Genomic DNA, 1,096,041 nt, shown 5'->3' on the forward strand with positions numbered 1-1,096,041 from the left:
AAGATGCTGCCATGCTTCCTGTACAGCTTGTGGAAACATAAGCCAATCAAACCTCTTTTTAAAAATAAATTACCCATGGCCAGGTTTAGTGACTTATGTCTGTAATCTCAGCACTTTGGGAGGCCGAGGCAGATCACTTGAGGTCAGGAGTTTGAGACCAGCCAGGCCACCATCGTGAAACCCTGTCTCTACTAAAAATACCAAAAAGCTTAGCTGGGCATGGTGGTGCATGTTTGTAATTCTAGCTACTTGGGAGGCTGAGGTGGGAGGATTGCTTGAACCCAGGAGGTGGAGGTTTCAGTGAGCCAAGATCACACCATTACACTCCAGCCTGGATGACAGAGTGAGACTCATCTCAAAATAAATAAATAAATATATAAATAAATAAAATAAATTACCCAGTCTCAGGAATTTCTTTACAGAAGTGTGAGAATGGACTAATACACCAGCCCACTCTCTCTCCACAGACTCTTCATAAAACAGTGCCCAATTCTATAGGTTTTTATTGTGCTTCACAATTTGAAACTCCTGCCCCAGAGCTGATAGAGAATAACTCTTCATCACTCTGACATTCAGAGTCTATCCCAAAACTCCAGAGCAGGGCTTCCCTAAGAAACTCCCTCTTTAACATTGTCCATAACAGAAGAGTATACATTCTTCAAAAATACCCAACTGGTTTGGTCCTGTATTTCTCAAACAGTTCTTTCATTTATTCATTAAAGCTTAATTGATAGATTCCAGTTCTGGCCAAGATTAAGTAGCTGCATTTCTTACTAGTTCTGCCTCTTACAAATAAAAAATTTCAGACATAACACAATAAACAGAAGAAGACTGTCAGAGGCGGATGGAAAAAAGTGAGCTGCCCTAGAACCTCAGGGCTTGAGGAACAACATAGTGGGGAGCTCCTTAGGTTTTCTTTTTGCCTCTAATCTTTCCTGAACTTCAGGGTGTTGGAGAAACCTGTAACGTGGGATCACCAATAGGCAGAGACAAAAGAAGCGCCAAGAAAATGACATCTTTAGCCAAGGACTGGGAAAACAGCAACTTAATAGAACAGAAAACTTTTTGATAACACCTGGCTTGCTTCAACCAAATATCAAAAGAAAAAAAATGACCAATTTGTGGTGACAGATGTATAAAGTGCAAGAGTGAATGAAAAGAGATGAGACTGAAGGTATGGGTAGAGTCTATGTGTTTGCAGGACCTTGAGTACTAGATAGAGCACCAAGACTATTTGGACTCCACGTTTTGGATTTAGGGAAACTACAGACATGGCTTAAGTGACTAACAACAGGTTCAGATTTGATTTTTAGGTGGATCACCCCAAGTGTTATAGGGAGGCAATTGCAGTTCCGAGAGATTGTGAAATCTTCCATTTGGCCTAGAACATTGGACTTGTGGGAGAAAGGAAAGACTTCAGAAATTTAAGGGCTTGGTAATTGCATGTTGGAGATAGTGGTAGAGATAAAACAAAGAGTTCAGAATGACTTGTAGCAGCCAAGTTAGTGAGGAAGAATCCACAATGACAAAGTAGGAGTGTTTGGACCACTAGGAAAGAATCTGAAGGATTCATGAGGTCAGACTGCAGTTGAGGCCTGAAAAGGACCATTTGATTCTTATAAACGTGAGCCACTTCCACCACCAGCCCTCAAGAAGCAGAGAGGAACCCAGAGGGTTGAGAATAAGTATAGTGTTCATTGAGCTCCTTTCATCTGAGTTGAGTTGACCGAGTGGCAGGAAATTCATGGATGATATGGCTAAACTGTAAACAGCTGTGTCAATCTAAAATATGACTGAAAATTTTTTGAGACTCTTTCCATTGAGAGATGTGGTCCATGTTTCCTCACCTTGAATCTGAGAAGATCCATGACTAGCTAGACCAATCAAGCATGGTGCTATGTGAAGTGGTGCTATGTGCTTTCTGAGGCTAGGTCATAAAAGGTCATGCCCAGTTTTCTTGGGACATGAACTGCCACGTAAACTATCTGACTACTTTGAGATACCCAGGATGAAGAGTCCATGTGAAGACTCTCTAGTCAACAGTTGTAGCTGAGTTCAGCCTTCCAGCCATCCCCACCAAGGTACAGATGTGACTGAAGCCATTTTGGACCCTCCAGACTAGCCCACTGAGTCCCACTGAATGGCATCAGTGGATGCCACAAGGAGCAAAAAACTCACTATTATGACCCAAATTATATCCTCCCCAAAATTCATATGTCGAAATCCTAGCCCCTATCACTTCATAATGTGACTATTTGGAGACAGAGCTTTAAAGAGGTCATTAAGGTAAAATTAGGTCATATGGGTGGGCCCAAATCCAATATGACTGGTGTCCTTGTAAGAAGAGGAGGTTAGGACACAGACACACACAGAGGGCATGTGGAGACACATGGAAAAGTGGCACCTACAAGCCAAGGAGAGAGGCCTCAGAAGACATCAACCCTGCTGCCAACTTGGTCTTGGACTTCTGGCCTCCAGAACTATAAGAAAAAATATTTCTGTTGTTTATGTTACTTTACTTTGTAATCTGTAGTACTTTGTTATGCAGCCCTAGCAAACTAACACACTCACCCAGCTGAGAACTTGTCACTCACAGGAATTCTGAAAGATAATAAAAAATAAAATGTTTACTGTGTTAAGTCACTATATTTTTGGGTAGTTTGTTCCAGAGATAGGAGTGGGAACAAGTTTGGAACTCTGAAGTTTCTCTTGCCCTATGGATCTAGTTTTCCATCACCTTGTTGGTTTAGAATGGACTGCAGTGGGCAAACTCGAATAATTGATACCACTCAACAGAGAAGATGGGGTGAAAAACCAGAGCCCACACTTAGGGTTTTTGTGGTACTTGAGAACCAGAATTTTTTAAACAGGTTTTAAAATATTTTCTCATTAGTTTGAAAAAAACACTGGAAAAAAACTGTGCATATGATGCATTTTATATAGCTATTTTGTGGATATGCCATTTGGTCAGAGGGGATTCCTTGGGAGAGAGAATTGTGGTACCAGATTGCAGGCCGAGGGCCCTGTCTGACCTAGATTCTGATTTTCTAGAAGAGTGATTATAGCTCTGGAGGCAGGGGTTAGGTCTCATGGCCTTCACTAGGAAGCACTTTTCTTAGCCGTGGGGGATATCACATTACAGCTAATTACAGGCTGTCTGCTAAGATTTTCCTAATTACTTCATTTGCATTAGTCTTATTTTCCTAAGGAGCCTATAAGCTTTCTGGAAGCATCTTGAGGATAGGGACACACTTCTCTGAGGTTTTCTACTCCAGACAGAGCCCACCTCAGTATAAGACACCCTGAAGACATCAGATAGTACAGACAGGCAGTAGAACATGAGACACGAGGAAAATGGGTTCTGGAGTCAGCCTAAGTGGGTTCAAATCCAAATTTTGCCTCTCACTAGCTCTGTCACCTAGAGCAAGTTGTCTAACCTTTCCAAACCCATTTCCTCATCTGCAAAATGGGAATATTCATAGTATGTGCTTTACAAAGCACTTGGAACTGTGCCTGTTACCTAGCAATTGCTCAATTCACATTAGTAACTGGTCATGTTAACTAATTTTTTTTAGGTTGACTTAGCTCTAAAAGTTAAAGGGCTCCTACATACTCACTACTGTCAGGTTTGGGATTTGCATGTGGGGAGGGGGACAGGGAGGCGGGTAGGCAGATGCTGCTGGAGTTAAAGAACCTGGGCTTTGGAGGGACCTAAATCCCAGCTCCTCTTTGTATAGGTTGGGTGCGTTTGCATTAGCCCCTGCCGTTGACACAGGGCCAGGTGATGAGGATTTTCAAGGTATTGCTGTCACTCTTTCTCTCTCCATCTCTCTCCTCTCCCCTGACAGGTGGACAAATCCCAGGGGAACAACTGGCTCCCAGACCTGTCCAGCTGTTCTGTCAGACCTGGAGACCCCTGCTGAAGCCAGAGAGACTAAGGATCCACTCCACCATAGCAGGGACTTTGAGAAATTAAAAAAGAGCAAGTTAATTAGAAAATGCTTAATTAGAAAACCAGTTCCCTAGAAAAAAGGGAATTAACTGAAAAATAGGCCTTAATCAGGAAAGTGTGGGCACAAGAATCCAGTGCTGGAACTGACTTGCGCTGGCGTGTGAGAGACAGTCGTGCACATCTCTTCCCAAGCTCAGCAGCATCAGGTTGGCAGCTTGAAAGCGGCCACAGTGGGAGTGTTTACACCACTAACATTCACTAATGTTTCAAGCCAGGAATTTTTCTCAGTGATTCGGTCTTTAAATATTTACTTGGACACCTAGTCAGAGGACCCCTGTATCTCTGGTGCTGCCTACGTAGTAGGTCTAGAAACTTGTAGTGGAAACTTGACCCTGCACTTTCTTTTCTTTTTTTTTTTAAGATGGAATTTCACTGTTGTTGCCCAGGCTGGAGTGCAATGGTGTGGTCTCGGCTCACTGCAACCTCTGCTGCCCGGGTTCAAGTGATTCTCCTGCCTCAGCCTTCCAAGTAGCTGGGATTACAGGCACTCGCCACTGTGCCTGGCTAATTTTTGTGTTTTTAGTAGAGGGGTTTCACCATGTTGGCCAGACTGGTCTTGAACTCCTGACCTCAGGTGATCCACCTGCCTCAGCCTCCTAAAGTGCTGGGATTACAGGCGTGAGCCACCGCGCCTGGCCTGACCCTGCAATTTCTTGATTCCTTCAAAGCTAACGTCCCCAAAGTAATTTGCATGATATGAATCATTGGGATGCATAAAGATGATTCCTCATTTTTTATTTAACAATTTTTTAACCAAATATTTTATTTTTTCTAGTCTTAGTTTTTGTTTTATAATATATAGAGTATATTACAGCCATATATGTACATATCTCATATAAATATACATATTTGACAAGTCTGTTTAATTTTTTTAACTTATGAAATGTGAACTAAAAAAAGATATGGAGATCATTGTTTTAGGGTAAAAGAAAAGAGAATTAGTTCTAAGAAATTCAGACTGGATAATTCAGGGGTTGTGTGTGTGTGTGAGAGAGAGAGAGAGAGAGAAGGGGGTGGGTATTGGAAGTGAGAGGTGAAGATAAGAGGTAGAAAAGGTGGTTGTTTTGCTATTTTAGGCTGGGATATTTTATTTTATTGTTTTTTATCGGCGGGGGTGGTATTTTACTTGCTATGCAAGAAGGGAGGTGGGTCAGTGTAGTGATCAAGCCAGGAGCACAGGCTGTTGCTTGAAGATCTTGGAAGGAGAATCCTTGCAGATGCGGGTTAGCAACTAATAATCTCCTGGAGGGCTTGTTACAATGTTGATCACTGGGCCCCTCTTCACAGAGATTCACATTCAGTAAGTAGGTCCGAGATGGGGCCTGAGAATTTGCCCCGCATTTTTTTTCAGGCTCCATTAAAAATTATTATTGTATTAATAAGACTTAAAATCACAGTCAATTTGCTATATGTTGCTAAACGTTTATTTCCAATTTCCGTACTTGTCTTCCTGTAGACTAGTAACAGACAGCTTGGGTACTGGCACTGGTTCATGACTCCACTTGGAGTAGAAATGGTGTAAAGTTCACAGATGACAATGATGTGGTGTTCCTTAGATAAGTAATCACTCACTTCTCTGGATGTCTCTATGATTTTTGTCTATATTGTTTTTTATTTCTAAACAAATTGACATAAAATAACTCCAGATGGTAGCGAAGGGAGAACTAACAAATTCTCAAATGATGTGATGCTGCTGATTCCGGCCCAAACTTTGAAAACCAGTGATTCAAAGAAAAGTTTAAAGATAAAAGAGACTTTGCTGATGGCAAGCCTTGAGACTCAGAGGCTGGAACAGAGAGAATTTGGAGTAGTAGAGAGCTGGGAGGGTGAGAAATTGGGTCAGATTAGAGCCATAAAAGAAGAGGGGTCTAGGTGTTGAGCATTGACCGAAGGGGCTTGTACTTTTGGTGCTGGTTCACATAAACACAAAGAAATAGAGGCTATGCTGGGCTTAGCCCTGCAGATTGTAGTGGTGAGGCAGGAGGTGGTTTGGGTTAGTAGAAGGGAGCGGGTAATGTCTTATTAAGAGCCAAACAGAGCCCTGGAGGTCACATCTGTATTTTGACTCCTCTTTCCCCCTTGTAGAATTCTACAAGCTCTCAGTTACTCATACCTCACATCATGCCTCACTTTCCTTTCTGAAGACTTTTCCCAGATTCTCTGGAAGGGTAACTTCAATTCTGTAAGGCAAAGTTTCTGTTTTCAGACAGGGTAATTGTGGAACCAGATCCTGACGCTTCCCCTTGCCCTCTAGCTGCCCCATAAGAGTCATGGTCTCCTTAACCACTTTGATAGGAGGATCAAATATTTGTGCTTACCACTTGTCTCTGCCTGACCAAGATTGCAAGCTGTGGACATGATCTCCTTCTGGACTAGGGAGAAAGTTACAAGTCTTTTACTGAAATTTTGTCGTGGCTTCCCTTGAGCCACAACACCATTTACATCCACTTTTTTTTTGTAATATGTTTTCAAACATTCAGTCTAGGCATGACTGAATGTCCCATCATGTTTCTGAGGTGTTGTCTAGGAGCACGTGAGTCTGAATATGTGGATTAACACTGCCATCACGACTCTACACAGGGATTGGCTGCATGCCAATGGTTGTTACTACCTCAACATTTACTTTTATATTATTTAGATATATCTGCTTGCTCTGAGATTAGACATCCTTGCTTCATCCACAAAACTACCTCTTTCTCTGTTTACCTGATACAAATGACTATCCTATAAATATGCCTTTGCTTTTCTGTACCTGTCATTCACTCTTACAGATTTCTTTCTATTTTATATTATTTTTGTTTAAGTATATAACAGCTAGCTAGATCATAAACTCCATAAGTAAACTTTCTTCTTTATATCAACCATAATGCCTAGCATAGCAGTTGTGCAAAGGAAGTTCTCAGTGTTTGTTGATTGATTGACACGAAGAAATGTGTTAGGGCTGTTAAATTTGTTATGACAGAGAATCAAGCAGACTTAGCTCAGACTAGTAACTGTCTATCCAGTATAAGGAATTTGGCTAAATACTGAAAAGCTCCTTTAACTATTATGACATTTTAAATTAATTATATATTTCCAACTGTATTTTCCAGTTGTGCGTATAATTATTGTTATGCTACAGTATTTATACTTAAATGTTTAGTGGTTTATGTAAGTGACTGAAATTAGTAGTGTTTTACAGCCAAATCAAATTCATCTTTAATTGTTGTCTTCTCACAACCTTACCATTGGCAATTCCTTTGATGCAATGTGCAGTTTAATTATAATCACCCTATATCATGTGAGATGCATTAAATGGCAGAGGCCTTGAATTTAACCCTGAAACAGGCAGGAATTTCCTTTTCAGGGGCTCTTCCTCCTGAGCCCTGAGTCCTTGTGCTCTACCACCATGGCTGTGCATCCCACCTGGTGTTCTCTCTCCCTCTTTTTAATTTTTAATTTTTACGGGTACATAGTGGGTGTATATATTTACAGGGTACATGAGATATTTTGATACAGGCATACAATGTATAATAATCACATCAGGGTAAATGAGGTGTGCATCACCTTGAGCATTTATCCTTTCTTTGTGTTACAAACAATTCAGTTATACTCTTTGTTATTTTTAAATGTACAATAAATTGTTGACTATAGTCACTCTGTTGTGCTATCAAATATTAGATCTTATTCATTCTATCTAATTATATTTTTGTACCCATTAACCATGCCCATTTCCTCCCCTGATCTGCAGCTACCCTTCCCAGCCTCTGGTAACCATCATTCTACTCTCTGTCTTCATAAATTCAACTGTTTTAATTTTTAGCTCCCACAAATAAGTGAGAACATGGAAAGTTTGTCTTTCTGTGCCTGGCTTGTTTCATTTAATGTAATGACTTTCAGTTACATCCATGTTGTTGCAAATGACAGAATCTCATTATTATATTTTTTAATGGCTGAATTGTACCCATTATATATGTACCACATTTTCTTTCCTTTTTTTTTATTTTTATTTTTTGGCAGGGTGTTTCTCTCTCACCCAGGCTGGAGTGCAGTGGTGTGATAAAGGACTACTGCAGCCTTGACCTCCTGGGCTCAGGTGTTCCTCCACCTCAGCCTCTTGAGTAGATGGGACTAGAGGTGCATACGACCATGGCCAGCTAATTTGAAGAGACAGGGTCGTGCTATGTTGCCAGGGCTAGTCTTGAACTCCTGGGCTCAAGTGATCCCCTAGCCTTAGCCCCACATTTGTTTTATCCATCTGTCTGTTGATAGACACTAAGGTTGCTTCCAAATCTTGGCTATTGTGAATAGTGCTGCAATAAACATGGGAGTGCAAATATCTCTTTGACATCCTGATCTCCTTTCTTTTGAGTATAACCTAGCAGTGGGATTGCTGGATCATATGAAAGTTCTATTTTCGGTTTTTAAAAATCTCCAAACCATTCTCCATAGTGGTTATACTAATTAAAATTTTTTTTTTTTTTTTTTTTTTTTTGAGACGGAGTCTCGTGCTGTTGCCCAGGCTGGAGTGCAGTGGCACAATCTCGGCTCACTGCAAGCCCCGCCTCCTGGGTTCAGGCCATTCTCCTGCCTCAGCCTCCCAAGTAGCTGGGACTACAGGCGCCCGCCACCACGCCCGGCTAATTTTTTGTATTTTTAGTAGAGACGGGGTTTCACTGTGTTAGCCACGATGGTCTCGATCTCCTGACCTTGTGATCCGCCCACCTCTGCCTCCCAAAGTGCTGGGATTACAGGCGTGAGCCACTGCACCCGGCCTAATTAAAAAATTTTTAAAAATATTGTGGGTACATAGTAGGTGTATATATTTGTGGGTTATATAAGATATTTGATACAGGCATGCAGTGCATGATAATCACATCAGGGTAAATGGGTATCCATCACTTCAACGATTATTTTTTGTATTACCAACAATCCAATTATATTCTTTCGGTTATTTTAAAATGTACAATTAAATTATTTTTGACTATAGTTACCCTGTTGTGCTAGCAAATACTAGGTTTTATTCATTCTTTCTATTTTTTTGGTACCCATTAACCATTCCCACTTCCCTCTCACACCCTCACTACTCTTCCCAGCCTCTGGTAACCATCTTTGTGCTATTTCCATGAGTTCAATTGTTTTAATTTTTAGCTCTCACAAATAAGTCAGAACATGCGATGTTTGTCTTTCTGTGCCTGGCTTATTTCACTTAACATAATGATCCATCCATGTTGTTCCATCCATGTTCTTGCAAATGACAAGATATCATCCTTTTTTGTGGCCGAATATTACTCCATTGTGTATATGTACCATATTTTATTTATCCACTCATCTGTTGATGGATACTTAGGTTACTTCTAAATCTTGGCTATGATGAATAGTGCTGCACTAAACATGGAAGTGCAGATATCTTTTTGATACACTAATTTCCTTTTTGTTGGGTATATAACTAGCAGTGGGATTGCTGTATTGTATGGTAGCTCTATTTTTAATTTTTTGAGGAACCGCCAAACTGTTCTCCATAGTTGGGAGAACAGTGTATGAGGGTTTCCTGCCAACAGTGTATGAGGGTTTCCTTTTCTCCACATCCTCCCTGGGATTTATTATTGTCTAACTTTTGAATGAAAGCCATTTTAAATGGGGTGAGATGATATCTCATTGCAGTTTTGAATTGCATTTCTTTGATGCTCAGTGATGTTGAGCACTTTTCATATACTTGTTTGCCATTTGTATGTCTTATTTTGGGAAATGTCTATTCAGAACTCTTGCCCTGAGATTATTAGATTTTTTATAAAATTGAATTTTTAAATTAGATTATTAGATTTTTTTCCCCTATAGAGTGGTTTGAGCTCCTTATGAATTCTGGTTATTAATCCTTTGTCAGATGGATAGTTTGCAAATATTTTCTCTCATTCTGTGGATTGTCTCTTCACTTTGTTGATTGTTTCCTTTTCTGTGCAGCAGCTTTTTAACTTGATGTGATCCCATTTGTCCATTTTTGCTTGGGTTGCGTGTGCTTGTGGGTTATTACTCAAGAAATCTTTGCCCACACCAATTTCCTGGAGAGTTTCTCCAATATCTTCTTCTCTCTCTCTCTCTTTTTTTTTGACCAGCTACTGCACAGACCATGCCAACCCTGACTCATGGCTGATGGCCTCCCCAATGTTTTCTTTTAGTAGTTTCATAGTTTTAGGTCTTAGGTTTAAGTCTTTCATCCATTTTGATTTTATTATTGTGTATGGCAAGAGATAGGGGTCTAGATTCATTCTTTTGCATATGGATATCCAGTTTTCCCATCCCATTTATTGAAGAGACTGTTCTTTCTGCAATATATGTTCTTGGCACCTTTGTTGAAAATGAGTTCATTTGCTTTTACACCGTTGGTGGGACTATAAACTAGTTCAACCATTGTGGAAGACAGTGTGGTGATTCCTCAAGGATGTAGAACTAGAAATACCATTTGACCCAGCCATCCCATTACTGGGCATATACCCAAAGGATTATAAATCATGCTGCTATAAAGACACACACACACATATGTTTATTGCAGCACTATTCACAATAGCAAAGACTTGGAACCAACCCAGATGTCCATCAATGATAGACTGGATTAAAAAAATGTGGCATATATACATCATGGAATACTATGCGGCCATAAAAGTGATGAGTTCATGTCCTTTGTAGGGACATGGATGAAGCTGGAAACCATCATTCCAAGCAAAGTATTGCAAGGACAGAAAACCAAACACCACATGTTCTCACTCATAGATGGGAATTGAACAATGAGAACACTTGGACACAGGGAGGGGAACATCACACACTGGGGCCTGTCGTGAGGTGGGGGGATGGGGGAGGGATAGCATTGGGAGATATACTTAATATAAATGACAAGTTGACAGGTGCAGCACACCAACATGGCACATGTATACATATGTAACAAACCTGCATGTTGTGCACATGTACCCTAGAACTTAAAGTATAATAATCAAAAAAAAAAAAAAAAAAGAAAATGAGTTCATTGTAGGTGTATGGATTTGTTTTTGGGTTATCTTTTCTCTTCCATTGGTTTATGTGTCTGTTTTTATGCCATTGCCATGCTGTTTTGGTTACTATAGCTCTGTAGTATAATTTGATATCAGGTAATGAGATTCCTCCAGTTTCGTTCCTTTTGCTCAGGATGGCTCTGGTTATTCTGGGTCTTTTGTGGTTCCATATAAATTTTATGATTTTTTTCTATTTCTGCAAAGAATGTCATTGGTATTTTGATAGAGATTGGTATTTTGTATCTGTAGATTGCTTTGGATAATATGAACATTTTAACAATATTGATTCTTCCATTCCATGAACATAGAATATATTTCCTTTCTTTGTGTCTTCTTCAATTTTTTCATCAATGTTTTATAACATTCATTGAAGAGATCTTTCACTTATTTGATAAAGTTAATTCCTGGGTATTTCATTTTATTTGTAGCTATTGTAAATGGGATTACTTTCTTGATTTCTTTTTCATATTGTTTGCAGTTGGGACATAGAAATACTACTGATTTTTCTTTTCTTTTCTTTTCTTTTTTTTGAGACGGTCTTACTCTGTCACCCAGGTTGGAGTGCAGTGATGTGATCTTGGCTCGCTGCAACCTCCACATCCCAGGTTCAAGCAATTCTTCTGCCTCAGGAAGATGGAGTTGCTCTGGTTCAAATGTCTCTTACATTTCTCTCCTCCCTTATATAAGAGAACTATAATCCTAAGGGTTGTAGGTAGTTGAAGACCCAGCTTCTATAACTTCTTCAGGCTAATTAGGGGTGATGATATTCCTGCCTAACTATTGGGTATCTTGCATTCAGGGTTCAGAGTAGCTCAGTCAGAAAGTGTTGATATGGCAAGGGCCATTCATAACTCTTGAGTTCCAACAAAATGTGATATTGAAAGATTAATAAGTATTTAAGAAAATGTTGAGTAAACTTATTCTGTATGCCTACACAAAGAGTACAACAGCAATATATTCCACAACCATAAAGCAAAATTATTTCAAGTAAACTAAATAAGAAGGTTTTCCATGAACTAGGCAACTGTTGGAACCAAGGTGATATGGGGTTGCTAGCTGATTCCAACATGTGCCAAGAATTAAATATTGATCCAGAGTTTTTACATTACCCATTCCTCTTGTTTCTTCTGAGCAGCAGCCAGAGATCACTGGTTGGTTCATAGAAATAAGCAGGGTTAGTATAAATTGCAGAAAAAAAACCCTTAAAAACAACTAATGAGACTAGAATCGAATAACAAGTGCAGTGTTTGAAATACATATTTTTTGTCTCTCCAGTTTCCCATTTGTACTAAAGACAATCATAATAGGACCGATTTATTTGTAAAAATAAGTTTTAGTCTTATACTTGGCCTGATTATTTGTATAAAGTGCCTCAAGAATAATTATTTTTCATTTTATTTTTTATGTATTTTATTATTTATTTATTATTGATATAGGCTTTTAAATTGGCTTTGATGGAACTTTGCTCCATAAAAGGAATCTTAGATAAGACTTTTTTTTAAAGCTGAGCCCAATCATGGGTTTGTGCCATCAAATACATATGAGTTGGGTAAATTCCTCTCCTCCTGAGGTACCAATATAACTTGGGGCTCCTGGGCTGTCAGAAAGTGATATTCTTTACTTACCATGGTCAGGAACCCTGTACAGGGACTGTGTAGACAAGGTATGAGGCCAGTTTTCTCAAGGGGCTTTTATTGGATCTATAAGTCAAGTTTGATTCCTTAAAAGAAAGCACATCATTCCAGTCAAAGCCTTGGTAAAATAACCAGTTTCTTCAATTGTGTCCTGTTAAAAATCAAAACAGATTCTTATTGCACTTATGCAATACTCACAAATAGTCTCCAAATCCTGGAGAAATCAGGTAGAGAGAAAAAAATATCCTCCAAATTTTGTCCATGAGAGTATACTTTACTCAATTGTTAAAAGCTGTAAATAGCTGAAATGTTTCCTTGACTATGAAAAACAAAGGATCAGCAACATTTTAAGCAAAAAGTTAAAAAAAATTACTTCAGTCTTCTATTAGTTCAGTCCATGCAGTTAACTCCTGTTCTGCTTGATGTTTATGAACATTCCAGCTCTCTATGAGAGTTTTGAAAGTTTTTCCTCTATTCTAACATCATAATCTCCAAAGTTATCAGAAATCTGCATTCAAGAGCACCTGTCAAAGTCATATATCTTATTAAAAGCCACCTTTCAAAGAGGATTCCAACAAGACAACAATTGTCTGTGGATGACAAAATGTTTTAGTTAGGACAGCCACTATTAAAGCCACAATTGACTAGGAAATTTTGGTTCCTTCTGTGGCATACAACAATTTTACATACAATTATAATTATTAATAATATACACTAAATCATATCAGAATTATAGGAGTTTCCCATAATTTTGGAACACATACCAATAACATATTTATATGAATATGGCCCAAAGAAAGCAAAACAGCATTTTATATTTGACAATGCTTTCTGTATGATTTTTATACCAAATAAGCCAAATTTCATCTTTACATTAGTGTACCATTACTGTTAAACCCAATTCATAATAAAATTTTGTAGACAAATCTATCCAATCTTTATCAGTTTGACCATAAGGTAAGATTCTTATGAACATTTTATAGTCCTTTACAAATTTTTGTTAAAGAGCAGATCAGTGTTCTAAGCAAAACCCATTGTGCTTTTATTCCAATGTTCAATTTACAGAAAAACTGCATATTACCCCTTTAACTTTAGCCAATATGTTCACACATATAATTTCTTTTGCAATTAATGTTTTTAATAAACCTTCCACTACTTGTTCAAACCTTTAGATTTTCCCTATCTCACTTAAAACAATCCTTTAACCCTTTAATCTAGGCAAAAAAGTCCACCCTCCTATGACTTTTTATAGGATTTTACCCAAAACATATTTCATTTTTATTACACACTTTGCATGAAAAACTAGTTTTATTTCCCAAAGATTACTTAAGTCATGTGAACTAAAAGGCATTACACTTTTTACTTTTCTGACAAAATATTTGATTTAAGCTCTTATCATTTTTAAAGCAATTAATCAAAGCTCTTTCATATCACATACACAAAACATATAAATACACAGACAGATAAAAGACTCATTCCCTAAGTCAGGAACTAAACCCTGAGCCCAGGCTGCCATTGGATGGTGGAGACCAAGAGAAAGTACTGCCGGGTGGTTACAAGGTCAAGCTCCCAACGACATGAAATAAGATGAGAGGGAAACTTTATCCAGTTTTTTTTTTTTTGAGAACCTGCAGCAAAGTTTATAACTGAACAGTTTGCTGGGCCATCTTGAAGAGCAGGCTTATGGGGTCCTAAGCCCACATTCTATCCTGAAGTACCCCTGCCCATTATAGAACACAGAAAGACACACAAAGCACACCAAATTGGCTACAACTTAAGACTAGCCTCATGAATTCTTGTCCCCATTAATTAAAACTTTGCAAAATATAGTGATGTTTACCATTTCCACAACCAGTTTGCACGTGCGCGCGCGCACACATGCACGGGGCGGGGGGGGGGGCGGAGAGAGAGAGAGAGAGAGAGAGAGAGAGAAAGCATTGCCTGAGGCAGGATGGGGAAGGTGAAGAGCTCAGGGAGGCCAGAGAAAGACCCACCCATTGCAGTGACATTGTATTCAAAGTTCAGGCAGCCACTTGTCGGTTGCGAATGGATCTTTTCTGGCAGTCTGATCAGCTCTCAAGTTTCCCCCTTTAGGGAGGAAGAAGCTCCCCATGTCCCTCAGTGCTGTACATGCCTAATCCTGTCACCCATAGCTGTCAGCAAAGAATACAAGGCAGATTAATCCAAAGAGAATAACAGTTAACATCCTGTGGTGTCAAAGCCATTCTTGGCAGAGAGGGACTTTACTGAGAGAGGCCTCTAACCCCCTAAATCTTAGGAAGGACCCTAACCTTCCTAAGTTGGTCCTTGAACCCTAGTTTAATCAAGTGTTCTTGCCTTTTATTAAGGACCTTTAACCCTCTCTGTCTTAGAAGAGAAATCCAATCCCATATTTTACCTGGGTGAATGCACCCCATTTACTACTCAAAGTCAGCCAACCAGTGCTGCAGTCTATTTCCTTTGGGTCAGAGGTCTCCTCAGTATCATCCCTCAGTAACATCGACAAAAAGATGTTACTGGAAAGGGGTCCTGATCCAGACCCTGAGAGAAGGTTCTTGGATCTTGTGCAAGAAATAATTCAGGGCAAGCCCACAGAGTAAAGTGAGAGCAAGTTTATGAAGAAAGTAAAGGGTCTGGGCACAGTGGCTCACACCTGTAATCCCAGCACTTTGGGAGTCCAAGGAGGGTGGATCGCTCGAGGCCAGGAGTTTGAGACCAGCCTGGCCAACATAGTGAAACCCTGTCTCTACTAAAAATACAGAAATTAGCTGGGCATGGTGGCACACACCTGTAATCCCGCTAATTGGGAGGCTAAGCCAGGAGAATCACTTGAACCTGGGAGGTGGAGGTTGCAGTGAGCAGAGATAGTGCCACTGTACCTCTAGCCTGGGCCACAGACGGAGACTTCATCTCAAAAAAAGACCAAAAGAATGGCTACTCCATAGGCAGAGAAGCCTGATCTTTATTATTTCTTTTCTTCTGCTAATTTTGGGTTTGCCTCACTTTGAAGCTTTTCTGCTTTTTCTATGTAGGCACTTCTTGCTGTAAACTTTGCTCTTAGTACTGCTTTCACTATGTCTAATAGGTTTTGGTGTGTTGTGTTTCCATTTTCATTTGTTTCAATAAATTTTCCAATTTTCTTCTTAATTTCTTCATTGACCCGCTGGTCATTCAAGAACATACTGTTTAATTTCCATGTGTTTTTATAGTTTCCAAAATCTCTTTTGTAATTGATTTCTACTTTTATTACACTGTGGTCAGAGAAGAATGCTTGATATTACTTCAATTGTTTTGAAATTTTTAAGACTTGTTTTGTGGTCTAATATGTGGTCTTTCCTTGAGAATGATCCATGTGCTGAGGAGAAGAATGTGTATTCTGCAGCCATTGGATGAAATGTTCTGTGGATATTTATTAGGTCCATTTGGTCTGCACTTCAGATTAAGTTATCTGTTTATTTGTTAATTTTCTGTCTGGATAATCTGTCCAATTCTAAAATTGGAATGTTGAAATCTCCAGCCATTCTTTTTTTTTTTTTGAGATGGAGTTTTGCTCTTGTTGTCCAGACTGGAGTGCAATGGCACAATCTTGGCTCACTGCAACCTCTGCCTCCTAGGTTCAAGAGATTCTCTTGCCTCAGCCTGCTGAGTAGCTGGGATTACAGGCGTGTGCCACCACACCCAGCTAATTTTTTGTATTTTTAGTAGAGAAGGGGTTTCACCATGTTGGCCAGTCTGGTCTCAAAGTCCTGGCCTCAGGTGACCCACCTGCCTTGGCCTCCCAAAGTGCTGGGATTACAAGCATGAGCCACCACACCCAGCTAGCTATTCTTTTTCTTTTTATTGGGGTTTATCTCTCTTTTTAGCTCTAATAATATTTGCTTTATATATCTGGGTGCTCCAGATGTTAGGTGCATATATATTTACAATTGTTATCTTCTTGCTGAATTGACTCCTTTATTATTATTTAATGACTTTCTTTGTCCCCTTTCATAGTTTTTGTCTTGAAATCTATTTTGTCTGATATAAAGACAGCTACTCCTGCTCTTTTTTTAGTTTCCATTAACATTGAATATCTTCCTATCCCTTTATTTTCAGTCTATGTGTATCTTTATAGGTGAAGTGCATTTCTTGTAGGCAACAGATTATTGGGTCTTTTTAATTTTTTTTTTAATTTTTATTTTTTTTTTAGTTTTTTTTTTTGAGATGGAGTCTCGCTATGTTGCCCAGGCTGGAGTGCAGTGGTGCGATCTCGGCTCACTGCAAGCTCCACCTCCTGGGTTCATGCCATTCTCCTGCCTCAGCCTCCCATGTAGCTGGGACTACAGGTGCCTGCCACCATGCCTGGCTAACTTTTTTGTACTTTTAGTAGAGACGGGGTTTTACTGTGTTAGCCAGGATGGTCTTGATCACCTGACCTCGTGATCCACCTGTCTCGGCCTCCCAAAGTGCTAGGATTACAGGCGTGAGCCACCACGCCCAGCCTATTGGGTCTTTTTTTAAAAACAATCTGTTTAGCCACTCTGTCTTTTGATTGGAGAGTTTAGTCCATTTACATTCAATGTTATTTTTGATAAGTAAGAACTTACTCCTGACATTTTGTTATTTGTTTTATGGTCTTCTCTTCCCTTTTTTCCTTCCTTCCTGTCCTCCTCTTAGTGAAAATGATTTTATCTGGTTGTATGTTTTCATTTTTTCCTTTATATTTTTTGTGTATCTGTTGTATGTTTTTTTTGATTTGAGGTTACCATGAGGCTTGCAAATAATATCTTATAACTCATTATTTTATTTTTTTATTTCAATAGATTTTGGGGAACAGGTGGTGGTGTCTGGTTACATTGATGAATTCTTTAGTGGTGATTGCTGAGATTTTGGTGCACCCATCACCCAAGCAGTGTACACTGCACCCAATGTGTAGCCTTTTATCCCTTACCCTCTCCCACCTGGATTCCTCCCAAGTCCCCAAAGTTCATTGTATCATTCTTATGCCTTTGTGTCCTCATAGCTTAGCTCCCACTTACAAGTGAGAACATATGATGTTTGGTTTTCAGTTCCTGAGTTACTTCACTTAGAATAATGATCTCCAACTCCATATCCAGGTTGCTGCAAATGTCATTATTTTATTCCCTTTTATGGATGAGTAGTATTTCATTACCTACTACTCATTACCTGAGGGGTATTTGGGCTGGTTCCATATTTTTGCAATTGTGAATTATGCCACTATAAACATATGTGTGCAAGTGTCTTTTTCGTGTAATGACTTCTTTTCCTCTGGGTAGATACCCAGGAGTGGAATTCCTGGATCAAATGGTAAATCTACTTGTAGTTCTTTAAGGAATCTCCATGTCATTTTCCATAGTGGTTGTACTAGTTTACATTCCCACCAGCAGTGTAAACATGTTCCCTTTTCACCACATCCATGCCAACATCAATTATCTTTTGATTTTTTAAAATTATGGCCATTCTTGCAGGAGTAAGGTGGTATCACATTGTGGTTTTGATTTGCATTTCCCTGTTAACTAGTGATGTGGAGCATTTCTTATGTTTGTTGGCCATTTGTATATCTTCTTTTGAGAATTGTCTATTTGTGTCCTTAGCTCCCTTTTTGATAGGATTATTTGTTTTTTCCTTGCTGATTTGTTTGAGCTCCTTGTAGACTCTGGATATTTGTCCTTTGTTGGATGCATAATTTGCAAATATTTTCTCCCACTCTGTGGTTGTCTGTTTGCTGATTATTTCTTTTGCTGTGCAGAAGCTTTTTAGTTTAATTAAGTCACAATTATTTATCTTCGTTTCTGTTGCATTTGCTTTTGGGTTCTTGGTCATGAACTCTTTGCCTAAACCAATGTCTAGAAGAGTTTTTCTGATGTTATCTTCTATAGTTTTTAAATTTCGGGTCTTAAATTTAAGTCTTTGATCCATCTTGAATTGATTTTTGTATAAGGTGAGAGATAGGGATCCAGTTTCATTCTTCTACATGTGTCTTACCAATTATCCTGGCACCATTTGCTGAATAGGATGTTCTTTCCCCACTTCATGTTTTTGTTTGCTTTGTTGAAGATCGGTTGCTGTAAGCATTTGGCTTTATTTCTGGATTCTCTCTTTTGTTCCGTTGGTCTATGTGCCTATTTTTATACCAGTACCACACTATTTTGGTGATTATAGCGTTGTAGTATAGTTTGAAGTCAGCTAACGAGATGCCTCCAGATTTGTTCTTTTTGCTTTGTCTTGCTTTGGCTATGTGGACCCTTTTTTGGTTCCGTATATATTTTAGGATTTTTTTCTAGTTCTTTGAAGAATGATGGTAGTATTTTGATGAGAATTGCATTGATTTTTGCAGATTGCTTTTGGCAGTATGGTCATTTTTACAATATCTATTCCACCCATTGATGAGCATGGGATGTGTTTCCATTTGTTTGTGTCATCTATGATTTCTTTGAGCAATGTTTTGTAGTTTTCCTTGTAGAGGTCTTTCAACTCCTTGGTTAGGTATATTCCTAAGTATTTAATTTTTTCTGGCAGCTATTGTAAAAGGGGTTGAGTTCTTGATTTGATTCTTAGCTTGGTTGCTGTTGGTGTATAGCAGTGCTACTGATTTGTGTACATTGATTTTATATTGTGAAACTTTACTGAATTCACTTATCAGATCCAGGAGCTTTTTGGAGAAGTCTTTAAGATTTTCTAGGTATATGATTACATCATTGGCAAACAGCAACAGTTTGACTTCCCCTTTACCAATCTGGATGCCCTTTATTTCTTTGTCTTATCTGATTGCTCTGGTTAGGACTTCCAGTACTATGTTGAATAGAAGTGCTGAAAGGGGGCATCCTTGTCTTGTTCCAGTTCTCAGGGGGAATGCTTTCAACTTTTCCCTGATCAGTATAATGTTGGTTTTCCATTTGTCATAGACGGCTTTTATTATTTTAAGGTATGTCCCTTTTATGCCAATTTTGCCGAGGGTGATAATCATAAAGGAATGCTGGATTTTGGCAATTGGTTTTTCTGCATCAGTTGAAATGATCATATGATTTTTGTTTTTAATTCTGTTTATGTGGCATATCACATTTACTGATTTGCATATGTTAAACAATCTCTGCATCCCTTGTATGAAATCAACTTCATCATGGTGGATTTTCTTTTTGATAATGCTGTTGGATTTGGTTAGCTGGTATTCTGTTGGGGATTTTTGCATCTATGTTCATCACGGATATGTTTCTGTAGTTTTCTTTTTTTGTTATGTCCCTATTCTATGATTAAATCACAGAATGATTTAGGGAGGATTCCCTCTTTATCTTTTGGAATAGTTCCAGTAGGATTGGTACCACTTCTTTTTTGAAAGTCTGATAGTATTCAGCTGTGAATCCATCCAGTCCTAGACTTTTTTTGGTGGGAATTTTTAAATTACCATTTCAGTCTTGTCTTGCTGCTCATTATTATTAGTCTGTTTGGAGTTTCTATTTTTTTCCTGGTTTAATCTAAGAAGATTGTATATTTCCAGCAATTTATCCATCTCCTCTAGGTATTCTAGTTTGCACACCTAAAGGTGTTCATGGTAGCCTTGAATGATGTTTGGATTTTTTTTTTTTTTTTTGAGATGGAGTCTCGCTCTGTCACCCAGGCTGGAGTGCAGTGGCATGATCTTAGCTCACTGCAAGCTCCACCTCCCAGGTTCACGCCATTATCCTGCCTCAGCCTCCTGAGTAGCTGGGACTACAGGCACCCACCACCACGCCTGGCTAATTTGTTTTTGTATTTTTTAGTAGAGACGGGGTTTCACCATGTTAGCCCAATTGTCTCGATCACCTGACCTCGTGATCCGCCCGCCTCAGCCTCCCAAAGTGCTGGGATTACAAGCATGAGCCACCGTGCCTGGCCATGATCTTTGGATTTCTGTGCTATTAGTTGTAATATCTCCCATTTCATTTCTAAGTGAGCTTATTTGGATCTTCTATCTTCTTTTCTTGGTTAATCTCACTAATGAGCTATAAATTTTGTTTATCTTTTCAAAGAATCAACTTTTTGTTTCATTTATCTTTTGTATTTTTGTTGTTGTTTCAATTTCATTTAGTTCCGCTCTGATCTTAGTTATTTCTTTTCTTCTGCTGGGTTTGGGTTTGGTTTGTTCTTGTTTCTCTAGATCCTTGAGGTGTGACTGTAGGTTGTCTATTTGTGTTCTTTCAGACTTTTTGATGTGGGCATTTAATGCTATAAACTTTCCTCTTAGCACTTCTTTTGCTGTATCCCAGAGGTTTTGATAGGATGCATCACTATTATCATTCAGTTCAAAGAATTTTTTAGTTTTCATTTTGATTTCATTGTTGACCCAGAGATCATTCAGGAGCAGCTTATTTAATTTCCATGTATTTGCATGATCTTGAGGGTTCCTTTTTGAGTCAATTTCCAATTTTAGTCCACTGTGGTCTGAGAGAGTACTTAATATCATTTCATTTTTTAAAATTCATTGAGACTTGTTTTGTGGCCTATCATATGGTCTATTTTGGAGAATGTTCCATGTGCTGATAAAGAGAATGTATATTCTGCAGTTGTTGTATAGAATGTTCTGTAAGTATCTGTTAAGTCCATTTGTTCTAGGGTATAGTTTAAGTCCATTGTTTCTTTGTTGACTTTCTATCTTGATGACCTGTCTAGTGCTGTCTATGGAATACTGAAGTCCTCCACTATTATTGTGCTGCCATCTATCTCATTTCTCAGGTCTAGTAGTAATTGTTTTATAAATTTGGGAGCTCCAGTGTTAGGTGCATATATATTTAGGATTGTGATATTTTCCTGTCAGATGAGTCCTTTTATCATTATATAATATAATAATATATAATATGATAATAATGTCTTTTTTAACTGTTATTGCTTTAAAGTCTGTTTTGTCTAATGTAAGAATAGGCACCCCTGCTCAGTTTGGTGTCCATTTGCATGGAATATCTTTTTCCACCCCTTTACCTTAAGTTTATGTGAGTCCTTATGTGTTAGGTGAGTCTCTTAAAGACAGCAGATACTTGGTTGGTGAATTCTTGCCCATTCTGCAATTGTGTATCTTTTAAGTGGAGCATTTAGGCCATTTACATTCAACATTAGTATTGACATGTGAGATATTAATGCTATTCTATTCATCATGCTAGTTGTCTGAATACCTTAGGTTTTTAAAATTGTATTATTGGGTTATAGGGCCTATAACATTTATGTTTTAAGGAGGTTCTATTTTGGTGTAGTTTGAGGTTTTGTTTCAAGATTTAGAACGCCTTTTAGCAGTTCTTATAGTGCTGGCACAGTAGTGGTGAACTGTCAGCATTTGTTTGTCTTAAAAAGACTTTATCTTTCCTTCATTTATAGAGCTTAGTTTTGCTGGATACAAAATTCTTGGCTGATAATTTGTTTGCTTAAGGAGGCTAAAGATAGGACCCCAATCCCTGCTAGCCTGTAGGGTTTCTACTGAGAAATCTGCTGTTAATCTGATAGGTTTTCCTTTATAAGTTACCTGACAGTTTTGCCTTACAGCTCTTAAGATTCTTTCCTTTGGCTTGACTTTAGATAACCTGATGGCTATTTGCCTAGGTGATTATCTTTTTGCAATGAATTTCCCAGGTGTTCTTTGAGCTTCTAGTATTTGGATGTCTAGATCTCTAGCAAGGCCAGGGAAGTTTTCTTTGATTATTCCCTCAAATAACTTTTCCAAACTTTTAGATTTATCTTCTTCCTCAGGAACAGCAATTATTCTTAGGTTTGGTCATTTAACATACTCCCAAACTTCTTGGAAGCATTATTTATTTATTTATTTATTTACTTATTTGGTCTTTGTCAGATTGGGTTAATTTGAAGGCTTCATTTTCAAGCTCCAAAGTTCTTTCTTCTACTTGCTAAATTCTATTGCTGAAACTTTCCAGTGTATTTTGCATTTCTCTAAGTGTGTCTTTCCTTTCCAGAAGTTGTGATTGTTTTTTATGATCATATCTATTTATCTGGAGATTTTTTCATCCATATCCTGCATTATTTTTTAAATTTCTTGAAATTGCTTTTCACCTTTCTTTGGTGCCTTCTTGAGTAGCTTAATAATCAACCTTCTGAATTTTTTTTTTTTTCTGGGAATTCAGAGATGTTTTCGTGGTTTGGCTCCATTGCTGGTTAGCTAGTGTGATCTTCTGGGGGTGTTGTAGAACCTTGTTTTGTCATATTACCAAAAGTGTTTTTTCTGGTTTCTTCTCAGTTGGGCAGACTGTATCACAGGGAAGATCTGGGACTCCAGGGCTGCTGTTCAGATTCTTTTTTCCCATGGGGTGATTCCTTGATATGGTGTTCTCCCCCTTGCCCTAGGGATAGGGCTTCCTGAGAGCTTTACTGCAGTGATTGTTATTGCTTTTCTGGGTCTAGCCATCCAGTGGAGCTACCAGGCTCTAGGCTGGTACTGGGGAGTGTCTGTAAAGAGTCCTGTGATGTTATTCATCTTCAGGTCTCTCAGCCATGGATACCAGTACCTGCTTTGGTGGAGGCACCTGGGGAGTGAAGTGGACTCTGTGAGAGTCCATGGCTATAGTTTTGTTTAGTGCACTTGTTTTCTCAAATGTTGATTACACTAGCAATGAAGTTGTCATGTGGACAGACTCAAGACCTCTGATTAGTCAGGATATTACAATAGTGGAATTAGCTGTTGTTTTCTGCTTCCTTGGAACAGGGTTGTTCTGTTATGAGTTGCTGTAATGGCTTAAGTTGATTGACCTCCAACCAGGAAGCAGCATTTTCAAGACAGCATCAACTGCAGTAGTATACTAGTAGTAGTATACAAGTAATATAATAGTAGTATACAAGATTGCCCTAAGGTCACCTGGATAAGTATTCAGATTTCTCAGGCAATGGGTTGGACCATAGAGCTCCTATAGCTTATGTCTTTCGTCTTTGGCTACCAGGGCAGGTAGAGAAAACCTATCAGGTAGGGGCAGGATTAGACTTGTCTGAGCTCAGGCTCTCCTTGGGTGGGGCTTGCTGTGGGCACTGTGGGGGATAGGGGAGAAGTTCTCAGGCCAATGGAGCTATGATCCAATGGCGATTATGGCTGCCTCTGCTGCTTCATACACGTTGCCAGGGAAATCAGGGAAAGCCAGCTGTGACAGGTGATATGGTTTGGCTCTGTGTCTCCACCCATATCTCATCCTGAATTGTACTCCCATAATTCTCTCATGTAGTGGGAGGGACCCACTGGGAGATAATTAGGATCATGGGAGTAGTTCCCCCATATAGTTCTCATGGTAGTGAATAAGTCTCACGTGATCTGACAGTTTTATCAGGGGTTTCCACTTTTGCATCTTCTTAATTTTTTACTCTTGCTGCTGCCATGTAAGAAGTGCCTTTTGCCTCCCACCATGATGCTGAGGCCTCCCCAGCCATGTGGAACTGTAAGTCCAATTAAACCTCTTTTTCTTCCCAGTGTTGGGTATATCTTTATCAGCAGTGTGAAAACAGGCTAATACAACCAGCCTCACCCAGCTCCCACGCAGCCAGCAAGGTCAGTCTGACTTCTGCCAGCTCTCCCAACAGCCAACAGAGCTGAATTTATATCCAGGCTTCTGGTTCATAGGGTTGAGGTCCCACCTCAGTCTACAACCCTCCCCACTGAGAAAGAAAGCAGGGCTTTCAGGTCTTGCCCTTCCCTGCCTGCTGCAGCTTCTGTGCTTACATCTGTACTTCTTGTTCACTCTCTTGCTCCAACTTTTTTGCCCAGGAAAATTCATGCTCGGTCAAAATTATTACAAAGTTCCTTTGGAAGCCTCCTTTTCCCTGTGATCCTTCCCCAATTCCACTGGCTGCCCTCCCCGAGGACCCCTATGAGATAAAATCAGAAATGGCTTCCCTGAGGACTGGGAGTGCCTACAGGGCTGTTCCTGCTGCTACTTCTACTTTTATATTTCGCTTGGCTCTCTAAATTTGTTTAAGCTCTAGGTAAGGTTAAATCCTTCTCCTGTGATCTGGATTTTCAGGTTCCCCAGTGAGGATGTGTGTTCAGAGGCAGGACTTCCTCCTTCACACTTTTGGAACTGACAGACTTTTGGCTGTCTCATGGAGTTTGCAGTGGAAAACCACTTCTTTCAAAGGGTCTATGAATTCTTTTGGTTTTCCTGGTATGTTCCTGCAGTGGTTCTTGGAGCAAAAGTTCACAGTATGAGTTTTCACATGCTGTTCTGTCCATCTGAGTGGGAGCTGCAAGTTAGTCCTGCCTCCTATCTGCCATTTTTTTTCTGAGAGTTTCACTTTTACTGCTCTAACCTATTATTTTAAACTCATGATAACACTTTGTTTATGTTTATTTATGACATTGCATAAACAAGCAAGAAAAAACTAATAAAACCTCTACACTTCAATTTCATCCTCTCACTTTTTAATTTTTTATTGTTTCTATTTTTATCTTATTGTACTACGTCTTAAAAAGTTGTAGTTATTATTTTTGATTGACTTTTCATTTTACTACTCAAGATATGAGTAATTTATATACCACAATTACAGTGTTATAATATTATATATTTTTCTGTGTATTTACTATTAGCAGTGAGTTTTGTATCTTCAGATGATTTCTTATTCCTCATTAACATCCTTTTCTTTCAGATTGAAGAACTCTCTTTAGCATTTCTTGTAGAACAGGTCTAGTGTTAATAAAATTTTTCAGCTTTTGCTTGGGATGGGCGGATTACGAGGTCAGGAGATTGAGACCATCCTGGGTAACACGGTGAAACCCCGTCTCAACTAAAAAATACAAAAAATTAGCCAGGCGTGCTGGCAGGCACCTGTAGTCCCAGCTACTCAGGAGGCTGAGGCAGGAGAATGGTCTGAACCTGGGAGGTGGAGTTCGCAGTGAGCCAAGATCGTGCCACTGCACTCGAGCCTGGGTGACAGAGCAAGACTCCGTCTCAAAAAAACCAAAACCAAAACAAAACAAAACAAAAATCAGATCTCGTGAGACTTATTCACTATCACAAGAAAAATGTGATACACACAAGAAAGACAGCACAGCACAAGAAAGACAATGCCCCATGATTCAATTACCTCTTACTTGTTCCCTCTTACAACATGTGGGAATTCAAGATGAGATTTGGCGGGGGACACAGCCATACCATATCATTTGAGTTAAATCTGCTTGGTGTTCTAGAACCTTTTTGTACTTTAATATTGATATGTTTCTCTAGGTTTGGGAAGTTCTCTGTTATTATCCCTTTGAATAAAATTTCTATCCCTATCTCTCTCTCTACCTACTCTTTAAGGCCAATCACTCTTAGATTTGCCCTTCTGAGGCTATCTTATAGATCTTGTAGGCATGCTTCATCCTTTTTTATTCTTTTTTCTTTCATCTCCTCTGTGTATTTTCAAATAGCCTGTCTTCAAGCTCACTAATTCTTTCTTCTGCTTGATTCATTCTGTTCATAAGAGACTCTGATGCATCCTTCAGTATGTCAATTGCATTTTTCAACTTAGGAATTGCTGTTTGATTCTTTTTAATTATTTCAATCTCTTTGTTAAATTTATCTGATAGTATTCTGCATTCTTTCTCTGTGTTATCTTAAATTCCATTGAGTTTCCTCAAAACAGCTATTTTAAGTTCTCTGTGACATATCTCTGCCTCTCCATAATTGGTCACTGGTGTCTTATTTAGTTCATTTGGTGAGGTCATTTTCCTGGATGGTCTTGATGCTTGTGGATGTTCAGTAGTGCCTGGGCATTGAAAGTCAGGTATTTATTGTAGTCTTTGCAGTCTAGGTTTGTTTGCACCTTTGTTTCTTGGGAAGGCTTTCCAGGTATTCAAAGGGACTTGGGTATTGTGATCTACATTTTGGTCACTGCAGCTGTATCTGCATTAGGAGGCACCCCAAGCCCAGTAATGCTGTGGCTCTTGCAGACTCAGAGGTATTGCCTTGGTGGTCTTGGATAAGATCCAGAAGAATTATCTGGATTATCAGGCAGAGACTCTTGTCCTTTTCCCTTACTTTCTCCTGAACAAATGAAATCTCTCTCTCTCTGTGCTGAGCTTCCTGGAGCTGGGGGTGGGGTGACACAAGTGCCCCTCTGGACACCTCCACTGGTACTGCTCTGTGTCAGACCTAAAGCCAGCACAGCACTGCATCTTGCTCAAGGCCCATGTTAACTACTGTCTGGCTACTGCCTGTGTTCACTCAAGGCTCTACAGTCAGCAGGCAGTGAATCCAGCTAGGCTTGTGTTTTTCCTTTCAAAGCAGCAAGTTTCTCCTGGTCCCAGATTCAGAGATGCCGTTTGGGATCTAGGGCCTGGAGTCGGAAACCTTAGGAATCTATCTAGTGCTCTATTCTACTTCATCTGAGCTGGCATCCAAGCTGCAAGCCAAATTCCTTCCCAGTCTTCTCTCCCCTTTCTGCAAGCAGAGGATTCTGTTCCCATGGCCCCCATGGCCCTAGGCCCACAGCAAGTACTAGCACTGATGTTCATTCAAGGCCCAAGGATCCTTCAGTCAGTTTGCGGTGAATGTTGCCAGCCCTGAGACTCCCCCTTCGGGGCAGTGGGCTCCCTTCTGGCTCAAGCCTGGTCTAGAAATGCTTTCCAAGAGCCAAGGCCTGGAATTGGGGACTCTAAGAGCCTGCTTGTTGCTCTACCTGACTGTGGCTGAGTTTGTACCTAAGCTGCAAGACAAAGTCCCTTTTACTCTTTCCTCTTCTTTTCTCAAGCAGAAAGATTCTCTTCCCATAGGCACCACAGCTGCAAATTTGCTGAGTCACACCTGAAGCCAGCATGACACAGAGTCTCACCCAAGGCCCACAGTGAGTACTGCCTGGGTACTGTTACTGATTATTCAGGGCCCAAGGGCTCTTTATTCAGCAGGTGATGAATCTTGTCAGGACTGGGCTCTTCCTTTCAAGGCAGCAGGTTCTCTTCTGGCACAGGATGTGTCTAGAAATGTCATCCAGAAGCTGGGGCCTGGAAGCACAGTGCCCTATCCTACTGTGGTTGAGTTGGCATCCAAGTTGCAAGCCAAAGTCCCCTTTACTCTTCCCTCTCCTGTCCTCAAGTAGAGGGGAAGAAGTCTCTACTGCAGCTGTGAGCTGCGCTGCCTGGGGTTGGGGGAGGAATGGCACAAGCACTCCCTTGGCCACTTCAGCTGGTATCTTACTAGGTCATGTGCCCCCACCAAATCCACTGACTCTGAGTCCAGCACAGCACAAATAGCTGCTCAGGAATTTTAGTACTTGTGGCCTAGACTGCCTTTCTAGTTCATTTAAGACCCCAGAGGACTTTTGCCCACAGTGGCGAGGCATGCCAGAACTCAGTTTCAAACCATTGGGATGGACGATTCCCCTCTGGCTAGAATTGGTCTAAATGCTCCCTCTATGGGCACCAGTTGAGTTTTCCCCTGTGTTGCTTTCCACTGTGACAGGCAGCACTGAATTCCAATGCAAAGTCTCACAATCTCTGCACTCCTTCCACAAAGCACCAAGATTCTCTCTGCATCATGCGATGGCTGTTGGGGGATGGTGAAGGGGTGCCATTGGCAATTCAAGACTTCTTTCCTATCCTCTTTAGTGCGTCTTTAGAAATATGAAGTTAAAACAAAGTACTTCGACTGCTTATCTGATTTTTGGTTCTATGAAAGTGGTGTTTGTATGGATAGTTGTTGAATTTGGTGTTCCTGTAGGAAGGACACTGGTGGAGGCTTCTGTTCAGCCATCTTGCTCTGCCCCCTCCTCCTGGTACTCTTTCTCTTTCAGCTGCACTTGAACATCTCCTTTCTTTTCATTTTGACTTTTTACTACAAGTTTTGAAAAGTAGAAGATAGAGAATTATACCCATATTACTATCACCTAAACTTAACAATTTTTTGCCATATTTTCTCCATTTTTAAGAGTTTAAAAATTATAGACATTTCACACCAAAACACTTCAGTAGAAATCTCTAAAAAAATTGTCCTACATAACCACAATATTATTATCACACTGTATTAGTTTGCTAGGGGTTGCCATAACAAAATACCACAGACTGGGTTGCTTAAACAACAAAAATTTATTTTCTCACAGCTCTGGAGACTGGAAGTTCAAGATCAAGGTGTTGGCAGGTTTGGTTTCTTCAAGGAGGCCTTTCTCTTTGGCTTCAGAGGATCAACTTTTTGCTTTGTCCTTATGTGGTTTCCCCTCCATCTTTGTGTCTCTGTGTCCAAGTTTTCTCTACTATAAAGACTCTAGTCAGTGTGATTTAGGACTCACCCTAAAGACTTCATTTTACTGTAATCACCTTCTTGGAGGCTGTATCTTGAAATATAGTCACATTCTGATGTACTGGAAGTTAAGATTTCAACATTTGAATTTTGGAGAGATAAAACTCAGTCCATAACACACACACTTAATAAAACTAACAGTAGTTTACTAATATAATTTAATACTGAATCTCTAGTTGCTTTTTTACAATTGTCCACCAAATCTCTTTGTTCAAACTAAGAGCCAAACAAGAACCATAAATTGCATTTGGCCGTCATGTCTTCTAAATTTATTTAAATATAGAATAATCCCCCTCCCTTCTTTTTTCTCATGAATTGTTTTATTAAAGTGATTGCTCCACATTTTGCATTTTTCTTTTTGCTTAATGGAGGGTAATTTAACAGGATCTATCCGCTGTACTGAGTTTTCTATAAACTAGAAGTTATGCCTAAAGGCCTGATTAGATTCTGGTTAAACATTTTAGGCAAGAACGTTTCATAGATGATACTGTACATTTCCCCTTGGGTCCCATTTGATGGCATAGTGTGTCTAGTTGTCCCCATTTAAGTGTTTAGATTGGTCCCTGGTATAAAGTGGTGACAGCTTGTTTTCCCCTTGAGCAATTCCATTTTTTCTCTTGTGACCAGCAGGCAATCTGTGGGGGCTGCTTTAGCCCTTGGAACATCTGCTTTGCCATCAGGTTTTACCTAATGGTTTATGATCCTTAACTAAATCAACTATTTCATTACGGTTTACAAATTTATTTTACATTTATTATCTGAAATTATTCTGCAGAGAAGCACTTTCCCTCATCGACTGGGCTATTTAGTTACCTTTAAATAGAATTCCAACTGGAAAGACAGGATAAATTATTTTTACCTTCAATTTCCAATTTTCAGAAAATAAAGTTGGCAAAATATCACTTCCAATGATGACATATGAAATTTGTTTTGTTTGTAGTTTCTATTTTTTTGTGTCATTTAGATATTTATGGCCTTTAATATATTCTTATTGCCATTTTTTTCATACTCAAATTGGCCCAGTGGTTGGCCAATTGTGATCCCTTCAAATTGATTTGTCTTTTTAACATAATCCCATCGATCTTTACAAGTTCTCCTATTTCCTACAAGAGTGAGTATTCCAGGCTGGCTTTGTATATTCTTTGCCCCACACCTGGGGTGAGTTATTTCTCTAAGAAGCCTTAGTTTCTTAAATGTGGAATATTTAGAAACCATAATCTAGCTCTAGGGATACCCACTGCTACTCGAATATTACTTTTATTTTTGGCTCTTTCAATGGGCAGAGTTAGACAGTACAGGCATACCTTGGAGATATTGCAAGTGTGGTTCCAGACCACTGCAATAAAGTGAATATTGCAATAAAGGGAGTTACACAATTTTTTCGTTTCATAGTGTATATAAAAGTTATGTACACTATACTGTAGTGTATTAAGTGTGCAATAGCATTATTTCTAGAAAACAATAAACATACCTTAATTGAAAATACTTCATTGCTAAAAAATACTAATGATTATCTGAGCCTTCAGCGAGTAGTTATCTTTTTGCTGGTGGAGGGCTTTGCCTCCATGTTTATAGCTGCTAACTGATCAAGGTGGTAGTTGCTGAAGTTTGGGTGGCTATTACAATTTCTTAAAATAAGATAGCAATGAAGTTTGCCACATCAATTGACTTCTCCTTTCACAAGAGATTTCTCTGTAGCATGTGATGCTATTTGATAGCATTTTATCCACAGTACTACTTCTTTCAAAATTGGAGTCAATCCTCTCAAATGCTGCTGCTGCTTTATCAAGTTTATGTAAGGTTCTAAATCTTTGTTGTCATCTGAACAATGTTCACAGGATCTTCACCAGGAGTAGATGTCATCTCAAGAAACCACTTTCCTTGATCATTCATATGAAGCAACTCCTCATCCATTCAAGTTTGATCATGAGATTGCCAAAAATTAGTCACACCTGTGGAGTCCACTTCTAATTCTAGTTCTCTTCTTATTTTCACAATATCTTCAGTTACTTCCTCCACTGAAGGCCTGTATTCCTTAAAGTCATCCATGAGTGTTGAAATCAACTTCTTCCAAAATCCTGTTAATGTTGATATTTTGACCTCCTCTTATAAATCATGAATGTTCCTAATGGCAATAAAGGGAGTTATGCAATTTCCTATTGTATACAATTGCCATTAGGAACATGCAACATTCCTAATGGCAATAAAGGGAGTTATACAATTTTTTGGTTTCCTAGTGTACATAAGAGTTATTTTTACACTATACCATAATGTATTAAGTGTGCAATAGCATTATGTCTAAAAATAATGATGAGTCCTTTCCATAAGGTTTTCAATTTACTTTGTCCAGGTCTATGAGAGGAATCATGATCTACGGTAGCTATAGCCTTATGAAATATATTTCCTAAATAATAAGACTTGAAAATTGCTCCTTGATCTAGGGCTGCAGAATGGATGGTGTGTTAGCAGGCATGAAAACAACATTAATTTCCTTGTATATCTCTATTAGTTCTTTTGAGTGACCAGGTGCATTGTCAGTGAACAATAACATTTTGAAAGGAATCTCTTTTTCTGAGCAGTAGATCTCAACACTGAGTTTAAAATATACAGTAAACCACGCTGTAAACAGATGTGCTGTCATCCAGGCTTTGTTTTCCATTTATAGAGCTCAGGCAGAGTAGATTTAGCATAATTCTTAAGGGTCCTAGGATTTTCAGAATGTTAAATGAACATTAGCTTCCACTTAAAGTCATCAGCTGCATTAGCCCCTAATAAGAGAGTCAGCCTGTCCTTTGAAGTTGAAGCCAAGTATTGACTTCTCTTTAGCTCTGAAAGTCCTAGATGGCACCTTCTTCCAACATAAGGCTATTGTGTCTACATTGAAAATCTGTTATTTTGTGTACCCACCTTCAATGTTCTTAGCTAAATCTTCCAGATAACTTGCTGCAGTTTCTACATCAGCACTTGCAGCTTTACCTTGTACTTTTATGTTATGGGACAGCTTTTTTCCTTAAGCCTTATGAACCCAATCTCTGCTGGCTTCAAATATTTCTTCTGAAGTTTCCTACCTCTCTCAGCCTTGATAGAATTGAAGAGAGTAAGCACCTTACTCTAGATTAGGCTTTGGCTTAAGGGAGTGTTGTGGCTTGTTTGATCAGCTAGCTATTCAGACCACTAAAACTTTCTCCATAGTAACTATAAGACTGTTTCACTTTGTTATCATTTGTATGTTAATTCACTAGAATAACACTTTTAATTTCCTTCAAGAAATTTTCCTTTGCATTCACAACTTGGCTAACTGGTACAAGAGGCCAGGCTTTCGGCTTATCTTAACTTTCAATGTGCCTTCTTCACTAAGCTTAATCATATCTAACTTTCGATTTAACGTGAGAGATGCGTGGCCCTTCTTTTCACTTGAACATTTAGAGGCCACTGTAGGGTTATTAATTGACCTAATCTCAATATTGTTGTGCCTCAGGGAATAGGGAGGCTTGAGGAGAGGGAGAGAGATGGGGAAATGGCCAGTTGGTGAAGCAGTCAGAACACACAATTTTATTAATTTTGCTATCTTATATGGGCCTGGTTTGTGGCACCCCAAAACAATCAGAATAGTAATGTCAAAGATCACCAATTACAGATAACCTTAACAGATACAATAATAATGGAAAAGTTTGAAATATTGTGAAAATTACCAAAATTTGACACAGAGACATGAAGTGAGCACACGCTGTTGGAAAAATGGTGCTGATTAACTTCCTCTATGCAGGGTGGCCACAAACTTTCCATTTGTAAAAAACGCAGTATCTACAAAGTGCAATAAAGTGAAGAGCAATAAAATGAGATATGCTTGTCTATGTATTCTTTAAAATCATGACTTTGTAATGATAGTTCAAATTCAAATTTAACATTACAGAGAGTTTTACTTAATTATTTGAGTTTATATTTCTAAATATCTATTTTCTTTCAAGCTGAAAATCTTGATTTCTAACAATATAATTATTTATTTGTTGTATTATTTCAAAATAACAATACAACTGAATGAATTGATTATATATATTTTTATTTTTTATCCTAGATTATAGCCCACCAAAGAAGTACACAGTGCTAAGTTTCAAACTCAGTTGACATAATTATTTTTTTCCTGTATGATTGTTATTAATTTTATAGATGATTAATTTCTTTTTTCCTTTAATTTTAGGAATGGCTTTTCCTTTTTTATGCTATACATACACACTCACATATGCCTCTGTCCATTTTGACTGCTATAACAAAATATCTTAGGTTGGGTAATTTATAAACAACAGAATTCTATTGCTCATGGTTTTGGAGGTTGTCAAGTCCAAGATCAAGCCACCAGCAGATTCAGTGCCTGATGCGAGCTGGTTCTTCATGGATTGTGTCTTTTAGCTGTGTTTTCACATGGTGGAAGGGGCTAACAAGATCCTTGAGGTTTCTTTAATAAGGGCACTAATTCTATTCATGAGGGCTCTACCCTCATTGTTAAATCATTTTCCCAAAGGCCACAACTCTTAATATTGGCACATTGGGAATTAGATTTCAACATATGAATTTTGGAGGAAGTCATTCAGACCATACCAATATGTATTTTTTTAAAATATGTAAAAGCATCACATGTTTTAGAAGTTAAAAGCTATAATTAAGAAGTTTTTGTTCCTTCCCAGTCATCTCTCTCCTCACCTGCTTGCCTTTTACCTAAATGTAACCAATTATTAGAATTAATTTCTGGTTAATTCGTACAGTTTTTCTTATTACAAATATAGGTAAATTTGTAGTCATAGTCTTACACTCCTTTACTCTTTCCCACAAAGGTAGCATACTATACACATGTTTCAGCATCTTGCTATTTCACCTAACAATATCCTCTAGGGATCATTTCATACAAATGCATTGAGATCATCCTCATTATTTTTATGGATACCTAATTCTCCATCATGTGGCGGTACCACAGTTTATTGAACATTCCTCTATTGGCGAACATTTGAGCCGTTTCCTTTTTTTTTTCTAGTACAAATATGCCTCATGAATAACTTTGTGCATGTGTCATGTTGCATTGGTACAGTTATATCTTTAGATTTCTAGAAGTGGGATTTCTGGCCAAATAATAAACACAGCTGCGATCTTGATAGATATTGACATACTCTCCTCCAAGGGGGTTGTATCATTTTGCATTCCTAACAACAATATATGGCAGTACTTGTTTATCTGCAGCCTTACCAATAGAATATATTGTTAAAATTTTGATTTTTGCCTGTTTGGTGGGGAGGTATCACGGTGTAGTCTTGATGCTCGTCTCTCTATGACTGAAGTTGATGAGTTTTCCATTTGTTTAAGGAATATTTGTATTTCGTTTTCTATGAACTCTCAGTTCAGGTTTTTGGATATGTTCAGAATTGTTGGTCTTTTTCTTCTTGATTTCTAGGAACTATTTATGTTAAAGAGCTTAATCATTTGGCTGTGAAATAAGTTCCAAATAATCTTTTTAGTTTGTCACTTGTCTTTTGACATTTACAACGTTATATGAACGCAAAAGCCTTTTTAAAAAACTTCATGTAATCAAATTCATCACAAAATTTTATCTATTGATTCCAGATTTTTAGTGAAGTTAAAAGACTCTCTAGTTTCAGATTTTAAAGGAATTCACTTGTGTCATATTTTCTTTTAGTATTTGTAGAATTTCACTTAAACACATAAAGGACAGCTGACTCAAATTTTCTTCTTATGGTTTTTGTGCATTTCTTATTAAACTTATTCCTAAGTATTCTGTCTTTTTTTTTTTTTGCTGTGATTATAGATGGAGGTTGTCTTTCAAAACACTTTCTGATTAATTATTGCTGTGAATATAGAAAGACTGTTCATGTGTATGAATTTTATATCTTGTTAATTTTCAGAATTCTTTTATTGTTTATGATATTTTCCCCATTGATTCCTTTGGGTTTTCCACACATATATAATCATCTATAGCTAGAAATAATTTTATCTCTTTATTTACAATTCTTATACCTCTAAATGCTTCTCTTACTTAATAAAATTGGCTAATATTTCCAGTAAGTTGTTAACCAGTCACAGTAATAATGGGTACCGTTTCCTGACTTTAGTAGGAATACCTCTAGCATTTCTCCATCAAAACAGATGCTAGTTTGGGGCTAATTTTACATGTGTGTGTGTACAATTGTGTGAAAAAATAATTTACAGATTCTTCTTTTACTGAATTTAAAAATCGGTCAGGCCAGGCACTGTGGCTCACGCCTGTAATCCCAGCACTTTGGGAGGCTGAGGCGGGTGGAGTTTGAGACCAGCCTGACCAATATGGTGAAACCCCATCTCTACTAAATACAAAAAATTAGCTGGGTGTGGTGGTGCATGCCTGTACTTGGGAGGTTGAGGCAGGAGAATCGCTTGAACCCGGGAGGTGGGAGTTGCAGTGAGCCAAGACTGTGCCATTGTATTCCAGCCTGGGCAACAAGAGAGAAACTCCATCAAAAAAAAAAAATAGGTCACGGGGATTGATTTTGTCAGATTGCTTATCAGAATCAAAGGAAATGATTATAGGCTTTGAAAAATATAGACCTTATATTTATTATTAGTGGATTTTGCAATATTGAATCATTCTTGCTACCCTGGAATAAACCCTACCTGGTGATTATGTATTTTGTTTAATATATTATTGGACTCTGCGTAACAATATTTAGAATTTTTTCCTCAGTATATGGAAGTGAGATTCAAATCTGGTGTTCTTTAATTGTGTGCAATCTTAATCACTTTTATATCAGTTTTGAATTCATATCATAAAACTAATTAAGAAGGCTTTCTTTGTGTTCTATGTCTGTGTATTTTAAGTAACATTGAAATTATCTGCTCTTCAGAAGTTTGTTGTAGTCTCTTTGTGAAATCTTCTAGGTATGGCATTCTTTTTGCTGGGGGCAGGAGGAGTTCTTGATGCTTGAGGGAGTCTTGAAATGATATGTTCACGTATACTTCTATCCCAGTCCTAGTTGTCTTTGATGACTGAAGGCTCTAGGTAGGAGGAAGAAGGAAGGAAGTGTCCAGGGGTAGAGGCTACCTTTCCCAAGGCAGATGGGGCTGGGATGGATTGATAGTATAAAGGATTGGGAGTAACAATGATTCTTTGCTTGACCAAACTTTGTCAGCAAAGTTTGTCCTGAACCTTCTCCTAGGCCCATCCATGCACTTCCTTGTAAAATCCATTTTTTAGCCAAGAACAAGGATAAATCAGTTTCGCAAGAACCCCTATCCCCCTATATCTGATCACCCTTGATATCTTATCAGGTTTCTCATCCTCCACCATTTCTCGGTTCATGTCTGATCTACCCTGGCCTGTCTTTAGCAAGAATCCTATTAGGTCAGTTTAGCCAGAATCTTCCTTACCCGTGATGTTCCCTCTTAGCACTTTTCCATCCACTGACCCCCACTCTGCTTCTTGGTGATAAAGTCCCATTGCCCATGCTGTATTCACAGTTGAGCCCAGTCTCTTCCCCACTGCAAAATCCCATTGCCTTGGTCTCTATACCTATTGTGATGGTCCTGAATAAAGGCTGCCTTACCTTTAACAAGAAGTGTCAATGACACTTAACAAGTATCATTGCTTTAACAAGTGTCATGCCTAATTTTTCTAATTATACAATAGTTTAATCCCATCTAGGACAGAGGAGGGGAAGGAGGGAAGCAATGTGGGTGGGTAGGAGGGCTGTGAAGAGAGGCGGCAGGAGAGGCCTAAGCTGAGAGGATCAGCTGCCTCTTCCCAAAGATTTTTCTTCTGACTCTGCATTCCAACCTATCCTAGGGGTCTGTGTCCTATTTTCACAGCTGGAAAGAAGAAAGAAATTTCCCATAGTCTGTTGAACTTCTTGGCAGCCTTGGAGGATAGAGGAGATAGATCCTCAGAGCCACCTCACGGGAGGGAGCTTTGACAAACAGAAGTCAGCGGTCCCACCCCCAAGTTCTCCTCATTTGTATTTGCCAGTGTCAGCCAAGTCCCATGGCTTGTTCATAAGCCTCAGATCATGGGCAGTCCTTTCGCATGGAGTCTGGTTTTCTGAGGCAGCTCTCTCCACAAGTGGCTTTGGAACTCCATTACTCAGGCCGCCCCACTGTGAGGAAGCTTGGCTAAGGCTGTGAGACAGCTGGGGGTGATGGGACAAAGGGCGGGCCTTTCCTGGTGCCTGGGGCGGCCAGGTCCCCTTGTCTCCCCTGTTTCAGGGCTCTGGTGCTTCCTCGCCCTTCTCTCCTTAAGTCTAAGGCAGGAGGCAGGGCCTTCTCTCTCCCCGCCATAATACAACCTGCCACCAGGAGGCGCTGTTCTACAGGGCGGAGAGTGGGGACCTTGGCGGAGAGCGCACGACCCCCTGCTGCTGCAGGATGTTGCCCTTGATTCGAGGCAGAGACAGGAGGCATCAGACAGCTGTGACAGCCATGGAGCTCCCCTACCACTTCTGAGCCAGAGGGAAGACTTTGGAGAAGCAGAAGCCCAAAGACACTGCTGGGAGATTGGTCTGTGCTCTGGGAGAACCCTAGGTTGTGTTTCCCATGTACAGGCCACCGGTCTTGTGGAAGGTACCACCACTCCCAGCCCCGCTTGGCTGAGGGCTGCGGGCCACAGGTTTTCAGGACCATGCCTGTGGTTGGAGGCTGTGGACTCAAGTGCGGCGGGCCCGGGACTTTCACAGGGTGCAGGGCGGGCTAGGGGAAGGCCCAGCTGTGAACTGATAAGGGGGTTTTACAGTCTAGGCCAGCACTTCTTCCCCTTTCACAGGCAAACGTGGCATTCTTTTTCAGCACCTGTACTCACCCAGCTGCATCAAGGCGGACCAGACTTGTCCAATTCACAGCCCCAAAAGTCAGGGGAGAATAAAGCACAGTGGCTGATTTTAGCATTTTTAAAATAGAAATGTGAGTCAGCACCCGATGGGCCTCACAGATCCCTGCTATGCCATGGGGGCTGCTGACTGGCCTTAAAAGCTTAGGGTGGCCCAGGGAGCTCTCAGAGCAGGCCTGCTTCTCACAGCTGAGCCGCTCAGTGCTGGGGGCTGGTGTTGAGTGGGTGGGAACAGCCAGGTTCCCCGTGGAGTCTGTGCAGGAGGCTCTGGAGGGTCTGGGGTAGATTCCCTGGGGAGAGACTTCTGTCATTTGCTTTCCTCCAAGGCAGCCTCAGGGTCTAGCTGGCAAGTGGTCACTTTCCTGCGGAAACATGCTATCCTTCTGTTCTATCAGATAAGGAGGGCAGAATGAAGAGGTTGGGTGGAACCCTGGCCTTGGAGTCTGGAGACTAGGATTTTACTCTTGACAAAGCACATTATATAGATAGGGATATTGTCCTCCAATTTTCCTTTCACTTCCTTAATTAATATTGTTATCAATGCTATTACTGATGTATTGAACCCCTGCCATCTTCCAGGCACTGTGCTGAACACTTCACCAACACCAGTGCATTAAATCCTCACAACCCTATGAAAGAGGTACTCTTATTCCTATAAGCACATGGGGAAACTGAGCCTTCAGGAGGTTGAGAAAGTTTTCCAAGGTCACCAAACAGGATGACTTTGGACCCAGTCTGTTAATCATCCCCCTCGAGAGCACCATTGATCAAAATGGACTTGACCATGTTCCTCTTTGGACTGGTTACTCAGCAAAAAACAGACAAATTATTTAACAATTGTTTAAAACCAACTCTAAGTTTCTTTGGATATCTCATTATATAAGACAGGTCTCACCTCTTTGGCTCCCATCCAGCAGCCCCACTATGGAAACACAGGCTGTAAATTTTTATAGCCCAAATCCTAGTATCCACCACTTTCTGTGCTCTAGTCCCACTAGCTGCTCTTGGCCCTGCCACTCCTGGCTCCCCGGCCTTAGTGAGTTTGGGAAACATCCCTCCAGTTCAACCTCGGCACCTTCCCTTGGACACACATTAGGTATTATTTCTCCTTCAGCTGAAGGCTTTGTAGCTATTCAAAGGCAAGGCATCTCTTGATGTGAGCCTTGAAGGACAGGTTGCATTGGGTAGGCAGAGAGAAGCTGGTAAGGCTTATATTGTCTAAGGGTCTGGAGGTGGGGTGTAAGGGGTATACAAGTCATAGAGTTGGGAATAGGAAGAACCCAGAGAGGGAGGAGAAGACTGGCCTGAGATGGAAGACCTCACAAGGGAGAAGGAGGGTAGGAGCCTGGATGGTGTGAAATGCTAGAGGTGCATGGCTGGAATGGAGGGGGCGGGGCACCAGGCTTCAGATGCTTCTGGGTGCAGATGCAGATTTTCAGGATGTACAAAACATGGAGCATCCCCAAGGTAACTGTGTTGAGAGCCTGCGAGGCAGGTGAATGTGGATCCTCTACCCCCTCTCCTGACTGAGTTCACCAAGGAACAAGCTTTGTAAACTATTTGAGGGTAGGGGCTGTGATTATTTACCCTCATATCTTCAGAGCCTGGTGTTGAGGTTGGTGCGTTGTAGGCACTCAGGGACTTTCAAATGAATGAAGGGAGGGAAGGAGGAAAGAAGGATGGGTCCATAGTAGGACCTGGTGATGGGCTGGGAGCTCCAGGCAAATGTCAACCAATCCCTCTCCTGGGTCAGCTCCCAGGGGCTCACCCTTCTTTGCATTTCCAGCTCTCATGAGGTCATTGTGCACAGGAAAGCTCTCTCCTCTAATCTCCTCTGATCTTACTGCACCAGAGAAATTAAGCCAGAATTCAACAAAGTCTCAGTCCAGATAAACAAGACAAAAGAAATAAGATTCAGGAGAAGATCTCCTTCAAGGGAAAGTTGCTGTGTTTGTCCAAGACCTTTGTCCCATCCATGTATCATCCCCCAAGTAAACACTTCTTGTTCACCTGTTCATTAGATTTCAAGTGCAGTCTCTGGCCTGTAAGTCCCTACAATGATAAGTTTCTCTTATTGCACATTCTTCATCAGGAGGATGCCAGAAGAGCTCAGGAACTGTTGTTCCTCATCAGTAGCAGATTCTTCAGAATCTTGGGCACTGCACAGATGCCCTTGAGCTCTTTGAATAAAGGCTGATTTTTAGAAAATACATTAAGACAGAACTTAAAAGCAATAGATTGACTAATTATAATCCAAAGATGAGTGTGCCTCTAACCACAATTTTCATTTATTTTTAAGTGTTTCCTTCATGGCCTTTCCTGTGACTCGCCCTATGCAGTTTGTGTATTTGTTGACGACTTTATGTGTTTTTAACATGGTTTTTGCCAAACTTGGTTTTTCCGAGACCGTCTTTTCTCAGAGGCTCGGTTTTACCGTCCTATCTGCAGTCGGCTACTTTCGGTGGCAGAAGAGGCCACATCTGCTTCCTGTAGGCCCTCTGGGCAGAAGCATGCGGTGGTGTCTCCTCCTGATCTGGGCCCAGGGGCTGAGGCAGGCTCCCTTCGCCTCAGGTAAGGCCTGAAACCCAGCAGAGCAGCAGGGAGGAAAAACAAGGCTAAGCTTGGTGTGGAGACTTGGGTGCTTGTGTAGGGAAGACTCCAAGAGCATGCCACAGCTGCTGGAGAGAAATTGCAACTTTTAGAGTCCTGTGTACTGTTATGTAAGAAAGGACAATCTCTGAGAATGAGGTGTGGTTCTGTTTTTGGTGGCAGATGAAGTGCTTTGCAGACTTTCGGGGTTGGAGGAGCCTGACTGGCCGGCACAAGAAGGAGCAGGAGAAGAATAAGGGCTGGGCAGGAGGCACTGCCAGTTTGCTTTTAGAAGCTCATTCCTGCTCCAGCTTCTTTTCTGTTGCCTTTCAGGAACTTTCCAGGAAAACATTATAAGTTCTCTGTGAATTGAAAATGTCTTTTTTACAGATTCCAGAGATTCTACCACTAGAGACTGATTTTTTTGTTGTATTTATTTCTTCTATAGTAAAAATCGGAGTCAAATATTTCTGAGGGAGGGGAACACAAATATTTAGAAACCGTGGTATAAATTAGTTTTTATGTTGCTTTCTGAACTATCTGAGGATGGAGATGTGCCCAGGGTTGCTGGGGACAGGTTAAGTGCTGAGAGGGTGGTTATGCCTGGGAGAAGCAGGGTTTCCTGCTAAGCTTCCTTTCCTATTGGATTTCTTGGCTTTCTTGAAGGTTTTTTCAGGCACTGCAAATGACAGTCAACCAAACAGCAAGGTTTTATTTCAAAGGATAATGCATCCAGCACAGAACTAGGCCACAGGAAGAAACATAAAAACAAAACAAAATAAAAACAGAAGAGGTGGTGTCAGCTGACAAGGGCTTATATTCTAAGTGGGTAGACAAAATAGGCCTACGAAAATAACAAGCTGGCCATGAAGCTATACAGCAGAATATGCGAGGGGGCAACGTGCTAAGTTGTGTAGTCATAAGCCAGGCTTTTAGTAAGGTGCTAATTATATAATACAGGCAGTGAATGTGAAAGGAAAAGGGAGATTGAGATGGGCTGGGGTCTTCTAGGAGGTGGGGAGGGAGTGCAGCCTTGACAAGCCTCCCTGTGGGTGGGGTGTAAAGAGGGGCAGAAGTTAGCTCTGGAAGCACAGGGCAGTGGGCGGGGAGGAGATGGGCTGGGCTGGGCTGGGCTGGAGTAGAGATGTGTGGAGAAGGGTGAGAAGACTGGAAAGACAACCTGAGTGGGGGACTGGGAGCCTTGAATAACAGGCATGGAGAGGAGCATCTCTTGAAATGGAAGAAACAGGAAATAATTACAGCCTCTATGGAGGAGCAACAGGATGGACTGGAGAAACTATCATTCCAAAACCCAGTTGGGGCCTCAAAGCCCCTTAGAATTTTTCTAGGAAGATTGAAGGCCAGCTGCTGATCCAGGACTCACATGTGCTTTGTCCTCTTCCCTAGGAATGATGACAGGCACAATAGAAACAACGGGGAACATTTCTGCAGAGAAAGGTGGCTCTATCATCTTACAATGTCACCTCTCCTCCACCACGGCACAAGTGACCCAGGTCAACTGGGAGCAGCAGGACCAGCTTCTGGCCATTTGTAATGCTGACTTGGGGTGGCACATCTCCCCATCCTTCAAGGATCGAGTGGCCCCAGGCCCTGGCCTGGGCCTCACCCTCCAGTCACTGACCGTGAACGATACAGGGGAGTACTTCTGCATCTATCACACCTACCCTGATGGGACTTACACAGGGAGAATCTTCCTGGAGGTCCTAGAAAGCTCAGGTATTCCTGCTGGAGCAAGTTGGTGGATAAACCTCTCCCTCTAGCTTAGAAAATACAATCCCGAAACTGCACAGCAGGGCTTCTCAATTTGGGATCATATTTGAATCACCTGAGGAGATTTTAAATCATACTGATGCCGAGGCCTCACCCAGACCAATTCAATCAGAATCCCTAATAGCAGAGCTAAACAGGGGTAGGATCTAAAAGCATTTCCAGGTGATTCTAATGGGCAGCCAATACTGAGAACCACTGTTCTTATGCAAGAAGCACATCTTACCTATATTTCCTAGAAGACCAGTTGATGAGGTCATATGTAAAAGTTCCCATTTATTGGTTTAGTATAATTGTGCAAATTAGAATTAACCCCTAAGTGTATAAAGATTAGATCTGGTTAAACACAAAGCACAGCCTGTGCTAAGTTTAATTGTACAATAATTTACATTTGTGTGGTACTTCCAAGTTTCCAAAATGCCCTCATATTCATTATCCACCTGCACATTTAAACCAATTCCCAGAGGTTAGAAAAGGATTCTTATCTTATCTGAGAGACAGTATAGCGGCATGGTTAAAAGCTCAGATTCTGACACCGGACAGTCTGGGTGCAAATCCTGGCTCTGCTGTTGCCCTCAGACAGGATTTCTTAGCTTCTCTGTGTATCAGTTTTCTCATCTGTGAAAGGAGGATGAATATAAGACCTTATGCGATGCTAATGTAGGATTAAATTCCCTACTACAAGAAAATGTCCTTAGAACAATGCCTGGAACATGGTAAGTGCTGTATAAGTGTTAACTATTAGTATGATTCCCATTTGTTTGATGGAGGCGGAAACTGGGGCTTGGAGTTGCTCAGAGTGATAGAGCTGATTTTAACACAGATGTTTTTGTTCTACTAAACTGCATCCTCAGAACTCCTATTACTGCTATCAGTTATGTTGGAGATTAAGTTATATGGTCGCAAAATGTGTGTAAACTGAGAAGATAAAAGATTACCTTAAAGTTTCCTTTCAAATGTTACTTCTTTTTTCTTTTTGAGACGGCGTTTCGCTCTTGTCGCCCAGGCTGGAGTGCAATGGCGCAATCTCAGCTCACTGCAACTTCCGCCTCCTGAGTTCAAGCGATTCTCTCCTGCCTCAGCCTCCCGAGTAGCTGGGATTACAGGCATGTGCCGTCACACCCGGCTAATTTTGTATTTTTAGTAGAGATGGGGTTTCTTCACGTTGGTCAGGCTGGTCTCAAACTCCCAACCTCCAGTGATCTGCCCGCCTTGGCCTCCCAAAGTGTTACTTCTTAACTGATTTCACATAGGCCAAAGACCGGTTAAGAGCCGAGGCTCTGGAATTGCACTGTCTGGGGTTGACTATTGGAGTTGACCCCACGAAATCTGGCTAAATTATGTACTTTTTTTCTCAGTTTTCTTGTCGATAAAATGTGGCAAATAATTTCATGAGTTGATACAAGTAAGGTCTTACAACAGTGCTAGACAGGTAATAAGCTTAACTTAATAAGGGCTAGTTTTTATGCTATTTATTGGTTCATGGTTAGAGGAGGCCTGGGACAATAAGCAGGGCAGGGGACCTAGATTCTGGCAAAGTAACCAAGTGATGGCCTTGACCATTCTGGGCTCTTTACCCCACTGTCATATGCCAGAGGACCCATCGCCAGACGGCAGGACCGGGAACAGGGAGGGAGTTCATCAGGCAGAAGGCCCCTGTGGAGTGGTGGTCCCAGCAAGTGAAGACCACATGGGAGCTATGTCTGGTTGCTAATCTCCAGGCCAGGCCATTCATGGATCGGTGGTCCTGACATGCACGCTCCTCCCCAAGGCCACAGTGGCATGGCTATTTCCCAGCCTGAACCTGGGAAAATGAAGGTGCAAGTTTCTTCTCTGTGGCTCATGGACCCTTGGGGAGAGAGATCAGAAGATGTTCTATTGGACCCCTGTGCAGCCTCCTCACAAAGCCTGTATGTTTCCACCCTTTTGCCATTGCAGACTCCAGGGAACACCATTGGTCACTTGGCTTTTCCCTCTTGTTTCCCAAGCGGTCAGTTGCTTACGTGGAATGCTAACTCTCCTTGATTACTTGCATTAGCGCCAACCCTGGCTTCTTTTTGAACATAATCTCAAACCTTAGTCCAAGTCCCTATCCTAATACTATCTGTAATATTTAAGCTATTCCTAACCTTAATGCTAAAATTGTACTTAACCCCAAAGTTAACCTGGTTAATAGGCAGAAGTTTTAAGTAACCCTTATACAGAGTCCGCCCCTTCCCCACCCTGCATGTAGTGATGTCGTGCTTACTCAGGGCTGTTTCTGTTGCAAAGACCTTGATATCTTTGTTCTATGACCATAACTGTGAATGGAGACATTGATGCTTTTATTTCAAACCAAAAATTCCGAATGAAATTGATATATCTAATATCCCAAGTTCCACTCTGGTCCCAGTTGTATCTGGAACTTATCCTTAAACCTAACCAAACTCATTATCATAATCTTCCCCAAACCTCAACATGCTTTTCACTCCATCTATCTTCATCTGTCCCCAAGGTGTAAGAGAACCCAGGCCTAACCTTGTCTCCAATCTGGCTCTGTCCCCAAACTGATCATATATCCTTTCCTGGTTTTATGGATAGTCCTCTGCAGCCCCTCTTACCTGCTGCAGTGTGTTCTCTATGACCCCTTTGCTTTCCATCTGCCCTCTTTCCTCCAGAGCTAACTGTATGGCTATGGCTAACCAGGCCAACTGTGACTGAGTCCATCAAGGCAAGAGGAACATGTTCTGGGGAATTTGAATTGTGCAGGCACCACCCTTGTCTTATTATGGATTGGATTCCTAAGCCACCTTTTAGCAACCCAGACCCTTAGTTAGAGGGATGAGATGTGAGGCTTCTGCCACATCCTTTGAAGACTCCCCTGGATACCTGAGCCCTGCCCGAGCTCCTGGGGAGCCTGGAAACCCACCTACAGCGCAGCATGCATGGGGGTGATGGTGTTCTTTTTCTCACATTCTTCTTGGGTCAGATCTTACTCATCTCTTCAAAACTCCCCTTTTGCATCTTCTTGCTTCCACTTACATGTTATCTCTTAATGAAATTCACTAGTTCATGATTTCACTTATGTCACAAATATTTACTGAGCATTCACTGTATGTCAGATGCTGAGAAAACAGCAAAGGATAAGAGTCCAGAGCCTCACGCCCTCCAGGGTTTCACAGCCTAGCTGGAAATAAGTGTTATAGGCTTAAGAGAAAAGGTTACATGCTTTTTTTCATTTTTGTAATTTAATGTTAACTTTATTTTAATTTTGAATTAAATATTTTTATTGATATGATTTCATATTTGAAGTTCAATAAAAGAAAATATTCACTTTCTGAGTTTTTTTCTGGAACTACTATTTGTTTCATTTCATGATTACCAAAAATGATTTTGTCAAACAGAAGAAAGGAATGTTAAAATGACCTGCTCTGGTGTCAAATATACAAGGTACACCACTGCTCAAAAAATCAGTCATCGATTTCATGATGGGCCAGATGGATACTCTGCTGTTCAAAGTGTTGGGCTTAAAGGCTCCAGTCCCATGGTTACACAAAGGGCTTGGCCAATCCTCCCCTCTCTGCCCTGGGGAAATCAGCTTCACTTCTGCCTTCTGCCTCTCATCTCTGTTTTGTCCTCCCTCTAGTGGCTGAGCACAGTGCCAGGTTCCAGATTCCATTGCTTGGAGCCACGGCCACGACGCTGGTGGTCATCTGCATAGCAGTCATCGTGGTGGTCGTGTTGGCTAGAAAGGTAATGGCTCTGGCTGCACATCGCAGTCATGGGCACCCCCACCTCTGCCACCCTGGTCCTTTCAGGTTCTCTTTCCACCCAGAGAGAGACCCAGATGTGATCTTTCCGAGTGCTCTTTGTGCCTTTTTCCTGGCATTTTTTTCTGCCTATTAGTGCAGTTATTTATGCTCTTCCCTTGTCTCTCTGGTAGGGAGGGACCCCTGGACAGCTGGACCTGTTTCCTACCCATCTTGCTGTCATTTGTAACTCCTGGTTTCTGCTTATCCCTTAAGCCACTGCTCTGAGAGTTTAATTTATCTATGATGATTTTGATGCCTCGTGGGCATCTATATATGCTAGAGCTTTCTGCACATTAGCTCTTTTGATTATTACAACTCGCTGGTAGTGCTAGGCTACCCAGCATGTCTGTAGAATGATAAATAAACACTCCAAAAATGTAGGGTTAGGCCAGGAGCTGTGGCTTACACCTCAGGAGCCACAGATATGGCTGGTGCTATTGTGAAGGTCAGTGATCTGTAATATTTTCATTTATGTGTTGGCTATCACAATAGACATAATTCCACCCACTCGGGAGACTGTGGCAGGAGGATCACTTGACTCTAGGAGTTCAAGGCTGCAGTGAGCTATGACTGCACTCCAGCGTGGGCAACAGAGCAAGACTCTACGTCTAAAAAAAAAAAAAAAAAATTGATGGTAAAGTGGACATGGCAAGATCAGCAGGTTGTAAATCCTCTGTTCAGCTTAAGAGCTTATGTGGCTGAAAGAGTCATGAATGGGGAATTGAAAGATCTAGTTTCTAGTTTTGGCACTGAGTGTATGCTTTTAGGAAAGTTACTTAATCTTTCAAGGTCTTCATTTCCTTATATATAAAATGGGGATTTGTCTTAGTCTAGTTTCTGCTGCTGTAACAATACAATTATTGGGAAATTTATAAAGAAAAGAAGTTTATTTGGCTCATGGTTCTGGAGGCTGGGAAGTCCAGGAGCATGGTGCATTTGGCAAGGTTCATCCCGCGGCAGAAGGCATCATGTGATGAGTGCGTGCATGTGAGCGAGAGAGAGAAATGAGGCCAAACTCATCCTTTTAATTAGGAACTTACTCCCATGATACCTAACCCACTCCTGAGATAATGGCGTTAATCCCTTCATGAGGGCAGATCTTCATGGCCTAATCACCTCTTAAAAGCATTACCACTTAATACTATTACAATGGTAATTAAGTTTCCAACACATGGCCTTTTGGGGGACACATTAAAACCATAGCCGTATTATAATTCGGCTTGCTCTGTATCATAGAGTTGTGATGAACAAGTGGCATATTTCATGTAAAATCTTTATAAATAATGAGGAATTATATCAGTGAAATTTATGTCATCAGCTACCGGTATTGATTGGGAGGAGTGAAAGAATTTCCACTCCTTGTTTTGTCTGATCTCTTGGGCCCTTTAAGTCAGCTCAGCCCAGGTCACCTTAATTCAAGTCACCACATAAATATTTTGGGAAACACAAGTTTGTAATTTCTACCTTTACCCCAGACCCTCCGCCTGACATCCTAACCCACTTTTCCTCCAACTCTAATTCCATTCAATTAACAACTCAATTCTGCAGCCTGGTTGAACTGCAGTGGCTGAGATATGGCTGGTGCTGTTGGGAAAGTCAATGATCTATAATATTTTCATTTATGTGTTGGCTATCACAATAGACATAATGAGGAAATGAACCCTCTATGGGAAGGTGAGGACAGGAGAAATGATTGAATAGAGGGGGGAGGTGAAGAAGATGAAAGTTGATCTCTTAGCTGGGAAGGGAGCTGTTATGGTCGTTGGTGAACAGGTTCTCTGCTGTTAGCAGTGTCCTGATGGTCTGGAATAAAAGAATCAAAGGCTCTTTAGAAGGAGCTGAACAACTTTTCCTGTTAAGGATTCAAGACTGGTTAATTTTCATTCTGGGCACCTGGACTAACTTTGGTCATCTGGAGGGTAGAGAAAGAGAAAAAGGTGAAGAGACCTATTGAGTCCTATTGCTCCCTTTCTACAGTGTTTGATTCCTCAGCCCTCTCTGACATTTCCACTGCTTCCTGTGTAGTGCAGGTCCTCTCTGCATCTTTCCTGTGCTTTGGCTATAGTTGTCAGTCTTCTGTCTCTCTCTCCTTGCTCAAAGCATTTTATACTTGCATTATTCAGGGTTCCAGCAGGGAACATGTAGTACTCAAACTGGGTTGTTTGAAGACAGTTTAATAATAGGATTTCCAGAAGTCTAGTAGGATGTAAGGACACCACAAGGAGGAGTAGCAAGGTGTTGTAACCGTTCCTAGTTCTTCAAAGGGTAGGGGAGGGGCTAATTATTGGAGCCTGGAAGGAGAGAGTTATGTGGAGGGGTCTCCTTCAGAAGTGCTGTAGTCTTTGCTGGAGGGTCACAACCAGTCCAAGGCCACCCTGCAGAAAGAACAAAGGGAACTACATACCCTCATCTCATTCCTCTCTCCATTCCCTTACTGTTGCTTTGCACTGGCTGACCTCAAACTTAGGTTGGAGGATAAGGGGACTTATTGATGTAGTACATTTAGTACAGTCTTCATAGGGCACAAAATAGGGTGGAGAAGGTTAGAGAGTAGAGCCAAGAGGCAAATGGCTGGTATCCATACAAGTAGTGCTCATAGACATGAACACTGGACAAATGATCTTGACTTTCCATGGGGTTGGCTGGCTTCAGCCTTCTCTCTTGTAGTCTTGACCTCTTTTGATTATGTATGTAAGCAATACCCTTCTTGGCTGCCCAGCTATATTTCTCCTGGGCACACCGTGCTCTATTAACCATTTTAATATCCCCACAGATCAGGCTTTCTTGGCTCCCATTGAAGTAATTACATCCATTTTGTTTCTCAAGTGCTGCTATCTGTTCTGTACTATTTTGGGATCTCCTCAGCCTCATTGCTACTAGGGATCCAGTTCTGTAAAAGCATCTCCTATTTTAGCCCTAGCCTATAGAGGAGAGATACCACCAAACTTCTCAATGATGCTGGAGCTCCCCTAGCACATTCTTTTCCAGCTTAGTAAAAGGGATATTCTTTTTCTTTTTCCTTTTTCCCCTTTATTGTTGCTATTATCTTAAGGGATGTTCTCTGGATCTTCCCTAGAAGAGCCAATATAATCAGCTATTGGATTTTGGAAATTATTCAGTACAGGGATTGGCAAAATTTCTCTGTAAAGAGACAGATAGTATATCTTTTTGGGTTTGTAGGTCATATGGTCTCTGTTGCAAGAATTCAACTCTGCCATTGTAGTGTGAAAGTGCTATAGATTATATATAAATGAATGACTATGAATGACTCTGTTCCAACAAACCTATATTTATAAACACTAAAATGTTAATTTCATATAATTTTTATGTGTAATAAAATATTTGTTTTTCATTCTATAAATTTTTATTTTTTAATTTTTTATATATTTTTTATTTCAATAGGTTTTTGGGGAATAAGTCCTTTAGTGGTGATTTCTGAGATTTTGGTGCACCCATCACCCGAACAGTGTACACTGTACCCAGTGTGTAGTCCTTTATCCCTCACCCCTCTCCCACTCTTTCCCCTGAGTCCCCAAAGTCCATTAGTCCCTTGTATCATTCTTACGCCTTTGCGTCCTCATAGCTTAGCTCCCACTTCTGAGTGAGAACATACAATGTTTGGTTTTTCATTCCCAAGTTACTTCACTTATAGTAGTGGTTTCCAATTCCAACCAGGCTGCTGCAAATGCCATTATTTTGTTCCTTTTTATGGCTGAGTAGTATTTCATGGTGTATATATATATATATATATATATACACATACATACATACATATATACACATACACACATACATACACACACACACACACACACACACTACAATTTCTTTATCCACTCATTGATTGATGGGCATTTGGGCTGGTTCCATATTTTTGCAATTGCAAATTGTGCTGCTTTTTGTATAATGACTTCTTTTCCTCTGGATAGATAACCAGTAGTGGGATTACTGGATTAAATGGTAGTTCTACTTTTAGTTCTTTAAGGAATCTCCACACTGTTTTCCATAGTCGTACTAGTTTACATTACCACAAGCAGTGTAAAAGTGTTCCCCTTTCAGTACATCCATGCCAACATCTGTTTTTTTTTATTTTTTGATTAAGGCCATTCTTACAAGAGTAAGGTGGTATTGCGTTTTGATTTTCATTTCCCTGATAATTAGTGATGTTGAGCATTTTTTCGTATGTTTGTTGGCCATTTGTATATCCTTTTCTGAGAATTGTCTGTTTATGTCCTTAGCCCACTTTTTGATGGGATTTTTTTTTCAGCTGATTTGTTTGAGTTCCTTGTAGATTCTGGATATTAGTCCTTTATTGGATATATAGTTTACAAATATTTTTTCCCACTCTGTGGGCTGTTTACTCTGCTGATTATTTCTTTTGCTGTGCAGAAGACATTACTTTTTAAAACTCTTTTTGTTTTTAAAAAAACACTTAAAATATAAAAGCCATCTTTAGTTCAAGGGCTGTAAAAAACCAGCAGTGGGTCATATTTGACCCACAAAACTCAGTTTGCCATTTCTGATTTAGTAGGTTTATTCCAGCATTCTTGCTTCTCTGAGCATTTTGTTTCCCTTTTCCATAGTTTGCCTAAGCAGTGTTGTCATCTCTATTGACAGCAGTATAACAGAATCATCCCCTGGGGCCCTTGTGAGGGTGTTAAATATTGAGTGTTCCAATATTGACACATTATCCCTCATCCAATCTCATGTTCTACCCCCCACCACAATCCATCACCTTCAGAATTCATGCCTAGGCATCTTCTCCCAGTCCCTGCCAGTAGATGTTAGCCAGGTCCTTTATTATATAACCTTTCTATTCTCTTAGCAGACCCAGCACTTCCTCCATTAGCATGGGCTGATTGGCTCTCAAATGCATCTTTCCAGAGATCCTCATTCCAAGTTTCAGGAGACTCCTCCTCTACTATCAAGATGCTAGCTTTGGCATAGAAAATTTACCTAGGCTTAGAATCTGCCTTCTTTAAAGTCCTGTCCCTCTTATAATTAGCTTATGTACCTGGTCTTCAGCTGTGGATAGATGAGTGTCTTTTAAGTGCTGCCAAGGAGGAGCTTTAACTCTCACACTTTGAGTTGCTGATAGATCTGAGGCTGTCATTTTCTCACTTCAGTCCATCGGTGCAATTTAGCAAAAGTCAATTTTGAGTCCTAATAGTAACTATTTACCCTATACTATTGACCCAATTCCAGAGTTCTAACACTATTTACCCTATACATCTCAAATGTTACAGTCAGTGCACCAGCTCATAGCTCCCATCCATCTGTGTCCCATCTCATTTCACCACCAGTCATGGGGTTTGTGTTGCCATCTAGCAGGTGAGTGATCCCATTCCACAATCCTGTTCTTACAGGCTGCCTTCTAGGACTATTCCCAGCAGCAACTGTTTTAGATCAGGTCCCCGGAAATAGAGCCTGACATGCAAATTTTGGTGAGAGTGACTTATTGGGACAGCTCTCAGATGAAAAGTGGTGAAGGAAGCAGTATAGGGAGGGCTAAGGGAAGAAAGCTCAGCATGGATATGGTCTCAGCTGGAGACTTGGCTGAAGCAAGAATTGTACAGAGTTGGTTGAACCTTTAGGCAGGGAGCTGGCGTTTTGGAAATCCACCTAGGTCAGTCATTACTTCTGGCTGCTCACCAGGGAGGGCCCAAGAGCAATTCTCCAGAGAAGGGGCTGCTGTGAGCTCACAGTGTACACTCCCAGCTTCTGGAAAATGGGAATGCTGGTCAGGTAGAGAGATCTGAGCAGGAGCTGTACATATGGATCTCCGGAGGGACAGAACCAATAGGAGATATAGACGGATGGATGGATGGATGGATTGATAGATAGATAGATAGATAGATAGATAGATAGATAGATAGATAGATAGATGAGGAGGGATTTGTTAGGGGAATTTGTTCATGTGATTGTAAAGGCTGAGAAGTCGCACCACAGGCTGTCTGCAAGCTGGAGACCTTGGGATGCTGGTAGCATGGCTCAGTTCAAGTCCAACAGCCTCAGAACCACTGAGGCTGTTGGTGTAATTCTCAGTCCAAGGCTAAGGGCCTGAAAACCTAGGGTCAGGAGCACTGGTTTAAGTCCTGGAGTCTGAAAGCCAGGGAGCTTGGTGTCCTGATGTCCAAGGACAGGAGAAGAGTGTGTCCCAACTCCAAAGAGAGAAAGTATAATTTTGCCTCTCTTCTGTTTCGGGAAAGGCAGGCCTCCAGGTGACTGGATAGTGCCTGGCTACATTTAGAGTGTATCTTACCCACTCACTTCACTCAGACTGACATGCCAATCTCCTTTGGAAACACCCTCACAGACACACCCAAAATGGGCTTTCCTAGCTCTCTCAGGTCCCTTAATCCAGTTAAGCTGATACCTAAAATTAGCTATGACAGGCGCAACAGCATTCACTACAGACCTTGAGAGCCCATAGACTGTTATTTAGGAGCATGTTCTTTGGAATCAGACAGTCCTAGGTTTGGGTCCCAACTCAACCACTTGAGTAGCTGTACCACCTAACTTTGATGAACCTCAGTTTTCTCATCTGTAAAATGCCGATAATTATGGCATTGCCTTCATAAGGTCATGAGAAAACTTCAGTCAAATAATAATTAATGTAAGGTACTTAGCATTTTTCCTAGCATGTAAGCTGGAAAGGTGAGTGGGACCATCACAAGAGATGTTTTTGAGATCATCACAAGGGATGTTTTGGGGATCATCACAGTTTCTTGTGAGGAATGTAGTGAAATTATGGATTTTCTTCTTGGGCAAAATTTTCTATACAATTTACAAATCCCCTGAAATCCAGCTGTGCATCTCAGGTTAAGCACCCTCCTATATACAGTGGAGCCATTGAAGAGTTTTAGGCGGAAATATGGACTGACACAACTTTTGTTTTTGAAAATCACTGTGCTGGTGACTATGTGGAGTTGGACTAGAAGTAAGAGGGAGTCCAGAGACAGTGAGGATGAAGCCCAGGTGTGAGAGAAGACATGGATATAGAGATGGAAAAGAGGGAGTAGATTTCAGAATTGCCTAGAATTAAAATTGGATGAAGTTTTACAGATAAATCGAGTTGAACATTAGCCTCCAGATTTCTGATCAGCTGGTGCCATAAACCAGGGCAGTGAATATAGGGGCAGGAGTGGTTTGTTGGGGCGGGAATGTGATGGTTTGTTTTGAGACAAGTTGAGTCTGAGCTTGCCGTGGGTCATCAGGTGATGATGCCCAGTGGACAGGTGGACACCTGCATCTGGAGCTCAGGGCAGAAGCCTGTGCTAGTTTAGATAGAGATTTGGGCATCTTCAGAGGACAGATGGTGGTTGTAGATATAAGAAAGTAGATGCTCATGAAATCACTCAGAGAACACGTTTAGCATGAGAGAAAGCAGAGAGCAGAACCCTGGGGAACCCTACAGTTTGGGGAGCTGATGTGCAAAGAGAAAAGGGGCAGGCCTGGCTGAAGACGAAGGTAGGGGTTCAAAGGAGGAGAAGAGAATCAGGAGAGAGTGATGCCAAAGGAGCCAGAGAAAGAGAACATTTCAGAAAGGAAGAGGTCAACAGAGTCAAGTGCAGTAAAGAGTACAAGAAAATAGAGAATGGAAAGCTGCCTCACTAAGCTTAGTGAACAGGAAGTAACAAGGTGTGTGGCACGTGGTCTCTGTAGTAAGTGCAGTTTCCGTGGACTAGTTAGCATTTCAATCTAGCTGTAACGCGGTTGAGAAATTAAGGGCTAAGGAACTGGTGTTGGTAAGAACACAAGTTTGCCGGTGTGCATGTGTGTAAGAAAGGAAGACAGAGATCACGATAACTCTCAATATATGTCATATTGGGGAGTAACTGTTGAATAACATCCCCACATACTCACTTTGTAGTTTGTTTGTTTTTAGAAGAAAGCCCTCAGAATCCATTCTGTGGAAGGCGACCTCAGGAGAAAATCAGCTGGACAGGAGGAATGGAGCCCCACTGCTCCCTCACCCCCAGGAAGCTGTGTCCAGGCAGAAGCTGCACCTGCTGGGCTCTGTGGAGAGCAGCGGGGAGAGGACTGTGCCGAGCTGCATGACTACTTCAATGTCCTGAGTTACAGAAGCCTGGGTAACTGCAGCTTCTTCACAGAGACTGGTTAGCAACTAGAGGCATCTTCTGGAAGATATACTTTTGTCTTTGCTATTATAGATGAATATATAAGCAACTGTACTCTCCATCAGTGCTGCGTGTGTGTGTGTGTGTGTGTGTGTGTGTTTGTGTGTGCTCAGCTGAGTGAATAAATGTCATCCTCTTCTCCATCTTCATTTCTTTGGCCTTTTCGTTCTATTCCATTTTGCATTATGGCAGGCCTAGGGTGAGTAACGTGGATCTTGATCATAAATGCAAAATTAAAAAATATCTTGACCTGGTGTTAAATCTGGCAGTTTAAGCAGATCCTATGTCTCTGAGAGACACATTCCTCATAATGGCCAGCATTTTGGGCTACAAGGTTTTGTGGTTGATGATGAGGACGGCATGACTGCAGAGCCATCCTCATCTCATTTTTTCACGTCATTTTCAGTAACATTCACTCATTCAAAGGCAGGTTATAAATAAGTCCTGGTATCAGCCTCTATGGGGAGATTTGAGAGTGACTAAATCTTGGTATCTGCCCTCAAGAACCTACAGTTAACTGGGGAGACAATGTTGTCATGAAAAGGCATTATAGTAAGGAGAGAAGGAGACACACACAGGCCTTCAGGAAGAGACTACAGTTTGGGGTGAGGTAGTTGGCATAGGCTTATCTGTGATGAAGTGGCCTGGGAGCACCAAGGGGATGTTGAGGCTAGTCTGGGAGGAGCAGGAGTTTTGTCTAGGGAACTTGTAGGAACTTCTTGGAACTGAAAGTCCCACAAAGAAGGCCCTGGCACCAAGGGAATCAACCAACTTCAGATTTTATTCTCTGGGCAGGCATTTCAAGTTTCCTTTTGCTGTGACGTACTCGTCCATTAGACAGCCTGATACAGGCCTCTAGGCTTTTCCGGCCGTGTGTGCTGGGGAAGCCCCAGGAAACGCACATGCCCACACAGGGAGCCAAGTCTTAGCATTTGGGCCTTGATCTACCTTTTCTGCATCAATACACTCTTGAGCCTTTGAAAAAAGAACGTTTCCCACTAAAAAGAAAATGTGCATTTTTAAAATAGGGACTCTTCCTAGGGGAAAAAGGGGGTGATAGAGGGTTTAAAAAATAAACACCTTCAAACTAACTTCTTCGAACCCTTTTATTCACTCCCTGACATCTTTGTGCTGGGGTTGGGGTAACTGAACTGCTTATTTCTGTTTAATTGCATTCAGGCTGGATCTTAGAAGACTTTTATCCCTCCACCATCTCTTTCAGAGGAATGAGCGGGGAGGTTGGATTTACTGGTGACTGATTTTCTTTCATGGGCCAAGGAACTGAAAGAGAATGTGAAGCAAGGCTGTGTCTTGCCCATGGTTAAAAATAAAGCATTGCCCCGCTTCCTAAGACTTAGACTGGGGTTGACAATTGTTTTAGCAACAAGACAATTCAACTATTTCTCCTAGGATTTTTATTATTATTATTTTTTCACTTTTCTACCAAATGGGTTACATAGTTAGGAAGAAGGAACTGAAATCTGTCCAGAACTCCAAGTCCTTTGGAAGAAAGATAGATGAATGTAAAAATGTTGTTGTTTGCTGTGGCAGTTTACAGCATTTTTCTTGCAAAATTAGTGCAAATCTGTTGGAAATAGAACACAATTCACAAATTGGAAGTGAACTAAAATGTAATGACGAAAAGGGAGTAGTGTTTTGATTTGGAGGAGGTGTATATTCGGCAGAGGTTGGACTGAGGGTTGGGTGTTATTTAACGTAATTATGGTAATTGGGAAACATTTATAAACACTATTGGGATGGTGATAAAATACAAAAGGGCCTATAGATGTTAGAAATGGGTCAGGTTACTGAAATGGGATTCAATTTGAAAAAAAATTTTTTTAAATAGAACTCACTGAACTAGATTCTCCTCTGAGAACCAGAGAAGACCATATCATAGCTGGATTCCTGGAGACATGCACTATCCACCACGTAGCCACTTTCCACATGTGGCCATCAACCACTTAAGATGGGGTTAGTTTAAATCAAGATGTGCTGTTATAATTGGTATAAGTATAAAATCACACTAGATTCTGGAGATTTCATATGAGTAATAAGAATACTATTTCAGTAGTTTTGGTATAGTGTGTGTCAAAAATGATAATATTTTGGATGTATTGGGTGAAATAAAATATTAACATTAGTTTCATGTTTCTTGTTATCTTTTTAACGTGGCTACTGGAAAGCCTAAAATTGCATATGTGGCTCTCATATTTCTATGCGACTGTGCTGCTCTAGTAGCTAAACCCAAGCCAAGCTGATACCCAGGGAGGGTGTCTATCTATGTCTATTGGTCTCCATTTCTTTTTCTTTCAAAATAGTGTTTGAGGAAGACTTTCCCGCTTATGAGGTCTTTTGGGAAATATGTAGGGAAGTATCACAGAGAAGAGTGAGGAAGGGGAACACTCAGTGCTGACAGGAAGCGATGCCAGGCTTTTCTGGGTCCCCTCGTGGATTCCCTAACAGGAGGAGCGAATAGACAAATCTATGAATGAGCATTCAAGGAGGAATACATTACTGATTCCCTGACCACATTCTAAGCCTGGTTGTACAAGTCTGATCTATAATCCTGAGAATTACACTAGACAAATGTGAGAAACTTTGAGTCATGGAGCTTTGAGATAGATGGTCTTCATGAGTGAACAGGACCTCACTATGCAATTTTATTTCATGCCTTTTCCCTTCTCACCCCTGTGAGCCCCAGAAATGAGTCGTCATACACTCAGGTTCATTCAGATTCCATCAGTGCTGAGCTGGACAGGCAGGGAGGCTGGCTGGGTGTGAGGTCCACCAATGACAGCATTCTGGTGGGCACACCCCACCCCGCAGAGAGGGGGCAATGGGCAGTGTGGCTGTCATTTGTGGGGTGTGAGTTTTTTTTAGTCTCCTGATTCTTTCAGGTGCTGCTTCATGGCTGTAACTGGTAGTTTCCCACACCTACTCCAAGTTACACCTGTCAAGAGGTACAGGGGAGCTTTTTGTGTGGCAAGAGCCTGAGCTTTCTGGAAGTCACAACGATATACTCAATGTTTGAGGTAATTTATTTGCATAAGGTAGTGTAAGACAATGCTATCCAATAGAACTTTCTGCAATTATGGGAATCCTCTATGTCTGTCCCATCCAGTATGGTAGCCACTAGCTGCATGTGGCTGTTGAGCGCTTGAAATTTGGCTAATGTGACAAAGAAACTAAATTTTAAATTTTATTTCATTGTAATTAACAAATTTAAATGTAAATAGCAACATGTGACTGGTGGCTAGTATATTGGACATCCCAATTCTAGTAATTGCCTTGCATATAGAGAAAACACAGACAGCTGTATTTATAGGACATTGGATGGCTCACCAGTTGTTATGCATTTGAAATGGCTACCACCAGGAAGAAATTTGAAGGTTCTCCTCTATTATCCTGTATCCATCCTCTGATCGAGACAAACCATGAGGTCAAAGCAGGCTGTACATTTATTTATTTCAGGTTTTTTCCAAAAAGAAATCTGAGGTAGCTAAGTGGTCCAGTTCACGTAAATAGGGCCAAAATTGTCAAGAAATTTGCAACTCAGGGGTTATGCAGAAACAGACTTTCATCACAGGACTTACCATGGACTATATTCATTCTGACTTCATGTAGGCTGTGAAGAGCACCTTCTCTGGGTCTAAAACTCTGATGGACTTCACAGAGATCAAAAAAGAAGTAATTATGGAGTGTAGTGGACAGGGAATTGAGAATCTTGGTCCAAGTGCTGAGCTCTGCAATTAGTTTCATGACTTTGGATAAGCCACTTAACCTATCAAAGACTCATAAATATTTCCTCATTTATAAAATGGTAATATTACTATCTTTCTAAGATTCTTAAGAAGATGAGGCAGGAATGTGGCTGACTGCTTTGTGAGCTGCAAGATGCTGGGTTAATATTATTGTGTTCTGCTCCAGGAGCATGTGCACCAGGTAATGCTAATGATACCACGGAAGTTTTCATGGAGGCAACAAAACTGGCTGGGAGCAACTGAGGTATCTGAAATTATCTATCAATGTTCTTAAACACTGAGATATAAGGAAAGCTAAGAGTTGCAGATACAGCCTTGGGGTCCACAAGTTCTCTGCAAGCATTTAAACATTGTGTGTTTTAAGTGAAATGATAATCTTTAAAGAAGTCTTCTGTATCTGGATATTGATAGCCTTCTTATAACAGAGTGTTGTCATTGGTTTTAGCCTCTGTTTGTGTTTATACATATAAACTTGATTATAATCAAGTTTGTTTAAAGGCACAGAAGCTTAATTTATAAATGATTCATTTACTCCCAGATGGGTGGAGCAGTGGAAGACTTTGCAGTAGTTGAACTAATAGGAAAGTGAAGCGATAATTGCTTTACTTTGCACACTGTAGTGTAGGGATGTTGTATTCAGAAGGATGTGTGCAGTACACTTAACTTTGTGAGCCATGACTTAGATTCAGCAAAGCATCATTCTATGCACTCCTTGTTATTGCAGACATTACTAATTTTATAGTTTTACTTGTACTTAATTAGTAACTTTATTTTTATAATTCTACAAGGGATATAAGCATAGTAAGTTCACTTGTTGTTATGTTTGAGCCTATTAAGAATGTCTATAATAAAATAATTATGCATATTACGAATTTATTACTAGATATTAGAATAAAATTATTTTATTATTATCCTCTCCCATTGAGGAGGTCTGTGAAAGTATTTTTTTTCCCTTCATATCAGCATATACATTCTCAAGTTTGAGAATAATGGTATGGTATAAATATTATTGGATTTCAGAAAACCTGACCTCGGGCACTAGTTTATTGTTTTTTATTGGAAAAACACATATTTCTGAACCTCTGTTTTTATAAATTAGTGCAATCATAGCTACATCACAGTATTTACAGTATAACTGTGAAGATGAAGGATATTAAGGAGAAACTTTGTAAACTGTGAAGTACCATATGAATAGTGTATGTGTCATTTACAATTATTACAGCCTGTATATAAATTGCACCACAATGTTTTTAACAGGTACAGAAGAAAACTTTGTGTGGATAGTGCAAAGAGAGATCCAAGACTTTGGGTGAAGCTGGCTGGCATTGTTAAGATGTTGGTTCACAGAAATGATATAGGGACAAATTATGCATCATGAAAATATTTTCTTCCTCTTTATACCTCTAGAATATCAATCAGGTTGACTTAGAAGTTCAGCAATTGAGTTGCAAGAAGTAAATATTTAAATTCATAGAGGTAATGTTGAAATCTCAGGAATTTATTGACATCCTTTCAGTCTAGAGGTCTCTTGATGACTCTCCCCATCCCAAGCTCACACCTGGATATTTTTGTGCTCCTCACACTGGTGGAAATGTCTATCCACACTCAGCTTCTCCAACTCAAAGCTTAGTGTTTTTGTGAGCCCCCAAACTAGACCGCTTATTCTTTGGACCCTTTCTTGACTCACTCTAGCCATTATCAACTTCCTGTTAGTTTAGAAACTCCCTTGGCATTGAGAGTCTGAATGGCACAATCTAGCTCTTGATTTTATACAAACCTCTCTTCATGTCTAGTTGTTAGATTTTAAGCCTTCTCATGGCTGAAATAATTTCCTCTCTTTTATTCATACATTGCACAGTGCTGACTGAAATACAGAAGACATTGTGAATTTCATTTGTGTTGACTTCACCAAGGACAAACAAGATATAAGTTTTCTTCACCATATTAGCACTTTCTGTAAGAATGATGAGATCAGAGAGCTCTTTATGGCCAGGGTCACTATAAGAAAGAATCTATGGGCCAAATAGGAGTCCTTTATGAGTCTCCAAAGTCATTAAAGAGGGGCATGTTTTGTGCCATGAGCTTTCCTTTTTTGCATATGGAGCTGAGAAACCCAAAAGTTAAAAAGGAGACTCAGTGATAGATTCATGGATAACAGAGATGGGCAGAAACAAGAATAGGTGGGCATAATGTTATAATATGGGATTGATTATATCCACAGCAGGCAGACTGTGATTTGCATGTGGAAAAGGAAAAAATGTGAATCAATTTATAGAGCAATAAGTGATCCTTGTCATTTTTGAGGTTTGAATATGTATAGGACAATACACCAATTTGCTTTATATTTCCTCAAAGTGACTTCAACATCACCAATCCTGTCTGTAGTTCCTACTTTTTGTATTGAGAGGACTAATATACTCAGAATTTTTCTGGCCTTGTAGGTAGAGTCCTCAGTTTGGATAAATAATCTCAGATTAGACACAGAATACAATGTGTGAAAGAATGTGGAAAACTGCCTAAAACAGAAACTACAGTATAAAGAAGACACAAAAGGAAACCAAGAGAAGAGTTTTTTTTTTTTTAATTATTCCTTCATATTCAAACTTCACAAACAGTGTGAACTTGTACAATACCTCGGAAAGTGAAACTTACAAAAAAAGTGCTGGTAACATTTAAAAAAAAAAAACAACAAAAACCCCAAAAAACAAACATCATTCTTAGCAACATCAATTACTCTTCCACACAAAACAGAAACCTTGTAAAATTTATTTTCGTATTTTTAAGGCGTAATACTTCCGTATAAAGTATATGCAAGAGATAAAACTTCACAGTATTCCAAAATGTCACAATAATAATAATAATATAATAGTATAATGAAGCGCTACAGTTAATTTTTCTTTTTTTGAATGTTTTTTTCCTGTTTAAATAACAAATACAAGTCACAGGTAAATATACGTGAGAAAAATACGAGGCTAATATTAAATGGCAGGTAAGGATACTGTCACTGTAAGAAAAAACTGGCAGGATGTGTGTATTTAGTCTATATTTTAAAGCACTTGATAGAAAAGGCGTATGCAAGGTTTTTCCAAACAATTTTTCTGTTTGTTTGTTTGATAACTGACAAAAATGTAAGAGTATAATGAGAAAAAAAAAGGAACAAACTCCCTCTCAAAACTATTGACCTGCTCATCCCAAACCATGTATATGTTGATGGATGGATGTGTGTTTTTGTGGATCTATGGATTTATACCGTGCACAGAGTGATACAAGCAGTGTTCCATGCCCACCTGCAAAGATTGGAGGGTATAACACTGTAGTCATTCAGCCCAGGTTCCTCTTAGGAAATTAACCTTTCAATTTAAAGCTCTCTTTCCTTGCCTCTCCCTCTTTCCAAACTCTTCCTCAATTCCCAGGTCTTTGTTCTGAAAAGACAATCTGGTTAGAAAAGTTGCCCTCCACTCATAATTCACTGGGAAATGGAAACTGCATAAACAGTGACACACAGACACTGAAAACACCACTTGAACGAATGAATGAATGGATATGTATGTGTGTGTGCGTGTGTGTATTTTAGGTCTAAATATACAGTGTGTGTGTGTGTGTGTGTGTGTGTGTGCGTACACAGTAGCAATTGCAAAAAAGGGACCATATTCCTTTCCATACTAAGATACAATGTGATAAGAAACATTTCTGTGCAGGGAAAAAGGTTTCTTCGAATCTTATCACAACACTGCGGCGGGAAAATCAGGAAATGGGTTCACCTTTCAGCAGTCACCCCAGTAAACTTCATTGAGAACATACATGCCCAGATATCTCTTCTGTGCACATGTGTATGTTAACAGCTAGCCATTCAGCCAACAGGTAACAGAAAGACAGCAGATAGCAAACACATCAATAAGGTGCTCAAAGAAAAAAGTGGCACCCACTTCTCAAATGGATGGCCACGTTAAGGTGCTTCAAAAAAGTTTTTTTTTTTTTTTTTTTTTTTTTCAGTTTTTATTTCAAACATTAAGAGAGTACTGATTTTCACATGGTAGTTCTGAGTCAGGCCAAGGGTTTTGAGGTTTCTGACATCTTTCACTGAAAAGGGCTTTCACTGTAGTAGTTTTGTTCAGTTTGTTGTGGGTCACTTGAGTTTAGAAATGTTTTTCATAGCCAGAAACTGAAATCAAATCAACATGACTAAAAGAAATAACTGATGAAATGGTATAGAACATTACTGCATTTGCATCGGATCAAGATGGTTTCGCCCATTTTTCCTTTTTCACTAACACTGTTCCTTTTTTTCCTTGTTACAATCCATTCTTTATGAACATACAGAAATGACCAAAGTCACTGCAAGTAGCTGTTTTTATTTTTTGTGATCTGTTGCAAGAGTCCAACCTTGTTTCCTCTGCTGCTGTTTGTGTAGCATCTGGTTTTGTAATGAGCATCTGGATTTGTAATGAGCATCTGATTTTGTTATGTGCATGTGTGTATATATGCACATATACACACCTATACATGTATAATATATACACTATATATATGTGGATACATATAGGAAGTGTGTATACATTTATACATAATATAGTGTATATCGTTTTAACTGGAGATAAACTGAACTGGGTTCAGACACTAGCACATGCTTAACTTTCCCCTGCTCCCTCTGTATATTTTAAACAGTCTGGAGCTTTAATTTATTTTTTAAAGTGCATTTTCAATGCAGAAAAACTGTAATCCACTGATTCCTTGGAAAACACTTTTGATGAGAAAAATCTGACATTTCTCAGCCCCAAGCAAGAGAAACCTGGGTTTGGTCGTGCTGGGGGCTGACGTGGCAGTGCCAGGCTTGTGCCTGAGTGATTAATGGACATTCTGGACTCTGGGCACCTTAGCAGCAGCAGCAGCACCTTTATGAGAAGGTAGAGATAGAAAAGGAAGAAGGAAGGAAAGCTCAGATGAGGAAGAATGAAGTATTGTGTTTACGTATCAAAATTGCTAACTTTGACTATAATGGACTTGTGCAGTTCCTGTTGGCCTCGGCTAAGAGATGCCATCTAGTCCCGTCTCCACCAACTGACACCAAACTCCCCATGGCCCCTGCATGCTCAAACATCACCCATATGTCCCCACGTCTAAGGCTGACTTCTGTGTCAGCTTCTTGTGGGTATGTGAGTGCCAGCATCAAGTAGGAATAAGGCACCAGATAAATCAAAATGTTACAAAAAGATGCAAACCCCATTTCAAAGAGCCTCTCCCATTGCTCCATTAAAATATTGCATGTGATACCATTCGTTTGTGTGTACCTAAAGTGTGTCAAATACAGTCTCTGAAAGGAACTCGAGGCCCTTCAGCACCAGAGATCTTCAGGAATGCACCTTTTTTCTAAACACACCCACACCCCCCCAACCCCCCATGCCCACCCCACACCCAAAGCAAAAGCACCAAATTGGGAGAACAAGGCTGCTTGCCATTGCTCACCTCATTTTTGAAAAAATCAAAGAAGTCTATGAAATAGAATGTTCAGGAAATGCTCTGAAATCAAATGGATTTAGGCTGTTATGTACATGGTTACTCAATGCTTTAAATGTCCAAAGAGTGTCATGAAGGGGTTGAAATGTTTGTGTTCAATGTTGAGGGTGAATGTGTTAAACAAAAGTACTTCTCAAACGATGCCCAAATCTTCCACTAACACATAAACCTCCCCTATCACTTTTTAAAAAAATTGTAAAGAGGAAGAGGTTCATCTAACTATAAAAGGAAAAGATGAAGGCACGTGATATTATTCGGTCCCACAATCCTTAAGAAAAACGGTATTTTGCAAGTTTGTGTGTGTGTGTGCTCGCATACATGAAATGCGAGTCCAAGAGGCCATTGGGGCAGTAGTCCAAGGGAAGCTGGAAAAGGGGAACAAGAGAGAGTTTTTAGACAGAAGAAAGGAGAAAGGAAGAAACAGAGGCCTCTCTTCAGCTTTCTATCATTGACAGTCTCAAGATTCGGCTGCTTTGGAGTCCAGAAAGGAATTTGTTTGTCTTGGTCTGGAAAGTGCCCCAGTTAAATATCTCCAGTTCATCATGGTACAGCTTTTGGTGTTTCCCTTTTCCCTTCCCTCCAGCCAAATGATTTTTTTAAAAAATCACAGTTTTTAAAAATTATTTTTTCAATGTTGAAAAAATATGGAAAAGCTATTGAACAGCCTTAGGGCACTGCCTCTCCATCTTCACAGTGAGCAGATGGATGGACAATCCACAGAGTCAAAGAGGAGGTGGGCAAGATCCCTTGTGCTCAGTGGTCCCTTGCCCCACCTTCCTGAGGGCTGGGGGGCCTTCACACCACCCACAGCCATTTCCCTCCTTTGGGTCCCTGCCCCCCTGCTCCCATCCATGGAATGTGGGCTGCTGAGAAAGGCAGAGCCATGCTAGAGAACGATGATAACAGTAACAGGAGGGTCTCAGAAGCAGAGGGTGAAGGAGACGGGAGGCGTGCTCTCCTCAGGCAGTGTTAGCAGTGTGCTCTCTTGGCAGCCTCATCTCAGGATGGGAAAGTGTGGTTGCCCACTGAGAGGGTGAAGTCCCACTCACATTTTACTTCGTGAGACCTCAACTCTCAGGCTCACCACCTTTATGCCTCTCTTTGCATCAGGTTGGCCCCCAGTCCCTAAGAAGGCAATGATTTGAGATAGAGAGGCAGAGCCCGGCTGTGTCATACAAAAAAGGGCAACGCACAGCAGGATTTCAGAAACAAATTTAACTTTGGTTTTCCAACTTTTTCAAACCATAAAAATTAAAGCAGGGCTTCGGTGGCTTTGATCATCTGACAGCTGTTAATATTTTTCTCATTTGGCAAGGCTAAGGCGGGGGGTAGGGGGAAGAGAAAAGGGGTTTCCCATAATTGGTTGAAGACACAGGGTGGTAAAATGCTTCCACACTTAAACTCACAGTCCAGTGTTTTTGACATTTCATAAATAGCTTTTTTTTCTCTAAAAAAAGAATAAAACAAGAACAATCCCTTTACTTACTCATCTGAAACAAAATAAACAGCAGTGGGTACAAACTTCTTCTTGTAACAATTACAAAAAACAACAATATAATCCCAACTTTTAACACGCATCTTGAATCAGTTATTTTTTTTTTAACCTCAAAACTGCAGCATATCCTTAAGGGCAAACTTTTCGATTAGTTTTTTTCTTTTTTTTTTTTTAAATAATGTCTTCACCAAAAAAACAGTCTTGTACCAATAAAATGCATTCAAAAATAGAAAATATTACACAACAAAAATATGTATCCTTCCTTTCCAAAAAAGATTCTTCACAAAAAAATGTAGAAAAAATTCCAACAATTTTTTTCCTCTCCTAAACATTAACTTTCAGTCTAGGGCACAATTATTTATTGATTTAAATGTCTGTTTTTGCATAAAACATGGAAGATGCAAAACATTTACTGTATTAGGATTGTGAAGTTACATCCACTCCCACCCCTGCTCTAAAACAAAACAAAACCAGAAAAAAACCAGCAAACATTAAACAAATGATAGAGTCAGTTGGCTAGGAAAAATACCGCTGTTCTTCCCTTTACTGTGCATTTGTATGGGTAAACGGGCCAGTTTGGTATTGGGGAATGTTGAAGAAGGGAGATCAGGTTTCAAGATTGGATTCAAGAGCTTCTTTAGCATATGCTGATACCAATGAGTCACTGACAGTCCCCAGGTTGTACAACTATCCATTGCAAATCCTCATGAGAAGAGAAACACATGAGGTAGCACATGGGAAGTCAGAGGACTGAAGCGTGTCCATGTGTGTACTGTACACATACATCTCGACAAACCACTTTCTCAAGCATATACATATATATATAAGCATATACATATATATATGCATATACATATAAGCATATACATATATATATGCATATACATATAAGCATATACATATATATATACACACACACAAATTTGTTACACAGCAAATTTGTTTTTAAATATTTTTTCTCAAAAGGGAGCTCAAGCATAAGTTAAAAGGTAATGTGGAAATCCAGTGGTATGCGAAGGCTGGGATTGTTTCCTCCATACTTTCTTCCACATTTAACCTGTTTGGGCATTAATTGCAATAATGACAAGATCTCTGCTCTCAGAGGAATGCTCTGTTTTCTCCACCCCCACTGAACTACCAGGTTCCTTTTATATTTTCAGCGTTGTAGTTTAAACTATGTATTTTTCTTACTTGATGATATTAATCTTTCATGTGGGATGTAATTTGTATGTGTACTCAGTACAAATATATTTTTTTCATAGCTTTTTTTCCCTGTTGCTTATTTGCTGGTTTTTTCCCTCATGGTTTTGCTTTGTTTTGTTTCTGATTTTTTAAACAGTGAAATGTGTCCAATTTTATTTCCAGTGCATTAAACAAATTTTAAATTAAAAGAAGAAATAAACGTTTCCCCCCATCTTTCTAAAGGAAATGACTAACAAAAGTACAATACAATAGAATCAGGCATTGCCAAGAATAGCATGATGTGCAACCTCAATTACATCAAAGAAAACAAATAGACAAACAAGAATTATAGAACACAAGCATGAAGGAGCCAAGATTACGTAATTCCAACTATGGTATGATTGGCAAGCACTGGTTAAAAAACAGGTAAGGCTACTCTTAGATTTCTAACTCAACATAGTTAACCACTGCTCTTCTGTCTTTTCCTTCAACTTTTAATCTTTTACTCCCTAGTTCTTTATATCTTTAAAATGAACAAATTTGTTTTTATATTTTTGGTCTACAGTAGAATTACATATTAATAATATAATAAAAAGATATTTCATTAACAGGTTGGTACTGCATCCATGTGGGGACAATAGAAAAAAAGTACTCAAATAGACATAGCAAATGGACTCTATTCTTATAAAAATAACCACAAATATAAAGAAATTATAATCAGGGCAACAGATTAAAATGAAAAGGGGTATAGAAAGATATATTTGAGATAACAGAAACTCCTGACAAGCTATGCCCTAGAAATGCAGCCTCCAAACCTTGCCCATGATTTCCACCTTTCCATAGCCTCACTTCAAGTTCAAATGGAAATGAAAACAAAATAAAGTGAACAGGTGGTTGAGCCAGCCAAAGCCTCCAAGTTATGTTAGGTGGACAGTAAGACCAGGTGGACAGCATTTGAGAAATTGGCTGGACACAGGGGAGCTGCTACTGGTATTTGTATTTAATTTGGAGGAATTTCCAGCCCACTGATAAAGAGAGAAACCAAGGAACCAAGTGACTTTTCTAGTAACATATAATATATGAGATGAAATATAATTCTGTTAGAGAGGACATGGTGGTGAGATGGGAAAGAAAAGAGAAGAGAAACAGGCAGACTTCGGGCACCATCTCCCTTTGTTTTCTACAATGCATTGGTTTCCTTCTGTTGCAGAGCATTCTTTAGGATTAGCTACAGACCCCAATGTCCTCTGAGTAAATATATGTCAGCTCAGCTCCTGACATGATATCCATGCTTATTGGCCTCCTGCAGGGCTGGGTGGTTCTGGAGGGTGCCTCCCCTGCTACCACTGCCCACTGGCCCTTGCCTTCAGTAAGGCAGAGAAGGTGTGCAAAGTTTCAATGGCAGGGGCTCTTTACATTAACTATACCTAACTGATGACTAATTCACACAGATGGTTCCATATGGAAACAAAAAATAAAGAAAAAGAACTGGTAAGAGTTGAGCTCGGTAGCCAACTAGTGTGAAGTTTTCTTCCAGGAAAAAAAAAAAAAGAAGAAAAAGAAATGGTATCTGTCAGAAAATACTGCTTTTGGTTTCTTTTAACTTTGAGCTGTCCTTGGTTTTTCTCTCAGTCAGTTGCTCCAGTTTAAAGGAGAGTTTAGAATCTAGTGCAAATATCATCAAATCACAGCATTCCAGAGCAATATCCTGTCCCTTCATCCTAAGTGGATACTATCCCTTCAAACCTCCTCAGAAGACTGGAGGCAATGGTACAGAAAAGTGTAACTGAATAAATTATTAATCTAGTACTCACTACGACAAAAAAGGCACTATCACAACAGATCAGCCTCCAAGCATTTTCCTTGCCATGGGCATGGGCGTTTCAACCACTCCAGCAATCACAACAAAATCCAGACTGTGGCTTTTTCAATACTTGAATTCATTGGCCAGTTGTCTGACTCTCCCACCGGTCACTGCTCTTGGCTCTGGCCATACAGAACCCTGATCTGCACTGCGTACATGCTGCCCTATGTTTCACCAGTGACCTTTGTTTGGTTCTAAATGATTTAGCTCACTCTCTTCCATGGAAGTTTCTTTCTCTCCATCAGTCTCCAGGTCATGACTCTATTAAAGATCATTTACAGTGTCAAGTAGTGTTGTTTATTTTTTTTTCTATTTTTTAAACCTCTGATCAAATCCAAAGTCATAAAGATAGTTCAGTACGTCCTCTGATGACAAGGTCTCCTGTAAATACCATTGTGAACAGAAGGAAAACCAAAGTGTAATCCCTTGACCACCTAAGCATATCCCTTGAGCCCGTTGTAGTACTTTTTTCTGGGAGCAAGGAAATTGGGCTCTGAAGATTAAAATCTTTGGTGACAGAACTGGAGTGGATATGCAAATTTCAAGGAAGAAGTTTCCCAAAGCCTCAAGAGAAGTATCCTAGGACAGTTAATGTGAATATATTTTAAAAAGTCAATCATTTCTTTCTATAGCTTTGGTTTGGTGCAGTCAATGTCCTCTTAGTGATTACCCAATACCTATTTCTAAGTACCTGTTAAAAGATCTGGATTTAGTTTCTTACTTAAAACAGATAATGCTTTGAGTGCTTAAGGAATTTCTTATGCTAGTTTGGATGGCTCTAAATGGAGTTTTTCTGACTAACAAGGCTGACAACTTTCTGAACAATATTTAAACTTGGAATAGTAGACTTGGACGGATAGTAAAGAAGAGAGAGAAAAAGACAGGTTATCAAGGTTGTAATCTTAGGGAAGGGGCCTCAATTGAGAGTTTTCCAAATTGATGCCCCACATGTGATAGTGTTCAGAGAAATTCAACATTAGCCATTTATATGGGTTATGATCCTTTCCTACTGTGCCAGAACCTTCAAAACTGCCACTTTGAATTCTGGAAAAGTCCTTCAGCATCTTTACTCTTGTGTTATTATTTCCCACACAACCTATTGCTTATCCTGTGATGAAAGATTCTTTATTAACAGTTACTAAAGAGCTGTCAAACTCTGATTACTTCTAAGATTAAAAAATAATAAAAATAAATTTAACAAAGAAAAGTTGGGGAAAAAACCAATTTCAAAACTAAACGTTTAGGCACTATTAAGGTCTTCTGCTTAGTAAGGATAGTCTATGATGGAGCAGCTAGTATGTTCTAATCCATCCTCCAATCCTTCCTCCAATGTCCAAGTTGGCCTAGCTGTTTCAAAATAAACCTTTCACTTCACTGGTTTTCAGTGTTTATTGCACTGTTCCCTATCTGTCATCTTAAAGGACTTTACCACATGCATGGCCTTCCTCTTTGGTTAGCCTGATCTAGGTTTCACCCAGGGATGGAGAAGCATAATCAGGCTGAAAGGGTAATTCCAATATGGACAAGGCTATGTGTTTTTGAAAAGAGCACATCCTACTGCCCTCTGCCACACTAAAATGTGCACAAGCAAGGGGCTTTGTGGAGTAGGCCAAGGCAAAGACTTCTACATCATATCAATTGGCTTCTTCACTGTTAAAACTCTTACTGAGAGCTCAGTCGGAAACAAGATTGGGTAAACTTTTTCTTAAAGGTTGTTAAGTTGCTGTACTAACTCAGCTTCTTTACAATAAGAAAACAGATCCTATCAGCATGGCGGTTCCTAGGCCTGATCAAGAGTTGACAGAGATTCCACAGATTCTCACCAGCCCTGCTAAGATCAAGCATGATGAAAATAACTCTGCATTTTAGTGATGCTCCTACTTCCACAATTTGCCTTTTTCTTTCCCATACATAACACACTCTCTCCCAGCACAAGTAAGTACATTTCAGTAGTGCAATGCAGTGCAGTCATATTTAGTGCAAAAAAAAGCCCTATTATAACCCAAAGCTCAACTCTAAACAGCTCTTACAAAGGTTACCAGTGCTACAAAAGTGGGAAATTCAGTCTATCTCACACTTAATGTGAGTCATCTCTTTTGTTGCTCCTGTTTGTTTCAGCTCAAAGTAGAGAAACTAGCATGCACCTATGTATTTTCTGTAAAACATTAAGCCAATAGGCAGAAAATAAAAAGTAGTCGAGTTAAAGTCAAGGGTATTATTTAGAAGAGGAAAACAGCTATTTAATGTAAAGGTCAGTAGTGGTTTTTACTTAATAGTTTTCATCATGTCAGATGGCTCTGATGCTAAGGGGAATGGGTTCAGAAAAAGATAAAGCTTTCCTGTTTCTTGAAACACGGTCCTAAATTTAACAGTGCTGGGCTTTTATTTTTGAATAGTGCAATCAGCTATTCCTCAAGGGCTACAGGCAGCAGCCACCTAACATAACATAAATAGGTACACTAGGAGCACTCACTTTTCTACATTGATCACTTTTTCCCTCACCTCATTAGTCTCCTATTCTTTTTTTTTTCTGACTACACATAAATACAGATATACATACACATACACAGAAATTCTCAAGGCCCCTCTCAGAATGATCAATTGAAAATTGGTACAAATAGCTCAGTGACACACTCACACTGAAGTACAATTATTAAATATAAAAGTGAATTATTACAGCAAAATTAAGAGTCTGCATTGTACCTCTTCTTGTGTTATTCCATAAGAAGAAAAAACATTCATAGTAGGATTTCTTAAGGAGCTTACTTCTTTCTAAAGATTAGTCTAGAATTAGTTTGGGATATGGCAATATTGAGTGAATTTGGAAAAATTATTTGTATTTGATCATCCTCAGGAATCTGTCTCTTCAGTTTGTCTGGGTCTTCACCCTCCAAAGGTAAGTCTGCTTGTCTGCTCATACCCACACATGCATGCTGTAAGTCTCAAGAGAATCAAAGTGTAGTTTAAAAAAAATGACGAGTTCATGTCCTTTGTAGGGACATGGATGAAATTGGAAATCATCATTCTCAGTAAACTATCGCAAGAACAAAAAACCAAACACCGCATATTCTCACTCATAGGTGGGAATTGAACAATGAGAACACATGGACACAGGAAGGGGAACATCACACTCTGGGGATGGTTGTGGGGTTGGGGGAGACGGGAGGGACAGCTTTAGGAGATATACCTAATGCTAAATGATGAGTTAATGGGTGCAGCACACCAGCATGGCACATGTATACATATGTAACTAACCTGCACATTGTGCACACGTACCCTAAAACTTAAAGTATAATAATAATAAAAAAAAAACCATAAGAAAAAATAGGTTGTGGGAACAAAGGAATAAAGCATAGTGGGGTCAGCACACTCAAATTACCTTAAAATATCAAGTTACCATAGATTTTCTCTATCATATCAGCTTCTCACCTTTGTTTGCCATGATGAAGATTACTAAGACACCCCGCTTTCATCTACTCTGAAAACCATAATTCTTTCAACAATAGTGTAGGAACAATTTTAATTAGATATATGCAAATTACCCTTAATTTATATCTCAATAGGCTCCTCAGGAAAACTGAGGTTCAAATCAATGGGCCTAAAGAAGAAGTTTAGCAGCTGAAAATAACTTTGAGAATTTTCTCCTATAAATCTACAGCTGGTTCCAAATTAAAGTTTGTCCCAAGGAGAGCAAGAGCAGAGTAACTAGCCTTTGTTTTCAAAGATTCCCCTAGTTGTGAACATGCATAAAGCACTTTGAACTACAGGAAAATCTTATCTCAAATTTGAACTATTATTTTGTTTTCAGTGATCTCTCTGTACGCTCCTCTTGTGCCCGGACGGCACATTAGGTATAGAAGTCAGGAGTTTCTACCATTTCTCTAGATGTGTTTGGCAGCATGAAGAGAAACCTTTAATCACAAAGAAGTATAGTTACCTTACTAGTTCTTCAAATTGTAATAATGAGAGACAGGCAAGAACAACAAGGGGTGAGTAGTGCTAACTTTCTCCAGTAACCTTGACAACTGGCTTTAGGAATCCAGACCTGTATCAAATTTGGTCCCATCACATTGTCCTGTTCCCTCTCTTTGTTTTTCTCTGTTCACTTAATTGAAATTGCAATTATTTTAAAGATTGAGCCAAGAATGTCAGTTATAGCACAAAAGACAGGTTACAAAAACGTTGTCAGGCTATCTGTTAATTGAGTTGAGTTGAAAACAGTATGCTTTCAAATGAAGTACTACAATTTCCTTTTTTAAAAAAATAGTTTCTAATTTGTTTTTTCCTTCTTTTGTGGTGGAGGGGTATAGATGGGTGAAGTACTGGCAATGCAGTGCCAATCTCCCTCTGTTACTGTTCCCTCTAGTGCCTGGGGCTGGGGTAGGTGCAGGGGTGTGGGGAAGGAGAGAGAAGAAATGGGCAAACAGATGTTTCTCTACTTAAGACTTCATGAACACATACAGCCTCGAAATGGCTAGAAAAGCAACAACTACAAGGATAAAAATCAACAGATCAATTGATTTTGGCATTTTAGCAGCACCCCTTCCTTTTCTTTCCTGGGTATCTTGCAGTAGATATTAATTAGAAATACCCAAATAATTTAATTAAACTAATTTATTCCCAGCCTTATTCCAAAAAGGATTTGAGGAGGCAGTAAGGATTTGTAGTACAAAATGCATGGTCTTCATCTGTAATCAATAAAAAAATCTATTCTTTGGCCCCAGACCTGTTAGTTTAGGTAAATAGGGTTTGTTTCTCAAGGAACAGGTTTTTGTTTTAACTGTTCTATCCTCAAAGTAAAGAGAGAATTTCTCTCTTAAAAGCTTATGAGTGCTATTTGAAATGGAAGATAAGACTTTTGTGGAGGAAAAATTCCTTCATGGTAGGATGGAAGGCTTTTCTTTCTAAGGGGAAAATAATAGAGTAAGGGTGAGCAGTTATTTGACTGTCCATGAACAGTATCAAATTAAGAAATAAAAATCCTTTACTATCTTGAGAAGAAAGAGAGAAAGGGAAACAAATAAATCAACAAACAAACCTTACTAAAATACACATTCCTCCAGTTTCAGATTTCCAAAAAGTAATAATTATGCTTAAATCAAGGTTTATAGATAGCAAACAACTGTTTGAATGTGTGAAAGTATTATCCCTTTGCTCTACCATGTTTCACTTTCTTTGAAGGAATTGCATCTATGCACACTTATCCTGAAGTCCAGTGCAGAAAATAAACTTGTTTGCTACCAGCCTCAATCTCAGAACATTTCCTAAGCTATATTTGTAAATTCTAGAGCTACATATCTGTAAAATAAGATGCAGACTTTCTGAAATGCATTGTGTGTGTGTGTGTGTTGCAGAGGGAGAGGGGAGTGAAGCAAGCTTTTTCATGGAGAAAAGAAGAAAAAAAAATCTTCCTGTCCTCACAAATATATACTATAGTGTTTCTGTCTATTATTTTGATGCATTAGTTACTGTTAGGGCTATTGATGCTCCTGACAGGTGTCAGCCTGGAAAGACAGGAGGCTCATAAGCAATAATAAATTCACACCCTGGAGTCTCTAGAATATCAAACAGGATTTAGACATTAATCTGAGACTAACACAGAGGTTGTGGTGAGAAATTCTGGGTCTTGGGGTTGGAATACTTCTTGGGGAACTAGAAAGAACAGCGTCAAGAAGTCATCCCAGATTGAGGACCAAGTAAGATCTATCAGAACCAGAGCCTCTCCTTCTCCATATTATACTTTAAATGATAGCATTTTAGGATTTAAAAGAGTCTTTCTTCCTTTGGAAGCCAGTGCCTAAGGAGAGGATTACTTTAGATAAAGAGTACTTCAAGAAAAAAAATTACCAGGAGTTAGAATGGACAAAGAAAAAGAAGGATATAGGATTGATTGGGAGAACATTCCAAGTGAAGATCACAGTCCTAAGCAACGTAAATATTGCCTTTAAGAGATGTTGTTTTCCTACTAGATGCATGCCTCATAAAGGTTTTCAAAACTGCTATTTATTTCATTGTTCTCTACGGTGTGAGTTGATGTTATAAACTGGTTTGATTAAGATAAAAGCTGGGTCAAATCTCAAGTCAAATAAAAATACATTTCTGATATTAAATGTTGATTCTTTTTGTCAAAGGGTAAAGCAAGAACTGAAAGCATACCGCCTATGCACTCAAAACCACATAGTACTCTAAATGTCACAGGACTTGTCTTCATTAAAGCTGAGAGGCGATGTGGTATCATGACAAGAATATTGGACCAGAAGTCAGGAAAGATTGTGTTACAAAGTTGTTGTGAATGTGACATTATAAGCATCCTGAAAGGGATACACCCAGAATGGTATCAGTCAGTCTTTTGGGCAATGCTCTGGTGACCAGACAGTTGTAATCCACTGCAGTGAGATCTAGCATGACAACCAAATTATATGGGGAGTATTTAGGTGCTGGGGAGTGCACTGCATGGCTCTTTAGGTATCCATTTAGCTCTGTTATTATTTTATTTAAGCATATATTAAGTTTATGTTCAGGCAATCTCTGGTTGCAAAAACAGACACTTTCAAAACTTTATGGATCTTTTCATCCATTAGTAAGTTACTGCTCAAGGTTCTAAACCAATCAATGATTTTTTTTTCCAAAAGGCAATAAATAAAAAAATTCTTCCTAATTTTTCCTACAATGTGTTCAAGTGGATGTGGCTTTTCTTGTTTGAGAAGAGCTCACTAAGGCTTGAACAGTTATCAAAATTATTTCAAAATGTTACTCTTTTCTTTAGATTCCTATAATCTAAAGTCTGATAAACAAGTAATTTGACTAGTGGAAACAGTCAACATTAATGATTTTTTTTTCTCCGTCAAAAGTGGTTTACTCATATCAAGAACCTGAACACTGTGGTATTTAAAAAAAAAAACAGAAAATATTTTTCTCTTCATTTTTGGCCAAACGTGAAGGTAAGGGGAATTAATGACCTCAGCTAGTACAGTTGACATTTAAAACTGTGACTCAGGTCCTCCCACTCTCAAAAGAATATTGATAACTTTTAAACTCTGAAGCTAAAATGAAGACATGCTTCACTCTGCCTACGAGTCTCAAGTTTATGAACTCACTCACTTTAGTGTTCTTTCATTAAATAAAACTTAAGGATGTTCAGAATGGGGTGGAGAAAGGAAGAGAAACGAACAGTTGGGGGTCACAATTATTAGAGTTTTGGGGGCAGTAATGAAGACGAATAGGTAATTTGAAGTAGTCTTCAAGAGAAACAAGAAATAAAGGGAAAGGGTTAGGAAAAGGAAAGAGGGAAATAATGAAGTTGATATAATTTGGATATTATGTGATCATTAGAGAAGAAACAGCCTCACTAACAGCCAATTCACAATTATGTTTGTCTAGTAGAAATATATCTGCTGGAACACTTTGGAGAACAGATTGGTAATTTTGCCATTACACTAGACATTAGCCCTTTCAAAGCAGACTAAGAGTACGTAGTTCCTTAGTGAATACAAGGCTTCACAACTGGAGAGCATTGCAGGGAGCTTGGCTAAGGTGAAAAGGGACTTGCTGGAGAGGCACAGCAGAATGGGATGGGATTAGAAAACAACAATCTATTAGGAAAGATGAAAGAAAGGAATTCCACCGTGTTCACGCTGAGAAGTCTTCATATTGGACCAGTGTGAGGGGGTCTTTTATACTGAGGTTTTAAAAAGCTGACTTCATTTTGTCCTGAATGTAGAAGTGCAGAAGGACACTAGTTTCAGGCACCCAGGATGGTGGAAAAGTTTATTCAACTGAGGCTTTCCATGCGTTGGGTTGAATAGCTGAGGGAAGCTGAAGAAACTCTTTTATCTGAAAATATGATCTGAAAATATTTATTGTATAGGAAGACAGGATGCCTGATTTCTGAAGTTTTCTTGATGGCCCGACTAAAGAAGAAAGGCACCAAATCCTCACTTTAACAGGTAAATGGAGATCCTCAGGGCTGGATACCCAAGAGCCACAATTTTATGGATTCCTCAGATTTAAAAATGTCTCAGATGGATATTTCCAAATTCTATTTCTATTAGCCTCTGTGGATAAAGAGTTCCTGAAACTCTGGTTTTAGTTTTTTGAAAAAAAAACTCCCAGCTGCCAAGCTGCCTCCAGGGAAAGGTTGAAGACTAGTTAAAATAATTCTAAGCGCACTGAAAAAAGAAAGTGTAAAGAACCAGTATTAAAATGAATGTTTGAGAATACAGTGGGGACAACTAGGTAATTCACTGTCTTACGCTTTTCAGAAGACTGGCCCTTTGAAACGCAGCCTGTTATTGTTGGTCAGATCATGTGGCACTTAAGTAGCCCCTTGATCATATTTTTAAAAGCAAATATAGACAGTGACAGTCCTACAGGGGAAAATCACAGATACATTCATATGCACCTCTTTTGTTCTTCAGATATTGAGTGGGTCAGCTAAACAAGATCACTTTGAATATGAACCTCTTTGTATTAGTCACACCAACAAAAAAGTTTCAAAAAAAGTTTTCACTTTCCTACATTTGCTAAGTCTGAGCTTTAAAAAATTCTAAAATCCTCTAAAGACAATACTGAAGCTGATAATATAAAAAGCAAATTAGAGCACTAATGATTATTACTAAATGCACCAGATTAACTGCAGCAGGTTGGTGATGGGTGATATATGCAAAGACATAATATTTCAATCAACTCATGATCATAGGCAGATTCAAAAGTTAAAATGAATATAATGTAATATATATTTCAATATAGAGTTGTTATATATAATGTGTATGTCCTAGGTTTCAGAAATACTGCAATGTAGTGTATTGTACTTAAGTAAGCATACCTAAATAGTAACTCATATTCTTTCACAAAGTCACTAGTACTGTTAATTAAAAGAAAAAATAAAACCAAAACAACTAACTGTTTTTCCAGTAAAAAGAAATACCTATGGTTACAGTCACAGACTTCTTTTGGATATAGAAAGACAATATACATTTTAAAAAGTAATAACGACAAAAAAGTTGCAACTGTAAGTAGCCTTACTTAACAGGGGAAAGGGAAAAGTCACCAGAATAGAAGAGGAAAGAAAATGTCCTTTGACTTCTGTAAAGCAGAAATAATCTACAAGTCATAAAAAATAACAAACCATCTAGTAAAAGAAGGGCATGGGAGTGAGAAAACTGAATCCTGAATTCCAGGCCACCAAGCCTTCAGAGTCCATTCATTCAGCATATTATACTAGAGTAGCATTCTACTTCAATGTTTGAGATGGGCAAGAGCAATCAATTCCTAGAGATTACCAAAAAATATTCCCCCCAAATAGTCTATTGGTTTGCTAGACATGGTAAACAACCCACTCCTGGAAAGACTTTGGCAAAGGCCACGTTGGTTTCAGGAGACACAGTTTGTGAATTACGATGATATCTTGTGAGTACAGGCAGAATTAGGAAGCTTTAGTTTGAGAATAAAATTTATGTGTGTGTGTGTGAGCACACTGCATTGCATAGAGGAAAGGAGTGAAGACCTTTGAGCTATGGGATGGCTCAGGCCAAAGTTTGTGTGGGCTTTGCCTGCCTGGCATTGGTCCCCACCCCCACCACCTCCAGGAGACCTGGGGAGATGCCCTGGACTGCTGCTCCCTCTTGTCTGCTCACCAGTTGAAGACTTCTGTTATACCTTATTATGGAGGAAAACAGCCTGTCCCTGTGGGTTTGCTGTGGATTCAACAAGCTGCATTTGTTTCTCCCAATTCTGAAACACTACAAAAAGCAACAGAGTGGGCAGGTGACTGCTTCCTGGGAAGGGAGCCACAAGTCTTAAACACAATGGTGGGAAGAGGCAACTGTATCTATGCACAAGGACCTCTGCCTGTGTGTGCTTCATTTGGGGGGCACACACACTTCCAGATGACAATAAGTATATACACAAACACACACATGCACACACATGTCAATGAATCCAATAGAACTGTAGAGTTTGTTAAATGCACTCTACTCCACATAAGCATATTCAAGTTTCTCATGAAAGGGATACATAGAAATTACTGATGGTTGGGCTCCTTCAGAATGCCCTAAAGTCTCATCACAGATACTGATGCACCCAACTAAGGCAACAAAGCATAAGCAGATATGTGAGATATGTCAGACCTTCGACTCCTAACCAGAAGTTCAAAAATGTATCTTGTTGTCACTGGGCAATATGAATGTGAAACAGTTTTGTGCTGAGGGAAGCTCACACTGTGTGTGCACATGTATAAATAATGTATACTCATTTATAGACATTTTGGATAGCAGCGGTGACATACTGGATGGGTTAAGACTCTTTCATTATTAGAATCTACATATAAATTGCAATGATTTTGCTGGGTAATAACAACTGTTGCAACACTAGTAGAAACAGATGCCCCCAAGGTCTTTTTTTTTTTTTCTCTGTTGGATGTATCAAAATCTCATTGAGGCATTCTAAACCAAAGAAATCTCTGAATTTGAAAGAGGGTTAGTAGGGACTTTTATACCCTCATTGGGCATCCCAGAAGCCTGGACTCTCAGGACTGTGCCTAGATTTTGCCTGTGATCTGTAGATTATGCTCTTGCACTGGAGACTTCAAAGTTATGAGTTTGCATTCAAGCAAAGAACCACCAGATAAAAGAGATGTTCTCTAAAACTGAGGAAAAAAAAGTTTAGAGATATACACTGTATAGAGAAAAAGCTTTTTGCTGGGATTATTCTCCTTGTTAAGGAAATGTTTAAAACTAGTACCCCCAGGCACCTGTGATTACATTTTATAGGATTCTATTTAGTAATATGATGTCTGTTTTACATTCAGCCCCAACCTACGTCACTGAAATAGAATAGGAAATAGCAGCCACTATCTGAGAGTAGCCAGTTCTAGGAAAGTTTGGTACCTCCCCAAGAAGTCACTGTTTCCATAGTCCTCAATCACGAATAGGGCTTGTTTTTGTGATAATGTAACTATTAAACAGCAAGAAATGCCTATAACTTCAGAGCCTTCTCATTTCTATATCTTTTATCCTCTTCCCAGGGCTTTCTGATTTAAGGCAATAATGCTATACTATAAGTAGCCTTTTGTGAAAATACCTTAATTGAGGTCACTTAAGATTAGATTTCAGTCTGAAAGTCTACAGTTTATGGAGCAAAAGGTGGAGCCTAAAGAAACCACTAGAATGGCAGGTGTTTTAGTCAGTGGTATGGAAAGATCATGTTTCTTGTTTCAACCCAGGGCATTTTTACCCACCATGCTGTGAGGAGAAAATACATAGTTCTGAAAAAGAATCCACACTATGTAGCCCTAATTTTCTATCTCTTCACTCTAAAAAGGATGGAAACAAGCCCTACTGTTCCATAACCATTCCCGGGGATCTGCTAAGGTACATTGCTGACTACTATAGACTCAGTGTTCAAGGAGAAAAAAAAACTTCAGAGACTTAGAAAAGTCTTTGGAATATTTTGGTCAGGCTGATCGTCCTGATACTCAGTGCCAGAAATGATGCTTTGGATTAGTAGTTTCCACATTCTGAATTTATAGGAACACTGAGTCACCACAGCCTTTTTTCTTGTAAAGGTTTAAGTGATGTCAGAAATAGCAACTCTACACAGAAAGCCCTTGGGAATATGAAAATACTCTCTCAAGAGCAAGGGCTCTTCCATGCCCCTTTTCTGCCTCTATATGTAGCCTGAGCACCAGGGTAGAGATTGCTTTTGAAAGTTTGCCCCATGTAATCTATTTCCTGGGTACTTAAAAGAACAGCCGTTTTCTTCATGAAAACACAAAGAGGGGAAAGAGGCTGCTGCTGTTCCAGTGGGAAGTTATGTCTAGCCCCAGAAGGCCTGGTGGCTGGGTCAGCTCAAGCACTCTCTTCATGCACTGCAGGCTCAGGAGGCATTGGGTTGCTTTGCTTTTTCTATGGAATTAGGGAGCCTATTGAAATTCTAGTGCACCCTTCCTTTTGTTTGTCACCAAGTCACATGGTTCTGCCTTCAGTATCCTATTTTTCTTTTTTTTAAATTTCTTTTTCTGAGGAACAAAATTGGCCATTTAAATAAAGTTCTTTTCTAGTGAGTAAAGAGGTTTCTCAGAGCCAGAAATCACTGAAAAGAGAGTCTGTCGATCCTACCCATGGAAAAGCCCAGAGATTTCTCTAACCACTTCTTGCCAAACTTCCTAGTTTTGTGATTGGATGTTTCTTGGTTTAGCATTGTTGGGTGCTGAATACATTTTGCAATTCTTTTGTTCTCTGCCCTAGAGCTTCCATTACCCTGGACTTCAACTCATTACCAAATTAAAAAATTCTTTTAGAAGATTTCTTTTAAGAGTCAGGTCACAACAGAAAGGGCACCCTCCTGTTCTCCTAAATCTCAAGGGCATCTCAGGTTGTGTCTGCTCTTACGTTGCACCTTCCTTTTGTTCCCTTTTGATGCAGCAGCACACTGGCTATAGCAGAGGCAGACCTGATTTGATTATCTGATACCTTTTCTGCAAAATCATATATCCCCTGCTCCCAGCCCCAACTAATCAAATAACATCTTCTAGAACAACAGAGGAAAGCTCCAGAATGGGTGTATATCCCGTGACTCCTGGTCAGATCTACCTTGCTCCCTGTTTTCCTAGGGGTCACAGGTGTTGGGAGCATTGTGGAGGAGCCTCAACGAGGAAGCGACATAAGGCTTTATTATGTTTTCTCAGGAATCGAAAGGGTTTTATAAGGGGCATACCTCATTTTTGACTTCTGTGCTGAGAGAAAACATTGAGTTTTGGGCGCGGGCAGAGCACAGACAGCTGGTGTGCTTGTGTGAGGGAAGTACACAGCTCAAGGCTTTAGGATTGAATGTGAAACAAACATACCTGGAGGAAAACTTTTCTCTTTTCATTATCAGAATTCACAAATTCTTACTGTTCATGGGTTGAAAAAGAGTATTTTGGGACCTTATAGAATATTTTGGTGATACAAAATAAAACCCTTATGACTTTTAAACACAGCAAACCCAAGTCTTTCTAAGGCCAAGAGCTACTATGATCTCTCAGATGACTAGGAATGAACTGCGGCTAGAATATGAGCAGGAAATTATCCAGCACACTTAATCATGGCACAAATAGATTCAAAGCATTAGGAATTTGGGAAGAGAACGGTCTATAAAACTGTTATTAGGAGCTACAGTTTACCTCTCAATTAAAAGATACAGGAAACCATTTTGATACAGAGATTTTCATTTCAGATTTTTTTTTTTTTTGCTTAGCTTGTTTCTCAGTTGTTCCCCCTGTGTACAGCTGTATCAGATCCATGTGTTCCCATTATTTTCTTTTTTAGGATTATATTTCACACATTTGGGGGCCTTTTTTGTACAAATATTGGCATGTAATAAGGAAAAATTGCCCATGATGCTGAGATAATACCAATGTTTTTAGTGTTAGAAAATATTATTTTTTTATAAACCATATCTAAATATCTTGAGATAAAAATTCCCCTTTGACTTTTTTTCCTTTCCCTTGTTTGGCAAATTCCATTTTAAAATTATAAATTGTTAAAAAATGTCCTTTCCGTACTATTTCTCTCTTCCTTGTACTTATCCTAAGAAGTCTTAAATCTGGAACATTTGCTTTTATCTTATCTATCTGTTTCCTGGCTACTAGAAAGAAATTTTTTTAGCACTCATATCACCCTACCATGATCGTCTAAATGTAAGATGACTGTAGGACTTGAAACAAAAAAAAATTAAAAAGATCCACACTCATTCTCTGATTTTGAAGCAAATGTCTTTCCCTATTTCTAACGATATTTGTGATTGTTTAACTTAAAAGTGAGAATTGACAATCTAAAAGCATCTCTATCCTTTTGAAACAGTTCTAGATTGGTTTATTTCCTAAAATGTGGATCAGTTTGGAAAGTGGCCATTTGATGGGCCAGGAACATAGCAATAAACAACTACCTCTTTGCTCCTCCAGATTAGATCTCCCACTCCAATCCAGCTTCTTCCTCTTTCCACAAAATAATGTGTCAACTATTTTAGAATGTGACATGTTTGGGAAGGATAAACATACAGTAGGAATATGTCTACTACTATGCAAACCTGGCTGGTCCATTTTGTCGTGGACTACAATGATTATATCACCTCATTAAGAATTCTTTAGGGATCCTCCACCTCCTCTCCCACTCCCTTTTTTTTTTAAGAGACACTTCCTTTACAGGGAAAGGATGATAGACTCCTCAGGGTTTCAAGTCACCTGCAGCTTTTTCTCTACATGTTCTACCAAAAGAAAAGGTGGATTCTAACCCAATTGCTTAGCATTTTACATGGCAAATCAGCATTAAGGCAAATGGGTCTCTCTCGGATTTGAGAAACAGAAAGCTACATGTGGCCCATAGTGGCACCTAAGATCAACTTTTCAGGAGGTATTAGTGAAAATTCTTCCGACTTTGCTAAATTTGAACAAAGACACTTTCAAATCTACTGTGAAACAGTTAAAAATATTTTGAAGTGGCTTTTGGCCTTCTTTCATTTATAACATGTATTGAGTGATTTCATGTCATTGTCTTCTAGCTTTAAGAGCTTTTTTCTTAAGGTCAATCTTCTCTTTTCATTTTATAGGTGGAATCACTTGTTTTCCAAAATATCAAAACAATTCCATGACATAGTTCATTAATGCTCCCCCTATTGGTGGTAAGTGGAAATATTAGTCTTACAACACTGCTATTTTAAAAAGCAAAATTAGCAATAGAAAAATGAACTTACTTTATCTCGGAAGCTGTTCCTCACTAACTGTTAAAACAGATCAGTTTTGGACACACAGTTCTTGGTAGGACTCCTCTTAGAAATCACAGTAGGTTATACTCAATAGTCAGTTAACCACCCAAGTTTACATTAAAACTTCTAGCAAAATATCCACTGAATTAAGCACTGTGGGACCAAATCAAACTCACAAACACTTCAGTTACACTAACCTTACAAAGCATCACAAAGAACTTATGAAAAAGATCCAAGTTAACCAAATGTCTAAAATATATGAATAAAACCAATTTAGTCATTACAGAGTTGTTTGTGTTGGAAGATTTTCCCTCGTTTGCTGCACAGTTTTTGTAAATAAAATGCTGACAGGAAAATTAGAAGGAAAATTAAATTAAAATGTAATGTAATTTTGAAACTAAAATACTCTCTCCTTTCTTCTTTTTAAAACTGTAGTTTGGTGTTTTGCTTTGTTTAAAGATTTGCTTTCCCCTAAGTATGTTAAAATATGCCCAGCAATGAAATCACTTTGGGAGTTTCAGCTAGGTTTAAGAATTCCTATATTTGAGCTGGAATCCCTTCAGGACACTGTCTATAATGAAAATGTCTCTATTATAATACCTTGATCAGGACCGAGGAGAGAAATCCCTACTAGGAAGAGAGAGTGGCATCTGGTATGATGCAATAGATTGGTGGTCTTTTGAATGGTGGCTGTTGGCATCTGGGAATTTTTTTGTTAATTTCCCTAAACCCTTTCCAAGAAGCAAGGGTTAATTCGTCATCTAAAGAATGATCATCTTATTTAGCCCTCTTAACCATGGTGGAAACAGTCAGAAGGTGATATTTGAAAGGAAAAAAGTAATTTTGGCATCAATGCATCTTGATCTGTAACAGGCTTCTCATAATGATGCTCTTTGTAGCTGGGAAGGGTGAGGAGCTATGGCAGAGTTTTGTGAACTCCTCTTCCTGGCTGATCACAAAAGAAAAGACCCCGTTTATCAAGACTTCTAGACTACTAGTGTTTCACCAAGAAAAAAAGTAAAGTCAATAGAAATTCTAGAATTGTACGATCTCAGTGAAATTTTGGAGAAGCAAGCAATCTCTTTCTGAAAGATAAAGTCTCTTCCATGAAAAAGAACAGAATTCTAGATGAATCAGTTGAAAAAATTATTCAGTGGGGCAACTTAAGCTTGCTAAAGTCAAAGAACTACATATCAAAATACAAAGCAGCAATTCAAATTACAGCAGGGATGGGCTGGCCACAGAGGCCCTCATCAACCCAGGCAATACTTAAAATAATAAAAATTAAGAAAAATTAAAAAAAATATGAAGAAAATATCCTTCCTCTCTTTCAAATATAACTTTAGTTGCCTTTTATTCTTTCTATCTGGAAGCAGTATCGCTAACCTTAACAGTCTTGACTTACCAAAAAATATATATATGTGTGTGAAATAAAATAAAAGAGAAGGAATTGGTGGCAGTGTATGCAAAACCAAAATGAAAAAAATTACTTTTAACAATTTCACTTTTTTTGTTTTTTTTTTACACAAATACTGTTGTAAATATATTAAAAAAATCAGCATTCTATCTGGTAAACGTCACTTTTGCCCCTCTATAAAATTTTGAATTAAAAAAGCCTCAAGAACTTTTTATTGTTCCCCCCACCCTCCATTTCTCTTTCTTTTTCTCTTCCACAAGAATATATCCTGACACTTTTTTTTTTGCAAAGATTGTTGGAAATAATCCTTCTCTTGTACCTAGAAACATAGGTGCAAATTTCTGATATCTTTGTTTTATCTGCATTCCTGCCTTTCATGAAAGTCCCTCTTGATTGTGCTGAGGCTGTGGCTCAGCGAAGACACTGAATAAATACGATAGCCACTGTTGCTTGTTGCTTGTCCAAGTCTTCCTGGCTTCTGCTGCAAGAGGGGGATATGGAGAAGGTGGGCCAGGGTGTGTGGACCCGGGCAGAATCTGGGGAAGAAGCCTGCCATTCGTCTTTCTTTCCCACACCACCGAACCCACTGCCCTTCCCACCCCCACAGCCCTTTTATGAAATCAGACAACGTGGTAGGTGGAAAACAGCAGGGCCTTTCCTCTGGGTTTTCAACCAGAAGTGATATTCCACAGTTTTAACTGGTTACTGTGAAGTCCAAGCGGCCAGAATTGTGAAAATGTCCACTGAAACACTGCAAGCGGTGTACTTAAAGACAGTAGGCCTTTTAGATTTTGTTATATATTTTTTGTAGTGCTCTTCACAAGTGGAAATTTTTTTTTTTTTTTTACTTTTTTTTTAAAAGATTTTTTTGTAAAGAAGGGTTGTATTTAGAGGCCAGTAGCTAGAGATCCAACCAGTGGACCTCTTGAAGCACTACCAGGCCTTAAGGCCACCATCCGAGGGAGACTGGGAAAACTATTATTCACCCAAGCCTCCGGAAATGTAATGTACCAGCAGGCAAAAAACAGTTCTTCATGTAGTACAAAATGAAACGAAACAAAAACAAAAACAGAAAGTAAAAATGAAACCAAAACATTTCTTAAATTCTAGTGCCATAGCTTTTTTGTTTGTTTGTTTTTTGTTGTTGTTTTGTTTTGTTCATAAGAAAGAGAGAAAGATACTACTTATCCGTCAGACACATGCATCCTCATGTGGTCGTTGAACTGCTCGATTTGGTCAAACTTTGCTGGGCAGACGGAGCAGACATAAGTGGTCCCCTCCGTGCAGGCCACCACGCCTGGGGGGCCAGCGCGGGCACCTGGGGGTGTGCCTGCAGGGGGGGTCCCATTGCTGGCACTGTGCAGGGCCACGTGTCGCTCCAGGAGGGTCTTGTGAGAGAACTTCTTTTTGCAGATGTAGCACTCGTAGGACTTCTCTCCCCGGTGGAGGCGCATGTGCACATTGAGGGAGCTCTTCTGGGTGAAGCGCTTGTTGCAGATACTACACTGGTATGCCCTCACCCCTGTGTGTGTCACCATGTGCTTGATAAGGTAATCCTTTAAGGAGAAGGAGCGCCAACAGATGCTGCATTGGTGGGGCTTCTCACCTGTTGATGTAGGAAGAGACAGCAAGCAGGACAGAGCGAGACATAGCAAGGGATGGAGAATGAAGGACAGAAAAACAAGACAACAAAAAAGAAAAACAAAACAATTAAAAAAATAAAATCTGATTGCTTAATGGATCATCCTTGATTGGAAAAATCCAGGCCCTCCTAGCCTCTCATGTGCAGAGAAATTTTGCTTTATGGTGATGCCAGGACGGTTTTGTTTTCCATTTCCCTATGCCATAAAACGGCTTTCTTGGAAAGCTACCAGATATTCCCCACTAAAAGTCTTCAAGGTCACTCCGTGGAAAAGGGAGGGCTACTTTTGAAGGGGGTCACTTTCAGTGTCCTCATTAGGGGATTTAGTGTTTCCCATTAACATTATCAAACAAATAGAAGAAGTAAGAGAGAAGAAAGATCTTTGGAGACATGGGGTGCTCTAGAATCCTTGAGAACTAAGGATATTCGTCACTATAGCTTGGTTCCTTGGGGAAAGTCCCCACTTCTAGTAGTCTAAGAAATACACCTGTGTGTTGATTGTGAGTTTGGAAAATATTTGCCAACATAGGAATACATTATTTTGAAGAGCTATACTTTCAAGTTTATCTACTTTAGACAGAAATCTTTCTAAAATATAATTTAAGGGTTAATTGCCTGTTCTCTATTGACTGTAGTGAGCTGCAGATTGGCCTCATTGGGTGTAGAGGCTGAGTAGGCGGTGGGCAACATGATGATATCAGACTCAAATGGTCCTATTCAAATCCGGGCACCAACACACTCCACTCCACTCTGACAAATCACCAAATGCCTCTGAGGTATACAATCCTACTTACCTCATTGTGCTGGTGTTGACATAAAATACATATGAAATCACTTTGCAGACCACCAAGAGCAGTGTGGGAATACATGCATGGTATTCTTATTACAAGGATACCTCCCATCCCCATTAAATGCTTCCATATGCTTTTTGAACTCTTGGGTCAATTTTTAAAATAGTTTTCCTGCGTCCTCCTTTGCTCTCAGCCTGTTGGCAGAAACCCTTGTTTCTCCTCAGTTTACTGCTTTGGTTTGGCTTAGAAACCAAATGATCAAGTTTGTTACAAACAGTAAGGTAAGTAGTAATACTCAGTGCATGAGTATTCTTAAAGTCCATGGGTCCGTGGCATCTCTTTAAGATAATTACTTAAAGACTTGTTTTCTTTGTGCTGTTTGTTCTCAGCTCTGCTCCTGACAGGTGAGATGAACTGCGTGTTTGGTCCATCTCTACCGCCTCATTCCTGACTGCCCAGTGTAGGCCCTCACCTCAGAGAAAAAAGTCCTTCTTCCACATACTCTTTTAGGATCCAAACTAAAACCCAAAGCCTCTGAAACTCTTTAGGGTAATATTTCAACATTTGGACTATGCAACAAGGTAAGAAGTCTTTTAAAATTTGAGTTAACTTCCACTTAAAATATATGCCTTGACTGTTTTTCCTTTTTTCCCATTATGAAATAGGAGAGCTTTGATGTATTATGGTAAGAGCAGCAACGAAAACAATCACCACGTATTGAGTGCTTACTATGAAGCAAGGTTGGTATTAAGTGCTGACTATGTAGCAGGGTTGGTATTAAGTGCTGTATGTGCATGATCCATTTTATTAAACTTTCTCTCATCAGGAATTTGTTGTTGTTGTGTTTTCAAACATAAACAGATATGTTTTGAAGCACACTGACCAGACAGTATGATGCATAAGATCACAGGGTTAGAAGATAATTTTACTTTTAGATTAAAACAGGAAAGGTTAGGGAAGCCTCATTGCTAATAATCTCGATTTGCTGAAGACTTCAGTCTATGCATAGTGCTTACATTGGTACCTTTTTTTTTTTGAAGTGAGAGATTCCCTAAGAGAGACAGTCATGCATGTTTTTAGCTGAAACATTTCTGTCAGCTGTAAACATGCCTGGAAGTCAGCTGGTCTTTGCTATCCCCATGCTTTCAGACAATTTATAGAGGCTATGATAGGCTGGCCAACTATCATTTAAAACGTGTCCACCTGTCACCTTTTATGGGAAGCGTGCCTTAAATTCCAGATGGTATTCTGGCTGCTAAGAAGTTGAAACTTCACCTATGTTAAAATGCTCTGCTGTTTGAAACTTTCACCTTCTGCGTGTTTTTCCTCAAGGCAAGGTCACTGATGAAGCCTTTTTCACACTCTTCTAATCTGTCTATAAATTGATTCTTCACAGTTGTCATGTTTCTCTCCATAGCATACATAGGTATGTTGTTTGTGTGCATGTAGTATTGGTTCTACCATTAATTATCCATGTGACCCTGGGCTTTTTAAGTGTTTTCATTTCTCTGGGTTTATTTCATTTTCTGTATGTGAAGAGTTGGACCAGGCACTTGCACATGGTCCTTTGTGGATTTAGTGGTCCTGAGTCCATGGTGGACTGCAATCCCTGAGGACTCTAGTCCTGGCCTTGTCAATGAATGACCCAAGGGCAAGCTACTTAGTCACTGAATGCATTAACAGTCTCACATTTTAAATAAGACAAAGTATCCTGTTCCCTTCCCTGCCACAGAACAATGGTATGTTACTTAATAAAGAGAAATGTTTGCAAAGCACTTGGGAGCTCCTTAAAGGAAGGTGCTCTCTATAATTATTAAGGTGCTGTGATGGTGGAGTGTAGGTATTTCAGAAACTGTCTTACTAAATGGGGCATATTTTCAGATTAGTGAGGTGCTCACAATTTTCACCTCTGTATGAATTTGAAACGCAGTCACTCAGCAGGAATGAATGATTGTGTTTTAAGAAAAATTTTTTTCCCACTATTTTCTTGCATATTACTTACAGCAATCCCAAAATGGCTTTAGACATTATACATAAAATGGATGAGGCCTGTCGATTGTTGCTCTCCAAGTAAAGAAATAAAAAGTGAAGATAAATGGTCAGAGATGGTTTTCCAGGTTTAAGCCTATGGTCAGGAATGGCAAGTCTGATTTGTCAGAAGGAGACACAAAGTAAAAAGTGGATAATTGAATTATAACATCAAGGGGAAGGTCATATAAGTTCCTTCACTTTAAATGATCCATTTTGGGCCTATACAGATGTAGGAGTCAGATATGAATTCCATTTCCTTGGCTGAGTGACTTGGGCATGTCATTTAACCTCTATAAGCCTCAGTTTCCTTATCTATAACTTGAGAATAATATAGTAAGTACCTGTCTCGAAAAGGTGTTTTGAAAATTGAAGAGATAAAGCACTTAGTACAGAGCATGTGGTCATTTTAAGAAAAATTAAACTGTTCCATTCATCACAAAGGAACCAAGGATAAATGAAACCAACTGCGAAATGACTTGCATGGCATATGGAAGTCAATCCTGAATTTTTAAAAAATTATTTCAGATAATCAGTAAAACAAGTGATTATATTGCATATAGTATGTAATTCAGAGTTAAGGGTATAGTCTACTCTCTCAGTTACACATGCGAATGGCAAGAAGTGGTATATGGATAAAATGTCAGCACAGAGCATGGACAGAGGATTTCCTAGGAAACCTGTGACTGAGCAGTGGAGGCACAGAAACCAAACAGCAAGGGAAGAAACTGAGGGGGAGGCAGTGCCCTTTACTGCCTTGCCAAGGGTGTTGGGCGTGGTAAAAGTATACGTTTTTCTCAATTTTTCAATGTCTGCTCATCACCTTCTTCTCATGGACCAGCTCTGACACGAACTCTACCATGACTGAAAAGTGAAAAAAAAAAAAAAAAAAAAAAAGGAAGAAAGATCCTGCTTAGGTTAGAAGATGCAGAGGGTTCCGCCCGAAGCTCACAAAGTTCAAGTAAAAGCCATCCTAATGGGTAAAGACACTCCAATTTTGAATAGGAACCTCTTGCACTGGGGGCTCAGCAAGAACCCACTTATTCTACTGATTTTTTTCCCCTCATTTTAACCAAGGTTTCTCCTGAGCTGTGAAAAGGACAATGAATGCTGTTATCAGGAGATTTTTCAGAAGCACTGTTCCTACCTGACTCTCCTGTCCTCTCTGCCTCCCCATCATCTGCCCTAGTACAATGCCCTCCTCATTCGTGAGTACAGTGACAGGTCAAAAAACCAAGACAGGGTGCTTGATGAGACAGCAGGCAGCAAGGAAGGAGGAGAAAGAGGAGAAGGTGGGTAGCGGAAGGTGGCCACTGGTGAGGAAAGCAGAAGGAATACTTGAAAGTGCAGGTCCTCTGAATGGGGAACATCAAGACACAACCAGAAAATGGGGAAGGTTCCATATTAACAATGGAAGTACATTCAGATGGAATCATACGCAGCTTTTACTGGCTGCAGAGTCTAGTCTCCATCAAGAGACATCTGTTTAAAAGGAGGCCCACATGGCCGGGCGCCATGGCTCGCGCCTGTGATCCCCGTACCTTGGGAGGCTGAGGCAGGTGGATCACCTGAGGTCAGGAGGCCGAGACTGGCCTTACTAACATGGTGAAACCACATCTTTACTAAAAATACAAAAAATTAGCTGGGCGTGGTGGTGGGTACCTGTAATCCCAGGTACTCAGGAGGCTGAGGCAGGAGAATCACTTGAACCCGGGAGGTGGAGGTTGAAGTGAGCAGAGATGGCACCACTGCACTCCAGCCTGGGCGACAGAGTGAGACTCCATCTCAAAAAAAAAATGGGGGGCCCACACACCTGAGATATCAGTGGTGTGATTGCCTGCCAGCCTTTCTGTTCATTCCCTGGGATGTGATCCTGTTGCTAGTTTGGACTGTGAGGCTAAGAGGGACTGCCTATTGGGAACATGCTGCATTCACAAAATATCTGTGGCTTCAGTGACAACTAAGATATTTTAGTTTTAAGCAGAACTTTGGACAGTTTCATCCATGCTACTTGACTTTCCTTAAAATTTTGTGAATAGAGTGGATATTAACATCCCCAGAAAATAGTATCTCCAAGTAGGGAGTTGTACTGACTGACATCTTGAAGGTCATCTAAGAAGTCAGTAACACCTGAGAGTGTAATACTAGCCCAACCAGATTATCTTCCTCTCTGTTGTTAACAATTCCTTGTTCTCTGGATTATGCTGCAAAATGTATGATGCTACTATAACACATATTAATGGCTTTGATAGTTTTACAGCATTCATAATTAAGTGTTTTCACATAAATTACGTTATTCAATTCACAGAGCAATCACGTAAAGTAAGTACTACAGATCTGAAAAACTGAGGCTTAGGTCAGTTATAGAACTTAGCCGAAGTCACTCAGTTAGAAAGTGGTAATATCATGGCCTTCTCACTCCAAGCCTTATACTTGTTACTTTACACCCACTGACTTGATATAATTAATAGTCCAAGCTCCATATGAGGATTAACACATTATCTTCATATGACTATTATGGCCCAATCACCAACATTGTTATGCTACTATTGTTACTATGTCTATTTACATTGAATTCACGGCTGAAATAGCTGACCTTCTCAAAGTAATAAGCAAAATTACCATATGTGCAGAAGATACCAATGGGCTAAAAACAGTCGCCAATGAACGGGCTGTTGATAATATGATTCAGAAAACGCCAAAACATTTATCTCTTGTGGGTAAAAAAAAACACAAAAGTGTGAACACAGATATGTGTACAATATATTCTCTAGCGAATAAAAAAAGAGAAAAAACAAAGAAATTTAAAACTCTTGCTGTGAAAAGAATGTATCTGTGTATAAGTCCCTTGAATTAAATTCTCCTGGAAAGCGTGTTCACATTTTAAAATTTTCTTTTATTTATTTTATTTCAATAGTTTTTGGAGATCAGGTGGTTTTCGGCGAATGTGCGCATTGACCAAATGAATGGGCATATGAAAGTGTGATATACATGTATATATATGTGTGTGAAATGTATGTCTCTGTGTGTGTGTGTTTCTGCTCTCACAGAGTTTACATTCTAAAGGGAAGGTGTAAAGATAATACATGATGATATGAATAATACAAGTCAGTACTGCTAAATACCAGAAGGGATACATTTGCCATGTGACCTATGTAATTTGGAAGACTCAACTTACCTCTTATATGTGAGTGATTAGTTTCTGTGATATAATTTATCCACTACAAAATCAAGCTTTGATCCATAATTTTGATTTACTTTTTCTAAACAGATTCTTATTAGTGGAATTTTAAAAAATGTTATGTAACAAAAGCAACCTGATGCCATTCTTCTAATTACCCAGGCTCACCTCTTTAGGGGATTGATTCTCAACTTCAGCATGAACCAGGGCTTGTTACACAGATTGCTGGGCTCCATCGCCTGAGTTTCTGATTTAGGATGTCTGGGGTGGGGGTGAAGCGTGGGGGAACATAATTTGCATGCTGCTATTGTGGGGATCACACTGCTCCAGGGTTATCTTTGAATCTGCCCTATTGCTTGCTTTCCATATCCACGTTGACACCAAGGCTTATCCTTCTTGTATTCTCTGTCTTTCCCTTTCATTTCCATTCCTTTATTTGACTTCTGCTTTTTTCTCTTGATGGAAGGGGGTAGAGGGGAGCGCTGCTTTCTTCCGTGACAGGACGGTTTGTATTATCTTTGTTTTTTTCTCTCTAATTCTGTTGCTTTCAAACATGCCCTTAACTCTTAGTTTCCTTTCTCACAACTTTTATGAAGCTGCAGTAAGTGAATGAAAGAAACTCCTAGAGATAAGGAAGTCCTCCGTGGTTTGTTTAGCAGTGGATAAAGAGTGGTTAGGTGAGGAATTTTCTTTTACTGTTATAAAAATTGTTAAGGAATAAAAAAATTCTTGTTATGAAGAATATTCAAGAGCAATCTAAGGAGTATAAAATAGTTTCAGTGTTTAAATTCCAAAGAGGAAGGACATATGTCAAGCGTGTATTATTCAGAGACAGGAAATAGAGCAAAGAAACTAAGTGTCTCCTGGGTAGTAGGGGCAAAAAGTAATAATGATGAGGATTTTTTATTTTTCTAATTAAGTAACACTTTGCCTCTTCTGAAAAGCTCTCACATGCATCATACGTTTACATCAAAAGGCAGAAAAAAATCATTTTTATTTTAAACTCAAAGAAATAGAGGGTTGTGACATTAACTGACTTGTTGAAGGACACACAGCCATTTAGAGGAAACAAAACTGGATCCAAATCATCTAATTACAGTACAATCGTCTTTCATTTATGCCTCTACTTTAAATTTTTGGGTTATAATCACTATGAAATATGCTTTACAACTAAAGCTTCCTTGATTCTTAAAGGCAGAGCTTAGCTCCAAAGCCAATATGACGGACTACGTCTTTGTCTCAAACAGATTTTTTTTCTTTTTTGATACAGAGTCCTGCTATGTTGCCCAGGGTGGAGTGCAGTGGTGTGATCTCCGCTCACTGCAGCCTCTGCCGCCTGGGCTCAAGTGACCACTTCAGCCTCCCAAGTAGTTGGAACTATAGGCATGCAGCACCATGCCTGGTTAATTTTTATAGTTTTTGTAGAGCTGGGGTCTTGCCAAATTGTCCAGGCTGGTCTCATACTCCTGGGCTCAAGTGATCCTCCCACCTTTACCTCCCAAAGTGCTGGGATTACAGGCATGAGCCACCATGCCTGGCTCCAAACACTTTCTTTCATGCATGTGGATCATTAACATAGAGCAGTACAAATTTTAATTGGAATCTGAATCTTAGAATTGATTCTCTTCAGTTTTTTTTTTTTTTTTTTTTTTTTTAAGAGATAGGTACCCAGGTTGACCTCGAAACTCCTGGGCTCAAGTGATCTTCCCGCCTCAGCCTCCTGAGTATCTGGGACTATTGGTGTGTACCATCACACACAATTTATCTCTGCAGTTGTTGAAAGCAACTACCATCTATATTAAACTTTGGAGTTACTGAATTGCTAAGACAGTTACTCTGCAGGTCTACTGGTTTGCATAGTAGCTGTGATGGACAGAACTCAAATTTCTTTTTAACTTTGTCAAGCTATTCTTTTTTTTTAGGATTCTTTTTGGTTAGAGTATGGGTGGGAACACAGAGTCCAACTCTACTCTTACAAGTATCCCCGTGCTCTCTAGAATCTTTTTATACTAACATTTGGACTTTTTGCTTTGAATTTTTATGACTTCCACTGGGCTCTTGGAAAGTTTTGAGGCTCCATTTTTTTATGTTTTCTCCAGAAATTGAAAAGAACTTTGTTTGGAAATGCGAGCTACAATGAACTCAGGTCTTGAATTATTTCCACATGTTCCGGCTGTCTTGTTTTTTGAAAATCTAGACCAATTGTTCTAAAACTTTGTTAGGTTAGGGGATCCTTCAGTTAGACAATAGCCTTGAAAGACTGATAGGATTTCCAAACTGCCACTGCCAAATAATTCTGGAATGAAAGGGAAGAGCATTACTTCTTTTAAATTAGGTGCCTGATTGATATAGGCACATTATTATTTTCAGATGGGGCTATATTATACACACCATTACAATAACATTCATAATTTACTGAGGATGTTCACAATTTACTAGAAAACTGAAGTCCACATTTTAAGCATAACTCAGATTTATAAAATGACTCTATCTATAGCTTTTGCATCTATGTCTGAGTGCACAAATCCTTTCTTGGTTTTCTTATATCCAAATCTAGTTCTCTCAGTTAACCACAAAATCCTTCAGTGAATCCACTGGAGAAATGTATTTATACATCATGAAGATACTTTTTGGTAGTACACTGAAAATTTTATGTTGCAAATTTAAAGACTTATTTTATTATGTGATCTAACAGAATGTGTGAATTTTATATCTGATAGGTGTACTTGAAGAGATGTACAGAGGGGAGAGCAGATATGTTTATGGATCCAAGACCAGCAAAGTCAACTTTGGCTAAGGAGATACTTTCACAAATGGTCCTTCCTGCACCCCTCCCCCATGTTCCTTAATTTAATGGCTTATAAATCAGCTATCCGGGGGAGGAAAGGATATAAACTATGTGACAGCACTCTATAAATCATAAGATGCTACAAAACAAAAACATTACTATTTGACTAATTCACCTAATGATGGTGATATCCATACCATATGGAAAATTTCTTGTGATTTACCTCTGGTTATTAGTACATTCACATTTATCCCAAATAAACAAAGTGACTTACAACTACCCAAGTTTCTTCATAAATTCAGTGGTGAGTCACTCTGTTTATTTGCAAGTGTGAATACTGTGATCTTTAAAAACTGATTCTCATAAAAGTACACACATTAATTTACATAATGTCCTGACTTACATCACCCTGCAAAGAAGGCAAAGTTTATCTTAAGCAACGTTCTATTTCAGTTGTACAATTCCATGTTTGATGCCTTGCCTCTATCTGTTGCTTTCCTTCCCTTCAGTCCCCAATCTAAACTTTGCTGTTTTATGTCTTCTCTCTTGGATTCCTACTAGCTGATCTGAGAAACAAGGTTGTTTTGAGAAACTAATTTGTTTTCATGTATCAGAATTCGAGTATGTAACTTTTCCCTGGTAAATTGTCATTTAATAAGGGTATTCTGAGGCCAGGCACAGTGGCTCATGCCTATAATCTCAGAACTTTGGGAGGCTGAGGCAGGCAGATGGCTTGAGCTCAGGAGTTTGAGACCAGCTTAGGCAACATGGTAAAACCCTGTCTCTACAAAAAATAAAAAAGTTAAATGAGCGTGTTGGCATGTGCCTGTAGACCCAGCTACTTGGGAGGCTGAAGTGGGAGAATTGCTTCAGTCTGGGAGGTTGAGGCTGCAGTGAGCCGAGATCATGCTACTGCACTCCAGTCTGGGTGACAGAGTGAGACCCTGCCTCAAAAAAAAAAAAAAAATTTCAAATATAATGATCATCACTGTTGTAGGTATTCTTAGGTCCAAGAGAATCTAGGTGAAATCACAATTGCTTACATGCTCACTTATATGGAGGCACATCCATGGAATGCCCAATTCTATGGGAATTCCATATCTCTGTCCCACTATGGGACTACGAAAAAGGACTGGCTGAGAGGTCAGAAGATCTTAGCTCTGGAATCATAGAATCCAGGGATGAAACACGATCTTGCCCATCTCGATGACTGAATCCTGTGTACAAAATCCCTAAAAATGTTCATCCATTCTCTACTTGAATGTGTCTAATTACATAAACTCACTCCATTTAAAAGCAGTCTATCTGATATTAGAACAGATCTGATTGTTAACAAAATTTTTCTTTTATTTTGTGGAAAGAATCTCCTGATAGCATCCAATCATTGGTTTAGTTCTACCTTTTGAAGCCGAACTATACAAACTGAATGTCTCCTCCTCTTAATGATCTTAATAATAGCTACCACTTATAGAGCACTTATTATGTGCTAGGAAGTACTCTAAAGACTTCACATGTATTAATTTATTCTCAAAACAGCACTATAAGGAAGGCGTATCACGATTATTCTCATTTTATACACAAGGAAACTGAAGTACAGACAAGTTAAGTAATTTTTCCAAGGCGACAAGGTTTAGTAGTGGCTAAGCCTGAATTTACACCCAGGCCATCTGGCTCTAGAGCTCAAGCTCTTCCTGACTACAATATGCTGTCTCTGAAATACAAATACTTGAATATGGCTTATATAATGACCCGAGTCTTCTCTTCTGCAGTCTGGACATCCCTAGGACATCCCTTCTCCATAAAGGGTTCCTGTGATGGTGTCTCTTGGTGGCAGGGTGCTTTGTTCTTATGATGGGAGGAACATAGTTGGGGTTTCTAGAAGAGGCTTGTGGTGGGGTCTGTTTAAAATCTGAAAGATGATCCCAAACCTTCCTTTCTACCTGCTCTCTTACCTTGCCTTCCCACAGCCCCCTCAGCCCCTGCTGCCAGGCCTCCAGGTGGGGCGACACTCACCTGTGTGTACGAACATGTGCTTGACGTAGTTCTGTTTGGCGGTGAAAGTCTTGTTGCAGAGAGTGCACTCATAAGGCTTTTTTTCGCCTTGCCCACTGGCTGTGCTGTGGCCTGCGGATGAGGCCAGGGGCTGTGGCGCTGGCAGCTGTGCAGTAAAGGTCGACAGGCCGGGCTGGGACACTGTCACAAACTGGGTCTGCTGGCCTGCCAGGGGCTGTGGCAGGCTGAAGAGGAAAGGCTTGGGGCCACTGCCCGCGGGCTGGGTAGTGAAGAGGGCTGGCAGGTAGGTGTTGCCAGCTGTGCCAATGACCTGTGTGTTGCTGGTCAAGGTCAGAGGCATCCTCAGGTTGCTGGTGAGGGTTTCTGTCTGGCGTAAGTAGAGCTGGGTACTTGGCAATGGCTGCCCGATGGACGTGTTGACCGAAGGCTGTTGTAGGACGCTCTTGTCGGAGCTGTTGCTGACAGTGATAACAGTGTTGTCCATCTCCACTTCATTGCTTCTCTCCGGAGAGGAAGCACCTGTTTCTAGCTGGTTTGTCTGCGGACCACCCTCGGCGGGGGCTTCTGCAGCCTGCTCGGGTTGGGCGGGTTCAGCCTGGCTGTCCCGCGCCGCCCCAGGCCCAAACTGCTGCTCCACCGAGTCAGGCTCGGTGCCTATGGAGGAGCTGACGCCCGAGTCGAAGCTTTCACCTTTGGGCTCACTCTCCGTGCCCTCGGCCTGGTCTGTGTCTTCCGTGCACTCCTCGGATTCATTGCGTTCTAGGATCTGCACCCTTTGTTGTCCGTAGTAGTCGTAATCGTCCTCCATCTCCTGCTTGATGTGGATGTTGCCCACTAGGGTCTGGATACGCACAGGCCGGGGCTGCTTGCGGCAGTGCGTGGTCTCGGGGGTGGTGGACAGGTAGCGCTCCATCTGCTGCGAGCGCTCATGGATGCGTGTGATCCAGCTGGGATCTTCCATGTGGTGGTCGCGGGGCAGGCCGAGCGCAGTCTCGTGGTGGCTGACCACTGCGCCGCTGTAAAAAGAGCGCTCGCCGCTGCCATTCTGCATGGAGCACGCGTAGAGTGCCGAGTAGATCCTGTCCACGCTGTGCTGTGGGTGGCTCTGCAGGTAGCCCGACTCCGTGTCGCTGCTCTGGCCTGATGTGCCTGACTCGGGAGTGCCTCGCGGCGTGTCCTGGCCCGAGTCCTGGATCCCCGGGAACACATCGCCCACGTTCTGTGACACGATGCGCGTGCACTCGTCGATGACTGTTTTGATCTGCAGGATGCTGGCGGCCGTGAGGATCTGCAGAGCTTCCGACTGCGAGACCCGTAGCACGCCGCTGTACATGAAGTCAATGAGCTTTTGCACTGACTGCACTGACACCACCGACGGGATCTCGATGTCGCTGTAGCCAAGCAGCAGTTTGTCCTGGAAGAAGGGGCTGCCGGCTGCCAGCACGCAGCGGTGTGCGCGCAGCATGCTCCCGTGGATGCGCACCGTTACGTCACAGAAGTGGCCACGGTTGCGCTGCTCGTTGAGGGTCTCGAGCACGGAATTGCTGAAGTTGTGAAGGTTGATGCTGTGAATGCGCTCGGTCATCCCCTTGCAACTGATGTCACCTGCAGCATGTCAACGCAGACACAAAACAGGGCATGGGTCAGATCTAGCTGGCTGCATTCCTAACACCTAGGTTTCAGGTGAGTAATGCTCATGGCTCCTAGAAGCACTGCCCTTACATACGCAAGCGGGGAGATGGATAGGCTGCGGCATACAAGCTGTAGGTACGATGGCCTGAGGGAAAAGGACCTTGAATTTTGCTCCAATTCCGGCCTTAGTGCAGCAGCCATTTTGGGTATCCATATTAACTCCCCAGAGCTTCGGCTGAGGTCGAGTGGCCTAATAACCAGATGGTTTGTTTGCCTGCTATTCCTACAGCTTCAGCAAAGAACTGAAAGGCAAATGGAAGACTTGTTCTTATGGAACACTATACCTCCACTTTATTTTTATTTATGTATTTATTTACTTTGCCTTCACTTTAGACAGGCCTAAGCCCAGATTCTTTGGGAAAGTTTACATTTCCCCCAACTTATCAAAGTCCCTTATTTTATTCATACACAGTGACCATATTCATAGTTAACAAATAAACCCCCTTCCTATTAAGTCATATGGCATATTATCAAAACCCACACCATGTATGCAAAAATTCTTGGAAAATTCAACCCAGACTAAGATGTCTACCAAACAGTCATGATCATGCTTTCCGGATGATGGATGGGCTACAGAAAGCAATCTGCTAGCTAAAGGGGCACTCCATGGCTGCTTTCTGTATCTACTCATTCTTCTTGTCATCTCTGACAACCTGTTTGAGCAGTTTCTAGGGTGGTTGCATGTGATATGGAAGGTTTTCTGAATTTTCTGAGGCTTAATGAAGGAGGAATGTTAAAAAGGTCAGAGATGGCAGTTCTGACCCAGGAGACTAGAGTACATTGGTGATCATATTTATTATGCAAACAGGGCACTTTCAAGAGTGAAAGAGAGCATTGTTAATAATTAGGCCAGGATAGCAGGAGTAAACCAGAAGTGGGATATATGATCTCCTTGGGTAACAGGGTGCTTTATGTACTTGCCACAGGGAAGTATTAAACAGCTCCCAGGAGGAAGGCAACAGCTATGTGGAGGCTGCAGATAGTCTGACTCAGCGCCACCCTATAACGTAGGCTGTTATGACAAGGGATACTATTGATAAGATTTGGATTCAGAATGAGAAAGAAAACAGGTGGCTACAGCAGTAGATCTTAGGGCTTTTCTATTTTTCTAGCTCACCTCTCAGATGGCTCTAGAGAATCCCCCTCCAAATAATTCTTCAATCAGATTCTCCATTCTTGCCTTTACAACTGAACAATCAGCTTGGGAAAGTGAAATAAGTGGGCTTTTAAAACCAAATGGCCCAAGCACTGATTGTTGGCCTGGACCCAAATCTCTCCGTCTTGTGAGAAGCCACCTGAGAGGTAATAGCCTGCAGATAGGAAGAAGTCCTACCTCCTCAAACTCTTTCTGCTCTACCTCGCGATAGAAGACTTGTTCAGGAAACTCTGAGTTCAATGAGCATTTCTACCTTGCTTCACTCAGTCACCCTCAGGTGGTATGAGCTTCACTTAATAAATGTTCAATAATACAATTTGCACTAATTTGTGTAAGAGCATTCTTTCTTGTTCTGACTCTATCAGGTCTGTTATGTGCCTAAAATATTGTATTAGGCTACAGATTCCATCGTTTTTACTTATATAAGACAAGTTCTCTTTGCCAGATTAAATAATTAAGGTGAATCCCCTGTAACCATGTTAACACAAAATATGGCCCAAAGGAAGGCATAAATAACCCAGGAAGGGCTGTTCAGGAACTCAATCAGCAGCAGACCAAATTTCAAGTTCTTGCTGAGTTCACCATACATACATACCATAATAGTAATCACAAGAGAACATTTTTTAGGGGTTACTATTCACCTGCTTTATGTATATGATTTCATTTAATCTTACAGCAACCATGGGGAGCAGATGATATTATTCCCATTTTACAGATGAGGAAACTGAGGTGAGAGAAACTAAGAAACTTGCTCAAGTACACACAGGCAATTGCTGGTACACTGGCATTTAAACCCAGGCAGTCTGGCTCTAGAGTTCACCCTCTTAACTGCTTCATTATATTGCATAGTTTGCCCTTTACTGAGGTCTGGCCCTTAGGGATCCATGGCTCTGTTGTAAAGCTGTGTGAAAGGCTTTGTCCACTACTACCTCCAGCTACTTTTATACCTATCCGTGATTTAGCATGGCTTTCATGTTTTTAGGCTGTGATGCTTTGACATAGCCTCAGTTGTCTAACTTAAAGAACTTATTTTTTTAGATGTCACAGCGCAAGAAGTAAGACAACTAACTAACTGGCACTATGGTTTAGAATTTTCTATATACAATTTTACTATAACTAAGGTCTCTTTCATTTAAGTAAAACAATAAGCAGTAAAACTGGTTGTGTCTGTGATCATCTCTGTATAGGATGGACTTATTACAACATTTTTTTTCTACACAAGTGAAAACACTCTTTAAACACACATTTGCTCATAGCAATGTTACAACAATAACATTAGAGATGTCATATATGACGGTTTTCTTTCAGATAATTCTGGGAAGTAGCTCTATCACAATTATCACAATAATTAGTATCCATGTAGTGTTTGACAGTGTATACAACTTTTTTACATGTAACATCTCATTTATTCCTTACAACAATCCTATATGTGTTTTGGACAGGGTTTTTTTTTTTTTGTTTTTTTTTTTTGACAGAGTCTTGCTCTGTTGCCCAGGCTGGAGTGCAGTGGCACAATCTCAGTTCACTGCAACCTTCAACTCCCGGGTTTAAGCAATTCTTGTGCCTCAGCCTCTTGAGTAGCTGGGATTACAGGCGTAATCACCACACCCGCCACCACACCCGCCTAATTTTTGTATTTTTAGTAGATGGGTTTTCACCATATTGGCCAGGCTGGCCTCAAACTCCTGACCTCAGGTGATCTGCCTGCCTCAGCCTCCCAAAGTGCTGGGATTACAGGCATGAGCCACTGTGCCCAGCCCTTCAGGACAAGTCTTATTATTACTATTTCACATAAGAGAAAGTTGAGGCTCTCAAAATGTCTAAATGACTTGCCCAAAGTTTTGCACAGTAGCATGAGACAGTGTTGGGATTAGAACCTATGCCTCTTAATGCTTTTTCCACTACATAACAGTGGATCACTGAGGAATGAAACTTGAAGTGCCCAAAGATCGAGAGTTATCTTAATTCTCAGCAGAAAAAAAAGAAAGACACTGAAAGTAATGACGAAGTTTGCTTTAGAGATGAGAAATGAACAAACATAATCACACACACACACAATTTCATGAGAAAAGTATAAACTGACCAAACTGGATTGCAAATTTAGTTCACCTAAACAATCAAGTTATCTACTAAATAGTCTGAGTTAAGACTCTTGCGATAATATTGCCACTAACTTCATTAAAAACCACAGAGACAAACCTAAACCGGCACACGTACACAACCTGATCTGACATGCCTGGTTGAATTTTATAGACACAATTCTTAAATATCTCCCTGAGTACACTGGCCCCACGCTGCAGTGAACAGCCGTGAAAAGCTTAATCGTTTTTGCTGATATGAGTACAGATGCGAAGGGGGACCCTGCCTCCCCATTCAAGCATGCCTCATTCCTCCAGCACACAATGCTGAGGCAATTCCTTTCCCAGGCTTTCTTTTATTTTTAACACTAATACAGTGGGAAAAAGTTTCTGCCACAGCAAGGCAAAGTCCAGGCTTTTGTGAGCATGTCCTTTTCATCCAATGGGCATTAATGTATAGATTCCAATGGAATAAATCTGAAATACTCTACTGTAGAAGATTTGTCCCCCATTGAAAACAAATCTTGATTAGATGGTTATTCAGGGAGTGTATAGGAAGGAATGGTGTGAAAATGCTAACTCTATTCTTTCTTAGATTGGCACTGAATAGGCATTTGGGCTATTCAAGAAAACACACACACACACACACACACACACACACACACACACCCCCAAACCCCAACCCTATCAACTGTACAAAACCACAAAACTTTACATAGATTATGTGATCATGTGTATTTGGGGATTCTTCCCCACCCAAAATAAAAAAGGCACAGTGTTATGAACACAAAACTGATGGCAAAATGAAATAGTGATAAAAATAGTTCTCTGTGTTTTAAAATAATAACTTACCTCCTTTTCACTAGAGTAAAAATATAGAGTCAGCCTGTGATGGCATTCCCTCGAAACATGGAAGGAACTGCAGTAATGAAAGTCATCATGTATTCTAAGTGACTGTTCTGCGAGAGCACAACACAGATGGGGCTAAAGCAGGGGTGAGTACCGAAGGGAAAATCTGCCTGTGGGGAATTCGGGATAGAGGGCCTGACTCTCTGTTTTGCAGGAACGTTGCTCTTGCCTGTCCCTTAAGCTGCAGGGGTCCAGGGATAGGACTTAGCATGAGAATAAAAAGCTGCCGGCTCACAAGAGAAAATGAGCAAGAAAGGAAACAGCAGGCAATACAATCTCTTTTAATTAGGTGTGAAATCCAGTTCTTTCTCAATCAGGAGAGCAAAAGGATATATAAAATGAGACTAGTGCAAGGGTAAGATGCTATAGAGGGGGATGGGGATTTGAAGTCTCTGGACTTGGAAGGAAACACCAGCTCTCAAATGAAAACCAATATAAATTTCGGTCCAGTTAATAAGCCTAAGTCAAGTGGCAGGGCCAGAAAGCCCTTGAGCTTTCAATTTGGGGCACCAGATGAGGTTAGTGGGTCCGCACATGAAACAGGGTGCAGCTTGCCAAGTTAGTCACACTAGGAAAGAGCCAGTTATCTCTGGAGAAAGGGGGGATGTATTTGGTGACTGAGCCCCCTTATTCTCCAAACCCCCTGCCTGGGGTAAGACTTCAGTTACATCTACTTTACCTCCTCATATATGCCAAGGGAGTCCTGCTGAATCCCTGCACTAAAGGAGGTATAGTAGTTTCTTGCTAACAGGTTCCATCCACAGCAAATGATTCTGCACCACCCCACTCTCTCTTTCTATCTCATTAGTATCATCACAGTCTCGGGAGGGTGGCTGGGAGCACTGGAGAAATCACACATGCAAGTGGAAGGTGGCAAGCAGACAAGATCTCTTTCTTCTACCCTGGCTCTATATACCTAGCATATCCCAGCTGCTATTACCTCGGTAGTGAGACTGGGGAGGGTCATCAGCCTACGGGAGGGAGAGCTGTACAGTTTTATTTACCCATTCTTGGGTGAAAAGGGGGATGTTTTGGGCCATCTCCTAATGAGGGTTCTCCTCTATCTTCCAGATTGTCTAAGCCCAGGGTGGAGGAACCATCAAGGATTTCAGCATGTTTTTTTAGCCATTGGTAACAGAATTCTTCACATAAAACATACATCAATTGTTGAAATTTGCAGAAATTTGACTTTGAACTTGCAGAAATTTGACTTTCAAACATGTTTGCAGGAATGGCTACCTTCATAGGTTGGGGCTACTTTCATAAGTTGGGGACTAGCTGGATGTGCTTTTTCAGTCACTACTTATTGTTTTATCTAGACAAAGATTAAAAATTACTAACTTGTTTACAGTATTTACAACACCATTCTATTTATGATCCCAATACTGTAACTGGGTATGTCTTTAATATTACCTGAATTATTATTCATTCATAGAACATTTCTAGAGAATACTTAAAAGTATTTAAAGGTCCTTGGTTTTATGTTTGGGTTTTGGGGGGTATGTATAGTTTTTATAAATGGACATGTTTATACTTTTATAGGAATAAGGTCAGTGGCTTTCATCAAAATCTCAAAGGGGTCTGTGTTTTCCCCAAATTGAGAGCTATGGATTGAGATTCAGGCATCCCTCTTTAAAATGCTTGTAACTACTTTCCATAATCAAAGCTTCTAAAACTGATGCAAACTTTGTGATTGCATTACTCTCTAATGCATAAGGTCTGTTGAACTAATATTTTCCATTTACTTAAGTTGAGCTGATACTATTTTGTATGAGAAAGCAAACAATCTTAGCCAAAATGAGAAAAGTTACTTTTCAGAAGAGAAATATTTTTTAAAAAGATTGAAAGGGAAGAGAGAAATGTAGGTAACTACTAATAATAGCAGAAATCTGGATTATGACAGACATATAGTTTACAACTGTTGAAGCTAACCATCATTTAGCAAACTTTGTTTTACTCAGAGTAAGAAGTCCTTTTGACAGTTAAGACAAATCCATAGAAGAATTAGAAAACACCCTTTAACATTTTTTGACTGTTAAAAATTAGATATTGTGGTATAATTTGAATAAAAAATAAATATAAACTCAATATACACATCTAATCAGCCAAAAAAATAGAGTTTACTTGCAAGATCTATAGCACTTCTAATGGGGAGCCTGCCTTTCTTTCTATTTTCCTCCTTCCCTTTCTTCCTTTTTGCTGTTATACCACGAAGTTTTACTAAGTTTGAAGTATGGGGAACAAGGAGGCAAAATTGAGAACTAGAAAAACATTTGCTCTGTGATTTTCAGGCCCGTCCCCAAATCTTGACTTATCTTCCATTCCTGACTTCTTTTTCCTCTCTTCACTCCACCAAAAAATAAGAGCTTTGTACTTTATCTAAGGCTGAGAATAGATTTACATTACTAGTGGGATTTTACAGGTCCAAAGGAGAAAGTAATTCCAGAAAAGTCTTTTTACTTGGCCTCAGAGGTCTCACAGTTTCCCTTGGTTAGCCCAGGTCTTTGGCTTGCCTGATTTTATGTTAAGTCTGCTGTTATCTCTAAGAAAGGATGAGGGCATGCCTGCCCATATTGCAAAACTGTAAATACAACTGACTTATGAATGAAGCTGCTTTTGGGGTCACTTGAATTTTCACCAATTCATTAGTGAAACATTTACTGAGAATATCCCAGTATAAATGGAACCATAAGGATACAAAGGATCTTGAATCTAAATCAATAGAAGAAATTTATCCATAAGGATCTTTGATATTGGAAACATATATTAATTAGTCAACTTCTCCCAGACCTCGGTGCTCAGGAAAAGCTGTGTTTTGCTTTTCTTTGTGGAGCCTTTGAATATCATAACTGATCATGTTTCCCTCTTGGCTCTGTTCACTAGGGAGCTCAGAATAAAAATTTAGGCCCCCTTTTAGCAACTATGTAGGACCTCATGGTATGCTTTTCTATGTAAAATTTTCACCAGCCTCATTATATTATCCATTCTTTATTTTACCTCTACTCTGATTTCTTTTTTTTTGTAGTTATATAGAAATATATTTCCTACATATTTATCCACAATTGAATATTATTTTAAGCCACCTCAAATCCCTTATGAGGTGAGGGCATAATCAATCAATCAACAAGTAATTGAGCATCCACTTTATGAAACCAATTCCAACCATAAGTTAAAACTTCAGTCTTGAGTATTATTACACTATATGCTTTATGAATTTTTTATACTTTGAGCATCTGATTCCAATGAGGTAAACTGTTGAAATTTACTTTACAGTACAGTTTGTGAAAATTAAGTTTCACTCTGTGAATAAAGAATTGGATAGATAATTCCAGACAACATTCTGAAAGACACTTACGCCCTCATTCCAAAGTTGAAATGAAATGAGGGGGAGAAGACCTGCTGGGACTAAGGAAAAAAGTCAATGAAATCTGAGGTTGATGCCTTTAAATCCTCTTATATTGTAAACCTTTTGAGACACCTTTTAGGAGTTTCACTTTTTCTCTCTCTAAAGCGCTTTCCTTACAAATTTAGCTACTGCCCTATTGTAACCTTTTCCTTTGTTCACTAAATCTGGGGAACAAAAATACAGAGATGCTACATCCATGGGTGGTATACAAAAATGAACCAAAGGATCTACTTAGATTCACAAATTTGTGCTGTTTGAACTTGGCTTTGAATAGACCTTGAAGAAGGATCTGTATATTCAATTGTACAGTTAATAAGTTAGGTCTTTTGTTTTGCTTAAGAAGCAATTACAAATTTAAAAATTGAGTATATGAAAACCAGCATCTTCTTACTTGATAATCTGTTCTTGTGGTCTCTACATAATCATATACTTATTTTATAGAAAAAACAGATTTATAAATTCAGTGAGTTCAAAGATTCAGTATAACTCCCAGGTATGGCATTTCTTTAAAGAATATCATCACACACCGATGAATTATAGTTAGGTAAGAAACTGATTTTTTGACTTTGGGAAAACTTTTATCTGGACTTAAATGAGTGAGAAAACAGAACTCAATAGTGTCATTAAAAAAAAAAAGCTTTCTGGCAAAAAATATCATCGAGTTCCCAATTCATAGAACTTCCTTTAGTCCTCTGTTGCTGTGTCTGAAACTGCTTTTGAAGCAGGTCTTCAAATTCATGCTCAAATGTTCTCTTTCCTTGGGTCTTTCTGAAAAATAAAAAAAAGTTGCTTCCAATGAGACCGCTGTTTTTCAAGAGTTATCTCTGTTTGTTGGTAGGAGGGGAATGCAAGATTTTTTTTTTTTTTTTGAGACAGTCTTGCTCTGTCCCCCAGGCTGGAGTGCAGTGGCGTGATCTCCGGCTCACTGCAACCTCTGCCTTCTGGGTTCAAGCGATTCTCCTGCCTCAGCCTCTTAAGTAGCTGGGATTACAAGCGTGCTACCAAGCCCGGCTAATTTTTTTTTTTTTTGTATTTTTAGTAGAGATGGGTTTCACTATGTTGGTCAGGCTGGTCTCGAACTCTTTACCTTGTGATCTGCCTGCCTCGGCCTCCCAAAGTGCTGGGATTACAGGCGTGAGCCACTGTGCCCGGCCGATTTCTCTATGGACTTGAGCCATGATAGATAATTTTACTGAGGAGTAAAGACCTTCTATCCCAAAGCAACAGGGAAAAGCCAAGGAAAAAGGTAAATCTGTTTTGTTGGATGACTGGTTAAAATGGAAGCACTGAGGTGATTTGTGTGGGCTGGGTTAAGAGAGTAGCTGAAATTCATCTGCGCACCTAGGGTGTAGGGCCAGGTACAGGAAATCCTTAAAAAAAAAGAATAGGACCTATGTTCCTTTTTAGCTTATACTGAGATGAAGAATAAGTGCTGTCAAATAGAACACAAAACCTTGGGAGGTTCCAGTAAATAAGTAAAGTAGAAGGCACACTTTATAATTATTTTAATCACAAGTAGGCATTTTATCTTTCTGATATTCTTTATATATTCTTTTGTATAATATTTATTATATTATTTACATATTGTCAACAAAGACATTGAGCTATGGAAGTCTCCTATAGCTATAGCTAACATTCAAATTATCTGATTTCACTTCACTGATTTGGTTGGATTTGATTTTCTCTAAAATAAAATCTCTGTGCTAATCCAAAAGGTTGGCCATTTTGCTTTCCTGTGTGTGGATTACATTCACTTTTACTTCTCTTCTGCTGAATTTTCCGCAGTTCTGAAGTTATTGTGGTTTCTCTCCTCACCAAGTCTTATCATCCCCATGAACCTTACTCAAACTTTTTCCTTTTCTGTGAAGCCTTCTGTGATTACTAGAGTTCTCTTCTCTTGGTTTCCACTGGTTGGTGAGGTAATAAACTGAGACATTCATTTTTGGCTTGTTCTCACTGAATTAGAAAACTTTCTTAATGAGAAGGTATCTCCCCCTTCCTCCACCTGTAGGAAAGAACGGCCAGGTTTTTGTATACTTTATAGGCTCCTTTGCCTCAGGGAGTTGTGGTTTCAGAGCCCATTAAGCCCTAAAGAATAAACCATAAAACAAAGAGTTTTCTTTCCTAATCTCTGTTCTCTAAAATGAATTATTAACCCAGAAGGGGTAAGGAGAGTGAGGCTGATGGATGCTTTGGAGTTAGAGAATTGGATAGCATTACTGGAGAGAAAAACAATCAACTTTCCCTCAAATGGGGAAGGTAGCAAGGTCTCTACTTGCTTACAGCTCCAGTTGGGGTAATTGCTTGGCACACTTCTGGAGGCTGGACATAAAAAGGCACCACTTTGAGAGGAACAGTGATCATCTGGGGGCTGGGCCAATGGTCAACAGCAAGGACCACTGTGGAGGGCATCTGTAAACCCAGCTAGTGCAGTAGTGCTGGCAGTCAGAAGGATGAGGCTCAATGGCATCTTTGTGGGGTAGTCAAGCAATGTCAATGATGGAGACCATCACGGACTAAGGACTTAGATTTAATGAATCTTGTACCAATCTAGGGATGAGAAGGGAGCCCCAAAACTTGTCTGTATTTCTTGCTAATTTGGTGACGGGGCCTCAAGTTTAATTTTCTTTAGAAAAATAAGGGAATTTTTTTGTACCTGAATGTTGAGGAGTGTTGGGGAAGTTCACTTGAACTTCCTATACATGTAGCACCTAAGTTAGTTCTTACCAGTATCTTATTGTTTCTTTTTTCATTTGTGTCTGTCTTATCTCTCTAAGACTCCAAGCCTCCCAAAGGCTAGTATCTTGTCTTGTTATAACCACAACTACAATGACAACTGCAAATATGTAACTGGATCCCTCATTGTGCCCAGCATGCTTCTTTATAATGTGTGGGTTCTATGTGAGTGCTTGTTTGGTCAACTCTTCACTACACTTCACAAACAAGTGGGAACCTCAGGGCGCACATTTACTCTGAGATATGTCTATGTGGTATGGTCCTGAGAGGGCTTTCTTGCCCCTGAAGTTCTGTGTAATGCTCTTCTTCTTGTCCTTTATTTCCCTACCTACCCACGGTTCTATTTTCAATATGAATTTAAAGTCCAAACAATTGTTTTATGTGTTCACTGAGTTGCCCACAAACTCTGCTCATTTATTTATGATTTCTGACACATGCCATGTCGTCTCTATCTCCCTGATTCCATTTCCCCAGAGAGACAGCTCACTGGGTCCCCCTGTCAACAGAGGATTCGGTGGAACCCAAAGCTAAGCCATATTTTGTAATAAAAAATAAGAAGAGATGACCAATCTATGATGTGATAGAAAAATGATCAGGCCAAACTCCGATCACTTTTGCCTGTTAGGGAAGCTAACCTGCTTGTTAACAGATGTTACAGAAATATCTATCAATCAGCATTGATAACAGGGTATTTATATGTACATTAACAGTAGTGTCAAGGACTGTTTAGAATATTTTCTCTTGGTGGCCACTGGGTGTCCTCATTTACAAAGTAAATATGCAATATTTAGTGAAGGTCACTGGAGAGAATAAAAGACACTAGTTTTCTCTTTGGCCCTTCACATACTGGGGATAAATTTATTGCTGAACTCACAACCAGGTTATATACTAGTACAGTTTAAAAACCTTCAGGTCAAACTGTTAAAGTTTATAACCAAGAGTAACTTATTCAGGGTCCAGACATGAATTTAAAAGGCTGTTTCCTCAACAGAAGGGACTGTGATCAGCTATTAGAATGAGCCCTTATTCATCTGAAAATTGGCATGGGATTTTGACTATCTGCCGAGAGAGCCAGCAGAGAGGAGCAGAGAAGGTCTTAATTTATTCTTGAAAGAAAAGAGAACACCAAATATCTCCATGGGATATTTGTTAGATTCTGTTTTTATCTCACCTTTTCTGAAAACTAATTAAAAATAATAATGAGAAGATAAAATATGTCCTTTGCCTAGGAAACCTGAAATAATGTGAAAAACATTACAATGAGCTGGGTCAGTATACTGATTATCAATCATTTCACATTTGAAGACAAAGAATTAAATTATTCCTTTGTGGACCTGTTATCCCACCTGTAAAACAAAGGTGTGTATGCTTCACAGGGATGTCGTAGGGACAAATAGAATATGAGGCACATAAGGTTCCTAGGAAGAGAAACTGTACATGAGATAGATTTAGGGCATTACTAATATTCTAATTGTGGCTGAGTCACAGTTGTGTATGACTTGTTCCTGCTGGAAGACAGGAGTCAAGGCCAGAGCTCACACAGCCAACAAATGTGTACTGATTTGCTGCTCCCCGACACTGAGTCTGACATACTGCTCAGCAATCACTTAGTGCTCCCTAAAGTGGTATTTTGCATTTCTAGGATTGTCATTGTCTCTAAATTTATACTTATATACATCGCTGATGAGGTTCTTCCCTTGCATGGCCAAAAGAATTTCAGCCTTCCTCCAATTCAAGATACAGGCCTACTATTGAATACATAACAGTACATGGCCTTCAAATGTCATGCCTAGCCAATTAGCTAATCCTTTCCCAAAATAAACTTCACTGTAATATTTTTTTTTCACTAGCATACATCCCCAGCTTAATTATTACTCTCTGGCATGTTATTTCAGTACATAAATTATCAATATGCTTTTGTGTCAAAACCAACAATTTGACCAGGCATGGTGGCTCACACCTGTAATCCCAGCACTTTGGGAGGCTGAGGTAGGTGGATCACTTGAGTTTAGGAGTTTGAGACCAGCCTAGCCAACATGGTGAAACCTCGTCTCTTCTAAAAATACAAAATTAGCTGGGCATGGTGGCGCATGCCTATAATTCGAGCGACTCAGGAGGCTGAGGCAGGAGAATCATTTGAACCCTGGAGGCGGAGGTTGCAGTGAGCTGAGATCACGCCACTGCACTCCAGCCTAGGCAACAGAGTGAGACTCTGTCTCAAACAAACAAACAAACAAATAAACAAAAAAACCCCAACAATTGATACAAACAACATCAGGGAAGCTAGGAAGCTCTATGAGCTATTCTCTGCCTTTCAGAGATGTTCAATTGTCTTACTAGCTGAGCTTAACAGCCTTTTCTGTTTTTAAAGGACCACCATGCATGCCTCTAGTACAGCAATCTCTAACACTTAATCAACAGTTAAATCTACAGCAACACACAATAGCCAGGTCACTTTCACCCTGAGATTATACTAAAGGCTCACAATATACTCAGAGTGTATGGAAAAGTGTCTCAATTCTTCTAAAGATCCTTAAATTCCTTGCCTTTATAGTATTATCCAACTCATTAATTAGTAGATTCATTTTTCAACTACTGTAACCCCGAAGATACATATCTGCAGAGCCCTCCTGATTGTATTTTACCCTTGGCCTTTTCTCTTTTTAGTTTCCTCAGTTTGCACCTGTAATTTCACTTTTAGAACTTCTCTAGGCTCGGTGGCTGAACACCACACAGCAGAGGCTTTATCTGATGTGCCGGCGCCTGGTGTGGTCTAAGACACACTGGTGTTTTGTTCTTGAAGTACAGGACTGATGTTCTGAAACCTAGGCTCTAACACAAAGGAGATCATTAGCTCATTTTAAGTGTCTCTTTTCTTCCCTCCCAGCCTCCTCCTACCCACCCCAATACTTCCTTAGTCCTAAGCACTGGCAGCAGATGGCAACCATATTCCAAAGCTGAGTATACATAAAATAGTGCCATGGAGAACAGAGTGGCTTCAAAGTTAGCCTTTCTATTCAAGTGGGATGGCGGGGACTTCTGGAGGAGTGAACTCATCTCTCATTCATTTAATCCTCTATTCATTCAGCCAGGAGTTTGTTTTCCTACACATCCTTCTACTGTCCAGCCAGCTGAGGGAGGGTGGGCATGAAGCAACTCTCTTGAGGGCCCTTCCAGCAGGAGGGCACTAAGATTTCTATGCCAAGCTCTTGTTTCCGTGGGCCAGCTCTGCCTGCTGCTGATCAAATCATGCCATTCCCGTAAGAGGAGCTTGGGAACACAGTGTGTAGGGGGTGGATTTCTCAAGAACTGTCTCCTTGCTAGACTGACAGTCACATGCTGTATTCCCTAGACAAAGATTAGACCCAGGAAAAGGATGAAACAAGGAGGAGGATGTGGGGTTGCAGAAAACTGTGCAGGATGTTACAGTAACGCGAGGTGGGAGTGGGAAAACCTTTCCTTTTTGTTGTTTCAAGGTTTGCTAGAGCTTTTGCCTAATCATCTGTTTGAGCATCTTGAAAATAAGTATCTATTTCCATGGTATCTATCAAAAACAGGCACCAGATTATACTACAAAGTTGACCTGCCATATTGCTATTAGAATTAAAACATGTAGCAGCTTACATTCAAAAGAAAGCTTTTCTATTTCCCCAGCATAAAAAGCAGAGGGTATTTGTGATACACTTTGTTTTGTAGGTCTGCTGAATGAAAAAAATAGTCAGGTAAAAAATTAGTACCTATATTTTCACAAATGGGCAAAATGCTTACAAAGGCAGTACACCATTATTTTAGCTTCATTCTCCCCACAACATTAATTTATTCATTCAACAAACATTTGCTGAGCACCTACTCCTAATTTGTGTAAGCACTTTGCTGGGTGCTAGGGATTCAGCAGTGGACAAGGTAAACAAGATTCTGCCCTGCTGAATTCTGTCACCTGGCCAAAATAAACATTTAACAAGTACGCTGCTAGAATTTTACTTGAGGAAAAGGAATAATTCATCTTACCTAGTATTTCTTCTGAATCTTTCTTAAACATATTTCTTGAAGGTCCAGACTCCTTTAACTAAGAAGTTCTATCTTAAATCTCTCTCTTTCCATTGTTATATTCATTCCTTTCTTGGCTACGATGTGGAGAGTTCAGACTGCAACTGCTATCATTTCTGGGGGGAATGGGGGTGGGAATGTAACCCTGAGAATCCTTGCTTTTCAAACTACACATATATTTTTTCTGTAAATATTGTACCATCTAATTTGCGTCTTTGGATTTTGTTGATTAGCCATCAACATGTGATTTAAGGAATACTGCATATGAGATGCAGAAATCATGACTCAGTAAGTTATTATTTTAAAGCTCTATTTTGGGATTTATACAGACTTGTGTACAGTCTAGTTTGGCTTTCAATCTAATCTGCAACTTTTACTAGGAGGCTTGTAGATCAAGTTCCATACCCATGTGTCTCCGGAATTCTACAGTGAGAAGCAAAAGTGCTCAGGAGTTAAGAGAAGCAAACGTCCGAAATTATCTCCATGCATTACTAAAAACTGTGGGCACCACGGCACGGGGAAAACTTACCAGGTACAATGAGCCAGTGACTGTTACTGAATTTCTTAAGATTACACTTTTCCCAACTACTGCAGACTGCTTCAGAATAGAAGAAGGTAAGTAAGCAGGGTGATTACAAGCAATTCTCCTCGGAAGTGAAACTCATTTACTCTTCTAACTTTACCTGTATTTTAAATTATTTCAGACAACTCTCAAGCCATCAAGCCGACTGACTTTCAAAAAAATAAAAGATGCATTTCTTTACTTGTAAGTATTTGTCTTTGCAAAGGGCTCTCTGATATGGTAGCACAGAAGTTTGCACATTCTAAGGATCTGATGTTTTGCCCTCTTCGGGTATCCCGGCTGGAAGGAGCTATGGTGAAAGGGCACCTAAGGTGAATGGACAGATTGTAGATGGGTGCACATAGGAAAATGTACAGCTCCTACAATGTATTCTGAGGTAAGAGAGCACACAAATCCATTCCCTACAATTTGAAAATCTCTCTTCTTTTTTTATTTTTTAGAGACAGGATCTCACTCTGTCACCCAGGGTAGAATGCAGTGGGATGATCATGGCTCACTGCAGCCTTGACTTCCTGGGCTCAGGTGATCCTCCCACCTCAAATTCCCAAGTAGCTGGACTACAAGTGCACACCACTATGCCCTGCTAACTGTTTTGTAGAGAAGGGGGTTTCACTATGTTGCTGAGGCTGGTCTCAAACTCCTGGGCTCAAGTGATAAATCCACACTGGCCTCCCAAAGTGTTGGGATTACAGGCATGAGCCACCATGCCCAGCGTGAAAATCTCTTATTGACTAGAATGCACTTGAAGACAAAAAGGAACTTAATAGGTTAACACTAGAATGTAATGCTATAATATTAATAACATTCTAACCCTTCCCTATACCAAGAAGACAACATTCAGAGAGATTTGAAACTTCTTTCAGCCCCAGTTTCCTTATCTGTAAATGGGGTGTTTTGTAATAATATTATGCATATTAGTCCTCTTTGATTTTTACAAAACAAAACAAAACAAAACATACAAATGGGGGTATAAAAGAAGGCAAAGAGATAGCGGAGAAACTTCCCAGTCTATTCAGGCCTGAATCCAAGAAAGGACAAGAAGAAGGGCACTGGCTTTTCCTCCAAGTGAAGGAGGTAACTGTCCTACACACAATCTCCTCCCATAGATCTAGGGCTTTTCAGCCTCAGTCATTCTCAGGGGGAAAGGATGGGGACCTGCAACAACTTTCACTTAGGCTGCATCAATTTTAGTTCATATTAATAATTCTCGAACACTTAAAACTGTAGCCGACACTCAAATTCATGGAGTGCTGGCTGTTTTTCTGGTGCTGCTTTAAGGGCTTTACATATAGTGTTCCATCGAATCCTTCTAATAACCCTATGAGATGGATACTATTTTTATTCTCATTATGCAATTATGCACGTGAGGAAATGGAAACATAGGGAGGTTAATTAAAGGCACATAAAATGCATTCATAGGCTGAAGTTCACGTTAAAAAGAGCAAATAACTAGACCATGGGGGTGAGAAAATATTTTCTGAATATTAGAAAACAACACATAGCCCCAGTCTTAGTCCATTATCAACATGTTCAAGAAATAGTTTTAGCAGTCTGTTATCATACCTGCCCCTGCCCTGAAGGCATATCGGAGGGACCCGAGAGGGCATCAGGAGCCATTCTGCATTGGGATGTTCACAGGGACCTCTCCTCATTGCTTCTAAGTTCACTCTTGGGTGCCAGGTTTGAGGGTGCAGATTCTGATTAGGATATGTCCTGGGGAAGTGGCTTTTTCCTTCTTTTAGTTCTCTGACCCTAATGTAACAAAATCTTTAAACCTGTGTCCCAGAACAACATGCAGGAAAGAATATGAACCTCTAAAAGAAAGGCCCAGTCATGGCACCAGTAGAGTCCAAGGCCTCCAGGTCCAGAACTCCTGCTCTGGAGCAGGGCTGGAAGTGGGGGCACGCTTTGCCTGTTTCACTGCCCAATAAAACCAGGCCTGCTTTGCAGTGCCTGTTAGCATGTCAACCCAGGATTACTTAGGCCACTTCAGGAAGCCCAGGATCTAATCACCCATCTGGGACCTTTAGGTCAGGAAGAAAATGGAGTGGGCTAGATTTCTGAGGGTTTTCTAAAAATTGGAAAAAATCCAGTCAAGTGTACATATAAAGACCTACAGTATTTCCCTGAGAAAATGACATGAATCCTTTCCCCTGGGGTTAACTTCTAAAAGTTTTAGTTTAGAATTTGCATGTGTCTTTTCCATTAGACACAGAGTTATCTTTTGTAGTTCAAACTTATATGCACCTTTCTTTCGTTGTCCCCTTTACATCTAAATACCTGGTTAAGATATGAGGCAAAGAGATAATCAGTGATTATATAGGAAAGAACGTGATTACAGTAAAAAATTGAATGACAAAGTTAATTCAGTTATTGCTTCTTGAAATTCTTTGTAGTATTCTACATGCCACACCAGGCTTTTTAAAAAATTCTGTACTCTTTGGTCTAATATCTTGGTATAAAACTGATAACATAACCAAGCTAAAACTAGTGAGGATAAATAAGTAGGAGGAAACTCATTTTGGAAAGGAAAAAACTCCTCAAGGTCAATTTTGACATCAACTATAAATTCATTTGGCCTTGTGAAATTATAAAGACTCATGTTCAACATTGTTCCATGTGGTTGTTTATATAATTTTCAGTAGTGACAAAATAATCTCCTTATTTAGTTTTACAGGTAATTTAATAGTAGAACAAAGTATCTTTTGATTCAGTTGGTTCCAGATCACCATCCTAAGTAGAAGTATATCAGATAACTTTGAGTACAGGTGGGATTGGCCTTTGGAATGTCTTGGACCATCACAGAAAGCAGCATACTTTAAGTAAACAAATTGAAACCCTCCCTACAAATAATGAATTTGAGGATGTCCCATGACAATGAAGGAGGCCTTGAGAGCAACACATAGGTTTGTTATTAGTAATTACAGAGCTACCTGAATTGGGCATACCATGAAGGAAGTACACAGAACGTGGCTTTTAAAGAATTATGCCTTAATTGTCATTTCAAAAACAACAATTGTTTTTAAAAATTGTTTTAAAAATTGTTAAGATAATTTAAATGTTCAAAGTGTATGACACCTATCCTCTGGTTAGTGTTCAGAGATTACTGAGGGTAAGGAACTGAGTTAATATTTGTGAAGTAATAATTCTTGTAAAACATTATTTCTCATAAAAAAGAATAGAAAGCAATGTTGAGAAGAAGTAGAGAAAGAACCAGTATAATATAATTACTGCCTCACTGGGCTTGGGTAATGCCTTCAAATTCCTTTCGCATATATTTACCATTCCAACTGCCCTGTGAAATGGAAGATCTAATTCCTACTCACTTTGCCTATTTAATTGCAGAGTCTCCCTTAACACTGATTTTTCTCAGTCTATAATGGGCTAGGAACTCTTGTATCATAAAAATATTCATTACTCCACTTTTGAGTTACCCATTCATTATTTCTTTTTAAAACATTAAACTTGTACTTTGTAATAGTTGCTTTCCCATTTATCCTATGTTTGCTCCTGAACCCCTCTTTATGGTCTTTTTTGTGACACATCTGATTCTGTTTTCTTGATAACAATCAGGAGGCTAGTAATCCCAAAACCTAAGGTAATCTTTTTCTAGGTCTCTCCCTCGTTGGTGTCTGTGGCACCTGATACTGACTGCTGATCCTTCCTCTCCCTGATGGTCTCTCTGCACTATCCTGGTTTTTCTCCTATCCCTTAGACCCCTCTTTTCTTTTCCTCTATGTATTCATTCTTCATTCTCTTTCTTATCACTCATGTAAATATTTCCCAAGGTTTTGCTTTCCTTTTTTCTCTCAACAAAGACTTCTTTGAAGTTTACTCCCATATTTATGGCTTATAGTGTGGCCTCTTGGCCAAAGTGTTTGCTAGTCCTAATCTCAAGCACTCCTGCTGTGCCCCAGGACCCTGTTTGTAACTCAGTGTTAGTTGTCTCCACTGGGAGCACCTGTGGTAGCTCATACTCAGCACTATATAAAATAGAATTCCATTCGATTCCTTTAAATGTTTTTCATCTTTACTTGATACCTTGGAGTTATCTTTGATAACCGCCTTTGTTGTAACTAACACTCAGCTCCCAGAGCTGTCTACCCTCATCCACAAAATCTGTTGCACCTGGATCCTCCCCATTCCTCCTATTACCTCCCTCTTCACGTCACCAATAGTGTGAAATACTGACAGTGCTGTCTGGACCCTCTCCTTCCTCCAGTTGCTCCTTCTCACATCCAGGCTGCCAAATTACATCTTCCCAAAGTGTTGCTCATGGTAGGCCCTACTTAACACCCTTCCACAGCTCGGCAACAGAGTGCAAACCCCTCATACCTAGTCCTAATGCCTCATTTCCAGTCTTTCAAAAGAGCTCAAATGAAGCCATGTCTAATAAACCTAACTAGATATTACTGTTAACTGGATTAAAATATTCTTTACAAACTTTCTAAATTCTCAGATACTGGTGATGTGAGGATACATATTGTTTTAAGATTCTTGGTGGTGGGGTCTGTTTTTCTCCACCTTTGTGTCCTCACGGAACTCACTGTAGTGACAGACACAAAAGATATATTCTATACATACTTGCTGAGTGAGTGAATCAATGCTCCAGTGGGTCTCTGTGTATGGGGAGATATCTTTAACCACGCTGCATGAAAGTTGTTTGTGAATGTTATTTGATCTTCTCTACAAGACTCTAAGTCTCTGAGCCTAGGGCTCCAGTTTATAAAACTGCATCCTGCACAATACTTAGCCTGTGGTCCTCCACACTGAAAGCATTCACTATATTGATGGATGAATAGTCCTGACTCCTTTCTGTTCAGAGAACATTAAGTTTGTCCAGAAGCAGACTTAGTAACAGGCAGCATAAATGGTGGGAGAAAGGGCAGGGTTCTGTTTCTGACTCCGTCACTCATTATGCTGGGAAACTTTTGTTATGACACTTGTGTTATTTGGGCCTCAGTTTTCTCATGTGTACAATAATGGGTATAGACCAGGTAACCTTTAATCTTGCAGCGCTGATAAAAAGTTACAACTGGTACACATTCGTCAGAGAACAAACGATTCAGAGGCAGAAGAAAAGCAAAAAAGAAAGCAAAAAAAAAAAAAAAAAGGATTCTGCTGATGAAGTAATAAGGTATGTGATTATGGTACCTAGTGTGAGGTGACTGGTGGAAAGATCTGACTTGAAATTTCCTTAAAGCAAGAAGTCCTTAAAGAATCCTCATGCCTGCTCTCAATCAATCCTAAATGATCCAACTCTAAGGGCAGTAGTGCATGTGGCCTCTTTTATTTTAAGTAAGGATGTGAGAAGTCTTGACAGATATGGAGAAGCACTAATTTTATATAATGAAATCTGCCATGAATAGAGGAAGCACACATGAAACTGTCATTAGCAGCTGTAGATAAGAATTAAAGATGTATTCCTGCATGGGATGAGATGGCAAGATGAAGAACAGAACCCTGAAAATCAGCATTGGGCCCTAACAATTACATGTGGATAATCATATCTATGCACTGTTTGGGAGAGCAGTATGACACAGTGTAACTTGAGCCAATGGGCATTGAGACCAGACTTGCCAAGGGACCTGGGAGGATTTCATAAGAGGACAGACTGTTAGAGTCTGGAAGGGCCACAAATCAATGACAAAGTTCCAGCATGACACCTGTAGGTGACTCTGGCTCCATGAATGAACTTTTCTCAACAATTAGTTATTCCGATCCAGGTGTGGTGGCTCATGCCTGTAATCCCAGCACTTTGGGAGGCCGAGGCAGACGGATTGCTTGAGCTCAGGATTCGAGACCAGCCTGGGCAACATGATGAAATCTCGTCTCTAAAAAACAAACAAACAAACAAAACCCCAAAAAACTAGCTGGATGTGGTGGCACAAGTCTATGTTCCCAGCTACTTAGGAGGCTGGGTGGGAGGATTGCTTGAGCCCGGGAGGCAGAGATGGCAGTGAGCTGAGATTGCACCGCTGTACTCCAGCCTGGGCAACAGAGCCAGACCCTGTTTAAACAAAAAAGAAAAATAAAAAGAAAATTTATTTTGTGATTTACTGATCAAAATCATCACTAGGTCCTTCAGAATACTTTGTTTTTTTTTTTTTTTTTTTTCCTGAGATGCAGTCTTGCTCTGTCACTAGGCTAGAGTGCAGTGGTACGATCTCGGCTCACTGCAACCTCCGCCTCCTGGGTTCAAGCGATTCTCCTATCTCAGCCTCCCAAGTAGCTGGGACTAGAGGCACGTGCCACCATGCCCAGCTAATTTTTCTGTTTTTAGTAGAGACAGAGTTTCGCCATTTGGCCAGGATGGTCTCTATTTCTTGACCTCATGATCTGCCCGCCTTGGTCTCCCAAAGTGTGGGGATTACAGGCGTGAGCCACTGTGCCTGGCCCCCTCAGAATACTTTCTTACTTTGACTGGCTGTGTGGAAGGAAGGGCTCTTTTGCCTATTAGAAAATAAGTAGATGTCTTGCTTTATTATATATTTGGAAAGCAAATGTCTCTAAAATGGATATAGGATTCAGCTCAGATGAATTATAACAACAGACAATGTTACCCAAATACAAATCTTCCCATGATTAAAATGAGGCAAAGTATAAGAAGGCCTCAGTGTCTTAACTGAACTGTTCTGTTTTCTGAAAACTCTGCACTCTGTTTGTGCCTCTATGGTTTTGCTTCTTTCTGTTCCTTCTGCCTGGAATGCCATTACTTCTGCCTTCGACTTTACAAATGCCCACTCCTTTATGATCCAGTTTAATGTCATTTTTGGTGTGGAGCTCTTTCCACTGCAAGAGGCTCTTTCCTTGGGGGCTCTGTAGCATTTTGTGCATACTGGAACACTTTAATTCTGCATTTATATTTACCCTGTTATGTTCCAAAGTGTGGAGACGGGGTCTTATTCCTATCTTCATCTCTCATCTTAGCTGAGGACTTGGTGCAGAATGAGGGATCTGTTAACATTTGATCAATGACTGAATTAATGACTAAATGAACGAATGAATAAGAACGACTACCAGAAATTACTGCATTAAGTGACTATGGAAGAAACCCAATTAAATTGGTATTGTAGGGAAATAATAAGTTTTATAAAAAGAGGGCCAATTTAAAAAATAGAGGTAGATTAAGATACAAAGTTTCAAGAACTGTGCTTTTTAAAAATAAGTGTGTCCCCAAATGTACAAAGTGGAAACTCTAGGAAATTAGAGCAAATAAAAAAAACGAACTGGCCTTCCAATGTATAAGTGCTGGACTAAGCACTAAAATCTCTAAATAAAGGGTATAAAAGGTAATGACAAAATTCCAAAGAGATTATATATCAATTAACTAAGAGGCAGAAAGGTGACTTTTTAAAAAGGGAAAGACTATCTTTAATGACATGAAATCCACACTTAACAGATGAGGGGCTTACTTGGCAATGAAATGACAGAAAAACAGTTTAAATGAAAAGATAAATATATAATTCCTTACAGGACACAGAATAAAGCAGAATGCGGAACACTGGGGGCAACGAGAGCACTTAGCTGTACCAAAGACACTCTATTACTGCTTAACTGATATGGAATTTATTAGAAAATTAATAACAAGCCATTGGATAGTAACTGTCTGTGGTTGTTATTCCATTCCATTTTGGCTATATTTTCTCTGCAAATTAGTGTGACCCTAAAATGTTTTCAGGATTGTCCAACTTGTCCTAAATTCCATAAATAAACTCTTTCAGAGGATGCTGTTTTTTGCCATGTCTCTATTACGGTTCTTCACAGATGGACCATTTTTGTCCTTCCAAAGTCTAAGAATAACTCTTTCAGTTATCAAGACATACCAAAATCCAGTTCAGCTGCTCCTGTGGGATTCCAGTTAGTTTAGACACATCTGCTGAGATACATGCATTTGAATCCAAATGAAGCTTTTGTTTGATTATACATTTTGAACATTTATGGAGGTTTTCTGGGGCCAAAATGTTTTTCATTTTTTGGCACACCAAACAGAGATCTTCAGTTATAAACACTGCCTTCTGAGCACCTCCAACAGAAATCCAATCTTTTCATGTGAACAGGTGCCTCAGGAAGTTTTTGGAAGGTTTTACACTGAATCAGCTTTCCGATTGGAAACTTTCTGAACATGTAGTCAAATTTGCCAAAGAGACCTTCAAACTTGCTTGAGCAGTTTTCACTCATACAGACATACATTCACACATAGAGACAGCCCAAGTACAAGCATATCAGAGCCCTGTAAAACTGAAGTATCTTTCTTAAAGGTTAAATATCATATGCAACCAAACTGAACAAAAAGAGATACACAACAGGAGACAGAATGAACAGATAGCACGAGGTTCTTCATTGAGCGTGTCTCCCTTAAAGCCTTACCTAGAGTTGAAGCTATACATCCTTTCAGTAAAGTTTTTTATTTCATCTGGTTTCAAATATATACTCAAGCATTCGCATTTTTAAACATGGCACCATAGAGTATTGCTACTAACTCCTTTCACTCACAAACCCGTTCAAACAGTTATTTTGAAACACTGCCTTCTCTAACATAAATGGGTAAACCAGATTTAAATGTAAAGGAAGAAAAAAAATTACTCTTTAAGTCAGGGGTTCTTTAGCAAAGCCCTCGTCTTACCTGATTCCCTATAAATTTTACTTTCCAGTTTGAATACAGCACAGACTAAAAAGTTGTTATAGAGTAAAAGAACTTTTTAAGCCTTAAGCCTATAAGTTTTTACAGAGTAAAATCACTCCCCCAGTGGGCATGCCTGCAATTCAAGGGGAAATCTGCTTTCAAGTTGTTCTTATGGCCCCGAACCAGATGCTCTAAGGTGGCCAGAAACCTTTGTCTACACCCACTTAGCAGATTTCTGGCTCGTTATCAGGGATTAAAAGGTTTATTCACAGAAATGAATAATTTCCTTCGAAATATCCCTTACCCTATTTACATGCCTGCATATTCCTTCCATTTTGTTTTCCCCCTACAGCTTTACTAAGGGAATTAATTATCTGGAAGAACAGGAACATACAGTAAGTACATCTGAGTTACAGGATGAGACACAGTATGTCATCTATTAGGCCTGACTAAGACCAGCAGCTGATGCTAAATGGGGAGGAACATGCACCAAATGTTTTTTAATCACAAAGTTAGTAATTAATTGCTCTTTAAAATACATTTTATGCTTCTTTCTGTCTGTGTACATGAAATGCACATTTATTACATGCCAAAAATTACAACATTATGGTTTAAATGTGACTGGCACGGAAGTCCGGAAATCAGAGTTAATGTTCCCACAGCAACTTTAATTCTGTCCGTGTGCACATGTAGAGCTATAATAGTCTTCCGTTCCAGGATAATACGTATAGATGGTTTTGGGAGGGAAGCTAAAGACCCATATCCTCAACTGTAGTTACAGGAAAAAAAATCAAAGGATGAAAGCTGTGCTCCTTTCCACATACGTGGATAAAAACAATGTCCCCACACCCAGTGTTGTGTAATCAGGGAATGAAAGAATCTGCTGTGATGCCAGCACTCAAGGGGACAGTTTCTGTTGCTGTGGGAACCTGAAGTTTGCATTTCCTGACTTTGGGGTAATTAAAATGTCAGCCTTAATGTGGCATTAATGGAGTTTGCCATAAAAATCCTCTGTTTTGTTGTCTAAAAAATTGCTTAAAAGTTCAAAATGAGCCAAGTGTACTAAAAATTTTAATCACAGAGACTTGGGCGGGTGAAGCAAATGGTTGGGTGGGGGAGGCCAAGGAAGGTGGATGGCAAGAGTTGGAAAAGGAAGAGCCCACTGGGCTCTGTGAGTGTCCAGCCCCAGCAGAGTGATGCTACCTACAGAGCTAAAGTTAAACCCACCCACACAACAGTTTGGAAATGTGTAAAGGTTCAATGAAAAATAAATAAAAACTGTTCATGCGTAAGTGCATCTTGGCAAGGACACAAAAAATGAGACAGTCTGATGAGGCTGGTGTAAAACATGGGAAGGTAAGTCACCACGGATATCAGCTTCCAACAAAAGAAAGACATCAGAATAGGTGGATCTACAGCAGAAGTAGGGAGGACGGCCATAGGGAGGAAAATCACTTCTTTCAATGGGAGCCTTATTTGGGGGAAAACAAAATGGAAGAAATATGCAAGTAAAAGTTCTGGTCGCGTCTATCACATGTATATGACTGTGATGTGCTACAGCTTGATAGCTGTCAAGAAAGGTTTTTCATATGGAGAGCTTCGTCTGCTTTACTGACTTGGTTTAGTCCTGCTTAAGCATTTAAAGGGAGCACTTGGCTCAGCTCATACTCAGCTTGCTTAGTGGGTAACTGCTCTATCAAACACCTGGGTGTTTTTTACCCTTCAGATTCTATAACTCATCTTAATGCCTTCCATTATTACCATGTGAATTTGCTTACCATTAGATTTTTAGCAATGGTGAAGAGGTGATAAGCTAGGAGGTAATGGGGGAATACTGCTAAAAGGAAATTGTGTTAGTAGGTGCACTGCAAAGCAACATACATTTTAGCAGCAATATTAACCTCATCATCTCACAAAAGAAAGCATATCTCAATTATATTTCTTCTTGTTTTGAATACCACTGGGATCTTTTGCCGAATTTGAAGAGGCTCAGGAGGTTAAATAGCCAGCTGAGAATTTAGGGGGTCAGACTTGTCATCTTTGCTGTAAAACACAGCCTGTGTCCTTCATATGCAAAAAAGACGGTGGCTTACCCACCCATGTTAGTTCATATGCAGAGCTGACTTTTCTTTTGTGGCGATGCTTTATCCATCATGTTTTACAACCCAGTCACCAATATGAGTAGTTGCACATTTTCAAGATGCCTGTTCAGAGCCAGGAATGCCATCTTTGGGCTCAGAACAGAGAATTCCAATAAGAAATGCTCTCACAATGAGAGCAAATCCATAAACACCCCTCAGTACCCAAATGAGTTAACCACAAGCGAGTCTTTCAACTACCTGGGTGTCTATTTTCTCAGTTTTCTCATCTGCAAATTGGGAAGGATCATACTGACAGGAAATGGGCATTAAATCATGACTAAGAATAATTTTGCTAAACACATGACAAATAAAAAGGTGCTATAAAAATTCAGGCACTTGTGAAAGCTTGGAACACCACACACTGGTGGAATGTTTCTGAAGTTAAAGAGACTAACAAGTCAAGGGCACTATTTTTAAATGCCCCAAATCTGTTAGTTCTAAATAGGAACTGAATATTTTACCTTAAAGAAATTAGGCTTTTAAATTAATCTATGGTAAGAATGACATTTGAAAGTAAAAAAAAAAAAAATCCTCTTGAATGCAAGAAGAGCATCCAAAAATTTTAACAGCTTAAAATAAACCTTTTTCCTGTCTTCTCTCAAGCAATCTCCAAATGGACAGATTTCTGTGAATCTTTCCTAAAAACAATTTTCTTCTAAGTGTAGGCTCAAATCAGGACAAACTACAATCCAAATATATTTGGAGAAAAGTATAATCAATTTAAACAACAGGTTGGAACAGAGAAGACTTACACATCTTAATGGCAAAATCAAAGTGACTGTCTAAAAACAGCTGGAGATCAGGTTTCTCCTGGTTTGTTTTTCCAACTGAGCTCACATCCACTGGCTTCCCCAGGGCCACCAAGGAGATGTATGGTGACACCATACTCGCGCTGTTCCTGAAACTTACTTCATGCCAATGCTAAGGCCTGGCCAGAGGATGCTCATGATAAAGCACAATAAGTGAAGCCCAATGCTTTTTCTATTCACAAAACATTCATTTTTGCTGTAACAGAAGATTTCTGGGCTAAGGCAATTCTATGTAATCCATATCCATAAGGTGTGGCAGAAAGCTGGGTAATGAAGACCTGCATGTAGAAACTCCAGGCCCTTCACCACAGGAACAGGCTATTTTCCTGGTGGGAAGGGACAGTGTGCACATGCCTATGGGCACTGTGCCACCCACTCTACTTTCCAATTCCTTCTGTCATTACTATTACACTGAAGACTGCCAGGCAAGAAGGTCCAAGGATGTAACTATTAGGATGGTCCTCAGGACACAGTCCCTGCTTCTGCCCCCTGGTTTCTCTATAGAAGCCTCAACTTCGACTGTTCAAATCACATAGGCTACAGAGATTTGTCTCACGTTACTTCCCTTTTCATTTTCTAGTGATGGCTAGAATATGGTCTTAGCCCAACCTTAAATAGAACAAGTTCTCTTCACCCCAATCCTGCCCCCAGCTCATTCCCTCTCTTTAGAGACTATCATGATGAAGCAAGTAGAGAATGGAATCTCCTGGACCATTCTGTCTCTTGCCTTCTTTGCAGAATTTTACATTTGTTCTGTCAGAAAAATAACAATAAAAGATTTAGAATCTCATTTCCTAATAATTTTTGTCTTCGTGGACAAAATTTTATTTTTGAAATAAAACTTTGCAGGTCTTATGTTACTCATTTTAAAGAATATGCCAGTTATTTGCATGTTACCAGACATCCTTTATGGAGATCAGTTCAGAAGAGTTGTTGGGTATGTTAAGACTAAAAGGAATATTCTTTTGGATTCGACTCCAAAGTTATTTCATTCCTTTCCATTGTCAACACACATGTTTCTTTTTCTCTGAAGTATTGGGTTACATTTCAGAAAAAGAATAAAATCTCCTAAACGTGATTTATCAACTTGCTTAAAATAGAATTAGAAGAAGTGACTCCCAGATTAGTGGGAAGATGGCAAAAATAAACAGCAAAGAAGTGATTTCAATAGCGACGATCTCATTAAGCTGCCCATTTCCAAATTTAGCCCTTAGGCAGTTTTTTTAATTAAAAAATATTTTTAACCTGGATTCTCATTGGCTGTGTGAAGTCTGGGTGGCTTCTGAATTCTTGGAAGCCATTCTCTTTTCTTCTGTAAATTTATGCTATCCTTTAACCACTTCAAAATAAATTAAAAACTGGAAAGACAGAAATTCAGCCAAGCTACATGAGACTCCAATAACTAATGCAAATCTGACTTGTGTTATGTAATTTCAAAATGGATGTTTCCTTGTGTCTAACTGGCCTTCTGAGGTCCACATTTGGTTGTTCAACTGAGTAATTGTGGAAGTGCCGTTATCCAGATCAAGAATAAACGGATACCAGCAACCAAACTTCTTTTTCTGAGTTAGTGTTATGAAAAGAACGTGGTTTATGTAATTAATCAGCCTTTTAAGGCCAAATGGCATGTCACCTGGCTTTTAAATACACTCTAGCTTTGAAAACTTATAGATGTTGGCTGAATGAAAATGGTGGCACATTACTTTTGGCTGCTTTAGAAGACCAAATGCAGAGGGCTTGCTCTGAAAGTAGAAAAGCCAGAACCCAGGGGAGAAGCACTACTCCAAGCACTGCAAAGACACCATCACCTTAGTGGTGTACTCACAATCAGATGACCCGGTGTGAGCGTGAGAGTTTGTCAGTGAATGTGTTGAGTGGATGAGGGCTGGGTCTGGAGACAAAACAGCTTCAAAGTTCAGGCAGGGAAGGCCCGGCTTGGCGCTGGATCCACCCGGCTGAGTAATCTCATTCTCCTCAGATGCCTTCTGGTTTTCAGCTGTCTTGGGTTTCTTCCTGAAAATAAACAAAGGGCCCTTTGAAGGAACTGACTGCATATTTGGGAAAAGGCATTTTTAGAATCTGTTAAAGATAACTTGATTTTTTTTTTTTTCTGAAGGGGGATGGGAGGGAGTCCAGTATGTCCCTTGTTTTAAAACAAGCTGATTCTTGTTTTTTTTCCATCCAGTAATGGCCTAACTGGGAACACATGAAAGCATATGGGCCAAGCAAACAGCACCACATTTGGACTCTGTTGGCTGCATAAAAAGACCCTGTCCCAGAACTTTAGACAGCTTGAGCTACGTATGGCTGACATTATCCAAGAAAGCATCCCTCTTCCCCCCTTAGGAGTTTTAACACGGTCTGGAAAAATACTAGTGGAAGTTTTACCGTTCTAGCATTTGTCAGGAAGCTTAGAGACAGGACTCGTGGAGTAATGGGAGGAGCACTGGACTGGGAGTCAGGAGACTTGAGCTACCGTACTAGCTGTGCCTCTAACTTGCTGTGTGGCCTTGGGCACCTCACTTCACCTCTCTGGGCTTCAGTTTCCTCATCTGTAAAATAAAGGGCTTGGATTAGAAGGCCTTAAAGGTTCCTTCCAACTTTAAATTTCTACTCATGGAATACATTGAGGAACATTCAACTTTCTTGCTCTTATTTAGATTTTATTCTAAATAAAATTTCAAATCACAATTTAAATTTGCAGCCTGTACAGATGAGGGGGTAGTGATGAGAGGTTTCTGTTAGAGTAGCAAGTGAAAAGTGAAAAGAAGAGCTTAGATTCTAGTAGCTAAAGAGGGAAGGTGTCATGCAGAGATTTTTCTGCTCCAACTCTTTACTCATCCTACGCCTAAGATTTTTGATTTGGTGCATCATCCTGGAGTTTAGGGTGTGATTCTGTGTTTGGGACATGAGGAAGAGAAGGGTGAAGGGAATTAGAAAGTAATTGTTACTAATTGTTATATAGGGTCAGGAACAGGAAGTAAAACAGCACAGCTATCAGTCAGCTCAGGTCTCCTGTCCCCAGGACAATGCAACTGATATGAAATTAACAAATACTTAGCTTATACTACACAGACCCTAGACCACAGCCAAACTGGTTTATTAGTAATAGTTCCTGAACATTTCTCCAATTCCCTTGGATTTGTGTCTTTTTCTATCATTATATGGACATGACCAGAAAAAGCATTTATTTTATTTGTAGAAGACTATGTGTGGTACAGAATTTGTTGTAAGTAGATTTGTTTCCATGTTTCCCTTGTTTCTATGAGCATGGTAATGGACTTGTTATGCAGAATATTTTGTATTTAAATTTGTTGTGCTGGGTAGTTAAATCTGCCCTCGCAGAATATGGTGTTATGATTAGTATGCTGTGTTTTCAGTCCAACAGGTTGTGAAATAAAATCTGTTTCTTCAGAGGGCAGGAGGCAGAGATGGCATGGTAAAGATTAGAATAGAGGGGAGGCTTTCAGACATCTTTTTCAGTATGGAGGAAGCCAATACAAGAGAAGCAACAAATTATAAGACCTTATCAATTGATTTTTGAAGGTGACTATGGGAGTAACCCCCAAATCTTGTGTCTACATGGACCCTGAAGGAGCTGGTATTCTGATTTTCAGTTTAAAGATGTAGCCAAGATCAAAGTTGCTAAAGCCCAACTCCTTTATTAAAACCAATGCTTTCTCTAAGGTCCATATCTCTATCACTGTTGTCTACCACCAGGTTGGAAACCTCAGGGTCACTATACACCTTCCTCTGCCTTAAAGCCAATTCATCAGTAAGTTCTTACAGTTCTGCTTCCTTCATATTTTTTCTCACATCTGTGTTTCCATTCCAATTTCACTGCAATCACCTTACCGCTTTTTATCTAGCTGATTGCTTACTAACTGGCTCTCCATCCTCCTTCACTCCTCTATTCCTGTTTCTTTGCATTCACTAAATCTAAGATGACCACATTAGCCTGACACTCAACGTCAGTTCCGTATCTCTTCTAACTTTTCTCATGTGTCCTATATATTGGCCATACTGTACCCTCTGATTTCTTGAATATCCTCCAGAACATCCTGGGAATCTACATTCTGGGCTCTACATCTTTGCTCAAGTTTTGTCTTGCTTTGAATATCCCATTATTTCATCTCTGCCCTGTTGAAATCATACTTATTATCCTTCATACTTATTAAATGGTGTCTTCATCGTGTAACTGTCTTGATTCCTCTCTGCCAGATAGGACTTCACTCCCCACAGTGAATTCCTCCCTAGGTCTTTCTCCGAAATGCCTAAGCTCTTTTTTTTCTTAATCTTATTTCACTCACTCAATTTTATTTCAATAATGGCTATTTATGTGCATATCCCTCTTGTGAGACTGTAAGCTCTCTGAAGGTAAGGAAATGTCTTAGTTATTTTAGTATTCCTAGTGTTCACCTATTCTTTTCTTCTTCCTTCTCTCCTGTCATTCATTCATTTACATATTCATTTTACAAATATTTATGATGTACCCATGATGTGCCAACATGGGCTAAAGAATAAAACAGGACTGGTTCCTTCCCTCCCAGAGTTTACTGCCTTGTCTATACTATTAAGCAGTGTAGCTTAGACAAAGCTGTCATTCAATAACTGATTGTGGACAGAATGAAATGAAGCTGAAATTAAAGTGTATTTTAAGAATGGTCATAGTCTGAATCCCAATTAAGTCTCCTACTTTTTATGCAGCAAGGTAGCAAAACTACCTGACTGGCTGCTTTTGCTTTAAGTCCTTGAGGGGTATTTAGTAAGAGCAGGACTATTTTGCTCAGTAAGGCTAGGCTGGCCCTCACGATTCATTTAAATACAGGGACAAAACAGTAATGACATATGTCACCTAGCAGAAAAAAATGTTTATTTTTGATATTCATAGACAAGGCCTAGGATACTTTCAGATGTGTGCTTCAGAAAATTAAGAAAGCTTTCTTTCAAACATAAGGGCATAGCAAAACCACCAATATATTAGTCTTTTATTTTTAACACTGCAAAAATTATATTGTTCTTCATATCAATGCCCTTGTTTCCTTCCCTAGATTCGCTCGTTTCCTACCTGACATCTTGTATCACACCCTCCTGTTGCCTCAGTGATCACTTTGGGAGAATATTCATAGCACAGAGGCATTGGAGCTACCTCTATAAACAGGAAATGTTAACAACTCAACCTTTTTGGCTCACCCCCTTATTTGTCTTATATCACTTTACTTACCCTTATACCACTGGGCTGTTTCCCAACTGTCCAGATAATAGAGAACTGCTCACCATCCTCAGAAGCAATTCATGTCCTATCTCACCCTCTCTAATGGTTCTTCGGACTCCTTTTTCCGGAGCTGAGAAACCCTAAAACATAGCACCCGTTTATGTCTAGACATGCACAGGTGCTGTGAATTGACCCCATTTTTGCAGTTCATAGTTTATTAGGGAGGAAAGAATAAGCCCTGTCATAATTAGTTGAAAATACATTTTGAGGCTGTATAAAAAGAATTATAAACATGGCACATCTGAGGGCAAGTCGTTTCAAGCCTCTGTGGTGATGCACTATTCCCTGGAGCCTTTAGAGGGCAGCAGCACACTGGCTGACTCCAGCGGATTTCAGAGAGGCAAACTGCCGACCAGAACCTTCCTCCTGGTCACCATGCCAAAGGTTGATTTGCCAGGCTCTGGCCTCTCAGTCTCTTTCTTTTCAGTTCTCATTCTCTCTCTCTCTCTCTCATTCTCTCTCTCTCTCTCTCTCATTTTCTTCTCTCTCTCTCTCTCCACCCCCTTCCTCCTCTCTCTCTCTGTTAAAATTATACACTCTGATGAAGTCGCCCCTCAACCGGAAAATGAAAGCTCCAATGAAAAAGTTAGACAAGCCAACAACAACAAAGAAAGAAACCAGGGAAAAAGGAAAAGGGGGCTGGTGACAGGGAAGGACTTAAGAATAAGAAAAGGGCAGATGTTTCGCAAATATATGCAAAGCAAAACTGGGTGTACCCTGAACACTTCCACAGAGAAACAGACCAATCATTGTGCACTTCCTCCCGCCACACTGGTGGAGCTCTGCATTCAAAAAAAGAAAAAAAAAAAAAAAAAAAGCAAAAAAGCGTGGCCGCAGGCACCCGCCTTTCAACGGTCAGTTCTGACATTCTGACTGAACATCTCTCAATTGTCCGAGGAGAACAAAAACATTTTCATCTCCTCACTGCAAACATTTCTGTTATGAGAAAAGGCTGCTTCAAGAATTGGGAGTGTGTTTTAAGGAGACTGGCGGCCGAGTTAGCCAGCAGAGCCTTCTGGTTTTTAACTCTCATTGTGCTGGCCCCAGCAAGAAGTTTTAGGCTGAAACATAGCAGTGAGTAAGGCTGCGGAGGATGTTGGCTCTTTCCTAACTAGACCATATTGTATGTGGAAAGAAATATGCATTAAAACATATTGATGATATGGTAGGTATTAAGCATGTTAAATGCATGGAAATTAACCAGATCGGCGGCATTTGATATATATATTTCACACTCTTTTGCACATATTGCACACATACAGTGATGGCAATGCTTTCTGCAACATATGGAAAAATAAATATTTTATCTGTGTGAGCTCTTAGCAGTCTCCGGGGTGTTGAGAGGAGAGTGCTCTCTTCTTTCACCCTATCCCAATTTTCCCTCTTCACTGGGCTCCCACCCTCTCTTGCACGTTAATGTGCCTTTTACTTATCAGCTTGGTCCTTTCCTATCTGGTAAGTAATGTGCCCGTTACTTATCAGATAGGAAAAAATTAGTTGGAACCTCCTATTGGCTCATGATAATTTAGACCAGTGATGCCTCCCCCAATCTTACTGGAGTTGTAACCATTTCCCTACTCTTTTCCCCAACAAGACATTAAACAGGCTTAGTATCTGGGCAGGAGAGGAAGGGTAGGTGGTAACAAACCACCCCAATAAGGGTGGTAGCGGAACTGCGCTCCACTACCTATTTTAGCTGTATGTCCTAGGTAGATTACTCCACATCTCTGAGCCTCATTTTCCTTATCTGTAAAATGGGAATAATAATATCTACCACTTAGGGTTATTGTGAGGAACAAATGAGATAAGCCATGTAAAGTGATTTGCCTTGTGCTGGCACATGGTAAGGGCTCAATAATGGTAGTTCCTCTCATAGGGATTGTGAGTTCTGTGACTTTCATCATGTTAGCTTTAAGAAGACATTTCCAGCCCAGGGGTAGTAGCTCATGCCTGTAATCCCAGCACTTTAGGAAGTCAAGGCGGGCGGATCAAGAGGTCAAGTGATCGAGACAATCCTGGCCAACATGGTGAAACCCTGTCTCTACCAAAAATTCAAAAATTAGCTGGGCATGGTGGTGCATGCCTGTAGTCCCAGCTACTCAGGAGGCTGAGGCACGAGAATTGCTTGAACCCGGGAGTGCAGCGTTGCAGTGAGCCGAGATGGCGCCACTGCACTGCAGCCTGGAGCAAGAAAAGAAAAAGAAAAAGAAGACATTTCCCTTCATTTCAGTAATCTGTTTAGAAATCTAGATTTTGGGGAGGGGCAAATGGATTGTTATTGTAGCAAAGGCAGAAACAATGTTAGGACCAGCAATCTCTTCCTCAACACTTTGATCTTGCTGTATACCTCCTGACATCTCCTTTCTGCTCACATGTTTGTCATTGCTGTGGCTACACTACACCATGAGCTCCTTGAAGCTGAGGGTTGAGCAAGCTGCACTTAGCCTATAGAAGCCCATCAAGCCTGGACACTATGGTCTATTCATTGAGACCAACCTATGGGACTCTGGCTTATCGTGTTTTCTTACAATTTATCATTTCTCTACCTGGTCTGATGTCCTCACATCAATTTAAGGTATTTCAGTGATTAAACACATTTTATTTTCTCAATCTTATTTTTTTTAACCTTGGCAGGGCTGATTTATAATTTTTTTTTCAGTATAATTTCCTCTTAACTGTATCAGTCAGGATCCTGGCAAAAATAGATGGCACATGCAAAGTTTTTAGCTAAAGAGGGTTTAATGAAAAAACTGTATTTGGAGCTGCAGATGAGGTTAAGGGACCTCAAGAGAGATAGCACCAGGTACTAGCAATAGTAGAGACTGCCAGGTACTAGCAGTAGTGGAAAGCTTTAAACCATTTAAACTGAAGGGGCAAGTAAAATGGTGATGAATTCTGAGTCCAGTCAGAATTGGAGTTGGGAAGGAGGGCTGAACTAATACATTTCTTGACCTCCCTCTTCTCCCACTTTCACATCTCCTGCTGATGTTTCCTTTTGGCCAAATTCAAAGGGAAGCCCAAGGACAAGAGAGCCTGGGTAATGTAGTCCAGAAGGCCAGTCTTCTGGGTCACACATCAGGGCAAAGAATGGTTCTGGGGTTTTTTTGGGGGTAGAATGGGGTGGCAAGACTAATCAACATATGTGTTCTTCTCTCTTATACTTTCAATTATACTTTCTGGAAGGAAAGACAGAACAAAATAAAATAAGTTCTCTCTTAGCTTCCATGTACCTATTATGTCGAATTGCCATTCACAGAGCAAGAAAAGAGAATGTAAGCTCAGCCGAGCAGGGATTTTTGTTTGTTTTGCTTGCTGCCATATCCCTAGTTCCTAGAACAGTGTCTGGCACATAGTAAATGCTCAGCAAATTTTAAATGACTGAGTAAATATACTCACCTCTGCCATGACAGACTTTATATATATATCATCTCATTGAATTATCACAATAATCTGGTTAAGCAGGCAGGACCACTGAGCATTATTGTGCAGGTGGTATGGGGGGTGGGTAGGTATTAAAATTTAATATGTGCCTCCCCAACCCACTTCCAAGCCTTGTGACTAGGCCCAAAGCATTGTCAACCCATCAGAAGAGACATACTTCTGCAAATGGTTCACATTTTAATTTTTTATCCTCTTTATTGATTTTTGCACCTAGCAAGTTTCTGTTTTATTATTATTATTTCTCTTTTATGCATTAGAAAGCCAAGTTTCTGAATAGCAAAGACTGCAAAGATTATAACCCAATCTGTCCATTCTCTAGGGCCCATGAGAAGGAAAAGCAAGCACTGGCATTCTGCACAGATGAAATACTTCCTACGACAGAAATACATGCTCACTTGTGGACTTCTCTGTAGTTTGTAGGCAACATCAGGTCCTGATTTCTACGTCTGGATCTGGGTTCTCTGTAGCACAGGAAGGTAAGAGCGATAAAAACTCTTTTCCCTCTTAAAGGATATAGAAACTTTTAAACCCATCTGCATCATAGTAAGGCTGTGTTATCTGTATCAGCATAGTTACTCTGTGATGAAGAAAAACTCAGAAAACTATCCAGATGTGGGAATTTCTCGGGTATTCCTTGCACTTGAACTTAAGGATGAATGAAGGTATAGACAAGTAAGTTCCTTGTGTGGGTGTGGACTGAAGAAACTATGTTTGATCTTCTGTCATGTCTTTAGTCCCCAGTACCTTAGTCCTACTAGTACTATAGAACACATTCCCCTCCGGGAAAGGCAGGCCTGTCTATCACCTACACATCAGCCCCCATCAACTATGATTCAGTTGACTGGAAGCATTAAAGGTAAAAAAGCAACACAAAATAAAACAAAACTCTGGCTTCATCCTTTTGGGTTTGATTTATACCAGAATAGCTAAAGACATAGAAATATGAATGTAAATATCCTACCTGAAGCCTAAGAGGGATGTTAATCTCCCAGGTTTAGCATTTTCCAGTAACATAGAAGTCTGTAAAACACCATCCCATTACCTGCCTCATAATATATAGGAAAACTTGTGAATATAACAACTAGTTATTGTTTTAAAATGTGTAATTAAGTTATTTTGCATGCAGAACTTCTAAATAATTCAAATGACTGGCTTTTCTATTGGAAAATAGCATATATTCATCTCTTACTTTAGCAATGATTGATGAATACTTGATATCAATCTTTCATCAGTATTTTCCCATACGTATCATATCTCCTACCCCAAATTATTCCTGTACCTTTCCTTGCAAGGTCTGTACTTCTCCTACATAAATGCCTTGCATGGCGGGAACTAAATCAACTACACAGACCCATACATCCAGAGAGCAGAGGTGAGCTGGATACAGTGGCTTAGAGATGTGGTGGAAGGAGCCCAGAGCTCCAAGGGAAGGGCAGCAAGGAGACAACAGCATGGGTTGCAGCTCAGACAACAGGTAAATAAAACCAAGCAAAGCTGCTGGTCACAGATTTGACCAGGGTGGCAAGAAATGACAAGCTACGGTGAGATTCAACAGTGGCACAGAAGGATGATGAGAAGCAAACAGATTAGGAGGAGCTGCCACCACCGTAGGCAGAGGCACAGATGACCAAGCAGAACAGCACCAGTCCCTGCAAGGTGTGCTCAGATACAGCTCGGCACAGCCATCTGGCCAGGAGGGAATGATACTGCACATGGCGTGCATTGCAGCTGGGAAGTTGAGAACCGCCGTGGGCACCTCAGGACCAAGTCTGGTTACCCTGCTGATCCAAGAAATGAAGCCATCTAAAATTTTGCCTGCTTTTACAGTTTTCTGTGTGTGTGTGTGTGTGTGTGTGTGTGTGTGTGTGTGTGTGTGTATTAAACAAAGTGAACTAAGAAGCCTTTTATTGGAGACATAATGTACTCACAGTAGTTTCAAAATCAATGGTGTCACTCTTCAGGTAAATTACTCCAAGGCTTGGGCCTAGTGCAGATGTTCATTGGGGCAGGGAGCAGAGAGCGGCTGCATCTAGATCAGACAAAAAACAAAAATAAGGTTGTTAAATGAACAGGTGAAGGTGATGGCAATTATTTATTTTGATAGGAAAGAACTTTGGGACTCGAGTGAGAGGTTGGTTGGTTGGTTCTGCATCTTTGCACCAGAGAATGGCGAGGTATGGAAGGGAGAATGGAGAGGATGTTGTCCAGGCTCCATTTTCAGTGCTTTCACCTAACTGCCTGTGCAGCCTGGGACATCAACAGTACCCTGTCAGTGCGGGCGGAGCTGATTTTGTGGTTCTGACTTAGAAGCTGAGTTGTGGGTGAAAGTTGGGGAAGGAAGTAGAAACAGTGTCCTTCAACCTTGCCACAGTTGACTCTTCTAGTATCCTTTTCTTTTTTTTTCATTTATTATATTTATTTATTTTTTATTCACACATAAAAATTGCATATATTTATGGTATAAAACATGATGTTTTGATACATGTATACATTGTGGGATGGCTAAATCAAACTAATTAAAATATGCATTACCGGCTAGGTGTGCTGGCTCATGCCTGTAATCCCAGCACTTCGGGAGGCCGAGGTGGGCAGATCATGAGGTCAGGAGATCGAGACCATCCCAGCCAGCACAGTGAAACCCCGTCTCTACTAAGATACAAAAAATTAGCCAGGTGTGATGGCGCACGCCTGTAGTCCCAGCTACTCGGGAGGCTGAGGCAGGGGAATCGCTTGAACCCGGGAGGCGGAGGTTGCAGTGAGCTGGGATTGCACCACTGCATTCCAGCCTGGCAACAGAGCAAGAGTCCATCTCAAAAAAAAAAAAAAAAAAAAAGAAAAAGAAAAAAAAAGGATTACCTCATGTATTTATCGCTTTTTCACGGTGAGAACACTTAAAATCTACTCTCAGTAATTTTCAATATATACTACATTCTTATTAATGATAGTCACAAGGATGTACAGTACATCTCTGGAGTTATTCCTCCTAACTGAAATTTTGTGTCCTTTGACTGATGTCTCCTCAGCCTCTGGCAGCCACCATTATAATTTTTGCTTCTATAAATTAAGCTTTTATAGATTCCCCATATAAGTGAGGTCATGTGGTATTTGTTTTTCTGTGCCTGGCTTTTCTAGTACAAAAAAAGCATATTTTTTCCCCATATAGCATGGATGACCTCTAGATTCATCCATGTTCTTGCAAATGACAAGATTTCCTTCCTTTTGAAGGCTGAATAGTGTTCCATTGTGTACTTTTACCACATTTCTGATATTCTTGATTCCATTTCAGTCTCTCTCTCTCTCTATTGCTTAGTTCTTAATGTATTCTAGTGACACCCATTGATCTGGGCATGTTCTGAGCATTCCCTCTGTCCTTCACTGCAAAGGCTCCGTTTTCTTCCATAGGCTCTAACCCTGAGGACACTGAATTACCCTATTTTTTCCCCTATACCTCAGTCTGCTATTCTGCATTCTTCACTGGCTTATTTTCTTTCTCCTGTTCTCTAAATGTAGACATTCCTCTAGATTCTCTCCTCACGCTTTGTCTACCCCAGCCCTCCCTGACCTCAACAATCACTTCTCCATGGAGAGCATCCACACTGCTATCTTTAGTTCTAGCTTTTCTACAGAGCTGCACACCCACATTCTAAATAACAGCTGGTTATTGGTTCACTCGTTCCTTTGCCCATTCATTCAGTGTTTATATAGCATCTACGAGGCACTTGGATGAATAAAACAGGGTCTCTAACTTTGAGAAGTTCACATCTCCATGAAATACTACACAGGCTTTTCTAATTCAGAAAGTTTAGAACTTAATTCATTGTCTTTCCTTTAAAATCTGTTCCTTCTCTAGACGTCCCATTTCCTGCCATTGGTATTCTCTTCATCCAGTTATGTGGGCCTACAGCTGGGGAGTCATCTTTAATTCTTCTGTTTTTTTTTTCTTCCTATATCCAATTAGCTACCCGATCCTGTAGATTTTACTCTGATTGTGATTCCTGAATCAATACCTGTTTTCTATACTAACCCCTGTTTCTCCCTTTGCTACCTACCGTGAGGACATCTATGAAAGGCTCCTGACTGGTTTCACTTTTCCAGTTTTTCTTTACCTCTTGTCCACCCTTCACACAAACATTACATTAATTTTTCTAAAGTGTCCCTCTAAACATATCACTTCTTTGCTAACAGTCCTCCTTGCTTATTGGATTAAATTCAGACTTCTCAGTTTGGTATTCAAAGCTGCTACAATGTAGCCCAATCTAGTTTCTCACTCTTATCTCTACACTCCATTCTACACTCCAGCAAAGTCCTACTCTTTCCTGCCATGTTCATGGTATTTCTTCCCTTCTTTCAATGTCTACATGTAGCTTCTTCAAGGGCCATCCAAATGCCACCTCATTTATGAAGCATTTCACAAAGGAGAGTGCCCTTCTTAAATTTTATGAGCATGTTCTGTACTACTCCCTTTGCATATTCTACCAATTCGAACGGTTATTTCTGTAATTTGTCTTCCCTCTTCATAAGCCCTTTGAAAGCTGAGACAATTTTTACTCTGAGTACCCTATAGTGGGCCATGACTTCTTGCATGTTAAGTTTGCACTAGCCTGATAATCTGCTGAACTGAATTGAAAAAGAATAAACACTCTTGCCTTGAGTCATAGAAACGGGGACTAAATTGAAAAGACCTAAAAGCTCATCCACTTCAAACCCCTCATTTTTCAGATGAAGAGATTAAGGGAACTGACTTGCTCAAGGTCACATCCTTGTTAGTGGCTGGGCAAGGATAACAGACATAAAAGGCCACAGACTAATATTTATCAGTGCTTACTTGGCACCAATAGGCCCAACAGATCATCAATAATGACAAGACCAGAGAGAGGGAGGTTGGGGTGTGTAACCTGCAAAAATATATTGTGTTCCAAAATATAACAAACTTGCTTCATTTATTTGCTTCAACAAACTGAACTAATAAATATTTTTTATAGTTAAATATTGTCTAAAAAATGAGGGTGGATTTAAAAACAAGGAAGCAAACTTTTCTAACATTACCAGCAGAAATAATTATGACAATATTGTCAACACCACTGGGGAGGAGGTGCGGATGGTTAACGGGTACAAAAAATAGAAAGAATGAATACGACCTACTATTTCATAGCACAACAGAGTGACTATAGCCAATAATAACTTAATCGTACATTTTAAAATAACTAAAAGAGGGTAATTGGATTGTTTGTAACACAAAAGATAAATGCTTAAGTATACCCCATTCTCCATGGTGTGATTATTTCACATGGCATGCCTATATCAAAACATCTCATGTACCCCAGAAATATATACACCTACTATGTACCCACAAAAATTAAAAACAAATAAGATGTTAAAAATACCACTGGGGTGATAAACTCAGGCTGAAAATAAGAATAAAGAAATTTCTCATGCTTTGGAAAAGCTGTGTGTTCAGCTGGAGTTCTTGGTGAAAACATGCAGTAATTCCATGGTTAAATTCATTACTTTACAGAAACAAACTATTGGCAATCTGCTATTATGCCACATTAACACTTCTTTTTCCACCTAGCTTAGCCTAGTACTCATTCTCTAGGTTTGTTTAAATGTTTACTTGTTTTTCTTTCCTTATATTACTAATTTACTTGTAGAAATGCATAGACAATTGCCTCCGAGTCTGCTCAAATTTTCTTGCCTTGTTCTTTTCTTGTAGTAGAGGAAACATTAGTTGTTTCTCTTCTCTATCCTTATCCTCAAACAGAATCATTTTCTCTCACCCAAAGATGAAAAGCCCAACAAAACATGCTGTGGGGATAATAGTGTTTACCTAGGTGAGGAAAACAGACTTTTCCAGGGAATCTCAGTAATTATTACTTGGCCAGAAAAGCTCAGCTCTTAAATGTTAGCTCCAATACTACAAGACTTCATCTGCATCTCCCAGGTGAGTGCTTGACTCACTGTTACTCACCAGAGGAAAACCTTGGTAGGTAGTATTAATCAAACTCTTTTTGGCCAGTATGGTGAAGCCATGCTATGCATTGAGATATCCATTAAATGGCATCACCCCAGCAGCCACACAAACAGCAAAATGGGCTCAAGAGCTCTTCATTGTTCTTTCTAACCCATCATAAGGCTGGACAGATTATTGACACTTCACCAGATAGAAATTCCTTCTCCTTTTGCCCCCTGGCAACTACATTAAAATCATAAAGGAAATCACTCATCAATAGTACATTGCAGTGAAAAATTATCTGGCAAATTTACAAATCCTTTGTGTAACTATATAAATGTACATTTTAAATATATCTAACATTTGATTTACATTGTGCATTTTATAATTAATACAACCATAATATGTCTGCCCTTTAATTAAATCCTTCTTTCTCAGTCCCACATCCTGCTGCTATAATCTTACTTTCATTTTTGGCAAATTGTCACCTAGCTCCATCTTCTTTCCCCTTTTGCCTTAGTACACACCTAAGCGTCTATTAATCAGAACCACTGCATGGTGTGTCATGTTTTATTGCTTAAAGGGTGGTTACACTCTAAAAAAGAGTCGGTGAGAATGACTTCATGGGGTTTCACATTTATTCTCTTTTAATGACTTTCATATCCAGTGTACTCGGTTTTTAAGTCAAAAGATAATTTTGAGGGGCTGCTGATGCCACAAATTCTCCCTAGAACCTGAAAATCCAGCTGTTGTCTCTGTTTCTTACATCATCACTGTAATAAAGAATCTGCTCTTGGAACCCGGCTGGCAAGTTTCTTGATGGTGTCAGAGGCGAACAGACAGTAGGTCACTTCTCTTCAGCCCATTTCATTGTTGGCGTTTCTGCAGATCTGTCTTGGAAGCCCTTACAGAGAAGAGCTGTTATGAAATACACTGCCACATATCACTGTAAGGAACTTTCTGCAGGTGTCCTAAGTATGGCCTGTCCCATTCCTAGGAAATCACATCAAATCACTCTAAAATTATAGATGGGGAGTTCATGATTAAAGTTTACAAGAAAGGTAATAGTAACAATAACAGCTAGCATTTATTGGATGTCTAAATTTTATCAGGGACTGCACCAGGCATTTTTATAAATGAGTATGTTCTTGTTTAACCCTCATAGCAATTGCCATGGTGTAAGTTTTAGTATACCCATTTTACAGATAAGGAAAAGTGAGACTTAATGGGCTTATGTAACAGGTCGAAGTTTAGAAAGCTACTGGATAGTGAGGCCAGAATCCAAACCCAGATCTCTCTGAGTCTAAATCTGTACTCTTTTCACTATATAACAACTGTTCCAACGCAGCATGGACACGGGACACATTTCTAGTTCCCACTGTGATCACAGCACAAGGAAGATGCTTATTTCCATGATGGTTCAGAGCCACTGGAAAGATCTGGGAGCACAGACTCCAGGAGAAGGAACTATTTCAGAAACTATCAATAAGTATAGTCCCTTCCCTCCTCCTTTCTAATTGCAGATGAGAATGTCTTCTATCAGTCTTCTCAAACTCTAATGAACAAACGAATCACCCAGGGCTTCTGATTCAGCATGTCTGGGGTGGAGCTTGTGATCCTGCATTTCTGACAAGCTCCCAGGTGATGCTGATGCTACTGGTCTGGGACCACAGGTCTTATTTCTGACACTCTCCTTTCTACTAGGGTTGTTTTTGAAGGAGCAGTTCAAGCCAAATAACTTGGCTAACAGTTCACACAGCCAGCTGACTGGCTTCTGATTCTAGGCCAGTTTGTCAGGTCATCAGGCATTACACAGAATTCAAGGAGTTCTTAGCATAGAGCACACTGTCAAAAAATTGTTTTTAGGTCCCCAAGGGTTTTCCCCTCTCTCTGGAAATTGAAAATGATAATGTCTCCAACATGTAAAGTTCCTATTATTTTACATTATTGTTATTTTTAACAATAATTATCTGGTAATAATTCAAATAACACCTTCCCTCTGAGAAATTCAATGAGCTTTACCAACCTTAATTGTCTAACAGCAATTCCCAGGTGAAGATAAAGCTGTCTCAAAGATCATAGTAAATTTAAAATTGTTCCACTTCCCTCGTTTCTTTGCCCCAAATGTAGTGGTGAGTTAGTGGGGACGGGTTACTAATTGGCAAAGGCCCACTATCATAATTTGAGGCACAGCAAATTTCATAAAAAGGATACATCTAAGAAATAATTAGCAGAGAGGTCATTGTGGGGAATACAATGTTAGAAAAAAAAGAAAGAGTTATAAAGTGTAAGATAAGAAAAGAGAAAGCAAAATCAGGACTAGCTGATGACCTCAGATGAGACATTTAACCCCTAGGTGGCTCAGCTTTTCTGTCTGTAAAAAGAGGAGGTTGGTTTTATGATTTTTAAGGTCACTTAAAAGTCTAATAGTCCCCCGAGAAGGAAGATATGGGAATTAAGTAGCTCATCAACCTGTTAAACCATTAAACATGTTAAGGAAGTCTATTTGACTTTTAACTTTTTAACTAATTACCTGAAACAAATTCCCAAGTCTACATCACCAGCCCCACCTCTCTGGAAACTGGTGAGAAAACCATTTAATGAATAAGGCACCAAAGACATCATGGCCAGATAAACTAATCAGGAACACCATCGTCAGCTTACTGATGCTGTGATAACTATTTTACTTTTTAGGTTTTAGTTCCTTAATTAACCACTAGTTAATACCCATGTCCATAAGAAACACCTCTGATGGCTTGAAGACCCCTGGGATGGCCCTGCCAACACAAGGTGGAATCACAATCCCACTGTTTGTCACATTAAATCTATGTTAATTTTCTCCATAGAGACCTCTTGATTCCTCTTTGACAGTTCATAAACTCTGTTAATATAAGTTGCACATCCCATGCCATGAGCCTTAGCATTATCAGATACAGTTGATTCTTGTTTAAAATAAGAGATCTTTTGGATCAGAGTACACGTATACACACACACACACACACACACACACAGTCATGAGTCATGAATTTCTGGTTTCAATGAATCTGGCCTGGTGACGGGAACCTCTCTATTATGTCACTGGATACTGGAACCTTCTTGTCCAGAAAGCCTGCCACAGGTCATGTTAATAAGATCGTTTTAAACTCTGTAGTGAGAATTCTAACATGAGCATGATTTATGACACAGCATTTTATTTGGTATTATCAGAGTTTCCTATACCTTCTTACCTCTTGCAGTGAGTATGTGTTCTGAATTAACCATTATAGTTTGTGGTAAATGGAAAAAAGGTACAGAGAAACATCACAGTGGCATTACTCCAGATAACACACTCTGTCACTGTTCCCAAAGTGAACATCATTTCCCTCTTCCTGCTCCCATCACTTCAATAGTAACTTTGGCTATTATTGACTAAATGCTTACTGTGTGGCAAGCATTGAGCCTTTTCACAGATAACTTTATTTTCTTGCAATTACTCTTTGAAGTTGGGGATTATATTCCCATTTTATAGACAAAGGAGGTGAAACTGATACTCAGGAAAGGTACAGTTATTGGCCATCAGTCATGAAGGCAGAGGGTAGCAAAGCAGAGTTAAGGGCCAGGTTCTAACCACATGTTCTAGGGCTTAACCTACACCAGGCTCACAATCACCAAACCACTGATCTGCCTTCGTTCCACTCCTCTTCATTTGTGGTCCCCACCATTGGCTTAGGCTAGATTCTTCTTCATGGCCCTCTCATGTCTTCTTGAATGTTTCTTGAAATTTCTCAAAACCTTCTACACTTGATTTATGTTTCCCCTCCCTGTATTAATAATTTAATCCAAAAACTCATTAACACTTCTTTTCAACGGACTTTACCACCCCTTTTCTTAGCTCTCATACTCCTTCTAAATTATTCTTTTGAGGCCTCACATTTGACATCAAATCTTCTACACCCAGCTATTGAACTCACTTTCCCAGAAGCCCAAGGAACCTATTGTTTTCAGCTGGTTCATTAGTAGACCAGATGTATTTGTCCAGTTTGATCTTGCCCCATGATCAACCATTTCAACACTGTCCTCAGTAACCATGCAGATTTCCTTTCTTTTCTAACTTTCTATGTGCAGTGCCTCCTTTTACATTCATCAACCGTGAATTCATATCACCATTCTCCATTTGCTCCCACTCTCAGAACAAAAGGCTACACATGCATGCTACCTGGACCTATGCTCCTGCTCACTGTTTCCAGGTACAACCTATGGCAGTTTTTCTTAGTTTGTTCTACTTTGATGAAGTCCCATTCTCCATTCTCTTTTTCAGTTGATGAGCTAGCATCCTACTTTAATAAAAGAATCTACACCATGCAGTGTGGTAAGCTTATTAGCTCTCATCTCCTCTAATATCTCTGAATTTTCATTAATTTATTTCCTCAGGATTTATCTTTTCCCATGTTCCCTTTGTATCTTGAAGGTTATTCTCTCTACTTCTCTTTATCTTCCTTTGGTTTCATGAGGGATACTTTCTCTGTAGCTGATAGCATATCCATTTCTAATAGTACTAGATTAATCATCACAACATACCTTTTTTTTTTGTCCTGCATTCAACTCCTGCCCTTCAAAAATCTTTTCAGATGGTGTATCTTAAAGTGTGTTTCATACTGGAACTTCAAGATGCATCTCAAAAAAAGTTCCTTGGTCAAGTAAGTTTAGGAAACACTGAAAACTATATATTCTATTTTCAAACTTGCAAGTGCACACAGGATATTAAGGTGCTGGAAGCCTAATCTTTGTCCAGGCATACTGGATTACAGACTCCCCCATCCCCCTTTTTAATGGAACACTTATTTAACCTCAGAATATGCTTAGGGAAAAGATGCTTTAAGGAATTTCCCCTGGTTCCAAACTCTTAAGCCTGGGCTCCGAAATTCACTGACTCCCTATCAAATGAGTCCTCTCAGATTTCCTTTCCATCAATACTTCACATGGTCTAAACTAGTTAACTTATAGGGTGTCAGAAAGACTAAGCACATTTCTATCTCTGAGCTACTGTATATACCAGTTTGGCTGCTTGGAATACCTTTATCACCTTTCAAAAAGTCATACAGTACTTTCTTCTCCTTCAGGGTCCATACATGAAAATGTATCCTTTATGAAATTTTCCCTTGTGAAGACTGCCTCAGCTCATAATGTTTTCTGCCACTTTTTAAGTACTTCAATATATGGTTATGGTTTACTGCCTGTTTGCTATATTATTAGCAAGGGTGTAAATCCTCTTGGGTAGGAACCTTGTTTTATACACTACAGAGACCCCAGCATATAGTGTAGCCTTTTGAGCATAGTAGGATGTTATAACCATGTCATCGGTTAACATAAACAGAAATGGATGGCATTAAGACATGATGGTTTAAAAGCCAATTTCTGTAGCTATTGGGATAGTTTAAGATGCTAACAGCCCAGGTGAAATGTTCCATCACAATATTGGGAAGAAACACTACCCGCCATCACTGCCATTGCCCTGCAAATGGTACCATGTGTGTCTAAGGATTTGGATAAAGGCTAGATATAGAAAAGCAAAGGCAACTCCGTTCTTAGGTGAAAATAAGAATTTGCATTAGTTAACACCAAATGGCGATAAGAGTAAAATAATCTAGGAACATCAAGTTATCCATGAAAGGAATCACTGGAACATACCAATGGTAAAACTGTCATTCATAATCATTAAATCATGGTAACTTGATGAAAAGAAAAAGTATATTTTCCTACTTAAGGAAGTCAGGGTAAGTATTATCTAAGGTTCCACTGTGTACTATTGTGCCTGGTATACAGAATGTGTAGCAACTATTTATAGAATGTGCTACTGCCTTCTAGTCACATTCCAAATTCTATCTCTTTGAATCAGTCTGCAGACACATTACATTGGTGAATTCAAGGCAGCTTGGCAACGACTGGCACAACATAAAACCCCAAACAATGAATTCCATCTTTCCCATAAAGCTCTTTTATTGACACAACATACAACAGCGCGGAGCAGGTTGTCTCAGGCTGGTGTGTAATAACTAGATGTTAAGGGGCTCTGAGTTTTTCAGATTAGATCTTATCTGAAGTTGGGACTTAGCAGGTTCCCTAATAGTGAATTTTTAGTGGGCCTAGGACTAGAAGTCTGGTCTCTTGATGCTTAGTCAGGGACTTCTATTATGTGAGAGAAAAAAGTATAGCTTTCTTTCTTAAAACTGCAGGAACAAATGACTTTCATATTTTAGCAGAAGAGAAAATGCATTTTATTAGAGTATAACCTGTGGAGTATTTTGCTACCTTCCTGGATATAAAGTGGTATACAAACAAAAAATTTAATAAAAAGCTATTTTATAAATAAGAATGTTTACTTGTGTTTACCTTAAAATAGGTATAGATTGTATTATGTAACATGTGAAATAGGAGGATAATGGTAAAATTTCATAAATAGAAAATTCTGTGTCAGTCTTCAGTTAAAATTCATAACAGTGTATCAGAGTGTTGGTTATTAGTAGTAATCAATAATAAGTATTTTTTAAATTGGAATTTTTATTGCAGGAGATTATTGGGTAGGTGAAGCCAAATGGCCTAGATGTTTTCCTGTCATGTCAATACTTAAGAATTGTCTTTCCGGGCAATTTACACATTTGAGAGTGAAAATGAAGGGTGGCCTGCCTATTGGGTGTGTAACAGGCCACTGGGGCAAGACTGCTGTTTTCTGAGAGCCATGGGCAGTTTCTGCAATAAAGTATCTGAGTTTCTTCTTCTTGTAGTAAAAATAAATAGTTTATTTTTATGTTCTGAGTGAAGCCTGAGATCTCTGGATCTCTTTGCTGAATTTCACTCTTGGTGGGGGCAGGGAGATACTATTGGCAATGCTTTATATATATTGACTTAGACATGTTAAAGATTATGTGGTACTTTCATGAACACTCTAAAAATGAGTTCTCCCTATCATGAGTTGCATAGATGAGGAGATTGAGGTGGATGGGGTGAAGAGGAAGGAAAGGGCGGTTTAAGCGGGCTAGCTAATGAGTAGTAGAACTTAATCTAAAACCAAGGTTTTCAGCAGAAAATGCTTTTTTCCCCAAAAATGCCATGGTTGCCAACAAGCTTTTTATCAAATCTGGGGCAGAGCACTAGATGGAGAATCAGAAGATCTGCCTTGTCTTCCTGGATCTGGTAAGAACTAGCCGTGTGACATTGGTCAAGTCACTAACTTTTGTGAGTCTTATTGTTCTCACTTATAAAGTCATGAGCAAGGAATCAATGAATGGCATAATACTTGTAAGCTGTGAAATCTCTCTCCTGTAAAATGATATTGACAATAATGTATGCTTTGCCTATCTTATAAAGTTGTGAGGCTAAAATAAGCTGCTCCATGTGGAAGTGCTTTGTATAGTGTGGAGTACTGAATCAATGTCGTCTGGAAGATTTAGGAAAGGGTCCTGAATGTGTGTGGGAACTGACAGCCAGTCCACTTCCATTCAGGTTTTAGGAGAAGCTATAATAAAGCACTGGCAGCAGCTCAAATCCCACTCCATCCTCTCCTCTCCCAGCACGCTGCAGAGAATCACTTGAGGAAAGTTACTTGAGTGGGTGAGCCAAATGCTCAAGTTGCAACCTTTCTGAGTAGAAGCCACAGTGAATCCTGAGCCACAACACAGGTGACAATCACTGTTCCTCCAGATGTGTCTGAAACACTGGGGGACCCTAGGGAAGGAGGTCAGACGTCACTGCTCCTGAGGACCTGTTTTCTCCTGTACACAGCTCCAGCCCACATGATTTCATCTGGCAGCCCCAAGAGACAAAAAAGATCCAGAATTAGCAGGAGCCTCCTCTCCTGATAACCTAAGTGCTCTGATTGAAAGGCAGAGGGTATCAGGAGAATGGCTGTACCGAGTCGGCATTGATTTCTCCAGCCTTTGTCTGTGTCTGGTTTCTGTCTCGTTTGGAGGTGGTTACTGTTACTACAAGCAGCATGAATCATGTCTCTGTTAAAAAACAGAGCTTCAATTGTCTTACATAACCCCTGGTAACTGAACGTCTAATAATAGCAAGCCATTTCCAGGTAGGGAATCTGTCTACCTCCCAGACACACACACACACACACACACACACACACACACACACACACACACACACACACACACACACGATCTGTCTACCTCCCAGACACACACACACACACACACTACTCCCAATGCTTCACAGCAGAGTGAGACAGACAGGGAGGAGACAGAAGGAGAAAGGGGACAGCACAGTTGAATTTTTTGTTTTTTAAAATATATTGAATAATCATGCATCATGGGATCTGATAACCAATATATTTAACTGAGCTAGTTTAATAAACCGCAGAAAACAAGAATTCTTCTTTAAAGTATCTGAAAGAGCAAAGTATCCCAATCCATACCAGACAGACACCTTCTCTAACACTCTTATACTGCATAAAAACCCCAAACCCCCAAAACAGAGTGGGGTGAAAATTTCACTGGATTGTCTGCTAGCTTGTACCAACTAGCTTTAATTTTCAAAGGATTTTTTTTTCTCTTCTTTTTTGCTTGACCAGAGAGTGATATTCCAAAGGTTCTTGGCCGCGATCATTTCATAAAATTCCAGAGAGTGAAAAGCAACTAAAAACATGGCTGCAGTGTTCCACCATGCAGACTATGTAATGTCAGGCACTGTTGCCCGAGCCACTTTCTTTGACGGAGATGACTTTCCATCTGAGGACTTACATTTTTCCCATGAGTACACTCTCTGGCTTGTAAGACATGATGAGGTCTTTTTATACTTGATCCCCACTCAGCTACCCATTAAGGTGGCTACTGAAATAAAAAAAATAATAGGAGAGGCTGAAAAATGACTTTTGAAAAATCACAAAGGTAGGTTTTTCTTTAAACTACCAATTTGTTTGAGAAAAAAATACAAATGCTGGATAGTAAGTTTCAAAGTTTATGGGGAAAAATAATATAAATGTATAACATATATACGTCCATTTCCTCACTGCTTCGCCTTGCCCATGCTAGGAAAAATCACTTAAAGGCTGTATTTTTTGAGTGTGCATTCTCAGAGTGAAGTAGCTGTACATATCATGTAAATTGGACTGGGGAAGGACTTCACAGAAAATTACAGATGGCAATCACATCCTGCCAGTCATTTGGTCTAGAACCAGAGAAGAAAAACTTTCTTTTCTGTTTTGATTGTTCAGTAACACGAAACAGTGGACTAGACTAGTTCAAACCAAAGAATGTCTTAGGGCACACCCACTTTGAGGACCAGCACCTGGCTATTCTACATGCTCTTCAATTGTTTAGGCATATAAAAAGGAGTGATGAGATGGTTATATGTCAAAATGGCTGTTCTCCCTCCAAACAGGATTTGCTTGGCTTATTTGCTTTTGGAGTACTCTCCAAATCCATAAACAAAGGAGTACTGAATTGAAGAAGCAAACAGGAGAAAGAAAAAGGCTAAAAAGGAAAAGAGAGAGGAAGAGGAAGGAAAAATACTAATTTCTCATTATTCCTATCTGCAAATCTGGCTGGGTTTGATAACAAAACTCCTACTACTGTTCTCTAATGGTCTTTGCTGCATGCCATATGGACATGGCTTCTAAAGGGGATGAATTCTAGGTTTTCCTCACAAATATCCAAACACAGAACAGCAGGGATCTTGACGACTAAATCATCCTAACTCACGACAAGGATCACAGAGGTGGAACATGGCTGTTGGGACTAGATTCCTCTGCTTATTTCATGTGCTTTGTGAATTAAATTGTTCTTAGAGTGGGAAAGCTGGTGGACTAAATGTTTTAATAAAAACAGCCATGAGACACAACAGTTTTCTTCACAAAGGCTTTTCCCCCTAGCTACTGTGAATATATTGCTGAATGGTTCCGACTTCTGGAAGGGCAGGAGGTTTGCCTCTTCTCTTTGCCTCAAAAAGCAGGCTTATTTTATGCATCTGGGAGATGATTATACTTACCTGAAATTTCAGGGTACTATGTCAGACAGTTCCTTCACAGTGGTGTGTCTGGCACCTAAGCAAGGACTTGGTGGGCCAGACACATTTAAAATGTAAAAGTGGATGATTATATTATTTTGCATTGTAACGATGAGAGTATTTCTGGATTGTAGCTGACATGTAGATCATCATAACCATATGTGGCACAACAAACCACACAACATTGCATCAGAAGCTTGTAGTTAATATTTTCAAATGATTGATTTTTTTGAAATAGAGAAATGGTGGATGCTTTTTTCGACCTCTTTAAATAACCACTTATTGAATGTCTATTGTCAGTGATGGACTCTTTCTTCACAGAAGGGAGCTGGGCTATGTCAGACTCTCACCATGTTCTTTCTCCTCTAACACGGAACAAAATATCAGTAAAACACCAAGTACAGCTGCTTTTGAACCTAGTAAGAAATCAGTCTGTAGTAATGGGCCATATTGGTAATAATTGGAACTGGTGATATCGATGGCAGTAGGAATAACTGACTTACAAAGGCACAGCAGTTTAGGAACGTCTCAGGGACTCAGAGTGAGTAAATGAGTAAATCTGCTCTCACCTATTTATATGCTCCAACAAATATCTGGAACTCTAGAAACTTCAAGAGTCTAATACGATCAGGCCACGTTTATAGGTATTATAGGATTCATATAAAATAAGGAGGCATACATGTTGATCTAGTGAGCTTCTCCATATTTGTACAACACTCAGGATATGTCTGAGAACACATTTTAATTTTTAGAATCAGTTATAGAATCTGGCAGTTATTATAAAGTAAACTTCACTTCAAAAAAATTAATTGAGAAGCCAGATGATAATCAAGGTATACAAAGCAACATTGGTGGGATAAGTCAAATAATTCTCTAAAATGATTGTGGAGAAACTGAAGAAATTAAGGGCACCTATCTATCATATGGGGTCCCCAGCCACGTTTGTAATCTGTTGTGTGACCTTGGGCAAGTCATGAAACTTCTCCCGAGTCTCATTTCTCTCATCTATAATGTGAGAGTGTTAGATTAGATGGTTTTTAAGATTCTTTCCAGTAATAACATTTGATGATTCTAAAGTAAGAAGAGATGAAAGAGTAATTCCTCTTTCCTCTTGTTTTGGTAAATACTTGCTTTCTTCTGCTCCGTGCCTATGCAGTTTGCAGTGAGTATTAGGTTTCTGGACTCAAGAAGTCAAATAGTAAATACTGAAGCTATTTTTCCTTGTACACATGGACAAATCATAGGGGAATAATCCTTCCTTTCTTTGTATATCAATGTCTCTTCTCAAATCAGACTTATGCCTAAGGTAATCACGATCATTCTGGTACTAATAAAGATTTTTCTTCATCCTTCCCACAAGGCCCTCACCCATGCTCATGAAAGCTTATGTGATTGGGTTATTTCTATATTTATGTCTTGGCTATTTTTTCTCTTTCAACTTGTTTATGAAGTCCCTGGTAAGCATAAAGCTGCAAAAACAAAAACAAACAAATAAAACAAAACAGCTCTGTTTGAATAATTTACTTCAGTTGAAGCAGTATAAGAAAACATCCTAACGCCGAGGGGAAGAAAACAGGTTTTAAAAATACTCTGGTATCTTAGAAAAGACTAAATAAAATCTTATATCAATGATAGTTTCATATGTTATTGTCTTTCATTTTCAGAGAGAATGGTACATATTGGCTTTATAGTCTGGTGTACAGACGTGGCTATTTTTCCCCATAGCTCTCAGGTCAGTGCATCCTCAAAGCCAAGAAGGCCCAGAGCCTGCCGAGCTAGCTTTACATAAACAAAGGAGCTACACAGAAAACCCAATACCCAGAGCTTATATCATATCCTGACTAGGCACTCTGGTTACCCATGACTCGCTCTTTTCCATCTGTGCCCTGATTCTCTGCTGGTTTAATTCCCTTCACCTAGAATGCCCTCAGTTTGCCTCCCTTTACTGCTCAGAATTCCCTCTGGACACAACTCACAACTAGCATAAGCCCCATTTCCAAGAAGCAGCTTAGTTTGACCCAACTTAGTTTGACCCAGCGAAAATTTTCATGGATAGCAAGTGAAAATTAGTCCTTGTGATAACTGGAGTCACTGAGACCACGTATCTAGGAAGCACTCAGAGAATACCAGAGAAAAACTGTCAAGGGTTGCAGTGTCCTCATAGGAGGAAAAAAAGTCCTAGCTTTAAGAACAAGCCCAATATAGAAGCTGTGGTATGTAAGAGAAAAGTTGTAGCCATGTACAGGAGGAATTGTGTTAAAACAGTCTGACTTTTTTTTTTTTTCCCAATAAAGGAGAAGAGATCCTCTGTTTCTTAAAAGAAGTTTAGTCATTGGATATAGCAACATACAGTGTCATAAAGTTTAATTGCATTAATTATGAAGCTAAAATGTCTACATTTTAGTAGAGAGAACATGGGGCATAGCTAAATGGCAAAGACATAGGAATGTGTATACAATTTGAGTTTCACTTCCTCCAAATCTCTCAGTTAGAGGATCCCTTTCAGTCTGACGGTCTTATCATCAACAGCTTCACAAACTGACAACACCTGGCTTGGTTTAAGGGATGGGCCATGATATATCTTGAGAGTAAAAGATGGAATGAAACTCAGAAATGCTGAATGCTTTTATATATGTATACAATTTTATTTACGTGTATATTTATATATCAATATATACAAACATATATATTTGTATGATGTTTGGCAACCTCACTCATGGTATTCCTGTGAAGTAGGCATGTGGTAAACATAATTAGCCCATTAAACAGATGGTAGGGCTCTGGCATATCTCACCATATTCTAAAATGGTGGAGCTGTAAGCAGGGACTAAAGAGAGTGTAGTTTGATACATGGCTAACTGCAAATCTCTGTGAATTGCTACTTTCCTAAAGACAATCTGGGTAGGCTGCATTTGGCTGAGAACTGGGGATAGTTTAGGAAGCTTTAAAAATATACAAAGGGACAACTTTTCACATTCATTCAGATATAGTATCTTCATTTTTACTTACTAGAGGCATTTTTTTTAAAAAACAGCTTTTTATCTTAACTCATCTGTGTTCCAAGCAAACTTCCAAATTGCTGAGCAGATTAAAAAAAAAACCCTACATGCCAAGTAGAAACACTGGGTAAATGTTATTTTTTAAAATTGTCTTAACAAAGTGCACTTTTGGAAAGGATAAAGTTGAAAAGACGTTTGGTACTGTAAACACTTAGCTGTCATTGTAGCACAGTGACCAAATACATCCAAAAGCACATGTAATGAACTTTTATCCGACTGAATTATATGACCATGGCATTGCCACTCTATAGTACAGCAGGCTTTAGAGATCCTGTTATTAAATATTCTAGTCTATTTCTTTATCATTTGAAATCGGATCTAGCAGAAGTGAAAGAGTTACTAAAATTAAGACTTGAATTTACAAGTGTATTTGAACTGGCTTCAGGAAGACATGAAACATCAATACATCTGGAGAATAGAACTTGCAATTGACTGTTCTTTACCATCTGGTCTTAAGAACATTTTCTGCTTGGAAGTTGCATAAGCAATGAAAAAACACACAAACAACTTCCTGTACCATGTTTTTGGTCACTTATAATGACGCATTACAAAGTAAACCAGCTAAATATGAGCAACTGCGCCTTACTCGAGATGACAACATACATTATATAACTAAGATCAATGAAAAAGAACATCTTTATTTTAAGAGACCTGGACTTGAAATATTCAAGAATAAACATCCTTCCTTCTAAGGTGTTCGTACTGAGTAGTTTTGGCTAGACAGGTTTTCAGAGTCACTACTACAAAACAATCCCTGTATTTTTTCAAATTGAAAAAGGATATAAAGAAAGCAAGCTACATTGAGGAATAAAATGTTCTGTATATTTTAAAATGTTTTTTAATGACATAAACTTGCCTTTTTAAGCAATAAAATATATTCTAAACATGTTTTTCAAAGAAAACTTTTACATATCTTTGTTTTCTTAAACACAGTATGTTGATGTAATTTAATTTTTTTCTATGATACAGGGTCATCCTTGTGACTATTCATTGTTCCCGTTTTTCAGTAACACACTTTTCTTACTTGTGGTGAGAACTGGCCTCGTCCCTTGGCTCAGCCTAATGGCCACAGACTGAGCTATAGCCCACTATCCACTGCCATAGCCGACTGGCGTCACTGTCCCAGTTTTTCAGACCCATCTCCTCTAAATCCTCTCTGCTAAATGTATTTTCTAATGTGCTTTGGATTAGAAAATCATATAAATAAGAGCTATGGAGACAATACTGCTTGAATGCAGGGTTTGGTAGGAGATTTGGGGGAAACTCATTTGGACACTTGAAGGTCTTCAGTTACTTCTTTGCTCAGGGTTGTAACTCAGAGATCTGAACTACCAGAAATTGGATTTTGAGGTATTATTGTGTAACACAGAGTGAGACATTTATGCACTTTTATGGCAAGGGTTCTTATTTTAAACCGGGTTGTCCAGAAATCCATTCTTGATTACTTTACTTGATAGGTCTCTGATCCATTATATTTCACTCCCTTGATTTCCTCTGGCAATGTAACTAACATAAAGACAATTGGGAAGTAAAGAAACAGCACATTTTTAGGATAAGGTGAGAGAGTCTTGGTAACTGACTTCATCATAGTGATGGAGGCAAAAATATACAGTCAAGTTAGAAAATTTCCCTGGACTGCTAATGGGAACTCTGGCCTGACTAGACACTGGGAAAACATTAAAAACTGTGAAGCTATTTACATTAATTTTCAGTGTTCAGAGAAGTAACATCGGATCATCTTTTCTCCTTTTCTCCAAAAGGAGAAGTCAGAATAATTCACAATCTGTGATAGGATAGGGATTGTACTGAAATTTACCTTTTTATTGTCTCTGAAGATAGGATTTCTAAACAAACTAATAACCTTAAAACTGTTGGGAGGAAGGATGGTGGAAACCAAATGTAACCTATATGGGTGGGGGGAAACATCTTTAACTACTTTAACATATACACATCTGATAAGTTACTGAAAATTCTTACTTATTTTGAAGTTAGTGCTGAAGAAACTCTACTGTTAAAACTTAGAAATCTCAGTTCAAACTACGTGGAAACATTCCATGATCACGTTTTCAGCTCATTCTAGTCGTCTATCTCCCAGTTTATTTGAACTGATGAAATTTTACAAAATAAACATCTTTAGCTTTCTAGAGTTACGTTTTTACCCATGTAATCTGTTTGTTAATTTTTGTAGCACGCTTATATGATAAAAAATACTATGTAAGTACTGAGTTTGCTTGTTAGGGATTATTTCTGGATACAGAGAGTTTGCAAGAAACTTCAGTTTTACAGCAGCCAAGGTTACTGCAGACTAAAGCAGAAGTTCAGGCATAAACTTGTCTTCTACCAGTTTTCCACAACTTTGCTATTGACAGCATCTGAGGACATGGTTAATGAGTTCTGAAAATCATTCACAACATTGCAATGTTTTAGGAATCTTACAGCTTTGCCGGACCTTTCCACAATCACGAGAGAAAACCTTTGACGAAATTAGAACAAGTCCTCATACCCTCCCTTCCTTTCTTCTAGTGATTTTTTTTTTTTGTATTGGAACAATCGAAAGATTCAATGTTTTTAAATTCCATAGAAGACTAACGATTGAATAATTTTCTCACATCTCTGTTTGCACTTTCGCAGTCTGGTTGCATTGATTTGTGTCTCACAAGTAGACATTTCCTTTGTTGGTCACAAATCAATGCTATAGAACAACCCTGCCAGCACATTCCACCCCCACCCCCAATTTTTTGCAGTTTAAAAACAAAGCACATTTATATACTTTTTCTTTTAAAAATTACTTTCATTGGTTAGTAATACACTAAAAGAAGACAAAGCCTCAGAGTTAAAAATCCCCGGGAGAAGGAGCTCCTCTCTAGCTGGTCTCTGATTCTCTCACACTGCCTGGAGCAGAGAACTGCCTAGTGGGAGAGCAGCGCTCGTCCGCCGTCCGCTCCTGGTGTGCTCTGTTAACCCAATTAAGGTCCTTGCCTTCATACATCACAAAGCTGCCCAAAGCACCACACTGTGATGTCACAGTCAGATATGATTTCATGGCAGGAAAAAACCAAAAAGGCAGAAAAGGTTGAACGTACTCTGCTTTTATTCAAATCTTCTAAGAGGGGGAAAAAGGGAAGACTTTTTTTTTTTTTTCTGAGAGAAAAAGAGCACAAGCTTTCTCACGTGAATGTGAAAACTCAGTTCTGAAGATACCCTGGTGCTTTTACCCCAAGTGGATAAGCATGAATAAAGAAGCACAAAGAAACACTGTCATCAATCAGAATGCTCTTGCCTACACTTAGCTACAGGTGGAAAGCAAGCAGGCACGATTTGATTTACCTAGATTAAAAGAGCAATTTTCTATCTTCTTTTTTTCCTTTTAAAAATAGCCAATCGATTTTGGCCTAGCTATTGCTGACTGTACCAGGTCCATTTTAATACACCACTGATTAAACGGTATGTTCATGGCTGAAGGCACTACAGCAGGAACAAACAGAAGCAGCTGAAGGAAGGGGGTGGGGGACAGGCGAGAGCTCCAAAAAACACTCCACGAAGGCCACAACTACTCGGCACTTCCCCCGTAGACAGTTGATATAGCACATTTTAGGCTTGAACCAGCTGAAATATAATTCTGGGAGTCTGAAGCCTGGAATTCATTTAGCTTTTTAATTCTGACCTTAAGAATAAAAAAAAAAAAAAATCAAAGCTATGTTTTTTAAAAAACACAAATGAGGGAAATATTGTGTCCTAAACTGCAATGACATCTGAAATGAAGATGTGACTCAGAAAGATGCTTCTTATGAAACAGTTGAAATTTCATAAGTTATAGAGAGTTATCTACTGAAAGAGGATCTAGTTGTTTAGAGACTTTGTTTAGTGAAATTGCATGTAAAAGAAACAGAAAGAATGTAAGACTTTTATATAGGGTGACTATATGTTGGGATTCATCAGGCAGCTCTCAGAGGAGAGAGAATATCTCTACTAGTTCTAGAAAATAACCACCTTGATTATTATGAGAAAGTATAACCTTTATCGAAGTCTGTGTGGCAGGAAAAATAAATTAGGGAGGGACTTTCTCAGGCAACTCAGAGAGAGATCCAACATCCAGCAGATGTTTCTTCTGAGAAAGACAAGGTCCATCTAACAGGTGAGACATCAGAGGAACAATGGATGCCAGGACATGGGAAGTGGCTCTGAGAATCAGCGAACTCCATGTTTAAAAAGTCAACCCACTTTTTTTTTCTGTTTGCTTACTGATTCCTTGTTCCCTTCTCTCCTGTTTTCTCTCTCCAATTATCATTTACTTAATTTGAAATTCTGGCCTTAATGGGGACAGAACCGTATCCAGAGGTACTATTAAGATAAGAAAATTCAGGAAGAAAGATTTAATGAGGGGCTTAGGAGTTTTTGGAGGAGGAAAAGGAAATTAGAGAGAAACGAGGGAAAAACTAAGAAATTAAATATCAGCCTCAGCACGGTGGCTGTAGAAGAATAGCTTCTGAGAGACACAGATGGTCTGCATTCTCCAGAACAAAAACAAACAGGAAGTAACAGGGCCAGAGCCCCCTCTCCCCTTCATTTCTCTCTCCAGTGTAAATTGGAAAAAAACTGAAATGTGTTCACATCAAAAAGTTTTCCTTCAAACTCTAGCAAGTGACCACAGTAAAAGAAACAAGAGAGCACTGGTTCCAGCAGGTAAAATGCTGAAAGGATGTCACATCGTGGGGGTGAGGCAGAAATCAGGGATTAAATACATACAGTTTGGAGAAAAATCAGGCTCTATAGCTAACTAATGATGAATGGAGCAGACAGGTGGCAGATTTGAGGTCTGGAGGAGAGGAAGGGCTCCATTTTGAGCCGCCCATTTTCTGGAGGAGGGGTGGGGGCTGCTGTGGAAAATGGCTACTCCCGGGGTGCATAGGGAGACAACGGACTTAGTGGAGGGAAGGGAAGAAATAAACTAGGGAGTCATCCAGGGACACATCGAGTTAGTGAGGGTTCTAGTTTGGATGATAACAAGCTCCTAAAACATGGCTTTGACTCATAAAAAACGTAGCTGGGATGGATGGCTACTTACAGGGTTAAAAGCAAACTGAGAGCTCTTCTATTCCCAAATATGAATGCTGAAGTGCTGCCTAGAACAGCAAACATGTACATGCAAAACATCAAAAATACACAAAGTGGGGGTGCAGAGGAGGTGCAGGAGGCACCAGTCACCTCCTTCCCCACACCCTTCAACTACACAAAGTGGGGGTGCAGAGGAGGTGCAGGATGCACCAGTCACCTCCTTCCCCACACTCTTCAACAGCACAGAGCTCTGGCAGGGTCATCACCAGTAAAACTGGAGTCTTACAAGCCATCCCACAGAGAGAAACCATCCCAGGTCCCCCATGGCTCCAGGCATCAGTGAGGACAGTTTTCATGTTCCAAAACTAATTGGACAGTAAGGAGTGTCTGTAAGAATAAAAGCGGGTGGGAATGGAGGATGGAAATAAAAGGGAAAAAAAGTGTCCTTGTTGAAAGTTTTAAATTACAGGCTCAGTAAAAAACTGGCATTCCACCACATCCGGTCTAGTTACCAAATGGAAAAATAGGGTCATTAACATGTTTATTTGAATTACATTAGTCCTTCTCTTTCATATTTAATTTATTCTGTTAGAAAAAAACACAACGCTCTGCATGCTGGTGAAAGGCAGGAGTGTAATGGATCAGGGAGCTGAAATACAATGATCTTTACCCATTATCTACCCTGCTAAGGCTTTTCAGAACTTACTAGGATCATTCAGGGATTCTTCCCTCAGGAGGGAGGGAAGGGTACAGAAAGATGTAACGTACAGACGCTACTGAATTTGTTAAAATAATATTGAAGCACATTTAAATTAAGGAGTGGAAGGATGATTTTAATATGGAAAGTTTATAAAAAGAAGAAAAGTTTGGGATAAATGACCTCTTCTGAGACGGAATGTCCAGATGCAAGGTTGGTGCTAGGCTTACGGAACATCTCCACATGATATGGAAGTTGTAGAACATTGTGTTATTAGCATTTGGGGTATTAAAAGGCGAAGTCTGCAGGATGATCTCATGAGGCTTGCTGTCATCCACAAGAGGTCAGAGCAACTTCAGTACAAGCAAGTATAATGCAATACATTCAGGGGAAAATGAAAGAAGGTATATTTTTAGGAAGATGTCCAGAAATGACCTGGCTATCTTTGTGGTGGTGACATGGAAAGGACATAAACTTAGTATCATAAGGCCAGTCCCTGCTCTACAACTTACTAACACCATTTGCACAAGTAATTCAATCAGTTTTCCTCATCCATAAAACGGGAACATGAACAGTTACCATAGAGTTGTGAGGATCAATTGAGATAATCTATGTGAAAGTGTTCTATAAAGCACTGTAGAAATGTAAGACATTTATTTTCTGAAGAAGTGGTGTCAAGTGCAGGCCAAGCAGTGTGCCAAATATCCTTAGAAATAGGATTGGAAACAAAGCAGGGAATGCTCTGACAAAGCTGAAGAGGACAAGGATCTCCCGTCTCAGTGTGACTGGGTGTATCGCTCACTCATACCTGAAGGGATTTCTCACCGGGATGCTGACCTTGGGTTCACAGACTGCCTCCACAGTAGGTTGCCACCCACTCATAATGAGTCATTTAAAGTTCAAATCTTACTTCATGCTAGTGATGCTAACATAGAAGCAAGCAGTTTTGGGCTTTTTTTGGTCACAGATTTCTGCTCCCATTGTCAAAATAGTAGCCCCAACCTCTAACTGCAACCTAGGGCAGCCAGCCCAACCTAGACTTGGTTCTGGTCACTTTTAGTGGAACAAATTGGCTCGGAAAACATCGCCTTCTACTTCTTCTTTAGGATCTCCAAAATGAGCAAAAACTTCAGTCTCTAGTTTTTCCTTAAGACAAGTTTCTCCCTTTGCTACAAACGGAATCACATCTTTTTGTTATGATTCTTCCTCTATGGTCCAGTTTGTTGAACATTTTGCCAGCTGTTTCTAAGCTGAACTTTGGCTTAAATACAATTGCAGTCACATTAAGATCATTCTGTTTTGAGCCCAGAGCATAGAGTGTAATTTTGATAGAGGAACGGGAGAGTTAAATTATGATCAGCTCTAGTAAAAGATAACGGCAACCCATGTGTGGGATACTTTCTGGATGAAGTACTTCAAAAAATAAATAAATAAAAAGAATAGGAGAATGTTCAGTATTAATTGAAATAATCATGACATAAGATGAAGATTTCTATTTATAATGATAAAATCCAGGCAAGGATATGGTAAATGTCTATAAAGAAACAAAAGGCCCGGGAAACTGACTATGGATTTCTTTTTCAAATTCTAGTATATGTGAACTGGAAGTCATCTTACTACTTTTCAAAAGAAACAATTTGTGACAAACTAAAGAACTACTTTACACAGTAGGCAATCAACTTATAAAATTCATTAAAGGTCGATGACATAAATAGTATCACAAAGGTTTAGCTAAATTCATGGATAATAAGTCCATAGTGGGTTATTCAGAGAAACTAGGCTATCTGGAGGAAAATAACTCTAATTCTTGAAGTTAGCAACAAGGACAATTGTGTCTTATATAACAGTTTCCTGTCCCTGTGATCAGAAAATGAATGCTGAACTGAAAGGACCATAAGCCTGAACCAGAGGGGCTTTTCTTATAATCACGTGCTTGTAAGAAAGTAGGGACTAACTATAGTGCTGATATTAAGCCTGCTGGGGCCAGAAGGTGCACAAATTATTGAACCTGCAGTCACATATGTCATATTACCTAAGTTGTATTATGCCACTCCTTCTCTGCAGCAACTATTATCATCTCCATATTACGGATGAGAGAAGTAAGGATCAGGGAAGTTCAGAGATGAAAAGTAAATTAACAAAGGTCACACAGCTGGTAAATGGCAGATGTGGGATTTGAATTTAGGATTATCTACTTCTGAAGCTCTGCTACCACACTGCTGCTGTTTTCTGCCCAGTAGCCTGATGTATTAACAGCTTAAGATGACTAATTTAACCTGTTAAAGCGATATGAAGTCTTGCTCTTCATTTCCCTTGATATCTAAACTGTGTGTGCAGTAGCTTCTTGTCATCAAATCATGTGCACATCTATGGCTTTACATTAAAGATGTCTCCAGCTCTCATTAAGAGGGAACAAAAGCAAACAGATCACGAGAAGGCAAAAGGCATGCTGCTATGGATTATTATAGAGTACCTCAGACTATAATGTATATTAACAGAAACTCTTCTCTATCAACTAATCTAAAGACTAATTCTTAGTTTTCCTAATCTAAACTCATGTACTACAATAGAAGTAATATCTAAGAAGTGAATGAATACGATGAATTCCAACAACCTCCTTGCTTTGGTAACTCTAATGGTGAATGGGATATCAAAATGGAAGATGAGAAACACAAGAAATGGCTGGGTTGGGGGAGAAGCACGATGAGGAGAAGAAACATTAGAGAAGAATCCAGAGTTTACTTTCCCAGACTCTAATTTAATCTGAATGAGCTTTGTTTCTCCACATTTTGAAGAAAATTTAAGTTTAGTAACAGGACATTGTGTAATGCAAAAGTGTTGCTAGCTTAAAGGCTGTGATAACATATCTTAGGAGCTCTGTGTCCCTCATAACAAAAGTAACAAACCTTTCAGAATTATTTGTGGCCTTGAAATATAATATAAAATACCTGTATCTTAATTTCTATCCTAGTAAAATGGGAAAAGTTATTTTTATATGAAACAACGAATACATAAAATACTATATATTTACATAAAAATTATATAAAATATATAAAATATAATTATAAAATATAAAATGCTATATGATAGTATATAAAATACTATATGTTTTATATAAAATTATTATATATGTTTACATGTGAATAGGAGCTATTTATGAGTTTTATTAAAAGTCTAGGTAAAAGTAAAGTCATCTATAATCCTTTCTCTGGGGTTCTCTTCCCTTTCCTTTTGTATATTTTTGCTCCCCTCTCTCTGCCGCCTCCCGGCACCCACCCAGGATTTTAACCACAGATGTAATGGGTTTCTGTAACACTGGCAACTCATAGCTTTCACAAATGTTCCCTTGGCTAGGGACCACCCAAATAGTGACCAAACAGTGACTCTCACTGGCTAATGAAAAATCAATGTGGTTTGATATCATTAGGACAAGGTCAAAATAATCCTCTAAGCAGAATTTCCTTACATTCCCTCAACACCAATGTGACAATCTCGCTGCAAACAAGGCATAGGGATGTGGCACTGCTGAACCTGGTAAAGCTATGTCATTGTTAACTGAACTAAAGGAACTATCAGTGCCAAAGAAGAAAGAGAATAAGAGAAAAATGTCAGAAATGACTGTCTAGATTCAGAGAAAAACTTGATGAAGGGGCATATAGGGATGGAAGACATCTTCGACTGATGACCAGCAGCTTTGAACTCTGGTTCTGGCTCTTGATACAAATTTGCTGTGTTGAGTGGTACAAAATCACTACACTGTCTAGGCCTAAATGCCTTCACCTGTAAAGTGTGGGACTCCTTTCAAATCTAAAGTTCTGATTTTGTGTCTTGTTTGGCTGGCTTACTCGGTTAGAACATAGGTTTAATAGGGTTAACATTAGAGATTCAGTTTTCATATAAATCAGATGGCCTTTTATAATACTTTGCACATAGTACTTAATAAATATTTCTTCAATGAATAAATGTCTTGGAATAGAGAAAAACTCTATTTCACAGTCAAGGATTCTAATTTAGGTTTAAATGGAGTGGGGCCAAGAGAGAGCATAGGGCTTGATACCAATGCATCTGAACTCCTGGGCAAAATAACTGAAAACATGGGTCTGACTGACATTGAGACAGTGGTGTCACCATATAGTAGTTGTGCTACAAGAACAATCTTACTATTCAGACTCTGAATCACCTGAGAGTGTTCTTGCCAGTAGCCTCTTCCCAAAAGAGATAACCAATCCTGAGAGAATTCCCTGATTTTAAGATTGCATAAATAGTTCATCAAATCCTTACAACATTCAGTTGGGATATGAAAATCACAGATATTTTTTCCTCTCCACTTTTCACACGGAGAAACAGAAGTCTGCTTCCATTGCAGTCACCCCATCTCCTACAGGGGTGGGAAATGACTTAACCAGTATTACAGATTGAGCCACTACCTCTTTGTAAATACTATAGTTGAGCATAGAATTTGCCCACGTATGGTGCACCCAGTGATTTAGGTGGCAATCACATGCCAGAATTTTGCTTTAGATAATGAGAATCAAGTCATAAAAGAACTTGTGAAAATAAAAATTGAGACAATAATATCAACCACCTGATCATTGTGGTCAGATATATGATAATTTCAATTCCTTAGCAATATTAAAAAAAAAAAACTAAATAGAGGGATTAGAACCTGGAAGATAAAGAATCAAACATTAGAACAAGTAACCTTGGATCATAAATATTCTCTGACATTTTCAATTTGCTTGCAACATACAGGGTTCTCTTTTGTTTTGGTTTTGCTTCCATGAGTATATTGTATCCCCCACTTTCTCCTCTTCTAGAAGCTGGCTAAGTATAGACTCAGACGGTGAAACTCAATCGCAGAGTGCTGACAGAGCTTCTCTTAGGGCCTACAGAACAGATCTACTGAGTCTCACATCACATCACCGAGTCTTGGTCAGCAGCGACAGGTAAACACTAGCTTTATTTTAGCAGCTCAGTTGTAGCTCCATGGGCAGCTGTCCTTACTGCACATAATCAGTCCCTCTTTTCAGGGGGTTATAACTCAACCATCAAAATACCAAAATATGCTCTGGTTTGAAACTTGGTGTATAGAGTCCCAAGCCCAGGAATGAATGTGGTTTACTTCCAAACTTAAGAAAATATTGAGTTTTGTAGGTTATTTATTTACTATTTTCAAATATGTTTGAAGAATCTTTTAAACTCCATAGGAAAATGTACTAAAAAGGACACACCATTTTAATACCTTTGGTGATTCATTCTGAATTTCAGCACACCACTGAAAGAACCAAATGGTGGTGGAAAAAAAGAGTTTGTTTTATTTTCCTACCAAATACAGATATTTTGACCACTTGGATCCTCGTCAGTGTTCAAAATATTAGTGTGTTGTAACATAATAAAATAAAGGCGTTAACTTCTTTGTTTTGTTCTTTTCAGTGATGTGCAGAATGGATTAATGAGTTCTTGTTTCTGGCCCTTGTATAACTCAAAAACTCGTTTCAACTTAAATAAATTAAGTAAGTAATTAGTTCATAATATGGCCTAATCACCTCTGGTATTTTGAAACAAACAAAAACACAAAAATGGCTGTTGCACATTTGCACTTAATTACTTCCACAGAAAATACTCGTGTGGACTTTATTACAGGTGACATAAATTTCAAATCTAAGCTTTATTTGTGATAGAAAGCCTGGGTTATGGTATTGTGTAGACTTCCATGAAGATTCTGTAACCGTCCCTACTATTTTCCTCAAGAAAATGAAACCACAGTCTACGAAACCACATTCTTGCATTCTTAATTGGCAAAAGAAAGTGCTTTATTTCAAAAACTCTGGAGAATAGGTTACTTCCTACAGAGGCTCAAAGGATGTTAATATAAAAGGTAGTATCATTTTTGGAATTTCTGCAGTGTTCAATTTTTGCTCTTGGAGTCTGAACAGTTCTTGTTTGCATACACGTCTATCTGGGAATTGCTCTTAGTGATCAGGACAGCCTTATGGAAATCCTTCCAGATGAATATACTCAATAGAGCAAAAAATCTTGCTCTGTCTTTAATGTAAAGGAAAAAAGGACTTTTAAACAACTGTGTAATTGTGAGTTCTAGCCTTAAAGGAACTTTCTTGGCTTGGATTTCTTCTACCCTCCCCTTCAGATACTTAATAATCAAAGTATATGCCAAGAAACTAATGATGCAAACCAGAGTATTGCACATGAACTTGGATCACTTTCCCATTGTGTAGTGTGTGTAGTGACCAAGATTGGACTCAAAAAGTCGATGATAGAAAATAGACAATGCAACATAATCAAGGTACGCCCACCTTGGATAAATTCACAAACCCATTTCCTATCCTTCATAAATGCATATAGTGATTCTCAGTATAGATTCTGAAACTTCTAGGCTAATCTGACAATCAGCTGTGAAAGGAAGAAGGATCAACCTTGATTAGTAAACTTCCAGGTCATTTGCTTGGCATGAACCCACTGATGTGTTAGCTGCATTCCTCACAATTCTTTAGGTGTTATCTGATGTTACCAAGCATTCCTGATACTCTTTGAATTTCAATACAGAAATCTAAGTACAACTAAACATTTCCCCAAGCTGTGACAGCCTTATGGTTATTATTCATTTTAGAACTGAGACCAACTTTTCTTCTGACATTTGACCTGGGAGAGTTTCTCCTTTAGCTTTCTGAGTCATGCAAATTTATTCAAATTCTGTATTGCAACCCTTGTCAGTTGTGGCCATACATTCACTTAGTGATATCTTACACACAATAGGCTCTCAATAAACATTTGCTTTCCAGAATGAAACTAACCTTATCATAAGAAAAAAATGGAATAGATTTCAATAGAGTTCTAAATGAACTAGAAGAAAGACTAATAGATCTTGAGTATATTAAAAAAAAAAATCAAGCAGTGAGAACAGTTGGGTTTTGATACAGTTTCCCAAGGGAAATAGTAGAAGTTTCATTACTCAGGGCATTTTAAAGTAGAATAGACAAAACACTAGTGGGGTATGTTGAAATAAAATATGCGTAGTCCGTCTGTGAATTAGTGTTTACTTTCAATATAATTATAAGTGAAGCAACACTGTAATGGGAATTTTTCATACACAGGAAAGCTATGGCTACTATGTTTCCACATCGACCATATGTTGCACATATTGGTTGGTGTGGATGTGTATCCCTACTGCCCTCTAGTGGATGAAATGTAAGACCTACCTGATTAACCAGATCTAACAAGCTACTGGTTTGGGGGTATATCAATCTTTAATCATTTAGGGTAGAAAGAAAATAGCTGTGTTGATGCATTTTCCATCAAATTATAAAATTGAAGGGCATTAAAAACAACAGAATCAAAGTCTGTAATTAAGACTGCCATTTAATGTTTGTTCGCACACGGTATTCATTTCTGTGTATCCCTGCCAAAGATCCATTGTGTAATGTTGTCCTCACATGACATTAAAAACACCAGTTCCCTGGAAAATATAAAAAAGAAACCGTGCTGCCTTGAAATACATGGAGTTTACTTTCAGAAACAGAAAATTAATACAGACACAGTAACATAATTTGGAACACAAATAATGGCTACAAGAAACTTGAAAACCAGGACTGCTCCTTAAATTTGAGCAAGCATATTAGCAGTCTATGGGTGTGCTGGCTGGTAGTCAGAAGAGGGCAAGCAAAATGGGTTTCAGAACAGGGAAGCTGATTTGAGAAAGGACTGACTAAACACATAGTAATAGGGCAGGAAAATAACTCTAAACACACATTTGGTACTGTGGGTATATATTTAATGCTATCACATTGAGGCTGCTTTTCAAGTGTAGCACCCAGATGCTGTACTCTCAATGAAGAAAGATAGGGACCTGTACAGTTCTTTGACATTTTGTCATTAAGACACAGGACAAATCTGAAGGCCATTCTCTTTGTATAATTTTAATTATTTTACAGGATTTAGACTTTAATCACTAAGTTTTAGTCTCACACTTAGCATATAAAATAATTCTCCTAAAACACCAAGAGGAAACAATTATACAATCTACGTTGCCAAAACAACTGACATACCAAAGAGAATAAATGAAATCCGAAAGAAGAGAAACATACCGTGTGCATGCTGAGTGCACCAGGGCAATGACCCTTACTATGAATGTGGGAAATAAATTGGCTAAATCTTTAAATATCACATATTGTTAGAAGCTGGTGATATGTGAGTAGATGTACACTTGAGGGGAGGGGAACTGGGTGGGCATGGCCCAGATCGCTCTCTTTGAGTTAGCGACAGTTTTTACAGTACATAATTTGGTAAAAAAGTATTGGTTTAGTAATGAAAGGTAGGTCCCAATGGACTTCTCCTTGTAAACTTAAAAAGAGCAACAGACTTATCTAAATAGAGGTACAAAGCAACATGAAAACTCTCATTACCTGAGTGATCTAGAAGAAAATCTAACTTGATAAATATCCTGGAAGCATTGTTTTCATCTCAACTAGATTTACTGTATAGCAATTAGCATCTCTATAGATAGATATGGGGAAGCCCGGGATCGCTGGGGGTAAGCAGTATGGGCCACAAGGAGGAAATACAGCCAATTTCCTACTTAGCACCACGGACAGAGCTGTCAGCAGAAAGAAACATCCTTGGAGTTATCCTTGGTGTTAAAGAAACACAAAGAAATCAGTGTTGCATTTTAAAGATGCTTCTTATCCCCATTGTGACTGGCAGTCTGGGTTGGAATTATGTTCCAGTGCTTCCCTGTAGGGCACCCATTGGAGCTGAACGAATAAAAAGGTGTCTTGCCCACCTGTGCACATACACGAAGGAAAGGTTGATACAGGAGAATGATGTCTCCTTGACCTTTGTCTGACACTTCTCTGGTTTTTGAAAAATCATAGCACTCTGAAGAATACTATTCAGTCTTTCCCATGTCAGGACAAATCCCTGTGCATTTCAGCCTTAGGGTCTCTAGGGCACAGGGATTTCTCTGGGGCACAACTAGGGAAAGGGAATAAGTAAAGACAACTCTAAAAGGAAGTAAAATGCCTTCTATTCCATCTCATGTTATAGAAGATTGCAAATAAGACCCTCTTCTTCCTCTCAGTTCTGGCCTTTATGGGGTAGAAGTCACTATTAGATTCTATAACTGAATAACAGATTCTGGAAAATTAGAACTATCTCTCTTGCACTTGAGAAACGAGTGGGTCTCCTTTTCTGTCCTGCTGAAGCCAGATACAGACAACTGCAGAGAACCAGTTTTATGAAAGAAAGCACCCTAGCACAAATTATTTCGCATTAAACCACACCATCATTTGCTGAAGACTTGGAGTCAAAGCCTTTCTCATTTGATTGTTAATAAGAAGCTTATATTTCTAAAATAACTTGATTACCAGGGAACTTGTGGGTTTTGGCTTTAATCAATTCTTAGGGCTTTTCCTATCTTTTGTTTCTTAGACCTTTATGTCCACAGGATAGTCTAGAGAGTTGAAATTTACTTTTTGCCAGCTCACTACGCATGTTCACCAAATGGTAAAGTTCTCACTTTAAAGCCCAGCAAGACAAGATGAGCTCTGTCTGCCCAGCAGCCTTTCAGAGGCATTAAGGGTAAGAGAGAAGGTAAGTAATTCACTATGCGTCCCCATTTCTATAATGGGGAAGGACGTCTTGATACATTTACAATACTCCTCTGGGGATATTTCATCAGTTATACCTAAACTCTAATGGACAATAATTGATTTGAACTTTCCACTTAGCACAGAGCTGTAAACAGCTTCACTGCAGACGGCAGCAATGAGCCGACGTTTTGTAAAGTGGAGAGAGATTCAGAAAACTTTTGTACTGGGTCATGCCGTAGCCTAACAGCTTTTGAATCCAGGGAAGAAACAGTTTGTCCTCCTGGTTTTAATAGCTGGGCTAATCGAGTTTCAAGCCTGCAGTAGGTATAGGTTATCTTTTGAAGGCATTCCATTTTAACCCCTCACTATTATGATGGGTTTATAACCTAGTCATAAAAATGTACTCCTGATTTAGACATACATCAGGACACATTCAAAAACATAACTTTCTGAATGTTAATTTCCTGGTGAAGGAAGAAATAAGACATTAAAGTCATTTTAAGACTACAGTTTTTTGTTTTTTTTTTTTAACTCTCCGTGGGTGGTGAGCCTTTCAGGGAAAATATTCCCTCTCCTCCAGTGTCCCTCATCTGGTTGACATCACCCTGTCTCTCCCTCTCCCTCAACATCACTTTGTTTCTGGCTGTATCTTAGTGCAATCTCCCATGGAATGGCCCCAAAGACTAATCTGCTACAAGGCATGAACCAAGCACAAGTATAGCTCTGTTCCACGACTTGCTTTTATAGCCTCCCTCCAGCCCTGTTGAACACACAAGTAGACGAAGTTTAGAAGAATTCTTTCACTATTTAAATCAGCTCTTCTGTCTCACTAAGGCATGATAGAGGGTAAAATGAAGAGAAATGAAAGACGAACTACATTTTACTTAGACCACTACATCATCTGCTCAGTCTATGGCTTTCCTATTTTGTTCCACACTCCTGGAATTCTCACAATGGGATTCAAAGCTCACCTAGAAGCCACTCTTAGACAACAAAGGACACAGTCCCCTTTGGAGTTGTTGCTGCCACTTCTCTTGTGTCAAAGATCTACAAACCTTGTGGCTGTGAAGTAGGACTTTATGAACACACAGCAAGAAAGTATATTTTGTGAATATACTGCAATCGGACATTACCCACCTTACATGAATTTGACATGGAATATGAATTTTCCCTCAATTCAGCTGATAAGATTGTAAGAGTAAAGGCATACCACTGTCAGAAAATAGATTTACCCTGCACCCCCAATTGTAATTCCCTTTCTAGAAATCTACAGACAAAATAGGATATAATCAGACATTTTGTAAGATGTTGTCCAGATTCTGAAATGCACTGAAATCAAACTGAACATAACTTGTTCCACTTGGTCCTGAAAATTACATTCTGTAGCTTCTACACATCAAACTGAGTTCTGGTTTTGATGTGACCACTGATTATTTAGGTAACACTAAGCAAGGTGCTGAACCTTACAGAGCCTCAATTTTTCCATTTCTCATTTGGGGAGAATGACACCTGTGTGTTCTTATTTATTGATTGATGAGACGAAATTATATCAAAAGCTACTGAAAAAAAATGGTGTTATATATATTTTGGGTCAGTTACCTTTACCTTTACAGCAGCATGACCAATGATTGGCAAACTAGTCAAAGTCTACCTCACCCCTCCTGGGTAGAAGGCAACGTGGAAAGGGTATTTTCCATCATTTGGCAGTAAGGGCCTAGCTCTACCCATGTTCTTCCCCAGGCAAGCCCTTTTCTCCCATAATCAAAGGGTAACATTTTAATATTTAATCTTTAAATCAAATATGGCATTCTGAAATTTGATTTAACCAATGTCTAAACTTCACTGAGCTTTCAGTTGAGCCACTAACTCCCTCTTTCACTGTCAAGCTTCCATGGAACACTCTTTAACCACAGAATTTTGTACAATGGTACCTAGTGAGCTCAAATGACTTTCTCACTGATCAACAATTATTAGTCTGTAAGGAGTTTATACTACAGAACATCACTCTGGTGTGTCAGGCTCAGCTCTCATAGACTTAACTAAGCATAAAATGTGCTTTACAAATAAAATGCTTACAAAAGTTAACAAAGAAGTGGATGACTTACATTCACCCTGTGTTTTATATCAACCTTGGAATTCAAAGTTCCATACTTAATGGAAATGGGGAAAGCTTAGCGAGGGTTCAGAGCAAAGGCCAAAGAACCTTCCTTCCTTGTTTACTCAAAATAGTAAAGAGATAATTTGATAATGGTCATTAGTAAGATGATGTGTTAATAGATGTTCCTTACCTATAACTCAGATTAAGCATTTAAAAAGGGGGTTTATGAAGTACGAGGGATTGAGTTTAATTATAAAATTCTTACATACTTCAGGAGATGTTAAATCCTCATATGAAATATTCTGATGCCCCAGTGTAAGTTTTATGAAATACATTCGATCCCTATTTATATGTGACAATTTAGTTAACATGCTACTAGAGGGCAGGACAGGTGAACCAGAAGAGTTCTAGGCTTTGGCTTCTCATAAAAGTTAAAAATGAACTGTAGAGCTTGTCTTGAAATACTCTTTCATAAAATGTATATGTATGATACAATGACTGAGACATCCCACATGCTAAGTTGACTACTGTCATAGGGAACCAACCTCATGTGAACTGTCTGATCCCATTATTGACCAGTCTTTATCAACGCTTGGCAGAGGTCAAGGAAGTAATCTAACACCTATAAAACAAATAAGTGATTTCCTTGTTTGCTTTTGAAAATGCCATTTACTGATTTTATTTTTCTTTACAGTTGTTAGCAGCTGTACACGGTCATATTATAATTGTCACATAACAACCTTAATTCAGGGACACATCTTTTGAAACAATGTATTATTCAGCAACTTTGGGTAAACATGCAATTTAGGAGTGGAAAAGATGCACACAGAGACAAGTAATCATAGATACAAAGCATGGTGAATTTCTGTGCCATGCACTTCACACCCCAACTCATCTCGCAGGGAAACTAGAGAAGGGGCAGAACCATTTCTATTATGATAATTCACAAAGGGAGGCCATATAGATATGCATGCAAAGTCTCTCCCCACCTCTCCATTTACATGCCAGGATTTCAACTCTGCGACACTGAGTCCCTTCATTTAGCCAATTAGTCCTTCCAGCTTCATGTAATTCACGCCAAAAAGAAGGAGAAATAGAAGTGCTGACGTTCACTGCTTTGAAAGTTGCTATTCTAATGCCAAAGCTGCCTCTTGAGCAATTTCCAGAATGTATTAACATGGGAGCAAAGCGCTATTCCTAAAGACAGGGATCACATTATGCAGGGGAGCCCCGTTCAACATGTCACAATTGCACAGAACCTCCATCCCCTGCACGATCTTACAGTTGTAGTTAGCATGGGCTCAAGTTTATGGTCTTTACTTAGGTGAAAGTTAGGAGGTCTTCCTAAAGAAAAGAAGCAATTTAAAAATATCTAGTAAGCAAGGCATGGCACATCCTTTGTACCATGGCATTGACCAAGTCCTTTTACTGTCATTCTGAAGAAAGCTGGTCAAGGTGCAAAGCAAACTGGCCTCTTAGTTTAGGACAGAGTGAAGGATTCTTCAGTTTCTTTCTTTCTTTCTTTCTTTTTTTTTTTTTAAATCAATTAAGTCTAGGTTCAATTTTAATTATTTTAATTTGGCACACATCCCTAGAATTTTCCCTCCATATTAAGGACCAAGTTGAAAACCATTACATAATTGTGTAGCTGTGTATCTGAATGCCCTCTTATGCACGTGATTCTGATACTTAGCAGGCAATAAGGTGTCACTCTGAAATTCGCAAAACCATTAATTCTTCAGCTGACCACCCTGTTTACAGCTGAAGCAGTGATAGAGATTTTAATATCACCTTCTCCCTTACTCTTGGCAATGAATTTACAAAAGCCAGTTTGTGTCAGCCTGGCCCTCTACAAATTTAGCTGTTCTTTGCTTAACTCATGACATTTACAAGAGATAACTGGACAAGTCCCCCACTGAGGCAGCATAGCAGATGCGAAGGGGCACTTAAAGTCCTATTTCTTCTACACGTTGTCTCTGCTTACTTTGACCACGTCTGTCTTCTAGGTCTCCTTTTCCCAATACACAAAATTTGAATACTGGCTGAGACGATCCTGCAGGGTTCCTTCTCGCCCTTTTTTGCTTTTTACTTTTTACTTTTTTACCCTAAAAAGCTCAAAATGACTTTTTTCTCTGTCTTTGGCTTCGCTTCTATAATTTATAATCTTGGCTCAATCTTCTCCCTTCATATATTTCCTCAGTATTTCCTTCTGTGACTCTTAAATATGCTGTCCCTCAAAGAACCATCTTAAGGCCATAGTTTTTTCTTCTTGTACTCATGCATCTGAAGGGTTGATGCACTCATCCATCTTTTCTCATAATCTACCTCTTTTAGTTAGGGTTAACTAAGTTAGTTAACTTAGATAACACTTTCTCTTCAGAATATCTCTAATTAGATGGCTGCTAGCCCCTCAAAACCCAAATAATAAAAAGCATTCTCTCTTTCCTTTTAAATCATTCTGCTATACAAATTCTATATAACCAGTCTAACATATCCAATGCCTCAATCTTCTGCTAAACGTTCATATTTTAATATATTGCTTCTCATATAGAGCCTCTTATCAAATCTAGAAATTTTCTTATGATGATGTTAACTCAAATATACCATTTTTAACTAATATTCTTGGCCAGCTCCTAATCACATTGTACCTAGGATATGAAAATTGCCTCCTCAGCCGGGTGCGGTGGCTCACGCCTGTAATCCCAGCACTTTGGGAGGCCGAGGTGGGTGGATCATGAGGTCAGGAGATCCAGACCATCCTGGCTAACATGGTGAAACCCCGTCTCTAGTAAAAATACAAAAAATTAGCCCGGCGTGGTGGCAGGCGCCTGTAGTCCCAGCTACTTGGGAGGCTGAGGCAGGAGAATGGCATGAACCTGGAGGCGGAGCTTGTAGTGAGCCGAGATCGCGCCACTGCACTCCTGCCTGAGAGACAGAGCAAGACTCCGTCTCAAAACAAAAACAAAAAAACAAAAAAAATTGCCTCCTCACTCCAAACATATTCTCAATAGTTTGACTGTCACAGTTACCTCTTTAGTCCTCCAGTGGCTTTCTACCCTACTTCAGATCAACTGTGAATTCTAGACTCCCAGCACTGAAAGCCCCCTGTAGGTTTGTTTGTTTAACCTGTCAGCATCCGGTGCCACTAAGGCCCACCTTAATCCACACGGCAAGTCGCTTTTGTCTTCTGGCTTCTTTCCACTGAGAATACATCCTCTCCATCTCTGAACTTTTTCCACATAAGCCTGCATCTATGGAATAATCCCTCATGCACTGAAGAACATCTTTCCTTCATTCAAATGATAACTTAAACCTCACTTATGCCAGAGAGATTTCCAAGATGATTACCAGCTAACTGTTAACCCTCTAAAACAAGGTAAGAACCACTCCACCCACCTTCCCACACATTTCAGAAAAAAATTGTATTTTCTTTTTTTATTTTATTTTATTTTATTTTTCCAACTCGCACATGGAAATATATTTTTTGTAGCATTGTTTAAAATAGAGGAAAAATGCAATCAATAAAAGAATGGTTATGTCAATTCTAATATTCCATCCTATAAGACGCTATGTCTCAATTTCTTTTTTTTTGTTGTTTTTTTTGTTTGTTTGTTTTTTTACTTATTGTTATTATACTTTAGGTTTTATGGTACATGTGCGCAATGTGCAGGTTAGTTACATATGTGTACATGTGCCATGCTGGTGCGCTGCACCCACTAACTCATCATCTAGCATTAGGTATATCTCCCAATACTATCCCTCCCCCCTCCCCCCACCCCACAACAGTCCCCAGCGTGTGATGTTCCCCTTCCTGTGTCCATGTGTTCTCATTGTTCAATTCCCACCTATGAGTGAGAATATGCGGTGTTTGGTTTTTTGTTCTTGCGATAGTTTACTGAGAATGATGATTTCCAATTTCATCCATGTCCCTACAAAGGACATGAACTCATCATTTTTTATGGCTGCATAGTATTCCATGGTGTGTATGTGCCACATTTTCTTAATCCAGTCTATCATTGGTATTTTCAATTGTGTATTGTAGTTGTTTATAAATTATTTTGATGGCAGCAAAATGTGGTATTTCATACAGTTTGATTATTATTGCCTTGCAACTTTTAAGTCTTGATTTCAAATTGGTATAAAAAACAAAAATGAAAAAAGTCCTGTTTTGTTACTTTAATATATATAAAGCCATTTAAGTCTCATGCTTTTTGAGAACTGTCAACCACTATGCACATGATAGGTATCACTAAACACACACTTGTCGAATTGAATTGAGGAGGAATCATCTTAAACAGTTTACTCACAGAGGAGGAAGGAATCAGAAGACTATGAACATAAATATTCTATAGCAGCATCTGAGTGTAACAAGAAATAATACCAAAATGAGAGTTTCCCAAATTTCTCTCACCCTCTTGATTGTTTAATATTATATTCATAAAACTATATTTTTAAAAACAGCTTTGATTTTAAAACATTAAATTTACACACCAAGAAGTAGACACTAGCAAAGTCTCATAGTCTGATTTATTTCTCTGTAATATATCTGTCTTGAGAACATCAGCAGGAATACACCAAAGAAATATGTCCCTCACGGGATCAACTATATAAAAAGACAGAACACATCATCAGCACAAAAATCATTATCCATCTAATTTCTCCCATTCTAGATGGCTCCGGTGAGCCCCTTGATCATTACTGACTAGGGTTAAGATAGAGCTTAATGGATTAATTAAGCCAAAGCAGCACTGCAATGCAGACCGAAGAGGAGAAGGTCCTGACACAGATGAGACAACAACTCTGTTCCTCTTTTATTCAAATGTGCAAGACTTGCCCACCCCCAAGTACTACACATTTATACTGTAAATAGTCTCCAAAAATAAGATTTGGTGACTGCTGTCTGGGTCTTCCCCTTAGCACTCACCAACATCTAATACTTGGGTGTTAATCAAAATGTATCGTGTAATAAGAAATTAAATGTTAAGACTTTCTTTTTCTTCAGAAACGTGGAGAATGATTGTTAACAGAAGAAAAGCAATAGAGGCAGAGCACCCGTTTTGGCAATCAAGGAGCACCAGCTAAGGGAGAGGTTATTGTTTGAATGTCAATGTGACTCTGAGAGAGGGCCAGGGACACAGAATATTCACAAAGAGCTGAAAGGAAGAAGTGCCCACAGCCATAAAGTCATGGGGACTGGGGGGCACGTCCAAAGGCATCTGTCGTAATAGAAACCTTGAGACTTGTTCATTTAAAGGGGATTTTGAAATTCAAATGTAAAAAGAGAACAAGATAATCCAAAGGGCACAATTTGGGGCCTTTTTCTTCTCATAAAAAGAAGAGAAAATAGAGAGAATCCCCCATACCCCCCAACAAAGTACTGTACCATATTGGCAGTTTAACTTTTATGAACCAAATCAATATATTAATGACTTAAAAACCACGTTCACAATGGGGACAATCAGACTCTATCAGACACAACATTAAATACATAGGTATTAAAAGAAAAAAATGCAAACTACCAAGAAACACCTCACTCCGGAAATGGTAAGGCTGACGAAAGCAGACTATGTCATTAATATCAAGCACACCAGAAAAGCATCTATGGGGCTAGACTGGGAGGGACAGGCCTCATTTGCACCAAAGAAGAAGTGCCCTGAAGGGGCCCAGAAGTGGGGATCTGGGTAGATTTTAGTCTTTTTCTTTTTTTGGTAGGTGGGGGGAATGACAGAAACCTGGCAGGCTCCTGTGGAGGTCTGGCTGGCCCCACCATATTGAGTCCCAGTGTCTAAGTAAGTAACAGAAATGAAAAGACACCTATCTCAATGGCTGTCCTGAAAGAGTTTTAAAAGCAAGTGCAAGTCCCCAGCCCCTAGTAGAATACAAATAATTTCATTTGTGATTCTTGCATCAGGGAAAAAACTTGTGCTAAGTTCAAACAATAGGATACCTCTCAAAAAGATATGGCTTCTCACTAGAGAGAAAGAATCAAATTCTGGAGTGGGAACTGTTTTTTACCTTAGTGATCTTTTAGTCATTTTGTAAATGAGGAAACTGAGGACTTGCCAATGGTCACAGAAGTTAATTCTGTAGTTGGCAATTCTAGCGGTAATGAATTTACAGATAGATTTGGGGCTATGAGGAATCCAGTGGAATTGGGTCCTTCAAGGCCTTTTATTTAAACAACTATATATATATATATATATATATATACAAAAAAAAAGATACGGGGGGAGAGATCTATAGATATAGATAAGTCTGTATAAAATATATTGCTGGGTAGTAAAAATAGGACCGGTGTTGTAGCATTTTCACTACCATGGTCAAGAAGCCACTGACTAGATTCATTTGTTCAGTGAACAAACATTTACTGAACTCTGTGTGCAAGTATTATAAAGGTAAAAAAGTACGATTAGACATAGTTTGTGCTGTTTCAAAAAGAGTTAACAATATAGTTGTTTTACATCTACCATACAACCTCTTAAATAATCAAGTAGTCAAACTAATTCCTATTGGATTAATACAGATCATAATCATTAATTCTGAATCTTGAGAGAAGGCATAAACTCTGCATTATATTTTAGTTAGACTGGAAATAATCTGGAATGTTTCTGGTACCCTGCATCTAAAGATTGGATTTCAGCTATTCTGTGCATTTGGATGTTTTTTTCCCTTTAGAATCCATTCTAAATTCAATGCCCTAACTTGGTAGCTCAGAAACAGAGCTCTCTAGGCATTGCTGCTCTCCTTCTGCCCAGTCTCTGAGAGGGTATTGAGGTCGAGGATGGGGATGAAATTAGGAATAAGGCAGAGAACGTTGCTAAGTCATGCTTCTTTCAGATCTAACACATTTGTAGTCGGCCCCCTGGCCCTCCGTATCCATGGGTTCTATATCCGAAAATGGAAAATATTTGGAAAAAAAATACCCTCCAATAAAAAATAATGATACAACAATGAAAAATAACACAAACAAAGAAACAGTGCAGTATAACAGCTATTTACATAGACCTTACATTGCATTAGGTATTATAAGTAATTTAGAGATGATTTAAAGTACATGGAAGGATGTGCATGGGTTATATGCAAATACTATCCCATTTTATATTAGGGACTTGAGCATTTGTTGATTTTGGTATCTGTGTGGTGGGTTGGGGTGGGATGGGGTGTCCTGGAACCAGTGCCCTGCTGATTGGATATCAAGGGATGACTATACTTAATCTCCAAGTCATTTCCCTTACAGTTATATTTTAGTATATGGCAAAGCACAATGATTTCCTTTGAGATGAACAAAAATTGAGTAGCTAAAACCTAATGAATACAATTAGTTTAAGTAATCTGGTTATGGAGAAAAATCACTAGTAGTAAGGAAGTGATCATATTACCCAAGCATTTCTCTTAAAAAGAAGAAAGGAGAAAGATTACATGTGAGTGCCTACTACATTTCAGTACTATGCTAGGTTCTTTACACAAATTATCCCATTTAATTCTCATAAACATCTTCCAGAGCAGAGATTGTTTCCATTTCTTCTGTTAAAGAAACTGAGGCACAGCAAGATTGTGTTTTGACCAGACATACAAAGCTAGAAAGTAATTTATGGCACTCATATTTGGATCCAAGTTTGTCCATCTACAAAGCCTATAAGCCTGCTAAGGGAGAAACCCAAAAATGAAACAACAATGAATGCAACTGGCCGTCTTTTTAATGAATATCTACTATATGATGCTAAGTTATGTGCAGAATTAATTCAAATATAAACACACATTTTCTGCCACCTTGATGTTTAAATATACGAGCATGAGCAAACTAACATTTGGATCCACCAAATAGAATATTAATGTAGAAAATTCAAATCACTCATGTATTTTTTTAATTTTAGAAGACAATTTACCTGATGTTGCAAAGTTATCATGCAAAAATTAATGCTAAAAACATAAAAAATACCCCCTAAACTCTTTCAGTGCCAGGAAAACATCATGCACTACTCCTACAAAAACCTGGCACAGTGAATTCCCTGTTAATTGCCAGTAGATAGGGTTTTATCCTTAAAAATATTTAAAGATGAGCACATAGTCTGCTTTATTTTTACTCCAAGGTTGGCATTCTCACTGCCTCTACTTACCTTGTTTTCTGTAAAGTGTGGAAAGGAAAACAAGTGAATTTTTCTCTCATATATGAAGGCCTAGACGTAGGGAAAGGTTGTTTAAATGAAAATATGGAGTTTCTCCTCGTGCTAAGCTGGGGCATTTGGAGAGTCCCCTCCTCCCTATGCCCCTCCATCCACACAAACATACACCCCAGTTCACGTTCTAGTTTCACACGGGATAGGAAAAGAAAACGAAAAACAGAAAAAGTAGGAAAAAGTACAGAAGAAGAAGAAGGAGGAAGGATAGGAAGGGGGTCTAAGGAAGTAGTGTAGTCCTCCAGAGTGCTCCAGAAAGTGAAACAATGAAAAGGGTGAGCCTCAAGAGCAAGGCACCTCCCAGCTCTCCATGGATGGAGAGTCTCTATCAGCTCCAGAACTAAAACCCTCAGTAGGCAGGATGGTGCTAAAAGAAGAAAAACTCTGGAAGGGGGTCAGAGACGGATATTGCAGAGCTTTCTAGCCCCTTCTACATTACGTATAAGAACGATTATTCAAGAAATAATGTAATTTTCCAGAGCATGTTCGAATGCAAGAAAAAGGTGCATTCTAAGATTAAATGTACTATGACGGCTAATGATTCATTATGTTAAAGTTATTTATTATTTACTATTATTTTCTATCTATGACATTGTAGTCTTTCACTGACACTTGATAATCAAGAGTTGACAAAATACCATTTGAACTGCTTTGCTAAAGAACAAAAAAATAAAGAGGGATTAAGGTAGACAGGAAGTGTATCCACCAGCAATAAAAAGGACACATGACTCATATCCCAATATTAATGACAAAAATATCTATAGTGAGATCCTAAAGTTCTGGGTATTTGTCTAATTTTTCCACAATCAGAACCAAAGGTAAAAACAGCATTGACAGCTACTGCAGTTTGGTCTGTTTAACAGACCAAATGCTGGGATTTCAAAGATTCATGGCTGGGATTCCAAAGATTTGTCCATGTTGGAAACAGCATTCACAGTAGCTTTTCGGTCAAGTGACACAAAGAAGTGAAAGGGTAGAAAAGGAAACATTAGCACCAAAAATCTCTAGTCATCTTTTACCACCTTGACATGGGTTAGCTGAAGACCATGGAGAATAACGGATGTGCAGTTATCTCTTTCTTATACAGACAGCAGAGAGAGGGGGGAAAACCACACACTTATATTTTGCTAATGTAAAAGTCCCAGTGGAAACATTAGCACTCAAAGACATTAATGTGGATTTGGGACACTCCTTGAAGGATTTTGATTCCATTAGAAAAAAAAAAAAGACAGTGACAGATATAATCCTGCTTTGATATGTTTAATGCCATTTAAAGAGAAACTGTACCCATTTACCTCAGGCCAGGACACCAAGAGTTCAAAAAGTGAAATATCATTTCTCAGTGCGAAGAAAAAGCTTGGAAAATATTATGTGAAAATTAATTTGGCATGCTTCTTTGAAATTTTAGATTTCTGGGATGAGCAAATGGGTACAGTTTTCTTTTAACTGTTTTTGAACACCATGTGTTGAGAAGAAAACAACAGAATGGCAATTGCTCATCCAAAATGCTAACTTGTGGCATGGCACAGTCAAGATGGCCTGCCACAGCCAAAAAGCAGGTGTGTGCTATGCCTCTCACTTCAGTAGCATGCACGCCACATGTCCCTGCATTCAGCAACCTCTTGCATTTGCTTTTGGAACCTTTCTGAGGGGGACAGTAAACATGACTCAACAGAATGTCTAGCTGAGGAGGGACTGGCTCTCTGAGCCTGCTGTGAGACAGACTTTTTGAGGAAGAACCAAAGGAAAACTGGAATAATGTATTTATTTTGGAATTCTTTGCTATCACTTCCTGTGACCTAACACCAAGGTGACTGGTTCCAGATCATTTTGTGTGGATGAAATTTAGCATCTAATCAGGTCGGAGAGTAATGGTGAAGCTTTTGTGTGACTGGAGAGGACATATTAAATCAGCTACCTCATTTGGACTGAGGTCACGGTTAATGTAGCTGGTACAGATCATACGAACCTAACCTAAAAGCTTAGAGTCATAAACTCCTCACCCCTCAGGTCCATGGATAAGCTTGAAACAGGGTGTACAAAACTATTGGGTGTGCTGGGATGCCAAAACTTCTTCAGTCTGACATTATGAATCTGATATCATGTTGTTCTAGGAATTAAAATAGTTTTACATAGATATAGGTCCTTTTCAACTACACAACAGTCCTATGAGGGAGACGAGGAAACAGAAAAAAAAAAAGATTTTCCTTCTGCCCTGTAAGAAGCCTGATAAAGAGGCCAAGTTAAAAGTCATGACCACGTCAAAGCTCAAGTCAGGAACCACTTGGAATGAAATCCCAGGATATCTGTGCTGTAGGAATAGACAAGGTCTGAAGATAAAGAAGTAGATGAGAATCAAAATTACTATTTTAGAAGACAGAAATGGGACACCTCTACTTTATTCTATACTTTTAATAAATACACCAATAATAATTTATTAAGAACCTACTATGTGCAAATGTCAAGAATGGGGAAGAATGAAACCTATAAGCAATAAACTGGAGAAAAAAACATCCTTAAGCTTTTCTGATGTAACTGAGTGATGTTCTCTGCTTCTGAGTAGAAATTTATGGATTCAGAAAAGGTAATTTCTTTCCAAACACTCACATGCCATTGTTAATTTCACTCATTCAAATCACAACATTTAGTACTATACCTTTTATTTCTGATGGCACATTCTAGGTGTTGAGGGGGATACAACTGTGTGTAAGTACAGTCTCTGTATTTATTAAGCTTACTGTGCAGTGGCAGGAGGAATGAGACATATAAACATGCTCTAGTATAAGACAGTATGTAATCAGTGCCACAGGAGACATACAAATAAGTGCTTTAGCAGTTCGGAAGAAGCAAGTCCTCCTGGCTATAGAACCACCAGTCCATAGACACACTGAAATGACTCAATGCACAGAAAGGAAGGATCTGTACAACTTTAAGTCAACTTACAATTGATGTGCATTAGGGGATTGGAGGGTTATCTAGGCTGTGAGGGGAGGGATGTGCTCACTGTGTCCACAGCTCCTCTCACACTGGGTCACCCCATAATTAATGTTTATCAAAAACATGCATGGATAAAAGTGGAAGTCAATTGAATGATAGACCAGGTCAATGGGTCTGCGTTAGTTCTAGATATTTTAGATGATTATTAACACCCTGCTAGAAGGTGGCATTATAAGAACACCATTTTCTTTCCATACTAGTGTAAAAAGTTCAGTTTTTTACCCATTCCAGAGTGATGGGAAGTAAAATTCAGGGCTTCATCCTTCCAAATGAGGGAAATACTTGGCCTGTGCAAAATGCTCTCGGTACGGGTATCAAAATGTCTTTCAAAACAGCAAAAAATACGTTTCCTGATAGCCCTTAAGGAGTATGAGTTGGAATCCATGTTCTCTAGATGTGACGATGGAGTTCGGGAGAGGCAGGTATGCTAGGATCCATATAAGAAGAAAGGTTCCCATGGTAGTGGGAAATATAATTTGAATGTCCTGGCTTCTAGGTCTGGGTTCTTCCTACAGAAACATCTTTTTCATTTTGTATTCCTCTTGGACACTCTAGTCCTTTACCTCATGACGAGTAGCCTTCTGCAGTTGGGGTGTGTGTGTGTGTGTGTGTGTGTGTGTGTGTGTATCTTTCTAAGAGAGAGGATAGCCTTACCAATGTGCTTTGTAAAGGATTCAAGGTTGTCTGGATCCTCAAATAATGCAATTGAAAAAATACGGTTTCTTTGATTCAACGGTGCTTACATTTGGGCAGCGTTTTCTTTTTCCGTTCTCAAATACAGTATTTGAGACAATCTGCCCACAATAAAAAGGTTTTAGAGCATCAAAAGTGTAGGCGAACCAAATCAGAATTAATCTCTGTGAAAACGGAGACTCAGGTGCATGGAAAAAGTTTAGGAAAAAAATCCAGGTGGGAGGCAATCTCATAGAAAGGTGTCTTGCATCTTTCCTGATTCAAAGTGAGGTGGAGTAGGGCACGTACGGAAGAGGGATGAAGGGTTCTAGCTATTCATATGGTCCTTTGTCTCACCAATGCTCACACAACTTGGGACTGTGTTATCAGGGGGCCATTTGATTTATCATGTAGCCCATGTATCCTATTGTGTGTATGATCCGGAAAGAGATTAATAAAGGGAAGTCTAAGCTTAACTGGGACTAAAATGAGGTGGCAAACAGCCATTCACTCAAACAAGACTGACCAGATTAATCTGTGGAGTATCCAGCAGTGTTTCCTTTTATTATCATATTAAAAGCTGTGCATTTAATTGGAAAATAATTAACTCCTTAAAAAAAAACCTTGCACACCATAGCAGCAAAAGGGAGGAAGATAACAGTGATCACTTCTGAGCACCTGGTACACGTTTGGCACTGTTTTTCTTTATGCATGGATTTCTTTACATATGTTATCTCATTTGATCTTCACAGCAACTATGAATGATTGATATTTTGCCCATTTTTTTTGTATAAGAATCCTAAGGTTCAGAGATGTTACGTGAATATCCTTTGGTCACACAGCTAGTAGGGACTAAGCTGGAATTCAAATTGGAGCAGTAGGACACAAAGCCTGTGCTCCTCACCATGCCTTGCCAGGCCAGACTTCATGTGCTTTTCATGGCATGAAATCAGTGTTGGGGGAATTCTGCCCAGCATCTCTGGTTAGCAGAGTGAATTGCTTTTATCATTTGCCAACATGTCACAGAAAAAAACAAAACAACAAAAAAATTAAAACTCCTGGCTCTAGATTTCCTATCAACCTGAAGTTTGGCTTGGTTACATATTATTTGAATATCTGACAATCTTATAAAAAGTCTAACGAGAATAAAAAAATTCTTCATTTATGCGAGCTCCTATGTTAGCTAAAAATCTCCTATTCCTACATAACAATGTGCCTGGGGAACTCTCTCACTGCCAGAAACTCATCTGAAAATGCTGAAAAGTCAGAATTTGGGGCCTATATACTGACTAATGTTACCAGCTGTGAGTCAGCTTGAACATCAGTAATATGATATTTCCCGCTACAATTTGATTTGGTTAAAATGTGTTTGAAGTTCACCCTTTTATTAACTGGAATTACCACCTCCTGTAACTGGAGGGCCTCTGAGAACAGGCTGCTGGTGCGATCCACCTTCCCACCCGCCATCGGTGCATTTCCTGGCAACATATACTATTAAATTGATAACTACAGAAATAGGTCAAAATGTCTTTTCAATAGTTGCTAATATTTCTCTAATGCTCCATAGCCTCCCTTTGGTTCTTGTGCTAACATTTTTTTTTGATGATCGCAGGAGCAACAACTGTTAAAGCAAAATGACCAGAAGAAAGGAAAGCTGGCTGGGGTGGATGGAGGTGCTCTTAGGAGTTCCCCTATCAGACAGAAAAGCTAGATCTCCCTAGAGGCCCAAAGGCCCCAAACTCAGCTCTGCTGTTGAGTTTGGTGACCTAGAAGAAAACCTGTGTCCCATCTGAGCCTCAATACTCTCATCTGTAAAAAGAGGAGACTCGAGATGACTGATTATTCAAATTTGCAAAATGCCCAGAGTTCACAGGAGGTAGAAGTCCTGACTTATCACAAAACATCTGGGTTTTAAATTTGTTTATAGTACTCTTATAATGTTACCTGTTAGGGCCTTGGCTATCCAAGATAGAAACTTATTTTCATACAAAAAAAGTAATATTGTGTTATATTTTCGTAAGAGAGACTCTTTGCTATCATACTGGGTTTTATTCACTATGTAAACCTATATTCCCTCCCTCTCTTTCCCCCAGGAACAAAGTTTGCTTTTCTGAGTTCACATCACATGTGTGATTACAGCAAAGACAGAAGTTTGAGGCTGTAGCGAGCCATGATTGTGGCACTATACTCCAGCCTGGGTGATTGAGCCAGACTTCAACCCTTAAAAAACAAAAAAGAAAGGGGTGAGGTGGGTATAGCCACATTGGGAACATAGCTGATTCTGAGCCTGCAAGAAGAAAAGTCCCCTTGTTAAAAAAGGTTTTCCAGCACTTCTTCTGAGATGCAAACATACCACGGAGGGGTTAAGCCATTTACGCCTTGATGCTGTAACCACTTCAACTCCAAGAGAGTTATCTCAGTGTAAAGCAGTTTTGAAGTGGAGCTGGAGGGAGGGATAGGGATAATTCTGGAACAGGGGAAGCTGAAGGAAGGAATCAGATTAACTAACACAAGGACCCTAGGCTCTGCTGGCAGAGGAGAAGATGAAGTGGGTGACAAGGACTGAAAAGAACCCAGTCTTTATTGCAGTTTTTGCCCAGGGCCATGTCTGGAGCTGGTGAACCACTAAAAAAATCCCTTGAGAGATGCCATGGTTTATCAAAAATGCCTTTGGCTCTTCTGTTGCTCCATGGTTGTGCTGTTCCTCAACAGGAGGTCAGCAAACTACAGCCTACTTGGTTGAGGTGAGAGTAGCTTAATCTCCTATAATTTAAACTCACAAAGACTATCTCTCCATCAGATCCCTTCTGTTTTCCTTCCTTTCCTAGAGGAGGGAGGAAAAAATGTGTGAAAGTAAGGGCAAAGAAGAAGGAGGAGGAAGAGGTAGAAGAAATTAACCCTTCCTCAGCTTCCAAGTGAGTTAGGCTTTGTGTTAGGTAAGCATCTCTCCAGATCCTTCCAACAGCCCTGAAGATATTATTAGTAATAGGAAGTATTTTATAGGCTTGAAGCGGCTAACTAGAGCTCATGGTGGCCAGTAAGGCTCCTTGTTACACAGCACTCTTTTCTCAGCTCCTATAAAATATTTATTTATATGTAGGTATTTCTTTTTCTTCTCCTCCTCCTTTCACTCATGGGTGCTTGAAAACAGGTTTAGGAGCCAGTCATGTGGAATTTATCTTTCAGGAATGTGGAACACCCCTTGAGTTATCCAAAGCATACCTGACTAGGAGTCAGGAGGCCTACATTTTCTGGATTAAGGCTTGGTCCTAACAAACTGTCAGTGTGGACAGGCCCATACATCTCTGGGATCTGCTCCAGGCCTTACAATTCTGTAATTCACACTCATCAATATAGTGGCAGGCATTAGTGTGTATGTACAAAACTCAGCAAGAAGTAGTCTCTTTAGATGTTACATGTAGACTGAAGTGAGGAACTGCCGCCTGCTAATGCCAGTTGTGTTTTGAGTAAGAAGAATAAAAGGATTGATCTGAGCTGAAAGCAGAAGGGAAGATGAGGGGAAGGCCACAGAACACATAGCTAGCAGTAGCACTGGTGGGGGTCTGAGAGAGGCAGAAGCCCAGGGCCAGAGCTGAGAGATCGGCTTGTTTTTAGCATACATGCATGTGTTTGATCACATGACGGTTGGGAGGTACCTCGGCTAAGATAATCTTAATGTTAGGTGCTCATTTTAAAACCTCAATTTAATGACTGAAGCCTATTTTAATGATCCAATAAAGGCCAAAGCCCTCACTACTATGATACAACTATTTCTCCCTAGTATTCACTCCTTGCCAAAAAAAAAAAGAAAAAAACAAACTTGGCTGAGATAGCTGTAGAGTTTCTGATTACAAAACAAGATCACCTTGATCATAATCATCTCAAGGTGCTTGGAGGGAAGAAGGAGAGATGAGTTCTTCTGAACCACATTATGTGGACAGAAATCTTCGAAGTGTTTAATGGAGGAATTAACTTTTGAGGAATTGAAAAAGGGATTATTTTCAGTAAGAGAAAAAATGACTGATATCTTCAATTGGTATGCTAGGGAAAGATAAATTCTAGGCAAGACCAGCTCTATAATTTGTGGGGCTCAAGGAAAAATAAAAAAGTAGGGCTCCTTATTAAATAATTATTAGGAATTTCAGGACAGCAACAGAAGCACATTAAGCCAGGCATAGGGCCCGTCCAAACATGGGACCTTGTGCAACTGCACAGGTTGTATACCCCATGAAGCTGGCCCTAGTTTTAGTTATTGTTTTTACCAAGGTATTCCAGTCCCTGAGCTACCAAGACCCAAATGGAAAAGCATGCACCACAAGTCTCAAAACTCTCAGTTAACCCTGTCTTCCTATGGTGAGGACACAACTGAATTCTGCAACAAGGATCAGAAAATCCTGGGGTCTGCCAACATATTTGATAGATTGCAACTGCACTGGCTTCTGCGACATTTGTCACAGTCACTAATCCGTGCTTCTGTCACAACCTAAGGATGCCCAGGATATCAATGTCTGGGAATTCAAACATATTTTCTAAAAACACAAATTTATTTAAAAACAACAACAAAACAAGCAGAAGTCACTAAAAAGAAGCTGAGTCCCCTGGATGGAAGTCTGCTCTTAATCTCTTTCTGGCTTTACCTTGAGTAGGTCTTGGGTATATGCACACAGGTTCAGAAGTACAGGTGAATTACCACAATAACTCTTTTCAGTTAGAGAAAAAATAGCAGAAACAGAAGAATCTGGTCATAGCCTAGCAGAAACTCCCTCATTTCACCAACAGTATGCTTGCTCCCTTTCTTATTATGCTAAGTTGAAGCGATGACTTCACTCTCCATGGAAGCTAAGTTTCTCTTTCCTGGATGCTTGGAATGGGCCTGGTGAAAAGCTATTGGAGGGTAACATCATGTCTAAAAAATGTATGTATGTATGAAGAAAGGAGAGATTTAAAGATCTTAGACCGACATCAAAAGAATAACAGCAGTCCAAAGTGAAATGAATGTGGCCTCTTTTCCAATGATCTTAGGGACTTTATATATACTTAGCCTACTTCTTGAGTGGATAGACCAGTAGCAGATGCCTAGGATGTTTGTACAGGTTGAAACTTAATTCTGTCCTTTCTATATATCTTTGTCCCATTAAAGAAAAATATCTAATATAGAGAACCAGTTCACTCCTACAGCCAGAATTATACTTTGACACTAGATCAATTGCTATATCCTTGATTTAGGATTTTTTAAAAGATATCTATTGGCAAAGCTAATCTTTTATTTGGCTTAATAGGTTTGTATTGCTGCTCTGCATAAGGCCATTAGGGTCCATAAGTAGATGGAAATGTGTTTGAATCCCTATAATCATGCTTAGATTTCAAAAGTCTTCCATTTCACAGAGGTGATATAGGCTCAGTCATCATTTTCAAGTGTTTTAACAAATGGTGATTAGCAGAGAAGGTCTTACTTTTTTTTTTTTTTTAAAGTGACTGACCTTCACAATGGATACACACATAAAACTCTGATTCATTTATTTTAAAATCATTTTCCCCTGCTGTAAATAGATAGCTACAATATATACATTAATATATATGTGCACAATCAGCCTTAGCAATACTGCTGTGAAGTAGATGAGGACAGATGGTTTTCTATTTATTTGACAAATACACTATTACACAGATAGGTTAAGCTATTTGTCCTGTAAGAAAGGGTGGAGCTGGGGGAAAAAAAATCCTCCCACATCTGCTCTTATATTATACCACTATGGAATTGGGTATCCTTTATTGTTTTTGAGTGACTTGATCTAAATAATGGGTAATGTAATATTCCTGAAAAAAATTTCACTATTTCTCTCATTCCCTCTTACTTTCTTCTTCTCTCTGCTTCTCCTCTGAGATTATTATAAACTATTGATAAATGTGGTTGCTCTAAATTTACACTTGCTCTTCACAGGCTTTGATGGGTTTCAGCTCCTAAAGAGAGCATAGGGGAGAAAAAAAGCTTATTTCTGAAAGGTAAAAGGATAGATAACGCTGGGACAGTTTATTTGAATTAATGTCACTATAAAGTTGATACTGGTACGAGTGCTGTCTTGGACCCTTCTCTTGCAAGAGCTAGTCCAAAGGCTCTGAAGTGATACCACGGGAAGGAAGAGCTTTTTGGAGGCAGAACCTGCTCATCAACACTCTGCTATTCTCCTGGGATATCAGACAAAAGCCAGAGCTTTCTGTGCACCTTCCTGTTGAACTGCTTTAACTTGGAACTATTCTCTACATTAGGGCTGTCCTCTCTGAGTCCCTGACCTTAGATGGTCTTTCTCTATTTTGGCACATATTTGCATATCACTTACGGTGACATATTTGATAAATAATGGGCCTCACTGTTTTTTGGCCAGGGAAAAACTATTTTGCTATTACTTTTACTCTTTATTATCTCTTTTGTCGATTATTTGTGTGACTAAAAAGATTTCTTGCCTCTTGTCATGCTTCTGGTTACTGTTTCTCAATGTCATCTGGTAAATGCTTAGAAAATACAATTTTATTTTGATAAATTCTAAACAAAACATAATTATGAAGAAAAACCAACAGAGACAAGTATATAATGAATTTTGAAGCTAAATATAATAAATAGTTCTGAATTTTCTGCCACTCTGGCTCACTTAGAATGTAACACTGCTGACAAATTAGTTATTCATACTGTTTTTTAAAAATCAGGGGCAAAATTATAAGTTTCAATTCTCCTGATAGGAGTTATAACCCCTGCAGCATGAAAGCACTTGAGTAATGTTTGCTATGTTAAACTGGCTTCGGTGATTTCTCCTAAAGGAAACTGCACTATCAAAACCTTCATCAAGGCTGCTTCTGTTTAAGACCCACTGCACTATGAATGTCCCTGTACCCGTCAGAACCTTGGCTGGCTGTCATCCCATCAAGCACCTCATCTGCAGTTGCCACTCAGACATGTAAAGCGTGTGTTTGGGGACGACGCGCGGTGGAATGGGAAGGGATACAGAGCTCTGTTGTACCACTACATTTATTGTAAGGAACTACTTACGCGGCAACTGCTTTGCTCTTTTATATTCTAGGCAAGACACTGGTGAATATAATTCATAATGAACATATTCAACATTTTTTCCATCAGTTCAATACATTATTCATAAATATTAGAGACAGAAAGACCTGGAAGATTACTGAGTCCAAACCTCCTTTTTGTAACTCCCTTTCCCCTAACTGTTGATGGTAGCTCAAAAAATCCAAACCAAAACCAAAACAAAAAAAACCACCAACAAAACAAAATAAACCAAACAAACAAATAAAATACAAACACACAAGGAAAGCAACAAATTTACAAATTTTATAAGTAAAGTGAAAAGCTCCAAAGCCCGTGTTTGGTGGGGGTTGCTGGGGGCAGGATTTACACTGATGGAGCTCGCTGAAGACTAGGAGTATGGATGACTGTTTGCTTTGAAGACAGGCCAAGGGAGGGAAATGTCAGTTTCCCCCTTTTAGATAACAATTCAAGGTAAAGCCCAAGAGGCAATATCAAGTTCTTGGCCAAGTGTTAACTATCCATCTCTACAGCCTGTTGTGGACTCAGGACTCAGGCACTCTTCTCTTCATTTAGAACTTGAGATATTAATGCTAATGATAAAAATAAAATGTATAAATGAATAGAGAGTGAAAACTACTAGAGAATGCTCCCTGGGATTATCTGTACTATCAAGATAGGAAAACTTTGCAGATGCTACTGTCTCTCTAGAGGAATAAATGCTTGCATTTTAATATTCTCAGCAGCTGGTTCCTGTTGAATGCCATCAGGATGATTCAGCCACCCACCAGGAACACCAGTAACAGCAAGTGCACACACAGAAATCTGCAAAACTTTCTTCTCTTGATGCCAACACCATTACTCTGGCAAAGTCAAAATCCTTTATTGAATTACCAGTTCTAATAAATGTGACCTTGTTCCCCTCACAAATACCAGCTCATTCTCAAATAAATGGAACTTCTGGCTGATTAAAATGCAACATTCCTTCTGACTTGAGCACACCCTGCTGTCAGTCTCTCCTCTGCCATGTTCATGTGATCTACCTCTTTTTCATTTTCTTGCTATCCACTGAAACCTTGAAGGACTGGTAAGATCCATACATACTCAGAGTCCACTTTGTATGTTGCTCTGCTAACAGCTAAACCCATACATTTAATGTTATATCTCTACCCTTACAGGTCTCAAGTTATTTTATCATTTCCATTTTTTAGACATTTTCTATTTCCACAGAATGTGTTTGTATGTCTGGAAAAACAGAAATGTGTAGCTGAACTGCATTTACCATTGACCTCATTAATACAGAATTACCATGCCATATTCAAGCTAGATAAAAATGCTATACTTGCCCCCTTCTTCAAATTTAGACCAGATTACACACTAAAGGGAAGAAAATGCCAAAGATGACAGCTAGCTATCAAAAAGATCTCACTGTCTCATTTTCAGGTCTCCAAAGTAAAATCTAAGGACATTCAACACAGATTCAGGTGCTCTCAACAGCCATGAAAATATATGGCTGAAGAGGGAATCTATAAATGTAATGAATACACAATTGGCTTATAACAGATGCAACCAAAATTAAATTCGATATCTTGACCTGCTCTCCAAAGTGAAAGTTTCTAGTTTAGGCTACAGACAGAGGTGTAACAAGCTCATTAATCACATGTACCAGAAATATAAGCTGACACTTCTGGGGATGCTGCAAAGAGCAATCTTAAGCAGTTGGGGGTCTGTGGGGAACCTGAAAAATCATGTGGCTCCGACAGTCCACAGCAAGCAACACTATTGCATTTTACAATGTACATGGGTCAGGCACTGGCCATGACCACCACTATTTTAAACTTCCAGGACAGGATTTAAGGATCTTTGTAGGGAAATAATAGGTCCAATATGGACTTTTATAAAAAGATTCAATATATTTTTATTAGGTTCCCGTTACGCAAAAATCATTGTGTTCATTGCATGAGGAGATAATGAATTAAGTCAATCTATGACCTCGAGAAGTATATACATGGGAAAGAATCAGAGGCAGGGGAATATTAATAAGTAATAGTAGCAATAACAATAACAACAATGATGAGTGATAACCTTGTGCTAGTCATTCTGCTAAGCACTTTATATACTACATTTCATGGAATTCTTATAGTATCCCAGGAAGGCAGATGCCGTTTTTCTCTTTACAGACATGGAAAGTGAGGCCCAGTAAAATTAAGTACATTGCCTAAAATTATGTAGACCTGTTCTTTACATTACAAATAAATACATAAATGGCTTGCATATAAAATGAAATATGACAAGGGTCATTAAAAGATACAAAGTGTTGTAGAAATAAAGGAGGCAGAATGTGTTTCTATTTGGGAATACTAGGAGAAAAGGAACAAGGATGGGAAAATGTGGTGTGCACTTAGGAAACAAGGATTGTTCCAGTTTGTAATGTTCATAAACCTGTTGAATCATCAATGTCTCATTAGAACTCATACTTTGATAAGATAGTAAAATATACCAATCTGTACAGGAATATTTCTACAAAGAAATACTTCTTTCCAAAAGATCTTCTGACTATAATTTCTCAAAAGTTTTCTTTTCTTGTTATTTATTTTTTGGTGGGGATAGAGGGAGAAAAAAAAGTGAGATACAAGGCTATGGAGGTCTGGGCAGCAGTGTTAACTCCAGAGTCTCTAGGGAGTACAATGCATTTGGGTGTGTTTTCCTTCATTCCTCAGAATGCCTTATCCTGATCACACATATTTGTCCCTGCCACATCCGAGGTGAGGTTACTGGCATAGAAATAGAAACCCTGAGGGTCTGGTTTCTTCCACTTCTTCAAAGTGGGATATCACTTACTTTTTATTTTTATAAATTAGTTTTAGTGGTCAGCCTTTTGGCATAGGAGTACGTCAAGAAAACGTGAGTTAGAAAACTTGAGTTCTGGTCCCAGTTTTGCCTTGCTCATCTTGAAAACATTTTATCTCTTCTCTGTGTTTAAGTTTTCTTATTGGCAAAATGAGTAGTTTAAGCCTGAATATCATTTCTTAATCTGTTGGACAACCCCCTCACCAAATTTTTTTTGATAAAAATAAAACCTTGTTTTAATGTAGATCCTTCTACTCCTCCCTATTTGAAATTCCTGGTTCACAGAATGCAATATATAGTACCATTAGTCCAAATAATTTTGTAGAGCTTTACTTTCTCTATTTTGTTAAGTTTTTCTTGTAAATTTTGTTTTCCAAATATAAAACATTGTAATATATATGCATTTTCAAATTCTACATGGTCCTCGACCAGATATTCCAATATTCCATTCTGAAGAGTTGGTTAACCCACTCACCCATATTGAGATATCTAAAGCTCCTTCAAGCTCCAAGATATAGTGATTATGATTCTCTGATGCTGACATTTGCTTTGTCGACGCTTAAAGCAGAGCTTTTCAACTTCAAACAATAGCATAACAAGTTGCTATAACAATTACACTTATATAAATCTTTAAGCAGATGTGCATAACAGCTCTTTACATCTACTATCACACTGGACAACCAAAGCTTATGATGTTGTTATAAATCCTTGCAATAGTAAATTCTACAATTAATTATATCCTATAGGAAAAAGTACTGTCCATATTTAGAATTGATTGACTCTTATTTTCCATATCTGTTAATTTTGCACCCAGCTATAGGCTTTAAATAGCTCCCATAACTTTAATCATTAGCCCCCACTCTGTCATGACTTCTATGTCTCACCCTTCTGACCTTGCCCATTGAGTTCACTCTTACTGATGTAATCAAACATGCTTCATTGTAGTTGCATTCGTCACAGTGCTCATTAGAATTATCATCATTCCTACAGCACCTCAGTTCAATGAAATTGTGTGCCTATGCAATTTGTTGTTATTTTAAGTTCTTCAGCTGGAATTTTAAAAATCTAGATGGACAATTTTATTTTATCTGATCAATAAATATATACCCAGTCAAGTGCCTCTGAAAAATTGGTAAGAACATTATTTATTAGAGCAAAATCTTAAGTCTAGAGAGATTTTTGTAAACTTGGACAGCAGCATTTCACTGACCTTGAATCCACAGGTTCAAAATTCATTAGTGTCAAGTTAGTCTTTTAAAGCAATCCATTAAAGCAATAAGTATAAAATATGTATGGTTTATATTTATGTATGTGTTGAATTTAATACATTAGTCAGGAGTCAAGGTATTTTTAAAGAAATATTAAATCTGTTCCACATTGAGCAATTAACTGACTTTCTAACCTAAAATATTCTTTTGCTGTAGTTAAAACCTTTTTTCTTTTCAAAATAAACAGAGTACATAAACTGTAAGGTGGCAATGTAGTTCACTGCGACAATCTATATATTCCTTAATGTTTGTTCTTTTTATGGTCATGGTATGTAGAAACAAATAAATGTATAATAGTTTAAGTCCAGGAATTTTTGCCTGACTAAATTCTAAACACATAGCTTAAATAAAGGGCTGAAAGCCTGGCATCTCACCATTACTGTTTATATGTTATAAGGTTTGCAGTGCCACCTTATAAAATATATAGTTGTTTATTTTCATGTTCAATAAGTAGTGTGGGGTTTCAGACTGAGAATGGATTACAGATTGTTCTCTCCTGGTTATTTTTGGCTTTAAGTATATTGATCATTTTATCATTTTCTTGTTTTAAACTACTTTAAACACAGCACAAATGTTATTCTCATCATGCCAGAAATGGGTTTGGAATTGATTCTGAGTTTCCATCAATTTTACTCTTTGCTCTTTGTGAGAAGTTTTTCACTGCTTAAATTCGAAAGGATAGTTTTGTTTAAAAGATGTCACAGTACAACATTTAGAGAACCTTAGCTGCCCAGAAAAACTCAGATTTTCTGCTTTACAAAAGAATAAAAATCATCGAATTTATTACCCTGCACTTTATTGAAATCAGTGAAGAATATCCACACAAATACAGTTTCACGAACTTCCTCTCTCTCTTTCTTCATGTAAGTGTTTGACAAAAGCATGTATCTTCTGAGAAGCCGGCCTGATTGGTCCAGGTTGGCACCGTTTCAGTGTTTGGCCTACGGCGGCTGCTTAGGAATAATTTCGTCTCATCCTCTCTATTTCCCTGGACTGTATCAAACTCAGACACGTGGTATGCAAAGGAAATCCAAGTCTTTTAAAAATGCTATTTCTTTTGGTACCAAAGCCAAGACCAGTTCTACTTTGGCCAAATGATCTTATCAAGATTTAACAAGAGATATTCAGTAATATCTCCAATCTGTGAGAAGACATTCCACTAAGGAAGATAATTTATTACATACAGTGTACATATATTTCTCCACTTGGTACCAGGAAGAGACATGATCAAACTTATTCTATTGGTACTGAAAACAATGTAATACTGACAAAAATTTTGTGGCAATTATTCATTTCAATTAATTTAAAAAGAAATAAACAAGTAGCTCTTCCCCCATTAAAACAGATACTGGAAATCTATTTTCAGTTATTGCTGAAAATATTTTGGCTTCCACAAAGGCACCTTACTAACACACCTACTTTGCCTTCCACTGGGCTGTCACAATTCAGAACTTGTAACATTTTATTCAGGTTCTCTAGACTAATTAGATGAAACAACTGCATTACAGTATTAAGATGCTTTTGCAGAATCAAATGAAAGGAGATCTGCACAGTTCAGATAGCTTGGAAGATTTGCAATGAATATCACCAAAATCCTGCATGTGCAATATATTTTTCTACATTTACAAATTAGCTAATGAATAAGTGTATTCCACAATAACTGCTAGGATTTAATTTCACACTTATGAATATCAACAAACACAGAGAGAAATTTAGATAGGTAAACTCCATTTCCCTTCCCACCCCACCCTAGTGCTCCCCTGCACTGTTTGCATTTCAGAACAAATGCTTCATGTCTCTCGAAAAGCGCCAGGAAATCTCTTCTCTAGCTATGCAGGCCTCAATTTTATGTGTGTAGTATGACACACCTTAAAAGAGAGAGCCCCACAAACTAGAGTGGGACGTTAATTTAAATACAGACTTAAGGAGAAGAGCTCCATCTACTGAATCAGTTAGATCATAGTGTGTACCCTATAGTTATCCCATTCACTACTTTCAACCACTTAGAGGCTCTGGAGAGAACAGAAAAGTTATAGACCTGAGCAACCATGAAAAACAGCTTTGAATCTAATGCCATTTGGGATATTTCTCAGATACCCTGAGCCCCTTTCCTTTGCCCCTCCAATTTTCAAAGCTTTCCATGTTGCAATATAAAATAAAAATGGATGTTTTGCTATATGAACCATCCCTTGGAAGTAGAAAGTCATTGGTTGTTGAAGGAAATGCCTCAGACAGTTGAAGAGAAAGCTACAGAAAGAAAATCTCTAGGTGGCAGGTTGGGCAGCCTAGGTAAGAAGCGAAAAGAAGAGTAGCCTACTTACTCCTCCTGCCTTGCACCATTGCTGGGGAAGCCTGCAGCCACCCAGGATCAGCTCTTCTGGCCTCTCCCCGGCTGCACAGTATTGTTGTGGCATTGGGAATTTGCTGTGGCTTTGTAAGATTATGGGGATGTGCTTCAGCAAGCCAAAAAAGTCACAAACAAAATTCAAGAGGAAAAAAAAAGTATAAAAACAGCTGATCTTACTGGAGAAGCTCTTGGCATTTTCCTACATATGCCACAATTTTCTTTGGTATTTCCTGGTTCTGTGATCAGAAAAATTATCATATCATATTTATTATTGTTGTTTTTTTCAGGGTTGCTGGTGGTGACGGGTGGTACAGTGAGGGCAAACAGATGGATCAAGGAGAAGCAAAGTAAAGATTACTTCTCCCACTTGTTTGAAAGCTTTCCAAGAGATTGCAGGTTAAAAAATCTCTTCTTCAGAATACTGAAGACATACAGATATCACATATAGGAAAAGATGGCCATACTTTCTCTAGATTGGGAAAGAAAAAAACTTCTAACACAGTAACAGATTCGGAACAAAGCGAATTGTATCAGAAAAAACTTAAACGTTCACATAGCTGCATAAAATTCAGCAGCGTATGAGACTTATAAAAATACTTTATAAATTAAGATAAAATATTTGAATATAAATAGGTGTTAAGTATATCTATAATTGGATGAAAGCAATAGTTCAGTGAATTTTTTATTACAGAAAAATAAAATACAATGAATTAACAAAAGTTTTACAGTAATGCTAACCTTTTCTCTTATAGGTTAAAATAGAATTAATGTAAGTGTAAAGTGGGTTCATGTTTCCCTGTGGGTGTGAATGTATATATATACCTGCACAGGTATTACTGACTGACACTGAAAGGTGATATGTTGCAAAGAAATTCAAACTTTGAGAATTATTTTAAATTGGGTATTTAAAATATCAGCATTAACCTGGCAGGTTTCTTTCTTTTTCTTTCTTTCTTTTTAACACATTTAATTTTCAGGTTCTGTTTTAAAGCACGAAAAGAAAAACAGATTAGAAAAGCATTGCACATCAATAAGTATTTTGTAAAATAATTCATTTGCATTTATTAGAATATTCAGTTCTCAAAAAACGGCTAATTGGATTTTCTTCAAGCCTTTTCAAGACAAGTTCAGTTCTGTGTCAAGGATAACTATGAGAAATTTCACCTCAAAAGGTAATTTGTTTGCGTAGTTATAAAGGTCTGAAAAACAAGATTATCTCCACCATAACTATAACAAAACAGCTAATGAGTAAGTATATTCTGGTAAGAATCGTTAAGAATGGCAAAGCCTGAGAGGGTCATCGCAGACTTGAGAAAGGTAACCAAGTGAGGAAACATCAAACAGAGTTAAAGCAGTCTGAAAAACGGAAAGTGTTAATAATCACTGACAGGAAAGAATATTCTTCGATAGCAATGACAACAACAAAACAAAACAAAACAACTAAAACAACTGGAAATACATATCTCCAGAGGCAAAGTATGACTACTTATTAAGCAAGAGGAGAACCTGCTTCTTTGTCATTCCCTTTGGAAGCCTAGCTTTAAAAAAAAAAAAAAAAAGGTTGCACAAAAGATACATGTGTTCCTTTTCTGGTATTATTACAGGCCCACCTAGATTTAGCTTTCGATTCTAGATGAGATCAGGCATGTTCAGACTAGCACATCTTTGCTCTGTAAGCACAGAGCTGCTATCATTTCACTGGCAAATTCTCGTATCCCCAAATTTATGCACAATAGATACCCTTTAAAATCTGCAAATTTTCTATTTCAGTGAAATATCTGATTGAGTTAATTTTTTTTTCTTAATTTACGCTGCTCGTATTGAGCCGAAAAGTTAAGGCTGGCAACTCCTATAAAAAAGGAAAGTTGAATAGTACTTACCCTAAGTGTAATGTGCAAGCCTTAATGGGGCAATTTACTTTTGCTCTATGATATTTAGAAAGGCGTCCAGGTCTAAACTCAGCTCTCGCCTTTTTCCCTTCTGGAAAACTGAGTAGACTCACAGAAGGTGCCTCTGCGAAAGATCATACAAATCAACAGCCTTACCTGTGGCCATTCAGAAGACTGCACTTTGGTGTGTGTTTAAAACTATGAATAAAGTCAGATACAGCGCATGCTCAGCAGGCAATTTAAAAATATTTATAACGTTGTTGTTTCAAAAACAAATTTCCTCAAACAAAGCAAAACTCACATTTTTTTATCCATGCCAAGTTTAACGTTCTGAGACAAAGCTGTTTTGGAGTTTTCCGCTGAAGGAAAAAAGGCTTTTAAAATTTTTTGTTGAACGAAAAATAGTTCTCTCTTCCCTTTTGGGTACGCTTAAAGGGGTGGAATAAATTTTTCTCCAAGTTTCAACAAAATTCACCTCTGGCTATGATAAGGCATTACAAATTTAAGGTCTGTAAAATATAATTTTAGAGAAACTAACAAGAAACTAAAAACTATGGGTTTAAAGAATGTAATGGTCATCTGAACTTTCAAGGCAGTCTTGCATGTAACTATACAAAAATTATATCCTGATACAAACAGGATATATTATATATAGATAAGAATAATGTGTATACAACCATATGCATACCTAGACAAGTTTTATTTTTCTTTTGCTAACTAAAATCAGAACTCTTTAAAGCTGAAAAAGAAATACAACAAAAATTTAGGAGAAACCCAGTAATAATATCAGCACAATTCATCTGCTTTTCATAGCAAGCATGGAAAAGAAGGCAATCATACCAATTGATTAAATTTTGAGATACATAAAATAAAAATTTGATAAAAGAAGGTTTTTAAAGTATGAATTGCAGTAGAAATGCCTGTTTCGTTCCTGGTTGAAAATTTTTCTCTTCCTTGAATATCCCTAAGCATTCCATTTTACCATCTATCACCAAACCCTGAACAGCTCGCAGATCTCACAGATCTTATTTAAATCTCTTACTTAATTCTTAAGTCTCTGAATGAATTTCAGCTCCTGCTCTACTTTCCAAGGGTGCTCAGCTGGCCTCACAAAAGCTCCACAGACACATCGTTCACTATCTCTGATGCTTTCAAGCTTAACAGAGGGTGCCAAAAAAAAAAAAAAATCAACGATTAAAAAAAGTTTATTAAAGTGAAACTAGGAGTGCAAATTTGAAGAAGTTGCTTCTACTTTTATTTCTCTCTCAACTCAGCACAGGTGTTTCCTAACTTATACTGCTGTGCATGCTGATGAAGGGGAGGGTTAAATTAAGGTGAGGGAGTGGGCCAAGGGCAGACCAACAAGCATGTAGGATCTCCAGCCTCATGTGTTAATGGATGTGTTTAAAAATGGACCCCCCAAAAAGCCTAGAATGAGGTTTCTTTTTGGCAAATAATTAAACCAGTATACTGAAATAATTAAAGCTTTGTCTTTAAATAAAGCATCAGATCAACAGAACAAAAACAAAGATAAAAATTGCACACACATATGCATGCGCGCACACACGCTCTGACACACACAGATACGCAAAACTAGTGGGTGAGGGGAGAAGGAAATTAAATAAAAGAAAACAAACAGAGTCCTAACAGGCCATTCTCCGAAAAGGAATCTAAATAAAAAGTCATATGATATCTGATAGTGCAGGACACGTCGCCAAGAACTGGAGCGGATTGCCTACAGGAAGAAAGGGCCAGTGTATTCCAGCTCAAAGAGCTTTTCTTTCCTCCTCCTCTATTTTTTTTCCCTTTTCTCCTCGACTGTGAATGTGTTACTCTCAGGTCAGATCCACGAAGAATCCCAGAATGACAGCTATCACCTGTCACTGTACTCTTGGCGGCACAACTAGCTGATAGGAGCTGCCTGAGTTGGGATCAAGAAGAGCTAGTGCAGCTTTCAGTAACAGCCTGTTATCCCAGTCCCTCTGCCCCTTTCAAAGACCCCCTTGGTCACATCAAAAACAGACCAAAAAGAAAAAGAAAAAAGAAAAAAAAAGGAGGGGGGGGTACCAAATGAAAAATTAAAAATGCAGGGACAACAGCCCACAGCAACAAAAGAATTCAGGAGGAAAAAATAAAACACAAGCAAAAAGGAAAAAAGCAAAACCAAAACAACTCTTGCCTTCAATATAAAACTTTTTAAAGACTGAGTTTCTCTTATTTGGATGACATTCTTTTTAAAAGTATTTTTCTCCTTAAGCACTATTAAAAGCATTAAAAAATTCTACAAAAATACAGAAAAGTCTGAAAGCAATTCAAGAATATTCCTAAAGAAAACATGTAAGTGTAAGAAGTGAGTTACCCTGGAAAATTCTCGATTTGCCAAAAGTTCCCCTACTTCTAATATCTTTCAGTGAGTTCAAGTGCTAACACTGGCCACCTAGTACTTGTTTTTTATCTGAGGATCATTACTGAGGCAACACATACATAGTAAGGTTTCCCGAAAAGACTCCTTGTTATCAAGTTACTTCAAACATAAGGCACTCACACCTCCCAGCCAGGAGGGTTTTTTGATGAAGCATCACACTCTGCCCTGATACGTATTACACCCTTAAGAAGCAGTTACATAAATGCATTCTATAATTATGGAAAATGTATATATCTATATTTTCCCCTACATTTTCCCTCCCCAGGGATATGAATAGATTTTATTTTCAGTTAATAGAAAAAAAAAAAGAAAAGAGTTTCTGATTCTTGAAACAACTGTTGTAGCTGTTTTCTACTTAGCAAAACAGTTATCTGTAGTTAGGAACGGTACATAATATATATTTAAGGATTTTTGTAGAGCTTGAGAATTGTTCCCCTTGTTTAGTTTTGTGTCTATAATGTACCTTAAAAAGATTTCTAAGTGACAATCAACATATAAATGCATTAAGAGGAGAACTTTTAGAAAGAAAACATTATCTTGGGTTTACAAATCCAGGATATTAGCATAAAGATATAAATGTACAGCATATATAAAAGATAAAATTGTTTACTACATTTTACACATACAGCTCACATCTGATTTCTTTTTTCTTTTGTTGGAGCATTAATTTGAAAATGATAAGCATTCTGAAATGTTTGCTACAACACAAATTCATGGTAAAAATATACATGCATAGGCAAAAATTGAAATGGAGAACACAAAGCTACGTGGCAATCAGAATCGTTGACAAAATCTCCATCTAGACTATATTTTGCTTGAACTAGTGTATCATAGATGGGGCAAGAAATCTCTCTGGAGGTTTTGTCATTTACATAATTAGAAACAAAAATAAAATACAAATATCTGCTCCCTCACTACCTTTTCTTAATAACTGACAAGTGACACAAGTGGTACCTTTTAAACAGATGGATGCAAAAACTTGTGAGATCGAATGAACTGATGTACCCCATTGGTATTTTGGGAACCCAAATTCCATAATTAACTTTTTACCCAAGTGGCAAAAGTAGAAGATGTTCTAGTCACCAAATTGATTATTTGATGGACTTTTGTTCTTTCTTCCACAAGATTTTGGCGACCCAGAAAGGGTAAAGAGATGATAAGAGAAGATGCATCCTGAACAACTTTTATTGTGAGTAGAAAAAAAATAGCATAAAGTGAGCATAAGAACAGTTGGATTTGGAAAGATTAAAAGAGGAGAAAAGAGCAACATATGCAACTTAATTAGTCTTTTTCTTTTTAATTTTTTCATGTACATATATATATATATAGGGATGATGGGGAGAAAAGATAACTGGATTTCTTTTGAATGTCTTTGTGTCTTTATAGAGTGAATGTTCTGTTCCTGTCTCTTTCTTTTTAGGCGAAAAACTAATAAAAATAGAAAAACATATATCAGACATTAAGCTCACTCCCCCCCCCCCCACCCTTCCCTTTGTAAAGAACTCTTTGTTCTCTAGTGAAAATGCTGAAAAATCCCCGGGCAGCTACTCCCTGAAACAAGTGCAAAACACTTAGAGGCTTTTGGGCTGGCTGGGAGCCAGAAACCCTCCCGCTGTCTGGTTAGAAGAGGAAAAAAAGAAGAGAGAGGGAGAGGGAGAGAGGGGAAGAGGGATGGGGGGGGCAGAGAGAGAGGAAGAGAGAGAGGAAGAGAGAGGAAAAGAGAAGGGAGAGAGAGAGAGAGAGAGAGAGAGAGAGAGAGAAATTGGAGCTTCCTTTAATAGACATAGGAAGCAGCGTTTTTTTCTTTCTTTTTTTTCAAAACTGGCGGTCAAGCGTTAAGTAACTCCCGTCTAAATCCACCTGCTAGAAATGAACTTGGGTAACCCCCCAGGGGTGCACAAAGACAGGGAAGACAGTAACATACTCCATACTCTTTCCCACCCCCCGTTGTACTGCTTCCATTCTTTCTGCTCTCATACACAAATGCCCACAGCTTCTCACGCCGCCCCTCTTACCCCCCAACAACAAACACAGCAAAATACATGCTCCCTCGGTCTCCTAAAAAAAAAAAAGGCTTTTCCATCTCGGTTGCGACACAGTGATAAGGGGTAGCGAACATCTCATACCTGGTGTGAATGCTAATCAGTCAGGAGTTCTCCTTTTCCCAAGACAGGGAACTGTTTCCTTCCAAATTTATTAGAACCTCCTCCACTGCCTCTTTGAAAAACCTTCTTTGTCACCCTCTCCCAAGTCCCGATACTTCTTTAAAAAAAAAATGGCTTCGGAGCTCCTTCTATTCTTGATATTGATTCTCTCTCTCTCCCCCCACCCCTCCTCCTCTCTCCTGTCTGTGTCTCTTCTGAGTGGTCTATTGATAAGTCCCTGGAGGCACTGGGTCAGCCTGCCCGTAGGAAACCAGACACAATGCACAAATCTCCGAGTGCCATTCTGCCATCAGCAAGCAGACCACGTTTAGGAGAGAGAGGAAAAAAAAAAACAGTAGAGCAAGAGACAGAGAGAGAGAGAGAGAGAGAGAGAGAGAGAGACACCAACCGAGGGAGGGAGAGAGAGACTGAGAGAGAGGAAGAGAGAGGGGGAAGAGAGAGAGAGAGAGAGAGAGAGAGAGGAGAGACGGAGAGAGAGAGTGTGTGAGAAAAAGACTGATTGGAACAGGAGGGAGAGAGAGAGAAAAGGAGAAGGAGAGAGAGCGCGAGAGGGAGAGCGGCACTGCCAGTCAGGTTAATCATCCCTACTTTAATTAGCTGTTCGGCTTAGACATAAAACAATTGAATTTGAATGATCTGTCAGCAGGCTCGGCTGAACCAAAGGGGAAAAGCGAATATTACAAAAAGACTGTTGGTGTGTTCTGATAAGCAATACTGCTCGTACTGACAAATCCTCAAAGGGGGAACTATTAAAACTTACAACTAAACAAAAAGTGCAAATACAAATGGCACTAGATAGAGGTCTTTAAAAAATGGAGTTTTCTCCCCTAGTTTTATGAACCATAGATATTTATGTGCAGGTGTCATCATATTAGGGGTTTTCGTGTAATGTGTGAAAGTTTATTAATGATGGTCTAGGAGTGTAGCAGACAGATGCTGCAGAGAACAAGACAGGTACAGTCAGATGTTGAATCTAGATCTTGGAGGGAGATGGATGCTGGAAGAAGAGGCACCGTGGCAAGAGATCAGCACAGACAAAGTCAGTGGGCAGATAGGCAGACAGATTTTAGGCACGGCACGATCTCATCTAAAAAGGCAAAAGTTCTGATGCAATATTAGGTACAAAACAATCCATCCATCCTCCTCTCCCGGGTGCACTCCAAGGTACAGTTAAAATGGATTAATCTTTGTGACAAACAGAGCTGGCAAGGCAGACTATGGCAGACACTGAAGGCGATTTGCAGACCCAGAGAATACAGAGCTAGAAAAAGCCCCAGAGATCAATCTCTCCCCCTCCAAATTTGGCAGAGAGGAAACTGAGGCCCAGAGTCGACACTAGACACTAGGACTCCAGGAGCCCACCAGGCCAGTGCTCTTTCCACCACACCAGCTAACCTAGAGTATTCTTTGAAGACCTGGCCCAACAGGTATGAAAATCACCCTTGCCTCCCAAATAAGAAGATTACTCCACCTATATAGTCAGTGCACAAACCTCCAATTTTTCAAAATGTTTAAATAGCCAAATGGAAATATAGTTACATATATAAATACATTTCCACTTTATATATGTATGTGTTTATGTATATATATATACATACAGAGAGAGAGAGAGAGAGACGGAGAGAGAGAGACCATTTTGAATGCTAGGAATAAGGGATTTAAGTCTTTAATTCATTCTTGGAGAAAACCAGAAAAATATAATATTGTAGAGGCCTCGTCTCAGCAAGATATAACTTGTGTCACATTTTCAAGCTAATGAAGGCTAGTGGATTGATCTACAAAGACCTCACCCTGAATTTACAATTCGCTCTATGAACATCATCTGCTATATGTCACCATGTGAGATGTGGTTTTTCTCATACACCTCATTTCTAAAATATAGGCACATTGTGGGTGAAAGAGATTGAGTCTTTCAGCATACTATGTAGTTTTAAAGCACTGATGAGATTTTTCCACCTGGAGAATTAGGTATGCACAACTTTTCCAATATATTTCAATTGAAAATGAGCTACTAAAAAGGGGAAACTATATTTTCCATCCACGAAAGTGATGGTATCTTTTTGGGGACACATATGATCATGTTCAGTAAGGATTCCCTTTTGACAATGGGTAATTGAAGGTCTAGTTTTTAAATGGTGAAAGAGGTGCTTATGAAGAGAACAGTGCCATCAGATGTTACTGAAGAGATTAAGTTTCTTGCCCTAAAACAAGACTCAGGGTGTGTATGAAAGCGAAAACTATCTCTCAGTCATGCTTCAGTAACAACGTTGCTACTTAGGGAGAAAGAAGAAAACCGAAAGAAATGTCAGGCACCTGGGAGCCCACTCAAAGACAAGTAATCTGAGAGAAGTCATAGCCAGAGTAATTTAGTTTATTTGCACAACAACCTCTTTAACAATGGCTGCTATGCCATGCCTAAAACACACGGCCTACAGTTGATTGATTTGGAAAGGGGGAAGGAATCAGTGATTTTGATAATGGCAGATCCTTTGGCAAGCCCCAAAATACCTGATAGGCAAGAGCCCAGAAGAAAGCAGTGGAGTGCTTAGTAAATGTCTGTTGGTGAACTGAGAAAAAAGAACAAGAGCTTTGGAGCAAACACATATTTATATATAACACTGCAAAAGTCACAGCTACTCTGAAAGCCTCAGTTTTCCTTTCTGTAAAAGGTGATGATATTGGTCCCATAGGGTTGTCTGAAGGATGACATGAGCAAACATATATAAAGTACACAGCTAGTCATTACACAGTAGTTATTATGGAGGAAGGTGTGTAAACAAAAGTGTATATTATGGATGTGCTGAGTGTGTTATATTCAAAGCATGTAGGTTCAAGACATGGAAGCATATAGCAAAGCAAGGATCTCTACTAGAAAGGATTGGCAGTAGAGATTATAAAGTTTAGAACTAAATTCCTAAAATCTAAACTTCAAGGATGTTAGGTCATCTGGGGTTGTATTATTTCTTTGTTTCCAGATTTTACTATATTTCCTCGCTCATAATAATAATAATGGCCAACATATTACTAATTGGTTTGCCCTAAGCAGTCTGCTAAGCGCTTTACATTTTAAAATCGTACTTTAGCATCACAAGAATCCTATGAATGAGGTAGTACCAATATCTGCATTTCATAGAAAAGAAAACTGAGGTATAGAAAGATTGTATAACTTGCTCAAGATCACACGCCTAGTAAGTGAGGAGCTGGGAATTAAATCCAGCCAATCTGACTTTAAAGCCTGCATTCTCAGCCATGGTACTAAACTGGCACACAGTAGGTATTCAGTCAATGTGTGTTGAATGAATGAGCAAATCAAAAAAACACTAGAATTTTTATTTCATTGGAGATCAGTAATAATCTGTGCACAACCACTTGAGAGAATCTTGTTTTCGAATTATAGAATCTGTCCTTCTTCTGTAGCTCACTTCAGGTGTAGTCCTTTGTCAGAAACCAGGGTGAGCCATGTCCCTGCACGGTGCTGAAAATGGATGAAGGGAAGATTGCTGACCATGGCCACCCAGGGCATTTAAATATCTGACGGCATTTTCAGCACTTTGAGGGTAGTGTTAGCACAAGGGTTATTAATTGGCTTAATTCCAGTTCGGATAATTACATCGTGTCTCTTTAATTTTCCCCCGACTATGCCATTCTTCACTTCCTGTCACAAATGTGCTCTTTAAAAAAGCATATGAATACACACAAACATATAGTTACATTTAAGGTTTGCATAATCATTTAGGGTGTTTTTTTTTTCTAAATGATCAGTGTATAGCAGCTATGTAATAAATGAATGGACAAAAGAATTAAAGTCATTGTAAAATAAAGATAACTAGTTGAAGCTTGTTGTTTGGCAATGAAATAAACAGATTTTTAAAACATTTCCTTGGTGACAGAATTCCAATCACATTTTTTTCTCATGGGCAGATATTTCCAGAGCTGATGACCCACTCATGATAAGCTGATTTTCTTACACTATGTAGTTTCCAGTATAAAAAAATACCAATGAAAACTCCGGTATTTTGGAGTAGAAAATGAGACTAAGTCCTGAGTGGTAGAGCATACTGAACGTATGGGTTTTCAATGAGTTATTAATCCATTTATTAGCTCTGACTTATTTGGCAGGTTTTTTTTAATCTCCAAACATATCACTAGAATAATCTTCACATTATAGAAGAAAAGGACAACATATCCTAATTTAATAAGCTTAGGAAAGTTTGACAGTTATAAACAGACACAATTCCTTCTCCTTTTTCCAAAGAATTCTTGGCCTTTGAAATACTGTGTCTACATGATACTAAAGAAACACTCCCAGAAAAATACGCTTAAAACATGTACACAAATAGGTAAATGCATCCATGGTAGATCATAGTTTATTAGGCCTTTTTAGTGTACATTTGTATGAATAAGTCATCAAATATAGGGAGTACGGAAAATAAGAGAATAAAGGGTTAATTTATTTACTATGCATGAAGGTTTCTAGATCTTTGCTTCTTCAGCTTTTAGTTCAAAATTCCATGCATATTCTGCACATGATAATAAATGCCATAATTCAACGTATCTCATAATTTGATTTACTTTCAAGCACCCTTTTTCTGGTTCAGCTCTTAAAGCCTTCCTTCTTATAAACTTCCTCCAAATTATTTTTTGTAGTGCTCTGTAAAATATCATTTAAAGTTGGTGTTCATAAGATAACCCTCATGCTATAGAGAGATTTGTATCAAACTAGTCCACATTTCCTTTTGAGAATCAGTGGTCAAGTCCCACGCTCTTATCTGAGAACAAGCCACAATAAATATATAACAGCCCTTTCCCACCTGTTTGACCCCGGTAATAATGATAGCAGTCTCTCAGTGACTGCCCTCTGGTTAGTTACTCATTCCTTAAGACTGAGCTCTTCCAGGACAAGGTCTTTCCATTCTACCTTGTATATTTAATGTATTGTCCAGCATCACACCTGCCATGGTGGTAGATGATCTCCCAGAAAAGCTGGAAGCAACAAATTTTAATTCTCTTCGTTCTTCATGAGTAAATACAAATTTTTCTCTCTGTGTGTCAAGTTTTCAACATGTAAAAGGGGCATACTTTATCCTAAGATTAGTGATTTGATGTTCAGAAAATAATATTGGAGGGTATAGTATTTAAGAATTAGCTAGTGAAAAGCACTTGTTTTGGTTATTTTCATAGTATCGCCACTATTTTTATAGCAAGAAGTACTTAGAAGACACGTTCTAAATTCAAAATTTAAGTGAATTTTGAATTCAAAAGAAAAGTGGACAAGATTTATCCTGAATATTAGAGATAGTAAGCACTTGGTTTTTAAATGCCATTTAGGAACAGCCTGACAGATTTTATACAAGCAGAAGGTATTTAGGAAATTCTCTGGTTCTCTCAGTTTACAGAGAAGAGCTGAGTGGCAGAGACATTTTATCTGACAAGCTTAAGGTAAAAAAACTTGGTAGAAGTGAACTAGTGCTGGAACCCAGTCTGTCTGTCCCTGGTTCCACACTCTTCTCACTCATACTTTGAAAGATGGCTTTTATACTCTTGACTCTAGATCCCCTCTTTTTTGGACATATTTTAGTGAAGGAACTCTTAAATTCTGGTGCTGATAAAGGGGTACAATATTCCTAATGTAGTCTGATAAACATACCACAAAGGAACTATAGTAGACTGAAGAATGGCCCCCCCAAAAGATATCCATGTCCTAATCCCCAGAACCTTTGAATGTTACCTTACGTGGCAAAGGGGTCTTGCAAATATGATTAAATTAAGGCTATTAAAATGAGGAGATTATCCTGGATTTTCTAGGTGGACTCTAACTGTAATCACAAAGGTTCTTATAAGAGAGAGGCAGGAGGATCAGAGTTAGTAGCAGGAGATGTGATGACCGAAACAAGAGGTTGGAGTTATTTGAAGAAGGGGTCATGCACCAAGGAGTGCAGGGTCCTCCAAAAGATAGAAAAGGCAAATAAATGGATTCTCCTTTATAGCCGCTAAAAGGAACCAGCCCTCCCAACACCTTTACTTTAGTACAGTGAAACTGATTTGAGACTTCTGGTTTCAGAACTGTAAGAGAATACATTTGCATTGTTTTAAACCACCAAGCTTGTGGTAATTTGTTATAACAGCCATAGAAAATTAACACAGGGACCATCAGCTACCTTGATCTGGACATAATCTTTCAACACAGTTGAAATATTTCTTAGCTCTTTAAAAAATTATTTTAGCAGATATATTACCTTACTGGTTCAAACTGAGCTTGTGATACAAGAACCCTTACCAGTCTTCAGAAAAATATTGACTAGGATAAGTCAAGGAGGGTCTTTTCTCCTGACACTAAGAGCTTCCTTCTAAGTTGACATAAAGCAATCAATCTAATGATTGTTGGTTAATTGATCATTTGGCTGCAGATCCATCTAATCACATTTGCCCACGTCCTGTCTTATAGTAACTCTTCACTGGTGGTTTGGCAATTGTATCTCCAAGTTAATCTACAACAGTAGTTCTAGTTAGAAGCAAAGAGAAGGGTTTCAGTGTCCATTTCTTGAGTGCCAGAGACCTGAACTCATTCAGAAGTGAGTGCTCTCTTGCTAGACCCCCACCCCACATTTTTTTCTAGGCTTTCTTAACAGAGGTCACAAAAAGGAAGCATGAGGCAGCTTAGGCAAACAAAACAAAACAAAACAAAACAATCTCCTCTCCCCATCTTTTTTTTTTGATTCAGGGTCTTGCTCTGTCACCGAGGCTGGAGTGCACTGGTGTTGTGATCACAGCTCACTGCAACCTCAACTACCTGGGCTCAAGGGATCCTCCAGCCTCAGCATCCCGAGTAGCTCGGTGTGACCACAGGTGTGTGCCACCATGCCAGGCTAATTTTTAAATTTTTGTAGTGATGAGGTTTTGCTATGTTGCTCAGGCTGGTCTCAAACTCCTGGCCTCAAATGATCCTTCCACTTGGGCCTCCTAAAGTGCTGGATTACAAGTGTGAGCCACTGCGCCCAGCCCCTGTTCAAACTTTATTCTAATAAGACTCTTTTGCCTTAGTGTGTCATTGCCATTCAGTTACTGCATACATTCTATAGGATAGTGCTCCTAAAAGAGTAGTCCTTGGGCCAGCAGGATCAGCATTGCCTAGAAACTTGTCAGACACGTAACTTCTTGTGTCTTATTCTAGACCTACTGAATCAGATGCTCAGAGGTGGATGCCTGAGTGTGTATATTTTAACAAGCCCTTTAGGTAATTCTAAAGCCTAGCCGAGAACAATTGTCATAGGACAAATCTGTGAGGCTCATCAAGCCTAATGAAAAAACACGTTGGACTCAGAGTGAGATCACCTGCTGATCTAGGTGTCATGGTGACTCTGTCACTTGCCAGCTGTGTGACTTTAGATTATGTTCTTAGTCTATTTGTCTCCTCATCTGTAAGATGGAAATAATAATAATTAATAATAATAATAAATTGCTTTATGTGAAAAGTTAATGTAGGAGTTAACAAGATCATGCATATGAAAACACTTTACAACCTCAGGGTTATTATTATAGAAGAAACATCAATTTGGATTGCAAGTATCCTAGGACCACATTGTTGGTGATATTGCCTTGATATTTCATATTAACTAGGGCTCCCAGGTAGTAATACTGAAAAAAAGTTCAAGAAGCTCCAGATGTCCAATTCTCCAGGCCAAAATAAAGGCTGGAAGTCTGTAGATGTTTAAAGGATGTGATGCTGAATGGAGGATCTGCTGGCATTATTAGTCTCTAGAAACAAGTGCTAAATTTCTTGATTTGAAAGTCTACCTTTCTATTTATCAGGTAGCAGAATTTAGTGACAGCTTTGAATTCTGTATGCCAGTGAAAGTCTATGGCTTGTGGGATTCAGAACCACACTTCTTTATCAATTTACTAAAACTGACACTCAGTTTTAGTAAAGTGGCCCATGATCTCTTTCATTTCCATACCATATTCTCAAATAAGTAAGAAGCTCCAGGGAGCTCGCTCAACAATTGATTATGGTCACATATTTTTTCAATAGAAAATATATATATCCTGGTAGGTGGGAAGGATGGTCCTGATCAGGACTGAGATCTTTTTAAAGGTTCAAGTCCAAATTCTTAGTAGGTTGAAAGGAACTCAGATGCAACCAGATTAGATACAACTATGATTTTCACGGAAAATCATCAGAATTTTATCCAATTTCTGAGTAATGAAAATTTGCAGTATCTCTTAACAGCTCTATATATGTGGAGAAAACCACCTCATAAGAGAGCTAACCATGTCTTTTCCTTCTTTCATGAAATAATAGTGACGTATGCCTTTTGGCCTGAGGACTCGTCCTTCCTCTGAAGACTAATGTCTGCACATCACCTTTTGGCAACCCCTCTGTGCCTTGCAGGACAGTTGTGTAGCAAATATCCTGTTTGGGTTGCTGTTTCCTCTGAGCCAGTCACACTGGTGCATCAGGAGATGCAGCTGCACCTTTTAAGAGCTCTGTGTCCTTAAGCAAGTCATCTGTCCTTTTCCATTTCATAGATTTTTCATTTGTAAAATATGAATAATATGTGCCTTACCAATCTTACAAATTGTTCTGAAGATCAAAATGGATGATGTATCCAAAATGCTTTGTAAACTAAGAATCTCATTTGGTTGGTGTTACTGATGTTGTTAGTATTTACTCTTTAGCAGGAGAGTAAAGATATATACAGATATATTGGGTATGGTAGCTTGAATATTCTTAGACATCTAAGTTGTATATGCCTCCAAGGTTTCCCCCTGAACTTACATTAATCCCTTTGTCAGGTTACAGCTAAGGTGGTAACTAAGGATGTTAATTTCCTTTAGGTCCCTATAGGATCTCTATTTTGATCATGATTAGTTTATCCATGAAATAGACACTGCTGCAGAATTTACAATGTTTCCATTCTGGCCAACTCAACTTTGAACATATTCCGTAAGTAAGAACAAATTCATTACTATAACACTGAAGAATACATAGCATCCAAAGCTGGTATTGAGGGAATGAAAATATCTTCAAAGGCTATTTCTTGATTGCTTAATATAAAAAATCTGCTTAGAAATGTCCACTAGTTCAACAAGCATTCCTGAAGGAAATCCGTAACAAAGCTACTGTGCATCAACATTTAAAAGAATAGGAACATGTAGTCTACCTCAAAACAAATTATTATTGCTTGAATTGCCCAAACTTTGTTTAAACAAAATTGAATTTCGCCTAAGTTGAATTCATGTGAAGAGCTCATAATGCATTGTTGCTATTTAGATAGTTGTCATAGTATGTGGTACTCAGTAGGTCCTCTAAAATGGAAGGGAAATTAACTATGTGGTATAATTTCAACATAAGTCATTAATATAATTGTGCAAAGAATCTCTCTGAATATATTGAACTGCTATTTGAATCTTTGTGTATAGAATTCTACCTTTTCTGCTATGCATCCTTAACTAGACTATAAGCTCCCTGAGGACAATTCCTGATTTACACATCTCCAAATTTCCCGCTGCCTTCAGTACAGTGGTTTACAAGTAGCGTTTGCTTTCAAACTATCTGCTGTTTAATTATATTCACTTTTTATCGGCTTTTCTTGGGGGGGCAATTTATGCACATAAAGTGTCCATAGATAAACGCATCATTATCACTGAGGTGAAAGTTGTGATTCTTAATTTTTTTCAAAAAACATATGCATTGGGCCACTTATTTTTCCTATGTGACACTTAACCTAATTATAGAAGTGAATAGAAAATCATGATTCTCTTTTAAAAGGCACACTTTACGTGAAACAATTTTAGGAATTCAGCTTATGTGTCAAGTACAGTCATTCTGCACAATGATGGTGATGGGGAGGCTCTATGTACTACGGTTTTGACAGAAAATATTTTAAATTAAAGCAAGCTACCCATAAAATTACATAAACATAAATATGCACTCTCCCACAAACACATTTGCACATCTTTAAACTTAGATGAATGCAAAGAAAAGATATATTCTTTTGTTCTAGTGGAATACAAATGATAAAGACTAATAAATGAATAAATAAAGCTCTAGGTAACCAAATCAATGTCTGTTCAATTCTGGTCAAGGAGGTGAAGGGAGGTTTCCCTTTGAGTCAGAGAACGTAGTGGATAAAAAGGACGTGAATAGCTGGGGGGATTTCCTGAGGCCATTGCAGACCAGCTCACACACTGTTAAGAGGCTCATTTTCATGAGACTTTTGGTTGCATTTGTAACACTTGCTCTAGGTCCCCTAGAGCATTGAGTGCCACATCACAGCACTACAATAACAGGACTAAATGCGAGAAGGTACATTACAAGATTCTTTTTCTTTCAGCTCTGAATATTCAGGAGTTTGTAGATGTTCTCAAGACTGTTTTTTCCCCTTCGTTTTTCCTTCTCCCCCAACCCCCACACACTCCCTTCAAATAGAACTAAGTGGAAAGGACTGTTTTGTCTTTAGGTAAAAACCTAAATTCTTGTACTTAAAAAAAAAAAAAGCCAGTTGTAAAATCTGTAATATAATTAATTATTTCCATAGGTAGGAGATATTTTACTTTTTATAAAACCTGGTCTGACTGGTAAGTTTGTTCTAGATTAAGGATTTAGCTACAGTTTGGTGAGTGTTTGTTCTCTGTTAGGCTTGGTGCATATTAATTGGTACATATTTTAACATTTCACTACTGTATTAAATTATTAATAATTTGAAATAATTAGCTTGTACTGACACCATTTTTCTGAAACAGTACCACCTGTTTCTTCTAAGTTTGGTCCAGAACAAAAGTCTGAAATCTAATTTGTCAAGAAAACAAATGTGTAGTTCAGGAAAAGGATAGGGGCCAGGTGCAGTGGCTCATGCTTGTAATCCCAGCACTTTGGGAGGCCAAGGCGGGTGGATCACCTGAGGTCAGGAATTCGAGACCAGCCTGGCCGACATGATGAAACCCCGTTTCTACTAAAAATACAAAAATTAGCCAGGCATGCTGGCACACGCCTGTAATCCCAGCTACTCAGGAGTCTGAGGCAGGAGAATCACTTGAACCCAGAAGCCGGAGGTTGCAGTGAGCCAAGATCGCACCACTGCACTCCAGCCTGAGTGACAGAGTGAGATTCTGTCTTAAATAAAAAAAAAAAAAAGAAAGAAAGAAAGAAAAGAAAGGGATAGGTATCGCCAAAAGAAGGAGGTCCAATGTCCAATGTTAGGATGATTATGCTCATGACAAGGCCATTTACTCTTTAAAACAAATATAAAAGACAGGTATTCCCTGTGGCGGAGCTGAGCTTTACCTCAGGTCTGTGTGATAAAGTCTCATCTCTTCTCTTATACATCCTCAATCTTCAGACATTTAAGGTCTCTGACTATCCAGGATTTCCTTTGTGACAATAATTAACAAATACATATATGTACATTTGTGTGTGTGCATTATGTTTTAAGCATATATATATAAATATATATATATATTTAAGCATATATATATATGTACAAGAAACTCACATCTGGAGTACCAGAGTCTACAGGCCAGGACTAGATACTTAGATCTCTAGGGAAGTGATCCAAATATCTAGTTGCAGCTATGTAGATTTCAAGAATGCAGTGAGGGGAGAAAGAGTATACTTAATATATAAGTATATATACACTATATATATCCCATATATGTATAACATATGTAACTAATAATAGTTATGTATGTAACTCACTAACACAATGTGCCTAATATTATTGTAAGCACTTCACACCCCCTTACTTTGTTCTCATAACATCTAAGGTAGGCATCATTATTATTATCATCTAGTTTTACAGATGAGACAAGCAAGGCACACAACTAATAAGTGGCGCAGTCCAAGTTCCTGTCTGTGATCCTGTCTTTTTCATGGACCTTTTCCTATCTGTTGCCTCCATGAGAACATATCTGAACTTTGGCCTATTCTTTTTTAAGACTTTGCTCCCTCTTAGGAGATAACAAGTAGCAGAACTCATATGTTACCCAGCCAATAGTGTACTTAGCTTGGGAACAAAAGACTAAATTTGTGGAAATTCCTCACATTTGTACAAGAGAAAGTCCCAAAGCAAGATACTATGGCCTGGAAAATGGAAGAGATAGTTTGGGCAGGTGGATGTTTTGGGTCTCCCAAATCACAACACATGTGCAATGCACAACCATCAATACATAAATCCAATTTAATTCAATATATATTTAATAAGCACCTGCTGTGAGCAAGGGACTCTGCTAGGACCTAAGCTCTAGAAAGTAGCTACAAAGATTAGACGAAATAATCCTAGTATTTAGAACATGGGAGAAAAGAAATACCACATAACTAAAACACGATGCAAATAAGTTAATACCATAAAGGGTTGCTAACAAAATTCTGTAGGTTTCAGTGACTTGAGGAATATCATTTGCTATTCAGTGGTGGACACTGACAAAGTTACCTGAAGCAGGCAGTGTTTGAGATGGACTTTGGAATGTGGGAAAATTCCAACAATTAGAAATTGGAGATATAGGTTTTAGGCAAGGGAAACAGAAAGAGTCAAAGCAAGGGATAGGAAAGCACAAAGTGTGTTTGGGGTCAATTTTATGAGCTTCTAGACTACTCAAAGGATAGCAGTAGGAGTTTGAGATGCTGTGGGTGAAACATGTGGAAATGTCCATTGAACAGCAGGAAACCCACATCTGCAGTACCAGAGTCTACAGGCCAGGACTAGATACTTAGATCTCTAGGGAAGTGATCCAAACATCTAGTTGCAGCTATGTGGATTTCATGAAACTGTCCACAGATTTCAAGAATGCAGTGAGGGGAGAAAGAAAGGCAAACTTATATTTTGTGGGCAGATAAAGGGAGGATGGATGAAAGATCATTCAGATGAACAAGGAGAACCATAAAAACAGACGCTATGGAGTGTAAAGGTGAACAATGCTTCAAACGCTTCAAGAATTAGAGATAGATAGTCAAAACAATCAAATCATAAACAGGATACCTAGGATTCCTGTGAGGAAGAGGTATATTTAAGAGCTAGAGTCTTCATCACTGTACTCAACTTTGAAAGGACTACCTCTTATTGCTTTCTACCCTTTCCCTAAACTCAAGCCATGCATACAATCGCACACATAAACAAACATTATTGTTTTCTAGGAAAAATGTTGGCATTATTAACTCTGAAGCAAACTATATCTGGAAGTTTTTAGAGTAGTTAGCAAGATCCAAACTTTATGGTTTGATTTTAATTCAAAAGATAACTGAATTTTTATATGCAGGTTAATTATTCCTTGGTGGGAATGTGAATTTATTTGTATTTTATTCAGGAAGTATTTTTGAGCATTTCCTAACTGCAAGGTATTGTGCTAAATGCTGGGATCAGAAAAATTTCCATAAATGCTTGGATGGCTTTTATCTGGGAGCACTCCTTCCTATGGTTGGCAAAAAGCTGACGCCTTTGTGATGATGAGTTTCAGTCCTAGCCTCTAAGAGTTTTTGTGATCATGTTATTAAGTGCAATGTTTATGTGTATTTTTTCTGTTCCAAGATTTTTTTTTAAAGTTTTGAATTTTTTTTATGTCATCAAAAGGTGCTTTAGAAGAACAAACTAACTCACAAACTAACTCAAAGCCAACACAGAAACTGGTTCTCTTGCTTTGCCAAAGTGGCAATGTAGCATGTGGGCAAGTAAGAATACTTTTCTCAAGTATTTAAAACAACTACAGAAATCTTATTCTTCATTGTATTCTCTAAAGAATAAAGGTAAGAAGGAAAATCAGCTTTTGATAGAGAATTAGAAAATAGCTTTAGCATATGTTCGAACCATTAGGTCAAAATGGACTAACAAAGCCCTGTAGAAGGGGACCCACAAAAGCTGCCCTTGGGACTTACTTATTCACTTATTTGTTTATATTTTTTGTATATGTATATATTTTTCTGATACTGCTGTGACACATCACTTTAGCTCTTTTTCTATATGTATGAATATTCTTCTCCTACAACATAAGAATCTTGATGTATACATTGTTTAGTAATCTGCATTCATTCTTTCAAGATAAACATTTTTAATCCTACATGGTATTCTATTCTAAGGATATATCAGCATAAAATACAGTTTAAACAATCACCTATTTTTAGACATTTTGGTTGTATTCTGACTTTTATTCTTTTCAATAATTCTTTGTCCAGTATCATTGGGCATAGTCTTTGCAATGCTATTATTTAATGAAAAGAAAATTTTGGAAAGTTTAACAGGTAATACCACAAGCGAGGAAACTTAATACAATGACCACAAGCAATGAATGAAAAGTCAAATGCCTCAAGGAGCCAGGGTGGAAAGCAAATGAGTGAAGTAGGTGGCGCATAAAATATGGGGTGATAGGGACTTTGTCAAACTGGAGAGAACATGGTTTGTCTGAAGCGAGGAGCTGCTACTCAGTTCCAGATATTGGTGCCACGTGTGGATGCAGATCTAATGTTGTCAGATCTCCAATTTTTCAAGAGAAGCAAAAAAAAAAAAAAAAAAAAATCTATTTTTTTTTTGGTGAGAAATCTCTTTAACCTTAAAGGTTGGCTCAAATTATTTTCAATATTCTATGGACCAAACATACATTTAAAAAAATTCTATCTGCTAGCTAGACGCAGCTCATAGGCCACTGATTTGTAACTTTCTAATTAAAGAAAGGGCAAGATGGTGTTTGGAAATATATTTCTAGGTAGAGAGTTAAGCAAATAAAGTTTTACTTCAAGTTTTCCTAGTCACAAGGAATGTAATGTGGAGAAACTGAACCTCAATGTGCAAATCTTGAAAGACAAGTAAATACTGCTCCCCACTTAACACCCATGAAGAATTTAATAGAAGAGGCTTCTAAAATGTTTTTAATTTCCCAAAGAAACATGCTTTAATGATATAAAACTCTAACCCAGTGCACTGTATGATGATATCTAATGATAATTTCCCTTCATTTCCCATCTGAACAAACATTTCCCATTAACATCCACCTGCACTACTTCCTTTCATAAAGAGGAGGTGGTATTTGGCTATGTTCTGGTTCTGATTCATGAGAAATCAGCCCAAGCCCAACATTTCTGTTCTTAACAGATTTTGGTTTTTAAATCTGTAGAACACAATGTTTCCCTGGGCTGAGTTCTAGCATGCCAAGTTTTGGCTGGCCACAGACTTTGACATCTGAGTGAAAAATCTTTCAACAATGGCATTTAAACTGAAGAATCAACAGACCTTTAATTATAACACTGCTTGTAATTCCCTCCCTCTCTTATCATGATGTTCAAATTGCCTCAAATCACTAACTGCATGGACAGCATGTTATTTCATTTGCCATTGGAAATATCATAATTTAAAAACTTGGGGGCTTGAGATTGTGTATTAATTTTTGAAAAATCAGTATTACTTATTCACCATAAATTAAAGAGGCATATGGAACGAAGGTCAAAATTACTGATTCATTAGAAATAAAAAACAAAAACCACTCACCACACCATTTCTCAACTTATCTAAAATGCTCAAGATTTAGATTAAAAACAATATTTCTACTTGGAAATTAAGCATTAAAGATATAGAAATAGGGAGTCTCTTTTTAGTGAGATTTCACTAAATACCTCTGGTATCTCTCCATCAAATGTTAGGTGATCATTTCTTAACAGCTTTTTAAAAATGACACAGTCTCAGATTACCCTATGTTTCCCTTATATAATAACAAAAGATACTTCTATACTACTAAAGTACATTAGGAATCCTTTGAAAGTTTCTGTTTTAGAAACTGATGTTGAAAAAGTACTTAATTTATATTTAACCTGCCTATCTGAATATACTTAGTGGAAAAATTAGGGTTAAAAATGTAAATGTGGAAAATGTTTATTTCCATGTTCTATAGTAGTTAGTTTTTTATTTGCTTTTAAATATAGATCTTGGTTATATGTGGAAGACAGGCATAATTTCCGCTCCTTTTTCATCTTGAAGAGAAACCTGGCTCTCAATTTCCAGGAAATATATTTATTTAGACCTAACAATATGCCAGACTTTTATACATTACTTCTAATCTTCATAATAAGTGTACAAGTTGGGTGTCATTAATGTGTTACTGATAAGGAAATTGAAACTCAGATCAATTTAATAATTTGACCAAGGTGATTCAGTTAGTGTCTTTTTGTCCATGGATTTTAAGTGGTAGAATTTGCATGCAAAGCCAAATATGACTCCAAAGGCTCTGCTTTCTCCTTTAGAAGAAAAAAACACCTTCCTGAAATACTAACATCTTTTCCTTGTGTAATTGACCATCCTTTCTTAATACAATTGGTTATCAGAGCTATCATATTCTTAATTATCAGTATTACCTTACAACTCTAAAATTCATCTTTGTCCAGTGTATAGAATTCACATCCTAAGGTTAGATATAGGAGATGTAAGTCTCTGATTTCCTGGAGCAGACCTGGTTTCAAATCTTGTCTTTTATTATCCCCATAAATATGCATGTATTTATAAAATTATGTCCTAAGTCTTTGTTCAGAAAATATGTAGTGTCTGACATTATTTTGTGTATAAAATGCTGAAAAGATTACATCCGGGAAACTAGTCCTGACCAGCATACAACACTCAAGAAAGGTTCTCCAAGGTAGAACCAAGGGAGAATCCCAATTGAAGTTGCTGAGGGGAGTAAAGATAATAAATAAGATTAACAATAATAACTCCATGCATTGAACTCTTAATATTCTTCATCCTATCTATAGATCATATTTAATTTTTACACTACTCCCATTTTGCATGTGAGAAAACAGAGGCTTAGAGATGGTAAATAACTAGTTCAAGGTCACATGACTAGTGGCATTTTACTCCAGAGCTTCTGCTTTGTCTACTTTGCTAAACTCTCTCCCAGAATATGGGAACAAAATCTAAAGAGGTAAATTCAAAGATCAATATTAAGATGATAAATACAAGATGCAGCCAGGAATCAGGGATTGGAGTGGGAACAGATTAGGAAACAAGGTGGTGGGTCCAGCAGGGTTGCATGGTTGAAGTCAGCAAATGTCTGATATATGGGGGTGTCATGTCACATTGAAAGTACAGCTACATCAGGGAGGCAGAGCTGTCTGAGAGAGAGAATATGTAGAGGGTGACAGATATAGGACTGCTTGGCTGATTTCATGTTTTTCTTTTACAAATGTAAATAAAACATTGTGTGTTGGAGGTCAGAGGGCAAAGGGGATATAACTGAGGGCTCTACTCAAAAAAACATCTCGCTTCACATGTCACTAACTGAATAGGGGAAAGAAACTCAGTTGTCTAATGAGATATTTTTAAAAATATTTATTTCTCCAAGAGGTTTAAACCTCATTCACACCTTGGAGTAAATTACTTTAATAAGGTTACTAGATCACCTAACTGAATGTAACTAAAGTCAAGAAGCTGCAGTTTGAATGGGGAAAGGAAATGGATAACTGTGGAACTGAAGGGTGGGAGAAGGGGATGACAGTGATACAAGCAAGGATAAAAAGGATTTCCTTAGGGGAATAGAAGGGCACCAAAGATAATTTTACGAAAAGACAGTTCAGGGCTAAATAAATGTAAAGTACTAACACCATCATTATCACTAGTTCTACTCTGCACTTATGTCTAGAATTTTGGTAGTAGCCAGTGCACAAACAAAATCACTAAAATTGGTTGCTAATTTCTGATTTACAAGCTGAGCAGAATTCCCTACTTAGAGTAACTCCTCAAAACATACTTGTTGAACAAAATGGGACATCAAAATTTTGCCTGGAAGTTGGAAACTTTCAGATTTTCCAAATTCCAACCTGTTTTTACAGTCTAGGTTAATCCAGTCTAACCTATCAAGTTCATCTAACTGGGTCCTCCCTGGGAAAAGGGAAGAAAGAGGACATAGGAAGTGAATAAAGAATTGATACTTCGGCTGGGCGTGCAGTGGCTCCTGCCTTTAATCTCAGCACTTTGGGAGGCCAAGGCGGGCGCATCACCTGAGGTCAGGTGTTCAAGATCAGCCTGACCAACTTGGTGAAACCCCGACTTTACTAAATATAAAAAATTAGCCGGGCGTGGTGGTGCAGGCCTGTAATCCCAGCTACTTTGGAGGCTGAGGCAGGAGAATCGCTTGAACCTGGGAGGCGGAGGTTGCAGTGAGCCGAGATCGTGCCATTGCACTCCAGCCTGGACAACAAGAGCGAAACTCCGTCTCAAAAGAAAAAAAAAATTGATACCTCAGTGCTCTCCTTCCCTTCTGTGTGGCCCAATACAGCATGCTGTTGACCCTGGGGAAGCTTCAGAATGTATGTTCTAGGAAAGCTGAGGTAATGCTGTAATAACAAGAGCTATGTGAAAGGTAAAGTATGAAATGTATGATGGAAACCAAACCAAAGAGGGTATGTTAAAGATAAGCCCATTAAGGAAATAGCTCACCTGTTGGACTGGAATCTCAACTGGCTCTTTTATTCCACGCTAAACCTGTGCTGAGTCTGCACAGAAGGACTTCTGAAATGCTTATATATACAACCTGACAGGTACAATCAGAAACAGTACAAGGACTGCGTGCCTCAACAAGAATAGCCAGAGCACTGAAATCAATTGCAGAGCACAGACATACTTCAACTGTGGGTATGCAGACAGTCCCCAGGTATGGCTGGTGAACAGCACGCTTTATGTGTGCTATGTCCCAGACTTCCTGGCTTTCTTCCCTTCCGTCCTACCCCTTTGGCACACACTACGTATCTTTCACATTTTATAAAATCACAGGAGATTTCCAAATTATTGTGCCTTTCAAATACTTTAAAAATATATTGTCCTCCTAATATAAAGGAGAGAGGTGGAGTATTTAGCTGATGAACTGAATTTGAAAGTAAGTTTGCATTTTTGATATATTTCCTCCCTTATGAGTGAGTCGTGAAAAATATATATTTTGTCTAAATATTGATAAAGCTTTAGAATATAAGAGCTGGAGTGAACCTAAGAGGTTTTGTAGCCCAGCGATTTCCAACCAAGGGTATGTCTCAGAATCACATAGAGAGGTTTCAGATTCCCAGCCAGGCACAGTGGAATGTGGCTGTAGTCCTGGTGACTGGGAAGGCTGAGGCAGGAGGATCACTGGACCCCCAGAGTTTGAGGCCAGCCTGGGGCAACATGGTGAGACCCCTGTCTCTAAAAAATAAAAAATAAGTAAAAAATACAAATCACAGATTCCTGGGCCTTTTCCTTCCCCTGCCTTCCCCCAGTGATTCTAATTCTATGTCAGTTTTGGCTGCTTGCAGCCAGTTATGGAGACCAGGGATCTTGATCAATCTCTTCATCTATCTGATGAGGAATCTGAGACCCAGAGAAGTAAGAGGTACAGTGATTTCTCTAAGGTTCCACAGTGTATGAGTCCGTTTTCACACTGCTGACAAAGACATACCTAAGATTGGGAAGAAAAAGAGGTTTAATGGACTCACAGTTCCATGTGGCTGGAGAGGCCTCACAATCATGGCAGAAGGCAAGGAGCAGCAAGTCACATCTTACATGGTGGCAGAGAAGAGAGAGCTTATGCAGGGAAACTCCCCTTTTTAAAACCATCAGATCTCTTGAGACTTATTCACTATCATGAGAATAGCACAGGAAAGACAGGCCCCCCTGATTCAATTACCTCCCACTGGGTCCCTCCCACATGTGGGAATTGTGGGAGATACAATTCAAGATGAGGTTTGGATGCGGACACAGCCAAACCATATCACACAGGAATATGTTACAAGTAAAGATAGTCTATGGACACTGTAAAATTGACCCCATTAGCTATATTCCAAACTAGTTCATTATTTTAGAATCTATTTTGTGTGTTTGCATGCATACAGCAATGCTTCACATATCTGCACACCACTTATGTGGCATTCCAAATATGGTTAAGAACAAACAGAAAGTGAAAAAGACCTGCAAGCAGCCAAAATTGATATTAAATAAACCACACATAAATCCTCCAAGTCTTTTTAAAAGCCTCTTCTCTTGCTTCTCTATCCAGTGAGGCATAGGTGGCTCAAAATCTTTATCTCCAAGCCCGGCCCTTCTGCTGCACTGTAGTGTCGTGTCTCCAAAAGCCTAGTGGACCGCTCACAGATACCCAGTTGGCACCTTCACTCAGTGTGTTCAAAATTAAACGTGTGCTTTCCCCTCCCAACCCAGCTCCTGTTTTGCTGCTCTGTTTATGACTCTACCAAGGTTCAAAATCATAGAGATGTGTTTGGTGTCTTCCTCTCCCTTGCTCCCCAAATATAATGGATTAATTCTCCTGCCACGTCTCATAAATCAGTTTGCCATCTCTGTTCATTCCCTCTGCCCCCGCCCTAGTTAGTGCCTTCATTGCCTTTCACCTGGACTATTGTAATAGTCTCCTACCTGATCTTGTGTCCTTTGGTCTCTCCCTACTCCAATCCATTTTATTCACGGTTGCCAGATTAATCTTCCTGAGGCACAGCTCTGATTATGTTACTCTCCTACTAAAAGCTTTCAATAGCTCCCCACTGTCTCCTGAATAAAGTCCAAATTCCTTGCCCTAATAATCAAGTCCTTTCACTTTCTGGTCCCAATATACTTTTACCACTTTATTTCCCACTACTCACCTTCACACATTCCATGCTCAAGTTAAGCTCAATTACTTCTTTGCAGAATCTTTACCCTTTGATTCTTCCATGCTTTTCTCATGATAGAGTAATGTTCTTTCCTTCTATCTCTGTATGCTCAAATCCTCCTTGTTTTTCAAAGCCCAAATCCAGTGTCATCTCTTCTGATGAAGCCCTCAGTTAGCCCTTCTCTGAGCTCCAAGAATACCTTATCTGTACTACTTTTATGGAGCATTTCACTTTTCACTATTAATTCTAGCAAAGTAGACACGTCTCAGCTCTGTTGCTAAATTAAAACTTCTAGGGCAAGACATGTCTTATCTGTGTATCCTCTCCAGTGCCAAGTATACAAGTGCACGACTCACAATATTTGTCAAGTGAATGAGTTCATGCATGTACTTTACACACAATCAAAACATGGTTTTTTGTTTTATTGTCTAAAGAAGATTAGAAATAATGCATCAGAGAAGGAATGAGGATCTTAGTAACTTAATAGCTAAAGAAGTACTTTAACAAAAAGTAACTTAATAGCTAAAGAAGAAAAATAAAAACTATGAAAAGAAGGCTTGAGAACTAAAGATATAGCAGTCAGAGGGTAAAGAAACACAGAAGCAAATAACTTATAGAATAAGGACCAAATGGTTAATTGAGAAGTTTGGAAACCATAAAATAACATTCAAATATGTAGCATTATTTTTATACTTCCACACCCTCATCAATAGAAACAAATTTGAATTGTAGTTCAAGATAACAACTCTGAATCATTTAGAAAAGTTTGAATTATGGTAAGTATATTCTTTTTTTTTGAGATGGAGTCTCACTCTGTGAGGCCAGGTAAATAAGCTGTCTTTATTAATGAAGAGATTCATATTTTTCTGAATATTAGATAAATATTAATTTTTCCCAATTATGTTCATGATATACAATTTAGAAAATATAGGAAAGTAATAAAAAATCTTAAAAATCCTAGATTTCCAAGATTCACAATCTATTATTAAAAAAGGTGTGATTATACCATATGTATTACTATGTATGCTGCCTTTTAACTTAATATATAGTATAAATAGTTCATACTATTTTAGGTTCTTCATAACCATTTACTGGCTCAAAATTCGATCTAATAGATATGTCATACTATACTTAACACAGCACCCTAGAGTTGAACATTTAGCTTATTTCCTCTTTTATAATACAAATATGTCTAACAAGATTTACCATGGGCTGATAACTGTTGAAGCAGAGTGAGGAACTCATGAGAGTTCACTATGATATTCTTTCTACTTTTGTATATGTTTGAAATATCTAGAACAAAAAGGTAAAAAAGCATATTTATGTCCTAATTCATTTGTGTTGCTGTAACAGAATATTATAAACTGGCTAATTTAAAAAGAAAAAATATATTTCTCACAGTTCTGGAGGTTGGGAAGTCTAGTATGAAGGTACTGGCATCTGGTGAGGGCCTTCTTGCTAGATCATCCCATGGTGGAAGGCAGAAGGCAAGAGAGCACAAGAGCCAGAGAGCAAGAAGGAGCCAAACTCACTTTTATAATGAACCCACTCTCATGATAACTAACGCACACACTCCTGCAGTGGTAGCATTAATTCATTCATGAAGGCAGAGCCCTCATGACCGAATCACCTCTTATTAGGCCCCACCTTCCAACACTGTTGCATCAGAGATTAAGTGTCCAACACAAGAACTTTTGGAGACACAGTCAAGCCACAGCCATATGATAAATATCTTGTGCATAATGGCTTTTGTTTACTTGTAATTATTTTCTTAGGTTACAGTTTAGGGCTAGACTGCCTGGATCAAAGTCTTACCCCATCATTACCTAGTTATCTAACTGTGGGCAAGCTGCTGATGCTTTCTCAGCTTCAGTTTTCTCATCTGAAAAATGGGTATAATGGTAACTTATAGGGGCTGTTCTAAGGATCATAAGAGAAGATGTGCGTCTAATCCCTTCCACAGTACCTAGAACACTGTTAGTGTGCAATAAATGTCACCTTGAAAAAGCAAAATACTGGTTGCATAATTATGTGTTGTGCTTATAAAGAAACATCACATATAAACTGAAAAACATACCTGAAATAACATGCTTAAGTGTGCACCATTTCTATCTCCAGGCTAAATGCTTATTTCAAAGATACGACCACTGCTAAAATAATTTAGATCCATAATTACCATTATGAAGCATTTTCTATGTGGTTGATATTGGCCTTACTGGGCTACATGTTTGATGTGTATTATCTCATTTAATCATCACAAGAGTTTTCTGATTACTTTATAGATAAAGAAACTGATGCTTAAAGGTGAATTAATGTGCCCAAAAGGACATAGGGTCTGTTTTTGAACACAGGACTGAACCTCTGGAATTCATCTCTAAGCTACTGAAGATGACCTTTGTTCCCTGCACTCTTTTTTTTTTGAGATGGAGTTTCGCTCTTGTTGCCCAGGCTGTAGTGCAATGGCACGACCTCAGCTCACCGCAACCTCCACCTCCTGGGTTCAAGTGATTCTCCTGCCTCAGCCTCCCGAGTATCTGGGATTACAGGTGCCCACCACCACGTCCGGCTAATTTTGTATTTTTAGTAGAGACGGGGTTTTTCCATGTTGGTCATGCTGGTCTTGAACTCCTGACCTCAGGTGATCCGCCCACCTCAGCCTTCCAAAGTGCTGGGATTACAGGGGTGAGCCACCGTGCCCGGTCCTTACCCTGCACTCTTTTGCATAGACTTCAGTCTTTCTTTCTTTTCTTTTCTTTTCTCTCTCCTTCCTTCCTTCCTTCCTTCCTTCTTTCTCTCTTTCTCTGTCTGTCTCTCTCTCTCTCCCTCCCTCCCTCTCTCTCTCTCTCTCTTTCTTTTTTTAGAGGCAGAGTTTCATTCTTGTTGCCCAGGCTGCAGTGCAATGGCGCGATCTTGGCTCACCGCAACCCCTGCCTCCTGGGTTCATGCGATTCTCCTGAGTAGCTGGGATTACAGGCATGTGCCACCACGGCTGGCTAATTTTGTATTCTTAGTAGAGACAGGGTTTCTCCATGTTGGTCAGGCTGGTCTAGAACTCCTGACCTCAGGTGATCCGCCTGCCTCGGCTTCCCAAAGTGCTGGGATTACAGGCGTGAGCCACCACACCCGGCCTAGACTTCAGTGTTTCTAATCTTTATTCCTCAGAGGCAGATATGAATTTTGGACAAAGTTTTGGTCCAATTTTGGATGTTTAACTGGACCTTTGGGTAAAGTACCTTTCTCCTTCCCATTCACTTTAAACAGTATTATTTATTTAACAAATTTTATTCTAGCAAATAATTTTAGAGAAGAAAAAGTAGTACTCCATAACAAGCTGCCCTTAAAAATGCATATCTCATTCTGAAAAAACTAATAGCTATCATGGTTTTAAACAATAATTTTCCATTGGTTTGATTATCTTATGTCCACTGTGAAACAACAGTTCATTATTAAACAATTCATTATCAAACACACAAACACATATACACATTTAATAACTTTAAAACAGTCCATATTTACATATTTTACTTTAAATATGTAATCTGAAATGTGTATGCATATGTGTATGTGTGAGAGTAAGACACAGACCCCGGAAGTCTGAATTTGGAAAAACCCCGTGAAAGTCTGAAAAAGGTGGTTTTCTACAAACCTTATGAAAAATTAAGTCATGGAAGGTCATAATTTTAAAAAAATAGATACCAAATTAAGTATTTTATTCTGGGTTTAGGGAGGCTTCTCCTGTGCAACATACTTTAGACCAAGGCAGTCAAGAAATACTAAAGGGGATGCTGCAATTCCTCTGCCTCAGATAGTACATTTATGCATCTGTATTATAAAAAATGTGCCAGCTCTAGCAAGCTCACAGTACTGAGCAAAGTGCTATAGTTACAGCTGGCTCTGTTTACTCTTTTTTTTTCTGGTCTGTTCCTCTATGGGGGGGCCACAGTAGGGTGTTTTTTCAGGATGGGGGGAAGAAGGAAGGAGTTTTTGTGAGTTCTATTTTGGATTTTGGTGAATAAGAAAGCAGAGAATTTGCTAGCCTGTTACTCAGTTACACTGAAACATGATGCAAACTGACTCAATTTGGAGCACAGAAGGTGCTGAAAAATTTTTCTAAGGAGGTCTTGAAATATCTAAGTCTGTCTTCAAGGAAGGACTTATAAAAAAAAAATCACCATGTAAATAATAGAAGTATGTTGCTACTTCTCTTAAACCTGACCTCTTAAGTCACTACTCACACTAATATACTCTAAAAGTAGCCAGCATGATATTTCAAAAATTACTTTGTGTCCTTTATCCCCAGTAGAGTATTAAGAGGAAGATGCTTGAGTGTAGACACACACGTGGGTCTTCTTTACAAAGTCACGTCTACATATGTACACTGTTAGGAGTATGGGCTCTAAATGATTGAACAAGCTGTATTTCCATATTTGTATTGTCCAACCTATTTTCTTTTTTCTTATTTTCCTGAATATGTCTGAACATATGTGTTCAGTATAAACATACAATTGTGTGGACGTGTCTATGTGTGTTTCTAATTCCATACTATCTTGAAAATGGCTCAGCGTTCTAGAAATACAGCCACATGATTTGTTTTGTTTTGAAAAACTGCTCAGCAAATGCATGCAGGTCATAATGGCAGGTAACAGACCATTTATTGAAGTGCTGAAACAAATAGAAAACAAAGTCCAGGACACCATCACAGAGCAGTACTTCCCTTGTGAGATACTCTCAGCTAAGTAAGAACTGAGTGAGACAATAATAAAACAAATACCCATAGGCTTTTCAAACAGTAACAACCCGCTCAGGGTTAGCAGCGTTTCTAGACCTTGATGGTACAATGATGTTCTCAACCTTTGCTTTCAGACACTGGATCACTGCTTAAGTAGCCTTTATCTTTTCCCCCTAATTTTTGTTGAAGATGCCCTTGAAATTAGATTATATTTGTTCCTAACAAAGCATATGTATATTGTGGCATCACTCTTAAAAGCAACAATTGGGCTTAGTTTTATGAAAAAAAAAATCCACCAACCTTTCATGCTGAGATTTCTCATGCTAGTTTTCAGCACAGAAGTGATTTTTTTTTTTTTAAGTTGCATAAAGCCTAGCAAGGTTTAAGTTTTCCCAGCAAGGAGAAAGTGTTTTTCAGCTGTTAAATTTTTCAGATGCTTTTTTTGAATTTGGATAAAACTCAAAAACATGTTTGTTTTAAAATGTAAACCTTTTCATGTACAGAGGTTTGCGTATAGAGAAATGCTATTACTATGTTTAAAGATACTTGCTTTTGAAATAAGGAAGTCACATGCATTTAAATATAACAAACTGCATGTTGCTTTATGAATGCCCTATTAAGCCCTAATGTAAATATGATGTTCTGGAGGAGCCCTGATGCACACGTTTGCTGATAGGATCACTTATAACACTGCTAGTGGATGTATTTCCATGTGAGAGCAAAGGGTGGTCAGGTTTGAGCTGAAGAACATCCATATAGTCAGCTAATACACTTTTTAAAGACCTTTTACCTCAGTTGCAACACACTTCTTTGTCCTAAACCTGCTGGATTACTCAACTTGTTGGCTGGACTAAAGCTGACACAATACATATTTCAAGCACAAAAATGATGAGGAACACATAGGGATGTCAGCAAAGAGGCAAAGAGGATGGTAAGTCATCCGAAGGCTGGTCATTTTTGTTTAACAGTTCAATGTCTTTACTGTTTTCCATAATATTATCATTTTCCATTTTGCAAACAATGGAAAGAACAACAATCAGTTTCATTTTTAAAATTATTAGATCATAAAGGACAAGTTTAGGAATATTGTTTCTAGCATACTAATAGATGAAGTTATTTGTAAATCAATAGTCTTATTTCTCTATTTTAAAAAAATAGCAAAATACAGTATTCTGAGGAAAGTTCTGACAGATTGGAGTGTTACAGGATAATCTGAAATCTGTTTCATTATAGAAGTTTGGCCAATATAGAGATAATATATTTTAAATGGCTTAAGTATATATTCTTTGTAGATTGCACATTCTGTAAGATGGTTTGAGTGCCTTGAGATCCAAGTCTTTAGGTCAAGACTGAACTCTAGAAATGGCCCCATCGAATCTACAAAAGGATACATTAAAATAAAAAACAAACCCTCATTTCCTGTAAGCTGCTGATGCTACTCAACAGAGTTGAAACTCAGGTCACACACATCCTACTACTCTAGTGCTGCCCCATTTACTAATCCAAACGAGGATAAACCCTGAGACATCCGTTACGTTTCTACATAAGGAATGTACAAGCTTCTCTTGAAAATCAGTGCATTGGGAGGGATATAGAGAAATAACAGAGGTGAGAATCCCTCCCCGATTTGCTTGCTAAATGCGTATTCATTCCTGAAGATTCAGATCAAATACCACCCGACTGTTAGGCCTTCTCTGAGAAACTGTATTTTGCAGGCAAGTATTGGAACAACTCTATGCGCATCTCCAGTCCCAATGCATCCTTTAAATAATCTGTTTCCTCTCTGTTTCTTGCTGCATTACAGACATCTGTGTTATACATCCATCCTTCCCTAACAGTCAGTGTATTCTTTTAGATGAAGGACTATGTCTCTATGTCCTGCTGAAAGGACAATGGGAAGAGATGGTGCTATTGATGCCCAGAGGCCTGGGTCACCAGAGAAGCTGGAGTCACAGCAGGCTTGTTCAGAGGGAGTAAACCACAAAGGAAATGTGGCTGGTGATGATGATGACGCAAAGAACAGTGGGGGAAATCTCTGGCCTATGCCTTCTACTGACCCTCTTGCCACTCACAAGTGTCTCACAAGCACCAAATCCAACTTGGAATCTAGCTGACATGGGTCAGCCACTGTTGTAGAGCAAGGGAAGGGTGAGGCTTGGGTCTGAGGGTAAACACATCCACGATGTGGGAGCAGGAAGATGTCTTTGCAGGGGGGTGTCTAGGACTATGGACTTAAGATAGCCTCACAGGGTCACCATGCCCCAGCATGACCCAGAAGGGCCCAGAGCAAGGAAGACATGACAAAGGAGCCTGAAGACTTGAGGAGGCCTTGGAGCTGGGACAAGGAAGACACATCAGGGATCTACATGGACAGGAAACTAAAGATGAGGTGGGCTCTCAGACATCTCAGGGAATTTGAGCTCAGAAGACAACATTGAGAAGACCAGACACCATAGTGAGTAGACTGTATGTAACTGCTCTCCACCCTCACTTTCATATTGCATTTGGATGGCACTCCAAGGAAGGGGAGAGGAGACCACCTAGCAGAATGGAGGCCAAATCTGAGTTACCTCATAGATAAGGAAAGAAGGCCTGTCATTTTTAATGGGTCAGTCACTCTTAAATTTTAAGCAAACTGTAGATTTTCTGAATAGGAGAAGATATTATCTTAATCTACACAATTTTGTTGTTGTTTTTTGGCAGGGTTTAAAATATTTTTATTCATGACTCACAGTAGAAACTACATTTTATATTGTGATCCAGTAACTGTTTACACACATACATGGATGTATGTGTGTGTTCTGGAGGTAGAAAGTAACCAATCTGCTCAAATTTTAAATATTAAGATTATTCATAATTCTTTAAGTAGTTTATTATTTGGAAAGTTATAGACCAAGGTCTAGAAATTCAGCAGAACTCTAACCTCTAATCAAGGACTTTTAAAAATTAAGAACAGTACCTGATTTTCTCATTTAATCTTTGAAACGCTAGTGCAATTCATTCTTTGCCTTATTCACTCATAATTATTTATTCATTCTCCAAATATTTATTGAGAGCTTACTCTATGCTTTATACTATAGACCTGCAGCACAAATATAGGCCTATTGCTTCACAGTTGCTTTAGAATTTATGGCAGTACTGGTCAGATGGTTCTTAAAAAGGAAAAGTTTTCAGAGTGAAACAACCTGTTCACAATAATTCCTATCTAGCAGTGAAGAGCCTTGATAGCATCTCTTTTACTTTCTCATTGTGGTTCTAGTTTAATAACACAAGTCTATTTTTACTTTTCATATTTAACTTTAATTAAACATGCTATGAGTGCAATCATGAGATTTTAATAAATTAGACTGTTTGAAAATAATTTTCATATAATGATGTCTTCCTCATATCTTTCATGATACACAAAAAGAATATTTGTACAAATATTTTCTTGCTTCAAATATGCAGAAAACTGACCATTATTTACAGTGATTTTGAAAATAAATGAGTGAAAGCATGCGAACTTAGAAGGAGAGTAAATAAGCAGCACACCATTACCATCTGAGACAGCATGGCTGCTCCCCTCTTGGTGAGGGCAGTATAGGTACAGCAAGCAGAAGACAGATCATAAGTATTTACTACCAGACCTTCTTTAAGTGAATATGTCCCATTCCAGTAGAAAGTATCATATAAGCATATGGCCCGAATCCAATCCAATTATTTACATGGCTCTACCAGTAAATGGTTAACACTGTAGACTAGAAATTCAGAAAATGCAGAAGACTGAACGATATGTAAGTGACTGAGAACATGAGTCTCTCTCCTCATCATGTAGGACATGGGTCGAGGTCATAGACTTAATTGGTAGGAGTTGCTACTTTCGAAGAGTGAAATGCTTTGAGGCTTTTAAGAGAATTTTAAGTTGATTAACTTTTTATTTGGGGGAATTATGATGTGAGCTTTATTAAAATATCACAATTCGGCATTGTTTCATAAACATAATTATAGGCCACCTTTTCAAAAATTGAACTAAGGTTCAAAGGACCTTCTTAGTAACTCTTGTAATTTTTATGGGTACAGTTAGCTGCCTGCATAAAGTCATTCCATTTTCCAAAGCTGCTTACTCTCTGCACAAATGACAAATTGGCACACGCACAATGGCACAGGAAAAGAAGTAACTGCTAAGGTCACGTATGTGAGGACGTTGCAGCCTTTAAGTACTGGAGGCCAAAGGTACCAGAAACATGGGCAGACAGATTAAAATTGTCCCTTCTTATGTTTGTGCATTGTTTCTATATGGAAAATTACATTTTTCTGAGAGTATATGTGTAAATATGCATCTGCTAGTGTTTTGGCAACTCTAAGTTACCTAAATTAGTTTTGATCAACACTGTCGGATTTTTAAACCCACCAACGTAATAAAAGCAAGTTTAAAAAAACACAAACAAACCCTACAGTACATTGTGTGCTCTGCTGTTCCAAGCCTCAGCTTCAAGACAAAAGGAGAGTGAGACTTTGCCATTCGCTAGCTGTTAATAATCAAGAGAAGATCTGCCAGACAAGCTCTTTGAGGGCTCTGTCTGTCTGGACCAGGTATATACTGCAATACACAAAGGGCTTTGCAGGGGGAGAAAAATGAGTGTTCATGGACAATGATGCAGCTTTCTTAATTAAGATTTTCATTACTGATACATACATTAAGTTCTGCAACTGCAAGAGCCAAAGCACTGTCATGTGCAGGTAGATGTCCCTGATTCCATCTTCAGGCAGTAAAGCTAAAACATATTAAATGTGCACCCAGCAAATGTTGTGGGAGCCAGGAGAGCTCCAGAAATATTTCTGTTGGAATGCAGAGAGGCCCCATTATAGGCAGATTTGTAATGCATCTAATAGGCAGGAGAAAAGCTCATATCAATAGAGTGTGTGTGTGTGTGTGCGCGTGTGTGTGTGCGTGAGTGCATGCACGCGCGTGTATGGAAGTGCTTTCAGGCCCCGGACCACAGACAAAGGTAACTGTAGCTGATCTAGAAGTAATCCCTATATAATAATATAATAGCTCAGGCCTTAAAAGGAACTTTGATCTTTTAAATTTGCCAATGCCGATTGTTGAGACAGGAAATAAAGGACTGATTTGGTAGCTTTTGGAAGATGGTAAGGACTCTTGCATACAGCCGGTCCTGACTCTGCCCCTCCTGGGTCACTCAGTCTATTTTCCCTGGATCCACATGCTGGTCTGAAAGTCAATGCAGTCTGCCAAAGGGGTATACTGTTCCCATGAAATAATCCAACTGTGGTATGGAGAAATCTTTTTTTCTTAGACCAAGTTATTTTTCAAAAATACTTTTGTGAAGAAATGAGAGGAAACTAAAACCCTGCACAATCATAGAAATGGATTACTGTCTAGAGTGCATGTTTTTTATTCCATCTTATAAAGCCTAACTCATTTTAGGGTGGCTAGTGCAGTTAAGGTGCAGACATCTCTTGGTTGTTTTTCTGGTGCTTTTACTTGCGTGCTTTCCTGTTTCCAAATCTGCATCCCTATTGGGGGTTACCCACAGAGAGCTGCTGTCTCCTCTCTGAAGAACATCTCCATCTTTTGGTCACTACTTGGGTAGAGATGAGTAACGCTTAATGAAATATTATTTTATTACAACAGTCAAAAATTATGCATTCATTTCTTATTAGATGATATACTCTGAATGTTCACCACCCCCCAATTCATATGTTGAAACTTAATTGCCCATGTGATACTATTAAGAGGTGGAGTCTTTAGGAGGTGATTAAATCATGAGAGCAGAGCGCTCATGAATGGATTTGTGCCCTTATATAAAAGGTGTGAAAGAGCTGTCTTTCTCCCTTTTCCTCTTCCACCCTTTGCCATATGAAGATACAGCAAGAGGTGCCATCTTGGAAGCAGAGAGGCCTTCACCAGATACCAAATTTGCAGGTGCCTCAATCTTGAATTTCCTAGTCTCCATAACTATGAAAAATAAGTTTCTGTTGTTTATAAATTACCCAGTCTCAGGTATTTTGTTATAGCAGCAAAAATGGACTAACACATTAGGTACAAGCATTTATTTGACATTTAAATGTAATCCCTCATTTTCTAAGAAGGAATAAGCCAGAATCCAACATCAAAATGTTTCAAAAGGAATACTTCAAAGTGTTTCAGCTGTAGTTCTTTGTTGATTAAATAAAAAAAAAATCCAAATAATGGTGGTCAATAAGAGAGAGAGTGTGTGTGTGTGTGGGTGTATGAAGTCCTGCGCTAAGATTCAGATCTTTGAAACTGTTTTCCAGAATGTTATCCTACATGTCTAAAACTATTTTTCTAAGTGTGTCAGAGATTTGGGATGGAGTGGTAAACACATAGGTTACTAGGAGGTGGCTTGCCTCTGCACCCATTCTAAATGAGTAATGTTAATGACTGATGATAATATAATGATGAAGAAATTGGTTCTTTTTAAGTAAATAGATAGTGTACAGACACCCTGTCAACAGATAGTGCATGCTTACTGAGGAAGTTAACAGTGTTATGATTCTTCCTAACCTTTACTGAAAGGTACTGTTATAAAACTGGTAGAGGAGTATGTGAAAGCTACTGGTGAAGAACCAATGCAGTGAAGATTATTCAAGCATGGTGGTGATGGATAAAAGCATAGAAAAAAATCCCAGAAAATTATTTTGACTGAAGACTTTTCATTACTTTTCTTATGTGTCCTTGAGTAGCTTATAAGGACTAGGCTGAAGGCTACTATTAAAAGATTTAGGTGTACCTTTCACTCATGTTCTTTCATGAGACACACGGTTCTCTCACTCAAAGTACAAGGTTAATTTTAAATTAGAGATGAGAATTATTCTTTATGTATCAAAAAGCCTAGAAATTTACGAGGGATTACAGGTAGAACCCATTTTAGCCTATCGAAGTGTGAGAGGTAAAGTGACCTGTTTAGATGAATATCTTGAAATGATTCTCTGGAGCATGCCTGATCTGTTCTAAATACCCACACATTAGAAGAAATGAAGAATAATATAGAGACTACAGAAAGAGACCATGTAAAAGAAGAACCCTGATAAAAGAAAAAAACTCTTAATTTTATCACTGCAAAGACTTCTTGTACAAGATGCCTTTGCAAGTGTCCTAGTAGAATGACTCCTTAAACAAGTAGGATGTGTGTATGTGGAAGATATATATATGTATATATAACATTTTAAATCTCCTTCGAACCTCAGCTTCTGAGTATAAACTATGTTACAGAAGCATGTGGATAATATGTGAAGTTTTCTAGAAGCATCATTAAGAAAATGAGACATTTGGCACTCTGAGCCCTAGGTACACTGAGTCAGTGGCATGGTCTCCAAGGGCACTGCTGGCAGCACTAAAGCCTGGCTCATAACCATATGTGCACACCTCAAGAGGTGTTTGACTGTTCAGGTAGAGAATAAGCCATTTCCTAGGCCTGGTTCCTACCATTCTGCTTAGCTTGTAGTTGGCCTGAAGGGACTTCCTAGACTCTAACATGTTTGCCTCTCTTTTGCTTCCTTTCTGGACCCTGTCTAAGGATTTACAACACACATGACTTTCATGTCCACAATTTTCCGCCAAAGAGGGGGAAAAATGCCCCAGAGCATGTCATCCCTTACCATCTGCAAATGAACTTCTGTGGTCAAGGAATGCTCCAATTACCACCCAGAACAGCTTTGTACATCCTGACCCTCAGGAAGACTCGAGGAACTCACTCCCAGAACCCAGATGCTCTCTGTCCCAGAACACAGGGAAGATGCCCTGTCATCACAGTTTGCACAGCAGAGGCGGAGGTGACACTGTTAGTGTGGCATTTCCAATTCTCTAGTGTCTTTCACTTTCCCTGAAGTTGCTGAAAAATATTCCATTTCATTAAGTATGTAGTAATACATATGGGAATCAGAGAGCAGGGAAAGATGGAGGACGTTGATGACATGGCCTCTAGCACTTTATTTATGAGAACATCCAGAAATCTCTATCTACATCTGGTAGAAGAATAACGTCAATCCTGCCCTGGAGACATGGATCAGGCAATGTTGCCAGTGTGTATTTTTCCCTTCCCAATAATTTACTGATTCTGGAGTCTAAGGCAGACCGCTGATGATAATTTTTACATTCATGTGAGTGACCCTGGCCCTTTGAGGGCTGGTGATGCCAAATAAACATAAATGTATGTAACCAGGTGAATACTTACCACCCCCCAACCCAGAAATGTCACAGGTCTCTGGTGGTGCTGTGCTTCCCACAACACTCCCCTCAAGGGCGGTGAGGGTAGGTGTTGCCATCAGAGCATAAGAAGCAGAGCTTGAGGTGGCCTTGGAGGACTTCAGGGAGCACTGCCTTTGCAGTAAAGAATGAGACTAAGCAAACAAACTTGTTAGACGGCTCATTTGTCTTTTCCAATTTTTTATTGTGTTATTCATCCTTTCATCATTGATTTATAGCTATTCTTAAAATATTAGGGATATATCACAAATATTTTTCCTAGTTTAAAAAATGATTTTCTACCATAGTAATTTTTATTTTCATGTAATAAAATTTAAAATATATGTATTTTTTTAAAAGTTTTCAGGCTTTGGTTTTATGCTTGGAAAGTGCATCTCATACCTCCAGTATGAAAATATTCATGTATATGGCAAAAATTATCACTGAAAATTACAGAATTAGTGAGGATGCAGAGAAATGGGCAGTCTCTTTTTTTGTTGGTGAAGATATTAACCAATGCTAGAGGAAAGTTTAGTAATGCATTTTACTTTTGCAGTTCCACTATAATTAATTGATCCTAAGGAAATAATCATGTAAGTGTACAGACATATGTACATATGTATGTGCATATAAAGATAGTTACTGTGGCATTGCTTAGTAAGAAGAAAGTTCCAAATTCCCAACTGTCCATCAATAAGTGATTGAGTCAATAAATTATGTATATACTGAAGTGCAATGTTGTTGTCAAAAGATAATGTAGATCTATATTTATTAACATGGTAAATGACTATTACAATGTTAAGTGAAAAGAGTAGAATACAAAACAGCAAGTAACTTTTCCTTTCATTTTGGAAAGAGAAAGACAAAGAGAAAGAAAAAGAGAAAGATAAACAGGACTGTATGGAAATATAATATTTCCTAAGTTATTAATAGTGATTACCTCTGGGCTGTGAGATTTCAAAGGAATTTAACCTTGCTCTTTATAAATACTATCAATGAAACAAATTCAAGCAAAACTAAATGTATACTTTTAAGAATTAAAAATTAGAACTTTTACTTTTGGGGGAAAAAGAACTTACCTAAAACCTGCAATAAATACTTAAAAATTCCAATATGATTTTCAGTCATTAGCAATTACTAACTAGCTCTCTTAGTAGGGTGACATCAATGTCTGCCTCAAGTTTCCTCCAAGTTTGACAATTTGAGATGTACATCATAGTTCTTCCCTTAAAGAATTTTAAAATATAAAATTTCAAGTAGTGAATATAACCCAAATATTTTTATCTAGGGCATGGTTAGGTAAATTCTGGGGGCTTTATGTGATATTATTCAGATGTTATAGTGATATTTATAAAGAGTTTTTAATTATACCAGGAAGTATTTATTATGTAATATTGAATTAAAATGGGATACAACTGTATACATGCAATGTATGCTCAGGTATGTTAAAATCTAGAGAAGACACTAGAAGGTGATCTAAAAAATTATTAATAGTTGTTTCTGTGTAGTGGAATTATGGATGTTTTCCCCTTACTCTATACTTTCTAAATATTTCACAATAAGTGTGAATTATAGAATCATGAAAAAAGTAAATATTTTAAAAAAGCTGTTTTGCTCGACAGCTGCCGAATTTTACCCCAGATGTATCAGCAATTTAGCTTTTAGTCAAATGACCCTAACATCATTTCCTAAAGGGAATATCACAGAATGGAATGTGCCCAAATAAAGATAAGCCATCATAGCCACCACCTCTTTCTAAGCTATCATTTTGTAATGCTTAAAATAAATCTGAGTAAGGGATCTTTCTTCTGTTGGAAGTTAGAAACTTCCACCTCCTTCAGAACCCTCTCCATATCTTCTCTTGCATTACCAGCACCTGGAATTTATAATTAATCTATAGTACCCCGGTACGTTTCTAGGTCTGGAAGCTGTTTTTGGAGGCTGATGGTGTAGATCACCATTAGGGATGGAGGATTATTTATTCATTTTAAATGGGAGTTCCCTTGAATAACAAACAAGGATGAGCTGCTACATAAGATCTTGTGTAGTTAATATGCTTTCTTCCCCTTCTTATATTTATATTTACTTATTTTTTGATTTTTTGAGACGGAGTCTCACACTGTCGCCTGAGCTGGTGTGCAGTGGCGCGATCTCGGCTTGCTGCAAACTCTGCCTTCTGGGTTCAAGAGATTCTCCTGCCTCACCCTCCCAAGTAGCTAGGATTACAGGCACCTGCCACCATGCCCGGCTAATTTTTTGTATTTTTAGTAGAGATGGGGTTTCACTGTGTTGGCCAGGCTGGTCTTGAACTCTTGACCTCGTGATCTGCCTGCCTCAGCCTCCCAAAGTGTTGGGATTACAGGCGTGAGCCCCCGTGCTCAGCCCGCTTCCTTCCTCTTCTTTGCATCCCTCCCTTCTTTCGTCCCTTGTTCCCTCTCTCACCTGTCTACACTTCCTGTCTCCCTCCCTCTTAAATAAATAGCTTTTCTGCAGCGTTAGATGCCATCTCTTAACATTTAGAGACAATTCACACTATACCAATACCACACTTCAAGTAGATGATCTAATTGTTTCTAAATCATCATATTTTTGCAAAAAGATAATGGGAGAAATCAAAGTTGTCTCTCACATATGTATGATGCATACTAGAGGCTTGGCAATAAGGCAGAGAGTAGATATTTTTTGAGAAAGTAAAAAACAAAACAAAACAAAAAAACAAAACACAAAAACAAACTGGGTATTGTGAGGACAGGGCAGAGGGAAGGAGCAGGCACAAGAAAGAAAAGGAATGACATGGGTCTCCTGGTCCTTGCAAAGGTTATTCAATTGCCTGTTCCTGGTGTTTTGGACCAGATGTCAGCCTACAAACCACCCTGGTCTGTGAGCTATTTGAAGGCATAGATGGTGTCTTACTCACCTCTGTATTTTCTGTACCAAACACAGTGCCTGATACAATATACTCAACAGATGCTTGGAGAATTTAACTAAGCCCTTTCACTGCCCATTCTTACTGGCCTCAGCTAGAACCAAAACAAGAAGCTAAAACTCCTAATGCCACAAATGGTAGGTGAAACCCTATCCTAATTCAAACTCATTTCTTCTGATTTTGCACCTTGGTCCCCAAACTGCTGGAGAAAATCTCATGACAGGGCAGACAGGTATCAACATCAACCCACCAGACTCACCTGCACCTTCCACACTGCCAAGGAGAGTCCTACTGTATTTCTCTGGTCAACTTGCTGTCCCATTTGTCTCAAGAACGATTTCAAATCTCTACTTGCCTTAAATCTCTTCCCTGCTTATTCTTAGCAGGACCTTGCCCCTCAGCGCCCATCACTTGGGAAACCTCTTAACCTTTCAGTACCAAATCTACACCTGGGCTTGCATCTGCTCCTTTCCTTTACTCCTCCTTTCTTACAAAAATAGAAGAGGTGTCCCTCCTTCCATCTCTCCACTTGTACTCAGGATTCCATCTCTCTAGCCTTATCAGTAATCTTATACTGCCAGTCATCCTATGCTCTTCTCTCTTCTGCACATTGGATCTCTCCTCTCTACTGTATTCTTCCCATTAAAATACAAAAAATACTAGTGTTTCCATACTTTTCAAACCTTCTTTTGACCTCACTTCCCCGCTCAAGATATTGCACTAGCTCATTTTCCTTTCCTTCATAGCAAAACTTCTGAGTGGCCCACATTTGCTGTTTCTTCACTTCTCACTCTCTCCTCATTCCATTACAAACACGTTATTGTTTTGACCACGTCAACAAAACAGCTTTTGCTGAGGTCAACAATAAGCTCAAAATTAATATAAGCAATATATATTTGTTAGTCTTTAACCTACTTGATTGCTCAGTAACACGTCACATCACTGACCACTACCTTTGAGGCACTCTCTTGGCTTCTGTGCCTATGTTTTCTGATTTTCCCGCCACCTTCTTGGTGGCTCCTTCTGAGGGTATTTTAAGGCCTCATTTTTTTCTACCAGCGGGTTAAATATTAAGAGCTCTTCAAGTCTCAGTTTAGGCCTTCTTCTCAATCTAACCCGTCCCTAGGCAATGTTATTCATGCCAACAGATTCATTTACCACCATATGTCGATTACCCTGAATTCATATCTCCAGCCTTCATGTTACTTCAGAATTCCAGTTTTATGTATATAAATACCTGTACAATATGCTCACTATGTATCTATCAAAAGTACCTCACACTCAACATCTCAAAAACAGAACTTACAAACTTCTCTCCACTCCAGTCCTCGTTTGGTGTTTCATGTAACTGTGAATGGTATTATCCTTCATACAGTTTGATAAGCCCCAAACCAGGAGTCATTATTGCCACTTCTCTCTTTTATTTCACATAACCAACCATGAAAAAGTCCAGGAATATTTTACTTCTGAATTATCTCTCAGTTCCATCAATTTCCTCCCATTTCCACTGTCAATACTCTAGTCTGCTTCTTATGTGGTCTACTGGAATAGCTCCCTCACTGGTTTCCTCATATCCATTTTTGATCCTTCCAAATTATTTACCAAAGTTAAGCTACCTTGATATATATTTTTAAATTTTTAATTTGAAGATAATTTTAGATTAACATGCAGTTGTAAGAGATAATACAGAGAGATTTGTTATTCTTTTTACCCAGTTTTGCCCAAATGGTAACATCTTATATGACTATAGTACAATATCACAATCAGGAAATTAACATTGGTGCAATCCATCTGCCTTACTCAGGTTTCACCAGTTTTATATGAACATGAGTATGTGGGTGTATATTTAGTTCTGTGCAATTTTATTACATGCATACACTCATGAATACTACCACAGTCAAGCTACAGGACAGTTCCATCAGAAAAGATCCCTTGTGTTATCCTTTTATAGCAACACTTACCTCCATTTCTACCCCAACTCCCTAACTTTGTCATCCACAAGTATGTTCTCAATCCTTACATATTTTTTTTTCATTTCAAGAGTGCTATATAAATAAGAATCATAACAGTACATCATCTTGAGATTAGCTTTTTCACTCAATGTAATACCCTTGTGATTAAAACTAGTTACTGTATGTATCAATAATTTATTCTGCTTAGTGCTGAGAGGTATTCCATGGTATAGATATAACAGTTTGCTTAACCACTGACCCACTGAAGAAAATTTGGGTTGTTTCCAGTTTTGGGCTATTACAAATAAAGCTGCTATGTACATTGGTGTAACATAATGTACAGGTGTTGTACAGTTACGTTTCCATCTCTCTGGGATAAATGCCCCAAAGTTTACCCTTTTAAAAAACAACAGTGATCATGCCACACTCCTTCTTAAGTTTGCTCCTCTACTGTCCTTAGGATAAACACAAACATCCTTAACATGGCCTACCAAGGACCTGTTATCATCAGGCCCTACATATCTCTTCAACCTCAACCTGGGCTGCTAGTCACCTTTTTCTCTCTGTGCAGCTCTCTTCAGGGACTTCATCCATGCTGTTCCCTCTGCCTGGAATCCTCTTCCACCATCCATCCTTACTTTTTGTTTTTAACCTTCAGGTGTCATCTCAAATGTTACTATTTCAGAGAAGCCTCTCCTGAATTTCCAGACTCACTTAAATCTTCTTCTTTTGTTTGCTCTTAGAGCACATGGTACTTTTGTTGTATAGTGGTAAGCACAATTTGTAATTACAAGTTATATTGTGAGACCATTTGCTTAGTATCTGTCTTACATTCCCCAGATTATAAGCTCCAGAAGGAGAGAGACTATGTGAATATTCCTTTATTATATATACCTTTAGCATTTAGTAGACATTCAACTTTGTGTCTAGTAAAATTTGGCTGAGGCTTTTAAGACATAGTCCTGGAGTCAAATTCTATCTCTACCATTTATTACATGTTCTTATAAAATAAATCAAACATGTTAAATCTCAGTTTTCTGATCTGCACAATTAGGATTATAGTAGCATCTACTTAATAGGGTAGTTTTGAAGGTTAAATCAGATAGCCATTAAAAGTATTTAGTCCAGTATCTAAAGCAAGGCAAGCACTCAATAGTTATTTCTTATTGTTATTATTAGTTGAACAAGAAACTAGAGTTTTTGTATTTTTTTTCCTAACTAGGCTTTTGTCCATTATCTTCATTTCTTGCCTGTTCCCCCAGGTTCTGATTCTTGTAACTTTTGAGACTCTGAAAAGGGGTGCTTAGTTTAGATCTTGGATAACCAGTGGGACTACTGGTTCTTACCCCAGGTATATGCTCTCAGACCAGATGAGAGCCTTGTTTAGCCTCATGGCTCTGGTTCCCATTTTCATCTCACTCAGTACTTCCTCCTCTTGTTTTCCAGTCTATGGATGTCAGTGTGGGTAAGAATGCCTCTTCCCTACTCCTAGTTTCCAGATGTTTTCTAAACACTACTTTCCTCTTGTCTCATTCCTTATACTTCCCCATGGAGGCAAAGTATCCCATTGGTGGGACAGCCCTTGGTCTATATTTCTCAGGTAGGTAGAACCGATCTATCCAAATTTGTAAGCACAGGAGTTTAGCCTCTTTGTCCTTCCTTTTCTACTGAGACTATCGGGAGGCAATGACCTGGAAAGTGTTGCTCATATGCAGATCCACATTTTCCTGTGAGAGAGCTTTTGAAAGGTTTGACTGAAGGGAAGAGAGTCAGCAAACCCATTTCCTCTTTACACTAAGCTATGCTCTTCAACCAACCTTTATAAAAATTTTGGTTCCCTAGCTATCAGTTCTTTTGTCTTATTTTTCAATAGGTTTAGAATTCGAGTGGGGAAAAGTGATGCTATTTATGGGCCCCCTGGAAGATTCCAACACTTTGGTATATGATTTTGCTTGGAATATGATTCTGTTTCTCTTCATCTTTTTTACATTTTAGCCAGTTTTCAAGACTCAGCTGAATCAGTTTTACATGAAACTTTCTAGCCTGCAAGGCTCTTTCATGAATGAAACCCTATGGTACTTCCTGGACTGTATCATTCCTTTTGGAACTTAGTCATTTATTATCTTATGTGCATACACAACGCTCAACAATATAACTGCTTTTCCTAACTGAATTTTAAATTCCTTAAGAGCAAGAAAGGGTCATGTACTTATGCTGTATTTATGCTTTAACTATCCAATAAACCTTATTCTTTGTACATAGTATGTTTTTAATAATATCTTACAGCGTGAATGTGGGGGAGGGTGGCCTACTGACCAGGCTTTGATTTGAAGGCCCAAGGTACAATGGAAATGCCTTAGTAGCTGGATAGTTCCTGAAGAGGTTGTCGCAGTGCAGTGGTGAAAGAAAAGGTTACTATGGGCATGTCCCTGAGGTGTGTATCAGTGCAAGTCTGTGTATACACATACACACACACACACACAGAGTCTCTCTCTCTCTTACATATATATGTAAATAGAACTTAATTCTGTCTTGTGCTGTGTTTTCACCTTAGTAATATTTTACTTTATTTCTCTTATTAAAAATACATGGAACTCACCATCTGATAGGTAGAAAGGCTAAGAGAAATGCAACCAGAGGGAGGTAATATTCCTGGCTATAGTCGATTGGTGTTCAGAGTGTTTTGATTCTCTGAATGAGTCAAAAGATTGAAAAAAAATAGCCACTCTTATCACTAGGAAAAGAAATGAGGAGGAAGGGTCCTGAAAATGGTGTCTGAGCAATGAAAGACAGTGAATATTTTAAAGATCACAAAATTTAATTTATTCAACCTAAATGCATAAAAGTACAGGTGGGGACATTATTTATGCAGGTATATGCAAATCACTTTATAAAATAGGCAAAGCCCTTCTGCTTTTTATAAGTTGCCAAGGTGGTTCCTGATATTTTAAAAGCTATGCACCTTTAATGTAATTTCCTAAGAGTTGGAATCCCTCTGTTGAAATCATAGTCATTGTCAGAGCAAGTTTATTTTTTTTTTCCTATCCTCTGGGACATTTACAAGGATCTTATAACCATCACAAAAAGAGTGGTTTCCACAGAGATGTGACTGGAAAAATCCCTTGGAAATTGCTGAGGAGCAAGTCACAGTGTTCAAAGCAGAGAACATAGGCTTTGAAAACATGAACCCATCTGACCTCTTGAATTTAGTACAGTGAATTCCTGAGCTCTGAAACATGGGGCCCGGCTGTGCATGCCATATTGGTGCTATAAGACTGGCAGTAGGTTGGCTGTGGCATGGTCTATTTCAAACTCCTTCACAGTGCCCAGTGTTGCATGTTCCCAGATGACATTTGGTTGGCAGAAGCTGGGCTTCCAAAGCTGGCAGCCTGGAATGCAGCCCACTGTGTTTTGACAAACACATAATTGACCATCTGATCACCAGCCTACGTTCTGCACTCAGGTCACTGGGGGACCTGGGCTTTCAATAGGTCCCTACTCCTCGTCTTGTTCATCTTCCCAAACCTTTCTCCAGAAAGCAATATAGAGAAGGCTTAAACACACCCACGCATATCCTCCCATTTGCAAAAGAGAACATAGTACATGAAACATAAGCTGTTGAAAATTTCCTTTAAATTGTCCTGGCAGCCCAAAGTGAACAAGAGAAAAGCACACTTATGGTGAACTCTAATTCAGAGAGAAGGAATGAATACACTGAATTGTTTCAACACCCGGCTGTGCATAAGTTGCAATTCAGTTCAATGGTTTGGAAATTTTGCTTAGAAAAAGGGAGCAATGAGAAAATGATAGGAAATTGGGGCATTGATTGACTTTAGGGGGGCATTATTTAGAAACTGTTTCATTTTCAGGTGAAAGAAGAGACAAGCAGGACACTGGGAATGTCTTCTCCTTATCTGCCTGCTCCTCCCTCACACCCACTATGGGCAGTAGGAGGCACGTGAGCCTGGTGACCAGGGGGCAGTAGCTCAAAGTGAGGTCATATTCAAATTGAGGTCTTTGCTGAAGATCCCATAAGGATGTATTTTGGTCTGAAATTTGACTCCACACAATGTTTCAGCCTTTCTCCTAGAAGGCAAAGATTATGCAATAGGCCAAGATATGCTGGAATTACACAAAGGTTAATGTCTATTTCAACACTACCAAATAGCCTCTCCCTCCATCCTACCCCTACTGCACAGTTCAGGCCTTTGGCTTTTACCTTTGACCTGGTCTCCCTATTCTGAGCCAGCCTCTCCACTTTCACCAAGTGCTCTTTCTAAAACATACATCTGCTTACAATTCTTCAAAGCCTCCTTGAGCCTGCAGGATCAAGTCCAAACTCCTCTGCATGGCATACAAGGTCCTCCGTATGGCAGGCAAGGTCCCCTGCCTGCTTTCCAGCCCAATCTCATACTACTTTTTCAACCACCATGTTTCAACCACACTGAACTATTCACTCGTCTGAATCTCGTTGCTACTTAACGCCTCCTGATTTTGTAAATGCTCTTACGTTTTTCTTGATTATGATCCCCTTTTGTTTCTGCTCTTTCATATCTACCTGGTAAACTGCAATTTACTCTTCTGACTTTAAGACCCAGCCTGGTCACCTTACTACATGCAAGTGGCCACTCCTTCTTCATTCCTCTTACTACGTCTTGTATATACCTGCATTTCAGTGCCTATCATATGCTATAGTCTTTATTCACTTATTTATCTCCCCTATCAGACTGAGATTTCTAACAAAAGAAAGCATTTCTTATTTATCCCGGAGTTTCCAGAACCAAGCATAGTGACTAGCTTTCCATAAATGTTTGTTGAATGAAAACTAAATAAAGAGCTGTACATGATAATTAATCAAAACGAAGCCAAGTAGTAGTGTTAGCTTTTATAAGCATAGTAGGAGCCCATTAGCAATCTAATGAAGGCGGAAGATCCCAGCAGTAAGGCACTTTCTGATGGGTATGGCAGGGGCTGGTGACTGGCTGGGGTGACAGTAAGAGTGAAGGGATAAATTCTGTGAGGGAGGAAGGTCTTTTTAACAGAGAATGCCACTAAGGCTGTAAATTAACACCCTTTTCAAGACTTAATATTCAGTATTGAAAGACATTGTCCTGAGAATAAATCTGAATCTGAGTTGTAGCGAGACCTAACTTATAAGAACCAGGTTTCCCAAATAAGGTAAGTCTGTGCTACCTGCTTCAAGGTAGCATGGCAGATTATGGAGTGTTCCTCTTTGTTTCTGCTAAACAGTAATGGAATGGAAAATTCTTGGGGGAACATCTGAGAGCTCCTCAGTTCCTATTGAGATCCAGGTCAAATACAGATTGTGATACTGGACTAAATGCACTGCTAAGAGAAGATCGAACAAGCAGAATTCTGTACCTGTTTAGAGAAGGCCATTGAAGAGGCACTTGGAGTCAAAGCACTGGGGAGATAATGTTCTGATCTGTTCTCAAGGGACATTGGACATTTCTTTTCCTTTTGTTGGGCCTCTGGGGCACCACCCTGGAGCCATCAACCATCAACTGTGTCTATGGGGTACTTGAGGACAGTAGGACTGTCATAAGCCCGGTCACCCTGCTGATATGAGGGCAGCTTCAAGATTTGGAACAAGCCAAGCAAACATGAAGCCTGGCCCAGGGATGGCACAAGGTCATGGGTATATGAACGGATTATCTGCTCATTATAGGTCACTCCCCCAGCCTTATGTGTGGTTAAAAAATAGGATATCTCTAGAAGCTATGCAACTGATGGTTGATGTAGCATAGAATCAGATTTGCATTTTCCTATGAGCCAGAGACAGCCTTTCAACTACACTTTCTATCTCAAAAGTCTCCCCCTTGATTCCTAATTGGTGACACAGGTCCCCTGTACTGCTTGTGTCTGAGGCTCGCCCTATAGCACTGACGTCACAATAGCTGAGCCATGCGGGCAGGAGTGCACTGTGCTGACTCATCCCGGTGATGTGAGGATTAATGCCTTGTCTAACACAGAGCTATTATGTGAACTGTTTTTACACAAAAGAACTGTAATAAAAATGATTTGCCAGTCAGAGGACTAGAAATATGCAGTGCTAGGTAACTGAGGGGAGGGCTGTGCAGATATAAAGCGGTAACCATAAGCATGCATATTGACATCCTCCAAAGCATTTACAGACCCACTCTATCAACACTGAAATAGAGAATAACAAGACTTGTCAGGGACAGGTAGGACCCACCCCTGTTGTATAAATGCATTACACACAGCTCCAGTCTTTGGGGAGTTTAATCAGTCTCCTTTCTCTGTCAAATAAACTGTCACGTTACACTTTAGCCTTAGCATCCTTTGGAGGATTCTGCCTCCCTAAATATATTTGCCACTATCTTCTAGGAATGTTAGTGGAAGGCACGCATAAACAAAATAGCCATGGGAACCTCCATTCTGTGCAAATGATTATAATACAAGAAATACCTTGGAGTGAGGAGTCAGTGAAGCAAGATATAATGTTGTGAATAAGCAACAGAGCTCACCAGAGAGTGAGAAGCAGCCAGATGATACCGATAATTATTTATCACATTAGGTGACTATCACTACCTGTAGGATCTTTTGGGTGGTGTCTCTTATAAGTGACTTTGATTATTTGGGTTCATTGGCCTAGAATCTCTTTCAAGCAGTTCAAAATAAAATTTATTTAAACCCATTCAGTGCAGCCTGGTTTGAATTTTAAATAATTAATGTTCTCTTTTTTTCATATAAAATCAAGTGTTTTTTTTTTTCCCCCAAATGCCTTTCCATCTTTTCTAAAAAAGAGTGGTACCTTTATAAACCTTCTAGCACACGTGAATCTGGGATTTCTTTTTTTTCCCCTGTAGACTTCATAATTTTGCACAAAAGTTTAGCCTATTTACTTTACAGTCTTGTACTTCTTAGTAAAGGGATATTAGAAATTTTGTCAATAAATGAAAGCTCTGATCTAGAAGTTAAAATTAAAAACTATTGGACCTAGGGATGGGTACATAACTGAAGAATACATAATTGCCCAATGATTGACAGGGGAGTAAAAGCCCAACTGTTGCTGGTATTTGGCTGAATAATGTAAGCTATACTTTAAAAGAGCAGTGACTTTTGCAAACAGCAGCTGCAGCCAAGTAAAGGGCAGCCTTAATAGAAGTACAGTATCTGGGCCACTGGTATTTTCTGCACCCTCATGGAAAGCAACTTAGTATTACCACCAACAGCATAGACTCCAAACGCAAAAGAAACTAATACGCACTACAGAAGCACTAGAAACCACAACAAAGTCAACTATGAAATATGCCAATGAAGACCACAATTTCCTAAATCCGACACTTTTTTTTTTAAAGGTAAAGAAATCACTTTTACTTACATAAAGAGAAGGGGCAGGTTACAGACTGACGGTCAAAGATCTGAAAATCAAAGAAAAAATAAGGAATTAAAAGCAAACAGATATATGATGCAAAACCGATATATAAATGCAAAATGATATAGTGGGAAGAAAGAAAGCAAATCTAGGCATAGATGGGACTGGTTGTTCCTAAAGGAGCCCATTTTGTCACTTCTAGCTTCAAAACAAAGGAGACCCAGCTTCATAAAAACTTTCTAAAGGTATGACCCCCTGCTATGATGACCAAGACAGTACTTCCCAGCACAAGGAGTGCAAAAACCTTTCTTTGTTAATTTCTTTCTAATCTGTATCATATAGGATTTGGTAGAGCTATGTTACCATTTAACACAATAGCCACTAGTCTATTTAACATTTAATAAAAAGCTAAACATTTAGTTCCTCGGTCTTGCCAGCTGCATTTCAAGTGCTCAATACCCACATGTGGCTGGTGACTGCCTTACTGGATAGCACAGATAGAAAATGTTTCTATTATTGCAGAAACTTCTATTGGGCAGCACTGACTAGAATAGGTAAAAGCTTTACTGTATAGTACATGACCAATTTTAGCTAATTTTGACAAAGATGAGTCAAACCCTGATAAACTTTGTCTCTTTTAAGGTATATTTAGTATGTTTAATGTCCAGAAGTTCCTCTGAACAAATTCAATACATTCGTGTGTTGCTAAGAACTCAGTCCTAAGTTTGCCCTGGACTTGCCTTCTAAAACTGCCTCTACCCCTTCTCACCAGCCTAGAATGTCCCCTCTATGGTGGAAAATAATCTGATAAAGTGATTTTAAACAAAGCTTCTCTCCCACCAAACACATCTCTGTTTGGTGATGAAAATTTCAGATGAAATGATGAAAATTTCAGATTTTGGAGGAGCTGACCCTTACAGTGTTCTTGTTCTATGTTTAAAATCTGATATTTCACTCTTTAAATTACAAGCCAGGCTGGGCACAGTGGCTCATTTCTGTAAATTCCAGCACTTTGGGAGGCCAAGGCAGGTGGATCACTTGAGGTCAGGAGTTCAAGACCAGCCTGGCCAACATGGTGGAACGCTGTTTCTACTAAAACTACAAAAATTAGCCAGGTGTGGTGGCGGGCACCTGTAATCCCAGCTACTTGGGAGGTCAAGGCAGGAGAACTGCTTGAACCCGGGAGGTGGAGGTTGCAGTGAGCCCAGATCACATGACTGCACTCCAGCCTGGGTGACAAGAGCAAGACTCCACCAAAAAAAAAAAAGAAAAAAGAAAAAAAAAAAATCACAGGCCAAAAAAAAACTATTATAGGACTGGTCTGCCCATCATTGTGCTTTGTTTTTTTTTCTTTTTTCTTTTTTTTTTTGAGATGGACTCTCCCTCTGTCACCCAGGCTGGAGTGCAGTGGCACGATCTTGGCTCACTGCAACCTCCGCCTCCTGAGTTTAAGCGATTCTCCTGCTTCAGCCTCCCGAGTAGCTGGGACTACAGGCGTGCACCACCACACTCAGCTACTTTTTGTATTTTTAGTAGAAACGGGGTTTGCCATATTGGCCAGGCTGGTCTTGAACTCCTGAACTCAGGTGATCCACCCACCTTGGCCTCCCAAAGTGCTGGAATTACAAGCGTGAGCCACCGTGCCCGGACCCATCAGTGTTTTGATAGCTGCTCTTAGAAGGATAAAACTGAAGTAGGAGAAGAGCCATGAGAAATTAATAAACCAAAAAAAGATACTGAGAAAACAAAGCAGGTCCCCCTACCTCCAGCCCACTAAAATATATCAAGAATTTAATGCAGGCTGATTCAATCTTGCCTCTCTGACACCATGATTTTAACAACTTCACATAAGGCCTCCAGAAATACGCAAAACAAACTTCACTAAAGGAGATCAAGTAGAAGGACCTTATTAAGTATCTTTGAACTGAAAAGGCTAAAGCAGAAAACCAGCAGTTAAAGACATCGCCCTTCCTGGAAAGTTTTTGGGACAATTGCGCTATTGTAGAGATTTCTTCAAAGAAATGATTTCCCTTTGTGGTCAATGTGAAACCTCGCTCAAGTACATGCAGGTGTACTTGATGCAGGATGGTGACAAGACGAGTTAAGATGAAAATCTCCAGCCTGGATTATTATACATGCTAACACAAGAGAGGTTGGAGATCTCCAATGCTTTCAAATTGTTTCACAAAATTGATGAGTTTAATGAAAATTTTAAGCAAGATAATTAGGTTATGTATGATTCATTGAAAGCACATACAAATTTGAAAAAAATATATATATACATATAAATATAAAAGACTGACTAGTCTGTAAAGATTTTAAAGCTCTAAGTTTTGCTATATTCTAGTCTTCTCTGCAAGCCAGAATATTAGACTATGGCACAGGGGCATATTTTCTTACCATTTTCCTCCCTCCCTCTCTCCTTTCTTCCTTCCCTTCCTCCCTCCCTCCTTTCCTACATTCCTCTCTCTCTATTTCTCTTTCTTTCTTTCCCTCTCCCTTTTTTGAACTTTCTGTCTTTTCTAACCTTTGGGGAGAAGAAGAAAATATTATTAGCAATTTTCTATGAAATATGTTCAATGATCATTTTTCTGTTGCATGTTATAAACCCGATAACTCTCAACAATACTATGCTCTTTTAAAACTATACCTAGTGTTTATGTTCTTATACCTAAGCACATAACTTTTCTAAATTTCAAGGTGCATTTATTCATAAAATTAGTTAAAATTAAATTTTTGATGTGATCAAAAGAGATCAATGTAAGTTGTACCCAAATTGACTAACACATCCAATGTCTGGAATGAAAAACTATCTTTCCTGGATGTCAAATGACACACAGGCTGGCTGTCAATGATAGGAATCCAAAATGGAGAGAAAAATTACAGTGTGTATGTCACAGTCTAAAACAAATTAAAGCCAAGTTAAATGGAAGTTTTATTGGATATAATTGTTGTACTTATATGTTAATATAAAATGATAATATGATCCCAAACTGAATACTATGGCTAAAAATTTAATCTCAGAGTTCTTACACAATTCATAAATGTTCATAGGCATCAGAAGACACCTACTTCTTGACTGAATTATAATCTGCTATGTAATTCTGAGAATATGTATTAATCTACATAGATTTATATTTGCTCAATTCAAATTGTTATTTCATTGATACATGCTCTTTCCACCTAAGTGATGTTCACCTTATATGTCTATAAGTTGTTTTTATCCGAAATGCAAATAATTATCTATAATAGTTTCACAGAGGATTAAAAATATTTGCATTAAGCACACTTGGTTCAAAGCATAAATATATCTAGCAAAGAGTATAAAACTGTAAACCCCAAGTAATTCAGGACGTTAAAACATCAGGGTGGAAGGTGGGGGATGAGCAGAGAGAGGGGGATGACGAGGGGTGAAGTTTAATCTTCGTATTATAATTTCTGAGTGGAAATTATTATATAGTGTCAATCTCCAAGAATCAAAAATGTTATTAATTGTCACTTTAAAGTCAATTCTAGTGTAGTTTACATAAAGTTCTACAGCAGTGGTTTTCAACAGTTTGAAGTGATACCGATCCCTATGAGAATCTCTTTCTCCAGAAAACTTCTCAAAAAACACCAAGTCTCAAGGAACTCCTAGACTCCATGAAGGCCATTCATGAATCCCAGGTTAGGAACCCCTGGCCTAGGCAGAGATGGGAGAAAACCCTCTTTCAATTCCATAGCTACTCACCTCTACAGAGTTTTCATGAAATGCTATAAACTAAAGCCAGCAGCAAAGAAAATGTATAAAAGAGAGTTCTAAGTGGGTAAGCGTATGTGGTTAGAGCCACACAGGCTTCTTTGAAGGCCTGCCAGACTCCCACCTTCCCAGTCCTTTACAATTTCTTTTTTAAAAAAGTCTACAAAGCCTTAGCAACAATGGAGTAGAGGAGTACTGAGCAGAGAGATGATAATGATACTAAGAATCACTATTTACTGAGTCCTTCAGGTACCTTGAGAAATAAATCCTTCTCAAATTTGGATATGAGTATACCCAGGAATGTGAGCAGTGTAACGGGAGTAGAAAAAGCCACAAAATAAATAATAAATACATGGCTGTCTTCCTGGAGGGTCAGTATTCCTTGTGGGCAAGTAATTTAAAGTCTTATTTGCACACGTGTTCATTTACCCAATAACTATTTCTTCGATGTTATACCAAAAAGAAAACAGATACTGTTCTTGTCCTCATGGAACTTCCGGTTGAGTGAAACAAACAAGAATATATTGAGGAGCTGAAAGGAAAATCTGTGTATATATTTTTTGGGTGAAACCTGAGACTTCACTGAAAAGTCTTGTTTGTGGCAGACTACTTCAAGCAATGTCCTGGCAGGCACCCTTAGTATTGGATCACTCACTCTAACTTGAGGATCACCCAAGTGGAAGAGTTTGAGAAGCATGGTTAACAGTGTATCATTTAATCCCCACTACAAGAGAAAATACTGTTACTTCCAATTTACTAGAGAAAAAAGGGAAATTTGAGAAATTAGGAAACTTAGCTCAGATCATACTGCTGCTGGCATCTGAATAAGTGTGTGCCATTCTAAAATCTACATATTTTTAACCACTAAATTACACTACCTTTAGGAGTTACCCACTTTATGTTTCCCCTTGAATCTGGGCTCATTCAGGATTACGCAGGCTAGTTTAAGCTTCTCTTTGGAAGGAGACAGGTTTGGCTTGATTTGCATTCTAAATATTTCACAGTGGTAAGGGAAAGCTATTATTATACCCATTTTATGGTGAGGAAGCTGAACCACTTGCCAGCTGAGGTATCTGGCTGGGTTAAAAACAGAATCTGGGTCGTCAGACTCTCATTCCTCTTGACTAACTCCAAGCCTAGGCACTATTACTGTCCATGGGCTTTTCTGAACATGAGATTCACACTGGGTGATAAAGAGGGAGACAAATTCTGCTAAGAGAAAACAATAATAGTGCAATTTAAAAAAAGGGAAAATAAGTAATCATAACTCACACAAAAATTGGTTACTTTCAGCACTGTGAATAGAAAAGGGAGAGATTATTCATCACAAATGAGTCAGAAAATTAGAATGTGTCACTGCTCTGATGATAGAGCTGAGGAATTTGGATGAACTGAAGTTCGACACTTATCCTTCTAGCTGAAGAGGGTAAATGGTGTGACAACAGGACAGAAATGACCTCTTATTTCCAATCTTAATTCATATTTCCAATCTTTTTTCTTTAACTACTCTGTCTAAAAGTTAGATGGGTTTATATGTTTGTTTTCTATGGGTAGAGATAATGTTTTAACATCCCTTTAACGTTCTAGAAGTATTGCGTTAATTAATTCTTATGTGGGAGTCATTCCAAATAGTAGGATGATGATTTTTACCTTATTGATTTTCCTAATACCTTTCTGGTTTCCAGTGTTTTCAAAGGATGAGGCACTATTAGATTTTTAGATTTATATGTCTCTCAAAATTAAGTGCCTGTCAACTGATATTCCATCTTTACTCTGGATACATGATTTCCTTTATCTGACAGATTCAAAAAATTTGTACTAGATTTAATGACATTTCACGCATACTGAATTTGGGAGTTTTTAATTCTCTATTTTCTATTTGGCAAAAGGTTTACAGGAGAAAGCCAGATGCAAGGGTATTTATATGTGCATACAGAACCTGTGCCATCGCTCTCTAGGTACTTTGGGGTTTCCTGCAGGACAGATTCTTGATGTATTTTCATTCCTTTTGGTCAGGAAGAAGAAGACTATAGATGCCATAAATGGTCATACATATCTTGGGGTCTGCTTTCCAAAACGCATATTATTTTGGATCCATCTCAAGAAGAACAATAAGAGAATGATACTGAGATCTTTTTTTCTTAAGATGCTATGACAACAATCCTAAAAGATGGCCTGCCTTCAAAATTTTGATGATGAAATAAGGTTATAATCAATAAAGAGAGATGATTTTAAAGTTCAGCAATTAGGTCTGGGACTGCTTCTGCGCTTGAGACATTGCCAAGATACAATGCAACACTCCATCCCACCCCATGTGAATCTCCCTGTTCCTTCTTGATTCTTATGGGGATAGGGTCTGACAGACTAGAATGAAATGAAAGCAGTAGTGCTGGGAGGGGTGGCAAGGACCGAATTTGTCTAATACATTTAGGATGGTTTTTTATTGCTGCTAAACTAGACGCAATTCCTTAGCATGATGACATTCAGGAACCCTTTACAATCTGATTCCAAAGAACTTTCTCTTCTATATCTTAAACTACTGAAATTGTAGCTCATAAATTCCAAAGGGATTGATGTACCAGGACCTTTGACTTATAGTAAACTGATCTTAAGGGATGCTGAAAAGGTTTGGCACTGCTATCATGTGGTCTAATCATTTAGACTTGTCACTACCAACTATTTGCTTAAGAGCCTCCAAGACCTTTCACAATCTGGCCCTGGCCCACCTCTCTAATTTTAAGAAAAATTTTCCCACTGCTGCTTCTTTATATACGGTGACAGACTATTTGCTCTTCCCTGAACATGGCCTGGGACATCTATGTCCCTGAGTCAGCTAACAGTTCACACTTGAATCTCCCAAGCCTAGCATAGTGTGTGAAAGACAGCACGACACTCCAGTGTTTGTGGAATAAACGCTGTCCATCTATTTTAGGAGACAGAGATGACAGAAGAAAGTTGTTAAATCAGTAAATAAATAGCACCAGAGAGAGGTCAAGGAAAAGTTAATTTTAGTGCATTTTAGGAGTGGGGGCAAGATGAGCTTGAAGATTAGGAAAACTGATGCTCTTTATTCTTGGGTCTAGCCAATGCTATGAGTCAGTTACTTTTTCGGGAACAAGTTTAAACCTCAAGGTTAAATGAACACAAATGCCCTGTCCATCAGCATATAATGAAAAAGTTGTGGCTATTTCCACATCAGCACAGTGAAATTAAAATATGCAGTGCCTCTCTAAGAGGCATCATATATGACAGAGCTTTTAAAAATAGTCCCCTTTGCCACTCAGGTATAGAAAGAGCTATACAAACAAAAGCAAATGTTTAAAAAACTGAGATAATTTAGCTTAGGGAAGAAAGAGCTGAGGTGTGTCTTTATAGTTTTTTGACTATAAGAAAAGTTGTTACAAAGAGGATAATGATCAGCATTTTTGTCCTAGGCCAAAATGACATTAAAACCGTCCAGTGCAGAATTTAAGACTTAAAGATGAACATTCTAAATATGCAAGTGGTAAATAATCAAATAGATTGCTAAGAGCAGTTCTGAAATTTCTTTCTTCCTGACTCTCTTAAAATAGGAAAAATCTTCATCTATTTTGGATAAAATAAATGCAGCTCTGCCTCCAGTCAGGAGAATGAATTCAATAACTTTTCTAGTCTTGTTTAACTCTGTATGATTCTATAAAATTCCATAAAATGTTAACCCTAAAAATTATACAGAATCACAATACAGTTGAGTAAAATACATTCTACAGTTTAAAAAGAAATAAGCAATACAGATAGTTGGTAAGTTATTAAATTCAAAATAGTAATATATGGTGCTTACGTTTTTTATTCAATTTGCCAAGTGCGTATAACACAAATAAAATTGGGAAAAATGTACTTGAATCTACTAAAGCTTTAACATGGTGATTACCTAGAGTAAAACAGTCTAACAATTAATTCTTTTATGTCCAAGAAATTTGCTGAATATTTCATAAACCTCATATTGAATATGTATATAAACTCAATTTCCAATTAAAGAAAAAGTTTTTTGAAGGTCCAGAAAGTAATATATGAACTCACTATTATTATTTCCTGGACTATCTTCAAAGACAACAGGAGAACCAATAAACAATTCCTTTAAATGACCAAAATGTGCCTCATATGACTAAGAATGTAAATCTAATAACTGACTCACAGATAAGGTCTAACAGGGGTGGCAAGTTACTGGCTTTCTTTGTCTATTTACCTTGTAGCTTTGGAGCTCAGCAGAAGTGTCCATTACATACAGCACAGGGTTAGATGAACAGCTCCAATGACCTTGTCTGAACCAAATTCATTTAAAGCAGTTTGCCACTTTTCCTAAATAGAAGATGAGTCCATTCTATCTATGGCCCAGATTTGGACTGGATCACTGAACTATTGCCCAACTCTTATAAGCAAAGCACTAACATGTACCAATCAACAGGCAAAGGCATCAGGAAGGTAAAAATACACATACATAAGAAACTGGCAGTACATTATAGAAGAAAGCTATATATAAAGATGGACTTTGGCTTTTAAAGCCTTTGAGTGTTATTCGAATCTTGTTAACAAAAACAAAAACAAAATCTTCATTCCAATGTAACTTGTAGAGAAGATCCAGCAAAAAAAATGAATTCAAGAAAGAGAGAGAAAGAAATGTAGTTTTATTTTGCAACCCATTATTTCCATAAGAACATGAATCAAAGAGACAAACTATGCCAATTTCTTCATAGCTGACTTGTTATAGGATATTGTTCTAGTCTTCACTAATGAATTCTTGAGGTTGGTTATTACTGTGATCAGGAGTTGGGAGGATAGAGGTCTAAGACCTTTCAAAAGAAACGTTTTGTTTATTATCACTACAGAAAATAAAGTCAGCATTAAGCTAACTTTGACAACCTAACTAGGATAATGGTTGGTGCATGTAGCCATTGCTTATGCTGCTTCAAAATGAACGGAATGAATGGAACAGCAAAGGTGTCAAGTTAACCAGCAACTTGAATTTTGAAAAGCTGTGGCACAATAAGCTGATAACATAGGTTGTTAGAATTAGCAAAATTTACTCTCTGCTTCTCCCACCTTCTAGTCCTACTTATTTCCACATCCACATTCCTATCACCAGGCAGTTAAAGAAACAGAAACAAATGCGGCTGAGACTGCTTCTTTGGGGATACTCTTAGTGAGCTCTCCATCTCCCCAACCACAACTTGCTCTCAGTTTGCTAAAAATATATTCATTTAATTGTTTTAATGCCTCTACTTAGGGGAATTTGCATTTTCTTAACTGTTGATACAAGATCTAAATTCAGTTTTTTTCACAGGTAATAAGCAAAGTTATTTGGGGAGTGTCTGTGTGTGTGTGTGTGTGTGTGTGTGGTGGTGGTGGTGGTGGTAGCAAATTCTGTCCTAGATGCTTCGAGTTTTCCAAGCATACTGCTAAAAGGGGTCATTTGCTTCCCCACCTCAAGAAGCCAATTGTGCTTATAGTTTTACTTCAAATAAAGATATATACCTATAAATGCACACATCATACACGCACACACACATATTCTTCTTCTCAAAAGTCATAAACATTTGGTGACTCTCTGTATACTCCATGATGTGCTGTTACTACTAAAGTCAGAGTAATTTGGGCAGAAACATAAGAAACCCCAAATGGTTTGCACTGAAATTTTATTAACATATTTGTCAGTGTTTTCCTCATGGATAATCTCCATTGGTTCCTGGCTCCTTGTCAGCATATGCTCCAGGAGCCTCTCACAATATCTTTCTGCCCTAGAAATCCTGGACTGTGAGATTTCCTTGTAAATATCTGAATTCTTGTATTCACCTATTAATGATCCAGGGATCGAGGACGTTTTCTATCTGCTCCTTAACCTCCCACTTCAAGGATTAGAATGTAAACAACCTAGTGGGAACCCTTCAGGCCAAACCACAGCTGAACGAATCTCAGCAGGCAGGGAACCTGCAGCAGTCTGTGAAATACCGTGAAACACAATTACGAAAATATAAAGGATTCACCCATACTTTGGGGAAGAAATTATGTTGTTTCCAAGATGAGACCTCAAAAATAAGGCTAGTATCCTAATTGAGAAAGACATGATTTTAAAAAGTGTCAGCAGAGGTAAATTTTTAAAAGTACCAGATTTGCCAGGTCCTTCTCAAACCATAGATTCATTTTCAGTATATGACAGTGGCCTGAGCCGACACTTCCAGGGAAGTTCATTCGTCTCTGACCAATGAAGCCCAAAGTACTCACTGCATGAAAGGGTTCCTTTCTTGTTTCCAAAGGCAATCAATTTTTGTCCTAGAGTCTGAAGGTTCATGGGCTTTCTTTTAATTTTGTCAGTCTGCCCATGCATGGTTCCTCCTGCATGATTTGGTCCGGAGGAAGTGACCCACCCACAACGCCACAGAGCTAATTAACCCCACACTGAGCTTTTTTTTGTTTGTTTTTTTCTCATTTCACACATCCACTCAATGCTTTAAATGACCCAGCAGCAGCATGATCATATGATTTTTTCCCCCTCAGTGAGGAAAGCATGGTGTTGGGAGGAGCAGGGATATATCTGCCCTAATTCAAAACAGAAGTGTGATCCTAAAACATTATCTAATTGCATTGCATCCAAGGGTGCAAAATACCAAAAAATCCCTGAACGAATCTCTTTCATGTCATTCATTTAACTTCTCGAAGTGTCCATTTGAAGTAGCAAATAATACATAATAAACACTGAGGTAGAGAAGTTTGATCTATACTCAGAATGTTTAAAAAACATCCGATCTTGCAGGGGGTAAAAGACCGAGAGCTCCTTCCCTATCCTGAATAGCTTCAAGAGAAGGGCCTTTTTTCCATTTGAAGGAACAGACTCATGTTTTTCCAGATTTATTTTTTCCAAAGGGAATGCCTTGAAAACTCTAAGATGATCACTGTTTTCTAACTTTTCAAAAAAGAAAAAAAAAAAGTGAACATGATGATGGTGGGTGATTTAATGGAATCAGCTTGTCAACATGATGAAACTGAAAAAAGCTTTTATAGACTCTGTCCACACGCTAAAAAAAAAGCAACCTTTAAAGTTATGTGTACAGTATACAGTGGTTTTTGTCATGGCAAAGAAAAGAAATATAATTATCTTATGCAGTAAATGTAAGGCTCTGCTAAGAATCTCATTGGATAAATCATAGAAATACATCCTGGCCAGATAAATGGAGCCAGACAAGTTCTAGGTCTTGTAAGAAGCTTTCAAAAGAATCATCATATTGTAAGTCTGTCATCTCTGTAAGTGACAAGAAAAATTCTAGGCTATTTCCCTCGGTTCTACTAGTAACATGGCTTCAGAGTTTTAAAGATTTAGACATAAATGGACAAGAAAATGACTTCTTCTGAATAGGCAAACTATCGGATTTCTCTCATTCTTACAAGTAAGTGTAGCAAATTGGTTCACCTTGGAAGGACTTGGTTAGAGATCATATATGTCTTATGTGAACTTTGAACCTCTCTTTCCTTTGCAAAGTGATTTATGCATACACTATTAAATACACAGGAATTCTATAATTCTTAGTTCAGTGAACAGTTAGTACAAGGGAAAATCTATCTAATATTTTAAATTTTTGTTTAGTGTCTTAAATCTTACACTTTGGAACTGGAGACCTTATAGATAGGTTCTATAAGGTCTTCAGTGTGCTGAAAAACTCACTTGCTACAGCTCCCTAAGCTTCTCTTAGGTAAGGCTGCCAACTGGGGTAAATTGATGGATAAAACTGGCTCAATAGGCAAAAAACAAAGGTCCAGTGAAGCACAGTTTATTTTTATTTATACTGGTCAGAAATATCACAGTTAACAAATAGCCTAAATCAAGCTCTTATATCTAGGGCTCCAGCCTTTGGCTGAAGTGTCTCATCTGGTAATTCTGAAAAAAATAGGGTTGTTGTTGTGATTTCAAAGACTCTCCTGCCCATTAGACTTTTTCAGGCTCGCTGATGCTTAGGATTCTAAAGCCTTTACTATGGTCTGTTAGACCAATACAGTATGTCCCTTACTACTTCTCTGACTTCATCTCCTAACATTTTCATGCAAAATTGGTCCAACAGACAATAAAATATGCTTACCTATGGGTGTAGACAGGAATAGGAATGTGAATGGGGATTAAAAGGAACTAATGAATAAAAATTAGTTGCTTTATGTCCTTGTTAAATATCAACTCTTTCATGACAGCCTAATAAAGTTTCTGAACTTATCTTGAGAGTTGGTTAAGATAGGGGAGAATATACAAAGTATTTCCAACACCATGCATTCATTCATTAATTCAACAAATAGTTTTTCCAAGTCTATTATTGATTACTCTGCCAACTGCATTCTACTCCTGCCCTCAAGGACCTTCCACTCTAATGTATGTTTTGGAGAGTTTCTGTCTCTAGTATCACTGACAGGTTATTAGCCCACTTTAGACAAGTTATAAATATAACCACCTGCCTGATGATTCCTCTTCTCATTCTTTATTTGTTTTTATTCATTTGCCCTGTAACATCCATTAACCTTTCATGAATGACTTGACCCTTTGTGAGCTATATTATCAACACAGCTAATTTTTATATAGATAAGAAACCCCTTCTCCACTCCCAACTACCTTTTCTTTCTCAAACAGCCATGAAAATATAAAAGTCTACCCAGAATTAAGTTTTTGAAATGAGTCCTTACAATCTGATCTGAAGCACCATTTTTTTTCTTTTCTTTTTTGAAAGAGGGAATGGAGCCTCAGCCCCTAAGATACATATCTCAAGTTACAGGCAAATTACACACAAGTTACTGGTCTCTCAGACTTAGTACTCACTACTCTCTCGGGTAGAACCATTTCTGCATTGAGCAGAGGACCATAAACTAGCTCAAGTAATCTCAATCTCAGAGAACAGTTAACCAAGTGCATATTTCTGGTCCCTATATTTTCTTATAAGGAGTTACTCTCTCCACTATATTTTGGTATTTTCTGAACCTGGCTACCTTAGGTAAATGTCAGTGGACATGGTAAAAAGAACACTAACTCTTCCTCAATTTGTTAAACTTGTTTTTCCTCCTTATATGCTTTATAAACAAAAATGGGAGAATTTAATGTATGTATAGAGCAGCAAATGTTCTCTCTGTTTCTTTCAGATATTTTTATCTTATATAAACAGTGGTGATGAAATTATAAATACCATTATTCCACCTCTATGTTAATACTCTTATTATCTTGCATCAACAGACGTGAACAAATACGTACATGACACCAATCAATCCCTTTTCTAAAAATGCAGTTTTTGTATTTCTACACAGTGGAGGAAGAATTTAATGAATTCAACATGTAGTTTACCTATTTATATTTTGAATTTTAATAAAGTAAAACCAAATTATCACTTATGTTCTTTCACACTTATATCAGCCATTAACACTCTCCATGCTAGCATGGGGTAGGGGGTGTGTAGAACTAATGGCAATGGGTCCAAGTCCCCTGGGTCAGGTGGTGAGGGGCTTGGCAGGCTGGAGAGGATGTTTAGGTGCTGGGGCAGGATATTTCAACCTGCTTGACAGGTAAGAGATATTTTCTGGCAGTAAAAGGAATACTTTTTATAGAACAAATTGCTAGGGAGGGGTCATTTTGGGGCATTAGGTGAGAGAAATATCAAAACCAAACCTAAAAGCAGTCTAAGGGAACTAGGGAAAAGAAAATTACTACTTTTTCAATCTCCTCACTGGTTTCCCTTATTCCATAGTGTGCCTTCTCCTTCCATCTTCTAGCACTTCATACTCTTTTCTCCTCCATTTCTTCAGGTTTTCTTTCTCCTACCTCTTTATTATAACAAAAAAAGCATTTAGGAAGAATTCTAGGAGACAGGGAGACAAAAAAAAAAAGAATTTAAAGAAGACATAATAACATACTGCATAAATATGTATGTATGTATGTATGTGTTTATGTATGTGTGTATATGTGTATATATAACAGATATTCGATTTACCAAGAAGGATAAACTGGGACTTTTGAGATTTAAAAAATTCATGGTATGTCTAGTCATATTAATCTCCAAACCAGCTGGTTTTTAGCATTGCTAGAGCTATAATAGAATCAGGAGTAGAAGACAAAAGGAAAAAAATAAAATTTTACATAGGATTTATACTTGCAAAGGAAAGAGGACTTATTTAGAGTTGTTTATTGAAATTCCCCCAAAGCTATTTTTTGAACTTATATATTGACAACATCAAGAGAAGGAGCTTAGGAATTCTCATAGGGTTTAGGAACTACTAAACCTTGTATATTATGTTCATCTCAGTCCACTCAAGCAAGTAAAGGATAACTAGAGCATGGTATCTCACAGTGCATAACATGGTTGGTTACTTTGCTAGGCTGACATATGGAGACAGGGCCCATAGGAGCAGGGCTTTTCTTATGAATACCAGAGAGAGACACCCAGGTTCATCTAAATGTATAGGGCATGAGGGATTAGTGGTACAGTGTTATCTGCAAAGTACCTAAAAGTGTTTTCTAAACAAGCACTAACTTCTTAGTGCAGTCTTCTTGGGGATTAAACAAAATCCAATAGTAAGTAATGGGAATACTTTATTTGGTCACTGGGTTGGGGAGGGTTGCTGAGACACATGACAACATTCAATCCATTAAGATAGGAGGAAATGAGGAGAAAGAGAAAACAAAGAAAGGGAGAGCGAGGGCCAAAAAAGAAGAGTGTCACCCCTGTAGACTCTCTAACAGAATAAATCGATAATCTTAAGAAAAGTAAAAGAGCATGCCTAGAGGGAAACCTCAGTACACTTTTGGAATCCAAGGCAAAAAATAAAACAATTTGCCTCTTGTCAAGTTTATTGCCATTGCCCCATGGGAGGTTCCTATTTATTCTGCTCTTACATGCACAGGTATTTCTTCTACTCTTACATTCTTCTCCTAAGGATTAGCATTCTGTGATAATGGTGGTAATGACAGCTGCCTTAAATTAGTGGCAAGTTAGGAATGAAACACTGACCACCAGGCTATGTTCTTGAATCCAGTCTATGATGCCCTGTAATGTGTTCATTCTACTTTCTGCAGTTTCTCTGAGACCTGTGGCATTAAGACTTGTTTTTGTAAGGCCGGGCTCCTTACGGGGACACATATGGCTCCAGAAAACAAGTACTCTACTTTCTCACCCTGACTTTTTGGTTTTCTTGTTTTTTCCTCTTTTCTCCCAGACTATTATTTTCCAGTTTCTTCTCTACCAATCTGGACGCCCATGGTTGTTAACTTTAGAGATACCCACCAGCTCCATCAGTTCCCTCATCTACAGTTCTCAACTGTATTTACCTAGTTCTGGAGCTCAGATGAACCCACATGTGTGTTCTCCTCAGCTTCCAGGCTGCTGATCCTTGCTGGAGAAAAAGCACAAAACTGTACAGCTTGATGCTCCTGCAGAATTATGGTTTCCAGCATAAGTTCGAATTTCAGAATTAGTTTGCAATTTTAAAATTTGCTCCTAGTCAGTTTCCTTTTTCACTCCACAGTTTCATTCATTACTCTATTTAACTGGTTATAACCCATCCCCTACCCTTCACTCTCAGCTAGTAATCTTGCCTCCTTTTACAAAGAGAAAACAGAGGCCATAAAATGGCACTTCCTATCACTCCACCTTTGCCACCAATGAATCCACCTGTAACATTTCAGAGATCTTTCTGCCTAGCACTGATAACCTCATCCAGGATCTTATTATATCAGTTACTTTTCCTTTCTTTTGTATTTTCAATTTTCCTACTGCCTGCCAACATGCTTTAGCTGTCTTCATTTAAAGTAACAACAATAACAATGATAATAAACTAACAAACAACAAACCATCTTTTGCAGACCTTATCTTTCCCTCTTTTGTGCCACCTTCAAGCTTCCTAAGCTCCTGTTTATTCCTCAATCCATTACAATCTGGTTTCTCTAGCTGTGTTTCTAATTAAACAATTTTTTTTTTTTTTTTTTTTTTTTTTTTTTGCCAAAGTCACCAAACACTTCTGAATTGCTAGCTTCCAAAATCCATTCTTCAACCTCATTGTGTTCCTTCTTTTAAAGGTCAGGTTCACTGAGGTATAATTTACATACAATAAAATTCATCCTTGCTATACTCATTTACCATTCAATAAGTTTTGCCTTATATGTTGGAGGCCTGTAAAATGAAGCCCAACCCCCAAGCCCCTTTGCTTCATATACAAATCCCTTTGGCACCTCTCAGCAGTCTTCCCCACATAACCCATTGTCTGGTGACACCACACTACTCAGCATTCAAGGATATATGCCATGTACATTCATGCCCCTTGGACTTTCTTTATGTTTCCTCTCTATAAACATATATGTCTTGGTATAACATAGTAAATGCTATTTAATATTACCACATCAATTTCCATATAGAATCATAAATCTAGATGTTATTTTGAGAGGCTGATGTTTTCCAAATAGAAGTCATCCATCAAAATGTTACTACCTGAAGATCTCTATTATTTTAGTATTATGGGTTGATTATGTTCCCTTAAAATTCGTATGTTGACATTCTGGCCCCCGATTCTTTAGAATATGAATATATGTGTGAATAGGGTCATTGAAGATGTGATTAAGATGAGGTCATGCTGTAGAGTGGGCCTGTAATCCAATATGACTAGTGTACTTATAAAAAGAAGAAACTTAAACACAGACATGCACACAGGGAGAACATCATGTAACGATGATGGCAGAGATTGGGGCTGATGCTTCTATAAGCCAAGGAACACCAAAGATTGCCAGGAAACCACCAGAAGCTGGGTGAGAGTCATGGAACAGATTCTCACAGCCTTAGAAGGAGCCAACCCTGCCGTTACTTTAATCTTGAACATCTAGCTTCTATAACTGTGAGACAAACAATTTCTGTTGTTTAAGCCACTTGGTTTGTGGTATTTTGTTATGAAGCCCCAGAAAACTAATATACTCAGTAAAAAAAAAATCTTCAGTATATTGGAATCAGTTCTTTCACTCATCAGGTACTTACTGAGTGCCTACTATATGCTAGGCACTGCTCTAGGATATTGAATGAATGACTAAGAACTTCATCACGTTACTGCATTTTTTGTTCACTAATGAGTAATCAATCTATCAATCAATATATTAATAGATGAAATGCCTATCATTTATTTTTTCAGCAAATATTTGTTGAGTATCTACTATGTGTCAGACATCATTCTAGGCACAGAGCATGACATTATTGGCAGATCAAGTTCTCCACATTATAGTGTTTAAATTCCAGTAGAGGGAACATACATTAAACAAGAAAACAAGTAAATAAGATATGTAATTTTACTCTGTTTCCGATACTGAGAGTCATAGGCATTTATCCTCTAAATCACTGAACAAAGCTTGGAACTAGATAGCGAACATGTTACTTCACAGTTTACAAAGTAATGAGGAAGACAATGAGGTCTCATACTAGAGGCACGTTAATCCACAGGCAGTGCACAGGCTTAAAGTGTTTGGGAAGGACATCCCAAAAGCTAGGTTTCTTAGTCAGTTCGTTGGTCATTCAACACATATATCTTTCTTTTTTTTTTTTTTGACCAAATTTCTCTCTGTTGCCCAGGCTGGAGTGCTGTGACATGATCTCGGCTCACTGCAACCTCTGCCTCCCGGGTTCAAGCAATTCTCTGCCTCAGCCTCCCTAGTAGCTGGGATTACAGGCACCCGCTACCATGCCCGGCTAATTTTTGTATTTTTAGCAGAGATGGGATTTCACCATCTTGGCCAGGTTGGTCTTGAATTCCTGACCTTGTGATCCACCCGCCTCGGCCTCCCAAAGTGCTGGGATTACAGGTGTGAGCCACTGCACCCAGCCATTCGACACGTATTTCTTAAGCGCTTACTGTATACCAGGCCCTATGCTGAAGATAGTAGAACTGTGGACAGAGCCAACATGGTACTAATACCCACTGAGCTCACATTCTAAGGAGAAAAATCTGCACAACAAATCTCACAGTCCATTCTTTATCATATATCCTCATAAGAATACATAAAGGGGGTTAGGAGATCACCTGGGTCAGAGGACTGGCCCATGAGGGGTTTCCAAGGGGCCTTCCTTGAAGATGTGGTGCCCGGACACTGCTTTAGGGCTGGGGTATGGTATTGGTTTGGGCAGAGTCATGAAGTCTTCGGTTTCTTCTTCCTCATCCCCTTTCAACCATGTACACACATTTCAAATACTTAAAAGCATTCTTCAAATATACTAAGAACACCAAGAACTAAACACAAGAGAAGGACTCTCCAGAGGAAAGGGGCCAAAAATAGAAGAGAAAAAAAACCCCTAATCTCACCATTTGTTTTGAAAACACCCAAAATGATTAAAACATATTATAAACTAAAACATATGAACTAATCACTTGCCAAGTTTCATTTTTAAATCAAAGCCGTTTTGAGGTTCATAAACTGAAAAAAGAATCTTCAAATTTGAACTTGTGTTTTTCTTTTCTTGGCCCTCAGTTGGCTTGAAGCATTTGCTGTTATGCTGTGTGGAGGGAAGGGGAACCTGCTAGTTAGGAACATGTGGCATACATGTACTAGAAGGTAAGCTCCACAAGATCATGACTCTTCACAGTGGTATCTCTGATAAGTAGAAGAGTGCCTGAAAGATAACAGGGGCTCAATAAATACCTGCTGAATGATCAACTAGTGAATATTCTGGGCCCTTTAAGGGATTCTCCAACTCCTCTTTTCTTACCCAAGCTGCATCTTTCTTTAGGCCAGTGGTTCTCAACCTGGGGCTACTTTTTGCCCCCAATCAGGGGATATCTGTATTTTTTGTTGTCACAGAGAAGTTCCTACTGGCATTTAGAGGGTAGATGCCAGGGATGCTGCTAAACATCTTACAGTGCATAGGACAGCCCTGTTCCACAAAGATTTATCTGGCCCCAAAGGTTAACAGGGCCAAAGTTATGAACTCTGATTTACGCCCTTTGTTTCTATTGGGCTGTACCTGGGGGTCAGATCCTCTGCATATTTGGAATGAAGTTCAGTCCTAAAGGAAGCACCCCAGAAAAGCCTCATTGCTTCATCCTCATTCCCTTCAAGACCTAATAGAACTGCCCCCACTCTAAGGCAGGCTCAGAGAGAGCCAATTTTGCCTTTTGTCCTCCCTGGGTCAACAATGCAATTGCTGCGGAAATCATCTGAAAAAGTCTGTCTCTACAATGCAAGTGAATAATTTTTACAGTACATTGGTAATTTCCCTGAGCTTACCTAAGCATATATACTAATTTAGTAAAATCCTCTTGTTTACAAACTAGTCATGTATCTGCAGGAAAAAAAAAATCTCCTCAAGTTCAACCAGTTTATCCATGTCTGCTCAGGATCAGTACATGAATCTAGCTTTATTCATGATAAATAAGATCAACTTCAAGAATTCCATCAAACCCCAATAATGTGCCTTTAGAGAGACTGGGCTTATAGCGTTTCCTCTGCCCTGCATATTAAAATACAGGTATCTGATTCCAGTTTCAATGGGGAAACTTCTGTCGTGCCAGAGGAGGGCATGCGCTGATTTCCCCACTCTGATGGTTGCTCCAGTCATCTTGGTGTTGTGGCATGTTTCCCAGTTACCATAGAGACTGCATACACTAAGAGTGCAGCATTGTGATTGGTGGGAAAGATACATTTTGCAGAAGCTTTTCTGGAGAGATAAAGGTAAGACACAAGAAAGAAAGTGAGACTGCCAATAAAGGGGCAGAGCACAGAGAAGTCCCAAACAACCATACATTCTAGAAAACTGGGACAGCAGAGATTATAACTACTACTATAAAACTACATAAACTGTTCACTCAATGGCTGCCTGTCAGGAAAATTTCAAGTATAGTCAGACAGAACAGACACAAGATATTCTAGAATAAAAAGGTAAACAAGTAAACCTACTGAGGTTATAGGGGCGACAAAAGGGAAATGGCAAGAAAACATTTAAAAATGATTCAACGCTAGAAAAAAAAAGAATCTCAGAGAGCAATAAAATTTAAAGTTACATTTCTGTAGGATGGCTGACTTACAGAGAGGCTGACCTTTGGGGAATTATTTAAATTCTGAGTACCTCTGCTTCCTTCCCTATGAAAAAGAAAAAGAAAAAAGAATAAAGATGGAAATAGAAAGAATAAAGATGACTTCTCTCTCACTGTTTAACAGAGTCTCTTTATATCTCAATCATTTGACATTATATCAGTTGAATATGATGTACGCCCCCCACAAAAATCAGACAAAAACACTTAAAGGGGGTGATAAATAGGGGGACATCATTAACAATGCAAATTGACTCATTCCATAGTTTCTTAGAGTAATGAGTCAACTGACTACGTGATCTCATGTACATAATTTTGTTCGGCATGCAATTTTGAGGTACACAATTACTACAGAAATCAAGGTATACCTGCAATGTAAAGGGTAAATTGTAGGCATTTTAAAGGAAAGCTGGGGATAGGATGTGTGTTGGTTTGAGGGATGAGTGGGAGTGGATTTAAGAGAAAATCAGTCTAGGAAAATATCACATAAGTGTTTGTAAGTTCCTTGATATTCAGGTCTGTATTTTGTAATGCCTTATTAAACATATTTCAGACTAATATGTCCATTGCCTACTGGACATTCATATCTCCCTGTTTTTAAATACCTTTCAAATCTGTATCTTGAGCCATTACTTCTCTCTTGACCTCTAACCCTTTATATCAAATGAATTACTAGACAATTACAATTAGATATTCCAAAAGCATCTTAAATTCAACATGTCAAAGCTGAACTCATCTTTTCCTTCAAACTTTCTCTTCCTCCTATGTTCCCTATGTGAGTAAATATTAATAGTATTACCATTCACCCATCTGCCAAAGTTCCATACCTAGGAATCATGGTTGCTTTTATCTCACTTTCAGATAATCACCCGTGCATATAGATGTGCAATTCTAATAACCAAAGGAGGCCTCTTTTGAATGGAAAGCAATATTTACAGTTAATTGGGTTTTGAACTAATATTAATTTATTAAACTTACACATTTTAAAAGCCTAGTTTTCTTTATACCTTTACCTGTTAAAAACACACAAATATTTTTCTATGTCTTAATATAGCAATTTTTGCATAAAATAAGAAAGATTACTTTCAGAAAGGGTGAGATTACTAGACAAAAAATTTGGGACCTCAAACTATTTCAACTCTCAGTCAGAATGTTAAAAGAATGAGAGTTAGGGTCTGATCTGGGAACACCTTTCAAATGATTCTGCCAAGGTCACCAGTAGACACATTGAATATTTTTATAGTCACTCTGACAATGAGAAATTTTAAGCCCATACCCTATAAAGGAAATTTTACAATCCATGTCCTCTATGTTTAAGTTTCATTCTTATCTAACTCTTTTATAATCACTTTCCACTATATAGCCTGATAAAGGGAGACAGTATTTTGTGTCTCCACTAACCAAGTTTCTTGAATCTAGTGCCCTTTCACTTCATAACGTTTTTCATATTTCTACCTCTCTCATCCCCATTGCACCACATTAGCTCAGAGCATCATTATCTGTCACTTGTAATATTGCAACAGTACATTGTACTATATTTTCTTAAGTTTCTGAGTCTTTGCACATGTCACCACCTGTGTCTAGAACACCCATATTCCCTGAAAAATATTTACTGAATGAAAAAAAAGTTAATAAATGCTTTGGATGTTGCTGCTTTGGGTGCTGAACAGAAATAGTGGCCTATCTAATATTCTGGATAAGCCTGCATAAAGCACTCTTACTTTCAAAATTAATTTTGAAGAATAAGAAAATTTTGCCATGGAGAATCATGGAGCCTATGCCACAATATTATGTTTTGCATTTAATAAAACACCTCCAAACCCAGGGAAGGAATCAGTTATTATTTCTTTCAATTCATACAACAAATATTTACTGAACACTCTCTAAGTGCCAGGCTCTGTACTAGGCACTGAGGATTTCTTAGAGCATAGAACAGGCAAAAAACAAACAAACAAAACCAAAAAAACCTTACAATCATGGGGCTTATATTCCATGGCAAGAGGAAATAAATGTGTAAATAAAATATATATTTTGTCTGAAGGCAGTAGGTGCTATGAACCAAAAGGGGTGGAAGGTTAAATGTTAAGTACAGTGGTTATGAAAGGCCTTACTTAGAAGTGAAAATTGAGCAAAGACCTGAAGATGATAAGCAAACAAGCCTTATCTGGGGAAAACATTTAAGGCGGTCAGAAAAGCAAGTGCAAAGGTGAAATCATGAATGGTAGGTTGGAGGTTAGGAAGGGGTCAATGAAGGTTGAGGGGAGTGAGCTAGGGTGGAGTGCTAAATGAAGACAGAGAGATAATGGGGAAATTGAATATGGAGGGTCTTGTGAACTACTGCAAAGGCTTTTCTTCCAAGTGAGATGTTGAGCCATTAGAGAGTTCTGAGCAGAGAAGTGATGTGGTCTGACTGAAATTACATTACATATATTGCAAAGCATCACTCTGGCTATCATTTTGAGAATAGACTGTAAGTGGTAAGGCCAGAAGCAGGGAAGATAATTAGGAGGCTATTGCAATAATCCGGGTAAGAAATGATAGTTGCTTGGATTAGGGTAGTAGTGGTGATGAGGACGACGAGTGGTAAGATTCTGGATTTATTCTGAAGGTAGAGCTGCAGGATTTGTTCAATGTTTGGGTTTGTGAGAGAAATACAGGTCTGGGAGAGAAATAAATTTTTGATTTGAGCAACCCTAAGGGTGGAGTGTTATTTACCAATATTGGGGAGGCTATGTATTTGCTTGGTAAAATAAGGAATTCCATTTCTGATATGTCAAGTTTGAGATGCTCATTAGACAGACAGTGGAGATGTTGAATAGGCAGCTGAATATGTGAGCCTAGAATTCTGGGTAAAGGCCTGGACTAGAGATACAAGCTTGCACCATAAGCTTGGGTGCAAATATTAAGAGTGAATGGAGCTGAAGAGAAGAGCTTCAAAGATTGAGCTCTAGGGCCCTCTAATGTTTACCTGCTTGCGAAATGAGAATATGCTAGCAAAAGAGACTGAGGAGGAGTAGACTGTGAAGTAGGAAAAAATCAGGAGAGTGTGGTGGACTGAACGCCAACTGAAGAAAGTGTTTTAATGGAGAATGAATAATGGACCATGTAAAACGATTCTGAGACATCAGGAAAGACAAAGACTGCCGATTGGTTAATGGATTTAGCAACATGGAATCATTGGTGACCTTAGCATCAACAGTTTTACTGGACTGGTAGGTGCAAAAGCTAACTAGAGGGGCAAAAGAGAACCAGAGCATAGGATTGGAGAGTGTCTATAGTGATTACAGGCATTTCTTGAGAAGTTTTGCTGTAATGGAAATCAAAGAAATGGGACAAGAGCTGCTAGGGAGTATGGTTTATAAGGATATTTTTAGGATGAGATAAATTACAACGTGTTTGTATACTGATAGGAAAGTTTTGATAGAAAGAGAAAATTTGATAAAACAGAAGAAAGATGTGAGCTTTTTCAGGAGCACTGTTTAAGACAGATTCTAAGGCACAATGAGGGATGGGCTGAGCCAAGGGTACACAGAGTTTATCCACAGTTGCAGGAGAGAAGGCAAAATACATGGGTACAGATAAAGATGGGAGGGTAGGTGTGCTGGACAGCAAGTATTTGTGAAGTTGTCTTTTGATGGTTTCTATTTTTTCAGTGAAGTAGAAAGAAAGGTTCTAAGTTGAGCGTAAGGATGGGGGAGGAGGTGTTAGAAATTTGAGAGAGGGAAAAATATGAAATATTCTTGTACAGATATGGAAGAGTAAATGACAAGGAAACATTATATTTGCTGGGCAGCATTAAGGGCCTCCTTGAAGGATCATGAATTTAAATTGAGAGTCATACATTTGCTTGTGTGTTTTTCTCCAGCCACATTCAGCTGGCACACAGGCATGAAATAGATGGGGAGTTGCATATGATCAGCATAGTTGAGATTTGTCAAGAGAGCAGAGTGAAGCCAGAGAAGGTCAACGGTGTTAAAGGCACATGCAAGGAAATGATTAAAATCATTGTCCATGGAATCTACGCTATGTAACGAAGTGAGCATATGAGAAGCTATGGGTAACATCAATGAATTAGGGGTCCTAGTGGGCTTAAGGAATTGGTGTATTAGGGGTAACAAAGGGATTGAACTACCAAGACATTAGGCTGTGGTTGGAAAATGCAATGCTTGAAATTGAGATTGTGGAATATTGTAATTATTAGTAATTAAAACATCAAAAATGTAGCCACGGGAATGAGTAGCTATGGCAGAGTGGAGAATTGATCATGAGAAGTTCAAGAAATTGAGAGGAGGTATTAGAGGGAGTGTGTATTTACACAGTGAATAACCAATAATTGTAATGGGGTAGAAATGGAAAGAGTGTTAGTGAGTTAGAGGCTAACGTTTTCAAGGAATTAGGAAACTTGCCTGGTAGACAACTGCATCAAGGGGGAGTTATGGGAACACTGAGCTTTTCTACTACCTCCTCAATGTTTCCTTTCTCTCACTTTCCATCTTTCCAGCTTATATACTGGCATTGCAAACTTTAATTTCCTAGACTAGATAGCTACATATCACCTGTGTCTTCCCTTTCTCCTCCCTATCCAAATTATCTCCAAGTCTTAAGAATTTCCAATTTTTTTTTTCCGAGATGGAGTCTCACTCTGTTGCCCAGGCTGGAGTGCAGTCATGCCATCTCGGCTTACTACAACTTCCGCCTCTCGGGTTCAAGCGATTCTCCTGCCACAATCTCCCGAGTAGCTGAGATTACAGGCACGCACCACCACACCCGGCTAATTTTTGTATTTTAGTAGAGACGAGGTTTCACTATGTTGGCCAGGCTGGTCTCGAACTCCTGACCTCAAACAATCCACCTGCCTTGGCCTTCCAAAATGTTGGGATTACAGGCATGAGCCACTGTGCCTGGCCTTTAATTTTGAATACTCTCCACTCTCCCGCTTTGGGGCCATCACTACTCTAGCCTGTCACTCTCTATTTTATCACTCAGATTAATGTTCTTCATGGCACTAACCGCTCTCTAAACTTAACTTGTTCATTTATTTGTTTGCTTTTTTTTTTTGTTGGGGGGGGTGTCTATTTTCCCTCATTAAATATAAATTTCATAAGGGGAAAAGTTTTGTTTAATTTGTGCCTGGAACATAATATGCCCTCAATAAATACTTTCAGGATGAATTAATAAATGCCCCCCATAACATGCTGATGAATGCTTATATTCTTGGGTTCACACAACAGCTTTGCTTTACTATCCTACCAGCTTCTCCCTCCTTTCCTGCTCAAACCATCCATTTCACCAAGTAAAGTCATTTCACTACTCCCCCAAAACACCATGTTCATTTCTATCCAGATGATTTCATCATATTTCTCCCTTGTTTATGTCTATTCTCCACATACCAATTCTTTGAGTCCCAGTTTAGGTCTTACTTCTCGGATGGTTTTTCCATGATTACCATGAGGCCTGCTGATTCCTCCTGCCTCTAAAATCCTGCTATCCCTAATAACATCAGCTGCTTTATATTTTCTAATTGTTTCATGTGGGTTATTCTTACCTTTTCACTTTAAAATAGGTTTATTTTTGGCCTGAGGATCCTGACTTACATCTACAGTATACTCAGTAAAAACTAACATAGTGTAGGGCAGATAACGGGTATTCAAAAAATACTATGGCCTCCTTGGATAGCTTCATAGACTTCCATCTTCCTCAACAAACATTTTCTACCTTTTATCCTGCTGTTAGCTAAATCTAACTATTCTTCCTGCTCTATGATACTGTCTTCGAGACCAGAACCAACTCCTATGTCCACTACACAGAATTCTACACCCTTGCACTGCAATTCCCATAGCTAAATCGTTGTCATTGCCATTATTGTTCCTGGATTCTCTTGGCAATTTTAGTATATTCAAGGCATAGCTGCTAAGATCATCATCTTCCTTGATTGTTTGGATTCTTTATTTTTTTAAATCCCTGCATTTTTTCCATCAAACTTTAAGTGTTCCTGTGGGATTTGTTTTTCTTTGGCTCCATCCTTGGCCTGGTTCTTCTCCACTTTCTTATGTTCGGTCACTCGATTTGCCCTTTGTCTCATTTGAGGGAATCAGCTTTCACACCTTCTTTTAAACTACCTTGCATATTTAGAATATTTTCTCAAATAATATAAAATTTATAATATTTATGAATAAATGACACAATGCCAAGATATTCTGTCTCTTCTTTCAAATAACATCTGAAGATGCACCTGCACTAGTGAGTTCTATATTTAAGATATTGAATAAGTATCATTCACCCATCTGCTTTCATTCTGTCCTGCATTTTTTAGGACCTGCTTCAGAATTGTATTTTGAGGTCTTTTGGACGGGGAACTGTCTGGCATAGTTCACAAACTGGCCTTTGCTCTGTATATTCATGTTCCTTTGACAAATAATAAATAATAATAATAGCCCACTGTGCATTTTTACATTCCACTCATAAATCCCTGGAAAAAGAAAAACTAACAACCAGGGATTATAATAGAAACACAGAAACAAAACTAACCTCTTACCAGTTTTTACTACAGTAACATACACTTCCATAGACCTATATTCTAACAAATAATTACCTATTTAAGTCATTTGTAAATTATTCCTTTGCCAACATTACGTATAATAGCAAATGCCTACGTGGTTTATAGGACAGGGAAAACAACTAGAACATTACAGCTATGTGGGGGATCAGTGCAAAAGCAGCAAAATAAGAGGTTTACTCTGTTGGGTGCACAGTTTGGAAGAATTAGTCTCACAAGTAGAACTACTTGACAGAATATATGCCTGCTCTCCAGCTCCCCCTTCTCCCCCCTCTAGATCTTTTTTCAATAATGGAAGAAGACTCACTTTCTTTTTTCAAATCCAGGTGGGAAGTGTATCATTTTGCGTGAAAAATCTGTTTTTCTTTGAACATAACAAATGGTCTGATTGAAGCTGCTCTATGAAAACGGCAGCGTATCTAACGAGGGGGGTGGGAACTATAGTTTAATGGGTGGAGCATCTCCATATTTAGCTGCAGATGAGCCACATTTAACTTAAAAAAAAAATAAAAATTTAAAAAATAAAAGAAGGCCAAAATGTAATGATTGTCTTGTTACTGCAGTGGCCACTAGATGGCAGGTCCAAAAATCTGATTGGAGCCTCACAGGAGGGCAAATCTTAGGAAGCAGAAGGTTTCTGGCACTCAATCCAGTGTTGGTTCATCAATAAGCCTTGGCAGTTTGCTAAAATATCAGGTGGGTAAGACAATATCCATGTTATTTCACAGGGCTGAAGGGGGCAGGAAGCCCTTTGGTATCTAGGTTTGTAGAGTATTGTCATCACATACACATCCAGATACTGCTACACCTTTGGACTTCTGTCCACAGACATTCTAGGAGCTGGTTTTTATATATGTTCAGCTGTATTCCATTATCTAATGGTCTGTGCAATACTGAGCCATAATCTCAGGAGTGTAAAAGGTAGTTGTCTAATCTGCCTCCATGGAAACAAATGAAGGAGGCTGTCAGGGTAGGGTAAGGGTACATATAGCTGTACTGTATTTAACAACATATAGTTACCAGTAATTGCAACTTCATGTTAAATATGTGTATTTCCTATACTGGAGGCTGACCTTATATTCATGTTAATTGTTTTGAAAGAGAGAATGTTGATATATAAGAGACTTATTATTTAATAGGATAAAATAACTAAGGCCTATGATTAAAAATGAAATGAGTAAATTTAGAACAAATTACTTGTTGTACACAGTAGAGTTTTCATTTTCTTTTACTATGATGGCAGACTTCTAGATGTGGGTCTTATGAGACTATAAAGAAGTCATTCTTGGACCAATTATTCTGAAGATAGATTGTGTCTTTCCCTTCATAATTTTTTTTTTTTTTTGGTTACTAGATTATCCTGATAAAAGTGATTTCACTACATGGACACTGCCTACTTTTCTTTATCTTTTAATTAAAGAACTGACCTTATGATTTTTAAAAGTAGAGAATCACAAGCTCTGAGATAATTTATCATTCTCACTAAAGAAAATGTGCTCTAGTCAAATTTATTTTTGTACAAGAGCTGTGACATGCATTTTGATATACATTTAAGCATCTATGCCAATTAAAATATATAACAATAAAAGCAACAAAAACTCAATTATAGCCACGCAACTCAGTCATCACTCACCTTTTGTTCCCTTTTTCTTTGAAAATTTAGATAGAATAATGGTAAACATGTTGTTTTCATCTATTCTTGCTCTGTATATTTGGACTGTGAAATGTCTACATGAGACACAGGAAGAAGAGGGCACTGGTCTTCAGGATAAAAAACAAAAAAAAATTTTTCCTAAGGAAGAAATATGGGCTATATTGAATTATGATAGAAGATGTTTTAAATCAGTACTGTTTTCCTTTAGTTTGAAGTAAAATTTAAAATGAGATGACTGAAATAATTTACGATAAAATATCATGGTTATTTCTACATATTTAAGGTTTAAAAATGCTCAAACTTATACTTTCCTCATAGAAAGAGCACTGGAATGGGAAACTGAGAGGTCTAGGTCCTATTCTGGCTTTGACAGTGACTCACTGTGTGAGATCCAGAGAGCATGACCTCCCCAGGCTCCTCACTTCTGAAATGGGAGGGTTTTGAGGACAAAGTCTCTCTCTGCTTTAACATTCAATATCCAAGTAAGTAAATTGTTACGTATTGCAGATTTCTTTTTCCTCAGAAATAGACTAATTTCCTCAGATGAAAGAATAATACTGTTAAGAAGCTGATGTTGAAAGCTAACATCTCCCTATCAACATTGTGGGCTCTACCCATGCAGGTGAAGCTAGAACTTGTTCTTCCTTCAATCCCCCCTTTCCCTATTCTGCACCACTCTTCCACACACTCCCCCATTGTCTTTAAGTCTAAATTCTACCTGAGAGGTCCTCTGTGACCCCTAGGTAGTTACTTGCTAATTATTACTAATTATTCAATAACTGTTTTACTTTTCCTCTTGAGCACATAGCTAAGCTCCATTTCCCAGCCTTCTGTGCAGACAGCTATGGCCCTGTGACCAAATTCTGGTGAGTGGGATGTTGGTGGAAGTGACATACGCTGCCCCAGGCCTGGTCCATTAAAAGTTCCTGTGTAATCATTGCTCTCTCTTCACCAGATTTCTGGCTGGATGTCACACCCACAGCAATATTGGGAGCTATGTACTGAAGAGCCTCTGTCAACCTGGGTCCCTGACCAGTCTTTACATGAGCAAGAGAGAAACTCATGTTGAAACGCTGAGATTTGGGAGCGTGCGTATTATAGAAGCTAATGTTACCTTAACTAAGAACGCTCCTAAAGCAGAAATTTGTTCTCCCTCCAAGACATTATGGCTCTTTTACCACATTTTCCACCTTTAATAATTTATTTACTGATATGTAAGCTCCTTGAGGATAGTACATTTGTTTCACTAGTGTCCCCACAGAACTCTAGTTAGTTGAATGAATTCAGAATAGAACATAGCTGGTTTGGAAAGTATAGAAGGTACAGAAGGTAGTAAAAACAGTTTGATTTTTAAAAATTCTAGCTTTGTGTTTTCTCCTATAATATTTAGGTAGAAGGTAGGGATGATGGGTTGGGGTTTTGTTGGTGTGGAAATGTATTGTGACAAACATAGCCTTTTAATATATTTTGTGTACGGCATCCCCAATAAACATGTTTTCCAAATAAAGTGTAAGGTCTTTTTCTAAATGCTGTATGGCTTGCCTTTTTTATATATTTGTGTAAAGAAATTTGTAGTAGTAATTCTCTGACACTGAGTTAAAGGAAGTCCTATTTTTTTTCACAATTATGTGAAAACACAATTATGTGCTGTATAATGACATTTTAGTCTACAATGGACCACATATCTGACTGTGGTCTTGTAAGATTATAAGATAACTGAAAAATTCCTAATGCCTAGTGATGTCATAGCGATCATAACATCATAGCACAATTACTTTTTAAAACATAAATTTAGTGTAGCCTAAATGTACAGTGCTTATAAAGTCTACAGTAGTATACAGTAATGTCCTAGGTGTTCACATTCACTCATCACTCACTCATTCACTCATCACTCACTCATTCACTCACCCAGAGTAACTTCTAGTTCTGCAAGATCCATTCATTGTAAGTGCCCTATAAAGGCATACATTTTTGATCTTTTATGCTGCGTTTGTACTGTACCTTTTCTATGTTTAGATATGTTTAGATACATGAAGACTTACCATTCTCTTATAATTACTTACAGTATCCAGTACAGTAACATGCTGTACAGGTTTGAAGCCTAAAAGCAATAGGCTACATCATATAGCCTAGGTGTGTAGTAAGCTCTATCATCTAGGTTTGTGTAAGTACACTCTATATTGTTCACACAATGATGAAATTGCCTAATGATGCATTTCTCAGAATGTATTCCCTTTGTTGAGCAATGTGTGACTACATTTTGAAAAGTTAAAATAATACTAAAGGGAGGGACAAGTGAAGAGGTAACTTGAGAAATCTAAGAACTAGGTAATTTTTAAAAAGTGCGTTTAGTTACATAGGGTTTTTAACATCATTACCACCTATGAAATTACAGGTATTAACTACTATCTCAAAATGATCACCGCCCTTTTGATACTTTACTCTCAGTGTCATGGCTGACCTCTTTTGAGTCAAGTTTATTGGACATTTTCAGTTTTATTTTTTAGTTCTCCTCATCACTGCCCCTCCCTGAAATACTTCATCCCTGGTTTCCTTAATAATACTGGCCTAATTTCCCTATTCTCTATCTCTAGTTTTCTCTCCTCTTTTGTTTGGCTCCTCTTTCTCATCTATTCTTTAAGTATTAGAATTTCCTAGTGTTCTGCTCTGAGTTTTTCTTTCTCTCATAATTTTTCCTTGAGTCATCTTATCTAGTCTTATGGCTTTACCTAGTAGGTTATTTGTGAGTTATTTCCTCACAAATAACTCCTAACTCTTGATCTTTAGCCCAGACCTTTCTTTGGAGCTTCAAACCCTGTATTGCCTATAGTATCCTGGGCATTTTAAGAAAATCTAAATATTTTGTGCCACCTTAAATTCAAGTCCCAAACCAAAAGCACTCCTTGCCCTTTCAAGTCAAACCTTCTTCCTCCTGTGTTCCAGCTCTTGGTAGATGACATCAATTTAGAAACATTAAACTCTCCTTTTCTTTCTTTCTTGTCCCTTATCTAAATTATCGAATTAAGTTCTAAATCCTGTAGTGTTTTTATAGTCCATTTGAGATTTTAGCCTAAGTTTGAGGACTAGATAAGTGAAGACAGATTAAAAATAAGAATTTTTTTTAACTCAGTGTCAGAGAATTACTACTAGGAATTTCTTTACGCAAATATACAAAAAAGGCAAGACATACAGCATTTAGAAAAAGACTTTCATACCCTTCCATCATACCAGAGTTCCATTATCAGCCTGAAGAGAACCAGGAGAGCTGTCCTGAGAGGGAGCTTTCTCACAATCAGGACTGGTTTGAAACAAAATAGAATCAATGGAAAGAAAGATTTTTGGGGAGGGGAGAGAAGCTTTGCTTGCTGCTGGTCCTTTGGTAACCTCTGCGAAAGAAAAGTTTAAAAAATGACCCTGGCTGGCAAGATGGCCGAATAGGAACAGTTCCCGTCTGCAGCTCCCAGCAAGATCAATCCAGAAGGCGGGTGATTTCTGCATTTCCAACAGAGGTATCTGGCTCATCTCACTGGGACTGGTTAGACAGTGGGTGCAGCCCACAGAGGGCAAGCCAAAGCAGGGTGGGGCATCGCTTCACCCAGGAAGCGCACGGAGTTGGGGAATTCCCTCCCTTAGCCGAGGAAAGCTGCGAGGGACTGTGCCATGAGGTTCAGTGTATTCCAGCCCAGATACCATGGCTTTCTCATGGTCTTCACAACCCGCAGACCAGGAGATTCCCTTGGGTGCCTACACCACCAGGGCCCTGGGTTTCAAGACAAAACTGGGCGGCTGTTTGGGCAGACACTGAGCTAGCTGCAGGAATTATTTTTCATACCCCAGTGGCACCTGGAATGCCAGTGAGACAGAACCGCTCACTCCCCTGGAAAGTCGGCTGAAGCCAGGGAGCCAAGTGGTCTAACTCAGCATATCCCACCCCCATGGAGCCAAGCAAGCTAAGATCCACTGGCTTGAAATTCTCGCTGCCAGCACGGCAGTCTGAAGTTGACCTGGGACGCTCAAGCTTGGTGGAGGGAGGGGCGTCCACCATTACTGAGGCTTGAGTAGGCGGTTTTCCCCTCACAGTGAAAACAAAGCCTCCAGGAAGTTCAAACTGGGTGGAGCCCACCGCAGTGCGGCAAAGCCACTGTAGAAAGACTGCCTCTCTAGATTTCTCCTCTCTGAGCAGGGCATCTCTGAAAGAAATTCAGCAGCCCCAGTCAGGTGCTTATAGATAAAACTCCCATCTCCCTGGGACAGAGCACCTGGGGGAAGGAGTGGCTGTGGGCGCAGTTTCAGCAGACTTAAATGTTCCTGCCTGCCAGCTCTGAAGAGAGCAGCAGATCTCCCATCATAGAGCTCGAGCTCTCCTAAGGGACAGATTGCCTCCTCAAGTGGGTCCCTGACCCCCGTGCCTCCTCACTGGGAGACACCTCCCAGCAGGGGTCAACAGACAGCTCATACAGGAGAGCTCTGGGTGGCATCTGGTGGGTGCCCCTCTGGGATGAAGCTTCCAGAGGAAGGAACAGGTAGCACTGTTTGCTGTTCTGCAGCCTCTGCTGGTGGTACCCAGGCAAACAGGGTATGGAGTGGACGTCCAGCAAACTCCAGCAGACCTGCAGCAGAGACGCCTGACTGTTAGAAGGAAAACTAACAAACAGAAAGGAATAGCATCAACATCAACAAAAAGGATGTCCACACAAAAACCCCATCTGAAGATCACCAGCATCAAAGACCAAAGGTAGATAAATCCATAAAGATGAGGAAAAACCAGCTTAAAAAGGCTGAAAATTCCAAAAACCCAAATGTCGTTTCTCCTCCAAAAAATCACAACTCCTCACCAGCAAGGGAAAAAAACTGGATGGAGAATGAGTTTGACGAATTGACAGAAGTAGGCTTCAGAAGGTGGGTAATAACAAACTCCTCTGAGCTAAAGGAGCATGTTCTAAACCAATGCAAGGAAGCTAAGAAGCTTGAAAAAAGGTTAGAAGAATTGCTAACTAGAATAACCAGTTTAGAGAAGAACATAAATCACCTGATGGAACTGAAAAACATAGCATGAGAAGTTTGTGAAGCATACGCCAAGTACCAAAAGCTGAATGAATCAAGCAGAAGAAAGGATATCAGAGATGAAGATCAACTTAATGCAATAAAGCATGAAGACAAGGTTAGAGAAAAAAGAATGAAAAGGAATGAACAAACCTCCAAGAAATATGGGACTATGTGAAAAGACCAAACCTACGTTTCATTGGTGTACCTGAAAGTGATGGGGAGAATGGAACCAAGTTGGAAAATTCTTCAGGATATTATCCAGGAGAGCTTCCCCAGCCTAGAAAGACAGGCCAACATTCAAATTCAGGAAATACAGAGAACAACACAAAGATATTCCTCGAGAAGAGCAACCCCAAGACACATAATTGTCAGATTCACCAAGATTGAAATGAAGGAAAAAATGTTAAGGGCAGCCAGAGAGAAAGGTCAGGTTACCCACAAAGGGAAGCCCATCAGACTAACAACAGATCTCTCTGCAGAAACCCTACAAGCCAGAAGAAAGTGGGGGCCAATATTCAACATTCTTAAAGAAAAGAATTTTCAACCCAGAATTTCATATCCAGCCAAACTAAGCTTCAAAAGCAAAGGAGAATTAAAATCCTCGACGGACAAGAAAATGCTGAGAGATTTTGTCACCACTAGGCCTCCCTTACAACAGCTCCTGAAGGAAGCACTAAATATGGAAAGGAAAAACCGGTACCAGCTACTGCAAAAACATACCAAATTGTAAAGACCATTGACACTACGAAGAAACTGCACCAACTAATGGGCAACATTACCAGCTAGCATCATAATGACAGGATCAAATTCACACATAACAGTGTCAATCTTAAATGTAAATGGGCTAAATGCCCCAATTAAAAGACACAGACTGGCAAATTGGATAAAGAGTCAAGACCCATCAGTGTGTTGTATTTAGGAGACCTATCTCACGTACAAAGACACACACAGGCTCAAGATAAAGGAATGGAGGAATATTTACCAAGCAAATGGAAAGCAAAAAAATGCAGGGGTTGCAATCCTAGTCTCTGATAAAACAGACTTTAAACCAATAAAGATCAAAAAAGACAATGAAGGGCATTGCATAATGGTAAAGGGATCAATGAAACAAGAAGAGCTAACTATCCTAAATATATATGCACCCAATACAGGAGCACCCAGATTCATAAAGCAAGTTCTTAGAGACCTACAAAGAGACTTAGATTCCCACACAATAATAGTGGGAGACTTTAACAGCCCACTGTCAATATTAGACAGATCAATGAGACAGAAAATTAACAAGGATATTCAGGACTTGAACTCAGCCCTGGGACCAAGCAGACCAAATAGACATCTACAGAACTCTCCACCCCCAACCAATAGAATATACTTTCTTCTCAGCACCATATCACACTTACTCTAAAATTGACCACATAATTGGAAGCAAATCACTCCTCAGCAAATGTAAAAGAATGGAAATCATAACAAACAGCCTCTCAGACCACAGTGCAATCAAATTAGAACTCAAGATTAAGAAACTCACTCAAAACCACACAACTACATGGAAACTGAACAACCTGCTCCTGAATGACTACTGGGTAAATAACGAAATTAAGGCAGAAATAAATAAGTTCTTTGAAACCAATGAGAACAAAGACACAATGTACCAGAATCTCTGGGACACAGCTAAACTAATGTTTAGAGGGAAATTTATAGCACTAAATGCCCACAGGAGAAAACAGGAAAGATCTAAAATTGACACTCTAACATCACAATTAAAAGAGCTAGAGAAGCAAGAGCAAACAAATTCAAAAGCTAGCAGAAGAGAAGACATAACTAAGATCAGAGCAGAACTGAAGGAGATAGAGACATGAAAAACCCTTCAAAAAAATTGATGAATCTAGGAGCTGATTTTTTGAAAAGATTAACGAAACAGATAGACCGCTAGCCAGACTAATCAAGAAGAGAAGAGAGAAGAATCAAATAGACACAATAAAAAATGATAAAGGGGATATCACCACTGATCCCACAGAAATACAAACTACCATCAGAGAATACTATAAACACCTCTATGCAAATAAACTAGAAAATCTAGAAGAAATGGATAAATGCCTGGACACATACATCTCCCAAGACTAAACCAGGAAAAAGTCAAATCCCTGAATAGACCAATAACAAGTTCTGAAATTGAGGCAGTAGTTAATAGCCTACCAACCAAAAAAAGCCCAGGACCAGACGAATTCACAGCTGAATTCTATCAGAGATACAAAGAGGAGCTGGTACCATTCCTTCTGAAACTATTCCAGACCATAGAAAAAGAGGGACTCCTCCCTAACTCATTTTATGAGGCCAGCATCATCCTGGTACCAAAACCTGGCAGAGTCACAACAAAAAAAAGGAGAATTTCAGGCCAATATCCCTGATGAATATCGATGTGAAAATCCTCGATAAAATACTGGCAAACTGAATCCAGCAGCACAGCAGAAAGCTTATCCACCACGATCAAGTTGGCTTCATCCCTGGGACTCAATGATGGTTCAACATACACAAATCAATAAATGTAATCCATCAGATAAGCAGCTTAGAGCCAATGAGAAAAGCCACATGATTATCTCAATAGATGCAGAAAAGGCCTTCAATAAAATTCAACACCCCTTTATGCTAAAAACTCTCAATAAACTAGGTATTGATGGAACGTATCTCAAAATAACAAGAGCTATTTATGACAAATCCACAGCCAATATCATACTGAATGGGCAAATGCTGGAAGCATTCCCTCTGAAAATCAGCACAAGACAAGGATGCCTTCTCTCACCACTCTTATTCAACATAGTATTGGAAGTTCTGGCCAGGGCAATCAGACAAGAGAAATAAATAAAGGTATTCAAATAGGAAGAGAGGAAGTCAAATTGTCCCTGTTTGCAGATGACATGAATGTGTATTTAGAAAACTCCATCATCTCAGCTCAAAATCTCCTTAAGCTGATAAGCAACTTCAACAAAGTCTCAGGATACAAAATCCATGTGCAAAAATCACAAGCATTCCTATACACCAATAATAGACAAACAGAGAGCCAAATCATGAGTGAACTCCCATTCACAATTGCTACAAAGAGAATAAAATACCTAGGAATACAACTTACAAGGGATGTGAAGGACCTCTTCAAGGAGAACTACAAACTACTGCTCAAGAAAATAAGAGAGGGCACAAACAAATGGAAAAACATTCCATGCTCATGGATAGGAAGAATCAATATTGTGAAAATGGCCATACTGCCCAAAGTAATTTATAGATTCAATGCTATCCCCATCAAGCTACCATTGATTTTCTTCACAGAATTAGAAAAAAACAATTTTAAATTTCACATGGAACCAAAAAAGAGCCCACACAGCCAAGACAATCCTAAGCCAAAAGAACAAAGCTGGAGGCATCACGCTACCTGACTTCAAACTATGCTAGAAGGCTACTGTTACCAAAACAGCATGGTACTGGTACCAAAACAGATACATAGACCAATGGAACAGAAAGAAGCCTCTGAAATAACACCACATATCTACAACCATCTGATCTTTGACAAACCTGACAAAAACAAGAAATGGGGAAAAGATTCCTTATTTAATAAATGGTGTTGGGAAAACTGGCTAGCCATATGCAGAAAACCGAAACTGGACCCCTTCCTTACACCTTATACAAAAATTAACTCAAGATGGATTAAAGACCTAAATGTAAGATCTAAAACCATAAAAACCCTAGAAGAAAACGTAGGTGATACCATTCAGGACATAGGCATGGGCAAAGACTTCATGACTAAAACACCAAAAGCAATGGCAACAAAAACCCAAAATTGACAAATGGGATCTAATTAAACTAAAGAGCTTCTGCACAGCAAAAGAAACTATCATCAGAGTGAACAGGCAACCTACAGAATGGGAGAAAATTTTTGCAATCTATTCATCTAACAAAGGGCTAACATCCAGAATCTACAAGGAATTTAACCAAATTTACAAGAAAAAAACAAACAACCCCATCAAAAAGTGGGTGAAGGATACGAACAGATGCTTCTCAAAAGAAGACATTTATGTGGCCAACGAACATATGAAAAAAAGCTCATCATCACTGGTCATTAGAGAAATGCAAATCAAAATCACAATGAGATACCATCTCATGCCAGTTAGAATGGCTATCATTAAAAAGTCAGGAAACAACAGATGCTGGAGAGGATGTGGAGAAATAGGAATGCTTTTACACTGTTGGTGGGAGTGTAAATTAGTTCAACCATTCTGGAAGACAGCGTGGCAATTCCTCAAGGATCTACAACCAAAAATACCATTTGACCCAGTGATCCCATTACTGAGTATATACCCAAAGTATTAGAAATCATTCTACTATAAAGACACATGTACATGTATGTTTATTGCAGCACTATTCACAGTGGTAAAGACTTGGAACCAACCCAAATGCCCATCAATTATAGACTAGATAAAGAAAATGTGGCATATACACACCATGGAATACTATGCAGCCATTAAAAAAGGATGAGTTCATTTCCTTCGCAGGACATGAAGCTGGAAACCATCATTCTCAGTAAACTAACACAGAAACAGGAAACCAAACACCGCATGTTCTCACTCATAAGTGAGAGTTGAACAATAAGAACACATGGACATAGGGAGGGGAATGTCACACACTGGGGCCTGTCGGAGGCTGGGGGGCTAGGGGAGGGATAGCATTAGGAGAAATGCCTAATGTAGATGACAGGTTGATATGTGCAGCAAACCACCATGGCATGTGTATACCTATGACCTATGTAACAAACCTGCATGTTCTGCACATATATCCCAGAGCTTAAAGTATAATAATAATAAAAAAAATGACCTAATGGCTAAACCTATAGAAACTCTAGCTAGACCTGTGGTTTCTATTCTTTCCTGGGTATAATTACAAAGGCTCACATTTATTTTAAGTGTTACATTTTTCATTGACATTGAAATGAGACTCCCTTCTCGTCTAATCAGCTGCTTTGATTTCTTTGCCCTAAAAATCATTCTCCAACGTTTTCCACAATTCTTCAACATTAGTAATAACTTCCTATACAGTATCTGTGGTCCTTTTTCTTTCCCCAGTGTGATATATTTATCATCTATTACACAAACCTCCTCTTTTGCTTCCTTCCTTTGCACCACCAGCTCTAACATCTTAAATTTTCATTTGACATACTGCTTAACTAAATTATTTCATGTGTGTTCCCATCCATGGAAATTCATTTTTGTGTGACATAAATCCCTACCCTATTCTATTTCACAGTAATAAAACTTTATACTGAATTGCCAAAGAGATAGGTAACCAATCACGCAGTTTAAATTAAGTGCAAGATACACATGTTTGAATATTCTGCTCTCTGTCTAAGATGTGTAGAGACAGGTCCTGTTTGTGTCTGAGCATTCTGTCATCTTATTCAAACTGTTGGAGTTAAATCACCTAAGAACTGTTTTCTCACGTTGATTCAAAAGTAACTTCTGCTATGCAAAAAAAGCACAGTTATGAAATAATATGTGTATTAAAAAATCTCATAAATAATGATTAGAGTCACACTCAGTCTGTGAAAGGAGTAGCTCCATGACTTGAGCACATGCCAATGAGATTAGAACTCATCCGGGGTTGGCATTCTCATTGATTGTTGTCCCTCTGTACCTTCAATGGTTTCTAGTCCTCGTCCAAGTTAACCTTTGCTAGTTGTTGTAGCCATGGTAAATATCCTGTTTATTGGATTTTATTAGCATTTTAAATTTTGACATTTGGAAAAGCACAATCCTCCTTCTTTGTCATCCTGTCATTTTTAATGTATAAGTGTCCAGGCTCCTTCCAATTTTAAGTTTCTCTTTCCTAGCTTTAGAAGATTATAATTTTGGAAAGTCACAATTATTCTGCTAGTTGGTGGCCAGAACATATCAATTGCATATAACAAAATTTTAGTCAGATGCATCATTCATACATTTTAAGTCTCACAGTTTACTTCTTTCATAATTATTTGACATTTTTGGTGAAATGAGTTTAGTTCTGAATCACCCATTTTGTTATGTTGATGCTCCACTATTTTTGGCAATACAATAGTAACAACGTTAGACATTTGTATAGCAGTGTAAAGTTTTCAAAGTGCTTCCACATACACAGCTCTTATTTGCTTCTTGGTATACCTTAGGACATAAGCAATGAGGTGTTATACCCATTTTACAGATAAAGAAACACAGGAGCAGAGTATTCCTTTGGATCACACATGGTAAGCCTTGAGGACAGAATGAGCTCCTGTACTAGTGTTCTTTCCATTGCATCGTATCATTAGTAATGTTTACTTACACCTATATACTTACTGCTTTTCAAATATCCAGACGTCATCCCCTCTACTGTACCACTCTATTATCACTCATGTCATCTTCTGTTTTTATCTCTTTAGTAAGGCTATACCCACCCTTCCAGTTCCCCACTGCCCTCACTAGACTCTGAGCTGCTCGAGAAAAATGATTCATCCATCTTTGTATCTCTAGACCCAAGTAAGATCACACCACATTTTTGCCAAGTCTCTCTTGTACTATAAATGTTCATCTTCTCTTAGTTGTAAATTGCTTTCAACCCATGGTGTTTTGTTTTTTTTTTAACTTTTATTTTAAGTTCAGGGGTATAAGTGCAGGTTTGTTATATAGGTAAACTTGTGTCATGGGGGTTGTACAGATTATTTTATCAATGAAGTACTAAGCTTAGTACCTATTAGTTATTTTTTCCTGATTCTCTCCCTCCTTCCATCCTCCATGCTCCAAAAGGCCCCAGTTTGTATTGTTCCCCTCTGTGTGTCCACGTATTCTCATCATTTAGCTCCCACTTATAAGTGAGAACATGCGGTATTTGGTTTTCTGTGGTTTTCTTTGGTTGCTGTGTTAGTTTGCAAAGGATAATATTGCCACTGACCCCAGAGAAATACAAACAACCATCAGAGAATATTATCAACACCTCTGTGCACATAAACTAGAAAATCAACCCATAATTTTTAAGTTTATGCTATAAATATTAGTATTATCTGAGAGGAAGGCATTACATCCATAAGCAGAAGGGTGGAAAAATCAGGAGAGTGAATGATTTATTTGAGAGTATCTGGTTTGTTAGTGAAAGGGATATGAAACAAACCCAGGGCTCCTCATACCTAGGCTACATCTGCAACACCAAAGTCCAATGTACTGGAACCAAACAGACTGACTCTTGTGGGAGGCTGTGTAAGCAGCATGGACAGTATTCCCTTATCCCCAGTGCAGGCTACAATTGCTTAAAAGAACTATGGCAAACCGGACATTTTGTTCCATTCTAATTTATCTGTGTTCCTGTAGCCATGTCTCCACTTCTAAACGCTAATCACTTCTCTAGGTGAGCTTAAGTACCTAATTATTAAGAGCCCTCCAAATTTCTAGTGTCATCTTCAATATAGTTAGTGCCCTTTCTGTCCCATTTGCCCCCTGTGCTTGGCACTGAATCAGTATAGCAAATATCCCTAATGAAGAATCATGGTACAGGGTTAAATTTACAAATTAAGCAATTCCTTTAGTTTTTATGTCAATTCCTTTTATCCTTGTATCCCCACCCTCCATTTGCTTAAAATTCATCCCACTGAGAAGCTAAAAAAACAATGCTACTATGACAATTTAAAGAGAAATACTGAACCCTAGGACTTTTTCCTGAGATTCCTGTTACCTATAAACTCTTGAATATAGGATCAGATTACCTAGGCTTCCAGGGAACGGTAAGACCATACATTAGCAGATTTAATATTAATCTCTAGAATCCCAGATTTACTTCTTGTCCAGGTTAAATGCCCTTTTGATTATTTTAGCAAAAATAATACAAAAAATTGATTACAACCATTAATGGAGGCTTAAAATGTTAACTCCCATAGCTTTAACCCAGTATCTATAATTAAATGGAAAAATCTAAGTTAATGCAATGTTAAGGTTGAGCTTCTAATTGCACAAAAGTCATGAAATTTAAAATTAAGGTTTCTAGCACTACTGTCTGTCATTTCTACAACATTCCTCCAATGGTTTTCTACAATATATGTTTCATTTAAATGTGTGTGTTGTAGACTTCCCAGGAAAGAACATAAAGCACAATAGATCAGGATTCAACTTGTGGATACCTAGTTTTACATAATCAATATTGCTGGAAAAGTGTGATTCTTTTTTAAACTACAATGCCCTATTTGAGTGATAACCATATTCCTGTTTACAAATTTGCCCATTTCCTCTATAAATCCTTGAATCTTCACTTCTGATTACACACTAGCCATCTCCTGGAGAAGGAAAGAGCATTTATGTAACAAACAAACCAAACAACCTGTGGACTATGATAGTACCTACAGACCTTTTCTTCAACATATGACAAAGCATATTCATGTGGGATTAATGTTGAAAGAGTAACTCAGAATATTTAGGTTTATGGGTGCATCTAGCAGAACAAGCAAAGGTGAATAGGGACTGGAATCCTGTTAATACTATTAATAAGACTAGCTGAGGAAACTGTCATCAAATTATTAAACCTCTCTGAATCTTATTATCAGAGTAAGAATACCTGCTTGTAGGATTATTAGGAAGAATGAGTGAAGTAATATATGTAACATATGCTCTTTAAAACTCTCTTGGAGTTTATAGTAATAGATGAACTATTACTATTAAAGAATGAGTAATCATAATTTAATGATCATCTGGATGTCTACAGGTATTTTGGAAACATGAAACAATGATAATTTAAAATTCATTTTATTGAAAGATACCTAGAATTATTTTTTTCACAATAGTTTCCTTAAGTTAGGTATTTGTTTATAGCCTGCTATGGAATGCCCAGATAACATTTAGCACATGATGCACTGAGCTGCATCAGCTAACTCTGAAGGCAGGTGAGTTAAATGAATTCTTGGATATTGGGCTGCCATGCCCAACATTTTCTTCAAATTTTATGAAACATTTGTGTCTAAATAGAAAATGTGCTTGAGAAATTCTAGCCCAACATGCAATTTAGAGAGAAAGTTATAAATCATAAATATAAGAGCTTAGAGCTAAAGTGCCACCTCAACCATAACTATAATAAAAACTCCTAAGTGCATTCTGGCAGGAATAAATAAAAAATGGCAAAGCCTGTTGTGGACGGGTGCAGAGCCCAGGAAGGTAACCAAGTGAGTAAACAGCTAAGGCAGGATTATCCTCATTTGGGAGGAATCCATTCCAGACAGGAATTAAAGAGGAGGGGCTGGGGAAGGGAGAATGGAGGTTGTGGGAGAAAGCGTTTTTGCATTTGAAAGCAGCTAAGTTATCTTGTGTAAATGAAAAGGAAATTTGTTTTTTTCCTTTCAACAGTAATCTCATTTGAGGTCTAGCAGACTGGTACACAAAAGATACATGTGTTCTACCTACTTGGTTTTTCTCCTCTGGCAGTGAGGTACACAGGAAGGGTTCAGGTGAATCAGAACCATTCAGAATAACATAGTCAAATTCCTTTCCAAAGGTTTAAATACCTATTCTTTAATAGCTTTCTTCAAAAGACTGATAACTTACTGCACTGTTCCTGGCACATTCACAACCAAAATTTGTTCCTGGGAGTACTACAATACAATGCAACAAATGGGTTTAAACGAAAGCTGGAAAGATCTATACTGAAACTATGAATCACAATTACTGAAAGCAAAAAAATCTCATACACATATAGTATCCAGAAAAACATACAACTGTCCCTTGGTATCCTCGAGGGACTGGTTCCAGGACCCCACTGCAGATACTAAGACTTGCAGATGCTCAAGTCCCTCATATAAAGTGGCACAGAATTTACATATAACTTATGCTCATCCTTCCCTTATACTTCTCACCATCTTTAGGTTACCTATAATATCTAATACAATAAACACTAGGTAAGTAGTTGTTATAGGGTATTTTTAATTTGTCTTTTTTTAGTATATTGTTATTTTTTATTGTTTTGTTTTTCCAAATATTTTTGATTTGTGGTTGATTAAATCTACAAATGTAGAACCCATAAATACTGAGGACTGACTGTATAACCAATAATTTCTGAGTCCTTTTGTCTCTCCCTATGTTAAATCAATGGTGTAGATGAGATTTCTCCGAATAGAGGGGAGCAGCTGGACCAATAAGCTGCGTTATCACTTAGAGTTATCAGGACTATATCAACTGATTCAGGCCTTAGCCCCCATCTCTTGACTTCCTGTGATATGTACCAAGTTGCCTTTCTTCTTGGTACTTTCGTTTCTTAACAACAACTAGTAAATTGACTATAAAACCCTTGGCTAATATAAACTCTATTAGAAAATTGGCTGTTTCCAGCATGGGTCAAGGACTCTAGCTTTCTATACTCAAAGATTTATATTTCTCAAGTTTCTTAACAACACCAGCATATCTTTATTACAATACAGTTTATACTTTTAAAATCAAGCAAACAGTTAAGATTTTAATGGTCATAAAAATGAAGAACGCATTGGCTATTTTCTGAGTAGTGAACAAGTTCTCTTTTATAATAGCTTAACTCAAGAACTTTTGAAGTCTTTTTCTTCAAGGATTTTTCATACGAAAATTACCTTTGAGAGTAAGCATGAAAAAATCTCAGGAAGTAGGTAAGTATTGTTAATTTAAATGCCTCCCTTTTCACTCCAGGAAACATAAAATCAAATAACAAAGTACAGATGATTTATTCCACAACTATTCATTGAGCACCTACTATTCTCTGGCACTGTGGTAGGCAGTGAACAACTCTGCTTTAACAGTGAGAACAACATTCTTATCTCCTGTGACCCTTAAGGAAAGACTAGTTGTAGTTAGACTTACTGGATTTGGTCATAAAGATAAATTAAATATAAAACAGTGACCATTTAAGTTTAATTATGTTAAAGAAATTTTGAAACAATAGCTTATTTAAATCATTTAAGTATTTGTTTACAAATTTTACCTTCTTTCTAAAATGCCAAGAATTGCCAACCACGAAATTATGAAAACAAATCAATAAAAATACAATGATTTGAAGAACAAATCTATTTAATATAAAAAGGCACATAACCTAACACCAATAAAATTACCTGTAGTACTCTTAAAAACTAGATTTCTTTTTTCTTTCTTTCTTTCTTTTTTTTCTTTTTGAGACAGGGTCTCACTCTGTTGCCCAGGCTGCAGTGCAGTGGCATCATCTTGGGTCACTGCAGCCTCTGCCTCCTGGACCCAAGTGATCCTTCTACATCAGCCTCTCAAGTAGCTGGAACTACAGGCACATGCCATCACTCCTGCCTAATTTTTGTATTTTTTTGTAGAGATGGGGTTTTGCCATGTTGCCCAGGGTGGTCTCAAACTCCTGAGCTCGAGCAATCCACATGCCTTGGCCTCCCGAAGTGCTGGAATTACAGGTGTGCACCACAACAAATGGCCCCAAAACTAGGTTTTCAAATATGTGGGGGTATCTCTCAGCTATGTCAAAAATCCTATGAGTCATTCATTCAGTCTTTATTTAATACCAAAACATGGAAGATAGTATATCTAGGAACTAATTTTACTCCAACAATAAATCTAGAAGAATGAGTACCTATTTCGTGTGGTTATCATGAAGAAACTGTCAGAAAACTAAAATGAAATGGCTCATGAAGTTGACATATGTATGAAAATATAAGAATTCTGCTCACACCTCTTCTTTCTTCCTGGGGGCATTATCCATGAGCATCATCTCTGTATATGAAGGAGGGAAAACCTGCTTTGGATAGGTATGCTTCTGGGTAGTCTAGTCAAAAAGGAATATGAACTCTTTTATCTCTGAATGCTTCCAAATACCAGAGAAGAATAATTTATGGAGTTTTGTATATGACTAAAAGAGCTGCTAGTACTTTTAGAGTATTCATTCTTTCTTTATTCCTTCTTCAGGGTGATCTGGAAATTGCCCTTCCCAGGACTTTCTGTCTCTCATATAAACTACCATTTGTATACCACTTTTTAGGCTGCAAAATGCTTTCATATGTATTGTGTAATTTAGTTAAAAGGCATCAGGGTGCGAGGATCAAGAACACTGGCTTTGGTACCAGAGACATCAGTGTTTACCAAAGATACTTACTAGTGGTACACCATTGTGTGAGCCACTTGATCACTTTAAGCAACAATTTTCTCATTTGTAAATTAGGGATAACAATATCCACCTTGCAATATAAGGTAGAGATTAGCAATAGGGCAGTTAAAATGTTATTATGATTAATAACCCATAGTAGGGACACTAAGGACTTCTCAATAGTCTGTTTCTCTTCATCAGGCTGGAGGAGGGGGTCTTTACAGTTAGTTATGAGTACATATTACAAGCTTCTAGTTAAAGTAATGGCCTCTTCAAATCTTAGATCTGAACCATCTTCATAAAACAGTTCTTTAATTCATGGCCAAAAACATCGTTTCCATATACTCTCAGAGACAGAGTCCTTTTGGAGCAAGATATAAAGTTTAATTCTAAGTCTTTTTTTAACCCCAAAACTATTTTCCCTGAAGCAATCCATGTGCTGCCATCAGATTTTATTAGGTGGGCTAAAATAGAGTCAGAAGGAGATTTCTTTACATAATAGCTGTCCCTACAGAAACTTGAGACAGTCAGCTTAAAAATTATTTTTAATGAAGAATTTTTGAGCTCCATAAGTACAGGAAAAATTTTGATGGTCTTTCTCCCTTACTGATTCATTGATAATTCTCAAACATTGGGCTGGCACAACTAGAGTAAATCGGTACATCTTACACAGCGGAAAGCGGTGGGTGTAGATGTTTTTGGAGCCAGTCAGTCTCTGGCAGTGGATTGAGTCACACTTGTGCTCTGTTGCCCATTTACATCTTCAGAAAGCAGCCTGGGTGGGCATGCTTATCAAATGTGCTCATTTAAGGATAAACCCATTTGAATATTATAACAACATTTGGCAAACTTCCTCTACCGAATGGTGGACCTGGCCCACTGCCTCTGAGAACTATTGCCTGGCCAGGCAACATAGGTCCTTCGACTTTCTTTACATGGTAGAACACATCTGAGACCTTCCAATCAAACACCCAGGAGGAGTCCTGAGTGCTTTACCTGTTCCTCAAGCATTCTGAAGCTTTTAGTCTGGACTAGTGGGTTATGGATATATGGATATGCAGTGAGTCCTTCCTTTTGCAACATACATCTGTTTTTTTTTTTTGTTTTTTAATCCAGACTGGAGAATCCAAATGCCTTGTTAATATCTAGTGGTCACCTATGGCATGAAGAAGTCAGCAAACATTTACTGAAAAAGTTGTATGTGGAGAATTCTGTATCATAATTAAGGAGATGCCCTCCACTCCCTGAAGATGTTTATAATTCTTGCTGGGAATGAGGGAAAAACAAAACCTATACAGGCAAAACTGCAGAGCACTTATAGACCAACACAAAAGTGTGTACACACAGTATACAAAGACTTAAGCATAACAAATAGGGTTAAAAAAAGAATTTGGAAGAAAGTAATGGATATACATTTTCCAAGGTGAGAGAGAAGAATACCATAGAGTGGAGAAAGCACAAACAAAGGCATGGAAATGGGAACTGGAAAGCCCACCGACTTGGCTAACATAGAGAAAGCAGAGCAGTAAAGAGTGGGGGTAACTACAGGGGCGTGGGGCTGCATGAGGAACCAGTTCGTAAAGATTACCAATGCTAAGCCAAAGCTCTTGTTCATTCCATTCCAGGGAAACAGAAGTTGATGGAGACCTTGGAGTTGGGAAAGAAAAGGAGGCCAAGAAGGATAACTGGTAGTAGAGTGGCTTTACAGCCAGATGAGGAATTCGGATTCTAGTCTTCAGGTAGAAAAGCAGCAGTATAAAATCCAAGGCCAAGAAATGAGACATAGAAAATTATGTGTGGGAGCAGGTATCCTAGATGCTTAAAAAAAATTATTTTGTGAAGATAGTCTGAAGGAAGGGTGGCCTATTCCAGTGGTTCAGAAAGGAGATAAGGGGCCACTTGGTCCAGTGTCAGCCCTTGAAAATAAATAAAAGAAACAGGCTGAATGAAGAGATATTATTGGGTGAGAACTGGCAGAATTTAGTGACTGACTGAATGGTAATGAAGGGCAAAAGAAGAAAAGATTTAAAAATGATCCTAGTGCTGGGGCCTCAGGAAAGGGTCCTATGGAGAGTAATTGAAAAAGAAAACTGGTGGCTAGAGCAGAAGATGCTCTGGTCAGTGGTAGAGCATCCAAATGATTAGGGGGTGTATGCATGTGAATGCATGTGTGTTACTATAGGCACACAGATTTAGGAGTAATACCTCCTTTGCCCTAATGTTACATAACAGCTTACAATTTTCTTTCAATTGAAATCTTTATTCCAAGTATTTATTAAATGCCTACCAGGTATAAAGTTTACAATAAGACTTGTGCAAGGTTTACAATAAGGAAACATAAAAAAGTTCTATTACTGAACAGAAACTAGTTTAAACTTTACTGCAACATTTTTTTTAAAGAGTGTATTTTCATTTTTATATTAATTTTCTATTATTTGTAATTCTTAGGCCACTGACATAACAGTGCTTTCATTAGTGCTAGATATGCCACCTTGACACAATTTAAAAATCAATAATTTTTCTTAGTGTACTTGGATATCTTCTTTTTCCTAAATAGTGGTTATGCATTTGGATGAAGCCAGTGAATAAGACGGCTTTTGGTTTAAATTTGCACTCAGATCAGTCCTGATAGAAGGCCATGTGTTTCTCTGTAAGGGACACATGTGCATGTGCATATTCTCTGCCTCACTCAGATTAGCCTTATGGCCGTGGTATCAGAACTGCAAATAGTTATATTGTGGATTCTTTCTTGTTTGTGGGTGACAGGAGAAAGGAAAACTCACACTTTTTTTGAACAAAGCACCATGTAGATATCCAACTGAAGTGGGCTCTGTTCATCCTCAATTCAGGTGTGATGAAAACCTGAAGGGAGTTGACCTTCAGTACTGACCTTTTACATTATCTCATTTCTCTCATGTAACTTCTGTCTAAGGATGGGAAGAGACCTAAGAGATCTGTTAGTCTCAGAATTACGTTCATCTACAGGTGCGCCAAAAGGATATCAAGTTTTAAAAACATGACTGCACTATTTCTTTTGTTTGTTTTTCTTTTTCTTTTCTTTTTCTTTTTTTTTTCTTTTTGAGACAGTCTCACTGTGTCGCTCAGGCTGGAATGAAGTGGCATGATCTCAGCTCACTGCAACCTCTGCCTCTTGGGTTCAAGTGATTCTTCTGCCTCAGCCTCCCAAGTAGCTGTGATTACAGGTGTGCATCACCATGACCAGGTAATTTTTGTATTTTTAGTAGAGACGGGGTTTCGCCATATTGGCCAGGCTGGTCTCAAATGCCTGGCCTCAAGTCATCCACCTGCCTCAGCCTCCTAAAGTGCTGGGATTACATGTGTGAGCCACCACACTTGGCCTATGACTGGACTGTTTCTTTTTTTTTTTTTTTCGTTTTACTTATTTATTTATTTATTTATTTAATTAATTTATTTATTTTTATTATTATTATACTTTAGGTTTTATAGTACATGTGCGCAATGTGCAGGTTAGTTACATATGTATACATGTGCCATGCTGGTGCGCTGCACCCACTAACTCATCATCTAGCATTAGGTATATCTCCCAATGCTATCCCTCCCCCCTCCCCCCACCCCACAACCGTCCCCGAAGTGTGATGTTCCCCTTCCTGTGTCCATGTGTTCTCATTGTTCAATTCCCACCTATGAGTGAGAATACGCGGTGTTTGGTTTTTTGTTCTTGTGATAGTTTACTGAGAATGATGACTTCCAGTTTCATCCATGTCCCTACAAAGGACATGAACTCATCATTTTTTATGGCTGCATAGTATTGACTGGACTGTTTCTTAACATTATTATAAAGCAAAGGTTGCATCAACAATGGATGTAGGAAGCTCATTCCTTCATAATTATTAAGAACTGAAAAGGTACATTGAAGAAAACTAGCCATGAATAAGAAAATAACTTCTTCACAGTGGTTAAAGAAAAAAGGTACTGAAAGAAGTAAACAAACATATGAAAGCCTCTTAATATACTAAGGTATTACTTATATATTTCTGACCTTTGGCCACTGAGAAAATGCGAAAGATGACAATTCTATAGCTTTTTTATATAATGGCAGATGCTCCTCTTATTCCAGGAAACAAAATCCTTTTATGACATTTCACTAAATATCTAATCAAAGAGTATTTTATGTGCTCATTTCAGATAGTCTCATTCACTTGCCCTTATAACTTTAAATGAGTTCTTTTCTTAAGCAGGCCACCTTGTATATTATTTATGATAAAATACTTTCATTAAGATGGATTCAGTGTTAATTTTGTACTATATGACTTAGTAGAGTGGGACAATTACATATAACACTTCTTCTATCAGCCCTATGTTTCCATGTTCTTTACTAAGATATTATCAAAGTAATAGTAAAATCCTGTTAAATGTTCAATGTATATCTTTACTGCTAATTTTTTTTCAGCATGGTAATATTACTGGTACCACAGTGACTCCTCATATCTTGAATCTATGCAGTACAATTCATTCTCTACTAGCATCATTTTCTTTTTGTAAACAGAAATTTGGCTTTAACACAGCAATTTCCACCAAACTATATAAGTGCTAATGATGACCAATTTTGGACATAAACAGTTTACTACTGTCCTTCTTTGAGCCTCTCTCTTTTTTCATTTCTCTAATCATCACACTAAGGATTTTTTTTTCTGGAAAGCTATGGGCAGAGTTGATTTCACAATGGGTTACAAGTTGACCTTTTTTTTTTTTTTTTTTTTTTTTTTTTTTAAACTGATGCTGTTAATAGACTTTTGGTGACTCTATCAGTTAAGAGGTATACCTTGTATCTGACATTTTTCTTGCTTGAGCAACTGGCCCCAACTAACTCATTTTTAATATTTTGCTTCTCTGTTTCCTCAATTTTCCTTCCATAAAATATTTTTTCTACTTCTATATAACTATAACTTCTTTTTTATTTTTTTGAGATGGAGTCTTGTTCTGTCGCCCGGGTTGGAGTGCAGTGGCGCGATCTCGGCTCACTGCAAGCTCCACCTCCTGGGTTCACACCATTCTCCTGCCTCAGCCTCCCGAGCAGCTAGGACTACAGGCGCCCGCCACCACGCCTAGCTAATTTTTTTGTAATTTAGTAGAGATGGGGTTTCCCCGTGTTAGCCAGGATGGTCTCAATCTCCTGATCTTGTGATCCGCCTGCCTTGGCCTCCCAAAGTGCTGGAATTACAGGCATGAGCCACTGTGCCCAGCCTATAACTTCATTCATTTTTTCTTCCCTTATCAAATTCCATCTCATTTTTCTTATGCAATTAAAATATTTCCTCAGTACATTTTGGGTCAGCGGTCAGTCATATTTACATCACTTTTCCCATAGTTTGGTTGATGATGTGCATAGAGTATATGCACTAGCCAAACTGATCCACATTCACTGTGGATGGGCTGAAGTCCAAATTGCAAGTTGATTTGTCAACAGCTTTGAGTAAGCCTGATGCCAGACAATATTTTAATTCTTCAGTGATATTTCCTCTTCACTTATGAAGGAAGCCTTGAAGATGGCAAGTTAATAAATAAATTGTTTTAACTCTGCAAATAATGCTTTTTGGGGGGTTGTCTTTAAAGATTCTCATTTACTTTTTATAAAGAAAGTTATAATTTCTTATTTTCTGGTTCCATTCTTGATCTCTTTATTTTCTTTCAGTTTGTGGATTTGCTCTACTTTTAAAAACTCATAACTTATGAGTAATTTTACAGATCCCAAGATATAGTTTGTTTGTTTTTCGAGACAAGGTCTCACTCTGTCACCCACGCTGGACTGCAGTGGCATGGTCTCTGCTCACTGCAACCTCTGCCTCCTGGGTTCAAGCGATTCTCGTGCCTCAGCCTCCTGAGTAGCTGTGATTACAGGTATGTGCCACCATGCCCATCTAATTTTTGTATTCTTAGCAGAGACGGGGTTTCGCCATGTTGGCCAGGCTGGTGTCGAACTCCTGGCCACAAGGGATCGGCCCAGCTCAGCCTCCCAAAGTGCTGGAATTATACACATGAGCCACCACAACTGGCCAAAATAAATTTTTTTAAAGAGGATACTGAGCATCTGAAACAAGGGGAGTTTGTAGACTCACAAGGATTAAAAATTATTTCGATTTCTTTCTCATTTTGAATATAGTGATGCATTTATCAGTCTATCATTCTGTACATAGTATGGAAAATTCAGGAAAAAAAATTCCTGTTCACAATAAAAGAGATTCAATTTGCGCAATGATATTTACTGTGTGCCTACTGTGTCCTGTCCTAAGACACAGTATTAAAGTTCTTTCACTTAAAGAGTTCATACCTAGCAGAGGGATTAGACAAATTTATAGACAATTATGCAAATTAAGTAATAAGCTTTATAAAAGAAGTGCACAAAAATTTATTGTGGGTGGGTGGTATATAGGAGAAGTCAATGACTTTCCTTGCATGGGAGACGTAAAGAGAAGTAAGCAAGAAGGGCCTCATAAAGGTAGAGGCATTTGGGATGAGCCTTTGAGGATAGATAATATTTGACATATGGAAATGAAGATAGAGATATACATAAGCAACAAAGTGAAGAAAAGAATGATAGATTGGAAGTGGGCTATTCAGGAAAAAATGCTTTTCTTTGGAAACCATGGATAATATTCCAGCTTCTATTCTTATAAATTAGTCTCGGCAAAGTTGCCACTTATCATATGTTCAATATGAAGTATTTTCCTTGCCTAGAAGAAACACTACAAGGATGTGAGTAGGGGTGAAACATAGAGTAGATGTGTCCCAATTGTGCCCCAGATGTGTTTGTAAACTTCTAGGTATGGTTTCCAAAGAAATAAAGCTCACATAACTTTTATTAAGAACACTTATATTTCTATAAATAAATGGAAACTCATCTTCAGCTAAAAATATAGTGGCGACTCACATCTATAATCCCAGCACTCTGGGAAGCCAATGTTGGGGGATCACTTGAGGCCAGGAGTGTGAGGCCAGCCTGTACAGCATAGTAATAAGACTCCTTCTCTACAAAATATTATTTTAAAAAATTATTTGGGCATGGTTGCTCATGTCTATAATCTCAGCTACTCAGGGGGTGAGGTGGGAGGATCATTTAGCCCAGAAGGTGGAGGCTGCAGTGAGTCATGATTTGTCATTGCACTTCAGCCTGGGTGATGGAGCGAGACCTTGTCTCTAAACAAAACAAAACAAAACTTGGAAATTCTAGATATCCAGGTATTTATTCACTACCACATAGCTTAACTGTATTTCCTCATTATTTTGTCTCTAGCTGAAGTTCTCCGGAATGGTTATGAAGAGAGAAGACATCAAAGATTAGGAAATCTATCCCCAAAAAAATCACTAAATCAAGGACAGTGACATCTTTTTGAGCTTTTTACTTGACTCTTCCTGTTTTTTTTTTTTCACTTCCTTTAGTCATTCACTAATCAGTTCTGCTTTAGAACCATTAAAATAATAGAAAAGTTACAGAAACTTGGTAAAATGCTTCTCTGGCCTATTTCCAAACCACCCAAAATTAATGGGAAATGGTTAAAGTCAAAAAAGCTTTTTCTCTGACATGGATTTCTAAACAACATAATTATGGTTCACTCCATGGTTATGAGCTTTGGGGGCTCCCACAAAAAAGTCTTTGCTGCAGATGTGGCCACTGGCTGCTATACCAGGCAATTTGATTCATGTTTGTTGTTGTTAAAAATATATATAAAACTCTCTTATGTTGGATTAAGAGGCTTTTAAGAGGAAGCTAGACATAAAGGCCAGGTCTCTCTCTCTTTGCTCATTCATGACAAAGGTGGAAGCTTCAAATTTGTGATACATGTGAAGAATGTGTCTGTTACTTCGTGTTACATTTTTGCCTTCAGAATTGTTTTCAATCATTCTATTTTATATAAATGCACAAAAAATAAGTCCAAGCTAAACAAGTGATGCTGGGTCACTCCAAGAAGTATCCTCAATATAGCTTCACAAATTTACCCTTTTCTCTCCAAATCCACGTTTATTTCTTGAGACAGTTATATGATGTTTTGCCAAGAAAGCAACTGGGAGCAATGCCTTATGTTTAACTGGGCTTTTAGATTTGAGAAGCAATCCAATCCAAGACTTCACGATAAGACTTCTACAGCAATTGGATATTAGTGACATATAAGGACCTTAAGAACTCCACCATTAAGACCTCCACCATTTTATACTCTATATAAATGTATGATGTGGTACATAAAGTATTAATCAATACTTCATGAGCATAGTAGCTCTGTTTATACCAATTTCTAGCAATGTACATTAAGCAATTTTGTAGAAAAAATATAATAATTGAAAGTATAATTTAACTTCCACTCCGCGAACACTTAGCCTTTTCATACCATCCTCCTCCAAGCATTTCTTTTGTCCTTGGAAAATCAGTGAAAAATCTGAAAAATTGGGATTTTATGTTTGATTATATGTATATTTACTACAAGTATACTGGGCTTTCCTTTTCTGATGCTATAGAGATGAACTACAGCTTTTCTAACTCAATCTTATTATTAGCCACATCCAGTTTGTATTAGTTAAAATGAACATCATAAATTTACAGTATAACTTATCTGGTACATTCCCTCTATTGTAGTTTGAAAATGTGCCACTCAGGACTGAAATGACTCAAACATAATCAGATTTTATTTCTAGAGAAGTAAAGTCTACACTTCTATAATTCTGTGAACCCATCAGCAATTAACTTTGTCCCAGTAGAATTAATATAGTGTTCAAGTTCAGGATTGAGTAGATGAGAAGAGGAAGGAACAATAAAACTCATTCACTCCCATGCTAGGTTCTGCAAAATAGCTTCCATATTCCCATAATGTGATATTTATCTTCCTTATTATAGCACATTTAAAGTCAGTAACCCTAAAAATCTCCTACATAAAGGTTTGCATCTTTCCCCTTAAAAATGTACAGATGAGCTTGTGATAAAGAGATGATGTCTCCTGCCAAATTGTAATATCATATAGACCAGTTACCAGGCAAAGTATTGAAGAAGCAGTCAAAACTTCATATACCTATCTATCCTTGTCAGCCTCACGTATTCATGGATGGGGTCACAGCTTATCCCTTTATTCTTTTTGGTTAGAAAGTCTTTCCAGATGAGGTCATCATTTTCATTACTCTGTTTCTTCCTCTCTCACTAGAGTGTCTTTCTAAAGGAAACCAAGGACCACTTCAGTGAAATATTGAAGGCAGGGGAGGCCCGAAATGATTAAAAGAAACAAAGCTTTCCCATAGCACGTGTCCTTTTCTTTGTAAGGAGATGAGGTAATATATAATCTTCCCATGTTACTACCACAAGGGCAATTTGTGGGAGAGAGAGATGGATTTCTGGGAGTGAAATCCAACTGCATAGCAAGGGCTATTTTCAGAAGGGCTTATCTTCAATATCCTCATTTCAGAATTGGTCTCTTTGCTCAGAGCAATACCTTGGGCAACACTGAGAACTCCCATCTCTAAGGTAAGAATAAAAGTTATTTCCTCATTGATGGAATATCTGATGAAGAAAAAGGAAGACAAAAAACAATAAATTATTCTCATAAAAGGTGATGCATATGAATAAATGTCAAATCCTTCTACTATTTCTCATGTGGCTTGTACACAAGACTTCTATTTGATCTTTGGCTCTGCAGTTTCTACCACTAGATGACCCACATGTCTAATCTGGATAGGCAGTTAGTTTGCTTACATATAAATTAAATAGCCTCAAGTGTCAGCAGACCTCTGTATCTTTTTAATATCCCCCAAACTGCTTCAAGTAGGAACAGCTGCAAAGAACCTTACCAAAGGACATGGAATTCACACTTGCCAAAGAAATCACTGCACGTGTAAATTAGAAACTAATCATCACTTCCTCTCTGGTTACAGTGGCAGCTTTGCCTCATAGTTTATGTTGAAATATACATTTTTATGAAATATTTCTCACTGTAGTCAGCATCAATTTAGGAGTATCAAACACTGATTCCCAGCTCCAGCATACCAGAAAACTAGAGACAGAGAAGTGCAGACAAAGGGTATTGACAAAGGCCTGGACTTTTCTTATACCTGAAGAAGCTAATTGTATTTGTAAATTTCTGGTTAAAAACCTGACAATTATCAGATCTGCCACTGCAAGGCTATTCCTCAATTTCTTCATCATATATTTTTCCCTAAAGTCTCTCAAAGAAGTAAAGGGCTTCTAGAGATGAAAATGAACTTGACAATCACGTTGCAACTCAAACTGATCTTGATTCTTTTCGTCACTTTTTAATTTATTGCAGATGGTGTAAATGGGATGTTTACTGGCTGGCAGGTAATGAGTCTTGTTGTAGATAATAGTGATGGACAGAATCTCATGCCTGTCGACATCCCAGCATCTCAGCAGCTATATATGGTTATCATCCATTGCTTTGAAGCACATATAATATTGTGACAGTACACACAATATTTCCCCCATAGAAACGGTGGTTGGTACACCTGAATCTCACTAGTTCACATATGATTTGTCCTGATTCCATCCTCACTGTTCACATGAGTAGACATCCTAAGATGTGATCTAATGGAAAATGTAATCTGTTTAAACATCCAAACACTCCTCTTCCAAGGTACCACCATTTATCACAACTGTCAGTGCCCCTGTGGAAGAGTAATGACCCTCAGGCACGGGATAATGCTCCATAGGGGCCTTATGAATGCCACTGTGAAGCACAGAAATTGACCAGTTTTCAGTTGGGCTGGTATGTGCATCAAGAAAGACCCGCACTTACTAAATTACAAGTGGCTGTTTACCCCTTATACAATAAAGTCTAGGTTAGGAAGCCACAGACCCTGCTGACTTCAATTGTCCCAAACATGTGAGTACTAGATTTGGACCTGCCTTTGAAATGGACTTAAGCAGCTTGAAACGGGAAGTTGGATCAGAGTCATTCAAAAATACATTGGGAGATAACATAGGTGTCGTTGCCTTCCACTTTTTTGCCTTTTTAAAAAATCCTCTCTATCAATGGAAGATAACAACATCTCACTATCCACTATTAGCAATTAAAAACTAAACAGGGTAAGTATGCCAGTGAAAAGTTAACTATTTGTTTCCTTCTTGTAAGCTTCCCTTCATCCAGAAGAAAATCTGGATCTGGATCTGTTCATATATTGTTTCTACAAAGCAGAACAAAGGTGAGGAGTTATGTGGTATGAACTCATGATTTTCAGGTCCCTCCCAATGGGTCCATTTCCTCATTGATGATTTCCTTGAAGTCCTCCCTACCTTCCCAATCTTATCTACATTTTCTATCAAGTCACCTTAGATAATAGGATCACTTGCACTCTACAGACTGTTTACATCTCAGTAAATCCTCTATCACTATGAAAGTTTCATCTAAAACATATCTGTTCCTCAGTGCTCAGACATCCTGAAGATACCCTTCAGGATGCAGCATCCATATGAAGTCACAAAATACCAGTTGATCTTCCTGTGGAAATTGTTTTCCAATCTGTATGAAATGAATGGTTAAACTAAATAAATGAAGAAAATGAAATATTTTACTCACAGTGATTCATTCCATATTAAGAAAATATACTAAGTAATGAATGGCCCCTGTGAAATCATTACAGTTATGAGCATCTTTTCTACTTGAGAGATCTCTGTTCCCCTTGCAGTTGAGTTATGCCCAACTTAACTATACTTTTGGTATTCACAATATTCTGATTATTAGTATCTCCAAAGATGGGACTTAGACACTTTCCTGAGAAGAGAAACTTACAATTAGATACATCTTAATAATTAATAAAATTAATGAGATAATGAAATCAGAAGCTCTCAGTATACTGCTGAGGATGAAGAAATCTTTTTGAGAATTAGGAATGTTCTAGAAGACAATAAAAAAGATCAGATTGTGAACTGAGCAAAACAACCTTTGATGTGAAGTGTCAGCCAGAAATGTCAATCCAATTCAAGACTGCATACAAAGGGACATTGTGTCTTTGAGCTGAGAGGTATTACGTTACCTGATTATCTTCTCTGGAAGAATGCATTATGGTTTAGACACTTTTATTACCTGAAAGATGTAGACAAATTAGGGAAGATTAACAACCAGTTTTATTAGGAAGTAGCAGATGAGCTGGTGTGAATGGTACTGGTTGTTATGAGTTCTGTATTCTCTTTTCAGCTTTGATATGCTCTCATGTGGGAATAGTCATCTTTGAAATTTAGATAGGATAATTTATATTCTTTTCCCCAGAGAAAAGACAGTTTGGGAATGAAAGGGAGGGGAAGTGTTTAAACCAGCACAAGAACCTGGGGTAACAGAAGGGTCAGAAATTCTATTATAGAATTTTTCAACTCCCATTTAAAAAAATACAACCAACAATAACCAGTTGTTAAGCCTTTATTTGAATAAGCTCAGTACATTTAGTATTTGCAGTATGTTTTTCATATATAGTACCTAATTGTTTTTGGTTCACAGAATAAGGCTATTCCATGATACTATATTATTATGTTCATGTTTCCCTGGAAATATAATTTGCAAGGTCATTCTAGGAACTCTGATTATGAAATTCAACATCACTTTAAGTCAGTTACCCTGAACTCTAATGCAGTTTCTTGTCTCTTCATACTTACCCTGGAGCTATAACCTATAGTCTTATAGAAATGCCCTTTTCAAAAAGGCTCCCATTCCTTGCCTTCTGAATGACTGTCTAGATATATTTTCACCTGTAATTGCATACTACACCAAATTTGCATTATATATGAATGTGACTGAGAAATGATTAAGATAGTTATTTAGTTTATTAGTGAAAATAAGTGGTATATAAGCTAAAATAAATTATTATTTTTACACATGGCATTACTCCTAGTTGTATTTATTATGATTTACCATTTACTAAAGTATTTCAATTGGTTGACAAGGAATAATAGCACTAAACTTCCTCCAAGCAATACTGGTGACTCACTACAGCCCTAATATTAATACATTCCCTCAGACTTAATCTTTTAATTCTATTGGGAAACACCTATAAACACAACAGAATTTTTTCCTTTTCTGATGTTCATTCAAATTACATTACCTATTTCCACCATTCAGTGTAGCAATTTCTGGGAACTACCTTGAGGGGTGGATGGTGGTAAAGAATCAGGACATTTAAACTTATATTATAAAGGGACAGAAGGAGACTTTAGGTCACCTGTGATCTTAGGCAGCTTTCAGGAAGCAGAGGAAGCACATTTGTGATGAACCTTCATAAAATTGGCCCATATTCCCAATAATTCCCTTACCTATTGAGATTCCTGGTTGCTAAGGACTTTATCAGTTACTTCAACAATCCTCCCTCCCTGCTAATAACAGTACCTCATTTGCGAACAATACTGGACTGTACTCACAATTCCTTTTCCCCTTCCTTTCAGAAAGAACACTTTTAGGCCCCTAAATAGTCCTATAAATGGCCAAAGACATAGGACATGCTACATGATTCATCTCATGAATCAGTTTCTGTTCTCTTGGCTGTTCAACAAAAGACATTTCAAATTCTCCATGAGGCAATGTACTACACTGCCATGAGATTAATTTCTGTCTTCAGCTTTGGACATTTCTTAACTATTAACTGGGATTACTTCCTTTTTGCTCCTCTACAACCCATTCTCTATACAGAAACTATAGTGATTTCTTTCAATGTGACATTAGATTCTACTACATAAATCACCAATGGCTGCTTACTGTAACTAGAATAAAATTCAAACTTCTCACTCTACAGCCTATATAGTCTGGTTCCTGATTCCTTCTCTGAACACATCACCAATATACTTTTCCTTATTCACTGACCTGTCATAATTCACACGCCTAGCTCACTTGAGCCTCAAGGCCTTTGAAGTTACTATTCCAATTTGCCTGAAATGATTTTCCTTCACATCTTCATATGGCTAGTTTCTAACATCATTCAGGTCTCAACCAAATGCCATCTCCTTACATGCCATCTGTATGAGATTTTACTCTTATTTTCTTCATTTCATTCTTCATTGTGTGTTAGTAAGTTTACATATTTATTAACTATCTCCCCTAACTAGAATGTTCCAGAAGGAAGGAAGACTTTGTGAGTTCTGATGACTACTGTATTTCCAGTGTCTGGAATAGTAGGTGCTCAACAAATACTTGCTGAGTGAATGAATAAATTAATGACCAAACAGTAAATAAATAAATAGTAAACAAGGCCAATATCAATGCTCTTTATTACAGTAGTTACTTAAATGTACCTCAAAATGCTCTAAAAATAAATATGTGCTTTCCCTGCACATTAGGATTAAAAGTACTCATTTTACTAATTAAAAGCCAGGACCTCAATTTACATTAATGACTGGTCCAAGATCATATGGTAAATATGTATTGCATAATTCTGGTCTCATATCTTGTCAGCCCAGTCAGTCCTACAGTGATTTTCTTAGAACACAATTGTGAACCAGGGATAATTAATCTGAGGTCCACCGATAGGCTTGAGGGGGTTTGTGAATCCTTTGAAAAGGTATTGCACCCTCTTTTGGGAAGAGGGTCCCTAGCTTTCATCATATTATCAATGGAAGCCATAAACTAAAAGAGGCTGGGAATCTCTTTAAGCAATACCATTCTAAAACAAATTATTCTTAACCTCCCTAGGTAGATTGGAAGGCTGCTGGCTTCAACATTTTCTGTAGAGAAGGAACACCTACGAAAATCCTATCACTGGCTGAGTAGACATATTTTCCTTTCCAGCACCAACTCTGGGGAATGGTGGGCCTCACAGGCTGGCTAACCCTTCTTGGAGTTCATGGGAAAAAGATGTCTAGTTCAAAGAAGATGAGAAGGGAGGTATCATTCTAACCATGTGGAAAGTCCACTGTGCTTTTAGTTTGTGTTTGTAGCATTCTTAGCTTAATTTCAGGGATGTTATTGTAGCTGTGAAGATTAGATAATAATAAAAAAACTAATTCTTAGGCACCAGGCAGACAATATGAAAAAAATATATAATTCTAAATGTAGGTCAAATTTTATATTTATCAGCATTGATGTAGTGTTGTTTTGGTCTGTTCTTAAATTTTCGTTTTATGAAAAACAATGAATGCAATAATCTTCTAATACATCAATTAAGAAACAGTGTATATTTTTCCACATACTATCAAAGCAGAGTAAAGAATGAATTTTGCCATGGGAAATACTATATTGCTATAGTAAGTAAGAATATTAAGTTTACCAAGTTTTTCTAGACTGAAGACTTAACAATAAATAAGGCACATCTTCCCTGTAAGGTTTCTCTTGAGTCTGTTACTTTTCAGTAGATGATGATGATGACAGCAACAGCAGCTAACATTTGTTGCTTATTATGTACCAGGTCCTGCTCTAAGTGCTTTACATTTATTACTTCACTTAATCCTCCCAGCGACTATGTCCATGAATTAGATATTATTGTTATCTATTCTTAGAGATCAGGAAAGTAAGATGAAGGGTTATTTAACTTGGTAATGAGGGGTAAAACCAAGATTCATATCCCACCTGTCTGATGCCATGTCCAAGCCTTTCACCCCTATGCTTTCCTGTCTCCCTCTGTGGTAGTGCAGGGATACTATGGAGATGTAACACATCTTAATTAAAAATACTTTATTGCTGAAAAGTGCTCACCACCCTCTGAGCTTTGAAGATTACAGGTAATCTTTTTGCAGGTGTAGGGTCTTGCTTTGATGTTGATGGCTGCTGACTGATCAGGGTGGTGGTTTCTGAAGCTTGGGGTGGCTGTGGTAATTTCTTAAAATAAGACAACAATGAAGTTTGCCACATGATTGACTCTTCTTTTCACAAACGATTTCTCTGCAGCATGTGATGCTGTTTGATAGCATTTTACCCACAGTAGAACTTCTTTCAAAATTGGAGCCAGTCCTCTCAAACTCTGCCATTGCATTATCAAATGAGTTTATAAAACATTCTAAATATTTTGGTTGTCATTTCAAAAAATGTTCACAGAATTTTTACCAGGAGTAGATTCCATCTCAAGAAACTCACTGCTTTGCTCATCCATAAGAAACTACCCTTTACCTGTTCAAGTTTGATAATGAAAGTATGAAAGTACAACAATTCAGTTACGTCTTCAGGCTTCACTTCTAATTCTAGTTCTCTTGTTATTTTCATCACATTATGTACAGTTACTTCTTCTACTAAAGTCTTAAGTGCCTGAAAGTCATCCATGAGGGTTGGAATCAACTTCTTCCAAATGCCTGTTAATATTTATATTTTGACCTTGTCCCATGAATCACAAATGTTCTTTATGACATTTAGAATGGTGGATACTTTCCAGAAGGTTTTCAATTTACTTTGCCTACATCGATGACAGAAATCACTATCTATGGTAGCTATAGCCTTATGAAATTTATTTCTTAAATATAAGACTTGTACATCAAAATTACCCCTTGATCCATGGGCTGCTAATAGATGTCACATTAGCAGGCATGAAAACAACATTAACCTCTTTGTACATCTCCATCAGAGTTTTTTGGTGACCAGGTATTGTCAATGAGCAGTAGTATTTTGAAAGAAATCTCTTTTTCTGAGTGGTAGGCCTCAAGAGTGGGCTTAAAATATTCAGTAAACCATACTATAAACAGATATGCTCTTGTCTGGGATTTATTATTCCATTTATAGAGCTCAGGCAGGGTAGATTTAACATAATTCCTAAGAGCCCTAGGATTTTCTAAATGGTAAATAAACATTGGCTTCCAGTTAAAGTTACCTGCTGCATCAGCTCCTAACAAGACAGTCAGCCTATCCTTTGATGCTTTGAAACCAGGCATTGACTTCTCCTCAATAGCTATAAAAGCCCTAAATGGCATTTCCTTCCAAGTAGAAGGCTATTTCATCTATATTGAGAATCTGTTGTTTAGGTCAGCCACCCTCATCAATTATCTTAGCTAGATCATCCAGATAACTTGCTTCTCTATCAGCACTTGATACTTCACTTTGCACTTTTATATTATAGAGATGGTTTCTTTAATTCATCTTCATGAATCAATCTCCACTGGCTTCAAACTTTTCTTCTAAAGCTTCCTCACCTCTCTCGGTCTTCATAGAATTGAAGAGTCAGTGCCTTGCTCTGGATTAGGCTTTGTCTTAAGCGAATGTTGTGGCTGGTTTGATTTATTTTTTTATTTTTATTTTTTTTTGAGATGGAGTCTTGCTCTGTCACTAGGCTGGAGCGCAGTGGTGCCATCTTGGCTCACTGCAACCTCTGCCTCCCAGGTTCATGCGATTCTCCTGCCTCAGCCTCCTGAGTAGCTGGAAATACAGACGCGTGCCACCACACTCAGCTAATTTTTGTATTTTTAGTAGAGATGGGGTTTCACCATGTTGGCCAGGATGGTCTCGATCTCTTGACCTCATGATCCACCTGCCTCGGCCTCCCAAAGTGCTGGGATCACAGGTGTGAGCCACCACGCCTGGCCTGGTTTGATTTTTTATCTGCACCACTAAAACTTTCTCCATATCAACAATAAGGTTGTTTTGCCTTCTTATCATTAGTATTTTCACTAGAGTAGCACTTTTAATTTCCTTAAAGAACATTTTCTTTGCATTTACAACTTCATTACTGTTTAGTGCAAGGGGCTTAGCTTTCAGCCTATCTGGGCCCTCCTCACTAAGCTTAATCATTTTTAGCTTTTGATTTAAAGTGAGAGATAACGTGACTGTTCCTTTCACTTGAACACTTAGAGGTCATTGCAGGGTTATTAACTGGCCTTATTTCAAAATTGTGTCTCAGGGAACAGGGAAGTCCCAGGAGAGGGAGAGAGATGAGGGAACAGCTAGATGGTAAGGAAGTCAGAACGTATAAAACATTTATTGATTAAATTTGTCATCTTATATGGGTGTGGTTTGTGGCACCTCAAAACAATCAGAATAGAAACATCAAAGATCACTAATCACAAATCACTCAAATAAATATAATAATGATTAAAAAGTTTAAAATATTGCCAAGAACACCAAAATGTGACACAGAGATATGAAGTGAGCACATGCTGTTGGAAAAAATGGTGCCAACAGACTCAATACAGGGTTGCCACAAACTTTCAATTTGCAAAAAAATGTAATGTCTGGGAAGTGCAATAAAGTAAAGTGCAATACAAAGAGGTATGCTTCTATATCCCATTTTCAATACAAAGATGCTAGGTAGCCAATTTCTACTACTGTCTTTGTCTATTTGACAAAACTTTCCCATATCTTTTATACTGTTAACTTTTTTGAATAGCAGATGAGACACATACTTGCATCCTCAAATCTGCAAAGACACTTTTGGCCAGTTGGAACTGAATCCTATTTTTAACTGAACATGATGAAAATAAAGTACATTATTAGCCTGAACTTTGCACAACTCTAAAATGTATTAATCTTCAGTAAAAATTTTAATCTTAGTTTTAGAATCCTCATGAAGTTCTTAGAATGTTGAAATGAGATAACACTGGGTATATTAAACATTATGAAATTGCCATTTCTGTAGCTTAAAAATGGTCAATTGTTGCCAGAGTCAAGCGATTAAACCTAAGGTAAGTACTCAAATGTTAACCACTATTGTTGTAAGAGAAATTATTCTCACTCAACAATCCTCCCTCCCTGAAAACTTTTCTAGTCTGGAATGTACTGCTGATAACTAGTGCTAGGGAGATAGGGCTGAACTTGCCCATGATTTTAATTTGTAATACATAGGCTTTTAAAATTCATATCATAGCAGATATAACTCCAAATGATGCCACAAAGACAGCCTAGAAAATGGGCCTTAGAAGATTAAGTTAATAAAGGCTTATTATTTTTCCTATACCTGGATGTACTCTTAACTAGATAACTTTTCAATAGAAATCAAGTTCATGAAGCAGGTTCATAGGAACTGTATTAGTTTCCTATCGCTGCTGTAACAAATTAGCACAAACTTATAGTTCTGGAGGTCAGAAAGTCCTAAAATCATGGCATCAGCAGCGTTATGCTTTTTCTGGAGTCTTTAAGAGAAAATCCCTTTCCTTGAGTTTTCCAGTTATTAGAGGCCACCTGTATTCATTGGCTCATTGGCTCATGGTCTATTCCTCCCTCTTCAAAACCAGCAATGCATCATCTTTCAATCTCTCTCTCTCTGACCTCTGCTTCCATCACCACATCTCCTCTGTGATCCTCCTGCCTGCCTCTTTCCTTTAAACGGCCCTTATAATCATATTAGGCCTATCCAGATAATCTGGTATAATCTTCCCATCTCAAAAATCCTTAATTTAGTCACATCTGTAAAGTCTCTTTGCTGTCTAAGGCAACATATTCACAGGTTCTGAGGATTAGGACGTGAACATCTTTGGTGGGGCGGGGAGGGGGGCATTAATCTGTCTGTCACAGAGACTGAAATATTCTAGGTACCCAAATTTCAAATAGCAAGCAAGATGGTATCTTATTTCTTTAAACCTCATAGCATGGTAAGCTGCACAGACATTTTTACATATACCCTCATAATTTTTAAGGAGATTGTGATGTACAACTCTCCAGTTTCTCTTCTGGCACAAGTGTGTGGAAATCATGGTCTTAGCTTTGGTTTGTAGAACCAGATTTTACTCCTTTACCCAGTTTTAGTCAATCCCATTTATATTTAAATTTGTCCTTTTTGAGCATTCATACTGCTATCCTTAGCCAAAGAATTATTAGTACAGTAAGTGCTTTCTGCACTTCCTTCTCCTAAGTCTAGGAATAAAAGGCACACGTGTTTAGCTGAGAACCAACCAGGACAGAATTCTAGCACTTATTACATCTTTCTTGTGCCCTTCCTTCAGGCACTATATTGACATCTCAATAAGAAAATAACACTAGCACTGCAGGTGTTAACACCAATGACTATACCATGAGAAATTCCCTTATGTCACTCCTTGCATGGGTAAAGTTAACTCAGATGTCTTCCTTCTCTTACCTAAAATATCTGCTTGCCTGACCTACATCTCCCTTGTCCATTGTTTCCAATGAACACTAACCCTTAAACATTTAAGCCTCATCAGCACATGCCCATCATAACAGCATAACATCCTTGTCCTGCTGGAAACTATTCAGCATCCAGAGGACCATCTTTATGCTGATAACACTAAAATATAAAATAATGCCAACAGCTGGTGCTACAAATGGCTTTTAAAAACGATGTTCATTCACTAAAATTCCTCTTGCTACTTTTGACATGAAACACGCAGTCTCTAATTATTCTGATCAAGACGGTGAAATACAAAAACAAACTTTAATTGTGTTTAACAGATATTTAATCAGGACTCACTGAACTACAGATTAAAGCTGAAATTCATAAACCATAATTACCCGATTGTCGCAATCTTTTGGTCCACATTCTCCTTCCGTCTGGGCGTCTGGCACCTTGCCCCGAATTTCTTTTACTGTCTTCTCAGCTTCGTTACTGTTCATGTTTTCCAGCAGAGATTTAGCACAGATTACAAAATATCTGTTCTTGGCAACTTTCTTCATTAGCTTTTTTTCCCCCCTTGCAAAAAGTTTATTTTTTTTTTCTATCAGAGTAGCTGGAACAGGCATACGTTTAAGGTGCTTTGATGACACAAACTAATTATATAGTTATCAGGAGATAATAAGGTAGCGATAACTAAAGTTACTACAGTTATCATGTAGGTATCATGCAATTTCTCCAGTATACCATGCGGTGTGTCCCAGTCACCATGTAATTACCTAATGTCACGACTGCATTGTTTCATGGAAAATGCTTATCTCACCCCAACAAAACCTTTTCTGCCACATTTAGAGAAAAAAAAAAAAGAAGTGAAATTCTTAGTTCTCATTTCCAGTACTGCTCATTCCCAGTAAGATGTTGTCATGCAAATGTAAGGGAAACACCTGCCCTCTCCTGAAAATTTGCTTTTACAGGGAGCAAATGGAGCAATTATGTTATTATTATTTTTTTCCTGCTTCACTCTTTCCAGGTAAGAGAAGTAATTACCAACAATACATACATTTTTTCTTTTGTTTTTTAAAAAAAAGAAACCAATCCCCCCACCGACCCCCGAAAGAAACACCCTATTTACTTAGGATTCGTTTAGTCTGGCACTTCCCCCCTATACTCTTTCCTTTCAAATTTCAGTCACTCACATTTGTTTTTCCTAGAATTATGGTGTAAATCATTCTTAACAAGCTAACTTGAAACTTCTCTCACTCAGTAGAAACACAAAATGCCACTGTAATTGAAACACGGAAGCTTGAAACTCTTTCTAACCAGTTCTTTTGGGCCACTCTTCAGAAGGGCATGCCGAGTTTCCCTCACAGTGCGGTAACCCCTGTGTCACACAGCGAGGATAACATCACAGACCAAGGCAAGAGGATAAAGAGAAGGCACTGGCTAAAGAAGAGGTGGGTGGTTCCTTTATTCCCCCCAGTTGGGCAGTCAACCCTATGAAGCAAGGACTGTAGTTGCTACTTATTTATCTCAAGTTGATGGCTTGAAGTCTGACCTCACTAAGACCTTTAGATGTGACATACCACCTGAGAGTTCCAGTTTAAAACAGGATGTAGCAGCTTCCTTTGCAGCACAAGTTGAAAGCTATTTCCAATTCTGCTTTTATTAGTCACCCCCCAATCTAAGAACTGCCCATTCAATTGTACACTTAACTCATGTCGGGGTAAAAATCACCTCCAGATTTAGAAGGGCCAGAAAAATTGCTATCCTATCCTAGCACATTGTTCTTCAATCACACAGTTCCTCTAAATACAGTTGACAGCCTTTGAGATGCAAAATGCATCACTTTAATGTAGTAGAGGTCCCCTTCACTGCATTGCCAAATCTATTTAGCAGAATCTTCTTGGAATAATCTGTCCCTAGACCTGAGGATGCACAGTGATTTTAAGCATTTTAAGCTAACGATAATGGTTAGTGCTGAGAACAGATGTACCTGGCTGTGATGTGATCTATTCCAGTAGGCTTTTATGAGCTGTTCATTCCTATTGACTTAGCATTTTATGTCTGTGCTTTTGCCTGGTGTGATGGTTGCATAGGGGTGTCATGTGTGTATTTTCCTGATGTGTGATGGCTGCTCAGGGGGCTGTGTGTATTTTCTCAGTGCAATGGCCACACAGGGTGTTATGTGTGTGTTTGCCTGGAGTTATAGCTGTACATGTTATTGTATGACTTTTCTCTCTATTTGATGCTTGCTCGCAGGGTCCTATGTGTATCTTTTTCTTAGTGTGATGGTTGCACTCAATGCTGTGCTAATGATGGACATTTCTAGCAATTATCTATCTACAAGGTCCTCGGGAAAAAAATTGCAGTAAAATCAATAAACAGTGCTAGACAGGCCCTCGTAAATATGAAATGACACCATGCATAAATGCCGTTTCCTACTATAGCATGTTAAAATCCAAATTCTGTTACATTATTGGCATTGGGATAAAATTTCTATGGTCTCTCCATCTCCTTCATGTATTGCAGTCTTTTGGGGGAAGTTGAGATTACCGCTGGTTGGAGGGCTTTTACACATCAATCTATGTAATAATACTTTTTGTTACATTGTACTACACATCATCTCTTATACTCCATTCTGACTTATCCTGGCATAATAGCTGATATTCTAAAAGTGAATATGCCTTTCATTTATTCCTTCAGTCTCACCAAGCCCTCCCCTATACCCCCTACATCACACATACAAAACCCTCTCGCTTGCCTCCCTCTCTCTAGTTTCTCCATATCCCTCCTATGTTCACAAAATGGAACTGACAAAGGAAACATCCAATGAGGTTAAAATCTTTTGAAACCCCTGGAATACAGATGAGCTGGGAGGCATCTGGAAACAAAACCAGACACTTGAGATCAAAGAGACAAGTAAATTACTATCCTAATCTAGGAAGAATAACTAAAGGTGTCAGTGGGGTTCCATTGATAGCACTTGGCTCTGGGCCAGAATGCCAAGGGTTCAAATTCCACACCAGCTTTGGGCTCAGGCCCAAGACTTGCTACTGCAGGGTGCAGCAGCATGTGCAGCAGTGTTAAAGGTGTCAGCCTTCTGCAGAGAGGTTAAGTCCAAGTCCTTCTGCCTGTTTGTCATTATACCCCAGAGAGACGGAGAGATAACCCTAGCTTTCTCTTCGCTGCCTTTCTCAATAGAACAGGCTGAGGAGGAACTAGTGCTCTGCAGCAGTACTTGCTAGTATGAATATTATACAACTAATTAGTAAAATTTCCCTCTACTGATAAGGCTGCTTGAAGTATGTGCAAGAAAATCCACTGTCCCTCTCCCCCCACGAAAAACCTGATGTTTGTCCTAAAGATTCTTCCATCAATGCAAAGAGCTAAGTTTGGAAACCTAAAACCATGTGTCTAAAAGAAAGAAAATGTTTTCATTGGAACAGCTTACATGTCTGGTACACTTGCATAAAAACTATCGCATAGCATTTTAGAGCTAAAATTGCTATAAAATGCTTAATACAGTAAGAGTAATTATGAGATTTTGCATGCACAGCTGGTATACAACTAGAGTCTCAGCCACATATTCAATGGAGCATGGGAAAACCCTTTATAAAAATTCCTGGTATGCCAGTTTAACTCACCATCAACAGCCTATCAACACTTCATTCTTTAAGTGGATAGGGAAGATAATTACCTACCAAATGCTTTATTTCTTCTCTCATGGATGTTATCAATACTTGATTCAAGGAATTTGAGTTATTACTTAGAGAGTAGAAATGTAGGCTGTTAACAGGACGTGAATGACCTGAATGCAAGGCTTTTCCACTGAGTGAAGAAGTTACAATGATAGTAGTAAGAAATGAACCAAAAGACCAAATCATTAAATCTACTTGTACCTTCCCTTTTTAACCTCCGCTTTTTGCTATATCTTCACATATTCTTATCTCTCTTCATTTCTCTAAGATTCAAATCCTTGGGTGAGTTCCTGGGTACTCTGGACTCCCCTGCCGTAGCCGACCTGGCCTTGCCTTCCCCTGGGTAACACCCTGAAGACAGAGCTCTTCCTTTACATTTTCCCCCAATCAGGTTATAACAGGTGTTTGTTCTCCATTCCCTTTAGTTCCAGCTACATCACTTGAAAAAGAAGCTGATTAGGATGAGCTGTTAATGGTTAAAATAATTTAATAAAGTTTATTTCTTGATGAAAACATTGATTTTAAGAGTCAAATGAAGAACCTCTTTATTGTGGTCTTTTAGGCTCTATGGAAAATGCCATAATAGGTGAGATGATTCTAATCAGAAGCATTGATGGATGCTCCACTGCACATTTTTTGGGCATAGGAGCCAGTGGATATATGGGAATTCCCAGGTGGACAGGAAGTTTGGGGACACAAAGGCAGCATGACACAATACAAAATGAATTTGAACAGAATCAGGAAACTCAAGTTTTAGGACCAACAAACTTTGCCACGAAGCGTTTGGCAGATATTCAGTTTCTTAACCTGAGAAATGAGGCAGGCCCTGGGATCAGAAACTCTCCATGATCCTTTCTGGCTCTTACATGCTATGACTCTCTGACCGCAGGTCAGTCAGGTCTCCTGGATTAGCTACCACCTCCAGTTAAGAACTAATGGTTCTGAATAAAGATGGCAGTCATTCCACACTGAGTCAACCTAACTAAAGAGGTGTTGATGTCCATAGGTGAGTTTTACCTGTCTGCCTACAACCTGCATACACTACTTTTCAGTTGGTTCCTTTATGCTATACAGATATTTCTTAGCATTTTGTTTTCCCTCATTTACTTAATTCAGCAAACATTTAATGAGCACTTTCTATACATGAAACATAGAATCAATCACTAAGGACAGGATTGAACAGGGCACCATCTCTGTTGCACACATGATTTTATTATTTTTGTCCATTCTCTCTCTCTCTCTCTCCCCACCTTCACTTTTATGCACAAACACATACTTCTAGAACTATAAAAGTAGTATAGAAAAAATAAGAGGAATTAGACTTATCTGAGCCAGTCTGAAATACTGTTTATTTTAAACAAAAGAATATGATAATAATTTGTGTTGGCAAAATATATGCATTCAATTATGCACTTCAATAGTATAAAGGGTATTTCTCAACATGTATTTTGAGGTCAGTAATTTGCAATAAGGGTAACAATTTGGGGGCAAGAAGACTATAAAGGTAAAACATTCCCTTCTGTAGAATCCTGATAAAGTCCTAGGATAAAATCTGTGACTTGCGTAAATAACCTCTGGGAAAGTGAGATCATAGAATTTTTTTTTTTTAGTTTTTTTTTTTCCTCTAAGGATTTCGGGTTCATATCCCTCCAAATTTTATTTCCTGACTTAAAAATAATAACTGCCACTTATTGAGTAAATATTCAATTCCATGCACTTCAAATACATTATTTTTATAAATACAGTATGAAATACAATATATTAATAAATTGTATAATACAATATGATATATTATAATACATTGTAAATATTAAATTCAATATATTATTAAAGCAACTCTGCTACATAGATATTATTACTCTAACAGACATGAAAACTGTGGGTCAGAGGCTGGAGTAACTTGTCAAAGATAATTCAGACAGTGTGTAGAGTTAGAATTTAAACTCAGGTCTGTATTTGTCTACGCAATATGGCTCCATAACCATTTCTTGGTTCTGCTGAATCTAACTTTATTTTAAAAATGAATAATCTTGCTTGAATGCTTTGTTAGCAAATAAGGAAAGCACGCTTTTTACTCTTTCTTCACATTCACTCATTGCATTACATATAGTACAATGAAAACAGGAGATGGTTAAGATTTTTTCAATGTAGATCTGGTTGCCTTTTCATATTGATTTGGACTGAGATAATTAAATTTGGGCTCTCAATCAAAGTGAAAGAATAAGCTATTTGCTATCTGAATAAGTATTTGTTATTAATTGATCAGACATGGATAAGGTGTGTTATTACAACTATATTTGTAAGGTATGATTTATGTTGTTCTACTGCATATTACTCTGTGCTGTTTTTCATTTTCTTGCACTTTGGACTTTCTGTTCTGTTTTTATCAATTTAGTCACAGTTGGTTGTGTTTTGAACTTTGTAAAAATGTAATACTAAGGAAATTAAAAAAAGAAAGAAAATATTTTCAAAATGATGTCAAAATCAAATCTACCCCTCACTAATTCGATTTGTAGGAAATGGAGAACAAAGTATTAGAAGCAGAATGCTTTTAAATAATCTTAATTACTTCAACGTGCAAATGCATTGACTAAATCAAGGCATGCGTTTAACAGTTTGCACTTCAATTGTGCTTATTCATCTAAGTTCTACAGATAGCAATTCTATAAAAAACAAGAGATATAGCCAGTCATTCCATAGTTATTGGGGGAAAACTATTGTTCTAAAATTCAAGCTTACCTCTCAAGTCAGCCCACTTTTGGACTAACGCAGATCATTAGGTCAAATAACTCAAAATAACATAATTTACTGTAAACTACTCAGGTTTTCCCAATTGACTGTGCCTTCCCTATTCTTTTTTTCTGCCTTCAGTGGGGTGGGGTGAGGACGTGGAGGAAGGAAAGCTTATGTTAGCAAAGCCACAGAGTGGAAGCAGCAAGGCTTTTGGTAGTCAAGCCACACAGCATGAAGCAGGGCCAATCTTAAGGAATGATGCCATGGGGTTAGAGTGGTTTGTGATCAAGGCCGAGATGGAGTCATGATGTCAGGGTTACTTAGTACTTGGTCTAGGACCAGCTGCATCAGAACCACCTGCTGAACATGTTAAAAAGACACATTTCAGGGTCTCACTCCAGAGCAAACCAACTGAATTAGTATCTCTTGAGGTGGAACTCAGATCTCCATTTTAAACAGGCTCCCCAAGTAATTCTTATGCTACTTAAGCCTGAAGGCACTGGCATATGCACTTAAGCTCTCTAATTCTATATCCAGCGAGAGCCCTGCTGCTATACCTGTACACACTGTCCCAGTCGTCAAGATGTATGTGCAAGTCCAACTACTTGTCCTGGGAGGCATTAATGCTAATAATAATGGCCCAAGGGCTTAGCTAGGCATGATGCTATTTGACATGCGTATCTCATCCAATCCCCACAGCAAACTACGAGACAAAGACGATTACTATTCTTATCTTTTAGATGAGAAAACTGAAATTCAGAGAGACTTAGTAACTTGTTCTGGGTGCCACAATAATAACTGAAAGAGCTCTGAAGAACTATACTACTGTACTTTAACTCAGCCCTGCAGAAAAATATCTTGAAAGATGTTTACTTCTAAAGGTGTTCATAACTTGGTGATATCATCATTCCAAAGAAACTTGCCTAGATGCTAGTAAGTAGATTATGGAATAACACACAAAGTATAAGCATTTCTATCCAAGGAACTTTTCCTTAGATATTTCATAGAGACTTAAACTCTCAAAAACTAGGCTAAGAATCCTTCATTAGTTCATTCAACAATTATGTACTTTGCCAGAACCTGAGGTATACAAAGATAAACAGGACACAGTCTCTGCCTTCACTAGACTTACAGTTCTGAAAAAGAGACAAGCTTGTGTACAAATGGTTCTGGGTTAACTTATACAGTCAGTGGAGGCCTGAGGGAGAGAGAGTAGTTCATTCTCCTGGCAGAAGGAAAAGAGGGTGAGGTCTGTAAAGTTTTAGTTACTACAGCACTATGCCATTGGCTAATGTAAGGAACTTAGATTTTAAAGATTATATTTTTACTTGTACAGTTTTGTTACTAAAGGGGCAGACTAAGTTACTTGTATATTTCGAGCCAATAGAACTTTATCTGGTTCATTCTCTCTGGCATCAAACTGGTTTTCTTTTTTGGGTAAATTTCTGGGTACAGGGCCAAGTAAGTTGTTATGTTTATTCATTCTTACACAGAGCAACCGAGATTCTATTCTTGAAATGAGTGCCTAATAAATTTTATCAGTAGTACTTTATTCCACCCAATAAAAGTGGTTCTTTCGTGACATACTGACTGTGTCCTTTATTTTCATTTGTTTCAATTACTCAGAATGCTATTATTAGATTGGCATATTTTTATAAGAGAAATTTAGAAATTAAAAATGATTGAAAACAAAGATCAATCTAGATTCTTTCCTTTGTGATAAGAGAGGATGATCCCATACACATGTAAATGTGGTTTGAGTATGTTAATCTTAGAAATGACTGAAGAAAATGAGATTCTAAAAAAAATGAGGGCCAGGCATAGTGGCTCACGCCTGTAATTCCAGCACTTTGGGAGGTTGAGGCAGGTGGATCCCCTGAGCTCAGGAGTTTGAGACCACCCTGGGCAACATGGTGAAACCCCGTCTCTGGGCTTGGTGGCACGCCCCTGTAGTCCCAGCTACTCGGGAGGCTGCGGCACAAGAATTGCTTGAGCCTGGGAGGTGTAGGTTGCAGTGAGCCAAGATCATGACACTGCATTCCAGTTTGGGCTACAGAGTGAGACTCCGTCAAAGAAGAAAAAGAAAAAGAGAGAAAGACAGAAAGAAAGATGAAAGAAAGAAAAGAAAGAAACAGAGAGAGAGAGAAAGAGAGAAAGGGAAAAGAAAGAGGAAAAAAAGAAAGAAAAGAAAAAAGAGAAAAGAAAAGAAAACAAAAGAAAAGAAAAGAAAACAAAAGAAAAGAAAAGAAAAGAAAAAATGAGGTTCTGGAACGTCGAAGTTCAGGCTAATCACTTAAGGCAAAGGTACAAGGATCCAAAAAAGAAAAAGAAATTATGAAATATGATATGATTCAGTTTGGGGAAACTGAAAATCTATCTATGTATCCCATATTTTAGTAACTGAATAAACTGGAATTATACATGTATTCTTTTCTAAGTTGAATTATTACCAAATTTGAGATTCAGTGTTTAGATTATTTACTGCTTGCTTAAAACTTTTAGTTTTCAAATTATCAGAGTATTTTTCAAGCATTAAGAAAGTTCAAGAAAAAGGCAATAGAAATATCAAGTAATTCCACCATACAGAGATAACTCCTCTTTACATTTGAATGTATTCTCTTACATCATTATCAAATACTTTCATTTTTATATTTGGGATTGTTTTAGGTATATACATTTATTTGTATCTTTTGGACCAGGAATTTTTAGTTGTGTTATTTTATAAACTTTTCCTAATAAAATATTGTTTAAAATAACTTTAAGAACTATCTAATTTGCATATATGATATGCGGTGATACATATGGATATTCAATAATTTAATAATTTCTCAAATTTTGTAATTTAAGATTTTAAAATCTTTTTTCTCTTTTATAAATGACATTGTGATAAACATCTCTGTACCTAAATCTTTGTCTGAGATTCTATTTCCTCTAGACAGATGCCTAGAAGTAAAATTAATGGGTCAGAGGATGTATTTTTAAAGCAAGGTTCTTGATAATATAATGCTATATTACTTTGCAGAATTTTGTGTCAATATATAGATCTCCACTATCACTATGTACCATTACCAGCACTGAGAATTACTATTTTTCATAAATCATGACTATGAATCCTAGTGAATTATACTTTTTCATGTTTATTAGATATTTGTATTTCCTTTCATAATTTTTCTCTTTATATTCTTTTTAGCCATTCTATTTGACTGAACATATATCTCAATATCTTCATATCTGTTGCTTCAACTTCATTTCTGATTGTAACACCATAGTCTGAGCTCTCCTTACGTTGCTCTGAATGATGGCATCATGTCTGCCTGGTCTGTATTCCAGGTTTCTTCCATTCTGATTTATTCTGCACACTGATGCCCAACAGTTATTTTGAAAATATGCTTTCATCATGTCAGTCCTGATCAAGAACCTATGATAGCTCCTGGTTATTTATCTATCAGCTACATTCAACTGCCTCGTTCAGGGGAAAATTCATCCCATTCTTGGATATTCCCTTATGAGTTCTGTTGAATAATTTAGGTTGTTGCTATATGGACCCTATATGCACTTATGTTTTTATAAGTGGGTATTTCTATATAAAGACAGAGAGACACAATGCAGAGTACTAGAACACAAGAACTGGAAGGGGCTTTAAAGTACCTCAAAACCAATTGTCTACATTTATAAATAAGAAAAAGTGGCCTACAGAGTTTAATGAACTACCCATGGTCATGGAGCCAATTAAATGACAGAACTAGGACTAGAAACTAAGTTGCATTATTCTTTTATATACTTTTAGATAGAGAATAATAAAAGTCATTTTTACAATTTAAAAAATAGAAACAGCTAGGAAGGCAGTTTAATTTCAATCTGTTGTTACGTATAAAAGATTGTTAAAATCATGCCACATAGAAGGCTTCAGTGTTCTTTTAACATGAATAATATGTACTTATAAATCGATCAAAGGTATCATTAGAATTTCCATAGAATTTGCACATCTGCAAATGACCTAGTTTATTTATACTTTGCTTTTTCCCTTGCTAATCTATATTGTTTTATTTAATCTGCTTTGCCACAATAAAAGCACAGTATTTTTTATCCTAGCGTATTGCAGATTTTCACTAAGTTTCTTAATAATATTAATAAAAAATCCAATTTTCCCAGCAAATTCATATAAAAGATTTCTTTTGACTATAGTTAGGGATTTGAAGAACCACCCTTAAAAAAAAAAATAGGAACTACTTCAAAATGCCTCTATTTAAATAGTAAACAACACGAACTATTGTGGAAGAATGTGGGCTGTCATCCATTTAATATGATATGATGATTGCTATATATATTCAAGGATCCCACTGTATTTGCCAAATGAAAACTTAACGGTAGTCACTGGTTTAGAAACAAGAGTTACCAAATATATTTATTATTTGTGGAAGAGGGGTAGGGCATAAGAGGTAAACGTGGAAATAGCCATGAATGGACCTAACTTTGATAGAAGCTCACTGATTTCAAAGGGCTGATTAACAAAGCATGTGTTTGCCTAAGAAAATAATTGACAGAAAAGGTATTTATTAAATCATAAGGTGATTCAACTGTTTATAAAATACAAGATTTAAACAAAATGGTAGTTCATCAGCAGGAATGAGAGCTCAGCTATGTTTTCTTTCTCCGTGTGTGCACGTGTGTAACCAAACAGGTCCACCATTCACTTAACACTCAACCAATATTTATTAAGCACCTACTTTGTGCTAGAAGCCCTCTACTATCCAAAATAAGTAACCCTGTTATTCTGTTACAGAACACTCGACTACTCTGGACTACTGTAAAATAAAAATTAATAATAATTTAGCCAGGCGCAGTGGCTCACGCCTGTAATCCCAGCACTTTGGGAGGCCAAGGCAGGCAGATCATGAGGTCAGGAGATCGAGACCATCCTGGCTAACACGGTGAAACCCCGTCTCTACTAAAAATACAAAAAGAAATTAGCCAGGCGTGGTGGCGGGCGCCTGTAGTCCCAGCTACTCGGGAGGCTGAGGCAGGAGAATGGCGTGAATCCGGGAGGCGGAGCTTGCAGTGAGTCGAGATTGCGCCGCTGCACTCCAGCCTGGGCGACAGAGCAAGACTCCGTCTCAAAAAAAAAAAAAAAAAAAAAAAAAAAACAAACAAAAAAAATTATACCTGATATAAGGTGTTATAACAAAAATAATAAATTGAGTGATAAGAGGAGACAGACGAAATAGCATCCTAAATTTCTCATTTCATGTAGTATACTACTTCATTAATGACAATAATTAAACAGTCTTGAATGTTTTTCAGAAAAATAACAGTGATTATTATTAAAAGAATAAACTATACTTTAAAACTTCAAATTGCTAGATTGATAAAAGCTAAAAAGGTAATCATACATCAAAAGAGACAGAGAGAGAGAGTGAGAAAGTGAGTGAGAATAGACCAAGCAAGCATAAAAACATAGAAAATATAAAAAAGATTTCTGAGATTGGACTAGATATATTTTTTACAAAAGGAATATTCGTTAATTTAATTAAAATTAAAAATAATAACCATAATAATTTTAAAAGATAACAAAACATAATTTAACCATAGGATAGCAGTTTAAGGACACTAGTTTTGGTAGCAAAAACAGGATTCAAATATTATTTCTGCCATTTACTTCTTATAATCTCTTTCCTACTGTTGTATTTATTTAGTCTATTTACCTCAACTTTCTGCTCTAAAAAATGGAAATAAGAATAACTGAATGTAGAAAGGATTGGGAATGGGAAAAAAGAATGGGAAAAAATATGTAATGCTTAGTGACCAGCACAACTAAACATTCAGTAACTGTAATTTGTAATATTATGTGTTTTAAATGATGTATCTAACTATGTACCCATATAAATTAAAAAAAAGAAAAAATAGAAAAATGGTGCTGATAGATTTTCGCAATGCAGAACTGCCACAAGCCTTCAATTTGTGAAAAACTCAATATCTGCGAAGTGCAATAAAGCAAAGCACAATAAAAATAATATAAAAAACATAATAAAGAGAGATAAGAATCAAGGGAGTATTGTCCAAGATGTATTGTTACCTTAAAAATTCCATGAAATATAAAATGTGAAAGTCACAGAAACACAGTCAGACTTAAAAAGAAGATTAGTTACAGAAAGCTACTAAAAGCAGCCCATGGTGCTGAAGCCATAGGCCTGCTGAAATCTGGATCTAGAATCACATCGAGATACCTCGAATTCTAGCTCTTTAGAGTAATGAGGTCAAAAAGGCTCCATTTGAAATGGTGGACCTGAACCTGGCTTACTACTTTATCACGAGGCTGCAAAAATCTGGCCAACTGCTGCCTGGGGAAACAGCTTATATAGAGCTGCAGGACCTGAGAGGTGGAAGAATAAAGATACAGCATTATGATAAAATATTCATATAAGAATGAAGCTGAAAGCTACCATTGTAAGATCTGGATTGGGACTGAGAAGACCCAGATAAAGGCAACTGTAAAACCACTAGTTAGGGACATGTGAACAAAACAAAACCTGTAAAACAAAATTCTAAAGCATAACCAAGTAATGGTAAGAAAATCAATCAATAATTGTAACATTCACTCCAGATAAATTTGGTTTTATGAAATTATCTGACAATGACCTCAGCAACGAATATGCTTGAGATGCTTAGTGATAAAGTACTCATACCTAAAAAAGAACAAGAAATGATTAAAGACAGATAGAAATAAAATAAGAATAGGTGAATGAGTAAAAATTAATCAGAAATCTTAAAAAATTAAAAATGTTCATTAATATAAAAGTACAATAAATGAAATAAGGGAATTTCAAGGAAAGAACTGAGTGAATTGGAAGGTAATGTTAAGGAATTCACTCAGAAAAAAATTGTCGCAAGAATAATTAATTTTTTGAAAATGAAATAGCAATTGAGATACTAATCAGTAAGCTGATTAGAAAATACCAATGTTTATCTTACAAGAATTCCAGAAAAACAAAATGGAGATAATGACAAAGGAACAATAAAGAAAAGGATAATAGCTGAGAATTTTCCAAAATTGGAGTCCTGAGATTAATAGGTATATCCTGAGTTCATGACTAATAATTCAAAATAAATCCATGTCCAGACACATTTCAGAGAAACTACAAGACATTAAGGATACAGAATAACTTTTAAAAGCTACCAGGAGAAAAAGCAGATTACTTATAAAGAGATAAAAACAGATTGATAGATTTCTCTTAATTAAGAACAGTTGACAGAACAATATAGTCTAAGATATAACTGAGTAATGTCTTTAAAATATTCAACAAAAAAACCCAGATAAATTGCTATTTAAGATAAAAAACAAAATAAGTACATTTTTAGTTATATAAAATATATGTATTACCCAAGGTCCTCATTAAATAATTACTAAAAAAAGTAGTAAGAAAAGTGCACCCAGAAAGGAAGCCACAGGATCTAAGAATAACGGTAGGCATACTAATATCTAAAAATATTAGTAAATATAATTGAGCATTGATTATAGAAAACAGTGATCACCACTTTTGAATATGGTTAAAAACAAATAGGTAAAACTAAAACTTCATACACAATTATAGTAACAAGATTGATACTTAATAGGTAGTTAAAAGATGCTATGCTAACCACCATTTTTATACTAAGAAGGTCAGAAATACTAAAAGGTCGATTTTATATTTTCTTAGAAAAATACATAGTTCAGTATACACAAAAGAATTTTAGAATTAGTGCTAAAGAAACAGATAAACCACCTACAGATTTCAAGCCAGAAGTAAAATCCATGTACCAGATAAAATCACAAAATAAACTAAAAAAAGTTTTTCAATTAAAACCATATAAAACACATTATTTTATTTTAATGCATTTAAATTCAGAAATAAATAATAAAAATAGAGCAAATATGTTTACAAAGTAAAAGCATACCCTTCTAAATACCTCAATGGTTAAAAATAAAACAGATATTATATTATGAAATATTTAAAATTGAACAAAACTATATATCAAAACATGATATGCAGCTAATGAGAAACCAGGAGAAAAATTTAGAGTCTGAAATTCATTTTTAAAGATAATAAAAATTATCAAAAGTAAAAGGGTAATAATTCAATTCAAGAATCTAGAAAAAGAAAAATGGCCTAAAAATATAGAAAAAAAAATAGAAGGAAGGAAATAACGCTAATGCTGATAAAAGCAGAAAGTAATGACTTAGACTACAAATAAATAATAAAGTAGATAAGCAGAATCAAAAGCCAGTTTTTGTAAAAAAGTATATGAAACAGAAAAATGTCTAGTGTCTAATAAAAGAAAAGGCAGAAGGGTCAAATAAATATTAGGAATAAGAGGGGAACATAAGGACAAAAAATTAAAAATCATAAGAATATATAAATAACTTTATACAAATAAATTGAAGTATAAACTGTGAACTGTATTTAAAAAAAATAACTTCCCAAAATTGACTAGAGAAGAATCAGAAATTTCCTCTATGGTTATTGGTTATTCAGATATTCTGATATTCAAGTCTGCCTACCTACAACCTACTGATGAAAATTACCAAGTTCAGATGACAAATACTCAGAATAAATAATCCCAATAATATGAAAACTGTTTAAGATATAGAAAAAATGAAATGTTACTTAACTTATTTTGTGAGGCTAATATCATTGTCACAGCAAAACTCTACAGTAACAGTTAAAAAAATAAAATTTAAAGATTGATCTCCCCATGTAAACATACTACATGTCAGTAAATTAAACTCAATAGTAGATTAAAAAATACACCAAGAGCAAGAATATTTTTTCCAAGAATATAAGAACTGTTTAATATCAGGAAATGTATTAATATCTTATAAAATATTAACATAGGAGTGGAAAATTTTATCATATTATTGATGCACAAAATGCATTAGATAAAATTTAACTAGTATTTCTGATTAAAAACACTTAGCAAACTATAAATAGTTTAGGAACATATTAAGAACTTCCTTAATACAATAATTTCAATTTCTCAAAATCCCAAGCAAATGTTATGTTTCTAAAGCATTTCCATTAAAATAAGAAACAGAATAGATATTCTTAATATGACTATCCTATTCACACTGTACTGAGGTTTAGTAACGCAATATGACAGGAAAAAATTGAACATTTAAGAATTAGAATTTAAGAGAATGACTGTCATTATTTACCGCTGACATATAAGTTGCTGTAGAAAACTTAAGAGAATTTACCAGTTTAGTTATTCAAAGTAGTAAGAGAGCTCAGCAAAGTTGCTGAATATATAACAATAATAACTATAAACAATGAAACGGAAAACAGATATGAATATAATAGTGTAAGAATCTAAGTTATATGAGGAAAAATTTTACAAAATAGGTTCAAGAAAGTTATGATGGAAATTTTAAAACATTATTAAAGGATATGAAGATGATCACAAATAGAGGGACATAGTATGTCACTGGGCAGCAAGACACATTATAAAAATGTCAATTCTCCCCAGATTATTTTCTAATGTTAATGTAATTACAAATAAAATTCAGCAAGACTTTTGCCAAACTTGACCAACTAGCACTAAAACTCATATTGAATAGCAAAAGACCAAGGGAGCTAAAAGAATCTTAAAAAGGAACAAGGTAGAGGGACTTATCTTACCAAGTAAAAAGAATATTATAAAGCTATGGTAATTAAGGGTTATGGTGTTAGCACAAGGATAGAAAAACAGTCCATCAGATCAAATAAAGATCATATAAACAGATTTGATATAGGCAAAAGATGGCATTACAAATTAGTTAGTAAAGAATGACTAATTTTTTAAATAATGCTGGCATAATTGGGTTATCCATATGGAAAAAGAATAAAATAGGGTGCATGTAGGGTACCATAACCAAAAATAATTCCAGAAGGATTAGAGATCTAAATGTAAATGGGAAACCTTTAAAACTGTTAGAAGAAAATACAGAAAGGTAAATGACCTTGGCATGTGAAAGGATTTCTTAAATGACATAAAAGCACAAATTATGAAGGAAAATATCAATAAGCCTAACTGAGTTAATATTAAAAGCTTTATAAAAACAAATACTGCTAAAGCCACAGTTAAAAGGGCACCTACAAATTGGGAAAAAAAAATCTTTGTAATCTCTATGGCCCAAAATATGAAAATCCAGAATGTTACAACTGCAACAACTAATACCAAAAACCAAATCAAGCCAAACCAAACAAAACTCTTCCAAAATAACAGCAGCACAACAAATAACCCAACAGAAAGATGGACAAAAGATACAAATTAGGCAACACAGAAGAGAAAATCCCAATGGCTTACAACTAAAAAAAAAAAGTTAGATATTATCTAATTCTGATCAGACTGACAAAAATTTTAAAAAGTCTGACCATCACAAATGTTGTGAAGCATGTGGAGAAGCTCTCATAGATTGTTACTGAGAATATAAATTGGTACAAATACATTGGAGAGAGATTTTACAATACTTAGTAAAGTTCAAAATGCATATTTCTTAAAGTTTAGCAATTCTACTTCTATGTATATACGTCTATAAAAATGTTAACTGTGGTCTTGTTTGTGATTGGGAAACAATGAAAATAATGTCCAACAATGAGAGAACTGATAAATAAATTTTAGTAATACATACAGAAGAATACATTTCATATAAACCAAAATATATGGCTTATGTAAAACTAATTCATGATGATAGAGGTTACAGTGGTTTTGCTTGTTTTTTACCTTTTGTTAAAACTTTGGAAAATTTCACCTTCAAGGGGCACATACAAAGGACTCTTCTTAGGTATTATAAATATTCTGTATCTTGGGTTGGGTGTTGTCACATGTATACTCATCAAGGTATACACTTAATTTGTTTAGTTCACTGTATGTAACCTATAATAAAATAATAAAAAATAGGTTCAGAAACAAATGTTCCAAATTATTAAACTTCGTTTAACCTGGGTTCTGGATTCTTGTATTTCATATTATCCTTTATACTTCCATGTGTTTTAATTTTTTTTTTTTTTTTTTTTTAAGACAGAGTCTCACTCTGTCCACCAGGCTGGAGTGCAGTGGTGCCATCTCAGCCCACTACAACCTCCGCCTCCTGAGTACAAGCGATTCTCCTGCCTCAGCCTCCCGAGTAGCTTGCAGGCATGTGCCACCACGCCTAGCTAATTTTTGTATTTTTAGTAGAGACAGGGTTTTGCCATGTTGGCCAGGCTGGTCTCGAACTCCTAACCTCAAGTGATCCACCCACCTTGGCCTCCTAAAGTGCCGAGATTATAGGTGTGAGCCACCATGCCCAGCCTGTGTTTTAAATATTTTACATTAGAAAATGTATAAGGCAAACACCATAGATTTTCCTAACTAGAATTAATCGAGGTAAAGGAAAGCACTAGTGTCATCTTCTCTTCACTATCTCTGATAATAGAGCCCAATATTAATAAGCACTTCACAGCCAAACATGCCTACAAAGTGATTATTTTGTTGAATCAAAAGCAAAAGTTTTCATTCATTTCTTGATTGACTATAGAATCTTAGGCTTCCTTGAGTGACCAGAGGGATATATTGTTGATATAGATAGATGCTGCCAATGCACAAAGATCAGCCATTTAGGATTTTTAGTTGATGAAGTGAGGCATGCATTGCCAAAGACTTTACTTACATGAATTAACAGAATCAACAGGTGATTTGGTATCAGTACTGCTATTGGCTGGTGGGTTTCACCTCTGGTTTCAGAAAAGAAAGGGATGATACCTTTTCAATGCTGCTTTTCAAGTCAATCATATGAAAAGCAAGGTTTTATTCTAGTCACTTTTCTTTCTCTCACAACGTGGAAGAAAAGTGCCAGCCACTGCTACTCTAGCCACTAACCATGGTACAGATGTTTGAAAAATGCGAAACAGAGAAATGAAACAAAAAGGAAACCCTCAAAAATTAAGTTTTGCATAAGTGAAAAATACAGTATGTATCTATCATAACTGCAAAAAGATCAATGGACTTTTTTCTCTTGTGTTAAACAAAAATAAACACAAACGTTGATTTTTTGACTTAGTGTTTTGTTGAAACCAACAATTACAAGGACCAACTCAAACATGGCTAAAAGTGGGAATAAAAATAAGATTTCTTTTAACCTGATAAAAGATTTTTGATTGCCAAGAACGTTACAGTATGACCTACTTAAGTGAATACTTATTAAAGAAACAGATTCATTTAAAAAACATGTTTTTAGGTAAATAGGAATGATGCAAGTGTTTCTTTGAAATCTTACGAAAGATAAAAATTAATTGAACTAACTAAGGTTCCTTACCCTATGCAAATAAGAAACGGCTTAGAAAGAAATGTCTTCAAACTGTTGAAATGTATATTCCTTAGTTGGTGTAACCAATGTGAGGTCTCAGTTACTATAATAGCAAATGTCCTATTAGATTTAAGCACATCAGTGCAAATTATTAAATGAGACTGTCTTTGTTTAAAAGAAAGCTTTAAAAAATGTAATGTAAACTCTGAGGGAGTATTGCCTGAAATGAAAGTTTTAGGCCTAGCTCTGCCACAATCCTACTGCGCATCTTGGTTCATCTGATTAAACATCTTTGGGTCTCAACATTCATATACATTCGCATTTCTAAAGTGAGTGTGATATAAAGTCATAGCTTGATCATCAAACTCCTTTCTAGCCCTAAAATTCTATGTATCTAATGAGATTAATTTATCATGAGGTGTTTTTCTTCTTTCCTTTGTTAATTTCCTTACAATAGACAAATAAGTGATCAAATAAGCAAATAAATAAATATTAAAAACACATACACACACTGATAGCTATCTCTCTGAATAGGAAGAAAGACTTTTTTTTTTGTTTGCCATTATCTATCCCCTAATGTGTATTTAAAAAGAGAGCTCCCATAAAAAAGATTTTTATTTTTTTCTAAATCAAAAATAGCGTATCATTTATTTGCCATTTAAGTTCTATTAAGAAGGAAAACACAAAATCATTATGGAAATCCTATTAGGAACTTTAGAAAGAAAAGGCTGATGAAATTCCATTTACAATTCAAATTGTTTATTCACGTATTTCCTTTTGCAGAAACTTTAAATGCTGCCTCAAATTATCTTCACCTCTTTTTCCAGGGACAATATCCCTAACTCTGTAGAAAAAAATAAGGCTGTCTTCTCACACCCTTCCCATCTGTCCTCTGAGGTAGTTGTTCCACAAAGCTAACGTATAGATTACAGCAAGAGATATTTGGGATGGGAGTAAAACATTTCACCCTGGAGACAGTAATGTGTGCAATTTGCCAAGTCTAAAAGAAAGTTAAGCCTCATCACCACTTTGGCAAGAAATCTGGTTCTCATGGATGGACAATGATTATCATTTTTACACAGAACTTTTGAAAATGAAAGTACCTGGGGCACTAGCCAGAAAATAAGTACGAGAATGCAAGTTTTTCACGTCAATATTTAAATCAGACAAAACACTATCAGTGTACCCTTAACAGACCTGAAGCGTCTAGAAAGAATACAAGGCAGCTGACACCTCGGTGAATAAGAGCAGCTCAGTTTTATGAAAAGGTCAAAGTCTTAGGGCAAACTCTCTATTGTTCCAAGTGCTGATACACCTACGGCATCAACAAAGGTGAAACACTGTAGGGGGCAATAGGCAAGTCTTCTCTTACAGGCAAGACTCCTATTAAAGGCTGGGACCCTCTGGACTACACACTCGAGGATCCCCAAGGATGGGTCCCTGAGGGGAGGAAGTTTCCTCAAACAGAATGGCGAGAGGCTGAAGTTACACAGTGTAGGAGTACTCCCTGCTGGCAGCTGAGGTTGGAAATGAACTGGTGATGTCCTAGAAAGGGCTGCCTAAATTTTCTGTGAGGAGGCTAATGGAAATACAGTGCTTTTGAGGGGACAACAGCATGGGTCTGATTAGGTTTAGATAACTCCAGATATTATGCTGAGTGAGGAGGAGGTTAACGGAAGCTACTGATGACAGGAACTCCAACAATTGACAAAAACTATGTGTAGAGCTGGTATATACAATTTTCATTTAAGTTTCCCATCTTGTATCATTCTATAAAGCATACACAGCCGTATGTGCACATGTGTGTGGGGTACAGAGGATGCAGGAAGAAATCTATTTCTGTGCAGTTCATTTTACCCCTGCAAGAACAATCTTTGAAACAGTCTAATGTATTCACGACATTTATGTTTTACAAGGAATCCCATCCATACTTCTGATGGACCTGCCTGGTATGCCCCCTGTACCACTATACCTAAGCCCTAGGCAGGTGTTCTTTGTATGGGCCTGGGGCAACCACACTGGTTTCTCCCCAGTGCTCTGCTCTGTTAGGGTTCTTCTGCATAATAAAATGAAGGTCAAAATGGCAGCCTGCTAAAAGCAGCAGTATTTCAGCTGCAGGAATAACTTGCTTGTCATCAACTTGTTAATGCAATAGTCAAACATTTCTCTGACATGTACAGTATCAGCTAACTTCAGCAGATAAAGGGTCTAGAACAGGAAGATGCTGCAGATGCTTTAGCTCGGAGGAAGGCTTAGCAGAGCCAAAACGTCAGCAGGGCCTGTTTGTTCCATACTTTCCATCGGGCTCTGTGAAAGAAATGTTAGATTACTGCAATGACAAGTTTGTGACAAGCAAGTCATTTGTGCAACTGGTGCGCTCCTGTTTTTATCTGTTTACCATTCAGACTTGTGAATGCCATTTCAAGCACTTAGAGGATTTCTGGCTCCCATTAAGGGGAAATGGTTCCTCCATGTTTAGAATTTTCTACCTCAAAGAGAATTACTAAGCAATTATTTGTTCCTGTGGTCAGTGTCACACAAAAGCACTCTTGAGTTGTTTAGTTAGATTCTGAATCATGAAATGAAGTCTTGAAGACTGGATAGCTTGGAGCATCAAAAATTTCCCATCTAGTTTATTGGAATGACTACAAAGCAAGCCTGTGAGAGTCAATAAAATTATGGCCAGCTTGAAATACCTTGCCCTTTTGCTCTGGGATCATATATCAAGGCCATATGCTTCAAGCCACATAAACTCACTTGTAACAAGTAGATCCTGAGAAGCTAAGGCCTGGCGATGTCACACTGACATGTGATCTAGCATATGATTGTTTTGGTGACAAGGATCACTTTAGCTGTTGAGAAGAGAATTTACACTGACTTCTCTCTATACCTTGTGGGTAACTATAGGGTCAATACTAATCCAGAGAACATTTTAACTGTGGTAAAATAAAGTAATATAATATCAAATTAATAACTAGGGCCATCCTCACTAGGCTGACTTTTTAATAGTGAATGGAGACCTGGCAGATTTGAGATCAAGAATTCAAGATCCTCTCATTAGATTCTTCACCTCAAGTTGCTGAGTTTCTTCAAGTCATTTTAACCTCCTGGGAGGAAGGTAGAAAATAACAGCACATGTTCCTTTTCCATCTGACATAAATGGTCTCAGGGTCAATATTACAAAAGATGAAGAGTACCTTCAGAACTTAAGAACAAGACTGATACTCTCTAAACATCATTTATTCTTTCTACAATTTTACATTTTTGCCCATTGTTGGTACTGAATTTATACATAACTCTAGGTACAACTCCCTTTTTTTTTTTTTTTTTTTTGAGATGAAGTCTCACTCTTGTTGCCCAGGCTGGAGCGCAATGGTGTGATCTTGGCTCATGGCAAACTCCATCTCCCGGGTTCAAGCGATTCTCCTGCCTCAGCCTCCTGAGCAGCTGGGACTACAGGCGCCCACCACCACACCCAGCTAATTTTTGTATTTTTAGTAGAGACGGGGTTTCACCATGTTGGACAGGCTGGTCTTGAACTCCTGACCACAGGCAATCTGCCCATCTTGGCCTCTCAAAGTGCTGGGATTACAGGCGTAAGCCACTGTACCTGGTCCAACTCTAGGTATAACTCTTAAAGAACATAACAGAATGAGGCTTTGAAGCAGACACAGATGTACGCTATCTGGGGAAGCAAGTCAAAGCCGGAACAGGTGGAATGTCAAGGACTAGACAAAAGTAATGATGTAAAGTGAAGCAGAGCTTAGAAAGGGCTACTAGAGAATGTTACAGAAAGCGATAATAGTACTCATTGAATAAAAATTTTATTGTGAATGATCCTGTGCCAGACACTATGTGTATTATACAATTTACATGTGTAATTTAATCATTACAGCAATTCTATGGCATATGCAAGCTCAATATTTTTTCAGATGTGAGAACTAAAATGTAGGGATTTAAGTACTTGACACCATAAATACGTAAGCTGCAGAGATTTGAAACTAGTTTTCCCATATTCCAAAGCCCATATACTCTTACCCACAAAAGAACGAAAGTCATTTCCACTGCCTTCAGAAGCCTTTTCTCCCTTGCTTACTGGAAAACATTTCAGTCTGGAAATGTAGGAATTCACTAATTTGATACAAAAGGGCCAGTGAGAAGATTCTAGCTCTATCTGTATTGCCATCCTTGTTAGGCCTCTGAGAAAGCTGAGTTTCATCAAGATGTCATTCCTTTCTCCAGGCCTGACCTATCCCTACTTTAATGCACTGGGGAAGAGGTAAGTGATTCTAACCTAATCACGTATCTCTGTGCTATGAATGGAGGGTGTTTGGCGGCATCTCCTTGTGTCCATGACAATTCCTTTCTCTCTCTTCAGGTGTATAGCCCTTAGTTCATCCTACTCTTTGCTCCCATATTACTTCCAGGGGGCCTTCTTTTGTCACTTGTCTGCTATTCTTTTTTAGGTGGGGGAAGGGGCGGACAGCTTTCTTACCATGACAAGGATCACTGAAACAGTCTCAACTTCAAACTTTGCACAGAATGTATCCTTTGTTCGGTCTTCTGCTTTGTTTCTCTTTAATGATAGCTTTGCCATGAGTCCCATTTGTATGTAACTCAGAGCTATGCAAATCAAGCTGGTAAGCAAGCATTTGCAGTTACTCAATCTCAAAATGAATATGTGTCCAACCAGTGGAAACCTGAGTGAGGAATGTCTCCTGAACATTATGTGTGGAATGGCTCCTTTCCTTGATTGGTGGCAAAGAATAAATTCAGTGAGATCTGCGTTATGTTCCCTGGTCTCTTTTAGTGTATGTTCAGAGTGGGTCACAAGAGTGGTTTTAGCTTGTGTAAAATTTTTTCTTATAGTATTTCCACATTTTTTTTTTAACTTCTTGAGGTCTCCCAAACACAGAATTCTTAATAGCTACTGAAAAATCCCCATGTCTGAAGAATCCTAAGATCCCAGGGCAAAAATATGGTAAAGAACATTAAATAACCCATGGTCTGGGTCTTAATCTGGTGCCCACAGTGATCATTCAGTCTCTGCTGCATACCACCAGGGCACGGAACTCTCCACTGTAGGATACTTCTGTCTGTTCTGTTCTTCCTTATGCTGAATCTTAATCTGTATTAGTCTGTTCTCATGCTGCTATGAAGAAATACCCAAGACTGGGTAATTTATAAAGAAAAGAAGTTTATATGACTCAGTTTCGCATGGCTGGGGAAGCCTCAGGAAACTTAGAATCATGGCGGAAGGCACCTCCTCACTGGGCAACAGGAGAGAGAATGAGTGCTGAGCAAAGGGGGAAAAGCCCCTTATAAAACCATCAGATCTCATGAGAACTCACTCACTATCACGAGAAAATCATGGGGTAACCGCTTCCACGATTCAATTACTTCTCACCAGTTCCCTCCCACGACACATGAAGATTAGGGAACTACAATTCAAGATGAGATTTGGGTGAGGACACAGCCAAACCATATAGTAATCTATCTTTCTAAAATCCCCCCTAGTGCGTCTAGTTCTTTCTCACCGTAAATTTCAGTTCAGAGCTTCAGAAAATTATTAGTTTAATGACTCATTTAATGACAACCCTTGTGTGTATCACATACCAACAACTGGGTTTAGATTGTCCTGCCTTGTCCGTTTCTCCTCACGCAACATGATTTAAATTCCCACTCTATCCCTCCGACAAACCAGGGAGAAATAAAAGCCAGTCACACCCATTTCTCATTTCCATTTGGATGCAGGTAGTACTTGTGGCAAAGCATTCTTAATCTCTTTGATTTTCTGTCCTATTCTGTGGAAAAATCTTCCCTGACAACCTCAGGTGTCTTTGATTGATATGGCTATTTATAGATTGACCATTTAACTTATTGTCCAAACAGGGACATTTTTGATGGTGAAAGGGCCTTATAAATAATTATACCAAGACTACAGGCTTAAACCAGAACTGTCCCAGGCAAACTTACATAACACCTTGCATATACTTTTACTTCAATACCCATCTTTTTGCATAAAAATTTTCATGTCTATTTTTCCCATCAACCTGTGAACACTCTTTAGCAACAAAAACATATTTTCACCTATATAGCTTCAGTTCCTAGAAAAGTGCTTGTAAGTATAAAGACCTGGGGGTAAATATGTACTGATGCACATGCATATGCATATATGCATGTGTATGTGTTTGAATTGATGGTGTATTTTTCCATAATTACATTCTGTGGACCTTTCCCCTTATTTCATAGCAAATACCACCAGCACATGTTAACTTCATATTTTTGGAGATGAATCAAAAATATTTCACTTAATGCCATAGGAAGGAAATGGTTTGAGTATATTGGTAATGGGTTTGCTTTTAATATTGACAGCAGCAAACAGAAAGTGAAATGTGATAAATTTTCCACTAAAAGTCTACTGCATATTTTTTTAACAAAGCACTGAACAATAAGCTCCAATCCCTTTCTTCACAAGTATTATAAATTGTTTCAGGCTATGTGCGATGGCTCACACTTGTAATCCCAGCATTTTGGGAGGCCGAGGCGGGTGGATCACCTGAGGTCAGGAGTTTGAGACCAAGAACGGCCAACATGGTGAAACCCTGACTCTACTAAAAATACAAAAATTAGCCGGGCATGATGGTGGGCACCTGTTATCCCAGCAGGAAGCTGAGGCACGTGAATCGCTTGAACTTGGGAGGCAGAGGTTGCAGTGAAGCCGAGATGGTACCACTGCATCTCTGGTACCACTACATCTCTGGTACCAGAGATGCAGTGAATTCTCAGCTTCCAGAGAAGCTGAGGCACGTGAATCGCTTGAACTTGGGAGGCAGAGGTTGCAGTGAAGCCGAGATGGTACCACTACATCTCTGGTCATAGCCTGGGCGACAGACTGAGACCCCATCTCAAAAATAAAAATAAATAAATAAATAAATTTATTTATTTATGAATTTATTTAATAAAAATAAATAAAAATAAATAAGATAAATAAAATAAAAATAAATAAATAAAAATTTCAGCAGCTGTATCCACAATTTCAAGTTTGTAGTAAATCAGTTATTATAGGAAATGATGGTAACTTAAGAGTGATCCTTTAATCTCCATTAAAATGTTGGTGGCATTTCTATTGCTTTCACCCTGGTCAAGCACATTTGGAAGTCCTGGTAACTTTTGGCAGTTTTTTTGCTTCTGAGTAACAGTGGTTTTAAGAAAAAGAAAGGTAAGGAGAAAGTGCCTGGAAAATGTGAACCACTTAGAGAAGTCATTTCTTCCCTTCTCGCTGACACATGCAGACCATTCCAGAAAGATATGACTGTATACTGGTTAAAGAGCTTCGTAGAAGGTAATCTCACAACTTCCCTTTCAGTGTTTAGCACTCACTATTAAGAACCTATCTCATTATCAAACCTTAAGATTTTCTGTTGCAGCATATTTTGTCATTATCAGACCTCAGTGAAGAAAAGAGAGAAAGCCTTGTTTCCCACTTCTCATTACTTGCTTAACAGCTACTACTAGCGCTCTACCTTAACATTCCTTTATCGAAGATTAAAAAAAGTCAATGTTTTTGACTCTTCCTTGAGAAATTTTTTCCAAAATGTTAAATTTAAATTTGTTTGGAGGGGTTTGATAATTCTGTCTCTCTAAGATGTTTGTATTCAGTATTATCTGAAATCAGAATAAGCATGATTAAGTATCTAATCTATGCTCATAAGAAATAAGAGAAATATCTATACTTGGCATGCTTCTTATACATTCCACTATTACAGCTATTTTAAAATTTCAGTTTGACATTTCACACTCTTGATTAACTTTCTATAATCTACTTCTGGATGCTATTTTTCCCACAGAGGAAGTCATTCTTTATTTTCAGTCCATCAATGACATTTACCAAACCATCATGGATAATGAAAAATATAAGACTTATAAGATTCAAAAGAAACAAAGTTACATGTCTATTATTTCAGAGTCTTAAATATGTGGAAAAAAGAAGACAATCCCACACAAAAGAAGAAACACAGATAAGCATGCTCAGGTGTTTGGTGCTAGCTCACCAGCTATTAGTACAGGTGAACTAATACAGCTATATGGAATTCTCTGTACAAGTAATGAAGAAGTAGTGGATGAAATGCCACTTTTGAGGTCTGCTTTCTCTCCTGAAGAAAACTAACAATAACTTTTATTTAACAACATTTTGTTTATTCCCAGTTTTACTGAGTGTTCATTTCAGTCCTCCCTCTGAAGTGGTTAGTTATACTTATCTCTCAAATTGTTGTTATTTGGACACTGCACATAAAAGCATTGCACTTTGAAAGCATGCATTTCTTGTCCTCAACATCTAAAATAATGATTTGCAACCATTTAGAAGTTCTGGTATCCTGTTGTTAATGTGATTTTTGCATCACTCTTCCTTGCCTATTCCTTGAAATATAATTTTAAATGAAAATTAATTTCATTTTGAGGTTTTGAAATGCCTCTAACAATAATTTAGAATACACTGAATTTGCCAATATTGGAAAACATGTATCTAGTCTAGATTATCAAGCCAGAATCCAGGACTGACCTCAATAGCATGTCACTTCTATATCTCTCAATACTGAGTCTCATCTCCTACTAATCATTTCCTGAGAATTCTGAAGTGCTGGCCACAAAATAAATAGGTTAGAATTTTTTATTTTTTGGTCATTTGAGACAGAATTAAAGGCTCTGCTGGTTACGTGGAGTTATATCATAATACTAGCTTTGCCTTAGTTCAGCAAAACTTACATTGGGCTAAGAAAGAAGATAATATATTATCAAGGCGTTGTGTCCTGGTATCACCAAACGATGAGCAAATCAATTTCACTAGGTCTCTCCTAGGATATTTCGTGGAATAAAAGTTAGAGTTCCACGTCTATAACTTGCAGGATAGAATTATTAAAAATGGTTGTATTTAAGTGCATTTTCCCAAATACTGAGTTTCCTTTTGGCAGAAAAGAGACAATGAAGGTAAACGTGAAAGTATCATCAACCACAAACTAGTAACCCGAACTCAAGTATAATGGCAACCTTCCTGGGTGATCAGCCATAGAGCACCATTTGTGCAAGAGTCTGAATTTCTATACTAACTTATTTTTAAATTTCATTGAATATAAACATAACAATGTTTTTAATAAGCGGCTTATCTATTAAGTTTATAGAGAACCTTCCACTAAAGAGATTACTTACTCTAATCTATTCTTTTGTCCAATCTTTTCTCCATTTTTGCCCAGTGTTTTGTTTTTATAATATTTTATTCTATAAAAATCTATATTATACATTTTCTACCTGCCTTATCTATTCTTATACATTCACAATCTATTCTACTCTTAGTATATAATTTGAACAGATTCACATACATAAATCAACATTCATTACTTCTGGGCATATAAATGGTTGCTGGGTCCATGACTGCTGTTTAAATAGTTAGCTTCCAGGCCACTATGACATAAGCAAAAACTGAAAAGTGTATGTTTTATAATTGTTGAGGAAAAGAGGATTTTCATTATGGAGACATGTACAGCTATCTCAAAGGCTTATTTTTCCAAAAGGAACAATGACACTGTCCCCTGGGATATGTGAATTGAAAATTCAGTATCGACCTCTTCTAAAAAAGTAGATATTTTGAGGTATTAAAAAGCATTCTTTTATTAGTGATAACACCTCTTACTTGGGGTCGTTTTGAGATGAAAGTTGGCAAGTAGATTTTTCAATAAGGCGGGGTGGGAATCACTATAAATTCATAAACTAAAAAGAAGAATGACAATTTATTGGCCCAAAAATAGGGGAGAGGGAGAGATTTTTTTTTTTTGAGACGTTGTTTCGCTCTTGTTGTCCAGGCTGGAGTGCAATGGCGTGATCTCGGCTCACTGCAATCTCTGCCTCTGGGGTTTAAGCGATTCTCCTGCCTCAGCCTCCTGAGTAGCTGGGATTACGGGCAAGCGCCACCACACATGGCTAATTTTGTATTTTTAGTAGAGACAGGGTTTGTCCATGTTGGTGAGGCTGGTCTTGATCTCTCGACCTCCGGTGATCCACCCACCTTGGCCTCCCAAAGTGCTGGGATTACAGGCGTGAGCCACTGCGCCTGGCCTAGGAGATTTGGGAATAAAGGTGTCTCTGTGACTAAAAACATATAACTGGTCATAGATAGTCTGTTTACCTCAGTGTCTTTTGGAGCAAGGGTGTGGGTCTCTCTGTTGAGTGGTGCCTATCATTAGGCATCACAGCAACATCAACAAAACTCATCTCCGTAATATAGTAGATTTTACATTGTGTTAAGGTAGACCTTTTAGACAACTCCTTCAAGTGTTCTGTTGATTTCCAGCCAGACAGTCAGACAGCTACTTCTTTTTTAGCAGGAGAAGTCAAGGCTAAAGTCAATACATGTGCCTACCTTGCTGAGGTAGAATCAGGCATATTCCATCAACACATATGTCCCACTGTTCTCATTTCTCTCACTTTACTATGTGATCAGTAGACAAAGTATATACTAAAGAAGAAAGAGCTGAGGAAGTTGCCAGGATTTCTAAAGAAGAAGAATCCAAATCTTGCCTACTTTAGGCAAAAAACATTTTAGTATTAATTGAAAAGAGATGGTTAAATTGCAACCCATAAATTAAAATGTAGTTCCAAAGTGTGTCTATAGTGATCTACAAGCAAACATAATTTCTCATATTCTTTTTTTTTTTTTGAGACAGAGTCTTGCTCTGTCACCTGGCTGGAGTGCAGTGGTGCGATCTCAGCTCATTGCAACCTCCGCCGCCCGGGTTCAAGCGATTCCCCTGCCTCAGCCTCCCAAGTAGCTGGGATTACAGGCACGTGTCACTACACCCGGCTAATTTTTTGTATTTTAGTAGAGACGGGGTTTCACTATGTTGGCCAAGATGGTCTCGATCTCCTGATGTTGTGATCCGCCCGCCTCGGCCTCCCAATATATTATTAAAATATATTCTGCAGGCTAATTCTATGTTCTCATCTCATCCCTGTTTCTTCCTCTGCTCCAGAAAGGATTAGTGTCTAGCATAAAACAAACAGTATATAATAAAGAACAGATAATGTATACTCATTAAATTCTGAATCCACAGCAAAAAGAGGGTAAGGTCTTAGTCTAGCAAGTAAGTCTTATTGACAATAATAAAGGCATGTTTCTAAGCCACCCACGGAAAATACCAAAAATGTTCTCTATTATATCTTGAGGTGAAGTTTTGGCAGTATAAAAAATTATGGTTAATGCTGTGTAAGTTATGTTTTATTTGCCTTCATTCTGGGACCACAAAAAGAGATCTAACTATAGATAGGGGCAGCAGAGCATTTGTGTTTCTTCATTAGAAGCTGTGCATGTTAGTCTAATGTATAAGAATTAGGAAAACAATACCAAATCTCTTGATGCAGGCCGTGTCATAAATCCATGTATACTTATATAATATTTTCCTTTTTCTTATTCTTTCAACCTTCATGCTTCTTTTTTCATTTAAAAAACTTTGGGGTCAGCCCTTATGTTACCAGATGATTTCTGGTAGTTGAAGCCCTTGGGAAATTCATTTGTCCATCCATGCTGCCTAGTTTAGTACAACACTCCAAAGGGAACTTCCTTCTACCAAAGGCAATGACTGATTGGACTTAAAAAATAACTTCTATAAATATGACATAATATCTGGAGGCCACATTTATAGCTGGTCAAATGCACTGTTAGCCCTACAAAAGGCTCATAATTATGAGGCAATAACATGTAAATTTCCCTTTCTGATGAGAAACTAAAGGTCATATAGGTCCTGAGTTGTATTAAGACTGCATTAATACTGTTCGTTAGACATTTCTTTTCTCAGTCTCAACAAGTCACCTTAAAATCTATGGTATATAGCAGATCCTGAGCACCTACATGAAAAGCAAGTACTCAAATGTTAGAGACCTCAATTGAAATCAAGATTGAGATCCATCCAACTTAGGAGTTACTGCTGGTTCAATGAGTCCAGGGAAGAGGCCATTAATGATTCCTCCAAGGAGCATTAAGAGTTCCAGGGTATTCCCTTGGATATCTGGAAACCTGGGTTACTTGATCTGAGCATGACTAAAAACTGGGCAAAGTCTTGCATGCTTATCCTAGGTTGGACACAGATCTCTAAGATAGGACTGGTATTTGGTAAGCTCTCATCTTTCCCATTCCTTCCTTTAGAGTTCATATTCCTGATGTATTCTTGTCACAAGATACGGTCAAGGTTACACATGGGTTAAGAGCTCACAGCAGTTCAATAACAAACATGTTGCCGTAACACTGGTCTCTCTTGTAGACCTTGAAAGTCCAATATGCTATCATCTAGGGCAGTTCATGGGAAAGTTGACATAATAATGCTTCAATTATTCAATTTATAAATGGGACATTTAACTGATAGTGTAGGGAGGACAACTGAGAAACGTTTGAAAATGTAAATAGTTTTTGTTTCAGAGAACAACCTTATCTCTCCAACACAGTAATATTTTTTCTTTATGTAGCCAAATTTCTCTAACACTAGGCTCACACAGAAGCTATGGAGATTTCACCTAGAAGGTCTCAATGGCCTTAGAGCCATACATATTTCTACTATAAAACAGCAACAACAATTTTGGCCCAAATATCATAACCTAAGCAAAAATACAAACAAAATCAAACAAATGAAAATGACCTAGAATATAATCTTAAAAAGTACTGCCTATATGCCATCACCATGTATACTATAAAACCCACCAAACTTAGAATGCACAATGATGCCATTTACTTCAATTTTTATAATACTGCTTTTTGAAGATTCCTATTTTTATAAGTAATGGGAAACATGACATCATATAAATGAGGCAGGCAAACAGAAAGGTGTAGAAGGCAAATGCAAGATACCTATATATTGTCTACCAAGTGTTGCCAGTTGTGAAAGGATTTGACATGCTAATATCCATTCATTCAGAGACATTACTGAGACACTAAGAGCATGATGGCTGGCAGGCTCTGCATTTAAGTGCGGTTATCGAGGCCCCCAAATATTGACAGAGTGCCAGATTCTAAGAAACTATTGATGTACACAGCCGGCCACAGCTCCAGACACCTCTCAGACAGAGTCTTTAAATGTCACAGATAAATGAATTTTCATGAAACTGAGAGAGAGGAAGAGCAAGAGGAGAGAAAGAACACAGAATGAGAGGCAGGAAAGAAACAAGAAAGAAGAAAATCACTTCCATAACACTGACATGAAAGCATGTGGCATCTCATCTCTAAAGCTCAATCATAACTCCTTACACAGGATGTGAGATCAAGCCTTCTGAATGCATTGCATTACCAAAGCACTCGAACACTTTTAATCATTTCATTGCATGGTATTTTAAAAGTTAAGGGAGATACATGTTACAGAATAGCTTCAACAAACTATTTCTGAGCAAAATACAGTTCAAATATAAATACTGCCCGACCCAATCCTAAAGCAAATTCAAAATAAAAAAAATATATATATAAAGGCCCACAGGCACAGATAAGCATTGGAGCCTCCTAAGCAGTTCTCCATATGCATAAAAGGTGAAAAGTCAAGGTGTCATGAAATCTATTTTATGCCAAGACACAAATGTGTCCTCTGACATTTTCTTCTCCACAGTCCTACTGAAAGTAGTGACCCCTAGTGGGTTTATTGCACGATATTGAGGGATGCCTTGTTCCTTCACCTCTCTTTTCCTGCCTTTCCACAGAAAACATCTGCCAGGAAAATATACGAGTCAGTTACTTGACACATGATAACAAAAGTGAGCCACGGTTATAACTAGAACGACCAAGTATTCCTTAGAAATCATGTGTAACTCAATATATTTTAAATGTAAAGGAAGCTTTTTTACTTTGAAAGTTTTCCATCTGCTGAGGGTAGCTTCTCTTGACCTTGATACACTGTGCCATTGAAAGCAGTCACACTTTCAAGGTTAGAATATGGCTTGTTTGTGCATTTACTGTTCTATACTAGAGTTGTACAATCTCCACGTTTTACATAAAGTGATCATGCCAAGGCCCACAAACAAAATTCTTCTTCCAATTCAAAAGCACATGGGTAAGTTTTTTTTTTGGTTTTTAACCTGCGGCAACATGGTTTCACAAGGCCCTAGCTGCCTTTTTACTAGCATCACAAAAAGCCTTGGTGTAAGTTATTTTTCTACATCTGGCTCTCTCTGTTTTGGATACATGGGACATTAGCAGGTATATACTTGGAGAATAAAGTTCCATAGCTCCAATATTCAATACAGGTTTTGCTTTTGCATCAACTTTTCAGTAATTTCTTAGTACTTTTCTTTTTTATGTTAGGAGATAAAATGAAAGGATTTAGATTTCCTGCCATGGGAAAAATAATTATTTTCCCTGTCTTTAAAGGCTTTTATTTTGAAGACAAAATCAGTTTTAACTCAAATGGAAATTGCAGTAAAATCTCAGACACTGTAATCAGTGACTGCATTAAAACTCTCAAGAAGTAAGCCAACTTCCATGTGAGGCCACAATTCAGCCAGGATCACAAAGAGACATTATCCATTTTGCCTGTGGCCATTCTGTCATTTTAGACTGTAAAATTTTTATACTATAAAATTAAGGTTCAAGGAAATCTTTTCTAACTTTCACATACATACACATAAATATAATGATTTTTCCCTGTAACCATATAATAAGCAGAGAGGTTTTGGCTTACTTTAGACATAGGTATAGAAGACACTTAATAAAGATTATTAAAATTTCCTTCATTATATAAGTAATAGTGTTCACCAAATATTCAGTGATTGGTTAACACAAACTGTGTTACACACCCTACAGAGAATACTGTAAAGTTGCTAAAAAACAATAGACTTAAATGTGCTATATGACAGGATATGACATTATATATGCTCAATCCCTCTTGTATAAAGAAAATTAGTATACATATATACACATATTTATGATAGATAGATAGGCATATACACAAACATTTTCTTCTGGAAGTATATGTAAGATACTTTTGATGTATTTGGGGAAAATAAGATGGAGAATTTTATTTCTAATTATATACTTTTCTATTCTGTTTGAATTCTTCAAACATATGTTTAAAATATAATGCCAATAGGGATATCTGAGTGGCAAGATTATGAGGCATTTTTTTCTCTTCATTTTTCTCTATATTGGAAAATTTAATATATGATATTTCAAAATGGAAGCATCTTCAAAATAATTATGTAATGGTAATTCATGTTAGTTACAAGAAACTTGAAAACACTAAAAAAGCATGAAGTATATCAACAAAAAGCCTTGTAATTCTCTGACCCAACAATAACCACTGTCGAATTTTTGCTGGGTTGTGTCCAGTTTGCAAAGTCTCTTCTGCTTTGTACATTGTAAGTAAGAAAGATCCTTTACATTCCCTTAACGGGGGGGACCCAAAACAGCTTTATGTGTCATTTGTTCTGCTATATACCTTCTTAGACACCTTCACCACCACACTGTTTTTAGTTGCCAGGACATTGTTGAAATAGCATGGGCTATATGTGACACTTCCCTAAATTACACAGGTTCTTTATTCATCTGCTATTGCCTCCTGAAAAACATGATCTCTGTGCTATTTCATAATAGTACATGGCATTTCATGATGGAAGTCATGGAGTTGAAGGCAACAGTGGCCTCATGCTCCACAATTGTTATAGTATACATACTGAAATAGTTTCTGGAGGACTCAGAAATGTTCTTCTCTTCTGAATGCACAGAGATGCTTCCCTGTAAGGAGCTCTGCCTTAGAACTTCTTCAAAGGCTAATAAAGTTGAAGGAAAAACACAGAAAGGTGATATACTTGGTATGATATTTTAAGCAATTGACCTATTAATTATAATACCTTTTAATATTTTCTTTGCTGAGGATCATTTTCTGAAGAAGGGTTCTATGAACCTCCTCTTTCATGCAAAATACCTTGTTATAACTGTTCATCTTTTAAGTATCTTATTTGCCTTTTGGCAAATTAAAGAATTTTCCTACTTTTGTTGTTGCTGTTATTGAAAAGAAGATAATAATGACAATCATAATTTTTATAGCTAACTCTTATTGGTTGCTTTCTATAGGTTGGGCAGTTTACTTACATTATTTGCATTTAATTCCAAAAATACCTCTATTATTATTATTGTTGCTGTTATTCCCATTTTATAGATGAGAAAACCTAGGCATAGAAATGTTGAAAAACTTGCCCAATATCACAAATCTACTAAGAAGTAGACGAAGAAATCTACATCAGACTCATTCCAAATCTTCCTTCAGATTATTGTCTAGATTAGAGTTACATGACTGTACTAAGAAGTCCAAACCATGTCCAGAGCTTTCTTATTTTTCTAATACTATGGGGGGTGAAGGGGAGTGGGAAGAGAAAGAGAGAGAGTGAGCACATAAGATTCCAAATAAAATGTTATAAAATTTATCTAAGACTTCATTTTCCTCACCTCTAAAATGGACAGCACCCGTCACAGAGGTTTATCTTGAGGACCAGTTGAGATAATATAAGTGAAAGCATCTAGTACAACTAAAATAAAACACCATTATTGCTCTACAAGTTTCCTTCCTTTGCATAATGCATATGTTCTGGATAAGGTGATTATGAAAAGGTATAGGCTTAACTTCCGTTATCAAATCAAAGAGCAATTACATTATAAAATCTCAGACAAGGATTCCCAACAGATTGAGATGAAGACCTGATGTAAGGCAGGGGTTCAGGTGGAGGCTGGGTCTACAGGAGATTTACTGGGAGCAATCTGTGGGTTGGTAACACATTCTAGATCCTCTTACCTCTCTCTCCTTAGGCTCATTGGTCTGAAAATTCCTGAGTGTACTACAGCAGTTTCCAGAGATGATTGCTTTCTTTTTCTTTTATCTGGTTACAAAGTCTAGTGGAATTTATTTGCAATGACAATACTTCGCTTGCAGGCCCTATCCCACACATTATGATATATAATAGAAATTCCTTTAATGTGAGATTCTCAATCAGGTAAATTCATTGTGCTCTATTTACTCTGGATGTTTGGTTACAGGTTTCCATCATATTATTAATAATACTTGCATTAACTTCATCGTATTCATTACATTGAAAAGCTCTGAGTTAGAAAATATGTATTCTACTTTCTTGGAAACCCTACACTCACTAGTGAGGCCTATAAATAAAATGAAACTTTAAATAGTACAAACTTCACCTTCAACTCATAACTAAACCCGACTCTGGGCTTAAAGTGCTATTTTCTCCCTCCAGTCTCATCAGATATAAGTATATCATGTTACTAACTGAGGCCAAGCTATATATTTACACAATTCACTTCATACTAACAACCTGCTGCATTTTGTTGCTTGCCTTTTCTTGAGGTACTGGGACTTATTCTTAAATTAATGCCTTAGTTATTTTTTTTTCTCTAGGGACATCCTTTTACTTATGGAAAATATTCAGAAAGAATGGAATTTTTAAAATAAGCCATCTGCTGCGCAGACCTCAGGAAAAACAGTTATGTTTGAAAATACCAGATTCAACTAATGAGGGGCACAAAAGCCTTATTAACTGTATTAGCTTTCTTACCTTTAGAGCTCAGGTAGGAAGTAAGAGCTGACCTCAGCATGCCAACAGGTATCAAGTGAGAGAGGTCAGCACAGTCTACACCCTTATGATGTAGCTTGAACACATCAGCTCAGAAGTATTCTTCATAAATTCTAAAAAGAGACCTTCTTCCAGATTATCTCACACATGGCAGCAGCCTGGGAAGCCTTAAGACAAAACCCTCTAGTTCTAGAACAATTCAAACAAGGTGCATTTACATTATATTTAATATTTTGCTGTAAGCAAACAATAGAATCTACTCAAAACTATCTCTATTTTACTGTTTGCCCATATTCCCATATCTGTCCTCTATTTCTCAGCTTATATCTTTCTTGAATTTCTAAAGATAAGAAATCTAATTTATTCATGTATTCATTATACAATAAATATTAAGTATCTCAGAAAAGGGCAAATAAATAGATGATAGATGATTAATAGATAGCTAAATATATAGACAGATAATAGATAAATAGCTAGATAAAACAGAGATAAGTTATGGCCTAAAGAAATGGCTAAGGAAGAAGATTCCATATTGAGGATGTTTTAAACTCGGTATTGAAGGATACTTGGGATTTCAAAGTATAGAGAGCAAGGAGAAATCATTTCGAGCAGAATAAACTGCATGAACAAAAAGGTCATCACACGTTGGGAAAAGCAGATCATTTGGTTTGTGAAAGAGAGTAGTAAAAATAAAACTGGGAAGGTAAATTAGGGTTCGATCACAGGAGAGTTCGAGTGCCAATCAAGGAATATTACTCTGTCAATAATCTAGGTTTGAAGAAAGCACAGTCAACAACTCTCTAGCTTTCATAATTTCAGTAATGAGTATTATAATCCACCAAACCTCTGGTCTTTAGGCTCCACAGGGGATACGTTAGATCAGTGGTAGAGAAAAGGTCCTCATATTTAATGAGTCCTCCTCCAGCTGAGATTATCATGCTGCATCTATTGAAGTTAATCATCTCACATGATTTGAACAAGAATCTCACTAGCTCCTAATCACACTAGCATTGACCCTTCATTCTCAATAACAAGTTCTATAGAGTTACCTAAAGGCTGACACTAAGCCTGGCTGAGATGAGAGAGGTGAGTATCCCAAGCACATGTGAGATGTCTGTAGAAAAGTTTGACATAAGCTGTCATTTGATTTTGAATAAAGCCAACATGTTCAAAAGTGATTGATTACTTACATATGTCTAGTTCAGGTTCTCCCTATGATACAGAAAGTCATTATAGTATACGTGGAACTCTGAGATCTCCTTACACATCTTTTAAGGCTCACTCCTAACTGTTTAGGATTCTTTGATAGAAGGTGCTTTCCCAGCACCTTCTGTTATGTTCCCTCTTTATTGTTCTCTATTGGACTTACTGACTTCTGATATGCTTTGTTTTTATGTATGTATTTGTTTACTTTCTGCCTCTCCTCTCCAAATGTTAGGTCTTTGAAAGCAAGGATTATTTGAATGTGCCTGTTTTGCTCACTGTTGTATCTCCAGCACCTAGAACAGATACCTATTGAAAGACTGCTTTTGAAACTGAAGACAAAATATAGAGGAAGGTAAGCACATATTAACTGGTATATGGGGGAAAAAAGGCTTCTGTATAAAACTCCCCTCAAAAACTCATATGCTATATAATTTGAAAATATCATCAGCTAATTATGTCATGGACAAATTTTCTATAAAGTTCAAAGCACTTTTAAATTAAAAGTATCGATTTTTTTTCTTCCTGTTACTGAAGTAACAATCTCATTCTCTCCATTTTATACAAAGGGAAATCATGGCAGAGAGAGAGATACTCTAGAGTATAGCAGATGAATTCAGAGCTTCTGATTCTAAGGGCCATCTATATTCTATGCACTATTTAATGTTAGTTTGTATTTTACTACCAGTGAGATTTAAGTGCTCAATTGAATAGAGTCCTAGAATTTGTACCAATGAATAATGTTATTAACTTATGCTCTTTCTGCTAGCACATGGCCTTCTCACAGAAATAAGCAAACAAATAAATAAAGAGCAACACCGAAAGAGGAAAGGTGAATAACTTAAAGGGGTGAACATGGTTGTTCTTATTTTTTAAATCCAGATTGTTCATTTTCATTGTAATTGTATTGTATTCTACTAGCAGAGAGAGATGAGATTTATTGTACTATGCAAATTATAGTAGATCCACCACAGCTTATCAAGTTCTGAGAACAGTATGGTTTCTTTTTCCTCAGATCCTCTTTTACCCTTAAAATATCTTCTGGATTAAAATTCTCATTCAAGGAATCACATCTTTCAATATAAAAAATGAAATTATAAAAGTACTAAAAGAAAACATTGGTAAATTTCTTTATAATCTTGGCATAAGAAAGGACTTTTTACCTATAACTCATTATCTAGAAGCTACATAGAAAAGATTAGTAAATCTGATTATATTTAAAAACAAACTTCAGTATGGCCAAAAAATCCATATGAAAAGTAATTTTAAAAAGTGGGAAAAATGTATGCAGCTCACATAGATAAAAGGATTATCATCTTAATGTATAAATAGCAAGAAATACATAAGAGAAAGACTAACAACCCAATAGAAAGAAAAGGCTAAGGAGATGAACAGACACCTTATAGAAAAATAAACGCTAATGCCATTAAACACATTAAAAAAGATGGTTGACATCACTTATAATTTTAAAAATGCAAACTAAAACTATACCGAGATACCATCTTTTACCAATACAATTGGCAAAAATCCAAAAGCTTAACCAAGCACTATTTTATAGTTGAGGCTTGGGTAAAAGGTACTTTTATATATGCCAATGGGGCTGCCAATTGATCCAACTCCTGTCGAGATCAATTTGGCAAAACTTTTTAAAATTCAAGATGCATATAACCCTTTGATCAATAATTTTATTTCTGAGAATTTATCCTGCAGATAAACTTGCACATCTATGAAATGATTTGTATACAAGGTTGTTCACTGTAATATTGTTTGAAATGAAAAACATTGTTTATCAATCAGGACTGAATAAACCATGATGCATTTATATAATGGAATACTGCAAAACTATAAAAGAGATTAAGGCAGTTCTCTATGTATCAATAGCAAAAGACCTCTAAGAGATGCTGGAGAACACAAGATTGAGAACAGTGTATAAAGTGGTTTAACTTTTATGTAAGAAGGTGGAAGGAGGGAATATATATTAGCTTTTTTTTGCATAAAAAGACCACTGGAAAGTTACACAAAAAAATAATGAATAAAAGTGGCTACTAATGGGAATAGAGAAAAAGGTGGATGAGGAGAAGAAGTGAAGACATTTTTACACAGTTTTGATTTTTGAACCCTGGAAATACATAGCCTGCCTCTTCAAATATATTTAAAATATATATATTTGAACAAAAATATTTAAAATATATATATTTGAACAAAGATATTTAAAATATATATATTTGAACAAAGATATTTAAAATATATATATTTGAACAAATATATTTAAAAATATATATTTGAACAAATATATTTAAAATATATATATTTGAACAAATATATTTGAAATATATATATTTGAACAAATATATTTAAAATATATTTAAATATATATTTAAAATATTTCATAAATATAAAATAAAATAAATATAATAAGTAATAAATTTATTTTTTATTTATAAAAAATAAAAATAAAATAAATATAAAATAAAATATATTTAAAATATATTTGTTCAAATATATTTAAAAACTAAATAAAAGATAATCTCGTATTAAAGTAAAAATGAGAACAGCATAGCAATGATAAAAATGGTTCCTGAGCTCCATAAATTTCTCCCAACTTTTAGCTACCGGTGCAGCCAATATTTGGGTAAATGTGGTAAAAAAAACTTGGCAGTTTAGTCCAAATGGCGTCTTTGGAGCATAAAATGATTCAGGTTCTTCCCTTTGACTTTGTAGCATTCTTCAGATGTTATTAAGCAGTTATTCCTTTCTAAGCTCAATCGAGTTACCAGTAAAATGTAAAATGACATTACAGTGTTGCAGCTGTGAACTAGTTGGGATGAATCCCTTTAAAAGCCTAGGATGATTTCCATGTGTTGAGTGGAGAAGACCTGGATGTTTGCTTGTTGCTATGTAATAAGAACAAAACACATTTCTTGAGGAATTTTAATGTGTAAAATTGTTTTTAAAAATAAGTAAAATCTATTTATTAATTATATAATATTTATCAATCTTCTATAATACTTAGGCGATGTATTCAGTATGCATAAAATTCTTAACAGGAGGCAGAATACATCACTAGGCAGATGATGTATGTTGAGTACTTAGAAGTTCCTAAAGGAGAAGCCTATAAAGACAGTGCATTATAATTAATACTAAATGCAATAGTATAATTTTTTTGTAAAATAAGCAACACATTTATCCACTAGTCAGAAATTATAGCTTCAATTCAATAAGCTGCTTTCTCATATTTGTATTGAAATGCCATCTAGAACAATCTAGAAGCCACAGACAAGAGCAGGCGTGAAAGCTCCTAAATTTCCTATTTCCTTTGTCCCATGACTTTTCGGTAAAAAGATAATCAGTGAATTACCCATTTTGTGTAAGAAGTTCTTCCTCTGGGTTCTGTTCTTATTTTAGGCAACGATTTTAAAACATGGAGGTAGGTAGGTAGGGAGTATTCATTCAAACATTCATTTGTATTAATTAAACACCAAGTATGTTCTATGTATTTTGTTAACATTGGAAATGCAGAGACAAAAGACATAATTTTTGCCCCCAAATATTTCAATCTAGTGGGGAGAAAGGAAAGGAAATACCCAACTAATTATAACACAGGGTGAATAACCTGCTGTAATTGAGTTAAGCATAAATAGCTGTGAGAGAACAGAGGCGTGGGACTCTGACTTTTAATGAGGAGGCTCAATAACAAGTTTTGAGGAGTGGGTGCCTTAGCTGAAACTTAAAGGATGGAAGAAGTTAATAAGGCAAAGATTTGACAGGATAGAAAGGGATTCTAGGTATAGGTAACAGAAAAAAAAGAAAAGTACAGAGCAAGACAGAATATGATCCATTCATGAACTGCAGGTGGTTCCAGACAGAGGACAGAGTGATGGTTGGGAATGCCAAGAAATGAGTTTTCAGGCCCATCCAGATTGTGATGGAAGCACTACTTTAGATAAGGTGATAAGGGAAGGCGGAGAGCTGAATGAACAGAAAGAGACAGCCATGAAGAGCTTGGTGAGAACAATGTTCCCAGCAGAGAACTGCACCTATTGCACATATATGCCTATTTTAAGGAATGGTTAAAGAGCTAGGGGAACTGATTCCTGGTTGTCAGAGATGAGCAGCACTATTCCAAATACTCTTCCCCTGACAATTATCTAATCTCTTTTGTTGTCTCTGGAAGCGTGGTTCTTTCCCATCAATGAATTCATTCAGTCCCTGTAATCAACTCTGATTAGTGTTGTTTAACATCAATCTTTTCTACTTTTTTTCAAAGAAAGATACCAATCAGTTGCTGCACACCCCTGCTTGTTAAAAGCAGCACCTCTCCTGCTGACTTACCGTTCTTTTAATCAAAAGGGCAGGAGGAAGCAGTTGGGATTCACTTTTCTTTTTTTTTCTTTCAAAGTACACAAATGTCAACTTCCTTAAGGATGTCTGGCATAGCTGAGTTCAGTCATGTAACATACAAAGTCAGCTTGATCAAAAGGTTGCAGGCTGCCCACTGCTAAAATGGAGGAGAAAAGGAAACCATGGGCTTCCCTGAAGTGTGAATGAGTGCATAGGCCACTGCCACGTGTGTATTTACACTGAAGACATGCTGGGCTGACAAGCGAGATTAGGAAACATAAATCCCCACCACTACACTGCTCTATCTTCACCTTTGAACCTCTGGAGCAGCACTTTCTCTCTTTCCTATTTCTTCTGTTGTGCTCAGTGAAGGAGTTACCATATAGCTTTATAGCAACTGCAAGCCATGGCTATTTTTGAATATTTTTAAAAAACATTTTTGCGGCCAGGCACTGCGCCTCGCTCTTGTAATCCCAGCACTTTAGGAGGTTGAGGCGGGTGGATCACTTGAGGTCAGGAGTTCGAGGCCAGCCTTGCTAACATGGTGAAACCCCGTCTTTACTAAAAAAATACAAAAATTAACTGGGCATGGTGGTGGGCACCTGCAGTCCCAGCTACTTGGGAGGCTGAGGCAGGAGAATAGCTTGAACTCAGGAGGCACAGGTTGCAGTGAGCCGAGATCACGCCACTGCACTCCAGCCTCGGTGACACAGTGAGACTCAATCTCAAATAAATAAATAAATAAATAAATAAATAATTTTGCCCCAACATTTAGTTGAAGTTTATAATTCTCAATATGCAATATGAGGTTATAATTCACAATATGCAATATGAGGTTATAATAATCTCAATATGCAATATGAAGTTATCATTTCTATGGACTTAAAAGTGTTAATAACTAGAAAAAGCATAAGATTGTTCAATCTTTTTTTTTTTTTTTCTGTGAGACAGAGTTTCGCTCTTGTTGCCCAGGTTGGGGTGCAATGGCATGATCTCGGCCCACTGCAACCTCCGCCTCCTGGGTTCAAGCGATTCTCCTGCCTCAGGCTCCCAAGTAGCTGGGATTATAGGCATGCACCCCCCACGCTGGGCTAATTTTGTATTTTTAGTAGAGACAGCGTTTCTCCATGTTTGTCAGGCTGGTCTCAAACTCCCGACCTCAGGTGATCCACCTGCCTTGGCCTCCCAGAGTGCTGGGATTACAGGTGTGAGCCATCACGCCCAGCCTCATTCTCTTACTCTTTTAATAAATCAGTATGCATCATGTGACAAACCTGTATCTGCCAATATGACAAACCCTTGTCAATAATTCTCCTGGAAGATGCTTCTGGCAACCCAGAACCCGAAAATAATTTTTCCAAAGAGTTGATTATCTTAGACTAAACTATGACTCAAGTTGGTTTTACAAATAGGGAACTCTCTGTAAATACTCATGGACATATCTAAATCTGAACATACATTCTCATTAAGCACAAAAATCATGATATATGGTTACAGTCCCCAAACAAGGCTGCAGAAGAATTTGGCATTCGTAACAATGTACAGCTAGTATAATTACTTTTTGTGCAACCTCATAATTCTTTAACAGTACAACTGAAGTGATGAGAAGGTACATACTGATATAAGGTAACACAGCTCTGTGTTCTAGCCAAAACTAGAACTCAGGATCCATTATTTTTAATCTAGGAACTTTTATGTGATGACCATTTACTAGGAAGGGTTGGGAGTAAAAAGCATAAGGCAATTGATATAGAGAAACAAGGATGCTTTAAAAAAACAAAAACACTGGTCTAAAAGAAGACTCTTCTTTACTCACTTGAAATGGCTCTGAATTCCTGGGAAAAGCATAGGAAGAAATGTAACTATAGGATCACTTTTATATGAGTAAATTAATAAATCATTTCCCCTATGTTCTCTAAGAAATCTTTTAGAACAATATTTCCCAAACTTCCCTAATCATACCAATTGACTAGTTTCTTGTTTCAGATCCAAATGCCAAGGCCCCTTCATGAAAATTTCTTATTCTCTAGGTTTATGGTAGACTCAGGAATGTGCATATTTCAAGGGTGACCCTGATGATTCTTAATTCAGGGATGTTTGGGAAACACTGTTCTGGAGAAAACTTTGTACAATAGCTAAACATTTCTTCATTCCTAATGAATCATCACATTTTAATGTTTCTGTGGTGTGTCTTAAGCAGGTGCAGACTCTCATAGCAAACCATAAACTCCTATGTTCCTTTAAAATAGCCTAAGATACATTTACTGAGTTTTCAGGATTAGCAAAAAGTCAAATAGGGCTGTTAACTAGCCCATTCCCACAGAAGCACCAACCTGTAATTCCCAAGTATCAATTCTAATGTGTTAAAAAATAAAAGCATATGCTCAGTCATGTAACAGAGGGTTTCTTTTTTTACTTTTATTTCATTGTCTGTCAATCTGGTTGATCAGATTACAAATTTCTACTCTACTGGAAGTGATCTTTAGAAAAACAGGTCTGCCATGTTTGCATTACAGAGATATTAACAATAATAATGATTTTTAAAAAGTAAACCAAACATAAATAAACAGGAAAAGAAACCACCATATTTGAGTCCAGTCTTTGTCCTGCCTAGTGAAACATCTGTCTTATACCTTTTTGACAGGTAGAAATAAGACCTTTCACATCATCTCATCTCTCTGATAAATCAGTCTATTTCCTTACAAATTTGGTCTGAGACAAAACTCTTCTGCTCTTCCACTTACCATTTAGAAAGGCACAGTAGAAACACCATCTAAGATGAGCTCACTTCTGGGTGTCTTTCAGTTAGACTTCTATTAAATGGATACCAAGAAAGCTAACCAAGAAACAAAAATATTCCTGTCACTTCTTTTGCAACAATTCCACAATCTTGAGGAAAGTTGAATTTTGAAGAAAAGAAGGGTCTATGCCATCTTACAAGCATGAGACGGAGGAGCAATGACTATAAAGAATATTCGTTAACTGTGGTTGTACTGTAGTTATATTACAAATTGCACAATTAATTCCCACTATCAAATTAAACTGGTAAACAGGCCTAGATTAAAAACACAAGCCTTCTCTGCTTGTTTTGCTCTGTTATACACAAAGTAATCTTAAATTCAGTTTATTATCATTAGTATGGTTTCACTTTGGGGGAAAAAAACTCTTTTTCCTCATAAGGCATATTGCATATTGAGATGATGAAGACCAAAGTCAATGCTGTAGAGAGTTGTAGGGATATAACTGCTGCTAAAATAAGCACTTGGTTTAGTAGACTTTTTCCCTTAGACGCTTGGAGCACAATAATTTTTTCCTGCTGGGAGACAACATATATCCTGAATGGGGTAGGGCCTGAAAGACAGTGAAATACAGCAGGAAATACACCTGATGGCAGAATCCACCAGGATCAGACAGCATCAGGACAGCATTAAACACAGTGTTGGAAGATAGCAGAGATATGTGGACTCTCAAGGAACACTGAAAGATTACAGATTGTAGGTGAGCATGGTTTTGAGAGTCCATCTCTGCTGGCCACAAGAATATTAGCAGTCAACATTTGCAAGGTCTGTTTAATTATGTCAGTGACCAGAGCTAGCCTCCCAGGTTAAGTGAGAATGAGAACTAACAAGCTGCCCCTAGCCTCCTTCAGGACGTAAATGATAAAGCTATGGCAATCACAGCAGCAGCAGCAGAAGCAGCAACAGCAGCAGCCGAAGCAGCAACAGCAGCAGGAAGAACATGGTTTTGACCCGCAGTTCTTGCCCATCAAAGAGCTGTGCCCTGTCTGCTCCCACTGACAGGCAGATAAATACAGAGATCTGTTGGCAAGTACATATTTATGTATATCTACAGCTCCCTCACACAGACTTACAGAGAATGCATAACAGCTTCTAGTGGTATAACAAATGCACCCACTAATGGGGTGAGACCCATTACCCACAAATGGGTGAAAAGAAGCATCAATATGCAGGTCTTAACCCCAGTTTGTGGGCAGAAACTTGTCATTCCATTGCAGGCCGATAGGTCTCCTATTCACCCAGTCCTTGTTTAATTTTCCAAACACCCTTTCTCTAAATGGTGCTACTCTGAGCTGTGTAGTGCAGACAGACAGGTTTGACAAGCAGAGCTGTCAAGTTCACATTTTTTATCCCAACTGTAGGGCAAAATTACGCCTTGTATGTAACTGGGGTTGACTGGTTGGGAAGGCAGGAGAGGTTGGCATTTAAGAGGTATTTTCCACATTAGAAACTCAGAACTCAAGATAGAAAACTCATAAAGGGTTGTCTCTTTATTCAAAATCCATGAAATCAGGAGAGTCCAAAGATGTGTACTGGTGGTCTACTGTGGGGCATATACATTTTGCTGAAATGAGAAGATGAAGAAAAAAGTAAAGCTTAGTCCTATCTAGAAGGAGCTCTGGGTACGTAAGTAGTGAAAGACACTCAAATACCATAATATAAAATGGGGCACTTGCCGTAAGAGAGGAACATAGCAATGTGTACACACAATTCTTGGTTAACCAGGAAGTTGAATATATAAGTAATATATTAGCCAAATTTTTATCCTTCAAAAAAATTTGGAATTGTCCAAAGAAAGGCCAACAGGATACATGCTAGGTAATGATGGGTGGATTAGGCATACAACAAAAGCAAGTTAATGAGCGCTGTTTCTAACAACCAAGTCCCAGAATATCCTTGGGATCTCTGGGACTATCTCAAGCATATAACATGAGTCTGGGATGGTTTTGAAATCTCTGCTAGCATATGCTCTGCCCTGAGGTTTCTTTTTGGTGCTGATTTGGTTGAACTGAAGAAGGAAGGGAGGACACATAGAAGAGTTCTCTGTATTTTCAGGAGGCAGTCCTAACTATACCGGTGGTACAGTTAAGAACCTAGAATGAATGCTCCTCCAGAATCCCCTTGTGCAGATCAACACTCTATGGTATATGAAATCTCACAGAGTCTTGCATATCAGAAACTCGCAAATGGGAACACAGAAGAGTCTGTGTGTCTCTGAGTTTATGCTCAAGCTGGCAAACATCAAGAGTAATTTATGTAGTTCAGGAACATACTATAACAAAGCTCTCACAGGTTGGAGGCTTCAGTGAGCCTGAGGGCTCATTTCCCAACCCGGACTTACCCCATAAGGAGTAATGGACTTTGCTAACATCAAATCAAAAGGCAAAGGAAATCAGGCATTTAGGAGGTATTTTACAGTTACAACTACCCAATCCTAGTTGGGACTAGGATTAGGGTTGGTGGGGAAGGAGACATGGAAAGTGCTGTTAAACGTTGTTTGAAATGTCCCTTTTTGATCCCCACAGTCATGAGTGTATTTGAGTCTTGATTGCTCTTTACTTAAATTACTGTCATTGCCCCTCAGTTGGCATCTCTGACTAATCTCAAACCTCTCAATCTACTCTGCACACTATAGCCAGGTTAACTTCTAAAACACGTCTTTCATTATTTTTGCTTCTCTCTGTAAGTGTTTCAGTTATTCAGCAAATCCTTATTGCATTCTAACTGTATGATAGCTATTGTTCTCATCACCCACAAAAAATAAATCTGGACTCTGCCTGCCTTTTGGAATTCACATCCTAGTCTTCAATAACATGGCTCTGATTTCTAGTTTCACTACTTCCTATATACACCAACTTTATTTCCATTGGTTGATATTTTTCTTCATCCTCCCTACTTCTCTGTTTTCCCATACTAAACCATTGGCCACCATCTTTGCTTCTTTCCAAAAGACCTTTCATTCCATCATCTTTCAATGTCCAGCGTTTACATCTACAGCTAAAGTTCTCCCTCTACTATTAATAAAGCCTTCTATACTCCTTTCTAGGCCACCATAATGCAGATTCTTGTAGTACTCACTACCTTTCGTTATTGCTCATGTTGGTGCATAATGGCAGACTGGTAATTTCCAGTTAGTTTTAGGATCTAATTACTAGTCTCTGCAGTAAGAGTGTAAAAACCATAAGCTCTCTGTGAGCAGGTATCGTGTTTCTGATAGTCACATTATTAACTGTTGTGATAACTGCGAATTAAGTTTAGCATCATACTTGTTTCTAAACTTAAATTGTACCACTTCTAACAAAATTTTCTCCATCATTTTATTAAAAAAAAGTCCAAAAGAGGATGACAATAACAGGAACACAATAAATATATATCCACATGTAATGGTCAGTGGTCTCTTCCAGTGACAATAATGTTGCATTTTGCTATTAGCTCCTTTCTTTTTTACATGATATTCACTATGAGACATACTACTGCACTAATGCCAACATTTTCCAGCAAAAATTGACGTTAATTAAGCTTTGGATGTTGTCAGCACTAGCCTAGGGATAGGGTAGGTTTAGGGCCACTGAGACCAAGTTCAGGGTATAAGATCTCTGATATTCATCAAGCAGTTAAGATAAGAAGCATAATGAAAGGCAAAACAAACGGTACACCATATAGTATGCCGAATATTTTTAATGCTGCTCTTTGTAGATAGAACTTGGTATCAGCTTTTACTCATTTGTTATTGATATATGTGTATTTTCTTAAAATATAATAAATATAGAAAAGGGTTTGTGAATAACATAATATGAAGATCAGAATCAAGATTAGAGCCAAGGGCATCAGATTAGAATGTAGATGAATAATGAATCACCTGTAAGATTAAAGTTCTAATTCCAAATAGAAAGAAAGCACTAGCAAAGGCATAAAAACATGGTTCTAGTGTGGTGTTCACAGTTCCATGAAGGAAAAGATGAAGCAGATAGGAGGGTGGGCCTACTGTATGGACTAGGTACTGGTATTAAGGGTTTTGTATTAGCCAAGAAGACAAAAATAATTAAAAGAGTTTGGACTGAAAGACTGGGAATGATAACTGGGGATAGTGAATAGGGTGGCCTAGGTGTACAATGAGGTCAGCATTTAGGACATCAGGTAGCCAGGACTAGGACCTAACCAAGAAGCTGGAAATAGAAGGAAACTCATTCATTTATTATTTGACCTTACATTTATTTATTGAATAATAGTAGTAGACTCATCTATAGACCTAAATCAGTGGATCAACAGACCTAGACTAGACCATGCTTAACAGAATTTACAGTTTGGAGGGAAAATAGACATGAAAGACTTAAGTAATAAGATGAGAGCAGCCAGAGACAATGAGTAGGTAATAGGAGTGAGGCCCACCAAAGAAGTGATCTTATATCAGCTATTTGAAACCAGTGGTAAAAGTAAACTCAGTACCAAGCTCACTTCATCCAAAGCATGGATTCCTTATATGTTCTCTGCTTGGGTGGATAATATCAAGATCAACCTGTATATAAAGCTTACACAGCTAGGACAAGCAAGGATTCGTAGGTCGGGGGAGTGTGTTCACGTGCGATGGTGTCTGTGCCTGTAGGTTTTTTTCCTAACAAGTATTAACCATGATCCTATAGCATAAGAGTAAGTGATGATGAAGAGGATGATAATGGTAATGATGATAACAGCAGCTGTTTATTGAGTGCTTATTATATACTAGGTATTGGTTTAAATATTTTACATTTATTAGATTACTTACTCCCCACAGTAATTTTATAATAAAAATAATTTTATGGTTCCCCGCCTCCTTCTCCTCATCCTTAATTTACAGATGAAGAAACTGAGTCATGAGAATTAGTTTTCCTAAGGTTACAGTATTGTAGAATCTACGTAGTCTTCACTCTTAACCACAGTGCTCTACTGCCTAAATTCAGGTAACCAACAAGAGTTGCCCTGCCTCATCTTGGAGCTTACAGATGTCTACAGAATATATTGAGAAATATATATGAGAAATGATTTAAGGATATTCTTACCAGAGCAGTAGCCATTCTAAAAATTATCACAATGGTATATTATATTGTTTAGATACAAAATGAGAGTATTGGGGTAACAGATATCAGAGATTTGGCTCTTACAGATTTTAATTCTTAATTGTACTATTTAAGGGAAAAATTAAGTATTGTGAGGAAGCACTGGAACAATGGAAAAGGTAATATGGAAAGTAAAAAGTGTAGTCTCAGCCTGGTAAGTGTGGCTGTCTATCTCTTCAAGCTTCCTTTCTCAACAGGGTGACATAAGGGTTAATAGGATGACTGTAAAATACAGTTACCTTATGAAGAACGAAAAATTCCATTATTACTGAGATCTTCCAAACCCTGATAATTCTGCTGGGATTTTCTGAACCATGATAATTCTGCTGGGATCTGGTATTAAACAGCATGTAGACAGATTAATCCCAAGCCCAGAAAAGAGTGAACAAATAAAACATAAGTAGCATAATGACTGAAGAAAGTTAGATTATAGTGTCCAATCTCATAGTGGCCACTTTTTTTGTTTGTTTGTTTGTTTGTTTTGAGACGGAGTCTTGCTCTGTCGCCCAGGCTGGAGTGTGCGGTGGTGTGATCTCAGCTCACTGCAACCTCCACCTCCCAGTTTCAAGCGATTCTCCTGCCTCAGCCTCCCGAGTAGCTGGGATTACAGGTGTGTGCCACCATATCCAGCTAATTTTTGTATTTTTAGTAGAGACGAGGTTTCATCATGTTGGCTAGGCTGGTCTTGAACTCCAGACCTCAGGTGACCTGCCTGCCTCGGCCTCCCAAAGTGCCCAAAGTGCTTGGGATTACAGGCATGAGCCACCGTGCCCGGCCTGTAGTGCCCACTTTTGACGAAGTTGATTGTTCATGTGGGAGCATGAACATGAAAATTTAATTACAAACTAAGGAGAAACATACTTAACTTTGAATCTTTCCTATTGGTTTCCTGGAGTCAATTTTAAAGTATCACTTAATAAATACTATTTGACAATTTGCAAATTTATATAAATGTATTTTCCTTAGATTATAAGCATTCAACTCCAAAATGATGGTTTCCTATTTTCAGTTTGAGTATATATCAAAATAGAATGTCCCTGTTAGATATCTAGGGAATCACTTTTAGGGGACACTGTATAATACCTTACTAAATGCCAAGACTACAGTACTATTATTTTCACAAGTGAGCATGGGTCAAGGCAAACAAAGAAGGGCAAGGTGGGGTAAGGATATATAGGCTGTTAACCTTGCTGCATTTTCTAGCCTCAACATGCTGGAAGATCCTGACCTTAAACTGAGTAGAGAATGTCTTAAAGCAAAGAAACAAGAACTCCTGTACTCTGAACTTTGTTGGGGAGTTCTGGCCCCTTTTATCATTTGACCGTCAATGAATAATGTAACTGCGTTTAGCCCTTAAGCCTGTACCAGCTGCAAACGTGACAGATACCTGTCATATCTTAGAACAGCTTATCGCCTCAGCCTCTGGAGTGATTGAGTACTTATAGACACAAAGATAGAAACATAAAGCACATATGTATAGGCAGGAGTCCCCTGGAGGTGGCGATTAGGACTAGGCAGTAATTTTAGCTTGAAGTTCCTATGACTTAAATAGCCACTTGAGCTCTGCTCTTGCAGTTTACGATGTCAATAGAACCCCTAAATGAAATTACAGCCTTCTGATACGCAGCAGGATATCCTTTCTTTGCCATGCAATGTACACGGCCAGGAGAAATTGCTCTGTATATGGAGTTTCACTAAAGCAGAATTTATCATAAGGCTGCTCTGCTAAAATATCATTATGCTGTTATTCACTGGATAACACATCTAATGACTCGAGGTGCACTTGATAGCCATGTTTCAGTGAACACAGACGCATGCCCTGATATGAACTGGGCACTCCAGTACTTCAAAGCACTATCGATTTCAATTCTACCATAATTTACACCTGGCTTGTTTTGCCAATAGCTTGAACCCATGCTAACACTGGAACATACACATACAAGCTTTAGAAAGATCAGAAATGAGCTGTATAGCAAAAATGCATGCAGCAAACTTTCCAGGATTTTGCCTTTATAATCATCTCCCTTGATGCCGATTAAATATTTTGCACGATTTTCCTAGTTAAGTTTGGGCATTCCCTCTGTTAGCATTGTCCTTTGGTTGGTGATGATGGTAATAAGAACCTCTTATATTTGGACAAGCTATGGACACTTCTGCAGCAGGATCTGGGTGCCAGTCATCTTGGTTCTCCCGCTATCTAGCACAATGACTGGCACACAATAGTTGCTCATGATAATCTTCTCCACAGGCTCCTCTTCCTCTCTCCATTCCAGAAATGCACTGTATATAAAGGACCTTCTCCCTTTTGTCATCTTTCAATATATTTTTCCTGAGAAATGTCCACTCCATAATTTTAACTATTACCATGATTCGGATGATTCAGATGACTGCCAAAGTCTGTCCCTAACATCTCCAGCATTCCTGACTAAATCCAACTGCCAGTCTGGATGCTCCCCTAACACCCCCAAATTAACACCTTCAAAAGTAAATTTGTAATCTTCCCCAATCCTCCAAAATCTACTCTTCCTCCTCATAGCTTTTCTTGCTTAGTTGTATAAGGCAGAAACCTGGGAGCAATCCAAAATTCCTTCTCTCCATGCCCAGCCCGAAGGTTATTAAATTGTATCAATTTTGCGTATCTCTTGAACATATCTCCTCCTCTCTGTCTATTCCCACAGTTATTGTCCTAGTTCAGGGCTTCATTGTTTCCTGTCCGAACAATTTCAGTTGCCTCCTAACTCATTTTCTTGCCTCTATTCTCCCATTCCTATAATGTATCCTCTACCCTGCTGACAGGGTGATCTTGTATCACACAATTTCATCATTAACCTTCTCTACTTAAAACCTTTCAATAGCTCCCCGAATGCCGCAAGATGAAGTTAAAACTTCTTTGCATGGCAATCAGGGTCCAACATGATTGTTCCCTGCCTGCATCTACAGCATCGTTTCTCTGTACTCCCCTACTACACATCAGTGATAGTGTTCCCCAGCTCTGCCATGCTATTTCTAGTTAACTGCCTTCGCCCCTGCTGGCCCCCTTACTGAATGTTCTTCCTCCCTCTGACCATCTGGGAAAATCCTTTAAGTCCCAGCATGGATTTATCAGCTCTTCTGTGAAACTTCCTCTGATCCCCCACTCCAAGATACGTTCAGCTGAACAGTCACTATTTTGTGCCTCCATGGTTCCTTGAACATCCTTCAGGTATGGCACATAGCATAATGGTATTACCCCAACTTGTTTCCCTATCTGCCTCTCCTCTAGTGAGCAACTTGCGACCATGTTGTATTCATCTTTGTATTGTAAATGACAAAGCCAATGCCTTCACAACAGCATATTAGGGCCCATGTGATCAGACACCCTTGTCTCCCTTACTTCATCTCCTACTAGTTTCATGCTTACCCACTCGGATTCTGCCACACAGACTTCCTTGTTATCACTCAAACTTTCCAGATACATTCATGTCCAAGGCCTTTGCACTTGATGGTTCCACTGTTGAAAATGCTTTTGCTTAGAAATCCACAAAACTTGCTTCTTCACTTTCATTGAGGTCTTTTCTCAAATGCTGTCAATGAAGACTTCCCTCTCTACCTCTCCACCCTATTTAAAACTGCAAACTTATCCCTGACACAAACACTCATGTACACACTCTTTCTCTTCTTTAAATTTTTCTCCATAGCACTTATCATAAAATGCCACATATTTTACATATATATATTTTATCTTCTGTCTCTCCTATCTAGAAAGTAACTACAAGGAGAACAAAGATTTCTGTTTTTTTTTTTTTTTTTTTTTTTTTTTTTTTTTTTTTAAATCTACTGCAGTATCCCCAACCCCTGGAATAGTGTTGGGTACATAATATGAATGCCTCAATAAATATTTATTAATAAATGAATCAATCTTTAGCTTCTAGAATAATAACTGACACAGTAGGGATTCAAAAATGTTTCTTTCTTTTTTTTTTTTTTTTGTTTGTTTTTTGAGACACAGTCTTGCTCTGTTGCCCAGGCTGGAGTATAGTGGTGCAATCATAGCTCAATGCAAGCTCAAACTCCTGGGCTCAAGGGATAAGGGATCCTCCCATCTCAGCCTCCTCAGTAGCTGGGACTACAGGCATGTGCCATCATGCCTGGCTACTTTTTAAAAATTTTAGTAGAGATGAGATCTTGCTATGTTACCCAGACTGGTCTCAAACTCCTGGGCTCAAGGGATCCTCCTGCCTCGGCATTTCAAACTGCTGGGATTATAGGTGTGAGCCACTGCATCTGGCCCAAAAATATTTCTTAAACTAAAAAATACATGGGTGAATGAATGAATTAATGTTAAATCCATGTTTAATGAATATAATGAAGAAACAGTGTGTACAGTACAGTCTGTGTACAGTAAGTTGAATGGGTTACTATTATCCTCATTAGACAAATGAAATAGATGAGTCCCAGAAAGGTTAGGAGCCAAAATTAAAGCTACGATACATAGCTTAAACAGGTTTGCTACTCTTTTTCAATTCACTATTGAAAGGAACAGACAATTCTTTGCACTTTGTTCATGATGTACCTCTAACATTTGTTATACAATTTTGCTTCCTCTTGACTAGGAATGCAATTAGCAGGAGGTGCAAGGTGCTAACACTTTTTATTACAATTTATGTCTTTCCATATTAGGTGTTTTTCATAAAAAAGATCCCCTTTCTTTCATTTTCACAAGTGGATTAGGCACTCATATAATTTTGCCCTTCAGAGTGGTTTGTACATGACTACCCAAGAGGACATCGTGTTACAAATCCTGCCAGAATGAACTGGAAGGTGAGTGCAGCATTCATAGCTTAAGGATGAACAGGTTGTTTGGTGCCAGGTTTGTACTAATGGAGATGTTCTCCATTAGTGTTAACTCCCAAAGGAGAATAAATTCAGTAACAAAATGTTTTAGTTTTTGGCATTTCTAGGGAGAGTTAACTTTCCATTGTTCAAGGGTTAATTATCCATTATGTGAATCAGTTTTCTTTCTGTGGATGCTTACATCTAGGAATTCAGTTTACTAGAGAGTGAGCAGGGAAAATAAAGAGATGAAAGGAATATTCTATATATATAAACTCCAGGAAAAAAATTGGTTTAGGGGACAGAATTAGATATAGTTTGGGGATTGCTAAGTTGATTGACAATTGAAAATGGGTAAGATTAAAGCATGTTTTATTCTACACTATATTTTGGGGTTTTTTTAAAATTGTTTATTAGGGTCAGTTTGTAGTATATGCAGTTACTCTCTAGATGTGATTCCTGTCAGCAGAATACCATCTAGGGTGCTAGAATGGGAATTTAGCAAATGGTACTTTAGAGGCTAGCTCGACTTGATGCCCCTCTCCTCTGAGGAAGGCTTAGTGTGCTGCAGCTTAATGAATGAAACAGCACTAAGTGATTCCACCAATTTCTCTACTCATTGATGAGAAACAACTGCACTAGGCTATTTTCAGCTATTATTTACCTCAAACAGGGCATTTAATTAGTGCTTGTTAAGACAGTGCAAATGATTTGGCTGCCAGTCTTCTTGCCCCTGCTCTTTATTGTGCTGTATGTCTGCCCCGCCTCTCTCCTGTCTAGTTCACAGGGCATCCATAGCCAGTCTTCATGCCTTTCCATAACTGACATCAGCCTGACCTCCACAGATGTGGAAGTTTGAGGAAAGGAAGAACAAGTATTGACAAGCTGGAGAGACTGTTGGTTAATATGATGCATTATAGGTAAGTCTGGTACTTTCTGACTACATGAGCTGACCAAGCTGGATATTCGGTCACCCTCATAAGTCCAGGAAAATGAATGGAACTACTGCAAATTGAAGATCCCATGGTCCATCAGAAATTACCCAAGCATTGTGGGGAACCTTAGCAATCTTAGTAAATGGTTGGAAATGCTGTCAGATAGTTGGAAGATCTAACGTGGGAGTTAAGGAGGCTCAGATATAGAAGACTCTACCAATTTGTGTTCTAGACATGGACATGTTTCTTTTTTTTTTCTTTTTTTTTTTTTTTTTTGAGGCGGAGTTTCGCTCTTGTTGCCCAGGCTGGAGTGCAATGGCGCGACTTTGGCTCACTGCAATCTCCACCTCCTAGGTTCTAGTGATTCTCCTGCCTCAGCCTCCCGAGCAGCTGGGATTACAGGCATGCGCCACCATGCCCGGCTAATGTTGTATTTTTAGTAGAGAGGGGGTTTCTTCATGTTTGTCAGGCTGGTCTCGAACTCCCGACCTCAGGTGATCCGCCTGCCTCGGACTCCCAAAGTGCTGGGATTACAGGCATGAGCCACTGTGTCCGGCTGTTTCTTTCACTATGATAAGCAAGATGTATTCACTGTCAATGCACTGACATGTAGATATCCATTCATTCATCACCTATTCATTGATCCTCCACTCAGACTGAGCCAATCTGACACTGGTTGGGAGAGAAATTAACAAATCTAAAACACAAAACTTGCCGTCTAACCACTTGCAGTTTCATATATAGAAAAAACTTCAACTTAAAAACATATATAAATGCTAAATGAAGATAGATTTGTAAAATGCTACCAATGTCAGATCACTTTTAATTTGGGTTTTATGGAAAACTTCAGAGAAAAAGTGTGACTTGTCAAGGATATGATTTGGCTGATCTTGAAAAGGTATCAGAAAAATTATGGTTGCAGATGCTAATATGTAAATACAGCATCAAAATATTTAACATACAGTAAAATAGCTGAGAAACTAGAATAAATGGGATCATTTGTATATGTACTCAGTCTTATAAAATAAAATGAATTCATTAAACAGGCTCAATTTTAAGATAATATCAATTAATTTCTACTTAATTTTAAACTTTTATATATATATAGCAATTAATATTTTGAAGTTGTACATAATAGAATTTAGGTTGATAAGCTAACATGTATATTTGCTGAAGGATAATTACCAAACTTATCAGCTAACTACATCTTTCTTTTTGCAAATACTGTTCATAAATATTTGTGTAAACTTTCGGTGTTGTCAGTGTGATAAAAAGTCTGCTACATTTCATTTATGGTCATTATGACCAAAACATTTGACTGAAATCAAAGGCAAGTAAGCTTGGCTAGAATTTGGTCATATTTTTAATAGTTGAATATAGATACATGGTTGTGAGTATATGTAGGCATTTATAAGCTAACATACATATATAATCATATGATACAAGCAATCAACTCCTTTTTAAGTTTTTAAAATATATGTCTTTCTTAGGGGAATCACATAAATACTAAAAACCATTTCTAAACAAATAAGAGAGAACAATTTCTTATTGGGGTAATGACAATTCTGTTATTTAGCAATTTCATTTGTGTATATTTGCGACTGCCTAATTAAATGAATATAGCATATAGGAAGTACTTACAGCTAAAATATGCATGCAAGAAAATATACATTTCACAACATGCATCCTCATTAATTTAATGAAATTAGAATTTTCAGGTGAGCACTAGGAAATTGAGTTATTGATAGTACATTGTGAAGGCTTATAATCAAGGTATTGAAAAAATAGGTAATATTAATATAGCCATTGAAGCACAAAGAAATACATCATTGTCTTGCCTTTGTATCAGAGGTACACTAATCAAATTCTGACTTCTTATATATTTCAATTGAGTCATGAAATTCTTCCACGGCCACTTGGAACTCCAGGTCTTAGCAACTATAAGAAAAACCTCTCTGGCAGATTATATTTTTTTAAATGTCATGTCTTGGGAATACTCTTAAATATTTGTTTTCACCTATTCTCTGCTTAAAGGTGCTTATATAATTTCATATGTAGTCAATAATAACATGTTTTCAAAGTGTTAAGAGATCTAGCTTGCCTTCAATGCAGTTGTAATAGACATCCCCACCAGAGACTACGAGACAGTTTTCCCGGGAGTCTGGGCAGTTTGAATATTAACTGAGGAATGTTAACCTCCTATGTAGGTCTTGGTGGTAATGGCCTAAGAGCTAGTTACATTTTTTATAATGTATTGTAAACACCATTTCCAACTTCTTTTCTTTAGAAAACAAGATAACTAATGAAAATTACCCAAGAAATATTATACATATAAATAGTATAGTCCTAACATGAGCTAACTACAATAGGCAAACTTTACTATGAATATAACATTAAACTTTTACCATACTAGCCCTAATAAAACTCTGAGACTATTTCCTATCACAATGACAGCTGGAATTTAATATGACTCACAAACTATAGGAATTGTGATAGGAAACTGACTCTGTCCTAGAGGCCACTGACAAACCTGATAAGGCTGTAGCAGGGGTCAGTCTCTATAGGAAACTTGGGATATATGAGCATGTATGAGTTCTGTGGTTAAGAATCTGAATCACTCAGTATAGCTAAAAAAATTCCAAAGCTGAGTACCAATGTAATATGCTGGATCGCTGTACTTACTTGGACAAGAGTACATGCAACAGGCACATACAATACACATCTGGTTAAATGTAAAATCATCCATTGCTAAAGCATTTTAAACTTCTAGGAGAAATCTATTGGCAATGTGTTAACAGCAAGGACAACCAAAACAATAAAATAACATCTCTTTCCTAAAATTTAAGAACATCGAATAAGTGCCCCTTAGGCTGGGTTGTGATTCCTGGAAGTTTCAGCCTATAAGAACCATATTGGCGACATCAAAGACTCCCCCTCTTTCCAAATAGCAATTCACTTCAGATGCTGCCACACAATCGAATGCTTTTATGGCCACCATGTTTTTTTTGGTTTTTGTTTCGTCTTTTGTTTTTTCCACGCTTAATGAACATGCCAGATTCTTGAAATAGAAAGACGATGAGAAAACCCAGTAAGATGGAATACCTCTAGAAAAGAAACTAGGCAGGGACCTGATGGTAAAGGATAAAAACACATTCCAACAGGAATTCTACTTTTAGGGAGAGTATGAGTTATTAAGAAGGATGTGAAAGGCACATTTTGGCTACGAAAGCTGGTCCGTGAACTCCTCTGCTAGTCTCACATCAGACAGGATGCAACCATCCCCACTCCATTCCTTCGACAACTTCCCAGAGCACACTCAATCAGTGTCCCTTATATTGAGGACAATACTATATTTGGGTTTAATACTGTGAGGACAGTCATTTAGTTTTCCTGTGGCAGGATGATAAATTTCCCGGGAACCAAATAAGGATTCTCATTGCATTCTTCTGCTTGATACTATGAATGCAGAAGAATAAACAAGAGGGTGTGACAAATCATATTTTCCAAAGGTCGGGTGTGGGGAAGTTCCCTAACATTTAAAAGCAACCAGTTGTTAGCAAAGTGATCTTTAGAACAGTATTAGCAAGAATGTTTGCTCTACATCCACTATAGATACTCTCTCCTGCTTAGCTAGGCATGTAAGTACTGTGAGCATAATGTAAATACTCAGAACAGAAATGCATGGAAAGCTGGTGGAGTGAAACTCCCAATGAACAATTAATTCCACTTTCACTTCTCCCATCTACCTCCCTGAATACTACCTCCCTGCCCCCACTCACCTATCTTCCTCTCCCAACAAGCATGTTTGCTAGGCATGTCAAGGCTGACATCCATCGGTGGCAGTATGAAACCTATGCCTGCAGGCTGCTCCTGAGCATAGCCTCAAGGCTCTGCCATTGTCCATAGAGTGCTCTCAGTTGTGCCCGCTAAAAATCTTCATCATTCCATTTGACTGTTTGGTAGTATTTCTTTAATTGTATTTTTTGTTTGTTTGTTTTAAAAACACCCTTTATTTCCTGCTTGCCTTAGAGACACCAAGAATAAAATCCTTGACACATCAAATTCTGGAACCTCACCACTCACCAGGACTGTGGTTCCTGATCCAAGGAGTGACGACTGAGAATCAGCACACAGTCTCTTGAGGGTGTCCAGGCCTGGCTGTTAAGCTCCCTGCTCTGATTAGTTTGTCGAGTTCACAGTGTTCCAGAGTGCTGAAGCACAGAAATTAGGGAGGGGAGGTGGAAGGAAAATCACTGGAGCCTCTTACGATCTAACTTCCACTAACTGGGAGGAAATGTCTTATAAATAAACAACAGTAAGAGAAACAAAAAAAAAAAAAACCCATCCCGTCCTGCCAGAGGAATGTACATTATTGTCTCCCGACGGAAAACTTTACACCACACCAGAATGCAGCCATGTCTCCTGAAACTACCTCCCTCAAAACAGAAAGAAAAAGAGAACCAAAAAGGAAAGGAGAACAAAACAGAACAAAAAAGATTTCATCCCCTTGAATTCTGTTGGGAAGTTCATGTGAGTTCCCAGTAGACAAACTAAACTAAGCAATTTCAACAGTGTCACTGTTCCAGAATTTTGTGCAGAGGCTGCTTATTAGCCAAATTTCATTTCTGCCCAGATCACTGCTGTACCATCCAGACATTTTCAGAAGGGAAGTTCAGGGAAGGGGGGAAGGGTACGACTGTGGAGAAGAGGAAGAAGAGAGGACAAAGGAAAACTCCTGATGAACCAGAATGCCCTAGCCACGGCCATGATAGAGCGAGCCCCCACCCACCACCCGACTACTGCTTGTTGAGGACTTGGTGATGCGGTGTGTTTTATCTACTTACTCTTTCTGCTCGGGAGGCTGAGGTTCCTACATTTCCAGCTCATGCTGGACTGTACCGTAAGCAACAAGTGAAATGAGTTCAGTGATCTCATTCTAGTCCTTCGACTCCTGTCCACATCACTAAGCGACTGCACAGCTTGGCACAGGCCAGGATGAGTCAGCAGTCTCTGGTCATGAGAGGCCAGGCCTGGAATAGCAGGGGGGTTTAGGTCCGGAGCAAAATGAAGCAGAAAGGCAGTCTAGATGGCAGGGCTCTGTTCTGCAATACACAGAAATACTGCAGGTCAAAATGAAAGCGCCTCATCAGCTCTGGGGTGAAGATTGTAGGACTGTAAAAAAAGAAGCATCAAGAGAAAAAAAAGCTGCCTACCAAACATAGCAAGGACAAAACAGAGTACCACAGTCAGAAAAAGAGGGCACTGGTAAAGCCCTGGAGGATTAAAGATGCTCATTAAGGTTTCTGAAATATCTTTTCTTCCACATGCTCCCAAACTTGAATTAAGAAATGGTGATTTCCTATATACTATCCTAGTATTTTGGTACTGTTTTCCCAATTCAGTAAGTAGCAAAACAAAAAAAAATGCAAAGCACTGCAGTTAAATAGCAACAAAAGTCTCATATTTCATAAAATAATATGAGTCTGCTATCTCAAAGGTATACATTTGGGTTAATAGTATCTGTATATAGCCTGTATGAAATGGTTAAAGAGGAGTACTCTTTAAATTGAGCTTGGGTGGGGGTAGAGAAGAGCTTAGAGAAAAGAGAGATACCAGTTAATGATAAAACAAGGGAACTATGACACTGTGACCATATTTCTACTCAATGGGGCCAACACAGACCTCCATTAGACCTCCATCAAGAAGTGATGCTCCCACTAATAGGACTTCAAACACTTCTCCCTCTGCAGTAGTATTGTAATATAGCAAGGGGAGAGGGAAAATAGATAGAAAAACAAGGTTCAACATAAAAAAAATTAGTGATAGACATTTTGTTTCAGAGGAGGCAACTGATAAAAAAAAGTCTTGGTATCTGAACAGGCTTAGAGAAATCATATCTAGATGAAGATGCCAGGTGGAGACTGATAATTATCAGGGAATGGTAGTAATGGCCATAAAGAAGGAAGAAAGCAATCTCAAGTCACATGATGTAGAATAAAACAGCATGGAAAACAGAAGGAGAGCAACAGGCTTGGGGAACGCTAGTAAAATATTTCTTTAAAGTCCTTTTAAGAGGGATAATGAGGACCCACCACATATTCCTAACTGTTGTCCCTCAGAGATGCACAGATGTATACGGGTAAGAAAATGTAAAATAAACTTTCAGCTTTCATTTTAGAGGGTATTAAGTCATCTCAACACATATTTACTAACTGTTTAATCTTGGGCAAATGAGCTTTCTAGCCTCAGTTTCTCTCTCTTTGAAATGGAAATAATATCATCATCCTCATGGAATCATTGTAAGCACTGAATCAATGTTCATTAACCCTTATCTCAGCAGTACCTGTCACATGGTGAACATTCAGTAAATTGCTTATTATTCATATTATTTGATTATCATATCATATCATCTTTATAAGTACCCAGTGAAAGAATCCCCTCCAGTGTTGTTCCACTGGATTGAGAGGAATCGATATGAAGACTCTAGTAAAATCAGTTGAGTAACACTGCTTACACTGCTGCTTTAAAAAGATTATTTCTGTCTGGGTATGTTAAACATTATACTTGAAGACACAGGATGTTGAAAATCTATTATGTGAAATCCTTGAATTTGGGTATCTATGTTGTCAAAGCAACTTGGAGCCTAACAGTTGTCCAGTAACTAGAGGCCCAAAAAAGAAAAGAAGAATTTTTAGAAGCTTCTCCAAAAGCAACAGGATAAAAGTGTTATTGGCCTTAACCGCATCATGAGGGCTTTTTACCAAAGGGGAAAACGTAGTCCAGTTGATCATCGCAGCCTAATTGATTAATTGTGGGTCTGACCATCTGGCTGATGAATGCTGACACCCAGCAGTGATTACTGTGTAACACAAATCCGGATGTGCTCTCCCTGATGCCTCCCACAATAATGGCAACTCTGAACTTAAGGTTAGTTTATTCAGGCCTCTTGGCTCAATCTCTTCATGGAATAGTGGTTGTGGCAGGGAATATTTTACTAGACCTGGTCAAGCATTATCTTCTCTTATTTCAGTTACCCACTCTTTTCCAACTCTACTCCTACCCACTCCTAAGCCCTCTCTTGTATATAATCACTTTTCATGCAAAGCATTCCATCTGTAGTTTTCATCATATTATCTGATTCTCATTTCTCGTTGCTCTATTCTGAAAAATATTTGACTAAACTAGAAATCTATACTGCTAGAATGCTATTTCACAGGGGATCCTATTGGGACATTTTTATTGTATCTTATTTGCTACTGGTTTACTTCAAATTACTCTGTGCTTCCAAATAAAGACAATTATTTTACCTAATTCATTAGCCTGATTAAAAGTCCCACATATGGCCTAAGTTTTCCATGAGGTTATCAGAATACAAGGGTTAACAGAAGATAATTTTTACATATTAAGCCTACTTCTGACCCTCAGTTAGGAGTATCCCATGAAGAAGATTCCCCTGGAGCATACTTTACTGCTAGAGAAAGAAAGTCAGACCCATGTAAATGACAAGGTTCAATAGCAATGCCATCCCACAAACCAATCTACACCTGGAGATGACTTGTACATGGAGAATTCACCAAGCAAATAAAACCTGTACATATAAATATAAACCCTGGGGAATTATAACAAAATAATTTCATTGTATTTTGTAGGAATGCACAGGGGAGTAACTGACAAAATATCTTATACAACCTTGACCAACAAGTCATAATGACAAATCATCCGTTTCCTCTTTTCTTTTCCCAGATTGGTTTCCAGCTCTAAATTCATCTTTTCTTTCACTCCCCACAGATGCTGAATTCTTCTATGTTCCAGGCTGAGTTAGTGTTAATTTTCAGTAGAGGACGGCAGTAGCATGCTGAACTGTAGAGTTCCGGGCTGGGAGTTGGGAAATGTTTTTGGCCTGACTGTCAGTAAACAACTATGTGTCTTGGGCAAGTCAAGTCCCTTAACTCCCCATGTCTCAGTCTCTTCATTGAAAAATGATAGGGTAGGACTGCATAAACTCCATAGTCTCTGCCAACACTAAGATTCTATGGTTCTATAGCTCATTTCCTTTTTTTTCTCCCTTTGGCATCGACTGCTCAACAACTCCGCTTATAGTAATTCTCTATGCTCTCAGTTACTAATGGAAAAATATGTCCTTCATTTACTACTTGGTATTTTGTATTTGTAATCTCTCTCTTTTTTTATTTGATGCTAGATACTTTGAGTCATAAACACCAACATATCCAAACAGATGCGTTAAATTTGAAGGCGTTTAAGGAAAATAGCTTTCCCATGTAGAATATTTAGTGTAGCAGGGCATGGAGGAAGCCAGCCATCCAAAAGTGGAGCAAAGGGGCCAATTCACAAATGAGAGAAAGCCTTTCATAATAAGAGTCTCCAGACTCTTTAACTTAGATAAAGCTAAAATGCTACCAACTTCCAACTACTTTTCCAATCAATCCCAGACACCATCACAGACACTTAGGACTACAAATCTGAGGACCAGCACTGGCAGCAATGCAGTTCTTATTTCACCTCCACCATCCATTGCCAAGTAGGATTTAGGATCGCATACTAATAAGAGCCAAGAGGACAATCTGTCATTTATTTTCCTCCAAACTTTTTGAAATTTCCCATTTGGGCTCTGTTTCCCAGTTTTAATTTGGTAACTGCCATTTTTCAGCATTTCTTTTAACAGGTTACTAATAACTTCTGATACAGGATCTCATATTTCATTTTATGCTGCTAGAATTGCTGTTAATATTTCATCTGCCTTCAATTCAGCTCTGAATAAAGGCTGCTAGGTTTTGATACACTGTTAACACTTTGGTTCTGGGGATTTGATCACCATGTTCATCCAGTTTGTCCATATTTTGTTAAAAAAAAGTAATAGGTTAGCTATCTCAGAAATATCTCAGGGTGTGCTATACATTCTAGGGATACTTCAGAGTTTCTTTTTCTGGATCTTTGATGAAAACCAACAAAAACAAGCATCCTGGGTTTGTTTTCACAAATGATTTGCCATTTGCTTCAGTGTCAGTATTCTGGAAGCAGGGTGCAGTGGTTAAGATTCAGGGCTCACAGGCAGATCTAGGTTCAAATTTTGGCTCTGAAATTTATCATATATATCACCTCAGGCCAGTTCCTTAACCTTACCAAGTCTTTCTTTTCCCATTTGTAAAATAGGGATAATAATAATATCCAATTCTATTAATTAATATGAGGATCCAATAAATATAAAGTGCTGAGCACTTTGAGTTCTCAATAAATGATGGCTATCATTATCCTAGCATTAATAATCTACAAATTCACATTATAGAATTATTATTTTGCAACATCTTTTCAGGGTCAACAAATTATTTTTTAGTCCAGCCTTTGTTGTTTGCTTCACTATACCTTACATTTTTAAAAACTCTCAGCAAAATCATGTAAAATATTTAAAAATTTGATATTTAAACTGTATGTACAGTTAGACTAATATATAGCACCATATTATTATTATTGTAGCACTTTTCAGTGTAGCAGCAAGTTCTCAAAACTTTTTGTCCATCTAATGGCCAGCCCTAGATAAGGCACACTGTACCAATACTAATCTGTTCTATAAAAAGATGACATCATATTTACCTTCTCCTACTCCCAAAGAATATAGATTATTTTAATATTCTTTGGGTATGTGTCAGTCAGGGCCTGTTTGGAGAGAGAGACCATATAGCAATTTGAATAGAAAGTTAGTTTAAATTATTAATAATAACAGGGGATTAAAGTAATAAGAGTAGCTAGTAAGAAGTAAAGAATACTTTAAAGAATATAAGAATAACATGGGCCAGGCGCAGGGGCTCATGCCTGTAATCCCAGCACTTAGGGACGAGGTGGGTCTTCAGCCTACGAGCTGAAGACTAGTTTGGGCAAAATGGTGAAATGCTGTTTCTACAAAATATTAGTCGAGCATGATGGTGTGTGCCTGCAGTCCCAGCTACTTGTGAGGCTGAGGTGAGAGGATCGCGTGATTCCAGGAGGTTGAGGCTGCAGTGAGCTGTGTTCATGCCACTGCATTCCAGCCTGGGTGACAAAGCGAGACCTTGTCTTAAAAAATAAAAAAGAATAGAAGAATAACAAATGTAAGGAACAGCCATTATTTGCAGGGCTAAGATAGCATATCCAAGGAAGAGTCTCCTCCATCCCGGGACTGAGATCTAGATGTTGCAGGACTCAAGACAAAAATCTCCTGGACCCCTGGACCAGGATCCAGACCTTGTTGGACAACACACAGCCATAACTCACTGAATGGCAGAGAAGTTGCTGGGGAGCTGCATCAGTAGAACCTGCACTCTAGGATGCTAATGAAAGCTATTTACAGGGATGTATCTCATCTGAGGCACTCTGCTATAAATTGCCCAATGTGTCTGTACACATGTGTGTGTACGTGTGTGCGTATGGTGGGTGCTAGGGGTAGCTGCTACCTGCCACGTACTGGAGAAGCTACCTGTGCTTCAGCTGCTGGGTACCGGGTTAGCTGCATTTGCTGCGGGAGCTAGATGCTGTAAAAGTTGCTTACGTTGTAGAAGCCAGGCTCTGGAGAAACCGTGCACATTGCAGGAGGCTGCCAAAGTAGTGCATGACAACCAGGAAGGAAAATTTCTTCTTTCTGCAACATCTCCCTACCTTCTCTACTGACAAAGCACCCTCATACCAGCTAGCGAAGAAAAAATATTTAAACAATCCAGATACATTTTTGCAGAGCAGGCAAGGAGGACTACATTTGGAAGGAGGCAATGGGAGGTAATACATTGGTAACTGGCACAGATATTATTATTTGCTCACACACTTCATGAAATAACTCACATTAGAGATTATAATCCAGTATTTTCAACTGATTGCACTACTGTTCACATTTACTAATAAACCAACTCCCTTTGCATAGTTAAGCAAATACTGTCAGAATTAAGAAAAATAAGAGGCCAGTAAATAAATACCTATAATAGAATATTTTAAAGTGACAGTACTAGTATAGTCCCCCAAGTGCTGCCCACATACATTATAATTACATGTTTATAATTTACTTAAGAAAAAAATATACAGAAGTACTAAGCTATTAACCTAAATGTATGCATCAGTGATCTCACACCAGAATCTCAACTAAGTGGGCATTCAGGAGAGTCATTACAAACAACCAACAGCTTTGAGAGACGTAAAAATTGCCTCGATTATCATTTTTCCTTTCTCTTTCCTTTTCTTTTAATTAACTCTAGAACTCATATTTGCTTCTTCTATGACATCTTTGTGGAGGGGTGGGGTGGCTCTTAAATAGGTTATTTTTTTTTTATTTTTATTTTTTTTGAGATGGCGTCTTGCTCTGTTGCCCAGGCTGGAGTGCAGTGGTGCAATCTTGGCTCACTGCAACTTCCGCCTTTCGGGTTCAAGCAATTCTCCTGCCTCAGCCTCTCGAGTAGCTGGGATTACAGGCACGTGCCACCACGCCCAGCTAATTTTTGTATTTTTAGTAGAGACGGGGTTTCACCATATTGGTCAGGCTGGTCTTGAACTCCTGACCTCATGATCCACCTGCCTCGGCCTCCCAAAGTGCTGGGATTACAGGCATGAGCCACGTGCCCGGCCAAATATAGGTTACTGTTTTTCAGAAAAATACATATTTAGGAATTTTTTCTTATGATTCTGGTCCTATATTGTTCTACTCTTAATATTAAATACAGAAGCATCAATAAATGACCAATTTGGTAAACTATGATATTGCGATCATTGTTAGAACTAGTTTTACATATAGGGAGAGGGTATATTCCAAAATACCTCTCCTACTTTTGCCTAATTCCCTTAAGAGGGGACAGGTGCTTTTGCTCTATAATTAGAGGTAGGGTTTAAAACCACAAACACCTGACATTAGCAAGGAGTGTGGTTGTGAGAGGCTGAGAGCAGAAAAGCTAATTGGGTGAGGAGAGTCCTGTGGAGAGTAGACTATACTGAGGTCAGGACCACAGAACACCTTTCTCACCATTCATCTGTTTTTACCTATGCCTGGCCATCAGCACTATCTCTTCTCACTATTATGGAAGGGGTCTACTTGTTACCTCACACTTGTGTTTTCTGAAAGCCAGTGGTATCCAGCAAAGCAAGCCACGTTGGGTTGTCTCACAATCACACCGTAGGCATCTCTGCCAGCTGCAGGTGGTTATCCTTATGATTTCCTTTTGTTTGTGCTACGCATGAGTACTGAGGATAAACTTAATGACCCTATGTTTAGTTCTCTCCACCAACACACATACACACCCCCCTCCCCTGCAATTCCTGACTTCAAAAAGAGATGAAGACAAAGGAGTGTCATAAGTCCGTGTGATTCAGGCAGGCAAGTCCATTTTATTTTAGTTTGCCCTTCTGTTCTGCTGGCTTTATCTGCTATGACCCACTATACTTACCCTGTCGGCTGTTCTTAGTAGCAACATGCCTTTTTAATCAGCCTTCCTGGGGTCTGCATTTGATTACAGCATTTGTGTTCTATTTTGATTCTTTTGTACTGTGCCCTGTGGTGTTAGCTTGAAAGGTGTTATTTATAAAATGAAATTCTATTGTATTGCCACTTGGATTCAAAGAGGACATATAATATTAATGCAGAATGTATTTAATAATATCTTGAATCTATTAAATCAATTTCTTCATGAGAATACAGAATGGAAGGGAGGCACGTGGGCTGATAATCAGGTAATAGGACTTAAGAATTACCTGAACTTTTCCTTCACAAGCTTTCCTGAAAGCTGGCACAAGAATCATTCTCTTAATGTCAGGGTTTCCAAGTGGAGGGGACTACCTTTCTTCAGCCAGACCAGTGCAGTGCGCACCTGTTTAAACATTCAACTGTGCAGGCCAAACATTTTCCTAGGCTTTTAGATGCAAATTTTTTGACTAAGGAAACTATGAGACCAAACATGAATATGACTTTTTTACTACATAGAAAGATTTAGGTTATGAAGGAAATGTAATCACCTATTTCTAAAGATCTACTTTCAAGATTTGTAAAAAGAAGTATATTTGTTCTCATACTGACTCTTCTCAAAAGCAGGATAGGAAAATTCTAGTGATACCAAGAACTGATACAAAGTTTCCAAGGTGGCATGTTCAGAATGATGTTCTCACCTAGCAAAAGGGCAGGTTTCATTATGGGCTGCTGGGCTTACAGTCAAATGTTTCTAGATTAGATTGATGGAGGAGTCCCCAAGTTTTTTCAACTTCTAATTTTAATTCCAACTAAAGACTGAAACATTGTACACTGTATCACAGCTTGCACAGCACATTTCTTGTTGCATACATTCCATTCTTTCACTACAATTTTTTTTTCCTGTTGATATATCTGAAATCATCAATGGTTATGCTGCTGTTTGGATAGGGAATAAGAAAGAATTTGGTTTGAAAGATGATTTAGGAATCAGGCTCTGCAGAACTTACTAAAAGAAACTGTAACATACAAAGGAACCTGGCTGGGTAGTCTTGAAAGAAGAGTTCCTGGATTTTTACCTGTTGTTATTCAGTGGCATATTATATAACTGCAGAAAAATCAGGGTCCAGTTTTCTAATCACTAAGAGGTGAATAACTGTCCTTTTCTACTTGCACTGGGCTACTTTAGGGATGGATAAGAAAATGATTCCAGAATCTTCTAAATGCTTTGCAATGAAGGTGAAATACAAATGCACAATATTATTAAAATGATAGTTTAGACAACATTTTTATTTCTCCAAATCTAGAGATGAAAAATAGTAACAAAGAAATAAATTTCTTCCACTTCAAAAATAAATAATATACCCTTATTTATAAATGACACGTCAAATATAAGGAACTAGGATGTGTTGGGGAATACACATCTCAATTTTGAAGGCATCAAATTATGAGCTATTTGCATGTAGGAATCACATTCATCTCTGTATCCACCCAGGTTCTACCTCACTGATTTACATTATGTAAGTATTCCATTCATTAACATATGTTGAATTGAAATGAAAAATGAGATCGCACAATTTTAGAGCTCAAATTAACTAGAGACCATGTTAAATCCTGTTGCCTCATTTTGCAGATGATACAACTGAGGCCCAGATAAGTAACTTATCTAAGTCCAATACTAAAAATATTACAAGTTTTAGAAGAGTTATTTTAAAGATCTGCCACTGAAAATATATCACTGAATTAAAACAAAATAGATATTCTTCTGTCAAAATAAGAAGCACTATTCAGCTCAAATAATCTGATGTATCCTAACCTAATCAAGAAGGCTGAAGCCTAAAGTAACAAGTATACGTAATTAAATAGCTATAGACCCATAGGCATGTTAGAAATGCCAAGTTACTGAGGGGTGCATATCTTAATACTTTGTCTATCAGCCAGTCCAAATGGCATAGTTTTTTTTCAAGTAAAATTAATGTCTTAACAAATAGTAGGGGTGAAGTCAGCAAGATGGCAGAGTGGAAAACTCTTCCTCTCATTCTTCCACAGAAATACTGATAAAACAGTGTTGGAACCAAAATACGTTGAAAATATATTCAGATTGTAGCTAAGAAGTAGAGGCACCCTAGAGGATCCCAAACTAAAAGCAGTTGCATTTGCATGGGTAAAAAGTGCAATTTCACGTTAGAATGTCATATCAGTACTTCCCCCAGACTGGCTTAGCTCAACACTGAGAGGACTGCTTCAGCTCATGATTTCTCCTGTGCCACAGAAAGTGAGATTGGAGTGTGCATCTGGCTTCCTGGCCTCTGGCCTCTCAGAGAACCCTCTGTTGGGTCAGTTCCTATATTGCCTCATACTGTGTACTGACACACCTGTAGAACTTCGTTCCCAGGGATGGGTAGGAGCAAAGAAATGAGGAGGGCAACTCCTTACAGTTAGAGCTGCCTTGCAAGATTAGGAATAGGGGCAGAACTGAGGTTATTCTTAGATGAGGGAGGAAAGGGAATGAAGGGGGCCTTATTCTCAGCATTTCAGAGTTCCCTCTGTGAAGCCAGTTTCCATTTCACCTTGTACTGTGCCTTGTACGACCATTAGAACTTGGTTCTGAGGGATAGTTAGCAAAAAATAAAAGGAGAAGCCATCCCTTTGCAGCTGGCACTGCTCTGTATAATAAGAAAAAAACATGGAACCGAGCCTTTTCCTTGAGAAGGCAAGGAAAGAAGTGTAAAGGGCCTTGCCCCCAGCCTTAGATTGTGATCTCCAAGGTGTTTTTCTCTATCTTGTCTCATATTAAGCACCATAAACTGGTAAAGGTCTCTACTCATCAAAACTAGTCTATAAAGACTGGGAAAGGTAGCTGCTACTTCAAATGTACAGATCACAAAGAAAATCTACAAGGAGCACAAAGAGTCATCTCCAATAACCATCCTGAAAGAAACAGAGATCCCTGAATTAACTGACAACGAATGCAAAATAAATGTCTTAAAGAAGCCCAGTGAGTTACAAGAGAACACTGAGAGATAGCTAAATAAAATTAGGAAAAAGATACAAGAACAAAATGAGAAGCTAAATAAAGAGATAGAGACTATAAAAAGGAACCCAATAGAATTACTGAAGCTGGAGAATACAAAAATTGAACTGAAAGATTCACTAGAGGAGTTCAAAAGCAGACCTAATCAAGCAGAAGAAAGAAACAGTGAACATAAAGACAGATCATTTGAAATTATGCAGTCAGGAGCACAAAGAAAAAACAAGGACAAAAAGTGAGGAAAGCCTAAGTGACTTATCGGACTCCAACAAGTGAATCAATAAACACATTAGGGAATTCTGGGGAGAAGAGAGGGAAAGGGGTAGAAAGCCTATTTAAAGAAATAATGGCAAGGAACTTCCCAAATCAGGGGAGAGAAATCAACATCCAGATTCATGAAGTCCTAAGAACTCCAAAGATCTACACCAAGACCCATTATAATCCAATTGTCAAAAGTCAAAAACAGAATTTTGAGAGAAACAAGAGCAAAGCAACTCATCACATTCAAAGGAGTCCCCGTAAGACTGTCAGCAAATTTATCAGCATAATCCTCACAGGCAAAGAGAGAGTAAGATGACATATTCAAAGTACTGAAGATCAAAAAACAACAACAACCTGTCAACCAAGAACGCTATACTCACAAAAGCTATCCTTCAGTAATAAAGAAGAGGTAAAGACTTTCCTAGACAAACATGTTGAGGGGTGTTCACCATCACTGTACCTGCTTTGCATGAAATGCTACAGAAAGTTCTTTAAGCTGAAACGAAAGGATGTTGATTAGCAGCATGAGAAGATGAAAGTATAAAACTTGCCAATAAAGTCAAGTATATCATCAAATACTAGAGACCTCTGTACTCTAATGATAGTGTGTAAATCACTTTCAACTCTGGTATAAACATTAAAAGACAAAACTATGAAAGTAATAACATGATTTGTTAATGGATACACAGTATAAAAAGATGCAAATTGTGACACCAATAACATGAAGTGTGTATATAGGAGAAGTAAAAGAGTAGAGATTTTGTATGTGATCAAATTTAAGTTGCTATCAGCTTAAAATAGATGATTATAAGTTGTTTTATGGAAGCCTCATGGTAAATACAAGCAAAACACCTGTAGTAGATATATAAAACATAAAGAGAAAGGAATCAAAGCATATTGCTACAAAAGATAATCAAATCACAAAAAAAGACAGCAACAGAGGGACAAAGGAACTACAAAACAACCAGACAATAATTTAAAAATGGCAGTAATAAGTTCTCACCTATTAATAATTAAGTGTAAATGGATTAGCTTCCCCAATCAAAAGATACAAACTGGCTGAATAGATTAAGAAGAAGACTAACCATATGCTGCTAAAACAGCAACAACAACAACAACAACAACAAAAAACAACAACAACACACTTTAGCTTTAGGGACAAACATAGACTCAAAGTAAAAGGTGGGAAAAATATATTCCAAGCAAATGATAACCAAAAGCTAGTAAGAGTGGCTATTCTTATATCATACAAAATAGACTTTCAGCCAAAAACTGTCACAAGAGACAGAGAGAAGGTCATTATATAACAAGAAAGTGATTAATTCATTAAAATGATATAATAATCCCCTTGATTAGGATCCTTTTGATTGGAATCCTCTTGACTGGAGTAGAACAAAAACTGAATAATTGTAAACTATTATTATAAAGTAGAGATCTCCAATACACTACTTTTTATTTTTCCAAAGCTTTCCTGGAGATCACAGAGAACTGAACATGGAGAAAAAGTGAGCAAGAGACAGCAGTAGGCTTTATGCTTTAAATGGCTGTATAGCTTGTTAAAGATTATTGTTTGTGTATTAAAAAAAATGACTCTAGAAACATAATTGGGGTTTCACAGATCAAATTCAAATTATTAACTTAGTATTTCAGCCTCCATTACTTGCTCTATCTTGCTTAGGCATCTTAGGTTCCAGTGCTTCCCAACAAGTGTTCTGTGGTGTATGCAGACTATGTTAGTGCTTCTCTTTATTTTGGTATTTTCACAGGAGACCTAATTTTAAATTTTCTGTTCTATCATCTCCATGATTTCTTAAATTATGTCTAGACTTCTGGATTAGAATATTATTCATGTACTTACTATGATTCAATAAACATCTTCTATGTGTGAGACAGTAGGAATTAAATACAAATAAGACTTATTTCTTATCTTCAAAGAATAAAGGAATTCACAATACAGTGGCCACTTACAATATATAACATGCGTTCCTGCTTTTAAGCTTTTATTCTTTCTATAATTAGAGTATCCTATCATTATTTTATTGATTGAATTCCTTTAATTATCTTATAGTCCAGCTTATGTTCTGCTTCTTCCATAAATTAATGTTTACTTTTTATAGCCCACACTAAGTTTCCTTTTCCCCCCACTATTACAGTGGAAGTGGACACTATTCCCTACCCAAACTCCATTCCCTCATTCTTCCTAGCCACAGACCTCTAATTTGTGCAGAGTGGCAATGTGCTCAGTGCTGGATGATGAGTTTTGAAATTTATAAGCCAATTATGACAAGTGTATTCTCTAATTTGCTTGCTTCTCTAGCAAAGAAGGGTGGCCTAGGTATTCAATTATAGCCAATAAGATCTACATGGCAATCCACTTGAGAGGCAAGTTTCTGAGAAAGCTTTGTTTTTTTCTGTTACAAAGAGGAAGGTAAAAGGCAATTCTTTTGTTTCCTCCTCCTTCCCTCTTTGAACATAGACATGATGCTTGGAGTTGTGGCAGCTATTTTGTGATCATAAAGTGACAAGCATGAAAGAAAGACAAAAAGAATCCCAGAGATGTCAGCACAGACTTTATCACATACCAGGAATTTCCTACCTCTCAACTTCTGGACTTCCTGTTAGGTGAGAAAACTGAATCTCTATTTGTTTAAGCCACTTAAGTCAGGATTTGCTACCTGCTGCTGAACACATTTCCAACCAAAGTAATAATAGTAACATTCATAATTTGAATTCACCAAACTGTTCTTCCTAACTAGCTAACAGACATTGGTCACATTCTTGGCACTTAATAAACATTCATTTGCTTCACATATTGATTAAATATGCTAGACTTTTATATGTAATGAAATTCTCACACAGAAAGGAAGGGGGGAATTTGGATTAGTATCAGAAAAGAGGATTAAACCAGGTTAAAAAAGGAAAATTTGATTCTATAATAAAAAATTAAATGATAAGAATTTGTTACAATGTAGCTCAATTATTATATACAATAAAAGCAAATTTTAAAGTATTTTCCAAAATTAATAGCAACATATTTTAAGAATTAAGACAGTAGAATAAGCCCCCAAATGATAAATGTTTTAAAGGAGAGATGATATAAACAAGTCTTCTATTAAATGTGAAGACAATACTATGCAGTTCTACTGAAACCTAAGTGAGGAACCAGCGTTTGTCAAATACCACTAGCAATAAGACTTTTTCTCTGTCCTTTAGGTTGTATGACTGTGATTCACCCCAATGCTACAGGCTCCTTAGCATGCTCATTATTTCTAAAATCTTTCACCTGAGGTTTGAACCCATGACTTAGGAAACTATTATCGCATTTGCTTTTAGAGAAAAGGCTACGTAAGTTTTGACAGAAGCTATTTTCAAGCCATCCAAATATTACAAGTAAGTAGTGGGGAACTGTTGAGAAGAGAAATGAGTAGCTTTGGGTCGTTTTAGGTTAGCGACCTTAAACATAAGGTGTGATTTAATCAGAAGCCAGAGTAATTATGGCAGGAGGTGGGGAAAAAGACTCAGAGCCGTCTAGAGTTAGGGAGGACTTTGGTGGCAGCTTTCAGCTCGAGCTAAAACTGCAGGATTCTGTCAGAGGCTCCACAAACAAAGGGCTGCATTATGTAACGCATCTTGTATTTCTTTGTGAACTATTCCACAACAAAGTTTCATTAGTTTTTTTTTTCTTTTTTTTTTTTTTTCTCTCCTAGAGATTTTTTTTTTACCACTTCCAGCCCGCAACTTGTTGCTCAGAAGGGAAATTTTCTACCTTAAATAAAAGTTTAAATCGTAAGCAAACTGACTTTTTTTTAGGAACAAATCAAATTAATTTGAACTTTATAATAACTGGGAAAATGTTTTTTAAGTTAGGTGGATGATAAGTAATCTTATATGAAGAATTTCCAAATAATTTAGCAATAGTTAGCAATAATTTGGCAATAGTTAGCAATACTAGTTCATATCTCTCTCCCTCTCTGTCTCTATCATTTTCTGATAGTCTGTTTAGACATGTAACACTTCTGGGTCACCTTTCAATGGAGCATTTCATAGGCAGAATTGGAAGACAGCATGACACATGGATGGCACATAGCAATATGTTCTCATAAATCGTATCTGTTTTCAAAAGAATATTTATTTTTTTGCCCATTATGAAGATATTCTAAGATTAATTACAGTCCTAATACTGTCAAATTTAGCTTTGATATACAAAAATCTATTTTTTAGTAGTTTAATTTTTTTTATCAATTACTAACTTAAGAGGCTTTCATTTTACAATATTATTTTGGTCAGTTATAAAAATAATTTAACTGCCAAATGGATTTTCCCATTTGACATTTCAAATGTTGGTTTAATACTTATCACTTAGAACTCTACGAAGGTTGACTCAGGTTTACTGGGGGATACTGCATAGATCATGTCTTTTGGTGCAACAGTCTGGGCTGTGAATAGTCTAAATTTGCATGGAAGCTCCCAACTACCAAGCTATCCAAAAACTATAGGGACAGGGTGGGGTGAATGATTCTCAGTAGGTGGCACTCTTCCTTCTAATTTGGTCTTGAATGAATGCACCAGCATTCTGCTATCTCTTGGGTGGAGTGTGAGACTGAATCATTCAATAATGCTTATAGCACTTAAGAACCAAATTCAAGGGAACTGTGGAATGAAGGCAAGTTATAGGTAACATACATGGATTTTTATTCTGCTGGACTTTTTCATTCAAAACAGCATCATTCTCAGACTCAGAATTATGGATAACCATGCCTCTCAGTCTACTCAGGAGAGTTTCCAGTTTCAGTTCCAATGGCCCAGGCACAATTATTAGTAGTGTTCACTTTCAGTTTCAAAAGTGTCCTAATTTGGATGATAAATTATGGGGTTACGCTGTATATAAGCTTTAAAAAAGTTATTCATAACAACCATTTACAGTGATAATCATTCTATTTAGGACAAATTAAAATAGACTCTATTGGCCAACTTCTATAAAGAGAAAGAGATAAACTAAAACATTATTAATTTAATCTCAGAGCTTTAATCAGAAAGTCCTTGCTATCTAAAAAGTTTATTTTAAGATGACAACAAAATTTCTATGAATTATTTAGGATTTCTAATTTTAGGTCATTTTTTTAGCCTTATTTTATACAAGCAAGCATGTATGCCCTTAAGATTTGTGGTGGAGAAAGAAGTACAATATCTGAAATAAAGTTCTTCAAATCTTAGGTTTGAATTCTAATTCTACTATTTACTCAGTGTGCAAATTTAAATAATTTCTGTGAACATTATTATTAAACCTTTCTAAAGTATGTTTAAAAACATTTTAAAAACCAAAAGGGAAAGAACTACATATGCTGTGAAAAGCTGTAAGTTATTAACAGTTACTATTATTTCTCTTTATAAATAACGATAGCTTTTCCCTTTTCAACTTCTATGACAGTCAGTGTGGCGATTCCTCAGGGATCTAGAACTAGAAATTCCATTCGACCCAGCCATCCCATTACTGGGTATATACCCAAAGGACTATAAATCATGCTGCTATAAAGACACATGCACACGTATGTTTATTGCGGCATTATTCACAATAGCAAAGACTTGGAACCAACCCAAATGTCCAACAATGATAGACTGGATTAAGAAAATGTGGCACATATACACCATGGAATACTATGCAGCCATAAAAAATGATGAGTTCACGTCCTTTGTAGGGACATGGATGAAATTGGAAATCATCATTCTCAGTAAACTATCGCAAGAACAAAAAACCAAACACCGCATATTCTCACTCATAGGTGGGAATTGAACAATGAGAACACACGGACACAGGAAGGGGAACATCACACTCTGGGGACTGTTGTGGGGTGGGGGGAGGGGGGAGGGATAGCATTGGGAGATATACCTAATGCTAGATGACGAGTTGGTGGGTGCAGTGCACCAGCAGGGCACATGTATACATATGTAACTTACCTGCACATTGCGCACATGTACCATAAAACCTAAAGTATAATAATAATAATAATAATGATAATAAAAGAAAAAAAAAAAAAAAAAGAAAAATTTGGCCAAGCATGTTGTAGCAAGGGTCCTTCACTATAATCACCTTTGACACAGATCCACGATATTTCTGGGTGACGTCTCTACATGGACATTGATGGCCTGCAAAGATCTGGAAAAGAAAGACTATAGATCTGTACGCCAAGGCCAAAGACTAAAAGGCTGAAATTTAAAGTACAAAATTCTTGTGAACAGTTTTGTTAGTAGTATCATATATACCACTTATATAGATAATTTTTCTTAAATAGATATAAGAATAGTTTTTCTTACGTAGATATAAAATAGGGTTTCTTATATAGATAATTTTTCTTATATAGATATAAGAATAGTTTTTCTTACGTAGATATAAAATAGGGTTTCTTATATAGATAATTTTTCTTATATAGATATAAGAATAGTTTTTCTTACGTAGATATAAAATAGGGTTTCTTATATAGATAATTTTTCTTATATAGATATAAGAATAGTTTTTCTTACGTAGATATAAAATAGGGTTTCTTATATAGATAATTTTTCTTATATAGATATAAGAATAGTTTTTCTTACGTAGATATAAAATAGGGTTTCTTATATAGATAATTTTTCTTATATAGATATAAGAATAGTTTTTCTTACGTAGATATAAAATAGGGTTTCTTATATAGATAATTTTTTTTATATAGATATAAGAATAGTTTTTCTTACGTAGATATAAAATAGGGTTTCTTATATAGATAATTTTTCTTATATAGATATAAGAATAGTTTTTCTTACGTAGATATAAAATAGGGTTTCTTATATAGATAATTTTTCTTATATAGATATAAGAATAGTTTTTCTTACGTAGATATAAAATAGGGTTTCTTATATAGATAATTTTTCTTATATAGATATAAGAATAGTTTTTCTTACGTAGATATAAAATAGGGTTTCTTATATAGATAATTTTTCTTATATAGATATAAGAATAGTTTTTCTTACGTAGATATAAAATAGGGTTTCTTATATAGATAATTTTTCCATGGAAGGAAGGGGAAACTTGAGGGGAAAAGTGGCTGGAGTAGAAAGACTAGTTTGTAAGGCAGAAAGATTTTCTAATTACTAGGTAGATTTTATTTTATTTTACTTATTTTTACTAGCTAAATTTTAAAAAAGAGATTCCTAGATCTCTATAAACATGTTCCTCTTTCTTTTTGCTGATATTTTCCTATTTCTTTTCTGAAATCTGAATTTGACTAGGAAAAAAATGGTGTTCCGATTTAATTCTCTTAGTCTACCTGACATCAAAAAGTATATGGAGGGTGTCTTTAGTTTTTTATTTTTATGAATGTAATCAAATAATTTTATTTTTTTAAAAAAGACTCTCACTGTTTTTCATTGTTTAAAAGACATTTCTTTAAAACTTTGAAGTAATTATAGAAAATGTTCTCATAAATTATCCCTCCAAATTAACCAGGGAGAAAGAGCTAATCCTGTTATGCATGCCATTTTTGTTTGTTTAAATTGACTACTCTGAGAATTAAGTCTGTAGTACCTAGTTTGAGGCCTCAAGGTTTTCAGGTATGCACAAGGTTCTATCAACTAATTCTTTGTCTCACTGATGATCCTTTATTTTAAATATACTCTACTTGCAAAGGTGGTAGGGTAAAAAGAGGAGTGCCTGGCAAGAGACTAAAGAGGGGAAAGGATTCCCAACATCCTGAATATCTCAGGGCTGAAAAAGAGCATTAGAAATCTTCTCCAATCTCTTGGAGAAAAAAATATCTTTCACACATTCTGTCTATTAGAACTTCATTTGTGTTTAACAAGCCCCTCTTTTAAAACGCAAATTTGCCTTGTGAACCTGTAAACCTCATTCACACCTTATTGTTAATTACTTTGATGTTCTAGAATATGATCAACACTTAACTGGTATTGGCAATCTAGGAATGAACAAATTGTTCAGGGTGAAAAAAGGAAAATTTCGTTGGAGTGGGGCTGTAGGTGGTAGTGTGAGAATTTCATTTGTGAGAAATAGAGCATACTGATATTCTGAAGTTTTGTCTAGGAGAATGGCAGTAGTTACGGTACCACAAAACGAGCACTTTTCCTGATTGCCAATGTCTAGTTGAGATCAGAAAAAGTCTGGCAGCCTGCAAACCTAAGTTTTAAATATTTAGCCATAACAAGCTAATCAAGCTTGCTATTTTCTGAAAACCTTTTAAGTTAATTCATAATAGCTCTACAACTTGGTGACCTTGGGTTCTAAGACTCATTTGGTTCAACCTTCCAGGTTTAAAATTCAACTGATAAATGAATTCCAAGGAAAAAAAGTGAATATGGCCCAGTCCTTTTTTACTGACTCCCTAGTCATTCACTTCAGAGATTTTGGAATGCAATCCTAGAACATACTGTAAGCAATTTCAGAAGAATACACAGGATGCAGTACTTCTCTATGTGTCTTAGTAAATGTCACTTGACTTGATATATCAAAAGGTTGCAAAATTTGAATTAGACTTCAGTTGACTTAAGCTACACATCTTAGCTTGGCAGAAATTCAAGGGAAAAAATATTTTATGGCCTCTTGTAACATTATTAATCACCCCTCCTTTTATATAAAAAATAAATATGCTAAATTCTTCACTGTTCAGAAAAGGGGTCATTTTTTCCTGCCAAAATGGCTAATTTTAGTTTTTATGTAGTTGGATACATTTGTAAACTATTACATGAAAACATATGGTTGGAACATGCTTACTCCTTCATGAGTGTTCCTCTTTTGAGGCTGCAAAATTTTCCTTAGTTGCTCCATGTGCTACTTTGCTGTGCTGATGACTTCTTGTTCTAAATAATTTTCCTCATTTTCCATTGTTAATGAAATGAGTTCTAATAAGGAACAAAGAAACCCTCTGATGAAAATCCCTTTCTTGTAGAATGGACTGGGAACTGATATAGGACACAGGGGAACAGCAAATGCTGTGTTGCACATTCTTCAAACAAATGATCCCTTTGTAGTTTATTCACCTGAATGCATTTTGGCAAAGAGTGAAGCAATAGTGGGAAAAGGATGGTTTGTGTGGCCAATCTTTGGTTACTCAGAAAGTACTAGACATGTTTTCCTGCATGTTTGATTGATTTCCTACACAGTTTGATTGGTGAATCAACACTTTAAGGTATCTAACCCATAAGGAAGAGTGAAAACTTCCCCAGAGGTATTGAAATTTCACTAAACCTCTTCTTGGAGTTTTGGTGTATGATTCTCAGTTGATCTTTGAGTGTAACAGTCAACTATTAAATTGGAATGACTGAAGTACAGTTTTTTCAAGTAGAAGAGTATTTTAGAACAAATGAGAATTCTAACTCTTTAATTTAATTTCTAACTTTACATTTTGCCCGTACCTCTCCTTGTAACATTCTTCCCTTTTTCCCTACATATTTTTACCAGTAATCCTTTCAACTGCTTCTTAACAGTGAGATTCTACTGTTCTGGCACATTATAGGTTCTCTTTATTTTTTGAGTGCACAAATGACCATTTGGACAAATATTATAAAGTGAACAATAAAAAACCTTAATTTTGCAAATTAATAAGTCTATACCTTTGGGAAAAAAGCCATGACAGTAACAAAATGAGTAACAATTCCAAGGATATTTAGGAAGGATAAAGCCTAGAAGATTAAAAATGAGAAATTTTAGAATCATAAAAAACAAAACGAAATCAAATAGCTCAATACAACTGAAAGCACATGTATGCAGAAAGAAGCTAATATATTATTGTAAAAAAATAAACGGAAAGAAATTAGAAATCTATTGGTATTATTACATCAAAAGCAGGAAGTTCTTTCTTTCTGGTCCAACTTTAGAGAGAAGAACAAATTTGCCAATGCCACCAAGGGCAGAATAGAGAGAGATGTTTGGAATTTAAGAGTTACAGGTTATGTTATGGTTCATTTATATCATTGCCATCACTGCAGTTCATTCATTTTGTGTCTAATTATTGATGTTGCCACGGTTGTCAATAAACGCTCAGCATTACTAATCAGAGAAACGCAAGTCAAAACCACAATGAAATACCATCTCATACCAGTCAGAATGGCTGTTGTTAAAAAATCAAAGAACAACAGGTGCTGCGTGGTTGTGGAGGAGAGCGAATGCTTACACACTGTTGGTGGGAATGTAAATTAGTCCTACCTATTAGGTACTGTGCTCATTACCATAGGAATTAGGGTGGGATTCCTATTCCAAACCTCAGCATCACACAATATTCCTATGGACTAAATCTGCATATGTACCCTGTGTATCTGAAATAAAAGTTGAAATTTTAATAAAGATGGAACTAATCCCTTATATCACAGAATTATGTAGTTGTGGGTAGTCAGGATAAAGAATATTTAGGGTATAATTCAAATGAGTTCACTAGCTCTGGAAATGAAAGAATAAACAGAAAACTAACCTAGAAATTAAATTTTTTTTCTTTCTCTAAGGATAATGTATAGTCCCTAAGGACAATGAATATTCAAGAGCATATTGTAATAAATCATATACATTTATTATTAATATAATATAGTTTATTGCACACACATACACACTATGAGCTCCATGATGTTTGTTGAACTGAATATTACAAAGTTTAAAGACCTATGAAATTACAGTAAGAGCCATCCATATAAAAATAAAATGTTAGTGTTTGGAAGGACCAATTGTAGGAGACTATATTGGTGAGTTAATACAAGAGAACATCTTTTGTTTAAGAGTTCATATATTTTTGTGTAAATTATACCTATTTACAGAAATTTTCTTTACTACCAACTGTTCTCAAACCCATGCACTAATAAATAATTACTATATCTGATTACTTAATATTTACCTCAAACCTTTATGAATATCACTGAAAGCATTACTGGCAAATTAATTATATAGGCAAATGGTGAGGATCTCTCAACCTCACCTCTCACCTTCTTCCCAATCACTCAAAGACTGACTATATCAATTTGTCTTGTTATCCAGAAATTGGCTTTATTTGTTAATTCCAGAGATGCTTCAACTGTAGTTTCAGCCAGCTGTTTCCTTATATCTTTCTGGGTGGCATCAGTTTACAATGGATAGCATTGTTGAGGGTCAAAGTTATTTTATTTTGATATTATTATTGGATTTTCCCCCCAGTGCCTCAAAGGGGAATGTTGAGTCATGGAGATGTAATGTGACTCCTTAAACTAAGTAGACTTCTAATACAAGTATACTTTTATTATGGAGAAACCAAATTAATTTTTTCAATTAAATGAGAATTTATTTATCATTTGCCTTTACCAGATATTTCATTAGACACAACACCATTCTCAGACTTTACACAACTACAAAGAATGTTGTATAAAAATTATCTATAAAGCAGGAGATATTTCATTCTTAGTTTTTTGCCAAACAAATTATGTAGCTTCGAGGAATAGAGGGAAAAGAAAAATTGATGAAATACAGCCCTCAACTATGGCATAAAGTCCAAAGCACAGAGAAGGTCAGAAAAGAATGCAGCAGTTTCGCAGAATTATTGTGATAGGAAGTACTGATAAAGAAGAGTCAACTTTTTGTCCTTAGTCATTGACTGAGTCCCTTTATTAAAAATAGAGCATAAACATTTTAGAAATAATTTTTTCTAAATTTTTTTTCTGTAGAGGTTTTTATAAAACCTCTACAGAAAAAAGAAGTGTTATGTGAAAAGCAGCTAAATGGGAGGAAAGTAGGGGTCTGTGGGTGAAACAGGAAGTTACCATTGCAAACCCTGTCCTTGATGCCCTCACTCAGTAGGACTGGTGGATGGAAGAAGTTCAAAAAACTTTTATGTAGAGATGAAGAAAAGTAGAAGCCCTAGTTTACAGAGAACGAAAGACACATTTTTCTCCTGTGTAATCTAGTTTGTATTTGGAGAAGGAGGAGACTCCTTTCTTCTGATGAAAACTCCTTCTTCCAAGAGAAAACTCCATTAGGAAAAATGGAGCAGCAGTGAGTGAGAGAGACCAGGTTTAAGATTTGTTTTGGAGGTTAAATTTGTTCTGGAAGTTGACAGAATGTGGTGAAAGCAAGATACATCATAAAATAAGCCAAAAAAAATCTCTTTCTTCCAGCCCATTGTATATTGGAGAGTTAGTTGACTTTTCTACTGTAAATGTAAAGAAAACAAAAGTTTCATTCATCCTCCTGTAATGATGCCAATCTAATTTGCTATTAAATTTCTATTCAAAAGCCCTATTTTGTTTAGTTACAAGGGATTTGATCCCCTTAAACTTTCCCAGGCAGTTTGTATGGAAAGGCAGTTGCTAAGGGTATTCCTAAGGGAACTTGCAAACGTTGGAAGATAAATAACCTCAGTACAATATGCAGATTAAGTAGAAGGGATGGTTTAAGAGTTACCTTTTGAAGGAAAAATAAAAGATTCAGAATTCAGGGCTAGAGTTGCTAGTTAATCACTGATGTGAAGGTACTTAATCAAGGCAGTTTTATTTCATTTTATTTTATTTATTTATTTATTTTTAGACAGAGTCTTGCTCTGTCGCCCAGGCTGGAGTGCAGTGGTGTGATCTCAGCTCACTGCAAGCTCTGCCTCCCGGGTTCATGCCATTCTCCTGTCTCAGCCTCCTGAGTAGCTGGGACCACAGGCGCCTGCCACCACGCCCGGCTAATTTTTTGTATTTTTAGTAGAGACTGGGTTTCACCGTGTTAACCAGGATGGTCTCGTACTCCTGACCTCGTAATCCACCCGCCTTGGCCTCCCAAAATGCTGGGATTACAGGCGTGAGCCAAGGCAAGGCAGTTTTGTACTTCTCAAGAAAGTAGAACTTTCACATTTTTCCTCTTGGGAATAAAGGTAAAATTATCATGGAGAGGAAATTAGAGAGAAATGTTCACCATTTCCTTCCTTACATTCTTCCTTTCTTTCCTCTCTCTATCTCTAGAGCTCTTCCTCAAAGATTCAAATAACTAAAAATATGAAGCCACGGATGGCAGCTTGGAGTTCTCAAAAGTCCAAAGTGAGGTTAAGCTTCTGACCAAAACTTTTGGCAATTTCCTTAGGTTGAGTGGAAGAAGCAATGTGAAAAAGCATGAGTTTAGAGTCAGTCAGCCATCAATTTAAAATTAAACTCCACTACTTATTATTGGTGTGATCTTGAATACATTAGCCAACCTCTTTATATTCCAGTTATTTCTAAAGGGTGATTATCTATGAAACCTGTATTACATACACAATGTGTAAGTACTCAGTAAATACTCAGTACTTCTCTAGTATCTCTCTAATTGGATTTGACTAGTAATCATGACAATTGTGGGAGAGAAAAAAAAGATAATGTAATCCTGCGGGCACTCAGTCTCTGTAACAATGATTTGATAAATAATCAGATGATACTTCGTTGACATCTCTTTAATCTTCCAATTGAGAAAACATTAGGAGTAGAAGAAAAATGATTAATCTCCAACTTCTGTCATTGGAAAATAACTAAAGATCAGAACTATAAGAAACATAAAACTTTTCTAGATTATTAAAGTTAACCTTTTAGACATTTTCCACAATCATATGGTATGTAAATTTTAACTAAATTATTTTACATTAAATGTATTTTGTGCTATGTTTTGACTAGTTGATTTTACTGTAGTATAGAATGTATTGACATTCCTTCCATTATCCTCTTATTACTCATTAATAAAAAATTTACTGAGAAAACAATTAATTATAACTAATATTTATTATTCATTACTAGTAGGCATTGTAGTAATTACACTATTATTGGTATTTTAAATATCATTAATAGCTATAAACATGTTATACATAATAATAATAGAAACCATTTGTGGAGTGCTTACTGTGTAATACATTTTGCTAAGCATTTTATATACATTCTTAAAGTTAATAATTTCAACGATTTAATGAGCTAAGTGTCACCAGATAAATGAGAAGACATAATAATCTTTATTTATTAAAGGAAAACTTGCCATATCCACACAATCTTCCAAAGCACTGATAGAACAGAATGATGGTATCTTAAATTTAGAAAGCGTCATTCATAAAAGTGTACTGTTAACTACTAATTTGTGCTATCTGCAATAATATTATATTACACAAGATGGAAAGGCTACCCCCTAAAAGATAGCATTTGATAAATTGTACATAAAAATCTAGAAGAATAAGAGTATAACAGAGGAGTGAAATTTGATCTGAAATACAGAGAAAATTAAGAAAAACAAAACACGTTAGCCCTACTGGAATTTGTCTCAATGTATTTCAAGGTTCAAAATATAGCAGAGGAAGATCACTGACATTGTCAGAGGATTATCATTAAATTTCAACCCAAAGGCAACTAACTCAAACTATGCAGATGTGGAAAGTAGTGTTTCCTAAAATGAAACTAAGGCAAATATTATTTATTCTAGCTTCTACTCTTTTGACTAATCAGCTGACCCAGAAATTAAATATTTAAAGGCTTAAAAATAATATAATTTTAAGAAGTTGACCTATACTTTACTAAATAAAATGATCCTCGTTGTATTTGAAGTAGCTCACCATTTAAAAATTTAATCTATGCCCATCCATTTTCTTTCTTCCCAAATAATACAATGATTTAATTACCCCACAGTTTAATTTGACAGAGGAGCCAAAAAGATACACTATTCCTTCATTGTTAACTTTAAGGAGAAAAATACACTATAAACTATATCAGAAATCTTATTTTTTGGGTGTCCAACACAATGTTTCCACTATAAAATCCCTTGCTGCCTGAATACAAAATGTTACCATTTAATCAGATGAGTCTCCATGAAGTTAGAAACATTCAAGTGAAACTCATAAAATAAAGAAGATATACTCTAAAAATTCCAGTTCTTGAGAAGCTGATTACACACAAAAGGGCTATTAAAAGTGAAAGGGTAAGTAGAAAATCTTCTGGGCTCATTTAATAAAAGAATGTAGAGTTCCATGGGATTCTTTTCTAAAGAAACCACTAACAATGTTGCAGATCTACAAATCCTAAAAGAGTGGATAATGAACTCAAGTCTCTGCTTTGTGACTCATGGGTGTACTTCATCAGGATGTACTTCCTCTTTTAGGGGGTCATATAGGTGAATAAGCTGACAACATTTTCAGAGACAGAAATTCCACATGTGTCATAGGAATAGAATTTATTTGATCTCAAGCTTTCTATATATAGAAAAAAAAAAACAAATTCTAATCCAAACTTTAATGAATTCAGTATTGTTGTTGTTGGTTTGCCTCTAGAATGTCTCTTTTCACCAAGTCACATTCCTTTAAATTTACACTAGGTAAATTATATATTTCCCAAATCTTTTATAAAAGCATAAGCTAAATGAGATAACATTAAAAGGCTGATTGGAGATTTCTTTTTAAAAGCAGTCATAAGAACAACAGCAATAATAATATAACAACAATATACACTACGTTTTGGGCACCATGCTTCGAGTTTATATACACTAGTATTATTAAGGCAATCTGTGCTTTTGAGAAGCTACTCCAGACTAGGCACTACACAAACTCTGCCACACACACAAGAGAGAAACAATTTTAATTACAAAGAGAGCTAGAAAATAAAATGGATAAGAGTATCATGAAAGATGTTTTGTAAAACTGAATAGATCCTTTCATATTTCTCAGTTTTAACCTCTCCAAATATCCCTATTGTCTGCTTTTTAAAAGAAAAAACACTGTAAAAATTCTGAAAAAATTATTCACAAAGAAAACTTCCACTCGTTTATATAAAGCATTCATTATTAACTTCATAACATGCATAATATCGTCTATTTCTGAAAGATCATTGAAAAGTAGCCATAAAAACTTAAAAAATTGAAAATAATCTTTAGAGATCAACAGGCCAGGAAGAGTTCTTAGAATATGCATTGGCCTTTACTAACCATTTTCAATGCCATGCACTTTTGTCGTCTGTCAATACTTTCTCCTGTTATTTTTCATATCCCTAGATTAAGAAATATTAACATCTATTTACAAAAAATATCCTAACAGTTGCCCCTACAAAAGCATATTCCCATGAAGACCAAGAAAACAAAAAACATAACAGAGAGTCAGTATTCTGAGAGCCTTTTAGTCTTCTTCGTCTTCTTCCTACTATTATCATTAGACCTACTGCCTATTACCAGTAGGCTTTTTAAAGATCTTGGACATAAATATCAGTTGTTAAGTTGCTATTTTCATGGTCATTTAAAATTATTTCAACCATAAATGCTTTTAATTTCCTGAATATCTTAAAGCTGTCTAAGTATGTCTAAGTATAAATATTCTCCCATTATATTCCTCTGTGCTAACACAATAATCTAGTTGGAGTCAAGTTTCATGAAAATAAGAAAATTGGCACATTATAAACATTTTAAACACTGAAAAATAAACGTGATAGCTGTAGGATGTAAAGTGTAGTCAGGCCTGTAGAACTTCGGATGCATCATTTTAAAATATCATTTATCATTTTGATAAAACTGAGGTCAAGTTTCTAAAAATACAACTTGTTAAAAGCAGGAATAAATGAATGAGAGATGAGTCAGCTCGTTTGATGGAAAGGGTTTAAAAAATACTTCAAAAGCATACCACATGACTTGGTAAATATTCAGTGTATCAAAATGTAGTTGCCATCTGGCATTGATAGACTGGGCTAGAATATGTGTTTAAAAAGAACAAGAAAGGAAATAACTCAGCCAGGTTAATGTGCACTTGTCTACATTTCATAATTCAGGTATTAAGTGCTTTAATAAATATTCACTATGAAAGAAAGGCTGCATTACAGTCAGACTTGGGCAGTATTTGTTGGGGACAGCTAGAAAGAAATGAAAGAAGGCAAGACCTGATGGCACTTAAGAAAGCTAAAAACAACAATAAAAAAGTGGTTTAGGTAAACAGAATTCTCAATCATATGTAATATTGCCAGAACACTAGCATCACAGTTAAATGCAGGGAAGTGGTAAGCTTATACTTGAAAATAAACTGAAATCTTGCTTATTTTCAGCTTTGAATATTTTAATTATTCTTTTCTTTGGCTTTGACAATTTAAAAGTATAGAGAAATCCAGGGAATAAGTAAAACCATTGGTTGGATAGTAAAAAAAAAAAAAAAAAAGGAAAAACGAAAAAGTCCTGACATTCTTTGAAGTTTTAAAGCTAGAGTTTGATATTAACTTTGCAATATGAAACAAAACAAAAAGTAAATTTGAAGGACTCCTCTTTTCTCCCTCTTGCTCAAGAATAAAATATATTTAGAAAGCAGTATCATTCACAAAAGAGAAAAGTGAACACGAGCAGTGAACTCTTGCCCAAGCGTTCGACTGTCCAAGGCTGTATCTGGGCTTGTTAATTAGATATTTCTTTCTTTAACCTTGAACATTCTCCAGATTTCCAAATCGTGACAATTTACGTTCTACCACATCTCTTGGAATCAGAGCAATAGGCAGAAGAGAAAAGTTTTAAAACAGCTTTGAAGGTTAATTAGGACAAGGACCAGGGCAGCCATTAGGAAAATAGATAAAGCACTTCAGGTGAGAGTTGATTAGGGTCAACATGAAATTTTTCAGAGTTGAGGTATAATTTATATTCAGCAAAATTCATGGACTTCAAAATGTACACAGAATGAGTTTTGAGTTTTGATAAATTTGATAAATTTATACACCTATGTATAAATATGTATATATAAAATATGTATATATTTACCACCATAACAGAGACATAGAAAGTTACTTTGTGCCCTCTTCTAGTTAATTTCTATCTCCCATAAACAATCAACATTCTGATTTTTATCACGATAGAATAGTTTCGCCTTCACATAACTTATGTATACTCTTGTGTCCTGGCTTTTTTGCATACCATGTTTCTGGAATTCATCTACATTGTTGTATCATACTGTTTTGTTTTGTTTTATTTGCTTATTAGTATTTCATTATATGAATATACCACAATTTGTATATCCACTTTCCACATTTGGGTGCTTCCAGTTTTAGGCAATTACAAATAAAGTCAGTATAAACTTGCCTGTACAAATCTTTTTGAGGGCATCATTTTCATTGTTTTTTGGTAAATAACTAGGAATGTAATTACCAAACAATATGGTAGGCATATGCTTAACCTTAGAAGATACTGATCCAATGTTCTGAAGTAGAACTATATATTCACAGAAAGTCTTGAAATTAGGTGATGTGAGTCTTTCAACTTTATTCTTTTTCTAAATTTTCTGCAATCTCATATACATTTTAAAATAAATTTGACAATTTATCTTAATCTTAGAAAAACAAGATGTTGATATTTTGATGGTGATTGCATTGAATCTACAGATAATTTGGGGAAAAATGACACTTTAGAAATACTGAGTATTCATCTATAAATAATGGATTTTTCTTTAAGGCCTTTTAAAATTTTGAGTGGGGAATCTTACATTCCTTTGTTAAACTTTTATCTAAATATTTTATATTTATAGGGTACTGTAAATTGATTTTAAAACTTCATTTTCAAATTATTTGCCAGTACTACGTAAAAATGCAATCAATTTTTGTATATTGATCCCGTGACCTTCCTAAATGCACTGTTAGCTCTATTAGTTGTTTTGTATATCCCCTAAGAGTTTCTAATGTAAACAATCATGGTATTTGTGAATAAACACAATGTTACTTCTTCCTTTCCTATGCTTACACCTTTAATTTATTTTACTCGTCTTATTGCTCTGGCTAGGATCTTTAGAACAATGCTGAACAGAAGTAGTAAGAATATATATCTTTGCCTTCTACTATATCCTAGGAGGAAAGCATTCAGATTTTATCATTAAGGATGGTATTAATTATATGTTTTCATAGAGGTCCTTTATCAGATTGAGGAAGCTTCAATCTATTCTAATTTTCTGAGAGTTTTTACTATGAATGCCTGTCAAATTTTTTCAATTGCTTTTTCTGCGTCTATTGAGATCATATTTTTCTTCTTTATTATGATGCATTTACAGTGATTTATTTTCAAACGTTAAACTAAAGTTGCTTTTCTGAGATAAATCCTACTTGATCATGAGGTATTACACTTTTTACTTTTTATTGTTGAAGTTTGTTTGCTAATATTTAGTTAAAGATTATTGTACCTAGAACCATGAGGAATATTGGCCTATACTTTTATTTTCCTGTAATATCTGTCAGGTTTTGCTGTTGGGATTATGCCTGTCTCATAAATCAGGAAGTGTTCTGTTTTTACCTCTTATGTTTTCTGAAAGAGTGCGTGTAGGATTAATATTATTTCCTCCTTAAATGTTTTATAGAATTCTCTAGGGAAACTATCTAAACCTGAAGTTCTTTTTTTAGGAATGCTTTTGACAACAAATTCAATTTCTTTAATCAATAAAGGAATATTTTGATTTCTTTGGTCTACTATGCCAGTTTTGTTAATATGTTTTTAAATAAATTTACCTATTTTATCAAAGTTGTTGAAATTATTGACATGAAGTTTTCATAATATTCCCTTGTTATCCTTTAATATTGTTATTATATGTAATGATTATCTCTCATTACTGATATTCATAATTTGTATCATCTCTTTTTTCTTGAACTTTTCTGTTATAGGTTCATAAATTTTGTTAATCTTTTCAAATATTCATGTTTTGCTTTCATTAATCTTCTTTGTAGTTTGTTTTTATTTCACAGTTTTCTGCCTTGGTTATTTGTTTTCTTTTTTTACTACTTTTGGGTTTAAAATGATTATACTTTCCCACTTTCTTAAAGTGGAAACCTATGCTATTGATCTTAAACCTTTCTTCTTCCTTCTAATTTAGGATTAAAAGCTCAAAATTTCTGCTAAGCTCCTCTCTGGCTCATATTATAAATGTCAGTATATTGTATTTTCATTTAATCAATTTCATAAATTTCAATATATTGCATAACTTAGTGTAACTATTTTAAAAATTCATGACTTTTCAACCATGAGGTATTAAGTTTGTTGTGTAGTTTCCAACTGGTCTTTTCTAGATATTTTATTGTTTTCTTTATTTCTAATTTAATTAATTACAAACAAGAAGCATATTTTGTAGTATCTCAATATTTTGAAAATGTTTGAAACTCATTTGATGAACCAGATTAGGGTCTACTTTAATAAATAAAGTAGAACATACATACAGGACTCTATTCCTGTATGTTTTAAAGAACACATATTCTCCAGGTGGGAATAGAACACATTCTCCAAGTGGGAACAGTGTTCTGTAAACGTCAAATAAGTCAAGGCAGTTGATGGTGTTTTTAATTTCTTGTGTATTCTTACTCATTTTCTGCCTATTTGTTCTATCAAGTTCTAGAACAAGAATGTTAAAATCTCCAACTGTTATTGTAGATTTTACTATTTCTCTCTAGTTTTCTGTCAGTTTGTGTCTACATGTTTATGACTTATGCGTTCATTTCACACATATGATTAGGAAATATCCCTCTTTACCTCTAATAGTACTCCTTGGCATAAAGTCTATTCTGTGTGATATTAATATTTCAACCTAGCTTTCTCATGCTTATTTTTTGCATTGTATATATCTTTCTATCTTTTCACTCTCAAGATATCCATGTTATTATATTTAAAGTGTATTCCTGTAGACAGCATATAGTTGACTCTTGCCTTTTTATTCAGCCTAATACTCTCTCTCTTAATTGTAGTATTTATACCATTTACAGTGAATGGAATTATTGCTACAATTAAGTTTAGGTCTACCATTTATTTCATTATACGCTTTTGATTTTTTTCCTTTGGGTTTTTGTCATTGTCATTCTTCTGTTTTCCTTTCCTTTTTTAATGGGTTAAACTGATCAATTATTTTTTCATTCAATTGCACAACTGGCTTTTTAGCTGTACCTTTTTTGTTATTTTTTAGCAGTTGTTCTAAGGATTACAATATGCCTCTTTAATTATCACTGTTTACACAGAGTTAATATTTTACCGCTTTATGCAAATGTGAGAACCTTATAAGTATAATTTCATTTACTGCCACCCAGTACTTTGCAGTATTTTTACATACTTTATATCTGCAAGTACTATAGACTCATGAGAAAATACTATAATTTATGCATTAGTCAGTTTTTCTTTTAAAGGAATTAAAAGAATAAGAGGATATTCTTTTACATGTAAATAGATACTTTAAAATATTTAGTGAAAATTTTCTGTAAAACCAAGTTTCTATCTTGGTTCACAGTGTCATTTCCCTTCACCCTGAAGCACTCACTGCCTTTCACACTACTTTTAGGAGTTCTACTGACAACAGAAAATTCTTTATTTCTTCATTATTGCAAGATCACATTGCTCTATATAGAATTCTGGTTTTGCATTTGTTTTTCTTTCCAATCATTAAGAAATGGCATTACATTTAGTATGAGGAATGAGTTGATGTTTGATTATTCCCCTATAGGTGATCTATTGTCTCCACCCTTAGGGCTGCCTTTGAAATTTTTCTTTGTATCTTTGGTGTACAGAAGTTTGAATACAGTGCCTACATGTGATTTTCTTTGCATATTTTTGTGTTTTTCGCAGCAAATTTTGGACATTTTCAGCTATGATTTCCTCAAATATCATTTCTGTCCCATTTTCTCATCTGCCACCCACAATCTGCTGTTAAGATTCTCCAACAAATCACTTTTTATTTCAGATTCTGTACTTTAACCTTTGGTTCTTTTTAGTAATTTCATTTCTTTTTTCTTCTTCTGAGACATGCAAAGTATAGTGGACTGGTTGATACTGTTGTAGAGATCACTCTGCACATTTTTTAATCCTTTTTCTCTCTGTTCTTTATATTAATAATTTCTATTGACATGTATTCAAGTTTACTGACACTTTCTTCTGCCATCTACAATCTATTGTTAAGCCACTTCAATGACTCTTTAACAAAATTTCAGGTATTATACCTTAACTTTTTACTTATTTTTAATAATTTTCATTTCTCTGCTTATTTTCTCATCTGTTCCCTCATTATGATAATATATATACATATATTTTTAGAGACAGGGTCTCGCTCTGTTGCCCAGGCTAGAGTGCAGTGGAGCAATCTCGGCTCACTCCAACCTCCACCTCCTGGGTTCAAGCTATCTATTCTCATGCCTCAGCCTTCTGGGTAGCTGGGATTACAAGCATACGCCACCACATCTGGTGGATTATAGGCGTGAGCTACCACACTGGGCCTGAAAATATTTTTTTAAAATCCTGAATATATTTATAATTTCTGCTTTAAAGTCCTTGTCTACAACTTCTGAATCATCGAGGAATCTATTTCCATGGACTTTAAAAAAAATTACATGTCACATTTTTCTGTATCCATCACTGGTAATTTTTGAATTACAGTTGAACATTGTGTATGATATTTATACAAACTCTGGGTTTGGTTATCTTTCTCTAATGCAATGCATTTTTATTCTAGCAGGTTATTAAATTACTGGTTGACCACTTTGATTTGAAGAGGACTGGTTTTATGATTTGACAGAAACTTTCAATGCTTCAGTTTTGTCTCTCTTTCTATAATTAATTTCTTAGTTCTTAGCTATCATCTATATTTCTAAGGTTGGATCCTTCTGGGATTCATAAAGCCTGAGACATTTACCAAACCCTTCTAACTTTGTAAACTCAAACTCCTAACTTTGTCTCCTCTTCATCTAATGTATCTGTTCAGCTCTTTTAGCTTTTTAGTTGTTGCTTTTCTCCAGGCACTTATAGGCTCCCACATACATGCACAGTTTATATCAGCCAAAATGTTAAAGTAACTTATATGTAGATTTATGGGAGCCTTCCCTCAATGGCTCCATCCTTTCTAACACTTCATTCCTCAATTTCAGCTACTCTGCCAATGCCAGCTCCATTCTCTAACATCACAAACCAATAAGATTGTGGTTTTCTGCCTGAATTCTAACTTCTCTATACCGTACAGACTGGGAAGTTCCTTGAGGGAAGAAGCTGTAACAAATGTGAATTTTACCCAGGACAGTTCACTCCAGATTCCGACTGCTTTTGGTCACTCTCCAGTGCCTTCAAATAATTGTGGTGATTTTTTTTTTTAATTGGAGTTTAGTTTTATTTTTAACCCATACCACGGTTTGGAACTGTTATCTGTGGAAATATTTGTCCTGAAACAGTACAAGTTACTCCTCTATTACCAAAATCACAACTACCAAAATTGTGGTTTTATGTTAGATAGCACTTGAACTGATATGGAAAACTGCATTAGAATCAAAGTGTCTATAGGACTTCCTCTCTCAATATTCAGTATTTTTCAAATTGAGACAAGACTATTTTTTAACCCTAAAAAATCACTCACAGTGTCCTAGGAAAGTGCTATATATTCCACTCAATCGCTAAATATGGCCAATGAATATTTCTATAATTAAATTTAGCAGAATAATCTGTGAATAAAATGAAACAGACCTATATATAAAGAAAACTACCTTAAGGAACTTCCTTGGGAGATTAGTGGTATGTGATATTTCTAATTATGAGAGAAGTTGAACATGTGGTACAGTTGTGTAGGGAAAATGGATAACTCTTATCTTCATTATTTTTTAAGTCTTATTCTAAGAGAAGCATTTGCTAAGTAGTTTATATATATGAACTTATATAATTTTCATAACTATTTTTAAAAATAGATAGTATTGTAACATTATTTTGTAGATCACAAAACTACAAAGTATCCCAGGCCATCAGACTCCAGAGTTAAATTCCAACCATTCCCTCTAACTACCTGCTCAGAATTGAGATAAAACTCATCCACAGCAGTCATCATTTTTTCTAAGAATATACATCACCTATTAATGTTCTTTCCCATCTCCCATGTTAACAACTTTCTTCCTCTGTCATGTAAACTTGCTCTCTATCATCTCCGTGCCTTTCTTGTTCATTTTCATGGAGCAGCCATAAAATGGAGAATAACAATTGAAGCAGTGAATAGCCAAGAAGCATCTCTCAATCAATGAACCTGAGACAGCCTGTTCACTTCTGTCCATCATTCTTGTCCTTTAGATGTCAGTTTCAAATTCATTTCTTCCAGACATTCATCTCTTCCCATGTTCAATCTGGAACCACCTACCCTTCCACCAGACCAATTATCCTGGCAAATTAATGTAATAGACCAGTATTAATTATTTGCTTGTATGTCTTAACAACATTCTAGGTGCTGTGCCAAAAACAAATGAATAGCAACACAAGGTCTTCTGGTTACAAGCACATCACATTTCGGTTGGGGAGATTTTGACCCATCTCACAGTTATAATCTTCGTCCAAGTTATCTCGTCAACCTCTATGTATGCATATATTCCAATATGTTGTTTTGCTTTTCTTTTTTCCTTGTAGTAATTTCACACAGACTATTCGCTTCAAGAACCTAACTAACTTCCTGTTGGTACCCAATCCTTTAACTCTGGAGGGTCGAATGGAGCCCTGTGGCTCCTGGCAGTGTTCCTGAAGATCAGGTCCCTCTGGTGGAACTCAGTTCTCACTGCCTTATCTAACCTTCCTCAATTAGCTTGTAATCAACTTAACTTTTAAAGTCTTTGTACACATTAGGTAATATTTGTTCTCTGAACTCCCAGAGGGGCTGTGGTAACTGCCCAACTAGGAAGCCCTACCCTTCATTATTCAGCAACAGCTTGAAGAATATTCTAATTCTAACTTTCCGCCCTCTGACAGACCAGCTGCATCAAAGGCTGTGTTCCCCTGTTTGTTTTTTTCCTGAAGCAGAGTCACCATTTCAAACTAAGTAATCTATGAGAAAAGTAAGAACTCTGGGTCCAAATTTTTAAAATATGCCTCTTCTGTGAACCACGGCAAATCTAAACTGGATTATGCCTTATGCTGGAGTCAGAATTTATATGGTCCCTTGTTCTTTGCCCTCTGGATCCCTGCATGCTGTTCAGGGGAAGTTACTGGCTTTTGAACTGGCGGTTTGAAAACGAAGGCATTTTTCTTTTAGGGAGAATAGTCTTTCAGTGATTTAAACAACGAGCCTTGTGATCAAAATAATTCATAAAGGAAAAGATTTATGAAGTGACTTCACTAGCACACAATGCATTTTTAAAACTTTGTTTTTTAAATAAATCTGTCAGTACACAAGCCAAGACAACACATCTGAATGCAATATCAGTGGACACACCCTGAATCTCTTCTTCTTTGCTTGTCCAAGACTGTGGTAGAAAAGGGAAATGATTCTCTTTGTCTTTTCTTATTTAATATTATTATTAAAATTTTTTTAAAAATTCTAGTTCCATGAAAAGACTTTGAAAAATTGTGCCTACTTTTGTTTCCTGCAGGAAAACCTGCCTTTAAAAAATGTATTTTCCACTGACCACTTGTGCTTGTTTAAGAAAATAAAAAATAAATAAAGAAGTCCAACTTATAATGAATACCTCTGGCATTAGGGAGCCTGTTCTAATCTCCCTTTATCAAGTTTGAGTGATAGTTCTGCTCAACGAGTATTGACAGGGCTGTCCTGTTTCTCAGGCTTTCGTTTCCCTCGGTTGGAGAAGGATACAGTGCATTTTCACATTCTCAAAGTCTGCAGTTGTTTTTATATAAGAAGCAATTTGCTTGGGTCACGTCAGGTCGAATGGGATGCCTGCCCAGCTCTTGGTTTTAAAGGAAAAACATACAGAAAGACACAAAAACACAGCAGTTTCCTTCATTAAATTCCACTCTACCTGCCATGGGCTTCTAGCCACAATGGAATTTCCCACCCTGGCCTTGCCGAGCCTAACTTTTATTTTTAGGGATTTTTTTCCCCTTTAAATCTTATGAGCTTTCTTTCAAGTGAACTTTGAGGTAAGGATTATTAAATGATAGAGTAATTGCCTGGTTAAAAAAGAATCAGACATAAAAAGCAAATGCCTAGTGGCCTTCCATAATATTGCTGGATAACCACCCCCTGGATAACAGCCTTTCAAAAACTGTTCATAATCAGCACAACAAGACAGGTCATGTAATTCAAAATTAAAACCTGAATCATTTAATGAATAGGGATCAGCATTTTTTTCAATAGTACCCTCTTCTTACCTAATTGCATTGGATGGAGATAATTTTGGAGAAGAAAATGAATAAATGAAAACACAAGGAACTAGATAAATAGATGGGGCGGGTGGGTGGGGGGTGGAGAGACAGAGCAAGTGAGAGAGAGAAGCTTTTGGACCTCTCTCTCCAAAAAGCCATTTATGCTTTTCCCCATTGCCTAGGGGCAACTGATTTAATCAGGATTGTTCATGTGGATTATCTAAACTATGAAAAGCAACAGGGAGCACTTCCCAAGAAATCCAGACTGGGTCTGCTGCAGAATACTTGGTTTGGGGCCTGGAGCTAAGTAGACTGTTCACATTGTACTCAGGGTCCTAAGAAAAGTGGCTCAGTGTCTCTGTAATTCTTTGTCCCTTTGATCTACCTCAACATTTGGTGTCTCTTGGCATTAGGAAAGCTCACGAAAATGACCCTGCCTAGTTAACAGATTCATAGTCTGGGCACACAAAAAAGGGGTAAGAAAGAAAAAAAGCTTTGGTAATGAGGGAGAAAAACATACCTTCTTGCTATCTTTGCTGGGCATAAATAAAAATTGAAAGATGTGATTTTTGGGGATGTGAATCCCGTTCTCCCCACATTTAGTAATAGCCTTTTCAGAGCCAGTTCAAGACCTTCTATCAACCACCTCTGTTAAACATATCAAGTTGGATTTCTCATTCATTATTTTCAAGCTGGATTTTGCATAATCTTCCTTCAAATGAAGAAGTTTACTTTTCAAACATGTCATTTGCTCTTAGCACTGTTGTTCTCCTTCACCCATTTCGGCTTCTTATCCTCAAATCCCTGATTCCTTATTAAAGTTGATTGTTAATGCAGCCATTCTTTAGCATCACAGCACATTTATAAACCAAAAATTAGTTTACTCTGCCTGGCTTCCAAAACCATTTGCTGCTTGAAACCATTTCATGAGTTTGTCTACTCATGTGAATAAATAAAAACTTGCCTATAATGTGAATTTGTGAAAGGAAAGAGCAACTATATGAAACAAATTCTACAGAGGCCAAAATTATTTTCACGAGTTTCATGGATTCAGCCCTTGTATGTGCCATTCTACATTAACTTTATCTCTGATATTAGGATTTTGCTTCTTAAGTAGATGTCATTTTTCTCCAGTAAAACCAAGTGGTTTACCCTGACATTTAATAGTAATTTAGTGATTTCAGAATTCCTTCTAAATCTAAAGTAAATGTTCATGAGACTCATGAACTTGTATCTAGAAAATTAATCTGAGCATTTTAACACTTCCCTGAGGCTACATATAATCTCTCACAACCCCTTGCAAAACCGAGATTTTGAACCACTGTCAAGTTTGTGGTTGCCCTGGTAAGGAGTAAAGCAAAATCATTACTTATGGCAACTACCACACAAACATTGTAGTGAACTGGAGTATAAGAAAATCACTACTATACTTTAGACAGAACATTAGGATTAATGCTGGTAACCAAGGAACTAAGAGCCTGTAAATATAACTGGCTTAAGAAGGAGAACAGGATTAAACAATATTGGAGTTTAGAAATAAAAGTAGTACTGTATCAACCTGTCACTATGCAGCCAGTCATTACAATAAAACTAACCAAAGGATGGCGGCAGAAAGAAATAAAGGTACAATTTTATTTTAATTTTGTGTACAATTCTTCTTGAAGGACTACTTGATTGCATCTTTAGGGAGCAGGTCTCATAGGTCTATTATTCGCCCACCTCCCCAACACACACACACACACACACACACACACACACACACACACACACGTACTAGCCTAGGCCTATATCTACTGTGGTAAGTTTGCATCTGTGAGCCACTGAGCAGCTGCTTTATATATGCAGCATAGGATGAAATTGAGAAAACTGGGGTACTCATGGTTTTTGTGTAATATCACAAAGAAAAGGAAACAAAAAAAGGCTTAGAGAAAGTTAAAGGTAAATGGGCAGTGGTACATATACAGAAGAAGTTAGGATTCCCTAGGAACTGGTAATAGGACTAAACTTGCTTAACATCTATCAAAATGATTTACTTACTCCAGGGTCTTGCATATACATAGCAGAAGCTCAATTAATTTTTGCTGAATGAATAATCTGGAACAAGGAATGTAAAATAAATTATCCAAAAATGTTGATGGAATGAAACTTTTCTAAGCAAGGAAAAGCTAAACTGATGGAACACAATATTTGTCCAGGTGTGCAGAAAGGTGCCAGTGCAAATAGAGAAAAACAAAATATTCAAATACAGTCGTTTGCCATGTAATGACATTTTGGTCAACAATGAACCACATATATCTATACCATGGTGGTCTCATAGATTATAATACTGTATTTTTGCTGTACCTTTTCTATGTTTAGATATGTTTATATATGTAAATACTTACCATCTACTCTGTTACAATTGCCTACAGTATTCAGTTCAGTAACATACTGTACAGGTTTATAAGGTTTATAGCCTAGGAGCAATAAGTTATACTATATAGCCTATGTGTTAGTAGTATATACCATCTAGGTTTGTTTAAGTACACTCTGTGATGATTCCACAATGATGAAATTGCCTAAGGATGCATTTCTCAGATTGTATCCCCATCATCAAGTGATGCATGACTAGTTTAATTATAAGTCTTACCTAGGAAAGGGACTTGAAGGCCATGAGCTCTTTCAGGCAAAAAGGCCTTCAAAATTTTGGCACTCATTAAGTAAAGTAATGAAAATAAGGTTTATAATTCCCTTATATTAAACTCTCTGTAATTATGCGAAACTATCTGTACTTCAAATGCCATGTTCCTATAACATAACAACTCAGGGCGTCTTACACAGGACAGTCATTAAAGAATTTAAGGTAGATTAAAATAATCTGCATTAGTAGATAACAAATTATTTTGTGGTATTATAACAATTCATTGAACATGAGAAAAAGCAAACAAACACGCTTGTTAATAAATGCTACTTAACAGACATCACACTGACATTTCTTAGTGACTGACTGCCATGGAAGCTTTCTAATAAGTCTAATTTTTTCCACGTTCTGAGTTTATAAGCTAGCAATATTGTAGCTTTGGGTGTTTACCTTTATTTATTTATTGGGCGAAGTTTTATTGAGTGCCTCCTCCAGCTGTGCCAGTCTGGTAAGATCAAATGGAATCCTTTAGCTATTATCACTATGCTAAATGGACCGCATGCTTCCTTTGTCCCTTACATTCTCTGATTTTCACTGGGGGTTATCTATCATGGCTGTACATCCAAGTCTCTAATCCTATCTCCTTTCTCATCTGTTTTTCCTGACTTATTTCCCTTTTCCCTTTGTCTATTTCCCTGTGAGGAGCCAAGAGGCTGTATAGTTCTTAGTAGCGGTAGTAGTGCTATCTAGAGTTGGCATCCAACAGCACCAGTGTTATAACACCCTTTCTACAATCAAGAAATGATTTGATTTCCTTGCCTCAGTAGAAATTTTACAAGTTAACAGTGGTTCGCCTGATATAAACCATAATATTTCTATCATATCATGAAAGAATTCTAAAAAATCTGTTAGACTTTCTTCTACAAGTTTGCCTATTTCCTCTGAATACAGTTAATTCACCTGGCAACAAAAGAGATTAGCTATTTCTTTTTGTATGCAGACAGAAAGAAGTGTGATCTTTCTTTGCCAATAAAAACTTCTAGTAAGTGGTGATAGACTTCAAAACCCTTCTTTTTATTTGAAAATCATGGTTCAGTTGTCAGGAATTCCAAATTCAGAATCTAAGAACAGTGATCCTATATAGTCTTGTGATTTTGCACATGCCAGGGATTGGTAAATTGCTGAAGACTTCTTAAATAAGAGAGGAAGCATTGTTCTCTTCATTTGCAAAGAACCAGGAGGTACATTAAAAGAGGTTTTAGAGTAACTAGAATGTGTGATAAACTGTTCACTTTCTGTTTTAAAACTGTCCATGAGGTTGCCTTTAGAGATAGGACAGACTACAGAGAATGTGGTGTCTCATTTCTATGGGTAGAAATTCCACAGAACAATGCTTTGCAAAGAGTCATACCACCAGTTCCTTTTCCTGTGAGATGCAAATACTAAAAACAGATATGGGCTGGACAAGATTATTTTAAAAATAGATAGAAGGCAATAAAAGCTTTGGTGATATTCTAGATTACATATGAAATGTGTAAAAGGGTAAAATGAAAAGTTCTCTACTTTTTAAAAGCTGCATCAAAATTTCCTTCCTACACTGTAATCGTGCCCCTTAACCCATCTACGCCTGAGGTTGCAATTTTTTTGAATTTCTGCAATCAGACCATGGCAATGACCTTGAGCAGTAGGATATAAATAACTCCTACATGCTTAGCGTTCCAATAATGGAACACTAGGCATAAATAGGATAAAACATAAATTGCTAGGTTCATGATAAACAGAGCACAACTGTAAACAAAATAACTTTTAAAAAATATGTCTACATATATAATTTTATTACTTCCAGAAACACAAGTGTTCTTACACTTAAAGATAGCCAGTGAATTGAATCAACTTATTCTGATATGAACCTCAATGTGATCTGATTGCAGGCTGCAATGATTAACACATTTTAGAAGAAATGGGTCCATACTGTACTTTCCAACTGCCCACCCTTCTGTTCTTCTTATGCTACAGATTTATGGCAGCCTAACCTCCAGCCAACAAGTTAGAGAATTGGGTAAGACATCATTTTGGCTTTTTAAGAAAATTATGGATAATCAAAAAACATGACACAAAAGATTTAGTGGCTATTATCAGGGTATAAACTAATAACTAAAGACATTTATGTGTTAAGTAATAATGATGCTTAGAAAATTATAAACATCAAGATGCTCTTTCAACAACTATATTCCAGATGTAGGAATTTTGTAGGGGATATGGCATAAGAGTGTTAAATAATGTATACTTTTTTGAAAAGAAAATAATAAAGTCTGATTTATTTATTATCTAAGTTCTTGTGTTTTCTGGGAAAAAACATATTAATGAGAGGTAGCATTATTTGATAGTTAACTGAGAGTGGAAATCATCTGTTACAGGCCCACATGCTCACAAGCAAAATAATATTCTCTCAATCCTCAAATGGAAATGGGGATTATAAAATGCTATAAGACTCTGTCAACATTTCTGATAAATTCCATGAAAATTTTGTGTTACATATTTTAAAAATTGTGTACTATGACTATAACACAGTTGATTATTAAATATGTAATCCTTTCAGATTCTTCTTCCTTAAATCTAAAGGGTATATTATTTTCTTGATTTATTCTTTTGGATAAATATCCTGTTCATAGATGCCTGAAATCCAGCCCGTCAGTTTCCCTTTAAATTCTAGCATATTTTAAAGGACCTTAAAAGATGACTGTGGAGTACTGCCTGATTTGGAACTTGCCTCTGTCTCTTACAGACTGTATGACATTGGGCAAGCTACTTAACTTCTCAGTACTTCAGTTTCATCATCAGTCAGAACAGCACAATAATAGTACCTAGCTCCTATGGTTACTATGAGGATTAGTGGGTTTCATACTGTCAAGAATAAGTTGCCTTTCTGGGTCTTTGAAGTACTTTAAATCAGGTTAATTAAATTAAGCAGAGCGTTGGTCCCTTTGTTTGACAAGTAATCTCCAATTTTCATTTCCAGGTTCTGATCCCCTAAAATCAGTGGAATAAAACCTTGTTTGTGTAACTGCCATCTTCCTGCCCCAAAGCCAAGATTAATTTACCTGTTGGTTTTAGTTTTCACTAGGTCTCTCTTTAGCTAGGTGCTTCTAAGGGTAAAATATCAACTATTAAACTATTTGAGGCAGGAGATGTTGAAAGGGGAATTTAATTGTTAAGTCAATAGCAGAGTGCCAGCTTAGTCTGCCTTTCAGAAAGATCACCATAGTAATAACGAGACCAATAAATAAATAAAAAGTATAAAATATACATCTATGCAGAATCTTGGAACGCTTTCTCTAACACATAAGTCATTAAAGGAAGCTCTGAGGTCTGCCTATGTGATTCAACATTTACACACATCATAGTTCTATGGAAGAAATTCTCAGCTGAGAGCTACCAGCTTTCTTCAGATCAGATCAGATTTTTCTATACTCCATTATAAACAACAACAACAAAAGCAAACAAGTGAACAACAACAAAACTGTAGTTGTGGTTCACTCCAGTAATATGTACTACCAATTCAGTGGTTCTTAACTGGGGGACAATTTTGCCACCCCCTTCCCCACCATGGGAGAACTGGCAACATCTGGAGACAATTTTGATAATCCCAACTGAGGGGTGCTCCAATGGGGAGAGGTCAGAAATACCACTAAACATCCTACAGTGCACAGAACAGACATCTACCCTGCATCCCGGCAAAGAATTATCTACTCCAAAGTATCATAGTGCCGCTGTTGAAAAACCCTGTGCTAAACTAACATCTGAGAGCCACTGGCCTTAAACCATCAGCCACATCAACACGTAAGACACTCAGCCTATGGGATAGTCTAACAGTTAAAGAAGACACCTTAGAGGGAACTACTTCAAAAATATATAAACTGACAAATCTGGATACGATACTAAGGAAAAAACTGGTAAAACAGGTAGTTGTTTGAAAGCTTCTTATGCCCATTATTATAAACCAATAATTTTAGATTACTAAACCAACCAGACTAATATTCCCTTTGAATTCCAGGAGGTATAAAAATATGAAGTCATCGACTATGCAACATTATCCTGTTACAGAGACATTCTGAAATGGTTTATAAAAGCAGTGAACACATTTAAAAAAAAACTAGCCCAAATGAGTTCTGCAAAGTTATTTTTTCTAGGACCAGTTTTTTTTCTGTGCATAGTATTTTCCATATGTACCGCAAACATTCATTTGTGCGGAACATAGCACCACATTTCTAATACAACTCCTCTCTGAAGACAAATCAGGCTAAAGCTAAGAGTTGCAGAACCATTTCTGTATGAGTCATTTTTAGCACAACATAAGCCCTAAGGTAGAGTAAAATTTATTTTCTAAATAAGCCACAATTATTCTGCAAACATTTAACCTAGCACTTCTCAACTGTTAAAGAATGTCAATTATATATGAAAGGAAGAACAAATATAAAGGAAATTTGAAAATCAAGAAAATTTTTTCTGAGAAAAGTTTGTGAGAATTATTATGAATATAGCTAAAATTCAAATATGTGACATTTTATTTTTTTAAGGTTTTCCCTGTCAAAGACAACACGTATTTTTCTAATGAAAGAGGATGCCTGAAGTTGACATTCATAAGAGCATTTGGATACTACCAAAGTGAAGTTGTACAGATTTACTCATCTCTGCAATTACCTTCTTGTGTTTGAATTCTACTTTGGTTAGTGGTAGCAAGCACTAAACTGTACTCAGGGCTTCACAAAAGTTGGCTTTATTTCTTTACACTTAGAACCCCCAAAATTTGCTTCCTAGGCAGATACTAGGGAATCACATCTTACTGAGGAGGAAATAACAGGTGGAATAACTGGGTTAGCCTCACAAAGAATGAAAGCTCAGTAATTTCTGAGTTGGCAATATCTTTCACCCTCCTTTTCTCCATTTAAATTTCTAGATTTAGCTTCAAAACACTTGCCTGTTTCTACCTTAAGGGAAGTTCTAGGATCAGGGAGATGGAGATAGAGAAGGTAGAGATAGTTTTAGGTTTTCACAGAAGTTCAGTTAAAAACTGCCAAGTGCCTCCTACCAAGAGACCACCACTAAAATTTATTTCTAGAACAAGGTGCAGGGAGAAGTTTTTAAAAAGGAGAAAAATAAAAGGTAGAAAGCAGGAATGTTCTGGTACTGTAAAATATTTGGGGAAAAAAATCTAATTTCTGTTCTCAAAATGCTTACTATCTTGCTCTAGAGAAAAACATAAACCCTCTTAAAATAACTGAAGAACAATAAGAAACAGTATAAGTAAGTGTAAAAATGGGTGGCAGAAGCAAAATGCTGTGGGGCAGCCATGTGTCTTACATCTTTCCAACACAGAGAAAAGAGACAATGGGTCAAATGCAGCCTACTCTAGTCTCTGATATTAGTTTCATTACACAGCTATAATCCCATTACAAAGAACTTGAGGGAACTGTTGACATTTTTTGCTGCCCTGGAGTTTATTGTCTCAAGTATTGCTTGAAATACCAGGCTACATGCAGAGATGTCTGCTCTAATGGTATTTGTTGACCTACATTATGTTAGGGTTAGCCTGAATAAATGGAGAGGAATGCTACATGGAATCAGTTAGTTAGATTGTTTGTAAGTAGGCGGTGCATTACTTTTACCATGTTTTATTATTTTTAACCTAAAGACTAGACATTTAAAGTAGGGTATTATCTGTAAGTAATCTTGTTGTTATATGAAATGGTAATATTTATTAACAGTGCTTTTGTAAAGCCCAAAAAGGGGATCGGCAGAGGCAGATTTACTGCATATTTAATGGAGCTTAAACCTTAGGGACCTTCACTTGTGCAGCCCCCCTTCCAAGGTCCTGTACTTAACTTTGTAATCATAATTTTGTATTCTTTTTCTTCAAGAGGACCCCCCAAATAGTTTAAGCTTCTGGTAAAATCTTGATCTAGCCTAGGTATAAAATAATCTTGAAGGGATCCAAACTGATAGTTCTAAAAGGCTGATGCTGAGAAAGATACAAAATGTGCTTTTACAAGGACATCGTATCAATTATATTTTCCAAATGTATCTCTCTTATTGTTGTTGCCCCCCCCTTCCCTGCCCATAAATAAATGCCATTTTTTTTTTTTACCTCACTGTTAAAAGGTCATTAGACCCTTTTAAATAAGATCGGTCTGTTCAGTGACTGGGAATAACCAGAGTGTTAAAGAAAAGATGAAAAATTCAGAGGCAGAAGATAATTTCCAAGAATGAAAAGATATCTTAGAGAGACTCACAAAATGTTTCACTAAAACAGCAATAATTATTCTCCATACCTAAAGAGTCCATGCATTTGAGAAAAGGAAGGGCATGCAAAGTCTCTCAATACCATTTACAGTAGTACCTACTGAAAAGTGTGGTGAGTTTACACAGAGTGTGGGAATTTTTACCACCAGTAACACCACGTGTCTGTTTCTCTGGTTTCTGAAAACCCCAAATAAATCCCACAAGCGCCTCTAAACTCCACCATGGAATTCTCACACTTCTGAGTAAGAAGTTCAGAACAGAATAAAAACTTTGGATGCAGTATGTCTGTCTACACTTTTTCCTATAATGCCTTGTCCCAGTTTTTGAAGAAAACTGAATAAAAATTAATTCAAGAAAGAAACGAATGAAATTACCCCAAATGGAATATGAAATTGAAAAATAATAGTCAAATTGTTCATAACCACTTCCTGTTAATTTTTTTTCTCTTTTAGAAATGGAGTAAGAATGTTTCAAATAAAAAACGTAAAACCCATCCCATCCCATAAAGGGCCCACTCACGTAAACAGGAAGCTTATTAAAAGAGCTTTTCTTGGTTTCCTGGCAAAATCCAGCTTTTATTTTGGTGGCAGCATCTATTAAGGAGGAGACTCATTTTGTGGGCAGGATGAAAAATTAAACATTGCAAATCCATCAGGTACTTGCTGGATTAGAGTTAGTTGACTGACTTGTTGGCTACAGGGAACAAGGTAGTTCTGAAACCAAGGAACAAGCTGCCAAGGAACAGTCCAGCCCTGCCCAAAAGATGATGGTCTTCTCCATCCAGGCAGCACAAATCAACTCGAGGTTCCAAGAGGGCCAGTACACGCCAGCCTACCTTACTGTAAAGTGTCTCACATGCATATCTAACTGTTCTCTCCTTTCCATTTAAATCCTGTTGTATTGGCTTCTCTGCTTTCCCTTTCCTGGAAGCATTCTAGCGTAATTAAAAGAGTATGAGTTTTGGAATTTCAAAACTTGGTTTTATAGTCCAGCCTCTGCCAAATACTGTGACACGTTACCTGCTTGAGCCATCATTTTCTGATATGTAGATTGGGACTAATAATTCTTCCTTAATCATCTCAAGTTTCACAAAATATGGGTAAGCATCACGTGACTCAAAATCAACTGAGGTAAAAATTCAGATGTCAATGGCCCCTTCTTGACTTATTACATTAGAATCTACATGAGCTAGAAAGTCTTGGAATCTGAATTTTAAACTCACTCCCAAGTGATTTCTATACACACAAAAGTTTGAGAACCACATCCCACCTTGTCTTGTGTCAGGATTAAATAAAACCATATAGGTGAAACTTTTCTGTAGATTGCATATCAAGACATGCTTAGCTGCTCTCAATAGTATCATTTTCCAGATAGCCCAAAGCACCAAAGTAAGGACTAGGGCCATTTTCCCAAGACCTTTCTTCCAGCTTTTCTCTGCCATGCCAACAGCATTCTTCTTTATCTTCAGGTAGGCAGGGCAGGTTCACTGGGGGTTGGGGTAGAGCTCAGCGCTGTGACACAGGCAGTACTGTAGAATTTCATTTATGTGACTGTACCTACCCCACAGGGTGATATAAGGATTAATTCCTATTTGGTAATTTACTGTGTGTAAAATGCCCTGAGCCCCTTGGAGGAAAGTGCTATATAAATGTAAAATAATTATTATAATAATAATAACCTTGACTATTTAACTGATCAGTGAATTAGCCAGAAGATTTAGGCTGCCAAGGGACGAGGCTGAAACCATTATAAGTAGAAACACTTTACATCATCATATCTCATAACTGTTATCACAAAAAAGGGAAACAAAGGGTGAAAATTAAGATAAATCCATGTTCTCAACTGATTTAAATGACAGAGGATCACTAGTAATGATTCATGAAAGCCAGAAAATGCAAAAATGACAGCTGCATTGTAATTCTAACTCAGCCACATGTCCTGAGGTTTTGTACACTTTGGTCTTTTATTTGTAGGGAAAATATCTCATCAGTGCAACATCTAAAATTTAGCATTATGAAGGCACTTGACTATGCTTTTGCTTAGTTGAAATACGTTCATAATGTATCCCCTATTTGTAGGTAATGGTTTTTCTACCTAAAAAGTATTGATATTATTCTATGAAGTTCCAGGTAAATTTTGAATCGGTTGTTTACAATCTGACTCCCCATATACACACCCTAAGAATACACTCTAAGAAAACAATGGTGTATTTCTAGATCTAAATTTAGGAAACCAAAATATATAGAAGATATCTTTTCTTCCCAGGAAGAAAATGCTCTGGTACACAAACTCACTTGAGCTCAACTGTCTTCAGCTCTTACATTATTTGTTTTATTTATTTATTAGATTCATGAAGATTCTTCTACCAAAAGCTCAAGGGGCTGAACCCAGAACTTTCATATATTGAATGTGAATCACTTCTTAAACCATAGAAAGGAAAATAAAGGGCTATAGAAATCTTAATGGGCAAGCTCCAGATGCTCAAAAGCAATTGTTTAGTTACTCTACTTAGTTATGCATCATTCAAAACACTTTCTAACAATCGGGCAAGAAAGGTTCCTTTGTGAAGAACAGGCTTTGGGGCCTTGGACAAGTTTTAATTCTAGTTGTTTTATAGCTCATACAAAATAGTTGTGGTGCATATGTAAAGAGGTACTGTACTTACATGCAATAAAGTTTGCAGATGAGTATTTTGAAAATCAAAGAAAAGAAAACAAGGGGAGGAATGAGCATGTGGTACCTTGCTCTATTTTTAATTATTAACTTGTAGCCTCAAAGATTTCCATTTAGTAAGAACACATGTAAACTACGATGAATGAGTACTAGAAAATAAAGTCAATCAGTACAACTCAAATTATTTTGTAAAATGTGAAATTAAGCTTTAACCTGTCTATGTGGGAGGGTGATGAATAAATGAATGAATGAAGTAAAAAATCAAAGATACCGAGTTGTAACTGATTTTCTTTGCATGAAGTAGTAAATATTAATATTAGAAATATCTTTTGATTCAGATAAAACTGGCCTTGGGTACATAACACACAACACTGAAAAACATTTCAAATGTGGTATTTGTTTAAATATATATATACATAAACACACACAAACACACACAAGTCAAAAATATGGGTGTTCTGGTATAGCTTTCTGCCTTCAAAGGGTCTCTGGAAAAAAACAGAAGAAAAGGTATCCTATAAACTGCTTTTGCTGAGGTCACTAGTAGAGAGCAAATCGAGGCAAGTGCTGCCCAAAATAATCTCTATTACAAACATTTTAAAAATCTATCTTTCCTATATACACAATATTTTTAATTTTTAGTTTTATTTTATTTGCTGTATAGCTAACAGCATAGCCAATGCCCTGGTCTTCTAGCCACACTGTAATTTCTTGTCCTTGCATCACAACCCCAGCTGTACTCATCAAAGTGGAAAAACTGACAGCATTGTCTGAAAGACACAGCTTGGGAAAATTGCTCCTTGTAGTTCCCCTGTCAATGAATATTATCATATTTTTCTCATGGATAAGGTTACTGTACTGTTTTTTGCTGGGCAGGGGGTGGGGGGGCTTCTACATACTTAGCTACTAAGCACATTACCATTCCATTTGTGGAATGGACTAAATGTGACAATGCGAGCTGTAGGGTTAGCATTCCAATATTCTGTTTTAAAGTTTTTGTGTGTATATCTTTAAAAACAATATTTATTTATGTATTCAGAAGAAGTAAAATCACAATTATATTTTACTTGACATTACTGTTTTCTTAAGGAGGCTAACAGAAAAATCAATGGGTGGGCATAAAGAGAAAGAAATCATATGAGGCTACTACACATATTCTGTTACTGAATTTCTTTCACCTAAATATACAATGGAACGCTCTGAATTGTATATTTTCTTTTCCCATCATATTAAACTACAGCAAAGTTCTCGGGCTGACAGTAGAAAAACTGCACTTTAGTGTTCTAATGACCCACACCTTTCACATATTCACTTTGCTTAAAATTCTAGATGCTAACTCAATAAGAAAGAAACAAATTCAGAGTATTTCAGTCACCAATAACAACAGCAGTAACAATAACGATAATATTAATATCAGCTAACATTTATTTAACTCTTAGATATACTAGGTGCCATTGTAATCATGTGTATTAACTCGCTAAATCTTCACAACAACTCTACCAGAGAGTACTGTTATTACTCCAATTTTATTGGTGAGGAAATAGAGGCACAGAGAGATTAGAAACTTGCCCAAGATCACACAGTCAGTAAGTAGAGGAGTCAGCATTCAAACCTAGGAAGCAAGACTCTGTTACAGGATGAATATTTTGGTTGCTAAAGGCCCCATCTTCCTTACTTCTCCTGATCCTCTTCCCCAATTGATCAGCTTGCAGCATTCATTTGCTCTTCTCAACAAATTACATATTCATTTGCACACCGTCCGTTTAGAATAACACAGTAGTTATAAACTCAGGCTCTGGAGTCTAATATGAGGGTTTACTGCCACATATCAGTAGTGTTTAACTTTTCTGTGCCTCAGTTTCCTTCTGTGTAAAGTAGTAATAATAAAAGCAATTTCATGTATTTGTTGTGAGGGTTAAACGAGATAATGTATGTTAGAGCTCAATGGAAGGTCAATGTTCTATAAACATTAAGTTCATTATTATTGATTTTTATCTCTTAAGAAATAGAATCCCTTTTTCCAATTAGATTGTTTTTCATAAAAATTGTGAATATGAATCTTTTTTGTCTTGTGTAGGGGTTCCCAAATGTTCAACATGTTGAACTCTTAGATGTCCCAGGTACCACTGAAATCACGTGTATTAATGTTCATAACAACTCTGTCAGGTAATACTTATATTTACCCATAATATTATAAATGATATAATATACTAATGTCTAAAATTTAGTGAGAACTCACTCAGTGGACAAGTGCATTATGGCATTATCTCATTCTCCCTCTAAGCCTCTGAACTAGGGGATTTTCTTTTTTTTCTTTTTTGGAGCTGGAGTGTCACTCTGTTGCCAGGCTGGAATGCAGTGGCATGATCTTGGCTCACTGCAATGTCCGACTCCCTGGTTCAAGCGATTCTCCTGCCTCAGCCTCCTGAGTAGCTGGGATTACAGGTGTGTGACACCATGCCCAGCTAATTTTTGTATCTTTAGTAGAGACGGGGTTTCACCCTGTTGGCCAGGATGGTCTTGATCTCCCGACCTGATGCCTGCCTCGGTCTCCCAAAGTGCTGGGATTACAGGCGTGAGCCACTGTGCCCAGCCAACTAGGGGATTTTTATAATCTCAAGTTTATACAGGAGGAAACAGAAGCTCACCTCGGTCATCAGCTGGTAAATGTTCACAAATGTAAATTCTTAACCACAATGCCATACTACCTGCTAAAGAATGAATTTAAGGTAGATCTTTAGTATATATATTTGGTCTTGATGATGAATCAATTGAATTATTTATTTCTGTTACCAGAAACCTTGCACTTACAACAAACTAATGTGGCCTTGACCAGCCGCCGCCAGTCCCCAGGCTTCAGACACTGGTACCTGTTAGGAACTTAGCTGTACAGGAGGAGATGAACAGTGGACGAGCAAGCATTACTGCCTGAGCTCTGCCTCCTGTCAGATCAGCAGTAGCATTAGATTCTCATCGGAGCACAAACCCTACTGTGAACTGTGTATGTGAGGGATTGAGTCTGCACACTCCTTACAAGAATCTAATGCCTGATGATCTGAGGTGGAACAGTTTCATCCTGAAAACATCCCTGCCCCTCTAGTTCATGGAAACATTGTCTTCCATGAAACCGGTCCCTGGTGGCAAAAACGCTGGGGGCTGCTGGCCCAGACAATATCATTCCTTCTGTTAACTATTGAAAAGAAATGACTGTGTGTCAGGTACATGCCAAATACTGGAAATTTGAAAAAAAAAAAAATATATATATATATATATATATATATATATATATATATACACATTGTGGGTCTAAAACTGTCTCATTAAAAGCAGTTAATGATTTCATGTCATTTCATTTACTATCATTTTCTATGTTTACTCTTATAAAAATCAAACTTCTTCCTCTCCCCTTCCTCTCTCTGACTACTCTTTCTTATTTCTTCTTTTAAATCAAAGTTTTACAGTATTAACCTTACACAGATTTTTGCCCATAAGAAGCTTATATGTTAAGGCAAGGAACCATTTTAATTATATTTACTCTTCATTTTGAGTATATTTCTTTTTCATACCTGACAAAGACTTTTGAAATGACTAAAGAAAAGCAAAGCAATCTGATTCTTTATAAAAAAAACTTTCATATGCAATCTTTTGTCTGTAGTATTCTGATAATAGCTTAGAAATTTTAAAAGCAGGTTTTAGCTGGTTTTGTTCTTTTCAAATTGGCAGAATTTGATTTTTTTCCTCTTCACATTTGGATTCACTTTAAAAATCAACAAACAAGAAAATAAAAACATATTCAATTTAAAAAATACTCTCTCCATTGGTGCCTTGGCATCATCAACCAATATCAGCATCACTCTGAAAACCATTTCTATTCTTTTTTTTTAAAAAAAAGAGTTTTAAAATGCACACATAAAATGCACTTAAAATTGATTCTACTGTATTAAGGAGAGAGAAAATTTAAGGGCAATGGAGAGTTTTGCTGTAACCAACTCTTCAGTCAACTGCAGGATATTGTTAATACTGCCTTCACCTCCACACTGAAGATATAGGTACCATTTTGACTGTGCTTTTGAACAATATATATCTAAAGATTTGAAGTGAGTAACTTCAAAGTCAGTAGTTTTCATGTATACGTCGCAGAATCATTGCATCTTACGTATGACTTTAAGTTGTATTAAGCTGATAATTTCAAAAAGGAGACTTTCAATGAAAGAAAATTCCTGAAATTTGGTCATTAAATGGTTCAAGTATGTAGAATTACTTAAAATGTAATGCCAAAGAAAGGTATATTGTATTTATCTAGAAAGCATGAGCATAAGAATGACCTCAGAAAGTTAGTATAATTTATTATTTCATTAAAGATACATTTCTAGTCCATCTATTATGTGCTAGGCCTTATAATAGACAACAAAAATGCAAAGAACAACAAATGTGATCTGAAAAGTAGTAAAGTTTAGGGAAGATGGGACTAGTAAGAGAGAACAGAGGTGAGAAAATAAAGTGATTATAATTGTAACTGCCATGAGCTGAGGGCATATCATGCATTGAGGCAAGGTCCTAGGTGCTTAATATGAACAAGCCCTGCAAGACAGGTATCATAATCTTTGTCTCACAGGTGGTGTTGGGAAAACTGGCTAGTCATATGCAGAAAACTGAAACTGGACCCTTCCTTACACCTTATACAAAAATTAACTCAAGATGGATTAAAGACCTAAACGTAAGACCTAAAACCATAAAAACCCTAGAAGAAAACCTAGGCAATACCATTCAGGACACAGGCATGGGCAAAGACTTCATGACTAAAACACCAAAGGCAATGGCAACAAAAACCCAAAATTGACAAATGGGATCTGATTAAACTAAAGAGCTCCTGCACAGCAAAATAAACTATCATCAGAGTAAACAGGCAACCTACAAAATGGGAGAAAATTTTTGCAATCTATCCATTTGACAAAGGGCTAATACCTAGAATCTACAAGGAACTTAAACAAATTTACAAGAATAAAACAAATAACCCTATCAAAAAGTGGGCAAAGATATGAACAGACACTTCTCAAAAGAAGATATTTATGTGGCCAAAAAACATATAAAAAAACCTCATCATCACTGGTCAATAGAGAAATGCAAATCAAAATCACAACGAGATACTATCTCACGCCAGTTAGAATGGTGATCATTAAAAAGTCAGGAAACAACAGATGCTGGAAAGGATGGGGAGAAATCGGAATGCTTTTACACTGTTTGTGGAAGTGTAAATATAGTTCAACGATTGTGGAAGATAGTGTGGTGATTCCTCAAGGGTCTAGAATCAGAAATACCATTTGATCCAGCAATCCCATTACTGGGTATATACCCAAAAGAATTATAAATCATTCTACTATAAAGACACAAGCACACGTATGTTTATTGCAGCACTATTCAAAATGGCAAAAACTTGGAACCGACCCAAATGCCCATCAATGATAGACTGGATAAAGAAAATGTGGCACACATACACCATGGAATACTATGCAGCCATAAAAAAGGATGGCATCATGTCCTTTGCAGGGACGTGGATGACGCTGGAAACCATCATTCTCAGCAAACTAACACAGGAACAGAAGACCAAACACCGCATGTTTTCACTCATAAATGGGAGCTGAACAATGAGAATACATGAACACAGCGAGGGGAACATTACACACCGGGGCCTATCTGGGGGTCTAGGGCTAGGGGAGGGATAGCATGAGGACAAATACCTAATGTAGATGATGGGTTGATGGGTGCAGCAAACCACCATGGCATGTGTATACCTATGTAATAAACCTGTATGTTCGGCACATGTACCCCAGAACTTAAAGTACAACTTAAAAAAATTTTTTTAAAAAGATGTGATAAAATAAAAAAAAGAATTAACCACAGTGCCGTGCCTATTCTTCTATAACAGTATCTATTTCGCTCTATTTTATATTGAAGCTATTTATCTCCAAGTTTCTTTCTAGAATCTAAACAGTTAACAGCCTGAGGGCATTGACCTTGACTCTTGTCTAAGTTTTACAGACAAAAAAAAGAAGCACACTGCATTGATATACTTGGCCAAGTAATTATGTCCAAATGCTACAATGTCATAACCAGTGCTCAGTAACTATTAGATAAATAAGATAGAGTCATTCACTCAATCATTCTCTCCTGGCTGTTTCATTTAGTAATCTTGTATGCTCATTGAAGAAATTAAAAGCTGCTTTATGAAAATGTTTTCTGTTAATTTGAATAAAAACCTTTACACATCAACTAGACACAAAAGAGAAATCTATTGTTTGACAATTATTGTTACTGAATCAAAAAACAGTGGGGACATCTGCAGGGTACAGATCATGCTAGAGTCAGGGAAAACTGGTGATAAACTGCAGAAAGCCAAGAAATATACCAGCTTACAACTTAGCAGCACTGCCTCCACACAGTCTTTAGGTATTTATTGACTGTCTCACACTAATGCATGAGTGCCTGTGGTAATGGTAAAAGTATATAAATTTACTTGCCCAGAGATACTAATTGTTAAAACAAATACAACAATTTAATGGCAATACAAGAGAAGACAGACTAACATTTACAAAGCCATTTCTTGTTTAGGCAAGATAGTAGACTCTAAACATATATTATCTCATTTAAATTATCATTTAAAAACCCTTAGATTGTTAGTATTTACCCATTTTAAATGAAAACATAACTGAGCGTATAATTTTTTTTTTTTTTTTTTGAGACAGAGTCTCACTCCATAACCCAGACTGCAGTGCAGTGGTGCGATCTTGGCTCACTGCAACCTCCATCTCCTGGGTTTATGCGATCCTTCTGCCTTAGCCTCCAAAGTAGCTGGAACTATTAGGTGTGTGCCACCATGCCCCGTTAATTTTTGTATTGTTAGTAGAGTCGGGGTTTTGCCATGTTGGCCAGGCTGGTCTCAAACTCCTGACTTCAGGTGATTCACCTGCCTCGGCCTCCCAAAGTGCTGGGATTACAGGCGTGAGCCACCATGCCCAGCCTGTAAATCTTAACTAAATTCCCAGAGGCAAAATTATTAGAAGGCTGGGAGCCAGGATTAAAAAACATAAAACCCTTGGCTTTTCCATTTATTTTACATTGCCTCTTCTTAGAATCCACTTCTACACCAAAGCAGTTAAAATCAATGTGGATTTGTATTTTAATAGAAGGGTTTATGGAGTAGTGGGAAAGATAGCAAATAATAACTATGTTTATTGAATACTACTGTTCCTAACATTTTGAACCTATCCAATCATGTAATCCTACAACAATCTTTTGGAGGTGAGTGCTATTATTATTATTGCCACTTTGTAACAGAGAAACTAAGCCAAAAAGAAGATAAACGTTTGAAAAGTCATAAAGCTAGGTAGCTGCTGTGCAGCTGAACTTGACAGCCTATAGCCCACAGAGTTTAACCATCATGCTATGTTGCTTCATTAGGTTGAAAGGTTATTAAATGAAATGGCTTAAACAAAGTTCTAAGCACATGGCATGGCACAGATAGGTCTTCATTAAATGTTAGTCAGTTTCTTTTTTTTCTTCAATCTCTAAAATTCTATAATAATAATAGCTTTATTTTCAAAGTAATTCTGCTTTTTAAAGACTTTATGACATCTGATTTAAATTTCACAAAAAAAGGATGGTGAATGTGGAATAAATCTTCACTAAAATGACACTGAAGATTATTTAAAGGCATAGAATGTTACTCACAACACAGATGTAAGAGACAAAAGTAGAAACAGTGTTCACAGTGTTTTACCAAAAACAAAAAGGGCATATATGCACAGGAAAAAAAAATGATTAGAAAAGTATATCCCCAAAGTTTGACAACAAATTACTTCTAGACGACTGTGGGGATTTTAATTGTCCTCTTGTAATTTATGCTACACACAGAATTCTACACTGCCTTTTGTATGCTTTCTATACTAAGAAAAAATAAAAAAGAAGAGTAGTACTCCTTTTTTGAGATCATAATACTGAGGGGGGAAAAATCAGTAGAAATGTGTGAGATTTCACCCTCAGTGATAGAGCTGGAATAGAATTCGCACTCTTCATCTCTAACCTACTGTGTTTTATCTGACCCTTGTTTTCTATTCAGTGCTTACCATAATTGATGAATTCAAAAGTAATCTATGATGAAAACCCCTGAAGGTGATTAGAGAGACTGTGATTGTAAATGTGGTATCAATCACTAACACAAAAGTCCCTTATACCTCATCAGGCTTCTTAAGTTGTTTATTCAAGCCATTTGTTTCTGAGTCCAAACTAATAATATATGTGATAGACTGGATTACTTTCTCTAATTCTTCACTCCCTCTCTATAATAGAACTTTACATCCATAAACTTTACCATATGACTTTAATGTAACTCTCAGTAGAGTATGTGTTAATGTGGGAGATGGGATATATATTTCTGTCTCTTGGCTTTGAGCTTGGTTAAGTGACTTGCTTTGACTAATGAAATATTAGTAAACATGAAATGAGCAGAGACTTTAGGTATTTTCTGTGGGAACAAATTCTGTAGTTGTCAATAGTTTATCTTCCTAGATTAAACGTTTGATAAACTTTTCTAAAAGAAGGAATTTTTTTTCAGAGATAAATATAGATAACATGGAATATCATGTCTTTTTGTATTTACCTGGAGCCAAAGTAAACTACTTGGAAAATTAGGGTACCTTTTCCTGGACTATTCCTCATCCTTTAGTTTCTTCAGTCCAGACTGGGACATTTTGGTTAAAAAGGAGTAGGCTTATGATGTTAAGGTGATCATCTTGGTCACCATACCCCAGAAAAAATCTTTACATATCCATGTCTTAGACACTGAGGTACAGAAAGAGAGTTCCGAACTTTCCATTCCATTGTCATTTGTGTTGTGGAGCCTTATTAATCTGTCTCTTGGAAGGTGGGAATCAGGCTATGAATGGACAATAATCCATGGGGGGCAGTCAACAGTAGAGAAGAAGTTGCTGCAAATTGATTAATACAAACCAACCAACCTGAGTACCTGGCTCATTTTAGGTTCTCTCCAAAGGCTTCAGTACAGGCAGTAACTTAGAAGGTAATCTCAAAGGGTAAGACAATAATAAGCATTGACAGTAATAAGGATTGGCCAGGATCTCTGAGATTTATACAAAATGGCTCCAGAGGTAGACATTAGAAAGAAATAGAGGCTGGAACATCTCTATTTCCAGCTCTATTCCTCCTTTAGTTGAGAGTTTCCCCAGAGCATTAAGTTCCACTTCTGTAAGCCCCACTCTCCCCATCCTAGATTTTTTGAGATCTCCCAGCATTGGAAAAGGTCCTGGGGCAGAAGGAAAAGCATATTTGAGGTGGGAGCATATTTGAGGTGGGAGTCTGGGTTAGTAGAGAACGGCTTCAGGTGCAGCTGAAGGGACCATGACAGTACTGCCTGACATCTCTGAGGGACCGTGACAGGATTTTGACAGCCATATCTGCCACAGAAGCCTGTAAAGACTTGGGGTGGGGGGTGGTGGTGTATAATATACTGTGTAGTCTGATATTGCATCCTTTATTGTCTGGGGAAGGTTAGGCTGCATCTTCTTTATTAAATTATATTCCAAACAAGGTGTCTCCTCTGACTCCTGCATGAAGTCAAACTTTGGGACAGTAAATCCTACACTGTCCAGCTAAGAAAAATGACGTGTTGTTAATAGGCTTAACTGATTCTCTTGCTATGATGGCAAGATCAGATTTTTAGCAGTGCTTATGAAAATCCTGACACTCATTCACCAATTATTTTCTTCTAGGAGTCTAATATGTATTCATCTTCCCATATTTCAGGGAAGAAATGGTTGAACGACTTTAGGGAGCTTTTCCCAAAATGCTGACGCATTTTTGCAGCATTTTGCCGTAATGGGACCTATTGAAAATTTTTCTGACGTTCTGAATTTGTGGCATTAAGATTTGTGGTGGTGTTTTTGCATCTGGTTTGTATTTATTTTTGTTTTTATTAAAATATAGGAGAAATTGGGACAGGTTAAGAGTTGCACCTAAATGTATGAAGCTTGAGGTCTTTGAACATAAATGAGTTAGATATACAGAAAGTTATTAAGACCTTTAAGCATTTGTAAACATTTCATCATTGCTGACCATATCTATTTACTTTAGTTAACCCTGCCTGAGCAGCTCCTGCATTGCTACAAAGATAAAGGTGGGGTCACTTAAAAATTTGCCAAGCTGTGAAAGAGTTTTCTGGAGAAAATTGGTTTGGGGACTCAGAGCATAAAGATAAACAATGGATACTTTTATGGTTACAGGAGAGGAGCTGATAAACCCCTCATTCCTCTAATGTAATGTATAAAGGAAAATATTGTATTCCTGGTCCTCAGAAATGGGGTGGTGGCAGGGTAAGCAGGTTATATGAACACACATGTCTTCCCTTCGACAATGAGTGGGCAAGCCTTTAAAAAAAGGTCTGAAAAAATAAAGAGCCCTGGGGACCATTTAGGCTCTATCAGTGAGTTCTATCCTGAGATATCAAATCCAGTTGCACAGAATCTAAATGTCAATATTTACAAAGCTCTTTCCATCTTATATCCCGCTTCCTTTTTCTTTTATGCTCTTTCTACTCCTTTTCCTTCCTCCCTATTCCCTTGATCCCCTACATCATTCTGTTTTCCCATTTGCTCTCATTTCCTAACAACCCCCATCCCCATTAGTCAGTCCAAAATCTGTTCATCCCGCTATAGGCTTCAGTGATGGAAAAGAAAGGGCCCCAAACAAAGCCACCATCCAGGACAAGGAGCTCCAGAGGGTGGTGAATTGGTGATTGAGGTAAAGCCTGGGGACTGAGAATGTTCACTGCTCTGGAGGTTCTTAGCCCGAAAAGTGATTAGGCATCAGCAGGCTTGATAGCTGTATCAAGCCTCATGATTTCAGAGCTTTCATGAGCTGACAAGGACTTGCTAATTTCAAACTTTCTAACCAATTACAATCACAAAGAACTCAGGACAACAATCAGTGAGCAAAATGAAACTGCTGGAGTGAAGCAGCCCTCGGCAGGTTTCACTCTTGTAGCTCTGCTACGCAATGTGCAGCTGGGACTCTGCTTCAATAAGTAAATAAAAATACATTATAAAATACAAACATACACAATGGATCCCACTTGCTGTCTTGTTCCTAGTAAAGGGGTATGTAGGAACGCTGTCTTGCATTCATTCAGTCCATTAATTTCTGATGGTGTTAATTAAAAACTTTTGATGCTGGTTTGAATGGAAAATACCTCAAACAGTGTTTCCTTTATTGAAACACCAAGTTCCAAGTCTTGGATTATTAGGTTAAGCTCTGTCAGTAGTGAGACCAACATAAATGCTTTTCATACCATATGCTTTGACAAAAGAGAATAGTAATAATAATAATAAATAAATGAAAAGGAAGAAGAAAAAGTGTTTAGATTGAAAACTCCTTTACTTCACCAACCTGTTTTTTTAAGGACTAAACTGAAAATCCAGGTCCCTGAATGTAGAACATAGAATTTAAAAAAAAATCTTTTTTCAAATCTTTATGGAACATTCAAATCACCCAGTGTTCCAGGACCTGAATTTTTTATATTTTAAAATGAAGAAAGCTGCTTAAAATAAGTGAATCAGCTGCTAAGTGATTTCTCTCTGTCTTTTCCTCTACTCTCTCTTTAAAAAGACTGGAAAATGCTTAAAATGGTATATGCGATTGATATGTGCAGCTTAAGGAGCTTAATATAATTACTGAGGACTCAGACTTTCTATTTAAAAATAAGATAGGGTAGGGTAATAGAAACTCTGAGTGGTGAGTATTCATCCCTTGTGATGGTGAGGTGTGGGAAATGTTTCCAAATGTTTAATCCACTGAGCAAGGTAAGGAGTGAGAAGCAGTTACTCACAGAATTTGGTGTCCTTCTGAAAACCTAGGGAAGCCTAGGAAGTCCAGAGAACAACTGAGGAGGATAGTATGAGAGATGCTGTGCAGGAAACAAGCAAATAAAATATCCATTTCTTCAATCCAATGGTTTTGTGAAGTATTAAGCAAACCACCAAAACATTCTGATTGATTTTTAAGACTCTTCTCTAATTTTATTTTTTAATTACTCTTCCCTTTGTGTATTGGGGTCTGAAGCCTTGGGCACCCATTCTGAGAGGTCCTGTAAATGTGTCTCACATATGCCCGTTTCTCTTTTGTTTTCTAATATACCTTTCTCTATCATTTTTCATTTCCCAACCTGTTTATTCACACTGTCGGCAACGTCATCTGAATCCTTGAAAAACCACAAGACTTTCTCTTTATTCCCCCCTGAAGGCCTTCATCACTCTTGTTCTTGTTTTGATCTACGTATCTCTAACGAGAATGAAGTTCTCCATAAAGGCTAAGCAGTTTGGCAGAACTTCCTTCCTTCCCTCCCTAACCGCAGGCTGTATTGACCTCACCCTCTTGGATCAGTTTGCTAAAATGGCCTCCAAACTTTATGTAATATGATAGTGAACCTTCAACAACAACAACAGCAATAACAACAACAACAACAAGAGCAACAGAATAACTTCAGTGTAAGGCATGTGAGAAAAATACGCAGAGTAATAGAACTAAAACTCCATAAGGGAAATGGGCCTGAGCAAACCACAACATGGGTCTATTTGTTAACAAAATGTATGATTTTTCCCCAGAGTACATTGATAGAGGATATTGCCTACAAAGGACCAGTAAATGTAAATTAACTAACAGATATGTAGCAAACGAATGCATTTAAAGATGATTTCCAGCTGAAATGATTTTTTTTTTTTTTTTTCTGGAGACCAAGTTTTTGTTAAACTTAATCCTTACTCTCTTTCCTTTCCAGCAGCAGAAACATCTGGTCGGTTTTAGATTCCCCTTGGATTTCCAACTTCAAAGGGAATTATAAAGAATAACAAATTCATGTACTGGCACTAAAAAAAAATTAGAGCAGCAGGAGAGAATGGTAAAATTGTCCTTATTTGACTGCTAGTGACAGGCGCCACAGGCAGAACTATGAGAAAAGACAAAGGCAAGATCACCAGTTGACAACCAGAGTTCCTGCAAGAGACTGAATCTTTGGCTACATGCAAATACATACAGGGCCCTTAACAATCCATAAGGAGATTTACTTGCTTAAGGAAAATAAATAGGTAAATAAATAAAAGGAGTTGAAAGGTAAAAAAAAAAGAAAGAAATGAGTTCATGTTTGCCTGTCACATAGTTTGTTGAAATAATAACAAATAAACCAATAAGTGTTTATTGAAAGAATGACCTGGAAATAATTTTAAAGATCCACTTAACCCCTTGGGTTTTATTTGATTTAAAGAAAATTGTGAGAGTTCTGATTCTACAAAGGGCTGGATAAGTCATCCAAGAAATAATACAGGCTCTTAAGAGTCCACTAAACTCGGATCTCCAAAGGTCTTAAAAGTAGTTTCTGTTTCTTCTTTGGCTCCAGATCCTTATTATCAAAAGATGTGACCAGAAATCAAAGTCTTCCCAGTGGCCAGGCGCGGTGGCTCACACCTGTAATCCCAGTACTTTGGGAGGCCAAGGCAGGTGGATCACTTGAGGCCAGGAGTTTGAGACCAGCCTGGACAACATGGTGAAACCCTGTCTCTACTAAAAATACAAAAATTAGCTGGGTATGATGGCGCACATCTGTAATCCCAGCTACTTGGGAGGCTAAGGCACAAGAATCACTTGAACTGGGGGGACGGAGGTTGCAGTGAGCCAAGATTGCACCACTGCAATCCAGCCTGGGTGACAAAATGAGACTCCATCTCAAAAAAACAACAAAACAACAACAACAAAAAACCAAACTAACTGTTCAGTACATGCTCAGTACTTGGGTGATGGGATCATTCATACTCCAAACCTCAGCATCACACAATATACCCAGGTAAAAAGCCTGTACATACATCCTCTGAATCTAAAATAAAAGTTGGAAAAAAAAAAGAAATTTGTAATTGTGTCAAGTTGTGTTTGACATCACTTTATAGAAATGGATTTATTCTTCTCCTCTATCATTTTCTCAGCAAAACTGAAACACACTTCTAGAGTGCAGGTCTTGATATAATCAGACATGAGAAAATGAGAACAGTTAGAGAAAATACAATTTTGCCATTGTAATTACCTCTTACAAACAGCCTTTCCTCTTTCCTGTTTTATGTGCAATGTGTACAGCAACAACAATAAAAATAAACAAAGACATGATTAACCAATCAACTTGTTTCTCCAAAGAGAGAAATAGTTAAGGGCTAAAGTGCCTTTCAATAATTAATTATAAGAGTCTTTAAACTTAGTATTCAGAGGTTACAGATTTCCATACCACAAATACATTAGGTTGATTCACAGAGTGGCCATCAAATACCCAGAAAGCAAATTACTTTTGACCAAAATGTATACATCAACAGTACAGTTAGGAATGTTTTCACAGAGGAGGACAGAACATACATAACCAGTTCTCTATGGAGCCTAGCACAGTGTCCCATGGACCAATCCACATAAGATAAGACCATCTACAGAGCGTATTCTTCATATCACAGACTCTAGGTAAGAAGAAAGTATTCTCTAGGTAAGAGGAGAAAAACAAGTGAAGATTTCTTTCGTTAACACTTCCACCATGAAAGGAATGAGCTGACTACAGAACCATTTTCTTCAATATTTTTGTCTTGAGTGGGGTTTTTATCCTTCCTTCACCACCCTAGGTAGAGCAGAACCACCAAAGTTCTCTCATTACGGTAATGTCATAAATCCCATCCTATGGCAGTTGTGCATGATCCTGTGTTATGCATCCAATAAAGTTTATTCAGAAAATATGTCAGCTTCATTAAACAGGGATCTGATGATCTGAACAAACCACTTATTTTGCTTTTGTGACATGTATTGGTATCCTTAGGTCTAAAATGAAAATCTTGGTTGGTGGGGGTATCTGCCAAGGATTCCCTGCCTTATGTAAGCAGAATCATCTAACCACAATTCTGAGCTTAACTGGGGGAAAGGAGGTGGAAGGTGTATTGTACTAGTTTGTTCTAAGAAATGTCTTACAGCTTGAGGATACGTGAGGTCACAAATGTAACAACAATTGAACTAACACCAAGAGCCAAAGAGGCCAAGGATAAGGAAACCTGAAGCAAGAGAAAAAGGTGTACGTGTACATACACCAGGAAGCAAATGCTATCATTAATAATAATTATTGTTATTACAGCTATTAGAATGATGAGGCATTGATGGTTCACTTGGGTGAAATATATAATACATAAGCTAGAAAGAACCGTGGGTAAACTTATGGCTTTTTTTAAAAGGCAGTTTATATTCTAGGTTTATGTGATATGAGACACATAATTTAACACCACATGTAAGAATAGGATGCTGAAAGAAGTGAAGAAGACTTGCAGCTTTAAAATAGTATAATGGCTAGTTCCTACTGGTCTTTTCTCGTGACACCTGCCTTAGCCAAGCCAACCAATATAGTTCCAACCTTTTCTGATATTTTAATGATGATGACAGGCCCAGAGTAAAGCAGACGAAATAATCAGAAGATCCAGAGGGGAAAAAGAAATGGAAAGAAAAAAAAAAGAGTTTGTATTGTTTATACCATCTAATCTGACAAATTTTATATATGCTCTCTGTTTGCTTGGGATAGTTTATTGCTAATGTTATGACTTTCTCTTTTTTTTCCATGTGCTTTGCTCTACCAGTTTTGGCTGAAAATATTTTGTATATGTCCATACTGTAAACCCTCGTATTTTTCTAGAGATTTAGTGTGGTGGGAAAACATTTTTTTCTTCCCCAAGGGTTAGGCACATCAATATTCTAGCTACTCACTTTCGAGGCCAATGGAAAATGTGCTCCTAAGATTAAATAGACCTGAGTAACACATAAATTCAGTTTATACTGATGCAGTATGTTGCATAGTTACATCCTGAATTTCTGATGAGTGTAATACACCTGTTGGACAACACATCACTACTGAATAGTCACTGACCTACAATTCAAAGACAGTGAGACAGCACAAGACTACAGATACAGGTTCTCTACAGACAGCCTGATTTGTACAGAGCATTCCTCATCTGTGGAACTCTGTGTGTAAAGGATCTAGGCTAGCCATGGAAAGCTGGCTCATAGAGGGTCCTCTAAAATATTTTTAGAATAAACTAGAGCAATAATACAAGCAAAAAGAGCACCCTTTGTTATACAATGCATAATTTCTTCCCCCCCAAACATGGTGTTTAAAAATATGATTCAGATTTTTATTATATAATTCCCCCTTTTACATATTTCTAAATGCCTCACATACCCATCACATGTTTTCCATGTCTGCCAATAACCTTAATTAAAAACTATAAACTTTTAAAGCCAGTGTTACATTTGATTTAAGTAGATTTGCCATATTTATCTGGTATTGGTTGGCTGCAGCCAGACTGGAGTTCTAAGTAATCAGGGGACTATGCTTTCCTTTCACCTCAGGTAAGAAATTGTATTCAACACATGCGTAAACCCAATAATAAGTATAATTAATGCTGTATAGATCTGGCATGCAAATTAGCATCCTAAATTTGAGTCAGGTAAAAAAAGTACCAAAAGAAAATAGTTCCTCCAAGAAACCTAGCCAAATCTGTGAAATATTTCTCTAGGCAACCAAATTGCCCTGTGGCTTACAGATGTGTCTAAGAATATTAGGAAACTCACTGATGAGATTTTACAATCAATTGTTACATGTTAGAAAATATGATGTCAGGATACTATGAAGAAAAATACTACTATATACAATAATAAGAACTATTTATCTGAATAGTTTTTAACATTAACATGTAAAAAATATCCTGATGGATCTGAAATAATGATGTACTAAATGCTACAATGTCTGGTGTTTGCTTCAACATAACATGGCGATATAGTGAGAAAATAATAGGCCATTAGTCAGTCATTGTGCAAGCTGGTGATGGGTACATGGGAGTTCATTATAGTAATTTGTCTATATTCATGAATTTAAGATTTTTTATCATAAAAAATTTAAAAACATATACTGATTTGAACTTTTATTCATTTATTATTTGTTGACTGATTCATTTACTGTTTATGCAAGGTATTATTGAGATATAAATAATAATAATAATAATAATGCTCTTGTTGGGCATTTAGGTTAAATAAGCTATTCCTCTTCAGGAATATTATATATTTATTTTAAATGTTTATAAGGTCTATGTAATTACATATTTCTTAGGTTAAATTTTGAAAGCAGGACACAAAATTATATAGAAAGTATGATAACATCATGTTTTAAAAATATATCCTCAGGGGAAAATGAGAGTAAGGAAATATATCAAATGGTTATTAATGATTGGATTTAAATTATAGAAATAATTACTTTAATTTTTCTTCATTTTACTCCTATGTGTTTTTCTAAATTATTTTTAATGAGCATGTATCATTTTAAAATGAAAATAAATATTTATTCATTAGTGGAAAAGATATGCTCTCCTTTCCCAAGGAGCTTTTCATTTACTGAAACAGAGAAACTGCAAACACACAGCATTGCCCAGATAGTTTAAATCTCCATACCTAGAAGGGAAATACACCCGCAGGAAAAGAAACGTCAATACAGATTTTATCTGATCACAGAAACATAAAGAGCTTTCTCTGTGTTGGATAGCAAGAGGGAAGAAACTGGCTTGTTTGCAAGCCAGCAAAAGCGTGAAATTCAGTTCTTTTTGTGATGAGATCATTTTGTGATACATGCAAAAGGAGCGACAAATTAAAGTTACTAAATAAGCCTTTCCCTTGAGGTCCTGAGGCTTACACTAATATGAGTTTCTTTTGGGGTAGCATAGCAAGTAAAGCATGGGAGTGGGGAGGGAGGCGAAGCTACAATCCCGAAGGCTCCTGGCCTTCACTGGTGAGACGGATATGCTCAGAGAGACAGAGATAGATGTACAACAGAATCAGAAACAACAACACAGTGACAACTATGGATTATGCACAATGGATATGGAAAGTCTCTGTTAGACAACTATCTTTATTACCCCAAGAGATTATTTTCCTCAGTTTATGCACATTCATATAAAGTGAAGTCAAGAGAGTAACTTTTAAAGGTTTGGATGAATATGATGTTCATGACTAAACAGGCCTAGATGGAGCCAGGCAGAACACAGTTAGAAGCCAGGCAAGTCACCCTTTTCCTCCCCCTCCCTCTCCAGTATATTTGCCAGTGCATTTCAGTGCAGGTCAGCCTCTAGCAAAGTCAGCTGTTTCAAGCTCTGATTGGATAATACTTTATCTATACACCCTCAGTCTTGACCTGCACTTTTCTCCCAGTCATGGAAATATCAAGAATTCTAGAAGGCCACAATACCAATCTTTTTGAAACTTTACAAACTTTACCAATTTTCACTACAAGACACCTAGAAAAATCTTCAAGCCTATGCTTACCTGTAGCCCTGGTTTTGGTCCTCTTACTTAACTGGTAAAAGAGGATAGCCTTATTTATGTCTTTGAAGGGTATTTTCCTTTTTTGCTTGTTGGTAAGTACAAGAGCAACCATGTCTGATTTTAAGATTGATCCAAATGAAGCAAATGCATTTCAAATTTACAGAATACCACAGAATACTAATGGGTAGTTCAGAGTATCACTAAATGTGTTTGGAGGGTTTTGAGTTTTTTCAAAACATACAGTGTTCCACATAGGAAACATCAGTGCCCAACTTCACCCTATCACTCTTTCTGTCCATTCAGGAGTCTCCTCTGGAAATACATCTTTCTGGAGGGTCTTCCAAACAAATCCTTTGAATACTTCCATCTTGTTTAGCAGAGTCATTCTAAAATATTTGTCAAAATCTGTGATAATAGGTTCTGGAGATCATGTTTCTTATTCTTCTAAATGCTGGTATTTCAAATGAACAAATAGGATATTAAAGATCCGTCCTTTACCAATGTCAAAATATGTTCTGTCAAAATTTAGTATTGCTAAAGTTTAGACCCAAAGACTCACCACAGCCTTTGGATCTCATATTTTCTGAGGTTCATGGAAAGATATTTGACTTCTTTGCACCTCAATATTTTGGACTGCCATTTAGAGATAATGAGAGTTACTTACCAGACAGCAATGTCATGAGGGATATCCTGTTAGTAATGATGAAACATTCTGAAATAAAAAGAGTATGGGTAAGTGCTAGGTATTTATTTTAATAAATGTATGACAACATGGTAATCATAGAAAATAACCCATTTATTCCTCACTTTGGGATACTGACTAAGTGGTAGTATATAAAAAGTAAAGGATGTTTCCCTTTGGGAATGGAAATAGAATTGTGCACTTAGAAAGTAGCTTTCGTAACTGCCTGCATGTTTAACTTTAAGGTCTCTAACCAGTTGCAACCAGTTATGAATGACTTGCTGCCCATTTCTGCAATTCACTGTAACTTGTGTTGAGAAGGTTATGTTTTATGGTTAATTATCCATGGTCTGTTTAAAAAAATAAATCAAACCATTGTAAACCACTAGGATTTGCAGCTCCATTTGAACTTTACTGTAATTTTGATCAAACATTTTGTACATAAAAACAAACTGGTTTCTCTTTGTTTTTAGTTGTTTGTTATTTGTGTTATAAATATTGCGGCAATGGTGGGAGAATAAGCTATGGATTATTTACCCTCGGTTTCATGAGTTGTGAGTTATTGGCCTTATCCTCCTTTATAAGTATAAATAAATGTATAGTATTATATTCCAAGTCCTGTAAGACACATGAAACGAGTGAACTGAAACCTTTTAGATCCAAAATCTTTTATGCGAAGTCATAGAACAACAAAACAAAACCCAAATTAACATTTAAAAAGCTTCTACTGTGGAGCAACAAAGTCTTTAAATATTATATAATCTGCATTTAAAAAATTGCTCATCTAACAGGCAGCAGTCTATCAATCATTCTACAAGCTTTTCAATGCCTTTAACATTTAGAAGCTACAGGTGGTTTTCCTACAGATCACCAAGCACCCCCAATACCACTACCACAATGAAAACCTTGAAAATGGCCAGCATGACTACTTTAAGCCAAAATTGATTTAGAAAAATCAGGAATTCGTGTAGCTAAAAGTAATGAAACACTATATAAAAGAAGAACCCTATAGAATTTTTTTATAGTTACCATCCTAGGACCTATACAAACAAAAGAAGTCCAAAAACAATTGTCCAGAGAAAATGAGAAAAACCAAGATTCAAAGGACCCTGTGGCAGAGTGCATGAGGAGCATACTCGATAGCTAGAATCATAAGTATCTAACACATTTGCATATGAAACTTAATGAGGATCACCAAAGTAGCTTGCTAAAAATTATGTTTGTTAAATCGGCCAACAGTCTATACAGCACCGACCCCTAAAAAGAACCTCTAGGAAAGATGTAAAATTGTCTTCTGATGTTTGCTTCTTTTATAAAGGCAGAAAGGATAAAAAGGACTTTCTCATAAAATGAAGTGATCGGTCCACTACTAGAGCCTGAAGAGTTAGTTCTGTATCAGATTTCTTCTTACCCTTTATTACTTGCATGGCTTACTGCTTACCTGCATCAGCAGTCTGCAGGGTTGGCCATAGCAGGTCCCTTACCAGTTCACTGAAACACGGAAAATATTTATGATGGTACTATTATGTGCCAGACACAACTGGACGGATTCTGCTTGAAAAGGTAAGTCAGTAACTGAGGTTCTTGTTGCCACATTAAAAGAAAAAATCTATCCCTACTGCCAACAGCAATAAGAAGAGAAGCTAGGGTGAAAGAGTTGTTAAAGACTTATGAAAAATTCGAAACTGTTTAAAATTCTCCCTAGCTTCTTTTCTTGCATGTCCAAGTAACAGAAAGCTTAGGCCTGCCACCTGTCCTAAGCCTGGATCCCATATTAAAAAAATAAAAAAACAGAAAAATGAGAAACAGCTAATGTCTTCCCAAGGCCTTGGTTACAACAGAAAATGAGAGCCGAGAAGTCTACATTGGCACACATCGAGATGTGAAAGGTCAGTCCTGCCCTAGTATGGTTCAGAGAGCGTGAAAACCCACCAAGATGAAAATGGAAGCTATTCTGACAACAGGAGGCAGGGAAAAAGTTCGAAGAATTTTCCTCTGCTTCTTTCATAACAAGATACTTTCAACTATTTTTGACAACCAATAAAATGCAAATCTCCCTCACTTTTGTGTTCTAAGTTTTTTTTTTTTTTTAATCTAAGCAACCCATTTGAAAATTAGGGTACTCAGAATAACTTCTTGTATACAGAACTACACATTTAAAAAGCTTTGTGCAGATTGTTAATCATATTAAAATTATATCATAAACAATGCACTTTACATGGTGCAAATGTTTTATGTTTTTTTCTTTTGACAATCAGGCACCTACATGCAAAACTGCATATTGGAATTCAAACTCAACTATAATACATGTAGAGGAACCCTTAGAAAAATGCATGTGGCAATATGATATCCCAGTTAGAGACCAGAATATTCTGACCAATTTTCATTATTTCTCTGTAATAAATTTATCTGAGCTATAGATCCTCTTAAGAAAATAAAGCTAAATGGAAAAGCATTGATAAAATACATTAAATATATATATAATAGCTTAGTCATTATTCATATTAAGATCAGAAAAGATTTCCGCAAGTCATCACAAATACAAAGATGGGATAATACCAATCTCGATCACACAGTTGTTAAAACAGAGAACCACACATTTGGGCAATAATAGTTTTGATTTTTATCTTGTGCACCAGATTTTTCCATACAAAGGAATTCTAAATTGCAATAGTTAACACATAAGACAGTGTTAAACAAATTCATAACTTTAGTAAAATTAAATGAACCAATTTCTTATGGCTTTAATATCCAGAAGTAAAGTATGATCTTAAAGAATGATGCTGATCTGAGATACAAGGAGATCAAGCGCTTCAATAGTTCCTCCTCACACACTAATGATCGCATCCATCCTCTCTTCCACCCACCTCCCACCTTTTCTGGTTGTATTAAAAACAATCAAAACTACCACCACTGCTGCTACCCTTCACACACCTGAACTTAATTTCTTCTAAGAGATGCCTAACAGTGCCTAGGGCTGTGCTATCACTTTATATCCATTTTATGACCGCTTGAGAGGCAGAAACTAAAAAGGAAGACCAAAACAAAACAAAAAATCCCTCCAACCTCCCTTATCAGACAAATGCCTGGTTCCCAGAGGACATCAGTTAGTTAAGCGAAACCAAATATTATAACAGGGAAGAAGGACTGATAAATTGCATACAAATCTCACTGTGCTCCCACTTAAGGTGGAAAGGGAGTTATTCCAATGAAAGAAAAGGGGGAGGGGGTTGTGGGAAGGAGTGAAGGGCTACAGAAAGAGCGAGAGAAAAAGAGAGAGAGAAAGAGAGAGATTTACTGTACATTTGAGACATTAAGAAGGCAGTACAGTGAAACCAAAGGTGTTCCAGGGAGAAATGTGACAGAAGGTTCTAAATGAGAATTACAGAAACTATTCCTTCTTAAATAAAACTGTTGTTTAGATGATGAATTCTATAGGAAGTCTGAATTAACTGTCTCTGTTGTAGCATCTAGATGTTTTCTCTTTCATTAAGACTTTGGAGTTTGAATGTACTTTGGTAAAAAAAAAAAAAAAAAGAAGAAAAAAGAGAAAAAAAGAAAAAAAAAGCATTAGAGCTTTATATAGCTCCCAAAGTAAAAAGCAAGAGAAAGATGGGTTTATATAACTGGCTTTTTTACATAAATATTACATCAGGATACATTTCAAGTGAAAACACACAAACACACACACACCCGTCTTCCTTATACTCTATTTTAAAATTCATTTCATACTTTAAATGTTGTTGGTTTTTCACAAAATAAGTAAAAACGAAGTCAAAACATCTCAAAATAAGTTGCCTTATATTACCTGGAAAATTAACCCATCATACAGGTCACGATGTCTCATTTAAAGCCAGTTAAGGTGCTGACAATTATGGGACACTTTGCTGCAGCCTAGGGCAACTAGAAAGGGCCATGGATGTTAACTAACTCCCTTCTAAACAGTCTGAGAAAAGGGAAAAAAAAAACTGTAAGTTTCCCCATCTGTTATTTCCTTTTTTTTTTCTTTTTGGCTGTGGAAAAGTAAAATTATGCAAGAGCTTTTGAATGTAAAGGCTGTGTGTGCTTTTTCCCTTTTTGTCTCTGTGTACCGGTTAAGTGATGTTGCGTAACTGAGTACAGAGTAGGCGGTTAGCGTTTACTATTGATTTACACTATGCCATCTAATGAATTCAGAACACTAAAAAGAAAGGAGCAGGAGAGGGAGGGAGGAAAAAGAGAAAGGGAGAAATAGGGAGAGGAAAAAATAGGAACGAAGGAGAAGAAGAAAGAGCTTATTCAGAGAAACAGTTCTAATGACTGGAATAGGTTCATTTTTATTTCCTATAGCTCTGACTTTTGGTTATTGTTCAGCTCTCACAAAAAAATGGTCTTGAGCTGGTGACCCCAGTATTCCAATCCTATTTCTAATAAGGATTACTGGTAGGTGAATGTCTGCAAGTTCTAATGTGTCAAATTACTTGAAACCAATTTCACTAAACTGTCAGACTCCTCCATATGCATCTATTTATGATTCTCTCTATGCATTTGTGAATCTGTATCTGTGATCACCGTGGCTTTGGTCCTACTGGCTTACCCAATCAAAAATATTTTTTGAAATATACCACGGGAATATCATCAGGGTGAAGAGAAATACATTCTATTTTACCCATCTCCTTTAAAAATACATAAAGAACACATTTAGAACTTTAAATAGATCACTATTTTACTTTGAAAACAGACATGCTACAAATTGTTTGGCTGAACAAAACAGCCCAATATAGGATAATAAAAGAGAAATAGGCAAAATGAGGAAGAACGCTAAACTGAGGAACAATATTCATAAAGAAATTTAAATAATTTCTTATGTCTATGGAGAGCCTTTAACTTTTGTTTGGGTGGAATGCCTGTAGCATTCTCAGTCTTTGAATGCTGCTCAGTGCTTCCCATGCCATATAATGAATTCCCAAAGCTTGGGCCAGAAAGAAAGGATGAAGTTGTTTCTGCTGCTAGGTACAGGGCCTTCCTGTACCTGAGTGCCCTCCTATGGCTAAGAACAACCACTAAGGTGAGAAAGAGAAAGAGAAGTTCTCTTTAGTAATCAGCTGAAAAGCTGGGCAGGGAACTTGATTTCTCCCTCAATGTGTGTTTGCAAATGATGACGGGGAAAAATCACAGGAGGTTATCCAAAGGAAAGAACAAGAGTTGGGGTTTCTAGTCATCCAGTTGTCTTCTCTTTTCAGCCATCTGAGCTTAGAAAATATTAAACAGATGCATACTCTGTCCACTTGTCAAAGATGCTTTAATGACCCATGGTGGTATGCACACAGTTGTATACCTAGCACTTACCATGGTGCTTGGCACATTTTCTATACTCAGCAAATATTTATTGAAACTGAAAAATGATGATGGGAGAAATATCTCTGTAGAAAGAGAGCACTAGAAAGGCCTGAAAAAATATATTCTGATGTTTTACAAGAAATCTTAGGCTATATTGCTCTATCATTAATCTGCACACAAAATAATACTGTAAGAGAAATATCAGGCAGTTATTTAGTGGTCAGTTGACTTCAGTTCCATTTTATTAGGAAAAAGCTTAACAAAAATTATAATACTGATAACATCAGCAAAGTTTTGTGTTCATTTCCACCAGCCCTTTTGGGCTGTCTTTCATTTCAGTCTTGGGGGCAGAAAAGTCCATTTTAATTTCCATGGACACATTCTAAAGAAAAAGTCATGGGATATCAACGTAATTCATCTTTTAAAAAATACTGGGACAAGTGTAGCCATTTAGTAATGGAAGAGAATATGGCTTTTTGTTGAAGGGCAAGGCAGGTTGAGTTTTGATTAGGTTACACAAATTTAAATTACTAGAAGGACAACCAAGAATGTACTGATTTCCATTTTCTTGGTTAAACAGTTTTTTTTTTTTTAGAAAAAAAATAAATTCTGGCTTAGAAAGTCAGAAATGCCATCTTTCAGTTAATTGGAGAATAAGACCTTTAGAAAAAGAATTGCAACTACAATTTCTCAAAAATTCCAGTGAAGATTCAACTTAAAGCATGTTTAGCAATAGTAGCCATATTCTTTTAAAAAATGGGGCTACCATCTTGTTAATTCTGTAGGACTGAGCATGTAGATATTAGTCAAAACCCTCAAAAAGTTTTTTTTTTTTTTTCTCTCTCTAACTTTGGTCATCTATTTAATGTAATCGGATTCAGCAACTTCCTTCAATAAGCATTCTGGCAATATGTCAACAAGATCATTCCATGTGCTCTTTCATTTCATGATTCTTAAAAGTGGATGAGAACTTATCTGTGCTTCTTCATTTTATATATGAAGATTCTGAGGCTCAGAATTAATTTTCTCAAAAGCATATATTTTGAGGCAGAGCTGGGACTAGTATCTAAAGCTCACAGTTCATTTTTTTCACAGCACAGACTAAATCAAAGTTGTATAAATTCAATCTTATTTTAAATGCCATAGGGGAAGATTTCAAAGGATTCTCTTATAAGACAAGGAATTCTTACATTATGTAAAATGTTCACCTCAAAGCTATCTTATACTTTTTTTTATCTTAAATGTGAGCCTACTGTTCAAATTGTTGCTTCTCCTTTTCCTTGTCTTAATTTTTGACTCGTTAGAGTCTTTGCCTCCTGTCCTCTCACTTCTACTCTGTGTCTAGTTCATATATGGCCCTTCCTGACTTCATATTCTTCCTTCTCTCTCTCTTTTCATCTTATTATCAAACTTTTATTTATTCTTGTTCCTCACACAAATAATTTCCTTGTTAATGTGATATCCTCAGAAACTACAAAGGAAGAAAAAGTGTAAATTTAGTATTATTATAATAAATAGGCATTTGGTTTATATTTAAAACAAAACTGCAATAAGATATTGACAAACAGAGTAAACTACAGCTATAGGCTTCCCTATAGAAAGTTACAGCTGTCTAGACCTCCATATTATCAATATGAAAACTGGGGGCTAGCATTTCAAAGTATCTCATCAAAGACAGAGAGCAAAGGCTCATGATCTCCAGACCACTCATTTTCCACTACACCAGGACACCTTTCGTTTCCCTTTTCTTTCTTTCCATTCTACATTACAGATATTTGAGACTGATTACGGTACAGCAGGAGGAGATCCAGAGAAATCTCCGTGGCTTAATGTGGTTCAAACTCTCTCAATTCCAAAAAAAAGTCAGAAAGACCTGCACGCTAAAATTGTAGTTACACAGAAAACAAACTCTGAGGAGGTTAAAAGAGTCCTCTGACATGAGAAAGTAGTCTCTGGATAGCAGGAACATTGCTGCCAAAATCATTGTAATTAAGACTGGGTCATTGTTTCCATTATAAACCTTATGCTTATGGGGTTTGTAATTCAGTTAAAATGATCAGCTGTAGGCTGAAATGCAGCTCCAAGTATTTTAGAGTGGGAGGTGTTTCTCCCCTCCTATTCCTTAAAAAAGAAAACACATAGCAACTATTTAATAATTTCAATGAGAGTTGTATTCTGATCCTTCCCCTATAAAGGGTAGTTAATCAATGAGCTTAATCTAGAGTGAGCCAAGGTGAGCAACATCCACTGTGGAACGAAGCACATTAACCTGGCATATGAATGGGCAATAAAAGGATTTCCTATTATTTCATAAGGCTTAATGTACATCACTCCATTCCACTGTATTGATGTGAACAGGCTTTCAGCAACACCGTGTTGAAAAATCCCCCACTTCTGTTTGTTAACTCATTATTGTAGGAAACATTACAATTACAGGAGACAGGAATTTCTGATGGTTTCCTTAGATTTCTTTCCTCATAAGCTCGTTCCCAGGGTCAGTATTAGATAATCAATAATTTCTAAAATTCCTTGCTCCTATTTCTTTAGCATTGTTTACAATATCTGATACCTACAGTGTAATGCTATGTGCCGCCATGGTGTGGAGGGATTGGGGAGGAAATCATAGCTATATATTAAAATTAACAGGCCAGAGGAAACTGGTATTTATTGAGTATATACTACATGACATATATTCCATTAATATTATTTCATTTAATATAAACCTGCGGTGAAGTAGCTGTGGCCCATGTTTTATAGATTAGCAACATAGTTAAAGAGCTGTTAGCTAACCTGCGTAAGGAAACAGAGCTAATTAAAAAAGTTGCGAAGTGAGGTTTGAATCAAGATCTGTTTGACTCCCAGGTCCATATGCACTGCAATGCAATGCAACACCAGGAACAGAATACGAAACCATCTAACTGAAAAAAAAAAAGTCTCCATGCCAATGATGAGAGCTACCTCATGCTCCAAGTAGGAGGTAGAAAGGGTAAATGACTCCTAAAAAGAGATTCTTGCTTTGCTCTTGGCTCTGATAAATCCCTGTTTATTCATATGCAAATATCCAAATGCATATTTGGAAAATGTTTTGTCTTAGATAAGAAAATGCACAATCTCCTAGAAACCTTTAAATGAGACCAGACATTTGAATGTTTACAAAAATTCCTTTGAAGATTTATATTAGGAGAAAGTTTTAAAACATAATGCATAAAAAAAAATTAGGCATGGTGACTATAGTCACCATGGGAGTCGCTTTGGGAGGCTGAGGTGGGTGCATGGCTTGAGCCCAGGAGTTCGAGACCAGCCTAGACAACATGGTGGAACCCCATCTCTACAAAACACAGCGAAAAAAAAAAATTAGCAGGCATGGTGGCACGTGCCTATAGTCCCAGCTACTCTGGAGGCTGAGGCTGAGGCTGAGGATTGATTGAGCCCAGGAGACCGAGGCTGCAGTGAGCCATGATCGTGCTACTGCACTCCAGTCTGAGCGAGAGAACGAGGCCCTGTCTCAAACCCTCCACCCCCAAAAATCAGATGATTAATACAACATTAACATTTCAATCTGGATGTGTGTGTTTGTGTGTGTGTGTCTATGTGCATATAAACATAAATATACACATACACAGACAAATTTTTTTGTCTTTGCCAAAATTTCTGGTAATTATTATAAAGTATTTGACAAAAGCTAAACAGTAAATATGTTACACCAGGAGAAAAGGAAACAGAGAACAAGAAAAGAGGAGTATGTGTATGTACATACTTCCCTCAGAAATCTAACCCTAAAACATTTTTTAAGCTAAATGGGACACAGTGCTTTAGTCTAAATTGTGTGTGTGTGTGTGTGTGTGTGTGTGTGTGTGTAAAGACAAAGGACTTTTACTATGTTATTTTGGCAAATGATTATTTTTCTAAAATCTTTGCTGAATCATTTCATGTAGATATAATACTCTTGAATAAATAAATACTTGTTCAAGTTAACATTAGAGCTCATCAGGTAAATAACAGAATTTAAAAAAGAATCTGTAGTCTGAAACACTGTAGAGTATGCCAACTTTACACATTACATTAAGTATTCATTCAAAATAATTTATAAATTGAAAAGTATACTCCATTGTATTCAAACAATGCAAGTTTTTTAATGAATCTTACACAAATTTGTGTGTGTGTGTGTTAGAGAGAGAGAGTGTGCGTGTGATCCTCAAGACCACTGAGTCACTCTTTAAAAATATTTTAAAATCATAATTTGGTGAAGAACTTAACAACAATGTAACTGAAGCCAGATTTGAGAGAAGAAGAATGAACAGTTCTTCAGGAAGCACCAATTCATTCCTTAACATTCAATAAGTCTTTATTGCTTTGCCCTTCCCTCCTTTTTTCCTCCAGTCTAAACTCTGATTTGGAGCAGAAGTTAGGAGGAACACATATTCTGGACCCTCTTCTCTCATCCCTGTAAGGAAAAGCAATGGTAGACTAATGACAGAAAAAGCAATTGCAACAACTTTGGCAGTTTTGTGGTACTGGGAAAAAGCAGGCTTTGTATTTGTACATTTCAAGGAATTTCTTCAAATTTTAGCTCCTTTGAATGTTCCTACAACAAAGCTGAAGAGGAGATAAGATCTGCTAGGGAAATAGATGAGGTTTAGAGAGGGAAAAAGGAGGCACTACTTTTCTTTTTCTTCAAATAGCATTCAAACACATGAGCAAGATATAACTTGCAACATTAAAAAGTAAATTAGCTAGCTAAAAATAACTCACAATACCCTTCTCACTAAAACAAAATAAAATAAAGCAAAAACTCACAACCAATTATTTTGACTGGTAAAAACAGACAGTGATATGAAAGTAACAGATGGAAGCCCAGTTTTACTCACACAACACACTCACTAAAGACAATTGCAAGCGTCCCCATGACAATAACCTAACAATGGTCACTTTAGCCTGAGATATCTCCTTTAGGTGAGTTTCCTTAAAGACTTCAGAGGGGCTTGTAGAAAATACTGTAGAACGAAACCAACTCATCTGTCTATACGTAGAAATAGGCAAGAGTTGCAAATCACAGCCTGTGGACAAAACGGATCCAGGTGTCACATTTGCCAAATCTTTTTGCAAGACTGGAATAGATTTTCTTTTCTAATTTACTTTTTTTTGTATGGCAGTATTTTTAGAAGAGGTGACATTTCTGTACTTTTAAAAACACAACACTACACAGCACCTAAAAACTTTCCTAAATCAAATAATTAACAGTAATAAATCTTCCTGCTAATTTCTCCTCAAAGTTGAAAGAAAGGTTATTTTCTTACCTCACACTGTGCCTTCTGATATGACAGTGTCATTCAGTCAATAATTTCAATGTCAGTTACTGATTTCTAACTCTTTTATTACAAAGACTTCAAGCAATAATGAAATGGTGCTGATCTGCTTGCTTTCACTCTATATAACGTCTATATTTATATGCTTATGCTTCTATTTGGATCTATATTTATCTGCTTTATCTGCCTACAGTGCATCTGTTTCTCATACACACAGACATATATTTATATATATACACACATACTGTATATATATATAGGTTATATATAAACACACATACCCACAAAAATGTATGAATGTATGCTAGTGAGCTTACTTCAACAGCCATGCAGGTGCATAAATATTCAGGCACATGACAAATATACAAAGAACATAAATGCACACGTAAACATAGTTACACAGGAAAAAGAATATCTTAACAACAGCCCTGTCTGCCATACTTGGCTGTTGGCCTTTGAGACTTACACACTGTTGAATGATATGTCATAGATTACTCTGAGAAGGAGAAAAATCTTCTGAAGGCAAAAGTATATAACTAAATCAAGATAATGTATTCTAACTCTCTCATTTTCACAATGAGGAGTCTGAGATACTAAGGTGAATAGCAAAGATTTTACAGCTTTCTGGAGGCAGAGCTGGAAGTTTTACCCAAGTCTCTGCCTGCTAGACAAATGCTCTTTCTACTACTATGCTGAATTGAAAGGATGAAAACAATTTTTTCAAACCCAATATCATTATTTTCTAATTGCCACTCTTTCCCATTTTTCCCTTTTCTTGCTGTGTGAAATGTAAACAAACAACATTCACTCAGGGTCAGGCACTGTTCTAAATATTCTATATGTACTATACCATTTAATCTGTATAATATCTCTATGTAGTAGGTATTATTATTCAAAATCTTAGTTTAGCGAATTAAATAACTCACTCAAAGCTACACAGCTAGTAAGGAAAAGGGCTGAGCTCCCATAATACTCAAGACCCATGTTTTTCCCACTTAACTATGATGCCTTCCTGAATACATATTTGTATATAATACTAACCCTTCCCTCACTACCACAGCCCGATAGTCTTAGAAATCTAATATTTGATCTGTTTCAGAACACATAACAAGTTTAAAGGTTCTCTCAGCCTGAGGAAAAAAAATAAAGGGAAGTAGAGCAGGTATAAGTTACATCCCTAGTATGCAGCACATGCCCTATACTAGAGAACTGAAATATGCAAAATTCCCCCCCAAAATTACTCCAATGATAGTGTGATGTGATTTAAAGCCTTAATAACTTCCAGTCTATGAACATTTTATGTCTTTTGCAAAGGATTATGGCAAACTGATAATATAGAACCAGATTGGAAACAGGACCACAAGAAGGCAAAGGGAAAATAGCACAAGGAAGAAAGACCCACAGCCACTTCTTCTTCCTCTCTTGGCACAACACTTCCAAAAACAAACACCCATTAAAAACAACAAAGCCAGTATCAAAATTTGGTATTTTTTTCCCCACTCAAGTGTTAGAGACAAACTCAGAAAAGAAACTAAGTCTACGTATGGTAGGTAGTTTTATACAAATCTCTTCAGATAGTAACCAGTTGTGAACCATCCGAACACGGAGGAATTTTACACTTTGGCCAGCTAACCCAGAACCCAGCACTGGGAGATGTCATGTGGATTTGTGAAACTCCCTGGGGCATACTGCATCCATAAGCCAAAGAACAGAAATTATACTGATCCATACATGCAGCTCTTCATCTGTGACATATTGATAATTACTCTTCATTTGTGAATTAAATCCTAGTTATAAAAACAACTTTCAGACATTTGTCACAAATGGCACATTTTACTTAACTCTTTCATAACACCATCTAGCCATGGTCTACAGGAAATGGGAGCTACCATACTCCCATATAGGTCGTGATATTATAGGAAGAATATGATGTAGAGAAAGAGAGAGAGAGACAGATTTGAGTTTGAATCCCAGGTTTTCCATTTATTAACAATAAAGCTTTAGGCACATCACTTAAATGGTTCTGAAACCTCATTTTCATCACCTGTGGAATAAAGAATAAAACCACCTATTTTGCAGGAACACTGTGAAGATTAGAGACATTCCAGCACAAAGTCCCCCTCATAAAAGGGGGCATTAAATATTAATTATTGGATGTTTAAGAAGGCTATTTGTGTGTGACTTTCTCTTGTATAAATGATACATAAATCTTCTGGGAGTAACAGAAGATGTGAGGTACTTTTTATGCTTTTTTAATCAAAGACAAACTTTTTGGTGATCACATGTGTTCCATGTAAAAGTGGAAATAAAAGAATATTACAGTGTAACATTTTCAGTGGACCATTTTAAAGCACTTAATAACCCTTGACTTTTTGTGATTGCTGGCACTCTCATTTAACAGTTGGGCAAAATGGGGTTCAGAGATACATCCTCCAAATCAGTAATAATAATAAAGAAATCACCAGCAGGGGTTAGTAGAAAGTCTGTTTTTAACATCTAAATCCCACAGTGTCCAGCTAAGGAATAACTGCTGCAAGGTCACAGATACAAAGGGCCACAGTTTCCCCAAAGCTCTTTGAGATTATTCACTGAGGTCAAAACATTAGGTAATGCTGTGTACATCTGCTGAGATAACAAGGGTGAGTCAGGGTTAGGTCACAGTTTCAGGTTAGAGGGGTGGGGTGAAGAGTGGCTTTCAGATCAAATGATGAGAGTAGTTTAATTTAAGCAAAGAACAAGCCATACAGTATTTTAAGTAAGAGGGAAAAAAAAGGGGGTGCAACTACAGCCAAAAGAAAGTGGGTGGGAATATAGACCCTGTGGGGGTCAAATGGGTAACTGTGGCTCAAAGAGGAAACCCACCCACATTCATACACATTGAAAAGCGAACAAAAAGCCCAGGGTGCAGCACAAATCCTGCTATCCCAATAACACACACAGATGTTCCACCATTGTTTTCTTTTATGCACATTTTAATTAAGAGATCAGAATCAAGCATTAAAATGTTATTAAATGGCTTGTTTACATTTTTGCTATATGTCATTTATAATGCATTTTCTAAATGTGTGTATATCTATTTGGAAAGACTATTTGGAATTTTTATATCAGTGCTACAATTGTCCCACTAACTCACAACCATTTTTGCTAACCAAATACGTGTAAGAAATCCTTTTCAGTTTAAGCAACTGGACAGGAGCTCTGACTCTTTAATTCTCAGTCAAGCAATTCCCTACCCCCAATCACACCTCCTTTAAGCACGACAAAGTCCACCACAGTACTTCAAGACAATAGGAAGGCCCAGGTACACTGGCAACCTTTCTGATTTTTCACAAGAGTCCCAGTTTCAAATATTCTCCCATTGTCCTCACAAGAAAATAGTCTTCATATACATGCCAGACCCTTTCCCTAGAACAGTTTTGAAAATGTCGGGAACTCAAAGCTACCACATGAAGGACCCTGACCTATGAATGTTCCCTGGAGGGGACACAGTGGAAGAAGTGGGAACTAGTAGATTTTTTTTTCCTCCCCACAATCCATCCCCTATTTGCAGTCTACAACTTATCCCTATTTGCCTGGGCAGGAATTTGAGTTTTCTGTATTATTCTGGAGTTAAAACAAGTATGCCTTTCCCGTCTCTCAGATTCCACAGATATCATGACTGATGCACACAATCCACCTGCATGTGTGCATCACAAGTATCCTGTAGTCTGCCTGCATCATATAACTTAATTACTTTTAACCACAGGGCATTGTCCTATAAGCCCACTATTTATATTGTACCTTATCAATTATGGTACTTGGAACTGTAAAGTCTCAGAAAGCAGGAATCATATCTCCTCCATGTTCAGTTCAATGCCTAATGCATTGTGAGTCTTCAGTTAGGACAAGAAAGAGAGGTAAGGTTTTTTCTTTCTTTCTATTTGTTTGTTATCCAGGATAAGCAGAATGCTTGCACAGAACATGCATAAGAAAGAAACGCAATCTAATCTCACTGTCAATTTATATTCTGTAAACTGTCTCATTTGCAGCATAAATGACTACAAAAATGTTTTGGTTACTCTAAGTGTTAACCTTAAGTTAAGAGTTAAATTGAGTCTGCTATAACTGGTGGACCAGAAAGGACTCAGAGGAAAGCAACAGCATGGCTTTGAATCAAATCACTTTGGGAAGAAAACTTTAAGATGTTACCACCAAAAAAATAAAACTGGCAAAATGCTCTGGAGGGCATCTTAGCAATATGCATCAAAAACTTAAAAATATATGAAGACTGTTAACGCAGAAATCTCACCTCTAGGAATGTATCTAAAGGAAATACTCAAAGATCTACACAAAGATTTAGAAGCAAGAATGTTTACCATGGCATTATTTATAATTGTGAAAGACTGGTAACCTTGTCTGACAATAGAAAGTTGATTAAATAAATGACAGTACATTCCTAGACTTAAATACTATGCAGTTTAAGAAATCATATTTTAGATACCACTTAATTACATGAAGAAATGTTTTTGGAATACTGTTAAGTGAAAAGGCATATAACCAACAATATATGTACAGGAAAATATATTGTTTAAGTAAATATTGCTAAGTTAAATATTGTTAACTTAAATATTGTTTAAGAAGTGATAGTTGTGTACACACAAGGTGGAAAAAGACCAGAACACACTAGAAGTGCTTGTTTCTGGGTAGAGAAATTATAAATAATTTTTGTTTATTTGAACTTTTCCATAAAAAAAGCACATTTCATAGTAAAATATTACTTAAAATATTCATCTATACCAACATTCCTTCTCTAAAGGCCTAAAAGTGACCCTCTGTAGGCACTCTTTTGTCTCTAAAAGTCTTCCTTCTCCTGTTTTCATACATGTATGTGTTGCGTTCTGAAATCTTAAGTATTTGGGACTATGTAGTTATAAAAGATACCCTACTAATTAAACAAATTAAAAATCTTATTAGCTCTGTGGTTTTAATCTTATGTTCCTCCTTAGAAAAAATACCAATTTCTCTTTAAGTCCTATATTTTGCTTTCAATTCAGCCTCCACAGTATTAATTAGTTATATTATTTAGGCCTGCAGCATAACAGTTTCATGGTACTTTTCATTCTCACAGTTCTTTGTAAGAGACACCACCCCTCTCAAGGTTCTTACTCATCCCTACACCCACACTTGACCACAGGTAATTGTGCAAGAGACCACAAAGTAGAAAGAAAATGAAGGAAGCCTTAAAAGGCCAAGGTAGTTCCAAGTTATAAAACAGAGAAAGGCTGAAAATGTAGGCAGAGATGTGGAGAAAATCCGAGCCATGACACTGAAGAATGAACTGGAGTAAAGATCCATGAGCACCTGGTGCAGGGAGAGACAACTCTACCTATCAATCCAGTACCTGCTACTCACCCAGGACTATTAATTCTAGTAAATAACCACAGCTTTAGGAGAGGCAAATGTTCTGAAACAGGCTCCCTGTTGAAAACACAAGTGCTAGAGCCTTTCCATAACCTATAATCAGGGCTTCCAGAAGTAATATCCAGGCATCTTCATTGTAAGCTCCAAATGTGATTCTGAATTATAGAGGTGAGAACCAATGGGCTACTGGGGAAGTTCAAATCCCTTAGCTCTAGCCAACTTTTATAAATTCATCTCCCTTAACTTCACAAACACATACACTCTGCTGATGCTAGACCGGTGTCGTTGTTCTCCATCCTTGCTCCATCATAAAGAGAAAGCTAGTTTATGTCTTTGTACAATCTACTTATGACTTTATATCTTGAATGCCCTGACTGCTCCTTACTACCTGTTCAAATCTTCACTAATTCCAACAATGGGTTAGAGTTTCACCTCCCTACTAATTCAAACTGATTTTTCCCACACATTAAACTACAGAATCTGTGTCTTCCCCTATTTCTACTCTTATATCATTATGAAACAATAATTTGTCTTACATCTCAATACGATCATAAACCATATGTGTCCTTAGAAAGTGTTCATATGGTTTTGTTGGTACCTCTTTGCAATGTATTATCAGGGAATTTTAAAAAATAGCAGACTGAATTGAGAGCAGTACTTGCATGTTCATCATCAAATAATATGGGACATGTACATTTACCTCCAAACATTCTCAGAGTTCATTCTTTGTACCCTGTAGGCTTATGCTGTAAAGAAAATACATACGCAGAAATAAAAACAGAGTTTGAATCTCCAGTCCTAATCTTTCCTCTGAACTCCTGTCTCATGTATCCAACTGCCTACTACATCTCTTTATTTGGAAAAGAATTTCAAATTCAACATGCTCCAATACTAACTCATAATTATCTCTTTCCCAAATCTGCTCATTTCTCCATATCCTCTATAGCTCCCAACTCCATGGGATATTGCCATTTATCCAGTGGCTGAGGTGAAATGCCTGAAATTCATCACACCTGATGTCTCTCTCATGTAAAACCACATTGAGACCCTCAGCAACTTTTGTCAGCCCTACCTTCAAGTTATGCAGAGTTGAACCACTTTTCATCCCCTCCCCACTGCCATTGCCCTTTGCACAACTGGGCTACTACAATAACTACTACATGCTCTTCCTGTATCACCCTGACCCTGTTAGACTGTTCTCCACAGTGTAGCCCTGCCTGGAACTCTTTTAATATGTAAATGAGATCATACATGCTTAAAAAAATCCTCTATAGCTTTCTGTCAATCTTTACCATGGCCTATGTGAGCTGGTCCCTACTTATCTACATGATCATTCTCACTCTGGTCCACTTGAGCCACACATTTCTTCTTGCTCTTCCTGGAAAATTTCAAGTTGTTCCTACTCCAAAGTCTTTACAATATCCATCCCCTCTCCCTAAAATGTTCTTCCTGCTGTTCACCACATGCTTAGGTTCTTCTAATAATTTAAATATTTGCTCAAATATCTTCCATTTGGTGAGACCTTTCCTACTTACCCTATTTCAAATAGCACTTTCTAAATTATATATCCCTATTTTCTACCTCCTTATTATGCATTATTTTCTTCCTAGATCTGATCATTATTTAAAGTGATTTTTTTTGTTTACATAATTATTGGCTGTCTCTCCTTCTATTATAAAATAAGTTTCATAGCAAACTTTAATTTCTCACTATATTCCCGGTAATTACAACAATGTCTGAAACATTATAGGTGCTTGATAGCTATTAAATGACTGAATGAATAAGTAGATGAATGAAGTGTTCCAGTACTTATAAATCTCATCCCAGTCACTAAACTTTAAATAGAAAATCTTTATTCTGCATGGTGCAGCGGCTTCTCTGGATTGTCCCAGAGGCCTCTATTCTTTCCATCTGACTGCACAGGCCAGTCTGGGAAACCACCTACATGCAATAGCTCACATCTCTTATAATAAACTTCTTGGGAGGAGTAAGTCAAATTAGATAGTTAACTAAAAATAGTATCTCTGAGTTTATAAAGGAGACGTTTTCCCAGCCCAACTGGTCCTGGTAAGTTAGACTGGCATCAAATGCTGACATGGCAATCTTGTGCTTGATGAACCCTCAATCTGGAGAAGACTGCACTATACTTTTATACTATTTATTTTGTGAAAGTTCCAAGTATAGTTCATCTTTGTATCCACAATGTCAAGAACATTGCTGAGCAGACAGTAGAGCTTCAATAAATGTTTATTAAACAGATGAACAAACTAATCCATGAAGCAAACAACATTCTAAGTGCTATTCTTCTATGTCTAAGCTTTGACGACACGCTATATAAAATTCATTCTTGCAATTTTCCTTCATAGATTAGATTGAAAAACTCATTGTGAAGGACCACGTCTTATCCATCTTGTATCCCAAGTTCTTAGTACAGTGCTGGATGTAAAAGGAAGAAAAACTCCAAAGCAAAGGATAGAGAAGTTAGAAGTCCTGGTAGCAATCAGTGAGTATTAAAGAATGCCAGTCTGACGTGATTATCAGATGTTAGGTGATGAAAATCATGCCAGCTAACATACGGATTTCTACCCTGTTTCTGTGTAAGACTTGAGCTCTAAAATTAGTTCCTGAACACAGGGGATCAGAGTTGAAAGTGATTATTTACTACGAAACTGCTACTTTCCAGAGTATACATGATCAAAGTGCTAGAAACTTAATGCATGAAAATCTACACTTCTTTACTCAACCTCTCGTATAGTTATATAAAATTCTTTAGAAAATTAATGTTATAAAAAAGAGTTCAGGCCGGGCACGGTGGCTCACACCTGTAATCCCAGCACTTTGGGAGGCTGAGGCGGGCTGATCACCTGAGGTTGGGAGTTCGAGAACAGTCTGACCAACATAGAGAAACCTCATCTCTATTAAAAATTCAAAAAAATTAGCCGGGTGTGGTGGCACATGCCTGTAATCCCAGCTACTCAGGAAGCTGAGGCAGGAGAATCCCTTGAATCCGGGAGGTGGAGGTTGTGGTGAACCGAGATCGTGCCATTGCACTCCAGCCTGAGCAACAAGAGTGAAACTCCATCTCGAAAAAAAAAAAAAAAAAAAAAAAAGAGTTCAGTTTGTTCACTAAAGGGCTCAATTTGTTCACTAAATAGAAGGATATAGCAGTTTGTTCACGAAATCAAAGCCTTTTCAAATATAAGAAGCAACAGAAGAGATGACAAAATACATAATGTAACTATTAAATCAATATGCCTTACAAGCATCCATCATGGTTATAGTACTAATTGCCTTGGTTTGTCCAAGACTGAGGAGGGATGTGAGCTTTTCTGTGTTCAGAGAAAGCTCCAGGCTAGTCAGGACAAGTTGGTCACCCTAATAATGGTATAACTTGCTAAGTTGATTATCAGCTATTCCGATTTATTTATATCTAGGATCTATAGGTACATGTAGAATATATGATAGATACCTAAGCATTATTAGATTATGAGATGATTAAGAATTAATCAGTCTGTACTAGTATACCACATGAAGTGCAAATCCCTTGTTTCATTTTCTCTTCATTTCCCCCCGATGTTGGACCTCTTATGTTTTTAAATTGTATGCTTATATTGATTTTATTATAGTCAAATACATTAATTCGGGGTGTTAGGACAATTTCCTTTTCTTCAGAAGAAAAGGAAAAGTGAGTAGCAGCAATGCAGATGGGTCTCAATTGACGCATGAGCTCATCTGTTTTTTACAACTCCAAGTGTGGTAATTCCCCGTAGAATTAAAATTTCCTAACATAGAAATTAAAATTTTCCTAGCTGAAAATGCCGGCTTTTTACATATCCCAAAACTGAACACATGAAGATTAAACTTCAAAAGTAAGGCGAGATTTACAGAACTATCTCAGCCCTAATTCTGCCTAGATATTTATTATAAGACAAACTGAGACAATCCCCTGTGGTCTCCTTAAGGTCCTGATGGCCCCCTCAAAGCATCATCTGGCTTTAGGAGAACTCCAAAATAGTAATTGGTCTTTGGACACAGAATAGCCATTGGAATCTGGATTAAAGTCTGAAAAACACTGCATTTTCCAAAGAGATTACAAATGCCAGGCTTTGAACATTGAAGGGTAATATCTTCTTTCTAAGTATCTCTGGTCAGTCTTAGTAACTAGACCTACTTTTGAGGCTCCATTTCTTTTATGTCTTTTCAATTTAATGATAAAAAAGAAATATCTAAATTTATAATATACACGAAACAGTGAAATTAGGAGAAAAAATTCTATTTGATGTGTGTCTATTTTTTAAGCTCCCATGACTAAAAAGATCAACAGTTACCTACATTTGTAATATTTATGCCTCCCAGACTCAGTGTAATGAGTTTCATCTCTGATCGAATTTTTATAACTGACTTTCACTTACCTGTGAAATAGGTAATAGGAAGCCTTGGTAGGTGCTTTCCCTAAAGAATCAGATGCAAAAGTTAGGCCTACTGCAAAGAATAGAGAGGAAAAAAAATGTCACTCTAATATACTACTACTATATCCCTCTGCTTTTTGCAGGAAAGGAAAGCTATCATCCTAGACAGAAATACTGAAATAAGTGAAGTACAGACGAGTGATTAATCAAAATCTGAAAATCATAGTCTTCAGCTTTCTCTTCCATGAAACCATGGTGTGTCCTCTTAACTTTGGCCAAGTGCCCAGCTAAGAGAATTCTTCCATGAGATGAACACGTTTCAGGGCAAAACCTTATTCTAACTGATGGTTTTAAAAAGCCCAACTCTACATTCTGCTCAAGGCTTTGGTTACATAGGTAAGCCAAAACACAGGAGACATGACTTCCTCCATTAAACTGGCTGGAGGCCAGGTTACACTAATTCAGCCTAAATAGAAAACCTCTGCTTTTCAATCCCTTTGTTCTCTTAGATGTCACAGCTTCCTGCTCTATTCGCTTCCTTTTATAGTCTTCTCTCACCAAGCATTTCAGGAAAAAAAAAAAAAAAAGCTAAATAAAGATCATAGCCTGTTCCATTGTGTCCCCTTCTTCTTCATCATCTTTTCCATTTGTGCAATGTTGTGGCACCTATTAACTACCAATGTTTTCAGAATGACATTATACAAGGTGCAGGCTGTACCACTGTGCCCTAAAAATATCAACAACTGCATTAGTCTCACAATAATTAATGGCAGGCATTATGCAAATGACAACTTTTTCGCTGCAAAATAATGACATTTCTTCATTTTGAGCAGAGTTATGCAAAACAATGAATTTAGGATGATAAATCACACAAGAGAATTAAGAAAGCCATAACGTTCCTGCCCAGGCAGGCAGAAAGATAGACAGACCAACAATTTAGAAGACATTGTTTGTTCTCACACCACTATAAAAAATCATAGCCAGCCGGCCATTAATGTGTGTAGGTCTTTTTCCTTCTCCCCTTTAGGCAACAATGCATAAGGGGATGCTAAATTCTAGCAATTGGATCATTACAAGTCACAAGCAAATTTTTCTTTATTAACCTTAATAAGTCATTCACTCAGAGACTATAGTCATCAAGCAAATAAAAAGTATCACATGCCATTCTGCTACACATTAACTAATTCCTTATGCAAACATCACAACATATAGCAATTACTGCCGCTCAAAAAAAAAAGTCATTTTCAATTTATTTTATTGCTTTTATACTTGGCCATTTCCTGTAGCACATTATCGTTTCTTTCCATAACAACCCGAAGTGAAATGAAGAAGTATTTCAGTAGCAATGACCCCCTTCCTCTAGCCACCTTTGTCATACCTTTTTCCCCTCCGGGGGGCTTTTAAGGAAGGTTAGGGATAAGGTATGTGCATGCTCCTTCACAGGAAATGTGCATCAAGCTCAGAGAAATGGTACATTCAGCTCCTATTCTTGCAGCAAAGAGAGTGTGGGGTAGGCAGAAAGACCCAAGTCTGTCTCCCACATTTGCTACAATAACACTGACAGCTTTCCTTTATTCAGTAAAACAAGGTAAAAGTGCAGGCTTCGACCTGTCCCTAACAGGTGAACATTAAAGTCAATATACACAATGTTGACCTGAGAGATATAGTAATGGTTAATGAGAATTATGAGGTTAGTTCGTCTTGCTTCACTCAGCACATAACTTGTCCCTTCCAGAATGCTGAACGAAGAGCAATAATAAATATTGGACACTACCCCCCAACATGCACAATATTAAATAAGATTTTTGTGTGTGTGTGTTTTTAATTCTATAACATCCTTTATCCAAGACTCCCAGGATGTGAAACAAATGCTAAACAAACCTTACACATTGTCAACAGATTCTTTTAGCCCGTTTTACAGACTGACAAATGGATTCTGAGCAACTAGAGGCTTTACACAAAGTTGGACTGGAACAGGTCAGACTATCTTTCCAATGTTCTAACCTCTGAGGCCTGTGGCCTCTTTCTCATAATCATGAGCATTCTTTCCTGCTGATAAACAATTATGCTGTAAACAGCCTGTACATGTCCCTTTTCACACAACAGGATGATAATCTCTCTCTGTTCTCCTAAATCCACAATCCATTCCCCCCTTTTTAAGGTAGAACATTTCCGAAATACACACGGGAAAAGCTCCCTTTTCAGTTTCTCCTCCTGAAGGTAATAACATTTTGCAGTTCTCCTTAAATAAAATCCAGCCCATGCTGGATCAATAAGAATGATGCCCATTTCCCTAATGGCAGCCGATTGCCATTTGCTATTCAAATCAGACTAGATAAATTACAGTACATGCCAGGGAACAGGCCAGTGAATTAAGACAGGCCTCCAGAGGACCAGCGATATTATTAATCTTTTAAGACACTATCATATTTCTTCTTGACAGTGTGCGTAGACTCACAGACACACTGCACCCAGATTGAAATATCAGCTGCTGAAAAAAATCAATAGTGTTAGAAACACAATAATTTTTGGTCTGCAGGGCCTACACTAAGCAACACTCGTACCCCTCCTGTGCCATCTCTTCTCCCATTTCCCCTTTGCCATATTTGCCTCCTGCCTTTTTGCTCTTCCCTTTTCATTCTCTGGTTTTAAAAGCTTGTAAGTCCAAATGACAAGATATTATGAGAAGGTTTCCACTGCTAACACTGGCCATTGTGGTTACAGCGTTGATTTTTCATGGGTTGTTTGAAATGCAATTTTACTAGTCTGGCAAAATGTTTTGGCATGGGATTGTTTTTCCTATGAACTTAATATAGACCTTCAACCCTTATGCACTTGGTTCTGTATTATGAAGAAATGCAAATATTTAAAGGGGTGGCCATACCTGAAAGTTCTGAGGAAAGTGGAATGCACAGAAGGGAAAATAATGGAAACCTGGCCCAGAAATGAAAAAAAGTGGGGGGTATTCATTGAAGATCCAGGAGAATAAACAAAACAAAACAAAAGGCTACAGGGGAGGTGTATGTAGAGCAGAACATGGTAGGAAGAATATTCTACTTAGATTCCGAAAACTTGAAGCTGACCTCTGCCTCTGCTGCCTGCACGCTGTGTGGTTTTGCCAGTTACTTACCCTTGCAGAGCCTTGGTTTCCTTTTCCATTAAAACAGAACAATCTAACCACCTACCTCATAGCATTCTTGTGAGGGTTAACTAACAAGATGTGTGTGTTTTCTAAATAATAAAATTGTGAATGATATAAACTTATTTCTACTAGAGAGAGGTTTATGAAACGTGTCTGCTTTTTTCCTTTTTCATAGATATAGAATACCATAAAGGAACTTTAGACGTTATCAATAAATAAGCAAAGTGATAGCCACAGAAAGGTTACTGAGGTTCACATTACCAGTAGCTAGTAGAACTTTAAGTAGACCAAGATCTGTTGAATCTGAGCCAGTCCCTTTTACATTTTACCAGATGGATTTTACCTTTTCCATGTCTCTTTCTACTAGAGATCTGAGGCTTTGATTCTTGTCCATGTTGCTTTTCCACTGGGGAGGCAGATAAACAAAATGCCAAATAAGAAAACAAAAACAGAAACAAAACCTACCATGTTTGTATATATTTACATGCTATTCTTTTGATCCCAAGACTCTCTCCAGTTCACTCCCCATTTTGATTCTTCCTTTCATAACAAAATGTATTAGAAAAATTGTCCATATTAGTTATTACCATATCTTCACTTTCTATTCTTTTCTTAATCTATTCCAATCAGGCTTTTATCCGTTCCACTCTACCATATCTACTGTTGCCAAATGCAATGGTCACATTTTAATTTTCATCTGACTCAACTTCTTGGCAACAATTTAACACAAATAACCACTTCTTTTCCTCCTTGAAACTGTAATATCTTTTGGGATACCCCTCTTTTCAACTTTCTCTACTATCTTACAGGGCACTTAAGCCTATTTAAGTCTCATCAAATTTGAAATCTGTTACTAGTAATTCATTCTTATTTCTGAATTGGGATAAACACAGTATATTTGGAAAAACAATGGACTGTCAGATGTTTTGATGGTCTGATTTTATGATTTTGATATACAAAAAAGAGTAGAAAATCTTATTCTTGGTTTGGCTTGAAGCTTTTTTATTCCACATATCTCATGGCAAAATTTATTAACTACTTTTGAAAATTCATAAGTGATCATTTACCTAGATCCACTTAATTGCTCCACCCAGTTTCTTCAAACACTTGTTCTTTGAGGTCTACATGGCAAGAAGTAAATACGAAAACCATTTCCAAGTGAACTAAAGTAACCTGAATATGTTTTCTGTGTTAGGTTGTTCCCCCTACCCACAGCAAAAGCATGAAGACTTCCTTTAAGAATACAAGACATATTCTAGGTCTACCAGTACTCTGTCTTCTGATGTCAGATGGAGCTAAAGTTCACTTTCATCTCAAGAGAAAAAACAGTCATTCCTGACTTACAAACATGAGTGGAGGGAAGTACCTGAACACAGGGATTGCTTTCCTCACATCTGGCTCTAAGATACAACCATGCTGTAACATATAAAAAGGTCACTGACACGAGAAAATATCACAAGATATTACAAGGATAATCAAAGACAAAAAATATCCAAACCCAGTTTTGGAGAGAATTCCAATAACTTCTTTTGAATGTGATAATAAAAATAATATGAATAAAGATCAATTTTCTTAAGAAAAAAAGGAACGTTTCTATCACTTGCCTGCCATTTGCCACTTAGGAGTAGACTCTGGCTCCCTTTTCCGCTTAAATTCTTCCACAGAGTCAGCTTGCCAGACTCTTAACCAAGGTTTTTCTTTTATCTAGACTATAACAAATATTCCATTTTGGGTCATGAGAACATAGCAGCAAAATTCCCAGAGTTAATACTTTAATTATATACATATGTATTTATTATTTTGTATGTGTGTGAGCTGTTCCACTAAGTTAAACTTTAACCATATTAATCCAGGAAAAAAATCCCTGATTATCAACTAAAAATTTTGTAAACAGTTATCTCACAGGTTAAATATTAACTCGAAAAATTTAACTCAAAACTCCACACAAGCAGAAGGAGCCAAAAGGCGAGGAAGAAGAAGTAAAGATTAGCTGCTTTAGGAGGAACACAGCCAGGAAAGTGAGCATTTTGGTAGCTGGATAATGTGTAGGAAGTCCAGGGGGTTGTGCAGGGGGGAAATAGAAGCAAGAAGGGAGCCTGGAGGACACCTGCTGCTTATCATAATATCAAAACGTAAAACAATGAGGTGAGACCTCATGGAAAAGAAAATTCATGGAGATATGAATCCATTGATAATGGCCATAGGAATTCAGGTGCAATAAAGGTTTGAGCCTCAATAATATGGACATAGCTAAAAGATCCAACACAAGGCTGGCTGAAGCGGACTGCTTGCCTGCCACTGAATATCATGAGGAACATTCTGGGGTCTCTCTTCCACTAGAAATAATGGGATGAAGGTTGCTCTGCCTGTCCTGTTTCTGTTTCCTAACAATAAAACAAAACTGAAGTGTCTCCCTCCAGTACTGGGTTATTAGGGGCACCGATTGCAAGTTCTAAGCCTTTATCTAACTGTCCATCAATTCTCTCCCTGATTAACAGAACCATATCACGTAAGAAAAAGTTGGAACCAGGCAGTAGACTAAGTCAGAAGGCTTTTCTGTACCAGAATTGCTGAACTATAAATATTGTTCTCTGGTTAGGATTTTGACTAAAAAATGTCAAGAAAATCCACATGGCCAGAGAATTTGCACAATCTTGATATCTGAGGTGCAGGGTAAAGTTGATTTATTTTAATGCTGTTTTAGGAAGGTTAGAAACTGTTAAGATTCTTCCTGTCAGTATGTCAAATATCAGATCAGTCCTGCTTGCTGATTTTTAAAGACGTCATTAAAAAAATCTTCCCAGTGAGTAGCTTTCAAGGAAGACTCCCATTTGCCCTGCAGATCTAAAGAAATAATGAGGCCAAATAATGCAAGTTTCTCAAGAGAGGTGTAGGATTGAATGAAAAAAGGGAAGAAATAGAAATGTAGGAGAAATAATTCTTACATATATAATATATATAATGTATATATGTATATATTATGTATAATATGTATATATTGTTTATATTCAAGAAATATGATATAGCTTATCATATATTACTTTTGATATTTTTCTTATACATCTAGTACATGAATACATGCTTATTGGAAAAGTACAAGTACAAGGTGTCGTCTATATTATCTAAATATATTATTTAAATATATATCTAAATATATTATCTAAATATAGACGACACCTTGTACTTGTAAAGCTTTTTGCAGTTTATAAAATATTTTTGCATAAAATATCTTTTGATTTCCTGACAACCACAGAAAGTAAAAAGGGTGGGTTCTATAATTTCTGTTCTATAGACATGCAAGTATTACTCTACCATTGTCGTAACTGGTGCAGAATAAACCTGAACAGAGGAAATAAAATCCATTAGCAGCCTGGTTATCCATATCCACATGCCAAGTAAGAAAGCAGCATGATGACTGTGGAAATGTAAAGGCATTATAAGAGTGATTTTTGGGGAGGATCAAGGAGGGAGACATCAAAATAATTCAAAAGGAAGTTTAGAAAATCAGTAGAAATAAAGGGCTAAATTTGGAGTAACTTTTTTGGAAAAAAAGTGTTTAGAGCAAGGAAAAAAACTCCCAATTCAGGCCATGTATTCATTTGGCATATACTAATTGTATATCTATGTTTGATTTTCTCTGATAGATGCTATTGGGTAAATAATGATGTGTATGGAGACACTGACCTGTGCCTGACATATTTAATATCTATTTGTTGGGATAATGTCCAGAAGGAATTATTATGCAATAAAATTCAGATATTCAGAATAGGGGTTTAGAGAGAAAATCATCACTTATATGTAGGCTGACAAAGGAAAGCTTCAGTATGATGAACAAATCTAGTTATACTTTGAAAAACATGTAAGATTTGGGAGGTGATAAGACATTTCAAGTTGTGTGAAGGGCATGAGAGAAAGCATGGAAGCAGAAAATTGAGATATGTATTTGGGAGCAGCAAATAAACAAGTTAGTTGGAATTGTAATAGGAAACAATGCTGGAAAGATGGGTTGAGTGTGGAATGTGAAAGGGGGTCCTTGAATAATGGGCTGAGTAGTCCACTTTATTCTGTGAACACAAGAGGTCTATTAAAGGCTTGTAAAGTAGGACACTGGCATGGTCACAGTGATATTCTCGTATAAATAACTGGGAATGGTGGGCAGAAAAAATTGAAACAGGGAGAGCATAAAGGTAATGAGAGAGAAAGAGAGAGAGTGCGAGCCTGTGAGAGCAAGAGAATGAGAAGTGATCCACTGCAACAACCCAGGTACTATGTGATAAATATCTGACTTCGGTAGTGTCAGCAGAAATGTACAGGAAATAACATGTTCTAGAGACATTGTGGAGGAAAAAATAACAATATTTACTAAAGTTCTACTCTGTGCCAGGCATTGAACTATGTGCTTTATGTAGATTAACCCATTAATCTCCATGCTAACCCTAAGAGGTAAGTAACTTTATTGTTTCCATTTTACAGATAAGGATTAAGCAACTTTTTCAAGGTTATGCAGTTAGTAAGTGGTGAAGCCTGGATTCAAACCCAGGTAATCTAACTCCAGAGCCTGTTCTCCTAACCCCTAAACTTACTGTTTTTCCTAGGTACAAGGGATCTTTTTGGTGGATTATATATGACAAGATTTGATATAATTTGATGACTGACTACATATGAGCAATAAATTCGTGAGATTCTTGGGATTCTCGATTCTGAGATTTTTGGGTGATATTATGAATAAAAAGAAGGAAATAAAGAAGATCTTCTTGACTTCATATTGTACATTTGTTCCTAATGGTCCAATTGCTTTTTGGACTTCAAGTATCAATTTACAATAAAAGCCACAGAAGCAACTGAACCACCAAACCTGAAAGCTCTTTGAAAATGATTCTTCTTTCTAGTTTCACTAATGTATATCTGGAGTATAGCACAGTTCTTCGCATATAGGGGATGTCAAACAATAACATGATGAATGAGTCAACTGGAGAAGTATTAATTGTAAATAAGTGAGAATAAGGGAGTGGAGGGTGGAAAAGTCAAAAGAGTATGACCCAGAGTCAGACAAATATTGGTTCAAATTCTGGCTCAGGGCCCTTTCTAACTACATGACATACAGAAAGTTACTTTAAACATTTTGTGTAATATGGGGTAATAATTCATAGGAAGGCTAGCTACCTTACTGGATTCAGTGTTTTTATATAAAGGCAATGGGTGTATGCAAACCTAGAAAGGAATGCTCCCAAAGGCTGTTATCTCTGACGGAAGAAAATCTGCAACCCCTTTCTCTTTGTTTAACTTACAAAACCACATGAAGACCTAAGAAAAAAAATCTGCCAAATAAATTCCAGTTACAAAAGGAAAATAAATTATTTTGAAAGTAAAAACTATAATCTCAAATGAAGAAGAGATTTTAATTGCAGGGAGATAGATCAGTTGAATGGTTTAACTTGGACTTGAGAAATCAGTAGCAGCCAGTGGGATACATATTAAAGAAAAAAACAAGTTTAATTAGCCTTAAGATTTTATACAGCTTGGCTCTTCCCTCCCACAACTAGTCTGCTTCCATCAGGTCAGCCTCCTTTTCAATCACACTCTCTTCCATCCTTTTCTCAGTTGCTGTCATGACAAGCCAATGGGAGAATGACATACAGATGAAAACAAGGTTTGAGTAATTACTGCACTGTGGCTGGTTGTTGTTTGGGCATCATTTTATTTCTTCCAATCAAACAGGTCCTTGGACTTCACAGCTCTGTTTCAGGTGGGGGTGATGCTGATTATATTACGACATTATAGCAAAGACTGGCAGATCAGATGAAGTGAATTTCACTCAATAATTAAACTGCAGTTTCTTTCGTCTAAAGTCCAGGGCAGGATTAATCGAAACGTAGCTCTTTATCATTCCGATTAATGCTGGGATTTGACGAGTGAGCTCTGATTTGATGGCTAGCCCTGAGTCTGGCTGACTGGTATCCCCAAATCTGTCTAACTTGCAAAAATAATTTCAGATCAAGATACATTTGCAAGGTTATACCCTTCCCTTTTATTTTACTTTTTTTTGATAAGGAAATGCAAATAGATTCAAATATGCTGCCATTTCCACTACCTTGTTTTCTATTACAAAAATCTCTGTGAAAAAAATCAGGTCCTTCCAAACCCCACAGCATTTTACAAATGGTTTTCCATAATTCCACTTAACACCATGCTCTAATGGCTTCTAATTTTGTGACTTCTCATTATCTGAGACTCAATATGAATATTTGGATGGCCCAAGCGACAGCTTTTCAGAGGCTCAAAGGTTCTACTTTTATTTTAAAGGACTCATTCTGGGACTTATATAGAGATTTTGCTTCATTCAATCACTCTTGTAATGCATATGATATCACCAAATTCTTTAACAAGTATGAGTTGGATCACTGATTCTCAATCCTGGGTGTCCATAGAAGCACCTGTGAAGCTTTGGAAACAATCAGCCTCCAGCCTCCACTCCAGGTCACACTCACAGATCAGAATCTCTAGGATTTAGACACAAGATTTTATATATTTTTGACCTCCATAAGTGATCTGAGCGTGCAGCTAGAGTTGAGAACCACTGAGTCAGCCACACAGTGTATTAGCTGTATTGTCAAAATATTTATTAAAACAAGCCATTGTTCAGGGAAATTAGGCCTCACATTATTTTGGGAGATCTCTCAATAAAATAATAAAAATCTTATTCCAGTAGCCTTTGCATAGAAAAAGATATACTTGGGGTTCTTTCTTTCTTTTTTTTTTTTTAGACGGAGTCTCACTCTTTTGCCCAGGCTGGACTGCAGTGGTGCTATCTCGGCTCACTGCAAGCTCTGCCTCCCGGGTTCATGCCATTCTCCTGCCTCAGCCTCCCGAGTAGCTGGGACTGCAGGCGCCCACCACCGAGCCTGGCTAATTTTTTTTTGTATTTTTAGTAGAGACGGGGTTTCACCGTGTTAGCCAGGATGGTCTCGATCTCCTGACCTCATGATCCGCCCGCCTCGGCCTCCCAAAGTGCTGGGATTACAGGTGTGAACCACTGCACCGGCCTATACTTGGGTTTCTTAAGGGGGAGTAGAAGAAAAGGAAGACTGTAAAAACAGACAGGTAAGTGATGACAGGGCTTCCACTGTTCTCTCTGATAACATTGAAGGTGATGGTTTACTGATTGAGCTCATCACATGGTAACACTATAGCTACCAACCATATAATTTAAGATGACGGTTGACTAACATCATAGAATCTCAGAGTTTGGACACAAACTTGGAATTAGCTGTTATCTATTTTAACCCCTTCTCTATTCAGCTGCCTTTTTAGAAAGAGAGGTAGAATTTAGAAGACTTTATTTCCAATTCTGTTTTCAGTTCTGTTTCAGAGTTTAAGAATACACGTTCTAGAGTCAAACTGAATTCAACTACTATTTGGGTGGCCTTAGATATTTACTTCTCTAAGCCTTAATTATCCCTTCTTTAAAATGCGGCCCAGAATATGTATCTCAAAGAGCTATTTAGGTTTTATATTAATTAATTTAGATAATTAACTAGAACGCCTGGCACACAAAAGTATCAGAACTCAATAAATTAAGTCTATCGAAGGAGATTGCAATAGTCACTTTTAAGGTTGTCACTGAGACTCTATGCTTAACAACTATCAGTTTGGTGACTCACAGATCAGTTTTCTGGAGGATTTGATTCGCCAAAGAAAAAGAGAGTGAGTCCAAATAGGAATGGCTTTCACATTTAATTGAGCCATAAAATAAAATACATTTTATTAAATAAATTTTATAAAATACAATTTTATTTTAATGATCACCTGGAAATGACCATTAAAAATGCAAATTTCTGGGCTCCAATCCCAGAGATTCTGATTCAGTTTGTAGGAGTGGAATCTAGGAACCATCCAGGTGATTCTGACTCAGGGTCAAGGGTCTTCACTTTAATAAAGACAGTTATAAAGGAATAGAAATTAGCCAAGCATTTATCCCCCAAATAACTACAGTGTAGCTTGACTTGGAAGATACCATGCTTTCTATTCCTTAAGTCAGAATTCAGTTAGATGAATTTAAACCATGTGCAAATACAAAATGTTTATAGAGTATATTTATGCACACGGAGTTAAAAAAATCTATTTCTCTTTAATTAAATATGCCTTCTCAACAATTATCATTTAGCCACTAACATTATCTTCATCTCTTTTCATCACTACTGGGTACATGTAAGTATACAGGCAAGGGTCAGATTTGCTATCGACTCATCCATTTTCTTCTTACAAAATAATAAACAGGTTTTATAAAAATTGGCAAATTCCTTGAATAAACAAAAGCAGCTATTTTCTTCTTTAAATGCATTGTAGAATATTTTCAAAACGCATTAATCAAAATTGATAATGAAAGTCAATATATTATTGTGAGTTGAATATTTTAAATGCAATTGATTACTTCACTAAAATGAATATACTCAACTTACAAATGGAGACTGTTCTGGATCTAAGGAGAAATTTAAACATTTTCATTCTCAATCAGTGAAATCCCAGAAATGTGTTTAGAGTTTCTAATACAATATGCCAACAAATGTGCATTAACTCTCTATATTCTAAAAGTTATTGTGTAACAAATAACAGAATTATGGTCTCTAATTGCAGTTGAACATAAAATTGAGCCGGGGAGAAAATAAGGCATCAACATGAGAAAAGTTTTTCAGCATTATAAAACAATATAGGCTAGTGGCCAAGTGTAAGGCTGAAGGAGAATCTTCTTTTTAGTACATACTGTGTGAGGCAGGGTAAGCTATCGAAGATCTGCAAAAGTCAGGCACAGTAACTCACTGAGGGGGTTGTGGTGACCACAGTGGGTACTGAATAAATGTAACCTATTATTTATTATAATAGTTGACAGTTTATTTTAGTAACACAAGATATATCACAGATAAGACTATGTAACCGGTAAGACTTGAATGGCACAGGCACTGAGAGTTACAGGAAGCCAAAATTGAGAGAATGCTGGCATGACTGGTAAGGGTTTTGTGAGGAAGAGGCATTTGAATGGATAATACAGGAGAGAGAGGATTTGGCTAGACAGAGGAACAAAGATCATTTTAGACAGGGTGGAGTGTTTTGATATGAATCGCAGATCAAAGTTAAAAAGTGTTTAACGACTGTTAAAAAAAACAGTTTAGGATGAAGCCATAAAGATAAATTTGAATTAGAACAACAGAGGGTTCTGGATTCCAAAAATCACTTGCAGTTTCTGATAGAATTTTTAATTGTCAAAATATTTTCTCAGTGGAATTCAATATCTCTTTAGATCAGTGGTTCTCAAATTTTAGTATGCATCAGAATTACCTGAAGGGCTTGTTCAAATACAAATTGCTGTGTTCCACCTCAAAGTTTCTTATTCAGTGGGGGGAAGTGAGGCCTAAGAATCTGTATTTCTAACATATTCCTGGGGAATGCTAATGCTGCTGGTCACTTGGAGAACCACTGCTTTAGAAGACAGTGAGATAGGCCGGGCGTAGTGGCTCATGCCTGTAATCCCAGCACTTTGGGAGGCCAAGGTGGGTGGATCACGAGGTCAGGAAATCATGATCATCCTGGCTAACATGGTGAAACCCCGTCTCTACCAAAAATACAAAAAATTAGGCAGGCATGGTGGCAGGCACCTGTAGTCCCAGCTACTCAGGAGGCTGAGGCAGGAGAATTGCTTGAACCTGGGAGGTGGAGGTTATAGTGAGCCGAGACTGTGCCACTGCACTCCAGCCTGAGCAACAGAGACAGACTCCATCACAAAAAAAAAAAAAAAAAAAAAAAAAAAAAAAAAGTCAGTGAGATAAGAGAAGAGTTGGATGAAGAGTTTCATGGATAAGAAAGAGTTGGATGATTATTTCCTAAAGCCACCATATAATGGAATAGCCCTCTTTATTTCCTATAAAATTTCACCCTCCTTTTCATACCAACTCATAGAGGAATCTACATAAAGATTACCTAGGGATCAAAATTCTTCTTTGGCTTTCTAATCCCTCTATTGGGTTCACATCCTTAACTGTGGGAATGAGGAGGCCCATGATCAAAAGGAGCCCAGGCCCAGCAGCCTGGAAACTTGAAGACAACTTAATTACTATTAAGGATACTCAGGAATTCAAAATAACAGACCCAAGAGACTAAAGAAAGAAGGTGGAATTTTTATTCCAAAAAGCCTCTATCGATTCATGTTGAACATTTTGTACTTGGGCTACACTTAACTGCCTGCCCCTTAATCCACAAACTATTATCATCTCACCTTGGTTCACCTTTTTCTTTTCTTCAAAAGGCAGTCAGAAGCGAGCAGGGGCAATGAAACCTTTCTACCTAGGCGTGCGCCACTGTTTAAGCATCTCCACCTCCTGCTTCAAAATCTTTCTCCAAAACAAACTTCCACCATGTAGTAACTATATTGTAAGAAATCATTTAAAAGGCAGAAAGAGGAAATGAAATGCTCTGAGAGACTATTTTCTCATGCATAACTTCAAGGCAGTATCTCACAAGTCAGTATTTTTGATGGCAGACACAAAAAATGTTGTGTTTGAAGATTCATGTAGAAATCTTTGTGAAAAAAGGTCAAAACTGCATTTAAAATGTTCAAAACTCCAAAAATCTCTAATGAACAGAAGCTTGTTTATTTCCTAGCAATTTATCTTTCCTTAAAATAAGAAGCTATATAATTACAAAGTATAATTAATAATAATAACAATAATTACCACAAATACAACAGAAATAATGATAGTAAGCACCATGGGCCCAGATCCCCATAGTTAACAAAGGATAAGAATTTGTCTCAGTATATTTGAGAACAGACAGCAGCCCAGTAATACCGGAAAAAAAAAATGGAAAGGAAATAATCTTTCTTGTGCTCCCTGGAAAATACCACAGAAAAACAGACAATCAAATTTAATACCTGTTGTTAAATATCTTCATTGTACAGATTAGGTCAGGCGATTTAAATAGACAACAACATGAGGCCTCTAATGTCTCTTAGGAAACAGTTTCAACATAAATTCCTAGGAGGTCCCGATTCAATTTCTAGTTAAGCATCCCCATCCACTCATAACACTCATAAGAAGGAGAATGCATTTGTATGGTGTTTTACAGTTTATAAATTATTCTCACAAACATATTATTTGATTGTCTCAAAAATCCTGTGGGGTAGGTAAGTAGAGAAAGTATTAATAGTATACCCATTAGAAGGTGAAAGAATTAAGGATCAGAGAAAAAAGACATAAATTAATCTTTATTAAATATCTACATTGGGTCAAACTGTGCAGACCTGGAAAGAAGCCCAAATAGAGTTTTACATAACATGGATAGGCTTGGAGAATTTCTTAACTGCCCAAAGTAAAAAAATGGAAGAGCTAGAACTTGAATGCAGATAATACAGCTCAAGATGTCATGGTCTTTCCATCAGACCACAGACTAAACTCTCGGTTGTAAACATCATCTAGTTACAGTAACTGCCCCTCTCAAGAGGAGGCTATTTCATTGCCAAGAAATGAAACTGTGAATAGTGGTCAGGTTTTCTGTTTTTAGTTAGCCTGAAAAAAATCACATACTCCTTGAGAAGATGTGCATCTTTTTAACATGACTTAGTCTGTCAAGAGAATAAGAGAGAGAATGTGTTATTTCATTCATGTAGAATACTGACTTTTAAAAGTCACTCAATTTCTCTAATGATCAGTGATGTTGAGCTTTTTCTCTTAGGTTTGTTGGCTGCATGTATGTCTTCTTTTGAGAAGTGTCTTTTCATGTCCTCAGGGGAGGGTGGTGTGGGGGCAGAGAGAATCAAGAAAAATAGATAATGCATGCGGAGCTTAATACCTAGGTGATAGGTTGATAGGTGCAGCAAACCACCATGGCACATGTTTACCTCTGTAACAAACCTGCACATCCTGCACATGTTCCCCAGAACTTAAAATTAAAAAAATAAAAAAAAAAACTGATTCCAGCTACCCATGGACACAAGAGACAACACAGTCCCATTTTTCACCAAAATAGACAACACAGTCCCATTTTTCACTAACATACTCTTTGCAAGAAAGATAAACTAAAAGACTATCCAACATCAATGGCTAGATTCTGGCATAGTCTCAGCTTAAACTATTAGTTTCTAAATAAGTGGCAATACATATGCATAGTAAAATAGAGAATAACAGCAATGGATGTATTAACAAAATACATTTTCCATTAATTGTTATGAATTAAAAATTCTCAAAGCTATAGATCGAGACTTTGAAACTTCTTGAACAAATTAACATATCTCTTTTCATTTTTACTTTATGCATGCATTTACTTGTGTAGTTGGTGTTGCTATGTTTTCTTAAATTTGTTTTTAAGATAAATATATTCTCCCTCTACTTTTATACATATATCTTCTGAGGCATTTAAAGGTTTGACAAAGCAGTGTCTTCCCACAAGAGACAGAGGTTTCACTTAGAAGCCATCTTGGGAATTTGGGCTGCAGAAATCAAGGGAGGTCTAGTACATAAGTAAATATTAGTGCAATAATATTAAATTTTTGAATACTAAAGGAAAACATTTATTGAAAGAAAATTTCTTTATATCCTTAACAACTACCTTGCTATCGAGGATTTTCAGAGAATTGCAGAATTTCAGAGTTGATGCTATATAGAGGATTTTCTTTTCTTTTAAATTTTTTTTTAGAGACAGGGTCTCACTTTGTCACACAGGCTGCAGTGCAGTGGCATGACCATAGTTCACTACAGCCTCGAACTCCTGGGCTCAAACAATCCTCCCATCTCAGCCTCATGAGTAGCTGGGATCACACACCCGGCTAAATTTTTTTTTTTTTTTTTTTTTGTACAGACAGGGTTTTGCTTGGTGGCCCAGGCTGGTCCCAAACTCCTGTCTTCAAGTGATCCTCCCTCCTTGGCCTCCCAAAGTGCTGGGATTACAGGTGTGAGCTACTGTGTCTGGCCCCAAAGATTTTATTTTTATAATGACAGAATATAAGTGTTAGCAGAGTCCATTAAAATTATATATGACAATCATCTGTTTAACCCATTTATGCCAAACGTTGCAATTTTGTGTGTGTGTGTGTGTGTGTGAAAAATCAGACCTTAGTGATGACCTTGAGCAATAGGATATAATAGGATATACATAACTGCCACAAGCTTAGCATTCCAATAGTGGAACACTAGGCATAAATGGGTTATGGCTTCAATATTCTGGAAAATATCCTTGTAAGGTAGTTGTCTATGCTTAAACACCTTGGTCTTAGGAAACTAAGATTTGTGGATATTAGGCAATGTTATGGGCTGATTGTGTCCCCTGAAATACACAGGGTGAAGCCCTAAGCTCCTACCAACTGTATTTGGAGATAAGGCCTTTGAAGAAGTAATTAAGGTTTAATGAGGTCATAAGGTTGGCACTTTAATCTACTAGGACTGGCGTCCTTATAAGGACAGGAAGAGACATCAATGGTTCTCTTGAGCTCACAAAGAAAAGGCTGTGCAAGGACACAGCAGCAGAAGGCTATGTGCAGCTAAGACAGAGGCCTCAGGAAAAACCAAACCTGATGACACCTCATTATTGGACTTCTAGCCTCCAGAGTTGGGAGAAACCAATTTCTGTTTGTTAGCCCACCCACCTTGTGGTATTTTGTTATGGTAGGCCTACAGACTGATATGGTGCCTATATCAGTGCCTATATGGTGCCTATCTCATCACAACTTGTAAGGCAAGAATTACTTAAAGCCAGTTTATAGGTACAGAAACAGACTATGGAACATTCAAGAAATGTCCCAAGAGACAAGGATTCAATAAGTGGCATAACTGAGATTTAATCTAGGTCTATCCTCCATATTATTTTTTACCCTCCTATTTTTTACCTTTGAGCACAGAAGGCTGCTACAAAGTTAGTGTTTCATATTGACCTGAGCATTTCATTCTTGTAGGTTTCATCACTGGCTGATGGTCTACTTGTTGGAGTCACAGAAAGCAACATAATTTATCTTTTAGATGACCGTCATTCATATACTTGAAGACAGTTATTACATTCCTTCCTCCTGAATTTCCAGTTAATCCCAGTTCCCTTAACCATTGCTCATATCACATGTTTCAGTTCCCTACCATTCTGGCCACTTATACCTGAAGATGTTCCTATCTATTTAAATTTCTTGTACTGGGTTGGAAAGTCATATCTCTGCTATGCCATTAATGACTAGTCTTTTTAAAATATAAAGGTAATATCTTGCATTTATTAATTTAGAAAATCTCATCTGTTAGATGTAGCCCATAATTCCAGTCTTTCAATGTCTTTGGAATTCGATTACTTCATTCAACAACTTTTCTATGTATCTGGACTTATGTAATCTGCAAATCTAATGAATATGTTTTCATTCCAGTCATTGAAAAAAACTTGTGACCAAGATAAGGCCAAAAATATCCTTGCAATATGCCACAGGAATCCCCTATATTATGATATTGAGCCATTTGTTTGTACCTAATAGTGTGGTCAATCAACCAGTTACTAATCTAGCTGTACCTGGATTAGTTACTAATCTAGCTGTACCTGGATTGGTTACTAATCTAGCTGTACCTGGATTGGTTACTAATCTAGCTGTACCTGGATTGGTTACTAATCTAGCTGTACCTGGATTGGTTACTAATCTAGCTGTACCTGGATTAGTTACTAATCTAGCTGTACCTGGATTAGTTACTAATCTGTCTATATATCTAACCCAGGAGAGATCAGATCACATATTGTAGACATCCTTTTACTGAAGCCATTCTATTGTCTAGCAAGCACCACTTCTTTCAGCGGATCATGATACGTTGTTTTATGCTTTATTGCTTTAATAATCCATTCTAGACTCTTGCTCAGGACTAACAGCAAGTAGTTTCATCATCATAAACTGCCTTTTTGTACTTTCTGTAAATCAGAAGATTTCCACATCTCTAGTTATCTAACATTGTTTCTTTTCTCCTCAAACATGGATGGCAGTAATTGACGATCTCATTGACAAATCCTCTGGTGAGTATACAGTTCTCTATCCCTATTTTTAGGCTCTTCTCCTTTTCCTTTTTTTCTGTTATCTTCCAAGGAAAGAGTCACTCATGTTTAATGATGAATGGTATGTTGGTCAGAGATAGACCTGCAAACTGGAACAATTGAGAAGATTTAAATAAAATGTTGTCCTAGAGTCCCTGACTGTGCCGGTAGAGGAAAATGTTCTACGATTAGGTAAGGCTTTGCTCTCATCTCCGCACAGGGCTCTGCATGGCTTTTCTATTTCACTTCTGGCAGTAATCCTGGGGAAGGCTACATCCTTTTCCTATTCACTCTGGGTGACTTCCTTTGCCAAAGATTCAAGACAGCTTTGTATTTTTCAGTCTTTAACTGAGAAAGGTTGTGATATATAATGCCTTTATTTTCCCATGAAGACTTTCTCTGAGGCAAGCACACAGCCACAACCTTTACCTAATCAAGAAAAGTTGTTTGGGCAGTGGGGGATGGGGATGCAGGTTGGACTTTAAATGCACAAATCAGTTCTAATAAAAACACTGAGATTCAGGTGCCTGAGGTTAGAAATACTGGAGGGAATTCAATTACACTAATTAATATTTAAGAAGGGCTAGAGATCACATACTGAATGTGGGAAACTAGGCCAGTCAGACATGAGCATATGGGGAGGGCAAGATCAACAGATAAAAGTAACAAACAAATCATACATAAATGCTCCAAGAGGAATGAAATAGAGAATATAAAATAAATGTTCCAACAGACACTGAAGAGGAGGTAAATGGTCTACCAGACATAAAAGCAAAATGTTCCAACATACACAAGACATTTTATTGGTTTTACATAAACACATATATTATAAAAATGATTTTTCCACATAAGTTAGTAGGAAATGTTACCCATTTATAGAAACAGACTTATGGGTTCTATGAATTCACAGCATACTATATTTGCTCTCATTTCCTCATTGGCTTATCATGCAGGAGTCTCAATAAGGCTTGACTTTCATAACAGGTAGTTTTCCAATGCCTAAGCCTACCTGGATACCCAACGGCTGACAGAAGGCTGAAAAGCTGCAGAGTGTTCCTGCTTCTGCACAAGTTTTTCTAGTTCTGGTTGTTCTAATGTGATTTGGTTGGTGTCACAGCTAATACCACATTCTCTATTTGATCTGATTTTTCATCTTTGGCCCAGACAGTTGATTCTGATTTTTGAACATTCTTTTATAGACTTGAAAGTTTTCTAGAGAAGGCACTAGTGGTGCCAGGACTATCTTGCTTCCTTCTGTCCTGTCTACACTAGCATTTAATTACACTTTTCTACCTCTATGCCCTCTCACCCTCCTTCATCTTGGGAGCTTCAAAAACTAGAAGCCAAGAGAATTAACTAGGTTGCTTTATAAAAATTGTATATATGTAGGGTAAACATGACATTTTGATATACATTGGATTGCTTTTGCTATCAACGGCATCATGTAGAGGTAGCAGTAGAAGCATGGAAGGGTAGAAGAAAGGACTGAGACTGAGATTTGGACCCCTCTTTCAAATTTTCTGATGTACACATAGAGTAACTAGATGGCCTGGACTGTCTACGTACAATACGGAATTTTAGGCTTCTGGAGAAAACAAATCAAAACAAAAATAAAAACAAAGTCCTTTTCCTTCAGGAGCTTTAGCTTTAGTAGAATAAATGATTCACATATACCAAAACCCACAAGATATGGTATCCCCCAAAAGTTAAATTGTCTCTTACCTAACAGAGGATCAGAAAAAGAAAAGAAAGTTATTTCCTAAAAATTGTTTGAACCAAATTTGTGGTTTTCAAACTATGCTTCATGGTCCCCAGACTTACAAAGAGATGATTACAAAAAGATTATCAAATAGATATAAATAAATAAAAATAAATACATATATAATATGTAGTTATATATATATATCAATTTGCAATTGTGATAAAAATGACATGCAAATTTAAATGTATTATATAAATTTAAAAAACACTGGAGACCAGTGTGTTATTACAAGTTAATTATGTACAATAAGAATAAGCAGCTTTCATGCAGGCCTCCAATTAAGGCTCTCAGATTGGAATACAAGCTGTTAAAAAAAAAACTGTTACAATATGCAGCTACCTATCAGTCTCATGATTTTTTCGATACCATATAGTACGGTACAGAAAGTCTTCACTTATTGCCATCCATAGGTTCTTGGAAACTATGATTTTAAGTGAAACAACAAATAATGAAAGCAATTTTACCATAGACTAATTGATATAAATAAGAGTTAAGTTCTTAAGGCATATTTTGGGTCACAGAAACATCATCAAGCTTCTAAATAAAGACCAAAACACTTTTGATATTAAACATTGAAATAAATGTGAGCTGTACATGCATTTAAGAAAGATTAATAAAAGCAAGAAATAAATGTGAGCTGTACATACATTTAAGAAAGATTAATAAAAGCAAGTAAGATAATTATTTACTCAGTAATTCCAGTTCAGGGTCATGAGTGGATGGAGCCTGTCTCAGCAGCTCAGGGATTGGTAAGGTGAGAACCAAGCCTAGACGGGATGCCATTCTATCTTAGGGGGCACTCACACCCAGCCACATTCACTCAGACACACCAATAAGCCTAACACGCACATCTTTGGGGTGTGGGAGAAAACCCAGTACCCAGAGAAAACTTATGCAGATATGGGGAGAAAGTGCCAACTCCACACACGCAGTGGTTCACTGGGAATAGTTCTTTTTTTTTTTTTTTCCCATCAGCGTTATGACACCATGTTATTTTAGTATCTGCTACATTCCCCATACAAAAATACATTGATTTTTGAGCCAATACAATAATCCAATGCTGAATTTTTATTCCTTTGTATATTTTCCATTATATTCTTATTGGATGACTTTATAATATTCAATATGATAAATAATCTGAATTTAAAAATGAGTTTATCTCAATAAAATATTACTCATTATTCCATATGTTAAGTTTCTAATAAGATTTAGTTTGAAAAGAGGATTCTGCTTGTTTAAAAGAAATATGAAAAAAGTCTGGATCAAATAATATATATGTATCCTGCAACTCAAGGCAGTATGAATCTCATATGGCTCCAGGCTGCTCAGTTTCTGAATTTATCAACTTGCTGGCTTAGACCACTGTATACAGCAGATGTATTGGGCCCAAACTAGATTTTATATATGGGCCACTATTCCTTCAGGCTTAAGAGCAGTATTTTTATACTGAGGAATAGCTTATTTATCATGAAACCATCATACATCAAAAGAAGTCACATTGCCTTAAACTTATCCAGTACATGAAATTTATCACCCTCAAAGTTCTAGATTATCAGAATTTAATATATTAGTTTAAAATATAACCAGTTGATAACCAAGAAATAAGTCAATGGAAACCTCTTTAATTATCTAAGCAGCTCATCTTGTTTATAATAATTGTATAACTTACAGATACATACTCATTTATTTTTCACTCAAAATATATTATATTAAAATAATTCAGAAGATTTTTTTCTAATATTAATCAACATTACTTATAGTTAGGAACAGAGTGAGCCAAAAAGGATTCTCACCACTACAGAGAATAAAACTAGCAAACCTGGGGAAAGATCCATTTTCCAAAATCTGAACTACACTCTATGATGGTAACGTTTCAAGTATTTATAACACTTAAGTATAAGTCAAGACTTGATTGAATGAGGCCTTTCATGATGTTTATGTAGAGTAGTCAAACCAGAATTATTTATGTATTTGTTTATTTTTAAAGGCTGTCATTTGAAAGTTATCACAGTATAAAGGTAAAGGATGCACCTGAGTTTCCATTCTGGCTCCACATTCCTGGCTGTGTGACCTTGGATAATTAAACCAAACTTCAGTTTTCACTTCTGTAAAATGAAGGAAATAGTAGAGGTTCTATTGTCATGAATTTCTAGCAAGAAATCAATGAATAAATGAAATGATTAATGAATGTTGCTTAGCATGTTGCCTGGCCCATAAAAAGCTCTCAGTAAATATTAACTGTAATTAAAAAATATCTAAAAGCCAGTTGCTTTCTTTTGGTTATTTTTTTAATATGGCTTGATTTTATTCATAACTTACTGACTATATTTTCTTCCCTTCTGGAATGATGTTCTATTGAGGTTTCTTTTCCTTTTATTCCAGAATGTTCTCTGAGCAGTCTCTTCATTTCTGCCTCATTCATCAGATAGGATTGAAGGCGTTCATTTTGGTAGTTCTGCATTTGGTTTTCTGTCACTGCTTATGCTGTTTTCTTGTTCTAACTCAGTGGTTTAAAAAGTAAAATTCAAGTAAGGACTAAACATAAGAGAATTTACTTGGACTAATGGTTATCAAAACTGGGCATAAAGGGATGTTATTAAAAATAAATCACACAGAGGGAGAACAGCTGATGACAGCAGCTGTGAAATGGATGTACATGGTGGGAATCAGTGAGCCCCAAAGAAACAAACAAAAAACACTGGAGGGCCATGAAACTTACATGATTTACAAGGGAAGCCCAAGCTTTATGAACAGCCTCTGAAGACTACAGAGGCCAAGCAAGTCACTTCTGGATGAAAATTTGGATAAGACAGCAATACTGAAAGGAGGTATGTTCCCTGATCAAATGGGAGCTACAGATAAGAAAAGAATGAGAAATAAAATGAAAATCTTTACTGAGTTTGATTTCTTTATTGTATAACCTGCACTGAGGGGACACTATCTCTGGGTATATCACTATAGATAAACTTACCAAATGCTTAGTGATTATTGCAATAGTTAGAAGAGAATATATTTTAAGAGCCAAAGTTAGAAATCTATGGACAAGATGAATTAAAATTAGAACCCGTGTTGAGATATATAGGCCCAAGTAGTCTGTGACATGAAAGTTTGTGTTTTTATTTAAATAGAACTCTAAAGACTTAGTTGTTTTGAATATATTTAATGTAGAGAAACATTTTTTTGAAAATTTGGTTTACTGTGAAGATGAATGCAGATGTCTAACTTTTTGCCTTTTTTTTCTAGATATGGACCCACCTCTCCACTTTCATGAGCATTAAATTCAGTTAAAAACTAAAAACAAAAATACTGCCAAGGAAATTGAGATGGTAAAGTAACATCATGCCTGATAGAATAAACTATCAAGACAGCATGAACAAGCCCAGCTGAAATGGAACAAGCAAGCTTAACACAAGTCAAAGAAGCTCTCTATAGTGTTAAAATGAAAATACGACTAAACAGAACGAAAACTGCTATTCATGGGAATAGCAAATGAAGAATTTTCTTCAGAATCTACATGGATAACTTCTATGAGATTATTCAAAATGTGGAATTTTTTTTCAGAATTTTTCTTTGTTTCCAAATGGAATTTAATACATTTCATGAAACAAATGAAATTTTATCAGAAATAAAACATTTAAATTACCAAAAGGCTAGCCTCCTTAGGAAAAGAAGTTAGTCACAAATGTTGGGCAACTCTGTTTTAGGAAAACATAGGTAGAAATATTTTCATCAAAGCCCTGATCATCTTCCCTTTCTGAGGTGAAATCACTCTACTCTGCTGGAAACCTACATTTAGTTATTCATAAACCAGTATTAAATGTATATTGTTTCAAATCTCTATGTAGGAAAAATATCCCACATTCATTCCCATTTTACTACGAACTGTATAAACTTCTAAAATCATCATGAAAAGAAAAACATCACCCTTTCTGCTAATTAAGTGTTCTTGCTTTTTTCTATTAATGGGCATTTGAAAAATAACAATATGCAAGAGTATGATCTTACAGTGAATATAGCCACTAGGTCAATATGATAATTTAATGTGAGACTTTAAAATTGAGATTTCCTTTTATGCTACTATTCTAAAAATAACTTCTTTATTTGCTATGATTAAAATATATTTTCATCAAATTTGATATAAATATACTAGATATGGTAAATATATTTATCACTTAAAATAACAATTGAATTGTACAATAAACACTATATCATTGCCCAATTTTTATTTTGATAAAATCTTTTTAAGTGATATCATTTCATGTTAGGCTTTTTGTGCTGCTTAATATTATAATTAATAATTCATATTTTTGTCTTTCTCCTCTCTGACAACTTTTATTTTTAATCGGTGGGCATGTGCCAAATTGGTTTGTTATTTATTTATAATGTAAAATGACAAGGGAATTGAATATGTGAAATAAGATAGATTTTCTTTCATATGACAAAAATTTCTTAGTAATGGGGATGCTTCTTGCTTACCCATATAGATTCAAGGGTTTTAGAGAGGTTAGATCAAATGTCACACTTCTCATATAACAACATGTGGTAAGTGCATTAAATAGATTGTTCATTTTTTAAAAATTCATTTTAGTTTTGTGAAGACATCTGGGCACATGCATAAAAAACAGGACAAAAGAATATCAAAATTTGTAAAAGACTCCCTATTCTGATAAATCCTATAGTGTCAATTAAGTAAAAATTCTGACCAAACAGATGTATTTGTATTCGTTCTTAAAAACTAAAACGGGCAAACGTAATAGGAATAAACAGAGAACGTTTCAAAGATACAGAATTTCCATTGAAAAAATCAAATGGTCTGTCTGTAGGACTTTATAGAACATTAAATAATCTTTTCAGTACTGTCCATAACCAGAAACCACATAAGCTGGATGCTAGAGTATTGACTAGTTATGACAAAAAATTCACAGTTTGATCTCAAGGGCATCAGTGATCCTGGGCTCAGGTGATCCTCCCGCCTTGGCCTCTCAAAGTGTTGGGATTACAGGTGTGAGCCATCATGCCTGGCCATGGTGCCAACTTATTGAAGTGGAAAGAACTAATGCTGAGCAGACAATGGACCATACCTGGGTGGTTTTAAGAGGTGCTGCTATAATGAAAAATCACAGGCTCACCCAAGAACTATTGTGGAATCAGAACCTGTAGGGATATGGCACCGAATCTGCATTTTAAGCCAGTTCCTGAGGTGCAATTCAATTTGAGAACACAGTCTTAAGGCAAAACCTTTCTATCTCACCAGAGCTTCCAATTGTCAGGCCCTTTGAATCCACCCTTTGTGTCAAACCCTAGATAATTCAAGAGACATAACAAACGTGATCATGTTACATGCTTCCTCACAGATTTCAGTGTCTCCCATTTCTTCTATTAGTTTAAAAAACATAGTCCACCATCACAGGGCCCTGCTTAAGCCAGCTCCTCCTCTGTGGCTCTGCCTTTGTGGTCAACCTGTGCAAATCTTTGAGGCTATGACATCGCTTAGTCAGTCTCCAACATTTGGAACAAGAGAACTTTTTCAAACAATTTGATCCCAATTCCTATTTTAAGCTTGAGCATTATGAAGGCTGTATCTGTATATAATACTGAACACTTCAAAACAATTTTAGATCTTAATTATTTTGTTATTAAAATGTTGGGGGGGTTTAAGTTGACATTGAGTCAGATGTAGGAACTGATACACAGTGAAGTTAAATCCTTTAACTAGGGTAAACTCATTCAGTGGTAGAGACTGAACTACAGAGCCTAGGCATTCTGACATTCCACCACTGTGCTTATCAGCTTTCTCCTTGAGCAAACCTGTCCCTGCCTTTATGAGAATACGCCCATTTTATGGGCTCTGTATCTATGAGATATTTTACCTATGCTTATGTACACATGGTGTTTATCTTTCAAAGCTCGACTACGGAAAAGCCTAATTTTACAAACATGTTAGTAAAAGATTATGTAATCTGAGATGATTATGTTTAAAATGGCAATGATAATGATGTTAATTCCAGTCCTGTGAGGTACTGTTTCTGATCTGGAAAGAGCAGTTTTTTTTTTAACAGCTTATTTTGTATTTTCATAATCCATTTTAAGGTTTGGTATTAATATAGACATGAGAAATAAAATATAACTGTTGCCATGCCAAATGTATATTAAAAAGTTGCTAATAGCCATGACTACTATTTGGTTAACTGTATTTCACTATTTAAATAAAATAATGGAAAATGATGTGTCTAGGATCTCATTCATAATAATGAAAGACAATAGAAACTATTAGCATAGGTATGATGCTAATGAATGGTAAATTTTCAATAGAGATCCATCGACCGGATTGTTTGAAAAATGTTTCCTGTGGGTACAAAAAATGCACACAAACAAACACATGCATCAAAATGTCCATAATTAAGTTTTTAGGGAAAAAATACCAATATATGTTGGTTAAGGACTTTCACTTAAATGGCATTATAGATCTTTCAGAAATAAGAGTTGATTTATATTTCAGTATTTTGGTTCCCAAAGGTTGGGACAGTGGGTGGTAGAGGAAAAGTAGAGTAAATGGAGGATATACACGTATGTGTGTGCATATGGGCAACTTTAAGCACCTTGAATTTAATGAACAAAAATGTCATTATTCTGTGTTTACGTATTTTTGTGTGAAACAAGTACCTTTCTCTATCACTGGAGTTTACATGGATTTTACCATGATATCTTTCGAGAATCTCTTTAAACACTAAAATGCATTTTTCCAAATGAAAACTCCCATAATTCTGCTTTATTAATATCTGAATGAATATTTTCATTGATTTGGCCAGAAGAAGGAACTGAGTACTGTTTAGAGAGCAATCTTTTTCATGATAATTGGCAGCAATGTTTCCCTGATATCAGAAAGAAAACTATAGAAATACAAAACTTTAGATAAACATGTAGATAAAAATAATATTATAGAGTCCAACTGGTATCTTTGAGGTGAGGACAGGCTGAGATGGACTCCTTGGCTTCCTTCTGTCCAAAAATTTCCTGTTTCCCTATTTCCTATGGTTACCACCATGGAACATGTTAAAATCTCAGTAGGGACTCAGTTTCAACTTTTCCTGTCAAAACACAGTGAAAAAGCTTAATGGAAAAAAATGTCCTTCCTATCTCCATGCCAGGCACAGTGTAAGATCCACAAACTTAAAAGCCAGGAAAATATTCTTTTATGTGCCCCAAAGCTGGGCAAGTGACCTAGTACTACAAAAATTCCCAAATAGGCATGTGACCTGACTAATGTGTGCTATGAGATCAGTCAAGAAAAATGGAACCATCTGTACTTTTATTGGACAGTCAAATAATTTCTTTCTGTCCACCCAAAAACATAATTTCTACATTAAGAGTGATACAAGGAGAATTTTAGAAAGTCTAATTTTTAAAATCAGAGATATAAAAAGATATGAAAAATACAGCCTATTAAACACTGGTGGAGATAAGCAAAAAGGCTTATGAAATCATTATTGCTTTAAAAATTTGTTACCTACTCATTGTGTACTAAGGCTTCTTTAAGACATACAGAAGAGGCCAGGTGCGGTGGCTTACACCTGTAATCCCAGCATTTCAGGAGGCTGAGGCAGATGGATCATGAGGTCAGGAGTTCAAGACCAGCCTAGCCAAGATGGGGAAGCCCCGTCTCTACTGAAAATACAAAAAAAAAAAAAAAAAATTAGCTGGGCGTGGTAGTGGGCACCTGTAATCCCAGCTACTCTGGAGGCTGAGGCAGAGAATTGCTTGAACCTTGGAGGCGGAGGTTGCAGTGAGTCAAGGTTACCCCACTGCACTCCAGCCTGGGTGACAGAGCAAGACTCTGCCAAAAAAAAAAAAAAAAAAAAAAAAAAGACATACAGAAGGAAATCAGGGAAAATGGGAAAATGAAGGGAATTAACAAATTGCAATAATCTTTAAGAAGTAGAGTATGAACAATTTTCCTTTTCTAGGATGAAAGCTACCAACAACCGAACTCTTAGAGTGAGTGATGGCAGAAAAAACAGCAATCAAGAATAGGGGCATGTTAGTTTTTAGACATGTTTACAAAGCTCTGCCTTGTATTTCTTAAACCCATAGGCCAACCACCCATCATACCTACATTACCCCATACGAGAAGTGGATTTGTTGTATGTTTCAAGTTTTTAGTCTTGGTGGGAAGGGGGAGTGCAGAGAAGTATTTATTGGTAAAATATAATAATAAAGGTTGAGCCTGTCAATGATTGTACCTAACAATAATAAATATGTGTAGGAAGTAAGAAAGGCAAAAATGAAGCCGGGTAGGATACTGTGAATATGGTGACAGACAAGTATCTATACGAAATCCTGAGATATTTGTCCTCCATTTCATAAAGTGCCCCCCCTTTTGCTTTACAGATAAGGAAACTGAGGTGCATTATAATAGCAACAGCAGCTGTTGTGTAGTAGATCCATACCACAAGCCAGGTACTATGTCAAACATTTAAATGTATCATATAATTTAATTTTCACAGATCTCCTACAAGACAAGTGCTATTATTTTCATTTTACATATGAGAAAACTAAAGCTGACAGAGATTAAATAACTTGTCCAAGGTTGCACAGTAACTAAGTGAAAGAGCCAAGATATGAACTCAGATCTGTCTGATTTCAAAACCCAGGCCCTTAAACACTAGGCCAGTGGTTTTTTAACCCTGATTGCACATTGGAATCACCTGGCAAGCTTTTAAAACCTACTGATACTCAGACCCTACCCCAGAACAATTAAATCAGAATTTCTTGTACCTGGGCCCCAATGTGGGCGTTTGTTTCAAAGTTTTTCTGGGTGACTGTAACATATAGCTTGGGTAAAGAAGAATTGTTGGGTGTCTCCCATGGAGATCAGTAGACCTGTGCCAATATGTGAGGTAGCATAAGACTCAAGTGTCCTCAGTCTCTCTGCAGTGGTTTTTCCCTTGCCCCATCATGTTCACTTTGACACATTTTTTTATTATGATTTTTGGAGAAGTAATATACAAGTGACAATTTTTTTACAAAGCATTGTCATAGCAGAATATGGTCGTAAGTCCATCAAAGAGAAACCTGTTCATATCTATGTACAGGCTATGATGAATGAATACAAAGAAGACTTACATTTATTACTCTCATCCCCAAAAGGGAAGTATAAAGCTGGCCTTAAAAGCTGTTCATACCAAAGCTAATCACTAAAATTTGGAGTGGCTTCCTCCTCTCCTTTCACAAATGCAATAGGGTAGCTACTGGATCTAAGGGGAAAAGATCCAATTACCACTCTTTACAATGCTTTTTCACTTAGGATCTCAAGACGACTGACAGTCATTCAAAACATAAAAGTAAAGTGAAAATGTCTCTAGTAGAAGTGAAAAGAAAATGTCTGTAGTAGGAAGAAGGCCTAAATTTGTGTCTATACTCTGCCACTTTACTGCAATGACTTGAGGCCAAAAGTAAAGTGACAGAGTATAGACACAAATTTACTGCCATGACTTGAGCCTTGATTTCCTTTTCTATATGTACTTAAGCCATATCATCCTTAGGACAGTGATCCAAAAAGTGTGGTCCCCATCAGCATCATCTGGAAACATATCAGAAATGAAATGATCAGTTCCTACCCTAGACTCTGAATCAGAAACTTGGTGAAGGGGCAGTAATCTGTGTCTTAACAAACATTGTAAATGATTCTGACCACCTCCAGCTGACTCTGATGTAGCCACCTCCAGGGGGTTGTTGTCTAAGGATAAAAGGAGATGGTCCATAAAATTGTTAGTTTTTATTACTATCTACTTAAATCAGAAATTTCAAAATTCTCTCACAGAGATATTTTAGAGAAATAATGTTACAGCCTACATTAGTTAGATAATAACCTCATTTCTGAATTTCACTTTGAATGTGTAGACGAGGCACAAGTCAACCAGAGGTTATGCAATTAGCTTGGAGTCAAAGAGAAAGCAAGGAGTAGAGCTGAGAAGGAAACCCCAGTGTGAACTTGATTTTTATTCAATCAAACTGTTAAGGTACCAACCACGCACTTTCATCTATAATCACAATGAACATTTTAATAAACATGTTTCTAACCTCTTAGCTTAAAAAATATAACAGTAGCTTTTTGGATTTTAAAACAGATTGACTTCTATACTTCTGGGCTAAAGGCAGCTCAAGAGTCAATAAGAATCACAAGCTTTCCACAGTGAGAAGAAAGTGCAATTGTCCAGTTCTTTCTATCTATGAAGTGCAGACAGAATTCCTCTTCCTTACCTCACACTTTCGATTATTGCAATGGTGGAAGCCATGATAAATAAAAGCGCTTATCTAGTGGTTTGGTTTTCACTAAATTTACAGACTTCTGTAACATTATTTGGACACCATAAAACACAAACCAAATTTTAGGAGATGTTTTAGGGTGTTTTTTCCCCCGCCCTCCTGTCAGAAGCACTCTATCTTTTTACTGTAATTTATCTGATATAGCTACCAAGATGCTTGATACTTTTACATGCAAGGGTGCTGAAAAATAAAGAGCGAGGGAATGGGTTGTTAATGAAATTCTCTGATTGTAAAAAGCACTCTGGAATGATCAGGTGGTAAATAATAATAAGAGGAAATAACATGAAGTGCTTAGGTGCTACAGCGATAGTCACCACATAAATGCAGAAGAGATCAGACATGAATAGAATTTGCATTTTATGCAGCTGCTGTGTGTGTATATAGAATATACAGTAGCTAATTTTTCAATAATACTGGTAAAATATTGTTCAAAATCTATTCTTGCTGTCTTCTCACTTTAAAAGGCATTATATAGAAAAACACCCATCTGTCCTAGTGCAATGGTGAATGTGTGCAAAGAGCCTAGAAAAAGAGCCTCTTTGCATACATGAAAAAAAAGAACTCAAATAAAAGGAGATAATGAAGAAGAGACAATAGCAACACTATTAGAACAGCTATGCAGACATGCACAAAGGTGATCTTTGAAAAACATCAGGGATAAATAACTCTGTTAATGGGTGGCAGAGAAACTACAATTAAGACATACAGTAATATACCAAAAACATAGACATGCTTTTATTTTGTCTACTGGGCTATTGTGATAGTGATAGTTGTTTTTGAATAGAAAGGAAGAAGAGAGTGGGAAGTATGATTTCGTTGTTTGTTGTTACTGTTGCTGTTCAGTTTAGAACAACAACATCAACTACACACCAGACCCTTCCAACAGTTCCACAAACAATGCTTACCATGAATCTGCCCTTAATTTTCTTGTTGTTATTTTCCCCTAATACTTATTGATAACCCAATGCCCATTCATTAGATATGCTAAATCTTCGTCCATGGTTACTCTCCTTTGGAAGAGACTGAGAAGATGCTAAGAGGGAGTTTCTCTTACACATAAGGGAAGAGTCTGTTTAGGAATCTGAGAAAGCAGAGGCCAGGATAAAGGGACCACTAGTCAATCAATACTAAGCACCGACGACTGAATCACCCAAAGATACAATTCTCTCCCTTCCTTTGTTCTGTCTCTTAGTCAAATAAAGGATTGTTTGTAGAACCTTTTCTGTTCCTGATCTCTAAAAAGCAGGACTGGACTTGCACATCCAACTATAATTCAAAATATCTCACATTTCCAACTTGAAAGAAGACATAAACTGTTTCAAAGAAACTCAGAGAAAGCAACTGCATATTCACAAAACTTTCACTTATTCCTAGAATAGGAAAATGGAGAGAGAACTAACCACATAAGAAAGGGCTAATAATAATAATAGTAATAATGATGATATTAATCAATACTTTGGATTCTAGAGAACGATTTATCACAAAATTCACCTGTATTAAGGGAGACTCCAGGACAAGGAGGTCATTAAGCTACATTTCCATCTTCAGGATTCAGCCAAACTCAGACTCTCCGGAAAGCTGTAAATGCTCTCAGAACAGACTTTAGTAATGAGATTGGAATGAACACTGGGCCTATGGCATAAAAGCATCTCCCTGCCCCTTGTTCTAAAAGTTAACTATTAAACCATGTGCGGTTCATCCTGATTTGGTTTACTCAATTCTAGAAACAAGGACGTGCTGATCAGATTGCCCTGGGCAACTGAATACCTACCGAAGCCTTTGGGAAGACAGTGTTCTTCCCACCACCCCTACTTAAAAGGCTTCTATTATCAGACTATCAATTCTGTGTTACTGGTGAAGGATAGAAAGTATCTTCTTTTGAAGGACAAGTTTTTCACTCACTGAGTTTTCTGCTTTGGGTATATACTCAACATGTTAAGTGCTTAATCTTTTTTCCCCCATTCCCCTTTTTCTACTGTAGTTTTTTTTTTTGTTTGTTTGTTTGTTTTTTTTAAAATTTTTGAAGAGTCACTTGTCTGGATACTTCGTTCTAGTAGAATTGGGCTGATTTTTTTCCCAACACCTTTTAGTGGAATGCAGTTACAGATGCATGGAGGGAGAACTGGTCTTAACAGTATTTTTAGGTTTCATCTGTGTCAGAGAGAGATCTTTTCCCTTTATTGATTTCTTGCATACACTATCCACACTACAGCTTGAAATGGCTACAACAGTGTTTGAAAAATTGGTTGTTCCTCACTGTTCAAACCATTTTTCAAAACAGTTGTTACAAGCTTCATTTTACTTTCTGTTATAAGGAGGGTTTCGTTTGGGTTGGTTTCATTTTCTTTGTGGCGTCATGCTAGCAGAGAAACACAGTCAGGAACATAGCTTTTAAATGCGGTATGATTGGGATTATAACCATATCGGAATCTATATTGAAAATTTATTAGATTGAGCCAGTGCAGTTAAAAAGAAAGAGGTCAGAAGTCTTCAATATTTTTCACAAACATGAACACCATCTCATGCAAACGTTAAAATTCACCAAGCAAATGATACCCCACTGTTGGAAAGATATTTTCTCATGTCAACAACTCAGGAAGGAGTGGGGAGGGAATGGGACATATACATGTGAAATTTTTCTCTATATTTTTGATAATAACTCTCTGTGAACATGTTTTACTACCTAGGTAATGCTTATATTTGTGAAAACAATATAGTTACGTCAGAAAGTCAATTTTGAATAAACCTGAGAACGGCAAACTATAATTTTTAAAATACTAATCTTTTAGAACGGTTCATTTTCACTTATATTTCCAGGACTCACTATCTTAAAGAGAAGAATAAAGGTTGAAGATCCTTGGGATTAAGAGAAAGGGTGGAAATAGCCAAATGTATTCATATTTTTGGCCAGGCGCGGTGGCTTATGCCTGTAGTCCCAGCACTTTAAGAGCTGAGGCAGGCAGATCACCTAAGGTCAGGAGCTCGAGACCAGCCTGGCCAACATGGTGAAAACCTGTCTCTACTAAAAATATAAAAAATTAGCCAGGCATGGTGGCACACACCGGTAATCTCAGTTCAGGAGGCCGAGGCAGGAGAATCGCTTGAACCCAGGAGATGGAGGTTGCAGTGAGCAAAGACTGAGCCACTGCACTCCAGCCTGGGTGACAGAGCAAAATTCTGTCTCAATAAAATAAAATAAAATGACATTCATATTTTTAAAATACAGCAATATTCATTTGTTTAAAAAACAAGATTGGGAGCAGAGTTATATAGTGACTTTTGATACATACACAATGAAACTTATTGAATTTTCAAAAAGTGAGAAAAAAACTACGCTGCTTTAAATTTAAAGTAATAAATAATAATGAAGACATATCAACCTTGGTAACTGTCCAGAGTGAGAAAAGGAAATCGAACATTCAATGTGACCAGAGGAAGGGTGAACATGGGAGATACTGCCCAGGAAAAGCACTCTCAAAGACCCAGAATATTAACATAATTTTTTTATAGTTTTCCTTTCAAGGGAATATTTGAAAAAAGATGGTTCTGGGGTTTTTGTTGTAGCTTCCTCTTTCTTTCTTTCTTTCTCTTTCTTTTCTTTCTTTCTTTGGTTTTTGTTGTAGCTTCCTCTTTCTCTCTCTCTCTCTTTCTCTTTCTTCCTAGCTAAAATTTCACTCTAAATTCCAGGAAATTTTCAGGAGCTCCTTTTAGAGGTTCTGACACAAATAAAGTAAACCTGTTGTGGCAAAGTTACTAACTAGTCTACACTAACTCTCAGTCTTTGTTCAAAGCAAAATAATGGAGTTTGGGGTGCAATCTGGTGAACTCAATGGTCCAATTACATAAAGGTAAAGAGGAAAGCCAGGCCTGGGCACTTCCCTAGAAAATGAAGATTACTGGTTTGAAGGCCAGTCTTCTTACTGCTTCACTGTATGTGGCGACTATTGTTAAATTAGATATCCCTATTCTGATGAAAAGGCAATGTGCTATTTTTGGGGTATACATGTTCCAAGCTGTAAACTGCAAAGTGCTGTATAAAAGTAAAGTGGTGTTAATGCCTCATAAGATAAACATATAGATTGATGATGGATGCATTTAAAATGCTTTAATTGCCCACTTTAATAAAGCGCTAAATAATTATAATAAAAACAATTCTTCAGAAAACTTGGTGGGAAAAAGGTCTACAGGATATGTTTGCTAAGAATAATTAGATTTTAGTTTTGGAGGAAAAGGTAGGACAAGTCACAGGAGGCACTCGATGAGAAGTCAGAAATGCCTAGTTCATCAGCCACACATATTAAGTTGTAGTTTCCTCAAAATTGACAATAACGTCCTCCAAAACCAAAGGGAAAATCAAAGGATGTTGCCTATACTTATGTATCTTTTGCTACTGGAGATCTAGTGAATCTATAGCCTTGGATTCATATTTCTATAACATGACAACATAGCAAAATCTCACCATCACTTTGTTTTAAAGAAATTGGCAGCCAGGCGCGGTGGCTCAAGCCTGTAATTCAAGCACTTTGGGAGGCCAAGGTGGGCGGATCACGAGGTCAGGAATTTGAGACCAGCCTGGCCAACATAGTGAAACCCCGTCACTACTAAAAACACAAAAAATTAGCTGAGTGTGGCCACAGATACCTGTAATCCCGGCTACTTGGGAGGCAGAGGCAAGAGAATCACTTGAACCCAGGAGGCGGAGCTTGCAGTGAGCCAAGACCGCACCACTGCACTCCAACCCAGGTGACAGTCCATGACTCCGTCAAAGAAAGAAAGAAAGAAAGAAAAGAAGGAAGGAAGGAAGGAAGGAATTTGCTATGCCTCCAACTGAATTATACTATAAACTTCTTTCCCATTACCAATAATGTAAATATATAACCAGGCACAAGCATGTGCAAATGGAGAAAGGATGAACGTTAGTCTTAGAAACTTTGGTTTGTATCCCATTTCCACCTTTTAACAAGTCATTTAGCCTCTCTAGGTCAAGATTTTCTTACCTATTAAATGAAGATAATGGTACCCATCTCACAAAATTGTTTCAAGAATTAAATGTAAAATGGTTGGCACAGAGAGGTCACTCAATAAATGGCAGCCAAATCACCACATGCAGTAAAACCCAGATAAAATATATTCAGCCAGGACTGTTGCTCTGTGAGTAGGTCTGGTATCCATGCTACAAAATCCATTAAGCCTAAATAATTTGGTCATTTTAGCAATACTCTTTAGAGATTTTTTAATGACATTTCCCAAAGGTCAAGCTAGCTTATGGTTATGTGGAACTGCTGCATTTATAAGAGAGCTTTAGTAGGTTCATAAAATAAGTCTTGCTCCCCAAATCCAGGATCATAAAGACCTTCTATCATAAAGGATAAGAGTGACATTTAAAAAACCAGTTTTTAAAAAACGATGGTAGCAAATAAATGCAGATGATCAGGATGACAGCAAGTACCCCAAGTCAAAGCAACATGGAGAAGAAATAGGCCCTAGCCTGCAGGTTACACTTTAAACACTGAGGAGAAATGGGAGAGTAAAGAGCAACATTGAGCCTCATCGGACTGTAGGTGAAAAAAGATTCAAAATATGACTCTAAAGCAAAAGGCAAAGAAATATTTAAAAATGCTTATCTGTAGGAAGAAAAGCAGTAAAGCAGAATTCCTAGGAATTGAGAAACACTTAGGAATAAAATGCTTAAGTAGTATGATCCAAGGTGAGGCTAGCTGCAGAAAATACAAATATTTGTGGGTTAAATCAGGACTGAGGAAAATATAAATCCAAATATGGGCAGCTCTGAGGGGGAAAAAATAGGCAGCTTGGTACTCAACTGTCATCACAATTCATTTGTGTTTCACGTCCCACTGTTTGTGACATTAACAGAATTTTGAATTTAGCAATGGACTATTTTTGTATTGTGAATCTCTGCAGCCATTTTCCATATGTAGCTACCACTGTAACTAGCAATAACAGCCTTTTGAGCTTTAAAATGTTTCCAATTAATAAGATTCAAAATAGGGGTCACCTAAGAGTTTTCCAAGTTAATTCCCTTTGTCTACTCTTTGAAGTAGAGTGGTATTCCTGCTATTCATTTGCATTAAGCCCAAATTATTTGACCATTTCAGTAACAAATCCTTAGGTAGCTTTTGCTTTTATTGTCATTTTCCAAAGGATTAAGTTAGTTTTAGATTTTTGAACTGTATTTTCATTTAACTAAAATAACTAAAGCAATCTTTTTATGAGGGTATTTAAATAGATCAAATTTACACCAAGTTCCTACTGTGTGTCAAACATTAACAAAGCAATTTAAAATGTTATTATTTATATATCAATACATAAAAATCATATGTATTATATATTAATGAGCTTATAGCCATTATACACAGGACTTTTACGTGTTATTATTGTTGTGGTTATTTCTGTTGTTAGCAGGTATCAGTTATCAAATATCTATTATGTTCCAAGAACTCTACCAAGGACTATACACACTCACCATGTAATGAAGATATTATTGGTTTATTTTCCATTTGAAGATTTAGTCACAAAAAGTAACTTGTCCATGAGCATATAATTTGTGCATTCTCTTAAAATCACTTACACTTCCACATAACACCTGGATTGACATATGCTTTTTCTTATAAAATATACTTCAATTCAATAAAGATTCTTTAGTCACCTACTATGTGGCACCTGCTAGGACAGTTATCTTTGTTTGCTATTATGCTAAATCACAGATCTGACCATTAGAATCTCTTCCTTCCTGAAGATACCCTCTTTAGGTAAAACTGTATTTCTTATCATTTTCCATCACTGATTGAATAAAGAAAGGTGGCACTATCTGGAAAACATTAGAGTGTTGGATTTACAAGTTTTTTTTTAATAAAACAAACCAAGTTAATCACAAATTGTTGAAACAAAATATGTGACATGAAGGGCATTTAAGGCACATTTAGACATTATTTCTATCTAGAAACAGAAATTTAGTCCACATAATGTCATTTATCTACTGAGCTAAATCATGTTATAATTTTCATCTATAAAATCCAGATTCTTAATGTGTGTTGGAAAGATAATATCTCTGACCCACTCTCAGTAAGAAATGTGTTTTGAATTGTTTTGTCAGTAATAATAATGGAGTTGTACTGGACAAAATATATTTTCAGCAAGTTTCTCTGGTAATAAAAATAACTGTAATAGTAGTAATAATAGTAATCACCAATAAATAATAGATAGCATTTATTGAACTCTACTATGTGCCAAGTACTGTGATTAGCACTTTACATGTATTATCTTATTAATCTCTCAAAATATTACATGAGGTAAGTACCGTAAATCCAATTTAACAGAAAAGCACACTGACATATAGAAATCCAATAATTTGGTCAAGATCACACAGATAGAAAAGAGGTACAAGTCAGATTGGAACCCAAGGAATCTGACTCTCTTATCTGCTCTAGGTGGGGGATATAGCAGGTGCTATGGTGTTTGTTCAAGAGAATACTGCATTTGTGTTGTTTTATCTACCTTATTAGGGTTGGGGCCCATTTGGTCTGTAAGCCAAATCTGAAGACAACTGAAATGAGTTAGGGTTTGAGTTAGTGCTATTCACACTATCTGCCAATTAAAATGCTCCCTTCTGAGAAGCTGTAGCCGGTTGGCATAACCTTAGGACATAATACATGCTCAAAAAAGTATCTGATGAATGTTAACAATGGTTTCTCTAAGTGGTGATTTTATTTCTTTAAAAAATACTTTTTCTTATTGTCTGAAATATTTTCAACATGGGCACATTACTTAGGTGATCAAGGGGAAATTCAGGACTTTACTTAAAAAATGTTTTTGTTTTGTTTTACAATTAGGTTGTTAGTCTCAGTTAAAACATAACTCCTGCTGGGAAGCCTTTCCTGTTGCTCTACTCTCTGACCTTTTGAAGGACAGTACTCCTTACTCTGTCTGCCTCAGAACCTTATGAAGGCCACACACTATTGTTAATTATCAGTCTTCTCTGCTTTATGTGAAGTCCCTTGAAGATTGACCCCATTACTTATCTACCTCTTAGAGCTCTAAGCATCTTGAGTGTCTACCACTCAGTTCAGTGAAAAAACCCAGAACACACATACACTAGAACAAGCACAAAAGATGAAGAAGAATTATTTTAGGGTTGACAATGCACACTCTTGGTATTTGCAGACGACTTGTTTCTCCCCTTACATTATGTGCAGGTCCCCATGGAAAGAAGTTTCCTACAAGAAGTGTCTTGAATTTACTGGTCTATTCTCTGGAGGATTTTACAAATGCATCAAGGAATACATGCACACACACACATACACATTATGAAATAATATGAGGATAATTAGAAGTAATGGGGAACACAGGAGGCAATTTCTCAAAAATGAAGCATATTTTATATATATAATATATATGTATACATGTATATATAATGTATATATGTATACATAATGTATATATGTATACATGTATGTATATATAATGTATATATGTATACATGTAGTTATATATGTATGTATGTATGTATACATACATGTATACATGCATACATACACTTTTTTTTTTTGAGACGGAGTTTCGCTTTGTTCCCCAGGCTGGAGTGCAATGGTGCGATCTCAGCTCACGGCAACCTCCACCTCCCGAGTTCAAGCGATTCTCCTGCTTCAGCCACCCAAGTAGCTTTGATTACAGGCATGTGCTACCATGCCCAGCTAATTTTGCATTTTTAATAGAGATGGGGTTTTGCCACGTTGGCCAGGCTGGTCTCAAACTCCTGACCTCAGGTGATCTGCCCGCCTTGGCCTTCCAAAGTGCTGAGATTACAGGCATGAGCTACCGCACCCAGCCAAATTTATATTTTATATTTAGTAATTTTATTCCTTTCCTACCCCATTATAATATAAACTTCATGAAAGTGGAAACTTTATTTTATTCACTACAGTACCCCTAGTCCCTAAAAGAAGGCATGGCATTACATCCTCAATAAATATATGTCGAAAAGAAGGAAAAAGGTATAGATATTCCCACTGTATTTCTTATATTTTTCTGGAAACAAAGGGGAAAGGTGTTCCCAAAATTTCCAGGAAAACTTCAATCACCAATGAAACTGCAAGCTCTTATCATGTTCCTCAGATCACTACCTAATTAATTCCTTTATGTGCACTACATCCTTTCTAGCCTGTTGATACTCAATTTCTGGCACTGCTGTAACTTGTGGAGCAAAGAGTGCCACGTGAGAGGCGCTTGGGCCCCTTCATACTGTGCCTCACCTGCGAACTGGGGAGGCCGCTGCCATTTAGGCTCTAGCATCTTTTACAGGCCAGCTGAGCCACCAGAAGGGAAGGGGAGAAAGAGACATGCAAGTTCTCAGAATGCCTAGTATACTCACTCACACACATTTCTCTTCTCTTCTCAAAAAGGATCCTGGTAACAAATCACTGATTAATGATGAGAGAAATGGAATCAGGAGGACCCCATGATACCCTCCCATCCTAGCTTTGGGAGATAAAATCTCCCACTGTGGGGAGGAGGAAGACCCTATAGGGTTTTCTTATGTTTTGCAGCTTCCAAATTGTAGTAGGGTCCTATTCTATAAAATTGCTACCAACAACTGTATACTTAGTGATATAATACCATATGGAACCTTGAGTTTTACTTAAAGAGTAGATTATGTGGCAATTCATAGTTATCCTAGTATGGATAAGAAAATATCCTAGTAATAACATAATTATCCTAGTTATGAGTTTTTTTAGACAAGAAACTCTTTTATTCATCTTTTTATCTCTAGTGCCCAGACTCAACATATGACTTTGTATATAGTAGTTCTTAATAAATGACAGCTTAAAAATTAAATAACTTTTTAAAATGGTGAGATATGGCTTAAGGGGGTTCAAAAAAATTCAGAGTTTTGTGTAATCTAGGTGTTTCTAGATTTATGAGCAGGCAATCACATATTATTGAGTATGTATTAGTGTTCTAGTTAGTGTTAACACAGTATAATAAACCCTCATTGATTGTTGTAGAGAAATCCTACCATTTTATGCTCATATACTAGAAATGTTTAAAGTCACAATTTTAAAACAGTGGACTTCAAACTTTATTATGTACAACTAATCTGGGCAGTTTCCTAAACTGCAGATCCAGGCTACATTCTCAGAGCTTCTGATTTAGAAATTCTGGAATGGGGTTCAGCAATCTCCATTTTAACAGGTGCTCTAGATAATCCTGATATAGGTAATCCCTAGGTAATCCTGATACAGTTGGTCCTTGGACTACTTACCATGGACTAGGCTACAAGGTAATATAATAATAAATCTATACAGTTCACCTTTTCAATATGAAGAGAAGATTAGCCTATTAAATGTGACTTAACTATCAAAATTACCTGTGAAAAGAATAGGCAATTTGCTAAGACTTCTCAAAATGAACCAAGGGAGGACATAAGGGCAAGAAATATTAAATTTCAAGCCAGAAATGACTCTTTTTAAAACTTCAAAGAGACTGACAATCTGCTTAAAGTAAAAGTGGAAGAAGAATGGCAGCAGTACAGCAGTTTTATGAACAATTTAGGAAAGCAACGTTGATTCAAGAGGTTTATTTGATAACATGTTTTAACGGTTATTATAAAAGTGAATGCCTTCTAAATCTTTGGTTTGCTGCTAAAAATATATATGTATTTATTTACATGAAATAATTTTTTAAAATTCCCCCTTTAACTCCCTACTTTCCACACATTTTTAGCTTGCCAACATTACTGCATTAATGGTGTCTTTTTTTTCTCTTTCTCTAGGAACGCATGCCCTGGGATTAAAAGGGATTACTTTGGTCTACTTCCACATCCATGTCCAGGGAAGGTACTGCTTCTGCTTCCGACCTGACCTTTAGGTATCTGCAGCCTTCAATTCTTTACAGTGGGAGTTGCTTAGCATTGACTTCTTGGAAAACTAAGAGCTGTTTTCAAGAGCCATTTTCAAGACAAATAATGAGAATTATTTTCTTATGCTTATGGATGTTACAAACTATGTAACAAGCTTTTCTCTTTAACTTTGCTGCAAGAAAGTTTAAAGGCAAATGTATAGCACTTCACTGAATATAGTTTTATGCTGACCTCACTTCTAACTCCATCTTTATATCCTTTCCTTTATTGTTTTATTTTTCTTACCTATTTCTAATTCACGTATTTTGCTGCAATCATGTATTTATGTTTATTTTTTCATTGTCAGCCATTTTAATTCCCTTATTGGTGCAATAAATAGTAAATAAGACAAATAAACAAAACAAAAACATATGTATGTATACGTATTTGGTATTTACATCACATGTACTCAAAATAAAAAATAAAAACTAACCTCCTAAAATAATTGACATATTTCATTATTCTTTGGGCTATAGATTCACTTGACTGCAGCACTTCCATTTAGGGAGATATAAAATTAAAATACCACCATGAAAAAATTCATATGAAATTTGACATAGGTATTTTCAGCCCCAGGTCATTAATTCAGTTCTGACTGACATCTTTCAGTTCTGTTTTAAAATTTTTGTGTTCAGTCTTTTGATTACACACACAAAAAAGTTTTGGCTTAATCAGCCTAATAAAGTGTATATTTCTGAAAACATTTTTATGTAAACAAATACAGAAGTATACATGATACATACACATACATTTTTTACTTAGAGTCTTCAAACCAAGTATTTCAGTCCTTTGCTTCCAGTATTATTTTCTTTTAAGTAAATGCTTTTCATTAAGCAACAAAGAATGATAGTCCTCTCAACACCAAAAACTTATATTCAGGCTAAGTTTAGTCTACTTTGTATATTTTCCTCTGAGAATGATCCAGCCAGTCTCAGTCTGATTCTAGTAAAACTCAGGTAATGTGGAAGACCTCTAATTGAGCATTAGACATTTTAACAATTATATTCATACTGATATGTCCTTATACGACCACTCTAGGTGAAATATTACTATGCTTAGGACTTAAATATGATTTTTGTTCTTTTATTAATTTCTGAATTTCATATCCTACCAGATACCAAAGGAATACAGTACCACCTGGCAATAATGCCAATTTGCACTTTAAAAAAATATTTTGTTGCTTTTCCCCCTCAGCATGGGCAACCAATAGCTGATTCATACTTTCATTACATCACAGTTGGATTACAGAAGTGCTCTTTAGTCTGGCCTCCGCATGTCTCTTGCAGCTCATTTGTAGACAGTCCAGAAACTAGCAGCTGGACTTCATTTTTGTTCCAGCAGTCACCATTTTATAATGTTTCTCTAAGTCACTGTGAGTTTCACTGATGACAAGTATAAAACTCCACAGGTATTCATATTTAGTGGGTTAAATCAGAGAGAAAGGATTATGCTTAACTTTCTATAGGTTCATGTCACTCAACTGTACTTTGCCATTCATTTCCCATACGTCAAAAAGGTGGAATAATACTATTCTTACATAGAGGACTAATAAGATATACTTAGCAAAAGTAGGTGGTTGCAAAACATTTTTTAAAAAAATCAGAGTGCTGTATTTTTAAAATCTTGCATAGAACTCTGGTTCAATTTTTAAGTCTTTCCAATTTCTCATAACTCTGTGGTATTCATAATAAAGCAGGCAGATGGTTAAGTCTCTGAACATATGCTTTAAGTGCCCCCTTTGCTATTTCTAAAGAATGGACCAAATTTTGCCCTCAAATAGTCACAAGAAACTTTAAGGAGGCTGCCTCTTGAAATCTGAGGACAGAATGTGATCCAGTGGGAATTAAACCTTTAAGAAATACATTTTCTAAACTTTCTTATGAGCTCTATTCCCTACACTAAGACAAATTACATTTTTTAATAAAATAGGATATAGTAAGAGAAAAATCCTAACCAATACAATATTACTTGGTTCAAGGAATAGATTAGACTAAGGCAACATATGTTTTATTTATTTATATTTTAAAATTCTGATTTTCTAAAACATGAAAGTCATCTGATCAATTTCTGTGTGATTACCAGATTTTCCATTTTTATTATTATTCCTATTACTAGTATCATGTAGATGTTATATTGTTAAAACATCTTGCAATTATTAATTAGTTAATTTAGTTTAAATTATGATTATGCCTTTGTTTTAAATCAATGTTTTTCATAGTTAATAAAAGCCAAAAGCACTATTTTTCCAGTCACTTATTTTCATTTCAAAATCAGTTTGCTGTCGATGAAAGTGCATTTTCCAGGTTATCACAGAATATGCAATTCATCTGCAATGGATATATATATTCTGGTAATGTTGCTCACATAACCTAGCTGTACTTGTAAGAGTATCTCTGTTTCTTAATGTCTATATTTTATACATGGAATTAACCTTCATTTGCACACTTATATTTCTATGTATTTAAATTTATTCCTGAAAGACCTCTAAACTAGTCTCTCCTGTCTTACGAGGTCCACAAAACTTAGCAGTCTGATTAACATTACAGATAAAAAGACCACACAATTGCCAATAAGGACACTTTAGTTATTATAGAAGTCTGAAGTTTAAGTATTCCAAAACTATAATGTCCCTTTAGAAATTCTCAATAAGGATTAGCTTGGTCCTAATGAAAACAGTGTTTACTTTTAAAAATAAATGCAATAGTTGTACCCAAATATGTTCGAAACACTGTATGACGTGTCATAATCAACAATGTTGAAAATAACTAAAGATCTTTAAATCAAGTGATAATTTTACACATATATCCACAAATATATGAACAAAATTTATAATTACTATTGGGACAAAACATTAACATATTCTTCTGCTAATAAAGACAAACAACTTTGAGAAAATCCTCTCATTCTCACATCTCTAACTTTCACAATAAATGCAGCACTGAAACTAAATTTCCGACTTAGAAATACGCTGAGCTCCAATAAACAAGTTGATTTTAAAAACTCACCAGACTAACAGTTATGCTTTTTCCCCTATCTTTCCTTTGCTTTCCCTTGTTCTTTCACTTTCCATGCACACACAATCACACTTACCTGCACAAGTCTGAAACATCAGTCTATGTATTTTTTTTGAAATGTACTCTGTACCGATGCATTTTTCTGTGTTTCTTTCTAACCCTCGGGAATGTTAAGAATTTAGGAAGAGAGCCACAGCTTAAGAGAGCAATTATTTGCCAGTAAATACTCAATTTGCTTGTCCTGTGATTTTTCTTCTAACTTGCATATTCAATAATCCGTCCCTGACTGCGTCACAAGCACAAAAAGTCTTTTCTCCAAAGGAGAACACTTTCGCCAATCAACCTTCAGCCATGCCAGGGCGCAGCTCGTCAGGGTGATTTGTTAGCTTTAATTAATAATTCCTCACACTGGCCATTTTCACAAATAATGCAGTGAAGCTGGGACACTAGATTGCTATGATTCAGACAGATAAAACTACAGTGGAAAGGGGATGGGGAGGGGTGTGGGGGAATTCAGATGCCGTTTATAAACACCTCTAATCATACTCTTTCAGTTTACAATATAGAGGACATCTCAGTTGAATTACCACGTTATGTCCACCAATTTGTATTCAGATGGAAACCATATGTTCCTCCACTTTATCTGCTAGGTCCTCCCTGGTGTCAACACAGTCATTGGGCAGACAACATTCACAAAAGAGGTCTCTAGCCTCTGGATTGCAAAAGTTTACTGCAGGGTGAAGTTGAGAAATCAGACATATACTGCACTTCTCAGTGAGCTTGGGTAACAGTCTGGAAACACAGAAGTATGAGTTATGAGTGTCAGAGTTTCTCTTATCCTGCTATGTGATACTGGGCATTTCATTTAGCCTTAACAAAAAATCTCATACTTCATCCTCAAAACAGTTTGCAACAATGACTGATTTGTTCATGCATTCTATGAACATTTATTGCCTCCCAAATATATGCTACACACTGTATTAAATGCTGAGAATTTTGCTTTAAAGTAAGACTTTTCCAGTTGACTGACATAATCCATGGGCTTGAACAAAGCCACCAAACAGATAGTGTGCAAATAAAAATAAGGATTCCTAACAGTTTCTGTGTGGCTCAACCAAATAATCAGTAACTGTCAACACACTTGAGTTCATTATGCAAAAGTAATGCTCGGGGTAAAAAAGAATATACAGATATTAAAAAATTTTTTTTTCAAAGATTAAAAAATTTCCCTCAAAGTGACTAGAGCACTAAGAAACATATTAATATGTTCATAAACAATTTCTAAAGACTCACGATCACTTTAGGAACATGCAGAGAAAAAAATTTTATTAATGTCCTTAATGTTATATAAGAATATACGCCTGTGTTTGAGACTGCAAATCTATTAATTTATTGGATACATATTTATTGAGCATCTACTCTATTTCAGGAACTGAATAATATTGGAGATAAGTAAAGCACAGCCTCGTTATTCAAGAAGCTCACAATTTATTCACCAGACTCTAAAAGACAAAACACACATCTCAACTAAAAACTGTAATACAATATAGCCAGAGCAATGACACAAATATAAATAAACATATAGGATGGGCCTCCTAGAAGTGATGCATCAACTATTTGTAAAGGTTGAGTAGAAGTACCAGTGGTAAGAAGAACATTCTAGGGAGAGGCAAACCTTTGAACCCTTTCTCAAACTGTTACTAGAAGCAGAGCACCAGTTCTAGAAAAGATGGGATTTAATACATGACAATTTCAGATAAATGTTTCAGATGGTAAATATTGCAGGATTTAAAAATAAATTTATTAAGAAACAAATGTTCCCCAAAACTATAATGTCTTGATATCATCAAAAAAGCATGCAGCATCTCTAGCACTGGCACATAGTAACATACATGTCTTTCTCACTTTGTGTGTTTCAGTTCTCTGAGGCAAACATGAAGCATGCTTGACACACACTGCCTTTCTGTGTTTTCTTGCCCATTTATCTTCTTTTACAATGGGCAGGCTTGTACTGCTTCTGTTTTCATTGTACCATAAGATAAATCATATCTGCATGACTGTTAAAGGAAGAGGAAAAATCTATGTCCATTTTGTTGTCACACATCTACCTCTAGTCAGATAGCACATGCTTTATGGGACTAAGAGTGCAAATGTTAAATGAGAAAGGAAACAATACTCCTAAACCCCCAAAAAGCTCTTTCATAGCTAGTAAATACTCCTAAAAACTATACAGAATTCTTGGTGTTATTTAACATTTTGCTTTATATTATATTTAACAGTGTAAGGCAACAGCCAGAATACTATTTACCATAGATCAGTAATATCTAGTCATTTAAAGAACTTACATAGTTTATTAATTCATTAAATATGTACATATTGAGCTCCTACTATATACTGAGCACTTATCAGTAAATGTTTGATTTTTATTCCCACAATGCTTACACATAATAATAGTTAACATTCATTGAGTGCTGACTATATGCTAGGGACTAATCTAAGGACTTTACATATAGTATCTCATTTAATTCCCACAGTAACATTATGCGTTAGGTACTATTACCATCTCCATCTAGTATATTATGAAACTCACAAGTAGAGAAGCTAGATATACACTATGTGAATTCATTCTACACAATGAGACCAGGGCAACTAATGTCCACCAAAAATCAGATTTATTACTTTATAGTTATAGTCACAAGTAACGTTTATGTTGTGAAAATTAAAGAAAATAAGTCCAGGCGTGGTGGCTCACGACTGTATTCTCAGCACTTTGGGAGGCTGAGTTGGGTGGATCACCTGAAGTCAGGAATTCGAGACCAGCCTGGCCAACATGGTGAAATCCTGTCTCTAATAAAAATACAAAAACTAGCTGGGGTGGTGGCAGAAACCTGTAATCCCATCTACTTGGGGAGCTGAGGCAGGAGAATCACCTGAACCTGGGAGATGGAGGTTCCAGTGAGACGAGATCATGCCACTGCACTCTGGCCTGGGTGACAGAGCTAAGACTCCATCTCAAAAAAAAAAAAAAAGAAAATGATATGCTTAATGTGCATAGCACAAAATCTAGCCCAGAATAGGTGTAAAATATATGGCATTTGAAGTATTCAGAGTTAAAGATTACCACATACAACTAAGACTTACTGTTTCTGGACCAAATGACCATATATTATTGAAGCCTATCTTAGACAATAAATGTAAATAAATCTTAGCTAAAGCAAATTAGCCTTGGTAGTCTGGGAGGTTTTCCTCTGAAGATGTTAATAATATAGTTGAACTGGTACACATATGTAACTAACCTGCACATTGCACACATGTACCATAAAACCTAAAGTATAATAATAATAAAAAATAAAAAAAACAGAGCTGACAGACAAAATAGAGATAGATGACACATGAACTCACCAGTTAATAATAGAAAAAATTCTTGTTTTTCCAAGTGATTAATACAATATTACATTGTATTCAATGTAGATGAAAAAGCTTATTTGGGACTCACTGGGGAAGCCACCACTCAGTATAATCATATGCTCTTTTCAGATAATCCCATGCTGCTAACTTTACAGCTAACTGCCAGCATTTGCCAACTCTGGGCACTCTGATGCCCTCTCCACATTCTTTCTCCTCTCTTGACATTGACTAAGTCCAGCCACCTCTAATTCTTGACCTAAACTATGGTGCAAATATCCATGGAACAGAACATTTATTTATGGTGATAAAGCTGGTTCTAGATGAAATGGTGGTATTTCTTTATGGAGGGGCTACAAGGAGGCTCTTTTCATTTGCTTGCGTGTGTAAGTAAAGTTTCTCCTTTGGGATAAAGGACTGCCTGGACCCGCCATTATTGGTCTTTATTCTATGGATATTGTCTGAGATGTTTTGTATGGGAAAACCAGCAGATGAGTTAATGAGCATCCGTCTGAGCCATACTAACCTAGTGGCACCTCCTGGGAAGCCAGGGCTTTCCAGAATCTGTTTATTTCTCAATTGAAAATCCTAATTCATAGAAGTTAAAAGTATAGAAGATAACTTCACGTACTCTTTCTTCATGATACCTGGATTGGTTACAACTTGGTAAAATTTTAGCCTGTTTGGTCTCTCCTTCCTTACTAGCTGTCTGAGGCTCTAGCCTTATATACGAAAACCTTGTCTTCTAATTGAAAATGATGACAAACAGAAGTTATGACAGACACATTTCAAAGTAGATGCTATTTTTCCCAAATAAATTCCACATACATTCCAATTCCTAAACTTATATATTTTCACATACATTATATAAATACCTGACACTTTAAAATGTTTTACTTAGTGAGACCTAGATAATGAAGGAATGAAAAGGTGACTTAATCCCAGTTTTTCTAAACAAGAATTTTAGAACTCACGTATTTTAAACTTGTTAAGTGGTGATCAATATAATGGGCTGTATATTTGGTTGATAGTTAAAAATCTAAAATCTTCTCAGAGTTCTTTAAGGCATTGCTTTCTCAGTGGAAATCTTCGACCTTCACATTCTCAAAAGGAGAAAAATGTTTCTTGTCAGAAAACTAGTCATGGCTAGCCCATATGAAGAAGTCCAAGATTGTATCAGCTTCCCTGTGACCTTGCTATGAGATTTGCTACAAGTAATTTAATGCCTTTCTATGTCTCAGTTTACTTTTTATCTATGATACCTCAATGATATTATTAAGATAATGTGGATCAAGTGTTTTGATCATTGCATAGAACATATGCATAGAACACAGAACATAGAAATCCCCAAATATCAGAATGAAAACTTAAATTGTTAGAATGACACTAACTCTTCTACAACCTTAAACAGCATATATAGTACCTCAGTATCTCCATTTTTTTCAGCTATAAAATGGGAATAGTCATCTTTACGTTTTTCATCAAATAGTATATTGGAATAGAGATTATTACAAAATCTGTTGAAAGATTTCAACAAAATGTCATACATGCAAGTGAGGTTATGAGTATATTAATTGGCTTGATTAAATATTTCTACAATGCATACACAGATCAAAATAGCACATTGTACCCCATAAAAATACATAATTATTTTTCAATTAAAAATAAATAAACAAATAAAATTAAAATGTAATCAAACCTCTGAAGCTGATTTTCAAATATATTAGAGGAATTGATTTTAAAATATCAAAGCATAAGAAGTAAATGTTTTCAAGCATATTCAGACACTTATGAAGGAAGACTATTAAAAGACAGGGAGCCTTTTCTTTGTGTGGCTGGCTGCATTTTATGATGGATTCAAAACCCCAGTAATGAGAAAATACAATCAGAAAAAGTGATTTTTAGCAGGCTGTTGAATGACACATAAAATAAAATGTATTCATTAATGAGTCAGCAAAAATGTTACGCATGAGCTTTCAGAGCCAGAATTTTTAAGCAGCTTTTTCATACTTTGTACAGCCGTGTTCCTGAAGTATCCTCTCACAACCCCCTTCTACCTCTCTCTCTCTCTCTCTTTTTTTTTTTTTTTTTTTGTTGTCCTATACTGCCAGGTTGGAATAATGACCAAAGGGAGGGGCAAAACAAACAGATATGCTCACTGTGGCAGAAGCCATTCCAAAGATCAAAGACCCGATTCAGCCGTGGCTGCCAAAATCAGAACCACAGTGGGTGCTCATCAGCACGGTGCCCTGAGAACCACATGGGCTACCCTTGATAGGTTAGCAGCTGGGGGTGCAGGCCCCGCATCCTGCTTAGAACCACCTGCTGAGAAGTGGATGTGCACATTACCTTACCCACTCACAACATTTGATTTCAACTCAATTCTGCTCTAGTATTATGTTTATTGAATGATGGAAGTCTAACAGACCCTGTAAAAATCACAGAAAAACGTAAGTACTGTCTACTTCAATTTCACATCTTTTAGTACCTAAAAGGGAACTGTGATTTTCCTATATCAGTGAGTAAAATCTTGAGCAATTAGTAAACAAGATCACCAATTTCTAGTATTTCTATGAGATATATTTCTTTAGTTTTCTGTAAGGAGAAAATAATATACTAGTACCTTAGTATCCAGCAATCTTATATTCATTTATAGGGTTATCTCAAGTTAACATGGTCAAAAACCCAGAAGAGGGAAAATAGAGCCCTTGGGAAATGAAAAGAAATGCCATAACGTACATGCTGTTGCCCAAATACATCATTACTTACCAAGGAGACTTTAACTTGGAACTAATTTATTCTTCTTTAATACACAGTAACATCAGTAATCTGGACCCTCCATTCATATTACATGGGAAGAAAACACTTTCAGAAGAAAGTACAATGATATCTGTAAGAAATGACGACTTTATCTCAGAATGAAGAGGAGACAGAGGAGGTGAGGGAGAAATAAAAGTATGCAAAGCTAAGAACTATGTACAGCTTGCAAACATCTCTATTATTAAGTCCTGTAGAAATCATTGTGGTAAAGCTCTGCACAAAAAATAGTGTTCATAATTATTATGGGTTTAATTGTGTCCTCCCAAAATTCATATGTTAAAGTTTAACCCCAAGTATCTCAGAAAGTGACCTTATTTGGAAATAGGGTCCCTAATTAAGATGCAGTCATAATGGAGTAAGGTGGGTCCCTACTACGACTTATGCCTGTAAAGAAAGGGGAAATTTGGACATGGGCACACATACACTGGGAGAATGCTATATTAAAGGTGAAGGTAGAAATCAGGGAGATGCCTTACAGGTCAAGGAATTCCAATGATTGCCATAAACTCCAGAAACTAAGCAAGAGGCATGAAACAGATTCCCTCCCACAGCCCTCATAAGGAACCATCCCTTCTAATAGCTTGATCTCAGACTTCTTGCCTCCAGAACTGTGATCCAATAAATCTCTGTTGTTTAAACCACCCAATTTATGATATTCTATTATGGCAGCCCTAGGAAACGAATACAATAATGACTATCAGGAAATCATCATGTAAAGACTAAATCAGTTTCAGAATATATTGTTTAAGAAGGTTGAAAAATATAAGATGCACTGCAGAAAACGAATCAATATTCTTTTGTAGAAATAAAGCATTCAATGTTTGAGTGGCACAAACATCGAAACAATAAATGATTTCTTTACATGGAACATATGGTTTTCAATTTTTCCTAATCCAATGAGATGTTGTCATCTTTACTAAGAAGACAAACTGATATATACTCTACAGAACAAGTCAAAGAAAGAGTCCTCAACTTCCAAGAAGCATTTTGACTAAGAAGGAAGATAAATATCAACTTATTTTTATTTGTTTGTTTAAAATACACAGCCTAATACGGATGAAACCGTTACAAAGAGAAGTTCTTGGTAAAGAAGAGGTTGTCTGCTTAGAAGAAAACTACTAATAAATGGGGTTTGAGTCTACATAAAAATTAAAAGGCATTCATCCAGATGAGAAGTTAAAGAGAATTCTAAGTATGAAGAGTGGAGAAACATGAGAGGACTGAACAAAGCAAGAGTAAGAGAAGGTAGGGGCAGAAACAACAGCAGAGGGAATATGAGAAGGCTAGCTGGTATTGAGAGTGTTATCAATCTGAAATGGGCACAGAAACGGATAAAAAAGCCTGTAGACCGGTAAGAAAGACAAGAAAGAGTAGCATTCCCATATTTAAACAAGAAGTTGAAAACGTCTAGTGCAAGAATTAATCTCTAATCTTTAAAACGGGTGCTCTTAAATGCTTTTGCGTGAATAAGAGACTACCTTGATTTTTCTTCAAAAGGATTCAGTAGTGGGATGGAAATGTGTGTGTGTGTGTGTGTGTGTGTGTGTGTATAAGCTAAGCTGTTACTGCAGGTGGGTCAACGAAGTAATACTTCATCGAACAGGAAGTTATAGCGTTATACAATGTGTTCCCTGGAGAAGTTTAAAAAAACACACACAAAATAGCCCTATGAAGTTTGTTTGCTGTGTTAAATAGCTTTAAAATTCTACCCCTACTAATTGTTCTTAACATTTTATTTCAGCCAATTATCAATTCAATCTGGGAGAAGAAAGATCTACTTGACTTTTTGACAGCCAAGTCAATCCAACCAGAAAATTCAAACCCTACAAGAAAACTGCTTTGCAACATTTTTAACTGACAACAGAAACCCATGATAACATAATCACCTTTTTCTTTCTTTCCCAAACTCATTCTCTCTAAAGAAAATAAATAATGGTACAAAGATACTTGGATGAAATGAAAAAGTGAAGAGAGCTATTCCCTCTTTATGGTGAGAGGATGTTCTTGTTCAAGATAGCTAAAAATGTAACCTGAGTTCTTTTTCGATTCTCTATAGAAGTTGGAGATGGTCTTGTCCACATATCTAAAGTAACTGAATTATATCAGTAAATATAAGAATTACAGCTTAATTTCACCCATTTTCTATCTTAAATAATTCATAAATTAGTCACTTTATTTTATTTATTGGAAAAATATTGGCTTAGATGATGATATTCAAGTAGGGACACAAAATGTTAAAAATGAAGATAAGGAATAGGTTTTGCATAGATACTACCTTTTTTCCCACTGATTTCTATGGATTTTCTATTACAGAAATAACTTCTGCAGAGCACTAGTACTTCTGCAGAACAGAGTAGGATATTCTCAAAACTGGGATGGTGATAAAATGAATAAAATCAGCATCAAGTGATGAGAAGCAGATGAGTAAAGGAATATGCCACAGTACTAAAATAAAACGGGCCCTTAATTAAAAGAATCCTTGCTTAAATTTTACCTTATGAAGAGAAATATTGAAAAGAAAAAGGAAGAAGGAGAGATGAAGGGAGGAAAGATGGAAGGACAGAGGAAAGGAAGTGAGGGAGAAAGGAAGGAAGGGAGGAAGGAAACAGAAAGGGAGGAGGGAGGGAGAAAGGAGAAAAAAGTGAGTTAAAAAGCAAGAAAGAAGGAAAGGAAAAAAAAAGGCAAAGCCATTATAGAGGTATTTTCTCATCCCTTCCCCACTGGCTGGCCCTCTAATCTTCCTTCTCTGCTTCCCACCCCAATCCAAATGTCTAGGACACAAGTGGGATAGTTGGGAAAAAGGGGAAAAAAGGAAAATTTCTTTCTCCAGCTGATGCTCACTTTGGTACCAATAGCTCTAACTCAACAGTTCCAAGTGTTTTTAATCTCATGTGGTCCTTTGAGAATAAATGAAACTTATCAACCTTCTCTCCAAGGAAGGGGTGGGGAGAAAGAAAAAGCATATTTACAAATACATATAAAGTATACATTTAGATAAAATATAAAGTATATTTGCATACATTTTCAAAGGGCTTATATAAACTCTGAAATTAATCCCTGCACCATCTAATTATCCATTAGCTTAATATGAAAAACCATTGGCTCTAGAATCTGGACCAAGCCATAATAAATGGTTGGGGATAGGGATTTGGAGAAATGGAAATGAGATACAAAACAAACCAAGCAAAAACACACACACATTAAAAATAAAAAGGTGTTCCTTCTCTCCAAGTCAACTCTTAAGGATCTGGCTCTTCCTTGCTCCTGGCATTTAGATCAATAAAAAAATGACTTGACCAATAACTATTTAATTAATAAAAATGGATAAAATTATATAGCAATATATATAATATTGTAGCAATTCTTCATGTTTTAATCATTAATTCTACCTTACTCCCTGTTAACTGTCTTTGATAGTGCACTAATATATAATACTGCCCTGATTTTGAACATTAGCTCTAATACTTACAATAACATTGAAAACCAACACCACTTAATATTGTGATTAGCAACTCATCAGACATATAGGAAATTACAAAGAGACTCTGTAACAGATACAACAAAGCAAATAAACAATAATAAACTAATTTCAACGTTTTAATGACTATATATAAGAGGAAACAGAACTTGCCTTAACTGTACTAATGGGAATTGTTTATATTTGCTTAAAACATAATAATGTTTCGCATAGTAATTCATAATCTTCAAATGCCTTAAAGTATATTTAGCTCATCTGATGTGACTATCAACTCTGGAAAGTAAATAGGAGAGATATCATTATCCTTTTTTCATAAGCAAGGGAACAGAGGCTACAAACGATTAAATGACATTATTAATATCACAAATCTAACATGTGGCAGAGCAAAGGCTAGAACTCACAGGTTCTGGTACTCAGTAATTTTGCTACCATGCTACACAGTATTCAAAAAGTATTCATTACACATAGCTTGTTTAGGCACATGTGTTGTCTTACTTTGGAAATGAGGACAATAGAATACACCCTCAAATGAGTTTATACCCATAGCATTTATTCTTTCACGATAAAATTTTATTTTGGCACACAGTAAAACAGAAAGTATATTAGCTATTTAACTGGTGCAAATAGGTATATTTGAACGTGTACTGCATATGTTATGGATGATGTTTGCATGTAGTATGTGTCCATGTGTGGGGACTAGTGTATGTTTAATCATTTTGTTAGAAAAATAATACTGTTGAGTTAAGCCTGTGTTTTATTGTTATGCATTTAGTAACAGCACAAGTTGACAAATCACTTATAATTGTTACATATTATAGCAGCACAATTCACAATTGCAAAATCATGGAACCAACCCAAATGCCCATCAATCAATGAGTGGATAAAGAAACTGTGGTGTGCATATATATATTATATACACACACTATCATATATATATATACTATATACATACTATTCCATCATATATATATGCATATATCTGATGCATATATATCTATTTGCACCTGTTAAATAGCTAATATACTTTCAAATATATCTATTTGCACCTGTTAAATAGCTAATATACTTTCTGCTTTACTGTGTGCCAAAATGCACATATATATAATGCATATATATATAAAATATATATATATAATATATATAATATATATATAATGGAATACTACACAGCCATAAAAAGGAATGAATTAACAGCATTTGCTGTTAAATCCTGGATGAGATCGGAGACTATTATTCTAAATGAAGTGACTCCAGAACGGAAAACCAAACATCATATGTTCTCACTGATATGTGGGAGCTAAGCTATGAGGGTGCAAAGGCATAGGAATGATGCAATGGGCTAGGCATGGTGGCTCAGACCTGTAATCCCAGAACTTTGGGAGGATGAGGTGGGAGGATCACTTGAGGTCAGGAGTTTGAGACCAGCCTGGCCAACATGGTGAAACCCTGTCTCTAATAAAAATACAAAAATTAGCTGAGCATGGTGGTGTGCACCTGTAATCCTAGGTGCTCTGGAGGCTGAGGCAGGAGAATCACTTTAACCTGGGAGGTGGAGGCTGCAGTGAGCTGAGATCATGACACTGCACTCCAGCCTGGGCAACAGAGCAAGACTCCATCTCAAAAAAACAAGAATGATGCAATGGACTTTGGGGTCTTGGAGGAAAGAGTGGGAAGGGGGCGAGGGATAGAAGACTACAAATATGGTGCAGTGTATGCTGCTCGGGTGATGGGTACACCAAAATCTCACATATCACCACTAGAGAACTTACTCACGTAGATCACCTGAGGTCAGGAGTTCAAGACCAGCCTGGCCAACATGGTGAAACACTGTCTGTAGTAAAAATATAAAAATTAGCTGGGTTTGGTGGTGGGCACCTGTAATCCCACCTACTCAGGAGGGTGAGGCAGGAGAATTGCTTGAACCCAGGAGGTGGTGGTTGCAGTGAGCTCAGTGAGCCGAGATTATGCCATTGCACTCCAGCCTGGGCAACAAGAGCAAAACTCCATCTTAAAAGAAAAAAGGAACTTACTCATGTAACCAAATACCACCTGTACCCCAATAACTTACGGAAAAAAAAAGAATCTACTTCATGTAGTAATATGTGATAAGCACTTAGTAAATGCCAATTGTTATGTTCTTGCCTGGGCAACTTTTGGTTGTCAACTGAGTAGAAAAAAGCGCCATCTTTTAGAAATCTGTAATTCCTTCTTATCTGTATGTTACCTTCATTTTCATAAAAGGTAAGCAGTAAAGTGTATTGTATCATACAGTGATGAATTTTGGAAATTATGCATAACATTTTAATTATAGTTTGAATATCCTTTATCTACAATATCTGGGAGCAGAAGTATTTAGGAGTTTAGACTTTTTTTCAGATTTTGGAATATTTGCATTATATACTTACCAGTTGAGTACCCCTAATCCGAGAGTCTGAAATCTGAAATACTCCAATGAGCATTTCCTTTGCTTGTCATGTCCATGTTCAAAACATTTCGGATTTTGGAGCATTTCAGATTTCAGATTTTCGGATTAGGGATGCTCAGCCTGTATTTTAAATATGAAAGACATGCACTTGTTAAGGACTTTTGCAGAAATTTTACTTTGCAATTATGAGTCAGCCCATATATGACTTCTGTTACGCAATTACATATTTCTCAGAACTCTATTTTCTTCATTTGTATTACTTAAATGTTTACTTAACTGGGAAACAGAAGATTTGTTTTTTTGTTAAAGTACAAATAAATGACAAAACAAACTTAAATAAAAAATTAGTTGATTTAAGTACTCAAAAAACCCCAAATGCTTCATGAATAACATAGTAGAACATACTTTGAGAAAAAAAAATAAACACACATATATCTGACTTCAACTATCTTTTTTGTTAGTTGATTTGTGATTACTTAATTAGATATATTAAATAACTAAAAACTGACTTACAAACTTATAAGCATATATTCAGGTTTCTGTTGTAATTAGAGTAAAAAAAATAGTTAAAGATTTACAATCTTATTGCCCTTATCTTTCCTGTTTTTACTTGGGAAATTATCCTCTTACTTAAAAATTTTACTTCCTGTTTTTATCTATGAAATATATAGTCTAATATGAAAATGTACAAGATGGAAGATTGCAGGGGTGAGCTCATTTCTTCCTTAAGGAAATGATATAACAGAAATTATAATCTAGTGGACTTACCTGTACTATATTTCTCTCTTAATATTCAAAGCAACCCTTCCATCCCAAATACCAGAACCAACCTTGAACAGAATTCCAAAGTGTGGATGAACTTTACCTCCAGTTCCTCTTCCTTACCCCCTCTTTGTCCATGTTTCCCTTTGACCTTTTGGCCCTTCCTTTGGCCTTATCTAAAGATGTATTTCTGCTGTTAGAAAGTGTTAGAACTTTCCTCTTCAATTTCAGCTTAAACTGAAGTCTTCATTTAACTTGGATTCCTAACTATTGCATCCTTAGCCCATATTACCAACCCATGAATTGAAATGTTGCCATCTATCTGACCAACTTAACAATGTCTTGCATCCTGCTCTCACTTAATAGGTCACACTCTCTTAGATACTAGTGAAAGACTTGAGATTTTTCTGTTTCCTGCATTTATCTCAGCCTTCCATGTGAATCACTTGTATTAAAATTTTAGTAATCCCCAGTTTCGGAGGCTGAGGCGGGCAGATCGCCTGAGGTCAGGAGTTCGTGACCAGCCTGGCCAACATGGTGAAACCCCGTCTCTACTAAAAATACAAAAAAGTAACCGGGCATGGTGGCACACACCTGTAGTCCCAGCTACCTGGGAGGCTGAGGCAGGAGAATCACTTGAACCTGGGAGGTGGAGGTGCAGTGAGCCGAGATCAGACCACTGCACCCCAGCCTGGGTGACAGAGTGAGGCTCCATCTCAAAAAAATAAAATAAAATAAAAAATAAAAAATAAATTAGTAATCTCATTTCTGATTCACTTGATCTGGGCTTACTTCCTTTTCCCAGCTGGGCTCTCTCTAAGGTTCTAGTATGCTTTATAGTGATTAAAAGGATTAGAATAAATAAAACCAGTGCCATAAACCAAAAAATTTCTGGTCTACCTCAGGCCCTAATGGTCAACTTGGTTTTCCCTCACCCCTAGTTACTCTGTTTATCAAACAGAAAATAAATACTCTTTACCAAGTTTGATAAGATATACGTTAAAAAAATCTACTAATAGCATTTAGAAGGTGAGAATTCATACTGAATCTTCTAGATCAAAAGCACTAGAATACTCAGAGTACTCTAGAAATGTATAATGGAGGTAGGTGACTCATTCTTTTAGAGTTCATCTGTGGAGGCAAAATAATTGCACCCGAAAATGCCCACTGCCTAAAGCCCAGAACCTGTGGTACATGGCAAAATGTTATGTTACATGGAAAAGGGACTCTGTAAATGTAATGAAGGTTGTTAACACTAAAACAGGGAGAGTATCCTAGATTATCCAAGCTGGCCCAGTCTAATCACCTTAAAAGCAGAGAACTTTTTTGGCTGGAATTTGGAAAAGAGGTGTGGTAGAAGGGGAAATTTGAAAGATGTCAAGTGTGATAATGATTCAAGGTGCTGCTGCTGGCTCTGACATATAGGGACAGCAAACATGCAAAGATCTAAAGATGGTTCCCAGCTGATAGCAAGGAAATGGAGATCTTCGTCCCACAACCATGAGGAACTGAATAAGCATGAAAGTGGATTTTTTTCAGAGTTTCCTCCAGTTAAGAATCCAGCCGACACCTTGGTTTTGGCCTTGTAAAGCCTACAGCAGAGAAACTGGTAGAGCCAATCTAACCTGCAGATCTAATCTGCAGATCTTCTGATCTGCAGAACTGTCAAATAATAAATTTGTATTGTCATAAGCTGCTAAGTTTGTGGTTGGTACAACAGCAACAGAAAACGAATATATTACCCAACATACTATCCCAGTCCAAAGGTCAACAGACACATTAGTTTAAAATCATAGAGTAAAGAATTGGGACAGGAACCACTACTATGAAAAAAGAAAGTTCTTAACACTATAAATACATTTTCCCCAATATTCCTTCTTTTAGTCATATCCTCAGAGAAAGTGAAATACCTCGGGACTAAAGGAAAAAGAACACAGGGAGTGTACATCTACTCAAGTGCAAATTGTCCTCACCAAGTAACTTCACAAATGTGTTCTTCCTCACAGGCAAGAATACTATATTAATAGTGCAACATTACTCAAACCAACTAAATCCACTCTCTTCAACAGGAAAAATCTGAAAAGAGCTTGAAAGATTACAAAGGCATGAAGATAATGAACATTTAAGAAACAATGAAAAGAAGAGAAAGAAAGTCCAGGCAAATGTACCCAAAATTCACAGATCATATGCCTACTGGGGTATGTTTTTCCTGCTATACAAGTTGTCTTATAATCATACATTTAAAGGAAATTATCTTCAAAAACTATGATTATTTTTATATGTCATCACCAAAGCTAGTTTTTAAAATTTATCTTCCAAAATGAATTTTCTTTCTTATTCATATTCTTTACACAGCTAGCTTCTGGTCTTAACTGAATGAAGGAATATTGGAAGAAAGGCAGTTATTTCCAGTGATTTTCGGCATGGAAGGTTTAGAAAACATAACCTTTGAAAATTTACTCAACTTCAGAACTTAAAACTTTTTGAGGTATAACTACCAACAACATGCTGAAAACAAATACTTTTGCAATCAACTAGAAATAATTTTCACAGTAAAAGGTAAATTCTCAGCAGGCTGCACATATTTTACTTTATATCACAGTATGAAATAATACGAAAGAAAATAAGGGGAACAAACCAATGTAATGATTTAAAATTCTTATAGAAACAGGATACATGAAGTTAATTTTATTTTTCTGTTGAGATAGAAAATATACTGAGCTAAAAATTACTAATACCACACTTTGAATCTTCCCTTTTGTCTTCCATGGAGGCCACACATGGAAGGATAGCTCCAATGACCTGGGTAAAGGCAATGTGGGATAGAAATGGCCACGTGAGAAAATATACACACATTCCTTTCTTTTGAATACCACATTCTGCTTCCTAGAGGTCCCTGTAAACTTATTAAAAACTTCAGTCATTTTGTAAGGAGATACCATAATTTCAAGGGGCTTTGAGGCTCATTTATAGCAAATTAATCCCCATTTTATGTCTGTCCCCATTTAGTATTTCTAAAGGGGGTGGATAACAAATCCCACCAGTTCTCTTTTTAAGGGCTATTCAGATACTAAATAAACCAGGAACATTTAAAAATACAATCTCACAAAAATCTGCTTTGCTTAACCTTCTCTCCTTCTTTAAAAAATAAGAAAGGCATGATGTTCTTTTTTTGTTAATTAATTCATTTTAGACAATTCCTTAAATTTTCATTTTAATAAATTTTTGTGTGGGTGCATTAATTACTCTCAAAGATGCTTTACAACTGTTACCTATTAAAAGCCTTTGTTAGTGAATAAAAAAAAAGAAAAGAAAAGAAAAAACTTCCAGCATGCTCCCTTCCTTCTCTATTCTGAGCAGGTCCTTGCTATCAACTGCTGGAGTATGCTTGCTTTGCACCTAGAGCTATAATTATTTTGCTTTAATTTTACAAAACCTTTTGTTCCATTCCCATGAGCCCACCTGATCCTTATATTACACTCGCTCTATTAAAACACTCATGCAGAACAAAGCATGGCTGTACTGATTCATAAGTAACTTTTTTTCTTTCCCTCAGTAAAATGCCACTGGCTAGGGTTTGGGACACAGTCCTGGGCTTCACCATCCTTTGCCAATTTTCATATGTTAGAACAAAAAAATATGTTGTATCAGAGTGTTGTACTCTTCCCCAAGATCCTTCCTTTGCCCCACTTGTTTTTTGTGTTTTTAAACATATTTTATCTTATACTTAACTTTACTCTGGGGCAACATTCTGTGACAGAATGTTGAGGATGGTGGATATATTAAAAGATTGTAATCATGTTGAGATTTCTTTTATTCATGTGGTTAAAATTCTTAAAAATGACTTCTGTTGCCTTATTTAATTTTTTTTCTTTCTCCTTACTCCACCACTTTTCCTTGAGATCTTGCAATACATGTGGGCTTTTGGCAAAAAAAAAAAAAAAAAAAAAATTGCAGTGACTCATCAAGAAAACTGTTTGTTTGCTCTGAGGAGCACCCTGAGGACCCTCTGGGCTGCACACGGAGCCCTTTGATCCTAGGAAATCTATTTCTTCCAGATGTTTCCCCATAGCCACCTTTCTGCAGTGTCCCTCTTCATTATGTAGCATAAGAATAAATACTTAAGACCCACTGCTATGGTACACAGTTTTCCTGAATGGAGTGTGACAGGGAGTTGACATTTGATTGAGCTGTTGGATTCTTCTTGCCTTAGGCACAATGATGGAGGAAGGTTAACACGGAGGAAAGGCAGAACTGGGTCTGTTCAGGTACAGTGTCTTTAGGATTAGGATGCAAATTATGTGAACCAGGCCAAAGAAATTATATAAAATCTACAAATCTGCAGACCATTGATCATGGACCTAGTTTTCTTCAACCCTGTAAAATCTTGATGCCTGGATCTGCCATGTTGTTACTCTTCCAATTTATTTATTTATTTATTTATTTATTTTTACCTAAAATACAAAGTGCAGACAGGAAAGTTAAGCCTTTGGACATCTCTTGTTTTTTCTTGGCCTGGCTGACAGTGCTAGTGGAAAGGAGAAGGGAGAACAAGGGAAGAATGCAGAGCAGGTACAAAGGTAAACATGGTGTGGTGGGCTGAATAATGACATCTCGAAATGTGTCCACGTTCTAACTCTTGGAGTCTGAATATTAATTTAAATGAAAAAAAAAAGACTTTGCAGGTATAATTAAATTAAGGATTTTGACACATGGAGCTTATCCTGGATTATCTAGATGGGCCCTAACTACAATTCTATGTATCCTTGTAACAGGAAGATTCCACATGGACAGAAGAGGCCAACTTAATGTGACCAGAGAAGCTGAGATTGCAGTGATGTGGCCACAAGCCAAAAAACAGTGGTGGTCAGCAGAAGCTGGGAAAGGCAAAGAAAATTATTCTCCCCTAGAGCATCCAGAAGGAATGCAGCCCTGCTGACATCTTGCTTCTGGCCCAGTGATACCGATTTTGCACTTTTGGCTTCCAGAACTGTGAGAGAATAGATTTCTGATGTTTTAAGTCACCAGGCTTGTGGTAGTTTTAGTTTGTTATAACAGCCACAGGAAACTAATACAAATGGTAACCATTTCAAAACTCCATTGTTCAGAGTATTTGTGAAATCACTGAAGTCTCAGGTTGAAGGCACAGTAGAAAACAGTATGCCAAGGCTTGAAGACAAAATTCTCTGTGGAGATACTGGAGATATTAAGGGCACTTATAATCTACAGCAAGTAGGGAACTAAAACAGGGCAAAGAGAGTGCACAAGGGCATTCAACAGAAGCTTATACAGATTATGAATGTAAATGTTCTAATTTTCTAATGCTGGTTTGCATTTTTTATGAAGTAGGACAAATCTATCATATTTTCCATTTAAGTTAATGTTTACATATAGCGTATTACCAGCCATTTTTCCCCTAAATCAATTATCAGTATCATTAACTTTAGTGACATTTGATTTGGCAAATATAAACTATATTTGGCACATATATACTGTATTATAAAAATAAAGATCCTCTATCTGCACTTGAGGTAACTTTCCTTTAGCTATTCAAAGAAAAATCTATTTTTAAGGTTTAACCCAAAGATAATATGGTACCTAAACCCAAGAATTCTTAAATAGGTATATTAAAACAATAACTTGGCCGGGCATGGTGGCTCACGCCTGTAATCCCAGCACTTTGGGAGGCCGAGGGAGGTCAGGACTTTGAGACCAGCCTGACCAACATGGAGAAATGCTGTCTCTACTAAAAATACAAAATTAGCCGGGCATGGTGGTGCATGCCTGTAATCCCAGCTACTTGGGAGGCTGAGGCAGGAGAATCTCTTGAACCCAAGAGGCAGAGGTTGCAGTGAGCCAAGATCACACCATTGCATGCAGCCAAAAGACACATGAAAAAATGCTCATCATCACTGGCCATCACAGAAATGCAAATCAAAACCACAATGAGATACCATCTCATACCAGTTAGAATGGCGATCATTAAAAAGTCAGGAAACAACAGGTGCTGGAGAGGATGTGGAGAAATAGGAACACTTTTACACTGTTGGTGGGACTGTAAACTACTTCAACCATTGTGGAAGTCGGTGTGGCGACTCCTCAGGGATCTAGAACTAGAAATACCATTTGACCCAGCCATCCCATTACTGGGTATATACCCAAAGGATTATAAATCATGTTGCTATAAAGACACATTCACACATATATTTATTGCGGCACTATTCACAATAGCAAAGACTTGGAACCAACCCACATGTCCAACAATGATAGACTGGATTAAGAAAATGTGGCACATATACACCATGAAATACTATGCAGCCATAAAAAATGATGAGTTCATGTCCTTTGTAGGGACACGGATGAAGCTGGAAACCATCATTCTCAGCAAACTATCGCAAGGACAAAAAACCAAACACCGCATGTTCTCACTCATAGGTGGGAATTGAACAAAGAGAACACATGGACACAGGAAGGGGAACATCACACACTGGGGACTATTGTAGGGTGGGGGGAAGGGGGAGGGATAGCATTTGGAGACATACCTAATGCTAAATGATGAGTTAATGGGTGCAGCACACCAACATGGCACATGTATACATATGTAACAAACCTGCACATTGTGCACATCTACCCTAAAACTTAAAGTATATTAATAATAAAAAATAATAATAATAATACACATCAAAAAAAAAAAAAATCACACTATTGCACTCCAGCCTCGGTAACAAGAGCGAAACTCCATCTCAAAACAAAACAACAACAACAACAACAAAAACAAAAACCCAATAACTTAAATCTGGAAAAGTCCAATAGCAAAATTATTGTGACCAAACCACCCAGTTTATCCCTTTCTCTAGTTCATCATCAAAAACACTTGGTAGTGACATTATTAATAACGAATTAAAAATACACCTGAACTCCATGATTCTTCTTAGCTATATGGCTTTTCAACAACCAAACCATTAATCTTCATAATCACCATGAAGCTAATAGATGTAGACTACAGATAAAGATGAAGAAATAAGATTATGGAAAGCTTAAAGAGATTCTAGATCAATCAGCAAATGAGAAGAACTGAGAAAATCAAGTAGAAATGCTGGCTGCATTCTCTAGTACCTTTGAAAAGCTACTAGAGATAGAATCCTTCTTTTGGAGAAAATAGTCCAATGACAGAACATGTAAAAGATGGACAGAGTCACTTATTCTTTGCTACTTTCATATTAACACAGAGTATTCATTTGGCAGTAGGTTTAAAAACAGGAAGAACAGTCTATTTTTAAATAAAATTTAAAAAAGTAACTGATGATTAACATAACTACTGTACCAAAAGAAAGATATCATAAGTCATTCAAAGTACCAGGAGGCTAAAGAAATTCTAATAGTTATCCCCATACACCTTCATTTCAATAAACATGAAAAATGGGAATCTCAATGTGTTGTCTTTTCAATTTCCTAATAATGCCAGGGGGACCCAAGGCAGTTCAAATCTCAGGACATCAGAGTCCACTGAGTTCCACTATCTGAGGTGCTGAGCAGTCGATATGAATTCCAACTTCATACTCTCCTTGTCTCCTTATTCTATTTGTTTTAATACTATGTACACCTAACTCATCTTTAGAAGGACAGGATGCATATCCTTTCTATAAAAAAAAATATGCAGATTTTCATAGTGCCATATAATTACAGGTACTCTTTATTTGTTTATGAACCCTTCCAACAACCCAAGAGGCAATTGTTAACATTCCAATTTATCACTATCTCACCTATTTCTGAGTTCCTAGAGGGTTGGGAACATTCTTTTCCTGTTACTATCTTCTCTTAGTTCTATCACACCTGGTAAGAAGTTAAGTAGTAACTAGTGACATAGAACTCACGGCACAGAAGAATGGGTGGCCAGGATCAGTGCAGATTGGTTCATTTGGGTTTGTAACCTTTGTGATAAATTATTGAGTGTTATAGAGATAAAATATAAAATAATTTTTAAAAATCCTACTACAAAACTACCTTAACCCTTTTAGCACAGATTATGATCCTGAAAGCTAATAATCTGTACTGTGCTATAACAAATATAGGAGGATGACTTTAGTATGATAGTTTGCCGTGATGGAGAAATGGTTGAGATAAATGGGACTTTAAAATCAAGAGTCAAGGACATTTGGAAAGATATAAGATGTACTTAGGAATCTTACAAATGAACAAGGACTTGTCTCTAGTTTCTTAGTCATAATGTTTCTAAGACACAAATTAATCAAAATCCTAGGTTATCAGTTACTTAATATAAATTTTCCAATAAACACGACTTGATTACACACTTAGGTCTTCAAAGTGGGTAGATTTATACAGTTCCCCTCTACACAGGCAAATTACATACACAAAAATTATGAAGTTATTTGTTTCTTTGAAGTAGTTTAGTGAATTTTTAAAAATCTGTAATGAATAAAACCAGACTTTAAATCCTGAATAAAAATGTTCTGTATCAATGATTGTCATGATATGTGTCTTCGTAATAGATTATTGTATAATTTTTTTTCTTAATAAAATGGTATCTCCATCAAACATGTAGATCATGGAGTCTTCCCATAGGGAATTTTAAGATCATGTAATCCAATCCTTCATTTTACAGATGAAGAAACAATATGTGAGTGTTTTAATAAAGCCTACTTTAAGTTTTTCATTGAGACAAAAATGGTTGTTACATGAAGAGAAAAGGAGAAAAAGAATTAACAGCAGAAAGTTGGAAGTGAAGAGGGAGGAAAAACAGAAAGGCTTTTTCATTGGTGCAGAGCACTAAGCAGAGATGCATTCTCTAATATATATCCATGTCATTGCTGGAGACTAGCTTAAATAGTACAAAGTTGGTAACATCCTTTTTTTTTTTTTTTTTTGAGACGGAGTCTCGCTCTGTTGCCAGGCTGGAGTGCAGTGGCATGATCTCGGCTCACTACAACCTCCACCTCCCGGGTTCAAGCGATTCTCCTGCCTCAGCCTCCTGAGTAGCTGGAACTACAGACATGTGCCACCATGCCCAGCTAATTTTTGTATTTTTAGTATAGGCGGGGTTTCACCATGTTGGCCAGGATGGTCTCGATCTCTTGATCTCATGATCAGCCTCTCAAAGTGCTGCGATTACAAGTGTGAGCCACCACGCCTGGCCCGTAGCGTCCATTTTTAAAATAATCACTTAGATTATAAACATATAAACAATTTAGACAGGTTTACCTCTAGGGAATCACACGATTTACCATAAATAAACAAACATATTCTGTATTACCAACATGCTAACTGTTCATTCATTTACACTGTATATTACCTCTCACTTCCCCAGCATATGCAAGTTGAAGGAAACATAACAACCATTGTTAAACTCTATTTTAAAATAAATATTATTCTATAAAGAAAAAACAAACATTTTTAAGAGTCATATAAAGGCAAATTTTAATTTGAAGACTTGATACTAAGGAATAAATATATATACCTAATATGTATTCATAAAAGTTAAAAACTAATTTTTTTAATGTAGGCTGTGGAATCAGACTCCCTGGGACTGAATCTTGATTTTGCCCCATCCTTGACCTTGGGCAAATTTTTTCTCTCTGTGCCTCAGTTTCCTCACCAGTAAAATTAGGATAACAACAGTGACTATTTACAAGAGTTGTGGTGAGGATGGAATGCCATACATTTACATATAAATCTTTTAGAACAGGGACTGGCACATAGTACATAGTAATTAATAAATGTTAGCTGTTACTTCTAATATGTACAAGCCTGTTTAACATTTTGCAGGGGGGAGATAAGGTGTTTCTCATTAATGGGACTTGTTAAGGCATTTCGTCTTTCAAATGGCTGCCTAACTTAATTCATACCAATATTTTATTTCAGTAGGATTCATGAAATAGTATGAGGAAAAGCCTTAGTGTGGTTTGTTTAGACAGGTTTGAGACAGATATCCTCATCCTTTTAAAGGGAGTAATCTAAAATGCTACACCCATTTCTGGCTTAAAGTAACTGAGAAGTGACTCTCACAAGATGACACGGTTTAGCTGTGACCCCATCCAGATCTCATCTTGAATTGTAGCTCCCATAATTCCCATGTGTTGTGGGAGGAACCCAGTGGGAGATAACTGAATCATGGGGGTGGTTTCCCCCATACTGTTCTCGTGGTAGTGAATAAGTCTCATGAGATCTGGTGATTTTATAAGGGGTTTCCCCTTTTGCTTGGCTCTTTCCCCAGCCACGTGAAACTGTGAGTCCATTAAACTTTTTTTCTTTATAAATTACCCAGTCTTGCATATGTCTTTATTGTGAGAACAGATTAATACACAAGGCAAAGGAGAAAATGGGGGAGCAGAAGAGGCTTAGCAGGATGCATAAATCCTCTGATGTGGAGAACATGAAAGCACTCACTGAGGAAAGTGGAGGTGCTGACTCTTCAGCAAGCAAATGCTCCACCTATATGCTCCCACGGTATCTTATACATGTCTCAAAGCCTTTAACCTGCTGCTTTGTAATGATTTGTTTACATATACTTTTTTTGTTATTATATGGTCTTCTACTTGAAGACAAAAACTGTCCCATTCACTTTTGCTCAGTAGTTGCTCAGTGGCATATTTGTGGATTGAATGACTTAGTTAGTTAATAACAGCTACTACAATGGGGGAGGCTATTGATTTTAAAGCGAGAGCTAAGACTCACAGGTTCTATCCAATGGAGGGGCGTGTTGAGGTAGAAGTAACTAGCTATTATGGTACTGACAATGGATCTCTGATCTCTGTGCTGGGGATAAATGCTCTAAGTGAGCATGAAATATTTTTGAAGTTTATACATGTGTAAGTTTTTTTTCCCCCTTAACCATAACTTTCTTTTTTAAAAATGCATGAATATTTGAGTAACTAAGTGCAATGTTGGGTGCAAATATAATCTGCCTAATAAACCATGGAAAAAGCCTGAAAATAAATTCAATAAATAGAGTCCTAGATAATGTGTTGTGGGAGATGAGAGAATAAGCAATTAATTATAGATGGTGGAATTAAGGTAATTTTAGTAGAGAAGGTAATATCTGAGCAGGATCTTGATGCAAATACTAAATCTAAATCTGTGAAAATAGAGCTTATATCCTTAATGTAGAAATTGGCTGATATGCAGAGATAAGTGGAAAGTTCTGTGAATAGGTGACATAAACATCAAAGGTATTCCTAATTCCCAATATACTTGAAAAATTGGCTATTATTTGATGCATATATCCCTGTATGGCAATCAGCCCAGTAAATAAAATAATAATAATGTCCCTTAAAAAATTAATTTATTCATGAATATTCATTCATCCATTCACTCTTTCAACCTAATGTGATAATCTACTGAATATCAAATTCCGAACTGTGCTGAGTACATTGGAAACCACGGTGGTCAAGACAGAATAAAGTCTCTGCATAAGAAGTAGTTTCAGACAATCAAATTAATAACTACAATGCGATACATATTATGTTAGGTAAAGTACTAAATGTTATGGAACTATGTAATTATAAGCAATTTATACTTAAACTCATTACATAAATATGGCAGAACTATATTTGGATAAATATAAAGTGCTGGTGGTTTTTATTGACCCTGAATTTCTTCTGATTTGGTCTTGTTTACCTACAGAGTAGACTGCCACATCTGGATCTTACTTATACTGTTTGCTATTCAAAATCTTGCCTCTTGAACTACCTATTTAATTATGGATTCATGAAGCACAAATCAATTTATTTTCTTAAATTCCTTAAGACTAAACATGGCAGCATTTTTCCTACTCCAGTGTTTCTGTTCTGTTAACATACATCTTTTATTATAAATGACAGCAACCTCAGGAAGACGATGGTGATGATGTACGAAACAGAAAAAAATATGCTTACTTTTGTGAGATTAGATCTACAGGGCTGAGAAGAGTAAAATCTTGTTTGGACTAGTATATTGAACAAAAACCACATAGGAGTCACAGTGGAAACAATTATAGGCAATACCAATTCTTATCATTTTAATGAGGAAAAGTTAAAGTTGGTCTTTTCGTTGTGGTTCTTAAATGCAAGGTAAAACCTATAGTCCATAACAAATTTTTCTTTAGAAATTATCAACCAGACAGTGGGTTTTCTTTAGAAACCACAATTCTAGATTTTTTAAAGCAGAAAATACGCTCTCTTCCTTCATTTTAATTCTTTTGGAGGAACAGAACTTTTTCCTTCTTTCTATAAAAAATGTAGTTAACTAGAGTTGCCACAGGCAAGAGGACTAACAGAGTAAAATACTAAATGATCCAATATATACTGCATTTATCTAACTGGATTTCATCTAGCTCAATATCATGGCTTCGTAGTCTAAGCAGTAGATGAACAGAAACAATAAACTGAGCAAGTAATGTTTTGTGTGAATAACAGAAAAGAGTGAACAGAAATTTAACACTTCACCATTGCACAAAATACAATTAAATATGATTTTAAAAAACCCAGCCATTGATCCACTGGCCAGTCATAAAAGAAGTGTAATCAGTTCAAGTAGTCTTAAATATAGTGAAAATGTCCCCAAGATACACAGCATGAGAGAGAACAAAGAGTTTTCACTATCATCTGCTGGACTCAGGGAAGGTGTGCTATGTGGCTATCATTTGAGTGCTATGTGTTTAAGTTAATCAATATTATAAATTATGCATGTATTTTAGAAGTTCATAATTTCTATTAACTTGTAAAGCTATTGTAAAGAAGGATGAATAAACCATACTACAAAAATGAGAATGTGAATAAATGCCAGTTTTTCCTCAGATTACAGATGATATAACATCGCTGCTATTTTAAGAAGATGAGACTGGATCAGATGTGAATATTTATCCCTTCTCTTTAGGATAGCCTATGAATTCAACACATTGACACTAATTATAACAATAGCTAACAGTTAACTGGAGTACTAACCATGTGCAAAGCACACTGTAATTATTTCACATATATTATCTCATTTAATGCTAACAACAATACTATATTATAAATAAGGAAACTGAGACAAAGGGAAGTCATTTGCTCGAGATCAACAGGGTAGTAACAGGTGGATGTAGGATTCAAACCAGACATACTCCAGAATCCATACAATATTAGAATAGTCTGACCCCAAAAGACACACACACAAAAAATGGATCTAACCAATACCTTGGGAACATCATCTAATTTTTCTGGGCTTTAGATCCTTCAGCTGAAATAGGAGTTGACAAACCTTTTCCATAAAGGGCAAAATCTTAAATATTTTAGGCTTTGTGGGTCAAGAGGCAAAATCAGAGATGTCATGCTATTTAGGTAATTATATAATTGGAGAGAAAACTTGCTGTATCTCAGCCAGTTAGATGAAAAATACATAATACAACAGGAAAGGATAATCTTCAAACTATTAAATTATATTCTCTTTGTACTTCTAATGTGGAGACAAATTATATTAAGAATGCGGTAGCTGAAATAAAATTATTTGAGATTAGCACATCTGGTGTTGAATGTTATCAGTGGTTATCTTAGGGGGTGACAGAAGAAGATTTTAGGGACAGAGGGAAGTTTTTTCACTTCTAGTTAAAATTTATTTTTTAAGTGGTGGAATTGATTGTGATTTATTATTATTATATTTTACTTTGTGTTTTGGGGTAGTTTTCAGTATTTTTTCCTGGTTTTATTGAGGTAAAACTGACAACAATTTTACATATTTAGTATGTACAGTGTGATGGTCATCAAACACACATTACCACAGTCAAGATTATTAACATATCCATCACCTCATATAGTTACCATTGTGTGTGTGTGTGAGTGTGTGTGTGTGTTGAGAATACTTAAGATCTTACTCTCTGTGTAAATTTAATGGATGCAATTCAGTATTATTAACTATAGTCACTAGGCTGTATATTTGATCACCATAAGTTATTCATCTTATAATTGAAAGTGTGTACCCTTTGACAAACTTCTCCTGATATCCCTGTCCCCAGCTCCTGGCAATCACCATTTTATTCTCTACAGTTTTGAAATCTACTTTTTTTTTTCTTAACTTAATTTTAAGTTCCGGGATACATGTACAGGATGTGCAGGTTTGTTACATAGGCAAACATGTGCCATGGTAGTGAATAGCCATGTTTTCAATACATCACGAACCATAGTAGTGAGAACCACCATTTCTTATTTTTTTCTTTTTTAATTATTATTATACTTTAAGTTCTGGGATACATGTGCAGAACTTTCAGGTTTGTTACATAGGTATACATGTGCCATGGTGGTTTGCTGCACCCATCAACCTGTCATCTACATTAGGTATTTCTCCTAATGCTATCTCTTCCCCAGACCCCCACTCCCCGACAGGCCCCGGTGTGTGATGTTCCCCTCCCTGTGTCCATGTGTTCTCATTGTTCAACTCCCACTTGTAAGTGAGAACGTGCGGTGTTTGGTCTTCTGTTCTTGTGTTAGTTTGCTGAGAATGACGGTTTTCAGCTTCTTTTTAAAAAGATTCCACATAAAAGTGAAATCACACACAAAAAAGGAATTTCAGAAAAACTAAAAAATTGAATTAATATACTGTCATAGGAAAAAACAGAATTTCCAAGAGGAGTGGAGGAAAATAATAGTATCAGAAATATAATAATAATAGATCTTTTTCCTGTGGAAAATAGTACATAGAAATAGAAAGTACTAAAAAGGAGAATCAGAAAAGATTATGGCTCCAGAATCACATTATCTTCTACAGCTTGAAGAAAAAAAAATGTGGCTAAAAGAAAAAAAGTATTTCCATTACACACCTTTCACAATGACTAGAATAAAAAAATACTAATATCAAGTATTGACAAGGATATGGAGCTACTGAAACTCTTATACATTGCCAGTGGGAATGCAAAACTGGAAATTACCCAAATGTCTTTCAGTGAATTAATGGTAAATGATCTTCTGTATATCCATACAAAGGAACACTACTTAGCAATAAAAAAGAAACAAATCGTGAAACATGCAATGATATGAAAGAATATTTTATTTTATTTTTTTAAAGATAGGGTCTCACTCTATTGCCCAGACTAAAGTGCAGTGGCATGATCATGATTCACTGCAGTCTCAACCTCCCAGGCTGAAGTGATCCTCCTGCCTCAGCCTCCCAAGTAGCTGGAATCACAGGTGCACATCACCATGCCTAGCCAATTAAAAATTTTTTTTTCCTTAGAGATAGGGTCTCCCTGTGTTGTCCAGGCTGGTTTCGAATTCCTAGGCTCAAGCATTCCTCCTCCCTTGGCCTCCCAAAGTGCTGGAACTCCAGGCATGAGCTAACCATACCCAGCCATGAATGAGTCTTAATGCATCAAGCTGAGTGAAAGAAGCCAGTCTTAAAAGGTTATATATATATATACATACACACACACATATATATACACACATATATATACGTGTGTATATATACATGTATATATATACATATGTATATATATATACATGTATATACACATATGTGTATATACATGTATATATACATATGTGTATATACATGTATATATGTATATACACATATATACACACGTATATATACATATATACACACACGTATATATACATATATATACACACGTATATATATCCATTTATATGACAACTCTCAGAAAGACAAAACTATAATGATAAAAACATCTGTGGTTGCCATGAGTTAGTGGTGAGAGGATGGATAAAGGAAGAAGTTCTTCAGTGTGATAGAACTCTTTCATATTCTGATAGTGGTGGTGGTGCTTGTTACATAAATCTATATATATGTTAAAATTCATAGAACTATATACCAAGAAGTTCATTAATATCAGTAAAAATATTCAACATTTTCAGAGGAAAAAAGGGAGTAACTGATTACATATTGAATTACTGGAAAATACAGGCTCAAATAAAGCCATGGTTCCTCCTACCAATAAGATAATTTGGTAAGAGATAACATTGTTGATGAAAAACCTGCAGTTCTACCTCTCTGCCATTACTTGACCAAAATGAGAATGTCTAACATAGCTACAAATTTAAATAATTCTCTGCTTGTTTAAAACATAGTCTCTAATAGTTTATTACAGTCATTACTGCCTGTGAATCAAGGATAATACCAGTATTTGAATTTCGTAAGTATGACAGCAAGGTAAAGACTGTTACTTAAGCCAATAAATTACCATATTTCATAAAACTCTAATGATTCTGTGAACAGACTATGTAGTTCAATTTTTCTTCTAAACCCTGTAACTGCACTGTATTTTCACTGATATTTTTAAAGAGTTTTCAAAGGTACTTTTTTTATTGTGGTAAAGTATATATTAAAAATTGACCATTTTAACCATTTTTAAGTGTACAGTTCATTGGCATTATGTATACTCACACTGTTATGCAAGTATCACAACCACCTCCATCTCTAGAACATTTTAACTTTTCCATATTCAAACTCTGTAACCATTAAATAATAATCCCATTTCCCCTTCCTCCTAGCCCCTGGTAACCTCTATTCTACTTTCTGTCTCTAGGAATTTGACTATACTAGGCACTTACTTGGCATAATGCATTAAAGTTTTATCCATGCTATAGCATATGTCAGAATTTGATTTCTTTTTAAGAAGGAATGGACCACATTTTGTTAATCCATTTGTCCATTCATGGACATTTGGATTGTTTTCACCTTTTGGCTATCAACTGTGCATTCCTTTTGACATTATTGTCAGCCACCAGTTTTTTCCTCACTAGTCAGACTCAAGCCATATTCTGACACTCTTTAGGAATATAGGACATTTCATTTACAACAGTTAGGGTTAAACAGGATGTATTAGTTTGCTCTCACACTACTAATAAAGATGTAACCAAGACTGGGTAATTATTTAAAAAAGAGGTTTAATGGACTCACAGTTCCACATGGCTGGTGAGGCCTCACAATCATGGCAGAAGGTGAAGGAGGAGCAAAGGCATGTCTTATATGGAGGCAGGCAAGAGAGTGTGTGTGTAGGGGAACTACCCTTTATAAAACCATCAGATCTCATGAGACTTATTCACTATCATGAGAACAGCACAGGAAAAACCGCCCCTGTGATTCAAGTACCTCCCAATGGGTGTCTCACACAACACACGAAGATTATGGGAGCTACACTTCAAGATGAGATTTGGGTAGGGACAGAGCCAAACCATATCAGGGGACTTTTCAAGTTTGGTCACAAGGTCTAATTAATTATTTTCATGCATAGGATCTAAAGAGCAATTGTATATTTATCAACTTATGTGTTCAAATTTGGTCATTAGCTTAACATATGTGTTTGTATGCATGTCACATGCATGTCTGTGTGATGATACATAGAGCTGTATTATGCATAATGTTAAAGCTTTATTATTGTCTGGTTAGAGAAGCAGTCATTATCCAGAAAAATGGTTTCCAATGTGAAGAAGCATGTTAAATTTGACTTCACTGAATTGAAAATTTTAGGATGAAACAGGAGTTGGGTTCCTATAAGCGGTTAGCATGCAACTAGACTCCATCTTTTACCAACCAAAGCAGAACATCTGGGTGAGTCCAATGCATTAACATTTTTTAAAAACTTTATAAGTTTTAATATGCAGCTAGAATTAGGAACCTCTGAGATAAAATGATCCTGAGTTGGGGGAGCTAAGAGTAAACAAGTGAAGGTAATTTTAAAAGCTGGTTAGGGCCTGGAGCATACTGAGATGAAGGGAAGAGAAATTTAGAATTATAAATAGCAAAAGATCCACTCAAGCTAGAAAAGATTAAGTATCCTTTTAGAGTTAGTAGTAGAACAAGCATCAGTTACAAGGATAATTAATATCCAGATTATAAGGATCTGCTATTATAAAACTTATACTAGAACAAAAGTCATGAAAATGGTCTGCGGAAGTCATGAGGTGAGAAGAAGATAAACAGGTAAATATTTAAGCAGATTATAGAGTTCTGGAAATGTCATCAAGTCTCTTGATTGTGTATGTTTTTTGTTCCATTTAAACACTTGTCCTGAGGTTTATAAGTGAAACATGATGTAATTTATCATCTAAGTAAACATTTATCTTATATACAAAAGCATGGTGAATACACACACACAAACACACACACACACTCATACACACAGAAATTTTCATTAACAAGAACTAGTACCAACTAGAGCTCAGGAAATATTTGTTGATTAAATGAATCAGTCTACTTAGAGTATGCATTTTCTTTTGTGCTACAGAAGTTGCAATACAACTTCTGTGTGCTGATTACTTTTCTCAGTCTGCTTATCCGAGAATTAAAGAATTTTAAAAATAATTTTATGTATTAATTTGCAAACTTCTTTAATAATAGATGTTCGTCGTAACTAGTGAAACAATAAAAGCTATTTAAAGAAAAAATTAATAATCTTTCCTTATTCCTTTTTTTTGTTCCCAACTCTGTGAAATAACCAATGTGAAGAATATGGTATGATTATTTTCTATAGCTTTCTTCATGTTCATATAAACATACGCAACATATTTATTCATAAATGCTCATTACCCTGACAATCATGGTCATTCTTCCAGGTTAACAGCTATAGATATAATTCATTCTTTTCCTAATGGCTGCATTATCTTCAATAACATGGATGTATCATCTGTCCATATCATATGATATGCATGTAGTCCAATTCATGAAATCAGTATACTTTTTTTTTTTTTTTTACAAATTTTACTAAAAGTATTACTAAATTTTTACACAGGATGCTCAACAAACACTGAAGACCTATCTGGTACCAGCTTTGGTGACCGAGAAAGAAAATTAGTGAGGTACTCCTGGTTTTTTGCCCTTCAGAAAGTCACTGACTATAATAGGGGAGACATAACAGTAAGTTTTTTTTTTTTTTTAATTTGAGAGAAACTTCTCAGAGAATTTATAGTAACAAATGCTTTTAAAGCAACTATTTAAAAGAAGTAATATATCACTAGCAATTCATTCTTCATTGTTTCCAATGTATGATCAGTATTTAGTAGCAACAGAAGACTTCCCTATATGATGACTCAAAAACAAATTTCCAACCACTAAGAGCTCAGATAAAGGACCTTACTCTTGAGACCTCAAAGTGATTTACATTTCCGCTAGTACTTCTATTGTAGTATACGATATTTATAAACTAGCCTTATTCCATGGAACTCTAAATATTTAATACTTCACATATATCATTTGACTTTTTTGCATATGTCATTAAGATAGGAGAAAGTGTTCCCTACAGATAAGGAAAATGATGTTAAGACAAAACTGACAACACCTGAATCAAGCCTCCAGCTAGCCCCATACTCTTTCCTTTCAATTATACTTGCTGCCTCGCTAGTGGTAAGTGCAATGATAATGTAGACAGTATTATGTCATCAATTAGAGAGTCTCACTTAGCTTGCTATAATCAGTTTTTATTTAAAAATGAGAGCTTTCCATGCAAACTGTTTTTCTATCTTCTAAAAGGCTTGTGACTAAAACTTCACTGACAAGTTTTTCAGGAGAGATGAGTGTAAGTTAACTACTAAGCAGCCAGAGTCTAGTCAGGCCCCTCACACTTTCCAGTGCTAAAAGAAGATGAGCAGATGTGGGATTAGATGTCTAACCCAGGTTCATAGCTGTACCTGCCAACCCTAACCTAGAGAAGGGAAGAGAACACTGATGGTAACAATGGCAACAGTAACAATGCTACACATCTATCACTTATTGATTATCTAACAAAGTCTTAAAATATCAAGTAATGTAAGCAAAGAACAATTCAGTGAAATTTTAGCAAAGGTTAGGCAAATTTTTTATGGTCAAGATAGTACATTTGCAAACAAGTAGAAGACCTTGTCAAAAATCGAAATCTTCTAACATCCAGTAACTCTCTTGTCTGAGCCAATTTATTTTCCTACATCTTTGAAGACATTTTATTATAAAAGGTTATAACTGAGAATTCGACAGTAATCAGAAGAGTGATCTTCATTCTGTATTCAGTGTCTCATGACCCCCTGAAAGAATCTTAGCTCAGCATGGCCTCCTCCCTTTTCCAGTTGACTCAGAGAACGGTGCTTTCAAATTGTCTTTTGGGATACATGAAGGGGTGCATTTAGAGCCAACCTGAAGTGTAACACTCTTTATTGTTCCTGAGAAACGTGTGCCCAATTCCCTAGAAATTTACTGTTTCAAAGAGTCACAAGCTCCTGATTGCTTCTCATCAGTCTTGAAGAGATTAGATAAGCTTCCTCCCTCTTACAAAAGCTTTTTCTTCATTCAAAATTCCTTTGAGAACAAAACGTTGAACCAGAATTGGATTTTTAACAAAATATTATAAGATTGTTGAAAACATTTTTTTTTCTCCTGAGGAGACCAAACAATTCAAAAGATATATTAATGCACACTCTGATTTAGGGCTATTAGCAACATATTGCAAAGAGCAAGGTGGTGCCAAAGAACAAAGTCCCTTCTGCTAAGCAGGAAAGATATTTTTTAACTGCCTTACTTTAGAAGATTTGAATGGACTGCTAAGGGCTTTCACACAGATAATCTCAGAAGTCAAAGCTCAAGAAGTAGGGGGAAGAAACAACTACTGGAGGACCCTAAGAGGTAGCATTGCTTCTAATTACTGTAAAATTGTTATGTATACTGATGCCCCACATCCCATTCCCAGACTCAGATAATTATTCTACAGTGAGAGTTGGCTTTAGAATACTTGAGTGTGTCAGTAATGGAAAATGACCTCTTCAGAAATGGGGGTGTTTACATGCAGAGCTCCTAAAGTTGGCACACATGGAAGGTAATTCAGGGTTATGTTTGCAGTGGCACCCATCATCAGCAACGTTTCAACCCCCGTCCATCTCTCTGTCCTGGTTTTACCAAGGGATTCACTTCAATGTAGTCCTCACTGTTCTTTAGAAAACAGTGCTAGCAATTCATAAGTATGTTTGAATTTTCAAAGTTTTTCTTTTTCTTTTTCTTTTTTTTTTTGAGATGGAGTCTTGCTTTGTTGCCCAGGCTGGAGTGCAATGGGGCGATCTCGGCTCACTGCAACCTCCGACTCCTGGGTTTAAGTGATTCCCCCGCCTCAGCCTCCCAAGTAGCTGGGATTTCAGGAACCCACCACCATCCCCGGCTAATTTTTTTTTGTATTTTTTAGTAGAGACAGAGTTTCACCATGTTGGTCAGGCTGGTCTCGAATTCCTAACTTCAAGTGATCCATATGCCTCGGCCTCCCAAAGTTGACGGGATTACAGGCATGAGCCACCGTGCCTGGCCCCAAAGTTTTGCATTTTGATAGCGGCAATAAGGCTGAGTACCTTCATAGGCCTTTACCTCTTACCACACTATAAGGTTTTAATTAAGTTAGTCGTAAGAAGAAAAATGTAAACCAAACCCCAATTATTAAACATTGGAATTATTCCTTCTTTTTGGTCTACTAATTACAATTTTTTACTTCTCATTCATTTTTCAAAGGTTTTTTTCAGTAGATCTAGGTGACTGGAACTATTATATGCGATATGATGGGGTGTTGGGCACAGACACACAGTAAATCAAGATGATGCAGAAATGAAAGTCTAATGCTAAAGATTTTACCAATCTTCCCAGATCCCCATTTTTCAAAGGAGGAAACATATAGAGGACATTATATTTATTTCCAGTCATTATGATATAATTATAAAGCCAACCTCTCAACACACTCTCTCTTTTTGGGAAGTCTATGACAGCAGGTATTACAATTCTACTTTGCCAGATGAGGTGTGTAAACCATAGAAAACTAACTAGCATCCAAGAGAAGAACAGACTTGGATGTGGGTAGAGTAACAGGAAGAACACTTACAGTCAGATAGATCAGAGTATGAATGCAGGCTCAGGCTTTTTTCCACTAAAATGTACAGAGCAATGTAATCTCACTGAGCCTCAGTTTCTGATACTGTGAACTAAGGATTATGACATCAATCTACAGTCAATGCTGTGAAAATTAAATGTGAAGAGTTTTATGGAGAGGGCATCTGCTAAATGTAACTATTTTTCTTACCCTCCTAAATTTTTTCAGTCTTTTAGACATTTGGGCTATTAGAGAACTAATGACCTCTGTGACCACACTAGCTCAGGCCATAACTAAATGCAACAGATTTAAAAACACCAAGCAGGAGCTAGCACAGAGTTTGGATCAGTTAGGTCTAATAGTAATACAAACCTCACTTACTGGCTTTGCAATTTTAGATGCTACTTAATCGTTCTGGGGCTCAGTTTTTTCATTATAAAATGGGAATGGTTCCTACTTTGCTGGGTAGTTGCTGAGTATGGTAGCAAGGATTACAGACAGCTCTTTATACAGTATCTGGCATATTAGGTAAATAGATTGTAATATATATTGTTCAGATTTTTTATTAATTAAGGTCTGTACATAGACTCATCTCCTGCACTTAATATTTCTTTTTCTACCCAAGACCTTGAAAGGGTTATGATAGGGGCTTTGATCACATATTAGCTGGTTTGGCTGTGGTAATTTAGCTCCTGAGTATTGGGATTACAGTACCAGCCCTGCCGTTAACTATTTAACTATGACTTGGATAGGAATTCTAGGCCTGAATTTTGTTCGTCTCCAAAATGAAGAGGTTAGAATAAATAATTCCTAAGATTCCCTGTCGCTATAAAATTTTCTGGTTCCAGGGTCTTTTTACTGAGCTATAGCAGATAAATCCTCATCTTTAGAGCTTAAGCTACTTCCCTATGGTTTAATTTCCACATTCCCTCTACTCTATTTCTTCTTTAATTGCAAAAAGGGATAACTTCCATCACTTTGCAAACAAACCAATATCTCTATTCTGGCTTAGTGGCATACCAGGTTATTAATGCATCATACTTAAAAAAAGCCTGGATTGTTCTTCAATCCAGAAATCCAGTAATGTTGTAGGTAGTAATAATGAGAATAATGATGATTTATTTTCAAGGTTTTCTATGCCTCCAGGTGCCCGGTCATTGCACATGATAAAATACACCAAAATTAAAAATGAGATTAAGGTTTAACAGATAAAAAATACATTCTAGGAACAAAACACATTTTTGGTATGCATCTCTATATTACACAACAGCCACTTAAAAATAAACAAAAATAAGAAATCTGTTAACCAACAACAGAATTTTAATAATTATTAACTAGAAAGAAAATAAAATTAACTTGACCTTATCTTAGAAGGTTGTCAGAGATCTACTCTGTTTATGCAAGTGAGAAATATGTTTTGAATTATAAGACCTCAATTTCAGAAGTCCAAGCTCTCCTCAAACTCAGAGGTAAACCTTCAGGAAGGATTTAAAATAAATGTATGGATTTTATTAGCATATGTATATTATTTACCTTTGAATTAATTTTGATCTTGTCCTATTCTTGAGCTATCCTTCAATTGGTATTTTTGTATGTATTTACTATGTGCTTTCCCACTGCATTCAGAATAAAATTCAAATTCCTCACTCTGGTATTTCTCTGACCATACCTCCAGCCATTCTGCTTTGCTCACTTTGCTCTGGCCACTCTGAAGTCCTTTTAGTTCTTTGAATACAGAAAGTCTGTATTCAAAGCTTTGCATTTGAATACAGGATTTTGTATATGCAGTTTCTATCTGGAGCTTTCGCCCCTCCCATACTCCGTCCCCTACCCCAAATTCTTCACCTGGCTGATATTATTTTCTGTCCTTCAATGCTCAAATCAAAGGACACTCTCCCTGAGAATTCTGTCCTGAACACCCAAAGGACAGTATAAGAGACTTCCCCTACTCAATGTTGTCTTGCATACATAACTCTTTACGTGGACCACAGCTTGTAATGTTGTAATTATGTCTGCATTTATTACATGTCTAATTTCCTTAGGAGACTATCAATTTCATGATGAAGGTCTAAGGGATCATTTCTGTATTTCTAGTATTAAGTATAGTTGAATAATGAATTAATGATTCTATTGTGGTAGACTCAGTAGGGCTAAGAAATGTTAATTAAATATGGACTATTCCCTTAAAATTTTGTTTTCTAGTAAGGGAATAAGGCATACACACAAAGTGCTATAAAATATAGAAAGTAATTCGTGTCTCAATAAAAGTGTAGATGAGTATCATATTAGTTTCTTAGAGCTGTTGTGACAAGTTACCACAAGCTTGTTGGCTTATAAATAATACCCAATATTTATTATCTCACAGTTTTGGAGGCTACAAGTCCAAAATCAAGTTGTCAGCAGGGTCACTACAGGTGGTAAGTAAATTTGATAGTTAGGGGAGAGTGGATTGTTTCTGTCCAGGTCAAGGAAAGAAGGATTCATGAAATTAATAATATTGGAAATGAACTTGGTAGGATGGGTTGGATTTGCATATGAAAAAATTGAATGATGGACATTCCAGATGCTGGAACAATATGATTAAAGACGAGTAAGAGAACTTGGCCTGAGTCTATAGTACATACAACCCGGTAGGTGACAATTAACTAAGAAATGGGATTAGAGTTAGATTTTAGGATGTCATGTATATTGATTAGGGATTGTTATACACAGAATTATTGAAAGTTTTATCTGAACAAAGGCGACATAATCTTAGTACTCCTATATTAGGAAAGTTAATGGGGCAGCAGTGTTTAGGACAAACTGATCTCCCTGCTCCATCTCTTCCAATTAGGAGATTTTTGTAAGCAAGAGAAGATAAAATCCTGACTGGAACAAATATCAAAGAAAGAGAATAAATGAGACTTGGCCACTTACTGGACATCTAGGAGGAAGAGGAGGAAAGAATGATATATTTTGAGTAAAGATGTCCTAGAGAATTGGAGTTAGAAAAGCTACGATAGTCAAAAGCAGGATGGTTTTTAAGTAGAAGAATAAATTTAGTTTTGATATGCTGACTCAGAGAAACTAGTGTGATTTCTAGTTAAAGATTTAAATAAGGATGTTGGAAATATAGGACTAAAGTTTTGAAGACATATCAGGACTGGAGATATAAATTTCTGAGTTATCCATAGTGAAATAATTGAAGTCATGTAACTCTGAGAAGCTGTGTCAAGTCACGAGAAGAGTATGAATGTGGAGTATGACAGATGTGATCACATCCTGTGTCTACTATTTACCTGTTGTATAACCTGGGGCAAATTGCTTAACTCCTTCATTTTCTCATATATAAGGAAGAAAATAATTTTATCCCTTAATTAGGATTACGTGAGTTAAATATTTAAAAGCTCTGTCACGTTTAAGCTGCTTTTATATTTTGGTGCATAATTCTCATAAGAAATACACTTATTTTGCCATCTAGTATCTTAAAAATACGTGATGTGCTTTAAAAAATATTTATTTTCCTGTGATTCTAGTACATGTGATCTTTTAAACTTTCATGACCTATTAATGCATTGCAACCCACACTTTGGAAAACTGATCCTCCCATACATTATGGTTCTCATCCAATTCCTCCTCTAGTCACTGGCCCCAACAAGCACTCTATGTTGAAATCACACCAACACTATTCAATGTTCTCCTGACTTTCATTTATTACTCCCTCTTCATAGGCTTCGTGCTAGTATCACATCACTCCTTCATGGCCCAGAAAGAAATGATAACCATTTACCTCCTCTGCTATTCCATATAATGTTTCATCTATAAGAAAGATGTGGTTTTCCCAGATAAATTATGAATTCCTTAATAACAGAAAATATGTGTTATTTATTTGTGTATCGTGGTAAAATATCTTGTTCATAGGAGGCACAGAACATTAATTCATTATTATAAAGAAAAGGGAGAAGAGGTTTGAAGAGAGAACTTTGTTGAACATCTACATCTAGGACCGTGCTCTGGTATCACCACGTCTGAGTTCCTCCTTCTCTATATGCCAAAGCTTCCATGGAATTTTTAAAGGGCAGAACTATTGTCTCTTTGTCTTTGAGGCACAAAGACTTAGGCCACTAACTTTCAGTACATGATGGAGAGAGGGAAGGCCTGGTTGGGTTAAAATAAAGGAAGAAACTAGAAAATGTCCAGAATTTAGCTTTGGGTAAAATAACAGAAAGGTTTTTACCGTAGCCTCTTTGGATTGGTAAATGACAGAATCCAATGAAAGCAATGTGAAACAAATGACCAGAGCAAGTAATTCATTTTAAAATATTAAAGCTTATTTATTTTTTCTGACTCTGGAAAACTTTTCTCTGATGGAAATGACCCCCGGCAACAGTGACATTCTGACACCATGCGTGGTACACACCCTTGGGAAGTTTGAATTCCACATCACAATGGTTCTGTTCAGATTACTGGTTTCATCATGTCTGCAAGCCCAATTAAACTACTGAAGTTCTAATGGTCTTATGTCCACTTTGTACATCATCATAAAGAATATTAAGTCAACCAAATAAATTTGCCTCTACAGGACTTGTTGCTCAACCAAAGGCATGATACCATGAATAAAATTAAAAAAAAACACACACACAAAAAAAACCTCTTTTGATAACAACCAATGTTTTCAGGATACTCCTTTATATATGAATTTGAGATTCTGATGAAGGGGACTACAATTCAACAAGTCTCAAAAAATGAGCCCAAGGCAATTTGCTCCTCAGGAAACATTGCTTAGACCCTGATTGTAGGGGAAAGATTGAAGCCTCAGATTGTAAATCCAGATAGACTATCACGTCTAGGTCTCTAAGGATGATCTGCGATGGTGGTCAGTATGGTTTGTGTAACCTTTGTGCCCTACCCTGTGCCTCAATTTACTTATTTAAAAATGAAGTCACTAGACTTTGTTTCTTACATCCTTTCCCACTATAATGTTTGGCGATGCTCTGCCCTTACATTTGCCTAAACTTTTTAATCTTAAAATATATAAAATGTTTTTATAAAATTATTTTATATCCTTAAATGTTATTGAACATGATAACAGTAGAATTCACTAAGCCTAAATTTCATCATTTTAGTATTGCCTCAGAGGTCAAGTTTTATGAGAGCCTTAATTTGCATCACCAGAAGCTCATTTAATAAAAATGAAAGAATTCCTTTTGGAAATAAATTTTAAAAAGTGATGGAGGGGAAGGGGGCAGAGAAATGTATGTAAAAAAGAAAAAAAAAGGAAACTGAACTTAGAAGGTGTCAAATGGTTGTGAGTTCTAAAGAATATTGTGGTCATATTAGTGTTGAAAAGTTGGTCCTAGCTTTTCATGCACTAAAAGTACATTCTGCTACTGGTTCCTTCCAAAATCCCTGGCCTCTTGACCCAATACTTATTGTACCACTTGTCCCATTTCCATGAAACAAAATCTATCATATGGCAATAAGACGAACTGAGGTATCAGAGGATCATCTACCCTGGAAGTGGGCATATTTATTTGTGGAGTTGATTCTAGTGTGTGGGATATAAAACACACAACTTAAGTGGAAAACTGCTGAAGACCATTTCATAGGTGAAAAGGATGTGGTATGAATGGGCAATTCTCACTTTGGTCAGGAAAAAGAAGTGTAAAGTCAGTGAGGTAAGGGGCTGGGAGACGGATACCTCGTATGATATGAGAAGCAGAAAGGTTGTGTTTGGCAAATTCCTTTATCATCTTCTTCCTGACTGTCAAAAACTGTATTCAACCTGTGTTTACAATAAATATTCTCTGACAGAATGAACCCTGGATTTCTGACTTTTAAAAAGTTTTGAAATTAAACTAATAACAGCTATTTCATGATTACCTATTATTGTGCCAAGGGTTAGAAATTACAAAAATGAGTAAGAAAGAGCCCCTGCTCTTAGAGACCTTACTGTCTGTGGGTCTGAACTGTTGTAGTTATGACAACAATAACAATAACTATCATTTATTCACTCATACCAGCCAGGCACCATGCTCAGTGGGCAACATACACAAACTGCCAAAGTCTCCTTCATTTCACCAGATGCAATGACAGTAAGGTGACCTTGCTCTGTCCGTGCATCATCTCTTAACAAAAATGAACTTAGCAGGAATTCAGACCATAGGCAGAAACATATAAGCAACTCCAGAACTGTCTACTGTCAACACACAAGAACTACAGTCAATAAAGAGTGCAGTGAACTACAGTGAAAATGGAAGCAATTGTCTGAATCACCTTTAGTGTACTCTGTTACTGGGGGCTGTGCCACTCTAAAAACCACAATACAGTAGACTCCACATCTGGCATTCCAACAATGGAAGGGTAAGTGTTTTAAGACTCTTAGCGAAACAACTTGCAATACATTAAACTGTAAAACTGAGGAAGACATCATAAGCTTCTGGATTTTATTACCAAAATGTACATTTTGAGCTAAAATTAAAAATAAAAACAGATTGACTTTCCTTGTAGTATTTCACAACCTTTGAGTGCAGCATTAAAAATGCTTTTCTTTTTTTCTTCACCAACTATAAGCTTCTGTTTTCTTACCCTGGGCGTCTGAATCTTTTATATGCTTGGGTTCTATTCACTGCCTGTTATTCAGACGTTGAAATCCCAAATGTTAATTGTTCTTCCAAGTACATTGACAAAACAGCAGCTAAATAAGGGTAGACCAGACTGTGGTAGACTCTGACATGCATTTATGGAACAATGGGGCTCTGAGAGACAGCCTTGTAGCTCACGGGAAGACATAAGATGTGCTATTTTGACTGCTTCGTAGCAGAATGGGGAACACACGCACACAAGGGAATTATGCATTTTACTTAGTTTTGCCCAAAGTCCTCAAGGCAACAGAATCTTGTGATGTCATCATGAACTTTCTTTCTCTCCATTTCCATTGACACAAAGGCTAAAAATTTCTAATGACATCACAAAGGAAAATGAAATCTACTTTGATTCCAAAAGAAATCTTTTACCTTCAGTGAGACTAGTAAAAATAAAATAAAATAAAATAAAAAAGCAAGAATCTTTCCAGACAGGGTGTGTGTCACTGTGCTCATGCACAGTGGGTGACACCCTCCCTAATGAAATTCAAACCAGCCAAAAGAATGGATTCACAATTTAGGTTGGATAAAAAAGACACACTGAATATTGAGACAACAACTTTTTTTTTTAAGAAGAAAATCATTTAAACATATATTTCTTCAGGGACATTCAAATTTTTACTCATGTCTGGTTACTATGTTACCAATGTTTTTGTCCTTTTTTGGGTTGGTCACAGAAACACAGAAGAAGGTACAGGAAGCTTTGACTTACAGGAATACAGTGCAGCTCAATCTTTTGTTTTTAAGGTGCAGTGATTTCAGTCTCTAAATGTAACTTCAGGCAGTCTGAAAAGAAACAGGTTAAAATCTCTTTCAGTTATAATTGGTATTTCAGATTTAATTAAAAATTAAACTTTCATAATGTTTCACCATCCAAAGCAATGCATTATCAGTCAAGCGTGGCTTTTCTTTTTTTTTTTTTCTGTTAAGGAAAAAAAAAGCAAAAGAAAAAACCCTCTTCCCAGAGTAGTTTTTTTAATGAAAAGAAAAGGATCTAAAGAGGAGAAAAAAAAGCAATTCTGAAAAACAAAATATGCCTCCATGTTAAGGACTTCATAATGATATGACTAGAAACTCAATGTTTCTGAATTTTAGCTGTATTCTGATTAAAAAAAACTCCTAAACAATTTGTACAGCCTAAAGATTACAGAAAATATTTAGTTCAGGGAATAAAGAAGAAAATCTATGGGTCTGAATACACATATTAAAGGGAAATTATGACTTCAAATAGAATTGTAAAAAATGCTAGATCTGCTACTTTCCAGTGACTGAATTGCTGGTGAGGTAGATGGTGAAGAAGGGCTAAATGAACATATTTAACAACACAAAATGGCCATTGAAATGTACTGTATTATGGTTTAGCGTGCCCCATTTCACATCATATTGTACATCTTGTCACATGCAGCCACTGCTGTTTGAAGCAGCACAGGAAGACCAAGAGAGTCTGAACAAAACTCCCTGGTTTAAATAACTGTAAGCATGTTGCTTATTTTTTAAATATGTACTTTTAATTCTAAATTAAGTAACAGTCCAGGCATTAAGAGCTTCAAGTATATAATAAATATTAGGCTTAAAATATTATACTATTTTTTGAATCATTTCTTTCTTCAAACAACACCATCTATAAATAAGATAATAGTATTTTTTAAATTAAAAAAAATCACATCACACACTAGAATTAAATCATCCTTACTTTTAGTTTTGAAAAACTGATACAATGGGATTTAGAAAAATTTAGTTTTTAAAATACAAAATGAAGTAATATAATTTGCTTTCATTCACTTTACAGCATGGCAGAATACTTCTATATATTTATAACACTAAATGTCATATGTTTAAATCCAATTTCACATTAGTGCAAGGTAATATTTTAATATTTCCCCATATGAGAGCATAATCACAAATCACCCCTGAAATTGTACTATTATTAGAAAGCATATGTAGTTCTTACTTGTGATTCCTGTTTTCTTTTTCTCTTGAAATGTATAGAGGAATATTTTGGGTAATTGGTCTATTTGATGTACATAGATTTTAAGTGTAAACATGCTCAGGTTCACATTAAATTCACTCATGAATGAGATTAGATTTAAAAAAAATCACTGACATTGACTAACTAAACTTTTCCCCCTCCTCTCACATGCCTGAATTAGGCTAAAAATGAACCAGCGTAAAGGCAGAAATTATGGAGGCGTCACCAGGGACAACTGAATGAGAGGAGGGGAGTGCACATATTTCCTTTTAAGGCAGCAAAACATTCATAAAAGAAACCGACAAAAATAACTTGTGCTCAGAAATTATATGAGATATAATATAAATATGTTGAATAACAATAATCTCTGAAGAATGATTCAGAAATGTAAAAACTGCCCACCTCTGGATAAATCTAATTCACCAACTGGCATTGTTCTACTCACCAACAAAATATGGTTAGCGAAACGAATTCATTCTCTAGTTTAGACGTGAAAAGGTGATAGAAACTAGGCTGAATATTTACATATAAACATATAACTGACAACTAGTAATTCAATTCACTCAGTCAGGTTTCCTTTTCCTCAGTTTGCCAGATGTTGAATAAATTGAACTATCAGCTCAAAATAATTAAATCAATTACATGAATAGATGGTCAGTGTACCAATTTTCATTCCCCCCCCATGCCATTTCTCCTTCTCCTCTTTGATCTTTTTTCTTCTATTTCTGCTTGTTTCTTCTCTACTTTCACTTTCTTTCTTATTCCTTTTTCCTTCTTTTTTTTTTTCTCTTGGTGAGGGTAATGAGGCTCAAAAATAACATCTTGTATCCTGTTGAGGGAAACTTGGTCACAACTATCCTTCCAGATGACAAACTCATTCTTAAATATCTGTTTCCCAATCCAAAGAAAACAGAGCAATTGAAAAAATAGAGACTCAACATCACTTACAACTACCAACACCACCCCTCTTAATTCCCATGCTGTACTCATCACGAGGAGAACTGAAATTTATTTACATTATACCTAACCTCAAATAGGACCACAAATAAGACTAATAACAGGACCATTTTGTGGCACTCAGGCAAACGGCTGGGCAAAACAGATGGATCTTACTTTGCGCCAGGACTCAAAAAATATAGTCGCCAACTCACTGTTGGCGACTACATATCTTGGCCCAAAGATGGACCTGGAAGTGGGACCAGTTGTCTTTGATATGAATAGTGCTCCTCTTCTTATCTCCTCATGGAACAAATCAGTAATTCTGTCACTATATAGTGGGGTTATCAGGTAGAATTGCTTAAAAGACTGGTCATCAAGGATGTAAAATATTCTGAGGGAATGTCAGGTGAGATGAAGGAACAGGAAGTCAGGACAAATACCTTATTTTTGGCACTTTTGTCTACTTTCAACTTTCTGCTTTTTTTTTTTTTAATTCAAATTCACTACTGTACACACCCACCTTTAAAATAGATTTACAGAGTATGTGTCATCAATAAGAAAACTTGCTTCTCACATTTCAGGTTCCAAAATCTGTTAAAATTTTAAGTCACATAGATCAATCTCAGTCATTATTAAAATTGACAACCAGTGTCAGACTTCTTTAATCGGAACAAAACTATGTAAGGCTTTGTAGATTACAGTCAACATCCAATGATGCACTGAGTAACAGCTCAGTAATCAATGCAAATTACAAAATCTGGAAGAATGCTTCTCTGGCAGAGACCCTTTAGCAAGAGTTGTACATTCTGCACTCCTTAAAGATTCTGAATGGCTTTCCAGAGAAGTAGCAAATGCATTATATTACAGTAACCTATCTTGTAAGTCACAATGCCACAAACAAAGCCTCTAGTCAATAAAAAAAAAAAAACAAAACTGAAGGGGGGTGAGAACTACAGATCTTACCATTGACTACAAACAAAGGGCTGCTTCTGACCACATTCTACTTTTTAAAATCCTCACACAGAAGGAGTTTTAGATATCACCAGGTCACAGAACTTCAAGGAAAGAACAACAAAGCATTCCAGCTTAGGAGGTCTATGTTAATTCAGGCACTTCTCTTATTGCTCTTCCAACTATTCAGTACTGATTGTATCTTGCTCAGATTGCTTTTGAGAGTTCACTCATCTCTCTATGATTTATTTATTCAGACATTGTGCAGATTTGATTTTTAAGAGACAGCCCTGTTTGTGGTCAGCATAGAAGGCTAATTATAATACTTTAATTATTTATTTTAGTATTTTTTTCTTTTCACTATTTAAAAACTTTTTATTATAAAATATTTCAAATACATGAGAGACGGCAGAATATAGCAAAATGAACTCTCTAGTACCCATCACCTATAGTCAATTGTTTTTCCAATTATACTCTCACCTACTTTTTCTTCCACCAGAGCATCTGAAAGACAATCCCAGACAGCTTATTATTTTATGCATGAATACTTTACTATGTGTTACTGAAAGATGACAATCATAACTAATATCATTCCACACCAAAAATAATAGTAATTCTTTAATGTCATTAAATATCCTGTCCATGTTAAATGATTGACTTTTAAATGGTCTTTTCTTTTTATAGCTGGTTAGTTTGAATCAGGATCTAAATAAGATCTACCCATTATATTCAAATGATAATTATCCTTTAATCTATAAATTCTCCATTTGCTTTTAAAATTTTTAACTTTGTATTTTGGAACAATTTTAGAATTACAGAAAAGTTGCAATGATAGTACAGAGAGTACCCATATTTCCTTCACTAGTTTTTCCTAATGTTACTATCTTACATAACCATGGTAAATTTGACATAATTAAGAAATTAATATTGATACAATACTATTAACTAAACTACAGACTTTATTCAGATGTCACCAATTTTTCCATTAATATGTTTTTTCTGTTCCAAAAATCCAATCCAGGATACCATACTGCATTTTAATTGCCATGTCTCCTCAGTCTCTTCTGATCTGTGATAATTTCTTAGTCATTCCATGTTTTTCATGACTGATAATTGTGAAGACGAGTGGTCAGATATTTTGTGAAACCTTTTACAACTTTGATTTGTCCAATCCTGTAACTAGATTAGGATTATAGGTTTTAGAGAAGAATACAAAAGAGGTGATGTGCCCTTCTTATAACATAACATTAAAGGTATATGATATCTCTGGGTATGTTAACCTTGGTCGCTTGCTTAAGAGAATGTCTGCCAGGTTTCTCTATACTTAGTTTTAATCAGCATAATTTCATTTGTCAACAGTTTATTGAGATATAACTTATATAACATACAATCCACTCTTGTTACATGTATAACTCAATGACATTAAGTAAGTTTAGAGTTGTATAACCATCACAATTCATTTTTAGAATATTTTTGTCACCCTACAAAGATCCTTCATATCCTCAGGCAGTCAATCCCTAGACCCCGACAACAAATATTTTCTGTCTCTATAAATTTGCCCTTTTTGGATATTTTTATTAATGCAATCAAATAATATGTGATCTCTTTCATGTAGCTTTTTCACTTATCATAATTCATTTTTAAGATTCATTTATGTTGTGGCATGTAGCAGTACTCTATTCCCTTTTACTGATGAATACTATTCCACTGCATGGATATAACATCACATTTTATTTATCCATTCATCAGCCAATGGACATCTGAATTGTTTCCAGTTTTTTACTGTTATGAATAATGCTGCCATGAACATTCACATAAAATACGTCTCTGTGTGGACATATTTTTTTTTCCTCTTAGATACCTTAAAGTGGTATTGCTGGATCATAAAGGTAAGTTTATTTTAACTTTTAAGAAACTTCCAAACCACTTTCCAAAGTGACTATACTCTTACATCTCCCCTGGTAATATAGGAGGCTTCTAATTTGTCTTTATCTTCCAACACTTGTTACTATCTGTCTTTATTATAGCCACTCTAGTGGCTGTGAAGTAGTATCTTACGGTTTTAATTTACTTTTCCCTGGAAATAATAATGTTGACCATGTTTTCAAGTGCTTATTAGGCATGACTTCATCTTCTTTGGTGAATCACTTTGGTGAATTGTCAAATATTTTGCCCAGTTTTTAGCTGGGTTGCTTGTCTTTTTATTATTGAAGAATTATTTATATATTATGCATAAAAATTCTTATCAGATTATGATTTGCAAATCACAATCTTGCAAATATTTTCCCGTCTTTGGTTTGTCATTTCATTTCTTTAATGGGTCTTTTGAAGTGCAAAAGTTTTAAATTTTGTTGACATCCTAATTACCAAGTATTTTATTGAATCAAGCTTTTGGTGTGATAGCTAAGAACTTTTTCTAACCCAAAGTCATGAAGATTTTCTCCTGTTTTCTTCTAGAAATTTTATAATTTTAGCTCTCACATTTAGGCTCATGATTAAATTTTTATGCATGATATGAAATAAGAATCCAAAATATGTTTTTTACAGTCCTAGGTTCATGAATACTCATTTATATTGCATATAATCCTAGCATCAATTACAGAGCACTGCTTATTGAAAAGACTATCCCTTCCCCTGACAAATTGCCTTGGCACCTTTGTCAAATTTAATTGATCAAAAATATGATTAATTTTCTGAACTTTCAATTCCATTCCATTGATCTGTATGCCAATATCATACTATATAAAGTAAGTTTTAAAACCAGAAATTGTACATTATCTAATTTTGTTTTCCTTTTTCAAAAGTATTTTCACTATTTTGGATCTTTTGCATATTCATGTAAATTTTAGGATTAGCTTGTCAATTTCTGTAAAAACGCCTTTATTCTTTTTGACAGGATTGTGAATTGAACTGTTTTCTTAATTTCATTGTTTGTTGCTAGTATACAGAAACATAATTGATTTCTGTACAATATCTCTTCTTATATTCAGTTAACTTGTTCAATTCCTTCATTAGTTCATGTGTGTGTGGTGGGGGAGGTGTATGTACATTGCTTAGAATTTTCTATGTACAAGATTATATTGTCGGCAAATAAATAGTTTTACTTTTTACTTTCCATTCTGTATGCCATTGATTGTTTCTTCCTGCTGGTCTGTCTACCCTTCTCTTTCCCTTCCCCTCCCCCTCCCCTGCTGCTGCTGCTGCTTCTTTTTTTTTTTTCTCTAATTTGTTTCTCTCTCTCTTTCTTTCGTGTATTTATCATTCTGGACTGGATTGAATCTCCTGTACAATGTTGAATAGAAGACATAAGAACTGACAACCTTGTCTCTTTTCAAATCCTAGGAGTGTATTGGTCAGGTTTTCATCATTACATACATTATAAGTTCTTCATAGATTCCCTTTGTCAGGTTACAGAAGTTCTCTTCTATTCCTTTTGTTGAAAGATTATATCGCAAATGGATACTGGATTTTCTCAAATGTTTCTGTACATCTATTGAAATGGTCATGTGTTTTTTCTTTTATTCTATTAATATGGTATATTGCATTAATTAATTATTGGATGTTAAGTGAAACTCGCATTCCTGGGATAAATCCTCTGTGGTCAGACTGTATAATGCTTTTCTACTTTGCCACATTTGGTTTGTGAATATTTTGTTGAGTTTTGGTGTCTAGATTCATGAGGGAATCTGGTCTGCAGTTTTCTTTCATTGTGATGTCTTTGTCTGGCTTTGCTCTCAGTGTAATATTGTAGTAATAATTGAAAAATGACCTTTCTTGCTCTATTTCTAGAAAAGTTTGTGAAATATTGGTATTGGATAGAATTCACCAGTGGAGCCATCTACATCTAGGATTTTCTCCTAACTATAAATTGTATAAATTGTATCTCTTTACTATTACGAATCTGTTCATATTTTCTATTACCTCTTAAGTCAGTTTTGGTAATTTGTGCATTTCTAAGATAGTCCATTTTATCCAGCTAATTGCTAACAATTGTCCAGTTGCTAACAATTGTCTAATTGTCAAGCAATGACAATTGAGGTCAACCAACGATCAGTCACAGGTTGTATTTCTAACTATCAAGCAATGAAAAGGATTGAGGTTATAATATTTGTTCATAGTATAGTATGAGATCAGGAATGAGAGAGAAGATATCACCACCAACCCCATAGAAATGAGAATGATTATGAGGTTATACTATTTGTTTATAACATAGTATAAACTATAACTATACCTCATAATCCTTTTAATTTCTATTGGGTTGGTGGTGATACCTTCTCTCTGATTCCTCATTTTGGTAATCTGTCATCTTTCCTCCTTTTTCCTTGATCAGTCTAGCAAAAGAAAAACTAAGTTTTGGTTGATCTTTTCAAAAAACAAAGTTTTGGTTTCATTAATTTTCTCTATTATTTTCATTATCTATTTCACTGATTTCTGTTCTTATCTTTGTTATATCCTTCCTTCTGTTTAAACAGAATTTAGTTTTATGTTTATATTATGTCTATACTCACCTAAATAATGATGTGATGAGGTCTTTTTTTTAGGTGAATTTGATACATTTTTATCATTTCATTTCCACTTAAAGGATTTCCTTCAGTATTTCTTGTAAGGCAAGTCTACTAGCAACAAATTGTCTCAGTCTTTGTTTATTTGGGATATCTTTATTTTATATTTATTTTTGAAGAACAATTTTGCTAAATATAAAATTCCTAAATGACATTTTCTCTTTTTTTTTCCTTCAGCACACTGAATACATCATCCCTCTACCTCCTAGCTTTGCTTCTAATGAGAAGTAAGCTGTTAATCGTGGTGTTGTTTTCCTGTATGTAACAGTCTTTTTTTTTTCTTGTTACTGTCAAAATTTTCTCTTTTTCATTCAAAAGTTTGACTATAATGTGTCTATGTACAGATCTTTTTTGTGTTTATCCAACATGGAGTTTTTGTGCTTCTCAAATGTGTAGGTTAATGTTATTCATCACATTTGGGAAGTTTTTGGCTATTATTTCTTCAAATATTTTTGAGCCGTTTCTTTCTTTCCTCCTCTTCTCTACCATTACACATATGTTAGTATGCTTGATGGTCTCTCACAGGTCTCTGAAGCTCTGCTCATTTTTGCATTGTTTTTTTCTCTTCAAATCAGATCATTTCTATTAATTGATCTTCAATCTCATTGTTTCTTTATTCTGCCATCTTAAATATTCTGTTGAGACTCTCTCGCAAATTTTTTATTTCCATTATAATATTTTTTAACTCCAGAATTTTTGTTCATTTTAAAATAACACTTATCTTTATATTGATACTCTCTATTTAAAGAGTAATTATAGTAATACTTTAATTATTTAACATGATTTCCTATTTTTGAACATATTTATAATAGTGCTTTCAACTCTTTGTTTGCTAACTTTAACATCTGCTATCTCCACTTCAACCCAAATATAATTTCTTTTTTTTTCTTCACTTTCTTTTAACCACTTTTTAAATTGGGTATGAGTCACACTCCTGTTTATTACATGTCTCATTTTTTTCTTGAAAATTGACATTTTATATAGTATATTACAGCAACTCTGGCTTCTGACTTTTCCCTGTTGAGGGTTGTTGCTGTTATTGCTGTGTTTGTTTATTTAGGACTTGCCTAACATAACTCTGTGCAGCCTCTCTTCTCCATGCTGTGCCGCTGCTGATGTTCCTGTTCAGTTTGTGTAATTTCCATTTTCGTTTTTAAGCTGGGACTTTCCCCTGCGTTAACACAGTTTAGTGGTCAGCCAACGATCAGTCACAGGTTGTACTTAAACACCTAGGGCCACTATGCTAATGCCTCTGATATATATGTGTGTGTGTGGGTTGGAGAATGCACTCAAAGTTCAGGCAGTTTACAAGTCTTTTTTTGATTTTTACTTTCCATTTGTTCTCTCTTATCTTCTCTCTGTGTGTCCAAAGCCTTAGGTTCAGCTAAGGATAAGTAGACATCTTGGTCCTTCTCTGGTCTTCCCCAGAGTATGTGTGCAGCCTTTCAGACCTCTAGGAATATGTGGTAGCTTATCAAAGTTCACTATGATAGCATCCTTTTCCAATTCTCCCTGCTAAATTTCTGGCCAATCTGCCAGTTCTTTTCTACTCTGAATTGTAACTTCAGGCTACATATGATGTTTATTCTCCCTGCTTGTTTGCCCCTGAGATTGTCACTGTTTTGACCACACCTAAGGGCATGGGGTTTTTCTATGTTCTGCTCCATCAAATTACCAAATCACCCCCTTTCAGCAGTGAAGTTGTGGGTTTTCATGACTTGTCCTGCCCTGGAAGAACTATTGATCCAATGGAACTGTGGGGAGGGGTAATAGGAGGAAGCAGTCCCGGCTAAAACACTGTGGGCTCCTAACTCTGCTAGTTGTCCCAACATAACTTCTAATTTGGCCGCTTTCGCTCCCAAAAGTATCCAGCTTCTGTAATATGATTTATGACCTTTTAATCTATAGGGCATAAACGACTTATGCCATTTCTTCAGCGAATGACCACTGCCTAATTCTTTTCTTAGTAATGCAGGAATCAGGGGCCTAGCTGCAGGTATGAATGCATGTGGGGTGGGGGTGGGGGGAGTCTAACTGCCATTGAATGAACATTTTCATAATGGTTACATGTGTATAGAAAATCTTCAACTGCCCCTCCTACTACATCTCTAGAAAGTTTAAAGGTTTGGGGGGGATTAAGAATTTCTAGGGAAGTGTATGGGATATAGGGATAAGGTTATCAAAATTCTCCCATGGGAGATAAAAAAATAGTTTTGCCTCACTCTATAGAGTTTGGAGAAACCACTCAGCGAGAAGGACTAGAATTACTTTGGTTAATAATGAGTTGCTATGAACTTTGGAGCTGGACTGAGTTGGAATAAACCTATTCTAAGCAATTGTAAAGAATATGTCATTTAGACTTAATCTTATACAAAACAATAATAGCTCAGAGATCTAAGCAGGTCCAAATACTTACTTGGATCAGGTTAGTATTTGCCAGCTTATTTTCTCACAGATTCCTGTGCTCACTCAGGTTATACTTCCTTGGGAACACACAAAGGGAATAAGCTCCTTTTGGAACTCAAATAACTTGCAAATCAGAAAGTTCCCATATGGATATAGAGAATAATATTTACTATATAATAATTTTTCCTTTACATGATGATCCACAATAAAGTTCCCTTGAGAATACACTTCCCTAGAGCATTTAAATTACGAACGGATTTACAAAATAACTCCTATCACATGAAAAGAGATAAACATATAGTATCTGCTTCTAGGAATTATCTAAACTCATTTTCCTTCAGAGACTTAAATAGATGAAAAAAATCAGCAAACTTTGTTTAGGAGAAATTCAGAATGTATAAAGCATTAATTATGAATATCTTACTGATATTTTTGGATCAACATAATATTTCACTTTTACAAAATGTTGAGGAAATCAAAGTATTCACCAAACTTCATCTCATTAAAGTGTCATAACCTTTAATCTAGGAACCCGTAATAGTAAAGATTACTGTTTCTGTCTGGAAAACAAGAAATCTAATCCATGAAACAAAACCCTGAAATATCACATACATTGCTTAAAGATGTAAGTCTGAGGATGGAGAATGTGATGAAACTCCATCACCTTGTTGTATAAGTGTGTCCGGAATTGGTGGGTTCTTTGTCTCACTGACTTGAAGAATGAAGCCGCGGAGGCTCGCGGTGAGTGTTATAGCTCTTAAAGGCGGCGTGTCCGCAGTTTGTTCCTTCTGATGTTGGGATGTGTTCGGTGTTTCTGCCTTCTGGTGGGTTTGTGGTCTCGCTGGCTCAGGAGTGAAGCTGCAGACCTTCGCGGTGAGTGTTACAGTTCATAAAGGCAATGTGTACCCAAAGAGTGAGCAGTAGCAAGATTTATTGCAAAGAGTGAGAGAACAAAGGTTCCACAGTGTGGAATGGGACCTGAGCTGGTTGCCACTGCTGGCTCGGGCAGCCTGCTTTTATTCTCTTATCTGGCCCCACCCACATCCTGCTGATTGGTAGAGCCCAGTGGTCTGTTTTGACAGGGCACTGATTGGTGCGTTTACAATCCCTGAGCTAGACACAAAGGTTCTCCACATCCCCACCAGATTAGCAAGATACAGTGTCCACACAAAGGTTCTCCAAGTCCCCACCCCAGTAGCTAGATACAGAGTGTCGATTGGTGCATTCACAAACCCTGAGCTAGACACAGGGTGCTGATTGGTGTGTTTACAAACCTTGAGCTAGATACAGTGTGCCAATTGGTGTATTTACAATCCCTGAGCTAGACATAAAGGTTCTCCAAGTCCCCACCAGACTCAGGAGCCCAGCTGGCTTCACCCAGTGGATCCTGCACCAGGGCTGCAGGTGGAGCTGTCTGCCAGTCCCTCACCGTGGGCCCCGCACTCCTCAGCCCTTGGGTGGTCCATGGGAGTGGGCGCCGTGGAGCAGAGGGCGGCGCTCGTAGGGGAGGGCTCGGGCTGCGCAGGAGCCCACGGACGTTGGGGGAGGCTCAGGCATGGCGGGCTGCAGGTCTCCAGCCCTGCCCCGCGGGAAGGCAGCTAAGGCCCGGCGAGAAATTGAGCACAGCAGCTGCTGGCCCAGGTGCTAAGCCCCTCACTGCCCGGGGCAGGCGGGCAGGCCGGCTGCTCGGAGTGCGGGGTCCGCCTAGCCCACGCCCACCCGGAACTCGCGCTTGCCCACAAGCACCGGGCGCAGCCCCGGTTCCCGCCCGCACCTCTCCCTCCACACCTCCCCGCAAGGTGAGGGAACCGGCTCCGGCCCTGGCCAGCCCAGACAGGGGCTCTCACAGTGCAGCGGCGGGAGGAAGGGATCCTCAAGTGCCGCGTAAGTGGGAACCCAGGCAGAGGAGGCGCCCAGAGCAGCGAGGGCTGTGAGGACTGCCAGCACGCTGTCACCTCTCGTAAGGTCATCAATAGGGCAATATCCAGGCTACAATGAAAAAGAAACTTGAAGTCTCGAACACCTATTGTGTATACATTAGAGTGGATTCAAAATAAATATTTAAACAGATTTCTGTTCCTGTGGAATGGTATTTTTCCAGCAAACCTCTCCAGCGATTGTTTTTATTAGGCTTTGCAATTTCTATAAAAGGATATCAACCCTGTCCCGACTTGATTACTATTTCTGCTATTAATTAACAATAAAAAAAAAATAGGCTAGGCATGGTGGCTCAGGTCTGTAATCCTAGCATTTTGGGAGGCTGAGATTGGTAGATCACTTGAGTCCAGGAGTTTGAGACCAGCCTGGGCAACACAGCAAAATCCTGTCTGTACAAAAAATGCAAAAATTAGCTGCGCACAGTGGCACATACCTGTAGTCCCAGCTACTTGGGAGGCTGAGGCAGGAGGATCGCTTGAGCCTGGGAGGCAGAGGTTGCAGTGAGTCAAGATGGCACCACTGCACTCCAGCCTGGGTGACAGAGTGAAACCCCATCTCAAATAATAACAATAACAAAAAATAGTTGTATTTCAAGTAATATAATCTAGATAATCTAATATAATATAATCTAGATAATCTAGAATTCACTGTCATTCAATGAATTATATCTGTGTGAAGTGTTCTCTATTTAGTCCAAATCTTTTAAGAATGGGAATACTAAAGTTCACAGTAATAAGATGTTGTCAGTCTACATTGAGGACTACAAATAAGCATTTCTATAAAATATCCTTTGCCACTAATGAAAGTTAATGTTTATCTTGATATTTACATTATAATACAGTGATCCCTATACATACTGAAGAGCATCCTAGAAGATTGATTTTTCTTAGTATCAGCATTGTATTTCTTTAAAATATATAATCAGAGCCCAATCTGTAAATGTACTAAGATCCTTTATAGGATGCTTTTTAAATGTAGGTCAAATTCTTGCCTCCTTCTCATGTTTTTCCACTGTTTACCCATTTTATTTTTTATTTACTTAATTTATATTATATATTTCATTTACTCTCATTTATATTTATATAAATATATTTATACATAAATATATTTATGTTGTACATGTATCTATCATTTAAGCTATCTCAATTTCTTTTTGTAACAAAGAGATATCTGTCTCTACTGTATATTTGTCTATCTACCCTTCCATGTAACAATTCATCTAAATTTACTATATGATACCCCAACATTTCAGATGCAATTTGAAAATATCAACCTTGGATCCTCTATAAACTCATCTATGTTTTTGTGGTGACTTTAGTTTTCTTCTACCTTCGAAGCTATTCAAATCAGAATAGCCTCAAATCTGCCTTAAATTTGTCTGAGACAAAGTAACAGATTTGTATCATCAGAGCTCAATATTAACTTAAAGCTTGACTAACCACCTCTTTGCTAAGTCACCTGAAGATGACTCTTGCCTTTCTGTGCAAGAATAAAATAATTTGGGACCTATGGAACAACACCAGCCATTTTCAAATAACTAATAAGGCATATAACATAGAGCAGACACAACTTATTATATAGTTTGTACCCTGCCCAAGGCACACTCCTAGTCCAGGAGTGTGTTCCACTCAATAAGCCACGGTCCCTAGCCCAAGCTGCATCTGCTTGAGCAAAGGGTTTAATAATTTGCACAAAGGTGTCCGAACAGGCAGCTTTTTTCTAAGTTGTATTGAACCTCCATATAAGATAAGAGAGGCCCTCTATAACATGTTTCTATAATACTTCTAACAGAATATAATTAATTGTATTAATATTAGCTGCCTCTCTAGCTGTTACATGTAACATAAATATTCAGGTAACCTCCTAGTAATGACTAACCTCATGAGCTTAGGTCTCCATGACTTGCACTAAAGAATGCTTTGAAAATAGAATGTTAACAAGTTCTGAGACAATGGATTATTTGTACAATAAAATGCTTTTCCTTTAAATTTAGCTTCTGGCTCCCACTCCTTCAGGCAGATTTTATATATTAGTAGTTAAGTCTTAATGAATTATCTACAGGTAGGCTACACATAACACATTTTTACATTGACTTTTCATGATTATGACATTAATACATGCCCATAGCAAAAACAAAATAAAACAAAACAGTACACTGAAAATACAGAAAATATGAGGAAAAATTATGAGCATCAATAGTCTGATGACACAGAGACAATAAACCACTACTGGACCTTCAGGATTTCATTCCAATGTGACACATTTTAATCCCAATTTGGCTTACCCATTTTCCCCTGCACACAATGAGTAGCCTCCTATTTTTACTATTTGGTATTGTGCTTAAGCAACGGAAATATTTCAAGTATTTCTATAGCAATTGTTTTCTATAAAATTAATTTAGTAATTGATCAAGTACTATCATATTTAATAGCCCTGCTGTTGATCATTATTCATGATACTACTCATTATTATTGCTTATTACTTCATGAATTTGGTTTTATTCAACCATGTCATATGGAGATTTTATACACACACACACACAAAACACACACACACACACACACGACCTGCTACTACATAAATATTAAACCATTTCTCTGAAATAATAGGGAGGTTAGAAGTAGCTTCTAGATGAACAAAATAAAATGGCAAATTTGATGCTTAAAAGTCAAAAATTTCATATCAATGCCAAAGATACATTATTTTAGATAACACTCCTTTTTATTTTTATTTTTACTATCTTTGCTACAACACTACAATATTAATATGAAGAACTGAGAGTCAGCTACGCCTATAAAGGTAAAGTGCCATAAAAGCCCCAATGCATCTCTCTCAAGAGTCTAATCTTATTCTATCTGAGGAGCTATCCTCTTTCTGTGAACTCTGTCATGTAGAATTACATCATCTCCCATGGCTCAGATTATCTCCAATTTATAAAATGCTTTAACAAAAACTGTTATGAAGTGGGCTCTGTTATATATTCATATAACTTCCTCTTCACTTTGGTTAATACGGAAATACACAATACATCAATATGTGTTTCATTAAGACAATTGTTTCGATATAGTAACAAGCTGGGCAAATAGAGGAAGTGTGCTGGGTGCAATTTATTTACATTTTAATAAGACCTCAAACAAATGATACCACACAGGAAGCTCAGAGTTAGGTTAAGGAGAAATGGTGGCTAAAAAATGCCTTGAAGTTTGGAAGCTGTAAGTATTATCTAATCAATAGGATTACTTTTGAATTAAGATAGAATAACCATTCCACAGGGATAGGTATTGTGGTCTGTGACAAACATTATTCAATGCAGACATTAAAAATTTAGGGGAGATATAAATTTTCAAAATTTGATAAATTTTTAAGACTAAACCTTAGAATATATTCCAAATGCTAAAGTTTAAAATGAATGGGCCTATGAAATAAAAATCTCATGAAAGCCCAAAGTATGGGAGTTTTCTTCCTTAATATACCAAAGCTTACTGCTAAAATCCCCATTTAATAGAGATGATAACTTCGCTGTTCACATTTTGGGTTTCTCCTACTATGCATGTCAACTCTTTGTGAATAGTTCTAAAAATCAAGACAAGTATGTACTTTAATCAAATAGGAGATTCAGAAAGCAATGATTTCAGTCTACAATTATAGTAGCCTGCACTATTCCTATTTCCAAACTCTGAGCAGGGTCACCTTTGTTTGAGACAAATTATCACTGGTAATATCTTACAGATTAATGTGCATGGCATTTGTCTATCCAGTGTAGTTCCCAAGACAATAAAAAAAATCTTGCAAAAGTAAATATATTATTTAAGCTGCAAATGAAGAAACAATTGTAAAAGTACAATAATGATAGGAAAAGCATGAAGAGGACAGGGTAAGGTAAATATACAAAAGGAATCTTGTAAGAACTGACACATTTGCTAAAAGAACAAGAATATGACTCTGTGTGTGTGTGTGTATAAATCTCTCTCTATATTAAGTCTATATGAAATACATTTATACTATATATACACACACACACACACACAAACACACACACACACATAATAAATCAGGCGTGGTGGCTTACGCCTGTAATCCCAGCACTTTGGGAGGCTGAGGTGGGTGGATGACCTGAGGTCAGGAGTTCGAGACCAGCCTGACCAACATGGAGAAACCCCGTCTCTACTAAAAAATACAAAATTATCTGGGCATGGTAGCACATGCCTGTAATCCCAGCTACTCAGGAGGCTGAGGCAGGAGAATCACTTGAACCTGGGAGGCAGAGGTTGAGGTGAGCTGAGATCATGCTATTGCACTCTAGCCTGGGCAAAAAGAGCGAAACTCTGTCTCAAAAATAAATTAAATAAATAAATAAATAAATAAATAAATATCTCTCTCTATATATATACACACACAGAGGCATACACATATGCCTCTATAAAAATAAATATTTCATTAGAAGTTTTGCAATTTCCTTATTTGTATCTATCCATGAACTGGAAAGTAAGTTCCTTGGAAGTATGACTTATGTTTTCTGTGTTGTAATTCATAATAACTAGCATGATACTGAGCAGAAAATTGGTTCTCAATAAATATTTGTGTGAAATATAAAAAATCTAATTTCATTGATGCACAGTATGTAAGAGAACAAAATTAAAGAATTCCCAAAAATAAGACAAATGATATCATTATATGGGGAAAGCAAGTTAGATTATGCTACACTACACTGAGCCAATAAAATTAATACCAAAAAAACCCTTCAACTGAAAATAAATCTATGTAAATACATGCTGAAATCCTACAGATGATTCAGACTCCAGAAAAATGAAACCCCAATGACAGCATCATGAAAATGAGTTGCCCCAATATCACATATCGTTTTTGTCATACTCTACAAGAAGTGGTCAGGTGTGATTAGAAATTCCAATATCCTAATCATACAGAATATAAACAATCTATATTACATAAGTCTATGAATTTTCTGAGGCATTATAAACTTTTATGGACATTTTTGATTAGAATCTGAACACGATGATGTTTCAATATAAAAACTCATAATTTCAATTGTGAATCACCATTTTACATTTAAACAATTTTAAAAATTCACATTGTGACATGTTATATACCATTAGGTTATTTTTAAAAAACCCTGAAAGTTTTCTTAATAAGATCATAAAGTTTTTTCTAGTTATGCAAGAGCAATTTGATAGTGGAAAATCAATTATGCTAAGTCCTTTGCTGAACTGTCACGTTTCAAATTATCCTATAATGTTTTAAAGGGAAAGGGCTATGCATCTTAATCCCAATGCCTAGTGAACAATTTCTGGCATATAGTAAGTGCTGAATAAAATGTATGATGAATTAATTTGAGTTGAAAAATACATCTCAAGAAAAGTCTATGTCCATGAGTTACAATTGGACAATATTTACCAGAAAAAAAAGATTAATAAAAGTCAACATCCATTTCTAATAATCAAATAAGGATTCAGAAAATAGTATTTTAATACACTTTACCAATATATCAAATAATATCTGTCTTAAATCAACAACCAATATCTGCCTTAAATATGAAAAAAAAAACTAGAGATAATACCACATAATAAAGAACAAGAAATATGCCCTCTATCACAATGATTACTTAACTGTTTTGGAAATTATAGTCAATAAAATAGGATATTAAACAGAAATAAGAAAGGAAATAGACAGTCATCTTTGTTAGGAGATAATTTAATAACTTTGAAACCCCAAAAGAACTTAAAAGAAATTATTAAAACTATTAAGAGAGTTGAATAAAATAGCTAGATAATAAATACAGATAGTCCCCAACTTACAGTGGTTCAGCTTAAGATTTTCCAGTTTTACAATGGGTTTATCAGAATGGAACCCCACGTAAGTTGAGGATCATATGGATTATAAATAGGAAGTGGCTTTTCTACTAAAAAATTATAAATGAAATATAGGCAATTAAGGACACTAACAAGAACATAGCATGCCTATACCTAAATATACGAAGGAATTTGGGGATCTATATGAATAAAAAGACACAATCTATTTATGTATGAAAACACACTATGCTTCTGAATGGGAAGACTGAATATTGCAAAGATACTAATACTAATTTATAGGTTTAATACAATTCCAACAAATATTCCAATGAAACATTTTTATGAACTCAACAAACTAAACAAATCCTGACTAATGAGTAGGTGACAAAAGCCAAAGCATTTTTGAAAAAAGAAAGATAAGGAAGGATTTGACCTAAAAGATACACAAACTTATTTTGAAGCTCTAATGGAAGCAATATAGAACCGGTGAAAGAACTGAAAAAGCAGATAGTCCAGAAATAGATCCTAATGTTGATAAAAATTAGCAGGCAATCAAGATGGTATCAAAATCAGTGGGGAAATGATTCTGGAACAATTGATTAACCATTAAGAACAAAAGTAAGTAAGATGTTTACATCATAACATGCTAAAATAAATTCTGGGAGAAACACAATTAAAAATATAAAACAGAACCATGATCACACTAGAAAAAAATGGTGAATATTTACTAAATTTCAAGCTATTTAGAAAAGAAGATAAAAGTAATGGACATAGTCACAGAGAAAAAAAATACATGAAATTGACCATACAAATATTTAACATTTTCTCACATAAAATCTTACAAATCAGTAAAACTGCATGAGTAAAGACCATAAGCAAACAATTTATAAAAATAAGAAAACAATGACAAACATGTAAAAAACATTCTAGTTCCTTATTAATCAAATCACTGCAAATTAAAACTATGTAAACTAGTTATTTTGCGTGCAATTTGTCATATATTTATATAATGCTGCTATTCAAAACAGTTAAGAATGTAGTTAGAAAAGCACTTTTACATACAATTGGAGAAGAATTCTCAAAGGAACCTTGAGAATTTTACATCCTCTAGCCCAGAAATCAACTTTCTAAGGATGTATGCTAAAAACATAATCCAAGATGCAGATAAAAATTTATATATAAAAATGATCCTCAGAGTAGGAGAAATAATAGTGGAAAATGACCTAAATGTCAAACATGAAGGAGTTAATTAAAATTTTTTGGTACATAATTAAGATATAATATTACACAGCTAATGAAAATTAGTATTTTATGACTCAGAACTAATAAAATTAATGCTAAGTGAAGAGATCACTATATAGACTATACAATCCAAAATGTTATTTAGAAATATACAAACACATATATATAAACACCTGTACACTTTAGAAACGCCCATACACTTGGAAAGAGGCAGAGCAAATACTTAGAATTGTTTATCCATGACTGGTGGTGTCAAGTGATTTAAATTTATTCGCTATATATATTTTCTATTTTGACACATCCTTTCAATAAGTGTACACTACCTTTTAATCTGGAAAAAAAGAAGTTATTTTAAGCCTAAAATGAATTTATATGGATTAGAAATTCACTTAAGGGAAAAAAATCAGATACCAATAAAAATCACTTTCATATACATGTAGAATTACTGTGCTCTTTAATCTGTGAATCTCCATACTTTTGTGCATAAAGAACATCTATTGAGATATTGAGATACTTGACTTTTTTTTAGTGCTGAAGAACACAATAATTTTCCTGAATTAAAACCCAAGGAAAATAAAGTCACTCATAAATACCATATTTGACTACAGCATTCACCCAGTGCTCTGATGGCCTTTCCCCTTGTTGACTTATTGATAAAATTTACCTACATTGCTAATATTAATAATTGTTTTGGTACCAACTTCAGGAATAATCAATCTGAGAATGTTTACTTGGCCCATTTAGACAATACCAAGGAAAACACCCCCAAGTAACTGTAACCAGCATAGTGAACAGTGTATTTGCGTTTTCACATTTCTTTTCCATGGAATACCAACCTTGCCTAGTATTTTGTGAATAACAATGGATAGAACTTGGATTTTCAACAGTGCTTAAAAAATAGCTGCCAATGTCAAGACATGTAATAACCTTCTAAGTAAGTTTGCTGGCTCCATATTGTGTTTGAAGGCACACCCCCTCCAAACGTCTGCAGTCACCATCTGCTACTCAACTGCAGAATAATGCACTGAAGTCTGGTGTTGTTTGGCATGGGCAAAGACAGCCAATGTCCAACTCCATTCAGACATGTGCACCATATCAGGAACCTTATGACACAGTCCTCAACATCAATGCAGCATTTTCAAACCCTGCTGCACATCAATCAAGTATGTATGACAGTCAAGCTGATAGATAAAATCTAAGCCAACTCTAAATACCTACTGTGCATGGATCTCTCTAGTTTGCCTGCAGCTCACCTTTTATTAAGATGATAGCTTTGGCCTAGTCTTCCTTGCCAAAATAAATGCATGGAGTCACTCTGGCAAGAAGAAGCGTCTATATCAATGTCAACAAACAAGTTCCTTGCGCCCGACCCTACCATCTGTCCTCCTGCTTCCCACCTACTGTACTTTATGTGGACCTTGATGAATGAGATTCTAATAGTCCAAGACTCTAGTTTAGCCAGCCTTTGCAGATGGGGTCAACATGACTGCCCTCTGGCCAAATACCCAGGGTGACATAGCTGATGGGTTACCTGGAAAGTGCCTTTCTGCAAATTTAATGTCAAAAATACAGCAAATGAAGGTGTTCCTACAGGTTTTGAGTTTCGGGTTTATGGAAAAAAGTGATGCATTCAATGCTTAAAGTGAAGATAATTTTCCTTTTAAATTATTTGAAAATCTTATAATGCTAAAGCATTGATAAATTCCATTTCAACACTATGGGTAAGGGAAATAAAATGAATGAATAAAAGTAAAACTGGGGCTATTCTAACGTATTTACAAAGTAGGTTTGAGAGAAAGACTTGAAAAAAATCTCAGAAATATGTAGAAATAAGACTTGATAGTGTAACATTAATATAGAAGCAGATTATTTCATTCTGCGTTAGTTGCAACAATATTAGAGCATATTGCACATGCTAAATGGAGAACAATATATTTCATAACTATTCTACAGAAGTTGTATGGCACTTGCAGATTTCAAGGTAGAGTAGTAAAATTTAATATAATCTTAAGTATGAGATATAAATAGTTTCTGGAAAAATCTAATTGTTTTTGCCTTAAAAAGATATTACATGAAATATGATAAATCAGTATTGTCATAAAAGTAGTAAATAAAATTATTTTGTTTTTTGAACATGTTGACAAACCATTTCAATTAGGTCATTAAAAAAACACTTAAGACGGAGCCTGAGGGCATACAAAACAAACAGAAATTTCAGGAAATGCCGCTAGTTCCAATCCAACTCAATTTAATAGGATGATACAATGATAAGACCTTATTTTTCCTTCAAGGAAAGCTAAATGTATTTCTAGAATGGTATCTGGACACACCAAAAATAGAACAAGCAAGAACAAAACAGACATTCTACCAAGGAAACAACATCATCTGAAACTCTAGACAATTTAAGTAATAATAAGAAAGTGAATCTTCACCAAATGAGAAAATGAATGTGAAAATATGTTATATACTATAAAGCACCATACACAGAATTATTCAGAGAATCTATTAAAGTGCTTTGTACATAGCAAGCATTTATTAAATGTTTGTAGAATTGACTAGAATTTAATTGAAAAGAGAAGTATAATGAGACTTCTACAAGTAGAATCAGATCATTTTAATACCATGGGAAAAAGTTTCAGTCAAATTATATGACTAGGTACATCTGTTGTCTTTGATGTTATGAATCAAGATGAGATCCTATTATATCAAAAGAAAAAATATTGTTGAATTTCTCTTTGGAGAAATCACAGTAAAATGAAAAGCATGATTATTTTTAATTTCTAAATATCTCCAAATTTTATGGCATTCTTTGGTCAACTAAGATAATGCTATAGAAATCCTACATAAAACTTGAACTTACAATGTCCTGGCCTAATCATCTGCCTAATCTCTTTGAGTTTTCCTGAAATATGCTCACATCCCATTTTCTATGGGAATTCTCCCACTGATTAACACAGAGAATGAGAATTTGGCCTGTGTTCTATAGGCACCATTGAAATGTGGCCACCTGAGGCATGTAGGGAGGGCATCCAGCTGGCACACCACATGTTGCCCTGGAGTAGTGTACAATGAGAGGGATATTTTGGCTAAGAATACCTGGACAATCTCTATAAAGGTCCTGATTATGAAAAGGACTTCAGCATTATCACTGTCTCATGGGCATAATATGAGCCAGGGAAACTTCTGTTTCTAAGTTCATATATTTTCCAAAGAAAGGACTTATAAGAATATAAGAAAAAATCAAACAACTCTATGAAAGAGAAACACTGGGCCATTGATACTAGATTTTATGTACTATCCATATCACTAGAAGAAACTTTTTTGAGCGCTCCATGCATTTTAAAATTTACGCTAAAGCACACTATAGACTTGACCATAAAATAAAACATAACGAAATCTGTAAAATAAAGGATGCAAAAACATAGCGTGAAAATTTATGCCTGTAGTGCAGTTGTTGTACTATATATTATAAAAATCAATTAAGTTCACATACTACTCACTTAAGAAATATCTGCTGATTTTATTTTTATTTTATGCAACTTGTGAGGAAGAAAATCCATGCATTTGAACTGTAGTGCCAATAAAACAATTTTGTCAATTTTGAGTCTATTTTTTTCAAAACACCATACGTGATTAAAACACATAATGCACTAGTATTTTTGCCAAATTTTGTTTTTAAACCAAAGCTGTTTTTGAATTACATAAGCACAAAATCAGAATTTCAAAACCAGCAAACATATTTAGGGGTGAATTTTAAAATAAGCCCACTTGATTCATTGTTAGACAAACTTTGAGTGCCAGGGACATTTTTGTGAAATTCCACTGGGGTAAATAGGGTAGCTAGGAAACGCTCCTCAAAGTGAAAAATAAGTATATGCATTATTTTCAATAAGTTTTGTTTAGCATTTTCACCCTCATACTAAGTGGTTCTGGTGATATTTACAATACAACATGAGCATAAATCTTAAGGAATTTATGATGTCACCAAATGCTAAGAAACAATTACAGCTGGGTTTTACATTTGTGTTTATATGTTATTTTGCATATAGATCCCAAAAACCAATGAAGAGAAACTTTGATACAAAACATATCCTGAAACTAAAAGTCAGCTTCTATCTATCAATATAACCAGTTGATAGTATTTCTAAGACAGAGTTTGACAGTAAGTGAAACAAACAAACATAATGTTTTAAATATGCCACTTCAGCCACTCCAGCTGTCACTCAAGAGGCTTTTTTTAATATCATTAATTCAATGCCACACAAATAGGAATTCGGTCTTTTCAATAAATTTTGGTGACAACTTGTCGGCAGAAAGGAAACTAATATATACGTGGAAACATTTTGTCATCATGTATGTTTGTTTGAACTTGCTTAAAATATTGTAATTGTGGGCCTAATTTACACCTTTTTTCCTAAAAGCTCAAACGAATCACAATGATCACAGTGTCCCTAAGACTAATGAGTCCCAATTTATACCAGAGAAAATAGAAGCTCAGAGAGCTAAAGAGTACTGGCAGAATATTATATTGCAAGAATAGCAATATACTAAGTATACTCACTTGAAATCCTAATAAAACCATAAAAACTACCACTTTATATTTTTCATTAGCTTATATTTTTACTTAATTCAAAATAGTTTGCAGAAAAGTTTTCTTGCTAGCTTTATTGCTAGTAACAGAATAACTTTTATTAATTGAATTAATTTTTGTAATTTGTGACCAATGAGGTTTGATTCACATCACGTGTTTTCTTTAGGAACTCAGATACTTCATAGATCTTAATACCCTGATGAAAACTGAAGTCCTAAAAGGCCAGGAAATACTGAGATTCAAGTTGGCTCCTCTACCATCTCTACTGACAGAAATCCAGAGTGCCAAAAGTCAGCACTGCTGGTTGCTGATCATCATATCTAAATATTGATTCTTCTAAAATGTGTATTTTGAGACTTGCTTGATTTTAGAATTACAGGTGGAAAGTCACTTCTCTTTGATATAAATTGCATGCAATAAAGAAGGAGGCAGTCCTACACAATAAATATGTAAGGAATGGTTTTCCACCTCTGCATGCTGCAGAAAATCCCACTGAGTTAAGTAGGGTTCTACCAAGGCCACTTAAACATATTAGCCTATTATGCTCCACATTTCTTTATTGTTCTCAAAAAGCTAATGAAATGCTCCAGTGTAATGTTTATGCTGGAGTACTTTTAAAGGCATTTTGGAAGTGATGTTTCTCTCATAACTCCAGAAGGGGGTTCCACTTCCTAAAAACATTTAGTAGGGCCATGGGGAGACCATGCAGCCTCTTTACTCAGACTGTTTAGACTCATAGCTGGAGAAGAAAATCCTTAAAGATAATCACTTAAGAGTTTCAGTGTGAGCTTTAGCATCATTGCAAAGCGACAGGAATTAAAAGGCAGTGTACTGTACTACTGAATAGATAGGTTTAAAATACTGTGTACTGTCCATTCATAGATAACACTGATTTACATTGGTAAATCTATTGGTTCAGCATATCAGTGCAATATTAAGGAATCAATTGTTTCTCCAGAGTCAATTATTTTTAGAAAAATAAGGAAACGTGACCTATCACTGAGAGTCAGTATGTAGAATTAAACTTGGCCAGTTTTCTTCCTTGCTGGGGTCTTAATTTTTTCATCTGTAAGATAAATGAATCAGATTTGTCAGTATCTATGATCACTTCTAGCATTAATGTTTTCTAGTTTTAAGATTCTAAATACCAACACTGTATGTTGAGGCATCGCAAAGTAGGAAAAGAACTGGGAATAAAACTATCACTGAATTATTAACTTTCCAACAAAATCAAAATTATGTAATTTTGCCTTTAGTTGCCATAAACGACCACCTAACCTTCTGAATATCAACAATATTTATTGCCATAAAGAACCACCTCACCTTCTGAATATCAACAATAATATGAATGAAGGAAAGGTTGTATACTAAGGTCATAGGTGGTATGGTTGAGGTTAAAGCCAAGACTGAGAGTATAGTAATGAATTGAGAAATGAAAGAATCATACACTTCTGACCTAATATGTAATATGCCTTCCCAAATTGTCATTTTTATACATTCATTTTCAATTGAAAACAACAACTTGAATATCTTAGAGGTTTTTTTCCCCCAAGAAAGACATCATCAGGCTGTAATCTCCCCCCACAAAATTTAATACAGTTCATAGCTCACACCCCTACGGGATAATCCCCAAAATGTCTTGTTCCTTTTTCAAATTAGACATCAGCATTCAGTATAACAATTAATCAATGCCAACAATGTTCCATATGCTTTATTAGCATTCATTCACCTAATCCTTCCATGAACACTAGGAAGTAGGTACTAATAAAAACAGAAACAATTCTGAAGTACAGAATCTCAGAGGCGGTTATCAGTAATTCTAGAATATCAGTCTGACATACGGGTCCCTCCACTTTTTTTCAGTGCACAACGTGAACACTGTGTGGCACAGTGTTTCAAGAATTAATGTTTGATTTATATCAAAGCATTATGTTTTTTACTTCATCTTAATAGTAATCACAAGAGTGATTTATTCCTCGGTACATGAAAGCAGAGATAGAAAAAAGATGACCTTGGAAGTTACACACTTTCTTTTCCTGTAAGTATGAAGACAAGTCTATAAGTTATTAGAACCATAAAAAAAAACTAATAAGAACAAAATTGTGAAACAATATTGAAACCTCCTTAATAAGCAGGTTCTTGTAGGATATTGAACAAGGTATGTATGTTGTAGCCCTGATGCTGTATTTGTGTCACATTGAGCAAGCTACTTAACATTTAGGTGCGTAAGGGTTTTTTTTCCCTAAAGTAGGAGGATTTAGATCTCTAAATTCCTTACCAATCATATAATTTTAGAGCAAACTATCTATAAAGTCAATTAATAATTTGCCTTGCTTCATGTATTACGTAACAGTTGCTAATCAAAATGAATAGTATTATACTCACAGCTTTAACTAACTTATAGCTAAGATCAGGCTTGCTTTGTAAACATCTGTCTAAAAACTCAGAAGTTCATGAATACTAAGACTTCTTTACTCCTCCTGTAATTTTTGACCTCTACTGGAAATCTCACCTGCTACCCCTGACCTCGAATATTGCAGGTATTAATACAGTTTCTGTATATAGTGTACTAAAGCCAAGAGTCAGAGGCATGAGAAAGGTAAAGGCCGGGACAAAAGTACTACAATTCAGCTACACACTTGTAATGCTTCCCATTAGTTCGTTAGTTATATTAGTTCCAGAAACTATTTTAACACAGTAGGCTGATACTGCAAGCAAAAACAAAAATCATGAGAACAATGAAATAGTAGGTCTTAGAGTTTAAGCAGATCTACTAGTAGTAATACTTGACAAGCAGCCCACCTTCATTGTGATCTGGAAATGATTTGATGATAAAGCCAAATACTAGAAATATAACTGCTATCTTTTGGGAGATCAAAGGTCATGTGAGGGGGAGAGCTAAGGTCAAGAGCAAGCCCCTTAAGCCTACTCCAGAAATTTCACTAGAGGGTGCTCTTGGGCTTTCATGACTTCTCAATTCTTCAATAAGAACCAAGTATTGCTTAGATAATACATTCTGCCTAGTATAACTTGGACTCCATCATGGATCCCATATCCAATACTTCAATATAGAGTTAAAAGATATCTCCAGCAGGCCCTGGGCCTGGTTTTTTATTTTCCTGTGTAATTTCCTTGTTTCTACTGATAGTACACTTGTGAGTTTCACAAATTTAAGACAGGTAAGAGATCTTAAGAGGTCTCCAAAAGTCTACATTCTATTAAACAACCACAGAAACTTCCTAATACATCAAAGTAAGATTAAATGGGGATTAACTGATAAAGCTATTTTTGCAAATATATATTTTACAAACATATTTTAATCTTATAATAGGTTCATAATTTATATATCTATTGGAAGAATTTTTATTATTCCATAAGATCTGTACAGAAAGTCTGATTGTCAAATAGAATAAATTTCAATTATTTATATATGTATTATTCATATGTCTCATGACATCAAATATTGAGCACCGAATAAGTACTTAATAAATATTTCTTGACCCTTTATTGCACATACATATTTTTATACCATGTTCCAACAGGATGACATATAGTTAAATTTTAACCTCTACACCATATGTTTGAAATTTTTTCTGTAAATGCAGTTTCACCTTTCTGGAATTCACATTTAATGACTTATTCTGTTTATTTCTAATGATAACCGCTTTTTATATACTTCCGATTTTTGCTATGTTTTTAAGAGAAAATGAAGCATGGAAACTGTTTTGTTATGTGATTAACATTTTAATGTTTCTATTTGTTTATTAGAAGATTAAGAAGGTTATTTATTTCTACATTAAAATATTGGCAACGGCATATATCAATGCATAGTGATTTTCTTAAGAATTGCAATGAGTGACTCAGTAAAATTCTTCTTCACTTTCAGGATGTAAAGAATTATGGCTACTAGCCATTATGCATGGTGATGTTCTTATCACACATAATTGAAAACTCCATAGTTTTAGCATCTTTAGGGTAGACAGTAAAATTCTGAGGTTGACTATGGAATGCTAAGTCTTTGACGGCACTTCCAATTTGGCTAAACTTACAGCTTCATTATTCCTTAATTGAATTAAGTTTAAGTTTCTCTTAAAATCAGCTTGAGGCTTTTGACAAATTAGAAATTTGGGTCCTGAATAGTAGCCCTTTACAATATATGAATCTGCATAAAGATGTGTTTTAAATGCATATTTGATAAAAAGATAAGCCTGGTCACTTATGAATTCTAGCTCCTTTCAACATCCTGCATGGATTGCAACCAGTGTGAAAAGTTGGGGATCTTTAAAGTGGTCTCAGATCTCTTATAAAGCAGTCACCTGAGCTCTTAAACTGTATGGTGCTTCTCAAAAAGGGCTCCTTAAGTATCCCATCTGATGCATGTTATTCCCCAATTCAACTTGCAAAGGACAGAGTCACCAGCATATATTCAAACTGTATTTCATCCAAGTGGGTTGTCAATAAGCTTAAATCACTCTATGAAGAACTGGCAAAATTCCCATGGATACTGTGAAAATAAAGGGAATCAATGAAGAGATGTAATTATTTTAGTCTCAGATTTAATTAATTTGTGGGAGAGGTCATTTTCTCTCAAATATATTCAAGTTTCTTCAAACACAGGTCAATGTTTGCCAGCTGATAGGAAAAAAGAAAACATTTAGTCTGAGTTTCCCACGTTTATATTAATCTCTATATCATAGCTAAATAAAATGTTTCATAAATCTTCATATAGGCAAAAGAGAGTTCAAGCTAAGGCAGAGTAACAAGTATTGCCAATAGAAAATAACCTCTTAAGTACTGTTTCTACTATTTCCTGTTCTAACTTTTCTGTTGGAGAGAATGAAACAAAGTAATTTCACACCTGGTTTTATGAATCAGCTCACTAAAGATTCTAGGTAGAAGTTACACGGGAGATGCAAGTATAACTTGATTATTTTACAATTAGAACACTAAGACAAAGAAAGAATAAAAGTGGCATGCTATCCCATGCCATGCAGTTAGTATATGGCAGGTCTTACTCAGAGTCCCCAGTTCCTAATCTAGTGTTCTTTCACTGCACAGGCTTCCAGTGCTGTTTGGTTTTTCATAAAGGATCTGTGTATCATGTCAAAATTTCATGTTGACTTTCCTTGAAATTTCAGAGAAAAAGAAGGCAGTATAAGAAAAATTACTCTTCATTGTCTAACTCTTCAAGTCACACAGCATTCCTATGTGCAATGATCCTCGATATAGTCTAGGTCAACTGATCTCTATGAGTTTTCATACTCATTAAAATGTATGCATCACAAAGTACAATTAATGTTCTCACTGACTTTAGGGACCTTGTATGTTTCATCAGTTACCTAAGCTATGCCATCCTGAATCCAAGAGGCACCCTGTATTTCTCTGAAAGTCAGCCCAGCATGAAAATACTGAAATAAGAGTGCAGGTGTACTCTTTGCTTTAAGAAGACACAATAAGCCAAATTCTGAACTTACCAAACAGACAAATTAGGGGGTGATTATTCACATTTTAAAAGGATTCACCACAGGATGCTTTTAAATCATAAGCTGCTCTATTGCATTTTAAATAAGGTGATTTACAAAGCTTCCTTTACAAGGACTTTTCATTATCCAGGGTTCATGGTTCCTTATCCAAAGGCAATGAGAGCTTGGTGAGCATAAAGTCCTATTACCTGCTAAGCCAAGCTTCCTTTCCCAAATAAGAGAATAATTAGCACTGTAGTTCATTTTTGAAAAATTAATGAGTCTCTCACTCCTGAAAAATTTAATATACCCTGAGCACTTATTATGTGCCTGGCACAGTGCTAGGCATTTTAGATAATGATCTCATTTACTCCCCCTCACCACAACTCTAGGAGATTAGTACAATTATCCCAATCATGGATGAGGAAACTGGGACTCAGAGAAGTTAGAGTTGAGTAACTTGACTAAATTCTTGCAGCAAATAAGTGATTGTGCCAGGATTCAAAGTCAGATCTGTCTGGAGCTCTTGCCCTTACATATTTTACAATATAATTTCAGATGAAATTTAATGACGTCTCTTACCTCTGACCTAACTGAGCATAATTGCGCTCCAAATGTACTATTCCAGTACAGCAATCCTGTCTATAGCAATAGGGACCAGTCACACAGCCTGAATACACAAAGATAGGGGGCTCACTAACAAGGTTGCCTATTCTGGTCACTGCACTGCCATATTAAGCCTGGATTTATCTCCTGTAATTCCTAATTATTGGATCTAACTTTGCTCTATACTCATTGAGAACAATTAAAATCCCTTCTCCCCATACCTATCATATTTCTCTTATGGTTTCTTTCTCTTTTTTTAGTATTTTTTTATATAAATATATATATTTTAAATATAATGGGTTTGTCTGCTATTTACATATATTTTATTCTTTCTTGAAACTGGTTCTTCTGGAGCACAGAGAACTTATAAATGGTATTTCTAAGCATTTTATGCAACTAAAAATTATTGGAACAATACACAGCATAGCGGATAAGGGCACAAGCTCAGAAACCCAGACTGCCTGGGTTCAAATCCAGGCTTTACCAATTAATGGCTCGATTTCCTTGGTGAATATATTTAAGGTCTCTGCGCTTCAGTTTCCTCCTTCAACTATGAAATGAGGACAACAGCACCTATGTGGCTCTTATGAAGATTTAAAAGAGGGGCAATATTAAGCAAAAGGCAATATAAGGAAAATTACTCTACAGTGTCTAACTTCACGTCAGGCAACATTCATACAGCAATATTCATATAGTGCTTACAGCCTGCTAGGCAGCAATTAGGGTACTGCCTAGGTTGTAAGCTTTATATAAATGTTTGCCATTATTATTGATGGTATAGGAGTGAATGAATACTTAGCTGCCTTGGAAAAATATGACCTATATCATTGTATGAGATTGATTTTATTATCCAGATATAAAGAAGTCAAGCTCAACTAGAAAAGGCACTTGACTGGAGAGCAGAGATGTGCTTCTAGTCCCAACTCTTTCGAACACTCCAACTGAAAGATCTTGGACTTTATCTACCTCATCTTTTTAAACAGAGGAATGAGACTGTACCTCTGCCTCTAAAATGATATGTTTTTATTCTAGGACTCTAGGATCCTATTCCACCTGGACCCTGCTTAAATTTCATTACTCATTATGTCTGAAAACTACCATTACATACTAACATTTTATCTGCATGTTTATATCTGTTGACATTTCAATCAGCTTATCTGCATTGTTTTCACGAAACAGAATAAGCCTCTGAGAGTCTATAGACAGGTCTGAAAAAACAAAAAGTGTTGTGATAGCACAGAGAGGAATTTAATGTCACTTTGGAGGAAATAACCTAAAGTCCTACTCTGCCAAGCCAGTAAAATCCTGTCCTCTGTCTGCAACACCTGGCCCAGTCCATGCTATCTTGCTGAATTTCAGTGCAGCTCTTTGGATAAACTCAAATTCAGGTTTGGATGGAATGCCAGGTTGATACAACAGTCATTTTTTTTCAACAAGAGTGCAGGTTGGACTACCTTTTACCTACCAAAATCACCTCATTCTTTGATATATATAACATTTAGCTAATTCTATTATGACTTAGTATGCCAGTACTCCTCGTATACTTTAGTGTCCATCCCCAGATCTAGTGAAGGCATGGTGACTGGTATCAATATCAAGGCAATTGTCTTCAAAGAATGTGGCAATCTATTCTAACAAAGTAAATTCCACAAGGGAACAAGGGAACAGCCATTCTAAATTCACTAATGACAAAAACTTTGATATTTTGTAATTAAGCACAATGCATTATTCTATAAATAAAAATGATGTCCTTGTAAATCTAAAAGCTATGAAACGTTATATTTTCTATTTCTAAAATTCTCTAGGCTCAAAGTCAATATGTAAGTCTAATTTTTTTAAATGCACAAAAAGCTATGATATTTCAAATCTTAGATACTAAATTTGTGAATTGAATGAACCTGGCTTCTCCTGCTTAGACGTGAACATTCCTGTTAGTACATAAAAATTAACGAGTATTTTAGGCCAAAATTTTGTGTTTGATGATTGACTTATGGAATCAGTCTAAGTAGGTGTGAAGGTGACTAGACTTATTTTGGAACATGTACAATTTCATAACAGTAACATGGCCGTTAAATAATTCTGTTTAAATGATATTTAACTCTCATTTTAACTGTTAGCCCTTGCATTATGAAGCAGCTTGATACTGAAGTAAAGCTAAGATTTCAGTAAAAAGAATAAGAGCTTTATATTCTAGAAGGTAGAAATCCTAGAAAAATCAAAGAAATTAAAATTTTGGAAGTTTTTGATTCATTTCTTATATTTTAAATAGCATTCTAAAATAACATATCTCTTCTATACATAAGAAAATAGTCTGGTTCACATATATTGATTTATTGAAAAGTTATTACAGTACAACTCAGGTTGCCCAATACTATCATTGCCATACCAGCGTTGTTTTGGTAAATGTTTGCATTATAACTCTGGTTGTATTACAGCAAACCACTCAGAAGAAAGAGAGTAACTTTTAAACATATTACATAGCATCTGTACAGTCATCCCTTAAAATGCAACAATACAACTGCAATACTTTAAATACTTTAAAATACAAATGCCTTTGAAGAACATAACTTATATACTATTTATTAATAGGATTAAATCAACATTTTTATGGCTCTCTAAGCTTATCCCAGAAACTTTTCCATTATTTCACTGAGTAACAAGAGAATTTTTTTTATTGTTTTTTTTTTTTTTAGATATGGTTTCACTCTATTACCTAGGCTGGAGTGCAATGGTGTGATCTTGGTACACTACAATCTCTACCTCCTGGACTCAAGTAATCCTCCTGCCCCAGCCTTCTGAGTAGCTGGGACCACAGATGCATACCACTACACCTAGCTAATTTTTTTTTTTTTTTGAGATACAGGTTCTCACTATGTTGCCAGACTGGTCTTAAACTTCTGAGCTCAAGCAATCCTCTCCTTGGTCTCCCAAGTACTGTGATTACAGGCATGAGCCACTGTACCTGGCCGAGGGTCTTATAGATAGGTAATATCAACACCATTTTGCAAAATTTTAAAAATAAGGCAAGGAAAGGTTAAAATAAGTTGTACAAGTTCAACAAGTAGTAAGTGAAATTCAGCCAGACTTTGAACATAGACATCCTGTTTTAGAATCTCGATGTTCTTTCTATTTTTCCCAAAGCAATCTCACTAACTAATGTACGTATTAGATTGCACTGATATAGTAAGGACAAAGAAAACCCATTTTCTGTGTATATTGCTCTTGCCTTAGAAAATACAAATAGCTACTGAAAAGACCAATGCTATGAAAAAGTTTGGTAATACCTATTAAAAATTTTAAATCTCTGCTACACTGTATTGATATTTTATATCTTAAAAAGTTAAAGAATAATAGAGCCTAATTTAGATCCTTCCAAATTTGTAACTATTCAAAATCTAAAATGAATTTCTAATTCATGACTTATAACTGCTCAAGTAGGAAACTTATGACAAAACCAGAGACAAGCCCTTCCAACAGTGCCTATGACATTACAGATACACAAATCTGCCTCATTTTACAGTACACAAAGAAGACCGGAATTCAGCTGTTATCAGACAATAATAAACTTCATCTGGTAAGTTAGTCTCTTAGTCTTAGACTTACATTCCCACTGTCAGCAAGAATTTTTAAGTTAAACATTTTTGAAAAGTAAAAATTCAATAAATAGCATTTATATTATCCACAGAATGTATTTTCATTGCTTTGGTGCTAAAATATTTTATTTTAGACTGTTCTTTTTTCTCTTTTCCATCCATCTCTTAGCTCCTTCGCTCCAATCCTTGCCCCTTTCCACCCTTGTTCTCTCTCTCCCTGAAGCCTCAGGGAAGAGGGCTGCAAACTATCTGGATGCCTGGACCCTCACGCTCCTGAGATTAAACCCAGACCCGCCCATGGCAGGAGTCCCGTTCTTTGTCTGAAGCAAGTGTCTGATTGAGTTAGATATGGAGTTGTTATCACATTGAAAAGAAAGCCCGGATTTTTTTTATCTTTGGTATTAAAAATACGTTATATTTGTATTAAAATGTTCATCTAATAAACTCTCCCAAAGAAAATAGTTTCATTATATTTTCATCGTATTTTCTTATTCCATTCTTAAAGCCACAGTGAAAGGAAAGTTGTTGTGGTCACCCCAAAATACCCTTTTCCACTTCTTATCAAGGTCTGGTTTGGACAAAGCTAAACAATAATTTCTACTTTGTATTTAAGGACACCAGCTACTGTTTACCCACTGATGTTATTTATACTAATAGGGGGTCTCTGAAGTGACACCTAAAGCTTGCCACTTCGTTGGCATTATGTTGTAGGTTTCAGGAGGGCTTTTGTAAAGTCAGTTTTCTCCCAGTATCGCTTTATCCTCACAGAGAGTAAGCAGACGGGAGAGTTCTTTTTCCCTCAAAATAAGGCTTATAGCATTGACCAGGGCATTTAAATGTATCTTTACAATTCTCAACCTGATCTCCCAGGAAGAGCTTTTATAGATTTGGATTTTTTTTGGTCATAAAGTATTCTATTTATTTCCCAGCAGCTGGTGTCAAAAAAGTTGTTGTGTTTTTTTTAATATTCCTTTTAAATAAATAAAATCTGTTTTCATATTGTGTAAAATTAGTTTTGCCTGCTGTGAGTTTGTGGCATTATGAAGTGATCATTTCTTCCCATGAATTATTTAAAGTGAGGATATCAAAATGTGATGGAACAATACAATGAACTATACAATACAATTTAATTTTATAATATGCCAGTTCATACTAGTATCTCAAAATGCACAGTAGTTGCAATACATTGGTTCAGAATTAGCAGATCAAGTATAAGCCCCTCGGTTTCATATTTTAGTATCTGAGAATCAGTTCTAAATTTTCTAGTGGACTAGAGAATCATGCATATTTGGTAGTCCATAGATACCTAAAGACCTTTTTGCTAATTCCTCATGCCAGGCACTGATGTTTGCCCAGCCTAGATGACATTTTTTTTCTTTTTTTTTTAATCTTTAAGACATTGAGTTTGACAGCTGTTAACCCTTTCATTACAAAACAATATTGGTATTAATAGCATTTCCCCTGGAGTTCTCTGATCACTTTGTCTTAGGGAACAAATGCACCTATGTAGCCACAATTATTCTTACTACTTATTCTCACTACAGAGTTTCTAGAAGAAGGGAAACAATGATCCACTCAAATGCCCCACTGCACTTATAGGACTTACAGCAAAGCTGCTAAAACTTAAATTTTAAGGTGAGTGAGTTGGCACAAGGGAAATGAATGAGCTACTAATGAATAGGGCAAGACATGATTAGAAGCTATAACAAAGTCTGACTCAAGGAAAGGCCAAAGGTTACCTTGTATTTGATATTTGTGTTTTAATAAATTATAATCAAAATACTACACTGATTATTTTCCTCAGTGGATTTTCTAGCATTTTATAAGAGACATTTTGTCTGATTAACTTGCTATATTGAAAAGTGGGAGTCAGTATATATTACTTACAAATTCTCAAATAGCCTCTGAAAAAATTCCACCACAAAGATTTAAAAAAATGGAAGTATATGGAAACAAGATCCTACAAGATGTTGGAAATGGTTTTCCAAAGCAAGAACTGGCTTAAACATAGAATAGCAATAATGAGCACCTTTCTTGTTAGTTCTACATACTGTAAACTAACTTATGCCCCAAACAAAACTCTGGATTCCATATTATCCATGTTGCCACTTCCTCCTCTAATCTAACTGTACTTCTCTTGTCTCAGTGAAAGGTGCCACCATCTACCCTGCCAGTTGATCAGGCCAAACATCAGCAACTCTTTTTGCCTCACCCACCACATCTAATCCATCAATAAGCCGCATTAACCTAAACATAAAAGTACATCTGAAACCCAACCATTTCTCACTATCTCTGCTATCACCAACAAAAATCACAATTATCTCTTATCTGGTCTCCTAATTGATTTCTCTGCTTCCACTGTTGCACCTTATAATCCATTACATAAACAGAAGCTAGAATTCTTGAAACGCAGGAAAGATGATATCATTCCTGTGCTAAAATTCTACAAGTTACGTACAGTGCAATAAGAAGAAATTAAAATTCAAAACCATGACCAGTAAGTCTCTCCATTATCTGTTCATGACCACCTTTCTGTCCTCATCTTCTAAGGTTTTTCCTTTGTTCACAGTGCTTCTTTGCCTATTCTGTCTCTCAAACAAGCCAATCTTATTCCTATTAGCCCTGGTCTAGCTATATTGCCTCTGCCCAGACTTCTCTGTCCCTACATCTCTGCGTGGCTGATTTCTTCACTCGTAGCTCAAATATTATCTCCACAGAAAGGTCTTTCCTTGTGTGGTCAAGATAGCCAAAGCATCCCCAATTCATTTTACCCTGCTTTACTTTTCTCTTAGAACTAATTACTAGTATCTTCCTTATGTACATCCTGTATGTATGTGAGTATGCACATGTACGTGTATGTTCATAATCTCTATTACAGTATAAATTCCATGAGGATGAGGTTCTTGGATGTGTTCGTTATCTATTACAGCATAACAACTTACTCCCAAACTTAGTAACTTAAAAAAGCGAACACGATTCCACAGTTTCTGTGGGTCAAGAATCTGGGCTCAGTATAGGTAGGTGCCTCTGGGTCAAAGTTTCTCATGAGGTTGTGATCAAACTGTCAGCTAGAGCTGTGGTTTCATCTGAACTCTCGACTGAAGAGGAGGAGACTTGCCATGTGGGGGTCTTCACACATGAAGGTCTTCACACAGGGGTCTTCACACAGGGCTACTTCATGACTTGGATTTTGCTTTTTCTCAGAGAGAGCAATCCAGGAGAGAGTGACAGAGGGACTCAAGAGAAAAAACACAAGCTTTTTAAAAACTTAACCTTGGAAGTGACATCCTATCACTTCTGTCCTTTACTAGAAATGAGTCACTAAGTCCAGCCAATACTAAAGGAGAAGAAATTAGACAAGCAGGTGAAAATAGAGGATGTGGAGATCATGTGGGGCCATCTTAGAAGTTGCCTACTACAATTGCTTACCAGTACATTCTTAGTGTTCAGAATAATTTCTGGCTTTCAGTAAACAAATCAATTTAAAAAATGACTCTCTCATGAATTAGTTCCATTGGACATTTTGCCAATGATCAAGAAATAGTAGTGAATAAAATCTCACTCAAGTAGTGAATTCAAACCAAAAGAGATCACCCCAGTAGGAAGGTTTCATTAGGATGTATAAGCAGAAAGTAGCAGTATAGCCTCAGTTTCTTCATCTGTAAAATATAAACAATAGTTGTACCATACTGTCGGAGACCTAATGAGGCAATTCGTGAGGGCCTCGTGAATCAAAGGCAGTGAATAGATGTTAGCTATTATTTATTCTTAGTAAGTACAAATGCAAGGGGAGCAATTTTGGGGAAAATAACACAAATCACTTTTTTATGATGATGGTATTTGATGTATCAGGTATAACTCAAAAAAGAATGTATGAACCACTTTCAATTTTTTCCTAATTATATTAGCTTAAATATGAGCCTGTAACCAAAAAGACTAACAAAATTTTGGAACTCATCAAGTGTACTGAAAACAGGCTAGAAAGCTTTCCATATATTTATATAAAGTTTTGACATCTTCGAATGGACATAATGATGCATTTGCAATCTCCACAATCATGAGGGCCTAAATGGAGAGAGATGTGTAGAGCTCTGGAATTGGAAGATCCATGGTGTGACTGGGGGAGAAGGTCTCTGAAAAGTTAAAAAAAGACAGGGCACTGAACCCTGATCTAATATGTAATGGGGTTATGAAATTTAGGCAGAGGATAATCATAGAATTATTCATGAAATCCTAGAATAGTAATACTAGAGGTCAAACTTCATATTCAGAAAAGTACAAATAGGGTCAGGTAATAAAGCACTATTCCATTTTTTTTTTAATGCCTGCCTTGGAAGGTAGCAAAACTTAAGTAAGAAGTTGGAGAAATTCATAGAAGATATACCAAAATAGACTGTAGTGGATGTATGGATTGGAGTTTGCCATCAGAGAGGCAAACAAGGATGTCTTTAAACTTATTTACTGATGTTTCCATTTACAACCAAATGGGGTAGATGCATCCCAGATTTAAAGAAGCCATTCCAAAAGCATGAATAGCACCCCTATAAGATGTTATCATTCCTGTTCTATTAATTACAGTGTCACTCACTCTTTTACTGATAGCCCTGATGGAGAATCAGCATGAACCAGCCATTTTCCTCCCTGTATATACATTAGCAAAACTTTGACCATTAAATAGTTCAAAGATAGGCTTGCCTCGATAGCTCATGCCTATAATCCCAGCACTTTGGGAGGCCAAAGTGGGCAGATTGTTTGAGCTCAAGAGTTCGAGACAAGCTTTGGCAATGTGCCAAAATCCCATTTCAACAAAAAATACAAAACTGTGCTTGGTGTGTTGGTGTGCGCCTATGGTCCCAGCTACTTGGGAGGCTGAAGTGGGAGGATCACTTGCGTGCAGGAGGTCAAGGCTGCAGTGAGCTGAGATCACACCACTGCACTCCAGCCTGCAGCCTGGGTGACAGAGTGAGAGCCTGTCTGAAAGAAAGAAAGAAAGAGAGAAAGAGAGAAAGAAAGAGAGAAAAGAAAGAAAGAAAGAAAGAAAGAAAGAAAGAAAGAAAGAAAGAAAGTAAGAAAGAAAGAAAGAGAAAGAAAGAAAGAGAGAGAGAGAGAAAGAAAGGAAATCTCAGATATATCTATAACAGAGGAATCTCTCAAAACAATTTCTGCAATATCCAGTGTGGTGGATCTAATGGTGACCTTCCAAAAGAAATGCCCACATTCCAACCCCTGAAACCTGAGAATGTGACCTTATTTGGAAAAAGGATCTGTGCAGATGTAATGAGGTTAAGGATTTCTAGATGAGGTAATCCTGGATTGCCCAGGGGAGCCGTAAATCCAATAACATTTTCTTATAAGAGACAGAGGAGAAGACAGAGAGAGCAGAAGGCCATGTGAAGACAGAGGCACAAACTGGAGTTACATAGCCACAAGCCAAGGAACCTCTGGAGCCACCAGAAGCTGGAAAAGCAAGGAATGATTCCCCCTTACTTAGAGTCTTCTGAGAAAGTATAGCCCTGCCAACACCTTGATTTCAGACTTCTGGCTTCCAATTCTGGGAAAGACTAAATTTAAGCTGTTTTAGGCCATCAAATTTGTGCTAATTTCTAATGGAAACCCTAGTAAATTAATACACCCAGAACAAGTAACTATGTTTTCCAGAGAGGTAATGCAATGTAGTAAAAAGAATATTTTGAGTGAGACAGATTTAGGTTTAGACCTGGGGTTTCTCTATACTAATTGTGTGTCTTTGAACAAGTTACTTTATACCTCTATCTTCAGGTTCTTCTTTAGTAAAATGATGGTAAGTCTCCCTTGTAGAGTCGCTGTGTGATATGTTATTTCTGCTCAATTCAGTACTCAATTAACTTGTTAATGATAAATTCACGCATGTGCAACATGTCTACAGACATTAAAAACTGTTGTTTTTCTTGAAAATCAACATACGTTTTAGCAAGGTATTAATTAGAGCATATGGGATTGATTAATGTGGAAACTAGTTGTACAATGCCAAATGTTTCAACAAACCTTTATTACAACCTGACTATTCATGTCATTTCAAATAACTTTCCTGGTTGTCAGTGGAACCATATTCAGTCTGTTCTTTTACTGTCTCATCTGTAATATCTCCCATAGTTTCTAATAGAGAACTAATGAAAAAGCCAGAGTATAAGTAGAAAATGTTTGTGTCTAGCTTGAGCTTAAGTCAGATATAGAGTCAAAATTGTGATCACAGAATTCTCCTAAATGTTAGTCTCAGAAAATTGACAAGGGCATAATAATTTCTAGGACAGAGTAGTCAAATTCATACCCACCATTGATACCTTCCTATCCCTGACATTAAAACAGACAAAAAAAGTAGTTCTCACAATAATTTTACAGAGGAAGAATATAGGAATCATGCAGTTTAGGTATTTCTTATTCTGGAATAACTCCTTAATACTAAATTGAGGCTCTAGTGAGAGCTATTCACAATGCATAAACAAAAGTAAAATAAATTTTCAAGAACTGATCTTTCTTACTTTTCTAGGGACAAACTTTTGAAAAAAAAATTAAAAATTTTAAAAAGTAAAATATGTAATAAATTAGCTATAATATCATTTGTAGCTATTGTAATTTATTTTTTATTCACTCACTCAACAAGCATTAAATGCCTAGTCAATGTCAGGCATTGTGTTAGGCACTAAAGATGCAGCCTTGAATAAGACATACTACTCCCTACCTTAAGGATGATTTAGGCAAAACAATCAATGATAATAAAGTGCACATTACAGGAATGCAATGTAAGGCAATTATAATTAGGGAATCAGGGAAGGCATTCCATAGAAAATAAGCTTTAAATTGAGACTTGCAAGATTGGTTTTATGTCAGTGGAGGTGAGCAGATGGGGGAAGAAAAGAGTAATGAAGAGTATTCAAAACAAAGAGTAGAACATATGCAAAGACCAGAAATGAGAGTGAGCATGGTGCACCGAACGCATGAAAACACGTTTAGTATGATTGGAGCATAGAATGCTAGGGGGAAAGCGGCATGAATCAGTCTAGAAAATGAGACAGGAGCCAGGTTGGAAGAGTAATATTAAGGAAGTCAGAATACTATTGCAATAATTTAGGTGAGATAAGATGGTAACCTGGATTAGAGTAGTAGTTCTGATATGAAGAAGATTGAACAGATTAAGGACATTCTTAGGAGGAAGGTCAAAAGTACCAGGTGATTGACTGCATGTGGAACAGTACAGGATGTGGAAAAGGTAATGTCAAGTTTCTAATGTCGGCAATTACGTAGCAATACTGGAGGTGAGAGCATGTTTGGGGCAAAGAGGTGAGTTTAGAACATGTTGAGTATGAGATGTCTGTGAGTCATCCAAGAGAAGAGGTCTAGAAGGGAAGGCGGTGCTCAGAGAGAAGCCTGAGCTGGAGAAATATGTGGCGGTCATTCAGATGCAGATGCTAATGAAACCTATGGGAGAAAATGAGATTGCCTGGGAGGACTGCCCAAAGTGAGGAGAGAGCGTAAGAGAGAATTCAGAGAACATCAACTTTAGTACTGCAAAGGTTAAGTAAGACTAGCAAGGCTGCCTCTAATGAGACTTTATACAACCCCCTTCATAATAAGTTCTTACTTTCTACAGCAATTCAGGGCTCACACTACTCTTCTCTCTTTTGACTCTCAAACAAAATTATAAGATAAGCAGGGTGGGCAACAGGACTTCTTGAAGATAAAAATAATCTAAGTTTCAAGAGGTTAGGCTTGAGGTCATGGATCTCTTTATTTCCAGATTAGTTTTCTTTCCATACCATTACTCTGCTCCCAAAGATTAGCTCCTTATAGCTTCTTCTTTGTTGTTAGCCTGGACTGTTGCCTAGGTGTCATTTTAGAGGGGTGAAGGTTTTTTTGCATCGTATTATATTAAAAATTTTCTCCATCTGGAACTGATGAAAGGACAGAAGGGCTAACCTGAGGCAAAACTCGAGAGTGGGAGAACTGTTTCTTAGAGCTTCCAACCTCCCTCATCTCTACCTTACCCCTTCTTTAAAAACTTTTGTTCATTTACTCAATAATTGGTTATTAAGATAATTTGTGGATATGGAAATTAACAAGCCACACCAAGTCTCTACCTTCACGGAGCTTACACAGTAGTAAAATGGCAGACATAAGAACCAATGCACTAAGAGTTAAGAAAGAGGAGTGTAGAACCAGGAGACACCAAAGGCATACCTAACCTACACTGAAGAGGTTAAGGAACACTTCTTAGAATAAGTAATATTTCAAATAAGATCTAAAAAATGGTTGAAGTTGACTGTCTTGGCCACTGTTGCAAGGAGAAAAACTGATTCAATCAACGAATTTAGAAAATTGTAATGGAAACATATAGGTTAGTGTGCCATCCTCTTGTATTTTTCGAAAAATAAATCCCAGAATTTGCAACATTTGATCCAAAAAGAATGAATCTCCTCAAACTGTGGAATTCCTGTACTAGTACTGATATGGTTTGGCTCTGCGTCCCCAACCAAATCTTACCTTGAATTGTAATCCCAGGGACCTGGTAGAAGGTGATTGGAGCAGGGGGGGCGATTTTCCCCATGCTTTTCTGTGATAGTGAGTGAGTTCTCATAAGATCTGATGCTTTAAAAGTATTTGGCAGTCTCTCTCTTCTCTCTCTCTCTTTTTCTGTCCTCCTGCCACCATGTGAGACGTGCCTTGCTTCCCCTTCACCTTCTGCCGTGATTGTATGTTTCCTGAGGCCTCCCCAGCTGTGCAGAACTGTGAGTCAATTAAGCCTCTTTTCTTTATAAATTGCCCAGTCTCAGGTAGTTCTTTATAGCAGTGTCAAAACAGACTAATACAAGTACTATCCAAGTATAAGAGAGAACATTACTCTCACCTATCTCAACTCATACCATGTAGGCAGGCCCTTAATCTATCTCCCCCTGAGTCCAGATTTGAAGGCAAGGGAAGAACTCTAAGTACCTTGTCTTATTTATTTTTCAGGACTCTAAGTTATATTATCTCCATTATACAGTAGAGAAAAATCATCTGCAAAATTATGCAAATCTGCCCAAGATTTCAAGCCAGTAAATGGCGAGCTAGGTCTTCATTCTGGTCAGTTGGCTCCAAAGCATCTATTTATTCTACCTTGAATATATATACACGTATACATATATTTTACACATGGTGTTTCACTGTGTTGCCCAGGTTGGCCTCGAATTCCTGGCCTCAAGTGATCCTCCCACCTCAGCCTCCTAAAGCACTGGGATTACAGGCATAAGCCCCATGGCCAGCCAAGCATATATATATATATATTTTTTGAGATGGAGTCTCACTCTGTCACCCAGGCTGGAGTGCAGTGGCACAATCTTGGCTCACTGCAACCTCTGCCTCCCAGGTTCAAGTGATTCTCCTGCCTAAGCCTCCTGAGTAGCTGGGACTACAGGTGCCTGCCATCACACCCGGCTAATTTTTTTTTGTATTTTGAGTAGAGACAGGGTTTCACCATGTTAGCCAGGCTAGTCTTGAACTCCTAACCTCAGGTGATCCACCCCCTCGGCCTCCCAAAGTGCTGGGATGACAGGCGTGAGCCACCGCGTGTGGCCACATTTTTATAAAGACTTGTGCACAAATGCTCATCGCTACTTTATTTGTATTGCTAAAAATTATAAACGGTCTAAATGCCCATCCTTAAGTGAATGAATAAACAAATTACAGTATATCTATACAGTGGAATACTACACAGCAATAAAAATGGTGAATTATTGATACATGCTATGACATAAATGGATCTCAAAATCAATATACTGAGTCAAAGAAGGACAAAACAAGTACAGAAGATTCTATTTTTATAATAGAATTCAAATTTTTACAAAATTCTAGGAAATGTAAGCTACTGTGTCATGACAGAAAATAGATCTATGGTTGCATAAGAAAATTACTGGAGTAAATATATATATATATATATTAGCTGAGAGTGGTGGTGCATACCTACAGTCCCAGCAACTGGGAAGGCTGAGGCAGGAGGATCACTTGAGCCCAGGAGTTTCAGGTTACAGTGAGCTATGATCATGCCACTGCACTCCAGGCTGGTTGACAGAGCAAGCCCCTGTCTCAAAAAAAACAAAAACAAAAACAAAAACAAAAACAAAAACTTTCATTTCTCTTGTGTAAACATGTAGGCATGAAATGGCTGGATAACATGGTAAATATACATTTAACTTTTTAAAAACTGTCAGACTGTCTCCAAAGTGGCTGTACCATTTTACTTTACTGCCAGCAACTTATGAGGCTTCCAGTTTCTCCATATCCTCAAAAATCTTGCTATGCTCAGTCTTTTAAATGTCAGTCATTCTAAAGGATGTGTAATAGTGTCTCATGGTTTTAATTTGCCTTCCTCTAACAACTATTGATATTGAGCATCATTTCACGTGCTCATATACCATCTTTTTCTTTTTTTTTTTTTTTTTTTTAGTGAAGTGCCTGATCAAATCTTTACCCATTTAAATAATATGGTGTATATTATTGAGTTTTCGAAGTTCTTTGTATTTTCTGGATATAAGTTCTTTATCAGATATATTCTTTGCAAATATTTTCTTACAGTCTGTGACTTACCTTTTCATTTTCTTAATAATGTTTTCAAAGTGCAGAAGTTTTTAATTTTCATGAAATCTAATTTATCAACTTATTCTTTTATGGGTCATTCATAAATGAATTGTGCACTAATCATCTCCTAACATACTACATGAGTTACTTATCTTTTCACTGATGGATCCCAAGTGGCCAGTAAAGTACTGAATACACAGTAGGTATCAATAAACATCTGATGGATAAATTAAAATTTCAAGTAGTGAAAGCAAAATTATAGAAACTTAGTTCATTGGCAGCATAGAAAATAAAATAGCCTGTAGTGCAAAGCCATATTCAATTTTTTGTTATCTGATCTAGTATGAAGTTTGATCGATACAGGGACCCAAATTTATTAAATCTTGTTAAAGAACCTGATGCTCTCTCTCTAGAGACAATTCTTTCTTCCCCAAAATAGAAATGTGAAATTCCATAGAACTTAAATGTAAAGCAGTAAGTCCCCTACCCAACTCTGTGCCTCACCTCGCCCCGACTCAAGTGCTATATGAACCCCTGCAAATAAATCAAAGCTGCTGAATTCTCAAAAGCTCTAATTGTGTCAACTGTAAATAAGCCTCAGGATGAATTTCAACCAGCAGTGTCCCCAAAACGATTATCTGCAACTATAATCCATTACTTTTCTTTATTATCTGCAACTATAATCCATTAGTTTTTCTAATAGGTCAGTACTATTTGTTTTGTTTAAGCGCTATTCCAGTAATCCCATTTTACCAACAACCAATGTCAATTGTAACTATATACATATTTTCTATTATATACAACAAATACATTCTTATATTATGCCAAACACAAAATTGGGCAGTGATTTTCTAATTAGTAATAAGGTAATATGCTACATTGGTGCTCAACTGCACTTGTCTTGACCATATGAATTAAGAGTCTAGTGGAAATTTATAAGCACCTTGAGGACTTCCAGGTATGTGGGTGCTTAAATAGGTACTCAAAAGATGCTGCTTATTTTCATAGATTTTAACCTCTAAATCACTGGGAACAATGACAATTACCAGAGATATAGATAGGCGGTTAGATAAACACACAAGAGATATGTATGTTAGAGACATACATATTATAGAGAGTATAATAGGGTTGTATACACACCTACATATACCTATATAATGTGTGTGTGTGTGTTTGTATGCGTGTGTATGAAATCAAAATGCAATTCACTGGAACACTGAAGACAAAGCGGTCAAGCAGCTGAGAGAATTCACCATACTGATGAGCTTTCCTCCTCAGAGAGCTTGTTCCTCAGGCCCTCACTCAAAGGCTCTTTATTCTTTTTAGATACAATTCTAAAGAGTTTGGATATCTACTTTTCCATCCACAACAGACTAAATGCTGAAAACTCCAGAGCACAGGTGAGCTTGTGTTTGATGCTAGCTGCAAGCAGCCTGACACAGGGAGAAATGAGAGCTCTCCTAGAGCCAATCTGGGGAGTGTCCTGGTGAGGGCACTGAGACCTGCTAGTTAGCAGGAGGCCTAGCGCAAATAGGCAAAATTGCTTGGATGAAGGGTAATCAATCTGAGCCTAGTTCTTTTGGAAGAAACCTTTAAGAACTCAATGACAAGGGGATATGGATCCAACAGGAGACTGGTAGAGAATACAAATTCATTATTTTGCTATACAATGCTAGTTGCATTTTAAACAATTGTTTCTCTATGAATTTTACTACCAGGCTTTTCTGAACCATTCTGTGTGAATTCAATACTGCCTGGATTTTTAAAACCACTTCTGACACTATAAACCAGACAAATCTTTCTTAAAAGATAATAAGAAGATGGGGCCCTGCATTTCTCATAAAAGGAAAATGACTCCACCATAAGTGTATTCATTACACACTGTTGAGGCATGAATTCAGGGAAAATTAGACTGAATATGAGATTACCATCCTAACTTTCTGAAACACTCCCGGCGCTGTCACCAGAGTTCTTAATTCAAATATTTACTCTTGATCTAAAAATATCTTAGTCCAAGAAACGGAATGATTACTCCACAGTTAAAGTATATTTAGTGATCTGAGAGAGAAGTTTCATTTCACTCAAGCAAATGGTTTAGTACCCCAACCAATTAATAGCCATGATTATAAAGGAATGGGACTAATTTTTTAAACAAATCTATAGGCTTCTAACAAGGGCTATTTTTCACAATGGTCACCTTGCAAGAAAGTCACTCCAGGGATACTGTCACTACTTCAGAGTTGGGACCTTACCTTTAGAACTGGTTCATGAGAAAAAAAAAAAAAACCCACATGCTTCATAGTTACCCTCCCCACCTAACACTACATATCCCTGATTACCAACTTTGAATATGCCTCATTTACACTGATCAACCAAAAGCCTCCTCCTGGAAATGGTATCATGGCCTATTTATCCTGGGCTTTGCTGGGAGGGTGGGGGATGAAGACAGTTTATAGGAATTAAGAGAGTCTATTTTTAATTATTTCATCTGTGAAACATGAAATTCCTTTGGCCAAAAATGCAATATAAAACTGAGATTATCAAGGGCCTTTTCGTGGGACCAGTGAAATGGAGAAAAAAGTCTCCATGACAAAATAGAGGACTTTTGGGAATCCTTTTTTCTTCTGAGGTTTGCGTGTGTGTGTTTCTAGCTTGGCTCTCACCTGAACTGCTCTTTCATAATCTACTGTAGTCATTCGGTACCTGGAATCTGAGAAAACTCCAACCTTACTCCAGCACTTGTGCAATAACGCAGTAAGGCACATGGAGTCAAGTTTAAGCACTTAGTCCAGGGTTCTTTGCACCCTGTGGGCCTTCAGTAAGTACTTGTTGATTGACTGAATGTGTGGCTCACTATCAATGTGAATTAACTATATACATACTGCATTAAAATCAAACAACCCAAATACTTTCTAGCTTTCAGGAAGTAATGCATCTAATTGACAGAACCACTCTTATGCTTCCTAATCCCCACTTCCTACAAACCAGTTCAAAGGAAGAGAGAGAATATGAAGAAGCGAAAATGAACATAAGAAAAACAATTAGCTGATGCACTCTGCAAAGCCTGTAATATTATCTAGAATGACAGCATAGCCATTGTTCGTGCTGCCAGAGCCCTGCGTGTTTGCTAGCTCACCCGAGGTCCTAGGAGAATAATAAACTAAGCAGATTAGATGTAGACTGATGCCTCCATGCCACCACCAACTCACACAACACACACAGTGTTCTGAGTGTCTGAACACATGCGGGCAGGTAAACCCAGAAAGTGGGCACTCCATGTTGGCAGGAGGGGAAGAGGCTGCCAACAAACAGGGCCTGTTTATTATTTAACAGTTGGTACTGCTAGAGGCCTGGCACCGCTATAGAGCACTCTCTGTTTCAGTGCAAGTCAGCCTGATTATGAGAGCATGTGAGCCAAATCGTGTTTACCATAGTCTGTGAGAACCTCTGTGCCCCCAACAGACATGGAAATTCTTACAATAGCTCTCGCCCAAACAGAGAAAAATCACTCCTGAGATGGAGGTAAAGGGCCCCATGTGCTTAAATTTTGTCTGAGCAGCTGGCTCAGTGTTTCTACATGTAGTTGCTTTTTCCCTGCTCAAGACAAGTCATTCCTCTCTAATGATACAGTTTCTAATCCTCTGCCTTTGGTTACTTTACTTTGGGACCTAAATCAACCAAATACTATGTCAATCACCCATCTACTAATATTGCTTATGCTGTCCTGCACGCTTTGGCTTTTCAGCAAAAGAATCTGCTGCCCAGGGCGGCTACCTCCTGCTTCTCCTTCGCCAGGGCTGCCTCTGCAGTAAGTCTCCTCTCTGCCAATGTGGGCCACAGGTGGATGCCTTCCTACAAATCCAATCAGCAGGATAATGTGCTACTATCACAAGAGTGGACCTTAATGACAAAGAGCCCTGCTTAGATGGTCACCCCATTAACTTTGATTTGATTATTCTGCCCCAGCAGAACACTTGGCTTCACAACCACAGATGGCAACAGTCCAACATAAAACCTGTAGACAAAGTAGTCATGTTGGGTTCATACATTTTCAAAATATTAGATTTCATGTAAAAATATAAACATGATAAGTATTGAGAGAGTCCCTGGTTCCCTAGGAAAGCACTGTTTTCTTTTCTTTTTTCTTTTTTTTAACAAACCAAGGTCAGAGCACTAAGACAATTGTGCTAACTAGGCAACAAGGATAATCTAATCATTTCTTTTGAAATTCAACATAAATCAACATTTCTTTTAAGTGTAAGAACCCGGCTTTTATCTTCCATGTACAACCAAGGCAATCTTTGATACTTTATGTGACTCTATTCTATACAACTGTTTATAAATTCAAGATAAAATTGGCTCTATATAAGCTAGTTCAATATTTTGAAATTTAATTGTACCTTGGATACACTTCCTCTGTGACCACGAGTAAATCATTAAAATGCTTTCTACCAATGAGAAGAAAGGCATAGCAAACTATAAGTCTTACCTGAAATTGTATGCAGTGATTGTTTTGTGTTTTGTTTTCTAATTGACAGTTGATATTTATACACTAAATTATCAAAATACTATTTGTTTTTAATTAATTCCTCAACTTTGCCACTTAAGGAAAATGATATTTGCTTTGTATTGATAAGTAAATACATAATTTTATACTTTCCATGTTATTATGGTTTTCAAAGAAAGTAGTTGTCCCTAGGTCAAAGATTATATACACATGCATAGCAAAAAAACTTTACAAAAACAAGGAAAACATGAAAAAATAATTGCCTAGCTTGGATCAAGTTAACCCCTAGTTTAATTTAATCATCTCCTCTACTGAGGATCTGATAAGAGATTCTTAATAACAGCCCCAAATTAAGGCAATAGAAGCAGGAAATCTTTTTTTTTTGTTTTTTAGACAGAGTCTTGCTCTGCTGCCCAGGTTGGAGTGCAATGGCACGATCTCAGCTCACTGCAACCTCCACCTCCTGGATTCAAGCTGTTTTCCTGCCTCAGCCTCCTGAGTAGCTGGGACTACAGGTGCCCGCCACCAAGCCTGGCTAATTTTTTGTATTTTTAGTAGAGATGAGGTTTCATCATGTTGGCCAGGCTGGTGTTGAACTCCTGACCTCAAGTGATCCGCCTGCCTCAGCCTCCCAAAGTGCTGGGATTACAGGTGTGAGCCACTGCGACCGGCCAAAATCAGGAAATCTTTCCCAAAACATCCTGTATATAGCAACACTCATAACTACTACTTTATGGCAGAATAATGGACCCGATTATAGGTTCACATGGAAAAAGTTGATATTTCAGCCATGACCAAAATATAAACAGGATTTTTCATAGGGAGTAGATGGTGTGTTCATAGCGAGATAGGTGGTGTGTTCATCTCTGTGCTGAGATACCTCATCATAACTAGTAAGAAACATAGTAATCGATCACATTCATTAAGAGGTATGCTGTAAGAGCTTAATATGTATACACCAATTTAACCTTCATAACAACCTTTATTTTTTAGTGACTACTATTTACAGTGATTACTATTATTTTCTCCATTTTACAGATGAGGAAACTAAAGCACAGAGTGGTTAAGTAACTTGCCCAAGGCCCTGCATTATGTAAATAAAGGAGCTAAAATTTGAACTAAGGTGGTCTGGCTCCAGAGTCAAAGTGTAATCACTGTGTTCTGCTTCTAATAATAATGATCATTCTTTCTGAGGCTTGTGTTCAATTTAAAACTGTATATTCCCTGAGGCTGTAGAATGTTAGAGCTGAAGTAATTTAAAATGATCTAACCCATGACCTAAAGCTCCAGGTGGAGAGAGGATGTTTGGGAAGACTGTGTAGCCTCAAAATTTTGTGGATAGGCACACTTTTCTGGGAAAAGAAATGAGCCACTCATCTAGTCCAAATGTCTCAGTTGAGAGATTAAAAAAAATAAAGCCACAAAGCAATGGCTGTAAATGCTGAATATCTTAAGGAAGCAATATAAGAAGAACCAAGCCCAGAAACCAGGGCTGTTTTCATTATCCTGTCTACCCAAACTCTCTTAGGTGGCTCCCTTAAAGGCAGAAGAAATCTGTGTGAGGGATGCCAGTGTGAGGGATGCCCAGTCAGCCTGTTTCTCTACTTGGCTCCACATGACTCAGTAAAGCAAATCAATGAGACAAGATATCTACTCATGGAAGAAAGAACAGAAACTCTAGTGTGATATTTTCTTGACTATTCAATGCTAATGGAAAAAAGTTGGGAACACATTTAAGAGGTAAGAAGAAATAAAATTGTCTCTTTACAAAGTTGACTGATTTATTCACTTAGCAGATACACACACAGGTATACACACACACACACATACACACAACTTATTTATTTTAGAGGTAGCCCAGAAACTTTCTGAATTTCTTTTGTATTTCTCTTGAGTCTTTTCTTGTAATTTATACTTACTTAAAATTTATCCCTTATGTTCAAATTTTTCACATATAGATATATTCATTATAATCATTTTAATTTCCTCCATTTCTCTGGTTATTTCCCCATTGTATTTCTAATTTTGTGCATTTGTGGGATTTCTCATTTAGTAATTAAATCATGTGATATTGGTTTGTTTATTGTTCTGTTATTCTCTTTGAAAAAACCAACTCTTTGATTTATTCGTGTGCCTCTTTTTTATTTTCTAATTCCTTAACTTCTGACTTTATTTTTTTATCAATTCCTTGTTTCTACTTTGCAGATTTGTTTTTTGTTCTTTTAACCAACTTCATGAGATGAATGGTAATACATTTATAATTATTTTCTTTCCTGTAATAGTCACGTTTAAAGATATGGATATTCCTCTGAACACTGTTTTATCTATATCTATTCTGTAATGCCTCTTAAGCAACAAATTAATTTTAAAAAGTTATTGGTCTTTTTTCTTATCAATTCGCAGGAGCTCTTATTTGGAGATACTATTTTTGTCTGAGATATGAGTTGCCAATCAAAATGATCACTTTTTCATATCATGTAAAAACTGTTTTTTAAATTTTTATTTGCTTGATTTTTCTTATTCACAATTCTGGTAATATCAGTAGAAGTTCTTCTCCTTCCTCTCCCAGCTTTTTGCTTCCTATATGGCTTTTGGTCCCATTATAGTTTTATTTTCTTCTTCTACTTCCTTCTTGTTCTCTCACAGACTATTTTATTTCTCCTTATTTGTCTTATCACTTATTCGATCCTGTTTATCTAGTTTTTGACCTTTTATTTTATTTTATTTTATTTTATTTTATTTTTTGAGACAGAGTCTTGCTCTGTCGCCCTAGCTGGAGTGCAGTGGCGCGACCTTGGCTCACTGCAACCTCCACCTCCCAGCTTCAAGTGATTCTCCTGCCTCAGCCTCCTGAGTGGCTGGGATTACAGGTGCCCACCACCATGCCCAGCTAATTTTTGTATTTTTAGTAGAGAGGGGGTTTCACCATGCTGGCCAGGCTGGTCTCGAACTTCTGACCTCAGGTGATCCACCCGCCGCAGCCTCCCAAACTGCTGGGATTACAGGTGTGAGCCACCGTACCTGGCCTTGACCTTTTATTTTAAAGAGGCCACAATGTCTTCTATTTATTTAGTATGGAATAGATATTATTTTCCATATCTAGTATGGAAAATAGATATTATTTTCTTGTAGAATTCTTCTTCTGGTATATGTTTTGATCTGGTTTCTTTGTATTACTTTTGTTTTTGTTTAAAGCTATTAGCTTTGCTTAGCTGATAGCTAAATCTGGGTCCAATTCAGGTTCCTTTCTGATTATTTTTCATTTTTCACTGAGTTAATTCTATCAGCTGTTTGCTGCAGGAAAGAGGCTGGCACAGTAAACTGAGGACTTCAGGGAGTTTCATTTTGGTGCCATATTTCCTGTTATGTTTTACCTTTCTCACCAACTCAACTGTGCACATTGTTCAAGAGATATGGATCTGCTTAGTGTTCTCAGTGTCCTGTCTTCCCCATTTAGATTAGTGGGAGTTCCAAAAGTCTTGCATAAAGTCCTGCCTGATACATTTTCCAAGTCATGATCTAATATTTCCTTATTTCTCTTCTCCTGAAGGTGATCAACAGCGGCAAAGGCTGGTGTAGTTTATCATCTCCACCTTGCCACCCAAGCATCCTGCTTTTGGCACATGTGGCAGGCTGGTGTCATTCCTCATTCACTGCCACCTCCTCTGTTACCCTCTGTTGTAGAACAAGCCTTAGCAACCCTTCTGCAGACCACCTATAGCCTCACACTTTCCTGTTGCATGTAAGTAACTGGAGCATGTGTCCATCAACTTTTGGATGTTCTGCCTGCTGTCTATATTTAAAATACTCTCGACATTGTCCCTGTTCTAAATTTCAAAATATCCCATGGTTTCTGATTTGAGATTGTGCCTGCCTTCTGTAAAAGGCTTTTTTTATATGCATCTCATTTTTTATTTAATTGTTTGTTGCACAGGAACATATGCGACAGTGTTACATTTAGTTTTTCATCTATGGCCTCCTAAATGGCAAAAACAAAACTTCACTTATTAGCTCCTCTCCAATCCTTCTCTCAATCAAGTGCTTGCCCATCCTTGTCCTTAAACCTGGACTAATCCCTTGTAAGGTGTCCTGTTGTAAGGTGTCAACTACAGCATTCACATTCATTGACCATTTATATTTCCCCTCATAAACATATTTGCATTTAAATAGGAGATTTTAAAAATCTAAACTAAATTTTAGACTACCAGATGAAGTTATAAATTAAAACTTTGATTGTGGAATGACAAATAACATGGCATACATGGAAAAGAAGTTAGAGGACCCCAATTAGTATCTATAAAATGACCTCATGTGAGTAACAAAGTTATGTTTGAGTTGCTTTCATCTTTAAAATTAGCTTCTGCAATGCTTCATTGTTTTCTATAATAGAAGAGTAATAGGAAAATGAGGCATTTGTTGTAAGTAAACTTTCTAGTTACCTGTTTAAGCAGATTTCTTTTAAACTTTTAGATGAAAATCTTTACAATGAGTTCCTATTTTCTGAAACAAATACGTGACTTGATATGGTAAAAATGTACTGGACTGAGTAGTTCCGGATTCTTAAGTTCTTTCTGTTACTTATTATTAATAAAGTTTTGACACATCATTTAGCCCACCCAAGCCTCAGTTCTCCCATCTGTAAAATAGGAATAGCAATACTTCCTTTCTTGCAATATAAGTTTTCTGTGAGTGGAAAATGACATAATATGTGTCAAAATACTTTGTATACTAACAACTAGAAAATGATAAGAGCCTTAATAATAAAATAATCCAAACAAGATATTACACTACTATCAAAGATAATAGAGGCTAACAGGGCAGTTATATAAATACTTTCATGATTCTTTTGTGTGTTTTTTCCTAGTTGTTTAGCCAAGGTACTGACTTCTATTTCAGTTCTTATTGCCATCAGTGAGTCTGCCTCTAGAAAAAACACTTTCTGTTTTCCCGCCTCCTCTTCTCCAGTACATTTGTATAGTTTTTGTCTTTGTTTCTTTGGTATGTTTTCTGTGGCTTTAAATTTGCTGCAAAAGATTGCATAGAGTAATGAAAAGAGAAAGCAGCTTTGGAGTCAGACAGACCTGGTTTGAATCCTGACTGTGTCTTTGTGCTCAACATTTAACGTCCCTGAATCTGTTTCCTTATCCACAAAATGAATTTAATCACTGATATCCTGCAGGGCCATCAAATATGTGAAGTTCTTGGATTTCATCAAATCTCTTTGGCCTTCTTAAAAGTATATTTTGCTTATTTCTGTGTTTTTAATTGAAGCTTTATGACATTTGACAATGGATATATTGCTGCACTCTGATCAATAATTATTTTATTCAATGAATCATTTTACTTTTTTTCTAAATGTCACCAAAGAATCTAGTTTCCTTAAAATCTACTTTTTGTTAATTTCCTTGACTAATCTTATAGTTCCAATAGGTTCTCTGCTTCAATCAGCTTCCTTTTGTCTAAATTTCTTCTGTTTTCTCTTGTAAAATAATTTATCCTAATCTTAAATCTTTACAACAGAGACCGTATCTTCTTTGGTCATAATGCATCGAATATTCTGTAAAAACCACATCACTATCAAGCAATAACTATGTGTGTGTTATAAGTATGTGAATGTTATAGATCTCATAGAACTTATCCACTCTGCCTTAGCTTATTCCTAGAAGATCACAGATTACTATCATATAGCAGTTGTATAACTCTTTATCATTTGTGAACCTTTCATAATTATTTAATGGAGGTCTTCAAACTACTAGTATAGATTGATTTTGTTATTTCTATTGTTGGGAAGGGAAAACAAAGATAGAATGATGAAAACTTGTCAGATATACCCCATGTTACCAGGAAAAACAGGATTAGCACACAGTCTCTTATTCTCTGATCTGCTGATATTCTGTTGAGCTAGTATTTTCCTAGCATGAAAGGAAGAAACATCTATTCATTTCCAATTATTATTTTCTGGAAAAGGTATTATGGAGATGTTTCTCTTTAAGTTCAAAATAAATAAAATGTCCAAGTGATTCCTGGAACTTGGGAGAAAGGGGAAAGTAAACCAAAGACTAGGGCCAGAGAGCAAGAAGGAGGTAAAGGAGATAAAATTCGTGGTGGGTGAATCCTCATCCATCATTACATGACAGAAGTATTTAAAAAGGAAAGCTACTATCCTCATCTGAGGCTTTCTCCAGAACCCTGTAGGAGAGGAAGATACACTGCTGAGTCTTCATTTGGGGAGCAGCAGGAGAAGGCAGTGCCTCCTTAGCCAAATGAACCCTTCCTGACAGCTGTGGGGATATGTGTTTGTGCCACCAGGCCCCTTAGAAAATTATCCCTAAAATAACTAATGTTTAGTCAGTCAAAACAACAACAACAACAGAAAAATACCAGCTTCAAAGCGAAAGTTATGTGGAGAGAGTAAATAACCCAAACTTAACGTGACCTTCCTAGCATTATTTTAGGGAGGTGATAGGGTATAGAGAGAGAAAAACACCCTGAGGTGGGATTTACAAGTCTTAATTTCAGTTTCAGCAGTTTCACTTTCCAGCTGTGTGGTATTAGACAAGTGGCTTAACCTCTCTGGACCTCTCTGATCCTTCAGATTTAAAATGAGGGGGTTGATTACTAAGTGATGTCTAAGAGCCCTTCTAGAGATAAAAAATTCCCCAATCTATGATAATAATAATTAACATTTGATGGTCCTTTACCACCTACAAATGATTTCCACATACATTATCGAATTTGATCTTCATGCCAGTTCTGAGGTAGTATTATTATGATTATGCCCATTTTTAGAAGAGAGATTCAGAAACCACAAAATGGCAGAGTTGGCATTGAACAGATGTTCCCAAGAGGCAAATACCCCTTCAGTAAAAGAAGCAGCTGATGCTAACAAGGATAAATAAGAGCAGACAATTCAGCCCGTGAGCTCTTGTTTAGGGGTACAACAGAATTTCTGGAAGCTGCATTGGGGTAATGATAATCCACCATGTGGAATGTTATCTGATGATGTATTTATCAAAAAAAACTAATAAAAAGAAAATTAAAAAAAGATACAATAATTGTTACTGCACTACACCCTAATGAATTATTGTGTTCAAGGATCTTACAAAAAAAAGTAATATTATACTCGGCTTATGTTTTAATTGATTTATTAATATTTTATCACAGGAATGTAATTTAAGCTCCTCATGATTTAGATCTCATAAACCTTTAGCATTTTGCAAATTCAAATTCCAATTTAAAGCCAGGGCGAGCAATTAACTTTTCTATCATCTTGTCAGGGGAGAAGGTTCGTGTTTAATTTGAGACAAAGTGACAGAAATATATATACACTGTATGTATTACTCCAATTTAATTTATGAGTCAGCACCATCCACCTTCAAAATGTAGATTTAATAGAAGAGGAGGAAGAAAAGGCCGTGCTGTCATGATTGGGCTGTAATATCTGCCCTGAATTTCTTACATATTAAAAAAAAAAGTCACTGGTTTGTTGAGATACCAAGCTAGATTGATTGCAGGCCTATTTCCAGTTCTTTTGTTTCACATTCCACTTCCTGATTCTTTTCTTATACAGCACATAATCTCATGGATATCACAGGGAGTTCTTACCCCCACTTCTACCTCTACTCCTACCCCATCCTCCATTTTCATGCATAGCTGCTTCTACAGGTTTATCCTAAATCTTGACAAGTGAGATAAACTATGGTAAATATTGCTTTGAGATCACGTCTTCATCACCTTTCTCATCTTTCCAAAGCCACCTTCTAAGTGCTCTCTACCTAAAACAAACAAACATTAAACCTCCTCGCAATTTTATATTTTAATGTGCAGGGTGTATCTGGCACAATAAAACACTGGCACTTTCCAGTGATCCTTTACAAAATATTTAAGGACAGGATATGAATAAATAAGCTAAAACCACAGAAGGTAGTCAGGTGAACTGTAGGGAAGTACTTCCCCTTGGTCGTTATTAAGCACTGGAACAGGGCTGCGGAGAGAGGTTAAGGAATTCTTACTAGCGCCGTTATCCTATAATTCACCAAAGGCACACAATGCTCTATGCTGATGAGATGAGTTACATGACATCTCCTCCCTGGTTCAATCAAAGGAAAGCAATTTACATCTCAAACCAGTTCTCTCATCAGTGGGACATAAAAACTGCAGAACAGAGATGCAGCAAATGTGCTTATTTATACAGAATCAACTCAGTTGCCACTGTTCTTTATTATTTTCCTTCTCTCCCACCTCCCCTGTATGGTGGCCATTTTGAATAGGATGCTTTATATTCTAGAAGTGAGAAAAAGAACCAAGAACAATTCAGGAACAAAATTAACTAAAGATATCTTGTGCTTCTGACAATCAGTGTCCCTTGTGGTGCTAGGCCAATCCCTTTGTTCCACTTAAAAATAAAATCGGATTCCTCTTGCTGGCCACAGGAAAAGAATTAGAAGACAATTAATGGAAAATTCTGGAAGGTAGCCTTGTAAATGTTTATTCACTTTTCAGGCATACAATGTTGTGCTACATAAGTGAATATAGTGCATTTGTCAAAGAAAGGCCATGTTGAATTAGTGTGAGGTCTTCATTCATAAAACAAGCTTATTTTTACTAATAATCTCTATTAATCTCAGCTTAATTATATTAGGCATTTTTCACTTGCATACAACAGTAAAAATGGCCAAAACTGCATTTACTGCACCTGCTTAAATGCAGTTATATCCCTAAAAACGATTGCAGGGAACAAGCTCTCACAGACATGGCTTTTAGGCAGAATATGGGATTATGGCAGAGGGGTTTAAATACAGGAGGTAAAAATGGTAATCATATTCATCAACTACACAAAGAAGTAAAAACAAGAAGCTCTAGATAATTCTTTTTAGTGGACTCACTAAAATAACAATAACAGCTTGATGAAGAGAACATGATTGTCGAAAGCTTGTCCATTTTACATTTTCTCTTTACATAGTGCAATAAAAAGGAAGCACCTGCAGTTTCTACTTGTGCTTGTATTCGTGTGTGTGTGTGTGTGTGTGTGTGTGTGTGATGTTGAAAGAAATCATGGACATCATATTTGCTTTAGGAGCTACTAGTCTAATCTTAAGTGCACATTCACTACCATAAAGTTGTATTTGAGCCCCGTGCAGTGCAGAAACATTCTTCAGCTTAGAAAGTGCAGTCTTTGTTTCACACCCTTTTCCTTCATTCAGACACATCAGCATCTTATCACTTCGGACATTAAAGTAAAACAGACTTCTTTATCATGAATATTTTTAGACAAATTATACCAAAATATCTTGTATTTTCCATTTTTTAGTGGAATCTACTTTACTGACATACACCAGCCCACCGTAACATCACTGCTGTGATGTCCTACTACTTATCTAAACAAAGTACTATTAACTACATATCACAGGTATTTGAAGTACATAAGAAAACCATAAACTGAATTACATTGTATGGCTGGTATGATCTCACATGAAGTTTGAGCTATCATTATTAAAAATAGAAATTGCATTTAGTTAATGCATCTGAGAGTAAACCAGTCAACTTTCCAGGTTGCATGATGAGAAAAAAATATTTTTTAAAAAAACAGAAAATGCCTGAAAAATTTCACAGGAGCATTTCACATGACAAGAGAATTCTTCCTCTCTCCCTTCTGCTGCCTGCCTGCCTGCCCACCTTTCTTCCTTCCTTCCTTCGTTCCTTCCTTTCCTCCTTCCTTCCTTCTTTCCTTCCTTTCTTCTTTCTTTTCCTCCTTCCTTCCTTCCATTCTTCCTTCCTTCCTTTCTTCCTTCCTTCTTGTCTTCCTTCCTTTCTTCTTTCCTTTTTCCTCTCTCTCCCTCTCTTCTCCCTCCTTCCTTCCTTCCTTCTTTCCTTCCTTCCTTCTTCCTTTTCTTTTCTCATGTTTCTCTCCCTTAGTTTCTCTCTTCTTTCCTTCCTTCCTTCAATTTGGTGGAGGAGTTGCAAAAATTTGAGTAAGAAAATAATATTTTTGTTTCAGAATCCACATGCTTTTACTATTCATCATGCTGACTTAGGGGGAAATTTAGATAACTTCTTATGGCTTTTTTTTTTTTGAGTCTATAGATATCTTTCAGGGGTCAAGCTATTGCCAAACATTCTTATAATGGCCTCCAATACTCCACACTGCAATATATAGCAGGCCCTAAGCAAAGGTAGTCTTTTATAAAAGACTGCAATAGCTAGTGAAGAAATACTTTTTTTTGATTACTTTTATAAAGGCACAGAGCAAACGACAGTACAATATGTGCATAAATAAAGCAAAGGTTCAAACTGCACTTTTACAACTACAATGTCACTAATAGAACTCATCCCCTCTCTGCTATTCTATATATCTAGGTTGAAATCTGAGGCTTAAAACAATGTTTTAACAACAAAACAGAATAAAGGACTAACCCAATCTTTCAGGTTCCAAAAATGGTACTGGAGAGTTTTCTATTTTTATAGGTGTTTGTCACTATGGACATTCAATATATATAACTCTGAAATTATGGCCGGACGCGGTGGCTCACACCTGTAATCCCAGCACTTTGGGAGGCCAACGTGGGCGGATCACGAAGTCAGGAGATCAAGACCATCCTGGCCAACAGGGTGAAACCCCATCTCTACTAAAATACAAAAAATTAGCCGGGCTTGTTGGCGTGTGCCTGTAGTCCCAGCTACTCGGGAGGCTGAGGCAGGAGAATCGCTTGAACCTGGGAGGTGGAGGTTGCAGTGAGCCGAGATCATGCCACTGCACTCCAGCCTGACAACAGTGCAAGACTTTGTCTCAAAAAAAAAAGAATTCTGAAATTACAACAAAATTAGGATCTGAATATGTGTTTTACAAAATGATTTGCTACAGGCCTTCATGGGGGAGATGGCAATCCCTAGTATATCAAACACTGTGGTTTAATTTCTTTTAATCTTCATAAAACTCTTCAAGAATGGTTGTCATAACGTAAGAAGTGTCAGCATTACCAGAACAATTAGAGATTTCCATAGGCAGAATAACATTAGAGATTACGTCATTACAACAGATAGCCCTCATACTCAATGCATCTTACATGGTCAGTTAAACCAAAGGGTAGGAGGCACTACAGGATAATTGTGAGAACAGTTGCTTTCTAAGTGGAAGAAAGGTGAAAATAAAGCACCTGCAGTGCTGTGCTTTCATTTTACTTCCTGCCCTCACAGTCATCCAAGAGATCTTACTGGTGTGCTTTAACTGTCTTGTGGCATTCTCTTTCAAAAGCATCTTCAGGGACTCAAGTTCAGGTTTCATCAGAATAGACATAGTCCTGTGCTACTTGACAGAAGGCATTTTACTCTTTTTTATGGTTTCACTAAAATCAAGAGTATCACAAAAACATCTTAAGATCTGAAACTGGGAATCGCCAGGTTGGAGGCATGTCTTCCAACCCTACAGGTTGTATAAGGCAAGTATGTGTTGATTGAATGGAACCCTCTCTGTCTGGCTTTTCATTATTGTAAAGACTTTCAAAGCTCATTAAGTACTTATTTGCTGATACACACCAAGCTAAGTCCCACCTCAGGGCCTTAAGACCTTTTGTTACCCATGACTGGAATGCTCTTCCTCTAGGGTTTAGCATGCTTCTCTCTTTATTCTGGTTTCTCCTCAAATGTCACCTCTTCAGGAGACTTACACTGACCATCACATCTGAAATAGCTTGCCAACTTTACTCTACCTATCTCACTTTATTATTTTTCATAGTATTTATTTTTTCCTGAAATTATGTACTGCTTATTATCTGTCTCCCCTAATAAAATTTAACTTCTTTGAACCAAATACTTTGTCTTATTCCTTAGTTTATTGCTAGTGTCCAGTACTGTGCCTAATATATGGTAGGTGCTCACTATATATTTGTCAAATAAATAAAACTTAAAATTTAAAAAGTTATTCTCCTTTAAGTTGTACAGTTTAAGCCTCACCTTATTTTCTGCTGATAAGAGAAGGTATCACCTACAGTGACCCTTCACATTCTAGACAATTAATGAAGTCTATATGGAAGAAGAACTATTCCAGGAAGAATGTGTTCAGACCTGGTTTGAAATCACAGCCTGTTGCTATGGGGCATTTATTACCCACCATTTAGCTAGATTACTGAATAGATGGAGTTAACCAAAATGCTGACAAGACACACACCACACACACACACACACACACACACACACACACCAAAAACGAAACCTCAGCCCTCCAAAACTCTCCTTACTCTTGTAATTGGAGTGCATTGCTACTTTGCTCCAAGCCAAAGAACAGATAAGAAAGAGAAGCAAAAATCAGAAGAACTTTGGAAGCCATTTCACTAGAGCTGCCACCTGTCACTTACGTAAGAAGATGCAATCATCCATCTGTCCAAACTGGTGAATCATAAGGTCTTAAATACTATTTACTTTCCCCAAAATAGTGAATCCCTTGCAATTTTATATCACATAATAACAAAAGGACATGATTCTTATTTGTTTTTCCTTTAGATACACACAGAACATTTTCTTTAATGTGGCATACAACTTTAAAAATATAAACACCAATTCACTGAGGTATTTTTTTGGTAGAAAAAAAGTGTCTATCATAATTTTAGTAGCAATAATAGTTCTGTACATTTCTTTTAGCAATTACAACCTCAGATTTCTAAGCACTGTGCAAACATTAATTTACTAAGTTCTGCTGTGTTCTCTTTGTGAATTAGAATATTATCATATCTTCATTATTTTTAGGTGAGAGTCACATGGCTATGACTTGCCAGGGCCACACAGCAAATAATTTTTTTTAAAGTGGTAAGATGCCTCTGTTTTGAAAGTGGATGCCCAGGGAAGATTAATAAAATAGGATAAGAACATATCTAAAATGGCATATGCTTTTTTTTTTAACCTAGTGCTTCCATTCAAATTTTGTTTTGGGATATGAAGTCAGCTGATAGCTCAGTTCAAAACTCTGAATAAACATCCTTGAAAATAGTAGGGCTATTCTTTAAAAATAGTAGTTATCAATTATCGAGTGTGCACCTTGTGCCGGGCACAGTTCTAAGAGATCTAGTTCTAGGAGGGAAAGTATATGAGTCCATGTGAACAAGGACTTGGTGTCTTATTCACTACTGTATGCTCCGAGCCTAGAACATACCTGGATGGTAGTGAGGGTTCAGTTGGTATTTGTTGCAATAAATGTATAAATAAGGGAAGCTTTCTTGGTTCCAGAAAACTAAACTGTCTGAATTTTGAAACACAACCTGTTTGTAAGTTGGGGGCATCGTATTAAACATTTTCTTTTGGAAGCAGAGGAGAAGGGAAGAGATTTTATTTGACCCAATATATAACCAAATCTAGGCTAATAGTGATCCTCTTTACAATAAAGTTCATTTATTCAACAATTATTTATTGAATACATACTATATGCCAGCTATTGGAAGAGGTTCTAGGAATAAAGACAAGGTCCTTATTTCAGAACTTAAATTACTGTTTATGGGTATAAGAGGAAAATGTCTTCATATACAATGCAATTATTAGGCAAGATTTTTCTATGAACCAGTGACTTTTGTTGTTTTTACCATGTTACCCTCCTAATTTACTAAGGCTTCAACTACTTGGTTTTCTTCTGAGTAGCCAGGAGGACATTATAGCAAAAAGTAAGTATACCGATTAATTACAACATATATCCATAAAGTGGAGGGGATATCTGAAAATAACCTAGAGAATCTGACCAATATCTAAGAAATTAATTTAGGTCAAATGATTAGTTCTGAAATGTCTGAGTTATCTATATTAGCTATTCATATTGCCAATTCTTAACTTGTTCTATACAAACACAATCTGAAGCTTCATCTGGGCTTCTTCAAATTGGAACCTAGTTACAACTCTTAATGGATAAGTTCAAGAATAATGCCACTACAATAAAAAAGAAATAAAGAAGGGTACAAAGTATTAGAAGATAAATTATCTAGAGATTAATAAACTCTTTGGTAAGAGTTTGCAACTCTATCACATATGGGCTAATTGGAAATCATTGCTTCCAGGGCTAATGACCTCATTTGAGGTTACCCTGTGGGACAATAACACGGCCTACCTCTGTCCACTAAACAAATTCTGTCAAAACCTAACTTACCAAAGTATAGCTTGTTGAGGGGTGTACATATCTGAATTTATTTTACTCTGATAATCTGCCTGAGAGGTTCTGTTACTTGAAGACAATATCACTTCTTTTGGCTTCACTTGCAGGACACAAAATGCAGCTTTTGCAAGTATTTCTGCTTGTAAACTAATTCTTCAGATATAGTATATAAACTTCACTCTATAAGAAAACCAAAGAGGCCAAGGGACATTAAGTTTGGTGTTTAATTGCTATCAGCAATTGAAAATTGCTAGCAGCCCACTTACATTTTCTTCTTCCTCTAAAAATGAAACTAAAACGTATCTTTTAGCTGAGAGTTCAGTAATGCTGAGAAAACATCCTAAATACATCTTGACAAAGGAAGAAAAGAAAAAAATGTGATATTGATGTATTTGCTTTTCTAGTATATTGAAATCAAGAACTAGATACAGGTGACAGATCTGCTTCCACCTGCTGGCTCAGTGAATTTGTAAAACTGAAATCTGTTATCTAAAAATCACTAGTACATTCAGAATTACTTAGCATTCCCTTTCTGTTTGTACATGTTCATGACAATGATAAAACAGCCCCAGGCGTTCTGCTACCAATCTTCATGTATATGTCCACTGACATTGTCTCCATCAAATTCAATCTAATAAAATTAAATGGAGTTAAATAAAGCAGTCTGCTTGAACCTCAGTATCTCTCATTTCTTATTATATTGTACCTCTTATCATTTCTCATTTATTTAGCCAAGGTTAAAAAAAATGGTTTCCAGACTCAATTATAATTTCCCTCCTGGTCTCCTATTTCTTAAGTATTTTTTCCTTTTTATTTTCATATAATTATAAGGATTTTTTTTGGCAATTGACATGAACAACATTATTCAAAGGAAAAAAATACTTAAAGTAGCTACTATCTTATAGCAAAGAGGACATTTCCATCTATGTTTACCATAAAAATTTTCACTGGATTCCAACATTTTCATATAATACTATCTACAAATATTGCCTGCTTTGAGAAGACTCCATATTGTAGGAGGTAGATGGGCAATAGGTAAATGCATGGAGGAAGTTGGTAAAGAAGACAAATTTCTAACTATGACTTCAGGAGTTAAATTTTAAAAGAAATTGAGAAGTATACGGAAGTGTTAAGACTGAAATATATGCAATTGGCTTACAATTTCTCCAACCACCTGAGGCAAGAGGGTAACTCCAACTTTTGCCCCTTCATTGCCACACTTCTTCAGTCTGCATATGGATTTTATGTTTCCCCTTTACGGCTGCCCTTAATATTAATTTTAACCTCACATAAAATTTTTTTGGAAGGAAGAGTAATATATACATTATAATTTTCTCTGGAGTTTTCCTCCCATAAGCAACAGCCAGATGACAATCAACTTCTCATTAGTCTCTTGAAAAACGAATCAGAAAGTTTCTTATGTCCTTCACACAGGATTGCCATCTATTATAAATAGTGCTGAAAGACCCCACACACAGCAAACTGAAGCATGTGGCATTTAATCCATCACACAGAAGGATCAAGAATTGAGTCAACACTTCTAGGGCTTCTACCCCTCAACTATGCATTTCCATGGTACCCATTTCCATGGTTTTTAGACTTTTAAACAAACACATTTGTCTAAAAACAAATACATATGTAGGAAACATTTCTCCAGGGCTCTCGCCTTTTCAGCTGCTTTTGGTTGACAGATGAGAACCCACATATAGTATTCTGAAATTCTGAGTCTTCTTGTCTTAAGTACTAGAGAAAGAAATATTTGGTCCTAGGTGGCAGATCTTACTTATATCACTTCTATTAAACGGGCAAGATGGAGTCACAAAAAGAGGACTTATGATTTTCACCTTATAATGGATTCCTTCTTGGCTTCCTTCCACCTCCTATCCATGGATTTGAACTTCATTTTGAAGACACTTACAATTATTCTGAATGAAAACTATCATTTTCATTCTCCCTCTCAAAAAAGTTTCTGAAGAAATTTGTTGCAAAGCCATGCTATCTGTAACATTACGAATATGTTAGCATATTTTTAGTACTTCACTAGATTTCATAAATCTTACTTACCCATATCAATAACAACCAGTATAATTTGAAGGAAAAAGGAGAAATCTTGTGTCTTAAATTATATCATTTAAAATTCATGGATGAAGGTAGTATCCCTAGAAATGATCTGATTCTATGTGACTCCAGGAAAGATACTATTTCATTTCTGTTTTAGAGATTAAGAAACTAAAGTACAGATAAGTTAACTAACTTGCCTAAAGCCTTCTGGTGAATGAGATAGCCAAGATTTGAACCATGGAGTCCAACATCAGAGGCTTAACCATTACATTATTCTACTTCTGTGTTGAGATTAATAGAGAGGAATTAAATGCATAATTTTGGAGGCAAACAGCTTAAGTTCAAATCCCAATTTCACCAGTTACTAGCTACATGACCTTGGGCAAAGATCTTAACCACTATGAAACTTTATTTCCTCATGTATTTAAATAATAGCTATCCTTCACTGAGTACTAAGCTATGTTCCAGTTATTGATGCTAAGTGTTTTACATGCATTATTCCATTTAATTATCATAATAACTCAACAAAGTATGTAGTGTCATCATCCCAGATTTAGAGATGAAGAAACTAAGGTTGAGTAATTTGCCTATTGTTATATAGTAAGGGGTGAAGACAGAATTCTAATAAGGGCAATCTCACTCTAGACACTATACTCTTAGTCATTAAATTTGGTGATAATAACCAATAGTGTCTACTTCACGGGGTTTGGGGTTGTGTTTCAGTCAGGATTAAATTAGGTAATACAGTTGTAATGGCTAATTTTATAGGTCAACTTGACTGAGCCACAGGGTGCTCAGACATTTGGTCAAACATTATTTGGTGTACTTCAGTGAGAATGTTTCTGGATGAGATTAACATTTGAATCAGTAACTGAGTAAAGCAGATTGGCCTCCCTCACCGCCAAACAGTTGGAGGCTGGAACAGAACAAAAAGGCTGACTCTCTCGCAGGTAATAGGGAATTTCTCCTGCTTGACAGCCTTTGAGCTGGAACATTACTTTTTTTTTCCTGTCTTCAGATTCAAACTGAAACATCAGCTCTCTGCAGGTCTCTGGCCTAAGGAAGTTCAGACTAGGACTATACCATTAGCTTTCCCAGGTCTCAAGCCTTTGGACTAATACTTTGGACTAATGCAATTGGCTCTCTGGGGCCTCTAGCTTGCTGACTATAGATCTTGGGACTTGTGAGCTTCCACAGTCATGTGAGTCAATTCCTTATAAAACATCTCTTCTATACAGGTATACATTTTATTAGTTCCAATTCTCTGGAAACATAGTACACAGTTTCTGACACCCAGAAATAGTTAATGAATGTTTCTTAAACTGCTTTCCCAAGAAAAGCCAACAGAAAAGGAATTATAGGATGAAAAAGCCCCCGTCAGTAAGAGCAAAGATAGGTCCAGATGAGGAAGATAATGTTCTGTGGGCACTCGGCTCTTAAGAGAGGAGCAGGGGTAGGAGCAAATTTTAAAACACGATCTGCAGCTAGGTCAGATGATAAGCTTGTTTATGTGAAATAAGAGATGGCAGGAAAACCAGGTTGATCCAGATATCAAAAAGAAAAGCCACTTTCATCTTCCACTACCCTAACTGGAAGGGAATCTTGGTTCCTTACCATGATAGCAAGCTGACTAGAAATATAGATGTGATCTTTCCCTTTGAAAAGTAACAGGTTACAGGGAAAGAGAAGGAATTTATAGAAAAGGTCAAGTTTGTTTAGTGCCTTACTGTATACTACTTCAACCAATTCAACTCTATCACCCAGGTTGGAGTACACTGGCACAATCTCGTCTCACTGCAACCTCCACCTCCCAGATTCAAGTGATTCTCATGACTCAGCCTCCTGAGTAGCCAGGGTTACAGACGCACGCCACCATGCCCGGCTAACTTGGTATTTTTAGTAGAGATGGGGTCTCACCATGTTGGCCAGGCTGGTCTCAAACTCCCGGCCTCAAGTGATACACCTGCCTCCGCCTCTTAGCCTCTCAAAGTGCTAGGATTACAGGTGTGAGCCACCGCACCTGGCCCCAGTCCAACTCTTACATACATACTTTGTTTCCAGCTATAAACCATAGGGGGATAAAAAGACTTCTCTATGAAACAGGATAGGTCCCTGAAGTTTTCAGGTCTAAACATGCTGGAGATGGCAATTAAAGCTTTCTAATATATGCGAGTTACATTAATATCTTTGAAATACCCATTCAATGACCCCAGCTCTTCACCTGTTAGACACCCTCTCTGTCAAATCTCTTCTGAATAACTTTGTTTAGTTAGATTTGGAGCCAGTATCGTAACTTCACGTAGTCTGTACAGGAAGAAAATAAGTAAGCTTTACTCTGGCTCTCAGGGAACATGTGTTTCTCCCATCATCTAAGCTAAAAAACAAGGAAGCTGCAACAGCTGGGACAAGAAGGAAAAGCCAATTTGATTTTTAAAGAAAATAGAAAATAAAAGCAATTTGTCCAATTCCAATGTGTGGTATCTATGCTGATTTTTCTCAAGGAAAAGTGCTTATCATTGCCAAAATCCCCAAAGTAACCACAGCTGACAAACTTCTCAGCATCAGAGCACTTGGCAACTGACAATAAGACCTGCTCCTTCACCAAGCAGATAAAAAGCCAGGAACTCCCCAAACAAAACCAACAGCTTTTCTGTACTCTTAGTCTGCCTTCATGTCTTTTGAGCACAGTATATTGTCCTGTGTAATTGGAGGTTCATGTAGCACACTGATTTTACCCAAAGCATCAAAACTAATATAATTAATTTATATAATCTTCTAGTTACACTGACTATAGAACTTACCTTCACTACCTACCCAAATGTCTGCTGCTGATGTATACATATGATTGCACAAATTCTAAAGAGTACTGTCAATAAACAGAAATATAAGTCTGCTAAAAATGCTTAAATATACAAAGAAATGCAAATATAAGCTCTCTACCATACACAGGATCTTTGTTTATACCAGTTGCACATGATCAATGGAAAAGGACATTCAGAACACTTTTGAATAAACAAATTATTGTCTTGCATTAGCTTGTATCAATAGAATCCTTCAAAGTATTTTTTGTTCATAATAAACTGTGTATAGGTTGGTTTGATTATTTTTTACTCTTATCATGGCAACTCGATATAACAATACTGTGCAGGTGGAAGAGGGAAGAGGGGAAAGGAGAGAAGCTGCAAATAACCAATTTAATTACCCTAACAGTCATGTTTTTTGCAGGAAAAAGGTTCCATATGATAAGAATGTTTGTTCTGATCAAATATCTTTGCTCCATAAAGGCCTTAAGAATCTTCCTTCAATGTGAAGCTAAGCTGTTTCTAAGGAGCTACTGGCACCTCCTCATTTTTTCTAGAGGTATCCATGTTCTAAAAATCTCAAATGATCTCACCTTAGGAGGTTACTGAAGCTACATAAATGTCAAAAGAAATGATAGATTTACACTTCTCCAATTTCTGCATTTGTTATGTAGCATAAATTCATGACAGAAAAAAAATGATCCTCAAAACTCCTTAGAAGCTAGCTCAAAATCTTGTTTTAAGTCTACTCAAACCAAACCAAGTTCTGCTAATGTAAACCCTTAAGATTTGTGGTAGTTTTTCATTCCCAATATTAAAATAGTCTTTTATTAATTCTCCATCACATCATATTTTTCCTTGACTACTAAATCAGGTCCACATTTGTTGCTTCTATGTTTTTGACATCATGGAAGAATCTGGAGCAGTGGAACATTTTGCTATTCAGAGATATTTTAATGATTTAAAATGTTTGATTACTAAGGGGTTTAATCTAGTAATACTAGATTAAGTACTGTCTACCATAGGAAAAAATTCATCAGACTTAAGGTGTTTCCTCTTAAGTGGAAGTAGAAAGCCAAATTTCAAAGCCTACCATGTTAATAACAAATGCTTCCTTTTATATTTTCACCAAAAAACAAGCCTATTTCCTTATCTAAGTTCTGTGCAAGTCTTTCTTATTTTCTCACAATAAACTATATGTGTGAAATCCCATCAGTGTTATCACCAATATTTATTCCTGATGGCCACAGCTTTTCTAATCTTTGTGTAGCCATATGCTTAATGTTACATAACCCACTCGTAATTCCTTTCTTACAAACAAATAGCAAAAATGTAAGTTTATGAAGTATGCATTCCTTTTTTAATGCCAAAAATAAAAACAAAGGAAAATTTCTAAATTGGACATGTGATAATACATAAAATCTATCTGATAAAAAGTGTGTAATCACTGTCACAAAATCTTCACACAATCCTTGAAATCTCAGCAGTAGGGTGGCACCAAGTTCCCACACATCAATTAAAGCATGTACATATATGTCATTGGCGATAGGTCAGTCTCACAGAGAATAATCTCATGATGCCAAAGCTATCCTACCTGAATTTTAATTCCTGAATAACAACGTTGGCTAATAGTGTTTTACTGGATATTGTCTCACTTGCTAACATTTCTTATGGGGATCTTGATTAATTGGCTACCTAATCCCCAAAGATTATTCCAGAAAATAATAATGCCTGAAAAGTAGAGGTCTTTTCTTTCACATATGCACAAATTTGTCATAGTTAATATGAAATTACTTTGTTCATCTGACCCCTAACAAGTAAAAACACATGAATTAAGATCACCATGTAGGTGAAATGCACAAGAAATTAGGGCCATCTTGAGAGGACTGTCATCTAGTATGAATCACATACTGGTTGACCATTCTCCCTCCAATCCCGTATTTTTATGGGGTTATACTTAATACGAAGAACAAGTGATTAATGGAGCATTAATCACAGAAGTCTACTGACTAAAAAGAACTGAAAATTCTGAGCCTTGCTTCAGTGGTGATAGTGGTGGGAATGTGGGAACAAAGTTGCTGCACAGGTAATCCCTAGTTTTGATCCAAAGAAATAGCAGCCAAGCAGAAACAGACAGACAGACACACACACACACACACCCTTCAATATATATTAAAAATTCAAATTTCCATTCAGTTTCTCAAGAAAATATCAAGAAGAATAAGAGAGAAAATCTCTGTTCTTAGTCTTGGCCACTTTATTCTCCACATGGACAACCACTTTGCATCAAAAATCTCTCTCTACCCTTACTTTCACCTCTAAGTCTTTTCTCCATCCCATCTATCCCTTATGGGTACTTTTCTTTCCTCCCTCCTAATTTTTCCTATCTCTAGTCCCTTCCTTTTACCCAAGTAAAATTTTGTCACTTTTGAGTCCCCCTCCCCTATGATCACTTTTCCAGTTCTATTTTTCATTTCCCTGATTCCATACTACCCAAGTTTTGACACCTAGCTGGCATGAAGAGAGTTCTTAGAAGAAATGGAAGAGAATGAGAAGAAGTCTCTTCTGTGATAAAAGAAAGGAGAAGGCCATGATTATTGACATGAAATTAACCTTGTCCCAACCACATACACGTACATCTCAAAGCTTTGTAAACCACTGGCAAATACCCTCTTATTATCTCCCCTGCCCCATCTCCCCTTTCATTTAATTTTTTGCTTAGTTACCAATCATAGGAGTTAACTTCCTACATAGAGGGTAGACAGATCAGGGCAATCTATGATCTCTTTAGGTCCATGGATAGATGTTCACCCCCAAATGCAGAGCTCTGCTAAATACATCTTTCAGTGTCTCTGCCTTCTTAGATACTCTAAGCTATAACTCTACTTTTACTTTTAGAGGTCCTTCTTGCCTTTTTCTGGCCAGAACAATATTGTTCTTATATGTCTTCCTTTTCGTCTTCCCAAATGCCCTAATACCAGCTCAGGCTAAATGTGCTACTGGCATAAAATGTATCTTTCTCCTTAAAAAACACCAATTATTCTCAACCTCTGGGATCCAAAGCATCCGGAATAGGGGCCCTCTTCAATAATTATCAGTGAGTGAGTGATCTTAAAAGATATGTGGTTTAGGAAGATGAAGTTAACTATTTAAGGTCACAAATTGAGTGTGGAGTGGAGCTGCAACCCAGATCCAGATGTTCTTTCTGACATGATCTCTCATTGTCTTTTTTCTTGTATTCATCAGTTGCTAAATCTTATTATTTCTTCTTCATAAAAAAAGCTAATGATCATATTATTGCAACACCCTACTCTCTATACTACAACTATATATACTTATTTTGGAAAGCTAAGATTATTCAAGTAAGACTAAACAACACATAGGACCTTCAAAATATGCTCTTAATCTTCCTTCTTGTCTTCGTTTCTGTCTCCTGGTCCCAGTTCCTCCCAACTTTATGTATGCATGAGTCTTTTAATGATCTTCTCTCTGCCTAGAGTCTACTTTCACTTCCTGCCAGGAAGAAAAAAATAAGTACCCTTTTTAAATAAGCAAACTGAAATATTATTTGCTCCATAAAGCCTTCCCAATATCTATTCCATGAGCCTTTCCCAACATCTCCACTTTCCTACTAACAGATCATATATCCTGTTGCTTTAAAATTCCACTAAGAGATCATATATCCTACTGCTTTCAAATTCTTTCTTCTTGCTAGACTAGAGATGCTTACTGGCAGAATCCATGCTAGATACTGGGAACACAAGGATTAAAACCACAACCCTTGTACTCAAGAGGTTTCCAGTACACTAGTAAGTCAAAAATATAAACAACTACGGCACAGGTCTGATGTAGAAAACATATTTCTATTTAATTGACTTGAATTATAGTTGCACACATTTTGTGTTGTAACCAAGATTATGTTACATATGATAATTTAAGTAGCCAAAAGTTGACTCAGGTTGAGTAAAGAAGTAAAAGCACATAAGAAAGAGAACAGGAAGAAATAAAACTGTAAAGGTGTAATGGGAGAGAAAATACTGAGTTAACTGAAGTAATGGCTTAATGCAGAAATAAGACGTTTGGGGAAAGGAAGTTGAATTAGTTGAAGACATTTTTGGTAACAAGAGTCATGAAGGCTACAGTTGCCAGAAATAAAAAAAAAAAAGTACTGACTATGGAGTATTTATTAAATACTCACACTCACTGTTTGAAGTAGAAACTAAGAGGAATCAGAGGATCAAAGCGGTTGGTTATGACTTGCTCAGCTAGTAACTGCAAGTGCCAAAATCCAAACTGTGGAATATTTCAAAGTCCGCCCTTTCTAAATTCAATTTTGGCCTAAATCCAAGGAGGTAGTATCCACAGAATTAGCTAGAAATTACTTATTTCCTAAAAGATCAAAGTCCCAAAGAACTCTGTATGATTTCAAGGCTGCTCATATGGTAATAATGGATAAATTTCACTTCATAGTCTAATCAACTAATAGACTTTAGGACAGCAAATATGAATGACATGAAGGTGCCTTGAGAACCATCGAGTCCTACCTCTTATTTTGAGACTAATTGAAGATACTGAGGCCCAGCAGTTGAATCATATAGATTGCTAAAAGAAGTTCTGAGAAGAAATGAAATATGAAAGATTGGTTTCTAAGGCTGAATATCATGAGAAACTATCATGTTATCCTGTGTGAGTGAGCTCCACAAGGCCAGGTATCTGGTCTCTTTTCTGGTCAACTGTATCTCCAGTATCTAGGAGAGTTTATGGTACTATAACTAGCACATAGTGAGCACTTAAAAAAAATCAGGTGCTCAAATAACATGGTTTAGTGAAGGAATTAACGGGTTCATATATGTGAATGTGTGTAAAGTGGGTGCAAGCATGTAATTAAATGGAAAACTGGTCATATTTAGTTAGATGTTACTAAGTTTATTTTTATTTGCCATTTGGATGACATGATTTTCTCCTTTAAACATCCAGTGACATTATAAATGTTTTATGTAGCAAGGTCTTTGGCTTCAATGCCTTCACCAGGAATTAAGAGTTTAGTATACCATCAATGGATAGAATTTACAAAGTACCCTTTGGGCAGAATCATTAAGGAACTAAGGAAAGTTTTTTAACATATTGAGAAATAACATAAAAGGTTCTGAAAATAAAGGATAATACGAATATTTCATCTTTGTCTTAGTTTTGGTGGGTAGGGAACACAGAAGCAATATTTCATTTCTAAAACCATGTTCCCATGAAGCTGAGCAGAAGGACTGCTTATAACATAATTTTCCAGCCAAATTCCCAAAGGGCCCCCAACAGGCTTTCTCAATTTGTGGGCGCTGTCCTCTAACAATCTATTTCTTTCCAGACTCTCCTTGGAAACCAAAGATTTATGTCATTCTCTTCATGTTTTAAAATGAAATTGTTCCAGGTTAAAGAAATTATGAAAACTAAAAGCCTGTCTTTATCCAAGAACCAACACTGCCTGGACAAATAACTTATGAATACATCCTATTCTGGAGGTATCATCGATGACTTTGCCTCTGTAGCACTCTTGCCATTATTTGGACATTTCCAGAAATCAAGATCACTTCAGTTTGTGAAGAAGAGCTGTGCTTAGACATAGGCTTAAAAAGAAAAGGTAAATAAATATTCTGTCAGGTTATATAGGGGGAAGCAGACCCTCCCTTTTATAAATAACGTATACATTTGCTTAAACTCCAGAGTAAAGGAAAAATCTCATGGACTGAAAACTTTTTTTTAAAAAATGAATATTCACTAAACAATCCTGAAATGCTTTTTGCTCTCTGAATACATTCAAACAAGTAGGTATCACAGCATTTCATTGATAGCTTATCAAACCACAGAATAGAACAGGAGGACAGAATACAAAGGGCATTCTTAAGGGAGCACCATCATGATTGTTCTGTAAAAACATATGAACATATTGCTATAAACTCATCTTCACAGGGAGTCACACAGCTTAATAAGCACAGACCTGCAAGTTAATATTAAAATTCACTTTGATTTCAGCAACAGCAAAGCTGATCCAGCTAGGAGCTATTACATAAAACCCTTATTGTCATACTCGTCTTCACCACTCTCAATAGAGACCACTGCCAGCACCAAGAAGCCAGCCCTCAGTTCACCTCAGGAAACAGGCTACACAGACGGCCGTCCCAGTAACAATGCAGCAGTGAGATGGCCCTGTTTATTTTATCAGAATGGCACTCCCTTAATTTTTCAGTTCTCTTTATTGATGTCCTTTTTCATGTACAGGTCTATTAGATTCTACTTCCTTTACTGTCCTCCCAGGAATTGGTGCTTGCCAACTACAATAAGTTGTTTTGACAACTTGTCTAGCTATACAATACTCTGTTTCTTTCCCTCTACAGTCTTTTTGGCTTCAAATGAGTGCCTTCAAAATATAGCAGAGACTATCCAACCAAACTATGCTACAGAGGGGAAGAGCTTTCTATGTGTAAGCAATGTCCTGCCCAAACTACAATCTTTCATGTGCTCATGGTCCTCTTTCTTTTCCTATTTATTTTTATGGATAAATCCCCCTTGCTATCTTGTCTACTCCTATCTTAATAAGGAATGACTGCCGTGACTACCCCCATCTAGCTATGCCATTCACCGCCAGCACCTCTGCTCTCCTCGTGTGCTTCAAGAAGAACTGATTAGCACTTTGCATAATTAACCTGATTAGCACTGTGCATAATCAAACTGATTAGCACTTTGCATAATTAAAAAGAAATAATAATAATAACAATAATAAGCACTAAGTAATATCAAAAGCTGTTAGTCCCACAGCCCTTTGGTTACCTCCAAGATTAGTTCAGTGCAGCATATTTTGCACCTTCACATTGAAATCTTTTCTTTAACTCAAAAGTCAAGAAAATAAATTAAAATGCTTGCAATCCACAGACTCATTATGGTTTTCATATCCATACCAGTTACCAAAATAATCAGTTTCTTACCCATACACATCTCCCTCAGTTTGGGTCTCACATATTTTACCCATGTTAAAATGGAGAAAATGCGGATATAAAACCAAGTCAATGAAAAATATTTAGAATAAAATTAGAAAACAAGATATATGATGCTTATAGAAGCATATAGAGAGTTATATAGAACTATATAACTCTCCCTTGTGTTGCTTCTGGGTGACAATGAGGCACGTGGAAAGAACTGGACAACCTATCAGAAAAACCTGGCTATGACATTTCCTGGCTAAGTGATTTAACCTTTTGGAACCTCAGTTCCCTCATCTGCAAAATTAAAATAATAACACCAGTTCTGCTACCTCAATAGTTGTAATTAAAATAATAATTTAGGAAGGTGCTTTGTGAACTGTAAGACACTTTACATACATGAGGTATTCAACTCCAGGTCCCTAAATCTCCTATCCCCCAAATTTTATTTCACACCGTGGACAATATTATACATTATGAATAATAAATTTTAGGCTCAGTGCAGTGGCTCACACCTGTAACCCCAGCACTTTGGGAGGCCAAGGCAGGAAGATCACTTGAGGCCAGGAGTTCAAGACCAGCCTGGGCAAAACAGCAAGATCCCCATCTCTACAAAAATTTTTAAAAAATTAGCAGGGTATGGTGGCATGCACCTGTAGTTTTTTTTTTATTTTTTTATTTTTTATTATCATAGGTTATTGGGGAACAGGTGGTGTTTGGTTACATGAGTAAGTTCTTTAGTGGTGATTTGTGAGATTTTGGTGCACTCATCACTTGAGCAGTATACACCGCACACAATTTGTAGTCTTTTATCCCTCACACCCTTTCCCCCTGAGTCCCCAAAGTCCATTGTGTCATTCTTATGCCTTCGCATCCTCATACTCAGCAGGCTGAGGCAGAAGGATCGCTTGAGCCCAACAGTTCAAGGCTGTAGTAAGCTAAGTAGGTGCCACCACACTCCTGTCTGGGCAACAGAGCAAGACTCCATCTCTAAAAAAATAAGATATAATAAAAATTTATATTTATAATGCCTTAAAATTAAAAAGTTATAAAGTCCTGTTGCATGCTTTGCCTTATTTCTTATTCAGGGCTGAATGTGACTAAAATTTTGACTTGGAGTTAAAACTGGACTCTAGTAATTGTTGTTTCCATCACAGCTCTCATTCGTGTTTCTGCGGAGGTTAAAATCAAGCTGTTGCTGGAAATTCACAAGAGAGGAGAAGAAAATCTAGTACATTACTATTAATTTGGGACTACAACATAAGAGAATTCTGCAACTCTGCTTTTCTGCACCCCACCATAGCCAACCATCTGTTCCTTACCAACTTCGAGGCTTAGTTCAGTTCCACTTTCCTTCAAGAAACCATCTATGATACCCATAGGCTGGAAATGCTCTCTTTCTCTCTAATGCTTCCATAATATTTTATCTCATGCTTCCATAGTACAGTGTACTATTTATTAAATATGTGTATATCTATCTGATACCTTCAGTAGATTAGCTGCTCCTAAAGAGAAACTATGCTGCCTATTCATCTTTGCCCCAGAAACAGCTGCCACAATGAATAATGTGGTGGTGAACGCTCAACACCTTTGTTACAGTTGGCTTAAGGAAACTGGATGGTAAACTATTTTTTTCACTAGGCATTTACTATACAATTGCTAAATGCAAGCATGAGAAATTGTTTCAATAACTATATGCTAGAGAATACAAAGGTGTTTGACATACCCATAACTACTTAATCAACCATTAAAACCAACCATTCACTTATTAAAAATAGATATGAGTGCTAGTAAATACTAGGCATTGTGCTAAACACTGAATACAGCATTGATAAAGTTTAAAAGGAACTGTTGGTTCCTCTCAAGGAGCTTATAGTCTAGGTAGGTCTCTTTTAAGAAGTTCATATTAGAGAGGTTGGAGTGGAGTAGTGTGGAAAGGAAACCTTAAAATAGCAAGATACACACCATGGAGCCACTAAGCCTTTATCAACCTACGGGAAAGGAACCCAAATAAGCAGTCAGTGTTCTTGGGCAAATCATTCATTTTACAATTCATTTAATTCAAGAAGGAAAATGCTGCTGTGGAGATTATTCAAGTCCAAATGTTCCTGGTGAAGGTGCTTCCAGTAATTCTGGGAAAGAAGCCAATCCCTTAGTTTTATATGTAAATATTTTTAAAACACACACATATATATAAGCACAAAAGAAAGGTCAGGAAGATGTAAGTCTTTTAAAAATCTATTTTAATAATTTTTTCTGTAACTGTCCACAAAAGTTTGGGCTTTTTTGTAGCCTTACATTTTCTTTTACACAATACACCTGCTTTTTTTTCTAAACTAAATATTTCTTCCATCTAATGACTCTCTTTATTAGACAGCATCTAATTTGCATACATTTACATACAATTTAACTGCTAGCTTGTGAGAACAAAGAAATGGCTCTGTATTGTACTGAAGGACAATACTCAGTAAAGGAAGGTATAAAAACCAACCAGCTTGGTGACTGTGTAAGCTCTTTGTTTCAGATATACCAGGCTCCCTCTCTCTCTTTTAACATACCATTTAAAAGGGGCAAAAATTATTTCATCAAACAATGAAAAAAAGAAACAGCTCTACTTTGTTTAACTGTCCATTTCCTCTCCAGCTTGGTTACTACAATTCAGGGGTCCAAGTTCCCTGAATCTACTACAATTTCCTCTATTATATTTGATAGATTTAATCCCTTTATCTATTTTTGTTTCGTGTCTCATTCCTAAAACAACCTGGGATTCCACTGCAATAAAGCTCTGTTCTGATGCTAATTTGTGCTGCCATCGGCCCTGTTCCCAAGCAGACAGGGTAGAATATGGCATCATGCTCTCCAGTGAACAACGCATACACTTACCCTTAACAGGTTAATAGATTTTATTGAGACTTTGGGTCTTTATCATATGAACCAGCTCTTCAAAAAGAAATGGTTTTCAGCATCTACTGGAGAGATGATGGAAAAGAAGACTTGAATATAGGGAGGGAAATGGTAAAAGAGATGTTAGGGGTAAAAGAGTACTTGAGTCCAATGTTTCTCCACTCAGCAATGCTATCCCTTTGTAAGTCTCCAAACCTGCATGACTCTTGGAGAATTAAAAAAAAAAAAAGAACTGAAAACCACGGACCCTTGACTCTCCTTTGAAAGTAAATTCACATACTCTGTGACACAGGGTGAGTCACTATGACTCTTCTCTCTGTAGCTCTCATCCTTGACACATGGAAAAGGAGATTATGGAAAGCAATCTTGAAGAGGTTTGTTCAGTGTTTTGTAAATATTAACAATTATTGAAAACACACAAAATAACTAATAAAGCTGCGGTCACAACCGACTGAAAATAAACACTAGGCTCATTCAAGTTTCTGAAAATGCCATGTCTAAAATAACACACAAAAAAGAAATATGGTATACAAAAATGCTTCAAGATTATAACAAGCTATACAAATGTACAGCAGGACATAAGGGCAAACTGAAAATTATAAAGCCAGGTACAAATTGGCACCAAAGGCTCGATGGAATTATCATCCGTATCTGGGTGCTGCAAATGGTCGTGGGAGATGCATTTCCTTGGACATATATTTAACATTATTAATTTGGCCTGTTTTCTGCATCTGATAATGCAGATTTACAATTTTAGTGACCCAAAGAAGTGTGAACTTGTCAGTGATAAGTGAAGAAATTCTACCACTGTGTGGGGCTGCAGAATGCCCACATAATTTGGAAACTTTAGCAGCCAAACAGATTGCACAATCTCAACTAGCGATCTTGAAGCATGTCTGATTTTCCACCTGGTGAGAAGAAGCCTGAGTTATCGGGACTGTATGAGTGCTGGAGTGCTGGCATAAACCAACTCTGCCAACTTCTTAACCCATAAACAATTATGAATAATGATCCAAACAGCATTTAAAAGAAATAATTAGACACTGCACTTTAAAAAAAAAACGTCAGTAGTGACTAAAATCTAGTCACTAGAATGAGTAGTCAGGAAGTTGTTGATCCTCCGAAAACCACGGCTTAGTTCTAAAAACAGCCTTAAATTGCAGAGAACCTGACCCTGACCTTCAAATCCCTTGCTCCATGAGGAAATGAGACTACCGCCTCCTGAGTGCTGTAGTGTCTGTTCTTTCAGAGATTGTCAGTAAGTTTTACAATACAATTCCTGTTTCTAAGGCTCATTAGATCTTTCTTATTTATATAGATTTGAGGCAGTACTTGTTTTTGTGTGACAGAATTATCTGTTGGTATCCGACGTCAGACCTATTTTCTACACTCTAACACATTAAATTTTGCCTTGTTTGTTTCTAAAGCACCTCTTAATACCAACTCAGCCAACATCACCTGTGCTGGAGGTGGTTAAGATCCATCTCCCCAATGCATGTTACCACGGTGACAAAGTAGTGACCTAATTTACACACACCTGCTGGGTTAATTGGGCCAAAATGAAAGATGATATATATGCTCAAAATCCAAAACTGATTTTTTTCCTCAAAATTAAATATTTGATTTTTTAAAAATTAGCAGTTTCTAAAGCTAAGTAACATACTCCAGGTGTGCATTTGCCAGTTAATGTACCCTGAATGTTTCATGACACTTGAGGAGCAAAATATATTGAGTGATGAATACAAATCTTTTATGTATTTTCTGTGTACAATGATTAGTATGAGTAAGTGGTCTCAATCACTAAATACATGGGGTGTGCTTAAAGGGTCAGGCCACTGCCTTAAAGCAAACAGGGACATCTCAACTGTGCCAAGTAAGCACGCAGAGTCTGGGCCGCCTTTGAAAATGCAAGTTTGCTATGGAGAAAGCTGTTCTCCATAGCCCGAGGCGGCCTGCAACATCTCTTAGACAAAAACATCACTTACCTCTGCTTGACCTCTTCCCACCTCTTTGTGTTCATTCTTCTCAGACCACTGAGAGTTTTTCTTTGAACCATATTAAGTTTTATGCCAAGAACTGATGAGGGTATGAACAAATAGATATTTTCAGAGACCGCTGGGACAGACACAGCAATGTGTAAATGGTATAGCTAAATGTATCAAAACCCTTAAAATACACATATCTTTGACTCAATTATTACACTTAAGTATTTACCTGATGACATAATCAGGGATGTTTATAAAAATGATTGTCACAATAATATTCATCGTAATTTATGTTTACTGGAGAAAAATTGGAAGCAACTTACATGTCCAAAAATTAGAGATCAGCTAGGTAAATTATAACACATCCATTGTATGGAATACTATATAATCAATTAAAAAAATCATGTCACAAAAAATATTGACAGAAACAAATATTCATAATATATTGCTAGTTGAAAAATCAGAATCATAACCTTGCATAATCCTATGTTGTTGCATGCACACATACATATACACACCAAAATATTAATAATAACTTTTTCTTTAAGTGGTAATAGTAATATCAATGGCGATTTTCTTGTCTTCTTTCTGTCTTTTTGTGTTTTCCAAATAGTTTTACACTGATAGTGTATTACTTTTAGAAGGGAAATATAAATATGATATTAAAAATAAAATGAAGAGTAGGAAAAAAGTTAAATGACATTTCCTAATCTCTCTCTCCTACTTAGATTTCACATTTCACCTATATTTACTTCTGTCCTTGTCAACTATAGATATAAATATAATAGATGTTAAACTGGACAATATTCTTTTATTACTGAATATTCAACTTTTCTAGCTGAATGGATCTTTCACTTATTTACAAATCTTACAAACATGTCAGTCAGCACAACTCTTAGAAAGAGTCTCCAATCTGCTTTTTATGCTTACAAAAACCATGTGAAATAATTGCCTTTTAATAACAATGATTACTTGAAGTGAACTTTTCAAGATACAAATAAATCTATTTATCACCAAGCTATTGTGTCCCGCTTAAATTACAGTTTTCACATTTTGATTTCATTTGTACAGATATAGGGTCTTACTGATAAGTAAGTGCTTTTGTTAAGTAAGTAAAATTAGTATTACCATATGAACTGGATTTGCTGTTAAAAGTATCTCACTAGGGGTTTGATTTATTCTATGATGGTTTCACTGGTTTAATCATTGCTTAAATTAGCAAAATATAATTATACACTTTTATAAACAAGATGTTTTCTTGGGATTTTCCTATGTCACCAAGAATAGACATCAGGGATTGATAAGTAATAAAAAATATCAATTTTTAAATTATATTTCTCGGTCTAATATGCTTTCTTTTTACCTTAGTGATGATCGCTGCCTTCCTAAAAAGTTCATAAAGCTTCAGAAAAATCTAAAATTCATGAGACTTCAAAGAATTAAAAAAATTGATGCTTTTATTTCAAGTGGTAAAATTAAACTTTATTTTCATTCTCAAAAATAAGTTTTGGTTGAATCAAAGATGTAAATATTAAGAGACTAAATCATAAATGTGCTAGAAGAAAATCTGAGTAATTTTTTTGGTGTAAGAATTTTTCTAAGCCATAAAGGAAATGATTGAAAAATGAAACTACATAAAACAATTTTCTACATATACAAAACTCAAAAAGCAAATTAATAACTAAGAAATATGTTTAACACATACTACAGAAAATTTATTTTCCATAATATACAAAGAGGCTATACAAACAAATAAAATATTTTTAAAAACTCAATAGAAAAATATAGAAAAGTATTATAGCGAATTCACAAAAAAGTAAACAAAAAATGTAAATGGCCAGTGAAATTTTAATATGTTGTTTAATCTAACTCATAAGAACTGTAAATCAAAACAATGGTGAAATATCATTTTCACTTTTCTGATTAGGAAAAATTTGCTAAAGCCCAGTACTGATGAGGCTGTGAGAAAGCAGGAATTCTCATATAACGTTGTTACATGTGTGTGTCAGAAAAATGTTTTTGAAGGCAAATTTTTAACAGGCATCAAAATTTTAATTATATAAACATATCTAAGAACGTATGCTATGTGGATATTAAAATAAAAACAAGGATATATTTAGAAAGCTGTTTTGTAATATTTTTAAACAGCAAAGAAACTGTAAATAACCAAATTTCCATAAATAGGCAGTGGTTAAATACATTTTGTGACATCCATAAAATGGAAATATTAAGTAGCTGTTTAAAAAGAGGAAAAGATAAAATACAATATACCAAAATATAAACACTATAAAATCTCTAGAATATATAAAATCTCTAAGACATAGCATTAAGAAAAAAGTACAAATGTATTTGAACAGTATGATTCCCTTTCTGTTTTTAAATTAAAGGTATATAGATACATTTCTCTACACAAGTACAGTTGGAACTTTTTATCTCTGGTGAATAGTACTATCAGTCGGTAAAGACATACTTTTCATTTTATATCCTTGTGTACCATTCAAATTTTTTTAACCCTGTGAGTACATTTTAAAAATACAAATAGCAGAAAGATTGTTCAGTGTAATGGTAAATGCTGAAAGGTATATACATGGAAGTAAAGAGTACTGCACTGTTAAATTTCTCATTCTAGACTTGTCTAGTCCCACAGTAAATCATTCAACTTCACTGGGTTTCCATTTCCTCATTTGTAAAATAATAATTAAATTAGCTCAAAGAACAATCTGTAAGTTACCTTATAGTTCTAACAGTACATATTTTCATGTGTTAATAATCCAATACAGAATGGTGGAAAAATATGTTTGAGACTTAAATATCAATTTTGAGCACCTGTACCTACTACAATAAACAAATCTCTACTTGGTATTTTGTATGTAGACTGTAGCCATGTCTTTATAACAAAAGCAAACACTATATATACTGAAAATTTTGGCTCATTGAATAAACTAAATATTATCTTAAAGACTATCCCCATGCACAACTACCTCTGGGTCTCAATGGTTTAGTTCTGCCAAGGTGTTGAAACAAGACTATCAAACAAGACTGATCAGAAATGTATCACTTACATACTTCACTGCCAACTTAAAGCCACAACCACCAAGCTGACTTGTTGAATCTATCCTTGATATATGCTCTCATATACACAAAATAATGTCAAAATATCAACATTCATTTGTAATTCAGGTATATATTGCCACAAGTACTCTTAATATGTTTTTGATATTGGATAACCTGATAGCGCATGCTCACAAGTTAAAATAGTAATATCTATCTTGTCTTTAATTTGTGGTACTTGAGGCTTCAGTATAATAATGGCCTTCTTCCATTGTGACTTAATATTCCTATCATTTGGTTATATATTTTTAAAGCAAAAATCTCTCAATCGTTATTCAGATGACAAATTATATGGTCATATCTGTTAGATATAGGAAAGTCTGCACTGTGGTATTTCTAAGAAAGCAAGTAGTTCATTCTTTCATTTCTGGGTTCCATTGTGATAAGGACAGAACCATGGGAATTTCCTTGGTAAGATTCAAGGGTATAACTGGTAAGAATGGTGTGTTCTTAATCACACACCATAGGTTCATTTGTAAATTAGGATGTGGCTAAAGCCTACTAAAAAGTATATTGATAGATTTTTAGTATCTGTAGTGAAAAAAGTTAGACTCTGGCATCTAAAAACCTCACAATTTCTGAAACTGTCATCTGACTGTGTTTTTCAAATGTTCACAGTAGACAGCCTACTTCCTTGTGCATTTTTTCACATAGTATCAGCCTGGGTCATGGTAATACTATTATCTGATATAACATCAAGCAATAGGAAAATAATGTGTGAATGAACAGTTGATTAGACACATTAAACTCAGGAAAATTCAATCAAAGATCATCAGTTTCAATGATTTACTACCATACATCTTTGCTTAGTTATGAATAAAAAAATTTGAATGAAGCTTTTGGTGAAATTTCTGTTTCAAGATGAAAGTAGAAATGAGAAAAATAGACATCCTGTGCTCACCTCAAATGGAGAGATAACTATAAATTCCGAAAAAGTTCTATGTTAAATCTTGGGCTCCTATGAGACTAATAAAAAAAAAATCAGTTTAACACTTCATTTTCAGTTTCAGTCTTGATATACAGAAAAGGAGGAAAAGGGCTGATACTACTACTTGAAGAAGTGATTTACCAAAGGGAGAAATGATGGCTCAAAAATCCCTGTAGCTCCTCTAACAAACCCTGGTACCAGAGTAGACAATGAAATTGCTAGGGAGAGCTAAGAGTAGCAATGAATTCAATCCCTCCCTTTGTGGCCAAACTTAGTTCTGCTTTCAGAAATAACAAAATTTTAGGAGATATGGTTAAAATTTATGGGATATGGCAAAGTTTAAGGAGATTTGGTTAAGCATTTTTAATCCATTCCCAAATGCTTACTATGGTTATATTTAGTACCAGGATAAAGAGGAGGATCAACTGGTTGCCCCTGAAGAAGCAGACTTCCCAATTGTACATTGTTAATAGTTGACAGAACACTCCTCCCTTGTCACAGCTACTCTAATACACACAAACCTTGGATGCACAACCCTGCGTAACCTGTAATGATTTAAGAGATTGCATTTCTTGTACACAAGATCTTCCCTTGAATGGCTCCTTCACGTCATTCAAGTCTTAGAATTCAAACTTTATTTCCTCAGAAAGGACACCTACACCCTGCCTCCGGATTACCAGCCATTCATCATCCTTTTTGTTGTAGTTGTATGCATTTGTTAATTTGTTTAGTGTCTCTCTCTAGGTCTTCTAGTTCAGAGCTCTGTCTCTAGTGCCTGGGATCAACTGAATTGTAATCGTTTACTCATGACAGAAGAGTAATCAACACCAGAAAGAAATCTGCTAACTAACAAAAGAATAGTTTCTTCTCTTTGTTTTTTTCAGCAACAGATACAAGACAAACTAAAATAGGTTAATTCAATTAATGTGTTTTGGGTGCAAATCCCAGTTTGGTATTATCAAAGGCATATTTTCACATTTAACTATATTATCATTTCAGGGATTACTTAATTTTCATTTTCATTTCTATTTCATCCTTTCTTTTCTGGCAGGGAAGCCTAAGCTCATTTGTAAAATTTTTCTGTCCTATGGGCATACAATTATATTTTATCCAGAACAGAAGTGCACCAAAAGAGCTGAAAGTTAAAGGAAATGTTCAGTAGATGAGACCTATAATACTGGTTCTGATTAATTAATATAATCACTCTATTAATTATCTATGTTTAAAATTCAAATTTATCTATGTTGGCTTATTGAGCATTCTTAAAGAAAACATACTTGTAATATCCTGCAACCACGAGGTGGAAAGGGTCAACAAATGCTTCCAATTATATCCCAATTATTTTAGGAATGGTTTACTTCACCTTCTGCTCCCTCTACCCACTCACCCTAATAGTGGTCTGCTCCTTACTTAAAAGGGGAAAAACACAAAGATTTCCTGCAGTTTGAGAATCAACTTGGGAGAAATAGAAAAACAGGTGTCTGAGTTGAGCAGAGCTGAGTTTAGTCCTGTCTCAGCCATTTACTAGCTATTTAAAGTTAGAAATTAACCTTCTGAGCCTTGGGCTTGCTCTTTTAATCTAGACCTGGATATTCATGATTCCAGTGTTCATTTAATGGATGTGTATTTGTATGTGTGGCCATATCCATAGTTCTCTAATAAAGACCTGGCCGATGCTACGCAGAGAATTTAGATGGATTGTGCTCTCAACATGCAGTCATCCAGCACAATGCTTTTGTCCATCTACGACACTAAATTTCAATTGTATACTTGGCTTACATTATCTGGAGATCATTACGAAAATTTTCTGTAACTCTTGATTTATTTAGGTCACAAGTAAAGTTATGTGAAAGTACCATGGACTATAATAGTATATTTGGCATCTCAACACACATAGATTCACAGAAAAGTTGGATGATACCAATGTCAGTTTTTAGTTCTGCAGTCCATCTGCAGAGTTAGTGACTGTTGGTTACCTATTCTATGCCTCAACTTTGTCATCTATAATGAGAAGTTTCAGTAGTTTAAAAAAGTATGACAGAAAATGATTCATAATTCCATGAAATTCATAAAAAATACCAAGGTGCTAAGGCTACAAGTATTCTAAAAACAGAGGACAGGATAAACTTTGTCAAATACCGAGGGAAAAAATAATTAACATGTTAGCATATGTCTTAGTTTGTTTTCTGTCGCTTATAACAGAATACTTGAAACTCAGCAATTTATAAGAAAGGAAATTTATCTCTTATAGTTGGAGGCTGGGAAGTCCAAGGTTGAGGGAGCAAAACTGGTGAAAGCCTTCTTGCCGTGACAACTCTCTACAGTCCTGAGACAACGTAGGACATCACATGGCAAGGGGGCAGACCGCGCTAGCGCAGGTCTCTCTTTATCTTTCTATAAAGCTACCAGTCCCACTCCCATGATAACCCAGTAATTCATTAACCCAAGAAAAGACTCATCCATTCATGGGCCCTCATGACCCACCTCTTAAAGGCCCCAGCTCTCAATACTGCCACATTGGGGCTTAACTTTCAACATGAGTTTTAGAGGGGACAAAAATTCAAACCATAGCAGTGTGTAAATAAGCCTTCCATAGATACTTACTACTGAAAAATAAAATTACTCTCTATAGTAGGTTGAATGTTGACTAGAGTCCCCAAAATTTCATGTTCATCTGGAACCTCAGACTGTAACATTCCTGGGAGATAAGGTCCTTGCAGATGCAACTAATTAAGAATCATGAGATAAAATCATCCTGGATTTAAGGTGGGCCCTAAATCCAATAACTGATATGCTTTTAATAGGAGGAGAGGACATAGAGAGACACATACAGAGGGGAAGGTCCTGTAAAGATGAAGGCAGAGTTTGACGTGATAGTGCCAAAAGCCAAAGAATAAATGGGACCATCAGAAGGTGGAAGAGCCAGGGAAAGATTTTCGCTGTGAGCCTTCAGAGGGAATGTGGCCCTGCTGCATTTTGATTTCTGATTTCTAGCCTCCAGAACTGTGAGAGAATAAATTTCTGTCATTTTTAAGTCACCCCGTTTATCATAATTTACTACAGCAGCCATAGGTAACTAGTACACTTTCCCTGTACTCTCTAGGACTAAAACAGAGGAAGAAACACAGCAGTTTTATAAGTGTAAATAGTGATCTCAAAGCCCCCAACTGATAGGAGCACATAAGGACAAATAAAAATCAGTGAGAAAACTTAGAGATTGCAGTGATGGTTTCTGGCAGTAGTAAGCCTCAAACGAAATGTACTGCCCTCTATTTGGAGTTGTTCCCTCTTAAATCAAATGCAGATGCCCTCCAAAAGTGATACAACATCTTCTGATCCAATCCTTTCAAGCAAGCCAGAAACTGATCTTAAAGCGGAATTGGTCATTAAAAAAAAAGAAAAGAAAAGAAAATTAATAGGCTGGGTGCAGTGGCTCATGCCTGTAAATCCAGCACTTTGGGAGGCTGAGGCAGGAGGACTGCTGGAGCCCAGGAGCTTGAGACCAGCATGGGCAACACAGTGAGACCCCCATTTCTACAAAAAACAAAATTTAAACATCTGCTGAGCATGGTGGTGCACACCTGTAGTCCCAGCTACTGGGAAGCTGAGATGGGAGGATTGCCTGGGAGGTTGAGACTGCAGTGAGCCATGATCACGCCACTGCACTCCAGCCTGGGTGACAAAGTGAGGCCTTTATATTTTTAAAAATCCAAGTGGTATATTGATGTAAATAATTAATATCTTACTATGATATATGATCAATAGCAAAAGTATTCTGGAAATTACTTAACTGGACATAAATCAGTTCTCAAATAAAAAATTATTTATGTTCCTGAAGAACTTGATTCAGAAAGTAAATATACCTATTTTTCATCAATGGAAATTTAAATATAATATCAGTAACAAATTTACACAGAGGAAAATCAATTTGATTTTGGTCTAGACTATATACTATCATGAGACTTGGCAAAGACCCTGATAAGTATACAGATCATGGCTTGAGGCATCAGACAAGCATGATTAAAGATTATGTTTAAATTGTCCCCTGATATACAAAATTAACCATTTCTTAAGTAATACTAAACTCAGCTATCCTATTTGCTACACAAATTTAAGCCATTATAAAAGCAACATTTTAGTTAATTTTCAATATCTCTATTTTCTGTGCATATTGTTATGTACTTACACTTAAATCTTAAATTTCAGATAGTCCTACCTTATTTAATTTTTTTACTTTTAAAAAGTCATAACCTGTGGTATAATCTTCTTTTGGTATGCTTAACAAAATATAAGAATGAAATATAGTGTAAAAAGTTCAAATACTTTTAAAACTATATTTTTAAATAGCTTAAGAAATATATTTTGAAAATATATTTTACACAAATATGAATGTGTGAAATATCTATTCACACATTTTTACCCTAATGCACAGAAATACTTTCATTTAGGAAAATAGAAGTTGTATTCATAATTTCCCTTAAAGACTCTCAAAACCATAAGGATGATACATGCAGATATTAACTATTAGGTATTACATGTTTAAAGCAGGAAAGAATGAAAACATTAACGTCCTAGGAAACTGCAATATTAAATTCTTTTTCTTTTGGTTTTTTAATTTAAGAGGTGTGCACTAATTACTATTAGTAATTAATTAGTCACCAAATTTTCTAAAGGTGGGAACAAAAGGTTCTTACAACTCAGAGATGAATCTATTTACATTTGACTTTTTTCTCAGACACTGGTCTCCTAACACTTTATAAGTTCAATAAGATGTGAATATAGATAATTAGGGTATTCCTATATAATCAGGTAGAAAGTGAATACATTTGTGTCAGTAGCTACACTAATTTGCATTAAATGAATGAGTGAATAAAAAATAAATCATAAAAAGGCACTGTTTGGGATTGGTATAAAACATTTACTTTTAATATATAAATTATTAATATTAAGCAGTTATATTACAAATGACAGAGGTGCAATGATTGAGGTGCAAATAACTCAACAGTAAATATTAGCCATGACTAGGTTATAGGGTGTTTCTGGAATTCTTGCTTCTTTTTAGATTAGTACAATGCTCTACTCAAGGTGTAGAGTAAATCTGCAATAGCTAGAGCAAATAATAAGTGGTAGAAAAAAAAGGATCTATACAGAAGACCATATTTTATTACATGGTTTCAGAATAGCATTATGATTATGATGATTAATGAGAGGAGGAAGAAGAAGAGATGTTTTTAATTTTCAAGTGCTTTGGTATGTTGTCATCTCTAATTTACAGATGAGGAAACTGAGCATAAAAGCACACGAAGGGCTGCCTATATCTCATAGCCAATAAGTGATAACAGAGAAACTTAAATCCCTCTCTTCTATTTCTAAACCCTGTACTCTTTCTACTCTATTATATTGTCTCTTTATTCCCTGAAACCACAGATATGTATTAACAGTAAAATTCTTAAATACTGCAGTTAAAATAGAAATTCCTCCAAGCCAGTGTTGAAAGCACCACAGTATTTATAAAAATAAAAATCAGCTTCTTAAAAAATTATTGTTCTTCAATAAATTTAAAAAGAACAAAATCTTTTTTGAGTTCCCCTATATTCCTCATACAGAATCTTGGCAGTGATAATCTGCACTCAAAACTGTGAAGTAAATTGAGTATATGAATAAAAACAATAAGAACCTACAGAGACACATGGGAGATCTAATTCGGATAGGATGGTCTGAGTAGTGTAGGGACATGGATGAAGCTAGAAACCATCATTCTGAGCAAACTGTCACAAGGACAGAAAACAAAACACCGCATGTCCTCACTCATAGGTGGGAATTGAACAATGAGAACACTTGGACACAGGGTGGGGAACATCATACACCGGGCCTGTCGTGGGGTGGGGAGAGGGGGGAGGGATTGCATTAGGAGATATACTTAATGTAAATGACAAGTTAAGGGATGCAGCACACCAACATGGCACATGTATACATATGTAACAAACCTGCACATTGTGCACATGTACCCTAGAACTTAAAGTATAATAAAAAAGAAGAAAAATAATATTATCACATTTCACAGAGTTTACAGTCTGGCAGAGGAGAAAAACATTAAACTAATAATTACATAACCACTTATTTATTTACACCTGAGGTCTATTCGTTATCTTTGACTATGCCATATAATTCCAATCTTAACTCACTTGTACCCATTACTTAGCTTGGCAATGCTTGATGTTCTCCTTTCTATTTCCTTATGTCCTATGCTTCATGTTTTTTTCAAGGCCCAGCTTAAGTTCAGCCTCTTCCCAGCAGTTCACAGAGATCTCTGCCTCCACTAAATATCTTTAGCACTTAATGATTTTTTTTCAACAATGGCAAATGGGTTTCCTATTACATGAAACTTCCAGCAATTGGTAATGGTTGTCTAAAGTATTGTCTTCAGAGGGACTCTGAGGTCAAGTTTTGGTGTAGTGACAGAGACAGCCATAATGGATTAGTGTTGTTTCATGGACAGTGAAGGGGAGACAGGGGATGCTGAATTCAGAACATTGACTTCATAACTAGACTGCCTAACTTAAAAAAAAACACACAGCATTTATTTTACAACAAATCCAGGTCTAAGCATGCAATTTGACACTGAGAGTGCCTTATTTTATTTTTTAAAAAACCTGTATCATGTCTCCTCAAGTATCATAAGATTCTTGCATGTAATACTTCTCTATGCTCACAGCATGTAGTCATGCCTTGCAACACAGGCATCTGCTGATGACAATAAATTACCATTTTAGAATTCACTCTTATTACTATTATTTGTGAATTCCATTTATATCATAGCTTCTCTCAAAATGTTATCAATATTAAACCCATTTTAGAAAAACTTTGTAACATAAGCTATAAAATGTAAGTAAATATGTTGTCTTTATCATGACCAGATACAAATTCAGCATTAGGATATTGATAACACTTAATGATAAATACATACCTGCCAAATAATAAAATGAAACAAAGAGAAGATAACTACTTTTTAAATGAGTTTAAACATTTTTAAAAAATCCAGCCAGGCGTGGGGGCTCACGCCTGTAATCCTAACACTTTGGGAGGCCCAGGAGGGTGGATTGCCTGAGCTCAGGAGTTTGAGATGAGCCTGGGCAACACAGTGAAACCCCGTCTCTACTAAAATACAAAAAATTAGCCGGGTGTGGTGGCAGGCGCCTGTAGTCCCAGCTACTCAGAAGGCTGAGGCAGGAGAATTGTTTGAACCCAGGAAGTGGAGGTTGCAGTGAGCCGAGATTGCGTCACTGCACTCCAGCTTGGGCGACAGAGCGAGACTCTGTCTCCAAAAAAAAAAAATATCCAAATCTGTGTATTTCAAAATATATTTTACATACTTATTATGTCCTAAAATTTGTACCTCTCTTTTAGTTTACTTCATTTTCCTGCATATAGCAAGTGTTGAAGAAATCCACGGCGGTTAGTTTAGACCTTACGTTAGAGAGATAGCTCCATTTTACATTCCCTCTTGCTAAGGAAGTGTATTCATCATATTCCATAACAGCTCACAGTTTCTTATACATTAACTGCTTATTCTCTGTTCCAATAAGACTGTGCTGGAACAGCAAATGAATTTGGTGCATTCATTTAAATGATTCTGCAAACCACAGGCTACCCAGTTGTCTAATGATAAGAGAGCCCCAAAGCCACCTGATCACCATTATACTCCCTTATTTCTTTGGATTTGCATGGTCAGTACTGTCAGGATCTGAATACGGAGAAGAATGAGAAGTAAAAGTATACCTCAGACCTAATCATGAAAAGGGATTTTATTAATTTCGGCACCAGTGATGATGTGGCTAGGTTGGAAAGGGAATGGGTTATAAGATCTGGAGTGCTTTATCTGCTCCAAGACCAATGCTGGTTTTGGCACTTCTCTCACTCTAGTGAGTTGCAAAAAAACAAGCAGGTGCTAGCAATCTGAGAGACCACATGCCAGCTACAGCTGCTTCAAACTGATTCAATTACATCTGCCTGAATAGTCCCAGGACATCAAACTAGTTGAAGAGATCTATAGGTTGCAAGGAGACTTTGTCTATCCTGATGTACAACTGTCTCTGAGATAATGACCTGCAAATTTCCAGGTTGTGATATAAAGTGATCATTCCATCACCAGGCATAAGAGAAAAGATGGGGGAATGCGATGTTTTATTCACTTTAAAATTAAAAATTGGTTGTAGAAAGCACAAAAGGCCTCTTTGAATTTAAATCTGAAAGTCACTGAGGCCTTATGGATACCTTGAAACAGCCCAATTTTGTGAGAACATTTCTCAAATCACTGGGTACAGCACATTTACAGAACATGCTCTTGGGATCCGGACTTCGCTCCAAACCTTGTTTGTACAAAAAGGGGCCAAGCAGCTGGGAAATTCTGGAGTGGAGTGTGTCCTCATTAGTTCCCATCTGCCACCAGAACTCAGCTCATGGCAAGTTTGGCTAAGTCCTGGTGTACTCAGGTCCAAATGTGGGTCAGTTTTAATTACACTATACAGAATTCAGTGTGCAGTTTTAAAATCCTTATTATACAGCACAGAGGAATGGGCAGCGCTCCAGCTAATCAATTTTTTAAAAGTACATATATAAAAATTTTAAACCAGGCTAGACAGACAGTGGGTGGAAAAAAAATCTTTAAATGAGTACAAGGGTTACTTAAGAGAATTATTAGTGAAAGTGGGTCATGAACAAGTTCTGCTTTAAAACTTCAAAGTGAGAAACAAACTGTTTTCATTGGTAAGTTGGGAAACTTATGTAAGGTACACGATGTGCCTTGCTCTTTAGTGTGAATAACAATAAGCCTGTGGCCAGGATATAGAACATACCTACAAGTGAACTGGCTTTCATGTAAGCAGAAATGTTCCCAATTTTGTGACTCTTCACTCCATCTCCTTTCGATGTTTATCACTTATGGCAAAGATTGGATAAAAGAAAAAAATCACAAGCTACCCGGTAAATAGTGAAAAAATAAAGATGAGGAAGGGGAGGGAGTGAGAGAAAAGGAGAGTAGAAAGCACATGTGCTGAGTAGCAGACTCTGGGCATGACTTGTCTCTCAGTGCCATCCATACAAATGGGGGCCAGAATCAGCCCTTGCAGTCTATGTTCAGATTCCACCCTGTCCAAAAGCTTTATCAGGTTCAGGAGCGCTAAAACACTAAGCCTTCAAAGACAATTGTCAGGAAAAATTCAGGAGTAAACACGTCGGCAGTCAGTGATTAGGCATTTATGTGCCATTTTTGATAGATAAAATGTCCCTTGACACAAGTCCTAATGACAACAACAACAACAAAACACAAAAACCTTAAATGTTCAAAGTATCTTTGGGCTTTTGACTGAGTTGTTACCAGGTTTATCCATTTAAAATGCAGCATGGGATGCTAGGTTCAAATACCAGCATTGAATATTTACAAGCTATATGACTTTGGACAAATTGCTTATCCTCTCCGACATTTTGTTTTCTCACCTGCAAAATGGGGGAAATAACATCTTCCTCATAGCGCTGTTGCAAGGATCATAAAACATATATGCACACATATATTGGATATTACATATCTATATATACATGCATGCATATATATATATATACACTCACATAAATGTGCATATGTATATATATAGCATCTGGAACATGAAAGTCACCAATAAATGTTAACTATCATTAACCCAGTTACGATGAACTAAATTTTGTTCCCCAACCCCTCCAAAAAAAAACATGTGTTGGAGTTCTAACCCCAAGTACTTCCAGATGTGATCTTACTTGGACATAGGTCTCTAAAGAGGTAATCGAGTTAAAATAGCACAATTAGGGTGGGCCTGAATTCAATATGACTGATGTCCTTATGAAAGGAGAGAAACCTGGGAGAGACAGATACTTATAGAGGGAAGACAACATGGACAGACATAGGAAGGAGATGGCCATCTATATGTCAAGGAGAAAGGCTGGAACAGATCCTTCCCTCACAGCCTTCAGAAGAACCAACCTGGCTAATAAACCTTGATTTCAGACTTCTGAACTGTGAGAAAACAAATTTCTGTTTAAGCCACCAAGTTTGTGGTCCTTTGTAATATTCCCAACTAAATAAAAATTCCATTAATCATCAATATTTACCTTGATTCATCATGGTCGAAACTATACATTTGATATTAGGCAGGTCTGTATTACCTCTGGTGAGTAATAATCAATTCTATATATATTATCTAGTGATGTTTTCATTATTTTAAAAGAATCCTTTTCTAATTGCTGTTCAAGAAGATACTGCTGCAATATAAACAGCCTGGCAGAGGAAAATGGTTTACTATAATTAAGATCATCTAGTTATTATTAAAGATAATTAAGAGAAAATCATACATATAAATTCATAAATCCACTTTTCTACTGTTGAGTTTGCATAGAAGGAAATCAGAAAATCTTACCACACTAATTTCCTTCTCAAGAAAAAATAAAACCTTACATAGCGATTTATGCACTGACAACTATGCTCACTAAACCTGAGGCGGTTTAGATTACCAACAGGACCACTTTTAAGTCATTTTGATGCATGTGAAAGTAACTCATCAAGCATGCGTTCTTCGTCGTTTGCAAGGGACTGCTTTTAAGGGTATCTGACTCAAGAAGAGGGATGAGAGTTCTCTGGGTTGTGTCAACAGGCTTTCTATTGCAAGACACACCTCCATAATCAACAGACATTGAAGTGAATGTGAGCATCCCCATCTTAAGTTTTTCTTTAAACAGCCCTAGCCTTCTATAGAAATGTAGCATGTGTAGTTAGAAATTATGAGTCTAATTATGTTGAACTGAGATAAGCAACAGATATCACAAGAGCCATAATTGGACCAAAGTTAACTTTCTTAATGTATGTGTCCCACACTTCCTTGAAATTCCTATACTACTCATTATAAAAATTTTTATATTTTGTCAAGAGAAGAGAGGAAAAAATAATACATAGAGACTACTATGCAATAACACATAGGTGGTAGTGGTGCACAAAATAAAGTATTTTGTATACCTAATTTACTTTAATCCACATATCCACCATTAAAAAGGTAGGTGTTGTTACCACCATACTATACATAGGAAAGCTTGAGGCTTAGTACAGCTACTGAATAATGGAGCTAGACTTTTGGTAAAGGTCAGTGGGAGGGAATCCAAAGCTCCTAAATTCAAACTCAAGCATGAGATTTACAATCCAGATATCCTAAGTGCATCACTGGGTTCCAAAATGCTGATTTATTTAAGGTATTCACAGGCGTGTTGAAAGCATTTGAACTCACATAAGCAGTAGATGTGTTCTTGCTAAACCTAACTCAACTTATTCTCCTTATGAGAAAATCAATGCTATTCACAAACACAACCTAAAAGGCTTTATTCAATTTAAATGAAATTAATCTTTATTATAAGAACACATGAAAATGGAATTACCATACAATCTAGCAATTCCACTTCTGGGTATATACTCAAAAGCATTCAAAGCAGGTTCTCAAAGAGATAGTTGTACACCTATATTCATAGCCAAATTGTTCATAATAATTAAAACATGGAAGCAATCCAAGTGTCCACTGATGAATGAATGGACAGGCAAAATGTGGTATATACATGCAATTAATTATTATTCAGCCATAAAAACAACGAAATGCTGACATGTACTACCACATGGATGAATGCTGAGGACATTACACTAAGTGAAATAAGCCAAACATGAGAAGAGAAATACTATATGATTCCACTTATATGACTACACAGAGAAGTCAAAATGACAGAGACAGACACTAGAATGGTGGCTGCCAGAGGCTGGGGGTGGGAGTGCAGAGGGAAATGGGAAGTTATATTTTAATGGGTATAGTATTTTAGTTTTACAATATGAAAGTGTTATATACAGATGTATTGTGGTGACGGCTGTGCAAGCATTATAAATGTATTTAATACCATTGAACTGTATACCAAAAAATAGTTAAGATAGTAAACTTCATGTTATGTGTATTTTTCCCGAATACAAAAATTGGGGGAAAATAATAAAAATATCACATGAAGGTCTTTTAGATTCAGTACATTGCCTCATGATTTTTATAATATCTTCTAAGGCCAGGGAGGCAGAGGTAACTTTGTATAGAACCTTTGAGTACAATCTATGTGATAATGCCCAACCAGGATCCCTGCTCCCAGGCAATTACATGTTCTTTTTTCAGAGTCTAAACTGCAGTAGTGGTGATGGTGGTGGAACTGGTAGTGATAGAAATGACAGTAGTACAGCTAAGATTTCTTCAGTACTTGCTATGTGCCTACCAGTGGACTAAGAATCTTACATGTAGTGTGTTATTAACTCTCAGACAACAGATACTATTATTTTCCCAGTTTTACAAATGAGTAAACAAGGGAACAGAAAGATTAGGTAACTTGATTAAGACCATACTAATAATAAGTGGTGAAGTCAAAAAGAACTCTATTGATATATCTTTGTCTCTCACTAGCCTGTATCCTCTTGAGAACAAAGATTTTGTTGTATTCATCTAGCCTAGCACAATTTCTAGCAAACAGCAGACATCCATTCACCATGCAGAATAAAAGGAAATGAGGAAAGGAGAGAGGGAAAGAAGGGGGAAAAAAGAAATTATATCTAGTCATGCTATGTTCTCAAAAATTTCTTTCTTTATTTCCTTAACCCTGAAATCGCAGGGGAACCTGCAATAATGCTCAGGAATCCTAGGGCATAGGAATTCCTCCCTCTTGGAGATTCCAGGCTAATTCCTGACACAGAACCCTCAAAAAGCTGCTAATATCTGTCTAGTTTAATGATTAATATTCTAGCAAATATATATTCTTGGCTCATCTCTTCATTTCTAATATTGAGACTAACAGAGAGAGTTCAATCTACCACACTAAGGTTCACTGGAAAAAACTGATGTCCTTGATACTGGCCTCTTGCACACTGGTGTGAACTGAGGTAAAAGAAAAACTGTTCCCAGAGGAAAGGTAGTTCCATGCCTAAAAGTACATGTGTCATAAACCAGTGGTACTAAAATTTGAGAAGCCTAAACAAAAGGTTTTAATGCAATAGATACTGGCTTATGATGTAAACTGTGCCAATCTTACGTGACAGGCTTATGCCACACAAAACGGAACATTAGAATGATCTATCTAAAGCAAGTCTGAATTGCTCTATTTTGACTCTACTCTTGCTTGGCTTTACCTCTATTTATAGTTAAAATTTAGTGAGTCATAGAGACCATAATTATAAATATGTATACAGTAAACACAGGGCCCATTACTTTTGCTTAGAAAAATAATTACAGATTTTTTAATATTCTGATCTTAACTGACCCAAAGGAATTAAACACACATTTTATTTTTGTGTTTTAGTGAGATAGAGATAGGGAGGGAGAGAGCATAAGTCAGTGCTCAGGAAAGATGAGGCATTAACCATATAACATAGAAGATTTGTTTATTTATATGCTGCAAAGTATTTCCAAGGTGACAAGTAACTTAGCCATTAATGCCTCAGCCTTATGTGTATAATGGGAATAACATACAGACTTCTTGTAGTAAGTAAAAGTTAGTTTAAAGCATATTGCAAATAGTGTTATTTCAATTCTTCATTAAAATAGTCAAAGAGGATCAATTCTTATACATTAATTTCTCATTTTAAGGACAGAATTTATCAGTATTCTCATATCTATGTAACTGGCAGTATGAGAACTAAAGTAAGTTCATCAAGACTCACCTAAACTGTATAACAAGTAATAAGATTTTAGGACACAATCCCTCTATTTCTAATACAACTCCAAAAATGTTTTATTCATAAATGCATTCATTCAACATTTACTGATCAACTACTATGTACAAGGCATTGTATAAGAGGCTGTGGCAATCCTCTACTTACCTTTGTACTGTGTTTCCTACTTCCAAGGAGGTTAAATTCATACCAAAGTTATTTGTTAAAAATACAAAAAAGGATTCCAAATGGGCCAATAAAAGGAAAAGATACACCAACTCTAAGACTTCAGATTTATGTTACTAAATACCGACGGAAACTCCTCAGCATTTAAAATACATTAAGGAGAGTAATGCAAGTCATTTGAATGTTTTCAATATTAGAAATTTCAGCCTACTGAATAAATTAGTTATCTTTAATATTGAGTTGCAGCTTTTTATTGCATTTATAGAACTTTACCTATTAGTAAAATATGCAATCTATAATAGCTTGTCTATATCAAAACTATAGATATCTTTCAGAAAACATACAAAGCCATAACCAAAATAAATTTAATATAATTACCAGTAACATTTGTGAAAAAACACCAAGCATCTAGCATTTGTTAAATTAAAAAATAATATTCCATAAAATCTACATCTGGATTTTAGCCCCTCTTTTAGAATTACTATTTAATCTTCACTTTTTTTCTCTCTCACTTCTACCCCAACAGCAACAGAAACACATGCACAAATTAAGAAATTATCTTACAATATACACTTAAATTTTCTGAATATGCCCCATGTGTCCACTAATAGCCAAATGCTTTCAAATCTGTTCAGCTAAATGGATCAATAACTACATCCAGCCTCACACAGTGGGGCTGCCAACACGGTGAAATTGAGCCAAACACAAAATGTCTCTACCAGGACAAAAATTATTATCAACCCAGTTATCTGAAGAGATCTACCCTCCCAGGTATTCTTTTGAGAAGTTGGCATACACATTATCTAGGGCAGTCAACAGCTACTAAAAAAAAATATTTGAGTCATAACAGAGGATTTAAAGAAAATATTTAGAAGCTAAAACCAGTGAGTTTTAGAATAAACCAATGTAACAGTTCAAGGTCTACATCAAGTAAGAATCTTTCAGAGTCAGAGTACACAAAATACGTAAGAGCACAAGCACACTGCTAACAAGCTTCTCTGTGCTCTCACTCATATGGCACAGCTGCAAGCAACAATTGAGCAGGTGCAACCAAGCTTTTGAGAATTCCTGCCTGTTGCCCAGGAACCACAACACTGCATGGTTGAGATTTTAAACAGGTGCAAACATTTTTTTTTTTTCCCATTCGTCTAGTGCTTGAGACAGTGGAGCAGACAGTACATCTGCAACCACTCCATACCTAAAGCAACCATCACAGAAAATAAACTCAAAAGCAGCAAAAAAAAAAAAAAAAAAAAAAAAAAGTTTAAATAAAACAATAATGTCAAAACTGTGGTTTTGCAATGGTCTGACTCGACATCACCATTCACTTTAATAGTACAATTCCATAAAATAATCTCTTCACCAGATGAATGCTTTATAATTAAAATTATTTGCCTTATCAAATCTTAGAAATGTTTACCTGATTCTTACAATAGAATAAAATAAAATGTATGTATAAAATGTACTATCCTTTGAAGCTGTCAATATCTGTAAGTAATCAATAATTAACATTTTTACATTATGAAATCTATAAGCAATTTTAATACATAAAAATATTATAACTTGTTAGTTAATAAATAGATTTACATAGTTATAGGTAATTAATATACATACCTGTGCAGCTATGGGGCACAAACTTGCAATTTATCAATTCTGAAATGTAAAAGAAATATATCATAAAAGTAAAATTAATTTACTAAGTTGGAACCAGTATTTATGTTGCAACAATTCCTGCAGAGAAGCAGGAAAAGTTTCAGTGCATAAAGAGGCAAATTATTTTTTATCAATATTTTCCCTATAGGATATTTCATATATCTGAATATATATATATATATATATATATACACACATGCATATACATACACACACACACACAGAGTCCCTTAGCAGTGTATCATAAGCACTAGCAAGGGACTCTGACTCACAATGGCCTCTGAAACGAAAATGCTTTCACTAGAGGACGAGGCAAACACTTTAAAATGATTTTTTTTTTTGGTATTCTTCCAAGACTATTGCCTTCCTAATACAAATATGACTGCTGCTCTCTAAAATGAAACTACTCAGATTCATCTGCACTCAGTTTGGATAGAATGTTGTTGAGGAAGAAAGGTGCTTTTGTGGAGCAGTCCACAAAAAAATGCATGAATAAATGAAAGTAAACTTTGAATGTTCGTTAACTTTGAGTTACAACAGCAAATAGAAATGAAATTGATTGCTACAAGAAGGAATGCTAACACCACATCGGATATAATGCAAAATGCCTCAACCCAACACACTTTGACAAAACTGCCAGCGAAGTAGGTATTGATACAGAAGACTATGTAAGTCCACATTAAACAAAAGTAGCAGTTTACAATTAGACCTGAAAAACATTTGGATTTAGGTGGAAACTGTATTGTAACATACAGCCTGGGAACTACTGGTACTCTTAAAAATATTTCCTAGTTCTAGTCAGGAGTGGTGGCTCACGCCTGTAATCCCAGCACTATGGGAGGCTGAGGTCAGCTGATCACCTGAGGTCAGGAGTTCCAGACTAGCCCGAGATTACGCTATTGCACTCCAGCCTGGGTGACGAGAGAGAGGCTCCATCTCAAAAAAAAAAAAACAATTCTTTTTGAAAGCAAACTGACATGTTTAATTTATATAGTTCTTCTGAGCACAGTTGACGACAGCAACACATTATAGTCAGTAAGTCTACTTTATAATAGTGCTTAAAAGTATATAGAGGTAATAATTTTGATGATGGCTCAATAAAGCAGCATCTTCATATACTTCTGATGGGAATGTGGATTACAAAAGACTTTCTAGAAACCTACTGAGTACTATGTATCAAGAACTCAAAGTTCAATATTTTTACTCAGTAATTTTAGTCCCAGGAATCAAACATAACAGAAAACCAACAGAAATTTATGTAAAAAAGATAATTTTTATGATAGTAAAAAACTATAAGCAACCTAAATATCTAATAGAAAAATGATTAAATAAAGCATAGCACATCTATATAAAGGAATATTTGGCAAAATTTAACAAGGTACTTTAAAGAATATTTTAAATTTTATGGAAAAATGCAAATTTATAGTATTATGATGCTAAAATATTATATAAACATGTAGAGTACCAATTACATGGACAGTATGAAATTATGTGAATAAGAAAAAACAAAGAACAAAACAAAGAATTAAGAGTGATTATATCTGGATAATAAGACTGGATGATTTTAATTTTTTCTTTTTACTTTCATATATAGTTAATTCTCTACAATAAGCATGACTTTTATAATAGGAAAAAATAATAGTAGGCAGGGTAGGGGTAAAAGGAAAAAGTTATAAAATGCTATATGGAATTCATAAATGTAACCTTCCTAAGAGAAATAAATTAATTCAGTCACAAATAAAACCCAGTAACTGTGCCTACAGTGAGAAACACCTTCACTGCTTCCTCAAAGGGGCATAGCCAGGGTCTTTTTTAGCCCAATGCTTTGGAATCTACACAAGTAATTCAATAACACATTTTTAATCATCTTAGTAAAACTTCTTTACTTATTATGCAGAGTGAAATGATGGCAAGAATAATTTAGGACTGCAAATCTCTTCAACCTAGTAGAGCCTAACTTATTCACTAATTCAATCACATTCAGTGAGCATCTACTGCCTGCATGGTGCTGTGTTTGCTATTGCAACGTACTAACAGATAAATTAGGACACACCTTACCCTCACTGAGCTAACAATTTAAAAACACTAAAAAATGTTTAGACACAGCTCACATAAAGATGTAAACACAATACAGTTCAAAGCATTTGTGACAGATTTGGTACATTTTAAAGCAAGAAAACATACACTAGGTTTATTTTTTATATTTCTGAGCAAACACCTATCTTTAGGTAACAATAAAAAGTCATGTGTATTAGTATCACGTATTAATGCACTAGCAAATTAAGTATTTAACTTTTTCCTTATGTGATCTATTTTTTGTTAATGGACAGTTACATAATAGGAGATTAAGTATGAAGGAATAGTGACCCAATCTGGAATGCAGATGTGTAAGATGGCCTCAGTTTTTCTGAGGCCACATAAAACACATGCACAATTATTAACAGGCTGCAGTTATTTATTGGAAACCAAAGCAAATAAGTTAGTTACTGGTTAATCCTGCTAAAAGACATTGTTATGACAACACCACCAGGCAAAGAAAAGAAGATAGAGCAAACCACTTTTGTTATGCAGATAAAATGATTCAGCATAGAGATTCTCTCAATAGCAGTTCTGTTTCCTGCTGTCCTGTAAACATAATCAGCAATGCCCTTCTGAGGCCAGTGCTGCAGGATGATTCCAATGTGAGGTCAATGGGGTCAACCTGTGTGAAGTGGTGACAAACACTAAGAGAAAGTAAGAAGCTATTTGTGTGATCAATGTTCCATAGACTGGGGCTCAGAGTTCTGGGAAGCAGTAGAGTTATGAGGTAGGGTGGTAGTTAAGCACTTAGCTTTTGCCATCAGACAAACCTGGAATCAAGTTCTGGCTCCCCGTCTTTAGTTTTGTGATCCTAAGCAATTTAAATTTTCTGTCTGTAAACAGGGACAATTTGACTTCCTCTTTTCCTAATTGAATACCCTTTATTTCCTTCTCCTGCCTGATTGCCCTGGCCACAACTTCCAACACTATGTTGAATAGGAGTGGTGAGAGAGGGCATTCCTGTCTTGTGCCAGTTTTCAAAGGGAATGCTTCCAGTTTTTTCCCATTCAGTAGGATATTGGCTGTGGGTTTGTCATAGATAGCTCTTATTATTTTGAGATACGTCCCATCAATACCTAATTTATTGACAGTTTTTAGCATGAAGGGTTGTTGAATTTTGTCAAAGGCCTTTTCTGCATCTATTGAGATAATCATGTGGTTTTTGTCTTTGGTTCTGTTTATATGCTGGATTACATTTATTGATTTGTGTATATTGAACCAGCCTTGCATCCCAGGGATGAAGCCCACTTGATCATGGTGGATAAGCTTTTTGATGTGCTGCTGGATTCAGTTTGCCAGTAGTTTATTGAGGATTTTTGCATCAACGTTCATCAAGGATATTGGTCTAAAATTCTCTTTTTTGGTTGTGTCTCTGCCCGGCTTTGGTATCAGGATGATGCATGATTGTATATCTAGAAAACCCCATTGTCTCAGCCCAAAATCTCCTTAAGCTGATACAGCCCAAAATCTCCTTAAGCTGATAAGCAACTTCAGCAAAGTCTCAGGATATAAAATCAATGTACAAAAATCACAAGCATTCTTATACATCAATAACAGACAAACAGAGAGCCAAATCATGAGTGAACTCCCATTCACAATTGCTTCAAAGAGAATAAAATACTTAGGAATCCAACTTACAAGGGACGTGAAGGACCTCTTCAAGGAGAACTACAAACCACTGCTCAATGAAATAAAAGAGGATACAAACAAATGCAAGAACATTCCATGCTCATGGGTAGGAAGAATCAATATCGTGAAAATGGCCATACTGCCCAAGGTAATTTATAGATTCAATGCCATCCCCATCAAGGTACCAATGACTTTCTTCACAGAATTGCAAAAAGTACCTTAAAGTTCATATGGAACCAAAAAAGAGCCCACATCGCCAAGTCAATCCTAAGCCAAAAGAACAAAGCTGGAGGCATCACGCTACCTGACTTCAAACTATACTACAAGGCTACAGTAACCAAAACAGCATGGTACTGGTACCAAAACAGAGATATAGATCAATGGAACAGAACAGAGCCCTCAGAAATAACGCCGCATATCTACAACTATCTGATCTTTGACAAACCTGACAAAAACAAGAAATGGGGAAAGGATTCCCTATTTCATAAACGGTGCTGGGAAAACTGGCTAGCCATATGTAGAAAGCTGAAACTGGATCCCTTCCTTACACCTTATACAAAAATTAATTCAAGATGGATTAAAGACTTAAATGTTAGACCTAAAACCATAAAAACCCTAGAAGGAAACCTAGGCATTACCATTCAGGACATAGGCATGGGCAAGGACTTCAAGTCTAAAACACCAAAAGCAATGGCAACAAAAGCCAAAATTGACAAATGGGATCTAATTAAACTCAAGAGCTTCTGCACAGCAAAAGAAACTACCATCAGAGTGAACAGGCAACCTACAGAATGGGAGAAAATTTTCGCAACCTACTCATCTGACAAAGGGCTAATATCCAGAATCTACAATGAACTCCAACAAATTTACAAGAAAAAAACAAACAATCCCATCAAAAAGTGGGCAAAGGATATGAACAGACACTTCTCAAAAGAAGACATTTATGTAGCCAAAAGACACATGAAAAAATGCTCATCATCACTGGCCATCACAGAAATGCAAATCAAAACCACAATGAGATACCATCTCACACCAGTTAGAATGGCAATCATTAAAAAGTCAGGAAACAACAGGTGCTGGAGAGGATGTGGAGAAATAGGAACACTTTTACACTGTTGGTGGGACTGTAAACTAGTTCAACCATGTGGAAGTCAGTGTGGCGATTCCTCAAGGATCTAGAACTAGAAATACCATTTGACCCAGCCATCCCATTACTGGGTATATACCCAAAGGACTATAAATCATGCTGTTATAAAGACACATGCACATGTATGTTTATTGTGGCACTATTCACAATAGCAAAGACTTGGAACCAACCCAAATGTCCAACAATGATAGACTGGATTAAGAAAATGTGGCATATATACACCATGAAATACTATGCAGCCATAAAAAATGATGAGTTCATGTCCTTTGTAGGGACATGGATGAAATTGGTAATCATCATTCTAGTAGACTAACGCAAGGACAAAAAACCAAACACCGCATGTTCTCACTCACAGATGGGAATTGAACAATGAGAACACATGGACACAGGAAGGGGAACATCACACTCTGGGGACAGTTGTGGGGTGGGGGGAGGAGGGAGGGGTAGCATTAGGAGATATACTTAATGCTAAATGATGAGTTAATGAGTGCAGCACACCAGCATGGCACATGTATACATATGTAACTAACCTGCACATTGTGCACATGTACCCTAAAACTTAAAGTATAATAATAATAATAAATAAATAAATAAAAATAAAAATAAAAATAAACAATAGAAAAAAAAATTTTCTGTCTGTAAAATGGTGATCATGTTACTCACCCTATGAGGTTGTCTATGCAGGTTATATGTTATAGCCATATAAAGGAACTAGCACAGTGTCAGCCATGAAGTAAGCATTTGATAAAAGGGAACTATTAGTACTATCATAGTTGTATGAAAAGGGAAAGCATGTCTGTCCCTTTAAGCTAAGGGACTAAGCTAGGCAAGGAGTAAGGAGATAAAGAAGGCTTGTTCAAGACATCACCCTCTAGTCCAGCAGCTCATCCAAAAGCCAGTCATGTGCTTGATGTTCACAGAACACTTCTGAATCAGGAAACACTGCAACGATAGTAATAGCCACAATAACAATTCTAACCAGCACTTTTAGGCCCCATTCCTATGACTGAAAAGAAAGGCAGTAGAGTCTAAATAATACGTGCAGCAATACTGCTGAACTTCTCTGGGTGAAAAATGAAGGATCACTTTCCACATTTAACTGAAACAATCAGGAAAAGGAAAATAACGACAAAATGAATATAATTGCTCAACTGGAATTGGACCAAGGTGCCATGTAATGGTCTTAGCAATTACACGTAGGCACTTATCACCTTTTTATGTATTCTAAGGAGATCCTGCGGATGACCAGAGCCTTATATATGAGGTTTGCAACTCTAAGTAAAAAAAAACGTTAGAGTCAGTTTTTTACTTATGCCTGGGTGGACAGAAATGGATGCATACTGATGTTGTTCTAGTCCTTATTTGTGTTTTGATTTAAAGGACAGCACAGATCCTGAGTTGTTAAGTGGTATGTCTTCAGATTCCCACAAAGATCATGTAATTGCTAGAGTTGTTTCACTCGCATTGGGTGAAGTTACTATTAGCACCATTCCAGATGCAGATATACTATAGAGTGTTTGTTTGTTTGTTTGTTTGAAGTTCTTTTTACTTCTAGGTTGGCACAGCTGTGTTCTCCAGTGGGATAGGTCCAATTCTATGTTACAGAATACAGAAATAGTTCATCTTCCCTTCATACTAGTTGGGCCTGGCTAGAGATGCCCCTTAAGCCATTAATAAATCTACTTGCTAATTCACTTAGAGTACTAACAAGGATCTCACCTGGGCCTGTGGGTACAGTGACTCCATAAAAGAGCTCTACACCTAAATTTAAACAAAAAGAATTTCACCCATGACTGAGGAAACATCCACAGGACTATTTTACATGCTTTACATTTAAATTTGATATTTTGAGAGAAGACTATGTAATCCAAAATAATTTTATTTTATTTAATATGTATTTAGTCCTTCTAGACCCACTACAGAGCTGGATGTTGTATCATTATTATATGGTTATTATAAAATGTACACTTTACTCATCAATAAAGCCAATTTTACTTTTGAAAATTGAGGTGCCTGGCTTCTGTGGTTTCTCTGAACAGAAAGTCCTATGAAGAGTAAGAACTATAAATTGTCAAGTAGACTTGAAAAACTTATGCTTATTTTGTAAATTACTGAGCTAGGTCTGGCCTTTCATTTTGAAAACCTATCTGCCTATAAGAAAGAGGAAGTATGAGGAGCACAGTTATCTATTAATCAACACTGTGAACTGGAAACAGATAAAGTGCAATAAGGAAGGAAAAGGAAATCATATGATAGACACCGTTAACCCAAGGGCACAGTTGATCTGTCTAGACCTTAGGTTGGATAAGCTGTAATAAAGCTACAAAATCCATGAAAAACTAAACCTTATTTACAAAAACTGCAAAATTTGAATTGTCTAGTATTAATGGCTACCACTTAAAATGAAAGAATTTAATACTAAATTTCATGTATAAACATGATGAATTTGAATTCTCAAGTAGAAACCTCATCTACAATACACTAAGTGTTAATAATTCTAATTGTCCTATAATCCACACTTCACAGCATATTCTAGAGAAAATAGCTGTTGGGTTTTTATGACTTAACTTAAACTTCACAACTTTTAAAATAAAAGTTTAAGAGCTAATTTAAAAATGTATTTAAGAACCTAAAATTTAGAAAATATTAAAAATTATATTTTCAAAATATTCTTAACTTGAAGTTATGGCTATTGAAATCAATGATTTATTCTCAGAAAATGTGAAAATTTTACTGGCCTGCTTGTATACATCCCTGGGGTCTTAGTTTAGATATTATCTCCTCCAGAATCTGATATCCTGTGTCTAATCCTGTCATAATAATCATTTTATTGCACTGGAATTGTCTTTTACATAAGACTGCAAACTTGGGGACAAGCATTTGTATCTTATTCACCATTACATCTGTAGTTTTTACTTAGCACAGTACATAATGTGTGGTAGGTAGGCCTTAAATATTGGCTAAAGGAATGTTGCATGAATTGTGTTAGCTTGTATTCTTGATGATTAAGAAAATTCATACTGCATAAAAAATTAAGGAATCACATTCGTAAACAAGTTATTTCCAGTCTTTAAGGACTAATCTTCCAATCTATTTTCTTGTGCTTTTTCTACCTATTTTTCCTCTTAATCAGTACAAACTTAAAATATGAGAATTTGAGTCTCAAATGTTAACACCAGGTTAGAAAGCCTCGTTAGTTTGGCCTCACATTGGACAAGAGTGAGTCATCCAAATCCTACCTGTTAACAGATACTCGGTATGGAAGAAGCTGTTACACAGAGTTCACTGAAAGAGTTCTGCAGTTCCTAACCAATTATGTGGTTCTTATACTTTCTCTAAAAAACTTCTTCTAGCTATAGTTCCTGAGACAGATACCTCCACTATTTTATTCTTTTGTGGCATATATGACAGTTTAAATTATTGGTGTGATTATTGGCTTATGTGTTTATTATCTCTTTCTTTCCCACTAGATTGTACACTCCACAGAGGCCACACTACTTTATTCACTACTCTATACCCAGGGTCTAGTTTAGTGCCTGACACACAGTCAACACTTAATAAGTATTTGTCAGATGTATAAGACAAATATCAGTTCAAAAATATGAGCAGTAAATTTAGAGCAGTAGCTTTCAATCAAGAGACTATAAAAGTAGGCAGCTAATAGCTACCCCTAAAAGGTGTTTTCATTTGAACTCTGGAAGACTTGACGATGTAGAAAATCTTTTATTGTAAATTCCATTCAATCAAAGGCAAGGTAGAAAAACTTCAAAGCAATTCTAGGTAGGATGAAGGTATAGTATCTAGAAAAAGCAATGGAATCACAACAACAGCAACCACTTTCAATTAGAAGTTTTGGGTTTGAATTAAAGCTTACTAGGTATGTGTCCTAGGTAAACTTACATACCATCTCCAATATTCAGATTAATCATATTTAAAATGAGGGGATTTTATATAATATAAAATCTTTATATTATATAAAATTTTACGTTTTTATGATGACTTAATGAGCTTATATGTATACAAGTAGCTATTAGCATTATCTACAGCATTTAGGAGAAGGGGCTCACTATCAGTTAGTTCCTTTACCTTGGCCAGCCAGTGCCTGCACCAAGATCGAGTTATAACTTCATCAAGTAACCAGGATAATACATTTTAGGTAGGAAAACATAGATGAAATAAGGGCTTAAATGCAGAAAAAAGTAAGTAGGTGTTAGGGTTAATAAATTAAAAAAATGTGTAAGACAGAGTAGCGAGAATTTCACAGCCGTTAGAAATGGAAAAAGATTTCAGCATGATACAAAAACTGCCAAGAAATCTATTAGCTTTTCCCTTAGGTGACGTAGTCTTCCCCTCGTATAAATAAAATAATTGCTACTATTATAGTTGGAGAAAAATCAACTGAAATGTACATTAAACACATATTAGAGATTTAACATTCTTCACATCATTTCACAAGCTGAAAACTCAACCTTTGTAAATATAGCCATGAACTTTATTATTTACTATAATAAAGTAACAGCATATCCTTTTCTATGTACTACTTGCAGAAGTATAAAAGGCAAATGTGTTCTTGCTCTTTAGGTACAACTACAAGGCAGCAGAATGTAGAGTTAGGCCAATTTTTTGCATTTTGTGCTCATCAGACAGTGGCTACCAACCCTGGAAGAAAAAACTGGTACCAAAAATACTTCATTGGAAATTCTATTTTCATACTTAGTTGCTTTCAGTATTCTTACTAATTTGGTCAAACTTATGTCGGCTCCCTCATTAAAATTGTTTTCTGTCTAAATCATTATCTTTTCTGTGTACATATATGTGTGTATGTGTATTATTTGGTCAATATTCAGACAGAACAAGTCTGAGATGCACTGCATAACAAAAGTAATCACCCCATCCCCATACTTCTCAGGGAATATCTACCTGTTACCAATAAGCTCATCAAGAGTTCATTTGAATTCATAGCCTTTGTCAATCACAGGTGATAAACTGTGATTTCAATAGTCTATGTTCCCTACAAGACCATCGTCTTCATGAGGGCTAGAATCTGGTTTATTTTCTTTCTTTTTCGTCATCACCACCTAGTTCGGGACAAGGCACACAATATACAACCATTGGATATTTCATTCATTTATTCTAAAATGTTTATTGAGTACTTACTATGTGACAGGCATTGTTCCAAGTGGTGGTGATTTAGGAGTGAACAAAATAGATGGAAATTTCTGATCTCATGGAGATTATATATATTTGTTGTGGATGTCTGATAATAAATATATAGAATGACAGACAATTATCTGCGCTAAGGAATTAAAATAAAGCAGGGAAAGGGAAAAGTAAATGATGGGATTGGGAGTTGGGGTTGAAATTTTAGATAGGGGACCAGCAAAGAAATTATGGAAAGATCGCATTCAAGTGAAGACCCAAAAGAAATGAAGGAGGGAGTTAGCCAGAAATGCCTTGGAGAAAAGGCAAAGGAATAGGAAAGAGTTTCCTTTAAAATGTCAGGCTATATTCAGATAGAAATGTTTCTATTAAAATATAAAGGTATACGAAAGGCATTCAAGCCAAAGAAATAGGAAAGGGTTTTCTTTAAAATGGCAGGCTATATTCACACAGAAATGTTTCTATTAAAATATAAAGGTCCTATAGAAACATTTCTGTATGAATACATAAACATCATATACATAAAAGTTTTAAAATGTTTCATAAGAAAGGAATTTAGAAATCAAGAAGACAGAGCTAGGGTATTTGGCATTACTATGATTCTACCACAACCCTCCCAGGGGAATTATCCAGCTCAGTAATAACCTGAGAAATTTAGGGGTACAAATAAAGTTTGCAATAACTGTAATCACTGAGAATGGCAACCTCCTACTAGATCTGGAATACGTAGAAGAAACAAATCCACTTTAGCAGGATACCTTCAACAACTCAGGTCACGTGGGAGTCTCACAGAAAAAGCAAACACCAATGAAAAAGAGCTCATATATCAAAAATATCAAACCCGAAGAAAGGTTCATCCATAAATGAGTCAGCAGATGAAAAATTTTAAATGAAATGTAAGCATTAAGTTCAAAATACGGCACAATCTTAGGGAACTAATCTAAGGGCCAAAATAAAAAAAGAAAGAAACTATGAAAAAGGCAGATTTGATAAATATACAGAGATTTATAGAAATATAATTGTCATTAAAATTAATATCTGAAGTGAGAATGTATCATATTAAATGGGGCTAAAGGGCGGATTACTGAACTGAAAAATAATTCCAAGGAATTTACCTACCATAAAACAGAGATAGAAAATATTTTTTAAAAAGATTAGGAGATATAAATGACAAAATAAAAAACTCTAACACATCTAATAAGTATTTGAGAATGAAAAAAATAAAGACAAAAACGCAATATCTGAAATGATGATGAATCTTTTCCAAAACTGATAAAACCTCAGATAACTGTAAAACAGCATCAGGTAGGTCCTTCAGGGAATATTTCAGAAGAAGGAATTTTTATCACAGGAGATGACAGCTCCATGCATGTTATTATGCCAGAAGACCTTCCAATGGGACAAGATGTAGAGGTGGAGGACAGTGATACGGATGATCCTGACCCTGTGTAGACCTTGGCTAATGTGCGCATTTTTGTTGGTTTTTAGCAAAGTTTAAAAAGTTAAAAAAAATTAAATGGAAAAAATATAGAATAAAGATGTAAAGAAAAAATATTTTGTACAGCTATACAATTTATGTGAGCTTTAAGCTAAGTGTTATTACAAAAAATTCAAAAAGTTAAAAAATATGTTTATAAAGTAAAACACTTAACAGTAAGCTAGGGTTAATTTATTATTGAAGAAATATGAAACTTTTATAAATTTAGTGTAGCCTAAGTGTACAATGTTTATAAAGTCTACAGTAGCATACAGTAATGTCCTAGGCCTTCACATTCATTAACCACTCACTCACTCACTTTCTCAGAGCAACTTCCAGTCTTGCAAGCTCCATTCACTGCATTAATTATAACTTATGAGCAAAAGACTATACCATACAGCATAGGTGTATAATAGGCCATACAATCTACGTTTATCTAAGTACACTCTGTGATGCTCACACAATGATGAAATCACCTAACAATGCATTTCTCAGAACGTATCCCTGTCATTATGAGATGCATGACTATATATCAAAACTCATGCAATGCAGCTAAACAGTCTTAGGGAGCAAAGTACAACTTTAAGTTAATATGCTAAAAAGAAAAGACAAGACTAAAATTATCAAGACGTTAGAAAAGTTACAAAAAAGTAAAATCAAAAAATGTAAAAGCTGAAATGTAACAATAATACTGAGCATAAGGGAAATGAAAAACAAAAATGTAAAGACAGTCAGCAAAATTAAGTGTTGTTTTTTTTAAATGACTAATAAAGTAGAAAAATCTCTGGGAATTTTTGTTATAAAAAAGAAGATAGAAATAAATAAAATTAAAAAGAAAAATCTATTTGGACATTTAAAGTGATTACTGAATACTATGAAATACTTTATGCTAATTTGACTTAAATGTTCAAGTTATTTTACAAGTGAAATAATATGAACAATCTTGTAGAAAAATATAACTTGCCTGAGAAGAACTAGAAACTCTGATTTGACAATTATAAATAAAGATATCACATATGTGGTTAGAAATTTATATAAACATACACACACACATGCACGCACACACACACACACACACATTACCAGGCCCAAATATATTTAAATATAAAATTTAATAAACCTTTAAAAATCTGTTGAGGTCTATGTTATAAACATTGGACCACAGAAAACAGGAAAGCACCTCAACTCTTGTATAAGGCCCTTGAACACTGATATCAAACCCAGATAAAGGTATTATGAGAAAGAAAAATTATTTACAATGGTAAGGATTTAGAAGAGGTACAAGCTAGCCAAAAGACACTCAGAAAAAGAAAAGTAACAATAGCTATTATTTATTTAGCTACTACTGAGTGTTTGATAAGAGTTTTGCATAGGTTATTTAATCTGTATATCAGTCATATAAGTAGTTTTATTTTCATTATTATCACAATTGTATAAAGAAATAAAATGATGTTCAAAAAATAAATGGGCTCAAAGTCATAAAATTAATAAGTAGCAGCAGTTGATAGAGGCAGACTCTAAAGACCATGTACTTAAACACTACCTTGTACTATTTACTCATCTTTCTTAATTATGTTCATATAGGACATTATGCTGTCTCCCTAACACTTCACCCACTTTTAAATAAAGTATAATTTTTGTTTTTTAGCAGCTTTACTATGATGTTCCCAAGTATTGTTTTCTTCAAATTTATTGTGTTTAGAGTTCACTAAGCTTCATGTCTTTCACAAAATTTGGGGATTTTTAACCTTTCTTCCAAAAGTCTTTAAATATTTTCTCTGTCCTATTCTTGTTCTTCAATACCCTACATGAGAGAACAGGAGGTCCCTCAGACATATACCCCCACAGCAATAATAATTTTGTAGTTATCAAAAAAAAAAAGTGCCCTAGTTGAAACTTCGGGACTCAAGTAGGGGGCTGTGAACACTAGTGACACCCAAGACCTAAGAAGGCCATTTTGAGAGGGTAGCATCAAGCCCACATGACAGACTTGCCAATGATGGTCCCAGCTCCAGACATGGAAGTAGCTCCATCATCCTGTATCAAAAACATTGACAAAGGGGCCTGGAAGAAGTCATGCACACTAATGCCTCAGGTGACAGTCATTTGTCTTGGCTGAGGATCCTAAAAGGGAGCTCCCACTTAGTTCCAGTTCCTCTTGGCTGCTCTCTCAGAGCAGTCCTGCCAGCGCGGGGAAAAAGAATTCAAAATAATCATTTTCAATAAGTCCAATGAGATGTAGAAAACACAAATAAACCACAAAACATAATTAGGAAAACAATTCATTAAAAATTAGTTTAGTTTAAATATTATATTCCATAAAAAAAGGACCAAACAGATATCCTATAGCTGAAAAGTATGAAGACAGAAGTGAAAAATTCAATACAGGGCTTCAACAGCAGACTCAATCATACAGAAAAAGAATTAGTGAACATGATGACAGGTAATTTGAAATTACCCACCTAGAGGAACAACAAGAAAAAGACTGTAGAATTGTGATGAAAGTATGAGGAACCTATGGGACAATACCAAGTGTACAAACATATGAATTAGGAATTCCCAGAGAAGAGAGACAGAGTAAGAGGACAAAAACTAATATAAAGAAATACTAGCAGAAAAGTTCCCAAATCCTGGGAGGCATATGGACATTCAGATTCAAGCAGCATAAAGGCTTCCAAGAGAGATCCCAAACAGAAATGCTCTAAGACATATTATAACCAAATTGTCACAAGTGAAAGACAAAGAGAGATCTTGAAAGTAGTGAAAGAAAAGAGCCTTGTTCCATATAAGTGAACATCCAAAAGACAATCAGTGGATTTCTCAAGAAAAACCTTGTAAGCCAGGAGGGAATGGAATAATAGATTCAAAGTGCTAAAAGAAAAAAAAAAAAAAAACCTGCCAAATAAAACAGTATATCCACAAAAGCTGTCCTTCAAAAATGAAGGAGGGATAATAACATAACCAGACAAAGGAAAACTGAGGGAGGTCGTCACAAGACTTAGAAGAAATGCTAAAAAAAACTCTTGGAGTGGAAATAAAAGGATACTAGATGATAAAATAAAATTATATGAAAGAATAAAACTTACTGGTAAAAATAAATACATAGTCAAATTCAGAATACTCTAATACTGAAATGGTAATACGCACATCACTTTTTAATAGGGTTATATATCTCCTTATTATTTGTTATTAGGTATACTTTCAAACTTTTTATTTTAATATTTTTGGAACATAGTAAGTATATATATTTATGGGGTACATGAGATATTTTGATATAGGCACATAATGCCTAATAATCACATAAAGGCAAATGGAGTATCCATCACCTCGAGCATTTATGCTTTGTGTTACAAAGAATCCAACTACACTCACTCTTTTAGTTATTTTAAAATATACAATTAAATTATTTTTGACTAGTCAGACTGTTGGGTGATCAAATACTAGATCTTATTCATTCTTTCTAGCTATCGTTTTGTACTCATTAACCATCCCTACTTCCCCGGCTCCTACTCCCCAGTTACCCTTCCCAACCTCTGGTAACTGTCATTCTACTCTCTATCTCTGTGAGCTCAATTGTTTTAATTTTTAGCTCCCAGAAATATGTGACAACATGTTAAGTTTGTCTTTCTGTGCCTCACTGACACACAAAAAAGAATGACAGAACCTCATTCTTTTTTAAGGCTGAATAATACTCCATTGCATATATGGGCCATGTTTTCCTTATCCATTCTTCTGTTAATGGACACTTAGGTTGCTACCAAATCTTAGCTATTGTAACTAGTGCTGCAATAAACATGAAAATGCATATATATCTTCAATATACTGATTTCCTTTGTTTTGGGTATATACCTAGCAGTCAGACTGCTGGACCATATGGTAGATCTGTTTTTAGTTTTCTGAAGAACCTCCAGGCTGTTCTCCATAGTACTTATACTCATTTACATTTCCACCAACAGTGTACAAAGATTCTCTTTTCTCCATATCCTCACCACCACCCATTATTGCTTGTCTTTTGGATGTAAGTCATTTTAACGGAAGTTAGATGATGTCTCATTGTAGTTTTGATTTGCATTTCTCTGATGATCAATGATGTTGAGCACTTTTTCATATACCAGTTTGCGATTTGTATGTCTTCTTGTGAGAAAAGTCTATTCAAATATTTTCCCCATTTTTTATTTGGATTATTGGATTATTTTGTATATAGTTGTCTGAACTCCTTATATATTCTGGTTGTTAATCATTGTCAGATGGACAGTTTGCAAACACTTTCTCTCATTCTGTGGGTTGTCTCTTCACTTTGTTGATGGTTTCCTTTGCTGTGCAGAAGCTTTTTAGTTTGATGTGATCCCATATGTCCATTTTTACTTTGGTTGCTTGTGCTTATGGGGTATTAATTAAGAAATATTTGCGAGGAGGAGCCAAGATGGCCGAATAGGAACAGCTCCGGTCTACAGCTCCCAGCGCGAGCGACGCAGAAGACGGGTGATTTCTGCATTTCCATCTGAGGTACCGTGTTCATCTCACTAGGGAGTGCCAGACAGTGGGCGCAGGTCAGTGGGTGAGCGCACCGTGCGCCAGCCGAAGCAGGGGCGAGGCATTGCTTCACTCGGGAAGTGCAAGGGGTCAGGGAGTTCCCCTTCCAGGGGTGACAGACGGCACCTGGAAAATCGGGCCACTCCCACCCGAATACTGTGCTTTTCCGACGGGCTTAGGAAACGGTGCCCCAGGAGAGTATAGCCCGCACCTGGCTCAGAGGGTCCTATGCCCACGGAGTCTCGCTGATTGCTAGCACAGCAGTCTGAGATCAAACAGCAAGTCGGCAGCAAGGCCGGGGGAGGGGCGCCCGCCATTGCCCAGGCTCGCTTAGGTAAACAAAGCAGCCTGGAAGCTTGAACTGGGTGGAGCCCACCACAGCTCAAGGAGGCCTGCCTGCCTCTGTAGGCTCCACCTCTGGGGGCAGGGCACAGAAAAACAAAAAGACAGCAGTAACCTCTGCAGACTTAAATGTCCCTGTCTGACAGCTGTGAGGAGAGCAGTGGTTCTCCCAGCACGCAGCTGGAGATCTGAGAACGGGCTGACTGCCTCCTCAAGTGGGTCCCTGACCCCTGACCCCCGAGCAGCCTAACTGGGAGGCACCCCCCAGCAGGGGCAGACTGACACCTCACACGGCCGGCCAGGTACTCCAACAGACCTGCAGCTGAGGGTTCTGTCTGTTAGAAGGAAAACTAACAGAAAGGACATCCACACCAAAAACCCATCTGTACATCACCATCATCAAAGACCAAAAGTAGATAAAACCACAAAGATGCGGAAAAAACAGAGCAGAAAAACTGGAAACTCTAAAAACCAGAGTACCTCTCCTCCTCCAAAGGAACGCAGTTCCTCACCAGCAACGGAACAAAGCTGGACGGAGAAGGACTTTGACGAGCTGAGAGAAGAAGGCTTCAGACGATCAAATTACTCCGAGCTACGGGAGGATATTCAAACCAAAGGCAAAGAAGTTGAAAACTTTGAAAAAAATTTAGAAGAATGTATAACTAGAATAACCAATACAGAGAAGTGCTTAAAGGAGCTGATGGAGCTGAAAACCAAGGCTCGAGAACTACGTGAAGAATGCAGAAGCCTCAGGAGCCGATGCGATCAAATGGAAGAAAGGGTATCAGCCCTGGAAGATGAAATGAATGAAATGAAGCAAGAAGGGAAGTTTAGAGAAAAAAGAATAAAAAGAAACGAGCAAAGCCTCCAAGAAATGTGGGACTATGTGAAAAGACCAAATCTACGTCTGATTGGTGTACCTGAAAGTGATGGGGAGAATGGAAACAAGTTGGAAAACACTCTGCAGGATATTAACCAGGAGAACTTCCCCAATCTAGCAAGGCAGGCCAACATTCAGATTCAGGAAATACAGAGAACGCCACAAAGATACTCCTCGAGAAGAGCAACTCCAAGACACATAATTGTCAGATTCACCAAAGTTGAAATGAAGGAAAAAATGTTAAGGGCAGCCAGAGAGAAAGGTCGGGTTACCATCAAAGGGAAACCCATCAGACTAACAGCGGATCTCTCAGCAGAAACCCTACAAGCCAGAAGAGAGTGGGGGCCAATATTCAACATTCTTAAAGAAAAGAATTTTCAACCCAGAATTTCATATCCTGCCAAACTAAGCTTCATAAGTGAAGGAGAAATAAAATACTTTACAGACAAGCAAATGCTGAGAGACTTTGTCACCACCAGGCCTGCCCTAAAAGAGCTCCTGAAAGAAGCACTAAACATGGAAAGGCACAACCAGTACCAGCCACTGCAAAATCATACTGAAATGTAAAGACCATCGAGACTAGGAAGAGACTGCATCAACTAACGAGCAAAATATCCAGCTAACATCATAATGACAGGATCAAATTCACACATAACAATATTAACTTTAAATGTAAATGGACTAAATGCTCCAATTAAAAGACACAGACTGGCAAATTGGATAAAGACTCAAGACCCATCAGTGTGCTGTATTCAGGAAACCCATCTCACGTGCAGAGACACACATAGGCTCAAAATAAAAGGATGGAGGAAGATCTACCAAGCAAATGAAAAACAAAAAAAGGCAGGGGTTGCAATCCTAGTCTCTGATAAAACAGACTTTAAACCAACAAAGATCAAAAGAGACAAAGAAGGCCATTACATAATGGTAAAGGGATTAATTCAACAAGAAGAGCTAACTATCCTAAATATATATGCACCCACTACAGGAGCACCCAGATTCATAAAGCAAGTCCTGAGTGACCTACAAAGAGACTTAGACTCCCACACATTAATAATGGGAGACTTTAACACCCCACTGTCAACATTAGACAGATCAACGAGACAGAAAGTCAACAAGGATACCCAGGAATTGAACTCAGCTCTGCACCAAGTGGACCTAATAGACATCTACAGAACTCTCCACCCCAAATCAACAGAATATACATTTTTTTCAGCACCACACCACACCTATTCCAAAATTGACCATATACTTGGAAGTAAAGCTCTCCTCAATAAATGTAAAAGAACAGAAATTGTAACAAACTGTCTCTCAGATCACAGTGCAATCAAGCTAGAACTCAGGATTAAGAATCTCACTCAAAACCGCTCAACTACGTGGAAACTGAACAACCTGCTCCTGAATGACTACTGGGTACATAACGAAATGAAGGCAGAAATAAAGATGTTCTTTGAAACCAACGAGAACCAAGACACAACATACCAGAATCTCTGGGATGCATTCAAAGCAGTGTGTAGAGGGAAATTTATAGCACTAAATGCCCACAAGAGAAAGCAGGAAAGATCCAAAATTGACACCCTAACATCACAATGAAAAGAACTAGAAAAGCAAGAGCAAACACATTCAAAAGCTAGCAGAAGGCAAGAAATAACTAAAATCAGAGCAGAACTGAAGGAAATAGAGACACAAAAAACCCTTCAAAAAATCAATGAATCCAGGAGCTGGTTTTTTGAAAGGATCAACAAAATTGATAGACCGCTAGCAAGATTAATAAAGAAAAAAAGAGAGAAGAATCAAATAGATGCAATAAAAAATGATAAAGGGGATATCACCACCGATCCCACAGAAATACAAACTACCATCAGAGAATATTACAAACACCTCTATGCAAATAAACAAGAAAATCTAGAAGAAATGTATAAATTCCTCAACACATACACCCTCCCAAGACTAAACCAGGAAGAAGTTGAATCTCTGAATAGACCAATAACAGGAGCTGAAATTGTGCCAATAATCAATAGCTTACCAACCAAAAAAAGTCCAGGACCAGATGGGTTCACAGCCGAATTCTACCAGAGGTACAAGGATGAGCTGGTACCATTCCTTCTGAAACTATTCCAATCAATAGAAAAAGAGGGAATCCTCCCTAACTCATTTTATGAGGCCAGCATCATCCTGATACCAAAGCCTGGCAGAGACACAACAAAAAAAGAGAATTTTAGACCAATATCCTTGATGAACATTGATGCAAAAATCCTCAATAAAATACTGGCAAACAGAATCCAGCAGCACATCAAAAAGCTTATCCACCATGATCAAGTGGGCTTCATCCCTGGGATGCAAGGCTGGTTCAATATACGCAAATCAATAAATATAATCCAGCATATAAACAGAACCAAAGACAAAAACCACATGATTATCTCAATAGATGCAGAAAAGGCCTTTGACAAAATTCAACAACCCTTCATGCTAAAAACTCTCAATAAATTAGGAATTGATGGGACGTATCTCAAAATAATAAGAGCTATTTATGACAAACCCACAGCCAATATCATACTGAATGGGCAAAAACTGGAAGCATTCCCTTTGAAAACTGGCACAAGACAGGGATGCCCTCTCTCACCAGTTCTATTCAACGTAGTGTTGGAAGTTCTGGCCAGGGCAATTAGGCAGGAGAAGGAAATCAAGGGTATTCAATTAGGAAAAGAGGAAGTCAAATTGTCCCTGTTTGCAGATGACATGATAGTATATCTAGAAAACCCCATTGTCTCAGCCCAAAATCTCCTTAAGCTGATAAGCAACTTCAGCAAAGTCTCAGGATACAAAATCAATGTGCAAAAATCACAAGCATTCTTATACATCAATAACAGACAGACAGAGAGCCAAATCATGAGTGAACTCCCATTCACAATTGCTTCAAAGAGAATAAAATACCTAGGAATCCAACTTACAAGGGTTGTGAAAGACCTCTTCAAGGAGAACTACAAACCACTGCTCAATGAAATAAAAGAGGATACAAACAAATGGAAGAACATTCCATGCTCATGGGTAGGAAGAATCAATATCATGAAAATGGCCATCCTTCCCAAGGTAATTTACAGATTCAATGCCATCCCCATCAAGCTATCAATGACTTTCTTCACAGAATTGGAAAAAACTACTTTAAAGTTCATATGGAACCAAAAAAGAGCCCGCATCGCCAAGTCAATCCTAAGCCAAAAGAACAAAGCTGGAGGCATCACGCTACCTGACTTCAAACTATACTACAAGGCTACAGTAACCAAAACAGCATGGTACTGGTACCAAAACAGAGATATAGATCAATGGAACAGAACAGAGCCGTCAGAAATAATGCCACATATCTACAAGTATCTGATCTTTGACAAACCTGACAAAAACAAGAAATAGGGAAAGGATTCCCTATTTAATAAATGGTGCTGGGAAAACTGGCTAGCCATATGTAGAAAGCTGAAACTGGATCCTTTCCTTACACCTTATACAAAAATCAATTCAAGATGGATTAAAGACTTAAATGTTAGACCTAAAACCATAAAAACCTTAGAAGAAAACCTAGGCATTACCATTCAGGACATAGGCATGGGCAAGGACTTCATGTCTAAAACACCAAAAGCAATGGCAACAAAAGCCAAAATTGACAAATGGGATCTAATTAAACTCAAGAGCTTCTGCACAGCAAAAGAAACTACCATCAGAGTGAAAAGGCAACCTACAAAATGGGAGAAAATTTTCGCAACCTACTCATCTGACAAAGGGCTAATATCCAGAATCTACAATGAACTCCAACAAATTTACAAGAAAAAAACAAACAACCCCATCAAAAAGTGGGCGAAGGACGTGAACAGACACTTCTCAAAAGAAGACATTTATGCAGCCAAAAAACACATGAAAAAATGTTCACCATCACTGGCCATCAGAGAAATGCAAATCAAAACCACAATGAGATACCCTCTCACACCAGTTAGAATGGCAATCATTAAAAAGTCAGGAAACAACAGGTGCTGGAGAGGATGTGGAGAAATAGGAACACTTTTACACTGTTGGTGGGATTGTAAACTAGTTCAACCCTTGTGGAAGTCAGTGTGGCGATTCCTCAGGGATCTAGAACTAGAAATTCCATTCGACCCAGCCATCCCATTACTGGGTATATACCCAAAGGACTATAAATCATACTGCTATAAAGACACATGCACACGTATGTTTATTGCCGCATTATTCACAATAGCAAAGACTTGGAACCAACCCAAATGTCCAACAATGATAGACTGGATTAAGAAAATGTGGCACATATACACCATGGAATACTATGCAGCCATAAAAAATGATGAGTTCATGTCCTTTGTAGGGACATGGATGAAATTGGAAATCATCATTCTCAGTAAACTATCGCAAGAACAAAAAACCAAACACCGCATATTCTCACTCATAGGTGGGAATTGAACAATGAGAACACATGGACACAGGAAGGGGAACATCACACTTCGGGGACTGTTGTGGGGTGGGGGTAGGGGGGAGGGATAGCATTGAGAGATATACCTAATGCTAGATGACGAGTTGGTGGGTGCAGCGCACCAGCATGGCACATGTATACATATGTAACTTACCTGCACATTGCGCACATGTACCATAAAACCTAAAGTATAATAATAATAATAATAATAATAAAAGAAAAAAAAAAAAAAAAAGAAATATTTGCCCAATCAAATGTCCTGGAAAGTTTCCTCAGTGTTTTTTTTTTTCAGTAGTTTCACAGTTTGAGGTATTAGACTTAAGTCTTTAATTCATGTTGATTTGATTTTTGTATATAATGAGAGAGAAGGGTCTAGTTTCAGTCTTCTGCATGTGGGTATTCAGTTTTCCCACCACCACTTATTGAAGAGACTGCCCTTTCCCCAGTGTATGTTCTTGCCACCTGTGTTGAAAATGAGTTCACTGTAAATGAATGAATTTGCTTCTGGGTTCTCTGTTCTGTTCCATTGCTATATACACTGTTTGTATGCCAGTACTATGCTCTTTTGGTTACTATAGCCCTGTAGTATAATTTGAACTCAGGTGATATTCCTAGTTTTGTTCTTTTTGCTCAGGATAGCTTTGGCTATTGTGGGTCTTTTGTGGTTTCCTATAAATTTTATAATTGTGTTTTCTATTTCTGTGAAGAATGTAATTGGTATTTTGATAGAGATTACATTGAATCTGTAGACTGCTTTGGGTAGTATGGGCATTTTAACAATATTGATCCTTCCAATCCATGAACATGGAATATCTTTCCATTTTTTTGTGTGTCCCTTTCAATATCTTGCAACAGTCTTTTATAGTTTTTATTGTAGAGATCTTTCTCTTCTTCAGTTAAGTAATTTCCTAGGTATTTAATTTTATCTGTAGCTATTATAAATTGAATTACTTTTTAAATTTCTTTTTCAGATTGTTCACCATTGGCACATAAAAATATTACTGATTTTTGTATGTTGAATTTGTATCCTGCAAATTTACTGAATTTATTGATCAGTTCCAATAGTTTTCTGGTGAAGTCTTCAAATATAAGATCATCTCATCTCCCAACAAGGAAAATTTGACTTATTGCTTTCCAATTTGGATGAGCATTATTTCTTTCTCTTCTCTAATTGCACTACTATGACTTCTAGTTTTATGCTGAATAACAGTGATGAAAGTGAGCATCCTTGTCATGTTCCAGATTTTAGGGTAAAGGCTTTCAGTTTTTCCCCACTCAGCATGATACTAGCTGTGGGTCTGTTGTATGTGGCTTTTATTATGTTGAGATATGTTACTTCGACATCCAGTTTTTTGAGGGGTTTTTTTTTTTTTTATCATGAGGGGATACTGAATCTTAACAAATGTTTTTTCCAGCATCAACTGAAATAATCATATGGTTCTTATCCTTCATTCTGTTGATATGTGGTATTATATTGATTGATTTGCATGTGTTGAATAATCATTGAGGCCTGGGATAAATTCCACTTGGTCATGAAGATCTTTTTAATGTGTTGCTGAATTTGGGTTACTAGTATTTTCTTGTGGATTTTTACATCAATGTTCATCAGGGATATTGGCCTGTGGTTTTCTTTGTTTTCTTTTCTTTTATTTTTTAATGTGTCTTTGGTTTTGGTATTAGGATGATAGTGGCCTCACAGACGGTGGACACATTCCCTCCTCTTCTATTTTTCAGAATAGTTTGAGTAGAATTGGCATTAGTTCTTTAAATGTTTGGTAAAATTCATCAGTAAAGCCATCAGGTCCCAGGGTTTCCTTTGCTGAAGGACTTTTTATTACAGCTACCATCTCATTACTTATTACTGGTCTGTTCAGGTATTGGAATTCATGGTTCAATCCTGGTAGGTTGTATATGTCTAGGAATTTACTCATTTCTTCTAGGTTTTCCAATTTATTTACATGTATTAATAGTTGCTTATAGTAGCTTCTAATGGTCTTTTGAATTTCTGCAGTATCAATTGTAAGGTAACCTTTTTCAATTTTGATTTTATTTATTTGGGTCTTCTATCTTTTTTTCTTAGTCTTGCTAAATGTCTGTCAATTTTGTTTATCTTTTCAAAAAACCAACTTTTCATTTCATTGATCTTTTGTATTATTTTCTTCATTTCAATTGCATTTATTTCTGTACTGATCTTTATTATTTCTTTAATTCTACTGATTTTGGGTTTGGTTTACTCTTGCTTCTCTAGTTCTCTAAGATGCATTGTTGGGTTTTTTATTGAAAGTGTTTCTACTTTCTTGATGTAGGCACTTATCACTACAAACTTCCCTCTTAGTTTTGATATGTTCTGTTTCCATTATCATTTATTTCAAAAAACTTTTAAAATTTCCTTCATAATTTCTTCATTGACCAACTGATCATTCAGGAGTACACTGTTTAATTTCCATGTGTCTGTATAGTTTCCACAATTCTTCATTATTAATTTCTAGTTTTATTCCATGGTGATCAGAGAAGATATTTGATATTATTTCAAATTTTTGAGTATTTTAAAGCTTGTTTTGTAGTCTTAGGTATCCTTGAGAACGATCCATGTGCTGATGACAAAAATGCATATTTTGCAGCCGTTGGATGAAATGTTATGTAAATATCTATTAGGTTCATTCAGTTTATAGTGCAGATTAAGTCCAATGTTTCTTTGCTGATTTTCTGTATGGATGATCTGTTCATTGCTGAAAGTGGGATGTTGATGTCTTCAGCTATTACTGTACTGGGGTCTATCTCTCTGTTTAGCTCTGATAATATTTGCTTTATATATCTGGGTGCTCCAGTGTTGGGTGTATATTTACTTACAGTTGTTATATCCTCTTGCTAATCTGACCCCTTTATAATTATATAGTGACCTTCTTTATCTCTTATTATAGTTTTTGTCTTGAAATCTGTATTGTATGATATCAGTATATTCCAAGTATACTTACAAATATGATTATAGTATTATAATGTTCTGTTTTTCTATGTACATATTATGTACCTAGTACTAGTACTATTATGTACTATGTAATAGTAATAATATTATTACTGTTACTGCAAGTTTTGTACCTTCAGATGATTTCTTATTGCTCATTAACATCCCTTTCTTTCTAATTGAAGTACTCCCTTTAGCATTTCTTGTAGAACAGGTCTGATATTGATGAAATCCCTCAGCTTTTATTTGTCTGGGAAAGTATTTATTTCTCCCTCATGTTTGAAGGATATTTTCACCAGGTATACTATTATAGGGTAAGAGTTTATTCCTTCAGCACTTTAAATATGTCATGCTACTTTTTCCTGGGCTGTAAGGTTTCCACTGAAAAGTCTGATGCCAGATGCTCTGTTGTATGTTATTTGTTTCTTTTCTCTTTCTACTTTTAGAATCCTTTTCCTTATATTTGACCTTTTGGGAATTTCACTATTAAATGCTTTGAGATAGTCTTCTTTAGGTTAAATCTGCTTGGTGTTCTTTAACTTTCTTGTGCTTGAATAATTGTATCTTTCTCTAGGTTTGTGAAGTTCTCTAATATTGTCCTCAGAACAAACTTTCTACCTCTATCTCTCTCTTTACCTCAATTTTAAGACCAATAACTGTTGCCCTTTTGAGTATCTTGTAGGCATGCTTCATTCTTTTTTATTCTGTCCTTTTGTCTCCTAAATATGTTTTCAAACAGCCCTTCTTCGAGCTCACTAATTCTTTCTTCTGTTTGATCAATTCTCCTGTTAAAAGGCTGCTGCATTCTTCAGGGTGTCAACTGCATTTTTCACCTCCAGAATTTCTGTTTGATTCTTAAAACTTGTGTCAATCTATTTGTTAAATTTGTCTGATAGGATTCTGAATTCCTTCTCTATGTTATCTTGGATTTTATTGAGTTTCCTCAATAATTCTGTCTAAAAGATCACATTATCTCTGTGTCTCTGAGATTGATCCTTGGTGCCTTATTTAGATTGCTTGATGAGGCCATGTCTTCCTGGATGGTCTTGATGCTTGTGGATGTCTGTTAATGTGTAGACATTGAAGCAGTAGGTATTTATTGTAGTCTTGGCGGTCTGGACTTGTTTGTACCCATCCTTCTTGGGGAAGCATTCTAGGTATTCAAAGGGACTTGTTTATTGTGACTAAATTTTTGGTCAACGCAGCTGTGTCTACATTGGGGGCACTCCAGGGTCAGTTACACTGAGGCTCTTACAGACTCATAGAATTACCGTATTGGTGGTCTTGTACAAGATCTGGAAGAATTATCTGGATTACTAGGCAGAGACTTTTGTTCTCTTCCATTACTTTCTCCCAAACATAGTCTCTCTCTATGTGTGTGCTTAGCTGCCTGGTGCTGGGCTGGGGGAGACATAATACAAGTTCTCCTGTGGCCATCACCACTGAGACTGTGCTGGGTCTGACCTGAGGCCAGCACAGCACTGGGTCTTGCAGAAGGCCCACTATAACCACTATTTGGCTGCTACTTACATTCACTCAAGGCCCTGGGGTTCTACAATTATCAGTTACCAACAACAGCCACGCCTGTGTCCTTTTTTTCATGGCACCGAATTCCCCCGGCCCCAGACAGTTCCAGAGAGGCCCTCTAAGATCCAGGGCCTGGAGTAAGAAACCTTAATAATCTACCTGGTACTCCATTCTACTGCAGCTGAGCTGGCATGCAAGCCACAAGACAAGTCTTTTCCACAAGCACAGAAGTCTCTTCCCTTGGACACCACTGCCACAGGCCCATAGGGAGTACTAACAGGCTACTGTCAATGTTCATTCAAGACCCAAAGGTTCTTCAGTCAGCTTGTGGTGAATGCTGCCAGGCCTGGGACTCATCCTTCCATGTGGTGAGCTCCCCTCTAGCCTAGGGAAACTCCCCAAATGCCATTCAAGAACCAAGTCCTGGCTTCAAGAACCCCAAGAGCCCAATTCCTGCTCTACAACACTATGGCCAAGCTAGCATCTAAGTTGCAAGACAAAGTCCCCTTTTCTTTCCCATCTGTTTTTCTCAAGCAGAAGTAGTCTCTCCCTGTAGCCACCACAGCTGGGAATGTTCTGGATCACACCTGAAGCCAGCATGTTTCAAAGTCTCACTCAATGGCCATGACATGTACTGCCTGGATATTGCTGCTGATTAGGAAAGGCCCAAAGGCTCTTTAGTCAGCAGGTGATGAATCCTGCCAGGGCTGGGTACTTCTCTTCAAGGCAGCACATTCCCTTCTAGCCCAGAGTATATCTAGAAATGTTATCTGGGAGCTAGTGCCTAAAATGGGTGCTTCAAGACTCTACTTGGTGCCCTATCCTACTGTGGCTGAGTGGGATCCAAGTTGCAAGACAAAGTCCTGTTTACTCTTCACTCCTCTCCTCAAGTGGAAGAAAGGAGTCTCTTTCAGAGCTACCGATTGCATTGCTTGGCGTCAGAGGAGGGGTGGCAGAAGCCCTCCCTTGGCCACCCTGTCTGGTGTCTCACTAGCTCACATGACCCCTGCATCCACTGGCTCCAAGCCTAGCAGAGCACTAGGACTTGCCTAGGAGTTGCAGTCCTTGTGGCTCAGACTGCCTTAAAGTTTATTTAGGACCCCAGAGAATTTTAGCCCATAGTGGTGAAGTTTGTCGATACCTGAGTTCCAACCACTGGGATGGACAATTTCTGTCTTGTAAATCACTTTTAAGCCTAGTATAAAAGATAAAAGACAAAAAGTATCAAAAACAACTATAGCTAGAATATTTGTTAATGGATACACAATATAAAAAGGTATTGTTATATCAATAAAGTGGGGGGCTGGGGGAACAGCAAGGTATAGAGTTTTTGTATGCAATGGAAATTAAGTTGTTATCAGTTTAAATTTGATGGTTGTCACTACAAGATGTGTTATATATGCCTCAAGGTAACCACAAGGAAAAAACCTATAGTAGACAGAAAAAATACAGACATGAATCAAAGCAAAAATTGAATAAAATATAAAAGAAGACAGCAAGATTGGAAGAAAGAAACAAAAGAACTACAAAACAGGCCAGGCATGGTGGCTCATGCCTGTAATCCCAGCACTTTGGGAGCCCAAGGGGAGTAGATCATGAGGTCAGGAGTTCGAGGCCATCCTGGCCAAGATGGTGAAACCCCGTCTCTACTACAAATACAAAATTAGCCGGGTGCAGTGGCAGGTACCTGTAATCTCAGCTACTCGGGAGTCTGAGGCAGGAGAATCACTTGAACCCGGGAGGCAGAGTTTGCAGTGAACCGAGATTGCATCACTGCACTCTAGCCTGGGTGACAAAGCAAGACTCCATCTCAAAAAAAAAAAAAAAACTACAAAACAGTCAGTAAACAATTAACAAATGGCAATACTAAGTCCTTATTTGTCAATAATTACTGTAAATGTAAATGGATTAAATTCTCCAATCAAAATACAAAAAGTGGCTCAACAGAAAACAAATATGTAAAATCCAACAATATGCTGCCTATAAGAGGCTCACTTTAGCCGAAAGGATACAGAGCCAAAAAGTGAAGACATGAGAAAAGATATTCCATTCAAATGATAACCAAAAGAGAACAGGAGTGGTTATAGTTATATCAGACAAAATAGACTTTCAGTCAAAATCTATCAGAAGACACAAAGAAGGTCATTAAATGATAATAAAGTGGTCATTTCATTAAGAGGATATAAAAAATTGCACATATACAGGCACTCAACATTAGAGAATCTAAATATATAAATTAAATGTTAACAGAACAGAAGGGAAAAATAGACAGCAGTACAATAATAGTAAAAGACTTCAATATCCCACTTTCAAAAATGGATAGATCATATAGACAGAAAATCACTAGGGAAACAGTGGTCTTTAAAAGTACTACAGACCAAATAGACCTACAGACATATATAGAACATTCCATCCAACAGCAGTAGAATATACATTTTTCTCAAGTGCACATGGAACTGTCTCCAAATAGATCAGATGTTGGGCCACAGAACAAATCTTAACAAATTTAGAAAAAACTAAAATTATCTCAAGTATCTTTTCTGACTGCATTATAAAATTAGAAATCAATAAAAGGAGAAATTAAAAATGAAAAAATAAAAGTGAAAAAATCACAAACATGGCAATTAAATAATACACTTCTTAACAGCCAATGTGTAAAAGAAGAAATCAAAACCAAAATCTTGAATATCTCTAAACAAATGAAAATGGGCACACAACAAGAGGGAAGGACATAACAATGAATGCCTACATTAATAAAAGAAGAAAAATCTCAAACAACTTAACTCCACACCCCAAAAAATTAAAAAAAGAACAAACTAAGTGCACAAAGTCAGCAGTAATGAGGATATATTAAAAATTAGACCAGAAATAAATGCAATAGAAAATAGAAAAATAATAGAAAAGATCAGTAAACCTAAGAGTTCGTTTTTTGAAGACAGATAAATCTTTAGCTAGATTACCCAAGAGAAAAAAGAAAGAAGACTCGAATTTAAAATTTTATAATGGAAAACGGACAATTAAAATGATAGAAAAGAAACACACAGGATTATAAAAAGACTACATTAAACAATTATATTCCAACAGATTAGATAACTTAGTAAAAAATAAGTTCCTAGAAACATATAAGATGCAAAGACTGCATCACAAATAATAAAATTCTGAACAGATCAATCACAAGTAAGGAGATTGAATCAGTAATAAAAAATTCTCCCATCAAAGAAAAGCCCAGGACTACATGTCTTTTATTTTTTGAAACAAAGTCTTGCTCTGTCACCCAGGCTGCAGTGCAATGGTGTGACCTTGGCTTACTGCAACCTCCATCTCCTGAGTTCAAGTGATTCTCCTGCTTCAGCTTCCCAAGTAGCTGGGATTACAGGCACCCACCACTACACCCAGCTAGTTTTTGTATTTTTAGTAGAGATGGGGTTTCACTGTGTTGGCCAGGCTGGTCTCAACCTCCAGAATTCAAGTGATCTGTGTGTCTCAGCCTCCCAAATTGCTGGGATTACAGGCGTGAGCCACCGTACCTGGCAAAAGAACCAGATGTCTTGATGAGCGGATTCTACCAAGCTTTAAAAAATTAATGCTCATCCCTCTCAAACAGTTCCAAAATGTTTACAAGAATGACACACTTCCTAACTCATTTCAAGGCCAGCATTGCCCTCATACCAAAGCTGGATAAGAGTGCTTTATGGATATATACCATCAGCAAGCTATCACAAGGACAAAAAACCAAACATTGCATGTCCTCACTCATAGGTGGGAATTGAACAATGAGAACACTTGGACACAGGAAGGGGAACATCACACACCAGGGCCTGTTTTGGGGTGGGGGGAGGGGGGGAGGGATAGCATTAGGAGATATACCTAATGTAAATGATGAGTTAATGGGTGCAGCACACCAACATGGCACATGTATACATATGTAACAAACCTGCATGTTGTGCACATGTACCCTAGAACTTAAAGTATTTTATATATATATACATATATATATATAAAGAGTGCCACAAGAAAAGAAAATTACAGAGCAATATCTTAGATGAATATAGATACAAAAGTCTTCAACAAAGTACCACCAAACCAAATTCAACAGCACATTAAAAGGATCATACACCATGATCAGGTGGGATTTATCTCTGGGATGCAAGGATGGTTCAACATACACAAATCAATAAATGTGATACACCACATTAACAAAACGAAGGATAAAAATCATATGATGATCATTTCAACAGTGCGGGAAAAACACCTGACAAAAATCAATGCTTTCTTGATAAAAAGCCTCAACAAATTTGGTACAGAAGGAACGTACCTCAACATAATAAAGATCATATATGGCAATCCCATAGAAAACATCATACTCAGTGGTGAAAAGCTGAAAGCATTTCCTCTAAGATTAGGAATGAAAAAGTATACTCACTCTCACTATTTCTATTAAACATAGTATTGGAATTCTTAGCCAGAGCAATTAGGCAAGAAAAAAATTGGAAAGGAAGAAGTTAAATGGTCTCTGTTTATAGATGACCTAATCTTATATGTAGAAAAACCCTAAGACTCCAGCAAAAAAAGAAAAAAAAAAAACCTGTTGAAATGATATATGAACCCAATAGTTTCAGGATACAATGTAACATACAAAAATTAGTTGCAGTTCCATACATTAATAAAGAACTCTCTAAGAAATTAAGAAAACGATCCATCTTAGTCTGTGGGCATTGCTTATTACCTAAGGCTGGGTAATTTATAAAGAGAAAAAGTTTATTTGGCTCATGGCTTTTCCAGATGTACAAGAAGCATGGCACCAGCTCCTGGTGAGAGCTCAAGCTGCTTCCACTCATGGCAGAAGTTAAAGTGAAGCCAGTGTGTGGAGATTACAAGGCAAGAGAGAAAGAAGAGGGAGCTGCCAGGCTCTTTTTAATAATCGGCTCTCATGGGAACCAATAGAGAAAGAAATCACTCAATACATCAAGAAGGACATTAAATCACTTATGAGGAAACTACCCCCACGATCAAACACCTCCCATTAGGCCTGACCGCTAACATTGGGATCAAATTTCAACATGAGGTTTGTGGGGACAGATATCCAAATTATAAAACGATTCCACTTACAATATTATCAAATACAATAAAATACTAAGAAATAAATTTAACCAAGTTGATGAAGAATTTGTACACTGAAAACTCTAAGACACTGATGAAAGAAACTGAAAACAAAAACAAGTGTAAAAATATTGTACGTTCATGTATTGAAAGAATTGCTATTTTTAAAATGCCCATGCTACCTAAAGCATTTTCAGATTCAATGCAATCTATCAATATTATAATGATATTTTTTACAGAAATAGACAAAACCATACTGAAATTTGTTTGGAACCACAAAAGATCACAGATAGCCGTAGCAATCTTGAAAAGGAACAAAGCTGGAGGCATCACACTCCATGATTTCAATTTGTCTTACGAAGCTACAGTAATCAAAATAGTTTGGTACCAGCAGAAAAACAGACACCTAGGTCAATGGAATAGAATTGAGAGCCCAGAAATAAATGCACACTTCTATGGTTAACTAATCTTTGGCAAGGGCACCAACTATACACAATAAGGAAAGGAAATTATCTTCAATAAGTGGTTTTGGGGAAACTGGATACTCAAATACAAAAGAATAAAACTGGATCCTTGTCTCGTACTTTACACAAAAATTAACTCAAAATGAATTAAAGATTTAAATGTAAGATCCAAAACTGTAAAACAAAGCTCTTTGACATTGGTCTTGGCAAAGAGTTTTTGGATATTGACATGAAAAGCACAGGTAACAAAAGCAAAAATAAAAAAAAGTAGAACTACAACAAACTAAAAACCTTTTGCATAGCAAAGGAAACAAAAACTGAGAAGGCAACCTACTGAATGGGAGAAAACATTTGCAACTATACATCTGATGAAGGGTTGATATTCAAAATGTATGTAGAACTCACACAACTCAATGGCAAAAAAATAATGATAACAATAACTCAATTTAAAAATGGGAAAAAGGCCTGAATAGACATTTTTCCAAAAAAGGCATACAAATGGGCGAGAAGTATATTAAAAAGTGCTCAACATGAATAATCATCAGGGAAATGCACATCAAAACTATGGTGAGATATCACCTCATGCCTGTCAGAAGGGCTAAGAGATAAATATCTGCAAGAATGTGGAGAAAAGAAAACACTTGTCCACTGTAGGTGGGAATGTAAATTGGTATAGCCATTATGGAAAATAGTATGGAGTTTCCTAAAAAAATTCAAAATAGAGTAATCATATGATCCAGCAAGCCCACTTCTGGGTTTATATCCAAAGGAAATGAAATCAGTATCTTTAAGAGATATCTGTACCCTCATACTTATTGCAGCATTATTCATAATACCCAAAAGATGGAAACTACCTAAGTATGCATCAATGGGTAAACTGGATAAATGAATAAAGAAAGTGTGGTACATATACACAATGAAATATTATTTTGCCATAAAAAGTAATCAAACCTGTCATTTTGAACAACATGAATGAACCTGTAAGACATTATACTAAGTAAAATAAGCAAGATATAGAAAGACAAATAGTCTGTGATCTCACTTCTATGAAATCATATAAAAAGGTGAATCTCATTGCAACAGAAAGAGTGATGATTGCCAGGGGATGGTGGTGGAGAAAATAAGGAGATGTTGATTAAAGGGTACAACATTTCAGTTATAAGTTGAACAAGTTCCAGGGATCTAATGTACAGAATGGGTGGTGAAGAATGTGTGAATTAACTTGATTGTGATAATCACTGAGAAATGTATGCATAAAACAATCAAAATGCACACTTTCACTATATACAATCTTTGTCAATTAAATATTTTTAAATAAAAAATTAATAAAATTGTACTTCTGGTTTTTGAGATTCTGCTTATTTTTTATCCACTCTTTTTTCTTACTCCTTTTTAGATTGGATAATTTCTATTGATCTATCTTTAAGTTCAATGACTTTTCCTTCAACACCTCCTCCATTATACTGTTAATCCTACTAATTTATTTATTTAGTATAATACATTTCTCTGTTTTAAAATTCCCATTTGGTGTTTTTTTTTTTTTTTTTTTTTTTTTTTGTTTAGATGAAGTCTTGCTCTGTCACCAGGATGGAGTGCAATGGTGCAATCTCGGCTCACTGCAACCTCTGCCTCCTGGGTTCAAGCAATTCTTCTGCCTCAGCCTCCCGGGTAGCTGGGACTACAGGCGCCCGCCACCACACCTGGCTAAATTTTTGTATTTTTAGTAGAGATGGGGTTTCACCATGTTTACCAGGGTGGTCTCAATCTCCTGACCTTGTGATCCGCCGGCCTTGGCCTCCCAAAGTACTGGGATTACAGGCGTGAGCCACTGCGCCTGGCCAATTATGGGTTTTAACTTAGACATCGTCAATGTTAATTGTGGATACTCCAGATTGTGTCACATTGAGCCAAAGAGTGCTAATATCTTTGTTCTCATGGGACATTAATTTGGCTAATCTCACATTGAAAAATCTGTGCTTTTTTGATCTCAGTGTGGATTGATTTCAGTCTGCCCTGTGCATGTGAAGTTCAGAGGTCAGCCAAAGACTTAAGACAGAATTTATACACACAATTTCCCATCTCTGTCTCTTTACTTTGGTATGTTTTTCCTCATTCTCTGACATCCCTGTTCCTTCCCAGAGTTCCTACAGCCTACAGAGAAAGCAAGGGCTTTCTCTTGGAGTTTAATTGTCCCATGTTGCCACTGCAATTGGAGATGCCCTCAGAAAAAGCCTCAGAAATGTGAAACTCACTTCATCTCATGACATTTGCTTAATACAAAGTTTGAACCTCCTCTAATATTTCTCTAGTCTTATCCATTCTCCAAAACCTTTATGTAGTTGTATTGTGTTTTGTTATGCTTTGCTTTTATTTTTTGTTTTTGTCCAGAGTTTATAGCTACTATCTGCAGGCTGGTTGTTTGATTGGAAGTTTATTTCTCCACACAAGAAGCAAAACTCTTGTATTATTACTAATCCTGAGAACAGAAGGTTACAGAGAAACAGAAAACAGAAGTCTTTAAAAAAGTACCAAGAGATACAAATAAAAATTGAATAAAAAACAAAAAAAAACTAGAAACATGTCCCCTGCTTCTGGGAGAGGGCTGAACAAAGGCAGACGAAGAGGCAATAAAGTAGGTAACAAGTACATTTACAGAAATATGTGCCATCAAACAGGTAAGAATGCAAGTAAAATTTATATATAACAAATACCCAAAAGTTTTGGAAGTAGAAAAAATGTTAGTCAATAGTTCATATCGTCTAACAATCAATCTGTCACCCAGGCTTTTTCACCCAGGCTGGAATGCAGTGACATGATCATAGCTCACTGCAATTTCAAACGCTACCCTCCCGAGTATCTGGGACTACAGGCATACACCATTATACCTGGCTAATTTTCTATTTTATTTTTTGTAGACACACAGTCTCACTATGTTGCCCAGACTGGTCTTGAACTTCTGGGAGCTCAATCAATCCTCCCTGCTTGGCCTCCCAAAGTGCTGGGATTATAGTGTGAAAGGAAAATAAATCTTGGGGCCCAAAATCACTAAGCTAAAGGGAAAAGTCAAGCTGGGAACTGCGTAGGGCAAACCTGCCTCCCATTCTATTCAAAGTCATCCCTCTGCTCACTAAGATAAATGCATATCTCATTGCCTCTTTGGCAAGGTTAATCGGAAACTCAAGAATGCAACCGTTTGTCTCTAATCTACCAATGGCCTGGAAGCCCCCTCCCACTTTGAGTTGTCCTGCTTTTGCTTCAAGTTGTCCTGCCTTTACGAACCGAACCAATGTTCATCTTATATATGTTGATTGATGTCTCACGCCTCCCTAAAATGTATAAAACCAAGTTATGCTCTGACCATCTTGGGCACATGTTATCAAGACCTCCTGATACTGTGTCATGGGCATGCGTCCTTCACTTGGACAAAATAAACTTCCTATATTGACTGAGACCTCTCTCAGATTTTTTAGTTTCACAACAGGCATGAGCCACCATACCTGGCCTCAAAAGTTCCAAAACCAACACTCTTCATCAGATCCCAGAACCAAAGAAGGAAAAAACAATTGAAGAATTTATGTCCACAGTTACACCAAGATTTACACTAATGCATACCACATCTCAAAGATTGAAGAACTCTCTCAAGAACTGGCAATAAGTAAGTTTCCAACCAAATTATATTTTCTAAATTAAAAATAAGCACACATCCAAATGTAAAATTTTAAAAAAACCTGAAGCTAAAGCACATTCACCTTATAGATAAAAATAGAGTCCATACCTCTCTATTTTATAAATGCATTTTCAGACTTGATGCATTATAGGACATGGTGACCTCAAACAGCAAGGAAAAAAATCTTATTTAAAACTCAGCAAGAATATAATCTCTGTAAAGAAATCTATCATTTTAAATAATTTCATTAAACTGTTTTCTCCTTGTGATATACCCCTGGATGTAACACTATTAGGTTATAGTGAAAAATGCCCTCAATTAACTCTCAAAAAGTATGGTTCCACCATTAAGCAACTATGAGACTTTGGACAGGTCCCTTCACCTATCTAGGCTTCAGTTTACTCATGTGAAATGTAAGGCTAGAACATATGGTTTCTGCTTTCCAGGTGTAAAATTCTATAACTACATAACTTTATTTCTAGGTTTTTCAATGATGGAAAGATTCTTGTATAATTTCTAAAAAATAGATTTGGCAAATTCCTCAGATCTCAGGCCCAAAGAAAATATTTCAGGAGAGATACATTATGCCTTTCACACAAGTGCAAAAAAATTAAAAATGTAGACTCCCACACACAATCTCAAGCAAATCATCAACTGACATCTGATGTTGTCTTACCTACAGAGTTAAGAAGCTTGTTTACATCTGTACTTCAGGTGAGTGAGATAATTTTGTGAATGGTATGTTAAAAGTAATTTCAAATTTGAGAATTAAGCAATAAGAAATGTGCTGTAAATTTCAAGAAAAAGATGCTGCAATATTGCTTAGGATTCTGAGAACTTTAGATCTATCTTCTTATAAAAACTTCCGCTTAGAAACAAAGAAATAAACAAAAACCAGGATAAACAATACAATGCTCTTTCCAACTTGCTGGAATTACATTCACTCAGATAAACATTTATTAAGCACTTAGTTGGTACAAGGTGTACTGTCCTCTGTGAAACACACACACGTAGAAAAGAATTTTGTATCTGCTTTAGGGAGTTTATAATATGCCAGAATAAATACATACTAAGTGGCATATATACATAAATAATATAATGCTTTGCAGTAAGAGGTAAGTACTATGATAGAGGGACACAGAAAGTCCTGTGCCTCAGGCTTTGCTCCGTGCAGGGCAGGAAGCTATTTTGAATCACACTGCAGGAGGTGGCCAAATACACAGCATGCAGTGCATCAGTGCTATCCAGGGAAGAAAAGACTACTACATAGTTAAGAGAGCCTGAAAAAACAGAAGCAGAGGTGGACCTAGAAAACTAGCAGTCAGTTGAAGGTCAATATGTGCCTACCTGGAAAATAGGGTCCAACTACTGGGCAGAAGGCCAGGACCCAAGGATGATTCTGTGCAACCGGGGGAGGTGAGAAAGGAGAGAAAGGAAGTGAGTATTCTGTTGTGGGAAGAAGGGAATTCCAAGATGACAACACAGCAAGAGCATAACTATAGATGAAGGAATTCTGAATTTCTTCTAGTTTCCCATCTCATGATCATGTCAATATAAAAGGAAATTACTATAAAGTGTAATAATTTCTACCAGTCTACAGATTCTGGCAGGCTAAATTAAACCTGAAGATAAGGACAAAATTATATTCCAGTTCCTACTTACAACTTCTATCACATAAAGAGGTACTTACATAGTTCATATGTGCAAACTGAATTGCATGCTTTCTAAATCGTTTTATTTAAATGTGAAATGTTTGGAATTGGGTATCACTGGTCTTCATTTTGTTTTGAAAAGGCAATATGAGTGAATTAATCTATCATCACGCTAATAACAAGAATAAGAATTTTAACTCCTTCCTTTGAAATGAAAAGACACATTCTTTAGCCAAGAGCTTCCAAGTTTAATTTACGATTCACAAAAGTCTACAAACATAAATTATATAGTAGAAGTTTCCCTTATTCTTACTTGAATATAACTCTAATCATTTGAATATCAGTTTTAACAAAATGAATAAGAGTACAACAGAGTTCAGATGAAGCTCGTTTCTTGCCAAAATCCGTATGAATGCCAAATACCTTCCAAGCACAAATAAATCCTGCCTTCCATTTAAACAAACAAACAAACAAACAACAAACAAAACACCACATTGCCTAAGATTGGGCAATCACCACTAAGTGACTACTAAGTAGTGAGTAAGAGCTAAGGGAAACGGAGCGAACTTTAGGTCACCAGGGCACGGTACACTGAAAAACATGTGCTGCGCTTCTTCAGAAACAAGCTACAACAGCAGAAAGACGATGTACCTAATATCTTGTTTATAAATCTTACTTTATAAAGGAGAAAAAAATGGAAGAAAGGGAAATAATATTCCGTTATATCCTATTTTGTGCTAGGCACTTAGACAATGTTTTATTATTTAATTGAAACTTGAGTTCAATCGGTAGCAGGAGCGGAGAGAGGAACCCAGAGAGCCCTGAGCAGCCCCACCACCGCCCCCGGCCTAGTTACCGTCACCCCAGAAGGAGCCACAACCCTGCAGCCAGCAGATCACTATCACAGCAACCACAACCCTGAGCAAAGACACCAAGGCAGCCAACCCCAAGCCGGCACCACCTGCAGCGGCGCAGGGAGCAGTGGCAAGGGCGACCTCACAGGCGGCACCTGCTGGTGCGGATAAGATCACCGCAAGGAAGATTTTGGGAACAGTAAAATGGTTCAATGTAAGAAATAAATGGTTTCATCTATGGGAATGGCACCAAGGAAGATGCAGTTGTACAGCAGAATGCTATACAGAAGAGTAACCCCAGGAAGTACCTTAGCAGTGTAGGACACGGAGAGACTGGAGTTTGATGATGTCGCAGCAGAAAAGGGTGCGGAGGCAGCAAATGTTATAGGCCCCTGTGGAGTCCAGTTCATAGCAGCAAGTATGCAGCTGACCTTAACCATCATTGACGCTATCTATGTGGTCCTCAGGCAATTACCAGAAGAATTACCAGAACAGTAAGAGTGGAGAAAAGAACGAAGGACGGGAGAGTGCTCCCTTAGGCTCGGCCCAACAATGCCGGCCCTGCTGCAGGCGAAGGTTCCTGCCTTACTACAGGCAGAGACCCTACGGAAATTGACCACCATATTCTAACCTCCCTTGCAGGGAGCAGCGACGGAGGGTGCTAACAACTGGGGTGCAGGAGCACAAGGTAGGCCAGTGAGGCAAGATATGTGTATGGTTTATAGACCACGATTCCTCAGGGAACCTCATCGCCAAAGTCAGCCTAGAGAGGACGGCAGTGAAGAGCGTAAAGAAAATCAAGATGAGATCCAATATCAGCAGCGACCTCAACATCGGTGCTGCTAAAACCCCAATTATCTATGTAGACGCCCCAGAATACCCTAAACCACAACATGGCAAAGAGACAACAGCAGCCAGTCCATCAGTCAAGAATTCTGCACCCGAGGCAGAAGAAGGTTGAGTAAATGCCGGTTTACCATCTCCACCATCATCCAGTTTAGTCATCCAAGAATAAGAAATGAATATGAAATTACAGCAATAAGAAATGCAGGAAAGAAATGCTGAAGACCTTAAGTGCTTGCTTTTTGCCCATTGATCAGATAACCAGAACTACCTGCATTATCTACGAAGCATGGGGTTTTTAAAATTATTTTTACCTAAAGACATGTCTTTTTGGTAATAACAAAGGTTTTTGTTGTTGTTTTTGTGTGTGTGTTTTTTTAGTTTGGCTTTTCTCAACATGCCTTTAAAAGCTTTTAAATTGGTTCAGATGTCAAGTTGAGATTTTTAAGCACTTCATTATTAATTTGTAATAAAAGTTTACAACTTGATTTTTTCAAAAATGTCAACCAACTGCAAGCACCCATTAAAAGTCTTAAATAATACGAAAGCTTTAAATTAAATCAAATGGAGTGTTAACACCATATAGTATGAAAAAGAAGTGAGGTTCGAAAATCCCAATGCTTTTATGATGCCACATGTCACCTAACGGGTAGCACAACTTGATTGCAATCTGACTCTGAAGCTTTTCTTCATTCCCAGACATCCTATTTTTGTTGAAGTCCTAGATTTTAAAAGTATAATTTTTTTAGGAATAAAGCTCTGGTAGGCAGGAAATTCTGCTGAAGCTGTTTCTGAGCAACTTGACTTTGCCAGGACCTTTGCACTGAATGTGTTAATGGCCACCTCCTCTTCAGATGTAGCGTTATGGATCACCTGTAACCTGTACAACAAGCTGAAGGAGTGTTTGCCTAATATCCAATCCACAGAATTTATTTCAAAAATGGTGAGCCTCACTAAGGTGATAGCAGTAGCCTGTCCACAGGTGATCAACAAAATCTTGTCTTTGATCCATGGTTTCTGCTCCTTGGAGTCTCCCAAGGTACATTCTGCCACTGCTGGACCTAGAATCATAGTCTCCTTTCCTGCCAGCCTTCTCACTCTGCCAAACTTATCATATCCAATTGTTTGATATCACAGATATTATCAATCCCTAGGACTCTAGCTTTCTGCTCTTGCAACTCCTTTTACATTGTCTTTGTCACCCAGCACAGAGCCCATACGTAAGTCATCACCCTATTTTCTTAGAAATACTTTCAGTCTTTCAGTTCACTTCTTGGTTTTCCTATCTCACTTACCAAGCTCTCTCAGTACAGATCTAAGATGAGAATTTTAGTACAAATAATTTGTTTGGGAAACAACCCCATGAAACACTGGTAAGGGAGAAAGGATGGAAGGTGGAAAAGGGAAATAAGATAGAATGTTTGCAAAGATAACCATCAATAGTTCCTCAAAGCCTTGCTCTAGCATGCTGCTCTTCCCAACAAGAGGCAGAGTTTGTTTCCCCCACTCTAGAATCTGCACTGACCTTGCACCCTTTTTTGAACAATAGATTGCAGCAGAAGAGATGCTATGCTAGTTCTAAGCCAAGGCTATAAGAGTCCTGGCAGCCTCTTCTTTTGCTTTCCTTAGATGCAGATACCATGTAAAGAAGCTCAGACTAGATTAGTGAATGATGAGAAGCAATAGGGAGAGACAGGCCCAGACAGACCCCAGCCATTCTATACATTGCACTGAGGCCTAAAACCCGTAAGTAAAGCCATCATAGTCATTCCTGACCCAGACAGGCTTCCAGTCAAGTGCAACTACATGAGTGACCCAAGCTATTACTAATCTAAGCCTGGGCACCCCAAAGATTTGTAAAAAATAACAAATCTTTGTTGTTTTAAGTCCCTGTATTTGGGGGTAGTTTGTTAACAGCCATAAATGAAACAGGGAGAAAGCCAAAAAAGGGTACAATTACTAAGCAAGTTACTGCTATGGGAAATGAGTTTAGTCCTTCTGGGATACTCTGGAAAACAGTATAGAACATGCTTCACAGTTATCCCATGTGAAGGGTAAGTATGATAGTGTAATCCACCCACTTGCTAACAGTTATTTGCTTAAGTCTTTTTCTAGTGACAGTAACTATTTGGTACTTTAAGCCTGCCCAACACTGTGAGCCAAATCTGCTCAGCAGCCACACACAAAAAATGCCTTCAGGCAGACAGTCACAGTATCAGGAATAAGCACTCTTCTGTGACAAGAGGTTAGTGGTGGAAGGAAACAGGAAGAACATCAACATAGGTGAAAACCCAGGCCTAGAGCAGTCCAGCTATCTGCTTTCTCCACTCCCAGAACTGCAACAGCTAAAGTGGGTCACATACACTCACAGGATTATAACCACTACACATCTACAGCTCCCAAACTTAGCTGGGCCCCAAATGTTAATTAATAATCCTTCCAAGTTTCCCTAATCATCTGTTTAGTATATTTTACATCTATTTCAAAATTTCCCACTTTTATTAAATCTTCTATTCCACCTACCCCTCCCCCTTCAGTATCAGCAAAGCAATCTGCTCTCTATCCCAATGAGAAAATAAAGGTCATCAGATCAATTTTTTGCTACCTCCGTTGCACTGCATTCAGAACCATCCTTCCTTCCTTCTCTACTAATACCACAGGAAAGGGTCAAGGTAAATGCAGCATTAATCCAGCACCTCTCCATCCCTGGAATACCCCACCTTAGAATACAAGAACCCCTTATGTACTTGCCCTTTTCTGTCTCTCTTAGGTCCCTAATGCATGAATCTCATTGAGTTACTGATCTGTTGAAACCCTACACCTATGGATCTTTGCATCAAGCATTGTTCCTACTGCCTAAAATGTACCTTCCCCAACTTTCCCCATTTCTAGACTCTGCCCCGGCAGAGTCCTCTTAATCTTTTAGACCTCAACTTAGCTGCAACCTCTTCAGGAAAGGCTTCTTTGCTGCCCACCATTCCTCAAATCTATGCTTACCTCTGCCACAGCACTTTGCTCTTTTCTGAAATTGCTCATTCCTTTTTCTGATATCCTTTTCCTCCTTCTTTACCTCCCACTGAAAATAAGCTCCTCTCAATCAGGTATTTGCCTTATATATTTTTGAACCATAGTATCTGTGCCTAGAACACAGCTGTGGAATAACAAATAGCACCAAATTTAAATAAATAAATTAATCATCTCTTTTCCTTAAGTTACTTTCCAGAGTAACTTTAGTGGAAGCTGCAGGCAAGATTTATGTGTACTGTGGCCCTTCCTCTTTCTATCCTTTTTTTTCTTTTTAACATTCTAAGAGGTATCATACAGGTCATGATAAACTGAGTCTCTTCTAAATTTGCATATAGTGAAAAATAACAGGTCAAAATGCATTTGCTTAGAAGCTCAGGAATCCATTGTTCAGTTAAAACTTGTTACCTTGTTATAATGTTATGACAAAATAGGCTTCCATACTGGCTTTTAACATATAATTGTTAATTATCATCACAAAAGTTTCAAAATTTCTTCAGTTTTAAAAAGATTTTCATAGGTAAAAATGCATACAGTACTTGTATGCTCACAGTGAGCTTATTTAATAATATGTTTGTAGAATGTAAAATAGCTTTCTGTTTTATGGTCAGATTTGATAGGCCTATCAAAATTGGTTTTTATAGATATGATTTCTACTTTCATCAAAAAATGAACCATCAACTTTAAGAGAAATGAAAAAATCAATTTGGGTCATGGTAATTTCTAAGCCCTACTACCTAGTCCTAGAATTTGTTCTTAATAGACCAGACTGTCTGCAAAATACTTTGAAACAAAGAATGCGTACTTTGCCTCCTCCCTACCATGTTCTTGGCAACTAGGGAATGTGGGACATTTTAAGTCTTTAAGATAAAATTAATCACACTGATTTAGAATAACTAAAATCTTGTCAGAGTAATTCCTACCTTCTCCCTTCCCCACCATGTTACCTTTAGGAAGAGGAGACACACTTGAGGAAACTCTTCAAGGCTGGTCTTCAGGGAAATAAATACATTGAAATTCCACTCCAATTATTTTTTATTACCTGCCACCTTGAATCCAGAATACATGTTACATTATGAAGTGTTGTATTCTTGACTCAAAACATCCTTCCAATTAAGATTTTCTTTTTTAAAAAAAAAATTAGATTAAAGCAAAAATGCAGAAAATAAGGGTAAATAAGATTAGTAAACCATCTGAAAATCATTGCATTTTGTAAACTTTGGTATGAAGAAGCATGTTTTCCAGTCTGCTTTCTCGGCCTGTGGATACCTGGGACATAATTCAGTTTGCCATCCCCTGTTCCCAGATCAGCTCAGTCTTTGTTCAGCTCCATCTTCAATCTGGCATATAATTACTTCTTCAGCTCCTGTGCTATTTGGTTTTAAGCACCTCTTACCCCCAAGGCCTCATGGCTCTAAGGGCTTGTTGAATTTAAACAAGCACATTTAAATCTTTGTCTTTAAATGAGTAAAAGTCTTAACACCTAACACAGAGTACTCTTCTATCCACCTACGCTCTAAATGTGCATGTTATAATTGTCTACCAGATCATAATGAGCATCTATCCACCCTCAAAATCAGAGAAAGGGGGGCTCATTCTAGAGGTAAATTTACAATAAATGGCTTTATTCTTGATTAGCTACGTGTGTTTGGGGACACAGAGACTGGCACCTGCATAATTTAACTACCTGATAGGAATCAGATGATCAGGACACCTTAGAAATAAAGGTGGAAAAACAATAGTGGAGGAAAAACAAAAGAAAAAAAACAAGACTGTTAAAAGAAATTAATAAAATACAACTTAAGGAATTTTAAGCTTTACCTCTCATTGGAAAAACACTACAAACTCATACACACACTGATGCATGCACACATGCATGCGCACACACACATATGCAATATAATTACAGAAATGTTAAAATTTATCTGTCTTTCCTGAGAGTCAGGAGATGTGGATTCTACCACTATTGCTGCTGGCAAATCATAAATACCATCCATGGTTTTAGTTTAGCCTGAGTAAATGAGTAATCATTACATTTGTTCCACATACATACTTTACTATAAACACTGGTAGGTAAGTATTGAATGAGACCTTCATTCAAATACACTGTCAAAAATGCCACAAAAAGAAGTATTATAACTATTAATTATAAGTAAAGTTTTTTAATGAATGAATAAATTAGTAAAAACAAATAAATTTTAATAGATATAAATGGAAAACAAAGCATGTGCAATCTCACTGGTGATGAAGGTAACAGAAATCTTAAAAGTGAGATACTAGTCTTTCACCTATCAAATCAGTTAAAGTCAATAAAAGAAAAATTCAGTGTTGGAAGAGGCACTGCCGTGGGAGTGTACATTAGTACCATTAAGCACTAGGTATCAAGGGCCTGAATCATGATTATGTACTGTGCCAGTTTGGGTCCTCTTGTGCCAAGGTGAATTGGGTATGTGAGATAACTATTTGGGGGTAGAATCTATACATGATAAAGGGGAAGAGGTGTAGGTAAGGAGAGCACTCAGACTATGATGCAATTCTGACATCTCTGAAAGGAGAAAGGCAAAGAAGCATTTGGTAGGAAGAGATCTGCATGCAGGAAAGTCCTGAGAAAGTCTCAGCCAGGGTTGGTTCCAAGTCTTTGCTATTGTGAATAGCACTGCAATAAACATATGTGTGCATGTGTCTTTATAGTAGAAGGATTTATAATCCCTTGGGTATATAACCAGTAATGGGATTGCTGGGTCAAATGGTAGTTCTGGTTCTAGATCCTTGAGGAATCACCACACTGTCTTCCACAATGGTTGAACTAATTTACACTCCCACTAACAGTGTAAAAGCGTTCCTATTTCTCCACATCCTCTCCAGCATCTGTTGTTTTCTGACTTTTTAATGGTTGTCATTCTAACTGGCTTGAGATGGTATCTCACTGTGGTTTTGGTTTGCATTTCTTTAATAACCAGTGATGACGAGCTTTTTTTCATATGTTTGTTGGTGACATAAATGTCTTCTTCTTTTTTTTTTTAGATGGAGTCTCGCTCTGTTGCCCATGCTGGAGTGCAGTGGCGCCATCTCGGCTAACTGCAACCTCCGGCTCCCGGGTTCAAGTGATTCTCCTCCCTCAGCTTCCCAAGTAGCTGGGACTACAGGCGCATGCTACCACACCCTGTTAATTTTTTGTATTTTTAGTAAAGACAGGGTTTCACCATGTTAGCCAGGATGGTCTGGACCGCCTGACCTCGTGATCAGCCTGCGTTGGCCTCCCAAAGTGCTGGAATTACAGGAGTGAGCCACTGCGGCCAGCTATAAATGTCTTCCTTTGAGCAGTGTCTGTTCATATCCTTCAGCCATGCTTTCATAGGGTTGTTTTCTTCTTGTAAATGTGTTTAAGTTCCTGGCCGGGCACGGTGGCTCATGCCTATAATCTCAGCACTTTGGGAGGCTGAGGCGGGTGGATCACAAGGTCAGGAGATCAAGACCAGCCTGGCTAACACGGTGAAATCCCATCTCTACTAAAAATACAAAAAAATTGGCCGGCCGTGGTGGTGGGCACCTGTAGTCTCGGACTACTCTGGAGGCTGAGGCAGGAGAATGGCGTGGAGGCAGGAGAATGGCGTGAACCCAGGAGGCGGAGCTTGCAGTGAGCCGAGAACGTGCCACTATACTCCAGCCTGGGCAACAGAGCGAGACTCCATCTCAAAAAAAAATAAAATAAAATAAAAATAAAATAAAATATTTAAGTTCCTTATAGATTCTGGATATTAGCCCTTTGTCAGATGGATAGATGGCAAAAATTTTCTCCCATTCTGTAAGTTGCCTGTTCACTCTGATGATAATTTCTTTTGCTGTGCAGAAACTCTTTAGTTTAATTAGATCCCATTTGTCATTTTGGCTTTTGTTGCCATTGCTTTTGGTGTTTTAGTCATGAAGTCTTTGCCCACGCCTATGTCCTGAATGGTATCACCTAGGTTTTCTTCTAGGGTTTTTTATGGTTTTAGGTCTTACGTTAAGTCTTTAATGCCCATCAATGATAGATTGGATAAAGAAAATGTGGCACATATACACCATGGAATACTATGCAGCCATAAAAAGGATGAGTTCATGTCCTTTGCAGGGACATGGATGAAGGTGGAAACCATCATTCTCAGTGAACTAACACAGGAACAGAAAACCAAACACCGCATGTTCTCACTCATAAGTGGGAGTTGAACAACGAGAACACATGGGCACAGGGAGGGGAACATCACACATTGGGGCCTGTTGGGTGGTGAGGAGGTAGGGGAGGGATAGCATTAGGAGAAATACCTAATGTAGATGACAAGTTGATGGGTGCAGCAAACCACCATGGCACGTGTATACCTATGTAACAAAGTTGCAAATTCTGCACACGTATCCCAGAACTTAAAGTATAATAAAAAAATATATTCTAGAAAAAGAAGTTGCATCTGTACTGAACATGTACAGACTTTTTTCCTTCTCATTATTCCTTAAACCATACAAAAAAGAAAGTCTCAGCCATGTTGGTAGGGAGTCCCTGAACCAGAGTTACCCATTAGAAGAATCTAGTGTTGGACAGAAATGTCCTGGTTCTGGTATTCCTGACATGTTCAGTCACTGGGTGGAATCAGCCCCAAAGAAGGATGGTTTCAGTGTAAATGTTGTGGTGGATCCACAGGTATAGCAGCTGGAGGCTGTCAATTATCTATGCTCTCTACAAAGGTCCTCTTGAAAACAGAGCTGAGAAAGACACTTGCATACATATGACTTTATTCCCGTTCTAGGAATCTATCTCAAGGAAGCAATCTAAATACCAAAATAATAATGATAAAGAGCTTTGTGAACAAAGATGCTCATCGCAGTCTTTTAAAAAATAATTGAAAGGTAGAAACAATTTAAATGTCCAAGCATATGGATTGATTAAGTAGCTATAGTATGTCTACTTTACCGAGAATGCAGTGGTTATTACAATGGAAAACTTATATTTTAAGTAAAATTGAAAATAGAGATAAAATATGGTATAACTTTTAAAATTAAAAGCTTTGAAAAGATACATATTTTAAGACTGGCAGAAAGTAAACCAATATGGTAGTAATAGGAAGTTTTTTTGCATTTTTGAATTTTCCAAATTTTCTTTATTAAAATTTATGACCTTTAGCTGAGGGAAGGAAGCATTCAAAATAAAAAGGCGAAAAAGCAAAATAGTTAAAATGATTTAGAGTTGAAGTAAGCAGGGGAAATATGAAGCTATAGAAGAGACAACAAAGAAGACAATAAAAATATCTGAAGAATACTGGCTTAATAATTCTGGGACTAGGTGTAGTGGCTCACTTCTACAATACCAGCACTTTGGGAGGCCCAGGCAGGAGGATTACTTGATGAGCCCAGAGTTCAAGGCTGTAGTGAGTGATTATCATGCTGCTGCACTCCAGGCTGGGTGACACACCAAGACCGAGTCTCTAAAAACAAATTCTGGAAAACAGCTTCATGGCTCCAACATAACACTGAACAAAGCCAAAGATGGGAAAGGAAAAGGGAATGTTTTTATTTTAATTGTAGCATTGGGTTTTTAAATGAAAATTGATGTTTCATATGCTCTTCTATGACTATTCAGTATAGGTGTTTCACCATCATTGTAAGGAGTATCTTCGGTATATGTAAGTATGTGTTCATTAGTGCATTCATTTTTCAACATGTGATTGAACAGTTTGAGAGTCACCATATGCCACGTACTGTGCAAGCAAATCAAAGGTCACAGTGTAAAATGAGAAAGGGTATGTTTTGGCCCTCTATTCTAGAACTGTTTATAGAAAGTGCATAATTTAAGCCCATATGTCCCATGTCCTAAAGATACCTGTCCATTAAATACAGAGCGCTTCATTGCCTTTTCAGACTCTCTTCACTATGCACATAAGTGACAATGTAATTGCAATTTGATTAATTCATAGAAATTAAGAAAGGAGGAATTATTCATTCATTTCTGATTTTTTTTTTTTTTGGACCATGGAAAGTATCCTGATTCCTTCTATAGTCTGCCAAACCCCCTCGGGGTAGACCTCTATTTACTTAAAAGAGCTAGTTTCATAGATTGCTGTCATACACCCTAATTAGACAAATGTGTTTTCCAGGTCTATTTGAAGGACATTCTGATGTAATGCATACCTATCTTCTTAATCTTCTTATTCAGCTTATGCATATTTCTTTTCCTTTAAAATCCATCAATAAATAATCTGTGATCTGTAAGTAATTAATTTAATGATTACATGAATTAAAATAATGCACATTGCTTTAAAGGAGTTAGTATTTTCTGTTTATGTTACAGTATTGGCCTTGGGTAAATATCATCCATTGCCTGAATTTCATAATGGTTCAAGGATAAACCATTTCCTCTTTGTAATTCAGTAAGTTTGTTCCAAAGGAGCCTATTGCTCCTCTACTCAACAATGAAAGAAATGCATTCAGGGACCTTAGGGGGCCTATTCTTAATAAGATGGAATCCTTTCCCAGTTTGTTAAATTCACTGAATTTATAACTCATTGTTACTCATGAAGGAATTAATCCAAGCCTGTTACCAGATTAATCTCCTAAAATCCATAGAGCCAATTTGGTGTCATTTTTAAAAAGAAATAAAATAAAAAAATAAAAATACAAAGGATGTCAGTAAGTTACAGACAGGAGGGCATAGCTCATATTTATCACCTGGAAACTAGAGAAAAGTCTCATCAAAACTGTTTTATGCATCTGTGCAGGGCTAAAGTCATCTGCTATCATCAGCACTAATAATGATGGGGATAACAATAATAATCTGCTACATTTACATAACAGTTTTTACTTTGGGAAAAGACTTTCACATACTTCTCTTCATTTAGTTATTATAATGACTTTGAGAAACTAACATAAATGTTTTACAAGTTCCATTTTGTGAAAGAGAAAATTAGAGTACAAAGAAGAGACTGACCTGACAATAACATTTAACTGGAGCTAGACTCCTACTTCAGGTTTTTAAAATGCTTTCAAATCAATAGAATTCATGATTTGCAATGTTTTCCTAAATTCTGTTACAACACACTTAGAACCGTAAATTTTCACCAACCATAAAAGACAACTGGTAAGCGGGCATGTGATAAACAATTGAGATGTTAGAAAAAAAGATATGCCTCTGATGAGCAGGGCAAAAGGGAATGTAAGTCAAAAGATATCTAAAGACTCTATAGCTTCTGGAATAATAAATTGGTAGTTTTCTTTATTTTTCATTTGTTGTTTCAGAAAGTGTTTAACTTTTGATACTACCACCACTGTAAAATAGAATAGATTGTTAGTAACAATAAATAAATCTCCACATTGTCCAAATAGGTGTGTTTATCCAGGTCCACACTGTTCAAGTTTTATTAAAACTGTTTCATTTTATCTGGTTCCCAGTACTGCATCTCCTAAGACAAACACTGATATTTATCTGCTGATGCTTGTTTTACTAACCAAATATTACATAACACATGCTTTATCACATTACCCAGGGAGGTGACAATATTTCATGAAAAAAATTAACAAATCAAAATAACTTTGAAAACTGTTTATACCCATGTACAAAAGTACTGTCTATGCCTAGTTATTCACTACTATCACAAGATATACGTAAATCAGAGTTTTTAAATAATACTGACTTCCCCTTATAAATTCCTTTACCCATTGTGAAAGGAACCTAGCACCATTATGACACAGTTAAGCATTAGTCACAGTTTAATAAATAATTTAGTTATAGCCTCCTAGTCTATCAGTATTATTTGGATTCTCAGAATGCATGAAATTATGTAAATTAGAAAATTTCCTTTGTACCAGGGATAACCAACTTTCTTTTATAAATAATGTTATTTTTGGTGATTTTTCAATATCAGAACAGTATAGTTTTGGCTAGGGAAATTACTATAAGCATTCAAATAGAGATTAATCAATTTATACAAGGCAAATAAACTTCTTTTTGTACTCTTAAATACTTAAAGAATAATATATACATTCAAAAATTTGTAAGAAATTCATATAGAGGAGAGTATAAAATACATATGGAAAAAGAGGTATGTCTGCAGAAGTTACTTTGTAAAGAAACATAGTGGTTAACTACCACCCTCCCTCAAATATCATGTCAATCAAATTAGCATCATAAGAAGAACTCCAGTTCTACTACGATAGAGTAGCTCATATCAAATCACCCCTCTCGTTGAGAAAAACTATTAAAGATGAATAAAATGAATTTATTTTAAAAACTGTTTGAAGGCACCAGGCACCAACCAAAGTAATTTCAATTTAAAACTCAATAGTCTATAAAGGAAGTAAACACATTAAAGTAAGCCCTATGTTGTTTACTACTTTTCAAATTCAAGGCATTTGCTGTTATCCTAAGTAGAACAGAATGCGAGACTGAGCACATAGCTCCAGATTAGAACATTAAGAAGTCTTGTAAAGAGAGGAGGGCACAAATAACACTTTGGAGCTGTCAACACAGCCAAGACATAAAGAATCAAGATCCTGGATAAAACGTAAATGCAAGGAGGTGAGGCCTGTATTCTTTTTCCACTTTTAACCCCTAAAACATTTCCAGTTCCTCTTTCTTGGAGTGAGAAAATCAAAAGAGAAACAAGCAGAAAACAGCAACCTGAATACTAGGATATTAAAAAGAATATTCAGTGATCTTATACCAACGAAGCAAAAACTGGAGTTTAGTGACTACTTGAAAAGCACTCCAGAATTTTATTTGAACCTCTAAATGACTATTTATAAAACTAAGGGAAAACCATAACTAGAGTAGCCATCACAAAGATGGAAACCCAACTTCAAATTGTCTTACTCCCTGATAAGATTAAGTAAATTACCTTTATTCTAATAATCTGTGAGGAGAAAATTAAATCCCCATGGAAAAATATAATACCATACAAAACACTCTAAATTTTTAATATGTAAAAATCATCAAGCATGCTAGGAAGTAGGATCAAAGAACCAAAAACAAAGAGAAAAAATAATAGACAAAAACATGAATTCAAAAATGATACAGATTAAAGAATTATCAGATATAGTCTTTTAAAAACCGCGATAAATATGGTTTCAGAGGTAGAGGAAAAGACTGAGAATAATCAGAGAACTGAGATTTATATTAAAAACCCAAACATTATTCTAGAACTAAAAATAAAACAAAATTAATAACTCAATCGCAGCCAGTTAGACACAACAGAAGATCCGAGTTGTGAACTTGAAAATAGGTTAATAGAAAATATCCAGAATAAAACAAAGAGAGAAATAAGGATGATAATAAAAGAAGAAGCATTAGAGATATATAGAAGATGGTTAAAAAATGTTTAACATTCAAATATCTCTAGTCCCAGAAGGAAAGGGTAAGGAGAATAGGCAGAAGCAAAATTCAAAGCAATAATGGCCAAGAATTTTCCAAAATTGGCAAAAGCATCAAGCCACAAATTCAAGAATGTCTAAGAACCCCAAGCAGGATAAACACAAAGAAACCAACTACAAAAAAAAAAAAAAAAAAAAAGCCTGTTTGTAAAACTATTTAAAAATAAACAATAATCAAAAAGGCAATCTCAAAATAGCCAGAAAAATAAAAATGCATTACTTAGTAAGGATTAGTAAGTCCGATAACCGATTGCTAATGAAAAACAATTGAAGCCAGAGAACAAAACCATGATATCTTTAAAATGCTTTTAAAAAGTAACTACCAACCTAAGAAACCCAAACAACAGCAAAAAACTAAATAACCAGATTAAAAAATGAGTAAAAGATCTGAACAGACATTTCTCAGAAGAAGACATAAAAATGGCCAACAGATATATGAAAAATGCTCAATGTTACTAATCATTAAGGAAAAGCAAATTAGAACCACAATGAGATCACCTCGCACCTGTTAGAAAGGCTACCTTCAAAAAGTTAAAAGACAGCAAGGGTTGGCAAGAATTTGGAGAAAATGAAACTCTCATACACTGTTGGTAGGAATGCAAATTTGGTACAGCCATTATGAAAAACAATATGAAGATTCTTCAAAAACTACAAATATAATTACCATATGATCCAGTAATTTGACTTCAGGATATATATCCTAAGGAACTGACATTAGTATGTTGAAGAGATATCTGCTCTCCCACATTCATCATAGCATTATTCACAATAGCTAACATATGGAAGCAACCTAAGTGGCATCAGCATAAAAATAGATAAAGAAAATGTGTTAAATACACACAACAGAATAATATTCAGCCTTAGAAAATAAAGAAATCCTGTCATTTACAACAACATACGTGGACCTGGAAGATATTATGTTATGTGAAATAAGCCAGACACAGAAAGACAAATACTGCATGATCTCACTTAAGTGTGAAATCCAAAAGGGCCATAGATACAGGGAGTAAAATGGTGGTTACTAGAGGCTGAGTGTTGGATGGTGATGAAGAAAGAGGAGATGTTATTCAAAAAGTGCAAAGTTTCAGCTAGACAAGAGGAGTAAGTTTTAGAGATATATTGCACAGCATGATCACTATAATAGTGTATTATATATTTTGAAACTGCTGAAAATATACTTTAAATGTTCTTACCATAAAAACATGATAATTATTTGAGGTGATGGATGCTAATTAGCTTGATTTATTAATTCTACAATGTAAGCATATATTGAACATCACATTGTACCTCATAAATATATATAATTGTCAATCAAAAGTAAAATAAAAATAAAGCAAAACACATATATACACAAAAATGTAAATACCAACCTAGAATTCTCTAACCAATGAAAGTATTCTTTTAAAAAGTCAAAATAAAAATATTTTCAGAAAAACAAAACTGTGGAAATATTTCACCGAAAGATTCATACTATAAAGAATACTAATAGGCGTCTTTCAAGTAAAAGGAAAAGCATCTCAGACAATGATATAGAAATGCAAAAAATAAAGTACACAGACAAGATAGTATGTGTATAAATATAGAAAAATAATAAAAATAATGTTTTAGGAATTAGAGCACTTGAAGAATTATAATTCAGGACAATGATAAGACAAAAAATGAGAGAGGGACAAACATAATTATTCATTGAAAAGAGACAAAAGGTGTAAGTTACGGTAGAGCTCATTAGGGTAACCACTAAGAAAAATTAAAAATACGTAATTAGCAAGTTAAAAGAGGGGGAAATGAAATAAAAAGGTTGATTAATAAAAAAAGTTAAGAGAGAAGAAATGGGAAACATAAAAGTGGTAGAAAAAATAGAAAAGTACAGTAAGATGATAGAATTAAATCAACAAATATTAGTAAGTGCAGTCAATGTAAATTTAAAAAGTTGCATTGAAATACAATGTCAGACTTTGAATTAAAAATCACCATTAATAATATGCTATTTGCAAGACACATACCTTAAAAGTAAGTATACAGAAAATGTGAAAGGAAAAGTACTAAAAAAAATTTACCAAACACCAACGAAAAGAAGGCTAATATCACTATACATTATAATATCAGTCTAAGTAGAATGAAAAGAAATAGTACAAGAAGAGCATTAAATAATGCTAATCTACTACGAAGACATCACAGTTCCAAATTTCTACAAACCAATAACATAAGCTTAAAATGTAAAAATTGACCAAACTAAAAGGTGAAATAAACAAATACACAATCATGTTAGAAAATTTTGACATATGTCTCTCAGTAAATGATAGAACTTGGTAAAAAGTTGGTAGGTAAATAAAAGTTCTGAACACCAAAATTTAGCAAATTTGATCTAATTTATATGTACAGAATCCTGCAGCCAACAGCAACAAAATACACATATTTGCAGGTGCACATACAGCATGCACCAAAAGTATCCTTAAACTGAGTCACATAGCAAGCCTCAATAAATTTTCAAAGTATTTATATCATATAGAATATCTTCTCTGACCATAATTGAATTAAGCTCAAAATTAATAACAAATAGTTATTATAAAATACATCAAATACTTTCAAATAAAGCAATAGATAAACTTGATAAAAGTCAAAAATTGGTGTCTTTTGGTAAAGAAAGACAAATATAAGCAGTAGTCCTCTAGAAACACAAATTTTAAAGATGGAAAAGGACAAATAACCTTAACAGGAATGAAAAAATGGAGTATTCTTACAGATGCTACAGACATAGTACAAAGGTAATAAGATCTGGTGAACAAGTTTACATCAATAAACTTGAAAAAATTGATGAAACGTATAAATCCCTTGAAAAACACATATTACCAAAATGGACACAAGAAGAAATGGAAATCCTTCATAGTACTACGTCTTTTAAAAGACATGAATATTTGATTTGGAAAACTCTTCTGGACACTGGTCTAGAGAAAGAATTCATTAATAAGACACCAAAAGCACAAGAAACCAAAACAAAAACAGACAAATGGTACTTAATTAAACTAAAAAGCTTCTGCCCAGAAATAGAAATAATCAAGAGTGATCAGATGACCTGCAGAATGGGAGAAAATATGTACAAACTATCAATCAGACAGAGGACTAATATCTAGAACTTACAAGGAACTCAAACTAACTCAACAACAACAACAAAACAAATAATCCTATCAAAATGTGGGCAAAAGACATGAATAGCCATTTTTCAAAAGAAGACATACAAATGGCTAAGAAACATATTAAAAAAAGCTCAACATCACTAATCAAAGAAATGTAAATTAAAATTATGATGAGAGATCATCTCAGACTAGTCAGAACAGCTATTACTTAAAAAGACCAAAAACAGCAGATCTTGGCAAGCAACTGCAGAAATGGAAACGCTTATACACTGTTGGTGGGAAAGTAAATAAATTACTACAATCACTATGGAAAACAATATGGAGATTTCTCAAAGAACCAAAAACAGATCTACTATTCAACCCGACAATCCCACCATTGGGTATATACCCCCAAAAAGAAATTATTATACCAAAAATATACCTACACTCATATGTTTATGACAGCTCTAGTCACAATAGCAAAGATATGCAACCAACTTAAACGTCCATCAATGGATGATTGGATTAAAAATGTGAAATATATATGTAATAGGATACTATCCAGCCATAAAAAAGAATGGAATCACATCTTTTGCAGCAATAAGAATGGAAGTGGAGGCAACTATTGTAAGTGAAATAACTCAGAAACAGAGACAAATGTCCTATGTTCTCACTTATAAGTGGGAGCTACCTAATGTGTACACATTGACATAGAGGGTGGAATGATAAACAATGGAGACTGGGAAGGGTGAGGAGGAAGCGGGTGGATATGAGAAATTATTTAATGGGTACTATGTGTGTTATTCAGGTTATGAATACACTGAAAGCTCTGAATTCACCACTATGCAATATATCTATGTAACAAAATTACAATTGCACACCATAATTTTACACAAATAAAAGATAAAATACAAAAGTCTTTCCACAAAACTTTCTGACTCAAATAGTTTCACAGGTAAATTATTTCAAAAATTTAATGAAAAAAATAGCACCAATCATATACAACTCTTCCAAGGGTAGAAATAGAGGGAATATCTCCCAACTCATTTTATGAGAATAATATAACTATGCAAAGAAAACCTGACAAGAACATTAAGAGAAGGTAAAATTACAGGCTAATCTCTCTTTTGAATGCAAATAGAAATATCTTAAAGAAAATATTAAGAAAATGAAATTCTCTATGAAAAGGATAATATAACATCAAGTAGGGTTTATTCTAAGAATGCAAGGGTGGATTAACATTCAAAAATAAATTAATTAAATAACAAAAATCCTATGATCTCAATAGATCTAGAAATGTATGTGAATATTCCTTATGATTCTAAAAAAAACAAAACAGACAACACAGAAACACATATAAAACAACAACACCAACTCAGCAAACTCACGAGTTGAAGAGAAATTCTCTAGTGGATAAAGGAAATTTACAATTTTCAAAAAAGCAAAAACCAAACCTAGAACAAATGTTATACTAGTGGTCCTAGCTAGTGCACACAAGTGTTCCTAGCTAGTGCAACAAGTCAAAAATACTTATAAATTAAAGTTATATGGAATGAAAAGATAGAAATAAAACTGTAGTTATTCACAGAAAACATCACTGTGTTATACAAAATTTAAAAGAACCCACAAAGTCTAATAGAATTAATAAGTAAATTTAGCAAGGTTCCTGGCCAAGGTGAATCTCTCTCTCTCTGTCTCTCTCTCTCTTTCTGTCTCTCGCTCTCTCTCTCTCTGTGTCATAGATAGACAGATAGATGGATAGATATGAATTGTTTTCTTATATAGTAACAATACACATTTAGAAAATAAAACTTAAAATGATACCAATTACAAGAGCATTAAAAAATCTAATTGTCGAAATGAATCTAACAAAAGTATGTAAGTCCACTGTGCAGAAAACTATAAAATATTACTGAAGAAATTAAAGAAGAATAAAATAAGTAGGAATTATAATGCATTTATAGATTAGATATCAGTATTCCCAAAATACCATCTCAATCAAAATCCCAGCAAATTACATTTTGTAGAGATTAACAAGCAGATTCTAACATTTTTATGGAAATAAAAAGGAACAAGACTAACTAAAAGAATCTAAAAGATGAGCATAGCTAAAAGATTTACACTACCAGATATTAAGATTTCTTCTAAATGTTCACTATTTAGTCATGCATCATTGATGCAAGGGTAAATAAACAGATTCATGGAATAAGAGTCCAGAAATATATCCATGAATATGTAGGCAGTACATTTATAATAAAGTTATTGCTGACGTACTGAGGGAAAGGACAACCTTTTCAACAAATGGCGAAAAAATGAATCCTGTCCATCCTTGCCCCCATCTCACACCTAACACAAAAAAATGAATTTCAGGTAAAATGCAGACCTACATTTTAATGGCAAACAATAAAGATTCTAGAAGATAACAAAGGAAAATGTCTTTATGACATTGAGGTAGGCAAAAGCTTTTCCATTTTTTTGTTTTAAACAGGATAGAAAATACTAACACTAAAAGAAGAAATTGATCACTGAAGTGCATTAAAATAAAAAACTTTTGTAACCAAAAGACAACTATAAGGTCAGGCGCGGTGGCTCATGCCTGTAATCCCAACACTTTGGGAGGCCAAGGCGGCCAGATCACCTGAGGTCAGGAGTTTGAGACCAGCCTGGCTAACATGGTGAAACCCCATCTCTACTAAAAATACAAAAATTAACTGGGCATGGTGGCGTGAGCCTGTAATCCCAGCTACTCAGGAAGCTGAGGCAGGAGAATCGCTTGAACTCAGGAGGCAAAGTTTCAGTGAGCCAAGATTGCACCACTGCACTCCAGCCTGGGTGACAGAGTAAGACTCTGTCTCAAAAAAGAAAAAAAAAAAGACAATTATAAGAGAGTAAAAACATAAGCTTCAGAATAAAAGTAGATATCTGTAATAAGTATATCTGACAAAGAAGTATATATCCGAATATAAAATGAAATCCCAGTAACTTAATAATAAAAACAGTAACAAACCCAATTGGAAAATGGACAATACCTTTCAACATGCACATCACAAAAGAGGATACCCAAGTGGAAAATAAACATATGAAAAGATGCTTAATTTCACTAATCATTAGAGAAATGCAAACCAAAGCCATCACATCACGGGCTACCATGTCACACATGCCTGAAAAACTAACATGAAAAAAGACCAAGTGTTTTCAACGAGTAGAACAATAGGATCTCTCTTATACAGCAGTCCCCCTTTATCCATGGGGAATACACTCCAAGTCCCTTAGTGAATGCTTGAAACTGCAAATAGTACCCAATCCTACATATACTATGTTTTTTTCCTATACATAAATACCTATTTAAGATTTAATGTATTTATACCTATTTAAGATATAATTTATTTAACATTAATGTATAAATTAGGAACAGTATGAGATTAACAACATAATCATAAAACAGAACAATTCTAGCACTATACTGGTTATAAGAATGTGGTCTCCCTCCCACCTCTTCACTATTTCCCTCTCAAAACATCTTTTTGTACTTAAGGGTGAGCCCTTCTTGTGATGATATGAGATGATAAAATTTGGGCTGCAGTTGACTCTGGATAAGTGAAACTGTGGAAACTGAAATCATGAATCAAGTGGGAGGGGCATTACTGTGCTGCTACTGATAATGTAAATTGGTATAATAACATTGAACGTTATTTGGCACTATCTACTAAAGCTGAACATAAGCATACCAGCAATATCACTTCTCAGCATATATCCAATAAGAATGCTTAAATATGTAAAACAAGACATGTAGTAGAATATGCATGTGGCCACCACAATTCATAATGGCTTCAAACTGGAAATAAGCCAAATGTCCATCTATAGTAGAAGAGCTGAAAATAATAATAATAGAATTGTGATTATATTAATACATGGAAATATTATAAAGCAATAAAATAGTTTTAAAATCTGCAAGCACATGTAAATGCAACATAATATAAATGAATCTCAGAAACATGTGAGCACAAGAAGCCACATACAGAAGAATATATAATCACATGATTCTATTTCTATATTTTTCAAAAATAAACTAATATTAGAAGTCATGATAGTGGTTATCCTGAGGAAGTAGAGACTGGAAAGATAGATAAAGGGATCTTTGTGGTCTGCTAATGCTTTTTTTATTGGTCTGGTGCTGCTTATATGGATATGTTCACTTTGTGAAAATTCAGTTACCTATATTTTTATAATTTCTTAATTTGTAACTAAGTTTTCCTGCACTAAAATATTTCATTTAAAAATTATCTTTAAAAACAGTTGCGGCCATAAGAATTTCCATTGCTTTTATTTTTTTTTCTCTGTTTTCCTGCTACTTAGCCTTAAATATGGGCATAGTCACAGAAATGTGCATATGAGGTAAATAAAGCCCCAGCTTGCTGGCTGGAGGACATAAAGGGGAGCTCCAGGAAAACTAAAAAATAGTAATGAGAGCACAGAGAAAAAGGGGCTGCAGAAAGTGACCTTATAGGGTTACAAAATTCTGGGCTCATCTTTAGCTGTACATGCATGGATCTGATTTTAATCAGCATATGAATAAAATTGAGAATGAAATTAACAGATAGACCAATGCCTACATCCAAGATTGTTCACTGGTATACACACAGGACAGACCTGAAAAGCACTGTAAACAAAACTGATATTGAAACCACAGAAGGAATCTTGTATCTTACAACCTGAACCTAACCAGGTCAATTGCCTGTTAAAACAAAAATGTCAACATTCCCCATAGAATTTCAATGTGACTCAGAATCTCATAACATGATATTAAGAATATCTAAGAAATAATCCAAAATCACCAGGCACAAGAAGAACTAGGAACATGTCAACTCACATGAGAAAACATAATCAATGGACATAAAACCTAAAATGACACAGATGTTGGAATTGTTTTGACAAAAACTTTAAATTTACTATTCTAAAAATGCTGAAACAAGCAATGAGAAACAGGCTTAAAACTCAAAAATAAAATTTAAAAAAAATACAACAAAATATCACTGGATGGTTTCCAACAAAATAAAGATAATACAGAAAACAGTCAATAAACTTTAAGATAGATCAACTGAAATTATCCAATATGAGCAATAAAGAAAAAAAGTGGCTCAGAAACCTGTGGGACAATAACAAGAAGTCTAGCATTCATGTCATTATATTAACAGAAGCAGCGAAGAAAGAGTGTGCTATGTGTTGAATGCCCCCTCCAAATCTCATGTTGAAATTTAATTGCCATTGTAACAGTGTTGAGTATCAGGACCTTTAAGAGGTAAGTAAGATAGACTAATGTCATTAATGTGGGAGTTTATTAGTTATCCCAGGAGTGTGTTGTTGATAAAAAGAATAGTTTGGCCCAGTGTCCTCTCTGTCACGTGCTTTCTTGCCACATGATGCCTTCTATCATGAGATCACCCTTGTCAGATGCTAGTGTGATGATCTTAGACTTCTCAGCTTTTAGAACTATGAGCCAAATACGTCTGTTCTGTATTAATTATCCAATTTGTGGTATTCTTTTATAGCAGCAGAAAATTGACTAAGATTATAATTCTGAAAAGGTATTTGACAAAATAATGGCTAGAAAATTCTCAAATTCTGTGAAACACATAAACCCACAGAGTCAAGAAGTACAGCAAACCCCCAACAGAAAAAAACAAAAACAAAAACAATCAATCTCTGGATACATTAAAATAGAACTGCTGGAAACTGAAGACAGGGAAAATTGTCTTGAAAGCATCCAGAGAAAATCACACATTATCTGTAGGGAAACACCATTCAAATGACTGTGGAATTCTCATCAGAAACCATGAAAACCTGAAGGAAATGGCACCCTTTTTTTAACGGACTGAGAGAGCACAGAGAATTCTATATCCCATATAAAAGAGACCTGCTCTAAAACATTTGCTAAAAGGAAGCTCTCCAGACAGAAGGCAAATGATACAACATTGCCATTGATATAAACACTGAACATTAGGAATGAAGGAAGAGGAAAAAAAGTGATAAACCTATGAGTAAATATAAGAAATAATTATTCTCTTGGGTTCTTTAAAACATGTTTGACAATTTAATGCAAAATTACAACATTATCTGATGGGGCTTCCAATGTATGTAGATATAATATATGACAAAACAATAATGTAAAACTGGGAGAGTAAAAGGACTTATATGGCTGTAAGATTTCTACATTCTATTTAAATCTCTCAAATATTGATTCTAAGAAGAGTATAAAAAGATATGTATATTGAACAACTTTAGAACAACCTCTAAAAACAACTATACAAAGAAATATCATCAGAAGAACAATAAATTTGAATTGAATGCTAAAAAATGTTCAAATAACCCAAAACAAAACAGAAAATGAAAAACAAAGGAAAACAGAAGAAACAAACAGAAAACAAAATATAAAATGAAAGACATTAATTCAAATGTAACAATAATTACAGTAAATGTAAATGGCATAAATATACCAATTAAAGACAGAGATTATCAGAACGGATTTTTTTAAATGACCCAATTATACACTGTTTTCAACAAATTTACTTCAAATATAATGAAAAAGGTAGGTTTGAAGAAAAGTATATGTGCTGCAAACTCCAATTATAATAAAGCTGGAATGGCTATATTAATATTGGACAAAGTAGATCTCAAAGTGAAGAAAACTGCCAGTGATACGAAGGACATCATATAATGTTAAAGAGTTAATTAGCCAGTAATATATAATAATTCTAAATCTGTATGCCCTAACAACAGAGCTTCAAAATACATGAAGACATAAAAACTGACAGAACTGAAAGGTGAAATGGAAAAATCTACAATTATATTTGGAGATATCAACACCCTTCTCTCAGTAACAGACTAGTAGATAATTAGTAAAAACACAGAACTGAAAAAATTAGCTTCATAAGAAAGAGCATATGATCATTCAAAAACTTAACAGCATTTAAGAGATTATATTCCTTACCAAATTTTTAGGTTAACGTGAGTAAGGTTTTTTGATATAGCCAACTACAGTTTTGGTAAGAGTAATGGTTAGTTCTCCAGAGATAAGTCATATCAGCAGAGGCAGAAGGCTGAGAATGGGAGAGGTCAAATCTTTGTAAGATGTAAACTGAAAATAAAGTTTTACAGAAATGAATTTCTGCTAATCTCACTGTGAAAGTGCAAACAGTTTTCATACTTTTATGAAACAGGCTTGCTACTTTGTTTAAATATTTGTGTAATCCAAATAGTTTTGACTTCAATTAAGCTGAATATTTGCTTTAAATATTTGTTTTTAAACCCCATTTATCAATTCTTTAGAATCTTATATAAAAGGTAGGTGGTTCTTGCTTAGGAAAATAATCAAAAATCAGAAAGAGGCCATTTTAATAATGTGAAATGATTTAACAAACAGAAAACCAATATTTTCTTGTAAAATCAGTAAGGTGGTAGGTAGGTAGCTATAAAAATATGCAGATTTTTATTACATATTAATCCTTAAAAGAAATCAGGTAATGAGTCTGAAATAAGTTTAATGTGTCCGTCTTGTTTCTATTTTAATTACACACACACACACACACTCTTACAGATAGCAAAATATGCTAAATAGGAAGTAAACATGGTACTGTGGTATGGATTAGTAAGAAAGTCCTACCTTAGATAGCATTATCTGAGGAAGTGTTTTTGACTTTAAGAAGGATTTGACTAAGCAGTGTGAGTTTAAGTGTCAGGGCCAGTGCCAGCATGCTTCAATGAGAACACTGAGAATAAGTGAAAGTTGAATTGTCACTGATTTCTTCTAAGCTAAGATAAGGTTTGGGGCACCTAAAGTGCACTCAACTGCAAATACTGTTAGAGGCCACTCGTCTTCCAAGGGAAGTATCAGAGGAACATAAAACTTCATTGAGTTCTGGCTAGAACAACATCTTATGAAGCTAGGTAGATTCCATGTTTCTCTTGCTGGAACAAAGGTAAACAAAGGTGTCTTCACTTGCAGCTGCCATTGCTGCTGACAAAGCTCATCTACCCACAGAGTGGTGAATAGTAATTCTAAAGGAAATTTCTTGTCTGCCAAGTAGAAGTCTGAAGTTCTGTGTCATCCCATGCAACTACCCCACAAAGATTCCATGTTTCTCTTGCTGATACCAAGAAACAAAGGTAAACAAAGGTGTCTTCACTTGCAGCTGCCGTTGCTGCTGACAAAGCTTATCTACCCACAGAGTGGTGAATAGTAATTCTAAAGGAAACTTCTTGTCTGCCAAGTAGAAGTCTGAAGTTCTGTGTCATCCCAAGCAACTACCCCACAAAGAGCAGGTGAATCCTGAGGTGAAGGGCACTACTGCCACTATGGTTCCCCGAAAGTTGGAGATCAAGCTTTGAGCCCTTCACCAACTCAGGGTAAACCAGCACAATTATCCCTCCTATAAATATGAAATAATTCTGATAACTCCAGCTCCAGAGACTCTTAGACAAGTGACTAAATGGCAGTAGACAGAGACAGCATAGCTGCACCTTCTGCTGTACACCTGAACATTCTAGCTAAAAGTCAGATATATCTATCCATGCACTAAGTGGTTGAGGATCAATATAAACAAAATACAGTTGTCTGAGTTCTGTTTACAGAGCACATACAAAATTGTCTTTCTTTTTCTCTCCACATTGTTTTGCATCATTCCTAACCCCTGAATTGAATTCACTTGTTAGTTGCACTATTGTACAAGTCTTCTGATCTTGCTTTACCGACTTAATGACAACCACTCTCTAAAGACTGACAAAAATCAGTTTCTTTTCACACTGCCCAACTGAAGTGGGCCAAGTTCTCATCATCTTAGCTCTAGTACTCAACCTTGAAATCATTCACAGAGATGTCTTCCATGCAAGCTATTTCTCATTGTAAGGGAAAGTTAGGGCACTGGTAAGTCATCATCTTCAAATAGAAATGATAGCTCCAAAGAGGAAAAGGAAAAACAACTGTCACTCTCTGACTTTGGCTTTCTAGGGAATCAGTTCTTCCTGGTAAAGTTAAATCAACCAACAAACAAACAGAAAAATGGAGGTGGGGGGTGTACTTTATTCTGTTTTGTTTTTAAAGAAATTGCCTCTTTTCATAGATAGACCATATAAGTGGAAAATAACCAGGAGGTTTTAGTGAAAATGGACAAGGAAAAGGCAAATTTTGTGACATACTAGGTCTAATAATTGTTTAATCTAAAGTTTGGTGCCAAATAGTGTTGGTTTTAATTAATAGATAGATCTGAAACACCCATATATCATGCTAAAGATTTAGTACTAAATGTGTTCTACTACGGAAAATAATACGAAGGTCTCTAACAACAAGATAAACACATGCTCTATTGACAAAAGTATGCAAAAAATGCTAATCAAACTCAGCTCATAGGAGCAGGAGCTGAATTGAATGATCTTGCTCCCCCAAAATAAACTTCCAATTCACTACTCAAGGTTATTTTCCAATTGTCACTGGGACAACACAACAAAAGCAGGGGACAAAGTTAAACCCTGGCCTTTTCAGTCAGACAAGTGGACAAATACTCAAGACAATAACCCACAAACAAGGAAGATGACAGCAGAAAATCCCCCACATTCAGTTCACCCCTTTGTGACCAAACCCTGTTCTGCTGGTCTTCTGATGACTCAGACTTTAAGACAGCAAGGTAGACATCCTGGAAATAGGCCAATAATAATCTTCAACTAGGAAGACATACTGAAATCACTAGGGAAGCTTTTTTCAACATAACCTTTCCCTCCCTCAGCTGGGAATCATAGATTAGATTTAATTTGTATAATCACTTCAGTTTGAAGTAGGTGGATGACCTGAAGAAAATTAAGGTATAATGGCAGGCCTGCCATCAGCAAGTATGCGTTTACAAACATTTTGACAAGCTATATCTGGAAATATCCTGAGGATCCAAGAATCTTGGTTAACTTTATACAACTATGATAAATTGGGCACTACACCAAAACATGCAGGCTACTTGACTCTGCATTTTCCTCAATCAACAACATGTAAGGGAGAGGCCTAATATACCAAATCATCATCGAACAGCATAGGGATGACTCACTTTGGCAGGAAGAGCAAAGTGTTTCACTCTCATCTCAGTGAACCCTGTTCATACTGACATAATGCCACACGGTTCTTAATACGCAACAATGTACACTGTTCCAGCAGCATAGAGGCAGCTTTGAGCCTTTGGATCCAAATTCTGTGAGTGAGCTGGGCTAGAGTTTTCTGTTTCACTTCCCTCATTATCATGGCAACAGAGGGCAAAGGTGGCAGTTAGGCTTTATGCCTGGACTGCTGGCATACAGGTCCACACCTCTTCCAAAACAAAATTTGGACAATAGTTACACATGAAAATGTTGTGTTCTGCTTAGGTTATAAGGAAACCAAGTCATACTGCAGGCAACTCTTTAGTTATTTTCTCTTTTATCCTATCTTCACCAGAAAATTTAAAGAGCTCTAAAACAGTGTTTCTCAGACGTAGGTCACACTGTCAGTGCTCTTGAAATTACGATAGTGGGCTGTAGACTTTAAAGGAAAGTTAGGATAAGATAAAATAGGATAGGATAAGGTAGGATAGGATGGGATGGGATGAGATACTAGAGGATAGAATGGAAAATGCAACACATAGGAAGGGTAAACACTGTCTTATGAAATTTTGTTTTAATTATATGACTGCATGTAGACTGTGTCATGATTTAAATGCATTTATCTCTGTGGATTATTAGGAAAATGTATGAAAACCACTCCCGTAACGAACATCTATCTTATTGCCCTAATAGCATTTCTCTACAGAAATACTGTTGGCTTTGTGACTGGGCAAATCTCTTTTCTAAGTAACTTCAGCTATTCATGGCAGGATTTAACATCATATCTTTCCTCTATCCACTGAATTCCAGTAGTGCTTCCTTTTCATCATGACAACCACACATTTTAAATGCTACCTAGGAGGAGTTATCACCATCTAGAGAGAAATATGAATCCACAGACAAAAGGTTGCTAGCTCAACTCATATCTGATGAGAAGCAAGTGTTTCTAAGTATCCTTTTGTATCTAGAGTTTGTCCTCCAAGATGAATGGAGGTCAGCTTTGATAGCTCTTATCTGGGATGTGTACACTGTTTCAGCTACTTATTCTGCAAATTAAGTCTTCCTTTCCTAGCACCCATCAATCTAATACTAAATTCATTAGCAAAATGAAATGAAAAGAATACAACATACATTGCTATTAATGGAATTCCATGCATGTCACTCCCCACACATTGTACTAAAAATGAACTCATCTCCATTTGAGTGTCTCTACACAAATATCTGTGTTTATTAATACATAGCATTTCAGAAGTGAGATTTACCTTAAAGCTGTAAAGCCATTTGCTTTGTCAAGCTCCCTTTTCAGGGAAAAACTTCAGGAATTTTCACTATCAATTTATGTTGATTATTGACTCTTTTGTGGATCTGCTATTCTCCAGGCAAAATCCAATAAGGAGAAATCATGATTTCTGTCTAAACAATTTATTTTGTAATATTTTTTCTTAATTCCTGTAACTTACTTTCTGTGACAGTAATAAACAGTTCATAATGCTCCATCTACTATCCTCATCCATAAAATCTAGTAACAGTTCAACATTTAAAAAATTTTTAATGAAGACAAAAATCAGCTGGTGACTTCCTACTGGAGCACAAAATTAACAATTGCACTGGAGTGGGTGAGTTTTTCTTATTCAGAGCAGAATACAGTCTTTATCTTATGGATTTAAAAATCTTAGTTACCTTTCCCTAGCTTGAAATAATAGGCATTTTGGGCTGGGCGCAGTGGCTCATGCCTGTAATCCCAGCACTTTGGGAGGCCAAGGCGGGCAGATCACTTGAGGTCCGGAGTTTGAGACCAGCCTGGCCAACATGGTGAAACCCCATTTCTACTAAAAACACAAAAAATTAGCCAGGGTGGTGGCACACACCTGTAATCCTAGTTACTCAGGAGGCTGAGGCAGGAGAATCACTTGAAACTAGGAAGTGGAAGAAGTTTCCATGAGCCGAGATTGCACCACTGCACTCCAGCCTGGCCAATAGAGTGAGAGTCTGTCTCAAAAAAAAAAAAAAAAAAAAAAGAAAGAAAGAAAAAGAAAAAGAAAGTAATAATAGGCATTTTGAAGACTTCAGGAGAAATAGCTAGAATTCATAAATTACCCAGAAGTGATAACACTGTACTTAGAATTTCACACATAAATTTTCCTATTCCTGGATAGCGTGGGACCAAACTATATATAACCAAGTTTTAAGGTGACCAAAAATTAAAATTCACAAATACTCTGAATGTCTCAACTACTTTCCTTCCAGAAACCCAAGAAAAACTGAAGTGATTTCTCACTTCCCCTAATGAGCACTAATGACAATTAGAGATGAACAGCTAACCTCAAACACACTTAAAAGAGTGTTTTTAAAACCAAATACCACACAGGTTGTTTAAGGCTTATCTTCAAACATTTTCCTCAATAAAATGTTAATAAACAAAAAAAATTGACATAAGGGAAAAGAGAATTGAAATGAAGAATATCCTTCTTTACTTTTAAATGACAAAATGAACAAACATGAGAGAAAACACCATTTTTAAAATGAAAAGATTGCTCAAATGAGAGAAGGCAGATCACATAGTGGAATATCTAAGGGGAAATCCAGGTGGATTGCCCACTGGAGTATTCAGTTAAAAAATATCCAAAGGAAGAAAGAAAAGACATTAGATATTTGGAAAGGTAAGTAAGTAAATAAATAAATAAGAAAAATGATGACAAATTTGCAAGGGACACCAACACCAAATGCGGTTTTTGTTTTTTGTTGTTTTGTTTGTATGCCAAAGAGAATCAGTCAGCTAGTAACAAGTAAGGAAATTCAAACAGTAGTTGTTCTAGGTCAAAAACAAAAGATATATATGTACACACACACCACACACACACACATATCTATATTTATATACATACATACACACACACACACACACACACACTTGGAGACTCTCATGCCTCAAATATATTTTGAAGCATACAAATTTAGAGAGTCTAGATTTAAAACAGTGGCAAATACAAAAGTCTTTCTTAATTAAAAAGCTAGCTGCAGATAAGTCACTAGCATCAAATAGGTACCAATCAAAAGTAAAACTGTGCTCAGAAAAACTAACTTGTTCTTAAAATGGCCATTTTCACAAAGTACTGGAAGATTGGCAATGTGGCCAAATTCCCCCCAAAAAAGGGTTTAGAAGTAGCCTTTGTAACCAAAGGCAAACAGTGGGAATATGTATAAAACAGGAAGATACACAAAAAGCTTTTGCCCACTTGGTGAATTGAGCCTCTCTATCTAGGTTTCTTGTGGCATTAAATAAGCATCTGCAAATGCAGTAACTAGAATATATAATCTATTCAGATTTTCAAAAGGCTTTTGAGAAAGTTTCATAGCAAAAACTGTGCAAATAAATTTTGGGTAAACATGGAATTAGAAATACATATTTTCACAAGCACAAAACTATGTTAGATATAGGAAGAAAATGTGAAGTGGAAATGATGAGAGAACGCTTTTATAAATTTTGACTGTGGAATTCAAAGTGTCAACTGCACGTATTTATATTTCACTATCCTTTTCAAATAGTAAAATATCAAACCACAGCATCACTGAATCCTAAAGAGCTGGGATGACTCCCTACGTACTACAGATTAAGAAACTGAGACATAGAGGATTAATAATTGCCCAAGGTTAAAACATATAGACATCAGGAAGATTTTATAACATTTACAAACTTGAACAAAAAGTACCACATGACCTCCCCTATGGGGATGTGTTGAGTATTATATTTCACTAGTCATAAAGAATACAAAACTGTTCACATAAATATGGCCTTTAAAATATGGTCCCTAAACAACAACCTTAAAAGAATTATAATACATTCCCTGAAAACATTTCAATGTGTTCTGGTTACAAAGATATTCAAAATTCTAGACATCATCAGAAGTGCTTTGGATCCAGTCTTAGGGAGATCCAACATTTAATAGCTATCAGAAAAACATGCCTGCAAAGGACATAGTGAGGATATCAGGAAAAAAATGCCTGCAAAGGACACAATGAGGAAATGACAAGGAGCATAGGAAGAAAATCAAGAAAGCATGACGCCATGAAAAATAAGGGAAGAAAGCATTGCAATAAGGAAGGAGTGGTCAGCAAGGTCAAATGCTCAGTGAGGTCCCAGTGAGAGCTAATTTGGAGAAGTGATGGAGGTCCCTGCAGCAGACAAGGTGAATTGCTGAATGGATTGGTGAAGAAACGTAAATAGAGAGTAGAAACATTTCTTTGAAGAAATGTGAGTGTCCTTCTACAGGTAAAAAAAAAAAATACATAACTGGTCAATCTCTGAAAGTGTGGGCCCAATGGTTTTAAGAGGAGATTCAGTATTACCCACCATCATACTTGTTTTTTTTTTAAACCATAATTCCTAGTCAAATATGTCATAAGCCCAGGAAAAGGATCTCAAAAGAACTTAGAACAATCCTCCTTTAATACAAAAAATAAAAGGCATCTGGTTTGCAGTAGAGTTGTAGACCTTGCAAGACTTCTGCATTTTGGTTTAATCAGAGATTTTCCAGAAGTCTAAAAATAATTATTCATCTTTGAAAAATAAGGGTACCATACAGCTATCTAGCTCTGTAATCCAAGGAAAAATCAATTATCTTAAAAGATGCCTTATGAGGTCATTGTTCCATATGATAAAACAAGAACATTAGGAGGACAAGTCGTGGTTGGAAGTCTCAGATCACTCTAATTGTTCTAATTGATGAATCTTCTTCAAGGAAAAAAGTGGGCTCCATTTCTGTTTTTAAAAATCCAGAGTATCTGTAATAGTGCAACTAATGACAACCTTCCCGTTGTTCTTGCCTAAGAGGAAACCCTATAATAAGAGCTTCCCAAAATGTCAAATAATACTTGTCTCATAACAGGGCTTCTTTGTTCATTCACCATGTCTCTTTTGATATGCACAGATAATAAAAGTTCATATAAAACTAAAGGTAATATAGAGCAGAAGCCAACACTAATTCTGTATAAATATGTCTGATTAATAAGAATGCTATTGTTATGGTTATTTCGTAATGTCACGATTGTTACAAGAACAGAGGATAGAAGTACTCTTACTCCTACTGTTTTCGTTCATCCTCTGTCATCCAACCAGTTTGCCAATTTCTGTTCAATGGGAAAAATGAAGGATAGATTTTTGTCTATTAATTACTTCTATTGCGTACGTTAATCTCATAAATTGTGAAATGAGCATTAAATTCAGAGAAAAATTAGGGGTTTTATTTTAAAATTGAACTCCACTTCCACTACAAAAATGAATACATGCTCCAGGCTTACTTTCTAAGCTCCCTTTTCCACATGCACAATTGCTACATTCCTCTGGTGCTCATGAGCACATGAAAGATAAAATTTAGCATGATAGCACTAAAATCTAGGTAAGAGCCCAGTATATTATACCTAAACTGTGGTTTAATACAACAACCATACACAAAATTGTATATAGGATTTGGTTCCAAAAATTAGAACCCCACCCTGGTGAAGTAATAAGTAACCCCACCCAGATGTGAGTATCTGGTCCCTTATTGGAAAGGAAATAGAAAACAAGTAATAAGATAACAGTCTACACTCACTGCAGACAGACAGCCTGATAGATTTTGAAGGAAATTCTAAGGCTGGTAGATAAGTTTGCATTGTCATTATTTTGCTTTTCTCTTTAAATTCTTATCTCCTAGACCCTGCTATTCCCCCTTGGGGCAGCAGTATAATATAAAAGCTTAACAGTCGATCTTAAATTTAGCTGACATTTTTATATCCTTCAAAACATACTTTTTAGATTGCACCCAAGAAGGAGATTATTAAATAGTAGCAGGAGACCAGTTAGTGGACCATTTTAACTGAACAAAAAACAGCACTGTGCCTTCTTGTTGACAAACCAAAAAACATTTATATAGTCATTATAATCAATTTCATAAATAAAAGGCTATTAATGACTGAGAAAAAAAGGGAAAAATTATATTTCTCCCAAGTCCCTTCATCCTCTCTTAAACTCCATATTAGTTTAAGAAAGTGGAGGAAGCTATGCATGAAAAAGAGTGTACTTAGTTGAGCTGGAGTCTCTTGTGAAACAGGTTCTGTCAGTCAGAAGGCAAGGGTACATTTCTGTAATTATTTAAGCCTATTTTTTTTGTAGTAATTAGCCAGAGCTCCATTTTGCTGGAGCTGGCATCACTCACAGCTCACTTTTTTTTTTTCAATTTAGACTTTTCGTTCCTTTTTATAAAATAAATTTACATATTTTCAGTCTCTCAATCCCTCCTATGTTTTATTTATGAATATAGCCCTTCTTGATGGTAACTCTAATGTGAAAGAGGTAGTAATTAACGTCCCAATCTGCTGGGTTAATCCCTTTCCACACTCTCTATAGAGAAGTTTAAGGTAAGTAACAGTTTACAGTCAATATTAGGTTTAATTATGCTTAATGAGAGTTGGTGTCTCTGTTTACTAACTGCATTTAGGTGTGTGGATCCTAGATGAATTTTCCCTTGGCCTCATTCTGATTTGTTAATAGTGCCACTGTGTACTGTATACTCAGTGCTTAAATCTATAAAGCTGCTTCTGGAGAACAAAGCAAGTAAGGCACCTGTTTCAGTTGAAACATTATTAAACAAATGAGTGCAGTTTTACCGCAACCACATCTTTCTTTGGGAAGGGTGCTGTTATTTTATAATGCTTTCCAAACAGGTCCATGTAAAAGGCTAATTGCTGCCTAAATTCAAGATCCTAGGTTAAGTCTATATATATTAAAAAATGTTTCAAACTAAGTACAATAATCAATGGTGAGTATTTTAAAACTATGGAGTATTAAACACTTCTAAGACTTTCTGTATTAATCTTTCAATGTTTTCATTCCAAGTACTATAATTGAAAACTACTTTGACAGGTAGTTTTTTTGCCTTGAAAATGTCTTTTGTCTTAAAATTATATTCAACTTTGTTGCTGTGTGTAAGACAAAACTTTTGTTTCCTTACTGAAACTATAAAAATAAGCATCAAAACAAACACCTTGGCCTCAAGGAAATCAGATAGTAAGCCGAGGGAAATTTGGTAAACAAATTTTTAAAGAACCCCTTTTTCCTATATTTTTGTTATGGATAAATTATGTATACAACTGACAATGTAGTTTCTTTAAGTCCATTCATAGTCTAATCAATTTAGTAAACATTTATTGAGTAAATACTTTGAGCTAAGCACAAAAATGAACATGACATACTCCCTTCTCTCAAGAAGCTTACCATCTAGAAATGAGCCAGGCATGAGTTAAAAACTTTAATAGGCTGGGTGCAGTGGCTTACACCTGTAATCTCAGCACTTTGGGAGGCCAAGGTGGGTGGATCACCTGAGGTCGGGAGTTCAAAACCAGCCTGATCAACATGGTGAAACCCCGCCTCTACCAAAAATACAAAAATTAGCCAGGTGTGGTGGCGCATGCCTGTAATTCCAGCTACTTGGGAATATGAGGCAGGAGAAATGCTTGAACCCGGGAGGCAGATGTTGCAGTGAGCCAAGATTGGGCCACTGCACTCCAGCCTGGGCAACAGAGTGCGAGTTTGTCTCAAAAAGCAAACAAACAAACAAAACCCAAAAACACTATGCTAAAATATGGTAAATCATACTCATGTATTAAGGAGATACAGAAAAGATCAGTTGACCTGTAGAGGATAAATAAGGCCTCTGCTGGTGAAATAGCAGTTTTTTCTGGGTCATGTGCAGACTATAGCAGGCTAAATGAACAGTAAGAGTAAAGGCAGAAAGCATGACATCCACAGTGTATTTAAAAGACAGCAAACAGTGAAGTGTGTGTGGAAAGAACTATGTGCCTGGGTGGAGGAGGCAGGGAGTGATGGGAAGAGAGATGGGAGTTTGGAAGTTAGGGGCTCAAAGAGTGGACTGAGACCGAATTAAGAATTTTCAATGTCATCTTGTGTTAGCTTTTATGTAATATGAAGGATAGGAAAAGGTAAAGAGATAACACTACTAAACAAGGATAAGGTCTGAAAAAATTCTTTCAAACTAAACTGAATTCTTCTAAGCCTACTGATCTTTGAAAAACATTTTCAAATTTCAAACCTCCCATAATGTAATTTGGAAGCCCTTGCATTTAGATCAAAGAATTAGTTTGTGCCATGTGGAAAAAATTCCTAAAATATGTCTATCTGAAAGATGGGATGATAACATATTAATGGAAGCTAGTAGAAAGAGAAGCTGTTAGGTTTATAACCCAGGGAATCCTGAAAAATCTGCAAATAATTAAATGTACTTTGTGATATAAAAATCTGCTTATAATTAATTTCAGAAATTTTCTGCCTTTTGAAAATTCTCCCTTAGTTAATATGTCATGACATTGTTTTTGTTTTTTAAATTTTAATTGGCAACTAAAAGTTGTATATATTTATGATATACAACATGCTATTTTAACACATGCGTTACTCCACATATTTTTGTAGTGAGAAGACTTAAGGTATACTCTCATAGCAATTTTTAAGTGTAGAGTATATTTTTATTTACATGATGTACAACATATCTTTCAACTTATTCCTCCTGTCTAAGTGAAATTTTGTACCCCTTGACCAGCAGCTCCCCAGTCTCCCATCCCAGCCTCTGGTAACCAACATTCTACTCTCTGTTTCTATGAGCTTGACTTTTTTAGATTCCACATATAAGTGAGATCATGCAGCATTTGTCTTTCTGTACCTGGCTTATTTCACTTAACGTCCTCCAGGTCTATCCATGTTGTCACAAATAACAGCATTTTCTTTTTTAAAGATGACTTACATTGCATCATGTTTATGTATATTATTATCTATTCCTCCATTGATGGTCACATGATAATATCCATTCTGACAGGTGTGAGGTGATACTCACTGTGGTTTTAATTTGCATTTCTCTGATGATTAGTGATGTTGAGCATTTTTTCATATACCCATTAACCATTTGTATGTCTTCTTTGGGATATGTCTATTCAGGTCCCTTGCCTATTTTTCAATTAGGTTATTTGTTTTCTTACTATTGAGTTGTTTGAATTCCTTATATATTTTGGATATTAACCCCTTATCAGGTGTACATTTTGAAAACATATTCTTCCATTCCTTAGGTTGTGTCTTTACTCTGTTAAGTGTTTGCTTTTACTTTTGCTTTTAGAAAAATAAAAAAAAAGAGGCAAACATTTCCTTAAAATCCATAAACTAATGAGTTTTAAAAGAAAAGAATGCCATCCAAACTACATAATCAGAAAAAGACTTTCTACAGCTTAGATCCTGTTTTTACAGTATTTTAGAAATGTCTAAACACATGGCCTATGACAAATACTTGCCTCTATTTGGAACATCAAATACTTCTTTGTAACGGTATACTGATTTCCTTTTAAGGAATAATCTCTTTCCCTTCCAGTATAGTGTTGGTGAGATGGTAACTCCAGGTTCAAAGATAAACTTGGGGAAATTAGGTAGATAAAAACAGAGAACATGCAAAAAAATAAAGAAGCACACGAGGTGAATGAAGAAAAATGTAGCAAATTTATCAGAAAGATGGAAATTATTTTAAAAAGTTTTAATATTTTCTAAATATGGTGAACATTTCTCCAATTTAAATAATCATCAGTTATTTAACACTTTCTATGTGCTAGGCATTGAATTCATCAATTTATTAATAATATCTCCAATCCTAATTATAACCCCAAGAGACAGATCTTATTTTTTCCATTTTCTTTTATCGGTGTGTAGGCTTAAACCCAGAGAACTAAAGTAATTTGCCCAACTTTTAATGAATAGTTCAGCCAAGACTGAATCTCAAATCCAATGGAAAATAAAATGGTATTTCCAGTATAGGAAGTACAAAACATACAGGTTAAATAAACAGAAGTTCACATATACCTATCAATAAGGAACTCCAAAATTACATCAGTCTGTTAAAAACATAAGCCACTCAAAGCTCTAGAGTTAACTAAGGTAGTAACATAATTCTGAAATTAAAATGAAAATATTTACATAAAGTTAAATATTTTTTTTAAAAATCTTTAAAAAGTACACTCAAACATACTGGGAAAATATTTTTCATGGGAAACATTTTAGGATAATACTATCTATTCCATAAGAAAAGAGTCACTTTCCTGAAGAGTTCTTTGCTTTCAGTGCTGTTGCCTAAATTAACTTTCTGTTATGAAACACATCACGCTAGTTTTAACCTACAGAATAATTTGAACAAAACCAAGTTAACCATTTCTAAAATACTTAAAATACAAAGAGGTGGTTGCGTAACCTTGAAGATAATTATTCAGATGTTTTTAAGTATTCATCTCTCCATAGTATTTTAGATGTAATTTTGTGAATTTAGCAACAAAGAACACAGTTTAGCACAAAATGAGGAAACCTGTTCAGAAGTGAAGAAATCATCTAAATATTAATAGATTTTATTAAATAGCAGCAGAAAACGATATACTTGGTGTTATTTTCAGCTATATAAATATCTTATTTTTATCCAATAAAAAACATACTAAATTCCTCCATTTCAAATACTGATGATATCAGCAAAGTGTTCACACATCTGGATATCTTTCTGTGTTTACCTAAACTGACCTTTCTGGTATGTACTGTACTTTCTATCTCAGTATCTTCAGTGTACATTTGCAAAAACTATTTGAACAGTTTACATTCTCCCACACCATGCTACTTCAAATGGTCTTCAAGACTTTCAAATTACTGTCAGACACTGGGCATTTTGTAGGCACATACTTTTGCATTCCTCCTCAAGGGAAAAAAAAAAAGAGGAAAAGCCTAGATTCCAATGGTAATAAAGTCTCTTTCACCCTGATAAATACATTTAAAAAGTTGATCTCGGCTGGTCGCAGTGGCTCACGCCTGTAATCTCAACACTTTGGGAGGCCGAAGCGGGTGGATCACCCGAGGTCAGGAGTTCAAGACCAGCCTGGCCAATGTGGTGAAACCCCATCTCTACTAAAAATACAAAAATTAGCCAGGCGTGGTGGCGGGCACCTATAATCCCAGCTACTCAGGAGGCTGAGGCACGAGAATTGCTTGAACCCAGGAGGCGGAGGTTGCAGTGAGCCAAGATCACGCCATTGCACTCCAACCTAGGTGACACAGCGAGACTCTGTCTCAAAAAAAAAAAAAAGTTGATCTCATCCTGATGCTAGAGTTGTATAAAATAAGTAAGATCTTAGTGTTAACTCACAAGATATTATATAAAAATCTTTATATGTATGTATACCAATGTACTATGCATAAACACATTTGAATATAGCATGCGTATATATGCAATCTATTTAGTATATTTGAATGTATATATTATCTATAGATACATATGCATTTACATTTCCACATGTATTCCAAAAACTTAGAGAGAAAATACTTAAACTGTTTTCAAAATACAAATTCTAAATGAAATAAAATGTTCTTTAAAAACTGTAATTAATGGCTGTTAGGTCAAACTGTAAACCAAAAAGGTCAAACCTTATAATTTACAGTTTGAGAGGTCATAGCTCAAATTATAACTTTAAAAAACTGATTATTTGTGAGTAATTTGACAAATGCATCTAATATAACTGAATGCATATAAAATATTTTTGAGAGTAAGAAGAATGTATGTCCAAGTGGACAGCTGATGGAGGAAATGGCCTTTTACTGAACAAGGCTGAAGTCCAGCATAATGACTTGGAATGCCTTTGAATGAGCATGCAGGCTGGAAGGAGAAACAGTATACACATCCAAAAGATGTCTACACTGTCAAAAAAAGTGGGACATGTCTTATTTAACTGGTGTATGAGAAGAATGGATGCTTTTACAGGCACATAAATGCAGGTACAGAAAGGCAATAGGAGCTTTGTGTTACAATGGAAGTTAAACTCCTCTGGGCAGTGATCAGCTAAGATGGAACAGAGACAGTTACAATGCAATGATTAACTAGTGGACAAAGCTTTTATTTATGGCAGGTATGTAAACAATTGGGGCAGCAATGTTGGAGGCCCCTCCTCATCAAGCAGCTTTGCCAGTACAGACTGGATTCCTGGAACCAGGAAAGACACAAAAACAATAAAACCTAGAGCCAGCTAAGGGAGAGTCAATGCAATCCATCTCCAAATTTTAAATATTACTGGAAATCTACACTGAAGAATGTTTTCCCTTGGGATTGGCATACACTGTGGTTATAGAATGTTGACCAACACTTACCTTTATTTATCTTACTATGCAGAGCAATATGCCTAAAATACCTACTTAGAAATTCTCATTATATTACAGAAAAAGGAGATTCTAACATTAGTTGGCAGAAATTTTTGTTGATAGGCATGAACATCATGTCATTACATGAACAGATGGTTAAAGTGAGTCCATTTCATTGACAGTATATATTGTGGGTCTTTTTATTCTGAACAACAAAACAAAACAAATACACAAGAGGTCATTGTGACTTCCCTCATTTGGTTGGCAGCTTTATCTGTAAAATATGAAAATAAACTAACATGGACTATAATCCTGCATGTACCATTGGTACCTGCATAGTACCATTTCTGCATAAGATTTAATCAAATATTTTATTCATATTCAGAAATCCTGATATTTGTGAAGATGGAAAAATACATGGGATATTTTTAACTTTCAACTTCACGATCTCCAGTAAAAGTAGAAAAATAATCATACTTCATATTATTTGGTTTTTTGAGCTAGCCAAAAAATTATTAGTATACAAGAAAAAAGGAAGTTACCACTCTTTACTTGTCTTCAGGTCTTTTAATGTAATCTCAGGAAAAAAACATATTTAACAAAAATGGAAATTATCATGTTAAAATCTATTCCACTTTGAAAAGCTATATTCTTTCTCCCTCTCAGATAATTTTAAATATAAAAGCTGAAATGTTCATAACCAAATAAATCGTCTAGCAGATATCCAATCACCAAACATTAATTTTACACCATGAGGTTTCTTTAATTTTTCTCTCTCTCTCTGTCTCTCTCACAGACACATACACACACACACACACACACACACACACACATTCACACAGACAGGTTGCTAACTTGATTCTTAGTATGGTAACTTAATCTCATAACCATCCCAAAATATACTTTACCTTGATTTTGTAAATAAAAATAAATAATCTTATGGGGCAAGGCAGGGATAAAAATTAGAAGTATATCTCTAACTATAATAGCTAATAATAAAAAAACAGCAGAAAATTACTGAAAATTATATTGCTAAAATGTATCTGTACATGTGGCTGTGAAAACTTAGGTGCAAAGAGAATTCTAGTTAACTACCTTCAGAAAGAGCTAATGAAATATGAGGTTTAAGAGTACATCTTTAGTACTTCTGTACCTTAAAATATTGCCGAGTATTAATTTTTCATCAAGTTGTCATTTTCTCTGACATTTGGTTTTATTAATCAAGGCATTTATCATTAATTTGTAGAAAATATCATAATTAAGCCAAATAAAATAAAATCCTTAAAAGGTTAAAATTAGAAAGCAGGTGAATTAGAACTTTGACATTACCCTGTTGACATACAGGAGCTTTCTGGAAGTATGAGAATGAAGTTTTTTTCAGTGAGTTTGGTGCCTCGATCTTGGGGCTGGCTGGTTTTTAAAAAATGTTATAAAGATTTGATTTAAACCTCTCTGACAGTTTTGACATTCAGGTGAAAGTACTGCTGCTGCATTTGGAACAATTTGCATATCCCACTGCTAAACAGAATGTTTGAGGTGTGCACTGGTGTAAAGAAATTAAAAACAAGCTATCACACATGCTTAAGTGTATGTATTCACAAAACTGATGGTTGGATCGTACCACCCCATCCCCCTCCAATGTAATCTGTGATTTACTCTTCTATAATAAATTACCCTACCATGTTAGTCTCGCTGGAAAATCTAACCATGCATGTAAGAAGCAAAGTAATTACAGCCCCCTCTTGTCTAAGAAGCCTCCTTCAATCCCTATGAACTCTTTATACACAATGCAGCCACATGAGTCTACTGTAAACTTCTTGCCTGAAATTCTGGACTTCTGACTATCAGTAGCCACTAAATCTCATTTGAAGAGTTTCAGTGTCCCCAACAAATACAATTTTATTTCTTATAGTTAGTTGTAAAGCTCTTCCTCAGGAGAAATTTTTACCGACATTTTGACTTTAAGCCAATATCTCTGTTTAACGAAAGAACACAGTTTAAAATCATGAGTTCCAAACCAGTAAAAAAAAAAAAAAAGGAGGACAGAGGGACATAATACATAACGAAATAGAAATAGAAGGAAGAAGAGTTATAGCAACACCTAATTAGGCTGAAATATTCAGAAAGAGTATAAAATTTCTACTTTTTTAACTTACAATTTCATATTATTTTTAGGTATACATAGAAAAAGATATTTAATGTGTTTAAGGACAATAAAAGAAAAACCATAAAAGAAAAGAAAAGTTGAGGTAGCAAATCCAAGACCTTAAATATCATAAGACAATTCAAGAAGATAAAGCCCATTCAGGAAAATATCACTGGACATTACCTTCAGCCTTCAGAGTCCCAAAGGCAATTCTTAACACTTCTTTTTATTTGTCTGTAAAAAAAGGAATACTTAAAATTAGAAATCTGCCAAGGAAAACATTTGCATTTCTATAATATCTTTATGACCCAGGTAGCTGAGTTTGTGTATGCCAACTAACATCTATAGTTTTAAAAAGAAAACTGAAAGCTAACACATTCATGTGTGTACAAGTACTCAGTAAAACGTGGCCCAAATATACAATCTAAACCACTGCATATACATTTTTGAGGAGGCATAGCACAGTGTTTGCTATAGTATCATAAAAAGTTATCTTAACTCATAGGGATATTTGCATTTTTATTTTCATGTTTTCTTTTAAGAAAAGCAAATCCCAAATTGCTTTTAACCTATTTACTTGCTCATTCTTATTAACAGAGAGTTCGCAAAGTTCTATGATGTATAATGTACTGGTCATCACTGGTGAGTTCAAAAGTATGCAAAGATAAAACACAAGCCCTATTCTCAAAACAGTAGGTAAGGTTAGAGATATTTGCATAAACACAGAAAACCCAAAGAAAATAAAAAGAAAATGGGTGGAAAGAAATAAAGATACAAAGGGTAACATGTTCAGTACAGCTTAGTACCTAAGGCATTGACATTAAAACATGGCTTAATATTTCCTGTTTTAGCAGAAAGGCTAATAGTAGGGTCCTACCCATATTTAGATGCAAGGATGCCAAACAAATGGATGGGTTGCTTCTAAATTTCTTTAGTATAGAATTGAAGCTGGATGGGAACAGGCAGGATGTTGAGGTTACTTTAAAGCTAATTTGGTGATTTTGACTATAGAAAGATTTAACTAAAAACAGCTCTCCTATTAAAAATTGAATTTGATGTTGTGTTCCCATTAGAAAATGATCTCTCTAAATTTGCTATGAAATCTCAATGATGACCTTGATGCCACATTTACTAATAATCTCCACAGAGATTTAGCCATTCAAAGTTTCAAAACCAGTTTTAATAATGGAAATGCAATACATAAACATATGCTTGATTCTATAATCTAGTACATCTACAGTAAAATGCCCATTAAAATTTTAAAAATCTGAGGATTTTAATTGACTATATCATTAATATGCATGCACAATATTTTTGCAAACAACAAACCACACTAGTAAACCAAAACAAACATAAGGTTTGGTTGCACTAATAGACAAATAGGGTCCAGAAAAGGAATCTGACAGTCCTGTTATATTTGGGGTGCATCAGCATTATTACAGTTATTCTGCATCTGCAAACTAGGAGAGATGCTAAAAGTTAGTAACTGCTAGGAGGAGTGAGACCAGAACAATTAATGATGAAGAAATAGGATGATTAGGAACAGAAAAGAAAAAATGTTCTAATCATAGAGATAAGGTGGAGGACACCTTTGAGAAAATTAATTTGGCAACTACATGATATATTACAAAAGTTATTTTTATTAATTTATTATCTGTCTCTTCCTCTAGAATGGAAGTAACATAAGGGCAGGCACTTTGTTTTTTTCACTGTAACCCCACTTTCTTGAATAGTGCCTGCCATATACTAGGATATCAATGAATATGTACTCAATGAATGAATGAACAGCCTAACCAATAAAATAGGCACTAAATCTGTATCTATTTACAGATGAGAAATTTAGGCTTAAAGAAATTACATCATGTATACCAAATTAAATTGTCATTCTGCAACTACAAACTCCTACAATGCATTGTTTATTCTTCCATTCAATATTCATTCTAGCAACAGGAGAAACAGGCAATAAACAAATAAATTGTTAGACTTATAATGTCATATAATTAGTACTATGAAGTCAGACAAAACAAGATAATGGCACTGAGAGTTACATGGCCTGATATTTTAGATAAATTTGGACAGGGAAACTTCTCAAAGGAGGTAAGAATAATAAGAAACCTGAATCAATCAAAGGAGGTAAGAATAAGAAGAAACCTGAATCAAGTAAAGAAGACAGTCAAAACAAAAAAATCTGAAGGACTGGCTGGGTGAGGTGGCTCACGCCTGTAATCCCAGCACTTCGGGAGGCCGAGGCAGGCAGATCACCTGAGGTCAGGAGTTCAAGACCAGCCTGCTCGACATGGCGAAACCCCGTCTCTATTAAAATACAAAAAATTAGCCGGGCATGATGGCGGGCACCTGTAATCCCAGCTACTCAGGAGGCTGAGGCAGGAAAATTGCTTGACCCCAAGAGGTGGAGGTTGCAGTGAGCCAAGATCGCGCCACTGCACTTCAGCCTGGGTGACAAGAGCAAAACTCCGTCTCAAAAAAAAAAAAAAAAAAAAAATCTGAAGGACCATCTGAATTGTTTTAGGATTAAATAATATATATTTCCTTGCCTAGTATAATGGCCAGGATATGCCAAAAGATGCACTCAATACTTTTTATTATATTGCTAGTATTTTTATAAATTGTAAGTTTCCCCACTAGATTACATTGTCAAAGGCATTTACTGTTATTTTCCTTAAAGTTCCTTAAATAGTGCCTAGCAAGAGCTCAATAAACATTTAGAGAACAAAAATAGAAAGACACAATTTTCAGTTCATTAATTAGAAAATAAACAGACTACATGAATATGAAAAAGTCACCATCTTTCATATGCCTGAATCAATCTAACTCTGTTAAATCAATTTCACATAATATTTCACCTTTCCTAAATTAAAAAAAAAAAGAAAAAGGGGAAAATATATTAAATGGCTAGGGCCAAGAAGTCATAGATAACAAAAGAATGAGAAAGAATCAGAAGAAAATTAAGTTATTAACATTAGGCCACTCTCTTTACTATTTACATGCTGTCTGACTCCATCAAATTAACACATTTTTCCAGTGCAGGGACACTGCTACACAGATACCTGATTCATTTATGTATTCCTAATGCAAGCACAAGCCTTGTTATATAACAAATATCAAAAAAATCTTTGTCGTACTGAAATGAACTAAAATGATTTTGAGTAGTTTTGATGCTTTAAAGCTAGCTCAAAACAATAACAACAAACCAGGGGACTGACAAACTTAAAAAACAAATTTAAACAGAGAAAATATCAAGCATTAGGTTTGAGTCCTGTAGCAAAGAAGTAGAGAAGAAGGTAGGTTCTTTCCAAAGAGTGAAATATAAGTGACAGTGTGATATTGGCATTGGAAGAGATAGATCAGTAGAAGAGGCCAGGGGAACTCAGGTATGGGGTAAATGTTACAAGTAACATTTCCATGAACAGTGTTAAGATAGCTGACTGATTACATGTGGGAAAATAAATTCTGTTCTCTAATTCTTATCAGTACTAAAATATAAATCAGGTCAATAAAACCCAGTATAATATATAAAACAATCAAGGACCTCTACAAAAATACATATGTATAATTTTCTGAACTCCAACGTGGGAAGAACTTTTAAAGTACATACACAGTGGTATATAATATAAGCATAAAGATTTATGATGTTTAGTACTTAAAATTAAAAATTTTAGCCTGGGCAACATGGGGAAACCCTGTCTCCACAAAAAATACAAAAATTAGTTGGGCATGGTGGTGCACAACTGTAGTCCCAGCTACTCAGGAGGCTGAGGTGGGAGGATCACCTGAGCCTGGAGAGGTCAAGGCTACAGTGAGCCATGATCCTGCCACTGTACTCCAGTTCGGGCAAGAGAACAAGACCCAGTCTCAAAAAAAAAAAAAAAAATAGTGTAAGGCAAAAAACATCTTTAACAAATTTCAAAATTAACAGGCCAACAAAAAATAAATATTTTTAAAGTGTATAATGTTCATTGGATTAAGAGCCTTTATAAATAAATAAACATATTTTTCTACTTTTTAAAATGAGCAAAATACATGAATAGGCAATTCACAATAGAACTGTGAGTTCTCTTCTAAAATATGGAATGCATTTATAAATATATTTAAACATATATAAAATATATTTTAAACTATATATAAAATAGTAATACTTATTACTATTTATTAATATTAAATAATATTAATTCTAAATAATACCTATAAGTAATAAGGTGAAATAAGAAGCTAAAATACACATGAAATAATATTAATCTGCAATAGCAATGAAAGAAATGCAAATTAAATAAACTAAAATATTCTAGAATAGTGAACTGGTTAGATAAATTATATGTAATAGGATATTAAGTGTTCATTAGACATGGCAAGTGAAAATATATAATACATCATTAAGCTTAGAAAACAGGTTATAAAATGGTAATAATGATAATATACCAACATTTAATAATTTTTCTCTATATAATATAAATACAGACTATGCACAACTTTTGGTTATATGCATATGTAAGTATAGATCTGTATGTACTAGGTGTGTGTGTGTTTGTGTGTGTGTGCTTGTGTGTGTATTAGAAAAAGTATGTATGTGACTGTAAAAAACTTAAACTACATTATTCTTTGAATTTATCTTAAGATTATGACAGGTTTTTTTTCTTCTTAGAATTTATTTCCAAATTTTCTGTAATAAAACAAATTACTTTTTATAAACGTAAAAAGCACTAAAGAAGGCACCTAGTTTATGTTCCAGGAAAGAAGAATTTAATGTTATATTATTAGAATTCCTGAATGTTAAGAAAGACATTTGAAAATGTCTATCTGTCATTTTTGGTGAAATCTTTTTAACTGCATAGATTTTTTTAAAGAAAAAAAATGTAAGGAAGGAAAGGAGAAAGGGCAGGTGTCGTGAGGAAGCGAAGAGAACAACAAAGAAAGAAAAATAGGATTTATAAAGATAACAGCAACTACTCATAATGGTATCTATTAGGTTCCTAGCAACCAAATTTTAACTGGTAACATCTCTAATTAAATTTTCAAAGAAAAGCACAGCCTGGAATGTATAAAACTTAAGTTGGAGGTTACATTTATACGGTGAACATACTTTTACAAGAGAAAATAGATAAAATGTTCATCGATTTCAATGATAGGACTACTGTATAGAGACAAAATATGCCATGAGAACATAAGATGCTCCAAATCAGTTTTGGAAGTAGGAGTAGTACAAATTTCAATTAAGTAAAAGTTTAAAGTAAGCAAATTTTAAGTAGCTATAAAATCATGCTGTTCATTCCCATATAAGAAATGTTTTTCAATCCATAGTCCTTAACATGTCATTCAAAACATATGACCCTACAACATATGAACTATGACTTCTGGCTAATTGTTTCAATGGACATTATTTTGTATAAGGCCTTCCCAATGAGTACAAAATGAATAGAAACTGTTAAAGACCATTCTCTATTAATAATTATAGCAAACAAGTCTTCATTAAATAAAAATTTAAACATAAGGTTTAGTTGTATTTTATTTTAAAAGGCAAATGAAAGCCAACTGATCATCCTGAAAGATCATAAAGAACCTGTACAGTTCCATCTTCAAGAAGACAAGGATACATTCCTTCAAAGACTGGAAAAGCCTTAATTTCAGTTCATCCGTAATCATGCATCCTAAGGTGGAGGTATTCATTTTGGATTTGGATATATTATTAGATTTTTAAAACACCAGGGAAATCTGGTAAGTTCTATGGTATATTCTCAAAGAACCCTTCATAAGATTGGTCTGGCTAAACCCCATACTAAAGCCATCTGAAATAAAGTCAAATTCCATGGAGCTGGAGCTCGAGAGCAACAACAAAAGACCATTCACTGAGTCAGTTATACTTGCTCTTAGGTATTTCAGGTTTGCTTCTAAATAGAGGGAAAAAGTACAGAAAGATTAGGTACTAAATACTGTTTTTAACTCTAAAATACAATCAATTTTTTTCTTTACTTGTCTGTTTAAAAGTAACCCGAGCCCTTCCTTTTATTATGTGAAGCTTCACTCTGTTTATTTTTATTTCCCAAGAGCAAAATGCCTTAAATAAATTCTTAAAAACCAACACACCAACAAATAAATAAATTAAAACTCAATGACTATAAAAAGTACACAATCTAACCTGCTTAATTATTAACAGGTAAACACAATGCACTTCTAAATTATTTACTTAATCCCCTTCAACTAAAAACTTTAAAGTTTTTGGGCTTAAAATGTATATCCTTTCTAAGGATCCATAAAAGAATTATTTAAAAATCTTCTATTTAGCCATTTTAGTAAAAGCAATTTTAAAATACCAAAGTAAATATGCACTTAAACATTTACATAAGTTCATAAAAAATAGAAGACTTTTTTTAAATTTCACAGGTCAGTAAAATTATTTTTCTTCCGGCTTTCCCTAGTCTTCTGTCACATATTTCACTCCACCATGAGCAGAAATATTCAGTACTAAATTATATTAGATTGATATAATAGTTTTGAAGTAAGCATTTATAGAATACTCTTATTCCTGAGTATACCATAAGAAATGTATAATTATGAAACTATAAAATATTAATAATTTTGAAACTTCAAGAAAAAAAGTGAATAAATTCAAAAATCACTATTTTATCCAGATAAGACTGGACTATTTTCACCAGCATAGCTAATCACTGAAGAAAAATTGCTGCTTGATGCAAGTAACCATTGATTACCCGAAATGTTGGTTAGTTAAATGTTCTGGTTAGCTAAGGGTTCTAGGGGGAAAAGTGTTTTTGTTTTTAGATCATTTTAACTAAAAATATAAGATGTTTAGTAGATTTCTCTGCCTTAGTAAATAGGGAATTATAATTTTATCTTTCACTTAAAATGAAAAATTATGTTGCCTTAGAGGATGGCTCTTGAACTTTTGGGAAGTCAGAAGGGCCTCTGGGACGATGATAAAAAACCAAGAATCTTTTTTCTCTAGAAAAGTGCATATGATCACAAAATTTTGTAGGAAATTTCCAGGGGTCCAGAGACCCACATAAAAACTCCTTGCTTTCTAATTTTACAGAATTCTAAATAATTAGACATAGGAGATTGCACTCATACAGTAACCCCCAGGACAAAAGGAGAATGTTTGAAGTTCCTTCTGAAGACAGGCCTAATAATGAGCTATTTTGTTATGATTTGTATCCTTTCTTCTAAAAGGGTTGTGTAAAAACAATTCTGGTTAATTTAGTCTTGGTTAAAGGTTAAATATGTTTCCTTTAAGGACAATTGCATTACAAGGTATTTGAGCTTTGAAACAAAATAGTGCTGCTTTAAAAATCATTCCACATTTTAGAAGTGACAACAATTTTCTTCTTATATTTTTGTAACAATAGAAGGCAGAGTCAAAGAGAAAGCTATTTAATTTTCATCTTTACTTCTAAAGATTAACAGATAATAGCAAATACGTGAGCAGTCCCCATATTCAGGTTCTATTCAAAGCGCTTTTATTTGTATTTACTTATTTAAACCTAACAAAAACTCTAGGAGGTAGGTAATATCATTATACCCACTTTATCGATGTGCAAACTAAGGAACAGAGGGAGTAAGTAATTTGCCAAAGGACACCCTTTTACTGAGTGGCAGAACCAGGATTTATGCCCCCGTCAATCTGGTTGCAGAGTTCGGATTCCTACAGACCATGTTCCATTTCCAGCTTTAATCTTTCATGAGTTCTTCAATCTTTCGTGAGTTGATGGTTTTTCTTGTGTGTTATTATATTTAACACAAGTCTACCTCTTCACTACCATGCAAGGAACTTTCATACTGGTTTTCCCAGAAAAATTCATTTGGTGAATTGTTCATAAGATGCTGACAAAACTGGCCCCATCTCTGTGCAGCTGGCAGTTTTATACCATAGTAAATTTCCCAGTCAATGCCAAAAATTGAAAAAATAAGGTACCACCAGCTAGTAAATGTGGAATTATACAATAAAAGCTGACCTCTCATTTCCTTTTTGGAAATAGTTTTCATGGGATAAATATGTGAATGATTATATTCCAAAGGCAACCAGGACAACAGTATAAATGGGCAATATTATCATCATAACTTCTCAAAGGCAGGATTGTCTGCTATTCCTAATTCGTCTGATGAGAGGTACAGCAGTCGATACAACTTTTAATTTCTAGTCCTAAATCATTTCTATGACATAACATGTCAAAGTAAAATGCATACTTAGTGAGGGCCAGCAAGGGGCCAAATTTGCAGTATGACTATTTTCTTGAAATATCCTCTTGGCAGATTGCTACCAAAGACAGCAACCAATTTGTAATGCAGGATTTGCTTTCAGTGTACCAATCTTTATACATTGAGTAATTTCATGAAGAGCAAAGGCTGACTTAAAAAATAAATAAAATAAATAAATCCCATCCTTATGGTTTGCACAGAACAGGTTTTAGTTATAAATTCATTCCATTTAATTTTTATTGAATTACTCCTTAAAATAAATGCAAACAGGCAGGTATCAGTGAGACCCAAGTATAAAAGGGCACAATAAAGCAGAATGTTCAAAGTCCTAAAATATGGTTAAATGTCAGATATACAGAAAAGAAGCTACAACTCAAGGCAAATGGAAATACAAATACAAGATAACATAAGGAAGAAGCTTGATAATTAAGGCAGTTTTTTTTTTACATTAGACCTATAGACTTTTATGAAGAAATTCATTTCAATGCAGCCAAGCTAGGCTGGGAATGAGAACCTGGTTAATATAAAAGTATGCCTGGAATAAAATATCATCCTTTGCCTCTATCTATCTCTATATCATCCTACACACCATAATAAAACAAATATTTGGAAATCATCTAGTTATTTCCTATAATAATTCCTAATGATTTACAGTATCAAGTCCTATATACTTGGTTTTCAAATTCCTCCATAATCTAGTTCCATTATATATCCTCACTTCCAAATAATGCAGAAATTATACTGTCTCACCCAATGAAATAAGATTTTAAATAAATATACATTGTTTCAGCAAACAATTATTGGGTCTACAATGTGTCATGCAATGTTCATGTAGCTGAAATATTTTCACGTATATATCAGGTTTTTCCTATGCCCTCAACTTGTCCTTCACGATGTCCTTCCTATATAGTTCAGCATGAGGTACTCGTGTCTACTCTGTCAATTTCTGTTAAATTCATAGTGAACTCAAATTAATTTTAACTCGAGAAACGCCAGTTAGAGAAATTAAAGTATGATATATAGTTACACCGAGGAACCAGATTTAGAACCGGAGCAGCATTGTTTCTCAAGGCCGTTCTTGTCTTCATATTTCATGGTCAAAGGTCAATGTTGAAAAAGCTGATGAAAGCTAATAGTAAAACTCTCAAGTCTGTACCCAGGCAAAGCACCTGATCAGTATCTGATCCAAGCAAGTCAAAAATGAAAAGAAATTTGTGTATAACTTTTGGCTTCAGACTGATATGAAAGGCTTCATCCTTTCAATTAAGGCATAGATTTTTGCCTATTTGTGATATAAAATATATTAGCAGCTATACACTAGGAATTTTTACATTTAAGCCAAAATACAGCCAGCAGAGTTTAAATTTTAAGTAATTTGTTAAACTAAATTAACTGAATTTTCAATTATAGGTTTTAAATGCTTAGAAATTTTCCATACGTTTGTTATAGACCTCTTGTTATTTTCTAGTTTCAAAAATGTCTCTTTGCATAAACTCGTGGTTTTCAGGTTTTTCACAACTGCTTCAATAAGCATTACAGTAATGCTTTTTAAAATGAAACTATTTCCTTTGCTATGTTATTGCCCAGTTGACTTTCTTATCCAAAGCCAGTTTTGCTCTCTGAATTTACTTTTTTCTTTCTTCTCCCCAAAGGTGTATTGATATGATACATACTCCTTCCAGTTCCTGGTTTAATTGGAACATGCCATCCTCCCACATCATAGTCCAGTCCATCTACCAACAACTTCTTTTTCTTCTGTGAGGCTGGCATTGATGATGGATCATAGTGTTTAGGATGTCTCTTTTCAGTTATTGAGCCTGGCCCATTCCCAGTCCTATTCTTTTTCTTGTTAAAAATCGATTATATATATATTTTTTATTATACTTTAAGTTTTAGGGTACATGTGCACAATGCGCAGTTTAGTTACATACGTATACATGTGTCAGGTTGGTGTGCTGCATCCATTAACTCGTCATTTAGCATTAGGTATATCTCCGAATGCTATCCCTCCCCCCTCCCCCCACCCCACAACAGTCCCAGGAGTGTGATGTTCCCCTTCCTGTGTCCATGTGTTCTCATTGTTCAATTCCCACCTATGAGTGAGAACATGCGGTGTTTGGTTTTTTGTCCTTGCGATAGTTTTTTCAGTTGAATCCTAGGTTGAAAAATGCTCTGTCTCTCAGCATTAATGAGGCACAGTAAGTCCATTTGAGAGATGGGTCCAATATCAAGTGGATGAAGCTTATTTTGAAAAAGTTCTAAACAAAATATATTCCTACCACATTAGACCTAAAATGTATTAATAGATAAGACTAACAACATTGTTCTTCTTAGCTATTGTTTCCTTCACACTTCCTCATTAAACTTTCGATATGTCATTATGTCCTTTTATGATGTCAAGAACAATTGAATGGAACTGAATGAAAGTAGTTACAATGACACATACACAATTTGGGACCTTTACTGCCAAAATAGATGGGTCAAAATGACGAAACATGGGAAGATTCAGGGTGAGACCAAACCCTGAATCTTTACATGTTGACTCCCTCCCACATTCATGCAATGTACAAATATTCTGACTATACCTAGCCTTGACAACAGTTCTAATGCCTCTACAGGTGAAAACATTCATTCATTTAAACCAGGACCTTTATCTATAAAGTGCCAAATAATAAATATTTTAGCCTTTGCAGGTCATATAGTTTCTGTTTCAACTACTCAACTCTGCTACTATAGTCTGAAAGCAGTCATAAGCAATAAACATATAAACAAATGACCATGGCTGTACTCCAATAAAACTTCGTTTACAGAATGGGGTGGGATGCATTTGGCAAACCCTGATCTGACCCATCAGTGAAGCCTCCAAAATTTATATATGGGGAGATTTAGCAAGAAAATTTGATCAGAAAGTGTGTTAGGAGGACTTGTGTTAGAATCTGCTTTTCTGTGATACACATTTTGCTTTTATATGAAATATATGTGTATGGGGGTGTTGGAAAAGATTACGGGAAACCTGAACCCCTCAGGTCACTCTTGTCACCGCTACCTAATCCTCCAATCCATTTGAGGGTGTTCTTGGCATTACATTTTGGCTTTCTATAGATTCATCAGCTTTCTCTGCATATTTTATCCATCAGATTATTTATATCGTAATTTTACAATTATTTTTGAAAAGCTACAAGAAACACTTGGTTGAAGTTCAAAATATACATTCCCTTTAACCATGCTAATTCTGCATTCTATTAATTTTGTCAGGCAAGATTTGTTTATAATAAACTCATTTTTTTCATCGCTCATGATTCCTTTGTCTTCAAGATGTTTACTGATTTCTCTTACAATGTTTTATGAGAATGTTGTCAGATACCCTGTAAGCCATTTAACATTACATTTACATCTATTATAACAATTCTTTCTCCTTCAAAATCTTTTAGGTCTTCTAAATTTCCCAATTGTAATATACCTTTATCCAAAGTATAATAAATACACCTTTACCTGTTTCTGGTTGATAGCTATTTTCAAAAGGTATTTTAAACGCATTATATGTTTTTCAAAATTGTGTTTTAACACCAAAACAGCCACACAATTAAACTAAAATTTAGTAAAGATTCTAAATGATAACACACTGTCACAAGATACATTACATATTAATTAGTAATTTTATCATTTTCTACTCTCCATCTTATAGTTTCTGTAATAAATTCTACTGCCAATCAGCTTTCATTAAGATATCAGCCCTTCTAATCATGATAACCGATAAATTGTACTCTATGCTTCTGACATCCAATTCTGCTTTATCTATTCTGGCTACATAAATCTCTAAAGTCTATAGTGTCAAAATATTTTTGTAGCTTCAACTAGGGTTTGACAAAAATGCTAAAACTATAAAATCTAAATGTAAAGTTTACCATTAAATTATATCAGCATGTCACACAACCATGATTTTTAAAATAAAATGAGAAAATACATAAAGTAAGATTTTAGATAACATGATAAAGTCTGCTTCAGTTTGATTCAGTATTCAATAAATAAAACCACTTGAGAATCCCAGTAAAAGTAAACCTTGAGATGGTTGAAATATCCATTTTAAATAATGGGAACTTTTAGGTAATTGTCTGTATGAAACAAGAATCAGGCTTCTGAGGTCATAAAATGCTTGACCTTCCCAGGTACAATGAATGCAGAAAGCTTACTACTAAGTTACACAATAGGGGTAAGATTGTTGAATCTATCTGAAAAATTACATTTTCAAAAGCTCCACAAAGTAACTGATTCATTAAAGAAATAATTGGAAAGATTCTTTCTCTTTCCTCATATGAAGGAGAAATCACAAAACACTGCAATATTTTCAAAAGAGGATGAAGTGCTCACATCTCACTTGTGAGGTTTCTATAGCTTTATTACCTATGCTCTTGCTATTTGTTCAGCATGCTGAAGAAAAGTATTTCCAAAATAACATAGGTTTGCTAATCCTTGGTTCCTGATAATATCACATGATAGGATAGGAGCTTTCAAACACAATCAAGCTGACAGTCACTTGCTCTGCACTCAGAGGGACCAATTTCTCCCTGTAGACATGAATACAGCAAAAATAATAAAGTGCCAAAAGTCGAGTGTAAGTGCAAAACCTTCAACATCACTCAGGTATCAGCAAAAAGCACCTGTTTAGCTACATGTAAAAGAAGTCAGGTACAACATGTTGAAAGGGAGGGAAGATTAGAATTGAAATAATTTATCTGCCTCTGCTGGTTCATCTGCATCACTGAAAAGAATTAAACCAACCTTGCCAAAGATAAGTCTTGCCTAGGTACAAACTGTCTTATCAATGCCATCTCATCTACTCCGTATCTTCTTTTTTTTTTTGAAAGAAACTTTTTATTTATTTATTTTCACATTGCAAGTCATGGTATCCATTTTCTTTTTTTTTTTTTATTATGCTTTAAGTTCTAGGGTACATGTGCACAACGTGCAGGTTTGTTACTTATGTACACATGTACCATGTTGGTGTGCTGCATCCATTAACTCATCATTTATATTAGGTATATCTCCTAATGCTATCCCTCCCCACCCCTCCCCCAACCCCATGACAGGCCCTGGGGTGTGATGTTCCCCTTCCAGTGTCCAAGTGTTCTCATTGTTCAGTTCCCACCTATGAGTGAGAACATGCGGTGTTTGGTTTTTTGTCCTTGGGATAGTTTGCGAAGAATGATCATTTCCAGCTTCATCCATGTTCCTACAAAGGACATGAACTCATCCTTTTTTATGGCTGCATAGTATTCCATGGTGTATATGTGCCACATTTTCTTAATCCAGTCTATCATTGATGGACATTTGGGTTGATTCCAAGTCTTTGCTATTGTGAATAGTGACACAATAAGCATACATGTGCATGTGTCTTTATAGCAGCATGATTTATAATCCTTTGGGTATATACCCAGTAATGTGATAGCTGGGTCAAATGGTATTTCTACTTCTAGATCCTTGAGGAATCGTCACACTGTCTTCCACAATGGTTGAACTAGTTTACAGTCCCAACAACAGTGTAAAAGTGTTCCTATTTCTCCACATCCTCTCCAGCACCTGTTGTTTCCTGACTTTTTAATGATCGCCATTCTAACTGGTGTGAGATGGTGTCTCATTGTGGTTTTGATTTGCATTTCTCTGATGGCCAGTGATGATGAGCATTTTTTCATGTGTCTGTTGGCTCCATAAATGTCTTCTTTTAAGAAGTGTCTATTCAAATCCTTCGCCCACTTTTTGATGGAGTTGTTTGTTTTTTTTCTTGTAAATTTGTTTGAGTTCTTTGTAGATTCTGCATATTAGCCCTTTGTCAGAAGAGTAGATGGCAAAAATTTTCTCCCATTCTATAGGTTGCCTGTTCACTCTGATGGTAGTTTCTTTTGCTGTGCAGAAGCTCTTTAGTTTAATTAGATCCCATTTGTCAATTTTGGCTTTTGTTATCATTGCTTTTGGTGTTTTAGACATGAAGTCCTTGCCCATGCCTATGTCCTGAATGGTATTGCCTAGGTTTTCTTCTAGGGTTTTTATGGTTTTAGGTCTAACATTTAAGTCTTTAATCCATTTTGAATTGATTTTTGTATAAGGTGTAAGGAAGGGATCCAGTTTCAGCTTTCTACATATGGCTAGCCAGTTTTCCCAGCACCATTTATTAAATAGGGAATCCTTTCCCCATTTCTTGTTTTTGTCAGGTTTGTCAAAGATCAGATGGTTGTAGATGTGTGGTATTATTTCTGAGGGCTCTGTTCTGTTCCATTGGTCTATATCTCTGTTTTGGTACCAGTACCATACTGTTTTGGTTACTGTAGCCTTGTAGTATAGTTTGAAGTCAGGTAGCATGATGCCTCCAGCTTTGTTCTTTTGGCTTAGGATTGTCTTGGCAATGCGGGCCCTTTTTTGGTTCCATATGAACTTTAAAGTAGTTTTTTCCAATTCTGTGAAGAAAGTCATTGGTAGCTTGATGGGGATGGCATTGAATCTATAAATTACCTTGGGCAGTATGGCCATTTTCATGATATTGATTCTTCCTACCCATGAGCATAGAATGTTCTTCCATTTGTTTGTATCCTCTTTTATTTCATTGAGCAGTGGTTTGTAGTTCTCCTTGAAGAGGTCCTTCACATCCCTTGTAAGTTGGATTCCTAGGTATTTTACTCTCTTTGAAGCAATTGTGAATGGGAGTTCACTCATGATCTGGCTCTCTGTTTGTCTGTTATTGGTGTATAAGAATGTTTGCGATTTTTGCACATTGATTTTGTATCCTGAGACTTTGCTGAATTTGCTAATCAGCTTAAGGAGATTTTGGGCTGAGACAATGGGGTTTTCTAAATATACGATCATGTCATCTGCAAACAGGGACAATTTGACTTCCTCTTTTCCTAATTGAATACCCTGTATTTCTTTCTCCTGCCTGACTGCCCTGGCCAGAACTTCCAACACTATGTTGAATAGGAGTGGTAAGAGAGGACATCCCTGTCTTGTGCCAGTTTTCAAAGGGAATGCTTCCAGTTTTTGCCCATTCAATATGATATTGGCTGTGGGTTTGTCATAAATAGCTCTCATTATTTTGAGATACGTCCCATCAATACCTAATGTATTGAGAGCTTTTAGCATGAAGGGTTGTTGAATTTTGTCAAAGGCCTTTTCTGCATCTATTGAGATAATCATGTGGTTTTTGTCTTTGGTTCTGTTTATATGCTGGATTACGTTTATTGATTTGTGTATGTTGAACCAGCCTTGCATCTCAGGGATGAAGCCCACTTGATCATGGTGGATAAGCTTTTTGATGTGCTGCTGGATTTGGTTTGCCAGTATTTTATTGAGGATTTTTGCGTCGATGTTTTCATCAGGGATATTGGTCTAAAATTCTCTTTTTTTGTTGTGTCTCTGTCAGGCTTTGGTATCAGGATGATGCTGGCCTCATAAAATGAGTTAGGGAGGATTCCCTCTTTTTCTATTGATTGGAATAGTTTCAGAAGGAATGCTACCAGCTCCTCCTTGTACCTCTGGTAGAATTCGGCTGTGGATCCATCTGGTCCTGGACTTTTTTTGGTTAGTAGGCTATTAATTACTGCCTCAATTCAGAGCCTCTTATCGGTCTATTCACGGATTCAACTTCTTCCTAGTTTAGTCTTGGGAGGGTGGGTGTGTCCAGGAATTTACCCATTTCTGCTAGATTTTCTAGTTTATTTGCATAGAGGTGTTTATAGTATTCCCTGATGGTAGTTTATATTTCTGTGGAATTGGTGGTGATATCCCCTTTATCATTTTTTATTGTGTCTATTTGATTCTTTTCTCTTTTCTTCTTCATTAGTCTTGCTAGCAGTCTACCAATTTTGTTGATCTTTTCAAGAAACCAGCTCCTGGATTCATTGATTTTTTGAAGGGTTTTTTGTATCTCCATCTCATTCAGTTCTGCTCTGATCTTAGTGATTTCTTGCCTTCTGCTAGCTTTTGAATGCTTTTGCTCTTGCTTCTCTAGTTCTTTTAATTGTGATGTTTGGGTGTCAATTTTAGATCTTTCATGCTTTCTCTTGTGGGCATTTAGTGCTATAAATTTCCCTCTACACACTGCTTTGAATGTGTCCCAGAGATTCTGGTATGCTGTGTCTTTGTTCTCATTGGTTTCAGAACATCTTTATTTCTGCATTCATTTCGTTATGTACCCAGTAGTCATTCAGAAGCAGGTTGTTCAGTTTCCATGTAGCTGAGCGGTTTTGAGTGAGTTTCTTAATCCCGAGTTCTAGTTTGATTGCACTGTGGTCTGAGAGACAGTTTGTTATAATTTCTGTTCTTTTACATTTGCTGAGGAGTGTTTTACTTCCAACTGTGTGGTCAATTTTGGAATAAGTGCGATGTGGTGCTGAGAAGAAAGTATATTCTGTTGATTTGGGGTGGAGAGTTCTGTAGATGTCTATTAGGTCTGCTTGGTGCAGAGCTGAGTTCAAATCCTGGATATCCTTTTTAACTTTGTCTCGTTGATCTGTCTAATGTTAACAGTGGGGTGTTAAAGTTTCCCATTATTATTAAATGGGAATCTAAGTCTGTAGGTCTCTAAGGACTTGCTTTATGAATCTGAGTGCTCCTGTATTGGGTGCATATATATTTAGGATAGTTAGCTCTTCTTGTTGAATTGATCCCTTTACCATTATATAATGGCCTTCTTTGTCTCTTTTGATCTTTGTTGGTGTAAAGTCTGTCTTATCAGAGACTAGGATTGCAACCACTGCCTTTTTTTGTTTTCCATTTGCTTGGTAGATCTTCCTCCATCCCTTTATTTTGAGCCTATGTGTGTCTATGCACGTTCTTATCTCTCTTTCTCTCCTAAACTATCTTTTTTTTTGTAATAATCTCTCTCTCCACCTAAACTTTTCAACTTCTCTCTCTTTCTGTCTTTTTTACTCCCTCCACTAGACATACACACTCTCTCTCACAAATAAATACTCACTGTATGATGCTAACTGCTAACTTAAAGGAGATGTAATTTTATCAATCACATATGATTATCGATGTGAGAGTACAATAGTAAATATGTCAGCAACTGAAAAATTAGGGCAACATGATCCAAATCAAGTGCTAAATATATTAATCATATACATACTACGCACTTCTATAGAAAAATTATTAGGCTATAAGCAATCATAAAGATTAGCATAAATATCCTAAAAAAACTATTAAAAGTCAAGACAGGCAGATTCAGCTGACATAGTTGTATCTCTCTTTCTTTTCATATAAAGAGATATTCAGTATGATGTTGCTAATTAAGAAGTGAAACAAGTTAGAATGAAAGCTATAAAGGGAAATCTCTGGGTGTCAGCCAAAAAGAAAGAACTCAAAGCCAGAGCAGAAGGTGGGGCTGAACTCTTGGTGTCCCCCTAGAGCACCATAGCCACATATATCCATATATTTGTCCACAGTGTGGGGAAACAGACAAAGCCTGAAGCCAGTGAGAGCAGTGGAACAGAAACTGAGACTCCCGCTTATTAATGGATGTCCCCTCATGCATCTGTAAGATTTAGACTAGAAAAGTCTATAGACTAGCCTAGAGACAGAGTAATAAAGCTACAAATCTTCTTAGGGTTCTGGGGAAAACAAAACCATAGAAAACGAAACCCAGATACGTGCCACGGGTGCCTTAGGAATCAGCATTGCACTATTTGGGACAGAAAACTCAAAGCTAAAAATTAACACAAAACCAATTAGGTTTTCTGTAGACCAGTACAGGCACAGATCATGGGTCACAGAATAGAAGGAAATACTAAATTACTTTGGAAGGACCCAAAGAACTCACAGAGAAAACAGCCTTCTTCAACTGAGAATGAGCTAGCCATAGGATCAAAAACTGATACTCTTTTGTTCAATTCAACATCTATCTATTAAATGCTTTTTTAGGCAGATATTATTTTAGACCCTGAAGATATATTAGTGAATAAAACATAATTCCTGTTTATACTCTCATGAGGAAGACAATGAATGCAGAAATATAAAATACAATGTTCAGTACTAACAAATGCCACAAGAGAAAAGCAGTACAAAAGAAAATAGAAGAAGAGATGGAGAAACAGATATGTAGAAAAAATATTTATAGAAAGACTCTAAGAAGGTGATATTTGAGCAGAACCCTGAACAAAGTAAAGGAGTGAGTCATGAGGCAGAAGATACATCAACAGGAAAGAATAAAATTAGTAAAGATATAGAAGATTTAAATTACATCATTTTGAACTAACTGATGTGTAAAAACTTCACCTTTTGAAGATTGTACATTCTTTCCAACTAATGTGTAATATTTATAAAATTCAACCATTATGATCTAAAAAGAGGTGTTAACAAATACCAAAGAATTGGTATTACAAAATAAGGTATCTGACCACAATGGAATAAAATAAGAAATTAAGATGAAAAGATAGATTAAAAAGCCGTATATATTTAGAAACTAAAGAAAAATTCATAAATATTCCATGAGTCAAAGAAGAAATCATAATTGAAATATTAATTATTTAAAATGAACACAATAAAGGCACTACATATCAAAACCTGTGGGATGCAGCTAAAGTGGTTCTTAGTGGAAAATGTATGGCTTTAAATGCATATATTAGATTTTTTAAATAAGTAAAATTAATTAGTTAAGGATCTCACTTAGCAAGTTAAAAAATAATAGCAGAATAATCCATGTAAAAGAGAAGGAAAGAAACAATAATGATTAGAACAAAAATTAATAACATGAAACAAATGTATAATAGAGAGCATCAGCAAAACCAAAATTTGTTCTTTAAGAAGAGGTGTAATATATTAGGCTAAACCATATTATTTTTTCAGTATTCAACCCATAGTAAAACTTATGCTGATCAAAAAATATTAATCATTAAATATTTAAGAAAGAAAATAGAGGCACTGATTAGAAACTTTAGGAGTAAAGAGAATGTATCTCGAACAATATAGGAAAGATTTAAAATAACCTGAGAATATACTAAACAACTAAATGGCAATCAATTTACAAACTCAAATGAAATAGGCAGTTTCCTAGAAACACGAAACATAAGAAAACTATGTAATTAGAAATAGAAAACCTGAATAAATTTATGATCAATAACTGAGAGAAAAAATAATCTCCTGACAAGTTACATCTCACATGGTTTAGCAGTTGAATCCTGCCAAGCCTTTAAGGAATGGATAATCGTAGCCTGATATAAACTATTACAGAAAGAAAAATAAATATCGAAACTTCACTGTCTTCTTACTTTTTTCTCAGAGCACTTAGTGTCTTAGTAATATTTTCACAACAAACTTAGCTTAAAAGTATGTAACAGATCCATTAATTTAGTAGTTAGGTCTAAACAACTCAATAAGTGTTTTTGTCCCAGCAATACAGCCATATAGAAATAATAAACACAAATTTTTAAAAATTATTTTTACTTCATTCTTATATAGCCATCTTTAAGTTTATTATTATTGGGATGTGTGTGCCTGTCAGGCACTGCACAACTTTTCAAACCTTGAAATCTGATTGGACACTGCCACACTTATTTCCTGTTCTATATTGATTTTCATGCAGTACTTGCTTTCTATGACAGCAACCACCAAAAACCAAGTTTCACAAAGACGTGACACCATCAGGATGAATTTACTGAAATCCCACGCTAAAACTGAACTATTCAGGGTAGTGTCTGACCTGGTGTCTGACAGATGTTGAATATTGCTACGTTTCTCTTAAAAATTTTAAATAGCTCATGGCCCACCTGTGAGTTCACTGTGGCCCTACAGGAATGCCTTGGAACATAGATTGCAAACCATGGCATTATGGTGAGAAATTATTTATGTAAATTTTTAAGTACACAAAACTGCACCGAGTGTTCATGGATAAGTGTGTACGCATGTGCATGCATGAAATGAAATGAAAATATAAAAATAGTAAAAATATGAACTGAAAGCATATGCATTAACTTCAGAAGAGTGGTTACCTCTAGGGACAAAAGGTGGAACTGTAAACACAAGGGAACTTCAACTATTTCTGCAATGACTAATTTCTGTAAAAACAAAATTCAAGCAAATATGGCAAATGCTAATTTTTTTTAAATATGGGTGATGGGTATTTGGCATTTATTACATTAATTTTGTGCCTTATTATACTTTAGAAATAGTTCATAAAAGAAAATAAGAAATGACAAGCATTGTGAGTTTTCAAAAGCTTCATATAGGTTGCTACTTTTAGCATGCCATTCTAAATCCCAGGACATCTGGTTACTGTTAGACCTGCTTTCTAGTTTCCATTTAGAATCATTAAACTATCCATGCAGAGTAGTCTTAACATTTAAAGAACAAAAATCATATAAAGACCCCTATTTCCTAAGCTTCACCCTAAGTCACAAATGCTGCTTTTATTTAGTAACTTTGAAAAAAATCTCAGCAGAAATCAGATATAAGTGCTTTCTATTCACTTCTTCAAAATATACTTATTTTCTCATTTCAGTTATTGAAAATAATACCATAGTATGATAGAACATAACATGTATTCATTTAGTGCTATCACAAACCCCACAAATCTCTGGTCCATTGCAAGAAATATACTCATTTTCAAACTTAGTATTAATCTATTTATTTTGTAGGATACTAACCAAGTCAAAAATGAAACTACATTGAATTAACTGATGATTATGCCAGATGTACATTAAGTTTGTGTTAGTCACGTATCCCAGTTCCTCACATCCATCTCCCCTTTACCTTCTCCCAACCCCAACTTTTTAAAATAAAATTAATATTATTCATTAGAAGCAGGAAACTATAGAGGGGATGTCAGCAAATGTCAGAAGTTCCATGTATCAATCAAGGATCAAAGAAGTTCCACGACAATAACATGAGCTACAATAATAAAGTAAAGAAGATAGCAATTATCCCACTTCACTCTGAACTGGCCAGATCATGGCACGTGTCTTATATTATGAGGACATTGCCTTATCAAAAAGCCTAAAGAGAAAAACATGTAGAATGGTGAGAAATCTTTTTTTTTCTTTTCTTTTTTTTATCATTATGCTTTAAGCTCCGGGGTACATGTGTAGAACATGCAGGTTTGTTACATAGGTATACATATGCCATGGTGGCTTGCTGCACCCATCAACCTGTCATCTACATGAGGTATTTCTCCTAATGCTATCCCTCCCCTAGCCTCCCACCCCCCAAAAGGCCCTGGTGTGTGATGTTCCCCTCCCTGTGTCCATGTGTTCTCATTGTTCAAATCCCACTTATGAGTGAGAACATGTGGTGTCTGGTTTTCTGTTCTTGTGTTAGTTTGCTGAGAATGATGGTTTCCAGCTTCATCCACGTCCCTACAAAGAACATGAACTTATCCCTTTTTATGGCTGCATAGTATTCCACGGTGTATATGTGCCACATTTTCTTTATCCAGTCTATCATTGATGGGCATTTGGGTTGGTTCCAAGTCTTGTTATTGTGAACAGTGCCACAATAAACATACGTATTTTTTTTATAACATACACATATGTCTTTATAGTAGAATGATTTATAATCCTTTGGGATATACCCAGTAATGGGATTCCTAGATCAAGTGGTACTTCTAGTTCTAGATACAAGATAAAAACAAACAACCCCATCAAAAAGTGGGTGAAGGAAATGAACAGACACTTCTCAAAAGAAGACATTTATGCAGCCAACAAACATGCAAAAAAAAGCTCGTCATCACTGGTCATTAGAGAAATGCAAATTAAAACCACAATAAGATACCATCTCATGCCAGTTAGAATGGTGATCATTAAAAAGTCAGGAAATAACAGATGCTGAAGAGGATGTGGAGAAATAGGAACGCTTTTACCCTGTTGGTGGGAGTGTAAATTAGTTCAACCATTGTGGAAGACAGTGTGGCGATTCCTCAAGAATGGTGAGAAATCTTAAACAGTAGGGGCAGTTGAGGCAACTAGAGAGGGTTAACTTGGAAAACAGAAGAAAAAGAGAGAAATCTCCAGTATCACCATGTTTTTGGTAGAGTATTATGCAGAGAGACAATCAGGTAGTTACAAATCACTGGAAGACAAGAGCATGGATCTCCAGGAATTACTGCTAGATCCACAGTGTAGAATCTTTAGGGTGATTAAAACGTTCTGGAATTAGATAGTGGTGATGTTTGTACAACCTTGCGAATATGCTAAACTCTATTCTTGAAATGTGTGAAATTTTATGGTATGGGTAAAACAAATTTTTAAGTGTCCATCAGATTCAGTAACATGACTAGTATAATCCAAATAATAAATGAAAAGTCAAAAAGCAAACAATAAAAACAATGGTTTCCAAAGAAATAAAGTAATTTTTCAAGACAGATTGAAATGTTAGGAAAGAGTTTTCTTTTTATTTTCTTTAAAAAAAAATAGTGAAGGGCTTGAACAAGTTTGAATGTTGATAACAAAGGAGTTTACAAAGAGACAAAGCATGAAGACATATGAAAGATAAAATTAATCACTAGTGCAAAATTTCTAAAAAAGTAGAATTAGTGTTCAGAACATAGGTAAACAGATTAGTCTTTTTAAGTGGTAGGTTAATTTCTTTTTATAAAACTTCATGAAAAGAGGATACCACTAGCTAGTCCCACCCAGCTGACCCAGGATATTTACAGATTTTATCTTGGGATGTTAAGCGTGTATTTAGATGGATGTGTCTACTTTTTTTTTGACTAGATGATAATGTAGTCTGCTGGGGAGAAAAAGGAGCAAAGGTAGAAAGGGTAAATAATCTGTTCAACATTAGCCAGCTAGAAACGGACAGATTTCATTTTTGAAATCATTTATTTTTTTAGGATATATTTAAGGTGTTCAGCATGTTTTGATATAACTATAAATAGTGAAATGATTACTACAGTCAAGCAAATTAACATCTTTTTATTTTGAAGTGATTATATACACACATGAAGTTGCAGATTGGTATAGATAGGTCAAATTTACCCGTTACCCAGCTTTTCACATTGGTATCATCTTACATAACCATGTACATTATGAAAATGAGGAAGTTGACCTAGCACAATAAAATAAACAACAAATTTTATTTGGATTTCATCAGTTTGTGCATGCACTCATTTTTTGTACGTCTTTGTATCATATATATTGATATAACCACCAACAAAATCAAGATACAGAGCTGTTGTGCCATCACAAAAGAATTTGTGACCTCTTTATATGCCTGACCTTCTGAAACCTCCGAAAATAACTAGACTTAATCATGAGAGTAATGGGAAACTACTGAAGAGTATTAAGTGATAAAGTCACATGGCAGACTGTTTCATGTCTCCCTTTATCTCAAATAAAAACAGGGGTGCATAACTGAAGAAAGAAGAGGCATTAGAATATTATTTCAATAACTAAGGTAAAGCATGATGATGTAGAATAGAATAGTGACTCTAGATATGCAGAAGAGTGGATAATTTCAAAGATGTAGATTCAAAAGAATGTGGTAGTTAACTGAATGTGGTAGTCAGGAAGGGATCAAGTTGAGCTTACCTGACTTGGGTGTCTGGGTTGGTGGTAATATCACTCACAGAGATGTGAAACATGAGGGAAGTGGCTTGGATGTGCTAAGTTTATTTCTTTATATGTTAAGTTACTTATGGGTTATTCAAATGAAGATGTCTAGAAGGTAATTTGGTATTGGAGTCTGAGGTTCAGGAAGAGGATCTTGTTTCAGATAAAGATGTGGCTGTAATCAATCGATATATAGTAACTGAAGCCAGAAAATTGGGTAAGATCAATCAGAATATGGTATCATCGAAGTCAAGAGAAAAGAATGATAGTGGAGGGAAAAGGAGGGGAAAGGAGGGGAGGTTAGGGGAGGGGAGAGGAGGGAAAAGGAGGGGAAAGGAGAGCATAGGAGAGCAGAGGAAGGGAGAGGAGCAGGGAAATGAAAGGAGGAGGGAAAGGGAAGGGAAGGGGAAGGGGAAGGGGAAGGGGGAGAGGGAGAGGGAGAGGGAAAGGGAGAGGGAAATGAAAGGAGGAAGGAAAGGAAAGGAAAGGAGGAGGGAAATGAAAGGAAAGGAACGGGAGGGAAATGAAAGGGGGAGGGAAATTTTCAGGGCAAAACAGAAAGAATGGAAGGACAGAAGGATGGAAGAGAGGAAGGAAGGAACTTGCACAAATTGAGGGCACATGTAAAAACTTCAAATATCATGTACTCATTACATATAATTTGCACTATATAAAACTTAATGCAAACTTATCAGCTTTTCTTTCTTTAAACCTACATTTTTTTTTACTTACTGTTTTTCCCTCGAAAAGTTCTTTATTCTTAGAAGGAATTTCCTCAAATATTTATATTCGATCCCAATATTTTTTCTAAAATGAAACATCTCTACTTTCTTGGCCCAAGAACTGTGGTAACTAGCTTGAAAACAGTGCTATATATTTGTTATGTCAGGAAAAATATAGTTGAATGAAGTGTTCTCTTTTCCATAAAGAAAAAAGAGCTCCAAGCTACATTTAAGTTTTCTTTATACTACCACCTCTCCAAGCGTTTCGGCTATCATTGTTTTTTAACTGCCTCTATAATATACAATATTCAGCTAAATATTTGGAGATATTTTGGTCAAAAGATATGTTAGCAACAACAATACAAATAATAAAACAGTTCTCAATGATAACTGAAGCTATTGCATAATTTAAATAAAATGGAAAAAGTCAGCATTAACTTTGAATTCATTGGCCTTTGTTAATTTATGTTGCAATCTTATATTTGTTTAAGGCATAACTCTGAATTCATTTAATGACCTAGACTATTTTGTGTTGGACTTTCATTTTTTTAAAAAAATAGCAAAATAAAATGCCGTCTCGTACAGTGCTATTTACCATATGAGATCCATCTGGCAATACCATCTAATATTTAACTTTGCAGGCACAGTTATCAAATAGTTGCTCTAAAGTGCTTATAAGAGGCAAATTCTTCTGGTTTTTCTTCTAAGGCATATTATATTACTGATAATTTTAGGATAACAGATCTGAATGTAGATGATTTTAAATGTTGATTACAGCACATTATTTAATATTTTAAATATTGACTAATTCATTTTTGAATTATTTGTAAATTAGCAGACTATTTCTTTTATAAAATTAAATATTTTGTATTCTCCCACCCCACCGCTAGAAGTCCTAAAACATAAACTTTAAGGGGAATATTATAATTTTAAAATAAAGGATTTAAAGTAACATTTTCCTATTAGTTTTGTGGCCTGTTTTCTTTTCCAGTAATATTTTGAGTCCAGCTCACCATAACTCACCAATATCCTTTCACGTTTCCCAAACCCTAGAAACACTTAACAGATTTTTCTCTCCATAGGTTGGCTGTATTCAAAAGAAACATTGGCCTGTCAGGACCTCACAGTATTGATGTTGTGGACAAGACCAAAGAGAACTTAACACTTTGAAAATAGCTACTTTACCTTACGTGCGACTCAAAAAAATTTAACTCAGTATTACTCAGTAATGCGTTGCCAAAAGTAATTTACCAGGTTCCAAATGCTATATCCCTGGATAAATTGTTCTTCAAAAGCAAACAAACAAAAAACCTCATTATATATTTTTAAAGAAAAATGTGGCCCCCACTACTAGGTCAGCAGAGAATTCTGAGAATATATAACAAGTCCTGTGACTTCAGTCCCAAAAGCTCTGGCACAGGAAAACACTATCAACTTCTTGCAACAACAGAATACCATCAATACTAGCAGGGACATGCTTATGTCTACATTTAGGTGAACTAGCAAAATCTTTCATCTGATATGTACTAAATTCTTGATCATTATGAGGAAAAAAATTATATCTGAAGTGGCATATTCTAAACCTGATGAATTTCCCACAAATCAAAAAAAAAACAAATTTCTCACAAGTTAAAAAAAGGAGTCTATATTTCAAACTATTACCTGTATTGTAGGCTTCTGAACAATTTTATTATACTCTTCAGTGTTTTCCAGGTTTGTTAAAATAAGCACTTTAAAAACAGGAAAAAATAAGTATTAAAAGATAAATTCTAGCACTATACTCTTACAAGATAAAAAAGTCAGATTACTCTTTTATATCCAATGGAATACATGAATTAGACTTATAAGATGGTTGGAAACACATCACACCACATTTAATACACATTCCAGAATAAACTTCAAATAAAAATATGAGCTGTTGACCAATAGCAGTATTATAAATTTAAAATGGGGAGTTTTTTTAAATCACATATTAAAAAAGAAGAATTGGGAACCATGTGGAAGCAAAGAGCAATTTAATATACATACACAAGTTTAGGGATTTTTTTTTTAAAGAGAAATTGGGAGTCAGGCATTAAAGGTATACAAAATTTGTGTTTCAATATATTACCAATTAAATATTGAAATTTAAAATTGAAAGCACAACACCTACACTAAGACCAAAAAATTAAATAAATTCTTCACATAAAATCTAACAAAAAAATGTGTAAGATCTATATGAAGAAAACTACAAAACTCTGATCAAAGATATCAAAAAAGAACTAAATAAACTGAGAGATATTCCATGTTCATGGATAGTAAGACTCAATACTATCAAAATATTACTTCTTCCCAATTTAATTTTTAGATTCAACATAATCCCAATCAAAATTCCACGAAGTTATTTTGTGGATATTCACAAACTGATTCTAAAGTTTATATGGAGAGGCAAAACATCTAGAATAGGAGACACAATATTGAAGAAAGAGTCAGAATGCTGACACTACCCAACCCCAAGGCTTACTATATAGCTACATGAGTCAAGGTAGTGTGGTATTTGCAAACATACAACTAGATCAATGGAACAGAAGAGAGAAGCCGGAAATTGACCCACATAAGTACAGTCAACTGTTCTTTGACAAAGAAGTAAAGGCAATACAAAGGAGCAAAAGTCTTTTAAACAAATAGTCCAATAACTGAACATCCACATGAAAAAAAATCTAGACACTGACATTAAATTCACAAAATTTAACTCAAAATAAATCATAGAACTAAATGTACAATGCAAAACTGTAAAACTTTTAGAAGATAAATAGGAGAACATCTAGTTGATCTTGGGTTTGGCAATAAGGTCTCAGATATAACACCACAAGCCAGATTTATGAAAGAAATAACTGATGTTAGAGTTTATTAAAATTAAAACTTCCATTTTTGTGAAAGACAAATCACAGACTAGGAGAAAATATTTGCTAAACACATTTCTGATAATCGACCATTATCCAAAATACACCAAAAAGTCTTAAAACTCAACAAGAAAAACAACTTGATTAAAATGTGAGCAAAAGATCTGAACAGACATCTCACCAAAGAAATGCAGATGAAAAACCTGCATAGAAAACGATCAACATAATATGCCATTAGAGAACTGCAAATTAAAACAATGAGATATCACTAAACACCTATTAGAATGGCTAAAACTCAAAACACTGGCAACAACAAATGCTGTCAAGGATGTGGAGAAATACAAACTCTCACTCATTGCTGGTGGGAATGCAAAATGCTATTTGTCAGTTTCTTAAAAAATTAAACATACACTCACCATATGATCTAGCAATCATACTCATTGGTATTTTGTTGAAAATTATGTTCCACAAAATCCTACACATAAATGTTTATAGCAGCCCAATTTATAATTGCAAAAAAAATGGAGGCAACGAAGATGTCTTTAAGTAGGTGAATGCATAAACAAACTTGTACATCCATACAATGGAAGATTATTCAGCACTAAAGAGAAGTGAGCTATTAATCATGAAACTATACAGGGAAACCTTAAGTGCATACTGCTAAATGAAATAAACCAGTCTAAACAGCTATATCCTGTATGATTCCAACTATATGACATTCTGGAAAAGGCAAAACTATAGATACAGTAAAAAAGATGCCAGGGATTGGAAATGGGGAGAGATAAACAGGTAGAGTACAGAAGATTTTCATGGCAGTGAAAGTAATTTGTATGATATTATGATGGTGGGCACATAACATCATGCATTTGTCAAAATCCATTAAATGTACACCCAGTGAACCCTAATGTACTATAGTTATAATAATGTATCAATATTTGTTCATTAGTTGTAGCAAAGGTACCACCATAGTTAATAATGGGGCAAAGTGGGGAGGAGAAGGGTGAATGGGCATATAGGAACTCTACTTTCTCCCCAGGTCTTTTTTTGTTTGTTTGTTTGTTTGTTTGTTTTTTGTAAGCCTAAAACTGCTACAATAATTAAAGGCTATTGTTTTAGTTAAATCCATTTATTTCTAAAATTTAAAACAGGAAACATAAAACAACTAAGTTTAAGAAGCTGAGTGTGTTGATATGAGCCTATAATCCCAGCAACTTGGGATGCTGAGGTGGGAAAACTGCTTGAGCTCAGAAGTTTAAGGTTAGCCTGGGAAACATAGTGAGCACGCCCCTACTAAAAAACAAAAAACAAAACAAAACAACAACAACAAAAACACTAAGTTTAACAAGTATTATGTTTTCAAGTGTCAGGTGACAGGCATGTTTCATTTTTTTCAATATTACCTGTCTAGTGAAATCAAAGATAAATATGTAGCTGAATTTTACTTACTGTGAACAATCAGGTGGTTTGAATTTCTCTTTTCAACAGTAGAAACAAACGTTTTGGAAATCAATATGGATTTTTAAAAACTCCAAAAAACATTAACTTGTATTTATTAATATTATGTCTTCATTATTATATTGTCAGAACAAAAGGATTAAGGTTATTTATAAAATTTTTAAAATGTGTGTTTTTATCTAGGAATATAGTCATTTTAAAATTAATGCTACTGTCAGGATGAAGGCAGGGAACCCTGATACTTTTCAAACAACTATTCTAGCACTTGAGATCTCTGCAGAATTTGGGCCTCTATTGTCATGAGAACTTGGGATTTCAATAGATCTGCTCGTGGTTTCAATCTCTAGTTGGTCTGCAAAGAAATTAACTCTGTGCTACTGCCCAAAACTATCCCCCAGCTTTCAAGGTTTCCTGCCTTGAAAACATGCACATTTTGTCCTCAAAAGAGTACAGAAAGGTACCTATAAAATCTGCACTGCTACGGTCTAAAATGACCAAAAAGATGCCTTGCCTATAATCTCTGTATATGCAAGACTGAACATTACATTACATAGAAGTATTCTGTAACCAAGAGTCTTTGCCTTTAAAACAAAATATTTTTTTTTCCTTAGAGGATAAGCTATTTGGGGACTTAGCAAAACTGGACAACTCTCAGAAACAAGTTTTTCTTCAGTAGAACACACACTAGAGTTTGTGCCTCTTTTCTTTGTTCAGTTTTATACATGTATAAAGGAAAGACAAAAAACAAGAGGGTCTTTCATTTTTCCACAGTTCTCTTTCTTGGGTGCCATTCCTCTCATTGTTCATAGATGAATATTCAGCGTATTCTCACACAGAACGCTCGGCCAGTTTTTCTTTTGCTCTATTTTAAAGGGCATAATATTTCTTTAGCTGAGGAAGACATATTTATAATATAATTTTGGATTAAGATTTGTATTTACAAATCATTTCATAGAAAGTTTCTCTAAATTTTTAGCAAGAGATATTTGGCTATAATTAGTCAGATTTATCTGTCTTCATTTCAAGGATCTCTATGGTACTGAAATTTCTGTTTAAAGAATTTTAAGTAAGTTCATTTATATACAGTTCATGCAACTTATTTACTTATCCCCCTTCTACATGTCAGCCATTTCTTTCCAAATGTTAAACAGAGTTGCTAAAAGTTATGTGTGTGTATGTGTGTGTGTGGGCCTGTTTATGAAGGAGAAGCAGAGACAGAGGGAAAGTGGGTAGTCATTGTATTCAAGCCAACAACCCCATTTCAAAGGAGAGGGATTTTTACCCTGAAAATTTGTTTTCAATTCTTCACTTTTAAATTAATACATTTAGAAAAGGTTTAATAGAATGTGGCTGAACCTAATTTAAATAAAAATTTCCACCTCTTGATTTTATTTTTTTGTTGTAATTAATTGGTCATTGGGTTTATCTGTATACATTTTATCTGTATTTGTATTTATTGTATCTGTATTTGTATTTATTTGTATAAATTTATCTGTATAAATTTTTAATGACCCCAAATATATCATGAAAACATTTAAATGTTTTCCTTTATCTAGGAAATTATACACACATTTGAAAACCAAACAGTTTGTATCTGACTAGATGTTTAGTTGCTATTACTATTTTGAACTTGGAATGGACTTTATTTTTAAATAAGTTATTTGTAAAGAACTGAGATTTACTGCATCCTACCTTATGTCAGGAACTCATGTCTTGTCTCAAATCATGTTCTGAACATCTCTTTGCATTAATATAATTAACCCCAGTTTACAGAAGACAAAATTAAGAACCAAAGAGAGAGACTAGGTAACAATCAAGGTGATTCAGGACTTAACTGACAAATTATCAACTTCTCTCTACCTCTACTGCTGCCTTCTTAGTTGAGGTCACTGTGATTTCCATCCTGGACCACTGGACCACTGTACTCACCTTCTAACTGGATTCCTCACTAACTGCCTTGATAATTCCAATCCATTCTGCACCAGAAGCAGGTTTGTTATGGTACTGTGTCATACTTCCCTGGCTTCCCATTTCATTTAGGGCAAAATTCTACGAGGTCTCTCTCCATTTCTCTTTAACTTCATTTCAATCTACTCTCTTTTTAGCTCACAGCATTCTACCCACATTAATGTCCTTTTTGTTCCTAGACATTGCCAATTTTTTTTTCTTTTTTCTTTTTTGTTATTGCTTCCTGATCTACTATAAAATGCTTTTCTTCTGTGGAGGCTTCAAACATCCTATTCCCTGCCCTGGATTTCTGCATCACTGGATCCTTCTTATCATTTGAGTCTCAACAGAAACACCACCTCTTAAAACGATCACCCTCTGATTCTTGCCCAGACCTTTGTTAGTTACTATAAGAGAAAAATAACTTCTTTATGTACAATGAACTAGTTTGCTTGTTTGTTTGTTTATCATCTATTCCTCCACTCCCTCTCCATTCCCTCTCCATAGTAGGACTATTTTATTTACTACCCTCATATAGTTTCTAGCACTTCGTGTACTGAATAAATATTTGCTAGATGAATGAAGTCTTTGTTTTCTCCACTCTAAAATGTGCTCATATTAATTAAATATAGTCATAAAATTTATCCACTTGGCTATATAAAAATAAATATATATACATATATATACACATACATATATATACACACACATATATATAGACACACACATATATATATAACCATTTGTCTTTAGTAAAGCTTGAAATATGTGAAATGATGGCACTTCTTTTTTTTCCCCTGAATATTATTTCTTGGTCAGAACATTATCTTCCTCCTTGGCAAAAATATATTGTGCCTTTATGTTTTAGCAAAGTATCTCAAAGAATCATATAACCGTAGCATAATGGAGCTGAAGGGCACCTTAGAGCCCACCTACCCCTATCATGCACCTGGCACCTGAGCCTCTTCTACAGCATCAAGTGGCCACTGAGACATACCAGGCTGGAGGAACTAAGTACCTTTTAAGGCAACACATCTAATTCTTAGTGTGTTTTAATAGCCTAATATTTATGTTTAGCGTTTTGGTACTAATAAATTTCAAGTTTCTGCTGTCTACTGACTTTTCACTATTTGTTCCCTTAGATATTCATTTGAAATCTTTTTAGTTTAACCTGATTTAGCTGTTTATTTTTATTAAAAAAAAACTCGAGGTAACTTCTTTTCTGATTTAATGTAGCAGTACCAGAAAATCCCTTTTGAGTTTGGTCTTTCAGATTGTTAGTAAACTTAATGATGAGAATAGGAGTATTTGTTATTTTTCTGCAAAATAGTTGCATCTATATTTCTTTCTACTTCTCATTGTGCAAAGTCTGTTCTTTCATTAAGACACTGTATACTACATTATAGTCAGTATGTTTTAAGTAAAATTCTGAGATTCGTTTACTTTTTCTTGAGTCTTCTAAAAAATATGTTTTGATAAAATCAAGTGAAATATCCTTTATGACTTCAACTTCTTCCAGAAATACTTGTCCTCTATATATTTTATCACTTAATTTGCCAATTACATCTACTCCTTTTGAATAAGGAGGAAATACCATTTTCTGAAATAAAGAAAGAGAAAGAGAAAAAAAAGGAAATTAGAGAATATTTTAAACAATGTGTTTTGTGTGTTTTTTAAATGTCATCAAACTCATTCTTCAGGACTTCACTAACTCATAATAAGCTGTTCAATTAATACTTATTTAACAATTCCTCTGTGTTCTATTACTTATCCCTTTTTCTCACTTATATGCTCAACTTTTTCTTCTTTATAAGTTCTTTCTTCTTAGCATATAAACATGCATGATTATCTCCCATCAAATATACACAAAAATAAGCATACAATAGAAATGAAAGAAAATCCTTTTTTGAAGATTTGCTCTGTTACCACTTTATTCTCTCTTATTTCTAGTCAAATCTTTGAAGAGAGTTTTTACTTCTTTACCCCTCATCCTGTTTACAGTCCACTGAAAACTGACTTCTGCCCTTAAAACATAATTTAATTATTCCCACCAAGATCACAAATCAAAAGACGGTCAAATCCAATCGAATACATTTTGACTTGACTTGACTTTATATCTCAGATGTTTTGACATTCTTGACAACTCCTTTCTTTCAAAAACACTGTCCTCTCACTGGCTTCATACTTTTTGGCTTTTCTCCTGCCCTTCTCTCTTCCTTTGCAGGCTCTTCTGCTTCTTCTTGACCCAATATATGAGTTCTTCTTCTGCTTTCCAATGGTCTCTTGCTCTCACATCATCCTTTTCCTTGAGTGATTATATTCACATCTTCAACTTCAAACATCATCTTTATTTTGATGACTCTTAGGTCTGTAGCTCCTGCCCTTATCACAGCTCTTCTATATCTCTCCAGTTGGATACATACTGCTGACTATGGAGTATCTTTAGCTGAATGCCCCATAGATACTTCAGCTTATGACATATCAAACTGCAGTTTTAAATTCTTCACTCCAAAGTGGTATTTTTCTGTTCTTCCCGTCTGTTTTAATGGCACTGTCATCCACCAAGGGGATTTGGAAGAACCTTGAGTTCAAGCCCTTTCCTTTGTTTCCCTACAGTTGCCCTGTAATCTGTATGCTGAGGGTTAAAGGCAGGGCTAGGAGAAAATATGTTTCTATTAGATGAGATGTATCATGAATATTCAACTGGTATTAGAAAAATAACCATAAAAATGCTCCTGATAATAAGCAGCTAAAACATAAAGAACATCTTTTTGTAAGTAATCGTGAACAATGTTTGAGAGGTAGAAGGATCATTCAACAATCTAAAAATTCTAAACATAATTTTACATATGAAAAAACAGACCTAGAGAGGAAAGATAAATGTCCAATATAAAAGTAAGTTAATGAAAAAGTGTGGACTAAAATCTAGATCCACTTCTGTAATTTTTGTATTTCCTTGGTATTAGAAGTAACTTACTCCTCCCTGTCCCTGATCTATGTAATGGCAAACATTTTTTCTTGGTAGGAGATAAATCAGGTCATACAAGCATAGAAAGCAAGATTTAAACAAAGTATATCTGTAATACAAATTTCTGCTAGTAGAATGTAGCTACATTTTAAAAAGTGAGAGTTATTTCTCAGCTTCTTTCTAAATAACTTACACTATTTATGCTCCCACCAATCCTGTATATTTCCTATATGCTCACAAACCATGAATATTATCTAATTTGTAAAACCTTGTCAATCTGATAAGGAAACTTAGTATGTGTGTATGTAAGATTAAATATTTTTATATGTTATTGGACACATATTTTTATGAATTATGTTTTTATATCCTTTGAACATTTTCCATTGGGTTATTTATATTTCTTGTTCTTGAATTTTCTTCTGTTTCTTGGATAACACTTTCTTCTGGAATGTATTCTTCAGATTTTTTTAATGCTATATATTTTTGTTCAGTGTTATTTTTACAGTTATGTCATCTCATTTGAAATGTACAATCACTATATAGCCTTTAATCTATATGGTTAAAAATTGTGTGAGTAAAAACTCTTTGCCACTCTCCCCACCCCATCTGAATTCAGATTGACTTATCCTCTAAGCTTTTATTCTAGGACTAAAATTTGGCTTTAACAAAGCCAATAAGCCCAGGTGCTCAGTTTCTCCTACATACCTATTCTCCCAACAATGCTTTCTCATCCCCTTTCAGGCAATGAGAATAAATCCAGTAAAATAATTAGGTTCTATCACAATATTAGTCCAGAGCTGGCAATTAGAGGTTACATATGTGCATGTTCATGTGCCTCTACACCAGCTTCCTCTTCCTGAGAGGACCGGGTATTTACTATGATTTGAATGTATCCCTCAAAGTTCATGTGTTGGAAACTCAATCTCCAATGCAACAGTGTTGAAAGGTGGGACTTTTGAGAGATGATTAGGTCATGAGGGCTCCACCTTCTTGAATGGATTAATGTTGTTATCACAGCAGTAGCTTTGCTATAAAAGCAAGTTTGGCTCTTTCTTCCTCCTCATTTAATGAGCTCTTTCACCATATGATGCCTTCTAGAACGTTGGGATACAGAAAAAAAGGCCCTCACCAGATGCCCAACATCCTTTTATAGGACTTCACAGCCTCGAGAACAGTGAGCAATAAATTTTTCTTTATACATTACCCAGTGTGTGGTATTCTGTTATGGCAACACAAAATAAACTAAGACAGTATTATGTATTTTTTCTTTTGTTTTACATTTTACTAAGTACCGACTTATTCGAAAAGGTAATTACCTTCGGTTAATTATCAAAATTTTGTCTTTCCTTTCCTACTTTTCTCCCACTAAGCAAAAAACAAAACAATTAGCATTGACCTTTACCTTTCTCTGGTAAGGGAGTATGGAAGGTTTTCTACTACTTTGTAAAAATACTGCTACAGATGGTACTTCTGGACCCATGTGGAACCTGGGGGTCCTTGCTGTCCTGAAGAGAAGTACACAGGCCTGCCTGGCTTTTCCACTTACTGACTGTAGAATCTCAGGCATTGAGCAAATATAGGCAGTAGCCATGGAGCGGTTACATCAGGCCTTAGGTGAAACCCACTGCTGTGCTGGCTTCAGGTCTGACCCAACACAGTCATAGTGGTGATGGCCACAAGGGAGCTTGGGTCACTCTACCCTGCAAGGGAGCTTGGGTCACTCTGAGCTTTGTGTAGCTTAGAGCAGAGAAAGAAGGACTCTGTATTCTTGGAAGAAAACAAGGAAAGAGAACAAGAGTCTCTGTCTGGTAATCAAGAGAATTCTCCCAGATCTTAGCCAAGACCATAAAGCTGATACCTCTATAATCAGCAAGAACCAGTGTTATTAGGCTTGGGATGCCCCTAAAGTAGATATTTCTTAGATCACAACACTCAGGTCTTTTCAAATATCTGGAACATCTTTCCAAGAAGGGTGGCTACAAATAAACCCAGAAGGTGAAGACTACAATAAACACATAACTCTTCAATGCCTGGACAAACATCTATAAGCATCAACACCACTCAGGAAAATGACATGACATCCCCAAATGAACTAAATAAGGCACCAGGGACCAATGCTGGAGAAGCAGAGATATGTGACCTTTCAGACAGAGAATTCAAAATATCTGTGTTGAGGAAACTCAATTAATTTCAAGATAACACAGAGAAGGAATTCAGAATTTTATCAGATAAATTTAACAAAGAGATTAAAGTAACTAAAAAGAGGCAAGCAGAAATTCTGGAGCTTTAACATACAATTGGCCTAGTAAAGAATGTCTCAGAGTCCTTTAACAGCAGAATGGATCAAGCAGAAGAAAGAATCAGTGAGCCTGAAGACAGGCTATTTGAAAATATACAATCAGATGAGACAAAAGAAAAAAGAATAAAAAACAATGAAGCACACCTACAGGATCTAAAAAATAGCTTCAAACAGGAAACCTGATTATTGGCCTTAAAGAGGAGGTAGAGAAAGAGACAGGGGTAGAAAGTTTATCCGAAGGAATAATAACAGAGAACTTCCCAACCCTAGAGAAATATATCAATATTCCAAGTACGAGAAGGTTATAGAATGCCAAGCAGATTTAACCCAAAGAAGACTACCTCAGGGCATTTAATAATCAAACTCCCAAAGATCAAGGATAAAAAAAGATCCTAAAAGCACCAAAAGAAATGTAACAAATAACATACAATGGATCTCCAACACATCTGACAGCAGACTTTTCATTGGAAACTTTATAGGCCAGGAGAAAGTGGCAGGTAATATTTAAAGTACTGAAGGAAAAATCTTTTACCGTAGAATAGCATATCTGGTGAAAATATCCTTCAAACATGAAGGAGAAATGAAGACTTTCCCAGACAAACAAAAGCTGAGGGATTTCATCAACACCAGACTTGTTCTACAAGAAATGCTAAAGGGAGTACTTCAATCAAATAAAAAAGGATGTTAATGAGCAATAAAAAATCATCTAACAGTACAAAACTCACTGGTAATAGTAAATACACAGAACAACACAGAACATTATAATACTGTAACTGTAGTGTATAAACTGCTGTCTCTTAAGTACAAAGAGTAAATGATGAACTGATAAAAAACAATAAATACAACTTTTTGAGACATAGTACAGTAAGATATAAGTACAAACAATAAAAAGTTTAAAAGCTAGTGGGCAAGGTTAATGTGTAGAGTTTTTCTTAGTTTTCTATTTGCCTGTTTGTTTGTTTGTTCATGCAAACAGTGTTAAGTTGTTGTCACCTTAAAATAATTGGTTATAAGATAGTAGTTGCAAGCTTTGTGGTAACTTAAAATTTAAAAAAATACAATGGATACACAAAAAGTAAAAAGCAAGAAATTAATCATATCACCAGAAAAAATCATCTTCACTAAAAGAAAAGAGGAAGAAAGGAAAGAAGGAAGAGAAGACCACAAAACAACCAGGAAACAAAAAACAAAATGGCGGGAGTAAGTTCTTACTTATCAATAATACATTGAATGTAAATCAACTAAACTCTCCAATCAAAAGACACAAAGTGGATGAATGAACAAACAAACAAAAAAGATCCAATGATCTGTTGCCTATAAGAACACAGAATACCTATAAAGACACACACAGACTGAAAATAAAAGGATGGGAAAAGATATTCCATGCCAATGGAAACTAAAAAAGAGCAGAAGTTGCTACACTTAGACCAGGCAAAATAGATTCCAAGATGAAAACTATAAGAAGAGACAAAGAAGGTCACCACATAATGATAAAGGGGTTGATTGAGCACAAGGATATAACAATTGTAATATAGGTACCCAACACTAGAGTATCCAGATTTATAAAGCAAATATTTTTATAGCTAAAGAGAGAGATAGACCCCAATACTATAATAGTTGGAGACTTTAACACCCCACTTTCAGCATTGGACAGATCTTCCAGACAGAAAATCAATAAAGAAACATCAGATTTAATCTGTGCTATAGACCAAATGGATCTAATAGATATTTACAGAACATTTCATCCAACACCTGCAGAATAAACATTCTTTTCCTCAGCACATAGTTCATACTCAAGGATAGACCATATGTCGGGTCACAAAACAAGTCTTAAGACACTCAAAAAATTGAAATATTATCAAGCACATTTTCTGACCAGAGTGGAATAAAGCCAGAAATGAATACCAAGAGGAATTTTGGAAACTATACAAACACATGGAAATTAAACAATATGTTCCAGAATGACAAGTGGTAAATGAGTAAATTAAGAAGGAAATTTAAAGATTTATTGAAACAAATGATAGTAAAAACACAACATACCAAAATCTATGGGACATGGCAAAAGCAGTACTAAGAGTGAAGTTTATAGTTTTAAGTACTTACATGAAAAAACAGAAAAACTTCAAATAAACAACCCAGTGATGCATATTAAAGAACTTCAAAAGCAAGAGCAAATCAAACACAAAATTAGTGGAAGAAAATAAGTAATAAAGATTAGAGATAAATGAGTATAAAATGAAGAAAATAATACAAAAGATCGCTAAACAAAAAGTTATTTTTTAAAAAAGGTAAACAAAATTGACAAACTTTTAGACCCAAATAAGTAAAATCAGAGATGTAAAAGGAGACATCACAACTGACACTGCAGAATTTAAAGGATCATTAGTGGCTACTATAAATAGCTATATAGAAAGAAATAGAAAAATTTGGAAGAAATGGATAAATTGCTAGACACATGCAAGCTACTAAAATTGAACCAGGAACATATCCAAAACCTGAGCAGACCAATAACAAGTAATGACATCAAAACCATAATAGGAAGTCTCTTAGCAAATAAAAGCCCACTACCTGATGGCTTCACTGCTGAATTTTACCAAACCTTTAAAGAACACCAATCCTACTCAAATACTCTGAAAAACAGAGGAGGAGGAAATACACTCAAACTCATTCTATGTTTGACAGTATTACCCTAATATTCCAATCAGAAAAAGGCACAACAAAGACACATTTTGGATCAAAATGGCTTTGATCCAAAAGACAGTAACAAATGCTGGCGAGGACATGGAGAAAAGGGATCCCTTGTACACTACTGGTGGAAACGTATATTAGTACAACCACTACGGAGAACAGTTTGGAAGTTCCTCAAAAAAACTAAAAACATCTACCATAAGATCCAGCAATCCCTAATATATATGTGTGTGTGTGTACACTAAAAAGAAAGGAAATCAGTATATTGAAGATATATCTGCACTCCCATGTTTATTGCAGTGATATTTACCCTAAGTATCCATCAACAGATGGATATAAAGAAAATGCGGTACTTAAACAGAATGCAGTACTATTCAGCCATAAAACAGAATGAGATCCTGTCATTTAAAACAACATCGATAAACTGGAAATTATTAGGTTAAGTGAAATAAGCTAGGCACAGAAAGACAAACTTGACATGTTTGAACTTATTTGTGGAAGCTAAAAATTAAAATAATTGAACCATAGAGATAAAGAGTAGAAGGATGGCTATCAGAGGTTGGGAAAGATAGGTGTTTGGGGTAGGGGGAGAAGTGGGGATGGTTAATGGGTTAAAAATAGTTAGAAAGATTAAATAATACCTAGTATTTGCTAGCACAATGGGATGGCTATAGTCAAAAATAATTTAATTGTACATTTTAAAAAAACTAAAAGTGTACAATTGGATTGTTTGTAATACAAAGGATAAATGCTTGAAGTGGTGGATACTCAATACTCCATTTACGCTCATGTGATTATTACTCATTGCATGCCTCTATCAAAATATCTCATGTACCCCATAAATATATATACCTAAGTACCCACAAAAATTAAAAAATAAAAATAATAAATAAATATTTTTTATTGAGTTTTTTTCTGTGAATTATATGATCTCCTAGGCTCTTAGTCTGCTAAGAGATGTAGCAATGAACCAAAAAGTGCTCTTATGGATCTTAGGGTATACTAGTTAATGTAGAAGGGTTGCTCTAAATTTCAAAGTGTCTGTTTATCGAAGCATCTATGATCCTCGGTGTCTTTTTTGTTTTTTGTTTCCTTATTGTTTGTTTTTCATTTGAGTACTTTTCTCATTAAAACACTAGCTTAAGCAACATGTCAAGGAGTACGGCAAGACAATACAAAAGACAACAAAACAAGCTCTTCACTGCATTGCCTCACCCATAAAATTATAAAGTGGCTGTCACTTTATAAAAGGCTAAGAAAAGCTATTTCGTTGAAAACCTTATTGGCTGTTTTAATGACATCACATTTGTAGTTCTGTTATGAGGTAATCAATCATGGAAGGAGTGAGAAGTTTAGCAATAGTTGTGATGTCTTACCTGCTGTGTGATGGGTCTCAGATGCCCTATATGCTATGCAAGTAGAAATCATTGCTTATCATTTTAATGTAAGTTTGATTGGAATGTGACTTACTACGTAATAGTTATACAAAAAACATATTCTAGATCAGCTAATTAAGCAATATGATATAAAATATGTCTTGTGCACAAATAAAGAAACATATTATTTCATTACTATAAGATACGTAAATAAAGTTATTTTGGACTGATAAATATTTTTTTCAACTTTCAAAAGTTCCAGGGTACATGTGCAGGATGTGCAAGTTTGTTACGTGGGTAAATGTGTGCCATGGTGGTTTGCTGCACAGAGCAGCCCAGCACCTAGGTATTAAACCCAGCATCCATTAACTAATCTTCCTGATGCTCTCACTTCCCCCAACCCAAACCCCCGAGAGGCCCCAGTATGTGTTGTCCCCCCTCCCCATGTGTCCATGTGTTCTCATTGTTCAGCTCCCACTTATAAGTGAGAATATGTGGTGTTTGGTTCTCTGTTCCTCTATTAGTTTGCTGAGGATAATGGCTTCCAGCTCCATCCATGTCCCTGAAAAGGACATGATCTCATTTCTTTTTATGGCTGCATAGTATTCCATGATATATATTTACCACATTTTCTTTATCCAGTTTATCACTGATGGGCTTTTGGGTTGATTCCACGTCTCTGTTATTGTGAATACTGCTGCAATGGGCATAAACGTGCATGTATCTTTATAATAAAATGATTTATATTCCTTTGGGTATATACCCACTAATGGGATTGCTGGGTCAAATGGTATTTCTGCCTCTAGATCTCTGAAGAATCACCACACTGTCTTCCACAATGGTTGAACTAATTTACACTCCCACCAACAGTGCAAAAGCATTCCTTTTTCTCCGCAACCTCACCAGCATCTGTTGTTTCTGGACTGTTTAATAATTGCCATTCTGACTGGCATGAGATGGTATCTCACTGTGGTTCTGATTTGCAATTCTCTAAGGATCACTGATGTTGAGCTTTTTTTCACGTTTGTTGGCTGCATAAATGTCTTCCTTCAGAAGTGTCTGTTCACGTGCTCTGCCCACTTTTTAATGGGGTTGTTTGGTTTTTCTTGTAAATTTGTTTAAGTTCCTTGTAGACTCTGGATATTAGACCTTTGTCAGATGGGTAGAATGCAAAAATTTTCTCTCATTCTGTAGGTTGTCTGTTCACTCTGATGATAGTTTCTTTTGCTGAGCAGAAGCTCTTTAGTTTAATTAGATCCCATTTGTCATTTTGCTTTTGTTGCAATTGCTTTTAGCATTTTTGTCATGAAATCCTTCCCCATGCCTACATCTTGACTGGTATTGTCTAGATTTTCTTCTAGGGTTTTTATAGTTTGGGGTTTTACATTTAATTCCTTAATCCATCTTGGGTTAATTTTTGTATAAGGTGTAAAGAAGGAGTTCAGTTTCAATTTTCTCCATATGGCTATCCAGTTCTCCCAGTACCATTTATTAGAGGGAATCCTTTCCCCATTGCTTGTTTTTGTCAGGTTTGTCGAAGATCAGATGGTTGTAGGCGTGTGGTCTCATTTCTGAGTTCTCTATTCTGTTCCATGGGTCTATGTGTCTGTTTGTGTACCAGTACCATGCTGTTTTGGTTACTGTAGCCTTGTAGTGTAGTTTGAAGTCCAGTAGTATGATGCCTGCAGCTTTGTTATTTTTGCTTAGGACTGTCTTTGCTTTTTGGGTGCTTTTTGGGTTCCGTATGAATTTCAAAATTCAACATCCCTTCACGTTAAAAACTCTCAATAAACTAGGTATTGAAAGAACATACCTCAAAATAGTAAGAGCTATATATGACAAACCCACAGCCAATATCATATAGAATGGACAAAAGCTGGGAGCATTCCCCTTTAAAACTGGCACAAGACAAGGATGCCCTCTCTCACCACTCCTACTCAATATAATATTGGAAGTTCTGGCCAGGGCAATCAAGCAAGAGAAAGAAATAAACATATTCAAATAGGGAGAGAGGAAGTTAAATTATCTTTGTTTGCAGATAACAGGATCCTATGTCTAGAAAAGCCCATCATCTCAGCCCAAAACCTTCTTAAGCTGATAAGCAACTTCAGCAGTCTCAGGATACATAATCAATGTGCAAAAGTTGCCAGCATTCCCATACGCCAACAACAGGCAAGCAGAAAGCCAAATCATGAATGAACTCCCATTCACAACTGCTACAAAAACAATGAGATACCTAGCAATACAGCTGACAAGTGAAGTGAAGGACCTCTTCAAGGAGAACTACAAACCACTCCTCATGGAAACTAGAAAGGACATAAACAAAAGGAAAAACATTCCATGTTCATGGATAGGAAGAATTCGTATCACAAAAATGACCACAGTGCCCCAAGTAATTTATAGATTCAATGCTATTTCCATTAAACCATCATTGGTGAATCTTCTTAAGAAAAATTTATAGTATAAATTAATAAAGACGGCAATTTTTATTTAGATAGATCAAGAAAAAAATGCTGTCACAGAGAGATGTGAATTGAACTACCTATTGAGGAAGTCTGTTATCATTAATGCTTTCTCACAATTTCTTTCATATTAAGGATTTTAAAAAGTTAAATTATGTACAATTTCATTTGTATCATCGCTATAATTTCTTCATCAAATATGTGTTGAGTAAATGCTATGTTTCAGACACTGTGCTGGAATTGGAGATATAATGGTAATGAAATGAAGAATGACTCATGGATCTTACAGTCTAATTGAGGTAGAAATACAAATACACATACATATATACAACACATATGCACATACTAAATAATCACACAAATATATGAATATTTACTTTCAGATAATGTTACTAAATTGTGGTTATTTCTGTGCTGGCAAGAAATACCCAGTTTCTTGAAATTTACATTTCAATGACTTCTTCCAAATTTAATCCTGTTGATGCCTAAGGATTTTTGTTGTTGTTTTTTTAATCTCTTAAAGTTTCACATTGAATCACTGCTGATTTGTATGCATGAAGTTACCAGGACTTCTAATTTTGTACAAAGTTTATATGTGCTGATATTTTCCATTAGTAAAGAAAACTGAAAGATGCTTCAGTTCCCTGGAATCTATGCTACCAAGGAAACACAGTGATTAGTGTGTTTAAAGAGTTAGATCATTGGGTTAATCATGCTCTGCCATAGTATCATTGCTATCCTTTAAATTAAAAAAAAAAAAGGTTTAGTTAGAAAATTTTTTAACAAGATAAAATTAACCACAGACTATAAAGGAAAGTAATTTCAGCAGGATTATTTATTCTCCCAAAGTTGAAAAAACAACAAACCAAAAAAGGTGTATATGTGACATCTACTTAATTTTTTAAATATGATTATTTCCATCTTTTGTTCTTTGATCGCCACATGAGCAGAGACACATAAAGTGGCAATGGGGCCAAGGGTGCTAGAAGTCTTGACATTCATTAACTATGGCAATTAGCACCATTTAGACTGATATGTTTCCAAGATGAAAGGAAGAATTGGACTAGACAAACAAAAAATGATGATCGCATTTGTGAAAGTGGAACAACACTGACCAACAAGAAACAAAGCAGAGCTCACCTTAAAAGACTTGGAATATTTGAAAAATTGATTATATGATAAGATAATTTCAACATAACCACAATTCCTTGAAGAGTTATTAATGCTTCGGTAGCATTAAAGTAAAATGAAAAGACACCAGGGCAGTCTGCTTTAATAGCTTGCTGGCTTGAACCCTAATACATAATGTTCTTGTAATAGTTTATGGGTGACTGCAGTAAATTAGTAGTGAATGTTTTTCATTTTTTTGGCTCTTCATATCAGATCTGCTCTTGGAGAACATTTTGTTCTGAGAATATTATGAAGGCAGTTCATCTACTTTAGAAGTTGCTTGACAATTTTAATACAGTGTTAACTTTTCTCCCCTCCAGATTGTGTGATTTTTTGTCCTTTGTACCCGACATGAAATTATAGTTTGAAATTCAGCAATTTGCTCAGTTATACTTTACCTACCTTGACTAAATATTTTGTAAGTGCTGCCACAAGAAAAGAAAAATCTAATTTTTCCCGATGTTGTTGCTACCCCTCTCTATTTATATAGCAGTTTAAATCTGCCCTTCATCTTGACAGAGAAAAAATTTTAGATGGATTAATTTTGAACCTAAATAATTTGTTGACAAATAATTTATGATCATATTCAGGGGTTGTTTTGAGGTAAAAGGAAAACTGCATTGAACGAATTATACCAAGTGAAATCTTGGTATTTTAAACAAAATGAGGTTTATAATTACCTGGGATTTAGTGAACAAAATTATGTAATACAGGGCTCCCTGAAGAATTTAGTGCATGTCCTATGTTTTACTGCTTCAAGCAGCAAATATTATGTATATACAATAAAAAAGGAAGTTGCAGACTTACTACATACTGAAATGGTCTCAATGTTAACATTAGACTCATGAAAAATTAGCGGACGTCTGAGTACTTTATTCGTTCTTTTAGTCTTTGCTGTACCTAGGAACATTTGTTTCATATAAAAGTTATATTACAAAATTAATGGACTGAGGGTGGAAAGAGAATTTCAAAGAATGTGAAATAAAGTCTGGATATATACTGAATGCAGGTGGAAGATGTCTGAGGAACATTAATGACAATAAAGAGAAGTCTCTTCCTAAGGTACAGACATCCAAAACCAAACTAAGAGCCAATGTGGTTACATAAAACTGCAAAGAAAATCTTGGTTGGACAGAGAACTCCGAAGAGGTAGTAAAAGGAAAAACTGAGCAAACTAGGGAAGACAAATGCAGAGAAGAGTTAGAAATAATTAGAGAAGAAATAAAATGCTTCCACAAAAATAAGAACAACAAAAATTCAGGAGATAAATGCAGAAGAGTCCAGCTAACAGAAAAGGATTTTTGAACTGTGTATGCAAGAAGCAGACAGCATGATTGGAAATGAAGTATTTGCTCTTTCCTCTAAGAGTGGAAGGACAAGACATTCCTGGGCAGCACAACTCTGTGTAGGATTAGTTGCACTTCCTCAAATGTATTTTCAAGCAAAAAGCTGAAACCCAAATGTCTTGAGCCACTAGAAGTACCCAGGCTCTTATGTAATACAGGCTTTAGTGTTATATTGCTTATTCAAAAAGACAAATCATATTTTAAAATTGATATATGTGTAAGCATGGTTATGCTACATCTATAAATTACCAAATGTAATACCAATAGCAGCCAACCAACAGTTTAGCCTCAGTATTTTCACAACAGTTCAAAATGTTTTGTTAAATCCCATGAAAGTAGCTTCAGTGACAAAGGTTTCAGATCTTTGCAAATGATAATTAATTCAGAGGCATGTAGTGGGAAACACTAGAGTCAGGTCTAGACAGGTTTAGATAAACTAATGGCCCAACTAGTTATGGCAGCTACAGTTTTTAACTTCACGTAAAGGAATCTTAAAGCAGTTCAAGGAAGAAACATTTTCTTTCTTTTCCTTTTTAAAACATTTAATTGTCTTTTTTGAGGATGATAAAAGATAAAAGCTAGAGACTTTATTGTACTGTACTCATTATATTCTCTCCCCTGCCTCATATGTAAATCTAGTTTGCTTCTTCATGTTTATTCATCTCTACTTTAAATAAACATATTGTACATATACTGTCTCTATACACACACATATAATACCTATTCTCTTCCATTTATGCTTACATTGTATGTCTTTTAAACATTTATTGAAATATTTTTGTTGGATTGACTTTACATTGAATAGCTTTATTATAAATGAAAGACTTCCCTTCTATTGAACAGAATTTTCTTTTAATACCACTATGAGGCAGAACATTATCGCTATGGTATAACTTTGTATGATCGAATGTCCTACTGGTTAGATGTGTAAGTTAATTTAAATTTTTACAGGCTGTTAGATGGAGTAAAAGGCAGGATACAGCCACGGACTGTAGGTTTTTTGTCCTTTAGTTACTTCTTTAACTTTTAATTTACATTAATGGACAAGTTTCATCTAGTCTAATTTTATGTATTACTTGAGTCTTTCCTCATATTTTTGGAATGCCATTTTTAATTTAGAGTGTTTTCTAAGTAAAAGTCTTAATTGTTCTTTTCCTGAATAATAGCTTGCATGAATACAAAGAACTTTATGTTTGAATTTTGGATTTAGTCAACTTGATTTTTCACTGAAATCAGGCCTAAACATATGAAGTTCAGCAGCAAAAACAAAAGCAAGCTTACTTACTGAAAACGCATTGTCTTTCTATAACAAGCTTACTGTAAAGATTGGGGTAGTATGTATATTTCCATAGATACATATATATAGTATCTGTGTGTACACATATACACATAAAGTTAAGAAAGTTTGTAAAAAAAACTACACATATGCAACATTAGAAATATTGTTAAACATTTATGTGTAATGAAGCTGTTCTTTTCAATGATGTCCTACATTGTAAAGGTTTTATTTAAAAATTCTTATATAATGAATGAAACTTGAGTCACTGTTCAAACATGAATATTTTCTCAAATGAACATATTTGCATGTGTTATGCTATATAAACTGAGTTCTGTAAAAAGGATCCTTTTTCTTCTGCTACCAAGAAATTCTACTTTTATAATTCAAACAATCTACTCTCTTCCACACTCAAAATAAGTCATCATTACTTAAAATATGTGTAGTCTAACAATGGAAATGTTTGTATATTTGTCAAACTAAATATTATGTTAAAATATTTTATACATTTCCACTGAGAATGCTCTTCTTAGTTAAAAATAAATAAAATAAAATAAAAACTTGAATGGAGACATTTTGAAAGTGGCTATTCCAGGTAGGATAAATATTTAATTTACTCCGTAGCATAATAATTTTAGGAATCACTTCATTTTGAAAAATTATTCTGAATACTAGCAACATTTTGGCCTTTAAGACACTTTATTAACAATTTTGAAGAAAAAGTTGTGACATTTGTTCAAAAGATTTGAATCTATTCACATAATAGTTCAGACAATCTCCATTTTTAAATTTCTAAGTTTTGAAAATTTAGGATTCGTAAAAACAGATAAATTAAGGAACGATGGTTTACCACATGGAAAAAGTATTATTTATAAAAATTTTAAAAGTATAATTTCTTTACAAAATTTAGTTATTTAATATATATAAAAAGACAACTTGATATTCTAAAACATATTTTTAAACAAAAGGAACTATTACATAATGAAAATTTATGCAACCAAAATGAGTATTATTATTCTTTGCAAAGTAGTTGCCTTGGAAGATAGTTCTTTATTTAAACAGTATAGCTATTGCTCTAAATATTGCACAATGTGCAAACAATGTTGACCTTCAGTGCCAACAACATATCCTTTTGAATATTTTCACTGACAACTGATCTTTAATTTTCGTTGCTTTTTAGAAATAGTCAAGAGTAACTTAAAGCCATGTTTACCCGACAGAACCAAGCTTATTGCCATAGCAAAACCTGGCCTGTATAGTTATAGAAATCCCTTATCTTCATTTCCTCACCTCCAACTCTACAATCTACTCCAATTTGTTGTCCTTTGCCTCCTCTACTCCATTCAAACTAATCTTTCTAAGGCTGTAACTATCTGTTTTCAGTCACCAAATGGGCAATCATTTAAAAAATATTATGGAAATGATAAAAGCCATTTATCTTGGGTGGTTTTGTGCAGTTTCTAAAGGCAGTTTCAAAAGAGGTAAGTAACTTTGATAGTGGTAGAATCATTGGAATAAATATATTACCTTCACTATCATAAGGATATTTGGATGTTTAACTTTTGGATATCTGATATGTATTTTCCATTCAGTGCAGTATTTATTGAGCACCTATATTATGCAAAACACTGTGCGAGATACTGAGGCAAAATATGAAGATGAAGAAACAATGAGACCAGCCCTGACTCACGAACAAATAGTGAGGTCAGGAGACAACCTTCAATGACTCTACTGTGAGACAGATTCAAGTGTTCTCTTGGAGTTAGAAAGCACTATATAAATAGAGAGGGAAGAATTCATCCTAACTGAAGCATGACAGTTAAATTGTGCCTAGAAGGACAGAGATTGAAACCTTAACAGGTAGAAATGGAAGAAAGAACTAGGAGGAGGAAGTAAGTTGTCCAATGTAGAATAGGGTTTCTATCTTTTTTAAAAAAATGGACAGTTTACTTTCTATTCATAGCTTACACAGTAAAACTGTGCTTGTTTGAACTTTGCCAGCACTACACAATATGCCTAGATTCAATTCTGTTGAATCCCATAAACTCTCTTTTTTTGTTTTGTTTTTCATTCCATCTTTCTATGCCTGTGCCCCACGTGTTCTTTCTCAGCTCTCATGTCTGTGTCTTTTTCAGTTCTGCATCACCTTTTCTTCTACATCTGTTTCTCACCTTTCCCTGTCTCTGCTATCCCCTCTCATAGTCATCTTTCCATCTTGATTGTCATAGGGAACTGAAATATACTGTACTTCTCTCTGACAAATCCAAACTTGAGTAAACTCTTACACTATGGAGTTTTCGACAAATCCTTACTCTTTGTACTTCTTTCCTTTTTCAAATTTTTCCTTCCTTTCACTTAATTCCTTGTAATCTGTCCAAATTTTATATTCTCCTCCCCTACTTTTTTCCCTTTTCTTTCTCTCCTTTTTGATTCTTACACTACACTACTGGTGTACTCAGAGGAAAAAATGATGCTAAAATAAAGAAAATGTTCTTTACAATCAGAATATTATTAACCAGTACTTCCAAGCATAACTAGTTGAATCACAAAAGTTCATTTAAGATTTTAATTATTCCAACTTATATCTCTTTATCTCTTTTTGAGTCAAGTATTAAATGACTAGTACTTCAAAGTTAAATGTATTTTACTGTAAAATTTTGGAGACTGATCATTTATATTTGATATCTATATCTCATTTCATAACTATACTACATGGTCTAATGTATAGCATACGGAAAGTTTTTGTAGCTTACCTCTTCTTGCAAGACTGAAAGCAAAGTTGGTCAAGGCCAAAAATAGGACTGACTGTTTTCTTTAGACCCACCCTTTTTCTTCCTTGTAATAACCTTGAACTCCTAGATTCAAGTTTTTCCTTTATTTATCCAATAAATATTTACTGAATCCTAACTATTTTCCAGGAACTATGGTAAGTGCTATTGATAGATGAATTAGGCCTTCTTTGACATGGAAGAGCTTACAACCTAGGTGGAGAGGGATAAACATAACTGCAATATAAATTGATAAGGCCCATAATGGGACGAAGAACAGGCTACTATCCTCATTATACATCTGGCACTCAGAGACCTCTACTTTATTCCTTGGATTTTCCCCATACTTGCAACCTACCTTTTTATCCTCCTCATTAAAACTTACCTGTTATTGAATCCCATTTTCCCTTAAGGCACCCCTTTTGGATAGGTGCTTTGGGAAAACAATCTCACAAATTAACTCACACTGGATATTAAAAGAGTAAAGCATATACCTCACATCCCTCTTGCATTTTAACAAGTCACTCCATTTGAAAAGAACTGGTTGCTAGTGATGGGAATTTCAAGAACTGTACAGTAGGCCATTAGAAAAGTAAGACTTTCCTCATACACATCAATCACAACAGACAGGAGTTGACTGTACCACATAAAACTTCCTTTTAGATGCCCTAACACTATTACTATTTAAACAACATAGCAGCTACATATTCACTAAGAAAATACCATTGAATTTAATTATTGTTAGTAGTAGTAGTTACTGCTAGTAACTACTGTTACTAAAATAGAAATTATATATCGATTTAAAATTATAAAATTTGCCTTATTCTTTAACTTTTATTTTAAGTTCCGGGGTACAAGTACATGTTTGTTACATAGGTACATTTGTGTCATGGGGGTCTGTTGTACAGATTATTTCATCAACCAGGTATTAAGCCAAGTATCCATTAGTTATTTTTCCTGATCCTCTCCCTCCTCCCACCTTCCATCCTCTGATGTGCCCCAGTGTGTGTTGTTCCCCTCCATGTGTCCATGTGTTCTCATCATTTAGCTCCCACTTATAAGTGAGAACATATGGTATTTGGTTTTTTGTTCCTTTGTTAGTTTGCTAAGGATAACGGCTTACAGCCCTATCCACCCATGTCCCTGAGAAGAACACGATCGCATTCTTTTTATGGCTGCATAGTATTCCATGGTGTATATGTACTACATTTTCTTTAACCAGTCTGTCATTGATGGGCATTTAGGTTGAATCCATGTCTTTGCTATTGTGAATAGTGCTGCAATGAACATACACATGCATGTGTTTTTATAATAGAATGATTTATATTCCTTTAGGTATATTATTTGATATTATTATGAAGATTCACTTCAGACACATGAAATAGCAAGGAATGGTTTTCTAGTTGGAAAAGTATGATTCCCACAATAAAAGTAATAAAATATAATAAATATTTACATATATCAAGAAAAAATGATTCATGGGATCACAAAATAAAAATTATACAAATTGAGGAAAGCCTTATTTAATATAATGTCTTTAGGAAAAAAATTAATATCTGTGGACCTGGGATTCCTCCCCTGTAAAATGAAGGGTTTAAATAAGAATAAACTCCACTTTCTTGCTTCCAGGCTTAATACATATGTGAATCATTTGCATAAATATTTCTCAATTTTCCTACTACATGAAATTTTAGTTGCTACAATATCACAATTAAGCAGTCTGCATAAATAAAGGATTTCTCTTATATTTCTAAATACAAGAGAAATATATAAAATATACTAAAATACTAAATATATAAAATATTAAAAAATACTAAATATACTAAAATATAGTACTAAAATAATGCCTAACACAAAGTAACTGCCTTAGCATAATTTAGCTGGCTGATTGGATGGATTAAAGATTGGATTAATAGAAAAACACACTGATGCAAATGTGAAGTCAGGTATATGTCTACATATCTAAAAACATTTAATGAGAGACACTGAAGACCCAGAAATGAGTATTTTTACAGGCTTATAAATAACCAATGTTCAATTTGGGGGTCAAAACAAGAAATAGAGAAAACTGAAGTAAGTTAGGTAAGGTCCATTTTGACTAGGATTATTTCTGGCAATTTCCCCTCATCTACTTTCTGCAAATTCATGCATGTTCACTGTACTGCGCTTACTGACAATCTGTTCCAAATTACTCCTGGCAGTTTGAAATCATTTCATCTACAACATATAAATACCTTATTTGCTTCAACTGTACAAATGCTGGACCCCATCTCAACAAAGTTTTCTAGAATTTAATTGTTCTTCACCTAACATCTTTAAAACTCAGTTTATTGGTCTGTAAAACAGTAAGACCTACATTACAGAGTTATTGTGACAATCAGATGGACTCAAAGCATGTCATAGCTTCACTTACGTATCTACCAACCCACTATCATTAGCCTTCTGCTTGAGACCAACCCCTTTACCTAAGTACTAAGTTTTGTAATCCTTGAAGTCTCTGGGACTTTTCTATACAATTATTTTTCTCTCCTTGACTTCAATGTCTTCTCTGCTGGCTCTTTATTTTTCAAAACATGTAAATCATTTGTATTCTAACATTACCTTGACTCTGTGCCTCTTTTTACCAACAATTCTCCCTCCTTTCATCACCTGTGTATATTGATTAAATAAACAAAAAACAATTCAAAGTAATTTTATATGAAAAACATTGCGGGAGGAAAATAGAATAAAAAGCAACAGTAACAATATAAAAAAAATCACCTGTTGTCAACCACAGGCATTTCTTCCCAGGTGTAATATAGTTATATACAATAAACTTGTCATCAGAAGTTTTGAATCTCAGTATTTTTGCTTAATATTAAATTTTATATAGCATTACCTTTTCTAAAAAAAGTGTTAAAATAGTATTTTAATGACTGCATAATATCCTATAGTAAGAATGAAATATAATTCATTTATTCATTCCTACATTTAGACATTTAGGTATTGTCAAAAATTTTTGCTACTATAAATGGTTCTGATAAACATGCTTGCAGATAAATCTTTGCATACATCTCTAAATATTTCTACAAAATAATCTCCAAGATTGGAAATTATTGACTAAAGTAAAATAAACAATGTGAATAGCTTTTATCTTTCTGACACAAGCTTAAAGTCTTTGTTCTTTCATTAAGGGAAATTTGTCCATTTAAATTTATACTAAAAATATTGTGTTATTGACAAGGCAAGTAGAGAAAAGAAATCAATGCTACTGAATCAGGCACTCTGATGGATATTCTGTCTCTTCCTATTCAACACATTTTCCTTTGGCAATCTCTTTTCATGAGCTTATCAACTACCAATGTATTGATGGCTTCCAAATTTCTCTTCAGGTATGAATTCTCCTTTGAGCTTGAAACTCCCATGTCCAAAGGCTTCTTGACTATATCCTATGGTGTGTCATGCAGTCCTTTGGATTCTGCATTAATAAAAGTAAAGTATTCTTACTTCACAAAATATTCTGTAAATAATTACCCAATTTTGTTAATCAAGTCATATGGAAGACAATGCATAAATACACAAAATAAAGAATAAGAAATGTGCTACAAATATTCAGAAAGCATTAAAATATGTCAAAATACTGTTACAGATATATACTAATAAAATTGAAAATCTCAGGACATAACCTTCTAAGAAGATATATATTTTCAAAATTGACTCTATAAATGGAAAATTTTAACAGGCCAATAAATTTAAAAATTAATTAAGAAAGGTTTCAGAAACAGGTGGTTCAAGAGCAAATTCTATTTAATTTCCTTTTTCAAAAATTGATAGATAAAATTCTATGTATTTTCCATGTATAACATGATGTTTTTAAGCATATATACCTTGTAGAACAATTAAATTTAGCTAATTAACACATGTATTACCTCACATAGTTATTTCTGAGTAAACATCCATTCATTATTTTTCAAGAATACATGTATTATTAACTATAGTCATCATGTTGTACAATAGATCTCTTAAACTTATTCCACCTAATTGAAATGTCATATCATTTGACCAATATCTCCTTAAACTCCAGTTTTAATTAGAAAATTGAATTTCATTAAGTTTTCAAGGATCAAAATAAACCCATAACATAGTAACAAAAACAAAATATTTCCAAATTCATTTTCTGAAGCTAGCAAAAGCCTAAAAATGTGACTTCACAGTACAGCAAAGGAGGCTACTGAGCACTGTTATTTGACTCCATTGAATTAGGATTGGATGCAAGTCTAAAGCATCAGATTTATAGAACTTACTATAAAAAACTCTAAAATACCTAACATTTTCATATTATATATTAAAATGGTAATATCTTGGCTATATCATTTTAAATAAAATACATTATTAAAATTAATTTCATCTGTTTCTTTTTACTTTTCAAAAATGTAGTCACAAGAAAATTTTAAATTGCATATATGGCTCACATTGTATTCCTATTAGTATTAATATAGATAATTTTGCTTATAAGGATACAAAACTTCTCAGCAAGTTAAATATAACAATATATTAAAAATAATTTGTGATGACCAAGAAAGTTGAAATAGTTTTCCATTAGAATATCTACTAATATATCACATGATAAATTTATATAATAAATATAAGTATGATTTAAAAAACAATAATTTTGATAGTGCTGAAAATGCATGTAATAAAAATCAACCACAATTCTTAATTTTAAAACTCTTAATAAACTATGATGAAACTCTTTAATATAATGAAGAATATCTACCTATAAAATGTTTGACACTACACCTAACTAACGGTGAAGACATTAGTGGTATTCCCAGTGAAGCCAAGAGAAAAACAAACTCTTGCTAGCACTTATTATTATAATTTGGAAGCTCCAGCAATACCACCTAACATGAACTATAAATATGAGAAAGGAGTAGAATAAAAAAATTAAGAAATAATTAGAACTTATAAATCAGTAAGCTGCTTGTTTACTATACACACACACACACACACACACACACCAAAAACAGCCATTTAAAAATGCAAAGGAAAGAACAATCTCTTATTACCAATGATAAAAAATAAAAACTACATAGAAACTAACACTACAAGAAAAATGTCAGACTTATATGGAAAAAATGTTTTTCTAAGTAATGTTAAAAATTTTTGAATAAATTAAGACATCTTCCAGATGAGAAACCTCTATGTCAATTCTCCCTAAAACAGTTCATAAATTTAATGCAACCACTCTCAGAAGTCCAATAAAATTGAAGGGGGGGGGCAGTGGTAGAGAGGCCTTGATTAAATAATTCTAAATCTCTTATAAAAAATTGGTTAAGAATAGCCACTAACCTTTTAAAATGAAAAATACTAAAAAGAAACTTTCATTAGCAGGTTTAAACTGTATTGTAAAAGCCACAATAAATAGCATAGTTCTAGTAAACCATATAGAAACTGATAGAACTTAAGAGAAAAAATAGGCTGGAAATCAAACAGAAAGGCAAGAAACAAGCCTATTTGCAAATTAAGTATTTAGCATATGATAAATAATGCATTTTAAATCAGTGGGAAAAACATAGATTTTTTTCAATTGATGGTGCTGAGACAACTGGTTAAATATTTAGAACAGAGTAAATTTAGAGCCTATCTCACACTGTATATCAAAATAAAATTCCAGATGGTTTGAAGAGTTATATGTAAACAATAAAACCATAAAAGAACTAGAAGCAAATATAGAAGAATTTTTAATCTTATCTTGGGTTGGAGAAGGTCTTCCTAAGCATAAAAGCAAAGGCAGAAGCCATAAAAAATGTAATATGGTTTTTAAAATAGAATATTGGAACACATAAAAATGAAAGGTCTGTACAGCAAAAACAAACAAAACTAAAAGGCAAACAATAAATTTAGAAAAAACTATTTGCAACATATGACAGAGTATCATATAGCAGCTGAAAATAATGTCCTATGAAAAATAATTAAGGACCTGAGAAAAACAACTAGCATATAGTGTTAAACGGAGAAATTGTTATAAAACAGTACATACATTATTATAGGAACTTTGTAAAATACACTTACATTTGGGTATAATGGCTTCCCACATATACCATGTTTATAATTTCCATGCTTTTATACATATAGTCCCCTTTGACTGAAGAGATCCTCCTTCCTTCCCTGTCTATACATCTCCTATTCATCTTTCAAGGATCATTTCCGACATCCCTTTAGACAACAAGAAGTCTTCTTTGAATTATCAGGCTGGAATATGTGCCCTTCCTTTGTTTGCCCATAGTACATTGTTGCACACCATCAAATTAATGCTATTTAATATTATCTGTTTACATGTATTACTCCACCCCTATGATTAAAGTTCCTCAAGAGAAAGGGTAATATTTTACCTCTTTCTGCATGCTCATTTTCTAGTATTATATCTGTCAATTAGTACACATTCGAAAATATTGGTTTGAATTATTGCTAAAATATCTTCTAATTAAGATTATTCCAAAATGAAGCTAACGTCAATAGGGAGACAAACAACACAAGAGGCATCAAACTGTATAAGAAGTCTGAAAGAAAAAAAAGATATAACGTAATGAGAGATCATTCTGTCCTCATTTCCACGTTAAACCAGAAGCTCCCTTCAGGGTACAGCTCAATGAGTCACACTAGAGTATTCTAGGTATATATTGATATTCCTAAAAATCTAAACATATGTACCATATACAAACCGTGTCCCACAATTTATCACTTAAAGTTTATTGTTTTTAAATGATTTCTCATTTATGAGTCTTCTCTCATTAGATGTTGATCTGTTATGTGAGGAGGTCATGCCCTTATCTAGGCAGATATCCTACAAAGTGTTTGGCTAAGTACCCTAGTACTTTAATAAAAATTCAATATGCACAAATTTTCTATACAGCTTTAAGTAATTTTCTGTTTTTATTTACATACATCCCTTCATAATTTTCTAAGAAAATCAGGATCTACTCCAATTTCCTCATTACCCATCATCATCCAGAATGATGAAGAGATGTATAGATTATTAAGAAAATATTTGTGTTTGCTGAGTAAACCTGATATTATCTAATCAAAATAACAGCTTCGGCTGTGCTGCTCCTAGCTGTGCTAGTCCACACAGCTTTCCCAGTTTTCATGAATTAGTGGAGGTAATGTTAAACCACTTTTCTAGTAAGAGTGCATAAGGATATTTAAGTGAGCTCATCCCTCTAACAAAGGAAAGAATAATTTTCATTAATCATTATTCAACAGTACATCTTCTTGAACTAAATCATGAGAGGAGGAACTTATGATGTTTTTTATTAGTCAAAACATTTTCTATATATAGCTTAGTATATGCAACGTGCCAAAATACAGAATTCTATTTACTGCTAATGGCAATTTACCACCACATTGCTTGATATAATTCAAAGTTTTCCAAGGAGCTATTTGACCTCCTATAGACTGAAAATAAAATCATGAGATTTAAATTATTTAATGCCAAAAAGGAAAGTCATCTTTTTCTCCTTCTTATGTCTTTGTTTCATAAAACTATTATCAGACAGTCCATGCAAACAACTAAAAACAAAAAATTATATGGTGTAGTTAATTGAAAAAATGCTTTTGTTACACACAGAAATTGACACTAAGTGCTGTATTAGAAGGAAATCAGTGATTTTCAATTGACATTGCACAGGAAATCGTTTAGTGTCAATTGATATTAAATGGGTAAAATTGTACTGAATTAGTACAAAATGATTTGGTGGAAAAAAAATGTGCTTCCATTAGGTGACTTGATATTAAGTGGGCTCAAATGTAATAAGTTTTAGAGGTCACTAGTCAACAAAAATTGGGGCATGCTATTCAACCCTGAGTACATCAGACTGCTTGCTCTTAATACCCTCATCAAAAGATAAGTTAGTGTCATCCTATCATGACAAAACTGTCTTCCTTTGGGCTTTCAAGGGAAGTGGGAAAATTCAAATTGTTTAAATGAGCTAAATTAGCCAGTGGTAAGAACCATGACTTCTTAGATTTATCTGGTGGTCCTAATCCTTTAAAAATATATTTTTTTCTAGAATTTTTGGCATGAAATGAAAGGCAACATAACAGCACGTATTTTACGTAATATGGTCCAGATTGAGCTTTCTCTATAAAATGGCTTTGACAGTAAGCACACAATAAATTATATTGTGTTAGGGAGTGATATGATTATATATAACGAAGTAACCACTTTATTGATCTTTTAAGAAACCTATGTTTTTAAACCTGAGTAATGAGGAAAGAGAAGTGTGTGGCTGCAGGAGACACCAGGAAGGAGAAGAGACAGGAAAAGTTACATTACACAGTCACTACAAGAACAAATTGAATAAAATATTATAGATATTTTCTGGGAACAGAAATGGGGGTTTGCGAGGTACAGAAAATTGTAAAACTCATTTGTTACTTAGTAATACAAGAAACAATAACAATAAAACAGACATACTGGGAACACTCCACCCAACAACAACAGAATACGCAATCTTCTCAAGTGTACATAAGGCAATTACCAGTGTCCAGGACAGACCACATATTAGGCCACAAATTAAGTTCCCATAAATTTAAATAGACAAATATCATACAAAGTATCCTTTCTGACCACAAAGGGATAAAGTTAGAAATCAGTAACAAAATGAAAAGTTAGGCAACATACTCTTAAACAAAGGATCAAAAAAGAAATCACAAGAGAAATTAGAAAACACCTAGAGATGAATGAAAAAGTATTATCCCATATCAAAACTTAAGAAACACAGCAAAAGAAGTGCTAAGGGGAAAGTTTATAATTATAAATGCTTACATTAAACAACAAAAAAGACCTGAAATCAGAACCTAACTTTACAACCTAAGGAACTAAAAAAAAAACAAAAAACAAAAAAAAACTAAACCCACAGCTAGCAGAAGGAAAGAAATACATATTAGAGCAGATGGAAAATACAGAATAGAAAAATAAGATAAAACCAATAAAACCAAAAGTTGGTTCTTCAAAAATATTAATAAGATTGACAAACCTTTGGATATATATACTAAGAAAAAAAGAGAAGACTCAAATTACAAAAATCAGAAGTGAGAGAGGAAACACTACTACTATTCTACAGAAATAAAAATGATTATAAAAGAGTACGATGAGCAATTGCTAGGCCAACAAATTGGATAACCTAGTTGAAATGTAGAAATTCATAGAAAAACAAAACCTACCATAACTGAACCACAAAGAAATAGAAAATCTGAATAGATCTATAACTTGTAAGGAGATTGAATCAATATTCAAAAATCTCCCAGTAAAGAAAAGTCCTGGACCTGATGACTTCACTGGTGAGTTCTACCAATTATTTTTAAAAGGAATAATATCAACTAGAGTTTCCTCAAAAAACAAAAAATTGAGCTACTACATGATCCAGCAATCCCACTGCTGGGTATGTATATACCCAAAAGAAAGGAAATCAGTATATCAAAGAGATATCTGCACTCTTATATTTGTTGCAGCACTGTTTACAATAGCTAAGATTTGGAAGTGTCCATCAACAGATGAATAGATAAAGAAGATGTGGCATATATACATAATGAAGTACGATTCAGCAATAAAAAAGAATCTCTCTCAAACTTTTCCAAAAAAATCAGAGAAGGAAACACTCCCTGATTGATTCTATGAGGCCTGTATTACCCTGATGCCAAAACCAGACAAAAACACAATAAATAAAAACAACAGACCAATATCTCTTATGAGCATTGACAAGGATTGAAAATCCTTAACAAATTATAGCAAACCAAATTCAGTAGCATATTAAAAGGATTTTACCCTATGACCAAGCAGGATTTGTTGTTGAAATGCAACGATTTTTAACAGATGTAAACCCATCAACATAATACACCACATTAACAAAATAAAGGGAAAAAACAATAATCTTGATTAATGCAGAAAAACTACTTGACAAAATCTGACATCCTTTTATAATAAAAATCCTCAAAAACTAAGAATAAAAGTAAAAAACCTCAACATGATAAAATCCATGTATTAAAAACTCACAGCTAAAATAACACTCAAGGGTAAAATACTGAAAGCTCTTCCTCTGAGATCAGCAACAAGGCAAGTACTATTCCACATAATACTGAAAGTCCTAGTCAGAGCAGTTAATTAGGAAAAAAAGAAATGAAAGGCACCCAAATCAGAAAGAAATAAGTAAAATTATCTCTGTTCACATATCATATGATCTCATATGTAAAAAACATATTCCACAATTTCCACCAAAAAAAACCCTGTTAGAATAAATAAATCCAACAAAGCAGCAGGATAAAAAAATCATCATGCAAAAATCAGTCACATTGCTACACTAACACTGAACAATCTAAAAAGAAAACTAAGAAAACAATTCCATATACAGTAGTATCATGAAGAATAATACTATTTAGAAATTAACCAAAGAAACAAAATTTTTACCAATAAAATCTATAAAACATTTCTGAAAGAAATTAAAGAAGACATAAATGAAAAGAATTGTGTTCACGAATTGGAAGGCTTAACATTGTCAAGATATCAGTTCTGCCCAAAGTAAGATATAATGTATTCCCTATAAAAATCCAAATTATGTTTTTGCAGAAATAGAAAAACTCATCCCAAAATTCACACAAAATATCCGAGGACCCCCAAACAGCCAAAACAAAACTAAAAATGAAGAACAAAGCCAAAGCACTCAAACTTCCTGGTTTCAAAACGTACTACAAAGCTACAGTAATCAAAACAGCATCGTACTGGAGTAAAGACAAACTAAGAAATAAAATAGAGTCCAGAAATAAACCCTCACCAGTGTGGTTAAATGATCCTTGAAAAGGGTGCTAAAATTATTCAATGGGGAATAGACAGTCTTTTCAATACATAGTGATTGGGAAAAGTGGGTATCCACATGCAAAAGAATAAACTTCAATCCTTACCTAACACCATATATAAAATTAATTCAAAATAGATTCTAAATATAAGCTTTAAATATAAGATCTAAAACTATAAAACTCTTGGAAGAAAACATGAGGCAAAAGCTTCATGATACTGGATTTGGCAATTATTTGAGTATGACAACAGGTCATAGGCAATGACAACAAAAAAGACAAATTGAGCTTCATAAAAATTAAAAATTAAATGCACATCAAAAGTCACCATCAACAGAGTAAAAAGCCAAACCACTGAATGAGGGAACATATTTGCAAGTCTCATATTGGATAAGGGGTTAACATCGAAAATATACAGAGAACTCCTAAAAACACAACAACAACAAAAATCTGAATCAAAACTGTGCAAAGAACTTGAATAGACACATTTCCAAGAAAGATATACAGATGGCAAACAAGCACATGAAAAGTTCAACATGACTAATCATTTGGGAAATGTAAATCAAAGCTACAATGAAATGGAATCTCACACCAATTAGAATTGCTACTATCAAACACACACACACACACACACACACACACACACAAAACAAGTTTTAGTGAGGATATGGAGAAGTTGGAACCATTTTATACCTTTGATAGAAATGTAAAAAACAGCATGGCAGTTTCTCAAAAAGTAAAAAATAGAACTACCATATGACAGAGCAATTCCACCTCTGGGTATATATTCAAAAGAATTGACAGCAGGGTCTTGAAGAGATATTTGTTCATATGTTCACAGCAGCCATATTCACAACACCCATATTCACAACTACTAAAATATAGAAGCAATTCAAGTGTCTATTGGATGGATAAATGGATACACAAATTGTGATATATATACACAATGGAATATTATTCAGTCTTAAAAAGTAAGGAAATTGTGACATATGCTACAACATCAGTGAACTTTGAGGACATTATGCTAAATGAAATAAAGCCAAACACAAAAAGACAAATACTGTATGATCCAATTCATATGAGGTACTTAGGGAAATTAAATCATAGAGACAGAAAGTACAACGGTGGTTGCCAGGTTCCTGGTGGGGAGGAAAAATGAGGAGTTATTCTTTTATGTGTATAGGCTTTAAGTTTGCAAGGTGAAAATAATTCTGGAGATACTTGGTGGTAATGGGTTCACAATAATACGAATGTACTTAATGCCACCAAACTGTACAGTTAAAATTGAATAAGGTGGTGTATTTTATGTTATGTGTATTTTACTACAACAAAAAAGTTGAAAAAAAAATGAGAGAAAAGCTTTGTGATTTTTTTTCTTTCTTTTTTTTTTTCCCCAGACGGAGTCTCGCTCTGTCGCCAGGCTGAAGTGTAGTGTCGCGATCTCGGCTCACTGTGACCTCCGCTTCCCGGGTTCAAGTGATTCTCCTGCCTCAGCCTCCCAACTAGCTGGGACTACAGTCTTGCTCTGTCGCCACGCTGGAGTGCAGTGGTGCGATCTCGGCTCACTGCAACCTCCGCCTCCCAGGTTCGAGCGATCCTCCTGCCTCAGCTTCCCGAGTAGCTGGGACTACAGGCGCGTGCCATCACTCCCAGCTAGTTTTGGTATTTTTAGTAGAGACGGCGTTTCACCATGTTGGCCAGGATGGTCTCGATCTCTTGGCCTTGTGATCTGCCCGCCTCGGCCTCCCAAAGTGCTGGGATTACAGGTGTACACCACAGCGCCCGGCCACTTTGTGATTTTTTTTTATGTGACCTGCCTCACCCAAAAAATACATAGATAGGGAACCCTTCATGGTAATCACTGGGCTTGAAGAGATAGCATTAACCTTTTTTCTAATTTGGCCCTGAGACTGAAAAATATATATATCCATAGGAACCCATATAGAACTTACGATGAATGTCCACAAAGTAAACCAAGAACATTCCCCCTAGCATTAGCAGAAAGCATTCTAAAATATAATTTAGTTTCATCACAGAGGAAGCTTACAATGAAACTGGAGCTACATTCAGGACAGTCTTTAAGGTTCAGGAGAATGATTTGCTGATTCAAATGGATAACAGAGAAATCTGATTAAATAATAATATATTTATGATCACTACTGTTTATTAAGCTTTTACTAATAGTGAGGATAATCTTCAGCATTCTTCATTAACTATCATAATCATTTTGCTTAACAATCTGATAAGGTCCACCTATTTCAGAAACAAAGATCATGAGATTAAGAAAACTGACCAAAGTAACAAGCACAGTAAGGTGTTAAACCCACATCTATCTGAATCCAAAGTAAAGAAATTTTTGGGGGGGGCGGAGGGAGGAGGTGGAAACAGAGTCTCACTCAAGTCACCCAAGCTGGAGTGCAGTGGTGCAATCTCAGCTCACTCCAACCTCCGTCTCCCAGGTTCAAGCGATTCGCCTGCCTCAGCCTCCTGAGCAGCTGGGATTACAGGCTTGCGTCACCATGACCAGCTGAATTTTTGGATTTTTAATAGAGGCAGGGTTTCAACACATTGGCCAGGCTGGTCTCAAACTCCTGACCTCAAATGATCCACCAGCCTCAACCTCCCAAAGTGCTGGGATTACAGGCGTGGCCACCATGGTGGGCCCCAAGTAAAGAATTTTTAACTAGGTAATTTGGACTTTCAAAACTGGGACATAGTTGGTAATTTAAAATAAAAATCCTCTTGCAAGAATATCTAAAGCTAAAATGTTCCAAAGCACAACTGGAGCTGTAAACAAGTTAGTAGTCTATAAGGAGAAGTATAAATACATTGGAAGAATTAATCTAGGGGGAGGAATGTGGTTTAAGCAGTAATTGACAGGTGAAGATGAGCACAAAAATCAGAAAACACATAACTGTACCTGTAAGTTGCTATTCCTTTAAATCTTGCCTTGTTATTTTTAAATAAATAAATATGCTAGAAAACATTTCTTCTTTGTGGTTTTAGTACATAGAATAATATTTTAATTTCCAAATACCACAAATGAAGTCTAAAACATGATTAAATAATTAACTCCATTATCCTTACGATAGAAAACTTAGCTATTCAAACAATGAAGTTTCACATGGGTGATGCCACCTCCTACATTGTCACACATTACAAAGTTATAGTCACAGGTTTTTAAAGAAATAACAGCTTTTCTGGGTTAAACTTCCAATCTCAAGCCTATTCATGATGATAAATGTCACAGGGTCAAAGACCTACAGGGAAAATCTACGTTAGCTCTAAGGTGGGTTAACCAGTACATACTGGTTAATCCAAAATCCATTTGTTAGGAACAAGGCAAGTACTACATACACACCCTTCATTTTGAAGATACTCATAAACCCAATTAACAATTTTCAATGACAAAGCTTGTCCCTTTGTATGTATAACATCATAGAACTCTATACAAGCACATACAAAACAAGGTGAAAACTGACTTGGCCATACAGTTTTACAATCTAACTAGAAAGCGTAAATATCACAAATAAATAGATGTAAATACAATTAGTACATTGATAAACATACTTCATACTCTTATGCAGTAAATACTCAAAAAAATAAGCAATGAAAATAATATAGAATACTTGTTGAACAGACTAAACTCATCCCAGTGACGTTTCCTGAATACATTTTCCTTGAATTTTTATTATAAAACCGAAGCTAAATTTTGCCTAAACAAGTTTGTCCCTAAATATAAACAATGCATCCAACATTATAGAAATCATCAATTTTTAAAAATCTGTTGTCGGTAAACTATTAACATCATTATATTCAAAGGAAATGTTAACATTATTAAAATTTTAATATTTTAATTCTAAAAACTCTACTACTATCATTTGCTTTACACATCTGCAATATGAAAGTGGTAATGTCTAAAGATTTAACATTTTAAAATAATATTTTCACCTTTTAGCCATTGCATTATATCAAAGTTATACAATTTTTTACCCTTTTATTATTATTTTTTGCACTCTCTCCCTTTACTGGAGATTATTGCCTTCTTCTCTGACATCATAACTAGATAATATCTCAATGACCTGTTACTGTATCCTTGGATAAGAGGAGATAGCATCTCCAGTAAGGTCAAATATGAGTCAACCATGTGATATGGGTACTGAAAAAATCCAATTAAATCTTAAACTGACTTGACAGAATAACAGTATCTCGAATGAGGGAGATGACATTCCCACTCTCATCAGCAATGGTCAGATGGCATGATCAATACTGTGATACATGACCCAGAAGCACAATAATATTCTAAGAAGGGGGAAAAGGAACGGTGAAAGACTAGAATCATAACATATTTGGAATGGTAGAAAGAATCAAGGGTATTACATGTTGACTATGCGATTAGGAAAACAATCGGGATAGAAAACGTTTCAAATGTTTGAAAACTTCAAATGAGATTACTCTGTATGTTCCCAAGGGATATACTATTAACAAAATGATGGGTTGAGAATACTAGATATAGGTTTCAACTCAAAGTAAATAAGAACCTCTTAACATCAGAATTGCTCACAGATGATGTGTTGCTTGAAATATTAGTGAACATATTTCAAGCAGAGACTGGAGGTGTTTAAAGCAGTTTTACAATATTATTCTATTAGTCTTCTCAAAGCTCAGAATTAAAATATTTAATAATGCTGAGTGGTGGATGTTTTTCCAGTGTGGCCTGGAATCTGCAGTTATCAACCTACAATTGTCTGATTTTTATTAGCAAAGTATTAAAAAGTTGTTTATTTTCCCAATTTAAGAAGTTTATGCACTGGACATTGCTTTTCAAAAGTTATTTTTTGAATAGTGGTAACCAAAGGTTGGGGCTTGGGTGGTGGGGAGAATGGGGACATGTTGGTCAAAGGGTACAAAATTTCGGTTAGACAGGAGATATAAATTATGGCGATCTATTTTACAGCATGATAACATATAGTTGGTAATAAATAATGCACTACACACCTGAAAATTGCTGAGAATACATTTTAAATGTTATCACCATACACACACATATACACACACACACACACGATAAGTATGTGAGATGATAGATATGTTAAGTAGCTTGATTTATTATTTCACAGAGTATATATGTTAAAACATCACTTCGCTCACCATAAATATATACAATTTCATTTGTCAATTAAAAATAATAATAAAGTTATATATAAATTTTTTTATTTCAAGTGGTATGGCTTTATATAATGCTGAATGACTCACTGACTGATTGAATCATTGTCATTCATTCAACAGACATTTATTCAGAGCCTGGTATGTGCCAAAGACTGCAAAGTGGCATACAAAAAGAAAGAATAAGACAAAGCCTATGCTTATAGTATGTCAGGGTAAGTAGACACCCAAAAATAATCATTTTCAAAGTTTAAGATCTTATTCTAGAAGCCTGTGCTCTGGAAGCACACTGGAATGGCATTTAACTTTCCAGAAGAATCAAGGAAGACTTCACCGAGGAGGTGATATTTGAGCTCGGCTTTAAAAGATTAATAGGATTTAACTAGATAGTAAGGGAATGGAATGATATTTCAGGCAGAAGAAGCATTATGTACTCAGAGGCATGAAAGTACATGGTGTGGCTAGTGAAAAAGGCAAGAAATTCACTAAAGCTGAAATGTGAGGTATAAAGTATGGAAAGAGTGAAAATAAGACTGACAAAGTAGATCATGACCAAATATTTGGGGTCAATATAAGCCATGATAAGGTGTTTGGGTTTAACCTTGGGCAAAAAGAAATGTTTTCAAGTAGAAAGGTAATATGGTCACATTTGCATTTTAGACAATATATGTGCATCATGTGTGAGAAACTCATTTCTATAAATACTAGTTTTTGCCTTGAAACATTTCAGGGGGAGTGGAATCCTCGAGTTACTGGCACCAGCAAGGGTAAATTAATGGGCACTAGATGGCGGCATAGAGTGCCCAATTCTTCATAATATCAGTTACTATTTCCAAGCCTGTATTTTTGACTTAAATAATTCCTTTATTCAAAAATCCCATTAAATGAATATGCACTATTTAGACTGATTGGCATGAAGTAATAGACTACTGTAAGGGAAACGCATTTTTTAAAAGAGGTAAAGCCCATGTTGGTGCATGATGGAAAAGGAAGTTGAGGATTATAAAAATATTTGGATAAAATTAAAAATACAACTTTGAGTTCAATGGAATCTTAAATTTCTCTTGCAGAAGTTTCCATTTGTCTTTAAATAATAATAATACATATATGTGTAAAACACTTAAAATTCATAAAGTCATTTTATATTCACCATCTCTCCTCTTCTTCAATTACCACCATTACCATATGGACAAACATTACAATTCACATTTTACAAGGAACAAAACTGAGGCTCATGTAAATTATTTTCCCAGTTTATATGGTACAGTTAATAAATAATAGTACCAAAACCAAAACTCTAGTTTTTTTTATTACAAATCTAGTCTTTGGTTCACTTTGTCATGTTTCACAACTGAAAAACAATTGAGAACTAGGACAAGATTAAGACAAGGAAATGATAGAACCAAATGATTCTAATGCCATTCTGTGATAAACAGAGAGCAAATATTGTAAATTGGATTGTATATTCATTAAGCCCATGGTTTCTGACAATTATTTTGGAAGAATTTACATGTCAAAGAAAATTATGACCAATATTTAGTTATACCAAGGAATTTACATTGGAGAAGCTCTATATATTTTTAATGTTTGGTTGATAATATGTTAACAAGATGATTAGTAAGAAACACAAAAATAGTTTGTAACTTAAGATGTAAAAGATTCCAAATAACTATAAATTCCCTATGGAGAAGCCAGCTCTGTTTGCCCCATGTCATCATGCCTTTAAAATTAGACGCAAAAGTTTGAATACTCAACAGTAGAATTGTTTATTTAGTAGTGTGGAAGGTCTCCCTCTGTCTATTTCCTGAGGGAAAGAGGCTATAATGAGCCTGCTTGAATTATGAGAATAAGGTTTTCCTTTTTTAAAGAGTTTATTCTAACAGATAGGAGGTAACTTTTATTTCTGCCTTCCTCTCTTGCCACTCCATCCCCAGCTAAGAATCCAATCCCTTAAGAGCTGTCATCGTTTTTGCTGTTGTTGTTGTTGATACTCTCCACCAAGACAAACTAAACCAGACTGAGACCATGCCATTTTAGCATTATGAAACAAGAAAGAAAGCAAAAGTCACCAGCAGAGCAATACAGGAATTTGAGATGTACAGAGGAATTGAAAAAAGAGGAGCTGATAGAAGCATTCTCTTTCAAAGCTCAATTTAGTGTTCCAACTACTTAAAACCCTATCACAATATACTCTATGCCCTCAGTGAAGAAAAATGCCAATTTTAAAACATTATTTTCACTTTTTTATAAAAGGTAAAACATGTTAAGGTCCATACGTAAAATCTTTCCAACACATCAGTTCATCTGCAAATTAGTAGCTGAAGTCTGCTCAAACGCAGAGGAAACTTCCATTTAGGTCTTGAAAAAGAATAGAGCTCATTTTAAAACATCTTTATTTATTTGTGCAACAATGAGTTTAGAAACAAAGTATCCAGTATATTTTCCTAGAGTTAAAAAAAGAAATATTTTTATTGAGTACATTCCAAAACAATTAAATATTCTCTTACCCCACCCTTTTCACCAACTGAATAGTTTTCGTTTGACCTTGAATTACCACTCACTGATTTACAAACTGGTCAAATTCAGCATATATACCCACACTCACACAAAATGCATTTCAGGTTTCCCTTTTTGGATTAAAAACTAAAATTTTATTTTACAGTGAGAGCTAATTTGTTAGGTAAGACACAATTAAACCAAGAAAGATAAATCTCAACTTACTTACTTCTTCCAAATTTGAAAATTGTCCATGAGATCTTCACCAATAAGCTACATCTTTTCCATGCTTTAAGATCATACCCCATTTTTTGTATGCAAAGAAGAAAGGGGACTAATATCTTTGATCATCTAAGTGTTGAGATCCTAAATTAAATCTAAGATTTGGGGCCTTATTAATACAAAGGGAGAAAATAATTAACTGAAGATGTCATTAGTAAAAATTTTCATTAACTTCTATCTCTGTAATGTCTGTCCTTTCCAGTTTTCGGTTGCATCTTTCTAGAAATGCATGTCCTTTTCCTAGCCTTAGCTCTGAAAATACTGCTTCTACCCATAAAATGTCATGTTGATAATGCTTTAAATATTGAATTATAAAATTTCTATATCAGAATTAATGAGTCTATTTCATGTTTTAACACTGAAAATATATTCTAAGAGTTTACAACTTCTTTAATAATTTGTTTAAAAAGTAGTTGAAGGCCAGGCATGGTGGCTCACACCTGTAATCCCAGCACTCTGGGAGGCCAACGTGGGCAGATCACTTGAGGTCAGGAGTTTGAAACCAGCCTGGCCAACATGGTGAAACCCCATCTCTAATAAAAATTAAAAAAAAAAAAAAAATTAGCCAGGTGTGGTGGTAGCCGCCTGTAATCCCAGCTACTCGGGAGGCTGAGGCAAGAGACTCGCTTGAACCGAGGAGGCAGAGGTTGCACTGAGCCGAGATTGTACCACTACACTCCAGCCTAGGCGACACTCAACAAGACTCTGCTCTCAAAAAGAAATAAAATAAAATAATAAAATAAATAAAAGTAGTTGAAACCAGAAAAAAAGAGATCATCTAACACATAGGAGTAGAATTTTGAGATATAAAGTTTTACTCCACTTTTTCTTTGTCACTAATATTTCCCCACTATTCCTTGCATTCATAAGCCCTTATTTTCAGAATTTGTTGTCTATTATGGTTTTAATATGTGTCCCCTCCAAATCTCATGTTGAAATGTGGTCTCCAGTGTTGGAGGAGGGCCTAGTGGGAGGTGTTTGGATCATGGGGGTAGATACCTCATGAATGGCTTGGCACCATCTCCTTGGTAATAAGTGAGCTCTCACTCTAAGTACACATGAGATCTGGTTGCTTAAATGCATGCGGCACCTCCTCACCTCCTTGCTCCTGCTTTTGCCATGTGAAGTACCTGCTCCTCCTTTGCCTTCTGCCATTACTGTAAGATTCCTTAGGCCTCCCCAGAAACCAAGCAGATTCCAGCACCATGCTTCCTGTACAGCCTGCAGAACTATGAGCCAATTAAACCTCTTTTCTTTATAAATTAACCTGCTTCAGGTATTTCTTTATAGCAATACAAGAATGACCTAATACACTCTCCAAGAAGTTTCAAATCACGTAAGACTAAATGTTGGTATTCTTACTGCCAGCCAACCAGCATAGGTTCACCCTCTTTTATTTTGCAGCGAGAAAAAAAAAAAAAAAAAAAAAAAAAAAAAAAACTAAATCCATAGAGCTGATTTTGATTTACAGATACATTCATTTTATTTATAGGTATCAGGCTTACTTTTTTCCAAGCTTCAGACCTCCAATGAGAAGGCAAAGCCTAATGTGGCTCAGTCTTATTACCTGGCTAATTTGAAAGGCAAAATAAATGACAGTGAAGAAATAAAAGACAGCTAAACCAGATGATGTTGGTTTGTAAACTTTAATGACTACTTATTAAAATTTTGCAAAAAATGAAATTGGTTATTATCTATATCAGTGATTTCCAATGGCGGCTACCAGAAGAATTGCTTGGGAACCTTTTAAAACATACCAATGCCAGAGCCCTGCCTTACACCAATTAAATCGTATTTGGCAGTGCCAAGTTTAAAACATACCTGAGGTAGCATTTTGTTAAGACTGTTTAACAAAGTTATCGAGAACACAAGCTACTTTCAATCTGAACTTCATTTTCCTCATCCCCAAAATGGGCAGAATAACTACACTATGTGGATATTGTGAGAATTAAATGAAATAATGCTTAAGAAGGATCCGGAACAATGACTGGCTCACACTATGCACTCATTTGTAGGTGGTATTGCTATTAGAGCTCCTGTTGATCTGCACTGGTAAAACCTATAGGTGTTACAGAAAGGAAATGGTATGCCTATGAGTAAGGAAAAGGAAGAACACTCTTTAAACATCAATCGCAGCCAGCAATGTGCTATACCCATGAGACATAGGAAATACAGCAGCAAATCATACTTAGCATTCCTGTGATAGATGTTAACCTTAATGAAGTATCTTCATGCCATACACAGGACCACAAAAGCCTCTGTGGGACCCAACATACAATTTCCTATAATAACTCGTGAATCCCATTCATTAAGTTAGTCATATTGAACATTCTTATTCAATTTCTCTATATCTAATGCCAATAAACTAAAAAAAGTAGTAAATGTTCCTAGTTATATCTGCATGTAAACATAAATACATATTTTTACATACATATGAAACATTAAAAAACAGAGGTAATTTTTTTGTCTATATAATTTTCCTGTAGTGGCCGAATTTCCTACAATAAGCATACATCATTTTTATAAGTAAGATTACATAGCTGATTCCATTTTAATTAAACAAATAAAAAGTCATATATATTTAAAAATACAAAGAAACTACACCTTTCTACAATTAATTTATTAGAAGTTTGTTTACTGGCATTGTTATTGTCTGCACTGACCTTAAGCCTCCTTAAAGAAAAAAAAATGGCAAACAACTAAAATGCAATCAATCCAGTCAAATTCATGGTGTTATAAAGTTCTTCAAAACAGCACTAACATGGAAGAGTTTTATAATAGGAAACGAAAAATCAAATAAGAGAGAAACAGAATATAAATAAATTATTTAGCCCTCCCTTTCAAAAAGTAAAGAAAATATTTTCAGAATAGATTATTTCTTTCATTATACTACTGACATATTCTTTCCCTAAATTCTGATTCTGATCCTAATCTTTTTCTCTACTTCTTTTTTCTCCTCATATTTTAAGATTCTAAGATTGTTCTCAAACTGTTGGCATCTGCTAGATCACTTGATGAGGGTTCAACAAGCATGTGGACCACCAGTTTTAGCTGGAAGAATGCCATTGTTTACAATCTTTCATCAAGGTATCTCTAACTGGCTCAATGATAAATTGTGTGAGCCATAGATCAGGTGAAATTTTTATCCAGAAAAATAATTTTAAAACCTCTTTGTTTGTACTGAACCAAAAAATCATGACACACTTAGAGGTCACTGGGATTAATACTGAATTCGAGATGGCTCTGTCAGGTAGTTCTAGATAATCTGCAATAAGCATCAACCCGAGGTTACGAAAAGGTTTCTCACTGAAGACTACCTTCAATATGTAACAGATGCTAAGTCAAAAATTATATTACACACAAACCTAAAACGCTGAAGGTTTTAACTTGGAAGATGGAGAAAAAAGGATTCTTAATCCATCTTTTAACAGCACTCAGTCCTATAAAGTTGTTACAAAAAAAAAGTCTTCATGTTTTGCACCTGGAAATTATTTTTAAATGGGCTTAATAATGTGGCATCAATTCCTTTCCCCCAAAATGAGTAAACACATCAAATGTTGGGTAAAAGTGATGTTCTCAGTGATCGTTGAGCCATATGTACCAAAATTAATATTCTAAAGAAATTCTGCTATCTTGTCCTTAACTAAAAATCTTGTTGACCTTAAATTAATAGGTCAAGGCTACTTAAGAATTGATATGTATGACTTAATAAGACTACTTGAAATTATAGGAATAGTTTTTATAGGATTTACAAGTATGAAGAAATAGTTTTTCATTTTTTCATTCATAGTTGCAAAATGTAGGTTATGAAATAACTTTAAAAAACAACATTTCCATTCATGTAAAAACCTCCCTCTCCTTGCTATGGGCAAGTCTCGTTCTCCATACTGTCACAATGACACTTTCGCAGTCAACATCACAGCTCAGGAAATAATCATTAAAAAGAAACACAAATATCTATTATAGAGTATGGGTTTTTAGTGATAAGAAAAACAAAAGTCATCAAGCATTTCTTCACATTTCACAGAACAAATGCCAAGAGCTGATTTAGACCTTCCAACTTAAAATTTAATTATCTGCTACCACATACATTAGATGGTATCTGTTTTTCCACAGTATAGTAATATGTTGATATAATACAAAATCCAACAATTTGGTATGATAAAGGAATTTTATCAATACTTTCTTCTGCTTTCTCTCTGAACATATTTGTCATCATCTTTGAGGCTGATTTACCGGTTTTGAAGCAATCCTGTGCATTACTTGTAACTGTTTTTGCTATGAGGAGTACAATTCTGAATGAAGTCTTTGTAGTTTTGATCTTTTCACCTTTAGTAATAAAAGTCATTTATTTTGTACCAGAAAACAGTAAAATGGCAAAAACAAAAAGTTTCAATAGCTCCCTTTGATTATTTGACAAAGTTTGAGAAAAGACAACATACTTGGAACCAGAGGAACCAGGAAGAAAATGGACTGCTGGTATTTGTCACTGGGCTATTTGTGCTTCTTAAGCTGATTGTACGAAATCCTCACACCTGCATGTTCACTTTTCCCAGCACTTATTAAATGTACATTTTATTGCTCCAGAAAACTATTCACTATTTATACTTATAATCATTATTATACATTATTGTTAGAATTTTCATATTTTTATATTTTAATGAATCTACTTTAAACTACTGATGTATTTCTGTGAATTGGAAATATAATAGAAAAGTAACAATGAATAATGCAAAATTTAATAAATGTAAACAATCTGCAAGTTATGTAAAACATATTAACCCGGACATATTATATACTGTATCCTGTTAAATGCCTGTTGGTTGAGATAAACACAAGCAAATCAGTTTCAGGATCTAATTGGTGGTGAACAGCTTTCACTGTAGTAAAGTTAACTTTATGTATAACGAAATTGTTTACAAGGCCTGCATTCCACACAATGACCTGGAATTGTGACAGTTCCTCAGTCCCAGAGATGCTATATTCATGATTTTGTAATAAACAAAACTAATAATTATTAAGAGCTAAGAAAATTTTCTGGCCAGGCGCGGTGGCTCACGTCTGTAATCCCAGCACTTTGGGAGGCTGAGGCAGGCAGAACACGAGGTCAGGAGATCGAGACCATCCTGGCCAACACAGTGAAACACCGTCTCCACTAAAAATATAAAAAAAAATTGGCCGGGCATGGTGGCGGGCGCCTGTGGTCCCGGCTACTTGGGAGGCTGAGGCAGGAGAATGGCGTGAACCCGGGAGGCGGAGCTTGCAGTGAGCTGAAATCGCACCACTGCACTCCAGCCTGGGCGACAGAGCAAGATTCTGTCTCAAAAAAAAAAAAAAAAAGAGCTAGCAAAATTTTCTAAATTAAATCCTAAATCTTTTCTTAATTGTATCACATCTTCACATACACACAAATCTACTATTTCTATCTCAGTTCAGTTAGCTTTATATTCCTGAATTGGTTTGACTCAGAAAAGTTCCCACAACAACTCATTTTGAGACCATTTCAAGATCTGCCTATTTAATGTAGTTTAAATCCTATGTCAAAGTCAGGGCCTTGGGTTTATATGATTTATATTGATAAATCATAATGATAATCATAATAATATCCCAACAGAAATGTCTGTCATTTCAGGTAAGATAAATAATCTTGACTAAATTAAAACAAATGTTGAGGTGATTATTACTATGTACATTTGAAAGCAACCATAAGCTTCACAAAATGAATCAAATTCACAATCGCTACTCTCACGGAGTTTATGTATTAAGGACTATTGTGAAAGGTCATCCATTAGTCTTTTCTCACACAAATAGGAAGTGAAACCAACGATTTGCCCTTTGTTTATAAAGATGTGACTATTTTTAAATTGTTATTTACATTTAAATTGAGCATTTATTTAGCACTTGTCTTAAAACAGTAATTTTTGGATGATATATAAAAGAGTACTTATTAAAGACTTCTATCTAAAAAAGGATTTATACCAATCCATGCACGTATTAGCTTACTTCTACAACCTCACCTTTCACAGGTACACATACTTGAACCTCCAAACTTACTCCATTCATACTGAACTATGTGAACTATATGCAAACCCGTGAACCTGTCATATACTTTTTTTAAATGCTAAACTTTTTAATAAGCTGCTTCTCTTCTTATAAAACCCTTAATACTTGTAACTCTGGCTAATTCCTACTCACCTTTTCAGTGCTCTCTTAGCCATCATGTCCTGTAGGAAGTCTTCCCTGACTTGGGTTAAGTACCCCTTCTTGTGACTCTGTACCTCTCTGGTATATAGAGAGAGGAATTATCACTCAACAGCAATTATTATAGGATATTGAAAATGTCCAATGCCCAACCTGTCTCTCCCACTATACCATACATTCTCAAAGAAAAGGAGTATCTGGTGGCTACTTTTGTATTTCTAGCATCTAGAGAAATAACAAGTATTGATTAAATAAAGCATATTTCAGAATACAAGTTGGGTATTCCTTATCCAAAGTGTTTCATATTTCAGATTTTTTCAGATTTTAGAATATTTGCATACACATAATGAAATATTCTTACAATAGAACCCAAGTCTAAACACAAAATTTATGTTTCACATATACCTTATATACGTAGCCTTAAGGTAATTTTGTACAATATTTTATAATAATTTTGTGCACCTCTCAAGTGAAGTTAGGTGTGAAATTTTCCACTTCTGGCATCATGGCAGTGCTCAAAAAGTTTTGGACTTTGGAATATTTTATTTCAGATTTTCAGATTATGGATGCTCAACTGGTATAAGGCAAACTGTTTAGTCAATGTTATTTCTCAGAAGAAAGACTCTCATACTATGGGCCACACTTCCAATTACTTTCTTATAAACAACAAAGCAGTATTTAGGAAAGATTTATTAGCAAGAAATTACCTCAATTGATATTGGTTTGTCATGGCTTTAGAGGTCAATCTGCTAGAATAGTTAAAAATAGAGGCAAAATAAAATGTAATACAAGTTTAGTTTTTATTTCTGGAATTTTTTTCACAATTGCAAATGCTAGATGCTGATTTAAATATGCCTTTCAAACATCATATAAAACAGCCAAAAGATTATATCATTACATAGTACAGATCATAAATATATGCTTAAGGAACAAGTGTTGAAAAAAATTCCCCTAGTGTTATGGAAATGGCATTTGTGTCTTCTGATGAAATTTTAAGTGACAGTATCAAAGATGAATTTAAAACATGTTATAACTAAAATAACTTAGATAAAACCAAAAATGATGTGGTTCAGAAAACATTGAAAAGGTACTAATTTTATAAATGTATGTGAAGAATATGAATAAAATGTTCATAAAGTTAGGATTGAAAATTAACATTATTAAATTAAAATATTATTTTATATGACTTTAGTTATACTTATGTATATGTTATGAAATTATAAGTAAATATTTGTCTCTCATATCTAAAGCTCCCTTCAAAAGGGTTTTTTTAATGATAAAATATAAAATTCATTAACAGAGTTATTTGGGGGCATGTACGACATTTGATAAATATATGATTAAGTGAATGAATTAAGCTCTCTTCATCTTAGAAATCAAAACTAGAATTATATTATCAAACACTTTTATGTTTGTTTATATAAAAACAATTTTAATACATTTTACAAATTATGATACTTTAAGAATATATGCATTCCTATGGGTCCTCTGAATCCCTCAATGATTTCTTAACTTTTATTTCACTTTCTATAATCCCTACCATAAATATTCAGTCACATACCATCTCACACATACAGGCATAACTGGCATGTAAACTTAGGGAACTTTTCACCGAAACTTTTATGTGCAGATGACAGTTCTGATTAAAGGCTATGATCAATATGTCCTCTGATATGGACATATGGTTAAAATATCACTGTGTAGTTTTCCCTACAGAAAAGGGTAACAATAAAAGGACGGTAATAAGATGAAAGCTACTTTACAACTCTATTAGAAAAAAATAGACAAACAAAGTCAATCCAAAATCATAGGAGGACAAAATTACAAACTATTGTTTTTAAAATAATGATCTATCATTTTTTAGCACAATCTTCTATTTCAGGTATAAGCTTCAATTCCAATACTCAGAAATTCCAAAATGCTGTTATTTAAATTATTAATGATTTAACAGAAATTTTATAATACTAAAACTTAAGGCTTAAGGTATCTTGGCTAAATTTTTTTGCTAGGTACATTCATTCAATAATTCATTCAGACATTTAGATAATAATTAAATGACTATTAAAGTCCGATTATATTTTGGGTAGTATGTTAATTCCTATGGTGACAATGAGAAGAAAAAAGCAGACATAATTCCGTTTTCATATTACTAATGCCTTGTGGGAACCAGACATTAATCAATAATCATAAAATTATTATATAACTATAAATAGATTTTGGAGAGAAAAATGAGATTCCATGATAGCATCTGAGGAAAAAAAATTGACATGCTTAAGAAGATTTCACTGAGAAAGTGATGTTTAAGCTGATATGATAGATGGGTAGGAGTTTTAGAGACTAGCAAATTAAAGCTAATAGGGACCAGGATTAATATTAAGAGGTTCTTTTTTAAATGAATACATAGGTATTCATAGGTGGTAAGAGCTGTTGATTAGTAAATTGTTGGGACAGGAATTAACTTTGTTATAGTAATACCTTCAAAATAGTTTGTTTTCCGAAATTGGCGAGAAATCATTCTAGAAATGCTGGCCATAGTATCTTTGTGTTTAACAAACCCATGTTTTGTAAGACAAATTTCAGCAAGTTCTTTTTCCAATTATCATAAATTTAGAATTATATTTTCTGTCTTCATCCAGTTTCACACTGCTCTAAAGAACTACCTCCGATTGGGTAGTTTATGAAGAAAAGAGGATTAATTGACTTAACAGTTCCACAGGCTGTACAGGAAGCTTGGCTGGGGGGCCTCAGAAAACTTAAAGGTGAAGGGGAAGCAAGCATGGCTTACTATGGAGGAGCAGGAGAGAGAAAGTGAAGAGGGAAGTGCTACACACTTTTAACCAACCAGATCTCAGTGAGAACTCACTCACTATCATGAGAACAGCAAGGGGGAAATTTGCACCCATGATCTGATCACCTCCCACCAAGTCCCTCCCCCAACACTGGGGATTAAAATACAACATGAGATTTAGGTGGGGACACAGAGCCAAACCATATCAGTGAAATCCTAATTGATAAGACTTTAGCCACAATTTAATGATATAATAAAACTTTCTAAAGATAAAAGTGCGGTTAGGCACGGTGGCCCACACCTGTAATCCCAACACTTTAGGAGGCAGAGGCGGGCAGATCACGAGGTCAGGAGATCCAGACAATCCTGGCCAACATGGTGAAACCCTGTCTCTACTAAAAATACAAAAATTAGCTGGGCATGGTGGTGCATGCCTGTAATCCCAGCTACTCGGGAGGCTGAGGCAGGAGAATCGCTAGAACCAGGGAGTCAGAGGTTGCAGTGCGCCGAAATTGCACCGGTGCACTCCAACCTAGGTAACGGAGTGAGACGCTTTCTCACAAAAAAAAAAAAAAAGTGACTAGACCACAGTACTATCTTGTATACTAAAGAAATACAGAGTTAAAGAGATGAGATTATAATTATATTGCACTAATAAATGGAAATTCGTCATCTTTCCTCCTGCAAAGTTTAACTAAAAGACAAATATCTTGTTCAGGAAGAAGCCTGTCAAGTTTTCATTCCTATCACTGATTATCCTACAAACACACACACACACACAAAAGTGAGCTAATTTAAGAAGTCATAAATTTAAATTACTGAGAGTTTTGTTACAACGTTTGAGGTATATCTAATTTTAACTATAAACTATAAATGCTATTATAGGAAACTCAGAAAATGCAAAAAGCTAGAAATTTCAGAAGATAAAATTATTCAGAATCCCATCACTGCAAAATGAGCACTGTAAAAATTTTGATGTTTGAATTGTTTTTATTAATAATAATTTTCATTCTTTAATTGAATTTTTAATTAATTTCAAAAAATCTTTATAGCTAATCAATCTCTCTGGTCATTCAGTTTTTTGTACTCTTCAGTAAAATCCACAGTAAAGGTAATCTGAACGCTGACATCACTGCCTATAACTATCTCTGTTGTGGTTTAGCCATTTTAGCTCCCCTTTCAAGAACAGTAATTCACCCGGAACTAAATATTGTTAACCACAGATAAAGAAGTACAGAACAAAGCCTATGTTGTTTTCCTGTGAAATCCAAATGAGAAATAACAACTTTAAAACATTTGATCTATCCCTTTAAAAGATGTAACACATTGGAGACTATAAATCTCCTCCCTATAAATCCAACACAGCTTTTCTTTTCCTTCATCGTTGGAAATGTTTCCTGTTTGTTTTGCTTTGTTTTGTTTTTATTTCAGTTCAGAACCATATAAAGTAACTGAATTGGTTTTAGGTCAAAGCTATGTATTTTTTGGTGTCATCAAATATTAGAATCATTCAGAATGGCAAGATGCTCACATCCTGAGAAGTAAACAGGGATGGAAGCCAACCATAACTCCAATCTCACTCAGGGTGGTGAGTTCACTAATCAGCAAGAGCTTATTTAAGTGGAATAGTGAGAGTACTTGCTCAATAATTTGTTATAAATTTCTTTTTTAAATGAATGCATCTGGTTAAATTTGTGTAAATTAAATATGTGTATATTAACTCACATTTACTGATGAGATTTTACTGTATTTCATCCCAACTTTCATTAGAATACATATTATTTCTATAATTTAAGAATTTCCATATTGAAACCTGCAAATAATTTGTTCTCTGCTTATATTATCCGAATGCCCTATTAACCTGTCTGATACTTAAATTCTGAATGAAACTTCTAAGAGACTTAAGATGATAATATCCAGAAAAATAAAGAGGAAAAAGGATGAAAACAACAGAATGTATTGGTATAAGGATATGTTGCAAAGTTTTACTGGGTTTTGTTTGTGGTTGGTTTATCACTACACTGCAAAAAACTCTTCCATAAACTACTACTGATTGTAATTCCAATTAAATTGGGCTTTCATATTAAATTGTTTAAATTAGTTCTTTACTCTGTAAGCATAATCGTAGCCCATTGTCTCCCATTAGTCAATTTCTGCTTTGTAAAATGAAATATTCTGAATTTTAACATGTGAGGTATTGAAATATACAATGCTTTTCACATACCCAAGACAGAAAGCCTATGACTAAACTTATGAAGAAACAAACTATAGAGAAACAGCTGTGAAAAAATACTTCTTATTGTGATAAAAACATCAAATGATCTGTTTATAGGGAGCAATAAAAGGCACCCTGTCAACTTTCAACATAGGTTGTTCTTTTTCATTTGTATTTCCAGGAAAGCGCTGAAATAACCAACAGTCATCCAGTTTAATTATTCTTTAAACTTTTTTAATTTAAGCTCAACTATTTGAATCATAGCAAGTTTGTAAGTTTCTCAACCAACGTCTTAACATTAAAAATGAAGAACTTAGGCTTAGACAGATTGTATGAATTATCTCACATTTTTGCACTTACTCAGTAGCAGCATTGGAACCCAAACTCAAATCTTTTCCCAGTCAAGTATTCCATTAGAACACTACAGCATGTTCTATTTTGAGTCTCTCTAGGCTAAGACTACATAGTTCAAGTGAAAATTAATAATGCATAATTAATTATTTGCCAAACAGGAGGAATATTTAAGGTTAACCATTATCATGCAAGCAACAATTACTTAGATAATACAAAATCAACTGATTTGACACTCTATTATTATAAATCACAAAACAAATAAAAAACTAGGAATGGCTCCCAGGTTGGCCCATAGAGGGATTATTAATATCCCTACATGTATTCATAAAAGTAATGCAATAATTTTGATTTTTCTTAGCTCTTTATGCTTTTCACACTCAATATTTTACTCTTATAGTGACTTACAGGCATCAGGAAAATGCAGAAATTAATTATAAGAAGTGTTAGGACTTGCCTCAATTCTCCTGCTAATCCATGTAGAAGGTCTTCAACCTCAGGTCTGAGTTCTTATAGAAATCAAAACTTTTATAGGAGTCCATGTGTTCCTGACAACAGACAAACATTCCAGGGGTTCCTTGAGACAAAGCCATGTACACGACGCAGGTCTCAGTTTGTTGGACTTCTTTCTGTTATCACTAATATATATAGCCATAGAGTAATTTTAACTTACAAACTTTTGCTCCCTCCAACTTACAATGTTTTGCTCCCTCCTGGTAATCTCTCTCTCTCTCTCTCTCTCTCTCACTGACCACTAGCCTTGGAAGAAACCTACTGTCATGTCATAAGGACACTCAAGCAGCCCTACAGACAGGACTTTGTGGTCAGAAACTGAGACTTCCTACCAAGAACCATAGGATTAATCCATTTTGGAAACAGATTCTCTATTCCTTAGATGACCACTGACCTGGCCAATATCTTCACTGCAACCTATAAGAGGCTCTGAGCTAGAAGCACCCAGTAAAGCAGGTCCCAAATTCCTGATCCACAGAAATAGTGAGATAAATGTTTGTTGTTTTAAGCTGCTAAGTCTGTGGTAATTTGTTATATGACAACAGATAGCAAACACCCAGTATGAGAAATCCGGGTTAGCTACTGAATCTGTTTCTTCACCGTTACAATGAGATAATAGAGATACGAATATCTAACATATCGCATTGTTGTAAAGATAAGGAACATAAAAAACACTGTCCCTAGAAGACAGTAAAAGCTCAATGAATGTCATTTTTTATTTTTCTATTAATATTATAACTCTATCATTATCAGTCTCAGAAGTTTACCATGTTTCATAATCTTTTGCTGGCTCATGTTTAGTTCATTAGCTGAGCAAGTGAAATTCATACACTAAAATAAATACAGAGAATTGAAATCAATTATAGAAAACAATACAATAAACATATTATAAGAAAACACTAAGAATATTTTCATAGCTTTGGGGTAGAAAAATGTTCCTTGGCATAATCCAAGGTAAAGACCCTCAAAAAGTTGAGAGATATGACTACATAAAAATTGAAAACATCTTTAGAGTAAATAATTCCATATAAAAGTTAGAAGTCAAATGCCAAAAAGGTGAAAATGTATCTGTCAAAAAGTGAGTATCTTTAAAATACAGTCTTACAAAATAATGAGAGATACATATAAGCATGTATGGGAGTGTGTAAAACATCTTTTCCAGCAGAATAAAACAAAAACATGCAAGTAAGTGAATAGAAATTTCACAGTAGTTCAAATGACTAGTAAACATATAAAGAGATGCTCAAAAAATAAAGGAAATACAAAATGAAAAAGTCATGGGTATCACTTTTTACCTTGGCTTAGACTGAAAATGTTTAGTATCAATGAGAGGGTACAGAAACTAGCACAACCCTGTGAGAGGTAAAGAATTCCTGAAGAGTATTCTGGCAATATGTATCATAACCTTATATGTGCTTCCTCATGCCCCTGCAACCTGGCAATGATTTTATCCTAAATAAATAATCATACAAGTCACACATGATTTGCAAAGAGTCATGGACACTGATACACATAAATACTTGAAAAACAAGCATGTTTCATATTTTTGCATTTTAAAAATTAGCTTACAGAATAATATGTATTATATGTTGCCATTTTTGTGTTTTAAAAAGTGTCTTCTCTTCAAAAGTTATTTTAAAAATACCGAACTATATTAATGGTTGCCTGAGGGTATGTGGATAGCATCAGGAGGATCTTCTGTTTATATCCAGAAAATAATAAATCATAAAGCTACCTAGTTCTTTAATAGTCAAATCTTACCATCTCAATTTTACGGTATACCATTTACGTAAGTGGTTATCCATATTTCATTATAGGGTGTTTGGGCTTAATATGAGAAAAGGAAGAGCAAAGAAGTAGAATAAGAAATAATGTATTCTCTTTTATTTAACCAGAAAATATGGATTGAGATGTAGTTACTTAACAATAACAAGTATGTGTCTAATGAGAGCCTCAAGGAGTTGGAGTCATTCTGTTGTAGCACATATCTATTCCAGAATATATGTGCTTGTATAAATTCTCTGTTGAGAATAAAAATAATCTACATACTCTAATTACTTAAACATAATTTTCAAATTTATTATAGAGTCAAAACAGTTAACACCATTTCATCATCCTTCTGTCTTCTCTAACACCTCTGGTGGATGAGCTGCTATTGCAACTGCCATTGCAATTATTGACCGCAATTTTTGTCATTGCATTTATTGATATAAGTTTAAATCCATTAACTTTAACTTCGTATTTCTTTTCTGTCCCATGTGTTCTTTATTTTTTTCTCTTTGTCTGCCTTTTTTTGAATTAGTTGAGTATTCAATGTTCCATTTTATCTCTATTTTGGCCTTATTGTTATATCTCTTTATTTTGTAATGATTATTGTAGGGTTTACAATATGTAACTTTAACTTACCAAGGCTACCTTGAAATAATAATATACCACTTCATATATAATATCAGACCATTTCAACAACACACTTCTATTTCCCTGCTCCAATTATTTATGTAATTTATGTTAAACATCTTACTACTATATAACCCACAATACATTGTTAATTATTTTGCTGCAAAGTGTTACCTTTTAAATAAAATTTTAAAAGAAAAAAGTGTGTTATATTTACTCATATATTTACCATTTCTGGTACTCCTCTTTACTTTGTGTTATTATAAATTTCCATCTTATTTGGTATCATTTTCCTTCTTCCTGAAGAACCTCCATTAACACATCTTGTAGTGCTTGTCTGTGGGTGATGATTTCTCTTTCAACTTTTATGTCCCCAAAAGTCTTTATTTTATAGAATTCTAGGTTGACTCTTTTTATCTTTCAGCATTTTAAAGATGTCTATATTTGTCCGTTCTCACGCTGCTAATAAAGACATACTCAAGACTGGGTAATTTATAAAAGAAAGAAGTTTAATTGACTCACAGTTCAGCACAGCTGGGGTGGCCTCAGGAAACTTACAATCATGATGGAAGAGGAGGCAAACACATCCTTCTTCACATGGCAGCAGCAAGAAGTGCTGAGCAAAAGGGGGAAAAGCCCCTTATAAAACCATCAGATCTTGCGAGAACTCACTCATTATCATGAGAACAGCATGAGGTAACCACTCCCATGATTAAATTACCTCCCACCAGGTCCCTCCCACAACACGAGGATTATGGGAACTACAATTCCCGATGAGATTTGGGTGGGGACATAGCCAAACCATATCAATGAAATTCTAAGTCTTCTAGTTTATATTGTTTCTGACAAGAAGTATTTAATATTTGTGTCTTCCTCCTGTACGTAATGCCTCCATTTCCTGTCTCTTTTTGGGATTTTCTTGTTATCAATTGTTTTCAACAATTTTAGTATCATGTGTCTTGATGCCATTTCCTTCATTTTTCTCCTCTTACTTACAGTTGAAATCTCTAGATCTTTGTAAATACAGTTTTAGTCAAATTTGAAATATTTTCAGTGGCCAGGCATGGTGGGTCATGCCTCTAATCCCAGCATTTTGGGAGGCTGAGGCAGGCAGATCACTTGAGGTCAGGAGTTTGAGACTAGCCTGGCCAGCATGGCAAAACCCCATCTCTACTAAAAATACAAAAATTAGCCAGGCAAGGTGGGGGTTGCTTGTAGTCCCAGCTACTCAGGAGGCTGAGGCAGGAGAATCACTTGAACCCAGGAGGCAGAGGCTGCAGTAAGCCGCAATGCGCCACTGCAGTCCAGTCTGGGCAACAGAGCAAGACTCCATATACATGTACTTATTTCAGCCTTTCATTGTCCAAGTAATTTTTCTTCCTTCCTTCCCCACCTCCTTTTTAGGACTAACATACATGTTAAACTGCTTCATAGTGACCCATAAATCTCTGAGGTTATACTTGTGTGTCTGTTTCAATCTTTTTTCTCAGATTGTGTGTGTGCTTCAGACTGGATAGTTTCTATTGCTATGTCTTCACATTCACTAATCCTTTTTCTGTAGTATCTAATATCCTGTTATACCAATGTAGTAAATTTTTTCATTCCAAATATACTTTTCATCTCTAAAAGTTCCATTTAGTTCCCTTTTATGCCACTCATTTCTCTCCTCATCATAGTCAAGTTTTCCTTTAAATCCTTGATCATATTTATAATAGCGGTTACAAAATATTTTTCTTCTAATTCCATCATCTCTGCCATTTCTGAATGTTTTTTCATTGGTAATTTTTTTCCCGGTTACATGTCACATTTTCCAGCTTTTTCATGTAACGTAAATTTTATTTTGATGTCATTCATCATAAACTTTTTGTTCTTGACGGCTGAATTTTGTTGAATTCCTTTACAAAGTATTAGACATTTTTCTGGCAGGCTGGTTAATAGCTTGCAGATCAGTTTGGTTCTTTTGAGTCGTATTCTTAAGCTCTATTAGGGCAGGCTTGTTAGGCCCTACTGAAAAAGAATTATCCTTTTTGGGATCTCATTTCCCTGGCTATTAACAAAGTGTCTCCACTTTGGCTGAACAAAACTCAAACACTTCTAATCCCCGAAAGCTCTAGGAGTGGTTCACCTTTTCAGCTCTCTGGTTGTTCTTTGCCGGCCTTCTGGAGGTTTACCCAACGTGTGCACAGTTTAATATTCAGCATTCAACAGGCCCAAGGCAATCCTTTTGCAGATTTCTGAAGTTCCTTGTCTGCATATCTCCCTTCCTCCAGTATTCTACCTACAAATTCTACTGCCTCATCTCCCTGAATTTCAATTTCTATCTCCTGATCTCAGTGTGATCACTGTGCTCCGTTGAGGTTTCCCTTCTGTACATTATGATCAGGAAAGTACATCCAAGCATAAAATTTTTCCTATGCAACAGAAGAAGATATTATTTTTAAGTGTATACCTCTCCCTATTGTGTCATACAAATTTCAGGGTTTATTTTCAAGAACCATGTCTTTTATATGGTATCTGGTTATGTTGTTAATATTTTGAAATAAAATACAGGAATTATATTTATTCAGTGTTTCATCTTTGAATAATCTGAAAATTGTATAGTAATTCCTTATCTTCTCACCCAAACCACTGATATATAAAATACTATTTAAGATAACAAGATCAAACAAGGTCACTTACTATCTTCCTTTGGGCATACCTATATTCTGGCCATGCTGAACTTTGTATCATTACTCAAATAACCTCTTTTAACACCCATTTTCTTGATTCTATTTTTAAGAGAATGAGATCTATGGTAAACTGTCTAAGTTCAAATCCTGACCCAACTAACTTGTTTATAAAGCAAGTTATACTTAAAGCATCTTTGACTTCATATTATTATGTCCATGTAGAAATAATAATATAGAATCTACCTCAAAATGATTATGAAGAATAAAAGAAACAATATACAGTCAATGAATGTGAGCTAATGTTATCACTTGCAAACCTTTTCCCTATTTCTTTATAGGCAAACCCTATCCATAATTCCATTTCAGTTAAAATGCCACCTCTACAGGAAGGCTTTCCCGGGATCCATGCTGAGAGGATTCTTTCTTTAGATACTCATCACAGGGCATTTATGTGATTTATATTTTTCTTCTTAGCTTCTATACTAAGCAATGAAGTTCTTGAAAGGAGCTTCCATGTTTTACTCTCTATTTTTTCAAAAAGATATCCCACAGTGGATAGTAAATTGCTTTGTATTTAGTAGGCTATTCACAAATATTTGCCTCAGAAAAGAAAATTAAACATGACTATATGGGGGAAGTTTTTCAAATAACTTATGAATCTCCCTAAATCTACTGCCATCATTTTATCAAATCCCTTGTTTACACCAAGATACATATGTTTGCAAATTTTCTTAGCTAACAACCCAGTTAATTTTATCAGAAAAGGAGAAATGAGATTAGTATGACATGACTTGTTCTCGGTAAAATAACACCTTGGTTTCTACATGATCACAAATAATCTATTCAATATTTCAGAATTTTGCAGGAGATAAAGTTAACTCTGTAGGTTAGAGAATTCATCTTTATTTTATCTTTAATATTTTATACGTTTGCTTGTATCCATTATTTTATATCTTCCAATTCTCCAAATATGATCATTTCTGGAAGTTATGATGTTCAGTAAAAAAATGTTTAGACTTTGGAGCAAAAATCCTTAGGTTTGGATTCCAGTTGCTCTGATAGACAGCAATGTCGCTTGAAAAACATATATTTACTTTCAGTTAACACATCTATAAATGGAGATAATACAATTTTCTTGGAGCATGGTGATTATTAAATGAGAATAAGTGTAAAGGTATGACCCACTGCCTACTGCTTAAAACTTTTTAGTTGCTTCCTTTTGGTTTCCTCACCTGTAAAACGCAAATAGTCATCCCTGTTTACTTTTCAGGATTCCCTTAAGGATTCAGTGAATACATACATTGTGATACTTTGAAAAACACACATTATATAAATATGCAAGTTTTTTTTAAAAATTATGGTCATTATCATTCTTGAATAAAAGTTACCAAACTCTGTGGACTTTGATTGTAAATTTGCCAAAATAGTCTCCTATTAACCAATGTATTGATTTCCATTCATTTCTTCTAATTTGAAGATTCTTCTTCTTGGCAAAGAAAAACATAGGCAATATATTTGTTCATCATCTCTGCCTTCTCTGTGTCATCTCTGAACATTATGTCATATTCTCCCAAGTAATGCCTCTATCTATTCAGTCTGAGGTGACTTTTCAAATCTCTTCTAAAAGTTTACGATTTTAAAAGAGTAAATTAGAGTGTTCTTGTACACACACACAAGAGACCAAAAAAAATCAGAACACATTTTCACAAACAGCTGAAACTATTTAATATGGGTATCCTTAAAAACAATAAAATGTTATGAACAGTAAAAGTCAATTATTTATTTTATGACAGAAATATTTCAGTGTGATTATATCTGAGTATATCTTGAATTTTTTTTGTTCAGGCTGCAAGCATTGGTCCTTTTTACCAACCACTACAAATTATGCACCCTAAACATTATGCACTCTATGCTATAAAATGACAATATAAAAATATAATCCAATCTACATTAATTGAACATAAAGTACATTCTGATACTCAGCTTAGACTAACCATAACACAGAATTTGTCATTAAATGTTCAGTTCACACACATACACTCAAAACTGATCCAACAACTCCTATTATGCCAGTTACCAGCATTGCCAACCCCTTTGCCCTTCACTGCCTGGAGAACGTCCATCAGAAACAGGGAAGCAGAGCAAACTGCCACAATGCACCATTGATGTTTGAGCAAGGCTGCCCAAGCAGCTGCAATAACAGGGCAACTCTTCAAAGTGTCGGCATTGAAACTTACAATTCTCTCTCCCATACACTATCAATGAAAACCTTTATAAGCTACAATCAATTACAAAATAAATCTTTGAGACAAATCATGTTCTTTCTTCATTTCTTCTCTCCTTCTTTTCCTCCCAAAACCAAATGTCCTTGGTTAAAAGAAAAATTCAAGGAGAAATTTCCCCCCTTTCTATCTTGGTCTCTGCCTCTGCCTCTCTTATGTCTAAAAATTCTCTCAAGGAGGTTTAAGGATGTCTGCTAAACACTTTTGTTTACAAGACAAGTTCTGGGGTTTTTTGTTTGTTTGCTGTTGGGTTTTTATTGTTGGAATGTTTTTATTTTAAAAATTCAAAAGGCACTTGATATTTTGAGCACACTCATACTAGATTTTTGGCAAAGCATGTTTTTGATTATTAAAAGACAATCTAAATTCTGAAATGCATGCACCAAATCACATAACCTCCATATTTTTGTAAACCACAACAAAAGTGCCTCATATTAGCTACAGATCAATAGCTAATGAGTCAGCAAACAGTTAAAAACATTCCGTGAGAATAGATGCACTAGCCATGCAAAGTTTTTGAGGGAAAAATATATTAAGTATTTAAAAACTACTTAGAATGAAGGGAAACTATTCTTTGTTTAACAAAGCAACTATGTTTAATTTGTCTTATGATTATACCTACCAAACCAAATGAAAGTTTATCTGTCTTTTTCCATTTCTCCTTAGCCATCAATAGTTAATGCCTTTTTAAATTTTGTAACATATATTTACGGTCTCAGAATTGTTAGCAACAACTTTTAGATTCTTCATCAGTTTTTACCATTCAAACAGCATGTGAAAACCCCTTCAAATATAACGTCAAGGTATAACCGTAATTCCTGCAGATAACAAAAATATATACACTTCATCATGAGTTAATCTACTACCTGAAAAATCAAAGTCCAAAATACTTGGTATCTGAGTTCAGGCTGCAATAATAATAAATTGCCATAGACTTGGTTAAACAACAGAATTTAACAATGAAAATGTATTTCTCACAGTTCTGAAGGCTGAGAAGTCTGAGATTAGAATGCCAGCATGACCAGGTTTTGATGAATGCCTTTGTCCTGGTTTGCATATAGTAGTCTTCTCACTGTGTCTTCACATGATGGAGGGCCAAGAGACAGAGTGGAAGCAAGCTTCTATAAGGGAACTATTCCCATCTTGAGGGCCCCACCTTCATGGCCTAATCACCTACCAAAGGCCCCATGTACAAATGCCATCACATTAAGGATTAGGTTTTCAATATATGAATTTTGAGGTGACACAAACATTCAGCTCATAGTATTTAGAAATCTGTAAGAATTTTTAGTTATCGTTTCTCATTATTGTCAAAGCAACACACACACACACACACACACACACACACACACACACACAGTTTACCAGTTAAATAGTACCACAAAGTTTATACAAAATACAGCATCCCGTATCCAAAACTTTGACCCTCTGCCAAAACTCATTCTAGCGTTTGCCTCATTTCTAAATAATATGCTTATATTGTTATTTTATTTATAAATTTTAGACATAATATATTAACTTCCTATCATGGCAGAAGACTTAGTTCTTTGATACTACCTTATTTCCCTTTCTTCCAACCTTCCAGTAATCAGTGAAGTAATATTTTTGAACACATTTGGTACCTTGAGTAGTAACAATATTTCCTTCCTATTGTTAATATTGTCACTTTGCCCCTCCATTCCCAAGGTTTGCAACAGAAATGTAAAACCTCTATAAATATAATATGTCACACTCTTACACATGAAGAAGCCTATTCTAATTCTTTCCCCTGAAGACATCCCTTTCGGGAGTTTTCCATCTTCTAGCTCAAGTAAAGACTGCTTATTTTTAAGATCAATGCACAGAAGTTATCCAGTAACCTCCCTTCACCTTTCTCATCTCATTTTAATCACCTGTTTCCTGAACCCTCTATCTTGGTCTTTTCTCCTCAGTTTTTCCTCATTTGGACGTAGCATATACTTGAAACAATTCCTGAGAAAGCAAGTGTGGGGGGTACATTTGGAGAGCCATGTGTCTAAAAATAAAAATGTTTTTTCTACCCTTATACCTAATTGGTAGTTTCGGTGTAGAATTCGAAGTTAAAAGTAATTTTCTCTGATAATTCTTTTTTTTTTTTTTTTGAGACGGAGTTTCGCTATCGTTTCCCAGGCTGGAGTTCAATGGCAAAATCTTGGCTCACTGCAACCTCTGCCTCCCAGGTTCAAGTGATTCTCCTGCCTCAGCCTCCCAAGTAGCTAGGATTACAGGCATGTGCCACCATGCCCAGCTAGTTTTAAATTTTTTAGAGATGGGGTTTCACCATGTTGGTCAGGCTGGTCTCGAGCTCCTGACCTCAGGTGATCCACCTGCCTCAGCCTCCCAAAGTGTTGGGATTACAGGCGTGAGCCACCGTGCCCAGCCTTCTCTCTGAATTTTAAAGCCACATCTTCTAGCTTTGAATATTGTCACTAAGAAATCAGATACCATTCTGGTTCTTGAGCCAATGTATGGGGCCTATATTTTCTCTCGGGAACTTTCTATTATCTTCTATTTATTACTGCTATTTTGAAATTTTCCAATTATGTATCTTGGTGTGGATTTGCTTTCATATTTTTTATGGGCACTCAGAAGACCCTTCCAAACTGGAACCTCATGTCCTTTAGAGCTGAAAAATTTTACCATATACTTTTATAACAGTTTCCTCCCTATCATTTTCTTTGCTATCGCCTGCCTTCTGAACTTCCCATTAACCAGATGTTCAGCTTGTTGGATCGTTTGTTTGATTTTATGTTTTCTCTCCTATTTTCATTTATTTGACTTTTTTTTGCTCTATTTTCAGGAAAATTTCAATCATATAAAAGCTATTATTTCAGTTATTATAAGAGTGCTTATTCTCTGGTTATTCTTTTTATATAATCTTGTCATGTTTCATAGAAGCAGTATCTTCTGCTATCTCTCTGAGTATATTAATTATACTTTATTTCTACTTCAGCTACTGTTTTCCACGGGACATACTTCCTCTAATTCTTAAACAGGTTCTGGAGTATGAACTGTCTTGTTTCTCACTGACACACACTCTCCAGTCACATGTATTCAGCTTTCCCAGATCTGCCAGTTCCTCCTTTACATCTTCCAAAAGTTGTGTCTCTTTAATATGTTGCTTCCTCTTCCTTATGCCTGTGGATATATATATTTTTTAGTCTTTTGCTCAAATTTTTAGTCCCTTACTAGGAAGGACCATGGAAAAACATGTGTTCAATCACCAAGTTTAACTGGAAGTCTGCTGTTAAATTTCCTGAAGATGTTAATCCTATAGCTATAATCATGCTATTCACAGGGTCATAAAATCATAGGGCTCTTACAATAAAAAGGTTATCAGAGATCATCTGATTCAACCCTCTTATTTTAAAAGTGAGAAAATGGAAACCCAAAGAGGTTAAGTGGTTTGTGCAAGGTTATTTAAATAGTAATCCATACATTTGGTATTTGACTTGCTTTCATTACCATAGTGCCTCCTCAAATAGATATCCCCTTAAAGTAGTGACTCACCGAAGACTCCCAGACACATCCTAAGGTTAACACATTTGAATAAGCCAGTCTAGCTTTTGGATATGAAACGGAGGAAAGCTGTCATTAAAGAAAATCTGGGAATGTCTCCAAGAATAAATATTTGACTCTGGACATCCTATTTTCTACTAGTAGAAATTCCCTAATTAATACTCTCCCATGAAACTCATTCCCCTTATTCAGCTTCAGCATAGCACACTTTTCCTAACTTTACTCTTTCAGGTTACAGAATCACATCATATTTTCTCAAAGCAAGGTAAATTTGTGTTTGAAATTCAAATGAATCTTTTATATCTTTCCGAAGTTTCTACTCTCAATTCCTTCCTGACCTCTGGCTGGCCACCAACCTCCTACTCCTAAAATAGTCCTTTTTTTTTCTGCAAATGGCACAACCCAGGTACTCAAGAAAAACATCTTGAGAGTCATCCTAAACTTCTTTTTCTTTAACAGCACCCAACTTCCACCCCTTCACCGATACAGTACCCAAATCTTATCAATTCTACTTCCTAAAAATCTCTTGAATCCATTCCTCTTATGTTCCTCATAGCTTCACAGTCACTGTTTCAGTTCATGCCCTCACTATACTTCACCCTGATTTCCATTAATTGTCTTCTAACAGTCTCACAGACTCTGGTCTGCTTTCTTCATACCCCTTCTTCCACACTCAATTGTTGAAGTGCTTTTTCTCAATAGAACTAAGAAGTCATTTCCTCACTTCAGAGGATCCCACCTCATTTCTGACTTCTTAGTATGGCATATATAAGGTACTTCATGATAGTCACCTACTTATCCCTTCATCTTCATCTCCTGTGGCTCTTCACCTTGCATGTTATGGAACTAGAAATCACAAAATCAAAAGTCTCCTGTCGGGTTTCTATTCACACCGGATTTTCAACACCAAATGTCAACTGTCCATTCCCCTATCTTCTCCCAAATAAAGGAATCCAACAAAAGAGAGTGAAAAGACTAAAAACAAGTTAAAACCATTTAAAATTATTAAAGTGCTTTTACCATAATATTTTACATTTATATTTATAATATTTTATCTTTATCTTTTAGGGATTATAGTCTGTTTAAATATATTGGTAGTACATTAAATTATTATTCAGAACACTGAAGATGTAAATTAAATATGTGACCATAACAATAATAATTAGACTTTTATCATGTGAAATAATTAAGGAATTAACACATTATTATATTAAGGGCCAAATCTAAGAAATGTACTATACCATACCACCAGACTGCACACTTTTAGTAGACAGGACTGTGTCTTAATCATCTTTACATTCCCTACTATGCCAAATACTATCCCCAACATAATAGGTACACAGTGAATTAGTAAATGATTAAATAAAATTAGAAATAATATCACACCCACAAACCCAGGAAGCAATTGTTTGCCTACTTGATGAGGCCAATAATTCATTGATATTTATTATTATAGTTGATCGATTTAGTCAAATGTCACGAGTGCCTATTAAAAAATTTATATATATACACACATTTTTCAGCAGATCTTTATATGGAACATCAATCTAATCTTTATTTGGACATATAAATCACTCAATGGATAACACAGTGAAAATTTTCAACATAACAGAAAGACACATGCTATTTGAAAAATCAGTGAAAAAAAAAAAAAAGATGATTCTATTGTTGGTATTCTTATCTTCAGATTGTCCTCCAGAGCACATCCCTCTGATACAGAGAAATAAAAACTTTCTTACCTAGAACTTTGATCAAGTTACTGCCTTTTATACCACTATAATGATACTCAAACTGCCTTCTAAGTAAAATAGAACAGAAACATTGCACATGCATATGCACTTGAATTGTACACTTCTTCTATCGTATCAACTTCATGTACCATGATATACTCGCCATTAATATGCACTAAAGCTAACTTGCTAGCCTGCCGCAATTTTATTGTTGCAGCAAAACAATGGTGGTGGATTAACCCATCACCTCAAGTTTAGCAATACATCCTGGACCAGTTATAGATATGCATTAATCCACAACTTAAAATGTAAGGAGCTGGGCCAATCCAGGCATACAAGTCAAGAACACAGCACTTCAAACATATCCAAACTGAAACTGGTTCTTTTCTCTACCTAGAAAGGTACTTAACAATGGGTTCTGTACCTGACTGACAGGTATGTCACATAAAGAAGGAAATCCTCTTAAATCTTACCTCGTTAAAAATACCAGGTTTAACAAAAGAGTATGATGTGTAGATCCCTACTGGATAGAAGCCTGAATACCTAACCCATTATATAAATAGTATGTATTGTATAGTATATAAAGGCTGTGATTTTCTGGGCTGCTGCCTACTTTTTATGTTTTACTGTTGTCTTCATGTAAAGTAACCGTATGGAAATGGTGTACCTAAAGAGACAAAATGGGTGAAATTTAAATCAACAAACTAAGGAATAAACAGTATAGGTTAAAAAGAAGGATACATGTTAACAAAATGATGACACACAGTAGAATAAAGAAAATATATGAAGAATACACATCTGAGGGCAAAAGGCTGAAGACAGTTGAAATTGATAGAATATGTAATGACTGAAATAAAAACACAAGAAAGAGTAGAGAAGAAACTTGAATAATATCATAGATAGGAATGAACTGTGGGAATTCCAATGCCATGATAAGGCATGATATAGAATGATTGTATTTCTTTTATCCAAAAGCTTCATGACAGGTAAAGATAGACTATAATCTGAAGAACAAATAGACCTAATTTCCATTATAGGCCCAGAAAGTGACCAATAGTGATACTTATAATATTTAAGAAAGCAAATGGGCACTTAACTTTAGATTATACCATTTAAATTTTTTTCAACTTGGGAAAATGTTTCAAATTCCACTTTGCTACCTACTTGCTTTATTTTTTAAAAAATTAGAGAAATGTCATGTAAATCACTGTAAATAGTATTGCATTGCTTGTTTGAAAAAAAAAAAAGTTGATAGTTTGATAGTGCATTCATTCTTATGCCTCCAGCACTGAATCAACCACTATAACATTCAAACCAAGAGGAAACTTTCAGCAGTACTGATGCTGTCTCCTACTCTGAAGCGTGAGTCTCTTTTCTACGAAGAGCACATGCTTAGGGAGGAAAACAGGATATGAAATTATACAAAAATGCGTGCCCCAGCATTCAGAAAGAAAGCAGGTAAAAGCTTAATTCTCCTCCAAAAAAGCCGTTTCTAAATGTGGATTCATTAATGAAAACTTACAACCTAGCAGTCAGCAGAAGCACTTAGGAATGGAAGGCATACAGTACAATGCCAACTATTAGAATCAGTGTTCTACTACCACACAACTATTCTAGCTTAGCTAACAGTCTTTTTTGTCAAGACTTTTGTTTCTTTTTCCTTTGTTTCCTCTGTTTTCAACTGGGAGAGAACTGTGTGAAGCTGAGTGTTCGTTTAAGTCAGAAACACATTGGCTAGATCTAGGTTCAGTGTGGGTGAGTACTGTGTAAGCATTCCACACACCTCCACTAATATGCCACGAACTCTCCATATCCCAAGCTTTCTGATAGGATTCAGTTGAGACTACACATAGTACTTTTACTTATGTCACACATATGATCTCAGGTCTCAGCATATACTGACATAGGTAGCTACCGTCAAACTTGCTCTTCTCATAAATCCTGAGAAAAAAGGGTAGGATGGAGGTAGAATATGGACAGAATGTCTCTGCTAACCTAAACAGAACGAGTATGCGTTGCTGCTAAAATATTCCAATAGCTGGCAGCAATGATCCATAATATTATATTTGTAATATAAATATACATAAACCCTACAACAGATGATCTCAGATTGTCATTGATAATGATGATGGCTAACTTTTTTTAGTATATTACTTGTACCAAGCATCGCTCTAGGTACTATACATCTCATTTAATCCTCATATACAAAAAAAAAAAAAAATCTTCTTGGGTAAAGTTATTTTCATTTTCATTTTACACAAAATGACATTGAGATACAGAAAGAAACTGAATAAATTGATTTTAACATATTTAACTTATTTAAAGTTAAAACATGAAATTATTTACCAACCCTTTGATGTAGGACCAATGGCTGTCACTGACTCTTGATCTGCTATATACAGTTTCATGTTTTTCTTCTTGCTTAAACTACACCATGATGTATCACTTATGATTTCCTGTTTTGGTTTATTTAAACTCAGTGACAGCTTAAAGGTACTTGGAAAGCAAACTGAATGAGGGATCCTTCCAGCTTTTTACATTTTTTCACCCCTACCTCAGGCAATCTTTCACAGTTGTCTAGCCCACACCTATTTAAACTGCAATTTGTTTTAGCAACTCACCTTTAAAAAGTCTTTCCAAAGCACCAACTTAAATTTCATAAAATCAACAACTCTTCGCACCAGCATGGCACATGTATACATATGTAACTTACCTGCACGTTGCGCACATGTACCATAGAGCCTAAAGTATAATAATAATAATAATAATAATAATAATAATAATAATAATAAATCAACAACTCTTTATATTTTTGAACTCATATTTCATCAGTTTGCATAATTAAATTACAATTGCACATTCATTTGGCATATACAAATTTGAAAACAAACACAAATGACTGTAGATAAGCATAGCAGCAGGTAAACAGATGAACAGAAACACACCATTTTTTCAGAGTATTCTGTTGGCCAGAAGCAGGAATAACCTAACAGGGAGTCTACTGTATACCTACCATTTCCTAATTATAAATAATACTATTTAATAGGTATATTAGCTTTCTGGAAGAATGGATTTACCATGGAAAAATACAAACAAATTTAGCAGAGAGGTTCACAATGATACCAAAATTCTACACTAGAAAAGTAATACATTCCTTCTTATCTTTCTTTAATTAGAAATTGTAGGAGACTTCTTCACTGACAAAAACTAAGAGCACAAAATTCCACCCCAAACTCAATTCAGCATAAGAAGACTCCTACCCAAAGCATAAATATATACACTCACATACAAAAAGAAAAAAAAACTTTTAAAATTAATAAAGAAATTAAGGTTTTAAGAAAGAAACTTTCTCCCTACTAGAGAAAACCATCACCTCTTGGTGGGGAAAACTCTGAATTTAAAGTTCAGGTTCGGGCAGTTACTACTTATTTGATGGGGTAAATAAATTCACCTCTCTGAGCTATAGTATCGTTTTCTGAAAAAAAAAAAAAAAGATATTAATAATGGTTCTCTCCTTCTCACAAAACTGTAGTCAGAATTATATAAAATAAAATATATAAAGACACTCTGCAAACTATCAAACATCTTATACATATAAATTGTTATTACTGGAAATCCTAGCTTATATTTTGGACAGAGAATTTCAGAGTCAAGGGAGGTCATTTCACAAATGACAAGGCTGTGATTCAAAAGCCTAAATTACTTTCCTACTTACAGTGGCATGGATGACAGAGCAGAAATAGAGAATTCTTGATTAACCAGGAAAAGAATATCACAGGCATGGGTGTGAGATCAACTGGAGATTCAAGGAAGCTAAAGTGCCCAGAATGAACTAATGCTGTAATGTAGACTGTGAGCAGAGATAAAATTCCAGAAGCCAAGGAGTGTTGTACACTAAGTCCTGGCAGTGCCTTTGGTGAGGAGAGTAAAGAAGAAATAGAAAGATTAGCCAAAAAAAATTTCAACTATACCAAATTAGTATTCCATCCTGCACAGCAAAATTTTGATGCCTTTACAAACTAAAAAAAATAGGGAATTTAAGATAATTCCCGTGTTTATGCTGTTTCTTTCCACTGGTCAGAATAATTAACCATAGGTTAGGAAGTTAAGAAAACAATAGGATAGACGTCAGTGAAGTTCAAGTGCTTTAATTGGATTCCTTTGGGTACAGTTTGTTTCCCTTTTTCTCTGGCCATTAATCCAGCAGAGGAAAGTGATCTAACACAGCACCATGACATGAAGGGACGGACCCTGAGAGCCTGTCTCTCTATGATGACTGTTCTTGTGCATCCAGGCCGCCTATTGAAACTAACAATGCCTGCTGCTGCTGCCGAAGAGGATCATCCAAACTCTGAAAATGAAACACATCACACAAAAGGATGAAAGAATTCTTATTCCACAGGGTTTAGCTTGCAGCTGGTCATGCATGCCAGAGGGATGTGCCACGAGGATGACAAAGAAGCTTCCAAAGAGAATGGAAGGGGCAGCCAGCCGGACATTTTGAAATACTTAGAAAACTATTCTTTTGAAACTAAGGCAATAAACTAGACTTCTTTATGGCAGAACTTGAGAAATATCAGGGTTTATTTTCTTTTATCTCTGCAATTCACCCACATTTAAACATTCTTGCGAGTAAAAGAAACTTGAATAATTTCTAATTGGTTATACATTTTTGAGGGTTTCCCATTTATAATATGATAAATTGATTATTTTTTCCTCCGGGTTGGAGCTCTATATCACCCCAGAGTTTAAAACTGTATGGAAGAATAGGTATTGGGCTTTTCTGTAATTGATGTGGATACAATGAATAATAAATATGCTTGTTATACAAAGTAGCATGCTGGTTAAGATCACAGACTTTGAGGTCTCAGTGATGAAACTGACGGGATACTCATTGCATGGCATCAGGTCTCATGGGTTCTAAGGATCTCGAATAGCTGTGTCAGGTAAGAGTTTGCCCACAGGAAGTGCTCCAAATAGAATTAAGAGTCATAAGAACCTGCCGTACAGCTACCATTGCTCTTGGCCCCTCAGTTGGTCACAGCAAGGCATAATCCAACTCTTAAGCTGCCTTGGATGTCCATGTTTAAAGAGGGTCAAAACCAGCACCTAAAGTTTTGAAAGACAATGCTGCACTGGGGCATCGGCCTTTTCTGATTAAGTTCACTCATTCATAGCAGTCTAAAAAGAACACTGGCTCTCCCTCCCTGGCCCTTCTCCACTACTGTTCCAAAAAGTTCACCTTCTTCTGTTTACAGGATAAATGTGAGAGGCTCTTTTCATTGCCCTTAACGGTACACACAATAGACTTGGCAATCATTTCTACCAATTATATCACTGACTCATATGAACTCTGCATAACCAGATGCGTGACTTTGTGGAAGTTATTTAATCTCATTTAGCCTTAGATTCCTCATTGGTCAAATGAAAATAATATCTGTCTTATGAGATTGTTGTGAAGAATAATAAGATAATATTTACCTCACAGTTTAGTTATAAGCACAAGGGGTGATTCAATAAATGTCAGTCATTATCAGTGTCATTTTCTACAACAGGAGTAACAAATAGTTCATGTAAGAAACTGAAATGAGAACTGGAACACAGTATCAAAAATATTCCCCTATCCTGTCAGGATGCTATTATTGATTGAAACATTCTGTCATTTATTTCAGGTTACAACACAGTTTAAGAAAAGCATTGCTTCCTCGAAAGGTTATGTCAAAGTGAAAATAACTAATTGGGAGAAATATTTCTTTTCCATGTATTCAACTTGTTTGTTCTAATTAATCTCCTTCAAACTACTGTAAACAAGTTCTTGTTAAAAGTGTTTTAACTTTTCAAATGGCTACTATTATACGATGTTTTATAGATAAATCTTTGGCATTGGAGGGTTTCCCTAATTGTTCTGATATTTCTTATTCCCGACTCCTACCATCCACTTGCTCAGAAGCTCTTCTAACCTCTCTCAAAAAGAGAAAATAATTTGAATGAAAACTCATACTACAAAAGCAACGTTAAAATATATTTGAGAAAAAAATGACTCTCACCCTAGGTCATGCTACAAGTGCTGTACCATTCAATGGCACAAAATTAACTTTTAGCCCTAAGTTCATTACCAATGAATTCTAAAGACTAAAGAAAACACAGGGAAATTAAAAATATTTATAACTATAAACAAAGATAAGAGATTACAATGAGAAAAAATTATATATAAAGAGATATTTGTAATATAATTAAAAATTAACCCTATACAATAAAATTTAACTCATAATAAACCTTTCTCTAAGAATTATAAAATATTTTAAATTCAAACTTAATTCTAGTAAATAAACTAAATAAATCCCTACCATTAATTACTTCTTTGCATTATGAAAGTTTGCTCCCAAAATTTTATGCTAAAATCTTCCATTTAAGTTCTAAAGACCAAAAAAACCCTACTATTTCATTCTAAAACAATTAATTGGTCCATAATTAGTGAAAATCTAAGTCATTTTTCTCACCTTTCCTTTCAGCAATGCCCATCCAATCAATCACTAGATCCTGTCAATTCTTTATTTCCACTATTATAGCCTAGAATCCTAAATAATCTAATTATTTTCAGCCTCTTACCTCTTTCATCCATATTTATGCTTCAAGAATTACCTTCTATTAAAAAGAAAGGCTCAAAAAAAAAAAAGAAAGGCTCAAAGAATTTCCCTCACCTCCTCAAAAACCTTAAATTGTTTACAGAATAAAATGTACCTCTAAGCATAGCATTCAGTGTTTCACAGTGTGGCACAGAACTACAATTAACAGTAATTAAATAAATGTAAAAGGTATTCATTAACTGCCTGATAGGTTCCAGACTCCGAACTTGATGGTGGGTTGGTAGTGGTGACAAAGATGAGGTCAACACAGTACCTATTCTCAAAGAAGCCAGTTTAGTAAGGAAGCAGGTAAATAAACTAAAACTTGTAATGCCATTTAGTGAGTACAAAAAAGGTAACTAACTACACTGTGCTACTAGAATTAGATAGTAAGTCCCAACTCATTGAGGAGAAAAGTAAAATAGAAATATGTTGGTTTTCTGCTTCTGAAAATGATGAAGTAACAGAAATAGCATACACCTCCTGCCTTAAACAACTAAAAATCTAAACAAAATATATAAAATATTTGCTTGCAGACCTTGCACAACAGTCACAGCACAGCAATTGCTGAGAAAAGGAAATTAACGAGGTTATTCCCGCTATTGCTGTAGTATGCTATCTTCAGAGAGTTATCAGACCACGACTCAGGGAGGTAGAATCCTAACAGAGACTGCTTTATCTAGGGCCACACTAATAGCGGGGAGTGGAGCTGGGCCTCTGATAGGAACCTTTCTGACTGCAAAGTCCCCAGAAGTTTTAATTTTTACTCACCTCTATCTTTTTATTTTTTCTTTTACACTATAGAAATCATACTTCAAAATTTAAATACTAATTCATTCAGTGAATCTCCCCGATCCAAACTGTCCCCAGTCACAGTAAAAATATTACCATCCTCTAAATACTGTATTACGTTGTGTTTACTGTTACATACATTAACTTTCCTGTTATATTTAATAATAATTTTAATGTGAACTAACATTTATTGAAGCCTTACTACATTATTTTATGTTGGTAAGAACACTTAAAATGAGATCTACCCTCTTAGTAAATTTTAATAGTACAATATTTTTAAGTGTGCAGTATTGTTGACTACAGGTACAATGCTATACAGCAGATCTCTAGAACTTATTCATCTTGCTTAACTGAAACTTTATGTCCATTAATTAGTAACTTCCCATTTTCCCTTTCCTTCAGCCCTTGGCAACCACCACCATTCTATTCCTTGATTCTATGAATTTAATTGTTTTAGATACTTCATATAAGTGGAATCATGTAGTATCTGTCTTTCTATGACTGGCTCATTTCAATTAGCACAGTGTCCTCAAGTTTTCGCCATGTTGTCTCATTGCAGTATTTCCTCGTTTTTAAAGACTGAATAACATTCCACTGTGTGTATATACCATTTTCCTTATCCATTCATCCATAGAAGGACATTTAGGTTGTTTCCACATCTTGGTCATTGCTAATCTTTTTGAGATCCCGATTTCAATTCCTTTGGATAAACAACAAAGTATCAATAGAAGTAAAGTACATCAACATGATAAGCACATAAATGAAAAGGCTACATATCAGTTTTCAATGGAAAAAACTGAAAGCTATTCCTCTAAAATCAGCAACACAGCAAGGATGTTCACTCTTGGCACTTCTATTCTACATAGTACTGGAAGTCTTAGCCAGGGCAATTAGGAAAGAAAAAGAAACAAAAGGCATTCAAATTGTAAAGGAAAAAGTAAAATTGTCTAGTTGGTAGAGTCTATGCTTTTATATACAGAAAATCCTAAAGACTCCATTAAAAAACTGTTAGAATTAATAAATGAGTTCAATAGAGTTGTAGGACACAAAATCAACAGACAAAATCAGCTGCATTTCTATATATTAACAAGGAACCATCTAAAAAAAATTGGAAAAACATTCCCATCTAAAATAGCACCAAGAAGTATAAAATACTTAGGAAGACAATTAAGGAGATTAAAGATTATATACTGAAAACTATAAAACATTGATGAAAGAAATTCAAGATGGAAGATATCCTGTGTTCATGGATTGGAAGACTTTAATATTGTTAAAATGTCCATACCCAAAGTGATCTATAGAGTCAACTCTACATTTCTGTAATTCACATAGAACCACAAATACCATGAATAGCCAAATCCATCTTGAGAAAGAAAAACAAAGACTGAGGCATCACATTTTATTGCTTCAAAATATATTACAAAACAAAAATAATCAAAACAATATGGTGCTGGCATAAAGACAGATATATAGACCAATGAAACAAAATATAGAGCCAAGAAATAAATCTACACATAAATGGTCAACTAATTTTTTACAAGGGTGCCAAGAATACACAATGAGAAAAGGATAGTCTCGTCAACAAATGATTCTGGGAAAAACAGCAAAATAATAAAACTGGACCTTTATCTTACAACATACACAAAAATAAACTCAACATCGATTAAAGACTTAAATGTAAGACCTGAAACTAAAACTTTTAGAATAAAACATACAGGAAAAGCTTCGTAACATTCATCACAGTAATAATTTCATGGCTGTAACATCAAAAGTACAGGCACCAAAACTAAAAATAAACAGGTAAGACTATACATCTTGACGGCACAGCAAACAACATAGTGAAAAGGCAACCTATGGAATAGGAGAAAATATCTACAAACCTTATATCTCAGTGATTCCCAACCTTTTTGGCACCAGGAACTGGTTTTGTGGAAGATAATTTTTCCAAGGACAGGAGGATGGTTTTGGGATGAAACTGTTCCATCTCAGATCCTCAAGCATTAGTTACAGCCTTATAAGAAGTGCACAGTCTAGATCTAGAACTGCATGCACAGTTCGCAATAGGGTTCACACTCCCATGAGAATCTAATGCCACTGCTGATCTGACAGGATGCAGAGCTCAGAAGTAATGCTCACTGGCCGGATACTCACCTCCTGCTGGGCAGTCCAGTTCCTAACAGGCCGGGGACCATTATTGGTCTGCAGCCCAGGGCGCAGCAAGCAGGGGGAAATACCCTGATATATCTGATTAGGGGTTAATATCCAAAATACATAAAGAACTCCTATAATTTAAGAGCAAAAAGAAAAAAAAAACTAATAACCCAACTTTTAACAATGCGCTAAGGAATTTACTAAGGTCTGAATATTACCCCTCCCCCAAATTCATATGTTGAAACTTAATTGCAATGTGGTAGTATTAAGAAGCAGGGCTTTTAGGAGGTAATTAAATCATGAAGGCAGGTCACTCATGAATGGGACTAGTAATTTTAAAAAGAGATGATGAGCTGTTTGCCCTTCCACAATGTGTGGGCACAGAAGCAACCATCTATGAAGAAGAGGCCCTCACCAGATACAGAAACTGCCAGTGCCTTGACCCTGGACTTTCCAGCCTCCAGAACTATGAGTAATAAATTTCTGTTGTTCATAAATTACCCTGTATTTTCTTAAAGCAGCCCAGACTAAGAGAGACTTGAATAAAGATTTATTTGAAGTAGACATACAAACGGCCAAGAGAGATATTTAAAAATATTTAACATCACTTATCATCATCAGAGTAATTCAAATTACAACCACAATGAGGCAGTGCCTCACACCTGTCAGGGCTGTTATTAATAAAACAAAAGACAAGTGTTGACGAGGATGTAGAGAAATTTGAATCCTTGTACACTGTTGGTAGGAATGCAAAACAGTGAAGCACTATGGAAGACAGTCAGAAGTTTCCTCAAAAAATTAAAAATAGAACTTCTATACAATTCAGAATTCTCACTTTTAGGTATTTATCAAAAGCAACTAAAATTAGTATCTTGAAAAGAGCTTACCACGGTATTTCTCTAAATGCTGCACTTGTACCAAATCATTTAATCCTCAGGACAACCCAATAGGTACTACTTTTAGCCTCAATTTGTAGATAAGGAAACTGAAACCCAGGCTAAATAACTTGCCTAAAGTGAAATAACTAGTGAGTTTCAGAGCAGGAATTCAAAACAGAAAATCTGGCTCCAAAGTCCATGCACATAACCTCATTGCTTCCCGATCTGAATCACCTAATAGACTTCTTAAATATAGAGACAATTCGTATAACTAATCTTGTTATTTGTATATCTCACACTATCTAGAACAATGTGTTATTGCTAATAGATATTCTATGTTGTTTTTGATATGAATGAATGAATAAAAGAGCAATATGAAGCTATGGAGGAATAATCACACTGAGTGCTAAGCCAGAACTCTGGTAAACCATAAACTACATATAAAGTGTGCCTAAAATTCTTTAGGAGAAATTATTCTTCATCCTCACAAGTCCTCAGAAATTTTATCCACAAGTAACTAAAGTTTTCACATGTTTCACTGATAGGATCTTCACTCTTAGCTAACTTCAATATTGGAAAATTACAGACGATTATTTTATATCTATTCTTAATGACCATTGTGGCACATAGTTCATACATTTTAGTCTAAGTATAGAACAACATTATCAGTAAGAATGTGTGTGTGTGTGTGTGTGTGTGTGTATATATATATATATATATATGAAGAGTGAGAGAGAGAGTGGGGTAGATAATATGGGGGTTGAGGTAGTTGGGAATGAAGAAACCAGCAATGGTAATAACAAGATAATAGAAATGAAAACAACTAATATTTTCTCAAACACCTACCAAGAGCTAGGCACCTTATTAGGTCTTTTAAGTTAATCATCTCACCTAGTCATCACAACAACCATGAGGTAAAAATAAGTTGAATCCTGAAATTTTGATATTCCTTTTCTTTAACAATAGATTGTATCAAGTGAATTAAAAGAATGTATTTGCAAAGTGAATAACCATTTTATTAGAGTAGAAGCTTAAAAGTTATTGGACTGCTATAATACATGAACTACATTTTTTTCAATTAGCGTTTTCACCAACTTTATAAAAAAAGTTATATAAAGGGCTGACAATCACTATTATTCTGTTTATACTGATACCATCATGAGTTCACATATGATTAATCTTTATTCCACATAAACTTATTTACAAGTTAGTACACTGTTCACTAAGAAAATATGGTAAAGTTGTCAGATTCTTGAGGTAGGGCACAATAACAAGTGCTAGAATCAACACACTGTATGAATTGCCTTGAATAATCACTCTAGGTGTTCAAGAAGTTTCCACTACTCTCCAGGGCTAATGAGTATTTCATGCAATAATCATAATTAAAACAGAAGTAATGGAAATATGTGCGCATAGCTACAAAATATCACAATCTCAGAATTAATCTTCAGTTCCTCAAGTCTTTCTCATTTATGTATGTATTTATTTATTTATTTAGAGACAGAGTCTCCCTCTGTCACCCAGGCTGGAGTGCAGTGGTGCGATCTCAGCTCACTGCATCCTCCGCCTCCTGGGTTCAAGCGATTATCCTGCCTCAGCCTCCTGAGTAGCTGGAGTTGCAGTCACCTGCCACCACGCCCAGCTAATTTTTGTATTATTGGTAGAGACGGGGTTTCACCATGTTGTCCAGTCCAGGCTGGTCTCGAACTCCTGACCTCAAGTGATCCACCCACCTCGGCCTCCCAAAGTGCTGGGATTACAAGTGTGAGCCACTGCACCCTGCCCCTAGAGTCTTAAATCACAAATGTTTATCAAGAAGTTTAAGTTTTGTTCATTAATTTAATTCACTCCATTCTTCGTAAAAACTCTGATATGCTAAACCTTCAATAATTCAATTGCATATTATCCATACTTTAAAAATAATTGCTCAAGTGACATATCGCATTACATTACATTACATTACATTATTAATGGATACTAGAAATAGAGTGCCTACTATGTGCTGGGGAAAATATTAGGTTTTTATGATATGATCTTATTTATTCTCCATCATTCTAGTTTGGCTTTCTTAACTGCATTTTACAGATGAGGAAAATAGCTCAGTGTTACAAACTGAATGTTCATGCCCAAATTTATATGTTGAAACTGTATCCCCAATGTGATGCCACTAGCAGATGGGGCTTTTGAGAGGTAACGGGGATTAGATAAAGTCATGAGGTTTATGGGATTAGTACTCTTATAAAAGAGACCCCCAAGAGCTAGCTTGATCTCTTTCTACCAGAAACACAATGAAGAGTTAGCAGTCTGCAGCCCAGAAGAGGGTCTTCACCAGAACTCAACCGTGCTGGCACTCTGATCTTGGACTTCCAGCCTCCAGAACTGTGAGGTTACAGCAGCCCAAACTGACTAAGACACTCAGAATAAGCTGTCCATGGTCTTACAAAGATCAAACATTGTACTAGAACGGGAACTCAAATCCACCTTGGGCTACCACAAACAGTAAGAAAATTTTGCAAAATAGGAGACTATAAAGTTAACATACAAAAATCAACAGCCTTCCTACATAGAAACAAATGCCAGCTAGAAAATATAGAAGAAAAGAGCCTGTTTAGTATAGCAAGGCTGTAAGAAAGTAAGCAAGTAAATAAATAAGTGGATGCAATACCAAAAGGTAGACTTAATAATAAATGTTTAAACCTAAAGCCAAAAGGAAAATTAGAACATTTCAGCAAGATACAACAGTTACTGAGCGAATGGAAATAAAAAAACAGATTCTTGGATAAAAAGATTTGCCCTCATAAGAACATTAATTGTTGTGATGTTAATTCATAAATTCCTTATAATTTCAATAAAAATGCCATCAGGGATTTTCTTTTTCCTCAAGATCTGCTAGTTGATTATAAAGTTCACTTAGAATAACAGGTATGCAAGAAAATCCAGAAAACACTGAAAAAAAGTAATGGTAGGAGCAGGGAGGGAAGATAACATTTCAGATATAAAAACAAGTTATAAAGCTTCTATAATTAAAATAGTGTGATAATGTCACATGCATAGACAGGTCAATGGCACAGAATAGAAGAATATAGAAATACATCTGACTGTATAGAAAAACTTACTATAGGATATCATGCAAGTACTAGAAGAAACATTGATGAATTCCCTCACAAACTGAGATTGGGAAAACTGTTTCTAATTATGCTTCAATGTGATAATATCCAAGAAAGTCAACTAAACAACTGCGTATTAAAGGCAAATACCTCTTTTTATCAAATAATCATCAGTCTCTGGATTCTATATAAAGCAATATCTAAAACACCCCTGGGAATCACATAAATCTCAAAATCGTTGAGTAGAACAAACTTTAACAGTTTCTCTTCCTTCATCATCATTTTTAAACCGCAGCAGAAAGATCATAGTAATATAACCAAAACCTAAAAGAGCCTAAAACACACATCTGTAGGGTTTGGTTGGAAATAAACTACACTATCCTATATCCAATTCATATCTAAGACTTTTCCTTGCATTTCAGTATGATGATGCTTACTTTTTAAGAAGGATTACAATCCTTGAATATCTCAATCCACAATTTATATTTAAAAATGCATAAGTAATTTCTATGTGCTAGAGGGCAAGGGCCCTTAATAGATATTTAGATTTATCCTATAATTAAAAAATAATAATAATGCAAATGTACGTCAAAGCTCTGTAAACAATATTTTCAGAAAATTTGTTGTGGAGAAGGACCCCTGGTGTCCAGCTGGATTTAAGCCAGTCTATAATATAGTTGTTGACTGCATTGCCTTCAAGTCTATTATCAGACAGATCTTTACTTACCTTGAAATGTTTGACTTCACCATAAAATATATCAAGCTTCTAAAATTTGTAAAGATTATATTTATGAATAAAAATATTGGTAGTGCTACATTTCCAAATAAACATTTTGAGAAGCATGATATAGATTCTTCAGACACGGAATACACCATCACTGACTGGCAGGAATGTATCTCAGACACAATAGTTACAGTGTCTGATTGGTGTCTCTGGAACATATAGGTAGCATCTACATTTATAAAAATAAATACTATATTCACAAGTGGCTTCTGGAAAAGCTTCTTTTAAAAAAACAACATTAAAATGGCACACTGGCAAAAGACATCACAGCCTTGCTGTATACTAACATTGCCTTGCAAATGAAAAACCTGCACTATTCCTTATGATCAGGGTTTCACCCATTTATTTGGTTAATCATTCAAATGGCTAAACAGACCTCTAATTTGAAAATAAAAACCAATTGATGCAATCACAAACAAGTTCTAAAATTGCGGTTTATAAAAATTGAAATCTTGTTCTAAGCCAAAACACACACACAGTTACCTTTTCCTAATCAGAGCATTCATTTCTCCTCATTATGATCTCACAAGCACATTAAAATCTTATTAACATTAATTACTTCTGAGCGCCTATGCATGAGCAGTGACAGTCGTGAGTGTGCGCGTGTCTGGATCATATCTACATTTATATACCTTGCTGCACTTTGCTTATAAAACATGTGAAAATATTTCTGCTAACACCAATTAGCTAATTTCACACACACACAGATAGTAAACTGCTGTCTCACTGCACAGCCTATCAGAAACCAGTAAACATATGGACAAATGGACGGGAAAGAAAGCAGAAATACCTCTTGAATGTGAAAACTAAAATGCCTTATACTTGAGCCTGAATTCTTAAGGTGAAAACAAGTTGGGAGGACAAAATAACAAAAATAGAAAATAATTTAAAATGATAAAACCAAGCATACTATTTTCTACACAGATGGTTTCAGTGATAAAATGATAGAGACAAAGAAAAACTGGCAAGCAAAAAGCAGCAAACACAGGAGAAATATACAGAAATGAAAATGTCCTTCCTTACATGTGTGTACATGCACACACATGCACAAACACACACATATCTGCTCCTCTTAAATATACTCATATTGTAATTTGAATAAAAACAATATAAACTTTACTCTGACCATAAGGTAATAGCACACTACATTTCAAAGTCAAACAGGTCTATCCTCAAAAGCAAATAAACATTCCTGCTCAAAACAAATGCTTTATGGATTCTACTTATACTAAGAACATTATATACAGGAGCCATTAATACCTACAATGGAAACTCAAGGTAAACGCAAAAACCAAGGCAATTATAGCCACAAAGCTACATATAATTCTTATCTCTTTGCTTCACAATCTCCTTCTCTCAGCATACAACTATTTTATCATTCATACATATACTCCATCAGTTTGTATCCTTCTTTGCCTCATCATATGTCCTTCATTAGGAATATTATTAAAGAATAACCATTGATCATCGCATCCACATTTTCTTTTTCAATCCATGTGCCTATCTTCTCCTCACAGCCTAGAGTTTATAAATCCAAAGTCCTATTAGATACCACTATATCTATATAGTCTTTCTGACATCTTTAATTTCTTTGTTGCCATCAAACTATACTGTTTCACAAAGAAAATACCAAAAAAGTCTGTATTCCATAATGAAATTTTCAGTGAGGAAAACACTTAACCTCATTGGATTACAATACCTATGTTTGTAAACAAAGGTGAATAATAAAACTTAAACCTAAGAGTATTATACTTATTATAGTAAGTTATTTTAGAACATTTGACTACAAAATAAATATAGAAAGAATATGATATATTCAGCCATTCAGCACAATTCATGTTAAGTTGATTTAAGCAGTTAAGCTATAATAATAGCTCATGCTATAACTCCAATTTTCTACCTATTGTCCAGCAGGCTCATTGGCCTATAGCATAGGGGTCAATGACCCATAGCAATATAGGTATGCATCATAGAGATGGGCTACATAACAAATTCCTAAGTGCTCTCTCTGTAGAGTAGGATATATATTGGAGAAGAAATGGTAGGGAGCAGAGAGAGGGTTTCTAAATATTTTTGAAATAGCATTAAAATATATGATATTGGTATTCATATAAAATGTAAATGGTAACCAAGAATATTCTGTATTTTGTTTTAATTTAGTATTATTCAACATGCTTATAACTGAACAAAGTTTAGTGGATATTGTCCGTGAAAACTAAAACTTGCTAATATAAGCACTATTAGCTAACAAAGTGTTAGAAGTTTTTTAAATAAAGGATAGTAAAATAATGTTAGATGCAATAAAATGGTACTTAAAGATGAGCAAGAGTTATTTCAAGTGATTTCCAGTTTACCATAACAACTTACAAATTAAAATTATCATCCTTATGATGTGTACATAGACTTTGTATAGGTAAGTAGCAACTGTCACAGTACTATTTACTACTTGTAAATATTCTGACTTAACCAGGCTTACCATACTGCATGAAGAGTGCCAAAAAAAAAAAAAAAAAAGCCTAGAGAACTAAGAAAATAAAAAGTTGAAAACCTAACAGAATTAGTGGTTGCCTGTCTCGTAACACAATAGCACTCTATGCTTAAAAAAAATACTGATTTTTAATTAGTAAACACTGAAATATTTGTTTATAGGCCATTTATAGCCCACTAAAGAAAATCTGTGAACCAAAAATTAAAGTATTAACAACAATTGCTAAATGAAGGTCAATCTGTTTTTTTTAATATCTAAATTAACAGATCAGTGGAAAAATAAGAGATTTTTTTTTAAAAAGTTCAATTTATATTAACATTTTCAAGAATACATTGCATTAAGATAGATCCCTAATGATCAGAAAATTATGGAAAATCAGGAGTGAACAAAGAAATAATCTTAAGTAAATATAAAAAGTATCATCATGTTAATCAGTTAGCTATGCTGCAGAAAGCGTCCCAACAATCTACTGACACATGACCAAGATAGAACTAGCAAAAAGTGCACAAATATGTTGAGACTTAGAACCCACCTTCTCTTTCATAAATGCCCCATCACAAACTGCAAAGATTAGGTGGCCAAATTTCAACATCAAAGATTCACTTGGCATTTTGAACCAGATCTAAGAATCATGGTCTTTATTTTCCAGTAAAAGCTAATAAGCTGAGACTTACTTAACGCTTTCCTGTTTTGTTTTGTTGTTGTTGTTGTTGTTGTTGTTTTGAGCTTCTCAAGGAATACTGAAATTGGAGACTACATGTGAAAACGATAGTTCATTTTTTCCAAAAAAAGATATTCATCCAGATTGCCCTCCAATCGGTGAAATCTGAGATGTCTCAAAAGTCTTCTTTGTGAAAGCCTTACAAATATATCCAAAGATGTTGAGTCCCATATGGCTCTGATAAATGAAACCCGTTATTGTGAATTTCAAGCTCTTCCTTAAATCAAAACACTACTGGGTGAATTTGGTGCTCATGAAATAAAGCACTAATTGCGTGGCCTAACAACACTGAATCCTCTGCCCAGCAGACATTTTAAGTTGTGCCAAATTGGTTTTGGGATGTGAACAAATATCCTGGAGCCAGACTCTCTCACATGCACACACTACTCCCTGGAAGTAAGTTGGACACTCTTGGAAACTGCATTAACTCTTTCAGGCCACCAGGGAACCTAACTCTCACTAAAGGAAAGGCCTCTTTTAAGATAAAAACAAGTCATTTCATCTAAAGTTAAACCTAAGAAAGAGGTAAAAGAGCAAAAACTAAGTTGTGGCTAAACACTAAAATGTCCATAGACATAAAATAGTCCTTACGCCCCAGTGGATGCTTTTTCAAATGTATCCAGAAAATCTTATTTGGGCATAATTTCTAAGACATTAATAAGAGTTGTGTGCATTCAGGAAAAGAGAATTCATTTTAAGCTTAATATGCCACATTTGCCTCAGGCCGAGTGATAAGAAACTTGTTTCTTTGGTAATCACTCTCAGCTTATCATATCAGGAAATTTCTTGAGTTTTTATTTCACCACATGAAATATGATTTCCACACTAGAAATTTTTTTATGGTCTTTTTGTTCTGGTTCAGAAAGATGCCTACAAACATGAAGCTGAGTATTTAAATGGCAATTAATGTAATCCCATCTCCCTTGCACTCAAATTTAGGAGTTCATAAAAACAATTTTTAAAAGCACCTAAATATAAGAAAAATTTACAAAAACGGGCGTTGTATTTCTTTCTCTTTTTTTAGTCTTAATTTCTTCAGCAGTAATTTCTTAGAAATAAGTTGTTTACTTTGGTAGGGCATTTTAATTAAGCATTTTATTTGCAGTATGATGAAAGCACAGAATTTCTTTCCCCTTTTATCTCACTAATAAATACCCTGGATTATATTTGTCCCCAGGATTACCTAAACTAACTACAATTTTATGCTTTTAGGTCACTGTCATTTTGTTGCTGTCATTCATCTTTCACCTTAAAGGCTTATGAAGATATAGATAAAGTAAAAACTACTTTTTTGGAGGTGGAAATAGCTAAATGCTTGTGAAAGTGGTATTTTTCAGTCATTTCTAGTTTAAGCCTTCTATATTTCTTAGAGAACCGTATTTATTTTGTGTCAATTGGTGTGAATTTAAGAGTATTACTAGAACCCAATGTTCCACCTCCAACAAAGCTTTATATTCTAACAATTAGCCTGCATGTGCTGCTGCTATTGACTCTTAATAATATATTTTAAAAAAACAGCCTTGTCAGCCAACCCTAAAAGGAAACTAGCTGCTATTCGCAAGTAGACAGGACACAGTTGTAAATCAAATGTGTGTAGCTGCTTCTGGCTTCTATTGGTTCAAACTGCAATTCTTAGAATGGAATACAGGCTATGGGTGTGTCTATATGAAGGTCCTCTACCTGATTTTCTCTGGGGTTTTGGATCTCTGAATAATTCATATATTTCCAAATCAAAATTTAGAGGATCTGTAGTGCACTAGTCTGTGTTTGTACTACGTCCGATGTGATGGCATCACCTCTAAGTTCTGTTGCATATTCAGTTAGTTAGCTGCTGGTAACCAAGTAAAACTCACATTCTAGTAGAACTTGTTTGGTATCTAGAACCTTACTAAGGACACTAAGGAGTAAATGGTAATATTCAACAGATACCACATTAAAAAGTTTTCGTAATTTTTAAGTCAAATATTTATCATATCAGTGAGAAGTTGATCCAAAACATATTCACAACTTAGACAGGGTGATACTAGGGCCAAATAGCAACTTTCCCCTGGGGTTCAAGCACAGAGGCTAACTGGGACAGTTATAAACTTTATGGAAATCTAAAATTCTGACTCGTGATTCTACCATGGACCTCCTTTCCAACCTAAATCCATCTAATGATATCAATTTAGGAGGAAAAGGTATCAAAGTTTAGCTTATGTTCATTTCAAATACCTCAGATTAACTGTAATTAGGAGGTAAAAATAAAAACGGCCTGCCTTTAAATAGGTGTCCATTACATTTTTCACGTTTAGAGCTCTGCCATGAGCTCAGAACTATTTATTCAATGACATTTCCTTTTTCCAGTTATATCTTCATTACTTACACGATCCAAATAAAATAGAGAAAAAAGGCTTAACATGATGGACACTGTCCTTACAGCTCAGCTAATTCTAAATGGTTTTAAAAGTCTAAGTATATTTAATAACTAGCCTCTCCACCTGAGATTATCAGCAGAATACTTTTTTAGATGTTAAAAGACAGTAGCCAAAGAAGAGAAGGAAAGAAAACGTGAGTAGGGATATTAGGAGAGCATCTTTATCAGCAAAAAAGCCGGATTGTCCAATTTCCTCACTGGAGCAATGAATAACCTAGTTCCCAGTACCAACTCCAACACTGAAAACTGCTGTGTAACTGTAGGCAAGTTATTTAACTTCAACTGGCTCCTACTTCTTAATCTGTGATGCAAGGGTAATATAGTTCCAGGCACCAACTGCTTCCTGCATCCCTCTACTGGCTAGGACCTTTTAAAAATTATTTCCTGGCCAAAACCTCACCCACATGCCATCAGTTATTTTCCCTCCTTTTTCCTGTCTCCTTTGCCTCTGCAGGGAAGTAAAATTAGCAGTCAAAGTTAAACATGCCCAGTGGGCAAGACAGACTTTGGTTTAAGGAAAGGGATGGAGTAAGTTGTGTTAAAGTGCTTATTTGGCCCCAAAAGGTTCATTGTTGGGATACCACCTCCCACAACTAGCTCCACTGGAATTTTTCTCAGGAAAATGGAGAACTGTTTTAAGATAGACATGCCCTGTAAGCTGGTCTCAAATCAAAATAAATTTAGGATATTCAAAAAATGCCCTACAGGATTTTTCCTGTGGAGCCTAAATAAATCACTGACCAAATTTTCCAATTCATGCTCTGCTGCTAAATGGGACTTTCTACAAAATCATGTTTTAATTTCTACATCTGAAAAAGGAGTATAGGTAAAGTTCTGCACTTTGGGTTTTCATTCTTCTCTCTTCTCTGACAGTATTCTAAAAGAATGCCATTTGAGAAAAGACCACTCTTAGGGAAGAAAATTGAAATATAACCCCAAATTTCCAATAAACTTGAAAGTCTGCTAAAGACAAGACCATATCCCCAGTTAGTGATTTTGTGGGTCTTCTTTTTTAAAAAATGAACCTTTTAATACATAGAGAGGTGTTAAGAATATCCCAAAAGTGTACACATATCTAAATTTATAAAATCATGATTATTTTCACACCTAAAGGACAATTTCAGAGCTCTTTTAAATTGTGACTGCCCTTACTGCATTTTATTGCATATCAATAATTTGCATATTATTAAATATTTAAAAAATATAAAAATTACATTTTTAGCTATCCATACAGGATAAGTGAGAAATTGTACAAGTTTGCAGACACATGCTGTCAGTTTATACTATGAGGCATTGTTTTTTTCAGACAAGAACATCAGGAATGCTCAAGAGTCAGTTTTTAGATTTTATGAAGTACTGAGGCATTGATGCTATTAACACTTTCATTGAAATTTAAATGCAAACCAAATATTTTAAGACCAATAACAATGGATATGCCATGAAATTGTTGTTTCACAGCATGTCATAATAGGTAAAATTGGAATTTTCCTTCAAGTAATCCATCCCATCCAAGAGTTTTAACTCTCAAACATAAATATAAACAAAAGATTATTCACTTCAACTGATTTCCCTAGAGGATTATGCATTATTAATTCCAAACTTTACAAGATTTAAGAAATTACTGTACTGATTAAGTGTGGCAAACTGGTTTGTTCCCTACAAAGGAAACAAACTTAAATCCCACAAAGTTTAATTAGCATTTAGTGGCTCAACAAATGGAGGAACAGCCTCATTCTGAAGAGTAACTGCAAAGCAGAGTCAGAAATTGTATATGCTACTGGTTAACTTTGCTGTGAAAATTAGAGTGAACCAGAATTCAATCCCAGTTCTGCCACTTACTAGATCTGCAATCTTCGGTAAACCACTTAACCATTCTAAATCTTTCTTTCCTCATCTTTAAATAGGGTTAAGAAATACTTCATAGCAAAGGCATGGTGGTTAAAAGAGATCCCATAGGCAAAGTTCCTTAACAATTCATTAACTATAATTATCACTACAATTTAGACCCCTTCTGACCATTGAGAACCCACGAATTCTACATCCAGCTAAAAACCATTTTTCAATAGAAAAATTTTTTCAAAACTCAATTGACATGGTCTAAGCAACAATTATGATAGCATGTCAGGGGCTAATGTGGTGCCAAAAGTTAGACATTATCATTTAACACAATGGGAACCTGGTAAAGATTTACTGAATGAGGAAAAAATATAATAGGATGTAATAGAAAGAACAGAGACTAAATCTTGGCTTTGACTCTTAGCAGCTGTGTGAATTTGGCAATTTTTTCTGTAAGCTTCAGTTTTTTCATCTAAAACATAGGCAGAAAACCAGTGTATGCAACAAAGTTGTTGTATGCAAAGATTAAATTAAACAGTTTGTGTGAAAGGTGCTTAGTAATATCTCGCTTCCTTAATTTTGGCATTATAGGACAAGAGTTCTAATCGGTTTTCAAGCCTAAATTTTTCTTATATAGCAGTATCAACTCTGGCCTCCTACATAAAGTAAGATTATGTTTAGTTAAGGAATAATGTGAGAGATGAGGATAAATTCAGGTGTGGCAGTAAATATATTTTAACAATATACCCTAGAAACAAGAGTAATGATTCTCAAACCTTGCAATATTACTAGGATCTTTGGTGTAGTTTTTGCAAAACATAGTTGCCCAAATACCAGTCTAGAGACTCCAATTTTAGATATGTGGGAGTAGAACCTAGGAGTCTGTGTATTTTAAAAGCCCTTGGCTGATTACGACATATAATAATCAACTAAAGTTGAGTTTTCTGAAGTATGTGGGCCAGCTACAACTCAGGATGCCTGAGTTCCATTCCATACCCATTAATAATGGAGCTCAGAAATTTGAATTTTAACAAAAATCCGAAGAATATCTTATGTAAACTAAAGTTTGAGAACCACTGGACTAGAATATAGTAAGATAATATTGAAAAGAATTTTTTTCATATTTGGTTATTTAAACTTTTTTCCCTCTATTTTTAAATAAACATTACTGTCAAAATTTATGAATGATGGGTAAAAATTTTGTCTAAAGAAAATATTAGTTTTAGGGTAAGTATTATCATTATTATTATAGGTTTCAAAATCAAAACAGGAAATAGAGATAACATTTTAAGTCATCTACAGAGGGTCTACCAGCACAGAAAAGTATATCACCTAGGAAACACCATGCGTTTCAGTGTTTCTTAAATTTGTGTGTTTTGCTTTGACTTAGTTTTTTATTATCCATTCCTTCTTTAATTAGAGCAGTAATGCCAATAAATAATATTTGTATACTACTTTACTATTTATAAAGAAACTTCATATATATTAACTTAATTAATCCTTACAATAACCTTGTGAGGTAGATAGGAAAGGTAATATATATTATCACATTTCTGCCAATAAGAAAACTCTTAAAAAGTTTGTGCAACTTGCCCAGTCATAAGTTTGCTGGTATTTATGGTGATATGTAGACTGAAACCTCTAGATGTAAATTTCATGCAAAACTGTGTGAAATTTAAAACTTAGGAATCATTTTTAAGTGCTATGAATCAAACTCAAAATAGCATGAGAGTCTCTGAACTACAAGTAGGCCATAGTCCTCTACCAACCTGTGGGTTCATCTTACTATATAAGTTCATTGTACTTTATTTATTATATGGTTAAAGAATAGAAGGAGAGTGGAGCTCAATTAACCAAAAACAAATGAACAAAAAAGTGAAAAACAAATAAAAAATGGAATATTCATCCATTATAATACTATTTACCCTGCCTATTTGCAATTCATTCCCCTATAAGCCCCTTTGCCTCAGTTTCCTCTTCTAAAACATGAAATATCAAATAGCACTTTCAAAGGCTAGCAATTTCATTTTCAACTATGATGATACTTTAAAAAGTACAACTAAATATACAGCTAGAATAATACTAACATTTGCCCAATCCCTACAAAAATCCTGTCAAATCAACTAGTCCAGTCCACTCATTTGATACGTAGGAAGTAGACCTAAAAAAACTTAAGTATGTTACCCCAAATAATAGCAAATTTGTTGTAAAGCTAGAATTAAAAATTATCTTTACATCAAAGTCAATTACAATTGTGAATAGGCAATGCCTTGTTTTCATAATCAAAAAGAGAAAATGGTCATTTTAATATAAAAGGAAGAAGGTAATTTATAAAGGGATGTTTAGGCAGGAAGTGGTATCAGAAGCTGTTTTTCCAAAGTAAAAAGGCTCCAAACTTATCTACAACAAAGAAATGTGTATTTTATATATATATATATATATATAAAAAACACACATATATATAATACCTCTATATATATATATATATACACGAGAATGTTATAAACCAGCTAGACATAATCATTTGTTTAGACCTCAAATATTTGTATAGCTCTGTGCTGAATGCCAATAGAAGGTTCTGGAAGATGAATAAGAAGCTCAAGAAGCTCAAGGTTTAGTTGGAAGATGTGCTTACAAACAATGGCAATACAATGTGAGAGGTGATATTGCCAAGTTATGCATATAAAAGTTGCTGTGGGAATGTGAAAGAAGGAGCACCTCAATGCCTGAAATGACTGAGCTTAAGTGAGTATCTCTGACAATCCCTGTCTTCTCCATTTCCAATTCTACACTAAATACATCCCTGTTTATGCCTAGAATTGTTAAAGAATTTTTTATATACCCTGGTAGGAGAAAAGTAGTAAAGTGCACATATCCTAACTTTTTCTTGGGTAATAAGAAATTTCAAAGACTAAAACATATTATGGAATTTTGGTACGGCTACTACGAAATCAGGGCCTGAAACAATTTGCCAATTTTTTGCAAATGTCCTGTTTTTTTGTTGTTGTTTGTTTTTTTCACTAACTCATGCATCAGTTACTTGCACAGCAACAGAGACACAAGGTGGCACTGTCGTGCTGACATTCATTTCAGGGTCCTTTCTAAATGGACAAATTTGTAAGAGGCAGAATAGACCCTATTGTGACAACTAACACCACAGTTGTAATACTGGCCGACTGGGTCTACCAACATTAACACTGGCCTAAAGAGGAGTATTTTGCATTTCATGAATATCATATCACGCCTATACAGAAATAGGACATATTCTCTGATGACTTCTCCAAAATGTCATGTGTGTATTCATAGAAATGTCCAAAGACATAGAGTGCAGCTTTGCCATTAGGAAGTCAGAAGTGAACTGCTTGCTATTGGCAAGGCAGTGGACACGGATCGCCTCTCCATCTAGTGGCCAGCGGAGAGGACTGGAGCCATAGTAACCATGTTGCACTTCATTTCATTAAAAACAGCCCTTTTACCAAATCACCCATAGGCAATTAAGTCAGTTTGTCTGACAAATGACAATTTTTGCTTTATGGCATTTGTTCAATCATTAAACAGACTCAATAATACATTATGATATGTAGTTAAGCTAAGAAAAATCATCATCACAAAATTAAAGTGCCTGTACTCTCCCAAGCCACATAAATGTCCGTTATTCTTCCCTTATTACCTAACTTTTCTCCATTTATTTGTGACTTTTAGATAGAAAATGCAAGCAAGATTATCTACATATATAGCTACTTAAAATCACACAGTCTTTAAAATGAAAAAATATTTTAAAAAGCTTTCCCCTCATTTTACAGGAAGGAAGCTGAGGGACAGAGAGATCATGATATACTCAAAAACCAGACCTCCAGGTTTAACCACTTTAAATCCTTTTTGGTATTGATTAATACCTCCTGATTCCCCAGGAAATGCTTTTTGTACCACACCATAAAGTTTCTTTCAACATACCAGAAAAATAATTTCTAAAAATGTTTTTTATTCATATATTTTCAGGCTAAGGTGATATGAGTGAAACTATTGTGTATAGGCCCTACCACATCTTCATATCCATAGGTATATTTTGAATGTGTTATAAGAACACAATTATTTTTATATTAAGGAATTACAGTCATTCAACATTTAGAAAGCAAAAAAGCAAGTGGGGTAGGGAATAGGTGGATGTGCTGGTCAAAATTACTATACAAAAAATGGTTTCAGAAAGCCATTATGTGAAACAACCTGAATTCATTCAGACTGTTAGAAAAGTTGTTTTTTGTTTTGTTTCATATAAATTATTTGACTTTATTTTGTTTTTAAAAAGGAAACACATTTATCCAGCTAATCACTTCATCTATTTTAATTCAGCACATGATGCTGTTTGGGGGCATGTTTTGGGAATGCGTTGTTGGTAAAGCTTCTTATCAAAACAAACGAAATCTGTCCACCAACTATAAAAATCTGCTCACAACTCCGAACCCAAGAATTAAAGGGCAAAAGGTATGAAGGAAACCTGGCAGTGGATGTTCTAGAAATGTGAGATGTTTTGACTTTTTCTTCTATGATCTTCTTTGGTGGTACCACTGGAATCTGTCTTGCAGTGCAGAGGGAATTTAGATAGATCTGCTTTAGAGAGATGCAAAAACTAATGCTGTACAGATAAGTCAAATGCCTTTTAACGGGAGTTAGGGAAGAAGTCTTTTTATTTCATTATACTTCTAAGTTTAGAAGCTTCAAAAGCACCAACCCCTCAGCCACCCTCAGCTTTACCCCTGTACCCTCAGCTTTATCCCTTTACATTATCTCAACTTATCTCTACTTGTTTCTTAATCATCTCTAGTCGTCTCCCTTCTAGAAATGAGGTGAGGGGATAAAGATCACTGTTGATTTGGAGAACTAGAGAAAGTAAGGACTAATATAAAAAGTAAGTTATTTTTGCCTTACCTAAAGCTAAGGTAATAGGTACAAGTCACCAAGAAGTGGAGAAATTAGTAAATATGTTCAGAACCAGAGTATATTTATTGGGCCAAGAAGAATTTTAATGTGTCCAGTATTTAAGAAGAAAAAAAACAAAAAATTTATAAAGTCACCCTTACAAAGTATTTGCCTAGTCTATTTAAATAATAAAAGAGAGGAACATTTTCTCACTGTTTAAATGTCTTGGTGCCTAAATAAGATATTTTTGTTTATTTAAAATGAAGACACATAGTTTTCACATACACATATATATCAACTAGAAAAATTACATAGCCTGGAACATTTCTAGTTTTCTGCTAGTAATAGCTTTTTTTTTTTTTTAACTAAGTTTTAAGTTGCTACCTGAACAAACTGACAACATTAATTTTCTCTCAATTACATTCCATTTACAGGAAAGAAGTTCATACTATAAAAGGAATTGCAACAACAAATCACAATTTAATTACAACAGTAATTCACAGAAAATTTTTGAAAAGGTAAAAATGGCAAATATCTAAGCTAATTCAGTAAAAAACAAAAATGTAAAGCCTTCTAAAAATTAGAGAAAATCAAAATTTAAATAATTTTAAATGTTTGATTTTAAAAAGTTTAAATTAAGAATTTTCCCAATAACAAAAATAGTACTACTATGTGTAAGATTCATAATTATTGCCATTTCTACATTTTTAGTTACAACCAATTGGGCATCTTTTCGATATCCCAAAACCCCAACCTAATACCATAATTTTATATTTGTTGAATGTAAATCCTTACATTAGTAATGTAATATAAAAACTTTCAAATAGATTGACCTTTTAAATGCATAATATGAACATTAAATTCATCATATCTCAAGACACAGAAGTATTCAGTGCCAAAATTACTTCCAATATCAAGAAGGTAAACATATTATGCTATAATTACCACATTTTCTATCAGAGTTTCAAAGGTAAGACTGAATATTCAGAATTAATAAAAAATATGTTCTTCTTCCCTCTGGAAACTAGATGAATCAATGAACTCATAGTCCTTGTTCCTTGTCTCAGTATTCTCACTTGAAAGTCAGTAGCCAGCTTTCCCCAAGTTAAGACAATTACAAAGGTTGCACTGGTTAACTGAATTACAAAACACCAAGGCTAGAGTTTCAGCTGAGTGTCAAAAGATTCCAGAAAGGCAAGCTCCATGTCCTCAAGCTGATTACTTTCAAACGAACTATAGAATTACCAAAAGGCTTGATCCTGGAGTATAAGAGAGGTTATGAAGCCAAAGTCAAGCATAATTTTTCCACAGTTTGGTACAGAAATAGCATGCCACTTATTCATTATTACAGTTGAACAGCTACAGTGGCAAAAAAAAAAAAAAAAAAAAAAAAAGCCCTTTTTCTTATAAGCCCTTGAATGCTGTTTCTAACATCGGCTGTAGTGGTTACTACATACATTATAGTAATCATAGATAGCATATTTCTTCCCATAGCCTCATCAGCTTGCCCATGCTGAATTAGAACTAGGGGAGCTCAAGGATATTTTGATACATTAAACATAATTGTCATCAACATTATTCGATGATTAATGTATAATATCTACGTAATAGGAAAACATGAATTCAGGCATTCTCTAGAATATCTAGAATAGGTATACTGCCTTCAGGCTTTTGGTAAAGAATAAAGTTGATCTTGCTAGTTTATTTGACATTGGCTATAGTTCCTGGAGATTATGCAAAATGCTAGAATTTATTTAAGCAATGGAAATGTATGAAATGGGTTTTTCAAGAAAATTACAAGTTTCAAGTTTTGTAAAATACCTACACACCTATACATGACTTGAAAGCTTGGTGTAAAGTATCAAATGTAAATGCTGACTGTATTAGCATTATAAATAATTCATAGTAATTGTATAAAATAACAAAAATGGCTTACACAGTATGAAACAAATTATTTTAAAGATTTGGTTTCTAATTTAATGATAACTCTGGCAGGTACACACTTGTCCGATTGCTAGTGTTTATTGTCCTTGATGGAGGGTAAACTGTTTCTATGTAGGTAATAACTGATTTCTATAATGTCCCTGAAATAGTTACATAGCCGTGCAAATGAAAATATTTAGAGGTTCTTTTCAGTACTTTGTGACTTCTTATGGTAACTTAGATCTTCACTGGTTAAGAAAGTAAGGGATGAGGATACTATTTTACTTATGTTGTACAGTAAAACATGTTTCCCACCAAAAATGTAGTTTGCTAAAATATATTTATAAAGTGACCTCCAAGATAAGCCAGCTTTAATGTCCATTTTCAACATTTAGACTTCAGAGACCACCCTTGAGGCTGAAGAACTCAGGAGCTAGCAGCATTCAAAGAATATCAACACCAGTTATTCTTTTGCCAGAAAAGATCGCTAGTTAGCAATATTAGCCAGGTGCTGCTGCTTCAACATACCTTGCCAGATGTTGGGGTAACACGTTTGCTCAGGGCCTGAATTTGGCTTCCTATGTGGCGGCATGACCGGCCACTGCTGAGAGTTGGGCAAGTCCATGAACACATCCACTGATAATTTCTATATTTATAGAAAGCCAGAACATGTGTAGATAATCACACAATTAGATATTTATGTAGTGCCAGATTTTATGAATACGAGAATTTGTTAATTAGCACAAGGACTAATCATTAAAATTCAAAAATAGATAAATAAACAGGAATGCCATTTATTTGTTAACATTTCATGGGGAAAGTATGCAGCTGCTATCCTTTTGATGAATATAGGCTTCTGGAGATAAAAGTGTGCAGAATAAAAAGTATCTGCAATTTTTGAAACCCTAATGAGTAAAATCCAATAAATCACTATATAGTCTTTACATTAAAAATAATCATAGTGATTCTCCTCTTAAGTTAAAAAAGAAGAAAAAGTTTAAACTGGCATATGCTTAGCATTTGAATTATATGGTCTGGCATTCCATTTTATTTTATTTTATTTATTTATTTATTTTGAGATGCAGTCTCGCTCTGTCACCAGGCTGCAGTGCAGTGGCACGATCTCGGCTCACTACAACCTCCACCTCCCGGGTTCAAGGGATTCTCCTACCTCAGCCTCCCGAGTAGCTGAGACTACAGGCATGTGCCACCATGCCCAGGTAGTTTTTGTATTTTTTTTTTAGTAGAGATGGGGTTTCACCATGTTGGCCAGGATAGTCTCGATCTCCCGACCCCGTGATCTGCCCGCCTTGCCCTCCCAAAGTGCCCTATTTTTTTTTTTTTAAATCTAGTGTTTGGTCCTTTTCAAAGAGCCAAAGCTGATTTTCATCAGATAGGAGTTAAAAAGCACACACACGTCACTCAGTACCAAATTGTTTTAGCTACAGGGCATGGCAAAGCATGAAGTAACTTCTTAGAGCACTTCCTCATGTGGGTGTGTTAGATAACTGTCTGCTCCAACATTAAAATGAAACACACTGTGACCTGACCAAGACTTTGGGGATCTAAACAGGCAGATCTCATGTGCTGATAGGAAAAGCCCACTATAACCAATAAGGCTGATTAATGAATTTTTCTGGTATTCTGTAGCGCTCCTGTGACGCAAGCCTTTCCAGCTTTCCAAATCCCTATACAGCAGAGTACAGTGGTTTTAAGTTTATTTATGCACATTTTATAATGTCCTTCTGTATTTAGATTGTGACAGTCCCTCCCAGAAAAGGCCAAGATTATTTCTCATACTAAAAATATTTTAGATCTACTGAAGGTTAAGAATTATAATGCAAAAGAAAACATATACACATTCTAAAAATTAAACCAAACATAAAAATGACTACATTATTACTTGCTTTTATTCTTGCTAGAAGGTTAAAGGAAATTTTCATTTTCTCTTGAAACTCTCTCCATTTTTTGTTTGCTTGTGGTTAACATAAACATACATAAAGTGAAATTTTTAAAAATATTGTATCTGAAAAGAAGCTGTGATGTATTTATCCATACATGTATGACTTCGTATCATATATGCACATGTATGCACAGATATCACCACTATATGTGTGTACAGAAAAAGAGAATGACTGATCAAGACATAGATGAAAGATTTCTATTGATAAAAACAGTAGAATTTTAGATGGTCCTCACAAGGCTAACACAGAAAATGACAGGTGCATGAGACATGCACACTTTTGACATACAGTATTAGTTTTGAAACAAATTTTTGGGTCACCGTCAGAAATGGCATAAAGTATATATAAAATTGTATTTGAAAAACAAAATTATTGTGTACCATATTAACATAAAATACTCTCCTAAAGTTCCCGTTAGACCTTAGGGAAAAAAATCTCTGACGGGACCTGATTGAGCGTACTTAGTATTTGTACTACTCTTGGTCAAAGCCAGCCTATCCAGTTTAAAAAAACTGTTCAGGCAAGACAAGCAAATTGAAAGTCTCAGAATTAATTTTTTAAAAGAAGAGGTAAAAAAGTCTTTTAGCAGCAAAAGTTCATCACCTTCCTGAAATAATGGATTTTTAATAAACATTTTACTAGGTTTGAACCTTGAGAATGTGTTTGGGAATCTGCTCTAGCGTCCCAGGTGGGTTAAGAATATTGCTTTATGGACTTCTTTGTGTTGTCAGAGAAGCCTAATGGAATTAAGGGGGAAAAAAGTCTGCCACTTCTATTAAATAAATAATTTATTACAAAAAGATGACTGTTATTATCAAAGATCTCTACAGATCAGCATCCATTTTCTAACATTGCTCTGTATATGCCGAAACATTTGCGTGTCTATGTGATTTAAATTTTATCAAATGAAGAGCAGTTTTACTTTGACAAATCTGAAATAAAATTCCATTAAGAAGTCCATTTCAAATGGCCCTTATTAAAATAATCCTTTCAATTTTGAAGAACACTATTCTGGGAAAACTCTTCAACAATGTCTGCTAGTTTGAAATGTAACTTTTCCCACTATAAAAAAGAAAAAAAAGAAATAAAGGAAAAGAAAGCACCACAAAACTGAATTTGAAATAAAAAATATATTATTTATGCTCCCCAAAATGTTAAATGAATACTTACAGTTGTTGTGCAAGATGGCCTGATACACTTCATAGCTTCCACTTTGTAAAAAGATGGCCAGCCCCTCACTCCACCCTCCCCAAGCATAAACAGTAACATACTAAAAGGAAACTGTCCTAGGATAAAAACTGCTTGTTAAGAAAGTTCGCATTCTTACTAACCAAAGTGATATTCCTATAAATGTAAAAGCCCATCTGCAAAATAAAAGTTAGAAAACAGAATACCTTATTTGTTTAAAAATACATCCCCCAGATGCAATGTTTCTATGTGTGTGATGACAAAAATAATTACTCGATTCTTACCCACCCTCAGCAACTACCCCTCACCTTATGTCCAATGGCATTAAATAAACATGCTGGCAAAAAGTATTCAACCTGCTTCAAGGATTTAAACTGTAAATATGGACTTTAAACTTCAACATAAAACAAAGAACAAGAGTCTCACTTTAGTAATACCCACACTGGCACTGCAGCTAAAACTCATTGGCAAATAACTAACAAAACCGAGTTAGCAATAAATAAGGACAATATGATATATAGACAGACAGATGGAATTGCATAAACAGACAAGAAAAGCAAAGAGACAAACATACGGAAGGGTCTGTTTTAAAAGAGTGAAAGATTCTGATTTATTTGGTACTTTAGTGAGAAAAATAGATTTGTTTGTAATTATTTTTAAAGTAACAAAACTGAATCACAAGGGCACACCCCTAAGTAAGTAGGAAGAAAATTAGTAAAGGGTAGGCCTCCTACAGATGTTCTAAATTTTAAGCTAGCACTAGCTCTGTCAAACTTAAATCTGGAAATTAAAATTCAAGCAGGAAAGAATAAAGGCATTGGGGGCTAAAGGAGATGACAGAGGGGGCATTGAGGAAGCAGGATTTTTTTTTTTTTTAAGAAAGTTGTCTGCCCTACCTTCTTCCCCAGCGCTGAGTTTCTCTTCTTATAATCGGTGTCTCCCTGGAAGTACAGTGTGAGTGGTAATGACTGCCTGCCTCCCTAATGAGTCCATTTTCCTGCTCTTGATGTTGTGTATATACACACACTGCAACCTACCTTACAAACCACAGAGACGGGAAGAGAGAGAGAGAGCAAGAGAGAGGAGGGAGGGGGGAAGAGAGGGAGAGAGAGACAGAGACAGAGCAAGCGAGTAAGAGAGAGAGAAGAGGAGAGAGAGAGAGAGAAAGAAAAACAGAAAGAAACAGAGAGAAAGGCACAGACAAAGCCCTCCTACCAGACAGCAGACAGCTCTCCTTCCCCTATCCAGCAAAATGCAACTCGTCTAATGCAGCAACAGGTTCAGTATTGCCAGACTAACAGAGTGAAAAAGGTATAGTCTCTGTATCATTATTGCTTGCAAATAAACAGTTTAAGAGCAGCTGGCTCCACCTTCTTTATTTATGCTCCATTATGAGGAATGTATTGTTTCAGTTCTGGCAGTACATGTAATTATCATAAATACATTTTTTGCATATAAGCAGGAAATAGTGAAATGCATAGCTTATTTGTGCAATCTTTTAAATGTATTTTTTAATGTGAGAAGAATGTGAACAAATCAGCTCTGACAAAAGCCTAGTAATGATTTTAAAGTCAGAGCAGTCTTAAAGGAGGCTCTGTAAGAAACAGACTCCATACAATAGGAAAACTGATCTCAGACAAAACTGATAACTGCAAAGAAGAAATCATTGCTCAGTTAATAAATCGAGACCATATACAAAATTGCAGACTTACAAAATTACAGACCAAAACAGAATTAAGCTTAATTAAGTAACTAATAGGCTAGGAACCTAGAAGAAGGGAGATTGGCTTCTCATTTAAAGCATCTAGCTGTACAAACATCACAATGCAATGTACTCTGTGTGAACAGGTGCAATGCGTATAGTACATAGTGGTACAACGACAGAAATAAATCCTATAAGAAGCTACCATCACAATCAGGATGAGATTTCATAGAATATGGGACGGAAACTACAGCAATTACCCTTAATCTTTTATTAGGAGGGAAAAATAAAAATAATCAATGCTTCTAAATAAACTTGCCTTAAAAGAGAAAAAAAACAGTTTTTCTTTGTCTGATACTTCTAACCAGATTTTTTCTATATTCTAGTTCCAAAATTATGATGTTATTATACTCCTCACCCCATCACATGCTTCCCACCCACTTTCCCCACTCCTAGGTGCCCTTTCTCCTGTAAGTGATATATTTGCAGCTATAGAATTACAAACATCAGAAAACAGAAATAGTTTTAAGCCACTCTCCTCGTCCCCCAATTTTTAAAAACTAGACTCTGCTTGACGAGTCATATCTCCTTCTAGCACTATTATCTATCTAGACAGCCACCTTCCTTAATATATTTCTATACAGTTTGGCTATGTGTCATTTAGATGGGACTTAAGAACATTATAATAGAGGTAAAATTTTCTAAAAAATATTTACACACAAATAAAAAATATAAGTGCATTTGACTTATTCAAACCCTGCGTTTGGGCAACAATAATCCTAAGTATATTAATTGTAAAAATCATCCTTTTTATGTGGTTTTGTGTATTAACATGCTTCAAAAATTAGAATATGTCCCTCTGCATAAACAAAACTACCTTGAAACAACAGCTTCAATTATTTTGTTTAAAAAAAATCAGTTTTCAATTAAAAAATTAAATAACTTTCAACATATAACTTATAGATCAACTGAATCTTCACCTTATTCACAAAAATCCTTAAGAATGTCAAATAAATTTTGGGTCATGTTTAGAATACAGATCAATATTGCTTTAGCTATTTTCAGGTGGCTAACCTACAGCATAGACATTACAATGTAATATCTACCTATACATTATACAAACTATCCTGGGAAAATTTCTAGTAAGAAACCAAGAGTCCAGACCACTCTAGTCTCATTGTAATCCACCAATTCAACCTCTCTAGTGCTGCAGTAGTATATCACCCTCCCAAGGGTGGATGATTAAGAGGAGACAGACACACACTAAAAATGATTTAACAGTCTCCTACTTCAGGTCACTTGTCTGTAGAGAAACTTTTCCAAAATATATTTAGTGTGCCCAAGGTACCAGCATGTATCTCCTCCTCACTATTTGGCCTGGCAGCTCTGCTTTTCTACTATTGCCCTATTGCTTCTCCGAAGCTTTATTAAAATGTATTAAGAAAAATGTCAATTAAAAAAACACATAAACCTCAGAGTTTGACAGATGGATTTGAATTAGATATTTGTATTTTCTGAATTTTTAAAATAAGGTTCTAGGTATTTTATTTTGTTTCATTTTGTTTTTATTCAAGGAGAAGACAGTATTTGGTTTCTACCAGCAGGAATCAAAAGGAATATAAAGGACCATGAAGGCTCTTTTCTAAAAAACAACCTGAGAGCTAAATTTAAAAGGAAAACAAATCTTTTGGCTTAGTGAAAAATGAGACTGGGCACAGTGGCTCACACCATAATCCCAGCACTTTGGGAGGCCGAGGCAGGAGGATCACAAGGTCAGGAGTTCGAGACCAGACTGGCCAACATGGTGAAACCCCGTCTCTACTAAAAATACAAAAATTAGCTGGGGGTGGTGGTGCATGCCTCTAGTCCCAGCTGCTCAGGAGGCTGAGGCAGGAGAATCACTTGAACCCAGGAGTTGGAGGCTGCAGTGAGCCAAGATCACACCACTGCACTCCAGCCTGGGCAACAGAGCAAGACTCCATCTCAAATTAAAAAAAAAAAAAAGTTGAAGAAGAAGAAGAATGTACAACATCTCAAAACTTTTCCCATATCTGTACATTTTACTAGATTCAAAGCACAATAAGTGGTACATTGTTAGTACTTACTGGAATTCAACATACACTTTCCCTAGTTGGGACTGGAGACAATAAGGTCTGAAGAAATCATTGTAATTGGCTACCATACTATGGAAGTTATAAAGTTATTTAATTAATTTGCTTCATGTGTTGATATGTCATGGGGCAATTTGGTTCTGTAGAAAGACCCTAAAGTGGAAGTTAAAAGCTGGTTCTGTCCCAAATTAATCTATAGATTCAATTCAATCCCAATCAAAATCCCAGAAAGTTATTTTGTGGATATGAACTAAATGATTCTAAAATTTATATGGAGAGGCAAAAGACTCAAAATAACCAACATAATATTGAAAGAGAAGAACAAAGTTGGACAAATGAAACTACCAGACTTCAGGACTTACTATAAAGCTACAGTAATCAAGAATGCATGATACTGGCAAAAGAATAGACACAGCAGATCAATGGAACAAAATAGACAGCCCAGGAGAAGGCCCACATATGTATAGTCAACTTATCTTTGACTTAAAAGGAAAAGCAATACAATGGAGCAAAGACAGTATTTCCAACAAGTGGTGACAGAACGACTGGACATCTATATGCAAAAAAATAAATCCAGACGCAGACTTTACACTCTTCACATAAATTAACTCAAAATGGATGGATCATAAACCTAAATGTAAAATGCAAAACTCTAAGACTCCTAAATAGGAAAAAATCTGGATAACTCTGGGTTTCACAATGACTATTTTAGATACAACACCAAAGACATAATCCATGAAAGAAATAATTGATAAGCTGGATTTAATTCAAATTAAAAAGTTCTACTCTGCAAAAGACAGTGTAAAGGTAATGAAAAGACAAGCCACAGACTGGAAGAAAATATTTGCAAAAGATGTATCTCATAAAGGACTGTTATCTAAAACATGCAAAGAATTCTTAAAACTCAACAATAAGAAAATATTATAACCTGATTAAAAACGGGCGGAAGACTTTAACAGGCACCTCACCAAAGAAGATATACAGATGGCAAATAAGCATATGAAAGGGGCTCCATATTATATGTCACTGGGGAAATGCACATTAAAAATAACAATGACATACCACTACACATGTAATAGAATGGCCTAAACTCACAGCACTGACAGCACCAAATGATGATAAGGATGTGGAGCAACAGGAACTCTCATTCATTGTTGGTAGGAATGAAAAATGGTACAGCCACTTTGGAAGACAGTTTGGCAGTTTCTTACAAAACTAAACACATATACGATCCAGCAATTTCTCTGGTTGGTATTTATGCAAAGGAATTGAAAACTTATGCCCACACAAAAACCTACACACAGATGTTTATGGTAACTTTATTCATAATTGCCAATACTTGGAAGAAATTAATATGCCCATTAGTAGATGAATGGATAAATTATGGTACATCCAGGCAGTGAAATATTATTTAGTGCTAAAACGAAATGAGATATCAAGCCATGAAAAGACATGTAGGAAACTTAAATGCATATTACTAAGCAAAAGAAGCCAATCTGAAAAGATTGCCTTCTATCCACTGTACGTATCTGTACACTATATGATTCCAACTATATGACATTCTGAAAAGGCAAAACCATGGAGACAGCAAAAACTCATTGTTTGCAAGAGTTTAGGGTAGAGAGAGGGATGAACAGGAAGAACACAGGATTTTCAAGGCAGTGAAACTACTTTGTATAATACAATAGTGACAGATAGACGTCATTATACATTTGTTCAGACCCACAGAAGGCACAACACCAAGAGTGAACCTTAATGTAAACTATGGGCCTGGAGTAATAACAATATGTCAAAGTTGGCTTATCATATGTAACAAATATATGACTCTGATGGGGGATACTGATGATAGGGGAGGCTGCGCATGTGTGAAGGCAGGGGGTATACAAGAAATCTCTGTACCTCCCCATCAATTTTACTATGAAACTAAAATTACTCAAAAAAAAAAAAGTATATTAAACAATAAATTAAAAGAAAATTGGTTCTGGTCCCAGCATTGCCACAAATAGCTTGCACACCCTGGGCAAGTCATGCAACCATCCTGAGTTTCAGTTTCTTCCTATGCTAAAAATAATAAATTTAAAAGGACGGAATTGAACAGCATATCATAATAATAGTTATTATAGCCAATGCTTAAGTGCTTACTATGTGTCAGGAACTGTTCTAAGTACTTTTTATTTCTTAACTCTTTAAAGCCTAACAATTACCCTATGATGTAGGAATTATTTTTAGTCTCATTTTCCAGATGAAGAAAAAGAGAGATTAAGTGACTTGCCTGAGATCACATAGCATAATAATAATGATAGGATTTGAACCCAGCCTGTCTAGCTTAAAGTTTATGTGTTTAATCCCTACACCATACTGTTTTACCCAATACCTAAAGATAGTTAAGGCCCCATCCAGCCATAAGATTCTGTGGTTGTGAGTCAAATCTAGTAAGTCCTGATGATTTCTTACCCTATCTTGCTTACTAACACAGAATAGTGAAAATTTGCTGTTCAATACCCATAGCTCTCAATACGTTTGATTTAATGGTACCCAGCAACTCCATCTAAAGTACATACTCTATCATGCATTCTTAAAGGTTGCATAGTTCAAGATTCAAATATCTAATAGTAATGCAAATAATTGTTTAAAGAACTAAATAATAAACACAATAAAACATTTCCTATTTTCTATAGCCTGAGAAAGGAATAAAAAAGCAAGAATTCAATTGTAAAGGATTTGTGTATTTTTGGGGTTTTGTTTGTTTGTTTGTTTGTTTTTTGAGACAGCTCCGTCGCCCAGGCTGGAGTGCAGTGGTGCAATCTCGGCTCACTGCAACCTTCGCCTCCCCAGTTCAAGCGATTCTCCTGCCTCAGCCTCCTGACTAGCTGGGATTACAGGCGCGTGCCACCATGCCTGGCTAATTTTTGTATTTTTAGTAGAGACAGGATTTCACCATGTTGGTCAGGCTGGTCTCAAATTCCTGACCTCATGATCCGCCCGCTTCAGCCTCCCAAAGTGCTGGGATTACAGGCATGAGCCACCATGCCCGGACAAGAAAAGTCTGGGATTAGTGGGTCAAAATGAGTAATTGCTACACTAAGTAAATGACTTTGCCATTGAGGACACCACCATAAAGTTAATTGTAAGTGGCGTAATTAGACAATAATTCTTTTTTTTTTTTTTTTTTGAAACGGAGTCTCACTCTGTCGCCCAGGCTGTAGTGAAGTGGCCCGATCTTAGCTCGCTGCAAGCTCTGCCTCCCGGGTTCACACCATTCTCCTGCCTCAGCCTCCCGAGTAGCTGGGACTACAGGTGCCGGCCACCATGCCCAGCTAATTTTTTGTATTTTTAGTAGAAACAGGGTTTCAACGTGTTAGCCAGGATGGTCTCGATCTCCTGACCTTGTGTTCCGCCCGCCTCAGCCTCCCAAAGTACTGGGATTACAGGCATGAGCCACTGCGCCTGGCCAATTAGGCAATAATTCTTAACCCTAGTCATCTATTTTAAAATTGTATCCCATCGAGCCCAAGGACAATAGTAGGCCAGGAGTACCATCCTTAAATGGGAAGAGTTGCATATCTAATTTAAATTCTAATCAACAAATGTTTAAATTTAAAACTAAAATAAAGTATTACATGTAAACTAAGTCATTGGAAGTACATTTATTATGGCCGGAGGATTTTATATGCCTCCCCTCCCTACAAGACTAGGAGACTCCCTCCCCACCATCGCCACCTTCTTCCCCTCTGCCCCCCAGAGCAGAGACCCTACTTATTAAGCTTTGTTGTTCTAGCATCTGGCAGTACACTTGTAATATATCTGAAGCTCAAAAAAGTTTTCCTGAAAGAATGAATGACTAAACAAACAACAGTACATAGGGTTTATAAACCTTGGTTAATTAAAAACTTAAATAAATTTGAGCTATAAGGATGATATAAACAAGTAAATAGCATTTCGAAAAATGTATTAAGTCACATATTAAACATATCCTTATCTTAAGATCTTGTGACAAACAAAAATAGAAAAAGTAATCTTCAACTTTGCTGTATGTTTGAAAGAATTTCACAATAAAAATTTGGATAAGGCTGCATGCAGTGGCTCATGCCTGTAATCTCAGCACTTTGGGAGGCCAAGGTAGGAGGCTCACTTGAATCTAGGAGTTAGAGACCAGCCTGGACAAAATACTGAGACCGCATGTCTATAAAAAAATCAGCCTTGTGTGATGGCATGCACCTGTAGTCCTAGCTACTTGGGAGGCTGAGGTGAGAGGATTTCTTGAGCCCAGGAAGTCAAAGCAGCAGTGAGCTATGGTTCCACCACTGCACTCCAACCTAGGTGACAGAGTGAGACTGTGTCAAAAAAAAAAAAAAGTTTGTTAAAAAAAGTATTCATATCTCACACCAGTCAGAATGGGGATTATTAAAAAGTCAAGAAACAATAGATGCTGGCAAGGCTGCAGAGAAATATGAACGCTTTTACACTGTTGGTGGGAATGTTCAACCATTGTGGAAGACAGTGTGGCGATTCCTCAAGGATCTAGAACCAGAAATGCCATCTGACCCCACAATCCCATTACTGGGTATATACCCAAAGGAATATAAATCATTCTACTATAAAGATACATGCACACGTATGTTTACTGCAGCACTATTTACAATAGCAAACATGGAACCAACCAAAATGCCCATCAATAACAGACTGGATAAAGAAAATGTTGTACATATACACCATGGAATACTATGCAGCCATAAAAGGAATGAGATCATGTCCTTTGCATGGACATAGATGAATCTGGAAGACATCATCCTCAGCAAACTAACACAGGAATAGAAAACACCGCATGTTCTCACTCATATGTGGGAGCTGAACAATGAGAACACATGGACACAGGGAGGGGAACGACATACACCAGGGCCTGTCGGAGGGTGGGGGGGTGAGAGGAGGGAGAGCATCAGGACAAACAGCTAATGCATGCGGGGCTTAAAACCTAGATGACGGGTTGATAGGTGCAGCAAACCACGGTGGCACACATATACCTATGTAACAAATGTAGAGGTTCTGCGCATGTATCCTGGAACTTAAAAAAAAAAAAAAGATATTCCCATACAACTATCAGAATTTCAATAAACATCATTTCTGAAAAGAAAATTCAGCTTGCCTTCACATTTCATTTATCTATTATTTCTTTCACATCTATAACATAAGTGTTTGTAAAAGGCTGAAGTTGGCTTCAGAGTACTTCATAGGAATGGAATTGTCCTCCTTGAGGAAAACATCTTGATAAGGTGCTGGAGTCAGAGAGTGAGGCATAAATAATTCTTGTGGGGTTAAACTGTACTACATAAAAAATGAGTAACAATTTGAAGTTATGGGAGCACAGAGATGAGAGGGAGGAAGAAGAGGAGTAGTGGGAATTTCCCAATGTAAACGTGGCCAGATTTTTTTAAGTAATGCCTAATAATAAATTCTATGAAGTTTATGTTTTGTGATGCAAATATTCTCCTTCTCTCCAAACTTTCAGGAAAGGATAATGTATATTCTACAGTCTTATATAGTAGTAGAATGAAGAATCAAATAATGAAAAAAATGAAGTTATTGCCTCACATTCACAAATATACTGTAGCCTTTATAATCACGGCAGTTTCCTAATAAGACAGAAAATATTCCCGGAGTTCCTCGGAGTGACCATTGGTAGAGTGAACAGTGGCCAGTGAATAGTAAATAGCAAAGAGTAGAAAATCAAAAGTATCTTTAATACAGAATGACTCATATCTATATATGAGTCATTTTCCACAATTGTAAAGGAGAAATATGACCATGGGGAAAAGTGGCATGGAGTTTAGTATCTGAATGATATTATGCTATTATAGCTGTTGTTACTACTCCTATAAGCTGATCTTAAATGATATTATCTTTAGAAATTTAGAAGAGGGTACTTTTGTGACACAATCAATAAATGCTAAATCAATGGATTACAAAACATAAAAATGTTATTTGTAATATCTCCCTGGCTCCAGAACAACGTATTAGACACATATACTATATGAACTCTTCCTGCTGCCTGGTCAATCCTCTCTACTAAACAATCTACAACAATGCCAGCAACTATCTTAGAAGTTTCCACATCTACATAATTTACTTATATGTACAGTTTATATTTAATACAAAAGGAAAGGAAAGAGAAACTACAGAGTGCATTCTATAGGAAAAATAAAAGTCACAGAGAAGATATAAAAGATACATCTTAATTGCCATAGATGTTTGTCAAGCAGGTTGGTGAGATCCTTACTGTCTGACCTGGTGAGGCTATACTCAAAAACTCAATAGTCTTCATATCTTTCCAACATACCAAAGTTGCTACTATTAATAAGAATGCTTTATTAAAAGTTATCTCTACTACATGTGTCAGAAACTCAGCCCAACATACACTTTCTCATTTAATCCCCCAACAGCATTAAAAGAAAAGAAATCTCATTTTCAGATTATACACAAACAAAAAGAGGCCCAAAGACACAGACCTAATAAGTAGCAAACGTCGGGCCTAACATCTATCCAAATGGAATGTGTAAGGAATAGAAGGAGGGGCTTTATAAAATTACTCCAAAAATTATCTAGAATAATAGACTGGTGATATTAGGTAGAAAAAGAAGACTAATGATGGGGAACAGATTTGAAAGGATATATGTTCCCTAGATAATTTCAAAACTTAAATTTTATATTTGTTTGAGGAAAAGTATATTAAGTATCTTAAAGTAAAATTTAAAGAAAGGATAATGGAAAAGACTAGTATATTAAAAAATAACTTTCAAAAGCGACGAAAGAAACATACCATGAACCAGTTTGATTAAAGAGTTGGAAACATTAGGCGGGGCACCGTGGCTCACGCCTGTAATCCCAGCACTTTGGGAGGCCGAGGCGGGCAGATCACCTGAGGTCAAGAGTTCGCGACCAGCCTGGCCAACATGGCGAAACTCCGTCTCTACTAAAAATACAAAAAAATTAGCTGGGCATAGTGGCACATGCCTGTAATCCCAGCTACTCGGGAGGCTGAGGCAAGAGAATCACTTGAATCCAGGAGGCGGAGGTTGCAGTGAGCAGAGATCACGCCACTGCACTCCAGCCTGGGCGACAGAGAGGGACTCTGTCTTAGAAAAAAAGAAAAAAAAAGAGTTGGAAATATTAATAACAATCTGTCCAGCAATTTTGAAGCCAGTTATTAATAACGGAGTCAGCATGATAGCAGCCTGCTAAGTCCTCTGAGGCAACAGGCCATAGGGATGATTCAAAATGGGTAGAAATGGTATCTTTTATTTTTAAGAAAAATCACTTAACCCCAATAAGCTGTAGGCTTATAGCCATAACTTTTTAAAAAATGTATAAGGTCAGATCAAAAGTTTTTATAACATAATCTACATAAAATATCTATCTTCTTCATTTGTATTAAATACAAAAAATTACTTTACAGTATATACATTCAGAATGTATGTCCGATATGTTTGGTAGGATTCTTGTAAAACAAAAATTTGAAATGAATTACATTAAATTTTATTTTACACTTATATTGGGTATTTCAAAATTGTCATTTACTTAATTTTGACTAGTTTATCAGTTTATATCTCAGTGAAGAGAACTGTACATAAAACAAATCCGGCCGGGTGTGGTGGCTCACGGCTGTAATCCCAGCACCTTGGGAGGCCAAGGCAGGTAAATCACCTAAGGTTGGGAGTTTGAGACCAGCCTGGCCAACATGGTAAAATGCCATCTCTACTAAAAATACAAAAATTATCCGGGCTAGGTGGCATGTGCCCGTAATCCCACCTACCCAAGAGGCTGAGACAGGAAAAATCACTGGAACCTGGGAAGCAGAGGCTGCAGTGAGCCAAGCTTGCGCCACTACACTCGAGCTTGGGCAACAGAGTGAGACTCTATCTCAAAAAAATAAAAATAAAAAATAAATAAATAAAAATAAATAAAACAAATCCTCCTTCATGTTAAATGTCCACACATTTGAATGGATTGAATTTACTTATCACTAAATATGATGTACTACTCTATTTCAAACTGATGGCACTTTACCACTGAAAATGTGATAACTGGATCTTCCATAACACAAATAATACTCCCAACGTCATTTAAACCTATGTGAAATTTGAATATCAAACAGTATCTCACCAGTTGAGAAAACAATTTTATTAGTAATCAACAAAAGAACACTGCCCATAATGAAATCTGTATTAATTGCAAAAAGAGTTATGAAAGAAATAAATCATTATTATGGATTTTATTTTAAAAATTAAATGGTCTGGGACTCCCAATACATACCTCTTATGATGTTTTATCTGAAGGTCACAAACGGAAATAAACTGCAAACCACTGTAAGCTAATATCTTAATAAAATTCATGTAACTTTTGTCTAAAGTAATTAAAATTCTCTCCCTAATATTTTTCCACCAATAAATGCACTTAATACCCACTCAATAATTAATTTGCACTTTAGCAGTTTAATCAGATGTTTAAAAATACATATTTACAATAAAACAATAGATATTACAGAATATTTGATAACATAAAATAATTCGATAATTAAATTCTGAAGTTTTCCAGGCACTATATTTTTACTATTACTATCATTTTAAGTTACCTTAATAAGTGTATAGAAATAAATAATAAATTAGAGAAGTTTTAGGTAGTGGTGAGTGGCAGTCAAAATATTTATAGCTCATAAGGAATGGGCACAGAAGAAATGTTACCATGACTAATCAAAACAGATGCTGGCTGTAAATACAGTGGGTATTCCCTGAGTATCAACCCTAATTTAGGTGTCAAATCAAAATCCATCTCTTAAAGCAAATCAAGAAAAGTGAAGTAATATGTAGTTTTACCACTGAGTTCCTTCCCCTACTCTCAAGAAATTGATTCACCAATTATTAAAAAGTGTATGCTCCATCAGTAAAAATATTTAAAACTCTGCACAGATCACTGTTAGTTCTCAACTCCATTCCTATCTAAACTTTAGATTATTACTAAAATTTTAAGGCTCTTCCATATTTGGGTGTGTATGTTCTATTACATTTTTTGTGCTTAGATTTACCTTTTATTTTTTAATTGACATATAGTATTTATACATATTTATGGGGTACATGTGATATTTTGTTACATGCATAAAATGTGTAATGACAAAGTCGGGGTATTTAGGTTATCCATCACCCTGAGTATTTATAATTTCTATGTGGTTTTCTTTTTTTTTTTTTTTTTTGAGTACTCTCTTCTAGCTATTTTGCAATATAGAATATTCTTATTAACTACAGTCACCCTACTCTGCTATTGAACATTAGAACTTCTTTTATCTAATTGAACATTTGTACCCATTAACCAACCTCTCTTCATCCTCTCCCAACCCACTCAATCCTCCCAGCCTCTATTATCTATCATTCTACTTTCTGCCTCCTTGAGATCAACATTTTAGCTCCCACATGAGTGAGAACACGAGATATTTGTATTTCTGTGCTTGGCTTATTTCACTTAACATAATGACCTCCAGCTCCATTCACGTTGCTGCAAATGACATTTCCTTCTGTCTTATGGCCAAATAGTATTTCATTGTGTGTATATATGCCACATTTTCTTTATCCATTTGTCCACTGATGGACACTTAGGTTTAATTTCATATCTTTGCTACTATGAATAGCGCTGCAATAAACATGGGAGTGCAGGTGTTCCTTTGATATACTGATTTCTTTTTGAGGGGGATACTCAATAGAGATTGCAAGATGATCTGTTTTTCATTTTTTGAAAAATGTCCATACTGTTTTTCATAGTGGCTGTACTAATATACATTCCCATCAACAGTGTATAAGAGTTCCCTTTTCTCTACATCCTTACCAGCATCTGTTATTTTCTGTCTTTTTAATAATAGCCATTCTGACCAGTGTAAGATGTTATCTCATTGTGGGTTTTGATTTGCATTTCTTTGATGATTAGTGATGTTGAGCATTTTTCCTATACCTATTGGCCATTTGTATGTCTTCTTCTGAGAAATGTCTATTCATGTCCTTTGCCCACTTTTTAATGCAATTAATTGTTTTTACTGTTGAGTTGTTTGAGTTCGTTATATATTCTGGTTATTAGTCCCTTGTCAGAAGAATAGTTTGCAAATATTTTCTGCTGTGTTTAAAAGGTTTAATTTTAAAAAACAACAACAACAATGACATCCTACAGCAGTTATGTGTCTATTGACTTCGATTTATTCACTAAAATAGTTTGCATATAAATGATGGGTGAATTCCTCTTCTAGGCACTCTTTCTGTGGTAGAAGTTAAAAACTACAATTCTTAGATGGCTTTGCCAGAATACGAAGCATTGGTATAAGATCAAAGGCAAAGACAGACTTCTTCCTGCCTCCTGCTTTTGGCACTGAAAATCTCAGCAATGGTGCTCCAACAGGCTCTGCAGCACAGAACTCTTGGTATCTAGGCTCTGGACTGCTGATTGCAACACTGGTTATGCAAGTGCAGAACAATGCAAGTGCAGAACAACAGCAGCCACCACAAGTGACTGGAAGCTCCAGCAGCTGTGACAAGCACAACAGAATTCAAGAAATTACATATTATCCTGGATTCTTGAAGTGTCCATAGGAGTGCGGACACCTGGCTTCCTACAATGCAGTGAGATTGGTGATTCCAACAGCCACAGCAAAATGTGGAAGCAGCAGCAGCAGCGGCAGCATAATACTTATAAGCTCTGGATAACAAAACTTTCCCTTGCTTTCTGAAGGAATTTGTTACTAAATAATATTGCCGCCTTCTATTTGCTCCACCAGACTTTCCAACACTTTTGTAATCAGTTCCCTGGATTGAAGTTCCTCTTTTCTGAGTCATTTCTGTTTGTCTGGGCATTGATTAATATAAGCCCATACTCCAATATATGCATAATTATTTATAATATACATACATTACTACAATACATACATTACAGAACATGCAGCAATAGATATTTTAAAAGACTGAGGTAAACAAGAAGTAAACATTCTAAATTTGGGGCTCTATTTATCAACAATTTTAAAACATTTTGCTCTTACCGAAGAGCAAACTGCTCTTGATGCTCTTACTGAAAAACATTAAAACAAAAATTTGAGTAAATATGTGTTTCTCTATGTCTTGGCTTGGTTTTACACTTTGTAAAACAGTCATCTGAAAATACAGTACTATTTTCAGGTTACTTAGATATAATGGTTGCGATGGGTGCAGAGGAGGGGTGGTGGTAAGTTGAGGGAGAAAGCCTCACAAAATAGTAAATTCAAATGGAAGAAAAGTATCAATGGCTGTGATTACTACATCAAAATAATCAATTTTTAATACTAATGGCCAATTATGTAAAATACTTTGTTGAAATTTAGCTAGTAAATTTCCATCTTCACAGATGTAATAAGTCATTCCTATAAACTAAGAGGTGTAGCATTTTATTTTTTAACAAAAGGATTTTAAAATCAATTTAAAGATTACATTTGAAAGATCTTAAAATAAGTTATAACATTATGTTCCAAGTTTTAAAAAATATGCCAATACATTTTTGTACAATTTTCAATGTATATAGAAACTAGTTTTACAATTACATTGGTTTTTGGCAAGAAAATCACATTGTAATGAAAAGAATTACAAACATTCACTATGAAATGTTTTCTCCATAACCACAGGTCCTTCAAAAAGCAGTTACTTTCTCACTCATTATTAGTACTACTACTTTAAAAAGACAGATCGAATATGTTATTTTTCAAAAATATACATTAGAGAGCATAGTATTGACAGTCACCTGTCATAACAGAAAAGGTGAGCAAAATCAGGACCCTTGTCATTCTGTAAAAGAAAAATGCATAATTGCCATAAATTTCTTATTACTTCTCAATACTCTACCACTGGATAACCAGTGAACCTCAAGTGGTGCAAATGATATTCATGGCCCATTCTCCGTCTTATTACAAAGTATCATAAAGAGTCCACTAAAATTTTAAGATTCTTTCACATTTGGTAACGTATTTTTGACTACATTTTAAAGCTTTAACTTAAAAAACAAAAACAAAGTGACTACATCAATGATGTCCTACAGCACTTGTGTGTACTTATGACTTCAATTTATTTGTTAAAATAGCTTGTCTGTAAAAGACTGAAGGGATTTCATGTGTAGAAGTAGTTCTGTAACCTGCCTCAGCAAGCTTTTTTCTATTCCATTCAAACCAACCACTCCAATATTCTAAAACTATGTAACTATAGATAACATAGATTTTCAAGAACACACTGTTTTAGTGTAGGGCAGTATTTTGCTGTTTAGCCACAATCTTCTCCAGTGATTATTTTGGTGATTTACAACAACATAGTTCTTCGAATTATTTCAATTGAGCCTAGCAAATATCATTGGATGAAATGTTAGAAATATTGGTACTTTCATTTAACTATAAACATTCCACACTGCATAATTTGTTCAATACTTGTTTTTGTAAATCTTCAGCAATGTTTTCTGTACATATTCTAGCAGTATTTGCTGACAAATGTGATATTGTTTGTTGCCATATTATTTTTCATACATTATTTCAGCCATTATTGCTCTTGAAGAACAGTGTTTCCAATGGTAAATATGTTTGTATTTTAATATCAAGTTTTTTTAAATCCCCAAAAGTCTTCTAAGTGTTCATAATATGTTTCAGGGATGTTCTTGTTCAAATGGGCTTGGATTATTAGTATCATCTTTTCTATGCTTTTTTTCAGTCAGTTGTCTGTTTTGTAAGAGTTAGTTTTAGTTAAACTAATCTGTCACTAATCTGTGACTCCACATAACAAGGCACAGACAACATTTAGTAGCTCCAACTCTTTAACAAACTCCACTCTCTCCCATCAGGATGTTCTGTTTAAGTTGCAATGCATGTAAATAATGCTATGATATTGCCCAGCTCTATCTGGGCATATTAACTGCTGGTAACTTTAACTTCTTAGATTTTTAAAATAAAAAACACAAATAACAATTTTTATTTCTTCTCAAACCCTAATGCATCATCTTGCATATTTCTTGGAATGCACGGACTTTATTTTTGAGGCCACTATTCTATAGTATGGGCTTTGGACTCAGATTTTAAAAATATTTATTGGCTATGTATACTTAAGCAGGTTACTTATCCATGAGTCTCATATAGCTTATCTATAAAATAAGAATAACTATATCACAGAACTGTTTGATAACTACATTAGATTGATAATAAGAGATAACATTTTTGTGAACATACAAAGTGCAAGGCTCTAGTCAAAGCACACAAAATTTATTAATTCTTGAGTACGGTGTCTACACACAATGAGCATTTGATAAATATTAGTTTTCTTCCCCAGGAAAGAGAGACAGAGAGAGACAGAGACAGAGAGAAAGAAAAAGAGAGCAAGAGAAAGAGAGATTAACTGTTCAAAATAAGCAATATTTATTAGGGCAAATAAAGTTGGTTGTTTACATGCCTATCTCTTCCACAAAACCTCAAGGCTCCTAATCATGCTGTAGTCATCATGTATCTGTATTCAAAGCACAAAGATCTGAATATGTTATGTGCTCAACAATTAAATAAATATTGTTAAGTGAATATACATAGGGTGACACCATAGCTTGCTGTTTATTATCTGTAAAAATTACAGCAAATCCAGCAGTGACAGGATGTTCAATTAACTGCACAACCATTGCAAAACATGCTACTGTTTTTGCCAAATTCTATTATACTGTTGCAGAAAGGGTAACACTCTCCAGAGCTTTTGAAAATACAGTACTCTTTGATTATTTGTACTAACAGATGGGACATACGGTATGGATAATCCAAAAATAATTTGTTTGGATTTTGAAATGTGTTTTCATATTTATATCTAAGCATTGGCATACCTAATATTCTATAAGAATGAATGTACTTTGAACAACAAGAGTATGAAAAGCTGACTTAGAAAAAAGTTTAACACAAATTAGTTTCTCTTATCTTTTTCCTTAACACTTCTGTGTAACCTATACCACTTTGATTACTCCAACTACATAGAACTCACCTTTTCCCAGACCTTATCAGATTATCTAAATGTTGGTTTCTACAGGAATATTTTCCGTATAAAACAGGGAGTTCTCATCAATAAATCTGAAATCAAGTTTGCCTAGGTATTATTAAAAAACAATCAACAGAAATATAAAATATGTCATCTGCTTCAAAATTAGGAATTTTTATTTTTAATAAATTATTTTATTCCTTTGTGTATTACAAACCATTAATGTCCTCCACAACTCTTTTTTTTTTCAGTTAAGAAACCAGAGGTAGAGAAAAACTAGCTTGTGATATACAATATTTAGTTATGTAATCCATCTGATATCTCACAAGTTTTCCTGTCAAATTCATAGTGCTCTTATTTTTTTAAAAGATAAATAAATTATTGTGAAATGCTTAAATATAGTAAAAGGAGGAATAATAAATGCAAGGCATCACTGTGTCTCAATGAGAAACTGAAAGATTAGCTTTTCATCTTACTCTTAATTATTCATGGGCCATACACTCTATCTCTAGGTGTATGGGAAGCAGAGTGCTTCGGTAGAAAGAACGTGGGCTTTAAAGTCAAAGCCTGGATTTGAAAGAAGCTTCCACATTCACTACTTGTGACCTTAAACAAGTTACTATTTTTCCAGAATTTCAGTTTCCTCATAGCAAAGAGAAGGCAAAAGTATTAAATGAGAACATATATAAAGTGTTTAACCCTTAGGAAATATTCATTACATAGTAATCCAATTCCTACCTTTCTTCCCAAACCAGAAATTCTCAAATTTTGTTGTATTGTAGATCTCTTCTTTTTTAATTTTTATTTTTTAGAGATGGAGTCTCACTCTGTTGCCCAGGCTAGAGTGCAGTTGTGTGGTAATAGCTTACTGCAGACTCAAACTCCTGTGCTCAAGCAACCCTCCCACCTCAGCCTCTGCAGAGTGGCTGGAACTACATGTGTGTGCTACTGTTCCTGGTTTGTATTATTATAGATCTCTTCTAACTACTAATGATTCACATCAATAATTGATACTTCTCTATCACATAAGTTATAAAATTTCTTCACATAAACTGTTGAATTAAATCCTCACTGTCACTCTGTAATCAGACTTTAACCTAGGTCAACCAGCGCACTCAACATTCCATCAAGCCTGCTCCCCTATTTTTAAAAAAAGTCCTCACCACAACTAACCGTTTTACACTAAGAAAGTGACATCTAATGATAATAAATATTATTAAACTATTTGGCTAGGTCCAAATAAGGACATATTCACATAAATATCACTAGTGGTTCTAGGACCTAAAACTTCACCTGGTACAAAATTTTTTTTTTTTTTTTTTTTTGAGACGGAGTCTCGCTCTGTCGCCCGGGCTGGATGGAGTGCAGTAGCGCGATCTCCACTCACTGCAAGCTCCGCCTTCTGGGCTCACGCCAAGTACAAATGTTTTTGTAACACTTTCCTACAAAATAGCTTATGAAACAAATTTAAGAAAATATGCTCACATGAAAACTTTTAATAGCTATTATGATTATTTTAGAAAGGGAATGACCCTCAAATAAAATTTAGTATATTTTCTATTCTTTAGTAACACATTAAATTTCCTCAGTATAATTTATTTCTTTGAAAACGATATTGAAAAAATAGATAATGTCTAAAATATTGGGTGGTCCATCAAAACAAGATCCCCACTTAACCTAACCACCTCTGAGAGAATAGCTGGTTAATCACTTAGATTATCCTAGGGCCACCTCTCAAGACCACAATTTAAAAATCATTTATTGATCCCTTACCTTCTCTTGAATATGTTTCTTACTAATTAGAAGGAAACAGAGTATAAAAGTTAAAGGTATGTGGGTTCTGGATTCATATTGCTTAAGTTCAAATCTTGGCTTTACTTTTAAATGAATTCCTTAACATTATTAACCCTTTTGTACTCATCACTAAAATGAGGGAAATAAAAGGACCTATATTATAGAGTTTTTGTGATGTTTAAATAAGATAATTCAAGTACTGGTAATAAAAGTTGCTAAAATTTATCAGGCATTTTACCATATTCAGACACTATGCTAAATATTTTATACATATTATTTCATCTAATATTCACAAAACCCTGTATAATATATCTTATAGATGAGAAATGTGAGATCCAAGGTGCCACAACTCATACACCAGAACCATGATTTAAATACAGCACACTAATCCTACAGTACAAACACTTAGATGCTAGGTATACGGCAAGCTCAATGCCTGGCACATAGAAAGCATTCAATAAATTTTAGCTTGTGTTTATTTCTATTTTATCTAAATGCCCATTTATTTGAAAGTTCTGGATTAAGAAAATGTGGCACATATACACCATGGAATACTATGCAGCCATAAAAAATGATGAGTTCACGTCCTTTGTAGGGACATGGATGAAATTGGAAATCATCATTCTCAGTAAACTATCGCAAGAACAAAAAACCAAACACCGCATATTCTCACTCATAGGTGGGAATTGAACAATGAGAACACATGGACACAGGAAGGGGAACATCACACTTCAGGGACTGTTGTAGGGTGGGGGGAGGGGGGGAGGGATAGCATTGGGAGATATACCTAATGCTAGATGACGAGTTGGTGGGTGCACTGCACCAGCATGGCACATGTATACATATGTAACTTACCTGCACGTTGCGCACATGTACCATAGAGCCTAAAGTATAATAATAATAATAATAAAAAGAAAAAAAAAAGAAAGTTCTAAATTGAATAAAGTAGTTCTCAAATATTCAATTTCACGATTCCGATTCCTTGCTTTTACCCTATCCAACTCCATTGTTCTAAAACAGAGATAGAGAAAGCAAGCACACAAGCAAGAGTGTAATACTGTGAATTACTTATATGACACTTAGCTAATAAAAGTCAATAGATGGAGGAGTCTTTAATGCATATTACTAAATGAAAGAAGCCAATCTAAAAGGCTACATACTGTATGATTACAACTATATGATATTCTGGAAAAGGTAAAACTATGGAGACAGTTTAAAAAAAAATCAGTGGTTGCCAGGGGCTGGGGGAGAGAGGGATGAATAGGTGGTGGACAGATAATTTTTAAGGCAGAGAAATTACTCTGTATGATTCTTATAATGGTGGGTACATATTATTATGCGTTTATTCAAACCCATAAAATTATAACGCCAAAAGTGAATCCTAACATAAACTATGACTCTGGGTGACAAAGATGTAGAAACGTAGTTCATCAATTGTAACAAATGTACCGCTATGCTGGAAAACGTTACTAATGGTGGAGGCTATGTATGTGGTGTTAAGATGTGTTTAGAAAATCTCCGTATCTTATGCTCGAATTTGCTGTGAACCTACAATTGCTCTAAAAAAAAAATCAAGTCTATTAAAAAATTTATCATGTAGTAGATCTTGTATAAAGTCTCAACAAATATCAAAGAATTAACATCATACTAACTCTCTAAGCACAAGCAACTTAAGTTAAAAATCGACAGAGAAAAATTTTTTGAGTCAGTAGGAGTTATTTTGGGAATAAAACACAAAGTAAAGGCTTGAGGGGATTGAAACCATCAGGATGAATGTAAGCCAGACGGGGGCAAATTACAGAATGTCAATGTGCCTTAACCTAGGAAAGGTAAATTTCTAAAAATGATACCAAATGGTTAATAATTCACTAAATAAGAAATTGAAGAGAATTTCAGGTTAGAAGGTTTTAAAAAGTGAAATAATTGTCCAAAGTCACCAAACTAGTTCACGAGAAAGCTGGAACTAGAAACTCATGCCTCTCAATCCAGTGTTCTTTCCACTATAACAGATTGGCACCATAGAACATGTTTGACTCAAGGCAGTAAATTAAGTACACTGAAGAAAAAGATAAGAAAAAAGTGATAAAATGTAAAGTCTTTGATTCAGACCCAAGTATTACAGCTGGTATGGCAAAAAAAATAGCCACAATTTCTAAATGACTTTAACCAGGAAAAAAAGAAAGAGATGAGATTTGAAAAGGAATTAAATTTCAAGAATCAACAGGAAGTGATGACAGACTTCCCTATTTGGTAGTTTCAGGCCTGAACTTTTGTCATTAAGGTAATAATTCAAAGTGCTTTAATGCCTGGACTGACCACCACACTAAATAACCAAATTATAACCCGTTGAGCTACGGTCAGTTTTATAAACTGTGCCTAAAATTTCCTGAGTTCAAATCTGATTATAAATGGGCAATAAATTCATCTGTTCATTGGGCTGATTTATTTTACTTTATTTTCTGGGTGCATTTAAAATCTTTTTTTATTGTGGAAACTTTCAAACATACAAAAAGAGTACATAATAAATGATTCTCTTGTACCCATCATTCAATTTCAGTAAGTCACATTTTGCCTTTCAAATTTTACCTATTGCCACTACCATCTTTTTTTTTTTTCTGGAGTAGCTGAACTAATTTAAGATGAAGAAGGAAAAATAAACGATGAAAGGAATATTTTCAATCTGTTATTCATTGAGACTCTAGCCAAAAAGATTCCAAATTATGAGGCAAAAAGAAAAAAAAGACAAGAGTCAAGAAGTCAAGAATAATGAAGTTAAAGTCTATTAGTGAGATGGTCTAGATGCATTACTTCAAAATAAATGGAACTATTGTCTATGGGGGAGGAGATTTTAACAAATTATTTTCCAATAATTTAAGTTTGACCAAAGAAGAATGGCAGAGAATGTTGTAAAGCTTTATTGATATTATAGTTTATAGAGATGGGCTTATCTTCAAGGAACATAATGATTAATCACATCATGTTTAAATTCATATAATCACTAACTTACCATATTCCACTAAGCACCTATAGGAAGAAAAGTTTGCACTATTCATAAAATTTCAACATAACCAAGTCTTAGTTTATTCTTAAAGCTCAAAGTTCATTTTTATTTCCCTTGAAGTCTGTGTTTTTATGTACTTGAGAAAGATCTCCCCATTTTTAAATTTGGAAATTTTAAATTAGAATTTAAAGTGACTTTGGTCAAGTTCAGTGGTCTTTTTTAAGTAATATTAATAAAATTACATATTTCTGGACCTTGAAGGATTCTTCTGAGCATTTAGAATCATACTGCAGTTTCCAGACTAAACACTTTAGCCAGAGACTATGAGAAGCGGGCAATGCGGCAAATACAAGCATATCAAAACTATCTTGATCGAAAAGAAAATGTGGATAATGTCATGCTGAACCGTCTTAATTTTTGTCATGAAACAAAGGGCAAAACTTGGCAAGTAAAGATGAGAGATGAATTTCTAATGGGGGAAGAGGAGTTAAAACTGAAATAACTAGTGAGGCCCAACTAAGGTTTTAAAGCATGAATCTAAATACCAAGATTTTTTTTTCATATTTGGTTCCTCCCTATTGACTTTTGATTGCAAGACCAATGGACAGCGACTGTCTAATTCTCTTCTCTTATCTTCCTTAGCAGAATGTTAGCATATAGCTGTCTCTTGCTTCCCATTCTCCCTTAAATGTAAAAAAGTTCCTCAACCAAAAATATTACTTCCTACATTTCATATAAATCAAGTCAAATTATGTCTCCATACAATCCTATATCTCTGAGGAGATCCTTGGTTCTCCATGGATTTTAATTCAGTCAAAATGTGTCACAGTCCCTCAGTGCCTTTATTTGTCCTGCCTCTCCATAAAATCTAAGCTCTGCCTTTCCATTGAACATTTGTCTATGAAGACTTTCTATATATTAATCCTATTCTTCATCTTTCTGACCATACATTCCTAAAATGGCTATACATTCTGATTAATACATTTCTATGCATTATAGATTACCCATTTTAAGTACCTCAGTGTCCACCTATCTTCATCACCTACTGACAATCACCTTTCCACAAGCCTACATTGACATAGCTAGATCATTTACCAACTACTGCTCACTCCTCCAAGTTCTGCCTTGTCTACAGACTAATTTTCAGGGTCAAACACCCATTCTTGAGGCAAACACGTATTAATCAAAAGGTCAGAACCCAGTAAATTACCTGGAAACTCCAATCACTGTGAAAAACACGCATGATTTTTCATAAAGGTCTAATTATTGCTCTTTTTTTCAAATGATCTGTCATAGGCTAGTTCTGTGTGCCGTGCTACAATACACTTCTTTCTATGGCATCCACTCGAGGTCAGTGAAGATTCTTCTATTTTCTCAAATTTACATTCCCCTAAGATATTTGGTCAGCAAAGATGAGAAATATTAGGACTCTCATTAAACATTAGCACTTTGCCATTATCTCTTAATATTTTTGTGGGCACCTATTTTCATTCCATCCCAGAAAAACTTCTTTCCCTATGCCATTTTCCCTTCACATAATTTAACAATATCTAGAATAGCACATTAATAGTTGAAGATGTTCTAATGTATGAATTATTACTAAAACAATTATTTACCTATCTGATCATATAATTTATTTTAGAAATCAAAATAGACACAGAGAATAGAAAACAAAAGAAGTAAGCTTTCTAGAAACACAAAAGAATTAAGAATGGAGGCAGATTAAACTGTCAAAAAGTGTTGCTTTACTAGAAACACTAAGTAGAATGCTTGTCAATTCTCTGACAAATATACCACTTTATAAGCTCTGGACACCTGAGAAGAGAAAATGGCAATGACTGAGGGAAGTTCCTCCAGCCAAAGCTAAATATGACCTAAGACCTGACATATGTCACATACACAATCAACTTACTGCTCAAAACCAGTAAACACACATCCAATCCATCATTTCCAAGGCACCTGTACATATTTCTCAATGGTTATGTACCTTATATTCTTTATTCCAAGACTGGCTTTGATGCTAATGTTTGACTTCATTCTCCTGAATAAAAATACGTGGCACTAGTACAGGACTGAGGAGAGACTGGGGTTTCTAAACAATCAAAATGTTAGTTCTGTTTAAGGATAACTCAGTAAAGATTTCACAAAGCAGCATTCCTTAGCACTACACAAATAAACCCCATATAAACAAGCTACCAAGCCACCTGACCACTCTTGGCCTTTGTTTCCTCATCAATAAAATGAGGATAATAATGTTAACTACCTCATAGTGTTGAAAGGAACAAATGAGTTAAAATATGTTAAGCTCTTAAATGTTGTCTGGCATGTAGCGATATTAAAGAGCTAAAAATGGTATTAATAATACCTGAATGGATGTTATTTCATTGAGTAATTTAGATTTATACAAAGTTGCTAAAAAGTAATGTAAGTGAATAGTATATGTTTTATACTTTGTTAAATTAAGAAATTATGATATCAACTTAGAGTCTTAAATATACTGAACTTGTAGTAGTATTCCAATTGAATTAGTTTGAATATTATAAGGTTGCCATTACATTTTGTTGGTGCTTTTTTCCTTTTTATCCCACAGGTTGACATCATCAACAAATGTAAGCCAAGCAAAGTAGTTACTGTAAGAAATGCTTTAAATAAACCTAAAGACATTTTAAAAAATACATATGCATTGATAACTAGGTTGTATATATAAAAAATGAAGCATGTTTTTTCTAAATTAAAATTTAGCTTGGGGAGGAGTGTCTGACCTTTAAGAAAAAGATAAAACTCAAGAAATAAATTGTGGGATACTTGCCCAACCACATATAAGGACTTACTGTAAAGCTGTACTAATTAGTAAAATGTGTTACTGGTATAGAGATAGTCCAATCAACCAAGAGACACAAAACAGAGCCTATAAACAGGCCCTTGCAGATACAGACCCCTGACAGACAAGAGCTGGCATGGCAAATCACTGAGGAAACACAAGAACATACAGTAAACATAACTGGAAAATCGTGTTTCTCTATAGAAAATAATTTAAACTTTTATGTATAAATAATATACAAAAATCAACTCAAGTGAATGATTTAAGAAAATTAAAAAGCATGAACCATTAAAGAAAATCTGTATGAGCACATAAAAATTAAGATTTTTATGTTTATTAGAATACCCTAAAGATGACAAAATAATCTGCACAACAAACCCTGTGACACGAGTTTACCTATAAACAAACTCTGTGACACAAGTTTACCTATAAACAAACCTGCACATGTACCCCGAACTTAAAGTTTTTTTTAAAAAAAAAAAGGAAAATGTGATATACAGGCCAGCCATGCTGGCTCATGCCTCTAATCCCAGCACTTTGGAAGACCAAGGCAGAAGGACTGCTTGAGGTAAGAGTCTGAGACCAGCCTGGGCAACACAGTAAGACCCCACCTCTCCAAAAAAATTAAAAAACTAACTGAGCATGGTGGCATGCGCCTGTATTCCCAGCTACTCAGGAGGTTGAGACAGGATGATCCCCTGAGCCCAGGAGGTCAAGACAGGAGTGAACCATGATTGTGTCACTGCACTGCAGCCTGGGCAACAGAGCAAGACCCTGCCTCAAATAAAAAAAAAAAGAAAGAAAGAAAATGTGACATACATACACAATGGAATACTATTCTGCATTAAAAAGAAGAAAATTCTGTCATTGTGACATCAATGAACCTGAAAGACACTATACCAAGTGAAATAATCCAGGCACGGAAAGACAAATACAGCATGTTCTCACTCATGTGGGAGCTAAAACAATGAAACTCATAGAAGCAGAGAGAATAGTGACTACCAGGAGATGGTGGGTGGGGAGATGGGAGAGATGTTGGTTTAAGGATATAAAATTTCAGTTATACAGAATGAATAAGTTCAAGAGATGTACAGTATGGTGACTATAGTTAATAACAATGTATTGTTTGCTTGAAAATTGCTAAGAGAATAGATTTTAAGTGTTTTCATCACAAAAATGTAAGGTAATGCATGTTAATAAACTTGATTTAGCCATTTCATAATGTAAATGTATTCTAAAATAATGTTGTACATTAATGTACATAATTGTTGTCAATTAAAAATAAGTTAAATTTTTACATGTAGAAAATAAAGCTAATAATCATTTTTTAAAATAATACACACATACATACAAAAAGAATGCCCTAAAAGAAGTGAAAAGACAAGCTACAAGGCAGAAGAGAGAGAATTAGTATCTATAATATAAAGAACTCAGGCAAACAATAGAAAAAGAATCATACAAATTTTTTAAAAGAAGAAAAATAGGTAAAAGAACCACCATTTCACAGAAGGAAAAGACCCATGTAGGAAAAGACACATATACATGTTCACAGCCTTGTTTCTTGAGAAGCAAGAAAGTTTACATCAAGACTACTGTAAGATATTTTTTATTTACTCAGGTGGCAAAAATTAAGAAGTCTGACAATACCATATGTTAAAGAGAATATGGGTCAACAGGGATATTTTATACAATGCTGGTGGGAGTGTAAATGGCTAATATCATTTTAGGAAAACAATTTGACAATCTCCTGCAAAGTAGACCATTTATACATCTATGACATAGCGATTCCAACCTCAGAATATACCTAAAAGAGTGTCTTCCAAATGTCACCAAGAAACATGTGCAAGAATGTTTATTCTAGCACCATTCACAGCCACAATAAAAGGGAAACAACTCAAATGTCCATTAGAAGAAAGGATAAATTATACTGTGGTATAGTCACAAATACTATATAGAAGTGAAAAGGAACTCTATAAGTTACAATTACACACAACATGGGTGAATCTTAATAACTTAATGTTGAAAAAAAAGCAAATTCTAGGAGATAAGTACAGCAGGCTATTAATGAGTTATTGAGCTACAGCTAATAAGTTAATAATTGGTATTATTTGTGACCATCTGCAGGAGTAATATTAAAAGTTTATAAGTAGTAAAGCTATATATATTATTTATGAAAAAATGGAACAATAAGCACAAATTTTAGGATAGTGGTTACTTCTGGTTAAGGGAATATAGGTGTAAGTAGGAAATGTGAGTTTTGATGTTCTAATACTTTGGTTAGGTCTTGGACTCATAGGTATTTCTTTTGATTTAAAATAACAAATGAATGAATGAATGAAAGAAAAAAGGAGAACACATGGAAAAATGACTATGAACTATGTTATGATTCACCAATTCTGTGTGCTTAAAGTCCAATTCTCTTAAATGACAAATGATTTAGTAGTACTTCTCACACTTTCTGTACATATGAATGACTTGGAGTCTTGTTAAAATGAATATAATGATTCTTTAGGTCTGAAGTGGAGTTTGAGATTCTGCATTTTAAGCTTGTAGGTGGCATAAATGCTGCCAGTCCAAAAGAATCTATGTTATCTATCTAGTCATTTCCAAATATGAGGTGCTGGGGAAGCTAAAAAGATTGACTGAGACATTCAAGGCAACAATAAACGTCAAGCCTTGTTAATGCAAAAGTTTAAACAAGTAAGCATTTTTATTCAGTCAACTTAAATCTTAGTCTTTAAGAAAAGGAACAGTTCAGGTGTGGTAGCTCACATTTGTAATCCCAGCACTTTGGGAGGCTAAGGCAGGCAGATCACTTGAGGTTAAGAATTCGAGAACATCCTGGCCAACATGACGAAACCATGTCTGTACTAAAAATACACAAATTAGCCAGGCACGATGGCATACGCCTATAATCCCAGCTACTGGGGAGGCTGAGGCACAAAAATCACTTGAACCTGGAAGGCGGGGATTGCAGTAAGCTGAGATCATGCCACTGCACTCCAGCCTGGGCAATAAAGCAAAACTCTGTCTCAAAAAATAAGAAAATAAAAATAAATAAATTTTAAAAAGGAAAAGAAAAAAGCAAAATCACCTCCATTGTTTTAAGACTGAGCATCAGTGATTCAAGAAATTCAGAGACTTGAAGGAGAAATCAAATGAACTGAACTGACGGCTGAATAAGATAACAGGTGTCATATTTTGGAATGTTTATTACAATGCTAAGAAATAATTATTTGATTTCTGTCTATTCCAAAGAGAAGCAGGTCTTGATAGAAGACACCAGAATTCGGAGTTTATGTTGAAATGAAAGACACTTCTTTCCTAAATTATAAGAAACTGAAATAATAAGAATTAAGAGACGATCGCTTTGGTTTCTTGAGGATTAAAATAAACAGATCACTTTAATTTCCCATTTCCTTGGTGTTCTCTACAAAACTGCAACTAGCAATTGGGACAGTGATCACTGGTGGTTAGAAATTTTCTTGAACAGAGAAAGAAAAAAACAAAATTAAGAGATGACTGGCGATGACATATGCATCCAAGAATTCACACAACATATATTAATAGGTCCTACTACTCGAGTAACATTAGTATTATTGAGAAACAGTGAAGAAATATATTTAAAAATGTCTATCTCAATTGCTATTAATTTCACATTTAATAAAGATAATCAATACACAAGTAGAAGGTGAAAATGGGTTTGATTTATTACAATGGTTTCATTACGTGAAAGATATATTATCAAAGAGAATCAATTGAGGTAGTTGTTTCTACTAGCCTTGCCTAAAGTCCATTTACAGAAATGAAAAGCAAAGATCGCCTGCATGTAGTGACTCATGCCTGTAATCCTAACACTTTGGGAGGCTGAAGCAGGTGGATCTTCTGAGGTCAGGAGTTCAAGATCAGCCTGGCCAACATGGTGAAAGCTCGTCTCTACTAAAAACACAAAAATTAGCTGGGCGTGGTGGCACATGCCTGTAATCCTAGCTACTCGGGAGGCTGAAGCATGAGAATCGCTTGAACCCAGGAGGCGGAGGTTGCAGTGAACCAAGATCACACCACTGCACTCCAGCCTGGGCAACATGCAAGATTCTGTCTCAAAAAAAAAAAAGAAAGAAAAGGGAAGGGAAGGGGAGGGGAGGAGAGGGGAGGGAAGGGGTGGGAAGGGAGAAAGAGCAAAGACTGTTGTTCCTTTTAAGATCTACCTTTGGAAGGGCGCGGTGGCTCACGCCTGTAATCCCAGCACTTTGGGAGGCCCAGGCAGGCAGATCACGAGGTCAGGAGATTGAGACCATCCTGGCTAATACGGTGAAACCCCGTCTCTACTAAAAATACAAAAAATTAGCCTGGCGTGGTGGCGGGCGCCTGTAGTTCCAGCTATTCGGGAGGCTGAGGCAGGAGAATGGCGTGAACCCGGGAGGCAGAGCTTGCAGTGAGCCGAGATTGCACCACTGCACTGCAGCCTGGGCGACAAAGCGAGACTCCGTCTCAAAAAAAAAAAAAAAAGATCTCTCTTTTCAGCTTTCTCATAACATCATGTCTACTACTGGAAGAATAGAGAAACTGAAGAAGATTAAAGTAGTTAAACATATTTTTTAAGAATATTTATGAAAAAAGTAAGTCAAATGATTAGGGAAAGAAAATTTTAAAATGGAGACATACTTTGGAAAAAGAGTCTGGTATAATATATTTAGACTTAGACACATTCGTCCATTCAATTTTCTCCAAACCAGAAACTAGGTATCTTTAATAGTACCATACGGTACAGACTCTAGTGTATTAAGATGATACTTACATTTCTTATTATAAAAGAACGTCTAAGTTTTTAGCCTTTTATAGTGGTGTTATCAACCAACTAATGTACGTATTTCCTAATACTCTCACAACCAAAAAAATGGCCAATGGCAAATTAGGTGTCTGGTAACTGAAAGATCATAAAGATTTTACTATTTCAAAGCATTTATGCTAGAGTCACTTTTAACTACAGCTATAAATTACAAGGAGATAATTTCCAATGAAATATAACAACAGATTACAAAGCTGTATTAAGCTGTCTGTGGCCATTTAGTAAGTCAAAACATAATGCAGCATTATCATTACGTCCAGATGTGACAAAGGCCCAGACTTCCCACAAAATATTCCTATCTCTATATTAGAATAAGACATCATCAGAAGTACCTGAATAAAATCTCCCCTCAATGACCAGAAAAATAAACGAAGAAATTTTAGAGACCTATCTTAGACTTTCAACAATTAAATGTAGTCACACCTTCCATGCATTCCACTCTTTTATCTGCTGGAGGTTTATATAGCTTCATCAGTAATATGTTCTATTGCTGACATATCAAAAGGCTTAATATCACACATGCAGCTTCAAATATATATATATAAATGTCCACTAAGTGTAAAAAATGCCTTCAGATTTTCATTATCATCACTGTATCCACAACACATCATGCTTTTTAAAGCACTTCAACATTTATTATTTTACTTGACTCTCACAAAGATTGTGTAACTGAGGAAAATATATCTATTTTAAAGATAAAGATCCTGAGATACAAAAGTCAAGTGATCTGCCTACAATCATATTCTGTGCTGACTTCTAGGGATTTTTTTCATCTAATATCTTTAAATTCTTTCATTTCTGCATTCTGTTACTTTGTTGAAATCATTATTGTACCTGTGATCTATTAGGTCAAATCAGCAAATATTTATCAATCAACTTCTATGTGCAAGGACTCAATTCATGTGTAATTGGCATTATTAACTTATTTGTGACATCAACAGGGGTAATATTAAAATTATTTAACAACTGACACAAAAGGTACCAACTAAAGAAACTGAACACTGAACAAAGTGAAACATACCCTCTAAGTTTTATCAAGGGATATCAACTGCATGTCAGCTATGATGTGGGCATGACCAATAGAGTCTGATTTAATCACAAACTACAAATCATTTGCAGATGTTTATTTGGCCTGAAATGCTAGAAGAACATCTAAAGATTTAAGAGAACATGTAGAAAATTCTGGTAGCACATGGTCCAAAATTAACTTAAAGAAAATGCAAATATAAAGGAAAAAAAACAATCTCCTTGGGTGCCAAGATTCAGAAATATGAACTCATTACTACCAAAACTAGCCATAATATTTTAAATTATTTTAATTTTTTTGTTTGTTTGTTTTTTGAGACGGAGTTTCGCTCTTGTTGCCCAGGCTGGAGTGCAATGGCACCATCTCGGCTCACCACAACCTGCGCCTCCCAGGTTCAAGTGATTCTACTGCCTCAGCCTCCCAAGTAGCTGGGATTACAGGCATGCACCACCATGCCCGGCTAATTTTGAATTTTTAGTAGAGACGGGGTTTCTCCATGTTAGTCAGGCTGGTCTTGAACTCCCGACCTCAGGTGATACACCTGACTCGGCCTTCCAAATTTCTGGGATTACAGGAGTGAGACACCGTGCCCAGCCAATTATTTTTATTTATGCATTTGTATTCAAATATACCTAATTTTAATAAAATACATAAGTGGGGTTTTGAACATATTTTTAGCACAATTTTTCTTTTCCTTTATTTCTTGGCTATCTGCTCCTCTCCTTTCATATTTCCTCTCATAAATAGTTATCCATTTTTATAACTTAGTATGCATCCTGCTACATTCTTCTTCCTTTAAAAATAACCCTACTATAAGGTAGATATATACATATGCAGATATTACCTATAAATATACATATTCAAGGATTTTTGTCATTATTTTTTAAAGGTTGAATATTATACACACTTTTCTATACCTTGCTCTTCTCACTCATAAGAAACTCCTGGAAATTCTTTCAGAAGATCTGAGATAGCTTTATTTCACATCATTTAATGACAGCATAATATCCCATGGTTGAGTTTCCATTATTTACTAGCATTACCTTGTTAATGGGGTTACTATTTTCTGCAGTTTTACCACTACAATAAAGTTACAACAACCTGGAAACCAAAAAATACACATGTTCTTAAATATTGCTACCTATATTTCTATGGAATACATTCCCAAAAATGAGACTGCCAGGTTAAAGTATTTGCAAATTATATGCAAATTATAATTTTAATAGGTTTTTGTTAGTCTTACAAGACTGCATTTTATAACAGGTAGAATATATCACATTTCCACCAGTAACAAATACTGTTAAGGTGCAAAATGGGAATATACTTTCATTTTTTTACATGGAGATCATCAGTTATGCCAGTCCCATTAATTTAAAAAATCGATCATTTTCCAACTAAGTTGTCATCTTTTTCAGAATTTGCCAATCATTTCCACTGATCTATTATGTATGCCTAGGCCATCACCATGTTGTTTTAATTAGCTGACTTTGTAATATGTTCTAGTATGTGTAATACAAGTCCCTCCTCATTGCTTTTTCATATTTGCTTGCCTTTCGTTATCATTTAATTTTCCAAGTAGTTATAAAATAACACTGTTGACTTCAAAAAAGAAAAAAAAATCCCCCAAGATTCTAATTGGAATTGCATTATATAATTAACTTTGAAATAATATTTTTATTGTTTTCCCATCCTAAACCAGTTTGTCCTTCTCTTAATCAGATCCTGTTTTATGCATTTTAATAGCTTTGTTTTCATATAGTTCCTGTACCTTTCTTGAAAAACTTATTAATAGGCATTTTGTAATTTGTGTTTCTATGGAAAATGGAATAATATTTTCCCATTGGGAAAAAAAGTCTTGTAGATGCCCAAATTCCTCCAGAGTAGAGTTGTTTTCATTTTATCTTTTATCCAACTACCTTATCAATTTTTCTTACTCATTTTTCTAGATTTTAAAATTCAAGTTTCTATAATTTTTAGATCACATATCATCAGCAAGAGACACCTGACATTCTTCTCTACAAATGTTAATGTTATATCATTTACCAACCGTATATGATAAAACCTGTAAAATAATGTTAAATAATTGTGATGGTTCCTTGTCTAGTTTCTGTTGTCAATTAAAATGTTTTTAGGATTTAACAATTTAGGCCATGTGCAGTGGCTCACGCCTGTAATCCCAGCACTTTGGGTGGAGGCTGAGGTGGCATGATCAGTTGAACCCAGGAGGTCGAGGCTGCAGTGATCCCTGATCGTGCCACTGCACTCCAGCCTGGGTGACAAAGTGAGACCCTGTCTCAAAATAAAAGACAAAAAAAAACCCCAAAATTTAGAATACTTTTTGCCATTTATTGAGATAAACATGATTTTTCTCCTTTAATTTGATGATGTAATAAATTAAATTGGTATATTTCCTATTATTGAATCATGCTTACATTCCTACTTAAAAACATATTTTAAAAAGCTACTAGTGAGTTATTATTTTGATTCACTGTTAATATTTTATAATATTTTCCTTAGAATTTTTAAATTTACTTCATAAGTGAAATTATACATTTTTTACTATATAATCTTTAACAGAATTAGATATTAAATTATGGAATATTTTAATATTTTTCCATGGCCTAGAATGATTTAAATTACATCAAAATTATCTATTCCTTATGTTTAAGTGACAACATCTGGTCAAATTTCTAATCTTTTCTATGCTAAGTAGTATCTGCTTTCTACTTCTTCTTAGGTCAATTTTTATCATCTGTATTTGACTAAAAGTCCTTTTATTTCTCAAGGGTTTTAAATTTGTCACATAGCTACATTCTTATTTAACATTCTTTTCATCTTCCAGTTTTTTCTTCTTTTTCATTTCTAATTGTGTACTTTTGTCATTCTTTTTCCTAAAGCTTTATTAGTGAATTAAAATTCATATAACATAAACTCACCATTTTAACTGTATTGAAGTATATAATTCAGTGACATTCGCAAGGTTGTATAAATATCACCAACTACCTCCAGAACATTCTCATCACTCCAAAAGGACACCCTATACTCATTAAGCAGTCATTCCCCATTTTTCCTTCTCCCAGACCCTGGCAACCACTAATCTCCTTTCTGTTTCCACCTATATGCCTACTCTGGACACTTCATATAAATGAAATCACACAATATGTAGCCTTTTGAGTGTGGCCTCTTTCACTTAGCATGTTTTCAAGGTTCATCCATGTTATAGTACGTATCAGTACTTCATTATTTTTTATGGCTAATATTATATTGTATAGATATATCATAGATGAATAATTTTTATTCCTTCATTCAGCAGTTGATGGATATGAGTTGCTTCTGCTTTTTGGCTACTATGAATAATGCTGCCATGAATATATGAGTATAAATTTTATGTGAACATATGCTATCACTTCTCTTGAGTATATACCTCAGAGTGGAATTGATAGGCTCATTTTCTTTTTTGCTTTATCATCTTCACAAGGAGTTTATGTACCACATTGATCTTTCCAAAGAACCAGCCTTTAGATTTATTTTGGGTTTTACTATATGGTTTTTCTGTTTCATTACTTTCATCTTTCTAACAATCCCCTCATCTTCTGTCTTGTATTATTCTTTATACTAACTTCTTAACATTAGGTTATCTTTATCTTCCATCTTCCTTAATAACAAAGGCCTTTAAGGCCATCAGTTTTCCTCTGACAACTGTTTTAGCTAATTTTCATTGGCTTTTACAGAAAATATTTTCCTTTTCATTGCTTTCTAGGTGATTTCCTCTTTATCCAAAAGATATCTGGGAATGTTTTAATTTCTATGTAGATTTTTTTAACTTTTTAGAAAAACTTAAAATTTGATATATGTTAGCTTATAGTCAGAGAAAGTGCCTGCAAAATCTCTGCTCTCTAAAACTCAGTTTTCTTAGCAGCCAAGTGCAAAGATGTTCAAAAATATTTAAAGAATGTCAGATTCTACATGTATATCAGATCAAGTTTATGAATTACCCCATTTATCTTAGTCATCGTTTGAGTTTACAGAACTGTCTAGACCTTTCCAATAATTTGTACTCTATGGAATTACTATAAACAAACCTGCCGTATACAGATTTTATGTGGTTATTTTCTTCATAAACTGTGCCTTTTATTATAGTACCCCTTCTTTCTCTTTTAATACTTTTAACCTTGAATTCTATCTTATTTAATATCAATGTTGTCATTCATATTTTGCTATTTTTCTTTTGTTTGCATTTGCCTGATATCTTTATGCCCCTCATTTTACAAATAACTCTTCTTCATAACTCGGTCTTATTTTTCTTGTAATATAATTTAGGTGGCTTATGTTTTTTAGTGTAGTCTGATATTAACTGTCTTTTAATGGGAGAATTTAGTCCATATACACTAAATGTAGTAATTGATGTGCTTAATGGTATATTTTTCAGTTACTTTATATTCTTATTTTATATTATTGTTTCCTTATTCCCTTCTCTATTTTGCTTCATCAAGTGGCTATGCAGTCTATTGTCTCCTTGTTAATATGTAAGTTCTAAGTGCTATTTCATTGCATTAAAGATTATCTTCCCTTTCTATACTCTAATCAACAGATTAATATATGTAAAAGACACTTCCCCCCACCATCAAGAAATTCTATTCCCCCTTTCCTCTTTTCCTAAATAAATGAGATCTTTAGAATATATTCACTTCCGTCCCTCTTCTCTTCCTCCTTTCCTCTCATCTCCCACCACCCATTTTCCTCCTCTTTTACTTTCCAGCTGCCCACCTTCTCTGTCTCCCATGTTCCAAAGAGACAGCTTAGTACATTTTAAAATTTCCTAAAGAACTATCCTTTTATTTCAAGAGCCTCAAATTACCTATTGTATTTCATATTGCTAGCCAGTTATCTCTGTTAGATAAAATTATACACACACACACACGGAGTTATATATGAATGCTCGTTATTCCTACCATTTTCTTTCCTCTTCATCTTCCTCATCTTAAAGTCTTTATTCTAGTTCATTTGTTGTTTGCTTATAATCTAGATTCTGGCATTTTCTCAGAGGGGATATAATCACTACATACAAAGAATTCTTGCATATTCTTAAATGTATTTCTTTCTCACCTTGGCTTGCAAATAACTTTCTGGGCATGGAGATTCCTGAATTATAGTCATTTTCTTTCAGCAGTCTGCAAATATCATTCCACTATCTTGTAACTTCCAGTGTTACAGATATGCAAATAAGTCCTATGATACTTTGATATTTTCCCCTTTATAGGAATTTGTTTTCTTCTACTTGAGAGTTTATGTCTCAATTAATTGATTTCAGAACTTTTATTAGGATATACTTAAATGTGTCTTTTCTTTCAATCAAGACAATAAATCAGTAAACCCTTTTAATCCACAGACTCCAGTCTTTCTTAGTATCTGATCAATTTTGCTAGTTTTTTAAAATTTTTACTTTGTGAGGCCAAGGTGGGTGGATCACAAGGTCAGGATATCGAGATCATCCTGGCTAATATGGTGAAATCCCATCTCTACTGAAAATACAAAAAGCTGGGCATGGTGGCATGCACTTGTAGTCCCAGCTACTCGGGAGGCTGAAGCAGGAGAATAGCTTGAAGCTGGAAGGCGGAGGTTACAGTGAACAGAGATCGTGCCACTGCACTCCAGCCTGGGCGACAAAGTGAGACTCCGTCTCAAAAATAAATAAATAAAATTTTACCTCTTCATTATCTATACTAATTTTTCCCACTGTAATTCCTATTATTCACGTTTTGATTTCTAGATCTATCCTCTAAATCTCATCTTTTTGATTCAATATTTCATCATGGGTTTTTTTATATGCTTGGATACATTTCTTGCATTTGGTCTTTTCATTCACTAATTCATGTTTCAACAGTGACTATGCTCTCCCACAAATCCTGAGTTGTTCAAATGAGATATATTTAATATCTGAAATTATTTTCTGTTCTTTGAATTTCCTTAAGTGCTCCCAATTTTTGTTTTCAAATTCAGTTTTCATGTTTTTGCCAGTAGTCCTAGTTACCTGGAGTGTGTACTCTGATTTTCCTCTCTCACTTGCTATGGGTCTCCTTAAATGAATTGCTATTTTTCGCTAACTCACTGGAGCTCAGGTCTGGTTGCCAGATTATCCTAAATGGCAGAAATATCACAGGTGGTGAAAAGCAAAGGTAAACAGCCTGTCAGTTCCCTGCAAAGGCACATGGAGAAAGAGCTCTGTTGTCCTATCTCTATTTCTTTTTAGCCTCCAAAGACAGAGAGGACTCCACCAGGACATTCAGCTACTTTAGCTTTTTAGCAGCTGGCAACACTTTGGTACTTAAAATGGATAAATACTGATCTTCTCCTACAGGAGTTCACAAACCTCTAAAGCCCAAGCTCTTCCTCCCAATGTCTGTTGCTTTCCCATATTTACCCACGGACTCCAGCACCATTCTCCAGTTGCTTGCCCAACTGAAGGCAGAAGTTTCAAAGCAGTGTTTCTCTGCCCAAGGTGTCATGACAGTTGTTTATAGGTCACAGCAGCCATTTGCTTCAGAAAGGCAGGCAGCTTGGAATTGGAAGTGAAGAAGATAACTATATATAGCTACTTTGTTTTCAAAGTCTTTAATTTTAAAAAAGCCTGGGGTGGAGTGGAGTATGTGGGTGTGAGGTATGTCTGGACTTCATTACACCTATTCCTAAGAATCAATAGTTTCCTCAGAAAGCATATTCCTGAATATATAAAATGACAATATGTTCTTCTGCATGCTCTTAGATAGAGATCGTGAAATACACTCCAGCTATTAATCACTTTAAGTAAGCTTTAATGCAATCCCAGTTTTAATTATTCCAGGACTTAATTATCTTTTGTTTTGAAAACAACTTCAAATCAATTTGCTGTAGTTTCAGTTAAAAAGACAAATTATGACTTTAGCCAATCAAGTTTGCCAATGTCTAACAAGTTTTATAAATATGAAAAAGTATGTCAGCTATTTATATAGGAATTACATGTGTCCCACATGTGGTTTACACGATGTTACCCTCTATATTGTTCACAACTCAATTACCTTTTTTGCTTTCTAGAAGAGCTAAGTAATTATATTATATTATCACTAATATTACAGTGTTTAACTGGATAAGACTTCTAAATAACTCAGATAATTAGGTAAAATAATTAAACCTATTTTTTAATTGTGTGAAATTTTATGAATATTCCTTAAGAATTAGAAAGCTCATATAAAAAGTTCAAAATCTCAATTGCAATCTATGAATTACAAAGCATAGTGTGCTTTGTTTGTCCCTCTATCCAGATAGGAATCATATAGGATATGAAATATGGGTTTCATCCTTAAATCAGCAGATAATATAATTCTGTGTACTCTATTCAACACAATATCCTGAATTGATTGTAGTAGATTTGCTTTACCACTGATGGGAGATACCTGACATATTTCTTTTCTGAATCACGGTAAATGTAATTTTATTGGAATTTCTGCCATGATAGAATTTCATTAAGTACCTAAAAGGATAGAAAACTGTGAGCATGTACAAACACGTTGGGTCTTGGAAAAGTACAGGGAAAGTCTATAATAGGTAATAATTTTAACAATGCTAAATTTGAACTCCAATAAGTAAATGGATAGTCTAGTAAGGAAAAATAATTTTCCTAGGATAAGTACAAAAAAGCCTGATCAACATTGAATCCCTCCTGTGTGCCAGATATTAGGCTAAGCACTAAAGCTATAAAGATAAATAAAGCATGGTACCTGTTGTTAAGGAACTGCAGTTAAGTGTACTATAATTCTAAATGTTACCTTTCCTAAGTGATGAATGTCAAAGAATTTAAGTTATAAGCTAAACTGCATATAAAACATCACACTGAATCAAATTCACTTTACACCAGATGCACGCATTTGTGCATTATAAAACTCATCATTACACATATAAGACAGAAACAGAGTAATGCATACCCCAAATGACAGAAACCACCATTTATTTTTGGCTCTTATACACTTTGGTAATTCACTTAACAACAAATGTTGAGACTGTAATGCAGAATATTTGAATCAGAAGAACCTAGAATTTTGTTCATTTTTCCCATACTGCTTTTCAGCTCAAATGACCCCTTTAACACAGTATTGCCTTGCTCTCAACCCCTTTCTAAAACAAGAAAGATTATTAAAAGCATGAGTGTTCAAGGTATTTCTCTGAGGGTCAGATGTATAAAGGACAGTGAGATACAAACAACATAGCTGTTAAGAACACTAGGTCCCATAGGCTATCAAAATTACAAGAACAATAGAGTACCACCAATGATGAACTTGAGGAGAAAGGTGCCATGCACAAACTGAATGTTGATAATTTTTCTAACTTTAAAATACATTTTTCAGTGATGTATCATTTGAATTATATAAAATAATTATTATACTATACTTCTTAATGCACTAAAAATAAAAGAATGAAGAAAATATCAGATATTCTCATAAGGAACAGTGAAGACACATAAGGGATGGTATAGCAATTTCATTATTCTTTGACTGCATTCAGATGATACAGCTTATATTTGTAATATAGCTTAACAGTGAACATTATCTTTTGAAAACTTTTTTTTAGTACCTTGTATACAAAGGGTATATGAGTACGTATGTATACATGACACACGTACTTGGTTGGAGGTCATTTAAATTATCTGAAATAAAAATTCACTTTAAAGGTTACTATAATTCCTTTTAATTCATGTATGCTGACTATACTAAATATAATCCAAAGTCATGTACACTGACTTTACCTGAACTGATTTGAGACTACTACTCTGATAGAAATGCATTTATACTATCAGATAAAATTAAATCTTTCTTTCAGTATAGTGACAAATCAAGGAAAAGTTAAAGTACGTAATAAAAGTCTAGACTGTATTCCACTCAAAGCATAGTAGAGGCTGTTTTAAAATTCCATGAATATGGGAAGGAGGAGACAAAAGCTAAATTCCACAATAAATAAAACAAAATTAAGGTATATAATATTTTACCCCTCATATCCATCACATCCTCAAGAAAGTTAACAGATGTTTTCTTGTTTTTGAAAATTGGACAGCAAACAACAATGTAAATTATAAATGTTCCTAGAACAGTGATTTCCAAATTGGGTGGCACACAGTAGGCATTCAATAAATGGCTTACCACACAGATTGTGCTACATTGCATATCTTTGTCATGCACTTAAACTTACTGCCTAACTCTAGGTTAGGACTGATGATCATGTTTTTGTGCCAAAAGCATAGCAGTCTTTGTTTTCGAAACTCTCGGTGACCCATATTTAAGCCAGCTATTGGTTTCTGAAACAAATGTTAAGGGCACAAAGAACAAACAAACACAAAAGCCTGCCAAACTCATAGGATTTGCTACCCTTTGAATATATTGTTTCTAGTCTCCCTCACCCCTATTTCTGTATGATACCTGGTTCTTGGTTATTCAGTCGGGTTTGATTTAGTTTTCCTTTTTGACCTCTACCTTCCCAGAACTTCCAGTAATACTTCCTTTGTCCTGCTCCTACCCATGATTTCCAAGGCCTGCTTTAACATGGTACCCAGCTCCACTGTTGCAAATAGAACTAAATCAGGCAGCAGTTAGAGTCCATTCACTGTACAACCTTTAGACAAATTCTCTATCATCATTTTTAATTCTAGACTGAAGAGTTACATTTTTAAAAGATTCTATCACAGCAACCATTGTTCCTACTTACAACTCTTTCACCTTGTACCCTTCTCTAGAACCTTCTCCAAATCTATGCCTTTCTGAAATAAAATTGCCATTATTAATCTGGGCAAGCACTGAGTTAAAACTGTCCCAGAATAGAGGTCTGATGGGGTGGTGATTAAGAGCTTAGGTTCTCCAGAGCTGTACTTGAGTTTAATTTCCCATGTGTTTTATACTTAGCTGTGTGACTCTGAACAAGATACGTACCCTTTCTGAGCCTTCACATATCTTTAAAATTGGGATAATAAAGGTACTTGTCTCACAGGATTGTACAATTAACTGAAAAAATGCAGATATAACCAATGACTGCAACAAAGTAAGATCTCAGTAAATGTTGGCTACTATTGGTGGTGGTGGTGTGATTAGTATTACTGTTTAAAACAAGGATAGAATGCATTTACTTTTCACTGTGCTTCCCACTAATAATTTTGCTAGTCTTTTTGGTACTCACAGCTTTAGACGAGTTAGTGATTCTTCAATACATATACTGGGTTTCAGTTAACACTAAAACCAGCTTCCCTTAAGCACATTTAGAATATCTTTTCCATTATTTGCATGCATTGAAGCATTCATACCACATTTTGGGTCCAACAATTGATCTAAAATTATTCCTACAATTTCTCCTGATTAGCTAGATGTTTGGTAAGCTAAAATAGCTTAGCGTCATCTAACAGACAGTATATTTTGGCTATGAGGTGATTTATAAAATATTATATGATCAGTACCAGGAACATCTGGAGCTGTGGGTGGATGTGAGGAAATGAGAGGATTCAGGATAGCATAGCTTCCTGCAGATTGCTGTTTCCATCTAAGATAATGTTAGATAGCTTTAGGCCTTTCACTACCATTCATACTAGCAAAAAGGATGAGTCAATTAAACAGAAACTGAGAGTAAAATTTTAAATTAGAACTTTGAGATTATCATTAAAGATCTATCAAGTAGGTATATACAAATTGTATATAGTTGTTTCTTTCAATATACAACAGGACAATATTTGCAAAGTCTTTTCTAATAGATTCTTTCCTCTGTGAAACATCAAAATAGTCAGATTTCTTTGCCTACCTTATTTTCCTTCCTATGTAAATCTATCTGTGCATGGATATAATATAAGATCAAAAACTAAATGCAGTAGTTAAAAATTACCAATTTTATAAGATATGCATGGAGGTGGTTCCTGATTACTCAATGTATACCTATGTTTTGCTTAGAGAAGAGAATCACAAAACCAAATTTATCTTTTATCTCTGAATAAATGTATCTATCTATAGATTTTATAGAAATAGAAAAATGTGAGTTGATTCATTCTGTTGTTACCGGCATCCTCAATTTAACAACTTTATGTTGCATGAAATGCAGAGTTAAGTTTACAAATTCTATTACCAATACACCTTCCTGAGTTAAGATGAGTTGGCAAAGTATTTATGTAAACTAGTAGATTTATTATACTTGCCCACTATGAAAGATTATAAGTACTTAATATCATATATCTATACTTTACTAGTGTGCTATGTTAGAAAGCAAGTATCATTAAAATTAAACTTTTATGAAAGACTAAAAGTGGAAAGCAAAGTCAAGTATTTTATATATATACTGTTTCTAGGTGTCCTAAGCATCAGTTTCAGTAACACTACCAGAAGCTAAAATAACAATTCAATTGTTGAAGGAAACAAACTCAGATGATTAGAACTGAAAATGACCCTAAAAATGAAAAATCTAAGGTGCTAAGGTGGAGATCTGCATAGATTATGCAACATGCCATAGATCATATAACTAATTAGTGGCAGCAGTAGACCTAGAACAACCTCTACTAACTCCACATCTGAGATTTTTGACAATGTATAATAAAGTAAGAGTTAAATTTAATATATGAGAGATTGAAAAGGTAGATATTGCCGCCAAGTTAAAAATCTTTGGATGTAATTACTTCTACTTACTTAATTTTATATTCCTAAGACAACACATTCAAAATATCATAAAATTGTAAAAACTGGTTAGAAGTAATGAAAACTACAAACAAAATGTATGCTTTATCTTAAATCAAAACCATGGAAAAGGCCATTTTCTAAAGGAAGCCAGAGATTTACTGAAAATGTGTGTGAGTGAGACAGAGTGTGTATGTGTGTGTGGTGGTGGTAGGGGTCTTTGTTTTGTTTTGTTTTGTAAATTGTTAGAGATTGTTCTATTAATAGTTTCCTTTTGTAATGGTAATCTGTGCTCCAAAATGAGGGCACACTAAAATGAATTTCTGATAATTTATAAAGCAGTGAAATACAAATAAATTTCTAGAAACTTACTGACAGTAAGAAAATGGGTACCAAGAGTTTCAAAATTAAAAATCAAAATCTTTTTAATATTATGTTGAATTAGAACATCTTTTTAAAAGCCAAAAGTAATTGAAAAGAGATTAAATTGGTACACTCAACTCTCTAAACTGTGTGTATATTTTTCTTAAAGTGCATATCCATGAGCTGACAGTAAAGACAGGCTGGCTGCTTTGTTTGACTATAGTTCTGTTTACCTCATACTGTCAAGAATGGATTTTGACACAGTATTAATATTGCTATTTTTATTGATATAATTAGCACTGCTATAAATAATTTCTTGTGCTGCCATATGTAAGTATATCATTACAATGAGCAGTATTTAGTGCTTCTTTTTCTTATATGACACCTTGAAAACAGACTGTTGGCCCAAAGAACAAAAGTGACCTCATGATATGGGAATCACTGAAAAAAACATTGCCCTGTCAATAGAGACTACTGTTTTGTGTATGACTTCACTAAACAAACTAGTTTATATTTGTTTGAAACTAAAGTTTCTCACCAATCTGCTGTTTCAATTTCACATCACACCATATTGTACCTAAAACAGGCAATCTGGATTCCTGTTGCTACTTTTTCTTCCCCCAAACAGCTCAGGAATGGGTTTGAAATACAAGGCTTGAATACATAAAGCAAAATAATTAAGACACCCAAAATTCAGAATGGGTGGGTGAAAACAAGTACACTTGAAACCATTTGTGTAACTACTAGTGGGTGGCCCACTGTGAGTTTTTGACTATATGAAAGCAAAATCAAAACATATTTTATCTTGCCTCTAGATCACATCAGCTGTGACAATAACCTTATCTGGACCTTGAATAGTTTGTTCATAAAACAAAGTAGGGTGACTGACCCAGTGCATATTCAACACAGAGTATGAAGGCCAAAAGAAAATGACAATACAATTCAAAACAAGTTTGTGGAAATTTTAGACTAGTATATTAAAACCTTTCTTTGTCTCTATCACTTGACAGATGGTTAGCCTTCACACAGCCTAGTATCTCTGGCAAAGAAATGACTGTGTCTCGCCAATAACACCCCAAATTTTGACTTAAAATGCACTGTACACATGCTTAGACTTACCTTACAAATATGAATATTAATAAACTTAGTCATGCTTACTTTATTACTATAAAAATTTGACAGATGTCAAGATTTCATTTTCTGCCATTAAAAATACCTTCTTGAAACTCAACTATCTTAGGTGGATATAAGGTTCTATGAACTCTGCACTTCAGATTTCATTCATTTCACAGGTTGGCTGGTAATCATGCTTAAAAAAATACTTCCAAAATAACATTTCATCCCAAAAATATTTAAAAATTTACAGAAATTTAATTAGCTTGTGTTTCTATGCTATCCATAGGAAAGTTGTGGTAACAAAGTGGCTTAAACAAAATCACCAGGGAACCCTGAATACACTCCATGTCAAGGACCACAGGCAGGACTGGAATTATTTATCCAGTATTGGTATGTCTTTATTCAAAAATTGCTCATTTATAAATATATACTCACACACACATGCAAACACACATCGATCAACCATCCTTACCAGAAAACAGGAAACGATCTTACTTTTTAACATTCTATTAGCCATTCTTCCATTTTGCTCTTTAAAAAAAATTCAACTGAGGCTGGGCGCGGTGGCTCACACCTGTAATCCCAGCTCTTTGGGAGGCCGAGGCAGGCAGATCACGAGGTCAGGAGATCAAGACCATCCTGGCCAACATGGTGAAACCCTGTCTCTATTAAAAATAACAAAAAAATTAGCAGGACGTGGCTGTGCGCGCCTGTAGTCCCAGCTACTCAGGAGACTGAGGCAGGAGAATTGCTTGAATCGCGAGGCGAGGCTGCAGTGAGCCAAGATTGTGCCACTACACTCCAGCCTGGCGACAGAGCAAGACTCCATCAAAAAAATAAAAAAATAAAAAAATAAAATAAAAATTCAACTGAAACAATGTATTCATTAGTTATAAAGTCTGTTTCCTCCTAAATCTTCCTATTTATAGCTTTCAGATGCTGGCAAGTCCGTATACAAATAGCCAGAGGCAATCACAAACTGCTCTAAAGTGCATTAATATGTACCCTTCCTGGAAGAGGCTGATTATGTTCCAAATTAGCATAAATAGAGATCTAATGTAGGTATAAGCGTGACAAACCCTCCACAGCACAGGATGGGAGGACTGGGGGAGGGAGGATTGTATTTAAAAAAGTTATTCCACTTAAGAACTAAACTTGTATTTTGCTAACAAAGTAAGACTCACCATGACAGATGGGAAAAAAAATTAGAAAGGAAAAACTGTTATTTGAGAACTATGAACTAGGTTTTGGAAAGGTGAGACACCCACTACTTGAAGTCACAAACTCAGCATTAAATCATATACTCATTTAACCAGGTACCAACTTTCCTTCTGTTAGAAACCCAGGATTTTTACACCTACAGACTAAATGATTGAAGTATTGCTAAAATCTTCTGTAATGTTCCTCTTGCATTACAAATAAGTCTATTAAAGCAGAAAAGTGTCAATCAAATGCTTTTGAAAAAATGGTTTAAATAACAAAGCATTTTTTGCAGGTCTCTCCTCTTTAATGTCACCTATAAACTAATTACAATAAATTTTCACCTTCTCTTGATAAAATCACAACTGAAACTAGGCATGGTGGCATGCACCTGTAGTCCCAGCTACTAGGAGGCTGAGGCAGGAGGGCGGATCACTTGAGCTCAGGAGTTAAAGTACAGCCTGGGCAATAAAAGGAGATTCCCATTTCAAAAAACAAAAAAGAAACCCAGAACTGAAAAAGATTTAGGTACTTGATTTTTCAGATATGTTCCTAAAAACAAATCCTAACCAAAAATTAACAGATATTCTAGCTTTTGTTTTACCATACTTTGCTAACAAGATAATACTATGTAGGAATTTTATAGTAAATTTCAAGACACAAGATTTTTTTAATATAAAGCAACATTTTATTTATTTCAAAGACATTATTAAAATCATGAAAAAAATCCCTATCTGTTAAAATTACCAACTGAAATATATGGAGAAAGTTTCATGACAATAACAAAAGGTACAAATAAGAAATAAACTAAGATCTTCCTTTCCTATCACTGCCAACTGGTAAACACCTTCCTCCTTCTCAAACTTCTGTAAGCTCTTTCAAACTGTAGTTCCTAAAACAAGAAAGCAGCTAGGTTTCAAAGTTTCATTAAAAAATCTCCTCCCCTAACAATCTAAAATGCACAAAATGTGTGTGACATTAGAATGTAAGCTCCACAAGCACAGGCAATTTTCTCTCTTGTTCATTATTACAATCCAAGTGTCTAGAACAATATGATAAATTTAACCATCCATTTCAGAAAAATATGATTATTTCAGAGACTAAAGCAAAGCCCATCAATCTCTACTTCCGTATTCCAAATGTTTCGAAGAAGTCTCTGCTTGCCACTGATTCTGTGAAGTTATTCAAAATAATATGTAATTATTTTATAAATTATAGATCGCAGGAACTTAGCTGTAGCTTTTATTGCCCTTCTAAAACGACCTAATTATTCAGACTGGCCTTTTTTTCTAGAAAGTCCAATTTACCTAATTATTCAGACTAGCCTTTTTACTAGAAAGTCCAATTTGTCTAAAAAGTCTTCTGAAAACTTTCACTAATGCAACAAAAATAATTCGCTTAGAATATTTTTTCCTTAGATTTTCTTCCTGTACCAAGTAGTCAAACTCTTATTGGACAACAAGAGGAATTAGATATTTGCGGGTCTCAAAAACTTTCTGATCCAATTATATAAGAAACTGGCATCACATCAACTGGTAGTACTAAACACCCCCTTCCCCAATTATAGCCCTCACATGAAAGTTTCTCTTTCCTCTAGTATTCCATTTAATCTCATATTTTCTTTTAGTAGCTAGTCAATGTACACATGACCTATATGTGCATTTTCTTGGTTTTGTAGTAATCTTAAAACACGGGCCTAGATGGGTAAGCATAAAGACTTCTTCCTGGAAATGGATAAAATTTGACAATTTTTAATCTGATACTTTCTTTAGCTTGTTAAAATTAGGACCTCACCGTGAAAGGGCATATTGCTGTGGAGGCTGGTAGCCAGCAAACTTGTCACCTGATCTTCATATGCACAAGGCCTGTATTCCACTGGTCTATAAAATCTGAAATCATAAAACCAAAAATATCCAATTGCCCAACTCACTGAGCAGCTAATATAGTTCTAGAAATCTCACTTTTCTTCTTCTCACCTGTTTACTTCAACACCATGTGTGCCCAAACCTAAGGCCCTCCAAAATTGAGCTCCATAAAAATCACAACCCCAATCTTGAAAATTAAGCCTTGAGTACTGAACAGTTACATCAGCAATTCCTCAAGGGCAATTTCAAAAGCTTTCCTGGGAGACTACTGGAAAGATGGCACAGGGATATCACCATGCACTATGTGTGCAACAACTTCGATATATTCTAAGAATCACAAAGAACAAAGGCATGAAAATCAATGTAATTTTTTTCTTTCACTAGAAAAATACAGATTCTTCATTTTAAAGCAAAAACGCAAAAAGTAGCCACATCTTGACTGGACAAACTTACAGTTGACCCTCAGTATCCATGGGAGATCGGTTCTGGGACCTCTCTAGGAAACCAAAATCCACAGATGCTCAAGTCCCTTACATAAAATAGTGTAGTATTTGCATTTAACCTAAGCACATTCTCCCATATACTTTAAATCATCTCTAGGTTATTTATAATACCTAATACAAGTAAACGCTATATATTAACAAATCGTTGTTATACTGTATTGTTTAGGGAACTGTGGCAAGAAAAAAACTATATATATTCTATTCCATCTATTCCCCCACACCCAAAATATTTTTGATCTGCAATTGGTTAAATCCACAGATGCAGAACCCAGGCACAGGAAGGGCTGACTGTATGTGACTGGGAGTGGAGGGGGATCTATATAAATATTTTCACAAGATAGCAAAACGTACTTGGGATTGGGAGCATGAACAGAAATGAAAACAAACCATTATAAATTTAAGGATGACTGGTTATCACTTAAATTTAGTGTCTACAGCTATTTAATTTATTTATAAAATGGTAATTGTGTTTTAAAACTTTCAATGGCAACAAGTTACAACAGTAACTTCAGAATAGCGTTCACTTGAAAACACTGGGTGAATGGCCTCTATAATTTTTTTTATCTGAAATGTATACACCGCCACGCAGCGAGGAAACTTGACTTTAGCACCATTTTGGTATTTTTAATAGAAAAAACAGTGGAGAAGATTTTCACATGTCTAGAAAGGTAACATGTTCAACTTAGGTTTGGCCAATGCTGATTCTGAGGACATTACTACACCCGCAAGCTTCCAAACTACTTCCTGATTCATTCAGATTTTTACTGGAGAGCTGTCATCCTGCTACTGACCTCATCCAACCCGGTTCGGAGTGAGAGATCAGCGGATTACCGCGCTAGGTACCGTAGCTGTACGCCATATTGTGTTTTTCGCTAATGTTTAGTTTGTGTGTGTGCCTAGCATATGTTTGTGCAAGTGTGTTTATCAATAGAACTTTTAGAAAATCCCTGCCTCCTGCCTCTTCAGCATCCTTAAAAAGGATAACAGCTGGGGGCGGGGGCTGGGGGGAGGACCCAAAAGCCACACAGACACGAATGCATTAAACAATGTACGAGAGACGGCATTTGTTTTAAACTTTCAAGAACCTTCCAACCATTTTTATATGAGGAATCAAAAAGTGTTAACATGTTTTAATGTTTCCAAAGTGGCCCAAAGGAGAAGAGAAAGAAGGAAAGGTGTGTCTTCCCTTCCCAAGCCCCCTCCTCTCTAGTCGTAGAAGCGAAGCAGGCGCGGGCCGGGAGCTCCGGCGTCTGGAAAGGCATCCAGCGGCTGTGGGGCCAGGACACCTCCTGCCCCCCAGTTCTCTGAAGACGCTCCAGAGACCGCGAGAGCCACGGCAAGCGGGGGAGGGCCAGGAGGGAGGGGGCAGAAGACAAGCGGGCGCCTTTAGCAGCTCCTGAGCCCCGGCTAGCCCCCTCAGCTCCTCTTCTTGGAAGCAGCGGCTCCAGGCGCAGGGAGTAGAGAGAAGAAGGCAGAAGACACGTTTCCAGCTGCGGGACGTCCCACCCGCCCCGCCACCCGCCGACCCTCCCGCTCCTCCCTCCCGCCTCCCCGCCGGGTCGGGCGACGCAGCCGCCGGGCGCTAAGAAGGGCGCCGGGGGAGGGTGCGCGGGCGGGGCGGGGCGCGGGGGCGCGCGCGCTCATCCAGCTCAGGGCCCGCTGGCTCGCCGCTCTGTAACTCGCTCCCCTAACCCCACCCCGCTCCCCTCCTTCCCAGTCCCGCCGCCCCCCAACTCCAGGCGCCTCGCAGACGCCTCATCCCCCTCGGCACGCACACACTCCCTCTCTCCCGCCCGTCCCACAACAAATTAGAGTTTTTGGCATTACCTCCTCGCGCTCTTTAATCTTCTTTCCTCAACTCCTAAACTTCCCCCCGCCCCTACTTCTTCGGCAGAAGGCCCAGATTGGACGCTTCACTCCGCGAACCCTCTATCTCTCCCCGCTATAGGATTGCTCGCACGCCACTCTTGGCTTCAGTGAGCCAATGAGAATGGGACGCCCCTCGTGAGGTTGCCGCCCATAAACAAAATGCACTCTTCCTTCTCCCCTCCGCCCCCCCGTCCCCGCCCCCGCCCCTTTCTTCCTCTTCCCTCATCTCCGTCACCTTCGATTGGGCTAAAAGAGGCCCAATCCGCTATCTCAAACATCCATTGGGACGCGGAAACTTCGCTCAGAGAAGTATTAACAGGCGATTGGTGGACGGTCCTTCCACTTCGCCCACCCCCACAACCCCCTCCCCCCCGCCGCACCTTCACCCACTCTGAAGAGGTCAATCGTATCTCGTTGTTCAGTGATCCGGGAGGTGGAAGGCTATTGGTTCAGGGAGCCCGTCAGACCGGACTGGAGTGAGCCGTGATTGGTCGACACAGGCGCAATCAAGTTAGGTTGCTTACTCCTCCGCTCCTCCCTCCTTTTCCTCCACGCCCCCTCTCTCCCACCCCCTACTGCTTTTACTTTCTACGCATTTCTATTTCCTCCTTTATTTATTTATTTGTGATAAACTTAAATGACCCGGCGACGGAGGCGGTACTCTAGGAGAAGGCTGAGGATGACGAGCGGCGGCCTGGGGCCAATTGCCGAGAGGGCTGCGGGGTGAGGGGCAGCGGCGGTGGCCAGTGAGAGGCAGGTGTCTGGAGCGCGCCGGGCCTATGGAGCCGGGATGCCCCAGCGGAGGCGGCGGTTACCCGCTGTCTGGCGCGGCGAGCTGCGCCGGGGGAGCCGCGGGAGCGGAGAGGGGGGTGTCGCTGTCGTGGACAGCTGAGGCAGCGGGATGGAGGCTAGATCCCGGGCGGTGGGTGGGAAAGCCGGAGGGAGGGTTTGGCTGGCGGCAGCGCGCAGGGCCGCACCGGGTCACGCTTGATTCCCGCGGAATGGGGCGCAGGTTGCCAGACTGGGTCCCCAGTGCTAGGGCTCAAGGAAGAATTTGTTCATGCAGAAGATTTAGAAAAATACTATGTAAAACAGTTTGGAGTAAGCCTCCCTTAATGTAAATGAGATTTATTATCATGCCAGAAAAAGCAGATTATGTTTCTTATTACTGAACGCCTGAAGTACCAACGACCCAACCAGAGCCCACAGAATTCAATATCCTGGGTGGTAGAAGGAACAAATAAAGCAACACAGAAAATTAAGTGTGGTTCAAATACTTCAATAAAATCTTCGTCCTCAACCATTTGTCACTCAACATAGCACTCCCCAGAGCCAAATTCTTACCAAATATTGGTCCAGTACTCAGGCATTGGAGAAAAAAATGAGGCTGAAGTCCAGCAGGAAGCCCAGGATAGATTCCTAAAAAGGATTTCTTACAGGGCCAAGATGGGAGGATTGGGGAAATCGCTTTTCACTATACAAAGAAAAAAAAATACTGCCAAACTAAGTTGCACTGTTTTAGGCAGCTGATATAGCAATAGTTTGTCACAAGATAAGGAACTTTATCAAAAATACCATGCATGCAAAGAATATACTGTACTTGGGATTTGAAAATTACATTGTTTCTAGGACATGGATTTGATGTATAGTTTCCAATAGACTTAAGTCATCTGGATTTTAACCCAGGCTTCTTTGGAACGTACAGCATGCTTTCACATAAGATGCCTGGTTAGAGGTCTTTGACAGAAACTAAGCAAAATAAATTGGCCCTGGGGAAAAAAAAATGTAAGGGCCTTGACCTCATTAATACTATTAAAGCTATCTTGTGAGGATTATATATATGAGGCTTTGAGAATCCAGAAAATTATTGTGTGTGGTGTCAAATTTGAAGTCTGGGAATTGCTAGTGAGTTTGGAAGCCAAAACACTTTTAAACTTACATATAAATTTTAGCTAAAAAGTGATATTGACTGGGTGCAGCGGCTCACACCTGTAATCCCAACACTTTAGGAGGCCAAGACAGGCGGATCACTTGAGGTCAGGAATTTGAGAGTAGCGTGGCCAACCTGGTGAAACCCCGTCTCTACTAAAGAATACAAAAATTAGCCGGATGTGGTGGTGCACATCTGTAATCCTAGCCACTAGGGAGACTGAGGCAGGAAAAATCGCTGGAACTCGAGGCAGAGCTTGCAGTGAGCCGAGATCGCGCCGCTGTACTCCAGCCTGGTGACAGAGCAAGACCCTGTCTCAAAAAAAAAAAAAAAAAGAAAAAAGTGATTTAGTAAGAATAATAAGTATTCCATACAGAACAATCAGCAGCACATGAGAAAAATCAGTAAAATTTAACATTGGCGTTCACTCAGTTACTCCTATAACTTCTCCAAGGAGCAATGACCACCCCTTCCAAGTCATTCTTAAAACTTGTTGTTTTCAACAAAATTTTAAAGGTATTATTCAACCTATTGGCATGAGAGTTAAGATTATGATAGGGCACACTAGGAAAGCAGTGCAAAATATTCTAATTCAAATAATAATGATAAGGTGAAGCCCTAGGTATTACTGCCCCTATTTAAGGTAGTAGTTATGTCCTGTTCTTGTGATATTAGAAACTGGAATTAGAATCTTTCTGCCTCTAAGAAATCCCTCAATTTTCATATTTACATTACACATCTACATACCTTGATCACACTCACAGATACAAACACCCCAAAAGATGTACCAAGAATTCCATAATTATGTCAAGGGTCAAGAGAGATGTTTTCTTGGTTAGCAAATAGCAGAATTGAGAAAAAGAATAAAATAAGCAAGATGTGGTAAGAAAGGAAGGGAAGATAATACAAAAAAAATAGCTAGGTGTGGTGGCGCGCGCCTGTAGTCCAAGCTACTTGGTAGGCTGAAGCAGGAGGATCTCTTGAACCCGGGAACTGGAGGTTGCAGTGAGCCCAGATTGTGCCACTGCCTCCAGCCTGTCAACAGAGCGAGACTCCGTCTCAAAAACACAGGAAGGGAAGATGATGAAGAAGGCAAGATTGATATAAAATGAAAATACAAGTGACCGCTTAGAGAAGAATTTTAAGACTTTTATACTTCTTTTAGTCCATTAGTCTATCTATTGCCTTCACAGATTATAGTTTACAGTTCCCAAGGCTTCAAAAGAGGCCAAACTAGTAGCAAATGTAATCTACTTATGTTACTAATGAGGACACAGACTTCGAATACTTTATCCAGCGTCACAAGTAGCAGAGCTTGTTTTCAAACTCAAGTCTGTCTGCCTCTTTCCACTATACTATTTACTCATTCAACAAGTGCTAAGTGTGTATCTTCATACTAACTATAATTATTGGACATTTAAGATGCCAGGAAGTTAGAAACTAAGCATAAGAATTGGCATTTTTCTCCAAAGACTTGACTGTGTCTTGGAAGAGAGTAATAAAGGGATGAATTATGCTGTATATACATATGGCATATACAGCACAGGAATACACAGCAAAGAATGCCTAACTCTTAAGCAGCTGAAAATATTTGTAACACCCTGAACTGATCACTATACTGAATTCAAAAGTTAATCAAATCAGGTCTTGCTCCCCAGGGACTTAGATTTTAATAAGGGCACTAATTAGACATATATACACACACATATATATACACTAGCCAAATGGAAAGAATAATAGAATAAATAGTACACCTTGAGGAGTGGAAGTACAAAATCAGGGAAGCAGTAACTTTTGAGATGTTTTTTTCAGTATCTGTTAGACAATTTTCCATCCATACACACACACAACCACGTATGAAATACATGTCACTTCATATTTTTTGCCATTTGCCTAAAGACAGGTACTACTTTTCTGTACATGAGCTCATTAATAACCTGAGCAGATAACAGCCAATAAAACAATATTAAAGGAAAAAGTCTTTCTTCGTAATGAAAGAAAATTGAATTAGACCTCAAAATTTGTCAGAAAAATGTGCAAAAAATTAAGATTAGACAGTTTACATCCAAAGAAACTTAAAAGAGGTTTCTATAAATCCTTGTGTAATTCAGATGTGAGACAAGTTATTCTGCACCTGGAAACTCATATAAAATTTGCCTTTAACCTCCAAATCCACATTATGGTAGAAATCTGAGTTCCTTATTTCACTGGATTTGCAGGGGCTTATGTTTTCCTGGTTTTCTGTACACCCACATTTTCATTTCCATTCAGTTTTCTCTTCTACACCAAGCCATTGATTTATATGGGAAATTCACTTTAGAACCAAGATCAGTTTCAAACAAACCCTCACTCACATAATGAGAATATAATGGAATTAACTGAAGAATGGGATGTTATAGAAAGGAGAATAGGAGAAAAGGAAAAAGAAAAGATGAAATTTATTAATAGTGGAGTATACCGATTAGATGAACTGAACATGGAAACAGAACAGAACCCAGAAATCAGTTCATGCATAAATGTCAATTTGATTATGTTACAGATTGGCAACACAGATTACCGGGAGAAAAGAGACTATTCAATACGTGGTATTGGGGAAATGGAAGAACAAAGAACTTGGATCTTTAGTTTATACAGCACACACAAATCAATTTTAGGTACTTTAGGAACTAGATTATGTGTTCAATCTGTAAATAGAAGGTAGGAACTGTAATTACTAGTTCTACTGGAATTACATAAGTGGATTTGGGGAGGAGCAGTCCGTGAAAGGAGCACAGGATAAATAAAACAAATGTCCAGCGTAACAAAGGCCCAGGGACTTTCTTAAGACCCAGCTGTGCCTAAGACCAGCTGTAACCCCTGTCATTCCTATTACCACAAGCCAATGACATTTCTTTCAGTTGGTTAGGATTGTTTGAATTGGGTTTGTATCACTTGGAATTTGACATTTATAAGTCTTAGTTGATGTCTATAAATAATTGTACAGTTTTATTTACATAGATGTACAGTGTTTCAAAATCATTATAAATGTTTTACAGTTTTTTTACACAATTGTAAAAAGGAGATTTTTTCCATTACATTTTCTCTTACTGCTCCTGTATGAGAAAACTACTTATTTTTACATAAAAATTTTGTATCCATACATCTTTATGAACTTTTATTACTTATCATTTGTTAGTTGATTCTCTTGGTTGTTGACATCCATTTTGTCTCCTAATAGTGATAGTTTTTTTCTCTCTTTTCAGTGTTTGTTACCTATTGTTTTTTTTCTTATTTTGTTGGTGATATTGTTTGGCTGTCTGTCCCCACTCGAATCTCATCTGGTAACTCCCATACTTCCCACGTGTTATGGGAGGTACCCGGTGGGAAATGATTGAATCATTGGGGCGGGTCTTTTCCCTGCTGTTCTCATGATAGTGAATGGGTCTCACGAGATCCGATGGTTTCAAAAATGGGAGTTTCTCTGCACAAGCTCTCTCTTTGCCTACTGCCATCCATGTAAGATGTTACTTACTCCTCCTTGCCTTCCACCATGATTGTGAGGCCTCCCCAGCCATGTGGAACTGTAAGTCTCATTAAACCTTTTTCTTTTGTAAATTGCACAGTCTTGGGTATGTCTTTATCAGCAGCACGGAAACGGACTAATACAGTTGCACAGAACTGCAGAGTATTGACTAGTACTTATGGGAGTATGCATCTTTGTCTTATTTCTGAATTTTTGATATCACATCTCTAAGTAGTTTTTTGCTGAAAATTTGATTAAAAGTTTCTGTATATTCACAGCTTGCATTGTATTTTAAAAATTACCAATAAATATTAAATTTTATCAAATACTTTTTCTAAATGTATAAAATAAACATAATTATTATTTATTCTGTTAATAAACTGAATTATAATGATAGATTTACTGATGAACCATCCTTCCATTCCTAGATAAAACTCTTTAGTTTTAGTTTTATTACTATTTTAATGAGTATGTGTTTAATTTACTAATATTTTTATTTTGGAATTTGCTGACTTTATAAGTGAGATTGAGATTCCTAAGTGGGATGGACCTGTGCAATCTTCATCCAGTTTTGGGATTTGTATTAGGCTAGCTTCATAGAATTAGTCAGGAGAATTTTGTCATGTACAGTGCTTTCGAGATGATAAAGTTCATCTGTAAAACCATCTTGGCCAATGGGCTTTCTTTTCTTTTTTTTTTTTTAAGATACATCTTGTCTTCTCAATTCTATAGTTTTTGGTCACCGTAATTTTCAGTCTCTTTCTGAGTCCTTTTAATCATTTAATTTTTCTTAAAAACATATTCCTTTTTTTCTAGATTGTCAAATTTATTTATATAAAATTTGCATAGTATTATTTTAGTTTTAAATCACTTTTTAAAAGTGACCATAATTGATGTCTATAACAGTACTATATTTCCTTGTGAGCAGATTATTTTATTTTTGTACTTGTTTATATAATTGTATTTGCAACAATTTTGTGTTGTTCGGCTTTTGATGTTTTAGCTACATGCATCTGAATCCTCTTCCTACGTTTGGGGAATTTTCAAATTTTGTACCTTACCTATTGCTGCACTGCAAACCACTCCAAAACAACAGCCATGTTATATGTTCCTGATTATCTAAGTTAGTAGTTTGGGCTAGGTTCAGCTGAGTGGTGCTTCTACTCTTGCCACTTATGAATTTGAGCCTTTGTTCCAGATCACACAAGCATCAAAAGTTTCACTTGTTCCTCTTTATGCTATTGGAGTCCCTCTGTTTATGGCAAGCCTTACCCTCAGTCCCTGCACAGACTCAACAGATACTCCCGCAGGGAAAAAAGTAGTTGAAAAATTCAGCTTACCCAGGAAAAGCGCTTCTCTGTCTGGTGTGTTAGTTCATCAATTTCTTTGACTCTAATCTTCCTGCTTCCCTGTTATGAAGATCCTTGTGATTACATTAGGCCCACCTGGATAATCCAGGATATTTTTCCCATTTCAAGATCCTTAACTTATTCACATCTGCACAGTCCCTTTTAGCATGTAACACATTCACAGGTTCCAAGGATTCAAATGTTGACATCTTTTGACGGAGAGGGCAATTATTCGGCATACCACAGAAGGCCTGTTACCACTCTTATTATTACACTCTCAAAAAGCCCAAGGAATACCGGGCCATCATTTTTTAAATTGGACTTAATTTTCTAGACACAAGTCCCTACGTCTTAACAACAATCCTTGGGTGTATCTTTCTTATATTGCAATTCTATAACCCAAGGACTGAACTACTGAATTTCTGTAACTGAAGGATTTCTGGACTTTTTCTTAATGTGTACGTCTTTGAGGGTTGGTGTGGATGAAGCAGGGATGGCAAATAGTATTTGTACATTACTATATGCTTTTAAGAAAGCAGGCCACAATTTTTCAAAGTCATGCTACAAGTTTCAGTGTGGAAAGAGCTCCATTTATCAAAGATTTATTACATATTTCTCACACATGAATGGAAAATTCTGGTCAAAAATTTCAGCCAGGAAGCTAGGGTTAGAGGAAAAGCAATGAACTCCACCAAGGTCCTTCTTTGTCTCCCTGCAGTAAGCCCTTTCTCTAACAAAGAGCTATTTTATTGATTTATTTATTTTTGTCTATTTGTAATTGACAGAAAGGAGCAAAAAGCCCTTTGCTAACTTGTTTTGTTTTTAAGAATGTGGATCTACATTATGACAGAGGTCACTAACTTTCCAAGCCATGTCAAAAGCAGCTCATGCCTCTAGTTAAAGAAATACTAAACATCACCACCTGGTAGGGGAAAACATAAAGGAAATTTAAGAGACTAGTTCCTTTTTGCAAATTGTATACCCAAGATGATGTGTGCAGAAAATTAATCTGCTCTGTGTTAAACCTCCAGAGAAGATTTGTTTAAAATCTCTTTTAGTAACTCCAATGTTTTTTCAACATCTTAGAATTTCAATGTTTCCAGGTTTGTGAAATGCACCTGAGTGAATGATATTCTAAATGCCAAGGACACTGAAAGTTTCAAAACAGGTTGCCTTCCTGAGATCCAAATTTAAATAACCATCCTCATAAAAATCTTTGGAAAATACTGAAGCTACAAAGGAAAATAGTAATAAGCTTTTAAGTTTGAGGATTGGACATTTTGAGAAAATATATATGATGACTATTTATAACACCTTTTGCAGGTATACAATAAATTTGTTGGTTTAAGAATATACAAATATATTATGTTTAACTTGGTTTTATTGGCATATTTAGAGAGATCATAAACCCCCACAAATTGAAAAAAGGTATCCTTCCAGTTTTAAAACAAGGTCACCATGAAAAATATTTTCCTTGCCTTCTAATTTTACTATTTCCTCCAAGCCTTCATAGGTTATACTCTTTGCAAATAATATTCAAAATTGTGAGGCTGCAGCGCTGTCATTTTGAATGGAAAATATTCACTGGATCCATACACGTTTGTTATTTTGGCCAGTACTGATAAATTATAAGTCGGAAGACTGGTTTTGGAGCCCAGAGTTTTAAAAATGTCCAAGGATTTTATTGAAAAACTAATATTATTGAAAGTATATAAGAAGTAATAAGTATGTAAGTAAGTAAGAAAGTATGTGAGAAGTAAGCACTTGTACTGGTTACTTTACTAGAAAGGTGTCCTGATCCAGACCCAAGAGAGGGTTATGGGATTTTATGCAAGAAAGAATTCAGGTGAGTTCACAGAATAAAGTGAAAGCAAGTGTATTAAGAAAATAAAGGAATAAAAGAAGGGCTGCTGCTTCATAGAATATCCCCCAGGGGCTACTGGTGGCCATTTTTATGGTTATTTCTTTATTATATGCTAAACAAGGGGTGGATTATTTATGAGTTTCCCAGGAAAGGGGCAGGGATTTCCTGGAACTGAGGGTTAGAACATATATGATATCTTTCAGACATTACCATGACATTTGTAAAGTGTCATGGTGCTGGCCAGAGTGTCTTTTAGCATGCTAATACATTATAATTAACATAATGAGCAGTGAGGATGACCGGAGGTCACTTTCATTATCATCTGGGATTTGGCAGGTTTTGGCTGGCTTCTTTACCGCATCCCGTTTTATCAGTGCGGTCTTTGTGACCTGTATCATGTGCCGGCCTCCTATCTCATCCTGTGACTAAGAATGCCTAACCTGCTGGAAATGCAGCCCAGCCCGTCTCAGCTTCATTGTACCCAGCCCCGATTCAAGATGGAGCTGCTCTGGTTCAAAAGCTTCTGAGAGTTATATTTTTAGAAAATTGTGATGATTTTGATCTGAGGGACAAGCAAAGGAGTGGTTCCTTACAAAAAACAGATTCAGGAGTATATAAATAATCAGAGCCCTTCCTGCCTCTTCTACTTCTTTTCAATCCTCAGACATTTTAGTGTCCCCCCCATCAGTAGCGTAAGACAGGTGATATGGTTTGGCTGTGTCCCCTCCTAAATCTCATCTTGAATTTTAGTTCCCATAAACCCCTTATGTCATGGGAGGGACCCAGTGGGAGGTAACTGAATCACTGGGCTGGTTATCCCCATGCTGTTCTTGTGATAGTGAGTTCTCATGAGATCTGTTGGTTTTATAAGGGGCTCTTCCCCCTTTGGTTGGCACTTCACGCCTCTGCTGCCCTGTGAAGAGGTGCCTTTTGCCATGATTCTGAGTTACCTCAGGCCTCCCTAGCCACATGGAACTGTGTGTCAACCTCTTTCCTTTATAAATTCCCCAGTCACGGTATGTCTTTATGAGCAGCATGAGAATGAATGAATACAGTAAATTTGTACCAAGGTAATGGGGCGCTGCTATATAGATACCCAAAAATGTGGAAGTGACTTTGAAACTGGGTAACAGGCAGAGGTTGGAACAGTTTGGAGGGCTCAGAAGACAGGAAAATGTGGGAAAGTTTGGAACTTCCTAGAGACTTAGAGGGTTCAGAAGACAAGAAGATGTGGGAAAGTTTGGAATTTCCTAGAGACTTGTTAAATGGCTTTAACCAAAATGCTGATAGTGATACAGACAATGAAGTCCAGGCTGAGGTGGTCTCAGATGGAGATGAGGAACTTGTTGGGAACTGGAGGAAGGTGACTCTTGCTATGCTTTAGCAAAGAGACTGGTGGCCTTTTGCCCTCACCCTAGAGATCTGTGGAACTTTGAACTTGAGAGAGATGATTTAGGGTATCTGGCAGAAGAAATTTCTAAGTGGCAAAGTGTTCAAGAGGAAGCAGACCATAAAAGTTTGGAAAATTTGCAGCTTGATGATGTGATAGAAAAGAAAAACTCACTTTCTGGTGAGAAATTCAAGCTGGCTGCATAAATTTCCATACGTAATGAGGATCTGAATGTTAATCACCAAGATAATGGGGAAAATGTCTCCAGGTCAAGTCAGAGACCTTTGTGGTAGCCCCTTCCATGACAGGCCTGGAAGCCTAGGAGAGAAATGTGGCTTCCTGGGCCAGGCCCAGAGTCCCCCTGCTCTGTGCAGCCTCCAGACATGGTGCCCTGCATCCCAGCTGCTTCGGCTCCATCTGTGGCTATAAGGGACCAAGGTATACCTCAGGCCATTGCTTCAGAGGGTACAAGCCTCAAGCCTTGGCAGCTTACACATGGTGTTGGGCCCACAGGTGCACAGAAGTCAAGAATTAGGTTGGGGAACCTCCACCTAGATTTCAGAGGATGCATGGAAATAACTGGATGTCCAGGCAGAGGTATGCTGCAGGGGTGGAGCCTTCATGGAGAACCTCTGCTAGGGCAGTGCAGAAGGGAAATGTAGGGTGGGAGCCACCACACAGAGTCCCCACTGAGGCACTGCCTAGTGGAGCTGTGAGAAGAGGGCCACTATCCTTCAGACCCCAGAGTAGTAGATCCACTGACAGATTTCACCATGTGCCTGGAAAAGCCACAGACACTCAATGCCAGCCTGTAAAAGCAGCCAGGAGCGGGGCTGTACCCTGCAAAGCCACAGGGGCAGAGCTGCCCAAGGCCAGGCCATGGGAGACCACCTCTTGCATCAGCATCATCTGGATGTGAGACATGGAGTGAAAGGAGATCATTTTAAAACTTTAAGGTTTAATGACTGCCCTATTGGATTTCTGACTTGCATAGGGCCTGTAGCTGCTTTGTTTTGGCCAATTTCTCCCATTTGGAACAGGTGTATTTACTCAATGCCTATACCCTCATTCTATGTAGGAAGTAACTAACTTGCTTTCAATTTTCCAGGCTCATAGGCGGAAGGGACTTACCTTGTCTCAGATGAGACTTTGGACTTGAATTTTTTGGTTAATACTGGAATAAGCTAAGACTTTGTGGGGACTGTTGGAAAAGCATGACTGTATTTTGAAATGTGAGGATATCAGATTTGGGAGGAGCCAGGGGTGGAATGATATGGTTTGGCTGCGTCCCCACCCAAATCTCATCTAGAATTATAGTTCCCGTAATCCCCACGTGTCATGGGAGTGATCCAGTGGGAGGTAATTGAATCATGAGGGGGGGGGTGCGGTTACTCCCATGCTGTTCTCATGATACTGAATGAGTTTTCACGAGATCTGATGGTTTTATAATAGGCTCTTCCCCCTTCACTTGGCACTTCTCTCTCTTGCTGCCCTGTGAAGAGGTGCCTTCCACCACGATTGTAAGTTTCTTGAGGCCTTCCCAGCCATGTGGAACTGTGAGTCAATTAAACCTGTCTTCTTTATAAATTACCTAGTCTTGGATATTTCTTCATTGCAGTGTGAAAGGGTCCCCAACCCCTGGGCTGAGGACTGGTACTGGTCCATGACCTGTTAGGAACTGGGCTGCACAAGCAGGAGGTGAACAGTGGGTGATTGCACATTACCTCTGAGCTCCACCTTCTTTCAGATTAGCAGCAACCTTAGATTCTCATAGAAGCATGAACCCTATTGTGAACTGCACATGCAAGAGATCAAGTTTGCCTGCTCCTTATGAAAATCTAATGCCTGATGATCTGAGGTGGAACAGCTTCATCCTGGAACCATCCTCCCACCCCTCTCCCTGTCCATGAAAAAACTGTCTTCCACAAAACTGGTCCCTGGTGCCGAAAATGTTGGGGACTACTGGTTTAAGAGATCTAGAACATACATATGCCAGAAGTAAATTTGATTTCCTCCTTAGAGATAGAAGACCAAAGGAAAGTGATGAAAGACCGGAGACCCAATTCCTGATTCTCATTATCAGCACCTTGATTTACTTTGATGTATACATAGTGGATGGGTGCTTGCTTTTTTGTTTATACTATAATGTAATATAACATTTTGATTTGGTGAGAATGCAGAGCACATATCTTAAAATTTTCACTTCAATATATTATTTTTTGCATTTATATAAGATGACTTAAGTATGATTTTTATATGGTATAAATATTTTTTCAAAAAAGTCTTTTTTCTATTCCACCTTATGGCCAATAGAAGTCTGAACTGTAACCTTAAGTTATTTATGTATTGAACAAATATTTACTGGGAATTTCTTTTTCTTCTTTTTTTTTTTGAGATGGAGTCTTGCTATGTCGCCAGGCTGGAGTGCAGTGGCACTATCTCAGCTCATTGCAACCTCCGCCTCCTGGGTTCAAGTGATTCTCCTGCCTAAGCCTCCGGAGTAGCTTGGATTACAAGTATGCATCACCACACCCAGCTAATTTTTGTATTTTTAGTAGAGACAGGGTTTCACCATGTTGGCCGGGATGGTCTCGATCTCCTGACCTCGTGATCTGCCCACCTTGGCCTCCCAAAGTGCTGGGATTACAGGCATGAGCCACCGTGCCTGACTGGGAATTTCTTAATTTCACTAAATATTTAGTGTATAATGACAAATTAGTCAGGGTGCTCGCCCTTATGGATCACATGGTCTACTGAAAGAAATGTGATAATTCTATTATAGTCTAATAAGGGCCATGATGGAGGTATGTTTTAATACCTAACATTTATTGAATGCTTACTCAGTGCCTAGGTTCTACATATACAATTAATTCTTACAATTACTTTATGAGTTAGATACAATTACTGTCTCCATTAATGCAAATGAGAAACTGAGGCTTAGAGAGATTAAAAGCATAGAGAATTTGAGTAATGTCAAATAATTTACTATGACTGACATTTAGATTATGGTAGAGGTATCCTTTATTGTGGGATGGAATTAACTCATGAGATTAGTTTCCATAGGCTGGTTGAAATATCACCTAATATAGCTAATCTCTGTTTCAATTTCAGTTTTAATCATCACACTGTGGTCTGCTTGTCTGACTCCCTTGATACAATGTGCTGCCCATTCGTTAGGGCCTGAGAGTGGCAGCAGCAGAGGCCAAGCGAGGTGTGGAGAGGGTAAGAAAACTCTAAGAAAACAGGAGCTAAAGTTCCTGTAACAATAATAGATGCATGGAAGAAAAGAAAAGCCTAAAGTAGGATCCTCCCATGAAGAAAGCAAAGAGAGGAGATTTCTTAAAACAATAACTACAAGGTAAAAAATGAAGCCACAGGGATGCCAAACCCCTTTGCCATATTGGAAGTTTTAGCCCTTAACATTGGAACCCAGCAATGCTTTTAATCTTGATCTACATACTCTTTCTTCATTTCATGGTTTTGGTGAAAGAGGAAGCCTCAAGCCTCCTTTGAAGCCTGCAATGTAGTACAAATAATAATCATCCTATGGGAGCATATAGAATAGGCATTAACCAGGTATTAAGGGTGACAGAATTAACTTATTTAAGCCGTTTTCAAACTTTCTCTGTATTTTTTTAGTCAGTACTACATTTAAAGTAGTGAATTGGTGATTTGGGCTGAATAATAACTTAAATTTAGTTTTTCTGACCAGTGGCTATATTATACGCAATTTAGTTCTGAAAGACCATTATATTTATTTCTTTGTTTTATTTTCAAATCTAGTTCCCATGGTGGTCCCCTTTTACTGAGAAAATAATCAGATAATCATTTCAGAGCCACTAAATTGTACAAACCAGAAACACTACTGAATTAGTCAGGACTCCACATTTGCAAGTAGAAGAAACCCAACTCAGATTAATTTAAATAAGAAAGGATACTGCATTAATTTACAATGAAGAAGGGACCTCCAGTGATGTCACCAGCAATCAATCTATCCTGCGTTCTTTCCCAGTGCTGCTTTGCTTCACTTCGACTTTATTCTCCAGTGAGTGCTCGCCATGTAATGGCAAAGATGTTAATGAAAACTTTAGGCATATATTACATGATCTTCATCACAAACTGCTTTAAATAATAAATGTATTGGTTCACATAACAGCTAAAAATCCAGATGTAGTGAAGCTTTGGATATGGTTTGATCAAACTCTCTGGGATTCTCTTAGCTCTTCTTTATGTGTCAGCTGTAGCTGTAATGGTTCTAGTCCTCACAGATGCACACTACATCAATCAGACCAAGAAACAAATCTTTCCTCTCAGTTTATTGACAGAAGTCCTGTATTTCATTCTGTGGGGACCAATTTAGGTCATTGCCCATCCTGGACTCAATATCTAGGGAAAGAGGGATAAGAGCTCTCTTGACTAATTGGCTTATACTAAACAGGATAAGCCACCTCTGGACTTGAGGGTTGTGTCTGTTCTACTAAAGTCAAATGGCTGCCATATGATGAGTGACAAGTGAGGTGGATACTGGATAATGTAATACTCATGATCCCAGAAAGATAGAATGCATATTTCTCTATTGTTTCAGCAAAAGTCCTGGAGGCGCTTCCCATTGGGGAAGTTCCCACTGGTTGATTCAAGCCTCAAGCTCATCTAGGTCCAATTGAACTAAAAGTAGGGTGAGTGAGTCTCCATAGGCAGAAAGTAGTATTGGGATCAAGCCAAACAATATTTGTGTGTGATAATATGCTTGTAGACCACATCTCCACTTGCCCTATGTTATATCCTTGGTGAAAATAAATCTTGTCTACTGCCATGGACACAGAGACTAGAAAAATTACATTTCAGAATTCTTGAACAGTAACAGCTGAATTTTTATTTAGAATATGAAATGATTAGATAATATTTTCTAATGGAAGGGAAAATTGGATATTTCTAGAAGTAGCATTTCTTAGAATGAAACGGTATGTTTTTCTGGAAATGAAAGGTAGAAGAGAATTAATCATGTTTTGAAAGAAATTGGTAGAAAAAGTTTCTCTCAATTGTTTCATAAGATGTAAGATTTAGCAGGCTTTCAAAGGACAGAAATGCAGTGGTGACTGATATATGGACTTCAATCTAATAAGAAAGGACACGCAGGAAAGTCTCTGAGATTAGGAAGAATAATTAGGCAAAATTTTTAATTAGAAAAAATAGCAATTATTTTGATCCTGAATACATTTTTAAAACATATTGTTGCCTTTCTTGTTTCTGCATTGAATATTTTTTAAGTTAAAGTTGAATTTTAAAAGTTTGTAAATGTTTCAGATTCAAGTATAGACAAAGAGAAGGATCAAAGTTATAAGATGTAATTTAAGAATATTGCTAAATAAAATACTTCCAAGGTAACCTGCCTTTGATTTATCTTTTCTATTAAAGATTTATAGCTTGAAATGTCAAAATAGCATAGACTTGAGAAAAATTTAAGCCTTGTAGAGTTACTCTGTATACTTACCTATAATAAGCCTCTAGTGTGCTGGCAGAATGCAGTGTGCAGAAGAAAGCTGAGGGATAATATCCCACCTCCTCTGCTTCAGCTTCCCAGAGTGCGTGTGGCTAGTGGAGGGGAGTTCATACAGCTGACAATATGCTTGCCCCATATTTTCTGGCTCACCCTCATTTCTCACAATGACTCTTTGTAGGTTTTTTTGTTGTTGTTGTTCATTTCACCTCCAGGTATGATTTTTATTTGTGCAAAGAACTGAGGGATGAAAAGTTTTGCCAGCAGATATTTGGTGTTGTGAACACATAGAAGTGGTCTAAGGAAGTTACTGGCCTAGTCTCTGCTCTAGTGGAGGTAAGTCAAATGCTGGAGAAAATAATAGATTAGTTAAATTATTCTGTTCTTTCTGCTGTCAAGGAAGCCATCTTGTAGGACATCCCACACCTGAAAGAAAGAATTCAGCTGTAATTTTTGAAAATAGCACATAACAAATACATTTTGGTATAATTTTAAAATTGATTTTAGAGAGAATTTTGGGACTGCTGTCAATCCAATTTATGTTCTTTCTGAGGATCTCAATATGTTAGATATCTGTGTTAGCTTCCTGGAGAAGATATATATTTCTGCTGTTAAGGAGCTAATAGTCTCACTAGATAGGAAGACAGGCATACAACATGCAACAAAAGACACAATAGAGCATGTAATCAATGGCTGTTTTGTTAGTTATTTTAATTTCTAGTCATGGACTTACTGGGGGTTTTTATTAGAATTCATTTAGTGATAAGAGAGATGGGATGTCATGGAGCTCCAGGGTAAAAGTTCATGCCACACATGAATAGGAAGATAGGAGCTGGAGGCTTGTTCTAGATTCAAGGGAGCTTGAAGGATCCCTGCACCAGTGGTCTACCATTGACATACTGTGGCTACTCTCTGAGGTTATTTTTCTCTCTGTCTTCTACCCCCTACTCCCGTTCTAGAGTTCAGGTTCAAATTTCTGAGACTAAATCTGTTTGACATAGCTAATTATTCAAATCTCATTTAGGCTGAGCTTTCTCACCCAGCCATTGGCTAATGGGTGGATTAGCTGGTGTTGTGTCAGGTGGCCGTTCCTGACTTCCTTATCTGTGGCCAGGGGTGTTTCTCAGAGTTGGGGATGGGGAGTGTGATCTCTGATGAAGGACACAGCTCCCTTGGGATGCCCCTTCCACAGTACTGTGTGTTAGTGTGTGACAGAAGCCCCATAACCAACACAAAAACTGGAGTAAGCATGTAGCTAGTAAATTCTCTGGGAGATCAAAGAAGAAAGTATTTGATGTGCAATTGATAACCTAATGAGACTCCATGTCAAGGAAGGATTGGCACCATGTCCTGAATGATCAACAATAATCTAATTTAAAAGAGTAGGGAGGAGAGAATCTAATATAAAAGTATTGGCCTGGATAATAACTATAAGCAGGCCTTATCTTTACCCATTTTTTAATATAACTTTAAAAAATTTGACTGGGAGCCCAAAAACACTCATAGCATTTAATTAGTCTGATTAGGACTAATTTTCTGGTTCTGGAGGTGAGGCCAAGAGCAGTTTTTTTCTCACCACTGAGTGGGTCTTTACACAAAGATATGTCTCAGGGTAGAGATTAATATAAGCTGACTTTTGGCCACTTCCTGCCTCACAGAAATTAGACAGGAAGCTCCCTAGCAAAGAGACAGAGTTAAGAAATATAGTTTCTTACCACTCCAGGAAAGGTACATATTAATTTCCTTTGCTTCTCCGTCCACTGGTAGAAGCCATATTCACCAACAGCTTTGCACTTCCATAGTATGGTTATTCTAAGCACCTAGGTGGAAACCAAGTTCTCTTATTGGACAGAACTCTTGTATTGGGCTACCTCATAAGTTGATAGCCACTGTAGAAGGTTGCTCTTGGATCAGATGCTGATTCCTGACTCAGTCAATGGTATGAAGGAGTGTGATTCTGTGGTTCACAGCAAGGAAAAGCTGTGGCAGTGTGGTAATTTGCATTAATGGAGTTATTTACTCATTCTGTATCTGTGCCATTTGCCATGGGACTTTGCATTCCTCCTGCTGAAGAGGCAGAATATATTTTCTCATTATTTGATTAAATTTTGTGCTTGGTCATGTGACTTATTTTGGCCAAAAGAATGACACATGCCAGAGTCTCAGTGAAGAGGACTTGTGTGTTTCTTCTTATCTTTGTGCATTTCTGCCATTTTCAAGGGAAAAACAGGCCTATACCAGCTTTCTGGGCCAGAAAAGAATGAGAGACATGTAGGGTATACGTAAGTGTTTCAGCTGGATCACCCCTATGGGCCCACCATAGATCAGCTAACCTCTAGTGAACCAACTGATGTATGGGCTCAATAAATACCACTGAGATTTAGGGGTCCTTTGTCACATAGCAGGAGTTAACTGACATAGGCAGATTTGCTCAAAATGACTCTGTAGATTTGTTAACTTTAACCAGAATGGGGATGTGGACATAACAAGCCCCCAAGCTGCCACAGACTTCACTCCAGCAAACAGGTGACTTCTTTAAAGCCCAAGACAGACTGTAAACAACCCACAAGACTCATCAAACCAAAACCTCTGATGAAGATGGTATCTTCTTACGTAAGTACACATACAGAAATTTCAATCCCTGTTGCTCTAGACTCTGAGTTTAGCTGATAAATCCAATGAAATAGAAAACCAGGGGTTAAAACCACAAGGAAAGGAGCCCAAGCATCTATTAGAAGGGCAAGTCTATTTACTGGTAGCTGAGACCTCCTAATGTGTTTCCATAATATCAGGCAGCACTCATGGAAAGCTGTGGGAAATGTACGACAACACATCTATTTGACAGAATCAGGAAATACACACAGACTATAAGGTATGACCTAGGTCAAAACCCAGAATCCAAGATCAGGACTCCTTTTGGGGAAGAATCTTGGCCTTATGAGGTTGGTTGGAAATGTCAGTGTAGCTGTTATAGTTTCCTGGAGTAGGTTTAGACTACACAGAGACTTTCATTCTTTCACAGGAAATGAATGGTCACCACGAAGATGCTTAGGGCATTTGTGAGGATGACAGCCACTTTTGTGATTTGCCTATCACAAGCTGTTCAATTTTGGCTTAATTTTATGTAAATAGCACTTTCTTTTGGCACTCTATGGATCACATGTTTGCAAGGAAAAGAGAGGAGTACACATAAAGCTCCTTGAGATATAGAATGAGATTTTCCCAGGCATAAAGTATAGCTCAGACCTACAAAAGTGTATGATACCTAGAGGTATAAATAACACTGTACAACATTTTTTCTCTGTCCTCCATGTGTTTACCCTGTGGTTGAAGAGATAAATTCTCATATAAAAACAATTATATAAGTATGGGAAAAATATTGACCTACTGAGGAAATTTATTGCAAAGTCTTATTCTATTAAGAATTTTAAGATAATATTTAGCATAATGGAAATAAGGTTCTTACAACAGAGTTTATTTTTTTCCTCTTTGTACATTGGTAAACAAATATATCAGACAGAGTAAGCAATGTTATAGTCCGGGACAAATTATACTATTAATTCTTTAAAAGACTTTTAATTTATGAGAAGGTTATGGCAATCTAATCACATAAATGGAAATTCATGTAGGTATGAGTCAAATAATCAAACATTATTATTCTTACTCTATTATACTTTTATGACCATAAATGCAATTTTATTTCAAAATATTAAACTTGTGATAGTATAGGAAGGACTTCATCCTTAAGATGTTGGAGCTGAAAATTTTAGGCCTTAAGGACTAATCCTGGTATTTATGAAATGGATAAGTTTTCTTGGTTTTTATACTGATAATATATGTGGTATAAAATACAACTACAGAAGTGCCCCTACTTGAGACATATAAATAACAACAAATACTACTATAATAACCACCTTGAAATGAGTTTTTAATTGCTTTGATGACTATAGTAGCAATTCCCAAAATATGCTAGCTCTGTTTACTTTCAATTTTATTCAGCATATGGGCGTAGGAAAGCATTAGCATTTTCCAATTCCAAGGATGAATGTGTTTAATGTTAAAATAACTCAGAACAGTTTTATGTTTTTCATCATGAAGTTCAAGTAAGAAATATAAATACAGAAACTTGGGTCTGCTGCTATTCTGCCTATAAATTTGGTCAATCTGGTGAGGATGTGACCATAGAGAGCTTATGGATCAACTATTTGGGCTTCCTTTTACTACCAACTAAAACACATGATGCAAAATTATCTCCACCAACAGGACAACTATTTGAAAACATTCATACTGTGTAGACATGTTTTTAACCTCAATTTTTCCCATCAATTCTGAATATATTTTTCATGGGGGCTGGAGGCTGTAGTGATTGGTGCCATACCTAATAGCGGGGTATCAGAGAGTGACGGAAATTTGGGCTTGAGTCTCAGTCAACACAGTCAGCTTGCAAGAAATATAACTATTAATCACATTTCTCAACTGAACTTAATTTTGATTATGAGACCCCATTCTGCTGAGTGTTGGAAACTCAATCATTTTGGAGTTACAGCTGTGTTCTCCCAGTGCAGGTCCAGTGACCATGAGACTTGTAAAATGCCAAGATATGGGGAATAGGGATGGAGGAAGAATTTGGCATAGGTTGTCATGTGTCAGCCCTGGCATCTTCAGAGACAGCTTTTGTCTCATCTGATCTTTAGTTGTCTATTAGCACAAAACACTTCTGAGTTTCTATTTTTCCTAACAATTAGATTCTTTCAAGTTTTCTCCATAAACTTATTCCAGTGCCCATCTCAGATATTGTGTTTATTTGTGTTATTCTTGCATCATGCACTCTCAGGAAACTTGACAAGTTTAGTTGAACTCTTCATTTTCATGCTTTGCTTAGGCATTGTATTAGTTCATTTTCACACTGCTATAAAGATACTACCCAAGACTGGGTAATTTATAAAGAAAAGAGGTTTAATTGACTCACAGTTCTGCATGGTAGGTGAGGCCTCAGGAAACTTACAATCATGGTAGAAGGTGAAGGGGAAGCAAAGACTTTCTTCATGTGGCGGCAAGAAAGAGAGAGCCAGCAACAGCAGAGAAAACTGCTTTATAAAACCATAAGATCTCATAAGAACTCACTCACTATCACAAGAACAGCATAGGCGAAACCGTCCCATGATCCAATCACCTCCCGCCTGATTCCTCTCTCGACACATGGGGATTATGAGGATTACAATTCAAGATGAGATTTGTGTGGGGACACAAAGACTAACCACATCAGGTGTGTTAGAATTAACCTACTGCTCCTGTATAATACTGGAACTGACATAAGGGAGAATTCTGAAAAAGCCTCAGGCCAATCTCTTTAGACATACCATGTGACCATTCCAACTCCAGGTTTCATTTGCATGCCCATCCTCATCCGGGCTAAGCAGGTCTCTTCAACAAACATTAGCTAATACCTGATAGTATGGAATTACACTTCAGTGTCTGATAGAGCCCTAAGAACCCCGAGAAACAGATAGTATCTTTTAGCATTTAGAGCTTGGACTAGGTCTTAAGGGAGAGGATTCCCTAAGGAAGTATTACGTGAAAGTGACTTAAGGGTGGGATAATAGGAGCAAAGAAATGGAGGTGGAAACAATGAGACCTGGATGTAGCAGTTAGTTTAAAAACAGTGAGAACACTGATTTGATTATAAAGTTGGGTTCATGATGGGGAATCGTGGAAAGTAAGGTTGACCACATAGTGTGAGCCACTTTACAGTAAATTTGCTGGTGCCACAGCTGTGTTTCTTTTATAATAATGAGTTTTTTCTCCTACTTTTGACTGAGAACAATTTCAGGAAAGTGGAGAACAGAGAAGGCCAGTCCTAAAGTATACAATTATGGACAGAAATTTTGATTTTAGTATAGTCAATATTGCTTCTTTTCCACCTTTCCTTCATAACAAATTTTAATGAAGATGGATGGGTTTCCAGCTCTCTGGTGAACCTGTGATTCTTGTGAGATAACCTTGCATGGGTCTCTGGAATAAAAGTCTGTAAGGAGAAGGCCACAACCTAGCTCATTAATAAACTCCAGCCTGAATCATCCAGTCCAGGTGTGGAAGAACCAGTTGTTGCAAACTGTTTTCAAAGCAAAGCGGAGTAGACACTTACAAAGCTTCTCTCTTTTCTCCTTAGTCTTCAGGAAGAAATTTCCTGGGGCAAAGCCTGCTATAGCCGCAGAAGCATATCTGTGGCTTCCTTTTTTTTTTTTTTTTTTGAGACAGAGTCTCACTCTGTCACCCACGCTGGAGTGCAGTGGCACGATCTCGGCTTACTGCAACCTCCATCTCCCAGGTTCAAGCTATTCTTCTGCCTCAGCCTCCCTAGTAGCTGGGACTATAGGCATGCACCACCATGCCCGGCTAATTTTTTTTTTTTTTTTGTATTTTGAGTAGAGATGGGGTTTCTTCATGTTGACCAGGCTGGTCTCGAACTCCTGATCTCAAGTGATCTGCCCACCTCGGCCTCCCAAAGTGCTGGGATTACAGGCATGAGCCACCGTGTCCGGCCTGTGGCTTCTTATAGAAGTTAAGTCATCCTTTTTCCTGTGCTGTTTTGCCTCAAACCAGCAACCATGGTTTAACTCAAGCGGTGCTGTGTGCAGAGAGAGAAGCTACCACAAAGCTGGAGAGCTGCTTTTTGACCATTCTTTGGAGTGCCACATTCTGGTGTGGTTTTGCTCCTAGAATAGGTCTTTTGCTCTACACCTTTGCAGAGATGCATACAAATGTTTCTGCAAAGTACCATAGCACCTTAAAGAATGCAGTGTTTGGCCCTGAGGCCATGTGTCTTGCAATTTTTTGTGTGTATTTATGAATGTGGGGACTTAGGGGAGTGAGATAGGGTGAATAGGTGAATATTTAATTGAATATTCTTTAATTGAATATGCTGATACGAATTTTATTAATGTGGAGGTGTTTTTTTGGAATGTAGAATGACTATCTTTGCCTATTATCATTAACTTGTGTTCTAGAAATAAATATTAAATCAAAGAAAAGAGAATTCTTAAAAATTAGAAGAAATCACAAAAGTTTATATAGTGCTGTTTGAGACAAAATAAATCTAAAGGGTTCCATCTGCTGGTAGAAATAAAAAATGAATACAAATTAAAATATGCATTGTAAAAATTACCTGGCAAATTAGAAGTGATAGTCACAGAAGTTTAAATTGAAAGAGCAATCATTTACTTCCTTTATTTTAAAAGCTATCATGGAACATGAAAATAAATATATAGTTGTTTTAAAATATAGAAAGCAAACAGATAATAAACATTGTTTTTTTTTTTAACTGTAAGCTTTGTGAAGGTAGGGGTCATGTCTATATTGTTCCTTAATATATTCCCAACTCTTGGTAAAGTGCTATGCAAATATATGTAAATAATTTTGTCATATGATTCAGAGTTGCATGAAACCTAAAAGGATGTAACAGAAAGTTTATATTTTTAACTCAAGGAACCATAAAGTTATGTTAAGAAATTATAGAAAATACACTTATAATAAATTTACTTCTTAAACAGAAGTTCTCCACTGAAGAATTTAACATCAATATGTAATGATATATTTTATTCCTCAGAAAGACAAGTCTAGCAGTCAGGATAAACTATGTTATGCTGTGGTAAAAAATGATTCCCAAATCTCAATCTCAGTGACTTACAACAACAAAGGTTATTTTCTTGTTCACATCCATCATGAGTTTCCTGCACTCTGCTCCTTATGTGTGTTCATTCTGGGACCCAGGCTGTTGAAACACCTCCTATCTGGAACATAACTGATCGTCCTGACAGAGAGAGAGACGTGGCAAACTAAACATAGGTGTTTCCTTTTTAATAACAGTTTTATTGAAGTATAATTTTCATACATTTAGCCATTTTTAGTGTACAATTCAATGGTTGTTAGTAAATTTACAGAATTGTACAACTGACCACCACAGTCATATCTGTGGCTTCCTTTTTTTTTTTTTTTTTTGAGACAGAGTCTCACTCTGTCACCCATGCTGGAACATGTCCATCGCCCCCAAAACATCTCCTGAGTCCATTTGCAGTGAATCTTCATTGCTACACCCAGCCCTAGAAAATAATCTGCTTTCTGTCTAAAAATTTGCCTTTTATGGGTATTCCATATGAATGAAAACATATATGTAATCTTTTATGTCTGACTTCTTTCACTCAGCATGTTTTTGAGGTTCATCTGTGCTGTAGCATGTCAGAAGTTTTTATGACTTTTTAAGAAACTGTTAAACATTTACAAAGTGACAAATCATTTTATATTCCTACCAGCAACATATATGGGTTACAGTTTCTCCATATCTTCACCAACGCTTATTTTTGTTTGTCTTGTTTTATTATAGCCATTTTAATAGGTAGGAAGTAGTTTCTCATCACAGTTTTAATTTGCATTTTCTAATTCAAATGACTTAATGTGATTGAGCCTCTTTTCATGTACTTATCAGCCATGTCTTTGGTGAAATGTCTATTCAAATTCTTTGCCTCTTTTGTATGTTATCTTCTTATTTAATTATAAGAGTTCTTTATATATTCTGGATAACATTTGTATTAAGTCTATGATTGGCAGATATCTTCTCCCAGTCTGTGGCTTGTCTTTTCATTTTTCTTAAGTGTCTTTTGAGGGACAAGAATTTTTAAAATTTTTATGAAATCCAGTGTATCATTTTTTTCTTTTATGCATTATGCCTTTGATGTTATATCTAGGAACTCTTTGCCTAACCCAAGAAATTCCAGGGCCATGAAGATTTTCTATTATGTGTTTCTCTAGAAGTTTTATAGTTTTCATTCTTACATTTGAGTTTATGATCCATTTTGAGTTAATTTTTGTGTTTAGCATAAGGAAAGCTGCCTCATTCTTCATTTTTTCCCATTAAATTTCTGGCTAGTCTGCTAATCTGTTGCTTGCTCTAAGCTTAATCACACCCTAAGGCTAGCTATGATGTCATCCCTCCCCAATTATTTGTCACCAATATCACCGTTGTTCTTGACAATGTCCTGGACATGGGGACTTCCGACTCTACTCCAAATGAAGCCAATCCACTTTGGCAGTAAAGATGATGGTTTTCCTGGTCCATCCTGTCCCTAAGGTGGTGTGGGCTAAAATGCCATTAAATAACACCATTCTTACCCAAGGTTCAGTAGTTTTCTTAAATATAAGTTTTTGAGTTATTTGTATGCCTTTGGTTGATTTTGATAGTTGGGAGTTTTTTTTTTCAAGTGTCCAATTTTATTTTTGCTTTTTGGGGAGAAGATTTGCCAATCTCTTCACTCCACCATTCCAGAAGTCTCAGCCTCTCTGAGGTAATTTTTATAATATGGGCATTTGAATACCTTAAAACATTAGAAAATGTGTTATTTTTGTCAGAGTTCATGAGCTTAAAGCAAGTCACATAGTCATTCTTTTGTTCAATAGAGAGAGATATAGAATCCTCCCATAGGAAGGAACATCACAGGGATAATGTGGTAGGCAGCTCATGACATAGTTTCCAGTGTCACACCTCGGCATCATCCCTTTCTCTTGAGTATGGTGTAGACTTAATCACCCTCTTCCAGAATAGATAGAATTCAGTAAGAGTGATGGGCTGTCATTTCTGTAGTTAAGTTAGGAAAGACTACTACTTCAGTCTTGCTAGCTTTCTCTTTCTAGTGGGCACTCTCTCATTCCATCTTGCCTTTTTGGGTTGCTCACATTGATGAAGCAAGCTACAATTTTGGAGAAACTCATATGGCTAGGAATTGAAGGTGAACCCCAGCCAATTCCCAGCAAGGGACTGAGGCTCTCCTATTGAGTTCAACAGCCCACGAGGAACTGAAGCCTGCAAACAAACAGAGTGAGCTTGCAAGCAGATTCTTCCTCAGTTGAAGCATGAAATGACGATAGCCCTGGCTGACACCATGATTGTGGCCTTGTGAGAGATCCTGAAGCTGAGGACCCAGTTAAGCCATGTCCACATTCCTGATCCACGGAAACCACTTGATGTGTTAACCACTAAATTGTAGGGGTAATTTTTTTGTGCAGCAATATATAACGAATACAGACAGTAACTAAAATATTTAGTGAAGAGTGAAAAATAATCCACGATAATAGGTATGGAGCTGAATAGGATATTTCTTACCATACATCAACACTTCTAAATGAATCACATTTTAATCAGGGTGGCTTTCTGTGGGTCTCATAATCTAGCATTTGCTCTGAATAGCAAAGTAAGTATTTTTGTAAATGAGATTGGAAAAAGGTATTTTCTTGTGCATTATTAATGGTAGTACTCTAATTTCTCATTGATATTTTGTAATTGGCAAATGTTTTGATGACTGTCTTCTCTTTATAATTTAGTGTTACTTTAAATAATATGTAAATACTAAAATCAATAAGCTTCACTTATATAGAAAATATTCAGTAAAAAACGTAAGGGAAAACTCTTCCAAAAACTAGAGTGTTGGAAAAAGAGACCAAAAATGTAACTTGACAGTGGAGAAACCCGACAAATATCACCTTAAGCCAGGTGATTGAGGTTAACATCAATAGTGATAAACCATATTTGATAGTATGTAGCCTTGATGTGATGTGATGATAATACCACACTTCTTCTGTGGTCTTCCTCCAAAAGATATTAGCCCAGTCTAATTGTTAAAAAAATAGGCAAATCTCAATCAAGAAAAACTGTGCAAAATACCTGAATAGTAATATTTAAAACTGCCACAGTCATCAAAACCAAGGACAGTTTGAAAAACTACCACAACCAAGAGGAGCCTAAGGAGACATGGCTACTGAATATAATGTGGTATCCTGGATGTGATCTTGGAACAAAAGAAAGACATTAGGTAAAACTAAGGAAATCTGAATAAAGTATTGACTTCAATCAATGGTAATATATTAGTATTGGTTCATTAATTGTGACAAATGCGTCATCATGTTTTGTTGTTGTTGTTTGTTTTTTGTTTTTGATATACGGTCTTGCTCTGTCTCCTAGGCTGGCATGCAGTGGTGCAATCTTGGCTCACTGCAACCTCCGCCTCCCGGGTTCAAACCATTCTCCTGCCTCAGCCTCCCAAGTAGCTGGGATTACAGGCATGCACCACCATGCCTGGCTAATTATTTTGTATTTTTAATAGAGGCAAGGTTTCACCACGTTCACCAGTCTGGTCTTGCTCTCCTGACTCTCAGGTGATTCGCCTGCCTCGGCCTCCCAAAGTGCTGGGATTATAGGTGTGAGCCACTGTGCCTGGCCCACTTTTCTTTATTATTAATATTTTACATCATTATGGTACATTCGGCTGGTTGTGGTGACTCACGCCTGTAATCCTAGCACTTTGGGAGGCCAAGGTGGGTGGATTGTTTGAGGCCAGGAGTTCAAGACCAGCCTGGGCAGCATGGAGAAACCCTGTCTCTACTAAAAATACAAAAAATTAGCCTGACCTGGTGGCACACTCCTGTAGTCCCAGCTACTCGGGAGCCTGAGACAGGAGAATCGCTTGAACCCCGGGAGGTGAAGGTGGAGGTGGCAGTGAGCCAAGATCATGCCATTGCACTCCAGCCTAGGTGACGAGCGAGACTTCATCCCCACACCTCCCCCCGCCTGCCCAGAAAAGAAATCACTGAAAGTAAAATGAAAACTTCTATTTTTTATTCTGTATTGATCTTAAATATAACAGTTTGTTTAAAATAAGAATATCAACGATGTATTCAGGTATGTAATTATGTATGCTTACGTATAAGTGAAATGAATGGTACAACCAATAACACAAGGGATGAAAGGGAAGAATTAGGATTATTTTATTACAAGGTACCCACACTATGCGTGAAATTATATAGTGTGATGAAAAATTGACTTAGATTAGTTGTAAATGTAGATTGTAAACTCTGGGGTAACCCCCAAAATTTTTTTAACAGAATATAGATGAGAGCGTAAGAAATAAGAGAAAATGGAATTATAGAAAATGCTTAATTAAAACCACAAAAAGCAGAAAAAGACTGGAAGAGCAAAATCAGGAATAAAGGACAAGTTCAATGAAATGAAAACAGTAGCAAATATAGTAGATATTAATCTAGCTGTATTCACAATTGCTTTGAATGTTAATGGCCTAAATGTATCAATTAAAATACAGAGATAGAGTGGCTCAAAAGACAAGACCCAATATATGTAGTCTGTAAGAAACTCACTTTAAATATAAAAAAACATATAAAATAAATGTCAATGAATGGAGAAAGATATACCATGATAAAACTAGTCATAGTGAGAGTAGCTTATATTAATTTCAGACAGAGGAAACTTCAGAGCAAGGAGAGTTATCAGGTATGAAAAGGGGCATTACATAATGATTAAGGGGTCAATTCTCCAAAGAAGACATAACAATCTTTAATGTGTATGCATCTAACAACACAAAATCAAAACATGTGTAAAAACTGATAAAATTCCAAGGAGAAAAGATTAATCCACTGTTATAATTGGATACTTCAACTCTGCTTTGTCAGAAATGGACTGATTTAGCAAACATAAAATCAGTAAGGATATAGTTGAACTCAACAATACCATCAATCAGCTGAATATAATGGACATCTATAGACTACTTCATCCAACAACAGAATATTAATTCTTCCCAAACTAACCTGGAACAGTCACTAAGAAAGATCACATTCTAGGCCATAAGACACACTTTAACAAATTCAAAATAGAAATCATACAACACCGCCGGGTGCGGTGGCTCATGCCTGTAATTCTAGCACTTTGGGAGGCCAAGGCAGGCAGAACACGAGGTCAGGAGATCGAGACCATCCTGGCCAACACAGTGAAACCCCGTCTCTACTAAAAATACAAAAAATTAGCCGGGCGTGGTAGCGGGCGCCTGTAGTCCCAGCTACTCGGGAGGCTGAGGCAGGAGAATGGCGTGAACCCAGGAGGCGGAGCTTGCAGTGAGCTGAGATCGCGCCACTGCACTCCAGCCTGGGCGACAGTGAGACCCTGTCTCAAAAATAAATAAATAAATAAATAAATAAGAAATCATACAATGTCTACTCCCAGACCATGATAGAGTTAAACTAGAAGCCAATAACAGAAAGGTAGCTGGAAAACCAATTAATACTTGGAAATTAATGCACTTCTTAATAACAAATTGGTCAAGAGGAAATCTCAAGAGGTATTAAAAGTATTTTAAAGAAAATAAAATGAAAACACAGCTTATCAAAATTCACAGATACTGTAAAAGCAGTGCTTACAGGGAAATTTATAGCATTGAATGCGTATGTTAGAAAAGAGGAAAAGTCTAAAATCAAACATCTAAGCTTCTACTTTAGGAAATTAGAAAAAGAAGAGCAAATTAAAGTAAGCAGAAGAAAAGAAATAAAAATTACACCAGAAATCAATGAAATTGAAAACAGGAAATAATAGAGAAAATCAATGAAAACAAAAGCAAAATCAGTAAACCTCTAGCCAGGCTAACTAAAAAAAAAAAAAGAAACAAAGGGCACAAACTATTAATATTAGAAATGAAAGAAGGAACATCATGACTGATCCCATGGAGATTAAAAAGATATTAAGGGAACACTATGAACAAGTCTATGCCCACAAATTTGATGATACAGATGAAATGGACCAATTCCTTGAGAGAGAGTTGGCCAAAACTCAGGCAAGAAGAAAAAGATAATCTGCATAAGCCTATATCTGGTTAAAAAAAATCAAATCAATAATTAATTACCTCCCAAAACAGAAAGTATCAGGCCCAGATGGGTTCACTGATTAATTTTACCAATCATTTAGGGAAGAAATGATACCAGTTTTTTTTGTTGTTTTTATATTATACTTTAAGTTCTGGGATACACGTGCAGAACGTGCAGTTTTGTTACATAGGTATACACGTGCTATGGTGGTTTGCTGCACCCATCAACCCATCATCTACATTTGGTATTTCTCTGAATGCTATCCCTCCCCTAGCCCCCCAACCCCCTACAGGCCCCGGTGTGTGATGTTCCCCTCCCTGTGTCCATGTGTTCTCATTGTTCAATTCCCACTTATGAGTGAGAATATGCGGTGTTTGGTTTTCTGTTCCTGTGTTAGTTTGCTAAGAATGATGGTTTCCACCTTCATCCATGTCCCTGCAAAGGACATGAACTCATCCTTTTTTATGGCTGCATAGTATTCCATGGTGTGTATGTGCCACAGTTTCTTTATCCAGTCTATCATTGATGGGCATTTGGGTTGGTTCCAAGTCTTTGCTATTGTGAACAGTGCTGCAATAAACATACATGTTCATGTGTCTTTATAGTAGGATGATTTATAATCCTTTGGGTATATACCCAGTAATGGGATTGCTGGGTCAAATGTGATTGCTGGTTCTAGATCCTTGAGGAATCACCACACTGTCTTCCACAATGGTTGAACTAATTTACACTCCCACCAACTGTAAAAGCATGCCTATTTCTCCACATCTTCTCCAGCATCTGTTGTTTCCTGGCTTTTTAATGATTGCCATTCTAACTGGCGTGAGATCGTATCTCGTAGTGGTTTTGATTTGCACTTCTCTAATGACCAGGGATAATGAGCTTTTTTTCATATGTTTGTTGGTTGCATAAATGTCTTCTTTTGAGAAGTGTCTGTTCATATCCTTCACCCACTTTTTGATGGGGTTGTTTTTTTCTTGTAAATTCGTTTAAGTTCCTTGTAGATTCTAGATATTAGCCCTTTGTCAGATGGCTAGATTGCAAAAATTTTCTCCCATTCTGTAGGTTGCCTTTTCACTCTGATGATAGTTTCTTTTGCTGTGCAGAAGCTCTTTAGTTTAGTTAAATCCCATTTGTCAATTTTGCCTTTTTTTGCCATTGTTTTTGGTGTTTTAGTCATGAAGTCTTTGACCATGCCTATATCCTGAATGGTATTGCCTAGGTTTTCTTCTAGGGTTTTTACGATTTTAAGTCTTACATTTAAATCTTTAATGCATCTTGAGTTAATTTTTGTGTAAGTTGTAAGAAAGGGGTCCAGTTTCAGTTTTCTGCATATGGCTAGCCAGTTTTCCCAACACCATTTATTAAATAGGAATCCTTTTCCCATTGCTTGTTTTTGTCAGGTTTGTCAAAGATCAGATGGTTGTAAATGTGTGGCATTATTTCTGGGGCCTCTGTTCTGTTACTTTGGTCTATATATCTGTTTTGGTACCAGTACCATGATGTTTTGGTTACTGTAGGCTTGTAGTATAGTTTGAGGTCAGGTAGCATGATGCCTCCAGCTTTGTTCTTTTTGCTTAGGATTGTCTTTGCTATGTGGGTTCTTTTTTGGTTCCATATGTAATTTAAAGTAGTTTTTTCTAATTCTGTGAAGAAAGTTAATGTAGCTTGATGGGGATAGCATTGAATCTATAAATTACTTTGGGCAATATGGCCATTTTTACGATATTGATTCTTTCTATCCATGAGCATGGAATGGTTTTCCATTTCAAAGAAATCTTATTTCCTTGAGCAGTGGTTTGCAGTTCTCCTTGAAGAGGTCCTTCACATCCCTTGTAAGTTGTATTCCTAGGTATTTCATTCTCTTCGTAGCAATTGTGAATGGGAGTTCACTCATAATTTGGCTCTCTGATTTTCTATTATTGGTGTATAAGAATGCTTGTGATTTTTGTACATTGATTTTGTATCCTGAGAGTTTGCTGAAGTTGCTTACCAGCTTAAGATGTTTTTGGGCTGAGATGATGGGGTTTTCTAAATATAAAATCATGTCATTGGCAAAAAGAGACAATTTAATTTCCTCTTTTTCTATTTGAATACCTTTATTTCTTTCTCTTGCCTGATTGCCCTGGCCACAACTTCCAATACTATGTTGAATAGGAGTGGTGAGAGAGGGCATCCTTGTCTTGTGCCAGTTTTCAAAGAGAATGCTTCCAGCTTTTGCCCATTCAGTATGATATTGGCCGTGAGTTTGTCATAATAGCTCTTATTATTTTGAGATACATTCCATCAATACCTAGTTTATTGAGAGCTTTTAGCATGAAGGGGTGTTGAATTTTATTGAAGGCCTTTTCTGCATCTATTGAGATAATCATGTGTTTTTTGTCATTGGTTCTGTTTATGTGATGGATTACACTTATTGATTTGCATATGTTGAACCAGTCTTGCATCCCAGGGATGATGCTGACTTGATCGTGGTGGATACATTTTTTCATGTGCTGCTGGATTCAGTTTGTCAGTATTTTAATGAGGATTTTTGCATTGATGTTCATCGGGTATATTGGCCTGAAATTTTCTGTTTTTCATATGTGTCTCTGCCAGGTTTTGGTATCAGGATGATGCTGGCCTCATAAAATGAGTTAGGGAGGAGTCCCTCTTTTTCTATTGTTTGGAATAGTTTCAAAGGGAATGGGACTAGCTCCTGTTTGTACCTCTGGCAGAATTTGGCTGTGAATCCATCTGGTCCTGGACTTTTTGTTTTAATTACTTTTTGTTTTAATTTAATTACTGCCTCAATTTCAGAACTTGTTATTGGTGTGTTCGGGGATTCGACTTACTCCTGGTTTAGTCTTGGGAGTGTGTATGTGTCCAGGAATTTATCCATTTCTTCTAGATTTTCTAGTTTATTTGCGTAGAGATGTTTATAGTATTCTCTGATGGTAGTTTGTATTTCTATGGGATCAGTGGTGTATCCCCTTTATCATTTTTATTGTGTTTATTTGATTCTTCTCTCTTTTTTTCTTTATTAGTCTGGCTAGTGGTCTATTTGGTTAATCTTCTCAAAAAACCAGCTCCTGGATTCATTGATTTTTTGAAAGGTTTTTCATGTCTCTATCTCCTTCAGTTTTGCTCTGATGTTAGTTATTTCTTTTCTTCCACTAGCTTTTGAATTTGTTTTCTCTTGCTTCTCCAGTTCTTTTAATTGTGATGTTAGGGAGTCGATTTTAGATCTTTCCTGCTTTGTCCTGTGGGCATTTAGTGCTATAAATTTCCCTCCAAACACTGCTTTAGCTGTGTCCCAGAGATTCTGGTACATTGTGTCTTTGTTCTCATTGGTTTCAAAGAACTTCTTGATTTCTGCCTTAATTTCATTATTTTTCCAGTAGTCACTCAGGAACAGGTTGTTCAGTTTCCATGTAGTTGTGTGGTTTTGAGTGAGTTTCTTAATCCTGAGTTCTAATTTGATTGCACTGTGGTCTGAGAGACTGTTATGAATTCTGTTCTTTTCCATTTGCTGAGGAGTGTTTTACTTCCAATTATGTGGTCAATTTTAGAATAAGTGCGATGTGGTGCTGAGAAGAATGTATGTTCTGTTGATTTGGGGTGGGGAGTTCTGTAGATGTCTGTTAGGTCCGCTTGGTCCAGAGCTGAGTTCAAGTCCTGAATATCCTTGTTAATTTTCTGTCTCATTGATTTGTCTAATAATGACAGTGTGGTGTTAAAGTCTCCCACTATTATTGTGTGGGAGCCTAAGTCTCTTTGTAGGTCTCTAAGAGCTTGCTTTATGAATCTGGGTACTCCTGTATTGGGTGCATATATATTTAGGGTAGTTGGCTCTTCTTGTTGCATTGATCCCTTTACCATTATGTAATGCCCTTCATTGTCTTTTTTGATCTTTGTTGGTTTAAAGTGTGTTTTATCAGACTAGGATTGCAACCCCTGCTTTTTTTTTTCTTTCCATTTGTTTGGTAAATATTCCTCCATCCCTTTATTTTCAGCCTATGTGTGTCTGCACATGAGATAGGTCTCCTGAATACGGCAGGATGGTTCTTGACTCTGTCCAATTTTCCAGTCTGTGTCTTTTAATTGGGGCATTATCCAATTTCATTTAAGCTTAATATTCTTATGTGTGAATTTGATCTTGTCATTATGATGCTAGCTGATTATTTTGCCCATTAGTTGATGCAGTTTCTTCATAGTGTCAATGGTCTTTACAATTTGGTATGTTTTTGCAGTGGCTGGTACTGTTTTTTCCTTTCTATATTTAGTGCTTCTTTCGGGAGCTCTTGTAAGGCAGGTCTGGTGGTGACAAAATCTCTCAGCATTTGCTTGTCAGTAAAGGATTTTATTTCTCCTTCGCTTATGAAACTTAGTTTGGCTGGATACGAAATTCTGGGTTGAAAATTCTTTTCTTTAAGAATGTTGAATATTGGCCCCCACTCTTTTCTGGCTTGTAGGGTTCCTGCAGAGAGATCTGCTGTTAGTCTGTTGGGTTTCCCTTTGTGGGTAACCCGACCTTTCTCTCTGGCTGCCCTTAACATTTTTTTCCTTCATTTCATCCTTGGTGAATCTGATGATTATGTGTCTTAGGATTGCTCTTCTCAAGGAGTATCTTTGTGTTGTTCTCTGTATTTTCTGAATTTGAATGTTAGCTTGTCTTGCTAGGTTGGGGTTCTCCTGGCTAATATCCTGAAGAGTGTTTTCCAACTTGGTTACATTGTCTCCATCATTTTCATGTACACCAATCAAACATAGGTTTGGTCTTTTCACATATTCCCATATTACTTGGAGCCTTTGTTCATTCCTTTTTCATTCTTTGTTCTCTAATCTTGTCTTCATGCTTTATTTCATTAAGTTGACCTTCGATCTCTGATATCCTTTTTTCCACTTGATTGATTCAGCTATTGATACTTGTGTATGCTTCGTGAAATTATCATGCTGTGTTTTTCAGGTCCATCAGGTCATTTATGTTTTTCTCTAAACTGGGTCTTCTAGTTAGCAATTCCTCTAACCTTTTTTCAGGGTTCTTAGTTTCCTTGCATTGGGTTAGAACATGTTCCTTTAGTTTGGAGGAGTTTGTTATTACCCACCTTCTGAAGCTTACTTCTGTCAATTCATCAAACTCATTCCCCATCCAGTTTTGTTCCCTTGCTGGCGAGGAGTTGTGATCCTTTGGAGGAGAAGAGGCGTTCTGGTTTTTGGAATTTTCAGGCTTTTTGTGCTGCTTTTTCCTCATCTTCATGGGTTTATCTAACTTTGGTCTTTGATGCTGGTGACCTTCGAATGGGGTTTTGGTGTGGACGTCCTTTTTATTGATGTTGATGCGATTCCTTTCTGTTTGTTAGTTTTCCTTCTAACAGTCAGGCCCCTCTGCTGTAGGTCTGCTGGAGTTCGCCGGAGGTCCACTCCAGACTCTATTTGCCTGGATATCACCAGCAGAGGCTGCAGAACAGCAAAGATTGCTGCCTGTTCCTTCCTCTGTAAGCTTCATCCCAGAGGGGCACCTGCCAGATGCCAGCTGGAGCTCTCCTGTATGAGTTGTCTGTCGACCTCTGCTGGGAGGTGTCTTCCAAACAGGAGGCACAGGGTCAGGGACCCACTTGAGGAGGCAGTCTGTCCCTTAGCAGAGCTAGAGCGCTGTGCTGGGAAATCCACTGCTCTCTTCAGAGCCAGCAGGCAGGAACGTTTAAGTCTGCTGAATCTGCCCCCACAGCCGCCCCTACCCCCAGGTGCTCTGTCCGAGGAAGACGGGAGTTTTATCTATAATCCCCTGACTGGGGCTGCTGCCTTTCTTTCAGAGATGCCCTGCCCAGAGAGGAGGAATCTAGAGAGGCAGTCTGGCTACAGCAGTTTTGCTGAGCTGCGGTGTGCTCCACCCAGTTCGAACTTCCTGGTAGTTTTGTTTACACTATGAAGAGAAAACTGCCTACTCAAGCTTCAGTAATGGCAGATGTCCCTCTCCCCACCAAGCTCAAGCATCCCAGGTTGACTTCACACTGCTGTACTGGCAGTGAGAATTTCAAGCCAGTGGATTTTAGGTTACTGGGCTCCATGTGGTTGGGATGTGCTGAGCTAGACCACTTGGCTCCCTGGCTTCAGCCCCCTTTCCAGGGGAGTAAACGGTTCTGTCTTTCTGGCATTCCAGGTGCCACTGGGGTATGAAAAAAAACTCCTGCAGCTAGCTCAGTGTCTGCCCAAATGGGTGCTCAGTTTTGTGCTTGAAACCTAGGGCCCTGGTGGTATAGGCATCTGAGGGAATCTCCTGGTCTATGGGTTGTGACGGTCATGGGAATAGCATAGTTTCTGGGCCAGAATGCACCATTCATCACGGCACAGTCCCTCACAGCTTCCCTTGGCTAGGGTAGGGAGTTCTCCAACCCCTTGAGTTTCCCAGGTAATACAACACACCACCCTGCTTTGGCTCACCCTCCATGGGCTGCACCCACTGTCTAACCAGTCCCAATGAGATGAGCTTGGTACCTCAGCTGGAAATGCAGAACTCACCCACCTCTGTGTTGATCTTGCTGGGAGCTGCAGACCGGAGCTGTTCCTATTTGACCATCTTGCCAGCCACTGATACCAGTTCTTTACAATCTCTTTCAGAAGACAGAAAGAGAAGGAACACTTGGTAACTCATTGCATAAGTCCAGCTTTACACACTACCAAAACCAGGCAAAGACACTATAAGGAAAAAAAAAACAAAAACAATAAACCAATTTCTCTCATGAACATAGATGCCAAAATCCTCAACAAAATCCAGCCAATTAAACCCAACAATGTATAAAAATAATTATACACCACATCCAAGTGGGATTTATCCTAGATATGTGAGGCTAATTCACCATTTGAAAATCAATTAATGTAATACATCACACTAACAGGCTAAAGAAGAAAAATAGCATGATCATATCAATAGATGCAGAAAAGCATTTGACAAATTCCAACACCCATTTATGATAAAACTCAGCAAACTAGGTGTAGAGGGAAACTTCTTCAACTTGAGAAAGAATGTCTACAAAAAACTCTACAGTTAACACTGTACTCAATGGTGAGAAACTCAAAACTTTCCCATTAAGATTATAAATAAAGCAAGAATCTTCCTTCTTACAATTGCTTTTCAACACCATACTGGAAGTCCTAACTAAAAAAGTTTAAGAAGAAAAAGAAGTTATATAGGTTGGGAAAGAATAAACAACTGTTTTTGTTCACTGATGATATGGTATCTATGTAGAAAATTTGAAAGTATTGGTAAAACCCCTGGAACTAACAGCAATTAAAGCAAGGTTGCAGGATACAAAATTAACATTAAAAAGTCAGTCATTTTCCTATATGCCAGCAATGAACAAGTGGAATTTGAAATTTAAAACACAGTGCCGTTTATATTTGCACCCTGAGAAATGAAATACTTAGGCATAAATATAAAAAATGTACAAGATCTAAATGAGGAAAACTATATAACTCTGATGAAAGAAATTAAGGAACTAAATAAGTGGAGAGAGATTTCATTTCATGGATAGGAGGCCACAATTTTGTCCCAATGTTAATTCTTCCTGACTTGATCTGTAGATTCAAGGCAACCCCAATGTGATGGTTAATATTAAGTGTCAACTTGATTGGACTGAAGGATACAAAGTATTGTTCCTGGGTGTGTCTGTGAGGGTGTTGCCAAAGGAGATTAATATTTGGTCAGTGGCATGGGACAGGCAGACCCACCCTCAATCCGAGTGAGCACAATTTAATCAGCTGCCAGCATGGCCAGAATAAAAGCAGGCAGAAGAACGTGAGAAAACTAGACTGGCTTAGTCTCCCAGCCTACATCTTTCTCCTGTGCTGGATGCATCCTGCCCTCGAACATCAGACTCCAAGTTCTTCAGCTTTGGGACTCAGACTGGTTCCCTTGCCCCTCAGCTTGCAGATGGCCTATTGTAGGACCTCACCTTGTGATCATGTGAGTCAATACTCCTTAATAAACTCCCCTTTATAAATACATCTCTCCTATTAGTTCTGTCCCTCTAGAGAACCGTGACTAATGTACCCAATCAAAATCCCATCAAGTAATTTTGTGGATAAGGACAAACTGATTACAGTGTTTATAAGGAAAGGCAAAAGGCCCAGAATTGCCAATGCAATATTGAAGAAGAACACAGGTTGAGGACTGACACTACCAAACTTCAAGCCTTACTATAAAGCTGTAGTAATCAAGACAGTGTGGTATTGGCAAAACAACAGACAAATAGATCAATGGAATAGAATAGGGAGCTCAGGGATAGATCCACATAAATATAGACTGCTGATCTGTGATTAAAAAGGAAAAGCAATACGATGGAGCAAGGACAGTCTTTTCAACAAACGGTGCTGGAGCAACTGGACATCTACATACAAAAAATAAAGAATCTAGATGCAAACTTTACATCCTCTACAAAAGTTAACTCAAAACGACTCAAAGAACTAACTAAAATGCAAAACTCTTAGACTCCTAAAAGTTAACATACATGAATATTTAGATGACCTTGGGCTTTGCAATGACTTTTTAGATAAACACCAAAGGCACGATTCATAAAATAAAGAATTAGTAAGTTGAATGTCTTTAAAAGTAAAAATTTCTGCTCTGTGAAAGACACTGTCAAGAGAATGAAAAGACTGGGAAAAATATTGTGAAGGATATATCTGATAAATGAGTATTATCCAAGATGTACAAAGAACACTTAAAACCAACAATAAGAAAACAAACAACATAATCAATGAAGATGCCCATCAAGTGTAGACTTGATAAAGAAAATGTGATACATATACACCATGGAATACTACATAGCCATAAAAAAGAATGAAATCGTGTCCTTTCAGCAACATGGATGGAGCTGGAGGTTATTATCCAGAGCAAAATAATGCAGAAACAGAAAACCTAATACTGTATGTTCTAACTTATAGATATACAGATGGCAAATAAACATATGAAAAGATGCTCCATATCATATGTCATCAGGGAAATACAGATGACAAACATGAAAAGATGCTCCACATCACATGTCATTAGGGAAATACAAAATAAAACAATGAGATACCACAACATACCAATTAGAATAGCCAAAACATAAAACACAACACCAAATGCTGGTGAGGATGTGGAGGAACAAAGAACTCTCATTCATTGCTGGTGGGAATGCAAAAGGGTACAGCCACTTTGAAAGATAGTTTGGCAGTTTCTTACAAAACTAAGTAGACTTTTATGCAATTCAGCAATTGCGCTCCTTGGTGTTTACACAATGGAGTTGAAAAATGTCCACACAAAAACCTGCATACCGACGTTTATAGCAGCTTTATTCATAATCCCCAAAACTTAGAAGCAACCAAAATGTCCCTAAGTAGGTGAATGGATAAACTGTGGAACAGTTTGTTGACTGTCTGTGGAACAGATAATGGAATATTATTCAGTGCTAAAAAGAAACGAGCTATCAAGCCATGAAAAAACACAGAGGAAACTGAAATGCATTTACCAAGTGAAATAAGCCCATCAAAAAAGACTACATACTGCATGATTCCAAGTATGTGACACTTTGGAAAAGGCAAAACTATGGAGATAGTAAAAAGATCAGTATATGCCAAAAGTTGGGGGGAGACAGAGATGAACAAGAAGAGCACTGAGGATTTTCAGGGCAGTAAAATTAATTTGTACGATACTAAAATAGTGGAAACATGTCATTAGACATTTGTCCAAACCAAGATTGTACAAAAATGAACCCTAATGTGAGCTATGGACTTTGGGTGATAATGATATGTCAATGTAAGAGCACCATTTGTAACAACTGTATTGCTTTAGAGGGGGATGTTTATAATGGGAGAGGCTACTTATGTGAGCGGGGCAGAGGGTTTATGGAAATTTCTGTAATTTCTTCTCAATTATGCTGTAAACCTAAAACTGCTCTAAAAATAAAGTCTGGTAAACATTTAAAAAATGAAAACAAAAAGAATACAATGGGTAAAGTAACAGTCAGATACCCCCATTGTATCTTGTAAGTAACTAACTTGTTTGTGAGTTTACAGGCTCATAAAAAGAAGGGACTAGCTGGGAGGCTGAGGCAGGAGAATGGCATGAACCAGGGAGGCAGAGCTTGCAGTGAGCCGAGACTGTGCCACTGCACTCCAGCCTGGGCGACAGAGCAAGACTGCGTCTCAGAAAAAAAGAAGGGACTAGCCTTGTCTCAGATGAGATTTTGGACTTTGGACTCTTGAGTTAATGCTGGAATGAGTTAAAACTTTGGGGGACTGTTGGGAAGGCATGATTGTATTTTGCAATGTGAGAAGGACAGGAAATGTGGAGAGGCCAGGGGGCGGAATGATATGGTTTGGTTATGCCCCCGCCCAAATCTCATGTTGAATTATAATCCCCAGTGTTGGAGGTGGGGCCTGATAGGGGGTGATTAGATAATGGGGGCAGTTTCTAATGGTTTAGCGCCATCTCCTTGTGAAAGGAAAATAAATCTTGGGACCTCAAAATCACTAAGCTAAAGGGAAAAGTCAAGATGGGAACGCTTAGGGCAAACCTGCCTCCCATTCTATTTAAAGTCATCCCTCTGCTCACTAAGATAAATGTATATCTGATTGCCTCCTTTGGAAAGGCTAATCAGAAACTCAAAGAATGCAACTGTTTGGTTTGTGTCTTATCTACCTGTGACCTGGAACTGCCCCCCACCCCACTCCCTGCTCCCTCTTGGAGTTGTCCTGCCTTTTCGGACCAAACCAATGTACATCTCACATATATTGATTGCTGTCTCATATCTCCCTAAAATGTATAAAACCAAGCTGTGCCCTGACCACATTGGACACATGTAGTCAGGACTTTGTGAGGCTGTATCATGGGCACGTGTCCTTAACTTTGGCAAAATAAACTTCCTGAATTGACTGAGACCTGTCTCAGATATTTGGAGTTCACATTTGGCAATCACAAAGGGATTCTGAGTGGAGGTTCCCCTGACCTTTGACATATCTCCTGTTGGTGCTTAGTACCAGTTTGAGCTGTCTTTATGGCTCAAACCAATAGAATAATTTGCTGAGGCCTGGAAGCATCACCTTCAGAGAATCCCTGATCCCCCCAAATTTGATCTAGATCTAAAGTTTATTCTGCTTTAAAACTCCTTTTTCTTGGTTCAGGGAAGTGGGAGTTTTACTTGCTTCCAACAAAGGAGGCAAGTTTTCCTGCTTCCATGATGATGAAAGGGAGGTAACTCCTTTCTAGAGTTTGAGCTTGCTTCCAACAGGGAAGGTGAGTTTGAGTTTTTTCCTTCTTCCAAGGTGGAAGAGAGCAGTCTTCAGTCTGAGACCCATCCCTACGTAAGTAGCTGAATTGGGGTTTTGTCTTGGCTAAAGTTAAGGTTAACAACCAGCTGATCTTAATTTCTCCTTACCATTAGAGTACTCAGTAATCATATTGTTGGTTTTGTTGTTGTTGTTGTTGTTTGTTCTGGTCCTTCTCCTTTCAGATTTGACCAACCCTACCTGACCTGGTCAAATCTGAATGAGAATTTCAAAGTATGGGTAACAAGACCTCTCTGAATTGGCTAAAATTCCTCACAGCTGTAAAAGAGGAAAAAACAAAAAACAAAAACCCAAAACCATGCATTTGGTTTCTGTGTTTGCTTCCTGTCTGAAAAAAAAAAAAAGGAAACAAAACAACAATTGTTCTTTTGTTTACTTTTCTTCCACCCCATACCGCCTTCCCCCTTTGTCATCTTCAGTACCAAGAATAATCTAGAGAGAAGGCTTCTAATGACTCAAACTCCTTAGAGAACTCAGAACAAAGTCACCACTCACCCCTTTTGGGGTGTTCTGTTTTCTTTGTGGAGTTTCAAGAGTCATGGGCACATTCTTCTTGGGTCTAAAGCTCTGCTCTCCTGTATTGCATGACTTGACCTCTTTGGCTTTGGGGCTATTAGAGATTACCTTGTACTGTGAGAAGATTTGACCTTGGTGTGTATAATGGTAGGCAAGAACTCCAAAGTTAGGGGTGGCTGAAGGTGGTTTACAGGAAGTGGTTTTGGCTTTTTTTTCCTTTCTTTCTCTCCTAGGAAGTTATTGTTTAAGGATTCTACTTCTAATTCAGAGATGCGTTCTAAAGGGTCTTCTCTATTGCTTTTTCTCCCAGAATTAATATCAGTTTGGCTTGTATGTGCGCATTTGTGTGAGAAACTGAACTGTTGTTTTCATAGGTAAATGAGAGATTTAGTTTCCTCAGCTTCGAAGAGAGTGAACATTTTGCTTCACCCAGCTGAAAGGCACCCGTGGGTGACCAGGGGCCTCGTGGGAGTGTAGAGAGGGTTGACCACCTGTGATTTGCAGCAGCCCTATGGAGAATCCCCATCAAACTTGTTTAAAAAAAGGACTCATCCAGGAAGGACATATGTGGGCTGGTCACTGAGCTTTGAGCCCTCCTGGAGGTGCTAGACCTCCAGAGAATGAAACTGAGACATGAAAGAGGGTGGCAACAACTCAGTGGTAACACACTATGGAGTCCCACCCACAATCAGCACACACCACAAAAACCCTAGGCCATAGCTTAGTTCCTCCTTTCAAGAAAAAAAAGAAAAAGAAAAGTGGGAAATTAATAATCTAAAAATGAGGATAAAACAAGGAGAATGATCCCCTTTTGGGCACTGCATTGGTTTTACGGCACCTCTACTTGTTAGAGTTTGTGTAAAATAGAATTATTATGGTCTTTGTGCACATTTACATGAAAGAAAAGGGGCCGTAAGATTGACCTTCAAACTACAGAGTTCTTAAGTTCTCTTTCTCTGTTTTCTTTTCTCCCTGCTTTAAAGCTGCTGTTACTTTTTGACCAAGATAAAATCTACTGTTAGACTCCAACCATTCCTTTTTGTTACTGGTTTTGCAGACCAATAAGTTTGTATTAATATCTCATGGCTAGAGTTCTGCAGTAAAAGCTATAGGATCTTTAGTGTATGAAAATGTATGTGTGTGTTTATGTGTACGTACATGTATTTTGTTGTGTTTTGGCCACAAGGTACCAAATTGGCTTAATGAGTAGCCATCAATTAAATAACGAACCCCAATGCTTTTCAAGTTCATGTGACTTAAGTAAAATCTTTAATAAGCTAGCTTTAAAATTATTGGTAAAGAACAGTAGAAATGGCTTAAGAATTTTCAGCATACATGTTTGTTTTCATTTATTGATCAAGCAATTTCATACTTATCCCTGCCAAATACTATAAGGTGTCAAAATTTGGCATAAGGGATACAAAACTATAAACCCAGCCCAAAATACAATTATCTTTGCTTGCATAATTTTTGATAAATAAGAAGTTAATATTGATTTAATGAAAATAGCTAAATATTGAATTATTTAGTGAAATAGCCATAACTTCTAATCTATGGCCTTAGGCAGTCAAGTCCCCAGGCAGGAAGGGGGTTTGTTTTGTGAAGGACTGTTATCATCTCTTTCAAAACCAAACTATAAACTATGATACTCCCAAAGTTAATTCATCCAATGCCCGGAAATGAACAAGGGCAGCTTAGAGGTTAAAAGCAAGATGGAGTAGGTTGGGTCAGACCTTTTTCATTGTCCCGGTTATAATTTTGCAGTTATAGTTTCATAACTTAAAATGATGACTATTGCAGGTATCATAAATAATCTAGGTAAACTATTAAAATAATTAGGTAAATGTAATGGGATAAATATTTGTAGACAAACTTGTCATAATTTAGAAACTAAAGTTAAATTAAATAATAGATATTTCATCAATTGGGTATTTTCAAAAAAATTGTAGGAAAACATCCTTTCTAAAACAGTGTGTCCTTTTTAAAAGGTGAATAATTGTTGTCTAATTCAAAGCTTCTTTAAAGGTTATGTATACAACAAGGAAAAAGAAACCAGGAAATAAGAGAGATGTAAAGAAAGTTATATTAATATAATTAAAGAGGCATTTTTGGTAAGAAAGCTTAAAGAAAAATAACTTTATATGAGAAAGAAGCTTATATGGTAAATTTTGTCCTAGAATAAAATAACTGGTTGTTTTAAAAATGAGGGATGTTCAGGACAAACCAGAACTTCCAAACAGTCATGAATGGTCAGTGTAAGTCATAATAAGAGGATCTATTAAAAAAAAAAAGAAAAACTTTTATGTGACCAAGCTGTCTATAATTAGAGGGAAATTATAATAGTCTTTCTAGAGATTGAGTTTTGATTAAAAAACACACTTATACATGAAAGAATTGGTTCAAACTATGACATTTTCTTAAGGCATTGCTCCACTCTTAATAAATTACAAGACATTATAGTTTTTTTAATGCAAAGTTTAACTTTTATTGCATGTTGCTGTTTTCAGCTTTCTCTCCTCTTTTAAAAGACCTGAAATCAAACTCTATTCTTTAACTCATTTTCAATTCCTGTAAGTTTTTTTTCCTACAGTTTCTAACTGTTGTGGCCTGATGCAAAAAAAAAAAAAAAAAGAAGAAAGAAAAAGAAAAAGAAAGAAAAAGAAAAAGTTTTTTTATCTTAGAGGTCTAAAGGAAATGTTTTCTTCCAACATAATATTCCCCATAGGGAACAGCAGTTGCACTGCAGAAGGTCTTTTATTTTGCCTTTGGGTAACTGGCCTAATAATTAGATCTTATGCTTTATCAAAATAATTCCCATGTCATTATTACTAAGTTTGGTTTGCTTAGAAAAAACTGAGATTAAAATTTTTTCTTAAAATTAAGATTATTGCATCTGTGTAACTTTCTGTATGTGATTTTAAAGTCCTTGTGCCATTAAGTAAGTTACAGGGCTTTGACTCCTGGGTCTAAAAAGGACATCAAGTCCTTCTAAATCTTAACACTGACAGTAGTTAAAGCCTCATCTTCAGATCCAGTGGAAGATGCCAATCAAAATAAATTGGGTTCATGAGACACAAGGCCAGAAATTAAAGATATTCAGCTCCTAAGGATCAGGGACTATCATGGAAGAGGTGGGTGATATTGTAAGGGCCGATTTTGAAACATAAAATAAGTTCAATTTCCCTATAAATTAACCACCAATGTCAAAGGCACACTGATGCAAGACCAGTATATGGGCCCCTATGTCGTATTAACAAGGTTTTCTTGACGCATTAACCCACTCCTTAATAAAGATTATAAAGGTTGTAAAAGGCTTATGGAAATTATATTGTATGGTCAAGATGTTTAAAATTTTATAGATTGTTTATAAAAGTTTGAGAAACAAATTTAATTGGCCTCATGCTGTTTTTATTAGGGGTTATTGTTTGGAAAATTAAGTCTCCTCTCTCAAAAAATAACAGTTTTCTCCTTGTTTTTGAAATCTTTGAATTATCACTTTGGTTAAATTAATGACTTATTTTACAATGACCTGTGACCCTATTTTGTGATATCAAGCGTTTAAAACCTTTGATATTTGAAAAACTTTCTAAAATCAAATTATAAATTATGTCTTTTTTCTGACCTAATTATTCCTTTAAGATATTAGGTTCCCTAAAGTCCAAAATGACATATATGATTTATTTGATATAAAAATCCTACAGGAAGTATTGTCAAATATGAAATGATGGTGTTTGGCTTTCTTTAGACTGTATTCATATAAATATGTTATTGGTATGTGTTTTAAAATTGTGGGAAACTCCTATATTTCTGATATGACTTAGTGTATGTTATTAGTAATAATTATAACTGTTATATTAAGTTATTATGTGCCACAGCAGTAACAAATTTCCTTGTCAGTTGTGTCTTTTGACTGTGGGTGCACTAAAACTTTTTGTCATCCATGGACAATTGGTTTCTTGTTTTGGTCCTCTTTAGAAGGTGGTTTTATAATCAGCTTTTGTAGCTCTAAAAGGTGTTCTTGAATGCAGAGTTCTGATAACTTTGGAGACTGTGACATTAGAATGGAGGAAAACCTTCAGGACTCTCATGGAGAGGTGGAATATTCTTGAATGTCAAGCAGAACAGGAGTTAACTGCATGGACTGAACTAATAAAAGACTGAAGCCCTATTTATTTTCCAATTCAAGATAAACCAAAATCAAGACCCAAATATAATCACAGGCCAATGTAAAGGGAGATGTAAAGACCGAATACTTCAGAAGAGTGAAGTAATCATTTAAAAAAATCTTAAAACATTGATGATTCTTTGTTTTCTTTTCCAGAGTCAAGAAAACTTTGCTTTTGACTTATTTACAGCTTATCGCAATTGAGTGAAGTATACTCCTGTAAACAAATTTGGATTTCTCTCTCTCAACCTCATTTCTCCAGAATGTGGAAACTATTTGTGAGTATTCTTAATTTATGGCAATACAGTTACTTGCATAAGTGCAATAAGAATGTTTTATTTTGCAACAGGACACCATTGGAGAAACTGATTATTTTACTGGAATGGTGTGATTTCCTTTAAGGAATCAAACTTGACTTAAATAGAGCCAATAAAAACCCCTTGGGAACAATGGCCTCATACCTTGTCTACACAGTCCCTGTATAGGGTTCCTGACCTGTGGTAAGTAAAGAATTTCACTTTCTGATAGGTCCAGGAGACCCAAATTATCTTGGGATCTCAAGAGGAGAGGAATTTACCCAGCTCAAAGGCATTTGATGGTACAAAGCCATGGCTGAGCTTGACTTTAAAAAAGTCTTATCTGAGATTCCTTCTATGAAACAAAGTTCCATAAAAAAAGCCTATGTGAAAAATAATTATTCTTGCTGTACTTTATACAAATAGGCCAAGTATAATAAAGTAAATCAGTCCTACCGTGATTTGTTTTTAGTAAAAATAGGAACCTGAAGAGAGAAAAATTATGTTTCAAAAAGTATAGTACACCTGTCATTAGATTTTAGACTTGCTTAATGTTTTTCAATTTTTATTATTTTCTACAGTTGGGCTGAATTCTAAAATTTTTCCTAGTGATAAGTCTCCAAAATAATATGTTCAATTTTTTTCATCTTTATTTTTCTTTTTTCTCCTATTTTTTCCTAATTTGAATAACTGAAAACTAAGCTGTGCTTTGTTAAAGCCCTGTGAACTAAAGGCAGACAACTTAAGCTTCAGAAGAAAATAACAGCAACCTATTTACATACATAAGCCACTTTCATAACTGCCTACTGATACATGGACTTCAGAGTAATATGGCCTGTATTGACTTTCTAGGATTGTTTGTTTTTGTTTGTTGTTGTTTTTCTCCCTTCCTCCCCCTATTTTCTCTTCATAGGACATGAGACTTCACAACCTGCTAAAAATGAGCTTTTCTAATAACGTGGGATTTACCCGTCTACAAATAAACCATCCTAGCCATGAGGGATCAGATGAAACCTGAGACCAGAGACTCATTTTCTTCTAAAATGATTTCTCCAGTGGATTTTAAAAAGAAAAAGGTTAAAATGTGAAAGGAAAATAAATCTTGGGACCCCAAATCTCTAAGCTAAAGGGAAAAGTCAAGATGGAACTGCTTAGGGCAAACCTGCCTCCCATTCTTTTCAAAGTCATCCCTCTGCTCACTAAGATAAATGCATATCTTATTGCTTCCTTTGGAAAGGCTAATCAGAAACTCAGAAGAATGCAACCATTTGGTTTTTCTCTTATCTGCCTATGACCTGGAAGCACCCTTCCCATTTCAAGTTGTCCTGCTTTTCTGGACTAAACCAATGTACATCTTACGTACATTGATTGATGTTTCATGTCTCCTTAAAATGTATAAAACCAAGCTGTGCCCCCACCCCCTTGGGCGCATGTTGTCAGGACCAGGACCTTGTGAGCCTGCATCATGGGCACGTGTCCCTGACTTTGGCAAAATAAACTTTCTGAATTGACTGAGACCCGTCTTAGATATCTGGGGTTCATACCCCCTTGGTACTGTGTAGTGAATGAGTTCTCACAAGATCTGTTTGTTTAAAAGTGTATTGCACCTCCTACCTGTCTCTCTTCTTCCTGCTCTGGCCATATAAGACATGCCTGCTTCTCCTTGGCCTTCTACCATGATTGTAAGTTTCCTGAGGCCTCTCCAGAAGCCAAGCAGATGCCAGACTCATGCTTCCTGCACAGCCTGTGGAACTGTCAGCCAATTAAACTTCTTTTGTTTCTAAATTACCCAGCCTCAGGTATTGCTTTATAGCAGTGCAAGAATAGACTAATACAAGTGTTACAGATATTGAGTAGGTAAAAATCAATAGGATTTAGCAATTGGACCTAGAGACACAGGAACTGGGGAGATTTTTTTTAAAGAGGTGATTAGAAGAATAATATTGTCCTCATGGAAATTAGAAAGTTAGGTTTATTGGTGAAAAGTCAGTGAATAATCTTCTAGATATTTTGAGTTTAATGTACTAATGAGGAACAAGTGGAGATCTCCATCATGCACTTGGAAATTTAGGACTGGAGCTGGGAGACAAGTGGGGCCAGAAATAAAGGTATGCTCCTTCTGCTCTCAACCCACCATGGCCTTTTAGTGGGATCAGTAGAATCCCTGCAAGTAAGTGTCTGGAGTTAGCAAAATAGCATGGAATAACAAACTGATGCCAGAACCTACGAACTGACAGCATTTAAGGGGTGGGAGGGAAAAAGGAAAAAGCAGATGGGAAAAGAGATCAGGAAACTTAGGCAAGTCAAATAAGAGAAATTTCTTTCAAGTGTGAACTTCCTTATATGACATCTATGATTTAGGCCCGGTTTATATCAAGAACTTCAGAAAGAAAATTGGAAAAATAAATAGGTCTTTATGTATTTTAGGACTTATGATGATGATTATGATATAGAATGAAATAAAGTGTGGGTCAGGAGCAGTGGCTCACGCCTGTAATCCCAGCACTTTGGGAGGCTGAGGCGGCAGATCACAGGTCAAGAGATCTAAATCATCCTGGCCAACATGGTGAAACTCATCTCTACTAAAAATACAAAAATTAACTGGGCATGGTGGCACAGGCCTGTAGTCCCAGCTACTCAGGAGGCTGAGGCAGAAGAATCACTTGAACCCGGGAGGCAGAGCTTGCAGTGAGCTGAGATCGTGCCACTGCACTCCAGCCTGGCGACAGAACGAGACTCCATCTCAAAAAAAAAAAAAGAAGAAAAAGAAAACAAAGTGTGGACAGCAAGTATTCTAACAATTGTAATTAAAGAAATGCGTTAATAAATAAGCTTTTATATTTTCCTACAAATTCCTAATCTTTTCCTTTATCATATAAGTTATTTTCTTAATACTGGTCAATATTGTATGCCATAAAGCTTTTTTTCTAAAATAACAAAAGTAGTGTTTTAAAAGTATATTTTATAATGCCAAGAGGCAAATGTGATGTAAGAGACTAAGAACAGGCTTATCCAGCAAATATAATTTCATCTGTAAAATGGCGATAATAATCTTTCTTATCAGCTTGTTTCAGAGAAGTGTTATGTGAGTTAACTGAAGGAATGATACAGCATTTTGTTAATGTAAAATCTATAGTAATGTATAATATAATTGATATTTAAGTACTTTTTGTGCTTCTGGTCTTATGCTGGAAAAATTATTATTACTTTAAATAAGTAATAAATATCTGATTTTTGCTCTACGTTCAGGAAGCAAATTTTCTCATCTTTTTTACACTTACAAATTTTCTATAATTTTTCCTTCCGTGAGATGTTTGCATTTATCTTATTTTGGTCAATTCCTGCTCTGGCAAGTACATGCAAAATAAAATGTTAGGATCAACAAACAAACATTTTCACTGAGTGTGTCCTCACTGTCTAAATGTGTTTAATTTTTTTCGGTCAGAATTATTTGTTTCAATCGCTTTCATGAAACATGCATTTACTTCTGGACCATCTTAATAGCTCAGATATTCCTGTCTACATTTCCTTAGATCACCTTCTATTCAGTGCTTCTTTCTTAAGGGTTCTTCTGTTGGCCAGAGTTTTTTCTGAGGTTTCCGTAGTTGCCTGGTAGGAATGCTTGTGAAAACATTCGTGGATAGCCCAAACATTTTTTAATAACATTTCCTTGGAAAAAAATTTTTACTGGCAGTCAGGACACATTATTTAAACATATTTCAAAATATTTATGCATCCTTGCAATACTTTGGCGGCGTCTTGTATGGTAAGGCTGAATTGATGATTTTCTAGTTACCTCTTTTTGTTTGTTTGTTTTTGGCCATTCATAATAGTTGATTGATGAGTGTTTGATAGAATTTCTACACTGTTGATAAACTCAATAATAAGGCGATTGTAACAACCAGAGGTTTTTGAACTTTCTTTATTCTCAGAGACTTGAACTGAAACTAATTAGATTAACTTTACTGTAATCTTGTCAGATGCTTGATTTTCAGTTGCTATTTTGCTTCTTTTTTTTAGTATTCACTTTTTCAGGAAATTTTCAACTTTTATCTTAGATACAGGGGATACACGTGCAGATTTGTTATATGGTAATATTGTGTGATGCTGAGGTTTGGAGTACATATCCTGTCACCCTGGTAGTGAGCATAGTACCTGATAGGTAGTTTTTTAACCTCCCTGCCCACCCTCTAGTAGCACACAGCATCTATTTTTCCCATATTATGTCTGACTTATAAGTGAGAACATGTGGTATTTGGTTTTCTATTCCTGCATTTATTTGCTTAGGTTGATGGCCTCCAGCACTATCCATGTTGCTGCAGAAGACATGATTTCATTCTTTTTTATGGCTGCATGTTGTTTTATGATGTATATGCACCATGTTTTCTTTATCCAGTCTACCATTGATGGGCACCTGTGTTGATTCTGTGTCTCTGCTATTGGGAATAGCACAGCAATGAACAGATAAGTGCATGTGTCTTTTTGGTAGAATGATTTACATTCTTTTGTGTATATACCCAGTAATAGGATTGTTGGGTCTAAGATAGCTCTGTTTTAAATTCTTTGAAAAATCTCCAGACTGCTTTCCAACCATCTCATACCAGTTGGAATGGCTATTGTTAAAAAGTCAAAAAACAACACATGCTGATGAAACAGAAGAGAGAAGGAAACAGTTATACACTGTTGGTGGGAATGTAAGTTAATTTAGCTGTTGTCTCACTTTTTCCTTTCTCTTCTTCCCAATGGTAATTCAGAAATTAATAGTTGTTAGTATCATTTTGGCATTAGTATTTGGTGACAGATGTAGCTTTAGTGATACCTGCGGTTCTCTATATAGGGCTTACGCCTTATTTAAAGTTATTTTTCATATTCCATGACTATGTCTAAATAAAAAAGACAATAGATAAATTGTTGGTGCATGTATGTTGACTAGCCAAATCAAACTTTGTGCTTTTTTTTTGCAGGGGCCGGGGGGCGGGTACTGGGGGGTGGGGGGAGCAGTGAGCGACTTATTAATAGGGCTCATTTTTTTAGTATTTTTTTCCAGAATAAAGAGATAAATTTATGTCTGTGATTATATCTGGGTCTTGATTTTGGCTTATCTGATCTGCAGAGGAAGAGCAAGAAATATTACCTTAACTTTTGCTTCTGGGGGTGGTAATGCTACATAATTTTAGCCTTAGTACATGTATCTTTAAAAACCATATTTTAAGAATTTTAATTTATGACAGGTGTCTTCTCTCTGAGTTTTTTTTCCCATGTTGCTAAGTCTGTCTTTCTGAACATCTTTTCTTGCATGTCTGTCTTTGGTGTTTTTTTCTTTGTGTGTTTGTGCTGTATTTAAAAAATGTGACTTTCTCTATAAAACTGTGTATACACATCTGACTATGTGTCATTTCCTGTGTTCTTGTATGTGTGTTTTTTCATCTGTACTCACTCTATTTTTATTTGGGTGTCTCTGTTTATTTTGATCTCTGTCTATGCCTTTATCAATGAATATTCCTGTATGTCTTTGTGTCTGCCTGTCTCTCTTCCTGTGTAGATGTATATGTGTTTTGTGTTCTCTATTTCCATGTCCATTTTGATGTATCCCTCCGCTTATGTGACTTTGTTCTTCCCCCCCTCACTATCTTTCACTATCTCTGTCTCATTATATATATATGTCCTTCTCAATTTTTATTTGATTTCAGTTCTCTATGTATGTCTTCCTTATTTTGTGGTTATAACATTGAAGTTAGTGTTATAGTTAGATAAAGGAAAAAATCTGATTACAACACAGATAACATAGTAGGCTTATAGTTACTAATTAGAATGTAAAGTTTCCTGTTTTATGTATCAAAACATTATGTTGTACATCATAAATATATACAATTTCTACTTGTCAATTAAAAAATAAATAAGAAACAAGTCGTATTATTTCTGAGGGCTCTGTTCTGTTCCATCGGTCTCTATCTCTGTTTTGGTACCAGTACCATGCTGTTTTTGTTACTGTAGCTGTGTGGTATAGTTTGAAGTCAGGTAGCGTGATGCCTCCAGCTTTGTTCTTTTGGCTTAGGATTGACTTGGCAATGCAGGCTCTTTTTTGGTTCCATATGAACTTTAAAGTAGTTTTTTCCAATTCGGTGAAGAAAGTCATTGGTAGCTTGATGGGGATGGCATTGAATCTATAAATTACCTTGGGCAGTATGGCCATTTTCACGATATTGATTCTTCCTATCCATGAGCATGGAATGTTCTTCCATTTGTTTGTATCCTCTTTTATTTCCTTGAGCAGTGGTTTGTAGTTCTCCTTGAAGAGGTCCTTCACATCTCTTGTAAGTTGGATTCCTAGGTATTTTATTCTCTTTGAAGCAATTGTGAATGGGAGTTCACTTATTATTTGGCTCTCTGTCTGTTATTGGTGTATAAGAATGTTTCTGATTTTTGCACATTGATTTTGTATCCTGAGACTTTGCTGAAGTTGCTTATCAGCTTAAGGAGATTTTGGGCTGAGACGATGTGGTTTTCTAGATATGCAATCATGTCATCTGCAAATAGGAACAATTTGACTTCCTCTTTTCCTAATTGAATACCCTGTATTTCTTTCTCCTGCCTGATTGCCCTGGCTAGAACTTCCAACACTATGTTGAATAGGAGTGGTGAGAGAGGGCATCCCTGTCTTGTGCCAGTTTTCAAAGGGAATGCTTCCAGTTTTTGCCCATTCAGTATGATATTGGCTGTGGATTTGTCATAAATAGCTCTTATTATTTTGAGATACGTCCCATCAATACCTAATTTATTGAGAGTTTTTAGCATGAAGGGCTGTTGAATTTTGTCAAAGGCCTTTTCTGCATCTATTGAGATAATCATGTGGTTTTTGTCCTTGGTTCTGTTTATATGCAGGATTACATTTATTGATTTGCATATGTTGAACCAGCCTTGCATCCCAGGGATGAAGCCCACTTGATCATGGTGGATAAGCTTTTTGATGTGCTGCTGGATTTGGTTTGCCAGTATTTTATTGAGGATTTTTGCATCAATGTTCATCAAGGATATTGGTCTAAAATTCTCTTTATTGGTTGTGTCTCTACCCAGCTTTGGTATCAGGATGATGCTGGCCTCATAAAATGAGTTAGGGAGGATTCCTTCTTTTTCTACTGATTGGAATAGTTTCAGAAGGAATGGTACCAGCTCCTCCTTGTACCTCTGGTAGAATTTGACTGTGAATCCGTTTGGTCCTGGACTTTTTTTGGTTGGTAAGCTATTAATTATTGCCTCAATTTCAGTGCCTGTTATTGGTCTATTCAGAGATTCAACTTCTTCCTGGTTTAGTCTTGGGAGAGTGTATGTGTCGAGGAATTTATCCATTTCTTCTAGATTTTCTAGTTTTATTTGTGTAGAGATGTTTATAGTATTCTCTGATGGTAGTTTGTATTTCTGTGGAATCGATGGTGATATCCCCTTTATCATTTTTTTATTGTGTCTATTTGATACTTCTCTCTTTTCTTCTTTATTAATCTTGCTAGCGGTCTATCAATTTTGCTGATCTTTTCAAAAAACCAGCTCCTGGATTCATTGATTTTTTGAAGGGTTTTTGGTGTCTCTATCTCCTTCAGTTCTGCTCTGATCTTAGTGATTTCTTGCCTTCTGCTAGCTTTTGAATGTGTTTGCTCTTGCTTCTCTAGTTCTTTTAATTGTGATGTTAGGGTGTCAATTTTAGATCTTTTCTGCTGTCTCTTGTGGGCATTCAGTGCTATAAATTTCCCTCTACACACTGCTTTAAATGTGTCCCAGAGATTCTGGTGTGTTGTGTCTTTGTTCTCGTTGGTTTCAAAGAACATCTTTATTTCTGCCTTCATTTCATTATGTACCCAGTAGTCATTCAGGAGCAGGTTGTTCAGTTTCCATGTAGTTGAGTGGTTTTGAGTGAGTTTCTTAATCCTTAGTTCTAGTTTGATTGCACTGTGCTCTGAGGAATACTATGCAGCCATAAAAAAGGATGAGTTCATGTCCTTTATAGGGACATGGATGAAGCTGGAAACCATCATTCTCAGCAAACTATTGCAAGGACAAAAAGCCAAACACTGCATGTTCTCACTCATAGGTGGGAATTGAAAAATGAGAACACTTGGACACAGGAAGGGGAACATCACATACTGGGGCCTGTTGTAGGGTGGGGGGAGGGGGGAGGGATAGCATTAGGAGATATACCTAATGGAAATGACGAGTTAATGGGTGCAGCACACCAACATGACACATGCACACATATGTAACAAACCTGCACGTTGTGCACATGTACCCTAGAACTTAAAGTGTAATTTAAAAATATATATATATAAAAAGAAATGTCAGCTCTGAAAAAAATGTAAAAATAAAGTTTCCTGTTTTATTTCATTAGAAACATGAGTTAAAGATCATAAAAGGCAATTCCTAGAAAAATTGTAAGTGCGGTAATAAATATTAAAAAACAGACATGTTCTTACTAAAAATTATACACATGTGAGTAAAATAATGGAGTTACATTTGTTGACTATTAGATTGATAAAAATATATGTTGTGGGAAAATAGTGAGTTACACATTTTAATGGCATTGAACAACAATTCAAGAGGACAACATGTATCAAAACTTTAACTATATATTAGCTTTGACTCAGCAGTTCTTCTTTAGGAATTTTCCCTCAAATAACCAGATAATTCTACAACTGTTTATTTCAAGATTGCCTTAGTAGTATAAAATTGAAAGTAAATGTCCACCAACAGAGGATAAGTTAAATGAATTATGGTACATCCATATAATAGAATGTTATAATCTATTGTTATAGAAAAATTATATGGTCTATTGATAAAGGAAAAAATCAGTTTACAAAAAAGTATGTACAATGCACATATTGTGTATGCCATTTATTCATTCAAATAATGGGTATTTTCTACATGTACTATGTGGTAAGCATGCTAGAGCCACTATAGAGATATCCATATTGTTTTATATGGGGTGTAAGATAATGAAAGAACTTCCACCTTCTCTCTATTATGGAGTTAATAAGCAAGTATGATGAAAAATAATACAGTTGCATCAATTTTGAAAAGTTTTCTGTTCTTAAATTTTAAAGCAGATGTATTTTTTATTTTGAATTGTTAAATTAAATTGATCACTTTTCATAGTTTTCCTTTTCTTTCCGCCACTCCCCCACATATGAGGGATCTGTGATGCTCTATAAAAATTGATTCCCCGTCCTGACCAAGGCAATTTTCTTAGGTGTTCTGGAAATGTTATGTCTTGGTACATATTGTCTTAATGAGTTGTCAAGAAACAATATTTGTTCAAAGCCTTTGGAAAAATAGAAAAAAAATTAAGCCATGTACTTGTCAAAATGTCATTCCCATGTGAAGCTCAGAGAGTCTGAGCAAATACAACGTGAAACAATAAAGGTGAACGCTTTGCTCGGTTGTTGGAAATTGACGCTAATGTCAGTGGAAAACTAAACTTGAAAATGTAATGTTTAGTACAGTGATTCTATAACTTTAGTGTGCATAAGACTTACCTAAAGAACTATTTTTAAATGCAGATTCCTGGACCTCACCCCTGTGGTTTGAATTTGGTAGGTCTGGAATGGGCATAGAATCTATATTTTAATAAGCTTCCAAGGTGATTCTAACATAAGAGGTTTAAGGGCTACGTTTCACAAAATGATGTTAATGGGTAATTATAATAGCTAATCTACTTTAAAAATTTGACAGATTTCCCTTAAAGCATATCTGCTAGATATATTTCTAGGAGTATTCTTTAGACAAGCTTATTTAAGAAATCATGGAAATTATGTAGGGGGATTATGAGTTCATAGGCAGGTCTGCATTCCATTTCAAGACCTATTGGTTTTCTGGACCACAATTCTGAGCCAAAATTTTAATGAGCTGCCAATGTTTACTTCCATCAAATAAAAATTGGCACACCTTTTCCTCAAACAATGGCATTAATATTTATAGATGTTCTCTCATACTTATAATTTTATAATATTTGGTAGATAGTGTGCATTCCCAAGAACCTGGTCATAAAAGTGAGGAAAAGAATATGAAAAAAGAGTGCTGCAAATGTGGAATTCTGATCAATGAAAGCAGCTATGTAGTATAAATAAAAGACTACTTTAGAGCAATTTGACATAATCAGACTATCAAATCTATGAATCTTAAGTGACTAAATGAATTACAATAAATCTGTCAGTCACCAGAGTAGGTTTGCCACAAAAGCAATTCTGAACTTCCTTGAAGAAAAGGTCATCAGAGGCGCAAGAAGTCTATATGTTGCCGTAGCATATTATTATAACCAAGGTACACACTAAGTAAACAATTTAACATTTTGTGATCATTTGATTTAAAACTGCTTATAATTCTGATTTAAATAACTTTATGGGAAGAAATCCAAACAGCCTTCCATAATGTAGTTGATTAATTGAGGCATGAAAATACCTGCTCAATTCAGATAATCAGAGTGTTTTATGGCTGAAAAACCATTTGTTATGAATTTCTCAAGCTTTGTTTTTCAATATATTTATTTATTTTTGAGACAGGGTCTTGCTCTTTCTGTCACTCAGGCTGGAGTGCAGTGGCACGATCTTGGCTCGTTGCAGCCTCCACCTCCTGGGCTTAAGCAATCCTCCTGCCTGGGTCTTGCCATGTTGCCCAGGCTGGTTTTGAACTCCTGGGCTCAATTGATCCTTTTGCTTCAGTTTCCCAAAGTGCTGGGATTACAGGTGTGAGCCACTGCACCTGGCCATGTTTCTTAAACTTTAATGTGCATGTAAATCACTTGGGGATATTGTTAAAATGAAAATTCTGATTGATGGTCCAGAGTGTACAATCTGAGATTCTGCATTCCGAACAAGCTGTTGGTCCACCCAAGGACCACATGTTGAGTAGCAAGGATTTATTTCTACTTCTTTGCTTAATAGATGAGGGACAGTCAGTGCTTCACCTGCTTTTTTAGGGCATCATCATGACTTGGGCAGACTTGAAGTCATTGGAACTGAATATTATTAATGTCAGTTTCTCAAACTCTTATCACTAAGGTCTCTGGTGAGGCCTTGGTTGCTACCTTTCCTGAGTTGAGGTTTTCAACTTTTTATTTCATTCAGCGTGAGAACTAAAAGATTACTTTTAATAAATGTTGTTTTTCTTTTTACCTTTTTTTTTGGCCTGAGTTATTCAGACATGGTTTCTGTTGCTTGCAATCAACATAATACAACCTATACAGGGTATGTTTTGGGACTTACATGGCAAAGAAATATACCATAGTTGCATTACAAGGGAATAAATTCTTCTTTCCTCAGAACATAGCAGATAAATATATTTCTTTAAAAGCTTACACAAATTCACTGGTGACTCACAAATGTCTTTCTCCAGCATGATCTTCTTCCTCATCTTCTTGGCTCTATCCAACTTCCAATTTGACACTTCTGTTTGAATATCTAATAGTCATCTCAGACTTAACATATCCCAAATCCAAAATTGAACCTTCCAAACTAGATGTTTCTATAGCAAATGGCACTCTTTTTACGCAGTTGCTCAGGTAAAAACCTAAGAATCATCCTTGATTTCTATTTTCCCCTCCCTAAATTCAATCCATTAGCAAATTCTATCAGTTCTGCCATAAACATCTAGTAAAAATCAACCACTTGCTGTCTCAACTGCCTTGTCCTAGTCTAAACGATAGTCATGTCTGCCTTACACAACTACAAAAGCCTTCTAGTTCTACTTTTTGCTCCCACTCTAGTTTTTCCACATGGCAGCCTAAGAAATTCTTTTAAAATGTAAACAAGATCTTGTTACTTTTATGCTCAAAGCTGTTGAGTAGCTTCTTCTCCCACTGAAAATAAAATCCAAACTCCCTACCATGATTTGCAGAGCTTATGTAATCATTGCTTTACTAAACCTCTTTACTTCTTGTAAAGAAATATGCCATCTTTTGCTGCTCTCCCCCGGCACTCCCTGCTCCAGCATGCTGGTCTCCCTCTTCAACTGGAATGAAAGTCCTAAGGGCAGAGATTTTTGTCTGTTTTACTTACTGTTGTATTCCTCCTACCTAGAATAATGCCTGTCACAAAGTAGATGTCAATTAATAGTTCTTAAATGATTGAATGAAGAATGTGCAATCAATTAGGCACAGTAAATAGACAGACCCAGCCACTGGGACTCTGGCAGGAAGTGGGGATTGGTCATTGGAGACAAGACCTAGGTTTTTACTGCTAACTGCTTATACTGTTAACCATTTATACCACTAATCATCCATGTGTGGTATTACCTTTAATTTTGAATTTCAAGATTTGTTCCCATAAACTTAGAGCAAGGCTAGCAATAAGGTAGATTGGGTAAAATGACTGTCATCTAAGCTTCTCATTTTTCCCAACCAGAAGAATATAGTGTGTAAATGGCCTTCAAATGACCGTAGCTGGGAATAGTAGAGAGATGCTAAGGCAGGCAGTGAAGCAGGTGATGTGTTGCTGTTACTGTACAGAGTTGCTATGGATAGTTTGTGTAGCTTTAGGAAGAAAATAAAGTAGATATCTTGCAATATATCGATTAACCAAATAAATTGCTTGTTATTCATTCTTAAGCCTGTTCTCCCAGGAAGAAAATGGCACAAAGTATTAACAAAAGCTTTGTATAAGATTATTGTGGCTTGGAAATCTTATGACTACAAATAATGACGTGACTGTGCTCACAAGGACAAAGGAATAAACAATAAGTAGAGATTTTAAAAATCACCCAACACACTTCTGCCACAGAAAGAAGGTTTTCCACTTTCTGTGGAACAGTGTCTATGATTATTCCTATTCTAAAGCCATTCAAGTGTCTGCTAGTTCCTTAGCCCTCATTTTCTTACAGATATATATTACTTAGTTCTTGCTTTTTCCCAGTCTTGTCCAAACACCAGCACCAACAATCTTTCTCCTATAGATTAAATTCTACAACTCCTTGATCCAGTGGAAATCAAACTTGTCAGGACTTTAATTGCTCAAATCTATAAGTGAATAGAGTCTGGAAATGGTCTGTGGCCTCCAGGCTGAGCTTTAGTGTCCTGGGCAAAGCCCTTTGCTACATGCTTCTGCAGTAAGGGGCAATCTGCCCAGTAATGTTCAACATACGTAACTGGTCCATGTGCATAGTTTCTGGTTCCTGTCTGGTGTGCAATCTAACTTTCTGCTGGGACCATAACCTCCTCATCATTGACCTAATGCTCTAATCCTCTTTCTTTTTTTTCTGTAAATCTGCTTTCTCTGGGGACTGAACTTTCTTTCGGGCCACTTTCAAACTGGACTAACTTAATTGCAGACCAAAGTGTGCCCAACAAGGAGTATAGCTACTATCCAGAGACTCTTCCTGTAGTGCTCTGTCTTCTTAGGTGGAATCCCCTGAATATCAGCATAAGTCTGGACTAGGTTCAAATTTATACTCCTCTTTGAAGACCAGCCTTACTGCCAAGTTATCTCTCGTAGCCCCAATTTTGCCGGTTCTGGCTAACTCTTCCATTCCTTTTTTCTACTATTGACAGCATAACATATCTGAGTACAGAGTCCACGTGTGTTGGGACACATTCCTGGAGGTCTGAAAGCAGGAAATAATGAGGATAGTTGTGAATGCCACTGTGTCATGGGGTTTAACTTGTTACTAAATTCTGTGTCCTGGGAAGAAGGCAGAACATTGATGGAAGTAAAAGTTACATATGGCTCTGCTGAGGACTCATGAGTCCAAGCTATTTGCTGTTAGTTTCCTACAACTAGGACAGTCACAATAGAGTTGGATCTCCATTCTTAAACGCGTAGAATAGCAATGCTGATTTATGGAAGGGCTATAAATTCCATAGTTGAAATAAAACCATTTTTTTTCTCTTGGAGTTAGAAACTCTGGTATTCATAGATGGATGATTACTATTAATATCAAGTTTAGGATTAATAAAAATCTTTGAATATAGTAAGTTCTTTATTTCCTCTACTTAAGACTTTTCTCTCTTGGAGATGATAGGAATGGAATCCTCTTCTAATGAACCCAGCCTGACTAATTTACTGCCAACATTAGCAAACATGAAATGATAAAGAGAGAGGGCAAGGATAAGGATAAGGCTAGGCCTTTTAAAAATTTTTTTTTATTTTTTATTTTTTGTAGAAACAGACTGCAGATTGAATTCCTACACAGGCAATTCCAGAATTCTTACGAGACATGCATTAGGACATCAGCAACAGGTAAGTTTAATAACATTGATGAAAATAATTGGTTGATAAGACATTACAGTATTCCTCAGGGGAGTTGCTTGGTTCAAGGGAATGAGCTTTTCCAATTTTGATAGAACAATTACAATGTTCTCCGTAGAGGAAATGATATTTTAATACGGGATTTCAAGAAATCACTGTCATCAGGAAGTATCTGTCACTGCTCTTGAAAGAATTAAGAGCAGTTTTAAAGGTTATGTGTACTCTTTGGAATAAGAACAAGTGGCAGATGAGGAAAAGGAATCATATATTAGTGTATAATAGATTTTTTTCCACAATAGTTCCCACAGTTCTGATCAGGTGACTACGACCAACACTTTGTTACAAGACAGAAAAGATGGAAATATTTAATCTGGTTACTGACCAGAAGAGTACCTATCCCTAGAATATTGTATTTATATAGATTGAATAATAAAATTTTATGGTATTTAGGTCAAAAGGTACACTACTATGACTAAGATTTTCTCCCTACATTATCAGAAAGTAGACATGAGCACAAAAAGAATGATACTCTATCAAGCTACATGACCTTTGATGGTCAAAAAATGTTTTTAAGAAATGTGTTCTTCCATTCATGTATTTATTCATTCAACAAGTAGAGTACCTAATACTAGAAACTGTGTAAGACACTATAAACAGAGGAAAACAAAATGGTTCCTGACAGTTTACTGATTGTAATCTAGTGGTGCATTGAACACACAATAAAAGATTAATAATTATAATAATTAAAACTGTGACTAGTGCTATGAGGGTCAAGACAATAGAGGTTATTTGAAAGGCAATGTGATGCTCTTAACTTGATTTTTTGAGTAGAGGGAGCCAATGAAAACCTCTTTGAAGAAAAAATAGTTATTTAAGTGAAGACCTGAGGGATACATATGTTAACAGGACAAAGAGAAGGCAGCATAAGGAATTCAGGCAGAAAGATCACCCTAGATGAAAGCTCTGAGGTGGAGAGAGAAGTTAGCGTGTTTGGGGAACTGAAGGTTCATATAGTTAGGACAGAGAGTTAGGGTGATAATGGCTCTAAATACTGTTGCAGAGGTAGGCAGGGACCCTATCTTTGCAGAGCCTTGTGGTTGTGGTAAGAAGTTTATGTTTTAAGCATAATTGAAAGCTAAAAAAGAAAGTCTGATATGTGCATGAAGAATCATATAGACATTATCTTTCTACCACAGGTGGTACCAAAAATAAAAAGCAGATTAATTTTAAATGGGATGATTTTATTGAATTGTAGACTAAAGAACTACATAGACCAATGTTCCATATTGTATCCTGCCTTTTCTTGGCTTCCTTCTAGGAGACTCATTATTTTTTGGATACATAGTAAGTATTTTCCAAATATACCTATCTGTAGTTCATACATATATATACACACACACGTATTTTTTATATATATATATGTATATATGTTTTTCCAACTAACATCTGGCTCAGCTGAGAGCTCTGTGCAAGGTTACATTCTGGCGAAAACTTTTAGTCATTAAGGCTGGATTGACAATTGAGCAATCCGTCGTTAGTTGGTGAATTTGTTTCGGATATGTCGAATTTGAAGCCATTACAGGACATCTATATTGAATTGTTCTAGGTTGTTATGGAGGAAAACACATATTCAGGATAAAAATGAAACTATTATTGTTCATAAGGCTGGCATTGTAGCAAGGAAGGAACGGGGTATTCATAGCCAAACCTGGGTACTATCATTTCCTGGTCCCTTAGAACATCACACTTACATTTTTTTTAATATACAAAAGTATATCCTAAAACTTCTCTGAGAATTGCTTTCTGACCAGAGGCAGGAAAGGCCTAGTGACCCATATTTAGGTGGGAAATAGGAAAACAAGTGACAACAAGAAAGGGGAAAAGGACTTTGTTATGGGTGAACAAAGTTCAAAAGTCTTTTTGAAAAGACTTTTAGCAAACATTCAAAAGTGGTCACATATAAATAATAAATATTTTGTTTATATAAAGGGTTACAGTGGTTTCCTAGGAGAGTAAAATATTAAAGATATTTTTTAGCTGTGATTTAAATTTTTAGAACATGTGACACGAAGATCTAATGACCATGGAAGGACTGATTTCCTAATTAGTAGGCATTTTGGAAATTTGAGTCTGGAATACAGCAAGAGAGGTCAGAGATAGAGATGCAGACTGGAGAATTATTATTACAGAGATGATGATTAAAATCATGTCCATCAGTTGATAAGCTGATTCAGGAAAAGAGTGATGATCAATGGTTCTCAGTTTAGGCTACCATTAGGATCACCTGGAGAGTTTTTGAAAACCACTGAGGCAGCCCCACCCAAAAGATTCTGCTTTAGTTGATCTTGAGGACTGGGCATCCATTTTTTAAATTATTCTCCAGGTAATCAGGTAATCATAATAAGCAGTCAGGGTTGAAAACCTTAGTACAGATAGAGATGGGCTAACAATAGAGTCCAAGGAAGAGTTGCAGTGATGTAGAATCTGTGAGGCAAAATGCCGGCCTTCATGGTCTTCACCTCCTCGGGTTACTCCTATGAATATGTCAAAAGGTCTTTAAAGATGTAATTTAGGTTGCTAATCAGCTGATTTTAAAATAGGGAGCTTCTCTGGATTGTCTAGGTGGACCTAATCTACTCATGTAAGCCCTGGAAAGCAGAGCTCATTTTCTGCCTGATGGTAAAAGAGGAGTCAGATATTTGAAGCCTAAGAAGGATTAGAACTGTCCTCCTTGACTTAGAGATTAAGTGGATCATATGTCAAAGAAACAGGAAAATGAGTTCTTACAATCACAAGGAACTGAATTCTATCGACACTGTAATGGGTTTGGAAGCAGAATCTTCCCCAGAGCCCCAGATAAGAGCCCAGCTGACACACTGATTCCTGCCTTGTGAGGCCCTTAGCAGAGGATTCAGCTGAGCCATTTTATTCCCAGACTTCTGACCCACTCACTGTGAGATACTAACTGGGTATTTAACATTCTAAGTTTGTGATAATTTGTTACGGCAGCAATAGAAAACTAACACACAGAAAGAAAACCGTAAGAACCTAGTATCACAAAAGCCAAGGCAGAAAGAAAAGATGTACTTTGTACTTTCAGTTAAAAAGTCATTTACTTTTTTTTTTTTTTTTTTTTTTAATGAGACAAGGTTTCATTCTGTCACCCAGACCATAGAGCAGTGGTGCGATCACACCTCACTGCTGCCTCCATCTCTTGGTTTCAAGCAATCTTCCCATTCTCGGCATCCCAAGTAGCTGGGACTACAGGCATGCATGCACCATCATGCCCTGCTAATTTTTTATTTTTTGTACAGACAAGGTCTCACTATGTTGTCCAGGTTGGTCTCAAACTCCTGGGACCAAGCAGTCCTTTTGCCTTGGCCTCCCAATGTGCTGTGATTACAGGAGTGAGCCACCATGTTCCACCATCATTGCCTTTTGATAAAGTAGTTCCTCCTTCTTAATGAGTAAGGTACTTAGGACTAGGGCTTCTTCTAGTAGCCATATGGCTTATACAGCTTGCATTTAAAGTACAATACCCAGCAAACTTAGCCTGACATTACTCATTTCTTATATATAGCATTTATCTTTTCCAATACATTTAAATATTTTCCGTTGAGTACTGAGTCTTTTCTCAGTCAAAAGTAGCACTATCAGTTCTAACAAGAGGAGTTTGGAATGGGATTTTGCTATGCAGGTAAGGTCCAAAGGTAGGAGTTGAAACTGAATCTGGCAATAGAGGGCAGGAAAACATAGATAAGAGTAGAAGCAAATCTTCTGTGGGAGTCGGGATTGGAAGCAAATGAAGACTATGCAAGTGGGAGCAAAGCCCTGTGGCAGAAAAGAGTTTGGAAAGGCCCACATGTGCTAGAAGGCAGGGAATCCACCCACCTTTTACCCAGTTGAGGCTAGTAGGTGTGTTCTGGGGTCTCAAAGGAATGGCAGGGAGAACAGCAATGTCTAAAAGCGATTGGAAGAAGGGTTGACTTCTGGGAGAGTAGGTGGGATGCCAGTGGAGGGATGAATGTAACTGCAAGTTAATGCCGAGGGAGACAGTATTAACAGAGAGGTAAGCAGCCAGTAACAGGAGAGGCCAGGACATGAAGCTGTGTGGCCCATATCCAAAAATGGTAAATTTAATGATGTTAGTTGTTCAGAAGCTACTTTTGAGCCTCTCTCGGGGAGAATTGAAAAGAGCCTCTTCCATGGGATAATGTTAATAAGGGCCTGATACAGAAAACAGTTTTTGGTTGCTGCCATGACCTTAAGTTTTTTTTTAAAATATCATTTCAGATCAATGGAGCCTGGGGCAGCATCTGTTATGTAGTAATACTTTTTTCTAAATCCATCTCCAAATTGTTCATTGTTTGGTGGTTAATTCAGGCTTTCACTATTTCTCCAAGTGCCATAGTTAGTGCTTAAGTAGGCTTTCACCTTCTTTGCATATTTAGGACAAAGCTTTTTTTGGTTTAGACTGCAGAGAAAATGGAGGCTTCTTTCCATCCCTTCATTTCGGATGCCAAGACAGCATGTGATATTTCTAGCTGTTTTATGTTAAAATTCTAGTTCATTTTACGTATTTTTCTGTTATTATCACCCTCTTGCTCAAAACAGATCATTATATTATAGACATAAGTTAAAATATATGAACTTCTGTTAACTTGGTTTCTGGAAAATAAGCATGGAAACAATCTCCTTTCTTTATTTGAAGGTTTCTTTGTGGAGTACTTCATTTGGAACCTTAGTTTATACTGCAGCAGCTGGCTTAAACACATATTCCTTAGTCTCACCTCCCTCTTTATTTTGATGGCCACTGATTTACTTCAAGCCTTCTTATTTTTTGATGGGACTACTAAAATACTTTACCCATCTCTGGGCCCAATCACACTCATAACTCATACCCTACACCATAGGTAAGAATGGCTGTTTATACACACAAATCCAATTATTTCATCTTTGTTCACTTCAATGGCTTAACATTGCTGATAAGATAATGTTCAAATGCCTCTAGGATAGAGAACCAGAACTTTAGTGACCTCTATCTACCTATCCATCCTCATCTTCTTGCCTCTTCTGAATAAATTCTGCACTTAAGCAATACTAAACTACTTGTCTGGCCTCTGTGCTATTTCTTTTTTCTTCCCCTCTATTGCTGGCTCACCCTGTCTCTGTGCTCCAAAGCACCATAATCATACTTCTATTGTAGTGCTCAGTCATGTGGACAGCTACAGTGTAATGTGTCTTCAAGTAGATAGTGAACTTCTGGAGGTCTGGAATTATATTTAGTTATCTTTTTATTATTAAATGAACAATTCAATCTCTAACTAAAATTAATGATGATTTGGTATATGTCTCATGCTGTTCATGTTTCTTTTCCCTTTTAAAATGTGCATGTTTACTTTCATACAAAAAGTCTATCATCATCCAGATATAGGCATTACCTGGGTAATGTAAGAGCTTCTTACAAATGCAGAATCTCAGGCTTTTAGACCTAGTAAATCAGAATCTGCATTTAAAAAAACCCCAAGGTGATTCATATTTCCAGTACAGTTTGAGAAGCGCGCATCTAGGAACTATTTCATCTAATAGTTCTAATTGCATTCAGGATATTCAGAAACTGACCAGTGTCTCACATGTGTACTTTGGTGGAATATACAGCTTTAGGAGTTCATAAGCTTTTCTCACCAGCCCCAAAATCCTTGCTTTACATGACAAAGTTAATTTCTCTGAAAACCATCTTTATCATTTGTTAAAGCAACTTCTGCACCTGAATTGGGTAGTATTCATATGGTGGATTATCCAAAGTAAGCTTAAAACAACCACTCTCAGACTGTGAATTAGGCCAGCTCATCCCACCCCTGATTTTTCCTGTGGACAGTTCTAACATTCGCATTGGCCTTTCAGCCTTCCCAGATGAAGATAACAGCGTTTTTGTTACCTATTCTTCTCTACAAGGACACTTATCTTGGGCTGCTTCTCTTTATTACTTTTATTGTCTTTGAAAGCTAACTCTAATTTCCCATTTTCTTCTCTGTCTCATATTTCTTCTTTGCAATTATATTCATCCATCACTCTGTCTATAACATAGTCTAATCTTAGTTCTACTCAGCTCTTGTCTCAATAATATTAATGAGATAAGTATGAAACGCTGCATATAAACAATTTCATAGTCTTTTGTTTCTTTAGTTCTATTCAATCATCCCAGAGTCTTGAAAAGTGCGTAGAATCTTTACATATCTTCCAACACCTTTTATGTATGTCTTTTCATATAGGCATTATTACTAAATAAGTATAGGCATCAATATATTTTCTGGAGTTGTGCCCATCTATCTCTAACAGTGTTCCTCCTTGCTTTGAAGTCTTAATTATTCTCTAAAGGCAGATTTATACTTAAGGCCTAATCTCCTGTTGTTCTGACTAGCTTTTTTCTGCTTAAACTATTCCAGATTTTTCTTAAATAGCATCATCTCCAGTTCATTTTTAATAGCAATTGGTTTGTATTGTTCTACTTTGCTTCTGCAAATGTAATAACTGACGTCCTTCCTTCTAATACATACTCTCCATGCTGCGCCTTTCAACACAGACCAACCCATTTTTGTTTGCTCTTACTGCCATAATTTTCATTCAGTGTGTCAGAGGATGTGTCCTGTTAGCAGAGCTAACAGGCCACAAAGGACTTAGGGTCTCCTTAGAGTCCTTTTTTTTAAAAACTTCATGGTCCCACAACACAATGTGGTAAAGCAAGGTAAAAGGAAGGCAAGGAACAAAACAGGAAATTATACTATTACAGGAAATTGTTGTAATAAAGTGAAAAGCCAAGGAAGCAAGTGTCCAGCAAGTCATAAAATTCTAATCATGCAGCTGGGACAAATTGAAACTCTACTCACCAGCTGGCAGAGTTTTGTATTGTTCTTTTTGTCTTTATTTACATCTAAGTGCATACCTTTGTAACTTGAAGGCCACCTGGTCATTTTACAGTTGCGGTAATGAAGATGCAAAAAGATTTAGTGACATTCTTAAGTTTTCACCATAGTGACTGACTGAATCAGGTCTAAAATATGGATCTTCTGACTCTGAGAGCAGGACATTTTCTCTAAGAATTGAAATTTCTTAAAGATCAACAGTTGTCAGACCCTGTCTTTATTAAATTTTAATGTGGCAAATCTTCCTCACAAGACTTTACAAGGCCATTTTACAGATAAGAAATCTGAGGCTGAGGGAGGCAAACATTAAGTTCATCATTGTGAAAGTGCTCTCTTTTATCCCAGAAGTTAGGTTCACATGCATGAAATCACTTTCCAAAGTGAGCATTAATGTATTAGGGACCTGAGAGGGGCAGAAAGAGGAACATACTTCTTTTCAAGGAGAATAGGAGCCCTGTAGTTGCTATAGCAACTGGGAACTGATGTAAGGCATTCCTGCTAGAACATTTTCACATATTGAAGGTGTCTTCCTGTCTGACCAGAAGCTGAAAGAGTTTGGTTAGCTTTGTTAATTAAAGCAGAGGTATCTAAAATGGGAAGTATGCACCCCAGGAAACACGTAATTCAGTCTTCTAGGTTGCCTGTTCTCTGTCCCCTACACTGAAAAAAATATTGTGTAATTTTTTTTTTTTTTTTTTAAACAGAGACTTGGTCTGTCACCCAGGTTGGAGGGCAGTGGTGCCATCTCGGCTCACTGCAACCTCCGCCTCCTGGGTTCAAGCGATCCTCGTGCCTCAGCCTCTCGAGTAGCTGGGACTACAGGCACGCGTCACCATGCCTGGCTAATTTTTCTATTTTTAGTAGAGGTGGGGTTTCACCATGTTGGCCAGATTGGTCTCAGATTGGTCTCAGACTCCTGACTTCAGGTGATCCGCCTGTCTCGGCCTTCGTAAGTGCTAGGATTACAGGTGTGAGCCACTGCGCCTGGCCCACATTTTTAAAGAAGTATAATATATACAGACAAATGCATATAAGTATATAGCTTAATAAGTTTTCACAAACTGGGCATACCTGTGCAGCCAACATCAAGATCAAGAAATAAAACCTTAGTAGCATTATAGAAGTCATGCTTGTTCTTCTTTTTAATCAATATTCTCAAAGTTAATCACTATCCTGACTCCTAACTCCACACAGGCACACCTTGTTTTATCACACTTCACTTTATCACACATCACAGGTAATGCGTTTTTTACAAATTGAAGGTTTGTGGCAACCCTACATAGAGCAAGTCTATTGGCACCATTTTTCTAACAATATGTGCTGTGCTCACTTTGTGTCTGTATGTCACACTTTGGTAATTCTGGCAATATTTCTAACTTTTCAGTTATTATATCTATTATGGTGATCTGTGATCAGTGATCTTTGATGTTATTAGGTTAGAGCAAAAGTAATTGCGGTTTCACCATTACTTTTAATGACAAAGAACCCAATTACTTTTGCACCAAGCTAACACTATTGTAATTGTTTTGAGGCACCACAAATCATGTCCATATCAGACGGCAAGCTTAATTAATAAGTGTTGAGTGTGTTCTGACTGCTCCACCAACAGGTCATTCCTGTCTCTCTCCCTCTCTTCAAGACTTCCTGTTCCCTGATACACAACAATGTTGAAATTAGATCAATAATAACCCTACAATGTCTACAATGGCCTCTAAGTGTCGAACCAAAAAAAAAAAAAAAAAAAAGGAAGGAAGAGTTATACAACTCTGATTTGAAATCAAATCCTAGAAATGATTAGACTTAGTGAGAGAGTCATGCTGAAAGCTGAGAGAGGCCCAAAGGTAGGCTTCTTGAGCCAAACAGTTAGCAAAGATGTGCAAAGAAAATTATTTGAAGGAATTAAAAGTGCTATACCAGTGAACACACAAATGATTAAATAAAAAAAAAAAAAAAAAAAAAGGAGTGAAACAGCCTTAATGCTGATATGGAGAAAGTTTGAGTGGTCTGTATCAAAGATCAAACCAGCCATACCATTCCTGTAAGCCAAAGCATAATCTAGAGCAAGGCCCTGGATTCAATTCCGTGAAGGTCGAGAGAGGTGAAGAAGCTGCAGAAAAAAGTTTGAAACTAGCGGGAGTTGGTTCATGAAGTTTAAGGAAAGAAACTGTCCCCATAACGTAAAAGTACAAGGTGAAGCAGAAAGTGCTGATGAAGAAGCTACAGCATGTTACCCAGAATATCTAGCTAAGCTAATTGATGATGGTGGCTACACTAAACAACAGATTTTCAATGTAGATGAAACAGACTTATAGTGGAAGAGCCATCTAGGATTTCATAACTAGAGAGGAGAAATTAATGCCTGGCTTCAAAGCTTCAAAGAAGAGGCTGACTCTCTGGTTAGAGGCTAATGCAACTGATGACTTTAAGTTGAAGTCAGTGTTCATTCATTGTGCTGAAAATCCTAAGACCCTTAATAATTATGCCAGAACTACTAAGTCTGTGCTCTACAAATGAAACAACAAAGCCTGGATGATGGCACGTCTGTTTATAGCATGGTTTACTGAGTATTTTAAGCATACCATTGAAACCTACTGTTCAGGAAAAAACATTCTTTTAAAATATTTCTGCTCATTAACAATGCACCTAACTCAGACCCAAGAGCCCTGATGGAGATGTAGAAGGAGATTAATGTTCTTTTAATGCTGGCTAAAACAGCATGCTTTCTGCAGCCCATGGATAAAGTAGTGATTTTGACTTTCAAGTCTTATTATCTGAGAAATACGGTTTTAAGGATATCACTACCACAGATAGTGATTCCACTGATGGATCTGGATGAATTACATTGAAAACCTTCTGGAAAGGATTTACCATTCTAGATGTCATTAAGAACCTTCATGATTCATGGGAAGAGGTCAAAACATCAACGTTAACAGGAGTTTGGAAGAAGTTGATTCCTGTCCTCATGGATGACTTTGAGGAGTTCAAGACTTCAGTGGAGGAAGTAGCTGCAGATGTGGCAGAAACAGCAAGAGAAATGGAATTAAAAGTAGAATCTGAAGATATTTCAGCCAGATTTGCTGCAATCTCATGATCAAACTTGAATGTATGAGCAGTTGCTTCTTATGGATGAGCAGAGAAAGTGGTTTCTTCAGATAAAATCTACTCCTGGTGATGATGCTGTGAACATTGTTGAAATGACAACAGAAGACTTAGAATATTACGTCAACTTAGTTAATCAGGAAGTGGTAGGGTTTTAAAGGATTAACTCCAATTTTCAAAGAAGTTCTACTGTGGGTAAAATGCTATCAAACCTTATCTCATGGTGCAGAGAAATCTTTTGTAAAAGGAAGAATTAATCAATGTGGCAAATGTCATTGTTGTCTTTTTTTTATTATTTTACTCTAAGTTCTACAGTACATGTGCACAACATGCAGGTTTGTTACACAGGTATACATGTGCCATGTTGGTTTGCTGCACCCATCAACTTGTCATTTACATTAGGTATTTCTCCTAATGCTATCCCTCCCCCAGCTCCCCACCCCCTGACAGGCCCTGGTGTGTGATGTTCCCCTCCCTGTGTCCATGTGTTCTCATTGATCAATTCCCACTTATGAGTGAAAACATGGGGTGTTTGGTTTTCTGTCCTTGTGATAGTTTGCTGAGAATCATGGTTTCCAGCTTCATCCATGTCCCTGCAAAGACATGAGTTCATCCTTTTTTATGGCTGCATAGTATTCCATGTTGTGTATGTGCCATATTTTCTTAATCCAGTCCATCATTAATGGACATTTGGGTTGGTTCCGAGTCTTTGCTGTTGTGAGTAGTGCTGCAATAAACATACCTGTGCATGTGTCTTTATAGTAGCATAATTTATAATCTTTTGGGTATATCCAGTAATGGGATTGCTGGGTCAAATGGTATTTCTAGTTCTAGATCCTTGAGGAATCACCACACTGTCTTCTACAATGTTTGAACTAATTTACACTCCCATCACTGTTGTCTTATTTTAAGAAATTACCACAGCCACCCCAGCCCTCAACAACCACCACCCTGATCAGTCAGCAGCCATTAGCATCAGGACAAGATCCCCCACCAGCAAAAGGATTACAACTCAGATGATCACTAGCATTTTTTAGTTAAGGTTTTTAGATGTAATTCCATTACACACTTAATAGGCTGTAGTATAGTGTAAATTAAACTTTTTTTTTTGAGATGGGGTCTCACTCTGCTGCCCAGCCTAGAGTGTGGTGGCATGATCTTCGCTCACAGCAACCTTTGCCTCCTAGGCTCATGCCATCCTCCCACCTTAGCCTCCAGAGTAGCCAGGACCACAAGTGCACACCACCATGCCTGGCTAATTTTTGTATTTTTTGTAGAGACAGGGTTTTGTTATATTGCTCAGTCTGGTCTTCAATTCCTGGGCTCAAGCAATCTGCTCACCTTGGCCTCCCAAAATTCTGGGAATACGGGAGTGAGCCACCATGCCCGGCAGTGTAAACATGACTTTTATATGCACTGGGAAACAAAAAAATTCATGTGATTGCTTTATTGTGATATTCATCTTATTGCAATATTTTATTTATTATGGTGATCTGGAATTAAACCCACAATATTTCTGAGGTATGCCTATGCATTAGTTTTGCTTGTTTTTGAGTGCTATGTCAATGGAATCATACAGTATGTTTGTTCTCTTTTGTGCCTAGTTTCTTTCACTCAATGTTATGTCTTTACATAGTGTGACTTAAGTTTTTTTCCTCTTGTTTAATTTTTATGTTTTAACTTTAAAATATAACAGTTCAGTAATAGATGCATATAATTTATAAATAAGCCAGGGATGTGTGCATAAAAGTTTGCACTTCTTGGGTTAAAGTATGGCACCATTTGTGTGAATGTCAACTTTAAATCCCAGATAGACTCATTAGCTTTTTAAAGAGAGAACTACTCACAGCTACAGACTATCATGATCTCATCTAGATATTTGTATTTAATAAACATTTATTTATGAGAACCCACTATGCACAAGTCTTTGTAGGCACTGTGAGAGTTACATAGGCAAAATAAAAAGATGTAGCTCAGTCTTTCAAGAAGTCTATCACTTGTGGGAGAAATAGTGCAGTAAACTCATATGATCACTCCAGACAGAATTGAGAATCTACAAAAGAGACACAACTAAAATGATATAGAAGCCTGGATGAAGGATGACCAATCTTCCAAGAGGCTAGAAAAGGCCCCTTGAGACTTGTACTAGATAAACTTTGAGCCCCTTTATACTTTCTAGCTTCCAATATTTAATCAGATTTCTCATTACAGAAATAGGATCTTTATTCTCACTGTGCATTGCTTTATGTTTCAGGTTTATGGATACACGGTATATATTGCGCTCAGTCAAAAGGGGGCAGCATTCACCCTTTTTCTGAAAATCAGAGACCACTTTGGCCACATCTCTTTCTTTCTAGGAAAAGAATACTTTTACCAGATAGCGTTTCAGAACATAGATATAAATTTTAAGCCTCTTGTTTTAATTGTTTGTTTATAGAGATAGCAACTGATTTGTACCTTCACTTCACTGAGCCCAACATATTGCACAGGTATAAATGAAGTCAAGCTGTCTCTGTGCCCAGAGTTTCCCTTATTTCTGCCTTTGTCCCTTGATTGGGCGTGGCAGTCTTGCTCAGACTCAGATTGCTAAAGGGCGGTGGCTGAAATGAACAAAAGGAATCAGACCTTTACTCTTAGCCTGAGAAAAAGATTGCCAATGGAAGCTTGGGGAGAAAGCGCAATGCTGGGTGGTTGCATCATTGTTTTGACTACCTAATGCTTTTTTTCTCTTCTGAATGTTTATCCTTCTTAAGCTTCTATTTATAAGCATAACAATTATATGAAAGGTAAATAAGTTACATGCACTACAGGGATGTATGATTGTGCTCTATCTTGGGGGCATTCATCTCTTTATTAGCCAAGTAACCTTTACAGTTTAAGTACTACACAGTTGCTGCAGTCCTTTTCTTGCTGATGCAGAAGTAGAGGGAGTGGTGGTGAAAACTGAGAGAGGTTTAATGCTGAAGGTCTCAGACTGTGTATCTCTATGTCTATGACCTCTAACCACCAGACCAGCAGATAACCGATTTCATTTTGTTAGTGAAACACTGATTTTAATTGCTGACTTATACAGCTTCCATGTTATACTTGATTGGTTTTGAGAAAATCAATGTTGATGGCCAAAATTCCAAATTAACTATTTCTTTCTAGGTTTATTCATACTGTATACAGCCCTAAATTGCCCTCTAAGTGACTTAAAAAAAAATTGAAGAGTAGAGCTTTACCAAATGTCTCTGAATGATAAAGGAAGTTGACCCACCCTGTAATTAGCTTTCGTAAATATCAAGTCAAAGGTCAGAGCAAAGGTCATCTGATTTCTTTCTTTTGTGAAGAAAACAAGGGATTGTAGTCACTATGACTGATTTCAGAATAGTAGCGAAAGATGAAGTCATTGCTTTCTTTCTAAGCAGAAACTGTAAAATGAAATAATTTGGAATAATCAAAGAAATAATTACATTAATATGAATAGCAAATAGCAGGTGAAAATTTGTGTAGCATTTACAGATACTGTGACCCTTTGTTTTAGACCTTGTGCAGTGTTTTTCTCTGTCAGGTACATGATGCTGGGAGAGCAGCTCTCTAGGAGACCTCTGATGACATCATGTTACTGTCCTCTGAGGCCACAACACAGCTGCCATGCCACACACAGGCTCAAAACGCACAGTGGGGCATAGCCAAAAAGTTCACAAAGTAAAGAAATGTCAACTTTCTACCTTTTAGCATTCATTTGCCTGCATTAACCAACATTGTGGAATATATAAAGTCTAAAGCCCATGTGAGAGATAAGACAGAATTATTTGCATTTCTGCTGAAATTAAGCATGATGAAGTAGAAACTTATTACTTTTAAAACCAAAAAATGAATCTAAATATGTGTGTATCAATCAAATGATGAGTTAGAACTTCCTCATGGACTGGAGAGGAAAATTGGATAACCAACTATCCTGGGTTGCTAGGGACTGAGAAGGTCTCCAGGATGTGACATTTTCAGTTTTAAAATCAAGGCTATCTTAGGCAAACTGGAACAAGTTGGTCACCCTAGCTGGAAGAGATCTTTTTGGCTATGTTGTCCAATTATCTTATTTTGCAGCCGAAGAAAATAAAGATTATGGAAATCATAAGATCCCAGCAGGATTATTTTTCTCCCTAATTCTTGTCAATGTCTTTTCTTTTCCTAGCTTCTCAGGTCATGTATTAAACTTAGACCACAGGATCATGCAAATGGCCCTTATTAGGTGGGCCAAGGGGTGAGCACATAGAGTGCTCCTAGAGTGGAGGGATGGCTCCAAGAGTGGCTGTCCTTCTCATATCTGAAGGTCACTTGGCTGACTGTGGGAATGCCTGGCTATCTTCCAGGAGAGCAGAGAATGCCTCTATCAATAGTTTCAACACTGTTCTGCAACTTTCTGAGTGACACTGCAAAGCACCAAAGATAGAAAGAAGGCACAGAGGGGGAAAATGGGCGTCTCAGTCTGCTCTGGCAGCTATAACAAAATACCATATACTGGGTGGCTTATACACAACAGAAATTTATTCCTCACAGTTCTGAGGCTGAGAAGTTCAGATCAGGGCATCTGCTGACTCAGGTGAGGGTCCCCGTGCTGGTTCATGGATGGCACCTTCTACATATCCTCAAAGGGTGGAAGGAACTAGCTGGCTCTCTGGGACCTCTGTTATAAGGGCACTAATCCTATTCATTGAGGGCTCTGCCCTCATGTCCTAATCACCTCCCAATGGTCCCACCTCCTAATATCATCAACTTAGGAGTTAGGTTTTAACTTATGAATTTTGGGAGTCACAAATGTGCAGATCATAGCAACGTGCAGATCATAGCAACTGGATTCTGAGACTTGAGCAATGCCAGGGATTCACAGCATTTCAAATGTGTGGGCAAGTTGCTGACACCTTTTCTTCTGGGTCATAAGGAAAACAGAAAATGTGATTAAATAATTCAGCCTGATTTGGGGGTTTTATTTGTAATGACTCCTAAAAGGATTTGCCTTTCCAAATAAGGACCATGGAAAGTAATAAGTACGTAAATGAATGAAGAGGCTGAGTGAGAGGTACTTTATAGCTGCGTGTGTTGGGGTGGGTGAGGCACTGAAGGGAGAGTTAGATGGTGAAGTACTATATAGACTGCTTTCAGTGTTTTCCTCAAAACACTGAAACATTTCCTCAAAACACATGATGCTAGGAGAGCAGCTCTCTAGGAGACCTCTGATGACATCATTTCACTGTCTTCTGAGGCCACAACACAGCTGCCATGCCACACACTGGCTCAAAACACACAGTGGGGCATAGCCAAAAAGTTCATAAAGTAAAGAAATGTCAACTTTCTACCTTTTAGCATTCATTTGCCTGCATGCTTATACCAGAAAGAAAATGAGAACTACTAATACTGCTTATACCAGAAAGAAAATGAGAACTACTAATAATACTTCATTTTCATTCATCAAAGAGAATAATTACAGAACTAAAGAAGAGAGAGCAAACATGGTAAAAACAGTACAAACAAAATAAAACATACTCAAAACAGAATAGATGGAGGCAAGGGTAGTCAAAACTACTAAGAACCCAGGTATGTGGTTATTCTTCATTAAAAAATAGACCTATCTCTCTTATTCCTATTTTATCTATTGAATGTGTTATCCTACCTCAATCCACTGAACTCATCTCTAATTCTCAGACTGAATGCTGTTCCCTAAGGAAAGTCTTCTCTAACCTCCTGATTCTATTTTAGGTCCCCCTATTAAATGCCTTTAAAACACTGTATACTTTATCATAATGTGATACAAAAATGAAACTTGGCATGAATTAAACTAAATTACACTTATAATAATTTAATGTCTGTATCCCTGCCAGACTATCAGACTATAAATTTCTTTTTTTCTTTTTTTTTTTTGAGACGAAGTCTCGCTCTGTCGCCCAGGCTGGAGTGCAGTGGCATGATCTCAGCTCACTGCAAGCTCCACCTCCCGGGTTCACACCATTCTCCTGCCTCAGCCTCCCGAGTAGCTGGGACTACAGGTGCCCGCCACCATGCCTGGCTAATTTTTTTGTATTTTTTAGCAGAGATGGGTTTTCACTGTGTTAGCCAGGATGGTCTCGATCTCCTGACCTCGTGATCAGCCCGCCTCAGCCTCCCAAAGTGCTGGGATTACAGGTGTGAGCCACTGCACCCGGCCACTATAAATTTCTTACAGTCAGAGACCATGCCTTTTTTGGTCATTGTTGAAGCTCCTGGTACATAGTAAGCACTTGATAAGTGTTGTTTGCTGAGCTAATGAACCAATCATTTGAAATGAGTTCAGATTTTCAGATTTTGTGCAAGATTCCTGTTGTATAGATCTGTAATATATGGCAAAATCAATAAAATGTATTATACCCCAAAACACTTCCAATGTGTATGTACAGTATTCTATTAGGAGAACCAGTTCTATAAAGACTACTGAATCCAAATCTTGGCTTTTATGCTATCTCTGAAAAGTTACACCTGTAAGCCTCAGTTTTGCCATTTACAAAATGACATTATTGTGTCAGCTTCAAAAGTTTCCTCTGAAACTTAATGAAATAACAGAGGATAGACATTAAGCATGATACCTGGAACATGATGTATTTTCCACAATTATTAGGTTAATTCGAATAATTAAAAATTTAGAAACAGTTAAATGCCCCAAACTTCTCAAGATGGTGAAAAATGTATGTGACTAGAGAATAGGATGTAGTCTTAGTTGTTCTATTGAGTCATTATATGACGTCAGGCAAATTACAAGTATCTCTGGGAATAACTTTTTTTATTTACAAAATGAAATAGCTAAACTGTCCTCTTATGATCCATCGTGAGAAAAAGGGTGTTGTGGATGTCCTAAATTTTTATAAAATTGAATGTTTATGTGGTAATTTTTTCTAGCCATATCTTTTATTAGGTTCTTGAAAGAGATTGAGTTGCAAGTCAGGTTACTGGGAAGCAGACTCTGAGATGGAAATTAATGTGCAGGAAGTATACACTACACAGAATAAAACACTCTCAGGATTAACATCTATCGGAGGAGGGAGAGAAGAAACAGGGTTGGGCAAAGAGAGAAGTTGGCTGTAAGCAATCAGCCAACCTTTCTATGTTGAATATTTTGCTAGATTATTTTTAGGATAAACATGACTAACATGATAGCTGCAATGATTTCAGCATGTTATAATTAAACAGAGAGTATGGTGGAAAACTATGGTACTATCTTCCCAGTATCCCTACCCTGTGAACTGCTCCTTCCTTCATTCCAACGGTGCCATTTATGGAGTAGATGCTGTGTTCTTATAGACTTTACTATTGGCAAAAACCACAATTACTTTTGCACCAAACTAATACCTTGTCACAATATTGCTCCAGGGTTGAGTAAAAACATAAATGGTCAGTTTGAATCAGTTTTTAAATTTCCCTGGGAAAGACAGTCAATCTGTTGATAGAAGCCAAAATGTGAAAGTCAGGATCTGGCATTGCTCATGATCTCTGTGAGTGAGGAGGCCTTGAAGGAAGTCAGAACAATTCCAAATATATATATGCCTGAAACTCTAAACAACAGAGTTTCAAATTACATGAAGCAAAATCGATAGAACTAGAAGCAGAAATATATAAATCCACAATCATAGCTGGAGAACTCAATACTCTGTCAGTAATTGAGATAGCAAAGAGATATAAAATTAGTAAAGATATAAAAGACATGAACAACACTATCAACCAACTTAAATGAATTGACGTTAATAGAATACTTCACTCAACAACAGAAGAATATATATACTGTTTAAATACACATGGAACATTCATAAAGGTATATCATATTCTTGGCTATAAAAAATTTAAAGATTTGAAATCATACAGAGTATATTCTCTGACCATAATGGAATTAAGCAAAAAAAAAAAAAAAAAAAAAAATCCATAACAGAAAGATATGTAGAGAATCAACACATATTTTGGAAGGTAAACAATACATTTCTAAATAATCCATAGGTTAAAGAGGAAGTCACAAAGGCAATTAGAGAGAAAAATATATATGTACGTAGATATAATTTTTTTTTTTTTTTTTTTTTTAAAGAAATGGCATCTTCTCAGGTTGCCCAGGCTGGTCTTGAACTCCTAGGCTCAAGTGACCCCGCTTCAGCCTACTGAGTAGCTGGGACTACAGGCATGTGGCACTGTGCTCAGCTTAAGAAATATTTTAAGTTGAATGAAAACAAGAACCCAATGTATCAAACATGTGGGATGCATCTAAAGAAGTAGTATATGTGTAATTTATAGAATTAAACACTTACATTAGGAAAGAAGAAAGATCTGAAATCCATGATCTAGATGTTAAGAATCTAGTAAAAGAGGGTTAAATTAAGTCTCAAAGTAAACAAAGAAAAGAAAAAAATAAAGATAAAAGTGAAAATCAAAAAATTAAAAACCAGAGAAAAATAGAGAAAATCAATGAAACCAAAAATAGATTATTTCTTAAGATCAATAAAATTGATAAACCTCTTCCCAGACTGAGTAAGGGGCAAAAAAAGAAAACACAAAATTACGAATATCAGAACTGAAGAAGGAATATCACTATTAATTGTATAGACATTAAAAGGATAAGAGATTATTACAAAAACTCTATATATGCCCACATATTTGATAATTTAGATGATATGGGTAAGCTCCTTGAATGATAAAAACTATTGAAGCTAACACAAAAATAAATAGGTAACCTTAATAGTCCTGTACCTATTAGAGAAACATAATTTTTAGTTAAAAACCTTTCTATTAAGCATTTAGGAAAGAAATAGCAAGTCTACACAAACTCTTCCAGAAAATAGAAGAGAGAACACTTAACTTATTTTAACTTGATAACAACACTAGACAAAAATATGACAAATAAATAAAACCAAAAGTCAGTATCCCTCATGAACAGATGTTCAAATAATCAAGAAAATATTAGAAAATAGAATCCAACAATATGTAAAAAGGATAATATGTTATGACCAGGTGGGGTTTATCCTGGAAATGCAAAACTGTTGTAAAGTTTAAAAATCAATCAGTGTAATTCATCAAATCAGCAGACTAATGGAGAAAAATCATATAATTTTCACAATGGATTTTAAAAAAGCATTTTACAAAATTCAATTTTCATTCATGGTTTAAAACAATAGCAACATTAGCAAAAATTCTCAGTGAACTATGAATACAGTGAGATTTCATCAACCTGATAAAAGTCATTTATGAAAAACATAATAGCTAATATCATACTTAATAATGAATAATGAATACTCTTCTCCTGGGATTGGGACAAAAGCAATGATGTCCACTTGCATCACTCCCATTCAACATTATACAAGAGATCCTGATTAGTGGAGTAAGGCAAAAACAACAAATTCTGGATGCATGGAATAGAGTGAATAAATCTCAAGTGTATTATGCTCAGTGAAAGACGTCAGACTGAACAGGATGCATACTGTGTGACTGCGTATGACATTCTGAAAAAGATAAAACTATGGGGACAGAAAGCAGTTTAGTGGTTGCCAGGACCTGGAGCTGCAGGTAGAGTTTTGCTATAAAGGGGCATGGGAGTTTTGAAGGGTGATAGAATTATTTTGTATCTTGTTTATGATGGTTACATGACTATATGTGTTTATTATTTTTATATCTTGTTTATGATGGTTACATGACTATATGTGATTGCCATAACTCATAGATTGGTACATGAGAAAGGATCTATTTTCCTATATGTAAATTACACCTTGATATGCCTCAGAGAGAAAAGAAAATCCCACTCAAAGAGAGAAACCAATGTGGGTTTGTCTTTGAAATGAAATTCTGGTGGTGTTTTTGCCGTGGTTGTGATTTTTTTCCAGAAATCTGGGTTTCTCTCTGCTCTTTTGGAGTTTAGTTATTTAAAAAATGATAATTTTATCTGCTTTGATAAACCATGGAAGAGAGCTACCTGGATATATTCTATGCATTACCTGAGTGATTCAGGATCTTTTAAATGTAATCTGTATACTTTTCCCCAAGCAAGTTCAAATAATGTTTCTATCATCTGCGTGGACAGTCCTGAGTAGTGCATGGAAATAGCCACTTGCACAAGTAACTGTCTACAGGGTTGTGTGAGAAGTGCTGTTAAGAGCAGTAACAATGGTGTGGAAGCAGACAGGCAAATGTGATTAAGCCTGACTGGGATCTAGGTAGTAACTGAGTTGGCCCCAAAGACTTTCTGCACTAGAGTCTGGGGAAACATATCCCAGTTTGAGAAAACAGTAGGAGCACATTGCAGAGGACAGGAATAAATGGATGCATGGATGACAGTATGTGATGTCTTCAGGGATAAGAGGTGCAGTGGACCTAAAGTGTAGAGACCATCGAACTAGGTAAGTGGTGGAAGAAGAACTTAGAAAGGTAGACTTTTACCAGTCAGCAGAGAGAACTTTCTGTGCTCAAGATTTTAACTCTATTTTATAAAGAGTTTTATAAATAGCAGAGGAGTGGCATACTCAGATAAGAATTTCTGAAAGATATTTTCAATGTAATCTGAGGAATTATCAGAGAGGCTTCTTGAAATAGGTCAGTTGGGAATCTGTTACATTAGATTAGAAGGTCTGCAGATGACTATGCCCTACATAGATAGAAAGGGTGTAATGATATTGATGTTGTTATGATTATAGCAGTTACCACTTTCCCCACTCCTTATAAGCCAGGCATTGTACTAAAGTACTTCAAATACATTATCTTATTTAATCCTGACAATCATATAAAGTAGGTATTATTATGACAATGTAGTAGCCAATTATTTTCCACTTAGTCCCTGTGGAGGGGCTGACCCTACTGCCTTTCCCACCCTACGAGAGGTGGTGATATTAGGGATAAGCATGTGTCCTGGGCTATCTAACATGCATATCCTTTTTTCCCTTGGTTAGCAAATGGTGAGGGACAGGTATATAGCTCATTTTATACATTTGGATTTAGTCCCATGAATTTGTTGGAAAATATCAATAAGAGAAGATAAATTGTATCTGCTTTTGATAAGAGATGGATGAAAACTGGCTGGAATCATTTGTTAGTTGATATTAATTCTACAGCCCTAAGTTTCCCAATGAATTTTCCTTGAATATTCATCCTGATAAATACTCTGTGAAAAAGTATTCTGTTTTACGCATTAACTGGGAAAGCATTGTATACTGTATTACTCTCAGAACTTAGTAAAGGGACTAGAAATCCTGCAGTCAATAAATCTATTTAATTTTGTTTAATCCAGCTTTCTCAAACGTATGTAAAGAAGTTACCCTTTTTACACATGTATTGACTAGTATCTACCACATTTTGGGAAATACAGTTGTAGGCATTTATCCACCTAACTATAGTTAAACCATTCAAGATTTTAATAGCAGGATAAAAGGCACCCTTATCTCTAGTATCTCTTGAGGTTGCATTTCTTGGTCTTTTCCCTGGAACACTTATAAAGATGCAGATCATGATCTGAAAACAAAAGAAAATGTTAAGAGCCAGGGGCATGTTTTGGTCAATTTGGATTTACATGTTTCCATATAACAGTATTCTGTTGCCTTCCAGAGACACTAGAATCCATCACCTGACAGCTGTGGAGAGCATAGTTTCTCATTTAGCTTACCACCATGCCTGAGACTCTCCACAAAAGAGACCCAAACAGATTACCTAAAGAAATGAGGGGTCACTGAGTGATAATGTGAAGTAGAAGAATTCACATTCTCATCTGCCCAGTCACCCAGGGGTCTCATTTTTGAATCTGGAATGTGAAATGGGCTTTGGAAATAATTGAAAAAATGCCCAGTATGCCCAGTACAATGCTGGCTGTGGTAAATACAGCAGTCAAAATGTCTGACCACTCTTGTGTCATCGCTGTCTTCACAGAGCTTTCTTACTGTAGCTTCAGGTAATGTCTCTAAGAAACCTTTTTTTAAGTTATAATTTACCTCAAATTCCCTTCCTTATAATATATAATGAAATGACACATAAAATGCAAGGAAAGTGAGTAAAAGAAGAGCAACATGGTTTCTGAAAGAGAAAAGTATTTTATAAGACATAAAAGCAGATTCATGGGGAAGGTCATCAATGGTGGCACTGGTGACTAATATAGGATCTGAAATAATACCAGTGATAATTAAAAACATTTCTTTCTGAGACCTTTCAAATGCTGAGGAACTCTTCTGTCCTCAGGAAACTTCACAGTGTTTTGTTGATGACAAACTGGTGTAATAAAAATAAAGACACACTGAAATGGAATTTCTACAATCGTGATTCTTAAACACTTAGTATTGTGGAAAAAGTACAGTGCACGTTTACATAGCCAAGCTATCTTATTTTAGCACTGTTTTGCAAACCATTGAAAAGGCTTAACAATCAATCTATGTTAAAATTAGCTCAAAACATACATGCTCGGAATGAATTACATTGAAAAGACTCTGGAACTCTAAAATGATTTTAGTTTTCTGAATTTTTCATTTAGAAAAACTCACAACTGGTGTTCCTCATTACCTGGTTTAGCAGCTTTTTATCTAAAGAAGTGCTGAAAATTATAATAGAAACTTATAGAAGATATATGTATCTTAGAGATGATGGTGATTTTGAAGCTAAAACAATGTGTAGGGCAGAAAAGACAACAAGCAATATTTCAGGAGCGGATATAAGCTCTGCTCTGAAAGCGTTTACACATTATTGGGGAAGGTAGGGGTGAAGAAGATAGACATATATAACTGAATACAATCAAGGGTGTCATGGAAGGAGAATGAAAACCATCTACATGGCTTATGCCTATTTTACTACTGATATGGTTTGATTCTGTGTCCCCACCCAAATCCCTTCTGGAACTGGGTATTACCTTCTGTAAGTTCCCTTCTGGAACTGGGTATTACCACATATCAGAGGAGGGGCCTGGTGGGAGGTAATTGAATCATGGGGGTGAATTTCCTCTTGCTGTTCTCATGATAGTGAGTGAATTCTCACAAGATCTGATGGTTTTAAAGTGTGTCATTTCCTCCCCTTGTGCTCTCTCTTGCTCTCCTGCTCTGCCGCAGTAAGATGTGCTTATTTACTCTTCACCTTCTGCCATGAGATTGTAAGTTTGCTGAGGCCTCCTAGCCAAACTTCCTGTTAAACCTGTGGAAATGTGAGTTGATTAAACCTCTTTTCTTCTAAATTACCCAGTCTCCGATAGTTCTTTATAGCAGTGGGAAAACAAACTAATAAACTATTCACTGTTGTCATCAATATAACATTACCATTCCAGAATGCTCTTGTCCTAGAAGATAAAAGTTACAAATAACTTCATTGTTCATTTAAGAAATTTCCTGGAAGACCCTTTGTATTAGGCTGTTTTTGTGTTGCAATAAAGAAATACCTGAGGCTGGGTAATTTACAAATAAAATAATTGGCTCAGGGTTCTGCAGGCTGTACAAGCATCTGCTTCCAGTGAGGGCCTCAGGAATTTTACAATCATAGCAGAAGGTGAAGGGGGAGCAGGTGTCACAGGAGAGTGGAAGGAAGAAGAGGAAATGCCATACTCCTTTAAACAACTAGATCTTGCAAGAACTTACTCACTATTGTGAGGACAACACCAAGCCATTCCTGAGGGATCTGTCCCCATGACCCAAACACTCCCCACCAGTCCCTCCATTTCCAGCATTGGGGATTAATTTCAACATGACATTTGGAGGGAGCAAGCATCCAAACTATATCACGTGTCAACTCTACAATGGAAAGTATTAAAGACAGTTTGTACCCCAAGATCCTCAGAACTACTCACTTCAAAATACCTGTTTTGCTGTGGTTACCAATCCTGAATGATCATATGAAGCCCCTCTCTCAATTGTAACCAAGTCCTCACATTGAAAGATCCGCTTTAAACCAGACCCTAAAATCTCAATAGATATCCCAACTTTTTCCTTTCCCTTCTGAGATGCTGCTAGGACTGTCAAGAGACAGTGTCTCTAAAGAGAGACAGTGTCCTCCTTTACCACAGTGAGTTTTCTTATCAACAGATTGTTTTGGTAATATTTTGGATGTTTTTCAGAGCCAGCATTCAACAATCTTGGGCCCCAGTGAGATTCAATCAAAATGGGGACTCCTTAATTCTCAGTTTTGACTTGGACACAGCCATTCCCTTGTGACCCTTAGAGCCTCCCACTGAGTGCTCTATGACCTAATTCTGGGCTAAGTCACGTATTGGGTTGAACTTTCATTTCTTTTCATTGTGCTCTTCCAATCTTAACTTTTTTTTCCTTCTAGGAGTAAAAAACCCTTTTTAGGATTATCTGATCATATTTGAAAAAACTGATATCCTTGGTGGAAATTTGCCTTATTATCAACAACACTAGTATTTGTCTATCTCTGTCTATGATTTAAGTTTTGTTCTTTCCTCTTTCTTAAGATATTTAGAAATAATTATTATCAGCCTTTTTACTGCAGAGGCTCAGACTGCTAGTGATAGTGTCTGTAGAGAAAATGTCATAGCAGAGCAAAATACTGCTGGAGCAAGGAGTTGATTAAAATAAAATAAATATGGAATGACAACTTTATCATTCATTCCTCTGTCCTTCTTCCTCCCAGGGGAGATGGTTTCCTTCTCATGCTGTCCTAAGGGTAGAAAGGTGAAAACTTGAAACCCTTTCCTAAGGGAATGACAGAAAATGGTGAACAATAGTTGCTGGGGATGGTACTGGGAAATATCTGTGTCTTAGTCTACTCAGGCTTCCATAACAAAATATCATACTGGGTGGTTTAAATAACAGTACATTATTTCACATGGCTCTGGAGGCTCGGAAGTCCAAGATCAGATTGTCGGCATGGTTGGGTTCTAGTGAGGGCTCTTTTCGTGGCTTGCAGATGGCAACCTTCTTGCTATATCCTCAGATGGTGGGTTGGGAGAGGGAAGGAAGATCTCTGGTCTCTTATTACACGGCAGTAATCCAATAATGAGGACCCCACCCTCATGGTTTTATATAAATGGAGTAAGGGAGATTGAAGAATAAGATATAGAATTTGTATAAGTTTCAGTGATTCAGAATTAAAATAAGTAATTTTAGATAACAGATGGTTTGCTTAAAATTTATTGAAGATTTTAGGCATTTAGAAATAAGGAAATATTTCTAAAATTGATTGCACACTTTGCTGCCTTCTTAATTAGAGACAGTCAAACATCTAACCTTTTTTTGATGACTCAAGGTCATCATTATGCACATTGATGATTATTTTGTAAAGGAATGATACACTCAAGAGCCATCAGAACATACAAGGCTGCTTACTTCTACATGATTTTTCCTATACTGCTATGATTCTTGTGTTTGTATCCACTCTTAATTGTCTTTCATATTGCAGGCATTCCATACATAATAACTCTTTTCACTTTTATACTATCAATGTATAGTATATTGATTTAAGTAGGTCCTCTCCCTAATAAAATTATGTTGCTTATAGTCTGCTGTGGTCTTGGAACCCATAAAGACAAGCTGTTAGAAGTGTATATAAAGTGAGAATGATTAAGTTCTGATTGGATAATGTATTAGGGTTCTCTGACTGGGTAGTATATTAGAGGGGTAGAACTAATAGGATATATATATATATATATATATATATAAACTCATATATATATAAACTCATATATATAAATTCATATATATATAAACTCATATATTTATGTGTATATATACATATACACACACACACACATATATATATATATATATATATACACTCCTAGGGCACTCATTTATCTACCTACCTGTGATGGTTAATACGGAGTGTCAACTTGATTGGATTGAAGGACACAAAGTATTGATCCTGGGTGTGTCTGTGAGGGTGTTGCCAAAGGAGCTTAACATTTGAGTGAGTGGGCTGGGAAAGGCAGACCCACCCTTAATCTGGTGGGCACCATCTAATCAGCTACCAGCGAACATAAAGCAGACAGAAAAACGTGAAAAGGTGAGACAGGCCTAGCCTCCCAGCCTACATCTTTCTGCCATGCTGGATGCTTCCTGCCCTGGAACATTGGACTCCAAGTTCTTCACTTTTGAGACTTGGACTGGCTCTCCTTGTTCCTCAAGCTTGCAGACAACCTATTACGAGACCTAGTGATCACGTAAGTTAATACTTAATAAACTCCCATATATATGGATCATTTTGGAGCTTCATCACTTATTTTAGTTCTGAATCACTGAAACTTATACAAGTTCTATATCTTTTACATCTAACTCCCATATATAATAGGAGTTTATTAAGTGTATATATATATATATATATATATATATGATACATATAGGAGAGATATATATACTTTATAAACTCCCATATATATGATATATATCTCCTATATCTCCTATATATATCATATATATACTTAATAAACTCCCATATATATGATACATATAGGATATATATATATATATATGCTCAATAAATATTAGGGGTTTTTTTTCTTTTTTCTTTCTTTGTTTTTTTTTTTTGAGATGGAGTCTTTCTCTGTCACCCAGACTGGAGCGCAGTGATGTGATCTTGGCTCACTGCAAACTCCACCTCCCAAGTTCAAGTGATTCTCGTGGCGTGGCCTACCAAGTAGCCGGGATTACAGGCGTGTGGGACCACACCTGGCTAATTTCTGTATTTTTAGTAGAGACAAAGTTTCACCATGCTAGCCAAGCTCGTCTCAAACTTCTGACCTCAAATGATTTGCCACCTTGGCCTCCCAAAGTGCTGGGATTACAGGCATGAGCCACTGCGCTTGGCCTAGTTACTTTTTTGGTTATTAACTAGCTGGGTGATTGTGTGTGTGTGTGTGTGTGTGTGCACATGCATGCATGTGTCAGCTTTCAAATTCTCTGGGCATTAAGAGGTAGGCTAGATAATATACTGTCTAATTTCCTTCCAGCATTGCTATTCTGTGACTATGGCAGTATGGCCTATTATTTACAGAAAGCGGTCATCTGTTTTATAAGCCAAGTGGCTTAGGGGTGCAATCTCAGGATTTGTACCTTGAAAATCCATGTAAATTTGTTCTTTTAGGTTGAGTAAAGATTACAGGAAGTGCAGTATATACTGTTAAGCAATATTTTTTATTTTGGTTATGATAAAATTCTGTGCTAGAATTACTCTGCTGTGATTGTTCCTTCTATGTAAAGTGTATGTAAAAGCGGTGAAAATTTAGTCTTCTTAACTGGGATATGAAAATACATATTGTTTCTCATTGTTAAACTGAAGCCACATAATTTAGAATACAGAAAAGATAAGTGTAAGTAACACCATGGATTGGACTACTTAAAAATTTTAAATGGTTATAAATAATGGATGGATATATTGTGCTTAAGCTTAAGCCAAGAGGGTGATCACTCGGTAGTTTAAGGCATCAATATTCTTAACAGTATTTATTAGGAATAAAAAATTCCTCTCACCCTCTTGCTTTACAATATAATCCATGAAAAATCAAGTGATTCTTTTAAGAGAGATGGAAGCACTTATTAAACATTGTAGTTATGTGCATAACTATTTTGAAGGAAACATAGAGTTTAAAATGGTAGGAAATACATTGATGTGTCATTCCAGGGGCAATCCTGAAGCAAGGATTCAGAGAAGCATGAGTGGAGAGTGATAGAAGGAAAGGGGGTAATTTATTTGCTTCTCCCTTTTCCCGGTTGGTTATGCCCGATTAAGAGGAGCTGGGCATGCTCACAGTAATGAGTAAAGAATGGGGCTGTGTCAATTAACATTGAAGCAGTGGTCCTCAACGATTACTGCATTCACCAGTTGAGAAAGGGAAGGATGTTACAGAGATGTTCTGAATCTGGCTTGCACCAGTTCCTGAGAGCAGATTGTTAAATTTTCAGGAATCTTGTGAGTCAGTTATTAAACAGTCATTATTAAAAAATAAGATGGGTACAGAAGCTCGTGCCTGTAATCCTAGCACTTTGGGAGGCCGAGGCAGGAGTATTGCTTTGATGACAGGAGTTTGAGGCCAGCCTGGGCAACATAGTGAGACCCTGTCTCTACAAAAACAAAAATAAAATAAAATAAATTATATTCATATACACTTAAATAAATAATATTAAAACAAAGGCAATACATACTCAAAGCTCATCAATTCTTAATTTTTTACTATATTTTACATTTACTTTATGCTATTATTTACATCTACTGTATCTATAAGTGGTGGAAATACTGCAAAATAGCATGCTACTGCTCAACTCCTTCCAGCTCTTCGTTCAGTGGCATTATATTGGCAGCTTGAAATTGACCATAGTAGAAGAATTAAAGCCACAGAAATTGGCAAATCAGGACTTTCTTTTCCTTTTTTTCTGTAGAGCTGGTTGTTAAACGTTTACCAGCACACCATTGAATATGAATGAGAGTGGAGTTTTAAATTTGACTGAACTGAGTTTAGAAAAAAATGCTTATTAGAAATTCAAATATACACAAAATAGAAATAATTTCATTAAGGATACCCATGTACTCTTTCCTTAACTTCAATACTCATTAACATTTTGTCAATCCTGCTTAATCTGTTGCTCCCACTGTTTTTTTGAAGTGTTATAAACTGAACTTCAAATATTTTCTAGTTTTTATCTGAAAATACTTAACACACATCTCTAATGCTTTGGTACTTAAAAAAGATATAACCACAATTTCATTATTATACCAAATATATTAACATTACTTTCATGATATTCTTTCATACTAGTCCATATTCAAATGCCCTGATTGTTTCAAAGTGTCTTCTTAGAATTGGTTTGTTTGAATCAGGAGCCAAACATGTGAACTGGTCTTTTTAATAACTGAAAGAGGCTAGAAAGTTGTAAGATCTGTCTGTGATGTCATTAAAGAGCAGGAAAGGCAGATTTGACAGAATCTAGTTCAAAGTAAGGATTAGAGAAAAATAAAACTGTTTCATGTTTATGGCCTACTGAGATCAGACTCTTCCATAAGCTGGCTATACAAAGAAGAACACAACATGTTCTATGCCCTAAAAAGTTCACAGTCTAGGGCAGTAGGGCCACTTAACTTTTTTGGGGTCATGGACCCCTTTGAGTGCTGATGAAAACTGCCTGCATGTGCACACCCACACTTGCACACAGAATTTTGCATGCAATTTGAGTTTTGAAACCCATAAAACTCATCCCAAAGCCAATGCAACCAGAGTTAAGACCTAGGATTTGGAGGAAAAGCAGGTGTGTAAATAATTACCATCTAAAGCAATATTGTCAGAGCCAAACATACACCAAGTGCTATTGGAGCGCAGAGCAAGACAGTGGCTAATTTTGCCCAGTAACAGGGAAAATGACATTGAAAATGGTGTTTGACATTTTGCTTAAGAGATTTTCAATCAGCGATGGTGACTAGGGCTAGCATGCCAAAGTTGGGTGTGAGAAGAGATGGTGGTAGGAGGTCAAGAGCCAAATGAAGAAATTTGGTTTTAATTTGCTCCAATATTTGCAGGGCTTTAAACTGGGCAATGATACGATCAGATTTTCATATGAGAAAATTCAATGGAGCAACAGTAAATGGCAAGGAATTTCAGGTAGAGAGACTGGACAGAATGAGGCCTGGCAGCAGCTATTATAATAGTCAAAGTAAAGGATGACAGGGCCTGGACTACAGCATAATCAATGAGGTCAGAGAAGAGGGAAGTATTTTAGGAGGTATGTAGAAGGTAAAATGGTATGGTGCATTCATGCAGGTGGTAAAGGAAATAGAGAAATCATGAGAGTAAAATTTCCTAGCTTTTAAGGCATGGTAGAGAAGAAATGCCATTTACTAAAAATAAAGAATGTAGGATGCATAGCAGTGGCCAAGGAGAGAAAGGGGACAGAAAAAGGATGTGGGTTTTGGGCATGTTGAGTTTGAGGCATCTATGGAACATACAGGAAGGAATTCCCAGAAGGAGGTAGAAAGTAGAGTCCCTCTAGGAACTGATTCAATACATTAGATGCAGGCCAAGTCTAGTTTGGTGTCATTTAGGGTTTAAAGTCATTTATGGTCAGAGATAGATCACAATTAAATTCAGAATACAGCGAACCTTTAGGAATTCTCTATAGCCAAAATTTTATCATCCAAAACTTTACTCAAAAAACAGCTAGACTCAAAAATTTCTCTCTCTCTCTCTGGTCTGATCTCATCTCCTATCTGCAGATCTTTCCATACAAATATGATCATATCTCTTTCCTACTTAAAAACTTTTAATAGCTTCTCATTGCCCCAGGACAAAGCTCAACCTTTCTTTATCCTCTTCCACTTATCATTATTATTATTTTTCAATGTGGATGTTAATTCTTCCTAGGACTGTTCCTAACCCCTCAGGGCCAGGTCTCAGTGAAGTAGAAAGTAATGTAATCAACTTCTTACTTATTTACATTTCTTTCTACTAAGCACCTTATTTCTGGGTGCTAAGCACCTCATCACTTACTAATTTAGAAGATGGTGCTGTGGAGTGGAATTGAAGGCCTACTGTGTGCCAGGCAGTGTAACAGGGGTTGAAGCTACAATGGTGAGAGAATTAAAGTACATATAAGCTCCAAATTACCTTGCTACAATTATACATGTTGTTTTAGAAAGATTGCAATGCTAAACATAGTTTTTAGGCCTACAATGCTCATGCTCCTGACAGTTTCTCATGGGTTGACTGTACCATTCTTTGTGACTGTAAAATTGCCTCTGTTCACTCCCAACAAGACTACATCTTTAATTTGTCAGCAATTTGATATTCTTATCAAAGAATGAGAAATGGGGCTCTAAATCAAGCATCTAAGATGAAGGTGAGACAGAAAGCATAGAAACTGGGTGAGAAAAAAAACAATGTGTAATTTTTACATTGGAAAGGCTGGGCGTGAAATGAGCAAAAGAACAGGCCAATCAAGTTATGTGAAATTCTGTGCTGTGCTGTGTAAACACATCATGAGAAAAGTGCTAATCTAATGCTAGGCATACTATGAAAATCTGTCAGTCCAAAACTATGCTCCATCTTCAAGAGACTAGAGCTTTGCCTTTCTTGGAAGCATTGATCAGTGTAAGTGCAAGTCGATCAAGGCTTTTGCATTTGCATTTAAATGTTAATCAATCACAATTTATTAAAAATTTAGGGCAAGAGTGAGAATGGAAAAAAGTGTGTAAGTCTGTGCTTATGACAAAGAAGTCAAGTTGAGATCCATTTTGAAATGACTTGAGAATTGCATAATGTGTGAAATGTCAGAGAGCCATCTGGACAACAGACACTGGTGGTGGTAATGATGAGCTGGGGTTGGGGGTGGGACTAATGAACATTTATTGACAAATCTCTGCTTTGCAAGATGAGAAACAAAGTGTCTTTCCATGATGTCTGGCCATATAACAGTGCATCCAAGCATTCCATTAATCATTCCACAAATAGATATCGTAATAATCATTATTATTTTAAATGTTTTAGTAATGCCATTTGAAAGATATACTTCTTTTATTGTGGTAACAAATATATAACATAAAATTTATCATTTTAACCATTTTTATATGTGCAGGTGTGACATTAAGTACATTTACATTGTTCTGCTGCCATCACCACTATCCATCTTCAGAATTCTTACATCTTCCTGAACTGAAACTTCTCATACTACTACATAATAACTTCCTCATTGCCCATTCCCTCCAGCCCCTGGAAACCACTATTTAACTAGGCATCTCATGTAAACAGAATAATACAAAATTTGTCCTTTGGTGACTGGCTTATTTCATTTAGCATAATTTCTTCAAGTTTTATTGATATTGTAGCATATATCAAAACTTCTTTTTGTTAAGGCTGAATACTATTCCACTGTATGTATTTGCTACATTTTATTTATCTATTTATTCATCAATAGACATTTGGGTTGCTTCCACCTTTTGGCTGTTGTGAATAATACTGCTAAGAACATAAGTGTACAAATATTTTCTCAAGTCTCTACTCTTGCTTCTTTTGAGTGTATATCTAGTAGTGGAATTGTTGGATCACATGATAATCCTATGTTTAATTTTTTAAGGAACTGCCATGCTGTTTTCCACAGGGGCTACTCTATTTTACATTCCCATCAGCAATGCACAAGGGTTCCAAAAAAGATATTTTGAAAACTGAAAGTTAATAGTAAAAACACTGCAAAATATTGGGAAAGAGAGCTAGGTTACAAAAAGCTAAGTGGAAGAGAGTTAACCTGTTTCATTCTCACCTATTAATTTATCTAAACCAGAAGAGCTTCTCAAGTGATGAGTACTGAATGAGTTTCAGATATGTCCTTCTACAGATCTCCTATGTTTTTTGGAACGTATGAGTGTGGTATGGAAGGTGGGCTCTGAGGGGATCAGGCATGGCCTGGGGTTTACAGCTTGCAGCCTGGAGCAGCCTCTCCCATTTACCCAAGGGTGCCTTGCAAATACTTTCATTTTCCATATGGGCTAATATATGAAAAAAAGCTTGGAAATGCTGCTTTAAACTATAGGGGCAAAGTTAGGATTAAAATCTGGAAGAAATGCAAAAGCATAAAATATTTATTCAACAGAACAATCTAATGAACGTTTACTCTGTTCTAGGATCTAGGTCTGACTGGGGGTAGCTGGGAGATACTGTGGGGTAAATAAGATAAAGAATTATACTTTCAAAAAGCTTGGTTTCTTGAAGGTGAAGGACAAACAAATAAGCAGTTACAGTACAGCATGGAAAGTAACTCACCGGGGGAAGGGGAACCACAAAGTCTTGTATGTAGCCACCAGCCCTCACCCATTCCGATCTTGAGATTGAAAGAGGGAGCTTTCTGAACTCTTCTCATTTTCACCGTTATGAGAAGTCAAATGAAGTACCTGTTTCTCATTTTGTGGGATGTGGATGTTCAGGGTAACTTAGGCATGTCAGGAAAGAAATAAACTGCCTAGACTGAGTAGAGCTGCTTATTAAAATTTTTAGTAGTGTTTGATGGACAAAGTGTCAGGATTTATAAAAAGTATTTGCATTATAATTGAGAAAAGAATTATGAAGACTCACTCAAGGAAGCCATCCCTGAGAACTTCTCGTGTCTGAACTCTAGGCTGAGTTGGGCTCTGGATCTCCCTGCTCTCAGCACCCTAGGTTTATTTCTTATGGAAGCACTTATCACCCAGTACTGTAATTGTCTGGTTACTTACTGTGTTAGTCTGTTTTGTGCTGTTATAACAGAATACCTGTGACTGCGTAATTTATATAGAACAGAAAATTATTTTCTCACAGGTCTGGAGCCTGGTAAGTTCAAGATCAAGGCACCAACATTTAGTGTCTGGTGAGGGTCTTCTTGCTGTGTCCTCCCATGGCAGAAAGCAAAAGAGCAAGAAAGCAAGTTAGCTGAACACCTTCTGAAGTCTCTTATAAGGGCTTTAATCTATTCATGATAGAGAAACCCTCACCACCTAAACACCTCCCAAAAGGCCAACTTTCCAACACTGTTGCATTGGAAATTAAACTTCCAACACATGAATTTTGGAGGACATATTCTGACCACAGCACGTACCTAAATCTCCCACCTCACTCCGTGTGTTATGGAGACAGGAATTCTACTCAGAAATGTTTCTGGGAATAAGTAAGTGGAGCAATAAGATAGCTGTAAAACAACTGGGACCATTTATATGAAGCTGCCAAGATACCCACAATAACTAGGAGAAACTGCTCTGGAAAAGTAGACATTAAGTCTCCATTGTTGGGGCTTCTGACAGCTGTGGCATGTTGGCATGGCACTACCATAGTTCTTCTACTCTAACACTTTCAAATACCCTTTTATGTTTTTTCCCTAAATTCTCCCTCTTTCCTTTTTCCCAGATAATCAATAGATGATTAAATGTCTATGTGAATTGCAACTGTCTGAGTTCATTGTGTTATTGTATTTTTTGTTAAATGGGTATAATTTGAAAACAAGACCTAGAAATACTGTCATACTTTATCTGGAGTCATCTTAGAAGATTATTATTATCAACATAATTATCTACTTTCCATACAATTTGATAGAAGGATGACAAAAGGGTCTCATTTAACCTTTTCTGTTTTTAAATAGAAGCAAGATTATTTCTAAAAAGTCAATAAAGGATATCCCAGAGGAATTGAGGAAAAATGGGATGAGGACTTCAGTAAAACATACTTTGGTGACAAACATTATGATATAAAATTTTTTAAAAGCACACACATCCCGATGGGAAGAGGATGAGTAATTTCTTTTTAATTCAGAGCAAGTGTTCTGATCTGGCTGAAGTTCTGGGAAGTGCTGGAAATCCCCAAAGCAAAGTGCCAAATGCCATTTCTGGATCCTGGATATGTGGGCTTGGTTGCTAAGATGATGATGCCTCCTCCCCTTCACCACATTCAGCTGACGCCTGAGCGACAGGGAGTTGATGTACGCAGAGCAGGGATCTAACAATGTCAACTGTGCTGACATCATCCTAGCTGTGCAGGGCTGATGGGAATTCAGAATATCAAACATCATATCAAGGGCAGTGAGCAGGTGTGACTCATTTCCCTGGAGAAGCGGGAGAGAGGAAGGGAGAGGGCAGGATTATCTCACACTGACACACACACAGCCTTTAGACTGAGCTATTTGCGTGGCTTATTTAAAAGCAGCAAAACAATGTTCTGTCTCTCTCTTCATTTTTCTACCGGAAACACTTTATATTCTAGTCCTGTGTCTCAGCATAGAATTGAGCCTTTCAACATCAGAGTATATTAAAATACACATTATTTAGGATCTTTACTTTTTATGTTACATAAACCCAACTATGAGAACAATTCAAACAAATAAATTTTATGTTATTTTCTCTTCAGGTATCATCTAGTGAACTGTTCAGATGCAATTGAATTGAAAAGGAGCTGAACAAAAGAGCCTGATATAGGTCTGATGAGACTGCTTTGGTATTACCAAATAAATATAGCATTTCTGTATTCTAGCAGAGTATATTGCTTGGTACAAGAGAAAGGGTGCATGATAAATGCTCAATAATTGCTCCTTGGGTGAGTAATAAAAAAAAAAACTGTACGTTTGTAAGAATGAGCGTTAATATATAGATTCTCATGTATTTTATGGAGTTGATTATTTATCAATTGACTTTAAGGGAAAATGGTAATAAGACTGAATACAATAACAATTGTGGTGTTAGTGAAGTTACTGGTTTCACAAGTCTCTTATCCATTGGAACATCTTATTAGAATGATTAGGCTAAGGCAATTAAATCAGAAAGGTGTATACATCAAAACAGTAAACAAAACCAAACCAAACCCTTCTGCTTCCAAAGGCTTAGTGTTTAATAGCAATGAAAGAGGTACAGTGAACTGACATGGTTGTATTCTCTCCAAAATGACTCCAACGTGTCTTGTCACTCTGAGAAGTACTAATTCATTTATGTCTTGTGTCAACCATAACACAAGGAACAAAAGGACAAAAATTGTTGTTACCCTGTACTCAGTGCTAAAAAGTACCACTTATACTTCCATTTACTCTGTGTGTTTAGTAAAATGGCATATGTATGACAGATTGTGAAGCATATTGGAATCTATGTGCATTGGTTTTTATTGGTATAGCTTGAACAGCACAGAAACAGAAAGGTGTGTTTCAGCTCAATCTATAGGATACTACTTATACAATATGGATGGTGTTGGAGGCAATAGGAGGGAAGAACATGAAAAGAGAGGGGTGACTTCTATAGAATTACATGTGCAATGACATAAAGAACTCCAAGTTCTTGCTATGAGATAATAAGTAAGTTGATAAGAGCGATGAAAGGATATTAGCATGTTCCTAGAAGGCATCTTAAATTTTGAAGGCAGATGTTGAGATATGTAGAACAAATTTTCATTTCATTTTCTCTGCCTTGAAATTACTTGGTAAGGAATTATTCTTTCTTTCTGTCTCCAATCACAGTTCCTAATACAGAGAGATTGAGAGTCACACAATATTTAATGGTAATGTTCGGTTGACGATAATGGTGATGATGATGATGTTGATGAAAGTGACAATCTGTAGACCCTAGACTAGTGATTCTCAAACTGGCTCTTAGAGTCCTCTAGAATATTTTAGCGGAATATGTATATGTACCTGAGGAGTTGCCATCATAATAGTTGCTGGATCATGACTGCTATAAAAGTCCCCTCATATTTTCTTCTTTCACTTCCAGAAGGACCTGCCCAAAAGTTGTTATTGGTCCCTTTTGAGATGACTTATTTGACATGATGTGCTGCTACAGGACTCTCTGAGAAGAAAGTAGAAAGGATAAAGAGCCATGAACTCATTTTTCTTGAGACAGATTATTACTTCAGTTGAGAGTATGTGGTTAACACTGTTTTATTAACCCATAGAGAGAAAATATCATCCCTTATCACCAATGGACAGAACAACACTGCAGCTGTCTCCCTTTGGGGGTCAACCTGACTACCCAGCCTGAGATGCCAAGGAACAATTTAGAAGCTATGTGGGGAAAATTTTCATAACTGTTTGGAAAGTTCTTCTTCTCAGATTTTGTTTGGGGAATGTATGACTGGGAGTCAAGCCTGCATTTCTTTTAATGGGAACCATAGTTATTTTTCTTCAGATAATCACATCTAGTGAAGAAAACTCCTGGATAGTTCTGCTGCCATAGAACAGATATTAAATTAGATCAGATGTAAAATAAGAATATGGGGTTCTTAAAAACTTTTTGAGTTTGAAATGCAGAATAGAGATAAAAATAGTTAAAAGCAGTGTTGGCTGTGCCTCTGTTGACCACAGAGGATTATAAAGCTATTATTAGTCTCCTTCTAGAGCCTTTACGATAGAATTATATTATCAAGAATTATTATTAGAGTTGAATTTCCTTATTTACCTTGGAAAACTACAACCTATGAGATTTCAGGAAAAAAATATATTATATATACATATATGATAAATGAGAGTTGAACTAGCTATGATACAGACTAAAACTGCTGTCACTAATAAAGTTTAAAATGCAGTGGTTTAAACAAAACAGAGTTTATTTCTCTCTCATGTAACAGTCCAGAGTGGTAGGGTGGCTCTGCCAGCCTCAATCTGGAGCTTCCATCTCTCAGTCCAAGAAAGCAGTTTTATTTCTCTCCGTCTTTCAGATAGCAAATGGTAAGGAGAAAATAAATCAGGGCATTGCATATTTAATTGTTTAAAAAAAAAAAAGTCCTGAAAATGGCACATATTACTTTCTTTCACATTACACTTGTCAGTAACATGAACCCATTCAGCTGGAATTGAGTCTTAAGAAGGTCTTTAATTAGGTAGCCAGGGGTCAGGCATGGTGGCTTATATCTATAACCCCAGAGCTTTGGGAGGCTGAGGCAGGAGGATCACTTAAGTCCAGGAGTTCAAGGCTGCCATGAGCTGTGAACAAACCATGTCACTCCAGCCTTGGTGAGAGAGTGAGATCCTGTTCCTAAAAATCAAAAATAAAAATTAGGTAGCCATGTACTCAAATTAAACCACTGCTATGGAAGAAAGGGAAAGGGAGAGCAGGTATTGGGACAACTAAGTTTGCCACAAGGCCTTGCTGCAAAGCCCCTAGAAGATCTGGGCTGGGAAGTTGCTGAGAAATAACAAAGGACTCTACTACAGTGCCCTGAAAGGCACCTTTGTAGTCTTAAAGAAGCACTCTAACCGAAAGGAAAGTAATAGGTTTATACCTGTGTCAGTATTCAGAGGAGGAGCACCCATATGGGGAAGTGAGAATATGTAATGCCAGGAGCTATTGTTTCTCCTGGTGACGCCCAAGAGAATGATTGTAACATGTGGCCCTAAAGCTTCCTTAGAAGGCTTAGCAGGGATATGCATATCTTCAAGAAGGGCTAAGAAAGCCCAAGCTTTGGCCAGAAAATAATGACAGGGCTGGCCAATAGATTTGGAAGTCGAGTAACAAGGAAAAAGGAGACTTTGTGACTGTTATTGTGGGTGGCTAATGGAAAGAAATGTGCAATGTAGCAGAGAAAAGTCTTGCAAACATTGATCTCCACCCTTAGAATCTGAAGAATTAATAATGCTAGGAGCTTCTTTTTGGAGTCTCCTAGGAAGCAAGAAAGTAAAAGAAGCCATAATATCTAAGTTTTTGGGAGCAGGATGAAGAACTACCAGACTGGGCTGAAGAAAACTTGTACTTGGAGACCACAGCAAATTGCCATAAGGGAGAAAGGGCATGTTGGTCCTCTAATTATGAGCTTGAGGGAAAGTTGGAGTTGACTTTCCTAGAAATTCTACTTGGTGGAGGGGATGATGGCTTCCCTCCAGCAACTTTTAGATTGGAGTTGTAAAAACACTGGACGTTCAGTGATGGAAATTTGGGGCCATAATCTGCATTTAAGACTAACTAGTGGAGGCCGGGTGTGGTGACCCATGCCTGTAATCCCAGCACTCTGGGAGGCCGAGGAGGGTGGATCACGAGGTCAGGAGATCGAGACCATCCTGGCTAACACGGTGAAACCCCATCTCTACTAAAAAAAAATACAAAAAATTAGTTGGGCGTGGTGGCAGATGCCTGTAGTCCCAACTACTCGGGAGGCTGAGGCAGGAGAATGGCGTGAATCCGGGAGGTAGAGCTTGCAGTGAGCCGAGATCACGTCACTGCACTCCAACCTGGGCGACAAAGCCAGACTCCATCTCAAAAAAAAAAAAAAAAAAAAAAAAAAACTAGTGGAGTCAGAATGGCTGTTATTAAGAAGTTAAAAATAACAGACATTGGTGAGGTTATGGAGAAAATGGGACTCTTATACTCTCTTGGTGAGAGTGTGAATTAGTTAAGCCACTGTGGAAAGCAGTGAACTAAGAATAGGATTACTATTCAACCCAGTTGTCCCATTACTGGGTATATACCCAAAGGAAAAGAAATCATTCTACCAAAAAGACATCTGCACTTGTATGTTTATTGCAGCACTTTTTACAATAGCAATAGTCTTTGCTATTGTAAAAAGCAAATGTAAAAACAAACTTTTTACAATAGCAAAGACTATTGCTATTGTAAAAAGCAAATGTAAACAACCTAGATGCCCATCAACAGTGGATTGGGAAAATAAAATATGGTACATGTATACCAAGGAATATTATGCAGCCATGAAAAATAACGAAATCGGGTTCTTTGCAGCAACATGGGTGCAGCTGGAGGTTGTTATCCTAACTGAATTAATGCAGAAACAGAAAGCCAAATACTGCATGCTCTATTGTATAAGTGGAAGCTAAATAGGTACACATGGGTATAAAGATGGGAATCATAGACAGTGGGGACTACAAAAGGGGGGAGATGCAATGGTTTAAAAAGCACCTATTGGACACTATGTTCATTATTTGGCTGATGGGATCAATAGAAGCCCAAACTTCAGCATCACAAAATATACCCATATAAGAAGCCTGCACATGTATCCACTGCATCTAAAATTAAAAAAAAAAAAAAAGAAAAAATTAACAGATGGAGAAAGTGGTACGAGAAATTTTCTATTTTTTAGAAAATTATATGATTTTCTAGAAAAGGTTAAGTTGATTGTGGCGATATTGTTAGCTAATGTGACCATTTTCTTAGAGGGTCCTACTGTTGTCAAGAAGGCTATCATATGGTAGGGCATGGTGGCTCACGCCTGTAATCCCAGCACTTTGGGAGGCCAAGGTGGGTGGATCACCTGAGGTCAGGAGTTTGTGACCAGCCTGGCTAACTGATGAAACCCCGTCTCTACTAAAAATACAAAAAATTAGCCAGGCATGGTGGCAGTCTCCTGTAATCCCAGCTACTTGGGAGGCTGAGGCAGGAGAATGGCTTGAACCTGGGAAGTGGAGGTTGCAATGAGCCGAGATCAGGCCACTGCACTCCAGCCTAGGCAACAAGAGTGGAACTCTGTCACAAAAATAAATAAGTAAATAAATAAATAAATAACAATAATAATAATAATAAATAAATAAAAAAGAAGGCTATCATATATTCTGTACAACTTAAAAAGGTGCAGGATTTGCCACCATGGTTTTAGTTAAAAATATACTGTGATGCAAAAGTTACAGAGGCGTCACTAACCTCCAGAAGATAAAGTTTCATGGCTCCAGACATAAGACATGGTCTGCAGAGTCAGTGGTGGTAGTTGGCAGGGCCAGTTATGGGTAATGCACATAGAACCCACAACTAATCCAGCAGATTCTCCTGGCTCAAGTTGTCCATGAGTCACTCATCCTCAAAAGATAAAGAAAGGTTGGAGGCTGCCTTAAGGAGTTCACATTACTTTGAGGATCTGAAAATCCTTGTTCTAACCAGATCTTACAAGTCATATTGGAATCAACTTAGGTTGGTAGAGGTCATTGGATCTCCAGAACTTGTGAGGAGTGAATTCTGATATTGACACTAATTTTGACCTCTTGAGCCTGGCCCTTTTCTAAACTGAATGCTGGCATGGTTTTTTAAGGTTTCATCGTTTTAAGCCTCGTTGACTTCGCCGAAAAACATCACCCCTGGAAGTCTACCCACTCTGCAAAAGTTGCAGAGACAGAGTGATTCTTCATCCAGGTAGAAACTATTTAATACATGCCCACTAGTTTCACTGCAAAGACAATAGTAGACTCAACCCACAACTCATAGAGAATTTATATTGCTCAAATGTTGACAGTGTAGTTTGTACTTTTTGTGGCAGCAGAGTCAGATCAAAGTGATAAGCAAGTGGCTATGCCTTTATGCTACTAAGACGAGCATTATGATAGTATTTGGACAAGAGACCAAGATTTTCTACATCCAGATCTTTACTGGCCATTCTCATCTAGAAAGTCTTCAAAAACTTTTCCACAGAGTAGACAAATCAAGGATAAGTAACATATTGTTATTGCTGGAGCTTTGAACACAAACTCCAAAGACAGATTTGGCTGGACATACATTGTCTTATAAATTTAAGAGAAGTCCTTCACTTCAACAAAGTATACTGAATGGCCTAAAACCAAAGAGGCTAAAAAGCTCTCTCACTTCATTTTCACCTTCCAGCTGAAACCTGGGCTTGGATATTACAGCTTTGGCCTCACACACCATTGAGAATTAGAGGAAATGCAATGTCATAAGACCTTTGCCTCGATGCCAAAGTAAAATGGATGAAGGTGTGGATATTTGAGTTGTATCTTATATCTTCAAAATCCTGGAACAATACCTGTCCAAGAGAAAACCCGAAGGCCTTTCCTAATTGCTTCCAAAATGTTCAACTCTTGGAAATGAAGCCGTGTGTGTTCTCTTATTTGCCAATTTTTTCAGCCCATTTCCTATTTAAGGCTGCAGAGGAAAGCAGGCAATGAAGAAGACAGGCAGAGAAGGACTATCCATGTTTCCATCAACCAAGAAGCTTCTTAAATAGGCCAATAGTTACCTCATGCTTTCCAGAAATCTTCTGTTGTTCTTGGCATAATGAAAATTTAAGAAATAGGCTCTATTTGTTGGATATCCTCTATTGATAACTCTGCTGTTGAAGTGTTTATGCTTCTGGGCTCATTATGACATAGATTCTGTGGATGAATATTGAGAAGGCTTGAATGAAAAATATTTAGGACCCAACAACAGACACAGTGTGTGGCTCAGATCTTCACAGCAATTTCAGTGGCATAATAAGAAACAGAGTCCAGAGCTTTCACCATTAGGGTTAGTGCCCTGTCTAGATCAAGCTTTTCCCCTTTCTTTGAGGAAATGCTGCCTGTGGTGAGTTCTGCACATAAGCTTTAAATAGCTTCTTTTTTTTAAAAAACAGGATCCTTTGCTAACATTAAGTTATTTAGATATTATTGCCCTGATATATATTTCAATCTTGTCTTTCTTATTTTGCAACATTAATTTTGTTTTAAATCCTATATCTCCTGAAGTACACCTCTTTCTTGCCTGGGGATATGGTTTTCCATTTTGATTGAGGGATCGAACAATAAAGGTTCATCTCTGTACAAAGGACAATTTATTATTTATGCTAGTCAGAGAAACGTGTAGCTTTTTGCAGTGTGTGGGAAATGGAAGAACTGAATATCCAACCCATCTGATTGATAGTTATATTAAAGGTTGTCGGTTAAATAAGTCTATTTGGATTGATATGATAAGAGTCTTATGTTTTTCTTGAAATATTATTTTAGTAAATATTTGGTATTTTTATTTCATTGCTTATCCTGCTGTATTCTTCAACTGCTGTTCACCAAAAGATCACAAAAAATTGTTGTAAAATGTTAATTGTTTAATATGTTTTGAAAAAATAATATTAAATAAAACTATGTTTTTGAACATTGTTTGCTTCCTACAACGAAATATTGACATTTAAGGTCCTAGGTTACTGCATTGATCTTTTTTCAGGGGCTCTGAAAAATCCCTTAGGCAATATTATTTACCATAATTGGTTTCTCAGCATACTGGGAGATAAGGCACAATGCAGCCTAATGCTCCAATTTGGAACTGGAATGATCACACAGACCAATGCCAGGCTACAATTTCCTCTATGGCAGGGACTGGCAAATTTTTCTAGGTTGAGATATTTTTCTTCATTGTTTCCTTTTCTTTTGAATACCAATCCATCGTTGGCTATTAGAGGGCAATTTATTTATTTATTTATATTTATTTATTTATTTATTTTTTGAGATGGAATCTTACTCTGTCACCCAGCCTGGAGTGTGGAGTGTAGTGGTGTGATCTCGGCTCACTGCAACCTCCGCCTCCCAGATTCAAGCAATTCCCCTTCCTCAGCCTCCTGAGTAGCTGGGACTACAGGTGCACGTCCCCATACACGGCTAATTTTTTGTATTTTTAGTAGAGACAGGGTTAGAGGGCACTTTAAAAAAGAAATAAAATTCTTCACTAAAAACACACAGTGAAGATAAAATTTGATAATTCCTTTTCCTTTTTTAAAAATGTCATCAGGTTGCTTTTAACTTTTTTCTCATTTGGTTAGAAGTATTTTATAAGTGAAAAGGGTCAGTTTGAGCAATATCCTGAGCTAGTGACATTAATTCATTGTGTATATGAGCCACAGTGACTCAACTAGTCTTACTACCTTCTACTGAATAATAGCTAGATACTAAATGTAACTCTCTTATCAACATTTATATCATTTTAGAACTCATGAGTCCCCAAACCACATTGAAATAATAATAAATTGCCTTTAAACCTTAAAATTATTTGTAATATACTTCTTTTTGGAAACAAAACGAGCCAGAAGAGGTTACCTTTAAAATGATTCTGTAATGAGTGGTGTTTGTTTGCCTCCAAATCTAAATCAAGCTCCCACTTGGTGGTCTGTCCCTGGTTAAGACACATGGACAGCTAGATCTGTGTGGCTGCTAAAGAGGCATGAAACCATAAGCAGGGAAAAACAAAAATGATCTTCACTAGAAGGCACTCATAGAAAGATTCCTAGGTGAGCTCTGTGACAGATGACTTCCACTGAAGTGGATGGAAGAGTTCACAGATGCTTTTGAAAACAAAGGTATGAAGCTGGAAACCATCATTCTCAGCAAACTATTGCAGGGACAAAAAGCCAAACACCACATGTTCTCATTCATAGGTGGGAATTGAACAATGAAAACACTTGGACACAGGAAGGGGAACATCACACACTGGGCCTGTTGTGGGTGGGGGGAGGGGGGAGGGGGGAGGGATAACATTAGGAGATATACGTAATGTAAATGACCAGTTAATGGGTGCAGCACACCAACATGGCACATGTATACATATATAACAAACCTGCATGTTGTGCATATGTACCCTAGAACCTAAAGTATAAAAAAAAGAAAACAAAGATAAGAAAACTCCAAGAGATGTGACAAGACTACAAACAATGCTTTATGAAATTAAAATATTTTAAAAATTGTTGACAAAACAAATAGTTACTTATTAAAAGTGTATTTGTGACTTGGAAGAGGCAATGAAGGACATTTCTCTCAACAGAGTGAAAACAGAGAGAGAAATCATGAATGCAAAGCTCAGAAACGTGGAGTAAACAGCCAGAAGGTCAACATGTAACCAATGGGAAGGAGAAGGAGAACAAACTTATGAAGGAGAATTGAAAATTTTAAAATTAATAGATTTTTAAAATAAAGTCTATAAATTTAAAAGGCATTGAAGCCCAGGTAGGATTAATGAAAATAGATATGAACCTAGACATACATTGGTGGAATTATTGAATTACAAAGATAAAGAGAAAAATTTTCACATTTTCAGGCAGTATAGTTAAAAAACAAAACAATCCCCTCCACACACACAAACACACCTCTAATTTATTTGTAAAGAAAAATAAAACTAGCATGAAACTTCTTATCCCCAATGCTGGATTCCAAAATATAGTAGAATAATATTTCTGTCCATCATACTGAAAAAAAAGGAATGTGACCCAAGCAAAATGATGAACCTATTTAGAAAACTATTGTATAATCTTGAGTTTGCAGGACCTTCTCTCAGAAATCAAACTCAGAAACCACAAGTGAAAAAAGTGGATACATTTGACTCATAAAAATAAAAGTGTTTGGCTGGTATTAGATAGACAACATAAGCTAAATAAAAACCAAAGGATTAACTGGACATAATTATTTGCAGCCCAAATGACAGACAAAAAGCTAATTCAATTTCATTTTATATATTGGTAAGAAAAAGGCCTATAAGAAAGAAAAATGGAGCAACGATATTATTAAGTAATTATGAGAAGATAAAAATCTAAGTGATCTGTAAACACGTACAAAAATGCTTTACCATATTAATAGGAAAATAAAATTAAAACAAGAAGATATAATTTTCTATTAATCAGAGTAGCAAAAACTACAGAATTGAAGATCTAGTCCTAGCAAGGATGTAGGGAAGCTGACATCCTTATGGATTGCTGTGGTATTTGACAATGTGAAGTATTATAACCTTGCTATAAAAAATAATCTATAAATTTCGGTTACAATTTAAAAACACATATCCATGACCCAATGACTCTATTAGGGAGATTCATCCTGCAGAAAGAAAAGTAGAATGTAGGTCATATGTATGTTTAACTCAGGTGCTCTCTGTAGTGGCAAAAGTTTCTGCAGAAAAGCGAATGATCATTAACAGAATAATAGTAGAATAAACTAACGTCTAGCTGTGTACCATTATGCAGTTTTTATCAGGACTGAGTTAACTCTTTTATCTGTTGATCTAATGGAATGTCTATAAAATATATTAGTAAGGATTAATATTCAGTTGAAAGGTAATAGGTAGTGTTTGAGATCTCATTTTTATAAAACAAGTAATGACAGTCACCACAAAACACTTTGTGTGTGTATATATATATATATATGTAGTACTTCTGTTTGCAAATATTTGCATGGACATACGGAAAAATATGGAAAGAGACATAAACTGGTTAACTTAGGAGAGTAGGGATGGAGGGAAGGAGAGGGAAATATACTCTCTTGGGGACAGGGTCTTATAGATTTTCATATCTTCCTCAAGATTTTGAATGGCATCTCTTGAAAACAGTCTGAATGAAAATATCTCTTAAATTATACTTTTCTTTTTATTTGCCATGTTCCTTCTACATTTCAACAAAAAGTAAAATGGATTTTATCATACTTGGAAAATCAACAATTGCAGTCTGGATTAATACATCACTGTTTGATGCACCCAACTTGAGTCAAAAAGATGCTTCAAATCCCACTAGGCTGAAGGCAAAAATACTCAAGATTTTAAGAGCGTCTCTTGACGGTGTACAGAATAAGACAGCTTCTCAGCTTTCAGCTTTACTTTATGGTTTTAACTATCAAAAGAAGCAAGGTAAGAACATCTTTTAACCAAATGAGTGTTGCTGGGGCCAATCTATGAATTAGTTATACTCACTGATTTTAAATAAACTTAATTTTTAATACTTTAAATGATTTCTGTGAAATGTTGGATATAATGTCAATTCTTAAAGGAAGCCTGATGTTTCACGTAGCATAGTGATTCAGAGTGTGGGCTGTAAATCCAGGTTGTGTGCATGCAAAATCAGTCCACCAACTACCACCTCTGAAACCTTGAGCAAGTTAATTAATTGCTGTAGGCCTCAGTAACCTTTTCTGCAAGATGGGAATAATAGGAGTACCAGTATTGTAGGGTTGTTGGAAAGGTCTTAGAACAGTTTCTAGCACATAGGAATGCTAAGGAAATGATAGTTATTAATACTTATTGTATGCTTGATCATTAAGATTACAAACATACCTAGAGATTATGACTCACACATCAGAAACATGCACAGAGACCTGGAGACTGAAAACAATCTTTCATAGTCTTCTAGCAACAGACATACCTTACATGGACAACTCAGGCATTCAATTTTTTGAAGTGTTTTATTTCTTTATAACATCTCATTTTTGTTTTTATTTTTTTCCCTCAAACCCAGTGGAAGTTTTTTGAACTTTTTAATGCTTGTGGTTATAGCTATTACAATGGGCTTCTGTATCAGTTGTTGACTGCTGTATAACAAATTACCCTAAAATTTAGATTCTTAAAATAATAACAGACATACATTATCTCTGGCAACTTGTAGCTGAGTGATTCTGGCTCAGGGTCTCTCAAAAGACTGTAGTAAAGATGTCATCTGTTGTTGCAGCCATCTGAAGATTTGCCTGAGACTGAAGGATCCACTTCTGCAATGGCTCCCTCAGGTAACCAAATTGGTGCTGGCTGTTGGTGGGGGGCCTCAGTTTCCCACCATGTGAACCACTCCACAAGATGGGAATGCCACAGTAACTTTAATGACTTCACCTTGGAAGTCACATTCTATCATTTTTGCAATATTTTATTGGTTATTCAGTGTGGAAGGAGACTGTACAAAAACATGAATATCAGGAGGCTAGAATCCTTGGGGCCATCTTAGATGCTGACTACCATAGCATTTTTACCTATTTATATATTTCATTTACTCAGTTAGTACATCTGTCAGTATCACTTATAGCCAATGCACTAGGCCAGGTGTTGTGGTGGGGCATAAAGATGTGTAAGTTATAAGTCCTGCTCTTTGAAATGTAATATCTGGTAAAAGGAATGAAACACCCACTCCCATAGCTGCAGTACAAGGCAATATAGGATAAATATCAAGGATATAGTGATGTCAGTAAGTTCCTCAGGTCTTCAGAGGAAGAGGAGCAATTTCTTCTTGGGGTTTCAGAACAAATGGAATGTGATCTGGGTCTCTAAGAATAAAATAGGATCACTGTGGGCAAAGACAAGTGAAAACACATCTCACACTGAGGAAACATGTGAACAGGATCATGAAGTTGAGAAAGCAAGCTGAGTTCAGGGGCCAGCAACCAGGATACTTTAGAATAGCACATGTAGAAAGTGGAAGGATAAAGGGAAGGAAATGTAGGCAGAGACCAGTTCATGCAAGTCCTTAGAAGCTCTGTTAAAATTTTTGCGCCTACTCAGCAAATAATGGGAGCAGATAAAATTTTTGAGCTGGTAAGTAATGTGATAAAAAGGAGCTTTTAGTTTACTCTCCAAGGGGAAACAAAGTGAGAAATCAGAGACAGAGAAACAGGGTAGGAAGAACTTACAATAAGGAGAGAAAGTAATACAATAAATATTGTAAGTAGAATTAGAAAGCAATAATCTTGAAGGAGGAATCTGAAGAAGTTAGCAATTCATTGGATATCACATGTGAGGAAGCTGTCCCAGTAACTTGAGATTTGCTACCTGTTTTGGAGGAGAAGTTGGTTTAAAGAGGAAGATGGTTTAAAGAATGTGTTTTAGGACATATCAGTTGAAAAGAACTTGAGGATTCCTTGTATGCTCTCTTTTCCTTTTCTCCCACTGAGGCTTAATCTCCCTGGGTAGTTCCTTCCTGAGATGAATCCTGGAGACCTGGGGAGTTGGGGAATCCTGGCACTGAGGTGAGGAAAGAGGGCAGTGTGGGGAAGAACAGGGCTAGAACCTCAGGAAATTGAATTTAGTTGGCTCCAAAGTCTGTTGAGCTCAATTGGTAATCACGATGGTGGACAAAGGATGGGATTGTGAGAAAATGATGAACTGAAAAATAATATAGTGGCTGAGGTCACAGATTTTGAAATCATAAAGGCATGATTAAAAATCTAGGTCTCCATTTCTAGCTGACCTTAGTGAAATGCTTAATTTGCAGGAAGCTCAGTTGCCTAACCTGTAATAAATAAGATTCATAATAGGGTCTTATGAGGTTTCAATGAAATGTTTGGCATATCAAGCTCTCAGCATGGTGGCTGGCACATAGAAAACACTCTGTAATGAACAGTAGATTTATTGAGATGGTGGGCTTTATGCTACTACAAAAGGAGATTGATAGTGTCCCAGGATCTTTTAGGCCAGATGAGTAGAATTACTGATCTCTTTTGGAATCTGATTAATCCCTTACTGCGTACACCTGGGGGGGAGGTGAGTACTCACATGTACTTGTATTCTAAGGAGATGTCAGGTAAAAGGGGTTAAAAAAAAAATTGGTGAATGTGCTAATTAATAAATATACCTTAATGTTCATTCTTATTACCCATGAATTGTTATCAACAGTTTTACATATAGTACTCCTTTCACTCTAAATTAACAAATGAATCCACACATTATCTACTTGTGGGTTTCTTCCCAATAGTAAAGCATATTGAGATAAATTATATGCTCGTAAAATCACATATAAAAGTCATAGATGTGATTTCTCAATTATTACATTTTCTGTCAGTTAATTAAGGTTAAAAAGGAAAGTTAGTATCCTTTAGGATGATTCACCAAATAGGATAAGTTTTCCAGGAATCTTTGAGTTGCAAGTGACAATAAATTCAATTCCAGTCGGGTTAAGAAAAACGGGGAACTTACTGGCTCAACTAACTGGGAATTGCAAGGGAAATGACTTCAGGAAAAGCTGGATCTGGAGGAGTGGGGCCAAGATGGCCAACTAGAGACAGCGGTGGTCAGTGGAGCCCATCGAAAAGAACCATAATTAGCATCTGAATCCTTCACCTGCAACAAGGTATCCAGGTTCTCTCATCAGAACTGACTAGGCGAGTGACGTGATCCATGGAGAGAAAGGAAGAGCAATGTGGTGCGGCGGCCCTCCTGAGAGCCACACGGGGCAGAGGAGCCCCCACCCCCCAGCCAAGGTAGGCGTGCTACCCAGCTGGGGAAACCGTGCTTTTTCCAGGGAACGGTGCAACCCACAGAGCGAAAGATCCCTCTCGCGAACCCATGCCACTGGGGCCTGGAGTCCCAACCCCAGAGCCGTGCAGATTCTCAACAGCCTCTCAGCTAGAATCTGCCTAAGTCGGCGGAGCTCCCAGCGGGAGGGTCGACCAGCACGACAGCTGCAGCTGTCTGCTGTCTAAGCTCTTTCAGCTCCTTGTGGGAGGGGCCGCAGCCAGCACTGGGACTCAGAACTGCCTAACACGCAGGGGGATTTGAGGCGGGGAGGGGCGGCATCCATCTCTATAGCTCCAGGCTGCGCTTTTCCCCTGCTGGAGCCAGGGAGGCTGGACGGCTTGGTCCCCAGGAGGTGTCCCCCACAGCCCAACACACTGGCTGTGGCAGACTAACGCAGGGCGGCAGAGTGCCTCTTCAGGCCTGACCCTGACACATCCTTCCTCACTGGGCGGGGCTTCCCTGCAGGAACTCCGGCAACTCCCGCCAGAGGCTCAGGGACAAGACACAGATCTCCCTGGGCCAGAGCCCCTAGGGGGAGGAGTAGCCATAGTCTCTGCAGACAAGCTGACTTAGCCTTTCCTCTTGGCAGTTCTGAGGAATCAGGGCGGACCAGATGAGTGGGTTTCCCCGCAGTGAAGCACACCCCCTCCACCAAAGGACAAAGTACTTCCTTAAACAGGTCCTGTTCCCCGTGCCACCCAACTGGGTGAGACTCTCCCACAGGGGTTGTCAGACACCCTATACAGGAGCGATTATACTGGCATCAGGATGGTGCCCCTCCAGGTCAGAGATCCGAGAAGAAGGAGCACGCCACCCATCTTTGCCGTTCTCCAGCCTCCTTGACTGACATCTCCAGGCGCAGGAGCAAACCAGATGAATAAGGCCTGAAGTGAACCCCCAGCAAACCTCAGCAGCTCTACAGAAGAGGGACCTGCCCATTGAGAGAAAAACAAGCAAACAAACAAACAGAAAGCAACAACAACAGCATCAACAACAAAAAAAATCCTCCCAAAAACTCCATCCAAGGGTCAGCAGCCTCAAAGATCGAAACTAGACAAACTCACAAAGATGAGAAAGAATCAACGAAAAAATGCGGAAAACCCAAAAGGCCAGAATGCCTCTTCTCCAAATGATCGCACCGCCTCTCCAGCAAGGGTGCAGAACTGGACAGAGGATGAGATGGACGAACTGACAGAAGTAGTCTTCGGAAAATGGGTAATAAAAAACTCTGCTGCGCTAAAGGAGCATGTTCTATCCCAATGCAAAGAAGCTAAGAACCTTGATAAAAGGTTAGAGAAACTGCTAACTGGAATAACCAGCTTAGAGAGGAACATAAATAAACTGATGGAGCTGAAAAACACAGTACAAAAACTTTGTGAAGCATACACAAGTATCAACAGCCAAATAGACCAAGCAAGAGAAAGGATATCAGAGTTTGAAGACCATCTTGCTGAAATAAGGCAATTAGACAAGATTAGAGACAAAGGAATGAAAAGGAACAAACAAAGCCTCCAAGAAATATGGGGCTTCATAAAAAGACTGAACCTATGATTGACTGGAGTAACTGAAGGAGACAGGGAGAATAGAAACAAGCTGAAAACCACACTTCAGGGTATTATCCAAGAGAACTTCCCCAACCTATCAAGACAGGCCAATGTGTAAATTCAGGAAATACAGAGAACACCACTAAGATACTCCACAAGAAGATCGACCCCAAGACACATAATCATCAGATTCTCCAAGGTCCAGTTGAAGGAAAAAATGTTAAGGGAAGCCAGAGAGAAAGGCCAGGTCACCTACAAAGGGAAGCCCATCAGACTAGCAGAGGACCTCTCAGCAGAAAATCAAGCCAGAAGAGATTGGGGGCCAATATTCAGCATTCTTAAAGAAAAGAATTTTCAACCCAGGATCTCATATCCAGCTAAACTAAGCTTCATTAGCAAAGGAGAAATAAAATTATTTCCAGACAAGCAAATGCTGAGGGATTTTGTTATCACCAGGCCTGCCTTGTAAGAGCTCCTGAAAGAAGCACTAAATATAGAAAAACAAAACAAAACAAAACAAAAACACCGGTACCAGCCACTGCAAAAATGCACCAAAATATAAAGACCAATGACACTATGAAGAAACTGCATCAACTAGTATGCAAAATAACCAGCTACCATCATGATGACAGGATCAAATTCACACATAACAATACTAACCTTAAATGTAAATGAACTAAATGTCTCAATTAAAAGACACAGACTGGCAAATTGGGCAGAGTCAAGACCCATCAGTGGGCTGTATTCAGGAGACCCATATCACCTGCAAAGACACACATAGGCTCAAAATAAAATATTTACCAAGCAAATGGAAAGAAAAAAAAAAAAAAAGCAAGAGTTGCAATCCTAGTCTCTGATAAAACAGACTTAAAACCAACAGAGATTATAAAGATGAAGAAGGGCATTACATAATGGTAAAGGCATCAATGCAACAAAAAGAACTAACTATTCTAAAAATATATGCACCCAATACAGGAGCACCCAGATTCATAAAACAAGTTCTTAGAGACCTACAAAGAGACTTAAACTCTCACACAATAATAGTGGGAGACTTTAACACCCCACTACCAATATTAGACAAATCAACAAGACAGAAAATTAACAAGGATATTCAGGACTTGAACTCAGCTCTGGATCAAATGGACATAATAGACATCTACAGAACTCTCCACCCCAAATCAACAGAATATACATTCTTCTCAGTGCCACATGGCATTTATTCTAAAATTGACCACATAATTGGAAGTAAAACACTCCTCAGCAAATGCAAAAAAACTGAAATCATAACAAACAGTCTCTTAGACTACAGTGCAGTCAAATTAGAACTCAGGATTAAGAAACTCACTCAAAACCACACAATTACATGAAAATTAAACAACCTGCTCCTGAATGACTCGGAGGTAAATAACGAAATTAAGGCAGAAATCAAGAAGTTCTTTGAAACCAGTGAGCACAAAGACACAATGTACCAGAATCTCTGGGACACAGCTAAAGCAATGTTAAGAGGGAAATTTATAGCACTAAAAGCCCACACCAGAAAGCTAGAAAGATCTCAAATCGACGCCCTAACATCACAATTAAAAGAGCTAGAGAGGCAAGAGCAAACTAATCCAAAAACTAGCAGAAGACAAGAAATAACTAAGATCAGAGCAGAATTGAAGGAGATAGAGACACGAAAACCCCTCCAAAAAATCAGTAAATCCAAGAGCTGTTTTTTTTCAAAAACTTAACAAAATACATAGACTACTAGCTAGACTAATAAAGGAGAAAAGAGAGAATAATTAAATAGATGCAATAGAAAATGAGAAGTGGGATATCACCACTGACACCAACGAAATACAAACTACCATCAGAGGATACTATAAATACCTCTATGCAAATAAACTAGAAAATCTAGAAGAAATGGATAAATTCCTGGACACATTCATCCTCCCAAGTCTAAACCAGGAAGAAGTTGAATCCCTGAATAGACCAATAACAAGTTCTGAAATTGAGGCAGTAATTAATAACCTACCAACCAAAAAAAGCCCAGGACCAGACGGATCCACAGCCAAATTCTACAGAGGTACACAGAGGAGTTCCTTCCTCTGAAACTATTCCAAACAAATGAAAAGGAGGGTCTCATCCCTAGCTCATTTTATGAAGCTGGCATTATCCTGATACCAAAACCGGACAGAGACATAACAAAAAAAGAAATATTCAGGCTAATATTCCTGATGAACATCAATGTGAAAATCCTCAATAAAATACTGGCAAACCGAATCCAGCAGCACATCAAAAAACTTACCCAGCGCTATCGAGTTGGCTTCATCCCTGTGATGCAAGGCTGGTTCAACATTTGCAAATCAATAAATGTAATCCATTACATAAACAGAACCAAAGACAAAAACCACATGATTATATCAATAGATGCAGAAAAGGCCTTTGATAAAATTCAGCATCCCTTCATGTTAAAAACTCTCAATTGGGCAGGCGTGGTGGCTCACACCTGTAATTCCAGCACTTTGGGAGGCTGAGGCTGGTGGATCACTTGAGGTCAGGATTTTGACACCAGCCTGGTCAATGTGGTGAAACCTTGTCTCTACTAAAAATACAAAAATTAGCTGGGCGTGGTGGTACATGCCTGTAACCCCAGCTACTCCAGAGCTGAGGCAGGAGAATTGCTTGAACCCAGGAGGTGGAGGCTGCAGTGAGCTGAGATTGCACGACTCTACTCCAGCCTGGGCCACAGAATCATACTCCATCTCAAAAAACAAACAAAAAACAAACCCTCTCAATAAACTAGGTACTGATGGAACATATCTCAAAATAGTAGGAGCTATTTATGACAAACCCATAGCCAATATCATACTGAATGGGCAAAAGCCAGAAGCATCCCTTTAGGAAACCAGTACAAGACAAGAATGCCCTTTCACCACTCCTATTCAACATAGTATTGGAAGTTCTGGCCAAGGCAATCAGGCCTGAAAAAGAAATAAAGGGTATTCAAATAGGGAAAGAGGAAGTTAAATTGTCTCTGTTTGCCGATGACATGATTTTATATTTAGAAAATTCCATCATCTCAGCCCCAAAACATCTTAAGCTGATAAGCAACTTCAGCAAAGTCTCAGGATACAAAATCAATGTGCCAAAATCACAAGCATTCCTTTACACCAACAATAGACAAGCAGAGAGCCAAATCGTGAATGAACTCCCATTCACAATTGCTACAAAGAGAATAAAATACCTAGAAATACAGCTAACAAGGGATGTGAAGGACCTCTTCAAGGAGAATTACAAATCACTGCTCAAGGAAATAAGAGAGGACACAAACAAATGGAAAAACATTCTATCCTCATGGGTACGAAGAATCAATATCGTGAAAATGGCCATACTGCCCAAAGTAATTTATAGATTCAATGCTATTCCCATCAAGTTATCACTGATATTCTTTACAGAATTAGAAAAAAACTACTTTAAATTTCATATGGAATCAAAGAAGACCCTGTATAGCCAAGGCAATCCTAAGCAAAAAGAACAAAACTGGAGGCATCATGCTACCTGACTTCAAACTATACTACAAGGCTACAGTACCAAAAGCAGCATGTTACTGGTACCAAAACAGACATATAGACCAATGGAACAGAACAGAGATCTCAGAAATAACACCACACATCCACAACCATCTGATATTTGACAGACCTCACAAAAACAAGCAACGGGGAATGGATCTCCTATTTAACAAATGGTGCTGGGAAAACTGACTAGCAACATGCAGAAAACTGAAACTTGACCCTTTCCTTACATCTTATGCAAAAATAACTCAAGATGGAATAAAAACTTAAATGTAAAACCTAAAACCATAAAAACCCTAGAAGAAAACCTAGTCAATACCATTCTAGACATAGGCATGGACAAAGACTTCGTGAAGAAAATGCCAAAAGTAATTGCAACAATAGACAAAATTGAGAAATGGTATTGATTAAACTAAAGAGCTTCTGCACAGCAAAAGAAACTATCATCAGAGTGAACAGGCAACCTACAGGATGGGAGAAACTTTTTGCAATCTACCCATCTGACAAAGGTCTGATATCCAGAATTTACAAGGACCTTAAACAAATTTACAAGAAAAAAACAACCCCATCAAAAAGTGGGTGAAGGATATGAACAGACACTTCTCAAAAGAAAACATACACGTGGCCAACAAACATATGAAAAAAAGCTCAACATCACTGATCATTAGAGAAATGCAAATCAAAACCACCATGAGATACCATCTCATGCCAGTCAGAATGGCAATTATTAAAAAGTCAAGAAACAATAGATGCTAGCAAGGCTGTGGAGAAATATGAATGCTTTTACACTGTTGGTGGGAATGTAAATTAACTCAACCATTGTGGAAGACAGTATGGGAATTTCTCAAGGATCTAGAACAAGAAATACCATTTGACCCAGCAATTCCATTACTGGGTATATACCCAAATGAATATAAATCATTCTATTATAAAGACACATGCACACATATGTTTATTGCAGCACTATTTATAATAGCAAAGTCATGAAACCAACCCAAATGCCCATCAATGATAGACTGGATAAAGAAAATGTGGTACATAATACCATGGAATGCTACACAGCCATAAAAAGGAATGAGATCATGTCCTTTGCAGGGACATAGATGAAGTTGGAAGCCATCATCCTCAACAAACTAAATACTGCATGTTTTTAGTTTGACCAAATACTGCATGTTCTCACTCATAATTGGGAGTTGAACAATGAGAACACATGGACACAGGGAGGGGAATAACACACTCCAGGGCCTGTTGGAGGTGGGGTAGTGAGCAGAGGGAACTTAGAGGATGGGTCAATAGATGCAACAAAACACTGTGGCACACATATACCTATGTAACCAACCTGCACATTCTGCATATGTATCCCAGAACTTAAAGTAACATTAAATAAATAAATAAATTTAAAAAGCTTCTTTCTGCTTTCCAAAAAAAAAATAAAGAAAGAAAAGTTGGGGCTAAAACTGTCTTTACACTCTTGTCTTTTAGTACTTGGCTTTGCTTGTCTCTGCATTAAGTCTTTTCGGAGGGAGCCTCTTTCTTTTAGTGGCAATATGGTTGCCAGCAGCTTCAGGCCCTTAATCTATGCTTTCAGAAACTCTAGCATAGAGTGCATGTCTCTCTTGTGGTGACTCTGGAATATATTCTCAGGATTAGCTTAGATCAGCTCTAATACCATTATGTGCTCTTCCTGGAACCATTCATTGTAGCCAGAGGAGGATGTTACATTGATCACCTTAGCCTGGGTACACACCTTCCTTTGTTACTGGAGATGGAATCCATTTTATCTGGATGTCATGGAAGGAAAGTGAGGGGATGCTTCTTGAGGAAAAGCAGTATCCTATTAAAAGGGATGGGGAATGGATACTGTAAAGTGAAACTCACAAAAACTTCCTTTAATTCATGAGTTAAGTTGTTAGTCAAGCTTCAGGTATAACAGATAACACCAAGTACAACAGACAAAAGAGCCTTAATCAGTTTCCTCTCTGTAGGGTTTCTGCTTTTCAGCCTGCTAACCCTGTGATAGCACATCATGGACAGTCAATCAATACTTGTTGAATTGAGTTGAACTTGATCCAGACTCACACTTTCTCTCAGGGTTGAATGACTCAGGTTTGCTCCCACAACTCATTATATTTAATTTTCAGAATGATTTATACAGATATATGAACAGGAAACCAGGGATTCTGAAAACAAAACTTATCTTCACATTTTTCACAGATGGACTCTATCCTCTCCTCTTTCTCACCCTAAAGCGTCCCAAAGCTTCCTCAGAGAAAGAAAAATGGTTGTCTTGGAATGACCAATGCTTTTTAAAGAGGAAGCACTGGTGAAAAGTTGTAAAAACTGTACCAGATGTAGACAATTAATAGATGGATAGAAAAGATGGAAAAACTTAATCTGTTTCTAGATGAGAGAGAAGAAGGCAATGACTCTTTCCAAGTGCTCTGGAGGGGCAGCTCAAAGCACTTTAATCTTTGATGAATGCGATTGAACTCTTTCCACTACTCAAGGAAAGATAGAAGTGCTCACAAGGGCTCATCCTGTGCTGGCTCTCTGCCACCATCCATCCTGTCTTCTGCATAATTATCAGACCTTTCACCATTCACTGCTTTTATTACTCTAAAATTCCTCTTTCAGACCAGAAAATCTGGTAGATGAGATACATGTGTAAAACAGAGACAGGTATTACAGTCAGAGGGCACTCTGACTGGCTCATTCTGGAATATGAGCCAGGAGTTTAGCACAGGGTGCTGCATTAGGGGTTTTTGGGCAGTTGCTAAGAATCCCATGTTTGCTCTACTATTTTATCTACCACTCCAAGACCAAGAGTGTCTTTAGCTATACTGTCCAGGTATCATGTAGGACAGGATGTTCATGGACAAAGAGGCTGTGGCATTACAGATCCAATTATGTTAGGATGAAAATCAATGGATAAAATACGCTTCTTGGTCAATATGCAAGACTTTTGCTTGTTAATTAAAATATCACATCTCCTAATTTGATGATAAAATACTGAGTGCACAGGAAAGGATGAAGACACAGCTCAAACACACACTGAGACTAATAAACTTTTTAATGCTTATGTCTGGGAATACTATCTATGACTTATAATGCAGATGGAACCAGATTGAGAAAACCAACCAACTAACCAACCAACCAACCAACCAACCAACCAGCCAACCAACCAACCAACCAACCAACCAGCCAACCAACAAACCAACATGATGGCTGAACCAGACAAGAGAAGTCCTGAAGTAAAATACCCATCAATTACCGGAATCTGTGCCTGCCATACATTGAAGGTATTGTATCCATGATGGCATGCTGCTTTTTGTGGTGTTTTGATTGACATCACAATTTCCCAGCAGTCCTTCCACAGCCATTCTGAGATAGCATCCAGAAATCAATGAAACATCAGAATGGGAAGTATTTGTGTATGTAGACTAATGTGGCACATTCCATCTTGGAAGATGTAATCCTTAAAGGAAGGTAGAAAGAATCTTGGTAGCAGTATATGCTGGGAATATACTCAGCCATTTCTCATGTATTTTCTAGATTTAGGGAATCAGAAATCAAGAGAGGAGTGTGGGAGGTGCTGGCACCTTAGTGGAGGGAAGTTGTCTCAAGTAAACAGCTACACAGAAATGAGGAATTGGGCTTTTTAGCCATGAGTTACAGCTGTCAGTCCAAATTGTCTAAAATCAGAAAAATATATTAAAAAGTATCAACTCCCATTGAGCCTATGCTTTGCAAAAGTATATTTTATATTCATCTCTTTTGATTCCTGAAATAATGCTAAACTAGATATGGTGAATGTTATCCTACAAATGAAGATGCTAAGGCCCGAGGGGGTTAATGTCTTGCTTAGTTTGTAAGAAAAGAATGGAAATCATATGTTCTTACTCAAGCCCAGTTATCTTTCCGTGATGTTTTAAACTGACAGACAACAAAGATGAACAAAGGGTTAAACTCAAACCCACCAGAAATATTTGGAGTCCAAAACAGAGTGAACGGTGGTAGATGCTATCTTGTAATTATAATCTGTATGTCAAAATAAGACAATCCTGTTGAAAGAATTAACTTGAAAATGGAAAGCATGGGCAAAATTAGGAAGTTGTAAAAGGTAGTGCTGTACAATAGCTTTTGTTGTTGTCATTAGTAGTGGCATTCCTTGTTTTTTAACTTTTCAAAATGTATGGGTAACATAACACTTATTCTTGAATTCGTCACTCTTTTAAAACAATTGTTTACTGTCTCTCATTTCTCCTGTGTCTTTAAAAAATTTTATATATTCCTTGCTTCCAAGGTATCTCTATAGCCATAATCAGAAACTCCCAAACTTCACTGTAGGTTTTGATGGGACACCTGTAATTAACTCCCAGCAATGATTGCCTAATTTAAATTGTAAACCCTGGGACAAGCACTGGGTCTAATTATTCATTTTGTAGCCTACCTTGAACAAACTTTCAGAATATCAAGCCTGGCTGTGGTCCCCTCTCTCCTGCCTGCCTTTATGTGCTGGTCCTCTTGTCAGTAAAACACTCTGAATGGAAAGTAAGGCTGCAGCAAACCAAGTGAACATAGAGCTTTATTAACAGAGGAACCGGATTTCATCTCTCTGCTTCAACTCCTTAGTCTCTGACTTCTTTATTCCACATGACTCTGCAAATCTGTGTCTGAACTTATATTCTCCTGAAACCAGAACGGATGAAACTCATTAGGAATGCCAGCACTCTTACTGATCTTCACCTCAAACCTCAGGAAACCTCAGGAAACAAAGCCAGGCATGATATCCTCAGCTTTTATCTCCCTCCTTTTTTTTTTTTTTGCTTAGGCCTGGAAAGTTGCAGATAGGATGCATCTAAAATTGGAGTTTAGGAGGCATAGTTTTTCAAAGGGTTTTTACTGGGCAGGAAATGCCATATCTTAAAGGGTAGCAGTGTGTTCCTATAGCTGGTACAGACAGCTGAAGTAATTTAAAACCAACATGAATGATAACCAAATTTTTGGCCTGTACATTTACAACCAAGAAAAAGGAGTGGGCAATGACCAGGATTTCATATTCATTGTAGGGAAGCAATTAAAACATAGATAATTTGGTATCTTTTGGACTTTGTTGGCTAACCAACAGCATAATAAATCACAAAATTATTATTTCAATGATTTAAATATATAACTGCAGCTACAACTTCTGAAATGTTGAATGGATACATGAGGGCCTATGCTTTGGTCAGTAAAATGTAAGGCTTTGCAGTTGGCACCCTATGCCCAGCTTCTTTTTCTGGCACGGCTCTAAAATGGCACATACAACTTCCATCAGCACCAGCGTGTTCGTCATTTAGCATTTAGGAACACAGTGAATAGCAATTATCAGCCAAATAGCTGGGAAGTGAAAATGACCTAGTAATCAGAGTAAATATACATTATGTTGTCATAGTATAATGTGTAAATATTGGAGAGGAATAGCAGAATGTGGACATGCAGAATCTTTCTTTTAAGGCCTTGTATGAACGCAAATACTATCTTGGCTCTCTGGCATGCTTTTGGATGACAGCTACTAAACATGCTGATTTAGTAAGTAGTAGGTCATCTTAATCATTTGCTCACTTACAGGTACCATGACTAGAAAAGGCATTGCCCTGATTTTTTATAAATCCTAAACTTGGCTCCCAATGACCAGGAGACATATGGAGAGATGATAGCAGCTTGGTGGGAGTTCAGACATTATAAACCTTGCACAGCCAGTTGCTTTAGCTACTTATTCCAATCCAACTGTATGTTAATTTTACAGAATCCTTCTTCCTTTGTTAAGCTGGGAAAATATGAAAAGCCACCAGTGTCATTTTGTTTATATTCATCTTCTCAGCAAATCAGATGGGGCTAGTATCAATGTTGCAAAATGTTGCTAAACTGAGCACCTGGATTACATGCTGTGCTAAATAGAGGCAGAGAAGAATAGGCAGAAATTTTATTTTAGAAACCTTTATGAGTGCAATATCCTGGGAAAATCAGGCTAACTGATGGGATAAGGTTATTAGCAAGGTTCCAAACAACAGACACACATAATTTCCCCACTTTTAAAATTAAGTGCTAACAGACTTGGAGAGACTAAATCAATAATGCCTCTATAGCAGAAGGTAAAGAAGAGTGACAGTGGTAGTAAATTTTTTTTTATTATTTATTATTATACTTTAAGTTTTAGGGTACATGTGCACAATGTGCAGGTTAGTTACATATGTATACATGTGCCATGCTGGTGTGCTGCACTCATTAACTCGTCATTTAGCATTAGGTACATCTCCTAATGCTATCCCTCCCCACTCCCCCCACCCCACAACAGTCCCCAGAGTGTGATGTTCCCCTTCCTGTGTCCATGTGTTCTCATTTTCAATTCCCACCTATGCGTGAGAACATGCAGTGTTTGGTTTTTTGTCTTTGCGATAGTTTACTGAGAATGATGATTTCCAATTTCATCCATGTCCCTACAAAGGACATGAACTCATCATTTTTTATGGCTGCATAGTATTCCATGGTGTATATGTGCTACATTTTCTTAATCCAGTCTATCATTGTTGGACATTTAGGTTGGTTCCAAGTCTTTGCTATTGTGAATAGTGCCGGACCTACAAAATGGGAGAAAATTTTCGCAACCTACTCATCTGACAAAGGGCTAATATCCAGAATCTACAATGAACTCAAAAAAATTTACAAGAAAAAAACAAACAACCCCATCAAAAAGTGGGCAAAAGACATGAACAGACACTTCTCAAAAGAAGACATTTATGCAGCCAAAAGACACATGAAAAAATGCTCACCATCACTGGCCATCAGAGAAATGCAAATCAAAACCACAATGAGATACTATCTCACACCAGTTAGAATGGCAATCATTAAAAAGTCAGGAAACAACAGGTGCTGGAGAGGATGTGGAGAAATAGGAACACTTTTACACTGTTGGTGGGACTGTAAACTAGTTCAACCATTGTGGAAGTCAGTGTGGTGATTCCTCAGGGATCTAGAACTAGAAATACCATTTGACCCAGCCATCCCATTACTGGGTATATACCCAAAGGACTATAAATCATGCTGCTATAAATATTTGTTTTTTGTAGGCACTCAATATCCTTTTCCAAATTTCTTGAAGCTTTCTGCTGTTTTGGGGGTAGGAGGGAGTGGACCTTCTCCTTGCATTGAGTACAGTGTTGGTATTAGCAAATTCAGTTACCTGTCTCATCTCTTTGGAAGTATGGGCTTCCCTGAGCTTCTTTCCATCAGATTCTCTTTCTTACCGCTCCATGACAGGCAAGCAATGAGCATGTGCCCTAAACTTAGCTAATCACTCTCCTAGAAAACAAACAAAACAAAAGGTAGAGTCCAATCATTCTTGAAGAGGATGTCCATGGAGATACTGCTGAGACTTTGGAAGCTACCTGGTTTTTGATGGTTTCTTCAGTCTTCTTCGTGATCATGTACATTGTCCCGTAGCTTCCTAATAATACAATTCTTGCTCAAGTTAAGTAGGCTTGCTTCTGTTGCTAGCAACCAAAGAACCTTAATTAATACAGTTTTTAAATTCTACCTAAAATGCTGCAAATAACTACTTCTCACCAGAGCAGAGGGTCAGAGAAACCACCATGTTTTGGGTAGATCTTTGGTAATAAGAAGGTCAATTGGAATATAGAATTATAATATTCAGACTGTGTAAGTCATAAGGATAATCTTAAGATCTCAAAATAGTGGTTTCTGCCCATGTTTCTAGATCTTTCTCTACTTCGTCTTCTCACTGTTTGATTAATTAGGATGGAGTTGAGCCATCCATACTTTTTGGCATAAGCAAGGCCCAATACATGAGATAAAAATCACTAATGGAATCTTGATTCAATGCATACCCAAAATGTAATCTATAATCAGGGAACTTTGCAAAGAAAACTGCACCTACTGTGCCCAGGGAGAATGGTTTTCCTTGTCAATATCCAAGCAGCAACCAGGGAGTTAGGCTGGTGCAAAAGTAATTGTGTTTTTTAATTTTTTTGTCTTTACAGAACTCTAATATAAAAATATTTCTTAACTAGGATTTACAAATTTTTTGTCTTAGCTGCTACAGGGAATCAAACATAAGGTACTGTTTCTGCCCACAGAGAGCAGTTGCCAGACAAACTAGAAAGTTCTATGAGAAAGACAATAGGGGCTGAATGTGGTGGCTCATGCCTGTAATCCAGCACTTTGGGAGGCCAAGGTGGGAGGGTCACTTGAGCCTAGGAGTTCAGTACCAGCCTGGGCAACATAGCAAGACCCATCTCTACAAAAAAAATTAAAAAAAATTTATCCTGGTGTGGTGGAACATGCTTGTGGATAGCTCACAGTGCTATCTCCCAGCTACTTGGGAGGCTGAGGTGGGAAGATCACTTGAGCACAGGAAGTTGAGGCTGTAGTGAGCCAAGATTGTGCCACTGCACCCTTGCCTGAGCAACAGAGCGAGACACCCTCTTAAAAAAAAAAAAAAGAAAAGAAGATGGATGGGAAGACTTTGTAGAGAAAAATAGAATTATTTTCTTTGAGAATTACTATTCACTTTCAGTAAGCAGCTGATTTCACAGCTCAGGCTAGACCTAGATGGTGTCACTGCTTCTTAAGGCCAGTGGTCTAGCTGATTTTATCCAGGATGGCCTCTGCCAAAGAGGGCTAGAGCTGACTTTAGCCATAGGGGTGTGTGTGTGTGTGTGTGTGTGTGTGTGTGTGTGTGTGTGTGTGTAAGGGAGTGGCAAAGAGAAGATAAACATCTGTGTGCTGTTTTCCATTAGTTTCCTTGAAAGCAGCAATGGAAGTCAAGTGTATCACAAAGCAATTTCCTTCCTAAAGTTGTAAATTGCTGTGAGGAGGAAATTTGTGAAAAATTGATAGTGATGTATAAATAACAAAACAAAATGTTTGAACTGGAGCTCAGGAGATGAGCACTCCTCTCTATTCACTTATTCTTTCTTGTGGCCAAGCATGTCTGAATCCTTTTAGAAGGGCCGTTTGCCGATAAGTCTAATCTCTGATATTTATTAGGCCTATTTGCATGTGGCTAAATCAGCTAAATTAGTTATATTTGCTTGCTCTTATTCTGTGGAATAAGAAAGCAGTAAAACCGGTATTTTTCCAAGTTAACATTCTGAGACAGCATGAGAAAGAATTAGGATTCAGAATAGAGAACCCAGAAATAAGACTGCACACCTACAACCATCTGATTTTCAACAAACCTGACAAAAGCAATGGGGAAAGGATTCCCTATTTAATAAATGGTGCTGGGAGAACTGGCTAGCCATGCACAGAAAACTGAAACTGGACCCCTTCCTGACACTGTATACAAAAATCAACTCCAGGTAGATCAAAGACTTAAATTTAAAACCCAAAACTATAAAAACACTGGAAGAAAATCTAGGCAATACCATTCAGGACACAGGCATGGCAAAGATTTCATGACGAAGACGCTGAAAGCAATTGCAACAAAAGTAAAAATTGACAAATGGGATCTAATTAAACTAAAAAGCTTCTGCATAGCAAAAGAAACTATCAACAGAGTAAACAGACAACATATAGAATGGGAGAAAATTTCTGCAATCTATGCATCTGACACAGGTCTAATATCCAATATCTATAAGAAACTTAAATAAATTTACAAGAAAAAAACATTAAAAAGTGGACAAAGGACATGAACAGACATTTCTCAAAAGAAGACATATATATGGCCAAGAAATATATGAGAAAAGCTCAACATTACTGATCATTAGAGAAATAAAACCAGTATGAGATACCATGTCACATCAGTCAGAATAGCAATTATTAAAAAGTCAAAAAATTCCAGATGCCGGCAAGGTTGCAGAGAAAAAGGAATGCCTTCACCCTGTTGGTGAAAGTATATATTAGTTCAATCATTGTGGAAGACAGTGTGGGGATTTCTCAAAGACCTAGAGACAGAAATACCATTTGACCCAGAAATCCCATTACTGGGTATATATGCAAAGAAATATAAATCATTCTATTATAAAGACACATGTACATGTATGTTCATTGCAGCACTATTCACAATAGCAAAGACATGTGATCAAACTAAATGCCCATCAGTGACAGACTGGATAAAGAAAATATGGTACATATACACCATGGAATATTATGCAGCCATAAAAAGGAATAAGATCATGTTCTTTGCAGGGACATGGATGGAACTGGAGGCCATTATCCTCAGCAAACTAATGCAGGAACAGCAAACCAAACATTGTACGTTCTCACTTAAAAGTGGGAGCTAAATGATGCGAACACATGGACACACGAGGGGGAACAACACACATTGGGAACTGTCAGAGGGTGGGGTGTGTGAGGAAGGAGAGGATCAGGAAGAATAGCTAATGGATGCTGGGCTTAATACCTGGGTGATGGGATGATCTGTGCAGCATACCATCATAACACGTTTTTCTATGTAACAAACCTGCACATCATGCACGTGCACTTATAAAAGTTGGAAATAAAAAATAAACCCAAAAAACAAAAAAAAGTAGGGTTTATGATAACATTTAAACCTTTTACTACCTTCATTGTAATAAAATATAGGAGACAAACTATTCTCCTTTGTTTTCTTTTTTTTAACCATGTAATGTATTTTTATTTATATTATACGTACAAAAAATCTGAATTCAGCATTTTGTTATAGGTTTGGGACAGGTTTTTGTGAAAGTTCAATTTTTTTTTAATTATACTTTAAGTTTTAGGGTATCCTTTGTTTTCAAATGGGGAGAAACGAAGGAACCTTCCACATATATCTCTTAAAGTCAGAGTTGGAATAGGAAGTCTCATCGAACTTCAAAACAGCTTGATTCACTAGGGCATGTTGCCTTCCTCTGAGCATAAAATAAAAATAGCCCAACTTAATCAAACAATGTTTGCCAAGTTCTAGTCTATAGGGAACTTTTATTTTTATAGCCAAGAGTAGCATGCAGTTTATACTAGGCAATTTTAATGGCAGTATTGGGACAAACTATACTATTGCTACACAAATGTAGTACAAAACCCTATGGGTATATTTACCTATTAAAAGTGGTGTTAGAGAAGGAGAGCAGATCACACTAGAAAATAAATGCCTGGTCACTGCACCCATTTGGGAAAAATCTCTTGTTTGGTTCTGAAACTGAAATATCATTTGCAATGCTTTCCCTTCCCTGCTAGTCCTTTTCACATTAGTAAATTATAACTACTACGAGGCAAGGACTACATCTTGTCTCTGCTTTTCAGAGATAAATATTTGCTGAATGAGTGAAGAGATGAATGTGTAAAATTATAAGCAATCTTTAAGACAAAAAATATTTTATATCTCTCTGAGTAGCAAGTAAGAAGTATATAGCCAAATTGAATCCAACATTAATGTAATAACAGTGTTTTTTGAGTCATGTAATAATAGTTTTTTGAATAGGTGCTTCATATATACTAGTTGATATAATCATCAAAATAAGTCTATGAACTAAGTATTATTGTTAGTGCTATCTCACAGATGAAAAACTCTGGTACAGTGTGATCAAGTCACTTACTTATTGTCTCACAGCTAGTAAAGGGAGGAAGAAGGATTTGAATCCAAACCTAGTGCTGCTGCTATTTACTTACAGTTTGGTACACAAATAGCCATGGCAAATGCCCATCAGAGCATGAGGGTCTCAGCTGAAGTGCGTTACACAGGTTACTAAGTAGGTGTACACTTTACATGGACTATCCACATCGTGTCATGAAGACCCCAGTTTTTTTTCCCTCCAGAGGGACCTCTGGAAAAATGAAATCCAGCTGTTTGATTTCATTCAAGACATGGAAAAATATTTACTGAAAAGTCAACAAGTAAGCAGCCTGTAGATAAATTATAGAATTTCAGAGAAAACTGTAAAAGTGAGCATTCCAATGTCCCTTCCAGCTTCTGGAGAAAATTTAGTTCCCATTTTCTTGGGTAGTTCAGGGACAGGGCAGCACTGTGGGAGACTCAGACTTGGGTTCCTTATAAAATGAGACCCTTCCCATTTTTTTCTTTTTTTCTGAATTATGGTTGGCCCTGGCCTACAAGAGAGTCCTCAGATCTCTGTATAGTATCATCCTGACATTGGAATCATTTTTACCTCTCAACAGCAAGTTGGAGAGCCTTTCCGTAAGGATTCCTTTTTACATTGGATCAGTGAGACACATTAATTGTGTCCACTTCTCCCCATCACCTACTTCTATTTGAAACAAACACTGGGCAGGAAGAGCCCAATAACCTAGGTTCACAGTGAAAAAGAAAGGTCATTTCCGTTTCCCTTCTCCCATCACTGCTGAAGTGGTGTTCTCTGCGCTGAAGTTTGCTTGTTCTGGAGCCTGTCTTCGTGCTGCTAGGGGTGAGCTCTGATGGAAGAAAGGACGTTTAAGAACACAGAATCCTAGTTTTCACTAAGCAAGATACTTAGAAAAGAAAGAGATAAATCTGTAGTTTGATTTAACTTGGCTTTTGTTCCATGAAGGTTTGTTTTCTTTCTGCACCTTTTTATTGTCAATGCATGTGAGAACCTATTCTGAAAGCTATCAGGCAAACTTACTGGGCCCTAGAAACTCTGATCCAGGAGAAAAATCCCAAGAAAATGTCATTGTGTGACATGACACAGTATGATGAGGGCGCTAGAATCAGGGGGTGCAGAGGTGCCTTGGGACATCTAGGAAGGGAGGATGACACAAGAGCAAAGATGAGCCAGTAGGTATTAGAGACTGGCGGTGCGGTGTCTTAATTCTGCTCCAGTGTACAGTCCTTTGGGGAGGTCACAAGCTGGATGAAAATCTGGACACTGTCCATTCCTACCATCTTGTGTTTAAGTAAGAAGGGAAATAAAATGGGCCCTCAAGCTCCACCATGACTACTTCCCACAGAGTGCCATACACCCCATTATTAGTACAATTGCAGAAATATATGTGATGCTTTCCATTGCATCTAACTTGACGAGTGTGATTCGCAAATCTCTAAAGAATTCTGTTCTGCTAAATATTCAGGAGGGTGTCTGACAGAGTGAAAGAAGGAAAATTAAGCAGAGAAAAAAAAGGGCCAGGCAAGAGAGATAAAACATACAGTTATTGGAATTTATAAAATAGGAGATAATGTTATTCATACCAAATATTTTATCATATTGGGAAAAAATAAATCTGCCATATCGATTAACATTTTGTCATTTTTTCATCAAACTTAATAGTTCAGGAAAAAGGATAATCAACTTATGACGGCATGATTCCTTTATAAGTCCTTTAATTTTATTTTATTTAGAACATTTTTGGGGTAAGTAATTTGGAGAAAGTATTTCTGTTTCCTAGTGAGAGGAAAACTCCACCTCTTTTTTCATGGTGTGATGATTCTAGTCCAAACGCAATGAGTTTCTGGAAATGGCAAGTGAGACACTTGTTGCCATGGTGATTGTTAATAGTTCTGACTCAGATATAGTGTTGCCATAGCAACTGCATTGAAGCCCTTGGGAGGTGGTGCGGTCTTTTTTTTTTTTTTTTTTTTTTTTTTTAATCAGCAGAAAGAAGCTAGGAAGAACCATTTTAGTAGCTTCTTGCTGCACTGCGGTGACGAAGCTTTCAAGGCTATTTCATCCAGATGAAAGATCATCCTGTTCCTGCACTGATGAAACAGATATGTTACACTGTGCAGGATAAATATAGTCCCATATATCATAGTAGCAAGCACATTATCTTCCTGTTAATGAATTCTAATTTTCTGACTGTAATGGTTTCTAATAACACAGGTAGTCTCAAGTAAATATCTTGAAGAATCCTTAATGTCACTGCCAATACAAAAAAATTAAAGGTCAAAGACTGAATAGGCCCAGATCATTGAGATGTAGACAGTTTTAGCTTTAATGCATCCCTATAAGGACAAGGCACATGGCTGACAAAGCATTTTGAAGGTCCTTTTGGAATGGTTGGGATTTGGTCGTCTAGACTGAATGCTTGTATACCACTTTACATATATACCCAGTTCTTTTTTTTTTGAGACGGAGTCTCGCTCTGTCACCCAGGCTGGAGTGCAGTGGCACGATCTCTGCTCACTGCAAGCTCCGCCTCCTGGGTTCACGCCATTCTCCTGCCTCAGCCTCCCGAGTAGCTGGGACTACAGGTGCCCACCACCATGCCCGGCTAATTTTTTTGTATTTTTAGTAGAGATGGGGTTTCACCATGTCAGCCAGGATGGTCTTGATCTCCTGACCTCGTGATCCACCCGCCTCGGCCTCCCAAAGTGCTGGGATTACAGGTGTGAGCCACTGTGCCTGGCCCCAGTTCTTAAAGTAATGACTGGCATGCAGAAAATCCCCAATGAATCAATTTATCAGGTAATGGATAGTAGTGTTTATTTATCCCCAAGACCATTCATATAACTTGGCATTATTTTAAGGCCTTTACTACATTCTTTTGCACTTAAAGACAAGTGTGTTAAGCAGATCTATGTTCCTGAAAAATGGATAAATTGATGCAATTTTCTTATGTCAGGGACTATTCCCTCTTTCCATTGTGAACTACCCAGGATCTGACATTCTCAGAACCCTCAAACTTTAATTCAGGTGTGTGAAACCGCTGGAATTGAATTTAAATGCAGTCCCTTTGTGTAGTCCTTTCTGTAGTTAGCAGATTAGAACAAGTCTCAGAATGTCCTCGCTGCTGAAACAGTAGTTCAAAGTGACAGGATAGCAACACTGGCTAAACTCTAAGATTGGCTTCTCTCATATTTAGTTCACTCTCAGCTGCCCCTTATTTTTGTTTTCTACCTTAGGCTCTTGGTCTAAGATGTTTTCCCCTCCACTATAAAGCTTTCTTGAGGGCTATAACAGTACCTGTTCTTTGCCTATTTCATAGTGCCTAGCATGGTGGTTTTATATAGTAGGAATACAGTAAAACCAAGTTAAATAAAATAAATGTAATTTAAATGTTTCCTCCTACTGCAATTTACCTTTAGATTGGATTCGTTCTTCCTGCCTCTGAAGCTAGCACCTAGTTAATATGAGAAAAGCATAGTGCTAACGGGGAAGATTGGCATTAATGGGAGCACTGTCTTTGGGGTAGAGAAGACCTTTGAGTAATATATGAAGCTTTGAAATTCTCTGTTATCACACCACATAAACGCAGCTGCTTGTTCTGCTCATCTAAGGGACTTGACCAGGTTCTATGTATACAGCAAATATTTGTGGAATGAGGGATTTTTTTTTCTGGAATCCATAAGCTTTATGCCCAAATGATGATTCCAGCGAATAGGCTTAGCTTTCTCTCTTCTTTGTGTTTACTGCACAGCTAGAAACTGTGCCAGAATGTTGGCTATATGCTAATGAATAATCTATCCCTCATTAGGCCAGTACTAAGACAGTTATTTCCTTAAGTAAAAACATTTTTTTTTTTTTGCAACCAGCTTACCAGGATGGCTTTTCATAATATCTTCTTTTCTTATGTTATTAAGCTGTGCTTTAAATGTTTGAAAATGCCTGGAACCTCTCACTTTCCATCTTGATATTTCATGGCTTGTTCTCCCTTTCTAATCAGTTTCTAAAATTTTCAGGGACTTGGCATTAAGCTGCTACTTCCTTTCTTTTCTTTTCTTTTCCCTAGGTAAAAACTTTTCAACACAAATGGAAAATTAACTTTAAATATATTTATTTAATGAGCTTCCCTTTAAATGGTCTTCTAAAACAGCACCTTTTTAGTGGTTTCTAATAAAGTTCTGTCTCCCTACAAAAATACTTATGAAGGTGAGAAAAAGATGAAAATTCACAGTGACACTGAAATTGATGACTGGCAATCAATTTATTGCTGGAATCTGAGGGACTTTCCATTAACTACCAGGTCTTTGGAACTAGATTGAAAGACATCACTAATGACTTACCTCTGTTATCCTCAACTACAAGTATTTAGGAAGATCTTCCTTTTCTTTTTCTTTTTTCTTTTCTTTCTTTCCTTTCTTTTTTTTTGGTGGTTGTTGTTGTTGTTGTTTTAAGACGGAGTCTCGCTCTGTCGCGCAGGCTGGAGTGCAGTGGCGCTGTCTCTGCTCACTGCAAGCTCCGCCTCCCGGGTTCACGCCATTCTCCTGCCTCAGCCTTCCGAGTAGCTGGGACTACAGGCGCCCACCGCCCCGCCCGGCTAATTTTTTTCTATTTTTAGTAGAGACGGGGTTTCACCGTGTTAGCCAGGATGGTCTCAATCTCCTGACCTCGTGATCCACCCGCCTCAGCCTCCCAAAGTGCTGGGATTACAGGCGCGAGCCACCGCACCCGGCCAGGAAGATCTTCCTTTTCTTTACTTTCAACTCTCATGGTCTGTCCCTTGATTTACAAAAGCTAGCTCTGTTTCAGATAAAAAATTGGGCGACCCCAACATCTATCTGTTGCTTTCTTATGGTAGCCATCATTATGTCTTCTCCTCTTTTCTCTTTCCTTTTTCCCAATCAATACCAGTCTCTTTTTGAAAAATCTTTTTTTTAAATTGTCGTTTAAAACACATAACATAAATTTACCATCTCAAACATTTTTAAATGTACATTTTAGTAGTGTTAAGTATATTCACATTGTTGTGAAGACTTCTCTCTTTTTTTCTAGTTTTTATTTTTAAGTTCTGGGGTACATGTGCAGGATGTGCAGGTTTGTTAAAGAGGTAAACGTGTGCCATGGTAGTTTCCTGCGCCTATCAACCTATCACCTAGGTATTAAGCCCAGCATGCATGAGCTATTTTTCCTAATGCTCTCCCTCCCCCACCCCACCCCGCAACAGGCCCCAGTGTGTGTTGTTTCTCTCCCTGTGTCCATGTGTTCTCCTTGTTCGGCTCCCACTTATAATACCTGGTTAAAAACTTGTAACACAAGAAAAGAAGGTGGAAGTAATGAGGACGTGGGCAGGGGAATTTTAAGTTCAGTCTCTACAAGTGAAATGTGGTTGAGAAAAGAGACAATGTGAGTAGAGGGCTGGCTATAGCGTATATATGAACTCCGTCTGTACAGAGTGTCAGAAAGCCAGGAATGGGCCATTTTAGCACAGTAGAAGTTCATAGAAATCCAAGTAAAACAGTTGCAGACATCAACCCAAATCAGTTGTATATCTGAGAAGAGGATTTAGCCAGTGCTTAAGTACATGGAGTGGGAGGCAACATGGTGACTCTGGAGGAATATTCAGCACAAAGGAAATAACAGTATTTTGAAGTCTTAAAAGAAAAGGCAGGCATAACTTTGAAAATAATTTAGTAACATTCAGAAGAAAATTTTAGAAAATTGACTTTTTTTGTTTTTTTTTGAGACGGAGTCTCGTTCTGTTGCCCAGGCTGGAATGCAATGGCATGACCTCAGTTCACTGCAACCTCCACCTCCTGGGTTCAAGCGATTCTCCTGCCTCAGCCTCCTGAGTAGCTGGGATTACAGGCGCATGCCACCGTACCCGGCTAATTTTTGTATTTTCAGTAGAGATGGTGTTTCACCATGTTGGTCAGGCTGGTCTCGACCTCCTGACCTTGGGATCTGTCCACCTTGGCCTCCCAAAGTGCTGGGATTACAGGTGTGAGCCACCGTGCCTGGCTGAAAATTGACTTTTCTTAGAAAATACAAGACTACCTTTAGGAAAGAGCATAAATCTGAAAGCACTGTAGGATGAGATGCAAAGGCAGATGGATGAAATAACACTTAACATGTCTAACACTGTGCCCAGCCCTATGGATTTGAATAAATCACCCTTAACTGAGAAGCCGTTGAATATTAACACATACAAATGCATAGAAATCAAGACAGTATGCGATTACCTGTTAAGGACCTATAAAAATGATACAGATTGTTTGTGCTCTGGGCAGTCGGAAAAAGGTGAGGTCATTGTTGTCTGGAAGTATCAGAGAGCTACAGAGTTTGGCTCAATAGGAGAGAATTGGGGATCTAGAAAGGGACAGGGGCACAAGCAAAAGCTTTTACTTGTTTTGAGCAAATGGCATCCTCCTCAAACTATCCTCAGATAATCTTATTCTTACAATCTTATTCTCATAAATGTTAACATTTCAAAATCTGACAGCACTTTCTGCTCACTATCATCTTACCTGGACTGCTTCTGATCCTTTTAGACTAGGTTCAGTTCACCTATCTCCTGTTCACAGACTCCTCTCAGGCAGGATTGTAAAACATTTAATGTCTCAATCATACATTTGTTTTTCTAACTGAAGTCCAATCAGGCATTTTTCTGGCAATCTCCTATCATAATAACTTTGTATGGTAGTCAGGGTTGATGATAATCATTCCATTTCGTAGGCAAGAATGCTAAAATGTTAAAAAATTTTCATAGACTTTCCTTCCATACAGCAAGAAAATTTAAGAGTCTGGACTTATATCCAGAGTTTTTGATTCCCAGTCTCATGCTATTTTGACATTATTAACTGAGCAGTAAGAATAAGGGAAGATAAAGGAGGTAGAAATGGGCAAGTAAATATGTTTAATTATTTTTTTAAAGATGGGAGTAGGACTATGAATGTTTAAAGACACCAAGAAGAAACTTGTCCCACTGCCTTCAAAAGACATATCTACCCTAATTATTTATTCAGCTATGGATAAAGGATGTTAACATTGGAGTGTCTTTTTTTTTTTTTTTTTTTTTTTAAGGAAAAAAGAATGTCACATGTTGGAATTGTGACACAGGTTTAGCAATCACAGTTATGGCAATGGACAGCCAAGAAAGTCACATCATATTCACTTACAAGGCAGAATAGCATGCTCCTTATGGCTGCCTTCCACAGTGCTGCTAACCATGGTTGATGTAAGGCAGTTGTAGCCACATGTTATTGATAGTAGAGAACTGCTATGGGAAAGCAAGATTCTGGGATGACCAGAGGGATGGTGTGAAGTTTTCACATAACAATATAGTAGTTCAGTGTAGTCAATCTGGCTAACAATCTGATGTAACATTTCCCAATTTGTTTTATTCACATGTATAAAAGGGTTCCTGTACTTTCTTGATACATACACTTTTGATGGTTGAATACATTTTTAATTGCTTCAATCTGAAGTCTTCCTTTCTTATTTTTAATATTTTCTAGCTTTAGCAATCATTGTATGCTCTTTGTATGTCATGGACTTTTATACACATTTGATTTTTAAAAAAATCTACAATTTCAGTAATTCCATTGTCACTTCTCCCTGTTTGAAAGGTGTGTGAGGAGGACTCATACATGGGTGTGTAAAGGATATTGGTTCTGTGAGAGCAAACATGGTAACTCTTCATTCATTACCCATGAAAACAGCTAAACTTGATCACATTTTGAGTGAACAGTTAAAAAAAAAACATGCATTTTAATTTTGTTTTCTTGTACCCAGAGAATTACCATTCAAACTTCAGGAACTCACATTATTGACAGCATTTTAGACTTAAAGAGAACCAGGATGCTGGATGAGCCTGACTTTTAGGGCTTATCTCACATTCCACCTTGAATGACCTCCCACTGTCAGAAATAATAATTCTGAACCCTAGAAGCAGTTGGTAACCCTCTCATTATTTTAATGTGCTTTGGATATACATAATAAAATATCTGATTTTCTTCCTTTCTTTTCCATTGAATTAACACTAATTGGCCATCACTGTCTAGCTGCTGGTTCCATGTTGGCCCTGTAACCCCTAATTCTCTTCAATATTTAGGCTCTTAGCAGAGAGAGCCATCTTACCTGATAAACAGACATGGGCCCATCTCCTTGAGGACAACTGCAACTGCCTCAGAATTATATTTGTTTCCTAAGGCTGCTGTAACAAAGTACCACAAACTGGGAGGTATAAACAGCAGAAATTTATTGTCTCATAGTTCTGAAGGCTATAAATATTCAAGATCACAGAGTCAGCAGGGTTGGTTCTTTCTAAGGGCTGTGAGGCAGCCTTTAATTTTTAATTTTTGTAGGTACATAGTAGTTGTATATATTTATGGGGTACATAAGGTATTTTGATACAGGCATGCAATACATAATAATCACATCAGGGTAAATGGGGTATTCATCCTCTCAGGCATTTATCTTTTGTGTTATAAATAATCCAGTTATACTCTTGTAATTATTTTTAAATGGACAATTAAATTACTTTTGACTATAGTCATCCTGTTGTGCTAGCACATACTAGGTCTTATTCACTCTTTCTATTTTTTTTGTACCCATTAACCATCCCCACTGCCTCCCCACCCCCACTACCCTTCCCAGCCTCTGGTAGCAGTCTTTCTACCTGTTATCTCCATGAGTTCAATTATTTTAACTTTTAGCTCCCACAAATAAATGAGAACATGCAATGTTTGTCTTTCTATGCCTGGTTTATTTCACTTAACATAGTGACCTGCAGTTTTGTCTATGTTGTTGCAAATGACAGGATCTCATTCTTTTTGATGGCTAAATAGTACTCCATTGTGTATATGTACCACATTTTCTTTAGACATTCATCTGTTGATAGACACTTAGATTGCTTTTAAATCTTGGCTATTGTGTATAGTCCTTCAATAAATGTGGGAGTGCAGATATCTCTTTGATATACTGATTTTCTTTCTTTTGGGTGCATACCTAGGAGTGAGATTGCTGGGTCTTATAGTAGTTCTATTTTTAGTTTTCTGTAGAACCTCCAAACTGTTCTCAATAGTGGCTGTATTAATTTATATTCCTACCAACAATGTGCAAGTGTTTACTTTTCTCCACATCCTCGCCAGCATTTGTTATTGCTTGACTTTTGGATAAAAACCATTTTAACTTGAGTGAGATGATACCTCATTGAAGTTTTAATTTGCATTTCTCTGATGAACATTGATATGGAGCACCTTTTCATGTACCTGTTTGCCATTTGTTTGTCTTCTTTTGACAAATATCTATTCAAATCTTTTGCCCCCTTTAAATCAGATTATTAGCTGTTTTTCCTATAGAGTTATTTGAGGTCCTTATATATTCTGGCTGTTAATCCCTTGTCAGATGGGTAATTTGCAAATATTTTCTCCCATTCTGTGGGTTTTCTCTTCACTTCCATTTCCCCCATTCTGTGGGTTGTGTCTTCATCTTGATTGTTTCCTTTGCTGTGCAGAAGCTTTTTAACTTGATGTGATCTCATTTATCCACTTTTGCATTGGTTGCCTGTGATCGTCGGGTATTACTCAAGAAATCTTTGCCCACTCCAATGTCCTAGAGAGTTTCCCCAGTGTTTACTTTTAGTAGTTGAGTAGTCTGAGGTCTTAGATTTAAGTCTCTATACCATTCTGATTTGATTTTTGTATATAGCAAGAGATAAGTATCTGGTTTCATTCTTTTGGTAAAGGCTTTTATTTAACTAATTAATAAATGAGAAAACCAGTAAGATGTGACAACTAGTTCCCAAAATGATTTAAACACCACACATATGTAGGTAATAAGAAGTAAGTTTACAAACACATGCAAAACTGGTCAATATCCATTAGGCAAAATTTCACCAGAAATAAAAATCATTTGCTTTTCTATGGACAAGAGTCATTTGCATTACTTACAGAGTTGTAAAATACCTTAAAGACAATAAAAGGTGCAGGCTTCTCTGAATGAAATAAATGGAAAGAAGTGCTTTACAGAATGGCGGGCAATCTATTTTTGTGCATTTCAATATCCTTTTCAGTTTTTCTGACATAAATATTGGAGTCCTTTGTCTCAAACAGAATGTTCTATGGAATCTCAATTTATAGCCCATAGGAAAAGCAGAAGTGAGGCAGTGTCCACAGTAGTGGCAAGAGGATGAACAACAAATTTGATGCTTTGAAAGATGACAACAATAGGGACCATGATCAGAATGAAGAAAGCAGCACACAGAAAGATACTGAGAAAGAAAAAACCCAATGAGACAAGAATAAGAGCAGTAACAAGAGGAAGGCTGTTGTCCCTGGACAGGCAGAGCATCCCCTGCAGTACAACTACACTTTCTGGTACTCCAGGAGAACCCCTGGCTGTCCCACCAGCTCACAGAGTTATGAACAGAATATCAAACAGATTGGCACCTTTGCCTCTGTGGATCAGTTCTGGAGGTTTCATAGCCACATGGTATGTCCAAAGGATCTGACAGGCCAGTGACTTCCATCTCTTCAAAGAAGGAATTAAACCCATGTGGGAGGATAATGCAAATAAAAATGGTGACAAGAGGATTATTTGGCTGCGGAAGGGCTTCATCTCCCGTTGCTGGGAGAATCTCATTTTGGCCATGTTGAGGGAACAGTTCACGGTTGGGGAGGAGATCTGCGGAGCGGTGGTCTCTCTTCACTTTCAAGAGGACATTATTTCAATATGGAAAAGACTGCCAATGACCAAGCAACCACAGCCCGAATCCGGGATACACTTTGGCGAGTGCTTAACCTATCTCCCAACACCGTTATGAAATACAAAACTCACACCGACAGCATCAAAACGCCAGGCAGGCTGGGCTCCCAAAGTCTCCTTTATCAAAACCTCTGGAAGCTGCGGTTGAATGTGCCATAACCCTCTCCTTCTCTGGATGGCACTATCCTTGAAACTGGCGTCATTAGAGTATCTTGCTCTGTTGGCATGCTACCTGGAAGATCCTTCTATACTGGACAAGATAATTAAAAGAGCATTTTATGTTTTAAGAACAGGCTGACACACAGCAGCTACAACAACAGCTGAGATTGCTCAATAAATGGTGCTAAATTTAAAAAAAAAAGGGAGAAAAAATGCAGAGTCACTTTGGTTGAAATGAATATAGAGGCTTCTGACTAAGCTTTCTTGGACTCCAGAGTTTTGGGGATCTGTATAAATCACATTTAGGAAACCACTAGATGATTTCTACAACTACTGATTGGCCTTACTGATTAAACTTGGTCCCTCAACTTTCCTTTAGTTGTTCCCACACCCAAACATTGTCCACATACTTCTACCCACTCCCTACTCCCTGCCCCCCACATGGATGCTCTGCTGTATCAAGAAACCAAGACATCCCTTTCAGAAGACTTTTTCATCCTTAAAAATTTTAAATTCCCACAGTATTTGACTGTAGAACTTTCTGGCTCTAAATTCCATAGAATAACTGAAGTTACTTGAAAATATACTTCCTATTTGATGAAACCTGCAACTAAAGGGCCTTAGAGTAATCTTGAAAAAAAATTACAAATATATCAGCTAGGTTTTTGTATGATACCGTCTTTATCTTTAATGTGTTCTGTTTATTTTCTTAATTTTGAAAACCAAGGCCATATTTTTAAATGCCTCTGGGCACATGTACCAAAATATCTCTGTAAATTCTGCACTCATGTTTCCCTGTTTTTTTTTTTATGTCTGTTTCTTGTGAAAGCCTGTAAAGACTGTGAAGAACTTCCTTCACAAACAGGGTGCTGTTTCCTCACTACCCAATCTGGCCTAAAATCTCCCCGCGCGGTCCTGGTGTGTACTTTGAAGTACTCTGGCTTCAGTCCTAGTCCTATACAGGAAATGTGTGAAATCCTTGCCTCAGTGGCAATGGTGAGTTCATTTCTTAGAAGCTAAGCCCCTCGCCAGTAATTCCCATTTATGATCCAGTGTCTTATTGTCCCATCTTCTTAGAGTGGGATTCAGATTCTTAAAGTATTTCCTGATTCTTACTACTCGTTCTTGCCACTGGACCCTCCATTGTCTTGAACTGTATCAACTGTCCAGCTGATCTCCTAAACTTGATCCTTTCCCTGCCTGAACCCAGGACATTTTCACAATTCCTTTTTCTTGCCTTATCTAAGAACATCTCTATTTTTTCTACTGCAGTCTCATTTTGATGAGTCTTTCCTGTTCTACCCTATCCTTTTGCTGCCCCAAACCTAACTTGACCTCCTTTCCACACAGGGTTTTAAGAGATCAAGAAACTGATGCAAATTTCAACATTAGCTTGCAAAATCTCAAAGGTTGCTTTTCTTTTCCTGAAACTACCGTCCTCCTTTCCCTGTTCCAAAGTCCTTTACAGCGATATGGGGTATTTTCATAAAAAAACAATATTTTCTTAAGCAGCATTAAATGAAATCCCTCTTTCAGTACTACTGGTTCTTCTGTTTGCAAAGTTCTCTATTCTGGTTTCCTTTCCTAAACCCTTTCTTTTGACTACTGCAAAAGTATAGACCAGAGGCAACCTAATAAAACAGCTAAGACAAGACTACTAGCTATTTTGCTAAATGTTTTCAAAATCTGATTTATTCTGCACAATATCCCTCTGAAAGAGATACTATTATTATCCACATTTTATAGGTGAGGAAACTCTGAGTAAGTTGCCAAGGTCACCCAGCTAATACTTTTGAAACCAGGACTCAAATTTGAACCTTTCTGAATCCAAACCTCACTAAGCTCTATATCATCTCTGACATCAATCTACTACCAAATAGATGGTGACCTTGACTTACTTGCATTTCAAAAGCACTTATGTTCATTAGTGGTAGAAATATTTATAGACAAATCACTAACCAGAAGGAAATCTGAGAAAAAGAGAAGCATCAGAAAATAGTGTCAAGGGCACCAGTAAGTAGATAAGAGGCTAAGGTTTTAGTTTCAGCTCTTGGGCCAAAAGCTCTCAGGGCTTCTGTTATTTTATTTGTAAAATTAAACCATTTACTAGATAGGTTCTTAGGATTTGTCTAAAAAATACAAGTATTTGCTTCCTGAGGGGACTAAAAATTTCAGACAGTGTGATCAGTCTCTGCAATTCAATGAGAGCTGTAACAGCACTGTACATGAGTTAGGCTGGTAAGTAGAGATTAATAATTCAAGTCCGTCCAGCTCACTTGTTTGTCCTGTCCTCTCGCTGTGTCAGGGCACCTGCTAAGGGAGTCAACTGAGAACCAGGCAAATGTGGGCAGCAGTGTTACTTCCTAGGACTAATATCACCAAAGTGGCAGATGAAATCATCCACTGAAGAGTCAAATGCATTCCAATCTCTCAGCATGGAAGAGTTGATTCAACCCAAACACACTGGGTTGGGCTCCTGTGGAAAAAAGAGGAGGTTAAGAGAAGTATTCATAAAAGCTGCTATATTTAAATGAAAGCATAAAAGTGCAAGATGGAAATCTGGAAAACATTCTGTAAAGATTCCTTGGAACACAGCTTGAAGGAAGAGCCCTGGCTGGATATTGTTGAGCAACAAGAGCAGCAGACAGACCATGATATGCAGTAATCAAGAATGAGGATGTCAAGACATCTGTTATTTTGTCTGCTTGGCTCTCCTTCCTTTTAGAATTCGCTTCTCTACTGCACCAAGTGATTCTGATGTGGCCGTCCCTCCTGCCACCGGCGTGGGCAAAAGACTCAAGATGGCCAATCAGAGTATCTCTTTCTCCAGGGCCCAGATATTGATTGTGTAGAGGGAGGTATGCAATCTAAGCAGGGTTTATCAGTACCCTTTGGGGGGAATTGCTATTGTTGCAGAAAGAAAGAGAAGATCTTTTTCTGAGTTTATGAGCTGTAAAGATCATTGCAAGGAGGAAGAGACTGATGGACACCATTACTTGGAAAGAATAAGCCAACATGAAGGAAAAAAGGGCAAGAGTAGAACACATGACTAAGAACGTGTTTATGCACTCGGCCTCAGATGTGTCTGAAACCAGAAAACACCCAAACTTTTCAAACAGATGAGCCAATATATACCTCTCCCCCTTGTAGGATGGGGTTTTTTTTTTTTTTTGAGATCTATTTACACGCAGTAAAATTTACTCCATTAAGGTGACTAGTCCTGTGAATTTTGATCGGTGCATAAAGTTTGCATAACTACTACCTCAATCAAGACATGGGATACTTCTATCACCCCAGAAAGTTCCCTCACGCCCCTCTGTTATTTATCCCCTTCTCCTGCTCTATCCACTGGCAAACATTAATCTGTTTTTCTGTTCCTGTAATTTTGCCTTTTACTGAATGTCATGTAAATGGAAACACAAAGTATATACCCTTTTGAGTATATCACTTCTTTCACTTAGCATAATGCATTTGAGATCTATCCATGTTGTTGCTAGTATCAGTATTTTGTTCCTTTTTATTGCTAAGTCATATTTCATTGTGTGGCTATACCACAGTGTGTTTATGCGTTCAACAGTTCATGGGCATTTGGATTGTTTCCAGATTTTGGTAATTATGAAAAAAACCACGATAAATAATTGCATACAGATTTTTGTGTGGTCATATTTCCATTTCCCTTGGGTAAATATCTAAGAGTAGGATTGCTGGGTTATACAGTAAATATACTTTTAATGTTATAAGAAACTTCCAAACTGTATCCCAAAGTGGCTGTACCATTTTGCATTTTGGCCAGCAAAAATTCCCATTGCTCTTCTTTCTCACCAGTATTTGGTAGTTTCATGTTTTTTTTTTTTTTTTAAATGAATAATTCTAATAGGTGTGCAGTGATATCTTATTTTGGTTTCAATGAAAAATGATGTTAAACATCTTTTCATATGCTTATTTGCCATCCACATATCTTTACTGATGTGTCTGATCAAATCTTTTGCTCCTTTTTTATTGTGTTTTTCCCCCCATTATTACATTGTGAGAATACTTTACATATTCTGGACACAAGTCTTTTATAAAATTTATATTTTACAAATATTTTCTCTCAGTCTGTGACTTGTCTTTTCATTTTCTTAGCAGTGTCTTTCAAAGAGCTAAAGTTTTTAATTTTGAAGTCCTTTTTATCTTATTTTATAGGTTTTGGTTTTTGTGTCCTATCTATCTAAAAAATCTTTGCTAAATTCAAGGACATAGAATTAATTTTTTTTTCTTTATAGCTTTAGATTTCACATGTAGAATTATGATCAATTTGGAGTTAATTCTTGTACACAGTGCTTCCCCCTTTTAAAGATCATTTAAATTGAGTTTCTGTTCCTGGTAACCAATGAGTTTTGACTTATATAGATGGAGTCCTTCACATATGTTGAATGAGAAACATTTTAAGAAAGGACTGTCTAGTGTAGATCTATTTCTAAAGGGTATGTCAATTCCTCCCCAAGTTAATTTAATTTCAATGGAAACCTCATTGTGATTTATTTGCTTGACCTTAACAAAGTGAATTTGTAACTGGAATAATATATGGGAAAGAATAACGTGAATATTTTAAAAACTAATAGGAATAAAGAGACTGGTCTTATAAGATATTAAAACAGAAAGTAACCTACAATAATCAAATCAGTGTGGTCCTGATGCCGGGATCAACAAGAATAGCCTAGATGCAGGTAAGCATATATGTTTTACATATGTGTTAAAAAAAGAATTATGCAATAAATTTTGTTGGTAAAATTAGTTTAAAAGAAAATGAAATTATATCCTTACCTAACATCAAAATTCCAGGTGAATTAGATTGAAGTCTGAAAAATGCCCCCTTTTAGGGGCAGATAGTCTGAAATGGGGATACTGAGCTGGCGCCTCTTGATCTTTTCTCAAATCACTTTGCTCTTTTGGGGTGATTTAACTGGATTACATTATTGCTCATATAGTCTGCATCTTAATGTATTGCACCTAGGTCATGTAGAAATATAGATTATATTGGCCTTTGTTGAAAGCAGAAGTACTTTGCTTTGATGCGCAAATTTATTTATGTTTTCTTATTTTTTACTCCTCAGAAGCATTTGTATTCAGGCAAGATTTGTGAGAATATTTTCTCCACCAAATTAAACACAGCTTATAATATATTCCAGAGGGAGAATTTTCTAATTAACTCCAAGTGTGTGAGGTCTGGAGGCAACGTAAAGGGCCTAGATTGGCTGCAGTGTTTCCTGTGAGGTGAAGCCACATTTTTCTTCTCTTCATAGATGCTCCAGCCTGAGGGATTAATGTTTACCTTGATTTAATGTCTCATCAGAAGCATGACATCCACAGCACTCTGGCTGCAGCAGGATTAAATGAAGCATGGCCATTTCTTCAAGAGAGACTTAAACTTCAAGCCTTTAGCCCTAGGGGGAACGGGCAGGAGATGAAGAGAGAGTAAAAATCTATTGAACTACCAATGATAGAGTGAGAATGAAAAATTTAACCCCCTTTACCACAAGCACAATTTAGGGGCAGAGATGAGGTTTGTACTCAAGAAATCTGGGGGTTAGGCCCAAGTAAGAGGCACCTTTGGGTTTACAGCGAATCTGCTCTAGGAGACAAGGGGCTCAGCTGCCCCTGGCACACCACTACCCCACTCCACACTATTCAGGTGACCTCAAGACAAAGACACAAGCTTTGTCTTTAAGGGAGAAATAAGGTGGATTATGTTCAGTTTTGGGAAATTAAATCCAAAGCCTTGTCCAGACAGATTTTGCCAGTGCAGCATCTTCTTTCTCCCAGAAGCAAGCAAATGCATATAAGAAGTGTTAAACTAGGGTAGGGTGAGGGCCAGCCCACCTAGAACTCTGCGCCTGGCAGAGGACCACAGAAGGGCTTTGCGATCTCAGCATCATGGGTTATTCTTTCCACCCCAATCCTAAATTTTCTTGGTTTTCTCACCAAACCATTAAGGGTCTGCTGTTGATGGAATAATTTACAAATTTCTTATAACCCTTTGTGTTTTTAGCTAGTACTATCTCTGTGGGATGATGAGTTCTTTAAATCCACTCAATACTGTGTAAAATCATACTTCTTATTTGTCTTAAAATTAACCCCTTTCAAGTTTCAGGAGGTGAAGGTAAATTCTTACGTGTCAGAGTATTGAGACCCTCATTCTCTTTGAATGTTATGACTTCATGGGCTTCTATCCAGCCTTTTATGTGGTCACCACTCCGCTCTTCTTCCTCCATGGAGTTGATTATTTTAATTATTTCTTTTTTTTCCTTTAATTTCTGGCATACTCTCTTTCTGTCTCTCTCTTTCATATTTAGTTGTGTCAAAGAAAATTATACATGGTAGGAATTTAGATCGTGACCCTTCAAACAGTTGTGTTTTATTCCCTTCTATTTCAGTCAATGCTTAGCTCCATAAGAGACAGTGAACCTGCAGAAAAAACATGAGCTTAAGAGTCATCAAGATTTAGGATTAAATCATCCATTTACTACCTATATGACCTTGTGTAACTAAGCTTCAGTTTTTTTTTTAACCTGGGATAATATATTCGTCTTGATGAGTCATTGTAAACATTACATTATTTGAAAAACATGGGGTATGTAGTTTAATATTACTGTAATAATAAGATGAACTAATCTAGTTTTTAAAACAAATCAATGAAAGTGTCAAGACAGGGTCTGATTTGTTATCATGTCTATCATTTACTTTTATAAGAAGTTAAAAAGTCCAGGGAGGCCAAGTAGGTGGTGAGAACAGACTTTGCTTGACCAGCAGGAACATGGTAGAGTCACTGACTAGTAATAACAGGCATAGCTCATTACTTCCCCATAACTGACAGTAGCAGTCTGCAGGAAACATAATGATGGGAATCTTCATCAGAATGAACCTAGAAGTTTGCCTAGGACAGCTTATTTACATGGGCTAATGCTTGCTATTGTAATCTAGCACAACCATTCCTATTAATTTATTAAGAAGGCTTGACCAACCTAATGGAGAGCTCTTGAGAAAGAATTGCACATAAGCATGTCACCATTTGGATTGAAATTGCTGGGACTCTCTATCCCCATCTCACTTAGTCACTAAATGTGGCACGATCTTGGGAGAGGCAATTATTGGCATTTGAGATATAAAACCTAAAGGAGCTAACAGTTGAGGCTGTGTGTTAACTGCATTCTCCATAGCTGGGCAGCAAGTCATTCCTTGAAGGAGGTCTAGGTAGCACATCTTCTTGTCCACCACAATAAGATATTATCTACAAAATATAGTCTAGTGATTTCTATGTCTTTATTCCTACTTCTATAAAATCTCTGGCCAAATTTCAACATGCATTAGTTATTGCTGTGTAATAAAACACTCCAACATTTAGTGTCTTACAGTGGTAATAATTTAGTATTTCTCATGATTTTCTGAGTTGGCTGCAATCAACTGAGTAATTCTTCTATTGGTCTTGCCAGAGGTCATTCATGTGTTTGTAGTCCTGCTCCCTCTTAGTCATGGATAGAGAGTCTAAGATGGCCTTATTCACGTGTCTTGGGCCTTAATACTGGCTGTTGACCCAGTCTCTCTTTGTCTCTCCATGTTACCTCTCATTCAGTAGTTTAGCTGCTTTTTCACATGGAAGCAGTAGTGTTCGAAGAGGTGATGAATCTGGAAGCTGTGGCCCAGACTCCAGAATTGGCTACATTCTGTCAGTCAAAGCAAATTATTAGACTACTAAGATCCAGGGGGTGGGGGAAAATAAACTACCACTTATTGGTAAGAACTGTAAAAGATTGTGGTTCAATTTTTTCAGTTGATCACCATCTGTTCTCCGGTTTTCAAATGCAAAATATGTCCTCTCCCCCAGCTGCAGAGTTACTCCCATTACAGAACAACTATCAAGTTTAAAGTCCACAGTGTCAATGTAGCTTAGAATAGAACTTGATTGTTTCCTTTGCCATAGATATGGTTGTACCAAAGACATCTGCTATCTAAGAATTGCCGTTCTTAAGATACAACCTCTTCTGATGTCCTCAGTGACAAAAGTTACTGCCTAATTTCTGTATAGAGTATGGCTGATTTTTCTGGGTGACTTTTATATGCGAAGATACCTATCAAGGAAACATTTTTACATCTGCTGTAAAGACTATAGGCACAACTCACATCTTACGTTATTAAACAACAGGGCTTACATTATAGAAAATCCCAGGCCTGCTAATGTCAAATAAAATCGTGAATTTGATCAATTGGTGTGGCAATTAGGTCTTTTAGATAGTTTATTCCATGGATAAATCTTATTTAAGCCAAAAATTAAAAAATAATTGTTTGCTAAGTATACGTTGAATGCTAGCTATCAAAAAGCTAGCTAGCTGTTCAAGAAAAGTTAAGAAGAGGGGTTAATTTTTTAACCAAATAAACCAAAGCATGCTGGATGATTCAAAACTTACTGTATTGTCTACATCAATGGTGGGAAAGTATGTTGATGGGAGAGACATTTGAAATTTCTGGTTCCATTGACTTTTTGGGAGTCATGAACACATGAAGAATCTCATGATAGCCATGAATGCTTTTCCCAGAAAAACTCTCATAAATTCAGGATTTGGGAATTCTTGGATCTCTTAAAGTCTTTCATAAGAATGCTATAGTTCTTCTAGTTCTTCTTTTTTTTTTTTTTTTTTCTGAGATGGAGTCTTGCTCTGTTGCCCAGGCTTGAGTCTTGGGCTCCATCTTGGCTCACTGCAACCTCCGCCTCCCAGGTTCAAGTGATTCTCCTGCCTCAGCCTCCTGAGTAGCTAGGTCTATAGGGGTGCACCACAACACCTGGCTAATTTTTGTATTTTTAGTGGAGACTGGGTTTCACCATGTTGGCCAGGCTGGTCTCGAACTCCTGACCTTGGGTGATCTGCCCGCCTCAGTCTCCTAAAGTGTTGGGATTACACTTGTGAGTCACTATGCCCAGCCAGCTATAGTTCTTAAAATTTAGAATTCCTATGAATCAGCCGAGGTGCTCATCAACAAAGGTAGAGTGTCAGGCTTCAGGCTTTAGCTCTTGTAATTGGAATAGGCCTTGGTAAGGACCAGAAAAATGTATGTTTAACAAAAATGCTAGATGATTTTGATGCAGATTAGTTTTAGTTGCAATTTGAGAAATCTAGGAGGTCATAAAACCCCCAATTAAAATATTTGATCTTTCTGGATATATATTGAAGAGACTAAAAACAGCACACGAATTATCTTTTTCCTTTCCTTTGATCTCAGTCTGCTTTGCATGAGTCTCAGGGATTCAGCTATTACATCGGGCTGAGCTAATGATGACACTGAAGTAGACTTCAATTGGATAAAGTTGTCTTTGTGTACATATATAAATATAATATGGACTACTTGGTTACTTATTTGCAGTTTTAAAATCTTGATTTCTTGATACCTCAAACTGCTATTGAAGATACAACTATTTACTTTCTCCAAATGATCTTCTAATGGCTGTTAATTTATATGTATTCATTTTCACATAGTTGGAATCAGTGTGTTGGTTTGCTTCTTTCTTGTAACATTTCCCCGTATACTGGGCTGTAGTTATTTCCATGTATCAACATTATCCACATACTTTTTATTTTACGCAGTCACAATATTCTGTGCTGGTGTGTGAAAATATATTTAGTTTTTATTGATAGTCTTTGGGGATGTAGTTTCTATTTAACATCGGCTGTATGCAGTGGTAACTTTTTAAAAATTTTGTCACTCAGGCTGGAGTGCAGCGATGTGATCACAACTCACTGCAACTTCCAACTACTGGGCTCAAGTGATAATCTTACCTTAGCCTCCCAAGTAGCTAGGACTACATGTGCATGCCATCACACCTGGCTGATTTTTATTTTCTGTAGGAATAGGGTGTCACTATGTTGCTCAGGCTTGTCTCAACCCCAGGCCTCAAGCAGTCCTCCTCATCTCAGCCTCCCATAGCATTGGTATCATTGGTATTAAAGGAATGAGTCACCATGCCAGGACTTCCCCTCTTTTTTAAAAAAAATGATCATTGTGAGCAGGAATTACCAAATGAAAATAACATGACACCAATCTTGAAAGATACTTAGGCCTCACACTGATGCATAATTAGCCCACAGAAAATGGTCAATAAATTGAACCCATAATGTTGTCAAGGAGTTAACACAATTTTAGGCATTACTAAGCATTGTGATTTTAGATTTTTGATAGGAATATGGAAACTAGAAATAGATTAAAAAGAAGAGTTGGTGAGTAGCTCCTCCCAGAAAAAAATATAGCAACTGTATACAAATTTATGAACTGGAGGTTCTAAGCATGGCAGAAGGCAGTTGGATGATATAGAAAGAGAGTTAGATTGAAATGATATTGTGTGATATCTTCTTGAACAGACAAAATATGCTTCTCTATGGCAGATTATAAAGATAGATATTTGTGTTGCAGGAAACTTCAGCTTTTTTGAAATCTGTTGGAAGTCTAATTTGGCTAAAAAGAGGGGATCTGATAAACTTTTGACAAGGAGACTATTTTATTATGAAAGTGAGATAATCAACATAGGCAAATACCATCCTGGACTTGATTTTAACTAAGAAGGCAAAACTGATTATTAAGGAAATAGTAAATACCTAATATAAACAAAGGGAATGCTGGTTTGTTTATTCATGTACCATAGACTTTGACAGCCAATTACTAAAAAGTTTCCTTGAGACTGTAGAAGGGAAATAGATGACAAAGGGTGAAAAGTTCTGTAAGTATAATTCTGACTGTACAAACATTTTGAATAGTTCAATGAGGAGGGCAAAAGAAAGCCATCTAAGGAAAATAATGTGGTTGCATAGGTATTTCATTCTAAGTCCAGTTTCATAAAAGACTTTTACAAAAGATATAAAGAGAGACATATAATGAAAGAAGAGTATAAAAATATGACAGGAATATGAGAAAAACACCAAGAAGATTAAAGCACAAGTGAGGGCGAATGAGGTAAGCTATAGAGAGAGAGAAAAAAGGATGACAAAAATGATTATTTTAACTATGTAGAATAAGAATAAATTGTAGGTTTATGGCTTCTAAGAAAGGTGCAGGAAAACATAAGACTTACAGATGATATTTCAGTCCTTTAAGGGAGATGATGGTAATGCCAGAAAATATGAACTAAACAACTTAATTTTAATTCTTATCAGCATTTGGGATGGGATTTTTTAAATAGACGGCTTGTGAACCTTTGGAAAAGAGTGCGATGATCACTAGCAATCAATGTACATTCACGAAGAACTAGTGAAGCCATGTTGATTTCATATCACTTTAAAATAGTGATTGACTGGTGGTAATTCAGGAAAGAGTAATTGCTTTAGCACCTCTTGATTTCAGTGAAGAGTTTGATAATTTTTTGATGTTATTTAGAGTAAAATGGTAAAACACTTCATAGATTAGTAAGTGAATTAATAACTTGTAGTCTAACAGTTGCTGTTCAATATTTAAGGAGGGAAGTCTTCATTTTACTAGGAAATGGCTCTGTCTTTGACATTATCCAGTTCAAAATTTATACTAGTGACTTGAATGAAGGAATATATTGTGTACTACATAGCACACATGGGTTATATATAAAATGAAATCTGACTTAGACAGTTTTGTGTAGGATGTTGCTTACTCAGATTTGACTCCTGGGTGCCACAGATGAATCTGAGTCAGGTAGAGACACACTAAACTATAAAGATGATGTGAAGGATTTGTGGACTATTCCTAACACTCAGTCTCTAAAAAGAACTGCTGAGAGTTTACCCCCATGTTAGGCTGAATAATGGCCCCTCAAAGATGTCTACATCTGAATCCTTGGAACCTGTGAGTTTGTCACCTTACATGGAAAAAGCACTTTGCAGATGTGATTATGTTAAGCACCTTGAGATGGAGAAATTAGCCTGCATTATCTGGGTGTACCCAGTGTAAATCCCAAGCATTCTTATAAGAGGGACCCAGGAGAGTCATAGTCAGACAGGAAGATGTGGAGAATGAAACAGAGGATGGAGGAATGTGGGCAGCCTCCAGAAGCTGCCATTGAAAAGGAAGGGGAGTCCTTCCCACAGCTTCTAGAAGGAACAAAGCCATGGACTTTCAATCTCCAGAGCTGTTCGATAACAAAGTTATGTTGTTCAAGCAACCCAGTTTGTGGTAATTTATGACAGCATCAAATGGAAACGAACATACCCATATACAAAAAACTAAAGGACATATGATAAGAGCTGATATAAATTTCCACTTTCTCCTCAGAGGGGAACAGGTGATAACCATTAACTAGTGGGGCTAAAAGAACTGTCCTCTATCTTAAACCCACCTCTACATATCTTATGTTGCTCTTGTTCCATTTTATTCTACCATGGCATAGCTGATTCTTGCTTCAGTGCCCTTACTACTGGCACTATGCTAAATTTTACTTGATGGAAATACAGCTTTTAAGCATTGGCATTTCATCAGATGGTTTTTGCCAAAGGCTTTGTTTCCTCCAAATGCTAGAACTACCTATAGGGTTTTGTAGCTGTCTCCCTAGTACAAATATGTTCTGCATTTAAAAAAATTGTGTTAAGAGCCCTGTGCTCTGGCACCATAGTTCTTGGTGCACTATGTCAATAGGAGGAAATTTTTAAATCCCCTTGGGAAAATAAGGCACTCAGTTGAAAAAGAAACCTAATCTGAGTGATTTCAGGCGAAGTCTGGATGGGGAAAATTATACCAGTAAAATGTGAGGTGTTGAGCCTATGGATGATAGAGGAGAGGTAATAGAAGTAACACTAAGAACCAATTCTTTTCATGATAAATCACCCAAACAACCAAGGCCATTTTTAATACTTCAAATGAAGGGATAACAGTCATCTCCACAGAGAAGAAAAGGGGGGTATCCTGTCATAGAACCACCTCCATCATTGAATACTTTATGGGATTAGTAATTTATTCAAAAATTCATTGTCAAGTTTAACTACCTTGGTCCAGCCCTTCGAGTCTGAATCAAAAGATGATACATTCACAAAAGCCAGAAGTCATAATAAAGGCATGTTTTACATTCAGACAGCAAGCCAGTGGGTAATCACCACCCATGTTCCCATAAAAAAGGAGATAATGCCCTCTTTGTGAGCAAGGGAATAAAACTGTCAGATTTCTACCAACACCACACTCTCGAGAATTCTCAGTACAACATAAACTGCTCATGAAAGGGTGATAGAACCACACACACCATAAAAAAAATTTAATTTGGAAGATCACCATATAACTTAAAACCCAGACATAATGCAAAACAAACTTTGGTTATATAGAAACTTAGTCACTGTACAGACCATTTTACAACAATATCTGGCTTTTTGCAGCATGAAAGATATGTCTAGTTTAGGTTGAAGAATCATCCAATGGTTTTTTCAAAGTATTCAAAAACGAGTTCGGGGCAAAGATAGAAAAATAGTATTAATATTTTACCCAAATAAATATTCAGCTCAATTAATAGCATCAAGGATACAAGCCCAGTCAGCAGCTTTCCAAGTAATAGGGTGAGGTGGCTAAATTGGAAATAAAAAATACCTGATCAGTCAATGGCGCCAGAATTGGCCAGTTTGAGGCCTAGTCCCTACTGCTGCCAAAACTCGCAGCTGAATCTATTTAGTCTCCATCAGCATTCTTAGCTCTGCCCTAGTTAGGTTTCTATTATTAGTCAAGAGAATTATAAGAAACTATAGGCCAGTTACTTAGAAGCATGTATCAAGACAAATGTCAAAGCCAGTTCTGCAGTGAAAAACTTGCCTGATCTTACCAAGCAAAGATAGTTTCAAAAAGGCCCTTCCAACCTAGCCAATTGAGAATTTTTTTACTCCCCATTCAGTTCTCCAATTAGAGAGAATATAAAGACGGCATTTCCTTAGCATGCCAACAAACAGTGATCAAATACTGATAATAAGGAATGTAAAAATGAGACCACTAAGCACAGTCAGCCCTCTGTATATGTGGGTTCTGCATCTGTGGATTCAACCAACTGGGTATCAAAAATATTTTTTAAAAATCCACAAATTTCCAAAAAGCAAAATTTGAATTTGCAAGAAGAACTATTTTGAATCCAAGCAAATGAAGTGATGTGTAGGCATTATATTAGGTATTATAAGTAATCTAGAGATAATTTAAAGTATATGGGAAAATGTGCATAGATTATACGCGAATATATTTGATATAAGATGAGCATCCACAGATTTGGTATTTGCAGGGATCCTGGAACCCCATGGATACTGAGGGGCAACTGTACTTTATTATTGGGGAGGATGGGCAAGAGAATCCTTTTAAAATTCGTAGAGGACATTATTTGAATGCCCTGCAATTGAATAGACGCAAGTCACAATGTTCTCACCTGGGACTGCCCTGAAGTCCACATTAACCGCTGATCTTGATAGTTATCTGCCATAATGTCTCTCTGACCTCTCCCTCACAAATCTTGTTGGTTGTTAAGACTCAGCTTAGATGTTATTAACTCTGAGAAGACAAGACTTCCTGCCTTGGGCTGGATGCTGTCTTGAGGAGCTCCTATAGAATGCTGTACTCTTTCTGTTCTCTTTCTGGTATCATTGCTAGTTTATTGTTTCACCTACTGGATTAAACCATTTAAGGGACTGTCATTTTGATAAATGCATTTATAACAATCCTGACACACTGTAGATGCACAATGATTTGTTGAGTGAATAAAAAAATGAGTGCATGTAGGACTTACCCATAAGCCAGAATAGAACAGACATCTGAAAGGGTAAGTTTCTTAGCAATAGCCTCTAAAGATAGGACTTTAGCACTTAATGGTCTCTACTAGAACACAGGTGCCATTAAGGCAATGACTTAGTTGCTTTATTCATTATTGTGTTACCCTAGCACAAAGAAAAGCATCTGATATATAGTAGCTACTCTGTAGATGTTAAATGAATGATTAAGTATAAATTAATAAACAGAGACATTTGAAATAACACCCTATTTCAAAAAATCTATGAGGAGCATCTCAGATGACCATAATTATAACTTGAATTGTATTTTACAGTTCCAAAAGTATACTTATTTACTTTAATTGTATTAACAACTTGTTTTGTGGGTTTTATTATAACAACTCCCATTTTGCAGATAAAGGCCTTGAGCTGAGGGAATGGCAGAGTCAGAACAGAAACCCTGATTCTATGATTACCCATTTTGGGATCTTTTCACTAAACTGAACTTTCTCAATCCATGACATTAAACTTAATGATCGGGTCTTAAAAAGAGCCTCTTTTCAACTGTTGTCTTTCAAATATGGACATCTGAAGAATCTGGTCCCAAAATGACTAGAAATAAAAATAAATCACTATGGTTCCCTGAATATCATAAAAGAAAGGTGGTATAAGAAACCATATCTGGAGTACAAGTCTCCTCTCTAAAAATAGAAAATCAACAAAAAAGATTAACCGTGAGACATTCGTTTGAAAAGGCAAATATGATTTTTAACTCATTGGGTGAAACTGTCAAATGCATGTCTTCAGTGACAAGCAGCTGACAAGTCTTGGAATAATCCAGAAAGAATAAGTTATTTGTAGGTGTTAATAAAAGCTCTAATTATTTGTAACTGTCTTGTAGGTAATAATAATTGGTGATGACAGGTTGGGAAAAAAATTGTAAGGATTTTATTCTTATTTACTATTTAGAAGAAGATGGCATCAGTTCAACTTCTAGATGTGCAAATAAATGACTGGAGTTGGATTTGTAATCAGATCCTCTATCTCTTCATCCAATCAGTGATACGTTTAAAGTCATTGTCTGAAATACATACTGTATGATTTTGGTAGGCTGAATAATGCCCTCTTCCAGAAGATGTCCACATTCTAATAGCTGGAACAGGCAAGTGTTACCTTATATGGCAAAAAGGAGTTTTGTGGGTGTGATTAAAGTAAGGATTTCGAGATGCAGAGATTGTTTTGGATTATCTGAGTGGGCCCTAGATGCAATCACAAGTATCCTTATAAAAGGGCATAAAGAAACTCTTTCACCCAGAGGGAGATTTGACACAGACAGATGAGGGGAAAGCAATGGTAACAACAGAGGCAGAGACTACAGTCAAGTATTCACTCCAAATGTGAAGCATTTACAGGCCAAAGAACACCTGCAATTCCCAGAAGCTGGAAGAGGCAAGGAACAGGTTTCCCGCTAGAGCATCTGAAGAGAGGGTGGCCTTGCTGACATGTTGATTTTGGCCCAGTAAAACTTATTTTGGACTTCTGGACTATACAATTGTGAAATAGTAAATTTCTATTGTTTAAGCTACCAAGTTTGTGCTACTAAAGCAATGCCTTGACTTAGCTAAGGGAGTTTGATAGAATTAATGGGGTACAAGAGCCTTTAAACCTGACTGTGGTCTTGAAAATAGGAAATCATCTCCTCATTATTAGAAGAGGACTCACTCTGTTGTTACCCTTCAATAAAGAATTCAGATTGGATTTGAACATTTTTAGGGTTAACAAATGAGGCAACTGAGTGCCAAACATGATGCAGAGAATAGTTTTATGTCAAATGGTGTCGACTACAAAGTTGAGAGATGACTCTTGGGTTTTTAGCTTGGACAAGTAGGGGCCATGGAGGAGACTGTTGGAAAAACCAATTGAGTTAGTGTGAGCAGGAGTAGAAACTGAGAGTTTTGTTTTGGACACATTAAATTTAGGGTCTCTGTTAGATACCTAAGTACTCATACCAAGTAGGCATATGAACATATAAATTTGAAACTCAGAGACGATATCGAGACAAGAGACAAATATTTGAAAATAATAAGCACAGAGTTGAAACAGGGTGAATGTTGGAAATCTGGTTTACATTTTTCTTCTGAGTATCTAATATACTGATGCTAATTTTATTGATCAGTCTTATTTTAAAACAGTATTACTGTTCTGTGCCATTTTTGCAACACTCTTTTGCCAAATTAAGATTATACAAAACATCATTGAATCCCTTTTTCCATTCATCCTTTAAAAACTGTGATGCTCAATGAAGTCATTTACACACAAGTGAAATGCGAGAAAATCTATCCACGCGAGGTAGCTTTTTCTCACTAAAGTTGACAGGGATCTGAGCATCAAGTTTTAGAAGTGTTTTTAAAGAAAAAATCAGCAGGGAGTACAGACAGACCCATTGCTAAAATAATCACAGAAATTAAAAAATAGAATACCATGATAAGCATCATTGTACTGCATGTAATTATACATTTTTTACTTTAGAAAGTTAGATATTTCCAAAAGCTAACTCTTATAAGATAACTTCCTGTAGTGAACTACTAAAAATAGTACAGAATTTGTTGTGTTAACTGAATGATTTTTTTGTTTTTGTTTTTTGAGGCAAGGTCTCACTTTGTCACCGAGGCTGGAGTGCCGTGGCATGACCGCAACTCACTGCAGCCTTGAACTCTTGACCTCAAGAGATCCTCCTGCCTCAGCCCCCCATAGCTGGGACTACAGGCCTGCACCACCATATGTAGCTAATTTTTTTGTATTAGCTTGCCATGCTGCCCAGGCGTGTCTCAAGCTCCTGGCTTTAAGCAATCATCCTGCCTTGGCCTCCCAAAGTGCTGGGATTATAGGCATGAGCCACTGTGGTCAGGTGATTTTTTTTTAAGTAGATAAAAATACGCTAGAGAAACTCTTTCTTTATGACATCCTCACTAAGACTACTCGAGTTTATAGGTAATATGATGTGTGCTGTAGTTGTGGTGCACAAATATGGTCATATAATTTTATATTTTGAATTAACCACTAGAGCCTCTACTTCTGTTATAGCAGCAAATCAAGACTTCCTGAAGAATCACAAAACTTACTGTTATAATCTAGTTACACAATCCCACAGAGGGATTTGCCTAGCATTCTCCTGTGGAAAGAGAATTGGGGTCTGGTTAATTTATGTCTATTGTGGGTTCTTGCTGCTAAATGGAGGCACAGATGAAGGCTGTCTGGCTATGCTTCTCCAATGCTCAGAGTAGGGAGTCCCATGCTTGAGGCTCTGAGGCTTCAGCCTTAGCGCTCAGTTTAAAGTTACGTTCCAGGGATTGCCTGGTGCTGGAATTCCCTTTCTGTTAATAACCAGTGGATCAGAATGCTTTTCTTTCTAAATCTTTCAAATTAAGTGATTTTATATCAATTTTCCATTAAATAGCGGGGTTATTTAACCCTCCTCAGCAAGGCTGTTGAGTCTATGGTTGTCTTAGTCCTTTTGCTGTTGCTTATAATAAAATGCCTGAAACTGATAATTTGTAAAGAAAACAAATTTATTTCTTATAGTTATGTAGGCTGAGAAGTCCAAGGTTGAGTGGCTGCATTTGGTGAGGACCTTCTTGCTGGGAGGAACTCTGTGGAGTCTTGAAGTGGTATAGGGCATCACATGGTGAGAGGGTTGAGCATGCTAGCTCAGGTCTGTCTTCCACGTTTTATAAAGCTACCAGCCCACTCCATGGTAACCCATTAATTCGTTAACCCATTAATCCATGAATCGATTAATTTGTTCATGAGGGCAGAGCCCTCACACCACTTCGTCATCTCTTAAAGGCCCTACATCTCACTACTGCCATGTTGAAGATTAAGTTTCAACCTGAGTTTTGGAGAGGAAAAACATTCAAAACATAGCAATGGTTCTGAAGGTGGCCATTGTCAGAGAGTCAAAAATGCTTTATCCTTCAAATGGAGACTTTACAAGTGATTTTTGAAGGTTTTTTTTCTCCTTACCCACTGTAAGAGAGTTACAGTTTAGCCCCTTTTGGATCATTCCATTTCATGAAGGATTTGAAATAAATTCTAGCTTTAAAAAGTAAAATATGAACTACAAACAGTTTCTTGAAGAAATTTTCATGATTTTCTAAATCTGGCAAAGATTTCAAAAGTGTTCTGGGTATAATCTAGGAAAGAATGACTTTTAATAAGGAAGTTCCATCTCACCATATTAATCAGTCAATGCCACATTACTCTATGTACGTTTAAAAATAATAGCAAATTGAAGAAACACCTGTCTGTGCCATGCCAGAGAAACTGATTTCAGACTTGCCCTCACACTGTAATCAAACAGACAATTCACGGAAAAAAGGACATACAAATCATTTAGAAAAAAGATGCTGAAATTAAAAAAAAAAATACTAAAGGTCAAATCTGGGCTAGAATGATAACTTAGATTAGTTAAATGATAACTTAGATTAACAGATACAAGAGAAGTCTGTACACATTTACAAGCCCTTTCCCATGGGCCTGCACTGGATTCTCATGAAAAACACTGGGAGCAAGGCAGGTGAGCAGAGAGAGATCCTTTATATATAAAACCCACCCATTTTCCTGGACTTTTCTCTTTTATGAAGCAAAGGCTGCTTGGTGAGGAGCAGAAAACCGCCTTTCTCCAAGAGACGAGGTAAAGATGCACTGTTTCTGGTGGGGAGTGTAAAGGACAAGACTGCCTGCTCTGGGGGAGAGTACACAACTCTTTCACTCTGGACTCAGGTAAAGAAACGCTTGTGAAGGAGGCATAGGAACAAAAGTTCCTAGCCACATGATTCTACACTGATATCACAGGGGGGGCAATAGAAAACACTCTTAAAGGTACAAATTAGAGTTTGCATGAAGATAGCCCAGAAAGTTTGACATCCTAGGCCCAGGCAAACAAAGCCTGCCTAAGACATAGTCTGGACTCTGATAATGGAGAAAAAAATCCTGCCTTTAATACAAGTCCAATACTGAGTAATGAGAATAGGTTTCTAATTCTGGGGTTGAAGCCAGGGCCTTGCAAGAGACCCCTGTGTTGTTCAGGTGAACTGGGACTGCCAAAAGCTGATATGGAGCAGGAACACTGAGAAAAACCCTTGAGCACCTTAGATCCCACATTAAGCACTAAGTAACATCACTCTCTGTTGGAGGAATCTGAAGTCTGTTTTACTGAAGGTGTCTCCAACAATGACAAAGAATTGAAAATTCAGCCCAGTGCCTGATTAACCCCAGACTAAATGCCTGACAAAAAAGAGACATGCCCATTTCCAGGTTAAATATTACTTTGCGCAGCCTCTGTTTTTCTTCTACATATGAGGGATGCCATTCAAATTACGAAATAAACAAAATTGTCAGTACATAAGGCAATCAACAGAACCAGACTCAGAGATGGCCCAGATGTTGCAGTTAGTATACAACAACTTTAAAATAACTGTAACTAATATATTAAAAGATATAGTAGAAAAGGTAAGCAACACGCATGATGGGGAATTTCAGCGGAGACAGAAAGTACAACAAAGAGTTAAATAAAATGCTCGAAATAAAAAAAAATCAGATAAAAAGGTTTAGTATTAGAAGCCCATAGATCCTTATCCAAAATTTTGTTCAGATGCCCTGACTGGTGATACCATGCACATACAAAGGGCGCATGAAATGTTTATTACTTACATAATGAGAAAGATTTATGGTGAGTAAATTTTCATGGTGGATTTTATTTTATGGTAATTTTTACTTTGTAACAATAAGTTTGTTTTATGTTGGTTAGGTGGCAGGAGCAACATGATGGTTTCTGCCCTTAGGCTGTGCCTTGTGTGTTATATATGAACCTCCCATCAGCAGCAAAGGAAAGAGCACTTGTGTTTTCCTCTCAGCCTGCACAGCTGTGGGGAAGAATGAAAAGGAAGGTATGAAGCTCAAAAGTTGTCAACGATCAAACATCAAAAAAGATAGAGTATGTTGTTTTGTTTTTGTTTTTGAGATGGGGGTCTCTCCCTGTCACCATGCTGGAGTACAGTGATGTGATCATGGCTCATTGCAGCCTCGACCTCCCAGGCTCAGATGATCCTCCTACCTCAGCCTCCTGAGAATCTGGGTCTATAGGCAAGCACCACAATGCCTGATTAATTATTAAATTTTTTGCCCAGGCTGGTCTTACACTCGTGGGCTTAAGCAATCCACCTGCCTCAGCCTCCCAAAGTGCTGGGATTACAGGTGTGAGCCACTGCTCCTGGCCCAACATTCTTTATTACAGAAGCTTATCAAAAGAGTTGACACAGAAGATAAAGTAATTGCTAAACTTAAAAATAGGACAACTAAAATTATCTGAAGTGAAGCATAAACAGAAAAAAATGTGAAAAGAAAGAATAGATTATCCAAGAATTGGATAATATCTAATGGTCTAATGTTCATGTGATTGGATTTCCACAGAGAGGAGAGAAAGAGTAAAGAAGGAGAAATAATAATGACTGAGAATTTTCCTAAAATAATGAAAGGCAATATATTACAGATGAAGGGGCTCAGTGAATACCAATAAGGATAAATACAACAACAAATCTCTCTCTCTCTCTCACACACACACACACACACATACACACACACACACCCCTACACCTAGACTCATCACAGCAAAAATAATGAGAATGAAACATAAAGAGAAATCTTAAAGACAGGCAGAGAAGCCACTAACAGTGCATTTAGAGGAACAAAGATAAGAATTTCAACACCCTTCTCCTAACAAATATGCAAGCCAAAAGACAATAGAGAGGCATAATAGAAGTACCAAAAGGAAAAACTGATCAATAGAATTCTACATCCAGAGGAAAAAAAAATTTTTTTTTTTTGAGTTGAGGTTTCACTCTGTTGCCCAGGCTCGAATGCAGTGGCATGATCACAGCTCACTGCAGCCTGGGCTTCAGCGATCCTCCCACCTCAACCACATCAGTAGCTGGGACTACAGGTGTGTGCCACTGTGCCTGGCTAATCTTCAAATTTTTCGTAGAGGCAGTGTCTTGCCATGTTGCCCAGGCTTCTCCTACCTTGGCCTCTCAAAGTGTTGGGATTACAGGCGTGAGTCACTGCCTGGCCCCAGAGAATACATGTTTAAAAAATGATGTTAAATAAAAATATGTTTAGAGTAAAAACAAAAAAAAGTGAAAATTTATTGCCAGCAGACCTGTGCACCAAGAAATAGTAGAGAAATTTCTTTATACAGAAAGAGTATGATACTAGATGGAAATCTGAATCTGTACAAAAATAGAAGAACCCTGGAAATTGTAAAACTGATAATAAATAAAAGAAAATATTCCTTAGTTTATAAGAACTTTAAAAGATAAATGTCTAAATAAAAATAGTAACAATGTATTCTGAGGCTTCTATCATGTAGAAATGAATTGAATGACAGCAATAATACAAAGACTAGAAGAGAGGAAATGGAGGTATATTGCTTTAAGTTTCTTACTCTATACATGAAATATTATCATAGTATTTGAAAGTAGATTATGATAAATGAAAGATGTGTTATGTAAATCTTAGAGCAACCACAAAAAGTAAACAGAGAAGTTAAGCTGAAATAAAGCATCTAACTCCATTTAAAAATGTTTGTTGACAGATTTTAAGCCTCATTCCCTTATCTTCCTCTTCTGCCCAGTTTTGGGCAAGCTAATAGGAAATTCTAGGTGCTCCTTCCTTTGGCACTTTGCGAAGTTCAAACCACAGAAGCCCTGCCCACTGTGCAGGAACCATTACCCCAACACCACCATCTAACCACCACAAAAACTCCAAGCTAATATCCTTTCTCTGCTCTTTAATGCCATTTTCAGAGTTTCTGGGGAGCTTCCCTGCTCTCTGCAGATAGCCTTAAATATGAATAATAATCTTTTCTTACCTTTTGGTGTCTGTGTGCCACTGTTAGTCTCGACATCTGAAGCAACTTTTGGTTGGGTGTCCATCATATTTCTGCAGGTTGGTCAAAAGATAAGTCAATAGAGGAGATAATATGCTATAAAAAGAATACATAATTGATCCAAAAGAAGGCAATGAAAGAGGAATAAAGAAAGGAAGAGTAGATGGAACAAGTAGAAAACAGAAAGATTATAGATTCAAATACAACATATCAATAATTACATTAAATGAAAATGGTTTAAAAGCTCCAATAGAAAAGCAAGACATTATTATAGGTTGTATACGAAGAACCTGCTTTAAATATACAGCCATGATTAGGTTAAAAGTAAAAGGATGAAAAAATATATACCATGGAAACCCTAATGAAAAGAGGGTGGAGTGGCTATATTAATAAAAAACAAAGTGCACTTTGGAACAAGACATATCACCAGGGATAAAAATGGGCACTCCACAATAATAAAGTAATTAATTCATAAAAACAATTCTAAATGTGTGTGTATAAACAACAATGCTTCAAAATACTTCAGGGGAAAACTGATAGAACTGAAAGGAGAAATGTACAAATTCACAATGATAGAGCATGTAGACAGAAAATCAATGAGGATGTGAAAGACCAGAACAACACTGTCAACCAATTTGAACTAAATGACATTTATGGAATAACAATAACAGAATCACAATGTTTTCATGTGCACCTGGAACATTTGCCAAGATAAATCATATTTGAGGCCATAAAACAAATCTGAACAAATTTAAAAGGCTTCACATTATACAAGACATATTTCTGGACCACAACATTCAACAACAGGAAGGTACCTAGAAAATTCTCAAATATTCGGAAATTAAGCAATCGTTTTCTAAATAATCTGTGGGTTATACAATAAACCTTAAGGTGAATTAGAAACTAATTTTAATGGAATAAAAATTAAAACAGCAAATAGAAATGTGTGGAAGGGGTGGGGCATGGTGGCTGGCTCCTCTAATCCCAGAACTTTGGGAGGCTGAGGTAAAAGGATCACTTGAGATCTAGAATCTGGGCAACATAGCAAGACCCCATCTCTAAAAAAAAGAAAAATTAACCAAGAGTGGTGGTGTACACCAGTAATTCTGGCTACCTGGGAGGCTGAGGTGGAGGATTGCTTGAGCCCAGGAGTGGCAGACCCTATCTCTTAAAAAAAAAAAAATTAGCCAGGAGTGTTGGTGTACACCAGTAGCTCTGGCTACTTGGGAGGCTAAGGTGGAGGATTGCTTGAGCCCAGGAGTTGGAGATTGCAGTGAGCAATGATCACACCACTGCATTCCAGCCTGGGTGACAAAGAGAGACTGTCTCTGAACAAAAAATTGTGTGAAAGGCAAGTAAAGAGAGTTTATTGAGGTACTTAGAATATGAAATATTTGTATTAGAAAAGAAGAAATGTTTTAAATCAGTCATCTAAAACTCCACCTTTAGATACGAGAAAAAGAAGAACAAATTAAGCCCAAAGCAAGCAGAAGGAAGACAATAGTAAATAGTGAAGAAATAAATAAAATGGAAGACAATTGAAAATCAATGAGACCAAAAGCTTACTCCTTGAAACTGTTTAAAAATTGATAAACTTTGAGGCCAGGAGTGGTAATCCCAGCACTTTGGGAGGCCGAGGCGGGCGGATCATGAGGTCAGAAGATCGAGACCATCCTGGCTAACACAGTGAAAACCCATCTCTACTAAAAAATACAAAAAAATTAGCCAGGCGTGGTGGCGGGCACCTGTAGTCCCAGCTACTCAGGAGGCTGAGGCAGGAGAATGGCGTGAACCTGGGAGGCAGAGCTTGCAGTGAGCCAAGATTGTGCCACTGCACTCCAGCCTGAGCGACAAAGCAAGACTCCATCTCAAAAAAAAAAAAAAAAAAAAATTAATTAACTTTGAGTCAGACTGAAGCAAAATTAGTCCACCAGTATTGAGAATGAGTGAGGGAATATCACTTGGATTCCTACAGAGAGTAAACAATAACAAGGGAATAATATGAACAAATTTATGCCAAAAATTCTACATTTTAGATGAAGTAGACAAATTCCATGTAAGATACAACTGTGAAAATTCACCCAAGAATAAATCAACTAAATCAAGATATGTCTTTTAAATAAATTGAATTTATAGTTAAAAACCTTCCCATACAGAAAACACAAATCCAAATGGATTCACTGGTACATTCTACCAAAAATTTAAGAAAGAAATAATGCCATTTCCAAAAAAAAATTCAGAAAATAGAAGAGGGAACACTTTCCTGATACCATAATCATATTATAAGAAAATAATTACATGACAGTATTTCTCATGATTGCCCATGCAGAAAATGTCATATATACAGGTATAATATACTTTATGACCAGAGAGAGTGTATTTCAGGAATGCAAATTTGTTTAGCATTTGAAAACTCCATCAGTGTAATTCATCCTTTAAACTAAATAAATTAGAAAAACACATGCTTATAATAGTTACAGAAAAATAATCTGAAAAAATTCAACATGCAGACATGATTTTTTAAAAACCCTAATTAAACTGGGAAAAAGTCTTTTTAAAAAGAAGAGACAAAGTGACAGGGCTTTCGCTTTTTCATTTCAATAAAAAACTTAAGATCAAGCAACAGTAATCAACACTGTGTGGTATTGCGTGCAGATGAATATATAGATTAGAAGACTAGAAATAAACCCACATATATATGCTCAGTAGATTTGCCACAAAGATGTTGAAGCAATTCACTTGAAGAAAGGACACTTCTAAACAAATTGTGCTGGAAAAACTGGATATTCATTTGGAAATAAAATTGATTCTCACCTCAGACAATACACAATAAGTACAAATTGATCAGAGATCTAAATATAAAGATAAATCCATAAAACTTCTAGAACACATAAATCTGTAACACTACCAAAATATAAAAGAAAATCTTCATGACATGACAGTGTACAAAGACTTCTTAGGGTATGACAGCATGAACCAAAAGAGTGATAATTGGACATAACCAAAATTAAAAAATTCCTGCTTTAATAAAAAATTAAAGAGTCAAGCCACAGAGTGGCAGAAAATATTTACATAAATTAAATGTTTATAATATATATTAAGAATGAGTTCCACAGATATTTCACAGAAGAAGATATGTGAATGGTCAATAAACATGTGAAATGTTTACTATCATTTGCCATCAGGAAACGCAAATTGAAACCACTACATATACATTAGCATGGCCAAAAATTTTAAGAGTGGTAGTAACAAGTGCTGTGGGGAATGTAGCAATTGGAACTCAAATTCATGTTAGTGGGAATATAAAATGCTACAACCAACCTGCAAAAACAATGTGCTAGTTTCTTGTAAAGTTATGAATACACTTACAATGCAACTTAGCAATTCTCCTAGATATTTACTCAAGAAAATGAAAACATATGTCCACACAAAGATTTATATACTAATATTCACGTAGATTTATACACAGAGTAGCTTTATTTGTAATGCCACAAAACTGGAAACAATTCAACATTTATGAAGATGTCAATAGATAAGTTAATGGTACACATATGCACACAAACAATGGAACACTACTATGCAGTAATGAAATGGATAGAGCTACTGATATACACGCCAGTGTGGGTCAATCTCAAAAACATTGCATGAAAGAGGCTGGGTAGAAAATCATATACTATATTATTTCATTTGTGGGATAACTTAGAGTAGGCAAAGCTCATTTATAGTGAGCAAAAGCAGATCAATGGCTGTCTGCTACCATAAGTGTGGTGATTCATGCTAAAGGGTACAAGGGATTTTCTGGGTCATAGAAATGTTCTAGTTCTTGATTGTGATGGTTGTTATATTTGGCAACATTCATGACTAGACACTTAAAATTGATGCATTTTATTATATGCAAATTATATCTTAATGAAGTTGATTTTAAAAAACTCAGTAAGTCTAGAGAAGGGATGCTGAATTGATCAAAAGGACTTGGGATGATGATAAATCTTGGGACTCCCACTTGGAAAGATGATAAATCTGAAGTAAGATAAAAGGCTTTAAAATTTGAAGAACAGAAGTAGATGTATATATACTTTCTTTCCAAGATTTAATATTTTAAGAAGAAATGTGTGTCATGAGCTGCATGTTTATGTCCCACCAAAATCCATATCTTGAAGCCCTAACTCCCAGGGTGGCTGTCTTTGGAGATGGGACCTCTAAGGAAATAATTAAGATTAAAAGAGGTTATAAGGGTGAGGCCCTGATCTGACATGAGGCCCTGATCTGACAGGATTAGTATCCTTATAAGAGGAGACACCAGAGTGTTCTCTCCTATGCACTCTGCTGTCCCTCCCTCTCTCCCTCGATGCCTGAACCAAGGAAAGGCCATGTGAGGACAAAGAGAAATGCTAGTTAGCTTTTTCAAACCAGGAAAAGCACCACCACCAGACGCTGAATTTGCTGGCATTTTGACCATGGACTTCTAGCCTCCAGAACTACAAGAAAATAAATTTCTGTCGTTTAAGCCATCCTGTCTGTGGTATTTTGTTATGACAACCCTTGTAGACTAAGGCAGTATCTTTTAAACTTGAAATGGTAAGTTTAAATAAATAATAGCTTCTAATATGTCACAGAAAATGTAGCAATATTATAAAACTCAGAAGTCCAAGAAGGCAGAGTTTGAATTAAAAAGAAGCAAGCTTAATAGTAGATCATGAAAAACAAAGTCATACATTGTTAGTAGGTGGACATCAATAGAGTTTAAGGTTTATAGTTATATTTGTAGTGGTAGGTCAAGAATGGAAATTCTGTCCTTCCACAAAGGGGTTAGGTGTAAGGTACTTTGTCTCTCTCTCTGTCTTGCACAAAGACAGTCTTTCTATGCATATTTCATTGGCTTATCTTTTGTTTCTTAACTACTCTTGGAATATTCTGTATATGTTAATATCACTTGTCATTGAGTCCACGGCTTCCTTACTTCTGTCATAACACATATTAAGTTGTATAAGGAAACCTAAAAACATATTTTCGTGGTTTTCCTAGCACCCAGCACAGAGCCTAATGAATCACAGGGACTCTATACCCTGTACCTGAATGCAATCTCTAGGTTTTGTTTTTCAATCCTAATTTTCTTAGCAGTTTGGCATCCCTTCCATTTTACACAGTTCTGCAGCTTAACAATGGAAAAGTAAAAGTTAAAAAAGCTCCAGGAAAAGAGTGAGGAAACTTGAGTTCTGGCTCTGTGAGTTTTATTTTATTTTATTTTATTTATTTTATTATTATTATACTTTAAGTTTTAGGGTACATGTGCACAATGTGCAGGTTTGTTACATATGTATACATGTGTCATGTTGGTGTGCTGCACCCATTAACTCGTCATTTAGCATTAGGTATATCTCCTAATGCTATCCCTCCCCGCTTCCCCTACCCCACAACAGTCCCCGGAGTGTGATGTTCCCCTTCCTGTGTCCATGTGTTCTCATTGTTCAGTTCCCACCTATGAGTGAGAACATATGGTGTTTGGTTTTTTGTCCTTGCGATAGTTTGCTGAGAATGATGGTTTCCAGTTTCATCCATGTCCCTACAAAGACATGAACTCATCATTCTGTGAGTTTTTAATCTTGTAAAATTTATCTAATCTCTCTGGCTTTAGCTTTTTCGTCTATAGAATGGGGATAAAACCTGATTTCATTACTCCAGAGGATGTTATGAAAATGAAATGAGGTAATGTATGTGAAAATGACTTCTTAAGTTGCAAGTTCAATATAAATGTTATCATCATTGTGTTTACCTTGATATTATCAGACCTTATAAATTGTACCTGCCTTTGGGCCTAATATACAGAATTCACAATGTCCCTGTCATGGCTTGGTTATATTCCCATTGCCAAAATGACTTTTGAAGAGAAGGAGTAATTGAGTTTCCTTATATCGATTCTTTTTAATAGTCGGTATAAAAAAAATTGTCAAATTCTTATTTTAAAATAAAAACAAGAAAAATTAATTTTATTACTATTCTTAATTTTGATTTCTCCTATAGTAATCAATACCTTATTTTCCATATACCCAACCACTCATGAAGACTTTATTATATATATCATGAACGATTTTCATTTAAGTCAGTTGAAATATGTATTAATATGTTATCCCTCATCATTTACCTAAAATTGGGAAAAAATTACATATAAATATAAAAATGCAGTGACACAAAAGCAATGAGTTTTACATTATCAACTCTCACACCAAAAATGTAGGCTTTGTAGTGTACATCCTTTTCCTGAAAGATGCAGCAAGCTTAGTGCAGCACTAAAGAAGTGCATTAAATTTTGTATGAAATGGAAACATGGAAATACCCATTTATTTGAACTTAAGGTTATGGCAAAGCAACATATGATCGGGAGTTGTTGCATCAGCATCTGCAGGAACCAAAAGAGAGTGATGGAACAAATCTTTCAAAAATACATGTCTTTTGCCAATTTTTTATGTCCTAGCTTTCCAACACTTTTTTAGCTTATACACAATTCTCTCCGCTCAGTGGCATATGCACTTTCTCCATGGGGTTTATGATGTTTTCATAAAATCAAGTAGTCTCTGACAAATTTATGTCCAATCCCTCCATTAAAGCTCATTCTCCCTGTTCTTATTATGGAGGTAATGTACCATTGTATCATGAACTGATCATTTGTAGCCCACTATCAATAAATGCCAAACACCATGGAATTTCATTTCATTTTAAACATGTCATTATTTTTTTAAATGATGGACTTTAAATAAATATATTTTTTTAAATCCCAATATTTGTTTTACTACCACGGGAAATATTTCCTAGTATTCTTAGAAAAAACCTAAATGCTCAGAAATATGTAAAATATACACCAGGGGTACAAATTGGAGAGTAATCAAATATGCTGATTGGGAAAGTCGACAGGAAGTGACGCTGAGCTTGGTATAAAAGAATGAGCATGAATTTGCAGGAAGTTAAGAAAAGGAGTACCTTCTATTAAAAGAAAATAGATGAGAATATCGAAGCGGTGGAGAACAAGGTTGGAAAAATAAGTAATTAGATTAAAAAGGTCCAAGTAAGAAGCCTGAACTTAACTCTGCATGCAAAAGGGAGATGCCAAAGCATCTTTTAAAAGTAATAGCTTTATTGCAATTTATTGATAATTCATCTTTTGGTGTTCATTCAGTGGTTTTTACTATATTCACAGTGTTATGCAATGGTCACCACAATGTGATTTCAGAACATTTTTATTATTCCCCCCAAAACACACTGTACCCATTAATAGTTGCCCCTCATTTACCCCTCCCCATCCCCTAGCCATCACCAATCTACTTCTGTCTCTCTGGAACATATTCACTATGTTTTATGTAAATGGAATTTCACAATATGTTATATTTTGTGGCTTGCTTCTTTTACTCAACATAATGTTTTCAAGGTTTATCCATGTTGTAGCATGTATCAGCACTTCATTTCTTTTATGGCTGAATAATATTACATTTTATGGATGTACTACATCTTTTAAATTTTATCAATTGCTGGATATTTGAGTTTGGCTTTTTGGCTGTTATGAATTCTGCTGCTATGAACATCTGTGTACAAGTTTTGTGTGAGCCTACATTTATATTTCTCTTGGGTATATAGCTAGAAGAGGAATTACTGGGTTTTATGGATAACTTTATGTTTAATTTTTTGAGGAACTGCCACACTGTTTTCCAAAGTGGCTGCACTATTTTATGTTTCCACCAGCAATATGTGAGGGTTCCAATTTCTCCATTGTTTTAGAAACACATGTTAGTGTCTATTTTTATTTCAACCATCCCAGTGAGTGTGAAGTGGTATTTTATTGTGATTGTGATTTGTGCTCCCCTGATTATTACTGATCTTGAGATTTTTACGTACTTAGTGGTCATTTGTATGTTTATTCAAATTCATTTGTGTTAGTCAGCCAGGCATATCATAAAAAACCACAGACTGGGTGGCTTAAATAACAGAAATTTATCTTCTCACCGTTCTGGATGCTGGAAGTCCAAGATTGAGGTGTTGGCAGGTTTTGTTTCTCCTGAGACCTTTCTTTTTGGCTTGGGAATAACCGCTTGTCACCACACCCTCATTTAGCCTCTGTGCATGCACCTCAAAACTCTTCCTATAAGGAAACCATATTGGATTAGGACTCCACCCTTATGACCTCATTTAACCTTGATTACCTAATTATACTACATATCTCCAAATAAATTGACATAAGACATTAAGGCTTCAGAATATAAAATTAGGGGGTACACAGTTTAGTTCATAACACAATTTTTAATGGAGTTATATGTCATTTTTTTTTTTGAGGCAGAGTCTCACTCTGTCATGCAGACTGCAGTGGCTGGAGTGCAGTGATGCGATCATGGCTCACTGCAGCCTCAACCGCCCTCAGCTCAGGCAATCCTCCCACCTCAGTCTACTGAGTAGCTGGGACTATAGGTGTGAGCTACCACATACCCAGTTAATTTTGTATTTTTTATAGAGATGGAGTTTTGCCATATTGCCCAGGATGATCTCAAATTCCTGGGCTCACGCGTTCTGCCCACCTTGGCCTCCCAAAGTGCTAGGATTACAGGTGTGAGCCACTATGCCTGGCTTATATGTCATTTTAATTACAGAGTTGTAGAATAATTACGTATTCTGGATACAAGTCCCTTATTAGATGTATGAATTTACAAATATTTTCTCCCATTTCATGAGTTGATCTTTCTTGGGGGTGTCCTTTGAAACAGAAAAGTTTTAAATTCTGATGAAGTCCAATTTATCTGTTTTTTCTTTAACCACTTGTACTTTAAGTGTCATATCCATGAAATCATTGCCTAACCCAAGGTCACAAAGAGTTACTCCTGTGTTTTCTTCTAAGAGTAGTTTTAGATTTTACATTTAAGTCTTTCACTCATTTTGAATTAATTTTGTAGATGGAATGAGGTAGGGTTTCAACTTCATTCTTTTGCAATTAGATATCCAGTTGTTCCAATACTATTTGTTGAAGGCTATTCTTCCACTATTGAATGATCTTTGTACCCTTGTTGAAAATCAACTGGCCATAAATTACAGGCTTTCTAATATGAAATCTGAATTCAATTCCATTGATCTGTATATCTCACATTATTTCAATAGCACATTGTCTTGTTTATTATAACTTTATAGTAAGTTTTGAAATTGGAAGTGTGAGTTCTCTAACTGTTCATTTTAAAAATTGTTACTTGCATTTCAATATGAATTTTAGGATCCATTTGTCAATTTATGCATAAAAGACAGCTGAATTTTTATAGGTATTATGTTGAATCTGTGGATCAGTTTGGAAACTTTATTGCCATTTTAACAATATCAAGTCTTTTAATCCATAGGCTATCTATACATATATTTAGTTTTTCTTTAATTTTTTTTCAACAATGTTTTGTAGTTTTCAGTGTAGAAGTCCTATACTTCTTTTGTTAAATTTATTCCCAAGTATTTTATTTTTTGATGCAATTTCAAAACTGGTTCTCTTAATTTTTTTTTCAGATTTCTCATTGCTGGTGTATGAATATACACTTAATTTTTACATATTTATCTTGTATCTTGTAACACTGCCAAAGTCATTTGTTAGTTTTCATAGTTTTTGATGGATTCCTTAGAATGTTCTATGTGCAAGATCATGTCATCTAAAAACATGGTTTAGCTTCTCTCTTTCCAATCTGGATGCCTCTTACTTCCTTTTCGTGCATAGTTTCCCTAGCTAAAATCTCCAGTCAGTGTTGAATAGGAGTAGCAAGAGTGTATAACCCTGTCTTCCTTATATTAGAATAAGACATTCAGTCTTTCACCATCAAGTATGGTATTAGCTGTGAGTGTTTCATAGATGTTCTTTATCAAGATAAAGAAGTTCTCTTCTATTACTAGTTTAAGTGTTTTTATCATGCAAAGTTGTTGGATTTTGACACATGCTTTTTCGTTGTCTATTGAGATAACAATATGGTTTTTGTCCATTATTTGATTCATGCACTGTATTGATTGCTTTTTGTATGTGGAAGCAACCTTTCTTCTGGGGTAAACCCATATTGTGCTGTATAATCCTATTTACATGTTGTTGGGCTCAGTTTGCTAATAATATTTTGTTATAGGTGATTTTTGCATCTATATTTGTGAGGGATATTGGTCTGTACTTTCATTTCTTGTGATATCTTTGCGTGGTTTTGATATCAGGGTAATATTGGCCTCATAGAAAATGTTAAAAGATTGTTTTGATAGTGTTTGAGTTGCTGTTTTAACATTAAATATTTTAAGTAAGACAGTGGTGCTGAAGCTTAACTTGGTCAGCGGTAATATAATTTTTCAGTGAGATCATTCCAAAGCATGGCGAATGGATTAGAAAATGCAGGTGAGACGTGGAGTCTGGGAGACCAGTGAAGAGATAATGAAATGACTCAAATTGGAAAAGATAAGCTTCTGAATTGAGGTTGTGAGCATGAAGACTTAAAGAAAGTACTAAATACAAAACATATTGAGGAGGTATACGACACATCTTATTTCTATCTTCTTTAACTTGTCTTTTCTTGGTTTTCAAAGGATAGGTATACAGGCCTTTGAGGTTCTTTTATTTTTATTCTGTTGGTGCTACTGCTCTCCCTTTCTTTATGACACTGGTGTTAGGGAAATTATTATCTTTGCCTTTATAAAGCTGAGACCAGATGAATTTTAGAAAATAAACTTTGCTAAAGAACCCAGAGAAAACAAAAGAGAAATAAGAAAACAAAGTTTGCACAAAATGCCTCAAAACACTATTAGTCAAACATATTACAGGTTTCTGACACCTCAATAGCTAATTCTTAGCAGGCAAGCAAGCCCAGTACAAGGGCCTACCCTATACAAGGGTCAAACCCAGGAAATTCTTCTTTTTTTTCTTTCTTCTTATGCCCATTGTACCAGAGTTCACCTCCAAAGAGATTATCTATGAAAAATAATGAGTATTGCAGATGTTTGATGAGCCATTCTTGGTAAAACAATTGGACTTTCATTAAGAGTCTATCATCACAGAAAGAAATTGTCTGGGAACAGAGAGTCATTTTCTACATCCCTCAAATAATAAGGTCACTTAGGAAGTCCTTTCTTTCCTATGTGGCAGTGTTCAGTCTCAGATATTCTGCATCTTGGTAGAGATATCAGCTGTCTCTTCTGTCTCTCAAAGGGGACCGAGAGTGATCTATTCATTTATTCATTAAACTAATTCTTTTTATGACAGCTCGCTACGTATCTGTCAGTAACTTGCTGGTCCTTAGGTTACAATAAAAAGGTCCATTCATTGTCTTCAGGAGGCAGGAGTTGAGGGGACCAGGGCCAACACCTACAGGGTCATTGTAGTACAGTATGATGAGAAAGATGATAAAAGTAGATGTAGAATGCACAAAGGAAATACATCTCAGTTGAACATAATGTGAAGAAAGAGTGTCTTGGAAGGCTTCATGGAAGGAGCAACGGTTTGTCTTTGAATAATTTGTAGTGGTTAGCCAGGAGGAAAAAAAGGGGTAAATCACTATTGGGGAAAAGCATTAAATCAATTAACTAAAAACTACTTAGATTTTGCACTTATTTGCCTTCATGGTACACTAAAATTCTCTTTGAAGTGTCCAAAATAGTAAACCAACTAGTCAACTGATAGAACACTGGAATGAGGCTCACAGGTTGCTTAGTAGAATAAACCCTTCCACAAATTGCTTTGTCTTCCTAAGCCTTAATTATTTTAACCTTAAAACAAAGGATCTGAACTCTATGACCTTTTCTGTTCTTGCATTGTATGCTCTTTCGAAGAGGAATAATCACTTCTCTGGAAATGTAGAGATATCCAGAAGGGGCTTTTTGGAGTATAACTGTAATCCTGGGATAGTTGGAGAGTTTTTTGGTGTGTGGGAATTGAGTGGACTGGAACTGTAGGTAGCGTCAAACGCAGTTCTGTGGCTTCAGCACCACTTATTTGGGAGTTGATCAGAGGAGGGAAAGAAGGTAGAGATGGTTGTAATGACTCGGCTTGTAGGTGATTCAGAAAGGAATTTGAAAAGCTTAGTTATAGATGATGCTTTTAATCTATTGATTTACTTTTACCTGCTCTACACATAGTTTTTTCTGCCATTCTGGAATTCAGAAACTGTGGTCTTACATAGCAACAGTGGGGTGTGTGCATCTACTCAAAGGACTTATGGGCCAGAAATTCCATTAATTTGTTGTTGTTGTTGTTTTATCCCTAAGGAATCCTTTATCTTGTTATTCCTGAGTTTTCCAGAAAGGAAATGCAGAAAATGTTAACTGCAGAGATATCATTCTTGTGGAAGATGCCTATAAATGTGAATTGTATACCAGAAACACAAACTAGTGTCCTGGGCTTAGCGCAGGAAATGTTTGACTACATATGGCTAATATATTTAAAGATTACAAGTCATAATCTTAAACTAAGGTTTAACACACAAATTTGAATTCCTAGCTTCTCTGTAAAATCAGAAGATTTGACAACATTGGATCCCTGATCTTAATGACAACAATTAGTTGTACTTGAGTAGTAGATGCCCCATTTATACGGGGGATGTGATCATAATTTTAATTCATTGTGTTTCAGTTTTTCTACTTTTAAATTAGAGGATTATAAGGGAACGGTGTCATATTTTTTTTTGTGGATTAAGTAAATCAATATCTCTAAATCTCCTCAAATCATGCCTGGTACAAAGTAGGTGCTATATCAATGTTTGCTCTGCTAGTGATTATTATCTCTTCCCAGTTAAACATAGTCTTCATAACTCTCTATTGTCTTGCGTCCATCCTGAGTTACTCATTTCCTGCCTGGCTCCTATAAACATTTGTGTTTTGATCCCTGCTGTTGGCTTTTAACATTTGTGAATTTGACATCTGTGATTTTAACTATCCTAAAGCCACCCAAATATCCATGACTCATTGAGATTTGTGATTTTGTTGAAGCAATAATTAGAATCACTCATCTCAAAAGCCTGGTCAGCAGAAACAAACCACTTAGCCAGTGAGTGGGCATAGCTCAGCATCCGCTTCTCATGTGGTGCTGTTGTTCTCCTGTTTTATGCAATAACTCTCCTGAAGGGGTACCTAGAAGGGGATGTCTATTGTAGTACTCATTTGGCCATCAATCCATGCCCTCTGTGCACCTCAGGATCTATAGTGTATCTTTTCACAGTGATATAATGTTATCCTTGCTTCCACAATAAACACTCTAATAAAATGCTATCCTGTGACTCAGAAAGTTGGAACATTTGAAAAATAAATATAATTCCAAATACAATTGTGTATTCACAATTAGAAAAGAAGGAAAATAGGGATCTAGTTAGAAACTAAAGTGGCAGCACAGGGAGAACCCAAAAGCTCAGTTTTTTAATAGACCCACAATGAAGACAGCAAGAAGAGCATCAAAAATGAATATAAAAAGAATGTCAGGCACCTGGAAAAACAGTCAAGGAAAGCAAAAGTCCAGCAGGAGTGCACTTAAAAAAATCAAACCAAGAATAATACAAAGGGCTTGGGCTGAAGGAAGAAGAATATAAAGTACAGGTGAGGTCTGCTGCTGCAGAAAGTTTAGCAGAGTGATAGAGACAAGGCAGAACTTCCTGAATCAGGTCTTGTGATCATCTTTTCTGGTAACTGAAGATGTCCAGCATTGAAATGGGTTGCCTAGTAAAGTTGTGAGGTTTTGACCATTGCAAGAACTTCAGCAATGTCTAGAAAATTACTAGTCAGGGATGTGGTGCCACATAGCCTGGCTCTTAGATCTCCCTCTGCTTAGGTGGATGAGGATAATGAGCTCTGCAGGAAGGCCTTGAATCCCCCTCTTGTACCCAGGAAGTATCCTAGGATGGACCCTACTTTCTTTTTTCCTATTGCTTCCTCTCTTATGTGTGCCTCTCTTCCTACCTCCTTTAGATTAAGGTTTTGTTTGGCTCTAAGCTTTAGTTTCACTATGGGATGTGATTTTTTCAGAGATCTCCTGGGTCTGTTTTACTCACCCAGAGTAAAACCACTCATCTAGGAGAAGAATTAGCATATATGTTATTATAAATCTAATGACCAAATGAAGGAATATCATTTTTTTCTTTATGTCAACGGGCATATTTTTCTTTTCTATTTGATGAGCTTTCACTGTAAGTAGGCCAAACTGCCCTTGTAGATAGGTTCATATAATTGGAAGACTATGACTTTATAGTATTTGAAGAAAGCAGGCACACCTTCCCAATAAGGGCTTGGGAGAGAAGGTGACTACAGAAATGGCAATAAGAAGGGGAAAATATTATTTTTCTGTTGTCCCTCTCTCTTTATACTGGAGTAAGTTTCTTCTTGTTAGCAAGAAGGCATGCTGCTTGGTCTCCACCTCCCCAGTGGCAGGTCTTCAAAGACCAGAAAGGACTCTTATGTTTGACCACAGCAGTATGTTGTGGCTGCTTTCAGGAGTCCTGCTGCTGCTGCTGTGACATTTCTTGTTGGCTTTACAGACTGGGCTGGAAATGTAAAGTAGAAATGGGCTGTTAGCTAAATGTAGCCACAGATACTGCCTGCCCAGCTCTTGGCTATTTTAATAGGGATTGTTGCTTGATCACAGGAGTATAATTAATGTGCCTCTCTTCCCAGTTGGCATGTTGCCTCTAAATAATTGGCTAAATATTTCCCCCTACAATTCTCAATTTCTTTGTCAGAAAATAATGAAATTCTTAAAATATATCGGAATGATCATAATAGGTTACTTATTATGTGTATACTTTCAAGATACAGAGGAGTATTACTGAAACCTCACATTGGAAAGGCGAGGTAGATGGAAAGATAGCAGTTTTTTCTTGGCCTGAAAAAATATTTCTAGGGCATGGCATTCCATAGAATATGCTGAATGGACAGTCTTGTGAAACTCAAAGGCAAACAGTGAAGTTCTACTCTACTGAGCTGGCATTGTGAGTAATCTGTTAATCTCTGCCTGGTATCTTTACCTCTTTCTCTGTTTTTGAGCCTCTGCTAACATCTACTTCTTGGATTCTGTTTATTTCTCTTTCTCTTTCTCCTTCTGTATTCTGTAACTTAGCATCTGCACTTCAGTTTGTCTCTCTTCCATTCATTTTCACACTGGTCCCTTTTCCTCTGTCTTCTCTGTGCATATACCCACCTTCTCTGTGTCCATACTGTCCCCAGGCATTGACGCGCCATGTTGATATCTTTCGCCACACACCTATGCCCATATACTTCCTGCACGTGATGACTTCCATTGTGCCTTTGTTGGTCCTTGTGTCCCAGTGCTGACTCAGTGTGGCTCCCTCTATAATTCTGTGTTGGTGTCCGCTTGGATCAATGCTATCCGAGGCTGACATGTAACAAAGCACCACTCAAAGTTGATCCTATAGAGCATAAAACATGGAAAAAGATCTGGGGAAAAAGAGGCAATGCTATGTGACTCCAAACTCAGTAACAATGACTCTTTACCCTCAGTGTTCTTCATGAGTTACTTGGCACAGGAAGTCTTTTTAATGAGCTCTGAGTTCTTCCCCCACATTAAATGGCTCAGTTCAGAAATTTTTAGTTTTTGTTTTCTGTTTTGTATTATTTGTACAATGATCTAAATGTTTTAACTTCCATTTGCATGACTTTCCAATTTGTTCTGGTATTTATCTTCCAACTTAAAACTTTCCCCAGGGAGAGTTAGTTCCCTTTTTTCTGTTCCACCAAAGCAATTTGTTCATATTTTTATTGTGTCACTTTCTCAAGTTTTATTATAATTATATGTTTACGTATACCACTTTCTTTCAATTTTCTATTTATTTTCTTTTGGTCAATGCCCAGAAGACTATACAGTTACAAAAGGACTGACTTCTTTAAATGTGTGGTAGAGTGTGGTCACCACTGTCCTCCAGAAGCCCCTAAATTGATGGAAATAGAAAATTCCTAGATCCTGCAGTGCAGGTTTAGACTTTTTTTTAAAGCTGCACAATCTGAAATAAAGGAATCACATAAGCAAGACTTTCGGTGCCCAGAACCCTTGCAATGAGACTGTATAATGCTCCTTGCCAAGAAGCATAATTACTGCCCTACGTGGAAGCATCAGTTATTTCTAGGTGCTTACGTGGCACTTCCTACAGGGCAGTAGATAAAATCTTTGCAGACTCTTGTTTTGGATACTTTGATCTGTTGGTTCCTTTCCCCATGCTGACAGCTGACCAACACATCACTCTAATGTAGGAGGGTCCTCAGGAGCTTTGTCCCCTGGGAAACAGAAAGGGCCCTCAGGTAGCTTTGTTCTCTCTGATACAACCCTTTGTCTCCATAGTTCTCATATCATTTTGATTTTTGAGAAAGCTTGGGCACAGAACTGGTTAATGTCCATGAGTTTTATCCCCTTATTTCCTCAAATCTAGGCTTTATCTTTTTAGACCTGGTCTAAGATAAAATTTAATAAATGAATTTGCCATAAAATCAGTTTGGTGTTTTAATTTTTATTATACTCACAGGTTCTGCCCACATTCAAGGGTAGATGATTCCTATATGGGTAGTATGCACCAGAGGGTTAAAATCCATTCTCATCAATTTTTAAAGTATTTTTCTTTGAGACTAAAGTTGGTAATATTTTGCATGGCCTCTTCGACCAATACAAATATATTGATCCATACTTACTGCTGTATTAATGTACAAAATATAATTCCTTCACTTAAGGAGTTAATCATAATCATGTTAGAAAGAAAGAACATTAGATAGGAAGAGGGGAGTTAAGGTAATCTATATGAGCTGTATGAAGCATATACAAATACTGTAAAACATAGTATGTTAGAGGAATTAGCAGTCTGGAATAGTATAGACAACTTCATGGAGAAAGGGGATATAAATGAGGGACAGAAGCAAACACTGACCTGTGTAGAATTTTTATTCCTCCACTGGTTACTGACTTTAGGTACTCAAGAAATACAGCACAAAACAGGAAGAATGACAGACAAAATAATTGAATTCACGTGGTCAAGGGTGCCATTACAAGACAGTCACGGTGGAGAGCACAGGTGTTGAGGGAGAGATCAGTAGGCAGTATGGAGAGAGCTGCTGTCCGAGGTTCTGAACTACAGTTGGTAGTTCTCCTGTCCTTGCCTATTTGTCCAAACTCTCAGGAATGCTGAACCAGGTTTGGGCAGAGGTGTTGATAGGAGAAATGGGAGAAAGGGAAAGAAGATAGGGAGCAGGGAGTAAGATATTTTTTCCAGTGAAATAGCCACTAAGAGCTATGACAGTTTGCAAATAATGGCAAAGATGGGGGGGAAAGCCATAAGTAATCTCAGACTAAATCTTAGATAACTCTTATCAATTTTCCATCACTGCATAACAAACTTCCACAAACTGGGTGGCTTAAAACAAGACAAATTTGTTATCATTGTTTTCATAAGTCAGGAATGTAGGCACAGGTTAGCTGGGTCTTTTTTCAGGGTCTCATGAGGTATAAACCAATGTGTTAACTGAATTGCTTTCCTTCCTAGAGCCTGGAGTCTTCTATCAAGCTCAGGTAGTTGTTGGCAGAACTCTGTTCTTGTAGTTTAGGACTGAGGTCCCCACACTCCTGCTGGCTACTAGCCAGGGACCACTCTCAGATCATAGAGGCTGCCCACAGTTTCTTGTCACATGGTTCTCCAGATCTTTATAACTTCAAGAAGGATCTAGTCATCTTTAGGAGCTCACCCAATTGAGTTAGGTCCACCCAAACAATCTTCTTTTTTATTAACTTGAAGTCAACTGATTAGTAACCTAATCGTAGAAGTGATATTCCATTATATTCACAGGTTCTGCCTCCACTCAAGGGGAAGGAATTATATAGGTTGTGCACCTTAAGGAGTAGAATCTTGGGAGTCATTTTAGAATTCTGTCTACTGCAGTGAGCAAAGGAAAAAGAAACTTGTGTAAGAAATTCCATATTAAAATTATTTTGATTGCAAGTGGCTAGGTCAATCATAAATAACAAGTTAAAAAGGAACTCATTGGACATACGCTAGACTATCTTATAGATTCCCAGGAAGAGTTGAAACACTAGCCTTTGGGAAGAGTAAATTCTGGGGAAACTCTAGAGACTTCAGTTAATAGAACATTTTTTCACAGCACCAATGCTTGGCTTAAAATAATTTGTATCTGTCAGTTCAAAAATATAAATTTTTCTGAGACAGAATTTAGGAATAGGTATCCACCTTGAATCAATCAAATACAACTGAGGGAAGACTCTCATGGATCTCATAGCTTATGGATCCATGCCTATATATTGATTCTAGTTATCAGAAAAATGGTTATTATTGTGAAATTTCCAGCTACCCTAAGATGAGTCTATGTCACAAGTGAGGCAAAATGATGTGATGTTGGCAAGTATCAACAATTGTATATAGACAGCATGAGAAATATCATCGAGGTGGAAACAGTGATTAAAGCGTTATTGTCAGTTGTTAAATTAACATACTAAAAATTTTGCATTTTATTTTTTTCTATTTTCACTAGCTTTCTTCAAATTTTTAATTAATATATCTATTTTATTTTTATTTTGCATTTCCAATACCCCCATTTAAATACATTTAACCACAACTTATATAGTTTTATTTACTTTCAATAGATTTAACAGGTTTCCAATAATAGGATACTTACCCTTCCCACCTTAGAAATTTGGATGTGGGTAGGAGATATTCCCTGTTCTCCAAGTACTCTTATACTATGCCACACTTGTGAGATGGATAAAAATTGATAAGCCAGGAAAAAGTAATTTGAAAAAAGTTTTGGCATTTTGTGTTAATTATACCTGTCATTGGAACACCCTCTCTGCCATCATACTTTATTTAGCTGTTTGACACAGGGGGATTTGACATTACAGTTTCTGATGTTAATAAACAATACTGAAAAATTATATTTGTTGTGCTTTTGCTGAAGCATGGATTTGAGTCATATGTACTGAGAGACTGAAGGGTAGTGGTGAGACACTGTTGGTGAGTGAGCATAGCTGACCACACAGATTGTGAAAGCTTTATTTAAACAGTCATTCTGTCCTTATTTCTGTTATTGTTACTTAATGCTGTTGTAGATTTTATAAGATAGGAGGAATTAATTGCAATGGTGATATTCACCTTGATTCATTAAAGTCCCAGAATGTATTTATTTTATGATATAATGGCTTTATGTATAGTTTAACATTCATATAATAGTTAGATTATAATGTACTTTTCTATACATGATCTCTCTTGATTCTCACCATAATGCTTTGAAGCATTCGGTGGATAAACCTTGTTCAGAGAAAAGAACTCAAAGGAGGTTCAAACAGAATGTATTAGATTCTGGAGCAGAATTCTTGTCTTTTTGACTTCTACTCCTGCATCTTTTTCCCACAAGAATAAAAAAAATGATGCCTTTGTATCTGTCTGAAGTGTGACTGCTGAGGAAAATAACAAAAGCCCATATTAACATACCTGTGAGTCTCAATAAATATTCATTGTGATGTTTAGCCCATTTTTTCTCAATTGGGAGTCCGTAGATCTCTCAGTTAAATGTGGAATAATCCTCATAATGTTCTTTCTTTGTGGGCTTTGTTCCATAGACTTGGAAGCACAACCAAAATAGACTCATCCATTATAATTATTTTAAAATTTATTTCCAATATGGGCATCAGGGAGAAAAGATACTAAGCAGCAGAAGAGAAGTGATGAAGAGCTAGTGACAGGTTGGGCCTTGGGGGGAATCCCTGGGGGTCCTACAATGCAAGACACCAGCCTTAATTCACAGAGAAGTGAATGGTATACAATTGTACACATATTTTGGTTATATCTTCTACTCCTTTGTTAAGTTAAACAAAAAATACTGGACATGAGTTTGTGTGTGTGGGAGTGGTGTTGGTGACAAGGAGGGGTGGAAAGGTCAATGGTACATAACTGTTCCTATTGTCCTTGTTTAGTCTTAAACAATCTTATGAGCTAGTGGTTAGTCTGTTGACTCACAACCATGTTCTTCTTCTAGTTGGTTGATGGGGCAGGGGTTGTTTTCTGTAGGTGAGAAACAAATGAAATATGAATGCAGTATCTCCATTTTGTACAGTTTATAGATACAGTAATGACTACTTAAACATAATGTTGCCCTAGGGCTCTGTGTGCTCCTGAAAGTCTATTGTGTTTAAGATGTATATAAAGCCTTACGGCAATATTGCACCATCAGAGAAAAGTTTTTTGCCCAGGCAATAAACGTATTGTTTTAGTGTCCTTCCATGTTGTCAAATCCTTTGTATTAATGTCCTTTCCCACACTTCTGTCTTTGCCACCTGTGATGTAGGTTTTAAAGAAAAGGCCTCCCATCTTCAGATGATTTTGTGATTTAGTGAAACTGTATCTTTGGTGCTTTGCTTGCCCTCTTTTTAGTGTTTAGTATTTTAGTTTTTGGATTTCCTTCTCTTCTCTTTTCTTTCTTTCTTTCTTTCTTTCTTTCTTTCTTTCTTTCTTTCTTTCTTTCTTTCTTTCTTTCTTTCCTTTCTCTCTCTCTTTCTTTCTTCTTTCTTTCTCTCTCCTTCCTTTCTTTCTTTCTCTCTCTCTCTGTTTCTTTCTTCTTTCTTTCTCTCTCTCCTTCCTTCCTTCTTTCTTTTCTTTTCTTTTTCCCTTCCTTCCTTCCTTCCCTCCTTTCTTCCTTCATTCCTTCCTTCCTTCCTTCCTTCCAGCACAACCATTTTTCCAAGGCCTATTGAAAAGAAAGATTATTTTGTAAATGAAATCACAGTTAAATGGTGGTGATTTGGGGTGAGTTTTCATTGAAAACTGGAAGTTTAATCAACCAACTGTTCTTGAGCACTGGGTTATCCTTTCACAGATGAAGAAGTGGGCTCAAAGAGGTCAGGAACTTAACCAATTAGTAAAGGATGTTAGTGAGATTTATCTTTCTCAGAATTCTGATCTGATTTCATTTCCTGGTAATGCTTGTCATTGAGAAAATAATTTTTATAGAGAGAAATTCTAATAATGGGCTTTATGGAACTCTAATAGATGAGGGTTAAGAGGTCTTGAAAAGAATTCTCAGATTGGATTGTGTTTACTTATTATGTTCAAGGAAACCCCTACTGCCCAGAACAAGCTTTGGTAATAGCAAATCCTGCCTCTGTCACTTCATTAGGGAGGGCTCATTGAGGAAAAAACAAAGTAGCAGTGAGCTAGAGGTACAGAAGTACCTCTTCTATGCAGTCTTGAAGTCTTCTGTTTTCTCCCTGCACTCATATGTCCTCTGGATCTAAACTTACCACAGCCTAGAGAGAGGGTCTGGTCATGCTCAGCATGGGAAAGTATTAAAAAATCTATCTTTCATCTTTCCGAGGGAAGCAGAACCACTCTTTACCTGCCTGAGAGTATAATTAGGGGTCAGTTGGGAGAACTGTTGAGTTGAGGCTATGTGCACAATGCTTAAGAGTGTGGAGTCTGGTATCAGCCAGACCCAGGTTCAAGCCCTGACTTTGCTATTTTTAACTATGCGACTTTAGGCCAATTACTTAATTCATCTTCACCTACAAGATGGAATAATATCAGAGCCTACCTCATAGCCTTGTTGGGTGGATTAAGTAAGATAATGAATGTAATGTGTCTGACACAGAAAAAGTGTTCAATAAATGTTAATAAATTGAAAAATGCTAATTTAAATGACTCCTTTGTGTGCTCCATATGATTGTTCTTTTCAGCCATAGTGCTAGTGGTGTGGCTTGCTTCTAAATTACTTTTCCTGATGACAGAGTGAAAAAAGTTGTTGTGTGTGTGTGGAGGAGAGAGCGTATACCTGACTAAATAACATAGATACTAATATAACCAGTAGCCTGAGAAGAGCCCTGAGTATCCTTCTCTTGAGCCGTAACCTATGAAGGAAGTCCTGCTTAGCTCTGCTCTGGGAGGGTAAATGTGCTATTTCCTGCAGTCCTGGCTGTGTGTTTTGTGTTCCAGGGTTAGCTCAGCCCCCTCCTTGCCTGTCTGCAGGGCTGTCATTGTGTGATTCATAACTCAATATTAACCACTGATGAGGGAGGAGTGGATAGGGGAATTTTCTTTCATGTGACATAAAGTAACTGGGATCAGGGTTTTTCTATAGAAGCATTAATTACCCTTGTCAGTCTAACCAAGAACAAATTTTACTTCAACCAAGGATCATGGTATTTCATTGGTATCCAGTGAATGTACAATGAAGGCTTTGCCATTTATCCACGGGTATAATAAATTTAGAGTCTTCTGTGATTTATGTTTTTCACTCATTCTGTTTAAACTGGTATGGTATCTATTAATAATATGCACACAATTCTGGAGTGTGAGACAGGAGAAAGGTTATTGGCGACAAGACTAGATTACCAGTGTGTAAGGTTTTTTCAGACTTTTCAATTCATTGTCTCTCTAATCCTTTTTTCTTCTTTCTGCTTTTATCTTTATCGATTGTGGAAACTAATGGAATATAAGAGTTGGAAGGAGACTAAGAGATCATCCAATATTTTATAAGGAAAAATTATGAAGGACAAAAACTTGGTGGGTGCCTGTGGTATTGTGAAATATGTATTTTTCTTCAATCCTGTTTCCTGACATAAACCTCCTAAAATCCTTGGGGAGGGGGCTAAAAGTTAAGTTGATCACCAATTGCCAGTGATTTAATCAGTCATGCCTATGTAATGAAGCTTCCATAAAACTCCAAAAGGGCTGAGTTTAGAGGGCTTCTAGATAGCTGAAAAAAATGGGTGTTCCTGGAGAGTGGCATGGCTGGGTAGGGCATGAAATCTCCATGCCCCTACTCACATACATGTCTTCATCTGTATTCTTTGTAAAATCTTTTATAATACACTGTAAGTGTTTCCTTGAGTTCTGTGAGCCGCTGTAGCAAATTAATTAAACCCAGAGTGGGAGTCGTGGGAACCTCTACTTGAAGCTGGTTGGTCAGAAGTTCTGGAGGTCTGGATTTGCACCTGGTGTCTGAAGCTGGGGAGAGGAGGCAATCTTGGGGACTGGGCCCTCAACCTGTCGGATCTGACACTATCACCAGGTAGATAGTGTCAAAATTAAATTGGAGGACACCCAGTTGGTGTCTGCTACAGAGATTATTGCTCCTTGATGGTGGGGAGAAATCCCTTAATACTTTAGGGTCATAGAAGTCTTCTGTGTTGACTATTGTTTTGTTGGTATGAGAGGAGGGGAAAAATAGTTTGAGTTTTTCCTAACAGTGCCCTAACTAGCTCTTGTCTTTGATAATAATTCCTGTTCACAGAAATGCATCCAGTAGAATAAAATGGATTATCACTCTGGATATAGGTCAATTTTACTAGTTTTGCATTGGTAAATTCTGCATTTCTTATCTAACTACAATGTGTAACACATTGAGCTCTCAATGCAACTGGTTGTTCATAGTGGTTCCTTCATTAAAATTCTGAGCCTATTTTCATTTCATATATGCATGAATAACATGATCTTTCCTTTTAAAACAGTTTTAACACTATAGATGATAAAACAAAAAAGAAGAGAAAATGAATTATACAAACTTCGTGGCACATTTGGACTCAATTCTATGTTTTCTATGCCTATCTCCAGAAACTAATTTACATCATGTGTTCTTCTGGATTATGTATCTGTACTCTATTCTTCCTAAATTTTCCTTAGTCCTTTAAAATTAGGCCATGTCTCCAAAATACAATGAATTGATAGCTTTAATATAAGCTTAATATGTATCTTTTTTTCCCTTCCTAATCAGATATGTAGGAATTACTTAGCAAATGATGGTGGAGGTAACTAACTATGTTGTATGCTCTGAGGTACTATTGAGGTCCTCTCTGTCTCCTTCATACTTCTTCCCCCATCTACCCAAAATACATCTCCTTGTCTGACTGCCACTGACAATAGAACATCATTTATTTTGGCCAGAAGGTACTGACCCTAAATAGAATGCAAATACACTTGGGGGTAAATATAACACCTAATACAGATTGGCTGATAAGCTTTCCAGTCTAAACTCTAGATGAAGGAAGGTTGATAGAAGAGAAGACTGGCTAAAAAGGTATGGGCATCTGGTATTTTGGGGAAAAGCTTGTTCTGCTACACCCATTATCACATGGTATCTGCTTTGTAGTTTCAGTGTTTAAGATCACCACCTTCTACTCTCATGTCTCTTAACCCCTTAATCATTGTGCCTTTATGTATATTTTTCTCTTTACACAGCCTAAACTTAATGGTGAGTGCTTTCTGCAGACTGAAGGTGATGGCTGTTGAAACCTCTCAAATTAATCTCTAGGAATTTTAATTTGGTTGGCAAAGTCATATTTTTCAACCAAATATCAGGGGCTTCTATTTTTAGAACGTTGTCTTTTTAAACCCATTTGGCATTAACAACCTTCTTATACTCATTTGTTTAATTTTGGTGCCCAATCTTCTCCTGTAAGTTTTCCTGGTAGATCAAACAATAATACATCATTCTTTTAGAATCCAAGTTTCTGTCTGGTCATTGAGACATCTATCTACCAGTTTACTTAAGGTCAGCTAGAACCATCTCTAGTCATAAGTAGGCAAATATTCATAAAGCCTTACATATTATGATATTACACAACACACTTTGGAGGTACTTAATTTATGCAGATCCTGGCTTTCTACATATTCTTATACTCTAACGAATACCTACTCTTCTATATCCCAGGAGCATTTTTAAATTTCCTAATTAACTTTCCTTTATCTCTTCCCCCTTTTTCCTTTCCTTTCCATGCCTTTTTTCTTCATTCTCTTTCTCCTTCATTGAGTAAGTAATTCCTAATTTCCTAATGTGTATTAAGCATATTGCTAGGCTCCATAGAATACGCTGTATCATCTAAATTAAAAAAATTCAAGTCAAAGTTTTAGAGGTTACATAGCCTTAGAATGTACAAAATTATCACAGTTTTTGGAGATTTTTGCTTGTTTGTTTTTGTAGGAAGACATGGAGATCATTGTTTGAAATTTCAGAATTTCAGAAAATTTAAATAGGAAGGCCATCTTTTGGTTACATAATGAAAGAAATGCAACCTTCCAGCATTGTACATGACCAACAGTTTTTAGTATATTTTGTATATTAGTAAAAAATACTAATGACTATAATAATTGTGTACATTTTGAACATTGTCTATGTGCCAGTCCCTGAATGAAGCACTTTACACTTGGTTGTTGTGATCATGCTTAGCCTGGGAACCGGAACTAATGTCCTTTTCTATACAAAAGGAAACCATATGTAATGATAGATGCATGAAATTCAAAGAATTAGGCACTTCTAGTGGGTTATCTTCTGGAATTGAGAAAGAACCTCAGATTGTTATTCTCCAAGCCAAGAGACCAGGATGCAAACAGCCCAAATATCAGCTGCAATGAACTCTTCTTTACCTTTCCCTTTTACATTCCAGAAAATTCAACAGAAATACAAATTAATCTTTGGAAAATCTTTCCTGGGTTTTATGTTTGTGTGAAATGCCCCTTTACTAAACTGGAAGATGCGTAAGATGGAAGAAGAGGTTCTGCTGGATATGGAGAAATTGGAACCCTTGTACATGTGGAAATGTAAAATGGTGCATTAGGAAAACAGTTTCAATGGTCCTCAAAGTGGTAAACATAGAGTTACCATATGACTGAGAAATTTTACTCCCAGGTATATACCCAAGAAAAATAAAAACACGTTCATATAAAACTCATATTTATATGTACATGGCAGCTTTATTTATAATTGCCAAAATGTCTCTTGTGACTGGCTTCTTTCACTCAACATGATGTGTTCAAGGTCCATTAGTATTGGAACTTAACTTGTCTTTATTGTTAAATGATATTCCACTGTATGGACATATCCTCATTTTATTTACCCATTCATCAGTTGGTGGACATTTGGGGTTTTTCCGTCTTTTGGCAGTGTGTGCATTGTGTGTGTTGTGTGAGGGAAAGGGAGAGAATGAAAGGGATATTAAGATTAAGTGACATAATGTATGTAATATTTCTAGCAGAGTTCCTGGGACATGGCAGATATGTTATTATTTTATTACTATTGTTATAATTTCCTTTATCTAGGAGAGCACAGCTTCATTGCCAGATGTAACTTTTGTTTAGACTAAGGAATCAGTTAAGATAACCATAAGATACTCTTGGTCTTGAACTCTGCCATGCCTAAACAAAAATTATCTTCTTTACCTTGGAAAATTATTACTCTAGTGAAGTAAATTGTTTTCTTTCTAAATTTGCAAAGTATTATTTTTTACACTATAATACTTCGCTATAAAAGAACTTTTTAAGGTACACTTTTTTAAAAAAGTGCGGGCAACTGAGACAAAATACAAAATTAATTGGCAATGATGTGGATTAAAAAGCAGTTGAATTAGTCATTTCTTTATTTTAAGATGAAGTCTCACTATGTTGCCCAGGCTAACCTGGAACTCCTAGGCTCAAGGGATCCTCTTGTGCACCATTGTGCTCAGCTATTATTTTGAGAAAGAAAGAATTATCAACTTAAAAGTAAAGAACAAAGCTCTTATTAAATTATGCAGTTAATAGTAAAAATATACTTGGGTAAATGGATGGAGGAAATCTAGGGACTTAGTGAAGGAGTCAGGTATAAAAGGAGAGAATGAGAGATTTAAAAGGATGAAGAGAAAGGCAGAGAATAACATCAGTGCTTCCCAAAATTCTGAGTTTGAAAAATCAAACACATTTAATAAAATGAGCAATTTAAAACTTAAAAAGCCCATGTCTTTGAAACACATATAGTTTGAAAACTTTATTGTTTTTCAGAAAGGAACACACACCTCTATTCAGGAATTTAATAGCTGTTGCAATTCATATTTTCAGATACAACAACAGACAAAAGTGGAATTGTCAGTTTTTTTTACAACAGAAGCCTGAGTAATTTTCTATCTTAAAATTGTGATGCACAATTTTTTCATATCATGTTTCTGAAATTTAAAATGTCATATAGAAAAAAGTAGAAATTTTCTTTCTTTTTTCTTTTTTCTCTTTTTTCTTTTTTGAAAAGCTGCTCTCAAATTAAGGGTGTTATATAATGGCATCAGGAAAGAAAGGAAATGGGTGTGGTACATTTAATGTTAAATTCTGGTTACAGAATGAAAATTTCCCATAATAAAGCTAGACTTCGATTCACTCCTTGTCTACTTCTGTGTCATTGGGCAAAGAAATATTCTAGAATATAGACCAAACATCACAAGTCAGGAAGCCAGGTTGTGTTACCAACTATGGTAACAAACTGGGAGGTGTTTAATATACATTCATATTCTGAAACATATAGAACTGTGCTGTGCAATATGGTAGTTGCTAGCCACATGTGGCTATTTAAATTTATATTAACTGCAATTAAATAAAATTCAACATTTAGTTCCTCAATCATACTGGCTACATATAGCCAGTGGCTACTGTATTGGACAGTGCGGACCACGTACATCACTGCAGAAAGTTCTATTGGACAATGCCAATATATAAAGCTACCAAAAAGATACTTGTTTTTGCTGATGGGCTTTTTAGATATCTAAGTTGGTTGGTTGGTTGACGTTACTAATAAGGCAGAATTTTGACATCAGCCTAGGCCATTAATATCTTTACTTAGTGGCCAAAGAGATGTCCTTAAGTTTGTCTAGAGGCGTCACAGACATATGTTAATAGACCTGGGGACTGGAAGAGACAGTATCAAAGCTTCATTTATTTATTCTTAAATATTCATTGAGTACCTACTATGTTCTGGGCAGTATGTTCACTCAGTCTGGGTCCACATGGCACAAACAAGAAGATACTGCTCTTAACCTTAAGAAACCATATCAGAGCAGACAGAATTAAATAAGGCTATTATGGAGCTAATAATAGAACCATGTTCTGTGTTAATGATATGAAAGGTGTGGTTTATTATAGACATTGGTTCGAAAAGAAACATAACTGGGAATCTTACTTCATTTAAAAAGAAAGTTTCTGTGTTTGTGACACCTAAGAAGAAACTGGGTTCCTTGGTGATGGAGGAAAAGAATTGCTTGGAATACTTCTCTTTTATTACCCACAGAATCTAGCAAATTCCTAAATTCATAATAGATGGTCAGTATGTCAACTGAATAATTTACCAATCACTTATCTGTTTTAGTTACAGACATTCAGAGAATTTTCTCAAAATAGCCATATCTTTTAAAAAGAGATTAAAAAAACAAAAACAAAACAAAGGAGGATGTCAGGATGACCCCTGTATGTGAGTAGTTGTGTGAGCAGAAATCAAAGCAAAGATAATTTTCTCAACCTTTAATGTATTTTAAGCTTACTCTTATTTTAGTGTCTCAAAAGGGCCTGATAGATATCAAAGATTCATTTTTTTCCTACAAACTTTATGATGAACTAAGGTGATTGACAGAATAGAATAAGCAATCTGGGCTCTACCTGCTGGACTGGGAGTAGTCTGGACCTGGTAATAACAGAGATTCTTCTCAGGTGAAGAAAAAATGCATGAACCGGGAAGATGCAATGTAGATTTAGGCAGTTCAGGTGAATGTTACGGCAGGCATCACCTCTCCCGAACTGACTTATGGATTGGGCAGTTCCAAACCACCGTTTTATTCATATAGTTGCCAACAGATGGATGGTCCAGTTCCTCCTACTTTGTATTTAACATCATGTCTAATAAATATTCAACACTTAGCACATGCAGACTGCACTTGTTGAGCCTCCCCAACAGCTACTAATGAGGACATTAGCTTTTAATTAACTATATAAAGCTTTGGGTTTGGACTAGAATGTTCATTCAGCACAGGCATCAATTTGTAGATCATTATAGGACATTAGTTGGTTGCTAGACAACCACATGTTCTAGCAGATTTTAGGCTGAGCTCCAGTGATAAGCAAGGATCAAACATTTCAACTCCCAAATTTGATCTTATTATCTGTCAGCCTGGACTATTCTAACAACTACATAGGTCTTACCAGGCAGAGCTACTAAGTTCAAACTATGGAGCAAAGTTTTAAAAAATAGAATATTTATCTTGAATGCAGAGGAAGAAGTGTTAGGGTAGATAAAAACTGTTAATAATCTCAGCCAAATTGCTAAGGGATGTCCATGTGGGACACATAAATCTGCTCACAGGATATCAAGTATTATTTTATAGTTTCATTTTAGTGTCTTTTAAAAATTTTGCTAGAGTTTTATGATTATTTCGTTATTGTTTTAATACAAATTTTTCTGGGAAATACATTCACAAATATTTTCTGTACTTTTTATTTATGCCTATGGTATTACAATAGAACCAATGTGAAAAATAGGGTATAATAGAAATTTTACTTTAATTAAAGCAAAGTACTCCATCTCAGTGACCTATTTCATTAAATATTTTTATAAGTAAGACTTAATAAATAGATCACCTAGATGGATAAAATGGCCACAAGGCAGATCTGACAAAGTTGGAATGGAGCACATTTTCAGTTTTGCAAATTTTATGAGACTTCTCTATGGAGTGTCAGTATTGGTTGGCTTCTGGGATTGTTCTACAGTAGATAATATGTTCATTCCATGAAACAGGATATAGGCCTTGTCTATTTTTTCCCAATTTTTATGAGTTGAATCACATCTCCCCCAAATTCATATGTTGAAGTTCTAACCCCCAGTACCTCAGAATGTGACCAAATGAGAAACAGTGTCCTTGCAGATGTAATTAGTTAACAGAAGTTTAGACTGTGGTAGGGTGGGCCCAAGCCCAACAACCAGTCATTATACAAATGGATAATTTGGACATAGACATGCACACAGAACATCATATGAATGTCAAATCGGAGATTCGGGTGATGCTTCTACAAGCCAAGGAACACCAAAGACAGGCAGCAAAACACCAGGCATTGGGCAAGAGGCATGGAACAGATTCTCCCTCATAGCCATCAGAAGGGAGGAACCCTGACAACACCCTGATCTTGGACTTTTAGCCTCCAGAACTCCAGACAAGAGATTTCTGTTGTTTAAGCCACCCTGCATGTGATATTTTCCTGTGGCAGCTGTAGGAAACTAATGTACTTGCAGAAGTAAAGTGAGCAAATGCACATTCATTTTCTGCAGTAGTCAGTTTTCTCCCAAATCCCTGCACAGAGACAAAGCCTTGGGCTACTGGCCATATAGCACTTTCAAAATGTACAGGAGATAGAATCAATAGGCCTCAATGCTGCTACAAATTCATTTGTGTCATCTATCAATAACATAGCCCTTGTGGCTGATCCATATCAAATTCATTCTAGCAAGTGATTTTCGATGATATCAAAAGAAGCCACCCCCTCTATTCATTTTCAAAAACATGTGTCAGCACTCCCTAAAACCCACACTGATTCTCTTTCCAATAGCCGTCCCTACTTCGAGGGAAGAACCTGATAAAAGCCCAATTAAAGAGGTTTGCCATTGACCGGGGCAATTTTCTGGACAAAACTGAAAGCAATGGATACTTCTTCAGTCCATTAGGGTAAGCCACACTTGCCAGAGGCTTACCAGCAATTAAAAGTTACAAGACGCTGCAGGTCCCCAGTGGGTCCTGTATAGGTGACAGATAAACACACATCGAGCTGGAGAAGTGCACTGCGTTATGATGCTCTTTGCACTTGAATTAAGGCCTTGGCTGAGCTCTGTAGTCATTGATTGACAGTATTTTTCTATCTGTGACTGGTGCCCTTTGAAATAGTTCCCTAGAACTGTTTACCACAGTTAGTAAGTACTCAGTAACATTTGTTGATAGACTCAATGGATGAATAAATAAATAGAGCCAAGTCCCTAGAAGCAGATTCTAGATTTATTCCTATCACTCCTAAGCTCTACCTTTGTTCCTTTTTAAAAGCCCCTGACTGGATGTTAGTGCAGGTCACTGATTTTAACTCTCTTACACACTTGCAAAATAGGGTTTCTAAATATTCCAGTAAACAAATGCTCTCTTCGGAGCAGGTTTGACTTAATGATATATCTCTTATTCTCATTTGGCATCAAATGTACCTCTTTTTCCAAAATGTGTTAAAATCTACCCAGCTCAATAGTCCATTTGACACATATTACTAATCCATGTGTTTACTCAGTTGCTGTAAAAATAAGTTTTACATATTGATCAAAATTTGGCAGCCAGAAAGACTACAGCACAGATTGAGGGCCATTGATTTGTCGTTTGTTGGATTTCAGATTCATTTTATCTCCCCTTAAGGGGCCCTAGAACCCCTTCAATTTATGTTATTAATTAACCACTCCAATCATTGCCATGTGTGTGTCCAGGTATCAGAATAAACACACACAGCACATCATTTCTACAGCTAAAGCAGCAGCGCTGAAGACCAGAGTTAAGGTCATAACTGTGATTCCCCAGTGAAAGGGAAGCAGTGAATTAGCAGACATGTAATTTTTGGCTGGTTATTCTTCCACTAAGAAGGTTATGATTAGTCAAAATGCATGTGGCCATTTTCTCTCCTGATCTAGGCAGCTGGAATCCTTAACTCCCTTTCTTGACATGGTGAATGATAACGCCCTGTCGTTTAAAGGATGGGGAGTGACATAAATTTATGAGAAAAGAGGTGCCAGGTTGTTGGAGCTTTTGACCACAACAAAGATGGCACTAATGGCCCATCATCAGTAATACATGTGTTCAGCCTTGTTGATCCAGTGGTCAGGATGGGTTTCTACCCATCCAGTTTATACATTCTCTTCTGATATATTTTTTGATGACAGTTTTGATCTATAAAGATCTAACCTGAATCTGGAGAATGGAGGGAGCAGACTATGGCCTGGATTAAAGCCCACACAAGGGGATGATTGTCCTCATGGACTTGGCCTCATCAGCATAATGCTCTTATCTGAGAGAAGCACGGATAATGGGAAAACCATGGCTCTCAGAGTCAGACACACCTTGATTATAATCCCATGTCTGCCACTCACAAGCTATGTCTCATCAGAACACTTATTCAAACTCTCAGTAACTAAATTTCATTTTATTTAAACTGAGGCTAGTAATATTACCTTCCTTCCACCTTTCTTGGGTGCATATTGTGAAACAGCATATGTTAAATAAGGTAATATATCAGAAAGTACCTGCTGCAGTACCTGTCACTAAGCATGTGTTCAGTTGCTCACCTCTTTTCCTTCTTTCTTTGTAACCAAACCAAAATGCTAGAAGTACTCTTTCTCACTCATATAGCTCTGTTTGCAAAACGCTGCCCTCTTTAAATTAGAAACACATGAACAAATAAAAAATGCAATTTGGACAAATATGCATGTTCTTTTAAAATCAATAAAAATAAACTTTTCATTGCTCAACAACAACCCAATTGTTGTTGTTGTTGTTTTAGCCGCTATATGATTGTTACAGTGTGATCTGGAAGAGAGATATTTTGCTAAAATATGAATACAAATGCTTTGAGTACCTGAATAATGTATATCCAGTTACTACCTGTTTACTAAAAAAGTCCTTTTTAACACCTGAATTTAGGAAATAATTAGAAGATTCAGGCATTGATAATGAATAAACCTTTTCCCGATTCGATGTTTATCATGTACATTCCTTTTTTTGATCTTATGCATTGACTTTGTTAAATAGAGATTACTTCATAGATAGTAAGACATCATCACAGGCATTTGTGGAGGGAAGGGACTTGTTTGTCTCTTGTCTGGATATAGACAGAAGGTTCTCACGGCCCTTGTGCTTTTTTGAAATCTTTCCTCTCACTTAGTATTGTGTTGGCCACATTGGAAGTAAATCCTCATTGATTAGAATTGAATGAGTCAGAACACAGAAATGTGACCAAGAAACAAACAGCAGGATGAGTCAGACAGGAGTGAGAGGAACTGAGGTTTGAATGGAGGAGTAGGAGGAAGAGAAAGGAGACTTCGATATGTGGAGATGGCAACTGCCCTGGGGGTGGGAGCTGCTTGGAGATGCAGGCCTGCTAGAAACCAACAAGCCCATGTCTGAAACAGCTGAGAAAGATCCCATTTTTATATTACCCTGTGAAAGTAGAGAGGGATCTAATGGTATTTGGCTATTCATATTAGCCTCCTCATCTCCTTCTTGTCTTTGTGTCAATTTATTAATGAGATCTTCTTTGACAATCCTACTTAAAACCCACCACCACTGCCCCCCAAACTTCCCTCATTATTTTAACTTTTAAAAATTATAATTTTAATTTCTTTCTTAGCACTTATTATCATCCAACATAGTTTATGTTACTCATATTTTCTTTATAATATTGGCTCTGTAATTGCAGGATTTGTTTCACTGTTATATCTCTGGCACCTAAAACAGTGTCTGACATGTAGTAGATGCTCAGTGTGTGTGGAGTAAGTGAATGAATAAATGGATGAACTGAGTATCTATTGCATCTGTAGTACTGTACCAAGCTGGGGATTTAAGACAGAAAAGCAGAATCCCTGCCCTTAAAGTGGTTGTAAAAGCAGACAAGTAAAATAATAGTCTCCAAAAGTTGGCCAGGCGCCATGGCTCCTGCCTGGAATCCCAGCACTTTGGGAGGCCAAGGCAGGCAGATCACTTGATGCCAGGAATTCGAGACCAGCCTGGCCAACATGCCGAAACTTCATCTCTGCTAATAATACAAAAATTAGCCAGGCATGGTGGCGAGTGCCTGTAATCCCAGCTACTTGGGGGGTTGAGGCAGGAGAATTGCTTGAACCCGAAACGTGGAGGTTGCGGTGGGCCAAGATCATGCCACTGCACTCCAGCCTGGGCAACAGAGTGAAACTGTGTCTCAAAAACAAAAAAAAAAAAGGGAAAAAAAAATTATGATCAGTGTCCTGCTCAGTGTTATGGTAAAGGTAAGTGTGAGTTTCTGTGGGAACACAGAGAAGGGACTTTTAATCGGGGCTGCATTAGGACATGAGATGCTCAGAAGTCTTTTTTTGAATGAGTGATGTCTGCATTGGGACATGGATAAGAATTAGCTGGATACTAGGGGGGATAAAATACCCGAACCCAGCAACAGAAGTCTCGGGTATGCACAGCCTTACTTTGAGAGATTAAATATAGTGATCAATTACCCAAAAGTATAAACCTAACTGGTTTATATGTATCTCTGATTAAGGAGAGATCTTAACAGGCAAAAATAGACTCTCAGTGATAGCTGTGACTGAGTGAGGCTTTCAAAGCTGAACATTTAAGAAGAGGCCCTAAATTAGACATTCAAATATAAAGGCAGATGCCCCATGACAATGAGAATGCAAAGAAGTTAATATGAATTCCATTTCCCTTCTTAAACAATACATTAGGAATATTTATCTTCAATGAAAAGATTATCTAATTATTTTAGAAAAAGCAAACCTGTGTAGTTTTTGATGTCAAGACTATATAGATATCAGCTATGTAAGAAGATAATAATGTCATCTACTTTGAGCCTGTGGTGTGCTAGAGTTGGCTGTTCAGCTTGTGAGAGTCAATTCTTAAGCACTCAAAAATCCTGAGAGCTGGTTGTTAAACATTCATTATTAAAAATTAAATTGTATATTCCTTTACTATAGATTGAGGTTTTTGTTTCTCAGTCCCCAAATTCCTTTATTGAAACCTAATCATCAATGTGAGAGTATTTAAAAGTGAGAGTATTTGTGGCCTTATAAAAGAGACTCCAGAAAACTTCCTGGTCCCATCTGCTATGTGAGGACACAGCTAAAGGCCCCATTTGTTAACCTGAAAGAAGGCCCTCAACAGATACAGAATCTGCCAGCACCTTAATCTTGGATTTCCCAGCACCCAAAACTGTGAGATACATTTCTGTTGTTCATTAGCCAGTCTGTCTTTGGTATTTTGTTGTAGCAGTCTGAACAGATGAAGATAACTGTCAAGTTTAAATAAATTATACTAAAAGTGGATGAATCCTTCGAACTTATCAGTTTCTGCTTGTTTTACAAGATTTTACTATTTGCTCTGCTTTTAAGGAAACTTAGAATTATCTCTATGGTGGAGATACTATGTGGGCTACTGTGCATCTCTGTGTTCAGTGATGCCACGTTGATAGCTAGAGATCAGCTGTGGTGCGATTACTTACAGCATGGAAATAGGCAAATGGTGGGAAACAGGTGTCCCCCTACCCAAAGACACAGTCATTAAGCATTTTCTAGGAAACCACTGCTTTGAGCCCAGAGACCTAATAGTGTTGAAGGTCTTTGGGCTGAGTCTGACACACAGCAGAACTGTGTCATAATTGTGGTTGCTTAATAGCTCTTAAATACTTTTTAAATATTTTGGTAAGTCTTATATTAGAGTCCTGTAAGTCTCTTCTAGCTCCCTTGCTTCTAGACACAGGCATAGGACCGAAGAAGAAGGTGCTGCCTGAAATCTCCCTCCCTGGCAGCATTGGTGGAACATGAAGGAGGGGAATGGGTTGTCAGGGGTATTGGTGGGCTGCTCCTATGGTGGCTTTCTGGGTCTCCTGTGCTGTGAGAACTGTGCTGTCTCCATGCACCCTGCTGTGGGTAGATCACACCTTCAGGGAAGTGACAGAGTGACCTGGCTCTTATTCTGGGAAAATCAACCTCAGAGCTAAGCTTCAGTCTGGTTTTCTGGCTGTGAGCTTTTGGGGATTCTATGATATTCCTCTTCAACCAATTTATCTTCTGCTTGAAATACATAGATGGGCTCTGAGATTTGCAATAAAAAAGATGTGTTAATGCAGCAGCTTATTTCCATTTTAGCACACATCAATGAAACTATGTGTTTAAAATTTGACATTGTAGAAAAATACAATTATATTGCATAGATTAAAACTTTTACCACTTATTTGTTTTTATTAAAAAGTTGGAAAATAAGGAGTGTGCATTACCCATAACTCACCACTGCTAACATTTCTTCCTTTCTCTTTTTCTATTCAGCGTGTATTTTAATAAGAGCAAGCTCACACTGTTTATATTGCATTGCACTTCACTACATTGGTGGCTTATCTTTCTGAATCAAAATTAATTCATTTCTAAATTTAGATATAGCTTATATGGGGACTTTCTTTTGAATCAGTTTCTTCTGAACCTTTGTTAAGATAAATTTTTGATTGTTGGAGATACAGTCTGATGTCCTGGAACAAGCATAGCATTTGTAACTCATTTACTTTTAAGTCACTTATTTAATACGTGATTATCAAATATCTACCATGCGCAAGACACTGTTGTAAGTGATAGGGATATGGCAGTGAGTATACAGACAAAAATTAATGCCCTCATGAAGCATATAGTTTGAGGAGAGAGATAGACAGCACAGCTAATGAGTAAGTAAATTACAGAGTATGGTAAAGTTGATAAGGTACCATAGAGAAAAATAAAGTTGGGCAAAGAGGATGGAAAGTGCTGGGATGGAGAAGGCTTACAATTCTAAATAGAATGGCTAGTGTAGGACTCACTGATGGTGTGACAATTGAAACAGGACTCAAATGAGAGGGAGCTCTCCGGAAAAGAACCTTCCAGGCAGAGAGAGGAGCTAATATAAAGACCTATTTGAGGGACACTGGCAAGGCCAGTTTGGCTGAAGGGGAGAATAGGAGATGAAGGTGAAAGAGATAAAGGGAGAGTTTAGATCACTTATCATTGTTGGAGCATTATTGCAAGAAGTATGGCTTTTACATTGAGTGAAGTGGGTGCCACTGAATTATTTTGAGCAGAGGGGAAACATAATTTGACTTATGATTTAAAGGTATCACTTTTACTTCTAGAGAGCTCAGAATGCCAACTTATATAGAAAGATTTGCCAACAAACACACACAACTGAGATATTTCTTTTGAAACTATTTTTTGTACAGCAAGTTTTAAAAAGATGGTAATTAACAAAATTAAAGATGAAATAAAACTTAAAATAAAAGGTATCACCCTGACTTCTGTATTCAGAGTGTTGTCTGTGAGCCAGGAGTGTCAACATTTCCTAGAGCAATGTTAGAAATAAAGACTTTTAGGACTCATGTCAGATCTACTAAATTAGAATTTGCCTCTAATAAGATCCCAAGGTAATTTATCAGCACAATACCACTTGACAAACAGTAATATATAGAGGAGGGGGGTAAGAGAAAAAGGCCAGAGAGAGTTAAGAGGCATCTGCTATAAAAGGCATTTGCTATATTCTGAGTAAGAGTTAGTAATAGCATGGACTAGTGGTGGTTGTGAGAAGAAAAACTGGATGTGAGGTGTAAAAGAAAGGACAAACCAAGAATGACTCCATGGTTTTTGGACTGAGCAAGTGGAAAGAAGTTCTCATTAACTAAATCGGGGAATAAAACAGGTGTTTTTTTCAAATTATATTTGAGATGTGGGATGGTTAATCTCCCACACCAACTTGGAGGGTGTTTTGGGATGAGAATAACATTTAAATCAGTGAACCTTGGGTAAAGTAGATTGGCCTCCAAATATGTGTGGCCCCATCCCATCAGTTGAAGGCCTGAATGGAACTAAAAGACTGTCCTCCTCAAGAAAGGGGGTATTAATTTTCTCCAGAAGACTTCCTGCAGACTGCAATTGCGCCATCAGCTCTCCTGGGTCTGCTTCGTTCTCTTTTCTTTTTCCCTTTCCCTTTCTCTCTTTCTCTCTTTCTTTCTTTCTTTTCCTTCTTTCTTTCTTTTTCTCTCTCTTTCTCTCTCTTTCTTTCTTTTCTCTCTCTTTCTTTCTCTCTCTCTCTTTCCTCCTTCCTTCCTTCCTTCCTTCCTTCCTTCCTTCCTTCCTTCCTTCCTTTCTTTCTTTCTTTCTTTCTTTCTTTCTTTCTTTCTTTCTTTCTTTCTTTCTTTCTTTCTTTCTTTCTTTCTTTCTTTCTTTCTTTCTTTCTCTTTATTCTTTTTTTTTCTGAGATGGAGTCTCACTCTGTCACCCAGGCTGAAGTTCAATAGCACGATCTCGGCTCACTGCAACCTCTGCCTCCCATGTTCAAGTGATTCTTCTGTCTCAGCCTCCCAAGTAGCCAGGACTGCAGGCACAAGCCACC

General features: G+C 36.6%; 2 protein-coding genes, 1 long non-coding RNA gene and 2 pseudogenes across 15 annotated transcripts; 4 read left to right on the top strand and 1 right to left on the bottom strand.

Moving 5' to 3' along the window:
- The first annotated feature begins 40,215 nt into the window (after window positions 1-40,215).
- TIGIT (T cell immunoreceptor with Ig and ITIM domains) lies at window positions 40,216-56,200 on the top strand. Of its 2 annotated transcripts, none has more exons than XM_054482804.1 (4): window positions 40,216-40,319; window positions 41,745-42,074; window positions 45,751-45,857; window positions 53,805-56,200. In XM_054482804.1, the coding sequence occupies exons 1-4, from the start codon at window positions 40,259-40,261 to the stop codon at window positions 54,039-54,041; spliced, it is 735 nt and encodes a 244-aa protein (XP_054338779.1). In that variant the 5' UTR covers window positions 40,216-40,258; the 3' UTR covers window positions 54,042-56,200. The 2 variants fall into 2 exon arrangements, with proteins under 2 accessions (XP_054338779.1, XP_054338780.1); XM_054482805.1 differs by having other exon boundaries at window positions 53,808-56,090.
- Window positions 56,201-60,384: 4,184 nt separating this feature from the next.
- Window positions 60,385-899,069, bottom strand: ZBTB20 (zinc finger and BTB domain containing 20). Of its 12 annotated transcripts, none has more exons than XM_054482786.2 (11): window positions 899,011-899,069; window positions 724,950-725,000; window positions 645,965-646,003; window positions 547,093-547,166; window positions 440,431-440,478; window positions 247,433-247,472; window positions 135,306-135,406; window positions 127,050-127,213; window positions 126,487-126,674; window positions 96,479-98,083; window positions 60,385-85,641 (listed from the first exon to the last, which is right to left on the bottom strand). In XM_054482786.2, exons 8-11 carry the CDS (start codon window positions 127,058-127,060, stop codon window positions 85,220-85,222), a joined length of 2,226 nt encoding a protein of 741 aa, XP_054338761.1. In that variant the 5' UTR covers window positions 127,061-127,213; window positions 135,306-135,406; window positions 247,433-247,472; window positions 440,431-440,478; window positions 547,093-547,166; window positions 645,965-646,003; window positions 724,950-725,000; window positions 899,011-899,069; the 3' UTR covers window positions 60,385-85,219. The 12 variants fall into 12 exon arrangements, with proteins under 12 accessions (XP_054338761.1, XP_054338763.1, XP_054338764.1 ...); XM_054482788.2 differs by lacking the exon at window positions 899,011-899,069 and adding an exon at window positions 850,026-850,162; XM_054482789.2 differs by lacking the exon at window positions 899,011-899,069 and adding an exon at window positions 750,907-750,974.
- LOC129033797 (uncharacterized) lies at window positions 619,076-622,554 on the top strand. The gene is made up of 3 exons (XR_008501672.1): window positions 619,076-619,239; window positions 619,953-620,162; window positions 622,385-622,554. It is a non-coding gene; the product is annotated as an uncharacterized LOC129033797 (long non-coding RNA).
- LOC129032851 (Y-box-binding protein 1-like) lies at window positions 680,350-684,905 on the top strand (annotated as a pseudogene).
- A 135,648-nt stretch (window positions 899,070-1,034,717) lies between the features above and the next one.
- On the top strand, window positions 1,034,718-1,035,473 carry LOC129033798 (eukaryotic translation initiation factor 4E type 2-like; annotated as a pseudogene).
- The last annotated feature ends 60,568 nt before the right edge of the window (window positions 1,035,474-1,096,041 follow it).

The sequence above is a fragment of the Pongo pygmaeus genome, chromosome 2, assembly GCF_028885625.2.
Source record: "Pongo pygmaeus isolate AG05252 chromosome 2, NHGRI_mPonPyg2-v2.0_pri, whole genome shotgun sequence".
Lineage (NCBI taxonomy): Eukaryota > Metazoa > Chordata > Mammalia > Primates > Hominidae > Pongo > Pongo pygmaeus.

What these genes read in the sequence shown, in the direction of transcription:
- TIGIT (XM_054482804.1), top strand. Translation starts at nt 40,259, where the DNA reads ATGCGGTGGTGTCTCCTCCTGATCTGGGCCCAGGGGCTGAGGCAGGCT. An exon ending in GCAGGCTCCCTTCGCCTCAG is followed by an intron (nt 40,320 to 41,744) that starts GTAAGGCCTGAA and finishes CCTCTTCCCTAG; the next exon opens with GAATGATGACAGGCACAATA. An exon ending in TGGTCGTGTTGGCTAGAAAG is followed by an intron (nt 45,858 to 53,804) that starts GTAATGGCTCTG and finishes GTTTGTTTTTAG; the next exon opens with AAGAAAGCCCTCAGAATCCA.
- ZBTB20 (XM_054482786.2), bottom strand. An exon ending in TCACACCGGGTCATCTGATT is followed by an intron (nt 98,084 to 126,486) that starts GTGAGTACACCA and finishes GACATGCTGCAG; the next exon opens with GTGACATCAGTTGCAAGGGG. An exon ending in GCACATGTTCGTACACACAG is followed by an intron (nt 85,642 to 96,478) that starts GTGAGTGTCGCC and finishes CTACATCAACAG; the next exon opens with GTGAGAAGCCCCACCAATGC.